The sequence below is a fragment of the Periplaneta americana genome, chromosome 5 (assembly GCF_040183065.1).
Source record: "Periplaneta americana isolate PAMFEO1 chromosome 5, P.americana_PAMFEO1_priV1, whole genome shotgun sequence".
In the NCBI taxonomy this organism is placed as follows: domain Eukaryota; kingdom Metazoa; phylum Arthropoda; class Insecta; order Blattodea; family Blattidae; genus Periplaneta; species Periplaneta americana.
The window spans coordinates 122490857-123644289 of record NC_091121.1 but is presented as its reverse complement, the minus strand read 5'-3'; the positions used below and the strand labels follow the sequence as shown (position 1 = coordinate 123644289).

Genomic DNA, 1153433 nt, shown 5'->3' with positions numbered 1-1153433 from the left:
TAACTCAAATGATAGATGTTGGATGCTCATAGATGTTCCATAGTTTGCCGCATGTGGTCAGGACAGCGCTGGCTGTATTTCGATCACAGAGTTTGTAAAATTAGCAGTACAAAACTCTTTGGTTTCGAAAGTTCTTTGGTTATAAGTTTTGCCAATATGACAGTTTTAAACAGATATTATTAATATCCATTATTTACAGAATGTGTCAGTTTTATAATATTCGGATTATTATTACTATTACTATATAGCTAATTTGCATTTTCATTCGAGGACAAAGTAGCCATATTAGTGTACTGTGTATGACCTCTTAACCTCATTTGTTCAGTTGATCAACTGTTGGATGTTGGCATTCCTATTCTGTTTAAATCTTGTATAAATTATGGAATGGACGAACATGGCTGCTTAAGGAAGAAATTTGAACAGATCGAGTTAATTGAGAAGTTACTGGTGCTTTCCTGCAACTAGAAATAATTCGCAACGTTAAAGGTAAGAAAGAAATATGTTTGAGGTTACATCTACACGGTTCAACTTTTCTTTCAACTTCACACATTCAAGCAATGCCTGCAAGATTGGTATTTAATAATAACGGAAGTGCAACACAATGTGCAGGATAATATATTATTTTAGCTTTCGCTGCTGTAGAACTTGGTCAGTGAAACTATAATCGGTTTGGCTAAACTCCAGAACATGGTATTTTGGTATTTTAATATTAATATGGCGTAGCTTGTAGATAGAAAATCTTAATGTATCTTAATTCAACATGCGCTTTAAACTTGATTCTTTCAATATTCTTCCCAGACTGCGTGCGTACGAGCATGAAAAACTGAACCGTGTAGATGCAGCTTAACTGCACCGTCATGTTTTCTAATTTAAACTGAATTCTTCCATCATATCTTAAACGTTTATTAAACTGAGATCTGTAATTGTTTTCAGGGAGAAACTTCAGAACGCGATTACCTTTCCTTCTACCACTACCACATGATGAACTGACTTCTGTGTTGAATTACAACAGTGTATTAGGCCTAAGTGCAATTACGCCAAGAGCTTTAAAGGTAAGCTAACAGAGTTAATATACACTTTGGGTATGAACGAACATCTTATTTTTGTATATAGCTAAGTTAAGTTGCTCAGACATCTTAAAATTCGTGGGACAGATTCTGATATGACTAAATATGTTGTTCCCGGTGTAATTCTTTACAGTTGCGTTACCAAAGGATGGAGGGGTACCTTAGCTTGGTAACGCAATAGTAAAGAAGTGTTGTTCCCGAAAAGATATATTTTACAAATTTGACTTTACAGTTAACAGTAGTACCTTTACTGGAATAATTTTGATAAAATAAAAAGAGTTAAATTGCCGGAGATATTTATTATTTTTATAGACTCGTGGATAGAATTCTTCCAGGAATATTTCACAAACGTTGATTATACTGCAATCCTTCAATTATTCTATGAAATGTAGTGTTATTAATGCATTATACGATACTAGGCTACTGCTGGTTTGTTTCAGTTAATAGAAAGACAAATGGCGGAGTTTTACACTGTGAATGTGCTGCAGTGTACTGTCAGAAATCGGATAGTAATGAGAAGACCTGGTTATTCCTGTTTCCTGCGCCAAGTAATGCAGCACAGCTTAAAAGGTAAGCAGTGGCATTGGCATAAGCTCAATGCAAAGATATCCTTATATATCATCAGTAAATAGTCAGGGTTGGTAAACTGTAGTGATTTTTAAATTTAAGTGAGAATTATTTGTCAAATTCATATTTGTTTATTAAAATGAGTTTTTGCCTTCTTTTGTAATTCATTTAAACTTAATTTGTGCATTAGTTCCTACATAATTGTGTATTTTGTTAATGTGTTATTTTAAGTAATTAACAACATCGCTTCAAAAATAATTTACTATGTTTACACATAGGCCTCATTATTAATACATGAAGAGTTACAGCACTAATAACCTGCACTTAATGATAATAATAATTAGCTTAGACTTAGGCAAGCTATTATGCTCAGTTATTCATTAGAAAAGAATTCAACTATTTAGGGAGATTAATATTTACAAATAAATTTATCAGAAGAGCTTAGCATTGTGTGTTTTCAGAATAAATACGTAGTCCATTTGGCATTATGCAACTTTTACTTTGAATATTGTTATGAGCTACAACTATTCATTTCAATCCTCAGCATCATACTCTGCTTTAATTAGGTGGTGATTCCGAAAGTAGGCTCTACTTGACTACCTGTACCACGTGTTCTGTTGCTCCTTAATTAGGAGTTGGGAAAAGACATATGAGAAGCAAACTTTCAAAACCTGTCCATTTCTTTAGAAAATGCTAGAATTATATGTCTGTAATAAACAAAGATTTTTCTGTGGTGAAATTTTATATGAATTCATAGGAAGAAAAATATATTTCACCATAGAAAATATTTTGTTCATTGCAGAGATGCAAGTTTGCTACTCATATATATTGCTAATAGTTTTAAGAAGCAGCAGAACAGTCATATATAAAAACGTTTATATATATATATATATTTTTTCAGGAAGTTAATTGAGGAGCGTTTTTGCAAAAGTCGATAGATGCAGAAATCAAGATTTTACAGAAATTACATTTTTTAATTTAAAGATAGAAATATTTATTTTACAACAACAATTTTGACAGGAAGCATTCTGTGTTCTGAGGCAATGAAAGTAGGTTTGAAAAATATAAGCACCTTTTTTTTATTACTTGTCAGTTTTAGGCGCAAAATATAAGATTTTTTTCAAAAGTCGGTAGATGCAGAAATCGAGATTTTACAGAAATTACATTTTTTAATTTAAACATACAAATATTTATTTTACAACAACAATTTTCACAGGAAGCATTCTTTGTTCTGCGGTAATGAAAGTAGTTTGAAAAATATAAGCACTTTTTTTTTACTTGTAAGTTTTAGGCGCAAAAAAAAATAAGTTTTTTTTTCCAAAGTCAATAGATGCAGTCTACCTTCATATGAATCTCATTACAACACCAATAAAATTGAAGAAAATTATTAGTGTCAACACAAAAGTACAATTTTATCATAGAAGTCTAATGGGACACATCTGCTAGAACTGTTGTGTAGAAGTCCTTTGCCTCGCCAGTTACTTCGAAATACTGCATGAGTTTCTTAACGTCATTCCTTTTTTCTTTTGACACCATGTTGACTTCTGAAAGATCAGGGGATTTTAACACACTACCGCATGTTTTAATTCTTTGCTTTAGCACACACACTGCCACTGGACACGCTGTGTAGCTTACGTGTTTTGCACAGTAACAGAAATATCACGATGTTTTCCCAAAGTTTTACTGTAAGTGATCACTCGCTGCGGAGCCATCTTAAATGGTAGTGTCGATCTTAACACCTTTTGAGTACTCGATTTTATGTCCATGATTTTCCAGTCCTTATTGAGATTTTTGACTGTGCCATGATTTTCTGGTATCTTGTGGTAGCCATTGGGAGTCAGTATGTCTTCCATTCTCCTGTAGTCTTTTTCTGTTCTTCCGAAAACACGATCTGGAGCCATATAGCTATGACGGCGTATCGAAAAGAAATGAAGAATGCGAGTAAAAATATTGTTTTGCTCCAAAAAAAAAAAACATGAGAGTTGCCATCATAATGCTATTCTTGTTCTGACTGGCAGAAGAATCAGAAAACAGATTAATGTTGGAAGAGGCATTAGTTGCGGATTTTTTTTCTAGATTAAAAAAAATCTAGCAATACAGATGCGACTTAGTTACATCCCCTTGATGACTGGGTCTCCAACCAAATATAGAATGAAATGTCCTTAATTTCTTGTCTTTTTTATGTATCATAACACGTAGGTTGTACAGCCATACTTGTCTTGCGTAGAACACTTCGCCCACCGATAATTTCGGTAGAGGTTGATTTTGTTGCAAGTCAAAACATATCTTTATTACTTCTGGATTATCATCTTTCATAATTTTGTAAAACTTGTCTCCACGAAGTTTATGTGGTCTATATTGGGTCCTGAGTTCATTTCTTTTACCAAGTCCGTCTCTGCCTTTATTTGGAATAGGCCTATCTAGCGGGTTGAGCAGGAATCAGTACAGGGAGTTTTAAATGACAAGTTGGAATAACTTGAAAATATATGTTTATACTTCGAGAGTAAGTCAGTCTTAAGTAGTCCAAGTTTTTTCCTTTTTTACAGAAATGTGTCCACATTTTTTTTATAGAGAGTTCTGGAGGCAGATATCCCCTACTAGATTTTCCCCTATAATAGTATAGCGGCTCTCTCTGCATTTGTACATCTTTATCTAATTTTTCACTGCTATTGTAAGATTCTCATACTTCTTACCTGCAGTATTTCCTCTCTATTTTCCCTTGGTGACTGTCCTGTAGAGTAGAATCTATTTACCAGAGGAGACAATAGGTCCTTCGAGAAGCCATTAATGCCTTGGAAACTTGACGCACAAACAGGGATTATCTGTCCATCTGTTTTCCTGATATTGTATTTAATTGACATATTTTGTTTTCCTCTCGAAGACTTGATATTCACCACCCTACACTTTGGTGATGTGATGGTAATGAACTTAATAAGTAATTTGTCCTAATTTATTTTGCATAAAATCTTAAATTTATTGTGAAATGCACTAATGTCATCCAAGATTAACTCTGCCAATTTACACTGCTTCCTTCATTTAGCTCTTGGATTGGAGGAAGAGTTTGCAAGTCCATGGGAGCATTTTATATTTGGTTCATGCTCCTTTGATTTACGCTTCCCTGTACGAGGACTCTTCTCTTTAGTTCTGGATTTCCTACCGTTCACTACTTCTTGACTCATAATCATTTCATCTTCTGGATCCATTATTCACACAGAGAAACTAACTAGAACTTCAGAACATTTGAAAACGCTCTTATTTAAAACTCGTCTGAAGTCATACGTGAATGAATACTGCTTTGAAAAGTATTTCACTTCATATTCACCACTTCATTGTCAAGTTGAGTTGAAGAGATAGATAAATAGTTTTCGCTTCAGTAATTTACAGTTATGCGAGAAATCCTAAACAGTGAAGCTTTAGTTTTGGGAGGGAGATCAAATAGCTTCCGTCTCAGTGATTTACCGCTAGGCGGCAAAATAATAGCATTCCAATTCTGCCGGCAATCATAATAAAATTAAATTGTCTGAAATACTATGCTGAAAACTATTTTATTTGACCCTGCAAATATTTCAAATAAGTAATCGAGCATCTATCGAGTTTTGCTTTAACTAAGCGACAGCATCTATCGAGTTTTGAAAAAACCTGGAAGGTTTGGTGGTCTCTACACACGGTATGAATCAAGTTTTGCTAAATCTGATTTCATAGGTCGATTCCGGAGCTAGAAAATATATGATATCCATATATAACTCATTTTCGAAAATTTCTGCATCTATCGACTTTTGCAAAAACGCTCCTCAATTTCTCATCTTAATCATGTTAGGTGCATATAATTTTAATCTGTGATTTAAGTAGTAACAATTATTTGATGTAAATAAAATGAAAATTATTTTATTTACTTCATGATTAAATCATTAATTTAAATTAATACCAACCCTGGTTTGTGTATTTTTTTTAAGATAATAATAGAATTTTGATCGTAACAGGTATCACATGTGGGCAGCTGTGGCAGAAAATCCTCATCCTTACAGAAGGGCCTATATATGTGCAAGCCATTTTCCCAGTAATCAGTATAACGGTGACTTCAGATATAACTTACTAAGAGGGGCCATTCCATCAAGGGATGCTTGGTATCCCACTCAAGAACTACGACCCACTTCATCACCAGCCTACTTACATTAACCTTTTTCACCACCTAACATAATTGCTTCATTCATTGCACTTCACTGTGGCATCAATTTGAACCTGTATTCTCTTTCATTGAGTGATTCATTCATTGTCTTTATCTTTTAACAAAATTGTGTTTAATTTTGTTGACAAGTGTATGGTAATGGACTTCATTCATTCATTATTATTATTATTATTATTATTATTAAAGGTAAAAGGTAAAGGTATCCCCGTAACATGCCAAGAAGGCATTTGGGGGGCATGGAGGTAGAGCCCCATGCTTTCCATGACCTCAGTACTAGAATGAATTATTATTATTATTATTATTATTATTATTATTATTATTATTATTATTATTATTATCATTGTTATCTCATTTCGTTTAATGTGTTGATTTCTTCAGTTAATTGAAGGAAAATAAGGGGAATTCATTCATTCATCTGAAAAAAAAAAAGTAGAGTACTTGACTTCTACATTATGAGCAATATAATTTTTGTAATATATAGGGCAATGATAAATCTAACGATCTTTAAGACCCTAAGTTAACATTACATAGTAATATAAATACAAGTAATAATTACTAGTACAATGAGCATTTCAGTTGTGTCATCTATAGGGCATAGGATGGAGTCCAGTAGCGATACGAATCTGCAGCTTCTGCAACTGGTGAGATTTGGGTGCATTATTTAGAATTTTTAGAGAATAAATATGTTGTTGTTTTCTAATGTCAGGCGTTTGACAATAAAGTCATTTGACCTCTTGCACTCCAATATTTTTCAAAGTTATTATCATGACCAGAGTAAATATGTTGATGTTTTCTAATGCCAGGCATTTGACAATAAAGTCATTTGACCTCTTGCACTCCAATATTTTTCAAAGTTATTATCATGACCAGAGTAAATATGTTGATGTTTTCTAATGCCAGGCATTTGACAATAAAGTCATTTGACCTCTTGCACTCCAATATTTTTCAAAGTTATTATCATGACCAGAGTAAATATGTTGATGTTTTCTAATGCCAGGCATTTGACAATAAAGTCATTTGACCTCTTGCACTCCAGTATTTTTTCAAAATTATTGTCATGGTCAGCCACTGAAGCACAGATTTTGAGGTGTTCCGAATCCACTTCTTGGTTTGAGTAGCACAATGGACAGTTAGGAGACTGATATATTCCAATTCTATGCAGCAAAATAGTCCCCCAATCGGATTTCTGGGTGGGACTACTTTAATGGTACAGAAGCAACTGAATGCTTGGCGTATAACATCAGCTAAGAAGAGAGTAAATATGGTACAATATTTTGTCTCTTCTCACTTTATAGATCTCTTGGATATGGAACAACAAGTTTTGACGGAGAAATCATTGTAATAAGTGAAAATCTAAGAAATCTTCGGAGAAACTGCAGTTAGTGTCCCGCAAGAAATTTTTCAAAGTCCAATGATGGGACACTGCGCATGCGCAAGACACAGACAAGTAAAGGAGCTACCACACCATAGAAAAGCTTGTGCTCCAACAGTAACATGTACTTAAACCGTTTTAGCAGGTACGTTTCACAATAGCTGAGACTCAACATAACAAATGATGGCAGTTATATTGCATCGTTTAGGGCCGTTTTCTCCAAAGATAGTTAAACTTGGGATAAATTAAACCCGTTCAACTTTACTATTCAGTTTAAACATGCTTCCATTTTCTTCATAAATATCTGACAGCCCACCCGTTTAAATTAATGTTGGCACTAGATGCCCATGGCTTCTCATGTGTTCGCTACACTGAATAACTAGCCAATCAGAGCCAAGATTACTGATGGCGCGTCAGATTTTCAATATGTCAGCCACAAGTCACGATGTCAGTTGTTTACAGAGAATTAATGCTATAATCAAATCAACGCGAATAAAGAAGGAATGCATCTACTAGTTTCACAAATAAATAAATCATTTATACCCATGTGAAGTGTTGTGTATCATTTAATCAGCTGTTTTCTTGAATTTATTGGAAAGCGTTCTCGATTCCACTTTTCTCTGATAGGCAAGATCGTACAATAATTTGTGTCTCGTGTTAATGTGCATTATCTGGTGGCATGTGTGGATCCATTTTAATATAAAAATTAATTTCCTTTAGTTTAGTCCTTTCCCTCGAAAATCACGATCTTAATTAATTTCAAGAAGACAACTTCCAGCTTTTTAACGTGTTTGGTAACTCACTAAATTAGGCCTACCTGATGTACCCAGGATCTTGATAATTCTAAGGGAAATAGCTTTTATTTTTAATATTGTAGTATGTGACCTTATCTATTTATGTAATATTCACAGGCCCTAATTTATAATTGGCTAGAATGGGCAAATACCCAGAGCAAGGGAGCAAGAGAAAGTATTTTAAAGTAGGATGTTGAAATAATTGTTAAATACATGCTCAATAAAAATGAATATTTATAAATAATGTAATAAAAACAGCTTTTTGTTTGGTGAATTGGCACAATTATTGTTTCAAATTTTTGTTTGGTAATGGAAGGGATAAAGTTAAAGAAAGAGGTTAGGGTGCCAACATTTGCTCTGTCCTGTTTTCCAGTGACCTAAACCCAGGGCCTAAATATTCATAATAGGTGTCATCCTCTTGTATTATTTTTATTTCAGTAAACGGTTGGTTGCACTGTATGATTGCTCCATCATCCATTATGAATTTTGATCAGATTATCATAAGCTGATTAATGTACACTGTAAGGTCCTGTGTTTAGACATGGAGAATTCAGGGAAAAAAGTAAGAATTTTAGTCCAGTAGAAATTGATTTACTGCTCTCTTTACTTAGTACAAATAAAGAGATACTAGAGTGTAAGAAAACCGATAGTGTATCTTTAAAAGACATAGAAAAAAGCTTGGCAAGAGCTAGCAGAAAGTTTAAATGAAATTAGTGGAACTGTAGTACTGGCAAGAGATTAAAGGGGAAGTATGAAAACCTCAAAAAGACCTGTAAAAGGAGATTTTCCGAAGATAAAAAAATACACATCAGGTGCAGGTGGAGGTCCGAATCAACCGAACTTAATAATAACTTATATTAAAATAAAAGAGATTATTGGCACAATACAACTTGAGGGGCTACCATCTGTATGTGACTCAGATTGTCCTGGCCAGTCATCATTACTCGCATCTGTGGAGCATCCATCTGCAAACATTGGAAAAGCACAATTTCCTCCTCAAATCCAATCAATTCAAAATTCAAATCTAATTCCATTTTCATCTGTGAATCTGTACAAGTCTGTAGCTTCTGAATCCCAAGCATTTGTCGCAGATGACGATTCAAATCCCACTGATCAGGTAATTGAAGGTATATACCAATAGTATCTCAGGATAATATACAAATTAATGAAGTAGAAGCCATTCCATGTAGCAGTCAATTCAATATTCGGGACCTGAGGAAACCTACTTCCACTCCACTCCTAGTAAAGAAGAAAAGACCATCACTAGACAGTTCATTGACAGGAAATAAACTTATGGCATTATGGCAAGAAAAACAAGTTCTGCAGTTACAAAAACAAGCAACAGAGGATCAAATTCAGTTCCAAAGGATGGAGCATGAATTTAAAGTACCGGTAACATAAATATGAAAGAAGAACATAGAGTGAAGATGAAACTCACAGAACTTCATATAAAAAAATAAGGAGTTTGATCATGAGATGAAAAGAAGAATTCTTGAACTTGATGTTGGGAATAGGGAATTGGACCTTAAAACAAACAGCTAACTGAAATCACAAGATTTTGAAGTAGTTATGGTGTTTATTTTGTTCAAGTCTATATGTTCTTTTTTATTTAAATTAAAAAAATTTAATCTAACATATTAAATCACATTAGGTAACTTATATACTGATAACTTCAGTTTTGTAGTGGTTTGTAGTGGTTGTAATATGTTATGATGTCATTTTGATATTTTCATAATGTCATTCGGTTTATATCATTCACTGTATTAATAATACCATATTCAACATATCACATCAGGTTATCATGCTACTTAAAACAGAAGATATTTAAATTTATGTTAACTTCTTAAATAATTGAATAACAAGTTAATCAGTAGGTAGTTTAACTTAATTCCAATTGAAAAACGAAATTTATTGCATGTTATCACCTATCACATAATTTATATATGGCTTATTTATAATCTAGTAATAATACATGAGAAAAAAACAGTAGGCTAGGCCTAATTATAATATGACATCAAAATGTTCATAAATCAATTGTTAGTTTCATTTCTAATTATTTTAATAGACATGGACATAATATGACAATATATTCCCTCCAGCTAATTTCTTATATGTTATAAAATAAACACACTGCATATTTCAAGTAATTAGTTACTTTCTTTCATTGAAATCCGACATGAATATAATTTTGATACAAATGCAGATTTATTTAAACTTGTAACATCACTGCGTAATTAAAATAAAGTGGGATTTTTACATAAATTGTGACTACACTATAATGTGTTAAAATATTTGTGTATCAGTAGTAATATTTTATACAACACAGTTACAGTTAAGTCATGTCATCATTATATTCTATATTATGACGGATGTGTTGCATCTAAAGCTACACCACACAAGATAATATGTCAGATTTAAAAAAAATAACAATTTTAGGCTTAATAATTTATGGTGTAAGTTACTGGTACAGGGTACTGCTTAATTTTCAGTGAAGTAAAGTTATAATACTTTTGAAAATATCCAAGTTTAACATGAATAATGAACAATGTTACATGTACTGCAGTGAATGAAACTTACTTTATGTTAATTTCGTCCCTTTGTTTCACTGATTCACAAACAAATTTTAGTCATGAACGTACTGATGGATAAGGTGCTGGTAATGCTTAATTTCCAGTGAAGTAAAGTTATAATATACTTTTGAAAATATGCAATTTTATCATGAATAATAAACATTGTTATATATATATATATATATATATATATATATATATATATATACTGCAGTGAATGAAACTTATTTTATGTTAATTTAATCTCTTCCTTCACTGGTTCACCAACAAATCATGGAAGTACTGATGGATAAGATGGTTTCGCCTGACATTATTTTCTGCTACATTTGGGTGGTTGTTAGCTGCTTGAGAGAAGTTATGCACAGCGTTAATGGCATCTAGCTGGTCATCAGTAACAGGAGGTATATTTTCATTCTCATTGCAAGCTATATTGTGTAAAATAGCTGTTGCCACAATTACACTTTGAATTCTGTCCAGTAGCTAAAACAGGAAATCTTTTCTATACCCCATAGCTCCTCTCTACTCGACTTCCAGTCCTTATGATGGCCTCCTGAAAAAGTTGTTCCTCTGGCGTGTGTGTAATTGTCAGTGGTGTAATGAGATAATTTTGTACAGCATATCCACTATCTCCAACTAGAATGGCTGCACCAAATTCTCCATCTTCAAATCGCCTCTTAATTCTTGAAGAATTAAAAATATGTGAGTCATCAGATGAGCCTGGCCACCTAGCCACAATGTCTCGAATCAACAAGGAAGAATCAGACAGTTTGCACATTAATTGAAACAAATTCCTTGCGATTTCTGAAGATTTCTGCATCTCCTCCACCTGGTGATTGTATTTTCACATGTGTTCAGTCAATTGCACTTATATAGTTAGGAAAATGCGAAAACGTATAAATTCCATGCTTAACCCTTGCCGTTCCTTTAGGTGTTGTTGGCATGTTGATACAACGCTGTGACAAATGTCCTATAGCTGTAGAAACTTTTGCAAGGACTGAGAGAACAGAGACTGGAATTAGAGTACAGAGAGTGGACTGAGAGGACAGAGAATGATCTGAGAGTACAGAGAGTGAACTGAAAGTACAGAGAGCGAACTGAGAGTACAGAGAGTGGACTGAGAGGAGCCTGGGAGGATAGATAGAGCACTGAGGGATATGGAGTAAGCTAAGAGAACAGAGACTGAACTGAGTGGCAAGAAGGTGGAGAGCGAGGATGGTGAGTAGACTGAGAGACCAGAGAGTGGACGGAGGGGACAGAGAGTAGACTGAGAGGACAGAAAGTGGACAGAGATTACAGAGAGTGAATTGAGAGTACAGAGAGTAAACTGAGGGGCAGAGAATGGAATGAAGGGACAGAGTGGACTGAGACGACAGGGAGAGGACTCAGAAAACAGTATGTAGCCTGAAAGGATAGGGAGTGGACTGAGAGGATGGGGAATGAGCAAGAGGAGTGGGAATGAGCTAAGAGAACAGCGAGTGAACTGAGAGAAAAGAGAGTGGACACAGAGAATGTTGAGTATATTGAGAGAACAGAGAGTGGACTGAGAGGACAGAGAAGGGGCAGAGATTACAGAGAGTGAATTGAGAATACATTGTGTGGATTGAAAGGACGGAAAGTGATACAAAGAAAACTGAGAGGATGGAGTGGGCTGAGGAGAAAAAGAGTGAACTGAGAAGACGCAGATTGGACTGAGAGGAGAGAGAGAGAGAGAGGACTGACGTAGTAGAACAGGGAAAGGAAACAGAGTGCACCGATATCAAAGAGAGAGTACTGAAATTACAGTGAGTGAGCACAGAGAGGACTGAGAGGAAAGAATTCTGAATCGCAATTTCCCCAGTTCACTCAGTCCACTCTCTATCCTCTCAGCTCAGTCTCTGTACACTCAATCCACTCTCAGTTTCTCACCCCACTCTGTCCTCTCTGTCACCTGAGTCCATATTCTGTACTCTCTGTCCCCTCAGACTAATCTCTGTCCTCTCGATCCACACTGTGTCTCCTCTCTGTTCTCTCAGTCCACTCTCTGTCACCTCAGTCTACTCTCTGTCCCTTCCCTGTTGTCTCAGTCACTCTTTGCCTTCTCAGTCCTCTCAGTCCACTCTCTGTCTTCACTCTGTCCTCTGAGTCCACACTCTGTCCTCTCAGTACACTCTCTGTTCTCTCAGTCAACTCTATCCTCTCTGTCCACTCTCTCTTCTCTCAATTCACCCTCTGGTCTCTCTCTATTCTTTTAGTTCCCTCGCTATCCCCAAAGTGCTCCATTTATTCTCTCAGTCTACTCTCTGTCCTCTCAGTCCACTGCCTGTCCTTTCATTCCACTCTCTGTAGGCCTACTCACAGTCCACTCTCTGTATTTTAGTCCACTCTATGTACACTCAGTTCACTCTGTCACTTTTGTGCCTTCTCTGCCCTTTGCCTTCCCTCTGTCCACTCTCTCTCGTCTCAAAGTTCAGTTCATGAAGGAAAGAGAAGACTGAGAATAAAACAATGACTGAGAAGACAGTGATGACTGAAATTTAGTGGAAGGGGTTCAATATGTAAGGTTTTTTTAGATTTTCCAGCAAATCCTTCATACCCACATTAATGAATTTTAATTTTAAGGGGCTCGAACTAAGGAGATAACACGCTCACTAGGTTCAAACTACAGTCCGATATTTAACGGAGGGGGTTCATTATGTATACAAGTTTAGGTTTTTCCTGCAATTCTTTATTCCTACAATAAGCAATTATACATTTTCAGGGCTCGAACTCAGGACCCGTCATTGGGTTAAAACTACAGACTGTAATGTGGCGGAAGATTTGCATTGTGTATACAAGTTTTTAGTTTTTCTTGAAATGTTTTATTCCTTTAAAAAAAAATTATAAATTTTCGAGGCTCGAACTCAGAGAATAATGCCGTCATTGGGTTCAAACTACAGGCTGTAATTTGGCGGAAGATGTGCATTGTGTATACAAGTTTTAAATTTTTCCTGCAATTTTTATGTCTTTAATGAAGAATTATAATTTTACGGGGCTCAAACCCAGGAAATAATGCCGTCACTGGGTCCAAATTACAGACTGTAATTTGGCGGAAGTCGAGCAGTGTGTATACAAGCATTTAGATTTTTCCTGGAAATTTTTATGCCTCTAATAAACAATTATAGCCTACACTTTCGGTATTCGAACTCAGAAAATATTGCCGTCACTTTGTCCAAACAAGAGATTGTAATTTGGCGGAAGATGTGCATTGTCTATACAAGTTTTCAGATTTTTCCTGACATTTTTTATGTCTCTAATAAAGAATTATAAATTTTCGGAGCTCAAACCCAGGATATAATGCCGTCATTGAATCCAGACTACAGAGTGTAATTTCGCGGTAGTGGAGCATTGCGTGTACATGTTTTTGGACTTTTCCTGTAATATTTACTACCTATAATGATGAATTATATATTTTCGGGGCTCCAATTCGGCCTTAATTGGTTCCTATGTTGGCGGTTCCATAGATGAACCGTTCCTACCTACTACAAACATAATCTTTGTAATAAGACAACAGTATTTTACACTCTTTGCGCGTCTTGTACTCTCTGCTCGACCTGCATTAGGTTTTTATCGGGAGGAAGATTGGCATAAGAGTCATTCCACGTCAAATCGCACAGCAATAAAACACGACCTTCTCGGAAATGGTCGAATTTTTTTTCATGAATTCCAGACATCAAATAAGGAGACCCGTATTTTTTTAGTTTCACAATTATTAATTATTTGTGTAGTTATGAATATTTGAAGTTACGCAAATTATGCGCGCACTGTTACATAAACTCGCTTGGAACTTTGTGTCTACATATAATTGAGATTTGCGGTTTGGCGCATTTGAAAGACGAAATACAACACTTTTTCTTACTCTAGGCATATCACAAATAAATTTAAAATTTGGTCTATTTTTTTAATAATTTCTTTTTCAAAGCAAAATTATTATATTAAATAGCCCAGTTAAAAATCTGAAGAAAATATAGACTTGTTCGCTGATGTATTATCTGTAAACTACTGCATTTATAAATATGGGATCTGCACCCATACATTTGTAACAATTTATTTTCCGGAGGCATGCACGCACTCGCGATGCCCAGCTAATGAACTGCTTGCAGCCATAGGCTAGAAGGCTGCCCGTGGAAATTTCCCGTTGCATCTGATGTCACCATACTAATCATCAAATGATTAATACCTTAAGGAACAATAAATATCTTATCTAAAATTATTTTATTATTATCAGCTCAGGGGGAAGCCCTTCACAATTTTATACTGTAATATAGCCAAGTGTTTGATGATAGCAAGACTGGGTAAGGCAGTAAACTATATGGCAGTAAACAGATGGCATGAGAGAAAAATAATCAGTTTGGGTTTGAATTTCGCGCAGTGACGTGACTTCTATACAACGTGAGTGATGGTAAAGATCGCGTAATATATAACAAGTGTTTAAATCCATTTACCTTCCTAACCACGCTTTTAAAAAGAAAAGTACACTAAGACGCGTAAGTCGCGACTTATTGATAAAGCTCAATTTAAAGGAGTCTTTGAGTGTGCAAATATGTGATTTGTTCCGTAAAAATCAATCAATTTCCGCATAGGTCAGGTGAAATTATATGTGAAGCCGGTAGTTCTTGTGATATTAATAAACATGAATCAAATGAAAGTGCGGACAGAGAAAGTGATTATCCCAGTATTTCTTCTAGCAGTTCTATGGATACAGTGCTAGAAATCAGTAATATTGAGGAATTAAACAAGAGTTTGATGTCAATAGAATCCCCTATCAAGAAAAGGAAGATACAACAAAACGATACCCCCGTGAAAAGTTTAAAAAGTAAAAGGCTCCCTAGCATGTTAAGTTTTTCATGTAGAAGATGCATCATCATCCATTCAAAAGTCAGCCATATTTTATTTTTGAAGGAATGCAAAGAAAGTACAACCTGATAATTACATAGTTATTGCAGACTTTTCTGAAAATTATTCATTTGTAATACAAGATTCAATACAAGGTGTGCATTGGAACATATGCCAAGCCAAAATACAGTACAATTTTAATTTTACTTCCTACTTTATTTTATTTTATTTTATATTCTCTTATAGGCCAATAATATTATATCTGAACTGTGACCGAACACGAGCGCTGCTCATTCGGTCTCAGATTTTGATAATACTACTGCATCTCTTTTTTTATATTGATTGTATTATTTTATTTCTATTTCTCTTATTTGTAATTATATTCTTTATTCTGTATATTTAAATAAATAAATAAATAAATCCTTTCGTAGTATATTTCAAAGGAGATACAGAAATTCGTTACAAAAGTAATGTCATCTCAGAAACCATGAAACATGACACCGATCCCTTTCACTTTTTTCAATCCGAAGCAATCAATTTCTTAAAGCAAGAATTCAACGATATGAAAAAAATAATCTACTTTTCCAATGGATCAAGTTCACAATACAAAAAAAAAAAAAGGAAAAAAGAATTTTAAAAATAATTGCTTACATGAAGACGATTATGGAATTAGTGCTGAATGACACTTCTATGCAATGTCGCATGGTAAAGGTCCATGTGTTGGCATTGGAGATACTGTTAAAAGACTTGCCACGAGAGTTAGCCTATACAAGATCCTATAACACACAAAAAAAACTGATTAGTCACAAAAAAAAGTTTATAACGTGTCATTTATATTTTGTCCATTCAATAAGCACAAAAACCACACTGAAAATTTGCAGGCCTGATACCATAATCTAAAACCAATAACTGGCACATTAAAATTATATTCTTTCATTCCGTTGTCAAAAACTGAAGATTTAGTAAAACAATTTTCTTTCAAGAAAGAAGGTAGGCGAATGAAAATTTAAAATGTGAATGAAAAGAAACATTTGAAAAGCATAATGTACAATTATTTGAAGATATCATAATAAGTAAATTAGCAGTGTTTCCTCGAGTAACTTGATCCGTACTGGGTGTAATGTTGCAACATTCAGTCAATTATCCAGCGCCGATAAACCTCTTAGCGCGTTCTAACGCTTCCCGTCCACTGCTGCTGCGCCGACCGCTACACATTCTGTCATAAGTAATTAAATTTCCATCAAACTATTGGAGATCCCATTGTGATTTTTTCTGGAATTATTAAGAATACTTCAGTGCACCTAGTAGGCATTTTTTTTAGAATGTAATGGGGCTATTTCACATTGATGTATATGTTTTAAAAATTGAATTATAAAAAAAAAATATGAAATAATTATATTAAAATTAGTTAGTAAATATTTAATAAAAGATAGTACTTTAAGCATTTAAATGCATTTTTCAAAAAAATTTTAACATTAATATCGTCAGAAATATGACGCTTTAAATGTTGCATTGCGCAACATTTTTAAGGAATTTTAACATGTAATATTTTAAAAACATGTGGACTTAGGAGGAAATAAAAATACACTTGTTGGTTTATGAGACCCATAGAGTTGGTAAAAAAATATATAAACGCAATCAGAAATATGAAGGTCAAAATTTGTATAATTTTGTGCGATTTGACGTGGAATGACTCATACGTAACAATTTTCGTTACAGTGGAGGCAGATGAGTTGAGGTTGGTAGCGTAAAAAGCGCTAGAAATATGTTGGCACTCCTTCAGATGTTACAGCATAGCGGGACAAATACTGCAGTAGAGCCGAATCTTCTATGCCACATCAATAAATTTAAGAATGCAGTTATATTGTCAGACTCCAAAGCAGCTATTCTATCAATAGTCTCTAAATACATACTTTCATCTCAAACAGCAGAAATAACTAAAATGCTCTCTCAATTAATATCACTCAATAAAAGAATTGTATTCCAGTGGATACCATCCCATTGTGGAATCCTGGGAAACGAGAATGCTGATGCTTTAGCAAAGAAGGGCAGCACTGCTACGTACAGACCTGTTACTAAATCTACGTATTACTCTGTGAAAAGATTTATTAAATCTACATCAACAAACAAAATTTGATAACACAAATCTCAAGGGAAAAAATGGAACTCTCTGCATCATAATCCACAGTTAATTCCCGATTTACCACGAAAATCGTCTGTAGCTGCATTTAGATTGGCAACAGGCCATGACTGTCTGGCCAAACAAACACCAGCATAGAATTGGAATATATCAGTCCCCTAACTGCCCACTGTGCAACTCAAACCAAGAAATGGATTCGGAACACCTCAAAATCTGTGCTTCAGTGGCTGGCCATGATAATATCTTTGAAAAATATTGGAGTGCAAGAGGTCAAATGACTTTGTGAAACCTCTGGCATTAGAATACAACAACAACATATTTTGAGCAATGGGGCCACAACCAAATCAAACACTCAGTATCAAAGCTCAAAATTAGGAAATTTTGCGAAATATAGACTTATTTCTAATAAATTGTATTGCACTTTTTCTAATATGTTCAGTGTTTTGAATCAACTTTACATCAGAGAATGAAAAATAATTTTTTTACTTGTATTTCTGAATGGTGTTTTTATTAAAAGTCTAAGTTAATTTTATGTCTGTTGTAGACAAATAGTTTTCTTTGTATTCTTTATCAGTGGTGATTATTGATTACTTAGATTTTTAATATCCATATATTAAACTAATGACAGTTACTTTTAAAAATAGATGTTCAGCTCTGACGGTGTAAAACAAATAAAGTGGTGTTTTATAAATGTTTATGAACGTGCGTTGTACTATGTCACAGCAAAACATCTTATGACTATTTTCAAGCTAATGTTTGACATAAAAAAATTAAGAGCGAATTATAATTATATAACTGACCAATAATAACTTTGAAGTCAATATTCCAAAGTCAATCTTTGTTTTTATCTTCAAATACATGATACATAACATTATTTAATAATAGTGCTTAAGGTGTTTTGGAGAGAAGTAACCTATCCTATTCGCATCCTGTATCTCAATTACATATTTGATCTAGAAGATGCAAAAACTTTTATTAGTCAAATTTGATAAATTAATTTAATAAAAGGGTTAAATGACGGTGTTAAAAGAGGGAGTGTGTTAATGGTTTTCAGTTTCATGTTCAACCATTATATTTATATTCACTTGTTAAAACAAAAATGTGATATAAATATTGTGGTTAAACATGTTATTTAAACTGATAAACCATTACACACTCCTTTGGCGATATGAAAAATACCAGTATGTGTTGGTATAATAGGTATCTGCAGTACCGATCGTGCTCTAATGTTGGCATAACGGATACCTGTAATACCGATCGGGCCGTGTAACAAGGGATGTAGTTCCGCATTCTGCCGCTTTTTTTTTTTTTCTTTTCATTGATTGATTTTTCATAAGTACCAGGTCAAAATTGACCCTTTCCTTTTAAAAGAAGTGTAGGAGATCATATGACAAGTTAGAAATTAAAATATTTCAAGGCACCGTAACTCTACCAATAGCAGAGTGAGCATGTTGATAATGCCATGTAAAAGGAACCGGTATATTTTTACTTATTAGTGGGTTTGGATGTTTATGGAGGGATGTTAGAAATTTTATACGAAGAGTTTTAATATAAGCTGAGAAGTACAGTATGCCAAGATCGTCGTACAGTTGGCTATTTCGAATGAGATAGTCCGCTCCAGTAATGGTTCGGCAGATGGCTCGTTGAAGTCCGTCCAGTCGTTGAAGATGTCGCGGATTTGCTTGAGTCCATATTTCACAACAGAATGTCATGTAGGATCGAATTAGAACTTTGTACAACATGGTTTTAACATTTAAAGATGTATAGCTCTTGAAAAATGAGTAAAGAAGCATATATCGTTGGAAGGCCTTCTCACGAATATGTAAGACATGATGTTTGAAAGTAAGTCTCTTATCAAGAAAAACTCCAAGATACTTGACGGTAGTTGTGAAAGGTATATTTTCATTTTGAATGGTTAAGGGTTGTGATTGCCGCGGAAATCTTCTTGTGAAAACAACTGCTTGCGACTTAGAGCCATTTATCTTAAGGCGCCATTTTGTGGACCATTGGGTAATAATATTTATGCTGGTGTTTGTTTGGCATTTGTAGACAAGCAGAATGAATGTTTATGTGCTTCGTATAAATAACAGTATCATCAGCGTATAGTGTAAGTTTACATTTTGGATGAATTGGTACATCACGGACATATGCACAGTACAGTGTTGGGCTTAAAACTGATCCTTGAGGAACTTCTGCTGTTATGACGTGAGTATTTGAGAGACAGCGTCCGTTTTGAACACGAAAAGTTCTATCTGAAAGGTAGCTGGCGAAAAGTTGAATATAATTTATAGGAATGTTAAGTTTGTGAAGTTTATATAATAAACCAGTGTGCCAGACAGTATCAAAAGCTTGCTGAATGTCGATAAATGTAGCTACTGTATGTTGTCCAAGTTGAAATCCTCTTTGAACGGATGTTGTTAATCTGTGAAGTGCTTCTCTGCGACTATGGTGGGGTTTAAATCCAAACTGTTCATGGTGGATGACATCTGGTGCAGTTAAATATGGCTTTAGTCGTGCCAGAATCATACGTTCAAAAATTTTTCCAAGGAAGTTGATTAGGCTGATTGGTCTATAACTTTGGGGTAATGTTGAATCTTTTCCCGGTTTAACAATTGGTATAATATGTGCTGTTTTCCATGCTGTTGGAAAATAATTATGATGTAGACATGAGTTGAATATCTTCGTTAAATGTGTTATTGCTCTTTTTGGTAATTTCTTCAGTATGGCTGGTGTGATTTTATCCGGACCAGGTGTCTTCTTCGGTGCTAGATTTCGAATTATGATCTTGATTTCTTGTGGTCGTACGTGAGGTGCATTTCCCGGTTGAGGGGGATGTAATATGGACTGTACATGTTGCGATATTGTTGTTGAAAAGTCTTGTAGTGAAGAGTGATGATGGGAGGAGAATCGGTTTTGAAAGGAGTTTGCAAGAGCTTCAAGCCTATCAATGGGATCATAATTAAATGTACCACTTGAGTCTTTAATAGGTGTTGAATTTTTTGTGATAGATTTTCCTAACATTCGTTTTGTAAACGACCAAAAGGTTTTTCCTGTAGGCTTTATGTTTTCCACTGTGTCGGCAAACTTATTGATTTTGTAAAGCTCATATTTTCTTCGGATAGCACGTTGATAGCGATAAAAAGCTCTTTTTGCTTGAGGATCCGCGTAAAGTTGCCACCGTTTTCGAGCTTGGTTTTTGGCTTTAAGAAGATATTTTAGTTCATTTTTACCATAAGCGTTGTTATCTGATTTCTCAAAAGTCAATGTGGAGGACATTTCATCGAATGTGTCTATGATAGTGTCTGAAAATATTTTTATAGCAGTTTCTATTTCTGAAGTTTTTAAAGTCGGTAGAGTACCTGGGATGATTTGGTGCAAGCGTTTCGTGAAGCCATTCCAATCTGTAACTTTTTCTGTAGAAGGTTGATCTGATATCATATGGAAAGGGGCCTTGAAAGTCAGAAGTACTGGAATATGGTCGGAGTCAAGAGCGTTTAAGCAGATTTGTTGAACCGGGGAATATTTTGTGTTACATAAACAAATATCAAGTACATCTGGATGATGAGTGGTTATCCAGGGAAATCTTTTAGGTGCTTTTGGTCCTGTAATTGAGTAATGAAATTTATTGGAATGTAATATCAAAGTTTCACCTTTCGGAGTATTCAGTCTAGAATTCCATGATTTATGTTTTGCATTGAGATCACCACAGAAAATGAAATGTTTGTGATGTGTGATAAGCAGGGCAGGTCGTTTCATTGAGTTGAGCGTATGGCGGGTAATAAACAGATGCTATGAGTATTTCTGTTCCTTCAAGCTAGATGAATACACCAGTGGCTTCAAGATTCTGAAAAATCGGTAGAATGGCTGTTCGATATGGTATGGAATTTTTAATGAGTATAGCAGTTCCTCCTCCAGGTCGGTTGTTTCTATCTGTACGGATAACAGTATAGTTGCGTACACGAAATTTTATAGTGGGTTTTAGATGAGTTTCACTAATACATGCGAGGTCAATATCATAATTAAAGAGCAAGGCTTGTAGTTCGTAAGTCTGGTGGATTATTCCATTGGCATTGAAATTTAAGATGTTTAGTCCTCTGTGTTTGGAAAGCATTTAGGAGTCATTTATAGATTGTTGTAAATTGAAAAGATTAATGAAACCTTCAATGAATATTATGACCTTGGATATTGAGTCATTTGCATTTTGGATTTTATGAAGTGTTGTGCGGACAAGCTGAATTGTACGTTGAATGTTCAGTGAGCGTAAGATATTAACAATATCTTTGAAGGAGTCTGATATTGATTCAGATGATGTTGATGTAGGACTTTGAGAATTAAATGTTGACTGGAAAGCTTTGGTGTTGCCAGGATTAGCAAGTAGAGAAAAGTCACTGTGTTTCCATGTCGGTGGTGTAGAACGTTCTTCGGAAAGAATTCTCCTGTTCCTCATCTTCTCTTGAAGTTCCGCTTTCTTCTTTAGTTGAATTGGGCACTGGCTGTAGCTGGCAGTATGAGCACCGCCACAATTTGCACATTTAGGGTTATGTACAGGGCCTTTCAGAGGACAATCGGCGAATAAGTGATTATTTCCGCATTTAACACATCGACTAGGCAAATTACATCGACGTGAATTGTGACCAAAACCCTGACACTTATGACATTGTGTAATATGCGGACGAGGTCTATATGACTCAATTTTTATGATATGATTGTTAATATCTTGCAATTGGTATATGGTTCGGGAGTGTTCATTATTTGGAAGTGTAATTATCCAGATGGGGATGGGACGTCGTGTCGGTATGCCATCAGTGTCGTAGCAAGGAACAGTAATTTGACGAATGTGTTCTATTTGGAAATCTAAGAGTTCAAGTTCTGTTTTGAGAGTAGCAGATTCTACAAAAGCTGGAAGTCCTTTCAGTACTACTTGTAGTAATTTAGTTTCCCGAGGTTCGTGAGAATAAAACTGAAGGTTTTCAGTTTGCAAGATATTATATAACTTGTCATAGTCAGCGCGGCAACTAGTTAAATATTTCATTCCTTCAGCAGAGTATGTGATTTTCAGTGGCTGGCTAAGTAGTGACTGCAGTTTTTTATTATTTGCAAAGAAATTTCCGGCTGGGATATTCTTCACAATAATTGGCGGCATTCGAGTTGATTTGGGTCTAGGAAAATCTGTGTTGTTGTTATCTTTTTGGTTTCCTACTTGAGGATTATTTTGGTTTTGTGGTGATATGTCGGTGTCCATTTCATGGACAAGAGGATCAAAAACATTTTGTAGTTTGATATCCGGATGAATTAATGTTTCATGAGATAATGTTGTTTGTGTATCGGAAACTGAAGAATTCGGTTTGCCTTTGTCCGTATTTAGTTTCTGTTTCTTAACGACATGATCTCTTACTTTACTTTTACTTGAAGTTGCGTTTTCCGCGGGATTAATTTGTTTGCTAGTTGAATTGGGTACGCGAGTAGGATCACATAATGCAGTCATTGTAGATGTAGGGGTACTACTACTTGTTACAGATGTTGTGGTCGTTGTCGTATTTGAAGTCACTATGTTAAATACACCAGGTTGATTTTCGATTAGACACCAGTCTTCAATGTTTTGAGTCATTTTAACAGGCACCACGCTTGGCTCCGAGAGCCAAGCTAAAGTAATTACTACACAATCACTCGATTATGTTCGCGCACGTAACACAAAATGATGAAGAAATAAAGTTATAACTTAAACAAACACCACACAATGTCGTTAAACTGTTAGATAATAATATAATTCCACTAAATATAACTTGAAAAAACCACGCAACTACGTAAACACAAATCAGGGCGGAGCACTGTTCGATAAGATGCTTCTCCGATCAGCACTCGATGCGAACTCGCCATTCTGCCGCTATGCGTAACGAGATGTAGTTCCGATTTTTTGCCGCCAAGTGTCTCGATGTCGCGTCAATAGCGTGTCGAAGGTAATGCATTAAGTTGGGGGTCTTTCTATTTATTTGTCTATGGTACATACCATTGCTTACGAGATTATCTCGTAAGCAAGAAATAATCGATTTAAACCGACCAGACCGGTTCAGAGTTCGTGTCTCGTGATGGTGTTGGTAATTGTGTCATCTGTTGACGATTATAATAAAGAAGAGAAAGCGCACATTCGTGCAAAGAGTAAGAGTTTTAGGCCTTTTCCCTACGGGCGCTGTCTTCACTGTATGAAATCAATGATTTCGTTCTTTCGGTGCACCATAGGATATGGTATCTTTCACAGGATTTCTTGCACAGTAGACACACGCAGCTTCCATCTGGTGAGTGGTAGTGTGCACTGCTGCAGACTTTGTGATGAAAACCATGTACAGCCATTCTTGTCATTAGATGTCTCAGCTCGTAGTTCCCATTAGTCCAGAGATCAGATGTCATCTCTTCGGTGCTGTAAAATTCAGGCCAGATGTCTTCTTTCTTCTCTTTGCACTTCTGTAGAAAGGCTGTGCTCGCTCTGGTAGCTGGTAACAGGTATTGGATTCTTAATTCTTCGACCAGGAAGGGCTCCCTGGTTAATTCATAAACCAGCCTCGATGGGATTGATGGGGACAGGCATAGTACACGTTTTAGATAGACCGCTTTGACTTTCTCCATTTCTGCTATGTTCCCTTCTGTGAGGTGTGGCCATGTGAATTCTATTCCATAGGATAATATTGGCAGTATTTTCATTTTGAAGAGAGCGAGTGCTGTGTTCAAGGACAGTTTATTCAGGCTCCGTATGTCACTCATGGCCACTATGTCACTTCTAGATTTCTCCTTCACGTGCTTTGGGAACGTTGTTCCTTGCGGCTGCAGGGTGATGCCGAGGTAGCAAAAGTGATTGACGCATGATAGAGGGGTTTCATTATAATAAATCGTGTCTTTTGGTGTTGATCTGCCTCCCCTCCTGAAAACCATTGTTGCCGTTTTGGTCTCATTTATTCTCAGACCGGGTTCGGTTGCCCAATTTGCAAGGTCATTGAAGGCTTCTTGGAGGTAACTTTGCGATTCGGAGAGAATTGCCATGTCGTCTGCGTACACGAAGACTTTTACCTTATCCTTTCTCACAGCCTTGATGGCGTCCATGGTGGCTAGATTGAAGAGCAATGGGCTTAAGGGATCCCCCTGTAGGATGCCGATGTTCTGTTTTATGGGTTTGGATGTTGACAAGTTGTCGTTCACTTTCACGTATTTTTTGGATAGGATGTCCTTTATTAATGTGGTGATATAGTGTGTTGCTCCTATGTTATCGGCTAGCTTTTGTATCATTTTTCCACGGTCTAGTAGGTCGAAGGTTTTGGTGAAATCCACGAAAATGCATATCACTCTTCCTTTCTGATGTTTGAGCACCTCTACTATCTCGTTTAGTAGGCACTGCACAGCTTGGAGCGTTGATCGTCCCTGTCTAAAGCCGAATTGTTCCTCTGGTATCCTATTATCAGTCAACTCTGTTAGTTTCTTGGTGAGGAGTTTGCTGAAGACCTTAAAAACAGTGCATTATAGGGCGATTCCTCTGTATGCGTTCATATCCCCTACGTCACCCTTCCCTTTGTACATCATTTTTATAGTGGATGTCCTCCACCTTTCTGGTATGGTGCCTGCTGAGATGCATTTATTAAAGAGTTCTGTCCACGCTTCTGCGAGGATGTGTAGTGATGCTTTGAGGTGTTCATTGCAAATATTATCGGGTCCCGCTGCCTTGTTGTTTTTTGTCGTGCGGATGGCTTCCGTCACCTCTTCAACTGTGAGTTCCTGTGTGTGGCTCGGAGGTTCTTGCCGCCGCGCATCTGTTCTTCTGTCTGTTTGCGAGAGGAGACCACGAAAGTGGTCTTCCCACTTTTGGATGGGTATGTCCCTCGGGAAATGTGGTGTTCTGGATCTCAAGGCTTTGAAGGGGGCGTTCTCTGCTTCTGTTATGAGCCTAGCTTCCTCCTGTACCATATGTTGCTTCCTCGTTTCTTTGAGCATCATTTTGTATGCTCTGCGGGTGTGGGAGTATTCTTTTAGATGATCTGGGAGACCCGAGTCTCTTGGTTTGTGGAGGGCGGATATTGTTTTCTTTCTAGCTTCATAACATTTTGCGTTGAACCAGGGTTGGGCATTCCTTGCAACTGATTTCGCCGGCATCATGGCAGATATGTTAATATTTTCCATGGTTTCTAGCCCGGCATCCATGTCTCCCCTGCTGATATGTTCTATAACTGAGTTTACTCGAGGGTCTTGAACCCTCATTTGGTCTGGCGAAAGTTTCCTTGAGCATTTCATGCGGGTGCTTGGTGCGGTGTTCTGAACGGTATCCATGATGAAGTGCGCGATGATTGGCAGGTGTTTTCTTATTACTACGTTGTTTAATGCTTCCCTGCCTGTGAGGTGTAGTCTCTTCATATTAGAGAAGATGAGGTCTATCGTGCTGCTGCCATTGTGACAGATGTAAGTCTTTTCCTGCCTGTCATTTATCAAAGACAGCCCTTCGTTTTCTAGATAGGAGATAACAGAAGCTGCTTTGTCTTGTGTTATATCTATGCGGCAGTTCAAATCGCCGGCTAATATTACTGTTTCCTCTTTGTTAATTTTTTTTTGACCTGGCGCAGTTTGTTGAGAAGGTGTTGCTCTTCTAGTACTGGCTGAAAATATGCGGCCACTATGACAGTTGCTATGGTTTTTATAGCCAGTATGCATTCTGTTTCGTGCAGGATGTGGAAAGGGCATAACCATGATTTTAGAAGTATGGTTTTTCCTCCTTTGGGTCTTCCAGTTTGTCTCTGTGTGGCGAGGGAGTGTATTGTATAATGGTGTTGCGAGCACCAGTCTTTCGTGAGGAAAGTCTCTGTTAGTACAATTACGTCTTTGTCGGCCCAGGTATTTGGGTTTAGATATTGGAAATCTGTGATTAGGCCTTCGACGTTCCAGTTCATTATTGATAGGCGTTTCTTATGCGTCGAGGGCAACTCCCTCGTACCGTGCCCTCCAAAAAAGAAATCGACGGTTTAATACTCCTTTTGGCCAGAAATCCGCGGATTCAGTTTTCTCCAGATGTGAAAATCGAAAACCAACACTGAAAGCTTTAGTTCTTCCTCTTGTTTGAATCTCTTCGACATCAACATCTCCGTCGATTCCATTTTTCCCTAGGTAGTTCTTGAGTGTTTCGGCTGTGGTAGTGCTCTTAAGTCTACCCACGAATAGCCACGCCATTCTTTCTCCGGCTTGGAGTTCTTCGTCTTCCTTTGTTCCGATTACTGTCTCTCTCTTGGCCTGTTGGATTCTCCTGTTTCTTGTTCTTCTGGACACTACCTCTGTGAAGGGGCGATCTTCCTCCTCATCAGGGCTGTTGTCTTCCTGTGAGTCTCTTTCCCTTGTTTCCCTTATTTCTTGCTCCTGTTGTGTTGTTCCCTTGCTGCACTTAATGATATAAATAATTAGCTTGGACTTAGACAAGATATTATTCGAAGTTTGTTATTCATTAGAAAAGACTTCAACTACAGTATTTAGAGAGATTAATAATTTTACAAATAAATTTATCAGAAGAGCTTAGCATTGTGTGTTTTCAAAATAAATACATAGCCCATTTGACATTTATGCAACTTTTACTTTGAATATTGTTATGAGCTACAACTATTCGTTTCTGTGCTCAGTATCATACAATGCTTTAATTAGGTGGTGATTCTGAAAGTAGGCCTACTTGACTACCTGTACCATGTGTTCTGTTGCTCCTTAATTATTATCTGATGACGATTATTGAACTACATCAAGCCGGCCTCGACTGCAAACTCTTAAGCCTATATCATGGATAAATATATAATAGGATGCGAAACTTACTGAGTTTCTCGTAACACATATTAGAGGCGCTGTTGTAGAAATTGATCTTGCTGCCATCTGTTTGTGGGAGGGGCTTTATTACATCTAGCAGCGCAACAAGTAGCGAAAAGAATAATTACTCCATGCATTTAGCAGCGCACCTGGTGGCGAAAATTTTAAACTGTGCAGAAAGTATTCCCTCCCACCCTCAACGATATTCAAAACTAACCCAATTTAAAATAAAACATTTACAGTTTTATTCCTCACAGCATATTCTACTGAAAATTCTTAACGGAGCCAACAGGGAGATTTTCACTACCCGATTAAAATATAACCAGACAGAGACAAAAAAATAAAACAAAAGATTAGATAATTGGGATTGTATTCTTTGGGTATTTATTGTAAAGCACAATGGAAAATTCTGCAAGAACTACTCAGATAGTTCAATTTATTATATTACTATTGCTTTACAATACATTCAACAACACTATTTTTACAACGTCCATAAATATCACTGTTTAACATACGCCGCTAATACACACACGTATCACCCTAGATCATATATACCACAGTCTAAAACATACAGTCGCGCAAATCATACGTATAAAATATGCCAACATTTGACAGCTGGCGCGACAATAGCCCTCTAGCGGCAGGCAAGTTAAAAGTGTGCACACGACATATGATAACACATCAGAAAATGGGTTTTGCGTATTTTATTTTATATTTTTATGCTATACAATAAGTGTATATGGTTCTTATTAATTTTACTTTAGAATCCTAGAAGAATTTCACACGCAGTTAATCTACAAGTTTCAGAAGCTGGGAATAAACGTAATTCTTTCTGCTCCTTACAACTGAATCATGGCCCTGATCACGTATCATGGTTTGAAATAATATAATTGTTTGTAAGTGGACGGTTAATTCAATTCATTCCTAAATATATTTATGAACCATTCAAACTCTATATTTCCTGTGAGAAGAGTCAAAATTGTAGGGCATATCTCGTAGGGTACATCGCGTGGTGAACTCCTCTCCCTATTTCCTGAGAAATTAACTACTGTGTTTTCCATACCGCAAATTGGGGCAAACTCGGCCGCTGAGGTAGACTTAAAAATAAAAAGAGGAAAGATTTAAACCTTAATTTGACAGACATTGATTTATGAAGTTCATTATTTTTCCATTATTATTATTATTATTATTATTATTATTATTATTATTATTATTATTATTATTATTATTATTATTATTATTATTATTATTATTTTGAGTCGCTAATAGTGCTGATATTATGGCTTAAATTTTTATGGAAAGTTTACCGCATTTTACATTACATTTCCAGTTTTCACAAATAAACTTAATTCTAACTTATCCTACCTATATAATACGTATTTTACATGCACTTACTGTTATTATGACGTAGGTGAGAACAAATGAATACACAATTTTGTTGAAAAAATTGTAACTTCATTTAACTCAGAACATGTAGGCCTAATTTTATTTTCAGAGCAGAAGTGGTGTAAGTCAAAAATTGGTAATGAGGGTTAAAGTAAACATTCTGTAAAATACAGCGCAAAGTCGCAGTTAATATTGAATTTATTTAAACTATTAGTAGTCAGTGAATAGCATGAAGGATATATTAATTGCTACTTTGCGTTATATTTTACAGAATTTTTACTTTAAACCTCATTACTTAATTTTGACTTATACCACTTCTGCTCTGAACGGCTCAAAAAATCACTGGTAATGTAAAATCAACACCAATAACAATCATGCAAATTATTACAGAAAAGATTGCTTTTTATATTAAATTTAAAAAGGCTCTTTTATTTCTTGCGAACCTAATACGTCTGTCACATGAATCTACACCAACACATCAGAAATTTATCGACACAGTCTGGATTTATTCAAGAAGTGAATATTTTGCAAAAGGATTATAATACGCCATAAATTCTTGAAAAATTAACGCCATAATCCCTACTTGAATGCAATATAACATTCAACTTTTGAAAAATATAAAGAAAAAAACATGAATCCAAAAATTATGGAACTACTTGCATTAAAAACTGTAGATACATTATCCAAAATCGGAATGGTTACACATTTACACATGATTTCTGCAAAACAATAATATACTGTAACAGGTATTTACTTTGTTTTTATTTACACTCTCCTTCCTGACATACAAATAGGTAACTGATAAGTAATAAATGTTTTATAGAACACAATACGTAGGCTACCTAAAGCGTGGATTATAGGTTATGACTGAGTTATGATTTTCTCTTAGTCTTTAGGGAATGTGAAGAACGACAAATTCGGAGATTTAAACTTGTTGTTAATGCAATTTTCGTCATTGCAAACATTGCCTTTATTCCGACGCATGATTAAAATGTTATTATAACATCTCGCATCCCTTTAAAGCACGTGCTGGCTGTATCAACCCTATGACCAGTGCCTTGCCTGCCGCTTGAGCGCTAGTGTCGTGAATGTTGGCAAAAAGTGTTGAAGTTGCGCGACTGTATATATTAGACTGTGATATATACTAACAGATATCTCTCTTATATAGGCTACAGAGTTTGCAGTCGAGGCCGGCTTGATGTAGTTCAATAATCGTCAACAGATGGCACAATGATCAACACCGTCACGAGACACGAACTCACTTGCGTCTAGAGCCCAACCATCAAAAGCTTCCACTTGAGTAAGTAGTTAGAATTTCACTCACCAGGTGGCAGTGGTGTTACAGTTGTCGTGTTAATAGAATGTTTTGGCGCTAGATGGCGGCAACACTAAAGCCGAAAATAGTGAGTGTATTTTTGTTCAAGATAAAAGTTATTGTGTTCGTGTTAAAATGAGATGTTAACCGTTAAATAATGGGGAAAAAATTTGTTTGCAAGCTGTGCGACAGGGAGTATGATTATTATAATACCCTTAGGAAGCATGTAAATAGATCTCATCCTGGGACAGTAGACGAAATTGCTCCTAAACTGAGACAAACTGACTTGAGTAAATACAAGTTTAAATGTTCTTATTGTGACAAAATGTTTATTCAAAAATATCATGCTACATTTCATGAGCGAAAAATTCATGGATTGCCCTCTAACTCAGATCTTCATGAAAGTAAAAAGTGCCCTTTATGTAATTTTACTTGTGGATCAACAGAAGAATTATGTAATCATTTGCATACAGTACATTCTATTACAGTTAATAGAGAGACTGTAGAATTTCAAAATAGGGACGAGTATGATAAATGGAAGTGTAATATTGAAAAGGGGTCATTTTCCAAATATACTAAAGTTAAAAGTTATTCAAATTTGAAAGGGTGTACCAATGAATATTTATCATGTCACAGATCAGGCTATTACATATCTAATTTGTTCGTGCCCTGTATTTTTAGATGTTTGATGCCCTTTCCATTTATCATATTGGTCCCTATTTTGAAATAGAATGTACTGTATGCAAATGATTACAAAATTCTTCTGTTGATCCACAAGTAAAATTACATAAAGGGCACATTTTACTTTCATGAAGAGCTGAGTTAGAGGGCAATCCATGAATTTTCCGCTCATGAAATGTAGCATGATATGTTTGAATAAACATTGTGTCACAATAAGAACATTTAATCTTGTATTTACTCAAGTCAGTTTGTCTCAGTTTAGGAGCAATGTCGTCTACTGTCCCAGGAAGAGATCTATTTACATGCTTCCTAAGGTTATTATAATAATCATACTCCCTGTCGCACAGCTTGCAAACAAATATTTTCCCAATTATTTTACTGTTAAGACCTCATTTTAACACGAATACAATAACTTTTAACTTGAACAAAAACATAGTCACTATTTTCGGCTTTAGTGTTGCCGCCATCTAGCGCCAAAAGATTCTATTAATACGAAAACTGTAACACCACTGCCACCTGGTGAGTGAAATTCTAACCACTTACTCAAGTGGAAGCTTTTGATGGTTGGGATCTAGACGCAAGTGAACCTAAATCGATTAATTCTTGCTTACGAGATAATCTCGTAAGCAACGGTATGTACTGTCGACAACTGATGACCATGGATAAATATTATTGGCCAATATGACCTTGGCAAGTTCGGAACGAGGCAGCTAATTATAGTTGTCACGTGGGCGAAGCGAAGAGATAAGATAAAGTACGCCTTTGTATTGAATAGAATACAATACAGAGTCTCGCGCAAAGCCAATGTACCTAGAATATGTAGACCAAGTTATAAAGTTATCGGTCGGCAAAATTATGATTCGTTATCTCTTCTGTTTTTATATCGTCGTGTGAATGCAAGCACTAGGTAACTCGAAATTTGCGTTTTTTAATTACCTCTTTTATAGCATAGCAAAAATCGCACAAAATGTAATGCAAGAACTTGGTAACAGATCAAACGATACCAGCGACATCTATTTTCCAATATAACAAATAGGTGAATGACAACGAGACATATTCCTTCGTGCAATAAATAAGTAAATAGGTAATGTCACAAAATATGAAAAATTAAGTTACCTAGTTCTTGCATTCACACGACGATATATTTGTCGTGAATATAATTTATATTATCAACTGAGTGTATAACATAATTTATCCATTAATTGATATTTCACTAATGATAAATCCAAAGAACAATGGGAATAAGGGACTAAACACTGAAAAATAAATAAAACAAGAGAATTTTACGTTCATAATTATAATGTTGTCGGAGTTTTGTTATACTGTACTTTGAATTATTTTAACTTGCACCACAAAAACGTATGAAAATTAATGTTAACATTACCTATTTAGTTATGATAGTAGTATATTGGAAAATTTGTGCATATAGCCTGATTACAATATATAAGTAATCCTATCTTAACCTAACCAATGGTAGTCTTGTTTATTTCATACATGTTCGCATAATTATACAAAAACAAGAATAATCTAGTTTACAGCCTGTGATATTGTCTCGTTTACAGTATTATATAATATACATATTACGATATTTACTAGGTACTTTAACAATATATAGTAAATAATATTATAAAATATACAGGCCTAATCCATTACCAAGAAATAGCTCTTACCTCACATGTTCAATACCGTTTACCTCAAAAGGCCTTCAAAATTTAAAAACTATTAGAAACTGGATTAAAATAGTCATGTCGATGTAGGCCTACAACATTACATTTTTTTTTGTCACTACTCCTGATCCCATTCTAACAGTTTCAGGTCTTGTAATTTGTAACAATACTAAAATATTCTGATGGGTCATTCCATAGTCACACACGTAACATTTTCGAAGTAACTATGATCTTCACAGGATATTTAATCAAATACTTAGGAGTTCATGAAAGACACATCACTGTTCTTTTAACGTAAGCATTCCAAAATTAAAACAGAAAATCATAATGAAAAGGAATAATTAATCATGTAAAAAATATGAAATATTATATGGTGTGACACATGAACATTTTCTTGCCACTTAATTTATTACCAAAGTGGAAAATGGTCATATTATTGTGCCAAATGTCATAAATGCATTTAGTTGTTTTCGAAACAATTAAGACATTTGTGTAGTACATGTAACTGCTAAATCGCATACTTTAATAAAAATAACAGTGCCATTAACAAGTAAAATATTACGAATTATATTGTGACACACGAACATTTCTGTCAAGTTCATTACTAATCTTTTCAAATGCATATAGAGATTTACCGTATACACTGTGCCTACAGTTCTTATTATACAAAGCAACGCTTGATTACACTAAAGTACACTTTCAGATTTAAAATATCCACGGTTGTTTACAACTATATGTGGTGATATCTCCTGTGTAATGTCACGTAACAAATACATCAATATAGGCTATCCACTATTTCTGCCATTTGTAGTACTTCCCTTTTTTTTAACAACACAGACGCTTTAAATTCTTCGCCACCACAAGCTTTTGTAACTTCCTCTGCTTATCTGACGTCTTTTTTAAATTGATTATTTAACGATGTTGCATCAACTACTAGGTTATTTAGCCTCGATGGGATTGGTGATAGTGAAATGATATTTGGCGAGATGAGGTTGAGGATTCGCCATAGATTACATGACATTCGCCTTACAATTAGGGAAAACCTCGAAAAAAAACCTCAACCAGGTAACTTGCCCCAATCAGGATTTGAACCCGGGCCCACTCATTTCACGGTCAGATATGCCTACCATTACTCCACAGCAGTGGACCGAACATGGGTTATGTACATTAATTCTTTTGACCTTCGGTTAGCTTTCTTAAGAATACGCATAAAGAAATGCAGTGTTTTCCAGGCTATCCTTGTAATATTAGTGACTTATTTCAACCAGTTTGTTACTAAAATATATACAGTACCTAAGTGTTTACTTGTGGCACTGGTGATCCATTTAATTGGTATATGAGACGAATTTAATTTTGTGTTTTACAGAAGGATACATATTGAATTACTTTTGCTCACATTGATTTTAATTTTATTTGTTGTAGTCCAGTTTTCAATAACGTCAAGCTAGTTTTGCAAGGCGGTAATATAAGATTTATCACAAATTTTTTCTATATATTATACAGTCATCCACGAATAACCTTGCCTGAGAAGTGGCATTTCTATTCAAATCCTACAATAATTTTCAGTAAATATTTTTCACATTTTATTTTACTTCTGAGACCAGTGAACTATATCCCAATTTTATTAGAACGGTGCATGTATAATTATCCAATAGCATGATGTTATCTGCAACAAAAAAAAAAGCGCATGAAAGAAAAGAAGAAAACATTAAGGCATTGGTTCTTACAGTTACACGTTCATTGTCCACTGAAAGTTGTATTTCTCTATTGAAGTGTAAAAGAGAAACTCTCATCAATTGTCAGAAACAAAGAAAGGCACCACCCAAATATGTGGGATAATTAATTTAATAATGTTATTACCGGGACTTGAAAAAAGCAATCATATGTAATGGGTGGGGAAAAAATTACTTTTTAATCGCGCTTCTATAGTTCGACAATGCTGACTATTCAGAGTTTTGCCTGACAGGTGAGCTACCATAAATTCCTTGAAGTCCTAGTTATTACTGAAGCCAAATGTGTGTCTATTGTCAAGAGTCCATTTTATTTATACTTGTTAAGACATCATTCATAGACTAGTTACCGCTTTCAGCTTTGATACTACATACATTGAAATTAATCTATTATTATTCGTCCTATTTATACATTTATATTGAATGATTCGGCCTACCTTCATAACACACCTCATCAACAATACTCGATAAAGAGTTGAATTAGCTTCCATGCTGCGTTGTATTTATTTTGTCATGTTCCTATAGCAGGAATATTAAATAGGAATTCCTTAAAACAGATTTATATTCACTCCTATGCCAGTACATATACTGTATTTCTTAAAATTTGGTTACTTTATAAACAGTATGTTAGTGCAAGAACTCTTTTTTTCATATTTAACAATTCTGGCATGTGTCAATAAATATGCTTGAGACCTCTGTCTCTCTGAATTACTCTTTACTAACTTTAGACATTCCAAATTTATATTTTAAAAAGTAGCACAACAATTCCCGAAATAATCATCCTAGATTAAATTATTAAGATAAAAATGATTCAATCTACCGCTTGTAACAATACCTTTATGGTCCTAATAAATTAAGAAATAATTTACATCCAACAGATTTATTTTAAAATGGCCTGCAGTTATTAATTTGAATTTTATTGTACCTTAATAAATTGAATTAAGGTACAATAAAATTTCATCAAGTTTCAAACAAAGTAGTTCCATCTTTCCAACAAGGGGACAATAAATACTTAAAATAATGCTAAACTCGAAAAACTTATTGATGCAAGTTAATTTCATATTCTATACCACTGGCACCAAAAAAAAGTGTCCTATTGTTCACACTGATTCAAGATGAGTAGTTTCTTAGTGTTTGTCCATTGCACTTTTTTTATTGTCCTTCCCATTTCTATTTCTCTCATTTTTAGTAGGTACTTCACATGTAGTATATGTTTTATTTTAATACATATAATGACCATGAAGATATTTGGATATGTCTTACAAAATTCTTGCTGAAGACCATTGTGGTAATTTTCTGCCTCATATGTAGTTTGTACATTTCGAAATTTTCGTGCTTCAGCCCAGAATTCAGGCGGGGGGAGGGGAGGTTGATGTGCCAATGTAGTTTTCCAGAATATAATAATATTCAAAACATTCTCTAATAGGAGGGGCCTCTGATATTAGCTCTGCAAAAAATCTGATACTGGTACTTCTGTTGCTGGTAAATAAGAAAGAACGAAATTAAAAAATTTTTAACCACTTTCGAATTTCAGGTGCTTTGTGGCTCAGCTGCTGGTTTGATATACTGTTTGTTTCCTTTAATTTTCCAGAGCAAAAACTGTCCTAAGCGAAATTTACACTCTGTAATTTTAACGCTGGGAACATTTATTTTGGCAGCATTGTGTGATGCTATTTAATAATATAACAAGAGCTTTGAAATGATTAACTGCTAACTACTTACCTGGGTGAAGCGGTTCCTGTGATTTCTGAAGTGAAAACCGTTCAATTTATAAGGAATGTTTTTGTGGAGATGCAGTTGATTGTATATGCAAGGTGTAAAAGTGCCTAAACTAACTGACCCCAGTGCTGTCATGGAGGCCACACGAGGCCATATATCGTATGGAACCTACATTTTTTTTAATTAATCGTATAGGGAAATGATAATTTTGTCTGTAAGGAGCCATACGGCATATGGGTGCCTAAGTTTTGTACGTGGAGATCTATACAGATCTTAGATCATCTCTTCCTGTTCCTACTGTACCTACCGGTACCGGTACCTATTTTGTTTGATGTTCTTAAACAAAAATTATCCACCTCTTCAGCACAGGAATCCAGAATTATACAAAATAATGGTTGAAAAACAAGAAGTGCTGCAAATATACACTCCAAGATTCATCGAGACAAGTGTGCATCTATGGTGGTGCTACATGGTGTATTCTTTAAATCAAACTTGTACAATTAAATTGTAAATCAAAACAATTTATTTACTTCTTCTTTAATATTAAAAAAAATAATTAAATGACAATTGGAGAGATAGAGAGAGGAGAGTAAAATATATTTCAAGGGAGAAAACAAGGGGTGGGGTGTATGGCCAAGAAAAAAATTACCATGACAGCACTGACCAAACCTAACCTGTTACAGACTCATGTATGCAAGGTGAATAAGCTGAGTATGAAGGAAACTACCTCAGCGCTAGTTTAAATCTTATAGATGAAGTATATAAAGAACTTCAAGTGTCAATATTGTCTCAAAGGTTTCTGTGTAACAAACTTCATTTAGAAATGTCCATCTGCGATTATGTTAACTGCAGAAGAAGGAAGAAATATTGTCGTCATATGAAGTTACTCAAATTTCCAATTAAGGGCAAGGAAAGGCTACAAAAATTATTTTTGATTTCACCCTTATAAATTGAACGATTTTCACTTCAGAAATCACCGTAACTACCTCAGCACTAGTTTCAGTAATTTAAGGACCAGTATAAAGTAAATTTGATTAAAGGGAGAAAGAAATTCCTAAGGGAGGCGGTCAGGTAGGATTGAGGTTGTTTACTAATTCGTTACAAACAACTATTATAGGCTATTTCATTTGACTAACGATGATTTGTAGAGAGCAAAATACCTACAGTAGAGTAAAGAATCTAAATCAGTACGTTTATGAGAACGGATATAAAAGTGTCAGGAAAATAACAGAATTACCGTATATTGCAATTAACTCTGCATTGGGAGAGAAACCGCACAGGGTATCGTAAATCTGCTGAAAATTAGAAAATTGTATTTAAAAAATGCATTCAGAGCGAATTTTGCAGCCTGATAATATCTTGCCCAAGTTATGGACATAATTCAATACCGTAAGGCCCGGTTGCAGAAACACCGATCAAAATAAGATTGGCAATCAAAGAGGGTTTGATTGGCCATCAGTTCTATTTCTGTTGCAGAAAGAACAATCAGTGTTTGATCGGAGATCAGTCTTCCATCAGATTTGATCAACTGATTTTTGCTGGTCAAGTCACTGATCATCGATCAAGTAGGCTATTTATGTTGTTCTGTTTGTAATACAGTTACTGTAATTATATGGTAAATAGTTATAGCGTAACAATATTTTTTTCGACATAATGGATTCTTCTGATGAAGAAATTTTAGAATGAAAAAAAATATTATTAAGAAGAAGGCGTTTCCGTGATGGACATGAATTGTCTTTATGTATAATGACAGAGAATTTGAGCAAAGATTTAGGTTAAGTAAGGATTCGTGTGTTTTGTTACTTTCAAAAATTGAAACAAATAGGCCTATATGCAGACAGACAAATCGAAACCTTTCACTTTCTCCTATGAACCAAGTTCTAATAATGCTGAGATTTTATGCTGTTGGAATTTTTCAGATGGTCTTGGGTTATCTTGTTAGGGTCCACAAATCAACTATTTGCCGAGTAGTTAGGAATGTTACGTATGAAATTGCTTTGTTATGGCAGGGTCTCATAAATCCCCAAACTTCAAACAGGGAACGATTTGAAATCCGGAGAGAATTTTCAGCCAAGAGTAGCCTAATATTGGTTGTATAGACTGCTCACATCCCCGTCCAATCACCTGGTTGAAATGATGCCGAACTTTATCGAAATAGAAAAGGTTTCTTTTCTGTGAATATACAGGCAATATGTAGTCTACACCATCATTGAAATTCTGGAATGTTGTAGCCCGTTGGCAGGGTTCTACACATGACAACACAATATTTTTAATGAGTAGGTTACGAGTTCAATTTGTAAACAGAGAGATGGGAAATGGAATTATTTTAGGTTATGGAGTCTATGCATATTCCAATTTCTTGTCGACTCCCCTAGCAAATCCCACAACAGAAGCCCCCTCACGTTTTTTTTTTTTCTTTTTGCTTCATTTTTGTTTCACTATATTGTAGTCTATATACAAATAGAATCCGCCTGTTTCCTTTCTACAAAAAGCAACAAACCAGCAAAACATTCACTTGTTTTCCTAGTCACCGCCCACTTGATGCATTCGTTTCGCGACTTTTAAAGAGCATCAAATTGGCTGTGGTTGCTAAATAGCGCTGTTGTCAAATGTATTTCTTTCCCAAATCAGCAATTAGTAAATTGAGACAAGTTGATTGGAGATTCACGTTTGTGCAACGCAACGAACAATCAAGTAAATCAGACATCAACTGACTGGCGATCAGGGACTGATTTGATTTGCGTTTCTGCAACCGGGCCTAAGACTGATATGAAACGAATACTAGAACAATTTGTTAACCAAAGACGATGTTCAGTAGTTATTTAGCAACATACAAAGCAAATAAAAACACAAACGCATATTCTAGCAATAGTTCAGATGAAAAGAAAATGATTAGTACGACCGCTTATTCATAAAAAGAACACTGCCAGCTGTGTAGCCTACATGAAGCAATATATCAGGTCTACGTTATGAACACGTTGAATTTAATGTGGACGAGAAATGTACAGTTATTATTTATCTGCTTCCATATCGCATCATATAATACACCTGTAAAATGAAAACATGTAGGGGGAGGGAGTTGTAATTCTTCCCCTTTGGGATAAATTTCAGAAGAGGGATACCCGCTTTTCCTTCATATTCAAAAATTGTAATCTTGTTCACACAAAATAAATTAGTGCCTTTTCGTGAGCATCATGATGTGCATTCAACAATCGCAGACAAATCTGCTCTTTTTAGTATTTTGTGATAATTGTTGCTAGGGAGGTATTGTATACTGAAAATTAAAAACAATTAGATATCGTACATCAAATGATGACAGATTATATATTGAACGCAAACAACATTATATCAGCCATGTACCAAAATGTCATCTATGTTTGTTGATGAATTTGGGTAAAACGCGCTTCTGTATGCTACAATTTAGCGACACATCAGTGTCTTATTGTAACATAACCTCACATTACAATGAGAAAGAAATTTCGAGGTGGCATGACGTGAAAAAGTCATCCCACAGTTGTATTACTCTATGTACTTTTAAGGTACTCTGCCATCTAGTGTTTGTTATCGCAAGCTCATTTCTCGACAGTAGCGACCAGGGGGGTTTAACTCAAATGATAGATGTTGGATGCTCACAGATGTTCCATAGTTTGCCGCATGTGGTCAGGAGAGCGCTGGCTGTATTTCGATCACAGAGTTTGTAAAATTAGCAGTACAAAACTCTTTGGTTTCGAAAGTTCTTTGGTTATAAGTTTTGCCAATATGACAGTTTTAAACAGATATTATTAATATCCATTATTTACAGAATGTGTCAGTTTTATAATATTCGGATTATTATTACTATTACTATATAGCTAATTTTCATTTTCATTCGAGGACAAAGTAGCCATATTAGTGTACTGTGTATGACCTATTAACCTCATTTGTTCAGTTGATCAATTGTTGGATGTTGGCATTCCTATTCTGTTTAAATCTTGTATAAATTATGGAATGGACGAACATGGCTGCTTAAGGAAGAAATTTGAACAGATCGAGTTAATTGAGAAGTTACTGGTGCTTTCCTGCAACAAGAAATAATTCGCAACGTTAAAGGTAAGAAAGAAATATGTTTGAGATTACATCTACACGGTTCAACTTTTCTTTCAACTTCACACATTCAAGCAATGCCTGCAAGATTGGTATTTAATAATAACGGAAGTGCACACAATGTGCAGGATAATATATTATTTTAGCTTTCGCTGCTGCAGAACTTGGTCAGTGAAACTATAATCGGTTTTTACACTCCATCACATGGTATTTTGGTATTTTAATATTAATATGGCGTAGCTTGTAGATAGAAAATCTTAATGTATCTTAATTCAACATGCGCTTTAAACTTGATTGTTTCAATATTCTTCCCAGACTGCGTGCGTACGAGCATGAAAAACTGAACCGTGTAGATGCAGCTTAACTGCACCGTCATGTTTTCTAATTTAAACTGAATTCTTCCATCATATCTTAAACGTTTATTAAACTGAGATCTGTAATTGTTTTCAGGGAGAAACTTCAGAACGCGATTACCTTTCCTTCTACCACTACCACATGATGAACTGACTTCTGTGTTGAATTACAACAGTGTATTAGGCCTAAGTGCAATTACGCCAAGAGCTTTAAAGGTAAGCTAAGAAAGTTAATATACACTTTGGGTATGAACGAACATCTTATTTTTGGATATAGCTAAGTTAAGTTGCTCAGACATCTTAAAATTCGTGGGACAGATTCTGATATGACTAAATATGTTGTTCCCGGTGTAATTCTTTACAGTTGCGTTATCGAAGGATGGCGGGGTACCTTAGCTTGGTAACACAATAGTAAAGAAGTGTTGTTCCCGAAAAGATATATTTTAGAAATTTGACTTTACAGTTAGCAGTAGTACCTTTACTAGAATAATTTTGATAAAATAAAAAGAGTTAAATTGCCGGAGATATTTATTATTTTTATAGACTCGTGGATAGAATTCTTCCAGGAATATTTCACAAACGTTGATTATACTGCAATCCTTCAATTATTCTATGAAATGTAGTGTTATTAATGCATTATATGATACTAGGCTACTGCTGGTTTGTTTCAGTTAATAGAAAGACAAATGGCGGAGTTTTATACTGTGAATGTGCTGCAGTGTACTGTCAGAAATCGGATAGTAATGAGAAGACCTGATTATTCCTGTTTCCTGCGCCAAGTAATGCAGCACAGCTTAAAAGGTAAGCAATGGCGTTGGCATAAGCTCAATGCAAAGATATCCTTATATATCATCAGTAAATGGTCAGGGTTGGTAAACGTAGTGATTTTTAAATTTAAGTGAGAATTATTTGTCAAATTCATATTTGTTTATTAAAATGAGTTTTTGCCTTCTTTTGTAATTCATTTAAACTTAATTTGTGCATTAGTTCCGACATAATTGTGTATTTTGTTAATGTGTTATTTTAAGTAATTAACAACATCGCTTCAAAAATAATTTACTATGTTTACACATAGGCCTCATTATTAATACATGAAGAGTTACAACGCTAATAACCTGCACTTAATGATAATAATAATTAGCTTAGACTTAGGCAAGATATTATGCTCAGTTTGTTATTCATTAGAAAAGAATTCAACTATTTAGAGAGATTAATATTTACAAATAAATTTATCAGAAGAGCTTAGCATTGTGTTTTTTCAGAATAAATACGTAGTCCATTTGGCATTGTGCAACTTTTACTTTTAATACTGTTATGAGCTACAACTATTCATTTCAATCCTCAGCATCATACTGTGCTTTAACTAGGTGGTGATTCCGAAAGTAGGCTCTACTTGACTACCTGTACCATGTGTTCTGTTGCTCCTTAATTAGGAGTTGGGAAAAGACATATGAGAAGCAAACTTTCAAAACCTGTCCATTTTGTTCAGAAAATGCTAGAGTTATATGTCTGTAATAAACAAAGATTTTTCTGTGGTGAAATTTTATATGAATTCATAGGAAGAAAAATATATTTCACCATAGAAAATATTTTGTTCATTGCAGAGATGCAAGTTTGCTACTCATATATATTGCTAATAGTTTTAGGAAGCAGCAGAACAGTCATATGTAAAAACGTTTATATTTCTTTTTTCAGGAAGTTAATTTCTCATCTTAATCATGTTAGGTGCATATAATTTTAATCTGTTATTTAAGTAGTAACAATTATTTGATGTAAATAAAATGAAAATTATTTTATTTACATCATGATTAAATCATTAATTTGAATTAATACCAACCCTGGTTTGTGTATTTTTTTTAAGATAATAATAGAATTTTGATTGTAACAGGTACCACATGTGGGCAGCTGTGGCAGAAAATCCTCATCCTTACAGAAGGAGCAAGCCATTTTCGCAGTAATCAGTATAACGGTGACTTCAGGTATAACTTACTAAGAGGGGCCATTCCATCAAGGGATGCTTGGTATCCCACTCAAGAACTACGACCCACTTCATCACCAGCCTACTTACATTAACCTTTTTCACCACCTAACATAATTGCTTCATTCATTGCACTTCACTGTGGCATCAATTTGAACCTGTATTCTCTTTCATCGAGTGATTCATTCATTGTCTTTATCTTTTAACAAAATTGTGTTTAATTTTGTTGACAAGTGTATGGTAATGGACTTCATTCATTCATTATTATTATTATTATTATTATTATTATTATTATTATTATTATTATTATGTAATCTCTGCTGTCGTACGCACAGACGATAGCACTGTTGCGTTATCAAATAACGTAGACTCTGATGGTCTTCAAACTGTCACTCGCAAAAAAATTTAAGAAACGAGATCCTAAAGTTGGCACTCTAACTAATAGCAACTTAGAAATGGCTCCAGAGAGGATCAGAACCAAATCTCTTTTTGTTTCTAGATTTAGTCCTAATGTAAACGAGAATAATATTAAGGATTCACTCTTTCATCAACGTAAATTAAGGTCTCTCGAAATAACTAAATTGAAAACAAAATACCAGACGTATTCCTCTTTTCATATCTCAGTTGATGAGAGAGATTTCGAGTTAATAATTGTGATGTTTGGCCTGCGGGATGCCTCATTGCACCCTTTTTTGGTAAACTTAAACCTGAGCAGCATTTTGCTCCACCAGGTACTTCAGTTGATTCTAGGGTTAATGCCTCTTAATATTATTCTCTAACTCTCAATGCACAGTTCTAATAACCATCTTGAGATATTTTACCAAAATGTTCGTGGTCTTAATACAAAAATTGATGAAATTTTTCAAAATGTTATAAGTAATAATGATATCATTATGTGTCTTACTGAAACATGGTTATCTGAATCGGTATTAAATACAAACTTATTCCCTAACAATTATACTGTGTTTCGAGCAGACAGAACGTATGAGGACACCAATAAAAAAAGAGGTGGGGGTGTCCTAACAGCGATTAACAACCAGTTACCTTTTACCTGTCGGCGATATGATTTAGAAATTATTAATGAATGTGTTTGGATTGAAATTAAAATGGCTGATGGTATTAATTTATTAATTGGAAATCATTACTTCCCACCTGATTTCGGTCATAATCACTTAAAATCTTACCTCAATTTTCTTGAAAAAACCTTGATACTCATAATTTTAGAATAGTAATTACTGGTGATTTCAATTGTCCTGGTATGGCTTGGTCAACTGGTTTTAATCTTAATGATATTCATTACTACTCTAAAATTAAGTCCAGTGATTTATTTTCCTCGTCTTGCCTTCTGGGATTAAACCAAATTAATTTTACTGTTTCAAGTAAAAATCTACTTGATCTTGTCTTTACTATTATTATTAATAGTACAGTAAAACTAGCCAATCATTCTCCAGTTTTGGAGGATTCTTATCATCCATCTATCTCCATTAATCTTGAAGTGTATTTGTCGCTACCTGATCACTGCCAATCTAGTACCTTCATAAATTATTCTCAAGGTGATTACTTGAAACTCTATTCCACTCTATACAATCATGATTGGAATTCCATATATCAAACTACTGATGTTAACGTTGCTGCTAACGCGTTATCCCAGATTATGAACAAAGCTATTTCTCTTGCTGTTCCTGTCACTTTCGTAAAAAAATCGCACTATCCTAAATGGTTTTCAAATACCTTGCGTATACTTATTAGGAAAAAGAACAAAGCACATAGAAATTTTAAGAAATTCAAAACTGATCACCATTATCAAATTTTTTCCAATTACAGAAAACAAGTTAAAGCTATGATTAAATCTGACAAATTTAAATGGTTACAATCCATTGATGAAAATTTGAAGAATGAACCTAATAAATTTTGGAAATACGTAGAATCTTTTCGTAAATCCAATAATTATCCCACCGAATTATTAATAAATGGGATTCACATTACTGATCAGCAAGAAATTGCTAATGCATTTGCTAATCAATTCAAATCGATTCAAAAACAGCCTAATTCTAATCTCTGTTTGTTGGAGTATAATTCTACTGACTTCTTATCCTTACCTAAAATTACAGTTGATGACGTTTCATTAGCCATAAAAAAGCTTAAACCTAATAAATCAAAGGGCACTGATGGCATTCCTAATTTTATTATTAAGGGATGTTCTAATATTCTAATACCAGTTTTAACCTTTATATTTAATTTAAGTTTATTAACTGGTACTTACCCTATGCTTTGGAAAGAAGCATCCGTTATTCCTATCTTTAAGAATGGTAAAAAAAATGTTGTTTCCAATTATAGACCTATTTCAATATTAAACAATTTCTCAAAAATTTTTGAAAAAATAATCCACAAACATGTTTCATTTTATGTTAAGAATAAAATTAATTCAGCACAACATGGTTTTACTAAAGGTAAATCAACAACTACAAACTTAGTATCCTACCTTAATCTTGTTATGCCTGTTGTTGAAACCCAAGGTCAAACTGACTCAATTTATATCGACTTTAGCAAAGCGTTTGATGTTGTACCTCACAATATTCTGATAAATAAATTAAAAAACTTTGGTCTCTCTTCTAACTACGTGAGCTGGTTTGAAAACTATTTAACTAATAGACAATGTTGTGTTCGTCTAGGTGATTCTCTCTCGGACCCATTTAATTGTTTATGTGGAGTTCCCCAAGGATCTACATTGGGCCCTCTATTATTTTTATTATTTATTGATGACATATGTAAAAGAATAAGTTCAAACTACCTGTTATTTGCTGATGATCTCAAAATCTTTCGCTCAATAAATAGTTCTGCCGATTGCCAAACTCTTCAAAATGATATTAACTCCATTGAACTTTGGTCTGACATTAATGGAATGAAAATTAATGAATCAAAAACTTTTGTCATTTCATACTCTCGAAAAACTACTTCCATAAAATTCAATTATTCTCTTAATAACGCCTGTATTATTAGGAAAAATTCTATAAAAGATCTTGGTGTACTACTCGATTCTAAATTATACTTTCACGATCATGTTCAATATATTTATAATCAATCAATAAGAATTCTTGGTTTAATAAGGTCTATAACCTATTCTTTTTCTACTCCTGAGTCACTATTAATTCTATACTTTACTTTGGTTCGTTTTAAACTTGAATATGCATCTGTAGCCTGGAATTCCATTACTTCAACCGACTCGGTTAAATTGGAAAATATTCAAAGAAAATTTATTTCCTTGTGTGCTTTTCGATATATACCCAATTCCACTGACTTTAACTATGATATTACCTGTAAATATTTTAACTGTTGTAGCCTTTATGCTAGACGTCTAAATCATGATTATCAATTTTTTTGCAAAGTTATCAAGGGTGATATTGATTGTGAGTCTATCATAAACAATATCAGCCTTTGTATTCCTACAAAAGGTTTAAGATTTCAAAAAAATTTTTATAACCGAAATTCAAAATCACTTTCTCCAGTCTGTAGATGCATAAAATATGCCAATTTGCATGGGCACAATTTAGATCCTTTTAAGGTTTAGTTTCGTTTTGATTATTAGTTTTTACTGTTTGTACTCAATTTTATTTATGTATGTTTTTGTTATTTAAGATATTATTTATTTTTGTTTTGCACCTTTGTATCTTCTGTTTGTGTATTGTGCTGAACTATAATTCGCCTCTGGCTGTTGTTCAGCACACAAATATTAATAATAAATAAATAAATTAAAGGTAAAAGGTAAAGGTATCCCCGTAACATGCCAAGAAGGCATTTGGGGGGCATGGAGGTAGAGCCCCATGCTTTCCATGACCTCGGTACTAGGATGAATTATTATTATTATTATTATTATTATTATTATTATTATTATTATTATTATTATTATTATTATCATTGTTATTTCATTTCGTTTAATGTGTTGATTTCTTCAGTTAATTGAAGGAAAATAAGGGGAATTCATTCATTCATCTGAAAAAAAAAGTAGAGTACTTGACTTCTACATTATGAGCAATATAATTTTTGTAATATATAGGGCAATGATAAATCTAACGATCTTTAAGACCCTAAGTTAACATTACATAGTAATATAAATACAAATAATAATTACTAGTACAATGAGCATTTCAGTTGTGTCATCTATAGGGCATAGGAGGGAGTCCAGTGGCAGCGATACGAATCTGCAGCTTCTGCAACTGGTGAAATTTGGGTGCATTATTTAGAATTTTTAGAGAGTAAATATGTTGTTGTTTTCTAATGTCAGGCGTTTGACAATAAAGTCATTTGACCTCTTGCACTCCAATATTTTTCAAAGATATTATCATGACCAGAGTAAATATGTTGATGTTTTCTAATGCCAGGCATTTGACAATAAAGTCATTTGACCTCTTGCACTCCAGTATTTTTCAAAATTATTGTCATGGTCAGCCACTGAAGCACAGATTTTGAGGTGTTCCGAATCCATTTCTTGGTTTGAGTAGCACAATGGACAGTTAGGAGACTGATATATTCCAATTATATGCAGAAAAATAGTCCCCCAATCGGATTTCTGGGCGGGACTACTTTAATGGTACAGAAGCAACTAAATTTTTCATAATGGAATGCTTGTATAACATCAGCTAAGAAAAGAGTAAATATGGTACAATATTTTGTCTCTTCTCACTTTATAGATCTCTTGGATATGGAACAACAAGTTTTGACGGAGAAATCATTGTAATAAGTGAAAGTCTCAGGAATCTTCTATGCCACATCAATAAATTTAAGAATGCAGTTATATTGTCAGACTCCAAAACAGCTATTCTATCAATAGTCTCTAAATACATACTTTCATCTCAAACAGCAGAAATAACTAAAATGCTCTCTCAATTAATATCACTCAATAAAAGAATTGTATTCCAGTGGATACCATCCCATTGTGGAATCCTGGGAAACGAGAATGCTGATGCTTTAGCAAAGAAGGGCAGCACTGCTACTTACAGACCTGTTACTAAATCTACGTATTACTCTGTGAAAAGATTTATTAAATCTACATACTTAGACTTCAACAAACAAAATTTGATAACACAAATCTCAAGGGAAAAAATGGAACTCTCTGCATCATAATCCACAGTTAATTCCCGAATTACCACGAAAATCGTCTGTAGCTGCATTTAGATTGGCAACAGGCCATGACTGTCTGGCCAAACAAACACCTGCATAGAATTGGAATATATCAGTCCCCTAACTACCCACTGTGCAACTCAAACCAAGAAATGGATTCGGAACACCTCAAAATCTGTGCTTCAGTGGCTGGCCATGATAATATCTTCGAAAAATATTGGAGTGCAAGAGGTCAAATGACTTTGTCAAACCCCTAGCATTAGAATACAACAACAACATATTTTGAGCAATGGGGCCACAACCAAATCAAACACTCAGTATCAAAGCTCAAAATTAGGAAATGTTGCGAAGTATAGACTTATCTCTAATAAATTGTATTGCACTTTTTCTAATATGTTCAGTGTTTTGAATCAACTATACATCAGAGAATGAAAAATGATTTTTTTACTTGTATTTCTTAATGGTGTTTTTATTAAAAGTCTAAGTTAATTTTATGTTTGTTGTAGACAAATAGTTTTCTTTGTATTCGTTATCAGTGGCGATTATTGATTACTTAGATTTTTAATATACATATATTAAACTAATGGCAGTTACTTTTAAAAATAGATGTTCAGCTTTGATGGCGTAAAACAAATAAAGTGTTGTTTTATAAATGTTTATGAACGTGCGTTGTACTGTGTCACAGCAAAACATCTTATGACTATTTTCAAGCTAATGTTTGACATAAAAACATTAAGAGCGAATTATAATTATATAACTGACCAATAATAACTTCGAAGTCAATATTGCAAAGTCAATCTTTGTTTTTATCTTCCAATACATGATACATAACATTATTTAAAAATAGTGCTTAAGGTGTTTTGGAGAGAAGTATCCTATCCTATTCGCATCCTGTATCTCAATTACATATTTGATCTAGAAAATGCAAAAACTTTTATTAGTCACATTTGATAAATTAATTTAATAAAAGGGTTAAATGACGGTGTTAAAAGAGGGAGTGTGTTAATGGTTTTCAGTTTCATGTTCAACCATTATATTTATATTCACATGTTAAAACAAAAATGTGATATAAATATTGTGGTTAAACATGTTATTTAAACTGATAAACCATTACACACTCCTTTGGCGATATGAAAAATACCAGTATGTGTTGGTATAATAGGTATCTGCAGTACCGATCGTGCTCTAATTTTGGCATAACGGATACCTGTCATACCGATCGGGCCGTGTAACAAGGGATGTAGTTCCGCATTCTGCCGCTATGTGTAACGAGATGTAGTTCCGATGTTTTGCCGCCAAGTGTCTCGACGTCGCGTCAATAGCGTGTCGAAGGTAATGCATTGAGTTGGGGTCTTTCTATTTATTTGTCTATGGTAGCGACGCATAGCGTCCGTTATTTTCCAGTTGCGTCCTAATTTAATATAAGCTTGGCTGATCTGTTTTATATATGATCTAGGGTATCACTTTATGTTTACTTATTAGCACAGTCTACTATATACAGTCGCGAAGCTTGAGGTGTTTTTTTGCAAATCTCGTGATAAAGCGCTCCAAGCGGTTAGCAACTAGAAACAATAGACTGTCCATGGTCGACTTTGGAATGTGTCGTATTTCTATCGAGTGCTAGCTCGTTGCGTATTTCACATTGATGCTTGTGAAATGTTCGTTATTGGTTATAATGAAAATGTTAATGGCTAAAATATAATAATTTGAATAATAATATGGGACAAGGAGGAGACGTTTGTAGTGCTATAAATTGTAGCAACAGTAAGAGAAAGAGGCCAGAGTTATCCTTTTTCCGATTTCCGAAAGATTCAGAAAGGTTCCTGGGTTTCCACAAGAATGCTGTGCAGAAACAAAACTGTTAATTTGGAGTTTTTTGTGACTGTTAGAATACATTATATCCTTAAATTTCACAATGAAATGTTTCAGTCTAACCGAAAGGACATTAGATACCGGTTAAAGTTGTGTCACTTAGGCTGCTAAATTTCCAGAGAAATAAAGGTTAGGTCTACTTTTTTTTTCAGAGGATATATTTTTAATTGTAGCTATTAATTTCGTTATTATTTTTATGTGTTATTTTACTAAAGACGTAGAAAAATTAAGTTTGTTTTAATGAAATTTATTGATCACGTTTTATTTTCAATTCTGGTGGGATTATGATTGCTTAGGCCTACTTTTTTCTTCAAAGGATATGTTTTTAATTATAGCTGTTAATTTTGTTGTTATTTTTATTTGTTGCTTTACTAGAGACGTAGAAAAAGTCTGTTACAATAAAATTTATTGATCACGCTTTATTTCCAATTCTGGTGTGATTATTATTGCTTAACCTCATCCCACTTTGTTAACTACGCAAGCCTACACTACAAGTACCGGTACACGTAAGTTACTCCATTAATTCATATTGCCATTATTATTGTTGTAAAGAGAAATGCAAATTAATATTTATTGGTTTCATAGTTAATTATCGCTATAATCTTGAATGAGTGAAGCTATTATAGTAAATTTCAGTTCGTTTTACACAAACAAAAATTATATTAACTTATTTCTTGCAGGTATCTTCGAGTTTATGTTGGAATTTAACATACTTCATTAAAATAATAAATTAACTTTATGCATTTAATATTTCAATAATGGAAGGAAGGTGTTAATTTTTCCAAAAGAACAAGACAACGAAAGTGTAACATATTTTGTCGGCTGCTAGGAGAGAGATCTGCGAAGATGAGGCGATAGTAGCTATCCTAGTGGTGGGCAACTACCCATGTTTGCATTTTTAGTACATATTGAACTTCGAGACTGTATATAGTAGACTGTGTTATTAGCAGGTTTCAGTCCGCCATCTCGGGTTCTCGACTCATCTACTCTCCCATACGGCAATACCTCGAACGGATAAATAGAGAACTCTTGTTTTTTTTAAATTGGTGGCACTTTATATGCCTGTTTCAATAAGTTCCAGGTCTCTTATGGACCCTTGCCTTTCGCAATCATGTAGAGAAATATGATTATGTTACATTGACGTTTTCATCTTCCTTTTATCTTCATCAATGATGGGGATAGGTGAGCTGAGTGTAGCAGGTGGAGGGTGATCACTGAGTTAATTCTTGCATGAGAGGGTTGATGTGACAATGTAGCTTTTCCCGATAATTATTCCGTAACGTTCGAACGTAGTCACTAAATAAACTGATCTTGAGGTCTCTGTACAGTTGGGTATTCCGGATGTGGTAATCTGCTCCAGTGATGGTTCTGCATACTGCACGTTGGATACCGTAGAGTCATCGAAGATGGCGGGGGTGGGCGTGAGACCATGCTTCACATGCATACATCATGAGTGATCTGATGACGGGTATGTACAGTTGTAATTTGGTTTTTGTTGGTATTGAGCTCTTGAAGATGGGATATAGGAACATGAATCGTTGAAAAGCTCTATTTCTCACGGAATGAATATGGTGTTTGAACGTTAGTCTCTTGTCAAGGAGGACTCCAAGATATTTTGCTGTTGAACTAAAGGGGATGGCTTGGTTTTGAATATGAAGTGGCTCATTTATACGGGGGAAACGTCTTGTGAATATGACTACCTCTGATTTGGTGTTATTTATTTTAAGCCGCCATCTCGTTGACCATTGCGTTATTTTATCTAGAGCTTCTTGCATATGTTTGCGGGCATACTGTATATTGAAGAGCTTCGTATATATGACTGTATCATCTGCATAGAGAGCATGTTGACATTATGAGTGCGAGGGGATATCTTGAACGTAAGCTAAATATAGAATTGGACTTAATATGGAACCTTGAGGTACTCCTGCATGAATTGGTTTGGAAGTGGAAGTATGTTTGAGATAACGAACTTGAAATGTTCTTCCTTCCAGAAAGTTTGCTATTAGGTGAATGTATACATCAGGGATTGAGAGTTTTTGCAACTTACACAGAAGTCCATCATGCCAGATAGTATCGAATACCTGCTCTATATCTAAAAATGTAGCAACGGTATGTAGTTGAGATAAGAATCCTGTCTATATGAAGTGCGTTAGCCTGACCAATGGTTCCCGAGTGCTATGTTCAGATTTGAATCCAAATTGTTCGTTTTGAATAACATCTGGAGCAGTTAAGATTGGACGTAGTCGTGATAGCAGAAGTTTTTCCAGTATCTTTCCTAGGAAGTCAAGTAAACTGATAGGTCTGTAGCTTGTAGGAAGTGTGGGGTCATTTCCTGGCTTGTGGATTGCAATAATTATGGCTGCTTTCCATGCTTGTGGGAAGTAAATGAATTTGAAACAGGCATTGTAGATCTTCGTTAGGTGTATTATGGAGCGTCGGGGTAATTTCTTCAATGCTTGTGGAGGAATGTTGTCCGGACCAGCTGTTTTCTGAAGTGGGATTTTGCGGATTATGTTATGTACTTCTCGTGGGGTGGTGACTGGTATAGTGTGTCTTGTAGGCTGTTGTAGTATGCTCTTCACAATTTGCGTGACTTCCTCTGTGAATTTAGGTTGGGATGGCTCTTCATGTGGTTCAAAAAGATGTTGGAACGAATCTGCAAGAATTTCGGCTTGTTTTCGAGGATCATATATCATTTGGTGATTGGTATTTTGTATAGGTGTGTTATGTGAAGTATTTGTTTTACCTAATAGTCTTTTTGTTAATTTCCAGAAATCTTTTTTAGTTGGTGGAGAATTTTCTATTTTTGTGGCGAAGGCATTTATTTTGTATGGTTGATGTTTTCTTCGTATGGCCCTTTGGTATCTGTAAAATGCTCTCTTGGCTTGTGGATCCCGGAATTCCTGACATCTTTTCCTTGCTTTAGCTTTGGCTGTAAGGAGTGGTTTCAGGTCTGGAAATTCGTTGAGGGATGAAGGTATTGGTGATGTAATTAGTGACAGAGTTGTAGGTTTCAATAATAGTGTCAGTAAATAATTGTAGTGCTGTATCTATATCCGATGGTTCAGATATACGGAGATTTACTGGTATTGACTCGTGGAGTTGTTTTGTATATTCGTCCCAATTTGTCGTCTTTGCTATTATATTTTTCATTTCACATTTTGTGATCGGTTTTTTTATTTTAATTAGGATTGGAATATGATCGGAATCCAACGCTGTGAGACATTACTGATTGGTTGGGATAGTATTGGTTTTATATAAACAGATGTCTAGAACATCTGGTTTATGTATTTGTGGTTGGCACACTGTCATCGTGATCTATACAGGCCGTAAGGCAGACCACGTGACTCGCTTAACAGCTGATCGCGAAGGGCGGTCTTTCAACCATATCAATTAGTTGCAGTACATGAAAAACAACATATATATCTCTGAAATGCAGTGTAATTGCGTCAGTAAAATTTTAAACAGTGATTGTGAGACTCTTGTGACACAATTCACTTGCAACGTAAGGTATAATATTATTTTTGGTGTAAAAATTACGTTGTTGCAGGCAAAGTTCGTATGTGTAATACCTGCCTTTATTTCGATTAAACATTGCGCCCTTATGTGGTTAAATGAATTCTTGGTGTTATAAACAGTAAATATGTGTAATAGTATACACGTGAAAGTGAAACATTGACTGGGATGTAAAGTAAATTATGATTAGGCGTAAGTGCAGCGTTACTGATGTTACTCTTGTCTAATCCATTATTGTTAGTTTACCGTATTTGTTTTATTAAATTGAAATTATTGCGCCCTTCTTATGTGTAAATAACCTACATTATAAATAATACGACGTTTGATAATATACACAATTTGAACTAAAAGCGAGATACATATAGTATATTGTGAAAAATTGTACCTTATAGTTTTCATTACTGTTACAGTATCTAGTATTGTAATTAATTGAAATAAAGCACGCTCACTTCATTACGAAATTCTTGCACATTCATTTAAGCACGTTTCAACAATTTTCAGTTGCATCGCACGCATATTTTGATGTGTTGAAAATATAGGTTATGTTTACTCTATCAGTAATTGCCTTATTTCTATATTCGCAATTATGCATCATAATTAAGCATAACGCTACGTATAACTTGTAAATGCAATTTGTCTACACTTCAATTGTATTTATTCGTTTCATACGGTACTCCAGTCTGATTAGTTTAATATGTTACCAGGCCTAAACTAGCGCTGAGGTAGTTCCCTTCGCATTCATACACCTTGCATATACTAATTAGTTCGGTTAGTTCACGCTTTTATTATGCCTTGCTTATAGGATTAAATGCATCTCCACAAAAAATAAATCCAACTGTTTTCAGTTCAGAAATTACCGGAACTATACCTCAGCGCTAGTAAATAATATAACTGTATGTACATTTCATAGGAGGGAGTGTGGTGAATTTTCTACCTTTAAGTAAGGAAGATAACCGTGTTCTGAAGTTTATCCTAAATATATTCTTCTTTATGAAATCTCAAAATAGCTTTCGTTCTCAACTTAAAATGTTGACGCAAATAGGTTATGTTAACATGCTGAATTCTCTTCACATAAAAATAACACAGTTTTATAATCCTGCCACATTATACAACAAATAAATGGAAGTTATGCACACATTACATTGAATAACAATTTAACTGTTTTATTTATTTGTTCCCTACTATACTGGGTCGTATTTAATTCTATATATCTAACCTACCAGATGAAGTAACACACAACCGTACGTACCTAGACTAATTTCATAGGAGGGACTGTGGTAAATTTTATACCTACAAGTAAGGGAGATAGATGTGCTAAATTAAAATCACAATATAAATAATTCTTTATTAAATCTCAAAATAGCTTCCATTCAAAACTTAAAATGTTGATGCAAACAGGTTATGTTAACATGTAAAACTCCGTTAAAAACTTAAAATAACACAGTTTTGTAATTATTTCTGCAACATATTATGCAATAAGAAGTGAACATATCTTATTCACACATTACACTAAATAAAATTGAGCAACGACACGCATTAAAGTAATATATTTCACTCAGCTCCGTATACTCGAATAGAAAAGCCCGACCCATCGAGTGACGTCACACATCCTGCATTACGGCCTGGTCTAGATCACGATGGCAGTGGTTGGCATTAATGGGCCTGCAATCGCATAATGATATTTTATAGAATGGTCCAATAGAAATTGACCTTTTGGCGTAGTGATACGGGAATTCCAGGCTGTATTCTTTGCGTTAAAATCACCACAGCAGACGAAATTGTTATGGACAGAAACTAATGAGGTCATATCAGGTTCGTTCATTTGCAGATACGGTGGATGGTAAACAGATTTCACTAATAATTCAGTATTATCGAAATTGATGTAAACTCCAGTGGCTTCTAATATGTTGAATTGTGGTAATATTGCTCGTCTATGAGGTATATTGGATTTTATAATTATAGCGGTTCCTCCACCATTTCTCTGAAGTCTGTCTGTACGATGGATTTTATAGTTGCAGATTTTAAATTTCGTATTTGGTTGTAAGTGTGTTTCAGTGATGTATGCTATATCTATGTCATATTTGTTGAATAGTTGTTGTAGTTCGTAGGTTTGGTTTTTGACTCCATTTGCATTAAAATTTAGTAATAACAGGTTTTTGTGTCCTACCATTGGTTTAAGGTCCATCGACAGTGGAGTTCATATTTGTGAATAGAGTAAATCCATCTAGTAGAACCATTATTTTAGACAAAGGGTCTGGTGTCGTTTTGAGGCGTTGTATTATTATATTAATTGTACGAATAATTCCCTTTATGTTTATTCCTCGGAGAAGAACAATAATATCTTTTAATGAATCGGCAAGAGATTCAGGAACAGGTTGTGAATGTGCTGAAGATGAACCGAAAGTGTTTTCGAAAGCTGATAAATGTCTCGGTCTTGGTTGTCGCAATGTAGGAAAATCGTCTTGTGTTGGTATTGGTAGATGTTTGTTTGCTGTGGAGTTTATGGTTTGTTTGTTTCTCAGTTTCTGTCGAAGGAAGTCTCGTTGTTCTTGTTGAATTGGGCACTGTCCGTAACTGGCAGTATGTGTTCCTTGGCAGTTGGCGCATTTAGCTGGGTATTGGATTCCTTTCGAGGGGCAGTCTTCAAATAAATTATCGTTTCCACATTTTACGCAATGAGTTTGTAAATTGCAACGTTTCGATGTGTGTCCAAACCCCTGACATTTGTGACATTGTGTTACGTGAGGAGTTGGTCGGTAGGCTTCAATAGTTACTAAGTGGTTGTTGATGTCGTGTAATTGATAAATGGTTCTAGAAAATTCAGTGTTTGGGAGTGTTATCACCCAGATTGGAATTGGGCGTCGCTGAGTGGATCCGTCTGGTGTATGATATGGCATCGTCATTTGTCGCACATGTTCTATTGCGTAGCCTAGTTTTTCTAGTTCTTCCTTTACAACAGCTGCTTCAACAGATGCGGGGAGTCGTTTTAGTACTACTTGTAGGAGTTTGTTTTCCCGTGGTTCATGGGAATAGAATTGAAGTTTTTCATTTTGTAAGATATTATAGAGTTTGTCATAGTCAGCTCTGCACGAAGTGTAGTATTTTATGCCGTCAGATGTGTAACTAATTTTTATGGGTTGACTCAGCCTACTTTGTATTTTCCTGTTTTGTTCAAAGAAATTTCCATCTGGTAATTTTTTTACAACTATTGGTGGCATTCTAATTCTTTTAGTCGTATTATCTGGGGTAGTGGATTGCTTATTGTTGTCATCCATGGGTTCATAAGTATGTTCTTGGTCCATTTCTTGTTCGAGAGGAGAAAATGAATTACTTAATGGTATACTTGGGTGTATATTTGACTGCCAGTGTTCGTTTCCCTCTTGGTTTAATTTTTGTTTCTTTGTGGTTTCCGTTTGTTTAGGTTCTCTCTTTGAAGAGGAAGCTGAAGAATTGTTTATTGTCGGTGTCACTGTTGATGTGATATTTGTACTTACAGTTTTGTTGCTGTTTGTTACTGTTGTTGGCGATGTTTTACTCGCAGTCACGATAGTGAATACTCCTGGTTGATTTTCAATGATGCTCAGGTTTTCCTTTGGTCGTCTGTAGACTCGTACGGGTGTAGAGGCTGTGCCATCGACAGAATCAGATGATTGTGTAGTAGATTTGTGTTCCATGTTGACACGTTGAGTCGAATTGGCCATGTTGTGTGAACCCGCTATCGGGTTCCACTTGTGGTGATATTGTGCTGATATTCTGGCAACACAAGTTTTATGTTTTATAATCACTAATAGTTTAATTATATATATATATATATATATATATATTACACACAACAGTAGAACTAAATAACACAACACGAAAATAATTCTAATTCACTAAGTTTTCTTCAATGACTTGCTCGTAAGAAATAGCGTCAAAAAAACACGTCTTTTCACCAGCAGTGCCTATCGAAGAGAACTCTGGGTAATGTACCCAACACATAGTTCTAATGTTCACCACCTACGACGTTGGGCGCTGATCACCTTATTTCAGACCTCCAAATCCAGATCGTGCTGACCGCAGTTTCGCATCCTATTATATATTTATCCATGCCTATGTAAGAGAGCTATCTGTTAGTTTATATGATCTTATGATCTAGGGTTTAACTCAAATGATAGATGTTGGATACTCATAGATGTTCCTTAGTTTGCCGCATGTGGTCAGGACCAGGGGGGTATAACTTAAATTTTTAGATGTTGGATGCTCATAGATGTTCCTTAGTTTTCCGCAGTGGTCGGGACAGCGCTGTGTTTTGATCAAAGAATTTGTATGATCAAGGGTAATATAAAACTCTTTGGTTTCGAAAGTTCTTTGGTTATTAGTTTTGCCAATATGACAGTTTTAAACAGATATTATTAATATCCATTATTTACAGGATGTGTCAGTTTTATAACTTTCGGATTATTATTACTATTATTGTACAGCCGATCTGCATTTTCATTCGAAGACAAAGTAGCTATATTATTCTACTGTGTATGGCCTATTAAAGTCATTTGATCAGTTGATCAATTGTTCGATGTTGGCAGTCCGTTACTTTTAAATCTTGAAGAAATTATGAAAGGGTGAAGAATGTTTAAGGAAGGTATTTGAACAGATCGAGTTAATTTAGAAATTATTGATGCTTTGTTGCAACAAGAAATAATTCGCAACGTTAAAGGTAAGAAAGAAATACGTTTGAAATTACCAGACTTAACGTCATCTGCACGGTTCAACTTTTCTTTGAATTTTACTCATTTAAGCAATGCATGCAAAATTGGTACCGGTATGTAACATAGACAAATAAATAGAGGTATGTAATATTAATATGGCGTATCATGCAGATACAAAATCTTAATGCATCTTAATTCAACGTGCGCTTTCAACTTGATTCTTTCAATATTCTTCCCAGATTGCATGCGTACGCGCATGAAAAACTGAACCGTGTAGATGCAGCTCAACTATACCGTCATGTTTTTAAATGTAAACTGAATTCTTTCATCATATCTTAAACATTTATTAAATTAATTTAATTTATCTAATTGTTTTAAGGGTTAAACTTCAGAACGCGGTTACCTCCCTTCTACTACTACCACATGATGAACTGACTTTGTGCTGAATTGCAAGAGTGTAGTAGGCCTAACTGCAATTACACCAAGAGCTTTAAAGGTAAGCTAACAGAGTTAATATACACTTTGAGTATGAACGAATGTCTCATTTTTGTATATAGCTAAGTTAGGTTGGTCAGAGATCTTAAAACTCTTGGGACAGAACCTGATGAATAAATATATTGTTCCCACGTTAATTCTTTACAATTGCGTTACCAAAGGATGGCGTCGTACCCTAGCTTGGTAACGCAATGGTAAAGAAGTGCTGTCACCAAAAAGCAACATCTTTTAGAAAATTTGACTTTACAATTAACAGTAGTACCTGTACTCGAATAATATAGATAAAAGAAATAAAAACACAGGTTACCGGATATATTCATTACTTTTACAGACTCGTGGATAGAATTATTCCAGAAATATTCCACAAACGTCGATTATACTAAAATCGTTTAGGTGTTCTACGAATGTAGTGTTATTAATGCATTATATGATACTAGGCTACTGCTGGTTTGTTTCAGTTACACTGAGTTTTACACTGTGAATGTGCTGCAGTGTACTGACAGAAATCAGGCGGTAATGAGAAGATCTGCTTATTCCTGCTTCCCGTGCCAAGTAATGCAGCACAGCTTAAAAGGTAAGCAATGACGTTGGCATAATATAACCGTATATATGTCCAAAAAATAGTCAGGGTTGGTAAACTGTAGTGATTTTTTAATTTAAGTGAAATTTTTGTGCCGAAATCAAATTTGTTTATTAAAATTATTTTTTGCCTTCTTTTGTAATTAATTTAAACTTAATTTATGCATTAGTTCCTACATGATTGTGTATGTTTGAATGTGTTATTGTAAGTAATAATAACATTGCTTCAAATATAATTTACTATGTTTACACGTAGGACTCATTATTAATAAATGAAAAGTTACAGCACTAATAACCTGCACTTAATGATATAAATAATTAACTTGGACTTAGACAAGATATTATTCGAAGTTTGTTATTCATTAGAAAAGAATTCAACTACAGTATTTAGAGAGCTTAATAATTTTACAAATAAATTTATCAGAAGAGCTTAGCATTGTGTGTTTTCAAAATAAATACATAGCCCATTTGGCATTTGTGCAACTTTTACTTTGAATATTGTTATGAGCTACAACTATTCGTTTCTGTGCTCAGCATCATACTAAGCTTTAATTAGGTGGTGATTCTGAAAGTAGGCCTACTTGACTACCTGTACCATGTATTCTGTTGCTCCTTAATTAGGAGTTAGGAAAAGACATATGAGAAGCAAACTTTCAAAACCTGTCTATTTTTCAGAAAATGCTAGAAATATATGTTTGTAATAAACAAAGATTTTTCTGTGGTGAAATTTTATATGAATTTATAACAAGAAAAATATAATTCACCACAGAAAATATTTTGTTCATTGCAGAGATGAAATTTTTTTGGCATCTGAAGTGTATTTTCTAAAAATGGACATGTCAAGTTTTGCTAGGTTGCTCCTCATATATATTGCTCATAGTTTTAAGAAGCAGCAGAACAGTCATATGTAAAAACGTTCATACTTCCTTCTTCAGGAAGTTAATTTCTCATCTTAACCATGTTAGCTGCTTATAATTTTAATCTTTGATTTAAGTAACAACAATTATCTGATGTAAATAATGAAAATTATTTTATTTACATCATGATTGAATCATTAATTTAAATTAATGCCAATCCTGGTGTGTGTATTTTTCGAAGATAATAATAGAATCTTGATTGTTACAGGTACCAAATGTGGGCAGCTGTGGCAGAAAATCCTCGTCCTTACAGAAGGGCCTATATATGTGTAAGCCATTTTCACAGTAATCAGTATAACGATGACTTCAGGTAAAACTTACTAAGAGGGGCAATTCCAACAAGAGATGATTGGTATCCCACTCAGGAACTACGATCCACTTCATCACCAGCCTACCTACTTTAACGTTTTTCGACACCTAACATAATTGCTTCATTCATTGCACTTCACCATGGCATCAATTTGAACCTGCAGCTTTCTCAACTGGCGAGTTTTGGGTGCACTATTTACGTATTTTTAGGGAATAAATGTGGCACAATACTCCAACAATGGGGGCATGACCAGGACAAGCACTGCCAGTATCGAAGCTCAAAATAAGGAAATGTGAAATATCGACTTATCCCTAATAAATTACATTGTACTTTTTCAAATATGGTGGTGCTTTCAATTAGCTGTGCATGAGAAGCTTAGAAGTACCACTTTTTTCTTTGTATGTATTTCTTAATGGTGCTTTTGTTGAAAGCCTAAGATTAATTATTATTAATTAATTTTTATTAATTATAAGTATGTCTGTTGTAGACAAATTGTTTTCTTTGTATTCTCTTTCACTGGGTGACTCATTCATTGTATTTATCTTTTAACAAGAAATCTATTTAATTTTGTTGACAAGTATATGGTAATGGACATTATTCATTATTATTATTATTGTTATCACATTTCGTTTAATGTCTTGACTTTTTCAGTTAATGTAAAGAAAATAAGGGGAATTCATTCATCTGAAAAAAAAACTAGTGTACTTGACTTCCATATTATGAGCAATACAATTTTTGTAATATATAGGGCAATGATAAATCTAACGATCTTTAAGACCCTAAGTTAACGTTACGTAATAATATAAATATAAATAATAATTACTAGTACAATGAGCATTTCAGTTGTATCAGCTATAGGAGAGAGTCCAGTAGCAGCGATACGAATCTGCAGTTTCTGGAACTGGTGAGATTTGGGTGCAATATTTAGAATTTTTAGAGAGTAAATATGTTGTTGTTTTCTAATGCCAGGCGTTTGACAATACAGTCATTTGACCTCTTGCACTCCAATATTTTTCAAAATTATTGACATGGTCAGCCACCGAAGCAGAGATTTTGAGGTGTTCCAAATCCATTTCATAGTTTGAGTAGCACAATGGACAGTTAGGGGACTGATATGTTCCAATTCTATGCAGCAAAATAGTCCCCCAATCGGGTCTCCGGGCGGGGACTATTTTAATGGTACAGAAGCAACTAAACTTCTTATAATGGAATGCTGGTCATATAACATCAGCTAAGAAGAGAGTAAATATGGTACAATATTTTGAGCAATGGGGCCATAACCAAATCAAACACTCTCAGTATCAAAGCTCAAAATTAGGAAATGTTCGAAGTATAGACTTATCTCTAATAAATTGTATTGCACTTTTTCTAATATGTTCAGTGTTTTGAATCAACTGTACATCAGAGAATGAAAAATAATTTTTTATTTGTATTTCTTAATGGTGTTTTTATTGAAAGTCTAAGTTAATTTTATGTATGTTGTAGATAAATAGTTTTCTTTGTATTCTTTATCAGTGGTGATTATTGATTACTTAGATTTTTAATATCCATATATTAAACTAATGGCAGTTACTTTTAAAAATAGATGTTCAGCTCTGACGGTGTAAAACAAATAAAGTGGTGTTTTACAAATGTTTATGAACGTGCCTTGTACTATGTCAGCAAAACATCTAATGACTATTTTCAAGCTAATGTTTGACATAAAAAATGAAGAGCGAATTATAATTATATAACTGACCAATAATAACTTTGAAGTCAATATTCCAAAGTCAATCTTTGTTTTTATCTTCCAATACATGATACATAACATTATTTAAAAATAGTGCTTAAGGTGTTTTGGAGAGAAGTATCCTATCCTATTCGCATCCTGTATCTCAGTTACGTATTTTATTTAGAAGATGCGAAAACTTTTATCAGTCAAATTTGATAAATGAATTTAATAAAAGGGTTATATGACGGTATTAAAAGAGGGAGTGTGTTAATGGCTTTCAGTTTCATGTTCAACCATTTTATTTATATTCACTTATTAAAACAAAAATGTGATATAAATATTGTGGTTAAACATGTTATTTAAACTGATAAACCATTACACACTCCTTTGGCGATATGAAAAATACTTGTAAGTGTTGGTATAATAGGTATCTGCAGTACCGATCGGGCTCTGATGTTGGCATAACGGATACCTGTAATACCGATCGGGCCGTGTAACATGGGATGTAGTTCCGCATTCTGCCGATTCTGCGCATTCCGATTTTTTGCCGCCAAGTGTCTCGACGTCGCGTCAATAGCGTGTCGAAGGTAATGCTACAGTCTAATAGATACAGTCACGCAACTTCAACACTTTTTTTGCCAACATTCGCGGCACTAGCGCCCAAGCGGCAGGCAAGGCACTGCTCATAGGGTTGATACAGCCAGCACGTGCTTTAAAGGGATGCGAGGTGTTATAATAACGTTTTAATCATGCGTCGGAATAAAGGCAATGTGTGCAATGACGAAAATTGCAGTAACAACAAGTTTAAATCCCGAATTTGTCGTTCTTCAGATTCCCTAAAGACCAAGAGAAAATCACAACTCAGTCATAACCAATAATCCACGTTGTAGGAGCCTACGTATTGTGTTCTATAAAACATTTATTACTTATCAGTTACCTATTTGTATGTCAGGAAAGAAAGTTTAAATAAAAACAAAGTTAATACCTGTTACAGTATATAATTTTTTTTGCAGAGATCATATGTGTAAATGTGTAACCATTCCGATTTTGGATTTTGTATCTACAGTTTTTAATGCAAGTAATTCCATAATTTTTGTATTCGTGTTTTTTCCATTATATTTTTCAAAAGTTGAATGTTATATCGCATGCAAGTAGGTATCATGGTGTTAATTTTGTAAGAATTCATGGAGTATAGTAATCCTTTTGCACAATATTCAATTCTTGAATATATTCAGACTATGTCGATAAATTTCTGATGTGTTGGTGCAGATTCATGTGGCAGACGTATTAAGTTCTCAAGAAATAAAAGAACCTTTTTTAAATTTAATATAAAAAGGATTCTTTTCTGTAATAATTTGCATGACTGTTATTGGTGTTGATTTTACATTCCCAGTGATTATTTGAGCCGTTCGTGCTATTCACTGACTATTAATAGTTTAAATACATTCAATATTAACTGCCACTTTGCGCTGTATTTTACAGGATGTTTACTTTAACCCTCATTACCCATTTTTGACTTACACCACTTCTGCTCTGAAAATAAAATTAGGCCTACATTTTCTGAGTTAATTGAAGTTACAACTTTTTCAACAAAATTGTGTGTTCATTTATTTGTTCTCACCTACGTCATATTAACAGTAAGTGCATGTAAATTACATATTATATAGGTAGGATAAGTTAAAATTAGGCATTATGTGTGAAAACTGGAAATGTAATGTAAAATGCGGTAAACTTGCTATAAAAATTTAAACCATAACATGAGCACTATTTGTGACTCAAAATAATAAAGAAAATACCGGTTCTTAAGAAACAGAAAATTAATGAACTTAATATTAATGTTTAAATCTTCCCCTTTTTTATTTTCAAGTTTACCTCAGCGGCCGAGTTTTCCCCAATTTGCGGTATGCAAAATCGTTAATTTCTCAGGAAATGGGGAGAGGAGTTCACCACGTGATGTACCCTACGAGATACGCCCTACAATTTTGAAGCTACTAATTTTTACTTTTCTCACAGGAAATGCAAAGTTCCAATGGTTCATAAATATATTTAGGAATGAATTGAATTAACCGACCACGCACGAACAATTATTATATATTATTTCAAACCATGATACGTGATCAGGGCCATGATTCAGTTGTAAGGAGCAGAAAGAATTACGTTTATTCCCAGCTTCTGAAACTTGTAGATTAACTGCGTGTGAAATTCTTCCAGGATTCTAAAGTAGAATTAATAAGAACCATATACACTTATTGTATAGCATAAAAATATAAAATAAATTACGCAAAACCCGTTTTCTGATGTGTTATCATATGTCGTGTGCACACTTTTAACTTGCCTGCCGCTAGAGGGCTACTGTCGCGCCAGCTGTCAAATGTTGGCATATTTTATACGTATGAGTTGCGTGACTGTATCTATTAGACTGTGGTAATACGACTGTGGGATGACTTTTTTACGTCATGCCACCTCCAAATTTCTTTCTCATTTTAATGTGAGGTTATGTTACTATTAGACTCAACGAGCACAGAATACAATAGAGTAGACACTAGCATCTTAATACCATTGGACGGAGTGAAGCCGGTTTGATGGACCTGACGCCATCTTCTTGCTACCAAAACATTGCAAAATAGCTATTACGTTATAGAAGATCTTATGGTAATAAGAATTCCATATGTCCCTAATTTCTTGTAGGACTCACACTTTCTTGTTTGTTTCGTAATACAGAATCGCTATGCACGTATTTTTTTTAGCAAAAATTACGAAACTGTCATCGATAAATCACATGTATACAGGTTATTTAAATTGACAGCTCTTCAAATTGCAGTATGGTATTTAATAGATAATCTGGAAGGTTAAACAAACAATAATGATAAAAAAGGAATATAACAGTTTGACCTTATTTTGCTACTAGTCCAATAAAAATGTTACCCTGTATTAATTACTTTTATAGGTTGATCCATTTGCTTCGATTTAATAATGAAACTTGCTTCTTAACGCAAATTATCATTCTCTTCCTTTTGCCAGTATTTCGTATAGATGTCCCGATTTTGTTTAGAGAAAAAATGGAATGCTCTTAACCATATAATATTTGATAGGCTCTTCGTTTATAGTATATAATTAGATTATAACGGCGAACAAAAGTGAAGTTTTATTACCAAGTGGGTCAAGTCAGTTCACGACCGAGTTAATGAAGCTACTAAGTCTGTAAAGCATAAGTCTGATTTCGTGATTATAAAAATTAATTACAATAATATCAATACACTAATCCTTTCTCTTAATCAAAGAAATACGTGAACAATACGAATCTAACCGACTAACTTAGGCTAAATCGTTCATTACCGTATCTAGCCTACCGGTAATAAGTACATTTCACACATGCATATTTACCCGTGAAAAGTTATTCCAGGAATTTTTTTTGGAAACCTGTTTGTGCAGCCATACGCAGAACATGTAGGCATATTGAAATTAGTTAATTTATTAATTAAAACAACGATGCAACATCACAATCAACTGCCCATGTGCGAACCAGGAGCGAAATGTTTTGGTAGCATCATAATGGCGACTGTCCACAAAAGCGGCTTCACCTCCAAGCTGTTTATATCTACTCTATGCATTTTGTGCTCGTTGATTAGACTGTGGTAATGCATTGAGTTGGACATGTTTCTCGCGTCAGGATCATCAAGTACTTTGAGATTACCAAGAGCAGGTTGTGAGGTTGTAAGCTGCGCGGCCATTTCATGCACTGCCAGTAGTGATGGGAAATTCAGTTCAATTTACAGATTCGTTCGCGGCGAACTAGTTCGATAGTGAGATTAGTTCAATAATCTAGTTCGTTTAGTCCATCTAGTTCATTTAGTTCGTCTGAGAAAAACTGACGTATATAATCATTTAGTTCGCTTTGTTCGTTTGAGAAAAGCTGCTGCAGTTAATCATTTAGTTCGATTAGTTCATTTAGTTCGGTTGAGATGGAGAGGAAAGCTGACGCAAAGATATGATCAGAAAATCAGTATTATTTTAACTTTGAGAAATATATATACTTATGCTGTAACTGCTTGCTCTTAAAGAATAACTGATTTTAGGGAAATATGATGTTACATTACTTACTGTAGGTCAGTGTTTATTTATCACAACATTTATTTTTTGAGAGAAAGTAACAGCAATGCAGTATCAAAATATTTCAGCGTTGCAAACGTTGATTGTATAATTAAAACTACGGTAAAATGAAAGTTTGAAAGAAAAGAAATATTATTGAACTGTAAACTGTATAATCTAAACCCAACTCTCAAATTCCTTAATAATAATAATAATAATAATAATAATAATAATAATAATAATAATAATAATAATAATAATAATAAAAGCAGAAAATAAAATAAAAATCTCTCTTCAGACATACACATTTGCAGCGGCGGTTCCTCTATATGAGCACAGGAGCATGTGAACACCTTAAAAGCCAACAATAGCCATACGTATTACTTTATTAATATTATTACATCTATTACTTTCCAATACGCAATGACGTCCCTACATTTTTAGTCTCGAGAGAATGTCCCGTTCGTGTGTCTTTAAAATTTCCATTGGACAGGTTGACAACAGCTCGCAGTTCGCACAATTTTTCTGTAGCAGAGTGAAATAGCCTGAGGCGGGAATATTTTGTAGTTTGTTGCAATGGTTACAACAGCTCTGGCTCGCACAAATCTTAACGTGCTAGTGACAGAGAAAGAGAGATGCTCCATCTCACTTGGGTCTGGCATCCTGTTCCTTTCTCCCTCTTTCCTCGTTTTCTCTCTTTACTATTTTCAAAATACCGTTAAGCGCGGGGGCTGATTCTGTTGTCTTTTGTTCAGCAAAGTAAGGAAAATACAAGTTGCATTGGTGCGTATTGAAAGCTGAAACAGTAGCACTCGAAGTTTGGAGACGAACGTGTGTGAAATTGTGAGTGTGTTAAATGATTGTGGTTTCGTACAAAATTGTTTATAGACTATAGTATAAGTGCGTTGAGCAGAATATAGATTTAATGTGATTTCGTTAGAAGTTGTATAATAGTGTATAATACTGTGTTAGACTGTGATTAATTATTTTTAGTGATCACTGATTGGGAACTGTACATTGTGTACAGTTTCTCTTTAACAATGAAGTTCGTTCAGTCGCTATTAAGCAAAGACTCGCTCTCTTATGATGATAAATTAGCAGCTAAAAGATTAGGTCCTGATCGGCCAGAACTAACAATAGAGCAAGTAACAAAATGTGAAAAACGGGAATATCGTAGAAAATTCAATATATCTACGTATTAAAACTATAATTGGTTGTGCGGATGCTCTACTAGAAATGCTTTGTTTTGTTTTCCCTGCCTGATATTCAGCAAGGAATCAAACGCATGGACAAAAACAGGTTTTAGGGACATTAGTCATATAAATTCTATGACAAAAAAACATGAAAGTACACACGCACATAAAAACGCATGCATTGAATTATTGTTAGGACGTTCGAATATCCAAGATCAATTAGATAGTGCTTATAGGCTATCAGTTAGAAAGCACAATGAACAGGTAGAGAAAAACAGACATATTCTTTCTAGATTAATCGATTGTATTAAGTTCTGTGGAGTGTTTGAACTGGCTCTGAGAGGTCACGATGAAAGTGAAAGTTCAGATAATCCGGGGGTGTTCAGGGGACTTGTCAATTTTGTTAGTTCGATCGATGCAGCAATGAAGGAACATCTTGACAGTGCAACAGTGTTTAAAGGAACTTCAAAAACTGTTCAAAATGAGATTCTAGACTGCATGTTAGAAGTCTGTAGGGATTATATTTCTGAGGAAATAAAAAAAGCCAATTATTTGGCAGTAATGGCCGATGAAACGACTGACGTCACAACACTTCAACAAATGGTAATAATTTACCGTTATAAAGTTGTTGGGCATCCAGTAGAAAGATTCTGTTTTTTTTTTTAATCCCGATGGCCAAAGTGCAGAGGCTTTGTCAGAAGTTATCATCAGAGAGCTGACAAAACATATAGGTAACCAACCACACAAGCTGATAGCGCAGTGTTATGATGGTGCAGCAGTGATGAGTGGTGCAGCTAACGGCGTACAAGCCAGAGTAAAACGTACCTATCCTCAGGCATATTATATCCATTGTTACGCACATCAGTTTAATCTAGTCTTGCAGAAAGCTTCATCTCTTTGAGAATGAAAGTGCTTGACGATATTGTTCAACAGCGACTTCCGAGGCTTGCTCAAACGCCCTGGATGTTCAATATCAGAACAGTAAATGCAATATATGAAAATAAGGAGGCTCTAATAGAATGTTTGGATGAAATTTCACGCATACAAAATACTGACCACACTATTCCTCGAGAATCGACTGGTCTTTTGGCACTTTTAGAAGATGTAATTTTTTTATTCTGCTTAGAATTTTTTCACCGCATTATGCCTCATGAGGATATTTTGTTTAAGATGTTGCAACAAGGAAACATTGATGCCATTAAGGCCAAACATTGTTTAACATCATTCCAAACGACGGTGAAAACTATTAGAAACGTTAGTGTTGATTCCATGGAAGAAAGAATTCTAGAATCATTCCATGTTCCACTACGAAAAAGAAGAAGAGAAGAGCATCGAACTTCGGAGGCAAAGGAGGTTTGCGATGCCATCATCTCTCACATAAATGACCGCTTTGCCTTCACTAACGACTTGGTTTCATCTAGGTTAGTGGATGTCAACTTGTTTCCTTCATTTTTTAAATCATTTCCTGATAAAGAACTGGAAGAAGCCGTCAGAACGTACCCGTCTCTAGTAAAGTCTCAACTTAGGACTGAGCTGGAAGTCCTTTATGGGAGAAGTGACTTTCACAATGTTGATGGAGCAGTAGCCATGCTACAAATTTTAATAGAAAATAATTTACATGAAGATACTTTCCATCAGCTGAGTGAATTGCTTAGGATAATTGTCACAACACCGATGACCTCATCTGAACCAGAGAGGTGTTTTTCGACCCTGAAGAGGATTAAAACATTCCTCCGTAACACCATGACAGAAGACCGATTAAGTGCATTGGCTATGTTGGCTGTGGAAAAAAAAACTTGTTAATAACATTAGAGACTTCAATAATAACGTTATTTGCATCTCTCAAAACTAGTCGCATGGAGTTTCTCTACAAATAAATCCAGATCTTCAACACCATCTACAACAGCAGTGAAGGTGAGTCCTATGAATTAATTTTACCCTACTATTGTTTAGGCCTAATGGTTTTAATGTTTGGTTTTTATATGCGTAGATATGGTGCATGCATATTAGAAAACGTTTATCTCTGACGCGTGACTCAGCTATACGACAATATATCAGTGTGTTTATTACTCATTTTTTGTGAACACCCATCCAAGAAAGGCACGGGCCGCCACTGAGGTACTTTAACAATATATAGTTAATAACATTATAAAATATACGGGCCTAAACCATTACCAAGAAATACCCCTTCCCTTACATTTTCAATACTGTTTACTTAAAAACTATTAGACACTGGATTAAAATAGTCATGTTGATGTAGGCCTACAACATTACATTTCTTTGTCACTACTCCTGATCCCATTCTAACAGTTTCAGGTTTTGTAATTTGTAACAATACTGATGGGTCATTTCATAGTGACACACATAACATTTTCGAAGTAACTATGATCTTCACAGGATATTTAATTAAATACTTAAGAGTTTATGAAAGAAACATCACTGTCTTTTAACGTAAGCATTCCAAAATATAAACAGAAAATCTTAATGAAAATGAATAATTAATAATGTAAAAAATGTGAAATATTATATGGTGTGACACATGAACATTTTCTTGCCACTTAATTTATTACCAACATGGAGAATGTTCATATTATTGTGCCAAATGACATAAATAGTTGTTTTCCAAAGAATTAAGACACTTGTGTAGTGCACGTAACTGCTGACGTACTTTAATAAAAATAACAGTGCCATTAACAAATAAAATATTACGAATTATATTGTGACACACGAACATTTCTGCCAAGTTGATTACTTTTGTTTCAGATGCATATTGAGATTTATACACATTGCCTACAATTCTTATTATACAAAGCAACACTTGATTACACTAACATACACATTCAGATTTAAAATGTCCTTGGTTATTTACAAACATATGTGGTGATATCTCCTGTGTAATATCGTATGATGAATACACCAATATAGGCTGTCTACTTTTCCTCCCATTTGTAATACTTTCCTTTCTTGAACATCACGGAAACCTTAAATTCTTTGCCACCACAATCTTTTGTAACTTCCTCTGCTTATCTGACGTCTTTTTTTAAATTGATTATTTAACGATGTTGCATCAACTTCTAGGTTATTTAGCCTCGATGGGATTGGTGATAGTGAAATGATATTTGGGGAGATGAGGTTGAGGATTCACCATAGATTACATGACATTCGCCTTACAATTAGGGAAAACCTCGAAAAAAACCTCAACCAGGTAACTTGCCCCAATCAGGATTTGAACCCGGGCCCACTCATTTCACGGTCAGATGTGCCTACCATTACTCCACAGCAGTGGACCGAACATGGGTTATGTACATTAATTCTTTTAACCTTCGGTTAGCTTTCTTAAGAATACGCATAAAGAAATGTCGTGCCTTCCAGGCTATCCTTCTAATATTAGTGACTTATCTCAAGCAGCTTGTTACTGAAATATATACAGTACCTAAGTGTTTACTTGTGGCACTGGTGATCCATTTAATTGGTATGTGAGACGAATTTAATTTTATGTTTTACAGAAGGATACATATTGATTTACTTTTGCTCAAAATGATTTTAATTTTATTTGTTGTAGTCCAGTTTTCAATAACGTCAAGCTTGTTTTGCAAGACGGTGATATAAGATTTATCACTAATTTTTTCTATATATTATACAGTCATCCACGAATAACCTTGCCTGAGAAGTGGCATTTCTATTCAAATCCTACAATAATTTTCAGTAAATATTTTTCACCGAGAAGCTATTATACATTTTATTTTACTTCTGAGACCAGTGAAATATATCCCAATTTTATTAGAATGGTGCATGTATAATTATCCAATAGCATGATGTTATCTGCAACAAAAACCAAAGCGCATGAAAGAAAAGAAGAAAACAATAATGCTGTGGTTCTTAGAGTTACACGTTCATTGTCCACTGAAAGTTGTATTTCTCTATTGAAGTGTAAAAGGGAAACTCTCATAAAGTAAGTCATAAACAAAGAAAGACACCACCCAAATATGTGCGATAATTAATTTAATAATGTTATTACCGGGACTTGAAAAAAGCAATCATATGTAATGGGTGGGGAAAAAAATACTTTTTAATCGCGCTTCTATAGTTCGACAATGCTGACTATTCAGAGTTTTGCCTGACAGGTGAGCTACCATAAATTCCTTGAAGTCCTAATTATTACTGAAGCCAAATGTGTGTCTATTGTGAAGAGTCCATTTTATTTATACTTGATAAGACATCATTCATAGACTAGTTACAGCTTTCAGTTTTGATACTACATACATTGAAATTAATCTATTATTATTCGTCCTATTTATACATTTATATTGAATGATTCGGTCTACCTTCATAACACATCTCATCAACAATACTTGATAAATAGTTGAATTAGCTTCCATGTTGCGTTGTACTTATTTTGTCATGTTCCTATAGCAGGAATATTAAATAGGAATTCCTTAAAACAGATTTATATTCAATCCTATGCCTTTATATAGAATACCAGTATATATACTGTATTTCATAAGATTTGGTTGCTTTATAAACGGTATGTTAGTGCATGAACTATTTTTCATATTTAATAATTCTGGCACGTGTCAATAAATATGCTTGAGACCTCTGTCTCTCTGAAATACTCTTTACTAACTTTAAACATTCCAAATTTATATTTAAAAAAAGTATTAAATATCCTCACAATTTAGAGCATAACAATTCCCGAAATAATTATCCTACATTAAGATTAAGATAAAAATGATTCAATCTATCGCTTGTAACAATACCTTTATGGTCCTAATAAATTAAGAAATAATTTACATCCAACAGATTTATTTTAATATGGCCTGCAGTTATTATTTTGAATTTTATTGTACCTTAATAAAATGAATTAAGGTACAATAAAATTTCATCAAGTTTCAAACAAAGTAATTCCATCTTTCCAACAGGGGGACAATAAATACTTAAAGTAATGCTAAACTCGAAAAACTTATTGATGCAACTTAATTTCATATTCTATACCACTGGCACCAAAAAAAGTGTCCTATTGTTCACACTGATTCAAGATGAGTAGTTTCTTAGTGTTTGTCCATTGCACTTTTTTTTTATTGTCCTTCCCATTTCTATTTCTCTCATTTTTAGTAGGTACTTCACATGTAGTATGTTTTACTTTAATACATATATGACCATGAAGATATTTGGATATGTCTTACAAAATTCTTGCTGAAGACCATTGTGGTAACATTCTGCCACATCTGTAGTTTGTAAATTTCGAAATTTTCGTCCTCAGCCCAGAATTCAGGCGGGGGGAGGGGAGGTTGATGTGCCAATGTAGTTTTCCAGAATATAATAATATTCAAAACATTCTCTAATAGGAGGGGCCTCTGCAAAAAATCTGATACCGGTACTTCTGTTGCTGGTAAAAAAGAAAGAACGAAATTTAAAAATGTTTAACCACTTTCGAATTTGAGGTGCTTTGTGTCTCAGCTGCTGGTTTGTAATACTGTTTGTTTCCTTTAATTTTCCAGAGCAAAAACTGTCCTAAGCGAAATTTACACTCTGTAATTTTAACGCTGGGAACATTTATTTTGGCAGCATTGTGTGATGCTATTTAATAATATAACAAGAGCTTTGAAATGATTAACTGCTAACTACTTACCTGGGTGAAGCGGTTCCTGTGATTTCTGAAGTGAAAACCGTTCAATTTATAAGGAATGTTTTTGTGGAGATGCAGTTGATTGTATATGCAAGGTGTAAAAGTGCCTAAACTAACTGACCCCAGTGCTTTAATGGAGGCCACACGAGGCCATATATCGTATGGAACCTACATTTTTTTTAATTAATCGTATAGGGAAATGATAATTTTGTCTGTAAGGAGCCATACGGCATATGGGTGCCTAAGTTTTGTACGTGGAGATCTATACAGATCTTAGATCATCTCTTCCTGTTCCTACTGTACCTACCGGTACCGGTACCTATTTTGTTTGATGTTCTTAAACAAAAATTATCCACCTCTTCAGCACAGGAATCCAGAATTATACAAAATAATGGTTGAAAAACAAGAAGTGCTGCAAATATACACTCCAAGATTCATCGAGACAAGTGTGCATCTATGGTGGTGCTACATGGTGTATTCTTTAAATCAAACTTGTACAATTAAATTGTAAATCAAAACAATTTATTTACTTCTTCTTTAATATTAAAAAAAATAATTAAATGACAATTGGAGAGACAGAGAGAGGAGAGTAAAATATATTTCAAGGGAGAAAACAAGGGGTGGGGTGTATGGCCAAGAAAAAAATTACCATGACAGCACTGACCAAACCTAACCTGTTACAGACTCATGTATGCAAGGTGAATAAGCTGAGTATGAAGGAAACTACCTCAGCGCTAGTTTAAATCTTATAGATGAAGTATATAAAGAACTTCAAGTGTCAATATTGTCTCAAAGGTTTCTGTGTAACAAACTTCATTTAGAAATGTCCATCTGCAATTATGTTAACTGCAGAAGAAGGAAGAAATATTGTCGTCATATGAAGTTACTCAAATTTCCAATTAAGGGCAAGGAAAGGCTACAAAAATTATTTTTGGATTTCACCCTTATAAACTGAACGATTTTCACTTCAGAAATCACCGTAACTACCTCAGCACTAGTTTCAGTAATTTAAGGACCAGTATAAAGTAAATTTGATTAAAGGGAGAAAGAAATTCCTAAGGGAGGCGGTCAGGTAGGATTGAGGTTGTTTACTAATTCGTTACAAACAACTATTATAGGCTATTTCATTTGACTAACGATGATTTGTAGAGAGCAAAATACCTACAGTAAGGTAAAGAATCTAAATCAGTACGTTTATGAGAACGGATATAAAAGTGTCAGGAAAATAACAGAATTACCGTATATTGCAATTAACTCTGCATTGGGAGAGAAACCGCACAGGGTATCGTAAATCTGCTGAAAATTAGAAAATTGTATTAAAAAAATGCATTCAGAGCGAATTTTGCAGCCTGATAATATCTTGCCCAAGTTATGGACATAATTCAATACCGTAAGACTGATATGAAACGAATACTAGAACAATTTGTTAACCAAAGACGATGTTCAGTAGTTATTTAGCAACATACAAAGCAAATAAAAACACAAACGCATATTCTAGCAATAGTTCAGATGAAAAGAAAATGATTAGTACGACCGCTTATTCATAAAAAGAACACTGCCAGCTGTGTAGCCTACATGAAGCAATATATCAGGCCTACGATATGAACATGATGAATTTAATGTGGACGAGAAACGTACAGTTATTGTTTATCTGCTTCCATATCGCATCATATAATACATCTATAAAATGAAAACAAGTAGGCCGAGAAAGGAGGAAACATGTTTGGGGGGAGGGAGTTGTAATTATTCCCCTTTCGAATAAATTACAGATGAGGGATACTTGCTTTTCTTTCATATTCAAAAATTATAATCTTGTGCACACAAAATAAATTAGTGCCTGCAAATTAAGCTTTCACGAATAACTCCCTGTAAAGTTAATTTGAATCATTTCGAGGGAAAAATTGTTCCGGGGCCGGGTATCGAACCCGGGACCTTTGGTTAAACGTACGAACGCTCTCCCACTGAGCTACCCGGGAACACTACTCGACACCGATCCAATTTTTCCCTCTATATCCACAGACCTCAAAGTGGGCTGACAACCGTCAAGCAACCAACATTTGAGTGCACACTAACTCTGTGTGAGTTAGTGTGCACTCAATGTTGGTTGCTTGACGGTTGTCAGCCCAGTTTGAGGTCTGTGGATATAGAGGGAAAAATTGGATCGGTGTCGGGTAGAGTTCCCTGGTAGCTCAGTGGGAGAGCGTTGGTACGTTTAACCAAAGGTCCCGGGTTCGATACCCGGCCCCGGAACAATTTTTCCCTCGAAGTTATTCAAATTAGAGCCTTTTCGTGAGCATTATGATGTGCATTCAACAAACGCAGACAATCTGCTCTTTTTAGGATTTTGTGATAATTGTTGCTAGTGAGTATTGTATATTGAAAATTAAAAACAATTAGATATCGTACATCAAATGATAACAGATTATATATTGATCGCAAACAACATTATATTAGCCATGTACCAAAATGCCATCTATGTGTGTTGATGAATTTGGGTAAAACAAGCTTCTGTATGCTACAAATTAGCGACACATCAAAGTCTTATTGTAACGTAGCTTACGTATTGTAACCGTTGATTACGAGATTACACAAGCTGGCGCATAGCGCTTGAAAAACGAGTCTGAACTGGTTCCCTCGTAATGCCAATTCCGCCGCTCGGAGCGCTGTTCTGTCTTAAATAATAATAATAATAATAATAATAATAATAATAATAATAATAATAATAATAATAATAATAATAATAATATTTATTTGTCAGAAACCAGTGTACAAGGCCTGAATATGACATCGTCAGGTTTGATAATACACACACATGCACATATACACTCACACATGCACAAACAAACTTAGCACAAATAAATATAGACAAGTAAACAAATAATTATAAGCAAATGAACATACATAGTCAAATAAACAAACACTGAGAAATAAACAAAACAAACAATGAGAGATAAACAGAGAATAGCAAAAATAAACAAAAATAGCAGAACACTTAAATGACATTGACATTTGGGACATTTAAAGGACTCACCATTGCTTATTAAATGCTTCATACAATATTTTATGGACAATAGACGTAATTTCCAAACTTCTACTCCTCAATTATATTACAATAAAAGGCTGTCATTCTTGATATTAAAACATATTACATATGAACTGAGGGACTGTCTGCTCTGTACTTCAGTTCATACACCAAACATTTCCGGAAATAAATTAACTTTACATCTTACATATACGCACTATAGCCTACCCTTTTCACCTAATATTATTAATATTGTTATTAAATAAGATATTGCAACTAATTAAGATACTGCATTATCTTTAATTTCCTTGAATTCATAATTAAGCATTTGCAAGAAGCCCTAACTTTCCCCTCTCTTTTTTAAAAAAATACGAACGTCACAATAACTGAGAAGTATAATTATTGCGCGATTTTTTCTTGCAGTGGTGAAAACATTTCTATAGGCCTACTGATTAATCTATTGAGCATAGTAATAGTAAACGCTGTAGTATTTTAGTGCGTGTAAATATATTTTGAATTAGCATTTATTAAATTAGGATGTTAGCCTGTAATTTGTGTGATTGAAATGGTTTACTGCTGTGTGCCATTGTGCAAATCGAACCAGAATAAAGAATGTCATTTTTCGTTTCATTGTTTTCCACAAGATGAAGGACTAAGAAAGAAGTGGTGTGTAGCCATTTCTCGCGAAGGGGACAAACCAAGGACTCTTTGGACGCCAAACAAGAAATCGCGTGTCTGCAGGAGACATTTCAAAGAAGCTGATTTTAGCATTAGCACAGCATTAAAACGTTCGCTTCCTAATGTGGTACCATCCGTCTTTGATGATTTACCAAAACATAAACAAAATGTTTCAAACATAAGTGGCCCCAACAGCATGCTGGCTTCCAGATCAGGAGGTCCCGGGTTCGATTCCCGGGCTAGGCTCTCGGTGAATTTTTCTTGAAGAAGAGGAATTCCCTGAGTGTCTAGAGTCTGGAAATTTGTATGAATGCGAGTGTGATTGTGAGTGTGCCGGGTTAATATAAATTAACCAATCATCACAATATAAAAATACGTCAGTACTGTCGCTGGGCAGTAACCTGAACACACGTTTCAGCGTCACATTGTTGACAAGTAACTCCATCTGTTAGCACAACCATAAAGCATCTAATAGATGCTATAGAGTTACCAACAACGAAAAAAAAAAGTAGACGCAACAAAAGAAGGATAACAAAAGTGGTGAATAACATCCATCCTGCTAAGAAAAATAAACCCAATGTTGAACATAGTTCATCAGCTTTCAATGAAGCGAATGTTTCAATTGAAGAAATCTATGAAGCACCTAAAAAAATATAGCCACACAGTGCTCAATTGAAAGTAAAAAAAATTCCCAAAGCCATTACATTACAACGTAAAAAAATTACTAGGACAATTCGGAAACAAAATCAGCTTATTGGAAAATTATACAGACAATATGTAATTTAAAAAGCAAGCTATGAAGATAGCTGAACAAACTTCAAATAACACTGTAATATGGTTGGCATCAGGGGCGTATTTTGCGGACTACCGGGGCTACCGGCGGTAGCCCAAGGAAATTACAAAAGAAAAAGTTTATAATATAACATAATGTAATAATTTTGTATTACCGTATTAGTTTTACCACAGTAATTAAAATTAAAGTAATTGTTAGATTTATATGCGCTCTCTGCTCTCGAAAAGAAACAAGTTGTCAAGGCGGCATCACTGGAGAAATCGCTGCTGCGAAGGGTAGCCTGTGACCGTTCCGCTCACGTCGCACAACTGCCCGTTCCCCACTCTCTTCAGTTTCTATCGTGCAATGTAGGCGGGTGAGTTACCGCTCTCGTGATCGGTTTCTTGGAAGGCGCGAAGCAACAAAATCTTAGTACGATAGCTCATCAATGTGATTGTGTTCTTGCAGTGCAGTATTTTAAATTTGTGATTTGTTCGAGTGTCTAAGAGTTATATTAATTGTGAATTATTAAGTTTTTAATTTCCCAATTAAGTGATATTGTGAAAAATATGGCAGAACAAGTTTCTGGAGAGCTTTGTGTTGAAAATGACTGTGTAATAGAAGGTTTATTAAAAGTGCCTTTTAACCATCGTACATACAACGAGAAAGTTGAAATTGTGAAAATGGAAAGACCAACTCCTGAGTTAAATTTGTCCATGGACGTAAAAGAAAAACGGCATGAGTACACACGCCATTTCACTTCAACATCATATGGTAAGTGGAATTGGTTGTGTGGTAGTTCTAAACTGTCTAAACTATTTTGCTGGCCATGTTTGTTATTTAGCCGCGAAACTAATGTGTGGTCAAAAGAGGGGTTTTCTAATATGAACTCCCTTCGAACGGCAGTCCTAAAACACGACAAATCAAAAGCTCATATTTGTAGTAGCAAGGACTTTGCAAACTTTGGGAAGACAAGAATTGATTTACAGCTAGATAAGCAAAAAGCTCTACACATCAACCAACACAATGCTCTTGTGAAAAAAAAAAAAATCGGGAGATTTTACTGCGTCTTATTAACGCAGTCTGCTTTCTAGGAAAACAAGAATTGGCTTTTCGGGTCATAATGAGAGTGTGGAATCAGACAATAGAGGAAATTATATTGAATATTTAAGTTCCTTAAGTGAATTTGACCATTTACTAGCCAATCATCTTGAGAGTTCAACAGTATTCCGTGGTACTTCTCCCGCAATTCAGAATGACTTAATATTTGCTATAAGTGGGGTTATGATAAAGAACATAAAATCTGAAATAGAAGAAGCGCCTTTTGTGGCCATTGTTGTTGATGAAACAAGTTACTGCTCTAATCAGAGTCAATTGTCCACTGTTTTAAGATACGTCGACAGTACTGCCAATGTTCAAGAACGGTTTATAGGATTCACAAATGTCAGTTCGGGCAAAACTCCTGCTGTTTTGTTTCAGCATGTGTAAGGTGTTATAGCAGAATACAATGTCGGCAATAAGTTAATTGCACAGACATACGATGGTGCTTCAGTTATGGCGGGAAATATTAATGGCTTAAAAACAAAAGTTCAAGAAAAGTATCCTCAAGCACTATTTGTCCATTGTTACAGCCATGTTCTCAATTTAGGTTTGCAACAAACTACTTTATCCATTCCAGAATGCCGCATTTTTTTCAAAACACTGTCGGGTTTAGCTGCATTTTTCTCATCATCTCCTAAAAGATCAGAAAAACTCAAGGAATTTATGAAAAAGAAACTCCCAAAAGTAGCACCAACTAGATGGAATTTTACATCTCGGCTTGTAAATACAGTAAAGGAATACAGAGAACAACTGACTGCTTTCTTTGAAAATATCATTTGTAATGACTCTGAAGAAAACTGGGTTGATGATGTAATTGTGCAGGCTCAAGGATATTTGTATTTTTTCACACAGTTTTAGAATATGTTTCTTCTTGAAGTCTATGCTAGTGTGTTCGCACATACAGATGTGCTCTACAATATTCTTCTGACAAAAAGTCTAGACATAGCATACTACTTGCAAGAGGTATCAAAGTTAAAAAATACTATATCCGAGTTCAGACATAGTGGGTTTCCGTCCATATGGAGTAATATGGAAAATGAAAATTCTTCAGACAATACAATGGAACCACCATTAAAGCGAAGAAAAGGAGATGATGAATTGAAATACAGGCAGCTGTACTACAGCATACTAGATCGTATGCACATGAAAATTACTGACAGATTTTCTGATTATGGAAAGCTTCAGTTCACACATCTCATAGATTCTCAAAAATTTTCTGCTTATAGAGAAAACTTCCCGAATGAGGCACTAAACAAATTATTTCAGCCCTATAACAGTCACTTTGATCAAGTACGTTTGAAAAATGAATTAAGTGTAATATATTCAGCAGAAGTCTTTGATTTTTCGAACAAACTTATCCATGAAATATTATCTGCCATATATGAAAACCAGCTGAGCCAAGTTATTCCTGAAGTCCTTAAATTGGCAACATTAATTGTGACAATACCAGCTACGTCAGCATCGGTAGAAAGAACATTTTCTTTGTTGAAGAGAATAAAATCCTACTGTAGATCAACTCATACACAAGAACGTTTATCCGACTTGGCACTGATGTCCATTGAAAAGTCATTTCTACAGAAACTTCGCAAGCGGCCAAACTGTAATTTCAATGACGAAGTCATCAAAGTATTTTCTTCCCAATCAAGACGTCTGGAATTCACATATAAATAGGTAAGGAATTTTATTATAGGGTTTTTAAAATATATTTTGAGTAATAATAGGGTCAGTGGTAGCCCAGACCCTTAAACCAGTATACGCCACTGCTTGGCATATTTATAATATTCATACTCAATCAGTAATGCACAATTAATCGAACTATTTTCACGATACACAATGCTTTGTAATGGTACTATTCATAATTACTTAGGGCAGCGAGGCGAACTTAGCGGCAGAAATTGTCATGACTCACAGAGACCTACTCTCGATCGTGCTATGCGTCAGCTTGTGTAATCTTGTAAGCAACGATTGTAACATAACCTCACATTACAATGAGAAAGGAATTTGGAGTTGGCATGACGTAAAAAAGTCATCCCACAGTCGTATTACCACAGTCTAATAGCACAGTCTAAGACATACAGTCATGCACAAAGACGTTATATAGTATACTAGACTCACACGGAGCGCTGGTGTGCTGTCCAAAATTGAAACCTGTCTGCGCATGTTCACGCCGCCATGAAATAGGTAGAAACAGCATTGTCATCAATGTGAGAAATCACTGTATGACAACAAATCCCTCAAACACATAGCGTTTTTATTGAGAAAAGACAATGGGGGTTTGGCAATTCCATCAGCAGACATCGTAAAGATTTGTAGATTATGTGAATGTTGCATTAGACAGTTGTTAAAGGAAACAAAAGACATGCCACTTAAAGGTCCTGTAGGTCTAAAGATAAAGAGAACTATTCTAGAACAGATAAACATAGGCCTAAATGAAATATTCCCTGAACTGCAGTAACATGTATTAGAAAACGAGTTTCCTGACAATCACATCGTAAGAATTGTATCTTTAACAGTTGAAATGTACACTAAAATTAGATGCCATCACACAACAAGATCTTACAACGTTAATTTACATAGAACAATTGTCAGGCAGCATCTAACAAAATTCATCCACTTCATGAATCGATAGGTATGTAACTATATTATCATGTGCATTTTTTTGTGCTATTTATTAGTTACCGTTCATTTTTTTCTATGTAGTTTTTATTTATTCCACTCTTTTCAGCAGTGGCGTATACTGGTTTAAGGGTCTGGGCTACCACTGACCCTATTATTATATAAAATATATTTTAAAATCCCTATAATAAAATTCCTTACATATTTATGTGAATTCCAGACGTCTTGATTGGGACGAAAATACTTTGATGACTTCGTCATTGAAATTACAGTTGGGCCGCTTGCGAAGTTTCTGTAGAAATGACTTTTCAATTGACATCAGTGCCAAGCCGGATAAACGTTCTTGTGTATGAGTTGATCTACAGTAGGATTTTATTCGCTTCAACGCAGAAAATGTTCTCTCTACCGATGCTGACGTAGCTGGTATTGTCACAATTAATGTTGCCAATTTAAGGACTTCAGGAATAACTTGGTTCAGCTGGTTTTCATATATGGCAGATAATATTTCATGGATAGGTTTGTTCGAAAAATCAAAGACTTCTGCTGAATATATTAAACTTAATTCATTTTTCAAACGTACTTGATCAAAGTGACTGTTATAGGACTGAAATAATTTGTTTAGTGCCTCATTCGGGAAGTTTTCTCTATAAGCAGAAAATTTTTGAGAATCTAGAAGATGTGTGAACTGAAGCTTTCCATAATCAGAAAATCTGTCAGTAATTTCCATGTGCATACGATCTAGTATGCTGTAGTACAGCTGCCTGTATTTCAATTCATCATCTCCTTTTCTTCGCTTTAATGGTGGTTCCATTGTATTGTCTGAAGAATTCTCATTTTCCATGTTACTCCATATGGACGGAAACCCACTACGTCTGAACTCGGATATAGTATGTTTTAACTTTGATACCTCTTGCAAGCAGTATGGTATGTCTAGACTTTTTGTCTGAAGAATATTGTAGAGCACATCTGTATGTGCGAACACTCTAGCATAGACTTCAAGAAGAAATATATTCTGAAACTGTGTGAAAAAATACAAATATCCTTGAGCCTGCACAATTACATCATCATCCCAGTTTTCTTCAGAGTCATTACAAATGATACTTTCAAAGAAAGCAGTCAGTTGTTCTCTGTATTACTTTACTGTATTTACAAGCCGAGATGTAAAGTTCCATCTAGTTGGTGTTACTTTTGGGAGTTTCTTTTTCATAAATTCCTTGAGTTTTTCTGATCTTTTAGGAGATGATGAGAAAAATGCAGCTAAACCCGACAGTGTTTTGAAAAAAATGCGGCATTCTGGAATGGATAAAGTAGTTTGTTGCAAAACTAAATTGAGAACATGGCTGTAACAATGGACAAATAGTGCTTGAGGATACTTTTCTTGAACTTTTGTTTTTAAGCCATTAATATTTCCCGCCACAACTGAAGGACCATCATATGTCTGTGCAATTAACTTATTGCCGACATTGTATTCTGCTATAACACCTTCCACATGCTGAAACAAAGTAGCAGCAGTTTTGCCCGAACTGACATTTGTGAATCCTATAAACCGTTCTTGAACATTGGCAGTACTGTCGACGTATCTTAAAACAGTGGACAATTGACTCTGATTAGAGCAGTCACTTGTTTCATCAACAACAATGGCCACAAAAGGTGCTTCTTCTATTTCAGATTTTATGTTCTTTATCATAACCCCACTTATAGCAAATATTAAGTCATTCTGAATTGCGGGAGAAGTACCACGAAATACTGTTGAACTCTCAAGATGATTGGCCAGTAAATGGTCAAATTCACTTAAGGAACTTAAATATTCAATATAATTTCCTCTATTGTCTGATTCCACACTCTCATTATGATCCCGAAAAGCCAATTCTTGTTTTGCTAGAAAGCAGACTGCGTTAATAAGACGCAGTAAAATCTCCCGATTTTTTTTCACAAGAGCATTGTGTTGGTTGATGTGTAGAACTTTTTGCTTATCTAGCTGTAAATCAATTCTTGTCTTCCCAAAGTTTGCAAAGTTCATGCTACTATAAATATGAGCTTTTGATTTGTCGTGTTTTAGGACTGCCGTTCGAAGGGAGTTCATATTAGAAAACCCCTCTTTTGACCACACATTAGTTTCGCGGCTAAATAACAAACATGACCAGCAAAATTGTTTAGACAGTTTAGAACTACCACACAACCAATTCCATTTACCATATGATGTTGAAGTGAAATGGCGTGTGTACTCACGCTGTTTTTCTTTTACGTCCATGGACAAATTTAACTCAGGTGTTGGTCTTTCCATTTTCACAATTTCAACTTTCTCGTTGTATGTACGACGGTTAAAAGGCACTTTTAATAAACCTTCTATTACACAGTCATTTTCAACACAAAGCTCTCCAGAAACTTGTTCTGCCATATTTTTCACAATATCACTTAATTGGGAAATTAAAAACTTAATAATTCACAATTAATATAACTCTTAGACACTCGAACAAATCACAAATTTAAAATACTGCACTGCAAGAAGACAATCACATTAATGAGCTAGCGTACTAAGCATATTGTTGCTTCGCGCCTTCCAAGAAACCGATCACGAGAGCGGCAATTCACCCACCTACAGTGCACAATGGAAACAGGAGGGAGCGGGGGGAAGGGGAGTGTGCGACGTGAGCGGAACGGTCACAGGCTACCCTTCGCGGCAGCGGTTTCTCCAGAGATGCCGCCTTGACAACTTGTTTCTTTCGAGAGCAGAGAGCGCATATAAATCTAACAATTACTTTAATTTTAATTACTGTGGTAAAACTAATACGGTAATACAAAATTATTACATTATGTTATATTATAAACTTTTTCTTTTGTAATTTCCTTGGGGTACCGCCGGTAGCCCCGGTAGTCCGCAAAATACGCCCCTGCTTTTCAGGGGTTCCCAGTTCTATTTTTCATTCGGATTGTAAATGTAAATAAAAGCCTATGAGTATTATAACATAAATTAAATTGTAATGTAATTGTTAATCTCTACGTCATCTGGCAGCATCTATTAGAAACCATCCTTGCAAGAATTTAGACGTAGCCCTGTGTTGTTATCTTTTAATTTAAAATGTTTTTTTTGGGGGGGGGTATCTATATTGTCAATTGCACATGAATTTGTTTGCAGGCATTCCCAATATTATCTTTCATTGTGGTTATAAATGTAAATAGTTACCTAACTTATATGAAGGCCTATTATAATATCTTACATTTTAATGTGTCAATTTTTAAGTCATCATCTGCCGCAGCATTTACCTTTCAAGAATCAAGAGGTATGTTGTCTTTTCAAATTGGGTTAAAGTGTTTATTTAAAATCACTTTATATTTGTGAGTGGTCTATGCTGTTATTTGCACAGCAATTTTTGTTGTTGTTTTGTTTTTGCAGATATTCCTAGTGCATTATTTTTCACTGGGGGGGGGGTTATAAATGCATATAGTTCACATACAAATAATCCGTTTATATTTTGCCAGTATATTATTAAAAAAGCAAGGAATATCATCTTATTGATATAACATATGTGCATAAAATTACGTACTATCACTCCGCAAGCAATGATATATATTTATTTAAAATAACAATATATCATGTAAAGAAATCCACTCATAAAAAGTATGTTTTTTTTACATAATGTGATTATGTTTAGTTTTTAGGTCCTCATGTTATTTGCAATGTATTAGATACAGGTAGGCTATTTTTTATAATTGATAGCATTCCCTTTATTAATTGAAGAATTACTTATAAATGCGATGTAATTTTGCTACCTTTGCGCATTACATTTTGCGTGGTTACTTATGTCCTGTGGTCTGAAAGTACCGGTAATATAATTTCGATTCACTAAAAACTTAACATCACATATTTATTTCACTTAAGAATTTGATTATAATAAGAACTTGTGTAATCAAGGTGCATGTATTTACGTCGTGTGATCTAAGAGTAATGTATGTTAATATAGTTTTCCATTCTCTGAAACCTAAGAATATGCTGATTAACGTAAAATTATACATTCTATAATGTGTATTGCGTAGGCCTATTTATGAATGTATGAGCATGTTTTCTATCAATTGCTGGGTACGTATTTTCTTTCCTTTAATGCTCTGACCCATATCAATGAAACTTTGAATATATTTATTTCGTCCTAATTTTACGTTAAACGTCGAAAATGGACATAATCTGTCAATTTTAGATCATCACAGCGTTAAATTGCGCGATTTACGAACTGCTATGATGCGTCTGCTCTCCAACATCATGGCGGCAAGCGCAGCGTTCAATTTGCCCCGGTTTCCTCGTTCCGCGCAGCCGAGACTGTAGGGGCTTGGTCATGCAACTCATACGTATAAAATATGCCAACATTTGACAGCTGGCGCGACAGTAGCCCTCTAGCGGCAGGCAAGTTAAAAGTGTGCACACGACATATGATAACATATCAGAAAACGGGTTTTGCGTAATTTTTTTTATATTTTTATGCTATACAGTAAGTGTATATGATTCTTATTAATTTTAATTTAGAATCCTAGAAGAATTTCACACGCAGTTAATCTACAAGTTTCAGAAGCTGAGAATAAACGTAATTCTTTCTGCTCCTTACAACTGAATCATGGAACTGTTCACGTATCATGGTTTGAAATAATATAATTATTCGTACGTGGATGGTTAATTAAATTCATTCCTGAATATATTTATGAATCATTAGAACTCTATATTTCCTGTGAGAAGAGTCAAAATTAGTAGCTTCAAAATTGTAGGTTACATTGCGTGGTGAATTCCTCTCCCTATTTCCTGAGAAATTAACTATTTTCCATACCGCAAATTGGGATAAACTCGGCCGCTGAGGTAAACTTGAAAATAAAAAAGGGGACGATTTAAACCTTAATATGACAGACATTGATTTATGAAGTTTATTATTTTTCATTTCTTAAGAACCGGTATTTCCTTTATTATTTTGAGTGACAAATAGTGCTGATATTATGGTTTAAATGTTTATGGCAAGTTTACCGCATTTTACATTACATTTCCAGTTTTCACACATAATGCCTAATTTTAACTTATCCTACCTATATAATACGTAATTTACATGCCCTTACTTTTAATATGACGTAGCCTAGGTGAAAACAAATAAATGAACACACAATTTTGTTGAAAAAATTGTGACTTCAATTAACTCAGAAAATGTAGGCCTAATTTTATTTTCAGAGCAGAAGTAGTGTAAGTCAAAATGGGTAATGAGGGTTAAAGTAAACATTCTTTAAAATACAGCGCAAAGTAGCAGTTAATATTGAATTTATTTAAACTATTAGTAGTCAGTGAATAGCACGAAGGATATATTAATTGCTACTTTGCGCTGTATTTTACAGAATATTTACTTTAAATCTCATTACCTAATTTTGACTTACACCACTTCTGCTCTGAACAGCTCAAATAATCACTGGGAATGTAAAATCAACACCAATAGCAGTCATACAAATTATTACAGAAAAGATTGCTTTTTATATTAAATTTAAAAAGGCTCTTGAGAACTTAATACGTCTGCCACATGAATCTACACCAACACATCAGAAATCTACCGACACAGTCTGGATTTATTCAAGAAGTGAATATTTTGCAATAGGATTACAATACTCCATGAATTCTTGAAAAATTAACACCATGATCCCTACTTGAATGCAATATAACGTTCAACTTTTGAAAAATATATAGAAAAAAAAAACACGAATACAAAAAGTATGGAATTACTTGCGTTAAAAACTGTAGATACATTATCCAAAATCGGAATGGTTACACATTTACACATATGATTTCTACAAAAAAAATAATATACTGTAACAGGTATTTACTTTGTTTTTATTTAAACTCTCCTTCCTGACATACAAATAGGTAACTGATAAGTAATAATAATGTTTTATAGAACACAGTACGTAGGCTACCTACAACGTGGATTATTGGTTATTCCTGAGTTATGATTTTCTCATGGTCTTTAGGGAATCTGAAGAACGACAAATTCGGAGATTTAAACTTGTTGTTACTGCAATTTTCGTCATTGCACACATTGCCTTTATTCCGATGCATGATTAAAACGTTATTATAACATCTCGCATCCCTTTAAAGCACGTGCTGGCTGAACGAGACTATGGCCAGTGCCTTGCCTGCCGCTTGGGCGCTAGTGTCGCGAATGTTGGCAGAAAAAGTGTTGAAGTTTCGCGACTGTATGTCTTAGACTGTGCTAATAGATAGACTGTGATATTACTCTAGTGTTGGGTATCGCAAGCTCATTTCTCGACACTAGCGACGCATAGCGTCCGTTATTTTCCAGATGCGTCCAAATTTAATATAAGCTTGGCTGATCTGTTTTATATAGGTTAAACCCCCCCTGGCAGTAACATTCCTCAAGTTTAGTAACATTTCGTTATCGTCCCTGCTAGATGCCGTGTCGAGTGCCACCTAGTGGAAGTGGATCGTAATGTCGGGGAAAAACTTTCATCATTACTTTCAAAGACGTTTTATAGTTACATTTAGTTCGTTCATTGTGCATTTTGTAAAATAATGAATGTGTTGATGTAATGATAATTCCATATATAACTTATAGTGCAACAAGAATTGAAATGTTTTGTGATTTTGATAAAAGTATTCAAAATTGCTTCATAGCGCCACATTTGGCAATAATAGAAGTGTGCAATTTTCGTTACATTGGCGGGTGGATGCTCTACCTTGACCTATGTTGTTTATTATTATTATTATTATTATTATTATTATTATTATTATAAAATTGAATAATAATAATAATAATAAGTACGCATTCAAATCTAGAGATTTTTGTTAGGGTGATTATATGAACAACTGTTGGCTACGCTGACGTCCGATGAGTGCGATGCGATGTAGTGACCGGAACAGTTCCAAAATAACTTGTGGTCTTGTGTTATTTTTTTATATCTCTTAACAACTGCAACAAGAATGTACTGCAGTGCTGCTGAAAATGCGTCGTGAGACCTGCCTTAAGTATGACAACAAAATATCCATCATTTGATCTAAAAAATATATGCCGTCTTTGTCTGTCACAAGATGGTACCATGTCAATATTCAACGAGAGAAAATCTGAAAAATCTTCACTACTACAGAGAATTCTTTGTTGTTTGCCATTGGACGTTAGTATAACCTAGGGGATGGTGCTCCCCAAAGTTTTATTTCTACAGATAAGTGAGTATTTCACGACTATGACGTAGGCCCTAATTAATTTACTGTATGTATTTCAGGTGACTGAAGGTGATGGTTTGCCAGCATCAGTATGCGAGAACTGTGTCTGTATTCTTGACAAATTCTATGATTTTAGGGAACTGTGTAAACAGTCAGCTTTAACTTTAAAAAGAAAATGTGTAAAAAGTGTGCAGTTATGCGGTAGTAAGGTGAGAAATTGACTGTAATCTATTTAAGTTTGTTTAACCTATCCATTAAGCTAATTCAGACACTGTTATATGGCAATAATGGAGAATTTGGGAGAACCTGAATGACTGTTGCTGATAAGCCCCGCCCAGTATCCCCAACACGAGACACTCTACGGAACGCGTGGGGAATATCGTGTGTAGGGTCATAACACAGTCTTTTATTATAGGATATCACTTAATTTTCGTCAAGTTTGACAAACGATGACGTCACACATGGCGGTAGTTACGTCACAACATGGCCAACGTAAACCAACAAGACGAGTAAATAAAACTATCTAAAAAGAATAATCACACAAATTGACGATATCCCATTCTGGAACAGAGCCCATCAGCTCTTATCCAAAATAGGATATCAGCAAAACAATTTCACAACATCCCATTCTGGAATACAACCCATCTGCTCTTATTCAAAATAGGATATCATCAACACGATCCCATTATCTAAAAAGCAATAATCACACAAATTGACGATATCCCATTCTGGAACAGAGCCCATCTGCTCTTATCCAAAATAGGATATCAGATATCAGCAAAACAATTTCATAACATCCCATTCTGGAATACAACCCATCTGTTCTTATTCAAAATAGGATCTCATCAACACGATCCCATACGTGAAATTTCGGCAGTTCAGCACTATACACGGCAGAGAAAACGCACTTATATCATTGAATTCACAATATTCGACCTCATGTCACTGAGATATCACCTCAACTAACCCACTAACCTTCTCACATACGTCGACCTCATGTCACTGAGATATCACCTCAACTAACCCTCTAACCTTCTCACGAACGTCGACCTCATGTCACTGAGATATCACCTCAACTAACCCACTAACCTTCTCACATACGTCGACTTCATGTCACCGAGACATCATCTCAACTAACCCACTAACCTTCTCAGATAAGTCGACCTCATGTCACTGAGATATCACCTCAACTAACCCTCTAACCTTCTCACATACGTCGACCTTGTTCAGTTCTCCATTTCACTCCTCTTGGGCCAGCAACGCACTCCATAGCCAAACAAATCACCAGTAGCACAACTGCTCACGAATTGAACAAATAATAGAAGATTTACACACCATCCAAACACATGCTTTATCGGTATGCCATTCAAACCTCATCAGTACCAACAACCAATAAAATTTACACTTATACCAACCTAACCACCGGAATCCGCAGCGACCTCTATATTTTCATCCGCAAACACAAAATGTAACCCTACTAACCGATGACGTCAATCTTATGACATCACCCCATTCCCCAATCTAACCAACATATATTCTCATAAACATACTACTGATATCCTATAGTTATATAGACCCAGAATTTCTATCCTACAATAAATCATTCAGTGTGTTCAACTCATTTTGATGATAGTTATTACCTGTCAAACTACGTTATTGTACATTGTTATTGTCTTTCACTCCATATCCTTTTCAGTGCATACATGAATAATTATTCACCGAATTTAAAGATACAAAAACTGTAAATTTTAATAAAGTTAGCAGTTTCATTAAAAACAATTTAAGCGAATATATTTTATGCTTTAAATTAGTTGTTCATTTAATGTTATAATATGACTGATTGAAAGTAACTTTTGTCTTAGTTATGGAGTAATGAAACATTTTCTTATGGTGCTGCTGCTTTTTGACTTCATACAGCAGTTTAACCCACAGATTAAATTAAAATCTTGACATATTAATTCTTTTATTAACTGTGGTTATGAATATTTACATAGAGTTTCTATGAAAATGCAGTACGGGTCGAGCTTCAGTTGTGTTAAGATATAGTGTCCGCGCTCTTGAAGTTTATAACCAGAATGCATTTAGTGTAGTGTGTGTAGTGTTAGTGTATATGTCTTTTTGTGGTGTTACCTCTGTCTAAGCCAGTGATAGTGAACCGTTGCTATCCATGCATTTTTTTTATGCGCTTCAGTAAAGTCTTTGCTGCAGCAAAATGAGGGTCGGAAAAAAACGCAATTAGGTCAGCTGACTGCAAAATGGTGGACAATTGATATTGGCTTCTATTACTGCAGTAATAAATTTAACCTTAAAAGAACTGAACATCTTAAATATTTTCGACTTCCATGATAATGACATAGAATTATTATTACTAGACGATTTTAACAATAATAAACGTTGCAAAAGACCAAAACACACATTCTGCCATGATGGATCGTGCAGCAAACTCGTAAAGCGATATTTTGATTTGCTGCACGGTTGCTGCAGCAGCGCTGCAGCGACAGTGAAGCAAATGTAATAAAAGAACGGTCTTACTGCAGCGCTTTACGTCTTGCTTTAAAAAAATGCACGGTATATTAGTAGTACATTTATAATGGAGTATTCTCCACCCATATCCTAGATTCATTTGAACAATTATATGTTGAACAATTACAATGATGTAGCCGATACAACATTCATTCCTGACTTAGAATTTAATGCCAGCCAAGAAGTAACGGTAGTTTCCGAGGGCAATGATGATGTTATAACTGTAAATTCACCATCAAATTCAGTATATATAATAATAATAGTAATAATAATAATAATAATAATAATAATAATAATATCCAATCGGGAACCAAAATTAAATACCCAATTATCAGTAAAGCTATCTTACCATTTCCAATATGTATACCGAACAGATTACTGAAGGTTCCATGATGGATCAAATGAAGTCAAGTCCCCAATTGGGGCCACTTTGGGATAATAATCAAATGCAGACAGTAGGGACAGAAAATAAAGATCATGACATGTTAACAACTCAACCTAATACGGTACCTGATAAAAACTTATGTAAACCTCTTATGCACAAGTATCAGATGACCTCTAAACGAAACAAACCCAAAGGACAGCCATCAACTTCTCAGGATAACACAAGTCTAACATACAAGAAACCAGCAGTTTAACACCTGCTACGATGACCATAACAGAACTTAATTTTGAAATTGAGGAACAAGATAAGACCAATACTCCAGTTACTAGCAAATCTCCACTTGCAATCCCATACTATAACTAATGGTGCTGCACCACACACTGTAATTATGCAAGCAAGGGATGGTAATATTACCAAATTACACCCCCTACAAATGGGTAAATTGCTTTTCCAAGCCAACATTTTGGGACTTCAAATAGTTAAAAAAAATTGGATATAATAAACTAGAGATGACATTTGATTCCTATTTTGGTGCAAATCAATTTCTCAGCTTCAAATTTCCAGAAAATAACAACATCCACTACTTCATTCCTACCTACAATGTATCAGTGAAAGGCATAGTTAGAGGTATCTCCACGGACATCACTGAAGACGAAATTACTAACTTCGGAAAGGCTTCTGGGAACATTTTCATTTTAAATGCCCACAGATTCCATAAAAAAATTATAGATGAGAACCAAAAAACTGAATATCTACTGACTACCACCATTGTAATAACTTTCTGATCCAAGTACATACCTAACCACTTCTTTCTGTTTTATAACAGATACCAAATACAGAAGGTGACAGGATTTTTTCTCATTGCCAAACTTTCAGAATGGCCCTGAGGTTCACTCAGTCTCCTATAAAATTGAGTACCGGGTCTTTCCCGGGGGTAAAAGGCGGTCAGAGCATGGTGCCGACCACACCACCTCATTCTAGTGCCGAGGTCATGGAAAGCATGGGGCTCTACCTCCATGCCCCCCAAATGCCTTCATGGCATGTTACGGGGATACCTTTACTTTTTTACTTTTTACCAAATACAGAAGTATAATATGTCAGTTATTCAATGTCGAAATTGTTATAAATTTGGGCATGTTACAAAATTTTGCAGAAACAAAAAGACCTGCCCCAAGTTCAGTGGCAACCATACCATTGTAGACTGCACCTCGTATAATACTAAATGTCCCAACTGCTCTCTAGCGCACATGGCAACAAATGATGCTTGCACCACAAGACAGATGGAGTGTAATATCATCGATAAAATCAACGACAATAATATATCCAGATTTGACGTGATCCAAATACTGACCGGCCGGAATCATATTCCACTATAGCTTTGTCTGCCAAGAAATCAAATAAAGTACATTTCCCAATTTTGAATGATACTCCAGTCGATCCAGGTGATACATCAGGAGATACTCACGTGATACCTACAGAAACGAAGAGATTGGATATGACCCATTCACCCTACAAACCAACTCCCAGACAGAGATTAGTTCAAACAACTGAACATACTCCAAAACGTCCTAGAAGGAATGGGGAACAAACCCCTATGAACACTTTCTTTAACCAATTATTCTCCAGGGAATCTCAATACATTCCTTCTTTGCTGAAATGCAGAAAATACGGAAATATTCAACTCCTACGCAGCTAGCGGAGGAAGAGATAAACCGGAGGAGAAATATCCCAACAAACAGTGACGGTGGCAGCCATTATCAAATTGATACTCAAAAAATTCTATTATTAATCAATTCCGACGGCAACACAACAACAACAACAAGAGAAGATTTTACTTGAACTTCAATCAGAATGTCAACAAGGGACTTCACAATAATTCAATGGAATACACGAAGTATAAAAAAAACAAGAGGGAAGAATTTTTCCAATATATATCAGATAACAGTGCGGACATTATTGTTATTGCATAAACATGGTTACATCCTAAACATTCTTTTAAACATCCTCAATATAACATCATCAGAAATGATAGAGAACAACACGAAAGAGAGGGAATAGCAATTATGGTGAATAAACAGATAACCATTGTCAAAACTTCAGTTATCGCTAATTACAACCAATCGCTTCAAGCTATACAAATTGAACTGGAAAATACCATCATCATAGGTGTATACAATAGCCCATTGAATTACATAACCAGAACATTCTGGGAACATCATTTCAATATGCAAATCAGTAAAAATTATATCATAATGGGCGATTTCAACTTGCAACAACCCATTCAAGACACAAGGGATAGCAAAAAGTACAAATTCTTAGATCTATTTGCTAAGCTTAACGTAACCCTAATCAATGAAAATTTTCCCACAAGAATTGGATATAAGCAGCAAGAGGATAGCTATCTGGATTTGACTTTTATATCTGAGGCATTAATACCAGTTACAATATGGAATACATCACAGGAAATATGGGAAGTAACTATTTGATCATCGATATCAAAATTCGACATTTTTCCACTATTTTCTAAATCAATCCATAATCATCATAGAATAAATTTTAATCACAAGTCTTTCCAAGCTGAACTCAATCAACCGAAATATCATATTCTAAAGAATGAACAGGAAATAGGGAATTTGACGACAACACTTCAAACCATTTTGGACCTACACATCACAGAAAAATACTAAAATAGACAAGCCATTTACCTCCACGGTAAAGCCCTCATGGTGGAACATAGATATTATGATTGCAATTAATCTATGTAAAGCAGCCTGTATTCAATTCATCAAACAAAAGACCCAGACCCATTTTATAACATATAAACAAAGGCAAGCAAACATTGTGAAATTGATTAAACAAGCAAAAAGAAGATCATGGAAGACATACTGTTCACAACTTACTCATAGAACACCAATAGTAAAGATTTGGCAACACATCCGATGATTTACCAATAGACACCTGGGAAGAATAAATATCCTCTGACATACTAGTCACATGCAGCAAGATTTTCTACAAATGGTAACACCATATGAATTCCCATGGGACATATTCAGTAATAATAATCATCAGGATATTCCCATGGTGTCTTACCTAATTGATTCAATCTCCCCGTCCAAAATAACTAATGTATTATCCAACAAAAGCAAAGCAGGAATATGTCCTGGCCCAGATAGAATTATATATATGATGCTCCAACTCTTGCCAGATCATTTTATACAGGGCTTAGCCAAGAGCTATTCTAATATACTTACATCGGGAAACATACCTGGAACATGGAACCAATTTCACATTATTCTTGTACAGAAACCTAACACTAATGGAGTCCACACCTGTGGAGTAATGGTTAGCACGTCTAGCCGCGAAACCAGGTGGCCCGGGTTCGATTCCCAGTTGGGGCAAGTTACCTGGTTGAGGTTTTTTCCGGGGTTTTCCCTCAACCCAATATGAGCAAATGCTGGGTAACTTTCGGTGTTGGACCCCGGACTCATTTCACCGGCATTATCACCATCTCATGCAGATGCTAAATAACCTAAGATGTTGATAAAGCGTCGTAAAATAACCTACTAAAAAAAAACACTAATGGACTAAAGATTACTATGGACCCATTATCCTAAGTAACACCCTATGCAAAATATTGGAGACCATAATTAATAACTGCATTTCCTTCTACGTAGAAAGGATGAGTTTATGGCGCAAAAATCAATTTGGTTTCACAGTACACGCAATTTTTATGATGCTCACTGAAATATACGCTGCATGAACTCACAAGGAATTTTTTAGCATTTTTGCATTGGACATTTCAAAAGCCTACGATCACGTTAATTTGCAAATACTCTCATCTACATTTAATAAATTTGATATTTCACATGCCCTCGATAATCTTATTCTAAAATTAATGGTGAACAGACAACTCAGTTTCCCACCAACCTACAATGTCAAGAAAGCGGAACGAATAACTCCGGAATACCACAAGGGTCAGCTATCAGTCCTCTTCTCTTTGCACTATATACACATCAAATATTTCATTTACCGTCGATACATTCAAGAATAATTATGTTTGCAGACGATATATTCATCACAGCTCACATTTCAGCTACATCACAGGATCCTAACATTTTTCAGCAGATTCAAAGTGATATCATTACCAGCATACCATGCTATCCATTCCACACCTATTCTTTATTTCGAATACAGAAATTATGGCCCAACACAAGATGAAGATATTAGTAAAATAAATAATAATTAAAAAATTAATAACCACTCAGGAACCATTATTCTTAAGCTACAACAAAGATCTACAATGTTTAAATACTTGGCTCACAAAAAATGGGGTAATCATCCAAAAAACCTACAGATGTTTTACAATAACATATTCTGCAATGTTCTTGAATATGCCCTTCCTATACTACTAGAACCTAATAAACAGATTAATAAGAATATTGAACAACTACATGATATGGTGGCCAAGAAAATTATTGGTGTTAGCAGCAACCCGAAAAAGGAGACAACACTATGTGAAATAGCATACACCCCATTACATATTAGACAAAATCGACTGGCCCACAAATTTCTAGTATCCATAATTACCAATTGCACTTCACTGCTCTACAATAAGCTAAAAGGTATCACCATATTATATGCAAGAGAAATACATACCTACAAATTTCAATTACCTCCGATATACCAGATATTTCAATCATCATCTCCCTCAGAACTCCCCCATTTTTCCAAGGTTCCCAGTATATTATATCCCCTATAATATTTTAGTTTGGCCAATCCCACATGACATTACCACATTCCATAAACAGGATATGTAAACTCCTAAAATATTCTCTGAATATATTACAAGAGTACAGCATCTGACACAACAGACACAGATTATATTTACCGATGGATCGAAATCCAAGGCAGGAGTGGGGGCAGCCAGGGTTAATCAAACTATGAATACATCAGCCAAAGTGAAACTACCTAATGAAAGTTCAATGTACACTGCCGAACTTACAACCCTACGGCAAGCCTTAATATCACATATCACAATAACAAACAGCTCCATTTTAATTTTTTCAGACTCAAAAATTATTATTCAGGCAATTACAAACACTCACATCCATATCGTTATTCATGGCTGGTGATTAATATTAAACAACACTGCTATAATCTGGCTCAAAATAATTCAATGAAATTGATCTGGATCCCGGGACACTCCAATATAAGTGGTAATGATATGGCGGACAAATTGGCTAAAGAGGCAACAACATGGCAACACCATAATTTATTTCAAATTACTGAGATTTCACTCGCCATCAAATCAAACAGATACCAGAATTAACAGGGGGATCTTCACAGCCCTGGTACATGAGAAACAACGTTAACCGGCCATTTATTTCCTTCATCTCATGTTTGAAACTGAAGACGATGCATACTAACCCAATATTTATATTTAATAGGTCAGAAAGAATCACCACAGTGCAATTGTCAAAAAGCCATAGGGAATACTAATCATATTGTAACTTTTATACAAAACAAGAATGTAACTTTTATTTCAAAACAACAATAATCACTTTCTATAATTGAATGTAAACACTCCCGTCAACAATGGGATTTCCACTCCACACAGCAACACAGTATTCGTTATTGCACTCCACAGACGACAATGACAATTTACTTGGATTATTGAGAACAGCAATGTACTGCTAATCTTAACTAATGTTCACAAAGCACTATTTACAACACAGAACTGTCAGTTCTCAGTTCACAGTTCGTTTGCCTTGGCTAGTTCTTCTAGCTCAGTCACTCGAGTTCACAGTATCTCGAACCCCAGACCTTCAGAGACAGTCCACTGAACTTCGAACTCAGGTCCCCCAACTACGGTCCACTGCACTCACACAGCTGCGGACACACTCACACAAGTCGAACTCCGGTCTCGAAGCTGGCTTCACTGCTACACTGACTGGCTGCTGACCAAACAAGCAACGACTGCAACTGAACTAACTGCTGTCAGCTCACTCGCGTCTCGTATTTATAACTAAACCATAGTTTCGGAAAAGTACGATGCTGGAAATTTCTGCAGATGCTGAGAAGATGGCGCCTCCCGACTTCTCTGGATTTCTCCCCTCAGTCACAGGCGCATTACTTCCCCGACTCTCCTCTCCTCTCCTCTCTGGGCCGCACCACACCATAGCGACCAGCGTTTCGTCTCCCCTCTGTGCCATGCCCTCAGTGCTCCATGGAGCTCGCTTCTGCTGGATGCGCACGAAGTTCCCCGAAGCACCGAGATTATTCGGCCTGCCGTCACAATATATTTTTCCAATGTGACCAGCATAAACACGCAATTGAGGATTTAATATACAATATGGGCAAAGCTCTGGGCTAAGGTCCATGGAAACTACCAGATACACTTTTCAGAAATGAAATTCTATTGGTGCGTATTCTCCATCAACATATGAAGATGTGTAAAATGAAATTGTAATCATAGATCGAGTGGTAATACATTTGTGGTTGTAAAAAGCGCCAAATACGTGACGATCTGTAAACAGAAGGATGCCAAAATCTTCCCTTCACAAGGAGGATATGACGTCAGAAAAGAAGAGGATATGATGATGATGATGATGATGATGATGATGATGATCTATGAAAATGATGCAAGCCTGACAGCCAGAGTTGACAGGTATCCCAATTTAGGTGGAATTCTCCCAATTTCCTGGTTGAATCCCAAGTAAAGCGAGTTGGAATTGATAAAAATCCAGATTTTACAGATATTAGCCTAGAACATATGTAAATAAATTAGTCTGTATTTCCTATTATCCAATATTTTTAGTTACATATTGACTCAAAAGGTAACACTATAAATATAGAGGTAACCCATGGATATTTAGTAAGTCTGTGAGGTAGCCCAGCTGATTAGGTAATTCTACATGCAAGATGATACCTCCCCTAGTTCTAGATAGCATTTTGATAACTGGAGAGAGGAATTTTAGGCCCTAAAAAGTGGCAATTTAGGCGCCTAAAATAGGCTCTTAAACTTCTTTATTTAGGCTCTATAAAATAAAAAAAATACGTTTTTTGTTTGTTAAAGAATGTCACTAATATAAGATTCAACATTTATTTAATGCAAAATTCTTAGATTAAAAGAAACTTCCACACATTTTACATTTTGAAACACTGAAATACTGAAACAATTGTCTTTAGAGACAATTAATATTAGGTACCCTCCACAAAACTGGCTTCATTTATACACTGACAGATCCTTGATCTCCAGAGAACAAGGTGCCGGTGCAGGTGTTACGTGCTGTCTCTTCTCACTTTATAGATCTCTTGGATATGGAACAAGTTTTGATGGTGAAATCATTGCAATAAGGGAAAGTCTCAGGAATCTTCTATGCCACATCAATAAATTTTGGAATGCAGTTATATTGTCAGACTCCAAAGCAGCTATTCTATCAAATGTCTCTAAACACACACCTTCATCTCAAACAGCAGAAATAACTAAAATGCTCTCTCAATTAATATCACTCAATAAAAGAATTGTATTCCAATGGATACCATCCCATTGTGGAATCCTGGGAAATGAGAATGCGGATGCTTTAGCAAAGAAGGGCAGCACTGCTACTTACAGACCTGTTACTAAATCTACGTATTACTCTGTGAAAAGATTTATTAAATCTACATACTTAGACTTCAACAAACAAAATTTAATAACACAATCCCAAGGGAAAAAATGGAACTCTCTGCATCAAAATTCACAGTTAATTCCCGATTTACCACGAAAATCGTCTGTAGCTGCATTTAGATTAGCAACAGGCCATGATTGTTCGGCCAAACACCTGCATAGAATTGGAATATATCAGTCCCCTAACTGTCCATTGTGCAACTCAAACCAAGAAATGGATTCGGAACATCTCAAAATCTGTGCTTCAGTGGCTGGTCATGATAATATCTTTGAAAAATATTGGAGTGCAAGAGTCAAATGACTTCATTGTCAAATGCCTGGCATTAGAAAACAACAACATTTTACATGGGTACACATGCATACACAAATGAAGACATTCTGTCTTTAAGTTAGTGTTTTTCATTCACCGATCACATTTCCATAGTTTGCTTCACTGTAGATGATCAGCACCGATTGTGGCTATTGTGTCGCTCACTGCTGTGCTTACAAATGGTGAGAAAAAAGGAAGGGGTTGTTGTCTGTCTTGGAATGTAAGAGAAATGCTTATTTGGGTACAACCCAGCGAGTTTGTGTTAAATTGCTGACAGAATAATAATAATAATAATAATAATAATAATAATAATTTGTCCCGCAGGAGTTCTCTTACAGGCCAGTAAATCTACTGACATCAGCCTGTCGCATTTAAACACACTTAAATACTATTGACCTGAGCTGGGATCGAACCCGCAACCTCGAGCACAGAAGGCCAGTGCTGTACCGACTATGCTACCCAGGCCGACTGAAAGTTGGAATTTTAGGATTGAAAGATTGTAAGAATGAGAAGGTGTGGCCTGGAGGTACTTTTCTGTTGTGTTGTTCACTGCTAGGAAGGAGTTGTTATCCGTCTTGGAATGCAACGGTACAGGATGTTAAGAAAAACAGTAAACAGTTACCAAACGATGCAGAATTTAAAAAACCTTAAAATGGGCACTAACGTAGAAATAGGCATTTTTAGGTACTATAAAACCCCTTTATTTATACCTATATTTCCATGAAAAATGTAAATATTAAATCTCAAACCTGTATGTATCAAGGAAAAAAATAGGTTTTTGCCTAAATTCCGCTCTCTACTAATAACAGACATACAATTACTGTGTTTTTTAGTTTAGTGAACTATGTTTAAACATGGATTCACTGTTAGATAGTGAAACTGTTGCAGTATCGGTTACGAAAAAGAAAAGTTTCAAAGTTCATTTATTACCGGTAGCGAATGGTTAAAACATATTCGTGGTTAATAAAAACAAAAAGGATTATATTGTTCACTGTACTGTATGCCCTTTGTATTTTACTATTTATTGTGGAGGCAAATATTACATTAAAAAGCACACAAATACTACTTTGCAGAAAACGATTTATAATAAAGTCTTGATAGGTCTAATGTCTTAAGTTAGCTTCTCATATCCCAATTTCCCTTGGAGAAAACCTAGCAACTCTGCTGACAGGTATCTCTCAAAGGAAGTATTGTTTCTTTAAACAAAAACATTTAGCTTTCGGATACGCAATACAACACGTATTCAAATAGCGGTTTCGAAATCCTGCGCGTTTTCTTCCAAACGGCGACTTTCTGCTGCTTCCATTTGGGAACAGATTTCTTACTTCTCTACGTGGTAGGGGTCCATATAGGGTATGAATGTCTAGCGGACAAAAATGAAAGTTGGGATATGTTATCTATTAACGAAAAATATAACTGTGGGCTTTCTCTTCTCTCTCTTTTTCACTCTTCTGTTCCACTCACCCTCCCCTTATTATTTTGCTGGGTGTGGGTTTTAATCTAAAGAATCTGCCTACTGAACACACTAATGGCACACGAGCTGCTTGCTAAGTGCCTGAGCTAACAGGACGACATGCAAAATGAGGGAAAATGATTCGTTTTAAGTTCACTGCAGAATGACAAGAAATGGCAGGAGAGTGTCTTCCATTGTCTGTTGGTTCGTAAGGGTAGGGGCGAAAATAGAGCTAACAATTACTAGGTGGTATTTATCTTGCAAAGTATTATTTTAGTAGGTGTCCAATAAAATTCCTACTATTTCTGTCGTTATTTTCCTGTGAATGTGTCGAATGCATATTTCTACTTGCTCCTTAATTTTACGTTTGCCTTTGTATTATGAAGTGTGGATGTGTCGAAATGCAGATTTTTGGTTGTGCCTTAATTTTATGTGTAACTTTATATTACGAAGTATAGATGTGTCAAATGCTCATTAGGCCTACTAGACTTTATTTTATTTAATGATGTTCTGGAGTGGTGGCCGGTCACTGGGCATGAGTAGGGAACTGGTAGCAGTAGTGGCGAGAATGCGGATAAGTTGTGGTAGGAGAAGTGGCACCACAATATCAGGAAAATCTTCTTTATACTGTGTTGGCACTAGCAACAGCTATTGCTTATGTACCTAGAATTGATAAAATAAGAATGGCAGGGGAAAGCAAAGTATTCATAAACCTTGTGATAACAGGTTGGTCCATAGGATTGCAGTTCTTGAAGTAGTAAAGAAGTATATCTAAAGCCATATATTATTTAATGTCATATTGATCTGGGAATATAAATGACACTCAGGAGGAAATTAAAAACAATGAATATGGTAAATACCTGTTATTATTTGGTTGAGAAGCTTTTGTCACCCAGTCTGCTCTCAAAAAAACTGAAAGTTAGAATTTATAAAACAGTTATATTACCGGTACCGCTTGTTCTGAATGGTTGTGAAACTTGGACTCTTACTGGTACTTTGAGAGAGGAACTCAGGCTAAGGGTGTTTGAGAATAAGGTGCTTAGGACAATATTTGGAGCTAAGAGGAATGAAGTTACAGGAGAATGGAGGAAGTTACACAACGCAGAATTGCATACATTGTATCCTTCACCTGACATAATTAGGAACATTGAATTCAGATGTTTGACATGAGCAGGGCATGCAGCACGTATGTACGAATCCAGAAATGCATATAGCAAGTTAGTTGGAAGACCTGAGGGGGAAAAAAAAAACCTTTGGGGATGCCGAAACGTAGATGGGAGGATCATATTAAAATGAATTTAAGGGAGGTGGGATAGAGAACAGACCATACTTCCCAGCACCCAGCAAGCATGAACCGGCTTTGAGCAACCACGACAGTTAAATTGATATGAGTATCATGCCCCTTGGGAATCCGGCATTAATGTCTGCTGCTGTAACACTTACTGGTACTGCACATTTGACATGACACAAATTACACAGAAGCAGCAGATATTAATGTTTACCTGGTTTTTTACTTCACAAATGAAGAGTTCGCGGGAAAAACAATGAATGTCACATTTCTGTTAAGGATTAGATAATGATCTAATTGAGTCTATAACTGCAAGATGTAGTGCTGTTTCTATAGAAAATAAAGGAAAGGATTACTGTATTTGTGGTGATAATTCTCCTATTTTTCATAAGGACAACATTAAATTTCGTAGTGATCCATTGAATTAGATAATGACATCAACCTTAAAAAACTGTGACATTCATCATTTTTCCCATGAACTCTTCAAATGTTATTTATAGACATGAGATGTGTGATTATAATAAGAAATTTACATCTAAATGTGAGTTGAGTATGATAAATCTCGAAATAGGGCTGGAAACTCAAGGGAACATTGTCACATGCAACACTGATATGCACTTCTTTGTTAATTCTGTTGGACTTGTGAATGAAACACTGATGGGATGCATACATACAGTATATATATATATATATATATATCTTTTTTCTGTGCAGGGGATTTTTATGGGAAAATGCTTTCTTTTAGGTATAGCATTACCAGTTTTGTTGTCTTTGCATTCACTCACAAATTCCATCAATGCTGAATAACCAAGTAGTTCATAGAATGTCGTTAAATAACTGAAAAGAAAAAAAAAAAGGCTCAACAGTTACTTCTATATCGAGAGAAAAAAGCTTACGAATAAATGGAATAATAACTACTATCTCTAACGCACTTGCAAACACCAAGAAGTATGATATTGCTGCAATCAACCTTCCTGAACTAGAATAAATTAATAAATGTCTACATGTATATGTCTACAATGAGTCCCAGTGGACGTTCCTGGTGTTTCTGTTGGCTATATGGCAGCAGGTCCCCCATGCTACTGCTACTGCTTGCATCTACGAACTCACGGCACTTCTCCAGGTTAAAACTTAACGTAAGTTGCCTCGCTATTTGATACTTTGGTGGTTTCATTTGTATTATTATTATTCAAGTTTTCTGAAGGTTAAGGCTGGTGGTAAAAGGGAAGGGAGTTTTCTTTGAATAATTAACACCAGTCACGGCAATGTAGTTTCTAGTTATGCACTGTTGTCATGTCTCTCTCCTTCAGTGTTAAATTCTATGTGTCCAGTGGTGGCGCCAGTATTTCACAGTTGGAGGTACGGATAAGGTGCTATATATAGTGAAAACTGCTATAAGTAATATCTAAAACGAAAATGTACTTTAATATTTTATATTTCTGAATTGACAAGCAAAACAATGCAGTATCTTTCACTACACTATATTCACTGGTGCAGTGAGGAGTTATGACCTACATGTGAATACAAAAAACATATTTCTTCAGACTGTATGTCTATCCTCTTCCATAACGATGTAGGATATTAGATTTCCAGCCCATCATAATAATACTGTTCCTCATTTCAGACTTTGCTTTTGCTCTATTGAAACTTTCAGTTTATGACCTACAGCCTTTTGCCGTGCACCATAGTTTTGGTATAGGTCAGGGCTGGGCACAGGGAGTGAATCCAAACTCTAAATAGGGACACTTAATATCCATCCGTCATGACATTAACGCTGTGCAATGTTTGGTGGGGAAGAAAGGGGTTGAAAAGAAGTCCTATGGCTCCCTGTGAGAGAGTAGAATTCGCTCTTGGTGCCCAGCCCTGGTATAGGCCTACACACTATTTATGAGTGCAATAACTGTAGGGATAAACCTCCCGCCCCAAGGGGTCCCCAGGAAAAAAAAAAAAAAACGAAATGCTGTTGAAACTCTGCAACATTATGAAAGTGACTTCCCTTATACAATCTGTTCACAATAATAGCAACTCTCCCTGTAACTATTCATACTCTTGAAAGGTAATTTTCATCACTATGAAATCATAGGTACCTTAGAAACTACACAGAGAAGGAGTGCCTTAATGGACTGGCTGTCATGTGTATACACAGGGTCACCGAGAAGGGGGGGCAAAGGGGGAAAGTGCATATGGACCCATTAGCAGTAAGGGCCCATCTGATTACTTTTCATTATCACGAATAATTATTCACAATTTTGTAAGAACATTTGTTGCATGAATCTGACATATTAACCAACAATGGTAGAATTAATACAAATTACCACTTCATTATGTAAATGTTTATCTTTTATACAATAGAATATTGGTTTTTCACGTTAACAATCATTGACACGAACTTAAGGCCTCTGGGATTTGCCTGAAATATATTCCCGTCACTTGTACCGGACACATTCAATTGGCTTGTTCTCTTAATTACCAACCCCTGTTTGCCCACCGCAATATACAGTGGACTCTCCCAAATCCAAGCCGCAGGATCACGTTTCCTTTTCATACATAGTATGTTTCGTGACGAAACTTTCGTCTTTTCGTTGTCATTTTTCTAGTAAATTCTGTTCATTAGTGGTACCAGTGGACAATGGACAAGTAGAAGCATAAGTCGTGAGCTGAGAAGCTTAAGGAGAGACAGAAAAATTGTAAGATATTAAGAAAGGGAGTAGAACTTTGTGTGAAGTTGGTGTGAAATTGAGCAACCTTGGAAAACTAAAAAGTAGCAGACAAATTGTGTCATTGAATCTGTTGTTCGAAAAAAAGAGCCTTTCCAGAAACAGTATTACAGTATTTTCAAAACTCAAGAATGGAGAATGTGTTCCCAGAGACTGGCTAGTGTGGAGTGAAACAAATCAGGGGAAATAGTACAGTGACTGATTTATTTCACTCCACACTAGACAGTCTCTGGGAACACATTCTTCATTCTTGAGTTTTGAAAATAATACTGGAAAGGCTCTTGTTCCGTCACTTAGAAGGTTATTAGGTAGGTTGGGGGTAGTTTTTCGAACAACACATTCAGTGACACAATTTGTCTGCCACTTTTTAGTTTTCCAAGATCGCGTGTTACTTGCCATGACTCAGAGTTAGGAACTGGTGTGTGTAAATTTGTTTCACTTGCACATATTAATGCATACTTTTTTACTATTGTTTGCTTGTTCTGATTCAATACTACTGTTAACAGAATTTTTTTCTAAACAGCCACAACCATCCGTATTCACTTCTAAGCATGAACTGTCTTCATTTTTGACAACCTGAACAGATGGGTTTGAGATTGGTTTATTTTCTGCACCTTCACTAGCAACGCTCAATTTCACACCAACTTCAAACAAAATGCAGGCAATAAAAATGTATTCAGAGTAACAATGTATCAAGAAAGACTGAGTAATCTTGGCCTCCTTAGTCTGGAGAGTGTTCTTGCTAGGTCTTTAAATTTTGATGATATAATTGATGATTTTGCATCAATGAAGTCAAGGAGAGTTGTTTGTTGATGTTGGCCTGCAAGTCATAAATTACAGCTGTTTAAGAATAATGTTTTATGAAAACAAAACGAAACAAACGACAATGAAAAGACGAAAGTTTCATCACGAAACATACTATGTAGGCCTTATTGAAAAAGAAGCGTGATGAATATAATATATTGTGCTCATGTGAAGTTTTGCTAAACATTTTCACTGTAACCAAAAGTGTATATTTTTATATTCGTATCTGTATATGGGATTATCTTTTATTTATTTTGCAAATAATTATTATAGTCAGAATAATTAGAGTCCACTGCAAGAATGATGGATGTCACTTTCTTGTCGAAAATGAACCAAGACTGTCAATGCATAGCTTAAGACATATAGAATGTACATAGAGAGTTATATGGCATTAACACTGATACGCATTGTCCAGTAATGATCAGAAAATCTCAGTTAAGCTTTGAGCGCTAAGCATTTCAAACTTTCAAATTGCTTCTCCTGCTAAATGTATTCCAAATGACATCCATCATTCTTGCAGTGGACTCTTCAATTGGTAACGTCATCTTTTAACTTTTTTTTTCAATGGGGCCCGAGCACAATATTGCACAGGGGCCCGCAAATCCTGTCAGTGGCCCTGTATATACATACATGAGAAAGTTTCTGTGAATGAAAATTATGTGCTCAAGGAAGTTGCTAAGAAACACAGAAAGTTAAAATACATTGTGTTCGACTTAAAGAAAAAGTATAATAAAAGAAAATTGACGCATTTTATGGGTATCTTATTCGGTGTATATTGTCCATACTGATTCAAGATGAATGGTTCCTTATGTGTTTGTCCATTCCGATTTTTTTTACTGTCATTTCTATTTCTGGCATTTTTGATACCTCACATGTAGTTGTGTTTTTTTAATACATATGTGACTGTGAAGATAGGCAGATATGTCTTAGAAAATTCATGCTGCAGTGCATTGTTGGTTTTCTTGTCCAACATCGAACTTAAAACAAAATCTATATTCCATGTGACACAGAAGTCAGCTGACAATTGTAAAACTGAAATAATTATTGTACAAAGTAACATAATGACGTGTTCCCTCCAAGATGTCCGTAATCTGAGTGACCTTTTAAATTTGTACTGTTAGGTTGGCAGTACATATTTCTCTTTTGTACCACTAGAATTCTCCACCTTTCGTCCCAAATCTGCTAATGATGGACAGCATTCAATAGACGTGATTGTGAAGATGATCACCCCTAAAAGGTCAGTGTGCTATGTAGCTCGAGAAAGTGGTATCAATAGAGAATCTGTTCACAGAATATTGAAATCTGCACGTTTTCACCCTTACAAATTACAGCATTTACACACAATGCAAGAAGAGGATCCAATCAAGAGGCGAACATCGCGGGTTCAGAATGACAAGTCGTATCTAGTGTTTAGTAAATTTTACAGGAGAGTATTTTAAAAGTTTGGTTATTAATAAAATCAATGCAAATAAAGTTTTTAAAAACATTTCTGGACTCTTAGGTAGTTAACGTCATTGTTTAACATGTATTGAACGTAAAATATTCATAATTAAATTATTTACAGTGAAATGATGACAAAAATAAAATGATTGTTCTCAAATAGAACTTTGTGTTTCCAAATAGTGATTTTTTTATTCTCAAATAGAACCTTCTGTTTCCAAACTGATTTTTCTAGTTTCATTACTGTTTTAAAGAAGAGAGATCAGCATATTGCTTTACATAGTTACAATTACTGTTAATGTCTTTTTTTTTTTTTTTTTTTCTGAAATTCATCTCAATATAGGGTAAGATAATGAAAAGGAAATTATATAAAATTGTTAAAAAATCATTTTTAACTTTGTATACATAAAGAAAATGTTATTGGTTTGTTCAAGTTGTCACTTTGAAAATATAATACAGAAATAAAACAAAATAAGGATTAATAAACTTAGAAAGCATGATGGAAATATTCAGATTGTCAATTAATATAGATAAACACAATATAATATTTGTTACTCAGTCAAATGACAAATCATTGTAAAATGACTTATATTATATGGTCATTAAGTTTTATATACATGAATTACAAATTGCAAACGTTTTCGCCCATTCAGGCATCTTCAGGCACAATTATACAATATCTCAATATCAAACTGTGTAGCCATTACATTGGTGGTAGATAAACTGTTTAAGATTAATGATGTACAAAACATCTCCATAATTAAAATGTAATATTGCAGGTCATAAAATGATGTTAAAAACCACGTAGTGTTGTAATTAAACTTCATAATATTCTGTGGAACTCTTGTTCAGTAGAGTCTAATGAGTGATGAATTATATCTGAAATATATAAATAATACGAAATAAAAATAGGAATTATCAAATGTAAAAGTGTAATCGGATAAGTGAAAGTACTCACATCGTTTGAACGTGGCAACTGTATAGATCACTATAAAACATCCTATGTTTGAAGTAGTTATCTGTAATGAAATAATAAATAAATAAAAATTTTGAAGAATTTGAAAAACTAATTGGAAGTCTAAATTATGGACGTACTTATGTAGACGTGAGATGACCTGCAGCTGTTGGAACTGTAGCTAGTATGATGTGGGGAAGTGTGTGTTCGTGTAAAGAACTAATGCGGAAGGATATTGCATAGTGATGGGGTTAGAGGTTGTACAGAGAATTCCGGATTTGAGTCAAATTTTCATTAAGAATGCTGTTCTCTATTTGAATCTGTTTTGCAATATAATATTCCTCTGCAGAATTTATCAATTTAGTATCTATTCCTGATTTTAATATTTTTAAAGTTTTATGTGTTGGGCCTAATTCATGTCCAGTATCTATTAGATGGGATGCGTATGTGGATTTCTTACGATTATGTTTGAAATCAGAAATGTGCTCATTGTATCTAATTTTGAAATTTCTTTTGGTTTGTCCTATATATTTTTCCTTACATGTAAAACATTCCAATCTGTAAATACCATTATTGTGGAGTTTATTAACTTCTTGAAGTCTATTGTTTAAATTGTTATTGAGTTTATTAGTTGGTTTATGTGCTATGTAAATATTTTCTTTTTTAAAAAAGTTAGCTAATTTGCTGGATATATATTTATTATTTGTTAAACTGAAATATTTTTTGTTGGTATTGTTTTGTTTTGTTAACGTAGATATATTGCTTAGTTCTTTTTTTCTTTTGTTCTTATTTATTAATTTCTTAATCAAATTAGTACTATAACCATTTTCGTTGGCTATTTGTATTATTTTATTATATTCTTTCTTGTAATTGTTTTTGCTTAGTGGAAATTGTATTAATCTATTAATCATGTTTATGTGCAGTAGGATGTTCTGAATTTATGGGGATACTATGGTTGGTGGTTCCGGGTTTTCTGTAAATATTAAATTCTAATCTATTTTTATGTTTTTTTTATTACGATGTCTAAAAAATGAATCATATTATTGACTTCAATTTCTTGTGTGAATTTCAAGTTATTATGCAAGTTATTGAAAGATTCTAATATTTGTTCATTAATTTGTTGGCTTTCATAAATTATTAAAGTATCATCTATGTATCTATTGTAAAATTTAACATTGTGTGTTTTTAGAATATTATTAACTTCCCTATCTTCAATATCTTGAATAAATATCTCGGCAAATAAACTGGATAATGGATTGCCCATAGCTAATCCTTTATGTTGTGTATATATTTTATTATTAAACTGGAAATAATTCTGTTTGGTTACAATGTGTAATAGTTTAATTATTTTATCTATTATGGATTTTTGTATATTGTTATTAAGTAGTTTTTTCTCTATTATGTCAAGAGTTTCTTTTATGGGAATATTAGTATATAAATTTTCTATATCTAGCGATAACATTTTGGTGTTTTTTGTAATCTTTAAATTTTGAAGTTTGTTAATTAATTGACTGGAATTTTTTGTTGTGTATAAATGTTGTAATTTCAAAGCAGATTTTAGAGAACGTTGGAGAAATTTGCATATTTTATAATTTGGAGAATTTATACAATTTACTACTGGTCTCATTGTTATGGGGTTTTTATGTGTCTTGGGTAAGGTTTTCATAGATGGAATTTTTGGATTTTGGTTGATATATTTAAACATTTCATTGGATGGGATAATATCTGGCATTGTTTTCAAAGCGGTTCTAATTTCTTTTTGATAAATATCTGTTGGATCATTTTTAATTTCTATAATTTCATCACTCATTGGACTCTACTGAACAAGAGTTCCACAGAATATTATGAAGTTTAATTACAACACTACGTGGTTTTTAACATCATTTTATGACCTGCAATATTACATTTTAATTATGGAGATGTTTTGTACATCATTAATCTTAAACAGTTTATCTACCACCAATGTAATGGCTACACAGTTTGATATTGAGATATTGTATAATTGTGCCTGAAGATGCCTGAATGGGCGAAAACGTTTGCAATTTGTAATTCATGTATATAAAACTTAATGACCATATTATATAAGTCATTATTTTACATTGATTTGTCATTTGACTGAGTAACAAATATTATATTGTGTTTATCTATAAGGATTAATAAGTTCAATTTTAACCACTATTTTTCCAAGGGGATAAACTCTTCCAACATTAAACATTTTGTATTAAGTACAGTATAGCATTAGTGTTTGTAAATAAGCATCATATTTATTTCTGTTTTAATATATCTTGTTTTTTTTTATAGTTTATAGTCGGCCTGGGTAGCATAGCTGGCCTTCTATGCTCGAGATTGTGGGTTTGATCCCAGCCCAGGTCTATATTTAAGTGTGTTTAAATGCGACAGGCTCATGTCAGTAGATTTAGTGACACGTAAAAGAACTCCTGCAGAACAAAATTTTGGCACACCAATGATGCTGATATAACCTCTGAAGTTGCGAGCATTGTTAAATAAACCATCATTCAAATTTTTAAATAGTTTATAGCATTAATATTAACATAAGCTGTTACAACATTTTCTTCTTAATGCTGGATAATATTTCCTTGTGCAGAAAATTGTTACTGTTTGAAGAGGTTTTTTAAATAAGTTTTATCAATCTCTGGCATCCACTTATACATTGACGGAATGTCAGTTTTTCTTTTGTAAGTTTAGGCCTGTTAATAGTTTGCTGTATCTGTGGAAGTTCAACCACATTTGGTTGACATATTTTTACTGCATATCATCATTTCCCATAACTATGGTTCATGATACGACCATTCAAATTTTTCACTCCCTAACATAGTACCTCGTTTATATTTTTGCTGTACTGTAGTTTGAAGTCACTGCAGTTATCTACAAACAGTACACATTACTTCTACAGTGTTCTTTGAATGGTTGTATCGTGGATCATAGTTATGTTCCAGGACCATAGTTATGGGAAGTGACAGTATGGCAAATTAACAACATGTAATTCAGAATCTCCATGGGAAAGCTTATACCCAATTTTGAAAGAGGAACTCTGTTCGAAAATCAAGTGATTGATTTTACTAAATTGAACAATTAAATGGCCAGAAGTGTAGGGGAAAGAATGAACTTGATATTCTCTGCAAATAACCTAAAAGTAAAGTGAAAAGATTTATTCACTACAAGTGAGATTTAAACTGCTGCCCCTGCTGCCGTCACCACCATTACTACCATTACCACTACCACTACCACTACTACTAAGAAAAAATCATTTATTGACCAATGTGCCAGACAAAGCTAATTTGTGTTATATTTACATGTCTAGCCATGATGACTCTCATAATCTTAACATGGGATAAAATTACCATCATTCTGTTTTGTTGGCAACCAAGATGAAAAGAATTAATATATCCGCTGAATTACTGTCTTTAATAATTTCTGAAATCTTACTTATCTTCTCTTTTGGAACTTCATGTCTACAGGAAGATGCTGTGGAATATCTTCATTATTGCTTGATAAATCATTGTATTCTGGTACATAATCGTCGTCTGAATTTTAATTATTGAAATGGATCGATAATATCACTTCTACCATTCTCTTACCTCTTGACATATTATTATTATTATTATTATTATTATTATTATTATTATTATTATTATTATTATTATTATTATCATTACGAGAAAATTATTAAATAACATACACTTATCAGCCAGAACATTATGATCACCTACCTACGATCGATATAAACTCGTCCAGGCAATAGCAACGTCATCTGACGAGGAATGACTGCTAGTCAGACACACACACAGTGCGTGTAGTATCAGTGAGCGTGCTGTCCGTGTGTAGAATCTGTAAGGTACGCGATCTATCTGCATTTGACCGAGGGCAGATTGTGATGGCCTGGAGGCTTGGTACGAGTATTTCGGAAACTGCACGACTTGTCGGATGTTCCAGGAGTGCTGTGGTGAGTGTCTTTAACAAGTGGTGAAACCAAGGTGAATCCACGTCCAAACATATAGGGATTGGGCGGCCCCCCTCATGAGAGATGTCGGATGTCGTAGGCTGGGCAGACTGGTAAAACAGGTCAGGCGGCGAACTGTGGCGGAACTAACATCAGATTTTAATGCTGGGCAGAGTACAAGTGTGTCTGAATACAGTGCACTGAACACTCCTAAAGATGAGCCTCTGCAGCTGACGACCCATATGTGCCAATGTTAACACAATGACATCGGCAACTATGACTGAACATTATGACCACCTTCCTAATAGCTGGTATGTCCACCTTTGGCATGGATAACAGCGGCAATGCATCTTGGAATGGAAGCAATGAGGCCTTGGTAGTTCACCGGAGGGAGTTGGCACCACATCTGCACACACAAGTTACCTAATTCCTAGAAAAGCCTCTAGAAAAGAAGACAGACGAACTAGAGCAATACCAGCGACGCCATTGTCTTCGTATATTCGGCGTGAAAGAAGAAGATGAAAACACCTACGACATTGCAGTCAATGTTGCTGCTCAGATCGGAGTGAAGATCAACGCACAAGACATAGACAGAAGTCATCATGTAGGCCGACATAATACAGGTAAGCCAAGGCTTATAATAGTCAAATACGTTAGTTATCGTAAAAGAAGTGAGGTGTTCCATAACAAAAGACTTCTCAAGGGGAGCAATATTATTATTCGCGAGTATCTGACTAGAATTAGGCATAAACTGCTCCAGGAATGCTTACAGAAATACGGGCTTACAAATGTATGGACTATTGATGGTGCAATAATGGTGAAGACAGAAACTGGTAAACTCCGAGTGACATGTGCTGTGGACATTGAGTTAATCAGTGCTTTGCGCGTAGTATAATGTAACAAAAAATCTTACGAAAGTTACGCAAAACTTTAAATTTCAGTAAGTTTAGATTAGGTAATATTGTATTTGTAGTTTTATCTTACATTAAGTTTACTTGTTTAATATTTATATTGTTTTATCTTAATCATTAATCACTAACATTCAATCTTATATTTAGTGTTAAACATCCAATAATTTAGTTACATAATACGTAATTCCATTACAAGCTTTATCAGGGAAAATTGTAACATATCACTAGCAAATAAGCATAAATTATTAGATTTAATTAATTATGAAATTGGTGTAGTAGAATTAAGTCAATAGCTGTAGGTACACTAGTTATGGAACACACAACCTTAGTGCTGTTTTTTTTTTTTTTTTTTTTTTTTTTTTTTTTTTTTTTTTTTTTGTAGTTTAGATTATTTTAGTTCTTCGAATTGTGCAAGTTAGTATATAGCAATTCAAATAGATTAGGTTGCCAGCATTTCAGTAAACAGTTATCGGCAGCACCCGACAGTCTCTGCGGACAATGACAAGTTTAACAACCTTACACCCTCCGTCTTGACGCCGGCACAGACAACAACTGACATTCTGCAAGCAGACTTGGTCAATAGAAATCCTTTCGCGCTGCAGGTAGCCCATTTAAATGCCCAAAGCTTAATACCACACTATCACGAAATACTTTCAATCTTCGCTCCTTTGAACATCCATGCTATCCTCATTTCTGAAACATGGTTAAAACCTTCCCTCTCCTCCTCTCTAGTGAATTTACCTGGTTACGTTCTTTGTCGAAATGACAGAGTTGGAAAAAGGGGAGGTGATTGTGCTGTCTACGTGCATTCAGACCTGCAACCAAGAGTTTTATGCCAGTCACCCAACCAATATGCAGCTCGTCCCGAATTTGTTTATAGAAAGTTGCGCTTCCTATCAGAAATGTTTAATCAGTGTAGTTAGTATACAAGCCCCCCAGACTTAGTATGTCGACGGAGTTTGAAACCGCATTATTGGACTTATCACCACATTATGAACACATACTAATCTTGGGAGATTTCAATACCAATTTGCTAGTCACCGAGTCGCCTGCCACTCGAGAAATTCTGACAATGTTCGAATCGTATAATATGACCATTTTACCACTTTTGCCCACGCATCACATTGCAACATCCGAAATGTTACTAGACCTGATTATTACTAAGAACACGGACAGGGTACTGTCATGGACAATTACCTGCACCAGGCATATCAGCTCGTGACATCATTTACCTAACATATTCACTACAATGCCCTAAAATGAAGCCAAATATAATAACATTCCACGACTTGAAATGCATTGACGAGACTAGTTTCTATGAGGATGCTGTGCAGCTGCCTTGGCACACGATCTGGACTGCATGCTCAGTGGATGACAAAGTGGACATTCTTAATGGACTTATTGTGTCACTGTACGACAAACACGGAAAATTAAACGCGTTAAAAGGTGCCCAGCATCATGGATGACAACTAAGATAAAAGACCTGATGACTGACAGGGATGCCGTTTACAGAAAATATAGACGGGATAAAACTGATGACAACCTAAGAAATTACAAACGACTAAGAAATATGACGAATCAAGAAATACGAAATACCAAACTGAAATATATGCACGGACTAATTGAGTCAAATGTAAACACTAGGGACATGTGGAAAAATATTAACTCTATGGGATTTGGAAATACAAAAGGACAGACACAACAAATCAGCATTTCTTTAGAACGCCTCAATGAACACTTCACTACTCCGCCAACTAACAATACTGACCATAACACACAGCGACAGACAATGGCAGAACCTCAGGTAGTTGACCCACTCAGAGACATTTTACTTTTCATACGTTACACCTATTGACGTGAAGAAAGCTCTTAAAAACAACGAATCCAAAGCGACAGGTTCTGACATTAGTATCGCAATGATAAACAAACTTATTGACGTAATCTTACCAACACTGACACACATTTTCAACGCTTCGCTGACGACATCCATTTTTCTTAAAGCTTGGAAAAATGCCTTTGTGCGCCCTATACCCAAAGTTAAAACGCCAACTACCCCCAACGACTATCGACCTATTAGTATTCTACCTACCTTATCGAAGGCATTAGAGAGGATAGTACACAGACAACTCATTGACTACCTAAACAGAGATGAACTCTTGAACATACATCAGTCAGGTTTCAGGACTCGACACAGTACAGCACTGTTGTAAGTAACAGAAGACATCCAAAAAGCTATGGACGAACGTAAAATTACAATACTGACACTACTAGACTTCAGTAAAGCATTTGACACTGTAAATATCGACTTATTGACGAGAAAATTACTATCACTCCAACTGTCAGAAAGCACAGTTTCTTGGTTCTCCTCTTATCTCAGCGAACGTCAGCAGTGTGTTTGCATTGGAAGTCGAACTTCCTCATGGCATATTGTTGATTCTGGAATCCCACAGGGATCTGTTCTATCACCATACTATTTACGTAAATGACATCCCCTCGACTCTACAGCTCTGTAAGCATCACCTTTACACAGACGATTTACAAATCTATATCCATACAACCCCTGACTCACTCAATGACGCAATACACAATCTTAACGAGGACCTTGAATCTATATCTGCATGGGCCAGAAAGTTTGGTTTGACTCTCAATGCAAGAAAATCACAAGCAATCCTAGTGGGACATCAATGTCTATTATGCAACATTACTCCTGCTCTTCCAGTCAAGTTAAACAACACAATAATCCCTTTTGCTTCCTGTGTTAAAAACCTTGGAGTTTACTTTGATACGCATTTAAACTGGAATAACCAAGGAACCCATATTACCAAAAAAGTGCTTTCCATACTACATTCCTTAAACAGCATTCGAAAATTCCTTCCGCTACCACTCAAGAAAATACTAGTGGAAACACTAGTAATGCCCCACTTCGATTATTGTGATTTTCTACTGACTGACCTCAGTGTCAACCAGTCGCAAAAATTACGTGTTCATAATTCTTGTGTTAGCTTCGTCTGTGATATTCATTGCGCTGACCACATTACCCCATCCTTCCAAACTCTAAAACTCGCTATGGCTTAACGAACGTAGAAATTTTCATTCTCTTGTTCTCCTTTTCCAAGTCCTTCACACCTCTACACCTATCTACCTTGCCTCCCGTTTCAGTTACCTGTCATCATATCATAATCTCTTCACACGCACGCAAAATAGTCGCATACTAGCCATACCAACACATAAGACATCATTGTATTCATCACCATACACAGTCTCGCTCTTGCGCTTGTGGAATACCCTACCCAGTGACATCAGAGACTGTCGGAATTTAGTAGCGTTCAGAAGCAAACTTATTAAGCATTTTCTTACTGCGTAGAGTAGGTTTAATTTTTACTTAATCAATAAAAAAAATGTTTCTCTCTTCTTAACTTTTACAATAAACTGTCTAGCTTTTATTAATCAGTTAATCTTTTAGTACTTTGATTTTCATTGTATTTGTAAATTTAATATTAATTGTAATTGTATTCTTAATATTGTAGTTGTAATCCCCTGATAGAGGGGAAGAGAAGGCCTGATGGCCTTATTCTGCCAGGTTAAATAAATAAATAAATAAGATAAATAAATTCCTGCAAATTTCGGGGAGGGGGCAGTGAGCGCTGATGTCACGTTCAATCACACCCAGATGTGTTCGATCGGGTTCAGCTGGGGGGCCAGCACATCAATTGCAACTCGCCACTGTGTTCCTCGAACCACTCCATCACACTCATGGCCTTGTGACATGGCGCATTATTTTGTTGAAAAATGCCACTGCCATTGGGAAACATGGCTGTCATGAAGAGGTGTACGTAGTCTGCAACCAGTGTACGATACTCCGTGGCCTTCATGGTGTCTTGCACGAGCACTACTGGACCCATGGATACCCACGTGAATGTTCCCTAGAGCATAATTGAGCTGCCGCCAGCTTGTCTCCATCCCACAGTACAGGTGTCAAGGAGCTGTTCCCCTGGAAGATGACGGATTCTCACCCTCCCATCGACATGATGAAGAAGATATCAGGATTCATCAGACCATGCAACACTCTGCCACTGCGCCAAGGTCCAGTGGCGATGGTCAGATGCCCATTTCAGTTGTAGTTGCCGATGTTGTGGTGTTAACATTGGCACATGCATGGATGGTCGGCTACGGAGGCCCATCTTTAGGAGTGTTCGGTGCACTGTGTGTTCAGACACACTTGTACTCTGCCTAGCATTAAAGTCTGATGTTAGTTCCACCACAGTTTGCCACTTGTCCTGTTTTACCAGTCTGCCCAGCCTACGATGTCCGACATCTGTAATGAGGGGTGGCCGCCCAACCCCTGTACGTTTGGACGTGGTTTCACCTTGGTTTCACCACTTGTTGAAGACACTCACCACAGCACTCCTGGAACACCTGACAAGTCATGCAGTTTCCGAAATGCTCATGCCGAGCCTCTGGGTCATCACAATCTGCCCTTGGTCAAACGCAGATAGATCGCGTGCCTTACACATTCTACACATGGACAGCATGCTCACTACATGCACCATGCTTGTGTCTGACTAGCAGTCATTCCTTGTCAGATGACACTGCTATCGCCTGGACGGGTTTATATCGATCATAGGCAGGTGGTCATAATGTTCTGGCTGATAGGTGTATACATGGCACAAAGAAACGGCCTGATATGTTTATAAACAATGACAAATGAGCAGCAGGTAACATAACACAGCAGAAGAAATGTACCTATGCTACCAATATCAGTGAAATTATTCTTGCAACAATATTGTGGTTTCAAAGTACGCCTAGTCTATATTTATATTGTGCAATTACCCAAATACCATCACATAACAATCAAATTGATGAATGGTACTGAATGATAAATTTCGTACTTCACCATGACATACTGTTTTAAAAGCATAATGTTGATTACGTTAGTTTACCTGATTAGAGAAAAAACATGCAGATAGAACCTTGTCACTCTCATGAAAAAACTTTGTATGTAATTAGAACCTTTTCAAACCAACTTTATCATGACCAATAATTGAGATATCAACATATAATATATATATATTATTTTTTTTATTGGGTTATTTTATATAATTTATATGGTAGATAGCTGTAAAGTAGCAGAATTCAATACAACAAAAATCTCAATTTTGCTAAAAAATGTCAGATAGATCCTTGTCATTCTGAGCCTGCGATATTGCAACTGGATCACACAATGTTTGTGTACTGATTGATCCTTCCATCAGCATGTTCTGTTCAGTGACGAATGCTTATTCTTTCTGGATTAGCATTCTTATAAATGCACGTTACTGGTTCAAAGAAAACCCAAGATGGATATGTGAAGCTAACAACCCTGGTATAGTGTGGAATACTAGGTGATATGGTTGTGGGACCTTATTTCTTTAATGGAAATGTAAACCAACATACATATGGAGAATTGCTGGACAGCACTGTAATGGAGCTCCTATATGTTTTGTCACTGAACAAATGGATAATAATATGATTTCAACAAGATAGGGCCACAGCACCTTATGCTGTAACAATTCGCCATTAACCAAATGAGATGTTCAGTGTGCACAGAGTTGGATGAGGTGGACCTCTGTCATGGCCTCCACAGTCACCAGGCCTCACACCTCTTGATTTCTTCCTATGGGGATTTGTGAAACAGCACGTTTTTCAGACAGCCTGCGTCTATAGATGACTTGAAACAAAGGATCACCCATGTTATCTGGCATATCCCACCTTAAACCTTTTAAGTATGACAAAAGAATGTCAGGATCAAGTGAGGCACTGTCTTCAAATAAATGGAACATATTTTGAACATTTGCGGTAGTGAACATACTGTATACAATTGTATTTTCAATTAGAGTAATGTTTCCCATTTGTTAACTGACTTCACTGTCTCACTGTATAATTGAATTTCTTGGGATATGTACACCAGACAAATTTTCCTACAAATTTAAATTGGCACACTGTTCGATTTCTCTTACAAGGGAACATACTCAATGTTAAGAAAACTTCCAAACAATTTATGCATATGTATGATTTGAGGCTTTCTCGGCGTTGGTTCGCTAATATGTTTTCGTGGGATATCAGCCGAGTTAAGATTTTGGAATGCTCCAAGCTTTCGACTGCTATCTCTGCAGCCATCTTCAGGGAAGTGATGTCCGAACAGAAAGTCGAAAGGTTATATAGATGTGGCTGTCTCAGGTGAAACGGGATTGGTTGGCGGATCGGCCAATCCGGGGCCGGGAATTGTCATCGCTCGTAAGCTCCGCCCCTCCCGGGATTACTGCGTGAAGTTTGGCGGGCGGCGAGCCCTGTTCCGCCGGTTGGAATCGGTTGCCGTCCTCGGTCCGTGATCTTCATGACCTTGATTGTAAGAGGGCCTGAGTTGGTCTAAGGCCGGTGTCCATGCCTGACTGAGCTGGAGTCCACTGTCTCTGTTAAAGTTGTTTTTCTCCAGCTTGATCTCTATGGCCTCCTTGATTGTACGATCCCAGTAGTGGCTTGATTTGTCGAGGACGGCAACCGATTCCAACCAGCGGAACAGGGCTCGCCGCCCGCCAAACTTCACGCAGTAATCCCGGGAGGGGCGGAGCTTACGAGCGATGACAATTCCCGGCCCCGGATTGGCCGATCCGCCAACCAATCCCGTTTCACCTGAGACAGCCACATCTATATAACCTTTCGACTTTCTGTTCGGACATCACTTCCCTGAAGATGGCTGCAGAGATAGCAGTCGAAAGCTTGGAGCATTCCAAAATCTTAACTCGGCTGATATCCCGCGAAAACATATTAGCGAATTTATGCATAATTTGAAAGAGCATCCTGAAATATATTTAAATCTCTACTATTATATCCTGCAATGCACATATAAACCAGCTAAAGAGAGTTAAAGAGACGGGGTGGAGGTCTCTGCCATCCAGTGGGATTACATTTGACCTCGTGGGTGCAAGGATTGAATATGTATGTTGTATTGTCTGAAGCAGCTCATTTTTTGCATCATTTTTGGAAATATAATTTAGGGATGTATTAAAACCGCTAATTTTATATAGCCTACTGCTATTACATTGTGTGCATGTGGGTAAGTACTCGGGAATTTTAAACACATTACAATGAATGCATATGAAATTCTCGAAACAAAATCAAATATGTACTCACCAATAATGTGACAGTTCCTGCTAATATCCATTCAACAAATTCATTTTCCTTCGAATGATAATGATAGTTAACCCCTTGGCAGTTATGGATGTAGAATCAACACGCACACACTGGTTGTGATGGACATTTTTATGCTACTAGTGGTGTGCACAGATAATGATTATTTTACAAGAAAATACTCTATAAATGTATTTTATAAACATTCTTTTGAGTGTAATTATAATATAAACTTACCTCTAAATGTTGTGTCGAGTATGATAAATTTCGAAACAGGGTTGGAAACACAAGGGAACATCGCCACATGCGGCACATATGATACGCACTTCTTTGCAGTATCTCTTGGACTTACAAATGAAACATTGATGCGCTGCATATATATTTTTTTTCTGTGGAGGATATTCATGTGGGAAAATGTTTTTCTTTTAGATGGAGAATTACCGGTTTTGATAACTTTTTCCCACCTGTATGGATGTGTCCATTGTAATGATTTTGAATTAGTGCATGGGCAACAGCCAATCTGAAGTCTAAGGAAGACATCTCTTTCCTGGATTCAGGGTTTTCCATATGATGAGACTATTGTATAGGGAAATATCCATTATGTGCAAAAACAATTCCATATACCATTTTATTGTTTTACGTATAGCTGGATAGGCCTGTGTCACTTGGTCCACCAAGTCCATGCCCCCCATATTTATACTGTATTCATGCACTACGTCAGGTTTGAACTGTGGGCTCTCCTTTCCTTTTTCTATCATATTTACCCTGACATGGCAGTTTGATAGAATTGACACCTTCCTCTTATCACACCACACTACATATGTTAGAGGGAGTTGCTTTACCTCTATTTCTCCTCACTTGGGGACTTGGGTATGAATGACCTTTGGTAAACCAACTCAATTTGTGCATACTGTCCCACATGCATTAGTTCCCCTATTGTACAGTTCTATGAATAATTTAAGTGAACTGTACCAGTTGTCTAAATATAAAGTTCTTCCCTGACCCAACAGCAAGTCTGCAAGGTGCATTACTAATTGAGCCAGAAAGCCCCAAATCTTTATCACCTGTATTGTCTATATCTTTTCCTATAATGCTTTTGTGCAGGTATCCAGTCCTACTTTCACACAAGTCAAATGTTTTTATACCAAATCTAGCCCGTTTGGTCTGAATAAATTGCTTCTGGCCAAGTCTGCCCTTTCATAACATAAGATTTTAATCAACATTAATTTTATGGCCAGGACGGTTTTGAATTAATTATTAGGTGGTCAGAAACTAGTAGTATTTTGCGCATTCTATTTCTCTCTGTGTCCTGGCTTGTGAAGTGGAGAAATTTCAAAATTGACCTGAATTTATTTTCAGACATACATTTTCCAAAAAAAAGGCGTGGCAAGCATTTCATCAGTGGACCAGTACATTTCAATGTTAGGCTTGCGAATTACTCCCGTAAGTATTATCAAGCCAAAGAAATTCAGTATGTCATCACTTTTGATGTCTTTCCACAAATGAATTCTGCCTTTTGGTAATAATTTATTCTTTGAGACAAGTTCCTCTTTCACCCTGTTATGATGGGAATTTGTCTCTGCTCTTATCAATTTGACCAACTCAACTTTGAAAAAAGTGGACAAATATGTCTACTGGTTGCCTATTACTATTTAGCTCTCTGTCTGATTGAACACCACTAACAGAATCTGCAAAAGAGTAACATACCATGTTACTGCCATTTCACTCTTTCCATAGTGCTTCCTCACCCCTGGACCTCACAGGCTTCACGTCATCATCACTATCGCAGGTTGAATTTATTGGTTCTTCGATGTCTTCATCATTGAAGTTTTAATCTAAATCACAGTTTGCATCTAAAACCTCTTTCACATCATTTGCTGTCAAATTTTCTGTGAGCACACATTTCCCACTTTGCACTGTAGAAGCACTTACATACAAAGCCATGACTCTGGGCTTATGACACAAGGGAATGTTAGCAACCACTAGGGGAATAGTAGCTATTTTTAGAACTGATAAATACCAAGTCTGCGTCAGGTCAGTAAAAGGAAACTCTGTCCCAAACTCGTACCGCACACTCAGCACACTCGATCTCTCTTACTGTAAACATTGCTCTTAGCTATAATAAAGTCAAGGGAACGTGAAAATTTAATCACACTCATAAGAAAATGATTTTATAAATACATCAGAGGTCTTTTAGAAAAGAACTGAACAATTTTACGATATATACTCGTTATCGGTACTTTATTACATAGAAAAGCTGTGTTTAATTAATTTAAAGTGGAAAATATCTGGTAACACATCACTTTTTATTCCATGAAAAAAAAATTGAAATTTGTAGGAGAGACAAGTATTTTTATATATCCTTCCTATTTTTAAATGCTACACAGGGTTTAAATCTCTATTCGCCAACATACTAGTGGTGCGGGGTAAATGGCCATCGGTTAAGAAGTTAACAAATGTTCGAAACACAAATCTTTTGTAAAAATGATATATAAATTGTTTAGACCTTTGCTTAACATAGAGTTGTGTTTCCGTATTATTTTTAATGTATGTAACCTCTCGTTTCTACATTTAGAAAGTGCACTGTTTGCTGTCGCTGCTCGTCCCCTACGCTGCTTCAGACAACACAATATACATATTCAATCCTCACGCTCACCAGATCAAACGTAATCCCATTGGATAGTGGAGACCCCCACCCCCCACCCCCACCTTCACCTCTTTAACTTAATTCTTTCTAGCTGGATCATATGTGTATTGCAAGGTGTAATATATTTTTTTTTCCTCCACATCAGACCTATCATTTCTTAGGACACACCACAGCTTAGGCTTATTGTACAATCTATGTAGATGTATTTAATTTATTGGTCTCACCCAATATTTTGGGTTTGTCCTGCAATATAGAATAGCTCACAATAAAATTTAAAATGAAAAATTATATAAACAGGTTTCAGACAAAAGTGATTAAGACTAAGAAAAAAAATAGAACCAAATATAATTTAAATTGAATGTACATCATAAAGATGCTGACGAAATATTGCTACAGAAAATTTTATTATGGTGGTGACGATGGCATTTTGAAGATCTCTCGTCAGCTTGTATTTTTCCCTCCACTTTACAAAGGCTTTCGGAATGGTGCCTCTTGCTCCGAAGAAGAGACCGGTAACTGTGATTTTTTCTATGTTGTATTTAAGGATGCTCTTTCGAAAGGTGTATAAATTCTTTGGAAGTTTTCTTAACAATGAATATTCACTAATAACGTAATAACATGCACAGTACCACATTGTACTTCTCATTTTAAAGCCTATTTTGACTGCAATAACTAAGGTAATCACTCCAGTACTGAGAATCATGCAATTGGTACTATGTCAGTCCAAGTGATTAAGTATTGGCAGCCACTGGCGTGGCTCAGTCAGTTAAGGCGCTTGTCTGCCAGTCTGAAGTTGTGCTTGGGCGCGGGTTCGATCCCCGCTTGGGCTGATTACCTGGTTGGGTTTTTTCCGAGGTTTTCGCCAACTTTAAGGTGAATGCCAGGTAATCCATGGCGAATCCTAGGCCTCATCACCAATCTCATCGACGCTAAATAACCTCGTAGTTGATACAGCGTCGTTAAATAACCAACTAAAACAAAATAAGTACTGGGAATCATGCGTGGACTTCTCCATATGGAGTTTCCATGAGAGTGCGGTGTGCTCAAATTTGATTGAAAACACTGTAGATACTTACAAAAGAAATCCATTCAATATTAAATTTTATGAAAAGTCATTGTAGCTAGATATACAAGTAACATGCCCAAAACCACTTTTTCGGTAACAGGGACACAAAAAATATATATATATTTTTGCAGTTTCACAATACTTCATAATAATGAGATGTTTCCATCAATTACACAGGTTACTGCCTGCAGGTAAAAGTAGAGTGGTACATATTCAGTCAGTTTTAAATTGTTTTAATGCATATTAAACAACTTTTACATGAATGAACATTCTTTTCAAACATTTTCACTTTATTTTAGCATGAATGTTTAAAATAAAATTCCAGTCAGAACTTTTTACATAAGCCATCATAAACTAAAATTTCTAGTTATGTTCCCAGTACAATGTGCAATTGAAAGCTGTCAGAGACTGGGCAGGTTTATCAGAGTATTTAACTTATTTCATGTTATTGTTGTTTAGTCAACTGTCCGAAGACAGGTCTGAACCTCACAAATGATACCAAGAAGCCACCACTTATGAGGCAACTAGGCCAGGATATAATGGGATAGGGTGGCCTGTTCCTTTCCCCCTCATTGCATACATCGCCGACTAGCTACATATTACGCTAGTCTGACTTCAGATGCATACAAACAATTGTTCTTCCTCTGACACAATATATCGTCAAGTGAGATGTACTGCCTGATAATAATAGATGTACAGTTTCCCTAGAAAATAATGAGACGATTGAATATTCCTAAGTCTCAGATGTAAGACACTGCGCATGATTGGAGACCAAAGCACTGATACACAAGGTAACGAATATTGAGTTACTTAAATTCAGGCTGTTTGGTTTGTTACTAGCATCGTTCCGAAATTCACTTCAAAAACTGCAAAAAAATATGGTAATATGACGTAAATAATAGATAAATATATATACATAAATCGTGTAGTTAAATCGACATTGGACCATCAAGACTAGATCGACACTCCGCACAGAAAGGAAAGCTTTTGTGTCGTTTCAGTAGCTCAGACGCTAAGACTTCTGCGTGTTGTGTAGAAGAGTGCGAGTTCGATTCTTAGTCTACACAACTATCTTTTTGTCTAAATAATGTTGAAATAGAGTTTTACAAAGTCCTGAGATTAAGTGTTAATGATCACAAACAATACAAAATTACGAATTATACTATTATAACCGTTAATCTAATTAATGCATATATATATATATATATATATATATATATATATTTGTTTATTAAAAACTAACAATTAGAATGAAATTAAAAAAAAATATTCCTAAGCCATACAGACAAACCTTTCGAAAGGTTTAGAGTCCTTAGGTCTATGCCATTTGTTGAGTACTTGTAATTATTACAATATTTTATTAGTAGCTTTCCCATATGTGAAAGAAATGCACTCGCACAAAACAATTTTTGTTAAAAGTGTGGCTTTGGACTATTTCATTTTCACTCCTTCAGTTGATTTGAACTATTTTATCTACGTGTTTGCAATAGTGTTTAATTTAATGTGCATTCAATTTTATTCATGTTATGATTGAATTAAAAAGCACTGTTGCAGTTATTACTAATTGGATATATTAATACTAATTATCAAATGCATCTGTTAAATAACGAATTGCAGTATCTTTTGCAGAATTTTGAATGTTTACGTTGTGAATAATATTTATGTACTATATACTATAAGGTGTTAAAAAACAGGAGACGTTTCGGTTATGCAGTGGAACCGACACGCTACTGTACTTGTATGAGCTACCGAGACAAGGCAGTGACATTAGCAGCAGTCCAAAATTTAGATCCCACAGCAGGGATTTGCCATTCGATACAGAGAAGCAGTGATATTTTGTGACCCGAGCTATGTTGTGAAATCAAGCCTTAAGTGACTGTCTTCTTCGTGATCCTTCTTCTGGTCCTTGTCCTTGTTGTGGTGCTTGTAACAATTCTTGTTGTATTTGTCATGGTACTTATCGTGGTTTTGGTCCTTATCGTGGTTCTTTCGTATTCCTAGTGAACCATATCGTAGTCGTTATTGTAATCCTTGTCATGGTGCTTTCCGTTGTCCATGTCGTCATCATTATCGTAGTCCTTGTCGTTTTTCTCGTGATTCTTATCGTCATCTTGTTTCCTTTGTTGTAATCCTAATCATGGTCCTTGTTGTCTTTGTCATGGTTCTAGTCATGGCTTTGATGCTTGTTGTAATGCTTGTCATGGTCCTTGTTGTGTCCATGTCGTAGTCCTGATTGTTATCCGTATAACGATGCACGTCCTGATCCTTACTGCAGTTGTTGTTATTCTTGTCTTTGTGTTCGTCCGTTTCGTGGTTCTATAATGGTCGTTGTTTCTTTGTCGTAATACTTGTCATGGTCATTATTGTTGTCCAAGCCCTGGTGTCTTATTTCGATGATTGTCGTGGTGCATGTCATGGTCCATGTCATGATATTTATCGTGGTCCTTGTCCTTATCTAGGTTCTTATAGTGGTCCTTGATGTCTTTGCCATGGTTTTTATTGTGGTCATTGTTGTCTCTGTTGTGGTTATTCTCTGGTTTGTTGGGGTCCTTATCGCAGTACAATACTTGTTTCCATTGTAATGGCCTTTTTAGATCTTGTTTTTGTCATGGTCCCTATCGTGGCCTTGGTCCTTATCGTGGTCCATGTGATTCTTATAGTTGTCTCTTTGTCCATTTTACATCCTTATACTGATCCTTGTTGTCTTTGCCATGGTCCTTATCGTGGTTACTGTTGTCTTTGTTATGTTTCTTATCGCAATCCTTGTCTTTGTTGTGGTCCTTATCGTGGTATTTATTGTCTTTGTTATGATCCTTATCATGGTCTTGGTCCTTATGGGTGAATATTCTGAAGTGGGCAAATACGAGTATTTGAAGGTCAATGAAAAGCTCATCTTTTGTTTCAGCAACACCACCACTATCACCACCATCATTATCATCATCATCATCATCATCATGAGTATAAATATCTGAATATAGTACTCCATATTTCTTTATGGGATCTTTAAATTAGGTTAAGGAAAATACAAGACAATAAGATGAATAGTTATGTTAACAATAACAAATTACATGGAGTTATAGAAATAGTTCACTGCAAAGAAAGAATAATGTTAAAATGTTTTATGAATAAAAGGATACGTGAGTATGAAGACAAGGCTCTTGTCGAACTTCCCTCTGTACCATAGTATTTGATGTTTATATATAATGCCAACAAATGTATTTTGCAATATGTTTCTTCCACAAATTCTATTTAGTTCCTCTTTATAATTCTCTATAGATGATACTGGGACAACAGACACATAAATGCCTTTGGCTGCTGCCTGTATGACAGAAAGAAGCTTTTCTGGTGAAATAATATTACCATGTGCAACGAAAGTATCTGCAGACCTCTTCAAAACTGGCCCCTACACCGTCAGCTGGTCCTTTTCCATGACCTGCAATTGAAAAATTCCAAAACCAGCTATGAATTTTAGGAAATCGTTGTGGTAACTTTTCTGCCATGTATTGCAAATTGAATTTGTTTCGATATTGTGATGTTGGCCCATCTGACCAAAAATGTACAACTTCTATGTCTCTAGAAACTTTGCTGCGAGCCCAAATAAATATAGGCTCCATATGAACCATAATGGCATATGCCCCATGGTCAAGGTTGGTGGAGATAGTGGCAAAAGCATGTTTCTTTAATTTTCTATTTTCCCGAAAATACAAAATTCCAGTGTGAACTGAAATTTTCTTTTGAGAAGCACCAAAATGAAGAGATTGAACTTCTTCATTGCATTTTGTTACGTAATTTTCGAAAAAATCTATGTGAAAGAGTATCTCATATTCTTCTATGTTCTCTTTCAGATACCTGTTAGTTTTGTGTTGCATGTATATCATAAAAGTATGACGCTTGTATTGATGTAGTAGTAGAAAAAACTCTTCACACAACACTTTTAATGGAACTGATAAGGTTTCCTTCCTGACTGTTCTCAATTCTTTAGCTTCTTTCTTAATCTCCTTTGTCTCTTTCTTTTTCAGCCACTTTTGGTATGTTACTACATTCTCATATTTTTCTTGTTGTACCTCGATTACTAATTTATTGAGGCACTATTTGCAAGTGTTGTACATACAATCCATATTTTCAGGGTCACATGTGTCTAACTTGACAACATCAACTGGATTTACACATTTTAGAATCTTAAGAAAATATAGCCTTTCTACAACAAGTTTGAAATTCGAATGCAAAATGCATTCACAAGTGTTGTGATCTACTATCTTGGGATCTACAATATAAAAAGGTCGGAGTTTACAAAATGACCCATATGACAAATTGCAGTGATACTCTATCACAAATTTTTTGTGCAAGTTCTTCATAATGTCCGGGAGGTATCGTTTCTGCCTTTTTATTTTATTTTCTGTTTTTGTTTCTTTCTTTCCCGCACAGAAATGACTATTACAGTCTTCTTCGAGGAACTTTTGCACGAGCTCTCTGATATTTATCGGTAGTTTGTAACGTTTTTTCTTGTGTATAGCATTATTTACAATTTTTCTGTACATTTTGTATGATGCAATGCGTGAGTGCATCATGATGAAACCATATTTCTTTAGTTTGGGAGGAGTTACAATACTAGTAAATTTTCTTCGCTCTTTGGTACTGATATCAACTTTTGCGGTCTTCAGATGGCGAACCAGGATTTCATTGTAAATTAGTTTTCTTTTAACTGATTTTGGCAACTCTTTCCTACCAACGTTATTTTTTTCAGCTCCCCAAATTTTTCTGGTGTTGTTAACGACTGCTTTTTCCGATGAGATAATCACTTTTTTAGCTTTTCAATTTTTTTGTGGGCCTCTTAGTTTGGTTTCCAAATCTTTTACCTTTCTATGTGCTTTGGTTCTGGCCAGTGCCTTTATCTTTCTGCCCATATTTCTTTGCCTTGATAATGCAGGTTGTATATTCTGAATATGTGAACTGTTGGAATCTTCACTATCAGGGGTATTACTTTTTAAATATCTTTTCATTACAGCCTGTTGTTTAAGATTTCTTCTGAACTTCTGTACTCTAGATTTCACTTGTCTTCGAACATTTCTTTTTTCACGATCAGTCATATCTGCTATTTTCTTCCTTTTTTTATTATATTCTTTGTCACAGTTCCTCTTTTTCTGCAATTACTCTTCAGTCATATTTGCCCTCTGCCTACGTTTCTTCTCCCTTTCATATTTTCTCCTTTCATCACCAGACTTTTTTTTCTTTCCTATAAACAATCACATGAAATAACATTCGAATTTACTTTATATACTAGTATTCAATAATTGTATGGTAAATGAAACGCCAGTCCCAAAAGAAGAAACAGTGGTCCCGAAATGAAGGGACTTACGTTACAGGGACTGTTGTTACAAATTATTAAAATTTCCGTGCTAGTACTGGCAAAATAAATCGTTAAAAATATGATGGAGGTTAGATTTTCTAGTTGACAAACATTGCAGTGTTTTGCATATACTACGAAAGTTTTGTATATACAGATTACATTTAATGCCAACTGGGACCGGTGTTTCCAATAGAAAACATAACATACAGTCATTAGTGATGATTTTTGTATTTTTCAATCATTTAAGTTACGATAATGAACAAAAAACTTACCAACTGGCACCATGTTGACCTTTCACCACTACCAACCGTTAAAATTTACCACACGAATTAAAATTATCTTTTCTAGTAGCTCTTTTATTTCGAGGGACCGGCGTTACGAAATTTTTGGGGACAAACTTTACGTTAAAGTTGTGTCTTTTAGAATTAAAGAAACTACAATTTCTGTTTTTCGTAAGTATTTTAACTATTTACTTTTATAACCTTGGCTGGGAAAATAAAATCAAATCGAAATATTCCGAGAAAAACTTAGTCATATAGAGTAAAATGTAGTGGGGACATAGGGACTGTAGTTACATTTCAGCATTGGGATTAATTTTTTTAGTATAAATTTTAAAATTAATCCTTCTATACTTTGTTTATAAATAAAACACATGAGAGTTAGTTAATTAAACACAAAAACAATCGGTTAACATTTTCAAGAAACTCCTTAAATCAGCCCTGACATACATTTACCCTTTTCAGGATATTCACCCTTATTGTGGTTCATGTCGTGGCTCTTATCATTAACCTTGTTCTTTTCGTGATCTAATTCGTAATTATTATCGTGGCCCTTGTCTTTATCCATATCGCGTTTCTTAGATCGGTTCTTGTTTCGCTTGTCATGGCCCTTATCGTGCTCATTATTTTGTCGTAGTCCTTGTTGCCTTTGATATGTCCCTTATCGTGCTCTATGTTGTCTTTATTGTGGTCATTGTTGGCATTGTAATAGTCCTTATCGTTCTCCTTGCTGCTTTTGTCATGGTCCTTAATAAGTAATTTGTTGTCTTTGTCATGGTCCTTATCTTGGTAAATTTCGAAGTCCTTATCGTGGTGTATGTCGTGTTTCTTGTCATAGTATATTATCATGGTCCTGATTATGGTCCTTATCGCGATTCTTGTTGTCTTTCTAATAGTCCTTTTCGTGGTCCTGGTTTTTAATCCTTATGGTGGTCTATGTCGTGACGTAATCCTTGTGGTGTTTGTCGTGTTTCTTGTATGTAACCATGGTCCTGATCTTTGTCCTTGCCGTGGTCCTTACAATGTTCCTTGCTGTCTTTGGCATAATGTCTACATTTGTCATTTCAAAATTAATATTGTTTTTGCAGTTTGGTGAATGACTTTCGTGTAACACGGTATATTTCAATCTTTCATTAAAGGTAAACGATCAAGGATGTAAAAAAAGACCTACACCAGAAATACACAGACAACTGATAACATTTTCCACTGGTGTGCACTGGTGTCGATACCGTGTGAACTGCGCTGCAGAACTTTAACTTGCGACGACCAAGAGTCGTCTCATTCTTTTTAAGGGGAACTGTACATATCAGCCAGAACCTCAGAGGACTTCTATATTATAGTGCCTTATAATAAATACCAAACATGTTAACCATCATAAACAAAACAGAGGAGAAAATATGAGATAGAATGAAGTAATGATGTTTTAGTGCTTATTGCTGCTTTTGCTGACTTCTTTAATTCATATGCTCATAATTGAAATTTTTGTCAGCTATAATGGTAGAGGTGGAAATATTGTAACATAGACATATACAATGTCCAACAGATGAATGGGATTTTAAGGAGCACTATATCTGTCGCATCACAGTTGAAGAGCAAAAAAGTGCACACACATTTTGTTGCCAGTATAGTGGTATTTAGTCATGATGAAAATGTGGTGCGGTGCACAACGTGCTTTTGCTACTAGGTGTGAATTTCGTCATCTTAATTTATTGTGCCATGATGCTGTCCCATCTACTTATGTCACACTTTCATCCATACAAAATTCAGGTGGCACATCAATAATTAAAATATCGCGATGTTCTCAATCAAAGGGTGGTTTGTGAGATTTTGAATTACATGACGATGAAGACTTTATTGACACTTTGTGCATATCTGACAAAACACATTTCCATCTCAGTTGTCACTTGAAGAACGTCCCTTTCAAGAAATAAATGACAATATGTATTTTATGATCTCATGTATGTCATTTTGAAAAGTAAATTCTTGGTTCAATAACCAACTATTTATAATCGTCCTATCCTGTATTTAAAGATACAAATTGATTACTTTCACAATAATTTTATTTATGTACTTAGCACTGGGAATAATAGGCACCACTTAATTATCATTATTCTATTGCTGCTAAATACTGGTAACTCTGGATTTTTTCTTTCACAGGTAGACTCCAAGAGTATGGAAATAGGTAGAGAAGTTTCAATGCATGAAGACAAAATCTGCACATTTATTAACAATGAAAGAAATGTTTTTTGTGAAGATTTGGTTGCAGATGTAACAAGTGTAACTCAAGGTAGTGATACAGAGATATCCAAAAGTTGCAGTGAAAATGTCGGTAATAAAGAAGAAAGGAACAAAATAGTTTCAGAATATGTGACAGAAAATCAAGACACAGGTTCACTTAACTGCCAGGCTTGCGTAAAATCCTTTGCCAAGCAGGTATACCTAAAGAAACACGAAATTATGCACACTAGAAGAAAATCATGGTCTTGTAAAAACTGTGGTAGTGGATTTGCTCATTCTATAGAATTTCCATGGTCCAGAAGATATTACTGTATATGCAAAGGCATTGAAGCAGGCTGTTCGGTAGAATTGAATAAAAATTCTAATTTTGTATGTAGTTTATGTTCAAAAACCTTTACAAAAAGAGTATATCTGAAAAGACATGAAGTGGTGCATAGTGGAGAGCGTCCTTATATTTGCACAGAATGTGGGAATTCATTTTCTCGGACTGGAGATCTTGCCAAACATTTGAGGATTCATGCTAGAAGCAAAGTCCTGAAAGAGATGTCACCTATTACACATAGTGAACCACGTGAAAACATCAATGGCAAGGTAACTGGACCTCTTTCATGCAAAGTGTGTTCAAGAACATTTACTAGAGAATACTATCTCAAACAGCACGAAATAGTGCATAATGAGACAAGCACATACCTGTGCGAACAGTGTGGCAAGTCCTTCTATAGGCGTGGAGCCCTGATGCAGCACATGGCTACTCACAGCAAAATCAAGTCTCATTTATGTAACCTCTGTAATAAAACATTTGCGTATCTAAGTCGTCTCAAGGAACACAAGCGACTGCATGCTGGAACAAAATCATATTTATGCAACATATGTGGAAAAGCTTTTGCTACCAAAGAAGGATTGATGGGCCACGAAAGGACGCATACTGGTGAGAAACCTTATATATGTGCTCTCTGTGACAGAAGTTTTGCAACTTCTTCGAATTTCAGAACACATATGAGACATCATACTGAGGGAAAGAGGTTCCCGTGTAAGACGTGTGAAATGTCATTCTTTACTAAATCAGGGTTGGAGAGACATGAGGGGCTTCATACAGGGGTTAAACCATTCCAGTGTGATATATGCACTCTAGCATTCTATACTAAAAGAGAGGTGATTAGACATAAACTATTTCATCTTGGCAACAAGAGGTTTTCTTGTGATAAATGTAACAAGTCATACTATGAAAGACAACATCTTGTCGTTCATGAGAGAACTCATACTGGAGAAAGACCATACTCTTGCAGTTGGTGTATGAAATCATTTTTCGAAAGATCTAAACTGAACAGACATATGCATATTCATAAAATATAGAATTTGCATTATTAATTTATACAAATGTGAGGGATTATCACTCCTACTGCCTCTCGGTACTACTGTCTGACAAGTGATCACTCGTGTAACTGAAGCTGCATGTACATATCAGGTGACATGGCATTAGTAAGCCATGTCAAGCTGAATGACTGCAGTCTGGAAGTGATGGATCATTGAGTGTGTACACATCCAGAAGTATGATGTGAACGAAAACTAAAATGGCGTCTGTTGAACTGTAGACATAGTAATAAATGTAGTTTTGTAAGTAATAAAACAGAGAAAAGAAAAAGCATAAGAGAGATTGTTGGGTGCATAAATGGATAAAGAGAAGAAAAGTGTTAGGAGCCTCAAATACTCTTGTGGAAGAGAGTTGCAGTTACAATAATCACTGTGGTGATTGCACTTGTGCAACTCTGCATGCAAAATATTTGTGTTCGTTGCTTGCATAGAGGTTTTGCGTAAAATGGGTGTGCTAGCGACAGATGCAAGGTTACACAAGGCTCCTGCTCTCAAACCGAGAGATAAGTGCATCTGTGTGCAACTCTTCAGCTGGTGGTACACTTTTTCAGTGTAATTGTGGCTATTAGTTGCGGAATGGTTAAATGAAAAAAGAAAAGTAATCATCCTCATCATGAAACAAATCATGGATTTAGGCCCAATGGCCTGTTCCAGTCTCAGTGTTCATCCAGAAATCTTCTAAGCAGATGACCTTGACTCCATTTCCATGTTGGTATTTTGAAATTAAATTTGGTAATCTATCCCTCTTCATTCTTCCCAAATGTAATCTCCAGTTCTTCCTATATTAATGCATTTTGTCAAGTACAGGTTTGAACATAAACTCTAAAAATATAAATTTATGAGATTTTTTTTTTTTTCACAATTTCCAGGGAAAAATATCGACATATTAAAACTAATTTTAAAATTTCTGTTCATTTTCCATTCACTTATATTGTTTTTACATAATTATAGAATTAAAATACTCATATTTACGCACTAAAATTATTCATTCTACTAACCTACTATTTAATCTCCTGGTATTTTTCAGAAGATTGAATTTTTAAACAGATCTTCTTGCATCAAAATTTTGCAGCAAATATCTGACAGGCCATGTTGGGCTTGGATAAGATAACAAGCATGCCTCAAATAGTTTCTAAATTCATACTGTATTTTTGAGATGTCCACATCATGTTCATTGCTCTCCAATGAAGCATTACTTCCAGGAAGACCCATATAGTTCAACAAACTTCTAGAGTTTTGCACAGAGAAAAATTTCACTCCATTTCGAGCAAGGAGTAGCATTTACTTCATTCCACATTTATATTTTCTCTGTAGTAACAAATTTCTTCAAACATTGAATTTCATCAAATAAATTATCTTTATTCAGACAATGTCCATCTACATTTTAAGAAGAATAATATGCTCTGCAAATTTTTCTCTTTCTGGAGCAGATTTCAGCAGTATAGGCTACATGCCATAGATATATTGTGCACGAATAACCCAGAACTGGGATATTTAACAGCATTTTCATAAAATTCACAAGAGACGCTGAGAATTCTGTTGTGGAATAAGAACCACTTCTAAAGATGCCAAAAGTTACTTAATTGATAATGGAATAATGTTCTGTTCTTTCCTGGAGTTCAGTTTTTTCTATTAACCTTGATAACAATATGGAAGCCTTGCTTACAGTTACGTCCTCACCTTTATTTTTTTATTATGGCATCATGAAAAAGTGGCAAACTTACATTACCAAAATTCATTATAGCAGCATATAAGTATCATTAAACCACATTAAAAATGTGCATACAAATCATTAAATCTGGGGATGAGTTTTGTCCAGGGACTGCCCCTGGGAAATGGAGACATCTGGTAACCTTATGGTTATATATAATTTGTCTTGTGATTCTGTCATTTGTACTTCACTGTTCTCAGGAATTTCAGCTTTGCTGCAGTAATGTGGTATTCATATTTCTTTCTGTTGGCCATATAACAGTGTAGGTATTGCTAAAGTGTTTATACCTTCAAACGTGTCTTTTTTTTTTTAACTTTGGAGGTTTTTAGGACTTTATTAATTCCGCGAATTTTGAGAAATTTCGTAATTTTAGTGTTAATATCTGCTTTATTTTCGTAGGAAATTGAGCACCCCAAGTAATTGGCGTTATTTATTTGTTCTATAATGTTGTTTATTACTATTTTGCATTTTAACTGTATCTTTTCCTTTGAAAGCCATTGTTTTTGTTTTGCTGCTGCAAAAATAATGAATACTATAAAGGATTCTCATGTCTTTGGAGGTCATCTAATCAGTATTGTAAGGATGGAATTAAAAGAGGAGATGTTCAGCTGTATTAACAGAAAAATGGTCAGTAATAAATAAAAAGCTTCACAAAAAAGAATATTATTTTTACTAATTTTAGGACCAACTACATGCAGTAACTGAAGTCTGTCGACATTCGAGTAAAGTTTCTAAAAAGATCTCTAAACCCATCTGACTTCCCTTAAACACCCAAATTGACTGTCCTCCATTGTAGGTATCTGTTTACCCAGCACTAATGCCTTTTCCCCTTTCCTCTTATGTGTCTGGTCGTCATTCACATTAATTAAAATAGCAGCAGCTATTGCAGTGGCAGTATTTTCACTTGACATTTTCACCACTTTCTGTAAGCAGCATCCAATGTAAAATACACAAGTCAAAATGAGTTAAGTGCAAGTTGCAGTTGAAGACCATAAGGGAAAGGGAGGTAAGTCAGTATTTAACAATTTTATACAATGGCAAATTGAAAGTTTTCAACCAAATATCTTTTATCTATACATGGGGGTTATGCGGCGGGCCAGTAACTTGCCCATGTAAAAAATATACAGTAAGTAGTAAAAACGCCAAAGGAAATAGCTGGACAGATATATCAAATGACAACACTACGCATATACAAAGGACTACTCTATTGGAAAAAAATGACAATTGCTACATGGAATGTCAGAGACATAAGTCAGAAAATGCCAGAAATTATTAGAGAAATGGAAAACAGCAATATAGACATTTTAATTGTATCAGAGACAAAGAAAAAAGGAAAAGGCTCTGAGGAAATTGGAGATTTATCTTCTTATACTCTGTTGAAAGAGACAAAAGAGCAGCATCAGGAATAGAAATAATACTACATAGGAAGTTAAAGTCAAGAATAATAGGATACTCTTGGAGCAGTGACAGAATAATAATGTTAAAATTTAGAACTGGTAGATCGCATTGTAATATTACTGGAGTATATGCTCCCTCAGATGGGAATAAAGAGGAAACACAACGATTCTATAAAGAACTACAAGATAACATAGATAAAACGGGGAAAAATGACATGATAATTTTAGGTGACTTAAATGCAAGAGTCGAGAACTCAACAATAATGGACGTTATAGGATCACATGGAGAAGACACAAAAAATGATAAAGGCCAACAACTGATAGAATTTTGCACCTTCAACGACCTAAGAATTACCATTATTTTCTACCCACACAAAAATATTCATAAATTTACTTGGTCTGAATGAGGACGAAGTCGACCTGGTTGGCAAGTTGGCCTTTTATGCCCAAGGTTGCGGGTTCGATCCCGGGCCAGGTCGATGGCATTTAAGTGTGCTTAAATGCGACAGGCTCATGTCAGTAGATTTACTGGCATGTAAAAGAACTCCTGCGGGACAAAATTCTGGCACATCCGGCGACGCTGATATAACCTCTGCAGTTGCGAGCATCGTTAAATAAAACATAACATTTATTTACGAGGAAGAAGATCAATAATTGATTACGTTATTGCAAACAGAAAAATACGGACACACTTCCAAGATACAAGAGTATTTAGAGGAGCTGAAGCTGATACAGACCATTTCTTAGTTGTTTCGAAGATTAAATTACCAAAGAAATATTGGAAAAAGAAAAACGAAAAACAAAAGACTGAGAAATTACCTTTCAAGATACAACTATTGGAGCAATCTGGAATAAGAAATTTATACAAGACTAAAATAGATAAACTAATAAGAGGAAGAACAAGTATATAAATCAAGACTGGACAATGCTGTCATCAATTGTAACTAAAGTAGCTAATGATGTATTAGGAGTATACAAATGAGACGAAAACCTAAACGGTTGAAATTATGGAACGATATATTGAAAGAAGCTATTAATAAGAAGAAAGAGCTCTATCTTAAATGGATTAATGGAAAGGAAATGGAAGATCATATATTGCACAAAAAACAAAGAGCAATAGTTCGTAAATTATCAAGACAAGCTAATAAAGAAAGTTGGGAACAGTTTGTCAAAAGACTAGAATATGATTTAACAGGAGCACAAAGATTTGGCTTCAAGATATTCCGCACTTTGAGGGAGGATGTGAAAGATAAAGCGAAAATTGATGTCATAAGTACAGACGAATGGGAAAAGCACTACAAAAGTTTATTAATACAGGAAGAAAAGACGTATGAAACGAATAGAGACATAATAGAAGAATATGATGCAATCAAGATGACAGATTTAGAAAAAGTCTTGAAAAAAGCAAAAAACAGAAAAGCTCTGGGCATAGATAATATAAATACTGAATTAATAAAATAAGCCAGTTTAACTTGGAAAAAAAGATTCATACAATTACTAAATGATATCTGGAGCAGTGGCAAAATACCAGAAGAGTGGAAGATAGCAAATGTAATTAATATACACAAGAAAGGAAATAGAATAGATTGCTCTAACTATAGAGGTATATCACTACTAAGCTCAGCATACAAAATTTATACAATGATAATAAAATTCAAACTACAACCATTGATGGAAAACTTCCTACAAGAGGAACAATGTGGGTTTAGGAAAGGCAGATCATGTATGGATGCAGTCTTTGTCATAAAGAAACTGATGGAAAAAAGAAGAGAATTTAATCTACCACTTTTTATCCTATTCTTAGGCTATGGGAAAGCATATGATCGAGTAGATAGACAGAAGCTATGGGAAATACTACAATATTATGACGTTCCTTACAATCTGATCAATGCCATCAAATCATTATATGTTAACACCCAGATAATAATAAACAAAGGGTCTCCTTTTAAAGTTAATCAAGGTCTCAGACAGGGTTGTGGCCTATCCCCAATATTGTTCGATGTATATATAAATAGAATTATCCAGGAATGGCAAACTTTACACCCTAAAAGTATTAAATTAAGATTAAATAAATCAATAAATACCTTACTATTTGCTGATGACCAGGTTTTGTTCGCCGAATCTGAAAATGATCTGCAAGAGAATGTAACAAAACTAAATAAAGTTTTGGAAACATTTAATATGAAAATATCTATCAATAAAACCAAAGTAATGGCTATGGAAGGAAAATACAATAGGAGAGCTAAACTCGTTATAAAAGATCAGTTAATAGAACAGATGAATACTTTTAAATACCTGGGATCCGACCTATCCATATATAATTTGAACCAAGATCTTGACAACAATGTAATAAAATATAATTCAATAAATGGATGTATTAACAGATACTTAGGAAATTCAATGAGGAAGGATGTCAAACTCATTACATAATATAGTATCGAAACCGATGTTACTTTATAGTAGTGAAACCTGATAATGAGGAAAAAAGACAAAAATAAAATTGAAAGCTCAGAAATGAGATTTATGAGACGGTTATTAGGAGTATCTCTAAGAGAGAGAGAGAGTGAGAAGTGCAGACATAAGAACGGAACTGGGTATAAGAAGTAAAGTGCAAGAGGCAATTCAGTACCAAAAGAACTGGCAAGAGCATGTCAACCAAATGTCCCCTGACAGACTACCGCAGCAAGCTTTCTTTTATAAACCAAATGGAAGAAGAGATATAGGATGGCCAAGAACAAGATGGAAGGACCAGTTTCAAGAATAAATGTATTTGGCGCAGAACAGGATAAACACCAATCCTTGCAAAGGTAGAATAAGAAGATCTATAGAATTAGTTGCATTGCAGCTCTCCCTCCCATCGCAATGATCAAAAGATTATGCAGCGACGCCGGCTAAAATTGCGTCAACATCAGCATGACTCAGCACTCTAGTGCGCTGGAGTGAAGGAACATTTAAGGTGAAGTTGCGACCAAATATGCTAGGAATGCCTGGGGAGGAAGCCCTTACACACGTATCTATTTTCGTATAAATTGTACAGAATGAAGTTAGAAATAAATACATAATATATCATGGATACATTAAATTACGGTACTAATTCAAATTTGGAAATTCTAAAAGCATTAAATTACCCGAAAATACCCTAAATGTCTTAATACCCGCTCAAATACCCTCCGACCACAATTTTACCCGAAAATCGGGTAATTACCCACCGATTGGCAACACTGGACTGTATATACTAGACTGTGGTATTATCACAGTTTAGTATATACAGTTGCGAAGCTTGGGATGATTTTTTGCATTTCTCGCGATAGTTGCTAGCCGCTTGGAGCGCTGTGAGTACTAGGAATAATAGACATCGTGATTTAATACAGGCCGTAAGGCAGACCATGTAACTCGCTTAACCTGATCACGAAGGGTGGTGTTTCAACCATGTAAATTAGTTGGAATGCATAAAGAGTAACATATATTTCTCTAAAATGTAGTGAATTGCATTAATAAAATTTAAAACAATGATTATGAGCCACTTCAGACACAAATCACTTGCGAGTTAAGATAAAGGCGAAAACGTAATACGGCGAACGCCAGTAGGGGAAGTTATCCCCACCCACATGAAATGCGCATTCGACACAACACTAGCCTATCACGTAGAGTGTGTGGTGAGCTTGTAGGGGAAAAGTGGAAAGGGGTCGTGCGAAATTCTTGTACATTCATTTATGCACGATTCAATAATTTGTTATGTTTACTGACCCAGTTGCCCCTTTCTGTCCGATTTTAGTGGTCTCCAATGCCCTGCCATTCATATGGAGATATTATAGGTTATGTTTACTATATCTTACATTCCTAAATTCACAATTATACATTACTAGTGGCTTGTGCAGCAAATGCTGCTGCAAACTAAGTTCGTCAGACGTTCAAATAAAAATTTTTCAGATTTATTTTCAATGAAGAATACTTGTCTTTTTAGTAGTTATTTGCTTCCATAATAATGAAACATACTCCCTCTGAATGGATTTTTTTAGGCCAAATACTTTCTCTTGAACCTATCCAACTTCAGTTTTTGAGTTTCAACGCGAAAACGCAAGTATCAATGTCAGGACGATAGCAGTAGCTATTTCAGGTCGTTGTGGATTGTAGGCGAAAGTTAAAAAAATGTCAGGTTTGCTAAGCTTTCGAACAACAGCATTTTCGTATAGCTGCTGCATGTAGAACTTGAAATGTAGAGCATAAAATCATTTTATCCTACTAAGAGATCTTGCTGAAATGATCTGGAGACAACAAAATTTTCTAGGCCTCTTATTTTATCAGTAAGTAATACCTTTTGATCTTTCCTTAGGAACTGTAATTTTTGCGCTCTGTCGAGCCAATACTGAAGACAATGACACATATCAATATCTACACTACACCGCCATTAAGTATATGAAAAAGACCCAACCCCACTTGATTAAGAACTATAAAAATATTTGATTTTTAAAAACAATATCACTATCTTACTTAAGTTTTGTAGTTATATATAACAGCCACTCAGTAAATTATAGAAATGAAGATCTAAATTAAGATATTCTCTACATTTACTTACATAACCTCAAAACGTTTCACTTTCATGTCACCAATATTATGTACAATTAATGAAAAATAGATGCATCATGATATTAACTATAATAATATTTAATTTCTAATGGTAATAATGTCATCAAACCACCTCAAGTTTCGTAGATTTGAATATCCAATACACAGCTGTACTCGGAAAATTATACACTGCAGAATCAGTTTTTAATATCAAATTGAATTGAGCTCTAAATATGTCGGCAATCCTGCAGGTCATGGCCTTCGTGTCAACGAGTTAGATACTATAGAGAGGCTAAAGACCTCTGATAAGCGCTCCCTGCGGAGGCCAACAGTACTATGGATCGTTCCCTAAAAAACATGGCGGTCTATAGTACCGCCAGTCTCCGCAAGGAGTGCTTATCAAAGGTACACTGCAACGAGTTGGTACATGTATTATATTTTTCAGATACATCAATATTTAATTTAAACATTTCGCTATAGGTTTTGTAAAAAGCTGATTTATAAATGAAAAAGTAATAATTAAGACTTCAAAATTTCCAAAAATGTCTCATTCCCTCGGATTTAAATGAAATGTACCGTAAATCATAATATTCGTTGCTGGATAATTAAACCCTCTCAATACAGGTACCATTGCCGCAGAGAATTATAAGATAAGACGGACTGAGCATAAGCGAAGTATCTGCATTAATAAGTTTGTACCATCAAGAGTTTAGTATTTATTGTGTTTATAGGGCCTACTCCAATTTTCTTTTTATTAATGCGTAGGGCTCTTTTTGTTACCAAAGAGGAAAGTTAGCACTTGCATCACACACAGTTTGTCATTATTGTTCAAAATAATGTAAGAACAGTTTTATTCTGCAAAAGCCTCTGCTTAGTTGCGAGACACGTGTGAGATCAATGCTTGTTTCAAATTATATTAGACTACACGATGTCTCCATCACGCGACAATATTTGTTTCAAACTATATTAGACTACATGATGTCTCCATCACGCGAAAAGAAGTGTACCTAGCTGTGGCTCCTGTTGTTTCTGATAACAATGTTAATCGTAAGTATCTTATCGTTTCAATAAATGTGGTGAGTTATGATCACGAGTAACTTTCTATTAGTGTTATTCTTTAATTATTATGTTGCATGCTAAGAGATTATTTCTAGTTTTAATAATTTCAGTTTTCAAAAGTTCTCTGTGTTAATTCCAATTTCAAATGAATTTTTCTCAATAACTTAATTACTGGATATTTTTTTAAATTTTCGCCACTACCTTTCCTATATTTTACTACTATTAGTTGCATACGTCGTCTCTCTTGATATCACCTGGTGAGCACTGAATTACATAATTTCATATTAGGTTAGATTATCTGTAAGGTAATTAAATTTGTGACGAAGTCAAAAAATTATTTATTTTTCTTCTGCCGATTAAATTCATCCGTCTTTAGGTGCTTTACTTTGGTTGTATCGAGTATAGCTTGTCATTTAATATCTGGGATATATTTAGTGAAACTAATAAAACATAGGCCTACAGCTGTTATAAAACGTAAAGTTTTGTGTGTATTTTACTTTTTACTTATTAACATAGTCTTAATATGTAACTCAATTCACAATAATACTAACTTCATCACAGTCATTTCCTACAACATCCGAGCCACGCCCCTTTGTTTTGACTAACCGAAACATGGCGGACCAATGTTCAATTGTCTTCAACTTTCTGAGGTCTTTGTCCTCTCTATAGTATCTAACTCGTTGCTTCGTGTAATAGCCTATTGTTTATTGTAGTGTGTGTTTTGTTCTGAAATTCAATCAAGTCGGCCGTGATTGAATAAAATTAGTTCTCAAAACTGACAACAGATGGATTTTGGAAAATAGGAAAATTATGTACGAAAATTGACATTTCACTGAAAACTACTACTTTTCTGAAAAATTTTGGGTTCCAAGCTTCAAAATGAGGGGCCATTTATTAAAATCCGTTCAGCCGTTTTCCCGTAATTTCCATTACCAGTTCAAATTATATATATAGATAATTAAGCATAATGTCATGTATGATACTCCGCACATTCAATTTGTCTGTATTTTAATACTACAATTGAGTACTGAATTATTGTATTTATCTACTACAGGCTTGGGCAGATAAAACCGGCCCCATCTCATGTCATATGATTTGGAAAATAAATTATGTAGGGTATTGTTTTCTTTTCTTTCTTTTTTCCTGAAAATGTAATTATGTTGGCTATACTGTATCTTCCGCGTGTTTTATGTCATTGTTGTTGCGGCATTGTTGCTTATAACCTCTTCTGGTTGCTGTTTAAAAGTCAGACGTTCTAAACACATGTAAAAAGTTGTTTTTTTTTTTAATAAGCATGACTTATTCAATACCAGAGCGAATATTCATTGTGGAGGCGTACGTACAGACCAGCTCTATTAAGGAAACACAACAATTATTCAGAGACAAATATCTGCTTCGCTCAGTACCAGCGAAAAGCAGCATTCAAGATTTGGTGCGAAAATGGCGTACGACTGGATCCATAAAAAATGTAACAAGGAACAGAACTCCTTCTGTCCGGACTGCTCAACTGGATCCATAAAAAATGTAACAAGGAACAGAACTCCTTCTGTCCAGACTCCTCAACTTACGGCGCGAATTAATGAATTTATCACCCATGAGGAATTGACACGTGTTTTCATGTACCTGTTAAAACGTGCACAGAAGTGTCTAGATGCAGATGGAGGGCACTTCCAACATTTATTATGAAGGTAAATGCATTTTATTTTAATTCCATTTGAAGTTTGTTTCAAATCATTAGTACCTATCAATGTCATAATACGGGCCGGTTTTATCTGCCCAACCCTGTACCTAAGAGACGAAGTAACAATTGTACGTACACTAATTTCATAGGAGTGGTATGATAAATTTTCTGTCTTTATTAAGGAAGGTAGATGTGCTATATTAAATCACAATATAAATTCTTTTTTATTAAACCTCAAAATAGCTTCCATTCTAAACTTACAATGTTGATGCGAACAGATTATATTAACACATTCTCTTCACATTAAAATAACACAGTTTTGTAATTATTTCTGCAACATAGGCTATTATGCAACAAGAAGTAAAAGGAACTAATGGACACATTACACTAAATAAAACCTAGCTATGATACACAATAAAGTTATAATATAATAATTCACTATGCTCCATACACCGAAATAGAAAACCCGAACACATATTACGGCCTGGTCTAGATCGAAAAGTCATTGACTGTGCCGTATTTCGCACTGTTGTGAAAAGTTGTGTAAACTGTGAAATGTTCGTTATCGGTTGTAATAACTGTAAATGGCTAAAATACAATAATTTGAATAATAATATGGAACAAGGAGACGTTTGTAGCACTATAAATTCTAAGAAAAAGAGGTCAGAGTTATCCTTCTTCCGAAAGATCCAGGAAGGTGAGTTTATAAAATATAATATATACTTTATGAAAATAACATTTAAACCTTATGTATTTCATATTTCAATAGTGGAAGAAAGGTGTTAATTTTTCAAAAGAACACGATATCAAAAGTACAATACATTTTATCGTCTGCTAGGGAAAGAGTCTGTGATGAGGCGATAGTAGCGTTCCTGGTGGCTAGCAACTATCTATGGATGCATATTTCAACTGTCTATGTTTGTATATTTAGACTAGACGGCAATTCGGAAGGCGGACGGCTACTAGATGCGCCGTAGCCTGTATGGCATGTGACGTCACATGCTTGAACAGGAGAACCAATCAGAATCAGTCAGTAACAAGTGCTTCTCGAGTTACTTTGTTCCCGTGTGAGTGTTTTAAAACATCGAATAAGTAAAACTAACATAATTATACTGTGTATGTGTAAGATAAATAAATGGGAGGAGATACTATAAAAAGACAAGTACTATACAGGCAGGCGCGGGAAATAGTGTTTAAGGTGTATAATTATTTTAAAAACATTAACGAGCAAAACTCTGCCGGGCATCATGGTGGTGGCCGCAACGTTGCCAACGCTCAGGAGACGACTGCAGAAGCATGTGGTGTGGGTTTGCGAACCGTGCAAAGAATTGTTAGTGAAGGAAACAAATCTTTTAATGTGAGCGGAACTGCCACATTTCGTTCTCCTGGAAAACTTCCTCGTCGTGAAAAAACAGTCTCTGAATTAGATGATTTTAATAAAAGTGTGCTGCGACGTACAGTATTAGATATGTACCTTCGAGAATCCGACTCTGAAGGATCTGACGGGACTGACGAGGGAATCAGCGACTTCGATTAAAACCAGGTAACTTACTGAATATTTATTAAATCCTAATTTATATTAAATGTGACCGAAATGTGGCAATATAACATGGTATTCGTAGTTATTGTTTTAGGGTATATTTAACTAGTTAAAATAATTTTCGCCTAGAAATAGACCTAAATACAATTTCTACTTAAATAGTGTATCATTTTTTCTAGTAATACACCGTATACATTTCGTATTAAAACTGTGTGATAACATAATAATAATAATAATAATAATAATAATAATAATAATAATAATAATAATAATAATAATAATAATAATAATAATAATACCGCACATAAAAATCTTAAAACTTTGTATAAGCATTATTTTTTAAATGTTATGTTCTATTTAACGACGCTCGCAACTGCAGAGGTTATATTAGCGTCGCCGGATGTGCCGGAATTTTGTCCCGCAGGAATTCTTTTACATGCCAGTAAATCTACTAACATGAGCCTGTCGCATTTAAGCACACTTAAATGCCATCGACCTGGCCCGGGATCGAACCCGCAACCTTGGACATAGAAGGCCAGCGCTATACTAACTTGCCAACCAGGTCGACTATAAGCATTATTAATAGAACGTAAGATTTGATAATGTTCTCATAAAAGGTTTGTCATGCTTGCAGTAATCAACGGCTAAGTTCTTTATTGTCTTTTTAAAATTGAAATTCTCTCCTCAGCTACTTGTATTGCGCGCGCGCGTGAAGTACGATGTGGCAATGCTGTACATTGCCTTTCTCTCACTATCTGTCTCTCTCGACGCAAACGCTAGTAGCCGACCACCTTCTGAACTGGCGTCTAGTATAATAAGTATTGAGCTTCGCAACTGTATACTAGGCGGCCGGGTAGCTCAGTTGGTAGAGCAGCTGGCTACGGACTGGAAGGTCCGGGGTTCGATCCCAGGTGGTGACAGGATTTTTTTCTCGTTGCCAAACTTTCAGAACGGCCCCGAGGTTCACTCAGCCTCCTATAAAATTGAGTACTGGGTCCTTCCGGGGGGTAAAAGGCGGTCACAGCGTGGTGCCGACCACACCACCTCATTCTAGTGCCGAGGTCATGGAAAGCATGGTGCTCTACCTCCATTCCCCATGTTACGGGGATACCTTTAACTGTATATACTAAACTGTGGTATTATGATCGACGTTTTTGACAGCTGTCACACTCTGCCGACCATAACACGCCAGTTAGTCAGCTTGAATTTTATGGTAACTTCATTTGAGACAACATAAATACCGGTATTACAAAAATATATTACGACAGAATAATATACAATAGACGATAATGATGAAACAATATTAAAATATTAATAATAATAGTAATAATAATGACTATTATTATTATTATTATTATTATTATTATTATTATTATTATAACACTGCATAACAAATTTTAACTTTTTTTGCGCTGGGCATGTGATAGGCCTACATATTTCTGTATAATTTAACCTTCTGAATACGAATATGACAATTTTATTAAAAACAATTGAAGACTTCCTCGAATAACGGTGTAACCAACAAAATACTACTTTTATGTTATGAACAAAAAACGTCTGAAAGGCTCTTCTTAAGTCATGTAACATTACAGCTACCAGTATAATCTTGTTTGAGGGTTTATTCAATTATTAGATAAGAAATAGTATCATTTCAAGTTCACAGTTTTAAAATAACAGAAATTATTTTGAGATTACAATGGAATAAGGGTGTATCATCAATTAAAAAAACAAAATTAAACGTATGAAAATGAGCAAAAATGAAAGATTCATTATTTCTAAGGGCAGTACAATGTAATGTTCATACAACATAGGCATCACATGCTCAAAATCACTGCAAAGTAGAAAAAGACTAAAATGTACCGTAAGAGAAAAATTATGAACGAAAATGAAAGATTCCTTATTTTTAAGGGCAGAACAATGTCATTTTCATAGAACATAGGCATCACATGCTCAAAATCACTGCAAAGTAGAAAAAAAAGTAAAATGAAGAATAAGGTTATCAAAGTACAGCAAGCGATATGACACTACTCCTTATACTCTAGTTGGAAACAGGTAAATCCATATAGAACTTGCGATGCTCAATATCAATAATGAACTCACACATGTGTGTAAGATCTCGTTTCTTCTCTCTTTTGATGGGTAAGGTTCCAGTGAAGCTGGTGGAATAGTGACAGGTATAATATTTCTCACACACTGTTTCTTGTGAAATGGATACACAACCCATGACTGTAAAGTCCCATGAGATTTTTTCAAATAAACAGAAAAGAGATCATCTTGTGAACATTTAAGCCACGTTGCTTCTGTTATTTTAAATTCTTTTGGATGAGTGACATTCTTGTCCAACGTATCACAATTTTTTAAGTCCTTTGATTGCATGTAAGTAACCTGGAATGGATTTTTTGGTCTTGTAGCCACTATCACTTCAACCCATTGGAATGGTACATAAACTTTTGCACTCCTTTTTTGTTTTTCTATTAGTGCGAAATGTCTGTCGCAGGGCAGAAAACTGTGTCCACTGCACAGAAATTTTTGCTCTACGGTAGAAAAATATCCCCACAAAACAAAATGCCTCAGAAGTGACACACATCTATCCGACCACACAATAAAACTTCTTGTTTCCCTAGCAGATAAAGTTTTGAAATTTTGCATGATATAGGAAAATAAACAAGAAGCAATTTCAGAGGCTCCTCGATTTGCAACTTTCTCATGCCATAAATGCATAGTTACAGTACTTGACTAGAGCCGGCATTACTAACACAGTAGTTGTAAGTTGAGAACTGTCTCTGATAAAATACATTGGAGTGTGTTAACATAGGTGAAAACAAAACCTGCTGCATGTCTGCGCAAAGACTACGACACTTTTATTTTGCCTAGCTATTTCTATGTCCTCCCTCAACTCAGCGTAGGCTTGTTCTGCTTTCCTATGGTGTAAGTTTGTTTCAAATTCAGTCCTTCTCGTCTCTTCTGCAGTTGCAGCATTGGAAAGTTGTACAAAATACCTGTCATATTTTTTACATGTGTCTGATCGTGGAAGCCCAAATTTTAAATTGAATCTAGATCTAAATACATCTCTATGTTGGTGAAGTGATACATGGGTGTCCGGATACTTTTCCTCAAACATTGAATGCAGTGTCGATACATTTAAATCTGGTGGAAGGTAGCTGCATATATTTTTTTTCTGCTATAGTGACTTTCCTGAGTAGGAAATGACTGAATATGTTGAACAATCAAGTCTATAGTTTCATTTGTGGTACGATGAGGGCGATTCATATGCTTGCCTCTTTGATCCGTTAAGGGTTCATTGTTTTTCATTTTGGCTTGCAATATTTGTATGCGTTTCGAGCTGATAGCATATACTGAAGAAGAGTCTTTAAAGACACTTGCACTCTCTTACTTCGAATGAACAGAAAATACTTGAAACTACATTGCCTACGTGAGAGATTTTCTTCTCTGTAATGTCTTCCAATATCACACAATTCAATGCACTGGTGAATAAGAAATGATGGCTGCTCATCGTGTGTCTTATTATAATAATCCGTAAACAAGCGTAGTTTTGTGTCATGGTCGAGAATTTTGCATCCTGAATATTTACATTTGCAAACAGTTTCCTGAAATATCAAATATACCATACAAACTTAAACTTTTCAATATATGTATAAATTAAGACAAATTTATTTCATTTTCACTTAAATTTATACAATGAAATGCATTAACATTTCAATCTCACCAACATTACGTCTAACCTATAGAACTAATTTTTTGTATTGTAATAATAATGAGTAGAATAATGACTACATTATGCATTTGTCTGTATGTTAGCAATGACATCGGAAACTTTTGTATACAATGCGGGTATTAAATATAAATAAAGACTTTGTAATGATGTTACATCTTTATTCCACTTACACAATTTGGAGGTTGTTTTGCACGTTTCACTATACATTTGTTGTTATATACTCCATCTCATGATCTTTTAATGATTTCCTTTTGACATCCTTCCATTCGTCAATGTTAATCTTGCGTTTACGTCCTTTATTTATAGTTTTTTTATACATTGGAGTTACCACAACAGAGCAGTTGGCTGCCATCTTGACCGATGTTACATCTGTATTCCACAGACCGCTACTTTCAACTGTCTCTAACTCATTTAATATTACTAGTATGACCTGCAGATCGCAGCATCACATAACACATCGATGTTGCGTACTGTTTCCACTATAATCCCACTCAAGCAAAATTTGATGTTACACCGTTATTCGAGGGAGGTCTTCAATTGTTGGTTAACGGTTTTTGAGAAATTTTCGAATTCATATCTGTTCAAAATAGTGCTTTATGTAATGACAAGGTTAAATACTCACTGTTAAGAAGATTACAATTTTCTTTTTCTGAATTTTCTTTTATACTGGGCATCAGGTACATCACGAGCTGAAGTCCAACAATAGTCTGCTAGCATAGTATCTTTTTTCCATAGTTGAAATTTCTTGATGAAAACGTTCACCATGCTCATCACTGAAATCGCCACAATTTTCGGGGAAAACGTCAAGATGGGAGTGAAGGAAGTGAATTTTCAGGGACATGTTACAACCGATAGTTTCATACACTAACAATAAATTTAACACCAGTTCTTCATAGTTCTCACTTCTACAGTTACCCAGAAAATTTAATACAGCCTCCCTGAATGCAATCCAGGTGGCTCTCTTCCTTCCAACAAAGATTCGAAGTGACTGTCCATTATTTTTCTAATTTGTGTTTCATTGAAAACTCCCTCTTTTATTTTTGAATCACTAATAGCAGGAAATTTTTCCCAGATTTGTTTGAATGCTTCAATTTCATGATTCATCCTTTTAACAAAATTCTTCATTAACCCTAAATAATGTGTAAAGGGAGTAAAATTACTTTACTTTGAGGTATAAGGGGCTGATGTAAAATATTTTTCTTCCCCGTCTCTAGTGATTGCCGTGTTGGCCATAATTTTTTTTATAATGTTTATCTCGAGCACGACTGTTCCATTTTTGTGTAGCCTAATTGCATTTCAAGAATCAATGCTATAACCTTCAAATCAGCATATATAAACCATTCGTATTTTGAATATTATCATTAAAGCACACTTTAAAAAAATACACGTCTTACACAGAATACTAATACCACGGAAATGTCCTGGTAAACTGAAGCGATTTCATACGGTGAACCTGTTTCTCTCCCTCCAAATGGAACCGAAATAGCAATAAAACAATTTCCGCTTCTAGAAGTGATTTTGACAGAGTGGTGTATTGCAAAATGTAAACTACAGTAATGTCATTTAAATCTCACAATGAAAGAAATACACATCTCAAGTAAAATCAGGTAAACTGAAGCGAATTCGTGCTGCGAACCTGTTTCCCCCCTCTCCAAATAGATTCGTAAAAGGGCAATAAAATAATTTCCGTTCCTACAAGTGCTTCTAACATGGTGGCCTACTTATATCAATATCGTTTTCACATAATGGGTCGTAGCATTTGTAAAAGAAAATAGTTACACACGAAATACGGTGATTTTTTAAATAAAATTCATAGAAAATTAATCATATCGTGCACCCCGAAAATCCCAACTGATGGAAAATTTTGCGTGTTATTTTTGAATTCAGGAAGTCGAAATTAGTAAGAATTTGTTAGTTTTATGTCTGGTGCAAAATGACTGTTAATGCTTTCATATTTGTTGTCTATGTTTAATTTTAAACAAAATGTGTTTTATGTCATAAAGAGGAAATATATTCATGTCACCTGACATATTCAATCCAAGATCGTTCCTGGCAGCATTTACAACGAAAGAAGAGGTGAAAACAACGAGTTAGAATCTAACTCGTTGGGTGAAAATATATTGAGCGTATTCTGATTCGTGATTGAATGACGTTCAACTTACGTTTCTCTGCGTTTGTGAAGCTAGACCTGAGCTATATCGAATCAGCGCCGACATGCGTTCGTTCATTTTAACGTTAACCGTAATCAAATACACAGTGCTTGTATTTATCAAACTTCAACGTACCGGTACGTACTTCACCGTAACGAAACGTAACGCAACGAACGTCGATCGTAATCCCAGCCTAACGCTGCTGGTCTGTGACGTGACGTTAAAGTTCCGTATAATGTGAATCGACCTTAATTAATAAAAATATAAATGACCGAATAGTGAAATTGTTGGATAATTATATACGGGACAGAACGTTCCAGGTTAAACTCAATGACGTGTGTTCCACGTCACGATACATTAACGCTGGGGTGCCACAGTGCAGCATTCTGGGTCCGATATTATTCCAAATCTATATAAACTACCTACATTTTAATCCAAATTTTAATAATAGTATTTCAGAGTTATGTGCAGACGACTCGGCATTTCTTTCGTCTTCATGAAAGCCAGCTGTTACTATCAACAGACAACAGACTTCAAGGTCACTTGCGTGACATTGAACCTTGGTTGCTAAAATGGAGAATTAAATTAAATATAATTAAAACCCAAGCTATTCAGTAGAAGAAATAAATATAATAGGCCAGGAATAAATCTGACAAGATTAGTTATAAATGGATCCCAAATCGAGAGGAAAACTTCAATGAAGTATTAAGTATCTGGGAATAACACTAGACCAGCATTTATCAAACTATGGTCCGCGGACCACCTGTGGTCCTCGGGGTCTGCCCTTGTGGTCCTTCAAAAAGGACAGAAGAAAAAAATAAAATTCAAACGAAGTGCGTATCACACTATAGGCCCAGCTGAAAATCTCAGTTTGGAAATGACACATGGCAATCGTCTTTCACTTTTTCTCCCAGTACTGACATTTTATGAAATTTATTACCCTACCTGTCTACTGATTTCCCACTCTACTCTCAGCAACAAAAGAGGGATTTAAAGCACTATGAACGTGGTGTTTCTTGCCATCTTTTCCCTGCATATCAGCTGATGACATGTGGCTAAGTACATTGGCATATCTTTCAGATGTATTCTCAAAACTAAAAGAACTAAATCTCTCTCTACAAGGTAATTCTTTGACTGTTCTCAGTGCGCACGAGAAAATAAAATAAAGATTTTCGAGAGGAAACTTGGTTTGCAGGTCAGTTCCATAAAACAGAGGATTTTTTTTTCACTATTTTCAACCCTAGAGTCTTCTTCGGTTGAAAATGATTTCGTTATTGGAAAGAATTATGCAATGACATATGTTCGCATCTCGAAACACTGAGGTCACAATTTGAAACTTATTTTCCAAGTAAATATGACAAATTTTCATGGGTTCGTGATCCCTTTAATTGCGATATTGAAAATAAGAATTGTTCATTGAGTGAAAGAGAGCAGTTAATTGAACTCTCGAATGACACCGGACTTAAAATGAAATTCTAAGTGAAAGGTATGGTTAATTTCTGGACATCATCATAAGTGAAAAGAGAATATAATTAACGGTACAATGGTGCTTTAGAGATTATAATTCAATTTGCTTCTATGTATCTGTGTGAGAAAGTACCGAAATCGATCTCCAATTTAAGCTTACCAGCATACGTCCAAATATAGAACAACTGTGCAAGAATCGGCAGGCTTATCCATCTCATTAATGTGAGTACCAACATTTATTTTCTTTAGTTAATAAGTTAAAGATTATCCAAACTCTAATAGCCTTGAATTATTAAAAAAGGAAAATGAATTTTTTCTATTAACAGTAACTTAATTGGGGCGGCCGGGTAGCTCGTGGTCGACCAGCTGGCTACGGACTGGAAGGTCCGGGGTTCGATCCCAGGTGGTGACAGGATTTTTTCTCGTTGCCATACTTTCAGAATGGCCCCGAGGTTCACTCAGCCTCCTATAAAATCGAGTACCGGGTCTTTACCGGGGGTAAAAGGCGGTCAGAGCGTGGTGCCGACCACACCACCTCATTCTAGTGCCAAGGTCATGGAAAGCATGGGGCTTTTCCTCCATGCCCCCCAAGTGCCTTCATGGCATGTTACGGGGATACCTTTACCTTTACCTTTTAACAGTAACTTAATTAGTTAATACAAATATAAAATTAAATGAATTAAATGAATTTTAATTAATTAATTCTGTTTTAAAATGTAAGTATACTGGTATTAAAATATGCCACAAAAATGATAAATTTGCTTTTGAAGGGAACAAGAGTAAGGTGGTCCACAGAACTGTTCTGACTGAAAAAAGTGGTCCCCACTTCAAAAAAGTTTGAGAAACGCTGCACTAGATAAACGAATTACATTCAGGGAACATATAGGGCACAAACTTAGATTTGCCCAGTCATGTGCGGTGGCCCAACAGATTACCCAAGCAGCCGTGTAGTCAAGTTTTCTTTTCCTTCTTACTATTTATATTTGATTCAAATACTTATAATATTACTAATTATAAAAATACGTTGGTATTTGGTACCAATTTTTTCTTTTTTACAAAATCTATAAGATTAGGCCTACTGCAACTACTACTTAAAATTAAAAATACTATTATAAAAGACTACTCTAAGTATTGGTAAGTCGTGACGAGTAATTCCATCTTGGTGGGGAAATATGTGGTAATCTTCGACCCAGAAATTCTTCAAGAAATGTGCGCTTTGATGATTTGGAGAAAAACTCTGCAAGCCCAGAAAGATTAGCAAAAAATATACGGCATTCAGAAATACTTTAAGCACTTTGAGACAGTGCTAAATTTAAACAGTGTGCATAGCGTGAACAAAGAGAGCTTGTGGAAAAGACGCCTTAATATTAGCTTGACACCATGTAATGAAGAGGCCATCACTGCACTTCCATCATAGCTCTATGCTACAAGTTTCTTACTGCAGTTTGAAAAGTCTTGAATATGTCTTAAAAATAAGATTAGAATATGCTGTCGCTGTTTTGTCCTCACTTACACCACGGAGGCACATAAACCGCTATACCACCCTTCCTTCAATCGTATATCGATAAACGAGAGAAAATTGTAATTTATTCGAGACGTCAGTTGTCTCATCAGCTAATATGGCGAAAAAAATCAGATTTCTGTAATTGCTCTTTAATTTCCATATTAAGTGCATTGGCAACAGATTCAATTAAATCATTTTGAATACGATTTGATATACCTATGAATATTGTAGATGTCTCCAAGTGATCTTTTTAGAAGAGGGTCGTACTGGGTGGTGTAGTCCAAAAGTTCTAAATAATTACCGCGGTTATTGGACATTTTCGACTTACCGTTTTCTCTAAATGAAAGTTCCAGTTTTGCAAGTAAACAAACGGCGTTTATAAGCCTTTTCAGAATGTCTCTATTGCGTGTTACGTTTTCATTGTGTTTGGTCACTTAGCTCAGTTTCAATATGCACAGTTCCAAAAGTCGCGAGTGCGTTAAAAGCACAAATATGTGCAATAGCAACATCATGATCCCGTATTGCTTTAGTTAAATTACTGTATTTAGCTTTTGTTGCTGAATTAAATTATTATTGTCACCAGACAGAATCAAAACTTTTTATTGCACTTATATACACGTACACAATGTAGCTACAAAGTACCGGTACAAACAAACGCTAGAGAAACAGTACGTTTTACAACTCATTCGGGTTCTCGCACACAGTCAGCCCAGGCAGGCTACCAGCTGGTTGGGGTATATGCATCTACTACAGTCTCGTGAGGCGTCCCTCATTGGTTAGAAGAAGTTATGATAACGTGGATTGTCATGGCAACTTCCATGCTAACTTGCATTCAGCACTGCTGGCACGCTGCTGCCAGCTCGGGACCACAGTTTGTGCATTGTATATGCCCCATCACGCGACTTACAATTAACAAAACGTATTTAGAAACGTTTCAGGACTTTATGATTAAATAAACAGAACGTTTAATCATGGATTTACGTAGATATCGTGATTCTTATCATTGGCCAACACACTATTTGGTGCCTTAGAAGTTGAGCCTATTCTTGGGTACATTTGTGCTGCTGAATCCAAAAATGACATCAGTTTTGCCCTATCAGCTCTAGTTTTTGAGATAGAGCTAATTCACCTTATGCGCTAATTCAACCATACTACATACACTTTATGGACATTTTATACATTTATATGTTGTATCACTTGCGTAAATAATGCACACTATTGAACAAATGATAAGTTCTATTACTAAATTTCAGTTGGACACAAGGAAATTTAATTATTCTACATGTAAGAAGGCTCTTTTGTAGGACGTCCTCAAGTGAATTCTATTAGGGGTAGTCTGAAGATTCCAGCAGTAATCTGCCATCGTATGAGTATCCCATCTTCCCTGATATCTCTCTTCTTTAGTTTTTATGTTCTGGTGAAAGCATTCTCCTTGCTCTTCGCTGAAGTGACCAAGCTTCTCAGCAAAATGATCTAAATGGCTCTGTACAGTAAGTAATAGACTTTTATGCTCACATTACAGCCAAACTTATGAAAATTGGAAAGAAAATCCTTTTCTCTGTTGCGGTAAAATGTGATATTGGTTTCAGGATGAAGTAATTTGTTTTCATTCAACCTGAAAGCAAGCAATTTGGAAGACTCCTTTGAGAGGTTTAGATCTCTGATGATGTCATTCAGTTCGTGTTGATTCAAATGTTCAGCACTTGCTTAAGTTCCTACAAAATCAATATCACTATCACTTTTGTCACTTCTGTCTATATATTGGACTTGCACAATTCATCATTTGCTAAAAGCTCTGGTAGGCGGCTGAAAGATAGAACGGGTACATCATCTGAGTGTGGTACAAGTCGTCTTGCGGAATCTACGTCAGAATATGGCCATTTGCTTCGATTATTTCGATTTATGCCATTGATGTTGACAAGGCAAAAGTAACAGTCCTTATAGTGGTCCTTTGGTTCCCTCCAAACCATTGGTATACCAAATTTCAGGCAGCTCCTTTCTCCTTTTGTCCACTGCCGCAAATGCTCCACGCAAGTTTTGCAAACAATATGGAGAGCCCACGGCTTATCTTAATCCCCCAGCTTGGCGTGAAAATAACCAAGATATGCCCTCTTCACAAAGTCAGAAATAGGCTTCCTACATCTTGGTTAGTTAGTTAGTGGGATTTCAAAAGGGCGCGTCAGCGACTATGGCTATTTGCGCCCTTATCTAAAATTCTTTACAGAACAGAGACATAATACAATAATCAGAATGCTTAAAAGAATTGAAAAAAAAAAAAAAAAAACGTCACGATTAAAACGAGGTTCACAAATGCAATTTCAACAGAGTGATGCATAAAACATTATAAAAATCTCAGACCTTAACTAGTATTTAAAAAGAGATAATAAAATAATAATACAAATGCTACTATAAATAAATTATCTGGCGTGTTTCTCAAATACTCGGATGTAAAAGGTCCGAATGTCAAGTTTGTTAAAAAACTTATATACTAAATAACAAATGTAACCTCCGGATGTAAAGGGTCCGGAGGACAGGAAAATGGGTCAATAAAAAACTAAATCTCCCTGTCAAGTCCAGTACTCGATAAAAATCTCCGAACTGCATTTGTACAATTAAAATCATTTCCAAGAGCGTCACGTAGAGTCGGCTGAATTCCATATTGCCGACGGACACGGTCATATTTTCTACAACGCAATAAAAAATGTTCCACCGTAAGTGGAACATGGCATAAATCACACTCCGGCTGAGGCTCGCCACGTAGCAGATGGCCATGTGTGAGATGACAGTGGCCAATCCTCAACCGGGTGAGTAAAACTTCTTCGTGTTGTGATGCTCTTGTGGACGAATTCCAAACTCAACAGTATTCTTTATTCTTCGTAATTTGTTTTCCTCTTGTGCAGACCATTCTCCTTCCCATTGCCACCATATTCTATATTTCAAATGATTTTGTAAGTCTTGCCACCTCTCGCTCCAATATACCAGAGTGCCATTCATAGCACCATCTTTGGCTGCAGCATCTGCGGCCTCATTCCCAGGAATTCCAACATGGCCAGGAATCCACACTACTCCAATCTCGGAGTCAGAGCTTAGGAGTGTGTGGAACAGCTGCTGAGTTCTTAATACAAGGGGATCATCTGAATAGAGAGACTGCAAAGACTGAATGGCACTTAAAGAGTCGGAGCAGATTAGATATCTGCCCCGAGGTTATCGAATTAAAAACAATAAAACTCTGTAAAAAGCATATAATTCTGCAGTAAAAACACTGGTATATTCGCTCAGTTTATATTTAAATATCTGTCCATTTGCAACGAAGGAGCAACCAGCACAATCATTTACTCAGGATCTGTCAGTAAAAACTAAAGAATAATTTGGAAAACATGATAAAAGTTCACCAAAACGAAGTCTATAAACAAAAGCTGGTGTAAAATTCTTAAAACTTCGGCTCAGGCTTACATCAAACATGAGACGTCGCATAATCCACGGTGGAGTGGTAGTATATTCCAGTGTGCGAACGGATGTTAGATGGGCGTCGAGCTCAGAAAGCAGTTCACTGAATCGCATGCCTGCTGGACTCCGTGGATTTTCACTGTATCAGTCGTAAAGAGAAGAATGATGGAAAGAGTCGAAAGAATTGTGCTCAGGCTGCGAGCGGAGCTTAACAGCATATGAGCACAACAGGACATCACGTCGCCGATACAGTGATGGCTCCCCCGCTTCACAATACAGGCACGCTATTCGACTCGTTCGGAAGGCCCCTGTAGCGATTCATATCCCATGATGATGGATAGTGTCTAAGAGACGTAGCTTAGTTTTATTTGCTGAGCCATAAATAAAACAGCCATAATCCAGCTTTGAACGGATAAGGGCACGATAAAGACGTAAAAGCACTATGCGGTCTGCACCCCAGCGAACCCCTGACAAAAGGCGTAAGATGTTTAACGATTTTTCACAACGCCTTCTCAAATCACGTATATGCGCCTCCCACGTTAATTTATAATCAAAGATAAGGCCCAAAAACCTCGCAGTGTCTGTATACTGCAATTCCACTCCATTAAGACGCAGTTCAGGATGTGGATGGAGTCCACGATGGTTGTAGAAGTGGACACACTGCGTCTTTTGAGTGGAGAATTTAAAACCATTGCGAACAGACCACTCTGATAGCACGTTGATGACCACTTGCAACTGTCGACCGATGGATGGAAGGTATCGGGAGCTGTAATATAAACTGAAGTCATCAACGTACAAGAGAGAAGATACTCGGTCACCCACACATTGGGCAATTCCATTGATCGCAATGTAGAAAAGAACGCTTAATACAGACCCCTGCGGAACGCTGTTTTCTTGAAGATGTTCATTAGAAAGTGTGGTGCAGTATTCTTGATTTTTAGAAATTCCGCGTCATGATTGTTTGAGCTGCTTATGTGTGCAAAAGTGATAGCAAATATTTCAGCAATTTCTATTGGACTGGTGGTCGTTACTCCATTGTTCAGAATTCCCGGAATTACAGAACTACATTTCCCCATTATCCGACGAACTTTGTCCCATACGATGTTAGATGGGACGTTCTTTTTCAATGAATTGACGTAGTTTGTCCAGGACGTCTTCTTAGCATCGCATACAGTGCGACGAGCTTTGGCTCGAAGACGTTTAAACTGGACAAAATTTTCTTGGGTCGGATGGCGCTCAAATTGGCGTAAGGCACGTCTGCTGTCTCGGATTGCATCTCTGCAGGCATCCGTCCACCAGGGGACAGAGAAGCGTTTTGGCCTGCAGGACGACCGGGGATAGATAATTCCGCAGACTTTATAACCACATTGAGAAATGTTCCACTACAGAGTCCACACTTTCTTGCTGGTTATCATTGAATGATATGGACTCCGAAAATCCGACCCAGTCCGCCTTTTTTATAACCCAGTTTGGAGATCGAGATTCCGCAGGACGTAAAGCGGACATACGCATTAGAATGGGATAGTGGTCACTACCATGTAGGTCGTGAATCACAAACCATTCGAAATGCGTGGGCAAAACTGGGCTACAAATGGAGATATCTATCATGGAGTATGTACCGTAAGCCAAGGAGAGATGTGTTGCTTCCCCTGAATTCAATGTAACACGATTTAGACGGGTACATACCTCTGCTATTTTATTTCCTCTGTCATCATCGGAATTTGAGCCCCATGAGTGGTGGGATGCATTGAAATCTCCCACTACCAGATATGGAGCAGGTACCTGCGAGAGAATGTCTTCAATTTCATGCACTGTGAAAGGTGTGTCTGGGGGCATATAAACGGAGACTATTGAGAACTGTATGGAAGGTAAAATGACTCGAGCAGCTATGCATTGATGTGGGCTGTTGATGTTGATAACAGAGGAAAAGATACTTTGGCGGAATAGGAGGGCACAACCTCCGCTGGCACGAATACCGGCAAGGTGATCGTACCGGTGAACATAGTATCCCGAGATAATCAGGGAGTTTTCGGGCCGAAGGTGTGTCTCCTGGAGACATAAAATAGCAGGGTTTTCATTATAGATCAATTGCTGTAGTTCTGTATATCTGCTGCGTACACCGTTCACATTCCACTGTACAATATCAGTCATCAAGAGGAGCTATATCATGTTGGTGGCTTAACAGGGGATCTTCTCTTCTTTTCCTTTCTATAGGAAGATGCTTTTGCCTGTGACTGCTTTGTCTTCGACTCTGGCGACTCGCAGTTCGTCGCACTCCTGATCGTGATCTTGATCGAGGACGTGATCGAGAACGTGATCTCGACCTGCCACCCGAACTAGGAGTGCGACGTTTTGGTGTTCTACTAGGCCTACCATCCATCTCTGTTGTCATAGCAACGATTTTCTTAGGGGCGTAAGGCCTGATGTCAAGTCCACAAGTGTCGTCTGACTCAGCAGTCTGAGTAGCGACGTCCACATATGTCTGGGTTGCGGTCTCAATTCGCTTCCTAGGTATGTTTGTAAGAGGTGGCGTTTGTGTGGTGGCATCGATTCCCTCTGTTGCTTTCTGCAATACAGACGCATAGGACTTTTCCGTTGCCTTCTTTTCTTTATCTAAAATACGCTTACGTGCCTAAAAGAAGCTAATATTTTCCCGGACTCGAAGCTCTTGAATCGTCTTTTCCAGAATATACTTTGGGCAGTTTTTAGAATTAGACGCGTGGTCCCCAGAACAATTCACACAGTACTCGGCGCCGGTACATGGGGAATCCCCATGGTCAGCACCGCCGCACTTTGCACAGATGATATTGTTTGTGCAACGTTTTGCGTATGTCCGAACAGTTGCCACCTAAAGCACCGCATTGGGTTCGGCACATACGCATGCACAGGGACACGCTCGTAGCCGACAAAGATATGTTCTGGCAAAAGAGATGTCTCAAAGGTCAGAAAGACTGTGCTTAGGGGTTCAGTCTGTCCGTCCCGCTTCTGTAGTAAACGGTAAGCCTTGGACACAGACTGTTCCACCAGCTCTAGTTGGATCTCTTCATCTGAAAGACCATCTAGAGAATCTGTATGCACAACTCCTCGCGTGGTGTTGAGCGAGGAGTGACGTTTAACTCTGATGGGGTATGACCCCAGCAACTTTGCTTTCAACAGCATCTCACTCTGTTTTGCAGATGCACTCTCAACGAAGAGACTACCGTTGCGGTGTCGAGTTGCATTTCTGACCTTCCCAATCAGTCCATCGAGCGCACGTCTCACGTAGAATGGACTAATGTTTTTCATAGTTTTTTCCGTTCCTTCCAAGGTGATACTGATAAACTTTGGAGGCTGCACTTTTACAGTAACTTTCTCAGGGTCCAATTCCATAGCAATTTTCGTCATATGACCACCAGTCATACTTTCTCCTGTCTTCTGTTTCTTATTAGTTTTTTCTGAGGGAGGAGAAGAGGAGCGCGAGGACATTTTGAACTGCCCCCCCCCCTACGGAACCGTCGGCGTCAGCCTGCCACCGGGGGGACGGAAGAAAAAGACACCTAAAATTCTTCTCCGTCTGTGCCAGCCGTGGGGACTCCCCCACAGCCCGATCCCAAGCAACCCACTTCACGCAAGTTACCCTTCAAACTGGTCATTACACACCTAATGGCAAGTCTTACACCAGAGGCGTGTCGCAGTTTTATGCCCCTACCACGGAAATAACAGCCCGTGGCTCCCCACTCTACACTACACAACCGCCGGACTACTCGGCTAGCTCCGACCCACCCACCAAAGTCGGAGCAATCCGAGACAGCACGCAGCTTTAGGGGACTTGTGGTTGATTACACTGCGACACCCATAAATCAGCGGTAATACGTCGGAGCGATATATTCGGCCCGGCGAGCAGAGTTGGTCACCAGGATGTCTAAATCACCCAGGGCCCCCATTGGGGCTCTACGTGAGTGTACTTGACGTCTGATCCGGGCTCGGCACCTAAACTTGCATATAGGGGCAGTATGAAGGGTCCACTATTGCTTCGTTGCTGGGCACCCTGTCGGGCCGCACAAGTTGGAAGTTGCGCTCGAAACTGTGGGACAGGACCACGGAGATAGGAAAGATCCCCGCTGGTGAGACGGGAGTTATAAACCTAAGAAACTTAACCTAATAATAGATATAAGAACTAGAAGGGGAAGAAGAATGAAGCCTTATCAGGCATTCTTAACAAATCCCGTCATGGTAACGGACGTGGCAAAAACTAACAGCGGGGATGGAGAGGTGAAAATGGCTGTGATGATGTGGTGGGCGTTCCGCATGCAATGGTGGCCTGCGAGGAGAAATAGAGCGATGAAAAAGACGAGAGAATGAAAAGGACTGGATTAATGTTCGAAAAGAAAAGCACGAGAGCCACCATTGCATTCCCCGGTCACCAACTTGGCGGAACCCACCTCGACCGGTCCTACATCTTTCAGAGTGTACTTGCCACAGATGAAGCAAAAGACATCTGGATGGTTGAAGCATTTTTTTCTTGAGGATGTCATGGCATTTATTCAGTCTGCAACGAAACACTGATCATATTAGTTTCTACAGTTGTACCTAATCTCATCAGGGACCCACAATGTCCATTAACGCTCTCAGCAGTCATTGTATAAAATTTGTAGTTCACTATTAATTATAACTTCTGCTCACCAGCATCTAAGGTGACTTAGATCCATCGCCAAAACTAGAGCTGATGGGACAAAACTGATGCTATTTTTGGATTCAGCGCAACTAATATACCCAAGAATAGGTCGAACTTCCAAGGCACCAAAAAATTTTTTTTTTTTTGTTGGGCTGTGTTTAATCATGGATTTACGTATATATCGTGATTCTTATAATCAATCAGTGCTGCCCAAGCTGTGCTTGGGTTGCTTGGGTGGACTGCACGTCACTGGTCATTTGCCCATGCTAGAATGGTGGAGCTTTACCCAGTTCTAAACAAAAGTAGAAAGTTAAACATTTGTACAGCTCTAACCTTGCACAAAACTTTAATCAGACCAGTAATAATGTCCTGCTTGGGGGCATGCACCAGTTACAATTCTCAAAAAGATACAGATTTTTCAGAACAAAATTTTAAGATTCATCATTGGACTTCCCAAAGTAACATCTGTTAGGTAATTCACAATGAACTATTAATCTGGACAGTAGAAGAATATATTTCAAATAAAGCATTCTGTACATACACAAAATCGTACAACAGCTATAGGCCCTAATCCATTAATTTATAGTTTGGGTAACTATAACCCAGCTTTAGATAAACACAGAAGACCTAAAAGCGTACCTACTCCACATTCCAGCTTGGAACGACAACATACCCGACTTAAACCAAATTGAAAACTAAACTATAAGACAACTAGACAGACGTGGACTTAAAGTAAAACATTGGTGATTTGGTGATGCAATTAACGAATAAATATATTAATATAGTTAATTCTTCGTTTCAGAGTTACAATGCTGTTGTAAATTTCATGATCTTTGGCCTAATGTACAGCTGTCAAAAGAAAAAGTGGCAGCTCTCTAGACACAAAGTTCCCTTCGGATATCTCTGCTACAATTCGGAATTCAAATGTCAACGTATCAGGTTCAAATTCTCGTGACTCCTTTTCAATTTATTATGTTACAGGACAGTATAATGTAATAATATAATAATATAAGAAGAAAAAACTAACACTCGTAATAGGCAGCTGTATTGTTCCAAACCTAACATTCAATTTATATTATTTATATCACTAACGAACGATAACAGAATACAAATGATAATTTGAATACTATTTACATCGCTAATGAACGATAACAGAATACAAATGATAATTTCAATATTATTTATATCCCTAACGAACGGTAACAGAATACAAATGATAATATGAATATTATTTATATCGCTAATGAACGATTGTATTGTATTGTATTTATTCATTCCCTGTACAATCTATTACAGATTATATGTTCGTCATTAGATACAAACACACAAAATACACATACAGACACACACATACACACACAAATAAGATTTCTAGTATGAATTTAATGAATTTCTAGTATGAATTTAATTTTAACACTCTTAAGTTTTCCAAAGAATAGTAAAACTACCAAAGACACAATAAATAACAATATATATAATACATTTTCCGTTTACAAGACATTAAATAAATAAATTAAGAGAGATTAGGTAAAAACAAGATAGTACTACATTATTATTAATATTGTTTGGAGAAAAAATTATGTGCATCAGTAATGAAGGTAGGTATTTTGCTTTATAGCTTTAATGCAAGAAATCAGTGATTTTGAACGGCATGGACTGGAGTTTTTACCCTGGTTTTGAAACCTTCATAATTTAAGTGTTTATTATCCCCTGGTATCTTGTTATATAATGAGATACCTGTATGAGAAGTACTGTTGAGACTTTTGGTAGTATTATGACAGTTTATATGCAAATTGTTGGCAGTTCTTGTGTTATGGTTGTGAGTTTCAGAATTCCTTTTAAAATAGTTACGATTCTTATGTATAAAGCAAACAGTTTCTAGGATGTAGATGCAGGGGAGTGGTAAAATATTTAATTCTTGAAAATTTTCTTTGCTTGGAGTGCATATAGGAACTTGTTTTATTATTTTTATTATTTTCTTTTGAAGTTTAAATATTTTCATAGCTTCAGAGGACATGCCCCAAAGCATTACACCATATGAAAGAATGGAATGTACATGGGCATAGTAGACTACTTTCAAGGTTGGAAGAGATATGCTTTTCGTAAGAATTCTAAAAGCATAACATAATTTGCACAGTTTTCCAGAGAGAAAGCTTACGTGTTGAGTCTAGGACAAATTCGAGTCAATCCATACTCCCAAGAATTTTGTGCACTCAACTTCTTTTTTATTCTGATTGTCAATATATATTTGCAAGTTTTTATGCATTTTATTTCGATTAAAATTAATAAAAACTGTTTTGTCGATGTTTAGATTAAGTCTGTTATGTATTAGCCACTCTTTTAATTGATTATTAGCTTCATTTATGTTATTCTGTAGGATATTCTCATTTCTACTTTTGAAAATCATATTTGTATCCAAAGACGTTGTAGTTATATATCTAGACACACAATTGGCGCTGGTGTCGTGTACAAATTTGAAACCTCTCGCGCAGGTTCGCACAACGCCATGTTTTGGGAGCACGAATGATTGTTTCTATAAAGCATTCGGAGTTTAGAAAATACCATTGAGCATATAGGCGTTTTCTTAGTGGATTTCCTCCTTCACTGTAATATAACTAAACTTATTTACGTATTTTCTAACATATAATATGAAATAACAGAAGTAAATCTAAATATTGTAACTAAGCATTGTTTTAAATATAAACGCCTTATATTGCTCATAAATAGACTTATTAGTTTATTTCTATTTTCTATGACTGAATACATGGAATATTCTTAATTATGGTTTTTATATACCTTAGAAAATACGTAAATAATATATTTTAATTATATTACAAAGAGCGGGATGTCCGCTAAAAATGTCTATATACCCAATGGTATTTTCCAAACACCTAACACACTGTAATAATAATCCTCAGTGTTTTGAGAATCAGATGCGATATGACTCTTCTACTGCAGACATTGATTGCAATTCCCTAATTCTTACATCATTCTCAATGACACAATATTGTCAAAATGTGATTGTATTCATTGCTGGCTTAGTTGTTAAATCATTAATAAAAATATGGTGTAATAAATCTAAAGACTCAATTTATGGTACGTAGCCTACCAGCAGTAAACAGAATCTCTTTTATTTTTTTTAACGAAAGAATAATGGCAGTCTTGTCATACCATCATCTGAGATTATAGAAATATGCCGCTTAAGTGAAAGAGCGATTATACAGATTTTGACAGTTCAATGGCATATTACCACCCACTCTTACATCGTGTGAAAACATTGTGCTGTAGAAGTAGAACACTTGTACAATCTTTCTACACTTATAGGAACAAATTTTAGAAAATAGATCGCAGATTACTCCCGAGAATCATATTTTAAACTTGTTAAACTGACGATAAAAGTACATAAAGATCTACTGACGTAGATCAGTGGACTAAGGACTGTCGGTCCGTAGTCGCGCTCGGTCGCGGTTTCGATTCCTGCTGATTTCCTGGTTGGGTTTTTTCTTATATCCCCAACCGTAAGGTTAATGTCAGGTAATCTATGGCGGATACTTGGCCTCGTCTCGTCGAATATCATCTCGCTATCATCAATACCATCGATGCTAAATAGTCTAGTAGTTGACACAGAGTCATTAAATAATCAAATAAAAGAAAGTATTACATAAAGAGCAGATGTTAGCACACAGCTGAAGGTTACCAGTACAACACGACTTTACATAAAAATGTTGTAAGACAATATTTGACGGAGTCAATAATAATAATAATAATAATAATAATAATAATAATAATAATAATAATAATAAATCCATAGGCAAGATGCTCTGTACACCTGGGGCGTATTTTGCGGACTACCGGAGCTACCGGCGGTAGCCCAAGGAAATTACAAAAGAAAAAGTTTATAATATAACATAATGTAATAATTTTGTATTACCGTATTAGTTTTACCACAGTAATTAAAATTAAAGTAATTGTTAGATTTATATGCGCTCTCTGCTCTCGAAAAGAAACAAGTTGTCAAGGCAGCATCACTGGAGAAACCGCTGCCGTGAAGGGTAGCCTGTGACCGTTCCGCTCACGTCGCACAACTCCCCGTCCCCCCGCTCCCTCCTGTTTCCATCGTGCACTGTAGGTGGGTGAGTTGCCGCTCTTGTGATCGGTTTCTTGGAAGGCGCGAAACAACAATATGCTTAGTACGCTAGCTCATTAATGTGATTGTGTTCTTGCAGTGCAGTATTTAAAATTTGTGATTTGTTCGAGTGTCTAAGAGTTATATTAATTGTGAATTATTAAGTTTTTAATTTCCCAATTAAATGATATTGTGAAAAATATGGCAGAACAAGTTTCTGGAGAGGTTTGTGTTGAAAATGACTGTGTAATAGAAGGTTTATTAAAAGTGCCTTTTAACCGTCGTACATACAACGAGAAAGTTGAAATTGTGAAAATGGAAAGACCAACTCCTGAGTTAAATTTGTCCATGGACGTAAAAGAAAAACAGCGTGAGTACACACGCCATTTCACTTCAACATCAGATGGTAAGTGGAATTGGTTGTGTGGTAGTTCTAAACTGTCTAAACCATTTTGCTGGCCATGTTTGTTATTTAGCCGCGAAACTAATGTGTGGTCAAAAGAGGGGTGTTCTAATATGAACTCCCTTCGAACGGCAGTCTAAAACACGACAAATCAAAAGCTCATATTTATAGTAGCATGAACTTTGCAAACTTTGGGAAGACAAGAATTGATTTACAGCTAGATAAGCAAAAAGCTCTACACATCAACCAACACAATGCTCTTGTGAAAAATAATCGGGAGATTTTACTGCATCTTATTAACGCAGTCTGCTTTCTAGGAAAACAAGAATTGGCTTTTCGGGGTCATAATGAGAGTGTGGAATCAGACAATAGAGGAAATTATATTGAATATTTAAGTTCCTTAAGTGAATTTGACCATTTACTGGCCAATCATCTTGAGAGTTCAACAGTATTACGTGGTACTTCTCCCGCAATTCAGAATGACTTAATATTTGCTATAAGTGGGGTTATGATAAAGAACATAAAATCTGAAATAGAAGAAGCACCTTTTGTGGCCATTGTTGTTGATGAAACAAGTGATTGCTCTAATCAGAGTCAATTGTCCACTGTTTTAAGATACGTCGACAGTACTGCCAATGTTCAAGAACGGTTTATAGGATTCACAAATGTCAGTTCGGGCAAAACTGCTGCTGCTTTGTTTCAGCGTGTGGAAGGTGTCGGCAATAAGTTAATTGCACAGACATACGATGGTGCTTCAGTTATGGCGGGAAATATTAATGGCTTAAAAACAAAAGTTCAAGAAAAGTATCCTCAAGCACTATTTGTCCATTGTTACAGCCATGTTCTCAATTTAGTTTTGCAACAAACTACTTTATCCATTCCAGAATGCCGCATTTTTTTCAAAACACCGTCGGGTTTAGCTGCATTTTTCTCATCATCTCCTAAAAGATCAGAAAAACTCAAGGAATTTATGAAAAAGAAACTCCCAAAAGTAGCACCAACTAGATGGAATTTTACATCTCGGCTTGTAAATACAGTAAAGGTATACAGAGAACAACTGACTGCTTTCTTTGAAAATATCATTTGTAATGACTCTGAAGAAAACTGGGATGATGATGTAATTGTGCAGGCTCAAGGATATTTGTATTTTTTCACACAGTTTCAGAATATATTTCTTCTTGAAGTCTATGCTAGAGTGTTCGCACATACAGATGTGCTCTACAATATTCTTCTGACAAAAAGTCTAGACATAGCATACTGCTTGCAAGAGGTATCAAAGTTAAAAAATACTATATCCGAGTTCAGACATAGTGGGTTTCCGTCCTTATGGAGTAATATGGAAAATGAAAATTCTTCAGACAATACAATGGAACACCATTAAAGCGAAGAAAAGGAGATGATGAATTGAAATACAGGCAGCTGTACTACAGCATACTAGATCGTATGCACATGGAAATTACTGACAGATTTTCTGATTATGGAAAGCTTCAGTTCACACATCTTCTAGATTCTCAAAAATTTTCTGCTTATAGAGAAAACTTCCCAAATGAGGCACTAAACAAATTATTTCAGTCCTATAACAGTCACTTTGATCAAGTACGTTTAAAAATGAATTAAGTGTAATATATTCAGCAGAAGTCTTTGATTTTTCGAACAAACCTATCCATGAAATATTATCTGCCATATATGAAAACCAGCTGAACCAAGTTATTCCTGAAGTCCTTAAATTGGCAACATTAATTGTGACAATACCAGCTACGTCAGCATCGGTAGAAAGAACATTTTCTGCGTTGAAGAGAATGAAATCCTACTGTAGATCAACTCATACACAAGAACGTTTATCCGGCTTGGCACTGATGTCCATTGAAAAGTCATTTCTACAGAAATTTCGCAAGCGGCCCAACTGTAATTTCAAGGACGAAGTCATCAAAGTATTTTCGTCCCAATCAAGACGTCTGGAATTCACATATAAATAGGTAAGGAATTTTATTATAGGGTTTTAAAAATATATTTTGTGTAATAATAGGGTCAGTGGTAGCCCAGATCCTTAAACCAGTATACGCCACTGCTGTACACTAGGCCTGAGTTCTATTATATGACTAATTGACTAATTCATGCATGTGACGTTTATTTCATTCTACAGCTGTGATAATAAGCTATTGCACGGTAGGCCTACTTATATTTCTAACTAAACATTAGGTACGTGTTTCTATTTTATAGGTGTAAGCCTATATTATGTGATATGGAAGCGAATAAGTAATAATTGTTCATTTCTCGTCCACATCAAAGCAAACGTGTTTACAATGTAGGCCTAATGTAACGTCTTACACAGGCAGTGTTTTGTTAATAATAGTTAATACTAATAATTTTCTTTTCATCTGAACTATTACTACAATATGCATTTGTATTTCTGTTCGCTCTATATGTTGTCAAATAACTATATAAGATCTTCAGTTACGGTATCAAATTGTTACAGTTTTCTTTCATTTCATGTCAAAATAACAGTAACTAAGCTTGATTATGTCTTTAAAGTGGTCGCATTAAATTTTAATAAGATTTTTTTTTTCATTTATCCTTTCAGATTGATTTATAAGAGACACCAAACATATATATTAAACATTCAGGATTGTATAGTACAGCCGTCTGCTAGCTAGTGCTTCTCCCAAAGCATGGCGGCGGACGCAAGCTTCAATTTGTCCCTACTCTAAACTTCTGCGCAGCCTCGGCTGTAGGGGCTCGTTTGTATCATCCGCAAAGAGCACTGTTTCTGAGTGGGATATATTTATTGGTAAATCATTAATATATAGCAGAAATAATATTGGACCCAGTACTGAGCCTTGAGGAACACCAGTTTTGATAGAAGCTGGAGCTGAGTTGACAGAATGTATTTGGACAATCTGTTTTCGATTACTTAAGTACGATATGAACCAATCATTTGCTAAACCTCTTATTCCATAATTATTGAGTTTTCTTATTAGGATATCATGATTCACAGTGTCGAATGCTTTTGAAAGATCAAGGAATTGCCCTAGTATTTGCTCTCTATTGTCTTTTGCTTGTAATATACTATTAATGAAGGAGAATAAGGCATTATTAATGGATTTCATTTTTCGAAAACCAAACTGTGAGTTACAAAAGACATTATGATTTTCGAGAAAAGACATCATTCTATTATATATTACTTTTTCTAGGATTTTTGAGAAGGATGATAGTAGGGATATTGGTCTGTAATTATTTGCTTTTGATTTATCGCCCTTCTTATGTATTGGAATAATTTTAGCTACTTTAAATACATTTGGGAAGATACCTTTAGAACAGTTACATATCAACAATTGGTTTAATTATATTTGGCATGCAAGATTTTATTAGTGCATCCGGTATTTCATCAAGGCCAGAAGACATATTATTTTTGAGACTTTTAATTATCTTTTCAATTTCATGCTCTGTAACAGGATGAAGAAAAATAGAATTATCTACTTTCATTCCATTATAAATATCAGTATGGGGAAGGCTTTTCTTTGCTGAAGTTTTTAAATTTTCGGCGGCATATACAAAATAGGTATTACAAAATATTTGCTACTTCATGTGGATCATCAATCCTGTTGTTATTATGTACTATTTTCATTTTGTCATTGGTTTTTTTGTGACTCACCCATCTCACATCTGACTACAGTCCATGCGGCTTTCATTTTATTTTTGGACTTTAGGATTATATTGTTATTATGTTCTTTTTTCGCTTCACACATTACTTTTTTTTAGGATTCTACAATATTTCTCATAGTAAGTTTTGAAGGTCTCATCTGTTGTTGTTTTAAATATTCTATGCAGAGTTTTCTTCCTTTGACACGAGGTCAATATACCTTTAGTTATCCAATTACTTTTACCTGTTTTTATTAATATTTGATTTGTTAATTCTTTTCAATGGAAAAGCCCGATCAAAAGTATATGTAACAATGTTTATGAAAATGTCTGCCTTTTCCTCAATGTCACTTTCATTTAATACTTCATTCCAATTTTCCTGAGATAAGAAGAAGTTAAATTTTTCAATATTTTCAGCATTATAAAATCTTTTCCATGCATAAATGTTTTCATTTAGATTATTGCTTTTTTGTTTTGGTATAGTTACATGTAACAGGACTGCATTATGATCAGATAATCCTAGATCTATGTTCTCTGTGTTAAAAGTGAAGGAGTTTTTTGTTATTAGTATTTGATCAATACACGTTTCCGATGTAGGAGTTATTCGTGTTGGTGTGTCAATTAGTGCTATCATGTTATACGAATTGAGTAGCGAATGAAATTCAGAAGTGATGTTATTTCTGATCAGCGTGTTTATATTGAAGTCACCACATATAACTAATGGTTTTTTGTTATGCCTGAGTATAGTTATAAGAGTTTGTAGTTTTTCAAAAAATGTTTGTATGCATCCATCGGGTGAGCAATATATGCACACTACTGTAATTTTGTAAGTTATAAGATCAACGTCTATAGTGGAATGTTCAAAATTCTTTTCATCATTTAAAAATGCAGTATGATTTGTATGTTTTGACTTTAGGCTATTTTTTGTAAATATGATTGTACCTCCATTTTTATATGTCTTACGACAGAAGGCACTAGATAATTTGAAATTTTGTAAACGATAAAAGGAAATTTCTTCTTCTTCCAACCAGTGTTCTGTGAGACAAATGATATCAATATTTTTGTGATTAGTCGCAATTATATCAAGTTCTAAAGTTTTATTTCTTATAAATTGAATATTTTGATGTAATATGGTTAGATTGGAATATGCATTATTACCAAAAGTCATACAGTTACATTTTACTTTTAAGGATTTACCTTCCTTTATTACTGGTTGTTGAAACATAAAAAATCATTTAGGTGAGATGGAGGCTCGATGGATCTCGCTGATGTTCTCAGGCTGCTGCAGTTCGTGTTGGCATGCTCCATCTGTGGTCCAACTCCATTGCCATTCCCAGTGTCGCCCACATGCTGTCCTCTGCCATCATCACCAGTCTCAGGCTCTGGCACCTGCAGTCCCACTGCATTGCCGTCCCCATCGTCGCCCACATGCTCCTCCCTGCCAGCATCACTGGTCTCAGGCTCTGGCACCTGCAGTTCCACTGCACTGCTGTCCCCACCGTCACCCACGTGCTCCTCCCTGCCAGCATCACCGGCCTCAGGCTCCCGTCTCACCGTCCACATGCCCCTCACTGCCAGCATCACCGGTCTCAGGCTCTGGGACCTGCAGTCCCACTGCATTGCCATCCCCAGCGTCGTCCACATACTGCTCCCTGTCAGCACCACCGGTCTTGGGCTCCAGTACCCTCAGTCCCACCGCATTGGTGTCCACAGCGCCACCCACATGCTGCTCTCTGCTCTCTGCCAGCATCACCAGCCTCGGACTCCGGTGCCCACGGTCCACGTGGACTGCCATCCTCAGCGCCATGATGAATAGCAATGATGCTTCCTTGTTTGGCCGATTCAATTGCATTATACAACAACTCGCCCAGTTTAAAGGATCCCCTGCGATTTAGATGTATTCCATCTCTTGCAAAATCGTCATCATACAACCAGCAGTTTCCATCGACCATTGTACACTGTCTAACCGAACACAGCCAATCAAGTTCACTATTAATTCTAGTTATTCTTCTAACATTTATATCAGATCTTCTGAGCAGACTACTAATTACTATTTTCACATCTTTCACTTCTAATCTTATTTTATCCACCAGATCTAACATGTCTCCCATAATTTCTTCAGCTGTTACACCCTTCCAAATGCTGTTAGTCCCTACATGTATAGCTACAATTTTTGGCTCGTATTTCTTCAAGTCCATTTGCTCAACTTTGTGCCGAAGTTCATCAGTTTTTATTCCTGGAAAACAATGAACTGCATAACCTCTTTCCCTGCATACTACACCGGAGAATTTCAATAGCGAATCGCCTAATACTAACACTTGTTTTTTCCACGTCTGTAAGTTCGCTGCTTATTGGCGCCTGAACGTGACTATTCACTCTAGTTTCACCTCTTTGAAGGTAATCTTCTTCATGTTCTTCAGGAACACTAAATCTGTTGTTCAAGCTGATTTGAGATGATGATGGAGGGTTGTATCTTGATTTGTTCTTAATAACTGTATCTGAATAGCGTCGTTTGTGGTTAGGTTGCACCACGTGGTATCCATTATCCAAACTAGCTATTTTTGCTTCAAGTTCAGAATTACACTGTGTTAATACTGCATTTTCCTGCTTCAGAGTTTCAATTTGTTCAGTGAGTATATCTATAATGGCAGATTTTGATTTTATTTCATTTTCACAACACTCTTTGTTATTCTGGATGATGCATGCATTGCAGAACCAAACTTCATCATCATTAATATCATTAATGTTAATTTGGGCACATATGCCGTACATCCACATGTTACACTTATCACAACAGATACCTTTCAACACTCTTTTATCGCAGTATTTACAATTAGACACACTTTTTACGTTATTTCTTGCAGAGGTAGCGTTGCTAATGTTCACACTCGGCACCATCTTCACTATCATTCTTAGTAGGTAGGAATGATGACTTGAGTTTAGTATATATATATTCTCTAAATTCCATACAAGATTTATTACATTGAAATGTCCCTAGGGGTGTTGTGGTGTTGAAAAATCTTTGATGATGATATAGTGACACAGGGAAAGCTGTAATAGGGAATCCAGTCCCGTATAGTGATTGCTTAATCTTTTGCCGGGACTGATAAAACAGTGACAGAATACAAATCATAATTTGAATATTATTTATGTCGCTAACGAACGATAACAGAATACAAATTATAATTTGAATATTATTTATATCGCTAAAGAACGATAACAGAATATAACAAATTATAACTTGAATATTATTTATATCGCTAAAAGAACGATAAAATATATACAACTTGAATATTGTGGCACCCATCTGGAACATTCTAGTCGCTGCTGGTTGCCTGGGAGTGTACGCGTGCATCCGGCAAAAAAGGGAAGCGAGGCTCGAGCTTCGGTGGGCACTGGGACGCAGCACGGAGAGAGGGGAAACAAGGCTACGGGATAGCGCGGCGGAGGGGATGGAAGCAAGGAAGCACCTGGAAGTAGAATGTTGTGGAAACCCAGAGGCTTCGCGACGCAGAATATTCTAGACAATGGTGGTAAATAAATAAAAGGGCGAGCAGCCTTGGAGTCAGTCAGTCAGCTGCGAGAGAGCTAGTTGGTCTTCAAGTCTTGGATCAAGGTGAACCTGAGTTCGACGTGCAGTGAACTTGAGTGAATCTGTAACTGTGGCAGTATCCAGGCGAGTGCAACGTAGCCGGAGGTCTTGAATTCGACGAGCAAGGAACCGCATCTGGAGGGCTAGGTTCGACGTGCAGGGAATCGCATTTGGAAGGCTTGGGTTCGAAGTGCAGTGAACTGTATCCGGGAGTCTCGGGTTTCTAAGTGCAGTGAACTGTATCCGGAAGTCTCGGGTTCGAAGTGCAGTGAATTCTATCCGGAAGTCTCGGGTTCGAAGTGCAGTGAACTATGTCTGGGAGTCTTGGGTTCCAAGTGCAGTAAACTGTATCTGGAAGGCTTGGGGTTCGACGTACCGTGAACTTGAGTGAGTGAGCTAGAAGAACTAGCAATGGCGAACGAACTGAGAACTGACAGTTTTATTCTGTACATTGTGCTTTATGAACATTAGTTGAAATTAAGAGTACATTGTTCTTCTCAATAATACAGGTGAATTGTCATTGTCGCTTTGTGGAGTGCAACAACGATTACTGTGTTGCTGTCTTGAGTGGAATATCCATTGTTGACGGGTGTGTGATTAAAGTGAGAAATAAAAGACACATTGTTGTATAAAAAAAGTTTCAATATTATTTGCATCGCTAAAGAACGCTAGCACAATATAAATGGTAATTTGGAAAATAAAACGATCTTTCCGATTACAAACTTGAATAACTATCGTTAGGAGACACTTATAAACATGATATTCATATCAATAGAAAGAGAAACTCAAATACTTTTTGTTAAGTTAGTGAACCTGTCACTTATGTATTAATTTTGTTGCTAGGAGACGATATAATAGAAAAATGGCTGTAAATGAAGACAGGAGTGCATTTTGTGTGCTAGATTTTCACATATCCGAGTCTGTTGTCACTGTACAATGCAATTTTAGAAGAAAATTTGGTATTGATCCACCCATTGGGCCCAGTATCCGTAAGTGGTACGCTGACTTCAAAACGAGGGGATGCATGTGTAAGCGGAAGTCAACCGGTCGTCCAGGAGAAAGTGAGGCAAATGTGGAGCGTGTGAGAGAGAGTTTCACACGAAGTCAACAGAAATCCACCGTAAAAGCCAGTAGAGAATTAAACATCCCACAACAAACTGTGTGGAAGATTTAACGGAAACGTTTGAAGTTCCATCCATACCGTCTGCAATTGTTGAAGTCTCTGAAACCAGATGACAAAGCCAAGGAAACAGTCTTTCTGTGAGGAGGTCAACTCAGAATGGAAACTGAAGGTTTCATTGAATCATTGGTGTTTAGTGACGATGCCACTTTTCATCTGTCAGGAAAAGTGCACAAATACAACGTCACGATATGGGCTTTGGAAAATCTAACAGTTATGTGGAACATGTAGACCTACGAGACTCCCCCAAAGTGAACGTGTTTTGTGCTATAAGCCGTGAAGAGGTGTATGGCCCTTTCTTTTTTGTCGACGCGACAGTCACAGGTAATTCGTACCTAGACATGTTACAGTTATGGCTTGTTTCATTTTATTTTTTATTTTATTGGGTTATTTTACGACGCTGTATCAACATCTAGGTTATTTAGCGTCTGAATGATATGAAGGTGATAATGCCGGTGAAATGAGTCCGGGGTCCAGCACCGAAAGTGACCCAGCATTTGCTCGTATTGGGTTGAGGGAAAACCCTGGAAAAACCTCAACAGATAACTTGCCCCAACCGGGATTCGAACCCGGGCCACCTGGTTTCGCAGCCAGACGCGTTGACCGTTACTCCACAGGTGTGGACCAGCTTCTTTCATAACTGGAACAGGACATCGAAGGTCTTATTTTTCAGCAGGATGGGGCACCACCCCATTACCACTTAGATGTCAGAAACGAACTGAATACACGACTTTCAAGGAAATGGATTGGATGTGCTGGCCGTGAACATTTAGAATGTTTGCATTGGCCTTCACGTTCCCCCGACCTCACTCCTTATGATTTTTTCTGTGGGGTTTTATAAAACAAGTGTATCAGCCACCATTACCACCTACCACTGATGGATGGTCCAATGCTAAAACGTGTATGGCAGGAAATTGAGGATAAATCGCAATATAGCGAACGCCAGTAGGGGAAGTTATCCCCACCCTCGCCGCTCAGCACCTCGCTCGTCACACGTCAGCAGCTCTCTCTCTGTCTGCCCCCGCTCCGGTGGATCATTGCCTACCACCTCGCACGTATTTCAAATTGAATGTTTGTATTCGGCACTGCCTACCACCTCGAACGTAGTTCAAATTTAATGTCCATTATTCGACACAACTCAACGCACGTATTTCAAATTGAATGTGCATTCGACACTGCCTACTGCCTCGAACGTATTTCTAATTTAATGTGCATTCGATTTCGACACAACACAACAAGACTCCCGTTTTTTCCTCGAAGTAACACATACTTTGAATAAAACAACACTCGCCTGTTAACTTTGCACTGCCTCCCCCACACAGAATAGTCACCAGATCCTCGTTTGCTGTAATCAGTAACCGCCACGTGATGGAGAGGTTGGTTTGGGAATGAGAGGTTATATTAGTTCTCGCAGAACGACTAGCAAGTAGTCCATGCTCCTGGCAATACCTTATCGTATCCGCCTTTAAATTCTTCTTGCTCAATTTCAGGAAGAAATACACGTCTTCGGTACGGCTCATCATAACACGTTGTTCCTTCTGTACTCGAAGCTGGACACAGGCACAATGAAGCTTTACCAACGCGCGTTAACAGATTATGCCACCCCCGCAGTTAACCTCTACCAAGAGAAATTCACAAACCCGCCACTTTCTACCCACGCATTCGGTCATTGTCCCCCGCACATTGCATTTCTGCAATACGTTATGGCATTCCCCTTGAACATAAGTAGATCCATTTTCCTTTCCACCACCAACTCGTACCGATAGCCGAGAGGTCTAAAGTATAAACAAAAATCGTGCATGCGTTTCGTTGGGAACATCGGCAAAGTCATAAGGGAAAAAAAAAAAAGAGAGAGATGGAGCGAGGAAGAGAAAAGGAGAGGCTGGAGGGAGAGAGAGAGAGAGAGGACAAAGTTCCACTTTTGCTTCGTAGATGCCGCATTCACTCTTTTTGTTCCACTTTCCTCCACTAGATTTCACCCCACCCAAAACCTCTATTTCAACTCTTTCCCGCTAGAGTGTGTGGTGAGCTTGTAGGGAAAAAGTGGAAGGGGTCGTGGGCGGACCTTCTGTGTTCGCTATTTTGCGATTTGCCCTTATTTGACTACAGACTTGATGTGTGTCGTGTGACACAAGGAGCTCACATAGAGCACATGTGACTTATGGTTGTGAACCAAATGTTTCTCTTTCTGTTTCATGTTTTCCAGTGAGAAAATAAAAAAAATTGTTAGAGTTTCTGTTGATACCAATTTCATGTTTTCTAATTTTTATGATTTAAGAGTAGCACATGTGATTTAACCGGATAAATAAAAAATATTTGAGTTTCTCTTTCGAAAGGTACCAATATCATGTTTCTGAGTGTCTCCTAACGATAATTATTCAACTTTGTAATCGGAAAGATCATTTATAGTGTGGCGCCCTGTTGGAAGACCTGGTCGAGTCGGGGAAGTTGCGCACGCATCTAGTGCGAGCGAAGGTGCGGCGTGACGCAGAGCAAAAGGAGCAGGAGGGGGACATCTGAAAATTTCGCAAAGGCATGCGAACCAAATATTCGAGAACGTGTGATTTAATAACTAAAAGGGGCAAGTGAGCCGCAAAAAGTCAGTGAATCAGCAGCGAGCGAGCAAGGAAGCCAGCCTTCGAGACCTGAGGAGGACCGCAACTGTGGCAGCGATCAGGCGAGGATCTGAAAATCTTCGGTTCGACGTGCAGTGAACTTGAGTAGGTCAGCAACTGTGGCAGCATCCAGGCGAGTGCGGCGTATCCGAAAATCTTGGGTTCGAAGTACAGTGAACTGTGTCTGGAAGGCTTGGGGTTCGACGTACAGTGAACTTGAATGCGTGAGCTAGAAGAACTAGCCAAGGCGAACGAATTGTGAACTGAGAGCTGATAGTTTTGTTTGTACATAGTGCTTTGTGAACATTAGTTGAAATTAGGAGTTCATTGTTGTTGTTCTTAATAATACATGTGAATTGTCATTGTCGTTCGGTGGAGTGCTTATGACGACTTCTGTGTTCCTGTGTTGAGAGGAATACCAATTGTTGAGCGGTGTGTGATTCAAATAAGAAGTGAAACTCACAAACTCACTTTTATCATTGTTGAATAAAAGTTACAGCCTCTCCAGCGACGAAGTCAGGAGGTAGGCCCCTGAGGGCCTTATGTGCCAATTGTTCTGCCGCCAATGCAAATTCTTGTAGGAATTCACCTGACTGTTGGAATCTCGTTTTCAGTTGGGTACTAAATGCTGCCGCAAGTTGATGGTCACCATAGAGTCCATCCAAGGCCTTCATTATCTCTATGGCTGTTCCCTTTTCCAGGACGCTGTGAAGGATCTCCGACGCCTGTCCCTGAAGTGCGGCCCGCAGTTGAGTAGCTTTCTGTGCCGGCGTCCACCCATTATGTTCCGCGATAGCCTCGAACTGGCGTCGAAATATTGGCCAGGACGTCATTCCGTCGAACTTCGGTGTCTTGACGTTCGAATGTCTGGCTAGAGGCGTTGATTCCACAGGGCCACTATATGGGGTCCTTAATTCTGTTGCTGCTTCTTCCATGGCCCGTTGAACCTATTCAGCAACTATCTGTTTATGTTCTGTAGCCTGGCGATCCACTAACGCTTGTTTTCTTCAGTAAATTGATCCATTAACGCGAGTATGTGCTTGCTTTCCTCAGCATTTTTATCCAACAACTCACTCGTCTGTTCCTAACGACGTTCGAGAGCGCGAATTTTGCCGTCGAAATGGTCTACGTTCTGTTCTAGTTTCGTCACTGATTTATTTACAGTTGCAAAATTCTTGTTTAGTTTCTCAAAAACGGCTTTAAGTTCATCTTTCACGATGGTAACAATTCCATACGCGTGCGTCGAAATGCTACCAATTTGCATAGCGACGTAATTTTTAATCTCCGTTTTCACTTCACTTCTATCGTTTTTCATATCAGCTTTCATATCCCTGATGGCTATAGGTTCTCCATTATGTCCACAATATCCCACTTTTGACACCAAAGTAACTTTTATTTTCAACAATAATAATATGAGTTTTACTTCTAACTCACACACCCGTCAACAATGGATATTCCACTTAACACAGTAACACAGTAGTCTTTATTGCACTCCTCGTAACGACAATGACAATTCACGTGTATTATTGAGCAGAACAACAATGCAGTCCTGATTTCAACTAATGTTCACAAAGCACTAAGTACAAACAAAACTGTCAGTTCTCAGTTCACAATTCGTTCGCCTTGACTAGTTCTTCCAGTTCACGCACTCAAGTTCACTGTACGTCGAACCCCAAGCCTTACAGACTCAGTTCATTATACTTCGAACCCAAGACCTCCGGATACGCCGCACTCCCTGGACACTGGCCATCTTGAGGCGCTCTCTAGCCAATTGATAGATTCCATTGAATGTCTCGGTCAGTTATGCCATATAGTTGCTGGCTAGAGAGCGCCTCAAGATGGCCAGCGTCCAGGCGAGTGCGGCGTATCCGGAAGTCTTGTGTTCGAAGTACAGTGAACTGTGTCTGGAAGGCTTGGGGTTCGACGTACAGTGAACTTGAGTGCGTGAGCTAGAAGAACTAGCCAAGGCGAACAAACTGTGAGCTGAGAACTGACAGTTCTGTTTTGTACATAGTGCTTTGTGAACATTAGTTGAAATCAGGAGTACACTGTTGTTCTTCTCAATAATACACGTGAATTGTCATTGTCGTTAGGAGGAGTGCAATAATGACTACTGTGTTGCTATGTTGACGGGTGTGTGATTCAAGTTAGAAGTAAAACTCACATTATTGTTGAAAGTAAAAGTTACATTTGGTGTCAGAAGTGGGATATGGCATCAGCGTTGGAATGTTTCTTCCCTCGGCGTTGCTCGGAGGTGAAGTTGTATTCCTCCAGGCGTTGGACCCAACGGGCGGTCTGTCCCTCCAGATTCTTGAAGTCCAATAACTAGGTGAGTGCAGAATGGTCTGTCCTCAGATGGAATTCTTGGCCATACAAATATTTGTGGAAATGCTTCAGGGCTTCCAAAATGGCAAGAATTTCTCTACAAGTCACGCAGTAGTTTCTTTCAGCCTTGGAGAGTGTTCGGCTGAAGTAGGCAATCACCCTCTCTTGCCCGTCCTGTTCCTGAGAGAGTACTCCACTGATGCCTAAGTTGCTAGCGTCCGTGTCCAGCGTGAACTTCCTAACTTCCTTCCAGGGATATGGAGTCCGGTCAGAGACCAGTGTGGGGCGATATCGCCAACCGTAGCACCACTTACAAGAGCTACTGGGCCCAGTGGGAATCCCTGACGGTCAAGGACGGTATCCTGAAGAGGATTTGGGAGTCGGCGGATGGTAGGACCTGAATTTGTCCTGCCCAGGAGAATGGTGAAGTAAGTGCTGGAGGCGACTCATGCTGACGTGACTGCAGCCACCTGGGAGCCAACAAGACGCTGGACAAGTTAAGGCAGAGGTTCTACTTGCTGCATCAGAGAACCAACATGGAACAATGGTGCCGAAGATGCAACACATATGCAGCCAGTCGCGGACCAAGGACACGCAGCAAGGGAGTCATGCAGCAGTGCAACATGGGAGCTCCTTTTAAGAGAATCGCCATCGACGTCGCTGGACCATTCCCGGCCACGGATCAAGGGAACCTGCTAGTCGCCATGGATTATTTCACAAAATGGCGTGAGGTGTACGCGATTCCCAACCAAGAGGCTTCGACGGTGGTAGACGCACTGCTTGACAACTTCATCTGCCGATTCGGTGTGCCCAGGGAACTGCATAGTGATCAGGGGTGCAACTTCGAATTCAACCTCATGAGAGAATTGTTTGAGCGTCTGGGGGTGCATAAAACCAGGACCACTCTCCTCCACCCACAGTCCAACGGCATGGTGGAACGCTACATCAAAACCGTGAAAGAGCACTTGCGGAAGGTAGTGTCCAACCAGCAGTGAGACTGGAATGTCAGAGTCTCACTGTTCCTCTTGGCCTACAGAGCTTCGGTCCACGATACAACAGGGATGACACCGGCAAACATGGTCTTCGGAAGAGAGCTGCGCCTGTCCTGTGATCTGCTGTTTGGCACGCCACCCAGCGCCGACCATAAAGGACCAAAGGAAAATCGCCGAAGCTGCAGCGTGCCTGGGATGGACCCTATCACGTGGTAACCCGGATCAATGACGTGATGTACCGCATCCAGGGACAACCCCGAGGGAAGATGTTGGTGCACCTGGACCGACTAGTGGCTTACTAGGGGACTGTCCGAGACGAACAATCCTAAGGAGGGACTGCGACCAATCTGGCCGGAGGCAGGAGAGAGAGGTGATCGACGTCGAAGGGAGCCAACAGAAGTCAGCGGAGCGACGGAGACGACGGGGGCCCACCTGCTTGTCCTGCGGTGCACCTGGACACTTGAGGAGGGACTGCGACCTATTTAGCGACAGACGAGAGAGAGGCAGCCGACGTAGAGGAACGCCAACCGAAGCCTCCCAAGCGACAGAGAACGAGTGCCCACCTGCTGGTCTTGCGGCGAACCTGGACACTTGAGGGAGTGCGACCGATCTGGCTACAGTCAGGAGAGAGAGGGGGCTGATGCCAGGAGGGGCACGTCGGCGCCGTCATCACCGTCCCCTCGGATAATTCTGAAGCCAGCCAACAGAAGATGTGGTGATGGGCTGATTGCTGAAGAGCGGATAAAAGGCCGTCCATGCAGAGTACTGGTGGACTCTCACTTTCGCCAGGCCAGAAGTCGTGCGTGGCCTGCCTGGGAGGACGCCACTGCGTCGATATGAGCTATGTACCGCTTCAGGCGAGAGCTTGCCCATCCAGAGGAGGTCTTCCTATATCTGACCTTGGGGAAGAGGAGACTGGAGATGTGGGTGTTCGTCGACAACATCACTGATGACTTCGTCCTGGGACTCGACTCCATGCCGTTACTTGATGCAACGGTGGATGTCCGGCGCCATATACTCCGGTTTGGTCAGAATGAAGTGTTCCTGATGGACGCCGAAGACCAACCCATGGCCAGCGGGCTCTCCTCGGAGAGCCAAGTAGAGTACGAGTAATCGCCGCCCAGCCAAGCCCAGGATGGGATGACACCACCATAAGGATGGAGCAATGTGGCGCCATGTTGGAAGACCTGGTCGCATCGGGGAAATTGCGAATGCATCTAGTGCGAGGGAAGGTGCGGCGTGACGCAGAGCAGTTGGAGCAGGGTTGACATCTGGAAGTTTCACAAAGCCACACGAACCGAAGTTTCGAGAACGTGTGATTTAATAAATAAAGCGCGAGCAGCCTTCAAGTTTAGTTTGTCAGCTGTGAGAGAGCTAGCTAGTCTTCAAGCAAGGTGAACCTGAGTTCGATGTGCAGCAGGTCCGCAACTGTGGCAGCATCCAGGCGAGTGCGGCGTATCCGGAAGTCTTGGGTTCGAATTACAGTGAACTGTGTCTGGAAGGCTTGGGGGTCGACGTACAATGAACTTGAGTGCGTGAGCTAGAAGAACTAGCCAAGGCGAACGAACTGTGAACTGACAATTTTGTTTGTACATAGTGCTTTGTGAACATTAGTTTAAATCAGGAGTGCATTGTTGTTTTTCTCAATAATACACGTGAATTTTCATTATCGTTAGGAGGAGTGCAATAATGACTACTGTGTTGCTGTGTTGAGTGGAATACCCATTGTTGATGGGTGTGTGATTCAAGTTAGAAGTAAAACTCACATTATTGTTGAAAATAAAAGTTACAATAGTAACACTGTATTTATATCGCTAATGAACGATTAAAAAATAAAATGAAAACTTAAAAAAGGCCCAAATTCACAACCTTCGAATCATTACGCGAGCACTCTTCCGCTGGTCTACTAAACACAGATAGGGAATGATTCTATAGTTCCAGAACTGCTTCTACAAGCACATGCATCGTGTAACATCGCCGTGACCTGAAGTGGACTTAGAAAATATTCACTGTTCACGAGTGCGGCTACTTTTTTTTTTTTTTGACAACTGTACACGATTTATTATAAATTATGAATAAAATGAGATGTACTTCCTAATTACACCTTGTTTCCAATGAAGCCAAGTGGCTTGTCGTGAGTACAACAAACTCATCCTACTCAATGTTTTCCGTGCTTTCCCTTGGGTTTTAAGACAAATGTCGGGATGAGACCTAAAAGAAATGGGCCATGGACCTCCTCCTCCCTCCTCTCCACTCTTCTACTATTTCCACTTGCTTGGCAATTATGCCAGGCTCTTTCTACTCTCCATTAATAAATTAATATCAATATTTTAATAAAACCTAAAATTTTTATACAGGAGAAATAAATTTACTGTAAATTCACAGGGCTAACATCTTCAAAGCTGGGTACTTAGTTTTAAATGAAGTGCACTGGTATAATAATTAACATGCTTGCCATTAAAAATTTCACTTTCATTCAATATCCCTGTTATAATAATAAATAATAAAATAAAACGTCTTTGCACTAGACACTCGTCTGGAGGAAGACCTACTTATTAAACACAATGTAACATAACCTAAAAGGCTTATCTGTATTATGGTTACTTGGATATCTCCAATTGCATAAAATTTGAGTGCAGATAGAATTTGCAGGATCTGAAGAATTTCAATTTATTTCATCCTGTGGATCAAGTACAATTGATATAGGACATGTAAATAGTGAAGCACAATATTATAATATGCATTAAATGTAAATTAAATTACTTAAGATGCTACAGTATATAGGCCTACAATCAGGGCCGCCGACAAAACTTATGGGCCACTGTGCAATATTGTGCTCGGGCCCTGTTGAAAAAAAAAGTTAAAAATGACAATTTACCAATTATTCTGACGATAATAATTATTTGCAAAATAAATAAAAGATAACCCCATACACAGATACGAATCTAAACATATACACTTTTGTTACATTGAAAACTTTTAGCAAAACTTCATATTAGCACAATATATTACGGTTTTTTTTTTCAGTAGGGCCTACATAGTACGTTTCGTGATGAAACTTTCGTCTTTTCGATGTCGTTTGTTTCGTTTGTTTTCATAAAACATTATTCTTAAACAGCTTTAATTTCTGACTTGCAGGCCAACATCAACAAACAACTCTCCTTGACTTCTTTGATGCAAAATCATCAATTATATCATCAAAATTTAAAGACTTAGCAAGATCGCTCTCCACATTAAGGAGTCCCAGGTTACTCAGTCTTTCTTGACATATTGTTACTCTGAATACATTTTTATTTCCTTCATTTTGTTTGAAGTTGGTGTGAAATTGAGCGTTGCTTGTGAAGGTGCAGAAAATAAACCAATCTCAAATCCGTCTGTTCAGGTTGTCAACAATGAAAACAGTTCATGCTTAGAAGTGAATACTGACGATTGTGGCTGTTTAGAAAAAAATTCTGATAACAGTAGTATTGAATCAGAACAAGCAAACAGTAGTAAAAATGATTTGTTAATATGTGCAAGTGAAACAAATTTACACACACCAGTTCCTAACTCTGAGTCATGGCAAGTAACATGCGACCTTGGAAAACTAAAAACTGGCAGACAAATTGTATCATTGAATGTGTTGTTCAAAAAACTACCCACAATCTGCCTAATAACCTCTTAAGTGACAGAACAAGAGTCTTTCCAGTATTATTTTCAAAACTCAAGAATGAAGAATGTGTTCCCAGAGACTGGCTAGTGTGGAGTGAAAAAATCAGTCACTGTACTATTTTCCCTGATTTGTTTCACTTCACACTAGCCAGTCTCTGGGAACACATCTCCATTCTTGAGTTTTGAAAATACTGTAATACTGTTTTTGGAAAGGCTCTTGTTTTCGAACAACACATTCAATGACACAATTTGTTTGCTACTTTTTAATTTTCCAACATTGCTCAATTTCACACTGACTTCAAACAAAGTTCTACTCCCTTTCTTAATAACTTCCAATTTTTCTGTCTCTTCTTGCGCTTCTCAACTCCCGACTTATGCTTCTACTTGACCATTGTCCACTGGTAACACTAATGAACAGAATTTACTAGAAAAACGACAACGATAAGATGAAACATACTATGTAGGCCCTACTGAAAAGGAAACGTGATCCTGCGGCATGAATTTGGGAGAGTCCGCTAGCATATTTCAGTGGGCCGGCAGGGGTTGGTAGTTAAGAGGACAAGCCAATTGAATGTGTTCGGTACAAGTGGCAGGAACATATTTCAGGCAAATCCCGGAGCCCTCAAGTGTCGTGTCCATGATTGTTAATGTGGGAAACCGAAATTCTATTATATAAAAGTTACATAATGAAGTGGTAATTTGTATTAATTCTACTAATGTTGGTTAATATGTCAGATTCATTAACAAATGTCCTTACAAAATTTTATAGTACCAGTATGTATCTGTGAATAATTATTCGTGATAATGAAAAGTAATCAGACTCACTTAATCTAATGGGCCCTTACTGCTCACGGGCCCATATGCACTTGCCCCCTTTGCCCCCCTCCTCGGCGGCCCTGCCTACAATATAATTACATACCGGTAATTATCAGGGCCGGATTTTGATGACCTAAAAATTCTTGAAAAAATGACACTAAAATTTAATGAAAATGACCTAAAAAATTGGAATTATCATTTTTATTACGTAATAATTGTTTATATTAACCCACGATTACTCGTGCTTTGTTGTGTAATGCGATCACTAGTGTTGGTAGGTGGTACCTAACATCTGATCATTTTTTTTATAAATCATAAAATTCATAATGTATTATTTTTTATTGATTTAATTGTGTGATATTATTAATACGGTATTACTTAATTTATTGAATATACAAGTATCATAATTCTGCACTCAAAACTGTTATTTACAAAAGATCACTATCATCTAATAAACAAAACATAGGCTAATATAACTAGTGCCACTATAAATGATATTTAATGTTTTTGGCCTTGCAGCACCAACATTCTTATTAGACATTTCGGTATGTGTCACTTTCACCTGACTGTTCTGAAGCCGTATCATGTTAGCTGTATTCAGTATCTCCATCTGAGTCAAGAAGTGGAGCTGGTATAGAGTGCTGATCATCTCTGATTCCTCTTCTAACCAACTAATGATTTTCGTTTGACTCATGATGTCCAGAATAATAATGAGACCCAATTAAATTAAATCATAACGTTACATTCACTTTTTTTTAAATTTCATTTATTATTTTCCATAGATCTTACATTAGCAATGAAGCTTTAAGATGTGGAACAAGTCAAAATTTTACAAGATTACAATTACAATTACAACTTTTACAAATTTTTACAATATTTTACAATTTTACCATTTTGCAATTTTATACAATTTTTTACAATATTTTGGCGAGATGTAGTCTTGTCTTTTATATCACACACGTGATCACTCACGCAGTTAGATTTCTCCTCACAGTAGAGACTGCTCACATTATGAGACAAGAATTAACATGCCGCATCACCCATTACTTCCCCCACTCCTTTCTCCTCTCCCAAACATTGCATCTACTCGACAATCACACCACGGCAAGATTAAATAATCTAACTAAGCATTTTTAAAAGGACAACAATTCAAAATTAAAAACAAAGAAATTATAGCAAAAAGTATAAAAATGTTAGATTGAACCTCATAGCACGAGTGATCGCGGGTTAAAGTACTGTACCAGTACAAAAGTTATAGAATAAAGATTATTGAATTAGTAGACATACATAATTAATTTTTAACAATTGGAAAAGTAGAAAACAAGAACAATATCAACGAATTAACTGAATTAATTAGGTAATTTGGAACTCTTGTAAGGATAGAAAGAAAAAAAGTTAGGACTTGAAATTTTATTTAAATGTTTTATGAAAAAAATAAGCATATGAACCGTACCTTATTCAGCATTGCAGTAGATCACTGTGAACATATGGAGATGGCCGAAGATAAATGAGTAAATGGCTGCCAATTGTCTGCCAGGTAACTGAACTCACTAAATAAATTGGAGAGAATGTTTTTCTCTAACAATGACATTGTTCACTAAAACTATTTCAAATTTCAGTACATATCATCATCATCATCATCATCATCATCATCATCATCATCATCATCATCATATTCTTCACAGCTTAGGCTAATATGCCTGGTCTAGTTTCAGAGTTAAGAGAAAATATCTCGCCATCTTTTAATTGGGCGTCTTATTCTCCTCTTTCCATTTGGATTGTAATAGAGGAGTTGAAATGTAGACGATGTGGTTCCATTCTTTCTACATACTGTTTCCATCGATTTCTATATTGTTGTATAATCTCATTCAAACCATTTAGCTTCAGTTCATTTCTGATTTCATTGGAGTATTTATGGTCCATTAAAGTGCATCCTGCTATTGATCGAAGAAATCTCATTTCAGCAGCCTCTATTCTTTTTTCTTCTCTTTTTGTTAATGTCCAAGTCTCGGAGCCATATGTTAATATCGTGATTGCCATTGTTTCATAAAATTTAGTGAGTGTGTCTTTTCTTACTTTACCACAGAGGGTCTTCCTTATTGTACCAGTAATGTTTTGGAATCTGCATAATTTATTATCAACATCTGCAGATTTTCACATATGAAATGTTACAACCAAAACAGCGAAATTCAGGAACCTGTTCCAATATTTTATCTTGTATTATTATTTTTGCCCTCAAGTGGTCATCTCTAAATCTCATTACTTTTGTTTTTGTAAGCGATATTTCAGTACAGTATTCAATACATTTCTGAAGAAGCATTTTTGAAACAGCTTGCATTTTTTGTCGGCTTGGTCAGTCATGCCACCCCATTCATTGTCGCAAGTAGAGTACCGGTAATAAAATTTACAATTCTGTTTGCTAGCAGCCTTAAGGAGTGGATGTAGAATATGTATTTATTGCATCCCAAGAAAATAGAAAGTGCGATGTATTATAAGATTTCAATGGGTCAGTCTGGCTTGGTGATGTATGTCTCAGGAATGAGTAAAGGAGTGTACAATAGTAGTGTTTGAAGCAGTTCATGTCCACCATCTAATACAAGTGACTCTATGAAATCTGCCTGGTCACTGACGATGGTGCAAGTTGGTCACTTAAATAAGAAGTTACTTACAGGACTTTATAGGAAAATGAATTGGTTCCAGAGAAAAGTGACCATATATTAAGATAACCACTGAGTTGAGATGGCCGTTTTGCCAGGTTTCACTGTACTGTATATGAATAAATTAGATTTTGTCGACAATGAGGCCCACATATTCCCAGGTTATAAAGTTGATTAACAAACCATGTGCTTTCAGTTCAGAAGTTTGTAAGTTTCAGATGATGTCCAAGGTGGACATATCTCTCAAAGGGTACAAATTATGCTCTTAGATAATAGTAATGTATTTAAATTTTATACTAAACCTGCCAAAATACTCCCGGAACGTTTTTTCCTCAAAGAAAACCTGGTTCAGATCCAATTAGTCTATATGGGAATTTAAAAAATGAAAAACTACAAATTTTATGTTCATATAGAGACTTGAACTCCATCAATCTTCTATAAAATTATATATGCATCAGGAAATTTCACATGGAGCATGATGCTCATATCAGCACTGATTAACTCTAGTCCTCAGTACAATATATTTTTTCTTTAGATTATGAATCTTACTGCAATTGAATTTATTTTATTTTTATAAGAGATACCATCAACATTTTCACATATTATTAAGGCGTTATCGAATTATGGGCGCTCCAGTTCATATGTGTCTGTACGATAATCTTGACTTCAGTCTGGAAACTCATAAAAAGCCATAAAATACAACATTTGTATTGAAAGGCTGATGATGATTTTGAAATATTCTTTGTAATATTTTGTATTGTTCGAATTATTACGTGACAAATTTGAAGAGCTAATTTGCAAAACTAATGTAAACCGCTTTAACATAAGAGAGAAATTATTTGTGTATCATAGGAAAGAAAGGATTGCGAGGGATATTATATACTAACATCGTCTTTAGCATGAAGTGAATTGAATTACTTATGCATAATAGCTCATTTGGTGCCTCACAGAAAATGTTATTGATGTAGGATGTGTTATTTAAAACTGACAGTGATACCTTCCATTATGATTAGACTGTTTTGTTTGGCGTATCTCCATTACAATTTAGTGTGAAAATTGAGGAAAATATTTCGTAAATATTTCATCTATAGAGGAAGTGTAATAAATATGAAATAGAGGTACAAATATCAAATAGTGTGATATACGACCTGAGAAGTGTTGTATTCAAGCTGAAACCATTTAAATTACTACGCAATTTTACTCTTTCGCAGGAATGTGTAAGTTTGCATTTAGAAGCTGAACTGTTGAAACGTTTATCATTATTGCGTTTATCCAGATCTGGAGGTCCAGGGTTCGATTCCCAGGCTCGGCTCTTAGTGAATTTTTCTTGAAGAAGAAAAATTGCCTGAGTGTCTAGAGTCTGGAAATTTGTATGAATGCGAGTATGATTGTGAGTGTGCCAGGTTAATATTAATTAGCTTATCTTCAAAAAAAAAAAAAATATATATATATATATATATATATATATATATACAGGGTGATTCACGAGGAAAGGTAAAAAATTTAGGATACGATATCTTAGGCCATTTTGAGTGAAAAAGTTCATATGAACATAGGTCCATTTTTTAATGATGGTGGAGCTAGATGCATTTTTTTGGTAAAAGTCTCGCCCCAATGTGAATCAGACGTTACCATATGCTACTGACGTGAGACAAGGCCACGGATCGCACTGAATAACGTAACATTGGAATCTGCATTGTGAGCGATGTGGATAATAGAAGTTCATTCACCTGACAAACCGGGTGGTGGGGCATTACAAATGTCCAATCGCCTGCCCTTGTCTGATGTAAAGACACAGAATCCGCACATAACACAACTACACTATCACTTATCAGTTCACAGCAGTTCATTCAGCTACCTACAGTACAGTAGTTATACAGGTACAGTTATCGGAAGTATGTTTTTCAAGATGCCTTATACATTTTCGACTGCAGAATATGCCGATATAGTGAATGTTTATGGTTTGTGCGATGGAAATTCCTTGTGTGTCGTCGCTGAATATGAACGACGCTTTCCTAACAGAAGGGTACCATATCTATGGGGTTGGACGAAAGACTTGGTATACCAAAGGAAGTTGGAAACGAGAGAGGTGCTAATTGGGCGTATTTTGGATGCTGCACGCCGTATAAAGAACAGCCACAAGCAACTCTCCCGAGCAACGAGCGCAATTCACTCCCGAGCGCAACAATACATTGAAGCAGAAGCAGAAAATGTGCGAAAACATCGACTCCGACATCTAGAATATTAGGTATTTATGCATATGTGAATATAAACTTCAAATTTGTCCATTATCTGTCTCTAAATGCAAGTTAGTACAGTGGAATCCCAGACGCTTTTGTGAATCAAAGAGCCATATCTCCGTAACCGTTCGAAAACGGATCCATAATCATATAAACTTCTTGACTTCAAAATTCACATCCTAAATTTTTTAACTTTCCTCGTGAATCACCCTATATATATATATATATATATATATATATATATATATATATATATATAATCAGAACTATCCTCTAATTGAGGTTCTGGCTAATGTATATATATCTATTATCAGGCAGTACATCTCACTTGACGATATGTGTCAGAAGAAGAATAATTGTTTGTGTGCATCTGAAGTCTGACTAGTGTAATTTGTAGCTAGTCGGCGATGTATGCAATGGAGGGAGGAAAGGAGCTGGCCATCCTACCCCATTATCTCCAGGCCTAGTTGCCTCATAAGTGGTGCCTTCTTGGTGTTACTTGTGAGGTTCAGATCTGTCTTCAGACAGTTGACTAAACAACAACAACATATCAGGACTGTTGCTGGGCAGTAACCTGAATACAAGTTTCAGCGTCACATTGTTGACAAGTAACTCCATTAGTTAACATAACCATAAAGCACTAATAGATGCTATAGAATTAACAACAATGAAAAAAAAAACAATTATTGCGTTTTCGAGGAAAATAAAAATTTTGGTGGTAAGTTCTTGAATATACATTGTTATTCCTCAACGTTAGAAATATTAATGATACTGTATATTATTCTTAAAGGGAAATCATCTTCGTTTATAAATGTATGTTTAATTGATTTCGTTTTTAAATTATGATAATTATGTTTTAAGATTATGACTTACAAAATCAGTGTGTCACAAATATGAAATACTATTATTATTAGTATTCCATCTTTATACCTTGGTTTTCTGTTTCAGTGCAGTTACTTTATCTTGGCATAGACGGTTAGAAAGAGAGACCTCAAGAACCTGCTTCCCCTTCTGCTGTGAACCCTCATTAAGGCTTAGAATTTTCCGTAAGAACTAAATGTTATTGTCAACTTTCTTCATACGTGGTATATACTTTTTTATTTAATATCGATGGTTTCACTTGTATTTGTGATTTTTCAAGCTAGCATTGGAAAGTTTTAGTCAGATTGTAGGAAAATGTTTCTAAATGTACACTGTGGCAGTTACTCTATTAGAGCACTTGAGCACGTGAACCCCCAGTAAAAATGTAAGTTAGTAGAATAGTATTCAATAAATAAATAAACATCATAGAATTATTTTCTTCTGAACGCTCTAAGAGAAAGGATAAACATTCTTGCACTGCAGTAGAAAGACTGCATTTTGTTGTCTGCTTGGGAGCATGTGCTATGACACGACAGTGGGAGAAAGACTGGCCGACTCTTAGAAGTGAGATGGTGGGATAGTTTCCCTATAAGCTGCCATGTAAGCACATGTCAATTGTGCCAACATCCTGCAAAGATGGCTAGTAAAGTTAGCGAGTTGAAAAACGTATGTTTTCTAACTTATCATTGGATAAGAAGTTAAAATTAAAACAAAACGATAGACAAACATCTCAACTCAATATTGTACAGGTAAAAAAAAAAAAATAATTAAAACTGAGAATTTGAGTGTGATGTTGTTCACGAAAGAAGGTGGCAAATCCAATTGGGTACGGCTTGGTTTAAGTGATTTGGTGCACTTAAGTCATTTGTCAACTGCATTAAATTTTGCAGTGCATTCGAACTAGCACTTTGGAGCCACGATGAAAGTGCAGATTCGAGAAATCTGGGTGTTTTTAAAATCCTCCTCAACTTCTCAACAGAGTTAGATGCTTCTTTAAGGGATCATATATATTTTTGTTGGTTATTTAACGACGCTGTATCAACTACTGGGTTATTTAGTGTCGATGGAATTGCTGATAGAGAGATGGTATTTGGCGAGATTAGGCCGAGGATTCGATATAGATTACCTGACATTCGCCTTATGTTTAGGGAAAATCTCTGAAAAAATCTCAATCTGTTAATGATCCCAAGCAGAAATCGAACCAATGCCCAAGTACAGCTCTGGATAAGAAGGCAGGTGCCTTTGCTGACTGAGCTATGCCAACGGCTGGGGATCACCTTACCAATGCTACCATCAGATTATATAAATATGAGTGGCGCAGTTGGTCTTTTGCAGTTACTCATAGAAAACAACTTACAAAATATATTTTGAGAGACTTGCAAGCTTTTGCTCATTATTACTACAATAATATGATTTTTTCCTGTACTAGTCTCATATTTATTATTTAAATTTAGTGTCAGACCTTTTCAAAATAAGTTTCATTTCTAGTAGTTTGAAAATATTTGTCTTAAATTATTGGAAATTAATGATATGTAAGAAAAGGACAATATTTAAACAGTAGTTTTTTATTATTAATAAACTATTGTGAACCCCCAATTTAATAACTCACGAGCCGCCACTGAATGTATGTAAGTTCTTCACTGAATAATATGAAGCACTGAAAACAGGAAAGCCAACAATATCTGTCGCCAATATTACGAAAAGAACAACTGCTGCTACTGGCGTTTCTCAGCACACAGTGCACAGGATATTTAACGAGAAGAAGAGTTCTGATATTAGTGAATCAGTATTGCGCACTTCTGGATAGAAACAGCCAAATGGAATCCCTCAGAAAACAGTCATCGATTCATTCACTGCTTCTGCCATAAGACGAACAGATTATTCTCTTTACACAACATATTTCCTCCCTAGCTTAGAAAATATGAGAGAGGCTTTAAAGGAAGCTAATTTATTCTACAGAAATAGATGGGCTTTGAGACAGATATTAAAAGAACTGAAATTTCGCTCCACCTTAAACAATAATGGACGAAAGTATCTAATGGAAAGATCTAACGTGGTTTGTAAAATATTTTATTTCCTTAGAAAAATGAAGGAGTTGTGATCTATTGGTCGACCAGTCATATATTTAGATGAAACCTAGGTGAACGTAAATCACATAATAAACAAAAGTGTGGGCATGTGAGCAACCAGACAGTCATTATGATCTCCCACTTAAAGTTCCCTTAGGTAAAGGACAGCGATTCATTATTGTACATGCTGGCTCTTCAACTGAATTCGTCTCCAATATCTTTCTATGTTACCAATCTAAATCCACCAGAGACTATTACGAGAAAATGGATGGTCGTGTTTTCAAGAATTGGTTTTTCTCAACAGTTGCTTCCTAATGTTCCCCTGAATAATATTATCATTATGGACAATGCACTATACCACTTGATGGAATTGAACAAGGCACCAATATCGTCAACGATAAAATCAGATATGCAGGTGTCACATGTCCTCAGACCATGCAGTTAAAGACATATTAGTTCGCCAGAAATACTAAAGTCTATGGTTGTAGAGTTAACCAAATGAAATTTATTTATAAAAAGAAGACAAACTGAATTTAATACAAGTGCCGATGTAAGAAATTGACCAAGTGGTGCTATGGATAGACAGAGAAGTCTGTAGAAGTGAACTGTTGAAACTCAAGTAAGCCATGAGCAAAGTCATACCATGTCATTTATGCCCTTCCGTCATAGGCGGGTTTAAACCCAAGTGGGCCCTCATTTGCAGGGTTAAAACTGCCCCTTTCTCTCTGATTGGTCAATCTAAAGCTATTTTTAATTCTCACTATGCCCACGTGACTTTCTAGCACCTGTCTTCAGAGGGAGCTATTCCTACCTGTTCTCTGTGCTGCGAGGGAAGACTGGAGTCTCATCTTCATAAATCTGTCAACTAAGAATGGTAAGAATCCCTAACTCAATGATCCTGGAATTGGATTGCAGGCATAAGGAGCAATCTGTTAGCTTGAGTCTGTAGTATTCTTATAAAATTACATAAACGTCAGAAATAATGTTCTGAATTCTAATGGAAAAAACCTTCGCATTCATGATCCCCAATTTTAAAAAGAAACACCTGCCTGTCCTTGGTTAAGGGTTCGAGCATACCTGCGAAATTAATAAGTAAGTCAATAAATATGTCAGGTTACATTACACAGGCAGGGAGTAGAGTTACTCGCATCCGTGACACTCTCTGGATGGTACCAAATGAGTAACAGAAGAAGGCAAATGGCATCTTCCTACAATCAGAAAACTGCCCTTTTTGGGGCCTCAAAGTTAAATATCCTCTAGTGGAATAAGGGAGATTTATCAAGATCGAAGTTTACTGAACTTAAGAAAACCATTCAAGAAGAAGAGATAGACATTTTAGTAATCCAAGAAGCTAATATCACCGAAAATAACATTAAATACCTACTATACTATAAAGGATTACATAATACATGGACTCTACAAGAAAAGACAGATCATTTAATTGCATTTAATTGCTGTACGAAACAACCTAACATAAAAGTCTGAAGTTGTGAAAGAAATGAATGATAATGACATTGCGGAAATAGTAGTAAATTATTGTGTGGAAGGAAAAAACTAAACTACAAATTATATGGAATCTAGAGTCCTCCCAACAATAAGAACCTCAATTTAGATACCCACCAACAATACAATTATAGTCAGAGACCTCAATGCTGCATCACACAACTGGGGATATACCCACCAAAATAAAGTTGGATCAATTGTGCTATACAACAATAAAAACCCCAAAACTTTAATCCACTATTCAGGGAACTGTACAAATCCAGACTTAACAATATTATCTTCCAACATCGTTGACCAATGTAAAAAGTTGGTAATTGGAGACCCAGGCGGTGGCCATAGAATGGTCAAAACAATAATCCTCATAAAAATAACAACACAAGTTAAATCTACAAGAGTTATGTGGAATTCTAAAAAAGCAAATTGGATCAAATTCACCAATACGGTAGAGAAACTAGTCCACAACACACCAAACTATATATCACTATATAAAGCAGCCTCAACCTTCTCTGAAGTACTAAAGCAAAGTGCCAAAAAGAATATCCCAAGAGGACAGGTTAATTCATATAAGCCCTTTTGTAACAGTGACCTCTCAGAACAAAGGAAAATCAGAGATAAAGCAAGAAAAGAAGCTGAAAAAGGAAGGAATGACGCCAGAAGAACAAAAGCAAGCTGTTATCAAATGGAAAAAGGAAGCTGCCATACTGAAACGAAAAATTAATGAAGCTAAAAGTAAAAAATGGGATGATTTCTTAAGTAGTATGGACTATCGAACTGACAGAACAAAAGTGCATCGATTAATAAACACCTTGAACAATAAGAGAGCACAAAAGATGAGTCTACCTATAAAAATAAATAATACAGAAGTTGTTGACCCTAAGACAATAGCTCAAGAATTCAACAAACATTACCTCATACAATACACCCTTTGCAAGGAACAAACGAAACAAGAACGAAAACAACAACGAAAGAAGCCCAAAAAGCCAGATCAAATAGAAATAGGAATGCTGTTTCATGATGACTTCACTATGGAAGAATTAAATTATGCTATAAAGAGTCTACAAACAAAGAAACAACCAGGACCAGGTAACATATTTCCTGAAACATCTAGGTATCTAAGCAAGAATCTACCTCCTATCAATTTATAATAAATTCTGGAGCAAAATCCTAAACCTTCCGACAGAATAGGTAAAGGCTATAGTAATACCAATCCTTAAAACAGGAAAATCAAATGCAGACATTAAATCATATAGACCAATCTTATTAACATCAATAATAACTAAAACTTTCGAAAGGATGTTAACCTCCAGACTAAAATATTATTTAGAGTCCCAAGAAATCCTTGCAGATGAACAAACAGATTTCAGATATGATATGTCTACATCCAATTCAATTATGAAATTTGTACAAGAAATCAAATTAGGCTTCTATAAGAAACTAAGTTCATTAGTAGGCCTAGTATTTATCGACTTCCAAGGAGCCTACAACACGGTTTGGAGAAGTAAGCTCATAAACAAATTCGAAAGGTATGGGATTGGAGGAAGAATGATAAGTTGGATTAAAAAATTCCTGGCACAAAGATGAAGAAAAACACGTTGGAATGAGGCAGAGTCGAGTTACAATCAAAGCAAATTACGCCTGCCACAAGGAGCAGTCAGTAGTTGTATACTCTTTAATGTCTACATAAACGACCTTGTTGCAGTTTTGAAAAGCATTGAAAGTATAAATGTAAGTATGTTTGCAGAAAACATTGTAATATGGACCAATGCAAAAAATTGTCAAAATCAGAGATACAAACTTGAACACACTATGAACAAAGCACTAGAAACCCTTCAAACATGGCTGTTAAGAACAATATGGTCATCAACAAATCAAAAACTGTATACCAATTTGTTTCATTATGCCATGAAAACTCAAATTTCAAATTAAAGGTCGAAAATACCATACTTCAGAAGAGTACCAGTACTAAATATCTACGTGTAACTTTAGACAAGCTGAACTTTACCAATCATGTAAATGTAATCAAAGAAAAAGCAGAGAAAAGGTTACCAATCATGAAAAGACTAGCAGAAGTTAAATGAGGATGTACTCAAAACACACTAAACAGAACATATAACTCGTACGTGAAACCTATAATCAAATATGGCACTTCGCCTGATAACTGGAGCAGTGAAAACTACACCCACTGCGACCATGCAAATGTACACAAAGAATCCCTCTATAATGACGGAAGTAAAGAAGCAAGCTGCAAGTACATTCATCAAAATTAGTCATTGTAGAGAGCGAGCTGGATCAGAAACTATCCACCAAATAGCCTGAAAACGCAAATACCACCTATAGAGGCGTGTCAAAAGATGATGAATGACCTAGATGCTGATATACTTATATCTAGTATTAAAAAACTAGTCAACCCTCTGGACTACATGGATATAACACATCAGTTGACAATTGATGATATCAAAACGAAAGATATGCCAGACATGGTCCAAAAAGCGACCACACTAAACATTATAAATGAAAAATACCTAGAACCAGAGTGGATTAGAATTTACACTGATGGATCGCAAATAAATGACACTGCTGGAGCCAGGGTGTATTGCAAACTATTCTCCCACTAAGCCCTTTCAGGATGTACACTTAGCGGCCTAAAGAATGGACCGGCCGACAATTTCTAAGTTCCAGAGACATAACATTGTGCATGCTCGTCTCGTCAAAGCCATAGTTCACCAGGTAACACATAATTAAATCATTTAAATTTGCTATATTTTGTTAAAGAGTCTAAAATCTTAACATATAAAATTGAATGTGGGTATGTATGTATGTATGTATGTATGTATGTATGTATGTATGTATGTATGTATGTATGTATGTATGTATGTATGTATGTATGTATGTATGTGTGTATGTATGTATGTGTGTGTGTATGTTCTCTATACAAATCTACAAGCTTTGACCGATATGTACCAAAGTTTGCACATTTAACCTTCATAACCAGAAGAAGAACTTAGGCTACATTAAAATTGTGCAAATGGAAGTTAAATTAATTAAAATTGTAAAAAATAAAAATAAATAGATCAAATATTCACGTATAATATTAAAATGCAAAATCTTCTACAGTCAATTGTTTTTTATTATTGTCTGTTGTATTCAACATCGACTTTCACGAGGCCATGGAAATTTTAACACGAAATTAAATTACATTGTTGTTACACATCATGAAGGCTAAAACTAGATAATTCATGCAATAACTATCTTTACGCAGTCCAGGACCATAATTCCTTGATGCAGTTCTGTAGATAGTGAGCAGACTGTTTTATACAACTGAATTCTAGAATTCTTTGAAACTACAATGTTTGCTACCACAAAATTTACTTAATATTGAATAACCAATAGTACTATTGCGAAATATTGACCCACCAAAATTATGCACGAATAAGAATTGGTGTGAAAAACTCATATGAAACGTAATAGAATTGGCAATATTAACTGCAAAAATAAAAGGAGGTGTTTTTATTCCACAGTTTTAAGCAACTGCAATTTCAATGCCGCTAGCATTTGTAATGGCCATATTAAAAAGAAGCTCAAGGACAGTCGTTCAAAGTTGCAGACATTAACTTAAGAACTGCGTGTTTTTCACATCCTCGCTATATTTCATACAAAGAAATGGAGGAAAAAAAGATTTTACACATATCAATAAGCAATTCAATGGTACTTTTGTCATGTATGTGAATGTATATAAGCCCACTGAAAATAGCACTGTATTAATTTTCAAAATATTGTTGTTCACATCCGAAAACGTGTTGCTGCGAAATTATATCTGTATAATCACGTTGCAAATGTAGTATGTTAAGCGTTGTGGAAATAAAAATCTCTTAATTTCTAAAATACCGGTAGGCCTATACGTTTCTCAGAATATTAGTCTTTATGTTAAAAAACGACATTGCGAGTTTATATTGTATTGTATTCTGTGTATAAAATTAGAATTAATATAATATGTTCTGAATTTATGAGATATAGTTTCAAGTTATATTAAAACAAACTGGGTAGGCCTATGATATAAGTGGGTGTACAGCGGTCAAGAGGTAAAAAATCTTCCAATATAAATTAAATTATATATGTATAATTATATTGGTTCGATGTTGAAACTGAGCAGAAAGCGGAGAAGGAATTATATTTTCGTTGGGTTTTACTTTGTTTATAGTTTGATTTTTCTATTACTTTATTTGTATTTCTGGTGGTGTGGAAGAGAAGGCCTAATGGCCTTAACTACACCAGAATAAATAAATAAATAAATAAATAAATAAATAAATAAATAAATAAACACGAATGAATAAAACAAATAAATAAATAAGTAACAACAAATAAATACATAAAAACAAATAACTATATAAATTTAAAACAACAGTTTAACGTCAGGCACATGATGAAATGTTTTCTTTTCGGTGCATGATTTACAACCCTGAGTTAATCCTGGAAGACATTTGGCTAAGGAGTTCATTAATTCATGTAAATGACGTTAAGTAAAGATTCATCTTTATGGGCGAGGAAAGCTTAGTAAAGAAATTCGTTTTGATTGTCTGTAGTTAGGTTTCCGAGATTTCCGAAAATGTAATAACCAGTTTAATTAAAAATAGAAGCAGAAAGGAAAACCCAGGCAATGCCGGGTACTTTCAGCTAGTATGTAATAAAATCGAATGGTGGGTTGATTCTAGATACATCAGGGCCCTTGAAGAGTGAAATAATAATAAAATTGATAAATAAAAAATCAACCGGAGCAAATATGAACAGGAAAACCACGTATTATGCCGAATTGATATTAACAGTCACAGTAGCGTAAGTCGTTACGGCATTAGTCTATTGAACAAGTTGATAGTAGTTGCTCAAGGTTCGAATTTTAATTACAAATTTGCCATCATATGTGTCTTGCAATGTTACAGTATAATTATGTGGTGATATCTCTTAGAATATGCCCAAACTCTAATAAATAATAAACCTCCCTCTCTCTTTCAAGCAATACTGTTATCTGTTAATACAACGTTCTGTCTCGTCATTACGCTTGAAGATGGCACAGAAACAATAACTCATTGCCCTTGTTCATATAGGTTATTCGGCGTATGCTATTCTCCAACAGGACTTCGATTGGAGAAATAATGTCATGTTCTCCGATGAGGTAATTGTTTCCAATAGCAATGATAGTACTGCCCCAGTTTATTGTATGAATGGCCACCGATACGAGACGAATTATTAACAAGTCAGGTTGCGTGAGGGTCGCGTGTTGGGGGTGATGTCATACGATGGAGCAGGACTTCTGGAACGCATCCACGGGCGCTTTACGGCAGAAGTCTACGAACACATTTTGGCAAATGTAATGATCCCTTCTGCCTGAAAACGATATCCAGAAGGAACACTTTTCTTCCAGCAGGATAATCATCCTATACACACCGCCAACCAGATTCAAAGATGGTTTACGGGGAGGTGTGATGTCGACCCAGTCGACTGGCCTCCAAATTTACCAGATATGAATCCAACTCAAAATTTGTGGGCTGCAGTCAAAAGGATCCTACGCTCTAATTGGGCAGAACAACCACCCGTTAGGACACCTGAGGAATTGTGGGATAGAGTTCTAGATGCGTGGGAGGAGATGGCCAAGAATTTAGACCTGTTCCACAATCTTGTGGACTCCATGCCGCGCAGAATGAGGGCAGTTGTTGACGCAGGTGGTTTGTGGACGAGATACTAGTCCCCACCATAGGCCTTGTTTTGTTAATATATTTAAAAAATTGTTTGTTTTTGTTAATTTAATTATTTATTTGTGTTTGATATGCGTCCGGTTTTTTAGGATGTGAAACAAGTATTTTTGTTTATACAGGCCAGGTCTCACCTATTAATAGCCCATAGGTGATGGGCAATAATATTTTTACAAGACAGGCATAACGAAGTTTGTTAACAAATGCCATTTCACATTTAAACTAATAAATTAAGTAAAAGTTAAAATAAAAAAATAATAATTTTTACTGTACAGGGAGGCGAACTCACAACCTCTGGTACGGATGTCAGACTTCTTACCAATGGGCCACACACTGCTCGTAAGGTTTACTACATTATAGACGGACGACTTTCAATGAAGAGACACCACAGCAATGCCTTGAAGTGGGTTACGTTTACACGAGTGAATCGCGCGATAGAACTTAGCATTTCTATTGACCAAGAGTTGGCCCATTCTTTTTGCCGCTAAGTGTACAGTACATGACTTTGATGCAGAAATACATGCAATACAGCTAGCAGTTAACAACCTCACATATAGGATCAATATTTTTACTTGAGTTGTAATATTGAGCAACTCCAGAGCAGCCATTCAGGCTTTATCATCAAACCACATTACAGAAACAGGAATTATAACTAAAACAAAACAAGACATTAAATACCTCATGAGTAAAAATAAATATATAATGCTCCAGTGCGTACCTTCACATGCAGGAATCTACGATAATGAGATGGCTTATATACTGGCCAAAAAAGGAACACAAATACAATCTAATCAAATACCTGTTCCACCAGACTCTTAGGAGGTTCACTCATAGAAAATTATGAACACCTATCAAACAGAGTCAGTAAATAAATCAAAAGGGAAAAGATGAGAAAACGTACAAGTTAAATGTAAATTATCAAGTAATAAACTAAGAAAAGAAGCAGTAGCTAACTTCAGATTAACAACAGGTCATGACTGCCTGACTGCACACTTGAATAGAATAGGCATACTTCAATCAGATGGATGCCTTATTTACAATACCAGTGCTACAATGAATTCAAATCACCCTCTAAACCTGGTTTAGAATGTATGCTCCTAAAGTCAAGGTAATATTTGTAAATTATATTGGGATGCTAGAAATTGCATGTAGTATTAACAATTTGTAACACATGTAAAATAATGTAACAATATGAAAATGTATTTCATTTGTATCAATTTGCAATTTGATTTCTTGTCTTATTGTGAGATTTGAAAGCAGTTATGAAATTACTGCCCAATGGGTTGCTGGCCTGAAAGGGTAGAATTGGTGGGGTTTGCACCTATACAGCATTTCCTCTGTATATGATGTTGTGGGAAGGTTGCCAATATCGCACTGCCTCCAAAATCTTGCTACTGTGAATTGAAGAAGAACAGTAAATGTCAACGAACTCTTACGGCTTTATTGTAATCTAAATGAGTTTCCCGCCACAAGTCCTGAGCTTTACTGCAATCCACTGAACGCCTGTGTTGCTGTCTTTGTTTATTAAAAAGTGAACATTTTTATGTAATTTTTCAACCATCGACATAAGACTCTTCTCTCTTGGTAAGTAGAGGCTATTACTGTAATTTTGTTCATTTATAAGGAGAAATCATTTACCTTTAATTTGGAATTCTTTAATATTTTATAGCATACATAATTTGAGGTTAGATTGCATATTATCTTCAAAGGAGCAAGTTTCCTAAATCGTCCCACTTGGCACTTCCAAAATCGCACCAAGTGCCATTTGAGCAACTCATGGAAGCTATGTTTAGGATTGTCTTGTAGATAAGCAGTCTCATTATGGCAAAAAGGATTTATGGAGTTTGGAAACCTCAAGATATGACTAATGCTATTGCGGAATTCAAAAAGAATAACATTGGTTTAAATGAGTGTTGTAGGAAATATAACATTCCAAAGAAGACATTCACTAGACATTTAATGGGTCAAATAAAGTGAGGGGTACAATCACAACAAATGGGCCAAAAGAATGTTAATGGAAGAGACATTGCTTTCCCTACCGAAGTTGAAGACGAACTCGTCGGTCACATATTAAGGTTCGAAGAGTTGCTCTTTGGCTTAAGTATCAATGATGTGCGGAAACTTGTTTATGATATTGTGGCAGCAAATCTACATTTGCCCAATAGATTTAATAAGCAAACCAAATTAGTTGGGAAAAAATGGTATTTATAATTTTATGTCACTGCTTCCTAATCTAAGTTTGCATCAAGCAGAAAATGTTTCCATGGCCCACTGCAAAGGCTTTAATAGAGCTAATATAATAATTTCTTTGATATTTTGGAAGAATTGGTTGACAAAAACAAATTTGATGCTTTGACTATTTATAATGTTGATGAGTCAGGCTATAGCACAGTTCAGGCAAAAGGAGGGAAAATAATTCTCGTAAAGGGAACATCAAATAGGAATAGTGGTTAGTGGGAAGAGAGGAGTCAATACCACTCTTGTGGCTTGCACAAATGCAGCCGGCAATTTTGTTCCACTAATGATTATTTTTAGGAGAATGCGCAATCATCCTGCTGTAGAAAATGGTGTACCACCTGGAAGCTTGGTGGAGGTTTCAGATACAGGTTATATTAACTCTAGTTTATTTGTAAAATGGCTGAAGCATTTCATCACACACATAAGACCATCAGTTGAAAGGAAGGTGCTGCTTGTTCTGGACGGACACACCACACATTCAAAAAATCTAGAAGCAATCAAACTAGCCTGCGAGAATGGCGTTATAATTCTGAAATTACCTGGACACACAACCCATAGATTACAACCTTTAGATGTTTCAATATTCAGTCCTCTTGAAACTTACTACAAGGAATCAATGAAAAAGTGGTTGTGCAACAATCCTGGAAGAACGGTATCACAGCTTGAGGTTGCAGCTCTGCTTGGAGAAGCATATGCAAATGCTGCATCAGTGAAGAATGCTGCAAATGGCTTTAGAGCCACTGGTATATGGCCAGCAGATCGCAATGTTTTTTTCTGCGTCCGATTTTGCTGCAAGTGACAATTTAAATGCTGATCCAAAGCAACCTGGAAATGATGAGGATGATGTCTCCTTCTTTGATGAACTGCAAGTCATTCCCCAAAATGCAGTAAGGAAAGACACTATCCCAGTGAACAGTCAGCAAATTGTTCCATCCACAAGCTCAACTCTTATTTTTTCCAATTGAGCAAATAAGCCCAGTCCCTAAACCTTCTACCTATTACATGAAAAGAAAAAACAAAGGAGCTCAAAAGGCTGCTGTAATTACGAGCAGTCCATACAAAAGGAACCTAGAAGAACAGAAGCAGAAGCAAGCAGGACAGCATTCTCAAAATCAAGAAACCAGTGCAAAAGTAAAAACTGTAGAAGGAAACAAAGAAAGGAAAAGAGTACCTAGATTTAAAAAACAACTGTTTTCTTCTGAAAATGTTGTTGTCGATGTAACAAAGAATGCCTGGTACTGCTTTTTATGTGGTGCCACTTATGTAGAAGATATGATCAAGTGTTCTGTGTGTGCTAAGTGGGCTCGTGAAGCATGTGTCATGTTAGTAAAGGTAGTAAAGGGTGTTTTGTATGTGACTTCTGTAGCAAATGAACACTTGAGAACTGAAAGCTGTTGCTGTTTCAATATGCTTACAGTATTATATTCTGCTACTTCATGGTGGCAATTCAAATAATTGTTAAATATTCTAATCAATATAACTTCTTACCACTTATTTCTATTATACATTTCTTAAATTTATTCGTCAGTGTGTTTCAGATGCTATATTCTAGTTTTCGTAGTTTGTATTATAAAGTAAAATACATAACTCAAAATAGGTTTCAAACTCCTAGTCTGCTATTTTAAATTTAAAATAACTATGGTGCGATTTAGACAACCTGCAGTGCGATTTTGGAAACTGGTCCCCTATATCGCCCCATTTGCAACCCGTTAATTAAATGACTGTAAATGAATTAAATTTCATTGAATCAAATATTTAAAAAATAGGATAAAATTTCAAAAACTGTAGACAATTGGATTCTGAAGACAGAATTTGCACACATTCATTCTTCTTCCTGAAAAAAAAATAAAAAAATAAAAAAATTTAGAACTGGTACGATATAGGCAACCTTCCCCTCAATACTCGGTATAATGTTCAAATATGAAAGTCAGATATTTATAAATAGACTTCTTCACTTTCTAAATAAGATATGGACAGGAGATGATATACCAACAAGTTGGACAAAATCAATTGTAGTTCCCATATTCAAAAGAGAAGATGTAAAATTGTATGACAACTACAGAGGGATCAGTCTATTAAATACAGGATATAAAATATTTACCAGCATAATCAAGAACAAATTGTATGAACATTATGAAACACTTTTCGGAGAAAAACAAAATGGCTTCCGAAAGGAAAGATCATGTTGCGATGGATACTTTACATTAAAATTATTGATGGAAAAACACATGGAATTCAACTTAGAAACACATATTGCTTTCATTCATTTGGAAAAAGCATTCAATAGGGTGAACAGAAATAAATTATTAAATGTATTAGTTACAGACCATGTTCCACAACAACTTATAGCAAACATATATAATATCTATAAAATAAATCTAATTGCAGTAAGGTGTGACAAAATTGTCGCAATGGACAGAAATTCATACAGAAGTAAGACAAGGTTGCAGCCTTCCACCGTTACTGTTTATTATTTATATATATATATATATATATATGAATCAAATAATTAGAGAATGGAAGTAATTACTCATGGATATACACCTATTAGCCAGAACATTATGACCACCTACCTACAATCGATATAAACCCATCCAGGCGATAGCAGCGTCATCTGACGAGGAATGACTACTAGTCAGACACACACACGGTGCATGTAGTATCAGTGAGCGTGCTGTCCGTGTGTAGAATGTGTAAGGCACGCAATCTATCTGCGTTTGATCGAGGGCAGATTGTGATGGCCCGGAGGCTCGGCACGAGCATTTCGGAAACTATGTATGACTTGAAGCTTTCCTGGCATTTGATGTAGAATAACTCTTCTCGGGTTCTCAGCCAGGTGAGTTGAAGATTTGCTTCCAAGCTTTCGACGGCTAGCAGGTGCCAGGCGTATTCTGGTTGGTGGAAGCGGCAGCCAATCAGGAGCTAGTTGCTGGTCCCGACTGTCTGCCTGTGCTGGTGGTCTAAGTGTATTGATGGCAGGTTTCCATGCTGTACTCAGCTGTAGACCCCCGTCTCTGTTGAAATTATTGCCATCTAGCTGGATTTCGATGGCTTCCTTGATAACCAAGTCCCAGTAACCTGATGTCTTGTCCAAGATGGTGGTGGCGCCTAGTGGTCAGGACTAGGAACTAGCTCCTGATTGGCCCGCAGTGGGAAGCCCTACAATTGCATATATACTGGCTAGACATGGTCCCACATCACTTCATTTCCTGAAGAAGATGGCAGAGCTAGCTGTCGAAAGCTTGAAAGCAAATCTCCAACTCATGGCTGAGAACCCGAGAAGAGTTATTCTATTTCGGAAACTGCACGACTTGTCCGGTGTTCCAGGAGTGCTGTGGTGTCTTCAACAAGTGGCGAAACCAAGGTGAAACCACGTACAGGAGTTGGGTGGCCACCTCTCATTACACATGTCGGACGTCATAGGCTGGGCAGACTGGTAAAACAGGACAGGCGGCGAACTGTGGCGGAACTAACATCACACTTTAATGCTGGGCAGAGTACAAGTGTGTCTCAACACACAGTGCACCAAACACTCCTAAAGATGGGCCTCCACAGCCAACAACCCATGCATGTGCCAATGTTAACACCACGACATCGGCAACGACTGAACATTATGACCACCTTCCTAACAGCCGGTATGTCCACCTTTGGCATGGATAACAGCGGCGACGCATCTTGGCATGGAAGCAATGAGGCCTTGGTAGGTCGCTGGAGGGAGTTGGCACCACATCTGCGCACACAAGTCACATAATTCCCGTAAATTTCAGGGAGGGGGGGGCGATGAGCTCTGATGTCACGTTCAATCACATCCCAGATGTGTTCGATCGGGTTCAGATCTGGCGAGTTGGGGGGCCAGCACATCAATTGCAACTCGCCACTGTGTTCCTTGAACCACTCCATCACACTCCTGGCCTTGTGATATGGCGCATTATCTTGTTGAAAAATGCCACTGCCGTTGGGAAACATGGCCGTCATGAAGGGGTGTACGTGGTCTGCAACCAGTGTACGATACTCTGTGGCCTTCATGGTACCTTGCACGAGCACCACTGGACCCATGGATGCCCACGTGAATGTTCCCCAGAACATAATTGAGCCGCTGCCAGCTTGTCTCCGTCCCACAGTACAGGTGTCAAGGAGCTGTTCCCCTGGAAGACGACAGATTCTCATTCTCACTCTCCCATCAACATGCATGTGTCGGCTGTGAAGGCCCATCTTAAGAGTGTTCGGTGCACTATGTGTTCAGACACACTTGTACTCTGCCCAGCATTAAAGTGTGATGTTAGTTCCGCCACAGTTTGCCACCTGTCCTGTTTTACCAGTCTGCCCAGCCTACAACGTCCAACATCTGTCATGAGGGGTGGCTGCCCAACCCCTGTATGTTTGGACGTGGTTTCACCTTGGTTTCGCCTCTTGTTGAAGACACTCACCACAGCACTCCTGGAACACCCGACAAGTCATGCAGTTTCCGAAATGCTCGTGCTGAGCCTCTGTGCCATCACAATCTGCCCTCGGTCAAATGCAGATAGATCGCGTGCCTTACACATTCTACACACAGACAGCATGCTCACTGATACCACATGCACTGTGCGTATGTCTGACTAGCAGTCATTTCTCGTCAGATGACGCTGCTATCGCCTGGATGGGTTTATATCAATCGTAGGTAGGTGGTCATAATGTTCTGGCTGATAAGTGTATACAACTCAATAGACATTTACAACTAGATTCATTACTTCTTGCAGACGATTTAGCTCTGGTGGCATTGTCAGAAGATGAAATGCAGTGTTCAATTTTTAATTTTAACAAAATTGGAATTAAATTTGATATGAAAATCAATAAAGAAAAAACTAAAATTATGGCCTTCTGCGGAAAATACCCTGTGCCTAGCAAAATATGTTTAGATAAAAAAATATTAGAAAGAGTAAATTATTTTACATATCTCGGATACACATTATCTTTTTTCGATGAAGTAGACATTTCACAGAAAATTTCTAAATACACCAAAACAATGGGAATAATAAACAACATTATGAAACCTTCCCTAGTACAAAGGCATACTAGAATTCGCCTATACAAGACCTTGGTGAGACATGTACTTTGTTACGGCAGTGAGGCATGGACATTGAGGAAGAAAGACGAAAGCAGAATAACAGCCAATGAAATGAAATTAATGAGATATACAGCGGGATATACAAAATGGGATCACAAACGCTATGAAGATGTAATGGAAGAATTACAACTAGAACCTGTAATTAATCACGTAAAATATTATTGGAAGAACTGGATAAATCATCTGCATCGCATGTGTAGAGATAGAATCCCAAACGTCATGCTCCACTATCGTCCAAATGGGAAGAGATCTCTCAGTCGTCCAAAGAAGCACTGGATTGAAAATTCAACTGTGAGATTGTAACAGGCCATATGGCCTAATACTTGAAGGGAAGAAGAAGAAGATTTCTTGTCTTTACCGAGTTCTGTTGTAAGTAATTACAATAATTTTATAATTTGTAAACTTAGAATAGATAATATTTAATACTAAGAAACTATATGTTATTTGTTTTAATTTATACCTGACTTGTTTTCTTAATACTAAGAAACTAACTTATATGTTATTTGTTTTAATTTATACCTGACTTGTTTTCTTACTCTGTAATTTATTATGTAGTAAGTTGCCAGTTATGTAAATGATTAAATTCCAATAATGCCATTTGTCACAACAACACAACATTACACAAGCATGATTACGTGAAAATAGCTAGACTATAACCCGTGTGCAATAAAACCAGTCCTCTATGAACTTATAAGGGTGAAGAAAGAATATATTAAGACTTATGAAATAGACACACTAGCGAAATTACACGGACATAATATAGTGCGACTACTACCCTATCATTGCGACTTTAACGCTATTGAACTCATTTGGGGACAAATAAAGGAAGACATAATGTATCATTTAAATCTAGTGACATTAAAGCGTTGTTTGAAAAAGCCATATTAAGGGTTACCGCAGAATACTGGAAGAATGTGTGTGCTCATGTGCAATAAGTAGAACAATTTCACTGGGACAAAGATGGTTTGATGGACGAAGTTTTGGACAGATTTGTAATTAACTGGATGATTCCGATAGTGAATGTAGTGAGAATGATAGAGACTATGAAGAAGAAGAAAAAGACAGGGTCGCCACTGCTACATCCAGCGATCACATCATCATCATCATTGGCATGATGGTCCTTTTAGTTTGACCTTAGTCTCCCTTTCAACAGCCATCCATTCACTTCGGTTTATGGCCCTTGCTTTCCAATTCCTTATAGCTATCTTTCGTAAGTCTGTCTGTACATCGTCCAGCCATCGTAAACTGGGTTTGCCGACTTTCCTCTTTCCTTTATCCTTAATTGGGCCATAGATTTTTCCCTAAGATATTATTTCTCTCCCAGGTGGCAAGCATGGAAGCGGCTCTTTCTGATATGGTCCAGAATTCGCTACAGTACCATATACTACAACAGGTTTGATAATTGTTTTGTATATTCTTACTTTAACCTTCTTAAATATATATCTAGATTGTATAATTTTATTAAGAGATCTTAAACATCAGTTACCTGCTGCTAGTTTTTCTTTTATTTCAATTTGTATGTCATTATTTCTGGATACCATAGATCCTAAGTACTTAAAATGTCGTCCTTCTTCATATGTCGCTCCATTTAATAATCTATTTGTTCCTACAACATCAGAATTCAAATTTGCCATGTATTTGGTTTCTTCAATCCAGCGACCACATACCAGAGGCATGGATAAATATATAATAGGATGCGAAACTGCGGTCAGCACCATCTTATGGCTGGGAGACCAAATAACAAGACCAGTGCCCGACATCGTAGATATTATCTAAAATAAGGCTTTAAGGATTATTCATGGCTCTGATTGGTGCATCAAGACTACACAGATTCATGAAGACCTAGGAGTTGAATATTTGCCTGCGATTTTGAAAAATCTTACACAGAAATTCTACTCATGCCTTGACAAGAATGCCAATCCCACACTGTGGCAAACTGGACAATACAACATAAATCAATTTGTAAAATACAGGACTCCAAAAATGACTCTAAATCCCTGAAGTTGATCATTGTTATGAGTGCATGTGTGTGTGTGTGTGTGTGTGTGTGTGTGTGTGTGTGTGTGTGTGTGTGTGTGAGAGAGAGACGTGCTCACATGTGTGCATATATTTGTTTTAGATATTGTATGAATGTATCTGTATTTTATATTGTGTTTGTGTAAATGTTTTATGTGCACAGTTTTTCAGGCAGAACTTCTACCAATTAATGAAGCTATGAAATGGTGCATTAACAACAAAAACACAGCACGCATATTTAGTGACTCCCAAGCTGCCCTTCACTACATCACTGATAAGTACAACCGTCACTCATTAGTGATAGAGGCAAGGAAATTACTTCAAAAGTACGCGCACCACATATGCCTCACTCGAGTCTGTGGACACATTGGTGTAAGAGGAAATGAAAGAGCTGATGAGTTAGCGAAAGCAGCAGCCTCCAGCAGAGAAACTCCGACTTACACTCTACAACCTATATCATATATCAAGAAACAAATAAGACAACAGACTCATCAAAACTGGAATACTAGATGGACGACAAGTACAACCAGATCACTAATAAGAGACACCTACTTCCCAAAAATCCACGACTGACTCAAAAGTCATCACTTCAAACCTGCTTTCATAACAACGCAGTTTCTTTCTGGACATGGGCAATTTGGAACTTACTTCGACAGATTCAGCATTCCAACAGACATCGACTCTACTTGTTCCTGCCACAAAGATCTTCATAGTGTGAAACACCTTCTGTTTGACTGGCCCATTAGTGAAGTAAAGAGATTTGAACTGAAGACACATCTCCTGGACTGTAGCACTGAGTACAGCACTCCAGTATGTGTAGTGATTAAAAAAATCGTGAGAATTTATAGATTTGTTAAACTTTATCTTTAAAAGACTGTAGAGCTATCTTTCTCCATTATCTATCTACATAAAATAAGTAGTATATATACATAGTATACCGTACAATCAAACTAAAACCCTAGCATACTGCTTGGTAAATTAGGGTTCTTTTGAGCGGATATTTAATAATAATAATAATAATAATAATAATAATAATAATAATAATAATAATAATAATAATAATAATAAATGTTTTGTGTGTTAATTTATGTATTGTATATCTATCTTTCTTTGTATCTCGTCCTCATTGTATCGTTTTCTTAATGTCTTTGAGTTTTTGTTCTTCTAATTTGTTAGGCGAATAATATATTGATTTATGTAAAAAGGACAAATGCATAGTCAGGAATTTAAAAAAATTCCGATACTATGTCCAGAAACTTGCAAAGAAGTGGACAGAAAGTGATATTATGTGTGTATAAACAGTGTATGTTAAACAGTGATGTTTATGGACATTGTAAAAATAGTGTTGTTAAATGTAGGCCTGTTGTAAAGTAATAGTAATATAATAAATTGAACTACCTATCTAAGTAGTTTTTGCAGACTTTTCCATTGCACTGTACATTAAATACCCAAAGAATACAATCTCAATTATCTAATCTTTTGTTTTCTTTTCTCTGTCTGTTTGGTTATATTTCAATTGGGTAGTGTAAAATAGATCGTCTCTCTTATCTTCCTGTTGGTTCCAGTAAGAATTTTCAGTGGAAGATGATGTGAGGAATAAAAATGTAAATGTTTTATTTTAAATTGGGTTAGTTTGAGAATGGTGGGGCAGGGTGGAGGGAGGGATTATTTTATGCATAGTTTAAATTTTTTGGCACCAGGTGTGCTGCTAAATGCATGGAGTAATTAGTTTTTGTTTTTGCTATTTGGTGTGCTGCTAGATGTAACAAGTTCGCCTGCAGACAAGAGATGGCAGCAAGGTCAATTTCTACATTAGCATCTTTAGCATGTGAGCCGGGAAACTCAGTAAGTTACGCATCCTATTGTATATTTATCCATGCCAGGGGTTTCTCCCCTCCCTCCAACACCCTAAGCAGGCTACAGCAATGATGATGCTTCTAAAAATTCTGTGCCAACATAAAGCAACTAGACTTTAGTGTTGGCACCTGTAGGAGGAGGGAAAACCTCACCTTTCAACAAACTTAGAAAACAGTGGAATGAAAAGGCAATGCAAGAAGCCATAAAACAAGTTCGAAGAAAGGCGTGAGGGACGATTCATCTGGATTCAGTATTATGGTTGGGAAAACACGTTCTAATGAAGATGCTGAATCCTTGTTCTGTGCTTTTCTTAGTAGAAGCCATTTTTACTTTGTAATTTTGTTAATCTTGTAACTTGTTAATAGTATTCCATATATTTTGTACCTCCATTTTCATGAAGAAAATATGTTAGATTTTGAGGAAATTATTTTTTCGAACATTTTATAACATCCTACGAACTTCTAAGTCCAGTTTATCATTCACAGGGACATTCAGCAATAAACAGGACGATACTTTACATTCAGCATTCAAAGCATGCGGGTTCCAAAACGAAAAAAACAAAATTATATTCCATATTTGTAACACTATTTCTATCAAAAGTTTGTTTATATAAAAATCATTTACAATATAGTCCTACCTGTACTATTGCGCCAATTACTTTGTATAATGTTTATATCACTATTAAAGAGCATTTTGGCATTATTTAATTTATTTGTGTATATACCAAAGTATTATGCAATAAACACGCCTATCTCAGTGCTTAAAAGACTGATGCGTATCAAAATCTGTCACAGTAATATGGATCAACAATATAAGCACCGTATCTTGGCACATAGCTCATTGATGCGTAACTATAATGAGATCGTTCATATTTTGACTAAGTGTAATATTGTCCATAATAATGCAGGTAACTTACTTTTATACATATACAGTACGAATCAATATATGAAACATTATTATCTGCGTGGTTATTAAGTGTACAAGAATTAAATATATATGTTGCTAAAATTTAAAATGTTTAAAAATCTTTTAAGACATTCTTGAACTAACAATGTCGCATAGCTTGTTGATGTATAACACGGTCCAATTGTGCAATGTGAACTACAACTTAGAACTGTTGTAATAATTGAATACTAGTCAAATTACTAATGCAGAGTAGTGTCAATTTCATTAATATTAAAATCACTAAAATCGGTATATATTTTAAATATATAAATGTATATCATATACCATAAACGAGTATTTTTTAATTCTCATTGCTTGTAACAACATGTGTGTGTGTGTGTCTATATATATATATATGTCCTTAATTACTTCTTACAATAATTGTCTAAAATGTATTAAGGACAAAGATGTAAGTAATGATTATTCTCATACAAACCAGGAGTTCAAAATTCGTTTATTCTCAATACATACAACCTGCTGCCTCCAGAACTGAAAACTTACGATTTAACCTCCTGAGTCATGAGACATTTGTTGTTTTATTTAACACGTTGAGCACCATTAAACGGTATAATTTTTTTGTACCAGCCCATCATAATTTTTTTATGTTATTTGATTAAAATCGCATAGAAATGAATGTTGTTGTCTAGTGCCTTGCATCTGGCAATGAAGAAATAAATGTCAATGTTGAAAAATAATTTATAAACACAGGTAGTTTTTTTTTTTGACAAAAAATCTGGCGGTCCCCTGTGACCTACATTGTCTCAACGAAGAAATTTTATGATGGGACCAGTGGTCCTGCCAAGCGGTCCATAGAAACACCTGTGCATCTGGAGGAAATAAATTAATTTTGATTAATCATTGTTGTTTTAGCACATTTGGGCATTTCAAGTGTCTTGACTGCGACCGTTCTGAAGTGATTTCTGATTCAATCGTATATTGTGAGTGTTGAATTACTTTTCATTATTCATTGCCGCGATAGTCGTTTTGTTGCACAGTTGGTGTCGCTGGTGTCTCGAATTCGATCATTCCTATGTAATGTCAAGTGTGGTGTAACAGTGTAATTTAGATGTGTATGCAAAATGCACATCGTCAAAATTTTTCCATAATAATACTGTGCAGTAATAGGAAACAAAATGAGTAAGCATTCTCCATACATTGTGCAAATGGCAAACATATGTCTCTGGGTAAGTAAGAATAAAATTATCAATAAACTAATACTAGTCTTACACAAATCCAAATTTGTATATCAGTTCTAAATATTATAATATTCCTCCTCTTCGTAGATACATCGGAACGAAATGAATCCGAGAAAGAGAAGAAAGATTATGAAAAATTTAATTGTCAAAAGTACAACATTCCCCCATAAGGATATACATAAATATACTTGGACTTCTCCAGATGGATTGACACACAACCAAATAGATCACATCTTGATAGTTAAACGGAGACATATTAGTATAGTAGATATTCGAACTTTCAGGGGTGCAGACTGTAATTCTGACCATTATTTGGTGAATGGAGAATTAAGAGAAAGATTATCAGTAGCCAAGCGAATAGAGCAACAAGTTAATATTACTAAATTCAATATTTTGAAATTAAAGGACAAGCTAAGCAAAATTATCAGGTCGAAATTTCGAATAGGTTTGCCACTTTAGAAAGTTCCGACGAAGTTGAGAAAGAATTAGATGTTAATAGCGTGTGGGAAAATATCAGAGATAGTATCAAAATTGCATCTGAGCAGAGCATAGGTTATTATGGAACTAAGAAAAAGAAACCATGGTTTGATGAAGATTGTTGCATGGTAGTAGAAAGAAGGAAACAGGCAAAATTGAAATTCTTACAGGATCCAGTTGAGGTGAATAGAGATAATTATTTCAATGAAAGACAGGAAGCAAGTCGTACACTTAGGAATAAAAAGAGAGATTACTTGAAGGAAAAACTGAATGAGGTAGAAACAAATAGTAAGAATAAAAACATTCGAGATTTATATAAGGGTATAAAGGAATTTAAGAACGGATATCGGCCAAGGGTAAATGTGATCAAGGATGAGAATGGTGACTTGCTTGCAGACTCTCCATCAGTCCTAAACAGATGGAAAAACTATTTTGCGCAACTACTAAATGTACATAGGCCAAATAGAAATGATCGGGACGAAATTGAAATACAAACTGCTGAGCCATTTATACCCGAACCCACGCTTTCAGAAGTCGAAATTGCGATAGAAAATCTGAAAAAGTACAAGTCTCCAGGTATCGATCAAATTCCAGCAGAATTAATACAAGAGAGTGGAAGTGCATTATATAGCGAAATTTATAAACTTGTACTTGCTATTTGGGAAAAGGAAATTGTACCAGAACAATGGAAGGAGTCCATAATTGTACCTATTTTTAAAAAGGGGGACAAAACCAGCTGTGGTAACTTTCGAGGAATATCACTTTTGTTGACGTTGTACAAAATTTTGTCCAATATTCTTTTGAGAAGATTAACTCAATACGTAGATTAAATTATTGGGGATCATCAGTGCAGTTTTCGGCGTAATAGATTGACTATTGATCAGATTTTTTGTATTCGACAGATATTGGAGAAAAAATGGGAGTATAAGGGTACAGTCAGGGGCGTATTTTGCAGACTACCGGAGCTACCGGCAGTAGCCCAAGGAAATTACAAAAGAAAAAGTTTATAATATAACATAATGTAATAATTTTGTATTATTAGTTTTACCATAGTAATTAAAATTAAAGTAATTGTTAGATTTATATGCGCTCTCTGCTCTCGAAAAGAAACAAGTTGTCAAGGCGGCATCGCTGGAGAAACTGCTTGCTATGTGAGGTAGCCTGTGACCGTACCGTGCACGCTGTTCTGTGGCACAACTGCCCATCCCCCCCTCACCCTTCTGTTTCCTTTGTGCAATGTAGGCCGGGCGAGTTACTGCTCTCGTGATCGGTTTCTTTGCAGGCGCGAAGCAGCAATACGCTTAGTACGCTAGCTCATGAATGTGATTGTGTTCTTGCAGTGCATTATTTTAAATCTGTGATTTGTTCGAGTGTCTAAGAGTTATATTAATTGTGAATTATTAAGTTTTTAATTTCCCAATTAAGTGATATTGTGAAAAATATGGCAGAACAAGTTTCTGGAGAGGTTTGTGTTGAAAATGACTGTGTAATAGAAGGTTTATTAAAAGTGCCTTTTAACCGTCGTACATAACAACGAGAAAGTTGAAATTGTGAAAATGGAAAGACCAACTCCTGAGTTAAATTTGTCCATGGACGTAAAAGAAAAACAGCGAGAGTACACATGCCATTTCACTTCAACATCATATGGTAAGTGGAATTGGTTGTGTGGTAGTTCTAAACTGTCTAAACTATTTTGCTGGCCATGTTTGTTATTTAGCCGCGAAACTAATGTGTGGTCAAAAGAGGGGTTTTCTAATATGAACTCCCTTCGAACGGCAGTCCTAGAATACGACAAATCAAAAGCTCATATTTGTAGTAGCATGAACTTTGCAAACTTTGGGAAGACAAGAATTGATTTACAGCTAGATAAGCAAAAAGCTCTACACATCAACCAACACAATGCTCTTGTGAAAAAAAAAAAAATCGGGAGATTTTACTGCATCTTATTAACGCAGTCTGCTTTCTAGGAAAACAAGAATTGGCTTTTCAGGGTCATAACGAGAGTGTGGAATCAGACAATATAGGAAATTATATTGAATATTTAAGTTCCTTAAGTGAATTTGACCATTTACTGGCCAATCATCTTGAGGGTTCAACAGTATTTCGTGGTACTTCTCTCGCAATTCAGAATGACTTAATATTTGCTATAAGTGGGGTTATGATAAAGAACATAAAACCTTTTGTGACCATTGTTGTTGATGAAACAAGTTACTGCTCTAATCAGAGACAATTGTCCACTGTTTTAAGATATGTCGGCAGTACTGCCAATGTTCAAGAACGGTTTATAGGCTTCACAAATGTCAGTTCGGACAAAACTGCTGCTGCTTTGTTTCAGCGTGTGGAAGGTGTTATAGCAGAATACAATGTCGGCAATAAGTTAATTGCACAGACATACGATGATGCTTCAGTTATGGCGGGAAATATTAATGGCTTAAAAACAAAAGTTCAAGGAAAGTATCCTCAAGCACTATTTGTCCATTGTTACAGCCATGTTCTCAATTTAGTTTTGCAACAAACTACTTCATCCATTCCAGAATGCCGCATTTTTTTCAAAACACTGTCGGGTTTAGCTGCATTTTTCTCATCATCTCCTAAAAGATCAGAAAACTCAAGGAATTTATGAACAAGAAACTCCCACAAGTAGCACCAATAGATTGAATTTTACATCTTGGCTTGTAAATACAGTAAAGGAATATAGAGAAAAACGGACTGCTTTCTTTAAAAATATCATTTGTAATGACTCTGAAGAAAACTGGGATGATGCTGTAAATGTGCAGGCTCAAGGATATTTGAATTTTTTCACACAGTTTCAGAATATATTTCTTCTTGAAGTCTATGCTAGAGTGTTCGCACATACAGATGTGCTCTACAATATTCTTCAGACAAAAAGTCTAGACATAGCATACTACTTGCAAGAGGTATCAAAGTTAAAAAAAATACTACATCCGAGTTCAGACGTAGTGGGTTTCCGTCCATATGAAGTAATATGGAAAATGAAAATTCTTCAGCCAATACAAGGAACCACCATTAAAGCGAAGAAAAGGAGATGATGAATTGAAATACAGGCAGCTGTACTACAGCATACTAGATCGTATGCACATGGAAATTACTGACAGATTTTCTGATTATGGAAAGCTTCAGTTCACATATCTTCTAGATTCTCAAAAATTTTCTGCTTATAGAGGCAGAATGAGGCACTAAACAAATTATTTCAGTCCTATAACAGTCACTTTGATCAAGTAAGTTTGAAAAATGAATTAAGTGTAATATATTCAGCAGAAGTCTTTGATTTTTCGAACAAACCTATCCATAAAATATTATCTGCCATATGTGAAAACCAGCTGAACCAAGTTATTCCTGAAGTCCTTAAATTGGCAACATTAATTGTGACAATACCAGCTACGTCAGCATCGGTAGAAAGAACATTTTCTGCGTTGAAGAGAATAAAATCCTACTGTAGATCAACTCATACACAAGAACGTTTATCCGGCTTGGCACTAATATCCATTGAAAAGTCATTTCTACAGAAACTTTGCAAGTGGCCCAACTGTAATTTCAAGGACGAAGTCATCAACGTATTTTCGTCCCAATCAAGACGTCTGGAATTCACATAAATATGTAAGGAATTTTATTATAGGGATTTTAAAATATATTTTGTGTAATAATTGGGTCAGTGGTAGCCCAAACCCTTTAACCAGTATACGCCACTGGGTACAGTACATCAGTTATTCATAGATTTCAAAAAAGGCATATGACTCGGTTAAGAGGGAAGTTTTATATGATATTCTTATTGAATTTGGTATTCCCAAGAAACTAGTTTGATTAATTAAAATGTGTCTCAGTGAAACAAGCAGAGTCCGTATAGGTCAGTTTCTATCTGATGCTTTTCCAATTCACTGCGAGCTAGAGCAGGGAGATGCACTATCACCTTTACTTTTTAACTTCACTTTAGAATATGCCATTAGGAAAGTCCAGGATAACAGGCAGGGTTTGGAATTGAACGGGTTACATCAGCTTCTTTTCTATGCGGATGACGTGAATATGTTAGGAGAAAATCCACAAACGATTAGGGAAAACACGGAAATTTTACTTGAAGCAAGTAAAGCGATCGGTTTGGAAGTAAATCCCGAAAAGACAAAGTATATGATTATGTCTCGTGACCAGAATATTGTACGAAATGGAAATATAAAAATTGGAGATTTATCCTTCGAAGAGGTGGAAAAATTCAAATATCTTGGAGCAACAGTAACAAATATAAATGACACTCGGGAGGAAATTAAACGCAGAATAAATATGGGAAATGCGTGTTATTATTCGGTTGAGAAGCTCTTATCATCCAGTCTGCTGTCCAAAAATCTGAAAGTTAGAATTTATAAAACAGTTATATTACCAGTTGTTCTATATGGTTGTGAAACTTGGACTCTCACTCTGAGAGAGGAACATAGGTTAAGGGTGTTTGAGAATAAGGTGCTTAGGAAAATATTTGGGGCTAAGCGGAATGAAGTTACAGGAGAATGGAGAAATTTACACAACGCAGAACTGCACGCATTGTATTCTTCACCTGACATAATTAGGAACATTAAATCCAGACATTTGAGAAGGGCAGGGCATGTAGCACGTATGGGCGAATCCAGAAATGCATATAGATTGTTAGTTGGGAGACCGGAGGGAAAAAGACCTTTAGGGAGGCCGAGACGTAGATGGGAGGATAATATTAAAATGGATTTGAGGGAGGTGGGATATGATGATAGAGACTGGATTAATCTTGCACAGGATAGGGACCGATGGCGGGCTTATGTGAGGGCGGCAATGAACCTTCGGGTTCCTTAAAAGCCATTTGTAAGTAAGTAAGTAAGTATGTATGAAATGAGTGATAGTTTTGATTAAAGTTACAGTTCTTATAAAAGTAACACGAAAACATTATCTAGGTCTACAGAGACACTGAGGGACAGTAATGGAGTGATAATACTAGACACAAATGAAATTACAGAGATAGGCGATAATATCAATTCCACAGAACACATCATGCAGGAAAATAATTCACTTCAAAATGACCCCATCGATGAGAATTTATCCCTAATCTCAAATTCAGATTTCGTACAAGGGGCTCAAGCTGACCACGTGGGTTGGAAGGATCCCGAAAGGAATCACTGAGATTTTGAATTCAATGAGATTTTCGGTGTGAATCCAGCAGTTGCTGTTCTTTTAGTAGACAAGAACCCATTTAATTATTTTTCTTTATTTAATGGTGAATCAAACAAATACTTATGCCACACAGTGTTTAACGTCAGGTTCTGATGTTTCTGGTTCTTCAAGACTACATTCATGGCAACTAACAGATAGAAATGAAATGAACAAATTTTTGGGCATAGCGAGTTACATGGGATTGGTGAATATGCCATTCCTGCATCATTACTGGTCTAAAAGAACTCTCTTCAAAAGCAATATTGTGTCTAAAGTTATGAGTAGAAACTGTTTTGAGCTTTTACTGAAATTCTGGCATTTCAGTGATAATCAATTTTGTCCTACAAAATAGAACAACTTCTCAGTATACTCACTGAGAAATTTCAGGATGCTTATATGTCCAGTCAAGTGTACTGTATAGACGAATCACTAATACCGTTTAGAGGTCGTCTTCTCATAAAACAATATATGCCACAGAAAGCTCACAAGTATGGAGTAAAACTGTACAAACTTTGTTGTGATCGTGGGTACACATGGAATATACAAATTTATGAGGAAAGGTACAAGATTCTCGCACCTCTGAATCAACAAATGTTGTCATGAAATTATCTGAAGAACTGCTGAATACTGGAAGAACAGCTGTAACTGATAATTATCACACCAGTTTGGAACTTGCAAATAAGTTATTTGACAAGAAAACTCACCTGGTAGGAACACTAAGAGCCAATAGAAAAGGGAATCCAAGGGAGGTAATTTGTAGGAAACTGAAACGTGACGAAATAATTGCCAAGGAAAATGATCGCAGTATTTGCATCCTAAACTGGAAAGACCGGAGAGATATATTTATGCTCTCAACGAAACAGTAACAGTTAATAGACGTACAGGTCCAGTAGAAAAGCTTCTTGCTGTATTGGATTATAATACTGGGAAGAGTTCCGTTGATGTCTCAGATCAAATGGCAAGTTACAATATAGCTCTAAGGAGAATACTGAAATGGCACCGGAAGGTTGTTATTGAACTCATATTTGGAACAACAATAGTAAATTCTCATCTTAGCTACAAAATCGTGACTCAGTCTACCATGAACATAACGGAATTTAGAGAAAGGACAATAGAAGATCTGTTATTCTCAAATGAAGATCCGACTGAGCCATCTGAACAGCTGCAACCATCGACGTCTAGGAAAAGAAAAGCACTAAATACACATTCATTTAAGAAACACGAAGACCCAGCTCATAAGATGAAAAAGTATTGCAAAGGATGCTACAAACGGAAAATAGCAGATGTGATATCCAAAAACAAAGTAAAGAAAGTCACAACATACTGTGAAGAATGCGAGGAAAAGCCACACTTTTGCTTAGAGGCTTCACTGATTTTCATAATTAGTATGTTTGAGATTCTCAGTACTATTCAATTTTTATAACATTGTCCAATAAATTAATTTTCGAGGCAAATATTTTTCAAACAGGTTTCAGTAGTGTATTTTGTTATATTACTTGTCAAACAAAATCTAATGTAAATTACTCTCTTTCAAACAAGGTTCAGTAATGTAATTTTTCTGTAACTTAAAAACTGCATTTCGAATATTTTTAAGCAAAAGAGTATGATACAATGTTTATATCAGTCTCAATGTTACTGTAAGTTTATTAAAAATTGTCAAAATAAAATGTTGTATTCATAGTGATATGCATCTTATTATGTGCAGATTTATGGTTCTATATAATAAATCCCATCCAAACCCCAATGATAGATAAACTTTGATAAGGGCCACAGCAGTCCAATCCATACTTAGAATTCAATACTGCAGTGGTCAGGTGGCCTGTAGAGCCTGCAAAATAAAGTGGGATGCTGACGGCCATATGGACTACCTTGGCGCACGAGAAAATATGCATAGTGGACCCCAGGGACCTCTCTGGCACTCAGTGTGTTAAAGTTTAATATAATTATACACTTCCAAAACAAACAAAAAGTAACTGACATAAGGTAAAATGCTGAAAAAATTCTGCAGGTTACAGTTAGGCACAAGAGCAGGTGTATTATACTATACTCCAAGTCTCTTCACATATGATCTACATCATAATCATGTATGAAGTATGCTATAATATACTATACTCTCAGGACTCAGAAGGATAATTGCAAAGCTTTGTCCAAAACAAATATTTTATATTGACTTGCTCAGAAGTGAGTTATAGCTGCAATCATAGAGAGAAATTACCAAATGAACAGCTGAGACTGGATTTTTTATATGTACTTGAAATAAAGTGTACCATTTTTTAACTTGGCAATTAACTGGTTATCACTTACATAGAACATTTAGCTGTAAACAACTTAACTGTCAAATTGAGGTGTTTTCTGGAAATAACAACTTAACGTACATTACGTTGTTTTTACCTTTCTAGAATCCTCTAGAAACATTTGAATGTTGTTCTGAGCAATGCTGTTTTCTCAGATCTAAAATGTCTGATGCTCAAACATCTCAAATTCAAGATTTTGTAGTTAAGTTCTTGTTCCAGAGAACGTCTCAATTATTGTTCAGTATAGTCACACAAAGGTTTGTGTCAATTCTTACAATAAAATGTAAAGTCTGTATAACTTTACATCCGTACAACATTAGCTTTTCTTTTTTCAGTTGTAGAATAATGAATAGCCATTACTGACGGATTTCTTTATTTATAGAGGGGTCTGTTGCTGTGAATTTCACTTCTCAGATTTCCAGATGTAGAACCTACTCAATTCAGTTATTAAAATATTAAAATTTATTACAATGTTTTGAAATAAGTCCTGTCACATATCATGTCATCATCAAGGGATCTGGAATTAAATATGTCGAAGGTTAACTAAAGCTACACATGAATTTAATAGTAAGGTCACTTTGTAAAGTAAATACCAATCTTAATAAAATAAAAATCAAGCAAAACAAAATAAATGATTCCGATCATACAGTGCATACATTTTATGTTCCTCCACTCACAGAAGTAGAGTTGAAGAGGAATACATAGCATACTTGCACATAACTCCATTCACCACATGACAGGTGAGTGCAGAAAACGTGCTTACCTTTTTCAAAGACAATGTTGAAAGTGTTCCCCATTTGCTGTGAGGCAGGCATTGTAGTGACTAAACACATTTTGGTTCATGCATTGCAGCTCAGCTTCCAAAATGTTGGCTATTTCTTGTTGTATGTTGTTCTGCAATTCATCCAATGTTCATGAACTAGACTTAAAGACAGTCTTTTAAACTGCCTCATAAATAAAAATCGTAGGACGTTAAGTCTGGAGATTGAATAGGCCATAACCCTATACTAATCACATTCTCATCAAACACATCAGCAATCACACGCAATGAGGTTCGAGCTTATGGGTTGTAGTTCCATATTGCTGAAACACATTGTATGTTCTTTCTTCAGTTAAATGAGGAAAAAACTGATCCAAAATTAGGGCTTTGTATCAGTCAGCATTAATTGTTTCACGAGAAAAAAAACAGGGCCAATTATTCGTTTCACACTTAATGCACATTATACACCAACCTCAGAATCATTTAATGGAATTTCATGGACAAGTCGTGGATTATCTATTGACCAGTACCGATCACTTTAAGTTTTAACTCGTCCATACAAGTGAAACCATGCCTCGTCACTACAGATCACAAATTGTGGGTCTAAATGGCCGTAATGTAGGCTACAGACTGAATAAACCAGTTGCAAAAATTGATTCTCCTATGTAGGTTTCCGGGCTGTAAGTTGTGCACTTCTGTAATTTTATATAGATGAAATTTTAGTAATTTTATCGCATTATGTGATGTATGGCTGACCCCAGCTTGTTGTGCTAACTTTGTGAGAGATTTTTGCAGTGATTACATTCTAAATGAGCATCGATATAATCCAACTTTTTCTTAGTTGAAACATGGCGTTTTTATTTTCTTTCTTTGTCAAACATTGATCCCATTGTTTTGAATTTATTCTCTATTGAATGAACTCTAGACCTATCAATAAATCAACCTCAGGAAAAACTTTCTTGAAATTCTCTCTGACACTGAGCAGGTGATTCGTATTTTAAAATGTTACAACAAATGAAGATTCTTTGTTCTGTATTAAATCTCTGAATCATGACTCAAGCAACAAACACAAACAAAGAAATCAAAGTCAACACTGCACACAACGCACTTATTGTAATGAAATTCAATTCAATACTGCACAACAAGACAACAGTCCATCAGCGGCTATGCATGTCCCTGAATGGCACATGCATAACTAGGCATTGCTGTGACACAGATCCCGTAAGAGAGTGGAGGAAGATGAAATGTATGCACTGTACTTATTCTAATAGATTAATCCAGTATATGCTACTAAGCACTTTACACATGTGGGACTTACCCTTAGACTTTTTTTTTTCCCATTATGTGATGCTAACTTTTCGATATAAGTCTGTACAGCTGATAATCTTATGCTGTAACTTGAGCTGGGGAATGCAAAATTAAGAAAATTAACTTCTAGTTCTCCAGGATACATTTCATAAAATGGTAAAGCTTATTATTTTGAGAAAAAGCAATATTGTCCTCTTGTATTTCATTTTCGATATACAGGATAAATCAAAAGTCTAGAACCATATAAGCATCTTCCATATGCTTGATTTTCGATTACTATAGGTGTTACCAGTATTTGTAAGACCAAATGCTCTACCAGCGACACATTCGATACTAGCCCTCAGCTATCTCAAAAGACGCCATTTTTAATGCAACTTTGAAATTTTAAATGGAGTTACTGCATCTACAGGTATTTTGTAACATGGTACGGTACTAAGGAGGCTTTGAAAACGGCGTTTTTATGCAATTCTGGTAATTAACTTTTCCTGCTTTACTGTTTGATTAACCTGTGACAGTTTCAATGCATTGTTGTGATTATTTGAAGCTTTCCTGTAACAAATTTATTGATTTTCGCGATAACATTATCGAAAGAGGAAAGAATTGGTATCTTTCTTCATCCTGGTAGGTTAAGCCACAGAAATGTTGCAGCAGACTGGACGAACAGTTCCCTGGACATTGGATTGGTCGACGTGGACCAGTAGAATGGCCGGCTAGGTCTCCAGATTTAACACTCCTTGATTTTTTCTTTTGGGGTTACATAAAGAGCTTGGTAGGATGAAGAGAAAATTGAGAATGTGGAACATTTAAAGAACCATATCATTGAAGCCTGTGCTAAAGTCACCCTGGAAATGCTACAAAATGTTCTATCCACATTCTCAATTTTCTCTTCATATACCATGTTACAAAATATTTGTAGATGCAGTAACTAATGTTTGTGTCATTATTATAGTTATCTTTAAATAACTTGAAAACTATTAGAGATATCTCAAAACGGATTGCACCATTGTTTTTCTCAGAAAATTTAACATGATTTTGAGTATCTACATGACTCACTTTCCATTTAAAATTTCAAACTTACTTTTAGATAGCTGAGGACTAGAATCGAATGTGTCACTGGTAGAGCATTTGGTCTTCCAAATACCGTACTGGTAACACCAATAGTAATCGAAAATCAAGCGTATGAAAGATATTTATGTGGTTCCAGACTTTTGATTCACTCTGTATTTTAAAATATATTTACAAAGGAAATTTTACTGTTGTTATTGATTTTACGCTATCTAATATGCAATCTGATAAAAATATTTAAGCACATAGTCGTTCTCATTCCAATACCACATATCTGAATTTTTACACAAAGTGTAATATATATGTTCCTGGCACAGTTTTCAAGCTCTGTCAAGTGGTGCTAATATCATGTAAGAGAAAAAATTGTTACAACATTAAGAACACTATTCTAATACTGGTACCTCATATCTGAAATGCCAATAAACTGAATTACAATAACATGTATGTGAACTTCAGTTATTTCCAACAATACCCTATGTACAATAGCTATTATCTCGCTTTTATGTCCCCCGATTTAACGTTTTCCCACCTTTCAAAGCACTTCAATTTCTCTTTATTCACAATGTATTAAACGCCTCGCTTTTACGAGTATATTTAAAAAAAAAGACGTGTTTCCCACTATTTACACCATGTTTGTATGGTGTGGAAATGAAATCAAAGTACCTTGGCGTTACAATGAAGTTACATTATCATGGCGTGATGATAAGAAGTAGTCAAATGACCATGGACTGACCTTGAACATCTTCGTCTTTGTCTAGGTTTGAGTAGAATTCTCTGGTAATGCCCTTTTTGCGCGTGTATTTGCAATGTCCATAGATCTGACCGTATCACACCTTCACTAAATATGCTGTTCTGGGCCCGTCTCAAAGAGCGAAGAACTGTTCACTCTCTCACTTTACTCTTCAATATTCTTCAAACCTCTAACCCTAGCTACTTAGCTTCTCATTTTCAACATTTGTCCTCATATCACGAAATAGATACTCGCTCACAACACCATATCACACTCTCCATTCCTAAACACAGAACATCCTTCTACTCTTCATCTTTCATGGTCTCTGCAGCTCATCTCTGGAACTCTCTACCACAACATGTCAGAGACTGTCGGACATCGTCTAGTTTCAATTCAGATTCCTTTCAGTTATAAGCCCTTTTCTCTGTGATAGTTTTGTAAAAATATAGGCTATATATTTCTTTCCTTCCTTTTCTCTTTTTGTTCTCTTTATCAGCCGATGAATTTATTATCATAGCCTTTTTATTGTGAATTTTACTTAATATTCGTACCGGTATTTCTTTTCTTTTTTATTATTATTTTATTACATTCCATTTTGTTATATTCTACCTTACATTTTCCATATTAACCATTTGTACTAAAAGAGTTGCTTTTACTATATTCCAATGTATTTTACTTTCTTTTTTCTATTATTGTATTATTTTCATGTTGTTTAGTGTCAATTTTATTATGCTATTATTATTATTTATTTTATTTTTTTTTGTAATATGTTAGTATTCTGTTCTTTAACTTTTTGTTAAATTTTAACTGCTTGCATACTCTGTGACCTGGTAGAGTGTAAGAGAAGACACTATGGCCTTAACTCTGCCAGTATAAATAAAGAATTATTATTATTATTATTATTATTATTATTATTATTATTATTATTATTATTATTATTATTAATTCTCATTGTGTAAAGCAGTGTGAAGTTTGGTGCAAGCATGATAGCAGTTTTCTTTGGTGGTAAGTCTTTTATTAAAATTGTTACGAAAAGTTATTTTTTTTAGTTATTTGTTACGTTTAAATTGATTTAGTTTTGTCGTTTCTGTTATTTGTTAATTACGAAGGAGAAGGAAAGGAAATATTTTTCGATCGAAGAAAAAATTAGAAGTTTAGAAAAAGTGGACTCATTTCATGGCATATGTGTTGCACTGGCATGTGAGTTGCAAATCTCTGTACCCACTTTAAACATTACTGTAGTAAATAGGGCAACTATAACTGCAAGTGCATCTGAATGTGGTCCAAATTCAAAGAAGAGGAAATATGCCAGCTACTCAAAATATGATGAGTTAGAGGACATTGTAAACAGTTGATTCGAGACAGCAAGGGCTTCGGGCATCCCATTTAATGGTGTGATACTGAGAGAGAAAGCCTTTAAAATGGCTGCCATGCTAGGGATCAACAATTTCACAGCATCCAATGGATGGATCGACAGATTCAGGAGATGATATACCATGTATACAGGTCTGTATGTGGAGAATGAAATGCTGTTTCTGAGGGAATTGCTGAAGAATGGACTATTGGGAAGCTCCAAGACCTTCTTAGAAAGTATCAACACAGAGACATCTTCAATATAGATGCAATGGGGCTGTTTTTTTAGTGTCTTGCCCAGTAAAACTCTGACATTCAAAGGGGACGAATGCCATGGGAGCAAACACAGCAAAGTCAGACTAACTGTGTTGTAGGGAGCCAATGATGATGGCTTCGAAAAACTTCGGCTGTTTGTGATTGGGAAATCAAAAAAACCTTGATGTTTTAAGAATGTGAGGTCCCTACCCAGTACTTATGATGCCAATAACAAAGCTTGGATCGCTTCTGATTTGTTCTGCCAGCAGCTAGCCACACTGGATGCAAAAATGGGGGCGCAGAAGCGAAAGATCCTTCTCTTTAATGACCGCTGTCCTGCACACCTCATAGATTTGCATCTCAGAAATGTGCAGTTAGAATTACTGCCAACTAACTGCACAAGCAAGCTATAACCACTGGATTTGGGAGTCATTCATTACTTCAAATCCTTACATAGGAAGAGTTTGGTGTAGCGGGTGTTGTGCCTAATAATAATAATAATAATAATAATAATAATGCTTTATTTATTCTTCCACTCAACCAGTGAATAAAAATGAAATACATGATATGTTAATACAAAAAGTTATAGGTAACCAATACAAAATAGAAATAGAAAAATATGCATAAGCCAGAGGATTATCGAACTTAAATACTTACTTAAACTAGATGACAAATTAAATTGCATGATTACTTTATAATCTAGTTACAATTTTGAATTATAATATATGCCTTGGAACACTGTGCATTCTAACATAAGATGTTTCACTTTGGACCTGAAACTGTTTAAGGTCAGGCAGCCCCTAACATCTGTAGGTAATGAATTCCAAGAACAGATAGTGTCTTGTAAAAGACGGAGAATACACGGAAGCTCTGTGGAGAGGGACTGACAACAGAGTATCGTGTTGTAACCAAGTGTATAGATTATGATGTGTAGACAGATTATGAAATAGTGATGCAAGATATTCTGGGGTTGATGTACGCAAAATCTGATAGAGATGAGAGGCAATGCAAATTGTGTCTGTCAGCCAGCCAGAGCCAAGACAATTCAGTGCAAGACAGTGAGATATGATCATAGAAATGGATATTACATATAAACGAACACAGAAATTATGGATACACTGTAATTTTTGGGATAGGTCATAGCTGAGATCACTTAATAAAACGTCGCAGTCCTAATGGGCAGTGGTAAAGATCCTATATCCTTCAAGGTATAAATTCTCCATGCTCTGCACTTTATAGCTGAGGCCTGGAAGGATGTAAAGCAGTCAACAACTGTGAACTGCTTCCTGTAAGCAGGCTTTTTCAAGAACAGTGAAAATGGACAGCTATCAGAAGAGGTGGAAGAAGAAAGCTTGCTTCCTGCTGTGTGGGACAAACTGCAGACAAACTGCAGTTTACAGGAGTTTATGACAGAGTTGATGAACCTGTTGTCACTGCTGAGGAGAAATCAATTGTAGATTTTGTTGCTGAGCAAGCAGCAGCAGGCAACAGTGATGAGGACATTGACGAAGAAGAAGAAGAAGAAGAAGAAGAAGAAGAAGAAGAAGAAGAAGAAGAAGAAGAAGAGGAGGAGGAGGAGGAGTGTATTGATGTGCCTACAGGTGTAGAAGCCAGTGCAGTTATAGAGTACTTCGTAGATGGAAATGAAAACATTTTTTTACAAACTCTATGAACTTGAAAAGCAAATAGAGGACATCAGAAATAAAAGATCTAAGCAAAATTCAATTTTGGACTATTTCAACAAACAGTAGTAAAGTTTGACTTCTGTTAAGTTTACAATAGGTCTAGTGTAATGTTTAATGATGTCTAATAATGGTAGTGTAGTGATTTCTGTTAATTTTACGATAGGTCTAGTGTAATGTTTAGTAGTGTAGTGTAAATACAATAGTATACCAATATTCATATGTTCCTGACAGCAACAGGAGAAAGAATAGAAATAGTAAAATTAAATTTAGAATAGTGTAAAATAGAGTTCAGAGCATACAGATATTATTATATATACTATAATTCATTATTCTTCTGCAATTTTTTGTGCATCTGAAAATCATTTCTCACAATTTACACTAATTTCTTTAGGTGCCCTGAAAAGTGTAAAAGAGGAGTAATACTATATTTAAATTTAGCCACGAAAATACTACCCAGTAATTCAAATACCACGTAACTGAATGATATGTATGCTACAATTAATATTAATTACACCATCTAGCAGGTTTCTTTCATAATTATATTTTTTCTTGTATTATTAACAATTTTATTTATTGTTATGGGAATGAAATATTTTACTCCTTTTGTCTGGTGATACTTGTAAGAACCATCCCTTTAAAAATTGGTTTAATCATTATATTATTTTCCCAACCTTCTCTCAGCTTGTTTGTGCTTTGAAAGCATTTTGTTTTAAGCACAGAGAACTGTAGTCTTTTCAGTTGGCAATATTTTAGGCCTATAAGCATCATGCATATTTTATTCTATGTCACATTTTTAATTTGTGTTTTCCATTGGTATTACATTTTACAATGCAATTATTATGTCAAATGTGAATTTATAGGTCGAAATAACTGGTTAAGTTAGGAAAGAAGCTATAAGAAGAAGCACAAGAAGGTACGTTACTATGAATTTTGTGACTAACTACATAGTGGGCAGATGAATATAATTTTATGTAAAATACTGAATTTCCTTGTAGGTGAGCAGCAAGAGGACAATGGCGCTACACTTTCTTTACTGTTCAATTTAGATACTCAATATGTGTTTGAAGAAAAAGAAACAAGTTTTCGTAATGTTGCTGTGCCATCTGTCAAGACCAAAAATCTGTACAAGATATGAATGATATTGTAGATGAATATTACGTGACAGAATCTTTTATTATAATTAGCAAGGGCAAGAATAAAACCTATGGAAATTAATTTAACATACAATAAGAATTGATGGTTTGAGCCCAGATATTACAAATGATGATTCAGAAATTACAGATGTAGCAATCAGCACTCCTGGTAAAAGAAAAGGATCCAAAAAAAGCTAACTCAGTGGAATCGGAGAAGAATAAAACTAAGGATCTAAGGATGACAGGAAAAGTGTATCAAGATTATACAAGAAAGGATGGTAAATATTCCTAATGCCAAGGTGCGAAGCTAGAAAATGAGGACCGACATGTAACTCCAAGAAATGTGACAAGGTTGGCAAATTTTGTAATAAAATACCAGAAGATAAAAGAGAAGCAATATATTTTAATGCATTTTGGAATGATGATTGTGACTGGAAGCAAAAGGAACTTCTTATTGCCTCTCTGGTGGATGTGCAAAACACAAAGAAATCTACAATAAAAATAACAGGAAACAAACTGTCAAGAAAATCTCGATGTAATGTATATTCTCTCAAAGCCAATAATATCAAGAGAACTGTGTGTAAAGCAACATTTCTGAAGACTTTTGGTATTAAAGAGTGGATGTGTTTGAATTGGGTCAAAGCAATGTAGTTCTCATCCACCATCCGAACCAGTTCTTCCTTATTTAAATGGGAAAGAACATCAGCTCCGAAAACTGGAAGAACAAGTAAAACAAAAAGAGCAGATTTAAAGAAAATGTGGAAAGAAAGAGATCGTTACCTACATCGATTTTTGGAAAATATTCCCAAAGTTACTGTAGATAGTCTTTAGTAAATTGTACTTAGAACCACTATTCACCTCCAAGAAGCAACAGTTCCACAAATATATAGAAATACACTGAATCAAGAGTAACACCTACCATATGTCTATCTGTTATTTTGACAAAATATTTGTAGAAATCTTTCAATACACCAATCACGAAAAGACCAATGTGACATTTTATGAATATAAGAATGAAAACTTAAGTGATGATGAGCAACACTAGAGAAAAATAAAGATAAGGATAAAACCATCACAAGAAAATTAACATGTTAACTATAATTTGCAGACTGTGAAAAACTGTTCAATGTTAAAGTCTGGTGCTGTATACTAAACCAAGCTTTGTTGTCATAATTTTACAGTTTATAATGTGAAACTCATCAGGCAACCAACTATTGGTGGAATAAGATGGAGGGAGATCTAGTGACTTCATCTTTTGCATCCTGTTTGGTAGATTACCTTAAAGACCATTGCTTGGAAGAAAAACGTCCTGTAGTGATATACAGTGATGGTTGCAACTACCAGAATCGTAACACCATAATATCAAATGCTCTCCTTCACTTTTCAGTGCAACATGATGTGCAAATAACTAAAAAATATCTGGTATGTGGAAAGATACAAATGGAGTATAATTCTGTCCATTCTACCACAGAGAGAAAACTAAAAAGTCGAGATCTGTATCTTCCAAGTCAATATGCAACAGTAACAAAAGAGGCAAGGGTGCTGTCCTTTCTGTTTGATGTTATCTTTTTATTTTAGTAGGTTATTTTACGACGCTTTATCAACAGCTTAGGTTATTTAGCATCTGAATGAGATGAAGGTGATAATGCTGGTGAAATGAGTCCGGGATCCAACATCGAAAGTTACCCAGCATTTGCTCATATTGGGTTGAGGGAAAACCCCAGAAAAAAACCTCAACCAGATAACTTGCCCCGACCGGGAATCGAACCTGGGCCACCTGGTTTCACGGCCAGACTTGCTAACCGTTACTCCACAGGTGTGGACTTAATCATCTTACTCATGACTTTTTTAAAGACTATACAGTAGCGTGCAAATTAATCCAAACGTAATTACTTATGCAAAAACACTCAAACGGGATAAAAAAAAGGACCTAAGACATACCTCAGTAATCTATGTGGCCTCTCTTGTTCCTAATAACAGATCTGAGACGATTTGGCATGGATTCCACTAATTTCCCACAAATATTCTTCATTTCTTCATCGCGAAACCATACACCAATGAGGGCAGAAATCATCTTCTCCTTTGTAGAACAATCCATTTTTTGCATTCTTCTTTTGCAAGTTCTCAATGGGGTTGATGTCGGGTGAGTTGCCTGGTCAGGGGAGTACCTGAATATTCTTCTTGTTGAAGAATTCTGTAGTTTTTCGAGACGTATGGCATGGTGCCAGGTCTTGTTGGAACACACTTCTGCCATCCGGAAATGATTTTTGCAGCTGGGGTACGATTCTGGTTTCCAATAAGTGAATATATTTGTCAGAATTCATCATTCCCTTGATAGGTATTAATACTCCAGGCCCTTCATGTGTAAAACAACCCCAAAACATTACTTTAGGGGGGTATTTGGGTGCTTGTTGGAGATGAGCTGCTGTTACTTTTTCGGATCCTTTCCGTATATAAGAAACACGGTGGCCGTGGACCTCGAAATGAGACTCATCGGAAAAAAGTACATTCTTCCAGTCATTCACTGTCCAGTGTTGATGTAATTTTGCCCACATTAAGCATTTTTTGCACATAACAGGGGTTAGCAGTTGCTTCTTAATACGCTTACGAGCCCTTTGTCCAGCTTCCAAAAGCCTACGCCGCACTGTTGTGACGTGAATATTCGCCCCAGTGGTAGCCATTAACTCGCAGCTTAAGTCGACAGCAGTTAGTCTAGGTTTTAATTTACTTTTTCTGACAATTAAACGATCATCTGCAGGTGAAGTCTTCCTTTTCCGGCCACAGTTTCCTTTTTTCTGGGGTGTGATGGATCCAGTCTCCCTGTATCGTTTTATGATCGAATTAACAGTAGCCAAACCGATGTGACATTCTGCAGCAGTTTGCCTTCGTGTCATAGAAGAATGCTCTGCTAATGTTATAATTTTAGACTGTTTTCATGGAGTTGTATCCATTTGTGAAGACGACAGAATGTACACAGGATTGCAGTATTAAGTCTTCAACACAACTGAAATGCTTATAAGTACAAAACGACAGGCAAAATGTCACATATTATAAAAAAAATAGTAACGACAGACCTTCAGCAATGGAATTACACGTACTACAGATGTCAATTAAAGCGGTATGAGCAGCTGTGAGGCCAACAATGACAGAAAATGTAAAAATATGTCATGTTCGGATTAATTTGCACGCTACTGTAGTTGTAAACAGTTATAATACTATGATTCCAAAGATCCAGATGCAAACCAGGTGATCCAACTGTATGTGAATTAAGAGCATTAACGTACCAACCTTCAGGAGATATTCCTTTCAAAACAAGTTTTGATGACGAATTCAAGCAACTGCCAAGACGCAAGAAGTTTGTCCACAAGTACGAAACTCCCCCTCAAAGAATTCCAGTAACATCTAAAAAATGACAGCACCTCCAAGAATTAAAAAAAGTTATCCCTTCAGACTGCCACGAGTTTTACAATAATCTTCCCAAAAATAATGCTTTTGCCATTTGTACAAAAATTCTGGAAAAGAAACACTATGTATGAGCATACAATACTACCTAGTTTAACTTTTTATTTCCCATGTTTCACACAATAGCGAACTCATTTTGTAACTGACAGTTAATACAATAATTTTGTTAATTATTTGCAAAAATGAAATTGCAATAATTTATTAGGAAATTAATAGGTATTCAAAACACAATACCTTATATCAGTATACAATGGTATTTCTAATACCACATAAGAGGTATTTTTTTTTTATTTTCCATGTTACAGACAATAATTATACTGATTTTGTAATTGACAACTGATGTAATTATTTTGTTAATTATTTGCAGTACCCAAATTGCAATAGTTGATTAGGAATTAATGGGTATTCAAGACAATACCTCGTAACAGGACACAATGATACTTTTAATACCAAGTAAGTGGTATTTTTGTGTTATTTTCCATGTTGGTCACAATAATTATACTGTAATAGTTAATAGTAGGAAATAAAATAATCATTCTGTTGTTTCTACTGAAAAGTAGTCTTTTAAATACATAATTTTGGACTTAGAACGACAATTAGAATGAAAGTCTAAGGAATTAAAGAAGAAAAGAAAAGTATAAGAAACAACAATATGTTGAATTTTGTCTATTAAATAAATATTCTGGGCATAAATCACTGAGGTATCATAATAAATACTCTTAATTTCAGTGAAACATGATTGCATTTACATTTTGAAATGAATGGAATAACACATAATCTGAAGCAGCAGTTTATATATATTTTGGTGTACCCAAAAGTCCATGCATTAAATTTTAGGGGTGGCAGAAGGAACCAAAACAAACATTTTCTGTCAGACAACTTAGAGTCAGTGTTGTGCCGTTAGCTCATTAGACGATGTTAGCATTGGAAGTGCTGTTTGTTCGGCTAGTACAATGCAGTATGTCAACAGACAACAGGCAGAGCACACCACTAGAGCACTACGCACAAATGGAAGCAATTCAAGATGACGAAAACAGCCTCAGGTAAAGGATAGTTTTGTTTATTATGTAAGTACATCGAATATGAAACTCGATGTATTGTACTGTCATGTGTGCAGAATGGATTACACAAATGCTGAGCTTGCAGACATCCATTTTCTGTAAGGTCTTGCTTATGGTAACAGTCATACTGCAAGAAGGTTGTATGCTGAGCACTTTCCTGGGAAGAAGTTGCCAAATCCCAGGACCTTCATTGCAAATGATCGTCATCTGCGGGAAATCAGCACATTTGATGGAGCATTCACAGAATATGCACACTGCACAATTTGAAGAGAGAGTTCTTGGGCTAGTTCGTGAAACTCCATCCATCAGCATCAATGCAGTTGGACATCACACTGACAGCAGCCAGTCATTTGTGTGGCAGATTGTCCATGATGATTGTCTCTATCCCCTCCACCATCAGCATGTGTAAGCTCTGGATCCTAAGTTGCATTCGTTCATTGATTCTTGCAACAGTGCTACAACCACCCTGGATTGTCAAGTGTTTTATTTTCTGATGAAGCAACTTTTAAAAGGGAAGTAATCTTAATAGCCATAACAACCCTGTGTGGGCCAGGGAGAGCATGCAGGAAATGGTGCTGCACAGCTAGCAGCAATGCTGCTGCAGAGCTACCAGCAATGCTGCTCTGTAAATGTCTGGGCTGGCATTGTCACAAAAGTGTTGGTTGGTCCCACCTTCTTACCAGCCCTCCTCAATGACGACACCTACCTATATCTTCTCCCGGAAACTGTCCCTCCTTACTAGAGGAGGTTCCCTTGGCAGTAAGGCAACGCATTTGGTTGTAGCATGACGGCCAATCAGCACATTTTACACATAATGTTCGTCAGTTACTGGACAATGTCTTTTCAGACAGGTACATTGGCCATGATTAACCTCTTGCTTGGCCACCAAAATCTCGTGACCTCACCAGCCTGGACTTCATGGGTATGTCAGTGTATGCCACTCCTGTAAATAATGAGGTATGTGCTATCCCTGGTATCTTTCAGAAAGTCTGACAGATAATGGTTTATTGCTGTGAGCTCTGTTTACAGTTAAATAATACTCAATTTCAGCACCTCCCCTATCCTCTAACTGTGCAAGGGTGAGCAGGCAACACCTCTATCCAGCAGGACGACATGTCTTATGTGATGCAGCACTCCCAACTGTAATGCCATCTAGCAGGCTAAGGGGACGATGCCAACCCTAAGTTGTTTGACAAAAAATGTTTGTTTTGGCTCTTCCATCATCCCTTAAATTTAATGCATTGACTTTTGGTTCAGCTAGTGCCAGTATATGTATATTTGGTAAATAAATGTTTTATGAACTTTCATGTAAAATATACGACAGACGAAACTCATCCCTACTAATGCATAAATAATATACGGTTTTGCAAATATATCACAGTTATCACATTATTTCTATCAACATTCATTATACACTCCACTTCATTGTTTATATGATGTCAGTACTTTATATTTACATTTTTGAGCAGCAATTAACAAACATCTTATTAAAGTCAATAAATAATTATGAGAGTTGAAAAACCACTTTCACAATGTCATACAAAATTGTTCACTTGTCCTGTTGCAGAATATTTGTAATGATATCATATGCCTGCTCCTTCACACAGAGATGGTTGACTTCCGTCACACACTTGTAGAAAACATTATCACAGTCTTCCAGTCTCTCTGAATGCTCATCACCATCTCGTTTATTATGTAGCTGCTCACCCTCTGTCTTGTATGGACTGTTGTAGCGCTCTAGTAGAGTAACACAAAATAAATTATTAAGACCCTCTCTGAAGCCTTGATGACAGAAAATTAATATAAACAATGGAGAATGTAATCAAGTTCCAATAGGTCGAAGTTTGTATAATTTGTCACGAAAGGTAATACACAGAATTTAAGATCCAAGCAGAGTCTGTGGTGAATGCACAATCTAGGTTTCAAAGTCTACATCTAAAATCTAAACCATTTATAGCGATGTCTCCTTTTTACTTCCCTCAAAAACTGCGACCTTTAAGCACTTTCTAAATTCCATATATTTTTGTTTTATTTTTTGCTTTGTCCGCCAGAAGACTTTCTTTAGATTCAGCCACAGTCTCAACTGACTAAAAAAATGATCCATCAAAACAACTGTCTGAAAAGCATGAACTTAATGGGCTGATGAAAGTTCCCCAATTCTTCTACATACTGCCTCTAGTTTTACTTCCCATCTGGATGAAAACATGCTGATCTTATCATTCCTTCTTCTGATCTCATGGAAGGCATAGTAATAATTATTATTATAATTAAATCACATAGTACCACAGTGAGGTTTAGACTAGTATCATGATTTTACTGGTTCTAACTAACTATGCTGAATCAACTGCAAAGTTATCTAACACTGATTAAACTGGTGATAGCAAGATGAAACTGTTTCGTCATGAGACTACCTAATATTCGCCTTACAATTTAGAGAAAATCTCGGGGAAAAAATCCAATCAGATAATCAACCTGAGCCATTTGAACTATGCCTGAGCGCAACCTTAGATCACGAGTTCAGCTTGGGTGTCATGTTAACTCACATCACCTAACAAGGGAACCTTCAACTGTCATGTTGGGATTCTTTTCCAAACTTTGCACACTGAAAAGTCTTGTTAAAGAAGGCATATCAGGGTTCTTACAGCATTTCCTAACTTTTTCCCTGACAGTTTTCATAAACTTTACTGATCAAAAATTATATCTAAACTGTGCAGTATTATTACATGTTTTCGACCCCTCTCCTCCTCCTCCTCCTCCTCCTCCCCTCCTTCAGTTGACCTTACTCCACCTTTGAAGGAAAATCGAGAAAGTAAACTTTCAATAATCCCAAGAAAAAACTTATTAAAAATTTTACATTGGCCAACTATTTGCTTCTCTAACTATGCAATTTCCCCAGAAAAAAAATGTATTAACTAGAAACAACTGTATCCTTTCTTGTATTGTGAATTTACAAAATTTTTTTTTTTATTTCAAAATCTATAATCATAAGCAAAATACATGTCAAAACAAGCTAACACAATAATATTACACAGCAGATATGCTACTACCTGTTAATATCTATAGTTAGAGTTAATGTTGAAAAAGATATATAAAAATATTATATAATGATTAAAAATTGATATACAGTATTAACAATACAATAAAAATTAATAACATACATGTAAGCCACCACAGTTCAGTTATTTTTTTATAAAAATGAGTCTTTTCTCTTTTTCAGTTCTATTAATTCCTTCTTTTCTTCACTCTCTCTCATTACGATTCTCCTTTGTTTTCCTATCCCACTTCAAAATCCAACTTTCTCTTATATGTGTGCTTCTTCATCTCTTCACTTTTCTCCTTTTTCTTCTTTTCCAAATAGTGTTCGTAACGTTTCGTGAACTTTACACATAATCCAACATCTCCTTGTTAATGTTTATTTTTTTCTATTCCACCTAAATCTTGAATTTCGTTATGCATTTGCCACTGCGAAATTACTGTTTTTCAATGCAAGTTTCAATCAATAATAATTTGTTGACTGAAAAACCCCCTTCAGCAGTTGCATTGCCATGGAAAAGAGCAAGAGAAATCTTTATTATTTCTCAAAAATGGCTAAAGTTGCCATTCCCGATCAGAAAAGACTAAGTTAAGACCTGTTTCATTAGACTGTTCACAAATGCGGAATATATCTTGAAGCTGATTCTTCTTAATTCTGCAAAAGATAACTCCTTCTTAGCACGGTCTGCACAAACATTGTTTATAAGGTTGACACTATGAAGTTCCTCTGAAAGGGAACAAAATCTTTTCTGTCCAAGTTGAGGTGAATGCTTGATGACATATGGATACTAAGAAGAGAGATCTATAACAGCCTTGTATTTTAAAGAACGTCTTTCTTTGGATTTTTTTAATCATACCAGTTAACCACACAGTAGCACTCATTAAGAAACTCCATTTTTTGTCACTCATTTACAGTGTTTGACAAAGGAAATTTCTTTGATCATAATCAGGTTTTCTTTTATTTTTAATCAATTAACAATAAATTTGCTTTCTTAAGAAACTTTACTACACGATCAAAGATCTGTGGGGCTCTTTAATAACATTTAGAATTTTTCAACTAATGAACATCATATAACTTCAAAGGAAAGGTTTCACAATCAGATGAGTGAACAATGCTCGATGAGCTGGGGTGTCATTGAACAGATTATACAAGTGACGCAAGCACAACATGCAGCCCCCTTGTTTCTAAATTCAGCAGATTTTTTTTTTTTTTTGCGTCACTGTAGATACATTTTAACTGATCTTCAAGTAGTGTTAAGGATTTATGATTAGCATTAGAACCATTGTTTCAGCAAATGCTGAGCAGCAATTTTATCAAAAAACACACTGTTCAGATACCACCTACTGACTTTCTGATTGTAATTGTCCCAGAATCTGATGATGATATCCATGTGCCATCTTTGAGCAATTTTATTCAATGATTCATCAAAACATACAACAAACTAGTCACAAAATTCTAGACGGTCAAATAAATTGTGCTGGAAGTAAGGAACTAACCAATGAACAATAAAATATGCAACCACACACTACTTGACTCCACTTTTCAACACGCAAACGCACCCCCACAACAGGCAGCGAAGTTCGAGATGATGCTGAGATCTAGTAGGCTCTGAGGATGGTGTGAAGAAGCACCAAAACAGCTGTAAGCCACAGTTGCTTATGTAATTTAACACGAGTAAGTTTGCCAATCAACCAATCATTTATATTTAAGTGTTAAAGTAGTGTACGCAAGATTCAAGATGGATGAAAAATGTTGTTTATTTTATGGCACGAATTGAAAGACATTTTCTTTGAAACAACCTTCAGGCCCACATGTTTTCAGCTTTGGTTACAATGTCTTTTAAAATAAAGCTGTTAAAATTTGTTCAAGATATAACAAGATTCTCACTTCTTTTAACACCTTCTACCTGTTGTTTAACATTATCTGATGTAACATTTGAATCTTTGTAACAACTTGCAGAATCACTTCCAGCTTTACTATCAGAGTGAATATCCAGCTGTAATGCTGAAACTGAAATGTTTGTTGAAGAACCACTTGGTCTTGTTTGGTAAAATATTGATAAAGAGTATTCCTTTCTCATACTTTCAATCACTTTAATATGAGTTGGTCCCTTTGCCTGAAATAACTTACTAAAACTTGCTTTCCCATATTGCTTAGGGTCACAGTTTTCTTTGCATACTTTACAGTATGCATAAAGTTTATTATTCACAGCACTAACACATCAGAGGTCCAACGACGTAAGTGCAACATAGAATGTTTTTGAGGAAAAGCAAAAAACAGAATCTTATTTAGATATAAATACATATATAAACAAACAATAAATAAAAAGAAAATAATGACAATCGAAATAAAGCAAAATATTATAATTTTTGGTTACTCGTACTTTTAAATAGTACATACTAGTCAGATAGGGGTGTTTTTAATATCCCCCCCCCCCCAATTTTGCAGTTGCGTCATTGTTCTTCCGGAACGACATGATGCAAACTGAGGAAAAAGGTATGTGTCTAATCACAAATGGTTAAACTTAGTTTTTTTTTTTTTGTTAACAATTGTACTTCAAGCCTATTAAACATTACATCTACAACCTGAAAAAGACAATTTAACATTAGGATATAAGAATAATGTGGTACAGTACAGTATCAAAAATTTAATGTTTTGTGTATAGGCAGAGGCATCCTAAGAAAATTCAGATACATGTACTGTATTTATACGTAACTTGCTCAGATATCAACATTCTTATTTTATTACAATTAATGGGTCTGTACTGTAATCATATTGTAAAAGATATCACCCTATAGCAATCCTGCAAGAAAATGTTTCAACCTGTGTTTCGACAAGCTGGAGTATCTATGAGTTTCTCACCACTGCACAGTGGGACGGATTGGGATTCTAGCCAAAACAAAATCTAATATTTATAAATTACTTTCGAATTGTTGAAAATAGCAAAATGAAGGTAAATTATTATGATATTTGATGAAATATTTGTATGAGAATTATTATTTTAGTATAGAACGCCTAGTTATTAAAAGAGAATCGTACTGTAATAGAAATTGCATACAACTAATGCAAATAGAAAATTAAAGTAAACAGAAATTATTTTACAGACTACTATGAAGAGAAAAGTAATACTTACTTACTGGCTTTTAAGGAACCCGAAGGTTCATTGCCGCCCTCACATAAGCCCGCCATTGGTCCCTACCCTGAGCAAGATTAATCCATTCTCTATCATCATATCCCACCTCCCTCAAATCCATTTTAATATTATCTTCCCATCTACGTCTCGGCCTTCCCAAAGCTCTCTTTCCCTCCGGCCTCCCAACTAACACTCTATATGCATTTCTGGATTTGCCCATATGTGCTACATGCCCTGCTCATCTCAAACATCTGGGTTTAATGTTCCTAATTATGTCAGGTGAAGAATACAATGCGTGCAGTTCTGTGTTGTGTAACTTTCTCCATTCTCCTGTAACTTCATCCCTCTTAGCCCCAAATATTTTCCTAAGCACCTTATTCTCAAACACCCTTAACCTATGTTCCTCTCTCAAAGTGAGAGTCCTAGTTTTACAACCATAAAGAACAACCGGTAATATAACTGTTTTATAAATTCTAACTTTCACATTTTTTGACAGCAGACTGGATGATAAAAGCTTCTCAACCGAATAATAACAAGCATTTCCCATACTTATTCTGTGTTTAATTTCCTCCCGAATATCATTTATATTTGTTACTATTGCTCCAAGATATTTGAACTTCTCCACATCTTCAAAAGATAAATTTCCAATTTTTATATTTCTATTTCGTACAATATTCTGGTCACGAGACATTATCATATACTTTGTCTTTTCGGGATTTGCTTCCAAACCTATCTCTTTACTTGCTTTCAGTAAAATTCCCGTGTTTTCCCTAATCATTTGTGGATTTTCTCCTAACATATTCACGTCATCTGCTTAGACAAGCAGCTGATGTAACCCGTTCAATTCCAAGCCCTCTCTGTTATCCTGGACTTTCCTTATGGCATACTCTAGAGCAAAGTTAATAAGTAAAGATGATAGTGCATCTCCTTGCTTTAGCCCACAGTGAATTGGAAACTCATCTGACAGAAACTGACCTATACGAACTCTGCTGTACGTTTCACTGAGACACATTTTAATTAACTGAATTAGTTTCTTGGGAATACCAAATTCAATAAGTGTATTATATAAAACTTCTCTCTTAACCGAGTCATATGCCTTTTTGAAATTTATGAATAACTGATGCACTGTACCCTTATACTCCCATTTTTTCTCCACTAACTGTCGAATACAAAATATCTGGTCAATAGTTGATCTATTATGCCTAAAACCACACTGATGATCCCCAATAATTTCATCTACATATGGAGTTAATCTTCTCAAAAGAATATTGGACAAAATTTTGTACAATGTCAACAAAAGTGATATTCCTCGAAAGTTACTACAGTTAGTCTTGTCCCCCTTCTTAAAGATAGGTACGATTATGGACTCCTTCCATTGTTCTGGTACAATTTCCTTTTCCCAAATAGCAAGTACAAGCTTATAAATTTCTTTACATAATGCGCTTCCACCCTCTTGTATTAATTCTGCTGGAATTTGATCGATACCTGGAGACTTATAATTTTTCAGATTTTCTATCGCAATTTCGACATCAGAAAGTGTGATCGGGACGAAATTGAAATACAAACTGTTGAGCCATTAATACCCGAGAAAAGTAATATATGTAGTAAATTTTATGACTCATGTTTAGAAATCTGAAGCGTCTGTTGTATCTCCAGAAGTGTCAGACCTGCTAGCGCTACTGTCATCCTCATCTTGGGGTTGCAGTTGAGCAGTGCTGTTGTTGGCACTTGCAGCTGGTACTTGTAGCAGTTTAATTATCTCAACTTACAGTTTTGATTTTCTTGGACTTGGATGTCAATTGATCTGGGATATGATGGGATCAGAAGATACTAACAACATGTGTAGGACATCTGGGTTTCTCTCACGAGAACACTTCCTAGCATGGTCTAACCTGTACTTTTGTAAATGTTTGTGTCTTGCCTCTTGAGCATCTTCAGATAACATCCTAATAGGAAGTATCGCATTTTCTGCAATTTTTCCTCCATGTATCAGTATTTTATGCATGCTGGATGGCATGTAGTACCATGGATATAACTATTGTACATATAAATGGCCTGTATCATTGGTGTACGTCTCAATATACTGTATATGGAATATCCACATGAAATGGTGCATAAAATTATAGAAAATCTATGAATGAGGTCTTACTAATGCCCGTAATATTGGCTGTAATTTGTGGGTTTTCAAAAAACCGACGTGCTATATTCCCATCATTTGATGTCCCATGGCCACCAGATTTCGGTTTGTCAATAAGAAGACCTAATTGAGAGCGAAATCTAGAAATAATCCCCTGTTTTCTAGCTTCAAAAATATCTTTGTTGTTGCCTCTGACCTGCCAAGAACAATGTTTTTTTAAGAAAATAATCCTTTTTACGGTGACACTGCATCCAACATCTTAAAACATTACTTCGAGTATTTTTCAAAATACTGTATTATGAATGCACTTCTCACTATTAGAATCACATGTTTCAATACATAATTTGTTCAAATTGGAAATAGATCACGGCGCAAAATCACTGGTAGCGGTTCCGAGTCAGAAAAAAATTAACCACATGCAGAGCGGTCAGTAGGAGCAAATGAAACTACGTTAGTCTGAAAGTGCACACTTAAACCTACATTCTGACATAAAAATAAATATGACTCTGTGTGACTCTCCTATTATAAGTCAATGTTTACTTTGATAAATAGTTTTAAAAAATCGCATTTCCCACCGTTAAGTTAACATGCCGTTTCGAAAAATTGAAAGTTATTATGAACATAAAATTTATATAATAATTATCTACCAACCTTGTTCTTCATTTTTCATTTCAGAATCACAAAATGTTTCACTCCTAGATCACAGAAAACAAGCTTGCTTCTTACACTATTTCAGCGTGACTGAGCAATAAAACTGGTTACAGAGGGGAATCCTCGTCAACATCATTGTGTGACGTCCGTATGTTTAGTGTCAAAGCTACTTTCTCATAGATAAGCATTCTGTGATTTATTAGCAACAACTTCAGATAGAACACGCATAAAAATTAGAACATGTGAAAACTGATTTTGTTCTGGCTAGAATTGCAATCTGTCCCACTGTGCACTGGTGAACTTTCTCATTTCCCTGATTTTCCATGACTTTTGCGATCTTCCCTGACATCCACTGACCCTAATTTTTTTCACTTACTTCCTAGACAGTAGGAACCCTGCATATGACAAAAAATGAGCCCATTACCTACACTGCCAGGCCCTTTTTTGGAGGTAACATTATTGGTTGAAACAGGTTGAATAATCGCACACTCGACAGAATGCATGCTCTTCGCCTGCCATGATGTTTACATTGCACCGCAATGATAGGAAGGAGTAGGGTTGGAGCTTTATCCCTGAACTGTATACTGAAGATAATTCCAATATTATATTTACAAAGTGTTGTCACACTCGTCATTTCAAATTTATAAAACAATATTATTAAAATATAACGAAATAAATTTGACCTAGTAAACACATAATGGACATATATGTTAGATGACTGCATTTATACAGTGATACCAATGATCTTAAATATACGATAATTAAGAGTATGAAATGAAATAATCGAAGAATACTTTATTTTATGTACAGCAATAGAAACATACTTAAGTTGTATTTTGTGTGAAATAGAAAGTACATATACTCTACCATGCACAATCCTTTAACTGAAGATATGCCACTGATCTAACAGCTGACCATGGAGGTCCAGAACTTACAATAGATTTACAATAACTCTACACATTAAAAAAAAAATGGAATAGACATAGACAGATTAACTAACTATTGATTTATAAAAGCTTGTACAGTTTTGAAGACAAAGTTTGAATGTACAGCATATTGTTGTCTGTTGCTCTTCCCTTAACATTGCAATGAAGGAAAGCAAATGCCAAGTAACAAATACCAGGGTGCAACAAGAAAAATCTATTCCAGATTTTAATAATCAAAAACAATATTACAAAACAGAATGACATTCACACATAAAGTAAACCACATTCAAAATATGCAAGAATTCACAACATGACCAAATAAATACACTGACTATAAGCTAATTTGTATATATGATAATTTAAACAATCTTACTCACCATATGGGAGTGACGATTTTATTATATATTGTTATTGTTTAGTCAATTGTCTGGAGACAGGAAACCTCATAAGTGACACCAATAAAACAATTTTTAACTAATGTAAATATGAATGTGTATATTGACTGACAGCCCAATTCAAAAGGGAAACAACTCAGAATTTAAAGTTTTGAGAAACCTGAATTTTAAAGCTTCATGTTGATGTGAAAAATTCAATTAACACTCTAGTTCGAAACTTATAGTATATATAAAACATCAAGCTTTAAAATGCAGGTTTCTCAAAACTTTAAATTTTCAATTGTTTCCCTTTTCAACTAGGCTGTCGATATATCACGATTTTACATAAAAGAATACAAGTATATGTGGATCATTTGTAAATAACTTGTCAAAATGAAGTTCCAAGACATTAATTCGCTAAAAATATTTTGTGTACTTATATTAAAAATGTTGTTATTGTTGTGTTGTTTTCTAATGCCAGGCGTTTGACAATAAAGTCATTTGACCTCTTGCACTCCAATATTTTTCAAAGATATTATCATGACCAGACACTGAAGCACAGATTTTGAGGTGTTTCAAATCCATTTCTTGGTTTGAGTTGCACAATGGGCAGTTAGGGGACTAATATATTCCAATTCTATGCAGGTGTTTGGCCAAACAATCATGGCCTGTTGCCAATCTAAATGCAGCTACAGACGATTTTCGTGGTACATCGGGAATTAACTGTGGATTTTGATGCAGAGAGTTCCATTTTTCCCTTGGGATTGTGTTATCAAATTTTGTTTGTTGAAGTCTAAGTATGTAGATTTAATAAATCTTTTCACAGAGTAATACGTAGATTTAGTTACAGGTCTGTAAGTAGCAGTGCTGCCCTTCTTTGCTAAAGCATCCGCATTCTCGTTTCCCAGGATTCCACAATGGGATGGTATCCATTGGAATACAATTCTTTTATTGAGTGATATTAATTGAGAGAGCATTTTAGTTATTTCTGCTGTTTGAGATGAAGGTGTGTGTTTAGAGGCTATTGATAGAATAGCTGCTTTGGAGTCTGACAATATAACTGCATTCCTAAATTTATTGATGTGGCATAGAAGATTCCTGAGACTTTCACTTATTGCAATGATTTCACCATCACAACTTGTTGTTCCATATCCAAGAGATCTATAAAGTGAGAAGAGACAGCACGTAACACCTACACTGGCACCTTGTTCTCTGGAGATCAAGGATCCGTCGGTGTATAAATGAAGCCAATTTTGTGGAGGGTACCTAATATTAATTGTCTCTAAAGACAATTGTTTCAGTATTTCAGTGTTTACTTCTGATTTCAGTATTTCTTCTGTTAAATTTAGATTATATTCTATATTTAATAGAGTTAAAGGGTTTGGTTTAATTTGTAAGTTTTCTTTTAAATTCAGGATATTGAATTTCTGTTTTAATTCTTGAACAATGGATATGAAACTTTTTTGAGTTTTCAATCTACACAGAGGACTGTATGAATGCCAATTGTTTCCTGGTAATCTGATAAGTTTTTCATATTGCATCAGTGCTTTTTCTTCTATTATCATTTTGATGCTGTTAATATTAGTGAGGAATCTCATAGAATCTATTGGAGTTGTTTTGATTCCACCAGTATATTAAAAATGTAAGCTGCCACGGTGGTCTAGTGGCTAGAGTACTGGACCTATAATTCTGTGCACCCGGGTTCGATCCCTAGTGTACCCTTGATTTATAACTTGTGTTGGGCAAGCCCCACAAAGGTTTCCTCTGGGCTCTGGTTGTCTTGTAGCATTCCAACAAATCATCATCTCATCTCACTGCAAGTGTAGCGTAGACCAGCCTTCTATGGCACACCCTGGGCAACGACTCTGTAGGTAAAATTGATCTACACAGCTGGCTTCATATGGATGAGTGATGAAAAATCAAGTACACCATTAGCAAAAGGGAAAATAAATAAATAAATAAATAAATAAATAAATAAATAAATAAATAAATAAATAAATAAAATAAAAAATAATAATTTAAAAATGTGACTTGGTAGGAATACAGTTTTAAGCTGAAACACTTAAAAAGTCATTCTCCTGGCTGTCCCCATCCATAGGTTGCAGTACATTTTATTGTTCCAGGACTTGAGTTAAATAATTGCATTAGCTTTATCGTAGCATAATTGATAAACACAGTTTCTGGGATACGTAGTATCATTCAATTTATAAATTCCTTCATCTTTACACAATATTTAACATTGCTGAGTTTGTGACCAGCTAAATCAGTCTCCTGGCGTGAGTTTGTTTTCGCAGTAAGAGATGTGTGTCTTAAGTAAGAGAGGGCAGCACCTTAAAATACAAAACATTAGTATCTTCCATATTGGTAGTACCAACGAGCACAGAAGACATAGAGTAGACAAAAACAACTTGAAAGTGAAGCAGTGCTTGCAGACAATAGCCATCACGATGCCACCAAAACATTAGCTCCCATTTAGCACATGGATAGTTGACTGTGGTGTTACATCGTCGTTTTTATTCACAAATCAACTAATTTCAAGATGCCTACATGAGCTGTGTGTATGACTTCAAAAAGAGATTTTCAAAGAAAATTACTGGAATAACTTTTCACAGCTAAATATGTTTGTGTGGAATGTACTTATTTTTAGTCTAGGTCAGATTCATATTATTGATGTATTAGTCTGATTAAGAGAAAGGGATTATTGCACTGATATTATTGAAATCATTTTTTTATAATCACGATACCACGAAATCGAACTTAAGCTTTGCAGACTTAAGCATTTACGAGCGAAGCAAACCTAACTTAATCCAAGTTGAAAGTAACCCAGCATTGAGTGTACCGTGGTTTTTCTTTAACCGAATGAAATAAAAAATATAAAGAATTAAGGTGAAACTATGGTATCTCCCCACACTACACAATTCCTCAACCTCATATCACTTAAATAATCCCCTCAACTAACCCACTAATCTTGTCACATACTCGGCTTAAAGTCACTTAACTATCCCCTCATTTAACCCATCCAATCCATAAAGAAACTTAAATCAGACGTCAGTCCCGTGTGTAGTGTGGGGCAATATCAAAGATTCGCCAGAATAAAATAATCATATTACAAAAATTCGGGATAATATTGTTTACAGAAATAAATCATTCAAAAGTCATTAGCATCATCCTTGTCATATTCACTTTATGAGTACAGTATTACATTACCATATACAGTACTGTGGAACTATTATTAAACTAGAAACGATTATAATAATAATAAATTTAGCTTCCCTTGTGAAAAGGTTGCCAGATTTGACAAAGCGTATTACATAATTTGGAAATACACCTAAAAGGTAAAATGATATACATTTGAAACGGTTAGGGAATCGAATACACAAAATGCCAGAAAAATTTACACCTAAGTAGCGTTTGTGCTCATTTACAGTTAAGAAGGGGGGGGGATATCATCAGATAGGTTAGAATGATAATAACAAGTATCAGTCTAAACAAAGTGACGACATACAGTTTCCCTAGAAAAGAATGAGACGATTGAATATTCCAAAGTCTCACATGTAACACACTGCGCATGATCAGATACCAGAGCACTGATACACAAGATAACAAATATTGAGTTACTTAAATTCAGGCTATTTGGTTTGTTACTAGCATCGTTCCCAAATTCACTTCAAAAACTGCAAAAAAATTTGGTAATATGACGTAAATGATAGATAAATACATATATACATAAATCGTGTAGTTAAATCGACATTGGACCTTCATGACTAGATCGACACTCCGCACAGAAAGAAAAGCTTTCGTGTCGTTTCAATAGCTCAGACGCTGAGACTTCTGCGTGTTGTGTAGAAGAGTGCGAGTTCGATTCTTAGTCTAGACAACGATTTTTTTTTGTCTAAATAATGATGAAATAACTAACATTGAAATAGAGTTTTTACAATGTCCTTAGATTAAGTGTTAATGATCGCAAATAACACAAAATTACAAATTGTAATATTATAAACGTTAATGTAATGAATGTATGTAGACCATATTTAAAACTCAAAATCTGTGCTTCAGTGGCTGACCATGATAATATCTTTGAAAAATATTGGAATGCAAAAGGTCAAATGACTTTATTGTCAAATGCCTGGCATTAGAAAACAACAACAACATATTTAAAATAATATTCCTATGTTACACAGACAAATTTTCCAAAGGTTTAGAGTCCTTAGGCCTATGCCATTTGTTGAGTACTCGTAATTATTACAATATTTTATTATTACCTTTCCCATATATGTAAGAAATGCACTCACACAAAACTATTTTTGTTAAAAGTGTGGCTTTGGACTATTTCATTCTCACCCCTTCAGTTGATTTTAGCTATTTTATCTACGTGTTTGCAAATGTTTAATTTAATGTGCATTGAATTTTATTCATGTAATGATTGAATGAAAAGCACTGTTGCTGTTATTAACTAATTAGATATATACTAATTATTAATATTAAATACATTTGTTAAATAACGAATTGCAGTATCTTTTGCAAAATCTTGAATGTTTAAGTTGTCAATAATACTTACGTAGTATATATTATAAGGCGTTAAAAACAGGAGACGTTTCAGTTATACAGTGGAACTGACACGCTACTGTACTTTATGAGCTACCGAGACAAGACAGTGACATTAGCAGCAGTCCAGAATTTAGAACCCACAGCAAACATTTGCCATTCGGTACAGAGAAGCAATGATATTTTGTGACCCGATCTATGTTGTGAAATCGTGGCTTAAGTGGCTGTCTTCTTCTTGATCCTTCTTCTGGTCCTTGTCCTTGTCCTTGTTGTGGTCCTTGTAACAATTCTTGTTGTATTTGTCATGGTACTTATCGTCGGTTTTAGTCCTTATCGTGGTTCTTTCGTATTCCTAGTCGTGAACCATATCGTAGTCGTTATTGTAATCCTTGTCGTGGTGCTTTCCGTTGTTCGTATCCTCATCATTATCATAGTCCTTGTCGTTTTTCTCGTGATTCTTATCGTCATCTTGTTGCTTTTGTTGTAGTCCTAATCGTGGTCCTTGTTATATTTGTCATGGTTTTTATCGTAGCCTTGGTGCTTGTCGTAATGCTTGTCATGGTCCCTGTTATGTCCATGTCGTAGTCCTGATTGTTATTCGTATAGCGTTGCATGTCCTGATCCTTATTGCGGTCGTTTTTCTTTTCTTTGTTTTCGTCCGTTTCGTGATCCTAAAGTGGTCGCTGTTTCTTTGCCGTAATACTTATTGTGGTCATTATTATTGTCCAAGCCATGGTGTCTTATTGCGATCATTATCGTGGTGTATGTCAAGGTCCATATCATGATATTTATCGTGGTCCTTGTTCTTATCGAGGTCCATGTCTTTGACATGATCTTTATCTTGGCCATTGTTGTTTCTGTTGTGGTTGTTCTCTGGTTTGTTGGGACCCTTATCACAGTGTTTGTTTCCATTGTAATAGCCTTCCTTTTTAGATCTTGATTTTGTCATGGTCCCTATAGTGGCCTTGGTCCTTATCGTGGTTCATGTCGTGATTCTTATAGTTGTCTCTGTCTTTGTCCATTTCACGTTCTTATATTGGTCCTAGTTTTCTCCAACATGGTCCTTATCATGACAATTGTTGCCTTTGTCATATTTTTTTTATCGTGAACATAGTTATCTTTGTCGTGGTCCTAGTTCTCATTGTAATGACCCTTATCGTTCTTTCTGATTTTCTCATGGTTCTATCCTGGTCCATGTCGCGATTATTATCGTGATTCTTGTCTTCGTTCATGTGACGCTTTTACATTGGTCCTTGTTGTCTCTGGCATAGGCCTTATCGTGATCCGCATTCTTTTTATCATGTTTTTTTTTATCGTGATCATTGTTGCCTTTGTCGCAATCTTTGTTGCCATTGTAATAGCCCTTATCTTACTCCTTGTTTGTCATGATCTTGGTCCTTATCGCAGTCCTTGTCGTGATCCTTATCGTAGTCATCTTATCATCCTGAACCTTGTGGTGTAGAGTGTGTGTTGGACCATGTCGTGTTCCTTATCGTAGTCCTAGTCCTTATTCTTATCGTGATTCTTATAGTGGTCTCCTTCGCATAGACCTTATCACTGTCTTGGTCTTTATGAACCTTATCATAGTGTTTGTCATGGTGTTTATCGTGATACTTATCGTGGTCCTTGTCTTTGTTTTGTTGTTGTTATGGGTCTTAACATCGTTCTTGTCTTTGACGAAGTCCTTATGGTAATTATTCTATGGTCAATTTTATGGTCCTTATCGTGATCGTTGCCCTAGTTCTTGTAATGATCCTTGTTGTCCTTGCCACGGTCCTTATCGTTGTCACTGTTGTCTTTTTCATATTTCTTATCGTAATCCTTGTCTCTGTTTTGGTCCTTATCATGGTATTTGTTGTCTTTGTTATGATCCTTATCATGGTCTTGGTCCTTATCGTGGTTCATGTCGTGACTCTTATCATGAACCTTGTCTTTATCGTGGTCTAAATCGTAATTATTATCGTGGTCCTTGTCTTTATCCATATTGCATTTCTTATATCGGTTCTTGTTTTCCATGTCATGGTCCTTATTGTGATCTTTATTATTTTGTCGTGGTCCTTGTCATCTTTGACATGTCTCTTATCGTGACCTATGTTGTCTTTATTGTGGTCATTGTTGGCATTGTAATAGTCCTCATCGTCCTCCTTGCTGCTTTTGTCATGGTCCTTAATAAGTATTTCTTGTCTTTGTCATAATCCTTATCTTGGTAAATTTCTACGTTCTTATCGTGGCCCATCTCGTGGTATTTATTGCAATCCTTGTCGTAGTGTTTGTTGTGTTCCTTTTCGTAGTATATTATAATGGTTCTTATCGCGGTTCTTACTGTCTTTCTAATAGACCTTTTCGTAGTCCTGGTCCTTTTAATCCTTATGGTGGCTATGTCGTGGCATAATCCTTGTCATGTTTTTTGTATGTAACCATGGACCTGATCTTTGTCCTTGTCGACGTCCTTGTTGTCTTTGTCGTGGTCCCTACAATGTTCTCTGCTATCTTTGTCATATGTCTACATTTGTCATTTCAAACTTAACATTGTTTCTGCACTTTGTCGAATGACTTTCGTGTTACACGGTATATTTCAATCTTTCGTTAAAGGTAAACAATCAAAGACGTAAAAGAGACCTACACTAGAAATACACAGACAAGTGATAACATTTTGCACTGGTGTGCACTTTAGAGTAGGACGAAAATAGGCCTATGCATGCACGACCAGATGTCTTCCTGACTACGTCGATATCGAGTGAACCGCGCTGTAGAACTTTAACTTCCGACGACCAAGAGTCGTCTCAGTCTTTTTAAGGGGAACTGTACTTCTGTCAAAACGATCCTCCTACCAATACAGGTAGGTGTGCTACATAGTAGTTTACACCATGAAGAAACATAACGTCGCATGGCGAACAAAACCTCGTAACTCCAAAAATAAAAAATTTACAGGATAAGCAAAAAACTATCTAGATAATCAGGTTTTTAGGCTTCCTTAACGAACACTGCTATGTTGCAATAAAAACAGTCCTCTTGATGATGAGGTATCTGATTTTATATTGTTGTTTCATTTTGAGCCATAAATGGAGTTACGTGTTTTTGTTTCTTCACTTCCCAATCAAAAATGGACTAACGAGGTTTTGCAAGGAAAATTGTTGGGATAATTATTATACTATTAATAATTCTAAACACAATTCTTACGTTTATTACACACTATATTTATTGAAAATTATATAATAATATAAGAAATGAAAAAAAATTCTAACATCCATTTAGGTCGGCCTCGGTACCTGGTTGGTATAGCGCTGACCTTCTATGCTAGAGGTTGCGGTTTCGATTCCGGCCCAGGTCGATGGCATTTAAATGTGTTTAAATGCGACAGGTTCATGTCAGAAGATTTACTGGCATGTAAAATAACTCCTGCGGAACAAAATTCCGGCACACCTGTGATGCTGATATAACTTCTGCAGTTGCAAGCATCATCAAATAAACCGTAATTTAACATTTTAACATCCATTTAGACAAGAAATATGTAAAGTATGAAATGAAAAAGAAACTGGAAATTAAAGCATATAATAATTAATTTGAATTGTTAAACTTTTCTACTTCAATCAATTATAGTATAGACCAAAACCAAGGTAACTTCTTCCATTTAAATCTTTAAGATGCCCACATGATTTATCTGAACAAACATGCGGCAAATTATTGTAAAATGGATGGAAATCACGTGGTATTACACACTTAAGTTGTTGTAAATGTACTAATTTCTCTGTGTTAACTTTGATTGGTTCATTGCATAGTTTTGGCACTGAGGTATCTGCTTTGTTCTGGTTGTTCATCCTCTTTAGAAGCGGTTGCCAATCATCCTCATAAAAATGTTTGTAGTCAATTACTCCACTAGGATTATACCGACCATATCTGAGGTGAGTCACAGTGGATCACCAGCTTTATTCCTAGGGCAAATAGGGCGATGACAAGCCCTGAAGAATCTGTAATCAAAATACACTGTCTCATTAGGTTTGGGATTCTTCTAAACAGTGGCACACACCTCAACATAACGAGTAGGGGTGAAAATCTGCCTATTATTAAGTTTTTCTATTGTTGGTGCATAGAGTTACATTCCATCTGAGTGTGTCCCTTTTCAAGAAACGTTTGGACCACTGTAATGTCTTTGCGCATGGCAAGTGTCACAAGAGCATTCGCTAAAATTAAGTTTCTATTTTGATAAGTACAGTTCTCACTATACAAAATAATCTCTTTCTCAGTTGGATCTATTTTCGTGTCTATGAAATGTACTACAATGCTTGCAAATTCATCTACGTTAAGATCTTCGTCTGACTCATTCCACAGAAAAAAAGTATCCATCCTTTGAGTAAAGTTGTAACTTTCAACTTTTTCTTGTAATACAGGCTGATGTCTTCAGGAAAGGAGATAGCAAAACGGCTTGAAGATCCATAGTACACACTTTTGTAGAGCCATCCTTGTCAGTCTCTTTCTCCTTACATGCCTCAAATTTTCGAAGAATATGTTGTGAATATTCTTCCTGTGTAATGTTTCCAGCCTTGTATGCACAACAGAGAGAAAAAGCTAAGATTTTCTTGCTCAAATTGTATTAAAAATTTCATTCATGCATCTTGTAACTCATTTAGAGCACAGCATTTCTTAAACTCTCCAAAGAGAGCACTTTTTCATTGCCAATTTGTCTCGATATAGTTTCTGTGATGTGGATCTACATTAATATGACTCCAGTTACTTTAAGTTTTGTAGAAACTGTTTTGCACTGTTGCGACCTGCCTGGTTATGAGAACCACGAGGTAAAACTTCAGATAATGGGCGTTCCTCGTAGCCTTTTTTCACCCAGTTCCTTACACTACATTCTCCAATGCAAAGTGTATTAATAAACATGGTTTCACAAACCTCAATCCTTTTACCATTAATTAATAAATGAAAATGCAATGTGTAAGATCTATGGGGTGTTTCTGTTGTATCTCTGCAACGTTTAACATTCACATACTCAACATTTGTATTCGTTGTAACCATCTACTAAAATGTCGTACCGGGCAAAAGCTCGCGTGAGAAATTAGTGCTAATTGTTGAATAAAAATAGAATACTGCTGAACACCTCCTGGAGTTACGAGCTTTTGAAGGTTTAATTTTCATGCTCTTGTAATACGAGTTTTTGAAATTACATGGTAGATGCTTGTAGGAGTGACTCAGACGTTCGAGTCTTCGCCAATACATGTAGTGTTATTGCAAAAGCCTGATCATGAAGAAAACGCATTTTTGAGCCAAGGTGGAGTTACGAGGTTTTGTTCGCCATGCGACGATAAGTGAAATAATTTACCTAAATAAATATGTGTTAGTTACATGACATTTGGTTACAAATTCTTCGATTCTAGTTATTTCTATACATTTTTTTATTTTACATAGGTACTAACAGAAAGAACTGCAACCAGCAGTAGAAACTAATTTAAATACTTATGAAAGCTTTTATTTCATACGTTATTTCCATTCGCAAACATCAATAATAATGCAGTAACTATGGTAACATTTTGTATTTTGTACATAATGAATTTGACAATAAAAAATGTTATAGCAAAACAATTTTAACGAAGATCCTATCAATTTTTATATGGTTAACCAGTTGCATTATTAACTAAAAGCAAGTGGATCAACCTATGAAAGTAATTATTGTAGGTTAGCATTTTTATTGGACTAGTGGTGAAATAAGGTCAAAGTGTTTTTTTTTAACATACCAAAGTATTAAATACCATACTGCATTTTGAAGAGCTATCAATTTAAATAACTCCTACGTATGTGATTTATCAATGACAGTTTGCCAATTTATGCTAAAAATACATGCTTAGCGATTCTGTGTTACGAAACAAAACAGAAACTGTGACTTCTCCAGGAAATTAGGGATGTATGGGGTTCCTATTATCATAAGATCTTCTATAATGTAGTAGCTATTTTGCAATGTTTTGGTAGCAATAAGGTGGCATCAGGTTCATCAGAGCGGCTTCACTCCATCCAATGGTATTAAGATGTTTTTGTCTACTCTATGTCTTCTGTGCTCGTTGGGTAATACTAACTGTTCGATTCTCGCCATACGCCATTATAAGTTAATACAAGAAGATTCTCGATTAGTGTAGTGCATGTCAACGTGTTCATCATTCTTCTGGAATGTAATTAAGATAAAATTCATTATTATATTTTAATATTGTGCACTACATTAAATTAAAGTAGCTGTCAATTTTCAGTGTACAGCTGTCAAAAGAAAAAGTGGCTGCTCTCCTGAAACAAAGTTCCCTTCGGGTATCTTCACTACAATTCGGAGACAGGCAATGTTACATGTTGTTGGACCACGTTGCCTGATATCTACAGTTGTAATTGAAGTATTCTGTGTGTTATTCGATAGAGTAATGGTAGCGTTCTGGCCTGTTATTCGTGAGGTCCTGCGTTCGACTACAACCTCGTGCTTTTTATGTTCTTTTCTGTTCTGTTCTTGAGAGAGACAAACCATACATAATGGCTCCTTTCTCTTTTACGATTATTTTAGTAATTAACATCAGGTTCATTAATATATTATGCCATGACTTTATCATTATGATATTGTGGCTGCAAATGGAAAGAAAAAAGATTTTATTCTCAATAAAAATATCTTTCGTGGCATAACTAAAACAAATTTACTGGCGTCGGCCTTAAAACATTCAAACAATTAAGCGTTCAAAAAACAAAACAAAAAGCCACAATTCAATATTCAGTCTATCTTCCTCTTATCTCGATCATCTTGCAGTCGAGTGGGCATGGAATCGACTAGTCTTTGCAAATAGCGACTGTTCTTAGACACGATATTCCAGGCATTCTGAACATACATACATAAGCGTTCTGCCCATGGGCAGGTCTTTCACTGCAAACCCAGCAATCTCCAATCTTTCCTATTTTCTGCCTTCCTCTTAGTCTCCGCATATGATCCACATATCCTAATGTCGTCTATTATTCTTTTCAACCAGAGACCCAACCAATTCCTTTTTCTCTTTCTAATCAGTTTCAGCATCATTCTTTCTTCACTCACTTTTTCAAACACAATTTTATTTCTTATTGTGTCTGTCCACTTCACACGCACCATTCTTCTCCACATCCACATTTCAAATGCTTCAATTCGTTTCTCTTCATTTCGTCGTAATGTCCATGTTCCTTCCCCATACAATGCCACACTCCACACAAAGCACTTCACTAGTCTCTTCCTTAGTTCTTTTTCCAGAGGTCCGCAGAAGATCCTTCTTCTTCTATTAAAAGCTTCCTTTGTTCATGTTTGCAGCTTTTCTTGGGAAGGATAGGCCTAAATGCAGTAACATCCCATTGCTTTCCGCACGCCACTATCTCTTTCGCATCTTATTAGATTCCAGGGGGCCCAAGCATGGAGATGAGGAGAGTGGATTTGACTAATTGGGCCCTCCGGACTTCACCGAAAGTCATGGCAAGGGTTAAATATTAGTTCTATCAGGATGTTTGACCCGATCAGAGACCGGGAAATCCCAATTAGCCTTTGCCCCCCGCATCCTGGACTAGCTTCTACGAATCATCAGAAAGTCTTAGAGTGTGATTGGGCCAATTTTTCCGAAAATGTTTCCACACTTTTGCCCTCATAGCTCAGCGGACGAACGTCGGAATTTAGATGTCAACGTCTCAGGTTCAATTCCTCGTTACTCCTTTTCATTTGATTGTAGTTCAAGATAGTATAATGTAATAGCCTAATACAAAAAGAAAAACTAATACCAGTATTATGCAACTGCATTTTTCCAAACCTAATATTAAACATGTTATTTATATCGCTAAAGAACGATAACAGAATATAAATGATAAATATCGGATTGTTTAATTAATATATTATATAATACGTATTTAATTATCTGAATAAAATAACCTATTTTACAAAGAAAATGGTTATTTGTGTTATAATAATTACTTACATAATATACAGATTATTTATATTGCGAAAGTACAATAATAATATAAATAACTTGAATATTATTTTATAATGCTAATGAAGGAAAACAGAATATAAATGATAACTTGAATATTATTTATATCACTAAAGAACGATAACAGAATATAAAAAACGTGAATATTATTCATATTGGAATTTCACAGATTTATTACAGATGTATTTAAGAAATTGTAGAAGAATAGTAATTAGTAACAGTGTCCTATTTATTCTTCTTGGAGCCAAATTTGTAACTTTTAAAAGTGTGGTTACTATGTTGAAATGTATGTGTTGTAACGGATGCTTGATTTGATATGTATGTGAGTCAGTTATGGGATGCTTGATGTCGTCGCAATGTCGTAATTATAGTTTGATTGTGTTTGTGTGACTATTGTGTATTAATTTATGATGTATGGTACGGAAAGCTGCATATTTGTGTTATAGAAGTGTTATGTATGTGTGTTATTAATGTTTTTGTATGTTTCAAATTGATACCTGATATTTGTTTTGCAATCGAAATGTCTAATTTACGGATTGTTTATGTTTTGTTTACATCGCGTAAGCTAATTTAATTTTCTTTTCCATTTCTCTTTATGCTTATCTTTTTTGTGTACCTATAAAAGTATAGCCCTGACATACATATGTAAAATAGGGCTAACCCCCCATTGGAGATACAATAATAATTATTATTATTCATATCGTTATAAAACGATAACAGAATACAAATGATGACTTGAATTTTATTCATATCTCTAAAGAACGATAACAAAATATAAATAACGTGATATCCATAAAGAACGATAACAATATAAATGATAATTTGAATATCATTTACATCACTAAAGAACGATTAAAAAATATAATGAAAACTTGAAGAAGGCCCGAACCCACAACCTTTGAATCATTACACAAGCACTTTACCGCTGGTCTACGAGGCGCAGATATGGAATATTTTCATAGTTCCGGAACTGCTTGTACAAGCACATGCATCATGTAACATCGCCGCGACCTGAAGTGGACTTTGAAAATATTTGCTGTTCACGAGTGCGGCCACTTTTTTTTTTTTTTGACAACTGTACAAATTATTTATAGACATCATAATGATTTAGAATTGTTATCCCTAGTTCGAACTAGTTTCTCATTCTCATTTTGCCTGTCTTTGAACACGTAGGAGAGTGGCTAAAATGCCAGGGAAATGACATTTCCGTAGTTCTTTACATTTTGTTCCTAAGTTACATAAATTATATATTATATGGTATGTCTACCATTCTTTATTACAATTTAAAACTTATACTACTTCCAGTCAGGACATCATTATTTGAGCTTACGTAGCATATTTAAATAGTATACTGCGACCATAAATAATTAACAACTTATAACTACAGCAACTACTTACAGGATTATTTCACATGCCATAATGAGTAACCGACAGTGAGCATTTGATATGGTATTACCCTATGTATATCTACTGCCTCAGTCGTGTTTTTTACCTGGGAAAATAGGTTTTGATGGTCAATGTCTCAATCATCTCTGCCACCAAGCCCTTTTTCCCCCCACCTTTCTTTCTGAGGTTACAGCATGCAAGCAAAGCAGTGAAGAACGTCTTAGGAAGAAAAAAGAAGTAGAAAGAAGAAAATATGCTCAGATGAAGGTGAGGGCTAGAGAAGATCAAGAATTTTTTGAGGAAATAAAGGATATGTCATGAAAGACCAAAACAGAATAAAAGAGAAACAAATAAAGCTTGTTGGGGAAATAAGGAGAAAGACGACATAAAAGAAAACAATGCATATACAACACTGCCACAATTTGATGAAGAGGAGATATCGTCTTAGTGATAACCCACTTAATTCTGGGAAGAAGAGATGAAATCATCGATGCAGAAGAACAGAAGCATCCAGAAAAAAATCATAGTGAAGAAGAAAAAGAAATTGAGATCAAAGGAAGATCATAATGAAATAATAAAGAAATAAAAAAATAAAGTAGATACATTTAAAAAGAGATTTGCAAGAAAGACAATGAAGTTACAAAATAATCAGTTGACTTCTCATAAGAGATTTGATCAAATTTTGGACAGTGGCCAACACAATATTAAAAGAAAATGTTTGCAGGGTGAAGTATTAAATGAACAGTTTCATAGCCCAATTGAAGAGATGAATGGCTCTGAATCAGAACGGAAAAAGAAATCTATTCTTCAAATAATGCAAGAGAAATTTTTGAAATACTAGGCCTACAGAATGATTAACTCATTTAAGTTTCCAAAAAGGGGTACGATTAACTTCACTCAATGGAAGGGAAGAGAGAAAAAGATCAGATCAATTGAAACTGAAAGAGAGATGTCAATGTTTTTGGAAGAGGATAACTAGCAAAAAAGATTTTATCAAGACCTAATCAACCAGACATCAGATACAACTTTTAGAAGACAATATGAAGAACCTATATAAAGAGTTAAAGAAGGAGAACCTTCACAGAAGAAAGATAACTGGCTATTCTACAATTACTAGATACCTGTCAAAATGGGTAAATATCTTAAATGACAGAGAAAATTATTGTATTAACATGAAAATGTTAGTGCAGGCATTGCATAAATAACAGGTTCTTGATGTTGCAAAACCTAATGAATTCTGATCAAAATGTTGTGATTAAACCAACGAAAATTATTTATTGAGATCATTTAACACCAGCAAAACCAGATATATTAAACTGAACAATGACTTCCAAAAAAATGACACAGGCTTTTACTTCAAGTGACACACCATAAAAGAAACACACAAAGTAAAGGACTGAAAAGACTGTTACGAAAATACCTAAAAATAAAACTGAAACCTCCCTATTAACAACACCTGAAGAATTACAGAAATGTGTGCATGATTATTCTGTTCACGTTGGCAATACTGTTCATCAACAAGAAACTCTGAAACTTCAAAAACAGATAGAAGAACTGTTTTCCGACTCATAAAGGTAGGTTTATTTTATAATACGTAATGTTTGCTTCAGCTTTTTCTTTCTCAGAATCTGTGAATTTTAATACCGAAGTAATATTCTCCTAGTCAGCAGTTGTCCTCACACAAAATCAATAAAACTAAATTTTGATCCAATATTTAACACAGTTATTCATTTGTTCGGCTATGCTCATGACAAGAGACTGGCACTGGTTGGTGAGGTGACACATAACTCTGCATCTCAACTCACATGCGACTGGAGCAGTCTGCTGTTTGCCAACCTTGTTTGGAAAATTTGAACCATATAGAGATAGGGACAATGAAAGAGGAGATAAGGAACATTATAGTAAAACATACGATGGGAGAACTATTTGAAAAACTACAAGGTGGAGAGGTCATCACACCAGGAAAGGACAGCAAGTGATGAAATTAATCAGTCAGCGAGTCACATGAACCAGGAAGAGAGGCCAGTGACCAGAGTAATGCATAGTGAAGCAACAGCAGCAGATGAGGATATCAACAAGTGATTAAGAAGAAACAAGAGGCTTGCACTAAAATAATGATGATGGCATCAGGTAGACAGGGGAGAACAGAAGGATGGCATACAGGAGCTGTGAACAGCAAAAAGAGTTCAGTGAATCCAGCTGGAAGAACAAATATGGGTCAGGAATTACAAAAGGGATCGAGAGATGAAGAAGATACTAAGATAAGAAGTCAAGATTCTGCAAGAACCGGAAGGGATGAAGTAACATTTGTGACACCGAATAGAGGTATGTCAGTGGGAAGAAGTAAGGGACAGGCAAGTTATAACTTAAGACGTTGGTACATGAGTGACAAAACATAGGAAAGTGATAAAGTGAAAACAGTATGCATGTGTGACAAAACTTAGGAAAGTGATAAAGTGAAAAGAGTGATAGTGACAGAAAAGACGGTAAGGCAAGGAAATAATAGTGAAAAAGATAAGATACAAGTAATAACCAATAATCAAACTTTTTACTAGAAAGAGAAAATGTGAAATTTAAAGTTGTTTTTTTGCCTCCCAATGTTGAATTGAATTTACGGCAGAGGGGCACTATGGCCCAGCACTGCGACCTGTTAAGGTCTATTGCGCTAACCCTCAAGCTAGGTGCATTCCCAAACCTACACCGGCTGACTACACTAAGGTTCGCTGCATACCCAGGTGTTGAGCAGGCAACCCCCCCCCCCCAATCCCTAGGCCAGCCCCCTCCGTGCATTGCCAGCCGGCAATCGGAGAATGCTATGGAATGAAGACGAAATGGAGAAATGGTGACAGAATGATGTAAATGCCTAATATGGGGAAAAACGGGAAAACCCCGAGAAAAACCCCAACTGTGACCTTGCCCGCCACAAGTGTCACTATGGATTTTTCAATGAAAAATCCCAGACCTGACAGAGACTCGAACCCGGGCTGCCTGTGTGACAGGTCAGAGGTCTGATCACTCAACCACTGCATGGGTGCTTCCCAACGTTACTTCAGTCCTCCAACTGATGGACCAGGGGGTCATTGAAAGCTTCAAATGTTATTACAGAAAGCATTGCTATGTATGGTTCTGATCAAGGAAGGATATGAAAAAACAATTCAGGAACTGTATAAAGAAATTGACTTGAAGGATGGCAGCAAAAGCTTGGGCTACTGTCAAGGACACTACACTAGCAAAACTTTGGAATAAGCTGCTTCCATTACATGAGTCTATCACTGCACCTGAAGAGCCACCAAACAGCCAATTTTTATCAGAACTGGCTGGACTGATTAAAGACTCTTCAGGATTTGAAGAATGCGACCAGAAAAACATTCAAGAGTGGCTCGAATGTGATGTTGATGATACTGGCTATCAAATATTGATGAATGATGAAATCATTGCCAGTATCATCAGCGACGAAGACCCTTGCAATGACAAGGAAGAGGCTAACAATGATGACTACGCTGAAAAAGGATCATCCAGTGAGAAAGCTTTTCACTGCCTTGAAACGGCTATGAAGTGGTTAGAACAACAAGAAGAATGTGATGCTGTCCAATAGCTGTCTTTAAAACGTTCGCGAGATTTAGCAGCAAAAAAAAAAAAAAAAAAAAAAAAAGTCTCAGCTCTGAAGCAAAAAAAAAAAAATTTTTTTTCTGAACTTCTTTTCCTAAATTGTAGGCTTACTTTAATGGCCATTTTGAACTTGTCAAACTAGGCTAGTCAGTTCTCTGTGTTATTTGTAAGATGTATGATACAAAATATATATGTACAGTTTTGTTTTTAATATCAGAGTTTCTTTGTTTCATACTGCTCCTATAACATGGTACAATTTCTTTTTATAAATGATCGTTTATCCGAACACCCTCCTATCCCCAATTGTTTTGGATAATCAATGCTCTACTATAATTTCCAAATTTTCACCAAATGTCACGGTGGAAAACATTCTATTACTAAGTTTCTCTAAAGCAGCCCTGGGTATAAAGGGGAAGAAAAAAGGAAAGGCTATCCCCGCCCTATCCTTCCTGCTTCAACGCTTCAGAAACGAACACATAGTAAAGCACTGTGCATCAGTGGTGGAGTTTAGGCAACCAGCAAGAGCTGAAAGCTATTATGCATGCCTTATACAATCCGTCACTCACCAATGATCAGTCCGATACATAACTGTCTCTGCCAGGAAACATGGAATGGGGAGTTAAGTAGTAGTATCTCAATTGAGGTATTAATGCTCAGGCCTGCTCTAAAGAGTGCATCGTAATTGATTACATTTGACTATAAATAAATAATAAACTTAATTAACTATGCTAAGTGACACATTAAACATTATTTTTAAGTCATATGTTGAAAATAATTTACAACCGAGCATTCACTGAGCTTAATGAGCCTTCAGAACAACCACATGCTCACAGCTTGACTTCAGAGGGAAAGAGAACTGAGAGCTGTAAAGCAGTGGTGGCTCTGGACGAATTAAACAGATGACTCGCCAAATATCCACATTCCGTAGAAACAAATATATTGTTGTTGTTGTTATCTAATGCCGGGCTTTGGCAATGAAGCCATTAGTGTTAGAAACAAATATTATTACTATTATTATCATTATTATTATTATTATTATTATTATTATTAATATACGTAGCCTACAGATCGAGTATGAGTACAGAATGGCAACAATGCAAGCAGTGAGAGAATGATGTTAAGCGATGGTTGAACTGTGAGAGGAAAGAAACCGGGCGAGAAATACACACTTACAAAACAGATACCATTCACTATATCACGATAAAAAGGTTGAAAGAAAAATTGCTACTGATTACTACTTCAGCTACTTGGTAATTGACTCACCTTATTGTTTATATATCAAGTCGATTTTTCTATTTTTCATCTTCGCGAAGGCATCTATGATGTCTTCGTAGAAGGGCCTAGTTTTCATCAGTTCATTGAGTACGTCCTTGTGAATGGAAATAGGAGCCAATGATGTCAATCTGCTATTGCCTAAGCAGTTTCGGAGATAAGTTTGATCCCTTTTAAACACTAGAAACTTCGTTCTGCAGAACAACTAGTGGACGGAATTGTAATAGCAAGGCTGAACAGTTTGTAGGCTATGCATCTGTGAAGACGTCGTCCATCTGATTATCTTAAGGCTTCAATAATACTTCGAGATTAAAACCTTCGTAAGCCTTATCTTGGTAGATCAAGGTAAGTTCGTTCCTTAGTCGTTCTGTATCTGGAAATTGTTTTGGATAGCAGAACATTAAATTATTTAAAGCATGAAATGAGAATACTTAGGAGTATTCTTGAAATTTGGAACTATCAACAAGCTTTAGAAATTTTAAATTTTGAATATCATTAAACAGTTCATTTCCGACATTACATTATCCAATATTTCATAAAATAGGCTTCAGGTTTTGTTTGTACTGTTCTAAAGACATATTCCGCATTTCAGAATGGGCTTTCACTTTTGATGAAGTGGATTCAATAAGGCGGTTGAAAGTATCGTCATTTCTCTTCCTGTTCAAAGCATCTATACTTACTTACTTAGTTACAAATGGCTTTTAAGGAACCCGCAGGTTCATTGTCGCCCTCACATAAGCCCACTATCAGTGACTATCCTGTGCAAGATTAATCCACTCTCTATCATCATATCCCAACTCCCTCAAATCCATTTTAATATTATCTTCCCATCTACGTCTCGGCCTCCCCGAAGGTTTTTTCCCTTCCGGTCTCCCCACTAACACTCTATATGCATTTCTGGATTCGCCCATACATGCTACATGCCTTGCCTATCTCAAACGTCTGGATTTAATGTTCCTAATTATGTCAGGTGCAGAATACAATGCGTGAAGTTCTGCATTGTGTAACTTTCTCCATTCTCATGTAACTTCACCCCTCTTAGCCCCAAATATTTTCCTAAGAACCTTATTCTCAAATACCCTTAATCTCTGTTCCTCTCTCAAAGTGAGAGTCCAAGTTTTACAACCATACAGAACAATTGTTTTATAAATTCTAACTTTAAGATTTTTTGACAGCAGACTAAATGACAAAAGCTTCTCAACCGAATAATAACACGCATTTCCCATATTTAATCTGCGTTTAATTTCTCCCGAGTGTCATTTATATTTGTTACTGTTGCTCCAAGATATTTGAATTTTTGCATCACTTCGAAGGATAAGTCATCAATTTTTATGTTTCCATTTCGTACAATATTCTGGTCATGAGACATAATCATATACTTTGTCTTTTCGGGATTTACTTCCAAACCTATCTCTTTACTTGCTTCAAGTAAAATTTCTGTGTTTTCCCTAATCGTTTGTGGATTTTCTCCTAGCATATTCACATCATCCACATAAACAAGAAGCTGATGTAACCCATTCAATTCCAAACCCAACTTTCCTAATGGCATACTCTAGAGTAAAGTTAAAAAGTAAAGGTGATAGTTCATCTCCTTGCTTTAGCCCACAGTGAATTGGAAAAGCATCAGATAGAAACTGGCCTATACGGATTCTGCTGTAAGTTTCATTGAGACACATTTTAATCAATTGAACTAGTTTCTTGGGAATAACAAATTCAATAAGAATATTACATGAAACTTCTCTCTTAACTGATTCATATGCCTTTTTAAAATCCATGAATAACTGATGTGGTACTGTATCCTTATACTCCTATTTTTTCTGCAATATCTGTCGAATACAAAAAATCTGATCAATAGTCGATCTATTACGCCTAAAACCGCACTGATGATCACCAACAATTTCATCTACGTATGGAGTTCAAAGCATCTATTGTATTGTGAATCATGTTTGCACAGAATCCAATATTTAACGATTTCTTTTGCAATATGTTGAATAAGATATGAGTCAGATCAAATATTTCTTTAAAAGCAAAAGCCAGGAACACAAATTCAAAATTACTAAACTTATTTATGAATCTCTCAGTCTGACGAATAGATGTTGAATCACCAATTTTCATATGTTCAAATACACGTATCTTTCCATCCCACTTTAAGATCTGCGAAACTGAGGACCACTTAGTATCTGTTCCTGTAGGTATCAAGAATGTAAGACCATTGGCTAGAATGGTGGAAGAAACCTGCTATCCAACTTACGTTTGGAAAAAAAAAAAAAAAAAAAAAGCGGCACTTCTGAATTCTATCACAACTTTGTTGCAAAACTAGATTAAGACTTTGCACAAAGCAGTGAACAAAGACTGCCTGGGGTGCAACATCTTTCACCTTCTTTTAGAGACTGTTGAAATGCCCGGCCACAAGTGCGGCACCAGCACAACACTGTCCCACAAGTAAATTTGTATTCAAATTCTGATAATGTGTCATCAAGTAGTTGAAAAAGTACGGTCGAAGTATGGTCTTCACTAACATCATGGAAGCCCAACAATCTTTCAGCTACACTTCCACAAGAATTCACATATCGCAGAATTAAAGAGCAATGTGTGTTTTTTTTTTTAATATCAGTAGTGACATCTACCTGCACCGACAAAATTGTGCGTCCTTAATTTCATCATTAATAGAGCTCCTAATATAATCGGAGATACACTCGGTAATTTCATTTTGTATTGTTTTTTAATGCCCTGTAAAAACAGATTTTATGTTTAAATAGTGGTTTTGAATTTCTATGGGACTTCCTTCGATATATGAATTCAAAAGTTCCTTAAAATTACCCTTATTTCAAGAATTCTCGCTTTCATTATGACTGCGAAAAACCATTTCTTGTTTACTGAAAAACAAAGCAGCCCTAATCGGATATTGTATGAAAAGTCTATTAAGCCTAACATTCTCATTATCTTTTACAATATGTAGTCGTAAATTTTTCTGAAGAGTGTCTGCAATTTTGTTAGTATTTTTTCCTAGCTCTCTTAATGCGACACAATTCCGTAAACGTTCTAGAGAGCTTCATGTTTTCGAAATGCTTGGGTAATAGTGTTTAAGTCCGCCACACCATTGTTGTTCCACGCACCATTTACAATGCCGACAAGCAAACACAACCAACAGTACAATTTCTGGTAATAGCTACTACCACACAACCATTTATATTCTTCATATCAACGAGATTTAAATTTCCTGGTATAAGTTTTTGAACCTGCCCCACTGCAAAGTTTTTCTAAACACAACACTGGTGTTGGTCTACCAACATTTAACACGTTGCGTTTGTCGTCATCTTTCCACAAAGAAAAGGGTGTCTGGCATAGGCAGAGGGAGAACCATTTCCTTGGGGGGGCAAAGCATAACCATAGAATCCCCATGTAACGGGGTTATGGGGGACATCATTTACCTCCTCATTTGACCGTTGTACAGTATATCGCAATATGATCATTTAATAAAGGTAATTTCGGGGAACATGTTTCTTGGTGTTACATTCATATCCGCGATGTTCAGGGCTTGAACTATAGGTCTACTACAAATTATGGGCATAACTTAAAACAATCTATTTTTTTTCTCTCTCGTAATTACAGAAACACACGCATACATCAATAAAACTATGTAACAGTTCTAACAGAAACTTTTTTCTATGAAGCTTACCTTCCTGAAGATAACGCAGGACATATTGTTGAATCTTACATGGACTGTAAACACCGCTGCATTAAATGAAAGGCAGGTATGTTGTGGAATAACTTTGCATTATTTAATGGAGAATCAAACATCGTAAAGCTTCAATGGATCTATGGAATACAATAAATGAACAACTACTACTATTATTATTATTACTACTATTGTTATTAACTGTTATTACAATTACTGAACTATAAGATAGTCTTATTACAAGCCGATTTAGAATAAAATAGCAATATTAGCCATTTTGGTTCAGCTGGCCAGTGATTAGATGTTGGTGATTCTGTTACATTTGAATCTAATAAACACACAAGCCCTTTGTTATGCCACAAATCATATGTGGTATTCATATTGTGGTTAACACTTCATTTAAACTGATAAATCATTACACACTCCTTGGGGAGTAAAATAATAATAATAATAATAATAATAATAATAATAATAATAATAATAATAATAATAATGGATACCTGTAAAATACTGTATTAGTCATAGGATATGCCAACTGTTTTGTCTGACTGTCTTCGTGCTTCTACTTCTGTTTTCAACATGAATGAGAGTGAAGGTGGTAGAGAATTTTGTTTTCACATTGAAATTTAGTTTCCTTTGTTGCCAATGTATTTATAGTTTCATTTCTTAGTAAACCAACATACAGAATTTTAGCATGTAAGTTTTCATGACCAGCATCAATGGAACAAGGATTTTCCGGGCTGAGAGGCCATGGTCTACTGGTGGTGTTGCTACCAGATGTTTTGTCTATTGCTGCAGCAGACATCTAAAGTGGCAGAGGTACATGCAGACGAAGTGATCTCCTCGGTGTACCAGAGGCAACTAATACTGTGACTGGATGTATGTCAGAATTTATGGGAAGGGGGTGGTGTGGTTTACTGTTGTCTGTGCACTCACATTGAACCATCAAGCGTGGATCGCACAGACAATAGTAAACCATGCCCCGCTCTCTGCCCTATAAATTCTGACACACAACAGTCGCAGTATCAGTTGCCCCTGGTACACCGAGAACATCACTTTGCCTGCGTGTACCTCACCACTGAAGATGTCTGCCGCAGCACTAGATGAAAAATCTGGTCGCAACACCACCAGTAGAACATGGCCTCTCAGCCTCAAAAATCCTTGTTTCATTAACATGCATGGACATTAACTACTGAATGGATATTTTCTCTTGAAGCGTTTCTAGTGCTTTCAGTTTTTTTATACTGTTTGAAAGTAATGGTTGTATTTCTGTCTTTGAATCTCCTATTGGTGCATTTTTTGGGTTGAAGGTTTCCTGTCTCGGTAACAATGTGTACCACTACGTGATATAAGACACTCCTGATCCTACTTTTACCTGATCCTTTTATTTTGTAGTAGTTTGTAATTCTTGCAGTTGTGTCAGATTTGTTTGATGTTGTATTTTTTAATTACATGTATTCACATAAAAGGAGTTCACTCTTGAAATGTGCTCAAAAAGAAACAGAATCTCTAAATACCCTCAGTTAATAAAAGAAAAATCTTATTAAATGTCATATTGATTTTCAAAATTTAAAAAAATAAACTGGTTTTAATTAAATTCTGTGCAAAACAGTATACATCAAATTAATAATAAATGAATGAATGAAAATATCAATTAAGCTTATAGAAAATATCATAATCAGTCATCACATAATAATCAAACACACTGTATGTAAACACAAAACATATAAATACTTACTCACAAATGGCTTTTAGAGAGATCCCGGACATTCCTGAGCAAGATAAATCCAGTCCTTACCATCATATCCCACCTTCCTCAAATCCATTTTAATATTATCCTGCCATCTATGTCTCGGCCTCTCAACTAATACTGTACAGTGTAATCCTTCTTAACCAGCACCAATGGAACCAGGCAAGTTCCGCATACGAGATTTTGCCAGATAATTGAATAAGTATTTAAAAAAATTACCTGTTCGTATTTTCTGATAGCAACTTGTTGAAACTGCAGTCATATGAAGCTTATTTCTCACTCACTTGATCATAACTAAATAACATAAAACTGTGTGGATTTTCTTAATTAAAACACATCACTTAACACAAAAATACACTAATTTTAGGTTCGAATATTCGCTGCATATGTAATATCATTAAGAATATTTAAAATACCTACAAATATGTAAAATTAAATTCAGTTATAATGACACTAACATAGTAGTTTGTGAACATATAACTTTTTTCAGCATCTAAATAGCAAGGAAAAAAATATGTAATTACATACATCCCAGCTCTACTGATAATGGACAGGGAGATTCTTTAGTTTTTAAGCACCTTGGATTTCGGTATTTTCCCATCACTCTCAATGTCACTTTGTGTGTAACTGCAGCATTTCCGCATACCATAACAGTTACATGATCATTGCTTTGTTTGAAGCCCTTAGGCGAGGTTTCCGTTGCACACACCAGTATTGTTGTAGGAAGAAACCAGTCTCATCAGTATTATATATTTGTTCCACACTAACATTACTCTCAGACACAATTTTCTGGAACGGATTAATAAACTGACTTCGTCACCACTCCTTTGTTCACCGGACATGTCTAGTTTTCAGATTCTGTGTCTCTCTTTGAATCTGTTAAGCCACCCAACGAAAAATCCACACTTGCCTTGCAGTTTCATTTCCTGGTGCAATTTCTTGACTTTTTCTTGTAGCATCGGCCCAGAAATGCACATTCCCTCAGATATTTTAATTGTGAACCATTCATATAGAACATGATCCAATTCTTCACAGTGAGACTGATGTAGCCTACAGTTTTCTGATTTTCTAAACTTTCGTAGATTCATTGTTACTTACGAATCACCGAAGTTGACTGCCTGTTTCTTTTGTACAAAGTTGAACTTCCAACTTCATATTAGTTTCTTAATTTGGATCTACTAACGCCTCTTTCCATTTTCTCGAGTAATTCAAGCTTTTGCTTCAGTGTGAGAATGTTCCTCTTGCGCTTAACGGTAGTACTGTAGCCATGATGCTATCTATCACACAAATGAAATTTTTACACGCTGTAGGAACATAGAATTCCATACTTTCCTATTTAGACTCATTCAACACTCCCTCAAAATGGGCCAGTTCAAGTGGTAAATTTAGAGACAACATCACTGTGCATTGTTTGTAAGACCCAAGTGGCAACTTACCAATGCTACCCTATCTACCCCAGGGACATAATGGGTTTTCTGTCTCTGTTTTCATGCATAAACAATGTAAAGAGTAAACATAATATGCTGCATGTGCAATTCACGAAAACCACTCACATTTTCATCCAACTCTTCCCTTTTGCATGAATGACTATTTTTTTTTTTGCCCTAGCCAAAAGTGCCATTGTTTTGGTATTGCCAGTTATTTGGGTGCTGGATACGAGGGATTTTACTGTATATTCATTTCTGGATTCGCCCATATGTACTACATGCCCTGGCCATCTCAAACATCTGGATTTAATATTCCTAATTATGTCAGGTGAAGAATACAATGCGTGTAGTTCTGCAATGTGTAACTTTCTCCATTCTCCTATAACTTCATTCCTCTTAGCCCCAGATATTTTCCTAACCACCTTATTCTCAAACACCCTTAACCTCTGTTCCTTTCTTAAAGTGAAAGTCTAAGTTTCACAACCATACAGAACAACTGGTAATATAACTGTTTTATAAATTCTAACTTTCAGCTTTTTTAAGAGCAGACTGGATGACAAAAGCTTCTCAACAGAAAAATAACAGGCATTTCCCATATTTATTCTGCATTTAATTTCCTCCTGAGTGTCATTTATATTTGTTACTCTTGCTCTGAGATATTTTAATTTTTCCACTTTTTCGAACGAAAAATTTCCAATTTTTGTATTTCCATTTTGTATTATGTTCTGGTCATGAAACATAATCATATACTTTGCCTTTTCGGGATTTACTTCCAAAGCTATCTCTTTACTTGCTTCAAGTAAAATTACCGTATTTTCCCTAATAGCTTGTGAATTTTCTCTTAACATACTCTCCTCACCTCCATGCTGGGGCTCCCTGAGATCTTTTAAGATGTGAAAGAGAGAGTGGTGTGCGGGAAGCTACCACATTTATCTTTCCCAAGAAAAACCGCAAACATAGCATGATGAGTCTTTCCATGGTAAAAGATTCTGGATGTAAACTATCCCCCCATTCGAAGAAATGCAATGATTGTTGGAAATACATTATTCCAACCAAATAAACGAAGAAGATATGCATGGATATGCCCAAGGGACGAAAGCAGATATCAGATAGACCATATACTGGTACAGGAAAGATTCCGAAATTGCTTAAAAAATGCGAAGACTTTACCAGGAGCAGATATTAACTCAGACCATGTTCTACTGATAGGTGAAGTAGATATTCGTCTGAAGAAAATAAGAGGAAGATAGGTGACGAAGAAATTTGATATGGAGAAACTGAAGAACAAAGAGGAAAGAAGAAAATTTGAAGCAAATTTTCAAGATAAAGCCATTACATTAGAATCCACACCTGAGAATAGTAATGAGTAGGCCTACTGGATTCATCTAAAAAGCTGTATACAGAAAATAGCAAAGAAACAATAAGATACTGAGAAGGAGTGAGAATGAAGAAACCTTGGGTCATACGGAAAATGTTGGAGAAGATGGAGGAAAGAAGAAAATGGACAAAACATCAACACAGAAGAAACAAGAAGAAACTACAGGAAAGTAAACAACTAAAAGTAGAAACTGATAAAACAAAAGAAAACTAGATGAAAGAGAAATGTGAAGAAATAGAGAATCTAGAGAGAAAAGGAAGATATGATTTAATGTACCGTGAAGTAAAATGTTTGGATTCCACAAACAAGAACAGGAAATCCATGTGGTTGATAGAGGATGACAATGGAAATGAAATAAGTGACAAACAAGGAATACTGAACACATGGACGAAATATGTAGTAGAGTTATATGACACAAGAAATCGTCCAGATAAGTTAGCCATAGAAGACGAAGCAATCATATCAGAAGACAAAAAAGGATTTTCTATTTTAAGAGAAAATAGTTGAACTAGTGCTTAAGGAAATGAAGAATGGGAAAGCAACAGGAGTTGATGAGTTAGTAAAATGCTTAGGTGAAGACAAGAAGGAAATTCTATCATTATCCAAGGAAATAAATGAGAAAGGTGAATGGCTTGAAGATTTTACAGAGACAGTTTTGCTGCCAATACCGAAGAAAAATAATGCCAAGAAATGTAAAGAGTTCAGGACAATCAGCCTGATATCAATGCTAGGCAAAAATTCTCCTGCGAATACTAAATCGACGTTTATATTCTAAGGTGAAGAAACAGTTGGAAGAAGAACAATTTGGCTTCAGGAAAGGAAAAGGTACAAGGGATGCAATTCGACTACTACGGACAATCGGTGAAAGATACCTAGAGAAGAATAAAGAAGTGTATGTAGTATTTGTGAACTTAGAAAAGGCGTTTGACAGAGTGGATTGGAACAAACTGATCGACATCCTGAAGAAAATAAGTGTGGATTGGAAAGACAGGAGGCTGTTCAGAAACCTTTAAATGAAATAACGAGTCAAAGTCAGGATAGGAGAAAAAATGTCGGAAGAAAGTGAAATAGGGAGAGGAGTACGAGAAGAATGTCCTTTATTATCTACCCTGTTCAACATCTACTTGGAGGATTTGGTGAAGGACTGTTTCTAGAGCATGGGAGAGGTGAAAGTAGGAGGAAGAAGAATAAATTGCATAAGATTTGCTGATGATATGGTGTTGTTAGCAGAAGAGGAGACGATACTAAGAGATATGCTACTGGAACTAAATGACAGCTCTGAGCAGTATGGGATGAAGATAAATGCAAAAAAGACGAAGACCAGGGTTGTTGGAAGAAAAATAAAGGAGGTAAACTTGCGAATTCTAAATGAAACAGTAGAGCAAGTGGACAGCTTCAAATACTTGGGATGTACCATAAGCAGTATCATGAGCTGCAGCCAGGAAGTCAAAAGAAGGACAGCAATGGCTAAGGAAGCTTTAAACAGAAAAAAGAGCATCTTCTGCGGACCTCTGGAAAAAGAACTAAGGAAGAGACTACTGAAGTGCTTTGTGTGGAATGTGGCACTGTATGAGGCAAAAACATGGACATTACGACGAAGTGAAGAGAGGCGAATAGAAGCATTTGAAATGTGAATATGGAGAAGAATGGAGCATGTGAAGATAAGAATAAGAAATGAAGCTGTGTTGGAAAGTGTGGGTGAAGAAAGAATGATGCTGAAACTGATCGGAAAGAGAAAAATTGGTTAGGTCACTGGCTGAGAAAAAAGTGCCTACTGAAGGATACACTGGAAGGAATGGTGAACAGGAGAAGAGTTCGGGGCAGAAGAAGATATTAAATGATAGACAACATTAAGATATATGGATCATATGTGGAGAGCAAGAGGAAGGCAGAAAATAGGAAAGATTGGAGAATGCTGGGTTTGAATGAAAGACCTGCCCTTTGGCAGAATGCTTATGTATGTATGTATGTATGTATGTATGTATGTATGTATGTATGTATGTATGTATATTCACATCATCCAAATAAATAGGCAGCTGATGTAACCCATTCAATTCTAAACCTGTTATCCTGGACTTACTCAATAGGATATTCTAGAGCAAAGTTAAAAAGTAAACACACAACACATATAATACGGTACAAAAATATACAATTTCTGATTTAAGAAAAGTTCACTTGTAATGATCCTGCAAATTAATTATGGTGATGGGAAAGAATAGACTAAACCTCACGATGCCATTTTAACTGTATATTACTGCATTCTCTTTAACATTCTTTTTTAAACCTCGTGAAATTATTGACATGTATATATGATCAAATACCTCGAACAATTTTTATGAATTATGCCTATCAATACAATAAACATTCAAACGTTCACTGTACAGAGGAGTGCAGAATACTGTATGTCCGAACACAAGAACAAGGTTTGAGGGAAATCAAAGCAGTCCCGGGGAAATTTAGTTTAGTTTCTTACTCAACAAGAGTGTCGGTGACACTGGTCATATTGAAAGTTAACAATCATACTTCGGTGTTATTTTAAGTGGTGTTGTCTATTAATTTGTGATTAGTGAAGTCGAGCCCCTACAGTCGAGGCTGTGCAGAAGTTTAGAGAAGGGACAAGTTGAAGCTTGCGTCCACCGCCATGCTTTGGGAGAAGCACCGACCAGCAAACGGCTGTATTATGCAATGTTGAATGTTTAATATATATGTTTGGTGTCTCTCATAAATCAATCTGAATGGATAAATGAAAAAAAATCCTATTAACATTTAAAGCGACCATGTTTATGGACATAATCAAGCTTAGTTACCATTAGTTTAACATGAAATGAAAGAAAACTGTAACAATTTGATACCATAACCAAAGATGTTGTATAGTTATTTGACAACATATAGAGCGTCATAAATACAAATTCATATTGCAGTAGTAGTTCAGATGAAAAGAAAATTATTAGTATTAACTATTATTAATAAAACACTGCCTGTGTAAGACATTACATTAGGCCTATATCGTAAACACATGTTTGCTTTGATGTGGACGAGAAACGAACAATTATTATTATTTATCTGCTTCCATATCACATAATATACACCTGTAAAATAAAAACACATACCTAATGTTTTAGTTTGAAATATAAGTAGGGCTACCATGCATTAGCTTATTATCACAGCTGTAGTAAGAAATAAACGTCACATGCATGAATTAGTCATATAATAGAACTCAGGCCTAGTGTACAGAACATCTTGCCTATTTATTCATTATTATTATTATTATTATTATTATTATTATTATTGACTCCGTTAAATGTTGTCTTACAACATGTCGTGTTATACTGGTAACTTTAAGTAGTGTGCTGACATCTGCTCTTTATGTAATACTTTCTCTTGAGCCGTGCCCGCCATCACAGCCGTTCACCTAGTACGTTACTTCATCCGTCAGAGCGCTCTCAGACGTTACAGTATAGATAGCACTATGAATCCTATCATTTTTCTTTTCCAAATTATCCTATTGGCCAGTTGATTACGTCTCACGAGGGGAGAGGGAGAGTGAGTTTACTTGGTCACGGGCAGTTATAGATAACATCACTCAGGTCTCGCACGCCGTATAGTTAACATCACTCAGGTCTCGTACGCCATATAGATAACATCATTCAAGACTCGACGTCGTAGTTAACATCACTTAGCAGTTGGAAGCCGTATGGGTAACAGTACTTAGGAGTTGCAACCCGTATTCATAGTTTTCATTCAGGCAATTGACGTGTATTCGACAAGTGGAGCTCGAACTGTTTTCAATTCTCGTAACTTAAGTTTATCATGATAGATTGTTCGAGAACAGTGCGTCACTATATTTCTTTTGTATATTTGCACATTACATGGAACTTTGTTTCAGATGTATATCTTGTCATTTAGCGTGCTTACAACTTGTGCCAGATTTCTATCAGTGGAGTAGGTAAATGTGCGTCGTGATATTTTTATTTTCGATTGTATGTGTTTGAGAGATTGTAGTGGATCGTACTTTGAAATATCGCTTGCTAGTGATACGTCTTGGGGGCAAGTAATTGTGATTGCGTCGAGTAATATATTATGTGAGATATATATATATATATATATATATATATATATATATATATATTTGAGGTATATTGTATTGGGGATCACGTGATGAAGCATAAGTTGATATGTGAGGTTTGATGATTGAGGATTACGTGATGAGATATGTCTTGATATGTGAGGTTTTGATGTTCCAAGACGGTTTGTGTGATAGAGCAGCGATTACGATCTTTGGGTTACGTTCTATTTGACGTTGTTATGAACTAGAATAGTATGGGCTTTGTATTATTGTTCTAGTATTTTTCCTACTCCAGTTTGATTTATTGGTTCCCATTGCCGCTATTTCAGGAATCGAGTGCATTGAGTTTCCATTGCTATTTAAACGATCATTGAGATCGAAATTATCGTCTGTTTCTTATATAACGTGTATCTCTCTCTCTCTCTCTCTCTCTTGGGCATTGTTTATTGTGAAGTACATAGATTTTGTGTCAGTGCAATCTGCACAGTTCATGCGAGGTCTATGTGGAATTGGTAATGTATAGTGATCAGTTATGTGATGCCTTATACTGGGTAAAGTCTTTGTGTTATTGAGTTTATATATATGTTCAGTTTGGTTAGTCAGATTGTATGGTATCTGTGATTGAATGGGTCATGTTCTGAGTTAGTGTACTGACTGGGCGTTGTGTTGAGATTCATATCTAGATGGTTAATATATATATTCAGAGTGTTTTCATGACTAGATGGTTAACAGGTCAGTCATTGATTATTGAGAGATGGCCATATTAGATTGTATTATGACCTATAAGTATGTTTGCCCAGTCTAGTAATACTTTCACGATTCAGATACAGATATCGTTGTGATACTAGTTCAGATTAACTTGTGTTATTTTCATTCGCTTATTTCATATTTCTTTGTTATCTCATTTACCATTCTCGTATATTGTTATTTATTATTGTTAATTATATCTGTTATACAAATTCACACTATTTATTTCTAAAAGTCTTCCACTGCGCACATCTAATCTTCCAATGTACCATCCACCTGGCGATAACAGCCACTATAAGAAATGTAGAGGAGTGGATGATCGTACACCTCGCACCACCTCCCTTCTCAAATGGTAGCAGAGCGTGGTTTTAAATGGTTTAGCGTGGTTATAAATGGTTTACTGTGGTTATAAATGGTTTTGAGTGATTAATGGTTATATATGATTCTTTTTTTTTTTTTTTGGTGCTTAGGATTTGATATTGTGGTACTTGTAAATTTCTTCTGGCTGTTTTCGATCAACTGTTTGCATCTTTGCAACACACTTTTGAGGTTCTTTGGATTGATTGTTGATAATAGTGTGAATTTGTTGAATTTTGATAATTTCCTTTTGACTTGAGATTTATTTGACATATCTTTGTTCAAGTATGAAGGATTATTTTGTTCAAATTGGTTGGTGTTGGGACCTCTCGAAGGCCACGTTGATTTTGGAGCTGGAGCGTGCTGGCATATCTACGGATGGTAGGAAGCGCGAGTTGCAGTTCCGATTTTCCCAATACTTGGAGACATTGGACCCGGAGACTGTGAGTAATATTCGCCTGTGAGTTGAGGATGAACTTAGAGACAAGTATGCTATGCAGGGGATAGGCTCACAACCTTCTGCAGTTTTGGAGCCAAAGAAACGAACTTCCATTCAGGTGGAAGATGAGAGTCCGTCTACTCTATTATTAGGTGGGGAAAAACAAATTGATCCCGTTAATATGACACACTTGGATATAGAGAAAGGAAAATTGGGTGGTGAGAGAAGAATATTTTCTTCTGATGTAAACCAGTGCCATATGAAAGTATACTTGAATTTAGTTAGAAACTTGCGGTTGACTGATGGCAAGAACCCAAGGTTATTGATGGGATTTTTAATGGAAAGTATAGGAATCCATGCCTTGGGATTAGTTGGGGATCGAGAGTTCATATTGGGTTTGATCCCGCAGACTAGTGGTTTATTATTGGAGATTTTTGGACGGGGTATCCGATTTCAATGGACCTGGCCCATCCTACTTGAACGAGTTGTTTTGGAACTTCTTCCTTCACGTTTGCGAGAGGACTTAGTTAGGGATTACTTGTCGCGCCGATTTCAGTTTCCGGAAGAGAATTTTTTGGAATTCCTCGACTCTGTATATAGGGCCAATGTTATATTAAACCATTATTCTACTGAGTCACAATTGATAGAATTAATTTTGCAAAACATGAGTCCGTGTATTAGATCACACTTCGTGTTTCAATCTAGGCCGCGCACGATCGAAGAGTTACGTGAGTTGGGGCGAAGTGTAGATAATTCCTTGATAGCGGAGAAGCAACAGGATAGATCTTTGTCGTATCATCTTCGTTCACGTGAACAGTTTTCAGCTACGCGCCCGTTGAATTCAGTGAGTCAGCCTAAAAATGTTATATGAAAGAGGCCTCTTACGTGTTTTCGATGTGGCAAGTCGGGACACATTCAAGCTCAGTGTCGGGTCCTGCCTAATAAGGATTTTCATAATTCTAGCAAACCCAAATGAGAGGAAACACCACGTAATCTGGTTTTTAATGTTAATAAAAGATCACGTCATAGTCAGGCTCATGTTTTGCCTTGGGTCTCAGTAAAATTTGGAGAGGTTATTATACCCGCTATCTTGGACACGGGTGCTGCTGCATCCATAATTAGAGCAGACTACGTCCCATTTTTGCTTAAAATGAAGAAGATACGGAGTAAGCAGTCGATCAAGGAAACATGCCAGTTAGCAGATGGCAGTGATGTCCCTGTTACTACCTTGGTGTGGTGCCATTTTCGTATTAACGAGTATTTTTGGACTCATCCTTTTAGAATTATTGAACATTTACAGGTCCCTATAATCCTAGGAAACGATTATATCGTGAGGTCTGGCATGGAGATTTTCTCTTGGGATAGGGCGTATGGATTTCACTTTAGGCCAGGAGAGAGTTGGAAGTGGGATGAGAAACCCATAAGTAAGAACCTTCCGCTTAACCTTGTGTATTCGGAGGATGCCGACCCAGAACCCATTGGCTCTGGTTTGCCACATGTTGGGGACTTAGGTCAATACGGTCATCTTGTTGAAGAATTCCCTGAGCTGTTTGTAGAGCGATTGGGTTGCATGCGGGGAAGGTCATGTGAAATAGAACTGCTAGATAGTACCCCCCGTTAGGTCCCCGCCGTATTCTTGCTCCCCTCCTAAATTGCAGACCTTAAAGGAACAAGTTACTGATCTTCTACGGCATGGGGTAATAAGGAAAAGTAATTCAAATTACACTAGTCCTGCATTTTTGGTCCCCAAGCCACATGGGAAATTTAGAATGGTTGTTGACTATCGTAAACTTAATACTAAAATAAAATATGATTGTTTCCCCATGCCCACTTTAGAGAGCACCTTTCAACATTTCCACGGAGCTACTGTTTTTTCGGTTCTTGATTTGAATTCAGCGTACTACCAAATTCCTCTTACTCTGGAGAGTAGGCGTTGTACAGCCTTTATCGTACCATTTGGATTGTATGAGTTTAATAAATTACCTATGGGGATTGTGGTGGGATCCCAGATACTGAGTAGAGAGATAGATCGGTTGTTCGGGGATATTAAATACCAATATGTATTTAATTATACGGATGATCTGTTGATTTACTCTCGATCTCGAGAAGAGCATCAGGAGCACTTGCGAGAAGTCTTTGGTAGGCTTCAACAAGCAGGTATTACCTTAAATAAAGAGAAGATCACCTTAGGGGCCACAAAAATAAAGTTTTTAGGACATCACTTGTCCGCCCAGGGCATTGAAACGGATCCAGACTATGTGCGGGCTGTGATGCAATTCCCCAGGCCCACCAATGTTAGACAAATACGTAGGTTTGTTGGCATGGTAGGGTTCTATGCGAAGTTTATTCGAGATTTCTCAGAGATAGTGTACCCACTTAACCAACTGAAAAGAAAAAATGCTGTGTTCGTTTGGGGAGATATTCATCAGGCCGCATTTGATAGGCTCAAGAAGGCCTTGTGTTCTGCCCCGGTCTTGAGGTTGCCTGACTTCTCGAAGCCCTTTGTCCTGCAATGTGACGCGAGTGATCTCGCTATAGCCGCTGTTTTAAATCAAGACATTGGAGGAGAAATGGCTCCCATAGCATACGCTAGTCGGAAGTGACCCCTTTGGAGAATAAGTATCCCATATATGAAAGGGAGTGTCTGGCTGTCATCTTCGGATGCGAGAAATTTAGGTCTTTTCTCGAGCATAAGGAATTTGTTGTTCACACCGATAGTGAAGCCCTCTCCTACCTGAGAAAAACCATCCTCGGCAGTTGGGGCGAATTGGTCATTGGATCCTCAGGTTGGCCCCCTTTAAATTTAACATCGTTCATATTCCCGGGAAGGACAACGTTGTCGCAGATTGCTTGTCACGAGTATTCCAAGAGGAGCCTGCGGGGGAGGAACAGTCCAGTATTCCGATTAACATCTTGGGGCAGTTGCCTGCTATCTTCGAGAACCTCCGGGAACATCAAATTAACGATGAGGAGTGTATCGAGTTTTGTACCAGAATAAATAATCAAGACCCTAATGTTAGGAATTTTCATATGGAAAGGGGATTGCTGGTCTACCATCTTTCTAAGGATAGGAAGAGCAGTGTGTTTGTTCCCCAGGCGTTAAGATCTATGGTTTGCCATTATTTTCATGACTCGATGTTGGGAGTACATTTAGGAGTGACGAAGACTCTTGGTAGGATATCCAGAGAATTCTTTTGGCCTAAGATGAGAGCATATGTACGGGACCATGTCACCAAGTGTGAGCTCTGTCAGAGGGCCAAGCCTCCCTCTAACACTAGAGTTGGATTGTACTCTGTGGAAATGGACTCCAGACCTATGTAGAAGCTGTTCATTGATTTTGTAGGGCCTTTGGTGCGAACCCGTAATGGGAACAAGGTGATTTTGGCTATGGTGGACAGTTTTTCTAAATTTGTCTGGCTGTTCCCGTTGAGGGAAATGACATCGAAGCTAGTAATTAAGACTTTGAACTGTCAAGTATTTGCCCAACATGATGTCCCAGAGAGCATAATTACTGATAACGCCACAGTGTTTACATCGAAGACATTTAATGACATGTGTTTTCAGTGGGGGATTAGACATGTAACTACTTCCCCTTATTACCTCCAGCCGAATTTGGTGGAAAGATTCAATCGGAATTTGAAGTCTGCCCTAATTGTCTTTCATCATGACCACCAGTTGGCTTGGGATGAACATCTACATGCCCTTCAGATGGGTTTCAATTCGGCGTATCATGAGGCCACAAAGTCCACCCCTGCTGATCTATTTTTAGGCAGGAGTCTAAATCATCCTCTGCAACTACAATGGAAATTGAAGTTGGAGGAACCCATGTCACAAACTGAGTTGGAGGCCCAATGGCGGGATGCCATTGGCAACTTGCGCGACGCAAACAGAAAGACTGCCGTCCGTTATAATGCCGTTCGTCAACCACATAAATTTCTGAGGGGAGATAGAGTTAGGGTAAGAGACTTCCCGCAAAGCTCTGCTCCGAATCAAGTATCGGGGAAGTTGATGTTTAGATGGTCCCAACCCTTGACCATTTCTAGATTTCTTTCTCCTGTCACGGTGGAATTAAGTTGCCCAGATATAGGCCGTCCTATTCATAAAGCCCATGTCTCGCATTTAAAATTAGTTGAGAGAGAGGAGAAAGTAGGCTAAACTCTGAATGTACCATCGAGTTCCTGAGTCCGGGGGCACTTGTATGTGTCCTCGTTATTTGTCGATTTTAAATTGTTGCTTATTGTTGATTTTATTTGTGATCACTGTATAGTGGATTTATTGTTGATTTTATTTGTGATCACTGTATAGTGGATTTTTTGCTCTGTACTATATGTATTGTACATGTTTGCAGATTTTGTAATCCGGCATATTCCTTTCCTATTTTCCTTTTTAATTACCTTAAATTTTCCTAATCTATCATACCTTAATTGAGTGCTATCTATGAGAGCGATATCATCGTGGGATCAGCATGCACCGAGGACTTGACGAGCGGGCACTCGTCAGACATTGGCCGGGCTGCCGAATGGATTCTGGGGACACCTGGTTTCTATTCTGCGATACTCGAGCCTCTTCACTTCTCGACTTGCGAACCCTCCCGGATGCTTTCTGGGGATTCGCATGATTGGATCCACACGACCTTTGGAATTTCTATGCATCTGTTATGCTTGATGTCGTAGGGCGTAAACAGTAACCGCTGGTTTATGGGGACCAGTTGGCATCTGTTTCATCCTCCAAGTGCTTCTTGGACTTACTACTTATTCTTCTTCTACTAGTTGCAGTTCTACGAGCGACGACTGGTTTATGGGAACCAGTTTGGACTTAGGGTCCAGTATCATCGGTTGCAGTGACTAGCGGGATGCTGCTCCGGACATCTAATTCCAGAGCAGTGGGCATCGGTTTCTGGAGTGACAGAGTTCCTCCAGTTGGGGCTGCCGGAGTGCAGTCAGGAAGTACCGGGGAGTGACCCGGGGCCATTTATGTTGCTGAGAATTGTCGGGGCCGAGGTGCCCGAATTGGGGATGTGGATCTCCCAATACTTAGAGCCGGATTCATGCCGCGCAGGGATACCGTGGCATTATGGAGTTCCAGTGAATTGATACTATACCCAACATCCATGGATAATTTCAACCGTTGCTGGCTCACCGGTTGAAATTCAGCGCGGTGGGGGAGAGTGAGCCGTGCACGCCATCACAGCCGTTCACCTAGTACGTTACTTCGTCTGTCAGAGCGCTCTCAGACGTTACAGTATAGATAGCGCTATGAATCCTTTCATTTTTATTTTCCAAATTATCCTATTGGCCGGTTGATTACGTCTCACGAGGGGAGAGGGAGAGTGAGTTTACTTGGTCACGGGCAGTTATAGATAACACCACTCAGGTCTCGCACGCCGTATAGTTAACATCACTCAGGTCTCGTACGCCATATAGGTAACATCATTCAAGACTCGACGTCATAGTTAACATCACTTAGCAGTTGGAAGCCGTATGGGTAACAGTACTTAGGAGTTGCAACCCGTATTCATAGTTTTCATTCAGGCAATTGACGTGTATTCGACAAGTGGAGCTCGAACTGTTTTCAATTCTCGTAACTTAAGTTTATCATGATAGATTGTTCGAGAACAGTGCGTCACTATATTTCTTTTGTATATTTGCGCATTACATGGAACTTTGTTTCAGATGTATATCTTGTCATTTAGCGTGCTTACAACTTGTGCCAGATTTCTATCAGTGGAGTAGGTAAATGTGCGTCGTGATATTTTTATTTTCGATTGTATGTGTTTGAGAGATTGTAGTGGATCGTACTTTGAAATATCGCTTGCTAGTGATACGTCTTGGGGGCAAGTAATTGTGATTGCGTCGAGTAATATATTATGTGAGATATATATATATATATATATATATATATATATATATATATATATATTTTTGAGGTATATTGTATTGGGGATCACGTGATGAAGTATAAGTTGATATGTGAGGTTTGATGATTGAGGATTACGTGATGAGATATGTCTTGATATGTGAGGTTTTGATGTTCCAAGACGGTTTGTGTGATAGAGCAGCGATTACGATCTTTGGGTTACGTTCTATTTGACGTTGTTATGAACTAGAATAGTATGGGCTTTGTATTATTGTTCTAGTATTTTCCCTACTCCAGTTTGATTTATTGGTTCCCATTGCCGCTATTTCAGGAATCGAGTGCATTGAGTTTCCATTGCTATTTAAACGATCATTGAGATCGAAATTATCGTCTGTTTCTTATATAACGTGTATCTCTCTCTCTCTCTCTCTCTCTCTTGGGCATTGTTTATTGTGAAGTACAGAGATTTTGTGTCAGTGCAATCTGCACAGTTCATGCGAGGTCTATGTGGAATTGGTAATGTATAGTGATCAGTTATGTGATGCCTTATACTGGGTAAAGTCTTTGTGTTATTGAGTTTATATATATGTTCAGTTTGGTTAGTCAGATTGTATGGTATCTGTGATTGAATGGGTCATGTTCTGAGTTAGTGTACTGACTGGGTGTTGTGTTGAGATTCATATCTAGACGGTTAATATATATATTCAGAGAGTGTTTTCATGACTAGATGGTTAATAGGTCAGTCATTGATTATTGAGAGATGGCCATATTAGATTGTATTATGACCTATAAGTATGTTTGCCCAGTCTAGTAATACTTTCACGATTCAGATATCGTTGTGATACTAGTTCAGATTAACTTGTGTTATTTTCATTCGCTTATTTCATATTTCTTTGTTTTTATTTATTTTATTTTATTGGGTTATTTTACGACGCTGTATCAACATCTAGGTTATTTAGCGTCTGAATGATATGAAGGTGATAATGCCGGTGAAATGAGTCCGGGGTCCAGCACCGAAAGTTACCCAGCATTTGCTCGTATTGGGTTGAGGGAAAACCCCGGAAAAAACCTCAACCAGGTAACTTGCCCCGACCGGGATTCGAACCCGGGCCACCTGGTTTCGCAGCCAGACGCGCTGACCGTTACTCCACATCTCATCTCATTTACCATTCTTGTATATTGTTATTTATTATTGTTAATTATATCTGTTATACAAATTCACACTATTTATTTCTAAAAGTCTTCCACTGCGCACATCTAATCTTCCAATGTACCATCCACCTGGCGATAACAGCCACTATAAGAAATGTAGAGGAGTGGATGATCATACACCTCGCACCACCTCCCTTCTCACTCTTAGTTATTATTTAACAACACTGTATCAACTACTAGATTATTTAGCATCGATAGTATTGATGATAGCGAGATGGTATTTGATGAGACGAGGCCAAGAATTCGCCATAGATTACCTGACATTCACCTTACGGTTGGGGATATCAGAAAAAACCCAACCAGGTAATCACCCCAAGCGGGTATCGAACCCGCGCCCGAGCGCGACTCCGGATTGGCAGGCCTTAGCCCATTGAGCTATGCCAGTAGCTCTTTATATACTTCTACGGTCAATTTAACAAGTTTAAAATGATTGTTGGGAGGAATCTGGGCTCCATTTTCTAAAATATGTTTCTATAAGTGTAGAAAGATTGTACAAGTGTTCTAATGTTGGATCATATTGATTTCACACGATGTAAGAGTGGGTGGTAATATGCCATTGAACTGTCAACATCTGTATAATCATTCTTTCACTTATGCGGCACATTTCTATAATCTCAGATGATGGTATATGACAAGACTCCCATTATTCTTTCGTCAAAAAAGATAAAAGAGATTTTGTTTACTGCTGGTACATACCATAAATTGAGTCTTTAGATTTATTACACCATATTTTCTTAATGATTTAACAACTAAGCCATCAATGCATATCACATTTTCACAATATTTTGTCACTGAGAATGATGTAAGAATGAGGGAATTGCAATCAATGTCTTCAGTTGAAAGTTCTAAAGAGTCATATCGCCTTTGATTCTCAAAACACTGAGGATTATTATTACAGTGTGTTAGGCGTTTGGACAATGCCATTGGGTATATAGAAATTTTTAGCAGACATCCCTCTCTTTGTAATATAATTTAAATAAATTATTTACGTATTTTCTAACGTATATAAAACAACATAAGTAAAAATATTCCATGTATTCTGTCATAGGAAACAGAAAGAAACTAATAGGCCTAAGTATATTTAAGAGCAATATAAGGTGTTTATATTTAAAGCAATGCTTAGTTACACTATTTAGATTTACTTCTGTTATTTTATATTATACGTTAGAAAATACGTAAATAAGTTTAGTTATATTACAATGAAATAGGATGTCCGCTAAGAAAACGCCCATATATCCAATGGTATTTCTGAACTCCGAATGCTTATAGAAACAATCATTCGTGTTCCCCATACATGGCGTCGCGCGAATTTGCGCAAGAGGTTTCAAATTTGTACACGACACCAGCGCCAATTGTGTGTCTAGATAGATAACTACAACGTCTTTGAGTGAAGTGGTTTCGTGAACTAAAACTGATTTATGTTGTTGCTGTTAACTAATGCTGAGTTCTTGGCAATAAAACTATTAATTCTCTTGCTTTCGAATGTTTCTCACACAGTGGTTCTGAGCAGACATGGCCAACATGTCAATCACAGCATTATTATCGGTCAATCACTAAATGTCTTGTGAGCGAGAAATATTCAGATTTCCGAAAATGGAATAATTTATATTTCAACGAGCCTTTATCGTTAAAATCGACATCGAACTGAGTTGCTTCATCATGCAAACGATAGATGACAGAGTACAACAGGGACTCAGCATATGTTTATTCTTGGGAGCAGGGTTGGCAATTTATTGCTGTGAAATTAGTGACTTGACCATTATCAGGAACCGTGCGTAGAAGAATGAGACACAGACTGTAGCAGTCACTTGTTATGTCGCAAGTGTACTGCGTGTTTCTGTTTGTTTCGGTTTCATTACTTCATCTGCTGTCTCCTAGTAAGACTATTTGTGTCTTAAAGATAGTAGTGCTTTACACTCATACTACGCCTCATAACATTAATAACAGTGATTGTTGTACTAGGTGCTACCCAAAGTTCCCGAAATTCCTCAATAAATGAAATTATACCATACCTGGATCTTATGCACCACCATCACCTAAGAAATAATCCCCTTGTGTGAGTGTATACACTGCTCTCAGTGCTTATTCCTAGTATTGAATGCCATCTAGATGTTCTTTTTTGAGAGCTTGTTCTGGACCTCCTGCAATTTTGCTTGAATTTCCTCAACTGCTGAAATCTTCGACCTTTAAAGTTGATTTTCATCATGGAGAACAAAAAGAAGTCGCAGGGGGCTAAATCTGGCGAATATGGTGGATGAGAAACAGTTATCATTTTGTTTTTCCCCAAGAAGTATTGCATGATGGAAGCTGCATGCGGCCTTGCATTGTCGTGATGGAGAAACCAATTGCCTGTACGACACATTTCTGGACGTTTTCTTCACGTGGTCTCCCTCAACCACCTCAAGACGTCATGATAGAAGACCACATTCACAGTCAGAGCAGGAGGGACAAACTCCTTGTGGATAATTCTTCAAATGTCGAAAAAACACACGAGATGGACTTCACATTACTCTTCGCTTGATGGACTTTTTTGGGGTAGGGCGAAGATGGACTTTTTCATGACAAGACTGCTGTTTGGTTCTGGGATCATAGCCGTAAACCCACTTTTCATCATCTGTGACAAGCTTGAAAGGAAGTCTGAGTCATCATGAAGCTGATTCTGAAGATTCCTGCAGACTTCCAAGCAATGCTGTCTCTGCTCAGTACTCAGTAGTTGCGGAACAAACTTCACCGCAATCCTTTTCATGTTGAGTTCATTGGACAAAATCCTCTGGCACATGCCATAAGTCCAACAATGTCGCAGACTTCGTGGATGCTCTGCCTGCAATCTTGCATGATCACAATCCAAACAGCAGTGACATTTTCAGGTGTCCAGAACAATTGCCATCAACCGATGTTTGATCATTTTTAAAATGCTTGACCCACTCATAGGTTTGGGTATGCCTAGAGCATCGTCTCCAAATACTTGCTTTAACATTTGATGTGTTTCTGCAGAAGTTTTCCGAGTTTGAAACAAAACTTTATGTAGACATGCTGTTCCCTCAAATCTGTCATTGTGAAATCACAATGTAAGCAACATGTAACAATGGAAAAACGCTCACAAATACTAAATGCATTCACTTAGAATGAAGCCGTTTGGGCACATTGACTCACAAGATATATATGAAATGTCACCTAGCGGCATTTTGTCATACTAGCACTCGGTCAAATGCCACTTATGAATTTCGGGAACTTTTGGGTAGCACCTCGTATTTTTGTTTGTGTAGCATTTCAGGCTGAAATCCATTCTTTATTATCAACTTAAGAGAATGTTATGTATATTTTGCATATAAGGTTTTCAGCAATGAAATGAACGTACGTTTAACCAAAGGTCCCGGGTTCGATACCCGGCCCCGGAACAATTTTTCCCTCAAAATTATTCAAATTAACTTTACAGGGAGTTATTCCTGAAAGCTTAATTTGCGTAAAAATGATTGCTATTCAGTAACCGATCTGAAGCTTGGAATAAATGTTACTCCATGTTACAGTAGGAGCTAAATTAATATCACTATTCTGCAGAATATCACATTTGTTGTCTAGCATTTCTAATTTTCATTCTGCATAAAAAAAACAGTTTCTATTCATGAGCAAATCTTTACAAACTACACATCAGATTTTCAATAGAATTGATATTCCGGAATTATGGAATTATAATCATTTCACTACCTCAGTGGAAAAAAAAAAACGCATGCACACATCAAATTGAACCCATCCTAAGCACATGCACATACATGCTGACATCTTAAAATTACTGTCTACTGTTGCACATAAAGAAGTGAAACTAATAAAAATTATTTAAAGTAAATTTTCCAGAGCGGAATTTCTCTTAATCAGAAATACTAACCACACAGCTTATTGATGGGGAAGAGTGAGAGAACAGTTTCTTGGCCACCCTGATCAAGAAGCTTCTGAATAGTGTCATCTACCTGGTCCAAGAACTTGCGCATTCTGGGGTTCCATTTGCGAAACCCAACAAAGAATACTGCAAAATCTTGCTTCATGGGCTTCACAAAACCAACCTGAAATAAGATTCACATTCACAAATAAGACTAGAATCTCCTTTTTTCTTATAACTCTTTCTTGTGAACATTATGAAATTGTTAAGTGTCTCATACAATCACAATACATACGAATAAGAACAGAAAGAAGAAAAGAGGAAGCACAGAAAATAAGTGAGGAAGCAAAAGTGAAGGAGAATGCACATTCACAGAAAAAAAAATTGGCCAGCTATGTTTTTTTGCACTGGCCACCGAACGGTATAAATTCAAAATGCATATAAAAAGCACAATAATATAATAGAAACTATATATATATATATAAAATCAAGATTTTGAATGCTGAGAAGCTACATTTATATGTAAATGCTTGTTGATCGAAAAATTCATATTAGAGATAATATTTTATTGAATTTTTCCTACTATTGTAAACTAACTACAAAGACAAATGTAATCTTCATCTTACGATGTTTGGTGACGTATATACGTCCGTTGATGTGACATATTAATGAAGTATGAAAGGACAATTCCAAGCCTTTAGCGTGAGACGAACTCGATAGCTCAGTGGTAGAGCGCCTGACCGGAGAACAGGCAGTCGCAGGTTCGATTCCCACTCGAGGCTGTGTAATTTTTCTTTCATACCATGGCATGATTGTGACTATAATAGTATTTAAATTCATTAATATGTCACATCAACGGACGTATATATGTCATCCAACATTGTAAGAAGAAGATTACATTTGTAAAGTTTCTTCCCACCCATAAGCAGTGCTGACTAGATCAGACGCTATGGACAGTACTCTATAACAGAGTCGCCAGTATGAAAGGATAATTCCGAGCCTTTGGCGTGAGACGAACGCGATAGCTCAGTGGTAGAGTTCCTGACCGGAGTACAGGAAGTCGCAGGTTTGAATCCCGCTCGAGGTTGTGAAAAATTTTTCTTTCATACCATGGCATGATTGTGACTATAATAGTATTTAAATTCATTACAAAGACAAAGTATAAAATAACAAGGACTACACACGTACATACAAAAATTCGACAAATTTTGACAACAATTAAATGTAATAATAGAAATCAATTTATTTATAAAATATTACACTAAAAATTACAAATAAACTAACTCAAATATTTGACAATTAAAAAAAGTTCTCAAAATAAGCATTAAAAAAGAAGAAAATTAAATTTTATTACAATGATTCTCATAAATTTGGAGCCACCTCTTTATGGCTGACAGAGCTTTAGTTTGTAGGTTCTGGAGGTGTATGTGGAAAAGTTTCCAAATCTTGACCAGGTTTTTGGTATTGTGCCTCTAGGAAAAAGTTCCTATTTGATATTTGTCATAAAAATATAAATCGAGTAAATTTCATGATCTCTGCTTCTCAGTCAATTTTTTTTTAAACAGCCAGATTTTTATAATAAATTAAGACCTAGGTAATTTTGAATTTAATAAATTTGAGAATAATATTAAGCAATTGTCTAGTATTCATGTCCCTTTTTCTTAATTTCAATATACTTATTCATTCGAGCTTATATTCTCTTCTTGAGTTGATTCTGTCCTTTTATCTTCTTAATTATCCCTGTTTTGTAATAATATTGTATTCGGTTTTGTAATTTTATTGAATTTTCGTTGTATTCCATTTAGTACAAAAAAGTTATTTATAGGAGCTGCACTCCAAACACAAGCTTTCTCAAACGAGTGTGAGCTGTGTCCATAATATGTGTCGGTATCCATTTTGTATTGTATGTAGCAATAAACATTAGCACAGTTAATTCCCGATTTACCACGAAAATCGTCTGTAGCTGCATTTAGATTGGCAACAGGCCATGATTGTTTGGCCAAACACCTGCACAGAATTGGAATATATCAGTCCCCTAACTGCCCACTGTGCAACTCAAACCAAGAAATGGATTCGGAACACCTCAAAATCTGTGCTTCAGTGGCTGGCCATGATAATATCTTTGAAAAATATTGGAGTGCAAGAGGTCAAATGACTTTATTGTCAAATGCCTGGCATTAGAAAACAGCAACAACAACATTAATTTAATCTAATACTACAATTAAACGTTAAAAATTGTCCTGGTGAGTTTCATTTAGCTATATTTTATTGCTACTTACAATATAATATCTTTGAAAACTTTTACTTAAGAATGAAATATTTTTAAGAGCTATCTTACAGTAGGTTAATGAGATTATGGACTTGTGTGTTTAACAGTGGAGTGTCACTATTTTCTCCTAACATTATTACAGACATTCAAACACATAAAAGTACACTTTTAAATATTCATATTCATGGTTATTCTCAAAAGACTGTATCACGTTTCAGCTTTCTAGTCATATTATAAGATTTATGCTGACTTAGGCCTATATAATATGATAAACTTCATGAACAGATGATCCATTCATAATTAAAAAAACAGAATCAATTAAAATAGAGAAGTTCTTCCTGCACCAAAAATAGAGAGCAATTTATTTATGTCAAAAGATTCTATATACTGTAACTGAGCAGATGGTCTGTGGTGTGCCAGTTTCTTGTAATGTTACCACACGGTTATTACACATTTACCTATACCTATAATTCAAGAGCTGTTCCTTAACTCTAAGCTTGTACGTCAGTCTTAAAATTTTATGCTCAAGCCCAGCCTCTCTACTGTCTGAATTTTCCATAGAATTACAAGATATTTGCCGAGACTTGTGGTTCAGATGATTCATTGAGAGATCCAATGTTCATTCTCCCAAAAGAAACAAACCAAAGCTCATCTGATACAAAATATGACATTATGGTAATTTAATTTAACTAACCCCATACATATTATAGCTATAAAATTTAAAATACCCATATACTGACTTACAATTAATAAAAGTAATTTGTTTTTAAATTTTAGTTCATATTGTGGCACTATGTTAGAAGATTCTGGTAGCGTCAGAGAGTTGTGCACACATCTAGCAAGGGGGAAGGCGCGGAGGAAAAGGAAATGTGAACCCTTGATGCTGGCCGCGGTGCGGAGTGAAGGGGAAGAAAAGTGACTGTGACTGGGCGGAAGTAAGGAAGCATCTGGAGACCAATTGTTGTGGGTTCCATAGGTTTTGCATTCTAGATGTTCATAGTAAATAAATAACACCGTGAGTTTCCGACGAAGTCAGTTAGTCTGCAGTCAGCCTTCAAGTCTTGGACAACAGCGAGCAAGGTGGACCGGAGTTCAACATGCAGAGAACCACAACTGGGAAGTTCGACGTGTCGTAGACCGTAGCCAGAAGACCGGGGTTCGAGGTGCGAAGGTAGTACCGGTGAGGGTCCTGAATGTCACGAATCGGGATAAGGAGGTGCATAGTGGAACTGTACTGGGTAGCATCGAGCCGGTAGTGTCTGCGATGTCTCTGGGAGATAACGAGGAGCATCACCGACCACGTCCAGATCTAGATACATCACTGGAAGAGCTGCCTCGAGAATTGGCGGACAATGTAAGCAGAGAAGAAAGAAGACAAGTCCACGATCTATTGACAGTTTGAGGACGTGTTCAGCCTGTCTGAAAATGACTAAGGGAGAACAGACTTCTCGACGTGTTCCTCTAGCTAAACAGAAGAACAATGACAACCAACTGGAGGGCAGGAAAGCAAGAGGGGTCATCGAGGAATCCAACAGCCCTTGGTCATCATCTTTGTGCTGGTGAAGAAGAAGAATGGAGACCTGCGTTTCTGCGTGGACTACAGAAGAATGAATGACGTCACCAAGGACTGCTTTCCCCTTCCTCGAATTGACGACACCTTGGACACCCTGGCAGGAGCAGAGTGGTTCTCAACGTTGAATCCCAATTCAGGGTACTGGCAGGCGTCGTTACATCATGACAAGGAGAAAACAGCATTCTCTACAGGCCAAAGACTATGGCAGTTCACCGTCATACCATTTGGCCTCTGCAACGCCCCACTACATTCCAGAGACTAATGGAGTCCATAATGAGAGGCCTGACATACGGCACCTGTTGATGACGTCATCGTGGCCGGCAAGACCTTCGGCGAACAACTGACGAACCTGAAGAAAATGTTCGAAAGACTACGACAAGCCAGGCTGAAGTTGAACTCGAAGAAATGTCATCTGTTCCAGAAGGTCAGCTACGTGGGGCATGTAGTAGGGACCAATGGAGTGGCCATGGACCCAGAGAGGTTGCAAGTCGTCAGGGGATGGCCGAGACTGAGGGACAAGCAGGAGTTGCGCTGCTTTCTCGGCTTCTGCACTTATTACAGAAGGTTCTTAACTGGGTACACCAACATCGCCAAGCCTTTAACCCAGCTGACCGAGGAGAAAAGACAATTCCAATGGACGGATGAGGTGGAGTCATCCTTCCAAATGCTGAAAGAAGTGTTCTGCACTGCTCCTGTACTCGGATACTCCATCCCTGGAAGGACGTTCACGCTTGAACAGGACGGGCAAGAGAGGGTGATTGCCGACTTCAGCCAAACACTCTCCAAGGCTGAAAGAAACTACTGCATGAGTCGTAGAAAACTTCTTGCAATTGTGGAAGCCCTGAAGCATTTCCACAAATATTTGTATGGCCAGGAATTCCATCTGAGGACAGACCATTCTGCACTCACCTGGCTATTGGGCTTCAACGATCTGGAGGGGCAGACCGCGTGTTGGGTTCAACACCTGCAGGAATACAATTTCACCTCCAAACACTGCCAAGGGAAGAAACATTCCAACGCTGATGCCCTATCATGACACCCGTGCCCGGATGGCTGCAAACATTGCCTGAAAGTAGAAGAGCGAGATGGCGCCCACGCAGTTTGAGCAATCGCCACCCAGTCGAGCCCAGGATGGGATAGCACCGCCATAAGGAGAGAGCAGTTGGAGGACCCAGTTGGACAGCTACTGCGTGATGTGGAGTCCGATATCGCCAACTGTAGCACCACTTACAAGAGCTACTGGACCCAGTGGGAATCCTTGACAGTCAAGGACAGTATCCTGAAGAGGATTTGGGAGTCGGCCAAAGGTAGGACCAAATAGAACTTGTCCTACCCAGAAGCATGGTGAAGGAAGTGCCAGAGGAGACTCATGCTGGTGTGACCAGAGGCCACCTGGGAGCCAACAAGATGCTGGATAAGTTATGGCAGAGATTCTACTGGCTGCATCAGAGAACCGACATGGAAGATTTTTTTTATTTTAGTAGGTTATTTTACGACGCTTTATCAACATCTTAAGTTATTTAGCATCTGAATGAGATGAAGGTGATAATGCCGGTGAAATGAGTCTGGGGTGCAGCACCGAAAGTTACCCAGCATTTGCTCATATTGGTTTGAGGGGAAACCCCGGAAAAAACCTCAACCAGGTAACTTGCCCCGAACGGGAATCGAACCCGGGCCACCTGGTTTCGCAGCCAGACGCGCTGATCGTTACTCCACAGATGTGGACACATGGAAGATGGTGCCGAAGGTGCGACACATGTGCAGCCAGTCGCGGACTAAAGACACATAGCAGGGGAGCCATGCAGCAGTACAATGTAGGAGTTCCTTTTGAGAGGATCGCCATCGACGTTGCTGGATTGTTCCCGACCACGGATCGAGGGAACTGCTACCTGCTACCATGGATTATTTTACAAAATGGCCAAAGGTGTACGCGATTCACAATCAAGAAGCTTCGACAGTGGCAGACACACTGCTTGACAACTTCATCTGCCGATTCGGTGCCCTGGGAACTGCATAGTGATCAGGGGCGCAACTTCGAATCCAACCTGATGAGAGAATTGTTCGAGTATCTGGGGATGCATAAAACCAGGACCACTCCCCTTCACCCACAGTCCGACTGAAAGGTGGAATGCTACATCAAAATCGTGGAAAAGCACTTGCAGAAGGTAGTGTCCAACCATCAGCGAGAATGGGATGCTAGAGTTCCACTGTTCCTCTTGGCCTACAGAGCTTCGGTCCACGATACAACAGGGATGACACTGGCAAACATGGTCTTCGGAAGAGAGCTGCGCCTACCCTGTGATCTGCTGTTTGGCATGGCACCCAGCACCAACCAGCCAGCAACTGACTACGTGGCAGAATTGACCGTGAAGTTGGAGTCCATCAACTGGCTAGGGAGTATCTCAAGATGACCAGCAACAGGAAGAAAGCACGTTACGACAGATCAGCCAACTCTGTGGGATTCCAGAAGGGTGACCTGGTGTGGCTGTATCGACCAACTAGGACCAAAGGAAAATTGCCAAAGCTGCAGAGTGCCTGGGATGGATCAGTGATAACCCGGATCAACGACAACCCAAGGGAAAGATGATGGTGGTGCACCTGGACCAACTAGCGGCTTACCAAGCGACTGTCCAGGAGTTGCGCATGCATCAAGCGAGACAGAAGGTGCAGGGGAAAAGGAAACGCGAACCCTTGACGCTAGCTGCGGTGCTGAGTGAGGGGGAAGAAAAGCGACTGTGACTGGGTGGAAGTAAGAAAGCATCTGGAGACCGATTGTTGTGGATTCCAGCGGCTTCACGACACAGAACATTCTAGATGTTCGTGGTATATAAATAACACCGTGAGTTGCCGATGAAGACAGTCAGTTAGTCTGCAGTCACCCTTCTGGGAAGGCTTAAGTTTGACGTGTCGTGGACTGTAGCCGGAAGACCAGGGTTTGAGGTGCAGTGAACTTGAGTGAGTCCGTAACTGTGGCAGCGTCCAGGCGAGTGCAGCATATCCGGAAGTCTTGAGTTCAACGTGCAGTGAACTTGAGTGGGTCCATAACTGTGGCAGCGTCCAGGCAAGCGCGGCGAATCCGGAAGACTTGAGTTCGACGTGCAGTGAACTTGAACAGTGAGCTAGACGAACCAGCCAATGCGAACGAACTGTGAACTGAGAACTGACAGTTTGTTCTGCACATAGTGCTTGTGAACATTAGTTGAGTTTAGGAGTACATTGTTGTTCTTCTCAATAATACCCGTGTATTGTCATTGTTGTCGTGTGGAGTGCAATAACGACTATTGTGTTGCTGTGTTGAGTGGAGTACCCATTGTTGTGGGGTGAATTATTAAGAAATGAAAGTCACATTGTTGACTGGTGTGGTGGTTAAAAATAGAAATAAAAGTTACAATATTTAAAAATAAGGTTTGGAGAAAGAGATAATTACGTAACTCGTATCCTTTCTTTACAGGTTCAACCTAATCAACAGTATATGAGGTGCTACCCAAAATTCCCGAAATATACCACTACATACAATCACACCATACCTGGATCCTACTCACCACTGTCACCTTCAAAATAGTTCCCTTGGAAGTTCAGACACCATTTCCAGCCCTTCTTCCATAAACGGAATGCATCCTGAATTCTCTTTTGGTGAGTACGTTTAGCACTGCCTGCGATTCAGTTTGTATCTCCTCTATAGTGTCAAATCTTCGGCCCTTCTACTTGATTTTAATATTTGGAAAAAGAAAAAAAGTCACACGGAGCCAAGTCAGTTGAGTATGGTGAATGGGGAACAACCGTAATGTTGTTTTATGCCAAAATCTCCTGCACAATGAAAGCTATATGCGATCTCAAATTGTCGTGAAGAAGGATGAAACTGTTCCTACACCACTTCTCTGGACGTTTCCTCCTCACATTCTCCCTTAGCCATCATAGAATGTCATGACAGCCTGCTGCAAAAATCGTCTGACCAGGAGGTACAAAGTCTTTGTAGATAATCCCATCAATATTGAATAAACAGAGCAATAAAGATTTGATGTTGCTCTTGACTTGGTGGGCATTCTTTGGATGAGATGAAGTTGGGCTCTTCCATTGGGATGATAGCTGCTTTGTTTCAAGGTTGTACCCACAAATCCAACTTTCATCACCTGTGACAAACGTGGAAATGAAATCCAGATCAGTTTGAAGCAGTTGTTTCAGTTCCTTGCAGATTTCCATGTAATGATCTTCCTGTTCATCAGTCAGCAGTCGAGGCATGAATTTTGCATGTTCAGTTGTTCTGACAAGTGCCATATGATAACCCCACGATATTAACAAATGTCTTGGATGGTCTGCTACGATCTTACATTATCGAATTCCGAACAGCAGTGACGTTTTCTGGAGTAATGTCAGTTGGTGGTCGTCCTGAATGTTCATCATCACGTTTATCATCAACCAATGTTCGACCATTTTTGAAATGTTAAAACCAGTCGTAAATTTTCTGGCCTAAAGCTTTGTTGCCAAATGCTTGTTGTAATATTTTGTGCGTTTCTACGGAAGTTTTCCCATGGTTAAAATAGAACTTGACATAGATATGCTTTTCTCTCATATCAATAATTGTTAAATTGCAATCTCAAGCACACATGACAATGGAAAAATGCTCGCCAAAAAAAATTCGTCCACTCTGATCAAAGCTGTTTGATACACACTAACTCACAAAGCATGTGGAAAACTCCACCTAGGTGGGTGTTTGTACTCGCATATGTTCACAAGCAGAATACAAATTTCGGGAATTTTTGGGTAGTACCTCGTGTAAATAAAAAAAAAGAAGATATTCAACATAAAAAGCAGATACAATCAGACATTTACGTTGAGGAAGATCGTCATATCGTCATACTACTTCATATGAAAGTTCTATCGAGGCATTTATTGTGCCAGCAATCACCAATCAATGCTTCTGAAAAGACAATATTTTTTTATGTTTATTATATTGCAAAAAAAAAGTCTTACTAACAAACAAATATTAACTATATAAGCCTATCTATTTTAAGATTACTTCTACTAATACAAACATGATTCACTTTTTGAATGTTGCTCATTTCTTAAAAAAAAATATATATATATATATATATATATATATATATATAATATCAAATACTAACATTTTATTTTCTATCATAGGTTAACCTCCAACAGGTGAAAATCATGCCAGAGGAAAATATTTCTAATGATAATAAAGGACTTCTACATCATATTGTACTTGGCAATTCTATTTCTAAATGCTTGTTTAGAATATGAGGAAAGTTGACACCAGCACAGAACAGATATTGTTTAAAGGACTTTGTGGATGTTGAAATTTTTTAGCAAAATAAATGAACCATGCTGCAAAGATAACTACTCCTAGTCCGAAGTGGGAAAAAATAAAATAAATTGAAAGACAAATACTGAAAAAAGGAAAAGGCATGAAGTATCAGAATACAGTTCATTTACAGGAAGAACAATACAAGCGAGACAAATGGGACCAAGTTTCAATGTAACATGTCAATATGATCGCAAGAACAAGGTTCTCTGGAAGACTGAGAAGATTTCTCGTGTCTCCCAGAACACATGAGAAAATGGGATTACATTACGAACAACATAAGAAAAATTGAAAGGTAAAGAACCATAACTGCTCTCTAGAAGTCAGTCCACTTTTATTTACATTTTACCTGTTGGCAATGAAAGAAATAGTATACAGATCTGTGTAACGACCTTTCTCCATTCCCTCAGCATAAAGGATATTTGGGTAATTACAGCTATACAGAAACTTGATAATGCAACAGGTATAGTTTTCCCAGATAAACGAGGAAAACACAGGAACCGTGGAATTGCTGTGCCAAACAAGGTGGATGATTCCATACATCGACATATTTGTTCTATTCCAGCTGTAGACTCCCACTACATCAGAAAAGATTCTGGAAGAAAATTTTTGGATGGAAAAAATGTACACTATACCAAGAATGGATAAAGAAAAATGATGCAGTATGTGCCACAGACAGAATACAGAGAGGTGTTTGATAAAGAATTCAGCACTTTTTTTTTTACCGAAGAAAAGTCAATGTGAAAATGAGTTTAGAAGATTCTCAAGTTGAACATATGAAAAACAAAGATGTACATAAAACGAAATGAACTGATAAGTTAAAAGGCTCAGAATGACGGAAGTGTATGTGTGGCAATTACAAAAAATTCTTCAAATCCCTTATTTGGATGTTAGCATCTTCTATTATGTAAGAAAATACTCTGCCCTACAATTTTACAATCTATGATTTCGAAGAAAATGGAGGATACTGTTTCATATGGCATGAGTCCATGCAAAAAAAGAACGCCTATTGAAGTAGATAGAAAGAAAGAGGAAAGAAAATTAAAACATAAAGAAATTTATAGTTTTGTCAGGTAACTGTTCAGGACAGAATATAAACAAGTATATTTTTTCTCTTTACTTATTTATAAATACGTAGTTCAATGTAAAAATTACACATAAATTTCTAGGAAATGGACATACTAATGAAAATTCAATCCATGCTTTAATTGAACAAAGGAAAAAGTGACGAACAATATTCACTCCTGAATAATCCATAATGACAGTGAAAATGGCTAAAAACAAGTGGAAACCCTTATGACGTGATTGAAATGGCACAAAGTTTTAAAATCTTGAAGTCTTTAATCACCAACGAAAAGGGCAATTGGAATTTGGCAAAAGAAAATGAAAAAGCATTTTAGATGAAAGTGAAGCAAATTACAATTGATCCTAAATTATGCAAAAAAAAAATATTCATAAAATACAATTATTTTGATGAGCATGAACATAGTATTGACATACAATGCGAAGTCAGAGGAAGATGAAGAACTTGGAAGGATATTAATCTAAAATGTGCTTACACTGCTCCACTCCCCATCTCCCATGAACGATTTTCTGCCATTGTCACGAAAAAAAACAGTCCCACATTCCTGGCATTTATCACGGATTCTACAAAGGACTTACAGCCAGCGAAATTACTCTCTCTCTCTCTCTCTCTCTCTCTCTCTCTCTATATATATATAATATATATATATATATATATATATATATATATATATATATATATATACACACATATATAATTTTTTTTTTCTTTACACTCACTCATGGAAAGAAAAACTGGCCAGCTGACAAAACATTTTCATAGCAGCCATGCTGTACAGATGTACAGAAATTTTGTATCATACTACCTCTATGATTCCACTTGCTGTTTTCCCTTCCACGCCTTTAGAACGAACCTAACTCTGTTCTGCCATTATCTGTCTCCAATTCAGATTATATAACTCACGAAACTTTCATATACACGAATTTAACAACAAATTAGTCTTCTGGTGACCATGTGATTTTCACTGTGCATATATTATGTGGATAGCACATTAACAAAGTCTTATTCCCAAAGTGTGTGAGCAATTTATACACATTTCATTCTTATTTCTTATATCTAATATTCAATGGTTAACGTTTTTATAATATTAATGTTATGCAATAATTCCAGTTGTGAAAAATACGAAAAGACTATGAGTTATACTCTGTAAATTATCATTTCATTTAGGACTATTTTATTAAACTCAAAGGTTTTAAATATTCTGTCCATATTCCTGTCCTTTATTCTTTAAAGAGTGGAATGCATAGTAATATGATAATACGATGAAAGAGTAGTGGAATGGAGAAAAATTCTCTCTGGCACCGGGATTTGAACCCGGGTTTTCAGCTCTACATGCTGATGCTTTATCCACTAAGCCACACCGAATTCCCATCCCGGTGTCGGATTGAATCCTCTCAGTTTAAGTTCCACATCTTTGTTCTCTCAGAATATCTGCATGGAAACATCATATGTACTTCGGTACATTAAAATAATATATAATAATATGATAATGCTAGTCATATAGCTATTATACCGTAGTTGGCAATTATAAATTATTGTTCTGGTCTATATATCTGTTTCAATCTTATAATATGCTTCCGTGAGTAGACCTATTAAGAATTAGTATATCTCTTCTCACTCGACTACAAGAAGTCAGTGTCATCAGAGGCTATTGGTGTGTATTGGGTGCATCGAAAAAAAAAAATCGAAATTATACTACATGTAGTACGGAAAAGTTGTCATTTCACCTAATAATCGAGCACAAAAAAAAAAAAATCAAAGCTCTAGATTAAATTTTCACTGGGGCTTCAAAGTTTTATACAAATTATTCTAAAGTGAAGGTAATAAAGAACCTGCAGTGCGTGTAACTGCAGAAAAATATGCAAATAACGTGGGTGTGTATATGAAAATATGCTTCGATCTCTGTTCCATGACAACAATAATAGAGATAATAGTGAATTACCATAATTATGTGAAGATTGTATTGAAAGCAGAAAGAGCACAAAATCTCAACAAACCTAAACTGGACGATAAGAGACGTAATAGTACGAGGTTATTTCATACTGCAACATGCAGATGCCTTGAATTTGCAATATTTAAACATGATAGATTAAGAAAAAATATCTGAAACTACAGCTAAAGAACATGGCAAATATAACAGAATACTTCCTTTGTACAGATAAATAATTTATATATTTATCTACTAAATGAGACTGTGTTAAATGAAGTATCCATATAATCAAATAAAATGAAATTTGCTCTATATAATATATACATTATGTATCGGTACATTATTTTTCCTTCTTGAGAAAATGTTTCTCTATACCAGGAACAACACTACTAGGCTTCGGACAATGAGGGACATCACCTCGAAAGTAGTCAGCCAGGTATTTATAATATTAACACAGTAAAGAAGTTATTGTTAATAAGTGATTATACAAGTGTTAAAAGAGTGTACAAAATAATGAAGAAAAGAAAAAATCCTGAGAGATCAGAGAGCACATAGAAAAACTGTAATCAGAAGTTTAGACATTGTAAAAATATAAAAGCAAGAGGAGAGGAGAAATAGAAAATGTTAAATGGAACAATAACCATCATCTACTTTTACAGGAGATGTCATACAGGACAGCAACACATCAGGAGAAAACAATTCTTAAAAATTGAAATTCATCTGCAAGTATCTGCTGGAATCTACACTAAGACCTGCAAAATGGAAATGCACCAAGTACATGAGAATTCTACTGCCAACAGTCTTACTGATAAAAGAGGTGTTGACAGTCTTAGAAGATCTTGATCTGGTCTCAAAAGATGACGAAAGCAAATTAATATATAAGAATAAAATTCAACAAGAAGTAAAGAAATATTGTAGTGTTGTGTGTAAACAGGAATTGAAGAAAGCAAAATTTTCCCAGGGATATAATCAATGGTAATAAAGACAAAACATTGCTTTTGACAAAAAATTACACGGAAAACGACTGGAAGAGCAGTATGTTGGCTAGTTCTTCTAGCTAACTCACTCAAGTTCACTCATGTATGTCGAACCGAAGACTTCCAGATACAGCTCCCTGCACATCGAACCCCACCCTCCAGATGCGGTTCTTTGCACGTCGAATCCAAGACTTCCGGATACGCCGCACTCGCCTTGACGCTGCCACAGTTACGGACCTACTCAAGTTCACTGCACATCGACTTCAAGACCTTTGGACACGTTGCCTTCGCCTGAATACTGCCACAGTTACCGACTCACTCAAGTTCAATGGACGTCGAACTCAAGTTCACCTTGCTTGAAGATAACTAGCTCTCTCGCAGCTGGCTGACTCACTGGACTCTGAAGACTGTTCGTGCTTTTATTTATTTACCACCATTGTCTAGAATGTTCTGCGTTGCAAAGCCTCTGGGTCTCCACAACATTCTACTACCAGGCACTTCCTTGCTTTCATCCCCTCTGCTGCTGTCCCGTAGCCTTGTTTCCTCTCTCTCTGTGCCGCGTCCCAGCGCCCACTGAAGCTCGAGCCTCGCCTCCTGAGGCTTCCTTTCCGGATGAGCGCGTAAACTCCCGAGGCAACCAGCCACAACTAGAATGTTCCAGACGGGTGCCATAATATTTATTTCTAACAAGTGCAGCGAAGCGCACGGGTATGGAAAGTCCTATTAATAAATCTATAACCAAAATTTTTCTGGTAATTTTCGATTTTTCAAGAATAATTGGTGTTAAAATGTATAATTAACTATCCTGAGACCAAAACTCGAGTCTTTGATATTTTTGTTTGTAGGTCTGTCTGTCTGGATGTTGTTACCTTTTCTTGCAATAATGGCTGAACCGATTTCTATGAAAATTGGAATATAAATTAAGTTCGTTGGAACTTAAACTTTAGGCTATATGGCATTCAAAATACTTTATTGAAAAGGGGGGTTATAAGGGGGCCTGAATTCAATAAACCAAAATATCCCGTTTATTATTAATTTTTATAAAAAATGTTACACAACAAAAGTTTCTTTAAAAACAGTTTCCGATAAGTTTTATCCTATACAAAATTTTGATAGGACTGATGTTCAACGAGATACACGAGTTTTCAAATAAGAACACGTTCTGTCAGTGCTGCCTCAGACTAATAGGCTATAACGGAATGAAAACTTCATCTATAAAGGGCCTTGCACAACAACAAACAGAAGCTATTCATGAACACTATTTTTATACGGATATAATATTTTATGATGGGAATATATAAATGTGTATATATATATATATATATATATCCACGCGAAATTGTTAACTTTATAATTAACACCACGATAACCTATGGACCTTGGAGTGAAGTTTTATTGCACGTCATAAAAAAATCAAGAAGCCAAATGCCAGCAATATGTGTATAGCCTATAATTCCATACTGGCTATATACTATTTCCAATGCCACTACGGTATGGCTACAGACAAATAAATATAGTATGTAATGCTCACGAATTTCATTACATTGTCAGCAATGAAGAAGATGGTTTGAATTAAGTCACCGCTACTGCTGACTATTGTAAGTAGGAAACAGTCATAAAGGTAAGCCTTGATCTTCATTCCTTATTCTATCAAGTTTGATTGATCATTGGTTACACCATTTGATATTTCTCGTGAACACTAATTTCTTTAGATATCAGTGAGACATTTTTGCAATTTAGGTGGAACTCTCTACATACAACTTGTATTTCTAAATTATACATTTGTTTAATCACTGTTGTGATTTATACATACATAGGTGAATTGAAATCAGTATTTTGTTGTAGTAGAATTGATTATTATTATTATTATTATTATTATTATTATTATCATCATCATCATCATCATCATCACATTGCACAGTTTTAAGTTCATTCAATCATACTGTACCTACATTCTATTTCTGGCAAGTTTTAAGTTTCACTGGTGTCATTGTTAGATAATTAGCTACGCTTTCATAAACTTTCGTTGTAATTTTAGGGTTTACTGGAATCTGGATATGTGTACAAACATTACTATGAGTTGACCTGCTTGATTTTTTTCAATATTGATAACCAATAAAAATAACAATGTGTTTTATAAGTCAGTGCCACCTCGATCAGACTATCCAATAAAATGAGAACAAAATGTCTCTGCATTTATTTAATGTGATTTTGCACAAGAGGGAAGATATTATCTACTTACTCTTCTCATACGGATATCATTGTAATCTATGGTAAGGACATAAATGTTTATACATGATATAGGGTTGCATAATTTCAAGGGAAAAATTGTCCGGGACCGGGTATTGATCCCGGGACTCTTCGCTTAGCGCACGAATGCTCTACCTACTGAGCTATCCCAGGAACTATACGACACCGTCACAATTCTTCTCTTTATATCCACAAAACTCAAAATGGGCTAGTTTCTTGGGTAGCTCAGTCGGTAGAGCATTTGTTCACTAAGCAAAGGGTCCCGGGATTGATACCCGGCCCCAGAAAAATTTTTCCCTTGAAATTATTCAAGCCTGATTCACAGGGAGCTTCTACCTGAATGCCACATTTGTATAATATAGGGATTCTATTTAAACCACAAAAGCTCAATGTTTATATTAATATAAGTATGACTACACTAGAGATGATCATTTGTTTCTAGAAAGTTCTGTACATAATTAGAATTGTTTGATAAATAGAATTTAGTTAAAGGAGACAATGGTAGCTACCAAAATTGATTTGCTACATGTATCAGCTCTAAGAAATGTTATAGGAATAGCTACATATGGGGACTGTATGGTTTGTTATATGTGCGCCCTCTGTATCCGATTAGAGTATTTATTTATAAACGAGATGTGTTAACTGTATACAAAAATTCATTGCTACAGATTTAAATTATTAGTACAACATATCTTCGCAACTGGAATGAAAAGTTACAGAACTGTAAACAGTGCTTTCAGTAAATGTTTGACACATCAAGTAATCTATAGACTACCGGTACTAATAATAAATCTGTAACCAAAATGTTTCTGGTAATTTTCACTTTTCCAAAAATAATTGGTATAATGTATAATTAACCATTCATACTGAGACCAAAAATAGCATTTTAAAAATTTTTGTTTGTATATCTGTCTGGATGTTTGTTACCTTTTCACATGATAATGGCTGAACTGATTTCTGTGAAAACTGAAATATAAATTAAGTTTGTTCTAACTTAGACTTTAGGCTATATAGCATTCAAAATACTTCATTTAAAAGGGGTTTTATAAGGGTCGTGAATTAAATAAATCGAAATATCTCGCTTATTATTGATTTTTATGAAAAAATGTTACATACCGTAACAAAAGTTTCTTTAAAAACAGTTTCCAATTGAGTTTTATTCTATGTAAAATTTTGATAGGACTGGTATTTAAGGAGATACACGAGTTCTATAACAACAGTGCATTTTATTAGCGCCACCTCCAACTAAGACGTACAGTATAATGAAATGAAAACAAATGACTATGTCTATTTAAGACAGCCTTGTATAATAATAGGAAGATATTCATTTAACACAATTTTCATTTGGATATCATTATTTTCTATGATGGGAATATATAAATGTTTTGGTCCACAGAACATAATAGTATTTTTAAGAATTTAGTCATCAAGACGAGTATTTTTACTGGTCCAAAAATACAGCACATATTGAGTAAAAATTTGTATTTTACTGTTGAGTTCACAAAGTGTCAAGAAATGGCGTTCCTGTGTTCATAATTTATCCATATTCATTTCCTATGTTTGTTAAAACAATATTTATGTACCACATTCATTTTCATTTTTTATTTATATAAAAAATGATGCACAACCGAGCAAGTTGGCTCAGCCTGTAGAGTTTGAGACTCGCATTCAGGTCACAGGTTCAAACTCTGTGGCTGACCAATCTGACTGGGGTTTTTCATGGTTTCCGTTAGTCATAAAGGCAAATGTCAGATTGGAAATTTACATGCCATGATTCATCACTGCCTCAAATTACCAATACAATAAACATTAATCCAAATCTATAATCAGTTACATGAACAAAAGCCATCTACAACACACAACAGAAACAGGGACTCAACAAGCGTAAAAGTGGCCTACTGGTATACCCACACATTCTAACATGCAACATTACCACAGATGTTAAAGCATGTATAAATAAACTTAACCCATTTGATCCCAAGACACTTTCAATGATTGGAATATAAATATTTCAGAATTGATATTAACCCATTTATGCCCAAATTATTTTTTATTAAAAATGTTGGTGTTTCTTATATTACTACTTATTGACACATAAGAAACAAAATAAGATGATTATTGGTCCTCTCAAATCATTTACGCCGTAAATAATGCATGTTCCCATTTGGGAAGAGTGGGAGTAAAGGGGTTAACAAAGAAAAAAGGGCGCACAGTGAAGTCAACATAAAAAATTATCTTCATACAGAATCCACTCTATATTGACATTAATTTTGAGTGATTTATTAAAGGACGAATTCAAGACTAATTTAGAAACATGTTAAAGAAATTATCCTTGAACCAAAATGGATGTTCCCTGAACCAAATGTTCCTGTTTTAATTATTTGCATATAACAAAAATTAAGAAATATGTTGAAGGAATTATCCCTGCACCAATTGAGTGCTCTCTGGACCAAAATGATCATATTTTAATTATTTAAATACAATTTCAATTAGACCTAAGCAACATATTAAATGATTTATCCTTCTATCAAACACGTTTGTTCCCTGGACCAAATGTCCTATTTTAATTATGAAATTACTTTATATTTATTTCTAACAAGTGCAGTGAAGTGCACAGGTATGGCTAGTATGTAATGAAACAACGAACACAGTCAAACTATAATAATTTTATCCGCTATAACAAATACAATGCTGAAGAACCCGCATGTGAAGATGACATGCCACCAATATGGAATGTCGATCTGCCTACATAAAATTCACTAATATAAAAATTATATTATGTTCCTGGGGGATTTTCTACTTATAATCTTGCTGGTTCTAAACACGCTATTATTATTGGTGCAGATGCATTGATCATGCAGACCTACTGCCCGTTTCGGGCTTCAAGGAATGTTTCTGATTTCCTATAGTCCTTATAGTCCCACCTATCCCTTCACTGCACCGGACCATTCAAGTTGTAATGAATGTCATGTGGTTCTTCATGCGGCAGAAGTGAGGGGCAACAGTAGTGACAGACTTAGCCAAATCCACCTCTCAGACAAATCTTTCGGTGGTGACAAACTGGCAGAGACTGAAACTACGTAGTCAAACTGACCATTACAAAAGTACAGAATACAGTGTAGGAACATCCTCACTTCCTACATGAAAAAATCGCCACTGGTCTGTGGTACATACCGAGTTCACAGAATCACTGTTGGATGCTTCCAAACAATGCATCAAAGGCAAAATGAATGCTTTGTCCATCCTCAACCAATGCGACAGCTCTCACAATGTCTCCTAAATTGAGAGGCAGCTTAACTTATCAAATTTGAAAGAGAAACTGAAGAAGAATATTGATTTTTGACAAAAAAATTGTGTCAAACATTGATAGTAATTCATCAATAGCGGCAATCACATATTTATAAAATTTAAAAGAAAGTCATAAAGGACACAGACACTTAGGGGGTGGAAAGTGGCTCTCGGGGTGGCTCTCTTAACAACATATTCTTCTCCAAAAACGTTGAATACATCAGGTGGCAAGTAAACACTTTTTTTTCCGAAATATACAAGTAAAAAATACAGGTGTGCGACTTATTCGAAATTATGTTGGCAACATTGTTTAGTAACAGAAATTTGAGTGCTCTTTACTGGAAGGCAAGAAGCAAAATGGGTGAAATGATCCCAAAAGCCCTTGGAAAACAACAACACAACATTACCCAATTATCCTCCCATGCAATTCTGAAGGTGATAGCGCAAGCCATTATCTTCCGCGCAAATATTTCAATTGTTAACACTGTTAAATGGCATTTGGATTAGCAGTACATGTGTCAGAATGAAGTTCAAGTGTGCGTCTTATATTTTTATCCTGAAAATGAGTACGAATAAAGGAATCAGATTGTGTCCTTTATTTGTAGAGAAAAACTTAAAAGCTGTGGAGAAACATGGAAATTGCGCTACAGCCCATAAATTTAATGTAAGAGTGGATTCACACAACACTAAATCGGTAGTTTTAACAAATAAATTATTTTACCGTACAAAGCAGTGGCAATATTGTGTGTGTGTGTGTGTATGTACACTACAATTGGGTATACACCTGTGGCAGTGATATATAATATACAATAATAACATTACAATAATTACGGTACTAAATTTACAATAATTACAGCAATAAAAATAAAATAAACGTAAATTTAATTCTAATTATAAAGAAATAAATGCAATAAACCTAGAACTATAAATAAAAACTGTGCTATAATAACGCCTACTATAAGCACAAGTAAACATAACTTATAAGTACCTCTATCAAACCCAACTATTATCAACTTAACTAATTACATATCAACTTAATTACATGACACAACTTAGATAATTACATTGCACCTACAATTAAATTTTCAGTCTAATCTTCTCAACCTTTCTTAAATGTATTGATTTTGAGAGGACCACCCTGAAAGGTTGCCGCAGGTAAGTTGTTCCAGTCTACTATTGTGCAAGTAGCAAAGGAAAATTTTGCCACGTCTGTTCTTGTTTTCTGCATTTAAACTTCCTAATATGATCAGCCCTGTCTAAGTATGATGGTGTCACTAATCTAGCATTGATGTCGGTCCATGCTGTGTGTCCCATTTGTGCCTTAAACAATGCAGTCAGTCTGGGTTTTCGTAGCCTTGATTTGAGAAATTTCCACCCAAAGTCTTTTACTATCTCTTCACCATGTTCCTTTCTAATTTTGACATATTTTGCCGCCCTGCATTGGACCTTTTCTATTGAATCGATTTGTATTTGTCTCTATGGATCCCAACCTACTGCTCCATATTCCATAACTGGGCGAACAAGGGTTTTGTACACTAATTCTTTTGACTTATGGTTAGATTTCTTAAGAATATGCATAAAGAAATGTAATGTTTTCCAGGCTTTCCTTGTAGTATTAGTGACTTGTTCCTCCCAACCCAGTTTGTTACTAAATATATACTTAGGTACTACAGAAGGATATTGACTTACTTTCACTCACATTCATTTTCATTTTATTTTCTGTCGTCCAGGTTTCAATAACGTTAAAATCGTTTTGTAAGGCGGCAATATTGGATTCATCACTTATTTGTCTATATATTATACAGTTGTCCGCAAATAACCTTACCTGAGACGTAATGTATATATATATAAGAAACAATAGAGGTACAATCTCTCTGTTCCAGTATCAATGATAAACCTAGCGGCTGAATCAGCGCAGTCATCTGCAGCATTAACAACAGTATCTACCACAAGTGAATCTGACTGTTTTGAATATAGATTTATCTAACTTTTGAATTTATGATTTTTGAAAATATGAATATTTGCCAAGTGGTTTGATCAACAAATCTAAATTAAAGGACTTAATTTGACTCTGTTTTAAATATGGATTTATTGAACTTCTGAATTTATGTTTTGTGAAAATATTAATTTTCTAAGTGATTTTGACTGATAAAAAATAAATAAAAAAAAGGCAATCTGACTATGCTTTATATCTGGATTGATCTAACTTTCAAATTTATGTTTCTGAAAGTGTGAATAAATTCTAAGTGATAAGTATTGATTATAATAATAAAATAAATTGAAAAGAACTCACTTCTTCAGGAGTAATGCTTCTTCTCATAGTTAGGTTTTATTTTGTCAAATTTCCTTCCACTCTTCTTAACAGGTAATCAAAAGTAGACGTTAACATTCGAAAATAATTGAAAAATTTCAATTAATTTCTCCTCAATTGACACATCAATGTGTGATAGGATCTCCAACAAAGTCTCTCTCTCACAATACATAGGGTGCAGGCAGTATCTTCTACTGATACTATAACAACAATGACACCAGTACATAAGGAGAAATGTATTCAGGTCCATCTTGGGAGCTGGCTCACTAGCGAGTGCATCGCAATACAGTAAAAGAACCAAAATGTGTGAACACTAGCTACAGTTTGTATCGATTCGGTTAAAATGCAGTATTGCGTGAACGTGCCCTAAGTGAAAGCTGCATCAGAGATCTGAGGAAAAAAAGTTATTTATTTATTGCCTTCCAAAAGTGGGGTACGAGTCTTATTCGAAAAAATACGGTATTCTGATCTAAATGCCAAAGCACAGGCAAAATAGTTATTGAAAAATCCACAACATAGTGCATGATTCACTCACCAGTGTTGATGTTCAAATAATAAGTCAAGTACCAAAACATAATTTATAATGTATTACTCATAAATATGAAGGGCTCGTTAGATGAATTATTAAAAGTAAATAAAACTTAATACTGTGAAATGGAATGGGAAACTGAAAAGAGGCAAAGATTGTGTTCAAACTGAGAGGAAGAAGCTACAAAGTGAAGGAAAATAATATCGTTGTGATTCCAGCTAAACAACCTTCGAAACATGAAGTAAACCATGGCTATTGTGTTCAGCACATTTTACCTAACTTAGCAAAATTATGGATTTGTCTGTGTAACTTAATTTAAAATCCTATAATTATTTTTTGTCTATGATGAAGAAAATCATATTAACAACAATAGCTGGACCATTGGGAGACATTTTTTTCACTTTATTAATAACTACCTATATTCTTTACTTAAATTCCTTATAGGTTATACCAATACCTTATTTTCTTTCTAGAACATACCAAGTGGAGGCATAAGGAACAAATTAACAGTTCCAACATGCAAATGAGCTACTCTACATTTTTGTTTTCCTCTTTCAGGTGTTCTGCAAATGTCAATTTAAGTGCAGAACACAAATAATTTCTACTTACTTAAAGATACAGTAAGGGAAAACTCCTATACAATGTCTTTTAATACATGTTTCTAAAGTGAAGAGAAGAAGTTAAAAAAAATAATGATAATGACAACACTGCTGAGATGGAAGTTGAAGATGATAGTGAACCACCAATAATGTCGAGAAAGAAAGAAATAACTATGTGCTACACATTGCCAGATGGTGAGGGAGATGTAATACAAGTTAACAAAAGAACCTTTTGCGAAGTCCTTGGTATGGCAAAAAAAAAAAAAAAATTCAGACATTAACACACTTCTACTATTTATGGTGGCTGTCTCATTTTAATTTTTGTATTCATATTGGTGATAATCAAACTGGCTATATGTTTCTCTGGCATGAAGCTTTATGAGGTAGAGGTGGGAACGAAATTTCTTCCTGTGTGCACAAAGCCTTCACATCAAAACTTACTCGTGAAAGGAAGCTCGTAATGTGGAGTGATAACTCCTGCAGGCAGAATAAAAAATAAGATGATTATTTTTTTGTAGGTTTACCTAATAACTAAAGCTTACTTTACTCAAATATAATATAAGTTCTTAGGGAAAGGACATTTTGCATAGACTGAGAGACGGAAGAGACTGTGTGTGAAGTCCCAACTAATTTAATTCACCTTATCGTTGAAGCCACATACGAGTATACAACACATTTCATAGTGACTCTGATGCAAGACAGAGTTTTTTTAAGTCAGCAGCTGAAAAGTAGATTAACACCACTAACATGCACATTTCGAAAACATAGTGGATGAGAGTGACAGCTGAACGACCAGGGGTTCTACAGATTCAGTCAATTTTGAATGTTATTGAAAAGTTCAAGGAAATTCATATCTTAAAGAACAAAGTGAAACCATCTGATCTTCAACAGGTGCAGCTGGAACCACTTCATTTTCCTGCTTTCTAGATTGAATCTACATACTTAGACTTCAACAAACAAAATTTGATAACACAATCTCAAGGGAAAAAATGGAACTCTCTGCATCAAAATCCACAGTTAATTCCCGATTTACCACGAAAATCGTCTGTAGCTGCATTTAGATTGGCAACAGGCCATGATTGTTTGGCCAAACACCTGCATAGAATTGGAATATATCAGTCCCCTAACTGCCCATTGTGCAACTCAAACCAAGAAATGGATTCGGAACACCTCAAAATCTGTGCTTCAGTGGCTGGCCATGATAATATCTTTGAAAAATATTGGAGTGCAAGAGGTCAAATGACTTTATTGTCAAACGCTTTGCATTAGAAAACAACAAAAACAACATTTTTAACAAGAGCCAGAAGAGGTCACATTGTCACTCAATTGTACCTACACCGATTTCACATTTGTGATACTCCTACTTGTCTGTGGTGTAATAGTCATGATGAAGATCTGGAACACATTCTTCTATACTGTCCATCCATAAACCACAAAAGAGGTAAATTAAAATCATCAATACCAGTTGCAGAAGACACAGCCCTGCAGTATATATTGACTACACCCCAACTCTGGCTACTAGCAATAGGCATCTATAATGAACATCGTTCAAAATACCCCTCATTTCTCACGAAAAACAAAAACTGGACTATAGTGGACTTTATGTTGTCAGCAAACAGCTGGATACTTTACGAAGATTGAGTGATTCTGTCGGTTACACAGACACATTTTGTGTTATAATATGATAATCAGAAAGCTCAAATGCTGTTAAGACAGAAATGTTTCAATGTTGTAAGCAACGTCCTTGTCCTTGTTTTAAATAATATACAAATACTGAAAACCGTTGCACTTATATTACTTCTCCACAAAAATAATTTCGTGGAAAAGTAATACAAGTGACTTTAGGACCCTATTTTACCTAAATTGTTTTAGAATAGATCATTTCTATTTAGAAGTTAAAAAGTATAGATACCAACATATACAACTGTAAAGTTACAGCAACATAGTCCTGTAATAGATTTTAAAATTTCCTTTTCAACTTCAAAGTCATTTATCTCAAAACTTACTAAATGTCACTTGTATCACTTTGCTTCTGAGTGCCTCATATATTTGTTTTGCGCTGCTGGAGTCATTCATATGTATAATATGTCCTGGCCGATTTAATATTCTGGTTCATATTACATCTAAAATTGATGGTTGATTATAAAGTTTGTGCATATCATTATTATGTCGAATTTTCCACTTGTTTTCAAGTGGGTCGAAAATTGGACTAAAAATTTTTCTCAACACTTATTTTCAAAAACCATTAATTTGTGTTTTTCCTTTTTAGTTAAGCTCCATGTTTCCGATCCATATAATAGCACAGGTTGGATTAGTGTTTTATACAAAATTATTTTCAAATTTGTGATTATTGTAAAGAGCATAAAAAGTTTTGTTTGCATTATGCACTCTGTTAAGTAGGCCTATTTCATATTTTCTTCATTAGAATTGTCTATTAAAACACTAAGATATTTGAACTGGTTGACTGTTTCAAAAGTATAATGAACATGGAACATTAAAAGGGATGGATTCATATAATGATTTTCAAATATGTCATAACATTGGATCCACCACATCCTGGATTTGTTGTACTTTTGGAGCAATTTGAGACTTCTATGGAAATTGACAGTTAAATTGTTACTGAAGCTAAAGAATATTATTCCAATGGACTCTAAATTTAAATTACTTAAATTCCCTGCAGTCGGATTTAATGTCCAGGTTTCGGATGAATTTATATTACTGATTAAGATGTCCTAATGAATTATTTTGGTGTGGTAAATCTCTCGCAACCATAGCTTGTCAAACGAGCTATTGGATTAAAGGAATTAGGCCTACTATTATTTTATTGGGAATTTGGACAACTCTAGTAACAAAATCTGTGGTGAGAAACTCTGCTTGGTAGACTGTTTTGAGCCTTACCACACAAAAGGAAAATTATGTGTACTTTATATGTAAAATTTAATTTAATTTAATTAACATTATGCACTGGAAGGTAGTGAATTTTTCATATAGGGATTATGGTCAGTTCACAGAAGTAGTCTATTACAATTTTCATGCTCTAAATTTAAAAATTCTCTGGCATCAGAGTAGCAAAAAATTTGATATCCTCTATTAGCAAACCTTCAATACAAGAGTTCACATGATAGGCAATAAAAATATTTTTATTTTTACAAAGCTCTCCTCTGATTGAGGTTCTGGCTGATATGTACATCTATTATCAGGCATTACATCTCACTTGAAGATATGTGTCAGAGGAAGAACAAATTGTTGTATACATCTGAAGTCTGATTAACAAGTATCTAATTGACAATGTATGCAATGGAGGGGGAAAGGAACTGGCCACCCTACCCTTATCTCCTGGCCTAGTTGTTTCATTAGTGGTGAATTATTGGTAACACTTGTGAGGTTCAGACCTGTCTTCAGACAATTGACTACACAACAAAGCTTATACTTCCACTTACCGTATCAAAAAGATGACACAACATATATACAATACCAACATTGAACTGTGTCAACATTGGATACCCTTGTAGAAGTAAGTTCTGCTCTCTCCACATTTCGTCCATGACATCCATAATATCCAAGAATGCGTTCCTTTCAGCTTCCTCATTTCCACCTTCCATTGAAGTCCAAAGTTTCTCTTTATAGTTCAAAATAGTGAGTTTCGTTTTTGGGTATTCTTGTCTCAACATTTTGGACAGTTCACTTTCTTGTTTCAGATCGTATGTTTCGTCTCCACTTCGATCTGTGTTGCCATTTTGGAGAGGAGGAGACTGCTGACCACTGCTCTGTGTGCTAGAACTGAAGTGAAAATCTCTTCTGGCTATATTACGCACTTGATTACGTATCTTTAGTAGACGACCTAAGCAGAACTTGGAGCTCTGGACAGTCTTCACAGGCTTCCCTATTTGTAATTCAAATCCGTCAACACACACTGGGAACTGCAACAAAACGTATTAGGACAGTCAGTTTAACTGTCTAATCTGCATGCACATACTAAACATTATAGTATATGACAGGAAGGAAAGGAGACATGAGAGATGCTGAAAAACAGTGGTATGAAACTGCTTAAAATAACTAGTCTTATAAAGGTACAGGAAGAAATAAGAACCTACTCCAGCAGCTATGGGCATAGAATGGGAATGAATGCAGTCACACCTGTGCTGTGATAACAGAAAGGAGTCAACATATTACAGTTTGACACAGTAAAACCTCGTTTATACATTTTTAAGGAGCACGCCTAGAATAATGTTTGGGGTAATTGTACATAAAGGCTGTGAGAAATATAAGACTGTCAATATAAAAATTTGAATTCCAGGAATAGTGAGATTAACATGTTTGCTAATCTTCAAAAGCAGTTTAGCACCAAATGGCAGTAACTGTTTAGTCTGAATTAATGCTTTATAAGAATCTACAAAAAAGTTGAGATAGAATTTTGCTTCACCCTCATTTTTGGCTTTGCAAGTAAATGTGCACTATTCTTTTTTTAAGAATCTATAGTTTTCATGAGGAATGTATTGTAAGTAACATTTATTATCTATGTAAAGATTCATTTTTAGTCCTACATAATTTATCTGTTATGGTAACAATGGTTATTAGAGGAGAAAATTCGCTCCAGTACTGGGGATCAAACCTGGGTCCTTGGTTCTCATACCAAGTGCTCTAACCACTGAGCTATGCCAAAGTTCAGTCCACAGCACCGGATCGAAACCCCCTCCTCTAGTGTTTGTCCCTTTGTGGCATTACTCCATGTTCGACATATGTTGACATATATACAAGGAGCGCACTTAATTGAGTGACTTGGTGGCCAGGATTCCACATAATAACCATTGCTACCATAACAGATAAATTCTGTATGAATAAAAATTAATCTTTACGTAGATATTTCGCCCAAGAGTGCATATATACTGTGGAATCCCAGCCACCAAGTCATTCAATTGAATGTGCTCCTTGTATAATAGCAGTTGCTTAATACATAATTTATCTGTTATGGTAACAATGGTTATTAGAGGAGAAAAATTCGCTCCAGTACTGGGGATCAAACCTGGGTCCTTGGTTCTACGTACCAAGTGCTCTAACCACTGAGCTATGCCAAAGTTCAGTCCACAGCACCAGATCGAAACCCCCTCCTCTAGTGTTTGTCCCTTTGTGGCATTACTCCATGTTCGACATATGTTGACATATATACAAGGAGCGCACTTAATTGAGTGACTTGGTGGCCAGGATTCCACATAATAACCATTGCTACCATAACAGTTAAATTCTGTAGGAATAAAAATTAATCTTTACGTAGATACTTCGCCCAAGAGTGCGTATATACTGTGGAATCCCGGCCACCAAGTCATTCAATTGACTTCGCTCCTTGTATAATAGCTTAATATATATGTCAACATGTATGTCGAACATGGAGTAAGGCCACAAAGGGAAAAACACTAGAGGAGGGGGATTCGATCTGGTGCTGTGGATTGAACTCGGCATAGCTCATGGTTACAGTGCATGGTATGTAGAACCAAGGACCCGGGTTCGATCCGGGGCGAATTTTTCTTCTCTAATAACCATTGTTAACATTTATTATAATGTTTTTGAGATCTCCCATAACCTCAGTTCATTAAGTTCATGTGTTTAAATTTTCCCCATAGTTTCAGTTGTTTGAGGGTAATTATAAATATGTTTTATTATGTCGTACTTTTCAGTAATCAAAATATAAAAAAAAAACTATATTAGAAATTGCTCCCCTCCAAACTGCAATCTAGAGGATTTAGACAGCAGTCACAGATGTAAAAAAATGATAACTGCATTATTGTGAAGTTCAGGAGAGATATGAGGTTCCTATATTCGTTACATAACCTAGGTTAAAGGGATGGAATGGACCAGAGACCAAAATTGGACCTGGAGTACAGCTCTTTCTTCTGAAACAGAACAAAAAAATTGTTCAGTGTCTGATAGGCTGTGCAAAAACTGATTATCTGTGTCATAAAGAGAAACTGAAGAACTTTGTAGCTGGTTACGTGAGAGTTAATAGTATACCCATTCCATTCAAAATGAATGTGCCACAGGTGATTACTGGTATTGTGATGCAGATGAGGACTCACATCAAAGTAACAAAACAGTCACAGAGAACGTACAGGGGCAGATATAATTCTAGATTTGAGAAGCAAAGTAAGGCATGAATCTCCTATTAAGTCAATTGACATAGTTGACATTTTCCCAAATAACAGAAGAGAGAAAAATTTAGATTAGTCTGAAGATGGGAGCATTGGTAGCAAGAAGAAAGCTCCCAAACCTGGATAAAAAGGCAAAATATGGCGAAGTTCTCACAGTAGAAAAGATAATAGAAAGACTTAATGATGGAGAACCTGCAAGAAAGAGAAAAGGATCATCAAAATTGAAACGAAATGCAAATGACGATGTTTCAAATAAAAATAGTAAAAAAAGAAAGGGGATAAAAGAAAGTTAACAGAAAACTATGCAAGTCAGAAAATGAGATGATCTTGATATTGGATGAAGAGAGCCCTGATGAATTCAGTGCAGAGGAGTCTGACGAAGAAGAAGAAGAAGATTTCTTCAAAGAAGAAGGATTTCCCCTTAAATCAGATGACTGAGTCCTGGTCGAGTTCAAGAAAAAGAAGGGATATTGTCTTTATGTTGGATAGGTTGCTGAACTGGGTGAGACAGATGCCATGATCAATTTTCTTCAGAAAAGGAATGCACACCTTTTCTTCGTGGAATCGATATGCTGAAAGATGATGAGTAGAACCCAGAGCATGTACCTTCTCTCTATTCCTCTGCACAAAACATCTTTCTACTCATCTTTTAGCATATCGATTCCATGTCTCTGGAATTCTCTCCCTGATCATATCATAGACTGTCGGACAATATCAAAATTCAAATTTAAATTAAGGAATCACATTCTAGTTCATGGAATTGCTTCTTAAACACTTGTCCTAGTTCATGGAATTGCTTCTTAAACACTTGTCAGGTTGCGCAACTTCGGCTTAACCCATAACATACCAGTATAATAAATGTTGTAACTGTACTGGTGTCAATTTTCCCCTTAATATGTAATGTTTATTATTATTATTATTATTATTATTATTATTATTATTATTATTATTATCATCATCATCATCATCATCATCATTATGACTATCACCATCGCTATTTTTTTCTTGTATTAGCTTGATAAGTGTCTTCTATTGAGGTTTAATTTAATGTGTATTATTTTTGTCAGTATTTGTATTTTTTTTTTTTTTTGTATTTATGTGTGCTATCTGGTAGGATGGAAGAGAAGGCCTCATGGCCTTAATCCTGTCAGATTAAATAAATAAATGATGAAATAAATGGTAAATAAATACAGTAGTTACGTTGATCTTTCTGATATAAAGAAAGTTTCATCATAGCAGAAGTTCGAAGAGGCCATCACAATTTTAAAATAAAATTTCCTGCCACAATTGAAATTTTGAAAAAAGTTTTAAATAATAATCAGGTTTATTAATGTAGTTTATCTATGTACAGTAGTGGCAAAAAAACTGGACCGACCCTTATAGCTGATTTCAGAGCCTTGTTCACTCCAGAGCCACGATAGACTGGTAACTAAGACTTTCGTGGTTCGAATCCTGCCTGGGAAGGAAACTTTTTTTTGTTCCTTATTCAAATTTATTCCCAATACTTTTAGATTGCAGCGATATTTTACTACTTAATTAACTTATTATTCCCAGAACATGAATTTTACCATCTTATTTTCTAATAGCTTTCGAAATGGGCTACGTCAGCAGTCGAAACTACAACAATTTCAATAGATTACCCGCTATCTTGTGAATGCGGGCGTGGCATGCGCAGTGGCTCATTTCGGGGACTATGATTATTCTGTCGGTCCAGTTTTTTTTGCTACTACTGTACATCTAACTTTACAATGTGTGTCAGAGGAACAACAATTTTGCTTGTATACATCTGAAGTCTGATTAGTGTAATATGTATCTTGTCAGAGATATATGCAATGCCATCCTACCCCATTATCTCCTGGCCTAGTTGCCTCATGAGTTGTCTTGTTAATGTAACTTATGGGGTCCAGACCTGTCTTCGGACAGTTGACTAAACCATAACAACCACCTTTCTTTCACCACAGCCAGAAGTTCGAAGAGGCCATCACAATTTTGAAATAACACACAGTTAACATTTTGTAAAAGTGTTTAATAATAAACAGGTTTACGATTTTCACCATACTGTATTTTCTATTTTTCTTCTAAAAAACCAAATTGGGATAACTGTAAACATGTACCCAAATGAATAAATGAATGAATGAAGCGATCGATCGATCAATCAATCAATCAATCAATCAATCAATCAATCAATCAATCAATCAATCAATCAATCAATCAATCAATCAATCAATCAATCAATCTTCTTAATGTATCCAGCTGTTTGCTGACAACATAAAATCAACTATAGTCCACTGCAGTCTTTTCAGTTCTTGTTTTTCATGAGAAATGAGGGGTTATTTTGATTGATTGTTCATTATAAATGCCTGTAGCTAGTAGCCGAGTTGGGTGTAGTCATTATATACTGCACAGCTGTGTCTTCTGCAACTGGTACTGATAATTATAATTTACTTCTTTTGTGGTTTATGTTGGACAGTACAGAAGAATGTGTTCCAGATCTTCATCATGATTATTACACCACAGATAAGTAGGAGTATCACAAAGGTGAAATCGATGCAGGTACAATTGTGTGAGAATGTGACCTGTTCTGGCTCTTGTTAAAAATGTTTGAACATGTCTGGGCAAGCTTTTGTACATTTCCAGATCATTTTTGGTTCCTTCTGAATGGACTGTAAAATTTTTCCTTTGTCAGAAGAGAACCAATTGTTGATCCATAAGTTTATGAAATGAGACCTTACTGAAGTAAAGGCATTGGATAGAGATATCACTTGAAGAGGTCTTGGTTGTAAATATGTTGCGGTTTTGAAATATTATTGACTTTCTCGTTTCCAGGTATGCCACAACGACCAGGTATCCATTGAAATGTTATTTCCTTTTGCAGTTTTTTTAGTTTACTTAGTTGTTTCTGAATTGGAATAATTCTATGTGTGTATAGGTTTGGTATATATTTGATTATATTAAATCATTTTTGAGTCGGTAAGTATGCGAATAGATTTTTCAGAAATTTGAGCAACACACTGAAGAGCAGCATCAATAGTTAGCAATTCAGTGTCAAGACTGAAGGAGGATGAACATGGTATGAAGTAACTTTCTTGATATTTTGGAATATAATACCCTGCTCCTGATCTCCCATCATCAGAGTTAAGAGATATCTGTATAGATTTGAAGGTAATTCTTTTATGTGCTGCAGATTAGTTCCATGGCATCTAACTTAAGAATGTACGGAGGATCATTTTTGGAATGATTTCCTGGAATTTGTATGTTATGTTCTGGAATTACCCATTTCCATGGAGGAATTTCGTTCACAACTGGAGTTTTAGCAATGAGTGTGTCTGTGATATAGTTTGGTATTTCTTCTTTGTTTATTTTGTAAAAATTACAAAGGATATTATCTGACAGCTTGAAGAACATCTGAGATCTGGATGAGGCTTGCAATTTTAAATGTATTTTTAGATCCTTTTTTAATATATAGTATCTGATTGGTTGAATATTACATTCAATTTCTAGGGCAACAGTTGATGTGGTTTTTGGTACTCCTATGCATAATCTTAAGGCTGAATTTTGAAGAACAGAAATTTTTCGTAGATGAGTTGCTGATGCTCCTCCCCATATTTCACATCCTTAGGTCAATTTTGAGTCATTCCATGTCAAATCGAACACCTACGAAACATGATAACTTAGTATTTGCTCCAATTTTTAATATATTCTATTGATTAAATTAAATAACCCATGTGTAATTTTTTCGGGCTGACACAATTATTTAGTCATTTATGAAATGTTACTTTTTCCATAAATTAAGGTGCAACGTATTATGAAAATGGTTATATAGAAGATTCTATAAATCGTGGAAATTCGGTATTTATATCATTTTAAAGTGCAATAATTGCAGTATTGTATACTAATTTTTAGTGGTCAATCAAAACATAAAATGGGCCCCTTTTAGGGGGTCATATTTTTAAAATACGTTTTTATATATCAGGGGCCTATTTCTAAAAAGGAAAAAAAATATAATTATATTCTTTGAAATGTTTTACGTAGAACTGCGTTGGTATTAGAATGCTATTCGAATAAGAAGTCGCTGATGGTGTGTTCGGGTTGGAAGGCTCAGATTGAGTGAGACGCGCTGTGATAGCTGCAGCGAGAGGGAGTAATACATTATCAGTGGTGCAGTGTTACTATATATAAATAGATAACCTCTAGTTCTAAAAACACGTAATGTCCCTTCAACACTTAGCAGTTTCCCTTTAATTTATCTAACAATAATTCCGAAGTCTTTCGAAGTAGGTATCGTGTTGTGTTGTGAGCATGTGAGTCATTCCACGTCAAATCAAACACCTGTATATGAAACGTGACCATTTAGTATTTGCTTAAATCTCCTGAAATATGTTCCACGGATCAAAATAAGAGGTCTATTTTTTCTGGGTTCATACTTCAATATTTTACTATTTATACTCTTTTAATTATATGACAAATTCATGCACAACGCAGTATGAAAATGCTTATTGTTAAGATTCTATGCATCAAGACGTTGAGTGTTGGTGTCATTTGAAATGGGAACAAATGGAATATTATATTAATTGATTTATTGATGGGATTGTTTTAGAGGGTCACTTTTAAACAATTATTTTTTTATAACAGCTTACTTTAAAAATGCAAAAAAAAAAAAAAAAAAATTATAATCTATTATATTTTACATAGAGCTACGCTGATTTCAGATTGCTTTCGAGTAAGAAATAACATTTAAAATAATATATTGAAGATGTGTGAGAGCTTAGTGATGATTGAGAATTGCCGAAAAAGAAGACAAAATTATCTAAAAAATATCCAAAACAAAAAATGCAGAAAGTTACAGATACACTTAAACATAAAATATTTCATATCACAGAAGACACAACTTCAGCTGAAAATTCAAATAATTCCGATATAATACAGAAACTGACAGAATTCTTCCATGAAACAGACGACAGAAATCTCAAAATACAAATATTAACAATTTTTGAAAGTTGGTCCTACAGTACAATTGAACAGCATTTTAATATCACCATTCACATGATACGAATTTCTAAACAAGTATGAGCAGAAAAGGGGATTTTGGCTACTCCTAATCCTAAATCGGGAAAAAGTTTGGGAACATTTATAGTAGAGAAGGTTGTTCAATTTTATAATTCTGATGATGTGAGGAGGGTTATGGCTGACAAAAAGAATTGTGTTTCAGTTAAAGAAGATGGAAAGAGAGTTCACAAACAGAAAAGATTGATACATTGTAATCTTAAGAAAACTTACCAGTGTTTCATAAGAGCAATATCCGTATATCAAAATAGGGTTTTCAAAAATTTTCAAACTCAGACCAAAAGAATGTGTACTCCCTGAAACAAGTGGCACGCACTCAGTTTGTGTCTATGTTCATCATGAAAATGTTAAATTAATGGAATTAATAATATTATTTATAATATTCCTTTTAAATTTTTACCATTAGTGAATACAAATAACAGAGCCATATTTTCTACTCAAGGTACCAACAAGCAAAAGTGGTACGAGGTATCTTACAACTTCATTCTTTTGTTCCACTGACAAAATCTCAGGCCATAATAAAGAACTATGCACTTCAAAGTGAGAGTAAAGTGGTGGACATTAAATAGAATTGGTTGTAAGTGATTAGGTTTAAAAGTGCAGAGTTGTGTAAACTGTAGTTCTTTCTTACAAATGTATATTTTACAAAAACAATATTTATATACAGTACTATATTACATAAATTACGTGAAAGAGTGATATTCTGACCGTAGAACAGTGTAAAGTGGTCACACGACTCTCATTCAGAGCTGCACCTGCACATCATCTTGCAACAGTACTTATGCAGTCCGCAAACTCAAGACTCGCAGCTTGGTGAGTCATTTAATTATTCTTCAACGGCTCAGAATAGCATTCTGATTTTTTTAAGGGTAGTTAAATGATTTCAAGGTATTTAAGGATTTTTTTATGTAATTTTAAAGTAAGCCGCTGCCATTAAAACATATTTTTATGTGTTTAAATGTTTTATAAAACAATGTTAACAAACATATTTTTATATTATTATGCGAAGAACAAAGTATGTACTGTCATCTTCAAATTGAGACAAAGAGCAAATCTCTGTGATGATTAATTATTAGTGGAGATAATAACGTTTAACAATAATGATGCGCGAACTATTTCAGAATCTTTGATAACACATATCTAATACAATAATCGATATAGGCAACAATAACAAAACACGTATTCATTTTTTCAATCCATAGAATGTGTAAAATTTGTTTTATCTAAATCAGAGACATGAAAGTCAATTCGAGGTTAAATCTGTGTGATTTGACGTGGAATGATTCATATAAGCATTATAAAACAGACACATTGTCGTGATATCTGATCCCCATTCTTTATCAGCTATGATCTTCAAGAGATTTATTCGTGGTAGACACTGCAAAGCAACATTGGTTAAATGTGTTTTCCATAAAAGTTTTTCATCAAAAATTAATCCTAGGATCTTAGGAGTTGGATTGTACTGAATTTCTTGATTATTCAAATAAATATGTTGTTGTTTGCTAATGCTGAATTTCCGACAATGAAATCATTAATTCTCTCGCTTTCCAGTATTCTTCACTCAAGGACGCCAAGTTGATAGTGGCTGGGCAGTGTTGAAGATGATTGTGATCCATTTCCTCTTCAAAATCACATAAGGGGCAGAGTGCTGAAGGAGATATTCCAATCCTGTGGAGATGCTTGGCCAAGCAGTTGTGGCCCGTAAACAGTTTAAAAATTGCAACTGCATTCTTCCTTGGGTATCCAGGAAGTTTTGGGTTGAGACAGATTCACATCTTTTATTTTTGGAAATTTTGAGATGATGATTTATTATAATTTTGTGGTATTGTGAAGTAATTATTCCTTTTGTTTTATAATAGTATAATTGTGTAGCAGGTTTTTGAATAGTACCACAGCCCTTTTTGGCAAGATAATCAGCAGCATCATTGCCAGTCAATCCACAATGTGCTGGTAGCCATTGAAAAACTATTTTTTTCTTTAGGTTGTTGAGGTGAAATAGACATTTCCAGCACTCAAGAATTTGTTGAATTTTTGGTGTTAAAGTGGATGTTACAGCTAAAATGGCTGCTTTGAGTCAGAAAGAATTACTGCTTGCTGGAATTGACCTATTCTGTATAGAAGATTTTGAAGTGTCGTACATATGGCCTCGACGGCATGTAGCTTCAGCACCTGCTCCGATTTGATTTGTTAGCAAGGAGCCGTCAGTAAACATATTTGGAGCCACTGTTGTTCTGGGAATCTTGTATGGGTTGTTTCTAAGGCTAATGATTTCAGTACGTCTTTCAGAGTGTCATCCTTTTTTGACATCCTCCAGTAGATCTGTATAATGTTCAGTATCTAGCATTTGTAACGGGTTTACTTTAAGAAGTAGATCTTTGTTCTTCTTATGAAGACAGTATACTATATTCAGTTTTTGATTTGAGATAGATAGATTCCATTTGGATACCCAATTACTGAATTATTTACAGTTGTTTGTATAACTTTTAATGTTTGATTTGGATCATTGTTCGTAGCCCATATTGTAACATTATCTGCATAGATACTTATTTTTACCTCAGGTGGAACAACATCAGGTAAGTCACGTAACATTATAGTAAATAAATTTGGGCTTAAAACAGAACCTTGAGGTATACCACCTGTAATTTTTTTTGGATAAAGATAAATGATTATTTACTGATGTTTGAATTGTTCTTGCATTAAGAAAAGAATGTAGAAATCTTAGCATTCTGCCTTTGATTCCAAGTTTCATAGATTGTAATAAAATGAATCTGTGAGTGGCTATCACAGCTAATGTGGTTTTCTTTTATGTGAAGCCTTTATAAGTTTCTAAAGCAAAATATAATAGAGCTTCAGTTGTGCCACATGATGGTCTAAAGCCAAACTGATATGGGCTTAAAAGATTGAAAGTTTCAAGTCTCCAGGTTAATCTTCTGTGAACAATGCGTTTCGATAATTTAGAAAGGCAGGATGTTAAAGATATTGGTCTATATGATTTAGGGTCCTGGTTTGAGAATAGAAATTACAATTGCATTTTTCCAAATTTTAGGACAAAAGCCTGTTTTCCAAATATTATTCTTGCCTAATTTTATCAGAGGAATTTAAAATCATGCTGTAATGGATTTCATCTTTTTCTGTAGCAGAATTGTGTAATTCTGATATTGCCAAGTTCATTTCTTCAGCGGTAAAAGCATTGTCTGTTATATCTTTATGATGAAAAATGAGCTGAAAATTACTTGCAAGATATTGTTCTTCTTTGTTTATATATTTAGGCCATGATGAATTATTAGTCAGCCTTTGGGCATAGTGTGAATTTAAGAGTTCTGCCTTTTCAGAATTTTCTGTTATTATTGTTTCATTGTTATCTTTAAGGTAAGTGATGTGTTCATAGCTCTTGCCTTCTATGGCTTTCTTTTTCATATAGTTGTAGACTTTGGGTTTAAGGAACCAACAAATTGCTGCCAGCTTGTTCTTTTAGCTTCAAGAATACTTCTTCTGAGGTTTGCTCTTGCTTTATTATATTTTATCTTGTTGTCAACTGTCCTCATTTTCATCCATTGTCGCCGAGCAGATTGCTGTTGTTTCCTCATGTAAGTTAAATCATTATTCTACCAGATGTTCATAGGTCTACAAGATTGTTGTTTGATAGTGGGAATAGACTGTTTTGCTGCATTTATGATGATATCAGTAATTTCTGAAGTTCTGGAATCAATAGTTTTTTGAGACAATGCTATTTCATCATTAAAATTGTTAAATCTTGTAGTTTCATTATGGAACTTACACACCAGTTTGTGTACTTTATTTTCCATTTTGTTTTAGGTAGCATGTTATCTGGCGAGTTATTTGTACAGAATGAAAATATAATATAAATAGGAAGATGATCACTTAACAGATCTTCCCCAACACTCCAGTTTTTGAAGTTATCATATATGCTAGATGAGCAGAAAGAGAGATCTAGAGTAGGCCTACTTGTAGATCCTGTACTTGCACATTGATATGTTGCTGTTTTGTTATCATTAAGTAAAATGATGTCATTATTCAGTAACCATTTGTAGATTATGTTTCCATATTGATTTGAAGGTCCATTATTCCATGTGTGATGTTTACTGTTAAAGTCACCAACTACGGTAAACTTGTGATCAGATGAGATCAATTGTTCCATATCATCCATTACTAGGTTTAGGCCTGGAGGTACAGTATATATACATTGACAAGGGAAAATGAAATGTTATTTTGAAGTAATAATTTTGTCCTGATGTATTCAATTTGATCATTGTTGTTTAGATGAAAGAAAATGAAAGAAAAATAATTTAAACTACTACTGAACTTGTAGTGTTCACTAATATATGTTTGATTTCTACAGCTGCACTGTAACACTAAATTTGGTGTTTACAATTACCCCTCTCTCAAAGGAGTAAATGTAAACAAGCAATTAAATGATGAAATAAATTAATCTTATTATTTTAACCTCATTATCAGGCAAAAGAAAGACCTAAAACTAAGATAATTTGTCTCTGTCATGCTTACTGTTACTGAGGCTTCTGCAATGTTAAAATATATCTGAAATTAGTGAAAAGTGTTTACAATTACCCTGGTCTACCCTAAATCGTCAGTTTAGTTTGCTTTTCGATTATGCTACACAGTCATCAATTAGTAATTAAGCACTTATTACTGAATTTCAAGGACTTGAACGACCTCACTCATACTGGGAGCAACAAAATCATTATTTAGCAAATTCCAATGCTTTCTCTTGTAATATTTTTCTGTCAATAGAAATGCTTCCCCCCCTCCCCCCCCCCCACAATGTTGACTGAACTAGACTGTAAGACATTCTATTAAATCAGCAAAACATCTCATCTGTACTCTTTTTTGCAGCTTTATGGCTAGATCTAAACCTTGATACATTTTTCCTTATTTCCTTTTCATTCTTTATTATTGTTGTAAGTGTGGAATATGAAAGTCACATATGCTGTGCTATGTTATTTTTTATTTCATTAGGATTATTATTGACTTCATCTAGGATTGATATTTTCTTCTTGAAGAGTTAATGATTTCCAGAGTTTTTTATTTGTTGACTGATAAGCAAAAACATATTTCTTCTCTTGAACATGAAAACTGACTGAACAGTGATTGTAACTTATACTTTACAATATAAGCCCGCAAAAAAAGATGTCAAAAATTCGCGTGAGAAAATGATCCAGCAAGAAAGAAGACAGGACATAAGTTGACAGAAAAAATACGTGTTTACTACCTTGGTAGACCTAAGCTGCACTTCGAATTTTGTCAGTCAGAATGATTGATGCCTTTTTATCTATTACATTGCAGTGTATCATTGCAATAGGCAACTGAATCAACAATATAATTTCAAAAGAAATAGAAACTTAATACTATAGTGTATTTCACGAATAGAGAGGAATTGACCTCAAAAGCCTTAGAGGCTTCTTCATCACATTCCTGGAAAACTTGGCATCACTGTTTCTGATAGGGAGAATTTAAATAAAGTCACTGATGTTTGTGTAGTTCCTATTGTGTACAGATATTATAGTCATAACCAGTTTGCTATGTCAAGCGGTTTGATGTGTATATATGGTGAACCGCACATAATGGGGGTAAATAGAAGTGCAAAGTTTAAATGGGCCGGCCATGTTGAAAGAAGTGAAGAGGGATCATTACTGAAAAAGATTTATAGAGGGAAGCCGGATGGTAGGAGATGTGTTGGGAGACCTAGGAAGAAACTGATTGAAGGCATTGAAGAAGATATAAAGCAGATGTGTATAAGGGCTTGGAGGAGAAGAACTCAGGACAGAAGAGAATGGACTTCTATTGCTAGGCAGACTCTGTTCCTTCAAGAAATGTAATCACCATGAAGTAAGTAAGTAAGTATAACAAAATCTTCAGAGAAAATGTTGCATTAAGTGTCAGAATTATTTTTTTTTACATTAGTTTAAGATCTTTCTTAAATGTTTGGTAGACTTTGTAGGTTTGTGGGAGTTAGCATAGTGTTTATTAAAAGCTTCTGCTATCATTGAATCATTGGTCAGGGATTTGTTATTGTGGGCAATGGATGTTTTGATTTCTTGTTTTTGGACATTATTTACTTTTTTGTATAAATTCATATGCTTTTTTTTCCTGCCTGTTGTGCAATCCATTTTTGTAAGAAATTATGAAAGTGTTCCCTTTTTGCTGTATTAATTTCTCTTTTAAGTATTGCACATTTTTTACTCCAATCTTGGGTATTGTTTGTATTTTTTGTGCTGTCTGCTATCATTCTGGCGGTATCTTTCTCTAATTTTAGCTGTTGTAAGTGTGGATTCCAAAAGGGTTTAAAATGTTTTACTCGGCCTCGAGGTATGCATTTTTTAGCTGTTTCTAAAATTGTTTTCCATAAATGTTTGTTCATGTGGTTAGGTTGTTCTGGTTGATCAGTACACTCTTTAAGTTTGCTATCTAGTGTAGTTCTGTATTTGTTCCAATCGCCTTTTTTAAAATTCTAATATAATTTCCAATTGTGATTATTCTTTTGTATGGTGTCTAATTTTATGGAGGCAATGATGGCTCTATGGCCAGATCCTGGGTCTTCTATAATGTTTCATTTGATGTTATGGGTAATATCTGAGGAAGCGGGCAAGAGGTCTGGATTATTGCCTGATCCTGAAAAGTGGATAAAAGTTGGGGGATCTTCTTTTCTGTAAATGAGTTCAAAGGTTGTGGTATTTATGAAATTTCCTATTATCTTTCTTGTTGGATCTATGTTTTCGTAGCCCCATCTTTTGGAATGACCGTTAAAGTCTTCTATTATTATTGTCTCATTTTTTGTTTCGATAGTTGAAAGGTCAGGTATGTTTTTGGGAGGATTATATATACTGCATAATTTAAAATGAGTTTTATGGATCCACAAATTTATTTTAACTTGTATTGTAGTGGGTATTGTAGTTATGGACATTAGCACTATTTGACATCCATCAGATTGCAATTTTTCCCCCCTTTTCCTTAAACTGCTTTAAAAATTGCAACCACGAAAGCAAACACGGGAATAAGTACATGATACCTCTTACTTGTTGTACTTACAATGTGACTGTAATTAACTGCACAGTAATGTATCACAATAAAATATTACTCACTGGCACACCAACACTACAGCAAAGTACTAACCAGTTCACTGCTCACTGATGACTGCCTAAGGATTACTGTAAGCTGTTTAAAGAACAAAGTAGTAAGATGACAAACCAAAACCTCTCCTTCCCCTTCCCCTTTCAGTGAAACAGGTGGTGTGATTACAAGTATTCCTTTCTCTTTCTAGAATGCTGTGTCAACAAAAACCTCATGCACTTTAATATTATTGCCATTTACAAAAGTACATAGAGTTTGTGTTTCATAAGCAGTGTACTTTATGTAATGCTTTAATTCACAGCTTATGTCTTTCTGTTTCAGTTTTCCTTATAGGAAATGAATTACATACATCATCAGATGTTGTATTCTTATAAGTACAGAGTGCCTACAGAAAATGTGAAACAAAAATTAGTTGTTTTTAGTTGCCACAACTTGATAATTACTCATAAGCATGATGAAAAAACATCAATCACATTTCAGTCATCTTACGATCTAACATCATGCAGAGACCGGAAGTTTAGGCATTATGAATCATTAAAATACGCAGGCAAACAGCATCATAAATAGCTAAAACAGGCAGGCAAAAAGGCATTATAAATAGCTAAAATATGCAATAAGAGGCAATTACAAAAACCTTGCACTAGACCCACAACCTTGCACTTTCCTCAAGGGGATTTCGGCAGCAAGAAAAACTTTACGTAAGTCGAATACAAATTGAGATTTTCGACTCGATGTTGCAATTACTGTTGGAAGCAAAGAAATCTTCCTCCCAGTAGCCTTGGAAAGTGCATTTTTGTGTTTGATTGTACTGATATGTTGTGATATGAAATATTTCTTTTCGTAGTTCACCAACTGCTCACATATTTTCCATGTAAGTACTTCACCAACAGTACAAATATTGAGGCGCCATGTTGGAAGATCTGGTTGCCTCGAAACTCGAGCTTTGGAAGGCGCTGTAGCATGGAGCATGACAATGCGGAGCAGAGGGAGCAGGGGGAACATCTAGAAATGTATCCCTCTGGAAGGTTCGCATAACCGAAGATTCGAGAACGTGTGATTTAATAAATGAAAGGGCGAGTGAGTCAGTCAGTTAGTCAGCTGCGAGAGAGGTAGCTAGTCTTCAAGTCTTGGAGCAAGGTGAACCTGTGATCGATGTGCAGTGAACTTCAGTAGGTCCGCAACTGTGGCAGCGTCCAGATGAGTGCGGTGTATCCGGAAGTCTTGGGTTCGAAATGCAGTGAACTGTATCTGGAAGCCTTGGGTTCGAAGTGCAGTGAACCGTATCTGGAAGTCTTGGGTTCGAAGGCAGTGAACTGTATTTGGAAGACTCGAGGTTCGACATACCGTGAACTTGAGTGAGTGAGCTAGAAGAACTAGCCAAGGTGAACGAACTGTGAACTGAGAACTGACAGTTCTGTTCTGCTGTGTTGAGTGGACACCCATTGTTGAAGGGTGTGTGTTTAAAGTTGGAAATAAAAGTCACATTATTGTCGTATAGAAGTTACACTGGTGTCAGAAGTGCGATATTGTGAACATAATGGAGAACCTACAGCAGATCCTGCTAGGCATTGCGCAAATGAAAGCAGACATGAAAAACGATATTAGTGAAATGAAAAGCGACATGAACAACATGAACAAACACATCAGTGAAGCGAAAAACGACATCAGTGAAGTAAAAAGACATGAAAAATGACCTTAGTGAAGTGAAAGACATGAACAAGCACATTAATGAAGTGAAAGACGACATGAACAAGCACATTAGTGAAGTTTATTGGGTTATTTTACGACGCTGTATCAACATCTACTGTAGGTTATTTAGCGTCTGAATGATATGAAGGTGATAATGCCAGTGAAATGAGTCCGGGGTCCAACACCGAAAGTTACCCAGTATTTGCTCGTATTGGGTTGAGGAAAAACCCCGGAAAAAACCTCAACCAGGTAACTTGCCCCGACCGGGATTCGAACCTGGGCCACCTGGTTTCGCAGCCAGACGCGTTGACCGTTACTCCACAGATGTAGACACACATTAGTGAAGTAAAAGGCAACTTAAGTGAAGTAAAAAATGACGTCACTACGCAAATTGATAGGTTTCGAAGCACGTGGATGGAATTGTTACCATCGTGAAAAATGAATTTAGAGCCGATTTCGAAAAACTAAACGAGAATTTCGCAACTGTAAATACAGCAGTGCCGAACTAAAACAGGACGTCGACCATTTCGACGGCAAAATTCGCGCTTTCGAGCGTCGTCAAGAGCAGACGAATGAGTTGCTGGATAAAAATGCTGAGGAAAACATGCACATAGTCGCGTTAATGGATCAACAGGCTGAAGAAAACAAGCACATACTCGCGTTAGTGGATCGGCAGGCAAGAGGACATAAACAGATAGTTGCCATAGAGGTTCGATGAGCCATGGAAGCGGCAAAATCGCTTTCAGCCAGACATTCGAACATCAAGACGCCGAAGTTCTATGGCACGACGTCTTGGGCGATTTTTCGATGCCAGTTCGAGGCTATCGCGGAACATAATGGGTGGATGCTGGTAGAGAAAGCTACTCAGCTGCTGGTCGCGCTTCAGCGACAGGTGTAGAAGATCCTTCACAGCATCCCAGAAAAGGGAACAGCCACAGAGATAATGAAGGCCTTGGAGGGACACTATAGTGACCAACAACTTGCGGCAGCATTTAGGACCCAACTGAAAACGAGGGTCCAACAGTCAGGCGAGTCCCTACAAGAATTTGTGGTGGCGGTAGAACTGGCCCATAAGGCCCTAAGGGGCCTACCTCCTAACTTCGTCGCTGGAGAGTCGGCCAACATCTTCGGCAGCGGAGTTCGAGACACAGAGATCAGAGAACTACTCTTGGCTGAGCATCGCACCATCAACGAAGCTCTGGCGGTGGCCGACAGGAAAACTAGAAGGGGCCAATGTGAGGAGGGGCACATCGGCACTGTCATCACCATCCCCTCGGTTGATCTTGAAGATGGTTAACAGAAGATGCGATGATGGGCTGATAGCTGACGGATGGATAAGAGGCCGTCCATGCAGAGTACTGGTAGACAATGGGGTGTCGCTCACTACTACTAGGCCAGAAGTCGTCCATGGCCTACCTTGGAGGACGCCGCTGCGCCCATATGAACGTTTACTGCTTCAGGCGAGTGCTTGCCCATCCAGAAAGGGGTTTTCCTAGATCTGACCTTAGGAAAGAGGAGACTGGAGATGTGGGTGTTCGTCGCCAATATCACTGAAGACGTAATCCTGGGACTTAGCGCCATGCGGATCTTCGATGCGACGGTGCACGTCTGGCGCCATATCCTCTGTTTTGGTCGGGATGAAGTGTTCCTGAGGGACGTCGAAGACCAACCCATGGCCAGGAGACTCACCTTGGAAAATCACGTGATAATCCCAGCAGGCTGCGAGATGGTGGTGACGGCATGACTGGGTGGACAGCCTAAGAGAAACCTGCTTTTCGATTCGCAAATAACTCCAATGGATGGGTTTTATATGGGCAGATCCTTGCTCCCAAACCAGAAGGTGGTACTGGTGAGGGTCCTGAATGTCACCAATCGGGACAAGACGGTGCGTAGTGGAACTGTACTAGGTAGCGTCGAGCCGGTAGTGTCTGTGACATCTCTTGGAGATGAGGAGCATCACCGACAACGTGCAGATCTAGGCCCATCACTGAAAGAGCTGGCTCGAGAATTGGCAGTGAATCTAAGCAGAAGAGAAAGAAGACAAGTTCACGATCTATTGACAGAGTATCAGGACGTGTTAAGTCTGTCTGAAAATGACTACAGGAGAACAGAGAAAGTTCAGCACCGCATCAACACCGGAAATGCTCGTCCAATCAGACAACCTCCTCGACGTGTCCCTCTAGTTAAACAGAGGGAGATTGACAACCAACTGGAGGGCAGGAAAGCAAGAGGGGTCATCGAGAAATCCGACATCCCTTGATCATCACCTGTGGTACTGGTGAAGAAGAAGAATGGGGGCCTGCATTTCTGCTTGGACGTCACCAAAGAATGCTTTCCCCTTCCACGAATTGACGACACCTTGGACACCCTGGCAGGAGGAGAGTGGTTCTCAACGTTGGATCTCAAGTCAGGGTACTGGCAAGTGGCATTACATCCTGAGGACAAGGAGAAAATGGCATTCTCTACAGGCCAGGGACTGTGGCAGTTCACCATCATACCGTTCGGCCTCTGCATGCCCTGGCTACATTCCAGAGACTAATGGGGTCTGTAATGAGAGGCCTGACATACGACACCTGTTTGCTGTACCTTGATGACGTCATCATGGTTGGTAAGACCTTCGGCAAACTGTCGAACCTGAAGAAAGTGTTTGAGAGACTGCGAGAAGCCAGGCTGAAGTTAAACCTGAAGAAATGTCATCTGTTACAGAAGAAGGTCAGCTACCTGGGGCACGTAGTAAGGACTAACGGAGTGGCCACAGATCCGGAGAAGTTGCAAGTCGTCAGGGAATGGCCGAGATTGAGGGACAACAGGAGTTGCGCTGCTTTCTCGGCCTCTGCACTTATTACAGAAGGTTCGTAGCTAGGTATGCTAACATCGCCAAGCCTTTAACCCAGCTGACAGAGGAGAAACGGCAATTCCAATGGACGGATGAGGCAGAGTTATCCTTCCAAACAATAAAAGAGGCACTCTGCACTGCTCCTGTACTCGGATACCCCTTCCCTGGAAGGAAGTTCACGCTCGACACGGACACTAGCAATGTAGGCATCGGCAGAGTACTCTCTCAGGAACAGGACGGGCAAGAGAGGGTGATTGTCTACTTCAGCCGAACACTCCCCAAGGCTGAAAGAAACTATTGCGTGAATTTGTTGCCATTGTGGAAGCCCTGAAGCATTTCCACAAATATTTGTATGGCCAGGAATTCTATCTGAGGACAGACCATTCTGCACTCACCTGGCTATTGGGTTTGAAGAATCTGGAGGGGCAGACGGTTCATTGGGTTAAACGCCTGCAGGAATACAATTTCACCTCTGAACACCGCCAAGGGAAGAAACATTCCAACACTGATACCCTATCACGACGCCCATGCTCAGATGGCTGCAAACACTGCCTGAAAGTAGAAGAGCGAGATGGCGTCCACGCAATCTGAGCAATCGCCGCCCAGCCGAGCCCAGGATAGAATAATGCCGCCAGAATGAGGGAGCAGTTGGAGGACTCAAACATTGGACAGCTACTGCGTGATGTGGAGTCTGGTCAGAGATCAGTGTGGGCCGATATCGCCAACTGTAGCACCACTTACAAGAGCTTCTGGGCCCAGTGTGAATCCTTGATGGTCAAGATGGTATCCCGAAGAGAATTTGGGAGTCGGCCTATGGTAGGACCTGAACAGAACAACTTGTCCTGCCCAGGAGGAAGGTGAAGGAAGTGCTGGAGGAGACGCATGCTGGCGTGACTAGAGGCCATCTGGGAGCCAACAAGATGCTGGACATATTAAGGCAGAAATTCTACTGGCTGCATCAGAGAACCGACACGGAACAATGGTGCCGAAGGTGCGACACATGTGCAGCTAGTCGCAGACCAAGGACACGCAGCAGGGGAGTCATGCAGCAGTACAACGTGGGAGTTCCTTTTGAGAGAATCGCCACTGACGTTGATGGACCGTTCCCGGCCATGGATCGAGAGAACTGCTACCTGCTAGTCGCCATGGATAATTTCACAAAATGGCCAAAGGTGTACGCGATTCCCAACCAAGTGGCTTCGACGGTGGCAGACGCACTGCTTGACAACTTCATCTGCCAATTTGGTGTGCCCCGCGAACTGCATAGTGATCAGGGGCGCAACTTCGAATCCAAGCTGATGAGAGAATTGTTCGAGCATCTGGGGATGCATAAAACCAAGACAACTCCCCTCCACCCACAGTCCAATGGCATGGTGGAACGCTACATCAAAACCGTGGAAGAGCACTTGCGGAAGGTAGTGTCCAACCATCAGTGAGACTGGGATGTCAGAGTCCCACTGTTCCTCTTGGCCTACAGAGCTTCGGTCCACGATACAACAGGGATGACACTGGCAAACTGGTCTTCAGAAGAGAGCTGTGCCTGCCCTGTGATCTGCTGTTTGGCATGCCACCCAGCACCAACCAGCCAGCGACTGACTACATGGCAAAACTGACCGAGAAGTTGAATGGAGTCCATCAACTGGCTAGATAACACCTCAAGATGGCCAGCGACAGGATGAAAGTGCGTTACGATAGATTAGCCAATTCTTTGGGATTCCAAAAGGGCGACCTGGTGTGGCTGTACCAACCAACCAGGACCAAAGGAAAATTACTGATGCTGCAGCATGCATGGGATGGACCCTTCCGCGTGGAAACCCGGATCAACAACGTGGTGTACTGCATCCAGCGACAACCCAGAGGGAAGATGATGGTGGTGCACCTGGACCGAATAGCGGCTAACCAGGGGACTTTCTGCGATGTACAGCCCTAAGGAGGGAGCAATGTGGTGCCATATTGGAAGATCTGGTTGCCTTGGAACTTGTGCACGCATCTAGTGCGAGGGAAGGCGCGGAGAGACGAAACTCGAGCTTTGGAAGGTGCTGTAGCATGGTGCGTGGCGACGCAGAGTAGAGTGGAACAGCTAGAAATATATCCCTCCGGAAGGTTCGCAAAGCCATGCGAATCGAAGATTCGAGAACGTTTGATTTAATAAATAGAAGGGTGAGTGAGTCAGTAAGTTGGTTAGTCAGCTGCGAGAGAGCTAGCTAGTCTTCAAGTCTTGGAGCAAGGTGAACCTGAGTTCGACATGCAGTGAACTTGAGTAGGTCTGCAACTGTGGCAGCATCCAGGCGAGTGCGGTGTATCCTGAAGTCTTGGGTTCGAAGTGCTGTGAACTGTATCTGGAAGCCTTGGGTTCGAAGTGCAGTGAACTATCTGGAAGTCTTGGGTTCGAAGTGCAGTGAACTGTATCTGGAAGGAGGTTCGACATACCGTGAACTTGAGTGAGCTAGAAGAACTAGTCAAGGCAAACGAACCTGTGAACTGAGAACTGACAGTTCTGTTTATACATAGTGCTTTGTGAACATTAGTTGAAATTAGGAGTACATTGTTGTTCTTCTCGATAATACACGTGAACTGTCATTGTCGTTCGGTGGAGTGCAATAACGACTACTGTATTGCTGTGTTGAGTGGAATACCCATTGTTGACGGGTGTGTGATTAAAATTAGAGATAAAAGTCACATTATTGTTGTATAAAAGTTACAATATGTCGGATCCAAAAGTATTAACGTAACTTTGCAATTTACTGTGTAAAGGAACACTGAATTCGGCATCTTGCTGCTAGCTACAACAATGTCCCAATGAAAACTGAAAGAGAAATAACCGTTAAAAATAACGTTAGATCCGCACTCATTGTTGCCTTGCCAAATAAACACATGCGATAATTAAAATGCTTACTGTTATACATTTTTGCACGGCAGCACTCATGGTTGCAAAGAGAATATGTACAGTACCGACTGAAAGACAATAATATACATTCGGTGAAGTCACTTTCATTGTAGCAATTATAGAAATAAATTAAAATATACCTGTAGGCAATTTGTAATAATACATTAATAAATAATTGATAAAAATCAAACAAAGGCAAGAAAAAGCATTTATTTTGTAAATTAGGCATTTGTATTAAAAAAGGTAGAAAAGGGCAAGATAAAAGTGTGACGTTTCAATCACAAAGGTATAACTTGTACAGATTTACTTTCAAAATGAAGATAGATTTAACACATTTAAAAAGTCATTCTGCCAAAGTTCTGGTCTCTGAACATCAGACTAGTTTATTAAGTTCTGTGATCTTCATTTCAAGCTAAAGTGAGGTCCAGAAATATAAACAGGGAATCATTAAATAATTTTGAAACACATCTTAAAAATGAAACATGGGAATCACTATATAGTCAAAGTGATATGAACAGTAAATTCAACGAGTTCCATAAAATATTTCTAAATATTTTTTAATCCACTTTTCCTGTAAAGTATAAAAATGCAAAAATGTGTGATAGATGGATTACACAAGGTACTAAAATCACATGCAAAACCAAGAGATCATTATATATAGAGAGCAGAAATAATAATGAAACTTAAAACAACACTATAAAAATTATTAAAAAATATTACACAAAGTGATCCAAAAAGCTAAAGAATTACACTACAATACAATACAATACAAAACTGTGATAATAAAATCAAAAGAACTTGGAACGTAATTAAAAAGGAAAGTGGACGAGTGAAAAGTAAAATAATAAACTATACAGTTATATGAAACAATAAAAAACATCACACCCAAATGAAATTACAGATATATTAAAAAAATTTTTTCTTACAATAATTGATAACTTCAACATCCCTAAGATAATGTTACTAACAGTTTAGATTCTTTAATAGAATATTTTCCAACAAAATTCTCAAATATTCAAATATTTTCAACAAAGAAAAAGGAAATAATTCCAATTATTAGAAATCTAAAGTCAAAAAACTCCTCTGGGTATGATGAAATAACAAGCAAAATATTAAAACCGAGTTCACATATTATAGCTAGGCCACTAAGTTATTTATGTAACTATTCAATGTTCAATGGCATATTCCTTGACAGAGAAAAATATTCAGTGGATATTCCTATCTTCAAAAAAGGAGAAACGTTTCCAGAAAATTACAGACCCATATAACTTCTACCAATCTTCTCGAAAGTCTTTGAAAAAGTAATGTATAAAAGATTATATCATAATCTGGAAAGATTCAACATTTTAGTCTCATAAGAGTTTGGATTTAGGAAAACTAAATGCACAGAAAATGCAATATTTATACTCGGTTTCTGTAAAGATACTTACCTGTACATACAGAGTTATCTAGGATTTAACATGCTGATATGTCTAAAATGAGTTTCCAAAACAACAGTTATATCATCTTTAGAGTTATCTATGCTTCAATTGGTAACTATGCCTCGACCTGTAGTTACCTGGCTGTTAGTAATGATTCAAATAAATACTGACATGTGGTGCTACTGCATTACTGTTTCGTATTGATATTAAATAATAATACAGATCACAATAAATTGATTTATTTAAAAAAATTTGACGTTTTATTTGCATAACTTACAGTAAATGTTCTACTTTCTATGTGTGTTTCTAAACACAATTTCGAATATCTCTAGCTTAATTTTTGTCATCAACTTCAGATTCTATGTCGTCAGTCAAGGAATATTTCAATGGTATTTTAGGCTTCGAAAAGTCCATTTGAATACATGAAAGCAAAAACATTCGTATGGACGAATGTAAAATATTTTTGCATGTATATCAATATGGCTGCCATAGCCAACACAGCTGACTGCAGTTGCAGTTTTATAGCAGAAGTTACATCTAGCCCTCTCCACTAATATTATTTACCTCGATAATCATGCCAAATACTAACAATTATTGCTTTCTTAATCATATTACGATTGAGATGGAAGTGTAAATGTAAGTTACACTATCGTTTATCACATGGTTCTTTAATTAAAAAAGCATTGTACCTACTAGAACAGAGATCACTGTGTATCTATCAGACCTAATCAGGGCTATCAGTCATACTACTACTGAAAACTTCTGCAAACGAAAGTAACTATAAACAACTAAAAAGAATCATTAACAAAATACTAGTGGAGACATCTATGGACGACAATAGATACTGAACTTGAAGTTACCTCAACTGTTAGTTACAAGTGCTGATAAATCTACATTTAACTTTCCAGAAACTCATGAAAGTTACAGTGCAGTTAAAATTATAAGAGCAGTTAAGTACCTGAGAGTTAATTCAGGTGTACCAGAAACCGAGCATTAGTTTAATAGACGAAATTCGGAGGCAGTTAATAAAAAATTACAAGCTGGAGGGATTTTCTGTGATTTATCCAAAGCATAAAATGCTGCTAGACAAATTAAATTATTACGGAATTAAAGGCAAGGCACACAATGGTTTCACTCATATCTCATAGATAAGAAACAGAAAGTCGAAATCAATACAACTATGAAATCTGCCTCGACATGGGGAACTATTAATAATGGAATTCCTCAAGGATCATATTAGGTCCCCTACTTTTTATAGTGTTCACAAATGATCTTGCCTCCTAATAAAATTACCTGGGATTCACCTTACGGTTGGGGAAAACCTCGGAAAAAACCGAACCAGGTAATCAGCCCAAGCGGGGATCGAACCCATGCCTGTTCGCAACTTCAGACTGGCAGGCAAGCGCCTTAACACACTGAGCTACGCTGGTGGCTCCCACTCGATAATGAGTTTTGGAATAATATTCTGGGGAAATTCCACAGATAGTAACAGTATATTCCTGCTACAAAAAGAGTAATTAGAATAATAATGGGTGCCAAATCTAGGGAATGGTATAGGACCATTTAAAAAAAAAAAGCTGCAAATAATGCCCATGGCTTCTCAGTATATTTTTTCATTAATCATCTTCTTTGCATGTAATCATGAAAACTTTTAAACTAATTCAACAGTTCATAGCATAAATATGCGTAAAAAATGACTTTCATACTTTTTCAGCAAGTCAATCGTGCTATCAGAAAGGAGTGCATTATAGGGCAGTAAAAATTTTTAATAGTCTCCCTATGGATACAAAAAATTAAACTTAACACACGAGATTATTTAGGGCCAAATTAAAGAAGTACCTAATTTCTCATGATGTCTATTCTGTAGGTGAATTAATGACATTCAACAACACTTCATGAATATTTCTGTATTATATTAAGTATTGATACTAAAACTTTGTGTTGTACTAGTAGACTATATTGTAAAACTTTTCTGTATATATTCCAACTGAACTGTGACTATAATTTATTAAGAGTTTATAGTACTATTAAACATTTTCTTTTTCGTTTTACATGTTCCAAATTCTAGCTGTGAAGCTATATATATGAATACCATGGAATGTAAAAAAATACAATGAATGCGCAGTTAATTTCTCTCCCAGACTTTTAGAGTGTATTACACTTGTATATGTAATGTCTGATTACTGATCACCGGAGCTCAGGTAGCGGTGCCAAGATTAAAAGTAAGTCAAGCACCAGAACAATACGAGTAATTTCGTTACCGAAGATCATTTGAGTCTTTTAAATTCGTTACATTTCGTTACCAATTGCTTAAATTAGTTACTTTTTGGTTTCGTTATTGGTAAACACTCTGAAGTATTTCGATTTTGATCTGAGACAGAGTATACTGTATAAAAAAACTCACTCTGCTATCATGCAGTTAGTTTATAAAACTCACTCTATCTTGCAGTGTTTTAATAGAAATCACCAGAGAGCCATACATAGTGTGTCTATAGGAGATTTATGACATACAAAAGAACCTCCGTCCTGAAGTAAGATGGCTCTAGTCAAAATACTGATGACCATTATTTGTCCAAGTTTCCTGCTTTGCAGGTTTCTGAGATAGCACAAGTCTTTGATGCCCAAATTATGAAAATAATAAAAATACCAGCATTGTTGTGAAACCTTCTTAAAGAGTTTCACATGATTACTAAGATGACGTGGAACTGGGTTACAAATGTTAGGTATTCACAAACATACAAAAAGTCAAAACTAAGATACACAGAAGCTTACATCTAACCCTAAATGTAATCTAAGTATTACCAAAAACTATAGTGACAAAGATATTGCAAGGTTCCAATAATAAAAAACCAAATTAAAAAATGGACAAACCTCCAGATATTTTATGTTCTTAGTAAATGGCCAGTCTACATTTATATTATTTAATTCCTCTTTAAGTGTTTTCAGCAGCTGCAGAGGTTGTAAAGTTGCCTTCTTGCGCCGTTCATCAAAAGAACCTTCCTCTGCACGAGGATCCATATTCAGCGTCATGGTTTTTGTCTGTCCATAACACAAATTGTATTACATATTTGAAAGGATTAGGTATGTATGCAATCTGTTTACTTCTGCTTACTTGCACATCAGACTACCACTATTATTAAACTATTCTTAGAATATTAACTGAATTGAAGCAAAAAATTAATGTAAATTAATATAAAATAGTGATTAATTCACTATGTTATGTAAAAATTACAAATACAATTTCCTTATATTACTTTATTTACAATCCTGCCTCATCCAATCATGAAATATTAAGCACATATCATTAGGTATTTATTAGGTATCTTTGGGTGGAGAGGTGGAGTTGAACAGACATTAATGAAAGATCACAACAATCGGAAGAATTTTCAGAAATACCAGGGAACATTATTTTCCATTTTTTATTTTCTATTATCATAAACTCTCATTTGACGTAATGCATTATTCTAATTGATTAACTACATCTAATCTGTATGTGACCACTAAAATTACAGCTTCTGTTTCCTGCACATACAAGAATGACTACATATTATACTAGTCTATAAGTACTAAAGGTTATTTTTAAAATTCAATTACCTGGTATGTAAATATTACAGTAAAACCCTATTTTAACGTTCCCATTTTTAAGGAATAATCCGTTAAGTGTCCCAGCTAAATTACAATAAAATAATGTAATTCATTTCCAATTTTAAGGAAACTGGTTTAAGGAAAATCTCACTTTTATGCAATGCTTTTCAAGTGGATTTTGTGATAATGAAGCCCAAAATAGCGAATCGACTTTCAATAATCAATAGTACCAGAATTCAATAGTGTATCTCAATCGATACTAATGTAGTGGCATGAGGCAGCATTATACTTTTAATTCTTTATGGTCTTGATTTTTGTTGCTTTCAAAGTGGTTGCTTTGTTTGCTTTGTTTTCATGAGTTGTGTGGATCCTGTTTCCAAGCTTTTTTTTTTTTGTTAATTTATGCATTGTTATAATAGCGAATAAATGGAATAAATTAACTATCAGGCAGAAAGTGAAATAATAAGGGATGTCGAGGTTAATCCTGAAATAACACTATCGCATAATATGACAAAAAGGTATTGTATGCCAATTACTTTATTATGGGGAATAATGAAGGAATTTTCAATGTTGAGTTCCAATGTCGTTCGGGTTCAACCAAATGGAAAAACATTAGTGCCTCACCATTTGAAGAGTTAGAAAGTATTATAATGAAATCTATTGTAAATATAAAATGGACCTAATTAAATGATTCTAATGTTTGGTATATAACACATATATTAGTACCAGTTATTTTGACCTTTCCTTCCCATTTTATGTAAATCCCCCTTTAAGGCAATGCATCGGTGAAAATCCTAAAATATGTATTTATTAATCTATGAACTTCAAATTTTTACCAGATCATATTAATACAACACACCAAATTGCATTATTCCTGAGATATTAATCTTTAATTAAAATTTTACTCGCTAAATTTATATTTCATCAATATGCACCATGCAATGAACAGTTTCAAATGTCTATTTGCCTCACAAGATCAATATAAACAAACTGATTTGGGGTTTTTAAGAAACTGTTGTTACTTTTCTATTATTTTTTTTAAATATTGATATGATTTTTCTTTTTGCATTTTATATTATCTGCCAAAATTTTTTTAAAATTATTTGATCATTATTAGAACTATGAAAAAAAGCCCAAATCAGATTTTTAGTTCAATATTTATACACAATTCCTGAAAATTTAAAGACAATTGCATGAAAACTGTATCGTATACTGGTAATAGATTTTGAATGCAACAAAATGCTGAAAAAAATATTAGAGGAAAATGAATTTCAAAATTCAAACGTGAAAAACTGTACATTACCATCATCCTGTTGCCCTAGAACTTTCCAGAGGAGAGCGACATATTAAAATAGAAAGTTTATTCATAATAAAATACTGGGGGGGGGGGGGGGGAAAGTACTTTTCCATTTTTGACCAAAATTTCACCGATGCATTGCCTTAAAGAAAAAAAATGTAATCCCTTAGAGATTCGTTAAAAAGAGGATCTACTGTAATTACAAAAACAAGCATTAGGGGAATAATCCGGAAAGAGTTAAATGCAATATACAACAAATTTCAATTTTGAAAGAGCAACAGTATTGCCAATATAATATCACTGGGAACTACTGTTACTAAATAACATTGAAATATGATGTGATGGACAAAATTTCCATTATCAGAGAAGTTTTTAATAAAATTATCAGTAATTAAGGTGGGGAGTCAAACATAGTAGTTGAAAAACCACAAGCAGATATCTAAAAGTTGGCTGCATATAAACAAAGTAGGTGACAATATGTCATCATAAACAAAGCTTACCAGTTTGCTCTTACCAACCACCTCATCTGATTCAGACAGTTTCTTCATCTCGTATGTTTCCATGAAATGATTGGCAATTAAATACCTTAATTTCTTGATAAGTAACTCCTCTCCACGCATCTTATGTCCCTCGTATACCCGAATATTAGTCTCAATCACATTAACCTGCACAAGAAAGAAATCCTGATCTGAACTTACACAGATTTGTACGAGACATTGTGTCAGCAAGCATTAAGCTCTGTACAGATGAGAAAATAACTATTACCAGAAATGGCACAATCCCTTGTTACCAGTTTGTGCATAATGTACGTGCATGCTATGTAATGGTTGCACTTGAACACACGATGCCTGGCATAGGACAAACTGTGTCAAAAAATGGCTGACAGCAAATCTGAGAAGGTAATAACTGCTGTACAAGCAATTATTTCCGCAATAATTTTTACGTGTCTTGGCCAAAGAAAATTGCGACTGATGAATAAAAGATGGTAACAGAACCATGAAATTAAGACAGGACGAAGATGGACAGGAATTACACAGCATATTGAATCATGAAGTAAGGACAGAGGACAGTGGTTGAGACAAGAATACATATATATTTTTTAATGAATGAACAAGATTTCAACAGATTATTATATTCAGTTGGGCCAAAAATCACAAAGGAAAATACAATTATGCAAGAAAGCTCTTCAGCTTTGTGCAGGAAAATATTTGAAAGTTGTAAGAAGGCCTTAAAGATTTTCCTTTTACATAATCTCAATATTAATTCCATGATTTCTTATAGGTTAATACTGTACTCCAACCAGGAGAAAGTCTCAGAGGAATGAGACGCAGTGGGGTTATGCTATGAATGAATGTTGATGTCATAAGGTCACACACGTGGATAGACATATCTCCATATCTCCACTGGCTAACTCTCAAAGCACAAATGATAACACTGATACACACATATTTATACTACCCTAGTTAGAAAATTAGATCACAGTTAATTTCCTGGTCTTTTAATCCCTCCATACAGGAAATAACATATGCAGGAGAGCGCATGTTTTTTAAACTGACGTTATAATGGTAATATAATCTATCTACTTCGCTCAAATAGATTACGCAATAGTAAGCACATTCCTTTCACAGTTAATCTCCTTATTGGAGAACAGTACCTACTCTCAGACTTTTGACAGCTGGAGAGAGCTACAGAAGTTTAATGCTCTCATTTAGAATGTCTGCAAGTAGGATCTCAATCATTATTTTGAAAATTGTGCAGTAATTTCTCACAGTTTGAAAGAAACGTACGTTTTTTTATTTTAGTTTGTTATTTAACGATGCTGCATCAACTACTAGGGTTATTTAGCGTTGATGAGATTGGTGATAGCGAGATGATATTTGGGAGATGAGGCCGAGGATTCGCCATAGATTGCCTTGCATTCACATTACAGTTGAGGAAAACCTCGGAAAAAACCCAACCAGGTAATCAGCCCAAGCGGGGATCGAACTCACGCCCGAACGCAACTTCAGACTGGCAGGCAAGCACCTTAACTGACTGAGCCATGCCAGTCGCTGATACGTACGTGAAGATATTTACAAATATTATTATTATTCTTTTTTTTTTTTTTTTTTTTTCAAGATTTTGTATGGTTAACTATATTAGTTTTTAATTGCACTACTATTTTTCCTTTTTCTAGCTCCATCATCAGAAAATGCAGATTTAATATCAGAACAGCTTGGTTTGAGAAATAATTACGGAACTTTCCACAATGCCTAAGCATATGAAATTCTGGCCAACAAGAAGTATGGGATCATACTACTATAATTATAAGGGTGAAAATAATTTTAATTTTGTGGATGTTGGTTATAACCGAAAGATAAAGTCGGCCTGGGTAACATAGTCGGTATAGTGCTGGCCTTCTGTGCTCATGGTTGCGGGTTTGATCCCGGCTCAAGTCGATGACATTTAAGTGTGTTGAAATATGACAGCTCATGTCAGAAATTTACTGGCATGTAAAAGAACTCCTGTGGGACAAAATTCCGGCACACCAGCGACACTGATATAACCTCGGCAGTTGCATGATGGAGGTGTACTAAAGAATACACAACACAACACAACACAACCCACGAAATTTTCCTCCATCAGAAATATCATCTGAAACTTCAATAGCAACACCATTCACAATAATAGCATATGGTGTTTTTCCGTTATAAGAACACAGCCTATAATGAAACCATACAAAGGCAATCTACCGCAGGAGCAGAAAATATTCAATTATCGTTTAAGTAGGCCTAGAAGAACATCTGAAAATGCATTTGGAATACTGTGTAACAGTTTCAGAATTTTAGTGAAAACAATTGAACTTCCTGTTGAAACTGCGGAGTTAATCTTATCAACATGTGTACTTCATGATTTTTTTTGCACACCTCTTCTACCAAATATATGCAACAAGTGGCAAAGTAAGATAAAAATCAGTGTGTTGTTATTCCAGGAGACTGGAAATACTTTACGTAATTTTGATGCAAGTTACCATTACATTTCAAAGTACTGAACTATCGTGAGCATACACAGTACAGAAAAAGCATTCCAACACACTCCAAACCAGTTCTGAACTGGAAACATGTACTGTAGTTGGGCATTCCAACAAACTTTTGATACAGGTCCGGAGTGGTCAGAAGTAGGCAGTGGATTGGCACATGTGCATAGGCTCACCAGCGTCTCCTGGATACTGAAGAAAGACGTGATTGATTATTGAAGTCAATGAGATTCAGCTGGAAAGTGACAGTACAGACGAATAATAAAACTAGAGATGTAGTTTAAATTTTCGCCAAAAAGAAAGAGAATGGATATTATTTGGGTATTGAAATAGTTAATTACAATTTGAACATGCAAATTTGATTAAAGGTATAATAAATAACGTACATAAATTAATTAAAAAACTACTTTTAGATGAAAGTCCCCTAGTACACGACATCAAATTAGCAGAATTCTTGCCTTCCATATTTTGTGTTATCTTTTTATAGAAAATTAGCAAAATTCTATTTTCTGCAATTTTAATTAACTGCAAAACGATAATAATTATGCAGTTCGTTCTTAGCAAAGATGATCACAGTTATAGAATCTCTGGATTTAGTACACGATGATCCAAAAAAGCATTTCAACATCATCCAGTTGTTTCAATCCCATAGCAGATACCCGACCTGCACATGCGCATAAGATGATTCATGAACTGATACATGAACCACTTGTTGGAATGAACCTAAGGAAAATTAACATCGATGGTGTGCATCTTCACTCACAAGGACTTGCTACATGATGTAATCAAGAAGCAAACATTTCTTGACATCACTGACAAATTCTCCATCTATAGACAGACGAATCAATTTAGCCTACAAAAAAATTGTTAAATCATACATAATGTTTTTTTAATAAAAGAACTTCACCGATTATTGAAGTCGCGAGCCAACTTATTCCTGTTAAACTCTGTCTCTCGAAAATCTGAGATAAATAAAATAGGCCTATATCCCAGCAAACTGATAAAATTCAGAGAACGTAATAAAGTTAAGCTTAGCTAAAATGCAGTTTGAAAACATACCTTGGTTCTGCAGATCCCTTTCAAATCACTTGTGGACCCCTAGGGATCGTGAACCACAGATTGCTACCATATGACTTATATCACAAGATAAAATAACTACAGAGTGAGCTATTGTCCTAGGATTCCCTTGGATTTCAGAGATGGAAGGGAAAATTAAAGATCTTTAGTACCCCATGAAAGAATGGGTGAGGGACCCAACCTCTTTGCTGATATTTCCAGAAGATGGCCGTCATCTTAGCTCAAGATCACCTTTTTTAAATGGGAAGAGGGTTTTATAGCATATCAAGGTAAGATCAAAATTTAGTCAGGTATTTATTGCCGTAATCAGATTTGACATAGGCCTATGTGTTGTGGTTCGAGAGTAATTAATACAGAAATCTGAAATTACAGGTGATGTTTCAGGCAACTGGCAATAGCACTGACGACAGAGGAGAGGATTGAGATCATTCTGATGTCTGGGGAACGCAGGTACCAGATCATAACTGCCCATTTCAATAATCAACATCGAGAAAGGCCCCAATTTCACACATCACTATGGCATCCCTAATATAAAAATTTAGAGCAAATGGGACTCTTCAAGACAAGCCACGTGTGATCAGCTGAAAATTGCAACCAGTGAGGGAACCTCAATTCTGGTCTTGGTCTCATTTGTGACGAGTCTAAACTGCAGCAGACAATGTCTCTCAATGTACAGATTTTTCATACCAATAAATGGCACCTGTTCAAGGTCCAGATGCTTAAGAAACTGTCAGAGGATGACCCTCATAGGCATGCTGCATTCTGCACCTGGCTTTGGACCAACATCAACAGGATCGCACATTCATATAGGGCATTGCATTCAGCATGAAGCCAATTTCTATGTGAGTCCTGAGATGAACCATCAGAACCACAGATGCTGGAGTAACAGCAAAATAACTGGATGCAACCATCCAAAGGTGTGCCAGGTAAGATTATGGCAGTTATGGGAATAATTTTGCGTTACATGAGGCACAGAATATGCAGAGTAGAGTAAGAAGAAAATATAAACTGTGATCTGTGACCACTCGTCATTATTGCTAAAGTAGTCAGTGGTGGATTGTTAGGAAACATTAATAAAGCATATTTATGAAGAAACTAAAAAGATTATACAGTTGAACCTCCATACAACAAAAAGTGATATATGATAAATCCTGTTGCAACAATAAATTTTATTGGTCCTGGCACATTTCCTATATTTTAAACTAGCCATACCCGTGTGCTTCGCTGCACATCTTGTTATCTATACTAACCTAGATCATATATATCCAGATTGCTTAGCATTATAGGCTTTGACGGTAACAACTTTCGTCAGGTTTACTATGCTGTCATCTAACTGTTACATAAGGAGTCACGTCATAACTCCCATTTGAATTGCATTAGTGACTGTACTGCCATCTTGTGTTCGTTTACGGCGGACGGATGGCGATCCTGGCAGTTGTTCTCTTCAAAGTGCAACCGATTTTAATATAGGAATGAGCAATCTATATGTGATCTGGGATACTAATAGTAAATCTGAACCGAAATTTTTCTGGTAATTTTCGCTTTTCCAAAAATAATTAGTGTTAACATATATAATTAACTAACCTGAAACCGAAAATCGCTTTTTTGAAATTTTTGTTTGTATGTCTGTCTGGATGTTTGTTACCTTTTCACGCGATAATGGCTGAACCAATTTATATGAAAATTGGAATATAAATTAAGTTCATTGTAACTTAGATTTTAGGCTATATGGCATTCGAAATACTTCATTTATCGAGAGAAAATATATAAAAGCCGTTGGATATGTGTTGTTTCTCAATATTTTGAACATAATAATTAGCAGAATACAATAAAACAAATGGTTACTATGCAAAACTGTCACATCAACAATATATCATTTTCATGTGTAGTATTACTGTCAACTTCGAAACAGAAAAATAAAATAAAATTTTTATTCAGAAGAAATTGTTACTTAGGATTGCAATCCTTCACAGATCATCAATACAATAAAATATTCATTCATTTTCATGTCTAGTCAAACTTTAAGCTTCAGAATAGAATATGATATTCTTATTCAGGGAAAAATTGTTACTGGAACGTATTTCAAAACCTTCACAGATCATCAATATAATAAAATATTTATTTCTTTTTATGTGTACTCAAAAAGTAACGTCACAATAGAACAATAAAATTACATTTTTATTCAGAACAAAGGGTAAAAGTAGAAAGTAAATCCGTGACGATACAGCCCATGAAGTGTCAAGACCGACCAGCCGGCTGCTGGTCTCACATCCACATGCTGAAGCAGAGGTGGACTACCATCCAACCAGAATGGAGGTATCGTGTGGTTAGCACTATGATGCTCCCAGCCGTTATAGCTGGTTTGCGAAATCAGATTTTCGCTACCTATTGCAGCTTCCCAAGTACATCACGATGCTGGGTGGGCACCAGTCCCATACACTTGTCGAAATTTCATGAGAAAATTTCTTCCCCCATGAGGACTCGAACCAGCGCACATTCCTCAGAACAAAGGGTACACATTGCAAATCCTTCACAAATCATTATTATCACATTATAATATTCAATCATTTTCATGTGTAATCATACCCTAAACTTCCTTCGTTTTCTGGAAGGAATCTGTGGGACTTTTTCAGATCATCCGTTTTTTTCTTGCTGATTGACAAACTTCCTTTATGCAGGTGTTTCAGAATTCCTATTACAAACTTCTAGGGGTTGTAGAGGGGACTAAGTAGATATAGTTTTGATTAGGAATACATGTCTGGAAATGTATCGTTTCAATGCAATATAAGTTTGAAGATCGATTCGATTTAAATTTTCCTGCTTCACGGTACGCAAACAACATGGGCTGATGGAGACTTCTGCAGTCCCCTGATATCAGGTGTCTTCTGTTTACAGCCAGTTCTACAGAGTCGGCTTTCACATCAGTTGTGATTCAGTCATAGAGTAGTACAGGACAAGACAGCAGTACCCTGATATCATTTGTCTCGTCCCGTACAGCTCAGTGACTCAATCACAACTGATGTGAAAGCAGACTCCGTAGAACTGATTGTAAACAGAAGATACAGGATAACAGGGGACTGCAGAAGTCGTCCTCAGCCCATTTTGTTTGTGTACCGTGAAGCGGGAGATTTTAAATTGAATCGATCTTCAAACTTATTTTGCATCAAAATGATACATTTCTGGACATGGGTTCCAAATCAAAACTTTATCTACTTAGCCCCTCTACAACCTCTAGAAGCTTGTAATAGGAATTATGAAACACCCTGGTATAGTTTTTGGGCTCTGATGGATCAATTAACGTTTTGATAATACAAAAGTATGCCCCATTATTCTTCCACCTATGGCCTTCTATGCCCAAGGTTGCGGGTTCGATCCCGGGCTAGGTCGATGGCATTTAAGTGTGCTTAAATGCGACAGGCTCATGTCAGTAGATTTACTGGCATGTAAAAGAACTCCTGCGGGACAAAATCCGGCACATCCGGCGACGCTGATATAACCTCTGCAGTTGCGAGCGTCGTTAAATAAAACATAACATTAACATTCTTCCATCTGTATGTACTTTTGCTTTTACAACTCTGGGATTTTCACTAGAGTAATGAAACTGATGGAATTCAGATATTGAAAATGGTTCTTACTGAGAACATGGGGTTCCTCTCACTTGAGTTTCCAGAGAATATGTATTCTTGCGATAATGGTCAGGCCACCATTCTTTAAAATTATATTTCAGTTCTCTCTCGAACTGTAACTTCAAAGTTATTTTTGAACCAGATTATCCTTTTTAGTTCCCTTTTTGTAATGCCAAAATCACGGTCGCAGGGGAGGAAGGAATGGCCTCTTATGGCGAAGTAATTTGTGATCGTTTCAAACCTCCCTTGTGCTAGGCAAAAATTGTATTTAATATACAATATTACCAAACTATAAATAATAGTGCTGTTGATTGAACAAAACATTTAATCGATTAATAGAGTTTTGATTGGGTTGAAAAAATGTTTTAATATACTGTAATACATAATTATTGTTAAATTTAACTTGTGTTCGGTGATAAGCATAAGTATTAAATGTTGTATATCTGTATATATTGTATCGTTATATTACAAAACAACTATTTTGATTCGTATTTACTAACATATTTATTATGAAGCTTATAATTTATTGTGTCAATTTCTCCGGGAATTTTTGAGACAAACATAAATAACAAAACGTATGAAGATTCACCTAGTTAATACTGTTTCAGCCATGATTTTAAACATGCGAGTGCATTCACATGTTCCGAATTAAGTGCCGCTCTATGTTTAGTAACAATGTTTCCTGCATCACTAAACACGAAAAAAAAAAAAACTTTTTTTCTGTCAAGCACTTCTCCACGATCGTTCAATTTAAATCCAAATGTTTCACCAAGTTTACCTCTCAAATTGCCATATGACATAATGGAGTTTACACTTTTCACAAACCGCAGAAAACTGTTTTTTTTTTTTTTTCTTTATCAAACTAAACACACAACCTTCATATACAAACTCAGTACAGAAACTGCAACTGCAAAACTACAGCGGTCGAAACAGAAGACTGGCCCCTACTGTAATCGAATTACCAGATTTTAGAAAGAGAAGAAGGTAGTTACACTCTCACTTGCACACAGTGTAGACATGGCTATTTTATAAGGGACGAGGAGGACGAATCCCAGAAAAGCATGTATTTCATATGCTAGGAAGATGAGCTGAGAACAAGGTGGAAGTTTCTTGGAAAACATAAAACTTAACAAGGAGTTTCACATTGTGTTTCAACGTTCAATAGAGGTAGACTAGGTCACTGTCTCATATCTCCATCTCTTTCAGAAGTGTTTGTGCAAAGATTTTTCCTATGCTACCTACTTTACAGTTAGAAAATAACAGTACTATTGTGCTTTTAAGCAAGCAATTTCCGAGAGAGAAATATTGTCGGAATTTTTAGTATGAGATTATATTAACAATCAACTAAAATCGATTAATTTTATCGACTCAATTATTCAATTAAATCCCACAACACAAATAAATAATGATTATTTTAAATTAATTGATGGTAAATCTTATGCATGTGCTGCCAATCTAAGAATCTAAAATACTGAGAAACCCCACAAGTTCAGAACATGTGTGGTTTCTCTTCACATTGGAAATAAGCTGAACTGAATTATGGCATGGAGTATGATGGAAGATGCAGTGTCTCTCTTCAGAATGATGCGTCTTGGTGTGTAGAATACAAAATGGCATGTAACTCAATTTCGTAAAAAAGTGGACATGTGGGGTTTCTCAATATTCTCTTTCATTTATCCATTAAATGAACGAAACACCACATGCACTACTGCTCTTCTAACAGACAGCAGAGCCTGAGTGCTGTCTGCCATGATTCTCGGTAGAGCAAGGTACAATCGCTTGGTGTCATCTACAGAGCATTCATTTACATAATATAGGTCGACTGGCAAGGAAGCCTAGCAACCTGCGACAAACCATCTCTCGAACTCTCAACAGTCCATTTCAGTAAATCTGTTAGAGTGGCTGTGTTGACATTAGATTGTGTGTTATTTTTCTGATTGTGTTAGTGAAGTGTTTAAATTAGCTCTTCCACATAGCATCACAGAAATTTAAAATTTACATTAAAGCAAAGGATTTTCATGATAGAGACATCAGAAAAGAGTGATTGCGGAAAGGTAAAAAGATGATTTGCAAGAGATTTTCTGATGTTACTGTTCCACATGTCGACACTGTACGCAACCTTGTTAAAACATTTAGAGAACTGGGTCAATATTGAATAAAAGTAGCAAAACACCACGTTGTGTACTTACTGAGGAAAAACTGGATGACATATGGATCACACCTCATAAAAATATCTCCGCCATCTCGCGCAAAAAATTGGCGTCTCTAAAACCACAGCATATGAAGCCATTAAAATCCTTAAATCCTTAAAAGATATCAGAGATGTGTTGCAGCAGAAGGGCATCATTTCCAACACCTCTTATATTCCAGATAAGTTCAGTAATAATAAAACTGCCGAGCGTATGCAAGACGGTTTGCCGCGTGTTGCATGGGCTTCGTGCCGGTCGCGCGTCGCCCGTTCGAACTATATTGTGTAGGCGAATGCTCTCCAGTATATAGAACCTACAAAATGTGACACATTATTTATTAATGTTCAACTTACTTAACAAAATAAAATGACACTTCAATATCCTCTCACACCACAACGTACTTAAATCAATTAAACTAACCTCAGAATTATAACACACTACTCTACAGACACGACGTGATCACTGAGAAGGTTATATATTAATAGGTACCGTAACAGTTATGTATAGTGCACAACACTTCATATTGAATAATATTAGCAAAACAATACCTTCAGCACGATTTGTGGTGTGTAGGCAACCCTAAACCTCGCACACCATTCCTCTGCACGCGAGATCTTATATATTCTGCCTGTTATGGCCTAATTTTATGAGTAAAAACAATAGATATCTCAGTTATAACGTCATACAATACCAGATGGAACTATGAAGTAATTATATAATTAAAATACGACTATTTGGTCCAGAGAGTATCCGTTTTTGGTGCAAGAATAATTCGTTTAACATGTTTCTAAATTAGTCTTGAATACATTCCTTAACAAACCATTCCAAACCAATATGAATATAGCGTGGATTGTGTACGAAGGTAATATTTTGTTGCCTCATTGCGCATCTTTGTTTATGTAAATAAAAACATATTAGAAGTTAACATGGTACATAAATATTTAAAAAACCATAGGAAACAATAATGTGGGTACATAATGAGCAAAAGAATGCCATTTCATGGCAGTTTGTAAAAGACTTGGATAATCTAGAAAATTAGCAGCTCTAGTGAGCTCCAAGGTAAAAACACTAAATTTTACTCAATTTCTTTTTATTTTTGATCCAGGTGAAATAGGTCCATTTGTCTTTTACGACATCATTCGTAAAAATACTATTATATTCAATCTTCAAAAAATAAAAATAAATAAATAAAAATAAAATCTAGTACAAAGTAATATTATACACTTGGCGGCGAAACGAATGGGCTGACTCATGGTCGATAGAAATGCTAAGTTCTATCACGCGGTTCACTCGTGTAAACGCAACCTTCTGCAAGACATTGCTGTGGTGTCTCTTCATTGAATGTCGTCCGTCTATAATGTAGCAAACCTTCCGAGCAGTGTGTGGCCCAGTGGTAAGAAGTCTGACATCCATACCAGGGGTTGTGAGTTCGCCTCCCGGTACAGTAAAAGATTGACAGACTGCTAAGAAAACACGGGATTAAGACCATCCATAAGCCCCCCACAAAGATCCAGAACTTACCGAGACCAGTTAAGGACGACCTTGGTCTTAGGACACCTGGTGTCTACAAAATACCTTGTGAGTGTGGGAAATGCTACATCGGGCAGAAGGGGTGCACCATTATGGAACGCTGCAAGGAACATCAACGCAGCATGAGACTATATTACCCCCGTAAGTCTGCAATAGCCCTACACAGCCCAGAAACGGGCCACAAGATAGATTTCGGCGCCACCACCATCTTGGAGAAGACATCAGGTTACTGGGACTTGGTTATCAAGGAAGCCATCGAAATCCAGCTAGATGGCAATAATTTCAACAGAGACGGGGATCTACAGCTGAGTGCGGCATGGAAACCTGCCATCAATATGCTTAGACCACCAGCACACGGCAGACAGTCGGGACCAGCAATTAGCTCCTGATTGGATACTGCTTCCACCAACCAGAATGCACCTGGCGGTCGGGACTAGGAACTAGCTCCTGATTGGCCCGCAGCGGGAAGCCCTACTATTGCATATATACCGGCTAGACATGGTCCCACATCACTTCAGTCCCTGAAGAAGATGGCAGAGCTAGCCGTCGAAAGCTTGAAAGCAAATCTCCAACTCACCTGGCTGAGAACCCGAGAAGAGTTATTCTGAGACAGAACGTTGTATTAACAGATAGCAGTATTGCTTGAAAGAGAGAGGGAGGTTTATTATTTATTAGAGTTTGGGCATATTCTAAGAGATATCACCACGTAATTATAGCTTTGCGAGACATAAGACGGCAAATTTGTAATTAAAAAAAGAAGATTGGGGGAGATTCGAACCTTGAGCTACTATCAACTTGTTCGATAGACCAATGCCGTAACGACTTACGCTACTGTGACTGTTATATCAGTTCGGCATAATACGTGGTTTTCCTGTTCATATTTGCTCCGGTTGATTTTGTATTTATCAATTTTATTATTATTTCACTCTTCAAGAGCCCTGATATATCTAGAATCAACCCGCCATTCGATTTTATTACATATTTTAAACTCTTAAACAAAATACAGCAAATTTAAATGGTTTAATTATGTGTTACCTAGTGAACTACGTCTTTGACGAGACGAGCATGCGCAATGTTATGTTTCTGGAATTTAGAAATTGTCGGCTGGCCCATTCTTTTTGCTGCTAAGTGTACATGGACCAAATAAAATTTCAATACTGTATACATTACCGTACCTCATCTAAATATGTAATTAAGCAATAAAATATGTGAGGAGCTCCGAAACAAAACCCGTTAAGTCCACCTCCGATCGAAATTGAGTTTGAAACAGATTCATACTCTACGAAATGTCCTGCATCAATCTACAGTCTCTATTCGGTCCTCACTCCATTGCATCCCTGTTAAAACTGCGGTCGAAATCTAGTGTTTGTTTCATAATCCATTCAATCCACCGCTCCAGTCGGAACAAACCCTGTTAAGTCAACAGACTCAAGACATCTGTTTATTCTGCAGCCATATAATATTAACAGTTTTATTAGTTCACTGTTGCAGCTGCATCTGCTGCTGAAGGCTTATCAATGTTACTGTAATGGCATCATTGTTGGTGTATAAATTACACATTAAATGTTTAAATTAATAAAAATTTTTTAATAATTTAAGCAGGAGAATAAAATTGTATTCGTAGAAAATAAATCAGTCTCGCAATAGTGTTCTAGTAGTAGGTGCTATGGAGAGTAGTGTCTGTCTTAGAGGGATCTTCAGGGTCCAGAAAGAGGAAAAGAATGACGAAGACAAGGCGAAAGGAAGAATATGAACCCAGGTACAATATTAAATTAAATCTCCACTGTAAATTAAATGAAAATAATGTAGTACTGAGTTAAAGAATTCGTAAAAATGTCATGGATATACGACTCCACAATTTTATTCTAGATATTATAATGATAAGGATCATGGTCTCATTAAATTTGAACCTCCCGGTAGTCACAAGGAAGGGCGCTTCAAATGCTGTTCGATCCCCGCATATAGTTTTATAAAGCCCAGAAAAAGGGTTTATGCACATCACAACAAAGTGGAACAAGACAGGCTTCTTGCTTCATTGATGTCTGTTTCATCCACGAAGAGGCGACGTCAACGAAAACACGATTTCGGAAAATTGAACAGTCTTAAAAATATATCGTAAGAGGGTTTTTGAATGTAGTAATCATGTTCATGATAGCGTACATAATAATTTATGCATTCGTAACCGTCTCAAAAATATTATTTCTGATCTGGGTAGCACATTGGTAGCGTGCCCGTCAATGAACTCAAAGGTTGCGTGGAAAGATGAGGTGACGATCGTAGGTCAAAATGGTCTCAAAAAAGAGACGATCTGTTATTAAATTTATATCAAACTTTAAAGCATGTGAAAGCCACTACTCTCGCGGAAAAAGTAAGAGATTGTACCTTCTTTCAAATCTCACTATAAGCAAACTTCACAAAATTTATGATTCCAGTGTCAGACTCTTTGAAAGTAAAATAGTGGCTCTTTTACAACATTTTTTTCCACTGAATTCAAGTTTGGGTTTGGTACGCCTGGTACCTGTAGATATTGTGCAAGAAAGCATCATGAAGTGCAATCCTCCGTCAGCAGTAAGAAAAAGGAAGAAACTCGTGCTGCACTCATCGTCCACAAAATCAGAGCAAAGGAATTCTACAAAATGTTGAAAGAAACTCCACAAAATTCTGACACAATTTGTTTCGATTTACAACAGGCTTAGCCGTGGCCGAAACTACCAATAAGTGAGGCTTTTATGTTACACAGATTAGTTTCTACGCTTTCTGTATTACAGGTGTTGAGAACAAATCCCCTAACTTTTACTGCTGAACTGAAAATCAGGCAAGCCAAGGACCAAAAGAAGTAGCTTTGGCTGTTACAAATTTTCTTAGCAGACAGAATTGTGATGAAGCTGTCTCCACTAAAAGGTTAGTTCTGGACGGTTGTGAAGGCCAAAATCGAAATTCCATTCTTGTACATGCTCTCTAATGGTGGCTTCTGAAAAAATCACCGCAATCTGTGAAAGACATATGTATGACTTTTCCTTGTCGAGGCCATTCATATCCTCCCAACAGGTAGGGCGTTTGGCATAATAGAAAAAGTATTGTGAAGGCACTCTGAAATATTTATGAATGAAGACTACCACAATTTCTGTCGTACTGTGGACAAAGTTGCCGTTCTGGGGATAAATTAGATAGTTCAAGACTTCAAGGCATTTACCTCCAAAGTTCATAAGCTGGAAGGGATCAGTACTATGAAAAGATACGTCTGATGAAGAAAATAAAGGCAGGTAAATCGAATGTAAATGTAGCAATGAATGTGTCATATCGACTTGATCATTATTGACGTTTAAAATCATTGTTAAAGAGAGGTTGTCATATGGAGGATATAAGTCAGCCCTTGAACATGCCATTTCGCCCAGGTAATGTGAAAACTGCAAAGAAGCTGATGTGGACTGTTTGTTGAAACAAAGATTTGGAGATGAGTGGAGGAACATGCCAAAACTACAGTTTTACGCAAACATTGTTGATTAACAGAAAAACGACACAGAATGAAGAGGAAAATGAAAGATGTGATTGTCTTGATAAGGAAGAAGGTTTTAGAATGATATAACATTTTCTTTTGTGTTTTGATTTGCTTGTGAAGATGACTGAAGCATAAAAGTCACAAATTTTGAACCATTAATTCATTAACGATCACTGTAACATGTACTGTTGCGAGTTAATTTTGATTTAGTAAACTTGATTTCCTAAAGTACACACTTGTATTTCGTTAGCTTCCGTTTCTAAAACCGTTTTGTCCATCCATATGGAACAAAACAAGTTAAGTCCATCCGAAAATTTTTTTTAAGTTGCGATTATTCCTAATTTAGATGCAACTGATTTTCAGCGCTAGTCATTTTGTTATCAAGAAAGAGTCCTTTTTACAACAGTGGTTTTTTTAATGTTTATATGCAAAAGTTTAAGCGGTAGAAGTTTTTCGTCTTTTCTGAAAATTTATGATTTGTGGACTTAACGGGTTTTGTTTCGGAGCTCCTCATGTATCGTTATCTTACTCAATAATTAATACTGGTACTTAATATGTACGTGTCGTGTGTACAATATATTTGTAAAATTATTCCATCCCTGACTATCATTGGTTCATAAATAAACGTAACGCAAAGTAGACATAACATTATATTACCTTATAATAGCATTAAATTTAATTACATATCGCTCATTCATCGTTAGTTTCGATAATGTATCAAGTTTTCTGTGCGTAAGAGTCTGCTTCAATCATACCTTATCATGCATTTGTGCCCAGACCTCGATTCATTCTGGAGCTTCTGCAGTGACATAAAGCCTATGTCCATCTGAAGGAACTACACTTTCCAATGATGAAAGAATTATCCAACTCGATTAAATAGTTTCGTAAGATTGCTTCATACAAACACTCTCTATTTATAATAGCATTTAGTAGACATATATTATAAACATATATGAATATCATCCATAGGGTTATTAAATGAATATTAATCCGATTGTGGTCCAAGGATGCTTTAAATAAATGCAGTCATTTGCTTTATCTTTATTACTCGTATAAGCTTAAGCAATGAAATAAAATGCATTGTTATTTTAAAACTAATGTATGTTGTTAAAGTCCACATCTGTGGAGTAACGGTCAGCGCATCTGGCTGCGAAACCAGGTGGCCCGGGTTCGAATCCTGGTCGGGGCAAGTTATCCGGTTGAGGTTTTCTCCGGGGTTTTCCCTCAACCCAATATGAGCAAATGCTGGGTAACTTTCGGTGCTGGATCCCGGACTCATTTCACCGGCATTATCACCTTCATGTTATTCAGATGCTAAATAACCTAGATGTTGATACAGCGTCGTAAAATAACCCAAATAAATAAAAAAAAATATGTCGTTAAATATCAGTCCTATCAAAATTTTTCATTGAATAAAAGTCATCAGAAATCATTTTTAAGGAAACTTTTGTTACATAAAATTTTTCATGAAAATCAATAATAAGGGAGATATTTGGATTTATTTAATTCAAGCCTTCTTATAACCCCATCCCCCTTTTAAATAAAGTATTTTGAATGCCATATAGCCTAAAATCTAAGTTACAATGAACTTAATTTATATTCCTATTTTCATATAAATCGGTTCAGCCATTATTGCGTGAAAAGGTAACAAACATTCAGACAGATAGACATACATACATACAAACAAAAATTTCAAAAAAGCGATTTTCGGTTTCAGGATGGTTAATTATAGCCTACAATATGTTAACACCAATTATTTTTGGAAAATCGAAAATTACCAGAAAAATTTTGGTTACTGATTTATTACCGGTATTAGTATAGATATGGTCAAATTTGGGACAAACACCGATGGAATGATACAAGCATTACAATAATTTTTCGTCGGTTTACAAGCAAAACACATTAAATCAAAAGGCGTATATAATATACATAATGTGTGTGTATGAACTTACAATTGGAAAATGAAATACACTTAAATAGAAACAACTTACTAAAAATAATAATATTTTGAAGATTCAGTTTTGTGAGAAGAAAAACACCTTTTTCTCAGAAGTAATATTTTTTTGACAATGTGTTTTGCTTGTAAACCGACATTTTAATTAGCTTACTTCGTTTTCATGTTCAATTTTTCATGTTTCACTTGGTATTGCTCTCTTAAAGATGTTTACCTGTTATTTTGTCTACCCTCTTTACTTTTGTTTACTGATCTTGGCATTTTGTGCAAGGAATGTGTTACAATCATAGAGTTACTATTACATACACTAGAGGTGCAATTGGTGCTGCTGTCATGTTGAAAATTGAGCAGCCATTCACCATCTTGCTGTATGACAAAAAGTTTCAGTATTTATATCGTGTCATTGTGGAAATATATTATCAATCGTTCTTATTTGAGCACTCATGTGCAGTTTACGACTGTACGGAGAGATTTAAGAGTGGCAATAATGTATCTTTTCATAGGCCTACTTAGTATCTAGGTGCTCCAGTTACACTGCATTTCTTTTAATAACTTCATTATTTTCCTACATTTCCATAATTTAAAACTTGTTATACCTTTATAAAGTTTGTGTTTAGTATAAGTAATGTTAACTCTATGGAGTAATATGTTTGTAACTGGTTTTCATTTTGTTATGTGAGAGACTGACTGTATTTTTTAAATTTGAAGGGTACACGGGAAAAACGATCAAGTCCATAAAAAATCGAAATTGAGTTAATAATGCTATATCATAGTGGAAAATAAGTACTATCATGTGGTCTAGCTAGTAATAAGAAATCATCGTTCTTGACATTCCACTACGTCAATTTCTATTAAATACACACATAACAAAGTATTAAGTGCTTAAACTTTAAAATTCGTTTTTCTCGAAACTTTCTAAAATGGACCTTGATCGTTATTCCCATGTACCCTTCATTTGTTCAAGAATGTGTAAACTTCGAATTCGTAATATATTGCATTTTTCAATTGTAGGTTTGCTTGGAGGTCTTTGGCACTTAGAATATAATTCTTTTTTGTGTATTCTGAATATTTTTCGTCGTTTGAGAGAACTTGAAAGAGACTAGGCCTATCATAAGATGATTTGAATACAATAATAATAATAATAATAATAATAATACCATAATAATAATAATAATAATAATAATAATAATAATAATAATAATAATAATAATACCGTCATATGGGGTGAAATCGAACTTCAGAGGTGATTCGGACATTTTTATATGATTTTATTTAAGCAAATATAAAAACGTGTATATTGATATATTTTTTCACACAAATTTTTGTATGTTCTAACAAGAGTTTGTCGATTAAATTAAAATATTTGTACGTCAACAATGATTGTCTTGTGGCCAGACAACGTTAATAATTAAAATTGTTACTTCTGTCGGATTTTAACCAAATGTAATTTAGTTGCTTCTTTGTCGTGTACAATGTTGATGTAAAATTACGTTGAAATAAATCACATCTTTCTTTAACCTATTGTCGATGTTGTGTAATAGTTATTGGTTTTCCATGCAGTCACTCGTCTGTTGTAACTTCTGTGACCGTATCAGTATGGGGTGATATCGGACGATGCCATGTAAATACAAGACACCACTTGGAGTTACATGTAAGAGAAATTACGACTCTAAGAAGCTGTAAGCTGCTGTTACAGCTGTCAAAGCAGGAAAGTATTCTTATCGTAGAGCTTCAGAATTTTATCAAGTGCCAAGGTCAACAATTGAAAATAAGGTCAACAATGTTCACACTGGATTAATGGGAGAACAAGCCATTCTAAATTCAGAAGAGGAAGTGAGCCTAGTGTATGGAATTATCAGAGCTGCCCCCTTGGGCTTCCCTTTGGTTTCGATGATATTAGGTAGCTCGTCAAGGGTTATCTAGATAAAAAAAAGGGCGTAAAGAAAAAAGATTTGCAAACAACATGCCAGGCTTAGAATGAGTATGATCGTTTCTGAAAAGACATACAGGATCAGGCAGAAACAATAAAGGTATTTAAATATATTATATTTTCAAATTACGCGGGACTATTGTTCGGTATGTGTGGCAGCCTTGTAATGTTGACCTTGGAGATATGTTTAACAATCTGCTTCTCTCTCTCAGACCGATTAGTCAGCCATGGAGCGTTGGACAATAGAGGAGCGCATTTGTGCTGTTGAGTGGTTCATTAGAACAGGTTCCATAATAGAGACGCAACGAGGTCAGCTGAGAACCCATGTGTCTTGGATCAGCGTCCTCTTCACGACCCCAAAGTGACAGTGTGGTGTCTTCTTCCACAATAATCGGGCCGTGTTTCTTCTAGGATGAAGATGGTGAGGCTGTTACTGTAAATTCTCAATGTTACAGGCATATGCTACAAATTGTTTTTGTGCCAGAGTTCCATGAGCTCCATGAGCATGAAAATCTATGGTTCCAGCAGAATGGGGCAACAGCTCATACTGCACGAATCAGCATGACAGTTCTGCGCAATTTGTTCCTAGGGTGCCTAATTTCTCGCTTTGGAGACATGCCCTGGCATGCTCGGTCCCCAGACCTAACAGCTCGACTTCTTGTGGGGCTATCTGAAGGACATAGTCTTCAACACTAGGCCTCAAAACTTGGAACAATTAAAGGAGAGAATCCGCGAGGCAATAAGACAGGTTCAACCAGAGACACTGCAATGTGTAATGAATAACTTTTGAAGCCGTGTACAACAGTATGTTGAAAGTGATGGTGCGCATTTAAAAAGTGAATTGTGCATATGAGATTCCAAGATTTGTAGTTTAAGTAGGTACCACTACAGTTTTCATATGTATATGGGTTTAAAACATATATCACTTTAAAATACCTTTATTGTTTCTGCCGGACCCTGTACTAGCCAATTGTCTGTGAGGCTAAGTGAAAATATGAAACGAGCATGAGCTGAAGTGAGCTGTGAAACAGTTATAACATATTTTGATAATATCTGCCCTCCCCTTGAGAACATCCCTCCTGGTAATATAATTAATTATGATGAAACCAATCTTCCAAGCGTGTTTTGTTGTGAGGAGACGCACAAAGCACAATGTAAAGGTACCGGTAATGAATTCTTCGAAATCAAGTATGTCCGTAATGATGCAGCAGCCAGCGATGGAACTCTTCTGCCTCCTCATGTTCTATATACAGCACAACGTGTCTGGGATACATGGCAGAACACGCTACAAACGCAATCAGAGTGGATGGTTCGATCTGCCAGTCTTTGAGGATTGGTTTCTCACAATCGCATTACCTTATCTGAAGAACAAAGAGGGCGAAAAAGTAATGCTTGGGAACAACCTCTCCAGTCACATGTCAGTTCATGTTGTGGAGCAATGTGAGCGTAATAACATTCACTTAATATTGCTGCCACCAAATAGCACTCACTTATTGCAGCCACTAGATGTCTGTTCCTTCAGGCCACTCAAGATTGCCTGGCGCAAAGTTTTGCGTGACTGGAAGAAATACACACGAGGAACATTGTCCAAAGATGCTTTTCCATTGCTCTTAAGTAGACCATGAATGAAATATCGCAAAACAGCAGAGAAATATCAAGAAGGCCTTTGACTCAACTGGGCAGTGGCGGTACGTCAATAAGAGCACAAGAGCACGTGAACACCTTGTTTCCATTAATGCACGACCAGTTTTACTATTTAATACTGTATTGGCGTAGTGGGGATGTATAATATCAGAATCGAGTATTTTAAACTTCCCGCATCTTGCATAAACTTCTTATGTAAACTTGCCAACATCAGTTCACGTACATTCAAGAAGATTACAGAAATTTCACGCATGCGCGGGAGAAAATTGTCTTTCGCTGGCCGCTTATGACTTGTCAAGAGCACAAAGCATTAAGTGAACAGTGAATCTATCCTACAGATGTCAGGTGCATCGATGCCTATCGTTTACGTGCTATATCTCGAGGAGGAAATTTATTTTAGCCTGCAGGTGTCAGCATCTCACTGTCGGAACGTTTACTTTATGTGGATGTGTGTACAGTGCTCCTACGAGAGTGTAGTTTGTGAATTACTATACTTCAGTGTCAGCATATAGCATAGTTTGGCTTTCAAAGACGTGCTGGCTGAATGTGATGGTGGTATGAATCTAAATATCTGTATGGTTTCATTATTATTATTATTATTATTATTATTACTATTATTATTATTGTTATTATTATTATTATTATTATTATTATTATTATTATTATTATTATTATTATTATTATTATATGTTTTGAATTTATATACGGTTTTTTTGACAGTGAAACATTGAAATCGTGAATAATTTCAAGGGAAAAATTGTTCCGGGGCCGGGTATCGATCCCGGGACCTCTGGTTGAACGTATCAGCGCTCTGCCAACTGAGCTACCCGGGAACTCCACCCGACACCGTCTCAACCCTTCCCATTTATATCCACACAACTCGCGTGGGCTGACGAAAGGCCAGAGACCCACATCGAGTGCACACAATCTCTGTGTGACTTGGAATCGTGGTTTTTCTGTTAACGTACACTGTGACGTATATATTATGCAAATCTAGTCTTTCAGGTAAGGTTCCCTGTAAAGCAGATTTAAATAATTTCAAGGGAAAAATTGTTCCGGGGCCGGGTATCGATCTCGGGACCTCTGGTTGAACGTACCAGTGCTCTGCCAACTGAGCTACCCGGGAACTCCACCCGACACCATCTCAACCCTTCCCTTTTATATCCATACAACTCGCATGGGCTGACGAAACGCCAGAGACCCACATCGAGTGCACACAATCTCTGTGTGACTTGGAATTGTGGTTTTTCTGTTAACGTACACAGTGACGTATATATTATGCAAATCTAGTCTTTCAGGTAAGGCTCCCTGTAAAGCAGATTTGAATAATTTCAAGGGAAAAATTGTTCTGGGGCCGGGTATCGATCCCGGGACCTCTGGTTGAACGTATCAGCGTTCTGCCAACTGAGCTACCCGGGAACTCCACCCGACACCGTCTCAACCCTTCCCTTTTATATCCACACAACTCGCGTGGGTTGACGAAACGCCAGAGACCCACATCGAGTGCACACAATCTCTGTGTGACTTGGAATTGTGGTTTTCTGTTAACGTACACAATGACGTATATATTATGCAAATCTAGTCTTTCAGGTAAGGCTCCCTGTAAAGCAGATTTGAATAATTTCAAGGGAAAAATTGTTCCGGGGCCGGGTATCGATCTCGGGACCTCTGGTTGAACGTACCAGTGCTCTGCCAACTGAGCTACCCGGGAACTCCACCCGACACCATCTCAACCCTTCCCTTTTATATCCATACAACTCGCATGGGCTGACGAAACGCCAGAGACCCACATCGAGTGCACACAATCTCTGTGTGACTTGGAATTGTGGTTTTTCTGTTAACGTACACAGTGACGTATATATTATGCAAATCTAGTCTTTCAGGTAAGGCTCCCTGTAAAGCAGATTTGAATAATTTCAAGGGAAAAATTGTTCTGGGGCCGGGTATCGATCCCGGGACCTCTGGTTGAACGTATCAGCGTTCTGCCAACTGATCTACCCGGGAACTCCACCCGACACCGTCTCAACCCTTCCCTTTTATATCCACACAACTCGCGTGGGTTGACGAAACGCCAGAGACCCACATCGAGTGCACACAATCTCTGTGTGACTTGGAATTGTGGTTTTCTGTTAACGTACACAATGACGTATATATTATGCAAATCTAGTCTTTCAGGTAAGGCTCCCTGTAAAGCAGATTTGAATAATTTCAAGGGAAAAATTGTTCTGGGGCCGGGTATCGATCCCGGGACCTCTGGTTGAACGTACCAGCGCTCTGCCAACTGAGCAACCCGGGAACTCCACCCGACACTGTCTCAACCCTTCCCTTTTATACCCACACAACTCGCGTGGGCTGACAAAACGCCAGAGACCCTCATCGAGTGCATACAATCTCTGTGGGACTTGGAATTGTGGAACAATTTTTCCCTTAAAATTATTCAAATCTGCTTTACAGGGAGCCTTACCTGAAAGACTAGATTTGCTTAATATATATGTCACTGTGTACATTAACAGAAAAACCACAATTCCAAGTCACAGAGAGATTGTGTGCACTCGATGTGGGTCTCTGGTGTATCATCAGCCCACGCGAGTTGTGTGGATATAAAAGGGAAGGGTTGAGATGGTGTCGGGTGGAGTTCCCGGGTAGCTCAGTTGGCAGAGCGCTGGTACGTTCAACCAGAGGTCCCGGGATCGATACCCAGCCCCAGAACAATTTTTCCCTTGAAATTATTGAAATCTGCTTTACAGAGAGCCTTACCTGAAAGACTAGATTTGCATTGGAATCATGACATTTCATATTAGGCTAAAAACGCAGGATTTCAAATTTTCTTCGATTATGGAACACAAACTTGTGAACACACATAATATTTTATCACGAGCCGCCACTGCAACTGGGTTAATTCCTTTCGACTCAGAACATGTTTTAAGTAAGCTTCCAGACAGTGACAATAATCAGGAAGAAAGCAGCAATCGCTCGTTCGGCAGTTTTGGAGAAAGGTTAAAACATGCTAGATAACACACAGCAAGCAGTGGTAGTCAACGACGAAGAAGAAGAATAAAGATCTCACCTGGAAAATCTGTACTGGGTCGAGATATGACAGAGCAGGAAACTGAAGGGCAAGAAGAAGCTGAAATCAGTGTTTTGGAACAGGAACAGGAGGAAGGACCTGAAGAACTGCCACAGGAAGGTGTACTGACAATAGAAGCTTTTGTAGTTTATGAATATGAAGAAGTAAATATGAAGAATTATGAATATGAAGAAGTAAGAAAACTGAAGACGAAAAAATATCTTGGTGTTGTGACAGATGAAGGAACGAAGGAAGTAGAAGTGAAATTCCTGCAGTCATACTGCAATTGCCAGTCTGTATTTGTTTTTCCTGCTGTTGATGATGAAGATTGAGTTCCAAAAGAAAACACTGCCAAAGTCCTTAAATAAAACTGCAGGAAGAAAAGGGAAGATCTATTTTCCAAGAAAATGTTTTGTGAAACAAGTTGAAAATAGTAGAAAACATATATCTTCTTTCAGACATTGTAATAACATGTAGGAAATGTAAGGATAATATTGAGTAGACCACCTCTGTTGTGTAGGGGTCAGCATTCTGATCTCCTACACAGAGGGCCCGGGTTCGATTCCTGGTTGAGGTTTTTCAAGATTTTCCCTCAATTGTAAGGAAAATGCCAGGAAATTCGGGCCACAACATCCCTGAATATCACCGGTCTCAATCATCGCCAAAATCATATTCATAACAAATCAGTAATACATATACATTCACCATCTAGTTCACAATAATAGAACCAATCTCAACAATAGTAGGCTACACAGGCTTTCGGATTTCATCCAAAAGATTTACTCGCGATATGACCAAAGATGTTAAAGTGAGTACAAATAGCAGCGAGAAAAAAAAAAAATAGAGTATTTAAAAAAATATATTTAACTGAAAGTTTAATGATGTTTTTTTAAAACTTATTTTACTGTCTGATTTCACCTCATGAAGGAGTGATTTCGGGCAGACATTGAAAAAGTATGAGTGTCCGAAATCACCCTGCTAAATGGGGTGACACTGGACACTTAAATTTTTTTTTTTTTAAATTATCCGATTACTATAAATATTAAATTTCAAATAAGTTTGCCATATTAGTAAGTTCCGACGAAGTTGAGGCAGAATTAGATGTTAATAGCGTGTGGGAAAATATCCGAGACAATATCAAAATTGCAGCTGAACAGAGCATAAGTTATTGTGAAATTAAGAAAAAGAAACCGTGGTTTGATGAAGATTGTTGCATGGTAGTAGAAAGAAGGAAACAGACAAAACTGAAATTCTTACAGGATCCAGTTGAGGCAAATAGAGATAATTATTTCAATAAAAGACGGGAAGCAAATTGTACACTTAGGAATAAAAAGAGAGATTACTTGAAGGAAAAACTGAATGAGGCAGAAACAAATAGTAAAAATAAAAACGTTAGAGATTTATATAAGGGCATAAAGGAATTCAAGAATGGATATTAGGCAAGGGTAAACGTGATCAAGGATGAGAATGATGACTTGCTTGCAGACTCTCATTCAATCCTGAACAGATGGAAAAACTATTTTGGGCAACTACTAAATATACATACGTCAAATAGAAATGATCAGGACGAAATTCAAATACAAACTGCTGAGCCATTTATATCCGAACCCACATTTTCTGAAGTCGAAATTGCGATAGAAAATCTGAAAAATTATGTCTCCAGGTATCGATCAAATTCCAGCAGAATTAATACAAGAGGGTGGAAGCGCATTGTCTAACGAAATTTATAAGCTTGTACTTGCTATATAGGAAAAGGAAATTGTACCAGAGCAATGGAAGGAGTCCATAATCATACCTACCTTTAAGAAGGGGGACAAGACTAACTGTAGTAACTTTCGAGGAATATCACTTTTGTTGACGTCATACAAAATTTTTTTCATTATTATTTTGAGAAGATTAACTCCAAATGTGGATGAAATTATTGGGGATCATCAGTGTGGCTTTAGGCGTAATAGATAAACTATTAATGAGATATTTTGTATTCGACAGATAATGGAGAAAAAATGGGAGTATATGCGTACAGTGCATCAGTTATTCATAGAGTTCAAAAAGGCATATGACTCGGTTAAGAGAGAAGCTTTATATGATGTTCTTATTAAATTTGGTATTCCCAAGAAACTAGTTCGATTAATTAAAATGTGTCTCAGTGAAACGCATAGCAGAGTCTGTACAGGTCAGTTTCTGTCAGATGCATTTTCAATTCACTGTGGGCTAAAGCAAGGAGATGCATTATCACCTTTACTTTTTAACTTTGCTCTAGAGTATGCCATTAGGAAAGTCCAAGATAACAAAGAGGGTTTGGAATTGAATGGGTTACATCAGCTTCTTGTCTATGCGGATGACGTGAATATGTTAGGAGAAAATCCACGAACGATTAGGGAAAACACGGGAATTTTACTTGAAGTAAAGAGATAGGTTTGGAAGTAAATGCCGAAAAGACTAAGTATATGATTATGTCTCGTGACGAGAATATTGTACCAAATGGAAATATAAAAATTGGAAATTTATCTTTTTAAGAGGCGGAAAAATTCAAATAGCTGGGAGCAACAGTAACAAATATAAATGACACTCTGGAGGAAAATAAACGCAGAATAAATATGGGAAATGCGTGTTATTATTCGGTTGAGAAGCTTTTATCATCCAGTCTGCTGTCAAAAAATCTGAAGGTTAGAATCTATAAAACAGTTATATTACCGGTTGTTCTTTATGGTTGTGAAACTTGGACTCTCACTTTGAGAGAGGAACATAGGTTAAGAGTGTTTGAGAACAAGGTGCTTAGGAAAATATTTGGGAGTAAGAGGGATGAAGTTACATAACACAGAATTGCACGAATTGTATTCTTCACCTGACATAATTAGGAACATTAAATCCAGACGTTTGAGATTGGCAGGGCATGTAGCATGTATGGGCGAATCCAGAAATGCATATAGAGTGTTAGTTGGGAGGTCGGAGGGAAAAGACCTTTGGAGAGGCCGAGACGTAGATGGAAAGATAACATTAAAATGGATTTGAGGGAGGTGGGATATGATGATAGAGACTGGATTAATCTTGCTCAGGATAGGGACCAATGGCGGGCTTATGTGAGGGCAGCAATGAACCTCCGGGTTCCTTAAAAGCCAGTAAGTAAGTAAGTAAGTAAGTAAGTAAGTAAGTACTATAAATATTAATTTCTTTGAAAACTACATACTGTACGTACCTAAAATATTGTGGCACCCGTCTGGAACATTGTGGTTGTGTCTGGTTGTCTCGGGAGTGTGTGCGCGCATCCAGCGGGAAGAAAGGCGAGGGGGAAACAAAACTCGAGCTTTGGTAGGCACTGAAGCGCGGTATGGGGTGAGGGGAAGGAAAACTAGGGACGACGAGGAGCAGAGAGGGCAGGGGGAACATTTAAAATCGTATCTCTCTCGAAGGTTTGCAAAGCCATGCGAATCGAAGTTTCGAGATGTTATGGTTTAGTAATTAAAGCGCGAGCAGTCTTCTGAGCAGTTAGTTAGTCTCCAGTCAGTCAGTCTGCTGCGAGAGAGTTAGTTAGTCTTCAATCAACCTTCAAGTCTCGGACAGCAGCGAGGTGGACCTGAGTTTGATATGCAGTGAACTTGATTAGGTCTGTAACTGTGGCAGTGTCCAGGTGAGTGCGGCATATCCGGAAATCTTGGGTTCGAAGTGCAGCGAACTGTATCTGGAAGGCTTGGGTTCGAAGTGCAGTGAACGGTATCTGGAAGGCTTGGGTTCGAAGTGCAGTGAACTGTATCTGGAAGGCTTGAGTTCGAAGTGCAGTGAACCACCCACCCACAGTGTACATAGGTACAACACAGCTTAGCTTCAAGACCCGAATCACAGAGCATAGAAGAAACTGCCGTCTAGGTCACATGGACAAGTCAGCTGTAGCCGAGCATGCTTTTAAAGATGGGGATCACAACATCAGGTTCCAAGGACACCGACATCCTAAGCAGTATGCCACACTTCTATGCCAGGTTACATCGGGAAGCTATTGAAATACATAAACACTACAACAACTTTAACTGTGAGGAGGAAGGACTCAAGGTCAACAAAGCTTGGTATCCGGCCCTCAGAAGCACACACATCAAACCCTTTCTCCGACAATTAGACATTATGACTAACAATCAGAACACCGAAGCCACTGTTGTGGAGCGTGGCAACGACAAGCCACAACTGTCCCATACCTTAAATATCGACGTGCTACCAGTCTCAGTAACAGTTCTTGATACACACAGCAGATCTCTCCGCACACATGTACCATGCCACTGAAGATGTCCACCGGAATAGTGGACGAAACGTTTGGTTGTACCACTGACAGACTACGGCCCTCTAGCCTGGAAAATACCCATCCTATCGATGCCAGCCGTGAAAGCCAAAATTCTAAAAACATTGTGATTTGGATAGTAAGTATTAATTCTATGCTAGCTTCTACAACAGAAACTCAAATCCCCATACCTCAATCAGATGGAAAAGAGGTTGCTACAAGAATGGCAAAAAAATGTATAGTGCTCTTCAAGATGCTACAAAACTTTGCAAGGAGAGGGACATTTGATTATATGCAAAAAGTCTCACTGCCTACGATTTCAGTATAGGAATTATTTTATCTATGCCAACTAACACTCAATGTATTTGAAATACACAATGTCAAGACAGGAGAAGACCATTTCTATATCTGTGATGAAACTCAAGCTTCCAAGGGGCCAAACGAAGTAGCCTCTTTTCTGTTACATTATATAGAAAATTATCTCACAAAGGCATTAAAGAACTTCACCTATTTTTCGATAGTTGTGGAGGCCAAAATCGGAATCACAATATAGTACGATTCTTAATAGTACTAGCAGAAACAAATCGTTTCAATGTCATTCAACAGTTCTTTCTCCTGCAAGGACATTCCTTCCTCCCAAACGACTGTGATTTTGGGGTGATTAAAAATTACTCTCAAAGCATAATCGGATCTCTCTTCCGAAACAAGATTATGAAATAATCATAAGTCAAGTTCCTCTCAAAAGTTCATAGTTACCATGGTGGGTGTTGAAGATGTAATTGACTTGAAAGAGTGATGGTCTCGTCTATATAAGAAGACTGTAAATTCAGCTGAGAATGAAAGTCTTCCTAGAGATAAGCATGTTCCATTTCAAATTTCTATGTTCAAACATTATTGTTATTCTGGAGAGTTTCCTGGGACTGTAGTGGAATCACCATTCATTGCATCACTTCTTTGGCAAACATTTATTCTTTGGGCCACTGATAAATGACATGTAACTTTTCCACAGAAAAAGCATATGACAAAACACGAGAACTATAAGTGTCCCTTCAGACGAGGCCACTTCTAGTGGCGCGGTAGTGGTGCTGCGAACGCGCGTTAGTAGTGCTGCTAACAGACAACTGTTGGGCCACCAATTTCCTACACCGCACCATCATGACAATGTACAGGCTTAATTAGAAAAATATGTCTAATAACAAAGAATGACGATAATAATAATAATAATAATAATAATAATAATAATAATAATAATATAACAATAGACTAGTGAATTGCTGGACTAATGCGAATTATGGATATAGGCCTATTATTTTTGTAAGAAAATCCCTTTTATTTCACGTTAAAATAAAATACTTACAAACGGCTTTTGAGAAAAACGCAGGTTTACTGCCGCCCTCACATAAGTCCGCCATCAGTTCCTATACTGTGCATGATGATTAATCCAGTCTCTACCATCATATCTCACCTCCCTCAAATCCATTTTAATATTATTCTCCCATTTACGTGTTGGCCTCTCTAAAGGTCTTTTTCCCTTCGGCTTCCCAACTAACACTCTATATGCATTTCTAAATTCGCCCATTTATGCTACATGCCCTGCCCATCTCAAACGTCTGGATTTAATGTTCCTAATTATGTTAGGTGAAGAATACAAAGCGTGCAGTTCTGTGTTGTGTAACTTTCTCCATTCTCCTATAACTTCATCCCTCTTAGCCCCAAATATTTTCCTAAGCACCTTATTCTCAAACACCCTTAACCTATGCCCTGCCCATCTCAAACGTCTGGATTTAATGTTCTTAATTATGTTAGGTGAAAAATACAAAGTGTAAACTTCTGTGTTGTGTAACTTTCTCCATTCTCCTATAACTTCATCCCTCTTAGCCCCAAATATTTTCCTAAGCACCTTATTCTCAAACACCCTTAACCTACGTTCCTCTCAAATTGAGAGTCCAAGTTTCACAACCATATAGAACAACCAGTAATACAACTGTTTTATAAATTCTAACTTTAAGATTTTTTGACAGCAGACTAGATGACAAATGCTTCCCAACTGAATAATAACAGGCATTTCCCATATTTATTCTGCATTTAATTTCCTCCTGAGTGTCATTTATATTTGTTATTGTTGTTCTAATACAGCCGTGGCGAAAATGTGATCGTGCGCCGAGCCATTGTGTACGTTGCGTGCATAGCACCTATTGAGGGAGGCAGACACCCAAAGGGGAAGTGAAGCAACTGTGACTTATTAACGGATTTTCACTTTCCTTACATCAAGAACTTAAATTAATTTCATACAGTATAAGGTTAGAAACTAATGTTTAGTACGTATAACGAAGAAAGAAATGAATAAGAAAAACATAGGACACATTATCACAACCTAAAATTAACTGTCTTCAGAATGTCTCTGCGACAGAGTTTCAAAATCAGGAATTATGTCACTTACTGCCAGTCGTAGTTGATCACGTCTGTCAGTCATGATCTACATTTGGTTTTTACTATTTTCATTGTTGAAAATAATTTTTCACAAACATAAGTTGTAGTGAACATGGCTTAAACAGAGCAAGCGAAAGAACGAAGCTTTGGATATTTATTTTTTAACAAAGATTTGAAAAGATCAACATTTGTCAAGTCCTTACATATAGCTTTCATTTAACATCACATAGTAAATCTGTGAGTTTAAATTGAAGATCTAACCGCATTATTGGTACAACTGCTGAAAAAGAATAGACGTACAGAGATGATGATGATAATAATAATAATAATAATAACAATAATAATAATAATAATAATAATAATAATAATAATAACAACAACAATATTAAATAACAACACAACCTTTTAATATTTCATGAGTGACATGTAGTATAATGCCGTTTTATGTTATACAACCATTTTCCTCGTAATACTTGTGAACAAATCATACATTTAATATTCTCATCATATTGGCAGCAAAAAATGCGTCCTCCCATCCTACTTGAAACTTTCGTTTTTGTATAGGTACATGGTTTCGAGAGAGACACTGCGATGATATGCCACTCGCAGGTCAGAGACAAATACAAATGGAACGGAGTTTGATTTCAGTGAGTGAGAGGGTGGAGGTTGGGAGAGGTAGGAAGCAAAAGGAATGCATAGCTACCATTGCGAGCCACAATGTATTCGCGAGTCACATTTTCGTCACAGCTGTTCTAAGATATTTGAATTTTTCCATCCCTTCGAAGGATAAATCTCCAATTTTTATATTTCCATTTGGTACAATATTCTGGTCAAGAGACATAGCCATATACTTTGTCTTTTCGGGATTTACTTCTAAACCTAATGCTTTACTTGCTTCAAGTAAAATTTCCGCGTTTTCCCTAATCGTTTGTGGATTTTCTCCCAACATATTCACGTCATCCGCATAGACAAGAAACTGATGTAACCCGTTCAATTCCAAACCCTCTCTGTTATCCTGAACTTTCCTTATGACATAATCTAGAGAGAAGTTAAAAAGTAAAGGTGATAGTACATCTCCTTGCTTTAGCTCGCAGTGAATTGGAAAAGCATCAGACAGAAGCTGGCCTATATGGACTGTGCTGTAAGTTTCACCGAGACATATTGTAATTAATAAAACTAGTTTCTTGTGAATACCAAATTCAATAAGGATGTTATATAAAATTTCTCTCTTAACCGAGTCATATGCCTTTTTGAAATCTATGAATAACTGATGTACTGTACTCCTATGCTCCCATTTTTTCTCCAATATCTGTCGAATACAAAAAATCTGATCAATAGTTAAATAAAATAATGCATCTAAAATAGTATACTAAATAAAATATTAACAAAGAGATGAAAATTAGCTGATCTCAGGTTCGAACCTGGGCTCAATTACACCATGGCCTTTGACTTTGCCATTACCCTACAGACACCTGTTTCTAGTACACTACTGTTTGTGAAAAGTGCAACACCCAGAAAGAATGGCCTGAACAACTCCAAAATCAGGAGATGTGTAGAACAGTGTACCACCAATAATTAATTACGTTTCCAGAGAGATGGCGTACACATAGGCCCAACAGTGACGTCTGTGTCACCAGCAAGGTCAGTGTTATGCCTTGCTCAGTCAGTGCAGAGCTTCCACACTAAGTGGAAACGTGAAAGCTAGTGCAGGTATGCCTCGTCGACGTGGAAGGGCGCAATATCAGCATGTGAGTTCAAACAAGACAGAATGGTTGGTCTCCACGAAGCAGGTTTGTTATACCATGACATTTCGGCTCATACAGGGCATGTTGCTAAGACAGTGATGCGTGTGTGGATAGAAGAAGGTTGTATGCAGAGATGAGCAAGTACTGGACCATGTAATGTGACCACAGCACGGGATGACCGCCATCTTGTCTGCATGGCCGTGACAGACCGTACATCTTCAACCACAGTGTTGAGTCGACGTAGGAGTACTACAATGGGTGTGGACCTATCTGCATCAACGATTTGTCGCAGTCTTTTGAGGGCTAGAATAGTGGCTCGCATGCTGTTGTGTTGGCTTCCATTGTACAGAAACCACCAACGCCTCAGATTGCAATGGGGATGTGAATGCCGTCACTGTCGTGCTGAGTAGCAAAAGTAGTGTTTTGGAAGAGTCCCGCTTCAACTTGTCGTACAATGATAGTCGCATACATGTTAGACGCTACCATGGTGAATGCATTGTTGAGAGGCATAGCGGACAAATGTCTAGTATGATGGTTTGGGGCGCCATTGGATACAATATGCGATCTCGCCTCCTACATATTCAGGTCAATCTGAGCAGCAACTGCTACATTAGGGAGCTTTTAGAGCCCGAGGTACTGCCCCTCCTTCAGACAACTCCACATGCCATATTTCAGCAGGACAATTCCTAGCCACATGTGGCAAAGATCGTGCAAGCCTTCTTCAAAGAATAACGGTTATCACTGCTTCCCTGGCCTGCACGTTCGCCAGACATGTCGCCCATCGAGCATGTCTGAGATATGGTTGGTCGGCAACTTGTTCGTCATGGTCCTCCAGCACCCAGTCTTGACGCTTTGTGGATTCGCATACAAACTGCGTGAAGGGAGATTTCTGAGGAACATATCCAGTCCCTCTATGATTCCATGTCACAATGCTTAGAGGTTCTGATTGCAGACCATGGAGACTTCACACCATACTGTAATCTCACGGTCACAGATCAGGTACAGTTCTGTAATTCTAATCATTTGTGTATTGTCATGTACCTAATCTGTAGTATCAATTTCATTTCAGTCACATGTATCCTTCTTGGTGTTGCAATTTCCACAAACATTAGTGTATATTGGTTGACTTAGTCATATGTGCTATGATTGGTTTCATGTTTGGTGCCTATTACATTTAATTTTGAATTCTTAAAAAGTAAACAAAAATATGTTTTATGTCATATTGTTCCTCACTTTCGTAATTTTAAATTAATATTTTTTATCATCCTGATGTAAATCAGCAAACAAGGTATGGAATAGTCCTAGATTCAATCTTTCCAAACTAACGGATGAACCCAGACTCTTCGTCTATATTTAAATCTATTCTTTCTCCATATGACCAGATCTGCCAAAAATATATCTCCTTCTACGTCCACATTCACTGGAAGACTAAAAAATTCTCTACAAAAATTTAGCAGTGCCACTAATGTGCCACTAAAAGTGGCTTCGTCTGAAGGGGCCATAAGTGAAGCAAAAAGTTCTGATCTCAAGAAAATACAACAGTACATTCCTGAGAAATTCAAGCCATTGTATAGTGACACTGAGAAGAACAATCCATAAAAACTATTTATTGCATTTTTTATGTTATTATTTCATTATAGCACACAACATTATTATTTTTATTTTGTAAATAGATAAGATTTAATATTGATATATATTGGAATGTGTTCAATAGACCTGAAGTTTAATGTCTATTTCTGTATTTGTTGCAATAATTTTCATTTAATGGTTCACTATTATTTCAGAAAAAATATTATGACTATGTTATTTAACAGTATTTCAAGTGAAAACAAACTATAAATTAGTAAAGCAAACAGATTGAATAAAAAAAGTTTACCAGAATTTACGTTAATTTAAAAAAAAAAAAATAATAACTCCAAGCACGTCAAGGCCAAATTTAAGAATCAAGGTGAAATGTCTTGAGTCCAAAATTTATGCTACATTATTTGTTGAATAATATCCTTAAAATTAAAATGAGCATAACTTTTGATTTTAGCTCAACTTTTCAAAAAAACAATTTTATTTTTAATTCCTGAAAAATTTATGTTTTTGCAGCAGTCACAACAGATGCATGAAGTGGACATAGAGCAATCATAACCGAAACTCTAATTAATAATTATTCTAAAATCCACACAAAGAATACAAATTACTGAAACTTTACGAGAGCAAACTGGTCAAAATTTACTGCAAAACTAAAACAATTTGTATACCCATTAGAAGATACAGAAAATATAAACAAAATGTATAAAGAGCTTAAATAATGCCCTAATCACAACTGGAAAAAAGCTCCATACCACGAAGGAAACCTAAGAAGTAAAAAGGTTGGAAAATAATGTGTGTACAGAGACAACGAAATTCGCACATTTCCACACATCAACGCGAAATATTTGCAGCAGTAGTAGAGACGAAAATGTCACGTATGCAGCAGCATATCAAGTCGCAGCTCCTATGACAGTCAATAAGTCGCACTGTTACTTTTTGTGATTGAAAGATTAATGTCTGAGGAAAGCATAGAAAAAAATTTAAATCAAAATCTTTTTTGAAACAAGAGGGGAAAAAAATACTAACTTTGAAGTGATCTGTTGCTGCTATTTAAAATCTTTACTTGTTTTCGAGTTACGATGAGTTAAACAAGCATTTTCACTTGAAGAATTCAAGACAACCTTTTGTCTGTTAAAGGAAAGAAAAAGTGAATTGCTAAAGAAATCTTCGCGCTGATTTCAAATCCACTTACATGTGCACGCACGCACGCACGCACGCACACACACAGATATATAACTGAAAATAGTGAAATGAAAATGAAAGAAGATCCCTTATTAGTATTTTTTATTCCTACTCAGAGAGATTTCTTTGGAAGATTCTTGGTCAATTAACAATTTTCTGGGAATTGATGAGAATGCATTCAACAAACTCCTAACACGATAGGCCCTACAAATCATATGTTGTTGTTGTTGTTTTCTAATGCCAGGTGTTTGACAATAAAGTCATTTGTCCTCTTGCACTCCAATATTTTTCAAAGATATTATCATGGTCAGCCACTGAAGCACATATTTTGAGGGGTTCTGAATCCATTTCTGGGTTTGAGTTGCAGTTAGGGGATTGATATATTCCAATTCTATGCAAGTGTTTGGCCAAACAGTCATGGCCTGTCGCCAATCGAAATGCAGCTACAGACGATTTTCGTGGTAAATTGGGAATTAACTGTGGATTATGATGCAGAGAGTTCCATTTTTTCCCTTGAGATTGTGTTATCAAATTTTGTTTGTTGAAGTCTAAGTATGTAGATTTAATAAATCTTTTCACAGAGTAATACATAGATTTAGTAACAAGTCTGTAAGTAGCAGTGCTGCCCTTCTTTGCTAAAGCATCTGCATTCTCATTTCCGAGAATTCCACAATGGGATGGTATCCATTGGAATACAATTCTTTTATTGATTGTTACTAATTGAGAGAGCATTTTAGTTATTTCTGCTGTTTGAAATGAAGGTGTGTGTCTAGACACTATTGATAGAATAGCTGCTTTGGAGTCTGACAATATAACTGCATTCTTAAATTTATTGATGTGGCATAGAAGATTCCTGAGACTTTCACTTATTGCAATGATTTCTCCATCAAAACTTGTTGTTCCATATCCAAAAGATCTATAAAGTGAGAAGAGACAGCGCGTAACACCTGCAGCGGCACCTTGTTCCCTGGAAATCAAAGATCCGTCAGTGTATAAATGAAGCCAGTTTTGTGGAGGGTACCTAATATTAATTGTCTCTAAAGACAACTGTTTCATTATTTCAGTGTTTACTTCTGATTTCAGTATTTCTTCTGTTAAATTTAGATTATACTCTATATTTAATAGAGTTAAAGGGTTTGGTTTAATTTGTAAGTTTTCTTTTAAATTCGGGATATTGATTTTCTGTTTTAATTCTTGAACAATGGATATGAAACTTTTTTGAGTTTTCAATCTACAGAGAGGACTGTATGACTTGGTTATAATTTTCCCCGCTGGCCACAAAGTCGTCCATGAAAGTACTGTTATCGATGAGAGTGGCAGCACTAGGAAATGTGGACGTGTGTAGGTAAGCAAGTTCCCTTAGTGCTGCTGAAAGGAGAAACGGACTGCAGGTAAGGCCAAACGGTAGACGGTGACGTCACTTGTCATTTCATATTTTCCTTCGTCATCTTGAGTTACGTTGTACCAGAAAAACCTGGTCAAATCTCTGTCTTTCCGATCCAATTTAAGCTGCAGGAACGCTTGTGCTATGTCCCCAATTATTGCCGTACGGTATGTTCGGAATCTCAGAAGAATCGAAAGAACCTCTGGTAATAAATTTGGTCCCATCTCTAGTGAATCATTGCGTGAGGGACCATCGCCTTCACGAGCAGACGCGTTGAAGACGATCCTCCATTTCGTCTTTCCACGTTCCTCTTTCTTTACTAATTGGTGAGGTAAGTAGAACTCGTCATACGGTTGACATCCTAGTGCAACAAGTTCCATGTGCCCCTTAGCAATGTAGTTCATCATCTGAGTATAGTATATTTCTTTTAGATGCACATTTCCTTGCAGTCTCTTCTCTAAGTTGTGGAACCATCTCTGTGCATTATAACGATTGGTGGGCGGAATAATTCCCTCCTTCCTTGGAAGGGAAACTACCTGCCGTTGGTCCTCGATGAGGTAGGAGTCCTCGAAGGCCTGAAGTATTGCTGAGTCCTTGGAACTGCGTTATCGATCTTGATTTTCTCTTATCCCCAGGGTCTCAGATCCCAGAATTTTCTGAGGACATCATCCGGGTAAGAGGGGGCATGTTCTGAGTGGATGTAATTCACAAATATTGAGCCCACGGTGATGCCTGTTCGATTCCCACTTCGTATCCAACCAAACTTGGAGGGGATAAGTACTACTGTTGGTGAAATATGGATGGGTGAGCTGTCTTTCACCACCTTCCAGTAGTGATCACCTCCAACAAGGATCTCGATTGGGAGGTTCATATCATCAGTGTGATCCTTGGGATCAGCTAGCTGCAGTTTTCTAGTATGCGCTAGCATTTTTACATCGTGAGGTACTGCTGGCTGTGGAGAGAAGACATGGGTACTTTCAAATCCAGTGACACTCGCAGTAGAGTTGGTCCAGATGCTCTTCATCGAAAATCTCACAAGTCTGCGTGGACTCGATGTAGAAGATGTGTCAAAGGATGCAATGGCTAAGTCTCGACAGTCGACAACCTCTAGCTTCAGCTCATCCACTATGTATTTGGTGACAAAGCTAGACTGACTCCCGCCGTCCAACATGCAGTGTGTGTTTAGTTAGACCAGTGGGTCCCGTGACCCATATGCGTGCTGTCTGCAGGTATGTGAAATCTGTTGCTTCAGCATTTATCCTATTTACGGACGTAAATTTTGTCGGGTGAGTTGTTGGCTCGGTAGATCTGGGGTTGCTGCAGATAGACCTGTGGTAGGACATCTTGCAGTGAGTGCACAATGCTTTGCCCTTTCTGCTGCAGTCTCTGGCAGAGTGACCTCGATTCAGGCAAAGAAAACAGCGGTTAGCATTCTTCAGTCTCTTCACTCGCTCACTGACGTCTGAGACGACCTTACAATCTTGAGCCCAGTGACAACAGGACTCGCAGAACACACAAAAGGGGTCAGGTGCAGACCTGCTCTTTCGCGATATTGATCCTGTCTTGGTGTCGACTTGCAGTGTTGCTGTTGTAGGGATGCTGGCAGAAGAGAATGTGTCACCACGGATCCTCTGAGTAGCCAGGGCAGCATCCACTTCCTTGCCCAAAAACTCCATTAGTTTGAGAATAACTCCCTCTGATAAGTTTTCTCTCTTCACGTGAATTATCCACCGGCGACAGATGTCGTCTGGGAATGCCCGCAGTATTTTAGGCGCGAAGATGCTTCCATATTCATTGACATCTTCTCAGAGTACTCATAGGGCTTGCACCCACCGCTGACATTCTATGTATGTAGTGTTCAGTGCTTCAGGAGTGGCAATTCGTATGGGTTTTACATCCTCCAGATAATCTAAGTGTGCTTGAATTATCCTGTTCTTGTTGCCGTAGCGCGTCTGTAGTATTTTCTTCGTCTCCTCGTACGTTTGTGCAATCATAGGAATTCTGTCAACAAATTGTTTCGGCTCATCCTCCAAATAGCCACGGAGAAATATGTGTTTGTTTATTGTAGAGAGGGAGGGGTCCTTATCTATAGATGATTCGAACTGCTCCCAAAATCGTGCCCAGGTCTCAACGTCTCCGGAGAATGGTTCGAGCTTGATCAGTGGTAGTGGGACAGAGTGTGTGATCGAAGCTTGTGTTGGTGCAGTTGCGACTACCTGCTTATCGGAGATACTTGTGTTCGTCATCGAGGTTGATAATCTATCCCCAATCCTTCGCGACGCTTTCTGTATCGCGCGTTTAGCGGAATCCAGGTACTCCTCACGCTTCTCCACGTCATCATCGTACTCGCTGTCTAAAAGGAGATCGTGGATGGCGTCGTCAAGTGTGCCCAATTTACTCAGGGTTTCCTGAAGCCGGTCACGGAAATATTCAAGGTCATCTAGGCTGGTGTCATCAGTAAATGCATCTATTTCCGTAATGAAACGCGTAGCATTCTTCCTTTCTCTTGTGCGTTTCTGTTTCAAGTGGTGTAGTGTCGCTTCTTTGTCAGAATCAAGCATTACTTTTCCGAAGACTAACATAAATGTACATATAAGCCTGTGTGACCAACTGAGCTCCTTAATCGACTGTGTCTCTGGTGGTAGTGTTATATGCTATCGATAAGACACTACAATCACTTCACAGCAACAAGAGACGGTAAGCAGTAATAAATTTGACAGCAATCTTTCCACTGAAGTTACATTCACAACTGAAAGTGTTCTGTCGATTCACTAATTTGATCTCTGACTAGTTAACATGTGCATATAATATCACAACAAAACTTATCTTGCAGTAATAGCATCAGTGAGTGGCCACATCCGCCTCCTAGTCTTGTTACAGCAAGGGTGACTTCTCACTAGTTTCAGCGTGCTGTGCGTCTTCTCTCAGAGTCTTCAAGTGTGTCAAGTGTACACAATATTGCTTCTAGTGTCAGATGCAAATAGTAATTACGAATATCTCTCTCCCCCTCATGGGTTTCAGCGCCAAAATTGTGTGGGGAATGCAAAGAGAGAAGATGAGTCGTCGTATTCACTAAAAGACTGTTTAATGAAATCAAAAGTTACAACAATCTAAAAAGCCGACGTTGCCACAAGAAACAATTGAATAGCCGAAATAGAAAGTTACAGTATAACATGGTTCAATAGGATGGTCATAGATGGCAGGGGTGTCTTAAATACTCCACAGAAGTAATTAAAATTTCTCCGCAGTATGTCAGCACTGGCTGTATAAACATTTTGTATGTAGACAAATCATATTAGTGCCATAAAATCAATACATTCATATTCTGAAACAATTATTTTTACTTTAATTGTACGCCATTGATAAATATGCTTATAAGCTCAAACAACTTACATAAGAATTGCAGTAGTACTTTTCAGATTGGAAAACAGGCCATGACAGCTTAGATGAACATCTTCAAAGAATGGGAATAGTCTCAGGAACAGGATGCGCTTTGTGTGGAGAGAATATAGCTTCAAACAAGAAACACCTGTTACACTGCAGATGACTGGACCCAGGGAAAAAAGACCGAAAAGGTCTAGCAGGCCTCTACTAGGAAGCACGAGGACTAATGGTGTTAAACCAAACTCCAGCCATTTGAAAACAACAATATATAATTTTAGGTCTTCATGGATAGCCAAGTATAAATGGCTTATTTTTGACAAAGCTAAATGGGTGATTTCTACAGGTGTGTCCAGTACACTATGAAAATGACTTATCCAGTTAGTAAAAAACAAAAAGTGCTTTTTGTACTCCATCATTATAAACAGTCTTTATCATTTGTGAAAATCATGCATAATATGCTACGAGTAGATTATTGTACCAGAGCTGTAGAATATTACCATGCCAACTAAAACGTCATGACTTCTATTACGAGACCATAACCTGTGCCATAAAGCAGTGGCGTATACTGGTTAAAGGGTTTGGGCTACCGCTGACCCTATTATTACACAAAATATATCTAACAATTACTTTAATTTTAATTACTATGGTAAAACTAATAATACAAAATTATTACATTATGTTATATTATAAACTTTTTCTTTTGTAATTTCCTTGGGCTACCGCCGGTAGCCCGCAAAATACGCCCCTGCCATAAAGTTAACATTATGGAACGACTTGCCATGCTATAATACTTTATACATTATTGTTGTCATAACAACTCCTTTATTCCTAGATCACAATATAAACTACCCATCAATGCAAAATATTTTATATTATTAGTTTATTAATTGTTTTATAATGATGTACAAAAAAAATAACATATGAAACACGTTTATAATGTTGTATAGTTATTCCTCTCATCAGGTTTTGCTTATTCCCTAAAAACTGACTCGTGCCCTACAGTACAACATTATAAACTTGAATAATTTGAAGGGAAAAATTGTTCTGGTGCCAGGTATAGATCCTGGGACCCTTCACTTGGTGCACGAATGCTCTACCGACTGAGCTACCCCAGGAACTATAAACGACACCGTCACAATTCTTTCCTTTATATCCACATAACTTAAATGGGCTGACAAGATGCCAGAACCCAACTTTGACTGCACATAATTCTGTGTGACCTGGCCCCAGAACAATTTTTTCCCTTGAAATTATTCAAGCCTGCTTCACAGGGAGCTTCTACCTGAAAGCCAGATTTGCATATATATTCGTTACTATAGGTATGTTAACAGAAAGTCACAATTTAAGTGTGGATATAAAGGGAAGAATAGTGACGGTGTCGTGTATAGTTCCTGAGATAGCTCAGTTGGTCGAGCATTTGTGTTCTAAGCGAAGGGTCCCAGGATCGATACCCAGCTCCAGAACAATTTTTCCCTGGAAATTATTCAAGCCTGCTTCACAGGGAGCTTCTACCTGAAAGCCAGATTTGCATATTATAAATTTGTTTCATAATATACTGTGACAGCCAGGAGTCGATTGCGTGTCCCACAAAGGGTGGGGAGTGCGAGAGATGGGCAATGCGGTGGGGGAGGTTGCGCGCGCATCTGGTGCATGGGCATTTGCGGTGTGGTACGAAACAAAGGGGACGCAAAGCTGCAGGTGCTGCACTGGCGAGGTGAAGGGGGGGGGGACGAAACCTCCTGAACAGAATCGTCCAGGAAAAGAAGCAGCGAGAACAGAAGTCTGTAGAAGCAGAAACTTCGAGGGTCGAAGGTTCGCAAAGTGTGGTTTAACTAATAAAAAGCGAGCAGCCTTCGAAGAAAGCCAGTTTAGTTTGAATAGCGAGCCAGTTCAGTTTAGTATTGGACAGCGAGTTCAGCTTGTGAATCAGCAGCGCCCAGGAGTCTAGGGTTCGACACGCGAATGAACTTGAGTAGCGTCCAGGCGAAAGCAATGCAGTTGGAAGTCTTGAGTTCGAGTGCAGTGGACTGTCTCCAGAAGTTTTGAGTTCGAGTGCAGTGGAGTGTCTCTGGAAATCTTGGGTTTGATATACTGTGAACTGACAACTGACAGTTTTGTGTTGTAAATAGTGCTTTGTGAACATTAGTTGAGATTAGGAGTACATTGTTTTCTCAATAATCCAAGTGAATTGTCATTGTCCTCTGTGGAGTGCAATAACGAATACTGTGTTGCTGTGTGGAGTGAAATACCCATTATTGACGGGAGTGTTTAAATTCAGTTATAGAAAGTCATTATTGTTGTGAATAGAAGCAACATTGTTGTGTGAATTAAAAGTCACAATACTATTTTATTAGTATCTCATTTGCAAATTATACGGAAGCAACTGGAGATGCAGGAAAACATAAACATAACTCAGACCATCACAGAAATGCAGTTGCAAAGGAAAATTAATGTATAATGCATGAAAATAAGCTGTTCATACTAGGCTACATCAACAATGTAAATCTGAAATTGAAGAAAATACAGATGTCTTTAAAATATTGGTTAGAAGTTTTTATTTCTTAATTAAAGAGGAAATTCCTCATACAATAAAGTATGAAGCAATTGTACGTGGTTTGATGGCACCATGTGTTCCAAGTTTAAACAACTGGCTTCAGAAGAAGAGTGAACAAGCAACATACCTTAGCAGGGTTACAGCATATAAAATATTACACTGCACGGGGGAAGTAGTTGATAAAAATACATTTTGAATCTTGCGTACACCACTTTTAACACTTGAATATAATTAATTGATGAACTAGTGGACTTACTCGTGTTAAATATGTAATATTTGTCCAGCTTACAGCTGTTTCAGTGCTTCACGCACCATCATCAGAGCCTACTAGATCGCGGCGTCATCTCGAACTTCTCTGCCTGTTAGGAGGGTGTGTTTTATTGTTGGAAGGTGTTGAAGTGTGGAGTCGAATAGTGTGTGTGTACTGAAATTGATCTGTGTGTTGAGGATTTGATTGGGGTGTGTTTTAGTGTGTTTGTATATTTCGTATTGTTCTAGTGTGTTGAGTTTTTGGTTCTTGGATTGTGTGTGCAGGATTTCCATGTCCGTATTTATGTTATTGCATGTATGGTTAGTATTGGTTATGTGATCTGCGTATGTAGATGTATTGTGTCCTCTGGTTATAGCTTCAATATGTTCTTTATAGCGTGTTTGCAATGATCTGCCTGTCTGTCCTATGTAGAACTCGTCGCAACTATTACATTTGAGTTTGTATACACCTGTGTGGTCGTATTTATTTGTTTGTGTTTTTTGTGTGTTGAGATGTCTTTGTAGTGTGTATTTCTGTTTTCTGAATGAAGATGTGATCTTATATGTGCTTTTGTTTTCATATGTTAGTGTGATGTATTTCTTGTGTTCTTGTGTTTGTGTTGTGTTTTGTGTATTTTTGTGTTTGTTAAGTTTTTGTTTTGTCTTCCTTATGATGTTGTCTATTATGTTTGGATTGTATCCGTTTTCTTGTGCTATGTATTTGATTGTGTTCACTTCTTCATTGTAGTGTTGTTGGTTCATGGGTATGTTGAGTAATCTGTGTACCATTGTCCTGAATGCAGCATGTTTGTGTTGTATGGAGTGGTTAGATGTGTTGTGTATGTGTGTGGTGGTGGTGGTGGTTGGTTTTCTGTATATTTTGAAGGTGTGTTTGTTGTCGATTTTTGTTATGGTGATGTCTAGGAAATTTATGGAGTTGTTGTTTTCAAATTCTAGTGTGTATTGAAGTTTTGGGTGTAATTTGTTTATGTATTGGTGTAGTTTGTGTATTTGTCTTTTGTTTCCTTTGTATAGTATGAGTATATCAGCTACATATCTGTGCTAGTATATTATGTTGTCTGCATACTTGTTGTGTTCATTGTTGAATACATCAAAGCAATCATCGAAATCACAGACATCATAACAAAGCAAAACTATTTCACACACACAAACAAATACTACACCCAAACAGAAGGATTGCCAATGGGATCACCCATATCCAGCATACTAGCAGAGATATTTTTACACAACATAGAACAAACATACATACTCAACAATGAACACAACAAGTATGCAGACAACATAATATACTGGCACAGATATGTAGATGATATACTCATACTATACAAAGAAAACAAAAGACAAATACACAAACTACACCAATACATAAACAAATTACACCCAAAACTTCAATACACACTAGAATTTGAAAACAACAACTCCATAAATTTCCTAGACATCACCATAACAAAAATCGACAACAAACACACCTTCAAAATATACAGAAAACCAACCACCACCACCACACACATACACAACACATCTAACCACCCCATACAACACAAACATGCTGCATTCAGGACAATGGTACACAGATTACTCAACATACCCATGAACCAACAACACTACAATGAAGAAGTGAACACAATCAAATATAAAGCACAAGAAAACGGATACAATCCAAACATAATAGACAACATCATAAGGAAGACAAAACAAAAACTTAACGAACACAAAAATACACAAAACACAACACAAACACAAGAACACAAGAAATACATCACACTAACATATGAAAACAAAAGCACACATAAGATCACATCTTCATTCAGAAAACAGAAATACAACATAACATACAGAACAGAAAACACACTACAAAGACATCTCAACACACACAAAAAACACAAACAAATAAATACGACCACACAGGTGTATACAAACTCAAACGTAATAGTTGCGACAAGTTCTACATAGGACAGACAGGCAGATCATTGCAAACACGCTATAAAGAACATATTGAAGCTATAACCAGAGGACACAATACATCTACATACGCCGATCACATAACCAATACTAACCATACATACAATAACATAAATACGGACATGGAAATCCTGCACACACAATCCAAGAACCAAAAACTCAACACAAACACACTAAAACACACCCCGATCAAATCCTCAAGACACAGATCAATTTCAGTACACACACACTATTCGACTCCACACTTCAACACCTTCCAACAATAAAACACACCCTCCTAACAGGCAGAGAAGTTCGAGATGACGCCACAATCTATAGGGAAGACCAGCTAACTTGATACCCTAAGGGTGAAACCTAACAATTTTTCCCCCATTACTACATATGCTAGTGGATTATGGTGATTTTCTAGTTTGAAGGTTGAATTTTCTTTTGCCAACTTCGTGTCGAATTTCAGTACTGACAAAATACTACAACTGGTAGTGTCTTTGTAACTGTTGGTGTTGGTATAATGGTCGGTACTGGAATTCTTGAAAACTAAATAAAACTAGGTTTGAGAGTCGGTTACTGGAAGATAGTGAAATTCGAACTCATTAATAATTAATTAATATTAGTATTAATATTAATACATAATAGTTATTTTATGTGCTGCGTTGTGGTTATAATTCAAGAATATTCAGATAAGTACGAATAAATATAATATACTTGGGCGTGATAATGCAGGTGGGTAATCGATAGAAATATTATTTCACATTTTAATGAATTTCTTTCGTGTTTAGATTTTTAATGTAAAAAAAAAAAAAAAAGGAAATAGTGTGGCAGTGACTCCTCCAAGGAAGAAAATGTGTGGCATTCAGAGTACGCTTCAGAAATCTGTAGTTCACATGTATAATGAGTTGAAGAAAGAAGATAATGAAGAAGGAATTATGCTAATGGAGACAGCAATTACAACCAGAATAGCAAAATTATTAGGAGTAAGTATTCTTAAGCATACATTTCAAAGTGATATTCAGTTTTAGGAGTTTGTACTAATAATTTCATGATTGTGGTCAAACAAAACAAATTTTTAGGTTAGGCCTAGGTGTTTAATCAAGTCAGTGAATTTCATATTGCCAAACAAAATACATTTAAGATACTGTAATACTGCAGTAGGTGATAGCTTAAATACATTTACAAATTAGACGAACAAATAATCAAACAGCACGAAAGTAAATTTCCAGTTTTCTCTTTTGGTATTAAATTAACCGTTCAGATCACAATTTACATGCCACATCGGCCGAAGGAAATACAAGTCATATTGTAATTATTAACTTGATATTCCAGCAAATATTACATGAATGTTGGCCTGTTATGGTGCTTAAAAATAATTCAGTTTTATATAATAACTATATAACATACTCTATAAAGCATAGGAACGTTGACTCTGGCTGAATAATTTATTCATGACTGGTCTAAGTAATATTAAATATGGTGTTTCTTCAGAAAAGCTACCCCATCCAAAGTAGGCCTACTTGTTAAGATATAACACTCGAGAGGATGAGGACGCACTATGTTCTGGGAAACTAACCATTTCTCTTTGTCCTGGACCTCTCGCAGGTTATATTGGTAATTAGTAACAAGTTTGAGGGAGGGACTACAACAGTGCATTATAATATACAGGTAAGTGTCAAAGGATTTTTGTGCTGAAAGTATTTGTGGCTGTGAACTAAAACCAAGTGTTCATCGCTATGTAAATATAACAGAAATAAATTAAACAAAATAAAATTATGCCTTCTTTGATGTAGCTTTTCTGGAGAATTACCTAAATATTAGCCTACTTAAACCTATCGTAGACCCAACCTAACATGTTGATCATTTACTATTCATATAGCTCTAAATGTTTGGTATCATGCATGAATTTTATGATAACAATTTTTAGAAGTGTTATGTTATTGTTTGTGATTGCAGCTTGGCTTTACTCCAGCTAGGAAAGTGATAACAAGTTCACAGAAGGGGACACCAGGAATACATAGACTACGTAAACGTCCAGTGACTGATGCTGATGATTTTACGAAAGATGCAATTGCGAGATTTATTTATGACAAGTAGCATAGGCCCTAAAGGTAGGGAAGTTACAGGAATTATTGTGTTGATTTATGCAATGTAATTCTGATATTAGTCATATGTATAAAAATATGCCATAATTTTCATTTATTGTTACAGGGGAAGTACTAACAGCAGCAAAAGTTCTGGAACATATGAATGATAATTATGAAACATATTTATTTAGAGGATTCTTATCATCAGTGAAAAAAATGTTGAAAGAGATGAAATTTCTATGGAGCAAAGGGGATTGTTATACACATGTACAAGAAAGTGATGTTATTCGTTTTTGAGAGAGTATATAAGAAATGTGGAGCGTGAGAACCCTAAACCCGTAGTATTCTTCGATGAGACTTGGATTTTTATGAATGGTAAATTTCAATGTATTGTGAGACATTGAGTGATTGAATTTTTTACTAACAAATAGGTTAACACTGATGTAGAATACGAAATTGCAATTAATATAGGCTACTAGTCATGAATTCAGGTGGGAACAACATGTTTTGCAATTAATAGTTTCATATTATAATTAGAGGTTAGTTATAAAATTCTTGAACGGTTTTCCAGTGTTTAAAATTTTAGTGTCTCTTAGAGTTTCAATGTGAATTGCTTTTCTCTCTCTCTGTTTTTAAGTAGGATCACCCACTTATTAATGGAATAAACCAGGTGAAGTTTCCAGTGACATGAATGGTGTTATTCGTAGACCAACAAATGAGGATGGAAGATTAGATGCTGCAACGAAAGGTGGATTTATACTCGGTAAGTTATATTGATTTATATTTTACATAAATTTGGCAAGAGTAATTTTTTAAATCAGGGTACAAAAATATAAAAATTGGTGACTAAATAAAAACGTGGGAAAGCCTTTGAGAGGATCTCATGTCATGTTATGTTATGTTATGTGCTGCAATTGCAATAAAAGAATAAATCTGTTTTATTTTCTTTATTTAAATGCTGTGAATTCATGTGACGTAATTATATGCCCAGCTATAGCCTAATTTTTATTGCAGGTGCTGATTTAATTTTTTCATGCGATTGAAAGAAAATCAGGACTACCATAATGCTATGAATGGCCCTGTAGTTGAGAAGTGGGTACAAACACAGTTGTTGACCTGAGAACATTACGGCAATGCGTTATTGTCATGGATAGTGCTGCATATCATAGCAGACTTGTGGAAAATCAGCCAACAACAAAATGGAGGAAAGAACAGCTCTTGGTGATTGCAACTGAATATAATAATTTATTGTACTAAATGATAAGAGACCACCACCACCGCCGCCGCCGCCACCGCCGCTGCCGCCACCACCACCACCGCCACCACCACCACCACCACCACCACTATTATTGCAACTGTTTCTCTTATTTCTCATGATTAGGCATACTTATAGATGCTACTTTTTTCTTTCAGGTGAAATTGAATCTACATAAGAATCCTAAGACAACAGAGCCTTGCCAATTACTGTCCTGAAGCAACCTTGTCTTATGTGTTGTGTCTATATACAATTAATTCTTTCAGTTTTTTTTCCCCCTTAATGTAATGAAGTTGTTGGTTGATTAATATCCAGTGTTCAGCAGTTGATGTCATTTGTTATCTTGCACTCCAATATTTAACCGGATGATTGAAAGTTGTGTAAAGTTGGACAGTCAAGACAATGATCCATATCTTCATTGAGATTTCAGAAATGGCACTGGGAGATTCTGAAATATCAGTTCTTTGTAAATGTTTGAGACAATCATGGCCTGTGATAATATGAGTACTGCCACTGTAGATTTTTATAGAAGTTCAGTTATTAAATTAGGTATATTATTTTTACTATGTATTGTACTATATTTTTGTTTTCGCTTAATTGATGAATTGTATATGCTGTAAATTGAATAGTAGACTGTAGGCCTATAGCTTAACTGATTAATTGTATGTGCTGTAAATTAAATAGTAGGCTGTATACCACAAGTGATGAATTGTTTATGCTTGTAATGTGAAGTAATTTGCATGATATGTATTATCAATTTCTGTATATTTCAACTGATTGAATTGTTTATACTTTTAAATTGAATTAACTTGCTTGCTATGTATTATATTTTATAGCTTAACTGATGAATAATTGTGTAGTTTTGTCAATTTAATAATCTGAGTGCCATGTACTTCATATTTTTAGAAGAGCCACCAATGTAGCTTAGTCGGTAGACTCGTTGGCCTGCAAATTCAGAGCTGCACTCGAGGGTAGGTTGGATCCCACATTTGGTCTGATTAGCTGGTTTCTTCTGAGGATTTTCCTCCATCGTGGAGGGGATGCCAGAAGGCCTATTGCAATTTTTTCATTTGCTTTATAATCATTCTGATTTTTGTTACCACATTGTCATGTTCTGATCTTGTTATTCTTTTAACAGTGTGGTAAGATGCAGGTATAGATAACCTTACAGTAATTTTGCTACCTTTCAGCTACCTCATTACCTCCCACTCCATAAAGTTCAGGGATATACTGAAGTACCAGTCGTCGATGTAATTCGACCATTTTTCTTAAAATTTTAAAACACTGTAAAATATTGAGATTTCTTTCTGTTACGTCCAATACTGTAGCAAGAATATCTGATTTTGAATCTGATAGTATGACAGCCTTCTCACATTTATGAAGTTGATACTGGAGATTTTGTAAGCTTAAAAGTGTATCTAAATTTTCACTATCAAAATTAGTCAGTGTTTGAAGTTAGTTAGTTAGTAGCATTTAAAAAGAGCGCGTCAGCTACTATGGCTATTTGCGTCCTTATCTAAAATCTTTCACTAAACACAATACAATAACCAGAATGTTTAAAAGAACTAAAAAGCGTTGTCACAGTTAAAATGGGGCAAACAAGTGTTTGAATATAATTCCCTGTAAAAGGGAATATACTGGTATTGTACTACAACACCACCACTACATCTATGGCTTGGTAAACAGGATCCATCTATAAAAAATACTGTATGTAGTCACTCACTGACCAGATCATTTTCTAATGATTTTAAAATGTCTGGAGAAGTATCACATTTCTTAACATCATCTGTTAAAGTTAACTTATATACTATTCATTTTCAAATAACTTGGAATTGTGTTTTATTAGTAAAGTTTCCCTTAATTGAGCAAGTCGAGTCAAAAAGTCTGTTGGGATTTTGGCTCAGTTTATTAATATTTGTGGACTGTGATTTTTTGTTCTAGACAACCATATTATCTGCAAATGATGAGATCATAAGATCTATTTCTTTAGTTAGATCATCGACATTAACATTGGAAAATGTATTCCTGAAAACAACAATGTGGGAAGCCCAAATGAATCTGTCTCTATTTACATATTTGTGACAATGAATCAAATAATCAAGTCACTGACCCAGTGTAACATTTTATCTTGGACACCCTAAGTTTACAATTTCTTAAGTGATTTATATCTACAGAGCCATATAATCCTTGAAAATAAATTAAAATTTCTAAGGTGTTTTGTTTTCTGTTTAAAATATCTTTAATATCTTGACTAAAATTTAAAATCTGTCCATTTGTTGAATGTAATTCTCTAAAGTCAACTCAATAAGATGAAAGTTAGTTACTAGATTCCAGGAACCAATTCAATCTATGAAATCATCTCTTCCTTAATTTTGGCTATCATACTAGTAAGTGGTATCTGTCGATAACTCGAAAAGATGTCAGTTGCATAATTGCTTTTCAAAATTGATGTTATGATAGATTTTCTCCAGACAGATATTGTATTTTAGATGAGATTACAAGATAAAAGTAGTGAGTTTGCTTGTTTGCCAACATGTTAAAGAAAATCAGCATGTGTATTGTCTGGACTTGGAGATGTTTTGGGTCTTATGTTATTAAATTAATAGTAATATTCAGTTCTTGATTAAATACTGTTATATAAAGTAGATTGTAGATTTAATATTTCTTTCAGTTTTTCCTTAATAGTCTGACGTACAGAGATAAAACAAACAACCACACTACCAACTAATCTAATGGAAATTAAAATATAATTAAATGTAGAAAAGTAATTAAAATTATAAATACACGTAATAAACCATAACCCCCTAATTTCAACAGTATACTATTTTATTCCCTTTTACAGCTTATAGATAATTATTACTTATTAGCGTGGTGCCGACCACACCACCTCATTCTAGTGCCGAGGTCATGGAAAGCATGGGGCTCTACCTCCATGCCCCCCAAGTGCCTTCATGGCATGTTATGGGGATACCTTTACCTTTACCTTTTACTTATTAGCGTAATATTTATTGAACTTATTGGCTATTTCACTTCGTTTGAAAGATGTTATTGTGTACAAAAAGCATTTTTGGATGATCGTTTCATGCTGTATGTTGTGTATAAATCTATGATTTCTGGCCATCTGTTCTGTGTAATCCATCTTTTGTATGGAATTAATAAAATACTCTTTTTGTAGTAATTATTTTATTAATTGAGTACTTAATTTTCACCAGCTCACATTTCTTGAATCATTAATTTTTTTCTTATTTAAATTTAGGACACAAGAGCCAAAAAGAGACTACACAGTTATGTATCATACATTTTTTCAATGACAGACGTGGAGTTGCAGAAATAATAAGTGTAAGTGTAACATTACTAAGCAATTTACAAACAAATGAAATCTTTAAAAAGGTGTCTAGAAGTGAAATTACTTATGGCTTTTAAGGACCGAAATTATTTTTGTAAGTTGATTTATTATTATTTCAGTTTTAGCCTATTTGTATTATCCATTTCCTTACTAATTTCAAAAGATAATCAGAAGTTCATTCGAATTCCAACCAAAAGTCAATTGGTTATTAATTTATCTACCTTTAGGAAGTATATGTACGCTGGAATTTTTGAAGTACAGTGACAATAATTTAATTGGTCTTGGAACAGATTTGATGCTTGAATATTATATTATATACTATACTTTGTTGTATATTTAATCTAGTAACCTATTAATGCTAATAATAATAATGTAAAGGAATAAAAGAATAGAACATAGCAATACACTTTTCATGTGATTCATTTCCTCCATTTCTCATATAGTTCACCTACGAAAATATATTACAAATTATTATTGAAACTATTTAGAATAACCTTCCGACATAAAGGTAAAGTATGGTGAGTAAAGAAGTCATTCAGTGCATAGGATCGTGATTTTACTACATGTGGTGATATCTGGTAACAGTTGGCAACACTGACAAGACGGAAATATTTGCTGTTTGGGAACTGAAGTTACGTGATCCTCACTATAGTAGGCTCTGATGATGGTGTGTGAAGCACAGAACAGCTGTAAGCCGGACAAATATTACATATTTAACATGAGTAAGTCCACTAGTTCATCAATTAATGATGAAAATATATCAACTGAACTTAAAAGAAAATCTTTTTCTCTAATGGATAATGAATCTACTAATATTGCCAATCAATCTGAACTTTCTATACGTGTGAAATTTGTCTCTAATGAAGGTGAAGTTACAGAACATTTTTTGTGCTTAGTTCTACTTCAAAATTCTACTGCAGCAACAATATTTAACTGCATTGAATCTGAAATTAATAAGAGGGTTTGTCATTTGGAAACATTGTTGTTTATGGATTTGATAGATCAAATTTTTCTCGTAGCATTTCTGAGGTACACAGAAGAATTTCTAATATATGAAAAGATAATTAATTTTTTTGTTCCTACAGAAATATTATCTGTTATGCTTATTATTAGAATTTACAATAGTCTCGGAAGAGATGTACTTTATATACCTACATTCCATGCCTCATGTTTTATAATGAAGACTTTATAGTATTATTAAGATTTTCTTTTTTTTTTTTTTTTTTTTGACATGTTCCATATTCTATCTGTGAAGCAATGTACGAATATCATGGAATATAAATAAATACAATACAATACAATACAATACAATCACTTGCAGTGACAAGTCCAAGAAATCAATTTCCTCAGATGAGATTTTTTTATGTTATCACGTTATCAGAGACATTTTTAAATTGTTCCATCAGTCTCTTAAACGACAAACTGTTTTTCATGATGTGCAAAAAAATTTTAGAAGACTTTGTACTTAAAATTTTAGAACCTACAGATATATGCTGGATCAGCCATTTTAATACTATGAACATGATTAAATATTATGGGTTAATAATGATGACATGTGAGCATTTACATAAAGATGAGATTGTATTCGCTTCCTTAGCAGGAGGGGTTTTAATTGAAGTGCAAAAATCTAGTTTTATTTTAACAATTTGCCTGCTAATGGAAGTATTGGGGTGTGTGTCTTACTTACTTACTGGCTTTTAAGGAACCCGGAGATTCATTGCCACCCTCACATAAGCCCGCCATAGGTCCCTATCCTGAGCAAGATTAATCCATCTCTATCATCATATCCCACCTCCCTCAAATCCATTTTAATATTATCCTCCCATCTACGTCTCAGCCTCTCCAAAGTTGTTTTTTCCTCCGGCTTCGCAACTAACACTCTATATGCATTTCTAGATTTGCCCATACGTGCTACATGCCCTGCCCATCTCAAACGTCTGGATTTAATGTTCTTAATTATGTCAGGTGAAGAATATAATACGTGCAGTTCTGTGTTGTGTAACTTTCTCCATTCTCCTGTAACTTCATCCTTCTTAGCCCCAAATATTTTCCTAAGCATCTTATTCTCAAACACCCTTAATCTATGTTCTTCTCTCAAAGTGAGAGTCCAAGTTTCACAGCCATACAGAACAACCGGTAATATAACTGTTTTATAAATTCTAACTTCAGATTTTTTGGCAGCAGACTGGATGATAAAAGTTTCTCAACCGAATAATAACACACATTTCCCATATTTGTTCTGTGTTTAATTTCCTCCCGAGTATCATTTATATTTGTTACTGTTGCTCCCAGATATTTGAATTTTTCCACCTCTTCAAAGAATAAATTTCCAATTTTTATATTTCCATTTCGTACAATATTTTCGTCACGAGACATAATCATATACTTTGTCTTTTCGAGATTTACTTCCAAACCTATCTCTCTCTTTACTTGCTTCAAGTAAAATTCCCGTGTTTTCCCTAATCGTTTGTGAATTTTCTCCAAACATATTCACATCATCCGCATAGACAAGAAGCTGATGTAGTGCTGCTCATCGGAGTGACTACTACCGTGGAGGAATCGGAGATTACAAATAAAGCTCTCCACCGGTGATCTCCGATACTATCGTAGGTGGAACAGGGGACATACGGAGGGATGCTGTGGGTCGGAGCGAAGTGAAGTCGGAGGACGTAGAGCTCAAGGACGACCGGCGTGTACGGACTGACAGCAGTTGGAATGGAATAAAATGGCACCAAATCAGATAACCGTCGCATGGAAATTCTTTAATTTAATTGAACATAATAATAAAGTCACACGCTGTGAACTTCGTGGGCGAATTTATTCTAAGGGTAGTGGGACTTCGAATTTGTTAGACCATTTGAAGCGATCGCACAATCGCTAACTTGAAGAAAGCGCCGACAATTATGTTGGACAGCAGCTCGAACACTCAGCACAACTATCGAACACTGCTGAAAAAGTTAATTTGGATAAACTTTTAATTTGGTTTATGTCCAATGATATGCAACCACTCAGCGGGGTCGAAGATGCCGGATTTAAATATCTCGTCAAGGGTTTAAACGCAAGATATTCACTGCAATGTTGTAACACTTTTTCTCATGTAAGTAAATAGAGCACGTGGTTTACGTGGTAAAAACATTATGATAGTGTGCCGAAAACATAAAAAACTATTCATTATAATTTAAGTAACCGGGGTTCTTGGTTGCTTTTTTCAATTGGTATCTACTTTTACGTGAATATTGCAAGTTATTTTAGGCGACTTATACACCGTTCAGAATAAACTGCGAACAGAATTAAAGGATTTAAAAAACTGTTGATCCTCCAACAGTTAAGATGGATACGTAACAGTAAAAGGCCTCTACGTGACAGGTGACCAATTAACTTCTGTTCTTTGGACTTATCTATCATCAAGGGAAGTCATACAGCCGATAAAATTGCTGGTTGAATTCAAGTCATTAATTCATGGGGACTAAACAACAGAGTTTCTGCCATTGTCACAGACAATGCCCCAAATATTGTTGCTGCCATTAAAAAAATTAAATTTTTTCCATGTAGGCTGTGGTACGCACATCTTGAACCTTACCGTGAAAGTAGGAATTTATAAGACCCCAGATGTGGGAGAATTTCTCTCTCACTTGTCGGCAATCGTCACTTTTTTCAAATAAGTAAATTTAACTGTTCAAAACACTTTTGAACTCTTTTGAAAAGCATGTTTACTTTGATTTATATATAAAAGTTCTAATAAATAATTTCGTAGTTTGATGTGTAGACAGAGTAACATTGCGAATGAAAAACTGAAAAAACAGAAGAATTACAGCAAAAAAGAACCCTCTAAGATTGATCCAGCATATTGTGCTATTGTTCCAAAGGTCCACAGTCTAGAAAAAAAGTCTTGAAATTTCTATAAAACGTAACTTTCGAGGCAATAAAAAACATACATAACTACATGGAATATTTAAAAGACAACTTGAATTATATTTTAATGTTTGGATTAAAATATTGAGTTTCATTCTGAAACTAGAGAAACGTGTGGTAATAATATAATTACAATTATCCTTAAGTTGATATCAAGTTATATTTTTTATTATGGAGGAAGAGTGACCCATTTTAAAAGAGACAGTTCAAATACTGGCACCCTTTAACACAATGATCACAATCCTGTCCAGTGAAGAATCTGAATAAATTATTTTGGACAGTAAACTTTAATCCATTGAGACCACATGTTTCTTTTGTTCCATTCTGAAACTCATTTAAAATATATTTTATGTTAAACTCAACCGATTAGAATAATAATTGACAAAAACTGTTTGTGAATAAACAAATGTTTGTTTCCAGGAAATATAAATGTTTACATTAGCTACTGAAAAGCTTTACTTCTGCGTTAGTATTCAGTTAATTTTAATGTTATTAATTTGATCATTGACTTAAACTAATACGCTTTTCCACATATACGAGAGAGAGAGAGAGAGGGGGGGGGAGGGGGAGGATGGAGGGTGGGGGAGAGGGAAGGGAGGGTGGAGGGGGAGAGAGAGAGAGAGAGGGGGGGTAAATAAAAAAGAGAAAATAAACAACGAAAAATTACAAATTATATGAAAGATAGGTGGACGTCAGCGGACTCGAATCACTACCTGTTCCGATTAAAGGAATGCTCAGTGGAAAATGTATGTCTGCGCCGCAGCACATATGCAATCCGCGGCATCAATCGGAGATAACCGGAGGTCTCCGATTCAAAGCACACAAACAGCCACTCCGGAGAAAACCTAATCATAAGCAGCACTAAGCTGATGTGACCCATTCAATTCCAAACCCTCTCTGTTATCCTGGATTTTCCTAATGGCATACTCTAGAGCAAAGTTAAAAAGTAAAGGTGATAGTGCATGTCCTTGCTTTAGCCCACAGTGAATTGGAAATGCATCTGACAGAAACTGACCTATACAGACTCTGCTGTATGATTCACTGAGACACATTTCAATTAATCGAACTAGTTTCTTGAGAATACCAAATTCAATAAGAATATCATATAAAACTTCTCTCTTAACCGAGTCATATGCCTTTTTGAACTCTATGAATAACTGATGCACTGTACCCTTATATTCTCATTTTTTCTCCATTATCTGTCAAATACAAAATATCTGATCAATAGTTGATGATCCCCAATAATTTCATCCACATTTGGAGTTAATCTTCTCAAAAGAATATTGGACAAAATTTTGTATGACTTCAACAAAAGTGATATTCCTCGAAAGTTACTACAGTTAGTCTTGTCCCCCTTCTTAAAGATAGGTATGATTATGGACTCCTTCCATTGCTCTGGTACAATTTCCTTTTCCCAAATAGCAAGTACAAGCTTATAAATTTCGTTAGACAATGCACTTCCACCCTCTTGTATTAATTCTGCTGGAATTTGATCGATACCTGGAGACTTATAATTTTTCAGATTTTCTATCGCAATTTCGACTTCAGAAAGTGTGGATTCGGGTATAAATGGCTCAGCAGTTTGTATTTGAATTTCGTCCCGATCATTTCTATTTGACGTATGTATATTTAGTAGTTGCCCAAAATAGTTTTTCCATCTGTTCAGGATTGAATGAGAGTCTGCAAGCAAGTCACCATTCTCATCCTTGATCATGTTTACCCTTGCCTGATATCCATTCTTGAATTCCTTTATGCCCTTATATAAATCTCTAATGTTTTTTGTTTTTACTATTTGTTTCTACCTCATTGAATTTTTCCTTCAAATAATCTCTCTTTTTATTTCTAAGTGTACGATTTGCTTCCCATCTTTTATTGAAATAATTATCTCTATTTGCCTCAACTGGATCCTGTAAGAATTTCAGTTTTGTCTGTTTCCTTCTTTCTACTACCATGCAACAATCTTCATCAAACCACGGTTTCTTTTTCTTAGTTTCATAATAACCTATGCTCTGTTCAGCTGCAATTTTGATATTGTCTCGGATATTTTCCCACATGCTATTAACATCTAACTCTTTGTCAACTTCGCCGGAACTTGCCAATACGGCAAACCTATTTGAAATTTCGACCTGATAATGTTGCTTAGTTTCCTCGTCCTTTAATTTCGGAATATTGAATCTTCCAATATTAACTTGTTGCTCTACTCGTTTGGCTACTGATAGTCTTTCTCTTTGTTCTCCAATTACCAAATAATGGTCAGAATTACAGTCTGCCCCCCCTGAAGGTTCGAATATCTACTATACTAGTGTGTCTTCTTTTATCTATCAAGATGTGAGCTATCTGGTTATGTGTCAATCAATCTGGAGAGGTCTAAGTATATTTATGTATATCCTTATGGGGGAATGTTGTACTTTTGACAATTAAATTTTTTGATGTGGCAAAGTTGACTAACCTAACTCCATTATCATTACTAGTTACGTGTAGGCTCTCTTTTCCAATTGTTGGTTTAAAAATATCCTCCCGTCCTACTTTAGCATTGAAATCTCCCAATAAAATGTTCATGTGATATTTAGGTAACTGATCAAAAGTCTGTTCCAATTCCTCATAGAAGCTATCCTTTATATGGTCGTCTTTCTCTTCTGTAGGGGCGTGAGCATTTATAACTATGATATCGCACCATCTACTCTTAAGTACTAAATATGATAACTTATCACTGATAAATTCGACCTTTTTTACTGTTGATTTTATTCTTTTATGAATAAAGAATCCTGTTCCTAATTGGTGATTATCGTTTCCTTCCCCATAATACAACAAATAATCTCCTATTTGTGTTATGCCATTCCCATCTAACCTAACCTCCTGTACTCCCACAAAGTCTATTCTATATATAGCTAGTTCTTTTGCTACTAATGTTACCCCTCCTGTTCTATATAGACTCGTAACATTCCAAGTACCAAAACTCAAAACCTTATTCCTTTGCTGTGGTCGTGCCAGAGAATCAGTCCCATTCCGAGGGTTATTTGAAGGTTTCGTAACAAGCTGTTTTTTTACGGTGATGGGTTGTTAGCCCTTCGCCCAACCCCCAAGCCGGAGGACCACCCCTCATCTGCTGTCCGCAACTGCTTATTCAATATATTCACAGCTATCCTCCATATCTGGAGGCCGTCTCCTCGATCCGCATCCTGAGGACACGCCATGCCGTGGTGTTAGGGACCCACAATACATGGAGGGGTGTGGGTCTTTAAACAAATATCTGCACAAAAATATTCAGTTATTAGTTTTGCCAAAACTAATTACAAATGTAACATTTCACATAAACTCAATTTCTGAAGACTTGAAGAAAACAACACAACAAAAAACGAATACTTTTACAGAAATTATGAAGAATTTTTAATTAAACTAGAGTATACTCTCAATTCTGAAGATCGGATCCACTTAAATGGCCAGCCACTAGAATATGTGGAAGATTATACCTACCTGGGCCAGAACCTGTCCTTCTCCAGCAATTCAGAGAAAGAAATGAAGAGACGAATCAGCTTGGCATGGAAGAAGTTCTGGTCTCTAAAGTTCATACTTCAGACAAATCCCAGAAGCTAAGCTTAAAAGTTGAGACCCTGGAAAATGTATAATACCAGTCCTACTGTATGGATGCCAAACCTGGTCCCTAACATCAAAACATAGGTGTATGCTTCAAACCTGTCAACACAGTATGGAAAGAAAAATCCTGCAAGTTTCTCTGAGGAACAAAGTAAGGAACGAGGAGCTACACAACCGTACCAGCATGAAAGACGTCCTAAACACTGCCGAAAGCCTAAAGTGAAAATGGGGAGGGCACGTGGTAAGGATGGACCATAAAAGATGGACGCATAGGCTCACATTGTGGGATCCCAGGATCGGCAGAAGAAGAGTGGGACGCCAGGTGACTAGATGGGCCGATTTCTTCAAGAAGGCAGGAGCACAATGGACGAGCAGAGCAAGAGACAGACAGCTATGAAGAGTTCTAGAAGCAATCGTCCACAGTGTGTAGTGTGGTGCGAATAGGGAACTTACAAGTGAATATAGTGTTTAGATTGTGTACATAGAAACGAAGAAGTGCAGCCAAGTTCGATATCACTCCTTAGGACCAGCTCAAATTAACGAGTGAAGTCTACTGAGCCAAGCAGTGTCAATCAGGAGGCCCTTGCTCTTATGGAATCTAGCAGGCTAAATTTATTTATTTATTTACAGTATACTCTCAATTACCCCATGTGCAGTTTATCTGGTTTGCAGATTACCCATGAAGGCTTATACTCGAAAATAAGTTTTGCTTATTAATATGAAGTGAAAAGCAGTCATGAAAAAATTATACTGCACTTCCAATTAAAACAGTAGGTGTGAACTAAGCTTTACTGCTTCCAAGTTAACAGTTCCCTACTGGGTGGAAAATAAATTTACTTTTGTTTTCTACAATCTTAAATTTTGAGTAAAGGAAGATAAGATAAAAATGAGTTTTGAGTTAAATGAAAACATCGGACTCTTATTGCAAATCATTTTCTACATAAATAAAACACAGCAAATGCTAGTATTCTTTTGTTTTTTTTACACCCACTTGTACAATTTAACTTGTTTAGGGAACAAAATTCCTTTTGCACAAAAAAAGACTTAATCCCTTTTACCCAAACACCATCGAATTGTAAGTGAATTTTAATCTCATGTGTAAAATGATATAAATACAGGGCGAAAAGTAATTGAACTGACAAATTCCAGAGGGTTGAATGGGACACCAGAACAAACGGTTTTCTCTAATGTCATATTTTCCTCAGAGACTTTACTGAACCGGCAGAAGGCATATGCATTCTTAAGTTCGTGATGACTCTACAAATTCACATTTTGTTCTACATCTTGACCTAGTGCAGTGCTTTATTAAACCGATCTGGTGGTGCGGATATTTGCTGCAGCAGGGAAATAAATGATAATCCAGAAGTCTTTCACTGCATTAGACAATTCATGTCCCACTGATGTAACCTGTGTATACAGGTCAATGGAGATATTTTTTTGATGTTTTGCAGTGATTTTAGTGTGTAAATGTTTTTGAATATCTTTTGCAGTGATTTTGATGTGTAAATGTTTTATAAGAGACTCAAGCAATAAGCATGGCAATGGTTTGTGTTACAATAAGATCTGGTGCCCTCGCGAAATAGTATCTCAAAGCACAATATGACATTAAAGAAAAGTGTTTGTATTGGTGTCCCATAGAACCTATCGGAGTTGGTCACTTTAATTACTTTTCACCCTGTATAGTGTGTATTACAGTAATATAAAGTTAAATATAGATTTAAAAGTATTTGTTCACATGATCAGCCTCATGGGCTAGTGGTCAGAGCTTCTGATTACAGTTCATGAGGTCCCAGATTTGATTCCTGGTTAGAATACAGGAATTTTTCCTTAAAGGGGAATGTTCCTGTATTCGTCCATGGTCTGGAAATTATATTAGGCTTAGGTTTAAGACCTCTCCTGGCAATTCATCATCATCACCATCATCATCATCATCATCATCATCATCGGGGCAGCATACCTCTGCCTTCCAGGTGCCCCGATCTCAGAAGTGGGTTACAAATAAGCCACTGCCAGGAGAGACCAAAAATGTTGAATGACAACTTGGTAGATTAAAAAAAAAAGTATTTGTTCACCGAATAGGTCTATATACTATATGGTACATACAAAATAATAACCTTTCGTATTATCCGTTTTTCGCATTATCCAGGTATCTCTTCTCAGTCATTATCCCAGATAATCGAAAATATACTGTATCAATAAATTAGATCCTAATGAAGACAAAAATATCTGCAACCACTTATAAAGTCCACAAATACTTTCTATATTGAAAGTTCTGAAAGATTCAATAAACAAGCTGTGGATTCCATTTCAGGATATTCATTTCTTTGAAGTTTTGAGCATATTCAGCAGATTAAAGAGTCAGATATGAGAAGTGTCTGTGACTACTTATACTGTATGATATAAATTAAGATAATTTAAAAGCTGATATTAAATCATTTAAGTCTCTTTCTTGCCTCAAGTGTAAAAGATAGTGAATCACTTCTAAAATACATTGTTAATTTTCATTTTGGTTATGAAGAGCTAAAAAGGTTTAGTGTTAAACTATTGACAGTGCCATTAACAACAGCTACTGTTGAAAGATCATTTGGTGTCATGAATCGAATAATGACTGTGTTAAGAAACCAGCTGAGAGATACGTGCACATGCGAGTGTGTGCACACGCTTGTGTGAATGTGTGTTTGTGTGAGGGAAAGGAGAAGATGATGGGAGGAGAGGGAAGGGGGAGAGGAAGTGAGGGAGGGATGGAGAGAGATAGAGAGACTGACTGTCAGTATGACTGATAAATGAAAGGATGTGGTGGTTGCATGAATATGAGTTGCAAGGTTGAATGATTTTTCATATACAGTAGATACTGAAATGTTTCACCAAATTAATGTCCATATAACTTAATTTTATATTTTATATCTCACCCCCCTCCCCAAAGATATACAATACCCTTCCCACCGGAATATTTTTTCTGAAAGAAACTCTGCACTCAATTTATGAATTATACTAGGTCTCTCTCTTTTTTTTTTTTTTTTTTGATATGTGTTAATTTCTTTTCTTTGAAACCTATTTTACATTTTCATTTCAAAATTTATTGTGAACTATTCTGTGTCACAAGGCAAACCCAGCATGTTGGGTCAGACTAATAAAATAAATTAAAATAGTTTTATTAACCATTAAAAAGGTTGTCTTAATTGATTTAAAACGTCCTTACTAACATATTATACTAGACAGCTGTGACTTGCAGCTTTATAACTCTGTGACTCCACGAATACAGCTCTCACCAACTAGTGGAAGCCATGTGACTAGAACATCTGCCTTCGAGTGCCACCATACTGGGTAAGCACACAAACCTGATGTGTAGCAGTTTGTGGTACTTGGCTGTGGTTCAAGTAATAGTTTTCTAGTTACCAGTGATGACACAACATGCCAAAGGACACAATTTTTTATCGATGATGATGATAATGATGATGATATCAGATTGGTTGTGTCACATGCTAAATGTAAAGAATGTTCTAAATTGTACAGAAAAATTGCTGACAGATTAAAAAAAAATGAAGATTAAGACGTACCTGGAAATTTTTGAACATAGATGCACACTCATACAACTGATCCATGAAGTCCCTGGGAATGCTTTCATGGGGAAACATTGCTCTGTTTGGTAACTCTGGACCTGTAAAAGATTACCATTCAGTTAATAATTGTAGACACTCCTAACAAGAAGTCAATATTGACTCAGATATTTGTGAAAAGAACAAAAATTTAATTTAGAGTCTCACTTTTCATTAACAATTATGACCAAATTAAGAAATCAGAATTACCGTATTTTCTCGAATATCCAGCACACTTTTTTTTCGAAATATATAAGTAAAAAATATAGATGCGCGGCTTATTCGAAATGAAGTTGACAATGTTGCCCAACTTTCCTCCTGTGCAACTTCTAAGGGTACATACAAGACAAAGCCTGGCTGATTACCAAGCTCGTAGCTGGGTAGAAAGTCGAGATGAACAAAACAAAGCTTACTTGCGCTTCCCAGTCAGTGTAGCTGAACTTACTCTGCTTTTTAAACATTGTCTTTAAAAACAATAACAATTTGTAAAAGTGCCAGGATGGACTGTATTGGTCTTTAGGATCTCCTAAACTTATCTTAGATATTTGGCACTTTCAGTGCGGAAGGAAATAATCACGTAAATAATTCCACTTTTCTGGAAAGTGTCTTTTGTCATAATAAAACTCTTTCATTAAATCCCATATAGTTCATTCTAATGAAAATAGAACATTGATAAAATAATATGCATTAATTGCCAAAAGGCCAGTACCGATAAATACTGTATATTAAATTTCTAAAATCGTCACTTTTGTAAAACATCAATTATTTTATTTAGAAATTTACTTATTATTGATACAGTATCCATTTCGCACCAACTCATTCTAGTGCAAAGGTCAAGAAAACACGGGACTCTTTCTCGCATGTGAAGAGGCCATCTTTACCTTCTTTACCTTCATTAGTATCCATTTCAACTCCTACTTCATCTCACAATTTCACAATAAGATAAGGCCTTTGGTGGTCGGGTTGAGCCTGATTCCAAACACTGTAAACATTGATTATCCTACCGAAAAATTGTTTTTAGAATTTGAAGTCTTGAAAATACATCAAATTTGTATCAATTCATTATTAAATTTTATACATAAAAATTACACATCATAAAGTCACAAACACAAAATCAAAGACATAGATACAATAAGTTGTTTCAAACCAAGTGTTTAATGAGCCATAGTACGAATATTGGCACTAGAATTTATAACAAATTAATAAAGAAATACGCACATGTATTTACCTCCAACAGTTTGAACTGTAAATATGTGTGTAAGCAATTTGTTATGAGTAATTATTAATTATGCTATTTTATTGTAATTTATGCATGTAAATTTATTATGCATCGAATCCTCCCCTGAACACGAGAACACTCTCTTTCAGGGGAGTGCTAGAATTTTGTAAATTTACAATTTCATTGTATTGTATTTTTTTTGGCAATAAACATTATTATTATTATTATTTTTTTTTTATTTATTTTTTTTTTTTAATTAATCTTTCACAATCCATTATATGCCTCGAAATGAATAGCAGTAGGCGTTTGCATGTGGGGAAGTTGTACAGAGTCCCAGAACATATGCACAATAAAGGCATTTAGGTCGCTGGTAGCTGGAAAAATGAGGGGATCCATTCTACCAGCTACCAGTGGGCTAACAGCTAGATAGCAATCGACCAAACAATCTTTGTCTTGCACGTCTCCATTGTGTAATACTGTTTAGGCATTCCTTCCAGCAAGGTAACCAGTCAGGCTACCAGCTACCAGCCAGGCTCCATCTTGTACATACCCTAAGGTGGTAGCAAATGCCACTATCTTTCTGAGTGGGTATTCAATTGTCAACATATGTATTGTTAAATGGCATATGGATTGCAATACGTGTGTCAAAATCAAGTTCAAGTGTGATAAGTGCATAGTTTGTGCACCATATATTTTCAATGAATTAGTGATGCGTGGGTACGCATATTGCTCCATTTATTGAAAAAAGCTTCAAAAAGTATAACATCTCCAATTAACTGGACAGAACAGAGAACAACTGATGAATGCTCCGGCGATGACGAAAACAGCACAGAATGAAGATGTTAATAGTGACAGCAGGTACTATATTTATTATAACAAACCACGTAATACAAAATAAAGGTAGTTAATTTACTGACATGTGCTATTAATGTTTCAGAAAACCGTGTAAACGGCCGATTAAGCAAAACAACTGACATGGATGCAATGTGTGCACATAGGATGGGTTTGAAATGCATCCTGTTCCAGGATAAAATTTGTTGACTGATGTATTTGTGTTTAGTTTTATTTAATGTGTCGTGAATACATTTTTTTTTAGTTTAATTTTGTAATTTGTGTTTGTCATATTTTACTTTATTCTTTTTTGCATTTTAGAACTGGGGTGCATGTCTTATTCAAGGGTATTCAAGAAAATACGGCATTTGAAATTCAACACGGCAGAAATGTTCCAGATCTAGATTTGCAAGCAATAAGCAAAATATATGAAAACAATGGAGTACAATTTAAACTGCATTCCAAATTTGCACAATCTGCAAATGACGCATTTCACATCAAATGGAACACTTTTTTGGGGAAAATTGAATGTACATTTTTATTCTCACTATATATTTTAGTGCATTCTACAGGGGGAAAATATGAGGCAATTTTCCGTTTGTTAATTGAGTCATTTTTAAAGTCGTCACGATTTTTTAATACTGACAAAAATAAGACTATTCGGCACACTTGTTTTCAGTTATTTTGAAATAACTCGACAAAGTTTTTATTGCAGGAAATTGAATCTAGGCTCAAACAAAAGCCAATTAAATTATCTTTCATTTAGTATCAGTTTACTTTTCTTTAAAACCTAAACCTACCGATTAATTACAAATCCTGATTTGGTAAGAAGAGTCTACTTATGCATGTTTTTAATGTCTATTAAAATCAAACGGATGGAAATAATGATATCTGATCTCATAGTATTATAAGTGTTAACAAAATAATGCTACATTAACTCTGTACCCTGTACAGGAGCACAAGATTTGAAAGTTCATCTTGAATCCCAAAAACATAAGAAAAACATCCAAAGTTGCAGCAATGTACCAAATATCTCAAATTTTTTCGGGCAGTCAGCTAAGTCAACATATCAGGTAAATGCAGCAGAAACAGCATTGTCATTTCAGTTAGTCACCATTCATCATATCAATCAATTGATTGCACACCGAAGTTAAAATGCAAAAACATATTGTGACTCTGATATTGCAAAAAAAGTGTCATGTGTTACAACAAAGACAGGAACAATCATAAACAAATCCTTCGTCCTCATTCTGTCGACGTGACAACAGAGTGTTTGAAAGGAATCTCTTGTTTTGAGAGCAATCATGGATCTCTAAAGGTTTTCTAAATGTTAATACAATTTTAATGATGCTGGTGTAGATCCCATAAATACATAAATAAAGTTGAATCAGACATGGTATTACAGAGTAAAAACCAGAAATCACCAGATTTTGAAGAAATAAACTCCGAGCTTCTAAAATATACACCACAATCTTTACTAAACAGATTCCTAGATTTAGTCAATGCTTGATGGAAATACGGAACTGTTCCCATCTTTAAAAAATGTAGTTATAACGAATGTGGAAATTACAGAGGAATAAGTCTCTTAAACTCAAGTTGCAAGACCTATGCCAAACTACTATGACGTTTAAATGCATTATAGAATCAATCCTCTCTGAAGAGCAGAACAGGTTAAGATGCAACAGGTCCTGTATAGACATTTTCAATATCCCAATTAATTGAAAAGCATCGTGAATTCAACATTCCCACATTTATAGCATTCATTGACTACGAGGAATCATTTGACAAAGTTGACAGAAGAAAACTATGGACAATCCTAAGATCTAAATGAATATCACAGAACTTGATCAGAGTATACAGAGCAAATATATGAACATTGAAACAAGAGTGAGAATAAAGAATAAAATCTCTATAAATTCAAGGACAACAAAAACAACACAAGGAGTAAAACAAGACTGGCCACTGTCCTCACCACTATTTCATCTATATAATCATAGATGAAGTGACAAAGAAATTGTAGGAACACTTAAAGTCACACTACTTATTGAACAATGTCATCTTTGAAACATTGTTATTTGCAGATGATCAAATTGTGGTCGCCGACTCAGAAGACAATCTACAGAGATCAATATATCAATTAGAAACAGCATCAAAGAAATATAACTTGAAAACATCAACACAAAGAACTACGGGACCAAGTTCCATCAGATCAAAAATAGTAGTAGACAATCACATACAGTATTAGAACAAGTTAACTCGTTTGTTTATTTAGGTTACAACCTCTCTCATATTTTTCCAGAAGATTATGAAAATAAAATGATTAAATATCAACAATTCATAAGCACTACAAAAGGATACTTTTGAAGAAAATTAAAACAGAAACTATTCTAAAATTTTATAAAACACTGATTGTACTAACATTATTATATGGATCTGAAACATGGACACTCACCGCATCATAGGTTAGAGGATTAGAAACAGCAGAAATGCGACTTCTGACACCAATGGCAGAATATTCAATTCTTGATCATAAAAAAAAATGAAGACATCCGCAATAAAATATAAATACAAAGCATGTAGCTTAGTTGGTAGAGCAGCTGGCTACGGACTGAAAGGTCCGGGGTTCGATCCCAGGTGGTGACAAGATTTTTTCTCATTGCCAAACTTTCAGAACCCCCGAAGTTCACTCAGCCTCCTATAAAATTGAGTACCAGGTCTTTCCCGGAGGTAAAAGGCGGTCAGAGCGTGGTGCCGACCACACCACCTCATTCTAGTGCTGAGGTCATGGAAAGCATGGGGCTCTACCTCCATGCCCCCCAAGTGCCTTCATGGCATGTTACGGGGATACCTTTACCTTTTTTTACTCTGGATCTATACAGAAGTTGATATGACCATGTGACAAGAATGTCTCCAGAGAGAATACAGCAAAAGATCCTGAAATACATACCCAGAGGAAGAAGGAATATTGGCAGACCAAAGAAATGTTGGAGAGATCAGCTCAATCCAAGAGATGACACAAGTCCAAAGGCCTAATTTGTACAGTATTTGATGATGATGATGATGATGATGATGATGATGATGATGATGGAGAATACAGTTCTTAGATTATAAATTAGGAGGAATTCAAACAAAAGTTGTTGATCTCAAAGAACTCCGAATGAAAATTCAGATACCAGTTCAAGCTATATTAGGGATACATTAATCTTTGCTGGGTATTGCTGACAAGTGTGTTGCATTTGCTGATGATAATACAAACACAAACTTTGGGGATGCTATGAAGAGTGCAAGGCATAGGCCTGCCAAGTTCTGATTACCGATAGCAGGAGTTAGGAACTACTGAGCTCATTGCATGTTTCCTGTTTGTAGTAATAGCAGCGGCCTCATCTGCAATCAGTAATAAAAAGTTGGTGGACAGTTTTGAAACTGTGCAATTTTTTTTCTATATATACTGTCAAAACAGAAACATCAGGAATATTGTGAATTTGTTGACACTGATTGATTACAAACAATTACTGTCCCACACCAAAACCAAAGTGGCTGTTTTTGTTTCCAGCCATTCATAGAGTTCTTGAAATATATGAAGCCCTACAGTCATATTTTTTTGTCATCGTCTAGTGCTCCTAAAATTCCTAAGAATTTCTTTTCAGACACTATGAGTAAGGCTCATGTATGGCATATGTATTCATTGATGTCTGTTTTTCACATTGTTAAAGAAATGCAGAAGGAAAAAATCCTATTGTTAATATAATGAATATATAGCAAAATCCCTCGTAACCAGCAATACCAAAACAACGGCACTTTTGGCTGGGCTAAAAAAAAATATGAATCTGCCACATTGCCACAATCTGGGTAGTCAGGTTTGCCACATTAGGAAGTTCGCAGGAACTTTCATTTTCAGCGAATATTTGAACCTAAAATTAGTGTATTATTTATGTTGTGTGATGTGTTTTAACATCCACACAGTTTTTATGTTTATTTAATCATGTTCAGGACGTCAGTATTGTCACATTAGGAAGTTAGCACCAACTTTCATTTTCAGTGAATATTCAAACCTTAAAATTAGTGTAATATGTCATATCTAGGCATTGTGTTAGACGAGAAATTAGCTTTCAGAACCAATCTAAATCATGTAGCCTCCAAATCAAGTAAGCTACTCCAAAGCTTTATTGCTGCTACAAGACCGACATGGGGTTTAAACTCAGAGATTCTATACATCATATGTCACGGAGCTACTGAACCTCTAACTCTGTATGGTGTCTGTGCTTTTGAAAACTGACTCAGATTCAATGAGGCTCCCTGCTACATATCACTTGAGGGCTTCGCACAATTTCTATTGATGTGGCATCACTCATCGCAGGTATAGGGTCCTTACACCTTGTAGATGAATACAGAGCAGTACTTAGAAAGCTAAAGAAAGAGTGCAAACAACCAGAGTATCTGCACAACTTTCAAGTTGAATATGAAGAAAACATTTGACAGCTAGACATCCTGCTGAACACCATAATATTATGTGAATGTCCATGACTGCTATTGTGATCATATACACAACTATACAGATGGATCGCATAGCATACATGAAGGAACTGAAAATTCTGTAGGTTGTGCATTCATTGTTTATTGCAATGGTAATGAAGTGAACGCGCAACACTTCAAACTTGTTCCCTCATGCTGAGTCTTTCAGGCTTGAATTACTCGCCATTCAGAAGGTGTGCAATGGTGTAGTGACAACAAATATAGTGCTAGAGTGTTTGTTTAGTGACTCACAAGCTGCGCTTTATTGGAAAAATGACAAGTTCAACTTAAATCCAATGTCAGTTAGCAATGGAACTACCATTAGTAATAATGCAGAACACATATGCTTGACATAGGTACAAGGATATGCTGGAACCACTGGCAATGAAAGGACTGACCAACTTGCCAAGGAAGCAGCATCCTCTAGTTTAGATTATTACTATTCCAAATGTCCAGTCTCGTTCATGAAAGAACAATTAAGAAAGAATATTATGAAAAATGGGATGGCCACTGGAGAAATAGTGCATTGGGATAATTAATGAAAGAGCTGTTTTTCCTCACTGTTTCAAATCAGGTTAAATGTAAATTACTGACACTCAACTACATTGTTACCCAATTTCTATTGGGTCATGGTAACTTTGGTTCCTATTTCCAAAGATTTCACAATAATGAAAACGATAATCTCTGCAAATGTAACAAATCATTACAGACTGTTTACCATCTTCTATTTGACTGCCCAATTTTCTGTAGAGAAAGATATAAATTAACTTCACATTTATAATAATGTAACATTACATATCGTCCTCCTCTTTTCAAAATATTTGTCAAGCCTTGCTGTTGTAAATATTTTCTCAGTTTCACTTGCCATATTTTTAAAAGATTGTAAACATATTTTAATTATTATAATTATCTTTATCATTTTAACTACAACACTAACATAACTTAGGTGCAATAGGAATATTTGTAAATTTAAGAGATTCAATAATAATAATAATAATAATAATAATAATAATAATAATAATAATAATGTGACAGCTGGAATACGATCTCGTGACCGGCAGAAGGAGGGCAAGGTCGGAGGTGGCTCGGCGCAGCAAATGAAGTTGCGCGCGCATCTGCTTCCTGGGGCATGTGCTGTGGCGTAGAGAGGAGAGGAGAGGAGAGACGGCGCGGACGTGACGAAGGGTGAGGGAGAAATAAAGCAGCTGGTGACTGAGGGGAGAAATCCAGAAGCCTAGAAGGCGCCATCTTCTCGACATCTGTAGATTGATCGCGAAATTGTACTCTCCAGAAACTATGGTTTGGTTATAAAAGAAGAGACGCAAGTGAGCAGTTAGTTGCAGTTGTTGCTAGTTTTGGACAGCAAGGCAGTCTTGTGTAGCAGTGAAGCCAGCTTCGAGACCGGAGTTCGACTTGAGTTGTGTCCGTAAATGTGGGAGCCGGAAGTCCTGAGTTTGAGTGCAGTGGACCGCAGTTGGGGGACCTGAGTTCGAAGTTCAGTGGATTGTCTCTCAAGGTCTGGGGTTCGAAATAATGTGAACTCGAGTGACTGAGCTAGAAGAACTAGCCAAGGCAAACGAACTGTGAACTGAGAACTGACAGTTCTGATTTGTAAATAGTGCTTTGTGAACATTAGTTAAGATTAGCAGTACATTGTTGTTCTCAATAATCCAAGTAAATTGTCATTGTCGTCTGTGGAGTGCAATAACGAATACTGTGTTCCTGTGTGGAGTGGAAATCCCATTGTTGACGGGAGTGTTTACATTCAATTATGGAAAGTGATTATTGTTGAAACAATAAAGTTACATTCTTGTTTTGTATAAAAGTTAGAATAATAATAATGATGATTGACTTACTCGATTTCAACAATAAATAATCAATTTATTTTTAAATATGGATAAAGATTTTATGAAATATTGCTTTTATTGAAAATATAGATCTTTAATAACAAAATTCAGTCTTGCGTAACATTTTTAACATTTAAAGTTATTAATTTTGTGCAAAATAGCGGTGAACAAGCAAGTCAATAAGTGCCTATGTGACATTTTTTCACGAATTGAGTGGATATATACTAGATAAAGAAGGGCTTCTATTCTATAATTAGAACAATTATATCAAGACATTGAAAATGAGTCTCATGATTTTTAAAAGTGGTTTGTCACATTGGAGAGGTTATTCTTGTTCTGTGCAGTTGTTTTCCTTCTCTGGGCATATAATTTCACAAAGAATGTGTGATAGCAATATAGATTTAGATTTATTTGCAATAAATTAATGCTTTGCTGTTTACTGTTTTGACCCCCTTGATTGTCAGAGGTAATTATTAAAAACTACGCTATTTTCAATTTCTGAAGCAGTTTTTGTTCATGCATCTAAAAATATCGGCAGTCTCAAAATATGCGAGAGATAACCTCTTTTAACCTTGGTTATAGTGGCAAGTTTCCAAAATTAATCATTGCATTGTGTTGGCAACATTAATATATACATAATGTAATGAGAAAAATTAGTTTCAGGAACATTTTTGTATCTGATACATGATTAGTAGACATCGGATGTTTAGGAAAATGTCTATTTTATTTGAATGTTCATATTTAAAGGTTTTTAGTAAATGTACACAAATCATGAGAAATGAAGCATTCTGATGAAGTTTGATCTTGCCTTTTTTGGCGTTATTGCCTCTTTCGCTTCAATATGTACTTTTTGTCCTTTTTATTGCTTTTATAAGTACTTTTTTGCCTTTTTTAAAAATATGATTACTCTCTCAGCAACACTGCATTTATTTCTGCATTAGAAACTATGGAAATTGCAGTTCTTATAGTAGCCATAGGTATGGGACACATTGTTGCAATGTAGCATTGTAGTTTTGCTTACTCTTGAATCGACCTTGTCCTTCTGACTTCAGCATTGTGTTGAGAACACGAAGAATGCAGTCAGTCTAGGATTGTCTTTCTAAGGGTACTGTTGTATGGTGAAAAATGTAAAAATTGAAAACATCTTTATATCATCAGTGGGTAGCAGAATTTCCTGCTTTCACTACTAATGGAACGATTATTATGTAGCCAGGATGTTTAGGTATGCTTCAGTCACATCAGTATAGGCTACGCTGAGAGATCTTTTTCAGTATATAAACTGATTTTGTTCACTAAACGTGACAGAAGTTTGTGTGTTACTTACTTACTGGATTTTAAGGAACCCAGAGGTTCATTGCCGCCCTCACATAAGCCCGCCATTAGTCCCTATCCTGAGCAAGATTAATCCAGTCTCTATCATCATATCTCACCTCCCTCAAATACATTTTAATATTATCTTCCCATCTACGTCTCGGCCTCCCTAAAGGTCTTTTTCCCTCCGCCCTCCCAACTAACACTCTATATGCATTTCTGGATTCGCCCATATGTGCTACATGCCCTGCCTGTCTCAAACGTTTGGATTTAATGTTCCTAATTATGTCAGGTGAAGAATACAATGCATGCAGTTCTGTGTTGTGTAACTTTCTCCATTCTACTGTAACTTCATCCCTCTTAGCCCCAAATATTTTCCTAAGCACCTTATTCTCAGAAACCCTTAATTCCTCTCTCAAAGTGAGAGTCCAAGTTTCACAACCATAAAGAACAACCAGTAATATAATTGTTTTATAAATTCTAACTTTCAGATTATTTGACAGCAGACTGGATGATAAAAGCTTCTCAACTGAATAATAACAGGGATTTCCCATATTTATTCTGTGTTTAATTTCCTCTCGAGTATCATTTATATTTGTTACTGTTGCTCCGAGATATTTGAATTTTTCCACCTCTTCAAAAGATAAATTTCCGATTTTTATATTTCCATTTCGTACAATATTCTCGTAACGGGACATAATCATATACTTTGTCTTTTCGGGATTTACTTCCAAACCTATCTCTTTATTTGCTTCAAGTAAAATTCCCGTGTTTTCCCTAATCATTTGTGGATTTTCTCCTAACATATTTACATCATCCGCATAGACAAGCAGCTGATGTAACCCGTTCAATTCCAAACCCTCCCTGTTATCCTGGACTTTCCTAATGGCATACTCTAGAGCAGCGTTTCTCAAACTTTTCTACCCACGGAACCCTTTTAAACCCAAAATAAAACTGCGGAACCCAACAGAATATTAGTGATGTGTGTACATTACAGACAAATATTAAATTACCAAATGTAATTTATCACTAACATTACACATTTTTATTGATGTCACATACTATACATATTAAAAATTATAAATAATGTTGTTGGACTGTATTTGCTGGTATTACAAAGATTAGTAATCCTGGCTTATTTTTACCACTAACATTGAACATGTTTTTTGAACTCTCACATTATACATATTCGTATTTAAAAATTATAAATGTTTCTGAAATCTATTTGCTACTGTTGCAAAGATCAGTAAATATATAACAAGCATAAATGAAATTAAGTCTACTTGCATTGTTAATACGTTTTGTAATTGACATTAAAATTCAGATACTTAATATTTTTTCAGAAAAAACACCTGTTTGTAACAGATCAGTGGGAAGAGTGTTTTTGTTGTTTACGCCTCCATATTTCTTTACTATCAGGTTTAATGTTGGAAAGCTGAAGTCTCATGTTTGGACTTGCATCCAGTCTGTTTCGGTATTTAGTTTTGATAGACATATACACAGAAAACCCAGTTTCACATAGGTAAGTACTTACAAAAGGAAGCAGATTTGTAATAGCTTTTTTTGATAACTCTGGGTACTCTCTTCTCGGGCTGTGCCAAAAAATCCATCACAGGGACATTCTTAAATTGAGATTGCAGGGATGAATCAGACGATAATTCCAGTAATGCTTTATATTCTTCAGAAGCAAGGAAAGAAAGTTTTTCTTTGATGACAAATGGATTTTTGACCCACAAGTTTTGAGAATTGTTTTCACTTTCCTGTTCTGGAAAATACTGCCCTACAGTGTGGTGCATATCCTCCAAATGCTTTACAAATTGTTCATTGATTTCATCAAGTTCTCGGAGAGATTCTTCGTTCTCCTTGAGGAAATATTTCAAATTCACGGTCGGCTGGACTTCTCATCCAGAACTGCAATTTTCTCTTGAAAACCCAGATTTTATCTACTGCAGTGAATATATTAGCATTTTCCCCCTGCAATGACACGTTTACTTCGTTCATTTTGACAAAAATGTTAGCTAAACAGGCAAGTCTCAAGAGCCACTGTTTGTCACTCAAACGATCGTCCAACTCGAAATGGTGATCAACGAAGAAAGCCATCACCTCAACCCTAAATTCGATGAGTCTACTTAAGCTTTTTCTTTGAGAAAGCCATCTCACATCTGTATGGAGAAGCAGAAATTTATGAAAGTTTCCCATGTCCTCACAAATGATTTTGAAGAGTCTTGAATTTAGTGGTCTGGACTTGACAAATTTAACGATTTTTACTGCTTCATTAAGAACATTTTTGAAGGACAGTGGCATTTTTGATGTGGCCAAAACTTGACTGTGCAAAATACAATGATTGCTTTTGGAATTTTTTGCAACTGACTTTATGTGCGATACTGCACCAGTTATTTTCCCAACCATTGCCTTTGCACCAACCGTGCAGGTATGAACACAACTGTCCCAGAGTATATGACTTTCTTCCAAGTACTCACTAATAAGTCTGAAAATTTCAGACAGCAGTTGGCAGCAGTTTACAGAATAGCATATCTTCAATAGCATCTTCATAATGGTAATGAACGAACACTAGTACAACTGCTAGATCTGCTACATCACTTGACTTGTCTATCTGTAGTACAAATTGACACGATCTGAACAGACGGTTTAATTCTTCCTTAACGTAAGCTGCCATGTCTTGAATGCAACGAGCCACTGTGTCATTTGAAACCCGCACGGAAGATAATTCTTTAGTCTCCTTCTCATTGATCATGCACTTAACCATGTCAATCGCGCAGGGTTTTATTAATTTTGCGGCTACTGTGTGGGACTCACCTGCCTGAGCCACTCTGTAGCTTACAATGAAAGATGCCTCTGTTGCTTTTTCAATTGTACCATAAGCTGTCTGAGCTAAGAACTTTTGAGAATTTAGTAATTCACGACGTTTCCTATCAAAGAAATAAATATTCTTGTCATGAAACTGAGCATGGTTTGTTTCAAAATGGCGACGTAATTTTGAAGGTGCCAACAAACTATTAGGTAAACTTCTGCCACATGTTACACATTGAGGGCAATTTTCAGCATTTATGAAACCCAAGGCTAAGTAACTTTCATATTTACGTTTTTTAATTACAGGTTCATGTTGTGTTTTGGCTGTTGGCTCCTTCAAATATTCAGATGATGAGCAGCTATTTTGTAAACATGGTGTTTCCATTTCGCCTTCATCAGACCCACATACTTATTTAGGGATAGTTGAAGTAGTAATGACACACTTGGATGTTGACTGTTTTAATGATACTGTTTTAAGCTACCGATCCATGATTCGGTGTCACTCTGCATTAAAAAAGTAGAGTTAGGATCGGTATCACTCCATAATAAAAATAGGATGACGTAGCTCGCAAAGATCAGTCTCACCCTCTATTTATATAATTTTGAAGAAGGGATGACACAACTAGCACAATTTTTCTTTAAAATATTTGACCTTTTTCTGTTATTATTAAATAAACTTTGAAACACAAAATTAACACACAACTCACCCTGAACTTCAAAATAATGATCTTTCCTCTCCATTAGAAGTTTCCTGTGCTTTCTTGAAGGAACGTCAAAACAACTCTGCGAAATATCCTTCACAAAATTTTCAATTAAGCCTAATTCCATAATACAATTTACACCTGTGCACATTATTATTGGACACTTAAGTTACTTTAAGAGCACTTATTATTATTTCAACTATGTGTATTAGTGATCGAATTGCTGTAAACAGTGCCCTTTGTTGTCCTGATAATTGCTAATAGAATGGTTGAATAAACAGTTATAGTTCTGTCCTTATTCTTTTTCATGTTTTTATAACGTTATATTTTAGAGATTAAAAAGTAAATAATTTCACATAAGGAATTGGCGGAACCCCTAAGAGTTCCTTACAGAACCTCAGGGTTCCGGGGAACACACTTTGAGAAACGCTGCTCTAGAGCAAAGTTAAAAAGTAAAGGTGGTAGTGCATCTCTAGCTTTAGCCCATAGTGAATTGGAAACGCATCTAACAGAAACTGACCTATACGGAATCTGCTGTACATTTCACTGAGACACATTTTAATTAATCGAACTAGTTTCTTGGGAATACCAAATTCAATAAGAAATCTTGAAAAGTTGCTCGTTCCTTATTGTAACTCAAATTATGGATGTGAAGTTGTGGATTCATAAGTACAAGTGAAACAAGTCCATAGAACAGAGAAACTACTTTTCCAGTGCACTTTGTTAAGTCAATTATGGTCTTATGGATGTTTACTTCATGAATTATTATGAGTTATTCAATATAATTTCAATGCCTTTTATTGCCCTATGTTTGTTGTTTTTAGAGCCTTTTTAGGCGCCTAAAATACCATTTTAGTGCCTTAATTACCGATGTCTAATGATCAGTTATTGATGTGATACTTAGTCTGTGATTCATTTATATTTAGTTGGGAATTTCCATCTTGATCACCACTAAGAATTCCCCTTCCTCACTCATGAGTTTTGTCGCTGTAAACATGCACTTTTACCCATTTCTTTAGTGGCTTAGAGAACTTTAACTTCGTGGCCTTGGTTTGACAAGGTTCTAACCAACAAAATTGGCAAAAATGAGTTTGTCATTTGTAATCACTCTTCATAATACTGTCTAGCTTTATAAATATATTTCAGCACCATTTATTGAAAAATGAACGAACTAGCAATGTGATAGAGTTCTATATGATGACAACTTTTGAAAATATTTATTTTGACAAAGTTCTAACTGCAAGCTGCTATCATTCTCTAGCAAAGGTCCAGGAATTTGATTTGTGTTATGCACAGCTAAGTATGATATATTTTGTCTGTACTTTTCATGGCATATTGATAAATATATGAGTAATGCATTCAGATTATTGATAATTAATTGAAAACAAATATCAGTATACCAGTACTTTTTTCTATAAGAAACAGCTATCAGCATAATGAAAGTGGGACATCAAAGTTCTGACAATATATTCCGTGAAGATTAACCTGATGATTATATTCCTCCTACTTCTTCTGATAATGAAGATTATGAAGAAACAACCCCAAGAACGTAATTATTATATGTAATGAACCTAACCTCAGTCGTTACATGTGATCTGCAATGCAATTTTTGTGGTTTGATAAGCTATTACAAATTAAGACTCTGCATTTATAATTTTACAGTAAATTTCTTTTCAAAGAATATGGTTTCTTCACCATTAAATTGCCCGAAATAAGACAAAATAGAAGTCTAAATGAGAAGGAAACAGAGTGAAGTTGACCACAAAGTTAATTAAAATTGAAGTGTTTATTTATTGAAGAGTAAGGAAAGCACAAATAGGCAGCATTTGAAAAGAAGACTGTCTTGACTTCAGCAATACATTTTCAACATCTCAGCAAAGTTCTTCAATTAGGTGATGTACTGTTTCACAGAGTTATAACTTATAATAATTATTAAGCCAACAATACGCAAGATGATTTTCATATTAAATCCCTACGTTTTCCACTTAGCCATTTTTTTATGTGTTCGTAAAATTTACACATTCATTACTTAAAATATACATTTTCTATTCGTCAGCAATAAATTTGATGACTACCTTTACTTCCAAGAAACTACTTCTTAAACCAATATTTTTTACTTCGGAATATATTATACTGTATAATTTTCTTTCACGTGTTAAAATTAGGTACCTTGTTGTTGACTAGTTTCAACCTCTTGTAGGTTATCTTCAGAACTGGGTGTTCCTGGTTTTCGCACGTACCTAATTTTAACACGTGAAATAAAATAATACAATATATATTCCGAAATGATATAGTGTTAAAAGTTGTGTAATCAAGATGCAATATTTTTAGTTGTGTACTTATTTAATTAAAAAATATAATATAATATGAACAACATAAAATATATAAATACATTTAAATAATACAAGCGACATTGAAATTATAATAGGCCTAATAACAATAAACAATACATATGTAACTATTAATTTCAGAAATAACAAAGAAAATACACCAAAAAAAGGAGGTACGAAAGTAGTGTCTAATCCGCAGTCATGGAAATGCAATATTCGAAGTAGACATTCTCCACATATAACAGGAAGTAAGATTGTTTTAAAAAATATAATTTTAATTTCTGTATGCCAATTGTTGTCCAATTAAAAATTAAAAGAGGCCAAGTGGGTCGAAGTACAAGTACGGCTGTAGAAGTTTGGACATTATTATTTTCTGAAGAAATGATAAATAAAATTGTGACATATACCAACAAAAAAAAATCGCATTGGTCCACGGTAATTATAGTCGTGAACGTGATGACGCAAGTGACACAAATTTGGCTGAAATGAAAGCTGTGATTGGATTGCTGTTTCTTGCGGGGGTCAATAAATCATTCCACAACACAAAGGACTTATGGCAGACAGATGGAACAGGGATTGAACTTTTCCATTGTGTATGTCTCGTCACAGATTTCTGTTTCTCCTGGAGTGTATTAGATTTGGCGACCTTGATACAAGGAGTGAATGCCGAAAAATTGACAGACTTGCTCCTATACGCGAATTGTTTGAAGATTTTGTTGGGAACTGTCAAACATCTTTTTCTCCTAGTAAATACTACAATTGATGAAAAAGTTGGAAGCTTTAAGCAGGAAATGTGCTTTCCAATAGTTCATGAGAAGTAAACCCGCCAAATAAGGGATAAAAACATTTGCTCTTATGATTCACGTATGTGGTTTACATTTCGACATGGAAATTTACGCAGGGAAACAATCAGAGGGTCCATTTCTAGTTTCCAACTTACCATCTGATATTTTAAAAAATCATCACTTGGTACAAAAGAAATGTATCTGCAGCATTCAATCTCTATCTCACATTGAATCTCCTGATTTTAATGTTCTTCTTCTTTAGGCAATGAACATTCTGTTTCTTCACTGTAGTCCAGTAAACAAAAATCGAAAGCAGAGGAATAAGCCGCTTCTTCCATAGCACATAGCATCTTTTACTATTTGCTTTCTGACAAATACGAGGGTAATCCAGGAAGTAACGATCGTTTGGCTTTAATAAATTAAAAAAAAATATATATTTTATTAACCAAAAACATGTCTCTTACAAATTTGAAGCTTACTTTATTTCTCCATATAATCACCTCCGTCATTTAAACATTTGTCATATCTGTCCACGAGCTTTAGATTTCCTGTGTTATAGTCATCTGCCGCCAATCCTTTAAGCAAGTTCTTCACTGCATTCTTCAACTCGTCATCACTTCCAAAACGTTTTCGGCCCAGAAGCTCTCTGAGCTTCGTGAAAAGGTGAAAATCACTAGAAGCAAGGACTGGACTATAGGGTGGGTGATCAAAAAGTTCCCATCGAATTGTTCCAGCAAATCTCTGGTTGCAGCAGCAGTGTGAGAGCGGGCATTGTTGTGAAGAAGCACAATACCGGGGGAAAGCATTCCATGTCTACAATTTTGGATTGCTCGCCATAGTATTGTTATTTAAAATGGTCGGAAAAACCAAGTATAGCACAGCATGGTAGTCCTCTGTGTCCTGGGATGCTACAATTTAACTCTAAATCACACTCAACAATAACAATAATATATAATACATTACGTATGCATATATTACTAATTATTTATCATAGGAAATAATTTCTCGTTTGATGTTTAAGAATGGACATGTGCTAAATCGTCGTTAAGAGTACAAGGATAGACTTGACAACACAGTAACATTCACAGTGAGCGTGAAGCGGTATGTCATCTGCATAACCTTAACAACAACCACTGCCAGTGAAGCAGCGAGTCAGCTGACCAGAAGCTGTCATGTGATTTGGTGCCAGAAATAAGAACGGCTTGACTGTAAGTAAGTTTTACATTGTAAAAAAGACTTATTTCTCCTATCTCAGAATCTGGAAGAAATATAATGATGGACAATTGGTTCGCCAGTCTACCTTTGGCTAGAGATCTGCTACAGGGAAAGATAACTCTTGTCGGAACACTGAGGAAGAACAGGAGAGAAGTTGCAGCTGAGTTTGTGCCAACAAAATCTCAAGAACCTTGTTCCAGTTTATTTGGATTTGAAATAATACTACATTAGTGTCTTATACACCAAAGAAGGGAAAGGTAGTTCTGCTCCTCTCCACAATGCATAAAGATTCTACCACTGATTAAAATTCAGGAGACAAAAAGAAACGGAGATTACATTTTACAACAGCACCAAAGGAGGTATGGATGTTGTTAACGAGTTGAACGCACTTTACTCGGTTTCTCATTTTAGTAACCACTGCCCTCTTAAACCTAGGATGCATGGCGGGGGTCTTTGAGGCCTTTCATCAATTTTATTACTCTCTTAAAAGTGTTAAAATATTTTGAAATTGCACCAAACTTCATGTAATCTTCTAAAATATATCTAAGAACATGTTGTATGATCATTTAAGGAGATACATTAAAAAATGTTTGTTAATTCTACACATTTAATGCACAGCGGGGGTCTCTCAGGCCTGTCCTGCTTTATTCATTATACAGCTATACAATTTTATGTTTTACTGCTAATATGTGAATGTTGCACTTCTGACATTTCTATCCTAGTGGCATTGTTGCAGCATTTTAATTTTATATCAATTTTTGGATTTAACATTGGCAAGTAAGCTGCTGTTCTCAGTGCTGTGAAATGCAAGTATTTTTATTATTCTAATTGTGTTTTTTGTGTCTTACTAACAGAAATAATATCCACCACTGTAGTCTCGTGGTAATGTGTTCGCTCCCGAACCCATCGGGCCGGGGTTCGATCCCCCCCTTGAGACGAGTTGTCTGTGTGAGGTTTTTGAGGGGTTTTCCCTCACTCCTAGGGATGAATATCAGGTAACTTTATCAGGCGTATGGAACGCCACTCATTCTCGCCACTTCCTTCCCCCTCCTCATCATCCTTTCCTTATCATTCCGGCTGTCTTTCTTGGCCTTCAGATCACGCCTGCGGCGGCCCTTCGATACTCCTGATGCTCTCGGCCAGCCTCCATGGATATCTCAAAGAACGGTATTTGGTGACCCAGCAAAGGAACCCACTCCCCTCCCGACGTGAGGGGTGGCCTACACCTCAGACTGTTGGCCAGACGGGACAGGTGGCGTACACTTCAGACTATTTGAGGGGGGAATATGGTGGTGGCTGTTGTGGTGGAATGGTACACGGACTTAGAGGGATGATGGGACTGGTCGTTAGGGTGTTAGGGCTTAGGTCGGTTCGGCGTGGGCTGCAACTCATTTCAGGGCGCACAACAGGCCTCAGTTCGCGATGTATAGGGATGTTCCCCTCCCGGCCTCATAGAGAGAAAAAAATAGAAATCATGCAAATGTTTATTCTTACTTCTATTTACTCATTTATTTCTAAACTTAGAAAGTTCATTCTTTTGTGTAGAGTATGGCATCAACTAGTGTTTCTAAAGAAAGGCCTACTGCACGTACTACAATAAACACAAATAATTCTAATTCTTCAACCGCAATTTCTGAATGGTTGGGTGAATGTAGCAAAGCTTCAGAGAATGAACTTGAATACAGGTCTATATCAGATAGTTCAGAATACATAGTACATAAGTAGTGATGAAGCATCTGACATCAATCATACAGAAAATACTCCCTGCCTGCGAACATTCTGATCGGAAGTGATGGAACTCAGTGGAGTAAAACACGATCACCTTATAACCGGGTGCTACTCATATTACAAAAATTTCTCCAGGTGTCGTAAGAGGAATATTCGTCAATACCGAAGCATGGATGGAGTTACTTCATCACAACTAATATTGTAGCCTATTGTATACTGTACAAATCTGGAAGGACGATGATACAACTTTGAACTTATTAGACTACATATGAAGCACAGAGTCAACAATCCAAATTTGAACATGAATGTCCTTCAAGCATTTGCCCGGTGTAGAGTCAAACGGCCCCAGGAGGTGGATATGGATTTCATTCAAGAATAATGCCAAAAAGAAGATGCTTTTTGTGCCTACGTGACTTAGAAAGACAAACTGCTCAGTGTTGTTCAAAATGTTCTAAGAATATGTGCAATGAGCAAAGTGTTCTTGTTTGGGAAGACTGTTTTCAGTAAAAGGGCACTGGACTTCACTTTATATAAAAAATAATCCGAGGTACGACAGTCCATGAAGGACCATGACCGACCAGCAGGCTGCTGAACTCACGTCCAAAACCGAAGAAGAGGTGGACGATCATCCAACCAGAATGGCGGTATAGTGGGGTTAGCATGATGATTCCCCCAGCCGTTACAGCTGACTTACATAACTGGATTTCGCTACCTATCATAGCTCCCCAAGTGCATCACAATTCTGGTGGGCATCGGTCCTATACACTGGCCGAAATTTCAAGAGAAAATTTCTTCCCTCATGAGGAATCGAACCAGCGCGCATTTCGTAACACGAGTCCTAAGCAGGATGCCTTAGACCACGACGACACAGCGCAGGACCACTTTATATAATGGAACTATAATTTCAGAACTTGAGCATATAGAGAAATTTTTATCATATTTAGCTACTAAAAACATATACATAGTGTATAATTATTCTATTATAGCACTATATTGAATAACTAACTGAATAAAAATACCACAACATTGCAATTGAACTTAAAAGATAAGAATATCCATTGAATTTATAATGGGGGCCTTTGAGGCCCCCATTATGCATTGATGTAAGTCCAAGAGGCCATGCATCCTAGGGTTAATAGTACATTATGCAATGAGCCTATAATGGTAGTAATTAATACGCGAGTATGTTTGTTTATAATTGTTTCATAATTTTCATACGAGCATCTTAATTACCATTACAGGCAAGTTTCATACGACTTTTTATGCTCGACCATATTTCTAACTTGAAATTATTCGTCAGTATTCATGTTATGGTTATGTAAGTGAGGAACGGAACTGACCTGAATTGTGAGATGTGCGCAGATGCGAAAGTATTGATTTTTTCTGAAACACGAATGTCATTGACATTGATATTATCTAGAGAATAACATGAACATTAGGCTTGATATAACCTGGAAATTGATTTAGAATTGAAAAACGAGATGACAAATTGAATTTATTTGAATATTATTTACAATTAACGCTAATTATTATAGTAAGAGAACATAACCTTCTGCGACAGTATTGGATTTCCAGCCTCAGTGACTTTTCGCTAATTGTCTTTCAATTGCATATCCGAGAATAATCGATACTTGCGGTTTTATAATGGTACAATCAGTACAATGGTGATTTCTCATTGGCTGAACAACTGAATTATAATGAATAGGTGTACTTTAATGAGCTACTACCAGGTTTATAATTACTACATTTCGGCATGGTCGAGCATAAAGTATTTTATGCAATGCGAAATATCCATATATATATATAATTTGAACTGGTAATAGAAATTACTGGAAAATGGCTGAACAGATTTTAATAAATGACCCCTCATTTTGAAGCCTGGAACGCAAAGTTTTTCAGAAAAATAGTAGTTTTCAGTGAAATGTCAATTTTCCTATATCATTCTCCTATTTTCCAAAATCTATCTGTCGTCAGTTTTCAGAAATAATGGCTTTTCAGAATAAAACAAAACACATATAAACTACAATAAACAATATCACATAAAGGCTTCGACCTGCAGGATTCTGATACATTTAAAGTTCAATTGGCTCAGATTCTCCGACATCATAATGTCAATATGTTGATCTTCATTTGTGTAAGTTTTCAGAACATTTCTGTAATATTGGTTATTAAAAACTTCAAGACTTACTAAAAAGAATTTACAGATCAGATTCTCTGGTGTGTAATTTTCTGAGTACAGCATCTTTATATTGGATATTAAAAACTACAAAACTTAAGAATGTTTGACGACATTATTACCATTAATAATTAAATATTATTATAGTGAATGCCATGATGTATTTGTTACTAATTATACAGATTAATGCTTTACTAATGATATGAAAGTGGAATGTTTTGGGGTTATATAAGTAGGCATAGAGAATATCTGAAGTTAGATCTTCATTTCTATAATATTTACTGAGTGACGACTATACAAAACTTACGTAAGATAACAATATTGTTATTAAAAATGAAATATTTTTATAGTCATTAATCAAGTGATATGCGTCTTTTTCATATATATATACATTACATCCAGACGTTTGAGATGGCAGCACATGTAGCACGTATGGGCTAATCTAGAAATGGATATAGAGTATTAGTTGGAAAACCTGAAGGGAAAAGACTATGAGGGAGGCAACGTAGATGGGAGGATAATATTAAAATGGATTTGAGAGAGGTGGAATATGATGGTAGAGACTGATATAATCTTGCTCAGGATAGGGACCGATAGTGGGCTTTGTGAGGGCGGCAACGAACCTCTGGATTCCTTAAAAGTCATTTGGAAGTAAGTGATATAAATATTTATATGTGTGATTCTCTTCAGTATTAAAAAAAAAATTATAATGCCTAAGGAAAGACCAAAAGGTATTACTTCCTGGTAAAATAAGAGGCCTACAAAATGTTGTAGTGTCCCTATCACTTTAGCAAGATCTCTTAGCAGGATAAAATGATTCTACTCTCTACATTTCAAGGTAGTTCACGAAACATGCACCAGCTATACCAAGACGCTATGTATATTTTTGGAAAGCATGGCAAACCTGATATTTTCTTAATCTCTCACCTACAATCCGCAATGACCTGAAATAGCTACTGCTTCACTTCTACATAAAAAACCGACTGATCGTCCTGACATTGTTACTTGCGTTTTCGCATTGAAACTCAAGAACTGAAGATGTATAGGTTCAATAAAAAGTATTTAGCATTAAGAAAACCATTCAGAGTGGTATGTTTCATTATTATGGAAGGAAATAACTTCCAAAATGTCTGGTATTCCTCATTGGAAATAAATTTGAAAAATTTTAATTTGAACTTCTATGAACTTAGTTTGCAGCATTTGCTGCACAAGCCACTAGTATCAGATATAAATATCAGATAGTGAAGTGCAATACAAACAGTGAAATATCTTAAGTGTGAAGGGTTCTTGGAAGAACTTTCTTTGCAGTTTATGCAAGAATATATGATAAAGAGATGTGCAAGTAAAAGTCTTCCCAAGGAACTCAGGATATCCAGGAATGGATCTCCCTGAAGAACTACCCAGGCAGAAGACAGCACGCAGATGATGTGAAATTTGCCTAAGATCCAAAAATTCTTGTGTGAAGTGATACAAATGCTGTGTAAAGATCACATGAGAGTCATATACACATATGTAATCAGTGCATTGAATCTGGAAGTTAAAGTTCATAGGTGGTTGTTATCCAATGCTGGGCTTTGGCAACAAAGCCATTAGCGCTCTTGCTCATTTCTCTGTGGTGGATCCAACAGATAGAACTTCACAGGTTTGTAGATGTTCTGCAGTCATTTCTTATTCTTTGTGGCATAGAGGACAATTAGGATTCGTGTAAATTCCTATTTTATGTAAGTATTTGGCCAAATAATCATGTTCCGTAAGCAGTCTGAATTTTGCTACTGCAGTTTTACGTGGGATTTCTGGAATAATTTGGTTTTTTTTTTTTATTATTATTATTAAAATGTTCCATTTTTTATCTTCGGCTTTGTTACATTGTGCTTGGTTTTGCTTGATTTTATATTTGTTTTAAATTAGTTTTTTCGTGGATTGAAAAGGTAGGTTTTTATTTGTATTCTGAATTAAATTGGAGCCTTTTTTGGCAAGAAAATCAGCAGTTTCATTTCCAGCAATTCCTCAATGTGCAGGTATCCATTGCAATTGAATTCTTTTCTGTAGTTTTTGAAGTTGTTGAATCATTTTGTGACATTCTTTAATTTGGATTGACATCATTTTATATGAATTTAGTGCGTATAATGCTGCTTTAGAATCAGAGAGAATGATAGTTCATAGGTATATTTTACTGTTTCAGTATCAAGACAAAACTAAAATTCTTATTTACCGAAAGTTTATATTAAATATTTATTTGTGACTAAAATATACTTGATATTTACTGCATTATTTTTAATAATTGTATTTGTATATTTAACTTAGGATTTTTCAAGTCATTTAAAAACTAGTAAGTGTGTAAGCTACATTACATATACTTACTTAAGGAATCTAAGGAACCCGGAAGTTCATTGCTGCCCTCACATAAGCTCACCATTGGTCCCTATCTGTGCAAGATTAATCCAGTCTTTATCTTCATATCCCACCTCCCTCAATTCTGCTTTAGTAGGCAAATTTTTCTTATAGGCTTCTCTTTCATTTTCATATAACTTTTGTTATATGTTCTCAACCCTTTTTTCCTAGATCACATTCTTTTTGTGTCCAAACTTTCCTCAGCATCTTGCTTCAAAATATTCTAAAGAAATTTCTATTCATTCTCTACATTATTCTGAATGTTCGGGTCGTGGAAAGGGAAGCAAGGTGAAGGGAAAGTCTATTATTGACGATAACAATATTAACCCATTAACGCCCAGTGGTCTATTTATAGACCCTTGCACACTCGACTACATTAGATTTTTTTATTGGCGCCCCATTGAATCAATATTAATGATCATCATAAATATATCATGTAAGATGTTAACTAAACTTGCCAACATTTTATCCTCCTTCAAAAATAAGAATTCATTAAGGTATCTTAGTTCGAATTAGTTAGGTATAAAATGATGTCACACTGTGTAAAGAATATAATTAATTTTCCGTATTATAATGTCTCGATATTGTTATTGATTTGTGATTTAGTAGTGTCAAGGTTACTACTATTGCATTGCACAAGAAAAACACAGATTTATGTAAACTGATTGGAGCAATATGAACTGAAACGGCTGCGGTCTATAAATAGACCGCTGGGCACTTATGATATCACGTGAAAATAACAGTGGAGAAAGGTGTGTCATTGCACTCTGTATCGTAACAGTTGATATTAGCAAGTGACTGTCGGCAGTAGTACTGTGCTATTGCAAGTAGATTAGCATCTGAAAGATTAGCACCTATTCGATCCCCAGAACGTGTTATTGTATGCCCTAAATTGGAAATAAATGTGATATGGTGTACATCTGCAGTGTATACATAATGGATATATTCCTTTTTACTTCTAAGTACAGTGGTCTGTAAAATATGCAATAATACTTCTCGACCAATAAAGAAAACCATGCATCCTATTTTCACCAACATATTATAACGGTAAACAGGAAAAAATTCAATATTGCAATGGTACGATATATTGCTGTCCCGTGTTGTGGCATCGTGGTCTAAGGCATCCTGTCTAGGACTCGCGTTACGGAAAGCACGCTGGTTCGAGTCCTCATGGGGGAAGAAATTTTGTCATGAAATTTCGGCCAGTGTATGGGACTGGTGCCCACCCAGCATCGTGATGCACTTAGGGAGCTACGATAGGTAGCGAAAATCTGGTTTCGTAAACCAGTATAACGGCTGGGAGGATCATCGTGCTAACAACACGATACTTCCATTCTGATTGGATGATCGTCCACCTCTGCTTCGGCATGTGGACGTGAGGTCTGCAGCCGGCTGGTCGGTCTTGGCCCTTCATGGGCTGTAGCGCCAAGGATTTACTTTTTTACGATATATTGCTTCATTTTCTTTCGTAATATTATATCAGATGGTATCACTTTTGACTAATTTCTTCTGTGGCCAACATCACATTGAGGTTTTCTATTCCCTGTGTAAAAAATCTCTGGTAAGGATACAGCTGAAATGACGTCAGTAATAGGCACGACTTAGTCTTAGGCAGCAGAGTTGTGCTGAATGTGCTCGATTGCATTGTGCATCCTCATGCTCACGACACATAATTTGATAATTTTTTTTATAAGTAGAGACCTTTTGCTCCACCTTCAGGATCTTGGTTTCTGGGTTACAGAAACTGTGAGAGAAAACAGAATGGATACCTTTACTCTTCAGGATACGAAATTACTACAGAATGCAGTACGAGAGTCCTACGACTATACATTTGACACTAATAGTGAAATTCTGTTTGTGAAGTGGGATGACAACAGATGTGTACCTGTAGGATCAAACTGTGATGTAGGGGCTTCTGCAAGCAGGTGGGACAGAAATGTAAGACAGAATATAAGTGTGCAGGAACCACATGTCATATTTTTTAGTAGGTTATTTTATGACGCTTTATCAACATCTTAGGTTATTTAGCGTCTGTATGAGATGAAGATAATAATACCAGTGAAATGAGTCCGGGGTCCAGCACCGGAAGTTACCCAGCATTTGCTTATATTGGGTTGAGAGAAAACTCCGGAAAAATCTCAACCAGGTAACTTGCTCTGACCAGAATTGAACCCGGGCCACCTGGTTTCGTGGCCATATGCGCTTTCACAGGTCATAAAGAAATACGGTAAGTACATGGGTGGAGTGGACCATCATGATTGCTTAGCAGGGAAATATGCCACTTCAATCCATGGAAAAAAGTGGTACTGAGATCTCTTTGTCAGAATGCTGGATATGGCTATAGTAAATGGTTGGATTGTCTACAGAGAAATACATGGACGAGACTCCCTGGACCTACTTGACTTCCGACGATGCTTGGGTGTTCAATATCTCTAGATGTTTTCGAACTGCAAGAGAATGGAGCACCCTATTTCATCACCTCGAGGAGTGAAATTTGGTATGAGGATAGGTAGTAGAGGTCATTTCATGGCAAGACGACCCTCTCAGAAACACTGCCGGACGGAATGGTGTAAATGCAGACCAGTAACATTTCTCAAGAAGTGTGATGAAACTCTCTGTCAAAGATGCTCTGAGCCTTACCACACTCAGTAAAGACAGATATTACTAAATAAATGTGTTTCATTATAGCTGCAGCATTGTATTGTTGCATTAAATACTAAAACTCTCATAAATAAATTTATTTATATTGGTGTAAATGTTTCTGGTTATACTACATTAAATACACAAAAAATATATTTACTTTATTTCAAATGAATACGCAGATATCATAAGTGCCCAGCGGTCTATTTATAGACCGGGTGATTTTCAGCTACTTGGTGCACGGAAAAATAAACAAAACATATTCTTGGCATCTTATGGATTAAATTTGTGAAACAGTTATATTATTTTCGTTTTTTTTTTAAATAAAAATAATTTGGGTGTTAATGGGTTAAGTGCTGTGCAATTGATAGCGAAGTGACAGTAGATTTTAATACTGAAGGTGAGTTCTACAATGCCTTAAAGGAAATGGCGGATGATCAAAACAAAATTGATGTTCGTATAATTAAGTATCTTATTGAACAAAAGGACTGCATAATTAAAGAATTGCGTGAAAAAGTTCAAATTCTAACAGATCAGTTAGCTTTGACAGCGTCTGTGATACAGTTTACTTGTTCAAGGCCATTAATAAATGAGACTAAACAGTGTAGTCAAGTAATATGCGATATCAGTGATAGTGATATTCTAACCTCGAATTTGCGTGTGGACAACAAAAGTACCAATTGTTCTATGAATTCGAAAAATTCCAAAACAACAGTTAGTAGTCCTGTTAGTTTGGACCCCGTATTAATGCATGATATCGACAAGGAAGCTGGTAAACACGACATAAGGGGCAGTGAACCGAGTGGTAAACAAGAAAGATGGACAACTGTGGTTAAACGAGGTGTTAAACAAGCTGAACATCAGAAGCGAATAGTCGTAAATGGAAAAAATATTAATAAAGACAGCAAACTAAAAACAGTACCCAAAAAAGCATTCCTTTTTGTGACTAGGTTAGATCCTACCACGACGAGCAACATGCTTAATGATTTTGTAAAAGACATTTTTCCTGAGGTAATATGTGATTCACTAGAAAGTAAATATTCTGAATATTACTCATCATTCAAAGTGACTATTAATATGGAAAACTTGGATAAGGTGCTGAATCCTGACGTGTGGCCGGCAGGTGTTCTGGTTACTAGGTATTTTTTAAGAAGGCAGAACTTAGAAAAGGACTCACCTTAGATGGTATACTTAGTAATGTACAGATTCATGAATCCCCAGAATTACAAAATCAGGATACGTGTAAGTTGTCTTCAGCAAATAAACTAGATAATATTGATTATGTAAATACGTATGTTATAGTGCAGTGGAACATGCAAGGTATCCTAGGAAAAATTGAGGAACTTATTTTAATGAATATAAAATTTAATACAGATATTTTACTATTATGTGAACATTGGCTGAGTCTTGATGAACTAACTAATTTAAAAATCCTTGGATTCTATCTTGCTAGTGCATTTTGTAGGGTGTCTGGTAAACGTGGTGGTTCAGCTATACTTACTTACTTACTTACTTACAAATGGCTTTTAAGAAACCCGAAGGTTCATTGCTGCCCTCACGTAAGCACGCCATCGGTCCCTATCCTGTGCAAGATTAATCCAGTCTCTATCATCATATCCCACATCCCTCAAATCCATTTTATTATTATCCTCCCATCTACGTCTCGGCCTCCCTAAAGGTCTTTTTCCCTCCGGTCTCCCAACTAACACTCTATATCCATTTCTGGATTCACCCATACGTGCTACATGCCCTGCCCATCTCAAACGTCTGGATTTAATGTTCCTAATTATGTCAGGTGAAGAATACAATGCGTGCAGTTCTGTGTTGTGTAACTTTCTCCATTCTCCTGTAACTTCATCCCTCTTAGCCCCAAATATTTTCCTAAGCACCTCATTCTCAAACACCCTTAACCTATGTTCCTCTCTCAGAGTGAGAGTCTAAGTTTCACAACCATACAGAACAACCGGTAATATAACTGTTTTATAAATTCTAACTTTCAGATTTTTGGACAGCAGACTGGATGATAAGAGCTTCTCAACCGAATAATAACACGCATTTCCCATATTTATTCTGCGTTTAATTTCCTCCCGAGTGTCATTTATATTTGTTACTGTTGCTCCAAGATATTTGAATTTTTCCACCTCTTCGAAGGATAAATCTCCAATTTTTATATTTCCTTTTTGTACAATATTCTGGTCACGAGACATAATCATATACTTTGTCTTTTCGGGATTTACTTCCAAACCGATCGCTTTACTTGCTTCAAGTAAAATTTCCGTGTTTTCCCTAATCGTTTGTGGATTGTCTCCTAACATATTCACGTCATCCGCATAGACAAGAAGCTGATGTAACCCGTTCAATTCCAAACCCTGCCTGTTATCCTGAACTTTCCTAATGGCATATTCTAAAGTGAAGTTAAAAAGTAAAGGTGATAGTGCATCTCCCTGCTTTAGCCCGCAGTGAATTGGAAAAACATCAGATAGAAACTGACCTATACGGACTCTGCTGTATGTTTCACTGAGACACATTTTAATTAATCGAACTAGTTTCTTGGGAATACACTGAGACACATTTTAATTAATCGAACTAGTTTCTTGGGAATACCAAATTCAATAAGAATATCATATAATACTTCCCTCTTAACCGAGTCATATGCCTTTTTGAAATCTATGAATAACTGATGTACTGTACCCTTATACTCCCATTTTTTCTCCATTATCTGTCAAATACAAAAAATCTGATCAATAGTCAATCTATTATGCTGAAAACCGCACTGATGATCCCCAATAATTTCATCTACGTACGGAGTTAATTTTCTCAAAAGAATATTGGACAAAATTTTGTATGACGTCAACAAAAGTGATATTCCTCGAAAGTTACCATAGCTGGTTTTGTCCCCCTTTTTAAAAATAAGTACAATTATGGACTCCTTCCATTGTTCTGGTACAATTTCCTTTTCCCAAATAGCAAGTACAAGTTTATAAATTTCGCTACATAATGCACTTCCACCCTCTTGTATTAATTCTGCTGGAATTTGATCGATACCTGGAGACTTGTACTTTTTCAGATTTTCTATCGCAATTTCGACTTCTGAAAGTGTGGGTTCGGGTATAAATGGCTCAGCAGTTTGTATTTCAATTTCGTCCCGATCATTTCTATTTGGCCTATGTACATTTAGTAGTTGCGCAAAATAGTTTTTCTATCTGTTTAGGATTGATGGAGAGTCTGCAAGCAAGTCACCATTCTCATCCTTGATCACGTTTACCCTTGGCTGATATCCGTTCTTAAATTCCTTTATACCCTTATATAAATCTCGAATGTTTTTATTCTTACTATTTGTTTCTACCTCATTCAGTTTTTCCTTCAAGTAATCTCTCTTTTTATTCCTAAGTGTACGACTTGCTTCCCGTCTTTCATTGAAATAATTATCTCTATTCTCCTGAACTGGATCCTGTAAGAATTTCAATTTTGCCTGTTTCCTTATTTCTACTACCATGCAACAATCTTCATCAAACCACGGTTCCTTTTTCTTAGTTTCATAATAACCTATGCTCTGCTCAGCTGCAATTTTGATACTATCTCTGATATTTTCCCACACGCTATTAACATCTAATTCTTTGTCAACTTCGTCGGAACTTTCTAAAGTGGCAAACCTATTCGAAATTTCGAGCTGATAATTTTGCTTAGCTTCCTCGTCCTTTAATTTCAAAATATTGAATTTAGTAATATTAACTTGTTGCTCTACTCGCTTGGCTACTGATAATCTTTCTCTTAATTCTCCAATCACCAAATAATGGTCAGAATTACAGTCTGCACCCCTGAAAGTTCGAATATCTACTATACTAGTATGTCTCCGTTTATCTATCAAGATATGCTCTATTTGGTTGTGTGTCAATCCATCTGGAGAAGTCCAAGTATATTTATGTATATCCTTATGGGGGAATGTTGTACTTTTGACAATTAAATTTTTCGATGTGGCAAAGTTGATTAATCTAACTCCATTGTCACTACTAATTGCGTGTAGGCTCTCTTTTCCAATAGTTGGTCTAAAAATATCCTCCCGTCTTACTTTAGCGTTGAAATCCCCCTATAGAATTTTCATGTGATATCTAGGTAACTGATCAAAAGTATGTTCCAATTTCTCATAGAAGCTATCCTTTATATGGTCGTCTCTCTCTTCTGTAGGGGCGTGAGCATTTATAACTATGATGTCGCACCATCTACCCTTAAGTACTAAATATGATAACCTGTCACTGATAAATTCGACCTTTTTTACTGCTGATTTTAATGTTAATCTCTTAGTTGAAAGCCAACAAAAATTAGAATTTGTCAACTTATTAGTTAGTTATGGACTTAATTACATTGTACTAGATATTACAAGACCTGGATATACTAATGTAGGAACTTGTATCGATAATATTGTTACATCAATTGATATTAACAAAATTGATTCTTTTGTAGAAAACTCATTGCTTTCTGATCATAATAGTATAGTAATGAAAGTTAATAATTTAAGTTCACAGAAAAGTACACACAATAAAAACACAAAATCTGTTAAGGTTTATAGACCTATTAATGAATTGGCATCTGCATATTTTTGTTACTTGTTAAGTCAAGTAAATTGGCTATTTTTGTACTCCTTAACTACGATAGATGATAAGTTTCAGTGCTTTCTAAATACGTTTTTAACTATTGTTGATATGGCATTTCCCGTCAAAACAATATATACTACCAATGATGATAATATTACTATAACTAAACAGAAATGGTATGGCAATGATTTAATGAAGCTCAAAGAAAAGTGTATAATTTTCTATAATCAATTCAAGTGTATAATTTTCTATAATCAATTCAAGTGTATAATTTTCTATAATCAATTCAAACATACTGGGCATCAATTATTCAGAAATAAATACTATGAACGTAAGAGATTATACAAGAGAGAAATAAATGTTGCTAAATTGAGGTATAATTCTACTAGAATCACTTCCTCTAATAATAAAAGTAGATCAATCTGGTCTATAATAAAAGAATTAACAAACAATAATGATCAATGTAATTATACTGATACTAAACTTACGTCAAGTGGTTTTAATTCTTCTTTTACGGACAAATTAACTGAGATTGTCAATGGTATTCCACAAGCCAAGAATAATGTTGAAGATTATTTTTTCCAGGCATTTGGTAATAATAACTGGACTCACTCTGAGTTCAGTCTTAGGATGACTACTGTTGAGGAAGTATATACTACTATCCTTCAATTAAGTAATAGTAATTCTTATGATATATATGTTTTGAATTCCTCAATAATTAAATTAGCTGCATTAAATATTGCAGAAATTCTAATTTATTTATTTAACTCTTGTATAGATTTTGGGACTTTTCCTGAGTGTCTCAAATATGTTAAAGTTATACCAATATATAAAAAAGGATCTAGATCTGATTATAATAATTATCGCCCAATATCTATTATACCTGTCATATCTAAGGTGTTTGAAGTAATTATTAATAAGCAATTGTTAGGTTTCTTTGAAAATAATAATTTGTTTTCCCAATGTCAGTATGGTTTTAGGGCTCGTAAGGGAACTTGTGATGGTGTTGTGAATTTTGTTAAACTATACATTGAAAATATTGATGGTAAAATGCATGTCTTAAGTCGATTTTATGACATGTCAAAAGCATTTGACAGTATCTCTCATGAAATACTTTTAATGAAATTGAAGTTTTATGGTTTTAATGAATTAGCTTTAAAATTTTTTAAGAATTATTTATACAATAGGCAACAGACGGTATATTTTAATAACAGTTTTTCTCAATACACAACTACAACCGCAGGGTTCTATTTTTGGACCGATTTTATTCATTATTTATGTAAATGACTGTATTTGATGGCAAATACATAAAGTCATATTTATATGCGGATGATCTTGCTATAACAATTACTGGATATGATAGATTGAAAATTATTAATGATCTTGATGCAATCAACCGAAAAATAAAAGATTGGTGTTCAGCTAATTCTCTTTGCTTAAACAAAGAGAAGATACAGAACTTAGAGTTTTCCTTAAACAATAGAATCAATTGTAAAGAATCTGTCAAATTTTTAGGAGTGCATATACAATCTACACTTAAATGGGACTGTCATATTCACATACTAAGAAACTCAACAAAGGTATTTTTATGTTAAGGAAATTAAAAACACATGTTAGTGTTGAAGTGCTAAAATCTGTATACTATGCTTATATCCATAGCCATCTGACGTATGGAATAATAGTTTGGGGTAATGATCCTAAAATAATAAAGTTATTGAAACTACAAAAGAGGGCAGTAAGAATAATTTGTAATGTTGATAACAGTACACATCGTAAACCTTTATTTTGGAGACTTGAAATTTTAACTGTACCGTCTTTGTATATTTTAAGTTGTTTAATGTATGTACAAACAAATATTAATAATTTTACTACAAATAGCTCAGTACATAGCTATTCTACAAGGCATAAAAATGATTTAAGAAAAGGACAATGTAACTACACTACTACTAATAGCAGCTTTGTAGAGATTTGTAAAAAGTTATATAATGTATTACCCAGCAATATTAGACATTTAAGCTTGAGACTTTTTAAGAAAGGAATTAAAAATAAATTAATAGACTTGTCATTATATAATATTGGTGAGTATTTTAACTCTATATAGCTGTATAACTTTTAGGGAGAATTGTCCGTATGATATTATATAATGTGATTATTTCATTGTATGTAACTTATGAACTTATTGCTTACTTGTAAATCATGACATTTTCCTATGCTGCATTGTACAGTCTTTGGAATGAAATGTTTAAATAAATAATTAAATAAATAAATAAATAAATTAGAATTTCTTTTATAACAGTACCGCGATTCCATCTTTTCTGATGTAGCCAAACTATACTAGGAATCTTTAAATAAACTTACATGGTAAGACAGTTTCTGATTCTGATTTATATTCTGTATCATCTTGGTTTAATGCATATAGAATTTAAAAGAAGATTATTAATTTATTTATTCAAATTCAGTGAGGCTTGACAGTATCATTGCCCACAAATACAGATAAATAATCAGAAACACAATATAAAATAAATTAATACAGTTTTGCTCTTGCTTCTAGTATCTATCATATAACATAGCAGAATAAAGTGCCTGGCATTGTAATAGGTACATGGTTTCTGTCCATACTGAAGTTTGTATTACAAAGTGGGTAGAGAGGGCTCTGATGAATTCCAAATCGGAACAGATGACATGAAAGGCAGTCATGTCCAGTATTCAAGTAAAAGTATGCAACAGATTCTTTCCTGGGTGCATGTGATGTAGTGAGCTATGTTCCTCCAACGGTTTTTCCTATTTTTTTTTTTTTTTTTTCCTTTTAGTTCAGGTTTCTAGTTTATTTTGAAATAATTTTTTACTGATTACATGATAAAGAGCAGTGTTTCTCAACCCACAGGTCCTGAGCCAAAAAAATTAATGTGAAACCACCTCTTCTATACTCAACATTAAAACCGGTCTTATATTCATGTTTTGTATGACAATAGAATGCAATTCTATAGGAGTAAATTATTCCTTAAGGGGACGTTCAGTTGTCGCCAAGTCCCCCGATATGGTAAAAGGTCCACAAAAATGTTATACTGCAAGGTAGAATTGCAATACAAATACCTTATAAATCTATTTCTGTTTAGGTCCTTTCTTTTCAATTTTAAATTTTATTTCCTTACAATTCTAATTTAATTTTTAATAACCACACTGATTCAATAATGGGTACAGCATAGATTGTTTCTTCCACTCATGCCATGTGAACCTCATAGTGCACACTCGACTCACTTTGTCAGCATAGATTACTGTTTCTTCCACTCGTGCCATGTGAACCTCATGGTGCACACTCGACTCACTTTATCAGCATAGATTGCTGTTTCTTCCACTCATGCCATGTGAACCTCATGGTGCACACTCGACTCATTTTTTCAGCATAGATTGCTGTTTCTTCCACTCATGCCATGTGAACCTCATGGTGCATACTCGATTCACTTTGTCCTTGCCTGGTGGGAACACAATAATGCTATCTAGAACAGAAATACAATAGAACCCCACTTTTATGTTCCTCTATTTACGTTTTCCCGCCATTTACACTTATTTTTTGGTCCCTTCAATTTTCACATGTTCATAATGTTATATAAACCTCGCATTTACATTAGTTTAATTTAAAATTTCCCGCAATTTACATCATTATTAGCAGACACAAAATGACGTCTCAAATGCTAGGAACTTAAATGACGCGTTTATTATTTAGCAGATGCACTTGAATCATAAATTTCAATGTCGCCAACATTGTACTTTTACAGCCAACGGTAATAGTGATCTCATTTTATGGTCATTTTAGCAAATTTGTTATATATGTGTTTGTCAATCTGCATATTTATAAATACGATTAAGGATCACTGATACACATGTGTCATTGTATTTTTACGCTGTTGTACATGATTTAAATGAATATTTATATCACATTGCTATTGTAATAAGTTTTTTTTTTTTTTTTTTACAGTACTGAATGAGTCCGATGGCGAAGAAGGAAAGGAAAAGTTTCTCAATTGAAGAGAAGATTAATATACTTCATAAAGTCGACACTTTTTTGGGACTATGTGTTGCTTTGGCAAAGGAATTGGGGATATTGGTCTCGACATTCAACACAATTTTTAAGTCTCGAGAAACAATTGAAAGAAGCGCAAGTGAGTGTGGATCCAGTTCGAAAAAGAGGAAATATGTTAGATATTCAAAATAAAATTAAATGGAGATTTTGGAAAAACTCGTGAGAAAGCTTTAAAGTGGCAGACATGCTAGGCACTGAGAACTTTGTTGCTTCTAATGGCTGGATAGATTGCTTCAAGAAAAAGTACAATGTTGTATATAGGGCAGTATGTGGGAAATCCAACAGTGTGGATGAAGATACAGTTTCTCACTGTAAGCACATCAAAATTCGCGAGTTTATGAGGGGTACGACCTGAAAGACATTTTCAATATTGACAAAATGGGTCTGTTTTTCAACCTTCTACCCAACACAACTCTGTCGATGAAAGATGAAGCATGTCATGTAGGCAAGCATAGAAAAGTTCGTCTAACAGTGATGTTGGCAGTAAATGCTGATGGAAATGATAAGTTACGTCCATATATAATTGGGAAAGCGAAGAAGCCACGCTGCTTTAAAAATTTTAAAACCCTATTATTTTCTAAGCAGTTACATGCCCTCAATGCAAAAATGGAGGCACACAATAGAAAGATTCTGCTTATTATTGATAAGTGCCCTGCCCATCCTCAAACCTTGCATCTAAGGAATGTTCTGTCGGAATTTTTGCCAGCCAACTGTACAAGCAAATCACAGCCTTTGGATTTAGGCATTATTCATGCTTTCAAGGCAAATTACAGGAAGAGTCTGGTACAGAGAGCTTTAATCTACATGGAATGTGGCAGGGATGCGAAAGACATTAAGGTCTCAGTGTTAGATGCCCTCCATTTTATAGCAAAGGCATGGAGGTATGTGAAGCAGTCCAGCATTATAAGGAGAGAGAGAGATAGAGGGAGGGAGGGAGAGAGGGAGGGAGAGGGGGAGAGAGAGGGAGGGAGAGAGATAGAGAGGGAGGGAGAGAGAGAGGGAGAGGAGAGAGAGGGAGAGAGAGGGGGAGGGAGAGAGTGATAGAGAGAGATGGAGGGGGAGAGGGAGAGAGGGAGGGGGAGAGGGAGGGAAAGAGAGGGAGAGAGGGAGGGAGGAGGGAAGAGAGGGGAAGAGAGGAGGGATAGAGGGGAAGAGAGTGAGAGAGAGAGGGGGAGATAGGAGGAGAGAGAGGGGGGAGGGAGAGGAGAGGGAGGGAGAGAGAGGAGAGGGAGAGAGAGAGAATACACATAATTGCTCCTGTCTCTTTTATGAATATTTTAGTAATTAACATCAGGTTCATGAATGTATTATGCCACGACTTTATCATTATTTATTATGACATAAATGAAAAGTTATGAAGATACTACTCTTCTCCAGAATGACCTCAATAGAATAAACGATTGGGCAATAGCCAACAAAATGAAAATAAATTCTCTAAAGAGCAAAGCCATCAGCTTTACAAGGAAAAGAAATAAAATAGTCGCATCGTATACGTTAGGGGGTGACACTATTCCAGAAGTTAACAAATGTAAATACCTCAGAATAACATTTAGCAGTGATCTCGGCTGGGGGGAACACATTACAGACACAGCAGGAAAAGCATGGAGAGCGTTACAATTTGTGATGAGGGTACTAAGAAAAGGTTCTGATAAATCCAAAGAGATTGCATATAAATCACTAGTACGTCCAGTAATGGAATATGGTGCTGCATGTTGGGATCCTTACAGATTAGAACATATTAAGACACTGGAAAAGATTAAAAAATGGGCTCTCAAGTGTTGTCGGAAAAATTCACCATTAAAATGGGACACACTCACAGACAGGAGAACGCGAATTCGATTATGCACACTGTTCAAAACATACAGAGGTGAGCCTGCCTGAAGAGAAATAAAAAATAGGTTGCAGCCGCCAAATTACTCTTCAAGGAACGACCACTCATATAAATTGAGGGAAAGAAGGCAGAGGACGGACAATGGAAAGTTTTCTTTTCTCAATCGTATTATCAGGGACTGGAATGCTTTATCTGCAGACTTACTAAAGGCTTTACCAACAACCAAAAATGTATTTAAAAATAGGCTTAAGGACTTTACTAATAGACGGTAATTATACACAATATTTAAAGGGTGTAAATGATATGTTGTTATTGAAGTGTTGTATCAGTGAAGAATTATGTTGTGTCAGTGAACTGTGTAGTGTAAGTGAAACGTGTTCCTGTCAGTGAAGCTTTATAGATTATAGTGGCAGTGCAAAGTATTTGAACAGTGAAATGTTTTTGAAGTGTTAGTGAAATCAGGATAGAATCAGTGAAATGTGTCGTAGTTCCAGTGCAGTGAGTGAGTTGACAGCGAAATGAGTGTAATGTTGAAAGGTACTTGTGCAGATATGAACATATCATACTCGTGGGTTTTAGTTCGATCGTAGGTTTAAGATACAAATTAGATTTATTTCAAATGTTACTTAAAGTGATTGTTTCATTTAATTTAGGATATTCCCTGTTGTTGTTGTTGTTGTTGTTGTTGTTGTTATTATTATTATTATTATTATTATTATTATTATTATTATTATTATTATTATTATTATCATTATTATTGTTAGTATTAATTATTAGTATTATTATTAATTGTATTTTTAATTAATAAGTTTATTATTGTCATTATTGAGTGTAATTAGTTACCACTGCCACCGGGTATATACCCATTGCAGTGTGAATAAATACATACATACATTATGGCTGCAAATGGAAAGAAAAAAAGATTTTATTCTCAACAAAAATATCTTTCGTGGCATAAACAAAACAAACTTACTGGCGTCTGCCATAGAACATTCAAACAATTAAGCAAACAAGAAAGCACGATTCAATACTTAGTCTATCTTCCCCACATCTCGGTCACATCTTGCAGTCGAGTGAGCATAGAATCGATTAGTCTTTTCAAATAGCGACTGTTCTCAGCCATGACATTCCAGGAATCCTGGACATACATAAGTATTCTGCCTATGGGCAGGTCTTTCGCTGCAAATCCAGCATTCTCCAATCTTTCCTTTTTTCTGCCTTACTCTTAGTCTCCGCATATGATCCACATATCTTAATGTCGTTTATTATTTGATATCTTCTTTTGCCCCGAACTCTTCTCCCATTCACTATTCCTTCCAGTGCATCCTTCAGTAGGCAGTTTCTTCTCAACCAGTGACCCAACTAATTCCTTTTTCTCTTTCTAATCAGTTTCAGAATCATTCTTTCTTCACACACTTTTTCCAACACAACTTCATTTCTTATTCTGTCTTTCCACTTCACATGCTCCATTCTTCTCCACATCCACATTTCAAATGCTTCTATTCGTTTCTCTTCATTTCGTCGTAATGTCCATTATCTGTATCTGCGTCTCATAGACCAGCGGTAGAGTGCTCACTTAATGATTCGAAGGTTGTATGTTCGGGCCTTTTTAAAGTTTTCATTTTATTTTTTAATCGTTCTTTAGTGATATAAATAATATTGAAGTTATCATTTATATTCTGTTATCGTTTTTTAGCAATATAAATAATATTCAAGTTATTATTTATATAATAAGACAATAGTATGATGTAATAATATAAAATAAAAAACTAACACCAGTATTATGCAACTGTATTGTTCCAAACCTAATATTAAATTTGTTATTTATATCATTAAAGAATGTTAACAGAATATAAATGATAAATATTGAGGATTAAATATTAGTTCTATCAGGATTTTTGACCTGATCAGAGACCGAGAAAATTCAAATTCCTTGTCACTATTCAGTTTCAGAATCATTCTTTCTTCACCCACTTTTTCCAACACAACTTCATTTCTTATTCTGTCTTTCCACTTCACATGCTCCATTCTTCTCCACATCCACATTTCAAAAGCTTCTATTCGTTTCTCTTCATTTCGTCGTAATGTCCATGTTTCTTCCCCATACAAAGCCATACTCCAAACAAAGCACTTCACTAGTCTCTGCCTTCCCCATACAATGACACACTCCAAACAAAGCACTTCACTAGTCTCTGCCTTAGTCCTTTTTCCAGAGGCCTGTAGAAGGTGCTCCTTTTTGTATTAAAAGCTTCCTTTGCTTATGTTTGCAGTTTTTCTTGGGAAGGATAAATGCGGTAACTTCCCATTGCTTTCTGTGCACCACTGTCTCTTTTGGATCTTAATAGATCCCAGGGGGCGCCCAAGCATGGAGATGAGGAGAGTGGATTTGACTAATTGGGCCCTCTGGACTTGACCGATATTCACCGCGAGGATTAAATATTAGTTCTATCAGGATTTTTGACCTGATCAGAGACCGAGAAAATTCAATTAGCCTTTGGCCCCCGCATCCTGGATGAGCTTCTACAAATCATCAGAAAATCTTGGAGGGGGATTGGGCCAATTTTTCCGCAAATGTGTCTACACTTGTGCCCTTACAGCTCTGTCAGATGAATGTCGGAATTTAGATGTCAACATCTCAGGTTCAATTCCTTGTCACTTACTCCTTTTCATTTTGTTGTGTTTCAAGATAGTATAATGTAATAATATGAAAATAAAAAAACTAACACCAGTATTATGCAACTGTATTGTTCCAAACCTAATATTAAATTTGTTATTTATATCATTAAAGAATGTTAACAGAATATAAATGAAAACTCGAATATTATTTATATTGCGAAATAACTATAACAGAATACAAATGATAACTTGAATATTATTTATATTGCTAAAAAACGATAACAGAATATTATTTATGTTGTTAAAGAATGATAATAAAATACTAATGATAATTTGAATATTATTTACATCGCTAAAGAACGATAACAGAATATAAATAATAACTTGAATATTATTTATATTGCTAAAGAATAACAGAATATAAATGATAACTTCAATATTATTTATATCACTAAAGAACGATTAAAAAATAAAATGAAAACTTTAAAAAGGCCCGAACATACAACCTTCGAATCATTAAGTGAGCACTCTATCGCTGGTCTATGAGACGCAGATACAGAATAATTCCATAGTTTCAGAAATGCTTCTACAAGCACATGCATCATGGAACATCGCCATGACCCGAAGTGGACTAGAAAATATTCGCTGTTCACGAGTGTAACAACCTTTTTTTTGGCAGCTGTACATATTTCTCCATTAGACACTGTCTTCAGAGTTCATTAAAGAATGAGTGAATTTCCATCTTAATACTTAATGATGGATGCAGGGTTTAAATCAGGGACATTAAAAATAAAAGTACACACAAGTGAAACTAGCAATACCAGGAGTGATGGTGAATCAAGTATATCTGCTTCATGTTCGGGCTCTGACTTAAATATAACTAGTTCGGTGATTGACACAAAAAGAAAAACAAAATCATCGCAAATATGATGCGAAATATTTGGGGTTGGGATGTATGCGATATGCTGATAATGACGAATCCAAACAATAGTGTGTATTATGTTACTAAGTTCTCTTAAATGCTTCCATAAAACCAAATAAATTACGAAGAAACTTAGAAGCAAAGCATTCAGATGTTAAAAAGAAGTGAAGAATTATTTGCTTGTACAGTTGTCAAAAGAAAAAGTGGCCGCTCTCTAGACACAAAGTTCCCCTCGGATATCTCTGCTACAATTCGGAGACAGGTGATGTTACATGTTGTTGGACCACGTGGCCTGATATCTACAGTCAGAATGAAAGTTTTTCCGTGTTAATCTCTAGCATTTCGGGCAAGTGTTCGTAAAGTCGTGCGTTCGAACCCAACCTAGTGCTTTTATGCCTTTTTTTTTTTTTTTTTATTTTTTTACGAGAGAGAGAAAATATAATTGTTTCTGTTTCTTTTACGACTGTTTTAGTAATGAACATCAGGTTCATGAATGTATTATACCATGACTGTGTCATTATTTATTATGACATTATGGCTGCAAATGGAAAGAAAGATTATATTCTTAACAAAAATATCTTTCGTGGCATAAACAAAACAAACTTACAGGCGTCTGCCTTAAAAAAAAAAAAAAGCCACGATTCAATATTTAGTCCATCTTCCTCCCATCTCGGTCACATCTTGCAGTCGAGTGGGCATGGAATCGACTAGTGTTTTCAAATATTGACTGTTCTCAATCACGGCATCCCAGGGACCATGGATGAGCTTCCACAAATCATCAGGGCATCTTGGAGGGGGATTGGGCCAATTTTTCCTCATATGCTTCTTTACTTGTGCCCACATATTCTCTAAAGGATTCATGTCCGGAGAGCGACGAGGCCAGTCTATCAATTCAATATCCTGTCTCCTAGCAAACCAATCCCGAATCAATTGAAATCTGTGGACTGGATGATTATCCTGCTGAAATTGGAGAATTCCAACACGACACAGATATTCTACCACTGCGGTCACGCTTGGCAGTGTATCTGTGGTCGAATCGGGTACCAGGAGGACGATATACAAGAGTGGGTCCTTCCTTTGTAGTAGAAAAGGTGACTTCATCAGAAAAGATTACTCTTTTCCAATCCCGATCACCATTTTCCACTGCACAGACTAAACACTCCTCTATATGCTCTTCCTTATGAACTTCCCTAGAAATGGCACGTCGAGATCTCAAATTGGCGGCCCTTAAACGATTTCTCACAGTCTGGTCGTGGCCAGGGAAATTAACAACTGCCTTCAAAGTAGCAGCGGTATGAAAGGGATTCCTTTCAACCTCTGCCACTAATCTGGCGACCTGTTCTGGTGTTGAAATTTTCCTTCTACCACTCCCAGCTTTTCGGCCAAAAATTGCCGAGCATTGATAATTCTACACCCATCTCCGGGCTGTCCTTTCTGAAACATTGAAACGCCTACCTGCCTCGGATGCCGAAAAACCAAGATCAACTACAGTCTGCATTATAGGTACTTTCATTCGTTCCTGCACCTCTTTGTGGAGCCATGTCAGTCAAAGTCGCAGGCAGAAATGGCGTCGTGGTTTCCTCAGAGTTTTAGCCTCTACCTAGCTCTTAAAATAACAGCAAAACATTCATTATACTAAAAATATATATTCTCAATTAAGAAATAATAATATAAATACTTGTTAGAGTCTTATTAATAACTATATCATTCTCATACATAAAGTCCACAGAGTTAAGAAGAATATAATTATTTTATAATCTCGACCTCAGTGTCGTAATTTGTTTTCGAAAAATCTGTATTGAACTGTATCCACGCAATACGTCCTTAATCATTGCTGCTGTTAACACTGCTGCTGTTGCAGTTGGTATTACAACTACAAATATTGTCATAAACGTAACCATTTATATCATTATTAAATATTCAGAATATAATTGAAATGAATGTTCAGTTGTAGTGTTTCTGACAATGCGCTGAATTACGTTAATACCAGGTAAATGACATAGCCCTGTCGGAAGAATGTAGAAACGTCGGACGTCGCGAAATTCGGAATGGAAATGTCAACTTATCAGGCTCAAATCCTCGTCACACATTTCCAATTTATTATGTTAAGGGATAGTATAATGTAATAATATAACAGTAATAGAAGAAAAAACTAACACTCATATTAGGCAGCTGTATTATTCTAAACCTAACATTAAATTTATATTACTTATATTGCTAACGAACGATAACAGAATACAAATGATAATTTGAATATTATTTATATCGCTAACTAACGATAACAGAATACAAATGATAATTTGAATATTATTTGTATCGCTAACGAACGATAACAGAATACAAATGATAATTTGAATATTATTTGTATCGCTAACGAACGATAACAGAATACAAATGATAATTTGAATATTATTTGTATCGCTAACGAACGATAACAGAATACAAATGATAATTTGAATATTATTTATATCGCTAACAAACGATAACAGAATACAAATGATAATTTGAATATTATTTATATTGCTAACGAACGATAACAAAATAGAAATGATAATTTGAATATTATTTATATCGCTAATGAACGATAACAGAATACAAATGATAATTTGAATATTATTTATATCGCTAACGAACGATAACAGAATACAAATGATAATTTGAATATTATTTATATCGCTAACGAACGATAACAGAATACAAATGATAATTTGAATATTATTTATATCGCTAACGAACGATAACAGAATACAAATGATAATTTGAATATTATTTATATCGCTAATGAATGATAACAGCATACAAATGATAATTTGAATATTATTTATATCGCTAATGAACGATAACAGAATACAAATGATAATTTGAATATTATTTATATCGCTATTAACGATAACAAAATATAAATGATAATTTGAATATTATTCACTTCGCTAAAGAATGATAACAGAATATAACAAATTATAACTTGAATATTATTCATATCAATAAAGAACGATAACAGAATATAAATAATAATTTGAATAATGCAGTATTCATATCTCTAAAGAACGATTAAAAAATAAAATGAAAACTTGAACTAGGCCCGAACTCACAACCTTCAAATCCTAAAGCGAGCTCTCTACCGCTGGTCTACGAGGTGCAGATATGGAATGATTCCATAATTCCAGAACTGCTTCTAAAAGCACAAGCATCGTGTAACATCACCGTGACCTGAAGTGGACTTAGAAAATATTCGCTGTTCACGAGTGCGGCCACTTGTTTTTTTTTGACAACTGTACATTCATGAAATTTAAACAGGAAAAATCTGTTGTGTCTAAAGTAGCATCACCGAAATCACAGAATCATCATATTTGGCTCATTTGCATATTGCTAAAGCAGGAAAACCTCATTCTATAGGTGGGGAACTGATCCTTCCTGTGGCTAAGGATATTGTTAAAGTTATGCCGATGAAAAAGAAGAAAAGCAGTTAGATTTTATTCCTATGTCTAATGATTAGACATCGGATTTTTAGGCACTAAAAATTGCAGTTTTAGGCGCCTAAAATAAGCTCAAAATTTGTAAAATTAGGCTCTATTTTAATGAAAATAGGCATTTTAGGCACATCAAGTATTATACTTATTTCTTTCACTGAAATTTTTAGTTATACACTAAAATACGCACAAAAAAGTATGTTCAAACATTAAAAAAGAATACTATATTATATTTATAAACAGAGCTGCACAAATTTAATATATTGAAACTAATGAAATAATGATTATTGATATCAAGATTACTCATTTTAAGTTATTGAAATTCAGTTCCATGCTCAGACTTTATTATAATTATCTGCACAGTACACCACCAGAATTTTTTCTAAATTCTCCACAGTTAACCTTTGCCTTTTGTCACTGAGAATCATTTTGAAAGCAGAAAAACTTCTTTCAACTGAAACTGATGTGAGAGGCGCAAATTTTAAATTAGGTACAATAGAAACATCAATACTTACTGGAACATTTACACTTTCCCCCGATATCACTCTTGATACTTTTTCCAACAATGAAAATCCTACATTCTTATTTAATACGTTGTCCCACTTATTTTTAACTTTTTTCCCAGTTTCGCCCAAAGCAGAATGTATGTTCACTTGAGCTTCCTTTACTATTGCTATTTGGCTACAAAGAGATTGTTTTTCACGTTCTAATTGTTCAATGCTTGCAGGTATGAAAGAAAAGTTTGATGTTATGTAGGCAATATCGTTTTTCACTCGTGAGTCATTCAGACAATCTTTCACTGCTTTCACACACGCTGCACTATCAGTTTCAGGTAATTTATCAATAACTGTGACCACTTCTTTAAAATACTTAGAATAATACACCACTGACTGAATCCAGGTTCCCCATCGTGTAACAACCGGCTGAGGTGGGAGTGGGATATCTGGAAAGTTCTCTCTGAATATTGAAATCCTGGATGGGGCTTTACAAAAACATTTTTTTGTGTTAGAAATAAACGAATTGACAAGAGGAAATTCATTCCGGATTGTTTCAGAAACCCTGTGAAGGCCATGTGCTAGACAGGTTACATGCGTGAGGTTAGGATAAAATGTTTTAAGAAGTGGAGCTGCAGCAACCATGTATGAGGCAGCATCAGTACAAAACAACAGAACTTTAGAATCGTCTATATTACCTGAGTATAAAGACTGTAGGGCTTTATTTACAAAATAAGCAATGGCTTGGCTATTCACTTTCGAAAGTTCCTTAACACATACGAGGTGTGGAATCGAAGGTCCATCAGGACTAAGTTTTCCTACTACCATATTTGCTATATACCTATTCATAGGATCTGAGGTTTCATCCACAGAGACCCATATGTAAGAATCACCTATATCCTCCCGAATGGAAGCTAAAGTTTCATTGTATATTCTGTCTAAGTAATTTTTTCTTAGGGTCGACTCAGATGGGATATTTTGTTTGCAGTATTTTTGTAAAAACTGTCTTAAAACCGGATTTTCAATTGCATTCCAGGGAATGTTAGCAGCAACAAAAGCTCTGGTTAAATCAGCATAGAAATTGCTGCTGAGATTGGATGAAGTAGGCTGTGTTAGTAAAGTTTGTTGCAGTTGATTTTTCTGCTGAGCTTTAGCCTTATGAGCCGCTCCTTGCACATGCTGCTTTAGGTGGCACTTCTTTTCTTGCGAAATCTAAAAATGTAAAGTAAACTGAATTAAAATAAAATCCTAATTGTTGTATTGCCGTATTTCTATCACAAAGTTAGTGGGTTCGAACAATCAAAATTTTAATGACCTGCAAATACTTTAACTATCGGAATTTAAAAGGTTAAAGTGTAGTGGTCTTAAAAAGAATTATACCTCAGGATAGCTCAGTCAATGTATAAATATTATAGGCCTACTCATTAAAATTAATAGAATTTATATATTTCAACTATTGTTACATACCTGTTTGCTACAAATCTTGCAAAATATTATTTTTCCATCATAAGTGAATTCTGAATATTCTGTTAGCCATTGCCGGATCAATGTAGATTTTGCACTTATATTTTTCGGCATTATCGCATTAAACTTCACAGGAAAACGTCCTTACCGCTCAAAACTTCTCAACACAAATAAGGTGAGGGAAAGAGCAACTGTTAACGAGCATTCAAATGAACCGTTGTTATTGAGATTCAATTGGACAAAAATACAAAGTTCCACTTATTGTTGCATTTCCTGGTAGTGTTAACACTAGGAGGGCCATTCTTTTAAATATTTTGTAACGGTTTACCCTACTAATTCGCAGTTTTACGACTTTTCATAAATATTTCAAAAACACTCTTTCTCCAAAAATTGTGATTTTATGACACTCTGAAGGGCAGTACAGCTAATCGGTTTCAGACCGAAAACAGTCATTTTTTATAGTATAGTATATCTCTGAATTGGTAGCAGCACATGTTGTGATTGTTGCCTGCTTCAAAACTAAGGTTGGTTCTTTGTCGGCATTTATGCCTCCAAACATGTTAAATTCGGTGAAATGTATTGCGAGTGTCGTGAGATTCAAAACATTTTGTTTCCTTTATCAATGGTTTCATGGCCGGTATGAAGCAAACTTTCCACTTTTTAAATGCCTTAAATTTCGCAGTGAATGCATGTATAAATTATAAAAAGTAAGAGTAAAATGCGAAACTTTACAGTGAGTTAGGCATTTTTAGGCGAATAGTAACAAATTAGGCTCTAATAACCGTTTTAGGGCATTTTAGGGCACTATAGAACTCTTTGAATACCTTTCAATTTCCATGAAACACAAATATTAATAATTATTTTTACTTTTCTCTTAAAGAAACAAAATAGGCATTTGCCCTAGAATCCGATGTCTGCTAATGATACAGTGAATCACCTTATCAATGAAATGGCTAGTGATGTAGAAAAATCAATTGATCATGAGAATAAAAGAAGAAAACTTATCTACGCATACAACAGCAGAATATATTTTCGAAGTTCTTAATTCATATGTGATTAATCACACCATAGATTGAAAAAAAATGTGTTTGACTAACTTCCAATGGGTGTCAAGCGATGTGTCGATGGCACAATGGTGTTTTTGCATGTGTTCATAAAGTGGCACCAGATGTGCTCTGGGTACATTGGGAAGCACTGTCTGTTAAGACATGCAAGTGATATGAAAACAGTTTTCGACACAGCAGTTAAAGTTATAAACTTAACAAAAGCTTGCCAAATAAGTGAGAGGCTGTTTTCTGCGCTTTGTGACAAAATTGGTACTTAGTGAACACAAGCACATCCTGCTTCACATAGAAGTATGCTGGCTTTAAAGGGATAAAGTCCTTGTAAGACTTTACGAGGTTAGGAAAGACGTTTTATTGTGTAGGACTTGAGGATTTCCTGGCATTGGATATGGAATAATTCTTCTTGCGTTCTCAGCTGGTGAGATGGATAGTTGCTTCCAAGCTTTCGATGACTAGCTCTGGCACTGTTTCAGGGATTGAAGTGCTGTGGGACCATGTCTAGCCATTATGTAAGCAGTCAGTAGGGCTTTCCGCTGCGAACTAATCAGAAGCTAGTTCCTAGTACTGATCACATGCCACATGTTCTGGTTGGTCGAAGTGTGTTGATTACAAGTTTCCACACTGTACTCACTTGTAGACCCCATCTCTGTTGAAATTATTGCCATCTAGTTTCGATGGCTTCTTTGATGACCAGGTCCCAATAACCCGATGCCTTGTTCAAGATGATAGTGGCATCGAAATCTATCTTGTGGCCCGTTTTCAGGTTGTGTTGCAAGTTCTGCTGACTTATCAGGGTACTGTAGTCTTATGCTGTGTTGATATTCATTGCAGAGTTCCATAATGGTGTGTCCTGTATAGCCAATGTAGCATTTTCCACAATCACAAGTATTTTGTAGACACCAGATATCCTAAGACAAAGGTTGTCCTTAACTGGTCTCTGTAAGTTCTGAATCTTTATTGGTGGCTTATGGATAGTCTTAATCCCATGTTTTCTTAGCAACCTGCCTGCCAATCTTGCCTGAGGCGGGGCCATAAAACGGGATATATGTCAAGCCCTTCATCTCCTCTTCTTCCTCAGTGGGTGGTTTGTCCTTTTGAGGGGCCAAACTGATTTCCCTGTTGCCGAAGTTGTTCAATTGGAATGTCTTGCGTAGGTGTCGAATTTCTGAAGGGAGATTCTCTTGGTACGAAATCCCCCTCACCCTGTGAAAAAGAGTCGAAAGGACTGTTCATTTCTGGACCAGGTGATGGTGACTGCATCCGTTCAGGTACAGGTTTGTATGTGTCACTTTCTTGTATATACTGTAGCCCAGTGTGCTGACTTCCTGGAGATAAGAATGTCCAAAAGGGGAGACGACCATCTTTTCCCACTTCTTTCGTGAACTGAATGTTTGGGTGAATGCTGTTCAGGTGTTCTTGGAATTCCTGACGTTTTGCTTCTCCATGTGGCCAGATGACCGTGTCATCTACATAGTGGTAGAAGAGTGCTAGTTTTAGCAGCACATTTTCCAGGGCTCTGTGCTCGAAGTCTTCCATATACAAATTGGCTATGGATGGCATCAGGGGTGAGCCCATGGCTACGCCATTGGATTGTTCGTAGTACTGCCCTTTGTACATGGAGTAAGTGGAGCTGAGTGTGTGGTTAAAAGGCCCAATGACCTCAGACAGGAAGTGAGATCTCAGTAACTCTGAAGTGTCCTTCAGTTGGACTCTTGAGAAGTGACACATCATCAGAACTTACCAGAATATCAGATGGATTTATTCTCATGCTCTGTAAGGTCTTGAATGAACACCATTGAATTCTTGACATGTTGGCTGAATTTTCCCACAAGAGAGTTCAAAAGATAGACTGGTAAGGTGACAAGACAAGACAACAGTGTGGCAAGAAACTCTGTGCTGATGACCTGTTTTAGGACTTTATTTAACCCTCTTCAGGTCTTCGATTTAAGAATGTAGATGTTGAAAATCTGCTAGTGAAGAAGGAGTGGTAGAGGAGGTTGGAGGTAATTATATTGTCTAGTGTTGTCATTGTGCTAAGTAATCTTGGTGATTATTCAGCAGGCGGAACACTGTGATATGTGGCTGATCTGGTGGTATTGTTTGGAAGAGATTAGAAGTGAAATTTTTATGAACAGCTTTGTGTGTGTATTTTATGTTTTTGTGTTTTATGTATTGTGTGATGGGTTTGATTTTAGTGATTGTGTATACTGTTCTATTTTGTGTGTGTGGTGGTAAGTGAAATCCTTTGCGTAGAAGTCTATGTTCTAGAGATTCTAATTGTGAGTTTGAAACTCTGGAGAACAGCTGAGACGCATGTAAAATTGACGGCCAGATAACTGATTTATAAATTAATGCAGTTACTGTGTATGTGGTCAGCACCCTGGCTTCGCTTGGTTACCTGCAATATTATATAGGAGTTTAATGGCTTGTGTGATGCGTCATTTAATTTTGATGATGTGTCAGTGTAATTTCAATTTGTTTGATATGGTGATGCCAAGGTATGTTATGTGGTTGGTGTATGGAATTAGGGAGTTTTTACATCAGATGGGATAGTGATCTCTCATGGGTTTCAGGGGATATCGTCTCTCTTTGATGATCATAGTTTGGGACTTTGCAGGATTGATCCTCATGCACCATAAGTCTAGCCATGCATTTAGGTTACTAAGTGTTTCGTTGACGTGGCTGTTTGAATATCTGATATCATGGGCTGTAGCTGTTATAATTATGTCATCAGCAAATTGTCTGATATGTACGCCTTCGCAGGGCAGATTGGGGATAACTGAAACATATATGTTGAAAAGAATTGGAGAAAGTACTGTTCCCTGTGGGACTCAATCTTTAATGTGGAATGGTTGGGATAGGGAGCCATTAATTTTGATGCAGGCAGTTCTATTATGGATGAAATCTAATAGTCAATGGATTATGGGTGAGGGAAGGCTGATGTGTAATTTGTAACGTAGTCCATCATACCAAATAGAGTCAAATGCTCTGGTTGTGTTGATTATCACCATTTTTGCATGATTTTGAGTATTTGGTCTGGGGTTTCTATGCCTTGTCTAAATCTGACTTGTGTGTCTGGGATGATGTCTTTGTCCTCAATGTAATGGTATAGTCGATTGTTAATGACTCTCTCCATGTGTTTGCTTGGCCAACTGGTAGGTGGGAGAGCTTATGGCACTGATAATAGGTCTCAGTGGAACTTCCTTATTTAAATTTTCTTCTATTCAGTGGGAACAGTAACTGTTTTCCATGATACATTACTGAGTTTCAATAGTGTTTTTTTTATTTGGTTATTTACCGACGCTGTATCAACTACGAGTTTATTTAGCGTCGATGAGATTGGTGATCGTGAGATGGTATTTGGCGAGATGAGGCCAAGGATTCGCCATAGATTACATGATATTTGCCTTACGGTTGGGGAAAACCTCGGAAAAAATCCAACCAGATAATCAGCCCAAGCAGGAATCAAACCTGCACTCAAACGCAACTCAGGATCAGTAGGCAAGCACCTTTGCCAACAGAGCTACACCGGTGGCTCAATAGTGTTGAGCTAGCATTTTTTTGCCATATGTTTGATGTATTCTACGTATATATTGTCATCCCCTGGTGCTTTTTGTTCTGTAACTGGTTTACTACCAAGTGAAGTTCCATGTTTTGTAAATTTTTCAGTGAGTATACCATTTGTTGGGTTTGTATGTTTTAGTTTATTTTCAATATTTTTTGATTTGCTTCTTGATTGTGGAGGAGTCGACTGGAATTGAAATAGCAAATTGTAAAAGTGTCTGCTATTTCATTATCATTGGTTACTAGTCTCCCATTGTGGTTTAATGGTTGCTTTTTAGATTTATATATTTTTTTTTCAATAATTTTTTTTATATTTATGGATATGTTAGTCATCTTTCTTACAGTTTATCTCGAAAATGGATTTATTAAATGTTGATTGCGTTGCAAGGGTAAGTTCTTTTTTTCAATTTTGCTGCCTGTTTTCTCGATCTAGTGATATCTTCTGTTATTTTTGTTCCTTTTGTTTTGTTTCTTGCATTAATCTCTCTCTATTTTCAGTTATTGATTTCTTTGTTCCAGAAGCATTTATAATTTTCATTTGTACCCTTGGGGATGTGATTTCTTGCTGTAGTTAGTATAATGTTATTGATTTGGTTACACAATTTTTCAGTCATCAAGCTCTATTTCTAACTAAAAAATAATAGAAGATAATGATCTGATTCAATTTTCAAGTCTCGAAATACAATGTATCTAATATTGTATATGCTATTTTATTGTTACATGTTACATAATCTACAACAAACCTTAAGTTCTAGTCTGGTATGTAAATTTGTGACTATCTTTATGGTCAAACAAGGTTATTTTAAGTTGGTTTTAGATAGAGAAATCAATTTGATGCCATTTCTATTAAATTCTGTTTTATCTAGCACAACTCTTATGCAGAGATGTTAATAGGTGTTGTTTCACATCACTTTCACCTTCATGAGCAATGGAACATTTCCTGTTACATATCACACATTTGGCTTTAAAGAATTTTTTTTTCACTGGGCAAGTCAAGTGCAGATTTTTTCCCCATTTCTCTAAATACTGTACACACAATCTCTTTCTTTAATGCAGAGGAGAATCACTCATTAACAAATACTAAACATAACTGAAATCAATCACAGACAAATCGGAACCTAGTGAAAGACAGAACTACAAATCACTCATTAGCAAATACTAAACATAATTGAAATCTATCACAGACAAATCGGAACCAAGTGAAAGACAGAACTACAAATCACTCATTACCAAATACTAAAGTAACTGAAATCAATCACAGACAAATCTGAACCAAGTTAAAGACAGAACTACAAACATTATTACACCACATGAAAATTGAAATCAATTAAATAATTCCGATATTTGTTGTATTTCTTATATTATATTTATTTTATAATATGTTAGATTGTATTAGGAAAAACTGGTAAATTACGTCTGTTTATATCGTTTTTCTGTTTAATATAATTGCATTCTGCATTGCAATTTCTTATGTCACTACTCTCACTCGTGCTCTGAGCTGTATATAGTGCAGTGTACAGTCACAAGCAAATATTAATGACATACAGTATAAGAATACAGAAACAATACCGTGTGCACCTCTTGCCATTTGACATTCTTTCACTTCATGTGTAATGCACTGATTTAACAACTGATTGTTTGGCCAAACACCTGCATAGAATTGGAATATATCAGTCCCCTAACTGCCCATTGTGCAACTCAAACCAAGAAATGGATTCGGAACACCTCAAAATCTGTGCTTCAGTGGCTGATCATGATAATATCTTTGAAAAATATTGGAGTGCAAGAGGTCAAATGACTTTATTGTCAAACGCCTGGCATTAGAAAACAACAACAACATATATATATATGAAATCCATACAGAAAAAACATGGAATATTAAAAGAAAATTATTAAGTATGGCCATTCTTATACTAGTTCGTAAATACGAAATTTTGGACGTCCCATATGATATCAGTAAGGGGCAAGCTTTTACAGTCTCAAATTCAGGATGTCCCATACAATACGAGACACCTGCAACCTTACCTCACTCTAACATCAAGGATTTTAATGACAATGAACGATTAAAAAAAACATTTCAATCATGTTTAGATGTTTGTTCAAATATATCCTTCAACTATTGAAGGCAGGCAATCTATCCTTTCGGTGCACTTGGAAGGAGTGGTTGAATTCCCATCTTCTGTGACATGCCAGGTGATCTCGTGCACTCAGTGTCAGCTGAATGAGTACTATCTACTCATGACCGAAAGTTATTCAATTGTTCGATAATTCTTCATTCAAGCTTTAATTTCGCAACCTTACAGTTACTAATGGGCAGCTTTTATGTACTTGTTTATCTATGGAGATCTAACAATGCGCGAAGTTTGAGGGGAGATTTCTACACGAGTTCATTAACAGTTCCCTCATTAGATAAAATAAAATTCAATAATCCCGAACATGTGCTACTGCAGCTAAATGACAGCTGTGAACAGTATAAGATGAAGATAAATGCAAATAAGACAAAAACCATGGCCACAGGAAGAAAAATAAAGAAGGTAAACTTGCAAATTCTAAATGAGGTAGTAGAGCAAGTGGACAGCTTCAAATACTTGGGGTGTACTACAAGTTGTAACATGAGCTGCTGTCAGGAAGTCAAAAGGAGGATAGCAATGGCCAAGGAATCAATCAATCTTAATGTATCCAACTGTTTGCTGACAACATAAGGTCCACTGTAGTCCTTTCAGTTGTTTTCCATGCTAGTATTACTTGACTGAGGCCAGTGGAGCCCTGCAGCCTGGAGCTATAGCGCTACTGCTCCTGCGTTCGTAATACCACATCGCGATAGTTCACATTATGCCCACGGCTCCACTCACCTTGGTCGAGTAATAGCTACAGTTGGGGTGTAGTCAATATATACTGCAGGGCTGTGTCTTCTGCAACTGGTACTGATGATTTTAATTTACTTCTTTTATGGTTTATGGATGAACAGTATAGAAGAATGTGTTCCAGATCTTCATCATGATTATTACACTACAAACAAGTAGGATTATCAGAAAGGTGAAATCGGTGTAGGTATAATTGTGTGACAATGTGACCTTTCTGGTTCTTGTTAAAAGTGTTTGAACATGTCTGGGCAAGTTCTTGCACATTTCCAGGTCATTCGGCTTCTTTGTACAGACTGTAAAATTTTTCCTTTGTCAGAAAAGAGCCAATTGTTGATCCATAGGTTTATAAAATGAGATTTTATTGAAGCAAAGGCATTGGATAAAGATATCACTTGAAGAGGTCTTGGTTGCAAATATGTTGCCTGTTTTGCAATATTATCGACTTTCTCATTTCCAGGTATACCACAATGACTAGGTATCCATTGAAATGTTATTTTCTTTTGGGGTTTTTTAGTTTACTTAGTTGTTTTTGAATTGGAATAATTCTATGTGCATATAGATTTGGTACATATTTGATATTGGAGTCAGTAATATGCAAATAGATTTTTCAGAAATTGGAGTAACATACTAAATAGCAGCATCAATAGGTAGCAATTCAGTGTCAAGACTGGAGGAGGATGAACATGGTATGAAATAACTTTCTTGATATTTTGGAATATAATACCCTGCTCCTGATGTCCCATCATTAGAGTTTAGAGATTCATCTGTATAAATTTGAAGGTGATCCTTATATGTGCTGCAGATTAGTTCCATGACATCTAATTTAAGAATGTATGGAGGATCATTCTTAGAATGATTTCCTGGAATTTGTATGTTATGTTCTGGAATAACCCATTTCCACGGAGAAATTTCGTTCACAACTTAAATTTTAGCAATGAATGTGTCTGTGATATAGATTGATATTTCTTCTTTGTTTATTTTATAGAAATCACACAGGATATTACCTGACAGTTTGAAGAACATCTGAGATCTGAATGAGGCTTGCAATTTTAAATGTATTTTTAGATCCTTTTTTAATACATAGTGTCTGATTGGTTGAATATTACATTCAATTTCTAGGGCAACAATTGATGTGGTTTTTGGTACTCCTAGGCATAATTTTGAGGGTGAGTTTAGAAGAACAGAAATTTTTTGTAGATGAGTTGTTGATGCTCCTCCCCATATTTCATATCCATAGATCAATTTTGATCATATATAAGCATTATAAAACAGACACATTGTCGTGATATCTGATCCCCATTCCTTATTAGCTAAGATCTTGAAGAGATTTAATTGTGGTAGACACTGCAAAGCAATTGGTTAAATGTGATTTCCATAAAAGTTTTTCATCAAAAATTAATCCTAGGAGTTGGACAGTACTGAATTTCTTGATCATTCAAATAAATGTGAGGCTTATACTTTTTTAAGCTATATCTTCTTGTGAAGACAGTATATTCAGTTTTTGATTTGAGATAGATAGCTTTTAATAGAAAAAGGAGCATCTTTCACGGATCTCTGGAAAAAGAACTAGGAAGAGATTAGTGAAATGCTTTGTGTGGAGTATGGCATTGTATGGGGCAAAAACATGGACATTATGACGAAGTGAAGAGGCGCGAATAAAAGCATTTGAAATGTAAATATGGAGAAGAATGGAATGTGTGAAATGGACAGATTGAATAAGAAATGAAGCTGTGTTGGAAAGAGTGGGTGAAGAAAGAATGATGCTGAAACTGATCAGATCAGGAGGAGGAAAAGAAATTGACTAAGAAGAAACTGCCTACTAAATGCACTGGAAGAAATGGTGAATGGGAGAAGAGTTTGGAGCAGAATAAGATATCAGATGATACTTACTTACTGGCTTTTAAGGAACCAGGAGGTTCATTGCCGCCCTCACATAAGCCCGCCATTGGTCCCTATCCTGAGCAAGATTAATCCAGTCTCTACCATCATATCCCACCTCCCTCAAATCCATTTTAATATTATCTTCCCACCTACGTCTTGGCTTCCCCAAAGCTTTTTTCCCCTCCGGCCTCCCAACTAACACTATATATGCATTTCTGGATTCGCCCATATGTGCTACATGTCCTGCCCATCTCAAACGTCTGGATTTTATGTTCCTAATTATGTCAGGTGAAGTATACAATGCGTGCAGCTCTGTGTTGTGTAACTTTTTCCATTCTCCTGTAACTTCATCTCTCTTAGCCCCAAATATTTCCCTAAGAACCTTATTCTCAAAAGATATCAGATGATAGACAACATTAAGATATATGGATCATATGTGGAGACAAAGAGGAAGGCAGAAAATGAGAAAGATTGGAGAATGTTGGGTTTGCAGTGAAAGACCTGACCTTGAGCAGAACACTGAATGAATGAATCCCAATTACTAACATTTCACGCCATACTGTGCAATGATCTTCGAACCGTCTGTTTGGCTTGTGTTTTGCACCAAAGACATAAATTCTGCTCGACATGTGTCTCATCTGACAATCAATATACCCAGAACATTTGGATTCCTTTGAGAAATCAATGAACTGCCTGCAAAATTTCAGTTAACCGATTCTGTAAGTGTCTTTTAATTTCTGCACAATTTTAATCTCATAGGGGTGAAATTCAAATTCATAATGAAGAATATTGCGAATATTCACATTAAATATGTCCAACACAGCCAAATGGTGCCTGGGAGCAAGTTGGGCATTGTGACACTGCTTCTCTAAATCTCTCAATCTTTGGGAGTGTGAAATATTTGTACATAATCAAGAAATAAATCACAAATGCTACCACTACTACTGAACATTTTAACAGACTTCGGAATTATGTTATGGAAACGAATTCTGACTTGCAGTACAATATATCAAAGGTAGGTCAAAATATTTTCTGCACTTACATAAATGACTGGCACTAAAACAATGTCCTACCATAAAGATGCATTGTGCAACTAACAGTCACCCATGCTTTCAATCAATATGCTGACAGGTAAGCCACAAATCTTGTAGAAATCGTCTCTCCACCATATTACTTGTTTAGCCCTGCATGTATACCAGAACTACCACATTACTATGATTCGCTCTGTAAAATGGGTAGTACAAGAATAGTAGCTAAAACATGCGACAAAGAATAAAGTTAAGAATAGTGTGATTTCATTTAATAATTTAATTTATAATGCATTTCAATTTGTTTGCTTCAGCTCCTTACCAAAGTGCTGCCTGATGACAATGAGCCATGGTTCAAAGTATTCTTTGCCCTTGTATTCGAGGCACACAACATACACCTCAGAATTTCCCTCCTTACTGGTAGCTGGCTTGAACACCCGCACACTTGTAAAGGCACAACACAGCAAGTACATGAGACACACTGTTTCTTCCTCATACATTGTGAACATTTTCAGCAAGAAGCTTCCACCTGCAAGCATACATAAATACATAAGTCACAAGACTGATGACCTATTTCTTTATGCTACAACATTATCTAATAGTGTCATAATAAATGTATGACATATTAGCATAACATAAATAACAGTGTCACTATTTTTAGCTAGTAATTTAATATTTTCATGAAACTTGAATATAATAGAATTGGTTACCAGTCTATTAGCATGATATCTAGAAGTGAGGATTTCAATTTTAAAAACTACATCAGAAATTAAACTTCCATTAATGACTTGGAGGATATATTAAAGAACTGTTTTCAGAACATGGGAGGAGTGATAGTAGGAGAAAGAATAAAGTGCATAAGATTTGCTGATGATATGGGGTTATTAGCAGAAGAGATAATACTAAGGGATATGCTACTGGAACTAAATGACAGCTGCGAGCAGTATGGAATGAAAATAAATGCAAATAAGATGAAGATCATGGTTATAGGAAGAAAAATAAAGAAGGTAAACTTGCGAATTCTAAATGAGACAGTAGAGCAAGTGGACAGCTTCAAATACTTGGGGTGTACTATAAGCTAGCGTTGTGCCCAAGGATTATGATAAGCATCACAACTTTGTTATGACCATTAGCAATATATTTTCACTATATTTGAAAGTAATGAAATCGTACTTATTAAAACATTCAGTTTAATCATTGAAGACATGCTTTGACACGCGACAGAGATTGCTTCCTGTTTCAACAGATCTCAATGTACAGTTTAGCGAAGTCAGCAAGAAGTCAAAGTCCAATCCTTGAACAAGACAGAAAGTTAGTTAGGCTGCATTTCGCAAAGCTATTCTTACGCAACAGCTGACATATAACGAAAATCACAGTTTATGCAGTAATCATTAACAATCTGTGTCTCTCGCGAGACTTCTAATTGGTGATCATTTTGAATTCCGACTTTCTATTGGTTCAATCAAAAACAGACGATTCAATCCTGGAATATTGTGAGAGTTCCTTAAGTCTATATTGTCCCAAGTGACAACAGGAAACGCCAATCCGAAATAATGGTTAAGAATCGACAGCATGGTATTCAGTCAGTGCAATACCGTCTTTTTAGAAGATTCGCGGGCAAAATAGCATCACTCTGTTATGTCACAAGGGTGCGGGGTGAGAACTTATAAAATGGACATGAAACGTCCAAATCACAGTCACTGGTCTCGTCATTAGACAGCAGTCATAACTTCCCAACATCCAGAAAGAAGGCAGAAAATGGAATCATCTCTGAATAGCACCAGAGTTCGCCCTACAGTCAACTGTAAGTAAAATCAGCAGTCCAATTATTGTACTTTACATTTAACTAGTTCATTCTGATACTTTAAAATTAACAGCAAATTTTGATACTTCATAAATAATCATTCAATTTCAATACTCTATATTTATCTGTCCTAATTTTATATTCTGTCAATAAACTTAGTAATAGTGAATATCTAAACTTGTGATTATTTCGAAAGCCTGAGATCACATGCATGTCCACGTCATGGTCCCTGGGTAACGCTAAGCCATGTGAGGGCGCAAAGCGAGTTCTTGACGCTATAATTGAGACTTATCAGCTAAGGGAGTAAACCCTGACAGAAAATCATCGTCCCCTCAGGATTGCTGGGAGGTTAGGCGTAGGGTTGGCGACTCTACCCTGTAAAAAAACTATTGCTATGAAACCCAAAGAATTAGTAAACGGACGGATTAATCGTTGGCAACCTGGCTTGAAAAAGGTAAATGAGTTACGGATTGGTACTTGGAACGTCCTAACATTATACAAACCAGGAGCATTGAAAACGCTGATTGGCAGATCATGAGATACCCAAGAAAGTTATGGGGAATAAATTTGAAGGAAAAAGGAGTGTAGGACGACCAAGACTGCGATGGATGGATGGAGTGTTAGAGGATCTAAAGAAAGTGGGAATTAAAGGATGGTGGTTGGTTGCCAGGGACAGAGATGCATGGAAGAGAGTTCTAAGGGAGGCCGAGGCTCAAATTGGGCTGTAGCGTCGATGATGATGATGAGATTACATTCTAAATAGGAATCCCTCCTATCCACAAGCAAGTGTAGTATATAAATCATGTCAGAGAGTTAGGAAGTACAATGCAGTGTCTAATCCGTTTGTGTTGTCTTGATAAATTTGTTGCTATGCCTAAAGGGCACAACAAGATATTTTGGTTTTCATAAGTGGGATATAACTCGCGATTTTCTCAAAAATAAGCCAACTGCCCTTCTCGTGAGAGGGGGCACGACAGCAGTAACATGAGCTGCTGCCAGGAAGTCAAAAGGAGGACAGCAATGCCAAGGAAGCTTTTAATAGAAAAAGCAGTATCTTCTGCGGATCTCTGGAAAAAGAACTAAAAAAGAGACTAGTGAAGTGCTCTGTATGGAGTGTAGCATTGTATGAAGCACAAACATGGACATTACGACGAAATGAAGAGAAACGAATAAAACCATTTGGATATGGAGAAGAATGGTACACGTAAATTGGACAGACTGAATAAGAAATGAAGCTGTGTTGGAAAGAGTGAGTGAAAAGAGAATGACGCTGAACCTGAGCAGGAAGAGGAAACAAATTGGGTGAGTCACTGGCTGAGAAGAAACTGCCTACTGAAGGATGCACTGGAAGGAATGGTGAACTGGAGAAGATTTTGGGGCAGAACACGATATCAGATGATAGGCGACATTAAGATATATGGATCATATAAATATATATAGAGGAAGGCAGAAAATAGGAAAGATTGGAGGAAGCTGGGTTTGCAGTGAAATACCTGCCCTTGGGCAGAACAATGAATGAATGAATGAATGAATGAATAACTCAGTGTTGAACAGAAAGAATTACACTAATTTAGACTGTTGAATAAAATATGTTTTAACAGTAAAATTATGAACATTTTTACAAAATTTCTGGAACATCATTTGTTGGTACACAGAATGATGTATGGACTACTAGAAAATCTGAGCATATTGACAATGGTAGAGATGTAAACATGTAGATGAACCACCACTTTTATATTATGGGCATAAAGGATAACATGTTTCACTGGCTTTCAGAATCCATAATGCAACGATTTTGTAACACAAAATTTAATAGTGGCACTTCTCAAATTCAGACAGTTATACAGAGGTTTACCACAGGGATCAGTTCTTACTATAACTTTATTCACTGTTTATATCAACGAGTTGCTCAAAATCATGGAAAAGGCTGGAATGAAAACTGCATTGTTTGCTGATGATTTAATCACATGGACCTCTAACAAACGCAACTAGAAACTTTATGTGTAGAGAATTTAATGAACATAAACACTCATAAAACAACATATGAACTTTTCTCACTTGGCAAGGAAGAGTTAAAATATAACTTTACAATATGACAACTACTAAGATTTATTGAAAATAATCTGTTCTCAAGTGGGATTTGAAATTACAAGCATCATAATATAAAGAAAAATGATACGAATAAAATAATTATTTGCTTTGTACATCACCTCGCTCAAAATAGTAAGCCTGTAACACCCCAGTTGTAAAGCGAAATGCCATATTTTTCACTGAAATATGGAAGGCAAGGTACATATTTAGCTCACTTGTCATCATTTATCTGCAGTGCTTGTTTCATGTCTCGCATAAAGCATATTGTAGGGTCTAAGACTGTTGCTTTCTGGGTTCTTCTATTGATGGCAATTATATCCACCCTTTTATGGAATCGTCTTCAGACACACAATGAATCTCTTCATGTACTTCCCATCCTCTTGTTTCTTAACAAGTTCGCAATTGTTGTACGGGATCGATGGTGATTGTTGTTACGCAATAGCTCTCCCTTCTTACAGAACCCCAGTATGTGACCAAGTGTTTCAGACTCACTGCAGCCGGGATGTCAACAACAGGTAGTACTGAAGGTTCTGCCAGGGATAGATCTCATTGTGATGACTTTGCAAGACATCTTGATGGCAATGATGTATTCTGCGGACGAAAGACACTTTTTAGAGGAGATTCAGGAGTTAGCTTCGGGGCATTCTTCATATGAACATCTTCATCTTTGCCTTTATGTGGGAGCTGGCACCATGATTGGAATGATCGTTTTCTGAGAATTTCACTGAGAGGTTTTCTGGTAGTTTGAGGAGTGATGCTGTTTGGAGCAATCTTCAGGCACGTGAGAGTTCGAGTAGTGATGCTGTTTGGAGTAATCTTCAGGCGCTTGAGAGATGTTTTCTTCTCCTCTTATAGATTTCTCGTGAGATGTAGATGTGCAACATTCACCTTTGCCAGTCATCTACAGATATTCTAGTGTTAAATACTGGCTTCTCATTCAGCTCTCTAATTCAAAGCCCCCTTATATTCTCTGATGCATACAGCATGGCATTCAGAATGTCTTCTGGAAGGAACATTATTTCCTTGATTATACTGCTGATAATTTGAAGCCTGCCCTCAAAGAACGTTGTATATCAGGTTTTGAACATTCTGAGATTTTCATCGGAGAAGTTTCTAGGTTATTCATGGTATACAGCACCAGACGGTATATCATTTTTCACGTAAATGAGGGAGAATTGCCTCTCCTATAAGAAAGATGGCAGATGTTAGCAATCTGAATGTGTCATCAAGCTCAATGTAAACGTTGAATAAGAGCAGGAAGAGAAAGATTAATCAATTGCATTGGAAGAATAATGTACGAAAATGATTAAAGAATAGCGACAAAAGCTGTACATCAACATCAGGCCATGTAGTGAAAGAAAAACAGCGTCCAACTCAGGTAAAGGCAGAACGTTGTATATCACATAGGAAGTTGTTTAAGTAATACAGTTTTATTTTTCCTTTTAGGTCCGGGTTTGCAATTTCAAAGGTTGTTTTAAGGAGTGCTGTGCAAATATTACTGTGGAAGAAAAGGTGGTTATGTTCGATGAATTTTATTCTCGAGATTACAATGGACAGTCGTCATTACTCAGTAAGTTAAGTGTGCATGAAAACTGTGTGTGATACAATAGCGGTAACTCCTCGATATTTGCAAATGGTTCAGAATAAAATTAAATGTGGAGTAAATATCCCTACTGATATGTGTGGCAAACATGGTAATAGACCGAATGCTATAAGTTGTGATGTTAAATTAAAATTCGAGAGTATATTAATAGATTTCGTAATCAGCCAAGCCACTATTCTCGTCAGAAAACCGAAAATGAATTTTTGAGTCCAGATTTGAACCTCCATAAAATGTTAAGGTTATTTCAAGAAGGATATCCTCTGTAACTTGGCGTCTTTATCAGGATATTTTCACTTCCTGATTTCAATTTGAAATTTGTTCTTCCTCGTTCAGATATGTGTAAACACTGTGATCAGTTATACAATCAGCTAGTAGCTACTGAAACGACGAGGTAAGATCTAAATTCAGGCACAAAGTTACTTGCATCATGCCAAAGCCAATAGTGCATACGAATCTTTAAAAGCAGATGGTGATATAGCCAAGGTAAACAACAAGATCACTGTTTTGTGTATAGATATGCAGCAAATACTGTCATGTGCTACATTGACACATTCAAGTGTTTATTACCAATGACAACTGTCCACATACAACTTTGGAATACATAATCTGGGAACCAGTGTGGCCACAATGCATCTGTGGCATGAGTGCATAGCAAAGAGAGGTGCTGCAGAAATAGTGTCCTGCCTACTGAAATATATTATTGGTTTATTTCAGCCCCTAAATCCTGGCCAGGAGTGTAAACTGATTGTCTGGTCTGACAGCTGCGTCTGCCAAAACAATAATTGGAAAGTAATTGTCCTGTACCTTTATTTGCTTCAGAGAGGTTATTTTACTGAAATTAATCAAAAGTTCCTTGTCTCAGGGTATATTTCTTGCCCTGTGATAGGGACTTTGCACTCATCGAAAAGCAGAAACGAGTTGCGAATGTAATGGTCCCATCTCAATGGAAGCACGTAGTAGCTGAGGCATGTATCAAGAGACCATTGATTGTACAAGAAATGGATCAGAAAGATTTTGTAGACATTTCTGTGATAGATGAAAGCTTGAAACATGATCCAGCACTAAAAATTCACACAAGTTCTGTGGATAAAATTTGTGGCAGATGATCCCCAGGCAATCATTGTCAGAAAAAGTCATAATGTATTACAGCCATGGGTAAGATACTCTGTAATGAAGAGAAGAAGAGGTAATCAGCCAAGAAATAAGTTGCCTATACCAGAAATTCAGTTCCCTCAGTTGTATCCTGCTTTGATTCCACTCACAGCTGAGAAAAAGATTTGCTTGACATGTCTCAATATCTGCAGCCACAACACAAGCAATTTTATATGGACTTACCATCCATATGATGTGGAGAGAGAGATTTTTCAGACTGTACTCACATATTTGAAGTTTATTTTGTATTATATTTAAAACACAGGATGATAATGTGGTATCAAACATAAAAAAAAAAAAAAAAACTTTGTTTTACTTACATAGGACATATATTTTGTTTTTATTTTTTCAGAATTTTTCAGATAAGTACAATGTCGCATTGCTTCCTCATTATAATAAATTAAGTATTGTGTACTATGTTTAGGGCCTACTTTGCTACAAAATTACCCGTGATCCTTCCTTTATATATTTCTAATGAAACAATGTAGGATTCATTTATATATAATAAATAAAAGTGCAGCAGTACTTGTGGTAAGATATACAATGTTCTAAATCTGTGGTAATAAACAACTTTCTTCCACAGAGGTATCCGTTTTCTCATTATAATTCCTGCATGGTACCATATAACAGTAAAATATTCTTGTAAATATGGAGGAGAAATGGTAAGTTTTATTTACAAAACAACTTAAAAGGAAACCATCATGTCATAAAGAACAAACTGTTTTTTTTTTTTTTTTTCATTCCCGTGAAGTTGTCAAATGTGATGTACAACATTCTTTGAGGGCAGGCTTCATTTATCAATATAAAAAAAATGTTCAGGAAGTTGGCTGAATGGAATGCATTGCAAAGGATAAACAAGATCTATTCATTAATTATTTTTATTTTTTGCTCTGGATTTAACAACATGCATCGGACAAGATTATTAAGGTCACGTGACAGATTAGTTATAATTTTCTTTTTATCTAACTTTATTTCGTCAACACCCAGATATTTGATGGTTTCTGACTTGTTCTTCAAACTCTGAATAACAGACCCACGTAATGATGCAAGTTCTCCTGGCAATAATTTTCCCTTTTCAATTAGAATACATTTAATTTTGTTGGGATTAATTTCAAGGACTATTTCTTCTAGACTCTTTGCCAGATTGGTAAGCTCTACAACTGATCTCTTGTCCCTCCCGATTAAAGCCAAATCATCTGCAAATTCAAATGCAAATGTACTTATGTAACGCAGGTCAGTGTTAACAGCATAACCAAACTGCTTATTGATGTCATAACCTGTCAGATTTTCTAGTACATAATCTAATGCCAAACTGAATAATATAGACAACAATGAAGAATATTGTGGAACATTACACTTTACTCCGATTGGTTTACTTTTAAATACATTTGTTTCTACTTGTAGTATGTTGTTTATTAACAAGGACTCAATTAAGCAACATACATTTTTTGGAATATTTGATTTCTTATGAGCTCGTGAAATGTGTTCATGCCCAACTGAATCAAAAGCTTTCGAAACATCAAAAAATACAATGCAGCAATTCTTCTTTCTCAATTTAGCACATTTAAGATATCCATTAACTAAAGACAAGTTAATTTGTGTTCCTGGCAAGTGTACAAATCCTCTTTGTTGAGTATTTAGGATAACGTAAGAGCAAAGTTTTGAATCAAAAACTCGTTAAAAAATTCTTCTAATTACTGAAAGTCTGAAATAGGTTTCCACTCCTTGATGCCATTAACATCTCCTCCTTTGTGTATTAAAATTGTTCGTATGGACCTTAATGATTTAAGAAAATAGTCAAATTGGAGGATAGTATTCACCAATAATGATAAAAACCTCTGAGTTTTTAAATGTCTTAAGACACAAGCAGTTATTTTATCTGGAGATAGAGATGTGAATATCTTCTACACTGACTATTATGTCTTCCGGAACATTTGCATTATTTACATCACCATGAAGAAGACAGTTGTCGTTAGCTGTACCAAATGTATTTTTAAAAAGTTATTTAAAGGGATTTTACAAATTTCCTTTTTATTTAAATTATTCATAACTTTTCGAGCTACCATATGTCTTTGATTGTAAAAGTTGTATTCAGTTCATATTCATACTTCTGTTTATTCAGAGCTCTTTGCCATATGAATTTTCTATTTGGGTTTGCTGATAATTTGCAATTATGCTTGCTTATGCTCTTACTTACTTTGCGAGCTTTGTAGTATTTAACAGCAGGATATTGCAGTCCAGGCAGATGATAAATTTCATTTGCAATAAGGTCAAAAACATCCTGTGACAATGTTTCAAAATCTTCAATGTTCCCTTCAGACTTTATTTTAATAATTTTACCTTCCCATTTAGACATGCAATTTGATCGCCGATCGTTTTCAGAATTAATTGAGTTGTCTGCGAGGTTTTCGTCGTTAGGCAGGTTTCCAGTAGACTCAAGAAGTGTATGATCTGATACAGAATCAGGATTTGAATGCTAGCTCGTAACTGGTGCATTTTGAATAAGTGGAGTATTTGTAGTAGAATTATTTTGATCAGGTTGACTGGATTCGATGGAGAATTTAGTATAATCGCTGGAAGCTGGTTGAAGAATAATGTTCAACTACGTTATTCCTTCGATATTAAGATGTGCCTTTTCTAAATGTATTTAACACCTGCAGTAGATTTACATATCTTCTTACACACAGGGCATTCAGAAGCAACTACACTTACATTTTGATCAGAGGAGTTTAGTACAGGAGTGAAACAGGGTGAAGTATCAACAAAGAACCAGACGTTTGAAAATTTTAAGTAGAAAGGTAGAAAGCATCTGTGAGAAGATAAGAGGAGTTGATAGTGGAGAACAATAAATTAAAGAAGAAAATGAGTGACTATGATCGCAATCTGAGTAAAAAGAACTTAATAATTTTTGGCGTTGAAGAAATGGGACGCAAAAAAGAGATGGAAACCTTGGAGATAGTAAATGACATGTGTAGAATGACTGGTCAACATGATTTTTGTCTCACGAGTACCAATAGCTGTACTTATTGAAGTTTTATCGTGTTTTCAAATACATATTCGGAATTTCTCCATCATCCACAGTTTTTTTTATTTCAACTTCTATTTTGTAAAATAAACGTTTTTTTCGTCAATTTGTCCACTGTCAAATAAAAGCTCCTAGAGTAGTATAAATATGATTGAACCAATGCTACTGTTGTACAGGTTCAGATATATAGAGACATGTACAGACCACTGCCTGCTGAATACACATCCACAGACATGTACAAACATGCACAAACGTGAACAAGTGTAGCATGCATTTATCAGAACGATGCCAGTTGTGAGAAAGCAGTGAACCAGTAAACACATCATTGTGAGTGCTTTGTGTGTCTGAATTATTGTATATTACATATTTACAAATTTATTTCTTTTAATTAGTCATTAGTTACAAAATGCCTAGAGTTTGTTTAAATCATCCTAACAACTTTTGTTATATATGTGGTGAAGTGACACTCAAGTCCCAAAGGCGAAACCTTACTCCATTAGTGAAAAAGTGTTATGAACTTCATTTTGGGTGTAAAGTGGGGAACCAAACAAGGGCCTGGGCCTCACATCTGTTGTTTATCGTTCTAGGCTTCTCACTGCAAGGAAGAATGGCACACGTCACATGCTATTTGCTATCCCTATGATTTGGAGGGAACCCAAAGATCACTCCTCTGACTGTTTTTTTCTGCTTAACAAACATTAAAGGGATTACGTCAAAATCAAAACATACAGTGGTGTACCTTAACTTGCAATTTGCAATGAGACCAGTTCCACACTGCGAAGAATTGCCCATACCAAAGCCTCCAGAACATGTGATATTAGTTGAAGAGAGCTCAGATTCTGATGGAAGTAAGGAAGAAAAAGAAACAGAGTTTGATGATACAATTTTTGAACAAAGCTGTTCTTCTGAGCCTCATTTATTGACTCAAGAATATCTTAACAATCTCATACGAGATTTAAAGTTTATCCAAAACAGTCTGAAATGCTTGCTTCCCGGCTAAAAAGGATGGAATCTTCTTCAAAAGAATACAAATATACGTATGTCTCGGAATTGTCATTCTCAATTTAAAGACTATTCTTCTGAAGAAAATGGCTTTAGTGTTTTGTAATGACATTTCTTCTTTTATGGAGACATTTGGTACATAACCCAACAGAATGGCACTTGAATAATTTCGAGGGAAAAATTGTTCCGGAGCCGGGTATCGGACCAGGGACCTTTGGTTTAACGTACCAACGCTCTACCACTGAGCTACTTGGGAACTCTAACCAACACCGATCCAATTTTTCCCTCTATATCCACAGACCTCAAAGTGGGCTGACAACCGTCAAGCAACCAACTTCGAGTGCACACTAACTCCGTGTGACTTAAATTGTGGTTTTCTGTTAACGAACAGTGACGTGTATTATGCAAATCAAGATTTTCAGGTATAACTCCCTGTAAAGTTGATTTGAATAATTTCGAGGGAAATTATTCAAATCAACTTTACAGGGAGTTATACCTGAAAATCTTGATTTGCATAATACACGTCACTGTTCGTTAACAGAAAACCACAATTTAAGTCACACGGAGTTAGTGTGCACTCGAAGTTGGTTGCTTGACGGTTGTCAGCCCACTTTGAGGTCTGTGGATATAAAGGGAAAAATTGGATCGGTGTCGGTTAGAGTTCCCGAGTAGCTCAGTGGTAGAGCGTTGGTATGTTAAACCAAAGGTCCCGGGTTCGATACCCGGCTCCGGAACAATTTTTCCCTCGAAATTATTCAAATCAACTTTACAGGGAGTTATATCTGAAAATCTTGATTTGCATAATACACGTCACTGTTCGTTAACAGAAAACCACAATTTAAGTCACACGGAGTTAGTGTGCACTCGAAGTTGGTTGCTTGACGGTTGTCAGCCCACTTTGAGGTCTGTGGATATAGAGGGAAAAATTGGATCGGTGTCAGTTAGAGTTCCCGAGTAGCTCAGTGGTAGAGCATTGGTACGTTAAACCAAAGATCCCGGGTTCGATACCCGGCTCCGGAACAATTTTTCCCTCGAAATTATTCAAATCAACTTTACAGAGAGTTATACCTGAAAATCTTGATTTGCATAATACACGTCACTGTTCGTTAACAGAAAATCACAATTTAAGTCACACGGAGTTAGTGTGCACTCGAAGTTGGTTGCTTGACGGTTGTCAGCCCACTTTGAGGTCTGTGGATATAGAGGGAAAAATTGGATCGGTGTCGGTTAGAGTTCCCGAGTAGCTCAGTGGTAGAGCGTTGGTACGTTAAACCAAAGGTCCCGGGTTCGATACCCGGCTCCGGAACAATTTTTCCCTCGAAATTATTCAAATCAACTTTACAGGGAGTTATATCTGAAAATCTTGATTTGCATAATACACGTCACTGTTCGTTAACAGAAAACCACAATTTAAGTCACACGGAGTTAGTGTGCACTCGAAGTTGGTTGCTTGACGGTTGTCAGCCCACTTTGAGGTCTGTGGATATAGAGGGAAAAATTGGATCGGTGTCGGTTAGACTTCCCGAGTAGCCCAGTGGTAGAGCGTTGGTACGTTAAACCAAAGGTCCCGGGTTCGATACCCGGCTCCGGAACAATTTTTCCCTCGAAATTATTCAAATCAACTTTACAGGGAGTTATACCTGAAAATCTTGATTTGCATAATACACGTCACTGTTCGTTAACAGAAAACCACAATTTAAGTCACACGGAGTTAGTGTGCACTCGAAGTTGGTTGCTTGACGGTTGTCAGCCCACTTTGAGGTCTGTGGATATAGAGGGAAAAATTGGATCGGTGTCTGTTAGAGTTCCCGAGTAGCTCAGTGGTAGAGCGTTGGTACGTTAAACCAAAGGTCCCGGGTTCGATACCCGGCTCCGGAAGAATTTTTCCCTCGAAATTATTCAAATCAACTTTACAGGGAGTTATACCTGAAAATCTTGATTAGCATTTCAAATATTCGAAATTGTTCAAAATATCGGAGAAACCAATTTTCCCTGCACAAATTGTACCAATTGAAAAATATAATTACCATTCACAATAAATACTGTATTTTATGAATCCTAAAAAAGTTTGAATAATTTCAAGGGAAAAATTGTTCCGGGGCCGGGTATCGATCCCGGGACCTCTGGTTGAACATACCAGCGCTCTACCACTGAGCTACCCGGGAACTCCACCCGACACCGTCTCAACTTTATATCCACACAACTCGCGTGGGCTGACGAAACGCCAGAGACCCACAACGAGTGCACACAATCTCTGTGTGACTTGGAATTGTGGTTTTCTGTTAACGTACACAGTAACGTATATATTATGCAAATCTAGTCTTTCAGGTGAAGCTCCCTGTAAAGCAGATTTGAATAATTTCAAGGGAAAAATTGTTCCGGGGCCGGGTATCGATCCCGGGACCTCTGGTTGAACGTACCAGCGTTCTACCACGTTACTGTATACGTTAACAGAAAACCACAATTCCAAGTCACACAGAGATTGTGTGCACTCGTTGTGGGTCTCTGGCATTTCGTCAGCCCACGCGAGTTGTGTGGATATAAAGGGAAAAGTTGAGACGGTGTCAGGTGGAGTTCCCGGGTAGCTCAGTGGTAGAGCGCTGGTACGTTCAACCAGAGGTCCCGGGATCGATACCCGGCCCCGGAATAATTTTTCCCTTGAAATTATTCAAATCTGCTTTACAGGGAGCTTCACCTGAAAGACTAGATTTGCATAATATATACGTTACTGTGTACGTTAACAGAAAACCACAATTCCAAGTCACACAGAGATTGTGTGCACTCGTTGTGGGTCTCTGGCGTTTCGTCAGCCCATGCGAGTTGTGTGGATATAAAGGGAAAAGTTGAGACGGTGTCGGGTGGAGTTCCTGGGTAGCTCAGTGGTAGAGCGCTGGTATGTTCAACCAGAGGTCCCAGGATCGATACCCGGCCCCGGAACAATTTTTCCCTTGAAATTATTCAAATCTGCTTTACAGGGAGCTTCACCTGAAAGACTAGATTTGCCTAAAAAAGTTGTTTATTAATCTAGAGGTATTGGCTGATGATTATACTAAATTCCAGCACACAATTCATTCAGAATATGTAGAAATTACATTTTTGGATTTTACTAAATGCATAGGCCTATTATCGAAAGGTGTTACATCCCCCTTAAATACTGTACATGTGTTACCTGTGTTTATGTATATTTGCCGTATCCAATGTTTTATGTCTTTAAATATAATTCATAGTACTGAAACTGCCATACTGAACTCGCATAAATTGTATTATTCGTAATTTTAGTCTCAAAAACCCCTAAGATATCTAATTTAATTTCTCACCCATTTTTGTCCCACTCCACTAGTTTAGGAACAATGTCGGACAAAATAATACCTTATTCATATTCTGTGATCACAAAGATCCCCAGATATCGTCTTTCATCGATTGGATGACATGAGATTTCTCACTCCCTTCTGTCTTTTCGTCAGTACTTTAGGAGATGTTATTTAAAAAATCTAAGCATGTTTAACCAATATTGTAGAGAGTAACCTTCATTTTAAATTTTACGTCTCTAGTTAAATATACTTTAGTGAATTTTTAAAATCGTCAACTCCTTTCTCTCTCCTCTCTGCTCGGAAGAAAAGAAAAAGAAAAAAAAACCTGAAAAGTTATTTGAAGGGAGTACATGAAATTGAATTTCTTTACATCCCTTACACATTTTAGAAACAATTCTGAGAGATGACATGAATAGTCTAACCAAATTTTATGAGTGAATCTTTGTTTTAAATTTAAAGGCTGCACATCTGCTGGTTAAAAAAATGAATCGGTATAATTATTTTGATCACTACTGCCTCCCATTTTCCATTTGTTAATGTTAGTATTTCGTACAACTCAGTCTTATCTATTGACTAGGATTAACAGAAAGCTACGTAGACTGTAGGGTTTAAGGAGATTTCAGTTGACGAATCAGTCAGTCTGTTCATTATAGAATACTTACTTACTGGCTTTTAAGGAACCCGGAGGTTCATTGCTACCCTCACATAAGCCCGCCATTGGTCCCTATCCTGAGCAAGATTAATCCAGTCTCTACCATCATATCCCACCTCCCTCAAATCCATTTTAATATTATCTTCCCACCTACGTCTCGGCCTTCCTAAAGGTCTTTTTCCCTCAGGCCTCCCAACTAACACTCTATATGCATTTCTGGATTCGCCCATACGTGCTACATGTCCTGCTCATCTCAAACGTCTGGATTTTATGTTCCTAATTATGACAGGTGAAGTATACAATGTGTGCAGCTCTGCGTTGTGTAACTTTCTCCATTCTCCTGTAACTTCATCCCTCTTAGCCCCAAATATTTTCCTAAGAACCTTATTCTCAAACACCCTTAATCTCTGTTCCTCTCTCAAAGTGAGAGTCCAAGTTTCACAACCATACAGAACAACTGGTAATATAACTGTTTTATAAATTCTAACTTTCAGATTTTTTGACAGAAGACTAGATGACAAAAGCTTCTCAACCGAATAATAACACGCATTTCCCATATTTATTCTGTGTTTAATTTCCTCTCGAGTGTCATTTATATTTGTTACTGTTGCTCCAAAATATTCGAATTTTTCCACCTCTTCGAAGGATAAATCTCCAATTTTTATAGTTCCATTTCGTACAATATTCTGGTCACGAGACATAATCATATACTTAGTCTTTTCGGGATTTACTTCCAACCCTATCGCTTTACTTGCTTCAAGTAAAATTTCCGTGTTTTCCCTAATCGTTTGTGGATTGTCTCCTAACATATTCACGTCATCCACATAGACAAGAAGCTAATGTAACCCGTTCAATTCCAAATCCTCTGTGTTATCCTGAACTTTCCTAATGGCATATTCTAGAGCAAAGTTAAAAAGTAAAGGTGATAGTGCATCTCCCTGCTTTAGCCCGCAGTGAATTGGAAAAGCATCAGATAGAAACTGGCCTATACGGATTCTGCTGTAAGTTTCACTAAGACACATTTTAATTAATCGAACTAGTTTCTTGGGAATACCAAATTCAATAAGAATATTATATAAAACTTCTCTCTTAACCGAGTCATACGCCTTTTTGAAATCTATGAATAACTGATGTACTGTACCCTTATACTCCCATTTTTTCTCCAATATCTGTCGAATACAAGAAATCTGATCAATAGTCGATCTATTACGCCTAAAACCACATTATAGAATAGTTTTTTTATTATATAGATTGTCTTTATACTTTATAGTAACGAGGGAAAGAATATGCAGTGGCAACTGGAATTATCTCGAAAAATGTGTGCCAGTTTTTAGAAATGACTATCTATCCAAGTCCACTCGGATCTCGAGCCTATATGTTTACCCTTATGTCCTACCCATTCCAACTTCAGTTTGCATGCTGCAGAGATATCAGCTGACCTTGCATCAGTGAGTAACTTGCTCTGGAGTTCTGATTAACAAAATCTGTTTGCCAAAATCGCTGGCTCTTACTATATCAGTGTCTTGGCATCAGTGAGTAAGATACTCAGTAAAATAATCAAGATACGACTGGAGTCTTTAATACAAAATAACATATCTGAAGAGCAAGCTGGATTTACAACAGATAAATCCTATGTAGACCATATATTTACAATTAGACAGATGATGGAAAGAATGTTAAGCAAAGGAAGAGAGATACATTTTATCTTCATTGATCTAGAAAAGGCATATGACACAGTACCAGTTAATCGACTTTGGACTGCCATACAAAAAAAACTGGAGCCCCAAATCCTCTCATAGACCTCATACGGAGAATGTATTAAGTGTACAGTATGTGTCAAAATGGGGAAAAATCTATCAGCAGAATTTTGTACTACAAAAGGTTTGAGGCAAGGCTGTGGAATGTCACCAACTTTATTTAAAATCTTCCTAGTGAATGCCTTGAAGGAATGGAATGACTCATGCAGAGGGATGGGCATAAATATTAACCATATGTTGCATACCTTGTTATTTGCCAACGACCAGGTAATAGTAGGACAAGATCAGGAAGATATTGATTATATGTTCCACAAGCTTGTGAGTATAGTCTACATGGATTGAAAGTGAATTTTATGAAGATAGAATATATGGTTGTTGGAGGGAAGGGAGAGGACTTGGTTATAAATGATGTAACAATTCAGAATGTCAACCAGTTTAAATATTTGGGATCAATTATAGATAGTTCTGGTACTTGTGAAAAGGACATAGATAATAGAACCAGCCAAGCGAGAAAAATAACTAGATCCTTAAATGGTATACTTTTGAACAGAGAAGTTACAAAAGGAACTAAAAAACGTTACTTTGGAACAGAGAAGTGACAAAAGGAACTAAAAAACGTATCCTGAAAACAATGGTAGAGTGTGTCCTTGTAAATGGATTAGAGTGTTGGACTTTGAATGATAGCTGGAGGAAAAAGTTGGAGAGCACTGAGATGGATGGGTTACGTCGAAGTATGAGAGTATCTTCAGTTGTAGCATGTGAGAAATGATTTTATTAGAGCAGAGATGGAAGCAGAAGAAACTGTAGTAAACAGGATAGAGGAACGGATACTACAGTGGTATGGGCATGTACAAAGGATGGAGGAGAGATGGCCCAGATGGATAATTCATTGGTCCCCCACAAGGAAGAAAGAAAAGAGGAAGGACTTGTTTAAGTTGGTGTGGTAGTGTGAAAAAAGTTATGATTAAATTCGACTTAGAATATGGACAGTGGAATGATAGATCCTTATGGCGGACAGGAATTGGAAGCAACAGCTCAGAAGTGAATATATATAAGTAGTTTTACTTTCTTAAACAAAATACTAGTGGCCTATAGCTCAAAGAAATATTGTGTTTCTAAATTACATCCAACATGGAAAACCCACTCACAAATAATCAGTAACATCTTTTTTGAGAAAACCGCGACCCAGAGAAATAAGTCTAATAGCATCAAGTTGGGGGATGGAGCAGGCCATCTCACAGAACCACTCAGTCCTTGAAAACTTTGTATTCACCGTTTCTCTGCAAACATGTGCGAAGTGTGCAGGACACCCATCAAGCTGAAACCACATTGATAGACGAGTTTCCAATCCCACGTCCTTCATCGGAAGGGGTAGAGTGTCTTGAAGAAATGATGTGTATCACTGTCCATTTAATGTACCCTGATCAAAATAGGGACCTACAATATGGTTGCCAATGATACCGCACCAAACATTCATACTCCACTGCCATTGATGAGGAACCTTGCGAAACCAGTAGGGATTTTGCACGAACCAGTAGCGCATGTTTCTCAAATTCACATTACTATGATTTGTGAAGGAAGTTTCATACATAAAATATTACTATGGTATTTACCTGTTTGACACTAACAGATGTACAGCAGACCAGATCAGGAGACACTAGTACACTGAGAAGTGCAGCGTGCTATACTGATATTTATCATCATCACCATACAAGGATTAAGCCTTAGGCTCTTTCCGGTTTCATGAAAGCTAGAATTGTTAAAATTTTTCAGACCATCTTCTGTGTGGGCGTCGAATATTTCTCTTTCCCTAAGGTCTATAATTTAAAACAGTTTTGGAAATCTTTCTTCTGGCATTCTATCAATATGTTGTTTCCAGGCATTCCTATATTTAACTATTCGATCAGTGAGTTTGAAAATATTTAATTCTTTTCTTATATCTTCATTTCGTTTTTTTATCTAGTAGAGTACATCCTGCTATATTTCTTAGAAATCTCATCTCTATTGCTTCCAATCTTTGTTCTTGTCTTTGTGATCATCCAACATTCCGATCCATACATTATTATATTATTACTATTATTGGGTTATTTTACGACGCTGTAACAACATCTAAGTTATTTAGTGTCTGAATGAAATGAAGGTGACAATACCGGTGAAATGAGTCCGGGGTCCAGCACCGAAAGTTACCCAGCATTTGCTTGTATTGGGTTGAGGGAAAAACCCCGGAAAAAACCTCAACCAGGTAACTTGCCCCGACCGGGATTCGAACCCGACCCACCTGGTTTTGCGGCCAGATGCACTGACCGTTACTCCACAGGTGTGGACTCCATACATTAATATAGGAACAGCAATTACTTTATAAAATTTCATTTTTGTTTCCTTTCTCGAATTTTTAAGGGTTCTTTTAATAGTGCCACACATCAGATTAAATTTATTTATTTTATCATTAGTATCTTCACTTTTAATATAGGATAAGTTAAAACTTAAATATTTAAAACTATTCACTTGCTCTAAAATTGTATTATCAATTACTATTTTTGCTCTTAAGGAATCATGCCCTTTAAATGCTAAAATTTTAGTTTTATTCTTTGATATTCTTAAATTATAATTGGCACTTATTTCTTCCAATGTAAAAATGGCTGTTTGTAGATCATCGGCAAATAATATTGTATCTAACAATTTATTATTTATTTTGAAATGTTTATTTAAACTGATCTGCCATTTTAAAATGACTTCACCTAACATATTCACGTCATCAACATAGACAAGAAGCTGATGTAACCCGTTCAATTCCAAATGCTGTCTGTTATCCTAAACTTTCCTAATGGCATATTTTAAAGCAAAGTTAAAAAGTAAAGATGATAGTGCAGTGAGGAAAGTGAGACAGTATGCACCGGTATGGAATACTGGCACTGGTTTCTATGGCCAGAAAACATACCGTTAGTGAAAAACAACATACTGTCACTGAAAAAATGTGATCCATAAAAATTTCTTTATATATTTCTTTACAGCAAAGAGTACACCTGTTTGCTTCGTAAATCTAAACCACAGCCATCTGGAACTGTATTCAACGTGTATTTAAACACGTTTATTTGATAAGTCAACCCCTGGAAAACTTACAACAGTAGTATTTCAAATATAGAAGGCTTGGTCTGTAGCTTGTGGTGGTCATTATTGCCAATTTAGTGACTGTGTTATTTTTGTTGTTGTACTTTTTATTAATAATTAAGTAAGGAACTTTGAACCTTTAACATTATTTTAAATTATAAATCTCAGTGGACATTGGAAAATAATCTAGTAAATAACTGAAGTAACTTGAAATTATTTTATCACGAAAATTAATGTGTTGTGTAAACTTCAAAGATCCGCTTTACTGACTGCAGGAAACAATTTATTGTATACATCATGTATGTATATGTTGTAAGGAAAGGGGTAAGCCTTTTTTAAATCGGGGTATGCAAGGGAAAAATCTTGGGGTAGCATACCGCCTCTGGTTTTTTTCCACTTCCCTCACTGTGATAGTGCATCTCCTTGCTTTAGCCAGCAGTGAATTGGAAAAATCATCAGATAGAAACTAGCCTATACAGACTCTGTTGTAAGTTTCACTGAGACACATTTTAATTAATCGAACTAGTTTCTTGGAAATACCAAATTCAATAAGATTATACAAAACTTCTCAACCACTCACATGCCTTTTTCAAATCTATGAATAACTGATGTATTGTACCCTTATACACCCATTTTTCTCCAATATCATTTGAATTCAAAAAATCTGATCAATAGTCGATCTATTACGCCTAAAACCGCACTGATGATCTCCAATAATTTCATCTACGTTCGGAGTTAATCTTCTCAAAAGAATACTGGACAAAATTTTGTACGACATCAACAAATGTGATATTCCTCGAAAGTTACTACAGTTAGTCTTTTCTCCCTTCTTAACAATAGGTACGATTATGGACTCCTTCCATTCCTCTGGTACAATTTCCTTTTCCCAAATAGCAAGTACAAGCTTATAAATTTCGTTAGATAATGCGCTTCCACCCTCTTGTATTAATTCTGCTGGAATTTGATCGATACCTGGAGTCTTATAATTTTTAAATTTTCTATCGCAATTTCGACTTCAGAAAGTGTGGGTTTGAGTATAAATGGCTCAGCAGTTTGTATTTGAATTTCGTCTCGATCATTTCTATTTGGCCTATGTACAATTAGTAGTTGAACAAATTGGTTTTTTCATCTGTTCAGGATTGAATGAGATTCTACAAACAAGTCACCATTCTCATCCTTGATCACGTTTACTCTTGTCTGATATCCGTTCTTAAATTGTTTTATACCCTTATATAAATCTCGAATGTTTTTATTCTCAATATTTGTTTCTACCTTATTCAGTTTTTCCTTCAAGTAACCTCTCTTTTTATTCCTAAGTGTACGACTTACCTCCCGTCTTTCATTGAAATAATTATCTCTATTCTCCTCAACTGGATCCTGTAAGACTTTCAATTTTGTCTGTTTCCTTCTTTCTACTACCACTGAAAGTACGAATGTCTACAATACTAGTATGTCTGTGTTTATCTATCTTCATCAAACCATGGTTTCTTTTTCTTAGTTTCATAATAACCTATGCTCTGCTAAGCTTCAATTTTGGTACTATCTCTGATATTTTCCCACATGCTATTAACATCTAACTCTTTCTCAACTTCGTCGGAACTTCCTAAAGTGGCAAACCTATTCGAAATTTCGACCTGATAATGTTGCTTAATTTCCTCGTGCTTTAATTTCAGAATATTGAATTTACTAATATTAACTTGTTGCTCTAATCGCTTGGCTACTAAGTCTTTCTCTTAATTCTCCAATTATCAAATAATGGTCAGAATTACAGTCTGCCCCACTGAAAGTTCGAACATCTACACTTCTAGTATGTGTCTGTTTTTTTTTTTTTATTTTATTAGGTTATTTTACGACACTTTATCAACATCTTAGGCTATTTAGCGTCTGAATGAGATGAAGGTGATAATGCCGGTGAAGTGAGTCCAAGGTCCAACACCGAAAGTTACCCAGCATTTGCTCATATTGGGTTGAGGGAAAACCCCGGAAAATACCTCAACCAGGTAACTTGCCCCGACCGGGAATCGAACCTGGGCCACCTGGTTTCGCGGATAGACGCGCTAACCGTTACTCCACAGGTGTGGACATGTGTTTGTTTATCTATCAAGATATGATCTATTTGATTGTGTGTCAATTCATCTGGAGAAGTCGAAGTATATTTAAGTATATCCTTATGTGGGAATGACAATTAAATTTTTTGATCTGGGAAAGTTGACTAACCTAACTCCATTGTCATTAGTAGACTAGACAGCATTTCGAAAGGTGGTCAGCTGCTATATGCGCCGTAGCATTTCTGGTATGTGACGTCACAAGATTGTACGGTAGAACTAATCAGAATCAGTCTATAACAAGTATTTCTCGAGTTCGTTTGTTCACGTGTGAGTGTTTCAATACATTAAATAAGTAAAACTAACATTTACTGTGTGTATGTAAGGTAAATAAATCGAAGAAGAGACTGTAAAAAGACAAGTATTGCACAAGCAGGCGCGAGAAATAGTGTTTAAGATGTATAATTATTTTAAAAACGTTGACAAGCAGAACGCTGGAGGCCATCTTAATGTTGGCTGCAACATTATCAACGCGCAAGAAACGGCCGCAGAAGCATGTGGTGTGAAATTGAGAACCGTGCAAAAGATACTGTTAGTGAAGGAAAAAGGATTTGTTTGGTGTCATGCTTATAGTAATCAATGGCTAAGGTCATTATTGTCTTTTGATAATTTAAACTCTCTCCTGCACTATTTGTATTGTAGGCTTACGTGCGTGTGAAGTACGATGTGGCAATGTTGTACACTGCCTTGCTCTCTCCATCTGTCTCTCTCAACGCAAATGCTAACAGACTACACCCTTCTGAATTGCCATCGACTCTAGTTGATTTAAAAATATCCTCCCGTCCTACTTTAGTGTTGAAATTCGCCCATAAAATTTTCATGTGATATATGGATAACTGATCAAAAGTATGTTCCAATTCCTCATAGAAGCTATCCTTTACATGGTCGTCTTTCTCTTCTGTAGGAGCGTGAGCATTTATAATTACGATATTGCACCTCTACCCTTAAGTACTAAATATGATAACATGTCACTGATAAATTCGACCTTTTTTACTTTTGATTTTATTCTTTTATGAACAAAGAATCCTGTTCCTAATTGGTGATTATTGTTTCCTTCCCCATAATACAACAAGTAATCTCCTATTTGTGATATGCCATTCCCATCTAACCTAACCTCTTGTACTCTCACGAAGTCTATTCTATATCTAGCTAGTTCTTTTGCTACTAATGTTACTCCTACTGTTCTATAAAGACTAGTTACATTCCAAGTACCAAATCTTACAACCAGAGATCGGAACTTTGGCAGAATGACTTATTAAATGTGTTAAATCTATCTTCATTTTGAAAGTAAATCTGTACAAATTATACGTTTGTGATTGAAACGTCACAGTTTTATGTTGCCCTTTTCTGCCTTTTCAAATATAAATGCCTAATTTACAAAATAAATGCTTTTTTTTGCCTTTATTTGATTATTTATCTATTAATTATCAATTTATTATTAAAATGCCTATAACCGCTATAACCGCTACAATGAAAGTGACTTCACCAAATGTATATTATTGTCTTTCAGTCAGTTCATATTCTCTTTGCAACAATGAGTGCTGCCATGCAAAAATGTATAACAGTAAGTGTTTTAATTATCGCTCGTGTTTATTTGACAAGGCAACAATAAGTGTGGGTCTAACATTATTTTTAACGGTTATTTTTCTTTCAGTTCTCATTGCGACGTTGTTGTAGCTAGCAGCAAGATGCCGAAACTCAGTGTTCCTTTATGCAGTAAATTGCAAAGTTACGTTAATACTTTTCAATCCGATGTATTTTGTACTGACGGTAAAGTACTTACATGCAAAATATGTGAGCAGTCAGTGAACTATGAAAAGTAATATTTCATATCACAACATATCAGTACAACCAAACACAAAAATGCACTTTCAAAGGCTACTGGGAAGAAGATTTCTTTGCTTTCAACAGTAATTGCAACATTGAGTCAAAAATCTCAATTTGCATTAGACTTATGTAAAGCTTTTCTTGCTGCCGAAATCTTTGTGGAAATTACAGAATCTTATATTAAGACAGTTTTTGAAGAAGTATATGAACGAATTTGTGCCTAGCAAGTCAAGTTTGCGAAAATGTTACTTAAGCGAATGTTACAATGACACAATGAAAATTATTAAAGATAAAATTAAAAATAAGATCTGGATTTCCATCGACGAGGTACCTGATCCTATGGGTCATTTCAATGCCAATGTCATTGTTGGGCCATTACATCCTTCAGAAGATGAATCAATGAAACCATTTCTGCTTACAACAGAGTGTCTGGAGAAAGTTAACAATTCAACTATCGTGCAGTTATTCACCAAATCATTACAGTTACTGTGACCTGAAGAAATTCAATACGACAACGTATTACTTTTCATCAGTGACACTGCACCATAGGGGATGGTGTTGTACCTTGAGTCATTCATCATTTCTCTGCCATCTGTGTTTTGAAAAATTAAATATTACAATCAAGTTACATATTTGTACACAAGAGTCCTCTCACAAAGCTTGGTGATCTTCAGATACAGTGGTTTGCTTTCTTTGTGAAGAAATTTGTTTTTGATCTCAGAAAGTACTTTATTTGTAGTGTGTTCTTAATTTTTTTTTACGGGGCTGTGTTATAATTCAAGACATTTCTAATAGTAAGATAAGATCTTTGTTTCTTTCTTGTTCGAATGGTATATTAGGTTATTGTTAGAATATAACCTAACTTTTGAAACATGATTTTCAGTTCACAATGAGCAGTAGTTGTTACCTCAGTCCACTTGAAGCGTTGAACTGATAATGAGCAGAAGTGTACAAATCATTATAAATTATTAGTTAATTTAATACTAACGGACACACCAGAAAAAGAAGAAATTGAAAAAAGTAGACTAAAAAAAGAAAAACCCAAAGAGGCAGCTTTCAGAGAAGAAACTTCAGAAGAAGAACAAGACATTGATGAATTGATATTACAGGATTCCAGTGATGATGACCTAACAACTTTGCTGGAAAAAGAGAATGCTGATTACGATGATGATGGAAACTCTGAAGAAGGCATAAGAGAAGGAAATTATACACTTGTCCGTTTTGCTGGAAAGAAGAAAGTTTCACATTGCATAGCAAAAGTGTTGAGTGTTGATGAAGAAGAGTGTGAAGTCCAATTTCTGAAAAAACTTCCTGACTCCAACAAGTTTGTTATGGCGAAAGATAATGAATATAGTGTGCCTTTAAGTGACATAGTCATGAAGCTACCACCTCCCTACCAACAAGGTTAATCTAAGAGACAAACTTCCCAACTACAATTCGCAGTTGATTTCAGTAGATATGATGTTAAATAGATCGATTTTGTGTTTGTTATCTGCTTAAAATGCATTATTGCATGAACGTGTTGCAAAGGAATTGCATCTTTAATTTGTTTCCTATTATATTCCAGAAGTTTCGTGATTTTTAGATATGTACACTTTGCATTCATATTTAAGTTTATCCACAATTTGTATTCTTGTTTCTTTTCTTGTAGGCTAAATGGCTAAATTTATAATGTGACCCATGGTAAAACATCGGGTGACCCAAGGTACAACCTCATGTTGTACCATGGTCCATTACACTTGTATACATTTAATTGAATATAAAAATTATCAACAGTAATCTCACTAGACGTTTTGATTTATCTAGAGAAAATCAAAACTCGAGTGGGATTTAATTGACTATTACACGATTAGAAGAAAGTATATAAAGATTAGAAGTAACGAAGTACAATACAATAAAATATTAATTGACTTACGAAAATACAACTGTCTTCAAATGTATTATTGTACCATCTCAACATTACACATATTACACTAGATGCATGCTAGATGGCAGTAGTGAGCAATGCCTTCTCGTCGAGAAGTTCTCGATCTATACACGATGGCAATGTTACTAGTCAAGAAGACTTTGTTGATTCAGTTTCATTTTTATTAAAACAATTGCATTCCACTTCAATTATCCGAATCCCAGTAATCAACGTCACTTGACAGATGATTTTCAATAAATCTTAATATTAAACAATCTCTGATACGTGACTATCCATAATATCATATAGCAGAAGCTATAACATAACCTGTCGACCTGGTTGGCGAGTTGGTATAGCGCTAGCCTTCTATGCCCAAGGTTGTGTGTTCAATCCCGGGCCAGGTCGATGGTATTTAAGTGTGCTTAAATGCGACAGGCTCATGTCAGTAGATTTACTGGCATGTAAAAGAACTCCTGTGGGACAAAATTCCGGCACATCCAGTGACGCTGATATAACCTCTGTAGTTGCGAGTGTCGTTAAATAAAACATGATTTAAAAAAAAAAAATTATAACACAACCTAACTAATATACACAAGTGTTAGAAAAGTATTAATTAACGACGATGACATAAAAAATAAACATGAATAATTTGAAAAGGAATAATTATTGAATGTACAATTTTCAAATTTGAATGTGGTTGGTGGTTCAATTGATGTTATATTGGACGTGTGAGTAATGGAAGTGGAACTCGTTGATTTAGGCCTACATGATGTATTCAACTTATTCAGGATTTCCGAATGAATAATTTTAAAAGGAATAATTATTGAATGCACAATTTTCAAATTTGAATGTGGTTGGTGGTTCAATTGATGTTATATTGGACGTGTGTGTAATAGAAGTGAAACTCGTTGATTTAGGCCTACATGGTGTATTCAACTTATTCAGGATTTCCGAATGGTGCTCTTCATTTATTTGAAAATCGGATTTCAGAAGATGCATAGGTATGATCAGTGATTTTTATTAATTCTTGTTCTTGAATGCCAATGCGAGTCATATTTGAAACTGCTGTCCATCGACTGGAGTGGTTTGTAATTTTATATATATATATATATATATATATATGACGTCCAGACCAGCGCAGTTTCAAATGCTAGGGACGCGATAAAATTAAACAAATGCTAGGGACACGATAAAATTATGCGATAAGCAGCCATTATTGGTTGAAATACGTCCTTTCGTACCGTTTTATTGGTCAAAAGTAGTATGACGTAGTAAGAGTGTAATAGTCAGAGTAATTAAATTCGTAAATAAAGATTACCAATGATATCTCAAAGAGTAGCTTCATCTTATTTTATAATTTGGACAACCTAATAATCATAATATGGTAAAAATAGATACTAAATGTAAAAATGACCAAAGGTACAACACCTTCCCCTACATGAAAAAGGCTGGAATAACTTTAAAAATGCTATTTCCAAACATGCTTCATGTGACCTGCGTAGCATACGGCTTTCACAGAGTGTCAGAAGAGATACGATGCTTGCTTCCGGATGTCGATAATTTGATTTCCAGTATTAAGAAGATCTTTCTGAAAGTCCCATAAAGAATTCTGACATTTAAATTTATTCCACCAAATATACCGCTGTCCTCCAAACCTATCTTAACGAGATGGGGGACATGGGTTTCCGCAGCACTTTACTATGCTTCAAATTCCCTGACTGTAACTGAAGTGGTGAATGCTCTGGAGGATGAAGCATCTTCAATTGTAGCAGCCAAGAAACTTCTCAATTCTTCAGAAGTGAAAAATGATTTAACTTTCATTGCGGCCAAGTTTGGTTTCCTGCACAAGTGCTCTACCAGCTTCAAGAAAGAGGGCAGCCTTTGACGAAGTCAGTGAAAATTGTGGATGATGCAGTGCAAAGAATGGACAGTGTACCAGGGAAACGTGGTTCATTAGTTAGGGAAAGGTGTAAAAATGTGTTTTTGAAAAATTGTGATCTTGATAAACTTAGAAACATTAAACAAATTCTACAAGGTGACAATTCTATTGCAGTTGAAATAGATCCTAAAATGATGCTATGTTTTAGATTTGCTCCAATAACCTCTGTCGAAGTTGAGAGGTCATTTTCTCATATGAAATATGTGTTATCTGACAGGAGACTCAACATGACCCCAGAGAACTTAAAAAACCATTTGGTTGTCGTGTGCAACAAATAAGGCATTGCAATACACGGGCCTTTTAAAAACATTTTCATTTTTGTGTCAAGTACAACACTAGCATTTTGTTTAAAACTTTAAAGTTCTTTAAAATATGATGATCGAGTTGTTGCATAGTGTAATCTAGTAACTAAATGGGTCTAGTGCAAGGTTTTTGTAATTCCTTTTATTGCGTATTTTAGCTATTTATAATGCCTTTTTGCCTGCCTATTTTAGCTATTTATAATGCCTTTTTGTCTGCCTATTTTAACGATTCATAATGCCTAAACTTCCGGTCTCTGCTCATAACCTTATTCCTCTGCTGTGGTCATGCCAGAGAATCAGTCCCATTCCGAGGCTTATTGTATGGAATCATAACAAGCTGTTTTTTATGGTGATGGGTTGTTAGCCCTTCGCGCAACCCCCAAGCTGGAGGACAACCCCTTATTGGCTGTCCACAACTGTTTATTCAATATATTCGCAGCTATCCTCCATATCAGGAGGCCATCTCCTCTATCCGAAAACTGAGTACGCGCCATGCTATGGTGATAGGGACTCACAATATATGGACTTTTTCCACCTACATAACATATTTAAAAAATCTAATGTTACATCCTTTTGCCAGGGAAGTCTACAATTATGTTCTTTTCTGTCCCATCAGTCAAAATATTGCCAACAACAATACGGTCGAGAGTTTTGCAGAATTCTGGATGCCAGTGTCAAAATAATATTTTAATATTGTATTGCTACTGGGTTTTAAATGGAATTATAGTGGTTTTATCCATACTTAGTTTAAGTCCATTACCATTTATTTGGTATATCGTTTGTCTCCGAAATAGGCCTACTTTTTATAAGCTATAGCTCATTGTCTTCTTCTCTAAGCAGTAACAACAAAAGGAGCATAAATACAGAGTATTACACAATTTTGTTCATTAAGAAAGTACTCAAAAGCATATAGGGCAAAGATCTAGTGCAGGAATTCTCAAACTTTTTCAGTCACAGAGCACTTGTCTATGGCAGTAATGCTCACAGAATCCAGTTACATTTTTCCTTCAAATGTTTACTTACCATGATTTGTTATGAAAGAGTATGATAGACAAAACCAACACTTCAGACAAAAACAATGAAATTTTGAATAATGATGATGATACTGGTACATTGCATTAAAATATTTATTTATAATGTGAATAATTTTACTGGGTTTTTTTCTCACTATTGATTTCAATATTTTTCCTTTAATGTGATGAGTGGTACTGTTTTCTTCCCCTTATCTGCTTTATATTTGGCTGGATCGAATATAGTTAAAGTTTCATCTGAGGTTCAGTACAAAGTTAACTGTGGCACTTTATCTTCGTTATAATATATTATATGGAAAAATCCCTGACAAAAGAAAGAAAAACTGAAACAGCCTTTGCTGACAATTCAATCCTTAACACTGCATCAAAACTTTGCCAATGGTTTATTCTGAAAAATTTTCTGCAGTGTAGTCAGAAATGATACCAATAAGTTTTTCATATTGTTGCATCGTCAGGTTACGAGACTTTTTTTAAGTTAAAAAGGGATTCCTTATGTAAGAAATCTATTGCACTTTCGCATCTAGTTTCTCCTGAAAGTATTATGTTTGTATAAGAGGAACTACCTCTTTATAGGAGTGCATTTAGACAAAATTAATAACTTGTCCCATGAAACAAATTTTTATGTAACTTCGTACAGAAGCATAAAAATGTAATCAGAGTTTGTACAGCTGTAAAAAAAATGGGCGCACTCATGAACAGCAAATATTTTCTAAGTTCACTTCGAATAATGGTGATGTTATAGGAGTGCATTTAGACAAAATTAATAACTTGTCCCATACAACAAATTTTTATGAACTTCGTACAGAAGCATAAAAATGTAATCAGAGTTTGTACAGCTGTAAAAAAAAAATGGCCGCACTCATGAACAGCAAATATTTTCTAAGTCCACTTCGAATAATGGTGATGTGATGCAGGCACTTATAGAAGCAGTTTCAGAACTAAGATCTTTAAGCAGGAGTCATTCACATCTGCGTCTTGTAGAGCAGCGATAGTGTCTTCATTTATTGATTTGAAGGTTGTGAGTTCGAGCCTTGTTCAAGTCATCATTTATATTCTGTTATCGTTGTTTAGTGATATAAATAATATTCAAGTTACCACTTATACTCTGTTATCGTTCTTTAGTATTATAAATAATATTCAAGTCATCATTTATATTGTTATTGTTCTTTATTGTTATAAATAATATTCAAGTTATCATTTATATCTTATCATTCTTTAGCAATATAAATAATATTCAACTAAATCATTTGTATTCTGTTATTGTTCTTTAGTGATATAAATAATATTCAAGTTATCATTTCTATTCTGTTATTTTTTGGCGATAAATAATATTCAAATTATCATTTATATTCTGTTATTGTGCTTTAGCGATATAAGTAATATAAATTTAATGTTAGATTTGAAACAATGCATTTGCATTAGTGTTTGTTTTTTCTTCTTATATTATTACATTATACTATCCTGTAACACAATAAAATGAAAAGGAGTAACAAGGATTTGAACCTGAGACGTTGACATCTAAATTCCGACATTCTTCTGACTGAGTCACAGGGACACATGATGTAAAGAAACATATGCAGAAAAATTGACCAAATTCCACTCCAAGATGTCGTGATGATTTGTGGAAGCTCGTCCAGGATGCCTGGGATGCCATGGCTGAGAAATGAAAAGACTAGTCGATTCCATGCTCACTTGACTGCAAGATGTGATCGAGGTGGAAGACAGATTAAATATTGAATCGTGGCTTTTTGGTTTGTTTTTTGAACTTTTAATTGCTTGAATTTTCTAAGGCAATGCCAGTAAGTTTGTTTTGTTTATGCCACAAAAGATAATTTTGTTAAGAATATAATCTTTCTTTCTTTCTTTCTTCCCCATTTGCAGCCATAATGTCAAAATAAATAATGATAAAGTCAAGGCATAATACATTCATGAACCTGATGTTAATCACAAAAACAGTCATAAAAGAGACAGGAGCAATTATAATTTCTCTCTCTCAAAAAAAAAAAAAAAAGCACTTGGTTGTGTTTGAACACATGACCTCAAGAATAATTATAACTGTAGATATCAGACAACATGGTTCAACAAAATGGAACATTGCCTGTCTCCGAATTGTAGCAGAGATACCAGAAGGGAACTTGGTTGCTAGAGAGCGGCCAATTTTTTCTTTTGATAGCTGTATACAAAAAATATATATACATGTAATTCCAATATAGTTTCATAAAAATCTATTATATAGGGCAGAAGTTATTAATTTTATCAAAATGTACTTCCTGTATAGGGATAGTTCCTCATATACGAACGTAATCAGAGTTTCTACACAAAAAATATATGACCTGTAACTCCTGTTCAGAGTTTCATAAACATCTGTTATATAGGACAAAAATTACTAATTTTATCGGAAACTGTTCCCTATAAAGGGGTAGTTCCTCTTACGCAATTGCAATAAGAGTTTCTACACAAAAGGTGTATGCTAGTGTAATTCCTGTACAAAGTTTCATAAATGTGTTATATAGGAGAGAATTTATTTTGTCTAAATTATCCCCTATGAAGAGGTAGTTCCACTTAAACAAATCTAATCAGAATTTGTACACAAAAAATATACGCTCTTGAAATCATGTAGAAAGTTTCATAAAAATCTGTTAAGACATAAGACAAGTTTTAATTCTGTACGGCTAAACTGGTATTTTTACACACTGTCTGATAGACCAACAGATCAACAGACTGACCAACCAACAGACTGGCTAACAAACAGATCAACAGACAGACCGACAGATGGACAGAGAGGCAAGCAGTCAGATAGATTGATGGATCAATGATGAATGAACAGATCGATGGATGGGTGGATGGGTAGATGGGTGGGAGCATGTGTAGATGGGTGGGTGTGGATGGATGGATGGATGGATGGAAGATCGATGGACAGATCGATCAACAGATGGTGGGTGGATGGATGGATTGGTGGACAGATGGATGGATGGAAAGACAGACGAACAGAGACAGGCAAAAGGACGGATGGAGAGAAACAGATTACATTAGATTTGACAAATTGGACAGATTAGATAGGTTTACTGTGTTCTTTGCATCTCATAAAGAGTGTATAATATATTAATAAACATATTGGAATGAAAAATGGCAACCCTTTAACTCTATTAAATATAGAATATAATCTAAATTTAACAGAAGAAATACTGAAATCAGAAGTAAACACTGAAATACTGAAACAATTGTCTTTAGAGACAATTAATATTAGGTACCCTCCACAACACTGGCTTCATTTATACACTGACAGATCCTTGATCTCCAGAGAAAAAGGTGCCGGTGCAGGTGTTACGTGCTGTCTCTTCTCACTTTATAGATCTCTTGGATATGGAACAACAAGTTTTTATGGTGAAATCATTGCAATAAGGGAAAGTCTCAGGAATATTCTATGCCACATCAATAAATTTAGGAATGCAGTTATATTGTCAGACTCCAAAGCAGCTATTCTATCAATAGTCTCTAAACACACACCTTCATCTCAAACAGCAGAAATAACTAAAATGCTCTCTCAATTAATATCACTCAATAAAAGAATTGTATTACAATGGATACCATCCCATTGTGGAATCCTGGGAAACGAGAATGTGGATGCTTTAGCAAAGAAGGGCAGCACTACTACTTACAGACCTGTTACTAAATCTACGTATTACTCTGTGAAAAGATTTATTAAATCTACATACTTAGACTTCAACAAACAAAATTTGATAACACAATCCCAAGGGAAAAAAATGGAACTCTCTGCATCATAATCCACAGTTAATTCCCGATTTACCACGCAAATCGTCTGTAGCAGCATTTAGATTGGCAACAGGCCATGATTGTTTGGCCAAACACCTGCATAGAATTGGAATATATCAGTCCCCTAACTGTCCATTGTGCAACTCAAACCAAGAAATGGATTCGGAACACCTGAAAATCTGTGCTTCAGTGGCTGGTCATGATAATATCTTTGAAAAATATTGGAGTGCAAGAGGTCAAATGACTTTATTGTCAAACGCCTGGCATTAGAAAACAACAACATATTAATAAACATGGACAGCAGATCAATGACTCCATCATTACCTTGGTGGGGGTCATCATATCCTTATTTCTACAGAATAAGTACAGAGTATTCCGTCACCTGTTTACACCTGGTACTCTTTACAACACCTGGCTGAGGTAGAGCAGTGGATTTGTGACATGGTTTTCCCATGCAGGAGAACTTAACTTTGTGTTACATCAATGTCTGATCTATTGCTTCCAAACAAAGTTCACATCTTCTAAAAATGTTCACTGACTCATAGCAAAGTTGTTCATGTGGAATGGGATAAATCTCCTCCCTAATGTTTTCTTGCAATTATTCTAAAGAACGAAGATTGTTTGCATGAACTTTCTTTTTCAAAGTACATTACTTGATAAATAAAAATTGCAGAGATTTAAATCAGGGGACCTAATATCTAATCTGGAATCTGTAGTGCGAAATTTTCTCGCCACATTAAGAATTGTTGCCATGCCTGACATCAGGGCATTAGGATAGATCCTACAAAACTTTTTCTGCACTCTTCTCCACGATCCAAACTTTGTGAATGTGTTATTAATGAACACTAAATTTCATATTCCACTGATGAACACACATAGTAGAGTACAAACACGTCTTACAACAACAAGTCTAAGAGTCACGCTACCTGTAGTCTGGCAATTGGCATGCCTCAACAACAGCCATTACTGTGTTATCAGAGAATGACATATTCCTAACTCGGCTGAGCTAAATGCTCACTGGATACCCTGTATAATTGTTTGTCTTCTTTACAATTTCAAGTTGGTCAACAAAGAGACTTCTGGCAATCAGACAACTGCTACTATTAAGAACTTCAAAAGAGAACATAGAAAGGTCGAGCTTGAAAATCTAGGATTGCTCCGTGAAATCAATGCAACTAGACTAGTGGTCTCAGACAGTAATCGAGGGTTTGCTGTTAACATAGAGAAACTGTTTGATGTGGCAAACATAATAAATAGTAAAATATCTATGGTGCAGATGGCAGTCACAGTTGAACTGTTGAAGCATTTTAATAGTCAGATGTTACTTTTCATTCAGTTATGTCAAAGGGAAAATACTGAAAAGGAGAACAGTGTTGATGTCATAGATACTTCACTACATAACAAAAAAAGACCTCCTTGAATTTGTTCAGTGTTTTGTTAAATACTGTGGATACATTGTTTAAAATTACACAGCAAGCAGGCAATTTTGTCATATGATTACATTCTTACAGACTTAAGAACCAATGCTTCTCAGAAACTCTGGAAAAGCAAATGAACATGTATTTGGGTTTTGCATGTGATAAGGTCTTGATAATTTTCAACAATAATGGCACAATAAGTGTTGCTTTTAACTTGCTATGGCTACGTATTTTTACACAGCTCTTATATTTATTTATTTATTCATTCATTCATTATTTCTCAGGGTCTCTACATATAAATGTGATGTCACAGTACACGAGGTTAAGAATTAATGTCTTTAACTTTATATTACACCATCCAGATTACAAGAATGGTAACTTGTAAAGTGACAATCACAGCTTGCTTGAAATATACTGCATATAATTCATTCATATATTTGCAAAATTTACCTTTTGAAAGTATGTGGAGAGCAGAAACTGCCTCACAATAATGAAGTGAAGAAACAATGGACTCTTGTTCACCAGGATCTTCCTGGCAGTCAATACTACCATCTGCAGTTACCTGAAAAATGTTGACAAGTAAATTAGTGTTTGTCAATATATTTACTTGTAAAATGTTAGCACTTTGCTTATTCTTAAAACTTTTATTATCAAAGTGTGAAAAGTGAGATACAGTAGAGAATTCTAGACTTCTGTGAAATGTTTTGTAACAAATTTTGGCAAGTGATACAAAAATGTTGTAAATTATACAGTAAGATGTGTGCAAACTAGGAAAGAACGTTACAAATTTTCTCTGAATCTAACTTCGTCTTATACACGGTGTATCTCTTGCCCCTAATCGTCTAAACTTTTTAAGCCACTTTCAGATGGCGCTATTATGTCATTTTTGCTGTGTACACAATATCACTTGAAACTGCACACAACATAACCTATCTCGTTTGACGAGCTGTGAACGTACAATTGCTCAGCACTTCAGCGTCTGATGACAATGAGCTGAAGTCACAAGCTGCAAGTTTCTATATAATCTCTTGCAATACAGTTCCTAGTCCATCTGATGCCATCAATCTACATATTAATGAGTCCAGAACACATGTATTGACTTCAATCAGGTTTCTTTTACCCCCTAAGACCTGTCACTTTTGATTTACAATATTTCTTTTATAAGTGTTGTTTTTTAGTGGTGTGAGTACAGGTCAATAGACTACCACATTAAGTTAATCATGTGTTGCTTCTGACCGATAGTCCTGATCACTTATAACAGATTGATCAACCTAATGCATTGTCACACAGCCTCATGGAGTGTGTCGCGAAATTTTGGAAATGAAAAACAAATTTTATGCACTCCACCAAGTATCTTTTTTGATATGGTACATTTTATTTTGAGGCAGACTTCATCAGTGAAATGTGAACACCTGCAACAATGCTCAGTTTAATTTTTCCGCCTGGCGATAATTCAAATGAAAGTGAACACCTGCCCCATGTTTAGTAATTCGTTTACTCTTCCCACTTCGTAATTAGCAAAGTTAAGAATTGTCAGAACATATTGGTCAGTATCAGTATACATGTGTGAGCAGGTGAATCAAGTTCTGGGTTAGATGACGGCAGTGTAATTCAAATAATGTGAGTGCAAATTCCCTTTAGGGTTCACAAAAGCATACTGCGTTCTGTAAATGAGGAGCTCCGAAACAAAACCTGTTAAGTCCACCTCTGATCGAAATTGAGTTTGAAGCAGATTCTTACTCTACGAAATGTCCTGCATCGATCTACAGTTTCTATTCGGTTCTCACTCCATTGCATCCCTGTTAAAACTGCGGTCGAAATCGAGTGTTTGTTTCATAATCCATTCAGTCCACCGCTCCAGTCGGAACAAACCCCGTTAAGTCAGCAGACTCAGACTTCTGTTTATTCTGCAGCCACATAATTTTATTAGTTCATTGTTGCAGCTGCATCTGCTGCTGGAGGCTTATCTATGTTACTGCAATGGCATCATTGTTGGTGTATAAATTACACATTTTTAATAATTTAAGCAGGAGAATAAAATTATATTCGTAGAAAATAAATCAGTCTCGCAATAGTGCTCTAGTAGTATAATGCCATGGAGAATAGTGTCTGTCTTAGAGGGATCTTCAGGGTCCAGAAAGAGGAAAAGAATGACGGAGACAAGGCGAAAGGAAGAATATGAAGCCAGGTACAATATTAAATTAAATCTCCACTGTAAATTAAATGAAAATAATGTAGTCCTGAGTTAAAGAGTTCGTAAAAATGCCATGGATATACGACTCCACAATTTCATTCTAGATATTATAATGATAAGGATCATGGTCTCATTAAATTTGAACCTCCCGGTAGTCACAAGGAAGGGCACTTCATATGCTGTTCGATCCCCGCATATAGTTTTATAAAGCCCAGAAAAAGGGTTTATGCACATCACAACAAAGTGGAACAAGACAGGCTTCTAGCTTCATTGATGTCTGTTTCATCCACGAAGAGGCGACATCAACGAAAACACGATTTCGGAAAATTGAACAGTCTTATTGTAAAATATATGTTAAGAGGGTTTTTGAATGTAGTAATCATGTTCATGATAGCGTACATAATAATTTATGCATTCGTAAGCATCTCAAAAATTCCGATATGGGTAGCACAATGGTAGAGTGCCCGTCAATGAACTCAAAGGTTGCGTGGAAAGATGGGGTGACGATCGTAGGTCAAAACGGTCTCAAAAAAGAGACGATGTGTTATTACATTTATATCAAACTCGAAAGCATGTGAAAGCCACTACTCTCGCGGAAAAAGTAAGAGATTGTACCTTCTTTTAATCTCAGTATAAGCAAACTACATAAAATTTATAATTCCAGTGTCAGACTCTTTGAAAGTAAGATAGTGGTTCTTTTACAACATTTTTTCCACTGGATTCAAGTTGGGGTTTGGTACACCTGCTACCGACACATGTAGATATTGTGCAAGAATACATCATGAAGTGCAATCCTCCGTCAGCAGTAAGAAAAAGGAAGAAACTCGTGCTGCACTCATCGTCCACAAAACCAGAGCAAAGAAATTCTACAAAATGTTGAAAGAAACTCCATAAAATTCTGACACAATTTGTTTCGATTTACAACAGGTTCAGCCGTGGCCGAAACTACCAATAAGTAAGGCTTTTATGTTACACAGATTAGTTTCTATGCATTCTGTATTACAGATGTTGAGAACAAATCCCCTAACTTTTACTGCCTAACTGAAAACAGGCAAGCCGAGGACCAAAAGAAGTACCTTCGGCTGTTACAAATTTTCTTAGCAGACAGAATTGTGATGAATCTGTCTCCACTAAAAGGCTAGTTCCAGACGGTTGTGGAGGCCAAAATCGAAATTCAATTCTTGTACATGCTCTATAGTGGTGGCTTCTGAAAAAATCATCACAATCTGTGAAAGACATACGTATGATTTTTCCTGGTCAAGGTCATTCATATCCTCCCAACAGGTAGGGCGTTTGACATAACAGAAAAAAGCATTGTGAAGGCACTCTGAAATATTTATGCATGAAGACTACCACAATTTCTGTCGTAATGTGGACAGAGTTTCCGTTCTGGGGATAAATTAGATAGTTCAAGACTTCAAGGCATCTACCTCCAAAGTCCATAAGCTGGAAGGGATCAGTATTATGAAAACGATACGTCTGATGAAGAAAATAAAGGCAGGTAAAACGAATGTAAACATAGCAATGAATGTGTCATATCGACTTGATCATTATTGACGTTTGAAATCATTGTAAAAGAGAGGTTGTCATATGGAAGATATAACTCAGCCCTTGAACATGCCATTTCGCCCAGGTAATGTGAAAACTGCAAAGAAGCTGATGTGGACTGTTTGTTGAAACAAAGATTTGGAGATGAGTGGAGCAACATGCCAAACTACAGTTTTATGCAAGCATTGTTGATTAACAGAAAAACGACACAGAATGAAGAGGAAAATGAAAGATGTGATTGTCTTGGTAAGGAAGAAGGTTTTGGAATGATATAATATTTTATTTTGTGTTTTGATTTGCTTGTGAAGATGACTAAAGCATAATAGTCACAAATTTTGAACCATTAATTCATTAACGATCACTGTAACATGTACTGTTATGAGTTAATTTTGATTTAGTAAGCTTGATTTCCTAAAGTACATACTTGTATTTCGTTAGCTTCCGTTTCTAAAACTGTTTTGTCCATCCGTATGCAAAAAACCAAGTTAAGTCCATCCGAATTTTTTTTTTAAGTTGCGATTATTCCTAATTTAGATGAAACTGATTTTCAGCACTAGTAATTTTGTTATCAAGAAAGAGTCCTTTTTACAAAAGTGGTTTCTTTTAATTTTTATATGCAAAAGTTTAAGCGGTAGAAGTTTTTCGTCTTTTCTGAAAATTTATGATTTGTGGACTTAACGGGTTTTGTTTTGGAGCTCCTCAAATATAATGATGAATACTTTCAATATGGTTTTATGTGGCGTGGAGATGAATATAAACAAAATCCCGAGTGTTTTATGTCCTGAAATGTTTTGTCAAATCAGTCGATGGTGCCGAATAAACTAAAAAATACATGTAGCTTCAAAATCAAGAGAATATTTTGAATGTCTTTTGAAGTCACAGGAAAAGTCCTCTAGTGCATTAGTAAAATGCATTTCTGTGTCTGACAAAGCATCGTTGCATGCTTCATATGTAGTTTCTGAATTAATAACCCAACAGAAAAACCCTCATAATATTGACGAGGAACTAATATTACCAGCCACAAAAGAAAATTGTGAAAATTATGTTTAGTGATGCTGTGGAAGAAGAAATATCCAAAATTCCGTTATCAGACAACACTGTTAGTCGCAGAATAAAAGAAATGTCTTATGACATTGAAATTAATGTGAACCGTAAATTAGTGGGGGATACTGTGTTTGCTCTACAGCTGGATGAAAACCATGACACAAGTGGTGAGTTGCCAATTAATTAGCTTCATTAGGTTCGAATATAATTTAGATATTATTTAACAATTTTTACTTTGCCAAGAACTCAAAACCACTATTACAGGCAAAGATATTGTGACAGTGGCTGCGCGGAAGATGAGACGAGCTCCGTGGAGCACTGGGCGGCTGCGTGCGGCATAGAGAGGAAAGGAGAACGACTGCATGCTGGGCCGCGGCATAGAGGGGGAAGTAAAGCGACTGCGACTGAGGGGAGAAATCCAGAGAAGTTTCAGGAAGCACCATCCTCTCGCCATCTGTAGATTGTTCGCGAAATCGTAGTTTCTGGAAACTATGGTTTAGTAATAAATACAGGACGCGAGGAGGAGAGAGTAGTTGTTAGTATTGGACAGCGAGCACAGCTTGTGAGTCAGCAGCACCCAGGAGTCTAGGGTTCGACACGCGAGTGAACTTGAGCAGAGTCCAGGTGGAAGGAACGCAGTTGGAAGACTTGTGTTCGAGTGCAGTGGACTGTCTCTGAAAGTCTTGGGTTCGATATACTGTGAACTTGAGTGAATGAGCTAGAATAACTAGCCAAGGCAAACGAACTGGGAACTGAGAGTTTTGTTTTGTAAATAGTGCTTTGTGAACATTACTTGAGATTAGCAGTACATTGTTGTTTTCAATAATCCAAGTGAATTGTCATTGTCGTCTGTGGAGTGCAATAACGAATACAGTGTTGCTGTGTGGAGTGGAAATCCCATTGTTGACGGGAGTGTTTAAATTAAATTATAGAAAGTGATTATTGTTGTGACAAATAAAGTTATATTATTGTCTGAATTAAAAAGTCACAATATTTATGACTGTGTTAATAATTATTTTGTTGAACATAATATTTCTTGGGAAAATTGTATCTCTCTTTACACAGATGAAGCGTTATTAATGGGGAAAATTAAAGGTTTTATAAGTTTCGGGAGAGTAGTGAACTTGACTATAATGACAACTCATTGTTTCTTGCACAGAGGTGTTAATTATGAGAACTGTTGAATGAGGACTTTTAGAATCTGTGTTAAGTACGACTATTAAAATGATAAATTATGTAAAAACAAGACCAGTTAAGTCTAGAGTGTTTCAAAAGTTTTGTGAGTCTATGGGGGCCGAGCATACCAATTTATTGTTGCACTCTGAAACACGTTAGCTTTCTAGAGGTATATCAATGATGCGAATGGTAGAGCTTCAAGACGAGCTTCTTATTCTTTTGAGGACGAAAAGCCAGAGTATCTTAAACTTTTAGAAGACAGTTTTTGGTGTGCGAAACTAGCATACCTTGTCGAAATTTTCGAGAGACTGAACTCTATAAATGCAAGCATGCAACACAAAACAGAAACTAATTACTATTTCAGCCACAAACAAAATTCAAGGATAAAAAAAAAAAAAAAAAAAAAATCTGAAGTTTTCAGAGTCTTCAGTTATAGCAGGTAAATTATTGCCCTTTCCTTTTTCCTTTAGTTGAGAGTTTTGAAAATCGACTTGTTGAAAATGAAAAAAGAATGCCTGAAGAAGTTAATAGCAGAACACTTAAATGCATTACAAACTTCAGTAACAAAGTACTTTCCTAGCTTGTCCATTTCAAAGTTAGAATACTCACAAAATTGCAACTTCATTCAGAAAACTAAAATACAAGATAGCATACAAAACAAATAATACAACACAGAAATATCTAAATAATCACATCAAACATTCAAATAAATATAATTCAACTGGGGTTTACAAACTAAAATGCAATAGTTGCCCACATTTGCACATAGGACAGACTACGCAGAACATATTATCAACAATAATCATGACTACAATAATATAGAAACAGATATGGAAATTCTACACATCACACCAAAAAGTCCACAGTTAAACATCTTAGAACAATACGAAATATACAAACATACAATAACACACCCACAACATATACTTAATACACAATTACAGTTCAATACCCACACATTATTCGACATCATGATACATAGCACACAAACAACCACCCCCACCACAGGAGCAACACACCCCCACCCCTACAACTGACGAATGCAAATAGCAGTATGCAAGATCAACAGGAACATCAGTAGTTCGTAGGACACTGAAGATGACGCAGAACCGGCGTCGAAACGGGCCATCTGTCTAAGGTACATAACCTTTTTTAAAAATGTTAACACTTTTAACATGTCGTTAAACAATTTTAAGTTTTTTAAACGAAATGTTAACATGAACAAGAATCAATGAATTAGAATGAGTATTTTTTTTCTTTTGGTACTTATGGTGAGATCAACATTCAAAATGCCATCAACCTGTCGACAAGAAAAATGAGTGGCTAGATTTATCATGCGATTCTACTATGAAAACAAAATTCATAGACAATTCAGTGCAGTCTTCTTGGATTTATGCATGATATCAGTATCCCATAATTGCAAAGAGGGTAATAAACATTTTGCTATTGTTTTCAATGTCATACTTGTGTGAATCAGCATTTATGCCATGAAAATAGCGAAATTTAAACAAAGGAACAGACTGCTGCATCTTGAAGATGATTTACGTTTTGGCCTGTCAACTATAAGACCATGTGTAGACAAACTCTGTGCAAGCCACCAAGCATAGACTTCACATTAATTTAAATATGCGAGTTTTCAAAAACGATAATAAGAACCTCTTATCGGACATCCAACATAGATAGCTTGGAATTTTGACACATACATTTGTTTTTTTGTAATGTCACTCATTGCTGTTTGATTTTCTTTTTTTAGAATTTTTAATTGTGTGTTAACATCGACGTATCTATAACACTGGATGTCCGACATTACATAGAAGTCATCAGTGTTTTTTTTTTTCTGGCACAATGTGCTGGAATGGTGTTCCGGCACCTTTTTGTTGCATTTTTCATCATGGAACCGAAATGTGTGTGAATAACTATGTTTTTAATATAATTTTTCTTTGAATTCCGCTTAGACCTTGAAAGTCTTAGTTGGACAAAAAGGAGGTTAAAAATGACAAAATTCCCATGCACTGAACAATAATCATCTCCCCGTCCACTATGAAATATTCTACACAGAGTTCCACCACCTTTTTCTTCAGAAGAAAAGCACTGGTTGTTATTATTACTATATTATTATTATTATTATTATTATTATTATTATTACTATTATTATTATTATTATTATTATTATTAGTAACAATAAAAATTAAGAGAGTTATTTGAAAGATGCATAAATGGTGAAGACATACCAACTGAATGGAAATTGGGGTATACATCCACAATCCATAAAAAAGGATCAAAGAATAAATGTAGTAATTATAGTGGTTTGACTGTTACAAGTCTATTAGTCTTTTATATGGTAAAATATTAAAATGAATTCTAGCAGAAGAATACACAAATAAAGAAGCTGAAGAACAAACAGGGTTTAGACCTGGATGATCTACTACTGACAATATTTTTTGCCTAAATCAGATTATTGAAAAGACAATAATTTACAATCATTTGTGGATTTCGAAAAAGCATATGATATGGTCCCACACATTAAACTTTGGGAATATTTGGAAAGAGTTGATATTTCAAAAAGTTTAATTAAAGCAATTTAAAATTTATACAGACATTCTTTGGCAAGGATAAAAATAAAAAATAAGGTATCAACTGAACTTCGTATTACTAAAGGATTACACCAGGGATGCTGCCTGTCCCCAACAATGTTTAAAATTTAACTAGAAGAAGCTCTGAAAGGATGGAAGAAGAAATGTAGGCATATGGGTGTTTTGGTTGGTGACAAAAATATATATACTCTACAATTTGCTGATGATCAAATTATACTAGCAGAAGATTAAGATGATATTGAATACATGAGCAGAAAACTTATTGAAGAATATGAAAAATCTGGATTAAAATTTAATTTTGAAAAATCTCATCATATGGTTATTGGGGGAAAGAAACAAAATCTGATATTTGAAAATAAAGGTGTTATTAAATATAGTAATAAATACAAATATTTAGGTGTTACAATCACAGATGATGGAAGGAACCATGTAGAAATGAAAGAACGTTTGAAGAAAGGAAAATATGCAATATCTACTCTTAATCAAGTATTATGGGATAATAAAATCAGAATTGAAACTAAACATAAAATTTATAAATCAATTGTGAGAAGTACAACTTTATATAGGGCAGAAACTTGGCAATTGCAAAACGCATTCAAAAATAAATTTTTGGCCTTAGAAATGGATTATTGGAGACGATCAGCAGGCATTTCAAGAAGAGATAGAATTAGAAATGATATAATCAGAGAGAAAATGCAAGTTAAGAATGATATTGTAGAGGATATTTTCACGAAACAACTAATATGTTATGGGCATATGATGCGAATGAATACGGAAAGATTACCAAGGTTGGCATATGATTGGACCCCATCAAGAAGAAGAAAAAGAGGAAGACCTATGACAACATGGAAAAAGGGCATTGTGGAAGCTATGGAAAGAAGACAATTAGGAGAAGACCTATGGAGAGATAGAGGGGAGTGGTATCTTGCAGTGCGATACATTTATCAGTGACTGTAAATTAATATTTGGCTGTCAGAAAAGTCAAAAGGCATTGTAAACTAATATATAATAATAATAATAATAATAATAATAATAATAAAGAAAAATAAGTAAGTGTGTCGCGATATTGTGGATGTCCAGTAAAGTGTGTCGTCAGTCAAAAAAGGTTGGGAACCACTGTCCTAACAGACTTTCAAGACAAACATTTTTATCAGTTTCACTATGCTGCCATCTAGAGTGCTTTCAGAATAAGAAGGCATATAAGGCGGAGCTAGTTCAGGCCAGTCTATCTCGACTAGCCAGTAACAGTGAAGCTGTGTTGCCTAGTTAAATCATCGCGAAGTCTCACTGAAGCGTCACGTATTAATTTCTTTCTTGCGCACACAATATTTATGGCTAGGAATGAATTTTAAGCTGTGCCATTCGATAGAGCTACGAATTCTGAACTCAACAGTACAAGAATGGCAATTATATGTTAACTGGTTTGCGTGTTATCACTTTAAGAATAAACAGAGATATGCAACCTACAATATACAGCATATTTTGCTCTGAAGTTCCTCTCTGTAAACGAAGATAGATTCTGTTTATTTTCAAAGTCAGACCTGGATTGTTTTCTCTTGTGTAGTGTGTAACTAACCGTAACAATGTCTCTTGAAGGTATTGCAAGTGGCTCTGGTGTTTCATCTGTTATACGCAAAAGGATAGTTATACACTCACAGGCGAAGAGTATTGTATTTTCTGTATATACTGCTTATGATGCAGTGCATGTCAGTTTTTCACAAACAAAGAATCTGACTGCAGAGGCATGTGGTTTAGAAGCACATACGTTATCTTGTATTCTCGGATAGGGCAAAGAGACAATTCAAATAGGTGGTATAGCAGTATTTACCTCTCCTGGAAAATAACGCAAAACAAACGTGTTAATTATTTGGACGATTTTCAGAACCGTGTATTACTTCATCGTATGATATTTTAAATAGACTATAGTAGTAGTATGTGTTAGCAGTGCCATTATAGAACGTGGAAAGCAAGAAGAAAGCTGAGAATAACCTCATATACGATTTTCACTTTTCATTGGGATATTATACATGGTATAAGACGAAATATTGCTTAAACGTATGAGATATTTGGTTGATATTGTAAACATAAACACTCTTGCCTCTTTTTCGATGAATTACACGAAGAGTATTAACAACATTCTTCCTTAAGAGCATTAAAAAACTTTATAAGATAAGCGATTTAATTACATTTCACTTTTAAAATAAATACAGGCATGCTAGAAACGAGAAGATTTTACAATTGCAAAACTCAATTTCTATTTGAAAAACCTCGCATTATATATAATATATTACATTTTATACGTTTTTCTAATATACAAATTTACCTTCAATATATTAACGATATTATTGGGTTATGGTTTTCACATTCACTTCTATATAACTACCTTCACACGTAGGATATGCCACAGGCCAGAATGATAGAACATAGAACCCTGGACCTCTAGGTAGGTATAAGCCTGAGGATTAAATTAAATTAGATAGACCTGATTTAACAAAGTAAAAGAAAGTAATCTTCAATTTCAATATGAGTACTGAATTAGACCTACATATGAACAGATATGCTTATATTCTTATAGCCGGATTCTTAGCCAGAATATAGAACTTTGGACCTCTTGGTACGTAAAAGTTAGAGAATAAAATTAATTAGATAGACTTAGTTTTACAGAGAAAAATAAAATAATCTACAGTTTCAGTATGAACACTGAATTATGTATGAACACATAATTATTATGCTTATGTTGCATTATAGCCAGATTCGTAACTAGAATATAGAACCCTGAACCCTAAGTAAGGTATAAGCTAGATAATTAAATTAAATTATATAGGCTTCATTTAGCAGAGGAAAAATAAATTACTTTTTCAACTTCAATATCAATACTAAATTATGTTTCTACAAACATGTTTACATTTTATTATCGCTGAATTCATAGACTGCCTCTACAAACAAACTGTATCTCTTTTTTCCTCTGGAGAAATAAACAATAATAAATTCAGCACTGCTGTACAAGGAAGTCTGAACATTTAGGTAAAGTTTCTCGCACTCGATTTTTTCAGGAGAGAATTTCCACATGTCAGATAGTGCAATACAATATGCAGCATTCCTTTTTTAAAGTAAGACATTCTTCGTCTGACATTAGCAAAGTAAATTTCTCCATATCTGTCACTTTATTTCGCAAGTTAGTGACTCCAAGATCTACTGATCTGTGAAGCAAAGAATAATAAAAATTGGGATGAAAATTACTTCAGTAAGAGTAATTATATTTAAACATTACACACAATGAAGGAACAAGTCTCGACTCATCCGCTCACTGCACCCAGCAGCGACTGATACTGATATTTTCTGTCCTTCTCTGTTATCTGTCTTCCACATCTCGTACACCGTGCACCGTGTGACAATGCTGTACTGCTGCTAGCACTTGATTGGCATAGGCCATATGCCTTCTTATTCTGAAAGCGCTATAGCGATTGCAAAAGAAGTCACGTTATAACCCTTATGGAATTGCATGAAATAATAGCTTGCAACTGTACTTCCATCTCGCAGTCGTTACCAAAAAGTAATGGAGACTCTGGCAGTTTGTTCTTTTTCTATGTTGCTATTTCATAACATAGGAATGGCCAATCTAATATATGTGATCAAGACTGGTAGTGATGTCATAAAATTGGATAATTATGAAGATTCTGATAATGAGAGTGCGAGTGTCAGGAACTCAGTGGTTCCTGCCAAGCGCATGAAACGAGCAACTCTTACAAAGAACATGAGTGACTAAGTATGGACAAAAAAACAGAATATTCCTGTTATGTATGCTTTCAGTATATATAGTGGTGTTATGACAGAGAAATTATCTTTTTTAAATCATTCTGTACTCAAAATTAGCCCCTAGACCAGCCATAAATATTGTTAAACCAGAAAGAGAATAAAAACTTGCCAAAAAAAGGTCTTCCTTATCTGAACTCGAGTTTTGGAATTCATGGAGCCACTGTGTTTCACTATTTCTAAAGAGACGAATGACTCTGCTGCAAATATCGAAAGAGAAAGCACAATGATTATGAAAAATCGTTTCCCATTACTGAGGATGAAATAAAGGCTTTTTTGCATTAGTAATTTTGAAGTTACATGTGAAAAAATCATGAATTCAATTGCACTGAAGTAAAGACTGGTGCACTGAAATGCGATTTACAGAAAAACAATGCGCAGAGAAAAATTGTACATATCACCAGATTTCTTCATTTTGCAGATGATGAAAATAAAAATTATGCATTGCAAAAATTGAAGCCTGTAACTGAATGCTTTTCTAAAAAAATTTCGGAAATGTATCTTCCAGACAAAAACATTGCTTTGGACGAGAGCTTCAAATTCAGAGGCTAGTTCTTGTACGTACAGGCCCAGAGACAAAATTTGGGCACCTGAATTTTGTTTCTGGGTCTGTACAAGGCAATCGAGCATGCCTGTTTTATAATAAAGATAAACAAAATTTGTGAGTTTCAGTCTGGGTTCTGTAATTATTTCCAAATTCACACGGGTAATGATATTGTGGACCCCTCTCTTCAGTCAGTACAAATGTTGTCAAGAGTATGTGTGAGTTTGTTCTTGGGGAGGGCCATACATTGTTTTTAAATAACTGGTACATGTTACTGGATTTAATTCAGAGACTAAATAATACACAAGTGTAAAATGACAGTGCGAAAAATGTGAAGAGACATGTCCCCTGATATCACGATAATGAAGCCGAAGAGAGGAGAATATGTGGAATGGACAATGAAGATATGTGTTCTTTGTCTCGAAACACAAAAGTACCAATCTGAAGAAAAGGATTAATTGAGAAGAAAGAAGCGGAAAGAAGTTCCCAAGGTGATAAAGAAATCCGAATGTAGTCTCAAATACCAGAAGGGAATGGAAGGGGCTAACCTACAGGACCAAGTAACTGTTCTTTACCAGATAATGTGACGCAAACAGTGGAGGGATACACGAATATATTTTTATCTCCTTTATGTGTGTATTTTCAACTCGTACATGGTGCATAATAAACTTTCAACTAAAAGGAAATATTCCTACCCCTGACTTCAGATAGAGAAGCAACTGCTAAAAACAGTGATGCTGCCAGATTACAACATTCAGGGAAGTTGTCTGCTAGCTCTACTCTTTGACTCCAGCCAAAGTACTGGATCCATTTTCTCATGTACATTCTACCGAAAGAAAAGAAAATGGCCACCAAAAAGTGTTGTGATGTGTGCTAGTGAAGTGATGGCAAGAGAAGTGAAACTACTTGGCAGTGCAAGAAGTGTAGTGTGGCTCAGTAAGTACATACTTTCCGCACAGCCGCCAATAAATTCAGCATTAAAATTTTGCATAGTTATTTTTCTATCAATTTTTTTACAGTACCGGTACACTGCATATTCATCCCTATACTTAAGATCTGATTCCAAGCATAGTGGTAATTAAATACGAACCCACTGGGTTCTAACTTGAGCAAGATGCAAGTGGCATGTACAGTTTCTCAAGTTGCGCAGTTGTTTACATTGTGCAATTCAACTTTTCTTGTGCAATCGACAATGCATGAAATTTAATTTGCACCATGGATGTGTACCTTAACATGCGTTTATCACATGCTAGAAGAAAGAATACTTTACAGACTGTACACCATCAGCATCGTCCATGAAAGAGATAAGCTGTCCAATTCTCAACATCACCCACACACATTGCTGAATGGAGCAGTTAGTTCGCATATTTTCTGCATGTCTTATTAATATGGTCATTCAGCAGACAGACTACCACAAATTCTACCTCCAAGATTTTGCTTAGTAGTGATAACTTATTTCACTAGAGATCAGCTCTTACTGGCTCACTGACATAGCTTTATAATTTAAGAGAACGTTCAATACTGGATTTGCACATAAATTGATATATTAATTACAGTGGAATCCTACTTCTTGTACTGACAAGAAAAAAATTTTCATGTGAGGAAAGGATAGTTGAAGGACTAAACTAAAATATCAATGGAATATAATAACACAAAAAAAAGTAAGAAAGGATTCATTTCATAAAATACTGATGGTGGGTTGCAAGAAACATCTTTAGTGTTATTGGTCCGTTAAAGAATTCACTAACTTAGAGATCTGATTTTCCTCCTATAATAATATTTATTCCCCTGTTAGACAGCCATCTTACGTACATTTTGTGTATTGGCGAGTAGTTTATATATTTTGATTCATCATAATGGTACCTATATGAGATTCAGGGATGCGATATTTTGTATATAGGCCTATATACACAATATTAAAATAATATTGCATATCGATGGCTGAAAAGTGATCTCATATCTATACATTTACAGGTAAATAAAAAAAATTATTTTAGAAATTAGTTTTTCAAAATAGGGAAACTCACTTGTACTGCCCATGTCTCACTTCCTGAGCTGTTTCTTTGCGGGGCGAGACGCAGAGGGAGAGAGTGGGAGGTCCTGGGTATCGAATGTGCCTACTACCGTATGTTCAACAGATCGGACTTTTTGGGATTCCTTTCATCAGCTATGAAACAAGATCAGCCTTGGACAAGCGAATATATAGGCTACCCCCTCACAAAACAAATTATGTCCTACTCATCAATTCCTGTAACTAAACATTAATACCAGTGGTAGACTACAGTCTCTACTCGAGAATATCGACCTAATCACGATTACGGTTGTTATGTGTACACATCCGTAAACTCTTTCCTCTATGGTAGCGTTTCTCAAAGTGTGTTCCCCAGAACCCCGAGGTTCCGTAAGCAACTCTTGAGGGTTCCGCCAATTCCTGATGCGAAATTATTTACTTTTTAATCTCTAAAATAGAACGTTATAAAAACATGAAAAAGAATAAGAACAGAATATAACTGTTTATTCAGCCATTCTATTGGCAATTATCAGGACAACAATGGGTACCAACGGCAATCCGATCATTAAAGCACATTGTTAAAATAACAGGTGTGTCTGAAGCATTGCTTACGAGATTATACAAGCTGAGTCTGAGGTGGTTCCCTCGTAATGCCAATTCCGCCGCTCAGAGCGCTATTCTATACTAAATATTCATAGCAGAACACTTAAGTGACATTGACATTTGGGACATTTAAGGGACTCACCATTGCTTATTAAATGCTTTGTACAATATTTTATGGACAATAGACGTACTTTCCAAACTTCCACGTCTCAATTATATTACAATAAAAGGCTGTCATTCTTGATATTAAAAGATAATACATATTATAAACTAAGGTACTACCTTTCTGTTGTTCAATTCATACACCGTACCTTTTCGGAAACAACGAAAGAAACTTAATATATTTTACATGAACACTGTAGTCTACCCTGAGGCGTATTAAACCTCCTCTTAAACACCTCCTCTAAACCAGGATGTTACTCGCCAGATGTCGTTGGTGCATCGGATAATTGGGATGTGCACAGTGGAAGACTAACAGAATAAACAGTGTGAATTTATGGTAACAAATATAATTAACAAATAATAAATAACAAGTACATGAATGAGTTGATGGAATAAAACATGAATATGTGAAATTGAATAAAGAAAAATAATTTACTAAACTGATCTCAAACACAACAATAAATAAAGTCCAGAACCTTCGATCTTTGACCGTTAATCGGCCAATATACATTCAAAGTCATAATTCAATCTGATTGGCACGTTCCAAAATGTGAAGTTCATGACTCACAAATATTCCACACTGGATCATTCACACAACATCTCAACCAACATATAAAACTTACAATCAATGTCCAGTGACTTCCATAACTCTTACTCAATGCCCAATTAGATTTTAAAAGTTGTACCTGAAAGTCTAACTAATAGACTCAACACACTGACTCGATAAGTTACAGAAAATAATCCCAAGTGAAACACTCACAAACACACACACACACACATACTCAATGTGCACATAATTAGCTAAAGCTTAACTCTTAATTACAATCTGCACATACTATAAATCTCTGTATTATCACAATGAACCTGATACCCTATATATATATATATATATATATATATATATATATATATATATATATATATATATATATATATATATATATATATATATATAGGACGACAATAGCTCCGAATTCACGTACCATTTAAATACCAAACTGGAATTCAATATACTCAGAATTATAAGTCGAACCGTGTAGAAAGTAATACTCAATTTGGAATACAATGTACTAGAATAATCGAGAAAGCAATTTAACTGGAGTTTCGTTACATACCTTATTACGATATAACCAATACCTTTCATTAATCACTACAATTCGCCAGGCTATCTTGGAACCTCAATACGACGTATCTATACAATATCCGCGTACCCTAATACGCACACAAATTCAAACCGCGAAAACCACTTCTCCTAATCTGTAACATACTATACACCAATACGACGTAATTCGCGACGACTACAAAACCTGAGACAATCTCTGCCAATATGACGTAACTCGCCACGACTACAAAATCTCACACAATCTCTCATACACGAACCAAGACATCATCACTAGCGAATGCTCTCCATATACAATTAAACAAATATATCGTAAGCAAATGTAACAAGGTACCAAAATAAGTTCGTAATTTTGACTTAACTACTCCATGATAAATCCAAATACAACCTTATATATCAGGACTGAATTCCTGGATGAAGTTAACTGTTCGACATGTTCTCGAAATAACCTTCCGCGTCGGCCGTAAGTCTCTGAGTGAAGTTAACTGATCCACTAATCCTCGAAGCAACCTTGCGGGTCAGCCGTGAGTTCCCAAGTGAAGAGCTTTCCTACTAAACGTAAAAACGAAACCTCGGTCCTCTCTCTCTGTCAATTGTTTCAAACCCTAGCCGGCCAATAGGAATTTAGATATGAAATGGAGGGGAAAAGATGTCGCTATCGACGGTATGCGAACTCTGTCGGTGATGTAACAGACGAGATGATCCGCTGATGCGTCGAGCTCAGCTCAACCCTTTTCACGTATTCATTTATTATTATTATTATTATTATTATTATTATTAGTATTATTATTATTACAATGAATTAAGGTACTGTATTATCTTCCATTTCCTTGACTTCATAATTTAATCATTTGTAAGTAGGCCTAACTTATCTTTCTTTTTTAAAAATATATTGGTTTTGAAGTGTTATGATTTTTACTAAAGCAAACAGCAGTCACAATACATGATTAGTATAAATGTGCGATTTTTCTTGCACAACTTGCAGCGGTGAAATGAATATCTAATAGACCTGCTGATTAACCTGTTACTTACAAATGGCTTTTAAGGAATCCGCAGGTTCATTGCCTCCCTCACTTAAGCCCGCCATCATCGGTCCCTATCCTGTGCAAGATTAATACAGTAGTAGGTAGTAATAATAATAATAACAATAATAATAATAATAATAATAATAATAATAATAATAATAATAATGTCTGAAAGTAGCAGAAACCGGTAGTTCACTTTCAGCAATTATAACAAATTAGAGGGAACGAAATCTGAAGGAAAAAAATGAAACTGAAAACAATCAACTTGCCAAAATAAATTAACCATATGAACAATGTAGTTTGGAGGCAAAATTTTTAATTCAACAAATTCACTTTCGGGAAACAAAATTGTAAATTCCATTAAATGACGCTAAAAATCTGCATACTGATATTTAACAAGTCATCAATAAATCTCAAATAAGACCGTAATATGCTTGGCATATTTATAATTGTCATACTCGATCAATAATGCACAATTAATCAAACTATTTTCATGATACACAATGCTTAGTGGAAGAAATTGTCATGACTCTCGGAGACCTACTCTTGATCATGCTATGCGCCAGCTTGTATAATCTCGTAAGCAAGGGTCTGAAGTAACTTAGGTGTCTGCAGCTAACACATTTTCCAACAATAATGCACAGGTGTAAATTGTATATGGAATCAATTGAAAATTCTGTGAAGGATATTTCGCAGAGTTGTTCTGATGTTCCTTCACGAAAGCACAGGAAACTTCTTCTGGAGAGGAAAGACTATTATTTTGAAGCTCAAAGTGAGTCATGTGTTAATTTTGTATCTCAAAGTTTATTTATTAATATCAGAAAAAAGGTCAAATGTTTTAAAGAAAAATTGTGCGAGTTTTGTCATCCCTCTTTCAAAATCGTGTAAATAGGAGGAAAGACCAAACAATGCGAGCTACGTCATCCTATTTTCAATACAGAGTGATACCGATCCTAACTCTACTTTTTTTTTTAACGCAGAGTGACACCGAATCATTAAAACAATCAACATCCAAATGTGCCATTACAACTTCAACTATCCCTAAACAAGTATGTGGGTCTGATGAAGGCAAAATGGAAACACCAGGTTTACAAAATAACTTCTCATTTGCATATTACACATCACTGTTCGTTAACAGAAAACCACAATTTAAGTCACACAGAGTTAGTGTGCACTCAATATTGGTTGCTTGATGGTTGTCAGCCCACTATGAGATCTGTGGATATAGAGAAAAAAATTGGATCGGTGTCTGGTAGAGTTCCTGGGTAGCTCAGTTGGCAGAGTGTTGGTACGTTTAACAAAAGCCCCGGGTTCAATACCTGGCCCCGGAACAATTTTTCCCTGCCTGAAAGCTTGATTTGCAACTGCTCATCATCTGAAAATGTGAGGGAGCTAACATCCGAAACACAACATGAACCTGTAATTAAAAAAACGTAAATATAATGAGAGTTACTTAGCCTTAGGTTTCATAGATGCTGAAAATTGCCCTCAGTGTGTAATTTGTGGCAGAATTTTATCCAATAGTTTGATGGCACCTTCAAAATTACGTCGCCATTTTGAAACAAATGATGATCAGTTTCATGATAAGAATATTGATTTCTTTGATATGAAACGTCGTTAGTTACTAAATTCACAAAAGTTCTTAGTTCAGACATCTTATAATACAAATGAAAAAGCAACAGAGGCATCTTTCATTGTAAGCTACAGAGTGCCTCAGGCAAGTTTGTTCCACACAGTAGCCGAAAAATTAATAAAACCCTGCGTGATAGACATGGTTAAGTACATTATCAATGAGAAGGAGGCTAAACAATTATCTTCCATGCCGATTTCAAATGACACAGGGCTCACCACATTCAAGACATGACAGCTTACGTCAAGGAAGAATTAAACTGTCGGCTCAGATCATGTCAATTTGCACTACAGATAGACAAGTCAAGTGATGTAGCAGATCTAGCAGTTGTACTAGTGTTTGTCTGTTGCCATTATGAAGATGCTATTGAAGAAGATATACTATTATGTAAACCGCTGCCAGCTAATGCAACAGGATCTGAAATTTTCAGATTTGTTATTGAGTACTTGGAAGAAAATCATATACCCTGGGACAATCATATTCATGTCTGCACGGATGGTGCAAAGGCAATGGTTGGAAAAAAAAAAAAAAAAACAGCTGATGCATTATCGCGCATAAAGTCAGTCGCAAAAAAATTGCAAAAGCAGTCATTGTATTTTGTACCATTAAGCTTTGGCCACATCAAAAATGCCACTGTCCCTCAAAAATGTTCTTAATGAAGCAGTAAAAATAGTTTATTTTATAAAGTTCTGACCACTAAATTCAAGACTCTTCAAAATCATTTGTGAGGATATGGGAAGCTGTCATAAATCTCTGTTTCTCCATACAGAAGTGAGATGGCTTTTTCGCGGACAAACTTTAAGTAGACTCTTCGAACTTAGAGCTGAGGTGGTGGCTTTCTTTATTATCACCATTTCGAGTTGTACGATCGTTTGAGTGACAAACAATGACTGTTGAGACTTGCCTATTTAACTGACATTTTTGTCAAAATGAACAAAGTAAATGTGTCACTGCAGGGGAAAAATGCTAATATATTCACTACAGCAGATAAAATCAGGGCTTTCAAGAGAAAATTGCAGTTTTGGATGAGGAGTCTAGCCAGTCGTGAATTTGAGAGCTTCCCTGCTTTAAAGATTTCCCTGAGGAGAATGAATAAACTCTCCGAGAACTTGAACTCAATGAAGAATTTGTAAACCATTTGGAGGATATGAGTTACACTGTAGAACAGTATTTTCCAAAGCAGGAAATTGAAAACAATTCTCAAAACTTGTAGGTCAAAAATCCATTTAATATCAAAGAAAAACCTTTTTCTCTCGCTTCTGAAGAATATGAAGCACTACTGGAATTGACGTCTGATTCATCCCTGCAACTTCAGTTTAAGAATCTCCCTGTGATGGATTTTTGGCACAGCCAGAGAGTATCCAGTGTTATCAAAGAAAGCTATTACAATTCTACTTCCTTTTGTAAGCATTTACCTATGTGAAACTAGGTTTTCTGTGTATTCGTCTATCAAAACTAAATACCGAAATAGACTGGATGCAGAACCAAACATGAGACTTCAGCTTTCCAACATTAAACCCAATATTAAAGAAATATGCAAGCGTAAACAACAAAAACATTCGGCCCACTGATCTATTTCAAACAGGTGTTTTTTTCTTAAAAAAAAAAAAAAACAAACAAAAAACAAAGATTAAGTACCTGAATTTTAGCGTGAATTACAAAACAGTGTTAACAATGCAAGTGGACTTAATTTCATTTATGCTTGTTATATATTTACTGATCTATGTAACAGTAGCAAATATATTTCAGAAACATTTATAATTTTTATATACAAGTATGTATAATGTGAGTTCAAAAAACATGTTTAATGTTAGTGGTAAAAATAAGCCAGTGTTACTAATCTTTGTAATAACAGCAAATACAGTTGAACAACATTATTTATAATTTTCAATTATGTATAATTTGTGACACCAATAAAATGAGTAATGTTAGTGGTAAAGTAAAAACACATTTAGTAACTTAATATTTGTCTGTAAAAAAAAAAACACGCACGCACACACACCGAGAGAGAGGGGATGGGGATGGGGAGGGAGAGGGGGAGAGGGAGGGAAGGGGAGGGGAGGATGGGAGGGGTAGGGAGGGATAGAGAGAGAGAGGGGGGATATATTATATATATATTCTGGTGGGTTCCACGGTTTTATTTTTGTTTTAAAAGGATTCCATGAATAGAAAAGTTTGAGAAATGCTGCTCTATGGCAATGTGTCTCAAACTTTTTCCACCCCAAAATCTCTTTTAATGTAAAGTGTAACTGCGGAATCCTTGTAATATTTGATTAGTTCTTAATAATTAACAGACAAGTGAAAGCTAGTATATCAATAATTCTGTTTAGTGGGACGAATGTATTTGCTTTTTAAGCTTGCAATCTGGTTTTATGGTGGAAAGTTGTAGTCTCATTTCTACTGTACTTCTGCATTTTGTCTTTTCGAAATTTTGTTTTGGTGAATACATACAAAGAGAATTAGTTTTTTATTTTAGTACGTTATTTTACGACGCTTTATCAACATCTTAGGTTTGTTTTAGCGTCTGAATGAGATGATGATAATGCCGGTGAAATGAGTCCGGGGTCCAGCACCGAAAGTTACCCAGCATTTGCTCACACTGGGTTGAGGGAAAACCCGGAAAAATAACTTGAACCAGGTAACTTGCCCCGACCACTAATTGAACCCGGACCACCTGGTTTCATGGCTAGAAGTGCTAACCGTTACTCTACAGATGAGGACCTACACAGAGAATCCAGTAATGAAAGTGATAAGTATTATTTTCTGTTTTAGATGTTCATTAAACATATTATTATTACGCATATTATTGTAATATTATAATTACGTATATTATTGTAATATTATTATTATTATTATTATTATTATTATATTATTATCATCATCATCATCATCATCATCATCAACGGTTTCACGTTATTATTGATTCATATTTTCATTTCGTAACATTTATGTATTTTTATAGTAACCACTAATTATAAAATAGCCACCAGAGCAGCCCAGTCAGCTAAGGCATTTGCCTATCGATCCAGAGTTGCGCTCGGGCATGGGTTCGATTCACTTGGGCTGATTATCTGGTTGGATTTTTCCGAGGTTTTTCCCAACCGTAGGGCGAATGTCAGGTAATCTATGACAGATTCCCGGCCTCATCTCGCCAAATACCATTTCACTATCACCAATCCCATCGATGCAAATTAACCTAGTAGTTAATACATGTCTTTAAATAACAAAGTAAAAAAAAAAAGTATAAAATAAAATTTAAAATCAAATAGGGCTTATGGACCCCGGAACATACTTGAGAAATGCTGCTCTATGGTAATTCAGCAGTTGTCCAGAGTGAACGAAGCATGGCCTAGTGTATACATATATTTTGGAAATTGCTATCAGAGATAATAGCGATAGTGGTAACCACGATTAGAGAATCCAAAATTATAAACAGTAAAGACCCCTGCAATGACATAGGATAATGTTTTCAGAACATGTAATATGCTACCAGCTGCACACTGCAGCTGCCATGACGGTCCGAGCAGACCTAAGAGGTGTGGTTATAAGCACTAGGGAGCTCTCGGCTCAGGACGTGAGACACGGGCAGTATATATGTTTCTGTTTCGCAGCATCATCTATTCAAGAACAAAATATTAGTACACTGTCCAATTTTGTGAACATAATAATAATGTAGTTAAATAAATTACCAATTTTGTAGATACAATGCATCTCTTCTTAGCCATTGATATATGGTAATTTGATTACTTATTTATTCATTAATTCTTCCAGTAGCGAAGTTATTGTTTATTTATTTATTATGGACTTTAGTTAATCAGACGATGAGGTTACGTGCTCTGTAGTCTGTCTTTTTATTTTCTATAAAATTAATCCAATTCCAATTGGAATATATGACTATCTGATTAACTTTACATCCCTTTCAGCTGTGTCATTCACTGCTTTGATGTTCTTCACTATTTCCATATCATTTACATAATTAGAGTTTGTGTTCCATTGAAAAATCTCAACATTCAGGAATGCAGTAAATATATTCAATCTTTAAAAGAACTTAAGTGAATGTGTCGCAGATTGCAGAGCAGTGTATATTAGAGAGTACCGCATTCTCGACGGCGGCAGCCATATTTACTCCTTGCTCGGCACAGAAGCGTAAGCAGTAATGCTAGAACAATGGTGATTAAAGGCGATATCATACATGTTGTTGTAGTTTATTGAACACAGGAGACAAGAATTAACAAACATTATTGTCATAGCGAAATGACTCATGGGAGATAACACTTTATTATTTATGTTATGTCCATTTCAATAGGGATAACATCAACAATTTTCTAATGCAATTCTCACACAACATTTCGACCGCCACATTTAGCAAATTGTTGTCGTGCATTTGGTATAACAGACAATTTTCTTAACAATAAATATATTCTAGTTCTAAAATAGTGATAAGACTTTTTCAAATATATTATAACGAATTGAGAACGTATAAGTTGAAGTGTTAATGAATAAAGACTTCAAATCCTTTAGTGTCAATACATTTTCTACCAACGTTTCACATTTTTCTGCATTTAGAATTATATCAAACACGAATTTACAAGGGTATTCGTGACATTTCCATGTACGACTTGAGAGTCACTAATATGCTAATAAAATTTATAGATTCATCCCTGTTATCAGTTATTAGATATGAAATACAGTTTTCACAAATATTATATAACTTATTTTGTTTTATTTTGAACAATACTGATCCCAACAAATAGTAAAGAGCTTGTTGTTCACTCAAGTCAATATTACCATTTTCAGTTAAATTAAAATTTAGCCTATATCAATTTCTTTTGCTCAGATTCATCTTCACTAGACCTTTCTGTTTCGGGTTTACTTACATCTATACCTAGAAACTCAACTAATTGTTCAGAATCGCAAACTTCCCCAAAGGTCTTTTTCCCTCCGGCTTCCCAACAATAGTCTATATGGATTTCTGGATTCGTCTGTATGTGCTACATGCCCTGCCCATCTCAAACGTCTGGATTTAATCTTCCTAACTATGTCAGGTGAAGAATACAATGCGTGCAGTTCTGTGTTGTGTAACTTTCTCCATTCTCCTGTAACTTCATCCCTCTTAGCCACAAATATTTTCCTAAGAACCTTATTCTCAAGCACTCTTAACCGCTGTATGATTTGAGGCTTTCTCGGCGTTGGTTCGCTAATATGTTTTCGCGGGATATCAGCCGAGTTAAGATTTTGGAATGCTCCAAGCTTTCGACTGCTATCTCTGCAGCCATCTTCAGGGAAGTGATGTCCGAACAGAAAGTCGAAAGGTTATATAGATGTGGCTGTCTCAGGTGAAACGGGATTACTTCAGGGAAGTGATGTCCGAACAGAAAGTCGAAAGGTTATATAGATGTGGCTGTCTCAGGTGAAACGGGATCGTACAATCAAGGAGGCCATAGAGATCAAGCTGGAGAAAAACAACTTTAACAGAGACAGTGGACTCCAGCTCAGTCAGGCATGGACACCGGCCTTAGACCAACTCAGGCCCTCTTACAATCAAGGTCATGAAGATCACGGACCCAGGACGGCAACCGATTCCAACCGGCGGAACAGGGCTCGCCGCCCGCCAAACTTCACGCAGTAATCCCGGGAGGGGCGGAGCTTACGAGCGATGACAATTCCCGGCCCCGGATTGGCCGATCCGCCAACCAATCCCGTTTCACCTGAGACAGCCACATCTATATAACCTTTCGACTTTCTGTTCGGACATCACTTCCCTGAAGATGGCTGCAGAGATAGCAGTCGAAAGCTTGGAGCATTCCAAAATCTTAACTCGGCTGATATCCCGCGAAAACATATTAGCGACTCTTAACCTCTGTTCCTCAAACTGAGAGTTCAAGTTTCATAACCATACAGAACAACCGGTAATATAACTGTTTTATAAATTCTAACTTTCAGATTTTTTGACAGCAGACTGGATGAAAAAAGCTTCTCAACCGAATAACAACACGCATTTCCCATATTTATTCTGCATTTAATTTCCTCCCGAGTGTCATTTATATTTGTTACTGTTGCTCCAAGATATATTAATTTTTCTACCTCTTTGAAGGATAAATTTCTAATTTTTATATTTCCATTTCATATAATATTCTGGTCACGAGACATAATCATATACTTTGTCTTTTCGGGATTTACTTCCAAACCTATCTCTTTACTTGCTTCAGTAAAGTTCCCGTGTTTTCCCTAATAGTTTGTGTATTTTCTCCTAATATATTCACGTCATCCGCATAGACAATAAGCTGTAATGCTAATTCAGTACAACAGCAATTGATTACACATTGATTAACTACACAACAACACGGCATTCTTCATGATAACAATGGAATACCGCACTAGAAACCTGTGTTTCTGCGCAAGTCTTACGGTGTACTGAATCTCCGCAGGGGTAAATATGGCCACCACGTCGGCATTTGTCAGATCAAAAGAATGCGGTACTCTCCAATATACACTGCTCTGGCAGATTGAAGACATCCCTGCCATCTATGACCATCATATTAAACTCTTTGTACTCTGGTTTTTATTCCATTTTTTTTTTAAATTCGTCAACTTTTTGGATACAGTATCAAAATCATTTGGGTGATCTCCCGACTGTTCCTAATTACTTTTTGCTTATTGCTGAGAGGTAGTTCATTTATGATGCTGCACTCCCGTCATAATCAGGATGAACTGCGTGAAAACAAATCTGACAGATAACTATGAGAAGAGGAACAAAGGTGTACGATGTCTTGTGTAGTACTGAGGGTTATAAGTTCCTAGTTTTGATATATAAACATTTTGGTGGGAATGTGCCTGCTTATAAAATGTTTCAGCGAATCTCCTAATGATAAATGGGATACTTTCCACTTTTAGATCTTGATGTATCTGTTCGTTTCTTGTGTACCACCCGCTGTTATGTTTTATTCCATGTAGAAGTTAGTAATAAAGTAACTTAGTGAGTGGAACAACACGTCTTCTCTCTTTGTGATTTCCCCACATAATTGTGGTGCCGAAAAGGGGAAATCTTCATATTTACTATTTGCATCTGACACTAGAAGCAAATTTGTGTACACTTCACACTTCAAGACTCCGAGAGAAGACGCACAGCACGCTGGAATGAGGGAGAAGACACCCTTGCTGTAACAAGACTATGAGGCGGATGTGGCCACTCACTGACACCATTACTACAAGATAAGTTTTGTTGTGATATTATATGCACATGTTAACTATTCAGGGATTAAATTAGAAGACTGCTGGAACCACAGAACAGTTTCAGTTGGGAATATAACTCAGTAGAAGGATTGTTGTTGAATTTATTATTGTTTTATTGTATCTTGTTACTGTGAAGTGAAGTGATTGCAGCGCCGCCGCCGCCGCCACCACCACCGGAGACACAGTCGAGAAAGGAGCTCAGTCGGTAATACAGGTTTATACACTATCACATAAGACTTCGAGACCAAAATGCCTAATTCTGACGAAGAAGCGACAATACACAACTTGAAACGGAAACGCACGAGAGAAAGGAAGAATACTACGCGTTTCATTACGGAAATAAATGCATTTACTGATGACACCAGCCTAGTCGATCTTGAATATTTCCGTCACCAGCTCCAGGAGACCCTGAGTAAATTGGGCACACTTGATGATGCCATCCACGATCTCCTTTCTGATAGCGAGTACGACGATGACGTGGAGAAGTGTGTGAAGTACCTGGATTCTGCTAAACGCGCGATACAGAGAGCGTCGCGAAGAATTGTAGATAAATTATCAACCTCGATGGCGAACACAAGTATCCGCGATAAGCAGGCAGTCACAACTGCACCAACACAAGCTTCGATCACACACTCGGTCAGACTACCACCGATCAAGCTCGAAACATTCTCCGGAGACGTTGAGACCTGGGCACGATTTTGGGAGCAGTTCGAATCATCTATAGAAAGGACCCTTTCCTCTCCACAATAAACAAACATATATTTCTCCGCGGCTATTTGGAGGATGAGCCGAACAATTGGTTGACGGAATTGCTGTGATTGCAGAAACATAAGAGACGAAGAAAATACTACGGACGCGCTACGGCGATACGAACCGGATAATTCAAGCACACTTAGATTATCTGGAGGATGTAAAACCCATAAGAATTGCTACTCCTGAAGCACTGAACACTACATAGGGAAGAGTCGGGTAGTATCGGACAGTGCGTTTTTTTTCATCTACAACCATATGGTAGTACCTGAATGACATGGTTACGTTTCTCTATGAGACATCACAGAAGCGTAACCATGTCAATCAGGTACTATCATCGTGTGGTAGATGAAAGAAACTCACTGTTCGATATTACCCTATGTCCGATAATACCCGACTCTCCCCTACATAGATTGTCACCGGAGGGTGCAAGCCCTTCGAGCACTCGGAGAAGATGTCAATGGATATGGAAGGATCCTCGCGCCTAAAATACTGCGAGCATTCCCGGACGACATCTGTCGCTGGTGGATAATTCACGTGAAGAGAGAAAACTTATCAGAGGGAGATATTCTCAAACTAATGGAGTTTTTGGGCGAGGAAGTGGACGACGCCCTGACTACTCAGGAGATCCGTGGTGATGCCTTCTCTTCTGCCAGCATCCCTACAACAGCAACACTGCGAGTGGACACCAAGACAGGATCGAGATCGCGAAAGAGCATGTCTGCACCTGACTCCTTTTGTGCGTTCTGCAAGTCCTGTGGTCAATGGGCTCAAGATTGTAAGATCGTCTCAGACGTCAGTGAGCGAGTGAAGAGACTGAAGAATGCTAACCACTGGTTTCTTTGCCTGAATCGAGGTCACTCTGCCCAGAGACTGCAGCAGAAAGGGCAAGGCATCGTGCACTCACTGCAAGATGTACCACCACAGGTATATCTGCAGCAGCCCCAGATCTACCGAGCCAACAACTCACCCGACATTTAAGTCCGTAAACAGAATAAACGCCCAAGCAACAGATTTCACATACCTGCAGACAGCATGCGTATGGGTCACGGGACCCACTGGTCTAACTAAACTTATGCGCTGTGTGTTGGACGGCAGGAGTCAGTCCAGCTTTGTCACCAAATCCATAGTAGATGAGCTGAAGCTAGAGGTTGTCGAATGTCGAGACTTAGCCATTGGAGCCTTTGAGTTGTCTCCTACTATACCGCGTCCACGCAGACTTGAGATTTTCGATGAAGAGCATCTGAACCAACTCTACTGCAAGTATCACTGGATTTGAAAGCACCCATGCCTTCTCTCCGCAGCCAGCATTACCTCACGATGTAAAAATGCTAGCGCACACTAGGAAACTGCAGCTAGCTGACCCCGAGGATCACACCGAGGATATGACCCTCCCAACTGAAATCATTATTGGAGGTGACCACTACTGGGAGGCGGTGAAGGACAGCTCACCCATCCATATTTCACCAACAGTGGTACTTATCCCCTCCAAGTTTGGTTTGATACTAAGTGGAAATAGATTAGGCATCATCGTGGGCTCAGCAATTGTGAATTACATCCACTCAGAACAAGTCCCCTCTTACCCGGATGACGTCCTCAGGAAATTCTGGGATCTGGAGACTCTGGGAATAAGAGAAAATCAAGATCGACAACGCAGTTCCAAGGACTCAGCAATACTTTAGGCCTTCGAGGGCTCATACTTCAATGAGGACCAACGGTGGGTAGTCTCCCTTCCCAGGAAGGAGGGTATTATTCCACCCACCAATCGTTGTAATGCAGAGAGACGGTTCCACAACTTAGAGAAGAGACTACAAGGAAATGCGCATCTGAAAGAAATATACTATATCCAGATGATGACTACATTGCTAAGGAGTATGTGGAACTTGTTGCACCAGAAAGAGAGTCACATGACGAGTTCTACTTACCTCACCAAATAGTAAGGAAAGAGAAACGTGGAAAGACGAAATGGAGGATCGTCTTTGACGCGTCTGCTAGTGACGGGGATAGTCCCTCACTCAATGATTCACTGGAGATGGGACCAAATTTATTACCAGAGGTTCTTTCAATTCTTCTGTGATTCTGGACTTACCATACAGCAATAACTGGGGACATAGCACAAGCGTTCCTGCAGCTTAAATTGGATCGGAGAGACAGAGATCTGACCAGGTTTTTCTAGTACCGGTACAACATAAGTCAAGTTGAAGGGAAATATGAAATGACAAGTGACGTCACCACCTACTGTTTCACACATCTACCTTTTGGTCTTACCTGCAGTCCATTTCTCCTTTCAGCAACACTAAGGGAACTTACTTACCTACACAAGTCCACATTTCCTAATGCTGCCGATCTCATTGATAACAGTACTTTCATGGACGACTTTGTGGCCAGCGGGGAAAACAACAACCAAGTAATCTCCCTGTACTACGAAATTACAGGACTAATGAATATATTTAGCCTACCTATGGCAAAATGGGCAACCAACTCCGAGCAGTTGAGATGTATTTGGGAAGCTGAGGGTCGGGAATCGAGACTGACACCCAAGTACTGGGAGGAAGGTGGGACACGTCATCTGACACCTTCTATACAATCACCGTGACATCACAGAAACGCTCCTGGAGGGACCAGCCAGCAAGAGGCAACTCCTGCATGTAACGTCCAGATTCTACGACATACTTGGACCTTTGACACCTATATTCATCACCGGAAAATTGCTATTTCAGGATATGTGGTGTAGAGGAAATGGAAAGCACATTGGAGAGTTAAGAGTCACAGAACTGAGAAACTCACGCACATATTGGATTCAAGTAGCGCAGAGGCACTGTTTTCCTGCAGAACTGCAAGCATTGCAAGGCAGTTCACCACTACCTCAGGAGTCTAAAATAGTCCGCTTTAATCCCTTTATGGAGGACGGCCTTATACACTTGGGTGGCCACTTACAATTTGCAGAGCTCTCTCGAGAGCAGCAACACTCTCTGCTCCTGGATGGATCACATCCCTTTGTGCAGCTACTTATTCGGGAGACGCACATTAGACTTCATCGTCTAGGAGTGTGAATTGTATTGTCGGAGCTGCATTCTGAATTTTTGATACTTTGCGCCCGACAAGCAGTTAAAATACTACGCACCTGTCTTCCCTGCAAAATGGCGCATAATCACTTGGGTCAAGCTATAGAAGGCCCACTACCAAGAGACCTAGTAACGCCACTGAAACCATTCGAAGTTACCGGAATCGATTTTGCAGGATCACTCTATGTAAAGGTGGTCAGAGGGACACACATGAAATGCTACATAGCCCTCTTCACTTGTGCTAGAACACGGGCAAAGCATTTGGAACTGTGTTCTGATATGTCTACGGACACGTTCCTGCTTGCACTTCAGAGATTTGCCGGAAGACAAAGCCTACCTCACACCATCTACACCGACAAAGCCAGATCCTTCCATGCTGCCAACAAGGAATTAGCTTCTATCTGAACATTTCTCTCAGCAACTTCAACCCATCAAGTTTATTGCACCTAGAGCAGCTTGGTGGGGAGGATGGTGGGAGAGAATGGTTGGAACCACCAAGAGATGTTTGCGGAAGGTTCTAGGAAAGATGCAGATCAGTGAGGAAGCTTTGAATACTACCCTAGTCAACACAGAAGCTGCCATAAATTCCAGGCCCATCTCGCAGGACATAGACAATAGTGATACACTAACACCAGCCCATTTTCTGACAGGACCTAGCAAAGGAGCTGACGATGCATCAGAAGTTAGACGATGACTTCTGGAAGCACTGGACGAAAGAATATCTCCTAGAACTCAGAAGTTTCCATGAAGTTCGGCGTCCACACGGCAATTCATCATCTCTGAGAGTCAACGACATAGTTCTTCTCCAAGAAGATAATCGTCCGAGGCACATGTGGAAAAGGGCGCGTGTCAATGACCTACAAACATGCCGAGATAGAGTAGTAAGAACGGTCATACTTCGCACCCCCGGTGGAGAGAAGATGGCCAGACCTGTACAGCTGGTTGTCCCTCTAGAGATCGACTAGGGTGGGGAGGATGTGGTAGATTGAAGATACCCCTGCCATCTATGACCATCCTATTAAACTGTTTGTACTCTGGTTTTTATTCCATTTAGAAGTTAGTAATAAAGTAACTTAGTGAGTGGAACGACACGTCTTCTCTCTCTGTGATTTCCCCACAGAATGAACTGAAATGAAATCTTCTATAATAGTACTCTTCATATACCTATCCATATCCTTTAGCGGAATAACAATCCACTTCTTCATTTCTTTTATACTGTCTGCAGTCTTCAGAATCTTTACAATATTTCTGTTAAAATCTGTGGGCACTTTTTTGCCAAAAAATGCTAATGCAATATTTTCTGGAGTCAAGTATCATAAACGTCCGAAGAATACAACACTGAATAATCCAAATAGTTCCTCTTCTGTCATACGAAATTCACTACAAAAGAGAAAAATCTTTAGGTATATATGCCTTTTGCCAAAAAGTCATTGCCTCATTCACTGCTAGTCTTGCACTTGACACAAATTTGATTTCACTTTTCTCATATTATAGAATAGTACACTTAATATCTGTTTATTTAAAGGCAATTTACTACCGATAATATGGTTAGTGTCATTTTCAATCAAATGTTTTCATGAAGTTTGGTTTTAAATGCCATCTTAAATATTTCACAATTATATAACACAAATCATTTTTATGTTTCTGGATAGCTTTCTTTAAACAGAAGAAATGTGATTACGATATAAAATGTCCCATGTGTGTGTGGGGAGAAACTTGACTGTTGACAGAGAGCGTAACTCATGTAATACTGATAAGGTAAAACTGTGCGCACATCTCCAAGACCATTCAGGAAAATGTTCCCATTGTTGAATCAACCTGAAATTTTGAACAAATCTTTCTTTTTTTAGTAAAATGAACCAATTCAGGGGGTGAGAGCTACAAATATGAAAAGTCGAAAAATAAGGACCGCCCCAGACACATTCATAGCAGCCCTTCTTCAAGATGTAATTGATGTGATAAACTCAACTGTCAATAAACTACTATAAACGTAGTACCCGCATTTAATTAACACCTAGCTCGTGTCAAACATGACACTTTTCTTTGAAGAGATAACTGTTTGTTATTTGATTAATCCTTCTCAGATGCTGCTCCAATCACAAGGAGCAGTAACAGTCTACCAATTATGCATTAGCATTTTTAATTGGCACGCCAATATTAACTCCATGTGGAGTATATAACAACAATGGCATATCTCGAGGTGATTGGTGATGACAAAAAAGTTAGTAATTATGTAATAAAGTTGCAAAGGGTAGTGATGTGCAATCCATCTTAACCTCTCCTACCCAAATCCTAATCCCACCTGCTCGCGGTGCATCCTGCTAAGAAACAAACGGGGCTCTGGGGACCAAGTCACAACGGTATAACTGTTCCATCGAATACAGAGGAAATGCTGTATCATTAACTTAGCCTGTCCAGATGCTGTGAGATGGCAGCCCCATCACTGGACTAGCTTTCTCCTGGCTGGCAACCAGCTGAAATGACTCTAAAATATGATTTCAAGTCTCAAAACAAAAATCGCAGCAGGCTATACTAAATGGGATCTGAAAAGAAATTGTGAAATTTTAAAGGAACTAAAAACTCAACCAGTTTTAGATTACGTTGTTCAATATCAGTCTAATTGGAAACATCATTTGGAAAGAATGAGTAATAGTAGACTCCCAAAGGCAATTTATGATTATGTACCACATGGCCAAAGATCTGTGGGTCGTCCTGCTAAGAGATGGCGTGAAAATTTTATGTGAGACCATAACAGGCCTTGTGGCCTAACACTTATCAGGCAGAAGAAGAAGAAGAAGAAGAAGAAGAAGAAGAAGAAGTAGTTGCAATCTATAGAACCAAAGTTGGCTTTATTTGACATATAAATCTAGCAAGTTGGTTACATAAACAAATACCTTGGATACATAAACATAACAAAACAGAAGAATCGATCATTACGTATATGGTCGATTTAACTCCCCCAGATCAGTATTGAATATAGTCCTGTAAGTAAATTGGGGGTTTCACTACTCTGCCAGAACAAGATGCCGGTATATTGTTCTCGTTTGACTTAGTCTCGCCATTTCTTCCAGACTCATTCAGATTGGAATCATCCCTTCCTGTTATTCTTGGGCTTTGTGAAGGTTTAGAAATAGCTGTATTCTGGTTGTCATCATTTTGGAAGTCTTCCATTTGAATTTTATCCCATTCCTCAAAAACAGACATCTGTTCCTTCGGAGCAAGTTGTTAATTCGATACAGTCATCTCCCTTCCATTAGATGTTCGGATATAAGGATAGGTAGGGTTTTGCCTCTATCACGTTTCTTCTCATGAATACAGTTCCCGGAGATTTCAACCATGTCGGTAGCATAGATCCATTCACAGAGCGTCTAGAGTGTGAGAACATACATTCATGTGGTGTTGTGTTAGTTGCTGTACATAACAGGGATCGAATAGCATTTAAGGATTCCTGAAGAACAGTCTCCCATTGTATAACTGGAAGACCTCGAGATTTTAAGGTCAGTTCTACAGTCTTCCAAATTATTCCGTTATACCTCTCAATTTGTCCGTTTCCTTGGGAATTATATGTTGCAGTACGGCTAGTTGCTATTCCTTGTGAAGTTGCTGTGACATAAAAGCAGAGCCTCGATCAGAATGGATAAATGACGGACTCCCAAAAATTGAGAATAAAGTTGATAATCTGCTTATGACGTCGAGTTGAAACATCACTGCAAGGGAATACAAATGGGAATCTGGAATACTCATCGACAATTGTGAGTAAGTATACATTCCTTGTTTTTGAAGATATTGGCCCTTTAAAATCTATATTCAGACGCTCAAAAGGTGATGTCGCTTTAATTAGTCGATCTGCTTTGTAGAAATGAGGTTTAATTTCTGCACACACCTGACATGATGTAGTCATCTTCTTGACATCTTCTAAGGAATACAGGAAATTACCACAACGAATAAAATGTGCCATTCGCACTACACCAGGATAGCAGAGAGACTGGTGAAGCTGATAAAGAGTAGGAATTCTAGCAGATGAAGATGAGCAGACTCTGGATAATGTATCAGCTACCGCATTATCCTTTCCAGGACGATAGACAATATCAAATTTGTAACATGATAATTCTAATCTCCAGCGTTCAGTCTTCTCATTTTTTGTTTTTCCATGTTTAGTACAATTAAACATGGAAGATACTGACTTTTGATCGGTTAACAGCGAAAATGGGCATCCTATTAGGTAATGCTTCCATTTTTGCAGTGATTTAACAATAGCGTAAGCCCCTTTCTCTACAGCAGAATGCTGATGTTCACTTTCAGAAAGGGTTCTAGAAAAGAATGCTACTGGCCTTCCAGACTGGGACAAGGTTGCAGCTATAGCAAAATCAGAAGCGTCAGTCTCAACCAAGAATGGAACTCCTTCCTCTACAGAGACTACAACTGACTTGGCGATATCAGATTTTATTTCCTTGAAGGCAGTACAAACATGAGTAGGAATAGGAAGTTCTCTGCATTGTATTAAGGGTCGTATTTTATCAGAAAAATTTCGTGCCCATTTAGTATAGTGCGAAAATATCCCAATTGCTCTTTTTAGTGATTACTGATCTTTAGGAATACGTAGATCCAGTAAAGGACGAATACGACCAGGATCAGGTTTAACAGAGTTATTTGATAACCTAGGAGGTTAATGGATTTAGTAGAGAATTTACATTTGCTTTCCTTGAGAGTAAGGGCATATACCTTTACAGCTTCAAGAAACTTTCTCTCGTTTTTAACGTGATCTAGTTGACTAGTACCACACACAGTAATGTCGTCTAAGTAAGCATACACTCCATTTAGTTTTTCATTACTGATAATTGAATTAATCACTCTCTGGAAACATGCCATGCCATTAGTAACACCAAATGGAATTCGCAGAAATTGGTAAAGTTGTCCACAGGCTTCAAAAGCTGTATAAGATCTGTCATGTTCAACAATGGGTATCTAATGATATGCACTCTTTAAATCGACAGTACTGAAATGTTGATATTTAGCTACTTCTGAAACTACGCTCTCAATAATAGGAAGTGGATACTCATCAAGTAGTGTAAATTTATTTACGGTTTGTGAACAGTCCAACAACCATTTGCTTCCTATGATTAGTACTCGAAGTAACAAGAACTTGTGCCCTCCACGGCGATGTACTCTTTTCAATTATGCCTTCACTCAAAAGTTTGGAGATTTCAGATTCTATAAATTTGTTATCTTCTCGTGAATGTTTACGAGACTATGGCAATAGGATGACAATCCTGAGTGAGATTAGAAAATAATGACACAGGCGATATGGAAGCAGTAGCAAGCCCAGAGACATAAAGGGTTTCACGAGGTCACCCAAAAGCAATTTCAATAGAAGAATGAAGTTTGAGTAAACCATGCCCAAGTAATATATCAGGACACAAGTCATCCATAATTAATAGCACATCTCGATAAATGTGATCATCAAGTTCTATAGTAGCATTACAGCTACCTCTCACATGACAAATGAGTACTGATGATGCCATTGCAATCTGCACATTAGCAGGTGTCGTTTCAAAATTATGTCTGTTTACAAAGGCTGCCGACAGAATTTATGGGCCCCTATGCAATACTGTACTCGGAACCCCGTTGAAAAAAGTAACAATTACAAGTTACCAGTTATTCTAACAATAATAACTATTTACAAAATAAATAAAAGATAACCCCATATACAGACACGAACCTAAAAGTATACACTTTTATTACATTGAAAACTTTTAGCAAAACTTCACATTAGCACAATATATTATATCCATAAAACATTATTTCTAAACACCTGTAATTTCTAACTTGCAGTCCAACATCAACAAACAACTCTCCTTGACTTCACTGATGCAAAATCATCAATTACATTATCAAGATTTAAAGACCCAGCAATATCAGTCTCCAGACTAAGGAGGCGTCCACACCTGTGGAGTAACGGTTAGTGCGTCTGGGCGCGAAACCAGGTGGCACGGGTTCGATTCCCGGTCGGGGCAAGTTACCTGGTTGAGGTTTTTTCCGGGGTTTTCTCTCAACCCAATATGAGCAAATGCTGGGTAACTTTTGATTCTGGACCCCGAACTCATTTCACCGGCATTATCATCTTCATCTCATTCAGACACTAAATAAAGTAAGATGTTGATAAAGCATCATAAAATAACCTACTAAAATAAAAAAGAAACTAAGAAAGCCAAGATTACTCAGTCGTTTTTGACACATTGTTTATTTGAATACATTTTTTATTTCCTTCACTTTTCTGAAGGATCTTAAAGCATCAGCAACTGTCACAGGAATTGTATAGAATATTCTAATGACTAGGGTGACCACACATCCTCTTTTGTCCGGACATGCCCTCCTTTTAGGCCTTTGTCTGGGGTCCGGGCGGAATTTTAAAAAATAAAGAAATATACTTTTCGTAACTTGTATGTCTGATATTTTGAAATTATCTGATTTGACGCCTTTCTCAAGTAATTTGTCGTAGGTGGTAGCAGCATCGATGGAATATACTTTTTGCCAATGATCATAAATCTCTTTAATCCTACTAGTTACAGCCGTTGCTTTCATTAGCTGTAAAATCATTGTATATTATTAAGTTTTATCGTAAGTATGCTGTAATGAAATAGATATTGACATAATTTTAAGTATGATATAGTCCTAAGCCTAAATCTAAATAGATATTATCTGTCGTCTGTAATAATTATAGTTCCCTTGACTTTCATATGTAGCCAACTGTAAAATCATTATTATTAAATTTTTTCATAATTAATTTGTAATAAAACAGATATTAATATATATTTTAGTATTACATAAGCCTAAATCTGTACTGTAAATATTTTGTATTAAAATAGATAATGACGTAATTTAAAGTATAATAAGCCTAAATCTAAATACATATTTTCTGTCCTCTTTTATCGAACAATATCCTCCTTTTTAAAACTTTATGTCCTCTTTTTCATCAATTTGAATCTGGTCACCCTATTAAAATGGCTATACAAATATTTGGAAATAAACTGTCCAGTTTTAATTCCCTCAGACTATTTAGGAGATTCATAGGTCTCAGTGGGGGATGGCCCTAAATTAGAGGCATGAATTGATTTTAAATATTTCGGCTTATCATTGATCTCTTTATTAATGTCTTCATAATATTTTTCACGCAGTCTAGCAGCCATATTAATATCTTCCAATTTTTTCTGTCTCTCCTTGTGCTTCTCATGTCCCAACTTATGCTTATACTTGTCCATTGAGCAGTTAAACTATAATCGGTAACACAATGAACAGAATTTACTAGACAAACAACAACGAAAAGACGAAAGTTTCGACACGAAACATACAATGTACAGTACTGAAAAGGAAACGTGATCCTGCGACTTCGGTTTGGGAGAATCCACTAGCATATTGCAGTGGGCCATGGGGGATTAGTGGTTAAAAAGGACAAGCCAATAAATAATTGAACGTGTTCGATACAAGTGACAGAAACATAGTTCAGGCAAATGCCGGAGCCCTCAAGTGTAGTGTTGGTGAACGTTAATGTGGGAAACCAATATTCTATTATATAAAAGTCAAATATTTACATATGAAGTGGTAATTTGTATTAATTCTACTATTGTTGAGTTAATATGTCAAATTTATGTAACAAATGTTCTTACACAATTTTATAGTACCCGTATGTATCTACGAATAATTATTCATGATAATAAAAAGTAATTAGACTCAATCTGACGGGCCTTTATTGCTCACAGGCCCAGATGCACTCGTCCCCTTTGCCCCCCCTTCTCGGCAGCCCTGCTGTTTACTAAGGAACTGTTAATAAAGCTGGTGGTACTTCCTGTATCAATGAGAGCTTTAGCTTGCACTCTATTAATTTTAACTAGTAAGATAGATTTATTTAAAGGATTAGTTGAAGCCTCACAGAGAGTACGACTTGAACTAATGCAAGCATCTAAAAGTTTATTATTTCCGTCTGTTGTAGCTGTTACAGCATCATAAACTTTCCTTTTAAATTGACATATCTTAACAAAGTGTCCTTTCTTCTTGCAAGTATTACAAATAGCATTTAAAGCAGGACATTACTTCTCATATGACGATTGAAACCATAGAAGAAACAGTTGTTAAATTGTTTTTGTACAATGGCTAGTACACTATTAGGATGATGTGATTCATTAGATTTCTTACTTTTCTCTTGTACATCACCTGATGCTGCACTGACTGATGACACATTATTACACCCATATTCTTCTGATTGTCTGAAAGCCATCTCCAAGGCTCGTGCTTGGGAAAATGCTTCATCTAATTTTAATGTAATATTTTCTAAAAGACATTGTCTACTCGGACATGATAATAATCCAGTAATAAAAGCATCAAGAATGCATTCATTTGCGTTTTCTTCTGCTGAAACTGCTTTAAAATTGCAGTCCTTCCCCAGTAGTTAAAGTGCTTGCAGATATTCATCTACAGATTCGTGTTGCTGTTGTCGTCTTGTGACTAGATGATGCCTTGCAAAAATTTCATTCTTGGATTTTACAAACATAGATTCAAGGTAAACTATAGCTGCTGTATAGTTGTCACAATCTCTTATAAATGAATAAACTTTAGGAGATATGTGATTTATTAACAGCTGAAGTTTTAGCTCTTCTGTAAGTTGTTCTCCTGTATTGGCTGCCAAGAAATTAGTAAAAGTATTCTTCCAGTACTCCCATTCCTGAGATGATTGTGATGCAGGGTCCAAATCTAGTCATTCTTAACGCAAAAATTTCTCCATGTTCTTTCTTCTTTCCCTTTTTACATATCTTAATAGACTTTAATCCGTACAATATTTGTTTCTTATATGTCGAATAAATTGTAATAAAGTTGCAATCTATAGAACCAAAGTTGGCTTTATTCGACAAATAATTCTAGCTAGTTGGTTACATAAACAAGTACCTTGGATACATAAACAGAACAAAACAGAAGAATCGATTATTATGTACAGTTGTCAAAAGAAAAAGTGGCAGCTCTCCTGAAACAAAGTTCCCTTCGGGTATCTTCGCTACAATTCAGAGACAGGCGATGTTACATGTTGTTGGACCACGTTGCCTGATATCTACAGTTATAATTGAAGTATTCTGTGTGTTATTCGATAGCGTAATGGTAGCGTTCCGGCCTTTTATTCCTGAGGTTCTGCGTTCAACTACAATCTCGTGCTTTTTATGTTCTTTTTTATTCTGTTTTTGAGAGAGACAAACCATACATAATGGCTCCTTTCTCTTTTACGATTATTTTAGTAATTAACATCAGGTTCATTAATATATTATGCCATGACTTTATCATTATGATATTGTGGCTGCAAATGGAAAGAAGAAAGATTTTATTCTCAATAAAAATATCTTTCATGGCATAACCAAAACAAATTTACTGGCGTCGGCCTTAAAACATTCAAACAATTAAGCGTTCAAAAAACAAAACAAAAAGCCACAATTCAATAATTAGTCTATCTTCCTCTTATCTCGATCATCTTGCAGTTGAGTGGGCATGGAATCGACTAGTCTTTGCAAATAACGACTGTTCTTAGACACGATATTCCAGGCATTCTGAACATACATACATACATACATAAGTGTTCTGCCCATGGGCAGGTCTTTCATTGCAAACCTAGCAATCTCCAATCTTTCCTATTTTCTGCCTTCCTTTTAGTCTCCGCATATGATCCACTTATCCTAATGTCGTCTATTATTCTTTTCAACCAGAGACCCAACCAATTCTATTTTCTCTTTCTAATCAGTTTCAGCATCATTCTTTCTTCACTCACTTTTTCAAACACAATTTTATTTCTTATTCTGTCTGTCCACTTCACACACACCATTCTTCTCCACATCCACATTTCAAATGCTTCAATTCGTTTCTCTTCATTTCGTCGTAAAGTCCATGTTCCTTCCCCATACAATGCCACACTCCACACAAAGCACTTCACTAGTCTCTTCCTTAGTTCTTTTTCCAGAGGTCCGCAGAAGATCCTTCTTCTTCTATTAAAAGCTTCCTTTGTTCATGTTTGCAGTTTTTCTTGGGAAGGATAGGCCTAAATGCGGTAACATCCTGTTGCTTTCCGCACACCACTATCTCTTTCGCATCTTATTAAATTCCAGGGGGCCCAAGTGTGGAGATGAGGAGAGTGGATTTGACTAATTGGGCCCTCCGGACTTCACCGAAAGTCATGGCAAGGGTTAAATATTAATTCTATCAGGATGTTTGACCCAATCAGAGACCGGGAAATCTCAATTAGCCTTTGCCCTCCGCATCCTGGACTAGCTTCTACGAATCATCAGAAAACCTTAGAGTGTGATTGGGCCAATTTTTCCGAAAATGTTTCCACACTTTTGCCCTCGTAGCTCAGCGGACGAACGTCGGAATTTAGATGTCAACATCTCAGGTTCAATTCCTCATTACTCCTTTTCATTTTATTGTGGTTCAAGATAGTATAATGTAATAATACAAAAAGTAAAACTAATACCAGTATTATGCAACTGGATTTTTCCAAACCTAATATTAAATTTATGTTATTTATATCGCTAAAGAACGATTACAATATAAATAACTTGAATATTATTTATACAGTATCACTAAAGAACGATAACAGAATATAAATGACAAATATCGGTTTGTTTAATTAATATAAGATATTATATAATACATATTCAATTATCTAAATAAAATAACCTATTTTACAAAGAAAAATGGTTATTTGTGTTATAATAATTAACTTACTTACATAAAATACAGATTATTTATATTGCAAAAGAACAATAACAATATAAATAACTTAAATATTATTTTATAATGCTAATGATGGAAAACAATATAAATGATAACTTGAATATTATTTATATCACTAAAGAACGATAATGGAATATAAAAAACCTGAATATTATTCATATCGGAATTTCACAGATTTATTACAGATGTATTTAAGAAATTGTAGAAGAATAGTAATTAGTAACAGTGTCCCATTTATTCTTCTTGGAGCCAAATTTGTAACTTTTAAAAGTGTGGTTACTATGTTGAAGTGTATGTGTTGTAACAGATGCTTGATTTGTTATATATGTGAGTCAGTTATGGGATGCTTGATGTCGTCGCAATGTCGTAATTATAATTTGATTGTGTTTGTGTGACTATTGTGTATTAATTTATGATGTATGGTACAGAAAGCTGCATATATGTGTTATAGAAGTGTTACATATGTGTGTTGTTATGTTTTTGTATGTTTCAAATTGATACCTGATATTTGTTTTGCAATCGCAATGCCTAATTTACGGATTGTTTATGTTTTGTTTACATCACATAAGCTAATTTAATTTTCTTTTCCATTTCTCTTTATGCTTATCTTTTTTGTGTATAAAAATATAGCTCTAACATACATATGTAAAATAGTGCTAACCCTCATTGGAAATACAATAATAATAAATAATTATTATTCATATTGTTATAAAACAATAACAGAATACAAATGATGACTTGAATTTTATTCATATCTCTAAAGAACGATAACAAAATATAAATAACGTGATATACATAAAGAACGATAACTGAATATAAATGATAATTTAAATATCATTTACATTGCTACAGAACGATTAAAAAATAAAATGAACACTTGAAGAAGGCCCGAACCAACAACCTTTGAATCATTAAACAAGCACTCTACCGCTGGTCTACGAGGCGCAGATATGGAACACTTTCATAGTTCCGGAACTGCTTGTACAAGCATATGCATCGTGTAACATCGCCGCGACCCAAAGTGGAGTTTGAAAATATTCGCTGTTCACGAGTGCGGCCACTTTTTTTTTTGACAACTGTACATGGTCGATTTAACTATAAAACTCATTACAAATTATAATTTCAATTTTAATTAAAATCATGTTATATCTTAAAATTTATTCACTATGGATGCTGATTGTAAAAATCATTGTATTGATACGTATAAAGCCTGCTGCTAGGATTTTATTTTCAATGATTTTACATACTGCTATTCGAACAACTCAGGTTCATCAGACAGCAAAAGCAATCGCCCATGCAAATTTCTGCTGCCAAAAACGATCAGCTGGCCTATAGTATCTTCATAATGACACTAAGAGACTTTCAACAGAAAAAGAGTGGGGAGGCTGCATAAATGCCATATGATCGACAATGAAACTAAATTCAGAAGTAGTTTCAAAGAACTTTTCTAAAGAATTTTGCATTTCATTAAGTAAGATATTACAAAGATTCCGAGTAAAAGGTATCGAAGAACAATCTCACTTGAGGAGAAGCTCAGTTGGCTGATAGTCACCTGAAAACTTCCAACTGAGTCTAAACCTCCCAGATGTATGGTTACCAATCATATATGACGAAGTCTGTTAAAATTCGAGCTAAATAGAAAACATTACAATGCTCTCCCACGTAATTTCTTTTGCAGCCACAAGAAGACAGCCTACAGAACTGCTTATTTTACCCTATTTTCAACACAATTGAGGCACTCAGACGCAAAGTGATACAAGTGACATTTAAAAAAAATTGAGATAAGTGTATATTCTAAATCTTTAACGTCACTTCTGTTCAGAGAAAAAGTAATATAAGTGCAGTTCCAGTCAGCACTGCTCCACATTGGCCTTACTCTTGTATTACAATGCATACAGAGTTTTGATTGAGAGGCAAACTAATATAAGTGCGTTATTTACATAATGTTGTTGCGTTTCTTCTGTTTAGAACTAATTCATTTGGCACAATGGAGAGAGGTAACATATTACATATTCGAAACATCTTCGTGGAAGGCCTGGACACATTGAGCTGGACCAACTATACAATAAGGATAACTTTTGCTAAGTGGAGCAACTTGCAATAGCTAAAGAAATTCATCCCACCCATACACTACTCTTTATTTGATGACCTGAAGCATGAAGGATGGTCTCGTCGACCCGTCCATTCCCCCTCGGTGTCTTTGGAATAACTTACGTGATATGGGAGTAGGGAAGAAAGCATCAGAAGCTGAAGTTATAAACATACCGCTTGATAAACTCAATGAATACTTTACCTCACCTCCCACTATATGACCTGAAAAACAGTCAAAACGAAATACAATTAATACTCTCCTAGCTAATCCTCCACCTTCTCGCGAAAAATTTTTCTTCAAGCACATTACTGATTCTGAAGTAAGAAGGGCTCTTAAAAGCATTAAATCTAAAGCACAAGGCACTGATAACATAAGCATAGTCTTTATCAATAAGTTAGTCGATGTCGTGCTTCCCGTAATAACTCATATTTTCAATTCTTCAATTATCACGTCTGTTTATCTGCAACTCTGGAAAACAGCCTTGGTACGCCCACTTCCTAAAGTAAATTCACCTACTTCTGCAAAAGACTATAGGCCAATCTCCATTCTTCCCGTTTTATCTAAAGCTCTGGAACGCATCATTCATAAGCAGTTGTTAGACTACCTAATAGAATTTAATCTTTTAGACCCTTTACAATCAGGATTCAGAAATGGCCATAGCACTTCTACTGCTTTGTTGAATGTTACTGAGGACATACGCGCAGCCATGGATAAACGACAGGCTACTGTACTAGTTTTATTAGACTATAGCAAAGCCTTTGATTCTGTTGACTTCGATCTACTATTGACTAAACTACAAATGCTACACCTTTCTGATAGTGCTATCACCTGGATGTACTCCTACCTTACTGGCCGCCAGCAGCGTGTCATATCTAATAATCGTTTCTCATCCTGGCATACTGTAGACACAGGAGTTCCTCAGGGATCAGTATTAGGCCCCTTGCTCTTCTCTATTTATATAAATGGAATTTCCAACTCATTTAAGCACTGCAGATATCAAATATATGCAGACGACGTTCAATTGTATATTTCAGCCCGTCCCGACGCACTAAACGATAGCATTAATAGTCTGAATGAAGATCTTGATTCCATCTCTTCCTGGTCTCAACAATTTGGGCTTAACCTAAACGCATGTAAATCAAAGGCTATTCTGTTCGCGAACCGTAGATTAATTCCTGAAGTCAACGACCTGAATATTCCACCTGTGAAACTGAATAAAACAATCATACCGTTTAGCTCTACCGTAAAAAATCTCGGAGTACATTTCGAATCTAATCTAAATTGGGATACGCATATTAAATATACATGTAAGAAGGCATTCTCTATTCTCCATTCACTAAAAAGATTGTATCATTATCCATCTAAATTAAAACAGACACTGGTACAGACACTCATTCTACCCCACTTCGATTATTGCGACGTTTTGTTCAGTGATCTCAGGATTGATTCCGCTCAGAAACTACAGCGTGTTCATAACGCGTGCGTCCGCTTCATTTGTAATGTTCGATACTATGATCATATCTCACCTTCTTTCAAGAAGTTATCATGGCTTAGGTTACATGAGAGGAGAAATCTGCACTCACTTTCTCTCTTATATCGAATTATGCACTCTTCATCCCCCTATTATTTATTCGCTCGATTTCATACTCTCTCTCGCTATCATAATATTAATACTCGAGCACAACGCGATAACACGCTAGAAATTCCACTTCACGCATCGTCTCTGTATTCCTCATCCTTCACTGTTGCTACCTCTCGTCACTGGAACTCTCTGCCGCCTGAAGTCAAGGGCTGCCGAACATTGAATTCTTTCAAATCCAAGTTAGAAAATTATCTTATGACGAGTTGCCAAACTAACTTACTATTATGACAAGTGTTGTATTGCATGTTTCCACGTATTCACATTTTTTTTATGTTCTAATGATATTCAACTTATTTTATATTTTTGTTTTCATATTTTCCGATAATGTTATATCTCTAATGTGATAAGTTGAGCTATATATAATCTTAATTTTCCTTATTGTGTGTACTTAGAAATATTGTATTCACTGTATACTTTGTACTGCACTATTTTATTACTACTATTAGTATTATTATTATTATTATTATTATTATTATTATTATTATTATTATTATTATTATTATTATCATTATTACTATTCTTCTTTATTATTATTATTATTATTATTATTATTATTATTATTATTATTATTATTATGAATAATTGTCTTTTTTTTTGTATGCCTCATTTATTTTCACCTGCTGTTCACATATTATTATGCTTTTTTCTTTCTTTCTGTATGTTATATATTATGTCTGATATCTTCTTATTTGTTGTTTATTTTTTATTATTATTATTATCTTATTCAGTTTTGTGTGTAAAATTATAGTGTAATTTGTTAATTTGTAGTGTTTTTGTAACGCAGTCTTTACTCCTGGTTGAGTGTTAGAGAAGGCCGTATGGCCTTAACTCTGCCAGGTTAAATAAATCATTATTATTATTATTATTATTATTATTATTATAAGGACTTCAGGACGTTGAAGAGTGCGTGGAAGAGAAAGTTCAAGGAATACTTGCGGTAGGAGTTCTACAGATGCACTTCATGACAGAAACATAGATGCTGCAGCAGAGAGAGATGCGAGTTCTTCAGATGAGGCTAGTGACGTAATGAACAGTGACTAAGGCCGAATTACATTTAAAATTAAACATTTTCTTAACCCTCTTCTTTCGGAGAACTAAAAACGACATCAACTGTTGCCCTAGAAATTGAATGTAATATTCAACCTATCAGACACTATGTATTAAAAAAGGATCTAAAAATACATTTAAAATTGCAAGCCTCATCCAGATCTCAGATGTTATTCAAACTGTCAGTTAATATCCTGTGTATTTTCTACAAAATAAAGAAAGAATAAATACCAGTCTATATCACAGACACACTCATTGTTAAAACTTCAGTTGTGAAATTCCTCCATGGAAATGGGTAATTCCAGAACATAGCATACAAATTCCAGGAAATCATTCCAAAAATTATCCTCCATATATTCTTAAGTTAGATGCCATGGAACTACTCTGCAGCACATAAAGAATCATCTTCAAATTTATACAGATGGATCTCTAAACCCTGATGATGGGACATCAGGAGCAGGGTATTATATTCCAAAATATCTAGAAAGTTACTTCATACCATGTTCATCATCCTCCGTCTTGACACTGAATTGTATTGTATTGTATTGTATTGATGATGCTCTTCAGTGCTCTCAAATTTCTGAAAAGTCTATATGCATACTTACCGACTACAGGGAAGCATATATTTAATATAGTTAAACTAAAAAATCTCTAAAAGGAAATAACATTTCAATGGATACCTAGTCATTGTGGTACACCTAGAAACAAGAAAGTCAATACCGTTGCGAAATAGGCAACATATTTGCTACCAAGATCTCTTCAAGTGATATCTCTATCCATTGCCTTTGCTTCAGTAAAGTCTCATTTTATAAACTTATGGATCAACAATTGGTTCTCTTCTGAAAAAGGAAAAATTTTACAGTCTGTTCAAAAGAAACCAAATGACCTGGAAATGTACAAAAGATTGCCCAAACATGTTCAAACATTTTTAACAAGAGCCAGAACAGATCACATTGTCACACAATTGTACCTACACCAATTTCACCTTTCTGATACTCCTACTTGTCTGTGGTGTAATACTCATGATGAAGATCTCGAACACATTCTTCTATACTGTCCATCCATAAACCACAAAAGAAGTAAAGTAAAATCATCAGTACCAATTGCAAAAGACACAGCTCTGCAGTATATATTGACTACTCTGGCTACTAGCAACAGACATCTATAATGAACACCGTTCAAAATACCTCTCACTTCTCATGAAAAACAAAAAATGAATAGACTATAGTGGACTTTATGTTGTCAGCAAAGAGCTGGATACGTTTAGAAGATTGACTGAGGGATTCTTTCGGTTACACAGACACATTCTGTGTTATAATATGATAATCAGAAAGCTCAAATGCTGTTAAGACAGGAATGTTTGAATGTTGTAAGCAATGTTCTTGTTCTTGTTTTAAATAATATACAAATACTGAAAACTGTTGCACTTATATTACTTCTCCACAAAAATATTTTCGTGGCAAAATAATACAAGTAACTTTAGGACTCTATTTTACCTAAAATGTTTTAGAATAGATAATTTCTGTTTAGAAGTTAAAAAATATAAGTACCAACATACACAACTGTAAATTTACAGCAACATAGTTCTGTAACAGATTTTTTAATTTCCTTTTCAACTTCAAAGTCATTTATCTAAAAACTTATTAAATGTCACTTGTATCACTTTGCTTCTGAGTGTCTCAATTGTGCTACCCTATTCTGGTTCACAGCTGATATTCTTGCTGCGCCTATAAAATCTATGTGTTTTTTTTTAGATTTTGTAGGAGAAAGAAAAAAGCATAGTCACTTTTAATTCCCTTGATTTTCAAAGCTACTTTCGGAATAATTTAATCATTTTTCTTGTAATGATTGAAATTATATCGAAAGTAGCTTTGAAAATCAAGGGAATTAAAAGTGACTATGCTTTCCTATTTTTTCAGAAAAATCTTTTTAAAAATAAATTGTAGATTTTGAAGGCGCAGCAATGGTATGTCAACACTCCATGTATCTAATTGGTTTATTTTCCTACTTTAATATTAATATTTATCACACATTCGTTCCTTGAACCCGCATATGAGTCATTCCACATCAAATCACACAAAATTATACAAAGTTTGACCTTCATATTTCCGATTGTGTTTATATTTTTTTTACCAACTCTATGGGTCTAATAAACCAACAAGTGTATTTTTATTTCCTCCAAAGTCCACATGTTTTTAAAATATTAAATGTTAAAATTCGTTAAAAATGTTGCACAATGCAACATTTAAAGCATCAGATTTCTGACGATATTGATGTTAAAATTAAAAAAAAAAAAAAAAAAATGCATTTAAAAGCTTAAAGTACTGTCTTTTATTAAATATTTACCAATTTTAATATAATTATTACAAATATTTTTTTTATAATTCAATTTTTAAAAACATATATATCAATGTGAAATAGCCCTATTAAAAATCTAAAAAAAATGCCTACTAGGTGCACTGAAGTATTCTTAATAATTCCAGAAAAAATCAGAATGGGATCTCCAATAGTTTAATGGAAATTTAATTACTTATGACAGAATCAGTAGCGGCTGGTGGTCAAATTAATGAGTGTGCTACAATCTCTATATCGGCCTACTGTATACACTTATATGTATTTATCTTAATTTGAGACTCACCTAGTGACGAAATGTGAAGTCCATACGATGTTCCTTCCTACTGCAGAACTTGTCAATTACCCTGGAGTTACACCCCTCCATCTTGGACATCATACTCATTTCTATTGACAGTATTGCAAGAGCAGTGAGGTGATCCTGGGACATAGTGTTCCTTAAAAACGTTTTTATGCATTTAAAGAAAGAAAAACATCTTTCTGGCTCAGCAGTGGTCATTGGTGTTGTAACCAAAATATTTAACAACTTCGTTACTTCACAGAATGGATCCTGTGAATTGTTGGAGGCTATGTTATGTATTGTAACAATTGACAGCTCCATCTATATTTCGGAAGTCGGGTCTTCCATATAGAACTCCAAGTTGTGTCTTTAACACTTCTTTGTTCAGTACAGTATAGCTGTTGACAGCAACTTCAAGTTCGTGTTCAGGAAAATTATGCGAAAAATTGTCAAAAAATTTGCTGTTTAACAATTTTGTTGCATCTAGGTAGCTTAAAGACTGAAACGATAAGTAGTTTCCTGAATTATACTGCCACGTAATTCCTTGGCTTCAATTTTCTGAAGTGACTGATTCAGGAGGAACCTCAAAAACCTGGTAGATGGCAGCAGTGGTTGGACACTTGAATTACCAAACACATTGTACATAGTTCCGAGTTCTTCCACAAACAAGCACTCTTTCGTTACGCTTTACTTTTGCAATCTCCAAGCTGTGTTGTGCTGAAGCTGACTACAGCACTTCCCCGCGTAAAAATAGCCAATCAGAGCAGTGATTTCAGCTTCGCACATGCGCATTAGTTGTCTACATTTTCATGTAGAGTTTTGAGTAGCACAACGTACCGCCTGAGGCACCAAAGAGCGAAGAGCGAAGACTAAACACTCCATAACGCGTCGTGAACATAACCACGGGAAATTGTCAAATGGCAGATCAAATACTATGGTATTGCAAATACATTATTTGAGCAAAAATTATCATTGTGCTGTAGCACTGTAGCACATAAGGATGGGCCGCCCCTGGACAGAATGTGTAGCGGTCGGTGCAGCAGCAGTGGACAGGAAGCGTTAAAAAGCGCGTTGGGAGGTTTATCGGCACTGGATGATTTACTGAACGTTGCAACATTACACCCAGTACGGATCAAGTCACTCGAGGAAACACTGCTAGTTTACTTATTATATCTTCAAATAATTGTACATCATGCTTTTTAAATGTTTCTTTTCATTCACACTTTAAATTTTCATTTGCGAACAAGTCTATATTTTTTCAGATTTTTAACTTGGCTATATAATATAGTAAGTTTGCTTTGAAAAAGAAATGATTAAAAAAATAGGCCAAATTTTAAATTTATTTGTGATAGGCCTGAAGTAATAAAAAGTGTTGTATTTAGTCTTTCAAATGCGCCAAACCGCAAATCTCAATTATATGTAGACACAGAGTTCCAAGTGAGTTTATGTAACAGTGCGCACATAATTTGCGTAACTTCAAATAGTCATAACTACACAAATAATTTATAATTGTGAAAATAAAACAATAAGGGTCTCCTTATTTGATGTCTGGAATTCATGAAAAAAAAAAAATTCGACCATTTCCGAGAAGGTCGTGTTTTATTGCTGTGCGATTTGACGTGAAATGACTCATATGAACTGGGAACATTTACTAATACAACATTCAGGAAACACTGCAAAGCCCTCCCACATAGTTCATTTTTGAACTGGTAGATGAAGCTTGAAAAAAAAAAAAAACTAGGTACTAGTGTCAATGTTCTGCAGATTTATGCTCCCCTGTGCCATTTTGCTGCTGAATGCATGGTTATTTGCGTCCAGTAGACTGTCTTTCCTTACTCCATGTATCTAACTGTTTTATTTTCCTTGACACTTTATTATCTGCTTCATATATTCAGTCTTGTGAACCTTCATATTGATCTTGAGTTCTTTACCTATATACAGTAAAATCCCTCGTAACTGGTACCCAAATAACTGGTAATACCAAAAAACAGCTTCTGGCTAGCAAAAAATAAATAAATAAATAAATAAAAATAAAAAAAAAATAAATAAAAAATCTGCCAGATTACCACAGTCTGGGCCATCAATTTTGCCACATTAGGAAGTTTGCACAAACTTAAAAAACCTGCTACCGGTACACAATTGTCCAATTTTGCAACAAAAAGAATAATTACTTCACAATACCACAAAATTATAACAAATTATCATCTCCAAATTTCCAAAAATAAAAGGTGGGAAATTGTCTCAACCCATAACATCCCTGTATACCCAAGGAAGAATGCAGTTGCAATTTTTATACTGTTTACAGGCCACAATTGCTTGGCCAAACACCTCCACAGGATTGGAATATATCATTTACCACTCTGCCCCTTACGTGATCTTCAAGAGGAAATGGACCAAGATCATCTTCAACACTGCCTAGTCACTATCAACTTGGTGTTCTTGAGTAAAAAATACTGGAGAGCAATAGAATTAATGATTTCATTATCAGAAATTCAGCATTAGAAAACAACAATAACAACATAATGTTCTTGTAACTTGATTGCTTTCTGTATGAAGACAGGTTGGGTTTTAAGGTTTCTCTCTCTAGTCTGATAATTTAACCAGTAATTATCATGTGGAAATCTTATTAATTTTTCATATTGTGAATTTTATTAGTTACAACAATGTAATTTATTCGTCACAACAATAATTCCTTTCTACAATTCGCCTTAAACGCCCTCGTCAACAATTGGATTTTCACTCAACACAGTATTCGTTATAGCACTCCACCGACAACAATGACAATTTACTTGGACTAGTACGAACAACAATGAACTGTTAATCTTAACTAATATTTACAAAGCACTATTGACAAATCAGAACTATCAGTTCTCAGTTCACAGTTCTTCTATCTCAGTCACTCGAGTCCACAGTATCTCGAACCACAGACCTTCAGAGACAGTTCACTGTACTCGAACTCGGGTCCCTCCAACCGCGGTCCACTGCACTCGAACTCAGGTCCCTCCAACTGCGATCCACTGCACTCGAACTCAGGCCTTCGGATGCTGACGCAGATGCGGACGCACACTCGAGTCGAACTCGGTTGGCTTGACTGGCTTGCTTGGTCTGGCTTACTCGCTGACTGAATAACTGAAAACTCGAAACTGCTGTCGTTCCTTCGCGACCGTAATTTATAACCACAGCGACGTAGCCTCGAAAATTCGCGAGTCTTCCACTTCGACGGATTTCTGGAATAGTCGGGAAGGTCGTTCCACATTCACTGCGTTAAGTAGCAGCTGCGCGCGCAGCCTCCCCTCGCGTGTAGGCCCCTTTCCCCTTTCCCCGTGAAGCCCGCGCGATATGCTCTCTCGCGGGACGCTGGTCGTGAGTTCGAATCTCACGTCGCTGTCACATTGCTCCCTCCTTAGGGCTGCTCGTCCCGGGCAGTCCCTTGGTAGGCTGCTAATCGGTCCAGATGCACCACCATCATCTTCCCTCGAGGTTGTCGCTGGATGCGGTACACCACGTCGTTGATCCGGGTCACCACGCGGTATGGTCCGTCCCAGGCACGCTGCAGCTTTGGTGATTTCCCTTTGGTCCTGGTAGGTCGATACAGCCACACCAGGTCGCCCTCCTGGAATCCTGCAGAGTTGGTTAATCTGTCGTAGCGCACCTTCATCCTGTCGCTGGCCATCTTGAGGTGCTCTCTGGCCAGTTGGTGAACTCCATTCAACTTCTCGGTGAGTTCTGCCACATAGTCAGTCGCTGGCTGGTCGGCGCTGGGTGGCGTGCCAAACAGCAGATCACAGGGCAGGCGCAGCTCTCTCCCGAAGACCATGTTTGCCGGTGTCATCCCTGTTGTATCGTGGACCGAAGCTCTGTAGGCCAAGAGGAACAGTGGAACTCTGGCATCCCAGTCTCGCTGATGGTTGGACACCACCTTCCGCAGGTGCTCCTCCACGGTTTTGATGTAGCATTCCACCATACCATCGGACTGTAGGTGGAGGGGAGTGGTCCTGGTTTTATGCACCCCCAGACGCTCGAACAATTCTCCCATCAGGTTGGATTCGAAGTTGCTCCCCTGATCGCTATGCAATTCCCGGGGCACCCCGAATCGGCAGATGAAGTTGTCAAGCAGCGCGTCGGCCACCGTCGAAGCCTCTTGGTTGGGAATCGCGTACACCTCTGGCCATTTTGTGAAGTAATCCATGGCGACTAGCAGGTAGCGGTTCCCGCGATCCGTGACCGGGAACGGCCCAGCAACGTCGATGGCGATCCTCTCAGAAGGAGCTCCCACGTTGTACTGCTGCATGGCTCCCCTGCTGCGGGTCCTTGGTCCGCGACTGGCTGCACAGGTGTCGCATCTTCGGCACCATTGTTCCGTGTCGGTTCTCTGATGCAACCAATAGAACCTCTGCCTTAACTTGTCCAGCGTCCTGTTGGCTCCCAGGTGGCCTCCAGTCACTCCAGCATGAGTCTCCTCCAGCACTTCCTTCACCTTGCTCCAGGGCAGGACAAGTTGTTCTATGTGGGTCCTTCCATCGGCCGACTCCCAAATCCTCTTCAGGATACCGTCCTTGACAGTGAAGGATTCCCACTGGGCCCAGTAGCTCTTGTAAGTGGTGCTACGGTTGGCGATATCGGCCCATACTGGTCTCTGGCCGGACTCCACATCACGTAGTAGCTGTCCAATGTTTGGGTCCTCCAGCTGCTCCCTCCTTATGGCGGCGTTATCCCATCCTGGGCTCGGCTGGGCGGCAATTGCTCGGACTGCATGGGCGCCATCCCACTCTTCTACTTTCAGGCAGTGTTTACAGACATCCGGGCACGGGCGTCGTGATAAGGCATCAGCGTTGGAATGTTTCGTCCCTTGTCAGTGTTCGGAGGTGAAGTTGTACTCCTGCAGTCGTTGAACCCAACGGGCGGTCTGCCCCTCCAGATTCTTGAAGCCCAATAGCCAGGTGAGTGCAGAATGGTCTGTCCTCAGATGGAATTCCTGGCCATACAAATATTTGTGGAAGTGCTTCAGGGCTTCCACAATGGCAAGAAGTTCTCTACGCGTCACACAGTAGTTTCTCTCAGCCTTGGATAGTGTTCGGCTGAAGTAGGCAATCACCCTCTCTTGCCCGTCCTGTTCCTGAGAGAGTACTCCGCCGATGCCTACGTTGCTAGCGTCCGTGTCGAGCGTGAACTTCCTTCCAGGGATGGGATATCCCAGTACAGGAGCAGTGCAGAGCGCTTCTTTCAGCGACTGGAAGGATGACTCCGCCTCGTCTGTCCACTGGAATTGTCGTTTCTCCTCGGTCAGCTGGGTTAGAGGCTTAGCGATGTTGGCGTACCCAGCTACGAACCTTCTGTAATAAGTGCAGAGGCCGAGAAAGCGGCGCAGCTCCTGCTTGTCCCTCGGTCTCGGCCATCCTCTGACGGCTTGTAGCTTCTCCGGGTCCATGGCCACTCCGTTGGTCCCTACTACGTGTCCCAAGTAGTTGACCTTCTTCTGGAATAGATGACATTTCTTCGGGTTCAACTTCAGTCTGGCTTGTCGCAGTCTCTCGAACACTTTCCTCAGGTTCAACAGCTGTTCGCCGAAAGTCTTGCCCACCACGATGACGTCATCAAGGTACAGCAAACAGGTGTCGTATGTCAGGCCTCTCATTACAGACTCCATTAGTCTCTGGAATGTAGCCGGGGCGTTGCAGAGGCCGAACGGCATAACGGTGAACTGCCATAGTCCCTGGCCTGTAGAGAATGCCGTTTTCTCCTTGTCCTCAGGATGTAGCGCCACCTGCCAGTATCCTGACTTGAGATCCAACGTCGAGAACCACTCTGCTCCGGCCAGGGTGTCCAAGGTGTCGTCAATTCGTGGGAGGGGAAAGCAGTCTTTCCTGGTGACATTCAGTCTTCTGTAGTCCACGCAGAAACGCAGGTCCCCATTCTTCTTCTTCACCAGCACTACAGGTGATGACCAAGGGCTGTCGGATTCCTCGATGACCCCTCTTGCTTTCATGCCCTCCAGTTGGTTGTCAATCTCCCTCTGTTTAGCTAGAGGGACGCGTCGAGGAGGTTGTATGATTGGGCGAGCATTTCCGGTGTCAATGCGGTGCTGAACTTTCTCCATTCTCCCGTAGTCGTTTTCAGACAGACTGAACACGTCCTGAAACTCTGTCAGTAGATCGTGGACTTGTCTTCTTTCTCTTTTGCTTAAATTCGCCGGCAATTCTCGAGCCAGCTCTTTCAGTGATGGGTCTAGATCTGGACGTGGTCGGTGACACTCCTCGTTTTCTGCCAGCGACGTCACAGACACCACGGGCTCGACGTTACCTAGTACAGTTCCACTAGGCACCTCCTTGTCCCGATTGGTGACATTCAGGACCCTCACCGGTACCACCTTCTGATTCGGGAGTAGGGATCTGGCTACATAAACCCCATCTATCGGAGTTGTTTGCGAATCGAGGAGCAGGTTTCTCTTAGGTTGTCCGTCCAGTCTTGCCGTCACCACCATCTCGCAGCCTGCTGGGATTGTCACATGATCCTCCAAGGTGAGTCTGCTGGCCATGGGTTGGTCTTCGACGTCTCTCAGGAACACTTCATCCTGACCAAAACGCAGGATACGGCGCCGGACGTCCACCGTTGCATCGAAAATCCGCATGGCGACGAGTCCCAGGATGACGTCTTCAGTGATGTTGGCGACGAACACCCACATCTCCAGTCTCCTCTTTCCCAATGTCAGATCCAGGAAAACCTCCTTTTGGATGGGCAGGTTCTCGCCTGAGGCAGTACGTAGCTCATACCGGCGCAGCGGCGTCCTCCCAGGTAGTCCACGCACGACTTCCGGTCTGGCGATAGTGAGCGACGCCCCGGTGTCTACCAGTACTCTGCATGGGCGGCCTCTTATCCATCCGTCAGCAATCAGCCCATCGTCGCATCTTCTGTTAACCGTCTTCAAGATCAGCCGAGGGGATGGTGATGACGGCGCCGACGTGCCCCTCATCGCATTGGCCCCTTTTAGTTTTCCTGTTTGTGACCAGATCGGTCACAGTCCCTCCTCAGGTGTCCAGGCTCGCCGCAGGACCAGCAGGTGGGCACTCCTCGTCTTCGTCGCTCGGGTGATTTCGGTTGACGTTCCTCGACGTCGGCCGCCGCGACGCTCCTAATCCGGTGCGATGCCGAGACGTTCGCCGTCAACTTGGCTGCCTCCATCCTGAGGGCCGCCGCCAGAGCTGCATTGATGGTGCGATGCTCTGCCAAGAGTAGCTGTTGCTTTATTTCCGGGTCTCGAACTCCGCTGCCAAAGGTGTAGGCCGCCTCTCCAGCGATGAAGTCATTAGGTACGCCCCTGAGTGCCTTATGGGCCAGTTGTTCCACCGCCATCGCGAATTCTTGCAGGGACTCGCCTGACTGTTGGACCCTCGTTTTCAGTTGCGTCCTGAATGCTGCAGCAAGTTGATGGTCACCATAACGTCCCTCCAAGGCCGCCATTATCTCAGCGGCTGTCCCATCTTCTGGAACGCTGTGAAGAATCTCCGACGCCTGTCCCTGAAGTGCGGCCAGCAGCTGAGTAGTTTTCTCTGCTGGCGTCCACCCATTGTGCTCTGCGATGGCCTCGAACTGGCGACGGAATATCGCCCAAGACGTCGTACCGTCGAACTTCGGCGTCTTGACGTTGTGATGTCTGGCTGAAGCCGATGGTTCCGCAGGGGCACTATATGGAGTCCTCAACTCTGTGGCCACTTCTTGCATGGCACGTCGAACCTCCTCGGCAACTATCTGTTTATGTTCTCTAGCCTGGCGATCTACCAACGCGAGAATGTGCTTGTTTTCCTCAGCGTGTTTATCCATCATCTCACTCGTCTTGTCCAGCAACTCGGTCGTCTGCTCTTGACGACGCTCGAGATCACGGATTTTGCCATCGAAATGGTCTACCTCCTGTCTCAATTCGGTTACTGTCTCGTTTATAGTTGTAAAATTCTTGTTTAGGTTGTCAAGATCGGCTTTGAGTTCGTCTTTCACGATGGCGACAATTCCATCTACGTGGGCCGAAACGCTTTCAATTTGCGAAGTGACGTCATCTTTCACTCCGCTTATGTCGCCTTTCACTCCGCTTATGTCACTTTTCATCTCCGTTTTAACATCACTTATGTCGTTCTTAACCTCACTGATGTGCTTGTTCATTTCTGCTTTCATTTCTGCGATGGCTTGCAGGATCTGCTGTAGGTTCTCCATTGTCGATAATGTCCCGATTCTGACACCAGTGTGAATTTTATTAGTTACAACAATGTAATTTATTCGTCACAACAATAATTCCTTTCTACAATTCGCCTTAAACGCCCTCGTCAACAATTGGATTTTCACTCAACACAGTATTCGTTATAGCACTCCACCGACGACAATGACAATTTACTTGGACTAGTACGAACAACAATGAACTGTTAATCTTAACTAATATTTACAAAGCACTATTGACAAATCAGAACTATCAGTTCTCAGTTCACAGTTCTTCTATCTCAGTCACTCGAGTCCACAGTATCTCGAACCACAGACCTTCAGAGACAGTTCACTGTACTCGAACTCGGGTCCCTCCAACCGCGGTCCACTGCACTCGAACTCAGGTCCCTCCAACTGCGATCCACTGCACTCGAACTCAGGCCTTCGGATGCTGACGCAGATGCGGACGCACACTCGAGTCGAACTCCGGTTGGCTTGACTGGCTTGCTTGGTCTGGCTTACTCGCTGACTGAATAACTGAAAACTCGAAACTGCTGTCGTTCCTTCGCGACCGTAATTTATAACCACAGCGACGTAGCCTCGAAAATTCGCGAGTCTTCCACTTCGACGGATTTCTGGAATAGTCGGGAAGGTCGTTCCACATTCACTGCGTTAAGTAGCAGCTGCGCGCGCAGCCTCCCCTCGCGTGTAGGCCCCTTTCCCCTTTCCCCGTGAAGCCCGCGCGATATGCTCTCTCGCGGGACGCTGGTCGTGAGTTCGAATCTCACGTCGCTGTCACAATATTAACCTGATGAGCTATTGGATTATTTTCAGTAAGAATCTGCAATACAGTTATGTGAGTAGATTTGGCTGCCTGTTATGAGTTGAAGAGAATTATTTCGAATTATTTCTAATTTATGCAAGATTTTATTATTGGCAGTGATCAAAGTTTCAATTCTGTATAATAGTATAGGTTTAATATATGTCTTATATTGTTTATTTAATACAGATCTTGAGCATCCCCATTTTGTTCTTGCTAGTCGCTTTAGAATTTTGCATTTTCTATTTACTTTTTCAATAGCAGTTGTAACATGATATTCCCAGGCTAATTTTCTGTCAAATTGTACACCTACTGTAAGTATTTAACATAATCATGTTGTTGAATATTTTGATCTTAAATTCTGAGGTGCAGCTCAGGTAATGTATGTGTTAGAGAACCTGTATAACAGGTTTTAATAGTATTAATTTTCACACAGTTATCATTACACTAATGTTCCAGCGAGGCAATGGCATTATTTATTTGTGAATTCTAGTCTATGCATTATTTATTTGTGAATTTAGTCTATGTTGAAGATTTCGAGAAGTGGATATCCAAATTGGTAAGTAATCTGCATAAATTGTACAATTAACGTTTTCATTTTTGTTTGCTCTAATGGTAAGTCATTTATCATAATATTAAAAAGTGTTGGACTAAGTACTGAACCTTGAGGGAGGCTATTTTCATTTGTTTGTACTTTGATATTACATTACCATATTTTGTTGCACAAAATCTTTGATTAATGAAGCTGTAAATCCTTTGTAGCATATTCCCATTAATATTTAAATTCATGATTTTATCCAAAAGTTTCATTTCCCAAAACTGACCCAAAAGCATCTACAACATCAACAAAGACTGCTGCGTCAGCATTACTCTCATCTAAAGAATCTTAGATTTCTTGACTCAGTTCAAGAATGGTGTGGTCTTAATTCTATAAATTATTTCTCATATATTCCAATTAAATCATTAACAGAGCTTGGGCTGGTGATATTAGATTATTTTTTTCTAAATACCATAAAAGTCTAGCTTGAACCATTTTCTCCATTGTCTTGGAGAATATATTAGTCAATGAAATTGGACGGTAACTAGATATGTTATCAGCAGGTTTATTTGGTTTTAAAATTGGGATTGGAATGGCTTTTCTCCATGCAGAGGGTACACTGGTGTTCCAAATTTGATTAATAGGGCAGAGACAGATGGACAATGCCTTAGGTCCTACATGTTCTACAAATTTTCCAAAAATATTATTAGGACCCGGCTGTTTTTTGTTTTTAACACTAGAAAAACTGAACATTGCATGAAATATTTATACACGAAATTATACAAATGTTGTTGCAAGTAGTTTGGATATACTATACAAATAATAATTGATTATTTTAATGTACAACATCACATAAATTTAACAGATTTTATTGGCAAATATATTTTTCGAAGCTATTTTTTTAATGTGCAAGGACGAGTTACAATATGATTATTTATTACAGCTGACACATGTGATTATTTTTTTACTCTTTTCCAATAAATTTATTGCATACATCCTTTCTGAAGGTATGACATATGATTGTACTTCCTTCTTTACAGTTTTCCCTTATTTGGCTAAGTTTTCTTTTATTGTCTGTAAGAAGCTAAGTGCCATTGTCATTATGCATCCATGATTCTGTTCATTCCTCTTCACAACATTTGCCCCTGTAAGTTTCTCAGATGGTTTCAGCAAGAAGTTTTATAGTGAAATCTATGATTTCTTACCTCTTGGTATAGAACTAGATAAACAATGTTACTGAATGTGTGCAAGGACCTCTGTGCTGCTGGCTTTATTGGGTACTTACAGCAATTTTATCAATATCAACTCCATAATTTGAATCATTGAAGAATGTTACTGTCTGATTTCTTTTTTAAATTCGTCATAGTAATGTCATCTTTTTTTTAATACTTAGGAAGTTATGTCAATGAATATTTCTCTCCTTGCTCGGATTAAAGTGCCAACCAGACTCGTTTTGTTTGACTTCAGTCTCTCAGCTAGTTTCAAGGAGATGACGAAATTATCACATGTGACATTTCGACCCCTTTTTTTTTAGAAAAGGGCTCATCAACTTTTCGACAACATCAAGTCGTTGATTGTTATCTGGGTTCGTATCATTCTTATCTAAGCAGAGGAATGCATTCACTACATATTTTACATCTTTGTCCAGAGCAACCCAAAACTTCTACCCATATTTATCAGGTTTTGTCACCATAAATTCAAGAAACTGACAGAGAGTTTTGCTGGGAAAAAGTTGCTCCCTATTGTTATACTGGCTCCAGGGTTATTGAAGTTTGTGAATTCTGAATAAAACTGTTCCAGATGTCAGATATCAGACCTAACTTGTCTTTTTTCAGTTGCTCTGATCTCTTTCAATCAATCTCCCGATATAGCTTTCATACATAATGGAAACCTCCATTTTTCGGACAATGGGGAATTCAGCTCCAGGTCTTCAGCTCCAAATGCTCCCCGCATATTACGACGAAATGAAGAGAAATAAATAGAAGGATTTGAAATATGGATATGGAGAAGAATGGAACATATGAAGTGGACAGACAGAATAAGAAATTAAATTGTGTTGGAAAGAGTGGGTGAAGAAAGAATGATGCTGAAACTGATAAGAAAGGGAAAAAGGAATTGGTTGGGTCACTGGTTGATAAGAAGCTGCCTTCTGAAGGATGAACTGGAAGAAATGGTGAATGGGAGAAAAGTTTGGGGCAGAAGAAGATATAAGATGATAGACGACATTAAGATATGTGGATCATATGCGGAGACTAAGAGGAAGGCAGAAAAAGGAAAGATGGAGAATGTTGGGTTTGCAGTCAGAGACCTGTCCATGGGCAAAACACTTATATACCAAACTCCGATAAAAGCCTCAAGCTTCTCCACAGTCAGGACCAACAATCATCCTTCATCTGTTCACGAACTTCGGTTTCAGTACATTTCCTGATATATTTTAGAATTTGATAATCTATTATTAGTTTCCATGCTCTCACAACTCTATCATCAGTTATATGACTCTTAGCAAGGAGTGTAGGCCCAGTTCCTTTCTCAGAATATTTTAGGAGGCACATTTTCCAGAGTTTGTATTGCCAGTATTCATAACTTTCCATTCTGTGCCACTTGGAACTATGATTACCGACTCTAGAACCAAAGACCGAGTATGGACCCTACCTCTATCTTCACGAGTACCAGTATGTCTGCCTCCATGTGCTGAAGATGAAATAATAATAATTGAAACTCTCAAATTATTTGCATAATTACTGTTAAAACCATCACAAATTGCAGCAGATATGTTATGAAATGTGGACGTCCACTGGTGTCTAGAAGTTTGGTATTTTGCTTATCAGCAGTATCTTTCCCATTCAAGGGTTTCTGCATTTATGTACAGTCCTGAATATTCTTGTTCTTATATGAAACATAAACAGTTACAATATTAGATCACTACATTATCAATGCATGAATAATGCGTAAAGGCATAAATTTGTATACAACAGATACACTAATAAAATATTGTTACTTGCTGGTGATTATAGGTAAGACATCATTTTCAGTGTCACATGATGAACTAACAGTGCTGTGGCTTGGACAATAAACTAAATCTTCCAATTCATTATCACTGTCATTGTCATTCTTATCCTCGAATTCATTTTCGGAGGTTTCCTGGTTAGTAGTTACTATTGCCTTTTGTGTACCTTGCCAACGAGTCATTTATAATAAGTTATGCAAATTATATAATTCAATGAACAATACATTCAATCATAATTGTAATGTTTAGAACACAAGAAATGTATTTGTATTCTTTACATCTACACACTTCACTAGAAAGAGATGTTATGTTATGTTTTTTTTTAATTTAACGACGCTCGCAACTGCAGAGGTTATATCAGTGTCGCCGGATGTGCCGGAATTTTTTCCCGCAGGAGTTCTTTTACATGCCAGTAAATCTACTGACATGAGCCTGTCGCATTTAAGCACACTTAAATGCCATCGACCTGGACCGGGATCGAACCCGCGACCTTGGGCATAGAAGGCCAGCGCTATACCAACTTGCCAACCAGGTCGACTAGAAAGAGATCCTCTGACCAAAGTGAAAGACGGATTACTTTACTCAGCAATAGTCTCGAACAATGTAGCTGTATGAAACATTAAGAAAATAAAGCAGAAAAACAAACAGAGATGGTTTGGAACACATATCATAAGTTCACAAGGAAATTTAAACTCAAACGGCATGTATGCAATAAGTTCATAATGAAATATAAGAATGGGACAAATTTTCTAGATGAACATCTAATGCTAGATAATTTGTATTAACAAAAGCCGCCCTAAATAAGGGTTCAATAGATCGGCCTACTAATCAATTCATAAAGAATAATCATTAAAAACAATTGTGTGACAATTTGAAAGAGAGAAAAAAAACATTAAGATAAATGATATGAATTATAGCTAAGGATGATTTTAACACATGAGATCCTATGGGATCAATCGTTGCATCAGAAATTTTAAATTGTTTAAGTTGATTTAAAGTTTCTTGTGGGATCGTGCCACGGGCACTGAACATGACCCCAGAAACTGTCCAATGTGTGATGTGGTATTGTGCTCCAAGATGCTGACAACAAGGCTCATATATGTCTTGTTTTTCACGACACACCTTTTGTGGCTGTTGCTCATGCATCTCGAAATGGATTGTGGGATCAAGAATGACACCCTTATCTTTCTGTCGATCAATTATGATGATATCAGCATGTCTAGTAGAGCCATCAGAAAAGATGCAACAAACCTCCTCATAAACCTCATGCTGCTGCTACGATGGCATCACAGCCCAAAGTTGAGCCTTAGCCTCCACAATTTTCTTCCTCCAACTCTCCCTGTCCTGTGCTAATCTTCTCCAGGCAGTTGTTCCGAGATAGTCCTGAGAATCGATCGTTACCGCATCTATCCATCAATTTTTGGGTCTCCCAATTGGTCTTTTACCATGTATTTTCCCTTCTAAGATCTTTGGTATTCTATTCTCTTCCATCTGATAGACATGTCCGGCCCATTCAAGCCTCCTTAATTTGATGAAAGTAGCAATATCGAAACTTGTATATAATTTATATGGCTCGTTATTATAACGTATTCTCCACTGCATATTTTCTTGCACTGGTCCAAAAATTATTGAGTATTTTGCGTTCAAATATACCTAGTTTAGCTTCTGTCTCCTTAGATAATGTCCAAGTTTCGCTTGCATAACAGAGAATACTTCTAATAATTGTTTTGCAACCATCTATACGGTCAACAATGATCTTCAACTAATTAATTAGTAGCTACTTATTTATTCAATGATCTTCAACTAATTAATTAGTAGCTACTTATTTATTCAGTCATTTCTTGTCATTGTTATAAGACTCCCTTCAACTTAAACATACTGTATGTATATTATTTATACTTCCAACTGCCTATTGCACAATATGCTCTGTCTTTGTGGCAGCCTGTTAATACAGGGAGCTGTTATCATTTAGATAAATAAATAATAAGTTTTGTTTCCTTGTGCACACAGTTAGATTTCAATATTGCGCTTAATGCAAAATAGGCCTTATTCGCTGCAGTGATTCGACTCTGTACTTCAATTAATTCGTTATTGTTACTTGTCATTACTGTTCCAAGATATTTAAACTTCTCAGTTTCTTCAAACATGTTTATCGTCAGATTAGGAGGGTTGTATATATTCTGTTTATTTCTTATTTGTGTCATCTGTTTGGTTTTACTTGCATTAATCTGCAACCCGATTTTAGCGGCTCCTTGTTCCAGGTCTTTATACACTTCTTCTATTGCTGTCAACGACTGTCCCATAACATCCAAGTCATCTGCATATCCTACTATTTGAATGCTTTTGTAAACTAAAGTGCTGTTAGGATCTATACCTGTCTGTGTTATCACCCAATGTAAAGCAAGATTGAAGAGCATTGGTTCTAGAGCATCCCCTTGTTCCAGCCCATTATCAATATTAAATTGTTCTGTTGAACCATCATATATCTTCACTTGAGCTATGGTTTCTGTCATGGTCATCTTGACGAGTCTGATTATCTTTGGATGTATCCCTTGATGAATCATAATTTTGTATAATCCTTGTCTATTAATGCTGTCATAAGCTGTTCTGAAATCTACAAATAAACTGTATAAGTAGAGATTATACTCCCAGAACTTTTCTGTCATGCCTTTATCAGTGTAAATTTGATCTATGGTCGACCTTCCTGCACGGAAGCCGGCTTTGTACTCGCCTATGATATTCTCGTAGTATTTCTCCAATCTTTTCCGGAGAATTAAGTGAATATTTTGTACATTGTGCATAGGAGAGTTATGCCTCTATAATTTTGGCACTCTAGTTTGTCTCCTTTTTTATAAATTGGGCAGATTATTCCAACTTTCCATTCACTAAGCATTTGTTCTTCTTGCCATATCTGTTTTACCACTTTGTATATTGTCTCTACCATATCTTTCCCTTCTGCTTTGATTAGCTCTGCTGGTATTTTATCAATACCCGGAGCTTTACCATTTTTCAGCGAGTCAATTGCAACGGCTACATCCAACTCATCCGGTGGCTCTAATTCTTCTTCCTTTTCCTCTGAAAGATTAACTTCATTTGATTCTTCATTTACCTCTGTGTTCAGTAATTGTTGGAAATGTTCTTTCCATTTTTATAGAACTCCTTGTGGTGTGCTGACAATTTCCTCTCCATGTCTAAGTAAATTTGTTCTCGGTACATATCCTTTTCTGTTATATTTCACTTCTATATAAGCACTTTTGAGGTTGTTCTCTTTTAAATTTTTTTCCATTTCTATAATGCATTTATTCCACAATTCTCTCTTTTTACAGCTGCATATATAGTTTGCTTCCTGCCGTTTCTTTTGATATTCATTGTACTTGTTCTGAGCCGAGCTCGACGCATCAGTCAATCATCTAGTAGACCATCTCGCCGACAGAGTGCATTTCATTAGCACATCGTCGATAGCGCCATCCTTTTCTCTTACTTTGTTACCTAAATTCCTATTGGCCGGCTAGGGTTTGAAGCAGACGAGAGAGAGAACCGAGTTTTCTTGTTTACGATCATTAGGAAAGCCTTTCACTTGGGAACTCATCATCGACATGTAAGGTTATTTTGGGAACTAGTGGAACATTAGGACTAGCGGTATTGTAAAGATCATTCAGGAAGTTGTTGACGACGTACAAGGTTCTATGGTATTTATTCATTGACCAGTTAACTTAAAATTATGAACTTATATTTTGGTGCTTTTAAGATCATTTGGGTAGTCATCATATGAAAGTTAATTGGAAATTCGTCATTGCGTTGAGAGTTCAATATAGTAATTCATTCTTATGTAGTCAGGAGGATTTGGTGATTTATTATTGTGTTGTGGTATTCATTTAGGAATTCGTCTGGTTTGTCAGAAATATTCGTAAGTTTACTTACGAAGTTTCCCAGTCGAAAGTAATTTTGCTTATTCGGACTATTGTTCAGCAAAAGGTTAATTTATGGAAGGGATTGCGATTTTATATTATTCGTATTGAATAGAGACATGTGACTTTATATTTATTTGATCACTGTAATATTTGTTACATTTCTTACGATAGGTTTGTGGAGTTCATGCTAAGGCAATTTGTTACAGATTACGTAGCAGCTCGCGTGAGAGTAGATTGCGTGAGGTTGGAGATCATTATTCAAGGTGTATTGGTATATTGTGGTTTGCTCAGATTATGCGAAGTAGCCTTGTGGTTTATTGATACGGCAATTTGTGAGATTGGGCAGAGTGGCTTCGCGTTTTATTGATTTTGCGTGCGTATAGGACGCGCGGAGGTTATATGCCTATATGGTATTGGGATTTAATGATACTTTCCAGAATAGTTGTGATCAGCGTGAACTATTTTATATCGTAATAGAGTATGTAACGCTACAGGAGTCATATTGGTCTGTCTATTGTTATACTAATATTCCTTTCCAAATTGATTATTGGTTTATTCACCATGTCGTATATAACTGGGAGCAACATTGAACTCGGCTTTGTCAGTTTATTTGTACGTTATTTCTGAGGTATCGTCGTAACCTTCAATATATATATATCTGCTGGTATTACATTTATTCAGTGATAGTGCAGAGATTTACATTGTATCCAGATTGTAACTAAATGTTAACTTTATGTTATTATGTGCACATTGAGTGTGTGTGTGATTGTTCTAGCACGGAACATTTTCCATAAGTTTGTGAGTTCTTATGTTTGAACCTTCTAGTCAGATTCTAGTCATAACTTTCAAATCTAATTGGGCATTTAATAAGGGTTGTGGAAACCGCTGGACATTGGGGTTAAAGTTTTATATGCTGTTTGAGATGTAACAATGTTCCAGCGGGGAAATATTTTATAGGTTATCAACCTGTTGTTTTGTGAACTTCCCGATTAGACTGAATTATGAATTTAGGAATGTATTAGGACATATTATTGAAAGTGTTGAAGGTTCTGGACTTTACTTATGGTTGTATTTCAGTTAAATTTATTATATCATTTGAGGGGCTTAGAACAAAAAGCAGGTAAGTGACATTATTAAAAAAAAAATGAGGTAAGTGTGTGTTGTGATAGCCCAAAAGATGTTTCTTTGGGATAAAATCAGGTAAGTGATCACACTTTGCAGTGCTGCTGTATGGGCATCATTTCACCAGACTAGTGTATAATATTTCATTGCATGTAGAACTTTAACTGTAATTTCCTCAAAACTAGGTTTCTGTCACTTACCTGCTTTTTGTTCTAAGCCTCTCATTTCTCCTTTTCATTTAACCTCATACTTTCTATGTTCGCTTCATCAAATTAATTATGTACTTGTTATTTATTATTTGTTAATTATATTTGTTATCATAAATTCACACTATCTATTTTGTTCTTCCACTGTGCATATCCCAATCATCCGATGCACCAGTTTCTATCTGGCGAGTAACATCCCGGTATTCTCAATTTTTGAGAAGAGTATTGAAGAGGGGGAAGGAAATCAATTATCAACCACATACACCCTTTCAGTTCCTAATCGGACAGTCTAAATAAATTTTCCTTGCTTTGTTCCTTTCTTGTAGTGCTTTTTGACAGTCACTGTCAAACCAATCATTTTTCATAGTCCTTTCATTATACTATCCTACTGCTTCTTCACTTGCTATTCTGCAGGCTTCTTTTAGTTCCTCCCTGCAGATCTCTATTCCTTGCTCAAATCTCTCTTTCCGATTTACACATTCTCTACTTAGAGCTTGTTGATATTTATTTCTTACTTCTTCTTCTTTAAGTGCCTCGACTTTTAATTTACGAGGTCTTTCTGCTTTCTGATTAAATGTACTGTCTATCCTGCATAAATATTTCACCTTAACAAGGTAATGATCCGAGTCTGCATCAGCTCCTCTAAATGATCTCACATCTTGAACTCCAGAGGCTCTTTCCTGTCTATTAATATATGGTCTATTTGTGTGGTGATCTCTCCATCTGGTGATCTCCATGTTTGTTTATGGATATCTTTTTGCTGAAATTGAGTTGAATTTATGATCATATTTCTGCTTTCCACTATATCAATCAATCTCCTTCCACTGTCATTAGATATGTCATGTAAGCTATTCCTGCCTGTGATGTTTCTGAACTCTTCCTCTTTCCCTATCTGGGCAATGAAGTCGCCTAAGATTACTTTAACAACATTGGATGGTATCATATCCAATAATCTTTCCAATCGATTATAGAATTCATCTTTCTCATTAGGATCTTTCTCCTCCGTTGGCACATATACATTTATCATTGTCATGTAAAACTTCATTCTCAATCTCAAAACACAAATTCTTTCATTGATAGTTTGGTACCCTATTATGCTGTTTTTAAATCTTGGATTAACAATAAATGCCACACCATGTTCATGTACTCCTTCTTTCTTCCCGCTATGCAAAATGGTGTATCCTTTTATATCTTGGATTCCATTACCATGCCATCTAACCTCCTGAATAGCAGTTACAGGTAATTCGTATCTTTTAATTTGTGATAAAACTGACTGTATGGCTCCTGTTTTGTATAATGTCCTAAAATTCCATGTACCAAACTCAAAGACCATGTTCCGTCGCTTAATTCGCTGCCGATGTTTCAACCAATTCCGAGGCTTCAATTGAGGCTTCTCAACAAGTAGTTTTTTTACAGTTGTGGGCGTGTCAGCCCCACGGACCAACCCCCAACCTGGAGGACCAGGTCTCTGTATTTATGTCCCTCAAAGTCAGGGTGACCCAGCTATACCCCCAGGCTCTGGGTGCTCATTTGATCGCCTTTTACGATCTGTATGAGCTCACAGTGGAACTATTCTCTTTCCCGGTCACCACACAGGAGGATGGATTGAAGCTGCGATAAGAGAACGAACTGTATTATGTCTGTTGATTCGAAGCAATTCTCCATGATGGCAGAAACCCAAGATGTTCAAATTTACATATGTGGAAGATGTCTCTAAATAATGAAATGGAATGTGATGGGCAAGAATTCATTCCATCTGCATGTAGTTGAATTTCGAAATGAGAAATATTTGTTCTAGTATTAATTTAACTATAGCCTGTTTCAATTCTTGTATAGTGAAGTCTGAGTTGAATAGATTATCTTTGTTTATGATTTTGGTATATTGTTTCAAATTCTGTTCAATTCCTTTTTCTTCATGTTTATGCTTTTTAATTTTGCAGTTGTTTTTAGTAAAATGTTTGGTGAAGGCATCACTTGTTTTGTGGTCATTATATAGAGTTTTATTAGACAATTTTAGTGGCTCTCTTTTTGACATTTTTGCATTGCTGTTTAAGAGTTGATATATAATTATGAACTTTTGTGCTATTGGTTCTATAGTCTAGGTTTTCTACAAGAAGGGAAAAAGACCTTTGGGGAGGCCGAGATGTAGCTTGGAGGATAATATTAAAATGAATTTGAGGGAGGTGGGATATGATGGTAGAGACTGGATTAATCTTGCTCAGGATAGGGACCGATAGTGGGCTTATGTGAGGACGTCAGAGGTTAATACCTCTGGATTCTCTAAAAGCCATAAGTAAGTAAAGGTACGTTCACATGTCGCTACTTTTGCTGCGCAACTTTTGTACTGCAGCTGCAAAAGTTGTATGTTGTGTTCATACATAAGCCTACTTTTCATGCTGCGCAACCCAAGTGCTGCAAAAGTTGCAACTGGAGGTTGCGTGTCTGTTCACACACAAGGCACTACTTTGCAGCCGCAGTCTAGCTGCAGGTTTCCATCTCATGTTGACTTTTCAATATACATTTTGTAGTTATGTTCGCATTATTATGGAATTCATGCGATAGCTTACTTATTTATTATTTGGATTTCTGTCCTAACTAATATTCAGAAATTGGCATTATTTTTACTATAAAGCTATTAAAAACGCCTGTATACTTAAATGATAACCAAAAGCATATTCTCGTAATCAATGTTGGCAACCCTCCTATTTGAAACTACGCCATGGAAAATTAAAAAAATGAATTATATCGTCAGCAAATATACTCAGACTGTGTTGTACATTTAGTAACTGTTACGAATCATTTATTTTCATCATATCTAACATTAAAATATATCCAAACAATAAAAGTACCATTGGTACATTTGGGTGGCAACACCGCCACAACTGCAGCAAAAGTTTGAACAAAACTGATATCAAAAATGCTGCGGCTGCAACTCTGAGAACCCTGTTCACACGTTGCTATTTATAAGTTGCGCTCAGCATGAAAAAGTAGCGGGAAGCAGGTTCGGCAGCCGCTACTTTTCGAGTTGCACTGTTGTTCACACGTCGCAGTACGAGAGTTGCGCAGTTTTTTGTACTGCAATGCTGCAAAAGTAGCGACATGTGACCATACCTTAATTTTACTTGTACGTTCGATATTTGTTTCGTTTGTTCAGCTGTTTGTCTTGCATTATCTCTTTCTTTTTTAATTCAGTGAGCTTGTTTGACTAGAAGGATTTGTAATTTATATAACTTACTTCTAGGGATGTACTTTTTGGCAGCTTTCAAAATTATATCACAAAATATAAATAAATAAATATAATAGTAATAATAATAATAATAATAATAATAATAATAATAAATATACTAATAATTAGTCAAAATGATGAACATTACTAATTAGTTTAAATGAAAACAGCTAATTACAGAAGGAACATTTTATCAGCTCTCTTTAAAAATAATTTGTCCCAAAACAAATCTGTATTCTATATTATTTGGAACAGAAGTTGTTTCTTCTAAGCAGTGCATTACAGTACAACCTTGCTACAATACCCTCTATAAAAAGGAAACCTGCACAAACGAAAAATAAATTTGGAAACGGAATGATTTCCTATGCAAAATAATACTTTACAATGGAAAACTGCCTAATGCGAAAACGGAATCATTTTTGGGCACATTTAGGTAAAAAAAACCTGACTAAAACGGATAATTTTAAGTGCAACTGTTGCTAAATTCTTTCAAACCATGTTTAATTTTGCGACAATAATCTATGAAGCTTGACAATTTTTTTATGTGTCTGTACATTCAATGATCTGGAAGACTTTCGCTATTCTTTGTCAGGCGTTGGAGATGAAGTTTCTCTAACCATTTTTCTCCTCTAATATTAATTGTTCTCTAACCATGTCTCAATTCTATGCTTATTGTCAAGGACCCGGGCAGGTTACTGATCTCCTGTACTGTTACTTCTTCCAACCATCTTGCATTTTCTTTCATTTATTCTCAGTTTTGTGCTAACAAGCCAATACAGTGATAAAGGACAGTGGGAGTAGAATAAAACTGTGAATAACTGTAGTGCAGTGTCAATTTGATTTCACATTTCCGTTTATTTATTCTGAGTTTTGTGTTAATATGCCAATAAAGTGTTAAATAACAGTGCCAATAAAGTAAAACTGTGCAATTTAATAAAAAAGCCTATATGACCAGTTCTATCATGAAAGAGTGGCTTCATAATTTAATGGAGCAATGGAACTTCAAGGTCGTAAGGTAGTACTGTTTTTAGACAATGCTACCTGCCATCCAAGAATTGATTTGTCTAACGTGAAGTTAATCTATTTTCCATCAAACACAACTTCAGTTACACAACCGATGGATCAAGGCGCAATTTACACTCTGAATTGATACAGGACGCGAAGGAAATCCTACAATGTTCCCTTAAAAAAAAAAAAAGTCGCGGTAATGCAGTTTAAAAGAAATGTGGGGGCCCAGAAACTAGGGCGTAAAAAGAGGGAGAGGCTGGAATTACTTAAGGTAATAATTATGAAAATAAAATTCATTTTGCATGTACTGTAGTAACTTTTATGTCCTTATTGTGTTCTCCTACAGTGAGCATATTGCAGTAGTCTATTCTTAGTTTTGCCAAAACTCAACTCTTTGTAAAACGAAAACCTGTGAAAATGGAAAAAAAATTCTGGACCGATCGCATTTCATTTTAGGGAGGTTTTACTGTATTAGTATGCATTATTCTTACTTAGGGTATATTAAATGCTTTTAATTAGAGTTATTTAAAAAACTAAGAGTTCCTTAGACAACTGAAGAGGTGGATTTCAGTGTCCTAAGTCATATATTTTTTTAAGATTTTAACTTGTTTTATTCACGTTTTAATTTACTCTTTTCAAATCCATATATAACTATGTATGTTTATTTAACAAACTCTCCAAGTCTTGACTTAGATCCGTAAAAAAAACATATGCAAATTATTTCTTCTTCTTCTTCTTCTTCTTCTTCTTCTTCTTCTTCCTATGGCGTTTCAGTCAGTCTTTGGACCATGGCCGCTCCAATTAAAGCCTTCCTCTTATCTGTTTCTAGCCATTGTCCTCAAATTCCTGACACCTAGTAGGTCCCTTGCATCCTTCTGTACCATCTCTTCTCATTGGATCCGAGGTCTTCCCACCATCATTCTTCCTCCAAAATGTCCCTCCAATACTTTCCTAGGGATTCTCTCCCCTTCCATCTTGATAGTATGTCCGAGCCATTGTAGTCTTTTAAGGTGTATGCCTGTTGATGAAGGTATGTACGTATGTCATCATATAATTGATGTAGTTCTTCATTATATCTGATTCCCCATATCCCATTATCCTCTATTGGTCCGAAAATCTTTCTCGGTACTTTCTTTTCGAACCTATCCAGCATGGCTTCCACCTTTTTTGTTATAATCCAGTTTTCACATTCGTACATTATTATACTACGTAGAAGGATGCAAGCACTAGGAGCATCAAATTTGTTTCATCAGTTTTCGTCATTTTTCTCATAACTTGTCATTTTGACTTGGGCCAGTTTGAAACTTACGTCTTCAATTTTGATGTGTGTATTATCTTTGGGATGGTAATGTGAGTGTAATCAATACAACAGCATTGACAATTCATGTTATTAACATATATTACAATAATATTTATATTAGTTTACAACTAGTCCCTCATAATTCCTGTTCATGTCACATAAAATTTAGTTCACTTCCTTGTTTTGTCTTCATCTTCAAAATTGGATAGAGGGTGATGAAGGAAAAACTTGAAATAGCAAGTAGTGGTAAATATACCATCACGTAACCCGATGTTACTGCCTCAATTGCTGCACACTAACTAGTGGCTCACATTCTTGCCTAGCTACCAGAAGTACAAAATCATGAGTCAGCAAGCGAGGCTGCCATGCGTAGCAGCCTCGCTTAGTGGATAAACAACTTAATGGTGCATGATGCAGCCTGGGTGCATCAAGTTGTCTTTAAAGCATTTGTCATTTTTCACCCTACACACTTCACAATCATAATGATTGTCTTATTTTGTCATCACTACAAGAAATGGAGAACAGTAAACCACTAAAATTGCTCCTCACTGACAATCCTATACACAAAATAAATGTTGGAATACAATGAACATGCAGGCTAGATAAAATCAATCTTTCAAAACAGAATACATCAAATGACTTAAATCTTATATGTAAGAATAAGAACATATATGTGTTATCATTCTCATTTTTACTGTACATGTTAATTGAATGGGTCTACAAATCATTTATCAAGAGATAAATTTGGCTGTTAATATAATGGTATCTGTTATAGGTAATTGGAATTTTCATTTTGTTTCTACTTTTACAGTGAAACCTCTCTGTAACGGACACCATAGGGACTGCAAAAAGTGTCCGTTATGAAGAGGTGTCTGCACAGAGAGGTTTTTAAGGAAAAAGCTTTTATAATATAAAACTATTATAGTAACGAAATTATCAATTTACTCTTATATAGAACTATTGAATTGAATGCTGAAATCAAAACTGTAATACATGCTCTATTAAGTTTATAGTAATTATTATACACTAGTATTGTACTCACATGAAAAACAGGAATTCCAGCTTCTATGTACATTTAACACATAAACACATCGGCACATACAGTGAGAACATTTAAAACACAATACAGTATTTCACATTCACTTCTTTAAAAGAAACTTGCAATGTTTGTTTGTTTGTTTGTTTGGACATTTTGGTTTCACAGTAATGCTCTCATTATGTATGATTAAGTCTTGTACCATTCTCAATCCGTTTTCATCTTCCCTTGCACTGTAGAACTGCTTTAACCGCTTAACACAATCCAGCGCTTCACTATTGACATTATTGGTGGAACATCACTGTTGTTGACAATTTCTACATCACCACCAATATCATCGTTGTCATCGTCATGGTTGTCATCGTCACCATTTTCATTTTCCTGAATGGACTGAAGGATCATTTTTGCATCTTCACTAGAACATTCAGTTAGAATATTCAGATCGATACAAACATAATCATTCACACCGATGGTGTATCCTGCACTATTTATGAGGTTCTGTGTGGTGTTCATTTCATCAGAAATATCCGACTCAACATTCATTTCACCATTACCAGCAGGGAAACCAGCTTTCCGAAAGCAACTCTGAATTGTTGTTGTTGAAACTTGTTTCCATGCATTTGTTATCCAACAAATTGCTTGGAAAACATTCAGTTCTTTCGTAAGACTTAGCAGTGACGTTCCATCTTCATCAAGTCTTGAAACAATGTGCTTCAATACTAACTGTCTGTATTTCACTTTAAAGTTCTGGATCACTCCTTGGTCTAATGGTTGAGAGAGGGATGTGACATTGGTTGGGAAAAACATGACCTTGACATTGTTCAATTTGATGTCGGGATGTGAAGTGGCGTTATCCAGAAACAGCAACACTTTTCTATTTTGACGCATCATTTTCCTGTCCAGTTGTTCCAGCCATTCCATCATTATCTCTCTCGTCATCCATGCTTTTCTGTTTGCTTTCCAATCCATGCCGAACTTTGTTACATCCATGTTCTTAAAACAACATGGTTTTAATGACTTGCCTATGACGAGGGGTTTCTCACGTTCTCCACTCATACTTACACATAACAGTACAGTTTGTCGTTCCGTAGCCACTTTACCTCCAGCACAGGATTGCCCTTTGAAACACAAAGTTTTATCAGGTAAAGCACGAAAGAACAACCCTGTCTCATCAGCATTAAAAATGTTCTCAGGAGAATAACCACTGATAAGGGAAGGCAACTTTTCCTCCCAGTTCGTAACAGTCTCCATATCAACACTAGACGATTCTCCATAAATAGACCTGAATTTAATGTCATGACTCTTTCTAAATTTTTCAAGCCAGCCATTCGAAGCTTTGAATTCGGAATCACCCAATTCAGCTGCGAATTCTAATGCTTTAGCTTGAATCATTGGTCCCGATACAGGAACATTTTGGCTTCTGATTCTGCTGAACCACTCTATGACAGCCTTGTTAATAAGGGCACCACTCCCACTTTGAAACTGTCGGATGCGCTGCTCATTACCATTAAGGTGCCAATCCCTGAGAAGCTCGTCTTGTTTCTTCACAATTTCTGCTGCTTGTGTTTTCCCTGTCTTGAACACTTCCGATAGTTTTCTTACTCCGCACTTTTCATGCCTATGATAGTCGATCATGTCTACCTTTTCTTTTAAAGTCAAAGATTTACGCGGAGCCATCACAAACACGTGCTTGCCAGTTCGTTTGTTTCTGCAAACTATAAATACCGAGGCAAGGGATTTTTCAACCACTAGTGTGACCTTGGCACACTTTGTTTATTCCTATTAAGATCGGTTTTCACCAACCTTACAAGAAAAAGAGAGTCAAATATTTTTGTCTCTCTTTACTAGAAAAATACGATCCCTCTGCCAAGTTACTGTATTCCTCACACATAATAGCAGTTGGTCCCGTTAGGTTTGCGGACTATGAGAGGGGTGAGAGTCAAACCTCCCGAGAAGCCTGAGTGAAAGTGCTGTGGTACAGGCTGCTTCAAAAATACGTTTACGCATAATACGTTATGTTCCAATGTACATTTATTCCAATATTTTTTTTAAGCAGTGTCCGTTAAGAGAGGTTTTGATCGTCATTTTTGCTACATATTTTGTGTCCGTGTCTGTAATAGAGAGTGTCCGTCTTCATCATCATCATCATCATCATCATCATCATCATCATCATCATCCTTCACGAATTAGGCCTCTGTAGACCTGTTTCGGCCCCATCTAGCAGTCGTCTAAAAGATCTTCCTAGTCGACAATGTCCTTTAGGTTTATACTGCATCATAATTTTTGGGATTCTTGAATTTTCCATTCTTCTTACATGATCTAGCCAATTGAATTTGTATCTGCTGATTTTTTCTTCTACTGACTCTACTTCTAATTGTTCCAAAATTTCTTCATTCCTTTTTCGGTCTAAAAGAGCATATCCTGCTGTCCTCCTTAAAAATTTAATTTCCGTTGCTTTGATTCTGTTCATGTCTTTTTTCTTTAATGTCCAAATCTTGGTTCCGTATAAAAGGGAAGATAATGCTAGTGTATTATATATTTTTATTCTTGTAGAATTTTGCACTAATTTAGCTTTTAATGTATTGTTTATTATTCCTAGAATTTGTGTAAATTTGCTAATTTTCTTGTTCACACCTTTTTCATTTTGATAAGATATTTCACAACCCAGATGATTGAAATTTTGTACTTGTTCGAGGCATTGGTTATTGTGTATTATCTTACTTCTGACTGGGTCTTGTCCTAAAAATGCCATTACTTTCCATTTTTCTGCTGAAATTTCCATCCCAAAATCTTTTAATATTTTATTTAATGTATATAATCCTCTTTGTAAATTATCCTCTGAATTGGAAATTATGACTTGATCATCGGCATAGAGTAAGGTATTTAATGTTAGAGCACTGGTTATTTTGATTCCTGATGTGTAGATTTGGTTCCATTTTAAAATAATTTCATTTATATAAATATTAAATAAAGTTGGTGATAGTGGACAACCTTGTCAAAGTCCATTATTAACTAATTTTCTTTCGGATATACAGTTATTTATTTTGACACTTATTTTGCTGTCTGTGTAAATTTCTATTATATTTTGTAATAGCAAATTTGGAATATTTTTATCTTGTAATATGTCGAATAAAAGGTCTCTTTGGACTTTATCAAAAGCTTTCACAAAATCAATAAAAGCTATATGGGTTTCTAAATTAAATTCTCTTCTTTTTTCTAACAATAGTTTGATACTAAATAATGGATCTACACATGATCTTCCTTTTCTAAAGCCATTTTGACACTCCAGAAGGAAAGTTTCAGCATGTTTTTTTAATTTTTCATTTAAAATCCTACTAAATATCTTATAACATGTGTTGAGGATACTAATCCCTCTAAAGTTTTCAACATTTTGTTAATCTCCTGTTTTATATATGGGAATAATTACACTATTTTTCCATTCTTCCGATAAAGTGGCAGTCAGATATATTCTGTTTAGAAATCTTAGTAATCTTTCTTGAAATAGATCTCCTGCATATTTATACAATTCTGAATTTAGGTTATCTTCTCCAGGTGATTTACTATTTTTCGTCTTCTTTAATGCTTCTTGTAGTTCTTCGTTTGTAATGCATTGTTCATCTGCGTTTTTTGTGCCCAGAATTTTGAATCAAAAGTAGGATTGTTCCATAAGTTTTTGTAAAAGTCTAAGAATGTTTCTATTTTGGGGCAAGGGTTTATCTTGGCAGATTCCTTTATGTCTTTGTTCATGTATTTTAAAATTTCATATGTATTGGGTTTCATTTTATAAAATAATGTAAGTTTCTAAAAAAGATATAAACTCTTTCCATGATTGCCTGTGTCGTTTTCTAATTTCTCTGTTAGCTATCACCCTTTTATGTTTATAATCTATTTCATCATTGACGGATTTTGTTTGAAGGTATTTTCTATAAGCTATGTTTTTAATTTTTTATGATCTCCTTAATGTCATCATCCCATGATCTTAATTTTTTCTTTTGTGTGAAAGCCTTATATTTTCCGATGCTCTCCGTGGCTGCCTGTGATATTTGAGTTTTAATATTTTCCCATTCTTTGTGAACGTCTTCATCTTCAGGTGTTTCTAACAATTTTTGTTCAAGTCTTTTTTGGGTTAATTAATGTGGAGTTTTGATATATTGACCTACGGACCAATAAAATCGTCCGTTAAGAAGAGGTGTCCACTATAAGGGGGTGTCTGTTTAGGGAGGTTTCACTGTAGATACTGGACAGCACTGATGAACTACAGGTAAACAATATAGTTTTGCTTATAGCGTTAATCAGTATATTGTCATACCCAAGGTTCATTTACATGCCACAATCTTTATGCTACAAAAAAACCTCCAGGCTTTTACTTCTCTCTCGAAGGAAGCTGTGATTTGAATTTCTTTTTTGGCCAAAAATCAAAAGACCTATTTATTTATGCATAATGAGTAATATACTGGATATTGACATGAGTTCAATATAATCTTGTATAAATCCCCAATTTAATTCAAAACATTTACATTAGGCCCATATTACACTATCGGTATCAAATTTCTGTGTCACAGAAGTTTGATAAAATATATATGATAAAATCTTTTAAAGTATGATATAACATCCTTGAACACATCTAATTGTGATATAGTTCTGTGATAAAAGTTATGGTCATCATCAAACCTTTGATAAAATCTGTGACTAAGAAGAAGGAAAATGGCGGACATTAAGTACACATGGTCTTTAAAAACAAATAAAAATTTTAATTTCATATTATGAGTCACATGAAATGTTTCATCATCCATTATTAAGTACTTCGTATATAATTCGGCATCTTCATACTGGATTTCTTTTGTATCTTTACTCCCTATTCAATCTCTAACCCTAATACATTTTTACTTCAATTTCTTCTTTAGTATTAATGCAATAACCATTGCTGCACTTGCAGTTGCAACATGCATAGAACTGTTGTGGGTCCATTATTAGAACTATGATGAAAGATATGATAAAAAAGCTTTGACATAGTTTAATATAATCAAAATCTTACATTTGATCATATGGTTGGTTGGTTGGTTGCTAATGCATGGCTTGTTGGAGAACTTCCATTTACCATCTTGCATCCCAGTAGCATGTGGTTATGACTAACGTATTCCCAAGGGCACTGCACTGTAGGAGGTGACTTCTGTCTATCATAGAATTTGATTCAGTGCAGAGCACACAATTTGAAGAGCTGTATATATTCAGTCGGTGTAGATGGGCAGCCAAGCAATCATGTCCTGTGTACAGTCTGAAGAGGGAGATAGCTTTTATTCGAGGAGCATCAGGAATGAACCATATATCTTCCAGTTTCATTGTTTAGTTGTACTTTTGCTGAGAATTTGTTCTTGCATATTCTGACTAATTGTTTTTTTCTATAATTAGTTTTGCTGAATTGAATGATGATTTGTTATGGTTAGCCTGCAGGATTGTTGTGCCTTTTTGGCCAAAAAGTCTGCCTTTTCATTCCCATATATGTTGCAATGTGAGAGAAACCACTGAAAGGTTATTTTTTTTAAGAGTCTGTAGATGTTTGACGGAGTTATAGATTTCAGAAATTCGATTTCCTACTTGTGGGATTGCTAGCAACTATTGCTCGTATAACAGACTTAGAACACTTATGATAACAGCTTTGCTGAAGGAAGTAAAATGGTGGAATAGTTGTTTTAAAGCAGAATTGATAGCGTCCAGTTCTCCATCAAAATGATCTCCCCAGCAAACTAATTGATTTAAAAAACATCAAAGTAGCATTATATGCAGATGACTTGGCGATCTGGACATCAGTGAAAACTAGTAACACTCATGATACGTCAAAAACAATGGGTGGTATTAATAAAAATGAAGACCTTACTTCGCTCATCTTCCTCATGAGCAAAACGAGCTTGCTTTTTCTGTGAGGAAGCTCTGAAATGTCGTATTAACAAAAACTATCAGAGCTTGCTCTTACGTGCCGGAGTTTGCTCACAGAGTTTGCTTCACTTCGCGTGGGAGTTCGTATCAGTAGAGTCGTCAGTCGGGGTCAGTCCAGCCACAACAGGTGATACCGCCATGTGTATTTCGATCGAAAGAATTAGTGATTTAGCTATGTGATACAGAGGAAGATTTGAGGAAAAGGGGAAATACTTATCTTTGTTTATGGACATCATTAAGAATTTTCAGTTATATTTCAGAAGTCAATGTTACTGGAATCGTGGCAAAAGAAATCCCCCCGCATTTGCAGATATTAGAGAGAAGTATGAAAAAGGGTTTGGGTGCCAATAAACATAACACAATTAATTTAAAAAGTGTCCTATATGAAAACCAGACTTAAAAAAGATAGGAAACAAGCCCATAAAAGTAAACAAAACCACTATTTCAATTTAGAATAGCTTAATGATATCAATATTAACTAATAAAAAATATGACAATTATCACATTCCTTTTCAGTTACTATTTCCATTTAGAACTTTCATACATTTTTCTGTTTACTTGTAAAATAGTGTAGGCTACTTAAACTGTGGGAGTCTTACTATTACCGGGTAACTTACTTACAAATGACTTTTAAGGAACCCAGAAGTTCATTGCCGCCCTCACATAAGCCCTCCATCGGTCCCTATCCTGAGCAAGATTAATCCAGTCCCTAGCATCATATTCCACTCCCTCAAATCCATTTTTATATTATCCTCCCATCTACGTCTCGGCCTTCCCAAAGGCATTTTTCCCTCCGGTCTCCTAACACTCTATATGCATTTCTGGATTCACCCATACGTGCTACATGTCCTGTCCATCTCAAATGTCTGGATTTAATGTTCCTAATTGTATCAGGAATACAATGCGTGCAGTTCTGTTGTGTAACTTTCTCCATTCTCAAAAAAAAAGTCCAGGGTAACAGTAGACTTAATTATATATCGATATGCTAGGATTAAAAGACAAAAGAAAAAAAGCAAAGGCAGTATCAGACAAAATAACGGTTTGACGAGGCCTACTTGTAAAAAATTGAGTACTACCACATCATAAAGAAATAGGAACTTCTAGGCCGATAAATGAATAAATTTTTATAACAAGTCATATGGCGTAACTCTCTGGCAGGGTCATTATTATTATTATTATTATTATTATTAACAGTTTTCTGTAAGATGTAATAGGGACGTCTGCGGTGGTTGGGTGGTCAGACATTCGGGTGGTCCGGGTTCGTATGGGATCTTTAATTGAAAAATCCATAGTGACACTTGTGGCGGACAAGGTTGCAGTTGGGTTTCTCGGAGTTCTTCAGTTTCCCCTGATTATGAATTTACATCATTCTGTCAACATTACTTCATTCAGTCATTATTCCATAGCATTCCTCAAATGCCGGCTAGCGATGTAAGGAGGGGGCTGGCCTAAGGATGAGTGGGGTTGCCTGCTCGAAACCTGGGTACATAGCGAACCTTAGGGTAGTCAGCCGGTGTGAGTTTGGGAATGTGCCTAGCTTGAGGGTTAGCGCAATAGATCTTGATAGCTCGCAGTGCTGGGTCATAGTGCCCATATCTCGAAATTCCATTTCATTCCAATGCATAATACTTGAACTAATAATTTCATGTAATTTACATTTGTGTGTAAGTTGTACCCATAAATAAAGAGGTATTCGACATTCCTTATGTTATCAGCTGTGATTTGATAGTAGTTTTCAGAGAGTCTTGCACGCTTTTCCTTATAATACTCTCTGTGTTTCTTTAATGCCACCAGTAATTGTTTCAACAACACTAACTAGCCTCTGTAAATTGTTAAGGAAATATTTAAATGCACTGCCTCTGGTTTGGTTTGTGTCACCTAAGAGTCGGTTAAACAATCCACATTTTCTAGATTAAATCAATACAAAGTGTTCTTATCTCTCGAAAGTGAATCTCTGTGCTTCTTATACAACTTTTGAGGCCATTGAATGTTCATGAAACTCAGCCATTTCGATACAACAGCTTCGCTCCACAAGCTTGAGTTACCGAAATAGGTACCTCAGGTTTTTTGAAGCAAATGCTTCAAAGCAAGAAGCAAAGCTCCGTTTTATTAATAAGTAATGCGAGGAAACTATTATGTGCTAACTCCTTGCTCAAAGGTGGAGGAAACTCTTGGTGAGCAAGCTCATTTTCCTCAACTTTATTAATAGGAAAAGGAGGAAGCTCACAAAATTAGAAGCAAACTCATCTTCCTCATCTTTATTAATACCACCCAATGACTGTGGCGATCAGTAAGTTATCTGAATTCTGTCAAGAAAATGACATGCAAATTAATGTAGAAAAGACTGAATATCAAATCTTCACTTTAAGTCATCAACTTCCAACAATCACATTGAAATTAAATAAAGAAACAATAGCCCAGAGCCAGTGTTATAAATACCTAGAAGTAACATTTGTATAGAAACTAACTTGGAAACACCATATAAATTCGGTAACAGAAAAGGCAAGCAAAAGACTATCTATCTTAAAAAGACAGCAAGATTTAAATTGAGTTGCTCTAGAACAGTGTTAAATACTACATACAAAACACATATTAAACCCACCCTCCAATATGGCAGTGAAACTATTATTACATCAAATAAATCAAACTTATACAAAATCAAACAGGTTCAAAATCAAGCATTAAGAATCACAACAGGTGCTGTTTTATCCACACCCATCACAGCTCTACAAGCTTTTACTAATGACCCACCCCTTTAGTTAGACACAGAAAGATGAAGCCTCATCCTTGACGAAAAATTCAAGAGAATCCTTAACACTGATTACAGGAGGAATTATAAAGACAGTCTAAGAAAATTAAAAACATAACAAGGATTTATACAGAAAGTACAACTACAGAAGACATATGACAAATATAAAAGACATGGAAAAACTACCTGCCCCAACTTATCCAATTAATAAGGTGCACATTCAATTCAACATTGAATTAACAGGGGCAACAAAGAAACAAGAAACAAATGAAAACATATTAAAACAAATAGCACTGGAAACTATTAATATAAGATATCCAGAAACAGAATGGGTACATATTTACACTTATGGATCTCTCATGAAAAATAACTCTACAGCGGGTGGAGAAATTTATAGCAAATTGTTTTCTTCATACTTATCTCTTGGCACATTTGATCATATATATATATATATATATATATATATATATATATTTGATAAAGAATGTTATCACATTCTGTGACACAGAAATTTGATAGCCTTAGACAATGCATGTATTCATCTTTGATTGAGGTTCTGGCTGATATGTATATTGTATTGTATTTATTTATATTCCATTGTATTCATACATCACTTCACAGCTAGAATATGGAACATGTCAAATGAAAAAAAAAAAAAATCTTAATATTACTATAAAGTCTTAATTGTAGTCACATTCTAATTGAAATATATACATAATAGTTTTAAAATATAGTCTACTAGTACAACACAAAGTTTTAGTATCAATACTTAATACAACACAGAAATATTCATGAAGTGTTGTTGAATGTCATGAATTTACCTACAGAATAGAAGGCATGAGAAATTAGGTACTTCTTTAATTTGGCTCTAAATAATCTTGTTTTGAGTTTCATTTTTTACATCTACAGGGAGGCTATTAAAATTTTTTATTGCCATACAACGCATTCCTTTTTCATAGCATGATAGACTTGCCGCTGGTGTACTGAAGTCACTTTTTTGACACGTATTTATGCTATGAATTGTTGAATTAGTTACAAAGTTTTCACAATTACATATGCACAAGGAAGTTTATTAATGAAAAAATATACTGACAAGCCATGTATGTAGTTTTTTGGAAATGGTTCTACACGATTCCCAAGACTTGGCACCCACTATTATTCTAATTACTCTTTTTGTAGTAAGAATATACTGTTACTATCTGTACAATTTCCACAGAATATTACTCAAAAACTCATTACCGAGTGGCAGTATGCAAAGTATATTGTTTCTAAGGTACTGATATTTACTATATCTAATATAGATCTAGATCTAATAGCAAAACATGCTGAATTTATGATGAAGGATGGGTGAAGCAGAGAAAAATTCTCTCTGGCACTGGGACTTGAACTTGGGTTTTCAGCTCTACGTGCTGATGTTTTATCCACTAAGCCATACCGGATTCCAGTTCCGATGCCGGATTGACACAGTGCATGAGGGTTGGCCACTAAAGGGAAACTAAGAGGTGAACCTTAAACTGAGAGGATTCAATATGATAATGCAGAATTCCTGCACAGAAGTATAATACATATTTCGGTACAGTACATCACAATAATATGCTGATAATATGTTTAGAGGTACATTCTTTAATATGATTTTTCCAATTTAACACATTATCGATTTTTAAACCAAGAAATTTCAATGTTGTTCTTTCGATTAGGGACCTATTGCTAATTATTGCATTGAAATTTGCGAGGCTGAATTTGGGCAGGATTTAAATTGAATTATGTTAGTTTTGTTACAGTTTAATGCTAATTTATTGGCTGAGAACCAATCACTTATTTTGAGGAGAATTGCTTCTGTTGAAGATTGGAATGTTGGAATTATTGGCTGTAATTACTATACTTGTGTCATCTGCATCTTTTATTAGAGGGCAAGATCATTTATGAACATTAGAAAAAGTAGAGGACTTAATACTGATCCTTGAGGAATTACATTATTAACAGTTCCCCCATGTTGAGGCAGATTTCATAGTTGTACCGATTTCGAAATTTCTGTTTCCTATCTATGAGATATGAGTGAAACCATCAGTGTGCAACGCCTTTATTTCCATAATAATTTGTCTAGTAGCATTTTATGATTTACACAGTCATACTTTGGATAAATCATAGAAAATCCCTTCAACTTGTAATTTTTTAATAACTGCCTCCAAAATTTTGTCAGTTAAACTAAATGTTGCATTTTCCATGCATTTATATTTCCTAAATCCAAACTCTTCTGGGACTAAAATGTTGTATCTTTCTAGATGATGATATAATCTTTCATACATTACTTTTTCAAAGACTTTGCAGAAGAATGGTAGAAGTGATATGGGTCTGTAATTTTCTGGAGACATTGTTTCTCCTGTTTTGAAGACAGGAATAACCACTGAATATTTTAATCTCTCGGGGAATATACCACTGAACATTCAATAGTTACATAAAATAACTTAGTGGCCTAGTTATAATAAGTGAACTTGCTTTCAATATTTTGCTTGTTATTTCATCATACCCTGAGGAGTTTTTTGACTTCAGATTTTTAATAATCGCAATTATTTCTTGTTTGTTTGTTGGAAATATTTGAATATTTGGTAATTTTGTTGGAAAATATTGTGTGAAAGAGTCTAAACTATTAGTAACATTCTCTTGGGGAGGTGTTGAGGTAATCAGTTATTGTAAGAAAATATTTGTTAAATATAATTATCTGCAATTTCATTTGGGTCTGACGTTTTTGTATTGTTAGATATAAGGGTATACTATACTTTTAGTTTTTGATCCCAGCCACCGGCGTGGCTCAGTCGATTAAGGCACCTGCCTGCCAGTCTGAAGTTGCGCTTGGGCTTGGGCTGATTACCTGGTTGGGTTTTTTCCGAGGTTTTCCCCAACCTAAGGTAAATACCAGATAATTTATGGCGAATCCTCGGCCTTATCTCGCTATCACCAATCCCATCGACGTTAAATAACCTAGTAGTTGATACAGCGTCGTTACATAACCAACTAAAAGAAAGTAAAAGAAAAGTTTTTGATCCTCTACTTTCCAAGTTGTTTTGATTTTATTATCAGAGTTTTGTACCGGTATTGTTGTGTTATAGTGTAATTCTTTAGTTTTTTGGATCACTTTGTGTAATATTTTTTAAGTGCTGTTTTAAGTTTGTATCATTATTATTTCTGCTCTGTATATATAATGATCTCTTGGTTTTGCATGAGATTTTAATACTTTGTGTAATCCATGTATTGTTGCATTTTTTTGCATTTTTATACTTTACAGGAAAACTGGATTAAAAAATGTTTAGAAATGTTTTATAGAACTCATTGAATTTACTGTTCCTATCACTTTGACTATTATACTGATTCCCATGTTTCATTTTTAAGATTCATTTCAAAATATATATCTATTATCAGGCAGTACATCTTACTTGGCAATATGTGTCAGAGGAAGAACAATTGTTTGTATACATCTGAACTCTGTTTAGTATAATATGTAACTAGTCAGCGATGTATGCAATGGAATGGGGGAAAGGAACTGGCCATCCTACCCCATTATCTCCTGGCCTAGTTGCCTCACAAGCGATGCCTTGTTGGTGTCACTTGTGGAGTCCAGACCTTCATCGGACAGTTGACTAAACAATGCATATATTGTTAAGTTATTATGTCACTATTAAGTGGTTTCATTTATGAGTAAAATTGAATCTTTATGAAATTTTACATTGCTTACCAAAAGAATATTTCCCATCTTTTCTGCCTCTTGCACAAGATGTTGCATGTTTTTCAAATCCATGAGGTTGCCTGTGTAATCCAAACCAAATTTCCAGTTGCTCAGAGTTTGAAGAATGAAACGATCATCATTAATCATGCATGAGAGGGGATTCCCCTCATAATAAGGATTCAATGTAGTTGCTTGCCACTGCCACTGTAAATATGATTTAATTAGAAACAATGTACACAATACACATCACTTAGCTCCCTACAAAAAAAATTTAAAGTAGATAATAATATTACACATATAATGAAATTAAAGACAGAATTTCTCGTCCACTCAATGAGTAAAATGATTATTTTGGCCCAACTCTTATGACTGAAACCTATGTTGTGAAAAATTACCTCAACTTTTAGCTTCATTTATCGTATTTCCTCTACAATATTCTGATTAATGTAACTGCATTTTCGATACAAATTTCTTGCAGTACAATTACATTTTCAGCAGGTATACCAATGTGTAATTTGTATTAGATACAGCACCGAACACAACACATCTACACTCTAACTGGGGGTTACAGCACTTACTGTTTAACCCTTTCTAACCCAAATTAAATTTACAAGCAATCCATGTTGAAACAAATAGCTGTATTAGGACCAATTCAGTGACCAAGTTACGGGAGTGGCAACATTTGAAACAAAACTATATTGATGAAAATGTATTGAAATAGAAGTTATACAGCAAAATTTACCTTCATATGTAACATACAAGTATATAAATGCTATAAAGTTAATTATTGCCATATGGTATCTATAGGTAAGAAAGGGTTAATAAGTAAACAGCGGATTTTTTGGTTCTAAAAATATGCTTTAGGTGCCTATAATAAGCTCTTTCAGTACCTCAATTAGACTTTATAAAACATAAAATAGGTTCTCAAAGTATAGGATAGGAAACGCCATAGATATTTAGAAAATTAGTACAATGTTAACAAATTAGCAAATTTATTGACAAAGACACAGTAAACAACATTAGACCTATACATAGAGTTGTAAATTATAGGAAATAGTACATGAGTATCCAAACTGTATTTATATAAAAGATTGAAGGTACCAGTACTGTCACTTAAAATGATATGTATACACCTAAATGCATTTAAAACTCCACAAGTGTTTAAACCATAGTTGGCCCCAATAAATTACTAAAATCTTCTCTAAGTGTTCTAGAGAAAAAGTTTGGCATTTGTCGATGAAAACCAGTTTATAGGCAGAAAAAGAACATTCTATATCAACAGACATGACAAGGGCATACTTCAATTTCGGCATAAGTTCAACTGGAATGTTGCAATCAACTACAACATGAGAATATCTGCTGCTGCACACAGTTCATTTAGTCCCTTGTACTTTTGTAAAACATTTTCCATTTTTGTACACACTTTTTCTCCCACATCTCCTGGCGCTTCCTTGATTTTTTTGCTTGAACTCCTCCAGTAGAGCCATGTTTTCATCAATAGGTTTCCCTGAGCCCTAAAATTCTGAAATGTTTGTCAAAAGAAATATATAGTGCGGTCTAATGTAAATCACAGGGAATGGAGGGATCTTGGAATAACTGTTTTGTCAAAGTGACCAAGCAGCATCCTTGGGTAGATTTTTTTTATGACTTTCTAGATCTTTAAGAAACGTTCACTGTAGTACTCTGCTGCTTTTAACCATTTACCCCTTCGAGTAGGAACTGGTTGAGGTGGCAAAGGAATATCTGAGAGCTCTTTTCTGAAAGTGTATATCCATGATGGTGTCTTAAGGAAAACTTTCTTCATCATAGAGATTAATTTATTGAACCTAGGAATGTTCTGCTACATGGTTCACACAATGAGCACCTAAGCAATGCCACTGCAGCAACCATGTATGCCACAGTATCTGTGTAAGCGAGCAACACCTTGTTTTCATCAACATTATTCGGATATAGTGCTTTCAGTCTACTGTTACCAAAAGTGTGCGATTGTTTCCTGGTTTGTCTTACAAAGTTACTTTGTGCATATGAGGTAACCTCGGGATGAAGCATCTGGATTTAATTTCCCAACAACTAAATTTGCAACGTAATGACCATTATTGTCTGTTGTTTCATCAACTGATATCCAGATATGAAGTATCCAATATTTTGTTGGATTCTGTTCATTGCATCATTGTAGGTTGAATCAAGAAATTTTTATGCACCATTGACTCAGAAGAAACTGATTGATGACAGTATTTTTCAGAAACTGCTTTGAATGTTGGATTTTCTAGTTTCTAGAATAGACTGTTAGCTGCCACAATGGCATGACATAAATCACTGTAAAACTGATTCTTTTTGCTGGGTTCTTCAGATGACTGAGTCAAATTAGTTAAGTTTAGATTTGTGTTTGACATTTGTCTTACACAATGCTTTTGTGCAAGCTAAAATAAATGGAACTTTTTATCACTCGAAACCTTAAAAAAAAAAAAAAAAAAACGCACACACAGAAAGAGAGAGAGGGAGAGGGGGAGAGAGAGGGAGGGGGAGGGGAAAGAGGGGAGGAGGAGGGAGATGGGGAGAAGGGTTATGGGAGGGGAGAGGATGAGGGGGCGGGAGAGGGAGAGGATGAGGGGGGAGGGAGGGAGAGAGAGAGAGAGAGTGTGTGTGTGTGTGCGTGTGTGTGCAGATAGCAAACTATAATTACTTACTTACTTGCTGGCTTTTAAGGAACTCGGAGGTTCATTGTCACCCTCACATAAGCCTGCCATTGGTCCCTATCCTGAGCAAGATTAATCCAGTCTCTATCATCATATCCCACCTCTCTCAAATACATTTTAATATTATCTTCCCATCTACGTCTCGGCTTCCCCAAAGGTCTTTTTCCCTCCAGCCTCCCAAGTAGCACTCTATATGCATTTCTGGATTTGCCCATATGTGCTACATGCCCTGCCCATCTCAAACGTCTGGATTTAATGTTCCTAATTACGTCAGGTGAAGAATGCAATGCGTGCAGTTCTGTGTTGTGTAACTTTCTCCATTCTCCTGTAACTTCATCCCTCTTAGCCCCAAATATTTTCCTAAGCACCTTATTCTCAAACACCCTTAATCTATGTTCTTCTCTCAAAGTGAGAGTCCAAGTTTCACAACCATAAAGAACAACCGGTAATATAACTGTTTTATAAATTGTAACTTTCAGAGTTTTTGACAGCTTCTCAACTGAATAATAGCAGGCATTTCCCATATTTATTCTGTGTTTAATTTCCTTCCGAGTATCATTTATATTTGTTACTGTTGCTCCCAGGTATTTGAATTTTTCCATCTCTTCAAAAGATAAATTTCCAATTTTTATATTTCTATTCCGTACAATATTCTCGTCACGAGACATAATCATATACTTTGTCTTTTCGGGATTTATTTCCAAACCTATCTCTTTATTTGCTTCAAGTAAAATTCCCGTGTTTTCCCTAATCATTTGTGGATTTTCTCCTAACATATTCACGTCATCTGCATAGACAAGCAGCTGATGTAACCCGTTCAATTCCAAACCCTCTCTGTTATCCTGGACTTGACTAATGGCATACTCTAGAGCAAAGTTAAAAAGTAAAGGTGATAGTGATAGCAAACTATTTGATAATTAAATAAGATAATTTGAAATTAATATCATCTGCTTGATATTTGCTTACTTTAACATTAAGCCTAAGAATATAATTTTTCCATATGTTGAAAAGTTCGGAAATTTTTGAAGCTACTGCCTTGGTTTGGAACTTGCTACTTTTGGTACTATCACCACTGCACTGACATGAAAACGAAACTCATCTAAAGAAGACTGTTGCATTCAGTTGGACATTGAATTTCGAAATCCTTAGTGTATTTAAATGACCAAACTGTTGGTTGCGCCCATTGTCAGTAAAGTTAGCTAGATTGAAACACTCAATATAGAAGCACTCCTCAGAGAGAAAAAGGGAGGGAGAGAGAGAGGGGGAGGGAGGGGGAGGGAAGGTGAGGGAGAAAGGGGTGGGAAGGGGTGGGAGGGAAGAAGGATGTGAAGTGGCGGGATGTGGAGGGAGAGGGGAGAGGAAAGGGAGACAGAGGGAGAGAGGGAGAGAGAGAGAGAAATTGTTATAGTTCTTACATTGTAGAACTAGGATTTTTTAAATAGTACTTCACAAACAGGGCAAAAAATTAAAAATTCGCTGTTTAGTTTGAAATACGCAAAAATAGGTAAAAAAAAATCAAAATATGCTGTTTAAGGCAATCTCAAAATAGAATTTTTTAGCATGCAAAATGTAAATACTAAACTATACATTACCAAGAGAAAAATAGGTATTTTCCTAAAGATCCATGGTCTATTAATATTACCACAACAGGAAGAATCAAGTTTACTGTTAACTTCTGAATTATTAAGAGTCATTTTGGAAACAATCCTTTTTTTCTGATCTCACCTTTATGTCAGTGTGGTGATGCTTCAGGAAGTGGTTCAAAGATGTGATAAAAGCTCCAGGAGCTTCGCAAAGGTGCACAGAATTCAAGCATCCAGTGTTCACAACAGCAGGAGGTACCAAAGGAAATGAATAAGCGTTCTCATAGAACTTGCACCAGGCCTGGGGAAGAAATAGACATCAATCTTGACCATCGTCGTCATCATCATCATCATCATTATCATCATCATCATCCTGGCAGGTTATAGTCCTAAAAGAACTGTTATGATCTACGAAAATTTTCTTACCATCTCTTCATAGGGTGTCCCAGTATCTATTAGTAGACTTGCGAGAGTAAGTTTCGAACAACTAGTAAGGAGAAGGAAAGTCCATTGGTCGGACTGTCAATTTCTAACTTCTGGACAAGCTATTATATACTGCATTTCGGTAGTACAAAATAACAGTTATACAGCCATTGACTCTGTCTCCAGGGCCTCATTCATACTAACAGACAGCATTTAGGAAAGATAAGGCTAGGAGAATTTGGAATTTGGGTAGGAGAGCTTATAGGTTCGAATGCACTTCATTACACCATGGGACTCAATATACATACAGAATGTTTCAAAAGTGATGGTCAATCGTTTACAGATGAAAAGTACAAACTAACCCAAACAAAAAAGCTCAGTTGGTAGAGCATTCGTGTGCTATGTGAAAGGTCCCGGGATTGATACCCGGCCCCAGAACAACTTTTCCCTTGAAATTATTCAACGAAAGCTCCAATACACATTGGTCCGCAAATTAACCATTGTTTAGATAATGTACATCTTCTATTGAGAATCCTTGCAGATATCACTAACTGAATTCTATCTAGAGCAGGTGTTCAAAATGCTGTCCATGCATCTGAATGCAATGCTGAGCTCTTCTCTGTAGTGAGCTGTGAATTCTTTCAGACAGTCCTGGATCATTTCTTATTTGCTGAAACACATGGTCAGTGCAAAATAGAATTCTTGAAGTATGTTGACCTCAGAAGTATAAATCAGGCCTTTTATATGATGTCAAACACTCCACAAATTAACCGTTGTTGAGACAATGCACATTTTCTAATGAGAATCCTAATTGACTGAGAGCAGAAGTGCAGATATCCCTAACTGAATTCTATCTAGATCAGGTGATCAAAATGCTGTCCATGCATCTGAACGTAATGTTGTGCTCTTCTCTGTAGTGAGCTGTGAATTCTTTCAGACAGTCCAGGATCATTTCTTATTTGCTGAAAGGCATGGTCAATACACAACCGCAATTCTTGAAGTATGTTGACCTCAGAAGTGTAAATCAGGCCTTTTACATGATATCAAACACTCTGCAAATTAACTGTTGTTGAGATAATGCACATATTCTATTGAGAATCCTCACTGACTACAAGCAGAAGTGCAGATATCCCTAATTGAATTCTATCTAGAGCAGGTGTTCAAAATGCTGTCCATGCATCTGAATGCAATGTTGTGCTCTTCTCTGTAGTGAGCTGTGAATTCTTCCAGAAGTCCTGGACCATTTCTTATTTGCTGAAAGACACAGTCAATTCTTGAAACCACAATTCTTGAAGTATGTTAACCTCAGGAATCTAATCGGGTTTAAATGCAGTGGCCTAGGCCATGGTACAGGCCCTCCTCTGCCTGAGGGAATATCACATGAACAGTTAATTTGCGGAGCTTTATTGCTGTAAATTGCTTTTGAAACACCCTGTATGTGTATATGTGTGTGTGTGTGTGTGTGTACATGGATCTTTATGACTACCCATAGGCATTTATCCTTTCAATTTGCTGCAAATTCCCTTACTAAATACAGTCATTCTACTTGCAAGGTGTTTCCATGATGATGATATAAACTTTCAGGGATGATGGAGATGGGCAAATGTATCAATTTGAGATAAGGAACTGCGGTCTGGAAACACTTCCGTTGCAAGTTATAAGCCAAAGCCGTATTTCGTAGGTTGCAGGTGATATAACAGTAGTAAGGGTAGGCAACATCTAGGGGTACATCATAAAGGGGCTGGGAAAGAAAACGTCATGAATACAACGCAGATAGCATGAGTTTTAAATTTTAGTAATGCAATGAAAGTGGCATGACATGATCAGTCTTAATGTACTAGGTACAAGTCATTAGACTTCAGTTTGTGTTTACACATTAGAAGTGTACAGTACATTCGATTAGCCCTAGTGAAATGGCATACATGGCTGCGGAATTTGCAGACACATGGTGTTCGCATACAGACAAGCAAATGGAAACAGTAGGAAAGCAGAACGCTTGTGTCAGCCAAGTATCCATGTAGGAGTCATCCAACTTGTGCCATGTTTCCAAGACTTTTTCAAAGGTTAAGGGAAATGGGACAATTGGCACCACAATATCATGACTGAGGAGAGAGACAAACTATATAAATTCCAGATGTGGAAGATGCAGTGCTTGATCGCATGGCTGAGGAGCCTTCAATAAGCACTCAATCAGTTGTGTCACGCACAGTACTGTTTAAAAAGTATACAGGAACAGCAGCTCCACTCCTACCACTCACAGAAAGTACATGGTATGACTTTGCAATGCTCATTGTTACTGCAGCACTATGTGGTCGATCCTCACTTTCCTGCGTATGTACTTTTTGCCAATGAAGTTTATTTCACTAGAGACAGAATGCTAAATAGTCGGAATAGTCTTGTATGGGGCAATGAGAATCCTCGCGCTACAGTTGTAAAGTGTCATCAACACAGATTTGCTGTGAACATGTGGGCAGGCATAGTCAATGATAGTTTAATAGACCTATTTCTTCTTCCACCCCATTTAACTGCAGCAGTGTACACTGTGTTTCTGAGAGATATTCTCTTCAGGTTATTGGAACATATTCCAATTGTTGTTTGTCAATGTACGTGGTTTTAGTATGATGGAGCCCCAGCTCACTTTTCACATGGTGCTCATGAACACCTTAGTCAGACATTCCCTGAAAAATGGATAGGAAAAGGAGGTCTTGTTCCATGGTCAGCTCGTTCACCTGATCTGACCCTACTTCATTTTTTCTTGTGGGGCCATGTGAAAAGTCTTGGATAAGAGATATACCTGCAGACACTGAAGAGGAGCTTCTGGCACGAATTCTCTGCCTGTGACATCGTTTAACGACTATTTAGCCTTCTCCATCATCCCTGAAAGTTTGTATCATCATCACGGAAACACCCTGTATATTATTATTGTATATCCAGCATGGGGAATCTTATTTCACCTGAAGGTATATTTAGGGTTTAAGTTGCTAAAAACAGGTTGCTCCACTGGAAGGTGAGGATGGCATTAGAGTAAAGACCCTTACAAACACAAGTTTTTCATTGGTTATTCATCATTACCAGCATGTCATTCCAATAAACCAATAAGAAACTGGGTGTGTGGAGCCTTCAATCCAGGATAATGCATTCCACAAAATGCCGTATTCCAAGACTGATGAGTCCAACTTGTTCAATCAAGGGGAGATCCAAGTCTGTCTCGGTTCCAGAATAATTTGTGCTTGTGTAGTAGTAATTTCTCATGTTATCCCTGCGGCAGCTGAGTGGTCAGACCTTCAGCCTGTTATGCCAGGAATCCGGGTTCGAGTTGCAGTTGGGATTTTCTCAGGCCTCTACATCATTCCATCATCATTCAACAGCATTCCTTGAATGCCACCTGGCAACGCACAGAGGGACTGACCTAGAGACGAGTGGGGTTGCCTCCTTGAAAACGGTTTCACTATAAACCTTAGTGTAGTCAGCCAAGTCTGGGTTTGGGAATGTGCATAGCTTGGGAATTTTTACGGTATCAGAGGTGCCTTTCCTCAGGCGAGATTTACTTCCTCATGCGAGTGTCCTTGAATATTGCAGGGCTAACAATTGCAAGATGTCTTTGGAACAAATCTGAGCTCATATGGATAAAATTCTTGAAGTCCTCTTTGGCTGCAGCTTCAAGTTCAAGCAGCAGACTCAGGTGGACAAATTCGTCTCTCTTTTGCAGCCAATCTTTACTCAATATTCGTGTTTTCGTTGGACGACGATCTTACTCTTCCTCCTCCATTGATACAACCATAATAGCACCAGATCTCCGGCATAGCTCAGTGAGCTAAGGCGCTTGTCTGCCGATCCGGAGTTGCGTTCAGGTGCTCACCTGGTTGGGTTTTTTTCGAGATTTTCCCAAACCGTAAGGCAAATTTCAGATAATCTATGGTGAATCCTAGGCCTCATCTTGCCAAATACCTCTCGCTATCACCAATCCCATCGACGTTAAATAACCTCGCAGTTGATACAGTGTCGTTAAATAACCAAGTAAAAAAAATAAATAGAAATAATAGCACCAGCAGCTGCAAGCATTCTCCACACCATGATGCCGGATTCACTTTGCTATGACATTGAATGACAGTTCTTGATTGAATGTCTGTGAATAAACTGCTTAATTCCAGCATCAGTCTAGGTTTAATGCTCCAGGTCCAACATGCATTGTACAGTAGCGTGCAAATTAATCCGAACAACGTAATTACTTATGCAAAAACACTCAAACGGGATAAAAAAAAAAGGATCTAAGACATACCTCAGTAATCTATGTGGCCTCCCTTGTTCCTAATAACAGCTCTGTGACGATTTGGCATGGATTCCGCTAATTTCCCACAAATATTCTTCATTTCTTCATCGCGAAACCATACACCAATGAGGGCAGAAATCATCTTCTCCTTTGTAGAACAATCCATTTTTTGCATTCTTCTTTTGCAAATTGACCACAAGTTCTCAATGGGTTGATGTCGGGTGAGTTGCCTGGCCAGGGGAGTACCTGAATATTCTTCTTGTTGAAGAATTCTGTAGTTTTTCGAGACGTATGGCATGGTGCCAGGTCTTGTTGGAACACACCTCTGCCATCCGGAAACGATTTTTGCAGCTGGGGTACGATTCTGGTTTCCAATAAGTGAATATATTTGTCAGAATTCATCATTCCCTTGATAGGTATTAATGCTCCAGGCCCTTCATGTGTAAACAACCCCAAAACATTACTTTAGGGGGGTATTTGGGTGCTTGTTGGAGATGAGCTGCTGTTACTTTTTCGGATCCTTTCCATACATAAGAAACACAGTGGCCGTGAACCTTGAAATGAGACTCATCGGAAAAAAGTACATTCTTCCAGTCATTCACTGTCCAGTGTTGATGTAATTTTGCCCACATTAAGCGTTTTTTGCACATAACAGGGGTTAGCAGTTGCTTCTTAATAGGCTTATGAGCCCTTCGTCCAGCTTCCAAAAGCCTGCGCCGCACTGTTGTGATGTGAATATTCGCCCCAGTGGTAGCCATTAACTCGCGGGTTAAGTCGACAGAGTTAGTCTAGGATTTAATTTACATTTTCTGACAATTAAACGATCATCTGCAGGTGAAGTCTTCCTTTTCCGGCCACAGTTTTCTTTTTTCTGGGGTGTGATGGATCCTGTCTCCCTGTATCGTTTTATGATCGAATTAACAGTAGCCAAACCGATGTGACATTCTGCAGTAATTTGCCTCTGTGTCATAGAAGAATGCTCTGTTAATGTTATAATTTTAAACCGTTTTCGTGGAGTTGTATCCATTTGTGAAGACGACAGAATGTACACAGGATTGCAGTATTAAATCTTCAACACAACTGAAATGCTTATAAGTACAAAACGACAGGCAAAATATCACATATTATAAAAAAAATAATGACAGACCTTCAACAATGGAATTACACATACTACAGATGTCAATTAAAGCGGTATGAGCAGCTGTGAGGCCAACAATGACAGAAAATGTAAAAATATGTCGTGTTAGGATTAATTTGCACGCTACTGTAATGACGAAAATTCGAAAGTCTATGGCAGCTTTAAGAGAGGTTATGGAATACACGTCACTACTTCTTGCAAACTAAGCAGGAATAAGTTCGAAATGTAAGAAGATCAAAACTGTGTTGCTAGAATAATATCTTTCGTCGAAAACATGGCATGAACATTTCTCATGCAGGTTCAGTATTACAGAAAAACACTGAGGAAATAGCTTTAAGGCTAAATATTGTCTCTATGGCATAAAATGGTTGAAACAATTGATTCAGAAAATGTTGTGGCCTGAATTATGAAGCCATAAGTGGGGAGACAAAAAATATTTATTTCCACTAATGAATCTTTTTATTGCACAGTTGTCATTTCAGGTATTCCCAAATTATCAATACACACTTCATTCACATTCAGTAGTGGTTATGTTATAATTCCATTACAATTTTTAGTATATCCTTTTAAGATATTTTCTTCGGAAGAAGTTTACATGTGCTGGTCCCTTGGAAAATGTCTTGAACAGGCTCTCTTCCTCTCTCTATAGTCTATATAAGTTTATTCAAAAGTAAATTCCAATTTTGAAATGGTAATAAGTCTGCCAAATTTTTAGATTCCACAAAAATAAAAACACCAATTTGTTCATATAGAAATGGGATTTTATTAAAACACGAAAAAAAATTAAATATGACCACTACAGTGTTGTTCAATAAGAAATAGTTTTTGTTCTATGCTATAAACAGCATCAGTAAGCACATTCCTAGGGATGTTTTCAATGACATCCGATATTGACTGTTTCAGTTCCTCACATGTAGTAGGTCTACTAAGAAATACCTTTTCTTTTAGATTGCCCCATAACCAGTAGTCGGCTGTATTTATGTTTATTTATTTATTTATGTATTTATTTATTCTGGTAGAGTTAAGGCCATGAGGCCTTCTCTTCCACACTACCAGAAGTGAAATACATAATGACACAATGACAAAAATAGTAAAGTCATACTTAAATATAAAATTCATTTTCATGCACATTAACAAGCTTAGATGGGTTATAATGAAATATTAACTAAACATGATACATAATTAAGTTATTTACAATTCATATCCTAATTCTACTTTATGATAGGCCTAAATAACAATTTATACACACACAGAATAACCTATAAAAATCGGCTAACACTCACAAATCAATTTCATGTAATAGTATGTAATTCTTAATTCTTAATTTAAATTGATTAACCATCCGGCAATCCCTGGCATGACGAAGTAAGGAGTTCCATAGGCGACAAACTGACATGGTGAAAGAGGATGAATAGAAAGAGGTACGGTGACGAGGAATGGATAATAAGGCCAGATGTAGATTCTGTAATGTTGTAAGATATTCAAAGCGAGTTCTCAGATATTTTGGAGTAGAAGTGAACAATATTATACACAGAACAGATAAAGAATGTGCTATTCTATGTTCCTTTAGGCGGACCCATGAAAGAACTTCAAAAGACAGCATTATATGGTCAAATTTACGAGTATTGCAGATGAAGCAGACACACACATTATGAACACGTTGTAGTCTTTCAACTAAATTGACAGTTATATTTGTCAAGAGAGAATCGCAGTAATCAAAATGGGGCATCACTAGCGATTGAATAATGTTTCTTTTTATGGAAAGAGGCAGACAGTTTTGCAAGTGATTTAGAGAGTGGAGCAATGAAAATATTATCTTACAGATGTGAATTACTTGAATATTCCAGTTTAGATCTCTGTCCATTAATAATCCAAGATTTTTTACAGTGTCGCTATACTTAATAAACGACCCATTCATTGACAGTCTTGGTATGGTTTTGTCGTCAATTGAACTGAGTAAGCGCTGATGTCCCATTACAGTTGCCTGCGATTTTCCTGGGTTTAATCTCAGTCTAAACTTTTGTGCCCACAGATAGATAGAGTTTAGGTCTTCAGTCATTGTGGTCTCTGTATCAGTTAGTTCATCAGGACGAAAGTGTATATAGATCTGTAAATCGTCAGCAAACAAGTGGTATCTGCAGTGCTGTATGGTTTCTGTCACGCTGTTAATATATATCGTAAATAGTAAAGGACCTAGCACCGACCCTTGAGAAACTCCAGATTTTGTGAAGCGCCATTCAGAAGAGAAATCACCAATTAATGTACACTACTAGCGGTCACGAAGGTAGGATTGAAACCAAGCGACAGCATTATCCGATAAATTAAAGTTTTTCAATTTACATAAAAGGAGGTCAATATTGCGACTTTTATTCAAAAACAATAATGTAACTTTATTTGTCACAACAATAATCACTTTCTATGATTTAATTTAAACACTCCCGTCAACAATGGGATTTCCACTCCACACAGCAACATAATATTCGTTATTGCACTCCACAGACGACAATGATAATTCACTTGGATTATTGAAAACAACAATGTACTGCTAAGCTCAACTAATGTTCACAAAGCACTATTTAAAAACAAACTGTCAGTTCTCAGTTCACAGTTCGTTTGCCTTGGCTAGCTATTCTAGCTCATTCACTCAAGTTCACAGTATCTCGAACCCAAGACTTTCAGAGACAGTCCACTGAACTTCGAACTCAGGTCCCCCAACTGCGGTCCACCGCACGTCGAACCACAGACTCCAGATAAGCGGCACTCGTCTGGACGCTCGCACAGTTGCGGACACACACTCAAGTCGAACTCCGGTCTCGAAGCTGGCTTCACTGCTACACAAGACTAACTGGCCTGCTGACAAAAAACTAAAAACTGGCTGCCTCTTTCTTCGCGTCTCCTATTGATCACTAAATCATAGTTTCCAGAAAGTACGATCCTGGAAGTTTCTGCTTCTAGAGACTTGTTCTCGCTGCTTCGTTTCTTCACGATTGTGTTCGGGAGGTTTAGTCTCCCCCCTTCACCTCGCACAGCCAAACACCCACAGCTTTGCGTCCCCCTTTGCCTCGCGCCGCAGTGCATCTCCTCTTGCCCTCTTGGCATGCAGACGTTCCCCTTATGTCCGTCTCCCTCGCGCCGAGGGTTCGAATCCCGATGCAGCTGTCACAATATCAACAGTATCAAAGGCCTTGCTGAAGTCAAGTAAAGTCAATAAAGTCAGTTTACTGCAGGGTTGCCACATGTACGACTATAGTCGTACGCATACGACTATTTTGACTAATTGTACGAGGTACGACCGCATTCTATGTCGTACGCAATTTTGTACGACTATTTCACTAAAGGGAGAAAATAACTGGGAACTTATAATTTTGGTTTATAATTAAAATAAAATTGATGGTTAATTCGTCCCTTTTAGACAATTTTTCTTCCTTTATTATGTCCTGGACTAATATGAAAGAAACGTGCTTTTAAGAGAGGGGGACGGGGTGCTTTGAAAATCGATCTGGTAACTATGCTTGCCATGCAAGTCATAATTTGTCATCTTGAGCTCTAGGTTTCACGTATTTGGCACGGTTATAACTAGACGTCGGATTTTAGGTAAAAACCTATTTTGTTCCTCATGATACAGTATATACAAAAGAAAAGTTGTATATATACGAATTATGGAAATATATGTTCGGAAATGGTGGTTCTATACAACCTAAAAATACCTAATTTCATGTTAGAAACTATTTTTACCTAATTTTACATTTTCCAATTTCTACAGTTGGTAATATGGAAACGCTGTGTACCCATAATTCTGTATGCCAGTCGTGCCTTGACAACAATCGCAGCATAGTTCGTCTCCTCTATTCATTACAGTGTGAGATTTCAGAGCGAAGACATTGTATTTAGTGGAAAGTAAAACATGCCGAAAGTACCGAGTAGCAGATTATCTCTGATTCGGCAATGGCTACCTACAAGAATTTCCTAATTTCTCAACGGATGGAAGAATTATTCACTGCGATGTGTGCCATAAAGAGGTGAGTAAATTTTATAAATTTGTGTAACACTTAGCATTATGTTAAGAATTATCGAAAATGTAGGATACTCCATGTAGTGAGTAGCTTCTAACTAAATAATTCGGAAAAGATTTTCTTTTTATTTTCTAAATTTCAAGTTAAAAGAAACTACGAACGCTTGCCGTAACGGCTACCACATTTTGCTAAGTAGATTTCATTCATAAACACTTCATGAAAATAATTTATTTCATAAATTTCATAAATTTTATTGTTATTTTTAGGTATGTTGTGAACAAAGGTCACATTTAACCCAGCACGTTAAAGGAGCTAAGCATCAATCAAATTGATAGAAGAGGTGACAGAAATAATCAACTTGGTTCCTGGTTATGTTGGTGAAAAAGTTTCTGAAAGACTCAAATCAGTGCTTCATAAAAACCCAGGACTGACAGTTCTCCGCACAGTTGCTGACATCTTGGCTGGTAAAACACCTGAACATGAATGTGCTGTTCCCTTGCATCTAATACCAACATTTAAATATGCTCTGGTGTCATCAGTTGATGTGGAACACTCATTTTCGGCATATAAGATGGTGTTATCTGAGAAGCGACGCAGTTTCTCAATGGAAAACGTAGAAAAGGTGTTAGTTGTTTACTCTGGCTCTAATTATGGACATGTACAATAAAATAATGTCAAATGTTTCGGCTAATTTGTAATGGGAAATGAAATGTCATTTTTTGTTCACCTATTTTTGTAATTTTAGAACCTAATTTGATTTGTGATAGAACCTATTTTAGGTACCCAATTTAAGATTTTTAGGACCTAAAAGTCCGAGGTCTAGTTATAACAAAGTAATTCGAGTTTAATTTTACTCACTTCCTTGTTCCTTCAACAAAGGAAGTCGTTTATCAATTAAACAGTACCGCAGTAGCATTAAGAAATCTACTAAACGCACGGAGATTACAGAGGTGTCGGGTTTGAGTCTACTGTAGATGAATTAATTTGATATAATTTTCAGCCGCCACATTGACTGATACTAGAATAGGCCTATCTGTCGCAGCGCCGGCCAAAGATCAAATTTCTGCTGACAATAACAAAGTTGTTTCTAACCAAGCGTCATCATGCATGCCTTACGGCGATGACAGTTGATGATGATATGGGTGGTGATTTGTTTCAATGCTGGATGTCATTGTCGATATGAACAATAATTAGTAGCATTTTTAATTGGAACTAAAATTTACTGGTTGATATATGTAGTTATATAAAATTTTAATTATGATTTATTTAACGACACTCGCAACTGCCGAGGTTATATTAGCATCGCCGGTGTACTGAAATTTTGTTCCGCAGAAGTTTCTCTTACATGCCAGTAAATCTACTGAATGAGCCTGTCGCATTTAAGCACACTTAAATGCCATCGACCTGGGCCGGGATCGAACCCGCAACCTCGAGTACAGAAGGCCAGCCCTATACCAACTGCGCTACCAAGGCCGACCATGATATATATAAACTCCGGCCTGCTAGTTTCACAATCAGACATGCTAAGCCATTACAACACAGTGGTGGACTAGAAATACATTAGGAAGTTGAGAAATGTACGACAGTTTTATGCTGAAGTACGACAATTTTCATAAGCTAGTACGACGGTTTCGATTCCTTCATCTGGCAACCCTGGTTTACTGTCATCCATAGCTTCGCATATATCTTCATTGACTTTCAGTAATGGTAATGCAGTTGTGGTGCTGTGGCCAATCCTAAATCCTGATTGGTAGTTGTCAAGTAAGCTGTTATGGTTTAAGTATGCTGTCAGTTGCTTGTGTACAGTACATTCCAGTATTTTTGATAATTCAGTTAGGATGCTAATAGGTCTATAGTCGTCCAGAAAAGATGGAGTTTTATTTTTGAAGAGAGAACGGATAAGGCTTTTTTCCAGAGGCTTGGAAAATTAGCAGTAATAAGTGAAGTGTTAAATATGTGTGTCAGTGTAGGTAGTATTATGTCAGATATCAAACAGAGTAATTTAATATTTATTTTATCTACTCCCACAGCTTGAGTCGTTATAGATTTCAGTGTTCTTTCCACTTTTAGGTCTGTGTCATAAGAGAACTGAAACTTCTCATAATTCGGTAGTGGGGTATTTCGTAGTTCGTTAATAGTCACTATTTTTTCCGTCTCATCTAAGTTAAGTGTCTGCACAGATGAAAATTGGTCATTAAGGATTTCTAAGGGAATCCTAATGTTATCAGCTTCACATCTAGTGTTTCCTAGTCCTAGGTTCCATATATTTTTTCATAGTCTCGAGGAATTATAGCCCGGTGAGGAAAGGTTATGAAAATGTTTTAGTTTTGCATTCCAAATGGTCTGAGTAGTCTTATTACGTAATTGTTTATATTGGTTATAGAGAAGGTCGCTTTTGTCACATCCGTACGCTTGGTAAGCCGCATCCCTCCTCGCCATCAGCTCACGTATGTCATCCATCATCCAAGGCGCAGGAGGTTTCTTTGTGCGTTTCTTTATTAAAGCGCTTTCAGAATAAGAAGGCATATAAGGCGGAGCTAGTTCAGGCCGGTCTATGTCGACTAGCCAGTGACAGTGAAGCAGTGTTGCCTAGTTAAATCGTCGCGAAGTCTCGCTGAAGCGTTGCGTATTAGTTTCTTTCTTGCGCGCACAATACTTATGGCTAGGAATGAATTTTAAGCTATGGCATTCGATAGAGCTCCGAATTCTGAATCCAACAGTACAAGAATGGCAATTGTATGTCAACTGGTTCGCGTGTTATCGCATTAAGAGTAAACAGAGATGTCCAACCTACAGCATAGAACATATTTTGCTCTGAATTCCGTCTCTGTAAACGAAGATAGAATCTGTTTATTTTCAAATTCAGATGTGGACTGTTTTCTCTTGTGTGATGTGTAACTTACCATAACAATGTCTCTTGAAGGGATTGCAATTGGCTCTGGTGTTTCATCTGTTATATGCAAAGGGATAGTCCAACACTCACAAGCGAGGAGTGTGGTATTTTTATATATAATTTTTTAAAAGGACTAACATATTATTCAGTGCGTGTCAGTTCTTCACGAACAAAGAATCTGACTGCAGAGACGTGTGGTTTAGAAATGCATACGTTATCTCATATTCTCGGACAGTACAAAGAGACAATTAAAATAGGTGGTATACTTGAATTTACCTCTCCTGGAAAATAACGCAAAACAAACGTGTTAATTATTTGTACAATTTTCAGAACCGTGTATTACTTCATCGTACAATATTTTAAATACATTAGTACTATGTGTTAGCAGTGCCATTATAATAGAACGTGGAAAGAAGAAAGCTGAGAATAATCATAGGTACGATTTTCATTTTTCATTGGAATATTATACATGGTATAAGACGTAATATTGCATAAACATATGAGATATTTGGATGATATTGTAAACATAAACACTCCTGCCTCTTTTTCCATGAATTATACGAAGAGCACTAACAACATCCTTCCTTAAGAGCATTAGAAAGCTTTATAAAATGAAGCACATTAACTACATTTCACTTTTAAAATAAATACAGGCATGCTAAGAACGAGGAGATTTTATAATTCCAAAACTCAATTTCTATTTTAAAAACCTTTCGTTATTGGATTACGGTTTTCATATTCGCTTCTGTACAAACTACCTTCACTCGTAGGTTTATATTGCCACAGGCCAGAGTGATAGAACATAGAATCCTGGACTTCTAGGTAGGTATAAGCTTGAGGATTAAATTTAATTAGATGGGCTTGATTTAATAAAGTAAAAGAAAGTAATCTTCAGTTTCAATACGAGTACTGAATTAGGCCTACATATGAACAGATATGCTTATATTCTTATAGCCGGATTCTTAGTCAGAATATGGAACACTGGACTCTAGATATGTAAAAATTATATGATAAAATAAAATTAGATAGACTTAGTTTATCAGAGAAAAATAAAATAATCTACAGTTCCAGTATGAGCACTGAATTATATATGAACACACATTATGATTATGTTGCATTATAGCCAGATTCGTAACCAGAATGTAGAACCCTGGACCCCTAGGTATGTATAAGCTAGAGAATTAAATTAAATTATATAGGCTTCATTTAACGGAGGAAAAATAAAATACTTTCCATCTTCAATACTAAATTACGTATTTAACAGATATGTTTTCGTTTTGTTATCGCTAGATTTTTAGGCTGTCCCTACGAACAAACTGTACCTTATCTTTCCTCTGGAGAAATAAACAATAATAAATTCAGCTTTGCTGTACAAGGAAGTCTGAGTAAGAATTAAATCATTCTTTCTCAGACATTAGCAAAGTAAATTTCTACATATCTGTCACTTTATTTCGCAAGTCAGTGACTCCAAGAGCTACTGATCTATGAAGCGAAGAAGTAATAAAAATTGAGATGAGAATTACTTCAGTAAGAGTAATTATATTTAAACATTACACACAATGAAGAAACAGGTCTCGACCTGCTTTCTCAGCGAGAGGGCTGCAACTGATATGTTCTGTCCTTATCTGTTGTCTCTGTCTTCCATGTCTTGTGCACTGTGCACTGTGTGACAATGTCGAACTGTTCCTAGCACTCAATTGGCTTAGGCCATATGCCTTCTTATTCTGAAACCGCTATAGTGATGCGTGCTTGTCATGTAGTCTAAGAATGTATTCAAGCTGGGCAATTTTTTCGTCAACAGAGTACGATGTCCAAATACTATGCCAGGAGATTTGTAGTGCATCAGTATACAGTGTCGTCTGGTCAATTTGTTTTAAGTCACGATATGATATAAATTTTGGTTTAGGCTTAGGACATTTAATGGCATAAGCTAGGTACAAGATATCATGACATGATATAGCCGAAGCTGGGCTTTGCCCATGAGCTAACACTCTTTCTGGATTGTTGGTAGCAATAATGTCAATCAGTGTTTCAGAATGCTGGGAATGATGGGTAGGTTGAAGGGGAAGGATTTGCATATCAATCGCTTGGAACATAGTCTTTAGTTGTCTTGTATGTACTGAATCTAAGGCCAATAAATTTGTATTGAAGTCACCCATGACACCGTGTTCATAATGCGTAATTACATTGAGTACTGAATTTTCTAATTGATTAACATCATTTATATGTGGAGGTTGATATAACTTACTTACTTACAAATGGCTTTTAAGGAACCCGAAGGTTTATTGCCGCCCTCACAGCGGTCCCTATCCTGTGCAAGATTAATCCAGTCTCTATCATCATACCCCACCTCCCTCAGGTTGATATAACACACATAGTAAACATTTTTGGAAACCTGTAGTGACTTCGATAAATAATTCTTCCAGTTTGGTATTGTACTCTCCAGGGGATGCATATATAACTTTAGGATTTAAGTCTGATCTAACATAAGCAGCTGTTCCACCTCCACACCTCATTAATTTACCATTTGTAATTAATATATATCCATCTAAATTAACAATTGAGGAAAGAAGAGTGGGTTTCAGCCAAGACTCAGAAATTAAAATTGCGTGTAGGTTTAAAGAAGAGAATATAGACTGCAATTCGCCATAACGAGCAGGAAGGCTTTGGGAATTCAAGTAGGCAATATGAAGGGATGAGGGATGTTTTTCAAACGCTTTTGTGAGAACTGTTTTCACCTCAGGGCTGCTGGGCAGATTACGGTCTGCAGTGGCAGGAGGAAAGGGAGAGTGAAAGTCACTGATCAGTATTCTGTCAGGGGCTGCCAGGGTGACATTTCCAAGAGTCAGGTTAGCCAACTTACACAATTTTACAACTGTATAAGGTGTGGACTGCAAAAACTAATTTAACTACTCTAAAATTAATATAGGTTAATATAAATTATTATTAATTTTAATTATTAAAATATTAATAATGAAAACAACTAACATCTAAGTAATGCTAATGGGGTTATGATATAATGAAAATAGTAATCTAAAACTACAGTACAAATAACAATACTGTACTACTAATAGAATAACTAAAACGTTAATGGTTAGCTATAAAGTAATGACTAATGGCATCGCTTATGACCCTAGCTCCATTACATTATTTAATCTTCTCTTTACATTGCCCTCCTTAACAATAACAGAACCATCTAGTGACCACACATTAGTCACACCGTATTTACTAATAGCTTCACGCAACAATTTATGTCTGGCACTGGTGAAACCTCCCTCACAGTTATTTGACTGCCTTTCAAGTCTTTTATTGCGGAAGACCTCACTCCTCTTTCTATAGGAAAGAAATTTCACGATGATGTCCCTGGGATGATCATCTGTCTTTTTCCCCACATGGTGGCTCCTGTCTATGTCACTCACCTGCAGAGATACTCCTGTTTACTCTGCCACCTGGATGGCAATGACATCAGTATCTTAATTTTCTTCCTCCGGGACACCAAATATGCGAAGACACTGTCATCATTGATATTGTTCCATATCATCTATCCTGCACTCCAGATGTCGAATCTTCTTGTCCCGGTCGTCCAGTGCATGTTTCAGCTCGTTCACTAGGCTCCTGCTTTCCTCTAGTGCCATGCTGAGCTCCGCTACTGCTGCAGTCACCAACGCTTGTATTAAGTTGGCAAAAGTTGCCAACATGGTGGTATCTTGAAGCATCTGCTGCACTATGCATTTCACAATATTCTCAATCTCATCCTTAACATCCTTTTTCGGACCCATATTGCAACTTTAGACACGATAATGTCAAGAAGATGATTGAATTAATTACTTGCACACGATATTGCAGACTAATGGCTACTTACACCTACGAAAATAACTGGCTTGGTCACGAGCGATATGCAGCACGTCTTAACTACTATCTGCCATTACTCAGTTTCCCCCAGTCTGGTGATCTAGAAGGCCAACTGTTCAGAAAATTCCTAGTAATTACATGATCACCAAATGTGTTGCGCAATAGTGTTTTTATGTTATTGTGTATGTGAGGTGGAGTGCTGTCTTGCATGAAAAGAACATTTTCGATTTCATGATTCTGTAATGCTGGTATTGCAAAGTCTTGCAACATTTGAAAATATTGCTGCCTGGTTACAGTCACTGTTTTTGTTTGTCCATTTTCAATTTCTTCATAGAAATACGGTTCTATTACGAAAAGTGATATAAAACCATATCAAACAGTAACTTAAAGGAGCAGTCCGCAATAAAATCCCTTATTTCGATTATATTATAGGATGTTTACCAAAGTAATTCTTGGATTAACGGCGTTTGTCGCATCGCTCTACGCCTTTCAGTTTGCGAAATATTAAAGGTCTTACTGCAAGCTCTGTAGTCATAACCACTGATAGCTTCATAAGACTGCGTTGTAGTTCCGTTTGACATACAGCGCAGAACGAGTAAATATATATTCATACGTTACAGTCAGTTATTATTAACACACTTAGGACCTATCACATGCATATACTGTAATAATAATAATAATAATAATAATAATAATAATAATAATAATAACAATAATAACTTACCCATTTTAAATTTCGTACTCATAGTGATTAGAACTTGGGTCTGGTAAGGGTTCAAGCTGAAAAGGTTTAATATGTCGTTCCATTATAACCTAAGTCAATGCCTTCACTGAGTGAGCGAATGTATGTGAGACGTGAAATATTCGTTATGAATGGACTGCAAATACGTGTTTATCTCACGTCAACAATAAATTAGGACATGGTTTATATTAATCTATTGCGTCATAGTTGTTGAGTCACACGGTTTAGGCACGAAGCTATGTTTGGGGGAACCTCTAAAACATGTGGATCATCGAATTGCGGCAGCTGATAACCAGAACTACGTCCAAGATATTTTTCTGTATAATATCTTCTCTCCACGCATTTTTCTTCCAGCTTTGTGTTTTGTCTTCCACCCATCGTTTAGTGGCTTTAGAGTATTGGACTCTGGAGCCAGTTACATCTCTTTTCACGTTGTAATTATGGTCCATTATCGCAATCATAGTTCTTGTTACCATTCCACCAAATGGAAAGTGTTTTCTCTTAGGAGTGTAAAGCAATCTCTCGTTATGGTATGATTCAAATTTGCTGGTGTGACAAAATTGATTAGTCTGATTTAGGTCTTTTAAAAGGGCAGGGTTACATACAACTATTTTCAGAGCATTGTAATCGCTGGATCCAGGTTCGATCCATTCCCTCTCACTATTGTATGGGTGAATGTGTGCACATTTTTTATTATGTCTCTGTTTCTCCCCATTCGTGTATATTACAAACATGATTTAATACAGAAATGAATCTGTCTTCTAAGTCGTCAGAATCACCTTCACATGTAGCACAAGACCACATAGGTGATTTATGATGCTCTCTTTCCACATTTGTGCGGCGGCTTTAAGCTTTTTGCCATGTGCCAAATGTCAAATTGATAGCCCATCCATTCACATTTGGTCCTTATCAATTACCTAATTCCTCTATGGCGGTCCGATAGAAAGAGGGTAATATTCATTTTTTCTTTTAGGCGATCTAGAACTTTTTCGCATGCTGCTTCGCCTACAATTAGACCTTTTTGAAGAACTACGAAGTCTATAATCTTATCTGAATCGAGGTTCATTACACTGTAAGGCACATATTTTGCACTGTAACTAGGTGAGTAAAATTGGCCATCACCGCGATTTGCATGTTTTTATCTTTTACGGAATTGATAAGTTGTTCATGAATCTAAAATAAGTACATCTGACTGTTGGTTCTACGAATTTTGAAATTATTTTATAAAATGTTGTTTTGCCGGTGAAACATAGTTGTAAAGTTTTTGAAAATTTTTCAAACAATTTGTATCTTATATCGCACAAGTATAACGCAGAACTCACTGCTATGCTTCACCTCTGTTCAGACTTCCACTCCCAATTACGGGCATTCTGGCACACTGCATTAACTTTCAGCAATGGTCCTATTGTTTCTACCAAATATTTGTAAAAGAGGAATGACAAATATTACAGAAGAAAAACAAAATTTGTAACGCTGACCAGAATACAAAAAACACTTTTTGACTCCCTATTTACTTTCTGTTCCATGTGCAGCATCCTCGGAACCTGATGAATTAGAATTTGAAGTTTCTTCTTCTATTTGAAAATATGTCTCTAAGTCAGTTTCTGCTCCCTCACATCTGATTCACCACACACATTTCTTAGCGTCTCACACAGCTTTGTTTATATTAGATTCCTGTGAATTTTCAGCCTCATCGAGAACTACACACACGTCAATATTTTCAGCTATAGGTGCATCACTGCAACTTGCTATTGCTTCTTCGACGACCTTCTTTCATTTATAAGCAGAGGAGCATGTAGATCAGAACTGTCTTGGGGAGATTCTCCTTTCAAAAACAGGAAAGGGACAGAAGTTTTCTTAATTTTCATAGGAGTTCTATTGTCTCTTCAAAATCAGTTTCACGGAAATGACTGGAACACACAACAGTAGTTTTCGATAGTGTAAACCTTTTCTGTTGATCTTCTTCACCCATGTTTTAAATCTTTGCAGTAACTTTTCTCTGTTCGGAAACACATGAAATGATACTCCCTTCTTCATGTTCTGTTTTTGTTGTTCCCTCTGAACACGAAAAATCACAACACCACAGCATTTTAAACTGTATTACGATACAATTTCTTCTGTTTAGTCTACTGTAGTTCAAAATCGTTCATATAAAAGGAAATACGTCTACATAAAACCACAAAATTGGTAGGTGCTGGTTTTATGATTAAATGAAAAGCAAAACATGACTTCACACAATCATAACTACTGTAAGTCCGAAATTCTGTTCATGTATACTATGACGAGAGAAGATTATTTATTTTAATACAAAGCGCTGCACTGCACTGCACTCGCCGATGTTCTCGGCCTACTACGCAATCACACCAGTTCAGTGGCTGTGACGTCATACGTATTTGTGCGGAGTCAATAACTCAAGAACCATGCCTCGCATTGACATGCGGTAAATTACATTCTACTTAGATTGAAAAACGTGTTTGATTAAAGCCAACTTAATTTATAGCGGACTGCTCCTTTAATATCATGTAATCCTTGCTGTATAATTGTGTTCTGATTATCTTCTGCCCATATCCTGCAATTATGAATGTTAACACCTCCATTCAATTCGAAATGTGCCTCATCTGTCCATGTCTCAATCCAGATATTTTCTCAATGCATATGCATATTGTCTATTGCATTTGTAGGCCAATTCAAACTCATAAAGATGAAATCATTGTAAAATTTATTAAAATTACTCTCCTACAACTGCCGTCTGTATTCTGAACAACATTACTGTTTATACAAGTGTGACACATTTACTACAGCAACAAAACAAGCATTGATAAAAAAACCCCAGAGCTTCTAAACAGTAATGATACCTACTGTACATGAAATCAAACTGCTGATATGTACAGAAGATACACCTGTTTCAAAATGACATGGGTAACAATGATTTTTGTAACTCAGTAACTAATAAATGTGGTTTGAAACAAGATAATTGAACCAGGCCAATAATGATATATTGGTTAAATACTTTGAGAGTAAAGTAAGCATTTTAAAAATATCATATACTATTCAATTAAAACTCTCTGAAATATTAAACACCACCTTTCAATCTTTTTATATTCATGGCTATCAGGAAACAAAAAAATCACTGACTTCGTCACAAGGATTAAGGTGGTAATACAATAAGGTATTCCTCAAACACATTAAATGCCTTTGTAACATTGACACTACAATGCAGTGAGTGGTTAGCATAATGAAACAGCCACTTTATTCCAGTAAAATAAAGGATTGTTCTCTTTATTGTAACTTTCAGGAGGGATACTAGCAGCCTTCCTGAAATTTACAATAAAAAGAACAATTCTTTACCCCTGTCCAGGATTAAACTTGGACCTTCCAATCTGAAATAAATCACATTACCTATTGCTACGCTGGAAATGAGATGAAATTACACAAGTTTGTAAGAGTCTTACCTGGGTCAGAAATTCTGGTTCAATTTCCTTCCGTAACTTCCTTTGGATCTCGCCAGCCTTGTTCATAGCACGAGTATGCTTGTGCCAGTCATTGAGATTGTACAGGTCTAGCTTGCTTTTCACGGAATTTAGTTCTTCTTTTAGTTTCTGTAATCTTTCCTCCTAAAAGTAAATACCATCAATGGTCAAGTAAACTAAGTGAAGTTGATATAAAATTTGACATTGTATGATATGGTCAGTCCATCTTCATAAAACAATGACAAATGGAAGTGGGGGACGAGAGCAGATGTTGATGACCTAAAAATAACCAGAAAGTGACTAATAAAATGCCCTTACATTGACAGTGTATGATACGGTCAATGCATCTTCATAAAACAATGATAGATGGAATGGGGGATGAGAGCAGATGTTGATGACCTAAAAGTAACTGAAAAATGACTAATAAAATGCCCTTATATTTACATAAAAATGTCCTAAAAGTTAGAAAAAAAACTTAGAAGTTAATAAATTAAAGGTAGGGGATTGTATGTGGACAGATAATAAAAAGGAGTGGATAGTTTTTAAAATAAATAAAAATTTCTCTCTTGTTTCTGTTTTTGCGGTATTAAAAATTAATTCTCATTTAATACAAATTCACACATGACCATGGTTTTGTATTGCAAAACAGAGTAAGGTGTTGACTTTTAAACTGCAGTAAAATTAAAGTTTATTCAGAGCAACGAAAATAACAAAACCTGCTATAAAATTTTATTTATTTTTTTAGGCTGTGGCAGTCATATGATGCACGAACATTGAAGGTATGAAAAAAAAAAAAACTTTAGGATGATCTTGAACTCCAGTGTCAATGTTTGCAGTAAGATAAAATATAACTTCATTGACAATTTCAATAATTATTTCCTTTTACAATATAAACTGTATTAGATAAATACATATAAGTATAACATATTATTGTCATACACTACGTAATACATCAATGTTTTTAAACAGGTATAGCACAAAAATTTCGAGTTACAAAAAGTTTATGACAGGGCTGCTGTACAACTGCTACAATATTAAAAATATACTTACAAAAATCTTTTGAAAACTGGATGAAAAAACTTTCAGGTATGATAATCTCAATAGGAGATCAAAGTCTATATTCTCTATTTCTTGATGATAAAGTGCTAATAACCCAGGATTATGATGACAGGACTAGGAACATGCTAGAGGAATATGATAGATGGAGATTAAAAATAAATTTAGAGAGAACATTTGAACCTTACCAGCTAATCCTCTCATTGTATTGTCACACTGGAATTAAACTCTCCTGTTCCATACAAGTCTTACCCTGAGGCTAAAATTATTATTAGAATACTGCCTTCTTCTGCTCCCTCCCATACTTCGTAGTTTGGTGACAATAGCACTAACATCTTCCCCTAACATGCCTCTAATTTGGACAGGTAGATAGGTAGGTGTGTTGTGAATTAGCTACTGTATTTGTGTTCTGTGATGATCTGTGAAGTACTGTAATGCCCCCGATTAAATGTTCGAGAAGAGATCTTGTGGCACAGTGGATTAAGAGAAAAGAATATCTTAGAACAGATAGTGAAGAAATTTATTGTGATTGTTGCAATAAAGATCTAAATATTAACATTTTTACTACAAATTAAATATTTAGGATAATATACGCCTATTTTAGAAAACATTATTTCCATCCACCTTGAACATATTGCATGTGAATTTGGTGTACTTGGTCAGAGTGCTTGGCATTCATCTGATAATCACTAGTTCTAGATCATCATGGCATTAAAAATAAAAAAAAAAAAAATGAATGAAATATAGGCCTATGTAAAATTTTCATTATCAAAATATTGATTTATATTGTATTTGCAGATTTAGTGTTCAAACAAATTTCAAGTTGACCAACATGTCGCCAGTTTCACATATATGACAAAGATGAAATAGAAGCAACTAAACAAAACATGGTGCATACAATCATTCGTCACTGCACCATCTAAACAAGCACCAAATGCATTCTTTATGGCTTTGTGTGATGCTTTTGTAGGAGCAAATGTATCTTTCGAAAAGTTAGCAAATCCTGGATTAAAAGTATTTTTAGAGAAACACACAAAAAATAATGTCCCAGATCCATCGACCTTGCAAAAAGATTATCTACCGAGGTCATATGCAAAGGTATGGAAAATTTAAACAATATATTATATCAGTTTTAATTTCGATTGTTATCTGAGTTATATTACCGTTTGTTCTGTATGGTTGTGAAACTTGGACTCTCACTTTGAGAGAGGAACAGAGATTAAGGATGTTTGAAAATAAGCTTCTTAGAAAAATATTTGGGGCTAAGAGGGATGAAGTTACAGGAGAATGGAGAAAGTTACACAACGCAGAACTGCATGCATTGTATTCTTCACCTGACATTATTAAGAACATTAAATCCAGACATTTGAGACAGGCAGGGCATGTAGCACATATGGGCGAATCCAGAAATGCATACAGAGTGTTAGTTGGGAAACCAGAGGGAAAAAGATCTTTGGGAAGGCCGAGATGTAGATGGGAGGATAATATTAAAATGGATTTGAGGGAGGTGGGATATGATGATGGGGACTGGATTAATCTTGCACAGGATAGGGCCCGATGGCAGGCTTATGTGAGGGTGGCAATAAAGCTGTGGGTTCCTTAAAAGCCATTTATAAGTAAGTATTGTTATCTGAGAACAAGTAAATAATAATCTAATAGTAATTTTAAGGAACTAAACTATTTCAGTAGTTAGTCTAAATAATAAATCTGTATAATTGCTGCAGGCTTTAAATGAAATTAAAGAGGAACTAGAAAACGGACATATGGACTTCTGTAGATGAAATAATGGATTCCATGGGTTGATATGTAAAAAATTTAATTGTTGAAAAGTTGTGTGGGGATGAACCTGGCCATCCTCATTTTGTACGTGTGAATTTTTGCAAAATCTTCTATCACCAAGAGGGAAAACTAGACTATACTATTGAACAAGTCATACGCCTCAGGCAAGAAATAAAAGACAGTTTTAACAAGAAAGAAGATACCTTGGCAATATTTATTGACTTTCAGTTAGCATATGACTCTGTTTGGAGAAATAAATTATTACTAAAACTCCAGAAATTAGGTATCTCCAGCAACATGTTCAGATGGATATCAGAATTCCTTAGTCAAAGATTCATTGCCACTAAATTCAATAACTCACTTTCTAGTTACAGACAAACATATTGAGAAGTACCTCAGGGCGCTGCCCTCAGCACAACTTTATTCAATATTTATATAAATGACTTACCCTCACTATTAGAGGACTGAAACATTAAAACAGCACTATTTGCAGATGATATAGTTTTGTGGACTTCCGGATCTTACAGACATAGAGACAAAATTCAAAATCCTGCTCTTAAAGCTCTAAATCAATTGCATGTATGGAATACATCAAATTTGATGACACTCAATTTAAGCAAAAGTAACTACCAAATATTTTCACTTGGTAAAAAAGAAAGAGAATTCAATATCCAATACAATGGCCAACACCTTCCTAGGACTTATGAATCCAAATATCTTGGAGTTATTTTCGGTAGTAACTTAACATGGAACAACCATTTAAAATACATTTCTGAAAAAGCTCGTAAAAGATTCTCCCTTCTAAAAAGACTAGCAGGAAAGAAATGGGGATGCTCTAGAAATACTTTGAACATTACATACAAAATTTTTATACAGCCAGTGCTGACATACTGTGGAGAAATTTTAATTACTTCACCTTTCATAAACGAAATAGAATATGTTCAAAACCAAGCTCTCAGGCTCATTACTGTTGGAATCAAAACAACTCCAATAGATTCTATAAGATTCCTCACTAATATTAATAGCATCAAAATGACAATAGAAGAAAAAGCACTGATTCAATATGAAAAACTTATCAGATTACCAGGAAACAATTGGCATTCATACAGTCCTCTCTGTAGATTGAAAACTAAAAAAAGTTTCATATCCATGGTTCAAGAATTAAAACAGAAAATCAATATCCCGAATTTAAAAGAAAACTTACAAATTAAACCAAACCCTTTAACTCTATTAAATATAAGAGTATAATCTAAATTTAACAGAAGAAATACTGAAATCAGAAGTAAATACTGAAATAATGAAACAATTGTCTTTAGAGACAATTAATATTAGGTACCCTCCACAAAACTGGCTTCATTTATACACCGACGGATCCTTGATCTCCAGAGAACAAGTTGCCGGTGTAGGTGTTATGTGCTGTCTCTTCTCACTTTATAGATCTCTTGGATATGGAACAACAAGTTTTGATGGTGAAATCACTGCAATAAGTGAAAGTCTCAGGAATCTTCTATGCCACATAAATAAATTTAAGAATGCAGTTATATTGTCCGACTCCAAAGCAGCTATTCTATCAATAGTCTCTAAACGCACACCTTCATCTCAAACAGCAGAAATAACTAACTAAAATGCTCTCTCAATTAATATCACTCAATAAAAGAATTGTATTCCAATGGATACCATCTCATTGTGGAATCCTCGGAAACGAGAATGCAGATGCTTTAGCAAAGAAGGGCAGCACTACTACTTACAGACCTGTTACTAAATCTATGTATTACTCTGTGAAAAGATTTATTAAATCTACATACTTAGACTTCAACAAACAAAATTTGATAACACAATCTGAAGGGAAAAAATGGAACTCTCTGCATCATAATCCACAGTTAATTTCCGATTTACCACGAAAATCGTCTGTAGCTGCATTTAGATTGGCAACAGGCCATGAATGTTTGGCCAAACACCTGCATAGAATTGGAATATATTAGTCCCCTAACTGCCCACTGTGCAACTCAAACCAAGAAATGGATTCGGAACATCTCAAAATCTGTGCTTAAGTGGGTGACCATGACAATATCTTTGAAAAATATTGGAGTGCAAGAGGTCAAATGACTTTGTCAAACGCCTGGCATTAGAAAACAACAACAACATTTTTGAAAAACTAATCACTCCACAAATGCAAATTTCTTTGACAATGGATTACGTAAGTAGCTGTATTAATGAAATGATGATTTATTGATTCACACACACAATAACTGTTTCAAGTTTAGAAATCAAATCATGTTGGTATGTTCATATTATAGGAACTTTGTGGCCAGATAACTTAAATAAGGAGAGAGTTCTCTTGCTGCTAAGTGATGCTGCCCCTTATATATTAACAGTCATCAACGAGTTTTAGCCGAGTAAGGACGTGTGCTGAAGGAGCGGAGACTGAACAGCGTAGAGAGGCATTGACCTATGAGCGAGTGATAGAGCAGAAGGTACAATAGAAAATGGATAAAGTGCTATAACGAGAAGTGATAAAGAAGGGGAGAAATGAAGCTAGGAATGGAGGACTACAAATGCAGAACAGTACAGGAAACTCGAAGAATCAAGTGGATATAGCATCAGAAAGTTTGAACTGCAGAATAGATAACATCAGTGCGAAGATTGATTATCTGGATAATGAGCAAATGAAAGAGAAAATCAAATATTATGAAGATAAACAAAGAAAGAAGAATTTAATATTCTTTGGGGTTGAAGAAGAGGAGCATGAATATGAAATGGATACATATGAGACTGTATGTAACGTGTGCAATAAGATTTTTGGTATCGATGTGAGAGTAGGCCATATTGAACAGACTTATAGAATTGGGAAAGGAAGATTTAGACCTATTTTAATATCATTCGTAAGCATGAGAGCAAGAGAAATTATCTTAAGGAACTTAAGAAAATTGAGAATGACGAAAATAAGGGTTGAAAAAGACGTAAACTATGAAACAAGAAGAAGACGCAAGTCACTGATACAGTTCATGAAAGCTGCTAGAGATAAGGGACTTTTGCTAAGATATATGAAGACAAACTGAAAGTCAATGGGAGATACTATGACCTGGAGTTTTGTGAGAAGAACATAAATCATCCGGAATTTGGATTAAATAACGTGGCAGAGAAACATCAGAGGCAGACTGACAAACACGCGCAGCGGGAATCGAAAGCAGGAGTAGAGAAGGAAATCAAGCGAACAGATCAACCGACTTCGAAAGAGAACATTGGAGCTAATGTAGAATACGAGAAGAATGCGGCGGAAAATGATGAATCAGGAGTCGGATGAAGAAGGCGACACACGCAGAAAGAAGACATTGAACCAGAGAACAAAAAACGGATCACCAAGCATAATTCTACCAAGCTAGCAGACGGGGAGAAGTACACTTCTAAGAAGAGTGGCATAAAGGCTACAGCAGTAAGGAAATATGCAAATGATAAGATAAAGAAAGGTTTAAGTTGTGTAATGATGAATGAGTCTAGTGAAGAAGGGGGAGCTACTGATGGCTATGAATTATGTGAGCGGATAATAGAGGTAAGAAGAAGAAAAGAGAAGGAGAGGAGTCCAGGGTTCGGAATAATAGGAGAATCATCGAAGGGGAATATGGAGAGTATAAGGAAAGGAGTCTTTGCGAGTGCAGGTCCGAGTGCAAGTTACGAAAGGGACTACGGGGAAGAGAAGAAAGAAGTCGAGAATACAACAGACAACGAGAGCGCAGATGGTCAAAGGCCAGCAACCGTGGGTGATATTGAGAGGGAACTAAAAAAGATGTGCGAGAAAATAGATGAAACTTGTATAAAAATTCAGCGAGTTATGTGATAGTTAAAGACAAGGAAATGCAAACTAAGACGTGTGAAGTGTAAAAGTGAACTAGAGAAAAGATCTGACTTAGTCTGAGGCATTAGATAAATTGAAAATCAATGATGAAGTGTACGTTCTCGAATACTGTGAAAAGAATTGTGACAAACCAGAGTTTTGGACTGAAATCGAGCAAAGCCAAGTGAATCAAGGCGCAGTGAAACGGAGATTCAATGAACGTGAAAATATGCGTACATCAAGGCAGCAGGCTAAGAAAAATGATAAAATGCAAACGACACAAAACTTCAATATCAATGAAACGAGAGATGTACAATGGCGATATCTGACGCCTACTTCGAGTACAAAACAGCAGACCAGAATAAACCAAGGAGGAAAACAAAACGTGAAGCAGATACAAAATACTGTGGACGAAGGATTAGGGAAACAGCTGGAAGTGTCTGAGGTCAGGAGCATAGACAAAACTAATGGAGGAAATGCAAGAGAAGACATGTGAAGAACGAGTGAAGGAATGAAGAGACTACCAGATATTAGTGATTGTGAGGACAGAATAGATAGGACTTTGGAGAGGTTATTAGCGAAGAAGAAGAGCGCTAAAAAGTGAGTGCAAGAAAGTTAGGGGTGGCAAAAGTGTAAGAAAAGGAACAGAGAAGAAGGTGTTAAGTGTAAGAAGATAGGGTAAGAGTGTAATAAGATAGACTATCAAACAATGAATACAAGAGAATTAAAGTGAAAAAAAAAAATCTGAACAAATGTGAAGTGGAATGAGAGAGAAATTGCAAGTGTAATTAAGTGAATTAGATATTTCATATTTTTCAATGTTATGGGTTGGGAGTAGTATCAGGGGTACTACAACTGTAGGAGTGTTATAGAAATATATATATGGAAAGAGGTAATAAAATAGGAAATTTAGGAGTGAAGCGAAAAGAAAGAGATAAATATGTAAATAAACAGAGGATAGAAAAAAAAAAGTGATGTAAGTGTTGTAAATAAGAGTAAACGGAAAAGTCAGCAAGTAATGTAGGAGAAAATAGCGGGAAAACAATGATTAAGAGTAGGTAGGATTTGAGGGAAGAGAAGAAAATAAATAAATAACGCAAATTATTAAGGAAGGAATATGCAATATTTAAGCGAGAAATGGAAGGGAGACAGTCTAGGTAGGAGGGAGAGAATAGAAGAGGATAGAGGGAGAAGGACATATAGCAATTCAGTCATAACAGAACATTAGAAAGTAATCAAGAAATTATCGGCAAAGAATACATTAAGAGAAAAGAGTTATATGTATTAAAGTGATGGTGGATCGAAAAACAGAAATGTGAACGTCCATCATAACTGTGAATTGTAAAGTTGATTGACAAATATCATATCATAAATATATATTAAAGGCTGGGAAACCAATAAAGATATTTTATCCAAATTTGAAGCATGTTACCCGCCTTACCCATGCACTGCACTGTGTTGTGGAAACAGTTCGCTCAAAATATGACAGTGTAAATGCATTGATATCGTCCACAAAGAAGGTAAATAAATGCATAGATAATATAGAATACATTTTCCTTCTTTCAAATTTCTGAATAGAATTACTTACATTTACATAAATATTAACTTTTATTAAAGGTCTTGACAGCACCTAGCTTTGCCACCACAACCTATACTAACGAGATGGGGTACCTGGTTAAATGCTGCAATGTTTTACTGTGACAATTTTGATGCAGCTAAATGGGTAAAAAATATCAGTCTTTAGACATGTGTTATTGTTATATATGCAAGTATATGTTATTCAATGTTGCCAGGTAATTAATTTACCGATTTTAGGTTGTTGAGAGTTTTGCCGTAGAGGATGCAGTTTGCATTAAAGATGCTCAAGCTGTATTTAAGCATAAGAATATCCCACATGACTTAATTTTAATTTACATTAAGACAAACTTAAAAAAAAAAAAAAAAAACACACACACACACACGCACACGCACACGCACACGCACACGCACGCACACACACACACACACACACACACACACACACACACACACACACACACACACACACACACAAAAAGGTGTTTCAGACCATCCATATCAGCCTTTTTATCTCAAAAACTATATGATACTGGTTGCTCATAAAAAAATTTTGATTCCTCCTAACATCCGTATTCTATCATGTGCATCCAACAACTAGAGAAGATATGAAACAAAGAATTAGAGAAGCAACACCATGTGTGTCTCACAGCTGTGCTGAAGTTCTCCATGCAATCACGGATGTTAGGAGGACATCAGAACATTGTTTAGCACAGGGTGGCGGACATTTTGAACACTTACTATGAAGAGTGTACGTACATAAACAACATACATTTCTCAGAAAATACCATTTTTGTAGCTTTGTGAGTAAACAATAAAAGTTAGAAAAAAAGTTTCAGTAAAAGTTGTTTCTTTTTAAAAGTAGTTTCCAATGGCACCTTCAATGACCCATATTCTCATTTAAAATTTCGAAGTTGACCACAGGTACCCCTACTTCTGGTTTGTTATGGGAAATGGTACTGCCACCAATCGATTCTTTACATAGGTTCTGGTCATCAAAATTTTTTTATGAACAACCAGTATCATATAGTTTTCGAGAAAAAAGTCTGGGTGGTCTGAAACACCTTATATATTACTCGTATATATTCATTTACATTTTCTGAACCTAAACAGCAAGGCAATGTTTAAATATCAGTACCATAATTCCCTTTGTCAAGTCATAATTTAAACAGCTTTCATGATAGAGTATGCATTACTGAAAAATAAAATTAGAGACATAATAAGTATGTTCTTCACACTCATTAAACCAAAACTGACTTCATAAAACTTTAGAAAATTATATTATCAGAGAGGAACAGTACCGTCAACCAGCTTGGAGTCAGACACTAAACAAAAGTTACAGTAACTGTTGTGACATCACAGGAATTAGGCTCTTATCGATTATTAACAGAACATTAGCCAATAATAGAAACTCCATTTCACTTATCTACTGAGTTTTCAAAATATTACATCAGAAAAAAATAAAAGAATCGGTATACTACTTTGCAGAGGAAAAAACAGTTTGCCTTACTTTTAAATGTAATGTATTGGCCCGACTCTAATATGTTTTTTTTTTCTTTGCATAAAAACAGCACTGTGAAAATTGGACTCATTATAATCGAGGCCTAAGCCATTTCAAGTGTGAAAGAAGTCTACTTATACATTATGAAGACAGTACTATCAATGTATTGCGCAGCATCTTCTTCCATGAAGCATACAGGACTGGGCCTGCTGCTCTGTCAAGATCACACGCTCAATCTATCGACCCTATTCCCGATTTTTGTTACTGTACCAGTACCGTAATATTACTGTACTCTCTCTCATACATTGATTAAATTTATTTTACTGTGTCTAAGTTTGTTTGGAGGTTTAGTAAATTCACGTAAAATACGAAAACAAATGTCTATAAATAATTATAGATGACTGTAGAAAAATGCAGTGCATGCTAATTTAGTCAACAATCCCAATCTAACCAGCAATGAGATACTGTATTGAGTGGTAATGAACGATTTGAAAGAAATTACGGTACTACTGGCATTAATTTTTAATGTTGTTTCTTTCCCTCTCAAATTATTTTTATTACATATTTCTAGGCCTAAACTTAACTTTCACATTAATAAAAATATTCTTATTTTGTTAGCAGCACTTTCATCCGTCATTCCAATTTTAAAAATTTGTTTTAAAAACTGACATTGTTGTTAAAAAACATACTGTTAACTTCTGGTTGCAGATCCTGTTATTTAACCTATTTCGCCGACAGTACAGTTCATGAGTTCGAAACTTGCTTCCAGTATTGTTCTTATTAAACTTGAAAATGGCAGAGGCATAACTAGAACCCCAATCATGTAAAACAGGTAGCACAGAAAGAAGTTCTTCTGCATCGAAAGTAAATAAAAGAGTGAGAAGAAATTACGATTTGAATTTTAAACTTCAAGCTCTAAATGAAGCAAAAAAACTAACAATGTCAAACAGCTAAAAAGTTTGGCGTTTCAGAAGAAAATATACGTCTTTGGCATAAAAATGAAGAAAGATTTAGAAATTCGTGTTCTACAAGAAAATCATTCAGAGGGCTAAAGGCTGGGAGATTTGAACAAATCGACAAATATGTGTTACAGTATGTTGTGGAAAAGGGAAATGAAGGTTTCTCCATAAGTCGTGAAGTAATTATTATGAAGTCACAGGAAATCGCTCGCAAGTTAAATACCAGCAGAAGCCAATTTAAGGCTAGTTTAGGGTAATGTAGATGCATGTTGAAGTGATCAGGGTTGACTTCATGACATTGAACTACATTGGTGCAGCACTTGCTTTCAGATTATATAGAGAAGTTATTGGCATATCAGAGACACATAATAAAACTTAGAAAAGAACACAACTATCTTCTTGATCAGATGAGCATTGCAGATCAAACTCCGGTTTTCTTTGATATGCCAACTACCTAATATAACAGTGGACAAAAAGGGTCAAAATCAGTGTTAGTGGGAAAGACAGGCAATGACTATGCCAACTTCCTAATATAACAGTGGACAAAAAGGGTCAAAATCAGTGTTAGTGGGAAAGACAGGCAATGACAAAGGATGCATTACTGTAATGTTTACTGTAACTGCAGATGGTCGGAAACTATCACCATATGTCATTTTGAAGAGGAAAACCCTCCCTAAAGAGCAACCACCCCCTGGTGTAATCTTGCGAGCACAGGAGAAGGGCTGAATGACTGAGGAGTTGGTGGCTGACTGGCTTAAGGTTGTGTGGGGTCACGACCAGATGCTTTGTTAAAGAAGACGGGAATGTTAATTCTAGATTCTTTTCATGGCCACACTACTGAAAAAATATAGAAACAGATTTCAGAAATAAACACTGACGACATCTCAACTTCAAGTGCTGGATGTTGTAGTTAATAAATCCTTTAAGGATCATCTACTTAAATAACACAATGAATGGTTGCTTAATGGGGACCATGCTCTCACCCCAACAGAGAAACTGAAAAAAACCAAGTGTGCAATTGTTAGCCCAGTGGATAATTGCAGCATGGAACAGCAATAGCAGTGAGTCTATTGTGAATGGTTTCAAAAAGTGTTGTGCTTCCAATAATACAGATGGCACTGAGGATGACATTTTGTGGGAGGATGATCAATCTGCTGAAGGTTCCAGTTCAAAAGATGAAGAATGGGAGTGAAACAGAAGTGTGTGGTGCTAAAAACTTAGAACTTGGAGATAAAAGTACAGTTTATTAGTTTTCTTTCATTCCATGACATTTTTAATGTGTACCTTGTATATAGGATAATATTTTTATTTTCATAATAAGAACATCAGAAAACATGGGGTTGTATTATATACAAGGCGCACTAGATCCCGGCCAATACAGTAATTTCCTTCATTATAAGTTAATTGCATTAAGATATACATACATATACTTACTTACTTACAAATGACTTTTAAGGAACTTGTAGGTTCATTGTCACCCTCACATAAGCCCACCCACCTTCAGTCCCTATTCTGTGCAAGATTAATCCATATACCACCTCAATCAAATCCATTTCAATATTATACTCCCATCTACATCTCCGCCTTCCCAAAGATCTTTTTCCCTCCGACCTCCCAACTAACACTCTATAAGCATTTCTGGATTCGCCCATACATGCTACATGCCCTGCTTATCTAAAACATCTGGATTTAATGTTCCTAGTTACGTCAGGTGAAGAATACAATGTGTGCAGTTCTGCATTGTGTAACTTTCTCCATTCTCCTGTAACTTCATCCCTCTTAGCCCCAAATATTTTCCTAAGCACTTTATTCTCAAAGACCCTTAATCTCTGTTCCTCTCTCAAAGTGAGAGTCCAAGTTTCACAAGATACAGAACAACCAGTAATAGAGCTGTTTTATAAATTCTAACTTTCAGATTTTTTGACAACAGGCTAGATGACAAAAGCTTCTCAACCGAATAATATCAGGCATTTCCCATATTTATTCTGATTTTAATTTCCTCCCGAGTATCATTTATATCTGTTACTGTTGCTCCAAGATATTTTAATTTTTCCACCTCTTTGAAGGATAAATCTCCAATTTTTATATTTCCATTTTGTACAATTTTCTGGTCACGAGACATAATCATATACTTTGTCCTTTCGGGATTTACTTCCAAAGCTATTGCTTTACTTGATTCAAGTAAAATTTCCATGTTTTCCCTAATCGTTTGTGAATTTTCTCCTAACATATTCACGTCATCCACACAGACAAGAAGCTGATGTTACCTGTTCAATTCCAAACCCTGTCTTATCCTGAACTTTACTAATGGCATATTTTAGAGCGAAGTTAAAAAGTAAAGGTGATAGTGCATCTCCTTGCTTTAGCCTGCAATGAATTGGAAAAGCATCAGACAGAAGCTGGCCTATACGGACTCTGCTGTAAGTTTCACTGAGACACATTTTAATTAATCTAACTAGTTTCTTGGGAATACCAAATTCAATAAGAATATTATATGAAACTTCTCTTAACCGAGTCATATGCCTTTTTTAAATCTATGAATAACTACTGTAGCTACTGTACCCTTATACTCCCATTTTTTCTCCAATATCTGTCAAATACAAAAAATCTGAACAATAGTCGATCTGTTATGCCTAAAACTGCACTGATCAATCAAACTTCTTAATGTATCCAGCTGTTTGCTGACAACATAAAGTCCACTATAGTCCACTGTAGTCTATTCAGTTGTTGTTGTTTTTTTTTTTTCACGAGAAATGAAGGGTATTTTGATCGGTGTTCATTATAGATGCCTGTTGTTAGTAGCCAGAGTGGGGAGGTAATCAGTATATATATAATGCAGGGCTGTGTCTTCTGCAACTGGTACTGATAATTTTAATTTACTTCTTTTATGGTTTATGGATGGACAGTATAGAAGAATGTGTTCCAGATCTTCATCCTGATTATTACACCACAGACAAGTAGGATTATCAGAAATGTGAAATCAGTGTAGGTATAATTGTGTGACAATGTGACCTGTTCTGGGTCTTGTTAAAAGTGTTTGAACATGTCTGGGAAAGTTTTTGTACATTTCCAGGTCATTTGATTTCTTTTGTATAGACTGTAAAATTTTTCCTTTGTCAGAAGAGAGCCAATTGTTGATCCATAGGTTTGTAAAATGAGACTTTACTGAAGCAAAAGCATTGGATAGAGATATCACTTGAAGAGGTCTTGGTTGCAAATATGTTGCCTGTTTTGCAATATTATCGACTTTCTCATTTCCAGGTATACCACAATGAATAGGTATCCATTGAAATATTTCCTTTTGGAGTTCTTTTAGTTTATTTTGTTGTTTCTGAATTGGAATAATTCTATGTGCATATAGGTTTGGTACATATTTAATTATATTAAATATAGCCCCCTTGGAGTCGGTAAGTATGCAAATAGATTTTGGAGAAATTTGAGTAACACACTGAAGAGCAGAATCAATAGCTAGCAATTCAGTGTCAAGACTGGAGGAGGATGAACATGGTATGAAATAACTTTCTTGATATTTAGGAATATAATACCCTGCTCCTGATGTTCCATTATTAGGATTTAGAGATCCATCTGTATAATTTTGAAGGTGATCCTTACACGTACTGCAGAGTAGTTCCATGGAATCTAACTTAAGAATGTATGGAGGATCATTTTTGGAATGATTTCCTGGAATTTGTATGCTATGTTCTGGAATCACCCATTTGCATGGAGGAATTTCGTTCACAACTGGAGTTTTAGCAATGAGTGTGTCTGTGATATAGATTGGTATTTCTTCTTTTTTATTTTATAGAAATTATACAGGATATCATCTGACAGTTTGAAGAATATATGAGATCTGGATGAGGCTTGCAATTTTTGAAGTATTTTTAGATCCTTTTGTAATATATAGTGTCTGAGTGGTTGAATATTACATTCAATTTCTAGGGCAACAGTTGACGTGGTTTTTGGTACTCCTGGGCGTAATCGTAAGGCTGAGTTTTGAAGAACAGAAATTTTTTGTAGATGAGTTGCTGATGCTCCTCTCCATATTTCACATCCATAGGTCAATTCTGATCGTATATAAGCATTATAAAACAGACGCATTGTCGTGATATCTGATCCCCATTTCCTATTAGCTATGATCTTCAAGAGATTTAATTGTGGTAGACACTGTGAAGCAACATTGGTTAAATGTGTTTTCCACAAAAGTTTTTAGGCTATATCTTCTAGTGAAGACAGTATATTCAGTTTTTGATTGTGAGATAGATAGATTCCATTTGGATGCCCAATTACTGATATTATTTACAGCTGTTTGTATAACTCTTAATGATTCGTTGGGATCTTTGTTCGTAGCCCATACTGTAACATCATCTGCATAAATACTTATCTTTACCTCAGGTGAAACATCAGGTAAGTCATGTAACATTATATTAAATAAATTTGGGCTTAAAACAGAACCTTGAAATATACCACCTGTAATTTTTTTGGATAAAGATAAATGATTATTTACTGAGGTTTGAATTGTTCGTTCGTTAAGAAAAGAATGTAGAAATCTTAGCATTCTGCCTTTGATACCAAGTTTCATAGATTGTAATAAAATGGATGTGTGGAGTATTATCAAAAGCGGCTTCAAAGTCTATAATTACAGCTAAAGTGGTCTTCTTTTTTGTGAAACCTTTATAAATTTCTTGAGCAAAATATAATAGAGCTTCAGTTGTGCCACATGATGGTCTAAAGCCAAACTGATATGGGCTTAAAAGATTGAAAGTTTCAAGTCTCCAGGTTAATCTTAAACTGCACTGATGATCCCCAATAATTTCATCTACATATGGAGTTAATTCTCAAAAGAATATAAGACAAAATTTTGTATGGCGTCAACAAAATTGATATTCCTCGGAAGTTACCACAATTAGTCTTTTCCCACTTCTTAAAAATAGGTACAATTATGGACTCCTTCCATTGTTCTGGTACAATCTTCTTTTCTCAAATAGCAAGTATAAGTTTATAAATGTTAAATAATGCGCTTCCACCCTCTTGTATTAATTCTGGTGGAATTTGAGCGATACTTGGAGACTTGTAATTTTTCAGATTTTCTATCGCAATTTCGACTTCAGAAAGTATAGGTTTAGGTATAAATGGCTCAGCAGTTTGTATTTGAATTTCGTACAGATCATTTCTATTTGGCCTATGTACATTTAGGAGTTGCCCAAAATAGTTCTTCCATCTGTTCAGGATTGAATAACAGTCTGGAAGCAAGTCATCATTCTCATCCTTGATCACATTTACCCTTGCCTGATATCCGTTCTTAAATTCCTTTATTCCCTTATATAAATCTCGAATGTTTTTATTCTATTTGTTTCTACCTCATTCAGATTTTCCTTCAAGTAATCTCGCTTTTTTATTTCTAAGTGTACGACTTGCCTCACGTCTTTCATTGAAATAATTACCTCTATTCTCCTCAACTGGATCCTGTAAGAATTTCAATTTTGCCTGTTTTCTTCTTTCTACTACCATGGAACAATCTTCATCAAACCACAGTTTCTTTTTCTTAGTTTCATAATAACCTATGCTCTGCTCAGCTTCAATTTTGATATTTTCCCACATGCTATTAACATCTAACTCTTTCTCAACTTTGTCGGAGCTTCCTAAAGTGGCAAATCTGATAATGATGCTTAGTTTCCTCGTCTTTTAATTTCGGAATATTGAATCTACTAATATTAACTTGTTGTTCTACTCGCTTGGCTACTGATAGTCCTTCTCTTAATTCTCAAATTACCAAATGATGGTCAGAATTACAGTCTGCCCCTGTGAAAGTTCGAATGTCTGTTATACTAATATGTCTCCATTTATCTATCAAGATGTGATCTATTTGGTTGTGTGTCAATCCATCTGGAGAAGTCCAAGTATATTTATGTATATCCTTATGGGGGAATGTTGTACTTTTGACAATTCAATTTTTTGATATTGCAAAGTTGACTAACCTAACTTCATTGTCATTACTAGTTATGTGTAGGCTCTCTTTTCCAATAATAGATTAAAAATATCCTCCTGTCCTACTTTAGCATTGAAATCCCCCATTAAAATTTTCATGTGATATCTAGATAACGAATCAAGTGTTTTTCAATTCCTCACAGAAGCTATCCTTTATATGGGCAACTTTCACTTCTGTAGCGGTGTGAGCATTTATAACTATGATATCGCACCATCTACCCTTAAGTACTAAATACGATAACCTGTCATTGATAAATTCGACCTTTTTTTACTGATGATTTTATTATTTTATGAACAAAGAATCCTGTTTCTAGTCAGTTCCATTCCGAGGCTTTTTGTGTGGTTTCATAACAAGCGGTTTTTTAAGGTGATGGTTTGTTAGCCCTTCGCCCAACCCCCAAGCTGAAGGATCACCCCTTACTGGCTGTCCACGACTGCTTATTCAATATATTCACAGCTACCCTCCATATACTGTGTATATAATGTACAGAATTTTATCATAAATGGGGATAGTGACAAACATGAATGCAACAAACCACTTAAAGAAATATATTTTTTTCCGAATTTCTGTGTGCAGTCTGATACAATGCTTCTGTTGGTACATGTTGATAAACTTGTCACTTGTCAACACGTCAGTGGGCCTTGAGAATAAATTGTTCATAATGCAAACATGCAGGAATCAAGCATTATTATAATAATTAAGAAGTTTATAAGATCATTGTTTCTGGTAATAACTTGTCAGTTGTAGAGTCTCAATAGCAATCATGGGTATAGAAAATTATATTCAGAGAGCTGTGAGAGGAATAAATTCGAGTAAGTCATTGTGTGCCACAACTACATTATCACATCATATTCGAGGAAAACACACTGGTAAACATTGCGGCAAGACAATGTTTAATGAGATAGAAGAGGCAAGCATCACTGCTCATCTAGTAACAGTTTCTGAGTAGGGTTTCCCATTCAGCAAATTTGGTCTTCGCATTCTGGAGAAACATTATCTTGGTAAGCCTGGCAGGACTGAAGGCTATTTAAAAAATAATTTGTCAGGCAAAGACTGGATGGAAGGCTTCTTGCATTGGAATGCTGAACTGGTTGTTTGTGTATGCAGAAACATAGCTGTCAGATGCTCAAAGGAAGTAGTTTACTAATTGGATTTAAATATGAACTGTATTCCATCTGCTCTTTTCTCGAAAAATTATTACCGAATCATGCTGGTAACCACCTATTTTTCTTGTTCCGAAAATTGATTATGCAATGTCGAAAGTATTTTGACAGCCTCAAGGTTATATGACTGGGGGTGGGGGTGGGGGGGGGAGTGTAATCTGCCTCCATGTTGTGTCTCATGGATATTGCTAAATGAATGACAAAAAAAGGCATGCTTTCCAAGAAAAGGCCGAAGGGAATGAAACAACACTTCTCAGTGATATTTTGGAATGCTGGCAGTATGTCGCGAGGCAAGGAGACCATGACTGAGAACTCGGGAAAATAATGTCAGTCAACTAATTCCCAGTGCCATTGATCAACAACAGGAAGAGAAGGAATCTCACCAACTCACAACCTGAATCATGATGAAACCAATCTTGGAGATGAGCAAGGAGGTAAGGTGTGCATATTCAAAACAGGATGTAAATATCGAAGTCAATATCTAGCATGTAAACTCGAAAAGCTAGTGGAGAACTACTACCAGTACGTATGTACTTTTGGGACACTTGAACACTGGGAGACCCCAAGAATGACAGGTACGAAGTTCAAATCTCGGTAATTTGATGCCAGGAATTTTAGAGATTGGTTTTCGTCAGTTGTTTTATAATAAGTCTAGAGGTCATAAAAGTTGTGATTGGGGACAACTTGTGGTGATGTAATCCAGATGTGTGAGGAAAATAATATAAAATTTGTATGTCTTCCTGCAAAATACATCACATCTACTCCAGACATTAGATGTGGCATTTTTAGGTCACTGAAAATATATTGGAGGGAAGTGTTAGCAGAATGGAGGGTATATTCAGAGAGGAGACAAACTACTCTCCCAAAGTATGCATTCCCCTTCTTACTTAAGAAATTTAGTAAGAAAGTGAGTCAAAATGTGCTGCCAACCTGATGTCTGGTTTCCAGACTTGCGTACTTTATCCTCCAAATGAAATGCAGAATAGGTTCTTAAAATCCCTATAGAACTAGAAGCAGACTATACTAATAGCAGCAGTAATACCACTATTGATAATGTTAAAATGGTTAGCAACTCAGTAATAGAGATGCTGGACAAGATCAGATGTGGAGGACAAAACAATGCCCCAAGAAAAAAAAAACGCAAATTAACATTGAACCTGGCACCAGTGTCATGTCAGCCAACATGTTACTGACAGTTATTCCACAGATAAAGGCACTGCTGGTAACTCCAAGAAGAGGCAAAACAAGACTACAGAACCTAATAATGATGATAATTATTCATCTTCTGCTCATGTATTACTAGTGATTACTCCAGAGGAACTTCAATCTACCATTAACACATTTGGTGCAAAGGGTACTAAGTCCAAGAGGAGGCCAAAAAAGACTATAAAGATTGATGATCCTGATAATATTGAAACATCTGTGGATGGCCATTGCTCATTAAAAGATTCCTCAAATGATTGATGAATACGCTTTAGAGGATGCAGATAAAAATTTTCACACCAAGATCCAAAGGGGAGGAGCTGTATTTTAATCAAATGTACTATGGGAGACATAACTAACTCGAGTACTTTCTAAGTGAAAGAATGCCACACTGCGCATGAACCGGCCCAAAAGTCTGGTTGATACCATGAAGAATATTTGTTTCTCTATTTTGTTTAAATAATACATATAAAGGCTGAAGAGAAATTAAAACATGAGAGGAAGGGGGTTACTATTTAAAATATGTATAGAAATATATACACATAAAATGCTGTAGTTTTGAGAAAAAACAAACCTGAAATTCGCAAAGAACTGGGAGCATTATAGCATGTTAAAAAAGATCTGATACATGAAGGGAAGCAAAGTGGTCAAGTGGTTAAAGAATACGTGTCTAAGAGTACAGGATCGATGGTTCGAATCCTGACAAGACCAATCATGTTTTATATTTTTAAACATATAAAAATATAATAAAATTTAACCTTATAAATACATATTTTTCATGTGGCTTCATTTTGATTTGAGTTCTTAAATGTTATGGTCTATTAATATTATTTACAGCATTTATCTTTCCACTATACTTCGCTTTCATTCTACAAAGGTTACTAAGTCATGGCAACTTTTTTTTTTTTTAGGCAAATGCGTTGTTATTCAAACATTTCATTATACACATATGAAAATACATAATGTACTTTACCAATCATGTCTGTTACATGAGTTTCTCAGGAAGTATTGTAGAGAAGAGAGAAGAGTATTTTTTTTTTATTTTAGTAGCTTATTTTACGACGCTTTTTCAACAGCTTAGGTTATTTAGCATCTGAATGAGATGAAGGTGATAATGCCGGTGAAATGAGTCTGGGGTCCAAAACACAGAAAGTTACTCAGCATTTGCTCATATTGGGTTGAGGGAAAACCCCAGAAAAAACCTCAACCAGGAATCTTGCCCCGACCGGGAATCGAACCCAGGCCACCTGGTTTCGCAGCTAGACGCACTAACCGTTACTCCACAGGTGTGGATGAGAATAGTAAAAATTAAGAAAATGTTATCTTATGTCATAATGTTGAGAACAATAGTTTGCATGCACATTAACACATTAAAAAAAAGTCTGCATGCACATGAACACATTTTGAACACATTAAGATCCTTCAAAGTAATCTCCAAGGCAATCAATTGTTCGCTGCCAACGATGAGGAAGATGACCAATACAATCAGCTGCTCCATTATCTAATATGGCAATCTCGGGTCGCACTGCGTTGGTTATGTCTTCTCGTGTATGAAAGGATCTCTCATGCAATGGAGCTTTCAATTTCAGTATCAAATCGAAATCACATGGTAACAGATCGGTAGAGTAGGGAGGTGCTCTAGTACTTCCCATCTCCAGCGTCGTAAACAGGTCTGAACAATGGCTTCCATATGGGCTGTTGCATTATTGTGAAAGATGATTGCATTGTCCAACAACTCGGGACGTTTATTCCTGATAGCGTGACGTAGGTTATTCTGCAGATAAGTGTCATAGTATGCTGCATTAACAGTCTGGCGATGGGGGACAAAATGACACAAAATAATTCCTCGAATGTCATATGCTAAAATGACCATTAACTTCACTGGAGATGGATTTTGACAGACTTTGTGTTTTTGCGGGAATCCTTGATGACGCCATTTAAGCTCGGTTTCATAAGCCCTGGCCCAGGTTTCGTTAATGGCAATGATCCTGTTCAACATGATGTCTCCTTCACGTTCGTATCCTTCCAGGTTCACACAACACGTTTCATAACATGTCCACTTTTGTTGTTCTACCAGTACATGTAGCACCCATTTAGCAGCAATTTTGCACATATGCAGATCATGCCGTAAAATTTTATGTAGTTGCCTAGTCAATACCTTTTTCTGTTGCCAACTCCTGTAGAGACCATCGTCTGTTGTTCTCCAAGCAATGTTCTATCACAGCACAAACAATATCGGTAAGAACAGTCTTAGGGCTCTCGTACGAGGTTTGTCGGTACTTCTTACTTGTCCACTTTGGAAAGCTGCTACCCATCTTGCAACAGTTCTGTATGGCAGAGCACGGTTTCCAACAGCTTCCACGAGTTGTGTGTGACATTCTCTCGCATTTTGACTGTGAAACACTGCTATTTTTACGTATGCACGTTGTTCTAGCTGACTCACATCCATACTTGACAAACTACAAACATCAACAATGAACTGACTGACTTGGGCGCACCACTCTTCTTCTGTTCTTGAATATCTACACCATCTAGTGGCATCTATAAGTACTATACATCCAAATATAAATGTTGCATATCGAAAAATGTGGATTGCGGTCCGAAATTCTGCAGAAAAAAATAGTTGCCATGACTTAGTAAGTGGCTCTTGTATACATCAATTAACTCATTCCAAAGACGTAGTAATTATTCATATTACATTATAAGTATGTGGAATTCGGTAATTTTAATTAATGTTTCAAAGAAACATAGTTAAATTAAAATACTTAATGTACAATATTTTTTTGATTGCTTAAAAGTAAACATACCACTATATTTTATTACTTCCATACACTATCGACAGTTGGTAGTCAGTAGCTCAGTGGTAAAACTATAGTGATCTAACTCGTGGTCTCATGATCGATCTCTGGCTCTGGTATTTTAATTTCTCTTATATTCAAATTGTAACATGCTATGTAAAGTTTCATCTAATATCTAAGCTATTATACAGTAGGGCATATTATTATATATTATTAATGGACAGGGTGCATAATAAAAAGAAAATTAATATACAGTACTTGATGTACACATGACACATTTCAAATAAATAATAAATCATTTTATGAAACAAAATGAGACACAGACTTAATACTTCATCTATTTGCCATTGGCTCGATTGACAGCTCTTAGTCTTCGAGGCATAGAGTCAACGAGGTTCTGGAAAAAGACCTGGTCCTCGGAAATTTCTTCCCAAGCATCGCAGACCATGTTTTATAGTTCACCCACAGTTTTGGGAAGAGGGCTTGGCCAATTTGACTGCAGTGTCCCCTTAAGTTTAGCTCATACATGTTCAATAGGATTCAGATCTGAGGACTTTGGAGGCAATGGAATGGTTTCGATTCCTTCTAGTCCAAAACATAGAATGGTTTCGATTCCTACTAGTACAAAACCATTTCAAGAAAACCCCGGTAGTATGAACCAGGCGATTATCTTGCTGGAAAAGAATGCATCCTTCATGATAAATTAATTGGGCTTCAGTTTTCTTTAGTTGGTTATTTAACAACGCTGTATCAACTACGAGGTTATTTAACGTCAATGAGATTGGTGATAGTGAGATGGTATTTGGCGAGATGAGGCCGAGGATTCGCCATAGATTACCTGACATTCACCTTATGGTTGGGGAAAACTTCGGAAAAAACCCAACCAGGTAATCAGCCCAAGCGGGGATCGAACCCATGCCTGTGCAACTTCAGACTAACAGGCAAGCACCTTAACTGACTGAGCCACACTAGTGGCTTCCAGTTAACAAGACAGTTTACACGAAATGATCATAACCTACCATGTCAAAATTGCTGTGGATGTGTTCTAATGTTCCCGCTCCTGTACAAATCATCCAGCGCCAACATGCAAGACTCATGCGAACAACTCCTGGCAAGAGTAGCCATGATACGAGAATCATATTGTTGCCTAATTTGGCGATATACATAAACAAAACCACTCCTCGTGGTTGAGACTATGACTTCGTCTGAAAAAAATAACACTTCTCCAACTGAAGTCTTCCCAATCACTTGCAAACACTAAATGATTCATGGCTTGTTCCTCAGTAATTGGTACTTTTTTCAACGTATGAAAAGACCAGATTCTACGGCTTCTTAATCGCCTCTTTACAGTCTTTATAGAGAGCGGAAAACCAGATGTTACCTTTAGTTCCTATGCATTCCTTAAAGGATATTTTCGGACCACCCTATATGAGGCAATGTCTTATCTTCTTGAAGAAGCATGTGGTCTGCCAAGATTTGGAAGTTTCGCAACTTCTTCATGAACATTATAACGTCTAACCCATCTCCTAGCTGTGGATTCAGGAACCTCATACTTACAACTAGCCTCTGAAACACTAACTACTTTCTCACAGAGGGAAATTATCCTCTCACGAATGTTCACCTCTGTCATTATGAAGGTAATGAAAACTGGACGCTTAAATCAGGTGAGTACAGTATTTGTCCTCGAATACTATAAGGATGACAGGGAATAATGTTGTGCTGGCAGAGTCAACTGCAGTATGCTGCCTTCTACACAAACGAGTGGCCAGATAAGACGAAGGGGACAGTTTACTACATGCATTGGAAGTAATAAAATTAGTAAAACCTGTCTGAAAGATCATCACTCTTCCTAAAGACAGACTTTTTAAAGAACCGAATCAAAAATCCATAAAATCAATGTAAATCACACCCCTTTTAAGAGACCACCTCTCTCCCCGACCACCGACCAGTGATTGAATAGCCATTTTCTTCATTTTACCCCTTTTAGAAGACCATACTGTATTTTAAAAATTTAAAATTTTATTACATTACTGTAGCCTAAACAAATTCCAATAAATTCGTACAGTACTGGAAGTTAAAATGATGTTTGGCAATGTTGTTAAGTGATACCATATTCACATTGAATGTCCATCTCTGTCCTTAATCCCTTAAGGAATGTTGGGGATTGCTACAAAAAAGGTACAATGACCACTTGCAAATGGCCTCCAAAGGTATGACAAAGGGTTATTTGCATCGCTGTTCAACAGTTTCTTGAAAGGTAAGATTTCTCATGCCATATGACAGTTTTACTTTTCGTTTTGTACGTTAAAAATCAAATGGTTACTTGTTAATTACAGTGCAATAATTTATTTTTTCTTCCTCCTACCTATTAGAAAAATCCAGTGGTCAACCCATCAATGACGAGGATGAAGTCAAGAGAGAATTTCAATTCGAAAAAATGGACTAGAACAAGCCTTATGTAATATTGAGTTAATTCAACAATCAGCACCACTGAAAGACTGTATGAATCGAGAACATAAAAATGAACTTCTTTACATGTTAAAGAATAATTCTGAAAATGAGATTGTAAAAAGAAAATGTAAAAAAGTTAATCAGAGTTCAATATATGATTTTGTGAAGGGGAATCAAAGGAGAAAATTGGAAAAATAACGTAAAATAAGAAATAAAGTTCCGATTTCAAGCTTTTACTATTAGCAATATTTTCAACGTTTTTATTTGATTAACATAGAAACGTTTTAACCCATTATTTGTGTAAAATAACTCCCCCTATTGAGAGACCACCCCTCTGAAGGACCAGTTTTTCATGGAACCAGCAGTGGTCATTTAATGCAGGTATTACTGTAATGGTATGTTTACTTCTAGGCCATCGGAAAAATATTGTGACATTAAATATTTTAATTTAAATATGTTTCTTTCAAACATTAATTAAAATTACCGAATTCCACATCCTTACAGAATAATATGAATTATTACATTTTTGGAATGAGTTAATTGGCGTAGAAATGAAAGCAAAGTATAATGCTGTAAATAATATTAACAGACCATAACATTTAGGAACTCAAATTAAAATGAAACCACATGAAAAGAGTGTATTTATAAAGTTAGACTTTGTTATATTTTTACATTTTCACAAATATAAAAACATGAATGAACTTGTCAGGATTCGAAATGTCGATTCCATACTCTAGACACATACACTTTAACCACTCGACCACTTTGCTTTCCTTCAAGCATCAGATGTTATAACATGCTATAATGCTCCCGGCTCCTCTGCATATTTCAAGTTTTTTTTTTTTCTTAAAAACTAAAGCATTTTACATCTGTATATTTGTATACATATTTTAAATAGTAACCCCCACCCCTTGTTTTAATTTCTTCTCAGCATAGATATGTATTACTTAAACAGAAAAGAGAAACAAATCTCTTTATGGTGTTAACCAAGGCTTTTGCCCGGAGCATGTGGAATGAGACATTCTTTGGCTTAGAAAATATTCGAGTTGCTCAACAATTATGTTCCCCATAGTACCCTAATAACAATTATTTTGTTAACCATTAATATTCGAGTTGCTCAATAATTATGTTCCCTATAGTACTCTATTGACAATTTTATTAACCATTATGTTGCTTGTGTTAACAAGGTAGTAAGTGTGGTTGTGCAAGCTGAATGTGCTAGGTACACTGAAAAGTGCAACAGATCCAAGTGGCCAAATATAGAAGATAAAAGACTGATTGATTGCTGTCTTAGTGATCTAGTGCCTAGAGTGCTGGATTTACAATCCTGCGGACCTGGGTTCGACTTATAACATAAGTTTGGCAAGCCCGTGGTCCAGGAAACACGGTTTCCTCCGGGAGCTCCCATTCCCCTGTGGCATCCCAACAAATCCCAATCATCACCCTATCTCATCATGGATGTAGCATAGACCAGCCTTCTATGGTACACCCTTGGCAACAATTCTGTCAGTAAATTGGTATATACAACTGGCTTCATATGGATGAATGACGAACCCACCATTAATAAAAAAGAAGAATGATTACGATGTGACTGAAAGGGAACTAGATTTACCAATGTTTTTCATTCCTACTACTGGTGGGTAGAAGACTAGGACTTCTGTTAGTTTGTTAAGTGGTTTTCAAATTTAAACTTGCAATTTTTACATTATTTCATATAATTCATATACATTTGTGAACTTTTCTTTCTGTGTAGATTTATTACAAAAAAGGTTTCTGAAGATCACATTAAAATAATTAAATTCATTGTAATAATTTGTTTTTAATCGTTGTAAAGGCACTTATCATCTTCCAACCAATTCTGAAGTCATTTATCCTGTGAAGAAAAAAAAAGCTCTATTCAACGGTGTGCCCAATATCAAAGTGCAATTCATGGTCTAGTCATTTCTGTGACAAATATATGAATGTCTGATTTCAGACCAGTTTTCCAGGTGAAGTCAGATATCCATAAACTGTTTTTTTCAGACACTACCAAACACTTGAATTGAAGAGTACCGGTATGTCATTATGTAGGAAAAAACATGTTTAATATGATAGCATGGTGTATTTGACTCTAAATGCTTAATAACAGCACATTCTGTGAAAAGTACTGACAACAGTGTCCGACTCCAGAGTGGGTTGGCTGTAATCTATTTCACACTAGATTTGTTAATTTACAGAAAGAAAACACTTTTTCTTTTATGTGATGTTCTATGAAGTTTCAAAATGAAAACCTTGTGTTAACATGCTGTAATATCTGAGTTTCTAAAAAAAATTAGATAATACATAGTTGCTATTTTAAGGAAATTATAATACAAATTTTTATGTAATAATATGAACTCTAAAAATAATGCACAAATATTCATTATCTTAATTGTATGTATTTAAGGTCCAAACCTTCCATTTTTCAGCAACGAACATATTGCTGGGTTCTGGGAGATGCCAGTTTTGGATGGGCGGATTAAAGTAGAATTTCTTATCAAAGTACTCTAGGACTCTTCTTTCAAGATTTTCATAATCTTGTCTTGTCATTTTTTCAAAGCTTCCATAGCTGCGACCAGTAAATGAAGTGGGAAGATCTCCGTATACACCTTCTGTATTATCGAAGTGAGAATTATGGCACTTGTAGGACTGGAAACTCGATCCTAAGTTGCTTCTGGTGGGGGATGAACCGGAGCTGTTCCGCCATGACAGTGGCTTTTCAGAATCTCTCCTATGATGAGATTTGTTATGCTGCTGCATGGTCCTGCAATCAAGTATGTTTTTTTTTTTTTTAATAATACTATCAGCATTTTCAACACAAAATAATAGGCCCCAGTTTGAACATTCTAGAACATTATTCAAAAGTGACATTTTTTACTATTATACTTCGATTTGGTTATTCTTTTTAAAATGTCTGGCCAGAACAATCATTGGCAATCTGACAGCTACTAGACTGTGAATGACCATAGTGATCATATTGACGATGTGACAGTTACTGCAAAACGTATTACAGATATGGTAGTTTCTCTTTGCTTTTCATATTTGATGATTACGATGATGATAATGTTGACAAAATGAACCCAAGGTTCAAGCACAGAAAGGAACTCTGGAAAAACCCTCACCCAAGTAACTTGTCCCAACCAGGATTGGATCCCAAGTCAGCAAGTTTTAGAATCAGGCATGCTGACTACTATTCTAGGCAGTGAACTATTTATACAAGGGTTGTAAATAAAGAAGTGGCTACATAGACAGTATGAACATATTATTGAACTTACATGGAAAATACATTTACATTTCTTCAATATAATCACCAGCATGTTCCTATATCTTTTGCCAAATCTGTGGTAACTGTTGCCATTAGCAAGGTTGTTTCTGTTGATCTCTCTGATGGACTGCCCTACTGCATGAAGTACTGATGCAATATCTGGAAACCTTTTGCCTCTAAGTAGTTCTTTCAACTGTGGAAACAAGTCGTAGTCACAAGGACTCATGTCAGGGGGATACGGAGGATGTTCCAATACTTCCCAATCCCATCTCTGTAGCAATTCAGCCACTGCTCTTGCAGTACGATGAGCATTATCATGCAAGATGAAAGGTGGATATATATGGAAATTTGCGCTGCATACCTGGACATAGGTTGTGTTCGAGAAAATGTTGGTAATACACTGCACTGACATTTTGGTCTTGAAGTATGGCATGGCTAATGATGTGTTTGCCACTATCAGCATGACTTTCACCCTAGAGGGTTCATATCACACTTTTTTTTTGGACGTGATGATCCTTTATGGTGCCATTCACTAGACTGACACTTTAGTTCAGGCTTGTATGTCCATGCCCATGTCTCATCAATAGCAACAATACGTTGCAGGAATACATCCCCTTCGTTGTGATATCTCTGTAGGTGGAATAAAATAAAGTAATTTATATATGGTTCCGTCAATTGTTTATCTTTAATATATAAATAGATCAAAACATGACCTAATTATACAAAGTCAAAATAGGACCCTGGTGGGGTGAAGACAAACGTTTTTGCCATAAATGGCATCTTCAAGTCCTTTGTTAGTTGGTAAACACTAAATGAAGACCTTAGCATATCTGGTTATCTTGGAAATACACATATACATGGAGGTACTTCACATTAAAAACACTGACATAATACGTACAAACTACAAAAAATTATTCATACTACGAGTAACATAATATATTTACAATTAACCTTTTAAAAACATGACTACTCTATGTAGTGAGCTATTGTGTTAAATAGTCTTTGTACTGTGTCAAACAGTTGCCTTGCCTAGTGGTACCAGCCGTGCTAACCAACCCCCAAACCTGTACACCAACATACCCATAAATGAAAACATAAAAATTGTAAAAAAAAAAAAAAAATAGGTTAACACAACTAAACACAAATGACAATGTCATAAAACAAACTGCCGAATTACTCTGTCACACTAAAACAAAATTATTTCTCCTTCAATAACACTACCTACCAACAAAGAAAAGGATTAGCCATGGGAGACCAACTCTCAGGACTTCTAGCTGAGATTTTCTTACAGAATATAGAAAATAAACATGTTCGATATGTGGATGATACACTGGATATTTATAAGAGTAAAAACCCAATACATGACACAATTGTTGAAAGCTTTAACAATCTACACCCTCAATTAAAATTCACCTGTGAAGATGGAAACAAAAGGTCAATAAATTTTCTAGATCTAAATATCATCATAAAAGACTTCACATTGCGATATACAGGGTGTTTAAAAAATACGGGGCATAATTTCAGGTATGTATTTCCCACATGTAGACAATCAAAATAGTTCATTACAACATGTGTCCGGAAATGCTTCATTTCCGAGTTATGGCCTTCACAACATTGAAATTCACCGGAACGTTTTTCTTTCCGCAGGTCATTGTCATTAGAGAAGATGTTCAAAATGTCCACCTCCTGCTTGAATACAGACCTCACATCGATGTCTCATTGATCTGCGAACACGATCCCAAACTCCAGGAGTATTGCGTATGTCCTCAGAACATGCCACAATTCTATTCCCAAGGGATTCCAAATCAGGCACCGGAGATGAATAAATCAATGATTTTAAATGGCCCCACAAGTAGAAATCGAGAGGGTTCAGATCAGGTGAGCGTGGAGGCCAAGCAATTGGGCCACCTCTACCTATCCATCGATCAGGAAACCTTCGATCCAAGTACTGGCGAGCCGTACGACTGAAGTGTGCAGGAGCGCCATCATGCAAGAAGTGAATGTGTTGACGATTGATCAGTGGAGTGTCTTCTAAAACATGAGGTATGGTGTTTTCCAGGAAGTTTGTGTACGCCTGCCCCGTAAGTCTGTTTACAAGTACATGGGGTCCAACTAATCGATCACCAATGATACCGGCCCACATGTTGAGGGAGAACCGCACCTGGTGAATGGAACAGTTGCACGTGGGTTTTCATATGCCCATACATGCTGATTGTGGAAATTTGTTATGCCATCTTGTGTGAACTGTGCTTCATCTGTAAATAATACTAAGGCAGGAAAGTTCGGATTTACACCACATTGCTGCAAGAACCACTGACAGAACCTAACTCGTGCAGGGTAATCTGCTGGTGACAGGGCCTGTACACGTTGCAAATGATAAGGATACAATTGATACTCTTTCAACAGTCTCCAGACAGTTGTATGAGGAACATTGACTTGCAACGCTACCCTTCGTGTGCTGATAGGAGTCATGTTCACAGCCTCCAGAATCTCCTCCTGTACTTCTGCAGTTGCAGATCTTGATCGTCCCCTTCCCAAACCAGGAGAGTTAAATTTTCCATACTCGCACAGACGGTAATGGAGACGTACAAATGTCTTCCGATCTGGATACTGTCGCTGTGGGTACAGATGCCTCAAACTAGGAAGCTGCCTTGAGAGGGGAAGTAGTACAGGTAACGAAGGGGGCCCACCTACGCTCCGATAGCCAGGTATAGTCATATTATCTGAAAAGTTGACCTCTTGACAATGTTTTCAAGATGCACCCTCCTTATAATATATTGATCAGTATTTTAATACATAATAATTCGTTTAATGTTATTGGCGTTTATGAGTTATGTTTTAATTGCAAAGATATATTCATTAGTATAATGCAGTATATGACTGACTTAAATGTACCATCATTCTTTTAGTTATATGTACCCAAATTGTAGATTATAGTGTTGTCATTAAACTTCAGTTTTTCACTTTAAATCAAGGAAAACAGATCACTTATCTGTACAATATGAACAAATCAATAAAAGGAAGACACAACTGAGTTTCTATTTAGCTACTCCAAAAGGATCTCCTTTACTCCCAATAAATCTCCATCTGAATCACTACTCCTTTTATTTTTTTATTTATTTATTTGCTTCTTTGCCTCTTTGATTCTTTGCTTATTTGTTTCTTTGTTTACTTATTTATTTATTTGCTAATAAGTTTGAAATGAATACAAGTTAATACAATATAATATAAACTAGCCCACTCCTGAATGAGTAAGACTCGTGCTCAGGAGGGGATTCCAATACAAAGAAAAATAAAATTGAGAGTGAATAAATTAGATGGAAAAGTGTTAAATATCTAAACCCAACTATAAATCCAATACAAATTTGTTTAATTTCTTCTTCTTCTTGACTCCTCACAAAAATGATTAATGCAACTGTCCACGGCTTGTTCTATTAGAGGAATCTGCTTCATATATTCCTCTCCATATTTCATGGATTTTTCACATTTCTTCTTCAAAGACTCTTCCGTGATTTCATTATTTTTTCCCCTTGTCAGTGCCGTTATCCATTTTGAATGTAGTGTTGTTTGCAACAATCCTAGTTAACGTCATCTTAGAAATTACTATTGCTGCTGCCACTCTTTCCCGCATCTTCTTTACATCCATGAGAAATATCCCGGCTTCGCTTTCTTTTTTCTTCAATTCCGTCACATTATAAATCATCTCGTGAGTTTGACCATGTAGAACTTTGCCCGATAATGTACTACTCATCATAATAGAAGAAATATTTTATCACAAACGACAGTCACACATTTCCGTGTTCTTTTAAAGAATACAGCCTTCTCAGCTGTTATTAGAACAGAACTGTACCTCTCTAGTCCACAGTGCACAGCAGTAGCCGGACAGTGGTAGGGGAGATATGCTCTATGCGCCTGCGCGAACGAGACAGCTTGCTAGTTTGAGGCATCTGTACCTCTCCTGGTACAAACGACGAGCCAGCGCAGCATTGCCGTCCGCCTTACCATACATGAAGTGTATCTCTGCCAGCTCTTGATTTGAATACATGTCGCACAGTCTAACGCCTACACAACACGGAATGTAACCTTCGCCTCGGAATGAACTGTCAGAGTGCCCTCTTAATGTCTCCTTTGATGGCAACGACCTGCGGAAAGAAAAACGTTCCGGTGAATTTCAATGTTGTGAAGGCCATAACTCGGAAATAAAGCATTTCCGGACACATGTTGTAATGAACTATTTTGATTGTCTACATGTGGGAAATACATACCTGAAATTATGCCCCGTATTTTTGAAACACTCTGTATTATATTTACAGAAAACCAACTACCACAAGCCATTCCATCCATTACACTTCCAACCACCCATACACACACAAAATTGGAAACTGACGTTTTTTAATTGACCATCTACTTAACACGCCTTTAAGCAACCATAATTACAAAACCGAGCACAATTACATTGTAAAATTAGCATAGGAGAAAGGCTTCAACAGAAAGACCATAACATGATCCAAAAACGGAAAACTAAATTCAAATCTAGAACCAATACATATACTACATTAACTCAAATGGAACGAGCAGACAAAGAGTGGATTGTAAAACAATGACATATTTTGGCAATGTCTCTCTAACAAACTACACAATTTCCTTAAGAAAGAAAAAATTAACATAGCTTTCAGGACAAACAACAAGTTGAACAATATCATCCCTATTAACACACATAAATAAGACAGTCTCTCCAATAGCAGAGTATATTTGAATTGTAAAAATTGCTATAGAAAGTATATAGGGCAAACCAGAGGGAACTTCAGAACCAGCTACAGTGAACACATTGCAGATTTTAAACAGAAAAGGAACAAATCCAAGTACGCGAACCATTTAATTAATAGCAATCACGAACTCACAAACATAAAAGATACTTTGCAAATCCTCACAACAGTTAATGACGATACATGAACACAACAGAAGAATACCACATAGCTAGACACTTCAATAATAGCACACAACTAATTAACGAAAAATTACCCAACTTAAATAATCTCCTATTTAAAATAACAATACAGCAAACTCCTGGTTGATCTAACACACTCTCCTGGTTCACCATATTCCTAGCCGCAATGCCTGCTTTGTATTGTAAGACCCAGTCATGCCACTGTGTTGTGTCCACTTGATTGGCTACCTCACTCAGCTGGCATCCATGTAAGTACTGTCTTCTAAAGTGTAACCCCCTACAACAGTTCTCATCCATAGTTACTTTTATTAGAATACAGGTAATTAAAGTCACACCCTATTGTGATTTCAGGATTTTTCCTACACACACTAGTGTCAGCACGCAATTATGCAAATGGGTTTGGTTAGCGTAGCTGTTACCATTATGCAAGGCAACTGTTTTGACACAATACAAAGACTATTTAACACATTATTTCACTACATAGAGTAGTCATGTTTTTAAGAGGTTCATTGTAAATATATGTTACTCGTAGTACGAATAATTTTTTGTAGTTTATATATATTATGTCAGTGTTTTCAATGTCAAGTACCTGCATGTATAAGTGTATTTCCAAGATAACCAGATATGCTAAGGTGTTCATTTAGTGTTTACAGACTAACAAAGGACTTGAAGATGCCATTTATGGCGAAAACATTTGACCCACCGGGGTCCTATTTTGACTTTGAATAATTAGGTCATGTTTTGACTTATTTATATATTAAAGATTAGCAACTGACGGAACCATATATAAATTATTTTATTTCATTGTACTCGCTTATCAGACCATTATGCCAATGAATCTGTAGGTGGCGTTCAGCTATTGCATATTGGTCCCAATTCTGTGCTTCTGTCAGGTTATGAGGATGTGGAGGTTTTTCTTCAGGATGTGCCACACAGTTTGATGACTGAATCCAACCTCAATGGATAATTCTCGTACAGTTCAGCGATGCTCAACAGCAAGGAGACCTTGCACTAACTCCACTATCATTACCACAAGCTTCAAGTAACCTTGATGACATTGGCGTGCATTTCAACCATGGGCTACCTCGATTTTTATCCACAATTGCTGCTCAAGTTTAGTAAACTTGCTTTAGAGCAGTTAAAAATAGTGCTCTACATTTAACCACACACAATAACAACATCAATTGTCAAAGCAACTGGTTTTATCATTTAATACTTCGACAATGTCTCCAACTACAATCACCAGTTGTTTCATATTGCATGCGAATGTGCATGACTCATTCCTGGTAGTGTTGCCACTACTTTATTTACAATCCATGTACGTAATTTCAAGAGAAAAATATTTTGCATGAAAATTTTCCCATTTCTACAAACAAATGCTAATGTTTAATAAACCTTAGCCTTATCATATAAGTGGCATTTCATTTACAGCAATGAATACTGGAAAGAAAGTCGTAATAATGGTAACAATGTTTGCACTTCATGTTTATATAAAGGTCATCAGGTCTTCTCTTTTACATCATCAGACATATGTACATGTACAAAAATTTGGAATCAGTAGTTAAGAAACTAATTAATAATTAAATTACAAAAAACATTCACAAATACAGGAACACAAAACTAAAAATAAAAATATAAAAACATTTAAAAAAATTACATTTGTACACTATTAAACAAACCTTAAGATAAAAATTAATATTATTAATCTAAATAGGATAACTAAATAGAAAAGCGCAACTAACAATGCAAACAATAAATACAATTATAAATGATTTGACTAAGCCTAATGAAACCTTGTTAATAAGCTCCGGCATATAATGCTAACCTGTTCATTATGCTCTTTTTATACAGTCCCTGGACATTTTATATATGCTGCATAATTTTACCCTCTTGTAATGCTTCAAAATTCTGTTTGTAGCACTATTTACTGATTGGAAATGAGTAAAAAATTCCGTAAAAATTGTGAAACTTGTAATGTTTTAAAAGCATGGACTGGAGAAATATGCTTCTGTGATTGTACTGAGGGTCATTGCACCTCGAGTGCAAGAAAGAAATTTCACTCTACCTGAAGAAACCCTTGGGTCAGGACATTCAGAAGTTGCACTTACCAGTACATTCCTTTGTATGGAAGGATTTTAACATTTAAAAGTCTCCCTGTCAATACATTCCTGTCTTTTCTATAAAATTTAGACATCCTTTGAATTCTATGTAGTGTGCAGTAAGTTTTCAGTGCAAAATGGCATAATGGCATAACAACCTGTGAAATGAATGCCCCTTTCATGGATGATGGCAAGTTAAGTCGAAGGAAGTTAACATAGAGGATTTTTGTCAGTTGAGAATGGTCTAGTAACCTCAGAAACCCGCGTTGTGTGTAGACAACATGATTGTGAATCATGCTATCACTACCGCCCAAGATGAAGAGAGTGATAAGGGAATTGAATCTGCAGAGGAAAGTGTATCCACATGAAATGAAGCCTTCGGAAGAGTAAATGTGTTTCGAAAATACATTAGGGTTGCTCACAGTGGTGTATTAAGTGAAGTTATATGTAGTTATCTGAACTGCATAGACAATGTTATCCATAATAGCAGTACAAACATACAGCAAATAACAATCAAAGATTTTTTTTCAAATGAAATGAGCTCTTATTTGCATTTTGTACTGTAAATAGTGCACAAGGTTGTATTCTTCACCTGACATAATTAGGAACATTAAATCCAGACGTTTGAGATGGGCAGGGCATGTAGCACATATGGGCGAATCCAGAAATGCATATAGAGTGTCATTTGGGAGACCGGAGGGAAAAAGACCCTTAGGGAGGCCGAGACGTAGATGGGAGGATAATATTAAAATGGATTTGAGGGAGGTGGGGTATGATGATAGAGACTGGATTAATCTTGCACAGGATAGGGACTGCTGGCGGGCTTATGTGAGGGCGGCAATGAACCTTCGGGTTCCTTAAAAGCCATTTGTAAGTAAGAAAGTAAGTAAGTAAATAGTGCACAAGGAAATATGTTTCCTATGAGGTGATGTAGGCCTATAAATTTTTTCTCCCATTTCATAAATCATTTCCCGTCTATAGTGCTGTCCATCTTATTATGCTTTGAGCCCACAGTTCCTTGACGAACATATTGTATCTAGTAACTTATTAATAATAAATTTCACTAGACAAAATACATTTCTGACCTAATTTTGAATTTCGATAATGTCTGGCTATCCCAGATTTCACTAGGTAGAGAAGTCCAGAGACAAGGCAATGATACTACTGGGTCATCCATATATCTCGGAACTGGAGCTGCGTGAAATGCGTCAATCGACAACAGCAAAGCATTTATGCGAGCTGGAGGGGAGAAGTCTTTGGGGATAACTGGTTTATTCAAGGTCTCGCAACACAGTTTGTTCTGTGTTTCAGTGAGAGCAACACATGAAGTGAAGTGAGAGTAATGGCAAATAATAGGCCTAATTATTCTATTCCACATCGGGTGTTTATTTATGATTTGTATGTCCATACAGAATCCACTCGTGCTGTCAGGAGATTATTTCAAGAGAATTTCCCAGATGTTTGAGACCCAAGTCGTGGGACGATTCGATTAGTTAATAAATTTCGTTAAATGTGAAGTGTTCTTGATATGAAGCGAAAAAGGTGACATACAGTGCTCACAGAAGAAACTCTTGATGACACTGGACAATGCTTGGAAAATTCCCCTAAGAAATCTCTTAGCCATCTTTCTCAGCAAACGAGAATTTCTTACAGTTCCATACAAAGCGCTATGAAGTTACTTAAGTTAAAACCCTATAAATATACAGTGATGCAAGAACTTAAACCAAGTGATCCTGTATGTAGGATTATATTTTGTGAAGGATTTTGAATACAATGCATGACGCAGAAATTGATCCTAATCTCATTCTCTTTTCAGACAGAGCTTGGTTTCATTTACGTGGGTATGCTGAAAAACCTAATCCGCTTCATGAGGAACCTCTTCATGATGAGAAATTAGTGGTGTATATGCAGTTTCCGGTGGGAGAATCTGGCATCGGGATTTGAATCCAGTGTGGCTTAGTGGATAAAGTGTCAGCACGTAGAGCTGAAAACCCGGGTTCGAATCCCAGTGCCGGAGAGAATTTTTCTTCATTTTACCCATTCTTCACCACATGCAATTTTGTTAAATTTAGCGCTTCTTAATTTTGAAAGACAACATTTAAGCATCAATGGATAAAAGAATTTGCATATATTGCAAACAGCAGTTAGGGGTCAATCCATGAAAATGTGGACAAATAAGTAGAACATTAAAAATCTATTAGACTCCATTATTGATACAGCATAAGATAGGCAAAACATTGTCGTTTTATAGCATAAAATAATTGTGTTTAGTATTTTATCATTTATTCATTTTTAAGGTAATGTATAGATAACAGAATTACTTGCTAGCAAATGGGCTCTGACAAACGAAATTGGCAATACTGTAATCATGTGATTTAAAAAAGGTGAGGAGGAATTCCAGTTATTGTTGGATGCAGAATGCTTTAAGGAATCTTATTATCCACTTCAAAGCTTATGTTGGTAAGTTTTTGTTTTTGTAATTCATGGGTAAATTATAACGTAATTCTAATGTTACATACATTACAAAAAATAGTAAAAATTTATTCCAGTGACATAATATTATGTGAGTGAATAACTTGCTCTTTTTGGAGAGTGAGGTTAACATTAGTCTATATCTAACAATGTATATTAAATGAACTTAATTACTTTCACTGAAAAGAAAAAAAAAATGTAACAGGTGTGCCAAGCAAAATAATAAGAGATTTAAATATTGTCTATAATGACTGACCACAAAAAATAATTGATATACCGGTACATTGATTTGCAAGAATGTTTAAGTACATGATGTATAATAATTATTGTTTTAGTTAATGTCTTATATAAAATTTCAAGAATTTAAGCATACTAAGTATTTGTGATTGTCTCTTAAGAAAATGAAATTATAATTACAACCAGAATGCAAAGAACGAGGAAAAAATTAAGCAAGATCCAGAAAAATGTGAAGCTCGCTTGAAAAGAGAAAGAAAGGGGAATGCAGAAATATAAGGGTACTATAAAAAAAAAACAAAATAGAATTAATAAAGAAATGCAAGAGTGATGTCCTTAGACAAAGAAAATGCAGAGCAAAAAGAAGGCCAATAGCAACCCAGAATACGTTATTACATCCATGAGTTCTTATAAAACAACTCAGTCATTAGGAAAAGATACAAACAGGGTGAAACATCATATGCCAAATAGCTCTAGGAAGAAATTAGCTGTTGTTCGTAAACTAGTTATCAATATATTTATACCAGAAGAAAGAAGACAACTTTTTCATAAAACGAACAAGAAATTGACAAAAAAAAAATGGTGTAGCAGAAGGAACAAAGAAATTTGTAGAAGAATTTTACTGTAAAGAGAGCAATAGATGACAAGCACCTAGACATAAAGACACTATATCACTGAAATGGCATGGCAATGGGAAATGCAAACATATTCCTAAGCATTATTTAATCATGTTCATTGGTGAATTATTTCAACTTTTTCAGTTACAGTACCCTGAAATTAAAATTGAAAGATCATTTTTTAATTTGCACCCACCATTTTTTTTTTCTGCATTGCCTCATAATATTTGTGCATGCATTTATCATAAAAATGACAAATACTTAACTGAATTTAATTCGCTTTCTAAGGTTTTGAATAATTTTCCATCCTTGCCCAAAGAAATTCTTTCCAAAGTTTCTTGTGACATTCACAGTAAAACATGGATAAGAAATATTTGTGAAAAATGCAAGAATATAGGCTACCTCATACATATTGCATTCAATGCAGAAACATCAATAAAATTACTTACTGTCAGTGGACATATGATGAATATGGTTAACTTAAATCGACAGAGTTAAATGCTTCAAATTCTGGGTCCTGTTCTTCAAAACAGATTCAGGTAGCCAAACAAAGGTGTATGCAGAAGACATTTCATACATAAGTATTGATAAAATAAAAACCATTCTTTCAGAGCCAGCACTGATGATTGAAAGGCAACAGAAAGTATTAAAAGTTTTAGATAATGTTCTCTATTCAGTGAAATCCATGAATTATATTCTTAATAGGTCACACCCATTACACGTATTATTTCTTTTAACTTTCTAGACTTAAATCGACAGAGTTAAATGATTCAAATTCTGGGTCCTGTTCTTCAAAACAGATTCAGGTAGCCAAACAAAGGTGTATGCAGAAGACATTTCATACATAAGTATTGATAAAATAAAAACCATTCTTTCAGAGCCAGCAGTGATGATTGAAAGGCAACAGAAAGTATTAAAAGTTTTAGATAATGTTCTCTATTCAGTGAAATCCATGAATTATATTCTTAATAGGTCACATTCATTACACGTATTATTTCTTTTAACTTTCTAGACCTAATTATTTATCTTCTTTGTATTTTGAGAGTTTTTGGGAATATCTTTGCTATATTATAAATTATTTTCATTTGTTAAAGATTTGACAAATCACAGAGTTTTACAAATGAATAAGTCGAATGGTGTGTTCATATACTGTCACACCTGTTACAGCACTTAAGGGAATATATTTCTGTTACCAATCAATTTTCTAAATTTATTTTCTTGTGTTTGCAGCTTGAAACCTAGTCTATATTTTAATGACGTTTTCTTCAGTTTTTCACTTTCATGGGAATTGTAAATTTTACGTCTTTATGTAAAAATGTCACAACCGTTACAATGGATTAACCCTCAAGACGACTTTAATGTTTTTTATACACTTTGTCATGATGCGGAGATCGGCAGAAGAGGCAAAGGTGTATGTGACTGAACAACATTCTGCCACAGAAAAACATAAAATTAACTCATAGTGCTGATAAATTGTCTTTATCCTTTTGCTCCTCAGGGACACAACCTCAAGACAAGAAAATTATGTCTGCAGAACTCTGAGAAGTGTACCATGCAGTGAAGCACCAACAGAGAGTAATCTACTGATTGTGAAATAAAAGCGAACAAGGGAATATTCAGTGATTCTCAGATTGCAAAAGTAAGACATGTGGAAAACTATACCTATAGCAATAAGTGAAAATATTCTCGCATCCTATTCCATAGAAAAATATGTAATGTATATTAATAACCATGAATTGTCTTTTTTCCTAGCTACTGATGCTTCCAATAAAGGTGCAATGAAGTGTTTCCCAATAGTTTTCTCCAGAAGAGAGTGGAACATGTGCTACTAGACTTTTACAGTGATGGTGGTGGTGATGATGATGATGATGATAATAATGATTATGATAACAATGCAAATGACAATGAATAATATAATAACGACTATCAAAAACAGAAATTACTCAAAAAAAATATTGTTGCTGCAAACTGCCTAGTCCATATTTCGCACAATGCAACTAGGTTTGGCACTGAAAAACCTGGCAATTAACGTTGAAAACATTTCAGTAATTCAACTAAGAAACAAGCACAGTTGATAGAATTTTGGGAATTTGTAGAAGCTATCAACTGCAATTTATTGTGGAATGTTGCGACTAGATGGCTCTCTTTTTTCCATCTACTGACAGAATCCTTCAGTGCTGAGAAGTTCCAAAAAGTTATTTTCGAAGTCTGGGCAAGAAGGACTGTCTCTTGGTCAGTAGTAGTAGGGTTTAAAAAGAGCACGTCAGCTACTATGGCTATTTGCACTCTTCTCTTGGTCAGAGTGCGAATTAAGATTTCTGATGGGAGGGGGAGGGCATAGAATCCTAGAGAAAGAATACATAAAATTATTATTATCCTCATTCGACATGGCTCAACGCTTGGACTGAGTTGCTTGTCTTACATCTTGATCATAATAATAATTATTATATCCAGAGCAAGCTTAAGATAAGATTTGTAATTCCTAAGTTATTGATTGTTGTCATCTTGCCGTTGATGATAATATATTAATATTATTTTCTTTGTTTACTTTATACTTCATAAAGTATATTCATAGTAAAACAATTATATTTTGTATTTTGTGAGGGGGATAGAAGTTATCTCTGGCAGGGTTGTTAATATTGTGGCACGCGTCTGGAGCGTTCTAGAAAATTCTGGTGGCCTCGGGAGTGTGCGCACGTATCAAGCGTGACACAAGGCGAGACGGAGGCGCGGGGACGTGGATCTCGAGCTTTGGTGGATGCTTGGCATGGTGCAGAGCAAGAAAAAAAAAAAGACTATAGCGCTGAGCGGAGAGAGCAGGGAAACTTTTAGAAACAGATTGTTATGGAGGCCCAGAAAGTTTGCGGTGCAGAACAATGTTGACAATGGTGGTAAAATAAATAAAAGCGTGAGCAGCCTACGAAGTGAGTCAGTTAGCTGCGAGAGAGCTAGCTAGTCTTCAAGTCTTGGAGCAAGGTGAACTTGAGTTCGATGTGCAGTGAACTTGAGTAGGTCCATAACTGTGGCAGTATCCAGGTGAGTGCAACGTACCTGGAGGTCTTGGGTTCGACGTGCAAGGAACCGCATCTGGAGGGCGGGGTTCGACGTGCAGGGAACCGCGTCTGGAAGGCTTGGGTTTGAAGTGCAGTGAACTGTACCTGGAAGTCTTGGATTCGAAGTACAGTGAACTTTATCTGGAAGTCTTGGGTTCTAAGTGCAGTGAACTGTATCAGGAAGTCTTGGGTTCGAAGTGCAGTGAACTGTATCTGGAAGTCTTGGGTTCGACGTACAGTGAACATGAGAGAGTGAGCGAGCTAGAAGAACTAGCCAAGGTAAACGAACTGTGAACTGAGAACTGACAGTTTTGTTTTGTAAATACTGTAGTGCTTTGTGAACATTAGTTGAAATTAGGAGCACATTGTTGTTCTTCTCAATAATACACGTGAATTGTCACAGTCGTTGTGTGGAGTGCAATAACAACTACTGTGTTGCTGTGTTGAGTGGAATACCCATTTTTGACGGGTGTGTGGCTAAAGTGAGAAATAAAGTCACATTATTGTTGAATAAAAGTTACAATATGAATTTTTGAGAGGGGATAACTTTCCAACAGTGGGGGAAATCCCCCCATATACCCATTAATTCGCATCCTGCTCGTGGTACTGTGGAATTGTTTTGCAAGTCAAGATGGAAATGCAAGTTAATTATCAGAAGTCTACTCGTATTTCTCCTTCCTAAGTCACACAGCATCATTTCAGTGTTCTATCTAATAACTGAATTAAAAAGGAAACTTGAGAGAAAAGCAGTTGACGACTATTTTAGTTTAGCTATGAATAATAAGCTTGTGACCTCACTCCATACCAATCTAAGAAATGTGCAACAGATAGATTTGATTTTTATAGAAGAACACTGCAGTACATAAATGACACATATGGCTTTTCGAAGACAGTTTTCACAACAAAATTTCTAAGTTGGACCTCAACAAGAGCCATCCTCTTCGGAAATTTCTGTGATGCTGTTAAAGCTATAGTGTCTACGATATTGATACAAATGAACCATGAGGAGTATGGGCTTGTGAAGACTATTGTTAACAGTCCTGAGACAATACATATCTGTAGTGAAGAACAATAAATCTCTTCAGTAATCTTGAGATCTCTTTCACTAACCTCAAGAAAATTAGTGCTTATATCAGCAATGAACACACAGAAAGAGCCTTTTCAATGATGACCTTAGCATGGAGAAATGAAATTGTCCACAAGTAGACATACTGAAATCAGAGCTACAAATCTGAACCAACTTTTCGAACGAATGCAAGTCCAAGTACAAAGACTTCCTGGGAAAGAAACAAAACTCCTGGAGGTGGCAAGAAAAGGACATAAAGCAATAAAAATTAAATATGATATTGTAAATAGATTACACTCAAAAAAGGTACGAAATAATTGAATTTCATACATCATTCTTTTTTCAATTATACTTTTAAAATAATATTTCCAATTTAGTTTTAAAATTAAGGTGATCATACATCCTGATTTCTCTGAGGCAGTCCCTAACTTAAACCCCTGTCCCAGAATTTTTGAAGGCATGTTGAGATGCCATTTTTTTGCTTCTGGTTTTTGCAAAGATGTTATGAGTTATTAGCGTCAAAAGTGAATTGAATATGGGTGGTAGCCAATAAGAGGACCTGGTAGTGCCAATATTCCAACGAGCTGTGATTGACCTGGGAGACATTTTATCAGCTGTGTGATTGGCTTAAGTGACTAATGTTTTCATTCCACGCGATACAGTAACTGATATTATAAGAATATATTTTGATACAGTACTCTCCTTCTCTTCAGCCAATGTTCTAAGAAAACATCTATAGGCAGAATCAACAATTACATTAACAAAGCACAGAAGCCCCCCCCCCCCCCAAAAAAAAACACAGTGAAGTTGCCCACAGTCTCAAGAAAGCTAGAGGGAACACAACTGGAAACTGAGACCTTCAGCACAGCTGAGAGACGTACAGGCTTCTCTAATTCTCTGTTTCATATCTTCTCTAGTTTTTGGATGCACCTGGTAGAACATGTCTTTAATTCTCCCCCACAAGAAGACGTTATTTGGAGTTAAGTCAAGAGATTGGGCAGGCCAGGCTACTGGTCCTCCTCGTCCAACTCACTGTAGGGCAACGTTTCTCAAACTTTTCTATTCACGGAACCCTTTTAAGACCAAAATAAAACTATGGAACCCAGCGGAATATTAGTAATTTCTGTGTGCATGTGTGTGTATATATATATACATATATATAAAATGTGTAATGTTGTTGGTAAAAATACATTTGGTAATTTAATATTTATATATATATATATAAATATTAAATTACCAAATGTATTTATATATATATATATATATATATATATATATATATATATATATATATATATATATATATAAATATTAAATTACCAAATGTATTTTTACCAACAACATTACACATTTTATTGGTGTCACAAATTATACATAATTAAAAATTATAAATAATGTTATTGAATTGTATTTGCTGTTATTACAAAGATTAGTAATCCTGGCTTATTTTTATCACTAACATTAAACATGTTTTTTGAACTCACACGTTATACATACATATAAAAATTATAAATGTTTCTAAAATATATTTGCTACTGTTACAAAGATCAGTAAATATATAACAAGCGTGTGTATATACACACACACAACAAGCGTAAATGAAATTAAGTCCACTTGTTTTGTAATTCACACTGCAATTTTATTCAGATACTTAATCTTTTTTAGAAAAAAAAGAAACACCTGTTTGAAATAGATCAGTGGAACGAATTTTTTTGTTGTTTACGACTGCATATTTCTTTAATATCTGATTTAATGTTGGAAAGCTGAAGTCTCATGTCTGGTTCTGCATCCAGTCTATTTCGATATTTAGTTTTGATAGATGTATATATAGAAAAACCAGTTTCACATAAGTAAGTAAGTACAAAAGGAAGTAGACTTGTAATATATTTCTTTGAGAAAACTAGGTACTCTCTGGCTGTGCCAAAAATCTATCACAGGGAGATTCTTAAACTGAGGTTGCAGGGATGAATCAGACATCAATTCCAGTAATGCTTCGTATTCTTCAGAAGCGAGGAAAGAAGGTTTTTCTTTGATGTCAAATGAATTTTTGACCCACAAGTTTTGAGAATTGTTTTCACTTTCCTGTTTTGGAAAATACTGTTCTACAGTGTGGCACATATCCTCCAAATGTTTTACAAATTCTTCATTGATTTCTGGAAGTCCTCTGAGAGTTTCTTCGTTCTCCTCAATGAAATCTTTCAAAGCAGGGAAGCTATCAAATTCACGACTGGCTAAACTTCTCATCCAGAAGTACAATTTTCTCTTGAAAGCCCAGATTTTATCTGTTGCAGTGAATATACTAGGATTTTTCCCCTGCAATGACACATTTACTTCCTTCATTTTGACAAAATGTCAGCTAAATAGGCAAGTCTCAAGAGCCATTGCTTGTCACTCAAACGATCGTACAACTCGAAATTGTGATCAATGAAGAAAGCCATCACCTCAGTCCTAAGTTCGAAGAGTCTAGTTAAAGTTTCCCCACGAGAAAGCCATTTCACTTCTGTATGGAGAAACAGAGATTTATGAAGCCTTCCCATGTCGCCACAAATGATTTTGAAGAGTATTGAATTTAGTGGTCTGGACTTGATAAAATTAACGATTTTTTTTTTTTTTTTTTTTAGAGACAATGGCATTTTTGATGTGGCCAAAGCTTGATGGTGCAAAATACAATGACTGCTTTTGGAATTTCTTGCAACTGACTTTATGCGCACTAATGCACCAGCTGTTTTCCCAACCATTGCCTTTGCACCATCCGTGCAGACATGAATACAATTGTCCCAGGGTATATGATTTTCTTCCAAGTACTCAATAACAAATCTGAAAATTTCAGATCCTTTTGCATTAGCTGGCAGCGGTTTACATAATAGCATATCTTCTTCAATAGCATCTTCATAATGGTAACGGACAAACACTAGTACAACTGCCAGATCTGCTACATCAGTGTTCGTCAGCACTCGCTGAAATGTGCAAAGGGTAAGCGGTGCCGTCCCGTGTGCACCATCGTGCAGCAGGAAGAGATAGCATACCTGCTAGCAGCTACGAGTGCACCATGCTGCACTGCATTTTCCGCAAGTAAGAGACGCTAGCTCCAGGGTGCTCTGTGCTGACAACCCCTGTGCTACATCACTTGACTCATCTGTAGTGCAAATTCACATGATCTGAGCCGACAGTTTAATTCTTCTATGTCTTGAATGCGACGAGCCACTGTGTCATTTGAAAGTGGCACGGAAGATAATTATTTAATCTCCTTCTCATTGATAATGCACCTAACCATGTCAATCATACAGGGTTTTATTAATTTTTCGGCTACTGTGTGGGACTCACCTGCCTGAGTCACTCTGTAGCTTACAATGAAAGATCCATCTGTTGCTTTTTCATTTGTACTATAAGATGTCTGAGCTAAGAACTTCAGTGAATTTAGCAACTCACGACGTTTCCTATCAAAGAAATCAATATTCTTGTCATGAAACTGAGCATCATTTGTTTCAAAATGGCGAAGAAGATGCCATCAAATTCTTAGGTAAAATTCTGCCACATATTACACTCTGAGGGCAATTTTCAGCATCTATGAATCCCAAGGCTAAGTAACTCTCATTATATTTACATTTTTTAATTACAGGTTCATGTTGTGTTTTGGATGTTGGCTCCTTCACATTTTCAGATGATGAGCAGCTATTTTGTAAACCTGGTGTTTCCATTTCGCCTTCATCAGACCCACATACTTGTTTAGGGATAGTTGAAGTTGTAGTGGCACACTTGGATGTTGATTGTTTTAATGATCCAGTTTTAGGCCACCGATCCATGATTCCGTGTCACTCTGTATTTTAAAAAAAAGTAGAGTTAGGATCAGTATCACTCTGTATTAAAAATAGGATGACGTAGCTCGCAATGATTGGTCTTGCCCTCTATTTACACAATTTTGAAAGAGGAATGACAAAACTCGCACAATTTTTCTTTAAAACATTCCACCTTTTTTCTGATATTATTAAATAAACTTTGAAACACAAAATTAACACATTACTCACTTTGAACTTCAAAATAATGGCCTTTCCTCTCCAGAAGAAGTTTCCTGTGCTTGCTTGAAGGAGCAGCAAAACAATTCTGGAAATATCCTTCACACAATTTTCAATTAATTCCATATACAATTTACACCTGTGTATTATTGTTGAAACATGTGTTAGCTGTAGAAACTTAAGTTACTTCAAGTATACCTATTATTATTTCAACAATATGCATTAGTGATCGTATTGCCGTAAATGGTACCCATTGTTGTCCTGATAACTGCCTATAGAATGGCTGAATAAACAGTTATAGTTCTGTTCTTATTCTTTTTCATGTTTTTAAAACATTATTTTTAGAGATTAAAAAGTAAATAATTTCATATCAGGAATTGGCAACCCTCAAGAGTTGCTTATGGAACCTCGGGCTTCCGGGGAACACACTTTGAGAAACGCTGCTGTAGGGGAATAACCGGTTAATAACTCACTGAGTTCTACGTGAAAACTGGGACGGACAGCCGCCCTGCTGAAGCCACATCGTTAACCGAAGTGCAGGGGAAATATCATGAAGCAACTGATGCAAAATGTTTAGGAGGAAGTGTGCGTTCTACCATTCAAGTTCTCCTCAAAAAAGTATGGTCCTATGACTCAGAGTCCGAGGAGGCCACATCATGTGTTGGCTCCACACATGCTGGTAATCCATTTCACGTAGCCAGTGTGGATTAACCGGAGACCAGTAATAGGCATTGTAGAGATTCATCTAACCATTACTTTTGAAAGTTGCCTCACCAGTCCACAGAATTCTGAGCTCGAAATCATGGTCCGTGTTTGGAAACCAGCTGCAGAAAACAACACGAGTCTGGAAGTCATGTCCCCCCAAGTTTCTGATCGAGATAAATATGGTATGAATGAAATTTGTTGTCTTTGAGAATTCTAAACTCTGTATTATGGTGGAATCCTAAGTCACGGGCAATCCTTCTTGTGGGGGAGAATTATACATGATCTACCAGGTGCGTGCAACAACTAGAGAAGACATGAAACAAAGAATTAGACAAGCCACACCATGTTGTCTCTCAGCTGTGCTGAAGTTTTCCATGCAGTCACGGATGTTGGATCAGAACCTTGTTTAGCACAGGGTGATGGACATTTTCAACACTTACTATGAAGAGTGTACATACATAAACATACAACATTTCTCAGAAAATACCAGTTTTGTTGCTTTGTGAGTAAACAATAAAAGTTAGAAAAAAGAAGTTTGAGTAAAAGTTGTTTCTTTTTAAAAGTAGTTTCCAATGGCACCTTCAATGATCCATATTCTCATTTGAAATTTCGAAGTTGACCACAGTTGACCACTTCCAGTTTGTTACAGGAAATGGTACTACCACCAATCGATTCTTTACATAGGTTTTGGTTATCAAAATTGTTTTATGAACAACCAGTACCACATAGTTTTCGAGAAAAAAAGGCTGATACAGGTGGTCTGAAACACCCAGTATACTCTGTACGAGTCCAGCCCCTAAAAGAATTTTGTGAATTCATGGACAACGAATATAAAACGATTCTGGGACACTCGAACACAAGGTGGTTGTCGTATCCAGCAATCAAGAGGTTGAATGAAATGTTTGATGGACTCAAAGCCTATTTTCTTTCAATAGATAAATGTCCGAAAATGCTGAAAGGCTTTTTCCAAAACCCAGTGTCGAAGCTGTTTTCTACTTTCCTGGAGTTGGAGTGCGAAATGTTCCATACTACTATCAGGAATATAGAAGGCGAAAATATAGCTTTCATTGAAGCTCTATCAATTATACAGTCACTGATTGGAGAAACTGAAATGAGAAGAGATGAAATTTTGACAGCTAGAAAAGAAAAGAAGCTATTATAAAGTTTCACTATACAAACACTTTGAAAGACTGGCATATTTGATGGGTGCACACACTAAACTACTCAATGATAACTGATAAGTGTCTCATATTTTTTTTTTCCAATATGTCTGGGAACCCTAATTAAAGCTTAAGACAGTATGTAGTGACTTATTAACTATGGAACATAGCATTTCTCATTTAATATTTCTATGCATGTAAGGTGCAAAAAAAAGATGACCCAAGACCTATTGAAGTAAAACAAAATGTGTCGATTACACTGTTATTCTTATTGGTAGAGAGAAGATTTACAATGTATGTATTAAAATGTATAAAGTATGTAAGTACAGTAAATATTTAGTTATTTTTATCTGAAATGTGGACAAAGTTACAAAAATTACAATTTTCTTTAATTAAAATATATGTTTTACTTCACATCCATTAATGTTGTTTTAATATGAATTCCAAATAACACGCAATATTTTATTTAGTTACCAAAACAATGGAATACAGAAGCAAATACCGATATTTGGATATAAAAAAGGCTTTCAATAACATCGGTCTGGCTCATTTGCGAAAATCTTTACCAACCACTGCAGCCCCGGAAAAACTAAAAGAGTTAATACTCTCCTTACAGGAAGGCAACACGACTCAGGTAAACATAAACCACTCAAAACCAGACCAATAAAAATTTCTAAAGGTGTGTTACAGGGTTCACTGTTATCACCAACGCCATACAATGTATCCACTGACCATATTCTACAAGAACTAAGCGAAATAGAGATAGCAAATGCATATGGGTATAACTTAGTTAACAGATTAACTCCATTAACAGTCCTAGGGTTCGCAAATGACACAGTTATAATCGGGAAAGACCGAGATTCAGCTATCGAATTGACAAAAATGGTTCTTCAAAAATTTGAAGAAATCAGATTGGATATTAACTTAGGGAAATCTGTAGCCATCACTACTGAACATGGTAAACTGTCCGGATTTAACTTCGAAATTCTAAAAGACCTCCAAATTAAATGCATTTCAGAACAAGAATGTATCAAGTACTTGGGTCTTAACTTTGCCAATGTAATGATATTTGACTCTCGAAAAAATGATTTCAAAATTGAAAAATAAATTGAATCTACTTTCTTCTTCACCTTGGCTACATCCAGATCAGAAATTTAAAATCCTCAACTCTTCAATATGTCCAATATTAATGTACCACTTTTTCTCAATTCCTCTCCAAAAAATCCAAATTGGTTTCCTACAAGACGCAGATGAAATGATTAAAACAACACTGAAAGAAATACTATGTTTACCTACAGATACTCCAGATTCAATGATTTACTCTGACAGGAGATATAAAGGCCTTGGTCTATTTCGAACTACATGGGAGGCAGTACTGCAACAAATTAACAGTTGTCAAGTTTTGATGAAATCATATAATCAGTATATTGCCAACACAAGAGATTTAGGGAGTGAACTAAAAACTAACCTCGGAAAGTTATCTCTGGATAACAATTTGATTTCCCCAGACACCAGTAAAAACAAAAGAGGTCTAATTGACTCAAGGAAAGTCAGGAAAATTTTGCGCCTTGAATTTCATAAATGATGTCAACTGCCACAGAAAGGTAGGAAAGGGATCAGCTTATATCAAGACTTCAATCCCGCAAACAGCTGAGTCAGACATCATACAGGCCTTTCTAGCTCCGAGTGGAAAGATGCCCTGAAGATGACCGGTAATGTTGCTCCAGTACGCGCTGTTCCAGGCAGAACTCAAGACAATAACCACTGTAGGTGATGCCACAGTGAGATTGAAACTTTGACTCATGTCTTGGGTTCATGCCCATTTGGCGAAACTCTTCGTAACAACAGACATCACAAGATTAGGTCTGTAATCACTACATGCCTTAAGTCCAATGGCTACACTACCTATGAAGAAGTCCATGGAATTGCAAATACCGGAAGTCATTAGCGTATTGATATTATAACATTTAAACCTGGAGAGACAAAAGGTTATATTCTGGATCCGACCATCAGATTCGAGATGCATCAGAATCAACCCGAGGAGGTTAATCTAAAGAAAAGGAAAATTTATAAACCAACCATCCCTTATTACAAAACATCATATAAACTCAGGGATATAGAAGTCATCATATTAATGGTGGGCGCTAGAGGGACCATAACAAAACTATTCGTGTCATTCTGTCATAAATTTGGAGCCCCCAACAATAACAATTAAGGAAATTTCTATTATACCCTTAAAGGTTTCTCTGCAGAGTTTATGGCGACATTTGTATTTCAATTCAAATTTAAATTTCTCACTCTATTTTTATCTGTATTTTTATTTTACTGCAAATTTTAATTATGTAAAATATTATCTACTGTAAATTTTAGTTTATTGTAAACAAATTTCTTGTAAGACATTTTTAATGTCATCTTAAATGTTAATGTTTAACATTCTTTGTCTTTGGCAACCTCACCAAGTTGAGGAAGACTGAATAAAAGAAAAAAAAAAAATTCTCTGAATAAGTAATATTTAAATATACCAAAAACGATCATTTTCATTTAATTATTTAAAATGTGTTTTACTTCCCATTCATTAAACATGACATTTGGATAACATACAATCTTCAATTCCCTATTACCAAAACAATAAATTACAAAAGTTTTTCAAGTGCTCGAAAATGAATCTTCTTCTGTTGCCTCTGAGAACAGATTTATATTGGCTGAAGCTGCATTCAACATCACAATATTATGTAATGAAACCATATGGTACTTCAAATTCACAATGTCTACTAGGGTTAAGTCCAAGGTTATCTTGACATATGAATCTCCACACATCACTGCAACATTTCGCATTTCTCAACAGAATAATGATAGGAATTTCCAAGATTCTTTGAAAATACAGTGTCCATCTTCACTTTTACTGCATCTGCAACATCACCATACACATCAGGAGGCGTGACCTGGCATGTGAGTTGCACAAGAAAGGGAAGGTTAGGTGATCAAGAAAAAGTTTCATGTGTGAGGAATGATGGTTGTTAATATTATATGAATATACAGACACGGAAGTTCAGCTCAGACTAAAACCACTTCCACGGCCACTGGTGATATAGACAAAGTGCACAATAGGGTCACAGGACAGGTCTTGGCTCATCTACTATACCACGATTCAGTTGTTCCACAGTACTATTCATGATTACGAAACTTTCACAAAGTGAAAGGTACCTATTTTGGAAACTTTTGAGTGCTTTTGTAATACACGAAAAAATATGCTGAATATATTATGCTTCACACTTGTATCATAGACAACTGCTTTTGCAGCTTCAATTGAGGCTGCATCCTGAGTCCATGCATGCAAAATATCCTTAATGAACTACAAGGTTGAAGTGATAAAACTATGTACATTAAAGTGGCAATGGATGTATGGTATGTGATATTGCAACCTGTGATATTGCATTGTATATGACTAATTAGAAAATTACGCTGAGTCTACATAATTTGGCAACAATGCACTGCTTGCATGCCCTCTCAACCCTCCTCTGATAGCAATAATCTGTCCATCACTGGCAAAGGATGTAAACAAACTTTACTTGCACTTCACTAACTCTTCACATTATTTGCGTACTGAAATTATTTATCTGATAATTTTGAGCGAAATTAAATTGTGCTGAACTATGGACCTCGGTTCGATCCCCAGCATATCTCCGATTTATAACTTGTGCTGAGCAAGCTCGTGATCCAGGTAACACAGGGGTTTTCTCCGAGAGTTCCGGTTCTCCTGTGGCATCCCAACAAATATCTCCATCATCTCATCTCATCACGGATGTAACATAAACCAGCCTCTTATGGTGCACCCTGGACTATGATTGTTGCTAAATTGGTCTACAGAACAGAGTGAATGACGAAAAGTCAAGTATCCACCATTAGTAAAAATACTATATATATTAGACACAGCAGCATGAATTTTGAGACTCTTGGAATTAGATGAAAGTGTTTCAACTTACATTACTGCATGAAGTAACATGAAATAAGTATATTACAGGATAAGTACATTATGAAAGTTCGTAATGCCTTTTGTGTGAAGCAAGTTTCGTCTGTAACCATAACATCTCCTACAAAATCTGGATCGTGCATACAACTATTACGGAATCACCCTCAGAACAAATGTGGATGAAAATCTTGTGAGCATTGTATACACTGGTTGTGATATGGGAGTAATAACTGTTCTCTAAATGTTCTTGGAACAGTTACATGTGATACCTCATGACCAATATCACGGCCACTACAACCTGGATTTTGTTCTACCAAATTCAACATTTCTTTCACTCTGTTGACAACTTCATCAGGTCATTTATTACCACAATTAGCAAAACCAGGTATTATGTTTTCTGTGTCAAGGATATGCTGACAAACTGAAATAGGCTAAATGTCTGAGCATTTGTGGTATCCCTATCTGAAATCTTTCTTCATACAGTCATCGAGCATTACGTGTATTACAATGTGATTCTCCATACATTAAAATCATGTCGAGATATTCGTGGTCTGAAAATTTTGGCATATTTCAATACACAACCATTAAAAACTTGCGTAAGAAAAGAAGGAATTGCACTGATTGAAAAATCTCGTCAACTTCTACCTTCAAATGTAAAAACACACTCACCAGCCAGCTGTTCATGTACAGTACATAACATATTTCACTTTGAATATATTCAAATCTGAATAATTGTAGCTTTGTCCCAAAGCAGTCACTAGAGCACAGATGCCACACTTTCTGATGGCATCAAATAATGATACATATTAGTTTTTTTTATTTTATTTTCAAGAAAACCATCCATTTTACTGAAAAACTGCAAAGGGACAAATCATTTCTCATCAGTTTCTCTACAGATAAGAGTGAAAATAGGAATGAGATAGTGCTTATCAAATAAAATTGTGTTAAATTTAGCGAAAAATCGTTTATTTCTGAAAAAAAAATAGCAACTATTCATTTGGGACTAAAGAAGTAGAATCTTTTTTTGTACTCTTATCTAAGTAATAAGCTGTTAGGGCAACCATGGGGAAAAATGGCTCCAAAGGGCCACTGCACTCAAAGCCGCCTTACCCCACTCCACAGACTCTCTCCTCCGCCTGGTGCTTCTCTAGACACGCTTCATTCAGTGGTGGGTATGGTTTCGATCTCGGGACGTCAGTTTCAGGAAGAGTGGCAGAAAGAATTTTTTGTTATTTACAAAAAAGAAGAAAGTCTGTTGCTTAATATGTGGGTTTAAAATTGCGCATATAAAACGCTTCAATATTAAACGCCACTTTAATCGGAAGCATAGGCTAAAGCTGACTTCGGTGATCTTACAAGTATTTATTTACAATTTTAAAAGCTATTTTCGTAATATTTGTGAAAAGATACAAAACAAGATATGTTTATGGTATTTTCAGGATTTAGATACTTGTTATTTTATTAAGTAGTATCTGGAACTGAACTTATTTAAAACTTTGAGTGCATATTAGGCCTACTTGATGCGTTCTCTTTCCAAGAAAGATTTTCAGAAGAACTGCAATGGACATGGAGATGTGTCTGTTCAATAATCCATTTGTATTTGATGTTACCCAAGCATCAGAGCCACTATAGAGATGCAAAAGAGCACGCCACTAAAGTATTTAGGAAAAAATTGATTACCTAACAGAGGAGCAATTCCCTAATCTGCACACATTTGCAATGCGTATGGTATCTATGTTTGGCTCAACTTACTGTTGTGAGCTGTTTTTCTTTTCAAAATGAATATGACCAAAAGTATCTCCAGGTCTAGGATCACAGACATGCATTTAGTTTCAGTATTACGGCTGAGTTGTTCAATTTTGGAGCCAAATATATCCTTTTTAGTTAATAACAAGAAATTTCGAGGGCAATCAACAACAAAAAAATGAAAACCAGCAGTATAGGCCTACAGTAGTATTTCGTTTCATTCATATCCCATGTATTTTGTTTAATATGTTTTAAAGTTAAATGACAGTGGAGCTTAGTTTTACTTTCTTTAGTATTTATAAAAAGAAACAATTGATTTTGTTGATCATTATATTACAAGGTCGGCCAGCGCGCAGGTTGCGCGCACATCTGCTTCCTGTGGCATGTGCTGTGGCTTAGGGAGTAGAGTGGAGTGGGGAGAGAGCAACCGCGGCAGAGAGGTGAGATACAGTATCCGGATGATTCGAGAATGGACACGCGTGGAAATCTTCTAGGCATCTGTCGATTATTCGAGATCGCGAACTCTCCAGAAACTATGGTTTGGTTATAAAGGAGAGGACGCAAGTGAACGACAGTCAGTCAGTCAGTAAGCCAGTGTTGTTACAGTCAGCCAGCCAGCCAGCCAGTCTTGTGTACCGGAGTTCGACTTGAGTGTGTGTCTGCAACTGTGTGAGCATCCGAAGGCCTGAGTTCGAGTGCAGTGGACCGCAGTTGGAGGGATCTGAGTTCGAGTGCATTGGACCGCAGTTGGAGGGACCTGAGTTCGAGTACAGTGGACTGTCTCTGAAGGTCTGTGGTTCGAGATACTGTGAACTCGAATGACTGAGCTAGAAGAACTGTGAACTGACAGTTCTGATTTGTAAATAGTGCTTTGTGAACATTAGTTAAAATTAACAGTTCATTGTTGTTCTCAATATTCCAAGTAAATTGTCATTGTCGTCGTGGAGTGCAATAACGAATACTGTGTTAAGTGCAAATCCTATTGTTGACGAGAGCATTTAAGGTGAATTGTAGAAAGGAATTATTGTTGAAATAATAAAATTACATTATTGTTCAGTATAAAAATTTACAATATTATGTTTAATATGTTTTCCAGTTAAATGACAATGGAGCTTAGTTACTTTATTAGTTTAAAAAAAGAAACAATTTATTATGTTGAGCATTGTATCTTTTAATATATTGTGCAGTTAAATGACAATGGAGCTTTGCTTTTTTCTTTATTGTTTTTAAAAAAAGAAATACTTTATTATGTCGATCACAAGGCAGTTCAAGAATTTTTTGTGCACATGATAAAGGAGTAGTTATACAATTGAAAAATATATAATTTGCTTAATGACAATAGGTGGCTGTCATAATTTATTATTGTATGATACGTGTACTTCCTATAAACAAAATACTGTAAAGATTTTGAAACAAGAAATAAGAGCGGAGAAATTACTGATGCGCAAGATGTGTCAAATCCACCACTGCACTTGCCTTAGCAAAATGGCTGCTTTACCCCTCGCCTGTCAATCAAACGAATGTGGGGTGGGTAGGAACGTTCCCTCCCTACTTTGCTTATAGTCCCCATAGCTGTGCTAAGGGAACTAGGTCTAAAATGATATACCTTACGGAAATCTTGAAAAAAAATATGTATTCTTATCAAATTTGTTTTGGTCAATTATATATAACTGATACTACAACATTAACACATATATTAAGATCAACAGAAAGTGGAAAATACTGATAATTTTTAACTGAAAGGTATGTTTGAAAATAGAGAAACTATGTCATTTTACCCAAGTTACTAGGATAAAATGACACACTTAAGTTAATTTTTACCTAGTTCACAAAAAAAAAATTGGTTCTCTTAGATACACCTGCACATTCATTATGTGCCCATGAGAAACATTTCTCGCACTGCAGCCATGTTTCTCCTGGTTTAGATCGGCTGTAAAGGTCATTGCAGTAGAGACAAGATGCATCGTCCTCATCATCACTATCGAAGTCCCTCTCTTCATCTTTGTCCCCGTTCTTAGATCAAACTGAAGTTGTGTCTTTCCTCTGTTTGCTGAACGCCTTTCTTCTACAGTTCTTCTTTCAACTTCCTTTAATTTTAATTGGTTAATAAAAGAGCTGCTCAATTTGGGACCCTTCATGTGTTCTCTTTCTTCTCACCACAGATCTGGTGCCAGAAGGAATCGGGGAGATTTCTTGCAATGTCACATGAGGCGAAGGCCTCGTTTGTGACTCTTCCACTGATGGTGCAGTTGGTGGTAATGGCTCTATCATAATATGTTCTTTTATATTTCCTGTTGTTAAACTGCTCTTCTCTGTTACACCTTTTGGCCCGTCTGTAGGGACTGCAAGCATTAAAGGTCCATTTTAATTTGTTGTTGTTATTGAAGTATTATTGGCTATTCACCTTCTGGTCTGTCTGTTGTCACTGCAGAACTAAATAAGTGATCAGGAAATATGTCCGAACTGAGTGGACAAATTCCTGTTGAAGAAAATCCACTCAATGCATTGCTGATGGTTGCAGCTTTTCCATAGACTGTAGAAAATAAGACCGCAATTTGAAACTGTGTGATCACCCTTCCAGGACGGTTCTTCAGCCACTTTGTAACGGCCTGATCATATGTTTTCAAAGGCCCGAAGAAAGAGACATCCAGTGGCTGGAGTCGGTGGGTGCAGTGAGGAGGGAAAGCTAACAGGACATGTAATCACTGTTGCCAACTTCTTTGGACTATAGAGCTGTAAATTCAAACTCATCTTACAGTGTTCTCACAAAAGCACTTTTTGGTGAAGCAGGTGCAAGTAAACTTCAGACTCGACATCACAGGATAAATCACAGTAACAAAATTCAATATATATAAATAATGAAAATATATTTAGTTTAGAAAATTTAGGGTTTTATTTATTTTAAAGAAATCCCCATCTCACCTATTTTAAAATCAGTTAGCTTTCCGAAAAATTTAATCAATCAATAAGAGAAATGCCAGTATATATTGCATAATTTCACAGCAGTAATCACTAATCAGCCATTGTAAACAAATTTTACATCAATTTTGCAATTCGCTATTGCCCATAACATATGGCTTCTCATTTCCATGACATAGTATGTCATTTTAGCCAAGCAGTTGGTATGTCATTTTACCTCGAGTGATAAAGAATAAGAAGTAATGTTAGTACGACCTAACCGCTTTATGAATTTGAATGTTGTAATGCTTTTTATAGAGGGAAATATTCATGTTTTCAGACATGAATTTTATATCACTAATATGTAAAGCTTAAAAGGACAAAAATACATAACATACCTCAACAATATTATATCGTCTTGCACATTTTTACTTTAGTTGCACCTGGTTCACCAAAAAGCATCTTCGCTTGCTAAAACTTTGATGTAATCACTGTTTCCAGCTTCTGTGCACTATAGAGCTGTAAATTCAAACTCATCTTACAGTGTTTTCGCAAAACACATAGTATGTCATTTTACCCAAGTATGTCATTTCAGGCCTAATTCCCCTAAAACCTGCACAGATATATTACATTGGTCAGCATCAATTTCCTGCCTGCAGAAATCTGTGATAATCTTTATAAATTCAGCACTGCTGAGTACAAATACGATAAAAATCTCGTATCACTCACAGTTTTTGAGGGAGAGAAAGTTTTATCTTTATATTTAAAATACATTTAAATACAGTGCGTTTGTAGCTCGGCCGGACTGTTCCGCAACAGCCTTGGACCGAGTGAAGATTGGCACGCCTGCTGCCAGAGTAGCGCTGTAGCTACCACTGATGCGCCAGTCAATCAAGTTGGATCTGTTGTTAGGGAAAGACGTCTGTGCGCGTGTTGTAAAATTGTGCTGTCTCGTGGTGATGAAGTGTCTATTAATAATGGTTGAGTACACTTTAGAACAACGTATTTTTCTCTATGATGCATATTTGAAATACTCTTCTGCAATAAGGTGTCGCAGAATTTGAACATCAGTTTGCAGGTGTTCGAATTTCTAATAGGTCAAATATTCATGACCTTGTCAATAAAGTCAGATGTACAGGATCTTTTTTGAACAAGAAACGTGTTCAACAATGCTGTGTACTGACAGAAGAGAAATCTGATGAAGTAGGCGCCTGGTTAGAGCACTCACCCCGCAAATCACTGCGATGTTTAGCACAAGAAGTTAACATTTCCAAGACGTCAGCTTTTGTGGCAACGAAACTTTTGAAACTTAAGCCGTACAGGGTAACTGTAGTTCATGCTTTACAACCACAAGATCCTGTAATAGGGTTAATTATTGCAATTGGTTTGTGCAGTCCGTTCATAATGGCGACGTGGACCCACTTTTAACGTTCTTCACTGATGAAGCGTAGTTTCATCTTCATGATCACATTTCTACTCAGAACAATAGATTCTGGGCTACCAAAAATCCCCATATTATTCATGAAGTTCCTCACCACGCTGCAAAGGTTGGGTTTTGGTGTGCAGTGAGTGCAAGTAGAATTATCGGTCCCATATTTTTCGACACAACAGTTGATTCACACGTTTATGTAACTTCAATTTTAAATCATTTTTTCCGCAATTAACAAGAAATGATCGATTGAATGGCTGATTTCAGTAGGATTCAGCTACAGTGTACACCGCTGCAAATTCTATGCATGAATTGCGAAGTGTGTTTCGTGACACAATAATTAGTCGAGGATTGTGGCCACCTCGTTCCTCTGACCTATCTCCACGCGATTTTTATTTCTGGGCAATGTTAAAGAATAAAGTGTACGCATCAAATCCGCACATGTTACAAGAAAAGAAGACAACATCACGAGAGAAATACAGGCAATCAGTTAACATGAACTTTTGTGAGTGAACCAGAATTGTTTTCAGAGATATTGGGAATGTGTTCGAGTTGAAGGTCATCACTTTCAACATCGGTTGTGATGCAGGTAAGCCTAATGTTAGTAGAATAGTTAGTGTTCCATATCCATGACTTTCCAGTCGTTTACATGTAACTCTGGCGGCAAGCGCATCAATCTTCATGCAGTCCAAGGCCATGGCGGAACAGTCCGGCTGAGCTACGAACACACCGTAGATATGGCACAAAACACTTTTACTTTAGTTACATTTAAATAATATGTTTACATGAATGCATTATACACTTCCAATCCACAAACTATTAGGGAAAACACGAGAATTTTACTTGAACCAAGTAAAGAGATAGGTTTGGAAGTAAATCCTGAAAAGATAAAGTACATGATTATGTCTCATGACCAGAACATAGTACGAAATGGAAATATAAACATTGGAAATTTATCCTTTGAAGAGGTGGAAAAATTCAAATACCTTGGAGCAAATATAAATGACATTCGGGAGGAAATTAAATGCAGAATAAATATGGGAAATGCCTGTTATTATTCAGTTGAGAAGCTTCTGTCATCCAGTCTGCTCTCAAAAAACTGAATGTTTGAAATTTATAAAACAGTTATATTACCAGTTGTTCTATATGTTTGTGAAACTTGAACTCTCACACTGAGAGAGGAACAGAAGTTAAGGGTGTTCGAGAATAAGATGCTTTGAAAAATACTTGGGGCTATGAGGGATGAAGTTGCAGAAGAATGGAGAAAGTTACACAATGCAGAACTGCACAAATTGTATTCTTCACCTGACATAATTAGGGATATTAAATCTAGATGTTTGACGAGAATTACTGCTGGAGACTGCTTCGCCTAATGGGACTGCAATGAGGTGTAAATTAATTTGAAAGTATTTTAATTTTTACTACAATGTGATATCTAAGGGCTATCTGTGGACATCTTACTTCAAAAAACACGAAGAAAGCATCTATCACAACTAGTAAGAGTATACCATCTTACTTCCAGTGTAAGATTGGTGATCAAGATAAAGTGGGGCCACAAAACATCGTTGCAGTTCATGTTCAAGAACACTGGCTGGCTGGTTGAAAGGTACACATAAAGTAATACCTTTTGGTATCTCCATGGTGTAGCGGGAACCTCAGGATCATGTGATTGACTGCTACTTTTGTTTAACGAAAATCAGTGGTTTCTCCAGAAAATCAAAACATAAAATAGTTTATCCGGACCTTCCTTCTGCGTGGACAGCTGACTGCATGATAAACGAATGCCTGTGCCAGAATGCCACAAAAATGATATGGAATCTGAACCAGAATCTCGAGAAATGTACCCGAAGCTGGACCAAGTTCGTCTTCAAGAGATGAGTTTTCAATGTCTGGTATTGCAGACCCACAATTAATAATCCAATCTGACTTAAATGGCTTAATTCGAGACTTGGATCTTCTCAAAACAATGACACTGTTACTTGGGTCGAGACTCCAACAGTGGAATCTACTGGAAAAAGAAGTGGAAGACCCATAAAGGAAGAGAGAGAGTCAGGCATTACTATTTTTCAATGGATGGGGATTTAATTTACTGCAATGATGTCCACAGTCTGATGCAAGAAATTCAAATTGACTATACTCCTGAAGAGTGGAAACTTTCTATTAGCTCATCAAAAGTTAGTTTCGAAGCAGTTTTACTGCATAATGGAAACAAACATCCTACAGTGCCCATTGCTTATACAAAACAAATGAAAGAAACATATTAAAATATAGAAAGCTTCCTTAAAAAAATAAAATATGAAGAACACCAGTGGAACTTATGTGCTGATCTGAAAGTAGTAGCAGTGGTTACTAGGATGCATGGATGTTACACAAAATATTCTTGTCTCTTTGTCAATGGGATAGCCATGAGAGGGCTACACACTAATAATAATAATAATGATGATGATGATGATGATAACAATGATAATAATAATTCTTCATTTATACTGGCAGAGTTAAGGCCCTAAGGCCTTCTCTTACACTCTACCGGGTCACAAAGCATACAAGCAGTTAAAATTTAACAAAAAGTTAAAGAACAGAATATTAACATATTACAAAAAAAATAATAATAGCACAATAAAATCGACACTAAACAACATGAAAATAATACCATAATAGAAAAAAAGAAATTAAAATACAATGGAATATAGTAAAAGCAACTCATTTAGTGCAAATGGTTAATATGGAAAACGTAAGGAAGAATATAACAAAATGGAATGTAATAAAATAATAATAATAAAAAAGAAAAGAAATACGAAAATTAAATAAAATTTACAATAAAAGGACTATGATAATAAATTCATCGGCTGATAAACAGAACAAAAAGGGGAAAGGAAGGAAAAGAAATATATTGCCTGTATTTTTACAAAACTATCGCAGAGAAAAGGGCTTATAACTGAAAGGAATCTGAATTGAAAAAGTGCAACTTTAATTTATTTTTGAAACTAGACAATGTTCGACAGTCTCTGACATGTTGTGGTAGAGAGTTGCAGAGATGAGCTGCAGAGACGGTGAAAGATGAAGAGTAGAAGGATGTTCTGTGTTTAGGAATGGAGAGTGTGATATGGTGTTGTGAGCGAGTATCTATTTCATGATATGAAGACAAATGTTGGAAACGAGAAGCTAAGTAGCTAGGGTTAGAGGTTTGAAGAATACTGAAGAGTAAAGTGAGAGAGTGAATAATTCTTCGCTCTTTGAGATGGACCCAGGACAGCTTATTTAGTGAAGGTGTGATACGGTCAGATGTGATACGGTCAGACCTATGGACATTGCAAATAAATCAAACACATTCATTATGAACAGGCTGTAGTCTGTCTGTCAGTCTCATGCTAAGGTCACTGTAGAGAGTGTCAAAGTACTCAAAATGAGGCAGCAAGAGCAAATGCACTAAATTCTTCTTGAGAAGCAACAGAAGGAAATTTCGAACTCTTTTTAGTGTATGACTTCTCATAAAAATTATTTTACATGTGTGTGTGATTTGAGTATTTCAACTTAAGTTTTTGTCCATATAAATTCCTAGATTTTTTACTCTATCATTGTAAGGGATAATAGTTTCATTCATTTTAATAGGAGATAAGCCACCTGTATTTAATTCACTTAAAAGTCGTTGATGTTCCATTATAATTGCCTGTGATTTCCCCGAGTTCAGTTTTAGTCCAAACTTTTTCGTCCATGAAATTACTGATTTTAGGTCATTGTTTATTTCTTACTTTACTAATCATGTAAAAGAATGGCTACTCCGAGCTGAAATAGTTCCAGGAGATTTGAATATGGTACATCCACCTTTAATCGACTGCACAAAAATCTTCTTGCCCCCATTGCATACAAAATTAGACTGCTTAAAATTATTCGTGAAAGCAATGAGAAAAGATAATGAAGGATTTCTCTCTTATGCAAAAACTCCCAGATCAGCACATAAGTTCCTCTGGTGCTCTTCATATTTTATTTTTTTAAGGAAGCTTTCTACATTTTAATGTGTTTCTTTCATTTGTTCTGTATAAGCAAGGGGCACTGTAGAATGTTTGTTTCCATTATGCAGTAAAACTGCTTCGAAACTAACTTTTGATGAGTCAATAGAAAGTTTCCACTTTTCAGGAGTATAGTCAATTTGAATTTCTTGCATCAGACTGTGGACATCATTGCAGTAAACTAAATCCCCATCCATTGAAAAATAGTAATGCCTGACTCTCTCTTCCTTTATGGGTCTTTCACTTCCTTTTTCAGTAGATTCCACTGTTGGAGTCTCGACCCAAGTAACAGTGTCATTGTTTTGAGCAGGGGCGGCTTTAGAGGTAGTGCCGTTGTGCCATGGCACTACCAGAATACAGAAGGAAAAGGAGAATTCATATTTTCCGCTCAAAACCTGAGAGAAACAAGTTACGCTTATACAAACTCTACCGTCAATATCATCTTTGCAGCGAAACACGTTGTAACCAGTGTTTGGAGGATGGATCTGTGCCAGGCACTACATCCCATAAGAAATATAATGGGATGTGTGCGCAATCTTCATGTTCGCTCGTCCTTTTCAGCATCTAAAACATGATCTAAAATGTGCCAGGCACAATTTGCCGCTGGCTTTTGAAATGCTTGTAAAACTGTATACATCCCCATTTTCTACGCCAATCCCTTACTACCTCGCGCTCTGTCTATCCTTCCGCTTTGTCGGAACAAGTTTCTTAGAGCGAAGACTGCAACAGTAAGATAATAAAATCTCTCCCGGTTTCTTGAAAACTTGGCTTGAGAAAGTTTTCACTTTATTATTACTACCAACAGTACCAATTGTAGTGTGAACGTGTTAAGTCGTGAGGTTGTCATCGTAATAGTGGTCGTGTTATTGTGTTGTGTAGGCTACTGTGAAAAAGTGAATTCGGTTGGTGCTTTATTGAAATCTCCGTTTTCAACATTAACATATGAAAACAAACTTCTGTTAAAGAATTAGGCAGACCTACACGGCACTTAAATATTCATCAAAAGCAGCAAAATACTAAAGGTAACAGATCTCGCAAATTCAACCCAGATATTTATTTAAAAAACAACTGGTTGTGTGGATGTGATGTGAAAAATGCGTTCTTCTGTTTCCCATGTGTTCTGTTTGGATGTAAACTTAGCTGGTCAAAAGTGGGTGTGACAGATTTAGTACATTTAATGGGGTAAAATAAAAACACATCATAAGTCAAAGGTTAATATGAATAACGTCTTCAGTTTGTCTATGCTGGGTAAACGAACATTGAAAATCAGTTAAATTCACATTACAGACTCGCGATTGCAAAACACAATGAGCAAGTTCATAAAAACAGATATGTGTTAAATTTAATAATAAATTGCATACGATTTTGTGGGGCACTAGATTTAGCACTAAGAGGGCACGATGAATCTGAGGACTTGGAAAAAGAGGGTGTGTTTCGTGAATTAATTCACTTCAGTTCGGAGTTGGAAAAAGACTTAAAAGAACACTTATCCAAGTCAACAGCATTCAAAGGTACTTCTAAAACCATCCGGAACGACTTGTTTGACTGCATGTTAAGAGTGTACCACGAAGAAGTAACAAAAGAACTGAACAGTGTAAACTATGTTTCTATCATTGCTGATGATACGACTAATACCGGTATTTCCTGTCAATTTCAACTCGTTTTACTATTACGCTACATTGTGATGGAAAGCCTGTAGAAAGATTCTGGAAATTCTTAAATCCTGAAAGTCATGATGCTCTTGCTATTTCAAAGAGTATCTTAACAGAACTTGAACCATTAATCGGTAACGATCCGAATAAACTGATAGCTCAGAGTTATGATGGTGCAGCCATAATGAGTGGAGGATTGGACGGTGTACAAAAATTAATAAAGGACAAATACCAAAATGCCAATTACATACACTGCTACATGCATCAAATAAACCTAATAGTGTCCAAAGCAGCAAGTATGATACCAACAGACAAGCACTTTTTTTTTTTCTAATTTGTCTGGACTTTCTTTTTTTTTTCTAATTCATCCCAAAGAACGCAAATTTTAGATGAAATCGTTCAGAGAAGGTTACCTAGGTCATCAAGTACCAGGTGGAATTTTCACTCTCGTGTGGTTAATATGGTGTTTGAACACAGAAAGGAATTAATTACAGTGATGGAAACAATCGAAGTCCATGAAGACATAACCTTAGATTCTACCCTACGCCAAGCCAATGCATACAAACTCCTGTTAAATGAGGAATACTTTGTATTTTGGTTAACCTTATTCCACAAAATTATGCCCCATGTAGAAATTATTTTCAATTAGCTGCAGAAGAAAAGTGATGATTCCGTTGAAGTTCGACAAAATATATGTAATTTTGAGGAATGTATACAGTTAGTTAGGATAAAATTGATGAGATCATTAGTGGCACTGAAAGTGAGACCGAAAACAGAGATAATGCCACATCACAAAAAAGAAGACGTGTTGACCTTTCTTCTGACGATAAAAGAAGGCATGCAGTAGAAATTTGTGACGCAATTATCGTAGATATAAAATTTCGATTTCAATTTACCAATCATCTTATAGCAACCAAATTATTTGAAGTTGAACAATTTGAAAACTACGAAAGACAATTCCCTGACAATTACCTTAGTGAAACTATTAAAATGTGTCCATTTCTGGAAGCATATAGACTGAAAAATGAATTGGAAGTATGCTACGTAAGGCCTGAGCTAATAACAGTTTCTGGTGCCGTACCACTTTTGAACTTAATTTTGGACAATGAGTTGCATCATGTTTTCCCAGAAATGTCAAAACTTTTGAAAAGGTTAATAACAATGCCAATGTCAACATCGGAAGCAGAGCAGTATTTCTCCACGTTGAAAAGGATTAAAACTTTTCTTAGGAATACAATGAAAGAGGAAAGATTAACTGCATTAGGAATGCTGTCGTGTGAGAAAAGTTTTGTTTGCAAAATAGACAACTTCAACAAAAGAGTGATGGATTTATTTTCAAGTCAGAAGAATTGGCGAATGGATTTTATCTATCGCACATATTAGCTTGGTCAACAAAAGTGCTCAAGTGCTCCAGTTGTATAAATTTGGTGAGTGATTATTATTATTATTATTATTATGCTACGAAAGGCCTGAGCTAATAACAGTTTCTGGTGCCGTACCACTTTTGAACTTAATTTTGGACAATGAGTTGCATCATGTTTTCCCAGAAATGTCAAAACTTTTGAAAAGGTTAATAACAATGCCAATGTCAACATCGGAAGCAGAGCAGTATTTCTCCACGCTGAAAAGGATTAAAACTTTTCTTAGGAATACAATGAAAGAGGAAAGATTAACTGCATTAGGAATGCTGTCGTGTGAGAAAAGTTTTGTTTGCAAAATAGACAACTTCAACAAAAGAGTGATGGATTTATTTTCAAGTCAGAAGAATTGGCGAATGGATTTTATCTATCACACATATTAGCTTGGTCAACAAAAGTGCTCAAGTGCTCCAGTTGTATAAATTTGGTGAGTGATTATTATTATTATTATTATTATTATTATTATTATTATTAGAGACGAGAATTTCATGCACTATAAAATCCCAAAATATGCATGCATTCATGCATTATCAAACTATGAAATCACGACCAAGTGAAAAATACTTTAAAATATGCAACTTTTATTTTTGTTTCAAATGTCTTATTTCACTTCACTTTTTTTTTTTTTGCACAGTTAACAACCTAAGAACATTTTTAATTGGTTTCTGTGAGGTTCCTGCATTTGTCAGTCAATATGTTTTTGTAGGCAGAGAATGACCTCTCTATATTGCAAGAAGTTATGAACATATTTGTGACAGTGTCAGGTCAAATTCTTCATTCAAGTTTTCGCCACAAATAACCTTCTTCACTGAACAAAAGAATCCGCAGTCCGGGTTAGCATTAATGACCCTGTCCAGTTTGTTTTTCACCGCTACATCCACTTTCCTACGGGCATAACTGAGGGATCTATGAAATTCTTTGCAGATTCTTTCTTTTGTTGCATTCGTGCAATATGTGAAACAGATGCGACATGCTGGTCGAATTGAAATTTTTTAGTACATTTCATCTGAAATTATAATAGCTAATAGACCTCATGGTTACCTGGATACGATTTAAAAACGGATATCGTAATTTAATTAATTATTTTAAAGAAGTTTTGTAATTTTTTTACAAAGAATAATTGTCATATAAAATATTCAGAAACAGAACAGCATTGCTTAACTCTTTACTCCAACAGTTGCCAAAATACAACATCCTCATCTGACCTAATAAAATCTTTTCCTTTAATCCACTGTGCAAAGAGTACAGTTTTGGAATCTTTAAATTGGAAAAACATATTAGACCCATATTAACATGTGCAAACAGAATAAACAAGCACATTAACAACTTACGATATTTACACACTGCAAACACAGTTTAACGATGATTCCAATTTTAGAAGAATTGCTACTAGTACTAGAAAAGGAAGATAATTCACAACCTCCCTGAAAGAGGACGCTTTTGACCTAAATTATTTGTCGGCAATTTCCTTGGACCCTCTATATTTCCTCTCTACTTACTATTCATCCCATCGCACCTCCTCATACTCATCCTCTTTCACAGTAGCCCTGCCAAGACTCTGGAATTCGTTACCTGCTAGCATCAGGGACTGTCGAAATAAAATTGAATTCAAACGCAAACTTACTAGGCACTTGGCCAGTAATTGAGACTCGTTCAGACATGGTTTCTTGTAAATAGTTTTCTTAATCTATCACAAAATATTTCAATATCCGGTAATTTCATTACTATAGATTTTTGTTATTGTAGGTTTAATTTGTAATTCAGTAAGTACAAAAATATTCTTTGTTCTTAATTTCTATGACAAAATGTCTAGCTTTCATTAATCAGGTAATCTTGTCGTACTTTAATTTTTATTGTAATTGTAATTGTAAATTTAATGTTAATTGTAATTTTATTGTTCATATTATAGTTGTAATCCCCTGGTAGAGGGGCAGAGAAGGCCTGACGGCCTTATCTCTACCAGGTTAAATAAATAAATACTAAATACTAATTCTCAAAATATCTAACGTAATAAATTCATTTATGACATGCAGTGTATAGAGGGTCGTTGGTAAAGTGTTGTAAAAGTGGACTTCCGCCCAGGGAAAGATCCTCTAACACCTTATTGTGAAAATCTTAACATTTTATTCAATTTTTCTGTTATTTAGTTTTTTTCTTTTTCTTCTTCAATCCTGATTCCTGAAGCTAAAATATGGGACAAAAATCGAGAAACTGAGGTGTCCACACAAAACCATTAAAATATGCATTTAAACTGAATGTAATGTATATTATATGCATTATTAAGCTAAAAATTGCCTAAATATGCATTATGCATATTTTTATCCCTAAAAAGTCGAAAACATGCAAATATGCACGGGAAAAGTACACATATTTTGAACCAGAAAGTAATGAAATGGATAAGTACTAAGTTTGAGCTATGTCCTATGTTCCTATAAAAACATGCATTTGCATGGAATTCTCGTCTCTATTGCTTATTTCCTGTCTTTGGCTTAGACCATAGGTGGATCCAGGGAGGAAATAGTAGGAAAAAGAGTTACCCTCCCCCTTAGGGTATCCTGGATCTACCATTGATTTTGGCACGAGGCATTAAATATGTACGAGCCGCCACTGGTTTTGAGAAGATCCAAGTCTCGAATTAAGCCATTTAAGTCAGATTGGATTATTAATTGTGGGTCTGCAATACCAGACATTGAAAACTCATCTCTTGAAGACGAACTTGGTCCAGCTTCGGGTGACATTTTTCGAGATTCTGGTTCAGATTCCATATCATTTTTGTGGCATTCTGACACAGTCATTCGTTTATCATGCGGTCAGCTGTCCACGCAGAAGGAAGGTCCAGATAAACTATTTTATGTTTTGATTTTCTGGAGAAACCACTGATTTTCGTTAAACAAAAGTAGCAGTCAATCCCATGATCCTGAGGTTCCCGCTACACCATGGAGATACCAAAAGGTATTACTTTATGTGTACCTTTCAACCAGCCAGCCAGCCAGTGTTCTTGAACATGAACTGCAACGATGTTTTGTGGCCCCACTTTATCTTGGTTACCAATCTTACACTGGAAGTAAGATGGTATACTCTTACTAGTTGCAATAGACGCTTTCTTCGTGCTTTTTGAAGTAAGATGTCCACAGATAGCCCTTAGATATCACATTGTAGTAAAAATTAAAATACTTTCAAATTAATTTACACCTCATTGCAGTCCCATTAGGTGAAGCAGTCTCCAGCAATAATTCTCGTCTGCGCTCTTATTATTATTATTGGGTTATTTTACGACGCTGTATCAACATCTCAGGTTATTTAGCATCTGAATGAAATGAAGGTGATAATGCCAGTGAAATGAGTTCGAGGTCCAACACCGATATTTACCCAGAATTTGCTTGTATTGGATTGAGGGGAAAACCGAAAAAAAACCTCAACCAGGTAACTCAATCCAACTGGGATTCGAGCCCAGGCCACCTGGTTTCACAGTCAAATGTGCTGTTACTTCACAGATGTGGACCGCGCCCATATTTAGAGGCATTAATGTAATAGTAATGAATGAGCAAGCCTCGAATTTCTTAGGTTCGAATCCATTTTGTTGCTATCTTGTTACTCTCAAAATATCACTTTTCTTATTCGTTTTATGAAGCAACGAGTAACATTCTTAAATTTAATATGATCTAAAAAGATCTAATTCGTAGGTTAAGATTTAAAATGTCCTAAAGAGAGGCAATCTTTACCAAGCTGTTGTAATATATTAACAATATATTGTGTATTTTTTCCCCCCCTGTAAAATCATATAATTTCCTAAAAATAAGATTTCAAATCCTAAAGAAATCCTAAAACATAGGTTGGAAAGCCTAATTTTGTTTCTTAAAACCTATAAATTTTGCGCTTGGTAATGAGGTATGTCACAGGCCTCATATTTTTATATTCTCATCAGTCACGTCTTGGCCTCAACTTTCAAACCCACCGTTTGCCACTGCCCACAACTAAGATATTTCAAAGCACTACAATCAAGCACTTACACCATCACATTTTTTGGCTTGTTAGGTTGATCCTAAGCTTCAACATTCCTCCAAATATAACCTAACTGTAGAAGAACGTGAATCTGCACTTCAGTTTGCTCAAACTAACTGTGGTGGATCCTGATCCTTACCTATAATAGTGAAATATGAAGCAAAATCTTACCCATTTAAAAAAATTATGTACACAGATGAGATTTTAGGTGTGTCTGCATTGCAGTGGCGAAAGTCACAAGAATCTATCATTAGTAATGGCAAAGAAGTCATGAATGCAATTAGTCAGCTGCTAAGTGCAAGAGCATCTTCTGCTGGTGTAGAACATGTTTTCTCTACATTTGGTGTTATGTATTCTAAGTTACGCAACAAGCTTGGTACAAAGCATCAAAACTTGTGTTCCTATACAAACATTTGAATAAGTAGACACCATTAAACACAATCCAAGATGAAAAAACTATTTGAAAATAATTTGCTGAGTTTTCATCTATTTGTGGTTGTAGGATGTTGTCTTTCAACATATGTTCCAGTATTTTTATTGTTTCATGTACGGATATGTTAGTAGTGAGTGTATAGATTGGTGATGTCAAACGATACTAGTGTTGAATTGTAGGGTATGTGTTAGTCCTTGATGTGATTGACTAGGTCTTTGTTGGTCTTGACTGCAGTGTGATTGATGAATTGTATGTTGTTCCTGATTATGTTTTCTATGTATTTAGCTAGCTTGCACATGCTGATGCAGACAGGTAATTAACTAGGGATCTGATTGGTATACTAGGCTTGTGTATTTTAAGTTCAGCATTCAGTTGTGAAGCTTCTGGTTTCATTTGTTTCAAGTATGCTTTTTAACTTAAAACTGGAAAAAGTCGAACTCCTGTTTGGTCATTGGTGTGATTTATTATTAACAATACCTTGTTTACTTCAATAAATCCAATTAAAAAATAAATTAAAAGTATTTAAGTAAACAATTTTTATTGAAATAAAAAAATCGGATTTAAATTTAAAAAAACCACTGATTTTCATTTATTTGAAAAAACCATGATTTTTTTTTTTCCATCCTATATAAATATTGGGCCTAATTTCAATCGCCTGCATTCACGTACCCCACGTAGTTAGAATTTGCCAATTACTTAATGGAATTTGAAGGTAGGGATACATTTCTTTCCAAATATGAATTCCACTGGAAAACTTTCTTTTATATAACAGATAACACAAGGAGTTTTCTCCAGAAGCTCCAGTTCCTCTGTGATATCCCACAAATATCCATCATCATCTCATCTCATCTCATCCTGGGTGTAGCATACATCAGCCTCCTGTTGGTATATTGGTATACACACTGGAAAACTTTCTTTTATATAACAGATAACACAAGGGTTTTCTCCAGAAGCTCCAGTTCCTCTGTGATATCCCACAAATATCCATCATCATCTCAACTCATCTCATCATGGGTGTAGCATACACCAGCCTCCTGTTGGTATATTGGTATACACAACAGGCTTCATATGGGTGAATGACGGAACAGTCAAGTACCTGTCATAAGTAATAGCAAACACTTTAGGGTAAATACCTCTTACATGGGAAAGGCATGTACTAGACAAGTGAAATTATTTTATGATAAACAACAGTTAATGCTTGTACAGTTTTCATCATATAAGGGGCGGAATCACTAATAAAAAGTAACACTAATTATATCATACTTAACATCTCCTGGCCACAGAATACCCATAGCTTCATTGAACAGATTTGCTATAGTTTTGTTATTGCACTTCTCTAAAAAAAAAAAATTCAGATTATTGTTGGCTTAACAAACCATTGACTACGTTGTCACTTATCCTGCCTCCTTCTTTATCTGTGGTCTCATCAATGGAAACCCAAACCCAGTCATCTTGAATACAATCTCTTATCTTCTGTACAGTTTCACACTATAAGGCAGAACAGTTTTTCTGAGTGCTGACTCATTCAGGGTGGTTCGTTAAGTATATATATATATATATATATATATATCTTTATCTTCTTTCTTTTCTTTTTTTTTTAGGAATTTCCTGAAACACTGATTCATTCTTCAGTTTGTAGTGAGTAATTTCAGCACAGAGAGAGAGTATGACAGACATTGCTGTTGAACTTGGACCTTGTTGGTTCTGTCAAAAAACAACTGACTCTGCTTAGAACTCTGTTGTTTGTTGGTCTGATGTTTAGGCCTATACTAGTGGAAATATGTTGTTACACCTGGAACCTTTCAGTAGATGTCACTTTATATGACACAGATTACAAAATAATACTTTAGTGTTGGTCCACAAAGCTTTATCCTTAAACTCTAAGTTGGAACTTCTTCATTTCGAACTGCTTCATTCTGGTACTTTCGGCATTTAACTGTTACCACTTTCAATAATCATTAACGAAGATATAACTGAATATAACAAAGTGTTACATGTGATTGTTGAGATGCAGGCTACACAGGTTACAAACTTACGACTTTGAACACAATTCGTTTTTTGAACACAATTTGTTTTCCTACTGTTGAGAGGACTGTTAATTTTAAAATAACAGAAACCAATTTTAAAGGAATAACTCTATTGTTTAAATCTATTTTTAAATGTTTGCATTTAACTGAATCTTATAATTTTTAAGGTAGCCTTAAAATGGACTATATTTTTATTTTAGTGTTTTAAATAGGGAATTAGTATACTGAATATCATTTTTTTTATTCAATGCAGTGGCACTTGACTAGAGTCACTGGCCGTCCGAAAATGATTACAATATGTGTTAAATTCTGAAATATGGAACAAATTCGGAAAATAAAAATATAAATTCTCAATTCTAAACATCATGATACACAAAGATAATACAAAATATAATTGATTTCAGCTTCATAAAAGATATGTAATGATTTAGTGAATTTGTTACATAAGGGTCATTCCATGTGACTCATGTTACACTTGGAGTTATTTTATTATAAACCAAATCACTGTAAATCATACATAAATGTTTAAAGAACCACACTTTTTAGCAGAATGTTCTCCCATAAGGAGTCAGTGATATGGTATAATAGAACATACAAAAAATTGAGATTCACATTTATAGTAATTTTTTTAAATGCCGTGACTCATGTTACATCAAAAAGGACACGCAAACTAGAAGTATTTACATTTTGCATAAACTCTGTTCTTCTATAAGCACCTAGTACCTGAAACTGTAATATATTGCAATGTGAACACAAATGTAAAATATCACACAAACAGACTAAAAAAATACAAGACAGTAATTGTTTTATTGCAATAAATTTACGTGACTCAATTTACAGAAAAACGTGACTCATATTACGTTTGTGCCAACAGCTTGAAACAAACACATCTAACTATTCAAACTTGCAATGTCCATGTGCATTAACAACTGTAGGCATATCTGTACAAGTTGTGAAATGGAGTAACAGATCTCATCCAATTGCAACCAGCTCGTTCCATTGTGCAACTTTAAACTCTCCATTTTTCAGTTCCTTTATTCCATTATACTGTACATAGTACCAGTCACCAACTTTTATGGTAACATGTGAAAAGTCATTTAGACCTTGTTCATCAATGAGAATCGAGGTAGTGAATGACTCTGTTTGCTCGAATACAAAGAACTCGAAAATACCTTCCACAGTTTTGGCATTTTTTTATAATTCCTTTTGTATTCAGTTCATTATTTCGATGTATTATTTCATTGGATGAAACAGATTGTACTTTGACATTAAAGTCTTCACTGCTGTTATAGGCCAGTGCAAAATCACCAGCACAGGTGATTTGCCGTTTCCTATGCTCTACTGCATTCCACACTTTTCTCTTCACAGCACCACCAATTCCATCTACTGGACCTTTGCCATGAGATGTGGCAAAGAAGTTCCATGTGATGGTAGAATTATATCTGCGACACAAAGGTAGGGAGAGCAGCAGCTATGTATCTGTTCTTAAACTGCGACACTGGACCCCATCTGACCATATGAATATCTGACTGGTAGTTGCACGTAGAGTTGCCAGTAGAATATCAATGCTATTACTGTCTCCTTAGTGTGTGACAAGATTGACAGAAGCCAGTACAAATGAGTGCAGCCTTCCAGAGTGTCATACTACAGCAGTAAATAAGCTGACCTGTAACTGCTGCCAGCGGGCACTTTGAATTTCATCATGCGCCATACAAGTATAATTCTCGGCAAAGTTCACTTGGCTTGGCATCTGAAAGAAGATTTATCAACACCTTCCCGAACATTTCTGTAACACTGTGCTTGGTGTCTTTTGATGTAATAGTGTTCTATAAATTGAGAAATTATACTGCAAATATATTCAACAAGCTGTTGTACAACCTTCTTCCAGAACTTTATGAATTCGTTCAGATTGATCACTCTTCCAAATGAACAATTCACATCCTGTTCCTCTATATCTCCTATAAAATTCAGAAATCCTTTCCCATCTTTACACTTATCACATTTATTGAACCAGCAATTTCTGGTGGTGTCACTGCATATGTTATTCTCTGGAAATTTGATACTGCATTTTGGAATGTCTGGTTAATTTTATGGAGTCCTTCCAACGCCAGAGTAAAATTTTGGTGGTATTTGCATAGGCACACGTTGTGTGGAAGTTTACTGCTTAGTAATACATGTGATTGTTGCAGCTCTGCAAATTTACTCTTTTCAACAGGCAAGTCTGAATTTTGTTCCTTGATCTGTTGGAATGTTTCTGATATACAGCATATCATGTATCGCACTTGTGTTTTTGTTTTATTGCCTTCACCATCACGAATTGCATCTCTTCATCCCACAGACATCATTTTTACATCATCTTGATACATGACTCACATTACAATCTATGTACAGTTACCCTGAAAAAGAATGAGACGATTCTTGGTCGTCGGAAGTTAAAGTTCTACAGCGCAGTTCACTCGATATCGACGTAGGGATACATAACATGACAGATAGTACAAGAATTGTTATAAGGACCACAACAAGGACAAGGACCAGAATAAGGATCACGAAGAAGACTGCCATTTAAGGCCAGGATTTCACAACATAGCTCGAGTCCCAAAATATCATTGCTTCACTGTACCGAATGGCAAATGCCTGCTAAGGGATCTACATTCTGGACTGCTGCTATCACTGTCTTGTCTCGGTAGCTCATATAGTAGCGTGCCGGTTCCATTGTATAACCGAAACGTCTCGTGTTCGATCCCAGGTAAAACTTTTTTTTATTGAGGTGTAATTAATTTGTTCAGAGTTCCTCGACTGTATAATTTGTCGAAAAATATGGAATAATTTATGCCCAATTTCTGGGTCTTACAAGTGGGCTGAACCTCGTCAAAAAAAATAAATCTTACTTGGAAGTTAAAAGTATTCTTCCTTAAACAAAAATCATAAGATACAAAAAGAGACCTGTTAACTTAAAATCTTGTCCACATGCCATCAGCTTCTATTACAGCTCTAAGTCGATCCGGCATGGATGTCACGAGATTGTGGAATAAGTTCTGATCCCCGGCGAGATCTTCCCAGGTGTCAACAAATTGATCCCACAATTCGTCTCGATTTCGAGGGCGTCGGTGGGCAAGGTGGCTATCCTTCTCTTTTTCAATTCCGCCCATAAATTTTCGATGACATTCAAATCAGGTGACTTCGGAGGCCAATTAATGATTTCGATCTCAGGTCTCCTTTGAAACCATCTTTGAATGCTTGCAGCATAGTGCACGGGATGGTTATCCTGCTGGAACAGCAATGTTCCTTCGGGAAAACGTTCTCGGGCGGAGGGAAGGAATATATTTTCCAGAATGTGCTCGTAAGTTTCCGCATTAAACCGGCCATCGATGCGTTCTATAACGCCAGGTCCATCGTAAGACATCCACCCCCAACACGATATGCTAAAGCGCCCCGATCTTTCACGTCGGTGCACATAGCGCTGATCATGTCGGAGACCATCCTCACGATAGACACGGACAGGACCTTCGTAATCACTCGAGATGGTTGTTTCGTTGGAGAAAATTACATTTCTCCAATCGAAATCCACTCGATTGGTAGCGAAGGCAAGACAGTCGACAGCTTGTGCTTCCCCCAATATTTCCATTTGCGCAGCCCTCCGGCTCCTAATACCGTGGTTCCTCAACCTGCTGATCACAGTCTGTGAAGAGCCGGGAAAGTTAGATGCTGCTCTTATTTCGTTAGCAGTCAGAAAGGGGTCCTGTCGAACTGTCTCGAATAAAAGAGCATCCTCTTCCAATGAAGAAATCCGCGGACGCCCAGGAATAGGGCGATTTTCGACCTCCCCAAAATTTTGGTAACGATGAACCCATCTCGCGGCTGTACTTCCAGGAACACCGACCAAACGGCCAGCAGATCTAGCCCCATATCCAGCCTCAACTAGAGCTATAACTCGCTGTCTCATGTCACGTCGGTTCGCCATTACGATGAGAAATGAGAGATGACGATAATACTTTAGTGTAGACAATGACTATTTAACATGATATGGAATTATTGAAATAAGAGGCATCTTGCATAGTAAGAGTTAATAAATCAACCCTAAATTAAATATCTAATAACACGATATAACAGGAAGTCCAATTGTTGCGAAACTAATCAAATTAAATCTAATTACATTAAATAAACATCTTGCATAGTAAGAGTTAATAAATCAACCCTAAATTAAATATCTAATAACACGATATAACAGGAAGTCCAATTGTTGCGAAACTAATCAAATTAAATCTAATTACATTAAATAAACAAACCCCAAGTTATGACACCACATTGCTACAGCTAAATTGTATGTTATTAACATAAGCATTGAATAGGTCCGTGGTTGTGCGTTGGACGACAAAACCAAACATCGAAAGTTCGAATCTTGCCAAGGAATGTAACTTCTTGCTTTTTATAATGTAAATCAGACTTATAACTACAATCATTCATATTTCTTACATTATTTATTAATATTTATAGCCAACATTGAATTTGTAAAGAAAAGACTTTAGAAATCTCATATGGAATTTGTGATCTGTAGTGACATAAACATAGATTATCTCTCGGAACTTTTCCTTAAAAGTAAATTAAATTCACTCCTTGAAACTGGAAACCTTATTCATAGGGTCATTTTCCCATAGCATACAAGCTGAAGTAACACAGCCATTGATAAACGTTTTGTACACAGAATTAGACTGAATTCCTATTCGACAGAACCTATAATCAATGGCTTGTCTGACCATGATAAACAAATCCTATGTGTTTCCAATGTCACTGAACAATTTCAAAATATTAATTTAAAAACTAAGAAAGGATCGTAATTGCTGTATCTAGTGATTATTTACATTTATGTCTACAAAATGAATCTTGGAAAAACATATATGATACTGGTACTACTGATATTAAGAGTAAATATATTGAATTTTTCACTTAATTTCATAATCACTTCAGTGGATGTTCTCCACTCAATGTTGTGAAAAAATTCAAAAGTTAAAACATGTAGATAACGCAGGGACTTCAAAATCTCATGTATTAAAAAGAAGAATCTATATGTAATGAGTTGCAATGTAATGATCTTCATGTTCTTAAATACTGCCAGAAGTACAGTGTAATTTATCAAAAATTATGAAAGAGGGAAATAGAATATATTTGAGTAGAAAAGTACAAAATTCAGATAATGCAATTAAACCTATTCGTAATATTATTAAATTTAAACTTGTAGATATCCTAAGAAAGAAAATATTTTTTCATTAAAACTAATGATTATAAAGTAGAGGATCCCAAATCTATTGCAAATTCTTTTAACGTATTATAGTATATAGTACAGAAATATTATTGACAACTTAAACATTCAAGATTTTGCAAAAGATACTGCAATTGGTTACTTAACAGATGTATTTAACAATTATTATTAATATATGTAATTAGTCAATAACTGCAACAGTGCTTATACATTCAATCATAACATGAATAAAATTGAATGCAAACACGTAGATAAAATAGTTAAAATTAACTGCAGGGGTGAGAATGAAATAATCCAAAGCCATACTTTTAACAAAAATTGTTTTTTGCGAGTACATTTCTTACACATATGGGACAGCTATTAATAAATTATTGTAATAATTACTCAACAAATGACATAGCCTAAGGACTCTAAACCTTTGTAAAAGTTTGTCTATTATTATATATTTTTTAAATTTCATTTTAATTGTTAGTTTTTAATATATATGCATTTACATTGTATATATGTGTGTGTATAAATGTATTCATTAGATAAACGTTTATAATATTATAACTTGTAATTTTGTATTGTTTGCGATCATTAACACTTAATCTCAGGACTTTGTAAAACTATATTTCAACGTGACTTAGCTATTTCAACGTTATTTAGACAAAAAAAAATTGTTGTGTAGACTAAGAATCGAACTCGCACTCTTCTACACAACATGCAGAAGTCTTACCGTCTGAGCTATGGAAACGACATGAAAGCTTTCCTTTCTGTGCGGAGTGTCGATCTAGTCATGAAGGTCCATTGTCGATTTAACTACACGATTTATGTATATATTTATCTTTTATTTACGTAATATTATCATATTTTTTGCAGTTTTTTAATTGAATTTTGGAACGATGCTAGTAACAAACCAAATAGCCTGAATTTAAGTAACTCAATATTCGTTATCTTGTGTATCGGTGCTCTGGTCTCCGATCATGCGCAGTGTCTTACATCTGAGACTTAGGAATATTCAATCGTCTCATCCTTTTCCAGGGAAACTGTACATACCGTGACTTGCGTTACAATTTTTGATAGAATATTACAATAGGGAAATACAATTTAATTAGTTTTTATCTTGTTAAGAATCACCATGGAAAGAAATAAACAAAATATTTTTAAAAGGAAGTGCTGTTTAGAACAAATAATATTAAATATTTATGTTTTCGTGAGTAATGATGCAACCGTGAATATGTTTTAAAAACGAATCTTAAAATGTAACAATAAATAAACATTAACGTTTTTATATAATAAACACTGTCACCAGTAACAGTCCTTTTATATAAAGTTTATTAATTTGTTCTAAATTTATTCACTTTAGTTGTATAAGCCCGAGAAAATCACGAATTTTTGTTCTCTTATCCATGCTTATTTTCAATCAACTTCATGACTTTATAAAATCGAGATTCGCAATATATATCGACATTTACATATTATTGCAGTTATATTGTCAGACTCCAAAGCAGCTATTCTATCAATCGTCTCTAAACACACACCTTCATCTCAAACAGCAGAAATAACTAAAATGCTCTCTCAATTAATATCACTCAATAAAAGAATTGTATTCCAATTGATACCATCCCATTGTGGAATCCTGGGAAACGAGAATGCGGATGCTTTAGCAAAGAAGGGCAGCACTACTACTTACAGACCTGTTACTAAATCTACGTATTACTCTGTGAAAAGATTTATTAAATCTACATACTTAGACTTCAACAAACAAAATTTGATAACACAATCCCAAGGGAAAAAATGGAACTCTCTACATCAAAATCCACAGTTAATTCCCGATTTACCACGAAAATCGTCTGTAGCTGCATTTAGATTGGCAACAGGCCATGATTGTTTGGCCAAACACCTGCACAGAATTGGAATATATCAGTCCCCTAACTGCCCATTGTGCAACTCAACCCAAGAAATGGATTCGGAACACCTCAAAATCTGTGCTTCAGTGGCTGGTCATGATAATATCTTTGAAAAATATTGGAGTGCAAGAGGTCAAATGACTTTACTGTCAAACGCCTGGCATTACAAAACAACAACAACATATTATTGGAGATATTTTGAAGTTGTGCCAACGTTATGACAGCAAAATCATGTACAAATTAACAAATTTTAATTTTTAGTGTCATGTCACAATTTCCATGGAATGACCCATAAATTTTTTTGTGTTAACTTAAACTATGATGGTGTATTATCTCAGATAATGACTAGTTTCGGCTTGATAACTGCCATCTTCAGATTTCTAGTGAGGTCCTGTGCTTGTTCCTTGTTACTTCGTTTTCCTGATTTGGTGGGGGTGCATTTATGATTAGTAGTGTTGTGTCAAAGTGTGCATTTTGAAATTAGTTGTGTGTTAAAGATGTGTTTTTATATGTCTGTATATTTCATATTGTTCTGGTGTGTTAAGTTTCTGGCTTCTCAGCTCAATATGTAGGATCTGCATGTCTGTTTCTATTGCAGTGATTAGTGTTGGTGATATGTTCTGCATAGTTGGAAGTATTGTGTGATTTGGTTATGGTTTTGTTGTCCTCCACACAACTAAATTTCAAAATGCACATCCTATTTGACATAACATTACCAATCACAAACACATCCCCACAAAGCCACCAAAATGAAATTGAAAAGAAGCATAGATTCTCACTAGAAATCTGAAAATGACGGATATCAAGTCAAAACTAGTTATTAACTAATGCAATGGTTCCCAACCACCTTTCATTGATGACACACTTTACTGAACGTCCAGTATATTGTGACACACTTATTTGTTTTCATTAATAATAATAATAATAATAATAATAATAATAATAATAATAATAATAATAATAATAATAATAACTACTAGTGCTTTTCTACTGGAGAAAAATGTGGCAGAACTCTGTGTAGAATATTTTATAGCAGATGGGGAGATGATTACTGTTCATTGCACGGGAATTTTGTCGTTTTTAAGCTCCTTTTCGTCCAACTAAGAATTTCAAGGTCTATGTGGAATTCAAGGAAAAATTATATTAAAAACATAGTTATTCGCACATAGCCTATTTCGGTTTTATGATGAAAAATGCAAGAAAAAGGTGTCGGAATGCAATTCAAGAAAAAAAACACCAATAACTTCTTTGTAGCATCAGACATCTTGTGTTGTAGTTAGGTCGATGTTAACACTCAATCGAAAATTCTAAAGAACAAGCAGCAACTTGAGTGACAGCAGGAGAGAGAGAGAGAGAAAAAAAAAAAAACAAAGATATATAAGTAAAAAATCCCAACCTATCTACGTTGGATGTCCATAAAAGATTTTTATTACCTATTTAAATTAATATGAAGTCTGCTCTTGATGGGTTGCATAGAGATTCTTTATATGTGGCCTTATGCTTGACAGATGAACATGTAAATCATCTTCAAGATGCAGCAGGCTGTTCCTTTGTTTAGATTTCACTATTTTTATGGTAGAAAATGCTGATTCACACAATTATGACATTGGAAATGGCAGTTATAAATATTTTTTTTAGTTTATTTGGTACCATCGACTGAATTGACAAAAGTTTCTGCATATAAATCACTGGGGATTTTGTTTACATTCATCACCACACCACATAAAACCATATTGAAAATATTCATCACTATAGTTACGAAACACAGTACGTTTTTGTGATCTCTGAAGGAAATTTTCGCTCACATTATTTGAACTAGCACTGCTGACATCTAACACAGAACTTGATTCAGATTGTCTTTTTCTATTTAAAAACTTGTCCACGATAAAATCTAAATAAAGCATTTTTGGAAAATAGTCGCACTATCACCTGTTCACACATATATACTGAAACTGATCAATATGTTCTGATGATTCTAAACTCTGTTTATTAAACGAATTACTAAGCATTGTTGCAGTGTTCACTTTCATTCGAATTATCGCCAGGCAGAAAAATTAAACTGAGCATTGTTGTAGGTGTTCACATTACATTGGTAAAGGCTGCCTCAAAATAAAATGTACCATATCAAAGACTTTGTTGTAAATTAAAAATGCGTTGTAAAGAAACTTTCTGGATGGCATAAAATTTATTTTTCAATTTCAAAATTTTGCGACACACTCCATGGGGCTACGCGACATACCAGTCCTGCATAACTGGTTAAGAAAGATAGAAAGGACAGATTGCTACTGAACGCCTGGCGCTATAGACAGTATGTGAAGTTCTTCCATCTCGTGGAGTAGTCAAATGTTCGGTTTAATGAATATCCGAGTCTCACTTGGTTGGATGGCTCTGATCATGAACGACAGATAATATTCAGCCATCCAGGAGTTCCAAGAATCGCTGCAAGGGCCCGATTATCATCGTGTACCTTTCAAATGATATTTCCTCCTCTCTCCTCATTGATTGAAGCACGCATCTTGAAACTAATCATTAGACTTGAGAGTGCTTTATTTTTGTTAATAACTTGTTATCTCCCTAAAAAGATTTATTAGAGAAATAATAACACAACCACTTAGAATAATTAAAAAACATAGGCTATATTACCAACTACTCTTTCAGAGGTAGCCTATGTATTTCGAGTTTAGAGTATGAATGTTACAACAATAAGTGTGTACATATTTGCTCTTCTCTTTTGTAAGTAATTGTAATTTATTTTATTCTTGTATTTGCTTACATGTCCGATTTCATCTATCCATTATGCTTATTTCCTCTGTTGTCACTGATGTCCATTAGTTGATTTATATACTAGTTATGAAGATAAATGTACCAGTGTCCAATCAATTATAACCCTATTTCAAGCTAACTTACTTACTTATGGCTTTTAAGGAACCTGCGGGTTCATTGCCACCCTCACATAAGCCCACCATCAGTCCCTAATCTGTGCTAGATTAATCCAGTCTCTATCATCATATCCCACCTCCCTCAAATCCATTTTAATACTATCCTCCCATATACGTCTCGGCCTCCTCAAAGGTCTTTTTCCCTCCAGCCTCCCAACTAACACTCCATATGCATTTCTGAATTCGCCCATATGTGCTACATGCCCTGCCCATCTCAAATGTCTGGATTCAATGTTCCTAATTATGTCAGGTGAAGAATACAATGTGTGCATCTGCGTTGTGTGACTTTCTCCATCCTCCTGTAACTTCATCCCTCTTAGCCCCAAATATTCTCCTAAGAATTTCAAGCTAACCCTTTTTTTTTTTATTAGGAAAAGTAAATTTCCTTCAATTACTTCATTTGTGTAGTTACAAAATGACATCAGAGTTCCTGTATGGTGAAATGCACTTGGTATTCTGTCCTCTATATCTGTGGTTCTGTCTAGCCAGGTGCAACCGCTTCAAGGCTGGATATTCGAACGAATGTCCAACCTCGCCAGTTGATCTGCAACCAGTCGAATATAAACTGGTTGTAAGTGCTAAGTGCTGTTCTGCAGCACTCTGGTAGCAACACACAGGTTGGGAACTCCTGAACTAATGTACTAACCCATAATACTTTCAAGTAAGAAAGAAAAGTTGTTTATGTAACAATTTCACCAAATCATTAGTGATCATCATATCTGTCACGTATCAGACCCTACAGGATCTGTTACAGTCTCATGCCAGCGCTTGCGTGGTCTTCCCAATTTCTTCTTTCCTCGTGGTACATAAGTAAGAATCTGTTTAGGCCATCTAGTGCGATCCATCCTTTCGACATGATTTTTTCCACTGAAGTCGATATTGTTGAACAAAATTAACTATAGGATCCATTTTTAGTTCCTGCAATATGTCCACATTTTTACGGTGTTCCAGCAAAGAGCATCATTAGTGATAAAAATGTTAAAAGTGTGTAATCAATATGTATACAGTCCAATCTCACTAAAGCGATATTTAGGGGAACAAAGAAAAATACAGTTATAAAGAGATGTATTGTTATAAGGAGGATTTCCAAATAAGAGTTGAATTGGTAAGAGGCTTTCTATTCAACTTACTTGGTGTATATATTATGGTACAAAGTGTTAAAATTATCAATGAAACCCTATTAATATGCTGCCCATTGTACTGTCCTATATTTTTTGAAAGAAATCACTTATGTCAGTTTGTTTCACAGCTCTCTTCACGGAAATTGACAAACATAAAGACCTTATTAAATCAAAAGACACTAAATACTGTACAGTACTCTTCTGGAACATCACTAACACTGGACAGGAACCGTTGAAATTACTGACATGATGTTACTGCCTCGCCTGGAATTATAGTTGAAGTAAGTGACTTGTTCCTCCACATCATTTTCTTCCTCTTCTTCTTGGTCATCAGGGTTCCCTCTAATTTAAGCAATTATGTCTTCCTCTGTAGACTGCAGAAAAACTAAAATGTCAGGTTGGTGGCAGGAGAAGAAAGGATGCCCAAAGTAAATGTGCAGTGATCAGTGAAACAGAGATTCCCAATCAAGTAAGATCATGTAACTTACTGTATTGCTTAGAGGCAAAGATTTCATTTCACCGGACTTTATCATAGTAGAGGGAGAAAATACCACACTGGGAACCATTACAATATTTCGTTCAACAGAGATATATCGCAATAGAGGATATTGTTATGTCAGGAGAATTTTTATACCAAAGGAATACAATTTATGCCAGGAACTATATTTTTAATTGCAATAGAGGGGTTTATCGTTGTAACGATAATCATTATACAGAGATTTGATTGTATAAAATAGAGCTGTAGATTTAATTGATTAATCAAACTGATTAACCAATCAAATATTTATTTATTTATTTAAATCCACCACCAACAGAAGCAGGCTTCCAATTACAGGAGGCTTACAAAGATACATACACAAAATACATAAGAAAAAAAAAAACAAAATAAAACAACACAAACGAAAGAAAGAAAATACATAACGGTAATAGATTCTAGAATATAATATTGCAATTAATATAGTGCCAAATGTCAATATAATGATGCAAAATTATTTAAAAACTAGAGTAAAAACATTATAATACACTTCTTCATAATTTAAATATCTAAGAATATACAATTCTTTTTAATATTGTATAAAATTTTTCAACTGTTAAACTGAAATCTAATTGAGAATCACAGTTTAAAGACAGAGTTGTCAGTATTACACATAACAAACAATGGAGAGTTCTTGAAGAAAACAGTTCTAGGAATGGGAATAACAAAAGGTTGCCTATGACGTAATTGTTTTTTTTTTTACATTGAACTGAAGGAATTTAAGAAAATCACAGTTATTAAATATACCGTTAACAGTCTTATATAGTAAAATTTGACTATTTATTAATCGTCGAGATTTTAAAGTTTTATAATTAAATTCAAAAAGTAACTGATTATATGAAATTTGCTTGTCATAAGACGACACGTGATGTTTTTTAAAATATAAGTAAAGTAAAAATCTTTTCTGTATCCTTTCTATTTGCATCTGATGGGACTGGAACTCAGGTGACCATATTACAGACACATACTCTAGCTTATTCGTAACTAGAGTTTTATATAGAGTATCAATAGTATTTATATTTTTTAATTCTTTTGTATTTCTGATTATAAATCCTAATTTTTTATATGAATCAATTACCACGTTATTTAAGTGCATTTTAAAACATAAGTTGTGTGTAAAATAAATACCCAAATCCTTAAATGATTCTACTCTAGGTAACTTCACACCATTAATTTCATACGAATTTTGAGCAACTGTCTTATTTTTAGAATATGTCATAAAGCAACATTTATTAAGATTTAACAGAAGAAAATTATCGATACTCCATCTATATAGCCTGTCCAAATCATGCTGTAGATCAAAAACATCTTGTTGTTGTCAATGACTTTATACAATTTAACATCACCAGCATATAGTAAACATTTAGAGTGCAAAATCTGTTTAGGTAAGTCATTGATATAAAGTAAAAAGAACAGGGGACCAAGATTGGATCCTTGGGGTACACCTGAAGTTACTGTAAATGGTTTTGATTTTACTTGATTGAATGAAACATACTGCTACCTGTTTGTAAGATATGATGTTATTAACTGTAAGTATGAAAAAGATAATCCAAAACTTGAAGTTTATTAATTAAAAATTTATGGTCAATTTTATCAAACACTTTGAAAAAGTAAAGATATTTCACGTCTAAATTTCTGCGATTATGTAATGTATTAAATATTGTTTTAGACTCTATTAAAAATTATCGTGTGGTGAAGGAAACACAATTGTCTTATAAAGTCTAACACAAAATCTGTGTATCATTCTTAAGCTATGATTGAAAAGTCAAGAGTGTAAACTAATGTTAATGTACTCTAAAAGCAATAACACTAAGTACAATTACGTACATATATTTCTTTTTTCTTTAAAAATGTGGCTTAGGAAACAATATACTTCTACAAACTATGAAAAGAAAAGTACTGTATATTGTATTTTGTTTGCAGACATGTCTTTCATCAAAATAACCACACGAAGAAAGCTGAAAGTCTGCAATTGAAAGAGGGTTAATGATCTGAGTAATGGTATTTCTTGGAATTGAATATTTTTGTTTCGTCTACATGCACCTGAATTTGCCCATTAGTTTATGAAATGGTTACAAATATGATTTAAGAACTGTTGTGTAAATTAAACAATTGTAGAAAGGTGACAAACAGTGTCTTGTAAGAAATGTGGAAAACCATTCAGTTATAGTGGAAGCACAAGTAGTATTCAATTTCATCTTAAGTAAACATGTTCATCCTTTCCAGGTGAATCTCGTCTACTAATGTTGTTACTTTCAATTCATCTTCTCAACTGAAGTTGGAGCACCTAATAGTGAAGTCTGCATCCTGTGTTAAAGAAACTGAAGTAACGAATAAATTGTGAAGTATTGTCAAGATATCCACGTGTTTGGCAAAGATATGTGATTGTAAACTGCAAACTTTCGTTTTTTTTTTCAAATGTTTTATATACATCATCACTGTGAACTGCATATTAAAATTGATGGGACGAGAATGATATCCCAGCAGTCTAAAGCCACACATTGACCAAAAACTGTATTTTGAAGTAAACTGGCTTATTATGCTACTGGTTTATAATTTGCGATAAGACGAAACAAATGACAGAAATATGTGCTAATGTTTCTATCATACTGAACCTGGTCAATCATATTCATGTGTGAGAAAGTCAAAATGTTACAAGAAAATGGAGTCTGAAAACATTATGGTTTTGAATCAGCTATCAGAAAACGTAAATGAGAGTGATAAAAATATCTCAGCTGAAGATTTAACTACACATGATTCCCGTTATGACTTATTTGAAGATTCATCAGATATTGATATGGTAAGCTAATTAAATACATATTTCTTTATAATAAATGCACATTGGCTCAGGATTATATCATCCTTAGATTCAGTTATATTATTTTATGAGATGGGCAGGGCATGTAACACATATAGGTGAATACAGAAATGCATATAGTGTTAGTTGGGAGGCCGGAGAGAAAAAGACCTATGAGAAGGCCGAGACAGAGATGTGAGGAAAATATTAAAATAGATTTGAGGGAGGTGGAATATGATTGTAGAGACTGGATGGTGGGCTTTTATGTGAGGGCGGCAATAAACCTCCACGTTTCTTAAAAGCCATTTGTAAGTAAGAAATATATTCAAGATCTGACTTAGGCTTTCCATTTATTGTATATAATTACCATTAAAACTTATTTATAACATGCTGGAATATATTATTTAAAAAACACTGCTAGATGAAACTGAAAGAGTCATGTTATGGGGCTTCGAACTTAATCATTCTGAATGCATTTCCTGTATTATTAGAATGGACCTCTATGCTAAAGATCCCCTGAACAATCGCCTATTACGAGTTACATTTGAAAAGTTCGTGGCCTGACATAGATGACACTGAAAACTTGTCAACAATGCCTCCATTATCCGCCATTTTACATTAGTTCAAGCAAGAAAAATTGTAATTTTCTGTTGACTACATTTTGTGTAGTTTAATTTTGAAGTTAGTGTGCTGAACAGGCTGACAAAAATGGAAAATATCGAGTTTTGTGCTGTCATTAAATATTTCGTAAAAAAGGGCATGAATCCAACAGACATGGACACTATACTGGGGTAATCTGCTCCAGCATTTTCGACTGTGACAAAATGGGCAGCACTATTTAAACATGGTCGAGAGAGTATGGAATACCACCTCAGCAGCAGTCATCCAGTAACAGCAACAAGTGAAGAAATCGTACGAAAAAAACCCACGATATGGTACTGAATGACCATTGACTGAATGTGCAGGAAATTAGTGAGGTTATGCAAACAACCTCGAAACAATGGAAGCATAGTGATTCTCTGACTCCAACAAAAGTAAAAGCTGTTCAATCAGCTGAGAAAGTGTGTGTTCTGGGATTCTAAGGGGATAATCATTATTGACTATCTAGCAAATGGAAGAATATAACTGGAGAATATTATTCAAATCTCCTGCAGAACCGAAAGGGAAATTCGCGAGAAGAGACCTAGTATGGCCAAGAAGTGCTATTTCATCACAACAATGCACCTACTCACACATCTGCAATAGATGTTGCTAGACTACAAGAATTATGGTTCGAATTATTGTCATACCCCTCCTACTCACAACATCTCACACCCTCAAACTTCTTTCTTTCCCCAAAGCTCAAAACTCACTTGACTGGGAAGAAATTTTCGTCAAATGAAGAAGTTATCGCAGCAAAAGAAGGCTTTTTGTGGATCTCGAGGAATCTCTGTACAGACCCAGAAACAAAATTTGGGCCACTTTAATTTTCAAAGTTCCAGTTATAACATACTGCACATGCTCAGTAAGCACTGGGCAGTATGTTATAACTGGAACTTGGAAAATTCTGGTGGCCTAAATTTGTTTCTGGGTCTGTACATGGAGGATATATTAGCTCTGCAGCACCAGTGGATCAAGAGTGTGAATCTCAGAAGGGATTATGTTGAGAAATAAAGATTGTTTTAGAATATGCTATGAACTTTTCAAACAACTCTTAAAGAAAATAAGAGTAAAAAACGAAAGAGAAATTCAACGGAATGGAGGAAGCAAAAATGTAAAAAAACAAAGAAATTCTGATAAAGAATATAATGCATCACTCGAAAGCTTCAGTCGGGCTAATCACCACCAAGAAACTGTCACAACTTGCAAAAGAATGTCCTGAGGATCACCACACCGTAGCCTTTGGTTTGGAACAAATGTTTCCAACGCCGAGGCCTACAGGTTCAGCATTCTATAAGTGTAAGTTATTAACATACATCTTAGGGACCCATGACTGTCACACAGAGGAAGGATACCTATGTGTTTGGAGTGAAGAACAAGTAAAGCAAGTCAATGGGGATAGTGAGTTGCATAATAAAGTACCTTGAACTTGTAAATTCTCAGTCATCAAACCTGCACATCATTAACAACAACTGCAGAGGTCAAGACAAAAATTGGGCTACATTAGCTCTTGAAAGGGAACTTGTAACCAGTAAAATGTTTAAGTCTGCTGAGAACTGGTTTCAATAAGTTGGACATATAAGGTTATCTTGTAATTACGACTTTGGATGAATTGAAAAATATGAATCCTATCATTTATAATCATGAATGCTGCGTTTCAGTAATCAAGGAGTCCTACAAGAATAATTAATTTATTGTTGTCAGAATGGCTCAGGAAGAAATCAAATTTTTGGAATTACTTCATGCGAACGTGAAGGAGGACAAACTATTAATATGATGGCATATTATTAGGCTTTTCTAAGGCAACAGCATTCAAGTTTGATTGTAATAAATCATCTCAATTACAAGTTAGATACAACTACTTTTGTGACGCCCCTTTTCAGCCAGTCACTATCAAGGAAGGGTTGCTGTCATCAGGTGGAGAATCCATTCTCTTTACATGGGATATATACCCTGAAGTATATGTGAAAAGAAGCTGAAAAATGTTTTGTCTTTTATGCCGTATGTTCCAGAAGTATACCAAGATTATTTAAAAAATTTGCCTGAAACTCGGGTACAAGATAGCTCAGACATTGAACTGGTGGATTAGGCTTCACTGTGTAGACTTGTAATATTTTTCGTCATTTGGAATATTATTTATTCAATTCCATTAACAAGTATTCTACTACCTCTAATATGTTGCTTGAAAACTATTAAATATATTGTAAACCTTATAAAGTGAAAATTGTTTTTGTAAGAATGAGATACTCCTAAGCCAACTGGTGTGCTCTATAGCAAAAATATTATTTTTTATGTATATAAAATATCAACAATTTCAAATAAACTTGCTTACATAATAATCCATAATCCGAAGACATATAAAATGGAAGTTAAAAATAATAAAAATGATTTCCAATATTTATGGAATTCTTTAAACTTTCAAAATGCTCTCCTGAAAACTCTTCATTCTGTGGCTTTGGACTGTATTATTCTCACCCCTTCAATTATTTGCAATATACTGTATATCAATAAAATTTAAAATATTTCGTAAAAACATGTGTTTTTCTTTATAGCCTACAAAATTATTGTAAAATATTAGCCGTTTTTGTTCAACCACTGCTTAACCCTCAAACACAGAGGTGAGGTCTCGGAGACCATTCCAAAATTTTTTAATGTGGAAATGAACCAGTTCCTGCCACTTTACAAATGTGAACGCTTGTATACTTCCTGGCAGGAAATAGGTGGCACAGTTCACTTATCGGTATTCAATTATTTCGTGTAGTAGCCTAATCGAGTTATTACATAATAATATTAGTATTATTAATAATATTAGTATTATAATAGTAATAATATATTATAATATACTGCAAGTGGTCTCGTAGATCACACGTCTGTGTAACTGGACTATTTTTCTCTGTTCTCACAATGGATTCTACACAAGGTCCTTCACAAAATGTTAGTGATGAAAATTTCGACGAGATAGTGTTTGAGTGGATGGAGGATGAGAATAGTGAGAGTGACCCTGCAGGTGAACAAGATTTCATCCTTGAGAATGATCAACAATGATTGCCTATTAAAAGTGTACTGTATATAAAATGAGTAGTGTTTTGAATATTTCCATTTTTTGCTTTAAACATAGAGTCAACTATGGATATAGTGAACTCGGTTATAGTGAACATTCAGCTATAGTGACCCTAAATCGTTGGTCCTGACCTGCATACATTAGAAAGTACATTAATATTTCCGTTTATGGTGAACCCTCACTTCGGCTATAGTAAACCTAAAAGTAGAACTTCCCCAAGAAAATGTAATTTTAAAATGGTAATTTAGGAAACCCTTCCTCCTATAAACTTCCAAGGATATGTTCAGAACAAAATCTCAAACCTTCTACTCGTTATGTGCATTGAAAGACAAAGGATTTGTTCAACTTCCTGGACAGCTTGAAACATGTTAAAGAGAATAGTGTACACAGTGAGGGATAAAGGAAGGATTAGTTCCGACTTCTTTAAAAGAGGTTATTTGAAGAATAGGAAGAGAAAGTGTTTTCTTTTGTAAAAGGGAGTAGAGTGATTGCCAAAGGGTAAATGCAAGTAGGATTACAGTATAATGGTCCTCAACCCTTCATCCTGCATCTTTGTGAAAGTGAACCCAGGGAAATTCCAAGGCCAAGTACACAGTAGGCATACCTCTAGTGCAGTAGTGTCAGAGTTGTAAGCTCCAAAACCGGTTGTGGCGATAGAGTCGGAGCGTGAACTTGTTTATATCTGTGGAAACAAAGGAACACGCAACGAATCTAGTGGAGCGCTCCGCTCCATTTAGTCCCTATCTGACAACGCTGCTCTAGTGGGAAGAGGTGCGAAATCGGTCAGTGTCTGCTATCTACATGGTCAGATTAGATTCAAGTTTCGAACTGTGAACATCAGAATGTTGAAGCGTAAAGTGTTTAAGTTGGAAGATAAAGCGAATTTATTACTCATATTGAACATGGTCTGTTCCAAGTGGACATTAATATTGTATGTATAGCAACGTCAATAGTATAAAACACACACTTCGGTTTTAGTGAACCTCGGATATAGTGAACGAAATATGCTGATCTGCAGAGGTTCACTATAACCGAAGTTGGCTGTATTATTTCATTTAATTATTAAATGTATATTATTCTGCTAATTTCATTCAAAACTGAACATTAATACATTTTGATAGACGTGTCTATATGTGTACTCATGTATTTCCAAGCAGTAGTTGAGCATTTATGACTTCATAAATAAAATATTGCAGTATATTACATCTATGCTTTTTAAATTAAGTGAAGGGATGTAAAAGAACACTACCCAAGTTATTTCACATCCACTGTTTTATTCTTGTGCTGACGATACTAATACAATAGCAGTATCAGAGACCGCACATCTGTATTGATGGCTCACATTACGCACATCCATTGATGAGGGTTAAAATCAATTGCAATTCGATTAACCAGTCAATTAAACAATTAAAGGCATCCCTTTAACGAATCAACAATTTTAGTCAACTGACAGCTTTAATATAAAAGATATGTATTTACATAGAAATGTATTACCTGCTTATTAGTCATTTTATTTAACAGTGTTAAGGCTATGGGTTCCCATGAACTTCACTCTTTCATTAATGAAGTCTCTAATTTAACCTACTTGAACTGACGTTATGGCATGATGTCTAGCTTGCATGACACGTGAAGGAAAATACACGTTAATTCTGTTTTATAGTAGCCACACAACTCTACTGAATATCAAAATCACTGAAAAAAGTCACAGCATGAAGCATTATCTAATTATAGTGATGCCCCATATTGCAGTGTTGCACAAAATAGATACATATAGGTTCCACTAAGAAGGGCTTATTTTTCTCTCTTTCACACATAAAAAATGTATGAAATAGAAACCCTCCATACATCTAATGAACAGAACTTGTTTTTCTTATCACGTCAATGCAAGTCCCATATTTTTACTCTTAAGGGTTCCCAAAATTCCTGCTCATTCTGTACACAGTTCAAGTAAAATGCTGGCAACTCAGATACAATGATGACATAGCATTGATTCAAAACGCGTTTTCCCCACCGAAGTAATTTTTTTAGGAAACGGTTTTCTTAAAATAACTTGAAGCTGCAACAGAAAAAATATGAAATAACTTATGAACCATGGAAAGAAACTAATCTGTAATGTATATAGCAAATTAGTGACATCAAAAGTTTACCAGTTTTGGTAGAAATTTGAAAAATATGTTGGAAAGATTGCAGTTTGATCCAACTGGATGGAGAAATTGCTTTCTGAAACAAAATCTATTACGTAATTTTCATTTTGATCCAAACAAACAAAGAACACAACACTGGTTAAAGGAAAATGAAGTTTTATTTGATATACCTGAACTGAATAAGCATTTTTGGACTTCATATCAAAACTTTTCAAAGATCTTGAAATATAAAAAATAAGCACTGGCATTACACTTCTTAAATTTGATGAGACAATCACACTGAAGACGCGCAAGCACGCACGCACGCACGCACGCACGCGCGCGCGCGCACACACACACACACACACACACACACACACACACACACACACACAAAACATCCAGATGGAAAATTATGATAATCAGTTGCACCCCAAATTTACCTTCAAAGATAAGAAAAAGAATAGAAACATTATTCTTGAAGGCAGTTCATCAGCAAGAAAACAAATTATAAATCAAAAACTAAAAATAGGCTGGAATATATGTAACTGGCGCGACTATATTAGAGTAACCCGCTGCTACAAATGCAGTAAGTATAACCACAAGGCAAAGGAATGCACAGGGGCTCTGACATGTCCCAACTGCGCAAAGGACCATGCATTGAAGGACTGCAAAGAAAAGGAAACAGACTACAAATGCATCAACTGCAATAATTATAATAAACACAACAACAATAGCACAGTGAATGCAAACCATTCGGCACTAAATGTAAACTGTTATAGTTATCAAATGGTACTAAGAAGATTTCAACAAACTATAGATTACTAAAATGGATAATAGGCAAAAACCACTGAAATGTCTACAGATCAATGTTCAACATTCCTGGGCAGCAACATCCAACTTAGTACAATATATGATGACTAACAAAATTGACATCGTGTTTATACAAGAACCATACAACATTCGGAATAAACTGGCAGGAATACGAAGTCCATGAAGATATACACACAAGGAAATAGAAGAAAAAGAGCAGCAGTAATTGTCAACAACACAAATGTTGATGTAATAGCTAGTACTCAACTATCGGAGGAAGACTGCTTGGTTATAGAGGCAAAGTACAATGACTTTACTTTCATTGGAGCTAGCATGACTTTGACCATCTAAGAAATGTTGAAGATCTACAAAAAGTGAAAAATATGCTATACAGAAATCCTAGAAAAGGAATAATAATCTTAATGGATAGTAATGCAAGAAGTGCACTGTGGAATGACACAATAACCAATCAGTGGGGACAGATAGTAGAAGAATTTATCATAACCAATAACCTATATACAGTTAACGACAACAGTGATACACCCACATTTGAGACGAACAGAGGAAGAAGCTGGGTTGACTTAACAATAACAAATAGTCTACTGTTGAAATATGTATTTAAATGGAAACGTGGAGAGGAAGAGAGCTCCTCTGACCACAATATAATAGCCATCGAGATTTGTGAAATGACCTTTAAACAAGAAAGGAATTATATGGGTATAAAGTACGTGGTTAATGAAGAGGGATTTCACACATTTGACAGTGAATTGACAGCAAATTTCATCGATGCATTTGAGTGTGCAAATAACACCAACTCTACTCTAGACAAAGAACTAACTGAAAAAGTTAAAAACTCTACAAACATTGAGGAAACTGCAGCTCAGGGCTTTAACTGCATAAGTAAGACAAGCAAGAAGGCCTTTCGAATCATTAGTGGAACAAAAAACCCAGCCAAAGCCAAATCGGTTCCATGGTGGACCACCGAATTAACGGTCATGAGAAAACGAGTAAACGCACTTAGGCGACGATTCCAGCACACCAAAAACAACGAAAACCTTTGCCAAGAAAGGAAAATAAAATACGTGGAGGGGAAAAGAGAGTATCAATCTGCCATCAATACTGAAAGAATCACATCATGGAAAAACTTCTGTTCTATAGGAGAAGGATCTAATCCATGGAATGTAGTATATAAAATAGCAGCCGGAAAGGTTAGACAACCAATTACACTCACGACACTTCAAAAAGAAGACAGATCTTACACTACAGACATGGAGAGCACTATTGACTTAATGATGGAACATTTTGTACCTGACGACAACGATTTGGAAGACTGTGATTATCACAAATTAATTAGACAACAAGCCAAAGAACCCATGGATAATACAGACGATATCGAATTTACTCAAGCGGAAATATTCGATGTACTAAATGGATTTAATCCCAGGAAGACACCAGGCAAAGATGGATTGACTAGTGACATCATTTTAAGAGCTTACAAAGGCTATCCCTTGTTTTATACAAGAATTTACAATGAATGTCTTAAACAGGGAACATTCCCATCAATATGGAAACGATCACTTATGATACCTATAACAAAACTAGGAAAGGAGGATATAATGCAAGTCTCAAAATACAGACCCATTAGTCTGCTTAATGTAGGAGGCAAAGTATTGGAGAAGCTGTTGATACAAAGCATATCCCACCATATATATTCAAACAATCTCCTGAATCAAAATCAGTATGGTTTTACACCTCAGAGAAATACGACTGATGTAATTATGGCATGAAGGGATTTGTAGAGCAAAACATTAAAGACTTCAACTACATAGCTATGATTAGTTTAAACATAAAAGGAGCATTTGATGCAGCATGGTGGCCAAGCATACTAAAAAATCTGAAGGACCTTGGTTGCCCCCAGAACCTATACAACTTATCACAGGACTACTTCAACAATAGACTAGCAATACTCCAGACAAATGGCTACAGAGTACAGAAGGAAGTAAAGAAAGGCTGCCCACAAGGGTCTTGCAGCGGACCAGGCTATTGGAATATTCTCTACAACACCCTCTTAAATCTGGAATTCACTCAGAGGACGCAAGTCATAGCATTTGCTGACGACCTACTGTTGTTAACAAAAGGTAAAAGCATCGTTGAAGCTGAAGCATACACTAATGAGGACATGAGAAAAATAGAAATATGGGCAGAGCATAATAAACTTCAGTTTAATGAACACAAATCAAAGATAATGGTGGTCACAAAGAAAAGAGCAGGAAATAATGAGGAAATCAACGTCTATATAAACAACAAGAAGCTAGCACAAGAAGAAGAAATAAAATACCTAGGAATATACATAGACAATAACTTCACTTTTGACAGGCACATTAGCTACATAACAGAGAAGACAACAAGCCTAATACACACATTGGGGAAAACAGCAAAATTAGTGGGGATTGGGTCCTAAAGCACTAACCACAATAAATAAAGGCGCAATTACACCAATTCTCAACATACGGAGCACTTGCATGGGGAGAAGCAGCACAGAAAGTTAGAAAACAAAGCAAAACTACAAAGAGTCCAAAGGCTGATTAACATAAAAATATCAAAAGCCTATCGAACAATCTCATACGATGCTTCTTGCGTTATAGCAGGCGTACAGCCTATAACAATAACGATAAAAGGGAAAGCTGCCCTTTACAAGACAATAAAAGAAAAAGAAGACTATGATTCACCACTGGACCTGTGCAAATGGAATCATCCAGGCAATAAAGTTAATATTATAGAAGCGGCAGATACAACAACCCACTTCGAGGTTTACACTGATGGCAGTAAAATAGAAAACAAAGTTGGAGAAGGAGTAGTAATTTTTAAGGATGGAAATCTCACTAAATCTCTAAAATATAAGTTACACCAAAACTGTTCAAATAATCAGGCCGAGCAGATAGCTATCTTACAGGCTCTGAAAGAAATCCAGAATCTCAATGTATCGGATGAAGAGAAATCAGTAACAGTCTATATCGACAGTCAAGTTTCACTGGCACTCCTGAATAACAACAAGAAACACCATACCATAATTACAGAAATACATGAAATCATAACAGCACTCAATCACCAGAATTGGAAAATTCAATTAAGCTGGGTTAAAGCACATATTGGAATACCTGGTAATGAGTTAGCAGACAAACTGACAAAACGAGCGGCAGAGGAAGCAGGACTTGAACCAGTTTATGATAGGATGCCAAAATCAACCATTGAAGCAAAAATTAAAGAAGAAGGACTACAGGACTGGCAGAATAGATGGAATAACACCACAAAAGGAGCTGTAACAATGTCTTTTTTTCCCTTCCATTAAAGAACGACTCAAGATGAAACTAAAAATCACACCGTGCTTCACAGCATTAGTCACAGATCATGGCAAAACGAAATCGTACCAACATAGATTTCACATTGCAGATGACCCTACATGTTCATGCAACACAGGACAACAAACGGTTCATCATATAATATATGAATGTCCAGAAGTGCGACAACAAAGAACCCAGTTAAGAGAAGAAATTAGGAAGAAAGGAGGAAACTGGCCAGCCACCACGCGTCAACTAGTTTCCACACATCTCATGGCTTTCCAAAAATTCTGTAACTCAATAGGGTTGTGAACTGTAGTGATAAAGTCAAGGTGATAAACAAACTGGAAAACTGCAGTCTTCATTTGATAATTTTAATTGTAATTTAGTGTGTTTCTGTTCTTAGGTAGGGCTTGGTAATTTGCAATTATATGTTAAGGTGACTCTTTCGTTTATATGACGTCATTCCATTTTCGACCAATGAAGTGTAATGAAATTTTGAATTCCAACCAATCACAGTCATACTTTGCGATAATTTTTGCAGCTAGATTTATCACTATCAATTTATCGCATGGTTGTTCTTTTGTTTAGTAGTTGTCGCCAACTGTTTCCCCATGAATTGATGATCATGAATACATTAAGATGCAACTAAACAGTTAAACTTTCCTTTCAACTTTAAAGCAATGAATGCAAGATTGATATTTAATATTAATTAATATATTTACGCAGTGAAGACGACGTTCAAAACGGCGCACCATGTAGACACAAAATCTTCATGCATCTTAATTGAACGTACCTTTTAAACTTGATTCTTTCAATATTCTTCCCAGATTGCATGCATACGCGATTGGAATATTGAACTGTGTAGATACAGCTTTAATTCTGTTACACACTACAGCGAGAATGAGTTAGTCGAGCTATAAAAAATGCTTTTGTGTAGCACTGATTGTAACGGTCGAAATAAGACACAGCTGATATTGGTCCTGCTCCCACAGGTAACATAACCTATAAATAGCCTATAAAATTTGTATTTTGTTTATGAAATGAAACAATTAATAGAAAGTCAGATGTTCAAATTTATGTAACATCATCGCATATCAAACCCAATGACCTTGCATGGTAATAATAAGGTCTTTTCATCAAACTGCCTTCCATATGGCGTAATAAAATTCGTGTTTTAGTTAGGCCTATCTATACCGAGATGACTTCACTGTGTAGCAACATGTCTCGCTGTGAATACATAAGCATTGGTATATAACTGTCCCCACTGCTACTGTTAAATTAAATTATGATTTCAGCAGATAATGAAAATGTATTTCTGTTATAATAATAAGAGCAAAGTGCAGTACATGTAATTAATATTGTTAAACCTGTATTTCGCAATTGGCATTACTGAATAATAACATCGAATTTCTTTATTGCAGTAATCGATATTCATCTACGAGTATTTCAACTTCACAAAGTCTGAATAGGTAAAGTATTCGTTAATAAACAATTATTAACATTTTGTGATCGAATTTTAAGGATATATTATTTACATTTTTATTTCATTCACGAAATAGTCCTAATAAATGTCACTCGAGGTCTGAGATTTCCCAGATAAATCTCAGACCTCTCGTGACATTACTACAGATTAGGCTACATTCTAATTGTATGGCTTGATAATATGTAATTATGTTTTCTTCTTTATGTATATATATATATATATATATATATATATATATATATATATATCTGTGTGTGTGTGTGTGTGTGTGTGTGTATATATGTATATATTTTCAATTGGTGAATCTGGAATTATGGAAAGATAGGTCTTCATAATTTTAGTTGGTGCTTATGTAATTTGTAAAAATTGTTACTATGGAAATATGTCCATGTCCTTATTGTCTTTTGATCTATCTGTGTAACTTACTGGTATATTATCGTTATCATTTTGTATGTTTAGTGCTTATGGAATTGAAATCTGTAACTAGGAAAACGTAGGAGTGATATATATTTTAATTATTGTTGCTGATGTAATTTAAATATTTGTATTTTTTTTCTATCAGTATAGTCTCATTTATACGTCTTTATTGCAAATGTAATTGAAAAATTGTAACTAGGGAAACAATCTTGAATTAATATTGCTTATGTAATTCGTAAATTTGTAAGTAGGAAGGTGTAGGGATTCATAATTTGCAATGGTATTTAACTATGATTTTATTCTCGTATATCTTATCACACAGATATTTATAGATTACGCAATTGGTAAATTCGCAATTTTTTAAATTTAATTATTTAGAAATGTCAAAACATGTAATATTACAAGCTATGTAATGGGGCATGTTGAAATATATTCTGTAAAAAAAAAATAAAAAAGAAACGTACACACACAGTGTTTGAGATCACCCGTATCAGCTTTTTTCTTGAAAACTATATGATACTGGTCGTCCATAAAAAAATTTTGATAACCAAAACATATGTAAAGAATCTATTGGTGGAGTACCATTTCCTGTAACAAACTGGAAGTAGGGGTGCCTGTGGTTAACTTCGAAATTCCAAATGAGAATGTTGTATGTTGTTTATGTACGTATACTATTCATAGTAAGTGTTCAAAATGTCCACCACCCTGTGCTCTGATCTCCTCCTAACATCCGTGATTGCACGGAGACATTCAGCACAGCTGAGAGACATACAGTCTTCTCTAATTCTTTGCTTCATATCTTCTCTAGTTGTTGGATGAACCTGGTAGAACATGTCTTTAATTCCCTCCCACAAGGAGAAGTCATTTAGAATGAAGTCAGGAGATAGCGCAGGCCAGGCTACTGGTACTTCTCGCCCAATCCACTGTAGTGGAATAACCAGTTAATAACTTGCTGAGCCCTACGTAAAAAATGAGGACAGCCGCCCTGCTGAAAACACATCGTTAACCGAAGTGCAAGGGGAATATCATGAAGCAACTGGTACAAAATGTTGCGGAGGAAGCGTGGGTTCTACCATTCAAGTTCACCTAAAAAAAAAAGTATGGTCATATGACTCGGTGTCTAAGGAGGCTACACAATGTGTTGAGTCTCCACACATGTTGGTAATCCATTTCACATAGCCAGTGTGGACTGACCGGAGACCAGTAATGGGAATTGTAGAGATTCATCTGACCATTACTTTTGAAAGTTATCTCATCAGTCCACAGATGTCTAAGCTCGAAATCACAGTCTATGTTTAGAAATCAGTTGCAGAAATCAACACAAGTCTGGAAGTCATGTCCCACAAGTTCCTGATGGAGATGAATATGGTATGAATGAAATTTGTTGTCTTTGAGAATTCTAAACACTGTATTATGGTGCAATCCTGAGTCATGGGCAATCTTTCTTGTTGGGGAGAATTAAAGACATGATCTACCAGGTGCGTCCAACAACTAGAGAAGACAGGAAACAAAGAATTAGAGAAGTCATGCCACGTGTCTCTCAGCTGTGCTGAAGTTCTCCGTGCAATCACGAATATCAGAACATTGTTTAGCACAGAGTGGCAGATATTTTGAACACTTAATATGAAGAGTGTACGTACATTAACAACATACAACATTTCTCAGAAAATATCTTTTTTTTGCTTTGTGAGTAAATAATAAAAGTTAGAAAAAAAAAGTTTCAGTAAAAGTTGTTTCTTTTTAAAGGTAGTTTCCAATGGCACCTTCAAGGACACTTGTTCTTATTTGAAATTTCGACGTTGACCACAGGTACCCCACTTGTGATTTCTTACGAGAAATGGTACTGCTGCCAATCGATTCTTTACATAGGTTTTGGTTATCAAAATTTTTTTTATGAAGCCTTTGGCATGAGACAAACTCGATAGCTCAGTGGTAGAGCGCCTGACCGGAGTACAGGAAGTCGCAGGTTCGAATCCCGCTCGGGGTTGTGAAAAATTTTTCTTTCATACCATGGCATGATTGTGACTATAATAGTATTTAAATTCAAAAAAGAGTAATTAGAATAATAGTAGGTGCCAAATCTAGAGAATCGTGTAGGACTATTAAAAAAAAACTACAAATAATGCCCATGGCTGTCAGTATATTTTTTTCACTAATAATCTTCCTCGTACGTAATCGTGAAAATTTTGTAATTAATTCAACAGTTTATAGCATAAATACGCATGAAAGAAATGACTTTCATACTCCATCTGTATGTCTATCGTGATATCAAAAAGGAGTGCATTACATGGAAGTAAAAACTTATAATAGCCTCCCTATGGATATAAAATATGAAATCCAAAACATAAGATTATTTAGGGCTAAATTAAATAAATACCTAATTTCTCATATCTTCTATTCTGCAGATGAATTCGTGACATTTTACAATGCTTCATGAAATAGATACTAGGTCATTCCATACAAAATTTTTAAATTTGTAAAGTCAAGTTCTGGATTTTTTCAATATTCTATTAAATGAATGTCATAATAATAAATAGTTAAATGGCCTAATATGATCTTCATCTCATCAATGCTTAAAGGTAATGAAGGGTGAAATATTCGGGGAGTTGATACGTAGACTTTTGTTAAAAATATTATTAAAATGACATGCTTCATTGTATCAACGTAAAAATTGTGCCAATACAATGATGACTCTATATATTTAAACTTACTTCTGAGTTATTATGGATTTTTACTTCGAGCATGTATTAAAACTTACAGTAAAATAAAATCGAATATTTTTTAACCATGCTCTATTTTTTACGGGGAGATAAACAATTTCTTAATCTATTACAAAAATTTTATGATGGGATCTCTAATACTTTGGGAAATATTAAATAAACCAGAATTGTAATTGTTGCCATTAAGGATCAAAGTCGCGTGCAGTGGATTACATCACGAGCTCATACCAGATATCCATATGCGCGCTTAGCGATCGATATGACAAATGCTAGATGTTTCGACATCCGCTCAACTGTACGCTAATAGATTTCACATGAGAGTTTGTTTTTTTTTCCTGTTATAATCTCAGTGCAACTTTTTCCCTTCAGTTTAGAGTGTGATTCTGTTCTGTTCTGTCATTGTAACTTTTTCCCTTCAGTTTAGACAGCGATTTTGATCTGTTCTGTCATTGTAAGTTGTAAGTGTTCAATATGCCTAAATTAAAGATGAAAAGTTGGCGTCATCTGTGGTGTTGCAACATTTTTGGGCTTTAAAAACATTCGTCACAAGTATGTAAAAGAAAAGTGACAAGTAGCATGTGTAAAAAGGTCCCGCATTTAGTGGTAGGTGATGCTATTTGAGAACGCTTTTTCCGTAAGATTTCTAAAATTGAAATAATTAGTGAAGTTGCTGGAACTAAAAGTAAGATCGACAAATCAACAAGCGAAAAAGAATGTTTACAAACAGAGGCGGGAAATTCAATGAGTGAAGAAGCATATGGACCTGAAAGTAAGGAACTATAAATGTATCTATGAGAAATATATCATAAATATTGACGTCATTGTTATAGAGAAATTTAGTAGAAATTTAATACAAGGAATGGACGACAACTGACAGGGCCAATATGATTTTAGTGAAAAGTGACTGTGTAATTTTCATTAATAACTTGATTGGTTGGCTTAAAAAATTCAAGATACTGTACACAACTCCATTGCAAAGTCCTAAACAAATTATTTAAAGTAGCTGAAAAATGAAATAAAGCCCGGTGAGTTCATTATCATTGGTGATTTTTCAGAGAATTACAGTTTCATTATTCAGGATGCTACACAAGGTCATCACTGTTATAGAATCCCGCTCGAGGTTGTGAAATTTTTCTTTCATACCATGGCATGATTGTGACTATAATAGTATTTAAATTCATTAATATGTCACATCAACGGACGTATATACGTCATCCAACATCGTAAGATGAAGATTACATTTGTAAAGTTTCTTCCCACCCATAAGCAGTGCTGACTATATCAGACGCTATGGACAGTACTCTATAACAGAGTTGCCAGTATGAAAGGCGTGAGACGAACTTGATAGCTCAGTGGTAGAGTGCCTGACAGGAGTACAGGAAGTCGCAGGTTCGAATCCCGCTCGAGGTTGTGAAATTTTTCTTTCATACCATGGCATGATTGTGACTATAATAGCATTTAAATTCATTAATGTCACATCAACGGACGTATATACATCAACCAACATCGTAAGATGAAGATTACATTTGTAAAGTTTCTTCCCACCCATAAGCAGTGCTGACTAGATCAGACGCTATGGACAGTACTCTATAACAGAGCCGCCAGTATGAAAGGATAATTCCGAGCCTTTGGCGTGAGTCGAACTCGATAGCTCAGTGGTAGAGCGCCTGACCAGAGTACAGGGTTCGAATCCCGCTCGAGGTTGTGAAATTTTTCTCTCATACCATGGCATGATTGTGACTATAATAGTATTTAAATTCATTAATATGTCACATCAAAGGACGTATATACGTCATCCAACATCGTAAGATGAAGATTACATTTGTGAAGTTTCTTCCCACCCATAAGCAGTGCTGACTAGATCAGACGCTATGGACAGTACTCTATAACAGAGTCGCCAGTATGAAAGGATAATTCCGAGCCTTTGGCATGAGACGAACTCGATAGCTCAGTGGTAGAGCGCCTGACCGGAGTACAGGAAGTCGCAGGTTCAAATCCCACTCGGGGTTGTGAAAAATTTTTCTTTCATACCATGGCATGATTGTGACTATAATAGTATTTAAATTCAAAAAAGAGTAATTAGAATAATAGTAGGTGCCAAATCTAGAGAATCGTGTAGGACTATTAAAAAAACTACAAATAATGCCCATGGCTGTTAGTATATTTTTTTCACTAATAATCTTCCTCGTACGTAATCGTGAAAATTTTGTAATTAATTCAACAGTTTATAGCATAAATACGCATGAAAGAAATGACTTTCATACTCCATCTGTATGTCTATCGTGATATCAAAAAGGAGTGCATTACATGGAAGTAAAAACTTATAATAGCCTCCCTATGGATATAAAATATGAAATCCAAAACATAAGATTATTTAGGGCTAAATTAAATAAATACCTAATTTCTCATATCTTCTATTCTGCAGATGAATTCGTGACATTTTACAATGCTTCATGAAATAGATACTAGGTCATTCGATACAAAATTTTTAAATTTGTAAAGTCAAGTTCTGGATTTTTTCAATATTCTAGTAAATGAATGTCATAATAATAAATAGTTAAATGGCCTAATATGAACTTCATCTCATCAATGCTTAAAGGTAATGAAGGGTGAAATATTCGGGGAGTTGATACGTAGACTTTTGTTAAAAATATTATTAAAATGACATGCTTCATTGTATCAACGTAAAAATTGTGCCAATACAATGATGACTCTATATATTTAAACTTACTTCTGAGTTATTATGGATTTTTACTTCGAGCATGTATTAAAACTTACAGTAAAATAAAATCGAATATTTTTTTAACCATGCTCTATTTTTTACGGGGAGATAAACAATTTCTTAATCTATTACAAAAATTTTATGATGGGATCTCTAATACTTTGGGAAATATTAAATAAACCAGAATTGTAATTGTTGCCATTAAGGATCAAAGTCGCGTGCAGTGGATTACATCACGAGCTCATACCAGATATCCATATGCGCGCTTAGCGATCAATATGACAAATGCTAGATGTTTCGACATCCGCTCAACTGTACGCTAATAGATTTCACATGAGAGTTTGTTTTTTTTCCCTGTTATAATCTCAGTGCAACTTTTTCCCTTCAGTTTAGAGTGTGATTCTGTTCTGTTCTGTCATTGTAACTTTTTCCCTTCAGTTTAGACAGCGATTTTGATCTGTTCTGTCATTGTAAGTTGTAAGTGTTCAATATGCCTAAATTAAAGATGAAAAGTTGGCGTCATCTGTGGTGTTGCAACATTTTTGGGCTTTAAAAACATTCGTCACAAGTATGTAAAAGAAAAGTGACAAGTAGCATGTGTAAAAAGGTCCCGCATTTAGTGGTAGGTGATGCTATTTGAGAACGCTTTTTCCGTAAGATTTCTAAAATTGAAATAATTAGTGAAGTTGCTGGAACTAAAAGTAAGATCGACAAATCAACAAGCGAAAAAGAATGTTTACAAACAGAGGCGGGAAATTCAATGAGTGAAGAAGCATATGGACCTGAACGTAAGGAACTATAAATGTATCTATGAGAAATATATCATAAATATTGACGTCATTGTTATAGAGAAATTTAGTAGAAATTTAATACAAGGAATGGACGACAACTGACAGGGCCAATATGATTTTAGTGAAAAGTGACTGTGTAATTTTCATTAATAACTTGATTGGTTGGCTTAAAAAATTCAAGATACTGTACACAACTCCATTGCAAAGTCCTAAGCAAATTATTTAAAGTAGCTGAAAAATGAAATAAAGCCCGGTGAGTTCATTATCATTGGTGATTTTTCAGAGAATTACAGTTTCATTATTCAGGATGCTACACAAGGTCATCACTGGAGAATTTCTCAAGCAACAATACACCCATTCACAGTACTGTATATTACAGAAATTCAGTTGGTGGTAATTTAGAGAACCTTTGTTTTTCAGTAATTTCGGAATGCTTAGTTCACGATAGTGCAACAGTTCATGTTTTTTAAAGGAAAATGATAGAACATCTGAAACAAACATATACCGAAATATCTAAAATATATGATTTCAGTGATGGAGCAGCTAGTGAATACAAGAATGAAAAAATCCGTTAATCTACTCAATCACAAACACGATTTTCAAATACCTGCGGAGTGGCATTTCTTTGGAACTAGTCATGGTAAAGTGCCCAGTGACAGTGTAAGGGGTACAATCAAGCGAATCGCTGCAAAAGCCAGGAACTCTAATTTCAACTCCTAAAGGACTGTATGATTGGTCAAAATGCAATATACAGGGAATTATTGTGTCATTCACATCCATTGAAAAACATGAAGAATTAGTTACAAAATCTAAATCCTCAAAGATTTGCCAGCCTCAAGACTGTTCCCAGAACAAGAAGTGTTCACTGTGTGGTTCCAGTTAATGGAAAGTTAGCAATAAAACCCTATTCTGATTCATCAGAAGTACCGAAACTAGTTGAAATCAGACGTGACGTGCACCAGTCGTCAATGCAGAAACGCTTCTCGCAGTGACCAGCAGCAGTGATGGCACATGGCACAGCGGCATAGATCACCCTTTACATGGCCAGTTGTTTTAATTTATAACTTCCTTATTTTTGAAGATCTCATTATGAAAATTTGACAGCCTAATGATGAAAATGCTCAGTAAATTGTAGGTAATTTATTTTTTTCATGGGAATTAAAGTATTCGATTTTATGTAATGGCATTTTTTTAAATATATTTTTGAATTTCTTTAAACACAATTTTCAGAGCTGCACTGAATTATAGTATCTCAATAACCTATTTTGTAAGCTATCTAACGATATCTTTAAAAAAAAATTTGTAATTATTCTTATGGTCAGAAAACAAATTTAAAATAGAGCTATGTGCTCAAATAAAAATATTTTAACTGCTCATTACATTTAAATGGTAGCTGTCGCAAACATAATTTTGTACACGATTAATATATACGACATAAAGAGTTGAAAGTACAATTTTTAACAAATTTGGAGATATGAATGTTTTTCGTCATACTGTTTTGCATGGAATTGCCCTACTGTAACTTTGTGTTGTAAACCTCTCCTGTATGTATTTCAACTAGACTGTGATTATAAATTAAGACTTTATTGTAGTATTAAGTTTTTTGACTTGTTCCATATTCTAGCTGTGAAACAATGTACGAATACCATGGAATGTTAATAAATACAATTACATCAGGAGAACATTCTTTACTTGCCTCCCACCCCCATTTCAAAATGGTAAATCAGAGAATTGTCACCTTAGACATACAAAAAATAGAGGAGAATTGGTTTTCCCTTCTAAGGATGTAGTTAAAGTATGTTCTTTAGCAGAGAAGAAATTAGGCATGTAACTATGAAAGGTGACGTTCACAAATGCAACAGGAAAAAGCTGAAAAATAGGGCATCTGTTCTATATAGACCTATAACATTCCAAGGCTTATTTTGGGGTTTCGTAACAAGCTTGTTTTTTTACGGTGATGCATTGTTAGCCCTTCACCCAACCCCCATGCTGGAGTATCACCTATCATTGGCTGTACGCGACTGCTTATTCAACAACGATATTAATTTACAATGACTGTATGAAAGACAGTGTGGTCAATGGACATATCGTTTCTAATTGGACATTACGCTTATGTGGTACAATGCCGCCATTAAGATTCCAAACAAATAATTGGAATCCGTGTTATTGGTCTTCAATATGTAGAAAAATGAAGGATTATGTCCGATTTTCAGCTCATTTTATGGATATACCTTCAAGGTAAGATAATTAAATTCCTTAAACATATGTAGATACAAGTATTCTTACTGTAATCTACGTAATATTTGTGCTGTAGTGCAAAAAATGAAAATGTACATCAGTTGATGGCATGATAACTGATTTTATTATTTCCTTTAAATAAGTAAATATTTAAGCAGTCGTCCTGATAAAAGTCAGAAATTATATTAGGCTGATGTGTACTCCATTATTTACAGTACTGGTATTTATTTCCATTTTCAATCACATTTAACAAGTTACGAAACCGAAAATCTTCAAAGAAATCTAGGTTAGGCCTACTATTCAGTACATTTAAGTGTCATTAAATACATAAGAAATGTTTAAAAAATTTAAGCATAACGAACTTTATACAATTACAATGAAAACTCTCTATTACTATTAAATTATAAGTAGGCCTACATGTCACAATTTAATCTGTATAAATATTTATTTAAAATATTCTTCAGTAAAACACAGTAGATGAGTCAAATTTCACTATTCAAATAGTATTTTAGCTTATATTTTAACTTATTCCCTGTATGTTGTGGAATTATTTCACATGTGATTTTTTATTACAGATATGATTGAATGTGCAGCCTATACTTGAGCAAATCGACTCGAGGAGGACTTTCCAATGAAGAGTTCACTAAGGATCCTGGAAGTAGGAAGACCTGGACTTCTAAAGCCAGATGTGAGGGATGGATTCCTACAGAGAGCTCTGTCCTTTGTGAGGAAGCTACATTTTGAAGAATTCATGTGGGTAAAAGCCTGAGAGGATGGAGAATACTGACATCATGTTTCACACAAGATTGAAAAATTTGTTTAGTGTGCCACTAGTGAGATCAAAACAAGATACTCCTCATGCGTCCCAGTTTAAGAATACTTCCAGATTAATATGTGTATCACAGTTTCTTAATGTGGTGTCACAGGGTAGATATGATGAGGATAACAGAGAATTTTATGTGGCTTCTGAGATGTTTTACAAGAGACCGGTAAAACTGTGTGTGATGAACAACTAAGGTGTTGAAATAGATTGCGAGGCTCCAAAACAAGTTACGGGTACAGTGAATTGAATTCATTATATAATGTTTCTGGCATTATGAAAACTATAAAAACTTGTGAACTGTTGCCTCATATAGAGTACTGATATGTTACATTTACAAGTATTAAGTGCTTCAGAGAGAACTACTTGTTTTTTTATTTTTTGTAATAAGAAAATTTAACTCAAATTTTTCTGTAAATCAGAGCATACTTTCAGTAAATACTGAACTATTGTAAAATATCTTAACATTGACTCGAAAACATTTTTCCTACATAAAGTGCTGAATGTTAAAGCAATTCATTTTCTCCCTGTCATATCTAGACTCTTTAAGGCAAAAGAGTATAAGTAAAAAATTGGCAAAAATGAGATGTCAACCACCCTAAGTAAAAAAATACGCTCTTTCATATGGTGAAAACAGTGTAAGTCTAGTCTGAAAGGTATCCAAGATAATGACTGAAGTCCTATAGAATAAGTGAGACAGCTTTGATCCTGTTTAGAGTCATTCCATGCCAAGTGAGCCTCTGGAGTGATTTTTTCATTTATTAATAAAGTGTATGGTGCTTTGATATATCAACTGTTAAAAGTATGAATTACACTGCCCTTAACCCTTGAGAGCTCGCGCACGGTCTTTTCGACCGGGTGTGATAGACGTTTAGCTTCTGCTTCAAGGTCACTTGAGTTCTGCCGCTCACCCCTTCAGTACCTTTCATTCGACTCTTCCAGAATAAGATGTGATTGTTGTCATGCACTTTGCTATTGGTCAATTTGATTTGAAACTGTTGTTATACAGACCTGGTCATTTCAACCGTGTGCGAGTCATTACGCAACTTCGTATTGTTTCACTTGGTGTATAAGTATAATGTAGTTTTTTCTTGTATTTATAACTTTTCACATATACGTACGTTTTTGTCAGTGTAATACTTTATTTTCACTACTGATCCCCGTACACTGCCGTGTAGAAATATGGATGAAGAGGGAGAAAGGATAAGGAACCTTATTGATAGTGTAGAAAAGGAAATGGCCCGGGAAGAAGAAACAAGAAGGGAAGCTGGTGCAGTCAGAAGACAATTGTTCCGTGAAGAAGAAATTATCAGACCAATTGATAGCATTGAATCGGACGTTGAAGAAGAAGATATGGTTGAAGAAATCGATCATAACACAGACTCTGCTCAATCAGCAGATGAGGAAGTAGACCTTGTTCCAGGTCCAATTTATACAGGGAAAGATGGAGTAACAACATGGGAAATGCACTGTCCACCACGTAACAGACGTGTTGGCGAACGTAATATAGTAAGACTTATACCTGGTGTAAAACAGGTAGCAAGGAGCGCATCGACTCCATTCCAGTGTTGGAAGTTATTTTTTACTGACACTATCATTGATGAAATTGTTAGACATACAAATGAAAAAATTGAAAAAGTGCGTCCAAATTACAGCCGCCCAAGAGATGCACACAATACAACGAGAACTGAAATGGAAGCTTTTATAGGACTTCTTTATATGGCTGGAGTTTTGAGAGCATCTCATCTGAACTGTTCGACCTTTGGTCTGCTGATGGGACAGGTGTTCCTTATTTCAGAACTTGTATGAACCGGATACGATTCAAGTTCCTGGTGACAGTTTTAAGATTTGATGATTCAAATACTCGACAAGAGCGCAGAAGTGTTGATAAGCTTGCTCCTATTCGATCTCTCTTTGAGCAAATCGTTAAAAAATGCTCCGAGAATTTTACTGTTAGCGAATACGTCACTATGGACGAGATATTGGAATCTTTTAAGGGAAGGTGCAGTTTCAAACAATTCATAAAAACAAAACTGGCAAGATATGGAATAAAGGTATTCTCTCTGGCATGTGCAAAAACCTTTTATACACTGAATATGGAAGTCTACGCTGTAAGCAGCCTGAAGGGCCCTACCAAGTTGATAACTCTGCTAAATGTGTTGTGAACAGGATTGTGCAGCCAATCAGTGCACCCAGGAGAAACGTCACCACTGACAACTGGTTCACTTCAGTGCCGCTTGCTGATGAACTTCGAACAACTCACAAGTTAACATTAGTTGGAACGCCGAGAAAAAATAAGAGGGAGGTGCCCCCTTTATTTTTGCAAAAGTCGTTCAGTGGAAAATAGCAGTGTTTTCGGGTTCACCAAGGACAAGACCCTTCTGTCCTACTGTCCGAAAAAGAAGAAGGTGGTGTTGCTGTTATCCACCATGCAGCATACCGATGAAATTGATCCAGACTCTGAAGAATCTAGAAAATCTTACATGTTGACGTTTTATAATTCAACGAAAGGAAGGGTGGACATGGTGGACGAGTACAAGGCTAGGTATTCAGTTGCAAGAACCAGTAACCACTGGCCTCTAACTCTGTTCTTTACACTACTGAACATAGCAGGCATCAATAGTTTCATTATACTGAAACACAATATTCGCCAATTTGATATGTTTCGAAGAAAATTCCTACAAACACTCAGCAAGGAGTTGTCTAGAAATTATCTATTCGAAAGACTGCAACTAGAAAAACTGCCGTGTTAACTGAAGAGAAACATCAGAGAAATTACTGGAACTGCCGAAGAAAGAAATCCACCTCCATCTGGAGAAGATGAGGGTCCAGGAAGATGCCATCTCTGCGATTGGAAGAAAAATCGTAAGTCTAAGACGAGATGTAATGTATTCCGCCACTTCATCTGCAAAGAACATACACAGTCAACTTGCACTTTTTGTGCTAATCCTGAAGAAAGTGCCGATGGTGATAGTGATGAAGATATGTAATACGCGTGAGATCATGTGACTAAGTGAGTTCATCTTCTAATATTATTTTCTTCCGTGTTTGTTGAATTTAGGCCTATTTCACACCGATAATGACTATAATGAATAGGACAAGTGGAAATACCGTCATATTTTTGTGTTACTCCTATACCAGGCCATGACGTTGATGAAAATATTTAACATATAATGTGATTTATATATTTTTCACAGTATAAAGAACACTCAAGGTTACTTGGATATTGGCATGTTCATCTTCATTTTAATACATAATAACAGTGATGTTAATGAATAAAATACAGTTAAATAATGTTTTTGTAATAATAATATTGATGTTAATGAATAAAATACAGTTAAATAATGTTTCTGTAATAATAATATTGATGTTAATGAATAAACTGCAGTTAAATAATGTTTTTGTAACTTTTGTGCTAACAGATATTAGCAAAAAATATAGATTCCGCTTCATTTCCACGCACGGTCGAATCGACCGTGCGCGAGCCATGACGTAAAGTTTACAGGTGGAAGGTCTGGCGGGTTAAAGAACTTGTCTTGTATGTAGGCCTAATATTTTTGCAGTTTTTATTATGTTTGTTCGTAGGTTCTTTGAATAGTAAATGTTATTTCGCATGCTTAAGTTTAAGATCCTGCTGTTGTCATAAAACACCATGTTGTTGATCTTGCACTTTTGGAGGGAAATGTATGAAGCTTTCCAAGTTCAAGCATATATTACAATTCAAGGTAAGATCAAATTCAGTAATTAATTATAGCACATTAAAAATTGCTGTAGCATGTAACACCCGTTACACAAAATATGCAATAAGTTTTAATTATGATCTTATGAAATATCTGTTCACAATATCCTGTAGTAAAAGTGAGATTATAAGGTTGCTTGTTGAGACCATAACATTTTTAAATTAATATTTCATTTATTTTATCCACAAACGGTGTAATGGGTGTTACAACTCTTTAAGTAATGGGTGTTACAATATTCATGTAATACCAGTTACAAAATGTTGTACTTGCCTGCTGTAACCTATTACAATAAAAAATAGCTTTTAACTCTCTCTTAAGTAGTTTAAGTACTTAGAGTCCATTCTGTATAAAATATTTGTTTGCTCTACCAAGATCTAATGCATTTGAATGTGCTTATTTCCAGAAATGGCTCCTGTAAACAATCATATGAAAAAAACAGGTTGTATTTGGGTTCTAATGATACAGTGAAATCCTATGCCATAATAAGTAGTGATTTATCACTGAACAAGTATGCAGTGTGGATTTTCTTTAGCACCATAAGATGATGATTCCACAGATTTTGGGGATTCTGAAGATGGGATACTGACAAGTGAAACACAAGTGATTCCCATGTCAGTGTACAGCATTGATAAATCTGAAATTAAGTCTGGCATGTTTGTTTTAGTAGGGTTTTTAAGTGAAAACAAGAAACCCGGGTCATCAAAGGGTGAAAAAGAGTTCCGATACATTGGAATATGCCAGAACCAAGCTGACAATGAAGAGGACGTTAAAATTATGTTCCTGAAAGTTTCTGGGCACAGCAAAAAATCTTCAAAGCTAATGAAAATGATATTTATTTTGTAAAATTTAGTCAACTGGTCAGGAAGTTACCAACACCTGATGTTAAGTGTCAAGGAAACAGACTGTATTATGAATTCAGAGACAGTGTAAATGAAAAAAGATGTTTAAAATTAATTACACATACACTAAAGGATCTGTAAAACAACCATAATTTGAATGTTCCTCAATAATTAATCTATTTGTTCCATTCTAGGCTATTTAATAAATAGACTTTGCTCTGAGAATTTTAAAAAAGATAATTTAATTATTTACATAAAATGGAATTGCTGTTACACAGAAATTTCGTTATATTAAATTTTAATGAAAACACGAAGAGTGTCATTAATCATTTCAGTAAAGTAGAAATATATGCACAGTGTAACACCCGTTACAAGTCATGTAACACCCGTTACAGAAGCTTTTCTTGAAAAAAATTAAATCTTTTAAGCAGAAAGGAAAACTGAGAACATATTTGATTTTGTCAATGTTTAATACATGTCCATATAAAAGGATGTTATTGTGTTCATTAAACTCACAGAATTTTACACCTTTCAATAACTATGTAAAAGTTCATGTCTAAATTCTGTAACACCCGTTACACCATCTTTTTTACTTGTTATTCAATTTCGTTAAAATAAACTGAGGATTATATTATATCAAAATGTTCAGAAAATGTAGGGGAAATAGTTTTAATAAATAAATTTTTATTCTATTAAGGCTGCATTGTGGATGTAACAACCATTACAATGGAATGACCCATTAGTCAAAAGAGTACAACTCAAGTTACAATGTTTTGATTAAACAGCGTTGTATTACGCGATTAGTCAAAATAGTATGTCAACTTATATCAAATGAACTTCCTGACTGTGGTACAAGTGTAATCCCAGTAGCATTGTCAGAATAACAATTAAAATAATGACATTAGTTTTGTTTATTTTACTCATATTATTGTTAAATAAACGTGACTGAAGAAGCTTCCTCAATATTTGAATATACAGAAAATGAATCAAGAAGGTTGTGGAAGTTAAAGCGTTCATCTTTGGTTATGATTTATGAATATTTCAATCTTGTTGCTAGTACTCTGAGTGATCACACATCACAGGCCAATGTTAGATTAAACAAGCAAAGTAGTGTGTTTACCGATAGATAATTACTGCAACAATGACCTCTAGAAACATGAAGATTTTAGAACTGGCGAGACAAAACTACCGTGAAAATAACGATAATGGTAAGTCAATAATAATAGCAACATCTGTCTGTGAATAAGTTCAGATTAAGTTTCTCATTTCTCGATTTCACTATTATATTCCTAGGAAGACTTTTTAAAAAAATTAATAATGTGAATTATTGGAATATGACAAACTACAGCATAGTATGGTATATGATATTTAATTCTTATGATATTAAATTTACCAAAAATAAATGCAGAAAATACTATTTGTCGGTTATCTTTTGTTTAATGCTAAATTTCATAGTAATGGTTTTGAATTGTTGTAACACGAAATATATTTCATGTAGGCTACATTTTTTTCAATAATTTTGCTTATATTATTAATATTTTTATTTCAGATCCTGAAATATTGCCAAGAAAATTATCTGAGTTTAACAATGATTGACTGGAACTTACTAGAATGGTTGAGGGATGTTTACACAATGACAATGAAGATGTCTGTCTTGATAATAATTTTAATGAAGGTACACCAAGTCAGAAAAAAAAAATTGTAGATTTCTTTTAAGTTTAAATTTCATAGCCAAGTTCTTCTTCAATTGTTGTAACACAGAGAAGTAATATTTTAAATTTTCTTTGCCTATAATTTTGTATTTTTTAATTTTTATTTCAACTCTTGAAGAATTGCCAGGAAATTTATCTGAGTTTAACAATGATCGACTAAAACTTACTAGAATGGTTAAGGAATGTTCACGCAGTGATAATGAAGATGCCTATCTAAATCACAATTTTAACGAATGTACACTAAGCCTGAAAACACCGATGGACGCAGATAAAACCACCCAATCAGGCTTGAAAAATATTTTGAAAGAGAGTGAAACATCCAACTTGAAGCATTTTCTGAGGACAGCGTTGCTGATAAAGATTATGTCCTGGATGCTGATCAGTTGAGTAGTGAAGATGATAATTTTAATGAAATGAATCTGATTGCCGAAAAGCGTAAGAATGTTACTGCTAAAAGTGGTCAAGAATAAAAAAAATTCAAGTCGACTTTTGATGTTAACAGTCATAAAGATGGTCAAGTCTCGAGTACTAGTTTAGATGATCAAAGCAACGCAGTTAATCAAATTACAATGGGAATGGTGATCAATCGGTAAGGGAAATGAGTGTAGAAGCAAGTAAAAAAACGTGTCAGAGATTCTTTACTGTGCAAAAGAAACGGCAACGACAAGTCAATCGCAACAAGGGAAAACAGTATGTCACCAGCAAAGGAAAAACGGTTGCTGCCAGAGTATCGAGACCTCTGAAAAAATGTCGAATGGATTGTAGAGCCATATTGGAACAACAAGTTACTGGAAATAATATTAAGAGTATTATATTTGAAGATTATTGGGCCTTAGGTGAAAGGAACAAAAGAGTGGCATGTGTGTGTGGTCTGGTTGATTCCAGTCCACCAAAAACAAGGCGCAGGAGAACTGAAAATCCAGGGAAAGAACCAACAGATCCATAACTCATTAATTTCATTTCAAGATAAATGGGGAACGGAAACACGTTTGTAGGCAGTGCTTTATAGATATGCTGGGTGAGTCAAATATGTTTGTGACAAAAGTTTTAAGAAACAGAAATAAAACTGTGTCAGGCATGACACAAGATGATAAAGGGGAACAAGACCACCTGCAAATAAAATATATAATGCACAATTGGACCAAATAAGAAGGCACATACATTCCTTTCCTTTGTATAAGTCACACTACACCCGCCATAAAAGTGATAAGAAATACTTAGGCCTACCTTCCTATCTTGATCTGCAAAGAAGCTGTAGCTCAACCTGTATTACAGTAAGATCAATGTATGAACGAGAATTTCGTAAGATGAATATTTCATTCAAACTACCTAAAGTGGACACTTGTCAAAAGTGCGAAGTGCTGCACACTAAGAAAAGACTGGCAAAAGATAACACTGAATGGAATGAAATTGAACAGGAAATAGACTTACATCATGAGGAAGCAGATAATGCACACATAAACAAGTCAAATGATAAATTACTTGCAGAACACGACAATTCATTGAGATGTTATTCATTCAATTTGCAACAGTGCCTCAAAACTCTCTTCTTAACCACATCTGTAGCATTTTACAAATGCACACTATAGACATTTAATCTCACCATGCATGAGACAAGTAAAAGAGATATAAAATGCTATAAGTGGCATGAAGGGAACTAAATTGCCACTTGTATTTACCAAGAGTTAACTTCTCTCCCACCAGAAGTGAACCATGTTATACTGTACTCCGACACATGCAGAGGACAGAACAAGAACTCACATGTGGCATCCATAGGGAGCGCTTCCGAACAGGGGCAGCGGCATTTCCCCTAAGGTTAGAGTCCAGTTTAGGTGTGTGGGTATTAATTGAAAAAAAATGTCATATAAACATGCGTCCTATTTTCAATATTTTCTAGCCCCTAATGTTCGATTTATATACACACACCTAAAGTGAGCTCTAACCTTAGGGGAAATGCCGCTGCCCCTGTTCGGAAGCGCGCCCCATCCGTGTTCTTTACAGTTCTTCAAGGTAATCATAATCTTGAGATGGTGGATCATAAGTTCATGGTCAGTGGTCATAGTCATATGGAGTGTGACATTGATCATGCACTTATTGAGAAACAGAAGAAGAAACTTCAAATTCCCATTTATCATCTGCATGATTGGTATCAATTAGTATGCACAAACGGGAAGAGCAAACGTTTTGAAGTTAAAGAAATTCTTCATCCTGACTTTTTGGACTTTGTAGAATTGTTAAAGGACACTTTGCCAGTGCGAAAAAAGGATGAAAATGAAGAGTCCGTCAACTGGCTAAATGGTTCAGAAACACCAAGGAGTTTGGCATTATTAAGTTCAATAACAGTCTCAATGAAGATGAAGAATTTAAATCAACAGAGGGCAAACAAATGCAGTTCTTCGACCTCAAAAGTGTTACATTGCATCACTGAAAATATCGAAAAAAAAAAGAACATTTTGGATCTTCTATCTCTAGTGCCAGAAGTGTTCCACCAATTCTACCAGTCTACAAACTGCACCAGTGGTTAAGGAAATTTATCTTGAACACGTGAACGACGATCAAATTGCTGTCTAACATAAATGGTTATTACTTACAAAAAAATCCATTGTGCCTATTATTCTTTTTAATTACTATCATACGAGTATAAATATTAAGGGATGCTACTGTCTAATTTTGAATAACTCAGCAATAACAATAATAGAAAAATAATAATAATAATAATAATAATAATAATAATAATAATAATAATAATAATACTGTAATAAATAATAATACCTGAAAAGGGAATATCTGTGCGCGAAATTTATTATATTGTATGATAATGTCGATTATTATTATTATTATTATTATTATTATTATTATTATTATTATTATTATTATTGCATGTTCTCTTGTTTCGATTAATTTTATTTGCATTTAAAAGCATTAATATAATGTTAATTACAACAAAAATAAAATGTTATTGAAGCCATAATAGTGTAAATCATATTCATGAGATGGTCACAACAGCATAAGTCATATATATTTTGTATTAATATATAAATATAAAATTTAATTGTTGCAGATCATGAGTAATGTTGTAACAAAGTCTACTGTACATAAAATCTACAGAATATAATGAAGTTTAATGTTAGAAATAAAAAAATTTTCTCCTGAAAAATCAGATTTTTTGACTTATACTCTTTTGCCTTAACAGTCTAGATACATAAGACAACAAATTGTCCCTAGGTTTTCAGTCTTAGCTTAAAATAGCTGGTATGCGCAGGCCTAAGCAGAAAAGAGAGTAGTAAGTTGTTGCTATGCACAGCATTTGGAATATTAGGTCAATTCCACTGTGATGGGTGTTACGTTCAGAAAGAAAATCTTCGGAATTTAACTGGAATAAAATATTTATGCTAGTTCTTTTGTACTTCAATGAATCTCCACTTCTTGCTTGTCAGATACAACTAGTTTTTTTTTTCTAACCATTATTTGTCAGGTGATATAAATGAAATAAACAATGTGACAGGTGTAACATGAAAAAGACATGAATAAATTAGTGATAAAGTTTAACTGATAATTCTGTGAAGTTCACAATTTGAATTAATTGTGTTACCTATTTTCAGTGAGAGGAAAGTTCAAGGAATCGAGTGATATAATGGATGTAATTAAATTATTAAGCCTTGCCCTTATAATTTAATTAATTTTATGTGACGGGTGTTACTTGTCTGAAGAAATTTCAGATTATTTTTTTTTAGTACATGTTTTAAAAGTGTGCATTTTTTTAAACTTAACTTTCACTTAGTACATTACAAGTATGCTGTTGACAGGTTCAAAATTGTACTTATACTTTAAAGTAAATTAATACAAACATTTAATGAAAACAATAAAAATACATACATTAAATCAAAATAGTATGGCTAGAAAAACAGATCCATGTTTGATATTAAACTGTAGTTCCTAACATAAATTTACTTTTTTTGTATGCTCACTTAAACAGATACTAAATATAAAATTTATAATTCTCACAACAGAATTTAATAAATTCTACTAAAACTATAATTACAAAACCAAATGTAATAACTAAGTAGCATCATACTTCAGAGCTGTCTCAATTTTTACTCTTCCTCTCTGATCAACAACTCCATAATTGTATGATATCATCATTTTCCACCCAAGCAACATCATCTTTCTCGGGATACATAAATAAATTTAAAGATGAACAATTTCTCCTTAAAAAGTTCAGTTTGATCATACCTCCTTTTTCGTCTATTTCTAGAACTTAGCCAACATAGTACAAAACCCTTGATTTTGTGGCAAATTTCACCAAAGTGAAGTCACCAGGAGACATACATTTCAAATTTGGATTATCACTGTTAGAGTAAGGTGTGTTCTTACCAGATTATTTGCAGTCCTTTACAGTGATGTACAGCTCTTCTTCAGTGCTAAATGAGAATTTTTTGCCAACTATTTTGCTTTCACCAGAAGGAATAATGCAGTGCAATGTTTGTGTAGCAGGAACAGCATTCACTTTTTCCCAGAGGGAACTAAGTTTGTCCTTTTCTGATACCATCTCTATTTCGTCTTTGGAGATGACTACTGTCTTTATATTTGGACAGACTTGTTTTGCTACTGTAGCAAATGATTCATATCCTGTCACTAATTTCCTCCAGACATTAACCATAGTGCCAACTCCTCTCTTGATCATTCCTCCTACTCCATCAACAGCACCTTTGCCATGAGAAGTGGCGAAGAAATGCCACTTCAGAGACAGATTGAACCGTGAAGCAGCACCATCACTGAACATATCCACATGCTTGAACCTTTTCTCAGCCAAAGTGCCAATGAGGTATTTCATAAATGCTTACACAGCATACCTGTCATGACTAAGAGAATCACTAACAATAGCATATGACACAGAGCCTGTATTAGTCCATGCAACAGCTGTAAATACAGTCACTTGCAGTTGATTCCAGTGGGCAGATTGTATTTCATCTTGGTTCACAATGGAATAATTTTCTGAAAAGTCAACCTGCAGTACTGTGCTTTGCTTATTAGAGCCAATATTCTGTTTTATATTTGAAGAAAAAAAAAAAAAAAAAAAAAAACTTTGCTGCCTTTTAATATAAACATGCCACAAAAACTTTGGCATTTGGCTCAAGATTTTTTTCAAGAATGTCAGACACAATACCTTCCTGCATGATCTTCACAGTTCTTCCTTCAGAATTTATGTCCCACTGCAGCCAAGAAATTTGCTCACATTTATCTTCCTCTGAAAATTTGTCAGTAAAATTTGATTTGACAAGTCCTAAATTTTTACATGTCTTACATTGGTTACTCATACAAACGGAAGAGGTTTCATCACAAACGCTGAATTTAACTAACTCTGTTAATGTCACACATTTCTCTGGTAGTTTTGATTTTAGACTCTGAAGTAAAAGACTGATATTTTCATGATATCTGCAGAGACAAACATTTCTTGGCATTTCAGATGATTTCAAAACATGAGCAGGGCACAGTTCTGCAAATTTTGATTTGCCAATTTTTAAATCTACATTTTCATAACAAACACTCTATATGCTTCTAGAACTGACATGCTTAAATGTCTCTTCTGAGTTCTCTTCTTGCCGTCAGGTCCCCGTGTTATTACAGCATCTCTCTTACCTGCAGCCTGCCGTGAAATGTCATCTCTATTGTAAAAGTCTTCCACTGCCTTAATTACATCATCAGATAATCCTGATCTTTTTATTAAAGGTGGTGCAGTAACTTGAACCTTTTTGGATGAAATTATTGTTTTAATAACTTCTTTTCTTTTTCGGGGGCTTTTTGGAAGAATTCTTTTTACTCTTAGGACAGCTTTTCCTAGTGACTGTGGACTTTTGTACACAGGTGAATGACTGGAAATACTAGTGTTTATTAATGCAGCTTTTCTTGCTCTGTAGTTTCGAACTCTCAGTTTTGTTTTCTCTCTATGAGCAGTAAGTTCCTTTCTCGAAAGCTTCTTTATTCTCCTAAGCTTGTCCCTCTCTCTCTCCTTCTGGAAATAGTCTTCATAGTTATCTTTATTTAATTTTCTTCGCCTACGGCATTCAGCTTGCCTCTCAACTGCTGATTTCCCCATTCTGCAATTAAATATATGTACGGAATCCAGCTAGCTCAAAGCATTACAATAATTAACTGCATGGGTAACATGCAGCTTCATGTATCTTTAAAAATGCAGCAGCTCAATCTGCATAAGCTATTTTTAGGTTATGCTAGTGGTTAATAGCTTAAGTAATTTATTCCTTGTTAAGTAAGCAAGAAATAATGTTACAGAATAGAAAAGTAATAGGTAACTAAAATAGAAATATATATTTAGTATTTACTTTGTAGCCTACAATTTTTTAGATAAATTAGAGCCTTCGACGAAACATTCAGCTTAATGTAAATTTGGTGGGAAATCTTTCAGACAAGTAAGCTTTTGGAGGGACACAGGTATTGACAACTACTGATAACTTAAAATTCAGTTTTACCAATATTTGAAACCTATTTAATAATGTGTTGTGGGAACTACCTGCAATAAACCAAAATACAGAATTCCTGTGTTCTTCGTGCTCTAATTTTGAAACACCCGTCACATTAAAACACAATTGTTATTTTTAGTTTAAAAAAAAATTTTAAAAATACTGTACTTTTGGCAGCATATTTTGACTTTGCTTTCAAAAATTAGTGCCTTCAGGACAAAAACTGAGAGCAAGAGAGTAACTTTAAGCATATTCTGTGACGGATGTTACATAAAAACACTTATTTTTAAAATAGCAAATTTTTAAACTCAGTGACATTCATAAAAGTAAATTGACACTGATTTTAAAGTCTTCTATTTTTGTTAACAGAATTACAAGAGAGAACACCCTGGTTTATTAATTTTAAGTTGTGGTTTGGCAACAAACTGTCAAAGTAAATTTGACAGATCAAATGTACATTCTAAAAATATTCACTTCAGATGTCTGTAAAGCAATAATTAATTAAATAAATCGAACTTTTCTGCTAATTTCTAAAAATTTGGACTTTCCCGAAGAAAATGATATAAAGAACATAGGCCTATATTGAACACAAAATTTAAATTTTAACTTCAATGTCCAATCTATCGTGGAATTGACCATTATTGTTCATTTCCTGCAGATTTATGTTTTCATTGTTTAGGCCTACATACCACTCTGCTGACCTAATTGTTCATTTGTGTTTAAGAGACCCTAGTGATTTATGACTACAAATTTGGCTATTGTGAAGAACGTGTCGCCCAAATACTTTAGACTTTTGGTATGCCTTGCATGTACAAATATGTGACAGGTTAAATTACGTTAGGTTAGTTTTTTGGTATGCTTTGCATATACAAAGTGATGTGAAATGTGCATTTCGCGTTCATTTGGAAGTGTTCTACTTCTTTATTTCACAGGAAACTTACTTGTTTCATGGGTTTTTAGGTTAGCTGCATCACCAGGATTCATGCAAGTTTCAACATTTTTCGGTAAGTTTATCAATATAATTTAATTAGTTTTACAATCCCTGTTCTTCATGAAGAAATAACACTTTTTGACAATACTGTCTATAAGTAATTGATTAACTAGCGGACTGACTCGTGTTAATTATGTAAGTCTGTGCGGCTTACAGCTGTTTCGTTGCTTCATCACACCATCCTCAGAGCCTTCTAGATCTCGGCGTCATCTCGAACTTCTCTGCTTGTTTTGTGGGTGCGTTTGATTGTTGAAAAGTGTTGAAGGAGTCAAATAGTGTGTGTGTGTACTGAAATTGATCTGTGTGTTGAGAATTTGATCGGGGTGTGTTTTAGTGTGTTTGTGTATTTTGTATTGTTCTAGTGTGTTTAGTTTTTGGGTCTTGGGTTGTTTGTGTAGGATTTCCATGTCCGCACAATACATCTACACAAACAACCCAAGAACCAAAAACTCAACAGACTAGAACAATACGAAATATATAAACACACTAAAACACACCCCGATCAAATTCTCAACACACAGATCAATTTCAGTACACACACACACACACTATTTGACTCCACTTTTCAACACTTTTCAACAATCAAACGCACCCACACAACAGGCAGAGAAGTTTGAGATGACTCCGAGATCTAGAAGGCTCTGAGGATGGTGTGATGAAGCACCAAAACAGCTGTAAGCCGCAGACTTGCATAATTAACACGAGTAAGTCCGCTAGTTGATCAATTACTTATATTCAAGTGTTAAGAGTAGTGTAAGTATGCAAGATTCAAAATGGAATACTGTCTATATTTAAACTATGATTTTTTTTTCCTTTTCTTTACTGTAATTATTAAGCAGTAATGTGTATTTATTGTATACCGTTCCAGATGTAGTTTCGATACTATAAAAATAATAAAACATTTGATATTCCATGCCAGTTAACCTAACCTAATTTTGCAGTTCGAGCCTGTATTATTTCACATCAATGCACAGGAAGCACACAAGACAGGTAATATTTTTATTTTTTATGTTCTTTAGGTCTCACTTAAAGAAGCTGTGTGTCAGTAGTAGTGAATACACGAGTATTAGATTACAATTTCGTGTTAGCTCCATAAGAGCCTTCAGTGTGTTTGGAATCTTAATGATGGTGGATGGGCGTGCCCAACTCCAATGACCACACTGTATTCATAGAGTCACTATATGTTAATTCAGATTATTGAAAACAGGGTTTAAGCAGACGTTCCCCTAACACGACAGAGTTAACCAGCATTGAGTGAAATCAACAGTGAGCAGTGAACCGTCAGTGCAGTGCACCAACGTCAATTTTACGAATGATATCCGTATATATTATTGTTAATAGTGTTTTATTCCTTCAAAACATCACATTAACAATTCAAAAGTACGAATGAGGCGAATTAGACATAAAGTGAGTATTAAAATGACATTATCTATATATGTGTCAATGCTTCCTCTACCTGCAAAGACGATATTCACTGCATTTACTATACAGCCGGGAGCTTATAGCGGGGGGCAAGCTCCCCGCTGCTCCCAAAGATACCTTCGCCATAACCCCTACACATTATTCCTGAACCGTCAAAAACATAGCTAAGAGTAGGCCTATCAGAGTTAACGGTAGTAATGCCTACAAGGTGTAAGAGTAGTTCAAAAGTGGCATAATTATGTGAACAGCTGGCGTATTCTACGCAATTACTGCTCATAACTTAATTGTGCACTTAAGCCCCGCTCAATTTGTCGGATACACTTCAGAACACGAATACCTTCTTTCCGTTCTTCCCCCAAAATTCAAACTTTGTGCACATAAAGTTTCATCCGCATTCGACAAACATAGACAAAACTGCTTGTTTCAATATTTCCAGATAAATTGTTGGCAGTGAGGTAACCGTATACTGAAGTTTTCGCAATTGTAAAAAAGAAGCCTTGACAAATTATTTCTGTATGCATCAACCAATACGTATAAAATTATATGCGTAGTCTTAATGATGTCCAGAACCAACCATTTCTTCTTGCAAGTGACAACACAATGCTTAGCCTACGTGAATATGTAAATAAGTTACAAAACAAAACATTATATAACCATCTTCAGCTAAAATGATACTACTTTGGAGTGCCTACTTTCGTTTTACTAAATTCCTTCCAAGATAACTCTGCAACAAAATATGTTATTGAATATGATCAAACATAATTACCTACACCCTTCGCTCCACACACACCACACACACACCTGACCAGCATTGCCAACTCAAAAATTCTAAATGTCGCTACGACGACCCTGATGAAATTCCGCTACGTTTCGCTACGTACACGTTGGAGCGACGATAAATCATCAAAGAAGCAGCAATGCTATATGAGAGAATTAAAGCACAGTCTAGTATATACAGTCGCGAAGCTTGGTGTGATTTTTTGCATCTCTCGCTATAGTTGCTAGCCGCTTGGAGCCGCTGTGTCATCAACGAGCACAGAATTCTGTGCTCGTTGGCTGCTATATACTCCGCCTTCCCATTTAGCAAGCAGCCTGTGTTAAATAACGAACCTAGCGTAGTGCATGATTTTGCCACTATAGCGCTGAGAGAGTGATACTGTCAGAGTCCGTGGATATACAGAGTAGCGCAATCACCGAATCGGCCGCCATTGTTAGTCCTTTTCAACACGCTAGGGATAGGAATATTTGAAGTAAAACTCAGATATTTTTAATTTGAAGGGCAAAAACGTCTAAAGGATCTTCTCACATTATAGAACATTATTATCAGTCAACATACTAATGTACAAAAACTTAATTTAATAATTATTACAGCATAAGTACGCATTTAAGTGTTCAATATACTCCTTCATAAACATCACAGCAGCATGAACTTAATAAATTACAAGTAACAAATGAAAACAACAATTTTGCAGATAAAATAACAATAAATCTAAACATTTCCAACTGCATTCCTCGTGCAAACTCTCCGGCTTCCGCATATAAGGGCACACTATACTGAAATTTCTCGAAGTTTATTAGTTTTACGAGTTCACAACAGTGAAACCAATAACTACCATACTTACGAAGCTAGATTCACCAAATTTTGATCACTGGTATATCTGCTTATTAGTGACAAGTGTACAAAATTGCATCCGCCTATGATACGTGGTTTGCATTTTATTAATTATTTTATTAAAATATTGAACTGCTTTATATAAAAAGTCGCACTACAATTGACATTATTCTTAAGTGATTTTCACTTACATGGCTCCTTACATACATGGAATCAAAGCTTACTATAAGGTTTTGTTGTAAAATTAATAAGTAAATTGCTAGAATTTTTTAGTAAATAAAAAAAAATTAATAGTCATAAAAATTTCCTAGTAATTTACCCATTCGCTGTACAGAAAATTCCAATAGTAATGTTTGTTCCAAGGTATATAAAGAATATCATAAGTGAATATCAATGAAAAATAATATAAATTGTGACGCAAGGGACTTTTTGCATTAAGCAATACACTCTATAATTACGTTATTAATAAAGTGCAAACCACGTATCATAGAGAGAGACGAAAGTTTGTACATGTGTTATTATCAACCAGATATACTAGTGATAAACATTTTGTGAGTTTAGCTTTAAAAGTATGGAAGTTAGTAATTTCATTATAATGTCCCCAAGGATACACTGATGTGAGATTTTGTCATTTTTGGTAAAAAAAATCGTTTCTTTGTTTTTATCTTTAAAAATTCATTTATGGTCTAAAGATGCCCTCTGCCAATTTTCATGATCATACGACCGGTCTATCAGCTGTTTAAGGTCACATTTTTAAAAGGCTGCGGGCTCTGACTGTTAATTTAAATTCTCCGTCCACGACCCCCACTCTGAATTCTGCGACCATTTTGGAAATTACGCTATATTTCACACATTATTTATTATATTAGATTTCCGATTGAGCCAGTGTAGCTTCTTGACTTCTCGAAATATTTCTTCATAGAATCCATCAGGTGTTAGACCTACTTCAAAGGCTGCTTTCCTTTAAAAGATATTCAGTTACAAAGGAGAGCACAACTCTTATCTAAAGGAAAATTCCACTTGTTGCTAGTAGCCATAACAACGTGTTTTCCATGCTTGGTTTTTGTTTGTGATACAAGAAATATTTGCAAGTTTCTAACAGTTTTATTGTTAGTGTTATAATAGTGTCTATAGTCCATAGTGATTTGTAAATAATATTTATCTATTATAGTGTTTTCATAAGATTACATAATTTTTAGTCATCTTTATTTACTAGTGTAGGTTAGGTGTGCACAGCGTGGTAGTGTATATAAGGATAAGTTCTGTATATAATATGATAGTTCTACATGTTTCAAAATGCCTAGAAAATAAAAGAAGACAGAGATCTGGTTAATTATTATTATCCCAAACTTTTGAAGTCAATTTTCTCCACTTTAATTTTCTGTAAATTTTGCATTGCTAAAAATGCTACTCTTTCTACAGATTCTGTACTAAATGCATGATTTTTTGTAGAGGTTTTTGAATATGTTTTTAACAAAACTTACTATCAGTATTATACCTAACACTCATTTTTTTATAGTTCTTGTTGTTTAGTCAATTGTCCGAAGAAAGATTTGAACCTCATAAGTACCACCAATAAGGCATCACTCATGAGAAAACTAGGCCAGGAGATAATGGGGTAGGGTGGCAAGTTTCTTTCCCCCTCCAATGCATACTTCGCCGATTAGCTACATATTCCACTAATCACGCTTCAGATACTTACAAACAATTGTCTTCCTCTGACACATATCGTCAAGTGAGATGTACTGCCTGATTATATCTATATGCATATCAGCCAGAAGAGGTATTTTTTAATATTAAGTTTTTTACGCTCGAGTTGAATTTTTCTGTTTTTACACTTTTAGTGCATTAAATATGTTTAATTATTTTTTAGTAAAATAAAGAGGAAAATTGTATAGTAAGTTTCGTTTCTGAAGGTCTGACACGTATGTGGACAAAAATTCTGGCCAAAATAGTAGCAATTTTTGAAAACCTAAATTTGCACAATTTAAAATTACAAATTAAAAGTACAAAATTTCATAGATCTACTTAGAATAGTTTAGAAAATTGAAATTTCAAATCAGTCTAACCTTAATAGGGTTTCTAGTTTCTACGGTCTTTGTATTTTCTAATCGAGCCTAACAATACAATCTTGTCTCAAGAATAAATTCAGAACTTCACAAACATATTTTGTCATTCTTGCAAATAGCAAATAGAATCAAATTCAGAAATGCTTGATTTGAAAGGGAGAAAATGGTAAAAATTTGACACTGATACTAATTGGTACGTGACTTTCATTTGTTTTATGTAGAAATATCATTGCTGAATCAACTTAAATTCTAGATTAGTTTTATAAAAATATTTTGGGGCCCAAATTTTGAAAAAATAAATATCAAAATACAGTCATTCATTAATCTCACAATGTATGCTCGCTTAGGTAGCGGATCGTTCCTTTTTATATTTATAGTCACTTCTTTCCTTTTTCCTTATTTCTTTCACCTTGTCACAGAGAAAACAAATGTGCGCTTTTTTCAGTTCTTTGTGAACAGTTCTGAACACAGTAGCATTGCATTTTTTCGCATTTAAATTACATTCTTTCCCTATGCAACTGTATACTGCATAGCGCGCGCTGGACAAACAATGGCGGATTTGTCGGCATTTGCCGGCTCAAACGATTGCGGTACTCTGGATATCCACGGACTCTGGATACTGTGAACCAGGAGGTAAAGTTAAGTAATTTCAGCAAGCTACTTTATTGGAATGTGCAAATTATCGAATGCGTGAAATTAACACATTGTTAAACTCTGAAAAGAAAAAGTTACATCCTATAATAATATTATTTATCAGTGAAAGTAGCAATCGGTGATGCCGCATACCGTAAGTTAACTGTTCTTTTCCCGCCCTTATATTCTCCCAACACATAACAATATGCTTTTGAATTGAGCATACCTCATAACATCATTATATTTTAAGGGAATTGCATATAGCTTATTTTATTGTAAAAATACCTGAATATTTCCCTCTCATTACTTATAGGTTTTATGAAAATTCTACAATTGTTTATTATTGCGTCCCTTTCTGTAAAAGTGGCAGTAGGAAAGTTAGTTAGAGAGGTCTCATTCCACGAGTTCCCTAGCCAAGATGAACTTAAAGAAAAATGGCTTAAAGCAGTATCGAGCAGATTTTACTCTCAATTTTAATTCACGTTCATCAGTAGTATGTACAGTAGTATGTGATCTTCATTTCCGTGAGACAGATTATCATCCTGGATTAAAAAGGAAACAGATGCTAAAGAACTTGATTCCTTCAGTTTTTGCGTCTTATCCGTCTTACAAAATTTCAGAAAACAAACCAGAGAGAAGGCAGATAATAAAACACCCCATCTTCCTCCCTAACAATAAAAGAAAACGTAGTTCAGGCACTTCGGATGACCCTGAAGTTTTTAGAATTAATGCAGACACCGATTCTCATAAAAATCTTTGTTGTATCGGTATTCAGACGTAAAGTCGTATGGATGACAAATTCCTCCAAGCACAGAAAGAGCAAAATAAATTAAAACTTAAATTGTGGCGCGCGAATAATAAGATTCGTCAGTTAGAAAGGCAATTGCAACAAATACAAGATAAATTGAAAAATTTCGATAACTACTATTACTATTCGCCTTCGCAAATAATTACAAGTAATGAAAATAACCATTCCGATGCGAGATATAGTTTCTTTTTGGAACAAATGCTTGAATTTGAGAAAACGTCACCCAGCTGAAGAGAATACACCATCGAAGAATGCACAATGTGGGAATTTATATCTCCCAAAGGATATCGGCATGTTAGGAACAATATTTTGAAATTGCCGTCTATCCCGATATTTAGGCAACACGTGTTGTGAAACTGGAGTTACAGATCTCGTGAAAGAAAGGTTAATCACTGAATGTGAACAACTGAATCCAGCTGAGCGAGTTTGTTCATTAATAGTCGACGAGATGGCAATAGAACAGCAACTACGGTATGACAACGAATTGGACACATTTTTCGGGCAAAAGAACAGTTTTACTCCAGAATCAAGCAATGCAGAAAGATATGCCATGATACCCATGGAAGAAAAAGTAAATTATGGTATTTTAGCTAATAATTTTCTTTGTTTTTTTTATTTGTGGTTTTTCTTCAAAATTGAAAATACCAGCTGCCTACTTTTTTACAAAGAGGATTTGCATAAACTTACTCTTTCTGTTATAAAGGAAGTGGAAGTCTGTAGAATTGACATATTACGTTTGGTTTCAGACAATCACAAAACCAATGCAAATACGATGAAACGACTTTGTAATGGCAATTCCTCACTCGTAAGCATGTATGCCCTAACAACCTGGAGAAAATGAATGTAAAACGTGCAAAAATATATTTTCTTCATCTGTAATTACAGCCCTTTAATATCTTAAAGAAAACTGTGGACTAGAAAAGGCATATACTTTTAAAGAGTGCGGAGGACCAATTCACTTTATGAAAAGCATTCAGGAGTGGTTTAATATCCATGATATATGTAGCTTTAAGAATTAGCTCGATAAGGACAAAGTTCATTTTTTATGTCACTGATGAAAGATTAATCTGGCTAAAAATGATTTTCCAGCCTATCTTAGGAAAATGAAGAAAGAAAATTAAGAACGCGGCTCAGGCTTCTTAAACAATGAGACATGCGAAAAAATACTCTATTAACTACGGCATCGACTGCGAAATGCATCAAATATCTGTTGTCAGCAGGATTTGACTTTGTATTAACAAGATGCTTCAACAGTGATTCAATTGAAAAGTTTTTTTTTCAGTAAGCTAAGAAGAACTTCCGGTAATAATGATATACTGGATTCATGGGCTGTAATATTCGCCTTGAATAGGATACTCAAGATTACATCCCTCTCTTGTAAAATAATTATAGCTGAACATTGCGTTATAATAGCTGCAAGCGCAACCTCAACCCAAGCTCTTGTAAGTTTTCCAGACGCTGGCGCTGTAAGAAATATAGGCCTACTGGAAAAATTGAACAATGCGCCATGTAAGAACGAATACATGATATAAATTGTAAAAATGCCATACTATTATAAATGCACGCTTAAATTTGTTCTTTAAATTATTGGTTACCATACCTATATTATTATTATTATTATTATTATTATTATTATTATTATTATTATTATTATTTGTAATGGTTAGCTTGTCTGAGAGCTAATCCAGTGGGCCCGGCTACGGATTTAATTTTTAAAGCTAGCTATTGCTATTTTATTGATATTAATAAAACTTTTTATTGTTATTAGTTTATCGTAGATAATTAAATTTTAGTCTGAATTATTTACTTTCTTCGTTTTCAGCATCAATAAAACTTGCTTCATTGGCTTATATTGCTGGATTCATAGTGAAACGTGTTGTGAAGGAAGTAGTTTGTGAATCTTGTCCTGATCTGTTGCAACACACTACATTCAGTTCTGCTCTGCTGGACATAATTTTCAAGCAAGATGATTTTGACACATTATATTATCCGTCTGAGTTGTTAGTATAGTGAGTAATATTATTGAGCAGTTTGTTTGCGAAGCCGTAAAATTTGTAAACAGTAAAGTGTGTGAAACATTAATACAGACAATACTTCCTGTTATAAAGAAATCAATTGTACTAAAATCCCACCAATCTAACGATTCAATTCATATTGAAAATTTGGGACACATTATCTTGAAAACTGCAATTTCAATATTCCTGAAGAATGTTGGTATTGAAAGAACGGAATGTTTTGAGAGAGTGAAATATCTTAATTCAAAACCAATAAGCAGAATAATCTTGCGTATCTTCTGGCAGATTTGTGTTTCCGCGGCAACAGTGTATCACTCTGTCAGCGCCTCCGTGGAGAAGGTGAGTACTAACAGCAGTTCGCATGTTTCCTTCAATTGGGAGGGCGGAGTATATAGCAGCCGGCGATGGCTGTGTGTACTAGGAACACTAGACTGTGTCACTGGCATCGTGATCTAATCACGTCTTTGGATCTAATACGGCAGACCAGCGAATAGGGATTATAAAGAATGGACACTTCGCGTCGGTACCAACGAGTTAGAAAGAGAAAGATATAGAGTGGTCATTGCGCCACCATGTTTGAAGAAAATTGAACGACCATCGGTAATGAACTTATGCGCCCAAAACAAAGTGGGCGTGGTGATAACTGACATTAGAATCGTCAGCTGTCTTAATTTCGTTTGCATAAATCAGTTAAACTGAAGTGGAAAAACCTAGTATTTCGTCAAATACGTGCTAGGAACTTAATCTAAACTTATGTACGCTAAATTTAAAACACTTGAGCTATTCCTAGAAGGAATGCTTAAAAGAATAACCTAAGCAAAATTGTCATGTAGTATGACAAGAAGTCGTAGCAAATATACTGAAGAAAATGTTAATATTCCTAGGTTTTTTAAATGCGATCTGCAAGATTGCCTACAAAATGAACGAGTATGATTCGGATGATTTTATTAAATTATTTTCCTAGTCTCTACACGTTACAAAACTATTTGCTATACCATAAGATATAGACTGAAAGTAGGCCCTATCTGTAGTAAACAACCTTTACCTCCAACCTTGTAACATGGGTGAAACATGACAAAACACGCTTTCAGTTTTTTTGTTACAGTTAAGTATAATTATTATCGAAATGTGAACGTGAGGCCAACAGCCGGCTGGTCTGTCTGAGCCTTTCAAGGGTTGTGGCACCACAGATAATTATTAGTGTATAATTGAGCACCCACGTACAATAATGGGGTAAGTAGTTACGAAATACGTATATTCATACTTACCCCATTATTGCACGTGGGTGCTCAATTATGTTCTTTCATGTCCTTCCAGTCAAAATACTAACAACAATACGACCTACCCCAGAGTTTTGCCTTATTTTGGATGCGAGTGTCGAAATACAATTTTAATATTTGAGTGCTATTACTAGGTTTGAAACGGAATTGTAGCGGTTTTATCCGTACTTAGTTTAACTTTATTACTAGTGAGCCACTTATTTGATTAATCGTTTGTCTTCGAAATAGGCCTACTTTTTATGAGTTACAGCTCATCGTCTTCTTCTATAAGCAGTAAGGACAGAAGGAGCAGAAATAAAGGATGCCGGTGTCGAAATACAATTTTAATATTATATTGCTATTTGTTTTTCACTGGGTCTGAAACGGAATTGTAGTGGTTTTCTCCATTGTTAGTTTAAGTACATTACCAGTGAACCATTTATTTTGTTTATGCCGGGCGTTGTTACACATTTATGCATGAAAAAAAAAATGTTGCTAATTAACAAAACTATGGACTTAACTTCATAAAATTTACATGAAATATGATATATCAGTTGTCTTTTTCCTTTTGACATTGCAGTTATATGCAGCACACACAACAGGCATGCTTTTTCTTCGTTTTCTTGTACTTCTTACCTCCGTTATACAACATTGTAAGCAGACGAATTTTTACAAAGGTGGGCGCTTAGCTCAGATCTGCCGTATTTCGCGGTGGCACCGCAAAGAGCGCTGTACAGGACAACATGGCCACTCTATAGTCTTCTCTTTCTAACTCGTTGGTCGGTACCTTTGATCAACGAGTTAGAAAGAGAAGAAATAGAGTGGCCATGTTGTCCTGTACAGCGCTCTTTGCGGTGCCACCGCGAAACACGTCAGATCTGAACTAAGCGCCCACCGTTGTAAAAATTCGTCTGCTTACAATGTTGTATATACGGAGGTAAGTACTACGAAAAAACAAAGAAAAAATATGCCTGTTGTGTGTACTGTATATAACTGCAATGTCAAAAGGAAAAATACAACTGATATAATATATTTCATGTAAATTTTATGGAGCTAAGTCCATAGTTTTGTTAATTAGCAACATTTTTTTCATGCATAAATGTGTAACAACGCCCGGCATAAACAAAATAAATGGTTCACTGGTAATGTACTTAAACTAACAATGGAGAAAACCACTACAATTCCGTTTCAGACCCAGTGAAAAACAAATAGCAATATAATATTAAAATTGTATTTCGACACCGGCATCCTTTATTTCTGCTCCTTCTGTCCTTACTGCTTATAGAAGAAGACGATGAGCTGTAACTCATAAAAAGTAGGCCTATTTCGAAGACAAACGATTAATCAAATAAATGGCTCACTAGTAATAAAGTTAAACTAAGTACGGATAAAACCGCTACAATTCCGTTTCAAACCTAGTAATAGCAATCAAATATTAAAATTGTATTTCGACACTCGCATCCAAAATAACGCAAAACTCTGGGGTAGGTCGTATTGTTGTTAGTATTTTGACTGGAAGGACATGAAAGAACATAATTGAGCACCCACGTGCAATAATGGGGTAAGTATGAATATACGTATTTCGTAACTACTTACCCCATTATTGTACGTGGGTGCTCAATTATACACTGATAATTATCTGTGGTGCCACAGCCCTTGAAAGGCTCAGACATGTTTTACCCAAGTTACAAGCTTGGAGGTAAAGGTTGTTTACTACAGTTAGGGCCTACTTTCATTCTATATCTTATGGTATAATAAATAGTTTTGCAACGTGTAGAGATGGGAAAACAATCTATATATAATTTGAACTGGTAATGGAAATTACGGGAAAACGGCTGGAAGGATTTTAATAAATGACCCCTCATTTTGAAGCTTGGAACTCAAAGTTTTTCGGAAAAATAGTAGTTTTCAGTCAAATGTCAATTTTTAAACATAATTTTCCTATTTTTCAAAATCCATCTGTCGTCAGTTTTGAGAACTAGCTAATAGCATTCATGGCCGACTTGATATTCCCTTCGCTTTTTTTGTGAAGGAGAAGCGAAGCGAGCATCAAGTCGGCCGTGTTGCATTTCAGAATAAAACACATACTACAGTAAACAGTATTACACGAAGGCCATGATATGCAAGAATGCTGACATATTTAGAGCTCAAATTAAATTGGTTATTAAAAACTGAACTTACTAAAAATAATTTACAGGTTCGATTCTGTGCTGTGTAATTTTCTGGGTACAGCTGTGTATTGGATATTAAAAACTACAAAACTTGAGGTGGTTTGATGATATTATTACCATTAAAAATGAAATATTATTGTAGTTAATGCCATAATGTGACTATTTTTCATTAATTATGCATATTAATGCTATATTGATGATATGAAAGTGAAACGTTTTGGGGTTATTTAAGTAGATGTATAGAATAACTTAAATTAGATTTTGATTTCTATATTTTACTGAGTGGCGGCTGTATCGTATATATAGTATATGTTACTGAAAGCTATAAAACTTACGTAAGATAATAATATTATTAAAAATCAAATATTTTTATAATTATTAATCAAGTGGGGTTGAGTCTTTTTCACATATTTAATGGCGGTGTGGTGTAGATATTTATATGCGTAGTTCTCTTCAGTATTGACTCGAGAGAAAGTAGGTATCTTTCATTATTATGGAAGCAAATAACTTTCCGAATATCTGGTATTCTGCGTTGAAAATAAATCTGAAAAATGTTTATTTGAACGTGTAATGAACTTAGTTTGCAGCATTTGCTGCACAAGCCACTAGTTTAATAGAATCATCCGAATCATTCTCGTTCATTTTACAGGCAATCTTGCAGGTCACATTTAAAAGAACCTAGGAATATTAACATTTTGTTCAGTACATTTGCTAGGATTTCTTGTCAAACGTACATGACAATTTTGCTTAGGTTATTCTTTTAAGCATTTCTTCTAGGAATAGCTCAGTGTTTTAAATTTAGGGCACATAAGTTCTTTATTTTAGATTAAGTTCCTAGCACTTATTTTACGAAATACTAGGTTTTTCCACTTCAGTTTAACTGATTTATGCAAAAGAAATTAAGAAAGCTGACAATTCTAATGTCAGTTATCACCACGCCCACTTTGTTTTGGGCGCATAAGTTCATTACCGACGGTCGTTCAATTTTCTTCAAACATGGCGGCGCAATGACCACTCTATATCTTTCTCTTTCTAACTCGTTGCCTTTGATGTAGCCGGGCTGATTTCAAGGACCTTCAAGCCAGCTAAACCGTGAGATTCTGCTTTCTCCCTAGAGTTGGCGCTGACATCACACCAGCATAATTAATATATCTAGGCACATTATGTACTCAAAATAAATTGGATCCATAAAATAATAAATCCGTCATTAACTGTAATGTCTAGACTCTATAGTTACTTTATAATGAGAGTTGAGACGTTGAACCCAGTTATTACGAGAAGTAAAACCATATACCTTATATACAAATATTAAACGAATTCGATACTTAATTTTATAATGTATTATATTATTTTATAATATAATTTATGATATCTGAAACATAAAATATTATTATTACAACTAGTTTGTCACTGAGAAATAAGGAAAAGCTGTTAACTTGAATTTATTTGAAGCTAAGCATTACTGGATTATGTAATAAGGTAGGCGATGTTTGGATCCCGTGTCTCAACTCTATTCTCGATATTATCTTAGCGTATGCTCGATTACAATAACCTCTAGCGCTTGAAAGTCGAACTATACGCTGGCGCACAGAGAAATAAAACACAGGAAAATTCACTCAGTGTCCATTCTTTATAATCCCTATTCGCTGGGCAGATCATCTGACACGCTTAACCCGATCACGAAGGACGTTTCAACAATATAAATTAATTGGAATGCATATAAAGTAACATATATTTCTCTGAAATGTAGTGTAATTGCATTAATAAAATTTAAAACAATGATTAGGAGACACTTCAGACATAATTCCTTGCGAGTTAAGGTGTAATATTATTTTCGGTGTGAAAATTACGATGTTCCTATGTGTAATAGACCTACCTACCTGCCTTTATTTCGATTAAATGTTTCGTGCGTTTTTTTTAAAGCAAGACGTAAAGCGCTGCAGGAAGACCGTTCTTTTATTACATTTGCTTCACCGTCGCTGCAGCAGCGCTGTAGCAAGCGTGCAGGAAATCAAAACTTCGCTTTACGAGTTTGCTGCACGATCCATCATGGCGGAATGTGTGTTTTGGTCTTTTGCAACGTTTATTATTGTCAAAATCGTCTAGTAATAATAATTCCATATCATTATCATGGAAGTCGAAATTATTTAACATGTTCGGTTCTTTTAGGGTTAAATTTATTACGGCAGAAATAGAAGCCAATATTAAATGTCCACCATTTTGCAGTCAGTTGACTTACTTACGTTTTTTTTCGACCCTCATTTTGCTGCAGCAAAGGCATGAAGCGCTTTACTGCAGCGCTTAAAAAAAAGGCAAGGATTGCGAAATTATTGTTCATTCATTTATGCACGATTCAATAATTTTCAGTTGCACCGCACGAATATTTAGATATGTTGAAATTATAGGTTATATTTACTGTCCCAGTTGCCCCTTTCTGTCTAGTTTTAGTGGTCTCCAATGCCCTGTCATTCATATGGAAATATTATAGGTTATGTTTACTATATCTTACATTCCTAAATTCACAATTATACATTATAATTAAGCATAATGTCATGTATGATACTCCGCACATTCGCACATTCAATTTGTCTGTATTTTAAAACTACAATTGAGTATTTATCCACTACCTAAGAGACGAAGTAACAATCGTACGTACACTAATTTCATAAGAGTGGTATGATAAATTTTCTGTCTTTATCAAGGAAGATAGATGTGCTATATTAAAATCACAATATAAATTATTTTTTATTAAACCTCAAAATAGCTTCCATTCTAAAGTTAAAATGTCGATGCGAAAAGATTATGTTAACAGGTAAAATTCTCTTCACATTAAGGAGACTGGGTAGTGATTAGTGGTGAAAAATTCGATTTTTTATTTTGTGTTTCAAAAAAAAAAGTATAAAACTTGCTCTTTAAAACAATATATATTGTAGGGGTATCTCTGCACATAAGCAATTTATGTGAGCTCTTTAAATATAGCGGTGCATGTAATTCATACATTTCCTTTTTTCCAATTCAGTTCTCGTAAGTTACAAATTTTCACACTTGAGTGCATTTTTCTTTGAAATAAATTAATAAATTTGCATGAAATTTTTACAGTGTTTTCTGTAGTTTATGTTCTACAAAGTAGACCTTTGGGTTTATGAATATCACACACATAACGTAAGAAAAAATATATATGCAATGAAAAAATAATAGAAATTATTTATCAAAGTATAATATATTTTTTTTCTGTTTTACTAATGGTGAAATATTTAACTAAATATTGGTTTAGAATTAAAAAAAAAACATTACTTGACATCTTAAAAAATACAAGGGATATGAATGAAGATTTTTAACAATTAATATGCACTTAAAGTTTGAGGTACATTTAGCAAAGAGGGAAAAACAAGTTATCAGTTAGGGCCTTTTCTTTGCACTTTCATAATCAGCTAATAAGTTGTCTTTTATTCCACTAAATTCAGAATGATTTATTGTATAACCATGACAATTTTTATTCCACGCTGAACACTAAACGCCTATATATATTGAACTAAACTTTTGTACTGAAATACTTTAATCGTACAGGCATCACAACCCGGGTCCCTTAAAATAACACAGTTTTGTAATATTTCTGCAACATATTATGCAACAGGAAGTAAAGGGAACTTATGGACATAATACACTAAATAAAACTTAGCTATGATACTCAATAACGTTATAATATAATAATTCACTGAGCTCCATACACTGAAATAGAAAACCCGAACATATATTACGGCCTAGTCTAGATCGAAAAGCCATTGACAGTGCCGTATTTGGCATTGTTGTGAAAAGTCGTGTAAACTGTGAAATGTTCGTTATCGGTTGTAATAACTGTAAATGGCTAAAATATAATAATTTGAGTAATAATATGGGACAAGGAGGCGTTTGTTGCACTATAAATTCTAAGAAAAAGAGGCCAGAGTTATCCTTCCGAAAGATCCAGGAAGGTGAGTTTATAAAATGTAATATATACTTTATGAATATAATATATAAACCTTATGTATTTCGTATATCAATAGTGGAAGGAAGATGTTAATTTTTCAAAAGAACACGATATCAAAAGTACAATACATTTTATCGTCTGCTAGGGAAAGATTATGTGATGAGGCGATAGTAGCGATCCTGGTGGCTAGCAACTATCTATGGTTGCATATGTCAACTGTCTATGTTTGCATATTTAGTAAGTGTTGAGCTTCGCAACTGATAATTTATAGAAACAAAAGCCGCCCTAAATAAGGGTTCGATAGATCGACCTACTAATCAATTCATAAATAATAATAAGTAAACAAAACAATTTTGTGACACTTGGAAAGAAAAAGAAAAAACAATAAGATAAGAAAACGTAGGAAATCATTTACAATAAAAATTTTGTTGGGTACAAATGATTACTAATTATAGCTAAGGATGATTTTAACACGTGAGATCCTATGGCATCAATCGTTGCATCAGAAATTTTATATTGTTTAAGTTGATTTAAAGTTTCACGTGGGATCGTGCCACGGGCACCGAAAATGAGCCCAAAAACTGTCCAATGTGTGATGTGGTATTGTGCTCCAAGATGCTGACAACAAGGCTCACATATGACTTGTTTTTCACGACACACCTCTTGTGGCTGTTGCTCATGCATCTCAAAACGGATTGTGGGATCAAGAATGACACCCTTATCCTTCTGCCGATCAATTATGATGATATCAGCCCGTCTAGTAGAGCCATCAGAAAGGACGCAACCAACCTCCTCATAAACCTCATAGGAAGCATTCTGACGGATTGAAGTTGCGATGAGAGAACGAACCGTATTATGTCTGTTGATTCGGAGCAATTCTCCATGATGGCAGAAACCCAAGACGGGAGGAAGCGTTTCTTGCTCGTCGCATCTTCTGCAACGGGTTGAGTCAAGAGTTCTACCAGGGAGAGTACGTACAGGAATTGTATTACAGTTCATCTTAATGGCTTGCGTCCACTGACTGCTCGAAAGTCCCTTTTTGGTTGAGATCCACGAATTACCTTTCTTCCAGTGAGAATAGAAAACAACTCCCAAACCTTTACTTTTCAATTTGATCCATTGATGAAAAGAATCTTCACGCAATGCTTTTCTTAGTTTTTGAGAAGAAATACGTTCAGAGCAATCGAAGGTAATTGGTAATTGTTTGATGCAATGTTCAATTTCGTTTGGAAGATTTCGAGTGGCTGCTACATGAGGGTTGTCAACGTGTAAAAGTCTTTGACAAATATTTAAGTGCTGAAGGTAAGCTTCCCACTGGGCTTTAAATACTCCTAAACCTCGCAATCTTCTTGGTGCATACAACATAGCTTCCGGACTGTCAGTAGGAATATTAATTACACTGGTCAAAAAAGTTAAGCATAATTAGGCATATAACGGTTTTTATTAATTAAAATAAAATAGATAAATTATAATTGGGTTTCTTGGTTCCACAGAATAAACTTAAAAGTAGAAATACACTATTTGTTAACAATGGACTCAATATGAAATGAAAAAGTTGCATTGTTTGGAAACAACGAAAAAGATAAGGGAAGTTGAAATTCGTACATCATCAAAGAAAATGAAATGGTGCTTTCAGTGCCCTGTTTAATAACGTGTATGTGACGGGGCATACTCAGTACCAACGCATCTAAGCTCTCCTGAGGCAAATTGACCCATTCTTCCAAGGCAGCATTCCTGAGTTCTTGAATCGTTAATGGGTGATGTGGACGATTGGAAATGGCTCTCCTGAGAAAGCTCCATGCATGCTCTATGCAGTTCATATCCAGTGAGCATGCTGGCCAATCCATTCTTCGGATCCCATGCTCTACCAGATACCGCTGCACACTATGAGCACGATGAGGCCGAGCATTATCGTCCTGTAGAGTGAACCCTTCTCCTAAAGTCTCTGCAAAACCACTTACTATGGGTTGGAGGATGTTGTTCTCATACACGGCAGCAGTCATGTTTCCCTCTATTGAAACCAGTGGTGTGCGGCGGCCAAACATGACACCTGTCCAAAACAAGATTGAACCACCAAACTGTTGGTGACGTTCCACGGTCATTGAGGGATGATTTCGTTCCCCTGTTCGTCTCCATACGCGAATAGAGTTATTGTCAGGGTGTAGGCCCATTCTCACTTCGTCTGAGAATAAATTTCTGGTCCATTGGTCTCGAGTCCAATTCTCATGTGCTCTAGCCCATCATGCACTCACACCCTTGTGATGTGGACGGAGTGCTGGAGTCTTGAGTGGTCTTCGAGCATACAACCCTATGTCATGAGGTCTATTGCGCACAGTTTGGCTACTTAAAACAACACCAGTGGCTTCGCGCAGGTCATGGCGCAGAGTTGTAGCTGAGGCTATAGGGTTCCTACGTGCAGATAACCTTACATACCGGTCCTGACCTGGTGTTGTTTTGCGTGGACGGCCCTCGCGAGGTCGATCTGCTATTGACTAGGTTTCCTGGAACTTTCTCCATAGTCTGGAGACAATACTCTGATTCACATGAAGGATGTTAGCAACATCAACTTGTCTCATGTTTTGTTCCATCAAAGTGATGATTTTGATGCGGTCTGCCATTGTAAGGGTGTTCCGAGCCATTGTACTGCATTACGAAGCACTATGAAGCAAAACGACACTGATTGAACTTCGCTCGAATTACAGACTTTGTTTACTGCACTATGAAGCACTATGAAGCAAAACGACACTGATTGAACTTTGCTCGAATTACAGGCTTTGTTTACTAACCGTGATTTGGACGTTACCTAGTGATGCAGAATAAAACAAATGAAAGAATTTGAATTAGTAAACATAATACGTGCCACATAAAACCAAAAGAAACATAAATATCAGGTATTATAGGGTAAACTGGAAATATGCTTAACTTTTTTTGACCAGTGTGTTTTCTTAACAGCGCTGCGAATTAATTTGTCAATATCAGATAGAAATTTCACTTTAAGATCTTTTAAAGGAGCACATTGGAAGGGGTAAACCAACTGAGGCCAGATTTAATATATTTATCTTTTGGTCAGGCATGAGTAAGGGTGAAGTGACCAGCTGATTAAGATTACTAAACTGTGATTGAAGCATGAATTGTCATACGCACCGCCGTCTGGATCCCTTCGCCTAGCGTCTCGTTGTTAACTGCCTGCTTTTTTTTGTATAAGTTTCAGGTCTCTTATGGACCCTTGCCTTTCGCAGTCCTATGGAGAAATATGATTAATGTGACACTGACGTTTTCATCTTCCTTTTATTTTCATCAGTGATGGAGGTAGGTGAGCTGAGTGTAGCAAGTGGAGGGTGATCACAGAGTTAATTCTTGCATGAGAGGGTTGATGTGAGAATGTAGCTTTTCCAGATAATTTTTCCGTAATGTTCGAACGCAGTCACTAAATAAACTGATGTTGGGGTTACTATACAATTGGGTATTTCGGATGTGATAATCTGCTCCAGTGATGGTTCTGCATACTGGGCGTTGGATACCGTCAAATCTTCGAAGATGGCGGGGTGTGCGTGAGACCAGGTTTCACATGCATACAACATGAGTGATCTGATGACGGATATGTACAGTTGTAATTTCGTTTTTATTGGTATTGAGCTCTTGAAGATGGGATATAGGAACATGAATCGTTGAAAAGCTCTATTTTTCACGGAATGAATATGGTGTCGAACGTTAATCTCTTGTCAAGGAGGACTCCAAGATATTTTGCTGATGAACTAAAGGGGACGGCTTGATTTTGAATATGAAGTGGCTCATTTATACTTGGCAAACGTCTTGTGAATATGACTACCTCTGATTTGGTGTTATTTATTTTAAGCCGCCATCCCGTTGACCATTGCGTTATTTCATCTAGAGCTTCTTGCATATATTTGCAGGCATACTATACAGGGTGTTTAAAAATACGGGGCATAATTTCAGGTATGTATTTCCCACATGTAGACGATCAAAATAGTTCATTACAAAATGTGTCCGGAAATGCTTTATTTACGAGTTATGGCTTTCACAACATTGAAATTCACCGGAACGTTTTTCTTTCCGCAGGTCGTTGCCGTCAAAGGAGACATTAAGAGGGCACTCTGACACTTCATTCCGAGGCGAAGGTTACATTCCGTGTTGTGTAGGCGTTAGACTGTGCGACATGTATTCAAATCAAGAGCTGGCAGAGATACACTTCATGTACGGTAAGGCGGACGGCAATGCTGCGCTGGCTCGTCATTTGTACCAGGAGAGGTACCCACAGCGACAATGTCCAGATCGGAAGACATTTGTACGTTTCCATTACCGTCTGTACGAGTATGGAACATTTAACTCTCCTGGTTTGGGAAGGGGACGACCAAGAAATTACCCCGACGCTCCATAATACACCTAACGAAGATATACAATGCCTGTTTCAAATTCATTTACTTCCCACAAGCATGGAAAGAAGCCATAATTATTGCAATCCACAAACCAGGAAGGGACCCCACACTTCCTACAAGCTACAGACCTATCAGTTTACTTGACTTCCTAGGAAAGATACTGGGATAACTTCTGCTATCACGACTACGTCCAATCTTAACTGCTCCAGATGTAATACAAAATGGACAATTTGTATTCAGATCTGAACACAGCACTCGGGAATGTTTGGTCAGGCTAACGAACTTCATACAGACAGGATTCTCATCTCAACAACATACCGTTGCTGCATTTTTAGATATAGAGCAGGCATTCGATACTATCTGGCATGATGGACTTCTGTATAAGTTACAAAAACTCTCAATCCCTGATGTATATATTCACCTAATAGCAAACGTTCTGGAAGGAATAACATTTCAAGTTCGTTATCACAAACAAATTTCCACCTCCTAACCAATTCATGCAGGAGTACCTCAAGGTTCCATATTAAGTCCAATTCTATATTCAGCTTACTTTCAAGATATCCCTTCGCACTCAAAATGCCAACACGCTCTCTATGCAGATGACACAGTCATATATATTTTTTATTGGGTTATTTTACGACGCTGTATCAACATCTAGGTTATTTAGCGTCTGAATGAAATGAAGGTGATAATGCCAGTGAAATGAGTCCTGGGTCCAGCACCGAAAGTTACCCAGCATTTGCTCGTATTTGGTTGAGGGAAAACCCGGGAAAAACCTCAACCAGGTAACTTGCCCCGACCGGGATTCGAACCCGGGCCACCTGGTTTCGCGGCCAGACGCGATAACCGTTACTCCACAGGTGTGGACCACAGTCATATATACGAAGCATTTTAATATACAGGGTGTTTAAAAATACGGGGCATAATTTCAGGTATGTATTTCCCACATGTAGACAATCAAAATAGTTCATTACAACATGTGTCCGGAAATGCTTCATTTCCGAGTTATGGCCTTCACAACATTGAAATTCACCGGAATGTTTTTCTTTCCGCAGGTCGTTGTCATTACAGAAGATGTTCAAAATGTCCACCTCCTGCTTGAATACAGACCTCACATCGATGTCTCATTGACCTGCGAACACGATCCCAAAATTCCCAGGAGTATTGCGTATGTCCTCAGAACATGCCACAATTCGATTCCGAAGGGATTCCAAATCAGGCACCGGAGACGAATAAACCAATGATTTTAAATGGCCCCACAAGTAGAAATCGAGAGGGTTCGGATCAGGTGAGCGTGGAGGCCAAGCAATTGGGCCACCTCTACCTATCCATCGATCAGGAAACCTTCGATCCAAGTACCGGCGAGCCGTACGACTTAAGTGTGCAGGAGCGCCATCATGCAAGAAGTGAATGTGTTGACGATTGATCAGTGGAGTGTCTTCTAAAACATGAGGTATGGTGTTTTCCAGGAAGTTTGTGTACGCCTGCCCCGTAAGTCTGTTTACAAGTACATAGGGTCCAACCAATCGATCACCAATGATACCGGCCCACATGTTGAGGGAGAACCGCACCTGGTGATGAGATGGAACAGTTGCACGTGGGTTTTCATACGCCCATACATGCTGATTGTGGAAATTTGTTATGCCATCTCGTGTGAACTGTGCTTCATCTGTAAATAATACTAAGGCAGGAAAGTTCGGATTTACACCACACTGCTGCAAGAACCACTGACAGAACCTAACTCGTGCAGGGTAATCTGCTGGTGACAGGGCCTGTACACGTTGCAAATGATAAGGATACAATTGATAGTCTACTCTTTCAACAGTCTCCAGACAGTTGTATGAGGAACATTGACTTGCAACGCTACCCTTCGTGTGCTGATAGAAGGAGTCATGTTCACAACCTCCAGAATCTCCTCCTGTACTTCTGCAGTTGTAGATCTTGGTCGTCCCCTTCCCAAATCAGGAGAGTTAAATTTTCCATACTCGCACAGACGGTAATGGAGACGTATAAATGTCTTCCGATCTGGACATTGTAGCTGTGGGTACCTCCCCTGGTACAAACGACGAGCCAGCGCAGCATTGCCGTCCGCCTTACCGTACATGAAGTGTATCTCTGCCAGCTCTTGATTTGAATACATGTCGCACAGTCTAACGCCTACACAACACTGAATGTAACTTTCGCCTCGGAATGAACTGTCAGAGTGCCCTCTTAATGTCTCCTTTGGCGGCAACGACCTGCGGAAAGAAAAACGTTTCGGTGAATTTCAATGTTGTGAAAGCCATAACTCGGAAATAAAGCATTTCCGGACATATGTTGTAATGAACTATTTTGATCGTCTACATGTGGGAAATACTTACCTGAAATTATGCCCCGTATTTTTTTAAACATCCTGTATATTAAGTCCTCGTGTTCCAAAACAGACTTGAACTTCGACCCGTACCACAGGCGCACTCTAGAGAGGAAACGTTTCTGTATGTTCCATTGTGTCATATACGGAGAACTCTGTATACAGCTACAAAGTCGGCTTCACTCCAAAGATACAGAGATTCGAAACCCTTTAAGACCTTTGACATTTGTGATGGACATATATAAGGTTGCAAGGCAAGCTCTTTGGTTTCATCGTTTATCATTAAAATCATATAAATAACTAAAATACGAAATAATAATGTACACATATTAATTGTTTTCCTTGAAAATATTTAGTTCTACTTGAAAAGTAGTTTATTGTACGTTTCTTGTGGTGAGCGCACTTATCGGAAACATTGTGGTTGAAATTGGAAATGTCCATGATGATGTCTTCTTTCACTGAAACATTTACTAATGCCGATAATCTCACTAGTCCCATGTTATTTCTAAAAAAAATATTATCCTCTTAATACGTAGAAAATACTGCTCAGCTGCACTCCGAGTGCCACCAGCATTCACAATGCAAGACTTAGCGGCTGGCTCCCTTTGTGGAGAAGCTGCTCTACTATATGCGCGCGCACGGGAAATTATTGAGAATTCCGGTTGGTAGAGCAATTGCCACGCATGACTGTACTGAACGGAAACGAATGTTGCGTCGCTGTGAAACGAATCGCTGCTTAGAGAGCATTAATTGAAATGCTATTGGGAAAAGTAAAAATTCAATCACAATTTAATTAAAGTAATATAAAGGCGGTGGTTGCGCACATCTGCGACCAGGCCAGACCCCGCCACTCATGTATACAATATGGGGCAAAACAAACAAAACTGCTATCCATGTTTCCTTAACAACCAAGAATTTATTTATTTTATATGGCAATTTGACATTGTATATTCAGTGTTGGGGTTAGTTCTGTAATTATGGTTGCCACAACAGAGAAGACTGTTTAACGTCGAGCATTATTTCCGGAATTTGGCGTCAGAATGTGCTACGTTGAAGAGCTGTACCAGGAGCGATTTAACATTGCGGCATCAAATAACACAACAATATTAGTTGTCGTCGAGAAGTATCGTCGTACGGGAATCAGTCTCAAGGATAACTTCAATTATTTTTATGTACATTATTATTATTATTATTATTATTATTATTATTATTATTATTATTATTATTATTATTTCCAATGTTTCTGACAATCAAGATAAATCATATCATACACGATGCCATTAGACTGATCCTGTTGGAATAGTCTTTTAAATCCTTTTTAAATTATAGAGTCCAGTCTACAAAACATGGGCCCGTAACTTAAATAAAGGGAAGAAAAACAAAGAGATTGAGGAGGAGGAGGAGGAGGAGGAGGAGGAGGAGGAGGAGAAAAGAAACGAAAGCAAGAGATAATTAGATAGTAGAGAAGGGGAAGAAGAGAAGTGGAAAATGGAAAAATAAGGGAAGGAATAGGAAGAAAATGAGAGAGAAGAAGAAGGCAAAGAAGACAAAGAGTAAGGAATGGAGACAATGCGTGGAGTGTGGGGAAGAACTGGAGGAAGAAATTTAAATTATATAGATGTAGGCTATCTATTTCATTTTGAGATCTCTCCTATTTTTCAATCCTGTAAAAACTATTGACCGCACTTCTTGTTTTCACGTTGTTTCCTACATTGTTCGTAAGAGGTGATAGTGCATATCACGAGATGTTCTTTAGAGATATCTGTAGTCTAAATAGAGACGTTGGCTAGCAGAAATGTCTGTAGTTAGACAAAAAACTTCGTGGAACTAGAAACAACTAGCCGATAATTTTGCATAAGACAGGATTCCTTCACGTGCCTTACTTTCAAAACAACCCATCGCTTCTGTCTAATTCTTTCTGAAGGGAACTATATAAAGGATTTGTATCATACCTTGAACACTCATTGTCCTTGATAATATCTGAACCCGTGAATTGCATTATAATGCGCTGTAACCATTGCATCGTATAGGTTATACGAATAGTAACCGAACACAGAACCTTTTGAAAAAAGATCAGTACTATGAGCATCCTCACGGATAGTCTTTACAATAAAAGTAGAAACTGTTGTCATAGTAACTGCAGCGGAAGTTGTGAAAGAAGTGACAATCGCGACTACTTCCTGGAAGTTTGACTCCTTCGCACCTTGGAATTATACGTATAGGCCTACAAGAAGAAACAAGAAGTTCATATTTTACGGTCTCGTGAAGCGGGGCTAGGATCTCATAAAAACGCCCTGGTCAAGTAGCTGTAACCTCAGCTTCCAATTAAAACTTTACTCTTACCACCAGATTGTACTAAAATGCAGTTTACGGAGTAATCTACACCTGCAGGTGACTAGAGGGATTTTCTCAAGTAAAGAAGTTAATTCCGTCTATCGTGTCACAGCGATGTCGAGAAGAGAGGCCTAAGAGACTTCTAAAAATGCAGGCAAAGTGCTACGACAAGAGTAGCATATGAGGTGTGTAGTCGCAAAATCAGTTACATCACTTTTTTTCGAAAACGAGTTAATGTTATATTTCATATCTTCATATGATTCTACAAATGCTACAGCACTGTTATGCTCCAAAGCCAGACACATCACATGAAAGAGTAGTAGGCCTATTGGTTGCAAACTTTCTCCTTTATACTGAAAAATTATGTTTCAGTGATGTACCTGATTTCGCAACTAAACGCCTTATATTATGTAACATAGGAGATAGACAACGCTAAATATCATCATCACGATTGAATATGGCTATAAATAACAAACAATAAATAAGTCCTCTCTATCAAACCCATAGAACGCCAAGATCTACCAGCCGATTGCTAAAGCTGGTCCACAATAAACCGGGAACGCAAACGGGAACGAGAACGCAAATATTGTTAAAATAAATGCATTTAAAATTATTTCCGTCCTCGTTCTCGTTGTCGTTTCTGTTCCCGGATTATTGTGAACCAGGCTTTAACCTCGTGTTCATATTCTTCACCAAAGGCCAGCTGTCATCCGAAAAGTAAAGGGTGAGGTGTGGTTAGCATGATGATCCCATCTCCCCATCTAGAATAACTGTCTTGAGAATCTGGATTCTGTAACTCACTGCAACTCCCCAAAATCATCACAATACTGAGTCGACACCGGGCCATATATCGATAATAATTAGATAATCGAAACGTGAGGTAAATAAAAATGAATAAAACATTTAAGCACTCAATTCTATAAGCGCTCACTTGTTTTAGTTAATTCGCTTACTCAATTCTACGTTAAATCTCTTACTCAATTCTACGTTAAATCGCTCACTCACTTCTACGTTAATTCACTAACTCACTTCTACGTTAATTCGCTTACTCATCCTACGTTAATTCGCTAACACACCTCTACGTTAATTCGCTTTCTCATATCTACGTTAATTCACTTACTCACTTCTACGTTAATTCGCTTACACTCTTCTACGTTAATTCGCTTACTTATTTCTACGTTAATTCGCTTAATGATCCTACGTTAATTCGCCACTCACTTCTACGTTAATATGCTTACTTACTTCTACGTTAATTCGCATACTCATCCTACGTTAATCCGCTTACCCACTTCTACGTTAATTCGCTTTCTCATCCTTCGTTACTTCGTTTACTCATACTACGTTAATTCACTTACAAACTTCTACGTTAATTCGCTTATTCATCCCACGCTAATTCCCTTTATAATTTCTACGTTAATTCCCTTATTCAACTTACGTCAATTCGCTTAATCACTTCTACGTTAATTCGCTCACTCACTTCTACGTTAATTCGCTTACTCATTTCTATGTCAATTCGCTAGTCAATTCTACGTTAAATGGATTATTCACTTCTACGTTAATTCACTTACTGTGTTCTACGTAAATTCACTTACTCATTTCTACGTTAATTCGCTCACTCATTTCCACGTCAATTCGCCTAATCACTTCTACGCTAATTCACTTATTCATTTGTATGTTAATTCGCTTAGTCAATTCTACGTTAAATGGATTATTCACTTCTACGTTAATTCACTTACTGAGTTCAACGTAAATTCACTTAATCATCCAACGTTAATTCGCTTACTCAATTCTACATTAATTCGTTTATCACTTCTAAGTTAATTCACTTCCTCACTTCTACGTTAATACGCTTACTCACTTCTAAGTTAATTCGCTTAATCATCCTACGTTAATTCGCTTACTCATCCCACGTTAATGTGGTTACTCACTTCTACCTTAATTCGCATACTCATCTCTACGTTAATTCGCTTACTCATCCTACGTTAATTCCTTCCTCAATTCTACGTTAAATCGCTTACTCACTTCTATGTTAATACATTTACTCACTTCCAGGTTAATTCGCTTACTTATCATACCTTAATTTGCTTACTCACTTCTACGTTAATTCGCTTACTAATCCTACGTTAATTCGGTTACTCAGTTCTACGTTAATTCACTTACTGAGTTTTAAGTCAATTCACTTACTCATCCTACGTTAATTCCCATACTTAATTCTACATTAATTCGGTTACTCACTACTACGTTAACTTCCTTACTCACTTATAAGGTAATTCACTTACTCACTTCTACGTTAACTCGCATACTCACGTCTACGTTAATTCGCTTACTCAATTCTACGTTAACTCGCTTACTCACTTCTACGTTAATACGATTAATCATTTGTACGTTAATTCGCTTAGTTAATTCTACGTTAATTGGATGTTACTGTAAATCGCGCAAGAGGCAAAATCGACATTTTTCGAGATAGAAACCCGTCTTTTGTATGAGCGTCAATAAAATCTAAAAATTGATACCGATTGTGCTACTTGTTTGAGAAAGTTTTTAAAATGCGTTATTAAACAGTATTTTATCACTCATTTGGAATTTCCATTCAAACGAAACTTTAATAAAAATTTAGGTTTTGTGAGATTTTAAGCTAGATATACATGAATAAAAACTACAAATCCCATCGGATATTTCTAATCTCTAAATAAATGGTAAATTCGTGTGTACGCATGTATTTATATCAAAAGTTTCTATCAAAAGTTTCATGTTCGTCTGCGGAGGAATATATGTTTGTTACTCTAAATCGTCTTAAGAGTCAAAATTGTCGTTTCTCGTGCTAGAAACGCACCTTTTGCATAAACGTTAATAAAATCTACAAATTCCAACAGATTGTCCTAATAGTGTCAGAAAGTGTTTTATTTGCGTTATTAAACAGTATTCTATCACTCGTTTCGATTTCCCAGTCAAAAATTTTTCTAAAAATTTAGTTTTACGAGATTTTCAGATATATAAACAAGAATAAAAACTACAAATCACAAATCCCAACACATTTTTCTAATTACTTATAAATCGTTAAATTCGTGTGTACAAATCTATTTCTATCACAAAAATTAATGTTCGCCTGCAGAGAAATATGTTTGTTAGTGTAAATCGTCCATGTGGCAGAATCGTTTCTCGAGCTAGAAATGCAATTTTTGTATAAACGTAAATAATATCTACAAGTACCAACCGATTGTGCTAATTCTTTCAAAAAGTGTTTAATATGCGTTATTAAACAGTATTCCATCTCTCGTTTAGAATTTCCATTCAAACAAAAGTTTTCTAAAAATGTAACTTTTGCCAGACTTTAAGCTAGGTAAAAATGAATAAAAACTTTAAATCCTATCGGATATTTCTAATCACTTAAAAAACTGTTAAATTGGTGTGTACGCACGTATTTCTATGAAACGTCTCACGTTCGCGTGCGGAGAAATATATGTTTGTTAGTGTAAATGGTCTTAAGTTTAAAAATCGTCGTTTCTCGAGCTAGAAATGCAATTTTTGTAGATGTTAAGAAAATCTACAAATCCCAACTTATTGCGCTAATTCTTTGAGAAAGTGTTTAATATGCGTTATTAAACAGTATTCTATCACTCGTTTCGATTTCTCACTCAAACAAAATTTTCCTAAAAATTTAATTTTTTCGAAATTTTAAGATTTATAAACATGAATACACATCAATGAATCCCATCGAATTTTTCTAATTTCTTAAAAAAAAAAAAAAAAAATGTTAAATTCGTGTGTACCCACATATTTATATCAGAAGACTCATGTTCGCGTCCGGAGAAATATGTGTTTGTTAGTGTAAAGCCTTGGTTTCTCTGAACCGACGCATGCGACGTGCGAGATGCGAGGCCGCCACTGCGAACCATCTTCGCAATGACGCTGCGAGGCTAGTGGTCTCTCTAGCTGCGAGATCGCGTGGATCAGTCGCTGAGCGCATGGTGGATCTCGTCACCTGTTTGCTAATGCTGGAAGAGGAAGATAATGATGAAGAGGAAATGATCCTGATCCTGCATTCTTTTTGGTGAAGATTGATATCTTCAAGAATAGGAAAAGCGAGGGTGCTTACAATATTCTTGTAAACCGCCATCTGATTGATAGTGAAACAAAATTCAAAAGTTATTTTGGAGTCTCAAAAGACCTCTTCTATAGAATTTTGTTTTCAATTAACCCATTAAAGCCCAAATTATTTTTTATTTAAAAAAACTAAAAGAATGTAGCTATTTCATAAGATATCAAGAATATATTTTGGTTCTTCTGTCCGTGCACCAAGTAGTTGAATATCACCCTGTCTATAAATAGACCGCTGGGCACTTATGATATCTGCGTATCCATTTGCAATAAAGTAAATATATTTTTTATATATTTAATGTTTTATAACAAGAAACATTTACACCAATATAAAGAAATTTGTTTATGAGGTTTAAGTATTAATGCAACAATACAATGCTGCAGCAATCTACCTCCCCCCTGGTAGAGGAGAAGAGAAGGCCTGATGGCCTTATCTCTGCCATAAATAGATAAATAAATAAATAAATAAATAAATAAATAAATAAATAAATAAATAAATAAATAAATAAATAAATAAATAAATAAATAAATAAATAAAATGAATAAATAAAGTAATGAAACACACTTATTTTAGTAATTTCTGTCTTTACCGAGTGTGGTAAGGCTCAAAGCATCTTTGATAGAGAGTTACATCACACTTCTTGCGGAATGTTACTGGTCTGCATTTACACCATTCCATCCGGTAGTATTTCTGATAGGGTCGATTTGCCATGAAATTACCTTTATTATCAAACCTCATATCAAATTTCACTCCTCGAGGTGATGAAATAGGGCGCCCCATTCTCTTGGAGTTCGAAAACATCTTGAGATATTGAACAGCCAAGTATCGTCGGAATTCAAATAGGTCCAGGGAGTCTCGCCCATGTATTTCTCTGTAGATAATCCAACCATTTACTATATCCATATCCAACTTTCTGACCACTCTTTTCCACGGATTGAAGTCCCACATTTTCCTGCTAACCAGTTATCATGCTCCAATCAACCCATGTACTTACTGTAGTTCTCTATGATCTGTGGTCCACAGCTGTGGAGTGACGGATAGCGTGTCTGGCCGCGAAACCAGGTGGCCCAGATTCGATTCCCGGTCAGGGCAAGTTATCTGGGCAAGGTTTTTCTAGGATTTTCCCTCAACCAAATATGAGCAAATGCTGGGTAACTGTCGGTGCTGGACCCCGGACTCATTTCATCGGCATTATCACCTTCATCTCATTCAGACGCTAAATAACCTAAGATATTGATAAAGCGTCGTAAAATAAACTAACCTACATCTTCCAGCCGCGAAACGAATCACGTGGAAGGGCGTTGTAATATTTTTTATTTAGCTTTAATATTGCTGTATGATAGCTCAGCACACGTCAGGGAGGTTTAAACTCGGTTGCTTGATGGGGATATCTGAAAATTTCGACCGAGTTTAAACCTTCCTGAGGTACGATTGCCGGTTTTTTTACACATTTTCTACAGATTTACGCTTCCCTATGCTATTCTACTACTAGATTCACGGTTATTTGCATCCAGTAGACACTATTTCCCTACTCCTCCTCCTCCTCCATCATCATCATCATCATCATCATCATTATTATTATCATCGTCATCGTCATCATCATCACTGTCCTCATCATTAATTATCTTGGATTAGGCCTTCTCGTATGTTCCGCTTCAGACTGAACGCTGGTTAAAAGCTGGTCTCTTCACCGCTTCCGACTTTTCGCCTGAAAATTTCGAGTACTTGAAAATATCCTCAGAATAGGGCATTAGTCCCTCAATGAGTGAGTTTCGTGATGGGACTGTTACCATAAGACCTCTAAACCTGCCTGCTTTTCTACCTACTGGGTGTTCATTTCAAAGTGTGTCATGTCGTCACTGTTGATGAGTCAGCGATTTGAAGCGAGTTTAAGCTTTTTTGTCAGAGAAGTTGCCTATTAATCAAGGCGTTCAATCTGAACTTGAGAACGTGTACGGTATAACTTGAACGTCGTAGCAACAGAGGGCGGTCTGTATGATCTGTGTGCTACCATAACGTCTTTAGAACTGTGTTTTGCGCGGGAAAGTCGTACGCAGGATATTTGTTATCATCGGTTGCGTACGGCAACATTCCACAACATAAATCAAATGCTCCATGTTCATGTTGATCGTCGAAGTTAATGTCAACAAATACGTAAGTAATTGTCTTAACCCTCTCCCCATATCCCGACAGTAAGAAAAAACTCACCTCAGTACATGTTTCGAAACAATTCACATTCCTGCCACTACCGGCGTTACCGTACATATCGGTAAGTACTCTTCTGAATGAACGCCGTACTTTCTAGGCAACTTCTCTGGCAGATAAGTAATACACCTCTGCGGAAGTGTAGGAAGATTGAATTCTCTAGGCTCATCGACTAGTCACGTGACGGCATACAGCGAGCCATGACACACTTTGAACTGAACACCCAGTAGTATGATCCCATAGCCAGAGGATTCCGGTTAGTGAGGCACGGATTCTCGCTCTCATTCTCTTCCGTTTGCTCTAACACTGAACAACAAGAATTTTGCTCCGACTTAAAACAATGCGTTCCTCATGGTTTTGTGTGCGCTGAATCCGAAAATACATCTCCTTCCTTCGTATCATATAAGGGTTTTAAGATATAGGTACTATGGTTTCACTTTTCGATAAGCGTTGTCCTAGGAAACATCTGGCGCGGGTTGGAGGTTGTAAACCAAAACTAAAGCTAATGCATTTTATGAATTTATAACTTATTTCCGGTTTCTTATGATTGTTGGTATTTTATATTGTACTCCTAATAAATAAACAGATATTGGTCCCTTCTATTCAGTAAATTGCAGAACGGTTCAATGTGAAGTATACGCATTGAATAAACAATGGTGTGGTTTTCAGTATTTAAAAGAAAAGTTTAACGGCTTGAGTGAAAGCAAATTAAAAGAGGGCAATTTCCATCGGTCCACAAATTCACAAAGTTATAGCTGACTCTTTGTTTGAGAAAAAACTTTCCATTACAGAAAAATGGCATGATGCGCTTTCAAAGATGTATGCTGAAATTTCCTTGGAAATTCTATGGCAGACACCTACATAGAACTTATTGTGGAAACCATATCACGTGCTTATGAGAAAATAGGGTGTAATATGTCTCTCAAAATACACTTTTTATATTCTCATTTGAGATTCTTTTCTCCTAACCTTGGAGCGGTAAGCGACAAGCACGGGAAAAGAATTCATCAAGAAATATCTGAAATGGAAAGACGATATAAAGGAAGATCATCATCCAGGATGCTTGGAAATTATTGTTGGTTCGTTGTAAAAGACAGTATCGGGTCTAGCTATAAACAGAAGTGATCCAGAACATTCGTTTAATGTAAATTCAAATTCCGAAGTTTTTCTCATTATATGCATGAAACATGTTTTATTGTTGTTCTGTTTTAAACTATATAACATCATGTTTGTATCCAGTACACATTTTTCAAGTATTATGAGGCGTTGTGAATCCAAAGTGTGTTGTCATTTTACCAGAAGCAGTGAAAAATTAAAAACAAGAAATTTTTCATAAAAAATTCAATTCATTTTCCGCAGAAAATAGTACGTGATGGGGCAATTTGGATTTTAAATTCAGATTTAGGGTACACATATTAGTAATATTCACCTATTTTTGTTTCGGAGCAAGATAAAAAGTAAAAATTTGTTGTTCAGTGTAACCACAGATTACACTGCCCCGGGACCCACGACGTGGATGTGAATGGAAGTTTTCTCTACTCAACATATCTAAATTATAATAATTTCATTTTCCTATATACTTCATTATTTTATTATCTGTTTATGTGAACTCTCATATTGATCTTCAACTTCTCACTCTCCTTTTTTCACCTATGACGAAGATAAAACCATTCTCCGAAACGTTGTGAATTCATTTACAATTAAGCAATGTAAAAATAATCCAATCTACATCTCTCCTATACAACCCATCATTCTTTCTTCCCTCTAGATGCAAAGAAATTTGCTGAAGCCTCGCAGTGCGCGTCTCGCACAAATTCGGCCGGACGAATCTGTCCGAGGCGACGCAGCGAGACCTCTCTGCGACGCTGCGCAGTCAGCGCATCTCGCAGCTGTAGAAACCACTCACTATCTCTAGTGTAGTCCAGATTTGTGCGAGGCGGGCCTCGCACCTCGCATGCGTCGGTTCAGAAAAACCAATGCCGGCGCTGCGTATCATTTTCGCAATGACGCTAAGAAGCTTGTGGTTTCTCATCCTGCGAGTTCGCGTGAATTAGTTGCTGAGCGCTTGTTGTTCCAATGGAATTCACCGTCTTGCCACTTTTGAAAGAATAAGCCAAAATTATCCTGCATTGTTAGTGGAGAAGACAGTGATATCTTCATCAGACTATTTGTCAACGCTATATGTATTTAATTCTAATATTTTTCTTATGACGAACTTGAATATAGATAAACTAGAGAACGAAAAGAAAGAAGAAAATTTGAAGCAATTTTTCAAGAGAAAGCCACTGAATTAGAATCCACACCTGAAAATAATAATGAGTACTACCTACTGAAAGATGCACTGGAAAGAATTGTGAACGGGAAAAGAAGTTCGGAGCAGAAGTAATTATCAGATGATACACAACATAAGATATTTGAAACGTATGTGGAGACTAAGAGGAAGGCTGAAAATATGGAAGATTGAATAATGCTAGATTTGCAGTGAAAGATCTGCCGTTGGGAAGAACACTGTCAGTGAATGAATACGGTTTTACTGCTACATGCACAGTATTTGCGATCAGTAGACTGTCTTTTTCTATTCTACCTAGGCTATCTAATTTCAATTTTTTTCTAGACACGTTAGTATTTTCTTCATATATCCGTTCTTGTGAACCCTCAGGTTCGTTTTTCAACTCTTACGTATTTTATATTCCGCTCCTTGCAATCTATTGTTGGTTAGTCAAGAAGAATAGGTGTTTGTAACGACTCCGACAAGTAGGCTACCCTTCTCACCTCCTCCTTTTCTCACCTGAATAGGGAGATAGAACCAATCATCGAAAAGTTGTGAATTCTTTTAAATTGAAGGAGTGAAAAAAAAGTGAATTTACAACTTTTCTTTACTACCCACCATTGTTTCTTCCCTCTAGGTTCAAAGCCATTTGCTGAAGCCTCGCAGTTCACGCGTCGCACAAATCCGGCTGCGCGATTCGGTGCGAGACGACGCTGCGAGGCCTCTCTGCGAACCTCCGCAGATCGCGCACCTCGCAGCCATAGAAACCACTCACTGTCTCTCATGTAGTCCATATTTGTGCGAGGCGGGCCTCGCACCACGCACGTCGCACGCTTTAAGCCTTGGTTTTTCTGAACCGACGCGAGTATCTGTAAGGTAACTGGCGATAAGTTGAATATAATACATAGGAATGTTAATATAGTGAAGTGAAGTGTGCCAAACAGTATCAAAAGCTTGCTGAATGTCGATAAATGTAGCTACTGTATGTTCTCCAAATTGAAATCCTCTTTGGACGGATGTTGTTAATCTATGAAGTGCTTCTCTGGGACTATGGTGGGGTTTAAATCGAAACTGTTCATGGTGGATGACATCAGGTGCAGTTAAATATGGCTTTAGTCGTGCCAGAATGATACGTTCAAAAATTTTTCCAAGGAAGTTGGTTAGAGTGATTGGTCTATAACTTTGGGGTAATGTTGGATCTTTTCCCGGTTTGACTATTGGTATAATATGTGCTGTTTTCCATGCTGTTGGAAAACAATTATGATGTAGACATGAGTTGAATATCTTCGTTAAATGTGTTATGGCTCTTTTTGGTAATTTCTTCAATATGGCTGGTATGATTTTATCCGGACCAGGTGTCTTCTTCGGTGCTAGATTTCGAATTATGGTATTGATTTCTTGTGGTCGTACGTGAGGTGCAGTTCCGGGTTCGGGACGATGTAATATGAACTGTACATGTTGCGATATTGTTGTTGAAAATTCTTGCAGTGAGGAGTGATGATGGGAGGAGAATCGGTTTTGAAAGGAGTTTGCAAGAGCTTCAAGCCTATCAATAAGATCATAAATGAATGTACCATTTGAGTCTTTAATAGGTGTTGACTTTTTTGCGATAGTTTTTCCTAGCATTCGTTTTGTAAACGCCCAAAAGGTTTTTCCTGTAGGCTTTATGTTTTCCACTGTGTCGGCAAACTTATTGATTTTATAAATCTCGTATTTTCTTCGGATAGCACGTTGATACCGATAAAAAGCTCCTTTTGCTTGAGGGTCCACCTAAATCTGCCACCGTTTTCGATCTTGGTTTTTGGCTTTAAGAAGATATTTTAGTCTATTGCTACCGTAAACGTTATCTGATGTCTGAAAAGTAAATGTGGAGGGCGTTTCATCGAATGTGTCTATTACAGTGTCAGAAAATATTTGTATAGCAGTTTCTATTTCAGAAGTTTTTAAAGTCGGTAGAGTACCTAGGATGATTTGGTGCAAGCGTTTCGTGAAAACATTCCAGTCTGTAACTTTCTCCGTAGAAGGTTGATCTGATATCATATGGAAAGGGGCCTTGAAAATCAAAAGTACTGGGATATGGTCGTAGTCAAGAGCGTTTAAGCAGATTTGTTGAACTGGAGAGTATTTAGTGTTACATAAACAAATATCAAGTACATCTGGATGATGAGTGGTTATCCAGGGAAATCTTGTAGGTGCATTTGGCCCTGTAATTGAGTAGTGAAATTTATTTGAATGCAGTAACAAGGTTTCACCTTTCGAAGTATTCAGTCTAGAATTCCATGATTTGTGTTTTGCATTTAGGTCACCACAGAAAATGAAATGTTTGTGATGTGTGATAAGCAGGGTCACGTCATTTTCATTGAGTTGGGCGTATGGCGGATAATAAACAGATGCTATTAGTATTTCTGTTCCTTCAAGCTGGATGAAGATACCAGTGGCTTCAAGATTTTGAAAAATTGGCAATATGGCTGTTCGATATGGCATGGAGTTTTTAATAATTATAGCAGTTCCTCCTTCAGGTCGGTTGTTTCTGTCTGTACGGATAACAGTATAGTTGCGTATACGAAATTTTATGTTGGGTTTTAGACGAGTTTCACTAATACATGCGAGGTCAATATCATAATTAAGGAGCAAGGCTTGTAGTTCGTAAGTCGGGTGAATTATTCCGTTTGCATTGAAATTTAAGATGTTTAATCATCTGTGTTTGGAAAGCATTTAGGGGTATTTTATGGATTGTTATAATTGAAAAGATTAATGAAACCTTGGATATTGAGTCATTTGCATTTTGGATTTTATGAAAAGTTGTGCAGATAAGCTGAATTGTATGATGAATGTTCAGTGAGCGTAGGATGTTAACAATATCTCTGAAGGAGTCTGATATTGATTCTGATGATGTTGTTGCACTTGGAGAATTAAATGTTGACTGGAAAGGTTTGGTGTTGCCAGGATTAGCAAGTAAAGGACAGTCGCTCTGTTTCCATGTTGGTGGTGTAGAACGTTCTTCGGAAATAATTCTCCTGTTCCTCATCTTCTCTTGAAGTTCCGCTTTCTTCTTTAGTTGAACGGGGCACTGGCTGTAGATGGCAGTATGTGCGCCGTCACAATTTGCACATTTAGGGATATGGACAGGACCTTTCAGTGGACATTCGGCGAATAAGTGATTATTTCCACATTTAACACATCGAGTAGGTAAATCACATCGACGTGAAGTGTGTCCAAAACCCTGACACTTATGACATTGTGTAATATGTGGACGAGGTCTATATGACTCAATTTTTATGATATGATTGTTAATATCTTGAAATTGGTATATGGTTCGGGAGTGTTCATTATTTGGAAGTGTAAGTATCCAGATGAGGATGGGACGTCGTGTCGGTATGCCATCAGTGTCGTAGCAAGGAACAGTAATTTGACGAATGTGTTCTATTTGGAAATCTAAGAGTTCAAGTTCTGTTTTGAGAGTAGCAGATTCTACAAAACCTGGAAGTCCTTTCAGTATTACTTGTAGTAATTTAGTTTCCCGAGGTTCGGGAGAATAAAACTGAAGGTTTTCGGTTTGCAAGATATTATATAACTTGTCATAATCAGCACGACAACTAGTTAAATATTTAATTCCTTCAGCAGAGTATGTGATTCATTCATTCATTCATTCATTCATTCATTCATTCATTCATTCATTCATTCATTCATTCATTCATTCATTCATTCATTCATTCATTCATTCATTCATTTTATTCCATAGATCTTACATGAGCAATGAAGCTTTAAGATGTGGAACAAGTCAACATTTTACAATATTAAAATTACAATTTTTACAAATTTTTATAGTTTTACAATTTAGTAATTTTCTATAATTTTTACAATTTTGTGTAATTTTTTACATTTCTTTTTTTACATTTTGGCTAAATGTAGTGAGATGAGATGAGGTCCGAGGATTCGCCAAAATATTACCCGGCAATTGCCTTTTGGTGGGGGAAACCTCGGATAAACCCAACCAGGTAATCAAATCAAAGGGGTTGATGCTTTGGAGAGTATAATGCTGTAATTAATTTTCCAATGATGCCAAATGGCCAGGTGTAAAGTATTACAGCGCTTGTTGAAACCGTCGGACTATATTAATGTTTATACAAAAAAACGCATTTCTAGTTCGAGAAACGACGCTTATTCCTCTTTTAACGATATTCCCTAACAAACACATATTTTTCTGGACGCGAACATGAATCTTTTGATAGAAATAAGTGCTTACACACGAATATGACATTTTATCAAGAAACTAGAAAATTCCGATGGGATTTGTGGTTTTATTCATGATTATAATGCTTAAAATTTCACAAAAACTAAATTTTTAGAAAAATTTCCTTTGAGTCGAAAATCGAGACGAGAGATAGAATACTGTATAAAATGCATATTAAACAGTTTCTGAAAGAATTAGCACAATCGTTTGGAACTTGTAGGTTTAATTAATGTTTATACAAAGAACGCATTTCTAGCTCGAAAAACGAAGATTTTTCCACTTTTTACGATTTACACTAATAAACACATACTTTTCTGGACGCGAACATGAATCTTTTGATAGAAATACGTGCGTACACACGAATATGACATTGTTTTAAGAAACTAGAGAATTCCGTCGGGATTTGTAGTTTTTATTTATGATTATATAGCTTAAAATCTCGCAAAAAAAATTAACTAAAAAAAAAAAAATGTTTGAGTGGAAAATCGAACCGAGTGATAGAGTACAGTTTAAAAATGCATATTAAACACTTTCTGAACGAATTAGCACAAACAGTTGGAATTTGTAGGTTTTATTAATGTTTATACTAAAAAAAAAATGTAGTTCGAGAAACGACAAACTTTCCACTTCTTAAGATTTACACTAACAAACACATAATTTTTTGAACGCGAACATGATTTTTCTGATAGAAACACATGCGTACACACGAATATGACATTGTTTTAAGAAACTAGAGAATTCCGATAGGATTTGTGGTTTTTATTCATGATTATATAGCTTAAAAACTCGCAAAAACTAAATTTTTACAAACATTTTCTTTGAGTCGAAACTCGAAACGAGTGATAGAATACTGTATAAAAATGCATATTCAACACTTCCTGAAAGAATTACAACAATCGGTTGGAATTTGTAGGTTTTATTATTGTTTATACTAAAAACGCACTTCTAGCTCGAGAAACGACGACTTTTCCACTTTTTACGATTTACACTAACAAACGCATATTTCTCAGTACCCGAACATGAATCTTTTGATAGACATACTCGTACGTGGGTACACTCAAATATCACATTGTTTTAAGAACCTAGAGAATTCCGTCGGGATTTGTAGTTTTTATTTATGATTATATAGCTTAAAATCTCGCAAAAAAAATTAACTAAAAAAAAAAAAAAATGTTTGAGTGGAAAATCGAACCGAGTGATAGAGTACAGTTTAAAAATGCATATTAAACACTTTCTGAACGAATTAGCACAAACAGTTGGAATTTGTAGGTTTTATTAATGTTTATACTAAAATAAAATTTTAGTTCGAGAAACGACAAACTTTCCACTTCTTAAGATTTACACTAACAAACACATAATTTTTTGAACGCGAACATGATTTTTCTGATAGAAACACATGCGTACACACGAATATGACATTGTTTTAAGGAACTAGAAAATTCCGATAGGATTTGTGGTTTTTATTCATGATTATATAGCTTAAAAACTCGCAAAAACTAAATTTTTACAAACATTTTCTTTGAGTCGAAACTCGAAACGAGTGATAGAATACTGTATAAAAATGCATATTCAACACTTCCTGAAAGAATTACAACAATCGGTTGGAATTTGTAGGTTTTATTATTGTTTATACTAAAAACGCACTTCTAGCTCGAGAAACGACGACTTTTCCACTTTTTACGATTTACACTAACAAACGCATATTTCTCAGTACCCGAACATGAATCTTTTGATAGACATACTCGTACGTGGGTACACTCAAATATCACATTGTTTTAAGAACCTAGAGAATTGCGTTGGGATTTGTAGTTTTTATTCATGATTATGTAGCTTAAATTCTCGCAAGAAACTAAAATTTTACGAAACATTTTTTGGAGTGGAAAGTTGAAACGAGTGACAGAATACTGTTTAATTATGCAAATTAAATACTTTCTGAAAGAATTAGCACAATCGGTTGAAATTTGTAGTTTTTATTAATGTTTATACAAAAAAAAACGCATATCTAGCTCGAGAACCGACGATTTTTCTACTTTTTACGACATAAACTTACAAACACAGAATTTTTTGTGGACCCGAACATGAATCTTTTCATAGAAATACGTGCGTATACACGATTTTTGACTTTGTTTTAAGTAACTTGAGAATTCCGATGGGGTTTGTGGTTTTTATTCATGATTATATAGCTTAAAATCTCGCAAAAACTAAATTTTTAGAAAAATTTTGTTTGAGTGGAAAATCGAAACGAGTGATAGAGTATTGTTTAAAAATGCATATTAAATAATTTCTGAAAGAATTGGCACAATCGGTTGGAATTTGCAGGTTTTATTAATGTTTAATCAAAAAACGCATTTCTACCTCGAGAAACGACGATTTTTCAACGTTTTACGATTTACACTAACGAACACATATTTTTCTGGACGCGAACATGAATCTTCTGATAGATGTACGTGTGTACACACGAAGTTGACGTAGTTTTAAGAAACTGGAGAATTCCGTAGGGATTTGTAGTTTTTATTCACGATTATATAGCTTAACATCTCGCAAAAAAATAAAATTTTAGAAAAAATTTTCTTTGAGTAAAAAAAAAACAGAAACGAGTGATATAATACTGTTTAATTATGCAAATTAAACACACTCTGAAAGAATTAGCACAATCGGTTGGAATTTGTATGTTTTATTGATGTTTATAAAAAGAACGCATTTCTAGTTCGAGAAACAAAGATTTTTCCACTTCTTACGATTTACACTAACAAACACATATTTTTATGGACGCGAACATGAATCTATTGATAGAAATAGTTGCATACACACGAATATGACATTGTTTTAAGAAACTAGAGAATTGCATTGAAACTTGGAATATTTATTCATGATTATCATAACATCTCGCAAAATCTAAGTTTTTAGAAAAAAATTTTGAGTGAAAAATCGGTACGAGTAATGGATTACTGTTTAAAATGCACATTAAACACTTTCTGAAAGAATTAGCACATTCGGTTGGAATTTGCAGGTATTATTAATGTTTATACAAAAATGCATTTCTAGCTCGAGAAACGACGATTTGCACTAACAAACACACATTTTTCTGGACGCGAACATGAATCTTTTGATAGAAGTATGTGTGTACACACGAATTTGACATTGTTTTAAGAAATTAGAGAATTCCGTTGGGATTTGTAGTTTTTAGTCATGATTATATAGCTTAACATCTCGCAAAAAACTAAAATTTTAGAAAAAAATTGTTTGAGTGGAAACCGAAACGAGTGATAATTTACTGTTTAATTATGCAAATTAAACACACTCTGAAAGAATTAGCACAATCGGTTGGAATTTGTAGGTTTTCTTAATGTTTATACAAAAAATCGCATTTATAGCTCGAGAAACGACGATTTTTCCAGTTCTTACGATTTACATAAACAAACACATATTTTTCTGGACGCGAACATGAATCTAATGATAGAAATAGTTGCGTACACACGAATATGACATTGTTTTAGGAAACTAGAGAATTCCATTGGCACTTGTAGTATTTAATCACGATTATCTTAACTTCTCGCAAAATCTAAATTAAAAAAAGAAATTGTACATGTGGAAAATCGAACCGAGTGATAGAGTACTGTTTAGAAATGAATATGTAATACGTTCTGAAAAAATTAGCACAGTCGGCTGAAATTTGTAGGTTTTATTAATGTTTATAAAAAACGCATTTCAAGCTCGAGAAAAGATGATTTTTTTACTTTTTACGATTTACACTAACAAACACATATTTTTCTGGACGCGAACATGAATGTTTTGATAAAATTAGGTGCGTACGGATGAATATGTCATTGTTGTAAGAAACTAGAGAATTCCGTTGGGATTTGTAGTTTTTATTCATGATTATATAGCTTAACAACTCAAAAAAAATTGAATTTTAGAAAAAATTTGTCTCAGTGGAAAATCGAAACTAGTGATAGAGTACTGTTTAAAAATGCAAATTAAATACTTTCTGAAAGAATTAGCACAATAGGTTGGGATTTGTAGGTTTTATTAATGTTTATATAAAAAAACGCATTTCTAGCTCGAGAAATGATGATTTTTCCTCTTTTAATGACATTCACTAACAAACACATATTTTTCTGGACGCGAACATGAATCTTTTGATAGAAATAAGTGCTTACACACGAATATGACTTTTTTTTTAAGAAACTAGAGAATCCCGATGGGATTTGTGGTTTATATTCATGATTATATTGCTTAAAATCTCGCAAAAACTAAATGTTTAGAAAAATTTTCTTTCTGTCGAAAATCGAGAAGAGAGATAGAAAACTGTATAAAAATGCATATTAAACACTTTCTGAAAGAATTAGCACAATCGGTTGGAATTTGTATGTTTTATCAATGTTTATATAAAAAAACGCATTTCTAGCTCGAGAAACGACGATTTTTTCACATTTTACGATTTACACTAAGAAACACATAATTTTCTGGAAGCGAACATGAATATTTTGATAGAAATAGGTGCGTACACACGAATATGACATTGTTTTAAGAAACAAGAGAATTCTGTTGGGTTTTTGTAGTTTTTTTGATGTATATATAGCTTAAAATCTCGCAAAAAACTAAAATTTTAGTAACAACGTGTTTTAGTGGAAAATCGAAACGAGTGATAGAACACTGTCTACTTATGCAAATTAAATACTTTCTGATAGGATTAGCACAATCGGTTGGAATGTGTAGGTTCCAATATTGTTTATACAAAAAAAAATTAGCTCGAGAACGATGATCTTTCACTTCTTACGATTTACACTAACAAACACATATTTTTCTGGACGCGAACATGAATCTATCGTTAGAAATAGTTGCGTACACACGAATATGACATTGTTTCAAGAATCTAAAGAACTCCGTTGGGATTTGTAGTTTTTATTCATGATTATATAGCTTAATATCTCGAAAAACTAAATTTTTAGAAAAAATTTGTTTGAGTGGAAAGTCGAAACGTTTGTTAGAGTACTGTTTAAAAATGTATATTAAACACAATCTGAAGGAATTTGTACAATTGGTTGGAATTTGTAGGTTTTATTATTGTTTATACAAAAAACGCATTTCTAGCTCGAGAAACGATGATTTCTCCTCTTTATACAACATTCACTAACAAACACACATTTTTCCGGTCGCAAATATGAATCTTTTTATAGAAATAAGTGCTTACACACGAATATGACGTTGTTTTAAGAAACTAGAGAATTCCGATGGGATTTGTGATTTTTATGCATGATTATATTGCTTAAAATCTCGCAAAAACTAAATTATTAGAACAATTTTCTTTGAGTCGAAAATCGAGACGAGAGATAGGATACTGAATAAAAAAAAACATATTAAACACTTTCTGAAAGAAATAGTACAATCGCTTGGAATTTGTAGGTTTTATTAATGTTTATACAAAAAAAAACGCATTTATAGCTCGAGAAACGACGATTTTTCCACTTTTTACGATTTACACTAACGGCCACAGATTTTTCTGGACGCGAACATGAATCTTCTGATAGAAACACGTGCATACACACGAATATGACATTGTTTTAAGTAACTATAGAATTCCGATGGGATTTGCTGTTATTATTCATGATTATATATTGCTTAAAATCTCGAAAAACTAAATTTTAAAAACATTTTCTTAAAGTCGAAAATCCGGACGAGAGTTAGAATAATTTATAAAAAAGCATATTAAACACTTTATCTAAGAATTAGCAGAATCGGATGGAATTTGTAGGTTTTATTAATGTTTATACAAAAAAACGCATTTCTAGCTCGAGAAAAAACGATTTTTCCACTTGTTACGATTTACAGTAACAAACACAAACTTTTCTGCAAGGAACATGAATCTTTTGATAGAAATACGTGCGTACACACGAATATGATATTGTTTTAAGAAACAAGAGAATTCCGTTGGGATTTGTAGTTTTTATTTAGATTATATAGCTTAAGGTCTCGCATATACTAAAATTTTAGAAAAAAATTAGTTTGACAGGAAAATCGAAACGAGTGATAGAGTACTGTTTAAAAATGTCCATTAAACACTTTCTGAAAGAATTAGCACAATCGATTAGAAGTTGTAGGTTTTATTAATGTTTATACAAAAAACGAATTTCTAGCTCGAGAAACGACGATTTTTCAACTTTATACGATTTACAGTAACAAACACAGATTTTTCTGGACGCGATCATGAATCTTTTGATAGAAACACGTTCATAGACACGAATGTGACATAGTTTCAAGAAACTATAGAATTCCGATGGGATTTGTGGTTTTTATTCATGATTATCTAGCTTAAAATCCCGCAAAAACTGTATTTTTAGAAATATTTCTTGAGTCGAAAATCGAGAAGAGAGATAGAATACTGTATGAAAATGATTATTAAAAACTTTCTGAAAAAATTAGGACAATCGGTTGGAATTAGAAGGTTTTATTAATGTTTATACAAAAAACGCATTCATAGCTCGAGAAACGATGATTTTTCCGCTTTTTACTGTTTAAACTAACAGACTCACATTTTTCTGGACGGGAATGTGAATCTTTTGATAGAAATACGTGCGTACAGACGAATATCACATTCTTTTAAGAAACTAGAGAATTCCGTTGGGATTTGTAATTTTTATTCATGAATATATAGCTTAAAATCTCGGAAAAATCTAAATTTTTGAAAAAATTTGTTTGAGTGGAAAGTCGAAACGAGTGATAGAGCACTTTCTAAAAATGCATATTAAACACTTTCTGAAAGAATTAGCCGAATCGGTTGGAATTTGTAGGTTTTATTAATGTGTATACAAAAAACGCATTCCTAGCTCGAGAAACGACGATTTTTCCACTTTTTACAATTTACAGTAAGAAACACATTATTTTCTGGACGCGACCGTGAATCTTTTGTTAGAAATACGTGCGTACATACGAATATGACATTGTGTTAAGAAACAAGAGAATTCCGTTGGGATTTGTAGTTTTTATTCATGATTATATAGCTTAAATTCTCGGAAAAACTAAATTTTTAGAACAATTTTGTCAGAGTGGAAAATCGAAACGAGTGATAGACTACTTTTTAAAAATGCATATTAAACACTTTCTGAAAGAATTAACACAATCGCTTGGAAGTTGTAGGTTTTATTAATGTTTATACTAAAAACGCATTTATAGCTCGAGAAACGACGATTTTTCAACATTTTACGATTTACACTTACAAACACATATTTTTCTGGCCGCGAACATGAATCTTTTGATAGAAAAACGTACGTATACACGAATTTGACATTTTTTGAAGAAACTAGAGAATTCCGATGGGATTTGAGGTTTTTATTCATGCTTAACATCTCGCAAATTCTAAATTTTTAGAAACATTTTCTTAGAGTCGAAAATCCGGACGAGAGTTAGAATAATTTATAAAAAATCATATTAAACACTTTATCTAAGAATTAGCAGAATCGGATGGAATTTGTAGGTTTTATTAATGTTTATACAAAAAAACGCATTTCTAGCTCGAGAAAAAACGATTTTTCCACTTGTTACGATTTACAGTAACAAACACAAAATTTTCTGGAAGGAACATGAATCTTCTGATAGAAATACGTTCGTACACACGAATATGACATTGTTTTAAGACACAAGAAAATTCCGTTGGGATTTGTAGTTTTTATTTATGATTATACGAGTATATTAAGCACTCTGTGAAAGAATTAGCACAATCGGTTGGAATATAGAGATTTTATTAACGTTTATAGCAAAATCGTGTTTTTACCGCAAGAAACGACGATTTTTACAATTGGACGAATTACACAAACAAACCCATATTCCCCTGCATGCGAACGTGAAATTGTTGTTTTATATATAGGTGAATCGACATGAATTTAACATTGTTTTAAGAAATTAGACAAATCCCAATGAATTTGTAGATTTTGTTCATATTTATATAGTTATAAATCTTGCAAAAACGAAATTTTTTGAAAGATTTTGGTTTGTGGGGAAAATCGAAACCAATGATATAATACTGTTCAATCATGTATATTAAACACTCTGTCAAAGAATTAGCACAATCGGTTGGAATACAGAGGTTTCATTAACGTTTATAGCAAAATCGTGTTTTTACCGCAAGAGACGACGATTTTTACAATTGGACCATTTACACAAAGAAACCCATATTACCCCGCATGCGAGCGTGAAATTGTTGTTATATATAGGTGAGTCCACATGAATTTAACATTTTTTTAAGAAATCAGACAAATCCCACGGAATGTGTAGATTTTATTCATATTTATATACTTATAAATCTCGCAAAAACGAAATTTTTTCAAAGATTTTGTTTTGTGGGGATAGTCGAAACTAGTGATATAATACTGCTCAATCATGTATATTAAACACTCTGTCAAAGAATTAGCACAATCGGTTGGAATATAGAGGTTTTATTAACGTTTATAGCAAAATCGAGTTTTTACCGCAAGAAACGACGATTTTTACAATTGGACGCTTTACACAAACAAACCCAGATTCTCCCCCATGCGAACGTGAAATTGTTGTTATATATAGGTGAATCCACATGAATTTAACATTTTTTTAAGAAATTAGACAAATCGCACGGAATTTGTAGATTTTATTCATATTTATATAGTTAAATATCTCGCAAAAACGAAATTTTTTGAAAGATTTTGGTTTGTGGGGAAAATCGAAACCTGATATAATACTGTTCAATCATTTATATTAAACACTCTGTGAAAGAATTAGCACAATCGGTTGGAATATAGAGATTTTATTAACGTTTATACCAAAATCGTGTTTTTACCGCAAGAAACGACGATTTTTACAATTGCACGATTTACACAAACAAACCCATATTCCTCTGCATGCGAACGTGAAATTGTTGTTATATATAGGTGAATCCAAATGAATTTAACATTGTTTTAAGAAATTAGACAAATCCCACGGGATTTGTAGATTTTATTCATATTTATATAGTTATAAATCTTGCAAAAACGAAATTTTTTGAAAGATGTTGGTTTGTGGGGAAAATCGAAACCAATGATATAATACTGTTCAATCATGTATATTAAACACTCTGTGAAAGAATTAGCACAATCGGTTGGAATATAGAGATTTTATTAACGTTTATACCAAAATCGTGTTTTTACCGCAAGAAACGACGATTTTTACAATTGGACGATTTACACAAACAAACCCATATTCCTCTGCATGCGAACGTGAAATTGTTGTTATATATAGGTGAATCCATATGAATTTAACATTGTTTTAAGAAATTAGACAAATCCCACGGAATTTGTAGATTTCATTCATATTTATATACTTATAGATAGATAGATAGATAGATAGATAGATAGATAGATAGATAGATAGATAGATAGATAGATAGATAGATAGATAGATAGATAGATAGATAGATAGATAGATAGATAGATAGATAGATAGATAGATAGATAGATAGATAGATAGATAGATAGATAGATAGATAGATAGCTTAATTGATATTGTTCACAAAAGTACAAAATTTAATAATTTAACAAAAGATCTATATACAAATGTAGTTCTACATAATAAATATACAATTTACTAAACTAATTAATCTATCGCACATCTCAATAATTTATTGGTTCAAACTTGCACTTACGTCTTGTTTTAGTGCATGTTTAAACCAATCGTGATAACCCTTAAGACTTTAAACCTTAATTATTTGCTCCTTTTCAAAAATCTAATTGTAATATTTAGGTCTTATTTTACATAATAATTTATTATTCCAATTAGATGATCAGATGTCGACATACTGTAAGTCATGAACCTGAAATAGCTGAATCGGTACATTCCATATGTAGGTTAATCTTTCTTTCTTACAATATTTTCATGTCAGCAGAAACGTTTGCGTAACTTCTACGAAGACTACCGCATGCCTGCTTAAAAACAAGCTTGACAAATTGCTTACATAGTCAACCTCAATTTAGTTTCATCATTATGTCGCATGTACTCATTATCGATTCATTTCTATTATGATTTCTATTATGATCTAATAAATTTATTATAATTGCATTCTTATTGAAATTAAAATATATTAGTTAACCAATTTATAAAGTCAAATTTTCTTCTGAACTTTTACTAATTAATATAACTATCGGAATACCTTAATAACTACCTTAGTTCTCTATTTTCAATTTTTTTTATTAAAAAAAAAACCTTGACGTAATTCTATCTTATTTTCAAAACCTGTCTTCTTACCTTATTTAATTAATAATAAGTTTTTCTGATTTTAGGAAAATTTAATCTTTGCTGATGCCTATCTCTTAGTAGGTAGTTTCGTTCAGTATCTATAGTTTTGATTGAATCTACTTTATCTCTGTTAGAGTTTCTATTTGTCATTTTACCTCTTATTAACTGTTCGTCACCTGCTTCTACTTCATCGGTCGGTATCGCACAGCTCCTCCAAATTGTAGCACTCCCTCTCGCGCACCCCGGACTACCAACGGCATGTGGCATTCTTATTAATTGGTCTTCACTTGCGCTGACTTTGCCGGTTGATCCACAATCGCTTCTCCTTGATGTATTTTCACTTGCGCGCCTCGGACTACCCTCACTGGTCGTTCTCTCAGTCTGTGCCCCAGCTCCCCAAACAACATCTTCATTGGTTCCAGCTTCTTCTTCCATACAAGGTTTTCCTTCTACACTCTTCTTTCTTCTAAAGGGATCTGTGAAAACAGTGCTGTCTAGTTTATTTAGGTATGCTCTAATATCATTCACTGCCGTAAGCTCATCAATTCTTCTATTTGTTATTTCTGATTCCTTCTGCCCGCTTGATGAGTTACTTTTCTTATCAGTCCTCTCTACGCTTCTAGACTTCCTGTTTCGTGATGCACTTCTGTTTACGTGTGGTGTCGATGATGCTCTATTTCCACAAGTCTCTATTTCGTTATTTCTGTTGTTGCAGCAACTTAATAAATCCTCAGTGAATTGATTATTTAAGGCCTCTACGTTAACTATGTTTCCGTTTATCTTCATTTTATCTTTTACTAAAGTTGCCCTCAATCCTTTACCTCGAGCTTCTTTTAATATTGGAATTAGTTTCTTTCTTTTCTCTCTAATTTCTTTTGCAAAGTCATTTTCTATGAATATATTTGTGCCTTTGAGTTGACGCGTATTGCAATGATGTGCTCTTTGATAAAGTAACTGTTCAATTTCACAATAATTGGTCTTTTTTTTCCGTTACCGACTCTATACGAGTTATTAATCGCACTTATGTCCAAGTTTAGACTGAAATACTTAGTTAATAATTCTAAAACTACGAAACCAGTATCAATTCCTTTTTCATGATTGCGCTCTCCAACACCATAAATGACAATGTTATTAATTCTACTGTCATTTTCCCATTTTTTAACTATCGATTTTAACACCACCTGCTCTTGGATAACCTCCTTTAACTTCTTTTCCACTTCAGTGTATCTGTTTACTAATGTATCTATATCACTTGCTACTTTGTTTAGTAGAAAACTTGCCTTTAGTCTGTCTTCTCTCGTTTCTTTCATATAGTTTATCCATTCTCTTTGAAACACTTCATCACTGTAGACTCTTCCTTCTGTATCTCAAGGACCAGGGTTTAACTCCACATTTCCAATAATCAGTAGAACTGATAAAACAGCTGCGGCCACAAATATGTTGATGCTATCAGACACTATTGCATTTTCACCCTTTGAACATCTGCAATAATGCCCTGCATTGAAACACCCGATTCGCGCCCTGTAAGAATTTAGGTCGTCGCCCATACCTTCTTCACACGCTAACCTAATTGTATATGCTGCTTACTACACAACCGTTCTCTACGACTGCACTTTGTGAACTGATTTATATACATATAAATCTCGCAAAAACGAAATTTTTTGAAAGACTTTGGTTTGTGGGGAAAATCGAAACCAATGATATAATACTGTTCAATCATGTATATTAAACACTCTGTCAAAGAATTAGCACAATCGGTTGGAATACAGAGGTTTCATTAACGTTTATAGCAAAATCGTGTTTTTACCGCAAGAGACGACGATTTTTACAATTGGACCATTTACACAAAGAAACCCATATTACCCCGCATGCGAGCGTCAAATTGTTGTTATATATAGGTGATTCCAAATGAATTTAACATTTTTTTAAGAAATCAGACAAATCCCACGGAATTTGTAGATTTTATTCATATTTATATACTTATAAATCTCGCAAAAACGAAATTTTTTCAAAGATTTTGTTTTGTGGGGATAATCGAAACCAGTGATATAATACTGCTCAATCATGTATATTAAACACTCTGTCAAAGAATTAGCACAATCGGTTGGAATATAGAGGTTTTATTAACGTTTATAGCAAAATCGAGTTTTTACCGCAAGAAACGACGATTTTTACAATTGGACGCTTTACTCAAACAAACCCAGATTCTCCCCCATGCGAACGTGAAATTGTTTTTATATATAGGTGAATCCACTTGAATTTAACATTTTTTTAAGAAATTAGACAATTCGCACGGAATTTGTAGATTTTATTCATATTTATATAGTTAAAAATCTCGCAAAAACGAAATTTTTTGAAAGATTTTGGTTTGTGGGGATCAATCGAATACAGTGATATAATACTGTTTAATCATTTATATTAAACACTCTATGAAAGAATTAGCACAATCGGTTGGAATATAGAGGTTTTATTAACGTTTATAGCATAATCTTGATTTACCGCAAGAAACGACGATTTTTACAATTGGACGATTTACACAAACAAACCCATATTCCTCTGCATGCGAACGTGAAATTGTTGTTATATATAGGTGAATCACATGAATTTAACATTGTTTTAAGAAATTAGACAAATCCCACAGAATTTGTAGACTTCATTCATACTTATATAGTTATAAATCTTGCAAAAACGAAATTTTTTGAAAGATTTGGGTTTGTGGGGAAAATCGAAACCAATGATATAATACTGTTCAATCATGTATATTAAACACTCTGTCAAAGAATTAGCACAATCGGTTGGAATATAGAGATTTTATTAACGTTTATAGGAAAATCGTGTTTTAACCGCAAGAGACGACGATTTTTACAACTGGACAATTTACACAAAGAAACCCATATTCCCCCGAATGAGAACGTGAAATTGTTGTTATATATAGGTGATTCCAAATGAACTTAATATTTTTTTAAGAAATCAGACAAATCCAACGGAATTTGTAGATTTTATTCATAAATCTCGCAAAAACGAAATTTTTTGAAAGATTTCGGTTTGTGGGGAAAATCGAAACCAGTGATATAATACTGTTCAATCATGTATATTAAACACTATGTGAAAGAATTAGCACAATCGTTTGGAATATAGAGGTTTTATTAACGTTTATAGCAAAATCGTGTTTTTACCGCAAGAAACGACAATTTTTACAATTGGACCATTTACACAAACAAACCCATATTCCCCCGCATGCGAACGTGAAATTGTTGTTATATATAGGTGTATCCAGATGAATTTAACATTTTCTTAAAAGATTAGACAAATCGCACGGAATTTGTAGATTTTATTCATATTTATATAGTTAAAAATCTCGCAAAAAACGATTTTTTTTTAAAGATTTAGGTTTGTGAGGAAAATCGAAACCAGTGATATAATACTGTTCAATCATGTATATTAAACACTCTGTCAAAGAATTAGCAGAATCGGTTGGAATACAGATATTTTATTACTGTTTATACAAAAATCGTGTTTTTACCGCAAGAAACGACGATATTTACAATTGGACGATTTACACAAACACACCCATATTCCTCTGCATGCGAAGGGGAAGTTGTTGATATATATAAGTGATTCCACATGAATTTAACATTGTTTTAAGAAATTAGACAAATCCCACGGAATTTGTAGATTTTGTTCATATATATATAGTTATAAATTTTGCAAAATCGAAATTTTTTGAAAGATTTTGGTTTGTTGGGAAAATCGAAACCAATGATATAATACTGTTCATTCATGTATATTAAACACTCTCTCAAAGAATTAGCACAATCGGTTGGAATACAGAGGTTTTATTAACGTTTGAAACAAAATCGTGTTTTTACCCCAAGAGACGACGATTTTTACAATTGGACCATTTACACAAACAAACCCATATTCCCCCGCATGCGAACGTGAAATTGTTGTTATATATAGGTGATTCCACATGAATTTAAAATTTTTTAAGAAATCAGACAAATCCCACGGAATTTGTAGATTTTATTCATATTTATATAGTTATAAATCTCGCAAAAAACGAAATTTTTTTGTAAGATTTTGGTTTGTGGGGTAATCGAAACCAGTGATATAATACTGTTCAATCATGTATATTAAACACTCTGGGAAAGAAGAATTAGCACAATCGGTTGGAATATAGAGGTTTCATTAACGTTTATTGCAAAATCGTTTTTTTTACCGCAAAGAAACGACGATTTTTACAATTGGACGATTTACACAAACAAACCCCTATTCCTCCGCATGCGAACGTGAAATTGTTGTTATATATAGGTGAATCCACATGAATTTAACATTTTTTTTAAGAAATTAGACAAATCGCACGGAATGTGTAGATTTTATTCATATTTATATAGTTAAAAATCTCGCAAAAACGAAATTTTTTTAAAGATTTTGGTTTGTGGAATAAATCGAAACCAGTGATATAATACTGTTCAATCATGTATATTAAACACTCTGTCAAGGAATTAGCACAATCGGTTGGAATACAGAGGTTTTATTAACTTTTATAGCAAAAATCGTGTTTTTACCGCAAGAGACGACGATTTTTACAATTGGACCCTTTACACAAACAAACCAATTTTTCCCCGCGTGCGAACGTGAAATTGTTGTTATATATAGGTGATTCCACATGAATTTAACATTTTTTTAAGAAATCAGACAAATCCCACGGAATTTGTAAATTTTATTCATATATATATATATATATGTATTTATAAATCTCGCAAAAACGAAATTTTTTGAGAGATTTTGTTTTGTGGGGAAAATTGAAAACAGTGATATAATACTGTTCAATCATGTATATTAAACACTCTGTCAAAGAATTAGCGCGATCGGTTGGAATACAGTTGTTTCATTAACGTTTATAGCAAACTCGAGTTTTTACCGCAAGAGACGACGATTTTTACAATTGGACCATTTACACAAACAAACCCATATTCCCCCGCATGCGAACGTGAAATTGTTGTTATATATGTGATTCCACATGAATTTAACATTTTTTTAAGAAATCAGACAAATCCCACTGAATTTGTAGATTTTGTTCATATTTATATAGTTATAAATCTCGCAAAAACGAAATTTTTTGAAAGATTTTGTTTTGAGGAATATAATCGAAACCAGTGATATAATACTGTTCAATCATGTATATTAAACACTCTGTGAAAGAAGTAGCACAATCGGTTGGAATACAGAGATTTTATTAAGGTTTATAGCAAAATCGTGTTTTAACCGCAAGAGACGACGATTTTTACAATTGGACCATTTACACAAACAAACTCATATTCCCCCGCATGCGAACGTGAAATTGTTGTTATATATAGGTGATTCCACATGAATTTAACATTTTTTTAAGAAATCAGACAAATCCCACGGAATTTGTAGATTATATTCATATTTATATAGTTATAAATCTCGAAAAAACGAAATTTTTTGAAAGATTTTGGTTTGTGGGGATAATCGAAACCAGTGATATAATACTGTTCAATCATGAATATTAAACACTCTGTGGAAGAATTAGCACAATCGGTTGGAATATAGAGGTTTTATTAACGTTTATAGCAAAACCGTGATTTTACCGCAAAGAAACGACGATCTTTACAATTGGACCATTTACAGAAAACAAACCCATTTTCCCCCGCATGCGAACGTGAAATTGTTGTTATATATAGGTGAATCCAAATGAATTTAACATTTTTTTAAAAAATTAGACAAATCCCACGGAATTAGCAGATTTTATTCATTTTTATATAGTTAAAAATCTCGCAAAAACGAAATTTTTTGAAAGATTTTGGTTTGAGGGGAAAATCGAAACCAGTGATATAATACTGGTCAATCATGTATATTATAAACTCTGTCAAAGAATTAGCACAATCGGTTGGAATACATAGATTTTATTAACGTTTACACAAAAATCGTGTTTTTACCGCAAGAAACGACGATTTTTACAATTGGACGATTTACACAAACAAACCCATATTCCTCCGCATGCGAACGTGAAATTGTTGTGATATATAGGTGAATCCACATGAATTTAACATTATTTTAAGAAATCAGACAAATCGCACGGAATTTGTAAATTTTATTCATATTTATATAGTTATAAATCTCGCAAAAACGAAATTTTTTGAAAGATTTAGGTTTGTGGGGAAAATCGAAACGAGTGATTTAATACTGTTATGTCATGTATATTAAACACTCTGAGAAAGAATTAGCGCAATCGGTTGGAATATAGAGATCTTCTTAACGTTTATACAAAATCGTGTTTTTACCGCAAGAAACGACGAATTTTACAATTGGACGATTTACACAAACAAACCAATATTCCCCCGCATAAAAACGTGAAGTTGTTGTTATATATATGTAGGTGAATCCACATGAAGTTAACATTGTTTTAAGAAATTAGACAAATCCCACCGAATTTGTAGATTTTATTCATATTTATATAGTTATAAATCTTGCAAAAACAAAATTTTTGAAAGATTTTCGTTTGTGGGGAAAATCGAAACCACAGATATAATACGGTTCAATGTTGTATGCTAAACACTATGTGAAAAAATTAGCACAATCGGTTGGAATATAGAGGTTTTATTAACGTTTATAGCAAAATCGTGTTTTTACCGAAAGAGACGACGATTTTTACAATTAGACCATTTACACAAACAAACCCATATTCCCCCGCATGCGAACGTGAATTTTTGTTGTGATATGTAGGTTAAACCACATAAATTTAACATTTTTTAAAGAAATCAGACAAATCCCACGGAATTTGTACATTTTATTAATATTTATATAGTTATAAATCTCGCAAAAACTAAATATTTTGAAAGATTTTTGTTTGTGGGGATAATCGAAACCAGTGATATAATACTGTTCAATCATGTATGCTAAACACTCTGTGAAAGAATTAGCACAATCGGTTGGAATATATAGGTTTTATTAATGTTTATAGGAACATCGTGTTTTTACCGCAAGAAAAGACGATTTTTACAATTGGACAATTTACACAAACAAACCCATATTCCCCGCATGCGGATGTGAAATTGTTGTTATATATAGGTGAATCCACATGAATATAATATTTTTTTAAGAAATTAGACAAATCGCACGGAATTTGTAGATTTTATTCATATTTATATACTTAAAAATCTCGCAAAAACGAAATTTTTTGAAAGATGTTGGTTTGTGGGGAAAATCGAAACCAATGATATAATACTGTTCAATCATGTATATTAAACACTCTGTCAAAGAATTAGCACAATCGGTTGGAATACAGAGATTTTATTAACGTTTATACAAAAATCGTGTTTTTACCGCAAGAAACGACATTTTTACAATTGGACGATTTACACAAACAAACCCATATACCCTCGCATGCGAACGTGAAATTGTTGTAATATATATATATATATAGATGAATCCACATGAATTTAACATTGTTTTAAGAAATTAGACAAATCCCAATGAATTTGTAGATTTTATTCATATTTATATAGTTATAAATCTTGCAAAAACGTAATTTTTTGAAAGATTTTGGTTTGTGGGGAAAATCGAAACCAATGATATAATACTGTTCAATCATGTATATTAGACACTCTGTCAAAGAATTAGCACAATCGGTTGGAATACAGAGGTTTTATTAACGTTTATAGCAAAATCGTGTTTTTACCGCAAGAGACGACGATTTTTACAATTAGACCATTTACACAAACAAAACCCATATTCCCCCGCATGCGAACGTGAAATTGTTGTTGTATATAGGTGGATATACATGAGTTTAACAATTTTTAAAAAATCAGACGAATCCCAAGGAATCTGTAGTTTTTATTCATATTTATATAGTTATGAATCTCACAAAAACGAAATTTTTTGAAAGATTTTGGCTTGTGGGAATAATCGAAACCAGTGATATAATACTGTTCAATCATGTATATTAAACACTCTGTGAAAGAATTAGCACAATCGTCTGGACTAAAGAGGTTTTATTAACGTTTAAATCAAAATCGTGTTTTTACCGCAAGAAACTACGATTTTTACAATTGCACCATTTACAAAAACAAACCTATATTCCACCGCATACGAACGTGATTGTTTGTTGTGATATATAGGTGAATCCACATGAATTTAACATTTTTTTAACAAAAACCGGACAAATTGCACGGAATTTGTAGATTTTATTCATATTAATATCGTTAAAAATCTCGCAAAAACAAAATTTTTTGCAAGATTTTGGTTTTTGGGGAAAATCGAAACCAGTGATATAATACTGTTCAATCTTGTATATTAAACACTCTGTCAAAGAATTAGCAGAATCGGTTTTAATACAGAGATTTTATTAACGTTTATACAAAAATCGAGTTTTCACCGGAAGAAACGACGATTTTTACAATTGGACGATTTACACAAACAAACCCATATTCCCCAGCATGGGAATGTGAAATTGTTGATATTTATAGGTGAATCCAAATGAATTTAACATTTTTTAAAAAAATCAGACAAATCGCGCGGAATTTGTAGAATTTATTCATATGTATATACTTATAAATCTAGCAGAAAAGAAATTTTTGAAAGATTTAGGTTTGTAAGGAAAATCGAAACCAGTGATATAATACTGTCCAGTCATGTATACTAAACACTCTGTGAAAGAATTAGCACAATCGGTTGGAATATAGAGATTTTATTAACGTTTATAACAAAATCGTCATTTTACCGCAATAAACGACGAATTTTACAATTGGACGACTTACACAATCAAACCTATATTCCCCCCCATGCGAACGTGAAATTGTTGTTATATATATATATATATATATATATATATATATATATATATATATATAGGTGAATCCACATGAATATAAGATTGCTTTAAGAAATTAGACAAATCCCAATGAATTTGTAGATTTTATTCCTATTTATATAGTTATAAATCTTGCAAAAACGAAATTTTTTGAAAGATTATGGATTGTGGGGAAAATCGAAACTAATGATATAATACTCTTCAATCATGAATATTAAACACTCTGACAAAGAATTAGCACAATCGGTTGGAATACAGAGGTTTTATTAACGTTTATAGCAAAATCGTGTTTTTACCGCAAGAGACGACGATTTTAACAATTAGACCATTTACACAAAGAAACCCATATTCCCCCGCATGAGAACGTGAAATTGTTGTTATATAAAGGTGAATCTACATGAATTTAACATTTTTTTAAGAAATCGGACAAATCCCACGGTATTTGTAGATTTTATTCATATTTATATAGTTATAAATTTTGCAAAAACGAAATTTTTGTAAGATTTTGGTTTGTGGGGAAAATCGAAACCAATGATATAATACTGTTCAATCATTTATATTAACCACTCTGGGAAAGAATTAGCACAATCGGTTGGAATATAGAGATTTTATTAACGTTTATAGCAAAATCGTGTTTTTACCGCAGGAAACGACGAATTTTACAATGGGACGATATACACAAACAAAACAAAATTCCCCCGCATGCGAACGTGAAATTGTTGTTATATATAGGTGAATCCACATGAATTTAACATTGTTTTAAGAAATTAGACTAATCGCACGGAATTTGTAGATTTTATTCATATTTATATAGTTAAAAATCTAGCAAAAACGAAATTTTTTGAAAGATTTTGGTTTGTGGGGAAAATCGAAACCAGTGATATAATACTGTTCAATCATTTATATTAAACACTCTGTCAAAGAATTAGCACAATCGGTTGGAATACAGAGATTTTATTAACGTTTATACAAAAATTGTGTTTTTACCTCAAGAAACGACGAATTTTACAATTGGACGATTTACACAAACAAACCCCTTATTCATCTGCATGCGAACTTGAAATTGTTGTTATATATCGGTGAATCCACATGAATTTAACATCGTTTTAAGAAATTAGACAAATCCCAATGAATTTGAAGATTTTATTCATATATATATATAGTAATAAATCTTGCAAAAAGGAAATATTTTGAAAGATTTTGGTTTGTGGGGAAAATCGAAACCAATGATATAATACTGTCCAATCATGTATATTAAACACTCTGTCAAAGAATTAGCACTTTCGGTTGGAATACAGAGGTTTTATTAACGATTATTGCTAAATCGTGTTTTTACCGCAAGAGACGACGATTTTTACAATTGGACCATTTACACAAACAACCCCATATTCCCCCGCATACGAACGTGATTTTTTGTTGTGATATATAGGTGAATCCACTTGAATTTAACATTTTTTTTAAGAAATCAGACAAATCTCACGGAATTTGTAGATTTTATTCATATTTATATAGTTAAAAATCTCGCAAAAACGAAATTTTTTGCAAGATTCTGGTTTTTGGGGACAATCGAAAACAGTGATATAATACTGTTCAATCATGTATAAGAAACACTCTGTCAAAGAATTAGCAGAATCGGTTTTAATACAGAGATTTTATTAACGATTATACAAAAATCGTGTTTTTACCGCAAGAAACGACGATTTTTACAATTGGACGATTTACACAAACAAACCCATATTCCCCCGCATGGGAACGTGAAATTGTTGATATTTATAGGTGAATCCAAATGAATTCAACATTTTTTAAAAAAATCAGTCAAATCGCACGGAATTTGTAGATTTTATTCATATGTATATAGTTATAAATCTCGCAAAAGAGGAATTTTTTGAAAGATTTTGGTGTGTAAGGAAAATCGAAACCAGTGATATAATACTGTTCAGTCATGTATATTAAACACTCTGTGAAAGAATTAGCACAATCGGTTGGAATATAGAGATTTTAATAACATTTATAACAAAATCGTGATTTTACCGCAATAAACGACGATTTTTACAATTGGACGATTTACACAAACAAACCCATATTCCCCCCCATGCGAACGTGAAATTGTTGTTATATATATATAGGTGAATCCACATGAATATAAGAGTGCTTTAAGAAATTAGACAAATCCCAATGAATTTGTAGGGTTTATTCATATTTACTTAGTTATAAATCTTGCAAAAACGAAATTATTTGAAAGATTTTGGTTTGTGGGGAAAATCGAAATCAATGATATAATACTGTTCAATCACGAATATTAAGCACGCTGTCAAAGAATTAGCATAATCGGTTGGAATACAGAGGTTTTATTAACGTTTATAGCAAAATCGTGTTTTACCGCAAGAGACGACGATTTTTACAATTAGACCATTTACACAAAGAAACCCATATTCCCCCGCATGCGAACGTAAAATTGTTGTTATATATAGGTGAATCTACATGAATTTAACATGTTTTTAAGAAATCTGACAAATCCCACGGAATTTGTAGATTTTATTCATATTTATATAGTTATAAATCTCGCAAAAACGAAATTTTTTGAAAGATTTTGGTTTGTGGGGATAACCGAAACCAGTGATATAATACTGTTCAATCATGTATATTAAACACTCTGTGAAAGAATTAGCACAATCGTTTGGAAAATAGAGTTTTTATAACATTTATATCAAAATCGTGTTTTTACCGCAAGAAACGACGATTTTTACAATTGGACGATTTACACAAACACACCCATATTCCCCCGAATGCGAACGTGAAATTGTTGTTATATATATGTGTATCCAGATGAATTTAACAATTTTTTAAGAAATTAGACAAATCGCACAGAATTTGTAAATTTTATTCATATTTATATAGTTAAAAATCTCGCAAAAACGAAATTTTTTGAAAGATTTAGGTTTGTGGGGAAAATCGAAACCAGCGATATAATACTGTTCAAACATTTATATTAAACACTCTGTCAAAGAATCAGCACAATCGGTTGGAATACTGAGATTTTATTAACGTTTATACAAAAATCGTGTTTTTACCTCAAGAAACGACGAGTTTTACAATTGTACGATTTACACAAACAAACCCCTTATTCATCTGCATACGAACGTAAAATTGTTGTTATATATCGGTGAATCCACATGATTTTGACATCGTTTTAAGAAATTAGACAAATCCCAATGAATTTGTAGAATTTATTCATATACATATATATAGTTAAAAATCTTGCAAAAACGAAATATTTTGAAAGATTTTGGTTTGTGGGGAAAATCAAAACCAAAGATATAATACTGTCCAATCATGTATATTAAACACTCTGTCAAAGAATTAGCACATTCGGTTGGAATACGGAGGTTTTATTAACGTTTATAGCAAAATCGTGTTTTTACCGCAAGAGACGACGATTTTTACAATTGGACCATTTACACAAACAAACCCATATTCCCCCGCATGCGAACGTGATTTTTTGTTGTGATATATAGGTGAATCCACATGAATTTAACAGTTTTTTAAGAAATCAGAGAAATCGCACGGAATTTGTAGATTTTATTCATATTTATCTAGTTAAAAATCTCGCAAAAACGAAATTTTTTGAAAGATTTTGGTTTGTGGGGTTAAATCGAAACCATTGATATATTACTGTTCAATCATGTATATTAAACACTCTGTCAAAGAATTAGCACAATCGGTTGGAATACATAGATTTTATTAACGTTTATACAAAAATAGGGTTTTTACCGCAAGAAACGACGATTTTTACAATTGGACGATTTACACAAACAAACCCATATTCCACCGCAAGCGAACGTGAAATTGTTGATATATATAGGTGAATCCACATGAATTTAAAATTTTTTTAAGAAATCAGACAAATCGCACGGAATTTGTAGATTTCATTCGTATTCATATAGTTATAAATCTTGCAAAAACGAAATTTTTTGAAAGATTTTGGTTTGTGGGGAAATTCGAAACCAGTGATATAATACTGTTCAATCATGTATATTAAACACTCTGTGAAAGAATTAGCACAATCGGTTGGAATATAGAGGTTTTATTAACGTTTATAGCAAAATCGAGTTTTTACCGCAAGAAACGACAATTTTTACAATTGGACCATTTACACAAACAAACCCATATTCCCCCGCATGCGAACGTGAAATTGTTGTTATATATAGGTGTATCCAGATGAATTTAACATTTTCTTAAAAGATTAGACAAATCGCACGGAATTTGTAGATTTTTTTCATACTTATATAGTTAAAAATCTCGCAAAAAACGATTTTTTTTTTAAAGATTTTGGTTTGTGAGGAAAATCGAAACCTGTGATATAATACTGTTCAATCATGTATATTAAACACTCTGTCAAAGAATTAGCAGAATCGGTTGGAATACAGATATTTTATTACCATTTATAAAAAAATCGTGTTTTTACCGCAAGAAACGACGATTTTTACAATTGGACGATTTACACAAACACACCCATATTCCTCTGCATGCGAACGGGAAGTTGTTGATATATATAAGTGATTCCACATGAATTTAACATTGTTTTAAGAAATTAGACAAATCCCACGGAATTTGTAGATTTTGTTCATATATATATAGTTATAAATTTTGCAAAATCGAAATTTTTTGAAAGATTTTGGTTTGTTGGGAAAATCGAAACCAATGATATAATACTGTTCATTCATGTATATTAAACACTCTCTCAAAGAATTAGCACAATCGGTTGGAATACAGAGGTTTTATTAACGTTTGTAACAAAATCGTGTTTTTACCCCAAGAGACGACGATTTTTACAATTGGAACATTTACACAAACAAACCCATATTCCCCCGCATGCGAACGTGAAATTGCTGTTATATATAGGTGATTCCACATGAATTTAAATTTTTTTAAGAAAACAGACAAATCCCACGGAATTTGTAGATTTTATTCATATTTATATAGTTATAAATCTCGCAAAAAACGAAATTTTTTGAAAGATTTTGGTTTGTGGGGTAATCGAAACCAGTGATATAATACTGTTCAATCATGTATATTAAACACTCTGGGAAAGAAGAATTATCACAATCGGTTGGAATATAGAGGTTTCATTAACGTTTATTGCAAAATCGTTTTTTTTACCGCAAAGAAGCGACGATTTTTACAATTGGACGATTTACACAAACAAACCCTTATTCCACCGCATGCGAACGTGAAATTGTTGTTATATATAGGTGATTCCACATGAATTAAAAATTGTTTAAGAAATCAGACAAATCCCACGGAATTTGTAGATTTCATTCGTATTCATATAGTTATAAATCTTGCAAAAACGAAATTTTTTGAAAGATTTTGGTTTGTGCGGAAATTCGAATCCAGTGATATAATACTGTTCAATCATGTATATTAAACACTCTGTGAAAGAATTAGCACAATCGGTTGGAATACAGAGATTTTATTAACGTATATAGCAAAATCGTGTTTTTTTCCGCAAGAAACGACAATTTTTACAATTGGACGATTTACACAAACAAACCCATAATCCTCTGCATGCGAACGTGAAATTGTTGTTATATATAGGTGAATCCACATGAATTTAACATTGTTTTAAGAAATTAGACAAATCCCAATGAATTTGAAGATTTTATTCATATTTATATAGTTATAAATCTTGCAAAAACGAAATTTTTGGAAGATTTTGGTTTGTGGGGAAAATCGAAACCAATGATATAATGCTGTTCAATCATTTATATTAAACACTCTGGGAAAGAATTAGCACAATCGGTTGGAATATAGAGATTTCATTAACGTTTATAGCAAAATCGTGTTTTAACTGGAAGAAACGACGAATTTTACAATTGGACGATATACACAAACAAAACAAAATTCCCCCGCATGCGAACGTGAAATTGTTGTTATATATAGGTGAATCCACATGAATTTAACATTGTTTTAAGAAATTAGACTAATCGCACGGAATTTGTAGATTTTATTCATATTTATATAGTTAAAAATCTCGCAAAAACGAAATTTTTTGAAAGATTTTGGTTTGTGGGGAAAATTGAAACCATTGATATAATACTGTTCAATCATTTATATTAAACACTCTGTCAAAGAATTAGCACAATCGGTTGGAATACAGAGATTTTATTAATGTTTATACAAAAATCGTGTTTTTACCTCAAGAAAAGACGAATTTACAATTGGACGATTTACACAAACAAACCCCTTATTCATCTGCATGCGAACTTGAAATTGTTGTTATATATCGGTGAATCCACATGAATTTAACATCGTTTTAAGAAATTAGACAAATCCCAATGAATTTGAAGATTTTATTCATATATATATAGTTATAAATCTTGCAAAAACGAAATATTTTGAAAGATTTTGGTTTGTGGGGAAAATCGAAACCAATGATATAATACTGTCCAATCATGTATATTAAACACGCTGTCAAAGAATTAGCACTTTCGTTTGGAATACAGAGGTTTTATTAACGATTATTGCAAAATCGTGTTTTTACCGCAAGAGACGACGATTTTTACAATTGGACCATTTACACAAACAACCCCATATTCCCCCGCATACGAACGTGATTTTTTGTTGTGATTTATAGGTGAATCCACTTGAATTTAACATTTTTTTAAGAAATCAGACAAATCGCAAGGAATTTGTAGATTTTATTCGTATTTATGTAGTTAAAAATCTCGCAAAAACGAAATTTTTTGCAAGATTCTGGTTTTTGGGGACAATCGAAACCAGTGATATAATACTGTTCAATCATGTATATGAAACACTCTGTCAAAGAATTAGCAGAATCGGTTTTAATACAGAGATTTTATTAACGTTTATACAAAAATCGTGTTTTTACCGCAAGAAACGACGATTTTTACAATTGGACGATTTACACAAACAAACCCATTTTCCCCGCATGGGAACGTGAAACTGTTGATATTTATAGGTGAATCGAAATGAATTCAACATTTTTTAAAAAAATCAGACAAATCGCACGGAATTTGTAGATTTTATTCATATGTATATAGTTATAAATCTCGCAAAAAAGGAATTATTTGAAAGATTTTGGTTTGTAAGGAAAATCGAAACCAGTGATATAATACTGTTCAGTCATGTATATTAAACACTCTGTGAAAGAATTAGCACAATCGGTTGGAATATAGAGATTTTATTAACGTTGATAACAAAATCGTGGTTTTACCGCAATAAACGACGATTTTTACAATTGGACGATTTACACAAACAAACCCATATTCCTCTGCATGCGAACGTGAAATTGTTGTTATATATATATAGGTGAATCCACATGAATATAAGATTCCTTTAAGAAATTAGACAAATCCCAATGAATTTGTAGATTTTATTCATATTTATTTAGTTATAAATCTCGCAAAAACGAAATTTTTTGAAAGATTTTGTTTTGTGGGGATAATTGAAACCAGTGATATAATACTGCTCAATCATGTATATTAAACACTCTGTCAAAGAATTAGCACAATCGGTTGGAATATAGAGGTTTTATTAACGTTTATAGCAAAATCGAGTTTTTACCGCAAGAAACGACAATTTTTACAATTGGACCATTTACACAAACAACCCCATATTCCCCCGCATGCGAACGTGATTTCTTGTTGTGATATATAGGTGAATCCACATGAATTTAACATAGTTTTAAGAAATCAGACAAATCCCAATGAAATTGTAGATTTAATTCATATTTATATAGTTAAAAATCTTGCAAAAACGAAATTTTTTAAAAGATTTTTGTTTGTGGGGATAATCGAAAACAGTGATATAATACTGTTCAATCATGTATACTAAACACTCTGTGAAAGAATTAGCACAATCGGTTGGAATATATAGGTTTTATTAATGTTTATAACAAAATCGAGTTTTTACTGCAAGGAAAGACGATTTTTACAAATGGACAATTTAAACAAACAAACCCATATTACCCGCATGCGGACGTGAAATTGTTGTTATATATAGTTGAATCCACATCAATGTAATATTTTTTTAAGAAATTAGACAAATCACACGGAATTTGTAGATTTTATTCATATTTATATAGTTAAAAATCTCGCAAAAACAAAATATTTTGAAAGATTTTGGTTTTTGGGGAAAATCGAAACCAGTGATATAATACTATTCAATCATGTATATTAAACACTCTGCCAAAGAATTAGCACAATCCGTTTGAATACAGAGATTTTATTAACGTTTATACAAAAATCGTGTTTTTACCGCAAGAAACGACGATTTTTACAATTGGACGATTTACACAAACAAACCCATATTCCCCCGCATGGGAACGTGAAATTGTTGATATATATAGTTGAATCCAAATGAATTTAATATTTTATAAAAAATCAGACCAATCGCACGGAATTTGCAGATTTTATTCATATTTATATAGTTATAAATCTCGCAAAAAAGAAATTTTTTGAAAGATTTTTGTTTTTAAGGAAAATCGAAACTAGTGATATAATACTGTTCAGTCATGTATATCAAACACTCTGTGAAAGAATTAGCACAATCGGTTGGAATATAGAGATTTTATTAACATTTATAACAAAATCGTGATTTTACCGCAATAAACGTCGATTTTTACAATTGGACGATTTACACAAACAAACACATATTCTCCCGCATGCGAAAGTGAAATTGTTGTTTTATATATATATAGGTGAATCCACATTAATTTAACATTGTTTTAAGAAATTAGACAAATCCCAATGAATTTGTAGATTTTATTCATATTTATATAGTTATAAATCTTGCAAAAACGAAATTTTTTGAAAGATTTTGGTTTGTGGGGAAAATCGAAACCAATGATATAAAACTGTTCAATCATGAATATTAAACACTCTGTCAAAGAATTAGCACAATCGGTTGGAATACAGAGGTTTAATTAACGTTCATAGCAAAATCGTGTTTTTACCGCAAGAGACGATGATTTTTACAATTAGTCCATTTACACAAAGAAACCCATATTCCCCCGCATGCGAACGTGAAATTGTTGTTATATATAGGTGAATCTACATGAATTTAACATTTGTTTAAGAAATCAGAGAAATCCCACGGAATTTGTAGATTTTATTCATATTTATATAGTTATAAATCTCGCAAAAACGAAATTTTTTGAAAGATTGTGGTTTGTGGGGATAACCGAAACCAGTGATATAATACTGTTCAATCATGTATATTAAACACTCTGTGAAAGAATTAGCACAATCGTTTGGAATATATAGGTTTTATTAACATTTATATCAAAATCGTGTTTTTACCGCAAGAAACGACGATTTTTACAATTGGACGATTTACACATACACACCCATATTCCCCCGAATGCGAAAGTGAAATTGTTGTTATATATATGTGTATCCAGATGAAATTAACAATTTTTTAAGAAATTAGACAAATCGCACGGAATTTGTAAATTTTATTCATATTTATATAGTTAAAAATCTCGCAAAAACGAAATTTTTAGAAAGATTTTGGTTAGTGGGGAAAATCGAAACCAGTGATATAATACTGTTCAAACATTTATATTAAACACTCTGTCAAAGAATTAGCACAATCGGTTGGAATACAGAGATTTTATTAACGTTTATACAAAAATCGTGTTTTTACCTCAAGAAACGACGAGTTTTACAATTGTACGATTTACACAAACAAACCCCTTATTCATCTGCATGCGAACGTGAAATTGTTGTTATATATCGGTGAATCCACATGATTTTGACATCGTTTTAAGAAATTAGACAAATCCCAATGAATTTGTAGAATTTATTCATATATATATATATATATATATAGTTAAAAATCTTGCAAAAACGAAATATTTTGAAAGATTTTGGTTTGTGGGGAAAATCGAAACCAATGATATAATACAGTTCAATTATGTATATTAAACACTCTGTCAAAGAATTAGCACATTCGGTTGGAATACGGAGGTTTTTTTAACGTTTATAGCAAAATCGTGTTTTTACCGCAAGAGACGACGATTTTTATAATTGGACCATTTACACAAACAAACCCATTTTCCCCCGCATGCAAACGTGATTTTTTCTTGAGATATATAGGTGAATCCACATGAATTTAACATTTTTTTAAGAAATCAGACAAATCGCACAGAATTTGAAAATTATATTCATATTTATCTAGTTAAAAATCTCGCAAAAACGAAATTTTTTGAAAGATTTTGGTTTGTGGGGAAAATCGAAACCATTGATATATTACTGTTTAATCATGTATATTAAACACTCTGTCAAAGAATTAGCACAATCGGTTGGAATACAGAGATTTTATTAACGTTTATACAAAAATAGGGTTTTTACCGCAAGAAATGACGATTTTTACAATTGGACGATTTACTCAAACAAACCCATATTCCACCGCATGCGAACGTGAAATTGTTGATATATATAGGTGAATCCACATGAATTTAACATTTTTTTAAGAAATCAGACAAATCGCACGGAATTTGTAGATTTCATTCATATTCTTATAGTTATAAATCTTGCAAAAACGAAATTTTTTGAAAGATTTTGGTTTGTGGGGAAATTCGAAACCAGAGAAATAATACTGTTCAAACATGTATATTAAACACTCTGTGAAAGAATTAGCACAATCGGTTGGAATATAGAGATTTTATTAACGTATATAGCAAAATCGTGTTTTTTTCCGCAAGAAACGACAATTTTTACAATTGGACGATTTACACAAACAAACCCATAATCCTCTGCATGCGAACGTGAAATTGTTGTTATATATATGTGAATCCACATGAATTTAACATTGTTTTAAGAAATTAGACAAATCCCAATGAATTTGATGATTTTATTGATATTTATATAGTTATAAATCTTGCAAAAACGAAATTTTTTGAAAGATATTGATTTGTGGGGAAAATCGAAACCAATGATATAATACTGTTCAATCATGTATATTAAACACTCTGGGAAATAATTAGCACAATCGGTTGGAATAAAGAGGTTTTATTAACGTTTATAGGAAAATCGTGTTTTTACCGCAAGAAACGACGAAATTTACAATTGGACAATTTACACATACAAACCAATATTCCCCCGCATGCGAACGTGAAATTGTTGTTATATATAGGTGAATCCACATGAATTTAACATTGTTTTAAGATATTAGACAAATCCCACTGAATTTGTAGATTTTATTCATATTTATATAGTTATAAATCTTGCAAAAACGAAATTTTTGAAAGATTTTGGTTTGTGGGGAAAATCGAAACCACAGATATAATACTGTTCAATCATGTATACTAAACACTATGTGAAAGAATTAGCACAATCGTTTGGAATATAGAGGTTTTATTAACGTTTATAGCAAAATAGTGTTTTTACCGCAAGAAACGACGATTTTTACAATTAGGCCATTTACACAAACAAACCCATATTCCCCCGCATGCGAACGTGATTTTTTTGTTGTGATATAAAGGTGAATCCACATGAATTTAACATTTTTTAAAGAAATCAGACAAATCCCACGGAATTTGTACATTTTATTCATATTTATATAGTTATAAAACTCGCAAAAACGAAATTTTTTGAAAGATTTTTGTTTGTGGGGATAATCGAAACCAGTGTTATAATACTGTTCAATCATGTATACTAAACACTCTGTGAAAGGATTAGCACAATCGGTTGGAATATATAGGCTTTATTAATGTTTATAGCAAAATCGTGTTTTTACCGAATGAAAAGACGATTTTTACAATTGGACAATTTACACAAACAAACCCGTACTTCCCGCATGCGGACGTGAAATTGTTGTTATATATAGGTAAATCCACATGTATTTAACATTTTTTAAAAAATCAGACAAATCCCAGGGAATTTGTAAATTTTACTAATATTTATATAGTTATAAATCTTGCAAAAACGAAATTTTTTGAAAGATTTTGGATTGTGGGGAAAATCGAAACTAATGATATAATACTCTTCAATCATGTATATTAAACACTCTGTGAAAGAATTCTCACAATCGGTTAGAATATAGAGGTTGTATTAACGATTATAACAAAATCGTGTTTTTACAGCAAGATACGACGATTTTTACAATTTGAAGATTTACACAAGGAAACCCATATTCCCCCGCATGCGAACGTGAAATTGTTGTTATATATAGGTGAATCCACATGAACTTAACATTGTTTTAAGAAATTAGACAAATCCCTCGGAATTTGTAGATTTTATTCATATTTATATAGTTATAAATCTTGCAAAAACGAAATTTTTTGAAAGATTTTTGTCTGTGGGGAAAATCGAAACCACTGATATAATACTATTCAGTCATGTATACTAAACACTCTGTGAAAGAATTAGCACAATCGCTTGGAATATAGAGATTTTATTAACGTTTATAGCAAAATCGTGTTTTTACCGCAAGAAACGACGATTTTTACAATTGGACGCTTTACACAAACAAACCCATATTCCTCTGCATGCGAACGTGAAATTGTTGTTATATATAGGTGAATCCACATGAATTTAACATATTTTTAAGAAATTAGACAAATCCCACGGAATTTGTAGATTTTAATGATATTTATATAGTTAAAAATCTCGCAAAAACGAAATTTTTTGAAGGATTTTTTTTTTTGTGGGGAAAATCGAAACCAGTGATATAATACAGTTCAATCATGTATATTAAACACTCTGTGAAAGAATTAGCACAATCGGTTGGAATATAGAGATATTATTAACGTTTATAGCAAAATCGTGTTTTTACCGCAAGAAACGACGATTTTTACAATTGGACGATTTACACAAACAAACCCATATTCCTCTGCATGCGAACGTGAAATTGTTGTTATATATAGGTGAATCCACATGAATTTAACATATTTTTAAGAAATTAGACAAATCCCACGGAATTTGTAGATTTTATTGATATTTATATAGATAAAAATCTCGCAAAAACGAAATTTTTTGAACGATTTTTTTTTTGTGGGGAAAATCAAAACCATTGATTTAATACAGTTCAATCATGTATACTAAACACTCTGTCAAAGAATTAGCACAATCGGTTGGAATATAGAGATGTTATTAACATTTATAGCAAAATCGTTTTTTTATCGCCAGAAACGACGATTTACACAAACAAACCCATATTCCTCAGCATGCGAACGTGAAATTGTTGTTATATATAGGTAAAGCCACATGAATTTAACATATTTTTAAGATATCAGACAAATCCCACGGAATTTGTAGATTTTATTGATATTTATATAGTTAAAAATCTCGCAAAAACGAAATTTTTTGAAGGATTTTTTTTTGTGGGGAAAATCGAAACCAGTGATATAATACAGTTCAATCATGTATATTAAACACTCTGTGAAAGAATTAGCACAATCGGTAGGAATATAGAGGTTTTATTACCGTTTATAGCAAAATCGTGTTTTTACCACAAGAAAAGACGATTTTTACAATTGGACGATTTACACAAACAAACCCATATTCCTCTGCATGCGAACGTGAAATTGTTGTTATATATAGGTGAATCCACATGAATTTAACATATTTTTAAGAAATTAGACAAATCCCACGGAATTTGTAGATTTTATTGATATTTATATAGTTAAAAATCTCGCAAAAACGAAATTTTTGAATGATTTTTTTGTGGGGAAAATCGAAACCAGTGATTTAATACACTTCAATCATGTATACTAAACACTATGTTAAAGAATTAGCACAATCGGTTGGAATATAGAGCTTTTATTAACATTTATAGCAAAATCGTGTTTTTACCGCCAGAAACGACGATTTACACAAACAAACCCAAATTCCTCTGCATGCGAACGTGAAATTGTTGTTATATATAGGTAAATCCACATGAATTTAACATATTTTTAATATATTAAACAAATCCCACGGAATTTGTAGATTTTATTGATATTTATATAGTTAAAAATCTCGCAAAAAAGAAATTTTTTGAAGGATTTTTTTTTTGTGGGGAATATCGAAACCAGAGAAATAATAGAGTTCAATTATGTATATTAAACATTCTGTGAAAGAATTAGCACAATCGGTTGGAATATAGAGATTTTATTAACGTTTATAGCAAAATCGTGTTTTTACCGCAAGAAACGACGATTTTTACAATTGGACGATTTACACAAACAAACCCATATTGCTCTGCATGCGAACGTGAAATTGCTGTTATATATAGGTGAATCCACATGAATTTAACATATTTTTAAGAAATTAGACAAATCCGACGGAATTTGTAGATTTTATTGATACTTATATAGTTAAAAATCTCGCAAAAACGAAATTTTTTGAAGGATTTTTTTTTGTGGGGAAAATCGAAACCAGTGATATAATACAGTTCAATCATATATATCAAACACTCTGTGAAAGAATTAGCACAATCGGTTGGAATATAGAGGTTTTATTAACGTTTATATCAAAATCGTGTTTTTACCGCAAGAAACGACGATTTTTACAATTGGACGATTTACACAAACAAACCCATATTCCTCTGCATGCGAACGTGAAATTGTTGTTATATACAGGTGAATCCACATGAATTTAACATATTTTTAAGAAATTAGACAAATCCCACGGAATTTGTAGATTTTATTGATATTTATATATTTAAAAATCTCGCAAAAACGAAAATTTTTGAAGGATTTTTTTTGTGGGGAAAATCGAAACCAGCGATATAATACTGTTCAATCATGTATATTAAACACTCTTTGAAAGAATTAGCACAATAGGTTGGAATATAGAGATTTTATTAACGTTTATAGCAAAATCGTGTTTTTACCGCAAGAAACGACGATTTTTACAATTGAACGATTTACACAAACATACCCATATGCCTCTGCATGCGAACGTGAAATTGTTGTTATATATAGGTGAATCCACATGAATTTAACATATTTTTAAGAAATTAGACAAATCCCACGGAATTTGTAAATTTTATTGATATTTATATAGTTAAAAATCTCGCAAAAACGAAATTTTTTGAAGGATTTTTTTTGTGGGGAAAATAGAAACCAGTGATATAAAACAGTTCAATCATGTATATTAAACACTCTGTGAAAGAATTAGCACAATCGGTTGGAATATAGAGATTTTATTAACGTTTATAGCAAAATCGTGTTTTTACCGCAAGAAACGACGATTTTTACAATTGGACGATTTACACAAACAAACCCATATTCCTCTGCATGCGAACGTGAAATTGTTGTTATATATAGGTGAATCCACATGAATTTAACATATTTTTAAGAAATTAGACAAATCCCACGGAATTTGTAGATTTTATTGATATTTATATAGTTAAAAATCTCGCAAAAACGAAATTTTTTGAAGGATTTTTTTTTGTGGGGAAAATCGAAACCAGTGATATAATACAGTTCAATCATGTATATTAAACACTCTGTGAAAGAATTAGCACAATCGGTTGGAATATAGAGATTTTATTAACGTTTATAGCAAAATCGTGTTTTTACCGCAAGAAACGACGATTTTTACAATTGGACGATTTACACAAACAAACCCATATTCCTCTGCATGCGAACGTGAAATTGTTGTTATATATAGGTGAATCCACATGAATTTAACATATTTTTAAGAAATTAGACAAATCCCACGGAATTTGTAGATTTTATTAATATTTATATAGTTAAAAATCTCGCAAGAACGAAATTTTTTGAACGATTTTTTTTTGTGGGGAAAATCGAAACCAGTGTTTTAATACACTTCAATCATGTATACTAAACACTCTGACAAAGAATTAGCACAATCGGTTGGAATATAGAGCTTTTATTAACATTTGTAGCAAAATCGTGTTTTTACCGCCAGAAACGACGATTTACACAAACAAACCCATATTCCTCTGCCAGCAAACGTGAAATTGTTGTCATATATAGGTAAATCCACATGAATTTAACATATTTTTAATATATTAAACAAATCCCACGGAATTTGTAGATTTTATTGATATTTATATAGTTAAAAATCTCGCAAAAACGAAATTTTTTGAAGGATTTTTTTTTTTGTGGGGAAAATCGAAACCAGAGATATAATACAGTTCAATTATGTATATTAAACACTCTGTGAAAGAATTAGCACAATCGGATGGAATATAGAGATTTTATTAAAGTTTATAGCAAAATCGTGTTTTTACCGCAAGAAACGACGATTTTTACAATTGGACGATTTACACAAACAAACCCATATTGATCTGTATGCGAACGTGAAATTGTTGTTATATATAGGTGAATCCACATGAATTTAACATATTTTTAAGAAATTAGACAAATCCGACGGAATTTGTAGATTTTATTGATACTTATATAGTTAAAAATCTCGCAAAAACGAAATTTTTTGAAGGATTTTTTTTTGTGGGGAAAATCGAAACCAGTGATATAATACAGTTCAATCATATATATCAAACACTCTGTGAAAGCATTAGCACAATCGGTTGGAATATAGAGATTTTATTAACGATTATATCAAAATCGTGTTTTTACCGCAAGAAACGACAATTTTTACAATTGGACGATTTACACAAAGAAACCCATATTCCTCTGCATGCGAACGTGAAATTGTTGTTATATATAGGTGAATCCACATGAATTTAACATATTTTTAAGAAATTAGACAAATCCCACGGAATTTGTAAATTTTATTAATATTTATATATTTAAAAATCTCGCAAAAACGAAAATATTTTTAAGGATTTTTTTTGTGGGGAAAATCGAAACCAGCGATATAATACAGTTCAATCATGTATATTAAACACTCTTTGAAAGAATTAGCACAATCGGATGGAATATAGAGATTTTATTAACGTTTATAGCAAAATCGTGTTTTTACCGCAAGGAACGACGATTTTTACAATTGAACGATTTACACAAACAAACCCATATTCCTCAGCATGCGAACGTGAAATTGTTGTTATATATAGGTGAATCCACATGAATTTAACATATTTTTAAGAAATTAGACAAATCCCACGGAATTTGTAGATTTTATTGATATTTATATAGTTAAAAATCTCGCAAAAACGAAATTTTTGAATGATTTTTTTGTGGGGAAAATCGAAACCAGTGATTTAATACACTTCAATCATGTATACTAAACACTATGTTAAAGAATTAGCACAATCGGTTGGAATATAGAGCTTTTATTAACATTTATAGCAAAATCGTGTTTTTACCGCCAGAAACGACGATTTACACAAACAAACCCAAATTCCTCTGCATGCGAACGTGAAATTGTTGTTATATATAGGTAAATCCACATGAATTTAACATATTTTTAATATATTAAACAAATCCCACGGAATTTGTAGATTTTATTGATATTTATATAGTTAAAAATCTCGCAAAAAAGAAATTTTTTGAAGGATTTTTTTTTTGTGGGGAATATCGAAACCAGAGAAATAATACAGTTCAATTATGTATATTAAACATTCTGTGAAAGAATTAGCACAATCGGTTGGAATATAGAGATTTTATTAACGTTTATAGCAAAATCGTGTTTTTACCGCAAGAAACGACGATTTTTACAATTGGACGATTTACACAAACAAACCCATATTGCTCTGCATGCGAACGTGAAATTGCTGTTATATATAGGTGAATCCACATGAATTTAACATATTTTTAAGAAATTAGACAAATCCGACGGAATTTGTAGATTTTATTGATACTTATATAGTTAAAAATCTCGCAAAAACGAAATTTTTTGAAGGATTTTTTTTTGTGGGGAAAATCGAAACCAGTGATATAATACAGTTCAATCATATATATCAAACACTCTGTGAAAGAATTAGCACAATCGGTTGGAATATAGAGATTTTATTAACGTTTATATCAAAATCGTGTTTTTACCGCAAGAAACGACGATTTTTACAATTGGACGATTTACACAAACAAACCCATATTCCTCTGCATGCGAACGTGAAATTGCTGTTATATATAGGTGAATCCACATGAATTTAACATATTTTTAAGAAATTAGACAAATCCCACGGAATTTGTAGATTTTATTGATATTTATATATTTAAAAATCTCGCAAAAACGAAAATTTTTGAAGGATTTTTTTTGTGGGGAAAATCGAAACCAGCGATATAATACTGTTCAATCATGTATATTAAACACTCTTTGAAAGAATTAGCACAATAGGTTGGAATATAGAGATTTTATTAACGTTTATAGCAAAATCGTGTTTTTACCGCAAGAAACGACGATTTTTACAATTGTACGATTTACACAAACATACCCATATGCCTCTGCATGCGAACGTGAAATTGTTGTTATATATAGGTGAATCCACATGAATTTAACATATTTTTAAGAAATTAGACAAATCCCACGGAATTTGTAAATTTTATTGATATTTATATAGTTAAAAATCTCGCAAAAACGAAATTTTTTGAAGGATTTTTTTTGTGGGGAAAATAGAAACCAGTGATATAAAACAGTTCAATCATGTATATTAAACACTCTGTGAAAGAATTAGCACAATCGGTTGGAATATAGAGATTTTATTAACGTTTATAGCAAAATCGTGTTTTTACCGCAAGAAACGACGATTTTTACAATTGGACGATTTACACAAACAAACCCATATTCCTCTGCATGCGAACGTGAAATTGTTGTTATATATAGGTGAATCCACATGAATTTAACATATTTTTAAGAAATTAGACAAATCCCACGGAATTTGTAGATTTTATTGATATTTATATAGTTAAAAATCTCGCAAAAACGAAATTTTTTGAAGGATTTTTTTTTGTGGGGAAAATCGAAACCAGTGATATAATACAGTTCAATCATGTATATTAAACACTCTGTGAAAGAATTAGCACAATCGGTTGGAATATAGAGATTTTATTAACGTTTATAGCAAAATCGTGTTTTTACCGCAAGAAACGACGATTTTTACAATTGGACGATTTACACAAACAAACCCATATTCCTCAGCATGCGAACGTGAAATTGTTGTTATATATAGGTGAATCCACATGAATTTAACATATTTTTAAGAAATTAGACAAATCCCACGGAATTTGTAGATTTTATTAATATTTATATAGTTAAAAATCTCGCAAGAACGAAATTTTTTGAACGATTTTTTTTTGTGGGGAAAATCGAAACCAGTGTTTTAATACACTTCAATCATGTATACTAAACACTCTGACAAAGAATTAGCACAATCGGTTGGAATATAGAGCTTTTATTAACATTTGTAGCAAAATCGTGTTTTTACCGCCAGAAACGACGATTTACACAAACAAACCCATATTCCTCTGCATGCAAACGTGAAATTGTTGTCATATATAGGTAAATCCACATGAATTTAACATATTTTTAATATATTAAACAAATCCCACGGAATTTGTAGATTTTATTGATATTTATATAGTTAAAAATCTCGCAAAAACGAAATTTTTTGAAGGATTTTTTTTTTTGTGGGGAAAATCGAAACCAGTGATATAATACAGTTCAATTATGTATATTAAACACTCTGTGAAAGAATTAGCACAATCGGATGGAATATAGAGATTTTATTAAAGTTTATAGCAAAATCGTGTTTTTACCGCAAGAAACGACGATTTTTACAATTGGACGATTTACACAAACAAACCCATATTGATCTGTATGCGAACGTGAAATTGTTGTTATATATAGGTGAATCCACATGAATTTAACATATTTTTAAGAAATTAGACAAATCCGACGGAATTTGTAGATTTTATTGATACTTATATAGTTAAAAATCTCGCAAAAACGAAATTTTTTGAAGGATTTTTTTTTGTGGGGAAAATCGAAACCAGTGATATAATACAGTTCAATCATATATATCAAACACTCTGTGAAAGAATTAGCACAATCGGTTGGAATATAGAGATTTTATTAACGATTATATCAAAATCGTGTTTTTACCGCAAGAAACGACGATTTTTACAATTGGACGATTTACACAAAGAAACCCATATTCCTCTGCATGCGAACGTGAAATTGTTGTTATATATAGGTGAATCCACATGAATTTAACATATTTTTAAGAAATTAGACAAATCCCACGGAATTTGTAAATTTTATTAATATTTATATATTTAAAAATCTCGCAAAAACGAAAATATTTTTAAGGATTTTTTTTGTGGGGAAAATCGAAACCAGCGATATAATACAGTTCAATCATGTATATTAAACACTCTTTGAAAGAATTAGCACAATCGGATGGAATATAGAGATTTTATTAACGTTTATAGCAAAATCGTGTTTTTACCGCAAGGAACGACGATTTTTACAATTGAACGATTTACACAAACAAACCCATATTCCTCTGCATGCGAACGTGAAATTGTTGTTATATATAGGTGAATCCACATGAATTTAACATATTTTTAAGAAATTAGACAAATCCCACGGAATTTGTAAATTTTATTGATATTTATATAGTTAAAAATCTCGCAAAAACAAAATTTTTTGAAGGATTTTTTTTTGTGGGGAAAATCGAAACCAGTGATATAAAACAGTTCAATCATGTATATTAAACACTCTGTGAAAGAATTAGCACAATCGGTTGGAATATAGAGATTTTATTAACGTTTATAGCAAAATCGTGTTTTTACCGCAAGAAACGACGATTTTTTACAATTGGACGATTTACACAAACATACCCATATTCCTCTGCATGCGAACGTGAAATTGTTGTTATATATAGGTGAATCCACATGAATTTAACATATTTTTAAGAAATTAGACAAATCCCACGGAATTTGTAGATTTTATTAATATTTATATAGTTAAAAATCTCGCAAAAACGAAATTTTTGAAGGATTTTTTTTTGTGGGGAAAATCGAAACCTGTGATTTAATACACTTCAATCATGTATAATAAACACTCTGTCAAAGAATTAGCACAATCGGTTGGAATATAGAGCTTTTATTAACATTTATAGCAAAATCGTGTTGTTACCGCCAGAAACGACGATTTACAAAAAAACAAACCCATTTACCTCTGCATGCGAACGTGAAATTGTTGTTATATATAGGTAAATCCACATGAATTTAACATATTTTTAAGATATTAGACAAATCCCAAAGAATTTGTAGATTTTATTGATATTTATATAGTTAAAATCTCGCAAAAACGAAATTTTTCGAAGGATTTTTTTTGTGGGGAAAATAGAAACCAGTGATATAAAACAGTTCAATCATGTATATTAAACATTCTGTGAAAGAATTAGCACAATCGGTTGGAATATAGAGATTATATTAACGTTTATAGCAAAATCGTGTTTTTACCGCAAGAAACGACGATTTTTACATTTGGACGATTTACACAAACAAACCCATATTCCTCTGCATGCGAACGTGAAATTGTTGTTATATATAGGTGAATCCACATGAATTTAACATATTTTTATGAAATTAGACATATCCCACGGAATTTGTAGGTTTTATTGATATTTATATAGTTTAAAATCTCGCAAAAATGAAATATTTTGAAAGATTTTTTTTTGTGGGGAAAATCGAAACCAGTGATATAATACAGTTCAATCATGTATACTAAACACTCTGTCAAAGAATTAGCACAATCGGTTGGAATATAGAGATTTTATTAACATTTATAACAAAATCGTGTTTTATACCGCCAGGAACGACGATTTTTTCAATTGGACGATTTACACAAACAAACCCATATTCCCCAGCATGCGTACGTGAAATTGTTGTTATATATAGGTGAATCCACATGAATTTAACATTGTTTTAAGAAATTAGACAAATCCCACGGAATTTGTAGATTTTATTCATATTTATATAGTTATAATCCTTGCAAAAACGAAATTTTTTGAAAGATTTTGGTCTGTGGGGAAAATCGAAACCACTGATATAATACTGTTCAATCATGTATACTAAACACTCTGTGAAAGAATTAGCACAATCGGTTGGAATATAGAGATTTTATTAACGTTTATAGCAAAATCGTGTTTTTACCGCAAGAAACGACGATTTTTACAATTGGACGCTTTACACAAACAAACCCATATTCCTCTGCATGCGAACGTGAACTTTTTGTTATATATAGGTGAATCCACATGAATTTAACATATTTTTAAGAAATTTGACAAATCCCACGGAATTTGTAGATTTTAATGGTATTTATATAGTTAAAAATCTCGCAAAAACGAAATTTTTTGAAGGATTTTTTTTTTGTGGGGAAAATCGAAACCAGTGATATAATACAGTTCAATCATGTATATCAAACATTCTGTGAAAGAATTAGCACAATCGGTTGGAATATAGAGATTTTATTAACGTTTATAGCAAAATCGTGTTTTTACCGCAAGAAACGACGATTTTTACAATTGGACGATTTACGCAAAGAAACCCATATTCCTTAGCATGCGAACGTGAAATTGATGTTATATATAGGTGAATCCACATGAATTTAACATATTTTTAAGAAATTAGAAAAATCCCACGGAATTTGTAGATTTTATTGATACTCATATAGTTAAAAATCTCGCAAAAACGAAATTTTTTGAAGGATTTTTTTTTTGTGGGGAAAATCGAAACCAGTGATATAATACAGTTCAATCATATATATCAAACACTCTGTGAAAGAATTAGCACAATCGGTTGGAAAATAGGGATTTTATTAACGTTTATATCAAAATCGTGTTTTTACCGCAAGAAACGAAGATTTTTATAAGTGGCGATTTACACAAACAAACCCATATTCCTCAGCATGCGAACGTGAAATTGTTGTTATATATAGGTGAATCCACATGAATTTAACATATTTTTAAGAAATTAGACAAATCCCACGGAATTTGTAGATTTTATTGATATTTATATATTAAAAATCTCGCAAAAACGAAAATTTTTGAAGGATTTTTTTTTTGTGGGGAAAATCGAAACCAGCGATATAATACAGTTCAATCATGTATAATTAACACTCTTTGAAAGAATTAGCACAATCGGTTGGAATATAGAGATTTTTATTAACGTTTATAGCAAAATCGTGTTTTTACCGCAAGAAACGACGATTTTTACAATTGGACGATTTACACAAACAAACCCATATTCCTCTGCATGCGAACGTGAAATTGTTGTTATATATAGGTGAATCCACATGAATTTAACATATTTTTATGAAATTAGACAAATCCCACGGAATTTGTAGATTTTATTGATATTTATATAGTTAAAAATCTCGAAAAAATGAAATATTTTGAAAGATTTTTTTTTGTGGGGAAAATCGAAACCAGTGATATAATACAGTTCAATCATGTATACTAAACACTCTGTCAAAGAATTAGCACAATCGGTTGGAATATAGAGATTTTATTAACATTTATAGCAAAATCGTGTTTTTACCGCCAGAAACGACGATTTTTACAATTGGACGATTTACACAAACAAACACATATTCCTCAGCATGCGAACGTGAAATTGTTGTTATATATAGGTGAATCCACATGAATTTAACATATTTTTAAGAAATTAGACAAATCCCACGGAATTTGTAGATTTTATTGATACTTTTATAGTTAAAAATCTCGCAAAAACCAAATTTTTTGAAGGATTTTTTTTTGTGGGGAAAATCGAAACCAGTGATATAATACAGTTCAATCATATATATCAAACACTCTGTGAAAGAATTAGCACAATCGGTTGGAATATAGAGATTTTATTAACGTTTATATCAAAATCGTGTTTTTACCGCAAGAAACGACGATTTTTACAATTTGACGATTTACACAAACAAACCCATATTCCTCTGCATGCGAACGTGAAATTGTTGTTGTATATAGGTGAATCCACATGAATTTAACATATTTTTAAGAAATTAGACAAATCCCACGGAATTTGTAGATTTTATTGATATTTATATAGTTAAAAATCTCGAAAAACGAAATTTTTTGAAGGATTTTTTTTTTTGTGGGGAAAATCGATACCAGTGATATAGTACAGTTCAATTATGTATACTAAACACTCTGTGAAAGAATTAGCACAATCGGTTGGAATATAGATATTTTATTAACGTTTATAGCAAAATCGTGTTTTTACCGCAAGAAACGACGATTTTTACAATTGGACGATTTACAAAAACAAACCCATATTCCTCTGCATGCGAACGTGAAATTGTTGTTATATATAGGTGAATCCACATGAATTTAAAATTTTTTTAAGAAATTAGACAAATCCCACGGAATTTGTAGATTTTATTGATATTTATATAGTTAAAAATCTCGCAAAAACGAAATTTTTTGAAGGATTTTTTTTTGTGGGGAAAATCGAAACTAGTGATATAATATAGTTCAATCATGTATACTAAACACTCTGTGAAAGAATTAGCACAATCGGTTGGAATATAGAGATTTTATTAACGTTTATAGCAAAATCGTGTTTTTAACGCAAGAAACGACGATTTTTACAATTGGACGATTTACACAAACAAACCCATATTCCTCTGCATGCGAACGTGAAATTGTTGTTATATATAGGTAAATCCACATGAATGTAACATATTTTTTAAGATATTAGACAAATCCCACGGAATTTGTAGATTTTATTTATATTTATATAGTTAAAATTCTCGCAAAAACGAAATTTTTGGAAGGATTTTTTTTGTGGGGAAAATCGAAACCAGTGATATAATACAGTTCAATTATGTATATTAAACACACTGTGAAAGAATTAGCACAATCGGTTGGAATATACAGATTTTATTAACGATTATAGCAAAATCGTGTTTTTACCGCAAGAAACGACGATTTTTACAATTGGACGATTTACACAAACAAACCCATATTCCTCTGCATGCGAACGTGAAATTGTTGTTATATATAGGTGAATCCATATGAATTTAACATATTTTTAAGCAATTAGACAAATCCCAAGGAATTTGTAGATTATAATGATATTTATATAGTTAAAAATCTCGCAAAAACGAAATTTTTTGAATAATTTTTTTTGTGGGGAAAATCGAAACCAGTGATATAATACAGTTCAGTCATGTATATTAAACACTCTGTGTAAGAATTAGCACAATCGGTTGGAATATAGAGATATTATTAACGTTTATACCAAAATCGTCTTTTTACCGCAAGAAACGACGATTTTTACAATTGGACGATTTACACAAACATACCCATATTCCTCTGCATGCGAACGTGAAATTGTTGTTATATATAGGTGAATCCACATGAATTTAACAAATTTTTAAGAAATTAGACAAATCCCACGCAATTTGTAGATTTTAATTATATATATATATAGTTAAAAATCTCGCAAAAACGAAATTTTTTGAAGGATTTTTTTTGTGGGGAAAATCGAAACCAGTGATATAATACAGTTCAATCATGTATATTAAACACTCTGTGAAAGAATTAGCACAATCGGTTGGAATATAGCGATTTTATTAACGTTTATAGCAAAATCGTGTTTTTACCGCAAGAAACGACGATTTTTACAATTGGACGATTTACACAAACAAACCCATATTCCTCTGCATGCGAACGTGAAATTGTTGTTATATATAGGTGAATCCACATGAATTTAACATATTTTTAAGAAATTAGACAAATCACACGGAATTTGTAGATTTTATTGATATTTATATACGCCTAGTTAAAAATCTCGCAAAAACGAAATATTTTGAAGAATTTTTTTTTGTGGGGAAAATCGAAACCAGTGATATAATACAGTTCAATCATGTATATTAAACACTCTGTGAAAGAATTAGCACAATCGGTTGGAATATAGAGAATTTATTAACGTTTATAGCAAAATCGTGTTTTTACCGCAAGAAACGACGATTTTTACAATTGGACGATTTACACAAACAAACCCATATTCCTCTGCATGCGAACGTGAAATTGTTTTTATATATAGGTGAATCCACATGAATTTAAAAATTTTTTTAAGAAATTAGACAAATCCCACGGAATTTGTAGATTTTATTGATATTTATATAGTTAAAAATCTCGCAAAAACGAAATTTTTAGAAGGATTTTTTTTGTGGAGAAAATCGAAACCAGTGATATAATACAGTTCAATCATGTATACGAAACCTCTGTGAAAGAATTAGCACAATCGGTTGGAATATAGAGATTTTATTAACGTTTATAGCAAAATCGTGTTTTTACCGCAAGAAACGACGATTTTTACAATTGGACGATTTACAAAAACAAACCCATATTCCTCTGCATGCGAACGTGAAATTGTTGTTATATATAGGTGAATCCAAATGAATTTAAAAGTTTTTTAAGAAATTAGACAAATCCCACGGAATTTGTAGATTTTATTGATATTTATGTAGTTAAAATCTCGCAAAAACGAAATTTTTTTAAGGATTTTTTTTGTGGGGAAAATCGAAACCAGTGATATAATACAGTTCAATCATGTATACTAAACACTCTGTGAAAGAATTAGCACAATCGTTTGGAATATAGAGATTTTATTAACGTTTATAGCAAAATCGTGTTTTTACCGCAAGAAACGACGATTTTTTCAATACGACGATTTACTCAAACAAACCCATATTCCTCTGCATGCGAACGTGAAATTGTTGTGATATATAGGTGACTCCACATGAATTTAACATTTTTTTAATAAATTAGACAAATCCCACGGACTTTGTAGATTTTATTAATATTTATATAGTTAAAAATCTCGCAAAAACGAAACTTTTTTAAGGATTTTTTTTGTGGGGTAAATCGAAACCAGTGATATAAGACAGTTCAATTATGTATACTAAACACTCTGTGAAAGAATTAGCACAATCGGTTACAATATAGAGGTTTTATTAACGTTTATAGCTAAATCGTGTTTTTACCGCAAGAAACGACGATTTTTACAATTGGACGATTTACACAAACAAACCCATATTCCTCTGCATGTGTACGTGAAATTGTTGTGATATATAGGTGACTCCACATGTACTTAACATTTTTTTTAAGAAATTAGACAAATCCCACGGAATTTGCAGATTTTATTGATATTTATATAGTTAAAAATCTCGCAAAAACGAAATATTTTGAAGGATTTTTTATGTGGGGAAAATCGAAACCAATGATATAGTACATTCCAATTATGTATACTAATCACTCTGTGAAAGAATTAGCGCAATCAGTTGTAATATAGAGATTTTATTAACGTTTATAGCAAAATCGTGTTTTTACCTCAAGAAACGACGATTTTTACAATTGGACGACATACACAAACAAACCCATATTCCTCTGCATGCGAACGTGAAATTGTTGTTATATATAGGTGAATCCACATGAATTTAAAATTTTTTTAAGAAATTAGACAAATCCCACGGAATTTGTAGATTTTATTGATATTTATATAGTTAAAAATCTCGCAAAAACGAAATTTTTTGAAGGATTTTTTTTTGTGGGGAAATTCGAAACCAGTGATATAATACAGTTCAATCATGTATACTAAACACTCTGTGAAAGAATTAGCACAATCGGTTGGAATATAGAGATTTTATTAACGTTTATAGCAAAATCGTGTTTTTACCGCAAGAAACGACGATTTTTACAATTGGACGATTTACACAAACAAACCCATATTCCTCTGCATGCGAACGTGAAATTGTTGTTATATATAGGTGAATCCACATGACTTTAACATATTTTTAAGAAATTAGACAAATCCCACGGAATTTGTAGATTATATTGATATTTATATAGTTAAAATGTCGCAAAAACGAAATTTTTTGAAGGATTTTTTTTTGTGGGGAAAATCGAAACCAGTGATATAATACAGTTCAATCATGTATACTAAACACTCTGTGAAAGAATTAGCACAATCGTTGGAATATAGAGATTTTATTAACGTTTATAGCAAAGTCGTGTTTTTACCGCAAGAAACGACGATTTTTACAATTGGACGATTTACACAAACAAACCCATATTCCTCTGCATGCGAACGTGAAATTGTTGTTATATATAGGTGAATCCACATGAATTTAACATATTTTTAAGAAATTAGACAAATCCCACGGAATTTGTAGATTTTATTGATATTTATATAGTTAAAAATCTCGCAAAAACGAAATTTTTTGAAGGATTTTTTTTTGTGGGGAAAATCGAAACCAGTCATATAGTACAGTTCAATTATGTATACTAAACACTCTGTGAAAGAATTAGCACAATCGGTTGGAATATAGAGATTTTATTAACGTTTATAGCAAAATCGTGTTTTTACCGCAAGAAACGACGATTTTTAAAATTGGACGACTTACACAAACAAACCCATATTCCTCTGCATGCGAACGGGAAATTGTTGTTACATATAGGTGAATCCACATAAATTTAACATTTTTTTAAGAAATTAGACAAATCCCACGGAATTTGTAGATTTTATTGATATTTATATAGTTAAAAATCTCGCAAAAAAGGAAATTTTTTGAAGGATTTTTTTTTTTGTGGGGAAAATCGAAACCAGTGATATAGTACAGTTCAATTATGTATACTAAACACTCTGTGAAAGAATTAGCATAATCGGTTGGAATATAGAGATTTTTTTAACGTTTATAGCAAAATCGTGTTTTTACCGCAAGAAACGACGATTTTTACAATTGGACGACTTACACAAACAAACCCATATTCCTCTGCATGCGAACGTGAAATTGTTGTTATATATAGGTGAATCCACATGAATTTAAAATTTTTTTAAGAAATTAGACAAATCCCACGGAATTTGTAGATTTTATTGATATTTATATAGTTAAAAATCTCGCAAAAACGAAATTTTTTGAAGGATTTTTTTTTTTGTGGGGAAAATCGAAACCAGTGATATAATACAGTTCAATCATGTATACTAAACACTCTGTGAAAGAATTAGCACAATCGGTTGGAATATAGAGATTTTATTAACGTTTAAACAAAATCGTGTTTTTACCGCAAGAAACGACGATTTTTACAATTGGAGGATTTACACAAACAAACCCATATTCCTCTGCATGCGAACGTGAAATTGTTGTTATATATAGGTGAATCCACAGGAATTTAACATATTTTTAAGAAATTAGACAAATCCCACGGAATTTGAAGATTTTATTGATATTTATATAGTTAAAATCTCGCAAAAACGAAATTTTTTGAAGGATTTTTTTTTGTGGGGAAAATCGAAACCACTGATATAATACAGTTCAATCATGTATACTAAACACTCTGTGAAAGAATTAGCACAATCGTTTGGAATATAGAGATTTTATTAACGTTTATAGCAAAATCGTGTTTTTACCGCAAGAAACGACGATTTTTACAATTGGACGATTTACACAAACAAACCCATATTCCTCTGCATGCGAACGTGAAATTGTTGTTATATATAGGTGAATCCACATGAATCTAACATTTTGTTAAGAAATTAGACAAATCCCACGGAATTTGTTGATTTTATAGATATATATCTAGTTAAAAACCTTGCAAAAACGAAATTTTTTGAAGGATTTTTTTTTGTGGGGAAAATCGAGACCAGTGATATAATACAGTTCAATCATGTATACTAAACACTCTGTGAAAGAATTAGCACAATCGGTTGGAATATAGAGATTTTATTAACGTTTATAGCAAAATCGTGTTTTTACCGCTAGAAACGACGATTTTTACAATAGGATGATTTACTCAAACAAACCCATATTCCTCTGCATGCGAACGTGAAATTGTTGTTATATATAGGTGAATCCACATGAATCTAACATTTTTTTAAGAAATTAGACAAATCCCACGGAATTTGTTGATTTTATATATATATATCTAGTTAAAAATATCGCAAAAACGAAATTTTTTGAAGGATTTTTTTTTTTTGTGGGGAAAATCGAGACCAGTGATATAATACAGTTCAATCATGTATACTAAACACTCTGTGAAAGAATTAGCACAATCGGTTGGAATATAGATATTTTATTAACGTTTATAGCAAAATCGTGTTTTTACCGCAAGAAACGACGATTTTTACAATAGGACGATTTACTCAAACAAACCCATATACCTCTGCATGCGAACGTGAAATTGTTGTTATATATAGGTGAATCCACATGAATTTAACATATTTTTAAGAAATTAGACAAATCCCACGGAATTTGCAGATTTTATTGATATTTATATAGTTAAAAATCTCGCAAAAACGAAATATTTTGAAGGATTTTTTATGTTGGGAAAATCGAAACCAGTGATATAGTACAGTCCAATTATGTATACTAATCACTCTGTGAAAGAATTAGCGCAATCAGTTGTAATATAGAGATTTTATTAACGTTAATAGCAAAATCGTGTTTTTACCTCAAGAAACGACGATTTTTACAATTGGACGACATACACAAACAAACCCATATTCCTCTGCATGCGAACGTGAAATTGTTGTTTTATATAGGTGAATCCACATGAATTTAAAATTTTTTTAAGAAATTAGACAAATCCCACCGAATTTGTAGATTTTATTGATATTTATATAGTTAAAAATCTCGCAAAAACGAAATTTTTTGAAGGATTCTTTTTTGTGGGGAAAATCGAAACCAGTGATATAATACAGTTGAATCATGTATACTAAACACTCTGTGAAAGAATTAGCACAATCGGTTGGAATATAGAGATTTTATTAACGTTTATAGCAAAATCGTGTTTTTACCGCAAGAAACGACGATTTTTACAATTGGACGATTTACACAAACAAACCCATATTCCTCTGCATGCGAACGTGAAATTGTTGTTATATATAGGTGAATCCACATGACTTTAACATATTTTTAAGAAATTAGACAAATCCCACGGAATTTGTAGATTATATTGATATTTATATAGTTAAAATGTCGCAAAAACGAAATTTTTTGAAGGATTTTTTTTTGTGGGGAAAATCGAAACCAGTGATATAATACAGTTCAATCATGTATACTAAACACTCTGTGAAAGAATTAGCACAATCGTTGGAATATAGAGATTTTATTAACGTTTATAGCAAAATCGTGTTTTTACCGCAAGAAACGACGATTTTTACAATTGGACGATTTACACAAACAAACCCATATTCCTCTGCATGCGAACGTGAAATTGTTGTTATATATATAGGTGAATCCACATGAATTTAACATATTTTTAAGAAATTAGACAAATCCCACGGAATTTGTAGATTTTATTGATATTTATATAGTTAAAAATCTCGCAAAAACGAAATTTTTTGAAGGATTTTTTTTTGTGGGGAAAATCGAAACCAGTGATATAGTACAGTTCAATTATGTATACTAAACACTCTGTGAAAGAATTAGCACAATCGGTTGGAATATAGAGATTTTATTAACGTTTATAGCAAAATCGTGTTTTTACCGCAAGAAACGACGATTTTTAAAATTGGACGACTTACACAAACAAACCCATATTCCTCTGCATGCGAACGGGAAATTGTTGTTACATATAGGTGAATCCACATAAATTTAACATTTTTTTAAGAAATTAGACAAATCCCACGGAATTTGTAGATTTTATTGATATTTATATAGTTAAAAATCTCGCAAAAACGAAATTTTTTGAAGGATTTTTTTTTTTGTGGGGAAAATCGAAACCAGTGATATAGTACAGTTCAATTATGTATACTAAACACTCTGTGAAAGAATTAGCACAATCGGTTGGAATATAGAGATTTTTTTAACCTTTATAGCAAAATCGTGTTTTTACCGCAAGAAACGACGATTTTTACAATTGGACGACTTACACAAACAAACCCATATTCCTCTGCATGCGAACGTGAAATTGTTGTTATATATAGGTGAATCCACATGAATTTAAAATTTTTTTAAGAAATTAGACAAATCCCACGGAATTTGTAGATTTTATTGATATTTATATAGTTAAAAATCTCGCAAAAACGAAATTTTTTGAAGGATTTTTTTTTTGTGGGGAAAATCGAAAGCAGTGATATAATACAGTTCAATCATGTATACTAAACACTCTGTGAAAGAATTAGCACAATCGGTTGGAATATAGAGATTTTATTAACGTTTATAGCAAAATCGTGTTTTTACCGCAAGAAACGACGATTTTTACAATTGGACGATTTACACAAACAAACCCATATTCCTCTGCATGCGAACGTGAAATTGTTGTTATATATAGGTGAATCCACAGGAATTTAACATATTTTTAAGAAATTAGACAAATCCCACGGAATTTGAAGATTTTATTGATATTTATATAGTTAAAATCTCGCAAAAACGAAATTTTTTGAAGGATTTTTTTTTGTGGGGAAAATCGAAACCACTGATATAATACAGTTCAATCATGTATACTAAACACTCTGTGAAAGAATTAGCACAATCGTTTGGAATATAGAGATTTTATTAACGTTTATAGCAAAATCGTGTTTTTACCGCAAGAAACGACGATTTTTACAATTGGACGATTTACACAAACAAACCCATATTCCTCTGCATGCGAACGTGAAATTGTTATATATAGGTGAATCCACATGAATTTAACATATTTTTAAGAAATTAGACAAATCCCACGGAATTTGTAGATTTTATTGATATTTATATAGTTAAAAATCACGCAAAAACGAAATTTTTGAAGGATTTTTTTTGTGGGGAAAATCGATACCAGTGATATAGTACAGTTCAATTATGTATACTAAACACTCTGTGAAAAAATTAGCACAATCGGTTGGAATATAGAGATTTTATTAACGTTTATAGCAAAATCGTGTTTTTACCGCAAGAAACGACGATTTTTACAATTGGACGATTTACACAAACAAACCCATATTCCTCTGCATGCGAACGTGAAATTGTTGTTATATATAGGTGAATCCACATGAATCTAACATTTTGTTAAGAAATTAGACAAATCCCACGGAATTTGTTGATTTTATAGATATATATATAGTTAAAAACCTCGCAAAAACGAAATTTTTTGAAGGATTTTTTTTTTGTGGGGAAAATCGAGACCAGTGATATAATACAGTTCAATCATGTATACTAAACACTCTGTGAAAGAATTAGCACAATCGGTTGGAATATAGAGATTTTATTAACGTTTATAGCAAAATCGTGTTTTTACCGCAAGAAACGACGATTTTTACAATAGGATGATTTACTCAAACAAACCCATATTCCTCTGCATGCGAACGTGAAATTGTTGTTATATATAGGTGAATCCACATGAATTTAACATATTTTTAAGAAATTAGACAAATCCCACTGAATTTGCAGATTTTATTGATATTTATATAGTTAAAAATCTCGCAAAAACGAAATTTTTTGAAGGATTTTTTTTGTGGGGAAAATCGAAACCAGTGATATAGTACAGTTCAATTATATATATACTAATCACTCTGTGAAAGAATTAGCACAATCAGTTGTAATATAGAGATTTTATTAACGTTTATAGCAAAATCGTGTTTTTACCTCAAGAAACGACGATTTTTACAATTGGACGACATACACAAACAAACCCATATTCCTCTGCATGCGAACGTGAAATTGTTGTTATATATAGGTGAATCCACATGAATTTAAATTTTTTTTAAGAAATTAGACAAATCCCGCGGAATTTGTAGATTTTATTAATATTTATATAGTTAAAAATCTCGCAAAAACGAAATGTTTTGAAGGATTTTTTTTTGTGGGGAAAATCGAAACCAGTGATATAATACAGTTCAATCATGTATACTAAACACTCTGTGAAAGAATTAGCACAATCGGTTGGAATATAGAGATTTTATTAACGTTTATAGCAAAATCGTGTTTTTACCGCAAGAAACGACGATTTTTACAATTGGACGATTTACACAAACAAACCCATATTCCTCTGCTTGCGAACGTGAAATTGTTGTTATATATAGGTGAATCCACATGACTTTAAAATTTTTTTAAGAAATTAGACAAATCCCACGGAATTTGTAGATTATATTGATATTTATATAGTTAAAATGTCGCAAAAACGAAATTTTTTGAAGGATTTTTTTTTGTGGGGAAAATCGAAACCAGTGATATAATACAGTTCAATCATGTATACGAAACACTCTGTGAAAGAATTAGCACAATCGTTGGAATATAGAGATTTTATTAATGTTTATAGCAAAATCGTGTTTTTACCGCAAGAAACGACGATTTTTACAATTGGACGATTTACACAAACAAACCCATATTCCTCTGCATGCGAACGTGAAATTGTTGTTATATATAGGTGAATCCACATGAATTTAACATATTTTTAAGAAATTAGACAAATCCCACGGAATTTGTAGATTTTATTGATATTTATATAGTTAAAAATCTCGCAAAAACGAAATTTTTTGAAGGATTTTTTTTTGTGGGGAAAATCGAAACCAGTGATATAGTACAGTTCAATTATGTATACTAAACACTTTGTGAAAGAATTAGCACAATCGGTTGGAATATAGAGATTTTATTAACGTTTATAGCAAAATCGTGTTTTTACCGCAAGAAACGACGATTTTTAAAATTGGACGACTTACACAAACAAACCCATATTCCTCTGCATGCGAACGGGAAATTGTTGTTACATATAGGTGAATCCACATAAATTTAACATTTTTTAAAGAAATTAGACAAATCCCACGGAATTTGTAGATTTTATTGATATTTATATAGTTAAAAATCTCGCAAAAACGAAATTTTTTGAAGGACTTTTTTTTGTGGGGAAAATCGAAACCAGTGATATAGTACAGTTCAATTATGTATACTAAACACTCTGTGAAAGAATTAGCACAATCGGTTGGAATATAGAGATTTTTTTAACCTTTATAGCAAAATCGTGTTTTTACCGCAAGAAACGACGATTTTTACAATTGGACGACTTACACAAACAAACCCATATTCCTCTGCATGCGAACGTGAAATTGTTGTTATATATAGGTGAATCCACATGAATTTAAAATTTTTTTAAGAAATTAGACAAATCCCACGGAATTTGTAGATTTTATTGATATTTATATAGTTAAAAATCTCGCAAAAACGAAATTTTTTGAAGGATTTTTTTTTGTGGGGAAAATCGAAACCAGTGATATAATACAGTTCAATCATGTATACTAAACACTCTGTGAAAGAATTAGCACAATCGGTTGGAATATAGAGATTTTATTAACGTTTATAGCAAAATCGTGTTTTTACCGCAAGAAACGACGATTTTTACAATTGGACGATTTACACAAACAAACCCATATTCCTCTGCATGCGAACGTGAAATTGTTTTTATATATAGGTGAATCCACATGAATTTAACATATTTTTAAGAAATTAGACAAATCCCACGGAATTTGAAGATTTTATTGATATTTATATAGTTAAAATCTCGCAAAAACGAAATTTTTTGAAGGATTTTTTTTTTGTGGGGAAAATCGAAACCACTGATATAATACAGTTCAACCATGTATACTAAACACTCTGTGAAAGAATTAGCACAATCGTTTGGAATATAGAGATTTTATTAACGTTTATAGCAAAATTCTTGTTTTTACCGCAAGAAACGACGATTTTTACAATTGGACGATTTACACAAACAAACCCATATTCCTCTGCATGCGAACGTGAAATTGTTATATATAGGTGAATCCACATGAATTTAACATATTTTTAAGAAATTAGACAAATCCCACGGAATTTGTAGATTTTATTGATATTTATATAGTTAAAAATCACGCAAAAACGAAATTTTTGAAGGATTTTTTTTTGTGGGGAAAATCGATACCAGTGATATAGTACAGTTCAATTATGTATACTAAACACTCTGTGAAAAAATTAGCACAATCGGTTGGAATATAGAGATTTTATTAACGTTTATAGCAAAATCGTGTTTTTACCGCAAGAAACGACGATTTTTACAATTGGACGATTTACACAAACAAACCCATATTCCTCTGCATGCGAACGTGAAATTGTTGTTATATATAGGTGAATCCACATGAATCTAACATTTTGTTAAGAAATTAGACAAATCCCACGGAATTTGTTGATTTTATAGATATATATCTAGTTAAAAACCTCGCAAAAACGAAATTTTTTGAAGGATTTTTTTTTTGTGGGGAAAATCGAGACCAGTGATATAATACAGTTCAATCATGTATACTAAACACTCTGTGAAAGAATTAGCACAATCGGTTGGAATATAGAGATTTTATTAACGTTTATAGCAAAATCGTGTTTTTACCGCAAGAAACGACGATTTTTAAATTGGATGATTTACTCAAACAAACCCATATTCCTCTGCATGCGAACGTGAAATTGTTGTTATATAAAGGTGAATCCACATGAATTTAACATATTTTTAAGAAATTAGACAAATCCCACGGAATTTGCAGATTTTATTGATATTTATATAGTTAAAAATCTCGCAAAAACGAAATTTTTGAAGGATTTTTTTTGTGGGGAAAATCGAAACCAGTGATATAGTACAGTTCAATTATGTATACTAATCACTCTGTGAAAGAATTAGCACAATCAGTTGTAATATAGAGATTTTATTAACGTTTATAGCAAAATCGTGTTTTTACCTCAAGAAACGACGATTTTTACAATTGGACGACATACACAAACAAACCCATATTCCTCTGCATGCGAACGTGAAATTGTTGTTATATATAGGTGAATCCACATGAATTTAAAATTTTTTTAAGAAATTAGACAAATCCCACGGAATTTGTAGATTTTTTTTAATATTTATATAGTTAAAAATCTCGCAAAAACGAAATGTTTTGAAGGATTTTTTTTTGTGGGGAAAATCGAAACCAGTGATATAATACAGTTCAATCATGTATACTAAACACTCTGTGAAAGAATTAGCACAATCGGTTGGAATATAGAGATTTTATTAACGTTTATAGCAAAATCGTGTTTTTACCGCAAGAAACGACGATTTTTACAATTGGACGATTTACACAAACAAACCCATATTCCTCTGCATGCGAACGTGAAATTGTTGTTATATATAGGTGAATCCACATGACTTTAACATATTTTTAAGAAATTAGACAAATCCCACGGAATTTGTAGATTATATTGATATTTATATAGTTAAAATGTCGCAAAAACGAAATTTTTTGAAGGATTTTTTTTTGTGGGGAAAATCGAAACCAGTGATATAATACAGTTCAATCATGTATACGAAACACTCTGTGAAAGAATTAGCACAATCGTTGGAATATAGAGATTTTATTAATGTTTATAGCAAAATCGTGTTTTTACCGCAAGAAACGACGATTTTTACAATTGGACGATTTACACAAACAAACCCATATTCCTCTGCATGCGAACGTGAAATTGTTGTTATATATAGGTGAATCCACATGAATTTAACATATTTTTAAGAAATTAGACAAATCCCACGGAATTTGTAGATTTTATTGATATTTATATAGTTAAAAATCTCTCAAAAACGAAATTTTTTGAAGGATTTTTTTTTGTGGGGAAAATCGAAACCAGTGATATAGTACAGTTCAATTATGTATACTAAACACTTTGTGAAAGAATTAGCACAATCGGTTGGAATATAGAGATTTTATTAACGTTTATAGCAAAATCGTGTTTTTACCGCAAGAAACGACGATTTTTAAAATTGGACGACTTACACAAACAAACCCATATTCCTCTGCATGCGAACGGGAAATTGTTGTTACATATAGGTGAATCCACATAAATTTAACATTTTTTAAAGAAATTAGACAAATCCCACGGAATTTGTAGATTTTATTGATATTTATATAGTTAAAAATCTCGCAAAAACGAAATTTTTTGAAGGATTTTTTTTTGTGGGGAAAATCGAAACCAGTGATATAGTACAGTTCAATTATGTATACTAAACACTCTGTGAAAGAATTAGCACAATCGGTTGGAATATAGAGATTTTTTTAACCTTTATAGCAAAATCGTGTTTTTACCGCAAGAAACGACGATTTTTACAATTGGACGACTTACACAAACAAACCCATATTCCTCTGCATGCGACCGTGAAATTGTTGTTATATATAGGTGAATCCACAAGAATTTAAAATTTTTTTAAGAAATTAGACAAATCCCACGGAATTTGTAGATTTTATTGATATTTATATAGTTAAAAATCTCGCAAAAACGAAATTTTTTGAAGGATTTTTTTTTTGTGGGGAAAATTGAAACCAGTGATATAATACAGTTCAATCATGTATACTAAACACTCTGTGAAAGAATTAGCACAATCGGTTGGAATATAGAGATTTTATTAACGTTTATAGCAAAATCGTGTTTTTACCGCAAGAAACGACGATTTTTACAATGGGACGATTTACACAAACAAACCCATATTCCTCTGCATGCGAACGTGAAATTGTTGTTATATATAGGTGAATCCACATGAATTTAACATATTTTTAAGAAATTAGACAAATCCCACGGAATTTGAAGATTTTATTGATATTTATATAGTTAAAATCTCGCAAAAACGAAATTTTTTGAAGGATTTTTTTTTTGTGGGGAAAATCGAAACCACTGATATAATACAGTTCAACCATGTATACTAAACACTCTGTGAAAGAATTAGCACAATCGTTTGGAATATAGAGATTTTATTAACGTTTATAGCAAAATCGTGTTTTTACCGCAAGAAACGACGATTTTTACAATTGGACGATTTACACAAACAAACCCATATTCCTCCGCATGCGAACGTGAAATTGTTGTTATATATAGGTGAATCCACATGAATTTAACATATTTTTAAGAAATTAGACAAATCCCACGGAATTTGTAGATTTTATTGATATTTATATAGTTAAAAATCTCGCAAAAACGAAATTTTTGAAGGATTTTTTTTTGTGGGGAAAATCGATACCAGTGATATAGTACAGTTCAATTATGTATACTAAACACTCTGTGAAAAAATTAGCACAATCGGTTGGAATATAGAGATTTTATTAACGTTTATAGCAAAATCGTGTTTTTACCGCAAGAAACGACGATTTTTACAATTGGACGATTTACACAAACTAACCCATATTCCTCTGCATGCGAACGTGAAATTGTTGTTATATATAGGTGAATCCACATGAATCTAACATTTTTTTAAGAAATTAGACAAATCCCACGGAATTTGTTGATTTTATACATATATATCTAGTTAAAAATCTCGCAAAAACGAAATTTTTTGAAGGATTTTTTTTTTGTGGGGAAAATCGAGACCAGTGATATAATACAGTTCAATCATGTATACTAAACACTCTGTGAAAGAATTAGCACAATCAGTTGTAATATAGAGATTTTATTAACGTTTATAGCAAAATCGTGTTTTTACCTCAAGAAACGACGATTTTTACAATTGGACGACATACACAAACAAACCCATATTCCTCTGCATGCGAACGTGAAATTGTTGTTATATATAGGTGAATCCACATGAATTTAAAATTGTTTTAAGAAATTAGACAAATCCCACGGAATTTGTAGATTTTATTGATATTTATATAGTTAAAAATCTCGCAAAAACGAAATTTTTTGAAGGATTTTTTTTTGTGGGGAAAATCGAAACCAGTGATATAATACAGTTCAATCATGTATACTAAACACTCTGTGAAAGAATTAGCACAATCGGTTGGAATATAGAGATTTTATTAACGTTTATAGCAAAATCGTGTTTTACCGCAAGAAACGACGATTTTTACAATTGGACGATTTACACAAACAAACCCATATTCCTCTGCATGCGAACGTGAAATTGTTGTTATATATAGGTGAATCCACATGACTTTAACATATTTTTAAGAAATTAGGCAAATCCCACGGAATTTGTAGATTATATTGATATTTATATAGTTAAAATCTCGCAAAAACGAAATTTTTTGAAGGATTTTTTTTTGTGGGGAAAATCGAAACCAGTGATATAATACAGTTCAATCATGTATACTAAACACTCTGTGAAAGAATTAGCACAATCGTTGGAATATAGAGATTTTATTATCGTTTATAGCAAAATCGTGTTTTTACCGCAAGAAACGACGATTTTTACAATTGGACGATTTACACAAACAAACCCATATTCCTCTGCATGCGAACGTGAAATTGTTGTTATATATAGGTGAATACACATGAATTTAACATATTTTTAAGAAATTAGACAAATCCCACGGAATTTGTAGATTTTATTGATATTTATATAGTTAAAAATCTCGCAAAAACGAAATTTTTTGAAGGATTTTTTTTTGTGGGGAAAATCGATACCAGTGATATAGTACAGTTCAATTATGTATACTAAACACTCTGTGAAAGAATTAGCACAATCGGTTGGAATATAGAGATTTTATTAACGTTTATAGCAAAATCGTGTTTTTACCGCAAGAAACGACGATTTTTACAATTGGACGACTTACACAAACAAACCCATATTCCTCTGCATGCGAACGTGAAATTGTTGTTATATATAGGTGAATCCACATGAATTTAACATTTTTTTAAGAAATTAGACAAATCCCACGGAATTTGTTGATTTTTATAGATATATATCTAGTTAAAAATCTCGCAAAAACGAAATTTTTTGAAGGATTTTTTTTTTGTGGGGAAAATCGAGACCAGTGATATAATACAGTTCAATCATGTATACTAAACACTCTGTGAAAGAATTAGCACAATCGGTTGGAATATAGATATTTTATTAACGTTTATAGCAAAATCGTGTTTTTACCGCAAGAAACGACGATTTTTTCAATAGGACGATTTACTCAAACAAACCCATATTCCTCTGCATGCGAACGTGAAATTGTTGTGATATATAGGTGACTCCACATGAATTTAACATTTTTTTAAGAAATTAGACAAATCCCACGGAATTTGTAGATTTTATTTATATTTATATAGTTAAAAATCTCGCAAAAACGAAATTTTTTGTAGGAATTTTTTTTGTGGGGAAAATCGAAACCAGTGATATAAGACAGTTCAATTATGTATACTAAACACTCTGTGAAAGAATTAGCACAATCGGTTGGAATATAGAGATTTTATTAAAGATTATAGCAAAATCGTGTTTTTACCGCAAGAAACGACGACTTTTACAATTGGACGACTTACACAAACAAACCCATATTCCTCTGCATGCGAACGTGAAATTGTTGTTATATATAGGTGAATCCACATGAATTTAACATTTTTTTAAGAAATTAGACAAATCCCACGGAATTTGTAGATTTTATTGATATTTATATAGTTAAAAATCTCGCAAAAACGAAATTTTTTGAAGGATTTTTTTTTGTGGGGAAAATCGAAACCAGTGATATAATAGAGTTCAATCATGTATACTAAACACTCTGTGAAAGAATTAGCACAATCGGTTGGAATATAGAGATTTTATTAACGTTTATAGCAAAATCGTGTTTTTACCGCAAGAAACGACGATTTTTACAATTGGACGATTTACACAAACAAACCCATATTCCTCTGCATGCGAACGTGAAATTGTTGTTATATATAGGTGAATCCACATGAATTTAACATATTTTTAAGAAATTAGACAAATCCCACGGAATTTGTAGATTTTATTGATATTTATATAGTTAAAAATCTCGCAAAAACGAAAATTTTTGAAGGATTTTTTTTTGTGGGGAAAATCGAAACCAGTGATATAATACAGTTCAAACATGTATACTAAACACTCTGTCAAAGAATTAGCACAATGGTTGCAATATAGAGATTTTATTAACGTTTATAGCAAAATCGTGTTTTTACCGCAAGAAACGACGATTTTTACAATTGGACGATTTACACAAACAAAACCATATTCCTCTGCATGCGAACGTGAAATTGTTGTTATATATAGGTGAATCCACATGAATTTAACATATTTTTAAGAAATTAGACAAATCCCACGGAATTTGTAGATTTTATTGATATTTATATAGTTAAAAATCTCGCAAAAACGAAATTTTTTGAAGGATTTTTTTTTGTGGGGAAAATCGAAACCAGTGATATAATATAGTTCAATTATGTATACTAAACACTCTGTGAAAGAATTAGCACAATCGGTTGGAATATAGAGATTTTATTAACGTTTATAGCAAAATCGTGTTTTTACCGCAAGAAACGACGATTTTTTCAATAGGACGATTTACTCAAACAAACCCATATTCCTCTGCATGCGAACGTGAAATTGTTGTGATATATAGGTGACTCCACATGAATTTAACATTTTTTTAAGAAATTAGACAAATCCCACGGAATTTGTAGATTTTATTTATATATATATAGTTAAAAATCTCGCGAAAACGAAATTTTTTGTAGGATTTTTTTTTGTGGGGAAAATCGAAACCAGTGATATAGTACAGTTCAATTATGTATACTAAACACTCTGTGAAAGAATTAGCACAATCGGTTGGAATATAGAGATTTTATTAAAGATTATAGCAAAATCGTGTTTTTACCGCAAGAAACGACGACTTTTACAATTGGACGACTTACACAAACAAACCCATATTCCTCTGCATGCGAACGTGAAATTGTTGTTATATATAGGTGAATCCACATGAATTTAACATTTTTTTAAGAAATTAGACAAATCCCACGGAATTTGTAGATTTTATTGATATTTATATAGTTAAAAATCTCGCAAAAACGAAATTTTTTGAAGGATTTTTTTTTGTGGGGAAAATCGAAACCAGTGATATAATAGAGTTCAATCATGTATACTAAACACTCTGTGAAAGAATTGGCACAATCGGTTGGAATATAGAGATTTTATTAACGTTTATAGCAAAATCGTGTTTTTACCGCAAGAAACGACGATTTTTACAATTGGACGATTTACACAAACAAACCCATATTCCTCTGCATGCGAACGTGAAATTGTTGTTATATATAGGTGAATCCACATGAATTTAACATATTTTTAAGAAATTAGACAAATCCCACGGAATTTGTAGATTTTATTGATATTTATATAGTTAAAAATCTCGCAAAAACGAAAATTTTTGAAGGATTTTTTTTTGTGGGGAAAATCGAAACCAGTGATATAATACAGTTCAAACATGTATACTAAACACTCTGTCAAAGAATTAGCACAATGGTTGCAATATAGAGATTTTATTAACGTTTATAGCAAAATCGTGTTTTTACCGCAAGAAACGACGATTTTTACAATTGGACGATTTACACAAACAAACCCATATTCCTCTGCATGCGAACGTGAAATTGTTGTTATATATAGGTGAATCCACATGAATTTAACATATTTTTAAGAAATTAGACAAATCCCACGGAATTTGTAGATTTTATTGATATTTATATAGTTAAAAATCTCGCAAAAACGAAATTTTTTGAAGGATTTTTTTTTGTGGGTAAAACGAAACCAGTGATATAATACAGTTCAATTATGTATACTAAACACTCTGTGAAAGAATTAGCACAATCGGTTGGAATATAGAGATTTTATTAACGTTTATAGCAAAATCGTGTTTTTACCGCAAGAAACGACGATTTTTACAATTGGACGACTTACACAAACAAACCCATATTCCTCTGCATGCGAACGTGAAATTGTTGTTACATATAGGTGAATCCACATGAATTTAACATATTTTTAAGAAAATAGACAAATCCCACGGAATTTGTAGATTTTATTGATATTTATATAGTTAAAAATCTCGCAAAAACGAAATTTTTTGAAGGATTTTTTTTGTGGGGAAAATCGAAACCAGTGGTATAGTACAGTTCAATTATGTATACTAAACACTCTGTGAAAGAATTAGCACAATCGGTTGGAATATAGAGATTTTATTAACGTTTATAGCAAAATCGTGTTTTTACCGCAAGAAACGACGATTTTTACAATTGGACGACTTACTCAAACAAACCCATATTCCTCTGCATGCGAACGTGAAATTGTTGTTATATATAGGTGAATCCACATGAATTTAAAATTTTTTTAAGAAATTAGACAAATCCCACGGAATTTGTAGATTTTATTGATATTTATATATTAAAAAATCTCGCAAAAACGAAAATTTTTGAAGGATTTTTTTTTTGTGGGGAAAATCGAAACCAGTGATATAATACAGTTCAATTATGTATATTAAACACTCTGTCAAAGAATTAGCACAATCGGTTGGAATATAGAGATTTTATTAACGTTTATAGCAAAATCGTGTTTTTACCGCAAGAAACGACGATTTTTACAATTGGACGATTTACACAAACAAACCCATATTCCTCTCCATGCGAACGTGAAATTGTTGTTATATATAGGTAAATACACATGAATGTAACATATTTTTAAGATATTAGACAAAACCCACGGAATTTGTAGATTTTATTTATATTTATATAGTTAAAATTCTCGCAAAAACGAAATTTTTTTAAGGATTTTTTTTGTGGGGAAAATCGAAACCAGTGATATAATACAGTTCAATTATGTATATTAAACACACTGTGAAAGAATTAGCACAATCGGTTGGAATATACAGATTTTATTAACGTTTATAGCAAAATCGTGTTTTTACCGCAAGAAACGACGATTTTTACAATTGGACGATTTACACAAACAAACCCATATTCCTCTGCATGCGAACGTGAAATTGTTGTTATATATAGGTGAATCCTTATGAATTTAACATATTTTTAAGAAATTAGACAAATCCCAAGGAATTTGTAGATTTTAATGATATTTATATGGTTAAAAATCTCGCAAAAACGAAATTTTTTGAAGGATTTTTTTTTGTGGGGAAAATCGAAACCAGTGATATAATACAGTTCAATCATTTATACTAAACACTCTGTGAAAGAATTAGCACAATCGGTTGGAATATAGAGTTTTTATTAACGTTTATAGCAAAATCGTGTTTTTACCGCAAGAAACGACGATTTTTACAATTGGACGACTTACACAAACAAACCCATATTCCTCTGCATGCGAACGTGAAATTGTTGTTATATATAGGTGAATGCACATGAATTTAACCTTTTTTAAAGAAATTAGACAAATCCGACGGAATTTGTTGATTTTATAGATATATATCTAGTTAAAAATCTCGCAAAAACGAAATTTTTTGAAGGATTTTTTTTTGTGGGGAAAATCGAGACCAGTGATATAATACAGTTCAATCATGTATACTAAACACTCTGTGAAAGAATTAGTACAATCGGTTGGAAAATAGATATTTTATTAACGTTTATAGCAAAATCGTGTTTTTAATGCAAGAAACGACGATTTTTTCAATAGGACGATTTACTCAAACAAACCCATATTCCTCTGCATGCGAACGTGAAATTGTTGTGATATGTAGGTGACTCCACATGAATTTAACATTTTTTTAAGAAATTAGACAAATCCCACGGACTTTGTAGATTTTATTAATATTTATATAGTTAAAAATCTCGCAAAAAAGAAATTTTTTGAAGGATTTTTTGTTGTGGGGAAAATCGAAACCAGTGATATAAGACAGTTCAATTATGTATACTAAACACTCTGTGAAAGAATTAGCACAATCGGTTACAATATAGAGATTTTATTAACGTTTATAGCAAAATCGTGTTTTTACCGCAAGAAACGACGATTTTTACAATTGGACGACTTACACAAACTAACCCATATTCCTCAGCATGCGAACGTGAAATTGTTGTTATATATAGGTGAATCCACATGAATTTAAAATTTTTTTAAGAAATTAGACAAATCCCACGGAATTTGTAGATTTTATTAATATTTATATAGTTAAAAATCTCGCAAAAACGAAATTTTTTGAAGGATTTTTTTTTTGTGGGGAAAATCGAAACCGGTGATATAGTACAGTTCAATTATGTATACTAAACACTCTGTGAAAGAATTAGCACAATCGGTTGGAATATAGAGATTTTATTAACGTTTATAGCAAAATCGTGTTTTTACCGCAAGAAACGACGATTTTTACAATTGGACGACTTACACAAACAAACCCATATTCCTCTGCATGCGAACGTGAAATTGTTGTTATATATAGGTCAATCCACATGAATCTAACATTTTTATAAGAAATTAGACAAATCCCACGGAATTTGTAGATTTTATTGATATTTATATAGTTAAAAATCTCGCAAAAACGAAATTTTTTGAAGGATTTTTTTTGTGGGGAAAATCGAAACCAGTGATATAATACTGTTCAATCATGTATACTAAACACTCTGTGAAAGAATTAGCACAATCGGTTGGAATATAGAGATTTTATTAACGTTCATAGCAAAATCGTGTTTTTACCGCAAGAAACGACGATTTTTACAATTGGACGATTTACACAAACAAACCCATATTCTTCTGCATGCGAACGTGAAATTGTTGTTATATATAGGTGAATCCACATGAATTTAACATATTTTTAAGAAATTAGACAAATCCCACGGAATTTGTAGATTTTATTGATATTTATATAGTTAAAAATCTCGCAAAAACGAAAATTTTTGAAGGATTTTTTTTTGTGGGGAAAATCGAAACCAGTGATATAATACAGTTCAATAAAGTTTACTAAACACTCTGTGAAAGAATTAGCACAATCGGTTGGAATATAGAAATTTTATTAAAGATTATAGCAAAATCGTGTTTTTACCGCAAGAAACGACGACTTTTACAATTGGACGACTTACACAAACAAACCCATATTCCTCTGCATGCGAACGTGAAATTGTTGTTATATATAGGTGAATCCACATGAATCTAACATTTTTTTAAGAAATTAGACAAATCCCACGGAATTTGTTGATTTTATAGATATATATCTAGTTAAAAATCTCGCAAAAACGAAATTTTTTGAAGGATTTTTTTTTTGTGGGGAAAATCGAGACCAGTGATATAATACAGTTCAATCATGTATACTAAACACTCTGTGAAAGAATTAGCACAATCGGTTGGAATATAGATATTTTATTAACGTTTATAGCAAAATCGTGTTTTTACCGCAAGAAACGACGATTTTTACAATAGGACGATTTACTCAAACAAACCCATATTCCTCTGCATGCGAACGTGAAATTGTTGTTATATATAGGTGAATCCACATGAATTTAACATATTTTTAAGAAATTAGACAAATCCCACGGAATTTGTAGATTTTATTGATATTTATATAGTTAAAAATCTCGGAAAAACGAAATTTTTTGAAGGATTTTTTTTTGTGGGGAAAATCGATACCAGTGATATAGTACAGTTCAATTATGTATACTAAACACTCTGTGAAAGAATTAGCACAATCGGTTGGAATATAGAGATTTTATTAACGTTTATAGCAAAATCGTGTTTTTACCTCAAGAAACGACGATTTTTACAATTGGACGACATACACAAACAAACCCATATTCCTCTGCATGCGAACGTGAAATTGTTGTTAAATATAGGTGAATCCACATGACTTTAACATATTTTTAAGAAATTAGGCAAATCCCACGGAATTTGTAGATTATATTGATATTTATATAGTTAAAATCTCGCAAAAACGAAATTTTTTGAAGGATTTATTTTTGTGGGGAAAATCGAAACCAGTGATATAATACAGTTCAATCATGTATACTAAACACTCTGTGAAAGAATTAGCACAATCGTTGGAATATAGAGATTTTATTAACGTTTATAGCAAAATCGTGTTTTTACCGCAAGAAACGACGATTTTTACAATTGGACGATTTACACAAACAAACCCATATTCCTCTGCATGCGAACGTGAAATTGTTGTTATATATAGGTGAATACACATGAATTTAACGTATTTTTAAGAAATTAGACAAATCCCACGGAATTTGTAGATTTTATTAATATTTATATAGTTAAAAATCTCGCAAAAACGAAATTATTGGAAGGATTTTTTTTTTGTGGGGAAAATCGATTCCAGTGATATAGTACAGTTCAATTATGTATACTAAACACTCTGTGAAAGAATTAGCACAATCGGTTGGAATATAGAGATTTTATTAACGTTTATAGCAAAATCGTGTTTTTACCGCAAGAAACGACGATTTTTACAATTGGACGATTTACACAAACAAACCCATATTCCTCTGCATGCGAACGTGAAATTGTTGTTATATATAGGTGAATCCACGTGAATTTAACATTTTTTTAAGAAATTAGACAAATCCCACGGAATTTGTTGATTTTATAGATATATATCTAGTTAAAAATCTCGCAAAAACGAAATTTTTTGAAGGATTTTTTTTTTGTGGGGAAAATCGAGACCAGTGATATAATACAGTTCAATCATGTATACTAAACACTCTGTGAAAGAATTAGCACAATCGGTTGGAATATAGATATTTTATTAACGTTTATAGCAAAATCGTGTTTTTACCGCAAGAAACGACGATTTTTTCAATAGGACGATTTACTCAAACAAACCCATATTCCTCTGCATGCGAACGTGAAATTGTTGTGATATATAGGTGACTCCACATGAATTTAACATTTTTTTAAGAAATTAGACAAATCCCACGGAATTTGTAGATTTTATTGATATTTATATAGTTAAAAATCTCGCAAAAACGAAATTTTTTGAAGGATTTTTTTTTGTGGGGAAAATCGAAACCAGTGATATAAGACAGTTCAATTATGTATATTAAACACTCTGTGAAAGAATTAGCACAATCGGTTGGAATATAGAGATTTTATTAAAGATTATAACAAAATCGTGTTTTTACCGCAAGAAACGACGATTTTTACAATTGGACGATTTACACAAACAAACCCATATTCCTCTGCATGCGAACGTGAAATTGTTGTTATATATAGGTGAATCCACATGAATTTAACATTTTTTTAAGAAATTAGACAAATCCCACGGAATTTGTAGATTTTATTGATATTTATATAGTTAAAAATCTCGCAAAAACGAAATTTTTTGAAGGATTTTTTTTTGTGGGGAAAATCGAAACCAGTGATATAATAGAGTTCAATCATGTATACTAAACACTCTGTGAAAGAATTAGCACAATCGGTTGGAATATAGAGATTTTATTAACGTTTATAGCAAAATCGTGTTTTTACCGCAAGAAACGACGATTTTTACAATTGGACGATTTACACAAACAAACCCATATTCCTCTGCATGCGAACGTGAAATTGTTCTTATATATAGGTGAATCCACATGAATTTAACATATTTTTAAGAAATTAGACAAATCCCACGGAATTTGTAGATTTTATTGATATTTATATAGTTAAAAATCTCGCAAAAACGAAATTTTTTGAAGGATTTTTTTTGTGGGGAAAATCGAAACCAGTGATATAATACAGTTCAAACATGTATACTAAACACTCTGTCAAAGAATTAGCACAATCGGTTGCAATATAGAGATTTTATTAACGTTTATAGCAAAATCGTGTTTTTACCGCAAGAAACGACGATTTTTACAATTGGACGATTTATACAAACAAACCCATATTCCTCTGCATGCGAACGTGAAATTGTTGTTATATATAGGTGAATCCACATGAATTTAACATATTTTTAAGAAATTAGACAAATCCCACGGAATTTGTAGATTTTATTGATATTTATATAGTTAAAAATCTCGCAAAAACGAAATTTTTTGGAGGATTTTTTTTTGTGGGGAAAATCGAAACCAGTGATATAATACAGTTCAATTATGTATACTAAACACTCTGTGAAAGAATTAGCACAATCGGTTGGAATATAGAGATTTTATTAACGTTTATAGCAAAATCGTGTTTTTACCGCAAGAAACGACGATTTGTACAATTGGACGACTTACACAAACAAACCCATATTCCTCTGCATGCGAACGTGAAATTGTTGTTACATATAGGTGAATCCACATGAATTTAACATTTTTTTAAGAAATTAGACAAATCCCACGGAATTTGTAGGTTTTATTGATATTTATATAGTTAAAAATCTCGCAAAAACGAAATTTTTTGAAGGATTTTTTTTTTGTGGGGAAAATCGAAATCAGTGGTATAGTACAGTTCAATTATGTATACTAAACACTCTGTGAAAGAATTAGCACAATCGGTTGGAATATAGAGATTTTATTAACGTTTATAGCAAAATCGTGTTTTTACCGCAAGAAACGACGATTTTTACAATTGGACGACTTACTCAAACAAACCCATATTCCTCTGCATGCGAACGTGAAATTGTTGTTATATATAGGTGAATCCACATGAATTAAAAATTTTTTTAAGAAATTAGACAAATCCCACGGAATTTGTAGATTTTATTGATATTTTTATATACTAAAAAATCTCGCAAAAACGAAAATTTTTGAAGGATTTTTTTTTTGTGGGGAAAATCGAAACAAGCGATATAATACAGTTCAATCATGTATAATAAACACTCTTTGAAAGAATTAGCACAATCGGTTGGAATATAGAGATTTTATTAACGTTTATAGCAAAATCGTGTTTTTACCGCAAGAAACGACGATTTTTACAATTGGACGATTTACACAAACAAACCCATATTCCTCTGCATGCGAACGTGAAATTGTTGTTATATATAGGTGAATCCACATGAATTTAACATATTTTTAAGAAATTAGACAAATCCCACGGAATTTGTAGATTTTATTGATATATATCTAGTTAAAAATCTCGCAAAAACGAAATTTTTTGAAGGATTTTTTTTTTGTGGGGAAAATCGAGACCAGTGATATAATACAGTTCAATCATGTATACTAAACACTCTGTGAAAGAATTAGTACAATCGGTTGGAATATAGATATTTTATTAACGTTTATAGCAAAATCGTGTTTTTACCGCAAGAAACGACGATTTTTTCAATAGGACGATTTACTCAAACAAACCCATATTCCTCTGCATGCGAACGTGAAATTGTTGTGATATATAGGTGACTCCACATGAATTTAACATTTTTTTAAGAAATTAGACAAATCCCACGGAATTTGTAGATTTTATTTATATTTATATAGTTAAAAATCTCGCAAAAACGAAATTTTTTGAAGGATTTTTTTTTGTGGGGAAAATCGAAACCAGTGATATAAGACAGTTCAATTATGTATATTAAACACTCTGTGAAAGAATTAGCACAATCGGTTGGAATATAGAGATTTTATTAAAGATTATAACAAAATCGTGTTTTTACCGCAAGAAACGACGATTTTTACAATTGGACGATTTACACAAACAAACCCATATTCCTCTGCATGCGAACGTGAAATTGTTGTTATATATAGGTGAATCCACATGAATTTAACATTTTTTAAAGAAATTAGACAAATCCCACGGAATTTGTAGATTTTATTGATATTTATATAGTTAAAAATCTCGCAAAAACGAAATTTTTTGAAGGATTTTTTTTTGTGGGGAAAATCGAAACCAGTGATATAATAGAGTTCAATCATGTATACTAAACACTCTGTGAAAGAATTAGCACAATCGGTTGGAATATAGAGATTTTATTAACGTTTATAGCAAAATCGTGTTTTTACCGCAAGAAACGACGATTTTTACAATTGGACGATTTACACAAACAAACCCATATTCCTCTGCATGCGAACGTGAAATTGTTCTTATATATAGGTGAATCCACATGAATTTAACATATTTTTAAAAAATTAGACAAATCCCACGGAATTTGTAGATTTTATTGATATTTATATAGTTAAAAATCTCGCAAAAACGAAATTTTTTGAAGGATTTTTTTTTGTGGGGAAAATCGAAACCAGTGATATAATACAGTTCAAACATGTATACTAAACACTCTGTCAAAGAATTAGCACAATCGGTTGCAATATAGAGATTTTATTAACGTTTATAGCAAAATCGTGTTTTTACCGCAAGAAACGACGATTTTTACAATTGGACGATTTACACAAACAAACCCATATTCCTCTGCATGCGAACGTGAAATTGTTGTTATATATAGGTGAATCCACATGAATTTAACATATTTTTAAGAAATTAGACAAATCCCACGGAATTTGTAGATTTTATTGATATTTATATAGTTAAAAATCTCGCAAAAACGAAATTTTTTGAAGGATTTTTTTTTGTGGGGAAAATCGAAACCAGTGATATAATACAGTTCAATTATGTATACTAAACACTCTGTCAAAGAATTAGCACAATCGGTTGCAATATAGAGATTTTATTAACGTTTATAGCAAAATCGTGTTTTTAATGCAAGAAACGACGATTTTTTCAATAGGACGATTTACTCAAACAAACCCATATTCCTCTGCATGCGAACGTGAAATTGTTGTGATATGTAGGTGACTCCACATGAATTTAACATTTTTTTAAGAAATTAGACAAATCCCACGGACTTTGTAGATTTTATTAATATTTATATAGTTAAAAATCTCGCAAAAAAGAAATTTTTTGAAGGATTTTTTGTTGTGGGGAAAATCGAAACCAGTGATATAAGACAGTTCAATTATGTATACTAAACACTCTGTGAAAGAATTAGCACAATCGGTTACAATATAGAGATTTTATTAACGTTTATAGCAAAATCGTGTTTTTACCGCAAGAAACGACGATTTTTACAATTGGACGACTTACACAAACTAACCCATATTCCTCAGCATGCGAACGTGAAATTGTTGTTATATATAGGTGAATCCACATGAATTTAAAATTTTTTTAAGAAATTAGACAAATCCCACGGAATTTGTAGATTTTATTAATATTTATATAGTTAAAAATCTCGCAAAAACGAAATTTTTTGAAGGATTTTTTTTTTGTGGGGAAAATCGAAACCAGTGATATAGTACAGTTCAATTATGTATACTAAACACTCTGTGAAAGAATTAGCACAATCGGTTGGAATATAGAGATTTTATTAACGTTTATAGCAAAATCGTGTTTTTACCGCAAGAAACGACGATTTTTACAATTGGACGACTTACACAAACAAACCCATATTCCTCTGCATGCGAACGTGAAATTGTTGTTATATATAGGTCAATCCACATGAATCTAACATTTTTATAAGAAATTAGACAAATCCCACGGAATTTGTAGATTTTATTGATATTTATATAGTTAAAAATCTCGCAAAAACGAAATTTTTTGAAGGATTTTTTTTGTGGGGAAAATCGAAACCAGTGATATAATACTGTTCAATCATGTATACTAAACACTCTGTGAAAGAATTAGCACAATCGGTTGGAATATAGAGATTTTATTAACGTTCATAGCAAAATCGTGTTTTTACCGCAAGAAACGACGATTTTTACAATTGGACGATTTACACAAACAAACCCATATTCTTCTGCATGCGAACGTGAAATTGTTGTTATATATAGGTGAATCCACATGAATTTAACATATTTTTAAGAAATTAGACAAATCCCACGGAATTTGTAGATTTTATTGATATTTATATAGTTAAAAATCTCGCAAAAACGAAAATTTTTGAAGGATTTTTTTTTGTGGGGAAAATCGAAACCAGTGATATAATACAGTTCAATAAAGTTTACTAAACACTCTGTGAAAGAATTAGCACAATCGGTTGGAATATAGAAATTTTATTAAAGATTATAGCAAAATCGTGTTTTTACCGCAAGAAACGACGACTTTTACAATTGGACGACTTACACAAACAAACCCATATTCCTCTGCATGCGAACGTGAAATTGTTGTTATATATAGGTGAATCCACATGAATCTAACATTTTTTTAAGAAATTAGACAAATCCCACGGAATTTGTTGATTTTATAGATATATATCTAGTTAAAAATCTCGCAAAAAAGAAATTTTTTGAAGGATTTTTTTTTTGTGGGGAAAATCGAGACCAGTGATATAATACAGTTCAATCATGTATACTAAACACTCTGTGAAAGAATTAGCACAATCGGTTGGAATATAGATATTTTATTAACGTTTATAGCAAAATCGTGTTTTTACCGCAAGAAACGACGATTTTTACAATAGGACGATTTACTCAAACAAACCCATATTCCTCTGCATGCGAACGTGAAATTGTTGTTATATATAGGTGAATCCACATGAATTTAACATATTTTTAAGAAATTAGACAAATCCCACGGAATTTGTAGATTTTATTGATATTTATATAGTTAAAAATCTCGGAAAAACGAAATTTTTTGAAGGATTTTTTTTTGTGGGGAAAATCGATACCAGTGATATAGTACAGTTCAATTATGTATACTAAACACTCTGTGAAAGAATTAGCACAATCGGTTGGAATATAGAGATTTTATTAACGTTTATAGCAAAATCGTGTTTTTACCTCAAGAAACGACGATTTTTACAATTGGACGACATACACAAACAAACCCATATTCCTCTGCATGCGAACGTGAAATTGTTGTTAAATATAGGTGAATCCACATGACTTTAACATATTTTTAAGAAATTAGGCAAATCCCACGGAATTTGTAGATTATATTGATATTTATATAGTTAAAATCTCGCAAAAACGAAATTTTTTGAAGGATTTATTTTTGTGGGGAAAATCGAAACCAGTGATATAATACAGTTCAATCATGTATACTAAACACTCTGTGAAAGAATTAGCACAATCGTTGGAATATAGAGATTTTATTAACGTTTATAGCAAAATCGTGTTTTTACCGCAAGAAACGACGATTTTTACAATTGGACGATTTACACAAACAAACCCATATTCCTCTGCATGCGAACGTGAAATTGTTGTTATATATAGGTGAATACACATGAATTTAACGTATTTTTAAGAAATTAGACAAATCCCACGGAATTTGTAGATTTTATTAATATTTATATAGTTAAAAATCTCGCAAAAACGAAATTTTTTGAAGGATTTTTTTTTTGTGGGGAAAATCGATTCCAGTGATATAGTACAGTTCAATTATGTATACTAAACACTCTGTGAAAGAATTAGCACAATCGGTTGGAATATAGAGATTTTATTAACGTTTATAGCAAAATCGTGTTTTTACCGCAAGAAACGACGATTTTTACAATTGGACGATTTACACAAACAAACCCATATTCCTCTGCATGCGAACGTGAAATTGTTGTTATATATAGGTGAATCCACGTGAATTTAACATTTTTTTAAGAAATTAGACAAATCCCACGGAATTTGTTGATTTTATAGATATATATCTAGTTAAAAATCTCGCAAAAACGAAATTTTTTGAAGGATTTTTTTTTTGTGGGGAAAATCGAGACCAGTGATATAATACAGTTCAATCATGTATACTAAACACTCTGTGAAAGAATTAGCACAATCGGTTGGAATATAGATATTTTATTAACGTTTATAGCAAAATCGTGTTTTTACCGCAAGAAACGACGATTTTTTCAATAGGACGATTTACTCAAACAAACCCATATTCCTCTGCATGCGAACGTGAAATTGTTGTGATATATAGGTGACTCCACATGAATTTAACATTTTTTTAAGAAATTAGACAAATCCCACGGAATTTGTAGATTTTATTGATATTTATATAGTTAAAAATCTCGCAAAAACGAAATTTTTTGAAGGATTTTTTTTTGTGGGGAAAATCGAAACCAGTGATATAAGACAGTTCAATTATGTATATTAAACACTCTGTGAAAGAATTAGCACAATCGGTTGGAATATAGAGATTTTATTAAAGATTATAACAAAATCGTGTTTTTACCGCAAGAAACGACGATTTTTACAATTGGACGATTTACACAAACAAACCCATATTCCTCTGCATGCGAACGTGAAATTGTTGTTATATATAGGTGAATCCACATGAATTTAACATTTTTTTAAGAAATTAGACAAATCCCACGGAATTTGTAGATTTTATTGATATTTATATAGTTAAAAATCTCGCAAAAACGAAATTTTTTGAAGGATTTTTTTTTGTGGGGAAAATCGAAACCAGTGATATAATAGAGTTCAATCATGTATACTAAACACTCTGTGAAAGAATTAGCACAATCGGTTGGAATATAGAGATTTTATTAACGTTTATAGCAAAATCGTGTTTTTACCGCAAGAAACGACGATTTTTACAATTGGACGATTTACACAAACAAACCCATATTCCTCTGCATGCGAACGTGAAATTGTTCTTATATATAGGTGAATCCACATGAATTTAACATATGTTTAAGAAATTAGACAAATCCCACGGAATTTGTAGATTTTATTGATATTTATATAGTTAAAAATCTCGCAAAAACGAAATTTTTTGAAGGATTTTTTTTTGTGGGGAAAATCGAAACCAGTGATATAATACAGTTCAAACATGTATACTAAACACTCTGTCAAAGAATTAGCACAATCGGTTGCAATATAGAGATTTTATTAACGTTTATAGCAAAATCGTGTTTTTACCGCAAGAAACGACGATTTTTACAATTGGACGATTTATACAAACAAACCCATATTCCTCTGCATGCGAACGTGAAATTGTTGTTATATATAGGTGAATCCACATGAATTTAACATATTTTTAAGAAATTAGACAAATCCCACGGAATTTGTAGATTTTATTGATATTTATATAGTTAAAAATCTCGCAAAAACGAAATTTTTTGGAGGATTTTTTTTTGTGGGGAAAATCGAAACCAGTGATATAATACAGTTCAATTATGTATACTAAACACTCTGTGAAAGAATTAGCACAATCGGTTGGAATATAGAGATTTTATTAACGTTTATAGCAAAATCGTGTTTTTACCGCAAGAAACGACGATTTGTACAATTGGACGACTTACACAAACAAACCCATATTCCTCTGCATGCGAACGTGAAATTGTTGTTACATATAGGTGAATCCACATGAATTTAACATTTTTTTAAGAAATTAGACAAATCCCACGGAATTTGTAGGTTTTATTGATATTTATATAGTTAAAAATCTCGCAAAAACGAAATTTTTTGAAGGATTTTTTTTTTGTGGGGAAAATCGAAATCAGTGGTATAGTACAGTTCAATTATGTATACTAAACACTCTGTGAAAGAATTAGCACAATCGGTTGGAATATAGAGATTTTATTAACGTTTATAGCAAAATCGTGTTTTTACCGCAAGAAACGACGATTTTTACAATTGGACGACTTACTCAAACAAACCCATATTCCTCTGCATGCGAACGTGAAATTGTTGTTATATATAGGTGAATCCACATGAATTAAAAATTTTTTTAAGAAATTAGACAAATCCCACGGAATTTGTAGATTTTATTGATATTTTTATATACTAAAAAATCTCGCAAAAACGAAAATTTTTGAAGGATTTTTTTTTTGTGGGGAAAATCGAAACAAGCGATATAATACAGTTCAATCATGTATAATAAACACTCTTTGAAAGAATTAGCACAATCGGTTGGAATATAGAGATTTTATTAACGTTTATAGCAAAATCGTGTTTTTACCGCAAGAAACGACGATTTTTACAATTGGACGATTTACACAAACAAACCCATATTCCTCTGCATGCGAACGTGAAATTGTTGTTATATATAGGTGAATCCACATGAATTTAACATATTTTTAAGAAATTAGACAAATCCCACGGAATTTGTAGATTTTATTGATATATATCTAGTTAAAAATCTCGCAAAAACGAAATTTTTTGAAGGATTTTTTTTTTGTGGGGAAAATCGAGACCAGTGATATAATACAGTTCAATCATGTATACTAAACACTCTGTGAAAGAATTAGTACAATCGGTTGGAATATAGATATTTTATTAACGTTTATAGCAAAATCGTGTTTTTACCGCAAGAAACGACGATTTTTTCAATAGGACGATTTACTCAAACAAACCCATATTCCTCTGCATGCGAACGTGAAATTGTTGTGATATATAGGTGACTCCACATGAATTTAACATTTTTTTAAGAAATTAGACAAATCCCACGGAATTTGTAGATTTTATTTATATTTATATAGTTAAAAATCTCGCAAAAACGAAATTTTTTGAAGGATTTTTTTTTGTGGGGAAAATCGAAACCAGTGATATAAGACAGTTCAATTATGTATATTAAACACTCTGTGAAAGAATTAGCACAATCGGTTGGAATATAGAGATTTTATTAAAGATTATAACAAAATCGTGTTTTTACCGCAAGAAACGACGATTTTTACAATTGGACGATTTACACAAACAAACCCATATTCCTCTGCATGCGAACGTGAAATTGTTGTTATATATAGGTGAATCCACATGAATTTAACATTTTTTAAAGAAATTAGACAAATCCCACGGAATTTGTAGATTTTATTGATATTTATATAGTTAAAAATCTCGCAAAAACGAAATTTTTTGAAGGATTTTTTTTTGTGGGGAAAATCGAAACCAGTGATATAATAGAGTTCAATCATGTATACTAAACACTCTGTGAAAGAATTAGCACAATCGGTTGGAATATAGAGATTTTATTAACGTTTATAGCAAAATCGTGTTTTTACCGCAAGAAACGACGATTTTTACAATTGGACGATTTACACAAACAAACCCATATTCCTCTGCATGCGAACGTGAAATTGTTCTTATATATAGGTGAATCCACATGAATTTAACATATTTTTAAAAAATTAGACAAATCCCACGGAATTTGTAGATTTTATTGATATTTATATAGTTAAAAATCTCGCAAAAACGAAATTTTTTGAAGGATTTTTTTTTGTGGGGAAAATCGAAACCAGTGATATAATACAGTTCAAACATGTATACTAAACACTCTGTCAAAGAATTAGCACAATCGGTTGCAATATAGAGATTTTATTAACGTTTATAGCAAAATCGTGTTTTTACCGCAAGAAACGACGATTTTTACAATTGGACGATTTACACAAACAAACCCATATTCCTCTGCATGCGAACGTGAAATTGTTGTTATATATAGGTGAATCCACATGAATTTAACATATTTTTAAGAAATTAGACAAATCCCACGGAATTTGTAGATTTTATTGATATTTATATAGTTAAAAATCTCGCAAAAACGAAATTTTTTGAAGGATTTTTTTTTGTGGGGAAAATCGAAACCAGTGATATAATACAGTTCAATTATGTATACTAAACACTCTGTGAAAGAATTAGCACAATCGGTTGGAATATAGAGATTTTATTAACGTTTATAGCAAAATCGTGTTTTTACCGCAAGAAACGACGATTTTTACAATTGGACGACTTACACAAACAAACCCATATTCCTCTGCATGCGAACGTGAAATTGTTGTTACATATAGGTGAATCCACATGAATTTAACATTTTTTTAAGAAATTAGACAAATCCCACGGAATTTGTAGATTTTATTAATATTTATATAGTTAAAAATCTCGCAAAAACGAAATTTTTTGAAGGATTTTTTTTTTTGTGGGGAAAATCGAAATCAGTGGTATAGTACAGTTCAATTATGTATACTAAACACTCTGTGAAAGAATTAGCACAATCGGTTGGAATATAGAGATTTTATTAACGTTTATAGCAAAATCGTGTTTTTACCGCAAGAAACGACGATTTTTACAATTGGACGACTTACTCAAACAAACCCATATTCCTCTGCATGCGAACGTGAAATTGTTGTTATATATAGGTGAATCCACATGAATTAAAATTTTTTTTAAGAAATTAGACAAATCCCACGGAATTTGTAGATTTTATTGATATTTTTATATACTAAAAAATCTCGCAAAAACGAAAATTTTTGAAGGATTTTTTTTTTTGTGGGGAAAATCGAAACAAGCGATATAATACAGTTCAATCATGTATAATAAACACTCTTTGAAAGAATTAGCACAATCGGTTGGAATATAGAGATTTTATTAACGTTTATAGCAAAATCGTGTTTTTACCGCAAGAAACGACGATTTTTACAATTGGACGATTTACACAAACAAACCCATATTCCTCTGCATGCGAACGTGAAATTGTTGTTATATATAGGTGAATCCACATGAATTTAACATATTTTTAAGAAATTAGACAAATCCCACGGAATTTGTAGATTTTATTGATATTTATATAGTTAAAAATCTCGCAAAAACGAAATTTTTTGAAGGATTTTTTTTTTTGTGGGGAAAATCGAAACCAGTGATATAATACAGTTCAATTATGTATATTAAACACTCTGTCAAAGAATTAGCATAATCGGTTGGAATATAGAAATTTTATTAACGTTTATAGCAAAATCGTGTTTTTACCGCAAGAAACGACGATTTTTACAATTGGACGATTTACACAAACAAACCCATATTCCTCTGCATGCGAACGTGAAATTGTTGTTATATATAGGTAAATACACATGAATGTAACATATTTTTAAGATATTAGACAAATCCCACGGAATTTGTAGATTTTATTTATATTTATATAGTTAAAATTCTCGCAAAAACGAAATTTTTTGAAGGATTTTTTTTGTGGGGAAAATCGAAACCAGTGATATAATACAGTTCAATTATGTATATTAAACACACTGTGAAAGAATTAGCACAATCGGTTGGAATATACAGATTTTATTAACGTTTATAGCAAAATCGTGTTTTTACCGCAAGAAACGACGATTTTTACAATTGGACGATTTACACAAACAAACCCATATTCCTCTGCATGCGAACGTGAAATTGTTGTTATATATAGGTGAATCCTTATGAATTTAAAATATTTTTAAGAAATTAGACAAATCCCAAGGAATTTGTAGATTTTAATGATATTTATATTGTTAAAAATCTCGCAAAAACGAAATTTTTTGAAGGATTTTTTTTGTGGGGAAAATCGAAACCAGTGATATAATACAGTTCAGTCATGTATATTAAACACTCTGTGAAAGAATTAGCACAATCGGTTGGAATATAGAGATATTATTAACGTTTATAGCAAAATCGTCTTTTTACCGCAAGAAACGACGATTTTTACAATTGGACGATTTACACAAACATACCCATATTCCTCTGCATGCGAACGTGAAATTGTTGTTATATATAGGTGAATCCACATGAATTTAACATATTTTTAAGAAATTAGACAAATCCCACGCAATTTGTAGATTTTAATGATATATATATATATAGTTAAAAATCTCGCAAAAACGAAATTTTTTGAAGGATTTTTTTTTGTGGGGAAAATCGAAACCAGTGATATAATACAGTTCAATCATGTATATTAAACACTCTGTGAAAGAATTAGCACAATCGGTTGGAATATAGCGATTTTATTAACGTTTATAGCAAAATCGTGTTTTTACCGCAAGAAACGACGATTTTTACAATTGGACGATTTACCCAAACAAACCCATATTCCTCTGCATGCGAACGTGAAATTGTTGTTATATATAGGTGAATCCACATGAATTTAACATATTTTTAAGAAAATAGACAAATCCCACGGAATTTGTAGATTTTATTGATATTTATATAGTTAAAAATCTCGCAAAAACGAAATTTTTTGAAGGATTTTTTTTTGTGGGGAAAATCGATACCAGTGATATAGTACAGTTCAATTATGTATACTAAACACTCTGTGAAAGAATTAGCACAATCGGTTGGAATATAGATATTTTATTAACGTTTATAGCAAAATCGTGTTTTTACCGCAAGAAACGACGATTTTTACAATTGGACGATTTACAAAAACAAACCCATATTCCTCTGCATGCGAACGTGAAATTGTTGTTATATATAGGTGAATCCACATGAATTAAAAATTTTTTTAAGAAATTAGACAAATCCCACGGAATTTGTAGATTTTATTGATATTTATATAGTTAAAAATCTCGCAAAAACGAAATTTTTTGAAGGATTTTTTTTTGTGGGGAAAATCGAAACCAGTGATATAATATAGTTCAATCATTTATACTAAACACTCTGTGAAAGAATTAGCACAATCGGTTGGAATATAGAGTTTTTATTAACGTTTATAGCAAAATCGTGTTTTTACCGCAAGAAACGACGATTTTTACAATTGGACGACTTACACAAACAAACCCATATTCCTCTGCATGCGAACGTGAAATTGTTGTTATATATAGGTGAATGCACATGAATTTAACCTTTTTTAAAGAAATTAGACAAATCCGACGGAATTTGTTGATTTTATAGATATATATCTAGTTAAAAATTTCGCAAAAACGAAATTTTTTGAAGGATTTTTTTTTTGTGGGGAAAATCGAGACCAGTGATATAATACAGTTCAATCATGTATACTAAACACTCTGTGAAAGAATTAGTACAATCGGTTGGAATATAGATATTTTATTAACGTTTATAGCAAAATCGTGTTTTTACCGCAAGAAACGACGATTTTTTCAATAGGACGATTTACTCAAACAAACCCATATTCCTCTGCATGCGAACGTGAAATTGTTGTGATATGTAGGTGACTCCACATGAATTTAACATTTTTTTAAGAAATTAGACAAATCCCACGGACTTTGTAGATTTTATTAATATTTATATAGTTAAAAATCTCGCAAAAACGAAATTTTTTTGAAGGATTTTTTGTTGTGGGGAAAATCGAAACCAGTGATATAAGACAGTTCAATTATGTATACTAAACACTCTGTGAAAGAATTAGCACAATCGGTTACAATATAGAGATTTTATTAACGTTTATAGCAAAATCGTGTTTTTACCGCAAGAAACGACGATTTTTACAATTGGACGACTTACACAAACAAACCCATATTCCTCTGCATGCGAACGTGAAATTGTTGTTATATATAGGTGAATCCACATGAATTTAACATTTTTTTAAGAAATTAGACAAATCCCACGGAATTTGTAGATTTTATTGATATTTATATAGTTAAAAAACTCGCAAAAACGAAATTTTTTGAAGGATTTTTTTTTTGTGGGGAAAATCGAAACCAGTGACATAATACAGTTCAATCATGTATACTAAACACTCTGTGAAAGAATTAGCACAATCGGTTGGAATATAGAGATTTTATTAACGTTTATAACAAAATCGTGTTTTTACCGCAAGAAACGACGATTTTTACAATTGGACGATTTACACAAACAAACCCATATTCATCTGCATGCGAACGTGAAATTGTTGTATTACACAGGTGACTCCACATGAATTTAACATTTTTTTAAGAAATTAGACAAATCCCACGGAATTTGTAGATTTTATTGATATTTATATAGTTAAAATCTCGCAAAAACGAAATTTTTTTAAGGATTTTTTTTGAGGGGAAAATCGAAACCAGTGACATAATACAGTTCAATCATGTATACTAAACACTCTGTGAAAGAATTAGCACAATCGGTTGGAATATAGAGATTTTATTAACGTTTATAACAAAATCGTGTTTTTACCGCAAGAAACGACGATTTTTACAATTGGACGATTTACACAAACAAACCCATATTCCTCTGCATGCGAACGTGAAATTGTTTTTATATACAGGTGACTCCACATGAATTTAACATTTTTTTAAGAAATTAGACAAATCCCACGGAACTTGTATATTTTATAAATATTTATATAGTTAATAATCTCGCAAAAACGAAATTTTTTGAAGGATTTTTTTTTGTGGGGAAAATCGAAACCTGTGATATAATACAGTTCAATCATGTATACTAAACACTCTGTCAAAGAATTAGCACAATCGGTTGGAATATAGAGATTTTATTAACGTTTATAGCAAAATCGTGTTTTTACCGCAAGAAACGACGATTTTTACAATTGGACGATTTACACAAACAAACCCTTATTCCTCCGCATGCGAACGTGAAATTGTTGTTATATATAGGTGAATCCACATGAATTTAACATTTTTTTAAGAAATTAGACAAATCCCACGGAATTTGTAGATTATATTGATATTTATATAGTTAAAAAACTCGAAAAACACGAAATTTTTTGAAGGATTTTTTTTTTTGTGGGGAAATTCGATACCAGTGACATAATACAGTTCAATCATGTATACTAAACACTCTGTGAAAGAATTAGCACAATCGGTTGGAATATAGAGATTTTATTAACGTTTATAGCAAAATCGTGTTTTTACCGCAAGAAACAACGATTTTTACAATTTGACCATTTTCACAAACAAACCCATATTCCTCTGCATGCGAACGTGAAATTGTTGTTATATATAGGTGACTCCACATGAATTTAACATTTTTTTAAGAAATTAGACAAATCCCCCGGAATTTGTAGATTTTATTTATATTTATATAGTTAAAATCTCGCAAAAACGAAATTTTTTGAAGGATTTTTTTTTGTGGGGAAAATCGAAACCAGTGATATAATACAGTTCAATTATGTATACTAAACACTCTGTGAAAGAATTAGCACAATCGGTTGGAATATAGAGATTTTATTAACGTTTATAACAAAATCGTGTTTTTACCGCAAGAAACGACGATTTTTACAATTGGACGATTTACACAAACAAACCCATATTCCTCTGCATGCGGACGTGAAATTGTTGTTATATACAGGTGACTCCACATGAATTTAACATTTTTTTAAGAAATTAGACAAATCCCACGGAATTTGTAGATTTTATTGATATTTATATAGTTAAAATCTCGCAAAAACGAAATTATTTGAAGGATTTTTTTTTGTGGGGAAAATCGAAACCAGTGATATAATACAGTTCAATCATGTATACTAAACACTCTGTCAAAGAATTAGCACAATCGGTTGGAATATAGAGATTTTTTTAACGTTTATAGCAAAATCGTGTTTTTACCGCAAGAAACGACGATTTTTACAATTGGACGATTTACACAAACAAACCCATATTCCTCTGCATGCGAAAGTGAAATTGTTGTTATATATAGGTGAATCCACATGAATTTAACATTTTTTTAAGAAATTAGACAAATCCCACTGAATTTGTAGATTTTATTGATATTTATATAGTTAGAAAACTCGCAAAAACGAAATTTTTTGAAGGATTTTTTTTGTGGGGAAAATCGAAACCAGTGACATAATACAGTTCAATCATGTATACTAAACACTCTGTGAAAGAATTAGCACAATCGGTTGGAATATGGAGATTTTATTAACGTTTATAACAAAATCGTGTTTTTACCGCAAGAAACGACGATTTTTACAATTGGACGATTTACACAAACAAACCCATATTCCTCTGCATGCAAACGTGAAATTGTTGTTATATACAGGTGACTCCACAAGAATTTAACATTTTTTTAAGAAATTAGACAAATCCCACGGAATTTGTATATTTTATAAATATTTATATAGTTAATAATCTCGCAAAAACGAAATTTTTTGAAGGATTGTTTTTTGTTTGGAAAATCGAAACCAGTGATATAATACAGTTCAATCATATATACTAAACACTCTGTCAAAGAATTAGCACAATCGGTTGGAATATAGAGGTTTTATTAACGTTTATAGCAAAATCGTGTTTTTACCGCAAGAAACGACGATTTTTACAATTGGACGATTTACACAAACAAACCCTTATTACTCCGCATGCGAACGTGAAATTGTTGTTATATATAGGTGAATCCACATGAATTTAACATTTTTTTAAGAAATTAGACAAATCCCACGGAATTTGTAGATTATATTGATATTTATATAGTTAAAAAACTCGAAAAAACGAAATTTTTTGAAGGATTTTTTTTTGTGGGGAAATCCGAAACCAGTGACATAATACAGTTCAATCATGTATACTAAACACTCTGTGAAAGAATTAGCACAATCGGTTGGAATATAGAGATTTTATTAACGTTTATAGCAAAATCGTGTTTTTACCGCAAGAAACAACGATTTTTACAATTTGACCATTTTCACAAACAAACCCATATTCCTCTGCATGCGAACGTGAAATTGTTGTTATATATAGGTGACTCCACATGAATTTAACATTTTTTTAAGAAATTAGACAAATCCCCCGGAATTTGTAGATTTTATTGATATTTATATAGTTAAAATCTCGCAAAAACGAAATTTTTTGAAGGATTTTTTTTTGTGGGGAAAATCGAAACCAGTGATATAATACAATTCAATCATGTATACTAAACACTCTGTCCAAGAATTAGCACAATCGGTTGGAATATAGAGATTTTATTAATGTTTATAGCAAAATCGTGTTTTTACCGCAAGAAACGACGATTTTTACAATTGGACGATTTACACAAACAAACCCATATTCCTCTGCATGCGAACATGAAATTGTGGTTATATATAGGTGAATCCACATGAATTTAACATTTTTTTAAGAAATTAGACAAATCCCACGGAATTTGTAGATTTTATTGATATTTATATAGTTAAAATCTCGCAAAAACGAAGTTTTTTGAAGGATTTTTTTTTGTGGGGAAAATCGAAACCAGTGACATAATACAGTTCAATCATGTATACTAAACACTCTGTGAAAGAATTAGCACAATCGGTTGGAATATAGAGATTTTATTAACGTTTATAACAAAATCGTGTTTTTACCGCAAGAAACGACGATTTTTACAATTGGACGATTTACACAAACAAACCCATATTCCTCTGCATGCGAACGTGAAATTGTTGTTACATACAGGTGACTCCACATGAATTTAACATTTTTTTAAGAAATTAGACAAATCCCACGGAATTTGTATATTTTATTAATATTTATATAGTTAAAATCTCGCAAAAACGAAATTTTTTGAAGGATTTTTTTTTTGTGGGGAAAATCGAAACCAGTGATATAATACAGTTCAATCATGTATACTGAACACTCTATCAAAGAATTAGCACAATCGGTTGGAATATAGAGATTTTATTAACGTTTATAACAAAATCGTGTTTTTACCGCAAGAAACGACTTTTTTTACAATTGGACGATTTACACAAACAAACCCATATTCCTCTGCATGCGAAAGTGAAATTGTTGTTATATATAGGTGAATCCACATGAATTTAACATTTTTTTAAGAAATTAGACAAATCCCACTGAATTTGTAGATTTTATTGATATTTATATAGTTAGAAAACTCGCAAAAACGAAATTTTTTGAAGGATTTTTTTTGTGGGGAAAATCGAAACCAGTGACATAATACAGTTCAATCATGTATACTAAACACTCTGTGAAAGAATTAGCACAATCGGTTGGAATATAGAGATTTTATTAACGTTTATAACAAAATCGTGTTTTTACCGCAAGAAACGACGATTTTTACAATTGGACGATTTACACAAACAAACCCATATTCCTCTGCATGCGTACGTGAAATTGTTTTTATATACAGGTGACTCCACATGAATTTAACATTTTTTTAAGAAATTAGACAAATCCCACGGAACTTGTATATTTTATAAATATTTATATAGTTAATAATCTCGCAAAAACGAAATTTTTTGAAGGATTTTTTTTTGTGGGGAAAATCGAAACCAGTGATATAATACAGTTCAATCATGTATACTAAACACTCTGTCAAAGAATTAGCACAATCGGTTGGAATATAGAGATTTTATTAACGTTTATAGCAAAATCGTGTTTTTACCGCAAGAAACGACGATTTTTACAATTGGACGATTTACACAAACAAACCCTTATTCCTCCGCATGCGAACGTGAAATTGTTGTTATATATAGGTGAATCCACATGAATTTAACATTTTTTTAAGAAATTAGACAAATCCCACGGAATTTGTAGATTATATTGATATTTATATAGTTAAAAAACTCGAAAAACACGAAATTTTTTGAAGGATTTTTTTTTTTTTGTGGGGAAATTCGAAACCAGTGACATAATACAGTTCAATCATGTATACCAAACACTCTGTGAAAGAATTAGCACAATCGGTTGGAATATAGAGATTTTATTAACGTTTATAGCAAAATCGTGCTTTTACCGCAAGAAACAACGATTTTTACAATTTGACCATTTTCACAAACAAACCCATATTCCTCTGCATGCGAACGTGAAATTGTTGTTATATATAGGTGACTCCACATGAATTTAACTTTTTTTTAAGAAATTAGACAAATCCCCCGGAATTTGTAGATTTTATTGATATTTATATAGTTAAAATCTCGCAAAAAAGAAATTTTTTGAAGGATTTTTTTTTGTGGGGAAAATCGAAACCAGTGATATAATACAGTTCAATTATGTATACTAAACACTCTGTGAAAGAATTAGCACAATCGGTTGGAATATAGAGATTTTATTAACGTTTATAACAAAATCGTGTTTTTACCGCAAGAAACGACGATTTTTACAATTGGACGATTTACACAAACAAACCCATATTCCTCTGCATGCGAACGTGAAATTGTTGTTATATACAGGTGACTCCACATGAATTTAACATTTTTTTAAGAAATTAGACAAATCCCACGGAATTTGTAGATTTTATTGATATTTATATAGTTAAAATCTCGCAAAAACGAAATTTTTTGAAGGATTTTTTTTTGTGGGGAAAATCGAAACCAGTGATATAATACAGTTCAATTATGTATACTAAACACTCTGTGAAAGTATTAGCACAATCGGTTGGAATATAGAGATTTTATTAACGTTTAAACAAAATCGTGTTTTTACCGCAAGAAACGACGATTTTTACAATTGGACGATTTACACAAACAAACCCATATTCCTCTGCATGCGAACGTGAAATTGTTGTTATATACAGGTGACTCCACATGAATTTAACATTTTTTTAAGAAATTAGACAAATCCCACGGAATTTGTAGATTATATTGATATTTATATAGTTAAAAAACTCGCAAAAACGAAATTTTTTGAAGGATTTTTTTTTTGTGGGGAAAATCGAAACCAGTGACATAATACAGTTCAATCATGTATACTAAACACTCTGTGAAAGAATTAGCACAATCGGTTGGAATATAGAGATTTTATTAGCGTTTATAGCAAAATCGTGTTTTTACCGCAAGAAACGACGATTTTTACAATTTGACGATTTTCACGAACAAACCCATATTCCTCTGCATGCGAACGTGAAATTGTTGTTATATATAGGTGACTCCACATGAATTTAACATTTTTTTAAGAAATTAGATAAATCCCCCGGAATTTGTAGATTTTATTGATATTTATATAGTTAAAATCTCGCAAAAACGAAATTTTTTTGAAGGATTTTTTTTTGTGGGGAAAATCGAAACCAGTGATATAATACAGTTCAATCATGTATACTAAACACTCTGTCCAAGAATTAGCACAATCGGTTGGAATATAGAGATTTTATTAACGTTTATAGCAAAATCGTGTTTTTACCGCAAGAAACGACGATTTTTACAATTGGACGATTTACACAAACAAACCCATATTCCTCTGCATGCGAACGTGAAATTGTTGTTATATTAGGTGAATCCACATGAATTTAACATTTTTTTAAGAAATTAGACAAATCCCACGGAATTTGTAGATTTTATTGATATTTATATAGTTAAAATCTCGCAAAAACGAAGTTTTTTGAAGGATTTTTTTTTGTGGGGAAAATCGAAACCAGTGATATAAGACAGTTCAATTATGTATACTAAACACTCTGTGAAAGAATTAGCACAATCGGTTGGAATATAGAGATTTTATTAACGTTTATAACAAAATCGTGTTTTTACCGCAAGAAACAACGATTTTTACAATTTGACCATTTTCACAAACAAACCCATATTCCTCTGCATGCGAACGTGAAATTGTTGTTATATATAGGTGACTCCACATGAATTTAACTTTTTTTTAAGAAATTAGACAAATCCCACGGAATTTGTAGATTATATTGATATTTATATAGTTAAAAAACTCGAAAAAACGAAATTTTTTGAAGGATTTTTTTTTGTGGGGAAATCCGAAACCAGTCACATAATACAGTTCAATCATGTATACTAAACACTCTGTGAAAGAATTAGCACAATCGGTTGGAATATAGAGACTTTATTAACGTTTATAGCAAAATCGTGTTTTTACCGCAAGAAACAACGATTTTTACAATTTGACCATTTTCACAAACAAACCCATATTCCTCTGCATGCGAACGTGAAATTGTTGTTATATATAGGTGACTCCACATGAATTTAACATTTTTTTAAGAAATTAGACAAATCCCCCGGAATTTGTAGATTTTATTGATATTTATATAGTTAAAATCTCGCAAAAACGAAATTTTTTGAGGGATTTTTTTTTGTGGGGAAAATCGAAACCAGTGATATAATACAGTTCAATTATGTATACTAAACACTCTGTGAAAGAATTAGCACAATCGGTTGGAATATAGAGATTTTATTAACGTTTATAACAAAATCGTGTTTTTACCGCAAGAAACGACGATTTTTACAATTGGACGATTTACACAAACAAACCCATATTCATCTGCATGCGAACGTGAAATTGTTGTGATACACAGGTGACTCCACATGAATTTAACATTTTTTTAAGAAATTAGACAAATCCCAAGGAATTTGTAGATTTTATTGATATTTATATAGTTAAAATCTCGCAAAAACGAAATTTTTTTAAGGATTTTTTTTTCTGGGGAAAATCGAAACCAGTGATATAATACAGTTCAATTATGTATACTAAACACTCTGTGAAAGTATTAGCACAATCGGTTGGAATATAGAGATTTTATTAACGTTTAAACAAAATCGTGTTTTTACCGCAAGAAACGACGATTTTTACAATTTGACGATTTTCATGAACAAACCCATATTCCTCTGCATGCGAACGTGAAATTGTTGTTATATATAGGTGACTCCACGTGAATTTAACATTTTTTTAAGAAATTAGTCAAATCCCCGGAATTTGTAGATTTTATTGATTTTTATATAGTTAAAATCTCGCAAAAACGAAATTTTTTGAAGGATTTTTTTTTGTGGGGAAAATCGAAACCAGTGATATAATACAATTCAATCATGTATACTAAACACTCTGTCCAAGAATTAGCACAATCGGTTGGAATATAGAGATTTTATTAATGTTTATAGCAAAATCGTGTTTTTACCGCAAGAAACGACGATTTTTACAATTGGACGATTTACACAAACAAACACATATTCCTCTGCATGCGAACGTGAAATTGTTGTTATATATAGGTGAATCCACATGAATTTAACATTTTTTTAAGAAATTAGACAAATCCCACGGTATTTGTAGATTTTATTGATATTTATATAGTTAAAATCTCGCAAAAACGAAGTTTTTTGAAGGATTTTTTTTTGTGGGGAAAATCGAAACCAGTGATATAATACAGTTCAATTATGTATACTAAACACTCTGTGAAAGAATTAGCACAATCGGTTGGAATATAGAGATTTTATTAACGTTTATAACAAAATCGTGTTTTTACCGCAAGAAACGACGATTTTTACAATTGGACGATTTACACAAACAAACCCATATTCCTCTGCATGCGAACGTGAAATTGTTGTTACATACAGGTGACTCCACATGAATTTAACATTTTTTTAAGAAATTAGACAAATCCCACGGAATTTGTATATTTTATTAATATTTATATAGTTAAAATCTCGCAAAAAAGAAATTTTTTGAAGGATTTTTTTTTTTGTGGGGAAAATCGAAACCAGTTATATAATACAGTTCAATCATGTATACTAAACACTCTATCAAAGAATTAGCACAATCGGTTGGAATATAGAGATTTTATTAACGTTTATAACAAAATCGTGTTTTTACCGCAAGAAACGACGATTTTTACAATTGGACGATTTACACAAACAAACCCATATTCCTCTGCATGCGAAAGTGAAATTGTTGTTATATATAGGTGAATCCACATGAATTTAACATTTTTTTAAGAAATTAGACAAATCCCACTGAATTTGTAGATTTTATTGATATTTATATAGTTAGAAAACTCGCAAAAACGAAATTTTTTGAAGGATTTTTTTTGTGGGGAAAATCGAAACCAGTGACATAATACAGTTCAATCATGTATACTAAACACTCTGTGAAAGAATTAGCACAATCGGTTGGAATATAGAGATTTTATTAACGTTTATAACAAAATCGTGTTTTTACCGCAAGAAACGACGATTTTTGCAATTTGACGATTTTCACGAACAAACCCATATTCCTCTGCATGCGAACGTGAAATTGTTGTTATATATAGGTGACTCCACATGAATTTAACATTTTTTAAGAAATTAGACAAATCCGCCGGAATTTGTAGATATTATTGATATTTATATAGTTAAAATCTCGCTAAAACGAAATTTTTTTGAAGGATTTTTTTTTGTGGGGAAAATCGAAACCAGTGATATAATACAGTTCAATCATGTATACTAAACACTCTGTCCAAGAATTAGCAGAATCGGTTGGAATATAGAGATTTTATTAACGTTTATAGCAAAATCGTGTTTTTACCGCAAGAAACGACGATTTTTACAATTGGACGATTTACACAAACAAACCCATATTCCTCTGCATGCGAACGTGAAATTGTTGTTATATATAGGTGAATCCACATGAATTTAACATTTTTTTAAGAAATTAGACAAATCCCACGGAATTTGTAGATTTTATTGATATTTATATAGTTAAAATCTCGCAAAAACGAAGTTTTTTGCAGGATTTTTTTTTTGTGGGGAAAATCGAAACCAGTGATATAATACAGTTCAATTATGTATACTAAACACTCTGTGAAAGAATTAGCACAATCGGTTGGAATATAGAGATTTTATTAACGTTTATAACAAAATCGTGTTTTTACCGCAAGAAACAACGATTTTTACAATTTGACCATTTTCACAAACAAACCCATATTCCTCTGCATGCGAACGTGAAATTGTTGTTATATATAGGTGACTCCACATGAATTTAACTTTTTTTTAAGAAATTAGACAAATCCCACGGAATTTGTAGATTATATTGATATTTATATAGTTAAAAAACTCGAAAAAACGAAATTTTTTGAAGGATTTTTTTTTCTGGGGAAATCCGAAACCAGTCACATAATACAGTTCAATCATGTATACTAAACACTCTGTGAAAGAATTAGCACAATCGGTTGGAATATAGAGACTTTATTAACGTTTATAGCAAAATCGTGTTTTTACCGCAAGAAACAACGATTTTTACAATTTGACCATTTTCACAAACAAACCCATATTCCTCTGCATGCGAACGTGAAATTGTTGTTATATATAGGTGACTCCACATGAATTTAACATTTTTTAAAGAAATTAGACAAATCCCCCGGAATTTGTAGATTTTATTGATATTTATATAGTTAAAATGACGCAAAAACGAAATTTTTTGAAGGATTTTTTTTTGTGGGGAAAATCGAAACCAGTGATATAATACAGTTCAATTATGTATACTAAACACTCTGTGAAAGAATTAGCACAATCGGTTGGAATATAGAGATTTTATTAACGTTTATAACAAAATCGTGTTTTTACCGCAAGAAACGACGATTTTTACAATTGGACGATTTACACAAACAAACCCATATTCATCTGCATGCGAACGTGAAATTGTTGTGATACACAGGTGACTCCACATGAATTTAACATTTTTTTAAGAAATTAGACAAATCCCAAGGAATTTGTAGATTTTATTGATATTTATATAGTTAAAATCTCGCAAAAACGAAATTTTTTTAAGGATTTTTTTTTTCTGGGGAAAATCGAAACCAGTGATATAATACAGTTCAATTATGTATACTAAACACTCTGTGAAAGTATTAGCACAATCGGTTGGAATATAGAGATTTTATTAACGTTTAAACAAAATCGTGTTTTTACCGCAAGAAACGACGATTTTTACAATTGGACGATTTACACAAACAAACCCATATTCCTCTGCATGCGGACGTGAAATTGTTGTTATATACAGGTGACTCCACATGAATTTAACATTTTTTTAAGAAATTAGACAAATCCCACGGAATTTGTAGATTTTATTGATATTTATATAGTTAAAATCTCGCAAAAACGAAATTATTTGAAGGATTTTTTTTTGTGGGGAAAATCGAAACCAGTGATATAATACAGTTCAATCATGTATACTAAACACTCTGTCAAAGAATTAGCACAATCGGTTGGAATATAGAGATTTTTTTAACGTTTATAGCAAAATCGTGTTTTTACCGCAAGAAACGACGATTTTTACAATTGGACGATTTACACAAACAAACCCATATTCCTCTGCATGCGAAAGTGAAATTGTTGTTATATATAGGTGAATCCACATGAATTTAACATTTTTTTAAGAAATTAGACAAATCCCACTGAATTTGTAGATTTTATTGATATTTATATTGTTAAAAAACTCGCAAAAACGAAATTTTTTGAAGGATTTTTTTTGTGGGGAAAATCGAAACCAGTGACATAATACAGTTCAATCATGTATACTAAACACTCTGTGAAAGAATTAGCACAATCGGTTGGAATATGGAGATTTTATTAACGTTTATAACAAAATCGTGTTTTTACCGCAAGAAACGACGATTTTTACAATTGGACGATTTACACAAACAAACCCATATTCCTCTGCATGCAAACGTGAAATTGTTGTTATATACAGGTGACTCCACAAGAATTTAACATTTTTTTAAGAAATTAGACAAATCCCACGGAATTTGTATATTTTATAAATATTTATATAGTTAATAATCTCGCAAAAACGAAATTTTTTGAAGGATTGTTTTTTGTTTGGAAAATCGAAACCAGTGATATAATACAGTTCAATCATATATACTAAACACTCTGTCAAAGAATTAGCACAATCGGTTGGAATATAGAGGTTTTATTAACGTTTATAGCAAAATCGTGTTTTTACCGCAAGAAACGACGATTTTTACAATTGGACGATTTACACAAACAAACCCTTATTACTCCGCATGCGAACGTGAAATTGTTGTTATATATAGGTGAATCCACATGAATTTAACATTTTTTTAAGAAATTAGACAAATCCCACGGAATTTGTAGATTATATTGATATTTATATAGTTAAAAAACTCGAAAAAACGAAATTTTTTGAAGGATTTTTTTTTGTGGGGAAATCCGAAACCAGTGACATAATACAGTTCAATCATGTATACTAAACACTCTGTGAAAGAATTAGCACAATCGGTTGGAATATAGAGATTTTATTAACGTTTATAGCAAAATCGTGTTTTTACCGCAAGAAACAACGATTTTTACAATTTGACCATTTTCACAAACAAACCCATATTCCTCTGCATGCGAACGTGAAATTGTTGTTATATATAGGTGACTCCACATGAATTTAACATTTTTTTAAGAAATTAGACAAATCCCCCGGAATTTGTAGATTTTATTGATATTTATATAGTTAAAATCTCGCAAAAACGAAATTTTTTGAAGGATTTTTTTTTGTGGGGAAAATCGAAACCAGTGATATAATACAGTTCAATTATGTATACTAAACACTCTGTGAAAGAATTAGCAAAATCGGTTGGAATATAGAGATTTTATTAACGTTTATAACAAAATCGTGTTTTTACCGCAAGAAACGACGATTTTTACAATTGGACGATTTACACAAACAAACCCATATTCATCTACATGCGAACGTGAAATTGTTGTTATACACAGGTGACTCCACATGAATTTAACATTTTTTTAAGAAATTAGACAAATCCCACGGAATTTGTAGATTTTATTGATATTTATATAGTTAAAATCTCGCAAAAACGAAATTTTTTTAAGGATTTTTTTTTGTGGGGAAAATCGAAACCAGTGATATAATACAGTTCAATTATGTATACTAAACACTCTGTGAAAGTATTAGCACAATCGGTTGGAATATAGAGATTTTATTAACGTTTAAACAAAATCGTGTTTTTACCGCAAGAAACGACGATTTTTACAATTTGACGATTTTCACGAACAAACCCATATTCCTCTGCATGCGAACGTGAAATTGTTGTTATATATAGGTGACTCCACGTGAATTTAACATTTTTTTAAGAAATTAGACAAATCCCCGGAATTTGTAGATTTTATTGATATTTATATAGTTAAAATCTCGCAAAAACGAAATTTTTTGAAGGATTTTTTTTTGTGGGGAAAATCGAAACCAGTGATATAATACAATTCAATCATGTATACTAAACACTCTGTCCAAGAATTAGCACAATCGGTTGGAATATAGAGATTTTATTAATGTTTATAGCAAAATCGTGTTTTTACCGCAAGAAACGACGATTTTTACAATTGGACGATTTACACAAACAAACCCATATTCCTCTGCATGCGAACATGAAATTGTGGTTATATATAGGTGAATCCACATGAATTTAACATTTTTTTAAGAAATTAGACAAATCCCACGGAATTTGTAGATTTTATTGATATTTATATAGTTAAAATCTCGCAAAAACGAAGTTTTTTGAAGGATTTTTTTTTGTGGGGAAAATCGAAACCAGTGACATAATACAGTTCAATCATGTATACTAAACACTCTGTGAAAGAATTAGCACAATCGGTTGGAATATAGAGATTTTATTAACGTTTATAACAAAATCGTGTTTTTACCGCAAGAAACGACGATTTTTACAATTGGACGATTTACACAAACAAACCCATATTCCTCTGCATGCGAACGTGAAATTGTTGTTACATACAGGTGACTCCACATGAATTTAACATTTTTTTAAGAAATTAGACAAATCCCACGGAATTTGTATATTTTATTAATATTTATATAGTTAAAATCTCGCAAAAACGAAATTTTTTGAAGGATTTTTTTTTTGTGGGGAAAATCGAAACCAGTGATATAATACAGTTCAATCATGTATACTGAACACTCTATCAAAGAATTAGCACAATCGGTTGGAATATAGAGATTTTATTAACGTTTATAACAAAATCGTGTTTTTACCGCAAGAAACGACTTTTTTTACAATTGGACGATTTACACAAACAAACCCATATTCCTCAGCATGCGAAAGTGAAATTGTTGTTATATATAGGTGAATCCACATGAATTTAACATTTTTTTAAGAAATTAGACAAATCCCACTGAATTTGTAGATTTTATTGATATTTATATAGTTAGAAAACTCGCAAAAACGAAATTTTTTGAAGGATTTTTTTTGTGGGGAAAATCGAAACCAGTGACATAATACAGTTCAATCATGTATACTAAACACTCTGTGAAAGAATTAGCACAATCGGTTGGAATATAGAGATTTTATTAACGTTTATAACAAAATCGTGTTTTTACCGCAAGAAACGACGATTTTTACAATTGGACGATTTACTCAAACAAACCCATATTCCTCTGCATGCGTACGTGAAATTGTTTTTATATACAGGTGACTCCACATGAATTTAACATTTTTTTAAGAAATTAGACAAATCCCACGGAACTTGTATATTTTATAAATATTTATATAGTTAATAATCTCGCAAAAACGAAATTTTTTGAAGGATTTTTTTTTGTGGGGAAAATCGAAACCAGTGATATAATACAGTTCAATCATGTATACTAAACACTCTGTCCAAGAATTAGCACAATCGGTTGGAATATAGAGATTTTATTAACGTTTATAGCAAAATCGTGTTTTTACCGCAAGAAACGACGATTTTTACAATTGGACGATTTACACAAACAAACCCATATTCCTCTGCATGCGAACGTGAAATTGTTGTTATATTAGGTGAATCCACATGAATTTAACATTTTTTTAAGAAATTAGACAAATCCCACGGAATTTGTAGATTTTATTGATATTTATATAGTTAAAATCTCGCAAAAACGAAGTTTTTTGAAGGATTTTTTTTTTGTGGGGAAAATCGAAACCAGTGATATAAGACAGTTCAATTATGTATACTAAACACTCTGTGAAAGAATTAGCACAATCGGTTGGAATATAGAGATTTTATTAACGTTTATAACAAAATCGTGTTTTTACCGCAAGAAACAACGATTTTTACAATTTGACCATTTTCACAAACAAACCCATATTCCTCTGCATGCGAACGTGAAATTGTTGTTATATATAGGTGACTCCACATGAATTTAACTTTTTTTTAAGAAATTAGACAAATCCCACGGAATTTGTAGATTATATTGATATTTATATAGTTAAAAAACTCGAAAAAACGAAATTTTTTGAAGGATTTTTTTTTGTGGGGAAATCCGAAACCAGTCACATAATACAGTTCAATCATGTATACTAAACACTCTGTGAAAGAATTAGCACAATCGGTTGGAATATAGAGACTTTATTAACGTTTATAGCAAAATCGTGTTTTTACCGCAAGAAACAACGATTTTTACAATTTGACCATTTTCACAAACAAACCCATATTCCTCTGCATGCGAACGTGAAATTGTTGTTATATATAGGTGACTCCACATGAATTTAACATTTTTTTAAGAAATTAGACAAATCCCCCGGAATTTGTAGATTTTATTGATATTTATATAGTTAAAATGTCGCAAAAACGAAATTTTTTGAAGGATTTTTTTTTGTGGGGAAAATCGAAACCAGTGATATAATACAGTTCAATTATGTATACTAAACACTCTGTGAAAGAATTAGCACAATCGGTTGGAATATAGAGATTTTATTAACGTTTATAACAAAATCGTGTTTTTACCGCAAGAAACGACGATTTTTACAATTGGACGATTTACACAAACAAACCCATATTCATCTGCATGCGAACGTGAAATTGTTGTGATACACAGGTGACTCCACATGAATTTAACATTTTTTTAAGAAATTAGACAAATCCCAAGGAATTTGTAGATTTTATTGATATTTATATAGTTAAAATCTCGCAAAAACGAAATTTTTTTAAGGACTTTTTTTTCTGGGGAAAATCGAAACCAGTGATATAATACAGTTCAATTATGTATACTAAACACTCTGTGAAAGTATTAGCACAATCGGTTGGAATATAGAGATTTTATTAACGTTTAAACAAAATCGTGTTTTTACCGCAAGAAACGACGATTTTTACAATTTGACGATTTTCACGATCAAACCCATATTCCTCTGCATGCGAACGTGAAATTGTTGTTATATATAGGTGACTCCACGTGAATTTAACATTTTTTTAAGAAATTAGTCAAATCCCCGGAATTTGTAGATTTTATTGATATTTATATAGTTAAAATCTCGCAAAAACGAAATTTTTTGAAGGATTTTTTTTTGTGGGGAAAATCGAAACCAGTGATATAATACAATTCAATCATGTATACTAAACACTCTGTCCAAGAATTAGCACAATCGGTTGGAATATAGAGATTTTATTAATGTTTATAGCAAAATCGTGTTTTTACCGCAAGAAACGACGATTTTTACAATTGGACGATTTACACAAACAAACACATATTCCTCTGCATGCGAACGTGAAATTGTTGTTATATATAGGTGAATCCACATGAATTTAACATTTTTTTAAGAAATTAGACAAATCCCACGGTATTTGTAGATTTTATTGATATTTATATAGTTAAAATCTCGCAAAAACGAAGTTTTTTGAAGGATTTTTTTTTGTGGGGAAAATCGAAACCAGTGATATAATACAGTTCAATTATGTATACTAAACACTCTGTGAAAGAATTAGCACAATCGGTTGGAATATAGAGATTTTATTAACGTTTATAACAAAATCGTGTTTTTACCGCAAGAAACGACGATTTTTACAATTGGACGATTTACACAAACAAACCCATATTCCTCTGCATGCGAACGTGAAATTGTTGTTACATACAGGTGACTCCACATGAATTTAACATTTTTTTAAGAAATTAGACAAATCCCACGGAATTTGTATATTTTATTAATATTTATATAGTTAAAATCTCGCAAAAACGAAATTTTTTGAAGGATTTTTTTTTTTTGTGGGGAAAATCGAAACCAGTGATATAATACAGTTCAATCATGTATACTAAACACTCTATCAAAGAATTAGCACAATCGGTTGGAATATAGAGATTTTATTAACGTTTATAACAAAATCGTGTTTTTACCGCAAGAAACGACGATTTTTACAATTGGACGATTTACACAAACAAACCCATATTCCTCTGCATGCGAAAGTGAAATTGTTGTTATATATAGGTGAATCCACATGAATTTAACATTTTTTTAAGAAATTAGACAAATCCCACTGAATTTGTAGATTTTATTGATATTTATATAGTTAGAAAACTCGCAAAAACGAAATTTTTTGAAGGATTTTTTTTGTGGGGAAAATCGAAACCAGTGACATAATACAGTTCAATCATGTATACTAAACACTCTGTGAAAGAATTAGCACAATCGGTTGGAATATAGAGATTTTATTAACGTTTATAACAAAATCGTGTTTTTACCGCAAGAAACGACGATTTTTGCAATTTGACGATTTTCACGAACAAACCCATATTCCTCTGCATGCGAACGTGAAATTGTTGTTATATATAGGTGACTCCACATGAATTTAACATTTTTTTAAGAAATTAGACAAATCCGCCGGAATTTGTAGATATTATTGATATTTATATAGTTAAAATCTCGCTAAAACGAAATTTTTTTGAAGGATTTTTTTTTGTGGGGAAAATCGAAACCAGTGATATAATACAGTTCAATCATGTATACTAAACACTCTGTCCAAGAATTAGCAGAATCGGTTGGAATATAGAGATTTTATTAACGTTTATAGCAAAATCGTGTTTTTACCGCAAGAAACGACGATTTTTACAATTGGACGATTTACACAAACAAACCCATATTCCTCTGCATGCGAACGTGAAATTGTTGTTATATATAGGTGAATCCACATGAATTTAACATTTTTTTAAGAAATTAGACAAATCCCACGGAATTTGTAGATTTTATTGATATTTATATAGTTAAAATCTCGCAAAAACGAAGTTTTTTGAAGGATTTTTTTTTTGTGGGGAAAATCGAAACCAGTGATATAATACAGTTCAATTATGTATACTAAACACTCTGTGAAAGAATTAGCACAATCGGTTGGAATATAGAGATTTTATTAACGTTTATAACAAAATCGTGTTTTTACCGCAAGAAACAACGATTTTTACAATTTGACCATTTTCACAAACAAACCCATATTCCTCTGCATGCGAACGTGAAATTGTTGTTATATATAGGTGACTCCACATGAATTTAACTTTTTTTTAAGAAATTAGACAAATCCCACGGAATTTGTAGATTATATTGATATTTATATAGTTAAAAAACTCGAAAAAACGAAATTTTTTGAAGGATTTTTTTTTCTGGGGAAATCCGAAACCAGTCACATAATACAGTTCAATCATGTATACTAAACACTCTGTGAAAGAATTAGCACAATCGGTTGGAATATAGAGACTTTATTAACGTTTATAGCAAAATCGTGTTTTTACCGCAAGAAACAACGATTTTTACAATTTGACCATTTTCACAAACAAACCCATATTCCTCTGCATGCGAACGTGAAATTGTTGTTATATATAGGTGACTCCACATGAATTTAACATTTTTTAAGAAATTAGACAAATCCCCCGGAATTTGTAGATTTTATTGATATTTATATAGTTAAAATGTCGCAAAAACGAAATTTTTTGAAGGATTTTTTTTTGTGGGGAAAATCGAAACCAGTGATATAATACAGTTCAATTATGTATACTAAACACTCTGTGAAAGAATTAGCACAATCGGTTGGAATATAGAGATTTTATTAACGTTTATAACAAAATCGTGTTTTTACCGCAAGAAACGACGATTTTTACAATTGGACGATTTACACAAACAAACCCATATTCATCTGCATGCGAACGTGAAATTGTTGTGATACACAGGTGACTCCACATGAATTTAACATTTTTTTAAGAAATTAGACAAATCCCAAGGAATTTGTAGATTTTATTGATATTTATATAGTTAAAATCTCGCAAAAACGATATTTTTTTAAGGATTTTTTTTTTCTGGGGAAAATCGAAACCAGTGATATAATACAGTTCAATTATGTATACTAAACACTCTGTGAAAGTATTAGCACAATCGGTTGGAATATAGAGATTTTATTAACGTTTAAACAAAATCGTGTTTTTACCGCAAGAAACGACGATTTTTACAATTTGACGATTTTCACGAACAAACCCATATTCCTCTGCATGCGAACGTGAAATTGTTGTTATATATAGGTGACTCCACGTGAATTTAACATTTTTTTAAGAAATTAGACAAATCCCCGGAATTTGTAGATTTTATTGATATTTATATAGTTAAAATCTTGCAAAAACGAAATTTTTTGAAGGATTTTTTTTTGTGGGGAAAATCGAAACCAGTGATATAATACAATTCAATCATGTATACTAAACACTCTGTCCAAGAATTAGCACAATCGGTTGGAATATAGAGATTTTATTAATGTTTATAGCAAAATCGTGTTTTTACCGCAAGAAACGACGATTTTTACAATTGGACGATTTACACAAACAAACACATATTCCTCTGCATGCGAACGTGAAATTGTTGTTATATATAGGTGAATCCACATGAATTTAACATTTTTTTAAGAAATTAGACAAATCCCACGGAATTTGTAGATTTTATTGATATTTATATAGTTAAAATCTCGCAAAAACGAAGTTTTTTGAAGGATTTTTTTTTGTGGGGAAAATCGAAACCAGTGATATAATACAGTTCAATTATGTATACTAAACACTCTGTGAAAGAATTAGCACAATCGGTTGGAATATAGAGATTTTATTAACGTTTATAACAAAATCGTGTTTTTACCGCAAGAAACGACGATTTTTACAATTGGACGATTTACACAAACAAACCCATATTCCTCTGCATGCGAACGTGAAATTGTTGTTACATACAGGTGACTCCACATGAATTTAACATTTTTTTAAGAAATTAGACAAATCCCACGGAATTTGTATATTTTATTAATATTTATATAGTTAAAATCTCGCAAAAACGAAATTTTTTGAAGGATTTTTTTTTTGTGGGGAAAATCGAAACCAGTGATATAATACAGTTCAATCATGTATACTAAACACTCTATCAAAGAATTAGCACAATCGGTTGGAATATAGAGATTTTATTAACGTTTATAACAAAATCGTGTTTTTACCGCAAGAAACGACGATTTTTACAATTGGACGATTTACACAAACAAACCCATATTCCTCTGCATGCGAAAGTGAAATTGTTTTGATATACAGGTGACTCCACATGAATTTAACATTTTTTTAAGAAATTAGACAAATCCCACGGAACTTGTATATTTTATAAATATTTATATAGTTAATAATCTCGCAAAAACGAAATTTTTTGAAGGATTTTTTTTTGTGGGGAAAATCGAAACCAGTGATATAATACAGTTCAATCATGTATACTAAACACTCTGTCAAAGAATTAGCACAATCGGTTGGAATATAGAGATTTTATTAACGTTTATAGCAAAATCGTGTTTTTACCGCAAGAAACGACGATTTTTACAATTGGACGATTTACACAAACAAACCCTTATTCCTCCGCATGCGAACGTAAAATTGTTGTTATATATAGGTGAATCCACATGAATTTAACATTTTTTTAAGAAATTAGACAAATCCCCCGGAATTTGTAGATTTTATTGATATTTATATAGTTAAAATCTCGCAAAAACGAAATTTTTTGAAGGATTTTTTTTTGTGGGGAAAATCGAAACCAGTGATATAATACAGTTCAATTATGTATACTAAACACTCTGTGAAAGAATTAGCACAATCGGTTGGAATATAGAGATTTTATTAACGTTTATAACAAAATCGTGTTTTTACCGCAAGAAACGACGATTTTTACAATTGGACGATTTACACAAACAAACCCATATTCCTCTGCATGCGAACGTGAAATTGTTGTTATATACAGGTGACTCCACATGAATTTAACATTTTTTTAAGAAATTAGACAAATCCCACGGAATTTGTAGATTTTATTGATATTTATATAGTTAAAATCTCGCAAAAACAAAATTTTTTGAAGGATTTTTTTTTGTGGGGAAAATCGAAACCAGTGATATAATACAGTTCAATCATGTATACTAAACACTCTGTCAAAGAATTAGCACAATCGGTTGGAATATAGAGATTTTATTAACGTTTATAGCAAAATCGTGTTTTTACCGCAAGAAACGACGGTTTTTACAATTGGACGATTTACACAAACAAACCCATATTCCTCTGCATGCGAAAGTGAAATTGTTGTTATATATAGGTGAATCCACATGAATTTAACATTTTTTTAAGAAATTAGACAAATCCCACTGAATTTGTAGATTTTATTGATATTTATATAGTTAGAAAACTCGCAAAAACGAAATTTTTTGAAGGATTTTTTTTGTGGGGAAAATCGAAACCAGTGACATAATACAGTTCAATCATGTATACTAAACACTCTGTGAAAGAATTAGCACAATCGGTTGGAATATAGAGATTTTATTAACGTTTATAACAAAATCGTGTTTTTACCGCAAGAAACGACGATTTTTACAATTGGACGATTTACACAAACAAACCCATATTCCTCTGCATGCGAACGTGAAATTGTTGTTATATACAGGTGACTCCACAAGAATTTAACATTTTTTTAAGAAATTAGACAAATCCCACGGAATTTGTATATTTTATAAATATTTATATAGTTAATAATCTCGCAAAAACGAAATTTTTTGAAGGATTTTTTTTTGTGGGGAAAATCGAAACCAGTGATATAATACAGTTCAATCATATATACTAAACACTCTGTCAAAGAATTAGCACAATCGGTTGGAATATAGAGATTTTATTAACGTTTATAGCAAAATCGTGTTTTTACCGCAAGAAACGACGATTTTTACAATTGGACGATTTACACAAACAAACCCTTATTACTCCGCATGCGAACGTGAAATTGTTGTTATATATAGGTGAATCCACATGAATTTAACATTTTTTTAAGAAATTAGACAAATCCCACGGAATTTGTAGATTATATTGATATTTATATAGTTAAAAAACTCGAAAAAACGAAATTTTTTGAAGGATTTTTTTTTGTGGGGAAATCCGAAACCAGTCACATAATACAGTTCAATCATGTATACTAAACACTCTGTGAAAGAATTAGCACAATCGGTTGGAATATAGAGATTTTATTAACGTTTATAACAAAATCGTGTTTTTACCGCAAGAAACGACGATTTTTACAATTGGACGATTTACACAAACAAACCCATATTCATCTGCATGCGAACGTGAAATTGTTGTTATACACAGGTGACTCCACATGAATTTAACATTTTTTTAAGAAATTAGACCAATCCCAAGGAATTTGTAGATTTTATTGATATTTATATAGTTAAAATCTCGCAAAAACGAAATTTTTTTAAGGATTTTTTTTTCTGGGGAAAATCGAAACCAGTGATATAATACAGTTCAATTATGTATACTAAACACTCTGTGAAAGTATTAGCACAATCGGTTGGAATATAGAGATTTTATTAACGTTTAAACAAAATCGTGTTTTTACCGCAAGAAACGACGATTTTTACAATTTGACGATTTTCACGAACAAACCCATATTCCTCTGCATGCGAACGTGAAATTGTTGTTATATATAGGTGACTCCACGTGAATTTAACATTTTTTTAAGAAATTAGACAAATCCCCGGAATTTGTAGATTTTATTGATATTTATATAGTTAAAATCTCGCAAAAACGAAATTTTTTGAAGGATTTTTTTTTGTGGGGAAAATCGAAACCAGTGATATAATACAATTCAATCATGTATACTAAACACTCTGTCCAAGAATTAGCACAATCGGTTGGAATATAGAGATTTTATTAATGTTTATAGCAAAATCGTGTTTTTACCGCAAGAAACGACGATTTTTACAATTGGACGATTTACACAAACAAACACATATTCCTCTGCATGCGAACGTGAAATTGTTGTTATATATAGGTGAATCCACATGAATTTAACATTTTTTTAAGAAATTAGACAAATCCCACGGAATTTGTAGATTTTATTGATATTTATATAGTTAAAATCTCGCAAAAACGAAGTTTTTTGAAGGATTTTTTTTTGTGGGGAAAATCGAAACCAGTGATATAATACAGTTCAATTATGTATACTAAACACTCTGTGAAAGAATTAGCACAATCGGTTGGAATATAGAGATTTTATTAACGTTTATAACAAAATCGTGTTTTTACCGCAAGAAACGACGATTTTTACAATTGGACGATTTACACAAACAAACCCATATTCCTCTGCATGCGAACGTGAAATTGTTGTTACATACAGGTGACTCCACATGAATTTAACATTTTTTTAAGAAATTAGACAAATCCCACGGAATTTGTATATTTTATTAATATTTATATAGTTAAAATCTCGCAAAAACGAAATTTTTTGAAGGATTTTTATTTTGTGGGGAAAATCGAAACCAGTGATATAATACAGTAAAATCATGTATACTAAACACTCTATCAAAGAATTAGCACAATCGGTTGGAATATAGAGATTTTATTAACGTTTATAACAAAATCGTGTTTTTACCGCAAGAAACGACGATTTTTACAATTGGACGATTTACACAAACAAACCCATATTCCTCTGCATGCGAAAGTGAAATTGTTGTTATATATAGGTGAATCCACATGAATTTAACATTTTTTTAAGAAATTAGACAAATCCCACTGAATTTGTAGATTTTATTGATATTTATATAGTTAGAAAACTCGCAAAAACGAAATTTTTTGAAGGATTTTTTTTGTGGGGAAAATCGAAACCAGTGACATAATACAGTTCAATCATGTATACTAAACACTCTGTGAAAGAATTAGCACAATCGGTTGGAATATAGACATTTTATTAACGTTTATAACAAAATCGTGTTTTTACCGCAAGAAACGACGATTCTTACAATTGGACGATTTACACAAACAAACCCATATTCCTCTGCATGCGAACGTGAAATTGTTTTTATATACAGGTGACTCCACATGAATTTAACATTTTTTTAAGAAATTAGACAAATCCCACGGAACTTGTATATTTTATAAATATTTATATAGTTAATAATCTCGCAAAAACGAAATTTTTTGAAGGATTTTTTTTTGTGGGGAAAATCGAAACCAGTGATATAATACAGTTCAATCATGTATACTAAACACTCTGTCAAAGAATTAGCACAATCGGTTGGAATATAGAGATTTTATTAACGTTTATAGCAAAATCGTGTTTTTACAGCAAGAAACGACGATTTTTACAATTGGACGATTTACACAAACAAACCCTTATTCCTCCGCATGCGAACGTGAAATTGTTGTTATATATAGGTGAATCCACATGAATTTAACATTTTTTTAAGAAATGAGACAAATCCCCCGGAATTTGTAGATTTTATTGATATTTATATAGTTAAAATCTCGCAAAAACGAAATTTTTTGAAGGATTTTTTTTTGTGGGGAAAATCGAAACCAGTGATATAATACAGTTCAATTATGTATACTAAACACTCTGTGAAAGAATTAGCACAATCGGTTGGAATATAGAGATTTTATTAACGTTTATAACAAAATCGTGTTTTTACCGCAAGAAACGACGATTTTTACAATTGGACGATTTACACAAACAAACCCATATTCCTCTGCATGCGAACGTGAAATTGTTGTTATATACAAGTGACTCCACATGAATTTAACATTTTTTTAAGAAATTAGACAAATCCCACGGAATTTGTAGATTTTATTGATATTTATATAGTTAAAATCTCGCAAAAACGAAATTTTTTGAAGGATTTTTTTTTGTGGGGAAAATCGAAACCAGTGATATAATACAGTTCAATTATGTATACTAAACACTCTGTGAAAGAATTAGCACAATCGGTTGGAATATAGAGATTTTATTAACGTTTATAACAAAATCGTGTTTTTACCGCAAGAAACGACGATTTTTACAATTGGACGATTTACACAAACAAACCCATATTCATCTGCATGCGAACGTGAAATTGTTGTTATACACAGGTGACTCCACATGAATTTAACATTTTTTTAAGAAATTAGACAAATCCCACGGAATTTGTAGATTTTATTGATATTTATATAGTTAAAATCTCGCAAAAACGAAATTTTTTTAAGGATTTTTTTTTGTGGGGAAAATCGAAACCAGTGATATAATACAGTTCAATTATGTATACTAAACACTCTGTGAAAGTATTAGCACAATCGGTTGGAATATAGAGATTTTATTAACGTTTAAACAAAATCGTGTTTTTACCGCAAGAAACGACGATTTTTACAATTTGACGATTTTCACGAACAAACCCATATTCCTCTGCATGCGAACGTGAAATTGTTGTTATATATAGGTGACTCCACGTGAATTTAACATTTTTTTAAGAAATTAGACAAATCCCCGGAATTTGTAGATTTTATTGATATTTATATAGTTAAAATCTCGCAAAAACGAAATTTTTTGAAGGATTTTTTTTTGTGGGGAAAATCGAAACCAGTGATATAATACAATTCAATCATGTATACTAAACACTCTGTCCAAGAATTAGCACAATCGGTTGGAATATAGAGATTTTATTAATGTTTATAGCAAAATCGTGTTTTTACCGCAAGAAACGACGATTTTTACAATTGGACGATTTACACAAACAAACCCATATTCCTCTGCATGCGAACGTGAAATTGTTGTTATATATAGGTGAATCCACATGAATTTAACATTTTTTTAAGAAATTAGACAAATCCCACGGAATTTGTAGATTTTATTGATATTTATATAGTTAAAATCTCGCAAAAACGAAGTTTTTTGAAGGATTTTTTTTTGTGGGGAAAATCGAAACCAGTGATATAATACAGTTCAATTATGTATACTAAACTCTCTGTGAAAGAATTAGCACAATCGGTTGGAATATAGAGATTTTATTAACGTTTATAACAAAATCGTGTTTTTACCGCAAGAAACGACGATTTTTACAATTGGACGATTTACACAAACAAACCCATATTCCTCTGCATGCGAACGTGAAATTGTTGTTACATACAGGTGACTCCACATGAATTTAACATTTTTTAAGAAATTAGACAAATCCCACGGAATTTGTATATTTTATTAATATTTATATAGTTAAAATCTCGCAAAAACGAAATTTTTTGAAGGATTTTTTTTTTGTGGGGAAAATCGAAACCAGTGATATAATACAGTTCAATCATGTATACTGAACACTCTATCAAAGAATTAGCACAATCGGTTGGAATATAGAGATTTTATTAACGTTTATAACAAAATCGTGTTTTTACCGCAAGAAACGACGATTTTTACAATTGGACGATTTACACAAACAAACCCATATTCCTCTGCATGCGAAAGTGAAATTGTTGTTATATATAGGTGAATCCACATGAATTTAACATTTTTTTAAGAAATTAGACAAATCCCACTGAATTTGTAGATTTTATTGATATTTATATAGTTAGAAAACTCGCAAAAACGAAATTTTTTGAAGGATTTTTTTTTGTGGGGAAAATCGAAACCAGTGACATAATACAGTTCAATCATGTATACTAAACACTCTGTGAAAGAATTAGCACAATCGGTTGGAATATAGAGATTTTATTAACGTTTATAACAAAATCGTGTTTTTACCGCAAGAAACGACGATTTTTACAATTGGACGATTTACACAAACAAACCCATATTCCTCTGCATGCGTACGTGAAATTGTTTTTATATACAGGTGACTCCACATGAATTTAACATTTTTTTAAGAAATTAGACAAATCCCACGGAACTTGTATATTTTATAAATATTTATATAGTTAATAATCTCGCAAAAACCAAATTTTTTGAAGGATTTTTTTTTGTGGGGAAAATCGAAACCAGTGATATAATACAGTTCAATCATGTATACTAAACACTCTGTCAAAGAATTAGCACAATCGGTTGGAATATAGAGATTTTATTAACGTTTATAGCAAAATCGTGTTTTTACCGCAAGAAACGACGATTTTTACAATTGGACGATTTACACAAACAAACCCTTATTCCTCCGCATGCGAACGTGAAATTGTTGTTATATATAGGTGAATCCACATGAATTTAACATTTTTTTAAGAAATTAGACAAATCCCACGGAATTTGTAGATTATATTGATATTTATATAGTTAAAAAACTCGAAAAACACGAAATATTTTGAAGGATTTTTTTTTTTTGTGGGGAAATTCGAAACCAGTGACATAATACAGTTCAATCATGTATACTAAACACTCTGTGAAAGAATTAGCACAATCGGTTGGAATATAGAGATTTTATTAACGTTTATAGCAAAATCGTGTTTTTACCGCAAGAAACAACGATTTTTACAATTTGACCATTTTCACAAACAAACCCATATTCCTCTGCATGCGAACGTGAAATTGTTGTTATATATAGGTGACTCCACATGAATTTAACTTTTTTTTAAGAAATTAGACAAATCCCCCGGAATTTGTAGATTTTATTGATATATATATAGTTAAAATCTCGCAAAAACGAAATTTTTTGAAGGATTTTTTTTTGTGGGGAAAATCGAAACCAGTGATATAATACAGTTCAATTATGTATACTAAACACTCTGTCAAAGAATTAGCACAATCGGTTGGAATATAGAGATTTTATTAAGGTTTATAACAAAATCGTGTTTTTACCGCAAGAAACGACGATTTTTACAATTGGACGATTTACACAAACAAACCCATATTCCTCTGCATGCGAACGTGAAATTGTTTTTATATACAGGTGACTCCACATGAATTTAACATTTTTTTAAGAAATTAGACAAATCCCACGGAATTTGTAGATTTTATTGATATTTATATAGTTAAAATCTCGCAAAAACGAAATTTTTTGAAGGATTTTTTTTTGTGGGGAAAATCGAAACCAGTGATATAATACAGTTCAATTATGTATACTAAACACTCTGTGAAAGTATTAGCACAATCGGTTGGAATATAGAGATTTTATTAACGTTTAAACAAAATCGTGTTTTTACCGCAAGAAACGACGATTTTTACAATTGGACGATTTACACAAACAAACCCATATTCCTCTGCATGCGAACGTGAAATTGTTGTTATATACAGGTGACTCCACATGAATTTAACATTTTTTTTAAGAAATTAGACAAATCCCACGGAATTTGTAGATTATATTGATATTTATATAGTTAAAAAACTCGCAAAAACGAAATTTTTTGAAGGATTTTTTTTTGTGGGGAAAATCGAAACCAGTGACATAATACAGTTCAATCATGTATACTAAACACTCTGTGAAAGAATTAGCACAATCGGTTGGAATATAGAGATTTTATTAGCGTTTATAGCAAAATCGTGTTTTTACCGCAAGAAACGACGATTTTTACAATTTGACGATTTTCACGAACAAACCCATATTCCTCTGCATGCGAACGTGAAATTGTTGTTATATATAGGTGACTCCACATGAATTTAACATTTTTTTAAGAAATTAGACAAATCCCCCGGAATTTGTAGATTTTATTAATATTTATATAGTTAAAATCTCGCAAAAACGAAATTTTTTTGAAGGATTTTTTTTTGTGGGGAAAATCGAAACCAGTGATATAATACAGTTCAATCATGTATACTAAACACTCTGTCCAAGAATTAGCACAATCGGTTGGAATATAGAGATTTTATTAACGTTTATAGCAAAATCGTGTTTTTACCGCAAGAAACGACGATTTTTACAATTGGACGATTTACACAAACAAACCCATATTCCTCTGCATGCGAACGTGAAATTGTTGTTATATATAGGTGAATCCACATGAATTTAACATTTTTTTAAGAAATTAGACAAATCCCACGGAATTTGTAGATTTTATTGATATTTATATAGTTAAAATCTCGCAAAAACGAAGTTTTTTGAAGGATTTTTTTTTTGTGGGGAAAATCGAAACCAGTGATATAATACAGTTCAATTATGTATACTAAACACTCTGTGAAAGAATTAGCAAAATCGGTTGGAATATAGAGATTTTATTAACGTTTATAACAAAATCGTGTTTTTACCGCAAGAAACGACGATTTTTACAATTGGACGATTTACACCCCATATTCCTCTGCATGCGAACGTGAAATTGTTGTTATATACAGGTGACTCCACATGAATTTAACATTTTTTTAAGAAATTAGACAAATCCCACGGAATTTGTATATTTTATAAATATTTATATAGTTAATAATCTCGCAAAAACGGAATTTTTTGAAGGATTTTTTTTTGTGGGGAAAATCGAAACCAGTGATATAATACAGTTCAATCATGTATACTAAACACTCTGTCAAAGAATTAGCACAATCGGTTGGAATATAGAGATTTTATTAACGTTTATAGCAAAATCGTGTTTTTAACGCAAGAAACGACGATTTTTACAATTGGACGATTTACACAAACAAACCCATATTCCTCTGCATGCGAAAGTGAAATTGTTGTTATATATAGGTGAATCCACATGAATTTAACATTTTTTTAAGAAATTAGACAAATCCCACTGAATTTGTAGATTTTATTGATACTTATATAGTTAGAAAACTCGCAAAAACGAAATTTTTTGAAGGATTTTTTTTTGTGGGGAAAATCGAAACCAGTGACATAATACAGTTCAATCATGTATACTAAACACTCTGTGAAAGAATTAGCACAATCGGTTGGAATATAGAGATTTTATTAACGTTTATAACAAAATCGTGTTTTTACCGCAAGAAACGACGATTTTTACAATTGGACGATTTACACAAACAAACCCATATTCCTCTGCATGCGAACGTGAAATTGTTGTTATATACAGGTGACTCCACAAGAATTTAACATTTTTTTAAGAAATTAGACAAATCCCACGGAATTTGTATATTTTATAAATATTTATATAGTTAATAATCTCGCAAAAACGAAATTTTTTGAAGGATTTTTTTTTGTGGGGAAAATCGAAACCAGTGATATAATACAGTTCAATCATGTATACTAAACACTCTGTCAAAGAATTAGCACAATCGGTTGGAATATAGAGATTTTATTAACGTTTATAGCAAAATCGTGTTTTTACCGCAAGAAACGACGATTTTTACAATTGGACGATTTACACAAACAAACCCTTATTCCTCCGCATGCGAACGTGAAATTGTTGTTATATATAGGTGAATCCACATGAATTTAACATTTTTTAAAGAAATTAGACAAATCCCACGGAATTTGTAGATTATATTGATATTTATATAGTTAAAAAACTCGAAAAAACGAAATTTTTTGAAGGATTTTTTTTTTTGTGGGGAAATCCGAAACCAGTCACATAATACAGTTCAATCATGTATACTAAACACTCTGTGAAAGAATTAGCACAATCGGTTGGAATATAGAGATTTTATTAACGTTTATAACAAAATCGTGTTTTTACCGCAAGAAACGACGATTTTTACAATTGGACGATTTACACAAACAAACCCATATTCCTCTGCATGCGAACGTGAAATTGTTGTTATATACAGGTGACTCCACATGAATTTGACATTTTTTTAAGAAATTAGACAAATCCCACGGAACTTGTATATTTTATAAATATTTATATAGTTAATAATCTCGCAAAAACGAAATTTTTTGAAGGATTTTTTTTTTGTGGGGAAAATCGAAACCAGTGATATAATACAGTTCAATTATGTATACTAAACACTCTGTGAAAGAATTAGCACAATCGGTTGGAATATAGAGATTTTATTAACGTTTATAACAAAATCGTGTTTTTACCGCAAGAAACGACGATTTTTACAATTGGACGATTTACACAAACAAACCCATATTCATCTGCATGCGAACGTGAAATTGTTGTTATACACAGGTGACTCCACATGAATTTAACATTTTTTTAAGAAATTAGACAAATCCCACGGAATTTGTAGATTTTATTGATATTTATATAGTTTAAATCTCGCAAAAACGAAATTTTTTTAAGGATTTTTTTTTGTGGGGAAAATCGAAACCAGTGATATAATACAGTTCAATTATGTATACTAAACACTCTGTGAAAGTATTAGCACAATCGGTTGGTATATAGAGATTTTATTAACGTTTAAACAAAATCGTGTTTTTACCGCAAGAAACGACGATTTTTACAATTGGACGATTTACACAAACAAACCCATATTCCTCTGCATGCGAACGTGAAATTGTTGTTATATACAGGTGACTCCACATGAATTTAACATTTTTTTAAGAAATTAGACAAATCCCACGGAATTTGTAGATTATATTGATATTTATATAGTTAAAAAACTCGCAAAAACGAAATTTTTTGAAGGATTTTTTTTTGTGGGGAAAATCGAAACCAGTGACATAATACAGTTCAATCATATATAGTAAACACTCTGTGAAAGAATTAGCACAATCGGTTGGAATATAGAGATTTTATTAGCGTTTATAGCAAAATCGTGTTTTTACCGCAAGAAACGACGATTTTTATAATTTGACGATTTTCACGAACAAACCCATATTCCTCTGCATGCGAACGTGAAATTGTTGTTATATATAGGTGACTCCACGTGAATTTAACATTTTTTTAAGAAATTAGACAAATCCCCGGAATTTGTAGATTTTATTGATATTTATATAGTTAAAATCTCGCAAAAACGAAATTTTTTGAAGGATTTTTTTTTGTGGGGAAAATCGAAACCAGTGATATAATACAATTCAATCATGTATACTAAACACTCTGTCCAAGAATTAGCACAATCGGTTGGAATATAGAGATTTTATTAATGTTTATAGCAAAATCGTGTTTTTACCGCAAGAAACGACGATTTTTACAATTGGACGATTTACACAAACAAACACATATTCCTCTGCATGCGAACGTGAAATTGTTGTTATATATAGGTGAATCCACATGAATTTAACATTTTTTTAAGAAATTAGACAAATCCCACGGAATTTGTAGATTTTATTGATATTTATATAGTTAAAATCTCGCAAAAACGAAGTTTTTTGAAGGATTTTTTTTTGTGGGGAAAATCGAAACCAGTGATATAATACAGTTCAATTATGTATACTAAACACTCTGTGAAAGAATTAGCACAATCGGTTGGAATATAGAGATTTTATTAACGTTTATAACAAAATCGTGTTTTTACCGCAAGAAACGACGATTTTTACAATTGGACGATTTACACAAACAAACCCATATTCCTCTGCATGCGAACGTGAAATTGTTGTTACATACAGGTGACTCCACATTAATATAACATTTTTTTAAGAAATTAGACAAATCCCACGGAATTTGTAGATTTTATTAATATTTATATAGTTAAAATCTCGCAAAAACGAAATTTTTTGAAGGATTTTTTTTTGTGGGGAAAATCGAAACCAGTGATATAATACAGTTCAATCATGTATACTAAACACTCTATCAAAGAATTAGCACAATCGGTTGGAATATAGAGATTTTATTAAAGTTTATAACAAAATCGTGTTTTTACCGCAAGAAACGACGATTTTTACAATTGGACGATTTACACAAACAAACCCATATTCCTCTGCATGCGAAAGTGAAATTGTTGTTATATATAGGTGAATCCACATGAATTTAACATTTTTTTAAGAAATTAGACAAATCCCACTGAATTTGTAGATTTTATTGATATTTATATAGTTAGAAAACTCGCAAAAACGAAATTTTTTGAAGGATTTTTTTTGTGGGGAAAATCGAAACCAGTGACATAATACAGTTCAATCATGTATACTAAACACTCTGTGAAAGAATTAGCACAATCGGTTGGAATATAGAGATTTTATTAACGTTTATAACAAAATCGTGTTTTTACCGCAAGAAACGACGATTTTTACAATTGGACGATTTACACAAACAAACCCATATTCCTCTGCATGCGAACGTGAAAATGTTGTTATATACAGGTGACTCCACATGAATTTAACATTTTTTTAAGAAATTAGACAAATCCCACGGAACTTGTATATTTTATAAATATTTATATAGTTAATAATCTCGCAAAAACGAAATTTTTGAAGGATTTTTTTTGTGGGGAAAATCGAAACCAGTGATATAATACAGTTCAATCATGTATACTAAACACTCTGTCAAAGAATTAGCACAATCGGTTGGAATATAGAGATTTTATTAACGTTTATAGCAAAATCGTGTTTTTACCGCAAGAAACGACGATTTTTACAATTGGACGATTTACACAAACAAACCCTTATTCCTCCGCATGCGAACGTGAAATTGTTGTTATATATAGGTGAATCCACATGAATTTAACATTTTTTTAAGAAATTAGACAAATCCCACGGAATTTGTAGATTATATTGATATTTATATAGTTAAAAAACTCGAAAAACACGAAATTTTTTGAAGGATTTTTTTTTTGTGGGGAAATTCGAAACCAGTGACATAATACAGTTCAATCATGTATACTAAACACTCTGTGAAAGAATTAGCACAATCGGTTGGAATATAGAGATTTTATTAACGTTTATAGCAAAATCGTGTTTTTACCGCAAGAAACAACGATTTTTACAATTTGACCATTTTCACAAACAAACCCATATTCCTCTGCATGCGAACGTGAAATTGTTGTTATATATAGGTGACTCCACATGAATTTAACATTTTTTTAAGAAATTAGACAAATCCCCCGGAATTTGTAGATTTTATTGATATTTATATAGTTAAAATCTCGCAAAAACGAAATTTTTTGAAGGATTTTTTTTTGTGGGGAAAATCGAAACCAGTGATATAATACAGTTCAATTATGTATACTAAACACTCTGTGAAAGAATTAGCACAATCGGTTGGAATATAGAGATTTTATTAACGTTTATAACAAAATCGTGTTTTTACCGCAAGAAACGACGATTTTTACAATTGGACGATTTACACAAACAAACCCATATTCCTCTGCATGCGAACGTGAAATTGTTGTTATATACAGGTGACTCCACATGAATTTAACATTTTTTTAAGAAATTAGACAAATCCCACGGAATTTGTAGATTTTATTGTTATTGATATAGATAAAATCTCGCAAAAACGAAATTTTTTGAAGGATTTTTTTTGTGGGGAAAATCGAAACCAGTGATATAATACAGTTCAATCATGTATACTAAACACTCTGTCAAAGAATTAGCACAATCGGTTGGAATATAGAGATTTTATTAACGTTTATAGCAAAATCGTGTTTTTACCGCAAGAAACGACGATTTTTACAATTGGACGATTTACACAAACAAACCCATATTCCTCTGCATGCGAAAGTGAAATTGTTGTTATATATAGGTGAATCCACATGAATTTAACATTTTTTTAAGAAATTAGACAAATCCCACTGAATTTGTAGATTTTATTGATATTTATATAGTTAGAAAACTCGCAAAAACGAAATTTTCTGAAGGATTTTTTTTGTGGGGAAAATCGAAACCAGTGACATAATACAGTTCAATCATGTATACTAAACACTCTGTGAAAGAATTAGCACAATCGGTTGGAATATAGAGATTTTATTAACGTTTATAACAAAATCGTGTTTTTACCGCAAGAAACGACGATTTTTACAATTGGACGATTTACACAAACAAACCCATATTCCTCTGCATGCGAACGTGAAATTGTTGTTATATACAGGTGACTCCACAAGAATTTAACATTTTTTTAAGAAATTAGACAAATCCCACGGAATTTGTATATTTTATAAATATTTATATAGTTAATAATCTCGCAAAAACGAAATTTTTTGAACAATTTTTTTTTGTGGGGAAAATCGAAACCAGTGATATAATACAGTTCAATCATGTATACTAAAACACTCTGTCAAAGAATTAGCAGAATCGGTTGGAATATAGAGATTTTATTAACGTTTATAGCAAAATCGTGTTTTTACCGCAAGAAACAACGATTTTTACAATTTGACCATTTTCACAAACAAACCCATATTCCTCTGCATGCGAACGTGAAATTGTTGTTATATATAGGTGACTCCACATGAATTTAACATTTTTTTAAGAAATTAGACAAATCCCCCGGAATTTGTAGATTTTATTGATATTTATATAGTTAAAATCTCGCAAAAACGAAATTTTTTGAAGGATTTTTTTTTGTGGGGAAAATCGAAACCAGTGATATAATACAGTTCAATTATGTACACTAAACACTCTGTGAAAGAATTAGCACAATCGGTTGGAATATAGAGATTTTATTAACGTTTATAACAAAATCGTGTTTTTACCGCAAGAAACGACGATTTTTACAATTGGACGATTTACACAAACAAACCCATATTCATCTGCATGCGAACGTGAAATTGCTGTTATACACAGGTGACTCCACATGAATTTAACATTTTTTTAAGAAATTAGACAAATCCCACGGAATTTGTAGATGTTATTGATATTTATATAGTTAAAATCTCGCAAAAACGAAATTTTTTTAAGGATTTTTTTTTGTTTGGAAAATCGAAACCAGTGATATAATACAGTTCAATTGTGTATACTAAACACTCTGTGAAAGTATTAGCACAATCGGTTGGAATATAGAGATTTTATTAACGTTTAAACAAAATCGTGTTTTTACCGCAAGAAACGACGATTTTTACAATTGGACGATTTACACAAACAAACCCATATTCCTCTGCATGCGAACGTGAAATTGTTGTTATATACAGGTGACTCCACATGAATTTAACATTTTTTTAAGAAATTAGACAAATCCCACGGAATTTGTAGATTATATTGATATTTATATAGTTAAAAAACTCGCAAAAACGAAATTTTTTGAAGGATTTTTTTTTGTGGGGAAAATCGAAACCAGTGACATAATACAGTTCAATCATATATACTAAACACTCTGTGAAAGAATTAGCACAATCGGTTGGAATATAGAGATTTTATTAGCGTTTATAGCAAAATCGTGTTTTTACCGCAAGAAACGACGATTTTTACAATTTGACGATTTTCACGAACAAACCCATATGCCTCTGCATGCGAACGTGAAATTGTTGTTATATATAGGTGACTCCACGTGAATTTAACATTTTTTTAAGAAATTAGACAAATCCCCGGAATTTGTAGATTTTATTGATATTTATATAGTTAATAATCTCGCAAAAACGAAATTTTTTGAAGGATTTTTTTTTGTGGGGAAAATCGAAACCAGTGATATAATACAATTCAATCATGTATACTAAACACTCTGTCCAAGAATTGGCACAATCGGTTGGAATATAGAGATTTTATTAATGTTTATAGCAAAATCGTGTTTTTACCGCAAGAAACGACGATTTTTACAATTGGACGATTTACACAAACAAACCCATATTCCTCTGCATGCGAACGTGAAATTGTTGTTATATATAGGTGAATCCACATGAATTTAACATTTTTTTAAGAAATTAGACAAATCCCACGGAATTTGTAGATTTTATTGATATTTATATAGTTAAAATCTCGCAAAAACGAAGTTTTTTGAAGGATTTTTTTTTGTGGGGAAAATCGAAACCAGTGATATAATACAGTTCAATTATGTATACTAAACACTCTGTGCAAGAATTAGCACAATCGGTTGGAATATAGAGATTTTATTAACGTTTATAACAAAATCGTGTTTTTACCGCAAGAAACGACGATTTTTACAATTGGACGATTTACACAAACAAACCCAGATTCCTCTGCATGCGAACGTGAAATTGTTGTTACATACAGGTGACTCCACATGAATTTAACATTTTTTTAAGAAATTAAACAAATCCCACGGAATTTGTAGATTTTATTGATATTTATATAGTTAGAAAACTCGCAAAAACGAAATTTTTTGAAGGATTTTTTTTGTGGGGAAAATCGAAACCAGTGACATAATACAGTTCAATCATGTATACTAAACACTCTGTGAAAGAATTAGCACAATCGGTTGGAATATAGAGATTTTATTAACGTTTATAACAAAATCGTGTTTTTACCGCAAGAAACGACGATTTTTACAATTGGACGATTTACTCAAACAAACCCATATTCCTCTGCATGCGAACGTGAAATTGTTGTTATATACAGGTGACTCCACATGAATTTAACATTTTTTTAAGAAATTAGACAAATCCCACGGAACTTGTATATTTTATAAATATTTATATAGTTAATAATCTCGCAAAAACGAAATTTTTTGAAGGATTTTTTTTTGTGGGGAAAATCGAAACCAGTGATATAATACAGTTCAATCATGTATACTAAACACTCTGTCAAAGAATTAGCACAATCGGTTGGAATATAGAGATTTTATTAACGTTTATAGCAAAATCGTGTTTTTACCGCAAGAAACGACGATTTTTACAATTGGACGATTTACACAAACAAACCCTTATTCCTCCGCATGCGAACGTGAAATTGTTGTTATATATAGGTGAATCCACATGAATTTAACATTTTTTTAAGAAATTAGACAAATCCCACGGAATTTGTAGATTATATTGATATTTATATAGTTAAAAAACTCGAAAAAAACGAAATTTTTTTAAGGATTTTTTTTTTGTGGGGAAAATCGAAACCAGTGATATAATACAGTTCAATTATGTATACTAAACACTCTGTGAAAGTATTAGCACAATCGGTTGGAATATAGAGATTTTATTAGCGTTTATAGCAAAATCGTGTTTTTACCGCAAGAAACGACGATTTTTACAATTGGACGATTTACACAAACAAACCCATATTCCTCTGCATGCGAACGTGAAATTGTTGTTATATACACGTGACTCCACATGAATTTAACATTTTTTTAAGAAATTAGACAAATCCCCCGGAATTTGTAGATTTTATTGATATTTATATAGTTAAAATCTCGCAAAAACGAAATTTTTTGAAGGATTTTTTTTTGTGGGAAAAATCGAAACCAGTGTTATAATAATACAGTTCAATTATGTATACTAAACACTCTGTGAAAGAATTAGCACAATCGGTTGGAATATAGAGATTTTATTAACTTTTATAACAAAATCGTGTTTTTACCGCAAGAAACGACGATTTTTACAATTGGACGATTTACACAAACAAACCCATATTCCTCTGCATGCGAACGTGAAATTGTTGTTATATACAGGTGACTCCACATGAATTTAACATTTTTTTAAGAAATTAGACAAATCCCACGGAATTTGTAGATTATATTGATATTTATATAGTTAAAAAACTCGCAAAAACGAAATTTTTTGAAGGATTTTTTTTTGTGGGGAAAATCGAAACCAGTGACATAATACAGTTCAATCATGTATACTAAACACTCTGTGAAAGAATTAGCACAATCGGTTGGAATATAGAGATTTTATTAGCGTTTATAGCAAAATCGTGTTTTTACCGCAAGAAACGACGATTTTTACAATTGGACGATTTTCACGAACAAACCCATATTCCTCTGCATGCGAACGTGAAATTGTTGTTATATATAGGTGACTCCACATGAATTTAACATTTTTTTAAGAAATTAGACAAATCCCCCGGAATTTGTAGATTTTATTTATATTTATATAGTTAAAATCTCGCAAAAACGAAATTTTTTTTAAGGATTTTTTTTTGTGGGGAAAATCGAAACCAGTGATATAATACAGATCAATCATGTATACTAAACACTCTGTCCAAGAATTAGCACAATCGGTTGGAATATAGAGATTTTATTAACGTTTATAGCAAAATCGTGTTTTTACCGCAAGAAACGACGATTTTTACAATTGGACGATTTACACAAACAAACCCATATTCCTCTGCATGCGAACGTGAAATTGTTGTTATATATAGGTGAATCCACATGAATTTAACATTTTTTTAAGAAATTAGACAAATCCCACGGAATTTGTAGATTTTATTGATATTTATATAGTTAAAATCTCGCAAAAACGAAGTTTTTTGAAGGATTTTTTTTTGTGGGGAAAATCGAAACCAGTGATATAATACAGTTCAATCATGTATACTAAACACTCTGTCAAAGAATTAGCACAATCGGTTGGAATATAGAGATTTTATTAACGTTTATAGCAAAATCGTGTTTTTACCGCAAGAAACGACGATTTTTACAATTGGACGATTTACACAAACAAACCCTGATTCCTCCGCATGCGAACGTGAAATTGTTGTCATATATAGGTGACTCCACATGAATTTAACATTTTTTTAAGAAATTAGACAAATCCCACGGAATTTGTAGATTATATTGATATTTATATAGTTAAAAAACTCGAAAAAACGAAATTTTTTGAAGGATTTTTTTTTGTTGGGAAATTCGAAACCAGTGACATAATACAGTTCAATCATGTATACTAAACACTCTGTGAAAGAATTAGCACAATCGGTTGGAATATAGAGATTTTATTAACGTTTATAGCAAAATCGTGTTTTTACCGCAAGAAACAACGATTTTTACAATTTGACCATTTTCACAAACAAACCCATATTCCTCTGCATGCGAACGTGAAATTGTTGTTATATATAGGTGACTCCACATGAATTTAACATTTTTTTAAGAAATTAGACCAATCCCCCGGAATTTGTAGATTTTATTGATATTTATATAGTTAAAATCTCGCAAAAACGAAATTTTTTGAAGGATTTTTTTTGTGGGGAAAATCGAAATCAGTGATATAATACAGTTCAATTATGTATACTAAACACTCTGTGAAAGAATTAGCACAATCGGTTGGAATATAGAGATTTTATTAACGTTTATAACAAAATCGTGTTTTTACCGCAAGAAACGACGATTTTTACAATTGGACGATTTACACAAACAAACCCATATTCCTCTGCATGCGAACGTGAAATTGTTGTTATATACAGGTGACTCCACATGAATTTAACATTTTTTTAAGAAATTAGACAAATCCCACGGAATTTGTAGATTTTATTGATATTTATATAGTTAAAATCTCGCAAAAACGAAATTTTTTGAAGGATTTTTTTTTGTGGGGAAAATCGAAACCAGTGATATAATACAGTTCAATCATGTATACTAAACACTCTGTGAAAGAATTAGCACAATCGGTTGGAATATAGAGATTTTATTAACATTTATAACAAAATCGTGTTTTTACCGCAAGAAACGACGATTTTTACAATTGGACGATTTACACAAACAAACCCATATTCCTCTGCATGCGAACGTGAAATTGTTGTTATATACAGGTGACTCCACATGAATTTAACATTTTTTTTAAGAAATTAGACAAATCCCACGGAATTTGTAGATTATATTGATATTTATATAGTTAAAAAACTCGCAAAAACGAAATTTTTTTAAGGATTTTTTTTTTGTGGGGAAAATCGAAACCAGTGACATAATACAGTTCAATCATGTATATTAAACACTCTGTGAAAGAATTAGCACAATCGGATGGAATGTAGAGATTTTATTAGCGTTTATAGCAAAATCGTGTTTTTACCGCAAGAAACGACGATTTTTACAATTTGACGATTTTCACGATCAAACCCATATTCCTCTGCATGCGAACGTGAAATTGTTGTTAAATATAGGTGACTCCACATGAATTTAACATTTTTTTAAGAAATTAGACAAATCCCCCGGAATTTGTAGATTTTATTGATATTTATATAGTTAAAATCTCGCAAAAACGAAATTTTTTGAAGGATTTTTTTTTGTGGGGAAAATCGAAACCAGTGATATAATACAGTTCAATCATGTATACTAAACACTCTGTGAAAGAATTAGCACAATCGGTTGGAATATAGAGATTTTATTAACGTTTATAACAAAATCGTGTTTTTACCGCAAGAAACGACGATTTTTACAATTGGACGATTTACACAAACAAACCCATATTCCTCTGCATGCGAACGTAAAAATTGTTGTTACATACAGGTGACTCCACATGAATTTAACATTTTTTTTAAGAAATTAGACAAATCCCACGGAATTTGTAGATTTTATTGATATTTATATAGTTAAAATCTCGCAAAAACGAAATTTTTTGAAGGATTTTTTTTTTGTGGGGAAAATCGAAACCAGTGATATAATACAGTTCAATTATGTATACTAAACACTCTGTCAAAGAATTAGCACAATCGGTTGGAATATAGAGATTTTATTAACGTTTATAGCAAAATCGTGTTTTTACCGCAAGAAACGACGATTTTTACAATTGGACGATTTACACAAACAAACCCATATTCCTCTGCATGCGAAAGTGAAATTGTTGTTATATATAGGTGAATCCACATGAATTTAACATTTTTTTAAGAAATTAGACAAATCCCACTGAATTTGTAGATTTTATTGATATTTATATAGTTAGAAAACTCGCAAAAACGAAATTTTTTGAAGGATTTTTTTTGTGGGGAAAATCGAAACCAGTGACATAATACAGTTCAATCATGTATACTAAACACTCTGTGAAAGAATTAGCACAATCGGTTGGAATATAGAGATTTTATTAACGTTTATAACAAAATCGTGTTTTTACCGCAAGAAACGACGATTTTTACAATTGGACGATTTACACAAACAAACCCATATTCCTCTGCATGCGAACGTGAAATTGTTGTTATATACAGGTGACTCCACAAGAATTTAACATTTTTTAAGAAATTAGACAAATCCCACGGAATTTGTATATTTTATATATATTTATATAGTTAATAATCTCGCAAAAACGAAATTTTTTGAAGGATTTTTTTTTGTGGGGAAAATCGAAACCAGTGATATAATACAGTTCAATCATGTATACTAAACACTCTGTCAAAGAATTAGCACAATCGGTTGGAATATAGAGATTTTATTAACGTTTATAGCAAAATCGTGTTTTTACCGCAAGAAACGACGATTTTTACAATTGGACGATTTACACAAACAAACCCTTATTCCTCCGCATGCGAACGTGAAATTGTTGTTATATATAGGTGAATCCACATGAATTTAACATTTTTTTAAGAAATTAGAAAAATCCCACGGAATTTGTAGATTATATTGATATTTATATAGTTAAAAAAATCGAAAAAACGAAATTTTTTGAAGGATTTTTTTTTGTGGGGAAATTCGAAACCAGTGACATAATACAGTTCAATCATGTATACTCAACACTCTGTGAAAGAATTAGCACAATCGGTTGGAATATAGAGAATTTATTAACGTTTATAGCAAAATCGTGTTTTTACCGCAAGAAACAACGATTTTTACAATTTGACCATTTTCACAAACAAACCCATATTCCTCTGCATGCGAACGTGAAATTGTTGTTATATATAGGTGACTCCACATGAATTTAACATTTTTTTAAGAAATTAGACAAATCCCCCGGAATTTGTAGATTTTATTGATATTTATATAGTTAAAATCTCGCAAAAACGAAATTTTTTGAAGGATTTTTTTTTGTGGGGAAAATCGAATCCAGTGATATAATACAGTTCAATTATGTATACTAAACACTCTGTGAAAGAATTAGCACAATCGGTTGGAATATAGAGATTTTATTAACGTTTATAACAAAATCGTGTTTTTACCGCAAGAAACGACGCTTTTTACAATTGGACGATTTACACAAACAAACCCATATTCCTCTGCATGCGAACGTGAAATTGTTGTTATATACAGGTGACTCCACATGAATTTAACATTTTTTTAAGAAATTTGACAAATCCCACGGAATTTGTAGATTTAATTTATATTTATATAGTTAAAATCTCGCAAAAACGAAATTTTTTGAAGGATTTTTTTTTGTGGGGAAAATCGAAACCAGTGATATAATACAGTTCAATTATGTATACTAAACACTCTGTGAAAGAATTAGCACAATCGGTTGGAATATAGAGATTTTATTAACGTTTATAACAAAATCGTGTTTTTACCGCAAGAAACGACGATTTTTACATTTGGACGATTTACACAAACAAACCCATATTCCTCTGCATGCGAACGTGAAATTGTTGTTACATACAGGTGACTCCACATGAATTTAACATTTTTTTAAGAAATTAGACAAATCCCACGGAATTTGTAGATTATATTGATATTTATATAGTTAAAAAACTCGCAAAAACGAAATTTTTTGAAGGATTTTTTTTTGTGGGGAAAATCGAAACCAGTGACATAATACAGTTCAATCATGTATACTAAACACTCTGTGAAAGAATTAGCACAATCGGTTGGAATATAGAGATTTTATTAGCGTTTATAGCAAAATCGTGTTTTTACCGCAAGAAACGACGATTTTTACAATTTGACGATTTTCACGAACAAACCCATATTCCTCTGCATGCGAACGTGAAATTGCTGTTATATATAGGTGACTCCACATGAATTTAACATTTTTTTAAGAAATTAGACAAATCCCCCGGAATTTGTAGATTTTATTGATATTTATATAGTTAAAATCTCGCAAAAACGAAATTTTTTGAGGGATTTTTTTTTGTGGGGAAAATCGAAACCAGTGATATAATACAGTTCAATCATGTATACTAAACACTCTGTGAAAGAATTAGCACAATCGGTTGGAATATAGAGATTTTATTAACGTTTATAACAAAATCGTGTTTTTACCGCAAGAAACGACGATTTTTACAATTGGACGATTTACACAAACAAACCCATATTCCTCTGCATGCGAACGTGAAATTGTTGTTATATACAGGTGACTCCACATGAATTTAACATTTTTTTAAGAAATTAGACAAATCCCACGGAATTTGTAGATTTTATTGATATTTATATAGTTAAAATCTCGCAAAAACGAAATTTTTTGAAGGATTTTTTTTTGTGGGGAAAATCGAAACCAGTGATATAATACAGTTCAATCATGTATACTAAACACTCTGTGAAAGAATTAGCACAATCGGTTGGAATATAGAGATTTTATTAACATTTATAACAAAATCGTGTTTTTACCGCAAGAAACGACGATTTTTACAATTGGACGATTTACACAAACAAACCCATATTCCTCTGCATGCGAACGTGAAATTGTTGTTATATACAGGTGACTCCACATGAATTTAACATTTTTTTTAAGAAATTAGACAAATCCCACGGAATTTGTAGATTATATTGATATTTATATAGTTAAAAAACTCGCAAAAACGAAATTTTTTTAAGGATTTTTTTTTTGTGGGGAAAATCGAAACCAGTGACATAATACAGTTCAATCATGTATATTAAACACTCTGTGAAAGAATTAGCACAATCGGATGGAATGTAGAGATTTTATTAGCGTTTATAGCAAAATCGTGTTTTTACCGCAAGAAACGACGATTTTTACAATTTGACGATTTTCACGATCAAACCCATATTCCTCTGCATGCGAACGTGAAATTGTTGTTAAATATAGGTGACTCCACATGAATTTAACATTTTTTTAAGAAATTAGACAAATCCCCCGGAATTTGTAGATTTTATTGATATTTATATAGTTAAAATCTCGCAAAAACGAAATTTTTTGAAGGATTTTTTTTTGTGGGGAAAATCGAAACCAGTGATATAATACAGTTCAATCATGTATACTAAACACTCTGTGAAAGAATTAGCACAATCGGTTGGAATATAGAGATTTTATTAACGTTTATAACAAAATCGTGTTTTTACCGCAAGAAACGACGATTTTTACAATTGGACGATTTACACAAACAAACCCATATTCCTCTGCATGCGAACGTAAAAATTGTTGTTACATACAGGTGACTCCACATGAATTTAACATTTTTTTTAAGAAATTAGACAAATCCCACGGAATTTGTAGATTTTATTGATATTTATATAGTTAAAATCTCGCAAAAACGAAATTTTTTGAAGGATTTTTTTTTTGTGGGGAAAATCGAAACCAGTGATATAATACAGTTCAATTATGTATACTAAACACTCTGTCAAAGAATTAGCACAATCGGTTGGAATATAGAGATTTTATTAACGTTTATAGCAAAATCGTGTTTTTACCGCAAGAAACGACGATTTTTACAATTGGACGATTTACACAAACAAACCCATATTCCTCTGCATGCGAAAGTGAAATTGTTGTTATATATAGGTGAATCCACATGAATTTAACATTTTTTTAAGAAATTAGACAAATCCCACTGAATTTGTAGATTTTATTGATATTTATATAGTTAGAAAACTCGCAAAAACGAAATTTTTTGAAGGATTTTTTTTGTGGGGAAAATCGAAACCAGTGACATAATACAGTTCAATCATGTATACTAAACACTCTGTGAAAGAATTAGCACAATCGGTTGGAATATAGAGATTTTATTAACGTTTATAACAAAATCGTGTTTTTACCGCAAGAAACGACGATTTTTACAATTGGACGATTTACACAAACAAACCCATATTCCTCTGCATGCGAACGTGAAATTGTTGTTATATACAGGTGACTCCACAAGAATTTAACATTTTTTAAGAAATTAGACAAATCCCACGGAATTTGTATATTTTATATATATTTATATAGTTAATAATCTCGCAAAAACGAAATTTTTTGAAGGATTTTTTTTTGTGGGGAAAATCGAAACCAGTGATATAATACAGTTCAATCATGTATACTAAACACTCTGTCAAAGAATTAGCACAATCGGTTGGAATATAGAGATTTTATTAACGTTTATAGCAAAATCGTGTTTTTACCGCAAGAAACGACGATTTTTACAATTGGACGATTTACACAAACAAACCCTTATTCCTCCGCATGCGAACGTGAAATTGTTGTTATATATAGGTGAATCCACATGAATTTAACATTTTTTTAAGAAATTAGAAAAATCCCACGGAATTTGTAGATTATATTGATATTTATATAGTTAAAAAAATCGAAAAAACGAAATTTTTTGAAGGATTTTTTTTTGTGGGGAAATTCGAAACCAGTGACATAATACAGTTCAATCATGTATACTCAACACTCTGTGAAAGAATTAGCACAATCGGTTGGAATATAGAGAATTTATTAACGTTTATAGCAAAATCGTGTTTTTACCGCAAGAAACAACGATTTTTACAATTTGACCATTTTCACAAACAAACCCATATTCCTCTGCATGCGAACGTGAAATTGTTGTTATATATAGGTGACTCCACATGAATTTAACATTTTTTTAAGAAATTAGACAAATCCCCCGGAATTTGTAGATTTTATTGATATTTATATAGTTAAAATCTCGCAAAAACGAAATTTTTTGAAGGATTTTTTTTTGTGGGGAAAATCGAATCCAGTGATATAATACAGTTCAATTATGTATACTAAACACTCTGTGAAAGAATTAGCACAATCGGTTGGAATATAGAGATTTTATTAACGTTTATAACAAAATCGTGTTTTTACCGCAAGAAACGACGCTTTTTACAATTGGACGATTTACACAAACAAACCCATATTCCTCTGCATGCGAACGTGAAATTGTTGTTATATACAGGTGACTCCACATGAATTTAACATTTTTTTAAGAAATTTGACAAATCCCACGGAATTTGTAGATTTAATTTATATTTATATAGTTAAAATCTCGCAAAAACGAAATTTTTTGAAGGATTTTTTTTTGTGGGGAAAATCGAAACCAGTGATATAATACAGTTCAATTATGTATACTAAACACTCTGTGAAAGAATTAGCACAATCGGTTGGAATATAGAGATTTTATTAACGTTTATAACAAAATCGTGTTTTTACCGCAAGAAACGACGATTTTTACATTTGGACGATTTACACAAACAAACCCATATTCCTCTGCATGCGAACGTGAAATTGTTGTTACATACAGGTGACTCCACATGAATTTAACATTTTTTTAAGAAATTAGACAAATCCCACGGAATTTGTAGATTATATTGATATTTATATAGTTAAAAAACTCGCAAAAACGAAATTTTTTGAAGGATTTTTTTTTGTGGGGAAAATCGAAACCAGTGACATAATACAGTTCAATCATGTATACTAAACACTCTGTGAAAGAATTAGCACAATCGGTTGGAATATAGAGATTTTATTAGCGTTTATAGCAAAATCGTGTTTTTACCGCAAGAAACGACGATTTTTACAATTTGACGATTTTCACGAACAAACCCATATTCCTCTGCATGCGAACGTGAAATTGCTGTTATATATAGGTGACTCCACATGAATTTAACATTTTTTTAAGAAATTAGACAAATCCCCCGGAATTTGTAGATTTTATTGATATTTATATAGTTAAAATCTCGCAAAAACGAAATTTTTTGAGGGATTTTTTTTTGTGGGGAAAATCGAAACCAGTGATATAATACAGTTCAATCATGTATACTAAACACTCTGTCCAAGAATTAGCACAATCGGTTGGAATATAGAGATTTTATTAACGTTTATAGCAAAATCGTGTTTTTACCGCAAGAAACGACGATTTTTACAATTGGACGATTTACACAAACAAACCCATATTCCTCTGCATGCGAACGTGAAATTGTTGTTATATATAGGTGAATCCACATGAATTTAACATTTTTTTAAGAAATTAGACAAATCCCACGAAATTTGTAGATTTTATTGATATTTATATAGTTAAAATCTCGCAAAAACGAAATTTTTTGAAGGATTTTTTTTTGTGGGGAAAATCGAAACCAGTGATATAATACAGTTCAATTATGTATACTACACACTCTGTGAAAGAATCAGCACAATCGGTTGGAATATAGAGATTTTATTAACGTTTAAACAAAATCGTGTTTTTACCGCAAGAAACGACGATTTTTACAATTGGACGATTTACACAAACAAACCCATATTCCTCTGCATGCGAACGTGAAATTGTTGTTACATACAGGTGACTCCACATGAATTTAACATTTTTTTAAGAAATTAGACAAATCCCACGGAATTTGTAGATTTTATTGATATTGATATAGTTAAAATCTCGCAAAAACGAAATTTTTTTAAGGATTTTTTTTTGTGGGGAAAATCGAAACCAGTGATATAATACAGTTCAATCATGTATACTAAACACTCTGTCAAAGAATTAGCACAATCGGTTGGAATATAGAGATTTTATTAACGTTTATAGCACAATCGTGTTTTTACCGCAAGAAACGACGATTTTTACAATTGGACGATTTACACAAACAAACCCATATTCCTCTGCATGCGAAAGTGAATTCGTTGTTATATATAGGTGAATCCACATGAATTTAACATTTTTTTAAGAAATTAGACAAATCCCACTGAATTTGTAGATTTTATTGATATTTATATAGTTAGAAAACTCGCAAAAACGAAATTTTTTGAAGGATTTTTTTTGTGGGGAAAATCGAAACCAGTGACATAATACAGTTCAATCATGTATACTAAACACTCTGTGAAAGAATTAGCACAATCGGTTGGAATATAGAGATTTTATTAACGTTTATAACAAAATCGTGTTTTTACCGCAAGAAACGACGATTTTTACAATTGGACGATTTACACAAACAAACCCATATTCCTCTGCATGCGAACGTGAAATTGTTGTTATATACAGGTGACTCCACAAGAATTTAACATTTTTTTAAGAAATTAGACAAATCCCACGGAATTTGTATATTTTATATATATTTATATAGATAATAATCTCGCAAAAACGAAATTTTTTGAAGGATTTTTTTTGTGGGGAAAATCGAAACCAGTGATATAATACAGTTCAATCATGTATACTAAACTCTCTGTCAAAGAATTAGCACAATCGGTTGGAATATAGAGATTTTATTAACGTTTATAGCAAAATCGTGTTTTTACCGCAAGAAACGACGATTTTTACAATTGGACGATTTACACAAACAAACCCTTATTCCTCCGCATGCGAACGTGAAATTGTTGTTATATATAGGTGAATCCACATGAATTTAACATTTTTTTAAGAAATTAGAAAAATCCCACGGAATTTGTAGATTATATTGATATTTATATAGTTAAAAAAATCGAAAAAACGAAATTTTTTGAAGGATTTTTTTTTGTGGGGAAATTCGAAACCAGTGACATAATACAGTTCAATTATGTATACTCAACACTCTGTGAAAGAATTAGCACAATCGGTTGGAATATAGAGAATTTATTAACGTTTATAACAAAATCGTGTTTTTACCGCAAGAAACAACGATTTTTACAATTTGACCATTTTCACAAACAAACCCATATTCCTCTGCATGCGAACGTGAAATTGTTGTTATATATAGGTGACTCCACATGAATTTAACATTTTTTTAAGAAATTAGACAAATCCCCCGGAATTTGTAGATTTTATTGATATTTATATAGTTAAAATCTCGCAAAAACGAAATTTTTTGAAGGATTTTTTTTTTGTGGGGAAAATCGAATCCAGTGATATAATACAGTTCAATTATGTATACTAAACACTCTGTGAAAGAATTAGCACAATCGGTTGGAATATAGAGATTTTATTAACGTTTATAACAAAATCGTGTTTTTACCGCAAGAAACGACGATTTTTACAATTGGACGATTTACACAAACAAACCCATATTCCTCTGCATGCGAACGTGAAATTGTTGTTATATACAGGTGACTCCACATGAATTTAACATTTTTTTAAGAAATTTGGCAAATCCCACGGAATTTGTAGATTTTATTGATATTTATATAGTTAAAATCTCGCAAAAACGAAATTTTTTGAAGGATTTTTTTTTGTGGGGAAAATCGAAACCAGTGATATAATACAGTTCAATTATGTAAACTAAACACTCTGTGAAAGAATTAGCACAATCGGTTGGAATATAGAGATTTTATTAACGTTTATAACAAAATCGTGTTTTTACCGCAAGAAACGACGATTTTTACAATTGGACGATTTACACAAACAAACCCATATTCCTCTGCATGCGAACGTGAAATTGTTGTTACATACAGGTGACTCCACATGAATTTAACATTTTTTTAAGAAATTAGACAAATCCCACGGAATTTGTAGATTATATTGATATTTATATAGTTAAAAAACTCGCAAAAACGAAATTTTTTGAAGGATTTTTTTTGTGGGGAAAATCGAAACCAGTGACATAATACAGTTCAATCATGTATACTAAACACTCTGTGAAAGAATTAGCACAATCGGTTGGAATATAGAGATTTTATTAGCGTTTATAGCAAAATCGTGTTTTTACCGCAAGAAACGACGATTTTTACAATTTGACGATTTTCACGAACAAACCCATATTCCTCTGCATGCGAACGTGAAATTGCTGTTATATATAGGTGACTCCACATGAATTTAACATTTTTTTAAGAAATTAGACAAATCCCCCGGAATTTGTAGATTTTATTGATATTTATATAGTTAAAATCTCGCAAAAACGAAATTTTTTGAAGGATTTTTTTTTGTGGGGAAAATCGAAACCAGTGATATAATACAGTTCAATCATGTATACTAAACACTCTGTCCAAGAATTAGCACAATCGGTTGGAATATAGAGATTTTATTAACGTTTATAGCAAAATCGTGTTTTTACCGCAAGAAACGACGATTTTTACAATTGGACGATTTACACAAACAAACCCATATTCCTCTGCATGCGAACGTGAAATTGTTGTTATATACAGGTGACTCCACAAGAATTTAACATTTTTTTAAGAAATTAGACAAATCCCACGGAATTTGTATATTTTATATATATTTATATAGTTAATAATCTCGCAAAAACGAAATTTTTTGAAGGATTTTTTTTTGTGGGGAATATCGAAACCAGTGATATAATACAGTTCAATCATGTATACTAAACTCTCTGTCAAAGAATTAGCACAATCGGTTGGAATATAGAGATTTTATTAACGTTTATAGCAAAATCGTGTTTTTACCGCAAGAAACGACGATTTTTACAATTGGACGATTTACACAAACAAACCCTTATTCCTCCGCATGCGAACGTGAAATTGTTGTTATATATAGGTGAATCCACATGAATTTAACATTTTTTTAAGAAATTAGAAAAATCCCACGGAATTTGTAGATTATATTGATATTTATATAGTTAAAAAAATCGAAAAAACGAAATTTTTTGAAGGATTTTTTTTTGTGGGGAAATTCGAAACCAGTGACATAATACAGTTCAATTATGTATACTCAACACTCTGTGAAAGAATTAGCACAATCGGTTGGAATATAGAGAATTTATTAACGTTTATAACAAAATCGTGTTTTTACCGCAAGAAACCGATTTTTACAATTTGACCATTTTCACAAACAAACCCATATTCCTCTGCATGCGAACGTGAAATTGTTGTTATATATAGGTGACTCCACATGAATTTAACATTTTTTTAAGAAATTAGACAAATCCCCCGGAATTTGTAGATTTTATTGATATTTATATAGTTAAAATCTCGCAAAAACGAAATTTTTTGAAGGATTTTTTTTTTGTGGGGAAAATCGAATCCAGTGATATAATACAGTTCAATTATGTATACTAAACACTCTGTGAAAGAATTAGCACAATCGGTTGGAATATAGAGATTTTATTAACGTTTATAACAAAATCGTGTTTTTACCGCAAGAAACGACGATTTTTACAATTGGACGATTTACACAAACAAACCCATATTCCTCTGCATGCGAACGTGAAATTGTTGTTATATACAGGTGACTCCACATGAATTTAACATTTTTTTAAGAAATTTGGCAAATCCCACGGAATTTGTAGATTTTATTGATATTTATATAGTTAAAATCTCGCAAAAACGAAATTTTTTGAAGGATTTTTTTTTGTGGGGAAAATCGAAACCAGTGATATAATACAGTTCAATTATGTATACTAAACACTCTGTGAAAGAATTAGCACAATCGGTTGGAATATAGAGATTTTATTAACGTTTATAACAAAATCGTGTTTTTACCGCAAGAAACGACGATTTTTACAATTGGACGATTTACACAAACAAACCCATATTCCTCTGCATGCGAACGTGAAATTGTTGTTACATACAGGTGACTCCACATGAATTTAACATTTTTTTAAGAAATTAGACAAATCCCACGGAATTTGTAGATTATATTGATATTTATATAGTTAAAAAACTCGCAAAAACGAAATTTTTTGAAGGATTTTTTTTGTGGGGAAAATCGAAACCAGTGACATAATACAGTTCAATCATGTATACTAAACACTCTGTGAAAGAATTAGCACAATCGGTTGGAATATAGAGATTTTATTAGCGTTTATAGCAAAATCGTGTTTTTACCGCAAGAAACGACGATTTTTACAATTTGACGATTTTCACGAACAAACCCATATTCCTCTGCATGCGAACGTGAAATTGCTGTTATATATAGGTGACTCCACATGAATTTAACATTTTTTTAAGAAATTAGACAAATCCCCCGGAATTTGTAGATTTTATTGATATTTATATAGTTAAAATCTCGCAAAAACGAAATTTTTTGAAGGATTTTTTTTTGTGGGGAAAATCGAAACCAGTGATATAATACAGTTCAATCATGTATACTAAACACTATGTCCAAGAATTAGCACAATCGGTTGGAATATAGAGATTTTATTAACGTTTATAGCAAAATCGTGTTTTTACCGCAAGAAACGACGATTTTTACAATTGGACGATTTACACAAACAAACCCATATTCCTCTGCATGCGAACGTGAAATTGTTGTTATATATAGGTGAATCCACATGAATTTAACATTTTTTTAAGAAATTAGACAAATCCCACGGAATTTGTAGATTTTATTGATATTTATATAGTTAAAATCTCGCAAAAACGAAATTTTTTGAAGGATTTTTTTTTGTGGGGAAAATCGAAACCAGTGATATAATACAGTTCAATTATGTATACTAAACAATCTGTGAAAGAATTAGCACAATCGGTTGGAATATAGAGATTTTATTAACGTTTATAACAAAATCGTGTTTTTACCGCAAGAAACGACGATTTTTACAATTGGACGATTTACACAAACAAACCCATATTCCTCTGCATGCGAACGTGAAATTGTTGTTACATACAGGTGACTCCACATGAATTTAACATTTTTTTAAGAAATTAGACAAATCCCACGGAATTTGTAGATTTTATTGATATTGATATAGTTAAAATCTCGCAAAAACGAAATTTTTTGAAGGATTTTTTTTTGTGGGGAAAATCGAAACCAGTGATATAATACAGTTCAATCATGTATACTAAACACTCTGTCAAAGAATTAGCACAATCGGTTGGAATATAGAGATTTTATTAACGTTTATAGCAAAATCGTGTTTTTACCGCAAGAAACGACGATTTTTACAATTGGACGATTTACACAAACAAACCCATATTCCTCTGCATGCGAAAGTGAAATCGTTGTTATATATAGGTGAATCCACATGAATTTAACATTTTTTTAAGAAATTAGACAAATCCCACTGAATTTGTAGATTTTATTGATATTTATATAGTTATAAAACTCGCAAAAACGAAATTTTTTGAAGGATTTTTTTTGTGGGGAAAATCGAAACCAGTGACATAATACAGTTCAATCGTGTATACTAAACACTCTGTGAAAGAATTAGCACAATCGGTTGGAATATAGAGATTTTATTAACGTTTATAACAAAATCGTGTTTTTACCGCAAGAAACGACGATTTTTACAATTGGACGATTTACACAAACAAACCCATATTCCTCTGCATGCGAACGTGAAATTGTTGATATATACAGGTGACTCCACATGAATTTAACATTGTTTTAAGAAATTAGACAAATCCCAAGGAATTTGTATATTTTATAAATATTTATATAGTTAATAATCTCGCAAAAACGAAATTTTTTGAAGGATTTTTTTTTGTGGGGAAAATCGAAACCAGTGATATAATACAGTTCAATCATGTATACTAAACACTCTGTCAAAGAATTAGCACAATCGGTTGGAATATAGAGATTTTATTAACGTTTATAACAAAATCGTGTTTTTACCGCAAGAAACGACGATTTTTACAATTGGACGATTTACACAAACAAACCCTTATTCCTCCGCATGCGAACGTGAAATTGTTGTTATATATAGGTGAATCCACATGAATTTAACATTTTTTTAAGAAATTAGACAAATCCCACGGAATTTGTAGATTATATTGATATTTATATAGATAAAAAACTCGAAAAAACGAAATTTTTTGAAGGATTTTTTTTTTGTGGGGAAATTCGAAACCAGTGACATAATACAGTTCAATCATGTATACTAAACACTCTGTGAAAGAATTAGCACAATCGGTTGGAATATAGAGATTTTATTAACGTTTATAGCAAAATCGTGTTTTTACCGCAAGAAACAACGATTTTTACAATTTGACCAATTTCTCAAACAAACCCATATTCCTCTGCATGCGAACGTGAAATTGTTGTTATATATAGGTGACTCCACATGAATTTAACATTTTTTTAAGAAATTAGACAAATCCCCCGGAATTTGTAGATTTTATTGATATTTATATAGTTAAAATCTCGCAAAAACGAAATTTTTTGAAGGATTTTTTTTTGTGGGGAAAATCGAAACCGGTGATATAATACAGTTCAATTATGTATACTAAACACTCTGTGAAAGAATTAGCACAATCGGTTGGAATATAGAGATTTTATTAACGTTTATGGCAAAATCGTGTTTTTACCGCAAGAAACGACGATTTTTACAATTGGACGATTTACTCAAACAAACCCATATTCCTCTGCATGCGAACGTGAAATTGTTGTTATATACAGGTGACTCCACATGAATTTAACATTTTTTTAAGAAATTAGACAAATCCCACGGAATTTGTAGATGTTATTGATATTTATATAGTTAAAATCTCGCAAAAACGAAATTTTTTGAAGGATTTTTTTTTTGTGGGGAAAATCGAAACCAGTGATATAATACAGTTCAATTATGTATACTAAACACTCTGTGAAAGTATTAGCACAATCGGTTATAATATAGAGATTTTATTAACGTTTAAACAAAATCGTGTTTTTACCGCAAGAAACGAAGATTTTTACAATTGGACGATTTACACAAACAAACCCATATTGCTCAGCATGCGAACGTGAAATTGTTGTTATATACAGGTGACTCCACATAAATTTAACATTTTTTTAAGAAATTAGACAAATCCCACGGAATTTGTAGATTATATTGATATTTATATAGTTAAAAAACTCGCAAAAACGAAATTTTTTGAAGGATTTTTTTTTTGTGGGGAAAATCGAAACCAGTGATATAATACAGTTCATTCATGCATACTAAACACTCTGACCAAGAATTAGCACAATCGGTTGGAATATAGAGATTTTATTAATGTTTATAGCAAAATCGAGTTTTTACCGCAAGAAACGACGATTTTTACAATTGGACGATTTACACAAACAAACCCATATTCCTCTGCATGCGAACGTGAAATTGTTGTTATATATAGGTGAATCCACATGAATTTAACATTTTTTTAAGAAATTAGACAAATCCCACGGAATTTGGAGATTTTATTGATGTTTATATAGTTAAAATCTCGCAAAAAAGAAATTTTTTGAAGGATTTTTTTTGTGGGGAAAATCGAAACCAGTGACATAATACAGTTCAATCATGTATACTAAACACTCTGTGAAAGAATTAGCACAATCGGTTCGAATATAGAGATTTTATTAGCGTTTATAGCAAAATCGTGTTTTTACCGCAAGAAACGACGATTTTTACAATTTGACGCCTTTCACGATCAAACCCATATTCCTCTGCATGCGAACGTGAAATTGTTGTTATATATAGGTGACTCCACATGAATTTAACATTTTTTTAAGAAATTAGACAAATCCCCCGGAATTTGTAGATTTTATTGATATTTATATAGTTAAAATCTCGCAAAAACGAAATTTTTTGAAGGATTTTTTTTTGTGGGGAAAATCGAAACCAGTGATATAATACAGTTCAATCATGTATACTAAACACTCTGTCCAAGAATTAGCACAATCGGTTGGAATATAGAGATTTTATTAATGTTTATAGCAAAATCGTGTTTTTACCGCAAGAAACGACGATTTTTACAATTGGACGATTTACACAAACAAACCCATATTCCTCTGCATGCGAACGTGAAATTGTTGTTATATATAGGTGAATCCACATGAATTTAACATTTTTTTAAGAAATTAGACAAGTCCCACGGAATTTGTAGATTTTATTGATATTTATATAGTTAAAATCTCGCAAAAACGAAATTTTTTGAAGGATTTTTTTTTGTGGGGAAAATCGAAACCAGTGATATAATACAGTTCAATTATGTATACTAAACACTCTGTGCAAGAATTATCACAATCGGTTGGAATATAGAGATTTTATTAACGTTTATAACAAAATCGTGTTTTTACCGCAAGAAACGACGATTTTTACAATTGGACGATTTACACAAACAAACCCATATTCCTCTGCATGCGAACGTGAAATTGTTGTTACATATAGGTGACTCCACATGAATTTAACATCTTTTTAAGAAATTAGACAAATCCCACGGAATTTGTAGATTTTATTGATATTGATATAGTTAAAATCTCGCAAAAACGAAATTTTTTGAAGGACTTTTTTTTGTGGGGAAAATCAAAACCAGTGATATAATACAGTTCAATCATGTATACTAAACACTCTGTCAAAGAATTAGCACAATCGGTTGGAATATAGAGATTTTATTAACGTTTATAGCAAAATCGTGTTTTTACCGCAAGAAACGACGATTTTTACAATTGGACGATTTACACAAACAAACCCATATTCCTCTGCATGCGAAAGTGAAATCGTTGTTATATATAGGTGAATCCACGTGAATTTAACATTTTTTTAAGAAATTAGACAAATCCCACTGAATTTGTAGATTTTATTGATATTTATATAGTTAGAAAACTCGCAAAAACGAAATTTTTTGAAGGATTTTTTTTGTGGGGAAAATCGAAACCAGTGACATAATACAGTTCAATCATGTATACTAAACACTCTGTGAAAGAATTAGCACAATCGGTTGGAATATAGAGATTTTATTAACGTTTATAACAAAATCGTGTTTTTACCGCAAGAAACGACGATTTTTACAATTGGACGATTTACACAAACAAACCTACATTTCTCTGCATGCGAACGTGAAATTGTTGTTATATACAGGTGACTCCACATGAATTTAACATTTTTTTAAGAAATTAGACAAATCCCACGGAATTTGTATATTTTATAAATATTTATATAGTTAATAATCTCGCAAAAACGAAATTTTTTGAAGGATTTTTTTTTTGTGGGGAAAATCGAAACCAGTGATATAATACAGTTCAATCATGTATACTAAACACTCTGTGAAAGAATTAGCACAATCGGTTGGAATATAGAGATTTTATTAACGTTTATAGCAAAATCGTGTTTTTACCGCAAGAAACGACGATTTTTACAATTGGACGATTTACACAAACAAACCCTTATTCCTCCGCATGCGAACGTGAAATTGTTGTTATATATAGGTGAATCCACATGAATTTAACATTTTTTTAAGAAATTAGACAAATCCCACGGAATTTGTAGATTATATTGATATTTATATAGTTAAAAAACTCGAAAAAACGAAATTTTTTGAAGGATTTTTTTTTGTGGGGAAATTCGAAACCAGTGACATAATACAGTTCAATCATGTATACTAAACACTCTGTGAAAGAATTAGCACAATCGGTTGGAATATAGAGATTTTATTAACGTTTATAGCAAAATCGTGTTTTTACCGCAAGAAACAACGATTTTTACAATTTGACCATTTTCACAAACAAACCCATATTCCTCTGCATGCGAACGTGAAATTGTTGTTATATATAGGTGACTCCACATGAATTTAACATTTTTTTAAGAAATTAGACAAATCCCCCGGAATTTGTAGATTTTATTGATATTTATATAGTTAAAATCTCGCAAAAACGAAATTTTTTGAAGGATTTTTTTTGTGGGGAAAATCGAAACCAGTGACATAATACAGTTCAATCATGTATACTAAACACTCTGTGAAAGAATTAGCACAATCGGTTGGAATATAGAGATTTTATTAACGTTTATAACAAAATCGTGTTTTTACCGCAAGAAACGACGATTTTTACAATTGGACGATTTACACAAACAAACCCACATTCCTCTGCATGCGAACGTGAAATTGTTGTTATATACAGGTGACTCCACATGAATTTAACATTTTTTTAAGAAATTAGACAAATCCCACGGAATTTGTAGATTTTATTGATATTTATATAGTTAAAATCTCGCAAAAACGAAATTTTTTGAAGGATTTTTTTTTTGTGGGGAAAATCGAAACCAGTGATATAATACAGTTCCATTATGTATACTAAACACTCTGTGAAAGTATTAGCACAATCGGTTGGAATAGAGAGATTTTATTAACGTTTAAACAAAATCGTGTTTTTACCGCAAGAAACGACGATTTTTACAATTGACGATTTACACAAACAAACCCATATTCCTCTGCATGCGAACGTGAAATTGTTGTTATATACAGGTGACTCCACATGAATTTAACATTTTTTTTAAGAAATTAGACAAATCCCACGGAATTTGTAGATTATATTGATATTTATATAGTTAAAAAACTCGTAAAAACGAAATTTTTTGAAGGATTTTTTTTTGTGGGGAAAATCGAAACCAGTGATATAATACAGTTCAATCATGTATACTAAACACTCTGTCCAAGAATTAGCACAATCGGTTGGAATATAGAGATTTTATTAATATTTATAGCAAAATCGTGTTTTTACCGCAAGAAACGACGATTTTTACAATTGGACGATTTACACAAACAAACCCATATTCCTCTGCATGCGAACGTGAAATTGTTGTTATATATAGGTGAATCCACATGAATTTAACATTTTTTTAAGAAATTAGACAAATCCCACTGAATTTGTAGATTTTATTGATATTTATATAGTTAGAAAACTCGCAAATACGAAATTTTTTGAAGGATTTTTTTTGTGGGGAAAATCGAAACCAGTGACATAATACAGTTCAATCATGTATACTAAACACTCTGTGAAAGAATTAGCACAATCGGTTCGAATATAGAGATTTTATTAGCGTTTATAGCAAAATCGTGTTTTTACCGCAAGAAACGACGATTTTTACAATTTGACGCCTTTCACGATCAAACCCATATTCCTCTGCATGCGAACGTGAAATTGTTGTTATATATAGGTGACTCCACATGAATTTAACATTTTTTTAAGAAATTAGACAAATCCCCCGGAATTTGTAGATTTTATTGATATTTATATAGTTAAAATCTCGCAAAAACGAAATTTTTTGAAGGATTTTTTTTTGTGGGGAAAATCGAAACCAGTGATATAATACAGTTCAATCATGTATACTAAACACTCTGTCCAAGAATTAGCACAATCGGTTGGAATATAGAGATTTTATTAATGTTTATAGCAAAATCGTGTTTTTACCGCAAGAAACGACGATTTTTACAATTGGACGATTTACACAAACAAACCCATATTCCTCTGCATGCGAACGTGAAATTGTTGTTATATATAGGTGAATCCACATGAATTTAACATTTTTTTAAGAAATTAGACAAGTCCCACGGAATTTGTAGATTTTATTGATATTTATATAGTTAAAATCTCGCAAAAACGAAATTTTTTGAAGGATTTTTTTTTGTGGGGAAAATCGAAACCAGTGATATAATACAGTTCAATTATGTATACTAAACACTCTGTGCAAGAATTATCACAATCGGTTGGAATATAGAGATTTTATTAACGTTTATAACAAAATCGTGTTTTTACCGCAAGAAACGACGATTTTTACAATTGGACGATTTACACAAACAAACCCATATTCCTCTGCATGCGAACGTGAAATTGTTGTTACATATAGGTGACTCCACATGAATTTAACATCTTTTTAAGAAATTAGACAAATCCCACGGAATTTGTAGATTTTATTGATATTGATATAGTTAAAATCTCGCAAAAACGAAATTTTTTGAAGGACTTTTTTTTGTGGGGAAAATCAAAACCAGTGATATAATACAGTTCAATCATGTATACTAAACACTCTGTCAAAGAATTAGCACAATCGGTTGGAATATAGAGATTTTATTAACGTTTATAGCAAAATCGTGTTTTTACCGCAAGAAACGACGATTTTTACAATTGGACGATTTACACAAACAAACCCATATTCCTCTGCATGCGAAAGTGAAATCGTTGTTATATATAGGTGAATCCACGTGAATTTAACATTTTTTTAAGAAATTAGACAAATCCCACTGAATTTGTAGATTTTATTGATATTTATATAGTTAGAAAACTCGCAAAAACGAAATTTTTTGAAGGATTTTTTTTGTGGGGAAAATCGAAACCAGTGACATAATACAGTTCAATCATGTATACTAAACACTCTGTGAAAGAATTAGCACAATCGGTTGGAATATAGAGATTTTATTAACGTTTATAGCAAAATCGTGTTTTTACCGCAAGAAACGACGATTTTTACAATTGGACGATTTACACAAACAAACCTACATTTCTCTGCATGCGAACGTGAAATTGTTGTTATATACAGGTGACTCCACATGAATTTAACATTTTTTTAAGAAATTAGACAAATCCCACGGAATTTGTATATTTTATAAATATTTATATAGTTAATAATCTCGCAAAAACGAAATTTTTTGAAGGATTTTTTTTTGTGGGGAAAATCGAAACCAGTGATATAATACAGTTCAATCATGTATACTAAACACTCTGTGAAAGAATTAGGACAATCGGTTGGAATATAGAGATTTTATTAACGTTTATAGCAAAATCGTGTTTTTACCGCAAGAAACGACGATTTTTACAATTGGACGATTTACACAAACAAACCCTTATTCCTCCGCATGCGAACGTGAAATTGTTGTTATATATAGGTGAATCCACATGAATTTAACATTTTTTTAAGAAATTAGACAAATCCCACGGAATTTGTAGATTATATTGATATTTATATAGTTAAAAAACTCGAAAAAACGAAATTTTTTGAAGGATTTTTTTTTGTGGGGAAATTCGAAACCAGTGACATAATACAGTTCAATCATGTATACTAAACACTCTGTGAAAGAATTAGCACAATCGGTTGGAATATAGAGATTTTATTAACGTTTATAGCAAAATCGTGTTTTTACCGCAAGAAACAACGATTTTTACAATTTGACCATTTTCACAAACAAACCCATATTCCTCTGCATGCGAACGTGAAATTGTTGTTATATATAGGTGACTCCACATGAATTTAACATTTTTTTAAGAAATTAGACAAATCCCCCGGAATTTGTAGATTTTATTGATATTTATATAGTTAAAATCTCGCAAAAACGAAATTTTTTGAAGGATTTTTTTTGTGGGGAAAATCGAAACCAGTGACATAATACAGTTCAATCATGTATACTAAACACTCTGTGAAAGAATTAGCACAATCGGTTGGAATATAGAGATTTTATTAACGTTTATAACAAAATCGTGTTTTTACCGCAAGAAACGACGATTTTTACAATTGGACGATTTACACAAACAAACCCACATTCCTCTGCATGCGAACGTGAAATTGTTGTTATATACAGGTGACTCCACATGAATTTAACATTTTTTTAAGAAATTAGACAAATCCCACGGAATTTGTAGATTTTATTGATATTTATATAGTTAAAATCTCGCAAAAACGAAATTTTTTGAAGGATTTTTTTTTTGTGGGGAAAATCGAAACCAGTGATATAATACAGTTCAATTATGTATACTAAACACTCTGTGAAAGTATTAGCACAATCGGTTGGAATGGAGAGATTTTATTAACGTTTAAACAAAATCGTGTTTTTACCGCAAGAAACGACGATTTTTACAATTGACGATTTACACAAACAAACCCATATTCCTCTGCATGCGAACGTGAAATTGTTGTTATATACAGGTGACTCCACATGAATTTAACATTTTTTTTAAGAAATTAGACAAATCCCACGGAATTTGTAGATTATATTGATATTTATATAGTTAAAAAACTCGTAAAAACGAAATTTTTTGAAGGATTTTTTTTTGTGGGGAAAATCGAAACCAGTGATATAATACAGTTCAATCATGTATACTAAACACTCTGTCCAAGAATTAGCACAATCGGTTGGAATATAGAGATTTTATTAATATTTATAGCAAAATCGTGTTTTTACCGCAAGAAACGACGATTTTTACAATTGGACGATTTACACAAACAAACCCATATTCCTCTGCATGCGAACGTGAAATTGTTGTTATATATAGGTGAATCCACATGAATTTAACATTTTTTTAAGAAATTAGACAAATCCCACTGAATTTGTAGATTTTATTGATATTTATATAGTTAGAAAACTCGCAAATACGAAATTTTTTGAAGGATTTTTTTTGTGGGGAAAATCGAAACCAGTGACATAATACAGTTCAATCATATATACTAAACACTCTGTGAAAGAATTAGCACAATCGGTTGGAATATAGAGATTTTATTAACGTTTATAACAAAATCGTGTTTTTACCGCAAGAAACGACGATTTTTACAATTGGACGATTTACACAAACAAACCCATATTCCTCTGCATGCGAACGTGAAATTGTTGTTATATACAGGTGACTCCACATGAATTTAACATTTTTTTAAGAAATTAGACAAATCCCACGGAATTTGTATATTTTATAAATATTTATATAGTTAATAATCTCGCAAAAACGAAATTTTTTGAAGGATTTTTTATTGTGGGGAAAATCGAAACCAGTGATATAATACAGTTCAATTATGTATACTAAACACTCTGTGAAAGAATTAGCACAATCGGTTGGAATATAGAGATTTTATTAACGTTTATAACAAAATCGTGTTTTTACCGCAAGAAACGACGATTTTTACAATTGGACGATTTACACAAACAAACCCATATTCCTCTGCATGCGAACGTGAAATTGTTGTTACATACAGGTGACTCCACATGAATTTAACATTTTTTTAAGAAATTAGACAAATCCCACGGAATTTGTAGATTTTATTGATATTGATATAGTTAAAATCTCGCAAAAACGAAATTTTTTGAAGGATTTTTTTTTTGTGGGGAAATTCGAAACCAGTGACATAATACAGTTCAATCATGTATACTAAACACTCTGTGAAAGAATTAGCACAATCGGTTGGAATATAGAGATTTTATTAACGTTTATAGCAAAATCGTGTTTTTACCGCAAGAAACAACGATTTTTACAATTTGACCAATTTCTCAAACAAACCCATATTCCTCTGCATGCGAACGTGAAATTGTTGTTATATATAGGTGACTCCACATGAATTTAACATTTTTTTAAGAAATTAGACAAATCCCCCGGAATTTGTAGATTTTATTGATATTTATATAGTTAAAATCTCGCAAAAACGAAATTTTTTGAAGGATTTTTTTTTGTGGGGAAAATCGAAACCGGTGATATAATACAGTTCAATTATGTATACTAAACACTCTGTGAAAGAATTAGCACAATCGGTTGGAATATAGAGATTTTATTAACGTTTATGGCAAAATCGTGTTTTTACCGCAAGAAACGACGATTTTTACAATTGGACGATTTACTCAAACAAACCCATATTCCTCTGCATGCGAACGTGAAATTGTTGTTATATACAGGTGACTCCACATGAATTTAACATTTTTTTAAGAAATTAGACAAATCCCACGGAATTTGTAGATGTTATTGATATTTATATAGTTAAAATCTCGCAAAAACGAAATTTTTTGAAGGATTTTTTTTTTTGTGGGGAAAATCGAAACCAGTGATATAATACAGTTCAATTATGTATACTAAACACTCTGTGAAAGTATTAGCACAATCGGTTATAATATAGAGATTTTATTAACGTTTAAACAAAATCGTGTTTTTACCGCAAGAAACGAAGATTTTTACAATTGGACGATTTACACAAACAAACCCATATTGCTCAGCATGCGAACGTGAAATTGTTGTTATATACAGGTGACTCCACATAAATTTAACATTTTTTTAAGAAATTAGACAAATCCCACGGAATTTGTAGATTATATTGATATTTATATAGTTAAAAAACTCGCAAAAACGAAATTTTTTGAAGGATTTTTTTTTTGTGGGGAAAATCGAAACCAGTGATATAATACAGTTCATTCATGCATACTAAACACTCTGACCAAGAATTAGCACAATCGGTTGGAATATAGAGATTTTATTAATGTTTATAGCAAAATCGAGTTTTTACCGCAAGAAACGACGATTTTTACAATTGGACGATTTACACAAACAAACCCATATTCCTCTGCATGCGAACGTGAAATTGTTGTTATATATAGGTGAATCCACATGAATTTAACATTTTTTTAAGAAATTAGACAAATCCCACGGAATTTGGAGATTTTATTGATGTTTATATAGTTAAAATCTCGCAAAAACGAAATTTTTTGAAGGATTTTTTTTGTGGGGAAAATCGAAACCAGTGACATAATACAGTTCAATCATGTATACTAAACACTCTGTGAAAGAATTAGCACAATCGGTTCGAATATAGAGATTTTATTAGCGTTTATAGCAAAATCGTGTTTTTACCGCAAGAAACGACGATTTTTACAATTTGACGCCTTTCACGATCAAACCCATATTCCTCTGCATGCGAACGTGAAATTGTTGTTATATATAGGTGACTCCACATGAATTTAACATTTTTTTAAGAAATTAGACAAATCCCCCGGAATTTGTAGATTTTATTGATATTTATATAGTTAAAATCTCGCAAAAACGAAATTTTTTGAAGGATTTTTTTTTGTGGGGAAAATCGAAACCAGTGATATAATACAGTTCAATCATGTATACTAAACACTCTGTCCAAGAATTAGCACAATCGGTTGGAATATAGAGATTTTATTAATGTTTATAGCAAAATCGTGTTTTTACCGCAAGAAACGACGATTTTTACAATTGGACGATTTACACAAACAAACCCATATTCCTCTGCATGCGAACGTGAAATTGTTGTTATATATAGGTGAATCCACATGAATTTAACATTTTTTTAAGAAATTAGACAAGTCCCACGGAATTTGTAGATTTTATTGATATTTATATAGTTAAAATCTCGCAAAAACGAAATTTTTTGAAGGATTTTTTTTTGTGGGGAAAATCGAAACCAGTGATATAATACAGTTCAATTATGTATACTAAACACTCTGTGCAAGAATTATCACAATCGGTTGGAATATAGAGATTTTATTAACGTTTATAACAAAATCGTGTTTTTACCGCAAGAAACGACGATTTTTACAATTGGACGATTTACACAAACAAACCCATATTCCTCTGCATGCGAACGTGAAATTGTTGTTACATATAGGTGACTCCACATGAATTTAACATCTTTTTAAGAAATTAGACAAATCCCACGGAATTTGTAGATTTTATTGATATTGATATAGTTAAAATCTCGCAAAAACGAAATTTTTGAAGGACTTTTTTTTGTGGGGAAAATCAAAACCAGTGATATAATACAGTTCAATCATGTATACTAAACACTCTGTCAAAGAATTAGCACAATCGGTTGGAATATAGAGATTTTATTAACGTTTATAGCAAAATCGTGTTTTTACCGCAAGAAACGACGATTTTTACAATTGGACGATTTACACAAACAAACCCATATTCCTCTGCATGCGAAAGTGAAATCGTTGTTATATATAGGTGAATCCACGTGAATTTAACATTTTTTTAAGAAATTAGACAAATCCCACTGAATTTGTAGATTTTATTGATATTTATATAGTTAGAAAACTCGCAAAAACGAAATTTTTTGAAGGATTTTTTTTGTGGGGAAAATCGAAACCAGTGACATAATACAGTTCAATCATGTATACTAAACACTCTGTGAAAGAATTAGCACAATCGGTTGGAATATAGAGATTTTATTAACGTTTATAACAAAATCGTGTTTTTACCGCAAGAAACGACGATTTTTACAATTGGACGATTTACACAAACAAACCTACATTTCTCTGCATGCGAACGTGAAATTGTTGTTATATACAGGTGACTCCACATGAATTTAACATTTTTTTAAGAAATTAGACAAATCCCACGGAATTTGTATATTTTATAAATATTTATATAGTTAATAATCTCGCAAAAACGAAATTTTTTGAAGGATTTTTTATTGTGGGGAAAATCGAAACCAGTGATATAATACAGTTCAATTATGTATACTAAACACTCTGTGAAAGAATTAGCACAATCGGTTGGAATATAGAGATTTTATTAACGTTTATAACAAAATCGTGTTTTTACCGCAAGAAACGACGATTTTTACAATTGGACGATTTACACAAACAAACCCATATTCCTCTGCATGCGAACGTGAAATTGTTGTTACATACAGGTGACTCCACATGAATTTAACATTTTTTTAAGAAATTAGACAAATCCCACGGAATTTGTAGATTTTATTGATATTGATATAGTTAAAATCTCGCAAAAACGAAATTTTTTGAAGGATTTTTTTTTTGTGGGGAAATTCGAAACCAGTGACATAATACAGTTCAATCATGTATACTAAACACTCTGTGAAAGAATTAGCACAATCGGTTGGAATATAGAGATTTTATTAACGTTTATAGCAAAATCGTGTTTTTACCGCAAGAAACAACGATTTTTACAATTTGACCAATTTCTCAAACAAACCCATATTCCTCTGCATGCGAACGTGAAATTGTTGTTATATATAGGTGACTCCACATGAATTTAACATTTTTTTAAGAAATTAGACAAATCCCCCGGAATTTGTAGATTTTATTGATATTTATATAGTTAAAATCTCGCAAAAACGAAATTTTTTGAAGGATTTTTTTTTGTGGGGAAAATCGAAACCGGTGATATAATACAGTTCAATTATGTATACTAAACACTCTGTGAAAGAATTAGCACAATCGGTTGGAATATAGAGATTTTATTAACGTTTATGGCAAAATCGTGTTTTTACCGCAAGAAACGACGATTTTTACAATTGGACGATTTACTCAAACAAACCCATATTCCTCTGCATGCGAACGTGAAATTGTTGTTATATACAGGTGACTCCACATGAATTTAACATTTTTTTAAGAAATTAGACAAATCCCACGGAATTTGTAGATGTTATTGATATTTATATAGTTAAAATCTCGCAAAAACGAAATTTTTTGAAGGATTTTTTTTTTGTGGGGAAAATCGAAACCAGTGATATAATACAGTTCAATTATGTATACTAAACACTCTGTGAAAGTATTAGCACAATCGGTTATAATATAGAGATTTTATTAACGTTTAAACAAAATCGTGTTTTTACCGCAAGAAACGAAGATTTTTACAATTGGACGATTTACACAAACAAACCCATATTGCTCAGCATGCGAACGTGAAATTGTTGTTATATACAGGTGACTCCACATAAATTTAACATTTTTTTAAGAAATTAGACAAATCCCACGGAATTTGTAGATTATATTGATATTTATATAGTTAAAAAACTCGCAAAAACGAAATTTTTTGAAGGATTTTTTTTTTGTGGGGAAAATCGAAACCAGTGATATAATACAGTTCATTCATGCATACTAAACACTCTGACCAAGAATTAGCACAATCGGTTGGAATATAGAGATTTTATTAATGTTTATAGCAAAATCGAGTTTTTACCGCAAGAAACGACGATTTTTACAATTGGACGATTTACACAAACAAACCCATATTCCTCTGCATGCGAACGTGAAATTGTTGTTATATATAGGTGAATCCACATGAATTTAACATTTTTTTAAGAAATTAGACAAATCCCACGGAATTTGGAGATTTTATTGATGTTTATATAGTTAAAATCTCGCAAAAACGAAATTTTTTGAAGGATTTTTTTTGTGGGGAAAATCGAAACCAGTGACATAATACAGTTCAATCATGTATACTAAACACTCTGTGAAAGAATTAGCACAATCGGTTCGAATATAGAGATTTTATTAGCGTTTATAGCAAAATCGTGTTTTTACCGCAAGAAACGACGATTTTTACAATTTGACGCCTTTCACGATCAAACCCATATTCCTCTGCATGCGAACGTGAAATTGTTGTTATATATAGGTGACTCCACATGAATTTAACATTTTTTTAAGAAATTAGACAAATCCCCCGGAATTTGTAGATTTTATTGATATTTATATAGTTAAAATCTCGCAAAAACGAAATTTTTTGAAGGATTTTTTTTTGTGGGGAAAATCGAAACCAGTGATATAATACAGTTCAATCATGTATACTAAACACTCTGTCCAAGAATTAGCACAATCGGTTGGAATATAGAGATTTTATTAATGTTTATAGCAAAATCGTGTTTTTACCGCAAGAAACGACGATTTTTACAATTGGACGATTTACACAAACAAACCCATATTCCTCTGCATGCGAACGTGAAATTGTTGTTATATATAGGTGAATCCACATGAATTTAACATTTTTTTAAGAAATTAGACAAGTCCCACGGAATTTGTAGATTTTATTGATATTTATATAGTTAAAATCTCGCAAAAACGAAATTTTTTGAAGGATTTTTTTTTGTGGGGAAAATCGAAACCAGTGATATAATACAGTTCAATTATGTATACTAAACACTCTGTGCAAGAATTATCACAATCGGTTGGAATATAGAGATTTTATTAACGTTTATAACAAAATCGTGTTTTTACCGCAAGAAACGACGATTTTTACAATTGGACGATTTACACAAACAAACCCATATTCCTCTGCATGCGAACGTGAAATTGTTGTTACATATAGGTGACTCCACATGAATTTAACATCTTTTTAAGAAATTAGACAAATCCCACGGAATTTGTAGATTTTATTGATATTGATATAGTTAAAATCTCGCAAAAACGAAATTTTTGAAGGACTTTTTTTTGTGGGGAAAATCAAAACCAGTGATATAATACAGTTCAATCATGTATACTAAACACTCTGTCAAAGAATTAGCACAATCGGTTGGAATATAGAGATTTTATTAACGTTTATAGCAAAATCGTGTTTTTACCGCAAGAAACGACGATTTTTACAATTGGACGATTTACACAAACAAACCCATATTCCTCTGCATGCGAAAGTGAAATCGTTGTTATATATAGGTGAATCCACGTGAATTTAACATTTTTTTAAGAAATTAGACAAATCCCACTGAATTTGTAGATTTTATTGATATTTATATAGTTAGAAAACTCGCAAAAACGAAATTTTTTGAAGGATTTTTTTTGTGGGGAAAATCGAAACCAGTGACATAATACAGTTCAATCATGTATACTAAACACTCTGTGAAAGAATTAGCACAATCGGTTGGAATATAGAGATTTTATTAACGTTTATAACAAAATCGTGTTTTTACCGCAAGAAACGACGATTTTTACAATTGGACGATTTACACAAACAAACCTACATTTCTCTGCATGCGAACGTGAAATTGTTGTTATATACAGGTGACTCCACATGAATTTAACATTTTTTTAAGAAATTAGACAAATCCCACGGAATTTGTATATTTTATAAATATTTATATAGTTAATAATCTCGCAAAAACGAAATTTTTTGAAGGATTTTTTTTTGTGGGGAAAATCGAAACCAGTGATATAATACAGTTCAATCATGTATACTAAACACTCTGTGAAAGAATTAGCACAATCGGTTGGAATATAGAGATTTTATTAACGTTTATAGCAAAATCGTGTTTTTACCGCAAGAAACGACGATTTTTACAATTGGACGATTTACACAAACAAACCCTTATTCCTCCGCATGCGAACGTTGAAATTGTTGTTATATATAGGTGAATCCACATGAATTTAACATTTTTTTAAGAAATTAGACAAATCCCACGGAATTTGTAGATTATATTGATATTTATATAGTTAAAAAACTCGAAAAAACGAAATTTTTTGAAGGATTTTTTTTTGTGGGGAAATTCGAAACCAGTGACATAATACAGTTCAATCATGTATACTAAACACTCTGTGAAAGAATTAGCACAATCGGTTGGAATATAGAGATTTTATTAACGTTTATAGCAAAATCGTGTTTTTACCGCAAGAAACAACGATTTTTACAATTTGACCATTTTCACAAACAAACCCATATTCCTCTGCATGCGAACGTGAAATTGTTGTTATATATAGGTGACTCCACATGAATTTAACATTTTTTTAAGAAATTAGACAAATCCCCCGGAATTTGTAGATTTTATTGATATTTATATAGTTAAAATCTCGCAAAAACGAAATTTTTTGAAGGATTTTTTTTGTGGGGAAAATCGAAACCAGTGACATAATACAGTTCAATCATGTATACTAAACACTCTGTGAAAGAATTAGCACAATCGGTTGGAATATAGAGATTTTATTAACGTTTATAACAAAATCGTGTTTTTACCGCAAGAAACGACGATTTTTACAATTGGACGATTTACACAAACAAACCCACATTCCTCTGCATGCGAACGTGAAATTGTTGTTATATACAGGTGACTCCACATGAATTTAACATTTTTTTAAGAAATTAGACAAATCCCACGGAATTTGTAGATTTTATTGATATTTATATAGTTAAAATCTCGCAAAAACGAAATTTTTTGAAGGATTTTTTTTTGTGGGGAAAATCGAAACCAGTGATATAATACAGTTCAATTATGTATACTAAACACTCTGTGAAAGAATTAGCACAATCGGTTGGAATAGAGAGATTTTATTAACGTTTAAACAAAATCGTGTTTTTACCGCAAGAAACGACGATTTTTACAATTGACGATTTACACAAACAAACCCATATTCCTCTGCATGCGAACGTGAAATTGTTGTTATATACAGGTGACTCCACATGAATTTAACATTTTTTTTAAGAAATTAGACAAATCCCACGGAATTTGTAGATTATATTGATATTTATATAGTTAAAAAACTCGTAAAAACGAAATTTTTTGAAGGATTTTTTTTTGTGGGGAAAATCGAAACCAGTGATATAATACAGTTCAATCATGTATACTAAACACTCTGTCCAAGAATTAGCACAATCGGTTGGAATATAGAGATTTTATTAATATTTATAGCAAAATCGTGTTTTTACCGCAAGAAACGACGATTTTTACAATTGGACGATTTACACAAACAAACCCATATTCCTCTGCATGCGAACGTGAAATTGTTGTTATATATAGGTGAATCCACATGAATTTAACATTTTTTTAAGAAATTAGACAAATCCCACTGAATTTGTAGATTTTATTGATATTTATATAGTTAGAAAACTCGCAAATACGAAATTTTTTGAAGGATTTTTTTTGTGGGGAAAATCGAAACCAGTGACATAATACAGTTCAATCATATATACTAAACACTCTGTGAAAGAATTAGCACAATCGGTTGGAATATAGAGATTTTATTAACGTTTATAACAAAATCGTGTTTTTACCGCAAGAAACGACGATTTTTACAATTGGACGATTTACACAAACAAACCCATATTCCTCTGCATGCGAACGTGAAATTGTTGTTATATACAGGTGACTCCACATGAATTTAACATTTTTTTAAGAAATTAGACAAATCCCAGGGAATTTGTATATTTTATAAATATTTATATAGTTAATAATCTCGCAAAAACGAAATTTTTTGAAGGATTTTTTTTTGTGGGGAAAATCGAAACCAGTGATATAATACAGTTCAATTATGTATACTAAACACTCTGTGAAAGAATTAGCACAATCGGTTGGAATATAGAGATTTTATTAACGTTTATAACAAAATCGTGTTTTTACCGCAAGAAACGACGATTTTTACAATTGGACGATTTACACAAACAAACCCATATTCCTCTGCATGCGAACGTGAAATTGTTGTTACATACAGGTGACTCCACATGAACTTAACATTTTTTTAAGAAATTAGACAAATCCCACGGAATTTGTAGATTTTATTGATATTGATATAGTTAAAATCTCGCAAAAACGAAATTTTTTGAAGGATTTTTTTTGTGGGGAAAATCGAAACCAGTGATATAATACAGTTCAATCATGTATACTAAACACTCTGTCAAAGAATTAGCACAATCGGTTGGAATATAGAGATTTTATTAACGTTTATAGCAAAATCGTGTTTTTACCGCAAGAAACGACGATTTTTACAATTGGACGATTTACACAAACAAACCCATATTCCTCTGCATGCGAAAGTGAAATCGTTGTTATATATAGGTGAATCCACGTGAATTTAACATTTTTTTAAGAAATTAGACAAATCCCACTGAATTTGTAGATTTTATTGTTATTTATATAGTTAGAAAACTCGCAAAAACGAAATTTTTTTAAGGATTTTTTTTGTGGGGAAAATCGAAACCAGTGACATAATACAGTTCAATCATGTATACTAAACACTCTGTGAAAGAATTAGCACAATCGGTTGGAATATAGAGATTTTATTAACGTTTATAACAAAATCGTGTTTTTACCGCAAGAAACGACGATTTTTACAATTGGACGATTTACACAAACAAACCCAGATTCCTCTGCATGCGAACGTGAAATTGTTGTTATATATAGGTGACTCCACATGAATTTAACATTTTTTTAAGAAATTAGACAAATCCCCCGGAATTTGTAGATTTTATTGATATTTATATAGTTAAAATCTCGCAAAAACGAAATTTTTTGAAGGATTTTTTTTTGTGGGGAAAATCGAAACCAGTGATATAATACAGTTCAATTATGTATACTAAACACTCTGTGAAAGAATTAGCACAATCGGTTGGAATATAGAGATTTTATTAACGTTTATAACAAAATCGTGTTTTTACCGCAAGAAACGACGATTTTTACAATTGGACGATTTACACAAACAAACCCATATTCTTCTGCATGCGAACGTGAAATTGTTGTTATATACAGGTGACTCCACATGAATTTAACATTTTTTTAAGAAATTAGACAAATCCCACGGAATTTGTAGATTTTATTGATATTTATATAGTTAAAATCTCGCAAAAACGAAATTTTTTGAAGGATTTTTTTTTGTGGGGAAAATCGAAACCAGTGATATAATACAGATCAATTATGTATACTAAACACTCTGTGAAAGTATTAGCACAATCGGTTGGAATAGAGAGATTTTATTAACGTTTAAACAAAATCGTGTTTTTACCGCAAGAAACGACGATTTTTACAATTGGACGATATACACAAACAAACCCATATTCCTCTGCATGCGAACGTGAAATTGTTGTTATATACAGGTGACTCCACATGAATTTAACATTTTTTTAAGAAATTAGACAAATCCCACGGAATTTGTAGATTATATTGATATTTATATAGTTAAAAAACTCGCAAAAACGAAAATTTTTGAAGGATTTTTTTTTTGTGGGGAAAATCGAAACCAGTGACATAATACAGTTCAATCATGTATACTAAACACTCTGTGAAAGAATTAGCACAATCGGTTGGAATATAGAGATTTTATTAGCGGTTATAGCAAAATCGTGTTTTTACCGCAAGAAACGACGATTTTTACAATTTGACGATTTTCACGAACAAACCCATATTCCTCTGCATGCGAACGTGAAATTGCTGTTATATGTAGGTGACTCCACATGAATTTAACATTTTTTTAAGAAATTAGACAAATCCCCCGGAATTTGTAGATTTTATTGATATTTATATAGTTAAAATCTCGCAAAAACGAAATTTTTTGAAGGATTTTTTTTGTGGGGTAAATCGAAACCAGTGATATAATACAGTTCAATCATGTATACTAAACACTCTGTCCAAGAATTAGCACAATCGGTTGGAATATAGAGATTTTATTAACGTTTATATCAAAATCGTGTTTTTACCGCAAGAAACGACGATTTTTACAATTGGACGATTTACACAAACAAACCCATATTCCTCTGCATGCGAACGTGAAATTGTTGTTATATATAGGTGAATCCACATGAATTTAACATTTTTTTAAGAAATTAGACAAATCCCACTGAATTTGTAGATTTTATTAATATTTATATAGTTAAAAAACTCGCAAAAACGAAATTTTTTGAAGGATTTTTTTTGTGGGGAAATCCGAAACCAGTCACATAATACAGTTCAATCATGTATACTAAACACTCTGTGAAAGAATTAGCACAATCGGTTGGAATATAGAGATTTTATTAACGTTTATAGCAAAATCGTGTTTTTACCGCAAGAAACAACGATTTTTACAATTTGACCATTTTCACAAACAAACCCATATTCCTCTGCATGCGAACGTGAAATTATTGTTATATATAGGTGACTCCACATGAATTTAACATTTTTTTAAGAAATTAGACAAATCCCACGGAATTTGTATATTTTATAAATATTTATATAGTTAATAATCTCGCAAAAACGAAATTTTTTGAAGGATTTTTTTTTTGTGGGGAAAATCGAAACCAGTGACATAATACAGTTCAATCATGTATACTAAACACTCTGTGAAAGAATTAGCACAATCGGTTGGAATATAGAGATTTTATTAACGTTTATAACAAAATCGTGTTTTTACCGGAAGAAACGACGATTTTTACATTTGGACGATTTACACAAACAAACCCATATTCCTCTGCATGCGAACGTGAAATTGTTGTTATATACAGGTGACTCCACATGAATTTAACATTGTTTTAAGAAATTAGACAAATCCCACGGAATTTGTATATTTTATAAATATTTATATAGTTAATAATCTCGCAAAAACGAAATTTTTTGAAGGATTTTTTTCTGTGGGGAAAATCGAAACCAGTGATATAATACAGTTCAATCATGTATACTAAACACTCTGTCAAAGAATTAGCACAATCGGTTGGAATATAGAGATTTTATTAACGTTTATAACAAAATCGTGTTTTTACCGCAAGAAACGACGATTTTTACAATTGGACGATTTACACAAACAAACCCTTATTCCTCCGCATGCGAACGTGAAATTGTTGTTATATATAGGTGAATCCACATGAATTTTACATTTTTTTAAGAAATTAGACAAATCCCACGGAATTTGTAGATTATATTGATATTTATATAGATAAAAAACTCGAAAAAACGAAATTTTTTGAAGGATTTTTTTTTGTGGGGAAATTCGAAACCAGTGACATAATACAGTTCAATCATGTATACTAAACACTCTGTGAAAGAATTAGCACAATCGGTTGGAATATAGAGATTTTATTAACGTTTATAGCAAAATCGTGTTTTTACCGCAAGAAACAACGATTTTTACAATTTGACCAATTTCACAAACAAACCCATATTCCTCTGCATGCGAACGTGAAATTGTTGTTATATATAGGTGACTCCACATGAATTTAACATTTTTTTAAGAAATTAGACAAATCCCCCGGAATTTGTAGATTTTATTGATATTTATATAGTTAAAATCTCGCAAAAACGAAATTCTTTGAAGGATTTTTTTTGTGGGGAAAATCGAAACCAGTGATATAATACAGTTCAATTATGTATACTAAACACTCTGTGAAAGAATTAGCACAATCGGTTGGAATATAGAGATTTTATTAACGTTTATGGCAAAATCGTGTTTTTACCGCAAGAAACGACGATTTCTACAATTGGACGATTTACACAAACAAACCCATATTCCTCTGCATGCGAACGTGAAATTGTTGTTATATATAGGTGAATCCACATGAATTTAACATTTTTTTAAGAAATTAGACAAATCCCACGGAATTTGTAGATTTTATTGATATTTATATAGTTAAAATCTCGCAAAAACGAAATTTTTTTAAGGATTTTTTTTTGTGGGGAAAATCGAAACCAGTGATATAATACAGTTCAATTATGTATACTAAACACTCTGTGAAAGAATTAGCACAATCGGTTGGAATATAGAGATTTTATTAACGTTTATAACAAAATCGTGTTTTTACCGCAAGAAACGACGATTTTTACAATTGGACGATTTACACAAACAAACCCATATTCCTCTGCATGCGAACGTGAAATTGTTGATACATACAGGTGACTCCACATGAATTTAACATTTTTTTAAGAAATTAGACAAATCCCACGGAATTTGTAGATTTTATTGATATTGATATAGTTAAAATCTCGCAAAAACGAAATTTTTTGAAGGATTTTTTTTTGTGGGGAAAATCGAAACCAGTGATATAATACAGTTCAATCATGTATACTAAACACTCTGTCAAAGAATTAGCACAATCGGTTGGAATATAGAGATTTTATTAACGTTTATAGCAAAATCGTGTTTTTACCGCAAGAAACGACGATTTTTACAATTGGACGATTTACACAAACAAACCCATATTCCTCTGCATGCGAAAGTGAAATCGTTGTTATATATAGGTGAAACCACGTGAATTTAACATTTTTTTAAGAAATTAGACAAATCCCACTGAATTTGTAGATTTTATTGATATTTATATAGTTAGAAAACTCGCAAAAACGAAATTTTTTGAAGGATTTTTTTTTGTGGGGAAAATCGAAACCAGTGACATAATACAGTTCAATCATGTATACTAAACACTCTGTGAAAGAATTAGCACAATCGGTTGGAATATAGAGATTTTATTAACGTTTATAGCAAAATCGTGTTTTTACCGCAAGAAACGACGATTTTTACAATTGGACGATTTACACAAACAAACCCATATTCCTCTGCATGCGAACGTGAAATTGTTGTTATATATAGGTGACTCCACATGAATTTAACATTTTTTTAAGAAATTAGACAAATCCCCCGGAATTTGTAGATTTTATTGATATTTATATAGTTAAAATCTCGCAAAAACGAAATTTTTTGAAGGATTTTTTTTTGTGGGGAAAATCGAAACCAGTGATATAATACAGTTCAATTATGTATACTAAACACTCTGTGAAAGAATTAGCACAATCGGTTGGAATATAGAGATTTTATTAACGTTTATAACAAAATCGTGTTTTTACCGCAAGAAACGACGATTTTTACAATTGGACGATTTACACAAACAAACCCATATACCTCTGCATGCGAACGTGAAATTGTTGTTATATACAGGTGACTCCACATGAATTTAACATTTTTTTAAGAAATTAGACAAATCCCACGGAATTTGTAGATTTTATTGATATTTATATAGTTAAAATCTCGCAAAAACGAAATTTTTTGAAGGATTTTTTTTTTGTGGGGAAAATCGAAACCAGTGATATAATACAGTTCAATTATGTATACTAAACACTCTGTGAAAGTATTAGCACAATCGGTTGGAATATAGAGATTTTATTAACGTTTAAACAAAATCGTGTTTTTACCGCAAGAAACGACGATTTTTACAATTGGACGATTTACACAAACAAACCCATATTCCTCTGCATGCGAACGTGAAATTGTTGTTATATACAGGTGACTCCACATGAATTTAACATTTTTTTAAGAAATTAGACAAATCCCACGGAATTTGTAGATTATATTGATATTTATATAGTTAAAAAACTCGCAAAAACGAAATTTTTTGAAGGATTTTTTTTTGTGGGGAAAATCGAAACCAGTGACATAATACAGTTCAATCATGTATACTAAACACTCTGTGAAAGAATTAGCACAATCGGTTGGAATATAGAGATTTTATTAGCGTTTATAGCAAAATCGTGTTTTTACCGCAAGAAACGACGATTTTTACAATTTGACGATTTTCACGAACAAACCCATATTCCTCTGCATGCGAACGTGAAATTGCTGTTATATATAGGTGACTCCACATGAATTTAACATTTTTTTAAGAAATTAGACAAATCCCCCGGAATTTGTAGATTTTATTGATATTTATAGAGTTAAAATCTCGCAAAAACGAAATTTTTTGAAGGATTTTTTTTGTGGGGAAAATCGAAACCAGTGATATAATACAGTTCAATCATGTATACTAAACACTCTGTCCAAGGATTAGCACAATCGGTTGGAATATAGAGATTTTATTAACGTTTATATCAAAATCGTGTGTTTACCGCAAGAAACGACGATTTTTACAATTGGACGATTTACACAAACAAACCCATATTCCTCTGCATGCGAACGTGAAATTGTTGTTATATATAGGTGAATCCACATGAATTTAACATTTTTTTAAGAAATTAGACAAATCCCACGGAATTTGTAGATTTTATTGATATTTATATAGTTAAAATCTCGCAAAAACGAAATTTTCTGAAGGATTTTTTTTTGTGGGGAAAATCGAAACCAGTGATATAATACAGTTCAATTATGTATACTAAACACTCTGTGAAAGAATTAGCACAATCGGTTCTAATATAGAGATTTTATTAACGTTTATAACAAAATCGTGTTTTTACCGCAAGAAACGACGATTTTTACAATTGGACGATTTACACAAACAAACCCATATTCCTCTGCATGCGAACGTGAAATTGTTGTTACATACAGGTGACTCCACATGAATTTAACATTTTTTTAAGAAATTAGACAAATCCCACGGAATTTGTAGATTTTATTGATATTGATATAGTTAAAATCTCGCAAAAACGAAATTTTTTGAAGGATTTTTTTTTGTGGGGAAAATCGAAACCAGTGATATAATACAGTTCAATCATGTATACTAAACACTCTGTCAAAGAATTAGCACAATCGGTTGGAATATAGAGATTTTATTAACGTTTATAGCAAAATCGTGTTTTTACCGCAAGAAACGACGATTTTTACAATTGGACGATTTACACAAACAAACCCATATTCCTCTGCATGCGAAAGTGAAATCGTTGTTATATATAGGTGAATCCACATGAATTTAACATTTTTTTAAAAAATTAGACAAATCCCACTGAATTTGTAGATTTTATTGATATTTATATAGTTAGAAAATTCGCAAAAACGAAATTTTTTGAAGGATTTTTTTTGTGGGGAAAATCGAAACCAGTGACATAATACAGTTCAATCATGTATACTAAACACTCTGTGAAAGAATTAGCACAATCGGTTGGAATATAGAGATTTTATTAACGTTTATAACAAAATCGTGTTTTTACCGCAAGAAACGACGATTTTTACAATTGGACGATTTACACAAACAAACCCATATTCCTCTGCATGCGAACGTGAAATTGTTGTTATATACAGGTGACTCCACATGAATTTAACATTGTTTTAAGAAATTAGACAAATCCCACGGAATTTGTATATTTTATAAATATTTATATAGTTAATAATCTCGCAAAAACGAAATTTTTTGAAGGATTTTTTTTTTGTGGGGAAAATCGAAACCAGTGATATAATACAGTTCAATCATGTATACTAAACACTCTGTCAAAGAATTAGCACAATCGGTTGGAATATAGAGATTTTATTAACGTTTATAACAAAATCGTGTTTTTACCGCAAGAAACGACGATTTTTACAATTGGACGATTTACACAAACAAACCCTAATTCCTCCGCATGCGAACGTGAAATTGTTGTTATATATAGGTGAATCCACATGAATTTTACATTTTTTTAAGAAATTAGACAAATCCCACGGAATTTGTTGATTATATTGATATTTATATAGATAAAAAACTCGAAAAAACGAAATTTTTTGAAGGATTTTTTTTTGTGGGGAAATTCGAAACCAGTGACATAATACAGTTCAATCATGTATACTAAACACTCTGTGAAAGAATTAGCACAATCGGTTGGAATATAGAGATTTTATTAACATTTATAGCAAAATCGTGTTTTTACCACAAGAAACAACGATTTTTACAATTTGACCAATTTCACAAACAAACCCATATTCCTCTGCATGCGAACGTGAAATTGTTGTTATATATAGGTGACTCCACATGAATTTAACATTTTTTTAAGAAATTAGACAAATCCCCCGGAATTTGTAGATTTTATTGATATTTATATAGTTAAAATCTCGCAAAAACGAAATTTTTTGAAGGATTTTTTTTGTGGGGAAAATCGAAACCAGTGATATAATACAGTTCAATTATGTATACTAAACACTCTGTGAAAGAATTAGCACAATCGGTTCTAATATAGAGATTTTATTAACGTTTATAACAAAATCGTGTTTTTACCGCAAGAAACGACGATTTTTACAATTGGACGATTTACACAAACAAACCCATATTCCTCTGCATGCGAACGTGAAATTGTTGTTACATACAGGTGACTCCACATGAATTTAACATTTTTTTAAGAAATTAGACAAATCCCACGGAATTTGTAGATTTTATTGATATTGATATAGTTAAAATCTCGCAAAAACGAAATTTTTTGAAGGATTTTTTTTTGTGGGGAAAATCGAAACCAGTGATATAATACAGTTCAATCATGTATACTAAACACTCTGTCAAAGAATTAGCACAATCGGTTGGAATATAGAGATTTTATTAACGTTTATAGCAAAATCGTGTTTTTACCGCAAGAAACGACGATTTTTACAATTGGACGATTTACACAAACAAACCCATATTCCTCTGCATGCGAAAGTGAAATCGTTGTTATATATAGGTGAATCCACATGAATTTAACATTTTTTTAAAAAATTAGACAAATCCCACTGAATTTGTAGATTTTATTGATATTTATATAGTTAGAAAATTCGCAAAAACGAAATTTTTTGAAGGATTTTTTTTGTGGGGAAAATCGAAACCAGTGACATAATACAGTTCAATCATGTATACTAAACACTCTGTGAAAGAATTAGCACAATCGGTTGGAATATAGAGATTTTATTAACGTTTATAACAAAATCGTGTTTTTACCGCAAGAAACGACGATTTTTACAATTGGACGATTTACACAAACAAACCCATATTCCTCTGCATGCGAACGTGAAATTGTTGTTATATACAGGTGACTCCACATGAATTTAACATTGTTTTAAGAAATTAGACAAATCCCACGGAATTTGTATATTTTATAAATATTTATATAGTTAATAATCTCGCAAAAACGAAATTTTTTGAAGGATTTTTTTTTTGTGGGGAAAATCGAAACCAGTGATATAATACAGTTCAATCATGTATACTAAACACTCTGTCAAAGAATTAGCACAATCGGTTGGAATATAGAGATTTTATTAACGTTTATAACAAAATCGTGTTTTTACCGCAAGAAACGACGATTTTTACAATTGGACGATTTACACAAACAAACCCTAATTCCTCCGCATGCGAACGTGAAATTGTTGTTATATATAGGTGAATCCACATGAATTTTACATTTTTTTAAGAAATTAGACAAATCCCACGGAATTTGTTGATTATATTGATATTTATATAGATAAAAAACTCGAAAAAACGAAATTTTTTGAAGGATTTTTTTTTGTGGGGAAATTCGAAACCAGTGACATAATACAGTTCAATCATGTATACTAAACACTCTGTGAAAGAATTAGCACAATCGGTTGGAATATAGAGATTTTATTAACATTTATAGCAAAATCGTGTTTTTACCACAAGAAACAACGATTTTTACAATTTGACCAATTTCACAAACAAACCCATATTCCTCTGCATGCGAACGTGAAATTGTTGTTATATATAGGTGACTCCACATGAATTTAACATTTTTTTAAGAAATTAGACAAATCCCCCGGAATTTGTAGATTTTATTGATATTTATATAGTTAAAATCTCGCAAAAACGAAATTTTTTGAAGGATTTTTTTTGTGGGGAAAATCGAAACCAGTGATATAATACAGTTCAATTATGTATACTAAACACTCTGTGAAAGAATTAGCACAATCGGTTGGAATATAGAGATTTTATTAACGTTTATGGCAAAATCGTGTTTTTACCGCAAGAAACGACGATTTTTACAATTGGACGATTTACACAAACAAACCCATATTCCTCTGCATGCGAACGTGAAATTGTTGTTATATATAGGTGAATCCACATGAATTTAACATTTTTTTAAGAAATTAGACAAATCCCACGGAATTTGTAGATTTTATTGATATTTATATAGTTAAAATCTCGCAAAAACGAAATTTTTTGAAGGATTTTTTTTTGTGGGGAAAATCGAAACCAGTGATATAATACAGTTCAATTATGTATACTAAACACTCTGTGAAAGAATTAGCACAATCGGTTGGAATATAGAGATTTTATTAACGTTTATAACAAAATCGTGTTTTTACCGCAAGAAACGACGATTTTTACAATTGGACGATTTACACAAACAAACCCATATTCCTCTGCATGCGAACGTGAAATTGTTGATACATACAGGTGACTACACATGAATTTAACATTTTTTTAAGAAATTAGACAAATCCCCCGGAATTTGTAGATTTTATTGATATTGATATAGTTAAAATCTCGCAAAATCGAAATTTTTTGAAGGATTTTTTTTTGTGGGGAAAATCGAAACCAGTGATATAATACAGTTCAATCATGTATACTAAACACTCTGTCAAAGAATTAGCACAATCGGTTGGAATATAGAGATTTTATTAACGTTTATAGCAAAATCGTGTTTTTACCGCAAGAAACGACGATTTTTACAATTGGACGATTTACACAAACAAACCCATATTCCTCTGCATGCGAAAGTGAAATCGTTGTTATATATAGGTGAATCCACGTGAATTTAACATTTTTTTAAGAAATTAGACAAATCCCACTGAATTTGTAGATTTTATTGATATTTATATAGTTAGAAAACTCGCAAAAACGAAATTTTTTGAAGGATTTTTTTTGTGGGGAAAATCGAAACCAGTGACATAATACAGTTCAATCATGTATACTAAACACTCTGTGAACGAATTAGCACAATCGGTTGGAATATAGAGATTTTATTAACGTTTATAACAAAATCGTGTTTTTACCGCAAGAAACGACGATTTTTACAATTGGACGATTTACACAAACAAACCCATATTCCTCTGCATGCGAACGTGAAATTGTTGTTATATATAGGTGACTCCACATGAATTTAACATTTTTTTAAGAAATTAGACAAATTCCCCGGAATTTGTAGATTTTATTGATATTTATATAGTTAAAATCTCGCAAAAACGAAATTTTTTGAAGGATTTTTTTTTGTGGGGAAAATCGAAACCAGTGATATAATACAGTTCAATTATGTATACTAAACACTCTGTGAAAGAATTAGCACAATCGGTTGGAATATAGAGATTTTATTAACGTTTATAACAAAATCGTGTTTTTACCGCAAGAAACGACGATTTTTACAATTGGACGATTTACACAAACAAACCCATATACCTCTGCATGCGAACGTGAAATTGTTGTTATATACAGGTGACTCCACATGAATTTAACATTTTTTTAAGAAATTAGACAAATCCCACGGAATTTGTAGATTTTATTGATATTTATATAGTTAAAATCTCGCAAAAACGAAATTTTTTGAAGGATTTTTTTTTGTGGGGAAAATCGAAACCAGTGATATAATACAGTTCAATTATGTATACTAAACACACTGTGAAAGTATTAGCACAATCGGTTGGAATATAGAGATTTTATTAACGTTTAAACAAAATCGTGTTTTTACCGCAAGAAACGACGATTTTTACAATTGGACGATTTACACAAACAAACCCATATTCCTCTGCATGCGAACGTGAAATTGTTGTTATATACAGGTGACTCCACATGAATTTAACATTTTTTTAAGAAATTAGACAAATCCCACGGAATTTGTAGATTATATTGATATTTATATAGTTAAAAAACTCGCAAAAACGAAATTTTTTGAAGGATTTTTTTTTGTGGGGAAAATCGAAACCAGTGACATAATACAGTTCAATCATGTATACTAAACACTCTGTGAAAGAATTAGCACAATCGGTTGGAATATAGAGATTTTATTAGCGTTTATAGCAAAATCGTGTTTTTACCGCAAGAAACGACGATTTTTACAATTTGACGATTTTCACGAACAAACCCATATTCCTCTGCATGCGAACGTGAAATTGCTGTTATATATAGGTGACTCCACTCGAATTTAACATTTTTTTAAGAAATTAGACAAATCCCCCGGAATTTGTAGATTTTATTGATATTTATATAGTTAAAATCTCGCAAAAACGAAATTTTTTGAAGGATTTTTTTTTGTGGGGAAAATCGAAACCAGTGATATAATACAGTTCAATCATGTATACTAAACACTCTGTCCAAGAATTAGCACAATCGGTTGGAATATAGAGATTTTATTAACGTTTATATCAAAATCGTGTTTTTACCGCAAGAAACGACGATTTTTACAATTGGACGATTTACACAAACAAACCCATATTCCTCTGCATGCGAACGTGAAATTGTTGTTATATATAGGTGAATCCACATGAATTTAACATTTTTTTAAGAAATTAGACAAATCCCACGGAATTTGTAGATTTTATTGATATTTATATAGTTAAAATCTCGCAAAAACGAAATTTTTTGAAGGATTTTTTTTTGTGGGGAAAATCGAAACCAGTGATATAATACAGTTCAATTATGTATACTAAACACTCTGTGAAAGAATTAGCACAATCGGTTCTAATATAGAGATTTTATTAACGTTTATAACAAAATCGTGTTTTTACCGCAAGAAACGACGATTTTTACAATTGGACGATTTACACAAACAAACCCATATTCCTCTGCATGCGAACGTGAAATTGTTGTTACATACAGGTGACTCCACATGAATTTAACATTTTTTTAAGAAATTAGACAAATCCCACGGAATTTGTAGATTTTATTGATATTGATATAGTTAAAATCTCGCAAAAACGAAATTTTTTGAAGGATTTTTTTTTGTGGGGAAAATCGAAACCAGTGATATAATACAGTTCAATCATGTATACTAAACACTCTGTCAAAGAATTAGCACAATCGGTTGGAATATAGAGATTTTATTAACGTTTATAGCAAAATCGTGTTTTTACCGCAAGAAACGACGATTTTTACAATTGGACGATTTACACAAACAAACCCATATTCCTCTGCATGCGAACGTGAAATTGTTGTTATATACAGGTGACTCCACATGAATTTAACATTGTTTTAAGAAATTAGACAAATCCCACGGAATTTGTATATTTTATAAATATTTATATAGTTAATAATCTCGCAAAAACGAAATTTTTTGAAGGATTTTTTTTTGTGGGGAAAATCGAAACCAGTGATATAATACAGTTCAATCATGTATACTAAACACTCTGTCAAAGAATTAGCACAATCGGTTGGAATATAGAGATTTTATTAACGTTTATAACAAAATCGTGTTTTTACCGCAAGAAACGACGATTTTTACAATTGGACGATTTACACAAACAAACCCATATTCCTCCGCATGCGAACGTGAAATTGTTGTTATATATAGGTGAATCCACATGAATTTTACATTTTTTTAAGAAATTAGACAAATCCCACGGAATTTGTAGATTATATTGATATTTATATAGATAAAAAACTCGAAAAAACGAAATTTTTTGAAGGATTTTTTTTTTGTGGGGAAATTCGAAACCAGTGACATAATACAGTTCAATCATGTATACTAAACACTCTGTGAAAGAATTAGCACAATCGGTTGGAATATAGAGATTTTATTAACGTTTATAGCAAAATCGTGTTTTTACCGCAAGAAACAACGATTTTTACAATTTGACCATTTTCACAAACAAACCCATATTCCTCTGCATGCGAACGTGAAATTGTTGTTATATATAGGTGACTCCACATGAATTTGACATTTTTTTAAGAAATTAGACAAATCCCCCGGAATTTGTAGATTTTATTGATATTTATATAGTTATCTCGCAAAAACGAAATTTTTTGAAGGATTTTTTTTGTGGGGAAAATCGAAACCAGTGATATAATACAGTTCAATTATGTATACTAAACACTCTGTGAAAGAATTAGCACAATCGGTTGGAATATAGAGATTTTATTAACGTTTATGGCAAAATCGTGTTTTTACCGCAAGAAACGACGATTTTTACAATTGGACGATTTACACAAACAAACCCATATTCCTCTGCATGCGAACGTGAAATTGTTGTTATATACAGGTGACTCCACATGAATTTAACATTTTTTTAAGAAATTAGACAAATCCCACGGAATTTGTAGATGTTATTAATATTTATATAGTTAAAATCTCGCAAAAACGAAATTTTTTGAAGGATTTTTTTTGTGGGGAAAATCGAAACCAGTGATATAATACAGTTCAATTATGTATACTAAACACTCTGTGAAAGTATTAGCACAATCGGTTGGAATATAGAGATTTTATTAACGTTTAAACAAAATCGTGTTTTTACCGCAAGAAACGAAGATTTTTACAATTGGACGATTTACACAAACAAACCCATATTCCTCAGCATGCGAACGTGAAATTGTTGTTATATACAGGTGACTCCACATGAATTTAACATTTTTTTAAGAAATTAGACAAATCCCACGGAATTTGTAGATTATATTGATATTTATATAGTTAAAAAACTCGCAAAAACGAAATTTTTTGAAGGATTTTTTTTTGTGGGGAAAATCGAAACCAGTGATATAATACAGTTCAATCATGTATACTAAACACTCTGTCCAAGAATTAGCACAATCGGTTGGAATATAGAGATTTTATTAATGTTTATAGCAAAATCGAGTTTTTACCGCAAGAAACGACGATTTTTACAATTGGACGATTTACACAAACAAACCCATATTCCTCTGCATGCGAACGTGAAATTGTTGTTATATATAGGTGAATCCACATGAATTTAACATTTTTTTAAGAAATTAGACAAATCCCACGGAATTTGGAGATTTTATTGATATTTATATAGTTAAAATCTCGCAAAAACGAAATTTTTTGAAGGATTTTTTTTTGTGGGGAAAATCGAAACCAGTGATATAATACAGTTCAATTATGTATACTAAACACTCTGTGAAAGAATTAGCACAATCGGTTGGAATATAGAGATTTTATTAACGTTTATAACAAAATCGTGTTTTTACCGCAAGAAACGACGATTTTTACAATTGGACGATTTACACAAACAAACCCATATTCCTCTGCATGCGAACGTGAAATTGTTGATACATACAGGTGACTCCACATGAATTTAACATTTTTTTAAGAAATTAGACAAATCCCACGGAATTTGTAGATTTTATTGATATTGATATAGTTAAAATCTCGCAAAAACGAAATTTTTTGAAGGATTTTTTTTTGTGGGGAAAATCGAAACCAGTGATATAATACAGTTCAATCATGTATACTAAACATTCTGTCAAAGAATTAGCACAATCGGTTGGAATATAGAGATTTTATTAACGTTTATAGCAAAATCGTGTTTTTACCGCAAGAAACGACGATTTTTACAATTGGACGATTTACACAAACAAACCCATATTCCTCTGCATGCGAAAGTGAAATCGTTGTTATATATAGGTGAATCCACGTGAATTTAACATTTTTTTAAGAAATTAGACAAATCCCACTGAATTTGTAGATTTTATTGATATTTATATAGTTAGAAAACTCGCAAAAACGAAATTTTTTGAAGGATTTTTTTTGTGGGGAAAATCGAAACCAGTGACATAATACAGTTCAATCATGTATACTAAACACTCTGTGAAAGAATTAGCACAATCGGTTGGAATATAGAGATTTTATTAACGTTTATAACAAAATCGTGTTTTTACCGCAAGAAACGACGATTTTTACAATTGGACGATTTACACAAACAAACCCATATTCCTCTGCATGCGAACGTGAAATTGTTGTTATATATAGGTGACTCCACATGAATTTAACATTTTTTTAAGAAATTAGACAAATTCCCCGGAATTTGTAGATTTTATTGATATTTATATAGTTAAAATCTCGCAAAAACGAAATTTTTTGAAGGATTTTTTTTTGTGGGGAAAATCGAAACCAGTGATATAATACAGTTCAATTATGTATACTAAACACTCTGTGAAAGAATTAGCACAATCGGTTGGAATATAGAGATTTTATTAACGTTTATAACAAAATCGTGTTTTTACCGCAAGAAACGACGATTTTTACAATTGGACGATTTACACAAACAAACCCATATACCTCTGCATGCGAACGTGAAATTGTTGTTATATACAGGTGACTCCACATGAATTTAACATTTTTTTAAGAAATTAGACAAATCCCACGGAATTTGTAGATTTTATTGATATTTATATAGTTAAAATCTCGCAAAAACGAAATTTTTTGAAGGATTTTTTTTTGTGGGGAAAATCGAAACCAGTGATATAATACAGTTCAATTATGTATACTAAACACACTGTGAAAGTATTAGCACAATCGGTTGGAATATAGAGATTTTATTAACGTTTAAACAAAATCGTGTTTTTACCGCAAGAAACGACGATTTTTACAATTGGACGATTTACACAAACAAACCCATATTCCTCTGCATGCGAACGTGAAATTGTTGTTATATACAGGTGACTCCACATGAATTTAACATTTTTTTAAGAAATTAGACAAATCCCACGGAATTTGTAGATTATATTGATATTTATATAGTTAAAAAACTCGCAAAAACGAAATTTTTTGAAGGATTTTTTTTTGTGGGGAAAATCGAAACCAGTGACATAATACAGTTCAATCATGTATACTAAACACTCTGTGAAAGAATTAGCACAATCGGTTGGAATATAGAGATTTTATTAGCGTTTATAACAAAATCGTGTTTTTACCGCAAGAAACGACGATTTTTACAATTTGACGATTTTCACGAACAAACCCATATTCCTCTGCATGCGAACGTGAAATTGCTGTTATATATAGGTGACTCCACTTGAATTTAACATTTTTTTAAGAAATTAGACAAATCCCCCGGAATTTGTAGATTTTATTGATATTTATATAGTTAAAATCTCGCAAAAACGAAATTTTTTGAAGGATTTTTTTTTGTGGGGAAAATCGAAACCAGAGATATAATACAGTTCAATCATGTATACTAAACACTCTGTCCAAGAATTAGCACAATCGGTTGGAATATAGAGAATTTATTAACGTTTATATCAAAATCGTGTTTTTACCGCAAGAAACGACGATTTTTACAATTGGACGATTTACACAAACAAACCCATATTCCTCTGCATGCGAACGTGAAATTGTTGTTATATATAGGTGAATCCACATGAATTTAACATTTTTTTAAGAAATTAGACAAATCCCACGGAATTTGTAGATTTTATTGATATTTATATAGTTAAAATCTCGCAAAAACGAAATTTTTTGAAGGATTTTTTTTTGTGGGGAAAATCGAAACCAGTGATATAATACAGTTCAATTATTTATACTAAACACTCTGTGAAAGAATTAGCACAATCGGTTCTAATATAGAGATTTTATTAACGTTTATAACAAAATCGTGTTTTTACCGCAAGAAACGACGATTTTTACAATTGGACGATTTACACAAACAAACCCATATTCCTCAGCATGCGAACGTGAAATCGTTGTTACATACAGGTGACTCCACATGAATTTAACATTTTTTTAAGAAATTAGACAAATCCCACGGAATTTGTAGATTTTATTGATATTGATATAGTTAAAATCTCGCAAAAACGAAATTTTTTGAAGGATTTTTTTTTGTGGGGAAAATCGAAACCAGTGATATAATACAGTTCAATCATGTATACTAAACACTCTGTCAAAGAATTAGCACAATCGGTTGGAATATAGAGATTTTATTAACGTTTATAGCAAAATCGTGTTTTTACCGCAAGAAACGACGATTTTTACAATTGGACGATTTACACAAACAAACCCATATTCCTCTGCATGCGAAAGTGAAATCGTTGTTATATATAGGTGAATCCACATGAATTTAACATTTTTTTAAGAAATTAGACAAATCCCACTGAATTTGTAGATTTTATTGATATTTATATAGTTAGAAAACTCGCAAAAACGAAATTTTTTGAAGGATTTTTTTGTGGGGAAAATCGAAACCAGTGACATAATACAGTTCAATCATGTATACTAAACACTCTGTGAAAGAATTAGCACAATCGGTTGGAATATAGAGATTTTATTAACGTTTATAACAAAATCGTGTTTTTACCGCAAGAAACGACGATTTTTACAATTGGACGATTTACACAAACAAACCCATATTCCTCTGCATGCGAACGTGAAATTGTTGTTATATACAGGTGACTCCACATGAATTTAACATTGTTTTAAGAAATTAGACAAATCCCACGGAATTTGTATATTTTATAAATATTTATATAGTTAATAATCTCGCAAAAACGAAATTTTTTGAAGGATTTTTTTTTGTGGGGAAAATCGAAACCAGTGATATAATACAGTTCAATCATGTATACTAAACACTCTGTCAAAGAATTAGCACAATCGGTTGGAATATAGAGATTTTATTAACGTTTATAACAAAATCGTGTTTTTACCGCAAGAAACGACGATTTTTACAATTGGACGATTTACACAAACAAACCCTTATTCCTCCGCATGCGAACGTGAAATTGTTGTTATATATAGGTGAATCCACATGAATTTTACATTTTTTTAAGAAATTAGACAAATCCCACGGAATTTGTAGATTATATTGATATTTATATAGATAAAAAACTCGAAAAAACGAAATTTTTTGAAGGATTTTTTTTTTGTGGGGAAATTCGAAACCAGTGACATAATACAGTTCAATCATGTATACTAAACACTCTGTGAAAGAATTAGCACAATCGGTTGGAATATAGAGATTTTATTAACGTTTATAGCAAAATCGTGTTTTTACCGCAAGAAACAACGATTTTTACAATTTGACCATTTTCACAAACAAACCCATATTCCTCCGCATGCGAACGTGAAATTGTTGTTATATATAGGTGACTCCACATGAATTTGACATTTTTTTAAGAAATTAGACAAATCCCCCGGAATTTGTAGATTTTATTGATATTTATATAGTTATCTCGCAAAAACGAAATTTTTTGAAGGATTTTTTTTTGTGGGGAAAATCGAAACCAGTGATATAATACAGTTCAATTATGTATACTAAACACTCTGTGAAAGAATTAGCACAATCGGTTGGAATATAGAGATTTTATTAACGTTTATGGCAAAATCGTGTTTTTACCGCAAGAAACGACGATTTTTACAATTGGACGATTTACACAAACAAACCCATATTCCTCTGCATGCGAACGTGAAATTGTTGTTATATACAGGTGACTCCACATGAATTTAACATTTTTTTAAGAAATTAGACAAATCCCACGGAATTTGTAGATTATATTGATATTTATATAGTTAAAAAACTCGCAAAAACGAAATTTTTTGAAGGATTTTTTTTTGTGGGGAAAATCGAAACCAGTGATATAATACAGTTCAATCATGTATACTAAACACTCTGTCCAAGAATTAGCACAATCGGTTGGAATATAGAGATTTTATTAATGTTTATAGCAAAATCGAGTTTTTACCGCAAGAAACGACGATTTTTACATTTGGACGATTTACACAAACAAACCCATATTCCTCTGCATGCGAACGTGAAATTGTTGTTATATATAGGTGAATCCACATGAATTTAACATTTTTTTAAGAAATTAGACAAATCCCACGGAATTTGGAGATTTTATTGATATTTATATAGTTAAAATCTCGCAAAAACGAAGTTTTTTGAAGGATTTTTTTTTTGTGGGGAAAATCGAAACCAGTGACATAATACAGTTCAATCATGTATACTCAACACTCTGTGAAAGAATTAGCACAATCGGTTGGAATATAGAGATTCTATTAACGTTTATAGCAAAATCGTGTTTTTACCGCAAGAAACAACGATTTATACAATTTGACCATTTTCACAAACAAACCCATATTCCTCTGCATGCGAACATGAAATTGTTGTTATATATAGGTGAATCCACATGAATTTAACATTTTTTTAAGAAATTAGACAAATCCCACGGAATTTGTAGATTATATTGATATTTATATAGTTAAAAAACTCGAAAAAACGAAATTTTTTGAAGGATTTTTTTTTGTGGGGAAATTCGAAACCAGTGACATAATACAGTTCAATCATGTATACTCAACACTCTGTGAAAGAATTAGCACAATCGGTTGGAATATAGAGATTTTATTAACGTTTATAGCAAAATCGTGTTTTTACCGCAAGAAACAACGATTTTTACAATTTGACCATTTTCACAAACAAACCCATATTCCTCTGCATGCGAACGTGAAATTGTTGTGATATATAGGTGACTCCACATGAATTTAACATTTTTTTAAGAAATTAGACAAATCCCCCGGAATTTGTAGATATTATTGATATTTATATAGTTAAAATCTCGCAAAAACGAAATTTTTTGAAGGATTTTTTTTGTGGGGAAAATCGAAACCAGTGATATAATACAGTTCAATTATGTATACTAAACACTCTGTGAAAGAATTAGCACAATCGGTTGGAATATAGAGATTTTATTAACGTTTATAACAAAATCGTGTTTTTACCGCAAGAAACGACGATTTTTACAATTGGACGATTTACACAAACAAACCCATATTCCTCTGCATGCGAACGTGAAATTGTTGTTATATACAGGTGACTCCACATGAATTTAACATTTTTTAAGAAATTAGACAAATCCCACGGAATTTGTAGATTATATTGATATTTATATAGTTAAAATCTCGCAAAAACGAAATTTTTTGAAGGATTTTTTTTTGTGGGGAAAATCGAAACCAGTGACATAATACAGTTCAATCATGTATACTAAACACTCTGTGAAAGAATTAGCACAATCGGTTCGAATATAGAGATTTTATTAGCGTTTATAGCAAAATCGTGTTTTTACCGCAAGAAACGACGATTTTTACAATTTGACGATTTTCACGATCAAACCCATATTCCTCTGCATGCGAAAGTGAAATTGTTGTTATATATAGGTGACTCCACATGAATTTAACATTTTTTTAAGAAATTAGACAAATCCCCCGGAATTTGTAGATTTTATTGATATTTATATAGTTAAAATCTCGCAAAAACGAAATTTTTTGAAGGATTTTTTTTTTGTGGGGAAAATCGAAACCAGTGATATAATACAGTTCAATCATGTATACTAAACACTCTGTCCAAGAATTAGCACAATCGGTTGGAATATAGAGATTTTATTAATGATTATAGCAAAATCGTGTTTTTACCGCAAGAAACGACGATTTTTACAATTGGACGATTTACACAAACAAACCCATATTCCTCTTCATGCGAACGTGAAATTGTTGTTATATATAGGTGAATCCACATGAATTTAACATTTTTTTAAGAAATTAGACAAATCCCACGGAATTTGTAGATTTTATTGATATTTATATAGTTAAAATCTCGCAAAAACGAAATTTTTTGAAGGATTTTTTTTTGTGGGGAAAATCGAAACCAGTGATATAATACAGTTCAATTATGTATACTAAACACTCTGTGCAAGAATTAGCACAATCGGTTGGAATATAGAGATTTTATTAACGTTTATAGCAAAATCGTGTTTTTACCGCAAGAAACGACGATTTTTACAATTGGACGATTTACACAAACAAACCCATATTCCTCTGCATGCGAAAGTGAAATCGTTGTTATATATAGGTGAATCCACGTGAATTTAACATTTTTTTAAGAAATTAGACAAATCCCACTGAATTTGTAGATTTTATTGATATTTATATAGTTAGAAAACTCGCAAAAACGAAATTTTTTGAAGGATTTTTTTTGTGGGGAAAATCGAAACCAGTGACATAATACAGTTCAGTCATGTATACTAAACACTCTGTGAAAGAATTAGCACAATCGGTTGGAATATAGAGATTTTATTAACGTTTATAACAAAATCGTGTTTTTACCGCAAGAAACGACGATTTTTACAATTGGACGATTTACACAAACAAACCCACATTCCTCTGCATGCGAACGTGAAATTGTTGTTATATACAGGTGACTCCACATGAATTTAACATTTTTTTAAGAAATTAGACAAATCCCACGGAATTTGTATATTTTATAAATATTTATATAGTTAATAATCTCGCAAAAACGAAATTTTTTGAAGGATTTTTTTTTGTGGGGAAAATCGAAACCAGTGATATAATACAGTTCAATCATGTATACTAAACACTCTGTCAAAGAATTAGCACAATCGGTTGGAATATAGAGATTTTATTAACGTTTATAGCAAAATCGTTTTTTTACCGCAAAAAACGACGATTTTTACAATTGGACGATTTACACAAACAAACCCTTATTCCTCCGCATGCGAACGTGAAATTGTTGTTATATATAGGTGAATCCACATGAATTTAACATTTTTTTAAGAAATTAGACAAATCCCACGGAATTTGTAGATTATATAGATATTTATATAGTTAAAAAACTCGAAAAAACGAAATTTTTTGAAGGATTTTTTTTTGTGGGGAAATTCGAAACCAGTGACATAATACAGTTCAATCATGTATACTAAACACTCTGTGAAAGAATTAGCACAATCGGTTGGAATATAGAGATTTTATTAACGTTTATAGCAAAATCGTGTTTTTACCGCAAGAAACAACGATTTTTACAATTTGACCATTTTCACAAACAAACCCATATTCCTCTGCATGCGAACGTGAAATTGTTGTTATATATAGGTGACTCCACATGAATTTAACATTTTTTTAAGAAATTAGACAAATCCCCGGAATTTGTAGATTTTATTGATATTTATATAGTTAAAATCTCGCAAAAACGAAATTTTTTGAAGGATTTTTTTTTGTGGGGAAAATCGAAACCAGTGATATAATACAGTTCAATTATGTATACTAAACACTCTGTGAAAGAATTAGCACAATCGGTTGGAATATAGAGATTTTATTAACGTTTATAACAAAATCGTGTTTTTACCGCAAGAAACGACGATTTTTACAATTGGACGATTTACACAAACAAACCCATATTCCTCTGCATGCGAACGTGAAATTGTTGTTATATACAGGTGACTCCACATGAATTTAACATTTTTTTTTAAGAAATTAGACAAATCCCACGGAATTTGTAGATTATACTGATATTTATATAGTTAAAAAACTCGCAAAAACGAAATTTTTTGAAGGATTTTTTTTTGTGGGGAAAATCGAAACCAGTGATATAATACAGTTCAATCATGTATACTAAACACTCTGTCCGAGAATTAGCACAATCGGTTGGAATATAGAGATTTTATTAATGTTTATAGCAAAATCGTGTTTTTACCGCAAGAAACGACGATTTTTACAATTGGACGATTTACACAAACAAACCCATATTCCTCTGCATGCGAACGTGAAATTGTTGTTACATACAGGTGACTCCACATGAATTTAACATTTTTTTAAGAAATTAGACAAATCCCACGGAATTTGTAGATTTTATTGATATTGATATAGTTAAAATCTCGCAAAAACGAAATTTTTTGAAGGATTTTTTTTTGTGGGGAAAATCGAAACCAGTGATATAATACAGTTCAATCATGTATACTAAACACTCTGTCAAAGAATTAGCACAATCGGTTGGAATATAGAGATTTTATTAACGTTTATAACAAAATCGTGTTTTTACCGCAAGAAACGACGATTTTTACAATTAGCCGATTTACACAAACAAACCCATATTCCTCTGCATGCGAAAGTGAAATTGTTGTTATATATAGGTGAATCCACATGAATTTAACATTTTTTTAAGAAATTAGACAAATCCCACTGAATTTGTAGATTTTATTGATATTTATATAGTTAGAAAACTCGCAAAAACGAAATTTTTTGAAGGATTTTTTTTGTGGGGAAAATCGAAACCAGTGACATAATACAGTTCAATCATGTATACTAAACACTCTGTGAAAGAATTAGCACAATCGGTTGGAATATAGAGATTTTATTAACGTTTATAACAAAATCGTGTTTTTACCGCAAGAAACGACGATTTTTACAATTGGACGATTTACACAAACAAACCCATATTCCTCTGCATGCGAACGTGAAATTGTTGTTATATACAGGTGAATCCACATGAATTTAACATTTTTTTAAGAAATTAGACAAATCCCACGGAATTTGTATATTTTATAAATATTTATATAGTTAATAATCTCGCAAAAACGAAATTTTTTGAAGGATTTTTTTTTGTGGGGAAAATCGAAACCAGTGATATAATACAGTTCAATTATGTATACTAAACACTCTGTGAAAGTATTAGCACAATCGGTTGGAATATAGAGATTTTATTAACGTTTAAACAAAATCGTGTTTTTACCGCAAGAAACGACGATTTTTACAATTGGACGATTTACACAAACAAACCCATATTCCTCTGCATGCGAACGTGAAATTGTTGTTATATATAGGTGAATCCACATGAATTTAACATTTTTTTAAGAAATTAGACAACTCCCACGGAATTTGTAGATTTTATTGATATTTATATAGTTAAAATCTCGCAAAAACGAAATTTTTTGAAGGATTTTTTTTTGTGGGGAAAATCGAAACCAGTGATATAATACAGTTCAATTATGTATACTAAACACTCTGTGAAAGAATTAGCACAATCGGTTGGAATATAGAGATTTTATTAACGTTTATAACAAAATCGTGTTTTTACCGCAAGAAACGACGATTTTTACAATTGGACGATTTACACAAACAAACCCATATTCCTCTGCATGCGAACGTGAAATTGTTGTTACATACAGGTGACTCCACATGAATTTAACATTTTTTTAAGAAATTAGACAATTCCCACGGAATTTGTAGATTTTATTGATATTGATATAGTTAAAATCTCGCAAAAACGAAATTTTTTGAATGATTTTTTTTTGTGGGGAAAATCGAAACCAGTGATATAATACAGTTCAATCATGTATACTAAACACTCTGTCAAAGAATTAGCACAATCGGTTGGAATATAGAGAATTTATTAACGTTTATAGCAAAATCGTGTTTTTACCGCAAGAAACGACGATTTTTACAATTGGACGATTTACACAAACAAACCCATATTCCTCTGCATGCGAAAGTGAAATCGTTGTTATATATAGGTGAATCCACGTGAATTTAACATTTTTTTAAGAAATTAGACAAATCCCACTGAATTTGTAGATTTTATTGATATTTATATAGTTAGAAAACTGGCAAAAACGAAATTTTTTGAAGGATTTTTTTTGTGGGGAAAATCGAAACCAGTGACATAATACAGTTCAATCATGTATACTAAACACTCTGTGAAAGAATTAGCACAATCGGTTGGAATATAGAGATTTTATTAACGTTTATAACAAAATCGTGTTTTTACCGCAAGAAACGACGATTTTTACAATTGGACGCTTTACACAAACAAACCCATATTCCTCTGCATGCGAACGTGAAATTGTTGTTATATACAGGTGACTCCACATGAATTTAACATTTTTTTAAGAAATTAGACAAATCCCACGGAATTTGTATATTTTATAAATAATTATATAGTTAATAATCTCGCAAAAACGAAATTTTTTGAAGGATTTTTTTTTGTGGGGAAAATCGAAACCAGTAATATAATACAGTTCAATCATGTATACTAAACACTCTGTCAAAGAATTAGCACAATCGGTTGGAATATAGAGATTTTATTAACGTTTATAGCAAAATCGTGTTTTTACCGCAAGAAACGACGATTTTTACAATTGGACGATTTACACAAACAAACCCTTATTCCTCCGCATGCGAACGTGAAATTGTTGTTATATATAGGTGAATCCACATGAATTTAACATTTTTTTAAGAAATTAGACAAATCCCACGGAATTTGTAGATTATATTGATATTTATATAGTTAAAAAACTCGAAAAAACGAAATTTTTTGAAGGATTTTTTTTTGTGGGGAAATTCGACACCAGTGACATAATACAGTTCAATCATGTATACTAAACACTCTGTGAAAGAATTAGCACAATCGGTTGGAATATAGAGATTTTATTAACGTTTATAGCAAAATCGTGTTTTTACCGCAAGAAACAACGATTTTTACAATTTGACCATTTTCACAAACAAACCCATATTCCTCTGCATGCGAACGTGAAATTGTTGTTATATATAGGTGACTCCACATGAATTTAACATTTTTTTAAGAAATTAGACAAATCCCCCGGAATTTGTAGATTTTATTGATATTTATATAGTTAAAAATCTCGCAAAAACGAAATTTTTTGAAGGATTTTTTTTTGTGGGGAAAATCGAAACCAGTGATATAATACAGTTCAATTATGTATACTAAACACTCTGTGAAAGAATTAGCACAATCGGTTGGAATATAGAGATTTTATTAACGTTTATAACAAAATCGTGTTTTTACCGCAAAGAAACGACGATTTTTACAATTGGACGATTTACACAAACAAACCCATATTCCTCTGCATGCGAACGTGAAAATGTTGTTATATACAGGTGACTCCACATGAATTTAACATTTTTTTAAGAAATTAGACAAATCCCACGGAATTTGTAGATTTTATTGATATTTATATAGTTAAAATCTCGCAAAAACGAAATTTTTTGAAGGATTTTTTTTTGTGGGGAAAATCGAAACCAGTGATATAATACAGTTCAATTATGTATACTAAACACTCTGTGAAAGTATTAGCACAATCGGTTGGAATATAGAGATTTTATTAACGTTTAAACAAAATCGTGTTTTTACCGCAAGAAACGACGATTTTTACAATTGGACGATTTACACAAACAAACCCATATTCCTCTGCATGCGAACGTGAAATTGTTGTTATATACAGGTGACTCCACATGAATTTAACATTTTTTAAAGAAATTAGACAAATCCCACGGAATTTGTAGATTATATAGATATTTATATAGTTAAAAAACTCGCAAAAACGAAATTTTTTGAAGGATTTTTTTTTGTGGGGAAAATCGAAACCAGTGATATAATACAGTTCAATCATGTATACTAAACACTCTGTCCAAGAATTAGCACAATCGGTTGGAATATAGAGATTTTATTAATGTTTATAGCAAAATCGTGTTTTTACCGCAAGAAACGACGATTTTTACAATTGGACGATTTACACAAACAAACCCATATTCCTCTGCATACGAACGTGAAATTGTTGTTATATATAGGTGAATCCACATGAATTTAACATTTTTTTAAGAAATTAGACAAATCCCACGGAATTTGTAGATTTTATTGATATTTATATAGTTAAAATCTCGCAAAAACGAAATTTTTTGAAGGATTTTTTTTTTTGTGGGGAAAATCGAAACCAGTGATATAATACAGTTCAATTATGTATACTAAACACTCTGTGCAAGTATTAGCACAATCGGTTGGAATATAGAGATTTTATTAACGTTTATAACAAAATCGTGTTTTTACCGCAAGAAACGACGATTTTTACAATTGGACGATTTACACAAACAAACCCATATTCCTCTGCATGCGAACGTGAAATTGTTGTTACATACAGGTGACTCCACATGAATTTAACATCTTTTTAAGAAATTAGACAAATCCCACGGAATTTGTAGATTTTATTGATATTGATATAGTTAAAATCTCGCAAAAACGAAATTTTTTGAAGGATTTTTTTTTTTTGTGGGGAAAATCGAAACCAGTGATATAATACAGTTCAATCATGTATACTAAACACTCTGTCCAAGAATTAGCACAATCGGTTGGAATATAGAGATTTTATTAACGTTTATAACAAAATCGTGTTTTTACCGCAAGAAACGACGATTTTTACAATTGGACGATTTACACAAACAAACCCATATTCCTCTGCATGCGAAAGTGAAATCGTTGTTATATATAGGTGAATCCACGTGAATTTAACATTTTTTTAAGAAATTAGACAAATCCCACTGAATTTGTAGATTTTATTGATATTTATATAGTTAGAAAACTCGCAAAAACGAAATTTTTTGAAGGATTTTTTTTGTGGGGAAAATCGAAACCAGTGACATAATACAGTTCAATCATGTATACTAAACACTCTGTGAAAGAATTAGCACAATCGGTTGGAATATAGAGATTTTATTAACGTTTATAACAAAATCGTGTTTTTACCGCAAGAAACGACGATTTTTACAATTGGACGATTTACACAAACAAACCCACATTCCTCTGCATGCGAACGTGAAATTGTTGTTATATACAGGTGACTCCACATGAATTTAACATTTTTTTAAGAAATTAGACAAATCCCACGGAATTTGTATATTTTATAAATATTTATATAGTTAATAATCTCGCAAAAACGAAATTTTTTGAAGGATTTTTTTTTGTGGGGAAAATCGAAACCAGTGATATAATACAGTTCAATCATGTATACTAAACACTCTGTCAAAGAATTAGCACAATCGGTTGGAATATAGAGATTTTATTAACGTTTATAGCAAAATCGTTTTTTTACCGCAAAAAACGACGATTTTTACAATTGGACGATTTACACAAACAAACCCTTATTCCTCCGCATGCGAACGTGAAATTGTTGTTATATATAGGTGAATCCACATGAATTTAACATTTTTTTAAGAAATTAGACAAATCCCACGGAATTTGTAGATTATATAGATATTTATATAGTTAAAAAACTCGAAAAAACGAAATTTTTTGAAGGATTTTTTTTTGTGGGGAAATTCGAAACCAGTGACATAATACAGTTCAATCATGTATACTAAACACTCTGTGAAAGAATTAGCACAATCGGTTGGAATATAGAGATTTTATTAACGTTTATAGCAAAATCGTGTTTTTACCGCAAGAAACAACGATTTTTACAATTTGACCATTTTCACAAACAAACCCATATTCCTCTGCATGCGAACGTGAAATTGTTGTTATATATAGGTGACTCCACATGAATTTAACATTTTTTTAAGAAATTAGACAAATCCCCGGAATTTGTAGATTTTATTGATATTTATATAGTTAAAATCTCGCAAAAACGAAATTTTTTGAAGGATTTTTTTTTGTGGGGAAAATCGAAACCAGTGATATAATACAGTTCAATTATGTATACTAAACACTCTGTGAAAGAATTAGCACAATCGGTTGGAATATAGAGATTTTATTAACGTTTATAACAAAATCGTGTTTTTACCGCAAGAAACGACGATTTTTACAATTGGACGATTTACACAAACAAACCCATATTCCTCTGCATGCGAACGTGAAATTGTTGTTATATACAGGTGACTCCACATGAATTTAACATTTTTTTTTAAGAAATTAGACAAATCCCACGGAATTTGTAGATTATACTGATATTTATATAGTTAAAAAACTCGCAAAAACGAAATTTTTTGAAGGATTTTTTTTTGTGGGGAAAATCGAAACCAGTGATATAATACAGTTCAATCATGTATACTAAACACTCTGTCCGAGAATTAGCACAATCGGTTGGAATATAGAGATTTTATTAATGTTTATAGCAAAATCGTGTTTTTACCGCAAGAAACGACGATTTTTACAATTGGACGATTTACACAAACAAACCCATATTCCTCTGCATGCGAACGTGAAATTGTTGTTACATACAGGTGACTCCACATGAATTTAACATTTTTTTAAGAAATTAGACAAATCCCACGGAATTTGTAGATTTTATTGATATTGATATAGTTAAAATCTCGCAAAAACGAAATTTTTTGAAGGATTTTTTTTTGTGGGGAAAATCGAAACCAGTGATATAATACAGTTCAATCATGTATACTAAACACTCTGTCAAAGAATTAGCACAATCGGTTGGAATATAGATATTTTATTAACGTTTATAACAAAATCGTGTTTTTACCGCAAGAAACGACGATTTTTACAATTAGCCGCTTTACACAAACAAACCCATATTCCTCTGCATGCGAAAGTGAAATTGTTGTTATATATAGGTGAATCCACATGAATTTAACATTTTTTTAAGAAATTAGACAAATCCCACTGAATTTGTAGATTTTATTGATATTTATATAGTTAGAAAACTCGCAAAAACGAAATTTTTTGAAGGATTTTTTTTGTGGGGAAAATCGAAACCAGTGACATAATACAGTTCAATCATGTATACTAAACACTCTGTGAAAGAATTAGCACAATCGGTTGGAATATAGAGATTTTATTAACGTTTATAACAAAATCGTGTTTTTACCGCAAGAAACGACGATTTTTACAATTGGACGATTTACACAAACAAACCCATATTCCTCTGCATGCGAACGTGAAATTGTTGTTATATACAGGTGAATCCACATGAATTTAACATTTTTTTAAGAAATTAGACAAATCCCACGGAATTTGTATATTTTATAAATATTTATATAGTTAATAATCTCGCAAAAACGAAATTTTTTGAAGGATTTTTTTTTGTGGGGAAAATCGAAACCAGTGATATAATACAGTTCAATTATGTATACTAAACACTCTGTGAAAGTATTAGCACAATCGGTTGGAATATAGAGATTTTATTAACGTTTAAACAAAATCGTGTTTTTACCGCAAGAAACGACGATTTTTACAATTGGACGATTTACACAAACAAACCCATATTCCTCTGCATGCGAACGTGAAATTGTTGTTATATATAGGTGAATCCACATGAATTTAACATTTTTTTAAGAAATTAGACAAATCCCACGGAATTTGTAGATTTTATTGATATTTATATAGTTAAAATCTCGCAAAAACGAAATTTTTTGAAGGATTTTTTTTTGTGGGGAAAATCGAAACCAGTGATATAATACAGTTCAATTATGTATACTAAACACTCTGTGAAAGAATTAGCACAATCGGTTGGAATATAGAGATTTTATTAACGTTTATAACAAAATCGTGTTTTTACCGCAAGAAACGACGATTTTTACAATTGGACGATTTACACAAACAAACCCATATTCCTCTGCATGCGAACGTGAAATTGTTGTTACATACAGGTGACTCCACATGAATTTAACATTTTTTTAAGAAATTAGACAATTCCCACGGAATTTGTAGATTTTATTGATATTGATATAGTTAAAATCTCGCAAAAACGAAATTTTTTGAATGATTTTTTTTTGTGGGGAAAATCGAAACCAGTGATATAATACAGTTCAATCATGTATACTAAACACTCTGTCAAAGAATTAGCACAATCGGTTGGAATATAGAGAATTTATTAACGTTTATAGCAAAATCGTGTTTTTACCGCAAGAAACGACGATTTTTACAATTGGACGATTTACACAAACAAACCCATATTCCTCTGCATGCGAAAGTGAAATCGTTGTTATATATAGGTGAATCCACGTGAATTTAACATTTTTTTAAGAAATTAGACAAATCCCACTGAATTTGTAGATTTTATTGATATTTATATAGTTAGAAAACTGGCAAAAACGAAATTTTTTGAAGGATTTTTTTTGTGGGGAAAATCGAAACCAGTGACATAATACAGTTCAATCATGTATACTAAACACTCTGTGAAAGAATTAGCACAATCGGTTGGAATATAGAGATTTTATTAACGTTTATAACAAAATCGTGTTTTTACCGCAAGAAACGACGATTTTTACAATTGGACGCTTTACACAAACAAACCCATATTCCTCTGCATGCGAACGTGAAATTGTTGTTATATACAGGTGACTCCACATGAATTTAACATTTTTTTAAGAAATTAGACAAATCCCACGGAATTTGTATATTTTATAAATATTTATATAGTTAATAATCTCGCAAAAACGAAATTTTTTGAAGGATTTTTTTTTGTGGGGAAAATCGAAACCAGTGATACAATACAGTTCAATTATGTATACTAAACACTCTGTCAAAGAATTAGCACAATCGGTTGGAATATAGAGATTTTATTAACGTTTATAACAAAATCGTGTTTTTACCGCAAGAAACGACGATTTTTACAATTGGACGATTTACACAAACAAACCCATATTCCTCTGCATGCGAACGTGAAATTGTTGTTATATACAGGTGACTCCACATGAATTTACATTTTTTTAAGAAATTAGACAAATCCCACGGAATTTGTAGATTTTATTGATATTTATATAGTTAAAATCTCGCAAAAACGAAATTTTTTGAAGGATTTTTTTTTGTGGGGAAAATCGAAACCAGTGATATAATACAGTTCAATTATGTATACTAAACACTCTGTGAAAGTATTAGCACAATCGGTTGGAATATAGAGATTTTATTAACGTTTAAACAAAATCGTGTTTTTACCGCAAGAAACGACGATTTTTACAATTGGACGATTTACACAAACAAACCCATATTCCTCTGCATGCGAACGTGAAATTGTTGTTATATACAGGTGACTCCACATGAATTTAACATTTTTTTTAAGAAATTAGACAAATCCCACGGAATTTGTAGATTATATTGATATTTATATAGTTAAAAAACTCGCAAAAACGAAATTTTTTGAAGGATTTTTTTTTGTGGGGAAAATCGAAACCAGTGATATAATACAGTTCAATCATGTATACTAAACACTCTGTAAAAGAATTAGCACAATCGGTTGGAATATAGAGATTTTATTAATGTTTATAGCTAAATCGTGTTTTTACCGCAAGAAACGACGATTTTTACAATTGGACGATTTACACAAACAAACCCATATTCCTCTGCGTGCGAACGTGAAATTGTTGTTACATACAGGTGACTCCACATGAATTTAACATTTTTTTTAAGAAATTAGACAAATCCCACGGAATTTGTAGATTTTATTGATATTGATATAGTTAAAATCTCGCAAAAACGAAATTTTTTGAAGGATTTTTTTTGTGGGGAAAATCGAAACCAGTGATATAATACAGTTCAATCATGTATACTAAACACACTGTCAAAGAATTAGCACAATCGGTTGGAATATAGAGATTTTATTAACGTTTATAGCAAAATCGTGTTTTTACCGCAAGAAACGACGATTTTTACAATTAGCCGCTTTACACAAACAAACCCATATTCCTCTGCATGCGAAAGTGAAATTGTTGTTATATATAGGTGAATCCACATGAATTTAACATTTTTTTAAGAAATTAGACGAATCCCACTGAATTTGTAGATTTTATTGATATTTATATAGTTAGAAAACTCGCAAATACGAAATTTTTTGAAGGATTTTTTTTGTGGGGAAAATCGAAACCAGTGACATAATACAGTTCAATCATGTATACTAAACACTCTGTGAAAGAATTAGCACAATCGGTTGGAATATAGAGATTTTATTAACGTTTATAACAAAATCGTGTTTTTACCGCAAGAAACGACGATTTTTACAATTGGACGATTTACACAAACAAACCCATATTCCTCTGCATGCGAACGTGAAATTGTTGTTATATACAGGTGACTCCACATGAATTTAACATTTTTTTAAGAAATTAGACAAATCCCACGGAATTTGTATATTTTATAAATATTTATATAGTTAATAATCTCGCAAAAACGAAATTTTTTGAAGGATTTTTTTTTGTGGGGAAAATCGAAACCAGTGATATAATACAGTTCAATTATGTATACTAAACACTCTGTGAAAGTATTAGCACAATCGGTTGGAATATAGAGATTTTATTAACGTTTAAACAAAATCGTGTTTTTACCGCAAGAAACGACGATTTTTACAATTGGACGATTTACACAAACAAACCCATATTCCTCTGCATGCGAACGTGAAATTGTTGTTATATATAGGTGAATCCACATGAATTTAACATTTTTTTAAGAAATTAGACAAATCCCACTGAATTTGTAGATTTTATTGATATTTATATAGTTAAAATCTCGCAAAAACGAAATTTTTTGAAGGATTTTTTTTTGTGGGGAAAATCGAAACCAGTGATATAATACAGTTCAGTTATGTATACTAAACACTCTGTGAAAGAATTAGCACAATCGGTTGGAATATAGAGATTTTATTAACGTTTATAACAAAATCGTGTTTTTACCGCAAGAAACGACGATTTTTACAATTGGACGATTTACACAAACAAACCCATATTCCTCTGCACGCGAACGTGAAATTGTTGTTACATACAGGTGACTCCACATGAATTTAACATTTTTTTAAGAAATTAGACAAATCCCACGGAATTTGTAGATTTTATTGATATTGATATAGTTAAAATCTCGCAAAAACGAAATTTTTTGAAGGATTTTTTTTTGTGGGGAAAATCGAAACCAGTGATATAATACAGTTCAATCATGTATACTAAACACTCTGTCAAAGAATTAGCACAATCGGTTGGAATATAGAGATTTTATTAACGTTTATAGCAAAATCGTGTTTTTACCGCAAGAAACGACGATTTTTACAATTGGACGATTTACACAAACAAACCCATATTCCTCTGCATGCGAAAGTGAAATCGTTGTTATATATAGGTGAATCCACATGAATTTAACATTTTTTTAAGAAATTAGACAAATCCCACGGAATTTGTAGATTATATTGATATTTATATAGTTAAAAAACTCGAAAAAACGAAATTTTTTGAAGGATTTTTTTTGTGGGGAAAATCGAAACCAGTGACATAATACAGTTCAATCATGTATACTAAACACTCTGTGAAAGAATTAGCACAATCGGTTGGAATATAGAGATTTTATTAACGTTTATAACAAAATCGTGTTTTTACCGCAAGAAACGACGATTTTTACAATTGGACGATTTACACAAACAAACCCATATTCCTCTGCATGCGAACGTGAAATTGTTGTTATATACAGGTGACTCCACATGAATTTAACATTTTTTTAAGAAATTAGACAAATCCCACGGAATTTGTATATTTTATAAATAATTATATAGTTAATAATCTCGCAAAAACGAAATTTTTTGAAGGATTTTTTTTTGTGGGGAAAATCGAAACCAGTAATATAATACAGTTCAATCATGTATACTAAACACTCTGTCAAAGAATTAGCACAATCGGTTGGAATATAGAGATTTTATTAACGTTTATAGCAAAATCGTGTTTTTACCGCAAGAAACGACGATTTTTACAATTGGACGATTTACACAAACAAACCCTTATTCCTCCGCATGCGAACGTGAAATTGTTGTTATATATAGGTGAATCCACATGAATTTAACATTTTTTTAAGAAATTAGACAAATCCCACGGAATTTGTAGATTATATTGATATTTATATAGTTAAAAAACTCGAAAAAACGAAATTTTTTGAAGGATTTTTTTTTGTGGGGAAATTCGACACCAGTGACATAATACAGTTCAATCATGTATACTAAACACTCTGTGAAAGAATTAGCACAATCGGTTGGAATATAGAGATTTTATTAACGTTTATAGCAAAATCGTGTTTTTACCGCAAGAAACAACGATTTTTACAATTTGACCATTTTCACAAACAAACCCATATTCCTCTGCATGCGAACGTGAAATTGTTGTTATATATAGGTGACTCCACATGAATTTAACATTTTTTTAAGAAATTAGACAAATCCCCCGGAATTTGTAGATTTTATTGATATTTATATAGTTAAAAATCTCGCAAAAACGAAATTTTTTGAAGGATTTTTTTTTGTGGGGAAAATCGAAACCAGTGATATAATACAGTTCAATTATGTATACTAAACACTCTGTGAAAGAATTAGCACAATCGGTTGGAATATAGAGATTTTATTAACGTTTATAACAAAATCGTGTTTTTACCGCAAAGAAACGACGATTTTTACAATTGGACGATTTACACAAACAAACCCATATTCCTCTGCATGCGAACGTGAAAATGTTGTTATATACAGGTGACTCCACATGAATTTAACATTTTTTTAAGAAATTAGACAAATCCCACGGAATTTGTAGATTTTATTGATATTTATATAGTTAAAATCTCGCAAAAACGAAATTTTTTGAAGGATTTTTTTTTGTGGGGAAAATCGAAACCAGTGATATAATACAGTTCAATTATGTATACTAAACACTCTGTGAAAGTATTAGCACAATCGGTTGGAATATAGAGATTTTATTAACGTTTAAACAAAATCGTGTTTTTACCGCAAGAAACGACGATTTTTACAATTGGACGATTTACACAAACAAACCCATATTCCTCTGCATGCGAACGTGAAATTGTTGTTATATACAGGTGACTCCACATGAATTTAACATTTTTTAAAGAAATTAGACAAATCCCACGGAATTTGTAGATTATATAGATATTTATATAGTTAAAAAACTCGCAAAAACGAAATTTTTTGAAGGATTTTTTTTTGTGGGGAAAATCGAAACCAGTGATATAATACAGTTCAATCATGTATACTAAACACTCTGTCCAAGAATTAGCACAATCGGTTGGAATATAGAGATTTTATTAATGTTTATAGCAAAATCGTGTTTTTACCGCAAGAAACGACGATTTTTACAATTGGACGATTTACACAAACAAACCCATATTCCTCTGCATACGAACGTGAAATTGTTGTTATATATAGGTGAATCCACATGAATTTAACATTTTTTTAAGAAATTAGACAAATCCCACGGAATTTGTAGATTTTATTGATATTTATATAGTTAAAATCTCGCAAAAACGAAATTTTTTGAAGGATTTTTTTTTTTGTGGGGAAAATCGAAACCAGTGATATAATACAGTTCAATTATGTATACTAAACACTCTGTGCAAGTATTAGCACAATCGGTTGGAATATAGAGATTTTATTAACGTTTATAACAAAATCGTGTTTTTACCGCAAGAAACGACGATTTTTACAATTGGACGATTTACACAAACAAACCCATATTCCTCTGCATGCGAACGTGAAATTGTTGTTACATACAGGTGACTCCACATGAATTTAACATCTTTTTAAGAAATTAGACAAATCCCACGGAATTTGTAGATTTTATTGATATTGATATAGTTAAAATCTCGCAAAAACGAAATTTTTTGAAGGATTTTTTTTTTTGTGGGGAAAATCGAAACCAGTGATATAATACAGTTCAATCATGTATACTAAACACTCTGTCCAAGAATTAGCACAATCGGTTGGAATATAGAGATTTTATTAACGTTTATAACAAAATCGTGTTTTTACCGCAAGAAACGACGATTTTTACAATTGGACGATTTACACAAACAAACCCATATTCCTCTGCATGCGAAAGTGAAATCGTTGTTATATATAGGTGAATCCACGTGAATTTAACATTTTTTTAAGAAATTAGACAAATCCCACTGAATTTGTAGATTTTATTGATATTTATATAGTTAGAAAACTCGCAAAAACGAAATTTTTTGAAGGATTTTTTTTGTGGGGAAAATCGAAACCAGTGACATAATACAGTTCAATCATGTATACTAAACACTCTGTGAAAGAATTAGCACAATCGGTTGGAATATAGAGATTTTATTAACGTTTATAACAAAATCGTGTTTTTACCGCAAGAAACGACGATTTTTACAATTGGACGATTTACACAAACAAACCCATATTCCTCTGCATGCGAACGTGAAATTGTTGTTATATACAGGTGACTCCACATGAATTTAACATTTTTTTAAGAAATTAGACAAATCCCACGGAATTTGTATATTTTATAAATATTTATATAGTTAATAATCTCGCAAAAACGAAATTTTTTGAAGGATTTTTTTTTGTGGGGAAAATCGAAACCAGTGATATAATACAGTTCAATTATGTATACTAAACACTCTGTGAAAGTATTAGCACAATCGGTTGGAATATAGAGATTTTATTAACGTTTAAACAAAATCGTGTTTTTACCGCAAGAAACGACGATTTTTACAATTGGACGATTTACACAAACAAACCCATATTCCTCTGCATGCGAACGTGAAATTGTTGTTATATATAGGTGAATCCACATGAATTTAACATTTTTTTAAGAAATTAGACAAATCCCACTGAATTTGTAGATTTTATTGATATTTATATAGTTAAAATCTCGCAAAAACGAAATTTTTTGAAGGATTTTTTTTTGTGGGGAAAATCGAAACCAGTGATATAATACAGTTCAATTATGTATACTAAACACTCTGTGAAAGAATTAGCACAATCGGTTGGAATATAGAGATTTTATTAACGTTTATAACAAAATCGTGTTTTTACCGCAAGAAACGACGATTTTTACAATTGGACGATTTACACAAACAAACCCATATTCCTCTGCACGCGAACGTGAAATTGTTGTTACATACAGGTGACTCCACATGAATTTAACATTTTTTTAAGAAATTAGACAAATCCCACGGAATTTGTAGATTTTATTGATATTGATATAGTTAAAATCTCGCAAAAACGAAATTTTTTGAAGGATTTTTTTTTGTGGGGAAAATCGAAACCAGTGATATAATACAGTTCAATCATGTATACTAAACACTCTGTCAAAGAATTAGCACAATCGGTTGGAATATAGAGATTTTATTAACGTTTATAGCAAAATCGTGTTTTTACCGCAAGAAACGACGATTTTTACAATTGGACGATTTACACAAACAAACCCATATTCCTCTGCATGCGAAAGTGAAATCGTTGTTATATATAGGTGAATCCACATGAATTTAACATTTTTTTAAGAAATTAGACAAATCCCACGGAATTTGTAGATTATATTGATATTTATATAGTTAAAAAACTCGAAAAAACGAAATTTTTTGAAGGATTTTTTTTGTGGGGAAAATCGAAACCAGTGACATAATACAGTTCAATCATGTATACTAAACACTCTGTGAAAGAATTAGCACAATCGGTTGGAATATAGAGATTTTATTAACGTTTATAACAAAATCGTGTTTTTACCGCAAGAAACGACGATTTTTACAATTGGACGATTTACACAAACAAACCCATATTCCTCTGCATGCGAACGTGAAATTGTTGTTATATACAGGTGACTCCACATGAATTTAACATTTTTTTAAGAAATTAGACAAATCCCACGGAATTTGTATATTTTATAAATAATTATATAGTTAATAATCTCGCAAAAACGAAATTTTTTGAAGGATTTTTTTTTGTGGGGAAAATCGAAACCAGTAATATAATACAGTTCAATCATGTATACTAAACACTCTGTCAAAGAATTAGCACAATCGGTTGGAATATAGAGATTTTATTAACGTTTATAGCAAAATCGTGTTTTTACCGCAAGAAACGACGATTTTTACAATTGGACGATTTACACAAACAAACCCTTATTCCTCCGCATGCGAACGTGAAATTGTTGTTATATATAGGTGAATCCACATGAATTTAACATTTTTTTAAGAAATTAGACAAATCCCACGGAATTTGTAGATTATATTGATATTTATATAGTTAAAAAACTCGAAAAAACGAAATTTTTTGAAGGATTTTTTTTTGTGGGGAAATTCGACACCAGTGACATAATACAGTTCAATCATGTATACTAAACACTCTGTGAAAGAATTAGCACAATCGGTTGGAATATAGAGATTTTATTAACGTTTATAGCAAAATCGTGGTTTTACCGCAAGAAACAACGATTTTTACAATTTGACCATTTTCACAAACAAACCCATATTCCTCTGCATGCGAACGTGAAATTGTTGTTATATATAGGTGACTCCACATGAATTTAACATTTTTTTAAGAAATTAGACAAATCCCCCGGAATTTGTAGATTTTATTGATATTTATATAGTTAAAAATCTCGCAAAAACGAAATTTTTTGAAGGATTTTTTTTTGTGGGGAAAATCGAAACCAGTGATATAATACAGTTCAATTATGTATACTAAACACTCTGTGAAAGAATTAGCACAATCGGTTGGAATATAGAGATTTTATTAACGTTTATAACAAAATCGTGTTTTTACCGCAAAGAAACGACGATTTTTACAATTGGACGATTTACACAAACAAACCCATATTCCTCTGCATGCGAACGTGAAAATGTTGTTATATACAGGTGACTCCACATGAATTTAACATTTTTTTAAGAAATTAGACAAATCCCACGGAATTTGTAGATTTTATTGATATTTATATAGTTAAAATCTCGCAAAAACGAAATTTTTTGAAGGATTTTTTTTTGTGGGGAAAATCGAAACCAGTGATATAATACAGTTCAATTATGTATACTAAACACTCTGTGAAAGTATTAGCACAATCGGTTGGAATATAGAGATTTTATTAACGTTTAAACAAAATCGTGTTTTTACCGCAAGAAACGACGATTTTTACAATTGGACGATTTACACAAACAAACCCATATTCCTCTGCATGCGAACGTGAAATTGTTGTTATATACAGGTGACTCCACATGAATTTAACATTTTTTAAAGAAATTAGACAAATCCCACGGAATTTGTAGATTATATAGATATTTATATAGTTAAAAAACTCGCAAAAACGAAATTTTTTGAAGGATTTTTTTTTGTGGGGAAAATCGAAACCAGTGATATAATACAGTTCAATCATGTATACTAAACACTCTGTCCAAGAATTAGCACAATCGGTTGGAATATAGAGATTTTATTAATGTTTATAGCAAAATCGTGTTTTTACCGCAAGAAACGACGATTTTTACAATTGGACGATTTACACAAACAAACCCATATTCCTCTGCATACGAACGTGAAATTGTTGTTATATATAGGTGAATCCACATGAATTTAACATTTTTTTAAGAAATTAGACAAATCCCACGGAATTTGTAGATTTTATTGATATTTATATAGTTAAAATCTCGCAAAAACGAAATTTTTTGAAGGATTTTTTTTTTTGTGGGGAAAATCGAAACCAGTGATATAATACAGTTCAATTATGTATACTAAACACTCTGTGCAAGTATTAGCACAATCGGTTGGAATATAGAGATTTTATTAACGTTTATAACAAAATCGTGTTTTTACCGCAAGAAACGACGATTTTTACAATTGGACGATTTACACAAACAAACCCATATTCCTCTGCATGCGAACGTGAAATTGTTGTTACATACAGGTGACTCCACATGAATTTAACATCTTTTTAAGAAATTAGACAAATCCCACGGAATTTGTAGATTTTATTGATATTGATATAGTTAAAATCTCGCAAAAACGAAATTTTTTGAAGGATTTTTTTTTTTTGTGGGGAAAATCGAAACCAGTGATATAATACAGTTCAATCATGTATACTAAACACTCTGTCCAAGAATTAGCACAATCGGTTGGAATATAGAGATTTTATTAACGTTTATAACAAAATCGTGTTTTTACCGCAAGAAACGACGATTTTTACAATTGGACGATTTACACAAACAAACCCATATTCCTCTGCATGCGAAAGTGAAATCGTTGTTATATATAGGTGAATCCACGTGAATTTAACATTTTTTTAAGAAATTAGACAAATCCCACTGAATTTGTAGATTTTATTGATATTTATATAGTTAGAAAACTCGCAAAAACGAAATTTTTTGAAGGATTTTTTTTGTGGGGAAAATCGAAACCAGTGACATAATACAGTTCAATCATGTATACTAAACACTCTGTGAAAGAATTAGCACAATCGGTTGGAATATAGAGATTTTATTAACGTTTATAACAAAATCGTGTTTTTACCGCAAGAAACGACGATTTTTACAATTGGACGATTTACACAAACAAACCCATATTCCTCTGCATGCGTACGTGAAATTGTTGTTATATACAGGTGACTCCACATGAATTTAACATTTTTTTAAGAAATTAGACAAATCCCACGGAATTTGTATATTTTATAAATATTTATATAGTTAATAATCTCGCAAAAACGAAATTTTTTGAAGGATTTTCTTTTGTGGGGAAAATCGAAACCAGTGATATAATACAGTTCAATCATGTATACTAAACACTCTGTCAAAGAATTAGCACAATCGGTTGGAATATAGAGATTTTATTAACGATTATAGCAAAATCGTGTTTTTACCGCAAGAAACGACGATTTTTACAATTGGACGATTTACACAAACAAACCCATATTCCTCTGCATGCGAACGTGAAATTGTTGTTATATACAGGTGACTCCACATGAATTTAACATTTTTTTAAGAAATTAGACAAATCCCACGGAATTTGTAGATTATATTGATATTTATATAGTTAAAAAACTCGAAAAAACGAAATTTTTTGAAGGATTTTTTTTTTGTGGGGAAAATCGAAACCAGTGATATAATACAGTTCAATCATGTATACTAAACACTCTGTCAAAGAATTAGCACAATCGGTTGGAATATGGAGATTTTATTAACGTTTATAGCAAAATCGTGTTTTTACCGCAAGAAACGACGATTTTTACAATTGGACGATTTACACAAACAAACCCTTATTCCTCCGCATGCGAACGTGAAATTGTTGTTATATATAGGTGAATCCACATGAATTTAACATTTTTTTAAGAAATTAGACAAATCCCACGGAATTTGTAGATTATATTGATATTTATATAGTTAAAAAACCCGAAAAAACGAAATTTTTTGAAGGATTTTTTTTTGTGGGGAAATTCGAAACCAGTGACATAATACAGTTCAATCATGTATACTAAACACTCTGTGAAAGAATTAGCACAATCGGTTGGAATATAGAGATTTTATTAACGTTTATAGCAAAATCGTGTTTTTACCGCAAGAAACAACGATTTTTACAATTTGACCATTTTCACAAACAAACCCATATTCCTCTGCATGCGAACGTGAAATTGTTGTTATATATAGGTGACTCTACATGAATTTAACATTTTTTTTAGGAAATTAGACAAATCCCCCGGAATTTGTAGATTTTATTGATATTTATATAGTTAAAATCTCGCAAAAACGAAATTTTTTGAAGGATTTTTTTTTGTGGGGAAAATCGAAACCAGTGATATAATACAGTTCAATTATGTATACTAAACACTCTGTGAAAGAATTAGCACAATCGGTTGGAATATAGAGATTTTATTAACGTTTATAACAAAATCGTGTTTTTACCGCAAGAAACGACGATTTTTACAATTGGACGATTTACACAAACAAACCCATATTCCTCTGCATGCGAACGTGAAATTGTTGTTATATACAGGTGACTCCACATGAATTTAACATTCTTTTAAGAAATTAGACAAATCCCACGGAATTTGTAGATTTTATTGATATTTATATAGTTAAAATATCGCAAAAACGAAATTTTTTGAAGGATTTTTTTTTGTGGGGAAATTCGAAACCAGTGACATAATACAGTTCAATCATGTATACTAAACACTCTGTGAAAGAATTAGCACAATCGGTTGGAATATAGAGATTATATTAACGTTTATAGCAAAATCGTGTTTTTACCGCAAGAAACGATTTTTACAATTTGACCATTTTCACAAACAAACCCATATTCCTCTGCATGCGAACGTGAAATTGTTGTTATATATAGGTGACTCCACATGAATTTAACATTTTTTTAAGAAATTAGACAAATCCCCCGGAATTTGTAGATTTTATTGATATTTATATAGTTAAAATCTCGCAAAAACGAAATTTTTTGAAGGATTTTTTTTTGTGGGGAAAATCGAAACCAGTGATATAATACAGTTCAATTATGTATACTAAACACTCTGTGAAAGAATTAGCACAATCGGTTGGAATATAGAGATTTTATTAACGTTTATAACAAAATCGTGTTTTTACCGCAAGAAACGACGATTTTTACAATTGGACCATTTACACAAACAAACCCATATTCCTCTGCATGCGAACGTGAAATTGTTATATACAGGTGACTCCACATGAATTTAACATTTTTTTAAGAAATTAGACAAATCCCACGGAATTTGTAGATTTTATTGATATTTATATAGTTAAAATCTCGCAAAAACGAAATTTTTTGAAGGATTTTTTTTTGTGGGGAAAATCGAAACCAGTGATATAATACAGTTCAATTCTGTATACTAAACACTCTGTGAAAGAATTAGCACAATCGGTTGGAATAGAGAGATTTTATTAACGTTTAAACAAAATCGTGTTTTTACCGCAAGAAACGACGATTTTTACAATTGGACGATTTACACAAACAAACCCATATTCCTCTGCATGCGAACGTGAAATTGTTGTTACATACAGGTGACTCCACATGAATTTAACATTTTTTTAAGAAATTAGACAAATCCCACGGAATTTGTAGATTTTATTGATATTGATATAGTTAAAATCTCGCAAAAACGAAATTTTTTGAAGGATTTTTTTTTTGTGGGGAAAATCGAAACCAGTGATATAATACAGTTCAATCATGTATACTAAACACTCTGTCAAAGAATTAGCACAATCGGTTGGAATATAGAGATTTTATTAACGTTTATAGCAAAATCGTGTTTTTACCGCAAGAAACGACGATTTTTACAATTGGACGATTTACACAAACAAACCCATATTCCTCTGCATGCGAAAGTGAAATCGTTGTGATATATAGGTGAATCCACGTGAATTTAACATTTTTTTAAGAAATTAGACAAATCCCACTGAATTTGTAGATTTTATTGATATTTATATAGTTAGAAAACTCGCAAAAACGAAATTTTTTGAAGGATTTTTTTTGTGGGGAAAATCGAAACCAGTGACATAATACAGTTCAATCATGTATACTAAACCCTCTGTGAATGAATTAGCACAATCGGTTGGAATATAGAGATTTTATTAACGTTTATAACAAAATCGTGTTTTTACCGCAAGAAACGACGATTTTTACAATTGGACGATTTACACAAACAAACCCATATTCCTCTGCATGCGAACGTGAAATTGTTGTTATATACAGGTGACTCCACATGAATTTAACATTTTTTTAAGAAATTAGACAAATCCCAAGGAATTTGTATATTTTATAATTATTTATATAGTTAATAATCTCGCAAAAACGAAATTTTTTGAAGGATTTTTTTTTGTGGGGAAAATCGAAACCAGTGATATAATACAGTTCAATCATGTATACTAAACACTCTGTGAAAGAATTAGCACAATCGGTTGGAATATAGAGATTTTATTAACGTTTATAGCAAAATCGTGTTTTTACCGCAAGAAACGACGATTTTTACAATTGGACGATTTACACAAACAAACCCTTATTCCTCCGAATGCGAACGTGAAATTGTTGTTATATATAGGTGAATCCACATGAATTTAACATTTTTTTAAGAAATTAGACAAATCCCACGGAATTTGTAGGTTATATTGATATTTATATAGTTAAAAAACTCGAAAAAACGAAATTTTTTGAAGGATTTTTTTTTGTGGGGAAATTCGACACCAGTGACATAATACAGTTCAATCATGTATACTAAACACTCTGTGAAAGAATTAGCACAATCGGTTGGAATATAGAGATTTTATTAACGTTTATAGCAAAATCGTGTTTTTACCGCAAGAAACAACGATTTTTACAATTTGACCATTTTCACAAACAAACCCATATTCCTCTGCATGCGAACGTGAAATTGTTGTTATATGTAGGTGACTCCACATGAATTTAACATTTTTTTAATAAATTAGACAAATCCCCCGGAATTTGTAGATTTTATTGATATTTATATAGTTAAAATCTCGCAAAAACGAAATTTTTTGAAGGATTTTTTTTTGTGGGGAAAATCGAAACCAGTGATATAATACAGTTCAATTATGTATATTAAACACTCTGTGAAAGAATTAGCACAATCGGTTGGAATATAGAGATTTTATTAACGTTTATAACAAAATCGTGTTTTTACCGCAAGAAACGACGATTTTTACAATTGGACGATTTACACAAACAAACCCATATTCCTCTGCATGCGAACGTGAAATTGTTGTTATATACAGGTGACTCCACATGAATTTAACATTTTTTTAAGAAATTAGACAAATCCCACGGAATTTGTAGATTTTATTGATATTTATATAGTTAAAATCTCGCAAAAACGAAATTTTTTGAAGGATTTTTTTTTTGTGGGGAAAATCGAAACCAGTGATATAATACAGTTCAATTATGTATACTAAACACTCTGTGAAAGTATTAGCACAATCGGTTGGAATATAGAGATTTTATTAACGTTAGACAAAATCGTGTTTTTACCGCAAGAAACGACGATTTTTACAATTGGACGATTTACACAAACAAACCCATATTCCTCTGCATGCGAACGTGAAATTGTTGTTATATACAGGTGACTCCACATGAATTTAACATTTTTTTAAGAAATTAGACAAATCCCACGAAATTTGTAGATTTTATTGATATTTATATAGTTAAAAAACTCGCAAAAACGAAATTTTTTGAAGGATTTTTTTTTGTGGGGAAAATCGAAACCAGTGATATAATACAGTTCAATCTTGTATACTAAACACTCTGTCCAAGAATTAGCACAATCGGTTGGAATATAGAGATTTTATTAATGTTTATAGCAAAATCGTGTTTTTACCGCAAGAAACGACGATTTTTACAATTGGACGATTTACACAAACAAACCCATATTCCTCTGCATGCGAACATGAAATTGTTGTTATATATAGGTGAATCCACATGAATTTAACATTTTTTTAAGAAATTAGACAAATCCCACGGAATTTGTAGATTTTATTGATATATATATAGTTAAAATCTCGCAAAAACGAAATTTTTTGAAGGATTTTTTTTTGTGGGGAAAATCGAAACCAGTGAGATAATACAGTTCAATTATGTATACTAAACACTCTGTGAAAGTATTAGCACAATCGGTTGGAATATAGAGATTTTATTAACGTTTAAACAAAATCGTGTTTTTACCGCAAGAAACGACGATTTTTACAATTGGACGATTTACACAAACAAACCCATATTCCTCTGCATGCGAACGTGAAATTGTTGTTATATACAGGTGACTCCACATGAATTTAACATTTTTTTAAGAAATTAGACAAATCCCACGGAATTTGTAGATTATATTGATATTTATATAGTTAAAAAACTCGCAAAAACGAAATTTTTTGAAGGATTTTTTTTTGTGGGGAAAATCGAAACCAGTGATATAATACAGTTCAATCATGTATACTAAACACTCTGTCCAAGAATTAGCACAATCGGTTGGAATATAGAGATTTTATTAATGTTTATAGCAAAATCGTGTTTTTACCGCAAGAAACGACGATTTTTACAATTGGACGATTTACACAAACAAACCCATATTCCTCTGCATGCGAACGTGAAATTGTTGTTATATATAGGTGAATCCACATGAATTTAACATTTTTTTAAGAAATTAGACAAATCCCACGGAATTTGTAGATTTTATTGATATTTATATAGTTAAAATCTCGCAAAAACGAAATTTTTGAAGGATTTTTTTTTTGTGGGGAAAATCGAAACCAGTGATATAATACAGTTCAATTATGTATACTAAACACTCTGTGCAAGAATTAGCACAATCGGTTGGAATATAGAGATTTTATTAACGTTTATAACAAAATCGTGTTTTTACCGCAAGAAACGACGATTTTTACAATTGGACGATTTACACAAACAAACCCATATTCCTCTGCATGCGAACGTGAAATTGTTGTTACATACAGGTGACTCCACATGAATTTAACATCTTTTTAAGAAATTAGACAAATCCCACGGAATTTGTAGATTTTATTGATATTGATATAGTTAAAATCTCGCAAAAACGAAATTTTTTGAAGGATTTTTTTTTGTGGGGAAAATCGAAACCAGTGATATAATACAGTTCAATCATGTATACTAAACACTCTGTCCAAGAATTAGCACAATCGGTTGGAATATAGAGATTTTATTAACGTTTATAGCAAAATCGTGTTTTTACCGCAAGAAACGACGATTTTTACAATTGGACGATTTACACAAACAAACCCATATTCCTCTGCATGCGAAAGTGAAATCGTTGTTATATATAGGTGAATCCACGTGAATTTAACATTTTTTTAAGAAATTAGACAAATCCCACTGAATTTGTAGATTTTATTGATATTTATATAGTTAGAAAACTCGCAAAAACGAAATTTTTTGAAGGATTTTTTTTTGTGGGGAAAATCGAAACCAGTGACATAATACAGTTCAATCATGTATACTAAACACTCTGTGAAAGAATTAGCACAATCGGTTGGAATATAGAGATTTTATTAACGTTTATAACAAAATCGTGTTTTTACCGCAAGAAACGACGATTTTTACAATTGGACGATTTACACAAACAAACCCATATTCCTCTGCATGCGAACGTGAAATTGTTGTTATATACAGGTGACTCCACATGAATTTAACATTTTTTTAAGAAATTAGACAAATCCCACGGAATTTGTATATTTTATAAATATTTATATAGTTAATAATCTCGCAAAAACGAAATTTTTTGAAGGATTTTCTTTTGTGGGGAAAATCGAAACCAGTGATATAATACAGTTCAATCATGTATACTAAACACTCTGTCAAAGAATTAGCACAATCGGTTGGAATATAGAGATTTTATTAACGTTTATAGCAAAATCGTGATTTTACCGCAAGAAACGACGATTTTTACAATTGGACGATTTACACAAACAAACCCTGATTCCTCCGCATGCGAACGTGAAATTGTTGTTATATATAGGTGAATCCACATGAATTTAACATTTTTTTAAGAAATTAGACAAATCCCACGGAATTTGTAGATTATATTGATATTTACATAGTTAAAAAACTCGAAAAAACGAAATTTTTTGAAGGATTTTTTTTTGTGGGGAAATTCGAAACCAGTGACATAATACAGTTCAATCATGTATACTAAACACTCTGTGAAAGAATTAGCACAATCGGTTGGAATATAGAGATTTTATTAACGTTTATAGCAAAATCGTGTTTTTACCGAAAGAAACAACGATTTTTACAATTTGACCATTTTCACAAACAAACCCATATTCCTCTGCATGCGAACGTGAAATTGTTGTTATATATAGGTGACTCCACATGAAGTTAACATTTTTTTAAGAAATTAGACAAATCCCCCGGAATTTGTAGATTTTATTGATATTTATATAGTTAAAATCTCGCAAAAACGAAATTTTTTGAAGGATTTTTTTTTGTGGGGAAAATCGAAACCAGTGATATAATACAGTTCAATTATGTATACTAAACACTCTGTGAAAGAATTAGCACAATCGGTTGGAATATAGAGATTTTATTAACGTTTATAACAAAATCGTGTTTTTACCGCAAGAAACGACGATTTTTACAATTGGACGCTTTACACAAACAAACCCATATTCCTCTGCATGCGAACGTGAAATTGTTGTTATATACAGGTGACTCCACATGAATTTAACATTTTTTTAAGAAATTAGACAAATCCCACGGAATTTGTAGATTTTATTGATATTTATATAGTTAAAATCTCGCAAAAACGAAATTTTTTGAAGGATTTTTTTTTGTGGGGAAAATCGAAACCAGTGATATAATACAGTTCAATTATGTATACTAAACACTCTGTGAAAGTATTAGCACAATCGGTTGGAATATAGAGGTTTTATTAACGTTTAAACAAAATCGTGTTTTTACTGCAAGAAACGACGATTTTTACAATTGGACGATTTACACAAACAAACCCATATTCCTCTGCATGCGAACGTGAAATTGTTGTTATATACAGGTGACTCCACATGAATTTAACATTTTTTTAAGAAATTAGACAAATCCCACTGAATTTGTAGATTATATTGATATTTATATAGTTAAAAAACTCGCAAAAACGAAATTTTTTGAAGGATTTTTTTTTGTGGGGAAAATCGAAACCAGTGATATAATACAGTTCAATCATGTATACTAAACACTCTGTCCAAGAATTAGAACAATCGGTTGGAATATAGAGATTTTATTAATGTTTATAGCAAAATCGTGTTTTTACCGCAAGAAACGACGATTTTTACAATTGGACGATTTACACAAACAAACCCATATTCCTCTGCATGCGAACGTGAAATTGTTGTTATATACAGGTGACTCCACATGAATTTAACATTTTTTTAAGGAATTAGACAAATCCCACGGAATTTGTAGATTTTATTGATATTGATATAGTTAAAATCTCGCAAAAACGAAATTTTTTGAAGGATTTTTTTTTGTGGGGAAAATCGAAACCAGTGATATAATACAGTTCAATCATGTATACTAAACACTCTGTCAAAGAATTAGCACAATCGGTTGGAATATAGAGATTTTATTAACGTTTATAGCAAAATCGTGTTTTTACCGCAAGAAACGACGATTTTTACAATTGGACGATTTACACAAACAAACCCATATTCCTCTGCATGCGAAAGTGAAATTGTTGTTATATATAGGTGAATCCACATGAATTTAACATTTTTTTAAGAAATTAGACAAATCCCACGGAATTTGTAGGTTATATTGATATTTATATAGTTAAAAAACTCGAAAAAACGAAATTTTTTGAAGGATTTTTTTTTGTGGGGAAATTCGACACCAGTGACATAATACAGTTCAATCATGTATACTAAACACTCTGTGAAAGAATTAGCACAATCGGTTGGAATATAGAGATTTTATTAACGTTTATAGCAAAATCGTGTTTTTACCGCAAGAAACAACGATTTTTACAATTTGACCATTTTCACAAACAAACCCATATTCCTCTGCATGCGAACGTGAAATTGTTGTTATATATAGGTGACTCCACATGAATTTAACATTTTTTTAAGAAATTAGACAAATCCCCCGGAATTTGTAGATTTTATTGATATTTATATAGTTAAAATCTCGCAAAAACGAAATTTTTTGAAGGATTTTTTTTTGTGGGGAAAATCGAAACCAGTGATATAATACAGTTCAATTATGTATATTAAACACTCTGTGAAAGAATTAGCACAATCGGTTGGAATATAGAGATTTTATTAACGTTTATAACAAAATCGTGTTTTTACCGCAAGAAACGACGATTTTTACAATTGGACGATTTACACAAACAAACCCATATTCCTCTGCATGCGAACGTGAAATTGTTGTTATATGCAGGTGACTCCACATGAATTTAACATTTTTTTAAGAAATTAGACAAATCCCACGGAATTTGTAGATTTTATTGATATTTATATAGTTAAAATCTCGCAAAAACGAAATTTTTTGAAGGATTTTTTTTTTGTGGGGAAAATCGAAACCAGTGATATAATACAGTTCAATTATGTATACTAAACACTCTGTGAAAGTATTAGCACAATCGGTTGGAATATAGAGATTTTATTAACGTTTAAACAAAATCGTGTTTTTACCGCAAGAAACGACGATTTTTACAATTGGACGATTTACACAAACAAACCCATATTCCTCTGCATGCGAACGTGAAATTGTTGTTATATACAGGTGACTCCACATGAATTTAACATTTTTTTAAGAAATTAGACAAATCCCACGAAATTTGTAGATTTTATTGATATTTATATAGTTAAAAAACTCGCAAAAACGAAATTTTTTGAAGGATTTTTTTTTGTGGGGAAAATCGAAACCAGTGATATAATACAGTTCAATCTTGTATACCAAACACTCTGTCCAAGAATTAGCACAATCGGTTGGAATATAGAGATTTTATTAATGTTTATAGCAAAATCGTGTTTTTACCGCAAGAAACGACGATTTTTACAATTGGACGATTTACACAAACAAACCCATATTCCTCTGCATGCGAACATGAAATTGTTGTTATATATAGGTGAATCCACATGAATTTAACATTTTTTTAAGAAATTAGACAAATCCCACGGAATTTGTAGATTTTATTGATATATATATAGTTAAAATCTCGCAAAAACGAAATTTTTTGAAGGATTTTTTTTTGTGGGGAAAATCGAAACCAGTGAGATAATACAGTTCAATTATGTATACTAAACACTCTGTGAAAGTATTAGCACAATCGGTTGGAATATAGAGATTTTATTAACGTTTAAACAAAATCGTGTTTTTACCGCAAGAAACGACGATTTTTACAATTGGACGATTTACACAAACAAACCCATATTCCTCTGCATGCGAACGTGAAATTGTTGTTATATACAGGTGACTCCACATGAATTTAACATTTTTTTAAGAAATTAGACAAATCCCACGGAATTTGTAGATTATATTGATATTTATATAGTTAAAAAACTCGCAAAAACGAAATTTTTTGAAGGATTTTTTTTTGTGGGGAAAATCGAAACCAGTGATATAATACAGTTCAATCATGTATACTAAACACTCTGTCCAAGAATTAGCACAATCGGTTGGAATATAGAGATTTTATTAATGTTTATAGCAAAATCGTGTTTTTACCGCAAGAAACGACGATTTTTACAATTGGACGATTTACACAAACAAACCCATATTCCTCTGCATGCGAACGTGAAATTGTTGTTATATATAGGTGAATCCACATGAATTTAACATTTTTTTAAGAAATTAGACAAATCCCACGGAATTTGTAGATTTTATTGATATTTATATAGTTAAAATCTCGCAAAAACGAAATTTTTGAAGGATTTTTTTTTTGTGGGGAAAATCGAAACCAGTGATATAATACAGTTCAATTATGTATACTAAACACTCTGTGCAAGAATTAGCACAATCGGTTGGAATATAGAGATTTTATTAACGTTTATAACAAAATCGTGTTTTTACCGCAAGAAACGACGATTTTTACAATTGGACGATTTACACAAACAAACCCATATTCCTCTGCATGCGAACGTGAAATTGTTGTTACATACAGGTGACTCCACATGAATTTAACATCTTTTTAAGAAATTAGACAAATCCCACGGAATTTGTAGATTTTATTGATATTGATATAGTTAAAATCTCGCAAAAACGAAATTTTTTGAAGGATTTTTTTTTGTGGGGAAAATCGAAACCAGTGATATAATACAGTTCAATCATGTATACTAAACACTCTGTCCAAGAATTAGCACAATCGGTTGGAATATAGAGATTTTATTAACGTTTATAGCAAAATCGTGTTTTTACCGCAAGAAACGACGATTTTTACAATTGGACGATTTACACAAACAAACCCATATTCCTCTGCATGCGAAAGTGAAATCGTTGTTATATATAGGTGAATCCACGTGAATTTAACATTTTTTTAAGAAATTAGACAAATCCCACTGAATTTGTAGATTTTATTGATATTTATATAGTTAGAAAACTCGCAAAAACGAAATTTTTTGAAGGATTTTTTTTGTGGGGAAAATCGAAACCAGTGACATAATACAGTTCAATCATGTATACTAAACACTCTGTGAAAGAATTAGCACAATCGGTTGGAATATAGAGATTTTATTAACGTTTATAACAAAATCGTGTTTTTACCGCAAGAAACGACGATTTTTACAATTGGACGATTTACACAAACAAACCCATATTCCTCTGCATGCGAACGTGAAATTGTTGTTATATATAGGTGAATCCACATGAATTTAACATTTTTTTAAGAAATTAGACAAATCCCACGGAATTTGTAGATTATATTGATATTTACATAGTTAAAAAACTCGAAAAAACGAAATTTTTTGAAGGATTTTTTTTGTGGGGAAATTCGAAACCAGTGACATAATACAGTTCAATCATGTATACTAAACACTCTGTGAAAGAATTAGCACAATCGGTTGGAATATAGAGATTTTATTAACGTTTATAGCAAAATCGTGTTTTTACCGCAAGAAACAACGATTTTTACAATTTGACCATTTTCACAAACAAACCCATATTCCTCTGCATGCGAACGTGAAATTGTTGTTATATATAGGTGACTCCACATGAAGTTAACATTTTTTTAAGAAATTAGACAAATCCCCCGGAATTTGTAGATTTTATTGATATTTATATAGTTAAAATCTCGCAAAAACGAAATTTTTTGAAGGATTTTTTTTTGTGGGGAAAATCGAAACCAGTGATATAATACAGTTCAATTATGTATACTAAACACTCTGTGAAAGAATTAGCACAATCGGTTGGAATATAGAGATTTTATTAACGTTTATAACAAAATCGTGTTTTTACCGCAAGAAACGACGATTTTTACAATTGGACGCTTTACACAAACAAACCCATATTCCTCTGCATGCGAACGTGAAATTGTTGTTATATACAGGTGACTCCACATGAATTTAACATTTTTTAAGAAATTAGACAAATCCCACGGAATTTGTAGATTTTATTGATATTTATATAGTTAAAATCTCGCAAAAACGAAATTTTTTGAAGGATTTTTTTTTGTGGGGAAAATCGAAACCAGTGATATAATACAGTTCAATTATGTATACTAAACACTCTGTGAAAGTATTAGCACAATCGGTTGGAATATAGAGGTTTTATTAACGTTTAAACAAAATCGTGTTTTTACTGCAAGAAACGACGATTTTTACAATTGGACGATTTACACAAACAAACCCATATTCCTCTGCATGCGAACGTGAAATTGTTGTTATATACAGGTGACTCCACATGAATTTAACATTTTTTTAAGAAATTAGACAAATCCCACTGAATTTGTAGATTATATTGATATTTATATAGTTAAAAAACTCGCAAAAACGAAATTTTTTGAAGGATTTTTTTTTGTGGGGAAAATCGAAACCAGTGATATAATACAGTTCAATCATGTATACTAAACACTCTGTCCAAGAATTAGAACAATCGGTTGGAATATAGAGATTTTATTAATGTTTATAGCAAAATCGTGTTTTTACCGCAAGAAACGACGATTTTTACAATTGGACGATTTACACAAACAAACCCATATTCCTCTGCATGCGAACGTGAAATTGTTGTTATATACAGGTGACTCCACATGAATTTAACATTTTTTTAAGGAATTAGACAAATCCCACGGAATTTGTAGATTTTATTGATATTGATATAGTTAAAATCTCGCAAAAACGAAATTTTTTGAAGGATTTTTTTTGTGGGGAAAATCGAAACCAGTGATATAATACAGTTCAATCATGTATACTAAACACTCTGTCAAAGAATTAGCACAATCGGTTGGAATATAGAGATTTTATTAACGTTTATAGCAAAATCGTGTTTTTACCGCAAGAAACGACGATTTTTACAATTGGACGATTTACACAAACAAACCCATATTCCTCTGCATGCGAAAGTGAAATTGTTGTTATATATAGGTGAATCCACATGAATTTAACATTTTTTAAGAAATTAGACAAATCCCACGGAATTTGTAGGTTATATTGATATTTATATAGTTAAAAAACTCGAAAAAACGAAATTTTTTGAAGGATTTTTTTTTGTGGGGAAATTCGACACCAGTGACATAATACAGTTCAATCATGTATACTAAACACTCTGTGAAAGAATTAGCACAATCGGTTGGAATATAGAGATTTTATTAACGTTTATAGCAAAATCGTGTTTTTACCGCAAGAAACAACGATTTTTACAATTTGACCATTTTCACAAACAAACCCATATTCCTCTGCATGCGAACGTGAAATTGTTGTTATATATAGGTGACTCCACATGAATTTAACATTTTTTTAAGAAATTAGACAAATCCCCCGGAATTTGTAGATTTTATTGATATTTATATAGTTAAAATCTCGCAAAAACGAAATTTTTTGAAGGATTTTTTTTTGTGGGGAAAATCGAAACCAGTGACATAATACAGTTCAATTATGTATATTAAACACTCTGTGAAAGAATTAGCACAATCGGTTGGAATATAGAGATTTTATTAACGTTTATAACAAAATCGTGTTTTTACCGCAAGAAACGACGATTTTTACAATTGGACGATTTACACAAACAAACCCATATTCCTCTGCATGCGAACGTGAAATTGTTGTTATATGCAGGTGACTCCACATGAATTTAACATTTTTTTAAGAAATTAGACAAATCCCACGGAATTTGTAGATTTTATTGATATTTATATAGTTAAAATCTCGCAAAAACGAAATTTTTTGAAGGATTTTTTTTTTTGTGGGGAAAATCGAAACCAGTGATATAATACAGTTCAATTTTGTATACTAAACACTCTGTGAAAGTATTAGCACAATCGGTTGGAATATAGAGATTTTATTAACGTTTAAACAAAATCGTGTTTTTACCGCAAGAAACGACGATTTTTACAATTGGACGATTTACACAAACAAACCCATATTCCTCTGCATGCGAACGTGAAATTGTTGTTATATACAGGTGACTCCACATGAATTTAACATTTTTTTAAGAAATTAGACAAATCCCACGAAATTTGTAGATTTTATTGATATTTATATAGTTAAAAAACTCGCAAAAACGAAATTTTTTGAAGGATTTTTTTTTGTGGGGAAAATCGAAACCAGTGATATAATACAGTTCAATCTTGTATACTAAACACTCTGTCCAAGAATTAGCACAATCGGTTGGAATATAGAGATTTTATTAATGTTTATAGCAAAATCGTGTTTTTACCGCAAGAAACGACGATTTTTACAATTGGACGATTTACACAAACAAACCCATATTCCTCTGCATGCGAACATGAAATTGTTGTTATATATAGGTGAATCCACATGAATTTAACATTTTTTTAAGAAATTAGACAAATCCCACGGAATTTGTAGATTTTATTGATATATATATAGTTAAAATCTCGCAAAAACGAAATTTTTTGAAGGATTTTTTTTTGTGGGGAAAATCGAAACCAGTGAGATAATACAGTTCAATTATGTATACTAAACACTCTGTGAAAGTATTAGCACAATCGGTTGGAATATAGAGATTTTATTAACGTTTAAACAAAATCGTGTTTTTACCGCAAGAAACGACGATTTTTACAATTGGACGATTTACACAAACAAACCCATATTCCTCTGCATGCGAACGTGAAATTGTTGTTATATACAGGTGACTCCACATGAATTTAACATTTTTTTAAGAAATTAGACAAATCCCACGGAATTTGTAGATTATATTGATATTTATATAGTTAAAAAACTCGCAAAAACGAAATTTTTTGAAGGATTTTTTTTTGTGGGGAAAATCGAAACCAGTGATATAATACAGTTCAATCATGTATACTAAACACTCTGTCCAAGAATTAGCACAATCGGTTGGAATATAGAGATTTTATTAATGTTTATAGCAAAATCGTGTTTTTACCGCAAGAAACGACGATTTTTACAATTGGACGATTTACACAAACAAACCCATATTCCTCTGCATGCGAACGTGAAATTGTTGTTATATATAGGTGAATCCACATGAATTTAACATATTTTTAAGAAATTAAACAAATCCCACGGAATTTGTAGATTTTATTGATATTTATATAGTTAAAATCTCGCAAAAACGAAATTTTTGAAGGATTTTTTTTTTGTGGGGAAAATCGAAACCAGTGATATAATACAGTTCAATTATGTATACTAAACACTCTGTGCAAGAATTAGCACAATCGGTTGGAATATAGAGATTTTATTAACGTTTATAACAAAATCGTGTTTTTACCGCAAGAAACGACGATTTTTACAATTGGACGATTTACACAAACAAACCCATATTCCTCTGCATGCGAACGTGAAATTGTTGTTACATACAGGTGACTCCACATGAATTTAACATCTTTTTAAGAAATTAGACAAATCCCACGGAATTTGTAGATTTTATTGATATTGATATAGTTAAAATCTAGCAAAAACGAAATTTTTTGAAGGATTTTTTTTTGTGGGGAAAATCGAAACCAGTGATATAATACAGTTCAATCATGTATACTAAACACTCTGTCCAAGAATTAGCACAATCGGTTGGAATATAGAGATTTTATTAACGTTTATAGCAAAATCGTGTTTTTACCGCAAGAAACGACGATTTTTACAATTGGACGATTTACACAAACAAACCCATATTCCTCTGCATGCGAAAGTGAAATCGTTGTTATATATAGGTGAATCCACGTGAATTTAACATTTTTTTAAGAAATTAGACAAATCCCACTGAATTTGTAGATTTTATTGATATTTATATAGTTAGAAAACTCGCAAAAACGAAATTTTTTGAAGGATTTTTTTTGTGGGGAAAATCGAAACCAGTGACATAATACAGTTCAATCATGTATACTAAACACTCTGTGAAAGAATTAGCACAATCGGTTGGAATATAGAGATTTTATTAACGTTTATAACAAAATCGTGTTTTTACCGCAAGAAACGACGATTTTTACAATTGGACGATTTACACAAACAAACCCATATTCCTCTGCATGCGAACGTGAAATTGTTGTTATATACAGGTGACTCCACATGATTTTAACATTTTTTTAAGAAATTAGACAAATCCCACGGAATTTGTATATTTTATAAATATTTATATAGTTAATAATCTCGCAAAAACGAAATTTTTTGAAGGATTTTCTTTTGTGGGGAAAATCGAAACCAGTGATATAATACAGTTCAATCATGTATACTAAACACTCTGTCAAAGAATTAGCACAATCGGTTGGAATATAGAGATTTTATTAACGTTTATAGCAAAATCGTGATTTTACCGCAAGAAACGACGATTTTTACAATTGGACGATTTACACAAACAAACCCTTATTCCTCCGCATGCGAACGTGAAATTGTTGTTATATATAGGTGAATCCACATGAATTTAACATTTTTTAAGAAATTAGACAAATCCCACGGAATTTGTAGATTATATTGATATTTATATAGTTAAAAAACTCGAAAAAACGAAATTTTTTGAAGGATTTTTTTTTGTGGGGAAATTCGAAACCAGTGACATAATACAGTTCAATCATGTATACTAAACACTCTGTGAAAGAATTAGCACAATCGGTTGGAATATAGAGATTTTATTAACGTTTATAGCAAAATCGTGTTTTTACCGCAAGAAACAACGATTTTTACAATTTGACCATTTTCACAAACAAACCCATATTCCTCTGCATGCGAACGTGAAATTGTTGTTATATATAGGTGACTCCACATGAAGTTAACATTTTTTTAAGAAATTAGACAAATCCCCCGGAATTTGTAGATTTTATTGATATTTATATAGTTAAAATCTCGCAAAAACGAAATTTTTTGAAGGATTTTTTTTTGTGGGGAAAATCGAAACCAGTGATATAATACAGTTCAATTATGTATACTAAACACTCTGTGAAAGAATTAGCACAATCGGTTGGAATATAGAGATTTTATTAACGTTTATAACAAAATCGTGTTTTTACCGCAAGAAACGACGATTTTTACAATTGGACGCTTTACACAAACAAACCCATATTCCTCTGCATGCGAACGTGAAATTGTTGTTATATACAGGTGACTCCACATGAATTTAACATTTTTTTAAGAAATTAGACAAATCCCACGGAATTTGTAGATTTTATTGATATTTATATAGTTAAAATCTCGCAAAAACGAAATTTTTTGAAGGATTTTTTTTTGTGGGGAAAATCGAAACCAGTGATATAATACAGTTCAATTATGTATACTAAACACTCTCTGAAAGTATTAGCACAATCGGTTGGAATATAGAGGTTTTATTAACGTTTAAACAAAATCGTGTTTTTACTGCAAGAAACGACGATTTTTACAATTGGACGATTTACACAAACAAACCCATATTCCTCTGCATGCGAACGTGAAATTGTTGTTATATACAGGTGACTCCACATGAATTTAACATTTTTTTAAGAAATTAGACAAATCCCACTGAATTTGTAGATTATATTGATATTTATATAGTTAAAAAACTCGCAAAAACGAAATTTTTTGAAGGATTTTTTTTTGTGGGGAAAATCGAAACCAGTGATATAATACAGTTCAATCATGTATAGTAAACACTCTGTCCAAGAATTAGAACAATCGGTTGGAATATAGAGATTTTATTAATGTTTATAGCAAAATCGTGTTTTTACCGCAAGAAACGACGATTTTTACAATTGGACGATTTACACAAACAAACCCATATTCCTCTGCATGCGAACGTGAAATTGTTGTTATATACAGGTGACTCCACATGAATTTAACATTTTTTTAAGGAATTAGACAAATCCCACGGAATTTGTAGATTTTATTGATATTGATATAGTTAAAATCTCGCAAAAACGAAATTTTTTGAAGGATTTTTTTTTGTGGGGAAAATCGAAACCAGTGATATAATACAGTTCAATCATGTATACTAAACACTCTGTCAAAGAATTAGCACAATCGGTTGGAATATAGAGATTTTATTAACGTTTATAGCAAAATCGTGTTTTTACCGCAAGAAACGACGATTTTTACAATTGGACGATTTACACAAACAAACCCATATTCCTCTGCATGCGAAAGTGAAATCGTTGTTATATATAGGTGAATCCACGTGAATTTAACATTTTTTTAAGAAATTAGACAAATCCCACTGAATTTGTAGATTTTATTGATATTTATATAGTTAGAAAACTCGCAAAAACGAAATTTTTTGAAGGATTTTTTTTGTGGGGAAAATCGAAACCAGTGACATAATACAGTTCAATCATGTATACTAAACACTCTGTGAAAGAATTAGCACAATCGGTTGGAATATAGAGATTTTATTAACGTTTATAACAAAATCGTGTTTTTACCGCAAGAAACGACGATTTTTACAATTGGACGATTTACACAAACAAACCCATATTCCTCTGCATGCGAACGTGAAATTGTTGTTATATACAGGTGACTCCACATGATTTTAACATTTTTTTAAGAAATTAGACAAATCCCACGGAATTTGTATATTTTATAAATATTTATATAGTTAATAATCTCGCAAAAACGAAATTTTTTGAAGGATTTTCTTTTGTGGGGAAAATCGAAACCAGTGATATAATACAGTTCAATCATGTATACTAAACACTCTGTCAAAGAATTAGCACAATCGGTTGGAATATAGAGATTTTATTAACGTTTATAGCAAAATCGTGATTTTACCGCAAGAAACGACGATTTTTACAATTGGACGATTTACACAAACAAACCCTTATTCCTCCGCATGCGAACGTGAAATTGTTGTTATATATAGGTGAATCCACATGAATTTAACATTTTTTTAAGAAATTAGACAAATCCCACGGAATTTGTAGATTATATTGATATTTATATAGTTAAAAAACTCGAAAAAACGAAATTTTTTGAAGGATTTTTTTTTGTGGGGAAATTCGAAACCAGTGACATAATACAGTTCAATCATGTATACTAAACACTCTGTGAAAGAATTAGCACAATCGGTTGGAATATAGAGATTTTATTAACGTTTATAGCAAAATCGTGTTTTTACCGCAAGAAACAACGATTTTTACAATTTGACCATTTTCACAAACAAACCCATATTCCTCTGCATGCGAACGTGAAATTGTTGTTATATATAGGTGACTCCACATGAAGTTAACATTTTTTTTTAAGAAATTAGACAAATCCCACGGAATTTGTAGCTTTTATTGATATTTATATAGTTAAAATCTCGCAAAAACGAAATTTTTTGAAGGATTTTTTTTTGTGGGGAAAATCGAAACCAGTGATATAATACAGTTCAATTATGTATACTAAACACTCTGTGAAAGTATTAGCACAATCGGTTGGAATATAGAGATTTTATTAACGTTTAAACAAAATCGTGTTTTTACCGCAAGAAACGACGATTTTTACAATTGGACGATTTACACAAACAAACCCATATTCCTCTGCATGCGAACGTGAAATTGTTGTTATATACAGGTGACTCCACATGAATTTAACATTGTTTTAAGAAATTAGACAAATCCCACGGAATTTGTATATTTTATAAATATTTATATAGTTAATAATCTCGCAAAAACGAAATTTTTTGAAGGATTTTTTTTTGTGGGGAAAATCGAAACCAGTGATATAATACAGTTCAATCATGTATACTAAACACTCTGTCCAAGAATTAGCACAATCGGTTGGAATATAGAGATTTTATTAATGTTTATAGCAAAATCGAGTTTTTACCGCAAGAAACGACGATTTTTACAATTGGATAATTTACACAAACCAACCCATATTCCTCTGCATGCGAACGTGAAATTGTTGTTATATATAGGTGAATCCACATGAATTTAACATTTTTTAAGAAATTAGACAAATCCCACGGAATTTGGAGATTTTATTGATATTTATATAGTTAAAATCTCGCAAAAACGAAGTTTTTTGAAGGATTTTTTTTTGTGGGGAAAATCGAAACCAGTGATATAATACAGTTCAATTATGTATACTAAACACTCTGTGAAAGAATTAGCACAATCGGTTGGAATATAGAGATTTTATTAACGTTTATAACAAAATCGTATTTTTACCGCAAGAAACGACGATTTTTACAATTGGACGATTTACACAAACAAACCCATATTCCTCTGCATGCGAACGTGAAATTGTTGTTATATACAGGTGACTCCACATGAATTTAACATTTTTTTAAGAAATTAGACAAATCCCACGGAATTTGTAGATTATATTGATATTTATATAGTTAAAAAACTCGCAAAAACGAAATTTTTTGAAGGATTTTTTTTTGTGGGGAAAATCGAAACCAGTGACATAATACAGTTCAATCATATATACTAAACACTCTATGAAAGAATTAGCACAATCGGTTGGAATATAGAGATTTTATTAGCGTTTATAGCAAAATCGTGTTTTTACCGCAAGAAACGACGATTTTTACAATTTGACGATTTTCACGAACAAACCCATATTCCTCTGCATGCGAACGTGAAATTGTTGTTATATATAGGTGTCTCCACATGAATTTAACATTTTTTTAAGGAATTAGACAAATCCCCCGGAATTTGTAAATTTTATTGATATTTATATAGTTAAAATCTCGCAAAAACGAAATTTTTTTGAAGGATTTTTTTTTGTGGGGAAAATCGAAACCAGTGATATAATACAGATCAATCATGTATACTAAACACTCTGTCCAAGAATTAGCACAATCGGTTGGAATATAGAGATTTTATTAACGTTTATAGCAAAATCGAGTTTTTACCGCAAGAAACGACGATTTTTACAATTGGACGATTTACACAAACAAACCCATATTCCTCTGCATGCGAACGTGAAATTGTTGTTATATATAGGTGAATCCACATGAATTTAACATTTTTTTAAGAAATTAGACAAATCCTACGGAATTTGTAGATTTTATTGATATTTATATAGTTAAAATCTCGCAAAAACGAAGTTTTTTGAAGGATTTTTTTTGTGGGGAAAATCGAAACCAGTGATATAATACAGTTGAATTATGTATACTAAACACTCTGTGAAAGAATTAGCACAATCGGTTGGAATATAGAGATTTTATTAACGTTTATAACAAAATCGTGTTTTTACCGCAAGAAACGACGATTTTTACAATTGGACGATTTACACAAACAAACCCATATTCCTCTGCATGCGAACGTGAAATTGTTGTTATATACAGGTGACTCCACATGAATTTAACATTTTTTTAAGAAATTAGACAAATCCCACGGAATTTGTATATTTTATAAATATTTATATAGTTAATAATCTCGCAAAAACGAAATTTTTTGAAGGATTTTTTTTTGTGGGGAAAATCGAAACCAGTGATATAATACAGTTCAATCATGTATACTAAACACTCTGTCAAAGAATTAGCACAATCGGTTGGAATATAGAGATTTTATTAACGTTTATAGCAAAACCGTGTTTTTACCGCAAGAAACGACGATTTTTACAATTGGACGATTTACACAAACAAACCCTGATTCCTCCGCATGCGAACGTGAAATTGTTGTTATATATAGGTGACTCCACATGAATTTAACATTTTTTTAAGAAATTAGACAAATCCCACGGAATTTGTAGATTATATTGATATTTATATAGTTAAAAAACTCGAAAAAACGAAATTTTTTGAAGGATTTTTTTTTGTGGGGAAATTCGAAACCAGTGACATAATACATTTCAATCATGTATACTAAACACTCTGTGAAAGAATTAGCACAATCGGTTGGAATATAGAGATTTTATTAACGTTTATAGCAAAATCGTGTTTTTACCGCAAGAAACAACGATTTTTACAATTTGACCGTTTTCACAAACAAACCCATATTCCTCTGCATGCGAACGTGAAATTGTTGTTATATATAGGTGACTCCACATGAATTTAACATTTTTTTAAGAAATTAGACAAATCCCCCGGAATTTGTAGATTTTATTGATATTTATATAGTTAAAATCTCGCAAAAACGAAATTTTTTGAAGGATTTTTTTTTGTGGGGAAAATCGAAACCAGTGATATAATACAGTTCAATTATGTATACTAAACACTCTGTGAAAGAATTAGCACAATCGGTTGGAATATAGAGATTTTATTAACGTTTATAACAAAATCGTGATTTACCGCAAGAAACGACGATTTTTACAATTGGACGATTTACACAAACAAACCCAGATTCCTCTGCATGCGAACGTGAAATTGTTGTTATATACAGGTGACTCCACATGAATTTAACATTTTTTTAAGAAATTAGACAAATCCCACGGAATTTGTAGATGTTATTGATATTTATATAGTTAAAATCTCGCAAAAACGAAATTTTTTTAAGGATTTTTTTTTGTGGGGAAAATCGAAACCAGTGATATAATACAGTTCAATTATGTATACTAAACACTCTGTGAAAGTATTAGCACAATCGGTTGGAATATAGAGATTTTATTAACGTTTAAACAAAATCGTGTTTTTACCGCAAGAAACGAAGATTTTTACAATTGGACGATTTACACAAACAAACCCATATTCCTCTGCATGCGAACGTGAAATTGTTGTTATATACAGGTGACTCCACATGAATTTAACATTTTTTTAAGAAATTAGACAAATCCCACGGAATTTGTAGATTATATTGATATTTATATAGTTAAAAAACTCGCAAAAACGAAATTTTTTTAAGGATTTTTTTTGTGGGGAAAATCGAAACCAGTGATATAATACAGTTCAATCATGTATACTAAACACTCTGTCCAAGAATTAGCACAATCGGTTGGAATATAGAGATTTTATTAATGTTTATAGCAAAATCGAGTTTTTACCGCAAGAAACGACGATTTTTACAATTGGATAATTTACACAAACCAACCCATATTCCTCTGCATGCGAACGTGAAATTGTTGTTATATATAGGTGAATCCACATGAATTTAACATTTTTTTAAGAAATTAGACAAATCCCACGGAATTTGGAGATTTTATTGATATTTATATAGTTAAAATCTCGCAAAAACGAAGTTTTTTGAAGGATTTTTTTTTGTGGGGAAAATCGAAACCAGTGATATAATACAGTTCAATTATGTATACTAAACACTCTGTGAAAGAATTAGCACAATCGGTTGGAATATAGAGATTTTATTAACGTTTATAACAAAATCGTGTCTTTACTGCAAGAAACGACGATTTTTACAATTGGACGATTTACACAAACAAACCCATATTCCTCCGCATGCGAACGTGAAATTGTTGTTATATATAGGTGAATCCACATGAATTTAACATTTTTTTAAGAAATTAGACAAATCCCACGGAATTTGTAGATTATATTGATATTTATATAGTTAAAAAACTCGAAAAAACGAAATTTTTTGAAGGATTTTTTTTTGTGGGGAAATTCGAAACCAGTGACATAATACAGTTCAATCATGTATACTCAACATTCTGTGAAAGAATTAGCACAATCGGTTGGAATATAGAGATTTTATTAACGTTTACAGCAAAATCGTGTTTTTACCGCAAGAAACAACGATTTTTACAATTTGACCATTTTCACAAACAAACCCATATTCCTCTGCATGCGAACGTGAAATTGTTGTTATAAATAGGTGACTCTACATGAATTTAACATTTTTTTAAGAAATTAGACAAATCCCCCGGAATTTGTAAATATTATTGATATTTATATAGTTAAAATCTCGCAAAAACGAAATTTTTTGAAGGATTTTTTTTTTGTGGGGAAAATCGAAACCAGTGATATAATACAGTTCAATTATGTATACTAAACACTCTGTGAAAGAATTAGCACAATCGGTTGGAATATAGAGGTTTTATTAACGTTTATAACAAAATCGTGTTTTTACCGCAAGAAACGACGATTTTTACAATTGGACGATTTACACAAACAAACCCATATTCCTCTGCATGCGAACGTGAAATTGTTGTTATATACAGGTGACTCCACATGAATTTAACATTTTTTTAAGAAATTAGACAAATCCCACGGAATTTGTAGATTTTATTGATATTTATATAGTTAAAATCTCGCAAAAACGAAATTTTTTGAAGGATTTTTTTTTTTGGGAAAATCGAAACCAGTGATATAATACAGTTCAATTATGTATACTAAACACTCTGTGAAAGTATTAGCACAATCGGTTGGAATATAGAGATTTTATTAACGTTTAAACAAAATCGTGTTTTTACCGCAAGAAACGACGATTTTTACAATTGGACGATTTACACAAACAAACCCATATTCCTCTGCATGCGAACGTGAAATTGTTGTTATATACAGGTGACTCCACATGAATTTAACATTTTTTTAAGAAATTAGACAAATCCCACGGAATTTGTAGATTATATTGATATTTAAATAGTTACAAAACTCGCAAAAACGAAATTTTTTGAAGGATTTTTTTTTGTGGGGAAAATCGAAACCAGTGACATAATACAGTTCAATCATGTATACTAAACACTCTGTGAAAGAATTAGCACAATCGGTTCGAATATAGAGATTTTATTAACGTTTATAGCAAAATCGTGTTTTTACCGCAAGAAACGACGATTTTTACAATTTGACGATTTTCACGAACAAACCCATATTCCTCTGCATGCGAACGTGAAATTGTTGTTATATATAGGTGACTCCACATGAATTTAACATTTTTTTAAGAAATTAGACAAATCCCCCGGAATTTGTAGATTTTATTGATATTTATATAGTTAAAATCTCGCAAAAACGAAATTTTTTGAAGGATTTTTTTTTGTGGGGAAAATCGAAACCAGTGATATAATACAGTTCAATCATGTATACTAAACACTCTGTCCAAGAATTAGCACAATCGGTTGGAATATAGAGATTTTATTAATGTTTATAGCAAAATTGTGTTTTTACCGCAAGAAACGACGATTTTTACAATTGGACGATTTACACAAACAAACCCATATTCCTCTGCATGCGAACGTGAAATTGTTGTTATATATAGGTGAATCCACATGAATTTAACATTTTTTTTAAGAAATTAGACAAATCCCACGGAATTTGTAGATTTTATTGATATTTATATAGTTAAAATCTCGCAAAAACGAAATTTTTTGAAGGATTTTTTTTTGTGGGGAAAATCGAAACCAGTGATATAATACAGTTCAATTATGTATACTAAACACTCTGTGCAAGAATTAGCACAATCGGTTGGAATATAGAGATTTTATTAACGTTTATAACAAAATCGTGTTTTTACCGCAAGAAACGACGATTTTTACAATTGGACGATTTACACAAACAAACCCATATTCCTCTGCATGCGAACGTGAAATTGTTGTTACATACAGGTGACTCCACATGAATTTAACATCTTTTTAAGAAATTAGACAAATCCCACAGAATTTGTAGATTTTATTGATATTGATATAGTTAAAATCTCGCAAAAACGAAATTTTTTGAAGGATTTTTTTTTTGTGGGGAAAATCGAAACCAGTGATATAATACAGTTCAATCATGTATACTAAACACTCTATGAAAGAATTAGCACAATCGGTTGGAATATAGAGATTTTATTAACGTTTATAGCAAAATCGTGTTTTTACCGCAAGAAACGACGATTTTTACAATTGGACGATTTACACAAACAAACCCATATTCCTCTGCATGCGAAAGTGAAATCGTTGTTATATATAGGTGAATCCACGTGAATTTAACATTTTTTTAAGAAATTAGACAAATCCCACTGAATTTGTAGATTTTATTGATATTTATATAGTTAGAAAACTCGCAAAAACGAAATTTTTTGAAGGATTTTTTTGTGGGGAAAATCGAAACCAGTGACATAATACAGTTCAATCATGTATACTAAACACTCTGTGAAAGAATTAGCACAATCGGTTGGAATATAGAGATTTTATTAACGTTTATAACAAAATCGTGTTTTTACCGCAAGAAACGACGATTTTTACAATTGGACGATTTACACAAACAAACCCACATTCCTCTGCATGCGAACGTGAAATTGTTGTTATATACAGGTGACTCCACATGAATTTAACATTTTTTTAAGAAATTAGACAAATCCCACGGAATTTGTATATTTTATAAATATTTATATAGTTAATAATCTCGCAAAAACGAAATTTTTTGAAGGATTTTTTTTTGTGGGGAAAATCGAAACCAGTGATATAATACAGTTCAAACATGTATACTAAACACTCTGTCAAAGAATTAGCTCAATCGGTTGGAATATAGAGATTTTATTAACGTTTATAGCAAAATCGTGTTTTTACTGCAAGAAACGACGATTTTTACAATTGGACGATTTACACAAACAAACCCTTATTCCTCCGCATGCGAACGTGAAATTGTTGTTATATATAGGTGAATCCACATGAATTTAACATTTTTTTAAGAAATTAGACAAATCCCACGGAATTTGTAGATTATATTGATATTTATATAGTTAAAAAACTCGAAAAAACGAAATTTTTTGAAGGATTTTTTTTTGTGGGGAAATTCGAAACCAGTGACATAATACAGTTCAATCATGTATACTAAACACTCTGTGAAAGAATTAGCACAATCGGTTGGAATATAGAGATTTTATTAACGTTTATAGCAAAATCGTGTTTTTACCGCAAGAAACAACGATTTTTACAATTTGACCATTTTCACAAACAAACCCATATTCCTCTGCATGCGTACGTGAAATTGTTGTTATATATAGGTGACTCCACATGAATTTAACATTTTTTTAAGAAATTAGACAAATCCCCCGGAATTTGTGGATTTTATTGCTATTTATATAGTTAAAAAACTCGAAAAAACGAAATTTTTTGAAGGATTTTTTTTTGTGGGGAAAATCGAAACCAGTGATATAATACAGTTCAATTATGTATACTAAACACTCTGTGAAAGAATTAGCACAATCGGTTGGAATATAGAGATTTTATTAACGTTTATAACAAAATCGTGTTTTTACCGCAAGAAACGACGATTTTTACAATTGGACGATTTACACAAACAAACCCATATTCCTCTGCATGCGAACGTGAAATTGTTGTTATATGCAGGTGACTCCACATGAATTTAACATTTTTTTAAGAAATTAGACAAATCCCAAGGAATTTGTAGATTATATTGATATTTATATAGTTAAAAAACTCGCAAAAACGAAATTTTTTGAAGGATTTTTTTTGTGGGGAAAATCGAAACCAGTGATATAATACAGTTCAATCATGTATACTAAACACTCTGTCCAAGAATTAGCACAATCGGTTGGAATATAGAGGTTTTATTAATGTTTATAGCAAAATCGTGTTTTTACCGCAAGAAACGACGATTTTTACAATTGGACGATTTACACAAACAAACCCATATTCCTCTGCATGCGAACGTGAAATTGTTGTTACATACAGGTGACTCCACATGAATTTAACATTTTTTTAAGAAATTAGACAAATCCCACGGAATTTGTAGATTTTATTGATATTGATATAGTTAAAATCTCGCAAAAACGAAATTTTTTGAAGGATTTTTTTTTGTGGGGAAAATCGAAACCAGTGATATAATACAGTTCAATCATGTATACTAAACACTCTATGAAAGAATTAGCACAATCGGTTGGAATATAGAGATTTTATTAACGTTTATAGCAAAATCGTGTTTTTACCGCAAGAAACGACGATTTTTACAATTGGACGATTTACACAAACAAACCCATATTCCTCTGCATGCGAAAGTGAAATCGTTGTTATATATAGGTGAATCCACGTGAATTTAACATTTTTTTAAGAAATTAGACAAATCCCACTGAATTTGTAGATTTTATTGATATTTATATAGTTAGAAAACTCGCAAAAACGAAATTTTTTGAAGGATTTTTTTGTGGGGAAAATCGAAACCAGTGACATAATACAGTTCAATCATGTATACTAAACACTCTGTGAAAGAATTAGCACAATCGGTTGGAATATAGAGATTTTATTAACGTTTATAACAAAATCGTGTTTTTACCGCAAGAAACGACGATTTTTACAATTGGACGATTTACACAAACAAACCCACATTCCTCTGCATGCGAACGTGAAATTGTTGTTATATACAGGTGACTCCACATGAATTTAACATTTTTTTAAGAAATTAGACAAATCCCACGGAATTTGTATATTTTATAAATATTTATATAGTTAATAATCTCGCAAAAACGAAATTTTTTGAAGGATTTTTTTTTGTGGGGAAAATCGAAACCAGTGATATAATACAGTTCAAACATGTATACTAAACACTCTGTCAAAGAATTAGCTCAATCGGTTGGAATATAGAGATTTTATTAACGTTTATAGCAAAATCGTGTTTTTACTGCAAGAAACGACGATTTTTACAATTGGACGATTTACACAAACAAACCCTTATTCCTCCGCATGCGAACGTGAAATTGTTGTTATATATAGGTGAATCCACATGAATTTAACATTTTTTTAAGAAATTAGACAAATCCCACGGAATTTGTAGATTATATTGATATTTATATAGTTAAAAAACTCGAAAAAACGAAATTTTTTGAAGGATTTTTTTTTGTGGGGAAATTCGAAACCAGTGACATAATACAGTTCAATCATGTATACTAAACACTCTGTGAAAGAATTAGCACAATCGGTTGGAATATAGAGATTTTATTAACGTTTATAGCAAAATCGTGTTTTTACCGCAAGAAACAACGATTTTTACAATTTGACCATTTTCACAAACAAACCCATATTCCTCTGCATGCGTACGTGAAATTGTTGTTATATATAGGTGACTCCACATGAATTTAACATTTTTTTAAGAAATTAGACAAATCCCCCGGAATTTGTGGATTTTATTGCTATTTATATAGTTAAAAAACTCGAAAAAACGAAATTTTTTGAAGGATTTTTTTTTGTGGGGAAAATCGAAACCAGTGATATAATACAGTTCAATTATGTATACTAAACACTCTGTGAAAGAATTAGCACAATCGGTTGGAATATAGAGATTTTATTAACGTTTATAACAAAATCGTGTTTTTACCGCAAGAAACGACGATTTTTACAATTGGACGATTTACACAAACAAACCCATATTCCTCTGCATGCGAACGTGAAATTGTTGTTATATGCAGGTGACTCCACATGAATTTAACATTTTTTTAAGAAATTAGACAAATCCCAAGGAATTTGTAGATTATATTGATATTTATATAGTTAAAAAACTCGCAAAAACGAAATTTTTTGAAGGATTTTTTTTGTGGGGAAAATCGAAACCAGTGATATAATACAGTTCAATCATGTATACTAAACACTCTGTCCAAGAATTAGCACAATCGGTTGGAATATAGAGGTTTTATTAATGTTTATAGCAAAATCGTGTTTTTACCGCAAGAAACGACGATTTTTACAATTGGACGATTTACACAAACAAACCCATATTCCTCTGCATGCGAACGTGAAATTGTTGTTACATACAGGTGACTCCACATGAATTTAACATTTTTTTAAGAAATTAGACAAATCCCACGGAATTTGTAGATTTTATTGATATTGATATAGTTAAAATCTCGCAAAAACGAAATTTTTTGAAGGATTTTTTTTTGTGGGGAAAATCGAAACCAGTGATATAATACAGTTCAATCATGTATACTAAACACTCTGTCAAAGAATTAGCACAATCGGTTGGAATATAGAGATTTTATTAACGTTTATAGCAAAATCGTGTTTTTACCGCAAGAAACGACGATTTTTACAATTAGCCGATTTACACAAACAAACCCATATTCCTCTGCATGCGAACGTGAAATTGTTGTTATATATAGGTGAATCCACATGAATTTAACATTTTTTTAAGAAATTAGACAAATCCCACTGAATTTGTAGATTTTATTGATATTTATATAGTTAGAAAACTAGCAAATACGAAATTTTTTGAAGGATTTTTTTTGTGGGGAAAATCGAAACCAGTGACATAATACAGTTCAATCATGTATACTAAACACTCTGTGAAAGAATTAGCACAATCGGTTGGAATATAGAGATTTTATTAACGTTTATAACAAAATCGTGTTTTTACCGCAAGAAACGACGATTTTTACAATTGGACGATTTACACAAACAAACCCATATTCCTCTGCATGCGAACGTGAAATTGTTGTTATATACAGGTGACTCCACATGAATTTAACATTTTTTTAAGAAATTAGACAAATCCCACGGAATTTGTATATTTTATAAATATTTATATAGTTAATAATCTCGCAAAAACGAAATTTTTTGAAGGATTTTTTTTTGTGGGGAAAATCGAAACCAGTGATATAATAGAGTTCAATTATGTATACTAAACACTCTGTGAAAGTATTAGCACAATCGGTTGGAATATAGAGATTTTATTAACGTTTAAACAAAATCGTGTTTTTACCGCAAGAAACGACGATTTTTACAATTGGACGATTTACACAAACAAACCCATATTCCTCTGCATGCGAACGTGAAATTGTTGTTATACATAGGTGAATCCACATGAATTTAACATTTTTTTAAGAAATTAGACAAATCCCACGGAATTTGTAGATTTTGTTGATATTGATATAGTTAAAATCTCGCAAAAACGAAATTTTTTGAAGGATTTTTTTTGTGGGGAAAATCGAAAACAGTGATATAATACAGTTCAATCATGTATACTAAACACTCTGTCAAAGAATTAGCACAATCGGTTGCAATATAGAGATTTTATTAACGTTTATAGCAAAATCGTGTTTTTACCGCAAGAAACGACGATTTTTACAATTGGACGATTTACACAAACAAACCCATATTCCTCTGCATGCGAAAGTGAAATCGTTGTTATATATAGGTGAATCCACGTGAATTTAACATTTTTTTAAGAAATTAGACAAATCCCACTGAATTTGTAGATTTTATTGATATTTATATAGTTAGAAAACTCGCAAAAACGAAATTTTTTGAAGGATTCTTTTTGTGGGGAAAATCGAAACCAGTGACATAATACAGTTCAATCATGTATACTAAACACTCTGTGAAAGAATTAGCACAATCGGTTGGAATATAGAGATTTTATTAATGTTTATAGCAAAATCGTGTTTTTACCGCAAGAAACGACGATTTTTACAATTGGACGATTTACACAAACAAACCCATATTCCTCTGCATGCGAACGTTAAATTGTTGTTATATACAGGTGGCTCCACATGAATTTAACATTTTTTTAAGAAATTAGACAAATCCCACGGAATTTGTAGATTTTATTGATATTTATATAGTTAAAATCTCGCAAAAACGAAATTTTTTGAAGGATTTTTTTTTGTGGGGAAAATCGAAACCAGTGACATAATACAGTTCAATCATGTATACTAAACACTCTGTGAAAGAATTAGCACAATCGGTTGGAATATAGAGATTTTATTAACGTTTATAGCAAAATCGTGTTTTTACCGCAAGAAACAACGATTTTTACAATTTGATCATTTTCACAAACAAACCCATATTCCTCTGCATGCGTACGTGAAATTGTTGTTATATATAGGTGACTCCACATGAATTTAACATTTTTTTAAGAAATTAGACAAATCCCCCGGAATTTGTAGATTTTATTGATATTTATATAGTTAAAATCTCGCAAAAACGAAATTTTTTGAAGGATTTTTTTTGTGGGGAAAATCGAAACCAGTGATATAATACAGTTCAATTATGTATACTAAACACTCTGTGAAAGAATTAGCACAATCGGTTGGAATATAGAGATTTTATTAACGTTTATAACAAAATCGTGTTTTTACCGCAAGAAACGACGATTTTTACAATTGGACGATTTACACAAACAAACCCATATTCCTCTGCATGCGAACGTGAAATTGTTGTTATATACAGGTGACTCCACATGAATTTAACATTTTTTTAAGAAATTAGACAAATCCCACGGAATTTGTAGATTTTATTGATATTTATATAGTTAAAATCTCGCAAAAACGAAATTTTTTGAAGGATTTTTTTTGTGGGGAAAATCGAAACCAGTGATATAATACAGTTCAATTATGTATACTAAACACTCTGTGAAAGTATTAGCACAATCGGTTGGAATATAGAGATTTTATTAACGTTTAAACAAAATCGTGTTTTTACCGCAAGAAACGACGATTTTTACAATTGGACGATTTACACAAACAAACCCATATTCCTCTGCATGCCAACGTGAAATTGTTGTTATATACAGGTGACTCCACATGAATTTAACATTTTTTTAAGAAATTAGACAAATCCCACTGAATTTGTAGATTTTATTGATATTTATATAGTTAAAATCTCGCAAAAACGAAATTTTTTGAAGGATTTTTTTTTTGTGGGGAAAATCGAAACCAGTGATATAATACAGTTCAATTATGTATACTAAACACTCTGTGAAAGTATTAGCACAATCGGTTGGAATATAGAGATTTTATTAACGTTTAAACAAAATCGTGTTTTTACCGCAAGAAACGACGATTTTTACAATTGGACGATTTACACAAACAAACCCATATTCCTCTGCATGCGAACGTGAAATTGTTGTGATATACAGGTGACTCCACATGAATTTAACATTTTTTTAAGAAATTAGACAAATCCCACGGAATTTGTAGATTATATTGATATTTATATAGTTAAAAAACTCGCAAAAACGAAATTTTTTGAAGGATTTTTTTTTTTTGTGGGGAAAATCGAAACCAGTGACATAATACAGTTCAATCATGTATACTAAACACTCTGTGAAAGAATTAGCACAATCGGTTCGAATATAGAGATTTTATTAGCGTTTATAGCAAAATCGTGTTTTTACCGCAAGAAACGACGATTTTTACAATTTGACGATTTTCACGAACAAACCCATATTCCTCTGCATGCGAACGTGAAATTGTTGTTATATATAGGTGACTCCACATGAATTTAACATTTTTTTAAGAAATTAGACAAATCCCCCGGAATTTGTAGATTTTATTGATATTTATATAGTTAAAATCTCGCAAAAACGAAATTTTTTGAAGAATTTTTTTTTTGTGGGGAAAATCGAAACCAGTGATATAATACAGTTCAATCATGTATACTAAACACTCTGTCCAAGAATTAGCACAATCGGTTGGAATATAGAGATTTTATTAATGTTTATAGCAAAATCGTGTTTTTACCGCAAGAAACGACGATTTTTACAATTGGACGATTTACACAAACAAACCCATATTCCTCTGCATGCGAACGTGAAATTGTTGTTATATATAGGTGAATCCACATGAATTTAACATTTTTTTAAGAAATTAGACAAATCCCACGGAATTTGTAGATTTTATTGATATTTATATAGTTAAAATCTCGCAAAAACGAAATTTTTTGAAGGATTTTTTTTTGTGGGGAAAATCGAAACCAGTGATATAATACAGTTCAATCATGTATACTAAACACTCTGTCCAAGAATTAGCACAATCGGTTGGAATATAGAGATTTTATTAATGTTTATAGCAAAATCGTGTTTTTACCGCAAGAAACGACGATTTTTACAATTGGACGATTTACACAAACAAACCCATATTCCTCTGCATGCGAACGTGAAATTGTTGTTATATATAGGTGAATCCACATGAATTTAACATTTTTTTAAGAAATTAGACAAATCCCACGGAATTTGTAGATTTTATTGATATTTATATAGTTAAAATCTCGCAAAAACGAAATTTTTTGAAGGATTTTTTTTTGTGGGGAAAATCGAAACCAGTGATATAATACAGTTCAATTATGTATACTAAACACTCTGTGCAAGAATTAGCACAATCGGTTGGAATATAGAGATTTTATTAACGTTTATAACAAAATCGTGTTTTTACCGCAAGAAACGACGATTTTTACAATTGGACGCTTTACACAAACAAACCCATATTCCTCTGCATGCGAACGTGAAATTGTTGTTACATACAGGTGACTCCACATGAATTTAACATCTTTTTAAGAAATTAGACAAATCCCACAGAATTTGTAGATTTTATTGATATTGATATAGTTAAAATCTCGCAAAAACGAAATTTTTTGAAGGATTTTTTTTTTGTGGGGAAAATCGAAACCAGTGATATAATACAGTTCAATCATGTATACTAAACACTCTATGAAAGAATTAGCACAATCGGTTGGAATATATAGATTTTATTAACGTTTATAGCAAAATCGTGTTTTTACCGCAAGAAACGACGATTTTTACAATTGGACGATTTACACAAACAAACCCATATTCCTCTGCATGCGAAAGTGAAATCGTTGTTATATATAGGTGAATCCACGTGAATTTAACATTTTTTTAAGAAATTAGACAAATCCCACTGAATTTGTAGATTTTATTGATATTTATATAGTTAGAAAACTCGCAAAAACGAAATTTTTTGAAGGATTTTTTTGTGGGGAAAATCGAAACCAGTGACATAATACAGTTCAATCATGTATACTAAACACTCTGTGAAAGAATTAGCACAATCGGTTGGAATATAGAGATTTTATTAACGTTTATAACAAAATCGTGTTTTTACCGCAAGAAACGACGATTTTTACAATTGGACGATTTACACAAACAAACCCACATTCCTCTGCATGCGAACGTGAAATTGTTGTTATATACAGGTGACTCCACATGAATTTAACATTTTTTTAAGAAATTAGACAAATCCCACGGAATTTGTATATTTTATAAATATTTATATAGTTAATAATCTCGCAAAAACGAAATTTTTTGAAGGATTTTTTTTTGTGGGGAAAATCGAAACCAGTGATATAATACAGTTCAAACATGTATACTAAACACTCTGTCAAAGAATTAGCTCAATCGGTTGGAATATAGAGATTTTATTAACGTTTATAGCAAAATCGTGTTTTTACTGCAAGAAACGACGATTTTTACAATTGGACGATTTACACAAACAAACCCTTATTCCTCCGCATGCGAACGTGAAATTGTTGTTATATATAGGTGAATCCACATGAATTTAACATTTTTTTAAGAAATTAGACAAATCCCACGGAATTTGTAGATTATATTGATATTTATATAGTTAAAAAACTCGAAAAAACGAAATTTTTTGAAGGATTTTTTTTTGTGGGGAAATTCGAAACCAGTGACATAATACAGTTCAATCATGTATACTAAACACTCTGTGAAAGAATTAGCACAATCGGTTGGAATATAGAGATTTTATTAACGTTTATAGCAAAATCGTGTTTTTACCGCAAGAAACAACGATTTTTACAATTTGACCATTTTCACAAACAAACCCATATTCCTCTGCATGCGTACGTGAAATTGTTGTTATATATAGGTGACTCCACATGAATTTAACATTTTTTTAAGAAATTAGACAAATCCCCCGGAATTTGTGGATTTTATTGCTATTTATATAGTTAAAAAACTCGAAAAAACGAAATTTTTTGAAGGATTTTTTTTTGTGGGGAAAATCGAAACCAGTGATATAATACAGTTCAATTATGTATACTAAACACTCTGTGAAAGAATTAGCACAATCGGTTGGAATATAGAGATTTTATTAACGTTTATAACAAAATCGTGTTTTTACCGCAAGAAACGACGATTTTTACAATTGGACGATTTACACAAACAAACCCATATTCCTCTGCATGCGAACGTGAAATTGTTGTTATATGCAGGTGACTCCACATGAATTTAACATTTTTTTAAGAAATTAGACAAATCCCAAGGAATTTGTAGATTATATTGATATTTATATAGTTAAAAAACTCGCAAAAACGAAATTTTTTGAAGGATTTTTTTTGTGGGGAAAATCGAAACCAGTGACATAATACAGTTCAATCATGTATACTAAACACTCTGTGAAAGAATTAGCACAATCGGTTGGAATATAGAGATTTTATTAACGTTTATAACAAAATCGTGTTTTTACCGCAAGAAACGACGATTTTTACAATTGGACGATTTACACAAACAAACCCATATTCCTCTGCATGCGAACGTGAAATTGTTGTTATATACAGGTGACTCCACATGAATTTAACATTTTTTTAAGAAATTAGACAAATCCCACTGAATTTGTAGATTTTATTGATATTTATATAGTTAGAAAACTAGCAAATACGAAATTTTTTGAAGGATTTTTTTTGTGGGGAAAATCGAAACCAGTGACACAATACAGTTCAATCATGTATACTAAACACTCTGTGAAAGAATTAGCACAATCGGTTGGAATATAGAGATTTTATTAACGTTTATAACAAAATCGTGTTTTTACCGCAAGAAACGACGATTTTTACAATTGGACGATTTACACAAACAAACCCATATTCCTCTGCATGCGAACGTGAAATTGTTGTTATATACAGGTGACTCCACATGAATTTAACATTTTTTTAAGAAATTAGACAAATCCCACGGAATTTGTATATTTTATAAATATTTATATAGTTAATAATCTCGCAAAAACGAAATTTTTTGAAGGATTTTTTTTTGTGGGGAAAATCGAAACCAGTGATATAATAGAGTTCAATTATGTATACTAAACACTCTGTGAAAGTATTAGCACAATCGGTTGGAATATAGAGATTTTATTAACGTTTAAACAAAATCGTGTTTTTACCGCAAGAAACGACGATTTTTACAATTGGACGATTTACACAAACAAACCCATATTCCTCTGCATGCGAACGTGAAATTGTTGTTATACATAGGTGAATCCACATGAATTTAACATTTTTTTAAGAAATTAGACAAATCCCACGGAATTTGTAGATTTTGTTGATATTGATATAGTTAAAATCTCGCAAAAACGAAATTTTTTGAAGGATTTTTTTTGTGGGGAAAATCGAAAACAGTGATATAATACAGTTCAATCATGTATACTAAACACTCTGTCAAAGAATTAGCACAATCGGTTGCAATATAGAGATTTTATTAACGTTTATAGCAAAATCGTGTTTTTACCGCAAGAAACGACGATTTTTACAATTGGACGATTTACACAAACAAACCCATATTCCTCTGCATGCGAAAGTGAAATCGTTGTTATATATAGGTGAATCCACGTGAATTTAACATTTTTTTAAGAAATTAGACAAATCCCACTGAATTTGTAGATTTTATTGATATTTATATAGTTAGAAAACTCGCAAAAACGAAATTTTTTGAAGGATTCTTTTTGTGGGGAAAATCGAAACCAGTGACATAATACAGTTCAATCATGTATACTAAACACTCTGTGAAAGAATTAGCACAATCGGTTGGAATATAGAGATTTTATTAATGTTTATAGCAAAATCGTGTTTTTACCGCAAGAAACGACGATTTTTACAATTGGACGATTTACACAAACAAACCCATATTCCTCTGCATGCGAACGTTAAATTGTTGTTATATACAGGTGGCTCCACATGAATTTAACATTTTTTTAAGAAATTAGACAAATCCCACGGAATTTGTAGATTTTATTGATATTTATATAGTTAAAATCTCGCAAAAACGAAATTTTTTGAAGGATTTTTTTTGTGGGGAAAATCGAAACCAGTGACATAATACAGTTCAATCATGTATACTAAACACTCTGTGAAAGAATTAGCACAATCGGTTGGAATATAGAGATTTTATTAACGTTTATAGCAAAATCGTGTTTTTACCGCAAGAAACAACGATTTTTACAATTTGACCATTTTCACAAACAAACCCATATTCCTCTGCATGCGTACGTGAAATTGTTGTTATATATAGGTGACTCCACATGAATTTAACATTTTTTTAAGAAATTAGACAAATCCCCCGGAATTTGTAGATTTTATTGATATTTATATAGTTAAAATCTCGCAAAAACGAAATTTTTTGAAGGATTTTTTTTGTGGGGAAAATCGAAACCAGTGATATAATACAGTTCAATTATGTATACTAAACACTCTGTGAAAGTATTAGCACAATCGGTTGGAATATAGAGATTTTATTAACGTTTAAACAAAATCGTGTTTTTACCGCAAGAAACGACGATTTTTACAATTGGACGATTTACACAAACAAACCCATATTCCTCTGCATGCCAACGTGAAATTGTTGTTATATACAGGTGACTCCACATGAATTTAACATTTTTTTAAGAAATTAGACAAATCCCACGGAATTTGTAGATTATATTGATATTTATATAGTTAAAAAACTCGCAAAAACGAAATTTTTTGAAGGATTTTTTTTTTTTTGTGGGGAAAATCGAAACCAGTGACATAATACAGTTCAATCATGTATACTAAACACTCTGTGAAAGAATTAGCACAATCGGTTCGAATATAGAGATTTTATTAGCGTTTATAGCAAAATCGTGTTTTTACCGCAAGAAACGACGATTTTTACAATTTGACGATTTTCACGAACAAACCCATATTCCTCTGCATGCGAACGTGAAATTGTTGTTATATATAGGTGACTCCACATGAATTTAACATTTTTTTAAGAAATTAGACAAATCCCCCGGAATTTGTAGATTTTATTGATATTTATATAGTTAAAATCTCGCAAAAACGAAATTTTTTGAAGAATTTTTTTTTTGTGGGGAAAATCGAAACCAGTGATATAATACAGTTCAATCATGTATACTAAACACTCTGTCCAAGAATTAGCACAATCGGTTGGAATATAGAGATTTTATTAATGTTTATAGCAAAATCGTGTTTTTACCGCAAGAAACGACGATTTTTACAATTGGACGATTTACACAAACAAACCCATATTCCTCTGCATGCGAACGTGAAATTGTTGTTATATATAGGTGAATCCACATGAATTTAACATTTTTTTAAGAAATTAGACAAATCCCACGGAATTTGTAGATTTTATTGATATTTATATAGTTAAAATCTCGCAAAAACGAAATTTTTTGAAGGATTTTTTTTTGTGGGGAAAATCGAAACCAGTGATATAATACAGTTCAATTATGTACACTAAACACTCTGTGCAAGAATTAGCACAATCGGTTGGAATATAGAGATTTTATTAACGTTTATAGCAAAATCGTGTTTTTACCGCAAGAAACGACGATTTTTACAATTGGACGATTTACACAAACAAACCCATATTCCTCTGCATGCGAACGTGAAATTGTTGTTACATACAGGTGACTCCACATGAATTTAACATCTTTTTAAGAAATTAGACAAATCCCACAGAATTTGTAGATTTTATTGATATTGATATAGTTAAAATCTCGCAAAAACGAAATTTTTTGAAGGATTTTTTTTTTGTGGGGAAAATCGAAACCAGTGATATAATACAGTTCAATCATGTATACTAAACACTCTGTCAAAGAATTAGCACAATCGGTTGGAATATAGAGATTTTATTAACGTTTATAGCAAAATCGTGTTTTTACCGCAAGAAACGACGATTTTTACAATTGGACGATTTACACAAACAAACCCATATTCCTCTGCATGCGAAAGTGAAATCGTTGTTATATATAGGTGAATCCACGTGAATTTAACATTTTTTTAAGAAATTAGTCAAATCCCACTGAATTTGTAGATTTTATTGTTATTTATATAGTTAGAAAACTCGAAAAAACGAAATTTTTTGAAGGATTCTTTTTGTGGGGAAAATCGAAACCAGTGACATAATACAGTTCAATCATGTATACTAAACACTCTGTCCAAGAATTAGCACAATCGGTTGGAATATAGAGATTTTATTAATGTTTATAGCAAAATCGTGTTTTTACCGCAAGAAACGACGATTTTTACAATTGGACGATTTACACAAACAAACCCATATTCCTCTGCATGCGAACGTGATATTGTTGTTATATACAGGTGACTCCACATGAATTTAACATTTTTTTAAGAAATTAGACAAATCCCACGGAATTTGTAGATTATATTGATATTTATATAGTTAAAAAACTCGCAAAAACGAAATTTTTTGAAGGATTTTTTTTTTGTGGGGAAAATCGAAACCAGTGATATAATACAGTTCAATCATGTATACTAAACACTCTGTCAAAGAATTAGCACAATCGGTTGGAATATGGAGATTTTATTAACGTTTATAGCAAAATCGTGTTTTTACCGCAAGAAACGACGATTTTTACAATTGGACGATTTACACAAACAAACCCTTATTCCTCCGCATGCGAACGTGAAATTGTTGTTATATATAGGTGAATCCACATGAATTTAACATTTTTTTAAGAAATTAGACAAATCCCACGGAATTTGTAGATTATATTGATATTTATATAGTTAAAAAACTCGAAAAAACGAAATTTTTTGAAGGATTTTTTTTTGTGGGGAAATTCGAAACCAGTGACATAATACAGTTCAATCATGTATACTAAACACTCTGTGAAAGAATTAGCACAATCGGTTGGAATATAGAGATTTTATTAACGTTTATAGCAAAATCGTGTTTTTACCGCAAGAAACAACGATTTTTACAATTTGACCATTTTCACAAACAAACCCATATTCCTCTGCATGCGTACGTGAAATTGTTGTTATATATAGGTGACTCCACATGAATTTAACATTTTTTTAAGAAATTAGACAAATCCCCCGGAATTTGTAGATTTTATTGATATTTATATAGTTAAAATCTCGCAAAAACGAAATTTTTTGAAGGATTTTTTTTTGTGGGGAAAATCGAAACCAGTGATATAATACAGTTCAATTATGTATACTAAACACTCTGTGAAAGAATTAGCACAATCGGTTGGAATATAGAGATTTTATTAACGTTTATAACAAAATCGTGTTTTTACCGCAAGAAACGACGATTTTTACAATTGGACGATTTACACAAACAAACCCATATTCCTCTGCATGCGAACGTGAAATTGTTGTTATATACAGGTGACTCCACATGAATTTAACATTTTTTTAAGAAATTAGACAAATCCCACGGAATTTGTAGATTTTATTGATATTTATATAGTTAAAATCTCGCAAAAACGAAATTTTTTGAAGGATTTTTTTTTGTGGGGAAAATCGAAACCAGTGATATAATACAGTTCAATTATGTATACTAAACACTCTGTGAAAGTATTAGCACAATCGGTTGGAATATAGAGATTTTATTAACGTTTAAACAAAATCGTGTTTTTACCGCAAGAAACGACGATTTTTACAATTGGACGATTTACACAAACAAACCCATATTCCTCTGCATGCGAACGTGAAATTGTTGTTATATACAGGTGACTCCACATGAATTTAACATTTTTTTAAGAAATTAGACAAATCCCACTGAATTTGTAGATTTTATTGATATTTATATAGTTAAAATCTCGCAAAAACGAAATTTTTTGAAGGATTTTTTTTTGTGGGGAAAATCGAAACCAGTGATATAATAGAGTTCAATTATGTATACTAAACACTCTGTGAAAGTATTAGCACAATCGGTTGGAATATAGAGATTTTATTAACGTTTAAACAAAATCGTGTTTTTACCGCAAGAAACGACGATTTTTACAATTGGACGATTTACACAAACAAACCCATATTCCTCTGCATGCGAACGTGAAATTGTTGTGATATACAGGTGACTCCACATGAATTTAACATTTTTTTAAGAAATTAGACAAATCCTACGGAATTTGTAGATTATATTGATATTTATATAGTTAAAAAACTCGCAAAAACGAAATTTTTTGAAGGATTTTTTTTTTGTGGGGAAAATCGAAACCAGTGACATAATACAGTTCAATCATGTATACTAAACACTCTGTGAAAGAATTAGCACAATCATTTCGAATATAGAGATTTTATTAGCGTTTATAGCAAAATCGTGTTTTTACCGCAAGAAACGACGATTTTTACAATTTGACGATTTTCACGAACAAACCCATATTCCTCTGCATGAGAACGTGAAATTGTTGTTATATATAGGTGACTCCACATGAATTTAACATTTTTTTAAGAAATTAGACAAATCCCCCGGAATTTGTAGATTTTATTGATATTTATATAGTTAAAATCTCGCAAAAACGAAATTTTTTGAAGGATTTTTTTTTGTGGGGAAAATCGAAACCAGTGATATAATACAGTTCAATCATGTATACTAAACACTCTGTCCAAGAATTAGCACAATCGGTTGGAATATAGAGATTTTATTAATGTTTATAGCAAAATCGTGTTTTTACCGCAAGAAACGACGATTTTTACAATTGGACGATTTACACAAACAAACCCATATTCCTCTGCATGCGAACGTAAAATTGTTGTTATATATAGGTGAATCCACATGAATTTAACATTTTTTTAAGAAATTAGACAAATCCCACGGAATTTGTAGATTTTATTGATATTTATATAGTTAAAATCTCGCAAAAACGAAATTTTTTGAAGGATTTTTTTTTGTGGGGAAAATCGAAACCAGTGATATAATACAGTTCAATTATGTACACTAAACACTCTGTGCAAGAATTAGCACAATCGGTTGGAATATAGAGATTTTATTAATGTTTATAGCAAAATCGTGTTTTTACCGCAAGAAACGACGATTTTTACAATTGGACGATTTACACAAACAAACCCATATTCCTCTGCATGCGAACGTGATATTGTTGTTATATACAGGTGACTCCACATGAATTTAACATTTTTTTAAGAAATTAGACAAATCCCACGGAATTTGTAGATTATATTGATATTTATATAGTTAAAAAACTCGCAAAAACGAAATTTTTTGAAGGATTTTTTTTTTGTGGGGAAAATCGAAACCAGTGATATAATACAGTTCAATCATGTATACTAAACACTCTGTCAAAGAATTAGCACAATCGGTTGGAATATGGAGATTTTATTAACGTTTATAGCAAAATCGTGTTTTTACCGCAAGAAACGACGATTTTTACAATTGGACGATTTACACAAACAAACCCTTATTCCTCCGCATGCGAACGTGAAATTGTTGTTATATATAGGTGAATCCACATGAATTTAACATTTTTTTAAGAAATTAGACAAATCCCACGGAATTTGTAGATTATATTGATATTTATATAGTTAAAAAACTCGAAAAAACGAAATTTTTTGAAGGATTTTTTTTTGTGGGGAAATTCGAAACCAGTGACATAATACAGTTCAATCATGTATACTAAACACTCTGTGAAAGAATTAGCACAATCGGTTGGAATATAGAGATTTTATTAACGTTTATAGCAAAATCGTGTTTTTACCGCAAGAAACAACGATTTTTACAATTTGACCATTTTCACAAACAAACCCATATTCCTCTGCATGCGTACGTGAAATTGTTGTTATATATAGGTGACTCCACATGAATTTAACATTTTTTTAAGAAATTAGACAAATCCCCCGGAATTTGTAGATTTTATTGATATTTATATAGTTAAAATCTCGCAAAAACGAAATTTTTTGAAGGATTTTTTTTTGTGGGGAAAATCGAAACCAGTGATATAATACAGTTCAATTATGTATACTAAACACTCTGTGAAAGAATTAGCACAATCGGTTGGAATATAGAGATTTTATTAACGTTTATAACAAAATCGTGTTTTTACCGCAAGAAACGACGATTTTTACAATTGGACGATTTACACAAACAAACCCATATTCCTCTGCATGCGAACGTGAAATTGTTGTTATATACAGGTGACTCCACATGAATTTAACATTTTTTTAAGAAATTAGACAAATCCCACGGAATTTGTAGATTTTATTGATATTTATATAGTTAAAATCTCGCAAAAACGAAATTTTTTGAAGGATTTTTTTTTGTGGGGAAAATCGAAACCAGTGGTATAATAAAGTTCAATTATGTATACTAAACACTCTGTGAAAGTATTAGCACAATCGGTTGGAATACAGAGATTTTATTAACGTTTAAACAAAATCGTGTTTTTACCGCAAGAAACGACGATTTTTACAATTGGACGATTTACACAAACAAACCCATATTCCTCTGCATGCGAACGTGAAATTGTTGTTATATACAGGTGACTCCACATGAATTTAACATTTTTTTAAGAAATTAGACAAATCCCACTGAATTTGTAGATTTTATTGATATTTATATAGTTAAAATCTCGCAAAAACGAAATTTTTTGAAGGATTTTTTTTTGTGGGGAAAATCGAAACCAGTGATATAATACAGTTCAATTATGTATACTAAACACTCTGTGAAAGTATTAGCACAATCGGTTGGAATATAGAGATTTTATTAACGTTTAAACAAAATCGTGTTTTTACCGCAAGAAACGACGATTTTTACAATTGGACGATTTACACAAACAAACCCATATTCCTCTGCATGCGAACGTGAAATTGTTGTTATACATAGGTGAATCCACATGAATTTAACATTTTTTTAAGAAATTAGACAAATCCCACGGAATTTGTAGATTTTGTTGATATTGATATAGTTAAAATCTCGCAAAAACGAAATTTTTTGAAGGATTTTTTTTGTGGGGAAAATCGAAAACAGTGATATAATACAGTTCAATCATGTATACTAAACACTCTGTCAAAGAATTAGCACAATCGGTTGCAATATAGAGATTTTATTAACGTTTATAGCAAAATCGTGTTTTTACCGCAAGAAACGACGATTTTTACAATTGGACGATTTACACAAACAAACCCATATTCCTCTGCATGCGAAAGTGAAATCGTTGTTATATATAGGTGAATCCACGTGAATTTAACATTTTTTTAAGAAATTAGACAAATCCCACTGAATTTGTAGATTTTATTGATATTTATATAGTTAGAAAACTCGCAAAAACGAAATTTTTTGAAGGATTCTTTTTGTGGGGAAAATCGAAACCAGTGACATAATACAGTTCAATCATGTATACTAAACACTCTGTGAAAGAATTAGCACAATCGGTTGGAATATAGAGATTTTATTAATGTTTATAGCAAAATCGTGTTTTTACCGCAAGAAACGACGATTTTTACAATTGGACGATTTACACAAACAAACCCATATTCCTCTGCATGCGAACGTTAAATTGTTGTTATATACAGGTGGCTCCACATGAATTTAACATTTTTTTAAGAAATTAGACAAATCCCACGGAATTTGTAGATTTTATTGATATTTATATAGTTAAAATCTCGCAAAAACGAAATTTTTTGAAGGATTTTTTTTGTGGGGAAAATCGAAACCAGTGACATAATACAGTTCAATCATGTATACTAAACACTCTGTGAAAGAATTAGCACAATCGGTTGGAATATAGAGATTTTATTAACGTTTATAGCAAAATCGTGTTTTTACCGCAAGAAACAACGATTTTTACAATTTGACCATTTTCACAAACAAACCCATATTCCTCTGCATGCGTACGTGAAATTGTTGTTATATATAGGTGACTCCACATGAATTTAACATTTTTTTAAGAAATTAGACAAATCCCCCGGAATTTGTAGATTTTATTGATATTTATATAGTTAAAATCTCGCAAAAACGAAATTTTTTGAAGGATTTTTTTTGTGGGGAAAATCGAAACCAGTGATATAATACAGTTCAATTATGTATACTAAACACTCTGTGAAAGAATTAGCACAATCGGTTGGAATATAGAGATTTTATTAACGTTTATAACAAAATCGTGTTTTTACCGCAAGAAACGACGATTTTTACAATTGGACGATTTACACAAACAAACCCATATTCCTCTGCATGCGAACGTGAAATTGTTGTTATATACAGGTGACTCCACATGAATTTAACATTTTTTTAAGAAATTAGACAAATCCCACGGAATTTGTAGATTTTATTGATATTTATATAGTTAAAATCTCGCAAAAACGAAATTTTTTGAAGGATTTTTTTTTGTGGGGAAAATCGAAACCAGTGATATAATACAGTTCAATTATGTATACTAAACACTCTGTGAAAGTATTAGCACAATCGGTTGGAATATAGAGATTTTATTAACGTTTAAACAAAATCGTGTTTTTACCGCAAGAAACGACGATTTTTACAATTGGACGATTTACACAAACAAACCCATATTCCTCTGCATGCCAACGTGAAATTGTTGTTATATACAGGTGACTCCACATGAATTTAACATTTTTTTAAGAAATTAGACAAATCCCACGGAATTTGTAGATTATATTGATATTTATATAGTTAAAAAACTCGCAAAAACGAAATTTTTTGAAGGATTTTTTTTTTTTTGTGGGGAAAATCGAAACCAGTGACATAATACAGTTCAATCATGTATACTAAACACTCTGTGAAAGAATTAGCACAATCGGTTCGAATATAGAGATTTTATTAGCGTTTATAGCAAAATCGTGTTTTTACCGCAAGAAACGACGATTTTTACAATTTGACGATTTTCACGAACAAACCCATATTCCTCTGCATGCGAACGTGAAATTGTTGTTATATATAGGTGACTCCACATGAATTTAACATTTTTTTAAGAAATTAGACAAATCCCCCGGAATTTGTAGATTTTATTGATATTTATATAGTTAAAATCTCGCAAAAACGAAATTTTTTGAAGAATTTTTTTTTTGTGGGGAAAATCGAAACCAGTGATATAATACAGTTCAATCATGTATACTAAACACTCTGTCCAAGAATTAGCACAATCGGTTGGAATATAGAGATTTTATTAATGTTTATAGCAAAATCGTGTTTTTACCGCAAGAAACGACGATTTTTACAATTGGACGATTTACACAAACAAACCCATATTCCTCTGCATGCGAACGTGAAATTGTTGTTATATATAGGTGAATCCACATGAATTTAACATTTTTTTAAGAAATTAGACAAATCCCACGGAATTTGTAGATTTTATTGATATTTATATAGTTAAAATCTCGCAAAAACGAAATTTTTTGAAGGATTTTTTTTTGTGGGGAAAATCGAAACCAGTGATATAATACAGTTCAATTATGTACACTAAACACTCTGTGCAAGAATTAGCACAATCGGTTGGAATATAGAGATTTTATTAACGTTTATAGCAAAATCGTGTTTTTACCGCAAGAAACGACGATTTTTACAATTGGACGATTTACACAAACAAACCCATATTCCTCTGCATGCGAACGTGAAATTGTTGTTACATACAGGTGACTCCACATGAATTTAACATCTTTTTAAGAAATTAGACAAATCCCACAGAATTTGTAGATTTTATTGATATTGATATAGTTAAAATCTCGCAAAAACGAAATTTTTTGAAGGATTTTTTTTTGTGGGGAAAATCGAAACCAGTGATATAATACAGTTCAATCATGTATACTAAACACTCTGTCAAAGAATTAGCACAATCGGTTGGAATATAGAGATTTTATTAACGTTTATAGCAAAATCGTGTTTTTACCGCAAGAAACGACGATTTTTACAATTGGACGATTTACACAAACAAACCCATATTCCTCTGCATGCGAAAGTGAAATCGTTGTTATATATAGGTGAATCCACGTGAATTTAACATTTTTTTAAGAAATTAGACAAATCCCACTGAATTTGTAGATTTTATTGTTATTTATATAGTTAGAAAACTCGAAAAAACGAAATTTTTTGAAGGATTTTTTTTTGTGGGGAAAATCGAAACCAGTGACATAATACAGTTCAATCATGTATACTAAACACTCTGTCCAAGAATTAGCACAATCGGTTGGAATATAGAGATTTTATTAATGTTTATAGCAAAATCGTGTTTTTACCGCAAGAAACGACGATTTTTACAATTGGACGATTTACACAAACAAACCCATATTCCTCTGCATGCGAACGTGATATTGTTGTTATATACAGGTGACTCCACATGAATTTAACATTTTTTTAAGAAATTAGACAAATCCCACGGAATTTGTAGATTATATTGATATTTATATAGTTAAAAAACTCGCAAAAACGAAATTTTTTGAAGGATTTTTTTTTTGTGGGGAAAATCGAAACCAGTGATATAATACAGTTCAATCATGTATACTAAACACTCTGTCAAAGAATTAGCACAATCGGTTGGAATATGGAGATTTTATTAACGTTTATAGCAAAATCGTGTTTTTACCGCAAGAAACGACGATTTTTACAATTGGACGATTTACACAAACAAACCCTTATTCCTCCGCATGCGAACGTGAAATTGTTGTTATATATAGGTGAATCCACATGAATTTAACATTTTTTTAAGAAATTAGACAAATCCCACGGAATTTGTAGATTATATTGATATTTATATAGTTAAAAAACTCGAAAAAACGAAATTTTTTGAAGGATTTTTTTTTGTGGGGAAATTCGAAACCAGTGACATAATACAGTTCAATCATGTATACTAAACACTCTGTGAAAGAATTAGCACAATCGGTTGGAATATAGAGATTTTATTAACGTTTATAGCAAAATCGTGTTTTTACCGCAAGAAACAACGATTTTTACAATTTGACCATTTTCACAAACAAACCCATATTCCTCTGCATGCGTACGTGAAATTGTTGTTATATATAGGTGACTCCACATGAATTTAACATTTTTTTAAGAAATTAGACAAATCCCCCGGAATTTGTAGATTTTATTGATATTTATATAGTTAAAATCTCGCAAAAACGAAATTTTTTGAAGGATTTTTTTTTGTGGGGAAAATCGAAACCAGTGATATAATACAGTTCAATTATGTATACTAAACACTCTGTGAAAGAATTAGCACAATCGGTTGGAATATAGAGATTTTATTAACGTTTATAACAAAATCGTGTTTTTACCGCAAGAAACGACGATTTTTACAATTGGACGATTTACACAAACAAACCCATATTCCTCTGCATGCGAACGTGAAATTGTTGTTATATACAGGTGACTCCACATGAATTTAACATTTTTTTAAGAAATTAGACAAATCCCACTGAATTTGTAGATTTTATTGATATTTATATAGTTAAAATCTCGCAAAAACGAAATTTTTTGAAGGATTTTTTTTTGTGGGGAAAATCGAAACCAGTGATATAATACAGTTCAATTATGTATACTAAACACTCTGTGAAAGTATTAGCACAATCGGTTGGAATAGAGAGATTTTATTAACGTTTAAACAAAATCGTGTTTTTACCGCAAGAAACGACGATTTTTACAATTGGACGATTTACACAAACAAACCCATATTCCTCTGCATGCGAACGTGAAATTGTTGTTATATACAGGTGACTCCACATGAATTTAACATTTTTTTAAGAAATTAGACAAATCCCACTGAATTTGTAGATTTTATTGATATTTATATAGTTAAAATCTCGCAAAAACGAAATTTTTTGAAGGATTTTTTTTTGTGGGGAAAATCGAAACCAGTGATATAATAGAGTTCAATTATGTATACTAAACACTCTGTGAAAGTATTAGCACAATCGGTTGGAATATAGAGATTTTATTAACGTTTAAACAAAATCGTGTTTTTACCGCAAGAAACGACGATTTTTACAATTGGACGATTTACACAAACAAACCCATATTCCTCTGCATGCGAACGTGAAATTGTTGTGATATACAGGTGACTCCACATGAATTTAACATTTTTTTAAGAAATTAGACAAATCCTACGGAATTTGTAGATTATATTGATATTTATATAGTTAAAAAACTCGCAAAAACGAAATTTTTTGAAGGATTTTTTTTTTGTGGGGAAAATCGAAACCAGTGACATAATACAGTTCAATCATGTATACTAAACACTCTGTGAAAGAATTAGCACAATCATTTCGAATATAGAGATTTTATTAGCGTTTATAGCAAAATCGTGTTTTTACCGCAAGAAACGACGATTTTTACAATTTGACGATTTTCACGAACAAACCCATATTCCTCTGCATGAGAACGTGAAATTGTTGTTATATATAGGTGACTCCACATGAATTTAACATTTTTTTAAGAAATTAGACAAATCCCCCGGAATTTGTAGATTTTATTGATATTTATATAGTTAAAATCTCGCAAAAACGAAATTTTTTGAAGGATTTTTTTTTGTGGGGAAAATCGAAACCAGTGATATAATACAGTTCAATCATGTATACTAAACACTCTGTCCAAGAATTAGCACAATCGTTTGGAATATAGAGATTTTATTAACGTTTATAGCAAAATCGTGTTTTTACCGCAAGAAACAACGATTTTTACAATTTGACCATTTTCACAAACAAACCCATATTCCTCTGCATGCGTACGTGAAATTGTTGTTATATATAGGTGACTCCACATGAATTTAACATTTTTTTAAGAAATTAGACAAATCCCCCGGAATTTGTAGATTTTATTGATATTTATATAGTTAAAATCTCGCAAAAACGAAATTTTTTGAAGGATTTTTTTTTGTGGGGAAAATCGAAACCAGTGATATAATACAGTTCAATTATGTATACTAAACACTCTGTGAAAGAATTAGCACAATCGGTTGGAATATAGAGATTTTATTAACGTTTATAACAAAATCGTGTTTTTACCGCAAGAAACGACGATTTTTACAATTGGACGATTTACACAAACAAACCCATATTCCTCTGCATGCGAACGTGAAATTGTTGTTATATACAGGTGACTCCACATGAATTTAACATTTTTTTAAGAAATTAGACAAATCCCACGGAATTTGTAGATTTTATTGATATTTATATAGTTAAAATCTCGCAAAAACGAAATTTTTTGAAGGATTTTTTTTTGTGGGGAAAATCGAAACCAGTGGTATAATAAAGTTCAATTATGTATACTAAACACTCTGTGAAAGTATTAGCACAATCGGTTGGAATATAGAGATTTTATTAACGTTTAAACAAAATCGTGTTTTTACCGCAAGAAACGACGATTTTTACAATTGGACGATTTACACAAACAAACCCATATTCCTCTGCATGCGAACGTGAAATTGTTGTTATATACAGGTGACTCCACATGAATTTAACATTTTTTTAAGAAATTAGACAAATCCCACTGAATTTGTAGATTTTATTGATATTTATATAGTTAAAATCTCGCAAAAACGAAATTTTTTGAAGGATTTTTTTTTGTGGGGAAAATCGAAACCAGTGATATAATACAGTTCAATTATGTATACTAAACACTCTGTGAAAGTATTAGCACAATCGGTTGGAATATAGAGATTTTATTAACGTTTAAACAAAATCGTGTTTTTACCGCAAGAAACGACGATTTTTACAATTGGACGATTTACACAAACAAACCCATATTCCTCTGCATGCGAACGTGAAATTGTTGTGATATACAGGTGACTCCACATGAATTTAACATTTTTTTAAGAAATTAGACAAATCCTACGGAATTTGTAGATTATATTGATATTTATATAGTTAAAAAACTCGCAAAAACGAAATTTTTTGAAGGATTTTTTTTTGTGGGGAAAATCGAAACCAGTGATATAATAGAGTTCAGTTATGTATACTAAACACTCTGTGAAAGTATTAGCACAATCGGTTGGAATATAGAGATTTTATTAACGTTTAAACAAAATCGTGTTTTTACCGCAAGAAACGACGATTTTTACAATTGGACGATTTACACAAACAAACCCATATTCCTCTGCATGCGAACGTGAAATTGTTGTTATACATAGGTGAATCCACATGAATTTAACATTTTTTTAAGAAATTAGACAAATCCCACGGAATTTGTAGATTTTGTTGATATTGATATAGTTAAAATCTCGCAAAAACGAAATTTTTTGAAGGATTTTTTTTGTGGGGAAAATCGAAAACAGTGATATAATACAGTTCAATCATGTATACTAAACACTCTGTCAAAGAATTAGCACAATCGGTTGCAATATAGAGATTTTATTAACGTTTATAGCAAAATCGTGTTTTTACCGCAAGAAACGACGATTTTTACAATTGGACGATTTACACAAACAAACCCATATTCCTCTGCATGCGAACGTGAAATTGTTGTGATATACAGGTGACTCCACATGAATTTAACATTTTTTTAAGAAATTAGACAAATCCTACGGAATTTGTAGATTATATTGATATTTATATAGTTAAAAAACTCGCAAAAACGAAATTTTTTGAAGGATTTTTTTTTTGTGGGGAAAATCGAAACCAGTGACATAATACAGTTCAATCATGTATACTAAACACTCTGTGAAAGAATTAGCACAATCATTTCGAATATAGAGATTTTATTAGCGTTTATAGCAAAATCGTGTTTTTACCGCAAGAAACGACGATTTTTACAATTTGACGATTTTCACGAACAAACCCATATTCCTCTGCATGAGAACGTGAAATTGTTGTTATATATAGGTGACTCCACATGAATTTAACATTTTTTTAAGAAATTAGACAAATCCCCCGGAATTTGTAGATTTTATTGATATTTATATAGTTAAAATCTCGCAAAAACGAAATTTTTTGAAGGATTTTTTTTTGTGGGGAAAATCGAAACCAGTGATATAATACAGTTCAATCATGTATACTAAACACTCTGTCCAAGAATTAGCACAATCGGTTGGAATATAGAGATTTTATTAATGTTTATAGCAAAATCGTGTTTTTACCGCAAGAAACGACGATTTTTACAATTGGACGATTTACACAAACAAACCCATATTCCTCTGCATGCGAACGTAAAATTGTTGTTATATATAGGTGAATCCACATGAATTTAACATTTTTTTAAGAAATTAGACAAATCCCACGGAATTTGTAGATTTTATTGATATTTATATAGTTAAAATCTCGCAAAAACGAAATTTTTTGAAGGATTTTTTTTTGTGGGGAAAATCGAAACCAGTGATATAATACAGTTCAATTATGTACACTAAACACTCTGTGCAAGAATTAGCACAATCGGTTGGAATATAGAGATTTTATTAATGTTTATAGCAAAATCGTGTTTTTACCGCAAGAAACGACGATTTTTACAATTGGACGATTTACACAAACAAACCCATATTCCTCTGCATGCGAACGTGATATTGTTGTTATATACAGGTGACTCCACATGAATTTAACATTTTTTTAAGAAATTAGACAAATCCCACGGAATTTGTAGATTATATTGATATTTATATAGTTAAAAAACTCGCAAAAACGAAATTTTTTGAAGGATTTTTTTTTTGTGGGGAAAATCGAAACCAGTGATATAATACAGTTCAATCATGTATACTAAACACTCTGTCAAAGAATTAGCACAATCGGTTGGAATATGGAGATTTTATTAACGTTTATAGCAAAATCGTGTTTTTACCGCAAGAAACGACGATTTTTACAATTGGACGATTTACACAAACAAACCCTTATTCCTCCGCATGCGAACGTGAAATTGTTGTTATATATAGGTGAATCCACATGAATTTAACATTTTTTTAAGAAATTAGACAAATCCCACGGAATTTGTAGATTATATTGATATTTATATAGTTAAAAAACTCGAAAAAACGAAATTTTTTGAAGGATTTTTTTTTGTGGGGAAATTCGAAACCAGTGACATAATACAGTTCAATCATGTATACTAAACACTCTGTGAAAGAATTAGCACAATCGGTTGGAATATAGAGATTTTATTAACGTTTATAGCAAAATCGTGTTTTTACCGCAAGAAACAACGATTTTTACAATTTGACCATTTTCACAAACAAACCCATATTCCTCTGCATGCGTACGTGAAATTGTTGTTATATATAGGTGACTCCACATGAATTTAACATTTTTTTAAGAAATTAGACAAATCCCCCGGAATTTGTAGATTTTATTGATATTTATATAGTTAAAATCTCGCAAAAACGAAATTTTTTGAAGGATTTTTTTTTGTGGGGAAAATCGAAACCAGTGATATAATACAGTTCAATTATGTATACTAAACACTCTGTGAAAGAATTAGCACAATCGGTTGGAATATAGAGATTTTATTAACGTTTATAACAAAATCGTGTTTTTACCGCAAGAAACGACGATTTTTACAATTGGACGATTTACACAAACAAACCCATATTCCTCTGCATGCGAACGTGAAATTGTTGTTATATACAGGTGACTCCACATGAATTTAACATTTTTTTAAGAAATTAGACAAATCCCACGGAATTTGTAGATTTTATTGATATTTATATAGTTAAAATCTCGCAAAAACGAAATTTTTTGAAGGATTTTTTTTTGTGGGGAAAATCGAAACCAGTGGTATAATAAAGTTCAATTATGTATACTAAACACTCTGTGAAAGTATTAGCACAATCGGTTGGAATATAGAGATTTTATTAACGTTTAAACAAAATCGTGTTTTTACCGCAAGAAACGACGATTTTTACAATTGGACGATTTACACAAACAAACCCATATTCCTCTGCATGCGAACGTGAAATTGTTGTTATATACAGGTGACTCCACATGAATTTAACATTTTTTTAAGAAATTAGACAAATCCCACTGAATTTGTAGATTTTATTGATATTTATATAGTTAAAATCTCGCAAAAACGAAATTTTTTGAAGGATTTTTTTTTGTGGGGAAAATCGAAACCAGTGATATAATACAGTTCAATTATGTATACTAAACACTCTGTGAAAGTATTAGCACAATCGGTTGGAATATAGAGATTTTATTAACGTTTAAACAAAATCGTGTTTTTACCGCAAGAAACGACGATTTTTACAATTGGACGATTTACACAAACAAACCCATATTCCTCTGCATGCGAACGTGAAATTGTTGTTATACATAGGTGAATCCACATGAATTTAACATTTTTTTAAGAAATTAGACAAATCCCACGGAATTTGTAGATTTTGTTGATATTGATATAGTTAAAATCTCGCAAAAACGAAATTTTTTGAAGGATTTTTTTTGTGGGGAAAATCGAAAACAGTGATATAATACAGTTCAATCATGTATACTAAACACTCTGTCAAAGAATTAGCACAATCGGTTGCAATATAGAGATTTTATTAACGTTTATAGCAAAATCGTGTTTTTACCGCAAGAAACGACGATTTTTACAATTGGACGATTTACACAAACAAACCCATATTCCTCTGCATGCGAAAGTGAAATCGTTGTTATATATAGGTGAATCCACGTGAATTTAACATTTTTTTAAGAAATTAGACAAATCCCACTGAATTTGTAGATTTTATTGATATTTATATAGTTAGAAAACTCGCAAAAACGAAATTTTTTGAAGGATTCTTTTTGTGGGGAAAATCGAAACCAGTGACATAATACAGTTCAATCATGTATACTAAACACTCTGTGAAAGAATTAGCACAATCGGTTGGAATATAGAGATTTTATTAATGTTTATAGCAAAATCGTGTTTTTACCGCAAGAAACGACGATTTTTACAATTGGACGATTTACACAAACAAACCCATATTCCTCTGCATGCGAACGTTAAATTGTTGTTATATACAGGTGGCTCCACATGAATTTAACATTTTTTTAAGAAATTAGACAAATCCCACGGAATTTGTAGATTTTATTGATATTTATATAGTTAAAATCTCGCAAAAACGAAATTTTTTGAAGGATTTTTTTTGTGGGGAAAATCGAAACCAGTGACATAATACAGTTCAATCATGTATACTAAACACTCTGTGAAAGAATTAGCACAATCGGTTGGAATATAGAGATTTTATTAACGTTTATAGCAAAATCGTGTTTTTACCGCAAGAAACAACGATTTTTACAATTTGACCATTTTCACAAACAAACCCATATTCCTCTGCATGCGTACGTGAAATTGTTGTTATATATAGGTGACTCCACATGAATTTAACATTTTTTTAAGAAATTAGACAAATCCCCCGGAATTTGTAGATTTTATTGATATTTATATAGTTAAAATCTCGCAAAAACGAAATTTTTTGAAGGATTTTTTTTGTGGGGAAAATCGAAACCAGTGATATAATACAGTTCAATTATGTATACTAAACACTCTGTGAAAGAATTAGCACAATCGGTTGGAATATAGAGATTTTATTAACGTTTATAACAAAATCGTGTTTTTACCGCAAGAAACGACGATTTTTACAATTGGACGATTTACACAAACAAACCCATATTCCTCTGCATGCGAACGTGAAATTGTTGTTATATACAGGTGACTCCACATGAATTTAACATTTTTTTAAGAAATTAGACAAATCCCACGGAATTTGTAGATTTTATTGATATTTATATAGTTAAAATCTCGCAAAAACGAAATTTTTTGAAGGATTTTTTTTTGTGGGGAAAATCGAAACCAGTGATATAATACAGTTCAATTATGTATACTAAACACTCTGTGAAAGTATTAGCACAATCGGTTGGAATATAGAGATTTTATTAACGTTTAAACAAAATCGTGTTTTTACCGCAAGAAACGACGATTTTTACAATTGGACGATTTACACAAACAAACCCATATTCCTCTGCATGCCAACGTGAAATTGTTGTTATATACAGGTGACTCCACATGAATTTAACATTTTTTTAAGAAATTAGACAAATCCCACGGAATTTGTAGATTATATTGATATTTATATAGTTAAAAAACTCGCAAAAACGAAATTTTTTGAAGGATTTTTTTTTTTTTGTGGGGAAAATCGAAACCAGTGACATAATACAGTTCAATCATGTATACTAAACACTCTGTGAAAGAATTAGCACAATCGGTTCGAATATAGAGATTTTATTAGCGTTTATAGCAAAATCGTGTTTTTACCGCAAGAAACGACGATTTTTACAATTTGACGATTTTCACGAACAAACCCATATTCCTCTGCATGCGAACGTGAAATTGTTGTTATATATAGGTGACTCCACATGAATTTAACATTTTTTTAAGAAATTAGACAAATCCCCCGGAATTTGTAGATTTTATTGATATTTATATAGTTAAAATCTCGCAAAAACGAAATTTTTTGAAGAATTTTTTTTTTGTGGGGAAAATCGAAACCAGTGATATAATACAGTTCAATCATGTATACTAAACACTCTGTCCAAGAATTAGCACAATCGGTTGGAATATAGAGATTTTATTAATGTTTATAGCAAAATCGTGTTTTTACCGCAAGAAACGACGATTTTTACAATTGGACGATTTACACAAACAAACCCATATTCCTCTGCATGCGAACGTGAAATTGTTGTTATATATAGGTGAATCCACATGAATTTAACATTTTTTTAAGAAATTAGACAAATCCCACGGAATTTGTAGATTTTATTGATATTTATATAGTTAAAATCTCGCAAAAACGAAATTTTTTGAAGGATTTTTTTTTGTGGGGAAAATCGAAACCAGTGATATAATACAGTTCAATTATGTACACTAAACACTCTGTGCAAGAATTAGCACAATCGGTTGGAATATAGAGATTTTATTAACGTTTATAGCAAAATCGTGTTTTTACCGCAAGAAACGACGATTTTTACAATTGGACGATTTACACAAACAAACCCATATTCCTCTGCATGCGAACGTGAAATTGTTGTTACATACAGGTGACTCCACATGAATTTAACATCTTTTTAAGAAATTAGACAAATCCCACAGAATTTGTAGATTTTATTGATATTGATATAGTTAAAATCTCGCAAAAACGAAATTTTTTGAAGGATTTTTTTTTGTGGGGAAAATCGAAACCAGTGATATAATACAGTTCAATCATGTATACTAAACACTCTGTCAAAGAATTAGCACAATCGGTTGGAATATAGAGATTTTATTAACGTTTATAGCAAAATCGTGTTTTTACCGCAAGAAACGACGATTTTTACAATTGGACGATTTACACAAACAAACCCATATTCCTCTGCATGCGAAAGTGAAATCGTTGTTATATATAGGTGAATCCACGTGAATTTAACATTTTTTTAAGAAATTAGACAAATCCCACTGAATTTGTAGATTTTATTGTTATTTATATAGTTAGAAAACTCGAAAAAACGAAATTTTTTGAAGGATTTTTTTTTGTGGGGAAAATCGAAACCAGTGACATAATACAGTTCAATCATGTATACTAAACACTCTGTCCAAGAATTAGCACAATCGGTTGGAATATAGAGATTTTATTAATGTTTATAGCAAAATCGTGTTTTTACCGCAAGAAACGACGATTTTTACAATTGGACGATTTACACAAACAAACCCATATTCCTCTGCATGCGAACGTGATATTGTTGTTATATACAGGTGACTCCACATGAATTTAACATTTTTTTAAGAAATTAGACAAATCCCACGGAATTTGTAGATTATATTGATATTTATATAGTTAAAAAACTCGCAAAAACGAAATTTTTTGAAGGATTTTTTTTTTGTGGGGAAAATCGAAACCAGTGATATAATACAGTTCAATCATGTATACTAAACACTCTGTCAAAGAATTAGCACAATCGGTTGGAATATGGAGATTTTATTAACGTTTATAGCAAAATCGTGTTTTTACCGCAAGAAACGACGATTTTTACAATTGGACGATTTACACAAACAAACCCTTATTCCTCCGCATGCGAACGTGAAATTGTTGTTATATATAGGTGAATCCACATGAATTTAACATTTTTTTAAGAAATTAGACAAATCCCACGGAATTTGTAGATTATATTGATATTTATATAGTTAAAAAACTCGAAAAAACGAAATTTTTTGAAGGATTTTTTTTTGTGGGGAAATTCGAAACCAGTGACATAATACAGTTCAATCATGTATACTAAACACTCTGTGAAAGAATTAGCACAATCGGTTGGAATATAGAGATTTTATTAACGTTTATAGCAAAATCGTGTTTTTACCGCAAGAAACAACGATTTTTACAATTTGACCATTTTCACAAACAAACCCATATTCCTCTGCATGCGTACGTGAAATTGTTGTTATATATAGGTGACTCCACATGAATTTAACATTTTTTTAAGAAATTAGACAAATCCCCCGGAATTTGTAGATTTTATTGATATTTATATAGTTAAAATCTCGCAAAAACGAAATTTTTTGAAGGATTTTTTTTTGTGGGGAAAATCGAAACCAGTGATATAATACAGTTCAATTATGTATACTAAACACTCTGTGAAAGAATTAGCACAATCGGTTGGAATATAGAGATTTTATTAACGTTTATAACAAAATCGTGTTTTTACCGCAAGAAACGACGATTTTTACAATTGGACGATTTACACAAACAAACCCATATTCCTCTGCATGCGAACGTGAAATTGTTGTTATATACAGGTGACTCCACATGAATTTAACATTTTTTTAAGAAATTAGACAAATCCCACTGAATTTGTAGATTTTATTGATATTTATATAGTTAAAATCTCGCAAAAACGAAATTTTTTGAAGGATTTTTTTTTGTGGGGAAAATCGAAACCAGTGATATAATACAGTTCAATTATGTATACTAAACACTCTGTGAAAGTATTAGCACAATCGGTTGGAATAGAGAGATTTTATTAACGTTTAAACAAAATCGTGTTTTTACCGCAAGAAACGACGATTTTTACAATTGGACGATTTACACAAACAAACCCATATTCCTCTGCATGCGAACGTGAAATTGTTGTTATATACAGGTGACTCCACATGAATTTAACATTTTTTTAAGAAATTAGACAAATCCCACTGAATTTGTAGATTTTATTGATATTTATATAGTTAAAATCTCGCAAAAACGAAATTTTTTGAAGGATTTTTTTTTGTGGGGAAAATCGAAACCAGTGATATAATAGAGTTCAATTATGTATACTAAACACTCTGTGAAAGTATTAGCACAATCGGTTGGAATATAGAGATTTTATTAACGTTTAAACAAAATCGTGTTTTTACCGCAAGAAACGACGATTTTTACAATTGGACGATTTACACAAACAAACCCATATTCCTCTGCATGCGAACGTGAAATTGTTGTGATATACAGGTGACTCCACATGAATTTAACATTTTTTTAAGAAATTAGACAAATCCTACGGAATTTGTAGATTATATTGATATTTATATAGTTAAAAAACTCGCAAAAACGAAATTTTTTGAAGGATTTTTTTTTTGTGGGGAAAATCGAAACCAGTGACATAATACAGTTCAATCATGTATACTAAACACTCTGTGAAAGAATTAGCACAATCATTTCGAATATAGAGATTTTATTAGCGTTTATAGCAAAATCGTGTTTTTACCGCAAGAAACGACGATTTTTACAATTTGACGATTTTCACGAACAAACCCATATTCCTCTGCATGAGAACGTGAAATTGTTGTTATATATAGGTGACTCCACATGAATTTAACATTTTTTTAAGAAATTAGACAAATCCCCCGGAATTTGTAGATTTTATTGATATTTATATAGTTAAAATCTCGCAAAAACGAAATTTTTTGAAGGATTTTTTTTTGTGGGGAAAATCGAAACCAGTGATATAATACAGTTCAATCATGTATACTAAACACTCTGTCCAAGAATTAGCACAATCGTTTGGAATATAGAGATTTTATTAACGTTTATAGCAAAATCGTGTTTTTACCGCAAGAAACAACGATTTTTACAATTTGACCATTTTCACAAACAAACCCATATTCCTCTGCATGCGTACGTGAAATTGTTGTTATATATAGGTGACTCCACATGAATTTAACATTTTTTTAAGAAATTAGACAAATCCCCCGGAATTTGTAGATTTTATTGATATTTATATAGTTAAAATCTCGCAAAAACGAAATTTTTTGAAGGATTTTTTTTTGTGGGGAAAATCGAAACCAGTGATATAATACAGTTCAATTATGTATACTAAACACTCTGTGAAAGAATTAGCACAATCGGTTGGAATATAGAGATTTTATTAACGTTTATAACAAAATCGTGTTTTTACCGCAAGAAACGACGATTTTTACAATTGGACGATTTACACAAACAAACCCATATTCCTCTGCATGCGAACGTGAAATTGTTGTTATATACAGGTGACTCCACATGAATTTAACATTTTTTTAAGAAATTAGACAAATCCCACGGAATTTGTAGATTTTATTGATATTTATATAGTTAAAATCTCGCAAAAACGAAATTTTTTGAAGGATTTTTTTTTGTGGGGAAAATCGAAACCAGTGGTATAATAAAGTTCAATTATGTATACTAAACACTCTGTGAAAGTATTAGCACAATCGGTTGGAATATAGAGATTTTATTAACGTTTAAACAAAATCGTGTTTTTACCGCAAGAAACGACGATTTTTACAATTGGACGATTTACACAAACAAACCCATATTCCTCTGCATGCGAACGTGAAATTGTTGTTATATACAGGTGACTCCACATGAATTTAACATTTTTTTAAGAAATTAGACAAATCCCACTGAATTTGTAGATTTTATTGATATTTATATAGTTAAAATCTCGCAAAAACGAAATTTTTTGAAGGATTTTTTTTTGTGGGGAAAATCGAAACCAGTGATATAATACAGTTCAATTATGTATACTAAACACTCTGTGAAAGTATTAGCACAATCGGTTGGAATATAGAGATTTTATTAACGTTTAAACAAAATCGTGTTTTTACCGCAAGAAACGACGATTTTTACAATTGGACGATTTACACAAACAAACCCATATTCCTCTGCATGCGAACGTGAAATTGTTGTGATATACAGGTGACTCCACATGAATTTAACATTTTTTTAAGAAATTAGACAAATCCTACGGAATTTGTAGATTATATTGATATTTATATAGTTAAAAAACTCGCAAAAACGAAATTTTTTGAAGGATTTTTTTTTGTGGGGAAAATCGAAACCAGTGATATAATACAGTTCAATTATGTATACTAAACACTCTGTGAAAGAATTAGCACAATCGGTTGGAATATAGAGATTTTATTAACGTTTAAACAAAATCGTGTTTTTACCGCAAGAAACGACGATTTTTACAATTGGACGATTTACACAAACAAACCCATATTCCTCTGCATGCGAACGTGAAATTGTTGTTATACATAGGTGAATCCACATGAATTTAACATTTTTTTAAGAAATTAGACAAATCCCACGGAATTTGTAGATTTTGTTGATATTGATATAGTTAAAATCTCGCAAAAACGAAATTTTTTGAAGGATTTTTTTTGTGGGGAAAATCGAAAACAGTGATATAATACAGTTCAATCATGTATACTAAACACTCTGTCAAAGAATTAGCACAATCGGTTGCAATATAGAGATTTTATTAACGTTTATAGCAAAATCGTGTTTTTACCGCAAGAAACGACGATTTTTACAATTGGACGATTTACACAAACAAACCCATATTCCTCTGCATGCGAAAGTGAAATCGTTGTTATATATAGGTGAATCCACGTGAATTTAACATTTTTTTAAGAAATTAGACAAATCCCACTGAATTTGTAGATTTTATTGATATTTATATAGTTAGAAAACTCGCAAAAACGAAATTTTTTGAAGGATTCTTTTTGTGGGGAAAATCGAAACCAGTGACATAATACAGTTCAATCATGTATACTAAACACTCTGTGAAAGAATTAGCACAATCGGTTGGAATATAGAGATTTTATTAATGTTTATAGCAAAATCGTGTTTTTACCGCAAGAAACGACGATTTTTACAATTGGACGATTTACACAAACAAACCCATATTCCTCTGCATGCGAACGTTAAATTGTTGTTATATACAGGTGGCTCCACATGAATTTAACATTTTTTTAAGAAATTAGACAAATCCCACGGAATTTGTAGATTTTATTGATATTTATATAGTTAAAATCTCGCAAAAACGAAATTTTTTGAAGGATTTTTTTTGTGGGGAAAATCGAAACCAGTGACATAATACAGTTCAATCATGTATACTAAACACTCTGTGAAAGAATTAGCACAATCGGTTGGAATATAGAGATTTTATTAACGTTTATAGCAAAATCGTGTTTTTACCGCAAGAAACAACGATTTTTACAATTTGACCATTTTCACAAACAAACCCATATTCCTCTGCATGCGTACGTGAAATTGTTGTTATATATAGGTGACTCCACATGAATTTAACATTTTTTTAAGAAATTAGACAAATCCCCCGGAATTTGTAGATTTTATTGATATTTATATAGTTAAAATCTCGCAAAAACGAAATTTTTTGAAGGATTTTTTTTGTGGGGAAAATCGAAACCAGTGATATAATACAGTTCAATTATGTATACTAAACACTCTGTGAAAGAATTAGCACAATCGGTTGGAATATAGAGATTTTATTAACGTTTATAACAAAATCGTGTTTTTACCGCAAGAAACGACGATTTTTACAATTGGACGATTTACACAAACAAACCCATATTCCTCTGCATGCGAACGTGAAATTGTTGTTATATACAGGTGACTCCACATGAATTTAACATTTTTTTAAGAAATTAGACAAATCCCACGGAATTTGTAGATTTTATTGATATTTATATAGTTAAAATCTCGCAAAAACGAAATTTTTTGAAGGATTTTTTTTTGTGGGGAAAATCGAAACCAGTGATATAATACAGTTCAATTATGTATACTAAACACTCTGTGAAAGTATTAGCACAATCGGTTGGAATATAGAGATTTTATTAACGTTTAAACAAAATCGTGTTTTTACCGCAAGAAACGACGATTTTTACAATTGGACGATTTACACAAACAAACCCATATTCCTCTGCATGCCAACGTGAAATTGTTGTTATATACAGGTGACTCCACATGAATTTAACATTTTTTTAAGAAATTAGACAAATCCCACGGAATTTGTAGATTATATTGATATTTATATAGTTAAAAAACTCGCAAAAACGAAATTTTTTGAAGGATTTTTTTTTTTTTGTGGGGAAAATCGAAACCAGTGACATAATACAGTTCAATCATGTATACTAAACACTCTGTGAAAGAATTAGCACAATCGGTTCGAATATAGAGATTTTATTAGCGTTTATAGCAAAATCGTGTTTTTACCGCAAGAAACGACGATTTTTACAATTTGACGATTTTCACGAACAAACCCATATTCCTCTGCATGCGAACGTGAAATTGTTGTTATATATAGGTGACTCCACATGAATTTAACATTTTTTTAAGAAATTAGACAAATCCCCCGGAATTTGTAGATTTTATTGATATTTATATAGTTAAAATCTCGCAAAAACGAAATTTTTTGAAGAATTTTTTTTTTGTGGGGAAAATCGAAACCAGTGATATAATACAGTTCAATCATGTATACTAAACACTCTGTCCAAGAATTAGCACAATCGGTTGGAATATAGAGATTTTATTAATGTTTATAGCAAAATCGTGTTTTTACCGCAAGAAACGACGATTTTTACAATTGGACGATTTACACAAACAAACCCATATTCCTCTGCATGCGAACGTGAAATTGTTGTTATATATAGGTGAATCCACATGAATTTAACATTTTTTTAAGAAATTAGACAAATCCCACGGAATTTGTAGATTTTATTGATATTTATATAGTTAAAATCTCGCAAAAACGAAATTTTTTGAAGGATTTTTTTTTGTGGGGAAAATCGAAACCAGTGATATAATACAGTTCAATTATGTACACTAAACACTCTGTGCAAGAATTAGCACAATCGGTTGGAATATAGAGATTTTATTAACGTTTATAGCAAAATCGTGTTTTTACCGCAAGAAACGACGATTTTTACAATTGGACGATTTACACAAACAAACCCATATTCCTCTGCATGCGAACGTGAAATTGTTGTTACATACAGGTGACTCCACATGAATTTAACATCTTTTTAAGAAATTAGACAAATCCCACAGAATTTGTAGATTTTATTGATATTGATATAGTTAAAATCTCGCAAAAACGAAATTTTTTGAAGGATTTTTTTTTGTGGGGAAAATCGAAACCAGTGATATAATACAGTTCAATCATGTATACTAAACACTCTGTCAAAGAATTAGCACAATCGGTTGGAATATAGAGATTTTATTAACGTTTATAGCAAAATCGTGTTTTTACCGCAAGAAACGACGATTTTTACAATTGGACGATTTACACAAACAAACCCATATTCCTCTGCATGCGAAAGTGAAATCGTTGTTATATATAGGTGAATCCACGTGAATTTAACATTTTTTTAAGAAATTAGACAAATCCCACTGAATTTGTAGATTTTATTGTTATTTATATAGTTAGAAAACTCGAAAAAACGAAATTTTTTGAAGGATTCTTTTTGTGGGGAAAATCGAAACCAGTGACATAATACAGTTCAATCATGTATACTAAACACTCTGTCCAAGAATTAGCACAATCGGTTGGAATATAGAGATTTTATTAATGTTTATAGCAAAATCGTGTTTTTACCGCAAGAAACGACGATTTTTACAATTGGACGATTTACACAAACAAACCCATATTCCTCTGCATGCGAACGTGATATTGTTGTTATATACAGGTGACTCCACATGAATTTAACATTTTTTTAAGAAATTAGACAAATCCCACGGAATTTGTAGATTATATTGATATTTATATAGTTAAAAAACTCGCAAAAACGAAATTTTTTGAAGGATTTTTTTTTTGTGGGGAAAATCGAAACCAGTGATATAATACAGTTCAATCATGTATACTAAACACTCTGTCAAAGAATTAGCACAATCGGTTGGAATATGGAGATTTTATTAACGTTTATAGCAAAATCGTGTTTTTACCGCAAGAAACGACGATTTTTACAATTGGACGATTTACACAAACAAACCCTTATTCCTCCGCATGCGAACGTGAAATTGTTGTTATATATAGGTGAATCCACATGAATTTAACATTTTTTTAAGAAATTAGACAAATCCCACGGAATTTGTAGATTATATTGATATTTATATAGTTAAAAAACTCGAAAAAACGAAATTTTTTGAAGGATTTTTTTTTGTGGGGAAATTCGAAACCAGTGACATAATACAGTTCAATCATGTATACTAAACACTCTGTGAAGGAATTAGCACAATCGGTTGGAATATAGAGATTTTATTAACGTTTATAGCAAAATCGTGTTTTTACCGCAAGAAACAACGATTTTTACAATTTGACCATTTTCACAAACAAACCCATATTCCTCTGCATGCGTACGTGAAATTGTTGTTATATATAGGTGACTCCACATGAATTTAACATTTTTTTAAGAAATTAGACAAATCCCCCGGAATTTGTAGATTTTATTGATATTTATATAGTTAAAATCTCGCAAAAACGAAATTTTTTGAAGGATTTTTTTTTGTGGGGAAAATCGAAACCAGTGATATAATACAGTTCAATTATGTATACTAAACACTCTGTGAAAGAATTAGCACAATCGGTTGGAATATAGAGATTTTATTAACGTTTATAACAAAATCGTGTTTTTACCGCAAGAAACGACGATTTTTACAATTGGACGATTTACACAAACAAACCCATATTCCTCTGCATGCGAACGTGAAATTGTTGTTATATACAGGTGACTCCACATGAATTTAACATTTTTTTAAGAAATTAGACAAATCCCACTGAATTTGTAGATTTTATTGATATTTATATAGTTAAAATCTCGCAAAAACGAAATTTTTTGAAGGATTTTTTTTTGTGGGGAAAATCGAAACCAGTGATATAATACAGTTCAATTATGTATACTAAACACTCTGTGAAAGTATTAGCACAATCGGTTGGAATAGAGAGATTCTATTAACGTTTAAACAAAATCGTGTTTTTACCGCAAGAAACGACGATTTTTACAATTGGACGATTTACACAAACAAACCCATATTCCTCTGCATGCGAACGTGAAATTGTTGTTATATACAGGTGACTCCACATGAATTTAACATTTTTTTAAGAAATTAGACAAATCCCACTGAATTTGTAGATTTTATTGATATTTATATAGTTAAAATCTCGCAAAAACGAAATTTTTTGAAGGATTTTTTTTTGTGGGGAAAATCGAAACCAGTGATATAATAGAGTTCAATTATGTATACTAAACACTCTGTGAAAGTATTAGCACAATCGGTTGGAATATAGAGATTTTATTAACGTTTAAACAAAATCGTGTTTTTACCGCAAGAAACGACGATTTTTACAATTGGACGATTTACACAAACAAACCCATATTCCTCTGCATGCGAACGTGAAATTGTTGTGATATACAGGTGACTCCACATGAATTTAACATTTTTTTAAGAAATTAGACAAATCCTACGGAATTTGTAGATTATATTGATATTTATATAGTTAAAAAACTCGCAAAAACGAAATTTTTTGAAGGATTTTTTTTTTGTGGGGAAAATCGAAACCAGTGACATAATACAGTTCAATCATGTATACTAAACACTCTGTGAAAGAATTAGCACAATCATTTCGAATATAGAGATTTTATTAGCGTTTATAGCAAAATCGTGTTTTTACCGCAAGAAACGACGATTTTTACAATTTGACGATTTTCACGAACAAACCCATATTCCTCTGCATGAGAACGTGAAATTGTTGTTATATATAGGTGACTCCACATGAATTTAACATTTTTTTAAGAAATTAGACAAATCCCCCGGAATTTGTAGATTTTATTGATATTTATATAGTTAAAATCTCGCAAAAACGAAATTTTTTGAAGGATTTTTTTTTGTGGGGAAAATCGAAACCAGTGATATAATACAGTTCAATCATGTATACTAAACACTCTGTCCAAGAATTAGCACAATCGGTTGGAATATAGAGATTTTATTAATGTTTATAGCAAAATCGTGTTTTTACCGCAAGAAACGACGATTTTTACAATTGGACGATTTACACAAACAAACCCATATTCCTCTGCATGCGAACGTAAAATTGTTGTTATATATAGGTGAATCCACATGAATTTAACATTTTTTTAAGAAATTAGACAAATCCCACGGAATTTGTAGATTTTATTGATATTTATATAGTTAAAATCTCGCAAAAACGAAATTTTTTGAAGGATTTTTTTTTGTGGGGAAAATCGAAACCAGTGATATAATACAGTTCAATTATGTACACTAAACACTCTGTGCAAGAATTAGCACAATCGGTTGGAATATAGAGATTTTATTAATGTTTATAGCAAAATCGTGTTTTTACCGCAAGAAACGACGATTTTTACAATTGGACGATTTACACAAACAAACCCATATTCCTCTGCATGCGAACGTGATATTGTTGTTATATACAGGTGACTCCACATGAATTTAACATTTTTTTAAGAAATTAGACAAATCCCACGGAATTTGTAGATTATATTGATATTTATATAGTTAAAAAACTCGCAAAAACGAAATTTTTTGAAGGATTTTTTTTTTGTGGGGAAAATCGAAACCAGTGATATAATACAGTTCAATCATGTATACTAAACACTCTGTCAAAGAATTAGCACAATCGGTTGGAATATGGAGATTTTATTAACGTTTATAGCAAAATCGTGTTTTTACCGCAAGAAACGACGATTTTTACAATTGGACGATTTACACAAACAAACCCTTATTCCTCCGCATGCGAACGTGAAATTGTTGTTATATATAGGTGAATCCACATGAATTTAACATTTTTTTAAGAAATTAGACAAATCCCACGGAATTTGTAGATTATATTGATATTTATATAGTTAAAAAACTCGAAAAAACGAAATTTTTTGAAGGATTTTTTTTTTGTGGGGAAATTCGAAACCAGTGACATAATACAGTTCAATCATGTATACTAAACACTCTGTGAAAGAATTAGCACAATCGGTTGGAATATAGAGATTTTATTAACGTTTATAGCAAAATCGTGTTTTTACCGCAAGAAACAACGATTTTTACAATTTGACCATTTTCACAAACAAACCCATATTCCTCTGCATGCGTACGTGAAATTGTTGTTATATATAGGTGACTCCACATGAATTTAACATTTTTTTAAGAAATTAGACAAATCCCCCGGAATTTGTAGATTTTATTGATATTTATATAGTTAAAATCTCGCAAAAACGAAATTTTTTGAAGGATTTTTTTTTGTGGGGAAAATCGAAACCAGTGATATAATACAGTTCAATTATGTATACTAAACACTCTGTGAAAGAATTAGCACAATCGGTTGGAATATAGAGATTTTATTAACGTTTATAACAAAATCGTGTTTTTACCGCAAGAAACGACGATTTTTACAATTGGACGATTTACACAAACAAACCCATATTCCTCTGCATGCGAAAGTGAAATCGTTGTTATATATAGGTGAATCCACGTGAATTTAACATTTTTTTAAGAAATTAGACAAATCCCACTGAATTTGTAGATTTTATTGTTATTTATATAGTTAGAAAACTCGAAAAAACGAAATTTTTTGAAGGATTCTTTTTGTGGGGAAAATCGAAACCAGTGACATAATACAGTTCAATCATGTATACTAAACACTCTGTCCAAGAATTAGCACAATCGGTTGGAATATAGAGATTTTATTAATGTTTATAGCAAAATCGTGTTTTTACCGCAAGAAACGACGATTTTTACAATTGGACGATTTACACAAACAAACCCATATTCCTCTGCATGCGAACGTGATATTGTTGTTATATACAGGTGACTCCACATGAATTTAACATTTTTTTAAGAAATTAGACAAATCCCACGGAATTTGTAGATTATATTGATATTTATATAGTTAAAAAACTCGCAAAAACGAAATTTTTTGAAGGATTTTTTTTTTGTGGGGAAAATCGAAACCAGTGATATAATACAGTTCAATCATGTATACTAAACACTCTGTCAAAGAATTAGCACAATCGGTTGGAATATGGAGATTTTATTAACGTTTATAGCAAAATCGTGTTTTTACCGCAAGAAACGACGATTTTTACAATTGGACGATTTACACAAACAAACCCTTATTCCTCCGCATGCGAACGTGAAATTGTTGTTATATATAGGTGAATCCACATGAATTTAACATTTTTTTAAGAAATTAGACAAATCCCACGGAATTTGTAGATTATATTGATATTTATATAGTTAAAAAACTCGAAAAAACGAAATTTTTTGAAGGATTTTTTTTTGTGGGGAAATTCGAAACCAGTGACATAATACAGTTCAATCATGTATACTAAACACTCTGTGAAGGAATTAGCACAATCGGTTGGAATATAGAGATTTTATTAACGTTTATAGCAAAATCGTGTTTTTACCGCAAGAAACAACGATTTTTACAATTTGACCATTTTCACAAACAAACCCATATTCCTCTGCATGCGTACGTGAAATTGTTGTTATATATAGGTGACTCCACATGAATTTAACATTTTTTTAAGAAATTAGACAAATCCCCCGGAATTTGTAGATTTTATTGATATTTATATAGTTAAAATCTCGCAAAAACGAAATTTTTTGAAGGATTTTTTTTTGTGGGGAAAATCGAAACCAGTGATATAATACAGTTCAATTATGTATACTAAACACTCTGTGAAAGAATTAGCACAATCGGTTGGAATATAGAGATTTTATTAACGTTTATAACAAAATCGTGTTTTTACCGCAAGAAACGACGATTTTTACAATTGGACGATTTACACAAACAAACCCATATTCCTCTGCATGCGAACGTGAAATTGTTGTTATATACAGGTGACTCCACATGAATTTAACATTTTTTTAAGAAATTAGACAAATCCCACTGAATTTGTAGATTTTATTGATATTTATATAGTTAAAATCTCGCAAAAACGAAATTTTTTGAAGGATTTTTTTTTGTGGGGAAAATCGAAACCAGTGATATAATACAGTTCAATTATGTATACTAAACACTCTGTGAAAGTATTAGCACAATCGGTTGGAATAGAGAGATTCTATTAACGTTTAAACAAAATCGTGTTTTTACCGCAAGAAACGACGATTTTTACAATTGGACGATTTACACAAACAAACCCATATTCCTCTGCATGCGAACGTGAAATTGTTGTTATATACAGGTGACTCCACATGAATTTAACATTTTTTTAAGAAATTAGACAAATCCCACTGAATTTGTAGATTTTATTGATATTTATATAGTTAAAATCTCGCAAAAACGAAATTTTTTGAAGGATTTTTTTTTGTGGGGAAAATCGAAACCAGTGATATAATAGAGTTCAATTATGTATACTAAACACTCTGTGAAAGTATTAGCACAATCGGTTGGAATATAGAGATTTTATTAACGTTTAAACAAAATCGTGTTTTTACCGCAAGAAACGACGATTTTTACAATTGGACGATTTACACAAACAAACCCATATTCCTCTGCATGCGAACGTGAAATTGTTGTGATATACAGGTGACTCCACATGAATTTAACATTTTTTTAAGAAATTAGACAAATCCTACGGAATTTGTAGATTATATTGATATTTATATAGTTAAAAAACTCGCAAAAACGAAATTTTTTGAAGGATTTTTTTTTTGTGGGGAAAATCGAAACCAGTGACATAATACAGTTCAATCATGTATACTAAACACTCTGTGAAAGAATTAGCACAATCATTTCGAATATAGAGATTTTATTAGCGTTTATAGCAAAATCGTGTTTTTACCGCAAGAAACGACGATTTTTACAATTTGACGATTTTCACGAACAAACCCATATTCCTCTGCATGAGAACGTGAAATTGTTGTTATATATAGGTGACTCCACATGAATTTAACATTTTTTTAAGAAATTAGACAAATCCCCCGGAATTTGTAGATTTTATTGATATTTATATAGTTAAAATCTCGCAAAAACGAAATTTTTTGAAGGATTTTTTTTTGTGGGGAAAATCGAAACCAGTGATATAATACAGTTCAATCATGTATACTAAACACTCTGTCCAAGAATTAGCACAATCGGTTGGAATATAGAGATTTTATTAATGTTTATAGCAAAATCGTGTTTTTACCGCAAGAAACGACGATTTTTACAATTGGACGATTTACACAAACAAACCCATATTCCTCTGCATGCGAACGTAAAATTGTTGTTATATATAGGTGAATCCACATGAATTTAACATTTTTTTAAGAAATTAGACAAATCCCACGGAATTTGTAGATTTTATTGATATTTATATAGTTAAAATCTCGCAAAAACGAAATTTTTTGAAGGATTTTTTTTTGTGGGGAAAATCGAAACCAGTGATATAATACAGTTCAATTATGTACACTAAACACTCTGTGCAAGAATTAGCACAATCGGTTGGAATATAGAGATTTTATTAATGTTTATAGCAAAATCGTGTTTTTACCGCAAGAAACGACGATTTTTACAATTGGACGATTTACACAAACAAACCCATATTCCTCTGCATGCGAACGTGATATTGTTGTTATATACAGGTGACTCCACATGAATTTAACATTTTTTTAAGAAATTAGACAAATCCCACGGAATTTGTAGATTATATTGATATTTATATAGTTAAAAAACTCGCAAAAACGAAATTTTTTGAAGGATTTTTTTTTTGTGGGGAAAATCGAAACCAGTGATATAATACAGTTCAATCATGTATACTAAACACTCTGTCAAAGAATTAGCACAATCGGTTGGAATATGGAGATTTTATTAACGTTTATAGCAAAATCGTGTTTTTACCGCAAGAAACGACGATTTTTACAATTGGACGATTTACACAAACAAACCCTTATTCCTCCGCATGCGAACGTGAAATTGTTGTTATATATAGGTGAATCCACATGAATTTAACATTTTTTTAAGAAATTAGACAAATCCCACGGAATTTGTAGATTATATTGATATTTATATAGTTAAAAAACTCGAAAAAACGAAATTTTTTGAAGGATTTTTTTTTTTGTGGGGAAATTCGAAACCAGTGACATAATACAGTTCAATCATGTATACTAAACACTCTGTGAAAGAATTAGCACAATCGGTTGGAATATAGAGATTTTATTAACGTTTATAGCAAAATCGTGTTTTTACCGCAAGAAACAACGATTTTTACAATTTGACCATTTTCACAAACAAACCCATATTCCTCTGCATGCGTACGTGAAATTGTTGTTATATATAGGTGACTCCACATGAATTTAACATTTTTTTAAGAAATTAGACAAATCCCCCGGAATTTGTAGATTTTATTGATATTTATATAGTTAAAATCTCGCAAAAACGAAATTTTTTGAAGGATTTTTTTTTGTGGGGAAAATCGAAACCAGTGATATAATACAGTTCAATTATGTATACTAAACACTCTGTGAAAGAATTAGCACAATCGGTTGGAATATAGAGATTTTATTAACGTTTATAACAAAATCGTGTTTTTACCGCAAGAAACGACGATTTTTACAATTGGACGATTTACACAAACAAACCCATATTCCTCTGCATGCGAACGTGAAATTGTTGTTATATACAGGTGACTCCACATGAATTTAACATTTTTTTAAGAAATTAGACAAATCCCACGGAATTTGTAGATTTTATTGATATTTATATAGTTAAAATCTCGCAAAAACGAAATTTTTTGAAGGATTTTTTTTTGTGGGGAAAATCGAAACCAGTGATATAATACAGTTCAATTATGTATACTAAACACTCTGTGAAAGTATTAGCACAATCGGTTGGTATATAGAGATTTTATTAACGTTTAAACAAAATCGTGTTTTTACCGCAAGAAACGACGATTTTTACAATTGGACGATTTACACAAACAAACCCATATTCCTCTGCATGCGAACGTGAAATTGTTGTTATATACAGGTGACTCCACATGAATTTAACATTTTTTTAAGAAATTAGACAAATCCCACTGAATTTGTAGATTTTATTGATATTTATATAGTTAAAATCTCGCAAAAACGAAATTTTTTGAAGGATTTTTTTTTGTGGGGAAAATCGAAACCAGTGATATAATACAGTTCAATTATGTATACTAAACACTCTGTGAAAGTATTAGCACAATCGGTTGGAATATAGAGATTTTATTAACGTTTAAACAAAATCGTGTTTTTACCGCAAGAAACGACGATTTTTACAATTGGACGATTTACACAAACAAACCCATATTCCTCTGCATGCGAACGTGAAATTGTTGTGATATACAGGTGACTCCACATGAATTTAACATTTTTTTAAGAAATTAGACAAATCCTACGGAATTTGTAGATTATATTGATATTTATATAGTTAAAAAACTCGCAAAAACGAAATTTTTTGAAGGATTTTTTTTTTTGTGGGGAAAATCGAAACCAGTGACATAATACAGTTCAATCATGTATACTAAACACTCTGTGAAAGAATTAGCACAATCATTTCGAATATAGAGATTTTATTAGCGTTTATAGCAAAATCGTGTTTTTACCGCAAGAAACGACGATTTTTACAATTTGACGATTTTCACGAACAAACCCATATTCCTCTGCATGAGAACGTGAAATTGTTGTTATATATAGGTGACTCCACATGAATTTAACATTTTTTTAAGAAATTAGACAAATCTCCCGGAATTTGTAGATTTTATTGATATTTATATAGTTAAAATCTCGCAAAAACGAAATTTTTTGAAGGATTTTTTTTTGTGGGGAAAATCGAAACCAGTGATATAATACAGTTCAATCATGTATACTAAACACTCTGTCCAAGAATTAGCACAATCGGTTGGAATATAGAGATTTTATTAATGTTTATAGCAAAATCGTGTTTTTACCGCAAGAAACGACGATTTTTACAATTGGACGATTTACACAAACAAACCCATATTCCTCTGCATGCGAACGTAAAATTGTTGTTATATATAGGTGAATCCACATGAATTTAACATTTTTTTAAGAAATTAGACAAATCCCACGGAATTTGTAGATTTTATTGATATTTATATAGTTAAAATCTCGCAAAAACGAAATTTTTTGAAGGATTTTTTTTTTGTGGGGAAAATCGAAACCAGTGATATAATACAGTTCAATTATGTACACTAAACACTCTGTGCAAGAATTAGCACAATCGGTTGGAATATAGAGATTTTATTAACGTTTATAGCAAAATCGTGTTTTTACCGCAAGAAACGACGATTTTTACAATTGGACGATTTACACAAACAAACCCATATTCCTCTGCATGCGAACGTGAAATTGTTGTTACATACAGGTGACTCCACATGAATTTAACATCTTTTTAAGAAATTAGACAAATCCCACAGAATTTGTAGATTTTATTGATATTGATATAGTTAAAATCTCGCAAAAACGAAATTTTTTGAAGGATTTTTTTTTTGTGGGGAAAATCGAAACCAGTGATATAATACAGTTCAATCATGTATACTAAACACTCTGTCAAAGAATTAGCACAATCGGTTGGAATATAGAGATTTTATTAACGTTTATAGCAAAATCGTGTTTTTACCGCAAGAAACGACGATTTTTACAATTGGACGATTTACACAAACAAACCCATATTCCTCTGCATGCGAAAGTGAAATCGTTGTTATATATAGGTGAATCCACGTGAATTTAACATTTTTTTAAGAAATTAGACAAATCCCACTGAATTTGTAGATTTTATTGTTATTTATATAGTTAGAAAACTCGCAAAAACGAAATTTTTTGAAGGATTTTTTTGTGGGGAAAATCGAAACCAGTGACATAATACAGTTCAATCATGTATACTAAACACTCTGTGAAAGAATTAGCACAATCGGTTGGAATATAGAGATTTTATTAACGTTTATAACAAAATCGTGTTTTTACCGCAAGAAACGACGATTTTTACAATTGGACGATTTACACAAACAAACCCACATTCCTCTGCATGCGAACGTGAAATTGTTGTTATATACAGGTGACTCCACATGAATTTAACATTTTTTTAAGAAATTAGACAAATCCCACGGAATTTGTATATTTTATAAATATTTATATAGTTAATAATCTCGCAAAAACGAAATTTTTTGAACGATTTTTTTTTGTGGGGAAAATCGAAACCAGTGATATAATACAGTTCAATCATGTATACTAAACACTCTGTCCAAGAATTAGCACAATCGGTTGGAATATAGAGATTTTATTAATGTTTATAGCAAAATCGTGTTTTTACCGCAAGAAACGACGATTTTTACAATTGGACGATTTACACAAACAAACCCATATTCCTCTGCATGCGAACGTGAAATTGTTGTTACATACAGGTGACTCCACATGAATTTAACATTTTTTTAAGAAATTAGACATATCCCACGGAATTTGTAGATTTTATTGATATTGATATAGTTAAAATCTCGCAAAAACGAAATTTTTTGAAGGATTTTTTTTTGTGGGGAAAATCGAAACCAGTGATATAATACAGTTCAATCATGTATACTAAACACTCTGTCAAAGAATTAGCACAATCGGTTGGAATATAGAGATTTTATAGCAAAATCGTGTTTTTACCGCAAGAAACGACGATTTTTACAATTAGCCGATTTACACAAACAAACCCATATTCCTCTGCATGCGAAAGTGAAATTGTTGTTATATATAGGTGAATCCACATGAATTTAACATTTTTTTAAGAAATTAGACAAATCCCACTGAATTTGTAGATTTTATTGATATTTATATAGTTAGAAAACTCGCAAATACGAAATTTTTTGAAGGATTTTTTTTTGTGGGGAAAATCGAAACCAGTGACATAATACAGTTCAATCATGTATACTAAACACTCTGTGAAAGAATTAGCACAATCGGTTGGAATATAGAGATTTTATTAACGTTTATAACAAAATCGTGTTTTTACCGCAAGAAACGACGATTTTTACAATTGGACGATTTACACAAACAAACCCATATTCCTCTGCATGCGAACGTGAAATTGTTGTTACATACAGGTGACTCCACATGAATTTAACATTTTTTTAAGAAATTAGACAAATCCCACGGAATTTGTAGATTTTATTGATATTGATATAGTTAAAATCTCGCAAAAACGAAATTTTTTGAAGGATTTTTTTTTGTGGGGAAAATCGAAACCAGTGATATAATACAGTTCAATCATGTATACTAAACACTCTGTCAAAGAATTAGCACAATCGGTTGGAATATAGAGATTTTATTAACGTTTATAGCAAAATCGTGTTTTTATCGCAAGAAACGACGATTTTTACAATTGGACGATTTACACAAACAAACCCATATTCCTCTGCATGCGAAAGTGAAATCGTTGTTATATATAGGTGAATCCACATGAATTTAACATTTTTTTAAGAAATTAGACAAATCCCACTGAATTTGTAGATTTTATTGATATTTATATAGTTAGAAAACTCGCAAAAACGAAATTTTTTGAAGGATTCTTTTTGTGGGGAAAATCGAAACCAGTGACATAATACAGTTCAATCATGTATACTAAACACTCTGTCCAAGAATTAGCACAATCGGTTGGAATATAGAGATTTTATTAATGTTTATAGCAAAATCGTGTTTTTACCGCAAGAAACGACGATTTTTACAATTGGACGATTTACACAAACAAACCCATATTCCTCTGCATGCGAACGTGAAATTGTTGTTATATACAGGTGACTCCACATGAATTTAACATTTTTTTAAGAAATTAGACAAATCCCACGGAATTTGTAGATTATATTGATATTTATATAGTTAAAAAACTCGCAAAAACGAAATTTTTTGAAGGATTTTTTTTTTTGTGGGGAAAATCGAAAACAGTGATATAATACAGTTCAATCATGTATACTAAACACTCTGTCAAAGAATTAGCACAATCGGTTGGAATATGGAGATTTTATTAACGTTTATAGCAAAATCGTGTTTTTACCGCAAGAAACGACGATTTTTACAATTGGACGATTTAGACAAACAAACCCTTATTCCTCCGCATGCGAACGTGAAATTGTTGTTATATATAGGTGAATCCACATGAATTTAACATTTTTTTAAGAAATTAGACAAATCCCACGGAATTTGTAGATTATATTGATATTTATATAGTTAAAAAACTCGAAAAAACGAAATTTTTTGAAGGATTTTTTTTTGTGGGGAAATTCGAAACCAGTGACATAATACAGTTCAGTCATGTATACTAAACACTCTGTGAAAGAATTAGCACAATCGGTAGGAATATAGAGATTTTATTAACGTTTATAGCAAAATCGTGTTTTTACCGCAAGAAACAACGATTTTTACAATTTGACCATTTTCACAAACAAACCCATATTCCTCTGCATGCGTACGTGAAATTGTTGTTATATATAGGTGAATCCACATGAATTTAACATTTTTTTAAGAAATTAGACAAATCCCACGGAATTTGTAGATTATATTGATATTTATATAGTTAAAAAACTCGAAAAAACGAAATTTTTTGAAGGATTTTTTTTTGTGGGGAAATTCGAAACCAGTGACATAATACAGTTCAATCATGTATACTAAACACTCTGTGAAAGAATTAGCACAATCGGTTGGAATATATAGATTTTATTAACGTTTATAGCAAAATCGTGTTTTTACCGCAAGAAACAACGATTTTTACAATTTGACCATTTTCACAAACAAACCCATATTCCTCTGCATGCGTACGTGAAATTGTTGTTATATATAGGTGACTCCACATGAATTTAACATTTTTTTAAGAAATTAGACAAATCCCCCGGAATTTGTAGATTTTATTGATATTTATATAGTTAAAATCTCGCAAAAACGAAATTTTTTGAAGGATTTTTTTTTGTGGGGAAAATCGAAACCAGTGATATAATACAGTTCAATTATGTATACTAAACACTCTGTGAAAGAATTAGCACAATCGGTTGGAATATAGAGATTTTATTAACGTTTATAACAAAATCGTGTTTTTACCGCAAGAAACGACGATTTTTACAATTGGACGATTTACACAAACAAACCCATATTCCTCTGCATGCGAACGTGAAATTGTTGTTATATACAGGTGACTCCACATGAATTTAACATTTTTTTAAGAAATTAGACAAATCCCACGGAATTTGTAGATTTTATTGATATTTATATAGTTAAAATCTCGCAAAAACGAAATTTTTTGAAGGATTTTTTTTTGTGGGGAAAATCGAAACCAGTGATATAATACAGTTCAATTATGTATACTAAACACTCTGTGAAAGTATTAGCACAATCGGTTGGAATATAGAGATTTTATTAACGTTTAAACAAAATCGTGTTTTTACCGCAAGAAACGACGATTTTTACAATTGGACGATTTACACAAACAAACCCATATTCCTCTGCATGCGAACGTGAAATTGTTGTTATATACAGGTGACTCCACATGAATTTAACATTTTTTTAAGAAATTAGACAAATCCCACTGAATTTGTAGATTTTATTGATATTTATATAGTTAAAATCTCGCAAAAACGAAATTTTTTGAAGGATTTTTTTTTGTGGGGAAAATCGAAACCAGTGATATAATAGAGTTCAATTATGTATACTAAACACTCTGTGAAAGTATTAGCACAATCGGTTGGAATATAGAGATTTTATTAACGTTTAAACAAAATCGTGTTTTTACCGCAAGAAACGACGATTTTTACAATTGGACGATTTACACAAACAAACCCATATTCCTCTGCATGCGAACGTGAAATTGTTGTGATATACAGGTGACTCCACATGAATTTAACATTTTTTTAAGAAATTAGACAAATCCTACGGAATTTGTAGATTATATTGATATTTATATAGTTAAAAAACTCGCAAAAACGAAATTTTTTGAAGGATTTTTTTTTTGTGGGGAAAATCGAAACCAGTGACATAATACAGTTCAATCATGTATACTAAACACTCTGTGAAAGAATTAGCACAATCATTTCGAATATAGAGATTTTATTAGCGTTTATAGCAAAATCGTGTTTTTACCGCAAGAAACGACGATTTTTACAATTTGACGATTTTCACGAACAAACCCATATTCCTCTGCATGAGAACGTGAAATTGTTGTTATATATAGGTGACTCCACATGAATTTAACATTTTTTTAAGAAATTAGACAAATCCCCCGGAATTTGTAGATTTTATTGATATTTATATAGTTAAAATCTCGCAAAAACGAAATTTTTTGAAGGATTTTTTTTTGTGGGGAAAATCGAAACCAGTGATATAATACAGTTCAATCATGTATACTAAACACTCTGTCCAAGAATTAGCACAATCGGTTGGAATATAGAGATTTTATTAATGTTTATAGCAAAATCGTGTTTTTACCGCAAGAAACGACGATTTTTACAATTGGACGATTTACACAAACAAACCCATATTCCTCTGCATGCGAACGTAAAATTGTTGTTATATATAGGTGAATCCACATGAATTTAACATTTTTTTAAGAAATTAGACAAATCCCACGGAATTTGTAGATTTTATTGATATTTATATAGTTAAAATCTCGCAAAAACGAAATTTTTTGAAGGATTTTTTTTTGTGGGGAAAATCGAAACCAGTGATATAATACAGTTCAATTATGTACACTAAACACTCTGTGCAAGAATTAGCACAATCGGTTGGAATATAGAGATTTTATTAATGTTTATAGCAAAATCGTGTTTTTACCGCAAGAAACGACGATTTTTACAATTGGACGATTTACACAAACAAACCCATATTCCTCTGCATGCGAACGTGATATTGTTGTTATATACAGGTGACTCCACATGAATTTAACATTTTTTTAAGAAATTAGACAAATCCCACGGAATTTGTAGATTATATTGATATTTATATAGTTAAAAAACTCGCAAAAACGAAATTTTTTGAAGGATTTTTTTTTTGTGGGGAAAATCGAAACCAGTGATATAATACAGTTCAATCATGTATACTAAACACTCTGTCAAAGAATTAGCACAATCGGTTGGAATATGGAGATTTTATTAACGTTTATAGCAAAATCGTGTTTTTACCGCAAGAAACGACGATTTTTACAATTGGACGATTTACACAAACAAACCCTTATTCCTCCGCATGCGAACGTGAAATTGTTGTTATATATAGGTGAATCCACATGAATTTAACATTTTTTTAAGAAATTAGACAAATCCCACGGAATTTGTAGATTATATTGATATTTATATAGTTAAAAAACTCGAAAAAACGAAATTTTTTGAAGGATTTTTTTTTGTGGGGAAATTCGAAACCAGTGACATAATACAGTTCAATCATGTATACTAAACACTCTGTGAAAGAATTAGCACAATCGGTTGGAATATAGAGATTTTATTAACGTTTATAGCAAAATCGTGTTTTTACCGCAAGAAACAACGATTTTTACAATTTGACCATTTTCACAAACAAACCCATATTCCTCTGCATGCGTACGTGAAATTGTTGTTATATATAGGTGACTCCACATGAATTTAACATTTTTTTAAGAAATTAGACAAATCCCCCGGAATTTGTAGATTTTATTGATATTTATATAGTTAAAATCTCGCAAAAACGAAATTTTTTGAAGGATTTTTTTTTGTGGGGAAAATCGAAACCAGTGATATAATACAGTTCAATTATGTATACTAAACACTCTGTGAAAGAATTAGCACAATCGGTTGGAATATAGAGATTTTATTAACGTTTATAACAAAATCGTGTTTTTACCGCAAGAAACGACGATTTTTACAATTGGACGATTTACACAAACAAACCCATATTCCTCTGCATGCGAACGTGAAATTGTTGTTATATACAGGTGACTCCACATGAATTTAACATTTTTTTAAGAAATTAGACAAATCCCACGGAATTTGTAGATTTTATTGATATTTATATAGTTAAAATCTCGCAAAAACGAAATTTTTTGAAGGATTTTTTTTTGTGGGGAAAATCGAAACCAGTGATATAATACAGTTCAATTATGTATACTAAACACTCTGTGAAAGTATTAGCACAATCGGTTGGTATATAGAGATTTTATTAACGTTTAAACAAAATCGTGTTTTTACCGCAAGAAACGACGATTTTTACAATTGGACGATTTACACAAACAAACCCATATTCCTCTGCATGCGAACGTGAAATTGTTGTTATATACAGGTGACTCCACATGAATTTAACATTTTTTTAAGAAATTAGACAAATCCCACTGAATTTGTAGATTTTATTGATATTTATATAGTTAAAATCTCGCAAAAACGAAATTTTTTGAAGGATTTTTTTTTGTGGGGAAAATCGAAACCAGTGATATAATACAGTTCAATTATGTATACTAAACACTCTGTGAAAGTATTAGCACAATCGGTTGGAATATAGAGATTTTATTAACGTTTAAACAAAATCGTGTTTTTACCGCAAGAAACGACGATTTTTACAATTGGACGATTTACACAAACAAACCCATATTCCTCTGCATGCGAACGTGAAATTGTTGTGATATACAGGTGACTCCACATGAATTTAACATTTTTTTAAGAAATTAGACAAATCCTACGGAATTTGTAGATTATATTGATATTTATATAGTTAAAAAACTCGCAAAAACGAAATTTTTTGAAGGATTTTTTTTTTGTGGGGAAAATCGAAACCAGTGACATAATACAGTTCAATCATGTATACTAAACACTCTGTGAAAGAATTAGCACAATCATTTCGAATATAGAGATTTTATTAGCGTTTATAGCAAAATCGTGTTTTTACCGCAAGAAACGACGATTTTTACAATTTGACGATTTTCACGAACAAACCCATATTCCTCTGCATGAGAACGTGAAATTGTTGTTATATATAGGTGACTCCACATGAATTTAACATTTTTTTAAGAAATTAGACAAATCCCCCGGAATTTGTAGATTTTATTGATATTTATATAGTTAAAATCTCGCAAAAACGAAATTTTTTGAAGGATTTTTTTTTGTGGGGAAAATCGAAACCAGTGATATAATACAGTTCAATCATGTATACTAAACACTCTGTCCAAGAATTAGCACAATCGGTTGGAATATAGAGATTTTATTAATGTTTATAGCAAAATCGTGTTTTTACCGCAAGAAACGACGATTTTTACAATTGGACGATTTACACAAACAAACCCATATTCCTCTGCATGCGAACGTAAAATTGTTGTTATATATAGGTGAATCCACATGAATTTAACATTTTTTTAAGAAATTAGACAAATCCCACGGAATTTGTAGATTTTATTGATATTTATATAGTTAAAATCTCGCAAAAACGAAATTTTTTGAAGGATTTTTTTTTGTGGGGAAAATCGAAACCAGTGATATAATACAGTTCAATTATGTACACTAAACACTCTGTGCAAGAATTAGCACAATCGGTTGGAATATAGAGATTTTATTAACGTTTATAGCAAAATCGTGTTTTTACCGCAAGAAACGACGATTTTTACAATTGGACGATTTACACAAACAAACCCATATTCCTCTGCATGCGAACGTGAAATTGTTGTTACATACAGGTGACTCCACATGAATTTAACATCTTTTTAAGAAATTAGACAAATCCCACAGAATTTGTAGATTTTATTGATATTGATATAGTTAAAATCTCGCAAAAACGAAATTTTTTGAAGGATTTTTTTTTTGTGGGGAAAATCGAAACCAGTGATATAATACAGTTCAATCATGTATACTAAACACTCTGTCAAAGAATTAGCACAATCGGTTGGAATATAGAGATTTTATTAACGTTTATAGCAAAATCGTGTTTTTACCGCAAGAAACGACGATTTTTACAATTGGACGATTTACACAAACAAACCCATATTCCTCTGCATGCGAAAGTGAAATCGTTGTTATATATAGGTGAATCCACGTGAATTTAACATTTTTTTAAGAAATTAGACAAATCCCACTGAATTTGTAGATTTTATTGTTATTTATATAGTTAGAAAACTCGCAAAAACGAAATTTTTTGAAGGATTTTTTTGTGGGGAAAATCGAAACCAGTGACATAATACAGTTCAATCATGTATACTAAACACTCTGTGAAAGAATTAGCACAATCGGTTGGAATATAGAGATTTTATTAACGTTTATAACAAAATCGTGTTTTTACCGCAAGAAACGACGATTTTTACAATTGGACGATTTACACAAACAAACCCACATTCCTCTGCATGCGAACGTGAAATTGTTGTTATATACAGGTGACTCCACATGAATTTAACATTTTTTTAAGAAATTAGACAAATCCCACGGAATTTGTATATTTTATAAATATTTATATAGTTAATAATCTCGCAAAAACGAAATTTTTTGAACGATTTTTTTTTGTGGGGAAAATCGAAACCAGTGATATAATACAGTTCAATCATGTATACTAAACACTCTGTCCAAGAATTAGCACAATCGGTTGGAATATAGAGATTTTATTAATGTTTATAGCAAAATCGTGTTTTTACCGCAAGAAACGACGATTTTTACAATTGGACGATTTACACAAACAAACCCATATTCCTCTGCATGCGAACGTGAAATTGTTGTTACATACAGGTGACTCCACATGAATTTAACATTTTTTTAAGAAATTAGACATATCCCACGGAATTTGTAGATTTTATTGATATTGATATAGTTAAAATCTCGCAAAAACGAAATTTTTTGAAGGATTTTTTTTTGTGGGGAAAATCGAAACCAGTGATATAATACAGTTCAATCATGTATACTAAACACTCTGTCAAAGAATTAGCACAATCGGTTGGAATATAGAGATTTTATAGCAAAATCGTGTTTTTACCGCAAGAAACGACGATTTTTACAATTAGCCGATTTACACAAACAAACCCATATTCCTCTGCATGCGAAAGTGAAATTGTTGTTATATATAGGTGAATCCACATGAATTTAACATTTTTTTAAGAAATTAGACAAATCCCACTGAATTTGTAGATTTTATTGATATTTATATAGTTAGAAAACTCGCAAATACGAAATTTTTTGAAGGATTTTTTTTTGTGGGGAAAATCGAAACCAGTGACATAATACAGTTCAATCATGTATACTAAACACTCTGTGAAAGAATTAGCACAATCGGTTGGAATATAGAGATTTTATTAACGTTTATAACAAAATCGTGTTTTTACCGCAAGAAACGACGATTTTTACAATTGGACGATTTACACAAACAAACCCATATTCCTCTGCATGCGAACGTGAAATTGTTGTTACATACAGGTGACTCCACATGAATTTAACATTTTTTTAAGAAATTAGACAAATCCCACGGAATTTGTAGATTTTATTGATATTGATATAGTTAAAATCTCGCAAAAACGAAATTTTTTGAAGGATTTTTTTTTGTGGGGAAAATCGAAACCAGTGATATAATACAGTTCAATCATGTATACTAAACACTCTGTCAAAGAATTAGCACAATCGGTTGGAATATAGAGATTTTATTAACGTTTATAGCAAAATCGTGTTTTTACCGCAAGAAACGACGATTTTTACAATTGGACGATTTACACAAACAAACCCATATTCCTCTGCATGCGAAAGTGAAATCGTTGTTATATATAGGTGAATCCACATGAATTTAACATTTTTTTAAGAAATTAGACAAATCCCACTGAATTTGTAGATTTTATTGATATTTATATAGTTAGAAAACTCGCAAAAACGAAATTTTTTGAAGGATTCTTTTTGTGGGGAAAATCGAAACCAGTGACATAATACAGTTCAATCATGTATACTAAACACTCTGTCCAAGAATTAGCACAATCGGTTGGAATATAGAGATTTTATTAATGTTTATAGCAAAATCGTGTTTTTACCGCAAGAAACGACGATTTTTACAATTGGACGATTTACACAAACAAACCCATATTCCTCTGCATGCGAACGTGAAATTGTTGTTATATACAGGTGACTCCACATGAATTTAACATTTTTTTAAGAAATTAGACAAATCCCACGGAATTTGTAGATTATATTGATATTTATATAGTTAAAAAACTCGCAAAAACGAAATTTTTTGAAGGATTTTTTTTTTTGTGGGGAAAATCGAAACCAGTGATATAATACAGTTCAATCATGTATACTAAACACTCTGTCAAAGAATTAGCACAATCGGTTGGAATATGGAGATTTTATTAACGTTTATAGCAAAATCGTGTTTTTACCGCAAGAAACGACGATTTTTACAATTGGACGATTTAGACAAACAAACCCTGATTCCTCCGCATGCGAACGTGAAATTGTTGTTATATATAGGTGAATCCACATGAATTTAACATTTTTTTAAGAAATTAGACAAATCCCACGGAATTTGTAGATTATATTGATATTTATATAGTTAAAAAACTCGAAAAAACGAAATTTTTTGAAGGATTTTTTTTTGTGGGGAAATTCGAAACCAGTGACATAATACAGTTCAATCATGTATACTAAACACTCTGTGAAAGAATTAGCACAATCGGTAGGAATATAGAGATTTTATTAACGTTTATAGCAAAATCGTGTTTTTACCGCAAGAAACAACGATTTTTACAATTTGACCATTTTCACAAACAAACCCATATTCCTCTGCATGCGTACGTGAAATTGTTGTTATATATAGGTGACTCCACATGAATTTAACATTTTTTTAAGAAATTAGACAAATCCCCCGGAATTTGTAGATTTTATTGATATTTATATAGTTAAAATCTCGCAAAAACGAAATTTTTTGAAGGATTTTTTTTGTGGGGAAAATCGAAACCAGTGATATAATACAGTTCAATTATGTATACTAAACACTCTGTGAAAGAATTAGCACAATCGGTTCGAATATAGAGATTTTATTAACGTTTATAACAAAATCGTGTTTTTACCGCAAGAAACGACGATTTTTACAATTGGACGATTTACACAAACAAACCCATATTCCTCTGCATGCGAACCTGAAATTGTTGTTATATATAGGTGAATCCACATGAATTTAACATTTTTTTAAGAAATTAGACAAATCCCACGGAATTTGTAGATTTTATTGATATTTATATAGTTAAAATCTCGCAAAAACGAAATTTTTTGAAGGATTTTTTTTTTTGTGGGGAAAATCGAAACCAGTGATATAATACAGTTCAATTATGTATACTAAACACTCTGTGCAAGAATTAGCACAATCGGTTGGAATATAGAGACTTTATTAACGTTTATAACAAAATCGAGTTTTTACCGCAAGAAACGACGATTTTTACAATTGGACGATTTACACAAACAAACCCATATTCCTCTGCATGCGAACGTGAAATTGTTGTTACATACAGGTGACTCCACATGAATTTAACATCTTTTTAAGAAATTAGACAAATCCCACGGAATTTGTAGATTTTATTGATATTGATATAGTTGAAATCTCGCAAAAGCGAAATTTTTTGAAGGATTTTTTTTTGTGGGGAAAATCGAAACCAGTGATATAATACAGTTCAATTATGTATACTAAACACTCTGTGAAAGTATTAGCACAATCGGTTGGAATAGAGAGATTTTATTAACGTTTAAACAAAATCGTGTTTTTACCGCAAGAAACGACGATTTTTACAATTGGACGATTTACACAAACAAACCCATATTCCTCTGCATGCGAACGTGAAATTGTTGTTATATACAGGTGACTCCACATGAATTTAACATTTTTTTAAGAAATTAGACAAATCCCACTGAATTTGTAGATTTTATTGATATTTATATAGTTAAAATCTCGCAAAAACGAAATTTTTTGAAGGATTTTTTTTTGTGGGGAAAATCGAAACCAGTGATATAATACAGTTCAATTATGTATACTAAACACTCTGTGAAAGTATTAGCACAATCGGTTGGAATATAGAGATTTTATTAACGTTTAAACAAAATCGTGTTTTTACCGCAAGAAACGACGATTTTTACAATTGGACGATTTACACAAACAAACCCATATTCCTCTGCATGCGAACGTGAAATTGTTGTGATATACAGGTGACTCCACATGAATTTAACATTTTTTTAAGAAATTAGACAAATCCTACGGAATTTGTAGATTATATTGATATTTATATAGTTAAAAAACTCGCAAAAACGAAATTTTTTGAAGGATTTTTTTTTTGTGGGGAAAATCGAAACCAGTGACATAATACAGTTCAATCATGTATACTAAACACTCTGTGAAAGAATTAGCACAATCATTTCGAATATAGAGATTTTATTAGCGTTTATAGCAAAATCGTGTTTTTACCGCAAGAAACGACGATTTTTACAATTTGACGATTTTCACGAACAAACCCATATTCCTCTGCATGAGAACGTGAAATTGTTGTTATATATAGGTGACTCCACATGAATTTAACATTTTTTTAAGAAATTAGACAAATCCCCCGGAATTTGTAGATTTTATTGATATTTATATAGTTAAAATCTCGCAAAAACGAAATTTTTTGAAGGATTTTTTTTTGTGGGGAAAATCGAAACCAGTGATATAATACAGTTCAATCATGTATACTAAACACTCTGTCCAAGAATTAGCACAATCGGTTGGAATATAGAGATTTTATTAATGTTTATAGCAAAATCGTGTTTTTACCGCAAGAAACGACGATTTTTACAATTGGACGATTTACACAAACAAACCCATATTCCTCTGCATGCGAACGTGAAATTGTTGTTACATACAGGTGACTCCACATGAATTTAACATTTTTTTAAGAAATTAGACATATCCCACGGAATTTGTAGATTTTATTGATATTGATATAGTTAAAATCTCGCAAAAACGAAATTTTTTGAAGGATTTTTTTTTGTGGGGAAAATCGAAACCAGTGATATAATACAGTTCAATCATGTATACTAAACACTCTGTCAAAGAATTAGCACAATCGGTTGGAATATAGAGATTTTATAGCAAAATCGTGTTTTTACCGCAAGAAACGACGATTTTTACAATTAGCCGATTTACACAAACAAACCCATATTCCTCTGCATGCGAAAGTGAAATTGTTGTTATATATAGGTGAATCCACATGAATTTAACATTTTTTTAAGAAATTAGACAAATCCCACTGAATTTGTAGATTTTATTGATATTTATATAGTTAGAAAACTCGCAAATACGAAATTTTTTGAAGGATTTTTTTTTGTGGGGAAAATCGAAACCAGTGACATAATACAGTTCAATCATGTATACTAAACACTCTGTGAAAGAATTAGCACAATCGGTTGGAATATAGAGATTTTATTAACGTTTATAACAAAATCGTGTTTTTACCGCAAGAAACGACGATTTTTACAATTGGACGATTTACACAAACAAACCCATATTCCTCTGCATGCGAACGTGAAATTGTTGTTACATACAGGTGACTCCACATGAATTTAACATTTTTTTAAGAAATTAGACAAATCCCACGGAATTTGTAGATTTTATTGATATTGATATAGTTAAAATCTCGCAAAAACGAAATTTTTTGAAGGATTTTTTTTTGTGGGGAAAATCGAAACCAGTGATATAATACAGTTCAATCATGTATACTAAACACTCTGTCAAAGAATTAGCACAATCGGTTGGAATATAGAGATTTTATTAACGTTTATAGCAAAATCGTGTTTTTACCGCAAGAAACGACGATTTTTACAATTGGACGATTTACACAAACAAACCCATATTCCTCTGCATGCGAAAGTGAAATCGTTGTTATATATAGGTGAATCCACATGAATTTAACATTTTTTTAAGAAATTAGACAAATCCCACTGAATTTGTAGATTTTATTGATATTTATATAGTTAGAAAACTCGCAAAAACGAAATTTTTTGAAGGATTCTTTTTGTGGGGAAAATCGAAACCAGTGACATAATACAGTTCAATCATGTATACTAAACACTCTGTCCAAGAATTAGCACAATCGGTTGGAATATAGAGATTTTATTAATGTTTATAGCAAAATCGTGTTTTTACCGCAAGAAACGACGATTTTTACAATTGGACGATTTACACAAACAAACCCATATTCTTCTGCATGCGAACGTGAAATTGTTGTTATATACAGGTGACTCCACATGAATTTAACATTTTTTTAAGAAATTAGACAAATCCCACGGAATTTGTAGATTATATTGATATTTATATAGTTAAAAAACTCGCAAAAACGAAATTTTTTGAAGGATTTTTTTTTTTGTGGGGAAAATCGAAACCAGTGATATAATACAGTTCAATCATGTATACTAAACACTCTGTGAAAGAATTAGCACAATCGGTTGGAATATAGAGATTTTATTAACGTTTAAACAAAATCGTGTTTTTACCGCAAGAAACGACGATTTTTACAATTGGACGATTTACACAAACAAACCCATATTCCTCTGCATGCGAACGTGAAATTGTTGTGATATACAGGTGACTCCACATGAATTTAACATTTTTTTAAGAAATTAGACAAATCCTACGGAATTTGTAGATTATATTGATATTTATATAGTTAAAAAACTCGCAAAAACGAAATTTTTTGAAGGATTTTTTTTTTGTGGGGAAAATCGAAACCAGTGACATAATACAGTTCAATCATGTATACTAAACACTCTGTGAAAGAATTAGCACAATCATTTCGAATATAGAGATTTTATTAGCGTTTATAGCAAAATCGTGTTTTTACCGCAAGAAACGACGATTTTTACAATTTGACGATTTTCACGAACAAACCCATATTCCTCTGCATGAGAACGTGAAATTGTTGTTATATATAGGTGACTCCACATGAATTTAACATTTTTTTAAGAAATTAGACAAATCCCCCGGAATTTGTAGATTTTATTGATATTTATATAGTTAAAATCTCGCAAAAACGAAATTTTTTGAAGGATTTTTTTTTGTGGGGAAAATCGAAACCAGTGATATAATACAGTTCAATCATGTATACTAAACACTCTGTCCAAGAATTAGCACAATCGGTTGGAATATAGAGATTTTATTAATGTTTATAGCAAAATCGTGTTTTTACCGCAAGAAACGACGATTTTTACAATTGGACGATTTACACAAACAAACCCATATTCCTCTGCATGCGAACGTGAAATTGTTGTTACATACAGGTGACTCCACATGAATTTAACATTTTTTTAAGAAATTAGACATATCCCACGGAATTTGTAGATTTTATTGATATTGATATAGTTAAAATCTCGCAAAAACGAAATTTTTTGAAGGATTTTTTTTTGTGGGGAAAATCGAAACCAGTGATATAATACAGTTCAATCATGTATACTAAACACTCTGTCAAAGAATTAGCACAATCGGTTGGAATATAGAGATTTTATAGCAAAATCGTGTTTTTACCGCAAGAAACGACGATTTTTACAATTAGCCGATTTACACAAACAAACCCATATTCCTCTGCATGCGAAAGTGAAATTGTTGTTATATATAGGTGAATCCACATGAATTTAACATTTTTTTAAGAAATTAGACAAATCCCACTGAATTTGTAGATTTTATTGATATTTATATAGTTAGAAAACTCGCAAATACGAAATTTTTTGAAGGATTTTTTTTTGTGGGGAAAATCGAAACCAGTGACATAATACAGTTCAATCATGTATACTAAACACTCTGTGAAAGAATTAGCACAATCGGTTGGAATATAGAGATTTTATTAACGTTTATAACAAAATCGTGTTTTTACCGCAAGAAACGACGATTTTTACAATTGGACGATTTACACAAACAAACCCATATTCCTCTGCATGCGAACGTGAAATTGTTGTTACATACAGGTGACTCCACATGAATTTAACATTTTTTTAAGAAATTAGACAAATCCCACGGAATTTGTAGATTTTATTGATATTGATATAGTTAAAATCTCGCAAAAACGAAATTTTTTGAAGGATTTTTTTTTGTGGGGAAAATCGAAACCAGTGATATAATACAGTTCAATCATGTATACTAAACACTCTGTCAAAGAATTAGCACAATCGGTTGGAATATAGAGATTTTATTAACGTTTATAGCAAAATCGTGTTTTTACCGCAAGAAACGACGATTTTTACAATTGGACGATTTACACAAACAAACCCATATTCCTCTGCATGCGAAAGTGAAATCGTTGTTATATATAGGTGAATCCACATGAATTTAACATTTTTTTAAGAAATTAGACAAATCCCACTGAATTTGTAGATTTTATTGATATTTATATAGTTAGAAAACTCGCAAAAACGAAATTTTTTGAAGGATTCTTTTTGTGGGGAAAATCGAAACCAGTGACATAATACAGTTCAATCATGTATACTAAACACTCTGTCCAAGAATTAGCACAATCGGTTGGAATATAGAGATTTTATTAATGTTTATAGCAAAATCGTGTTTTTACCGCAAGAAACGACGATTTTTACAATTGGACGATTTACACAAACAAACCCATATTCCTCTGCATGCGAACGTGAAATTGTTGTTATATACAGGTGACTCCACTTGAATTTAACATTTTTTTAAGAAATTAGACAAATCCCACGGAATTTGTAGATTATATTGATATTTATATAGTTAAAAAACTCGCAAAAACGAAATTTTTTGAAGGATTTTTTTTTTTGTGGGGAAAATCGAAACCAGTGATATAATACAGTTCAATCATGTATACTAAACACTCTGTCAAAGAATTAGCACAATCGGTTGGAATATGGAGATTTTATTAACGTTTATAGCAAAATCGTGTTTTTACCGCAAGAAACGACGATTTTTACAATTGGACGATTTAGACAAACAAACCCTTATTCCTCCGCATGCGAACGTGAAATTGTTGTTATATATAGGTGAATCCACATGAATTTAACATTTTTTTAAGAAATTAGACAAATCCCACGGAATTTGTAGATTATATTGATATTTATATAGTTAAAAAACTCGAAAAAACGAAATTTTTTGAAGGATTTTTTTTTGTGGGGAAATTCGAAACCAGTGACATAATACAGTTCAATCATGTATACTAAACACTCTGTGAAAGAATTAGCACAATCGGTAGGAATATAGAGATTTTATTAACGTTTATAGCAAAATCGTGTTTTTACCGCAAGAAACAACGATTTTTACAATTTGACCATTTTCACAAACAAACCCATATTCCTCTGCATGCGTACGTGAAATTGTTGTTATATATAGGTGACTCCACATGAATTTAACATTTTTTTAAGAAATTAGACAAATCCCCCGGAATTTGTAGATTTTATTGATATTTATATAGTTAAAATCTCGCAAAAACGAAATTTTTTGAAGGATTTTTTTTGTGGGGAAAATCGAAACCAGTGATATAATACAGTTCAATTATGTATACTAAACACTCTGTGAAAGAATTAGCACAATCGGTTCGAATATAGAGATTTTATTAACGTTTATAACAAAATCGTGTTTTTACCGCAAGAAACGACGATTTTTACAATTGGACGATTTACACAAACAAACCCATATTCCTCTGCATGCGAACCTGAAATTGTTGTTATATATAGGTGAATCCACATGAATTTAACATTTTTTTAAGAAATTAGACAAATCCCACGGAATTTGTAGATTTTATTGATATTTATATAGTTAAAATCTCGCAAAAACGAAATTTTTTGAAGGATTTTTTTTTTTGTGGGGAAAATCGAAACCAGTGATATAATACAGTTCAATTATGTATACTAAACACTCTGTGCAAGAATTAGCACAATCGGTTGGAATATAGAGACTTTATTAACGTTTATAACAAAATCGAGTTTTTACCGCAAGAAACGACGATTTTTACAATTGGACGATTTACACAAACAAACCCATATTCCTCTGCATGCGAACGTGAAATTGTTGTTACATACAGGTGACTCCACATGAATTTAACATCTTTTTAAGAAATTAGACAAATCCCACGGAATTTGTAGATTTTATTGATATTGATATAGTTGAAATCTCGCAAAAGCGAAATTTTTTGAAGGATTTTTTTTTGTGGGGAAAATCGAAACCAGTGATATAATACAGTTCAATTATGTATACTAAACACTCTGTGAAAGTATTAGCACAATCGGTTGGAATAGAGAGATTTTATTAACGTTTAAACAAAATCGTGTTTTTACCGCAAGAAACGACGATTTTTACAATTGGACGATTTACACAAACAAACCCATATTCCTCTGCATGCGAACGTGAAATTGTTGTTATATACAGGTGACTCCACATGAATTTAACATTTTTTTAAGAAATTAGACAAATCCCACTGAATTTGTAGATTTTATTGATATTTATATAGTTAAAATCTCGCAAAAACGAAATTTTTTGAAGGATTTTTTTTTGTGGGGAAAATCGAAACCAGTGATATAATACAGTTCAATTATGTATACTAAACACTCTGTGAAAGTATTAGCACAATCGGTTGGAATATAGAGATTTTATTAACGTTTAAACAAAATCGTGTTTTTACCGCAAGAAACGACGATTTTTACAATTGGACGATTTACACAAACAAACCCATATTCCTCTGCATGCGAACGTGAAATTGTTGTGATATACAGGTGACTCCACATGAATTTAACATTTTTTTAAGAAATTAGACAAATCCTACGGAATTTGTAGATTATATTGATATTTATATAGTTAAAAAACTCGCAAAAACGAAATTTTTTGAAGGATTTTTTTTTTGTGGGGAAAATCGAAACCAGTGACATAATACAGTTCAATCATGTATACTAAACACTCTGTGAAAGAATTAGCACAATCATTTCGAATATAGAGATTTTATTAGCGTTTATAGCAAAATCGTGTTTTTACCGCAAGAAACGACGATTTTTACAATTTGACGATTTTCACGAACAAACCCATATTCCTCTGCATGAGAACGTGAAATTGTTGTTATATATAGGTGACTCCACATGAATTTAACATTTTTTTAAGAAATTAGACAAATCCCCCGGAATTTGTAGATTTTATTGATATTTATATAGTTAAAATCTCGCAAAAACGAAATTTTTTGAAGGATTTTTTTTTGTGGGGAAAATCGAAACCAGTGATATAATACAGTTCAATCATGTATACTAAACACTCTGTCCAAGAATTAGCACAATCGGTTGGAATATAGAGATTTTATTAATGTTTATAGCAAAATCGTGTTTTTACCGCAAGAAACGACGATTTTTACAATTGGACGATTTACACAAACAAACCCATATTCCTCTGCATGCGAACGTAAAATTGTTGTTATATATAGGTGAATCCACATGAATTTAACATTTTTTTAAGAAATTAGACAAATCCCACGGAATTTGTAGATTTTATTGATATTTATATAGTTAAAATCTCGCAAAAACGAAATTTTTTGAAGAATTTTTTTTTGTGGGGAAAATCGAAACCAGTGATATAATACAGTTCAATTATGTACACTAAACACTCTGTGCAAGAATTAGCACAATCGGTTGGAATATAGAGATTTTATTAACGTTTATAGCAAAATCGTGTTTTTACCGCAAGAAACGACGATTTTTACAATTGGACGATTTACACAAACAAACCCATATTCCTCTGCATGCGAACGTGAAATTGTTGTTACATACAGGTGACTCCACATGAATTTAACATCTTTTTAAGAAATTAGACAAATCCCACAGAATTTGTAGATTTTATTGATATTGATATAGTTAAAATCTCGCAAAAACGAAATTTTTTGAAGGATTTTTTTTTTGTGGGGAAAATCGAAACCAGTGATATAATACAGTTCAATCATGTATACTAAACACTCTGTCAAAGAATTAGCACAATCGGTTGGAATATAGAGATTTTATTAACGTTTATAGCAAAATCGTGTTTTTACCGCAAGAAACGACGATTTTTACAATTGGACGATTTACACAAACAAACCCATATTCCTCTGCATGCGAAAGTGAAATCGTTGTTATATATAGGTGAATCCACGTGAATTTAACATTTTTTTAAGAAATTAGACAAATCCCACTGAATTTGTAGATTTTATTGTTATTTATATAGTTAGAAAACTCGCAAAAACGAAATTTTTTGAAGGATTTTTTTGTGGGGAAAATCGAAACCAGTGACATAATACAGTTCAATCATGTATACTAAACACTCTGTGAAAGAATTAGCACAATCGGTTGGAATATAGAGATTTTATTAACGTTTATAACAAAATCGTGTTTTTACCGCAAGAAACGACGATTTTTACAATTGGACGATTTACACAAACAAACCCACATTCCTCTGCATGCGAACGTGAAATTGTTGTTATATACAGGTGACTCCACATGAATTTAACATTTTTTTAAGAAATTAGACAAATCCCACGGAATTTGTATATTTTATAAATATTTATATAGTTAATAATCTCGCAAAAACGAAATTTTTTGAACGATTTTTTTTTGTGGGGAAAATCGAAACCAGTGATATAATACAGTTCAATCATGTATACTAAACACTCTGTCAAAGAATTAGCACAATCGGTTGGAATATAGAGATTTTATAGCAAAATCGTGTTTTTACCGCAAGAAACGACGATTTTTACAATTAGCCGATTTACACAAACAAACCCATATTCCTCTGCATGCGAAAGTGAAATTGTTGTTATATATAGGTGAATCCACATGAATTTAACATTTTTTTAAGAAATTAGACAAATCCCACTGAATTTGTAGATTTTATTGATATTTATATAGTTAGAAAACTCGCAAATACGAAATTTTTTGAAGGATTTTTTTTTGTGGGGAAAATCGAAACCAGTGACATAATACAGTTCAATCATGTATACTAAACACTCTGTGAAAGAATTAGCACAATCGGTTGGAATATAGAGATTTTATTAACGTTTATAACAAAATCGTGTTTTTACCGCAAGAAACGACGATTTTTACAATTGGACGATTTACACAAACAAACCCATATTCCTCTGCATGCGAACGTGAAATTGTTGTTACATACAGGTGACTCCACATGAATTTAACATTTTTTTAAGAAATTAGACAAATCCCACGGAATTTGTAGATTTTATTGATATTGATATAGTTAAAATCTCGCAAAAACGAAATTTTTTGAAGGATTTTTTTTGTGGGGAAAATCGAAACCAGTGATATAATACAGTTCAATCATGTATACTAAACACTCTGTCAAAGAATTAGCACAATCGGTTGGAATATAGAGATTTTATTAACGTTTATAGCAAAATCGTGTTTTTACCGCAAGAAACGACGATTTTTACAATTGGACGATTTACACAAACAAACCCATATTCCTCTGCATGCGAAAGTGAAATCGTTGTTATATATAGGTGAATCCACATGAATTTAACATTTTTTTAAGAAATTAGACAAATCCCACTGAATTTGTAGATTTTATTGATATTTATATAGTTAGAAAACTCGCAAAAACGAAATTTTTTGAAGGATTCTTTTTGTGGGGAAAATCGAAACCAGTGACATAATACAGTTCAATCATGTATACTAAACACTCTGTCCAAGAATTAGCACAATCGGTTGGAATATAGAGATTTTATTAATGTTTATAGCAAAATCGTGTTTTTACCGCAAGAAACGACGATTTTTACAATTGGACGATTTACACAAACAAACCCATATTCCTCTGCATGCGAACGTGAAATTGTTGTTATATACAGGTGACTCCACATGAATTTAACATTTTTTTAAGAAATTAGACAAATCCCATGGAATTTGTAGATTATATTGATATTTATATAGTTAAAAAACTCGCAAAAACGAAATTTTTTGAAGGATTTTTTTTTTTGTGGGGAAAATCGAAACCAGTGATATAATACAGTTCAATCATGTATACTAAACACTCTGTCAAAGAATTAGCACAATCGGTTGGAATATGGAGATTTTATTAACGTTTATAGCAAAATCGTGTTTTTACCGCAAGAAACGACGATTTTTACAATTGGACGATTTAGACAAACAAACCCTTATTCCTCCGCATGCGAACGTGAAATTGTTGTTATATATAGGTGAATCCACATGAATTTAACATTTTTTTAAGAAATTAGACAAATCCCACGGAATTTGTAGATTATATTGATATTTATATAGTTAAAAAACTCGAAAAAACGAAATTTTTTGAAGGATTTTTTTTTGTGGGGAAATTCGAAACCAGTGACATAATACAGTTCAATCATGTATACTAAACACTCTGTGAAAGAATTAGCACAATCGGTAGGAATATAGAGATTTTATTAACGTTTATAGCAAAATCGTGTTTTTACCGCAAGAAACAACGATTTTTACAATTTGACCATTTTCACAAACAAACCCATATTCCTCTGCATGCGTACGTGAAATTGTTGTTATATATAGGTGACTCCACATGAATTTAACATTTTTTTAAGAAATTAGACAAATCCCCCGGAATTTGTAGATTTTATTGATATTTATATAGTTAAAATCTCGCAAAAACGAAATTTTTTGAAGGATTTTTTTTGTGGGGAAAATCGAAACCAGTGATATAATACAGTTCAATTATGTATACTAAACACTCTGTGAAAGAATTAGCACAATCGGTTCGAATATAGAGATTTTATTAACGTTTATAACAAAATCGTGTTTTTACCGCAAGAAACGACGATTTTTACAATTGGACGATTTACACAAACAAACCCATATTCCTCTGCATGCGAACCTGAAATTGTTGTTATATATAGGTGAATCCACATGAATTTAACATTTTTTTAAGAAATTAGACAAATCCCACGGAATGTGTAGATTTTATTGATATTTATATAGTTAAAATCTCGCAAAAACGAAATTTTTTGAAGGATTTTTTTTTTTGTGGGGAAAATCGAAACCAGTGATATAATACAGTTCAATTATGTATACTAAACACTCTGTGCAAGAATTAGCACAATCGGTTGGAATATAGAGACTTTATTAACGTTTATAACAAAATCGAGTTTTTACCGCAAGAAACGACGATTTTTACAATTGGACGATTTACACAAACAAACCCATATTCCTCTGCATGCGAACGTGAAATTGTTGTGACATACAGGTGACTCCACATGAATTTAACATCTTTTTAAGAAATTAGACAAATCCCACGGAATTTGTAGATTTTATTGATATTGATATAGTTGAAATCTCGCAAAAGCGAAATTTTTTGAAGGATTTTTTTTTGTGGGGAAAATCGAAACCAGTGATATAATACAGTTCAATCATGTATACTAAACACTCTGTCAAAGAATTAGCACAATCGGTTGGAATATAGAGATTTTATAGCAAAATCGTGTTTTTACCGCAAGAAACGACGATTTTTACAATTAGCCGATTTACACAAACAAACCCATATTCCTCTGCATGCGAAAGTGAAATTGTTGTTATATATAGGTGAATCCACATGAATTTAACATTTTTTTAAGAAATTAGACAAATCCCACTGAATTTGTAGATTATATTGATATTTATATAGTTAGAAAACTCGCAAATACGAAATTTTTTGAAGGATTTTTTTTGTGGGGAAAATCGAAACCAGTGACATAATACAGTTCAATCATGTATACTAAACACTCTGTGAAAGAATTAGCACAATCGGTTGGAATATAGAGATTTTATTAACGTTTATAACAAAATCGTGTTTTTACCGCAAGAAACGACGATTTTTACAATTGGACGATTTACACAAACAAACCCATATTCCTCTGCATGCGAACGTGAAATTGTTGTTACATACAGGTGACTCCACATGAATTTAACATTTTTTTAAGAAATTAGACAAATCCCACGGAATTTGTAGATTTTATTGATATTGATATAGTTAAAATCTCGCAAAAACGAAATTTTTTGAAGGATTTTTTTTTGTGGGGAAAATCGAAACCAGTGATATAATACAGTTCAATCATGTATACTAAACACTCTGTCAAAGAATTAGCACAATCGGTTGGAATATAGAGATTTTATTAACGTTTATAGCAAAATCGTGTTTTTACCGCAAGAAACGACGATTTTTACAATTGGACGATTTACACAAACAAACCCATATTCCTCTGCATGCGAAAGTGAAATCGTTGTGATATATAGGTGAATCCACATGAATTTAACATTTTTTTAAGAAATTAGACAAATCCCACTGAATTTGTAGATTTTATTGATATTTATATAGTTAGAAAACTCGCAAAAACGAAATTTTTTGAAGGATTCTTTTTGTGGGGAAAATCGAAACCAGTGACATAATACAGTTCAATCATGTATACTAAACACTCTGTCCAAGAATTAGCACAATCGGTTGGAATATAGAGATTTTATTAATGTTTATAGCAAAATCGTGTTTTTACCGCAAGAAACGACGATTTTTACAATTGGACGATTTACACAAACAAACCCATATTCCTCTGCATGCGAACGTGAAATTGTTGTTATATACAGGTGACTCCACATGAATTTAACATTTTTTTAAGAAATTAGACAAATCCCACGGAATTTGTAGATTATATTGATATTTATATAGTTAAAAAACTCGCAAAAACGAAATTTTTTGAAGGATTTTTTTTTTTGTGGGGAAAATCGAAACCAGTGATATAATACAGTTCAATCATGTATACTAAACACTCTGTCAAAGAATTAGCACAATCGGTTGGAATATGGAGATTTTATTAACGTTTATAGCAAAATCGTGTTTTTACCGCAAGAAACGACGATTTTTACAATTGGACGATTTAGACAAACAAACCCTTATTCCTCCGCATGCGAACGTGAAATTGTTGTTATATATAGGTGAATCCACATGAATTTAACATTTTTTTAAGAAATTAGACAAATCCCACGGAATTTGTAGATTATATTGATATTTATATAGTTAAAAAACTCGAAAAAACGAAATTTTTTGAAGGATTTTTTTTTGTGGGGAAATTTCGAAACCAGTGACATAATACAGTTCAATCATGTATACTAAACACTCTGTGAAAGAATTAGCACAATCGGTAGGAATATAGAGATTTTATTAACGTTTATAGCAAAATCGTGTTTTTACCGCAAGAAACAACGATTTTTACAATTTGACCATTTTCACAAACAAACCCATATTCCTCTGCATGCGTACGTGAAATTGTTGTTATATATAGGTGACTCCACATGAATTTAACATTTTTTTAAGAAATTAGACAAATCCCCCGGAATTTGTAGATTTTATTGATATTTATATAGTTAAAATCTCGCAAAAACGAAATTTTTTGAAGGATTTTTTTTGTGGGGAAAATCGAAACCAGTGATATAATACAGTTCAATTATGTATACTAAACACTCTGTGAAAGAATTAGCACAATCGGTTCGAATATAGAGATTTTATTAACGTTTATAACAAAATCGTGTTTTTACCGCAAGAAACGACGATTTTTACAATTGGACGATTTACACAAACAAACCCATATTCCTCTGCATGCGAACCTGAAATTGTTGTTATATATAGGTGAATCCACATGAATTTAACATTTTTTTAAGAAATTAGACAAATCCCACGGAATTTGTAGATTTTATTGATATTTATATAGTTAAAATCTCGCAAAAACGAAATTTTTTGAAGGATTTTTTTTTTTGTGGGGAAAATCGAAACCAGTGATATAATACAGTTCAATTATGTATACTAAACACTCTGTGCAAGAATTAGCACAATCGGTTGGAATATAGAGACTTTATTAACGTTTATAACAAAATCGAGTTTTTACCGCAAGAAACGACGATTTTTACAATTGGACGATTTACACAAACAAACCCATATTCCTCTGCATGCGAACGTGAAATTGTTGTTACATACAGGTGACTCCACATGAATTTAACATCTTTTTAAGAAATTAGACAAATCCCACGGAATTTGTAGATTTTATTGATATTGATATAGTTGAAATCTCGCAAAAGCGAAATTTTTTGAAGGATTTTTTTTTGTGGGGAAAATCGAAACCAGTGATATAATACAGTTCAATCATGTATACTAAACACTCTGTCAAAGAATTAGCACAATCGGTTGGAATATAGAGATTTTATTAACGTTTATAGCAAAATCGTGTTTTTACCGCAAGAAACGACGATTTTTACAATTGGACGATTTACACAAACAAACCCATATTCCTCTGCATGCGAAAGTGAAATCGTTGTTATATATAGGTGAATCCACGTGAATTTAACATTTTTTTAAGAAATTAGACAAATCCCACTGAATTTGTAGATTTTATTGATATTTATATAGTTAGAAAACTCGCAAAAACGAAATTTTTTGAAGGATTTTTTTTGTGGGGAAAATCGAAACCAGTGACATAATACAGTTCAATCATGTATACTAAACACTCTGTGAAAGAATTAGCACAATCGGTTGGAATATAGAGATTTTATTAACGTTTATAACAAAATCGTGTTTTTACCGCAAGAAACGACGATTTTTACAATTGGACGATTTACACAAACAAACCCATATTCCTCTGCATGCGAACGTGAAATTGTTGTTATATATAGGTGACTCCACATGAATTTAACATTTTTTTAAGAAATTAGACAAATCCCCCGGAATTTGTAGATTTTATTGATATTTATATAGTTAAAATCTCGCAAAAACGAAATTTTTTGAAGGATTTTTTTTTGTGGGGAAAATCGAAACCAGTGATATAATACAGTTCAATTATGTATACTAAACACTCTGTGAAAGAATTAGCACAATCGGTTGGAATATAGAGATTTTATTAACGTTTGTAACAAAATCGTGTTTTTACCGCAAGAAACGACGATTTTTACAATTAGACGATTTACACAAACAAACCCATATTCCTCTGCATGCGAACGTGAAATTGTTGTTATATACAGGTGACTCCACATGAATTTAACATTTTTTTAAGAAATTAGACAAATCCCACGGAATTTGTAGATTTTATTGATATTTATATAGTTAAAATCTCGCAAAAACGAAATTTTTTGAAGGATTTTTTTTTGTGGGGAAAATCGAAACCAGTGATATAATACAGTTCAATTATGTATACTAAACACTCTGTGAAAGTATTAGCACAATCGGTTGGAATATAGAGATTTTATTAACGTTTAAACAAAATCGTGTTTTTACCGCAAGAAACGACGATTTTTACAATTGGACGATTTACACAAACAAACCCATATTCCTCTGCATGCAAACGTGAAATTGTTGTTATATACAGGTGACTCCACATGAATTTAACATTTTTTTAAGAAATTAGACAAATCCCACGGAATTTGTAGATTATATTGATATTTATATAGTTAAAAAACTCGCAAAAACGAAATTTTTTGAAGGATTTTTTTTTTGTGGGGAAAATCGAAACCAGTGATATAATACAGTTCAATCATGTATACTAAACACTCTGTCCAAGAATTAGCACAATCGGTTGGAATATAGAGATTTTATTAATGTTTATAGCAAAATCGTGTTTTTACCGCAAGAAACGACGATTTTTACAATTGGACGATTTACACAAACAAACCCATATTCCTCTGCATGCGAACGTGAAATTGTTGTTACATACAGGTGACTCCACATGAATTTAACATTTTTTTAAGAAATTAGACAAATCCCACGGAATTTGTAGATTTTATTGATATTGATATAGTTAAAATCTCGCAAAAACGAAATTTTTTGAAGGATTTTTTTTTTGTGGGGAAAATCGAAACCAGTGATATAATACAGTTCAATCATGTATACTAAACACTCTGTCAAAGAATTAGCACAATCGGTTGGAATATAGAGATTTTATTAACGTTTATAGCAAAATCGTGTTTTTACCGCAAGAAACGACGATTTTTACAATTGGACGATTTACACAAACAAACCCATATTCCTCTGCATGCGAAAGTGAAATCGTTGTTATATATAGGTGAATCCACGTGAATTTAACATTTTTTTAAGAAATTAGACAAATCCCACTGAATTTGTAGATTTTATTGATATTTATATAGTTAGAAAACTCGCAAAAACGAAATTTTTTGAAGGATTCTTTTTGTGGGGAAAATCGAAACCAGTGACATAATACAGTTCAATCATGTATACTAAACACTCTGTCCAAGAATTAGCACAATCGGTTGGAATATAGAGATTTTATTAATGTTTATAGCAAAATCGTGTTTTTACCGCAAGAAACGACGATTTTTACAATTGGACGATTTACACAAACAAACCCATATTCCTCTGCATGCGAACGTGAAATTGTTGTTACATACAGGTGACTCCACATGAATTTAACATTTTTTTAAGAAATTAGACAAATCCCACGGAATTTGTAGATTTTATTGATATTGATATAGTTAAAATCTCGCAAAAACGAAATTTTTTGAAGGATTTTTTTTTGTGGGGAAAATCGAAACCAGTGATATAATACAGTTCAATCATGTATACTAAACACTCTGTCAAAGAATTAGCACAATCGGTTGGAATATAGAGATTTTATTAACGTTTATAGCAAAATCGTGTTTTTACCGCAAGAAACGACGATTTTTACAATTGGACGATTTACACAAACAAACCCATATTCCTCTGCATGCGAAAGTGAAATCGTTGTTATATATAGGTGAATCCACGTGAATTTAACATTTTTTTAAGAAATTAGACAAATCCCACTGAATTTGTAGATTTTATTGATATTTATATAGTTAGAAAACTCGCAAAAACGAAATTTTTTGAAGGATTCTTTTTGTGGGGAAAATCGAAACCAGTGACATAATACAGTTCAATCATGTATACTAAACACTCTGTCCAAGAATTAGCACAATCGGTTGGAATATAGAGATTTTATTAATGTTTATAGCAAAATCGTGTTTTTACCGCAAGAAACGACGATTTTTACAATTGGACGATTTACACAAACAAACCCATATTCCTCTGCATGCGAACGTGAAATTGTTGTTATATACAGGTGACTCCACATGAATTTAACATTTTTTTAAGAAATTAGACAAATCCCACGGAATTTGTAGATTATATTGATATTTATATAGTTAAAAAACTCGCAAAAACGAAATTTTTTGAAGGATTTTTTTTTGTGGGGAAAATCGAAACCAGTGATATAATACAGTTCAATCATGTATACTAAACACTCTGTCCAAGAATTAGCACAATCGGTTGGAATATAGAGATTTTATTAATGTTTACAGCAAAATCGTGTTTTTACCGCAAGAAACGACGATTTTTACAATTGGACGATTTACACAAACAAACCCATATTCCTCTGCATGCGAACGTGAAATTGTTGTTATATATAGGTGAATCCACATGAATTTAACATTTTTTTAAGAAATTAGACAAATCCCACGGAATTTGTAGATTTTATTGATATTTATAGAGTTAAAATCTCGCAAAAACGAAATTTTTTGAAGGATTTTTTTTTTGTGGGGAAAATCGAAACCAGTGATATAATACAGTTCAATTATGTATACTAAACACTCTGTGAAAGAATTAGCACAATCGGTTGGAATATAGAGATTTTATTAACGTTTATAACAAAATCGAGTTTTTACTGCAAGAAACGACGATTTTTACAATTGGACGATTTACACAAACAAACCCATATTCCTCTGCATGCGAACGTGAAATTGTTGTTACATACAGGTGACTCCACATGAATTTAACATCTTTTTAAGAAATTAGACAAATCCCACGGAATTTGTAGATTTTATTGATATTGATATAGTTAAAATCTCGCAAAAACAAAATTTTTTGAAGGATTTTTTTTTGTGGGGAAAATCGAAACCAGTGATATAATACAGTTCAATCATGTATACTAAACACTCTGTCAAAGAATTAGCACAATCGGTTGGAATATAGAGATTTTATTAACGTTTATAGCAAAATCGTGTTTTTACCGCAAGAAACAACGATTTTTACAATTTGACCATTTTCACAAACAAACCCATATTCCTCTGCATGCGAACGTGAAATTGTTGTTATATATAGGTGACTCCACATGAATTTAACATTTTTTTAAGAAATTAGACAATTCCCCCGGAATTTGTAGATTTTATTGATATTTATATAGTTAAAATCTCGCAAAAACGAAATTTTTTGAAGGATTTTTTTTTGTGGGGAAAATCGAAACCAGTGATATAATACAGTTCAATTATGTATACTAAACACTCTGTGAAAGAATTAGCACAATCGGTTGGAATATAGAGATTTTATTAACGTTTATAACAAAATCGTGTTTTTACCGCAAGAAACGACGATTTTTACAATTAGACGATTTACACAAACAAACCCATATTCCTCTGCATGCGAACGTGAAATTGTTGTTATATACAGGTGACTCCACATGAATTTAACATTTTTTTAAGAAATTAGACAAATCCCACGGAATTTGTAGATTTTATTGATATTTATATAGTCAAAATCTCGCAAAAACGAAATTTTTTGAAGGATTTTTTTTTGTGGGGAAAATCGAAACCAGTGACATAATACAGTTCAATCATGTATACTAAACACTCTGTCACAGAATTAGCACAATCGGTTGGAATATAGAGATTTTATTAACGTTTATAACAAAATCGTGTTTTTACCGCAAGAAACGACGATTTTTACAATTGGACGATTTACACAAACAAACCCACATTCCTCTGCATGCGAACGTGAAATTGTTGTTATATATAGGTGACTCCACATGAATTTAACATTTTTTTAAGAAATTAGACAAATCCCACGGAATTTGTATATTTTATAAATATTTATACAGTTAATAATCTCGCAAAAACCAAATTTTTTGAAGGATTTTTTTTTGTGGGGAAATTCGAAACCAGTGACATAATACAGTTCAATCATGTATACTAAACACTCTGTGAAAGAATTAGCACAATCGGTTGGAATATAGAGATTTTATTAACGTTTATAGCAAAATCGTGTTTTTACCGCAAGAAACAACGATTTTTACAATTTGACCATTTTCACAAACAAACCCATATTCCTCTGCATGCGAACGTGAAATTGTTGTTATATATAGGTGACTCCACATGAATTTAACATTTTTTTAAGAAATTAGACAAATCCCCCGGAATTTGTAGATTTTATTGATATTTATATAGTTAAAATCTCGCAAAAACGAAATTTTTTGAAGGATTTTTTTTTGTGGGGAAAATCGAAACCAGTGATATAATACAGTTCAATTATGTATACTAAACACTCTGTGAAAGAATTAGCACAATCGGTTGGAATATAGAGATTTTATTAACGTTTATAACAAAATCGTGTTTTTACCGCAAGAAACGACGATTTTTACAATTAGACGATTTACACAAACAAACCCATATTCCTCTGCATGCGAACGTGAAATTGTTGTTATATACAGGTGACTCCACATGAATTTAACATTTTTTTAAGAAATTAGACAAATCCCACGGAATTTGTAGATTTTATTGATATTTATATAGTCAAAATCTCGCAAAAACGAAATTTTTTGAAGGATTTTTTTTTGTGGGGAAAATCGAAACCAGTGATATAATGCAGTTCAATTATGTATACTAAACACTCTGTGAAAGTATTAGCACAATCGGTTGGAATATAGAGATTTTATTAACGTTTAAACAAAATCGTGTTTTTACCGCAAGAAACGACGATTTTTACAATTGGACGATTTACACAAACAAACCCTTATTCCTCCGCATGCGAACGTGAAATTGTTGTTATATATAGGTGAATCCACATGAATTTAACATTTTTTTAAGAAATTAGACAAATCCCACGGAATTTGTAGATTATATTGATATTTATATAGTTAAAAAACTCGCAAAAACGAAATTTTTTGAAGGATTTTTTTTGTGGGGAAAATCGAAACCAGTGACATAATACAGTTCAATCATGTATACTAAAGACTCTGTCAAAGAATTAGCACAATCGGTTGGAATATAGAGATTTTATTAATGTTTATAGCAAAATCGTGTTTTTACCGCAAGAAACGACGATTTTTACAATTGGACGATTTACACAAACAAACCCATATTCCTCTGCATGCGAACGTGAAATTGTTGTTATATACAGGTGACTCCACATGAATTTAACATTTTTTTAAGAAATTAGACAAATCCCACGGAATTTGTAGATTTTATTGATATTGATATAGTTAAAATCTCGCAAAAACGAAATTTTTTGAAGGATTTTTTTTTTGTGGGGAAAATCGAAACCAGTGATATAATACAGTTCAATCATGTATACTAAACACTCTGTCAAAGAATTAGCACAATCGGTTGGAATATAGAGATTTTATTAACGTTTATAGCAAAATCGTGTTTTTACCGCAAGAAACGACGATTTTTACAATTGGACGATTTACACAAACAAACCCATATTCCTCTGCATGCGAAAGTGAAATCGTTGTTATATATAGGTGAATCCACGTGAATTTAACATTTTTTTAAGAAATTAGACAAATCCCACTGAATTTGTAGATTTTATTGATATTTATATAGTTAGAAAACTCGCAAAAACGAAATTTTTTGAAGGATTCTTTTTGTGGGGAAAATCGAAACCAGTGACATAATACAGTTCAATCATGTATACTAAACACTCTGTCCAAGAATTAGCACAATCGGTTGGAATATAGAGATTTTATTAATGTTTATAGCAAAATCGTGTTTTTACCGCAAGAAACGACGATTTTTACAATTGGACGATTTACACAAACAAACCCATATTCCTCTGCATGCGAACGTGAAATTGTTGTTATATACAGGTGACTCCACATGAATTTAACATTTTTTTAAGAAATTAGACAAATCCCACGGAATTTGTAGATTATATTGATATTTATATAGTTAAAAAACTCGCAAAAACGAAATTTTTTGAAGGATTTTTTTTTGTGGGGAAAATCGAAACCAGTGATATAATACAGTTCAATCATGTATACTAAACACTCTGTCCAAGAATTAGCACAATCGGTTGGAATATAGAGATTTTATTAATGTTTACAGCAAAATCGTGTTTTTACCGCAAGAAACGACGATTTTTACAATTGGACGATTTACACAAACAAACCCATATTCCTCTGCATGCGAACGTGAAATTGTTGTTATATATAGGTGAATCCACATGAATTTAACATTTTTTTAAGAAATTAGACAAATCCCACGGAATTTGTAGATTTTATTGATATTTATAGAGTTAAAATCTCGCAAAAACGAAATTTTTTGAAGGATTTTTTTTTTGTGGGGAAAATCGAAACCAGTGATATAATACAGTTCAATTATGTATACTAAACACTCTGTGAAAGAATTAGCACAATCGGTTGGAATATAGAGATTTTATTAACGTTTATAACAAAATCGAGTTTTTACCGCAAGAAACGACGATTTTTACAATTGGACGATTTACACAAACAAACCCATATTCCTCTGCATGCGAACGTGAAATTGTTGTTACATACAGGTGACTCCACATGAATTTAACATCTTTTTAAGAAATTAGACAAATCCCACGGAATTTGTAGATTTTATTGATATTGATATAGTTAAAATCTCGCAAAAACAAAATTTTTTGAAGGATTTTTTTTTGTGGGGAAAATCGAAACCAGTGATATAATACAGTTCAATCATGTATACTAAACACTCTGTCAAAGAATTAGCACAATCGGTTGGAATATAGAGATTTTATTAACGTTTATAGCAAAATCGTGTTTTTACCGCAAGAAACAACGATTTTTACAATTTGACCATTTTCACAAACAAACCCATATTCCTCTGCATGCGAACGTGAAATTGTTGTTATATATAGGTGACTCCACATGAATTTAACATTTTTTTAAGAAATTAGACAATTCCCCCGGAATTTGTAGATTTTATTGATATTTATATAGTTAAAATCTCGCAAAAACGAAATTTTTTGAAGGATTTTTTTTTGTGGGGAAAATCGAAACCAGTGATATAATACAGTTCAATTATGTATACTAAACACTCTGTGAAAGAATTAGCACAATCGGTTGGAATATAGAGATTTTATTAACGTTTATAACAAAATCGTGTTTTTACCGCAAGAAACGACGATTTTTACAATTAGACGATTTACACAAACAAACCCATATTCCTCTGCATGCGAACGTGAAATTGTTGTTATATACAGGTGACTCCACATGAATTTAACATTTTTTTAAGAAATTAGACAAATCCCACGGAATTTGTAGATTTTATTGATATTTATATAGTCAAAATCTCGCAAAAACGAAATTTTTTGAAGGATTTTTTTTTGTGGGGAAAATCGAAACCAGTGACATAATACAGTTCAATCATGTATACTAAACACTCTGTCACAGAATTAGCACAATCGGTTGGAATATAGAGATTTTATTAACGTTTATAACAAAATCGTGTTTTTACCGCAAGAAACGACGATTTTTACAATTGGACGATTTACACAAACAAACCCACATTCCTCTGCATGCGAACGTGAAATTGTTGTTATATATAGGTGACTCCACATGAATTTAACATTTTTTTAAGAAATTAGACAAATCCCACGGAATTTGTATATTTTATAAATATTTATACAGTTAATAATCTCGCAAAAACCAAATTTTTTGAAGGATTTTTTTTTGTGGGGAAATTCGAAACCAGTGACATAATACAGTTCAATCATGTATACTAAACACTCTGTGAAAGAATTAGCACAATCGGTTGGAATATAGAGATTTTATTAACGTTTATAGCAAAATCGTGTTTTTACCGCAAGAAACAACGATTTTTACAATTTGACCATTTTCACAAACAAACCCATATTCCTCTGCATGCGAACGTGAAATTGTTGTTATATATAGGTGACTCCACATGAATTTAACATTTTTTTAAGAAATTAGACAAATCCCCCGGAATTTGTAGATTTTATTGATATTTATATAGTTAAAATCTCGCAAAAACGAAATTTTTTGAAGGATTTTTTTTTGTGGGGAAAATCGAAACCAGTGATATAATACAGTTCAATTATGTATACTAAACACTCTGTGAAAGAATTAGCACAATCGGTTGGAATATAGAGATTTTATTAACGTTTATAACAAAATCGTGTTTTTACCGCAAGAAACGACGATTTTTACAATTAGACGATTTACACAAACAAACCCATATTCCTCTGCATGCGAACGTGAAATTGTTGTTATATACAGGTGACTCCACATGAATTTAACATTTTTTTAAGAAATTAGACAAATCCCACGGAATTTGTAGATTTTATTGATATTTATATAGTCAAAATCTCGCAAAAACGAAATTTTTTGAAGGATTTTTTTTTGTGGGGAAAATCGAAACCAGTGATATAATGCAGTTCAATTATGTATACTAAACACTCTGTGAAAGTATTAGCACAATCGGTTGGAATATAGAGATTTTATTAACGTTTAAACAAAATCGTGTTTTTACCGCAAGAAACGACGATTTTTACAATTGGACGATTTACACAAACAAACCCTTATTCCTCCGCATGCGAACGTGAAATTGTTGTTATATATAGGTGAATCCACATGAATTTAACATTTTTTTAAGAAATTAGACAAATCCCACGGAATTTGTAGATTATATTGATATTTATATAGTTAAAAAACTCGCAAAAACGAAATTTTTTGAAGGATTTTTTTTGTGGGGAAAATCGAAACCAGTGACATAATACAGTTCAATCATGTATACTAAAGACTCTGTCAAAGAATTAGCACAATCGGTTGGAATATAGAGATTTTATTAATGTTTATAGCAAAATCGTGTTTTTACCGCAAGAAACGACGATTTTTACAATTGGACGATTTACACAAACAAACCCATATTCCTCTGCATGCGAACGTGAAATTGTTGTTATATACAGGTGACTCCACATGAATTTAACACTTTTTTAAGAAATTAGACAAATCCCACGGAATTTGTAGATTATATTGATATTTATATAGTTAAAAAACTCGCAAAAACGAAATTTTTTGAAGGATTTTTTTTTGTGGGGAAAATCGAAACCAGTGATATAATACAGTTCAATCATGTATACTAAACACTCTCTCAAAGAATTAGCACAATCGGTTGGAATATGGAGATTTTATTAACGTTTATAGCAAAATCGTGTTTTTACCGCAAGAAACGACGATTTTTACAATTGGACGATTTACACAAACAAACCCTTATTCCTCCGCATGCGAACGTGAAATTGTTGTTATATATAGGTGAATCCACATGAATTTAACATTTTTTTAAGAAATTAGACAAATCCCACGGAATTTGTAGATTATATTGATATTTATATAGTTAAAAAACTCGAAAAAACGAAATTTTTTGAAGGATTTTTTTTGTGGGGAAATTCGAAACCAGTGACATAATACAGTTCAATCATGTATACTAAACACTCTGTGAAAGAATTAGCACAATCGGTTGGAATATAGAGATTTTATTAACGTTTATAGCAAAATCGTGTTTTTACCGCAAGAAACAACGATTTTTACAATTTGACCATTTTCACAAACAAACCCATATTCCTCTGCATGCGAACGTGAAATTGTTGTTATATATAGGTGAATCCACATGAATTTAACATTTTTTTAAGAAATTAGACAAATCCCACGGAATTTGTAGATTTTATTGATATTTATATAGTTAAAATCTCGCAAAAACGAAATTTTTTGAAGGATTTTTTTTTTGTGGGGAAAATCGAAACCAGTGATATAATACAGTTCAATTATGTATACTAAACACTCTGTGCAAGATTTAGCACAATCGGTTCGAATATAGAGATTTTATTAACGTTTATAAAAAAAATCGAGTTTTTACCGCAAGAAACGACGATTTTTACAATTGGACGATTTACACAAACAAACCCATATTCCTCTGCTTGCGAACGTGAAATTGTTGTTACATACAGGTGACTCCACATGAATTTAACATCTTTTTAAGAAATTAGACAAATCCCACGGAATTTGTAGATTTTATTGATATTGATATAGTTAAAATCTCGCAAAAACGAAATTTTTTGAAGGATTTTTTTTTGTGGGGAAAATCGAAACCAGTGATATAATACAGTTCAATTATGTATACTAAACACTCTGTGAAAGAATTAGCACAATCGGTTGGAATATAGAGATTTTATTAACGTTTATAGCAAAATCGTGTTTTTACCGCGAGAAACAACGATTTTTACAATTTGACCATTTTCACAAACAAACCCATATTCCTCTGCATGCGAACGTGAAATTGTTGTTATATATAGGTGACTCCACATGAATTTAACATTTTTTTAAGAAATTAGACAAATCCCCCGGAATTTGTAGATTTTATAAATATTTATATAGTTAAAATCTCGCAAAAACGAAATTTTTTGAAGGATTTTTTTTTGTGGGGAAAATCGAAACCAGTGATATAATACAGTTCAATCATGTATACTAAACACTCTGTCAAAGAATTAGCACAATCGGTTGGAATATAGAGATTTTATTAACGTTTATAGCAAAATCGTGTTTTTACCGCAAGAAACGACGATTTTTACAATTGGACGATTTACACAAACAAACCCATATTCCTCTGCATGCGAAAGTGAAATCGTTGTTATATATAGGTGAATCCACGTGAATTTAACATTTTTTTAAGAAATTAGACAAATCCCACTGAATTTGTAGATTTTATTGATATTTATATAGTTAGAAAACTCGCAAAAACGAAATTTTTTGAAGGATTTTTTTTGTGGGGAAAATCGAAACCAGTGACATAATACAGTTCAATCATGTATACTAAACACTCTGTGAAAGAATTAGCACAATCGGTTGGAATATAGAGATTTTATTAACGTTTATAACAAAATCGTGTTTTTACCGCAAGAAACGACGATTTTTACAATTGGACGATTTACACAAACAAACCCAAATTCCTCTGCATGCGAACGTGAAATTGTTGTTATATATAGGTGACTCCACATGAATTTAACATTTTTTTAAGAAATTAGACAAATCCCACGGAATTTGTATATTTTATAAATATTTATATAGTTAATAATCTCGCAAAAACGAAATTTTTTGAAGGATTTTTTTTTTGTGGGGAAAATCGAAACCAGTGATATAATACAGTTCAATCATGTATACTAAACACTCTTTCAAAGAATTAGCACAATCGGTTGGAATATAGAGATTTTATTAACGTTTATAGCAAAATCGTGTTTTTACCGCAAGAAACGACGATTTTTACAATTGGACGATTTACACAAACAAACCCTTATTCCTCCGCATGCGAACGTGAAATTGTTGTTATATATAGGTGAATCCACATGAATTTAACATTTTTTTAAGAAATAATACAAATCCCACGGAATTTGTAGATTATATTGATATTTATATAGTTAAAAAACTCGAAAAAACGAAATTTTTTGAAGGATTTTTTTTGTGGGGAAATTCGAAACCAGTGACATAATACAGTTCAATCATGTATACTAAACACTCTGTGATAGATATAGCACAATCGGTTGGAATATAGAGATTTTATTAACGTTTATAGCAAAATCGTGTTTTTACCGCAAGAAACAACGATTTTTACAATTTGACCATTTTCACAAACAAACCCATATTCCTCTGCATGCGAACGTGAAATTGTTGTTATATATAGGTGACTCCACATGAATTTAACATTTTTTTAAGAAATTAGACAATTCCCCCGGAATTTGTAGATTTTATTGATATTTATATAGTTAAAATCTCGCAAAAACGAAATTTTTTGAATGATTTTTTTTTGTGGGGAAAATCGAAACCAGTGATATAATACAGTTCAATTATGTATACTAAACACTCTGTGAAAGAATTAGCACAATCGGTTGGAATATAGAGATTTTATTAACGTTTATAACAAAATCGTGTTTTTACCGCAAGAAACGACGATTTTTACAATTGGACGATTTACACAAACAAACCCATATTCCTCTGCATGCGAACGTGAAATTGTTGTTATATACAGGTGACTCCACATGAATTTAACATTTTTTTAAGAAATTAGACAAATCCCACGGAATTTGTAGATTTTATTGATATTTATATAGTTAAAATCTCGCAAAAACGAAATTTTTTGAAGGATTTTTTTTGTGGGGAAAATCGAAACCAGTGATATAATACAGTTCAATTATGTATACTAAACACTCTGTGAAAGTATTAGCACAATCGGTTGGAATAGAGAGATTTTATTAACGTTTAAACAAAATCGTGTTTTTACCGCAAGAAACGACGATTTTTACAATTGGACGATTTACACAAACAAACCCATATTCCTCTGCATGCGAACGTGAAATTGTTGTTATATACAGGTGACTCCACATGAATTTAACATTTTTTTAAGAAATTAGACAAATCCCACGGAATTTGTAGATTATATTGATATTTATATAGTTAAAAAACTCGCAAAAACGAAATTTTTTGAAGGATTTTTTTTTGTGGGGAAAATCGAAACCAGTGATATAATACAGTTCAATCATGTATACTAAACACTCTGTCCAAGAATTAGCACAATCGGTTGGAATATAGAGATTTTATTAATGTTTATAGCAAAATCGTGTTTTTACCGCAAGAAACGACGATTTTTACAATTGGACGATTTACACAAACAAACCCATATTCCTCTGCATGCGAACGTGAAATTGTTGTTACATACAGGTGACTCCACATGAATTTAACATTTTTTTAAGAAATTAGACAAATCCCACGGAATTTGTAGATTTTATTGATATTGATATAGTTAAAATCTCGCAAAAACGAAATTTTTTGAAGGATTTTTTTTTGTGGGGAAAATCGAAACCAGTGATATAATACAGTTCAATCATGTATACTAAACACTCTGTCAAAGAATTAGCACAATCGGTTGGAATATAGAGATTTTATTAACGTTTATAGCAAAATCGTGTTTTTACCGCAAGAAACGACGATTTTTACAATTGGACGATTTACACAAACAAACCCATATTCCTCTGTATGCGAAAGTGAAATTGTTGTTATATATAGGTGAATCCACATGAATTTAACATTTTTTTAAGAAATTAGACAAATCCCACTGAATTTGTAGATTTTATTGATATTTATATAGTTAGAAAACTCGCAAATACGAAATTTTTTGAAGGATTTTTTTTGTGGGGAAAATCGAAACCAGTGACATAATACAGTTCAATCATGTATACTAAACACTCTGTGAAAGAATTAGCACAATCGGTTGGAATATAGAGATTTTATTAACGTCTATAACAAAATCGTGTTTTTACCGCAAGAAACGACGATTTTTACAATTGGACGATTTACACAAACAAACCCATATTCCTCTGCATGCGAACGTGAAATTGTTGTTATATACAGGTGACTCCACATGAATTTAACATTTTTTTTAAGAAATTAGACAAATCCCACGGAATTTGTAGATTTTATTGATATTTATATAGTCAAAATCTCGCAAAAACGAAATTTTTTGAAGGATTTTTTTTTGTGGGGAAAATCGAAACCAGTGATATAATACAGTTCAATTATGTATACTAAACACTCTGTGAGAGTATTAGCACAATCGGTTGGAATATAGAGATTTTATTAACGTTTAAACAAAATCGTGTTTTTACCGCAAGAAACGACGATTTTTACAATTGGACGATTTACACAAACAAACCCATATTCCTCTGCATGCGAACGTGAAATTGTTGTTATATACGGGTGACTCCACATGAATTTAACATTTTTTTAAGAAATTAGACAAATCCCACGGAATTTGTAGATTATATTGATATTTATATAGTTAAAAAACTCGCAAAAACGAAATTTTTTGAAGTATTTTTTTTTTGTGGGGAAAATCGAAACCAGTGATATAATACAGTTCAATCATGTATACTAAACACTCTGTCCAAGAATTAGCACAATCGGTTGGAATATAGAGATTTTATTAATGTTTATAGCAAAATCGTGTTTTTACCGCAAGAAACGACGATTTTTACAATTGGACGATTTACACAAACAAACCCATATTCCTCTGCATGCGAACGTGAAATTGTTGTTACATACAGGTGACTCCACATGAATTTAACATTTGTTAAGAAATTAGACAAATCCCACGGAATTTGTAGATTTTATTGATATTGATATAGTTAAAATCTCGCAAAAACGAAATTTTTTGAAGGATTTTTTTTTGTGGGGAAAATCGAAACCAGTGATATAATACAGTTCAATCATGTATACTAAACACTCTGTCAAAGAATTAGCACAATCGGTTGGAATATAGAGATTTTATTAACGTTTATAGCAAAATCGTGTTTTTACCGCAAGAAACGACGATTTTTACAATTGGACGATTTACACAAACAAACCCATATTCCTCTGCATGCGAAAGTGAAATCGTTGTTATATATAGGTGAATCCACGTGAATTTAACATTTTTTTAAGAAATTAGACAAATCCCACGGAATTTGTAGATTATATTGATATTTATATAGTTAAAAAACTCGCAAAAACGAAATTTTTTGAAGGACTTTTTTTTGTGGGGAAATTCGAAACCAGTGACATAATACAGTTCAATCATGTATACTAAACACTCTGTGAAAGAATTAGCACAATCGGTTGGAATATAGAGATTTTATTAACGTTTATAGCAAAATCGTGTTTTTACCGCGAGAAACAACGATTTTTACAATTTGACCATTTTCACAAACAAACCCATATTCCTCTGCATGCGAACGTGAAATTGTTGTTATATATAGGTGACTCCACATGAATTTAACATTTTTTTAAGAAATTAGACAAATCCCCCGGAATTTGTAGATTTTATAAATATTTATATAGTTAAAATCTCGCAAAAACGAAATTTTTTGAAGGATTTTTTTTTGTGGGGAAAATCGAAACCAGTGATATAATACAGTTCAATCATGTATACTAAACACTCTGTCAAAGAATTAGCACAATCGGTTGGAATATAGAGATTTTATTAACGTTTATAGCAAAATCGTGTTTTTACCGCAAGAAACGACGATTTTTACAATTGGACGATTTACACAAACAAACCCATATTCCTCTGCATGCGAAAGTGAAATCGTTGTTATATATAGGTGAATCCACGTGAATTTAACATTTTTTTAAGAAATTAGACAAATCCCACTGAATTTGTAGATTTTATTGATATTTATATAGTTAGAAAACTCGCAAAAACGAAATTTTTGAAGGATTTTTTTTGTGGGGAAAATCGAAACCAGTGACATAATACAGTTCAATCATGTATACTAAACACTCTGTGAAAGAATTAGCACAATCGGTTGGAATATAGAGATTTTATTAACGTTTATAACAAAATCGTGTTTTTACCGCAAGAAACGACGATTTTTACAATTGGACGATTTACACAAACAAACCCAAATTCCTCTGCATGCGAACGTGAAATTGTTGTTATATATAGGTGACTCCACATGAATTTAACATTTTTTTAAGAAATTAGACAAATCCCACGGAATTTGTATATTTTATAAATATTTATATAGTTAATAATCTCGCAAAAACGAAATTTTTTGAAGGATTTTTTTTTTGTGGGGAAAATCGAAACCAGTGATATAATACAGTTCAATCATGTATACTAAACACTCTGTCAAAGAATTAGCACAATCGGTTGGAATATAGAGATTTTATTAACGTTTATAGCAAAATCGTGTTTTTACCGCAAGAAACGACGATTTTTACAATTGGACGATTTACACAAACAAACCCTTATTCCTCCGCATGCGAACGTGAAATTGTTGTTATATATAGGTGAATCCACATGAATTTAACATTTTTTTAAGAAATAATACAAATCCCACGGAATTTGTAGATTATATTGATATTTATATAGTTAAAAAACTCGAAAAAACGAAATTTTTTGAAGGATTTTTTTTTGTGGGGAAATTCAAAACCAGTGACATAATACAGTTCAATCATGTATACTAAACACTCTGTGATAGAATTAGCACAATCGGTTGGAATATAGAGATTTTATTAACGTTTATAGCAAAATCGTGTTTTTACCGCAAGAAACGACGATTTTTACAATTGGACGATTTACACAAACAAACCCATATTCCTCTGCATGCGAAAGTGAAATCGTTGTTATATATAGGTGAATCCACGTGAATTTAACATTTTTTTAAGAAATTAGACAAATCCCACTGAATTTGTAGATTTTATTGATATTTATATAGTTAGAAAACTCGCAAAAACGAAATTTTTGAAGGATTTTTTTTGTGGGGAAAATCGAAACCAGTGACATAATACAGTTCAATCATGTATACTAAACACTCTGTGAAAGAATTAGCACAATCGGTTGGAATATAGAGATTTTATTAACGTTTATAACAAAATCGTGTTTTTACCGCAAGAAACGACGATTTTTACAATTGGACGATTTACACAAACAAACCCAAATTCCTCTGCATGCGAACGTGAAATTGTTGTTATATATAGGTGACTCCACATGAATTTAACATTTTTTTAAGAAATTAGACAAATCCCACGGAATTTGTATATTTTATAAATATTTATATAGTTAATAATCTCGCAAAAACGAAATTTTTTGAAGGATTTTTTTTTTGTGGGGAAAATCGAAACCAGTGATATAATACAGTTCAATCATGTATACTAAACACTCTGTCAAAGAATTAGCACAATCGGTTGGAATATAGAGATTTTATTAACGTTTATAGCAAAATCGTGTTTTTACCGCAAGAAACGACGATTTTTACAATTGGACGATTTACACAAACAAACCCTTATTCCTCCGCATGCGAACGTGAAATTGTTGTTATATATAGGTGAATCCACATGAATTTAACATTTTTTTAAGAAATAATACAAATCCCACGGAATTTGTAGATTATATTGATATTTATATAGTTAAAAAACTCGAAAAAACGAAATTTTTTGAAGGATTTTTTTTTGTGGGGAAATTCAAAACCAGTGACATAATACAGTTCAATCATGTATACTAAACACTCTGTGATAGAATTAGCACAATCGGTTGGAATATAGAGATTTTATTAACGTTTATAGCAAAATCGTGTTTTTACCGCAAGAAACAACGATTTTTACAATTTGACAATTTTCACAAATAAACCCATATTCCTCTGCACGCGAACGTGAAATTGTTGTTATATGTAGGTGACTCCACATGAATTTAATATTTTTTTAAGAAATTAGACAAATCCCCCGGAATTTGTAGATTTTATTGATATTTATATAGTTAAAATCTCGCAAAAACGAAATTTTTTGAAGGATTTTTTTTTGTGGGGAAAATCGAAACCAGTGATATAATACAGTTCAATCATGTATACTAAACACTCTGTCAAAGAATTAGCACAATCGGTTGGAATATAGAGATTTTATTAACGTTTATAGCAAAATCGTGTTTTTACCGCAAGAAACGACGATTTTTACAATTGGACGATTTACACAAACAAACCCATATTCCTCTGCATGCGAAAGTGAAATCGTTGTTATATATAGGTGAATCCACGTGAATTTAACATTTTTTTAAGAAATTAGACAAATCCCACTGAATTTGTAGATTTTATTGATATTTATATAGTTAGAAAACTCGCAAAAACGAAATTTTTTGAAGGATTTTTTTTGTGGGGAAAATCGAAACCAGTGACATAATACAGTTCAATCATGTATACTAAACACTCTGTGAAAGAATTAGCACAATCGGTTGGAATATAGAGATTTTATTAACGTTTATAACAAAATCGTGTTTTTACCGCAAGAAACGACGATTTTTACAATTGGACGATTTACACAAACAAACCCAAATTCCTCTGCATGCGAACGTGAAATTGTTGTTATATATAGGTGACTCCACATGAATTTAACATTTTTTTAAGAAATTAGACAAATCCCACGGAATTTGTATATTTTATAAATATTTATATAGTTAATAATCTCGCAAAAACGAAATTTTTTGAAGGATTTTTTTTTTGTGGGGAAAATCGAAACCAGTGATATAATACAGTTCAATCATGTATACTAAACACTCTTTCAAAGAATTAGCACAATCGGTTGGAATATAGAGATTTTATTAACGTTTATAGCAAAATCGTGTTTTTACCGCAAGAAACGACGATTTTTACAATTGGACGATTTACACAAACAAACCCTTATTCCTCCGCATGCGAACGTGAAATTGTTGTTATATATAGGTGAATCCACATGAATTTAACATTTTTTTAAGAAATAATACAAATCCCACGGAATTTGTAGATTATATTGATATTTATATAGTTAAAAAACTCGAAAAAACGAAATTTTTTGAAGGATTTTTTTTGTGGGGAAATTCGAAACCAGTGACATAATACAGTTCAATCATGTATACTAAACACTCTGTGATAGATATAGCACAATCGGTTGGAATATAGAGATTTTATTAACGTTTATAGCAAAATCGTGTTTTTACCGCAAGAAACAACGATTTTTACAATTTGACCATTTTCACAAACAAACCCATATTCCTCTGCATGCGAACGTGAAATTGTTGTTATATATAGGTGACTCCACATGAATTTAACATTTTTTTAAGAAATTAGACAATTCCCCCGGAATTTGTAGATTTTATTGATATTTATATAGTTAAAATCTCGCAAAAACGAAATTTTTTGAATGATTTTTTTTTGTGGGGAAAATCGAAACCAGTGATATAATACAGTTCAATTATGTATACTAAACACTCTGTGAAAGAATTAGCACAATCGGTTGGAATATAGAGATTTTATTAACGTTTATAACAAAATCGTGTTTTTACCGCAAGAAACGACGATTTTTACAATTGGACGATTTACACAAACAAACCCATATTCCTCTGCATGCGAACGTGAAATTGTTGTTATATACAGGTGACTCCACATGAATTTAACATTTTTTTAAGAAATTAGACAAATCCCACGGAATTTGTAGATTTTATTGATATTTATATAGTTAAAATCTCGCAAAAACGAAATTTTTTGAAGGATTTTTTTTGTGGGGAAAATCGAAACCAGTGATATAATACAGTTCAATTATGTATACTAAACACTCTGTGAAAGTATTAGCACAATCGGTTGGAATAGAGAGATTTTATTAACGTTTAAACAAAATCGTGTTTTTACCGCAAGAAACGACGATTTTTACAATTGGACGATTTACACAAACAAACCCATATTCCTCTGCATGCGAACGTGAAATTGTTGTTATATACAGGTGACTCCACATGAATTTAACATTTTTTTAAGAAATTAGACAAATCCCACGGAATTTGTAGATTATATTGATATTTATATAGTTAAAAAACTCGCAAAAACGAAATTTTTTGAAGGATTTTTTTTTGTGGGGAAAATCGAAACCAGTGATATAATACAGTTCAATCATGTATACTAAACACTCTGTCCAAGAATTAGCACAATCGGTTGGAATATAGAGATTTTATTAATGTTTATAGCAAAATCGTGTTTTTACCGCAAGAAACGACGATTTTTACAATTGGACGATTTACACAAACAAACCCATATTCCTCTGCATGCGAACGTGAAATTGTTGTTACATACAGGTGACTCCACATGAATTTAACATTTTTTTAAGAAATTAGACAAATCCCACGGAATTTGTAGATTTTATTGATATTGATATAGTTAAAATCTCGCAAAAACGAAATTTTTTGAAGGATTTTTTTTTGTGGGGAAAATCGAAACCAGTGATATAATACAGTTCAATCATGTATACTAAACACTCTGTCAAAGAATTAGCACAATCGGTTGGAATATAGAGATTTTATTAACGTTTATAGCAAAATCGTGTTTTTACCGCAAGAAACGACGATTTTTACAATTGGACGATTTACACAAACAAACCCATATTCCTCTGTATGCGAAAGTGAAATTGTTGTTATATATAGGTGAATCCACATGAATTTAACATTTTTTTAAGAAATTAGACAAATCCCACTGAATTTGTAGATTTTATTGATATTTATATAGTTAGAAAACTCGCAAATACGAAATTTTTTGAAGGATTTTTTTTGTGGGGAAAATCGAAACCAGTGACATAATACAGTTCAATCATGTATACTAAACACTCTGTGAAAGAATTAGCACAATCGGTTGGAATATAGAGATTTTATTAACGTCTATAACAAAATCGTGTTTTTACCGCAAGAAACGACGATTTTTACAATTGGACGATTTACACAAACAAACCCATATTCCTCTGCATGCGAACGTGAAATTGTTGTTATATACAGGTGACTCCACATGAATTTAACATTTTTTTTAAGAAATTAGACAAATCCCACGGAATTTGTAGATTTTATTGATATTTATATAGTCAAAATCTCGCAAAAACGAAATTTTTTGAAGGATTTTTTTTTGTGGGGAAAATCGAAACCAGTGATATAATACAGTTCAATTATGTATACTAAACACTCTGTGAGAGTATTAGCACAATCGGTTGGAATATAGAGATTTTATTAACGTTTAAACAAAATCGTGTTTTTACCGCAAGAAACGACGATTTTTACAATTGGACGATTTACACAAACAAACCCATATTCCTCTGCATGCGAACGTGAAATTGTTGTTATATACGGGTGACTCCACATGAATTTAACATTTTTTTAAGAAATTAGACAAATCCCACGGAATTTGTAGATTATATTGATATTTATATAGTTAAAAAACTCGCAAAAACGAAATTTTTTGAAGTATTTTTTTTTTGTGGGGAAAATCGAAACCAGTGATATAATACAGTTCAATCATGTATACTAAACACTCTGTCCAAGAATTAGCACAATCGGTTGGAATATAGAGATTTTATTAATGTTTATAGCAAAATCGTGTTTTTACCGCAAGAAACGACGATTTTTACAATTGGACGATTTACACAAACAAACCCATATTCCTCTGCATGCGAACGTGAAATTGTTGTTACATACAGGTGACTCCACATGAATTTAACATTTGTTAAGAAATTAGACAAATCCCACGGAATTTGTAGATTTTATTGATATTGATATAGTTAAAATCTCGCAAAAACGAAATTTTTTGAAGGATTTTTTTTTGTGGGGAAAATCGAAACCAGTGATATAATACAGTTCAATCATGTATACTAAACACTCTGTCAAAGAATTAGCACAATCGGTTGGAATATAGAGATTTTATTAACGTTTATAGCAAAATCGTGTTTTTACCGCAAGAAACGACGATTTTTACAATTGGACGATTTACACAAACAAACCCATATTCCTCTGCATGCGAAAGTGAAATCGTTGTTATATATAGGTGAATCCACGTGAATTTAACATTTTTTTAAGAAATTAGACAAATCCCACGGAATTTGTAGATTATATTGATATTTATATAGTTAAAAAACTCGCAAAAACGAAATTTTTTGAAGGACTTTTTTTTGTGGGGAAATTCGAAACCAGTGACATAATACAGTTCAATCATGTATACTAAACACTCTGTGAAAGAATTAGCACAATCGGTTGGAATATAGAGATTTTATTAACGTTTATAGCAAAATCGTGTTTTTACCGCGAGAAACAACGATTTTTACAATTTGACCATTTTCACAAACAAACCCATATTCCTCTGCATGCGAACGTGAAATTGTTGTTATATATAGGTGACTCCACATGAATTTAACATTTTTTTAAGAAATTAGACAAATCCCCCGGAATTTGTAGATTTTATAAATATTTATATAGTTAAAATCTCGCAAAAACGAAATTTTTTGAAGGATTTTTTTTTGTGGGGAAAATCGAAACCAGTGATATAATACAGTTCAATCATGTATACTAAACACTCTGTCAAAGAATTAGCACAATCGGTTGGAATATAGAGATTTTATTAACGTTTATAGCAAAATCGTGTTTTTACCGCAAGAAACGACGATTTTTACAATTGGACGATTTACACAAACAAACCCATATTCCTCTGCATGCGAAAGTGAAATCGTTGTTATATATAGGTGAATCCACGTGAATTTAACATTTTTTTAAGAAATTAGACAAATCCCACTGAATTTGTAGATTTTATTGATATTTATATAGTTAGAAAACTCGCAAAAACGAAATTTTTGAAGGATTTTTTTTGTGGGGAAAATCGAAACCAGTGACATAATACAGTTCAATCATGTATACTAAACACTCTGTGAAAGAATTAGCACAATCGGTTGGAATATAGAGATTTTATTAACGTTTATAACAAAATCGTGTTTTTACCGCAAGAAACGACGATTTTTACAATTGGACGATTTACACAAACAAACCCAAATTCCTCTGCATGCGAACGTGAAATTGTTGTTATATATAGGTGACTCCACATGAATTTAACATTTTTTTAAGAAATTAGACAAATCCCACGGAATTTGTATATTTTATAAATATTTATATAGTTAATAATCTCGCAAAAACGAAATTTTTTGAAGGATTTTTTTTTTGTGGGGAAAATCGAAACCAGTGATATAATACAGTTCAATCATGTATACTAAACACTCTGTCAAAGAATTAGCACAATCGGTTGGAATATAGAGATTTTATTAACGTTTATAGCAAAATCGTGTTTTTACCGCAAGAAACGACGATTTTTACAATTGGACGATTTACACAAACAAACCCTTATTCCTCCGCATGCGAACGTGAAATTGTTGTTATATATAGGTGAATCCACATGAATTTAACATTTTTTTAAGAAATAATACAAATCCCACGGAATTTGTAGATTATATTGATATTTATATAGTTAAAAAACTCGAAAAAACGAAATTTTTTGAAGGATTTTTTTTTGTGGGGAAATTCAAAACCAGTGACATAATACAGTTCAATCATGTATACTAAACACTCTGTGATAGAATTAGCACAATCGGTTGGAATATAGAGATTTTATTAACGTTTATAGCAAAATCGTGTTTTTACCGCAAGAAACAACGATTTTTACAATTTGACAATTTTCACAAATGAACCCATATTCCTCTGCACGCGAACGTGAAATTGTTGTTATATGTAGGTGACTCCACATGAATTTAATATTTTTTTAAGAAATTAGACAAATCCCCCGGAATTTGTAGATTTTATTGATATTTATATAGTTAAAATCTCGCAAAAACGAAATTTTTTGAAGGATTTTTTTTTGTGGGGAAAATCGAAACCAGTGATATAACACAGTTCAATCATGTATACTAAACACTCTGTCAAAGAATTAGCACAATCGGTTGGAATATAGAGATTTTATTAACGTTTATAGCAAAATCGTGTTTTTACCGCAAGAAACGACGATTTTTACAATTGGACGATTTACACAAACAAACCCATATTCCTCTGCATGCGAAAGTGAAATCGTTGTTATATATAGGTGAATCCACGTGAATTTAACATTTTTTTAAGAAATTAGACAAATCCCACTGAATTTGTAAGTTTTATTGATATTTATATAGTTAGAAAACTCGCAAAAACGAAATTTTTTGAAGGATTTTTTTTGTGGGGAAAATCGAAACCAGTGACATAATACAGTTCAATCATGTATACTAAACACTCTGTGAAAGAATTAGCACAATCGGTTGGAATATAGAGATTTTATTAACGTTTATAACAAAATCGTGTTTTTACCGCAAGAAACGACGATTTTTACAATTGGACGATTTACACAAACAAACCCAAATTCCTCTGCATGCGAACGTGAAATTGTTGTTATATATAGGTGACTCCACATGAATTTAACATTTTTTTAAGAAATTAGACAAATCCCACGGAATTTGTATATTTTATAAATATTTATATAGTTAATAATCTCGCAAAAACGAAATTTTTTGAAGGATTTTTTTTTTGTGGGGAAAATCGAAACCAGTGATATAATACAGTTCAATCATGTATACTAAACACTCTGTCAAAGAATTAGCACAATCGGTTGGAATATAGAGATTTTATTAACGTTTATAGCAAAATCGTGTTTTTACCGCAAGAAACGACGATTTTTACAATTGGACGATTTACACAAACAAACCCTTATTCCTCCGCATGCGAACGTGAAATTGTTGTTATATATAGGTGAATCCACATGAATTTAACATTTTTTTAAGAAATAATACAAATCCCACGGAATTTGTAGATTATATTGATATTTATATAGTTAAAAAACTCGAAAAAACGAAATTTTTTGAAGGATTTTTTTTTGTGGGGAAATTCGAAACCAGTGACATAATACAGTTCAATCATGTATACTAAACACTCTGTGAAAGAATTAGCACAATCGGTTGGAATATAGAGATTTTATTAACGTTTATAGCAAAATCGTGTTTTTACCGCAAGAAACAACGATTTTTACAATTTGACAATTTTCACAAACAAACCCATATTCCTCTGCATGCGAACGTGAAATTGTTGTTATATATAGGTGACTCCACATGAATTTAACATTTTTTTAAGAAATTAGACAATTCCCCCGGAATTTGTAGATTTTATTGATATTTATATAGTTAAAATCTCGCAAAAACGAAATTTTTTGAATGATTTTTTTTTGTGGGGAAAATCGAAACCAGTGATATAATACAGTTCAATTATGTATACTAAACACTCTGTGAAAGAATTAGCACAATCGGTTGGAATATAGAGATTTTATTAACGTTTATAACAAAATCGTGTTTTTACCGCAAGAAACGACGATTTTTACAATTGGACGATTTACACAAACAAACCCATATTCCTCTGCATGCGAACGTGAAATTGTTGTTATATACAGGTGACTCCACATGAATTTAACATTTTTTTAAGAAATTAGACAAATCCCACGGAATTTGTAGATTTTATTGATATTTATATAGTTAAAATCTCGCAAAAACTTAATTTTTTGAAGGATTTTTTTTGTGGGGAAAATCGAAACCAGTGATATAATACAGTTCAATTATGTATACTAAACACTCTGTGAAAGTATTAGCACAATCGGTTGGAATAGAGAGATTTTATTAACGTTTAAACAAAATCGTGTTTTTACCGCAAGAAACGACGATTTTTACAATTGGACGATTTACACAAACAAACCCATATTCCTCTGCATGCGAACGTGAAATTGTTGTTATATACAGGTGACTCCACATGAATTTAACATTTTTTTAAGAAATTAGACAAATCCCACGGAATTTGTAGATTATATTGATATTTATATAGTTAAAAAACTCGCAAAAACGAAATTTTTTGAAGGATTTTTTTTTGTGGGGAAAATCGAAACCAGTGATATAATACAGTTCAATCATGTATACTAAACACTCTGTCCAAGAATTAGCACAATCGGTTGGAATATAGAGATTTTATTAATGTTTATAGCAAAATCGTGTTTTTACCGCAAGAAACGACGATTTTTACAATTGGACGATTTACACAAACAAACCCATATTCCTCTGCATGCGAACGTGAAATTGTTGTTACATACAGGTGACTCCACATGAATTTAACATTTTTTTAAGAAATTAGACAAATCCCACGGAATTTGTAGATTTTATTGATATTGATATAGTTAAAATCTCGCAAAAACGAAATTTTTTGAAGGATTTTTTTTTGTGGGGAAAATCGAAACCAGTGATATAATACAGTTCAATCATGTATACTAAACACTCTGTCAAAGAATTAGCACAATCGGTTGGAATATAGAGATTTTATTAACGTTTATAGCAAAATCGTGTTTTTACCGCAAGAAACGACGATTTTTACAATTGGACGATTTACACAAACAAACCCATATTCCTCTGCATGCGAAAGTGAAATTGTTGTTATATATATGTGAATCCACATGAATTTAACATTTTTTTAAGAAATTAGACAAATCCCACTGAATTTGTAGATTTTATTGATATTTATATAGTTAGAAAACTCGCAAATACGAAATTTTTTGAAGGATTTTTTTTGTGGGGAAAATCGAAACCAGTGACATAATACAGTTCAATCATGTATACTAAACACTCTGTGAAAGAATTAGCACAATCGGTTGGAATATAGAGATTTTATTAACGTCTATAACAAAATCGTGTTTTTACCGCAAGAAACGACGATTTTTACAATTGGACGATTTACACAAACAAACCCATATTCCTCTTCATGCGAACGTGAAATTGTTGTTATATACAGGTGACTCCACATGAATTTAACATTTTTTTTAAGAAATTAGACAAATCCCACGGAATTTGTAGATTTTATTGATATTTATATAGTCAAAATCTCGCAAAAACGAAATTTTTTGAAGGATTTTTTTTTGTGGGGAAAATCGAAACCAGTGATATAATACAGTTCAATTATGTATACTAAACACTCTGTGAGAGTATTAGCACAATCGGTTGGAATAGAGAGATTTTATTAACGTTTAAACAAAATCGTGTTTTTACCGCAAGAAACGACGATTTTTACAATTGGACGATTTACACAAACAAACCCATATTCCTCTGCATGCGAACGTGAAATTGTTGTTATATACAGGTGACTCCACATGAATTTAACATTTTTTTAAGAAATTAGACAAATCCCACGGAATTTGTAGATTATATAGATATTTATATAGTTAAAAAACTCGCAAAAACGAAATTTTTTGAAGGATTTTTTTTTTGTGGGGAAAATCGAAACCAGTGATATAATACAGTTCAATCATGTATACTAAACACTCTGTCCAAGAATTAGCACAATCGGTTGGAATATAGAGATTTTATTAATGTTTATAGCAAAATCGTGTTTTTACCGCAAGAAACGACGATTTTTACAATTGGACGATTTACACAAACAAACCCATATTCCTCTGCATGCGAACGTGAAATTGTTGTTACATACAGGTGACTCCACATGAATTTAACATTTTTTTAAGAAATTAGACAAATCCCACGGAATTTGTAGATTTTATTGATATTGATATAGTTAAAATCTCGAAAAAACGAAATTTTTTGAAGGATTTTTTTTTGTGGGGAAAATCGAAACCAGTGATATAATACAGTTCAATCATGTATACTAAACACTCTGTCAAAGAATTAGCACAATCGGTTGGAATATAGAGATTTTATTAACGTTTATAGCAAAATCGTGTTTTTACCGCAAGAAACGACGATTTTTACAATTGGACGATTTACACAAACAAACCCATATTCCTCTGCATGCGAAAGTGAAATCGTTGTTATATATAGGTGAATCCACGTGAATTTAACATTTTTTTAAGAAATTAGACAAATCCCACTGAATTTGTAGATTTTATTGATATTTATATAGTTAGAAAACTCGCAAAAACGAAATTTTTTGAAGGATTCTTTTTGTGGGGAAAATCGAAACCAGTGACATAATACAGTTCAATCATGTATACTAAACACTCTGTCCAAGAATTAGCACAATCGGTTGGAATATAGAGATTTTATTAATGTTTATAGCAAAATCGTGTTTTTACCGCAAGAAACGACGATTTTTACAATTGGACGATTTACACAAACAAACCCATATTCCTCTGCATGCGAACGTGAAATTGTTGTTATATACAGGTGACTCCACATGAATTTAACATTTTTTTAAGAAATTAGACAAATCCCCCGGAATTTGTAGATTTTATTGATATTTATATAGTTAAAATCTCGCAAAAACGAAATTTTTTTGAAGGATTTTTTTTGTGGGGAAAATCGAAACCAGTGATATAATACAGTTCAATTATGTATACTAAACACTCTGTGAAAGAATTAGCACAATCGGTTGGAATATAGAGATTTTATTAACGTTTATAACAAAATCGTGTTTTTACCGCAAGAAACGACGATTTTTACAATTGGACGATTTACACAAACAAACCCATATTCCTCTGCATGCGAACGTGAAATTGTTGTTATATACAGGTGACTCCACATGAATTTAACATTTTTTTAAGAAATTAGACAAATCCCACGGAATTTGTAGATTTTATTGATATTTATATAGTTAAAATCTCGCAAAAACGAAATTTTTTGAAGGATTTTTTTTTTTTGGGAAAATCGAAACCAGTGATATAATACAGTTCAATTATGTATACTAAACACTCTGTGAAAGTATTAGCACAATCGGTTGGAATATAGAGATTTTATTAACGTTTAAACAAAATCGTGTTTTTACCGCAAGAAACGACGATTTTTACAATTGGACGATTTACACAAACAAACCCATATTCCTCTGCATGCGAACGTGAAATTGTTGTTATATATAGGTGACTCCACATGAATTTAACATTTTTTTAAGAAATTAGACAAATCCCACGGAATTTGTAGATTATATTGATATTTATATAGTTAAAAAACTCGCAAAAACGAAATTTTTTGAAGGATTTTTTTTTTTGTGGAGAAAATCGAAACCAGTGATATAATGCAGTTCAATCATGTATACTAAACACTCTGTCCAAGAATTAGCACAATCGGTTGGAATATAGAGTTTTTATTAATGTTTACAGCAAAATCGTGTTTTTACCGCAAGAAACGACGATTTTTACAATTGGACGATTTACACAAACAAACCCATATTCCTCTGCATGCGAACGTGAAATTGTTGTTACATACAGGTGACTCCACATGAATTTAACATCTTTTTAAGAAATTAGACAAATCCCACGGAATTTGTAGATTTTATTGATATTGATATAGTTAAAATCTCGCAAAAACGAAATTTTTTGAAGGATTTTTTTTTTGTGGGGAAAATCGAAACCAGTGATATAATACAGTTCAATCATGTATACTAAACACTCTGTCAAAGAATTAGCACAATCGGTTGGAATATAGAGATTTTATTAACGTTTATAGCAAAATCGTGTTTTTACCGCAACAAACGACGATTTTTACAATTGGACGATTTACACAAACAAACCCTTATTCCTCCGCATGCGAACGTGAAATTGTTGTTATATATAGGTGAATCCACATGAATTTAACATTTTTTTAAGAAATAATACAAATCCCACGGAATTTGTAGATTATATTGATATTTATATAGTTAAAAAACTCGAAAAAACGAAATTTTTTGAAGGATTTTTTTTTGTGGGGAAATTCGAAACCAGTGACATAATACAGTTCAATCATGTATACTAAACACTCTGTGATAGAATTAGCACAATCGGTTGGAATATAGAGATTTTATTAACGTTTATAGCAAAATCGTGTTTTTACCGCAAGAAACAACGATTTTTACAATTTGACAATTTTCACAAACAAACCCATATTCCTCTGCATGCGAACGTGAAATTGTTGTTATATATAGGTGACTCCACATGAATTTAACATTTTTTTAAAAAATTAGACAATTCCCCCGGAATTTGTAGATTTAATTGATATTTATATAGTTAAAATCTCGCAAAAACGAAATTTTTTGAATGATTTTTTTTTGTGGGGAAAATCGAAACCAGTGATATAATACAGTTCAATTATGTATACTAAACACTCTGTGAAAGAATTAGCACAATCGGTTGGAATATAGAGATTTTATTAACGTTTATAACAAAATCGTGTTTTTACCGCAAGAAACGACGATTTTTACAATTGGACGATTTACACAAACAAACCCATATTCCTCTGCATGCGAACGTGAAATTGTTGTTATATACAGGTGACTCCACATGAATTTAACATTTTTTTAAGAAATTAGACAAATCCCACGGAATTTGTAGATTTTATTGATATTTATATAGTTAAAATCTCGCAAAAACGAAATTTTTTGAAGGATTTTTTTTGTGGGGAAAATCGAAACCAGTGATATAATACAGTTCAATTATGTATACTAAACACTCTGTGAAAGTATTAGCACAATCGGTTGGAATAGAGAGATTTTATTAACGTTTAAACAAAATCGTGTTTTTACCGCAAGAAACGACGATTTTTACAATTGGACGATTTACACAAACAAACCCATATTCCTCTGCATGCGAACGTGAAATTGTTGTTATGTACAGGTGACTCCACATGAATTTAACATTTTTTTAAGAAATTAGACAAATCCCACGGAATTTGTAGATTATATTGATATTTATATAGTTAAAAAACTCGCAAAAACGAAATTTTTTGAAGGATTTTTTTTGTGGGGAAAATCGAAACCAGTGATATAATACAGTTCAATCATGTATACTAAACACTCTGTCCAAGAATTAGCACAATCGGTTGGAATATAGAGATTTTATTAATGTTTATAGCAAAATCGTGTTTTTACCGCAAGAAACGACGATTTTTACAATTGGACGATTTACACAAACAAACCCATATTCCTCTGCATGCGAACGTGAAATTGTTGTTACATACAGGTGACTCCACATGAATTTAACATTTTTTTAAGAAATTAGACAAATCCCACGGAATTTGTAGATTTTATTGATATTGATATAGTTAAAATCTCGCAAAAACGAAATTTTTTGAAGGATTTTTTTTTGTGGGGAAAATCGAAACCAGTGATATAATACAGTTCAATCATGTATACTAAACACTCTGTCAAAGAATTAGCACAATCGGTTGGAATATAGAGATTTTATTAACGTTTATAGCAAAATCGTGTTTTTACCGCAAGAAACGACGATTTTTACAATTGGACGATTTACACAAACAAACCCATATTCCTCTGCATGCGAAAGTGAAATTGTTGTTATATATAGGTGAATCCACATGAATTTAACATTTTTTTAAGAAATTAGACAAATCCCACTGAATTTGTAGATTTTATTGATATTTATATAGTTAGAAAACTCGCAAATACGAAATTTTTTGAAGGATTTTTTTTGTGGGGAAAATCGAAACCAGTGACATAATACAGTTCAATCATGTATACTAAACACTCTGTGAAAGAATTAGCACAATCGGTTGGAATATAGAGATTTTATTAACGTCTATAACAAAATCGTGTTTTTACCGCAAGAAACGACGATTTTTACAATTGGACGATTTACACAAACAAACCCATATTCCTCTGCATGCGAACGTGAAATTGTTGTTATATACAGGTGACTCCACATGAATTTAACATTTTTTTTAAGAAATTAGACAAATCCCACGGAATTTGTAGATTTTATTGATATTTATATAGTCAAAATCTCGCAAAAACGAAATTTTTTGAAGGATTTTTTTTTGTGGGGAAAATCGAAACCAGTGATATAATACAGTTCAATTATGTATACTAAACACTCTGTGAGAGTATTAGCACAATCGGTTGGAATATAGAGATTTTATTAACGTTTAAACAAAATCGTGTTTTTACCGCAAGAAACGACGATTTTTACAATTGGACGATTTACACAAACAAACCCATATTCCTCTGCATGCGAACGTGAAATTGTTGTTATATACAGGTGACTCCACATGAATTTAACATTTTCTTAAGAAATTAGACAAATCCCACGGAATTTGTAGATTATATTGATATTTATATAGTTAAAAAATTCGCAAAAACGAAATTTTTTGAAGGATTTTTTTTTTTGTGGGGAAAATCGAAACCAGTGATATAATACAGTTCAATCATGTATACTAAACACTCTGTCCAAGAATTAGCACAATCGGTTGGAATATAGAGATTTTATTAATGTTTATAGCAAAATCGTGTTTTTACCGCAAGAAACGACGATTTTTAAAATTGGACGATTTACACAAACAAACCCATATTCCTCTGCATGCGAACGTGAAATTGTTGTTACATACAGGTGACTCCACATGAATTTAACATTTTTTTAAGAAATTAGACAAATCACACGGAATTTGTAGATTTTATTGATATTGATATAGTTAAAATCTCGCAAAAACGAAATTTTTTGAAGGATTTTTTTTTGTGGGGAAAATCGAAACCAGTGATATAGTACAGTTCAATCATGTATACTAAACACTCTGTCAAAGAATTAGCACAATCGGTTGGAATATAGAGTTTTTATTAACGTTTATAGCAAAATCGTGTTTTTACCGCAAGAAACGACGATTTTTACAATTGGACGATTTACACAAACAAACCCATATTCCTCTGCATGCGAAAGTGAAATCGTTGTTATATATAGGTGAATCCACGTGAATTTAACATTTTTTTAAGAAATTAGACAAATCCCACTGAATTTGTAGATTTTATTGATATTTATATAGTTAGAAAACTCGCAAAAACGAAATTTTTTGAAGGATTCTTTTTGTGGGGAAAATCGAAACCAGTGACATAATACAGTTCAATAATGTATACTAAACACTCTGTCCAAGAATTAGCACAATCGGTTGGAATATAGAGATTTTATTAATGTTTATAGCAAAATCGTGTTTTTACCGCAAGAAACGACGATTTTTACAATTGGACGATTTACACAAACAAACCCATATTCCTCTGCATGCGAACGTGAAATTGTTGTTATATACAGGTGACTCCACATGAATGTAACATTTTTTTAAGAAATTAGACAAATCCCCCGGAATTTGTAGATTTTATTGATATTTATATAGTTAAAATCTCGCAAAAACGAAATTTTTTTGAAGGATTTTTTTTGTGGGGAAAATCGAAACCAGTGATATAATACAGTTCAATTATGTATACTAAACACTCTGTGAAAGAATTAGCACAATCGGTTGGAATATAGAGATTTTATTAACGTTTATAACAAAATCGTGTTTTTACCGCAAGAAACGACGATTTTTACAATTGGACGATTTACACAAACAAACCCATATTCCTCTGCATGCGAACGTGAAATTGTTGTTATATACAGGTGACTCCACATGAATTTAACATTTTTTTAAGAAATTAGACAAATCCCACGGAATTTGTAGATTTTATTGATATTTATATAGTTAAAATCTCGCAAAAACGAAATTTTTTGAAGGATTTTTTTTTTTTGGGAAAATCGAAACCAGTGATATAATACAGTTCAATTATGTATACTAAACACTCTGTGAAAGTATTAGCACAATCGGTTGGAATATAGAGATTTTATTAACGTTTAAACAAAATCGTGTTTTTACCGCAAGAAACGACGATTTTTACAATTGGACGATTTACACAAACAAACCCATATTCCTCTGCATGCGAACGTGAAATTGTTGTTATATATAGGTGACTCCACATGAATTTAACAGTTTTTTAAGAAATTAGACAAATCCCACGGAATTTGTAGATTATATTGATATTTATATAGTTAAAAAACTCGCAAAAACGAAATTTTTTGAAGGATTTTTTTTTTTGTGGAGAAAATCGAAACCAGTGATATAATGCAGTTCAATCATGTATACTAAACACTCTGTCCAAGAATTAGCACAATCGGTTGGAATATAGAGATTTTATTAATGTTTACAGCAAAATCGTGTTTTTACCGCAAGAAACGACGATTTTTACAATTGGACGATTTACACAAACAAACCCATATTCCTCTGCATGCGAACGTGAAATTGTTGTTACATACAGGTGACTCCACATGAATTTAACATCTTTTTAAGAAATTAGACAAATCCCACGGAATTTGTAGATTTTATTGATATTGATATAGTTAAAATCTCGCAAAAACGAAATTTTTTGAAGGATTTTTTTTTGTGGGGAAAATCGAAACCAGTGATATAATACAGTTCAATCATGTATACTAAACACTCTGTCAAAGAATTAGCACAATCGGTTGGAATATAGAGATTTTATTAACGTTTATAGCAAAATCGTGTTTTTACCGCAAGAAACGACGATTTTTACAATTGGACGATTTACACAAACAAACCCATATTCCTCTGCATGCGAAAGTGAAATCGTTGTCATATATAGGTGAATCCACGTGAATTTAACATTTTTTTAAGAAATTAGACAAATCCCACTGAATTTGTAGATTTTATTGATATTTATATAGTTAGAAAACTCGCAAAAACGAAATTTTTTGAAGGATTTTTTTTGTGGGGAAAATCGAAACCAGTGACATAATACAGTTCAATCATGTATACTAAACACTCTGTGAAAGAATTAGCACAATCGGTTGGAATATAGAGATTTTATTAACGTTTATAACAAAATCGTGTTTTTACCGCAAGAAACGACGATTTTTACAATTGGACGATTTACACAAACAAACCCATATTCCTCTGCATGCGAACGTGAAATTGTTGTTATATATAGGTGACTCCACATGAATTTAACATTTTTTTAAGAAATTAGACAAATCCCACGGAATTTGTATATTTTATAAATATTTATATAGTTAATACTCTCGCAAAAACGAAATTTTTTGAAGGATTTTTTTTTTGTTTGGAAAATCGAAACCAGTGATATAATACAGTTCAATCATGTATACTAAACACTCTGTCAAAGAATTAGCACAATCGGTTGGAATATAGAGATTTTATTAACGTTTATAGCAAAATCGTGTTTTTACCGCAAGAAACGACGATTTTTACAATTGGACGATTTACACAAACAAACCCTTATTCCTCCGAATGCGAACGTGAAATTGTTGTTATCTATAGGTGAATCCACATGAATTTAACATTTTTTTAAGAAATAATACAAATCCCACGGAATTTGTAGATTATATTGATATTTATATAGTTAAAAAACTCGAAAAAACAAAATTTTTTGAAGGATTTTTTTTTGTGGGGAAATTCGAAACCAGTGACATAATACAGTTCAATCATGTATACTAAACACTCTGTGATAGAATTAGCACAATCGGTTGGAATATAGAGATTTTATTAACGTTTATAGCAAAATCGTGTTTTTACCGCAAGAAACAACGATTTTTACAATTTGACCATTTTCACAAACAAACCCATATTCCTCTGCATGCGAACGTGAAATTGTTGTTATATATAGGTGACTCCACATGAATTTAACACTTTTTTAAGAAATTAGACAAATCCCCCGGAATTTGTAGATTTTATTGATATTTATATAGTTAAAATCTCGCAAAAACGAAATTTTTTGAAGGATTTTTTTTTGTGGGGAAAATCGAAACCAGTGATATAATACAGTTCAATTATGTATACTAAACACTCTGTGAAAGAATTAGCACAATCGGTTGGAATATAGAGATTTTATTAACGTTTATAACAAAATCGTGTTTTTACCGCAAGAAACGACGATTTTTACAATTGGACGATTTACACAAACAAACCCATATTCCTCTGCATGCGAACGTGAAATTGTTGTTATATACAGGTGACTCCACATGAATTTAACATTTTTTTAAGAAATTAGACAAATCCCACGGAATTTGTAGATTTTATTGATATTTATATAGTTAAAATCTCGCAAAAACGAAATTTTTTGAAGGATTTTTTTTTGTGGGGAAAATCGAAACCAGTGATATAATACAGTTCAATTATGTATACTAAACACTCTGTGAAAATATTAGCACAATCGGTTGGAATAGAGAGATTTTATTAACGTTTAAACAAAATCGTGTTTTTACCGCAAGAAACGACGATTTTTACAATTGGACGATTTACACAAACAAACCCATATTCCTCTGCATGCGAACGTGAAATTGTTGTTATATACAGGTGACTCCACATGAATTTAACATTTTTTTAAGTAATTAGACAAATCCCACGGAATTTGTAGATTATATTGATATTTATATAGTTAAAAAACTCGCAAAAACGAAATTTTTTGAAGGATTTTTTTTTGTGGGGAAAATCGAAACCAGTGATATAATACAGTTCAATCATGTATACTAAACACTCTGTCCAAGAATTAGCACAATCGGTTGGAATATAGAGATTTTATTAATGTTTATAGCAAAATCGTGTTTTTACCGCAAGAAACGACGATTTTTACAATTGGACGATTTACACAAACAAACCCATATTCCTCTGCATGCGAACGTGAAATTGTTGTTACATACAGGTGACTCCACATGAATTTAACATTTTTTTAAGAAATTAGACAAATCCCACGGAATTTGTAGATTTTATTGATATTGATATAGTTAAAATCTCGCAAAAACGAAATTTTTTGAAGGATTTTTTTTTGTGGGGAAAATCGAAACCAGTGATATAATACAGTTCAATCATGTATACTAAACACTCTGTCAAAGAATTAGCACAATCGGTTGGAATATAGAGATTTTATTAACGTTTATAGCAAAATCGTGTTTTTACCGCAAGAAACGACGATTTTTACAATTGGACGATTTACACAAACAAACCCATATTCCTCTGCATGCGAAAGTGAAATTGTTGTTATATATAGGTGAATCCACATGAATTTAACATTTTTTTAAGAAATTAGACAAATCCCACTGAATTTGTAGATTTTATTGATATTTATATAGTTAGAAAACTCGCAAATACGAAATTTTTTGAAGGATTTTTTTTGTGGGGAAAATCGAAACCAGTGACATAATACAGTTCAATCATGTATACTAAACACTCTGTGAAAGAATTAGCACAATCGGTTGGAATATAGAGATTTTATTAACGTCTATAACAAAATCGTGTTTTTACCGCAAGAAACGACGATTTTTACAATTGGACGATTTACGCAAACAAACCCATATTCCTCTGCATGCGAACGTGAAATTGTTGTTATATACAGGTGACTCCACATGAATTTAACATTTTTTTTAAGAAATTAGACAAATCCCACGGAATTTGTAGATTTTATTGATATTTATATAGTCAAAATCTCGCAAAAACGAAATTTTTTGAAGGATTTTTTTTTGTGGGGAAAATCGAAACCAGTGATATAATACAGTTCAATTATGTATACTAAACACTCTGTGAGAGTATTAGCACAATCGGTTGGAATATAGAGATTTTATTAACGTTTAAACAAAATCGTGTTTTTACCGCAAGAAACGACGATTTTTACAATTGGACGATTTACACAAACAAACCCATATTCCTCTGCATGCGAACGTGAAATTGTTGTTATATACAGGTGACTCCACATGAATTTAACATTTTCTTAAGAAATTAGACAAATCCCACGGAATTTGTAGATTATATTGATATTTATATAGTTAAAAAATTCGCAAAAACGAAATTTTTTGAAGGATTTTTTTTTTGTGGGGAAAATCGAAACCAGTGATATAATACAGTTCAATCATGTATACTAAACACTCTGTCCAAGAATTAGCACAATCGGTTGGAATATAGAGATTTTATTAATGTTTATAGCAAAATCGTGTTTTTACCGCAAGAAACGACGATTTTTACAATTGGACGATTTACACAAACAAACCCATATTCCTCTGCATGCGAACGTGAAATTGTTGTTACATACAGGTGACTCCACATGAATTTAACATTTTTTTAAGAAATTAGACAAATCCCACGGAATTTGTAGATTTTATTGATATTGATATAGTTAAAATCTCGCAAAAACGAAATTTTTTGAAGGATTTTTTTTTGTGGGGAAAATCGAAACCAGTGATATAATACAGTTCAATCATGTATACTAAACACTCTGTCAAAGAATTAGCACAATCGGTTGGAATATAGAGATTTTATTAACGTTTATAGCAAAATCGTGTTTTTACCGCAAGAAACGACGATTTTTACAATTGGACGATTTACACAAACAAACCCATATTCCTCTGCATGCGAAAGTGAAATCGTTGTTATATATAGGTGAATCCACGTGAATTTAACATTTTTTTAAGAAATTAGACAAATCCCACTGAATTTGTAGATTTTATTGATATTTATATAGTTAGAAAACTCGCAAAAACGAAATTTTTTGAAGGATTCTTTTTGTGGGGAAAATCGAAACCAGTGACATAATACAGTTCAATCATGTATACTAAACACTCTGTCCAAGAATTAGCACAATCGGTTGGAATATAGAGATTTTATTAATGTTTATAGCAAAATCGTGTTTTTACCGCAAGAAACGACGATTTTTACAATTGGACGATTTACACAAACAAACCCATATTCCTCTGCATGCGAACGTGAAATTGTTGTTATATACAGGTGACTCCACATGAATTTAACATTTTTTTAAGAAATTAGACAAATCCCCCGGAATTTGTAGATTTTATTGATATTTATATAGTTAAAATCTCGCAAAAACGAAATTTTTTTGAAGGATTTTTTTTTGTGGGGAAAATCGAAACCAGTGATATAATACAGTTCAATTATGTATACTAAACACTCTGTGAAAGAATTAGCACAATCGGTTGGAATATAGAGATTTTATTAACGTTTATAACAAAATCGTGTTTTTACCGCAAGAAACGACGATTTTTACAATTGGACGATTTACACAAACAAACCCATATTCCTCTGCATGCGAACGTGAAATTGTTGTTATATACAGGTGACTCCACATGAATTTAACATTTTTTTAAGAAATTAGACAAATCCCACGGAATTTGTAGATTTTATTGATATTTATATAGTTAAAATCTCGCAAAAACGAAATTTTTTGAAGGATTTTTTTTTTTTGGGAAAATCGAAACCAGTGATATAATACAGTTCAATTATGTATACTAAACACTCTGTGAAAGTATTAGCACAATCGGTTGGAATATAGAGATTTTATTAACGTTTAAACAAAATCGTGTTTTTACCGCAAGAAACGACGATTTTTACAATTGGACGATTTACACAAACAAACCCATATTCCTCTGCATGCGAACGTGAAATTGTTGTTATATATAGGTGACTCCACATGAATTTAACAGTTTTTTAAGAAATTAGACAAATCCCACGGAATTTGTAGATTATATTGATATTTATATAGTTAAAAAACTCGCAAAAACGAAATTTTTTGAAGGATTTTTTTTTTTGTGGAGAAAATCGAAACCAGTGATATAATGCAGTTCAATCATGTATACTAAACACTCTGTCCAAGAATTAGCACAATCGGTTGGAATATAGAGATTTTATTAATGTTTACAGCAAAATCGTGTTTTTACCGCAAGAAACGACGATTTTTACAATTGGACGATTTACACAAACAAACCCATATTCCTCTGCATGCGAACGTGAAATTTTGTTACATACAGGTGACTCCACATGAATTTAACATCTTTTTAAGAAATTAGACAAATCCCACGGAATTTGTAGATTTTATTGATATTGATATAGTTAAAATCTCGCAAAAACGAAATTTTTTGAAGGATTTTTTTTTGTGGGGAAAATCGAAACCAGTGATATAATACAGTTCAATCATGTATACTAAACACTCTGTCAAAGAATTAGCACAATCGGTTGGAATATAGAGATTTTATTAACGTTTATAGCAAAATCGTGTTTTTACCGCAAGAAACGACGATTTTTACAATTGGACGATTTACACAAACAAACCCATATTCCTCTGCATGCGAAAGTGAAATCGTTGTCATATATAGGTGAATCCACGTGAATTTAACATTTTTTAAGAAATTAGACAAATCCCACTGAATTTGTAGATTTTATTGATATTTATATAGTTAGAAAACTCGCAAAAACGAAATTTTTTGAAGGATTTTTTTTGTGGGGAAAATCGAAACCAGTGATATAATACAGTTCAATCATGTATACTAAACACTCTGTCCAAGAATTAGCACAATCGGTTGGAATATAGAGGTTTTATTAACGTTTATAACAAAATCGTGTTTTTACCGCAAGAAACGACGATTTTTACAATTGGACGATTTACACAAACAAACCCATATTCCTCTGCATGCGAACGTGAAATTGTTGTTATATATAGGTGACTCCACATGAATTTAACATTTTTTTAAGAAATTAGACAAATCCCACGGAATTTGTATATTTTATAAATATTTATATAGTTAATAATCTCGCAAAAACGAAATTTTTTGAAGGATTTTTTTTTTGTTTGGAAAATCGAAACCAGTGATATAATACAGTTCAATCATGTATACTAAACACTCTGTCAAAGAATTAGCACAATCGGTTGGAATATAGAGATTTTATTAACGTTTATAGCAAAATCGTGTTTTTACCGCAAGAAACGACGATTTTTACAATTGGACGATTTACACAAACAAACCCTTATTCCTCCGAATGCGAACGTGAAATTGTTGTTATCTATAGGTGAATCCACATGAATTTAACATTTTTTTAAGAAATAATACAAATCCCACGGAATTTGTAGATTATATTGATATTTATATAGTTAAAAAACTCGAAAAAACGAAATTTTTTGAAGGATTTTTTTTTGTGGGGAAATTCGAAACCAGTGACATAATACAGTTCAATCATGTATACTAAACACTCTGTGATAGAATTAGCACAATCGGTTGGAATATAGAGATTTTATTAACGTTTATAGCAAAATCGTGTTTTTACCGCAAGAAACAACGATTTTTACAATTTGACCATTTTCACAAACAAACCCATATTCCTCTGCATGCGAACGTGAAATTGTTGTTATATATAGGTGACTCCACATGAATTTAACACTTTTTTAAGAAATTAGACAAATCCCCCGGAATTTGTAGATTTTATGATATTTATATAGTTAAAATCTCGCAAAAACGAAATTTTTTGAAGGATTTTTTTTTGTGGGGAAAATCGAAACCAGTGATATAATACAGTTCAATTATGTATACTAAACACTCTGTGAAAGAATTAGCACAATCGGTTGGAATATAGAGATTTTATTAACGTTTATAACAAAATCGTGTTTTTACCGCAAGAAACGACGATTTTTACAATTGGACGATTTACACAAACAAACCCATATTCCTATGCATGCGAACGTGAAATTGTTGTTATATACAGGTGACTCCACATGAATTTAACATTTTTTTAAGAAATTAGACAAATCCCACGGAATTTGTAGATTTTATTGATATTTATATAGTTAAAATCTCGCAAAAACGAAATTTTTTGAAGGATTTTTTTTTGTGGGGAAAATCGAAACCAGTGATATAATACAGTTCAATTATGTATACTAAACACTCTGTGAAAATATTAGCACAATCGGTTGGAATAGAGAGATTTTATTAACGTTTAAACAAAATCGTGTTTTTACCGCAAGAAACGACGATTTTTACAATTGGACGATTTACACAAACAAACCCATATTCCTCTGCATGCGAACGTGAAATTGTTGTTATATACAGGTGACTCCACATGAATTTAACATTTTTTTAAGAAATTAGACAAATCCCACGGAATTTGTAGATTATATTGATATTTATATAGTTAAAAAACTCGCAAAAACGAAATTTTTTGAAGGATTTTTTTTTGTGGGGAAAATCGAAACCAGTGATATAATACAGTTCAATCATGTATACTAAACACTCTGTCCAAGAATTAGCACAATCGGTTGGAATAAAGAGATTTTATTAATGTTTATAGCAAAATCGTGTTTTTACCGCAAGAAACGACGATTTTTACAATTGGACGATTTACACAAACAAACCCATATTCCTCTGCATGCGAACGTGAAATTGTTGTTACATACAGGTGACTCCACATGAATTTAACATTTTTTTAAGAAATTAGACAAATCCCACGGAATTTGTAGATTTTATTGATATTGATATAGTTAAAATCTCGCAAAAACGAAATTTTTTGAAGGATTTTTTTTTGTGGGGAAAATCGAAACCAGTGATATAATACAGTTCAATCATGTATACTAAACACTCTGTCAAAGAATTAGCACAATCGGTTGGAATATAGAGATTTTATTAACGTTTATAGCAAAATCGTGTTTTTACCGCAAGAAACGACGATTTTTACAATTGGACGATTTACACAAACAAACCCATATTCCTCTGCATGCGAAAGTGAAATCGTTGTTATATATAGGTGAATCCACGTGAATTTAACATTTTTTTAAGAAATTAGACAAATCCCACTGAATTTGTAGATTTTATTGATATTTATATAGTTAGAAAACTCGCAAAAACGAAATTTTTTGAAGGATTCTTTTTGTGGGGAAAATCGAAACCAGTGACATAATACAGTTCAATCATGTATACTAAACACTCTGTCCAAGAATTAGCACAATCGGTTGGAATATAGAGATTTTATTAATGTTTATAGCAAAATCGTGTTTTTACCGCAAGAAACGACGATTTTTACAATTGGACGATTTACACAAACAAACCCATATTCCTCTGCATGCGAACTTGAAATTGTTGTTATATACAGGTGACTCCACATGAATTTAACATTTTTTTAAGAAATTAGACAAATCCCCCGGAATTTGTAGATTTTATTGATATTTATATAGTTAAAATCTCGCAAAAACGAAATTTATTTGAAGGATTTTTTTTGTGGGGAAAATCGAAACCAGTGATATAATACAGTTCAATTATGTATACTAAACACTCTGTGAAAGAATTAGCACAATCGGTTGGAATATAGAGATTTTATTAACGTTTATAACAAAATCGTGTTTTTACCGCAAGAAACGACGATTTTTACAATTGGACGATTTACACAAACAAACCCATATTCCTCTGCATGCGAACGTGAAATTGTTGTTATATACAGGTGACTCCACATGAATTTAACATTTTTTTAAGAAATTAGACAAATCCCACGGAATTTGTAGATTTTATTGATATTTATATAGTTAAAATCTCGCAAAAACGAAATTTTTTGAAGGATTTTTTTTTTTTGGGAAAATCGAAACCAGTGATATAATACAGTTCAATTATGTATACTAAACACTCTGTGAAAGTATTAGCACAATCGGTTGGAATATAGAGATTTTATTAACGTTTAAACAAAATCGTGTTTTTACCGCAAGAAACGACGATTTTTACAATTGGACGATTTACACAAACAAACCCATATTCCTCTGCATGCGAACGTGAAATTGTTGTTATATATAGGTGACTCCACATGAATTTAACAGTTTTTTAAGAAATTAGACAAATCCCACGGAATTTGTAGATTATATTGATATTTATATAGTTAAAAAACTCGCAAAAACGAAATTTTTTGAAGGATTTTTTTTTTTGTGGAGAAAATCGAAACCAGTGATATAATGCAGTTCAATCATGTATACTAAACACTCTGTCCAAGAATTAGCACAATCGGTTGGAATATAGAGATTTTATTAATGTTTACAGCAAAATCGTGTTTTTACCGCAAGAAACGACGATTTTTACAATTGGACGATTTACACAAACAAACCCATATTCCTCTGCATGCGAACGTGAAATTGTTGTTACATACAGGTGACTCCACATGAATTTAACATCTTTTTAAGAAATTAGACAAATCCCACGGAATTTGTAGATTTTATTGATATTGATATAGTTAAAATCTCGAAAAAACGAAATTTTTTGAAGGATTTTTTTTTTGTGGGGAAAATCGAAACCAGTGATATAATACAGTTCAATCATGTATACTAAACACTCTGTCAAAGAATTAGCACAATCGGTTGGAATATAGAGATTTTATTAACGTTTATAGCAAAATCGTGTTTTTACCGCAAGAAACGACGATTTTTACAATTGGACGATTTACACAAACAAACCCATATTCCTCTGCATGCGAAAGTGAAATCGTTGTCATATATAGGTGAATCCACGTGAATTTAACATTTTTTTAAGAAATTAGACAAATCCCACTGAATTTGTAGATTTTATTGATATTTATATAGTTAGAAAACTCGCAAAAACGAAATTTTTTGAAGGATTTTTTTTGTGGGGAAAATCGAAACCAGTGACATAATACAGTTCAATCATGTCTACTAAACACTCTGTGAAAGAATTAGCACAATCGGTTGGAATATAGAGATTTTATTAACGTTTATAACAAAATCGTGTTTTTACCGCAAGAAACGACGATTTTTACAATTGGACGATTTACACAAACAAACCCATATTCCTCTGCATGCGAACGTGAAATTGTTGTTATATATAGGTGACTCCACATGAATTTAACATTTTTTAAGAAATTAGACAAATCCCACGGAATTTGTATATTTTATAAATATTTATATAGTTAATAATCTCGCAAAAACGAAATTTTTTGAAGGATTTTTTTTTTTGTTTGGAAAATCGAAACCAGTGATATAATACAGTTCAATCATGTATACTAAACACTCTGTCAAAGAATTAGCACAATCGGTTGGAATATAGAGATTTTATTAACGTTTATAGCAAAATCGTGTTTTTACCGCAAGAAACGACGATTTTTACAATTGGACGATTTACACAAACAAACCCTTATTCCTCCGCATGCGAACGTGAAATTGTTGTTATATATAGGTGAATCCACATGAATTTAACATTTTTTTAAGAAATAATACAAATCCCACGGAATTTGTAGATTATATTGATATTTATATAGTTAAAAAACTCGAAAAAACGAAATTTTTTGAAGGATTTTTTTTTGTGGGGAAATTCGAAACCAGTGACATAATACAGTTCAATCATGTATACTAAACACTCTGTGATAGAATTAGCACAATCGGTTGGAATATAGAGATTTTATTAACGTTTATAGCAAAATCGTGTTTTTACCGCAAGAAACAACGATTTTTACAATTTGACCATTTTCACAAACAAACCCATATTCCTCTGCATGCGAACGTGAAATTGTTGTTATATATAGGTGACTCCACATGAATTTAACACTTTTTTAAGAAATTAGACAAATCCCCCGGAATTTGTAGATTTTATTGATATTTATATAGTTAAAATCTCGCAAAAACGAAATTTTTTGAAGGATTTTTTTTTGTGGGGAAAATCGAAACCAGTGATATAATACAGTTCAATTATGTATACTAAACACTCTGTGAAAGAATTAGCACAATCGGTTGGAATATAGAGATTTTATTAACGTTTATAACAAAATCGTGTTTTTACCGCAAGAAACGACGATTTTTACAATTGGACGATTTACACAAACAAACCCATATTCCTCTGCATGCGAACGTGAAATTGTTGTTATATACAGGTGACTCCACATGAATTTAACATTTTTTTAAGAAATTAGACAAATCCCACGGAATTTGTAGATTTTATTGATATTTATATAGTTAAAATCTCGCAAAAACGAAATTTTTTGAAGGATTTTTTTTTGTGGGGAAAATCGAAACCAGTGATATAATACAGTTCAATTATGTATACTAAACACTCTGTGAAAGTATTAGCACAATCGGTTGGAATAGAGAGATTTTATTAACGTTTAAACAAAATCGTGTTTTTACCGCAAGAAACGACGATTTTTACAATTGGACGATTTACACAAACAAACCCATATTCCTCTGCATGCGAACGTGAAATTGTTGTTATATACAGGTGACTCCACATGAATTTAACATTTTTTTAAGAAATTAGACAAATCCCACGGAATTTGTAGATTATATTGATATTTATATAGTTAAAAAACTCGCAAAAACGAAATTTTTTGAAGGATTTTTTTTTGTGGGGAAAATCGAAACCAGTGATATAATACAGTTCAATCATGTATACTAAACACTCTGTCCAAGAATTAGCACAATCGGTTGGAATAAAGAGATTTTATTAATGTTTATAGCAAAATCGTGTTTTTACCGCAAGAAACGACGATTTTTACAATTGGACGATTTACACAAACAAACCCATATTCCTCTGCATGCGAACGTGAAATTGTTGTTACATACAGGTGACTCCACATGAATTTAACATTTTTTTAAGAAATTAGACAAATCCCACGGAATTTGTAGATTTTATTGATATTGATATAGTCAAAATCTCGCAAAAACGAAATTTTTTGAAGGATTTTTTTTTTGTGGGGAAAATCGAAACCAGTCATATAATACAGTTCAATCATGTATACTAAACACTCTGTCAAAGAATTAGCACAATCGGTTGGAATATAGAGATTTTATTAACGTTTATAGCAAAATCGTGTTTTTACCGCAAGAAACGACGATTTTTACAATTGGACGATTTACACAAACAAACCCATATTCCTCTGCATGCGAAAGTGAAATTGTTGTTATATGTAGGTGAATCCACATGAATTTAACATTTTTTTAAGAAATTAGACAAATCCCACTGAATTTGTAGATTTTATTGATATTTATATAGTTAGAAAACTCGCAAATACGAAATTTTTTGAAGGATTTTTTTTGTGGGGAAAATCGAAACCAGTGACATAATACAGTTCAATCATGTATACTAAACACTCTGTGAAAGAATTAGCACAATCGGTTGGAATATAGAGATTTTATTAACGTCTATAACAAAATCGTGTTTTTACCGCAAGAAACGACGATTTTTACAATTGGACGATTTACACAAACAAACCCATATTCCTCTGCATGCGAACGTGAAATTGTTGTTATATACAGGTGACTCCACATGAATTTAACATTTTTTTAAGAAATTAGACAAATCCCACGGAATTTGTATATTTTATAAATATTTATATAGTTAATAATCTCGCAAAAACGAAATTTTTTGAAGGATTTTTTTTTGTGGGGAAAATCGAAACCAGTGATATAATACAGTTCAATTATGTATACTAAACACTCTGTGAAAGTATTAGCACAATCGGTTGGAATAGAGAGATTTTATTAACGTTTAAACAAAATCGTGTTTTTACCGCAAGAAACGACGATTTTTACAATTGGACGATTTACACAAACAAACCCATATTCCTCTGCATGCGAACGTGAAATTGTTGTTACATACAGGTGACTCCACATGAATTTAACATTTTTTTAAGAAATTAGACAAATCCCACGGAATTTGTAGATTTTATTGATATTGATATAGTTAAAATCTCGCAAAAACGAAATTTTTTGAAGGATTTTTTTTTTGTGGGGAAAATCGAAACCAGTGATATAATACAGTTCAATCATGTATACTAAACACTCTGTCAAAGAATTAGCACAATCGGTTGGAATATAGAGATTTTATTAACGTTTATAGCAAAATCGTGTTTTTACCGCAAGAAACGACGATTTTTACAATTGGACGATTTACACAAACAAACCCATATTCCTCTGCATGCGAAAGTGAAATCGTTGTTATATATAGGTGAATCCACGTGAATTTAACATTTTTTTAAGAAATTAGACAAATCCCACTGAATTTGTAGATTTTATTGATATTTATATAGTTAGAAAACTCGCAAAAACGAAATTTTTTGAAGGATTTTTTTTGTGGGGAAAATCGAAACCAGTGACATAATACAGTTCAATCATGTATACTAAACACTCTGTCAAAGAATTAGCACAATCGGTTGGAATATAGAGATTTTATTAACGTTTATAACAAAATCGTGTTTTTACCGCAAGAAACGACGATTTTTACAATTGGACGATTTAAACAAACAAACCCATATTCCTCTGCATGCGAACGTGAAATTGTTGTTATATACAGGTGACTCCACATGAATTTAACATTTTTTTAAGAAATTAGACAAATCCCACGGAATTTGTATATTTTATAAATATTTATATAGTTAATAATCTCGCAAAAACGAAATTTTTTGAAGGATTTTTTTTTGTGGGGAAAATCGAAACCAGTGATATAATACAGTTCAATCATGTATACTAAACACTCTGTCAAAGAATTAGCACAATCGGTTGGAATATAGAGATTTTATTAACGTTTATAGCAAAATCGTGTTTTTACCGCAAGAAACGACGATTTTTACAATTGGACGATTTACACAAACAAACCCTTATTCCTCCGCATGCGAACGTGAAATTGTTGTTATATATAGGTGAATCCACATGAATTTAACATTTTTTTAAGAAATTAGACAAATCCCACGGAATTTGTAGATTATATTGATATTTATATAGTTATAAAACTCGAAAAAACGAAATTTTTTGAAGGATTTTTTTTTGTGGGGAAATTCGAAACCAGTGACATAATACAGTTCAATCATGTATACTAAACACTTTGTGAAAGAATTAGCACAATCGGTTGGAATATAGAGATTTTATTAACGTTTATAGCAAAATCGTGTTTTTACCGCAAGAAACAACGATTTTTACAATTTGACCATTTTCACAAACAAACCCATAATCCTCTGCATGCGAACGTGAAATTGTTGTTATATATAGGTGACTCCACATGAATTTAACATTTTTTTAAGAAATTAGACAAATCCCCCGGAATTTGTAGATTTTATTGATATTTATATAGTTAAAATCTCGCAAAAACGAAATTTTTTGAAGGATTTTTTGTAGTGGGGAAAATCGAAACCAGTGATATAATACAGTTCAATTATGTATACTAAACACTCTGTGAAAGAATTAGCACAATCGGTTGGAATATAGAGATTTTATTAACGTTTATAACAAAATCGTGTTTTTACCGCAAGAAACGACGATTTTTACAATTGGACGATTTACACAAACAAACCCATATTCCTCTGCATGCGAACGTGAAATTGTTGTTATATACAGGTGACTCCACATGAATTTAACATTTTTTTAAGAAATTAGACAAATCCCACGGAATTTGTAGATTTTATTGATATTTATATAGTTAAAATCTCGCAAAAACGAAATTTTTTGAAGGATTTTTTTTTTGTGGGGAAAATCGAAACCAGTGATATAATACAGTTCAATTATGTATACTAAACACTCTGTGAAAGTATTAGCACAATCGGTTGGAATATAGAGATTTTATTAACGTTTAAACAAAATCGTGTTTTTACCGCAAGAAACGACGATTTTTACAATTGGACGATTTACACAAACAAACCCATATTCCTCTGCATGCGAACGTGAAATTGTTGTTATATACAGGTGACTCCACATGAATTTAACATTTTTTTAAGAAATTAGACAAATCCCACGGAATTTGTAGATTATATTGATATTTATATAGTTAAAAAACTCGCAAAAACGAAATTTTTTGAAGGATTTTTTTTTGTGGGGAAAATCGAAACCAGTGATATAATACAGTTCAATCATGTATACTAAACACTCTGTCCAAGAATTAGCACAATCGGTTGGAATATAGAGATTTTATTAATGTTTATAGCAAAATCGTGTTTTTACCGCAAGAAACGACGATTTTTACAATTGGACAATTTACACAAACAAACCCATATTCCTCTGCATGCGAACGTGACATTTTGTTATATATAGGTGAATCCACATGAATTTAACATTTTTTTAAGAAATTAGACAAATCCCAAGGAATTTCTAGATTTTATTGATATTTATATAGTTAAAATCTCGCAAAAACGAAGTTTTTTGAAGGATTTTTTTTTGTGGGGAAAATCGAAACCAGTGATATAATACAGTTCAATTATGTATACTAAACACTCTGTGAAAGAATTAGCACAATCGGTTGGAATATAGAGATTTTATTAACGTTTATAACAAAATCGTGTTTTTACCGCAAGAAACGACGATTTTTACAATTGGACGATTTACACAAACAAATCCATATTCCTCTGCATGCGAACGTGAAATTGTTGTTACATACAGGTGACTCCACATGAATTTAACATTTTTTTAAGAAATTAGACAAATCCCACGGAATTTGTAGATTTTATTGATATTGATATAGTTAAAATCTCGCAAAAAAGAAATTTTTTGAAGGATTTTTTTTGTGGGGAAAATCGAAACCAGTGACATAATACAGTTCAATCATGTATACTACACACTCTGTGAAAGAATTAGCATATTCGGTTGGAATATAGAGATTTTATTAGCGTTTATAGCAAAATCGTGTTTTTACCGCAAGAAACGACGATTTTTACAATTTGACGATTTTCACGAACAAACCCATATTCCTCTGCATGCGAACGTGAAATTGTTGTTATATATAGGTGACTCCACATGAATTTAACATTTTTTTAAGAAATTAGACAAATCCCCCGGAATTTGTAGATTTTATTGATATTTATATAGTTAAAATCTCGCAAAAACGAAATTTTTTGAAGGATTTTTTTTTGTGGGGAAAATCGAAACCAGTGATATAATACAGTTCAATCATGTATACTAAACACTCTGTCCAACAATTAGCACAATCGGTTGGAATATAGAGATTTTATTAATGTTTATAGCAAAATCGTGTTTTTACCGCAAGAAACGACGATTTTTACAATTGGACTATTTACACAAACAAACCCATATTCCTCTGCATGCGAACGTGAAATTGTTGTTATATATAGGTGAATCCACATGAATTTAACATTTTTTTAAGAAATTAGACAAATCCCACGGAATTTGTTGATTATATTGATATTTATATAGTTAAAAAACTCGAAAAAACGAAATTTTTTGAAGGATTTTTTTTTGTGGGGAAATTCGAAACCAGTGACATAATACAGTTCAATCTGTATACTAAACACTCTGTGAAAGAATTAGAACAATCGGTTGGAATATAGAGATTTTATTAACGTTTATAGCAAAATCGTGTTTTTACCGCAAGAAACAACGATTTTTACAATTTGACCATTTTCACAAACAAACCCATATTCCTCTGCATGCGAACGTGAAATTGTTGTTTTATATATAGGTGACTCCACATGAATTTAACATTTTTTTAAGAAATTAGACAAATCCCCCGGAATTTGTAGATTTTATTGATATTTATATAGTTAAAATCTCGCAAAAACGAAATTTTTTGAAGGATATTTTTTTTGTGGGGAAAATCGAAACCAGTGATATAATACAGTTCAGTTATGTATACTAAACACTCTGTGAAAGAATTAGCACAATCGGTTGGAATATAGAGATTTTATTAACGTTTATAACAAAATCGTGTTTTTACCGCAAGAAACGACGATTTTTACAATTGGACGATTTACACAAACAAACCCATATTCCTCTGCATGCGAACGTGAAATTGTTGTTACATACAGGTGACTCCACATGAATTTAACATTTTTTTAAGAAATTAGACAAATCCCACGGAATTTGTAGATTTTATTGATATTGATATAGTTAAAATCTCGCAAAAACGAAATTTTTTGAAGGATTTTTTTTTGTGGGGAAAATCGAAACCAGTGATATAATACAGTTCAATTATGTATACTAAACACTCTGTGAAAGTATTAGCACAATCGGTTGGAATAGAGAGATTTTATTAACGTTTAAACAAAATCGTGTTTTTACCGCAAGAAACGACGATTTTTACAATTGGACGATTTACACAAACAAACCCATATTCCTCTGCATGCGAACGTGAAATTGTTGTTATATATAGGTGAATCCAAATGAATTTAACATTTTTTTAAGAAATTAGACAAATCCCACGGAATTTGGAGATTTTATTGATATTTATATAGTTAAAATCTCGCAAAAACGAAGTTTTTTGAAGGATTTTTTTTTGTGGGGAAAATCGAAACCAGTGATATAATACAGTTCAATTATGTATACTAAACACTCTGTGAAAGAATTAGCACAATCGGTTGGAATATAGAGATTTTATTAACGTTTATAACAAAATCGTGTTTTTACTGCAAGAAAAAACGATTTTTACAATTGGACGATTTACACAAACAAACCCATATTCCTCCGCATGCGAACGTGAAATTGTTGTTATATATAGGTGAATCCACATGAATTTAACATTTTTTTAAGAAATTAGACAAATCCCACGGAATTTGTAGATTATATTGATATTTATATAGTTAAAAAACTCGCAAAAACGAAATTTTTTGAAGGATTTTTTTTTGTGGGGAAAATCGAAACCAGTGATATAATACAGTTCAATCATGTATACTAAACACTCTGTCCAAGAATTAGCACAATCGGTTGGAATATAGAGATTTTATTAATGTTTATAGCAAAATCGTGTTTTTACCGCAAGAAACGACGATTTTTACAATTGGACAATTTACACAAACAAACCCATATTCCTCTGCATGCGAACGTGACATTTTGTTATATATAGGTGAATCCACATGAATTTAACATTTTTTTAAGAAATTAGACAAATCCCAAGGAATTTCTAGATTTTATTGATATTTATATAGTTAAAATCTCGCAAAAACGAAGTTTTTTGAAGGATTTTTTTTTGTGGGGAAAATCGAAACCAGTGATATAATACAGTTCAATTATGTATACTAAACACTCTGTGAAAGAATTAGCACAATCGGTTGGAATATAGAGATTTTATTAACGTTTATAACAAAATCGTGTTTTTACCGCAAGAAACGACGATTTTTACAATTGGACGATTTACACAAACAAATCCATATTCCTCTGCATGCGAACGTGAAATTGTTGTTACATACAGGTGACTCCACATGAATTTAACATTTTTTTAAGAAATTAGACAAATCCCACGGAATTTGTAGATTTTATTGATATTGATATAGTTAAAATCTCGCAAAAAAGAAATTTTTTGAAGGATTTTTTTTGTGGGGAAAATCGAAACCAGTGACATAATACAGTTCAATCATGTATACTACACACTCTGTGAAAGAATTAGCATATTCGGTTGGAATATAGAGATTTTATTAGCGTTTATAGCAAAATCGTGTTTTTACCGCAAGAAACGACGATTTTTACAATTTGACGATTTTCACGAACAAACCCATATTCCTCTGCATGCGAACGTGAAATTGTTGTTATATATAGGTGACTCCACATGAATTTAACATTTTTTTAAGAAATTAGACAAATCCCCCGGAATTTGTAGATTTTATTGATATTTATATAGTTAAAATCTCGCAAAAACGAAATTTTTTGAAGGATTTTTTTTTGTGGGGAAAATCGAAACCAGTGATATAATACAGTTCAATCATGTATACTAAACACTCTGTCCAACAATTAGCACAATCGGTTGGAATATAGAGATTTTATTAATGTTTATAGCAAAATCGTGTTTTTACCGCAAGAAACGACGATTTTTACAATTGGACTATTTACACAAACAAACCCATATTCCTCTGCATGCGAACGTGAAATTGTTGTTATATATAGGTGAATCCACATGAATTTAACATTTTTTTAAGAAATTAGACAAATCCCACGGAATTTGTTGATTATATTGATATTTATATAGTTAAAAAACTCGAAAAAACGAAATTTTTTGAAGGATTTTTTTTTGTGGGGAAATTCGAAACCAGTGACATAATACAGTTCAATCTGTATACTAAACACTCTGTGAAAGAATTAGCACAATCGGTTGGAATATAGAGATTTTATTAACGTTTATAGCAAAATCGTGTTTTTACCGCAAGAAACAACGATTTTTACAATTTGACCATTTTCACAAACAAACCCATATTCCTCTGCATGCGAACGTGAAATTGTTGTTTTATATATAGGTGACTCCACATGAATTTAACATTTTTTTAAGAAATTAGACAAATCCCCCGGAATTTGTAGATTTTATTGATATTTATATAGTTAAAATCTCGCAAAAACGAAATTTTTTGAAGGATATTTTTTTTGTGGGGAAAATCGAAACCAGTGATATAATACAGTTCAGTTATGTATACTAAACACTCTGTGAAAGAATTAGCACAATCGGTTGGAATATAGAGATTTTATTAACGTTTATAACAAAATCGTGTTTTTACCGCAAGAAACGACGATTTTTACAATTGGACGATTTACACAAACAAACCCATATTCCTCTGCATGCGAACGTGAAATTGTTGTTACATACAGGTGACTCCACATGAATTTAACATTTTTTTAAGAAATTAGACAAATCCCACGGAATTTGTAGATTTTATTGATATTGATATAGTTAAAATCTCGCAAAAACGAAATTTTTTGAAGGATTTTTTTTTGTGGGGAAAATCGAAACCAGTGATATAATACAGTTCAATTATGTATACTAAACACTCTGTGAAAGTATTAGCACAATCGGTTGGAATAGAGAGATTTTATTAACGTTTAAACAAAATCGTGTTTTTACCGCAAGAAACGACGATTTTTACAATTGGACGATTTACACAAACAAACCCATATTCCTCTGCATGCGAACGTGAAATTGTTGTTATATATAGGTGAATCCAAATGAATTTAACATTTTTTTAAGAAATTAGACAAATCCCACGGAATTTGGAGATTTTATTGATATTTATATAGTTAAAATCTCGCAAAAACGAAGTTTTTTGAAGGATTTTTTTTTGTGGGGAAAATCGAAACCAGTGATATAATACAGTTCAATTATGTATACTAAACACTCTGTGAAAGAATTAGCACAATCGGTTGGAATATAGAGATTTTATTAACGTTTATAACAAAATCGTGTTTTTACTGCAAGAAAAAACGATTTTTACAATTGGACGATTTACACAAACAAACCCATATTCCTCCGCATGCGAACGTGAAATTGTTGTTATATATAGGTGAATCCACATGAATTTAACATTTTTTTAAGAAATTAGACAAATCCCACGGAATTTGTAGATTATATTGATATTTATATAGTTAAAAAACTCGAAAAAACGAAATTTTTTGAAGGATTTTTTTTGTGGGGAAATTCGAAACCAGTGACATAATACAGTTCAGTCATGTATACTCAACACTCTGTGAAAGAATTAGCACAATCGGTTGGAATATAGAGATTTTATTAACGTTTACAGCAAAATCGTGTTTTTACCGCAAGAAACAACGATTTTTACAATTGGACGATTTACACAAACAAATCCATATTCCTCTGCATGCGAACGTGAAATTGTTGTTACATACAGGTGACTCCACATGAATTTAACATTTTTTTAAGAAATTAGACAAATCCCACGGAATTTGTAGATTTTATTGATATTGATATAGTTAAAATCTCGCAAAAACGAAATTTTTTGAAGGATTTTTTTTGTGGGGAAAATCGAAACCAGTGACATAATACAGTTCAATCATGTATACTACACACTCTGTGAAAGAATTAGCACATTCGGTTGGAATATAGAGATTTTATTAGCGTTTATAGCAAAATCGTGTTTTTACCGCAAGAAACGACGATTTTTACAATTTGACGATTTTCACGAACAAACCCATATTCCTCTGCATGCGAACGTGAAATTGTTGTTATATATAGGTGACTCCACATGAATTTAACATTTTTTTTTGAAATTAGACAAATCCCCCGGAATTTGTAGATTTTATTGATATTTATATAGTTAAAATCTCGCAAAAACGAAATTTTTTGAAGGATTTTTTTTTGTGGGGAAAATCGAAACCAGTGATATAATACAGTTCAATCATGTATACTAAACACTCTGTCCAACAATTAGCACAATCGGTTGGAATATAGAGATTTTATTAATGTTTATAGCAAAATCGTGTTTTTACCGCAAGAAACGACGATTTTTACAATTGGACTATTTACACAAACAAACCCATATTCCTCTGCATGCGAACGTGAAATTGTTGTTATATATAGGTGAATCCACATGAATTTAACATTTTTTTAAGAAATTAGACAAATCCCACGGAATTTGTTGATTATATTGATATTTATATAGTTAAAAAACTCGAAAAAACGAAATTTTTTGAAGGATTTTTTTTTGTGGGGAAATTCGAAACCAGTGACATAATACAGTTCAATCATGTATACTAAACACTTTGTGAAAGAATTAGCACAATCGGTTGGAATATAGAGATTTTATTAACGTTTATAGCAAAATCGTGTTTTTACCGCAAGAAACAACGATTTTTACAATTTGACCATTTTCACAAACAAACCCATAATCCTCTGCATGCGAACGTGAAATTGTTGTTATATATAGGTGACTCCACATGAATTTAACATTTTTTTAAGAAATTAGACAAATCCCCCGGAATTTGTAGATTTTATTGATATTTATATAGTTAAAATCTCGCAAAAACGAAATTTTTTGAAGGATTTTTTGTAGTGGGGAAAATCGAAACCAGTGATATAATACAGTTCAATTATGTATACTAAACACTCTGTGAAAGAATTAGCACAATCGGTTGGAATATAGAGATTTTATTAACGTTTATAACAAAATCGTGTTTTTACCGCAAGAAACGACGATTTTTACAATTGGACGATTTACACAAACAAACCCATATTCCTCTGCATGCGAACGTGAAATTGTTGTTATATACAGGTGACTCCACATGAATTTAACATTTTTTTAAGAAATTAGACAAATCCCACGGAATTTGTAGATTTTATTGATATTTATATAGTTAAAATCTCGCAAAAACGAAATTTTTTGAAGGATTTTTTTTTGTGGGGAAAATCGAAACCAGTGATATAATACAGTTCAATTATGTATACTAAACACTCTGTGAAAGTATTAGCACAATCGGTTGGAATATAGAGATTTTATTAACGTTTAAACAAAATCGTGTTTTTACCGCAAGAAACGACGATTTTTACAATTGGACGCTTTACACAAACAAACCCATATTCCTCTGCATGCGAACGTGAAATTGTTGTTATATACAGGTGACTCCACATGAATTTAACATTTTTTTAAGAAATTAGACAAATCCCACGGAATTTGTAGATTATATTGATATTTATATAGTTAAAAAACTCGCAAAAACGAAATTTTTTGAAGGATTTTTTTTTGTGGGGAAAATCGAAACCAGTGATATAATACAGTTCAATCATGTATACTAAACACTCTGTGAAAGAATTAGCACAATCGGTTGGAATATAGAGATTTTATTAACGTTTATAGCAAAATCGTGTTTTTACCGCAAGAAACAACGATTTTTACAATTTGACCATTTTCACAAACAAACCCATATTCCTCTGCATGCGAACGTGAAATTGTTGTTATATATAGGTGACTCCACATGAATTTAACATTTTTTTAAGAAATTAGAGAAATCCCCCGGAATTTGTAGATTTTATTGATATTTATATAGTTAAAATCTCGCAAAAACGAAATTTTTTGAAGGATATTTTTTTTGTGGGGAAAATCGAAACCAGTGATATAATACAGTTCAGTTATGTATACTAAACACTCTGTGAAAGAATTAGCACAATCGGTTGGAATATAGAGATTTTATTAACGTTTAAACAAAATCGTGTTTTTACCGCAAGAAACGACGATTTTTACAATTGGACGATTTACACAAACAAACCCATATTCCTCTGCATGCGAACGTGAAATTGTTGTTATATACAGGTGACTCCACATGAATTTAACATTTTTTTAAGAAATTAGACAAATCCCACGGAATTTGTAGATTATATTGATATTTATATAGTTAAAAAACTCGCAAAAACGAAATTTTTTGAAGGATTTTTTTTTGTGGGGAAAATCGAAACCAGTGATATAATACAGTTCAATCATGTATACTAAACACTCTGTGAAAGAATTAGCACAATCGGTTGGAATATAGAGATTTTATTAACGTTTATAGCAAAATCGTGTTTTTACCGCAAGAAACAACGATTTTTACAATTTGACCATTTTCACAAACAAACCCATATTCCTCTGCATGCGAACGTGAAATTGTTGTTATATATAGGTGACTCCACATGAATTTAACATTTTTTTAAGAAATTAGAGAAATCCCCCGGAATTTGTAGATTTTATTGATATTTATATAGTTAAAATCTCGCAAAAACGAAATTTTTTGAAGGATATTTTTTTTGTGGGGAAAATCGAAACCAGTGATATAATACAGTTCAGTTATGTATACTAAACACTCTGTGAAAGAATTAGCACAATCGGTTGGAATATAGAGATTTTATTAACGTTTATAACAAAATCGTGTTTTTACCGCAAAAAACGACGATTTTTACAATTGGACGATTTACACAAACAAACCCATATTCCTCTGCATGCGAACGTGAAATTGTTGTTATATATAGGTGAATCCACATGAATTTAACATTTTTTTAAGAAATTAGACAAATCCCACGGAATTTGTAGATTTTATTGATATTTATATAGTTAAAAAACTCGAAAAAACGAAATTTTTTGAAGGATTTTTTTTGTGGGGAAATTCGAAACCAGTGACATAATACAGTTCAATCATGTATACTCAACACTCTGTGAAAGAATTAGCACAATCGGTTGGAATATAGAGATTTTATTAACGTTTACAGCAAAATCGTGTTTTTACCGCAAGAAACAACGATTTTTACAATTGGACGATTTACACAAACAAATCCATATTCCTCTGCATGCGAACGTGAAATTGTTGTTACATACAGGTGACTCCACATGAATTTAACATTTTTTTAAGAAATTAGACAAATCCCACGGAATTTGTAGATTTTATTGATATTGATATAGTTAAAATCTCGCAAAAACGAAATTTTTTGAAGGATTTTTTTTGTGGGGAAAATCGAAACCAGTGACATAATACAGTTCAATCATGTATACTACACACTCTGTGAAAGAATTAGCACATTCGGTTGGAATATAGAGATTTTATTAGCGTTTATAGCAAAATCGTGTTTTTACCGCAAGAAACGACGATTTTTACAATTTGACGATTTTCACGAACAAACCCATATTCCTCTGCATGCGAACGTGAAATTGTTGTTATATATAGGTGACTCCACATGAATTTAACATTTTTTTTTGAAATTAGACAAATCCCCCGGAATTTGTAGATTTTATTGATATTTATATAGTTAAAATCTCGCAAAAACGAAATTTTTTGAAGGATTTTTTTTTGTGGGGAAAATCGAAACCAGTGATATAATACAGTTCAATCATGTATACTAAACACTCTGTCCAACAATTAGCACAATCGGTTGGAATATAGAGATTTTATTAATGTTTATAGCAAAATCGTGTTTTTACCGCAAGAAACGACGATTTTTACAATTGGACTATTTACACAAACAAACCCATATTCCTCTGCATGCGAACGTGAAATTGTTGTTATATATAGGTGAATCCACATGAATTTAACATTTTTTTAAGAAATTAGACAAATCCCACGGAATTTGTTGATTATATTGATATTTATATAGTTAAAAAACTCGAAAAAACGAAATTTTTTGAAGGATTTTTTTTTTGTGGGGAAATTCGAAACCAGTGACATAATACAGTTCAATCATGTATACTAAACACTTTGTGAAAGAATTAGCACAATCGGTTGGAATATAGAGATTTTATTAACGTTTATAGCAAAATCGTGTTTTTACCGCAAGAAACAACGATTTTTACAATTTGACCATTTTCACAAACAAACCCATAATCCTCTGCATGCGAACGTGAAATTGTTGTTATATATAGGTGACTCCACATGAATTTAACATTTTTTTAAGAAATTAGACAAATCCCCCGGAATTTGTAGATTTTATTGATATTTATATAGTTAAAATCTCGCAAAAACGAAATTTTTTGAAGGATTTTTTGTAGTGGGGAAAATCGAAACCAGTGATATAATACAGTTCAATTATGTATACTAAACACTCTGTGAAAGAATTAGCACAATCGGTTGGAATATAGAGATTTTATTAACGTTTATAACAAAATCGTGTTTTTACCGCAAGAAACGACGATTTTTACAATTGGACGATTTACACAAACAAACCCATATTCCTCTGCATGCGAACGTGAAATTGTTGTTATATACAGGTGACTCCACATGAATTTAACATTTTTTTAAGAAATTAGACAAATCCCACGGAATTTGTAGATTATATTGATATTTATATAGTTAAAAAACTCGCAAAAACGAAATTTTTTGAAGGATTTTTTTTTGTGGGGAAAATCGAAACCAGTGATATAATACAGTTCAATCATGTATACTAAACACTCTGTCCAAGAATTAGCACAATCGGTTGGAATATAGAGATTTTATTAATGTTTATAGCAAAATCGTGTTTTTACCGCAAGAAACGACGATTTTTACAATTGGACGATTTACACAAACAAACCCATATTCCTCTGCATGCGAACGTGACATTTTGTTATATATAGGTGAATCCACATGAATTTAACATTTTTTTAAGAAATTAGACAAATCCCAAGGAATTTCTAGATTTTATTGATATTTATATAGTTAAAATCTCGCAAAAACGAAGTTTTTTGAAGGATTTTTTTTTGTGGGGAAAATCGAAACCAGTGACATAATACAGTTCAATCATGTATACTACACACTCTGTGAAAGAATTAGCATATTCGGTTGGAATATAGAGATTTTATTAGCGTTTATAGCAAAATCGTGTTTTTACCGCAAGAAACGACGATTTTTACAATTTGACGATTTTCACGAACAAACCCATATTCCTCTGCATGCGAACGTGAAATTGTTGTTATATATAGGTGACTCCACATGAATTTAACATTTTTTTAAGAAATTAGACAAATCCCCCGGAATTTGTAGATTTTATTGATATTTATATAGTTAAAATCTCGCAAAAACGAAATTTTTTGAAGGATTTTTTTTTGTGGGGAAAATCGAAACCAGTGATATAATACAGTTCAATCATGTATACTAAACACTCTGTCCAACAATTAGCACAATCGGTTGGAATATAGAGATTTTATTAATGTTTATAGCAAAATCGTGTTTTTACCGCAAGAAACGACGATTTTTACAATTGGACTATTTACACAAACAAACCCATATTCCTCTGCATGCGAACGTGAAATTGTTGTTATATATAGGTGAATCCACATGAATTTAACATTTTTTAAGAAATTAGACAAATCCCACGGAATTTGTTGATTATATTGATATTTATATAGTTAAAAAACTCGAAAAAACGAAATTTTTTGAAGGATTTTTTTTTGTGGGGAAATTCGAAACCAGTGACATAATACAGTTCAATCTGTATACTAAACACTCTGTGAAAGAATTAGCACAATCGGTTGGAATATAGAGATTTTATTAACGTTTATAGCAAAATCGTGTTTTTACCGCAAGAAACAACGATTTTTACAATTTGACCATTTTCACAAACAAACCCATATTCCTCTGCATGCGAACGTGAAATTGTTGTTATATATAGGTGACTCCACATGAATTTAACATTTTTTTAAGAAATTAGACAAATCCCCCGGAATTTGTAGATTTTATTGATATTTATATAGTTAAAATCTCGCAAAAACGAAATTTTTTGAAGGATATTTTTTTTGTGGGGAAAATCGAAACCAGTGATATAATACAGTTCAGTTATGTATACTAAACACTCTGTGAAAGAATTAGCACAATCGGTTGCAATATAGAGATTTTATTAACGTTTATAACAAAATCGTGTTTTTACCGCAAGAAACGACGATTTTTACAATTGGACGATTTACACAAACAAACCCATATTCCTCTGCATGCGAACGTGAAATTGTTGTTACATACAGGTGACTCCACATGAATTTAACATTTTTTTAAGAAATTAGACAAATCCCACGGAATTTGTAGATTTTATTGATATTGATATAGTTAAAATCTCGCAAAAACGAAATTTTTTGAAGGATTTTTTTTTGTGGGGAAAATCGAAACCAGTGATATAATACAGTTCAATTATGTATACTAAACACTCTGTGAAAGTATTAGCACAATCGGTTGGAATAGAGAGATTTTATTAACGTTTAAACAAAATCGTGTTTTTACCGCAAGAAACGACGATTTTTACAATTGGACGATTTACACAAACAAACCCATATTCCTCTGCATGCGAACGTGAAATTGTTGTTATATATAGGTGAATCCAAATGAATTTAACATTTTTTTAAGAAATTAGACAAATCCCACGGAATTTGGAGATTTTATTGATATTTATATAGTTAAAATCTCGCAAAAACGAAGTTTTTTGAAGGATTTTTTTTTGTGGGGAAAATCGAAACCAGTGATATAATACAGTTCAATTATGTATACTAAACACTCTGTGAAAGAATTAGCACAATCGGTTGGAATATAGAGATTTTATTAACGTTTATAACAAAATCGTGTTTTTACTGCAAGAAAAAACGATTTTTACAATTGGACGATTTACACAAACAAACCCATATTCCTCCGCATGCGAACGTGAAATTGTTGTTATATATAGGTGAATCCACATGAATTTAACATTTTTTTAAGAAATTAGACAAATCCCACGGAATTTGTAGATTATATTGATATTTATATAGTTAAAAAACTCGAAAAAACGAAATTTTTTGAAGGATTTTTTTTTGTGGGGAAATTCGAAACCAGTGACATAATACAGTTCAATCATGTATACTCAACACTCTGTGAAAGAATTAGCACAATCGGTTGGAATATAGAGATTTTATTAACGTTTACAGCAAAATCGTGTTTTTACCGCAAGAAACAACGATTTTTACAATTGGACGATTTACACAAACAAATCCATATTCCTCTGCATGCGAACGTGAAATTGTTGTTACATACAGGTGACTCCACATGAATTTAACATTTTTTTAAGAAATTAGACAAATCCCACGGAATTTGTAGATTTTATTGATATTGATATAGTTAAAATCTCGCAAAAACGAAATTTTTTGAAGGATTTTTTTTTGTGGGGAAAATCGAAACCAGTGACATAATACAGTTCAATCATGTATACTACACACTCTGTGAAAGAATTAGCACATTCGGTTGGAATATAGAGATTTTATTAGCGTTTATAGCAAAATCGTGTTTTTACCGCAAGAAACGACGATTTTTACAATTTGACGATTTTCACGAACAAACCCATATTCCTCTGCATGCGAACGTGAAATTGTTGTTATATATAGGTGACTCCACATGAATTTAACATTTTTTTAAGAAATTAGACAAATCCCCCGGAATTTGTAGATTTTATTGATATTTATATAGTTAAAATCTCGCAAAAACGAAATTTTTTGAAGGATTTTTTTTTGTGGGGAAAATCGAAACCAGTGATATAATACAGTTCAATTATGTATACTAAACACTCTGTGAAAGAATTAGCACAATCGGTTGGAATATAGAGATTTTATTAACGTTTATAACAAAATCGTGTTTTTACCGCAAGAAACGACGATTTTTACAATTGGACGATTTACACAAACAAATCCATATTCCTCTGCATGCGAACGTGAAATTGTTGTTACATACAGGTGACTCCACATGAATTTAACATTTTTTTAAGAAATTAGACAAATCCCACGGAATTTGTAGATTTTATTGATATTGATATAGTTAAAATCTCGCAAAAAAGAAATTTTTTGAAGGATTTTTTTTTGTGGGGAAAATCGAAACCAGTGACATAATACAGTTCAATCATGTATACTACACACTCTGTGAAAGAATTAGCATATTCGGTTGGAATATAGAGATTTTATTAGCGTTTATAGCAAAATCGTGTTTTTACCGCAAGAAACGACGATTTTTACAATTTGACGATTTTCACGAACAAACCCATATTCCTCTGCATGCGAACGTGAAATTGTTGTTATATATAGGTGACTCCACATGAATTTAACATTTTTTTAAGAAATTAGACAAATCCCCCGGAATTTGTAGATTTTATTGATATTTATATAGTTAAAATCTCGCAAAAACGAAATTTTTTGAAGGATTTTTTTTTGTGGGGAAAATCGAAACCAGTGATATAATACAGTTCAATCATGTATACTAAACACTCTGTCCAACAATTAGCACAATCGGTTGGAATATAGAGATTTTATTAATGTTTATAGCAAAATCGTGTTTTTACCGCAAGAAACGACGATTTTTACAATTGGACTATTTACACAAACAAACCCATATTCCTCTGCATGCGAACGTGAAATTGTTGTTATATATAGGTGAATCCACATGAATTTAACATTTTTTTAAGAAATTAGACAAATCCCACGGAATTTGTTGATTATATTGATATTTATATAGTTAAAAAACTCGAAAAAACGAAATTTTTTGAAGGATTTTTTTTTGTGGGGAAATTCGAAACCAGTGACATAATACAGTTCAATCTGTATACTAAACACTCTGTGAAAGAATTAGCACAATCGGTTGGAATATAGAGATTTTATTAACGTTTATAGCAAAATCGTGTTTTTACCGCAAGAAACAACGATTTTTACAATTTGACCATTTTCACAAACAAACCCATATTCCTCTGCATGCGAACGTGAAATTGTTGTTATATATAGGTGACTCCACATGAATTTAACATTTTTTTAAGAAATTAGACAAATCCCCCGGAATTTGTAGATTTTATTGATATTTATATAGTTAAAATCTCGCAAAAACGAAATTTTTTGAAGGATATTTTTTTTGTGGGGAAAATCGAAACCAGTGATATAATACAGTTCAGTTATGTATACTAAACACTCTGTGAAAGAATTAGCACAATCGGTTGCAATATAGAGATTTTATTAACGTTTATAACAAAATCGTGTTTTTACCGCAAGAAACGACGATTTTTACAATTGGACGATTTACACAAACAAACCCATATTCCTCTGCATGCGAACGTGAAATTGTTGTTACATACAGGTGACTCCACATGAATTTAACATTTTTTTAAGAAATTAGACAAATCCCACGGAATTTGTAGATTTTATTGATATTGATATAGTTAAAATCTCGCAAAAACGAAATTTTTTGAAGGATTTTTTTTTGTGGGGAAAATCGAAACCAGTGATATAATACAGTTCAATTATGTATACTAAACACTCTGTGAAAGTATTAGCACAATCGGTTGGAATAGAGAGATTTTATTAACGTTTAAACAAAATCGTGTTTTTACCGCAAGAAACGACGATTTTTACAATTGGACGATTTACACAAACAAACCCATATTCCTCTGCATGCGAACGTGAAATTGTTGTTATATATAGGTGAATCCAAATGAATTTAACATTTTTTTAAGAAATTAGACAAATCCCACGGAATTTGGAGATTTTATTGATATTTATATAGTTAAAATCTCGCAAAAACGAAGTTTTTTGAAGGATTTTTTTTTGTGGGGAAAATCGAAACCAGTGATATAATACAGTTCAATTATGTATACTAAACACTCTGTGAAAGAATTAGCACAATCGGTTGGAATATAGAGATTTTATTAACGTTTATAACAAAATCGTGTTTTTACTGCAAGAAAAAACGATTTTTACAATTGGACGATTTACACAAACAAACCCATATTCCTCCGCATGCGAACGTGAAATTGTTGTTATATATAGGTGAATCCACATGAATTTAACATTTTTTTAAGAAATTAGACAAATCCCACGGAATTTGTAGATTATATTGATATTTATATAGTTAAAAAACTCGAAAAAACGAAATTTTTTGAAGGATTTTTTTTTGTGGGGAAATTCGAAACCAGTGACATAATACAGTTCAATCATGTATACTCAACACTCTGTGAAAGAATTAGCACAATCGGTTGGAATATAGAGATTTTATTAACGTTTACAGCAAAATCGTGTTTTTACCGCAAGAAACAACGATTTTTACAATTGGACGATTTACACAAACAAATCCATATTCCTCTGCATGCGAACGTGAAATTGTTGTTACATACAGGTGACTCCACATGAATTTAACATTTTTTTAAGAAATTAGACAAATCCCACGGAATTTGTAGATTTTATTGATATTGATATAGTTAAAATCTCGCAAAAACGAAATTTTTTGAAGGATTTTTTTTTGTGGGGAAAATCGAAACCAGTGACATAATACAGTTCAATCATGTATACTACACACTCTGTGAAAGAATTAGCACATTCGGTTGGAATATAGAGATTTTATTAGCGTTTATAGCAAAATCGTGTTTTTACCGCAAGAAACGACGATTTTTACAATTTGACGATTTTCACGAACAAACCCATATTCCTCTGCATGCGAACGTGAAATTGTTGTTATATATAGGTGACTCCACATGAATTTAACATTTTTTTAAGAAATTAGACAAATCCCCCGGAATTTGTAGATTTTATTGATATTTATATAGTTAAAATCTCGCAAAAACGAAATTTTTTGAAGGATTTTTTTTTGTGGGGAAAATCGAAACCAGTGATATAATACAGTTCAATCATGTATACTAAACACTCTGTCCAACAATTAGCACAATCGGTTGGAATATAGAGATTTTATTAATGTTTATAGCAAAATCGTGTTTTTACCGCAAGAAACGACGATTTTTACAATTGGACTCTTTACACAAACAAACCCATATTCCTCTGCATGCGAACGTGAAATTGTTGTTATATATAGGTGAATCCACATGAATTTAACATTTTTTTAAGAAATTAGACAAATCCCACGGAATTTGTTGATTATATTGATATTTATATAGTTAAAAAACTCGAAAAAACGAAATTTTTTGAAGGATTTTTTTTTGTGGGGAAATTCGAAACCAGTGACATAATACAGTTCAATCTGTATACTAAACACTCTGTGAAAGAATTAGCACAATCGGTTGGAATATAGAGATTTTATTAACGTTTATAGCAAAATCGTGTTTTTACCGCAAGAAACAACGATTTTTACAATTTGACCATTTTCACAAACAAACCCATATTCCTCTGCATGCGAACGTGAAATTGTTGTTATATATAGGTGACTCCACATGAATTTAACATTTTTTTAAGAAATTAGACAAATCCCCCGGAATTTGTAGATTTTATTGATATTTATATAGTTAAAATCTCGCAAAAACGAAATTTTTTGAAGGATATTTTTTTTGTGGGGAAAATCGAAACCAGTGATATAATACAGTTCAATTATGTATACTAAACACTCTGTGAAAGAATTAGCACAATCGGTTGGAATATAGAGATTTTATTAACGTTTATAACAAAATCGTGTTTTTACCGCAAGAAACGACGATTTTTACAATTGGACGATTTACACAAACAAACCCATATTCCTCTGCATGCGAACGTGAAATTGTTGTTACATACAGGTGACTCCACATGAATTTAACATTTTTTTAAGAAATTAGACAAATCCCACGGAATTTGTAGATTTTATTGATATTGATATAGTTAAAATCTCGCAAAAACGAAATTTTTTGAAGGATTTTTTTTTGTGGGGAAAATCGAAACCAGTGATATAATACAGTTCAATTATGTATACTAAACACTCTGTGAAAGTATTAGCACAATCGGTTGGAATAGAGAGATTTTATTAACGTTTAAACAAAATCGTGTTTTTACCGCAAGAAACTACGATTTTTACAATTGGACGATTTACACAAACAAACCCATTATCCTCTGCATGCGAACGTGAAATTGTTGTTATATATAGGTGAATCCACATGAATTTAACATTTTTTTAAGAAATTAGACAAATCCCACGGAATTTGGAGATTTTATTGATATTTATATAGTTAAAATCTCGCAAAAACGAAGTTTTTTGAAGGATTTTTTTTTTGTGGGGAAAATCGAAACCAGTGATATAATACAGTTCAATTATGTATACTAAACACTCTGTGAAAGAATTAGCACAATCGGTTGGAATATAGAGGTTTTATTAACGTTTATAACAAAATCGTGTTTTTAACGCAAGAAACGACGATTTTTACAATTGGACGATTTACACAAACAAACCCATATTCCTCTGCATGCGAACGTGAAATTGTTGTTATATACAGGTGACTCCACATGAATTTAACATTTTTTTAAGAAATTAGACAAATCCCACGGAATTTGTAGATTTTATTGATATTTATATAGTTAAAATCTCGCAAAAACGAAATTTTTTGAAGGATTTTTTTTTGGGGGGAAAATCGAAACCAGTGATATAATACAGTTCAATTATGTATACTAAACACTCTGTGAAAGTATTAGCACAATCGGTTGGAATAGAGAGATTTTATTAACGTTTAAACAAAATCGTGTTTTTACCGCAAGAAACGACGATTTTTACAATTGGACGATTTACTCAAACAAACCCATATTCCTCTGCATGCGAACGTGAAATTGTTGTTACATACAGGTGACTCCACATGAATTTAACATTTTTTTAAGAAATTAGACAAATCCCACGGAATTTGTAGATTATATTGATATTTAAATAGTTAAAAATCTCGCAAAAACGAAATTTTTTGAAGGATTTTTTTTTTGTGGGGAAAATCGAAACCAGTGACATAATACAGTTCAATCATGTATACTAAACACTCTGTGAAAGAATTAGCACAATCGGTTCGAATATAGAGATTTTATTAGCGTTTATAGCAAAATCGTGTTTTTACCGCAAGAAACGACGATTTTTACAATTTGACGATTTTCACGAACAAACCCATATTCCTCTGCATGCGAACGTGAAATTGTTGTTATATATAGGTGACTCCACATGAATTTAACATTTTTTTAAGAAATTAGACAAATCCCCCGGAATTTGTAGATTTTATTGATATTTATATAGTTAAAATCTCGCAAAAACGAAATTTTTTGAAGGATTTTTTTTTGTGGGGAAAATCGAAACCAGTGATATAATACAGTTCAATCATGTATACTAAACACTCTGTCCAAGAATTAGCACAATCGGTTGGAATATAGAGATTTTATTAATGTTTATAGCAAAATCGTGTTTTTACCGCAAGAAACGACGATTTTTACAATTGGACGATTTACACAAACAAACCCATATTCCTCTGCATGCGAACGTGAAATTGTTGTTATATATAGGTGAATCCACATGAATTTAACATTTTTTTAAGAAATTAGACAAATCCCACGGAATTTGTAGATTTTATTGATATTTATATAGTTAAAATCTCGCAAAAACGAAATTTTTTGAAGGATTTTTTTTTTGTGGGGAAAATCGAAACCAGTGATATAATACAGTTCAATCATGTATACTAAACACTCTGTCAAAGAATTAGCACAATCGGTTGGAATATAGAGATTTTATTTACGTTTATAGCAAAATCGTGTTTTTACCGCAAGAAACGACGATTTTTACAATTGGACGATTTACACAAACAAACCCATATTCCTCTGCATGCGAAAGTGAAATCGTTGTTATATATAGGTGAATCCACGTGAATTTAACATTTTTTTAAGAAATTAGACAAATCCCACTGAATTTGTAGATTTTATTGATATTTATATAGTTAGAAAACTCGCAAAAACGAAATTTTTTGAAGGATTTTTTTGTGGGGAAAATCGAAACCAGTGACATAATACAGTTCAATCATGTATACTAAACACTCTGTGAAAGAATTAGCACAATCGGTTGGAATATAGAGATTTTATTAACGTTTATAGCAAAATCGTGTTTTTACCGCAAGAAACAACGATTTTTACAATTTGATCATTTTCACAAACAAACCCATATTCCTCTGCATGCGTACGTGAAATTGTTGTTATATATAGGTGACTCCACATGAATTTAACATTTTTTTAAGAAATTAGACAAATCCCCCGGAATTTGTAGATTTTATTGCTATTTATATAGTTAAAATCTCGCAAAAACGAAATTTTTTGAAGGATTTTTTTTTGTGGGGAAAATCGAAACCAGTGATATAATACAGTTCAATTATGTATACTAAACACTCTGTGAAAGAATTAGCACAATCGGTTGGAATATAGAGATTTTATTAACGTTTATAACAAAATCGTGTTTTTACCGCAAGAAACGACGATTTTTACAATTGGACGATTTACACAAACAAACCCATATTCCTCTGCATGCGAACGTGAAATTGTTGTTATATGCAGGTGACTCCACATGAATTTAACATTTTTTTAAGAAATTAGACAAATCCCACGGAATTTGTAGATTATATTGATATTTATATAGTTAAAAAACTCGCAAAAACGAAATTTTTTCAAGGATTTTTTTTTTGTGGGGAAAATCGAAACCAGTGATATAATACAGTTCAATCATGTATACTAAACACTCTGTCCAAGAATTAGCACAATCGGTTGGAATATAGAGATTTTATTAATGTTTATATAGCAAAATCGTGTTTTTACCGCAAGATACGACGATTTTTACAATTGGACGATTTACACAAACAAACCCATATTCCTCTGCATGCGAACGTGAAATTGTTGTTACATACAGGTGACTCCACATGAATTTAACATTTTTTTAAGAAATTAGACAAATCCCACGGAATTTGTAGATTTTATTGATATTGATATAGTTAAAATCTCGCAAAAACGAAATTTTTTGAAGGATTTTTTTTTGTGGGGAAAATCGAAACCAGTGATATAATACAGTTCAATCATGTATACTAAACACTCTGTCAAAGAATTAGCACAATCGGTTGGAATATAGAGATTTTATTAACGTTTATAGCAAAATCGTGTTTTTACCGCAAGAAACGACGATTTTTACAATTAGCCGATTTACACAAACAAACCCATATTCCTCTGCATGCGAACGTGAAATTGTTGTTATATATAGGTGAATCCACATGAATTTAACATTTTTTTAAGAAATTAGACAAATCCCACTGAATTTGTAGATTTTATTGATATTTATATAGTTAGAAAACTCGCAAATACGAAATTTTTTGAAGGATTTTTTTTGTGGGGAAAATCGAAACCAGTGACATAATACAGTTCAATCATGTATACTAAACACTCTGTGAAAGAATTAGCACAATCGGTTGGAATATAGAGATTTTATTAACGTTTATAACAAAATCATGTTTTTACCGCAAGAAACGACGATTTTTACAATTGGACGATTTACACAAACAAACCCATATTCCTCTGCATGCGAACGTGAAATTGTTGTTATATACAGGTGACTCCACATGAATTTAACATTTTTTTAAGAAATTAGACAAATCCCACGGAATTTGTATATTTTATAAATATTTATATAGTTAATAATCTCGCAAAAACGAAATTTTTTGAAGGATTTTTTTTTGTGGGGAAAATCGAAACCAGTGATATAATACAGTTCAATTATGTATACTAAACACTCTGTGAAAGTATTAGCACAATCGGTTGGAATATAGAGATTTCATTAACGTTTAAACAAAATCGTGTTTTTACCGCAAGAAACGACGATTTTTACAATTGGACGATTTACACAAACAAACCCATATTCCTCTGCATGCGAACGTGAAATTGTTGTTATACATAGGTGAATCCACATGAATTTAACATTTTTTTAAGAAATTAGACAAATCCCACGGAATTTGTAGATTTTATTGATATTTATATAGTTAAAATCTCGCAAAAACGAAATTTTTTGAAGGATTTTTTTTTGTGGGGAAAATCGAAAACAGTGATATAATACAGTTCAATTATGTATACTAAACACTCTGTGAAAGAATTAGCACAATCGGTTCGAATATAGAGATTTTATTAGCGTTTATAGCAAAATCGTGTTTTTACCGCAAGAAACGACGATTTTTACAATTGGACCATTTACACACACAAACCCATATTCCTCTGCATGCGAACGTGAAATTGTTGTTACATACAGGTGACTCCACATGAATTTAACATTTTTTTAAGAAATTAGACAAATCCCACGGAATTTGTAGATTATATTGATATTTAAATAGTTAAAAATCTCGCAAAAACGAAATTTTTTGAAGGATTTTTTTTTTGTGGGGAAAATCGAAACCAGTGACATAATACAGTTCAATCATGTATACTAAACACTCTGTGAAAGAATTAGCACAATCGGTTCGAATATAGAGATTTTATTAGCGTTTATAGCAAAATCGTGTTTTTACCGCAAGAAACGACGATTTTTACAATTTGACGATTTTCACGAACAAACCCATATTCCTCTGCATGCGAACGTGAAATTGTTGTTATATATAGGTGACTCCACATGAATTTAACATTTTTTTAAGAAATTAGACAAATCCCCCGGAATTTGTAGATTTTATTGATATTTATATAGTTAAAATCTCGCAAAAACGAAATTTTTTGAAGGATTTTTTTTTGTGGGGAAAATCGAAACCAGTGATATAATACAGTTCAATCATGTATACTAAACACTCTGTCCAAGAATTAGCACAATCGGTTGGAATATAGAGATTTTATTAATGTTTATAGCAAAATCGTGTTTTTACCGCAAGAAACGACGATTTTTACAATTGGACGATTTACACAAACAAACCCATATTCCTCTGCATGCGAACGTGAAATTGTTGTTATATATAGGTGAATCCACATGAATTTAACATTTTTTTAAGAAATTAGACAAATCCCACGGAATTTGTAGATTTTATTGATATTTATATAGTTAAAATCTCGCAAAAACGAAATTTTTTGAAGGATTTTTTTTTTGTGGGGAAAATCGAAACCAGTGATATAATACAGTTCAATCATGTATACTAAACACTCTGTCAAAGAATTAGCACAATCGGTTGGAATATAGAGATTTTATTTACGTTTATAGCAAAATCGTGTTTTTACCGCAAGAAACGACGATTTTTACAATTGGACGATTTACACAAACAAACCCATATTCCTCTGCATGCGAAAGTGAAATCGTTGTTATATATAGGTGAATCCACGTGAATTTAACATTTTTTTAAGAAATTAGACAAATCCCACTGAATTTGTAGATTTTATTGATATTTATATAGTTAGAAAACTCGCAAAAACGAAATTTTTTGAAGGATTTTTTTGTGGGGAAAATCGAAACCAGTGACATAATACAGTTCAATCATGTATACTAAACACTCTGTGAAAGAATTAGCACAATCGGTTGGAATATAGAGATTTTATTAACGTTTATAGCAAAATCGTGTTTTTACCGCAAGAAACAACGATTTTTACAATTTGACCATTTTCACAAACAAACCCATATTCCTCTGCATGCGTACGTGAAATTGTTGTTATATATAGGTGACTCCACATGAATTTAACATTTTTTTAAGAAATTAGACAAATCCCCCGGAATTTGTAGATTTTATTGCTATTTATATAGTTAAAATCTCGCAAAAACGAAATTTTTTGAAGGATTTTTTTTTGTGGGGAAAATCGAAACCAGTGATATAATACAGTTCAATTATGTATACTAAACACTCTGTGAAAGAATTAGCACAATCGGTTGGAATATAGAGATTTTATTAACGTTTATAACAAAATCGTGTTTTTACCGCAAGAAACGACGATTTTTACAATTGGACGATTTACACAAACAAACCCATATTCCTCTGCATGCGAACGTGAAATTGTTGTTATATGCAGGTGACTCCACATGAATTTAACATTTTTTTAAGAAATTAGACAAATCCCACGGAATTTGTAGATTATATTGATATTTATATAGTTAAAAAACTCGCAAAAACGAAATTTTTTCAAGGATTTTTTTTTGTGGGGAAAATCGAAACCAGTGATATAATACAGTTCAATCATGTATACTAAACACTCTGTCCAAGAATTAGCACAATCGGTTGGAATATAGAGATTTTATTAATGTTTATAGCAAAATCGTGTTTTTACCGCAAGAAACGACGATTTTTACAATTGGACGATTTACACAAACAAACCCATATTCCTCTGCATGCGAACGTGAAATTGTTGTTACATACAGGTGACTCCACATGAATTTAACATTTTTTTAAGAAATTAGACAAATCCCACGGAATTTGTAGATTTTATTGATATTGATATAGTTAAAATCTCGCAAAAACGAAATTTTTTGAAGGATTTTTTTTTGTGGGGAAAATCGAAACCAGTGATATAATACAGTTCAATCATGTATACTAAACACTCTGTCAAAGAATTAGCACAATCGGTTGGAATATAGAGATTTTATTAACGTTTATAGCAAAATCGTGTTTTTACCGCAAGAAACGACGATTTTTACAATTAGCCGATTTACACAAACAAACCCATATTCCTCTGCATGCGAACGTGAAATTGTTGTTATATATAGGTGAATCCACATGAATTTAACATTTTTTTAAGAAATTAGACAAATCCCACTGAATTTGTAGATTTTATTGATATTTATATAGTTAGAAAACTCGCAAATACGAAATTTTTTGAAGGATTTTTTTTGTGGGGAAAATCGAAACCAGTGACATAATACAGTTCAATCATGTATACTAAACACTCTGTGAAAGAATTAGCACAATCGGTTGGAATATAGAGATTTTATTAACGTTTATAACAAAATCATGTTTTTACCGCAAGAAACGACGATTTTTACAATTGGACGATTTACACAAACAAATCCATATTCCTCTGCATGCGAACGTGAAATTGTTGTTATATACAGGTGACTCCACATGAATTTAACATTTTTTTAAGAAATTAGACAAATCCCACGGAATTTGTATATTTTATAAATATTTATATAGTTAATAATCTCGCAAAAACGAAATTTTTTGAAGGATTTTTTTTTTTGGGGAAAATCGAAACCAGTGATATAATACAGTTCAATTATGTATACTAAACACTCTGTGAAAGTATTAGCACAATCGGTTGGAATATAGAGATTTCATTAACGTTTAAACAAAATCGTGTTTTTACCGCAAGAAACGACGATTTTTACAATTGGACGATTTACACAAACAAACCCATATTCCTCTGCATGCGAACGTGAAATTGTTGTTATACATAGGTGAATCCACATGAATTTAACATTTTTTTAAGAAATTAGACAAATCCCACGGAATTTGTAGATTTTATTGATATTTATATAGTTAAAATCTCGCAAAAACGAAATTTTTTGAAGGATTTTTTTTTGTGGGGAAAATCGAAAACAGTGATATAATACAGTTCAATTATGTATACTAAACACTCTGTGAAAGAATTAGCACAATCGGTTGGAATATAGAGATTTTATTAATGTTTATAACAAAATCGTGTTTTTACCGCAAGAAACGACGATTTTTACAATTGGACCATTTACACACACAAACCCATATTCCTCTGCATGCGAACGTGAAATTGTTGTTACATACAGGTGACTCCACATGAATTTAACATTTTTTTAAGAAATTAGACAAATCCCACGGAATTTGTAGATTTTGTTGATATTGATATAGTTAAAATCTCGCAAAAACGAAATTTTTTGAAGGATTTTTTTTTGTGGGGAAAATCGAAACCAGTGATATAATACAGTTCAATCATGTATACTAAACACTCTGTCAAAGAATTAGCACAATCGGTTGCAATATAGAGATTTTATTAACGTTTATAGCAAAATCGTGTTTTTACCGCAAGAAACGACGATTTTTACAATTGGACGATTTACACAAACAAACCCATATTCCTCAGCATGCGAAAGTGAAATCGTTGTTATATATAGGTGAATCCACGTGAATTTAACATTTTTTTTTGAAATTAGACAAATCCCACTGAATTTGTAGATTTTATTGATATTTATATTAGTTAGAAAACTCGCAAAAACGAAATTTTTTGAAGGATTCTTTTTGTGGGGAAAATCGAAACCAGTGACATAATACAGTTCAATTATGTATACTAAACACTCTGTCCAAGAATTAGCACAATCGGTTGGAATATAGAGATTTTATTAATGTTTATAGCAAAATCGTGTTTTTACCGCAAGAAACGACGATTTTTACAATTGGACGATTTACACAAACAAACCCATATTCCTCTGCATGCGAACGTGAAATTGTTGTTATATACAGGTGACTCCACATGAATTTAACATTTTTTTAAGAAATTAGACAAATCCCACGGAATTTGTAGATTATATTGATATTTATATAGTTAAAATCTCGCAAAAACGAAATTTTTTGAAGGATTTTTTTTTGTGGGGAAAATCGAAACCAGTGATATAATACAGTTCAATCATGTATACTAAACACTCTGTCAAAGAATTAGCACAATCGGTTGGAATATGGAGATTTTATTAACGTTTATAGCAAAATCGTGTTTTTACCGCAAGAAACGACGATTTTTACAATCGGACGATTTACACAAACAAACCCTTATTCCTCCGCATGCGAACGTGAAATTGTTGTTATATATAGGTGACTCCACATGAATTTAACATTTTTTTAAGAAATTAGACAAATCCCACGGAATTTGTAGATTTTATTGCTATTTATATAGTTAAAATCTCGCAAAAACGAAATTTTTTGAAGGATTTTTTTTTGTGGGGAAAATCGAAACCAGTGATATAATACAGTTCAATTATGTATACTAAACACTCTGTGAAAGAATTAGCACAATCGGTTGGAATATAGAGATTTTATTAACGTTTATAACAAAATCGTGTTTTTACCGCAAGAAACGACGATTTTTACAATTGGACGATTTACACAAACAAACCCATATTCCTCTGCATGCGAACGTGAAATTGTTGTTATATGCAGGTGACTCCACATGAATTTAACATTTTTTTAAGAAATTAGACAAATCCCACGGAATTTGTAGATTATATTGATATTTATATAGTTAAAAAACTCGCAAAAACGAAATTTTTTCAAGGATTTTTTTTTGTGGGGAAAATCGAAACCAGTGATATAATACAGTTCAATCATGTATACTAAACACTCTGTCCAAGAATTAGCACAATCGGTTGGAATATAGAGGTTTTATTAATGTTTATAGCAAAATCGTGTTTTTACCGCAAGAAACGACGATTTTTACAATTGGACGATTTACACAAACAAACCCATATTCCTCTGCATGCGAACGTGAAATTGTTGTTACATACAGGTGACTCCACATGAATTTAACATTTTTTTAAGAAATTAGACAAATCCCACGGAATTTGTAGATTTTATTGATATTGATATAGTTAAAATCTCGCAAAAACGAAATTTTTTGAAGGATTTTTTTTTGTGGGGAAAATCGAAACCAGTGATATAATACAGTTCAATCATGTATACTAAACACTCTGTCAAAGAATTAGCACAATCGGTTGGAATATAGAGATTTTATTAACGTTTATAGCAAAATCGTGTTTTTACCGCAAGAAACGACGATTTTTACAATTAGCCGATTTACACAAACAAACCCATATTCCTCTGCATGCGAACGTGAAATTGTTGTTATATATAGGTGAATCCACATGAATTTAACATTTTTTTAAGAAATTAGACAAATCCCACTGAATTTGTAGATTTTATTGATATTTATATAGTTAGAAAACTCGCAAATACGAAATTTTTTGAAGGATTTTTTTTGTGGGGAAAATCGAAACCAGTGACATAATACAGTTCAATCATGTATACTAAACACTCTGTGAAAGAATTAGCACAATCGGTTGGAATATAGAGATTTTATTAACGTTTATAACAAAATCATGTTTTTACCGCAAGAAACGACGATTTTTACAATTGGACGATTTACACAAACAAACCCATATTCCTCTGCATGCGAACGTGAAATTGTTGTTATATACAGGTGACTCCACATGAATTTAACATTTTTTTAAGAAATTAGACAAATCCCACGGAATTTGTATATTTTATAAATATTTATATAGTTAATAATCTCGCAAAAACGAAATTTTTTGAAGGATTTTTTTTTGTGGGGAAAATCGAAACCAGTGATATAATACAGTTCAATTATGTATACTAAACACTCTGTGAAAGTATTAGCACAATCGGTTGGAATATAGAGATTTCATTAACGTTTAAACAAAATCGTGTTTTTACCGCAAGAAACGACGATTTTTACAATTGGACGATTTACACAAACAAACCCATATTCCTCTGCATGCGAACGTGAAATTGTTGTTATACATAGGTGAATCCACATGAATTTAACATTTTTTTAAGAAATTAGACAAATCCCACGGAATTTGTAGATTTTATTGATATTTATATAGTTAAAATCTCGCAAAAACGAAATTTTTTGAAGGATTTTTTTTTGTGGGGAAAATCGAAAACAGTGATATAATACAGTTCAATTATGTATACTAAACACTCTGTGAAAGAATTAGCACAATCGGTTGGAATATAGAGATTTTATTAACGTTTATAACAAAATCGTGTTTTTACCGCAAGAAACGACGATTTTTACAATTGGACCATTTACACACACAAACCCATATTCCTCTGCATGCGAACGTGAAATTGTTGTTACATACAGGTGACTCCACATGAATTTAACATTTTTTTAAGAAATTAGACAAATCCCACGGAATTTGTAGATTTTGTTGATATTGATATAGTTAAAATCTCGCAAAAACGAAATTTTTTGAAGGATTTTTTTTTGTGGGGAAAATCGAAACCAGTGATATAATACAGTTCAATCATGTATACTAAACACTCTGTCAAAGAATTAGCACAATCGGTTGCAATATAGAGATTTTATTAACGTTTATAGCAAAATCGTGTTTTTACCGCAAGAAACGACGATTTTTACAATTGGACGATTTACACAAACAAACCCATATTCCTCTGCATGCGAAAGTGAAATCGTTGTTATATATAGGTGAATCCACGTGAATTTAACATTTTTTTTTGAAATTAGACAAATCCCACTGAATTTGTAGATTTTATTGATATTTATATAGTTAGAAAACTCGCAAAAACGAAATTTTTTGAAGGATTCTTTTTGTGGGGAAAATCGAAACCAGTGACATAATACAGTTCAATTATGTATACTAAACACTCTGTCCAAGAATTAGCACAATCGGTTGGAATATAGAGATTTTATTAATGTTTATAGCAAAATCGTGTTTTTACCGCAAGAAACGACGATTTTTACAATTGGACGATTTACACAAACAAACCCATATTCCTCTGCATGCGAACGTGAAATTGTTGTTATATACAGGTGACTCCACATGAATTTAACATTTTTTTAAGAAATTAGACAAATCCCACGGAATTTGTAGATTATATTGATATTTATATAGTTAAAAAACTCGCAAAAACGAAATTTTTTGAAGGATTTTTTTTTGTGGGGAAAATCGAAACCAGTGATATAATACAGTTCAATCATGTATACTAAACACTCTGTCAAAGAATTAGCACAATCGGTTGGAATATGGAGATTTTATTAACGTTTATAGCAAAATCGTGTTTTTACCGCAAGAAACGACGATTTTTACAATCGGACGATTTACACAAACAAACCCTTATTCCTCCGCATGCGAACGTGAAATTGTTGTTATATATAGGTGAATCCACATGAATTTAACATTTTTTTAAGAAATTAGACAAATCCCACGGAATTTGTAGATTATATTGATATTTATATAGTTAAAAAACTCGAAAAAACGAAATTTTTTGAAGGATTTTTTTTTGTGGGGAAATTCGAAACCAGTGACATAATACAGTTCAATCATGTATACTAAACACTCTGTGAAAGAATTAGCACAATCGGTTGGAATATAGAGATTTTATTAACGTTTATAGCAAAATCGTGTTTTTACCGCAAGAAACAACGATTTTTACAATTTGACCATTTTCACAAAAAAAACCCATATTCCTCTGCATGCGTACGTGAAATTGTTGTTATATATAGGTGACTCCACATGAATTTAACATTTTTTTAAGAAATTAGACAAATCCCCCGGAATTTGTAGATTTTATTGATATTTATATAGTTAAAATCTCGCAAAAACGAAATTTTTTGAAGGATTTTTTTTGTAGGGAAAATCGAAACCAGTGATATAATACAGTTCAATTATGTATACTAAACACTCTGTGAAAGAATTAGCACAATCGGTTGGAATATAGAGATTTTATTAACGTTTATAACAAAATCGTGTTTTTACCGCAAGAAACGACGATTTTTACAATTGGACGATTTACACAAACAAACCCATATTCCTCTGCATGCGAACGTGAAATTGTTGTTATATACAGGTGACTCCACATGAATTTAACATTTTTTTAAGAAATTAGACAAATCCCACGGAATTTGTAGATTTTATTGATATTTATATAGTTAAAATCTCGCAAAAACGAAATTTTTTGAAGGATTTTTTTTTGTGGGGAAAATCGAAACCAGTGATATAATACAGTTCAATTATGTATACTAAACACTCTGTGAAAGTATTAGCACAATCGGTTGGAATATAGAGATTTTATTAACGTTTAAACAAAATCGTGTTTTTACCGCAAGAAACGACGATTTTTACAATTGGACGATTTACACAAACAAACCCATATTCCTCTGCATGCGAACGTAAAATTGTTGTTATATACAGGTGACTCCACATGAATTTAACATTTTTTTAAGAAATTAGACAAATCCCACTGAATTTGTAGATTTTATTAATATTTATATAGTTAAAATCTCGCAAAAACGAAATTTTTTGAAGGATTTTTTTTTGTGGGGAAAATCGAAACCAGTGATATAATACAGTTCAATTATGTATACTAAACACTCTGTGAAAGTATTAGCACAATCGGTTGGAATATAGAGATTTTATTAACGTTTAAACAAAATCGTGTTTTTACCGCAAGAAACGACGATTTTTACAATTGGACGATTTACACAAACAAACCCATATTCCTCTGCATGCGAACGTGAAATTGTTGTGATATACAGGTGACTCCACATGAATTTAACATTTTTTTAAGAAATTAGACAAATCCCACGGAATTTGTAGATTATATTGATATTTATATAGTTAAAAAACTCGCAAAAACGAAATTTTTTGAAGGATTTTTTTTTTGTGGGGAAAATCGAAACCAGTGACATAATACAGTTCAATCATGTATACTAAACACTCTGTGAAAGAATTAGCACAATCGGTTCGAATATAGAGATTTTATTAGCGTTTATAGCAAAATCGTGTTTTTACCGCAAGAAACGACGATTTTTACAATTTGACGATTTTCACGAACAAACCCATATTCCTCTGCATGCGAACGTGAAATTGTTGTTATATATAGGTGACTCCACATGAATTTAACATTTTTTTAAGAAATTAGACAAATCCCCCGGAATTTGTAGATTTTATTGATATTTATATAGTTAAAATCTCGCAAAAACGAAATTTTTTGAAGGATTTTTTTTTGTGGGGAAAATCGAAACCAGTGATATAATACAGTTCAATCATGTATACTAAACACTCTGTCCAAGAATTAGCACAATCGGTTGGAATATAGAGATTTTATTAATGTTTATAGCAAAATCGTGTTTTTACCGCAAGAAACGACGATTTTTACAATTGGACGATTTACACAAACAAACCCATATTCCTCTGCATGCGAACGTGAAATTGTTGTTATATATAGGTGACTCCACATGAATTTAACATTTTTTTAAGAAATTAGACAAATCCCACGGAATTTGTAGATTTTATTGATATTGATATAGTTAAAATCTCGCAAAAACGAAATTTTTTGAAGGATTTTTTTTTGTGGGGAAAATCGAAACCAGTGATATAATACAGTTCAATCATGTATACTAAACACTCTGTCAAAGAATTAGCACAATCGGTTGGAATATAGAGATTTTATTAACGTTTATAGCAAAATCGTGTTTTTACCGCAAGAAACGACGATTTTTACAATTAGCCGATTTACACAAACAAACCCATATTCCTCTGCATGCGAACGTGAAATTGTTGTTATATATAGGTGAATCCACATGAATTTAACATTTTTTTAAGAAATTAGACAAATCCCACTGAATTTGTAGATTTTATTGATATTTATATAGTTAGAAAACTCGCAAATACGAAATTTTTTGAAGGATTTTTTTTGTGGGGAAAATCGAAACCAGTGACATAATACAGTTCAATCATGTATACTAAACACTCTGTGAAAGAATTAGCACAATCGGTTGGAATATAGAGATTTTATTAACGTTTATAACAAAATCATGTTTTTACCGCAAGAAACGACGATTTTTACAATTGGACGATTTACACAAACAAACCCATATTCCTCTGCATGCGAACGTGAAATTGTTGTTATATACAGGTGACTCCACATGAATTTAACATTTTTTTAAGAAATTAGACAAATCCCACGGAATTTGTATATTTTATAAATATTTATATAGTTAATAATCTCGCAAAAACGAAATTTTTTGAAGGATTTTTTTTTGTGGGGAAAATCGAAACCAGTGATATAATACAGTTCAATTATGTATACTAAACACTCTGTGAAAGTATTAGCACAATCGGTTGGAATATAGAGATTTCATTAACGTTTAAACAAAATCGTGTTTTTACCGCAAGAAACGACGATTTTTACAATTGGACGATTTACACAAACAAACCCATATTCCTCTGCATGCGAACGTGAAATTGTTGTTATACATAGGTGAATCCACATGAATTTAACATTTTTTTAAGAAATTAGACAAATCCCACGGAATTTGTAGATTTTATTGATATTTATATAGTTAAAATCTCGCAAAAACGAAATTTTTTGAAGGATTTTTTTTTGTGGGGAAAATCGAAAACAGTGATATAATACAGTTCAATTATGTATACTAAACACTCTGTGAAAGAATTAGCACAATCGGTTGGAATATAGAGATTTTATTAACGTTTATAACAAAATCGTGTTTTTACCGCAAGAAACGACGATTTTTACAATTGGACCATTTACACACACAAACCCATATTCCTCTGCATGCGAACGTGAAATTGTTGTTACATACAGGTGACTCCACATGAATTTAACATTTTTTTAAGAAATTAGACAAATCCCACGGAATTTGTAGATTTTGTTGATATTGATATAGTTAAAATCTCGCAAAAACGAAATTTTTTGAAGGATTTTTTTTTGTGGGGAAAATCGAAACCAGTGACATAATACAGTTCAATCATGTATACTAAACACTCTGTGAAAGAATTAGCACAATCGGTTGGAATATAGAGATTTTATTAACGTTTATAGCAAAATCGTGTTTTTACCGCAAGAAACAACGATTTTTACAATTTGACCATTTTCACAAAAAAAACCCATATTCCTCTGCATGCGTACGTGAAATTGTTGTTATATATAGGTGACTCCACATGAATTTAACATTTTTTAAGAAATTAGACAAATCCCCCGGAATTTGTAGATTTTATTGATATTTATATAGTTAAAATCTCGCAAAAACGAAATTTTTTGAAGGATTTTTTTTGTAGGGAAAATCGAAACCAGTGATATAATACAGTTCAATTATGTATACTAAACACTCTGTGAAAGAATTAGCACAATCGGTTGGAATATAGAGATTTTATTAACGTTTATAACAAAATCGTGTTTTTACCGCAAGAAACGACGATTTTTACAATTGGACGATTTACACAAACAAACCCATATTCCTCTGCATGCGAACGTGAAATTGTTGTTATATACAGGTGACTCCACATGAATTTAACATTTTTTTAAGAAATTAGACAAATCCCACGGAATTTGTAGATTATATTGATATTTATATAGTTAAAAAACTCGCAAAAACGAAATTTTTTGAAGGATTTTTTTTTGTGGGGAAAATCGAAACCAGTGATATAATACAGTTCAATCATGTATACTAAACACTCTGTCAAAGAATTAGCACAATCGGTTGGAATATGGAGATTTTATTAACGTTTATAGCAAAATCGTGTTTTTACCGCAAGAAACGACGATTTTTACAATCGGACGATTTACACAAACAAACCCTTATTCCTCCGCATGCGAACGTGAAATTGTTGTTATATATAGGTGAATCCACATGAATTTAACATTTTTTTAAGAAATTAGACAAATCCCACGGAATTTGTAGATTATATTGATATTTATATAGTTAAAAAACTCGAAAAAACGAAATTTTTTGAAGGATTTTTTTTTGTGGGGAAATTCGAAACCAGTGACATAATACAGTTCAATCATGTATACTAAACACTCTGTGAAAGAATTAGCACAATCGGTTGGAATATAGAGATTTTATTAACGTTTATAGCAAAATCGTGTTTTTACCGCAAGAAACAACGATTTTTACAATTTGACCATTTTCACAAAAAAAACCCATATTCCTCTGCATGCGTACGTGAAATTGTTGTTATATATAGGTGACTCCACATGAATTTAACATTTTTTTAAGAAATTAGACAAATCCCCCGGAATTTGTAGATTTTATTGATATTTATATAGTTAAAATCTCGCAAAAACGAAATTTTTTGAAGGATTTTTTTTGTAGGGAAAATCGAAACCAGTGATATAATACAGTTCAATTATGTATACTAAACACTCTGTGAAAGAATTAGCACAATCGGTTGGAATATAGAGATTTTATTAACGTTTATAACAAAATCGTGTTTTTACCGCAAGAAACGACGATTTTTACAATTGGACGATTTACACAAACAAACCCATATTCCTCTGCATGCGAAAGTGAAATCGTTGTTATATATAGGTGAATCCACGTGAATTTAACATTTTTTTTTGAAATTAGACAAATCCCACTGAATTTGTAGATTTTATTGATATTTATATAGTTAGAAAACTCGCAAAAACGAAATTTTTTGAAGGATTCTTTTTGTGGGGAAAATCGAAACCAGTGACATAATACAGTTCAATTATGTATACTAAACACTCTGTCCAAGAATTAGCACAATCGGTTGGAATATAGAGATTTTATTAATGTTTATAGCAAAATCGTGTTTTTACCGCAAGAAACGACGATTTTTACAATTGGACGATTTACACAAACAAACCCATATTCCTCTGCATGCGAACGTGAAATTGTTGTTATATACAGGTGACTCCACATGAATTTAACATTTTTTTAAGAAATTAGACAAATCCCACGGAATTTGTAGATTATATTGATATTTATATAGTTAAAAAACTCGCAAAAACGAAATTTTTTGAAGGATTTTTTTTTGTGGGGAAAATCGAAACCAGTGATATAATACAGTTCAATCATGTATACTAAACACTCTGTCAAAGAATTAGCACAATCGGTTGGAATATGGAGATTTTATTAACGTTTATAGCAAAATCGTGTTTTTACCGCAAGAAACGACGATTTTTACAATCGGACGATTTACACAAACAAACCCTTATTCCTCCGCATGCGAACGTGAAATTGTTGTTATATATAGGTGAATCCACATGAATTTAACATTTTTTTAAGAAATTAGACAAATCCCACGGAATTTGTAGATTATATTGATATTTATATAGTTAAAAAACTCGAAAAAACGAAATTTTTTGAAGGATTTTTTTTTGTGGGGAAATTCGAAACCAGTGACATAATACAGTTCAATCATGTATACTAAACACTCTGTGAAAGAATTAGCACAATCGGTTGGAATATAGAGATTTTATTAACGTTTATAGCAAAATCGTGTTTTTACCGCAAGAAACAACGATTTTTACAATTTGACCATTTTCACAAAAAAAACCCATATTCCTCTGCATGCGTACGTGAAATTGTTGTTATATATAGGTGACTCCACATGAATTTAACATTTTTTTAAGAAATTAGACAAATCCCCCGGAATTTGTAGATTTTATTGATATTTATATAGTTAAAATCTCGCAAAAACGAAATTTTTTGAAGGATTTTTTTTGTAGGGAAAATCGAAACCAGTGATATAATACAGTTCAATTATGTATACTAAACACTCTGTGAAAGAATTAGCACAATCGGTTGGAATATAGAGATTTTATTAACGTTTATAACAAAATCGTGTTTTTACCGCAAGAAACGACGATTTTTACAATTGGACGATTTACACAAACAAACCCATATTCCTCTGCATGCGAACGTGAAATTGTTGTTATATACAGGTGACTCCACATGAATTTAACATTTTTTTAAGAAATTAGACAAATCCCACGGAATTTGTAGATTTTATTGATATTTATATAGTTAAAATCTCGCAAAAACGAAATTTTTTGAAGGATTTTTTTTTGTGGGGAAAATCGAAACCAGTGATATAATACAGTTCAATTATGTATACTAAACACTCTGTGAAAGTATTAGCACAATCGGTTGGAATATAGAGATTTTATTAACGTTTAAACAAAATCGTGTTTTTACCGCAAGAAACGACGATTTTTACAATTGGACGATTTACACAAACAAACCCATATTCCTCTGCATGCGAACGTAAAATTGTTGTTATATACAGGTGACTCCACATGAATTTAACATTTTTTTAAGAAATTAGACAAATCCCACTGAATTTGTAGATTTTATTAATATTTATATAGTTAAAATCTCGCAAAAACGAAATTTTTTGAAGGATTTTTTTTTGTGGGGAAAATCGAAACCAGTGATATAATACAGTTCAATTATGTATACTAAACACTCTGTGAAAGTATTAGCACAATCGGTTGGAATATAGAGATTTTATTAACGTTTAAACAAAATCGTGTTTTTACCGCAAGAAACGACGATTTTTACAATTGGACGATTTACACAAACAAACCCATATTCCTCTGCATGCGAACGTGAAATTGTTGTGATATACAGGTGACTCCACATGAATTTAACATTTTTTTAAGAAATTAGACAAATCCCACGGAATTTGTAGATTATATTGATATTTATATAGTTAAAAAACTCGCAAAAACGAAATTTTTTGAAGGATTTTTTTTTTGTGGGGAAAATCGAAACCAGTGACATAATACAGTTCAATCATGTATACTAAACACTCTGTGAAAGAATTAGCACAATCGGTTCGAATATAGAGATTTTATTAGCGTTTATAGCAAAATCGTGTTTTTACCGCAAGAAACGACGATTTTTACAATTTGACGATTTTCACGAACAAACCCATATTCCTCTGCATGCGAACGTGAAATTGTTGTTATATATAGGTGACTCCACATGAATTTAACATTTTTTTAAGAAATTAGACAAATCCCCCGGAATTTGTAGATTTTATTGATATTTATATAGTTAAAATCTCGCAAAAACGAAATTTTTTGAAGGATTTTTTTTTGTGGGGAAAATCGAAACCAGTGATATAATACAGTTCAATCATGTATACTAAACACTCTGTCCAAGAATTAGCACAATCGGTTGGAATATAGAGATTTTATTAATGTTTATAGCAAAATCGTGTTTTTACCGCAAGAAACGACGATTTTTACAATTGGACGATTTACACAAACAAACCCATATTCCTCTGCATGCGAACGTGAAATTGTTGTTATATATAGGTGACTCCACATGAATTTAACATTTTTTTAAGAAATTAGACAAATCCCACGGAATTTGTAGATTTTATTGATATTGATATAGTTAAAATCTCGCAAAAACGAAATTTTTTGAAGGATTTTTTTTTGTGGGGAAAATCGAAACCAGTGATATAATACAGTTCAATCATGTATACTAAACACTCTGTCAAAGAATTAGCACAATCGGTTGGAATATAGAGATTTTATTAACGTTTATAGCAAAATCGTGTTTTTACCGCAAGAAACGACGATTTTTACAATTAGCCGATTTACACAAACAAACCCATATTCCTCTGCATGCGAACGTGAAATTGTTGTTATATATAGGTGAATCCACATGAATTTAACATTTTTTTAAGAAATTAGACAAATCCCACTGAATTTGTAGATTTTATTGATATTTATATAGTTAGAAAACTCGCAAATACGAAATTTTTTGAAGGATTTTTTTTGTGGGGAAAATCGAAACCAGTGACATAATACAGTTCAATCATGTATACTAAACACTCTGTGAAAGAATTAGCACAATCGGTTGGAATATAGAGATTTTATTAACGTTTATAACAAAATCATGTTTTTACCGCAAGAAACGACGATTTTTACAATTGGACGATTTACACAAACAAACCCATATTCCTCTGCATGCGAACGTGAAATTGTTGTTATATACAGGTGACTCCACATGAATTTAACATTTTTTTAAGAAATTAGACAAATCCCACGGAATTTGTATATTTTATAAATATTTATATAGTTAATAATCTCGCAAAAACGAAATTTTTTGAAGGATTTTTTTTTGTGGGGAAAATCGAAACCAGTGATATAATACAGTTCAATTATGTATACTAAACACTCTGTGAAAGTATTAGCACAATCGGTTGGAATATAGAGATTTCATTAACGTTTAAACAAAATCGTGTTTTTACCGCAAGAAACGACGATTTTTACAATTGGACGATTTACACAAACAAACCCATATTCCTCTGCATGCGAACGTGAAATTGTTGTTATACATAGGTGAATCCACATGAATTTAACATTTTTTTAAGAAATTAGACAAATCCCACGGAATTTGTAGATTTTATTGATATTTATATAGTTAAAATCTCGCAAAAACGAAATTTTTTGAAGGATTTTTTTTTGTGGGGAAAATCGAAAACAGTGATATAATACAGTTCAATTATGTATACTAAACACTCTGTGAAAGAATTAGCACAATCGGTTGGAATATAGAGATTTTATTAACGTTTATAACAAAATCGTGTTTTTACCGCAAGAAACGACGATTTTTACAATTGGACCATTTACACACACAAACCCATATTCCTCTGCATGCGAACGTGAAATTGTTGTTACATACAGGTGACTCCACATGAATTTAACATTTTTTTAAGAAATTAGACAAATCCCACGGAATTTGTAGATTTTGTTGATATTGATATAGTTAAAATCTCGCAAAAACGAAATTTTTTGAAGGATTTTTTTTTGTGGGGAAAATCGAAACCAGTGATATAATACAGTTCAATCATGTATACTAAACACTCTGTCAAAGAATTAGCACAATCGGTTGCAATATAGAGATTTTATTAACGTTTATAGCAAAATCGTGTTTTTACCGCAAGAAACGACGATTTTTACAATTGGACGATTTACACAAACAAACCCATATTCCTCTGCATGCGAAAGTGAAATCGTTGTTATATATAGGTGAATCCACGTGAATTTAACATTTTTTTTTGAAATTAGACAAATCCCACTGAATTTGTAGATTTTATTGATATTTATATAGTTAGAAAACTCGCAAAAACCAAATTTTTTGAAGGATTCTTTTTGTGGGGAAAATCGAAACCAGTGACATAATACAGTTCAATTATGTATACTAAACACTCTGTCCAAGAATTAGCACAATCGGTTGGAATATAGAGATTTTATTAATGTTTATAGCAAAATCGTGTTTTTACCGCAAGAAACGACGATTTTTACAATTGGACGATTTACACAAACAAACCCATATTCCTCTGCATGCGAACGTGAAATTGTTGTTATATACAGGTGACTCCACATGAATTTAACATTTTTTTAAGAAATTAGACAAATCCCCCGGAATTTGTAGATTTTATTGATATTTATATAGTTAAAATCTCGCAAAAACGAAATTTTTTGAAGGATTTTTTTTGTAGGGAAAATCGAAACCAGTGATATAATACAGTTCAATTATGTATACTAAACACTCTGTGAAAGAATTAGCACAATCGGTTGGAATATAGAGATTTTATTAACGTTTATAACAAAATCGTGTTTTTACCGCAAGAAACGACGATTTTTACAATTGGACGATTTACACAAACAAACCCATATTCCTCTGCATGCGAACGTGAAATTGTTGTTATATACAGGTGACTCCACATGAATTTAACATTTTTTTAAGAAATTAGACAAATCCCACGGAATTTGTAGATTTTATTGATATTTATATAGTTAAAATCTCGCAAAAACGAAATTTTTTGAAGGATTTTTTTTTGTGGGGAAAATCGAAACCAGTGATATAATACAGTTCAATTATGTATACTAAACACTCTGTGAAAGTATTAGCACAATCGGTTGGAATATAGAGATTTTATTAACGTTTAAACAAAATCGTGTTTTTACCGCAAGAAACGACGATTTTTACAATTGGACGATTTACACAAACAAACCCATATTCCTCTGCATGCGAACGTAAAATTGTTGTTATATACAGGTGACTCCACATGAATTTAACATTTTTTTAAGAAATTAGACAAATCCCACTGAATTTGTAGATTTTATTAATATTTATATAGTTAAAATCTCGCAAAAACGAAATTTTTTGAAGGATTTTTTTTTGTGGGGAAAATCGAAACCAGTGATATAATACAGTTCAATTATGTATACTAAACACTCTGTGAAAGTATTAGCACAATCGGTTGGAATATAGAGATTTTATTAACGTTTAAACAAAATCGTGTTTTTACCGCAAGAAACGACGATTTTTACAATTGGACGATTTACACAAACAAACCCATATTCCTCTGCATGCGAACGTGAAATTGTTGTGATATACAGGTGACTCCACATGAATTTAACATTTTTTTAAGAAATTAGACAAATCCCACGGAATTTGTAGATTATATTGATATTTATATAGTTAAAAAACTCGCAAAAACGAAATTTTTTGAAGGATTTTTTTTTTGTGGGGAAAATCGAAACCAGTGACATAATACAGTTCAATCATGTATACTAAACACTCTGTGAAAGAATTAGCACAATCGGTTCGAATATAGAGATTTTATTAGCGTTTATAGCAAAATCGTGTTTTTACCGCAAGAAACGACGATTTTTACAATTTGACGATTTTCACGAACAAACCCATATTCCTCTGCATGCGAACGTGAAATTGTTGTTATATATAGGTGACTCCACATGAATTTAACATTTTTTTAAGAAATTAGACAAATCCCCCGGAATTTGTAGATTTTATTGATATTTATATAGTTAAAATCTCGCAAAAACGAAATTTTTTGAAGGATTTTTTTTTGTGGGGAAAATCGAAACCAGTGATATAATACAGTTCAATCATGTATACTAAACACTCTGTCCAAGAATTAGCACAATCGGTTGGAATATAGAGATTTTATTAATGTTTATAGCAAAATCGTGTTTTTACCGCAAGAAACGACGATTTTTACAATTGGACGATTTACACAAACAAACCCATATTCCTCTGCATGCGAACGTGAAATTGTTGTTATATATAGGTGAATCCACATGAATTTAACATTTTTTTAAGAAATTAGACAAATCCCACGGAATTTGTAGATTTTATTGATATTTATATAGTTAAAATCTCGCAAAAACGAAATTTTTTGAAGGATTTTTTTTGTGGGGAAAATCGAAACCAGTGATATAATACAGTTCAATTATGTACACTAAACACTCTGTGCAAGAATTAGCACAATCGGTTGGAATATAGAGATTTTATTAACGTTTATAGCAAAATCGTGTTTTTACCACAAGAAACAACGATTTTTACAATTGGACGATTTACACAAACAAACCCATATTCCTCTGCATGCGAACGTGAAATTGTTGTTACATACAGGTGACTCCACATGAATTTAACATCTTTTTAAGAAATTAGACAAATCCCACAGAATTTGTAGATTTTATTGATATTGATATAGTTAAAATCTCGCAAAAACGAAATTTTTTGAAGGATTTTTTTTTGTGGGGAAAATCGAAACCAGTGATATAATACAGTTCAATCATGTATACTAAACACTCTGTCAAAGAATTAGCACAATCGGTTGGAATATAGAGATTTTATTAACGTTTATAGCAAAATCGTGTTTTTACCGCAAGAAACGACGATTTTTACAATTAGCCGATTTACACAAACAAACCCATATTCCTCTGCATGCGAACGTGAAATTGTTGTTATATATAGGTGAATCCACATGAATTTAACATTTTTTTAAGAAATTAGACAAATCCCACTGAATTTGTAGA

General features: G+C 34.0%; 2 protein-coding genes, 1 long non-coding RNA gene and 1 other non-coding gene across 12 annotated transcripts; 3 read left to right on the top strand and 1 right to left on the bottom strand.

Moving 5' to 3' along the window:
- The first annotated feature begins 932 nt into the window (after positions 1-932).
- Positions 933-5989, top strand: LOC138700539 (uncharacterized). Its single transcript, XR_011332379.1, has 3 exons — positions 933-1052; positions 1508-1637; positions 5615-5989. It is a non-coding gene; the product is annotated as an uncharacterized lncRNA (long non-coding RNA).
- Positions 5990-87381: 81392 nt separating this feature from the next.
- Positions 87382-136107, top strand: LOC138700133 (zinc finger protein 345-like). Of its 3 annotated transcripts, none has more exons than XR_011332245.1 (4): positions 87383-87721; positions 87830-87979; positions 106075-106156; positions 106251-106535. XR_011332245.1 is itself a non-coding variant. In XM_069826503.1 (3 exons), the coding sequence occupies exons 1-3, from the start codon at positions 87578-87580 to the stop codon at positions 132280-132282; spliced, it is 1728 nt and encodes a 575-aa protein (XP_069682604.1). In that variant the 5' UTR covers positions 87382-87577; the 3' UTR covers positions 132283-136107. The 3 variants fall into 3 exon arrangements, 1 of the variants encoding a protein (XP_069682604.1); XR_011332244.1 differs by lacking the exon at positions 106251-106535 and adding an exon at positions 130849-130986 and having other exon boundaries at positions 87384-87721; XM_069826503.1 differs by lacking the exons at positions 106075-106156; positions 106251-106535 and adding an exon at positions 130849-136107 and having other exon boundaries at positions 87382-87721.
- Positions 136108-226914: 90807 nt separating this feature from the next.
- On the bottom strand, positions 226915-727738 carry aft (cap methyltransferase 2). Of its 7 annotated transcripts, XR_011332243.1 has the most exons (14): positions 727692-727738; positions 631235-631583; positions 604481-604642; positions 583840-583998; positions 579428-579622; positions 494418-494529; positions 460483-460689; positions 403754-403854; positions 342227-342391; positions 339716-339883; positions 313138-313617; positions 287577-287751; positions 262774-263155; positions 235356-235488 (listed from the first exon to the last, which is right to left on the bottom strand). XR_011332243.1 is itself a non-coding variant. In XM_069826496.1 (13 exons), the coding sequence occupies exons 2-13, from the start codon at positions 631577-631579 to the stop codon at positions 235301-235303; spliced, it is 2457 nt and encodes an 818-aa protein (XP_069682597.1). In that variant the 5' UTR covers positions 631580-631583; positions 727692-727738; the 3' UTR covers positions 226915-235300. The 7 variants fall into 7 exon arrangements, 6 of the variants coding, with proteins under 6 accessions (XP_069682597.1, XP_069682600.1, XP_069682599.1 ...); XM_069826496.1 differs by lacking the exon at positions 262774-263155 and having other exon boundaries at positions 226915-235488; XM_069826499.1 differs by lacking the exon at positions 262774-263155 and having other exon boundaries at positions 226915-235488; positions 727696-727722.
- Positions 471500-471571, top strand: TRNAN-GUU (transfer RNA asparagine (anticodon GUU)). The gene has a single exon. It is a non-coding gene; the product is annotated as a tRNA-Asn (tRNA).
- Positions 727739-1153433: the final 425695 nt, after the last annotated feature.

Bases quoted from the DNA above. Each gene is read 5' to 3' on its own strand.
- aft (XM_069826496.1), bottom strand. From the start codon at position 631,579: ATGCAGCAGCATAACAAATCTCATCATAGGAGAGATTCTGAAAAGCCA. The intron at 494,530-579,427 runs GTAAGCAATGTA...AACATTTTTCAG, and splicing joins AGATGGGAAATATTCTTTTG to GTAACTGCAGATGGTAGTAT. The intron at 235,489-287,576 runs GTTAGTATTTCT...TTACTCTACTAG, and splicing joins CCCCATCAATAAGCTGTGTG to AGCGCTACAACAGTCCATAC.
- LOC138700133 (XM_069826503.1), top strand. From the start codon at position 87,578: ATGACAACAAAATATCCATCATTTGATCTAAAAAATATATGCCGTCTT. The intron at 87,722-87,829 runs GTTAGTATAACC...TATGTATTTCAG, and splicing joins TTTGTTGTTTGCCATTGGAC to GTGACTGAAGGTGATGGTTT. The intron at 87,980-130,848 runs GTGAGAAATTGA...TTTCTTTCACAG, and splicing joins TGCAGTTATGCGGTAGTAAG to GTAGACTCCAAGAGTATGGA.